This window comes from Periplaneta americana, chromosome 13, assembly GCF_040183065.1.
Source record: "Periplaneta americana isolate PAMFEO1 chromosome 13, P.americana_PAMFEO1_priV1, whole genome shotgun sequence".
Classification (NCBI taxonomy): Eukaryota; Metazoa; Arthropoda; class Insecta; order Blattodea; family Blattidae; genus Periplaneta; species Periplaneta americana.
In genome coordinates, this window is record NC_091129.1 from 36,536,631 (window position 1) to 37,690,063 (window position 1,153,433).

A 1,153,433-nucleotide genomic window follows, 5' to 3' on the forward strand; every position below is an offset into this window, starting at 1 on the left:
GCTATAAGGAAAACAATTTTTCTTCCCCTCTCCAGCGCAACCTATGACGCGGTAACACAGGAAATATGAAAGGAATATGCACGGAAAAGAGGACGCTGACAGCAAGATGGCGTCGAGGCGAAATGAAGACGTGCTCAAGTGGGCTGCTAGCACGGTCGAGACGAGATATGCGGCTCACCGTGTGATATCAAATCGTAAAAAAATTGAACAAATGAACTATCAGCAGCGATGTACACAGACGAACGGATCGAATAGTACAGGAATGGACCCTATGTTATTGGCAATTCATTGATATTGATGTATGACAATAATCTGAACAATTAGACTATCAGACACATAATGTAGATATAGGAACGGACGAACTAACACCGACACAAACAAAATAAAGACAAGAGCACTGTTCTTAATGTCAGCCATGATGAAAAAGTGTCAGCATGAATATATTGAAATCAGTTTCTACGAAATAATTCTTTTCTATATACAAACAAATATTTTGTCAATGTTAACCAATTGTAAATAATATTACACGAAAAGAAAATTGAATAGGCAGAAGAGACTGACGATGTGGATCTAAACGATAAGCTATGCAAGAATTTTTGTGTAATTGTTGGACTCTTAACTTGTCATTCGTACCAACTCTACGAGCGTGGCTCACAGATGTCACTTGTTCCGAGAGGCGTAGATAACTTATTTCGTCAGAATGTACCACAGGCTGTGGATCTACATTGCACACGTAATGAATGATGGAGAAATGTTAAAAAGTCAAAGGGGAACCAGAGTGCTCGTAGAAACTCCTGTATTTCCAGGACTACGGGCTTGGCCGACATAATTGATAAATTCAGGGTTTAGGGCTATCGGGGTTTTAACCTGGGCTACATAGCTTGAAGTGGTTCGGCTTTAGAGGAGTACGAAGACAGCAATATTGTGGACAGAGAAATGGCGGTGGATCAGCAACGAAGGCACTAATAGACATGGATAAAGAAGTGAGGAAATATTATAAGGTTAATTTTCCCTAAGTGGCTCATCAGAGCGCCTTAACTTATCTCTTTAGTGTTATCGATTTTTATCCTAACCATCAATGTGTCGCGTGGTTGCTAGTCGTCACGTAGGCTGCAATAGTAGGTAATTCATATTAATTAGTCGCAAAATAAAAGTAAGAAATGTAGAAGGCAAACTAACATATTATGTTCTCGCACGTATTTCTGCACCTGGAGATCACAAATTACAAATTTCTAGCATAGTACATAGTAATGTATTTATATAATTCATTAGATTTCACAGATTGGATCTACCTGGAACATCTTTTATGCAAACCACACATACCGTTAGTATGATATAGACACACTCACTTCTTACATCGTCAGGAATATCAGCTTCTGTCCCTGTTCCTTTAGTATTAAGAAGGGGCGTGTGTCAGTTCGACCAACAAACCGGGACTGTTGTTCTTTTAGGAATAAAGATACTGTAGATAGAGTAGGCAGAGATGGCTAACAGAAGACTCGTTTCCAATCCGACGAAACTAGTGCTTCACTTGCTGTCTGCCATGCCTGTCACTCAATGAATGTTAAGCGACAAAACAGGAAGAAACTATTATGTTTGTCATAAGTACGTAAATAAGTCGGCACTATTCTCTTCTCTAAAACCCCTGCGGTAGCTACGCGTCAGACACAGGTTCAAGTCCTGGTCAGGTCTGGGATAATCCATAGCGACACTTGCCGCGGACAAGGTCGCAGTTGGGATTTTTCTCGGGATTCTCCCGTTGTCGCCATATTAAGCATCTACATTATTCCGTCACCACTTGTTCACTTCGTCATCATTCCATAGTATTCCCCGATTACCGGCTGGCGACGCACGGAGGGGCTGCTCTAGGGACGAGTGGGGTGGCTTGCTCAAAATCTGAGTAAGCAGCGAACATTAGTGTATTCAGCCGGTATGAGTTTGGAAATGCGCCTAGCTTGAGGGTTAGCGCAATAGATGGTAACTGGTCGCAGTGTTGGACCATAGTGCCCCCTTGCATAAATTCCATTTCATTCCATTTTTCCATTGCATTGACATTTCAGAGTCATATCCGTATAGATTTCAGCTTTTACACCTCGCAACTAAATGTTTTTTCAGTTCATGGACGTATTAATAAAAGTCTAGACTGACACGTAAATATCAATTCGAACAATAAACATAAGGCAAAATTTAGAATATGTACAATGTAGCACACATGAGTGGATGGTTATAGAGTTACATTTTATTGTTCAATAGAAATTAACTTTTCATAAATAATTTTGTGAAAGTAATGTCAGAAATAAGCGTTTCATTATAATTATAATTATGTAGGTTGTATTGTAAAATTAGGTATTTTATTTTATGTTTTATTATTATTGTGTTAAATTGTATTGTGTATTATTATTGTATTGTGTGTAAAATTGTATATGTGTTGTAAAATTGTATTGTGTATTGTAAATTTTATTGTGTATTGGTTATCATTTTATTGTGTATTGTTAATATTGTATATACCACTGCCACCGGGTGCTTGCCTACTTGCAGTGTAAATAAATACATACATTATTACTGTAATTACGTAGATCAGAATAGTGTCAAAATAGGCCTATATTGTGTAGGCTGAGTTTCTTTTCCTCAAGTTGACAAGTGACCTAGCCATATTATATGAATGTGATTAATTTTATACATTTATTTTATGTGTGTATAGTATTTTATATCTGTGTATGAATAATTTTGTGCATACATTTTATGCGTGTATGGTATTTCATAATGTTCGAACTGGAAACGACGTTTCTGGTTACTCCCAACAATTATTTTTCTTTTTCTGTGGTCCAATTATATTCTACCATTTACCCGTTACTCAAACTGGAATATTCCGCTAATAAGAAGCAATGTCCCCTGACTTCTGGCCTGGATCTCTACTCCAATCACTTGCATCTAAAACGTACAAATGCGGAGGTTGCAAACAAAACCGGTCATTTCCAAAATAATATATTTTTTTTTCAGGAAGTATAAAACATTATATCGAGCCTTCACTCTACTCCAAAGTGACCGATAATTTTATGTGTCGTGCATGTTATATCCGTTGTTGTAATGGTGTCAATAATAATGATTTTTAGTTATTTTCTGTGCATTTTATAGACAAAATTCTTTTGGAAATGTGAGGGAAATGTTCATTTTTTTTTTTATCGGAAAGAAGCTATTTGACATTTATATCAAACATATACGTCACATAAGTGTTCGCGTAGGCTTCCGCGGCTGGTGTACATGGTCTGTGGATAAGCTTCGGGGCTTCTACCGCGTTGTCTTGGTGTTGGTGTGTGACGTTTCGACGCTGTGTTGTGGTCATCTTCAGGGCAGTTGGACGGGATGAAAATTAACAATCTAAAACTTATGTAATATCATTTTCTCAGAAAACGTTTAAACTAAAATTTTTCTATTACCTAAATAAAATATTGTTGTTTAGTCAACTGCCCGAAGACAAGTCTGAACCTCACAAGTGATACCAAGAAGGCGCCATTTATGAGGCAACGATGCCAGAAGATAATGCAGTAGGATGACCAGTTCCTTTCCCTCTCCATTGCATACATCGCCGACTAGCTACATATTATACTAGTCAGGCTTCAGATGCATAAAAACAATTTTTCTTCCTCTGACACAGATTAATAATCACAAAAGAGACCTTGGCGTATTGCTTGATAGCAAATTATATTTTTACAATCACATTAATTACATTTATAATAATTCAATAATATATTTGGAAGTAATAAGATCTATAATGTTCTTCTTTTACAGCTGATTATATTTAATATTTGCTACATATTAGTGAAATCGAAACTACGATATGTATCTGTAGCTTGGAACTTTATTACAACGACTAATTCGGCCAAATTAGAAAATATTCAAAGGAAATTTATTTTTTTATGTTCACTTACATTTCTGCCCAGTAACCCCAGGTATACTGTAGCTATGAGCTGATATGTGATTACTTTCAATGTCGAAGCCTATATGCTAGACGGCATAAAGTAGGCTATATGATCTATTCTTAGGTGAGGTTCTCAAAGGAGAGATAATTTGTGAATCTTTCATAAATAATATCAGCTTTTGTATACTGATGAAATACATGAGAGTTCACAAACTTTTCTATATCAGAATTTCAAAATATCTAGTCTCCAAATAGGCCTACATCAAAATGCTAACATACATGAATTTTACTTCGATCCATTCAATGTATAGACTTATATATTCATGGGAATGCAGTGTGTTATAGCTTTATATTCTTTTATATAAACTGTAAATATAAGTATTCTGTATTATTTCCCCGTTATATATATATATATATATATATATATATATATATATATAATATCATATTCACTAATGACAATTTATATCAGTTTTTATTTGTTTAACAAATGACTGCTGTTTAGCTTGTTCTTCTATAGTGTTTATTATGCTACGAGTAACTCTGTTACATAGTTAATTAGTAAAAATTATTGTACAATTTAACAGTGCTTTTATTTGTATCACTGTGCTGAACTTATATTGACCAACTGCTGTTAACCTGCACATAAATGCCAATAAATAAATAAAATTATAAATTTATTATTATTATTATTATTATTATTATTATTATTATTATTATTATTATTAGTGCATGGAAGAAAAGTTCGTAGCAAAAGAAGAGTTCAGATTGACAGATAGTGGATCATAATATGCTGAAACTAAGAGGAAGGCAGAAAATAATAAGAATTGCAAAGTGACTGGTTTACAGTGAAACACCTACCCTTGGGCAGAAAACTATGAGTGAATGAATTATTGTATATTTTACATTCATCCGTTTTTGTATTTGTTGTTTAGACGCCATTTGACTAAACTAAAATTACATGAATACGAGGTAATGATCTAAGAGTTTCGTCAAATAGTAATAAACAATAGGTTCGTATATAAGTTAAAAGGCAGAGTTATTTATTGTAATTATGAATTTGAATCTCCACTTCAATCACAAATCAACACATGATACTTCAGGTCTATCTGATAGTGAAAGCATACGTCAATGGTCGTGTGGCATAGTAAAATATATTGATTCATATTTTAGCCTTGGACTTTCGTTGTAAACAAAAGCGAAAGCAGAGAACACGCAAAAGTGTATGTTTTTTCATAAATTGTTGCCCATGTTTGACCATATACAGTTAACCGACTCTATATAGAACATTTTTTAAAGAACTTATATCAGATAAATTCAATCTAGATACAAGAATTGTGCTTTCTAACCGGAGAGAAAGTATCAGTTTTTCCTATGCTTGCCCGGCAACGAAATTTATGCGGATATAGTGGATATATTGAAGGAATATTCAATGTTTTACGGACTACAACAAAGAAATGGGTTGCGGAATTTAACTGAGGAAGAGCTGTTTCTGTGACAGTGAATAATATGATTTTGGAGGATCGACGAATTTGGCTCCAGACAGACTGAAAATTTCGAGAAAGTGTGTCTTTCACATCATACATCATAATATTGATATGAGAAAATTATCTGTTAAATGGATCCCTAAATATATCCGAACGCTGATCAGAAAAGACTGGAGAGTGACAATTTGCAAGTTAATTTTTTGCTGTTTTGAAGTGAATTCTTCTAATCTTGTGGATAAATTGCAACTATGAACGATACATGGATTCATCAATATGATCCTGAAATAAAAACAATTAAGAAAATGGAAAAACTCTCGTTCTTCGTACCCAAAGAATTTTTGCGTTCAAAATCGATAGGAAAAACACACGAATCACTTTTTTTTAATACAAAAATGAATAATTATGACAAGCTGTGTATTTAGAAAAAATCAGGAGAAAAACCGTGATAAATATTTCAAATTTCTACCATTTCCTTCAAGACAATGCACCTCCTCAGAAGTCCGTATTGCGTTGCACAAAATTTATGAATGGCTTTTGACTTGATTCACCATCCACTATTTTCGCCATACTAAGTTCCCTCACACTATCACCTATTCACGAAACTTAAAAAAATGAAATGAAAAGCACTTAAAGGGATAAGATTTACCCAATAAAGAGCACTAAGTACTTTGGATGAGTGATTTCCACGACATATATTTTTAAGATAGAATTTGTTTCTGTCAGTTATGTTAAGTGAATGAAGTGAAATCGTGACTATCTTGAATGAATAAAAATTGTTTAAAGACGGAGTCACTTTTTTCATGTTAGGCTAAGAACTTATCAATACCATCTAGTGCAATTTATTGTAACCAATTGACTAACTGGTAAAAAAAATAGAATGGAACCGTTCTGGGGTCAGTTTCTCAAAACTCATGAATTACTAATACTAGTCTGTACTTCCTGGCTTTTAAGGAACCCGGAGGTTCATTGCCGCCCTCACATAAGCCCGCCATTGGTCCCTATCCTGAGCAAGATTAATCCACTCTCTATCATCATATCACACCTCCCTCAAATCCATTTTAATATTATCTTCCCATTTACGTCTCGGCCTCACCAAAGGTATTTTTCACTCCGGCCTTCCAACTAACACTCTATATGCATTTCTGGATTCGCCCATACGTGCTACATGCCCTTTCCATCTCAAACGTCTGGATTCAATATTCCTAATTATGTCAGATGAAGAATACAATGCGTGCAGTTCTGTGTTGTGTAACTTTCTCCATTCTCCTGTAACTTCATCCCTCTTAGCCCCAAATATTTTCCTAAGCACCTTGTTCTCAAACACTCTTAAACTATGTTCCTCTCTCAAAGTGAGAGTCCAAGTTTCACAATCATAAAGAACAACCGGTAATATAACTGTTTTATAAATTCTAACCTTCAGATTTTTTGACTGCAGACTGGATGATAAAATCTTCTCAAGCGAATAATAACAGGCATTTCCAATATTTATTCTATGTTTAATTTCCTCCCGAGTATCATTTATATTTGTTACTGTTGCTCCCTGGTATTTGAATTTTCCCACCTCTTCAAAAGATAAATTTCCAATTTTTTTATTTCCATTTCGTACAATATTCTCTTCACGAGACATAATCATATAGTTTGTCTTTTCGGGATTTACTTCCAAACCTATCTCTTTACTTGCTACAAGTAAAATTCCCGTATTTTCCCTAATCGTTTGTAGATTTTCCCCTAACATATTCACGTCATCCGCAGAGACAAACAGCTGATGTAACACGTTCAATTCCAAACCCTCTCTGTTAGCCTGGATTTTCCTAATGGTATACTCTAGAGCAAAGTTAAAAAGTAAAGGTGATAGTGCATCTTCTTACTTTAGCCCACAGTGAATTAGAACCCATGTGACAGGAACTGACTTATACGGACTCTGCTTACGTCTCACTGAAACATATTTTAATTAATCGAACTAGTTTCTTGGGAATACCGAATTCAATAAGAATATCATATAAAACTTCTCTCTTAACCAAGTCATATGCCTTTTTGAAATCTATGAATAACTGATGCACTGTACCCTATACTCCCATTTTCTCTCCATTATCTGTCGAATACAAAATATCTGATCAATAGTTGACCTATTACGTCTAAAACCACACTGATGATCCCCAATCATTTCATCTACATATGGAGTTAATCTGCTCAAAAGAATATTGGACAAAATTTTGTACGACGTCAACAAAAGTGATATTCCTCGAAAGTTACTACAGTTAGTCTTGTTCCCCTTCTTAAAGATAAGTGCGATTATGGACTCCTTCCATTGTTCTGGTACAATTTCCTTTTCCCAAATAGCAAGTACAAGCTGATAAATTTCATTAGATAATGCGATTCCACCCTCTTGTATTAATTCTGCTGGAATTTGATGGATACCTAGAGACTTATCAATTTCCGATTTTCTATCGCAATTTCGACTTCACAAAGTGTGGGTTCGGGTATAAATGGCTTAGTAGTTTGTATTTGAATTTCGTCCCGATCATTTCTATTTGGCCTATGTATATTTAGTAGTTGCCCAAAATAGTTTTACCATCTGTTCAGGATTGAATGAGAGTCTGCAAGCAAGTCACCATTCTCATCCTTGATCACGTTTACCTTTGCCTGATTTCCATTCTTGAATTCCTTTATGCCTTTATATAAATCTCTAACGATTTTTTTATTATTTGTTTCTACCTCATTCAGTTTTTGCTTCAAGTAATCTCTCTTTTTATTCCTAAGTGCACGATTTGCTTCCCGTCTTTTATTGAAATAATTATCTCTATTCGCCTCAACTGAATCCTGTAAGAATCTCAATTTTACCTGTTTCCTTCTTTCTACTACCATGCAACAACCTTCATCAAACCATGGTTTCTTTTTCTTAGTTTCATAATAACCTATGCTCTGTTCAGCTGCAATTATGATATTATCTCGGATATTTTCCCACATGCTATTAACTGCAATATAAAAGATGATCATCTTCGGAGAAAAAGGATTAAAAACCTATTTCGCGTTGTCGGTACCGGTACCAATATAACGATGTTTCTGGGCAAAGCAGAAATTTTTCTTGTAGTCTAGAAACTCACAACTTAGCTAACTCTTTAGGGAGGGCAAGATCCCTCACTAGGTTAAAACACTCGGGTTAAAACACCCACGTTCTGGACCACCCGACTCTGTCACTCGTCACAATTTCCCTCACTTCTGCATTAGACTCGGATGAAAACTGTTCAAGATTTTCTGTTCGCAAAGGGATTGGTATAACAGACCCATGGGGCAAAAGTAAAATGGCTGAACCAACAACTGGATACACGAGTTCCTTTTTATTTTTAGAATCGTACTCCTTCACATCACACGAAAGGAAGTAGCAGTCATAACTATGGTTCGATTGCTCTCTCCAAATAATAGGTACTCCAAGAGATAGCGACTGTCTTCTGCCGTTGATCCAATGGCGAAGTTCTTCAATGCATACTCTACATACTTTGTGTGGTACCTAAACTTTACTTTGGTCTCCAAATTAAAAAAAAAAGACATGATATGACTTTTTCACAAAATGTGTACTATTATGTCTCTGCTTAGGCAGTGTGTATATCTTACATCAGTTATATAACAAAAAAGTTCTGAATTATTTATACATCCTCGATGCGACATGGTAAATACTTTCTTACTGAACTAAAAACCCTCAACATTGTACTCCACAATAAAGCTTAAAAAACTGATTTCGTTTTGTTTCCAGATGAAACACAAACTATTGAAATGTGAAAGGAACTAGAGGAGTTGAATCTCTCACCAAGGAATGGCTGACATTTCTATATCCCACAAATAAAGATAATGGCAAGGTTGCATGTTATTTTATCCTAATTCCTTATACTCTTGCACCCTCTATCTTCTAAGAAACATCTGTTGTCCTTGCTTTTCAATATAAACACCTAAAAAATATGTTGAAAACATTTGGTTTACATATCCTAACATACTAAAACTAAATAGGTTACAGTATTATAATATAAATAATTGCGCTATAAATTGTCGTAATATATTATAACAAAATTAAAATAACAAAAAACATGGTACGTGAAAGGAACTTTCTGGCTTTGAATTTGATTTCAGCATGCTAAAAATACCCCAGAAACATTCAAACTTTGGAGGCAGTGATTTCATCGCAGACTAATGTAATTAACTATTATACATACATCAAAAAAAGTTTTGCATCACCTGTCAACCAGACCTTCAATAAAAGACAAATATTATAATTATAATTTAAATAATTGCGCTATAAATTGTCGTAATATATTATAAGAAAATTAAAATAACAAAAAACATGGTACGTGAAAGGAACTTTCTGGCTTTGAATTTGATTTCAGCATGCTAAAAATACCCCAGAAACATTCAAACTTTGGAGGCAGTGATTTCATCGCAGACTAATGTAATTAACTATTATACATACATCAAAAAAAGTTTTGCATCACCTGTCAACCAGACCTTCAATAAAAGACAAGACCAAGGAAAGGTAAGGAATGAAAATGTATTTTTTTTTTCTCAACCAGACCTTCAATAAAAGACAAGACCAAGGAAAGGTAAGGAATGAAAATGTTTTTTTTTTCTCAACCAGACCTTCAATAAAAGACAAGATCAAGGAAAGGTAAAGAATGAAAATGTATGTATTTTTAACAGTTGTTGACAAAAAATAACAATTGTTGACAAAATTATAACAATGGTGTGGATGGCCAAATGAAAATTGAGTATTGGCTGGAGTATAAAATCTCTATATCCTAGCAACTACAAAAGAGTGTTGTGTTTCCTCTTGTATTGATTAATGCTAGGACTCTTCGTGGCATACTGTCTACCAGCACATTTATTAACTGTTGCTCTATTCTGTCCCATTCGTTAACAGCAACTCTGCATAAGTCTTCGAGATTATTTCGGGGTTAGGACGCGCACGAATGGCATTTTTTAGTTGAGTCCAGACATGTTCAATTGGATTCATATCTGGAGAGCATTCGGGCCATTCAAGCCTGACAATTTTTTCACAGTTATGGAAATCATTGATGACAGCTGCACGATGTACTCTGGAGTTATCATTCATAAACATGAATGCTTATCCGAATTGCTGATTGAACGGTGCTACTATGGCTTGAAGAATGTTGTCCCTATACTGTGAAGCCCTCAGCATTCCTTGGATCCACAGCAATTGTGTTCGGCGACCCCACATAATGCCACTCCAAAACATCACTGACTCGCCACTTTGCCGCATTCCAACGTAGGGGTGTCTGAGTCGTGGAGCATTACCTGATTCTCTCCACACACGTTGTCGATGATTATCTGCCGCAAGGCATATTCGGCATTCGTCCGTGAATAGAACATTGTTCCAATTTTGTACAGTCCATTGGTGGTGATTACTTTCCCACGTGTAATGTTGTCCATGGTGCCTAGGTGTAAGTGTTGGGCCTCACCATGGACGTCTGGAGTGCAGTCTGCTATCATGTAATTGGTTTCATACAGTCTGATTAGATACGCGTCTCCCTGTCGCAGGTTGAAAGTCATTGTTAATCATGCCAGCAGTATTCTCAGCGTTTCTCTTGGCAATATTTCGGAGATATCGGTCATCACATTCTGTTGTTGCCCGTGGACGACCACTACGAGGCATGTCGTCGACATTATTTGTGTTTCGGAAGCGATTCCAGGTAAGTACCACATCACTCTGGTTCAATCCTAAGCGCCCCCTACTTGCCTTCAAGACACAGTCCTTCCAGACGTAGAGAAACAATATTCACACAGTTTAAATTCGTAATTGACCGCCTTGCCATTGTTCAACCTCCTTAAAATGAAATACAATTGTTTTACCCTGAGCTATTCGCTGAGAGGTGAGATTTCTTGCACTTCTGTTTACATACGTTTACTTTTTCAGTCGGTTTATAGGGTAGACTTCTACTGTTTCTCAACATTGTTTACGTTTTTTAGACAGTTAAAAGCATAGCTTCAAATGTTTTTATGGACATTGCTTGAAGTGGAGCGTAAATACCACTTCTACAGCTGATGCAAAACGTTTTTGATGTGTGTATAATATCTTATACAAATTAAGCAAACCGATATTCTATCATTTATATTCTGTTACATTCGGTGCTAGTTCACACACAGAATATTCACACAAATGAAATTTGGCCCATGGACGACTGACGCACTGAAGAATTTACCCTAATAAATTGAGCCAAAAGAAAATTAGACCAAAGAAAATTCACATATATCAATTTTTTTTAATTTAGTCGATAATGCAATAATTTATGTGGATCGCAGTTTTGAATGGTTTAGATATCTCCTGAAAAATTGTAGGCCTATTTTATTACAGAAACCGAGTCTTGGATAGATTTCTCCAGATTTCAATGTTGTAACCACATGCACGCAAATATTCAACGACACGTCATTAGTCTTTGAATTCATCATAACTTTGTGAAATATTTGCAGCCTTATATTTAAGTTTTTATATTTTAGTTTTTGTGGTCCTTTTACTCTTCGTCCTAGATCCAACTCCTGAATTTGAAGCTGTTCAGTTATTTAGTGGAGTTTAAAAAGGGCGCGTGAGCTACTATGGCTATTTGCGCCCTTATCTAAAATCATTCACTAAACACGAACACAATACAATAACCAGAATACTTAAAAGAACTAAAAAGCTTTGTCACGGTTAAAACGAGGCAAATAAATGCAGTTTCAACAAGGTGAAGCATAAAAACCATAAAAGTGAGAAGTTCTCAGACCCTAAGTAGTATTTAAAAAGAAACAACAAAACAATAAAACAAACGCCACCAGAAATATATTGTCTGGCGCATTTATAAAATGCACGGATGTAAAAGGTCCGAATGTAAAATTTGTTAAAATCATATATTAAAAAACATAACCTCCGGATGTAAAGAGTCCGGAGGATAAGTATAACGGATCATTAAAAAACTACATCTCCTTGTCAAGTCCTGTATTCGATAAAAATCTCAGAACTGCATTTGTACAATTAAAATCATTTCCAAGAGCGTCACGTAAAGTCGGACGAATACCATACTGCCGACGGACACGGTCGTATTTTCGACACTATAATAAAAAGTGTTCCACCGTAAGTGGAACATGGCATAGATCACACTCCGGCTGAGGCTCGCCACGTAGGAGATGGCCATGCGTCAGATGACAGTGGCCAATCCTCAACCGAGTCAGTAAGACTTCTTCGTGTCGTGACCCTCTTGCAGACGAATCCTAAACACGAACAGTATTCTTTATTCTTATTAATTTATTTCCCTCTTGTGCAGACCATTCGCCTTCCCATTGTCACCATAATGTTTGTTTCAAATAATTTTTAATATCTTGCCACCTCTCACGCCAATACACCTCAGACCCATTTATAGCATCGTCCCTGGCTGCAGCATCCGCTGCCTCGTTTCCAGGAATGCCAACATGACCCGGAGTCCACACTACTCCATTCTCATAGTCAGAGATTAGAAGAGTGTGGAAAAGTTCCTGGGTTCTCAACAAAAGCGGATCATCAGAATTCAGACGCTGCAGGGACTCAGTGGCGCTTAGAGAGTCGGAGCAGATAAGGAATCTGCCCCGGGGTTCCCTAATTAAAAACAATAAAACTTTATAAAAAGCATATAATTCAGCGTTAAAAACATTGGTGTACTAGCTCAATTTATATTTATATATCTGTCCATTTGCAACAAAGGAACATCCAACACAAATATTTATCCGGAATCCGTTAGTAAAAACTAATGAATAATTTGGAAACTGTAATAAAAGTTCACTAAAACGAAGTCTGTAAACAAAAGCTGGTGTAAAATTTTTAAAACTTCAGCTCAGACTTACGTCAAACATGGGGCGTCTCATAGTCCACGGTGGAGTGGTGGTGTACTCCAGTATGCGAACTGTTGGCAAGCGGATGTCGAGCTCGGAGGGCAGTTCTCGAAACCGCACACCTGCTGGACGAAGTCTCCGTGGAATTTCACTGTTTCGGCCGTAAAGAGACAGATGGTAAAAGGAGTCGTAAGAATTGTGCTCGGGCTGTGAGCGGAGCTTAACAGCATACGAGCACAATAAGACATCACGTCACCGATACAGTGATGCTTCCCCCGCTTCGCAATACAGGGTCTCTATCCGACTCGCTCGGAAAGCCTCTGTAGCGAGTTGTATCCCATTATGGTGAATAGTGTCTAATTCACGTAACTTCGATTTACTTATACGATGAAAGAGTAATGGAACGGAGAAAAATTCTCTCCGGCGCCGGGATTTGAACCCGGGTTTTCAGCTCTACGTGCTGATGCTTTATCCACTAAGCCACACCGGATACCCACCCCGGCGTCGGACAGAATCGTCTCAGATTAAGTTCAACCTCTTGGGTTACCTCTAGTGGCCGCTCTCTGCACTACGTCATAGATGTCTATGAACGTAGGACTGAAGTCCACACATGTGCTGAGGTGCACTCGTTATGAGTGACTAGTTGGCCGGGATCCGACGGAATAAGCGCCGTCTTTCGCATATCACATATATATTATTTTAATGTACCGAAGTACATATAATATTTCCATGCAGATATTCTGCGTCATCATACGATGAAACAGTAATGGAACGGGTATCCGGTGTGGCTTAGTGGATAAAGCATCAGCACGTAGAGCTGAAAACCCGGTTTGAAATCCCGGCGCAGGAGAGAATTTATCTCCGTTCCATTACTCTTTCATCGTATGATGACGCAGAATATCTGCATGGAAATATCACATGTACTTCGGTACATTAAAATAACATATATGATATGCGAAAGACGGCGCTTATTCCGTCGGATGCCGGCCAACTAGTCACTCATAACGAGTGCACCTCAGCACATGTGTGGACTTCAGTCCTATGTTCATAGACATCTATGACGTAGTGCAGAGGGCGGCCACTAGAGGGAACCCAAGAGTTGGAACTTAATCTGAGACGATTCTGTCCGACGACGGGGTGGGTATCCGGTGTGACTTAGTGGATATAGCATCAGCACGTAGAGCTGAAAACCGGGGTTCAAATCCGGGCGCCGGAGAGAATTTTTCTCCGTTCCATTACTCTTTCATCGTATGATGACGCAGAATATGTGCATGGAAATATCATTTGTACTTCGGTACATTAAAATAATATATATGATATGCGAAAGACGACGCTTATTCCGTCGGATCCCGGCCAACTAGTCACTCATAACGAGTGCATCTGACCACATGTGTGGACTTCAGTCCTACGTTCATAGACATCTATGACGTAGTGCAGAGGGCGGCCACTAGAGGGAACCCAAGAGTTGGAACTTAATCTGAGACGATTCTGTCCGACGCCGGGGTGGGTATCCGGTGTGGCTTATTGGATAAAGAATTAGCACGTAGAGCTGAAAACCCGGGTTCAAATCCCGGCGCCGGAGAGAATTTTTCTCCGTTCCATTACTCTTTCATCGTATGATGACGCAGAATATCTGCATGGAAATATTATATATACTTCGGTACATTAAAATAATATATATTGGATTTACTTGCAGAGCCATAGCTAAAAAAAACATAATCCAGCTTTGCCTGGATAAGAGCACGATAAAGGCGTAAAAGCACTATGCGGTCTACACACCAGCGAAACCCTGACAAAAGGCGTAAAATGTTTAACGATTTTTCACAACGCCTTCTCAAATCACGTATATGCGCCTCCCACGTTAATTTATAATCAAAGATAAGGCCCAAATACCTCGCAGTGTCTGTATATTGCAATTCCACTCCATTAAGACGTGTGGATGTGGATGGAGTCCACGATGTTTGTAGAAGTGGACAGACTGCATCTTTTGAGTGGAGATTTAAAACCATTGCGAACAGACCACTCTGATAGCACGTTGATGACCAGTTGCAACTGTCGACTGATGGATGGTAGGAATAGGGAGCTGTAATATAGACTGAAGTCATCAACGTACAAGAGAGAAGTAACTCGGTCACACACACAGTGGGCAATTCCATTGATCGCAATGCAGAAAAGAAGAACGCTTAATACAGTCCCCTGCGGAACGCCGTTTTCTTGAAGATGTTCATTAGAAGGTGTGGTGCCTACTCGAAATCGGATATATCGCTCTGCCATGAACTTCGCAGCAAACGTTGGGAGACTGCCACGAAGCCCCCAATCATGCAGAGGTTGTAGAATGCCATACCGCCATGTGGTATCGTAAGCTTTCTCTAGATGAAAGAAGATCGCTACAAGTTGCTCCTTCTTGAGGAAAGCATGTCTAATGGCGGTCTCCAGCCGAACAAGTTGGTCTGTGGCGGATCTGTGCTTACGAAAACCACATTGGATATTAGATAATCTGTTTCCCGATTCGAGTACCCACATCAGGCGTTTGCTTATCATCTTTTCCATAACCTTGCATACGCAGCTGGTGAGACAAATTGGCCTATAACTTCCAGGTAAAGAAGGATCCTTTCCCGGTTTCTGGACAGGTATCACAATGGCTGAACGCCAAGCAGATGGAAATACACCCTCTGTCCAGATTCTTTTGTATATTGACAGAAGAAAGGATTTTCTAGCTGGCGGAAAATGACGAAGCATGCGGTTATGGATGTTATCAGGGTCAGTGGAGGTGTCAGGGAATGTGTCTAGTGCCCTCCAGCTCCTCGGATTTGAACGATGCATTGTAGAGTTCAGTGTTATCTGATATGAAGTTCAGGGTTAGTTTTTCAGCAGTATTCTTGATTTTTAGAAATTCCGGGTCATAATTATTTGAGCTGCTTAATTGTGCAAAAGTGGTAACAAATATTTCAGCAATTTCTATGGGACTGGTGGTCGTTACTCCATTGTTCAGAATTCTCGGAATTACAGAACTACGTCCCCCCATTATTCGACGTACTTTGTCCCATACGATGTTAGATGGGACGTTCTTTTTCAATGAATTGACGTAGTTTGTCCATAACGTCTTCTTAGCATCGCATACAGTGCGACAAGCTTTGGCTCGAAGACGTTTAAACTGGACAAAATTTGCTTGGGTCGAATGGCACTCAAATTGTCGTATGGCACATCTGCGGTCTCGGATTGCTTCTCTGCAGGCATGCGACCACCAGGGGACAGAGAAACGTTTTGGCCTGCAGGACGACCGGGTGATAGATAATTCCGTTGACTTTATAACCACGTTTGAGAAATGTTCCACTACGGATTCCACAATTTCTTGTCGGTTATCATCGAATGATATGGGCTCCGAAAATCCGAACTAGTCCGCCTTTTTAATAACCCATTTTGGAGATCGAGATTCCGCAGGACGTAAAGCGGACATACGCATTCGAATGGGATTGTGGTCACTACCATGTAGGTCATGAATCACAGACCATTCGAAATGCGTGGACAAACCTGGGCTACAAATGGAGATATCTATCATGGAGTATGTACCGTAAGCAAAGGAGAGATGCTTCCCCTGATTCAGGGTAACAAGATTTAGACGGGTACATACCTCTGCTATTTTATTTCCTCTGTCATCATCGGAATTTGAGCCCCATGATTGGTGGGATACATTGAAATCCCCCACTAGCAAATATGGAACAGGTACCTGCGAGAGAATGTCTTCAATTTCATGCAATGTGAAAGGTGCGTCTGGGGGCATATAAACAGAGACTACTGAGAACTGTATGTAAGGTAAAGTGACTCGACCGGCTATGCATTGATGTGGGCTATTGATGTTGATAACAGAGGAAAAGATACTTCCGCGGAATAGGAGGGCACAACCTCCGTTGGCACGAATACCAGCAAGATATTCGTACCGGTGAACGTAGTATCCCGAGATACTCAGGGAATTTTCGGGCCGAAGGTGTTTTTTCCTGGAGACATAAAATAACAGAGTTTTCATGATAGATCAATTGCTATAGTTCTGCATATCTTCTGCGTACACCGTCCACATTCCACTGTACAATATCAGTCATCAAGAGGAGCTATATCATGTTGGTGGCTTAACAGGGGATCTTCTCTTCTTTTCCTTTCTATGGGAAGATGCTTTTGCCTGTGACTGCTTTGTCTTCGACTCTAGCGACTCACTTGCAGTTCGTCGCACTCCTGATTGTGATCTTGATCGAGGACGTCATCGAGAACGTGATCTCGATCCGCCACCCGAACTAGGAATGCGACGTTCTGGTGTTCTACTAGGCCTACAATCCTTCTCTGCTGTCATAGCAGCGATTTACTTAGGGACGTAAGGCCTAATGTCAACTCCACAAGAGTCCTCTAACTCAGCAGTCTGAGTAGCAGCTTCTACATATGGCTGGGTTGCTATCTCAATTCGCTTCCCAGGTATGTTTGTAAAAGGTGGCGTTTGTGTAGTGGCATCGATTCCCTCTGTTGCTTTCTGTAGTACAGACGCATAGGACTTTTCCGTTGCCTTCTTTCTTTATCTAAAATACGCTTACGTGCCTCAAAGAAGCTAATATTTTCCCGGACTCGAAGTTCTTGAATCGTCTTTTCCAGCATATATTTTGGGCAGATTTTAGAATTAGGAGCGTGGTCCCCAGAACAATTCACACAGTGCTCGGTACATGGGGAATCCCCATGGTCAGCACCGCCGCACTTTGCACAGATGATATTGCTTGTGCAACGTTTTTGCGTACGTCCGAACTGTTGGCACTTAAAGGACCGCATTGGATTCGGCACATACGCACACACAGGGACACGCTCGTAGCCGACAAAGATATGTTCTGGCAAAAGAGACGTCTCAAAGGTCAGAAAGACTGTGCTTAGGGGTTCAGTCCGGCCGTCCCGCTTCCGTAGTAAACGGTTAGCCTTGGACACGGACTGTTCCGGCAACTCCAGTTGGATCTCTTCATCTGACAGACCATCTAGAGAATCTGTATGCACAACTCCTCTCGTGGTGTTGAGCGAGGAGTGACGTTCAACTCTGATGGGATATGACCCCAGGAACTTTGCTTTCAACAGCGTCTCACTCTGTTTTGCAGATGCACTCTCAACGAGGAGACTACCGTTGCGGAGTCGAGTTGCATTTCTGACTTTCCCAACGAGTCCATCGAGCGCACGTCTCACGTAGATAGGACTAATGTTTTTAATGATTTTTTCCGTTTCTTCCAAGGCGATACTGATAAATTTTGGAGGCGGCACTTTTACAGTAAATTTCTCAGGGTCCAATTCCATAGCAATTTTCGTCACATGACCACCAGTCGTACTTTCTCCTGTCTTCTGTTTCTTATTAGTTTTTCTGAGGGAGGAGGAGAGGAGCGCGAGAACATTTTGAACTGGCCCCCCTACGAAACCGTCGTCGTCAGCCTGCCACCGGGGGGGGGGGCGAAAGAAAAAGACACCGAAATATTCTTCGCGGTCTGTGCCGGCCGTGGGGACCCTCCCCACAGCCCGATAACAAGCAACCCACTTCACGCAAGTTACCCTTCAAACTGGTTATTACATACCTAACGGCAAGTTCTGCACCAGAGGCGTGTGGCAGTTTCATGCCCCTACCACGGGAATAACCTCCCGTAGCTCCCCACTCTACACTGAACACAACCGCCAGACTACTCGGCTAACTTCAATCCACCTCCCAAAGCCGGAGCAATCCGAGATCGCACGCAGCTTCAGGGGACTTGTGGTTGATTACACTGCGACACCCATAAGTCAGCGGTAACACGTCGGAGCGATATATCCGTCCCGGCGAGCAGAGTCGGTCACCGGGGCGTCTAAATCGCCCCGGGCCTCCATTGGAGCTCTACGTGTGTGTTCTTGACCTCTGGTCCGGGTTCGGCATCTAAACTTGCATATAGGGGCAGTATGAAGTGTCCACTATTGCTTCGTTGCTGGGCGCCCTGTCGGGCCACACAAGTTCGAAGTCGCGCTCGAAACCGTGGGACAGGACCACGGAGATTGGAAAGATCCCCGCTGGTGAGACGGGAGTTATAAGCCTAAGAACCTTAACGTAATAATGAATATAATGAACTAGAAGAGGAAGAATAATGTAGCCTTACCAGGCATTAACAAATCCCGTCATGGTGGCGGACATGGCGAAAGCAGAGAGGATGGAGAGGTGAAAATGGCTGTGATGATGTGGTGGGCGTTCCGCATGCAATGATGGCCGGCGTAGAGAAATAGAGTGATCAAAAAGACGAGAGAACGAAAAGGGGTGGTTGATGATAGGACAAAAAATGGCCGAAAAGAAGAGCTCGAGAGCCACCATTGCACCCCCCGGTCTCCAACTTGGAGGAACTCACCTCGACCGGGAAGTTGTTCACTTGTTCTACTGCCTCTTTTGGAAATCGTACGTTTACCTTCTCAATTTTTCCTCCTATGACCAAGATTTCAGTCTTCTTTGATTTTATCTTCATCCCAAATTTCTTACGCCTGTCATTTAGCACGAGTACATGTCTGTTAGTATCGTCTCCTCGTCTGCTAACAACGCCACATCGTCAACAATTTGTATGCAGTTTGTTGTAGAAAATAATGTAGATATTCATATACACTTAGACATTTCGGAATACAAATGTTACCACGGAAACGATTTGCTAAAAATGTATTTACTATGAAATGAAATAAAAATGAACTGAACTTTATCACAATGGGTGAATTGTCCGAAAATGAGGGTGAGAATGAAAATCGTTGGTGTAATCACTTTGGGCGAATATTCCTGGATTAATATTCTTGGGCGAATTTTTTGAGTGGATTTTCTTTTTGGCCAACTTTCATTGTGCATACTAGCCTGGTCCCATTCTGTTATCGTTCTTTAGTGATACTGTATAAATAATATTCATGTTATTTATATTCTGTTATCGTTCTTTAGTGATATGAATAATATTCAAGTTATCATTTGTATTCTGTTATCGTTCTTTAGCGATATACATAACATAAATTTAATATCAGGTTTGGAACAATACAGTTGCATAATACTGGTGTTAGTTTTTTCTTTTTATATTATTACATTACACTAATCTTGAAACAAAATAAAATGAAAAGGAGTGACGAGGAATTGAACCTGAGACGTTGACATCTAAGTTTCGACGTTCTTCCGACTGAGCTACGATGGCACATGTATAGAAACATTTGAGGAAAAACTGGCCTAATGCCCCTCCGAGATTTCCTGATGATTTGTAGAAGCTCATCTAGGATGTGGGGCACAAAGACTAATTGGGATTTCCCGATCTCTGATCCTGCCCATGGGCAGAACACTTATGTATATATGTCCAGGATGCCTGGAATGTCGTGGCTGAGAACAGCCGCTATTTGAAAAGACTAGTCGATTCCATGCCCACTCGACTGCAAGATGTGGGGAAGATAGTCTAAATATTGAATCGTGGCTTTTGGTTTTGTTTTTGAAAGTTTAATTGTTTGAAAGTTCTAAGGCAGACGCCAGTAAGTTTCTTCATAAACCTCGTACCAAACGAGCAGAACGATCGCTGAAATATGGTAGACGAAGTATCAGTTGCTCTAACTCATGAACAGGGCAAAGGATTTGGAGTATTATAAGGTAGTGTTGAAACGTATATACGACTATTATAGCCCAAGGTTTAGTGAACTGGAACCGAGCTAGTGCATTGACAAAGCAGAAGCAAATTCAGTCATAAAAATTACACGCAACTTATTACAAAATTATATGAGAACCAATTAATGTTTTACATAGTTTAAATAAATATATTGGCCTACATATATAATATAAATTTCATTTCGAACTAGATAATTCAATCCATTTGTTATTTTGAAAGGACATATCCAGCGTGTGAAAATTAAGGAAATTATTAAAAAAAAGTAATGAAATATATTAAAAGCTCTTCTCAAAATATCATATAGGTACATTATTAATAATCAGAAAAAATACAATAACTTTTTAACCTCTTAATACAGTTTTTTTGTTGGTTCCCAAAATTTACGTCGATTGACTGATCCCCTTAAAAGGAGATAGAGATACATAAGCCTATAAACAATCATTGTGTGATTTTTATAGTACATAGTGTAATATTTTCAAATTTGCCGTTAAGAACGACACCCTGTTAGATGGAAGAAAAAACTTAGGCCTACACATGGATAAACTGCGTTGGCTACACAGTTGCAGCATACTTGAAATTAGGCAGGTCACTTAAATGTACATCTTCAATGACGTCATTAAGATATGATGTGTTCGATAACACATTTGAAACTTCACTAAGCGTGCTATATCCACTGTGTTGATGTGAATATATCGAAATGTAGGATGATTGACAGACGAAGAATCAATGTATCCACCATAACCTTTAGTTGGAGCGGCTGAAGTCATCTAGCGATACGCGGGGGGGGGGGGGGGAACTTAAGGCAAGAATTGGCGGGTCGCTCAGCAGCCGAGGCAGTGTAACTCCAGTCTCAGAATTCAATTTGTCATCATAAACACGTTTGTGTTTAATAGTACTTATATGGCGCTTTACGATAAATTCCTAGAACCTGCCACATAATATTTACAAAATTTGCAGAATTGTTCATTGTTTTAAATAATAAACACATCATCAAATTGTGAAATACGTGCTCCTAATTTTGTATACACTGCACTTGTTCTATTATTCGGGATATCTCGCACGAACTACTGACTGACACACTTGAACACAATTGCATTGTTTAGTTGTTTCAGGTTCTGAAATAATTTCGCAACAAATTACGTGTAATTTTCATTGACTGGACTGTACTCCTGCTTGGTCAGTGCAGAAACTCGGTTCAAGTTCACAACAACTTGGCTATATATACAACATTTCACTATTACTTTATAGTACTCCAAATCCCTTTCCTGGTCATGGCATACCACCTTGTACCGTGAACGCAGAGACTAATCCTGCACGTAGCGTCGCGATGTCAAACACCCAACTCCTGACATGATGAACCCGGACACACCTGGACGGCGGCCTTAAAGAGACTCTCTTGGTCCAAAATGGCATCGATAAGGAAAAGAGAAGCAACCGGTACATTCAAAAGAGCCAATCAACATCTCCAGGCACAAATCTAAAAGAAGAGCGTCATTAATAACGCTACCTGTATGCATATAAAATAAAGTCACGACAACTAGCGGAGAATGCAAGAAATACTTAACAACTGGAGTGCTCTAACATAAAAACAACGAACTAACTGAAAGCTACTACAAAAGGTAAATGAAAGGAATAAATCTAAAAGCAAATAAGGCCAAAGTAGACAGAAAACTCAAACAAAGAAGGAAAGGCAAAGTAGGAAAACAACCGCCAAAATATGTATGTGGAATTTCGCAACTTTTTCATGTGAAACAATTTTTGTCTAAAAAAGGAAGAAAAACAGATAAAATTGTATTAAATTGTTTTGTTGGAAATATGTCAAAGAATAACCCCTTCAAATTAATTATTGACATTATTTACTGTTTGCCCTATTTGCAGGAAACGCAGAAACGACAAAACGTATCTTGAGTTGTAATTGCAGAAAGGCCTCAATTTTGTTTTGTTTTTAATTTTATTTACTCTTTATTATGTGATATAACGGATTATTAACATTACTTTCTCTCTGTACACCGGCATTAAGGTTTTGTTTTATATTATAATTACAAATAATTAACGTTTCTGAACAGTTAAACTGCTTTCGTTTCTCTATTGTGTCTGCATTAATTGTGACGTTGATATCCATATTTAAATACTAGTTTCTTCTAATGCTTTGAATAACAATTGAGAGAGCATTCTAATTTTGTAGTATTAAATTAAACATTACCCTTCGAAAATATTCCATCTTCTTTTAAAAAAAAATCTCCAACTTCACATAACAGCAATTCCTCTTTCAATTTTTATGAATGTCTTCTTATATTAAAGAACCTTAAAGAATTGGTTTAAACTATGGATTTAAACAGTGAAATTCCACTTTTAGTAAACAAATAATTGTTCAGTACATTAAAATAACTATACAAGACGGAAGATTGCGGGTTAAATTTCCGATGGCGTCATGATTGTTTTTCCATGATCTAATCTTTTCGGCAGCAATATGGCCCTAATATTTACGCAGTCTCTAACAGAAATGAAATCAAGGCATTTACTTGGGGGTAAAACTGGCGGCAAGGACTGAAATTCTTACTGTCACTAATTCCAATCATTCGCAATAAAGAAAGTAACAATTACACTACTGGCACATCTGCCTTCACTGTTGTTCTTTGTATTGACACAGCACTTCTGCAGTGAAATCTGTCTGTACAAGGCATACTTCGTTATTGATTGATGATGTGTTGTAGGGTGCCAAATACTGCGCGAGCTAAATTATACTCTTTGACTGACGGTTATACAGACCTGTATAGAAATAACGATGTGCAAACAACGGTTGTTGGAAAATTTTAATGAAAAATTATTAATTTTATTTGCGAATATACCTTTAATACAAAATCACTAAAATCCAAAAATAAGTCGCAAATACGAGTATGACACGTTCAGTGAACAGTCTGTTTCTGCAGATCTTTCCTGCACGCTGTAGACAAAACTCGTTTCTCGTTTCGCATTCCATAAAATAATAACGATTACGTTCCATATTATGTGCGGTTGAGTTTACCGGCACATGTATAAACATTAATAAACACACAAAGTTTACAAATATATTAGCACTGTAAAATATTGCGACTGTGTGCATTCAAGGTTTGAGTCTCGATCGGATCTCGTTCTCTACTTTTTAGAGGCACTTCCATCTGAACTCACCTTTTTCCATTTTACTGTATTACATTTTAGAATCGTAAAAGATGTAAAGCACTACCTTGTGGTCCAGGACATCAGCGTAACTCCACATATGGTATATGACCAGACAGTTGAGACGAATACAGGGTCGAAAGAATGATGTGATTATAAGGCTTCAATGGTTTTATTACATAGTTTACATAAAAAACATTATATGTTCTGTCACCTTTTATTGAAAGAATTGACTCATTTACTTCTCCATTAATATTACAAAATTTAACTTCAATTTAGTCAACATTAAGCTTCCTGAAGGAGCCCTCAAAGCCGAAGAGATCACCAGAGTTGAAGTCACCTCCTTGCCTTTTTTTCTCGTCAGACTTGAAGTTATCGTGTTGGAAGAACCAGTCGTGGTAACTGTCTACTTTCTTAAGCCACAGATCTGAAACAGTCCCAGCAAGATGTTAGACAGCGGAAAAAAGAAACAAAAAGTGGAAATAAAATTAGATAGAAATTGGGGCCATGCACGACTCATTATGTTAGTTATGTTTTTTAATGTAATAAAGACGTTTGAATGGAAAGGCATGTTACGACTACACCGCGGATTTGTAGATATATAAATGTATTTTAGGTACCTAAAGCGAACTCTTTTATTATCTCATTTAGCATTTGTTAAATATAAAATAGGCTCTAAAAGTATTGGATAGAAAAACACTAGAGATATTAAAAGAAGTAATACAATATTAAAAAATTAGCAAATTTATTGCCAAGGTTAAAGAATCAACATTAGACATACAATATAGTTATAGGAAATTGTACTTGTTTGTGAAAAGAGTGTTTATGTAAACGTTTATAATCTGTCAAATATATCGGTACTCTCTTACTTACTTACTTACAAATGGCTTTTAAGGAACCCGAAGGTTCATTGCCGCCCTCACATAAGCCCGCCAGCGGTCCCTATCCTGTGCAAGATTAATCCAGTCTCTATCATCATACCCCACCTCCCTCAAATCCATTTTAATATTATCCTCCCATCTACGTCTCGGCCTCCCTAAAGGTCTTTTTCCCTCCGGTCTCCCAACTAACACTCTATATGCATTTCTGGATTCGCCCATACGTGCTACATGCCCTGCCCATCTCAAACGTCTCGATTTTATGTTCCTAATTATGTCATGTGAAGAATACAATGCGTGCAGTTCTGTGTTGTGTAACTTTCTCCATTCTCCTGTAACTTCATCCCGCTTAGCCCCAAATATTTTTCTTAGCACCTTATTCTCAAACACCCTGAACCTATGTTCCTCTCTCAGAGTGAGAGTCCAAGTTTCACAACCATACAGAACAACCGGTAATATAACTGTTTTATGAATTCTAACTTTCAGATTTTTGGACAGCAGACTGGATGATAAGAGCTTCTCAACCGAATAATAACACGCATTTCCCATATTTATTCTGCGTTTAATTTCCTCCCGAGTGTCATTTATATTTGTTACTGTTGCTCCAAGATATTTGAATTTTTCCACCTCTTCGAAGGATAAATCTCCAATTTTTATATTTCCATTTCGTACAATATTCTGGTCACGAGACATAATCATATACTTTGTCTTTTCGGGATTTACTTCCAAACCGATCGCTCTACTTGCTTCAAGTAAAATTTCCGTGTTTTCCCTAATCGTTTGTGTATTTTCTCCTAACATATTCACGTCATCCGCATAGACAAGAAGCTGATGTAACCCGTTCAATTCCAAACCCTGCCTGTTATCCTGAACTTTCCTAATGGCATATTCTAGAGCGAAGTTAAAAAGTAAAGGTGATAGTGCATCTCCCTGCTTTAGCCCGCAGTGAATTGGAAAAGCATCAGATAGAAACTGACCTATACGGACTCTGCTGTATGTTTCACTGAGACACATTTTAATTAATCGAACTAGTTTCTTGGGAATACCAAATTCAATAAGAATATCATATAATACTTCCCTCTTAACCGAGTCATAAGCCTTTTTGGAATCTATGAATAACTGATGTACTGTACCCTTATACTCCCATTTTTTCTCCATTATCTGTCGAATACAAAAAATCTGATCAGTAGTCGATCTATTACGCCGAAAACCGCACTGATGATCCCCAATAATTTCATCTACGTACGGAGTTAATCTCAAAAGAATATTGGACAAAATTTTGTACGACGTCAACAAAAGTGATATTCCTCGAAAGTTACCACAGTTGGTTTTGTCCCCCTTTTTAAAAATAGGTACAATTATGGACTCCTTCCATTGTTCTGGTACAATTTCCTTTTCCCAAATAGCAAGTACAAGTTTATAAATTTCGCTATATAATGCACTCCCACCCTCTTGTATTAATTCTGCTGGAATTTGATCGATACCTGGAGACTTGTACTTTTTCAGATTTTCTATCGCAATTTCGACTTCTGAAAGCGTGGGTTCGGGTATAAATGGCTCAGCAGTTTGTATTTCAATTTCGTCCCGATCATTTCTATTTGGCCTATGTACATTTAGTAGTTGCGCAAAATAGTTTTTCCATCTGTTTAGGATTGATGGAGAGTCTGCAAGCAAGTCACCATTCTCATCCTTGATCACGTTTACCCTTGGCTGATATCCGTTCTTAAATTCCTTTATACCCTTATATAAATCTCGAATGTTTTTATTCTTACTATTTGTTTCTACCTCATTCAGTTTTTCCTTCAAGTAACCTCTCTTTTTATTCCTAAGTGTACGACTTGCTTCCCGTCTTTCATATATCGGTACTCTCACTTAAAATAATATGTAGGCCTATACACCTAAATGCATTAAAATTCCACAATAATTCTTTCAACTGTTCAAATCACAGTTGGCTTCGCAATAAATTACTAAAACTTTCTCTCTGTTCTAGAGAGGAAGTTTGACTCTTGTCAGTGAAAATATTTTGTACGCAGAAAAAGAACGTTCTTCATACTTCAATTTCGGCACATGTGGAACTGGAATGTTGCGCTCAACTGCACCGGATTTACCCACAACAATATTTGCTGCTGCACACAGTTCATTAAGGTCCTTGTTCTTTGTGAAACACTTTCCATTTTTGTACGCAATTTTCCTCCCACATCTCCAGGCGCTTCCTTGATTTATTGTTTGAACTCTTTTTAATGTAAACCAAATCACGGGGGATGGAGGATTCTTCGAGTAACTGTTTTGCCGAAGTAACACAAGTAGCATCCTCGGGTAGATTTCCTCATGAATTTCTGGATTTTTGAGATATAGTCAATATAGATCTCTGCTGCTTTTAACCATGTACCCCTACAGGTAAAAATGGGTAATGTGGCTGAGGAATATCTGGGGGAGTTTCTCAGAAAGCATGTATCCTTTACGGTGCCTTAAAGGAAACTTCCTTCACAGTAGAGATAAATAGGGGAGAGTTGGTCAAAACAGGATACTTAACACGGAATCTTGTATATTTCCTGTTGAAGTGATAGGAAACAATTCAAGTGTTACTTATGAATCCACTATTCTATGTACTTTCATAATACATTTTGATTTTCACTTCTAATGATATAGCTAAACTGGGAAAACAATTTTCTTGGAAAGTGCGCAAGTATCCCGTTTTGGCCGACTAGTTGGGTAAAACAGGATACTTATTTAAAATAAAGCAAATATTGTTAAGGAACTGAAAAAAATAATGTGTGTGTTCTTATTATAATGCATAATAAACACACCAAAAATGTTTTGCATCAGCTGTCAACCAGATCTTCATTAAAAGACAAAAAGAAGGGAAGCTAAGGAATGAAAATGTATTTATTTTTAACATTTGTTGACAAAAAATAACAGTTGTTGACAAAATTATAGCAATGGTGTGGATGGCCAAATGGAAATTGAGTATTGGCTGGAGTATCAAATCTCTATCCTAGCAACTTCAATAGAGAGTAGTGCTTCCTCTTGCATTGATAATGCTTGGACTCTTCGTGGCATACTCTATCACCACATTTATCAACTGTTGATCCATTCTGTCCCATTCTTCAATAGCAAATCTGCATAGGTCTTCGAGATTGCGTGAGGAGTCAAGGCGCGCAAGGATGGCTCTCTTTAGTTAACCCAGACATGCTCAATTGGATTCATGTCTGGAGAACATGCGGGCCATTCAAACCTGGCAATTCCTTCACGATTATGAAAGTCATTGACAACAGCCGCACGACGGATTCTGGAATTATCGTCCATAAACATGAATCCTGTTGCGAAGTGCTGATTAAACGGTGCTACTATGGCTTGAAGAATGTTGTCCCTATACTGTGGAGCCCTCAGTATTCCTTGGATCGACACCAATTTTGTCCGTGACCCCACATAATGCCACCCCAAAACATCACTGACCCACTACCTTACTGCATTTGATTTTAGGAGTGTCTGAGTCATGGAGCATTACCTGATTCTCTCCATACACGTTGTCGATGATTATCTGGCACAAGGCATATTCGGCATTCGTCCGTGAATAGAACTTTGTGCCAGTTTTGTACAGTCCAATGGTGATTATTTCTTGCCCAGGTGTAACGTGCCTCGGTGTAAGAGTTGGGCCTCGCCATGAACGTCTGGAGTGCAGTCTGCTATCATATAATCGGTTTCATACAGTTTGACTGGATACGCGTCTCACTGTCGCAGTTTGAAAGTCATTGTTAATCATGCCAGCAGTATTCTCAGCGTTTCTCATGGCAATAATTCGCAGATGTCGACCATCACATTCTGTTGTTGCCCGGGGACGACCACTACGAGGCATTTCGTCGACAATACCTGGTTTTCGGAAGCGATTCCAGGTTCGTACCACATCACTCTGGTTCAATTCTAAGTGGCTCGCTACTTGCCTTGAAGACAGTCCTTTCTGACATGGAGAAACAGTCCTCACACTGTTGAAGTTCGTAATTGACCGCCTTGCCATTGTTCAACCTCTTTAGAATGAAATAAAACTGTTTTACCCTGGGTTATTCACTGAGAGATGAGATTTCTTGCACTTCTGTTTAGATCTGTTTACTTTTTCAGTCGGATTCTAGGGTAGACTTCTACTGTTTCTCAACATTGTTTACGTTTTTTAGACAGTTAAAAGGATAGCTTTCAAATGTTTTTATGGATATTTCTCGAAGTGGAGCGTAAATACCACTTGTACAGGTGATGCAAAACTTTTTTGATGTATTAGTAGTACTAAAATATGTATGTGGACTTAAACGAAGAATATCAAATTATTATACATAATATCTATCCTGTTTGTTGACATTGATTCATAGTCCTTTTGCAGAATTTTTCATTTACAAAAGTTACAGTAGAATTATTCGCAGTCTTCCGATTCTATACTAATGCACGCCTTATGAGCCCATTCTTGGCATTGAGTACACTTATTTCATCATCCCTCTTCAGATTTTGAATTAGGGAATTCGTCGTTGTCTTCATCCTCTACTTCCTAACTACCGTCACTGTTGGTTGTCATAGCGAGAACATATTCAATTCAGAATTTAAAGTGAAATCCCACATATGCAATGCAAGTTGGGTAAAACGGGATACTATCCCGTTTTGCCAAACCATAGGGTATCCTGTTTTGTCCGACTAGGAGTTGTAAAGAAAAACATGGCGTCACAAAAAAACGGTAAATGCTACAGCGGTTTTTTTTTTACAAAGAATGAAAGACTAATAATGTTTTATTTATATAAGAGACTTACCTCTTCAACACTGCAAATTTAATCCCAGAATGTGCCAATTAAAATCAGTCGAAACAATTTAGTTAAGCAGCTGATTTTAAACTTTTCTCTACACAACAAAAATTAACGTGTTCGTTCTGCATGTGAGCTCTGCATAATGTCCCCTCCTTGTCTAAGAACAAAGTCCTCGCATCATTCGATAAGTTGCAGCACTTTCCAACGAAATAAGTCGGGTATCCCGTTTTATCATACCATCCTGTTTTATCCAACTCTCCCCTACTTTGTTTTCGTCAACATTATTTGAATATAGTACTTTCAGTCCATTGTTGACCAATTGTGCTATTGTTTCCTGGTTTGTCTAAGGCAGTTGTTTTGTGCATATCAAGTAAGCTCGGAATGGCACATCAGGATTCGATTTTCCGACAACTAAATTCGCAATGTGTCGACCAAGGTCGTCAGTCGTTTCCTCACATGATATCGAGATATGCGAATCTCCATTATCTTTTCCAATTATGTTCATTGGGCCATTGTAATTTCAATCCAATTAAATTTTGCGCACCGTTGACTTAGAAAGGATTAATTTTTGGCAGTATTTTTCAAGAAAGCCTTTAAACGTTAGATTTTCTAGTTTCCGAAATGGAATGCTAGCTGCCACAACTGTATCACATAATTGTTTATAAAACTGATTCTTTTTGTTGGATTCTTCAGATGATAGCTATATTGGGATTGCTTACGTTTAGATTTGTGTTTGGAATTAGAGAACTATTTTGTAAAAAAAACAGCGTTAATTAATAATAATAATAATAATAATAATAATAATAATAATAATAATAATAATATTAATAATAATAATAATAGTTAGTTAGTTAGTAGTTAGTTAGGTAGTTAGTTAGTGGGGTTTAAAGAGGGCGCGTCAGCTACTATGGCTATTTGCGCCCTTATCTAAATTATGTCATTAAACACGAACACAATACAATAACCAAAATGCTTAAAAGAACAAAAAAGCGTTGTCACGGTTAAAACGAGGCAAAAAAATGCAGTTTGAACAAGGTGAAGCATAAAAAGCATAAAAGTGAGAAGTTCTCAGACCCTAAGTAGTATTTAAAAAGAAACAACAAAACAATAAAACAAATGCCACCCGAAAGGTCCGAATGTTAAATTTGTTAAAATCATATACTAAAAAATGTAACTTCCATAATAATAATAATAATAATAATAATAATAATAATAATAATAATAATAATAAATAGTGATGTGTTTAATAACAGAATTTCACTTTGAAAATGTTCACGCTAAATAGAATGATAAAGAGAAAATGGAGTAATTGTGCAACAGAAGAAATTGTAGGAATAAGAAATCTTTCCCACGAAGTCAAATAACTCACGGCTTTTCGTGAATGGCACTATGATTATATACTCCAAGAACCGTGTATTCCATCGCTGTGGAGTAACGGTTAGCATGTATGGCCGTGAAATGAGTGGGCTCTGTTTCAATCATGGTTGGGACAAGTATCTTTGCTGACGTATTTTCCTCAACAAAATTAGGGGCAGATGTCGGGGTAACTAACGGCGCTAGATCCTGGACTCATTTATCTGGCATCATCATCTTCATTTCACTCGGATGCTAGAAAAAATAGCAGTTGTTAAAGCGTCATAAATAAACTAAAATAATGGAACCGTTTACGATTATTGGTGGTAAATGCAACTTTAAAATTGAGATTCGAAATAAAACATCGGCCCAAGTTTAGAAAACCAAATTTTAGAGAAGACTTTATTCGAATTGTTAATTTCTGGGTTGCATTTTATTAATGAGTTTTAGGTTATAGTTTTACACAGTCAAACTGCATTATAGCATCGAGTTGTGATGTTTGTGAGATTGATGGGTATTGAGTAATTAAGGATTATTTAAGCTTGACTTCAAACGTTGTTTTATTTTAGCTCTTCTTTGGTATAATGAATTAAAATTTGATTCATTAGAAATATATGAAAAGAGAGTAAATGCGCACAAACGTGCATAAGGTGAGTTAATCAGTCTGAGCAAAACTTATTAAGCGATGAATGTCTTTCAGCGTACTTTTCGACGTGGTATCGTTCACATGGGCTTTTGCTCAATTCGCACACGCAATCTTGGTTCGGCTCATGGAAACTCTTCGTGCTGCATACCTTGTGATGAAAACCATGGATTGCGTATCGTGTTAGGATGTGCCTCATCTCGTAGTTGGGTCGTGTCCACTCTCTCGTACACATAGCCTCTGTTGCGTAGAATTCGCTGCGGATGTCTTTCCTCTTCTCCTGCAGTCCTTGAAGCGTAGTCTCATATGCGCTGGTGCTCGGTAGTAGGCCTAGTAGCTGTCGTCTAATGTCTTCGATGAACAAAGTCTCTCTCATTAGGGCATACGTCATTCTCGATGGTGTCATTTTTCCAAATCCTAGCACTCTTCTCATGAAGCGTGCCTTCACTGTTTCTATTTGTGCCATGTCTCTGCTTGTAAATTTTTCCCAAATTATGTTCATTCCATATGTTGAAATATATTAAATTAACCAAAAATTCTCATACACAAACAAAAAGTCTGCATAACATTTATTTCAAGCAATAATAGAAAATTAGTCTGTATCTAAATATCGATTGTAAGGAAATTTCATAACATCATAAAGTACTCCAGTGATCCAAGTCGTTTGCCTTGCGTTGGTGAAAATTGTTCCTCTTTTTCAAAATTTCAAGAGCTGGGTTCTTTCCAACTAAGATTTTGGTATCCGACTATTCACGTTCTCCACAGACAAAAGATTTTGAACGAGAAGTATAATCAAAATTATTGTGGAAAACAAAAGAAACGAATTATATTCAAAGCCGGATGCTGCTCTTTACTCAAGATATTGTTCTGCATGTTCTTGGTAGACGTTGTTCGATATAGTTTTGCTCCTCACCAAACTTTTTAAATATCTAACGCTTATTTTGTCTCCTTTCTGCAGGCTTATCACTTTCAGAGGAATTTCACTATCAGATTCACTCGAAACTACGTTCAGCTGGCGAGTGTCTTCCATTTTCTAGACTTGTCAACCCAGTGACTTCCCTGGAACACACGATCTCAAGTTGGCACTGTAGACAACGAAACAGGGACCGAAGCGAAAAACTTTGGACATTGTTACATAGAATCAAAAGTTAGAGACGTGACAAAAGTGTATAAACATAAGGACTTCGGCTATTTCTTGTCGGTGGAAGGTCATTCTGCCTTAGCAGTGCTAACGTCTGAAGTAATCTCAATTTCTTTAAAGAGGCGACAGCCATGTTGTATTATTTGCGACCTCAGGTGAATTCCTCCGGTTTCTTCTGCATTTTTGTTTTAATTTCATTCATTCATTAATTAATTCATTCATTCATTCATTCACTCATTCATTCATTCATGTGGATTCATACTACTGCCATGTCATCCGAATTTCTCAGAATATCTACATACATGTTACAACTATCAGTTTCGAAACTGCTTAGTACACTGACCATTTTGTGATTGTAGAATACTTACTCCAGTTCTCTTGCAATGAACCTCCTGTTCCACCCAGATCATCGGGAAGGCACATTCGCGGTACTTGTTTAGTGAAGTTTGTGAGATCTTTCCCATGAACATAAATCTGGAAATTGTAAGGGATATATGTTTTTAGTACTACTCTCAATGAGCTTGATTCATAATTATAAGATGGTTAAGGAACTACAACCAAGACCGGACTTTCCTTACCCAAGCTCTTTATGCCGTTTGTGAAATAGAGCTAGGCGTGATTTTCAAATTAATTATGGCATTCCGGCTTCTCAGTATAATCATTCCCGTTCTACTGTCCTGTTTCAAATTGGTGATTGAGGGTTTCTACTTGATCATCCTTTGAGTAATCGTGCCATGAGATTTTCGGCCAAGCTGACTTATCGACATAGAGGTCCGTATCGTGTTCTCTCTTTTCATTCTCCGGTTACGGTCTAGTTGGATGGCCCTCAAGCTAGTCTGTTCAGTGCACATGTCTCTCAGCTCAAGAAAACTTGTGCGCCACAGAATTGCCCTGTTGGTTAAAATGTACCACCGCCGTGTGGTCGCCGGGATAAGGGTAGCACCACCGTATCCATGCGTGAAGTAAAAGGCTGTCTAAAATGGACACCTTTTTCCTAGGGTTTTTTGTATAGTGTAAAGGTTAGTTTTTTTAAGGCCCAATTGTATAAAACTCCCTGACTAAAGATCAACTTTGATCGAAGATCGAAAAGTAAACCGAGTTCAGACACTTCTTCTATTGTATAAAACTTTTCTGCGATCAAATTACCTTGGTTCAAATGCAATCTAAGTTCACATGAAAAGGATTTGGCAACATCGCATAAACAGGTGAAATACGTGATGCGCGGACCATGTTATACAGGTTTGTTCAGTGTTGCCAATCTAGCAATTTTAACTCTTTTTCAACAACAATTTCTTTTAACTTTTATATTGCTTAAATAGGGATTTAGTGACCTTTTTAGCACCCCATAGTGACACAATTTAATCTTTCTTTGTTGATAATGAGAAATCTAGCGACTTTACAACTACTTTTTCGCGACTTTCCGTATTACACTCTGTTGGAGACACTGTTTTTTTTTTGCAATGTAAATAATGGCGGACAATAAGAAGAAGGTTGACTGTTCTCCAAGTTTTATCATGTTATGGTGTTTGATACTGCTAAACATAATAAAGCTATATAAAATGACAATTTTCGTTTAGTAATACAGTTAATTAATTGAACATTTATGAATGTACCTATCATATCCATTAATAATTAATGGTTGTTAAAAACATAATATAATTATAGGTTATGTTATTTGATATTGCTGAACACGATAGCGCCTTATAAAATATAAGAATGTTTGTGTATTAAGGCAAGAAATTGAAAGAAATATATATGTACCTAATATATCTATTAATATTAAAATAATGGATATTTTATTTGTACAATCTGTCACTCGTATATTTCAAACAGAAAAGAAATAACTGAACTTGGATCATCTAACTTAATCGGAGAAATTTCTTCAGTCAAAGTTGACTTTAGTTTGAGACAAATTAATCTCAGATTAGACTTTATACAACACAAAATTCCAAGTTCAGCTGAAACAAGGATCAATTTAACCTCTGATCTAAGATTAAATGGTTTATACAATCGGGCCTAAGTGTATTGTATTATCGGATTCGTCGTTCGGGATGTTTGATAGTGGCATACGGCGTTCCGATAGTGTGGCGTCTGTGTATTGATCTGTGTTTATTGTTTGTGTTTTTAGGTGCTACCGGATTCACGGTACTGGTACTCTGGGAGGGACTACAGACTTCCGGTATTGTGGGCTGTTTGGGTACCCTTTTGGGGATCCCCCGTGTGGTCGCCGCGGTAAGAATAGTGCCACCGTAGTCCATAGTCCATGCGTCAAGTGGAAAGCTCTTTAAAATGGACATTTTTACTAGGGTGCTAGTTTTGGAGCTGCGAGGAGCGTAGTGATATCCGAACAAGTGTTGGTTTTTGCTATCCTTCCTAAATTGTGACTTGGGCCGAAAAAAGAGGCTGTTTAAATTTTTCATACTCATTTGGTGAATAATTCTATATGTAAAGTGGAGTCACCTAATGTATAGCGAATGGGAGTGAGTGGTTTAAATCCCTTAGTTCTTGTTCTGCCTTTTTGTGGCAGTTGATTTTTTTTATATATACGTACATGTTTTACTTTAATTTCGACCCTCTGTGCGGGCATGGTACTGTTCTCCAACCAGGAGAAAAACCGTGAAAGGAATGTGCTTACTATTGCGTCATCTATTGGGGCGAAGTAGATAGATAATATTAGAGTTATAACGTCAGTTTAAAAATCATGCGCTCTCCTGCACATGTTATTTCCTGTATGGAGGGATTAAAATACCAGGAGATTAATCGTGATCTAATTTTGTAACTAGGGTAGTATAAAAATGTGTATATCAGTGTCATTGTTTGTGCTGTGAGAGCTAGCCAATAGAGATACGAGTACCCATGTGTGTGATCTTATGACATCTTATGTCATCAACATTAATTCACAGCATCACCCCGCTCCCTTTCATTCCCTGGAGACTTTCTCGTGGTTGGAGTACAGTATATAATGGTATTTTAATGCCTTGGTTGGGACTTGTATTGTAATGTATGTGTACGTGTGTATATTTAAGTGTTTTCGTTATATTGTTTTTCTCTTCTTTTAGACTTAAGTAATAATTTTTACCTATATTAATAAATTTTTATTGTGCAGGTGAAGGGTAATTTTTATTCATTTACCTGTTATCCAGCAAGGTTTCTCCGACCATTATTCATGGTTTAGGGACCTTTATTTTGAGGAATGGGACCCAATACGTCTCAGTGTTTCTCAATATTACTAACCAAATTTACGTACCTTGGTATACATTCCAAGCTTCAATTTAATGTAAATTTGGCTTTTACTGCATCTTAAGCGATATAATTATTAAGTAATATTAATTTTAATACTTACGTTTCGAAAGAAAATACGTACCCTTGAAGTGAGTTTGGAGCTTAAAACAGTTTTTATTATCCATATCAGGACGTCAGCACAAGAAGGAGCATTAATGATGTGAAATGCTTTTAATCGAGTGTTAAACGCTTTCTGAAAAAGAAAATTAAATCAAGCTCTTTGTATTTGTTGTGTAAGCAAGCAGTGACTATATTAGTAACTGCACATGGTAATTTCAGGAAACATCTTCAACAAATCATTTCATATAGAGATAATTCCATCTTATACGTCTACATATTGTAGTATACTTTTTGAGGTTTGGATTTCTGAAGCCATACACTTGGAAACTTATTGGAGTCTATTCTTCCTTGAAAATGAAGAAAACAGTGATACTAAATTCTATTACATGATAAATTGACAGTAACATGTAAACAAGAAGATTATAATCTTGCGTACGTAAGAACTTAGAAACAATATAACCTCATTAATAATCTTACTCTGAATCTGATACCTTATAATTCCGATTTGCAACATATTTCCTTGCATCCAAGTAATATGGAATATGTAACATAAAACCAAATAAATAATAGCCTAGATCATATATACTAACAGATAACTCCTTTATATAGACTTTCGAGTTAGCAGTTGGAGGCCGGCTTGATGTAGTTCAATAATCGTTAACAGATGGCACAATGACCAACACCATCACGAGACACGAACTCTGAACCGGTCTGGTCGGTCTAAATCGATTATTTCTTGCTTACGAGATTATCTCGTATGTACTGTCGACAACTGATGACCATGGATAAATATTATTGGCCTATATGACCTTGGAAAGTTCGGAACGATGCAGCTAAATATAGTTGTCACGTGGGCGAAGCGAAAAGATAAGATAAGTACGCCTTTGCATTGAATAGAATACAATACAGTCTCTCGGCGCAAAGCCAATCTACCTATATAGAATATAGAATATGTAGACCATGTTATAAAGTTATCCGTCGGCTAAATTATGATTCGTTATCTCTTCTGTTTTTATATATTTGTCGTGAATATTATTTATATTATCAACTGAGTGTATAACATAATTTATCCGTTAATTGATATTTTACTAATGATAAATCCAAAGAACAATGGGAAATAAGGGACCAAACACTGAAAAATAAATAAAATAAGAGAATTTGACGTTCATAATTATAATGTTGTCGGAGTTTCGTTATACTTTACTTTGAATTATTTTAACTTGAACCACAAATACGTATGAAAATTAATGTTAACATCACCTATTTAGTTATGATAGTAGTATATTAGAAAATTTGTGCATATAGCCTGATTACAATATATAAGTAATACTATCCTAACCTAAGCAATAGTAGTCTTGTTTATTTCATACATGTTCGTATAATTATACAAAAACAAGAATAATCTAGTTTGCAGCCTGTGATGTCTCTTTTGCAGTATTATATAATATACATATTACGATATTTACTAGGTACTTTAACAGTATATAGTTAATAATATTATAAAATATACAGGCCTAATCCATTACCAAGAAATACCCCTTCCCTCACATTTTCAATACTGTTTACCTCAAAAGGCCTTCACATCTTATTAGACACTGGATTAAAATAGTCATGTTGATGTAGGCCTACAACATTACATTTTTTTGTCACTACTCCTGATCCCATTCTAACAGTTTCCGGTTTTGTAATTTGTAACAATACTAACAATACTGATGGTCATTCCATAGTGACACACATAACATTTTCGAAGTAACTATGATCTTCACAGTAGAGTCGGGCAAACAGCCTCTTACTCCCGCTCGTCTCGTAGGCGAGACTGGCTGGCCGATAACGCCAGTTCCGAGAATCGTATTCTCGAGATTGGCACTCTCGGGAACGAGGAATACCGGGTCCCGGCCTGTTATCGCACGGCCGACTTATCGTTACGAAATGCGTACACTGACTGCCGGCTTAATTGCCGCTCATCACTGCAATTCGTGACTCTTTCTGAAATATTAATGTTCATGAAGTAATTTAAGAAGGCACAGCAGTGTGGTATGCAATAATGCAGCACATTATGATTGTCGACATTCTTACAGAAGTCACACTATTTTAATGAACTATTTATTGCCTTTCTGGAGAAGCAAAATAATGCAGCACTTTCAGCCGTTACCTAATCCTAAGCTAGTCTAAAACAATAACAAGTTATGGTTGGAGCTATGATATACTTTCTCGCTATCAGCATTTCGTTGACATTCCATATTTAATCATTCGATAGTGCTTTGTATACGCTATAGTAATGGATATCACACGACTGTATTATTATATTGCGCGTTCACATCTGGACGTTTCGTTGTTATGCAAGGGCATCTTCATCAGCGTGGGTAATTATTGCGCTGTGTTAGGACGAAATAAAATAATACTTATTTATATTATTATAAAGAACCAAAGACTCTGACAAAATATATTTTTGTTTCCCAACTGATAAAATGCTGAATGTGAAATGGAAACACTTTTGCAAGAGGAAGGACAGAATTACGAAATAGAGTAGATCCTTTCACAAATTGATCATAATTACTTTCAAATGCATTTTAAGGAACCCGGAGGTTCATTGCCGCTCTCACATAAGCCCGCCATCGGTCTCTATCCTGAGCAAGATTAATTCAGTCTCTACCATCATATCCATTTTTATATTATCTTCCCATCTACGTCTCTGCCTCTCCAAACGTCCTTTCCCTCCGGCCATCCAACTAACACTCTATATCCATTTCTGGATTCGCCCATACATGCTAGATGTTCTGCCCATTTCAAACCTCTGAATTTAATATTCCTAATTATGTCAGGTGATAGTACAATGCGTGCAGTTCTGCGTTGTGCAACTTCCTCCATTCTCCATCCCTCTTAGCCCCAAATATCTTCCTAAGAATCTTATTCTCGAACACCCTTAACCTCTGTTCCTCTCTCAAAGTGAGAGTTCAAATTTCACAACCATACAGAACAACCGGTAATGTAACTGTTTTATAAATTCTAACTTTCAAGTTTTTTGAGAGCAGGCTGGGTGACTAAAGCTTCTCAACCGAATAATAACAGGCATTTCCCCCCATATTTATTCTGCGTTTCCTCCTGAGTGTCATTTATATTTGCTTTATCATAACAACAGAGAATAAAAGAGGGTTATTATTATTATTATTATTATTATTATTATTATTATTAAATTAGTTACTTTACGACGCTTTATCAACTGCTATAGCTATCTAGCGTCTGAATGAGATGATAATGCCAGCGAAATGAGTACAGGGTCCAGCGCTGAAAGTTACCCAGCATTTGCTCTCAATGGGTTGAGGCGAGAAACCTCAGCCAGGTAAAGGCTGGTTCACAATAAACCGGGAACGGAAACGACAACGAGAAATAATCTATACCAATAATAAATCTGTAAGCGAAATTTTTCTGGTAATTTTCGCTTTTCCAAAAATAATTGGTTTTAACATATATAATTAATTAATCATCCTGAAATCGAAAATCGCTTTTTTGAAATTTTTGCTTGTATGTCTGTCTGTCTGTCTGGATGTTTGTTACCTTTTCACGCGATAATGGCTGAACGGATTTCGATGAAAATTGGAACATCAATTAAGTTCGTTGTAACTTAGATTTTAGGCTATATGGAATTCAAAATGCTTTATTTAAAAGGGGGGTTATAAGGGGGCCTGAATTAAATAAACCGAAATATCTCGCTTATTATTGATTTTTGTGAAAAATGTTACATAACAAACATTTCTTTAAAAATGATTTCCGATAAGTTTTATTCCAGACAAAATTTTGATAGGACTGATATTTAAGTCTGTCTGTCTGTCTGGATGTTTGTTACCTTTTCACGCGATAGTGGCTGAACGGATTTCAGTGAAAATTGGAATATAAATTAAGTTCGTTATAACTTAGATTTTAGGCTATGTAGCATTCAAAATACTTTATTTAAAGGGGCGGTTGTAAGGGGGCCTGAATTAAATAAACCGAAATATCTCGCTTATTATTGATTTTTGTGAAAAATGTTACATAACAGAAGTTTCTTCAAAAATGATTTTCGATAAGTTTTATTCCAGGAAAAATTTTGATAGGACTGATATTTAAGGATATAAAAGAGTTTTAAAATAACAATACAATACATTTCCACCGCCGCCTCAGATTATAGTGTCGTTGTTCCGTAACTGCTATGTGCAAAATATTAAATTTTTTAGTAGGAAGAAAAACAAATTTATTCGTTCTATGGCAGTAGTGCATAGGAGATCGTGAATTCTTACATTTTTACACAATCATCTCTATTAATTTGGAGTGATTTATTAAAGGATGCATTCAAGACTAATTTAGAAAAATGTTAAACGAGTTATATTTGCACCAAATGAGTGGTCTCTGGACCAATATGATAGCATTTTAATTATTTAAATACAATTTAAATTAAGTAACATATTAAACGATTTATTCTTCTATCAAACACGAATGTTCCCTGGACCCAATGTTCTATTTTAATTATGTAATTACTTTATATTTATTTGTAATAAGTGCAGCGGAGCGCACGGGTACGGCTAGTGTTAAAATAAATGTATTTAAATGTGAACATTCACAATTAACGAGAAGATTGCCGGAGCCCGGAAACGGGAACGTGAAAGTTAATTGTGAATGCTCACATTTAAATGTATTTATTTTAACAATATTTCCGTTATCGTTGTCGTTTCCGTTCTCGGTTTATTGTGAACCAGTCTTAACTTGTCCCAACCAAGATTCGAACCGGAAGCCGATCGTTTCACAGTCAGGTGTGCTAACCGTTACTCTACAGCGATTATTATTATTATTATTATTATTATTATTATTATTATTATTATTAGGATGATTAAGATTATGATTATCAGGATTATTATGATGGTTATTATTTATTACTGTCTTGTAAGTTATCATTAGGTACACGTATTAGAAATCTGATTAATTCTTAATTTGTTATTCTCGTTCCTATAACATAGGATAATTATTGTAAATCATATAGGGCTATATAATTTTATATTGTAACATGGCTAGAATACAATAATGATTGTTCTGTAACAATAATTTATAACGTGCACACCAATAGAAAGTGTAGTTTTCTATAGTATAGGCTGGTTCACAATAAAGCGGGAACGGAAACGAGAACGGAAATAATGTTAAAATAAATGTACAGTATTTAAATGTGAGCATTCAGAATAATTAATTGTGAATGCTTACCTTTAAATACATTTATTTTAAAAATATTTCCGTTCTAGTTCTCGTTGCCGTTTCCGTTCTCGGTTTATTGTGAACCAGCTTTTAATATTTTCATGTTCCACATCATTGTGTTACAAACAATTTTTTTATTTAGTTGCTATAAAAGATAGCCTAATTGCTATAAAGTGTAAACCATCTTGGACTATATAGCCTCATTTTCAACTACCTTCATTAAAATACCAATTAATACTATCCATACAATAACGAGTTTTCATGCGTTGAAGGGTTCCGTACAAATTTTACGGAACAAACGTTTGAGTCATGAGTCCCGCGCTAACAGGTTAACTCGCCGTTATTCGAGAACCAGTAAAAATTTTGAGTGGCCATCACTTTTAAAAGTAATTTCCATCCTTTCTCAACATTTCTCTCGCTTTGACCCCCCATCTAACGTGAAAAACAAAAAAGTTTGCCGCTTACCAGAGGTGAAGTCTGAACAGATCAATCTCCATCGAAGTTAATATTTTTTTTTTTTTCACTTTCCAAAAACGATTTTCAGTTCGATTTGTTTTTCAATGCTTTCCTTATACATTGAGCTATCAATCCAAAAAATTACAGCGCGATTGATTAAGTATTATAGGAGCTACGACGTGATATATATTTAAAGAACCGGGAAATGTATAAGCCAATGCTTCCTATAGGAGCACGGCCCGAGCGATACTGCTTTCTTATCAGTACTACAGTCTCACCTAGACCTCCGAGACTGTCGGGAGTGAACTAGTATCGGTAATCTCGGGACCAAGAGAATCTCGTGTTCTCTATCAATGAGTCATTTGGCTGCGTTAGGTACTCGCGCACTGGGCGAGACTGCGGTGATTACGCAACCGAGAACGGGCGACTCTACTTCACAGGATATTTAATTAAATACTTAAGAGTTTATGAAAGAGACATCACTGTCTTTTAACATAAGCATTCCAAAATATAAACAGAAAATCTTAATGAAAAGGAATAATTAATCATGTAAAAAATATGAAATATTATATGGTGTGACGAACATTTTCTTGCCACTTAATTTATTATCAAAATGGAAAATGTTCATATTGTTGTGCCAAATGACATGAATAGTTGTTTTCCAAAGAATTAAGACACTTGTGTAGTACATGTAACTGCTGACATACTTTAATGAAAAAAAAAAAACAGTGCCATTAACAAATAAAATGTTACGAATTATATTGTGACACACGAACATTTCTGCCAAGTTGATTACTATTTTTTTCCGATGCATGTCGAGATTTATACACAGTGCCACAGTTCTTATTATACAAAGCAACACTTGATTACACTAAAATTAACATTGAGATTTAAAATGTCCTTGGTTATTTACAACCATATGTGGTGATATCTCCTGTGTAATATCATGTGATGAATACACCAATATAGGCTATCTACTTTTCCTCCCATTTGTAGTACTTTCCTTTCTTGAACATCACGGAAACTTTAAATTCGCCACCACAAGCTTTTGTAACTTCCTCTGCTTATCTGACGTCTTTTTTTAAATTGATTATTTAACGATGTTGTATCAACTACTAGGTTATTTAGCGTCGATGGAATTGGTGATAGTGAAATGATATTTGGCGAGATGAGGTTGAGGATTTGCCATAGATTACATGACATTCGCCTTACAATTGGGGAAAACCTCGGAAAAAACCTCAACCAGGTAACTTGCCCCAATCAGGATTTGAACCGGGGGCCCACTCATTTCTCGGTAAGATGTGCCTACCATTACTCCACAGCAGTGGACCGAGCATGGGTTATGTACATTAATTCTTTTGACTTTCGGTTAGCTTTCTTAAGAATACGCATAAAGAAATGTAAGTTAGTGCTTTCCAGGCTATCCTTGTAATATTAATGACTTATTTCAACCAGTTTGTTACTAAAATATATACAGTACCTAAGTGTTTACTTGTGACACTGGTGATCCATTTAATTGGTATATGAGACGAATTTAATTTTGCGTTTTACAGAAGGATACATATTGATTTACTTTTGCTCACATTGATTTTAATTTTATTTGTTGTAGTCCAGTTTTCAATAACGTCAAGCTAGTTTTGCAAGGCGGTGATATGAGATTTATCATTAATTTTTTCTATATATTATACAGCCATCCACGAATAACCTTGCCTGAGAAGTGGCATTTCTATTCAAATCCTACAATAATTTTCAGTAAATATTTTGCACCGAGAAGCTATTATACATTTAATTTTACTTCTGAGACCAGTGAAATATATGCCAATTTTATTAGAAAGGTGCATGTATAATTATCCAATAGTATGATGTTATCTGCAACAAAAACTAAAGGGCATGAAAGAAAAGAAGAAAACATTAATGCTGTGGTTCTTAGAGTTCCATTAGAGTTACACGTTCATTGTCCACTGAAAGTTGTATTTCTCTATTGAAGTGTAAAAGAGAAACTCTCATAAATTATGTCAGAAACAAAGAAAGGCACCACCCAAATATGTAGGATAATTAATTTCATAATGTTATTACCGGGACTTGAAAAAAGCAATCACATGTAATGGGTGGGGAAAAAATACTTTTTAATCGCGCTTCTATAGTTCGACAATGCTGACTATTCAGAGTTTTGCCTGACAGGTGAGCTACCATAAATTCCTTGAAGTCCTAGTTATTACTGAAGCCAAATGTGTGTCTATTGTCAAGAGTCCATTTTATTTATACTTGTTAAGACATCATTCATAGACTAGTTACCGCTTTCAGTTTTGATACTACATACATTGAAATTAATCTATTATTCGTCCTATTTATACATTTATATTGAATGATTCGGTCTATCTTCATAACACATCTCATCAACAATACTCGATAAAAAGAGTTGAATTAGCTTCCATGCTGCGTTGTATTTATTTTGTAATGTTCCTATAGCAGAAATATTAAATAGGAATTCCTTAAAACAGATTTATATTCACTCCTATGCCTTTATACACAATACAGTACATATATTGTATTTCTTAAGATTTGGTTACTTTATAAACAGTATGTTAGTGCAAGAACTCTTTTTTTCATATTTAATAATTCTGGCATGTGTCAATAAATATGCTTGAGACCTCTGTCTCTCTGAATTACTCTTTACTAACTGGAAACATATTCCAAATTTATATTTAAAAAAAAATATTAAAATATCCTCACAATTTAGAGCATAACAATTCCCGAAATAGTCATCCTACATTAAATTATTAAGGTAAAAATGATTCAATCTATCGCTTGTAACAATACCTTTATGGTCCTAATAAATTAAGAAATAATTTACATCCAACAGATTTATTTTAAAATGGCCTGCAGTTATTATTTTGAATTTTATTGTACCTTAATAAATTGAGTTAAGGTACAATAAAATTTCATAAAGTTTCAAACAAAGTAATTCCATCTTTCCAACAGGGGGACAATAAATACTTAAAGTAATGCTAAACTCGAAAAACTTATTGATGCAACTTAATTTCATATTCTGTACCTCTAACACCAAAAAAAAGTGTCCTATTGTTCATACTGATTCAAGATGAATAGTTTCTTAGTGTTTGTCCATTCCACTTTTTTTTATTGTGCTTCCCATTTCTATTTCTCTCATTTTAGTAGGTACTTCACATGTAGTATATGTTTTACTTCAATACATATAATGACCATGAAGATATTTGGATATGTCTTACAAAATTCTTGCTGAAGACCATTGTGGTAACATTCTGCCGCATCTGTAGTTTGTACATTTCGAAATTTTCGTGCTTCAGCCCAGAATTCAGGCAGGGGGAAGGGAGGTTGATGTGCCAATGTAGTTTCCCAGAATATAATAATATTCAAAACATTCTCTAATAGGAGGGGCCTCTGATATTAGCTCTGCAAAAAATCTGATACCGGTACTTCTGTTGCTGGTAAATAAGAAAGAACTAAATATAAACATTTTTAACCACTTTCGAATTTCAGGTGCTTTGTGTCTCAGCTGCTGGTTTGATATACTGATTGTTTCCTTTAATTTTCCAGAGCAAAACTGTCCTAAGCGAAATTTACGCTCTGTAATTTTAACACTGGGAACATTTATTTTGGCAGCATTGTGTGATGCAATTTCATAATATAACAAGAGCTTTGAAATGATTAACTGCTAACTACTTACCTGGGTGAAAGCACCGAAGTGGTTCCTGTGATTTCTGAAGTGAAAACCGTTCAATTTATAAGGAATTTTTTTTGTGGAGATGCAGTTGATTGTATATGCAAGCCTAGATCATATATTGTAAAAGTGCCTAAACTAACTGACCCCAGTGCTGTCATGGAGGCCACACGAGGCCAGATATCGTATGGAACCTACAATTTTTTTTAATTAATCATATGGGGAAATGAAAATTTTGTCTGTAAGGAGCCATACGGCATATGGGTGCCTAAGTTTTGTATGTGGAGATCTATACAGATCTTAGATCATCTCTTGCTGTTCCTACTGTACCTACCGGTATTTTGTTTGATTTTCATAAACAAAAATTATCCACCTCTTCAGCACTGGAATCCAGAATTATATAAAATAATGGTTGAAAAACAAGAAGTGCTGCAAATATACACTCCAAGATTCATTGAGACAAGTGTGCATCAATGGTGGTGCTACATGGTGTATTCTTTAAATCAAACTTGTACAATTAAATTGTAAAGCAAAGCAATTTTACTTCTTCTTTAATATTAAAAAAATAATAATTAAATGACAATTGGAGAGATAGAAAGAGGAGAGTGAAATATATTTCAAGGGAGAAAACAAGGGGTGGGGTGCATGGCCAAGAAAAAAATTACCATGACAGCACTGACCAAACCTAACCTGTTACTGGCTCATGTATGCAACGTGAAGAAGCTGAGTATGAAGGAAACTACCTCAGCGCTAGTTTAACTCTTATAGATGAACTATATATATATAAAGAACTTCAAGTGTCAATATTGTCTCAAAGGTTTCTGTGTAACAAACTTCATTTAGAAATGTCCATCTGCGATTATGTTAACTGCAGAAAAGGAAGAAATATTGTCGTAAAATGAAGTTACTCAAATTTCCAATTAAGGACAAGGAAAGGCTACAAAAATTATTTTTGATTTCATCCTTATAAATTGAACGATTTTCACTTCAGAAATCACCGTAACTACCTCAGCACTAGTTTAAGTAATTTAAGGACCAGTATAAATGAAATTTGATTAAAGTGAGAAAGAAATTCGTAAGGGAGGCGGTCAGGAGGGATTGAGGTTGTCTACTAATTCGTTACAAACAATTATTATAGACTATTTCATTTGACTAACGATGATTTGTAGAGAGCAAAATACCTACAGTAGGGTAAAGATTCTAAATCAGTACGTTTATGAGAACGGATAATAAAGTGTCAGGAAAATAACAGAATTACTGTATATTGCAATTAACTCTGCATTGGCAGAGAAACCTCACAGGGTATCGTAAATCTGCTGAAAATTAGAAAATTGTATAAAAAAATGCATTCAGAGCGAATTTTCCAGCCTGATAATATCTCGCCCACGTTATGGACGTAATTCAATACCGTAAGACTGATATGAAACGAATACTAGAACAATTTGTTAACCAAAGACGATGTTCAGTAGTTATTTAACAACATGCAGAGCAAATAAAAACACAAACGCATATTCTAGCAATAGTTCAGATGAAAAGAAAATGATTAGTACGACCGCTTATTCGTAAAAAGAACATTGCCAGCTGTGTAGCCTACATGAAGCAATATATCAGGCCTACGTTAAGAACATGTTGAATTTAATGTGGACGAGAAACGTACAGTTATTATTTATCTGCTTCCATATCGCATCATATAATACACCTGTAAAATGAAAACATGTAGGCCTAGCAAAGAGGAAACATTTTTGGGGGGAGGGAGTTGTAATTCTTCCCCTTTCGGATAAATTTCAGAAAAGGGACACCTGCTTTTCCTTCATATTCAAAAATTGTAATCTTCTGCACACAAAATAAATTAGTGCCTTTTCGTGAGCATCATGATGTGCATTCAACAAACGCAGACAAATCTACTCTTTTTAGTACTTTGTGATAATTGTTGCTAGTGAGGTACTGTATACTGAAAATTAAAAACAATTAGATATCGTACATCAAATGATGACAGATTATATATTGAACGCATACAACATTATATCAGCCATGTACCAAAATGTCATCTATGTGTGTTTATGAATTTGGGTAAAACAAGCTTCTGTATGCTACAATTTAGCAACACATCAAAGTAACATAACCTCACATTACAATGAGAAAGAAATTTGGAGGTGGCATGACGTAAAAAAGTCATCCCACAGTCGTATTACTCTATGTACTTTTCAGGTACTCTGCCATCTAGTGTTGGTTATTGCAAGCTCATTTCTCGACACTAGCGACGCATAGCGTCCGTTATTTTCCAGTTGCGTCTAAATTTAATACAAGCTTGGTCAATCTGTTTTATATATGATCTAGGATAATAGTAACAATAATAAATAGATAAATAAATAAACAGACAAATAAATAAGTAAATAAATAGTTGGAAAATTCATAAAAAAATATGGGAATTGAAATATTGAATACAATAGAATAATCGAATAATAACAAGATGTGTACACATACCAAAAAATTAACATATTGGTTTCATAAATCAAACACAAACCTGTTATATGTCTCATACAGGTAAACATACTACAATTATTTTCACAAGTTCTCAACAGAAAATTATTTAATATTTTCCAAAATGTAGCCTATTTCACTGGTATCGAAGATAAAACGGATTTCGAAGCAGATCTATACAATAACCCTATCAATTTTTCATAACTTTATAAAGTATCATAAAATGTGATGCGAATGAGTCCCGAAACAGCTTACACATGAAAACATAAAAATGAGGCTTAGGATATGCAGTGGTGCAAGAATTATTATTTCGTTGAAGGGAAGAGTCTCGGAAGATAACTGTGATGTGTGATGAAACATGTTCCCGTGGGATAGAGTATGGAGTGAAGGCTTTCATTCACATCTGTGAAATAATTTAAAATATATGTATTCGCAGACGAAGTAATAATGACTGTTCTGTTTGGGGACGTCAGTCGACTGATATTTAGAAAACATTCATGCTACTGTGAATAGTAAGTATGAAGCTTATTTTCTAACAGACGCGAAGTCAGACGATGTCGAGTGCAAAGAAGAGAGATTCGTTTTCTTCAGGGTAGCCCTGGTCCTCACTATGCCCGTACCACCGTCTAATGCTGTAATGCTTGACAGCTTAGACTGGGAGATCATGCAGCATACCTCTCACTGCTCAGTTCTCTAACCATCATATTGTCATATAATTCTGTATTCTCAAAGGTGCTCTAATATATTTAAATTATTGAGAATGATCATGTCAAAACGGAAGTGCAAAATTTAAATTTGTTGTAGCGGCGAATCCAATAATGCCCGTTTCGTAATCATCAATCATTAATAAAGACTGTCAACACCTGTGGAGTAACGGTTAGCGCGTCTAGCCGCGAAACCAGGTGGCCCGGGTTCGATTCCCGGTCGGGACAAGTTACCTGGTTGAGGTTTTTTCCGGGGTTTTTCCTCAACCCAATATGGGCAAATGCTGGGTAACTTTTGTTGTTGGACCCCGGATTCATTTCACCGGCATTATCACCTTCATCTCATTCAGACGCTAAATAACCTAAGATGTTGATAAAGCGTCGTAAAATAACCAACTCAAAAAAATTAATAAAGACTCAACATTATTCATAAAAATTTGCATATCTTTTAGTGGATGTGTTCTTCTTCACGCTCGCCAGTTCTTTCATTGAAATTTTTGTGATTTATAAGTCAATATTATCTTTCAGTCCCTCAAAGCAATTGCACTACTCACTCGCAAATGTTGATCGCCTTCTTTTAGATCAAGAACTGGGGCATAGTGACAAGTTAAGGCCAGCGTTTGGTCACCCTGTGAAAAAAACAGATTAGCTGTGCTATGGGGTATACAGATGATAGCACATGCACAAGACACGTTCGGTATAGTCAGCGCAGAGACAATTGTCAAAGCTCACCGATAGTAACATGTTTAGGTGTTGATTATTAGTCTGAAACTGTTCCTTGTGTATCTATATAAGAAATTGAAACAAGAAACCACATCATATGTCATCGTAGGTCACCTGAATCGATTACAATCTTAGTAAAGCATACATAATATAGGTTTGGAAGTGTATCCTGAAAAGACAAAGTATGTGATTATGTCTCGTGACGAGAATATTGTACGAAATGGAAATATAAAAATTGGAAATGTTCTCCTTTGAAGAGGTGGAAAAATTCAAATACCTGGGAGCAAGCAACAGTAACACATTGATGGTACTCGGGAGGACATTAAACGTAAATGGGAGGATAATATTAAAATGGATTTGAAGGAGGTGGGACATGATGGTAGAGACTGGATTAATCTTACTCAGGATAGAGATCAATGGCGGGCTTATGTGAGGACGGCAATGAAACTCCGGGTTCCTTAAAAGCCAGTAAGTAAGTGAGTAAGTAAGTAAGTAAGTAAGTAAGTAAATAAGTAAGTAAGTAATACATAATATAGGTATTCATATATAAGTCTCGCCGTCCTCATTGAATAATCATTGACTATAAGTAACCATACTGTAAATATCTATTAATTTGAGAAAATTCGTTGCGCCACCGGGAATAGAACCCGGGACCTCTCAGCTCTGCGTGTCGAGCGCTCTTTCCATCTGAGCTATACCGGGACACGATCCACGGTGCCGGTCGAACTCTTCTTCCTTGTTACATCAATAGCCTACTACCTGCATTTTTAAGACATTCATGTCATGTATGCAGGAGCGGATATTTAATGATTCTATAGCCATTTTCGACAACAGTAAGTTTATGAATACTGTTAACATTGATATATGCATATACTCATTTATGAGGTCTCACCGTCCTCATTGAATAACCATTTACTATAAGTAGCCATATTTTAAATATCTATTAACTTGAGAAAAATTTGTTGCGGTATCGGGAATCGAACCCGGGACCTCTCAGCTCTGCGCGAGACCTCATATATGAATATATGGATATATCAATGTTAACAGTATTCATAAACTGTTGTATGCGTTCTTGCATACATGGCTTGAATGTCTTAAAAATACAAGTAGTATGCTATTGATTTTACAAAAGAGATCGATAAATATGCCTTCGTGACAATGAATGTTGCTTTAAGTAATGATTAATTAACATACTGTTGTGAACTGAAAGTGGACCGAATGTTCCGCACCCCAGGTAAGAGACTTTTGGTTATTAAGTAACGAAGTGTTAAAACGCTTTCAATTAAAAAAAATCTTTTCACGTGTATTGAATCTCGAAATTTAGACTCTGAAGATTACGAAAATAAAAAAAAAATTAATGTCTGACTTGCCTTTCAATGGTGAAAATGGGCAATGGTGCAGAGAGTGGAAGAAAAGCCATGCAATAATTTCAGACACCACTTCTTCACATGTGCTGACCACGCAATGCATCAATGTGGCGAATGGCAAAGATTCCAACTACTACCGTGACAAGTGTTGCTAACGTTAATATTATTAGAACAGCATGAAAGCACTCGTGTTTTAAACTATATATGTTTCCTTTCTTTCAATTATTATATCAATTTTACAAAGAGGATGGCATTTTCAAGAATATATGACAGACGACGGCTTGTGCATTTGCATGAGTTCGTATGATGTTGGTTTCAACAAATGATCACTGCAATGGATTAACTCTTTTCAAGTTAATTAGTTAGTGAGGTTTAAAAAGGGCGAGTCAGCTACTATGGCTATTTGCATCCTTATCTAAAATTCTTCAAAAACAAAAAATACAAACAATTCAAAAAAGTGAATGCTAATACAAACTAAAAAAAGTTGTCACATTAAAAACGAGGTAAACAAATGCTGTATTAACAAGGTGATTCGTAAAGAATCATAAAAATGAGGAATTTTCAGACACTACGTAGTGTATAAAAAGAGACGATAAAATAATAAATAAAACACCACAAAAGGAAAAATTATACTGCGGATTTCAAAACAATAAAATTTCATAAAATATTCGCATGTAGAAGGTACAAAATACAAAGTATGTGAAAACAAACACAAAACAACAATTGTAACCTCCAGATATAAGGGGCCCAGATGATAGGTAGAACGAGTAAAAAAAACACTAAATCGCCCTATAAAGACTTACTCGTATATAGGATAAAACCTAAAACAGCTTTAGCACAATTCAAATCATACCCAAGGGCGTCGCGTAGAGTCGGCAGAATTGCATATTGTCGAGGGACACGGTCATATTTCCTACAATGCAATAAAATATGTTCCACAGCAAGTGGAACACACCACATATGTTTAAAAAATACGGGGCAGAATTTCAAGTATGTATTTCCCACATGTAGACAATCAAAATAGTTCATTACAACATGTGTCCGGAAATGCTTCATTTCCGAGTTATGGCCTTCACAACATTGAAATTCACTGGAACGTTTTTCTTTCCGTTGTCATTACAGAAGATGTTCAACATGTCCACCTCCTGCTTGAATACAGACCTCACATCGATGTCTCATTGACCTGCGAACACGATCCCAAACTCCAGGAGTATTGCGTATGTCCTCAGAACATGCCACAAATCGACTCCGAAGGGATTCCAAATCAGGCACCGGAGACGAATACACCAATTATTTTAAATGGCCCCACAAGTAGAAATCGAGAGGGTTCAGATCAGGTGAGCATGGAGGCCAAGCAATTGGGTCACCTCTACCTATCCATCGATCAGGAAACCTTCGATCCAAGTACTGGCGAGCCGCACGACTGAAGTGTGCAGGAGCGCCATCATGCAAGAAGTGAATGTGTTGACGATTGATCAGTGGAGTGTCTTCTAAAACATGAGGAATGATGTTTGCCAGGAAGTTTGTGTACGTCTGTTTACTAGTACTTGGGGTCCAACTAATCAATCACCAATGATACCGGCCCACATGTTGAGGGAGAACCGCACCTGCTGATGAGATGGAACAGTTGCACGTGGGTTTTCATACATGCTGATTGTGGAAATTTGTTATGCCATCTCGTGTGAACTGTGCTTCATCTTTAAATAATACTAAGGCAGGAATATTCGGATTTACACCACACTGCTGCAAGAACCACTGACAGAACCTAACTCGTGCAGGGTAATCTGCTGGCGACAGGGCCTGTACACGTTGCAAATGATACAAATGATACAATTGATACTCTTTCAACAGTCTCCAGACAGTCGTATGAGGAACATTGACTTGCAACGCTACCCTTCGTGTGCTGATAGAAGGAGTCATGTTCACAGCCTCCAGAATCTTCTCCTGTACTTCTGGAGTTGTAGATCTTGGTCGTCCCCTTCCCAAACCAGGAGAGTTAAATTTTCCATACTCGCACAGACGGTAATGGAGACGTACAAATGTCTTCCGATCTGGACATTGTCGCTGTAGGTACCTCTCCTGGTACAAATGACGAGCCAGCGCAGCATTGCCGTCCGCCTTACCGTACATGAAGTGTATCTCTGCCAGCTCTTGATTTGAATACATGTCGCACAGTCTAACGCCTACACAACACTGAATGTAACCTTCGCTTCGGAATGAACTGTCAGAGTGCCCTCTTAATGTCTCCTTTGACGGCAACGACCTGCGGAAAGAAAAACGTTCCGGTGAATTTCAATGTTGTGAAGGCCATAACTCGGAAATGAAGCATTTCCGGACAGATGTTGCAATGAACTATTTTGATTGTCTACATGTGGGATATACATACCTGAAATTATGCCCCGTATTTTTAAACACCCTGTGTATATATATATATATATATATATATATATATATATATATATATATATATATATACTCCGCCTAAGGCTCGCCACATAGGGCATGGCAATTTGTCAGACGACAGTGGCCAATCTTCAACCGTGTGAGTAAAACTTCTTCCTGTCATCACGCTCTTGTGGACGAATCACAAACTTGAACTGTATTCTTTCTACTTCGTAATTTGTTTTCCTCTTGTGCAGACCATTCCACTTCCCATCGCAACCATATACTATATTGCAAGTAATTTTGAACGCCGTTTTCTTAGTGTTCGTTAGAAAGTGTAATGCCGTATCGAACTCAAAAATATCCCTCTACCATGAACTTTGCAATAAATGTTGGTAGATTGTCACGCAGCTCCATATCATGCAAAGTTTGCAGAATTCCATACCAGCATGTACTGTGCTCAGGCTGCGAACCCAGCTTAAGAGCATATGTTCACAACAAGACATTGCATCTCCCGCTTCGCAATACAGGTTCTCTATCCGAGTCGTTCGGAAGGCCCCTGTATCGAGCTGTATCCCATGATGCTGGATGTTATCTTGAATACTTATTATCGATTTTCCAATTGGAGAATTTCATCCCAGTGCGAAGAGCCCATTGCGACAACTCTTTGATGACTAGTTGTAATTGTCGACCGATATATGAAAGATATCGGGAGCTGTAGTACAAACAGAAGTCATCGACGTGCAGCAGATAAGATACTCTTCCACCCACAGAGTGGACAATTCCATTGATAACAATGCAGAAAAGCAGAACGCTTAATCATGGTCTCTACGGAACGCCGTTTTCTTGGTGTTTGTTAGAAAATGTAGCGCCATATCAAACTCAGAAATATCCCTTTACCATGAACTTCGCAATAAATGTTGGTAGATTGCCACGAAGCCCCCAATCATGCAAAGTTTGCAGAATTCCATACCGCTATGTGTTGTCGTAAGCCTTTTCTAGATCAAAGAAGACCGCCACAAATGCTCTTTCTTGAGAGGAGCACTTCTAATGGCGGTCTCCAGCTGAACAAAATGGTCTGCGGCTGAAATGTGTTTACGAAAACGACATAAGCATTTTAGATAATCCGTTTCCCGATTCAAGTACCCTCATTAGGCGTTTACTTATCAATGTCTCCATAACTTTGCATACACACCTGGTGAGACAAATTGGCTTATAGTGTCCACGTAAAGAAGGAATCTTTTCTGGTTTCTGGATAGAGATTATAATGGCGGAACGCCAAGCAGATAGAAATATCCCTATAGTCCAGATCTCTGTACATTCTCGGCAGGAAGGATTTGCCAACTAATGGGAGATGGCGAAGCATGCGGTTATTGATGTTATCAGGGGGAGGGGAGGTGTCATGGGATGTGTCTGGTGTCGTCTCGAGCATCTCGCATGTGAACAGTGTATTGTAATAATGTGTTATCTGGTTAAAAAAAACTGAGGCTTAGTTTTTCCACAGCATGTTCGATTTTTTAAAATTCCGGATCACAACTTTTTGAGCTGTTTATCTGTGCAAATATGCTAGCAAATTCTTCAACAATTTGTATGGGACTGGTGGTAGTATCCCGAGATATTCAGCAAGATTTCTTGTCGGAGGTGTGCCTCTTGAAGACATAAAATAACATGATTCTCTTCATAGATCAATAGTGTTGTAGTTCTGTATATTTGCTGCGTACACCGTTTACGTTCCATTGTATATCAGTCATCGCGAGGTGGTATATCATGATGGTGACTTTACGGGGGATTTTCTCTTCTGTTCTTTCCTATGACTTTGTGCCTTCGACTGCTACGACATCTTATTTTTCGACGGTGGCGACTCACTTACTATAAGTCTCGGTTCTGACCGTGATCTTAATCGAGTACGGGATCGAGAGGGAGTTCAGGATTTCTCTCCCGTATCAGAAGTGCGACGTCGTGATACTCTCTCACACGCTCAGAATTTGTCTGTGTCGCTGTATCATCTGCCTTTTTTGATACATAGGCCCTGGTAACAAGACTGTCGTCTGACTCGTCAGTCTGGGTGCCAGCGTCCACATAGTTCCGGTGTTCGATCTCAACGCACTGCCCAGGTACTAGTATAAAATCTAGAGGTAGCGTTTGAGTTGACACATCGATACCCTCCGTTGTTTTTTGTAAAACAGAAGCATAGGACTTTTCTTTATGTTTCTTTTCTGAATTAAAGTAACGCTTAGGTGCCTCAAAGAAAGTAACATTGTATCTGACTTGGAGCTTTTGTATTCCTTTCTCTACCAGACAGTTCGCGCAGTCCTTGAAATTTGCGTCATGGGCCCTTTCACAATTCACACAGTGCGCGGTGTTGGGACATGGGGAATCCCAATGGTCACCACCTCCGCCTTTGCACATGGGATTTCGTTATTGCAATGTTTCTGCGTATGTCGGAACTAAGTCCCCACAGTGCCAGCTGCGAAGAAGATATGACTGGACCCAAATTGAAGCGATCTCTCGCCACCATCTTGAGGTCATGACGATAGCGAACGAAAAACAATGCTGATAGAACGCAATCGTAAAACACACTAGGACTTATTACTGTGTATCATAAAAGTAACCAACTATAAGCTAAAGAATGACGAGAAAAACAAATAAATAACTAAAAGTAATAACCAACATTCCTCCAAATAATTGTTAAAGATGTTATGCTGAAACTCTTAGTCAGCAATCCTCATGAACTTTGTAAATTAGGCCTATTCATACTGTATTTGCATAATTCATCATCCGTACAATGGACTTCCTGAAATAGCAAAAAGATGCAAAATGGCCGTAGAGTAAATTCAAAGAACACATCATGCAGAAGGGCCAAAAGTCGAGATGCATCGTGTGCGACAGAAAGAAAGACATAAAGACATAAAAACAAAAACATTCTATAATAAATGCATAAAACCTATGTGCCTGAAGGATATGAAACATGTCTGCAGTACTGCTATGAAAATATGATTGAAGTAATTCATAACACTAGCTCAGACAAATGGACAATTTTATTGTTCTTTTTTGTAGACCAATGTGTTTTTTTTAATCCTCTTAGTGTAATTATACTGGTGCTATGTAATATTAAAGAACCACTTCTATACAGGATGTACAAACAACGAACGCTTGAAGAATAAATGAGGATAAAAGTTTTGCTACAGGAGTCAAATTACAGTGAACGCAGGATATTTCCAGATATACTGGATCATGCGAGAAAGGGTGCTGGTGGGAGAAGGAAAACTGATTGCTTCTTGAGGTAGGAGAAAGAGAAAAGTAAGTGATGATGGTAAAGGAGAACCATGCATACGTTGACTGTTTTACCAAAAATAAATTCACAATAAAATTAATATTTTGAAATGTAAAGAAATAAAACGTAATATTCTCAACAAAATGAAACGTTATTTCTACCTAAAATGTTTACCTATCAATTTCATATTTGCTGGAGGCTGGTATATACTTATAATATCAACTTTAATAGGAAAACTATTTCGACAAACTCATGCAGTACGTTCCATTGTTCGCGCACGAATTATCTAGCCGAAATTCACACATATAAAATAGTTTTCACAGGTAATTTAATTTCAATTTTAAAGTTATACTTTTTGTCATGAAATAATTATTTCGAGAGTTGTGATCTCCAAGTAATTACCACAAGGGACATTCGTTGAGCTCAATTAAATTACCGTAAAACTATCAGGATGGTTGTATCTCGCTGAATATTAAAATTCTATTCAGGAGAGCTTCACAGATCAGAAGAATATGAGATAGAGTCCCTTTTGCCTGCTTGCTAATTCGTCAAATGTGACTGCTGTCGTATATACAAATCAATGTTTCCTGAACTGACTTCAGTTACAACTCCGCTTCTCTCTTAAGGAAAGTTTCTCATTTTGAATGAAATGTATAGTACGATATGAGTAGGGCACACACCGTTGCTTACGAGTTACACAAGCTGGCGCATAGCACGATCGAGAGTAGGTCTCTGTGAGTCATGACAATTTCTGCCGCTAGGTTCGCCTCGCTGCCCTAAGAAATTATGAATAGTACCATTACAAAGCATTGTGTATCGTGAAAATAGTTCGATTAATTGTGCATTACTGATTGAGTACGAATATTATAAATATGCCAAGCATATTACAGTGTTATTTGAAGTTGTTCAGCTATCTTTATAGCTTGCTTTTTAAATTACATATTGTCTGTCTTAGTTTTCCAATAAGCTGATTTTGTTTCCGAATTGTCCTAGTAATTTTTTACGTTGTAATGTAATGGCTTTGGGAATTTTTTTACTTTCAATTGAGCACTGTGTGGCTATAGTTTTTTATGTGCTTCATAGATTTCTTCAATTGAAACATTTGCTTCATTGAAAGCTGATGTACTATGTTCAACATTGGGTTTATTTTTCTTAGCAGGATGGATGTTATTCACCACTTCTGTTATCCTTCTTTTGTTGCGTCTACTTATGTTTGAAACATTTTGTTTATGTCTTGGAAAATCATCAAAGACGGATGGTACCACATTAGGAAGCAAACATTTTAATGTTGTGCTAATGCTAAAATCATCTTCTTTGAAATGTCTCCTGCAGACACGCGATTTCTTGTTTGACGTCCAAAGAGTCTTTGGTTTGTCCCCTTCGCGAGAAATGGCTACACACGACTTCTTTCTTAGTCCTTCATCTTGTGGAAAACAATGAAACGAAAATCACATTCTTTATTCTGGTTCGATTTGCACAATGGCACACAGCAGTAAACCATTTCAATCACACAAATTACAGGCTAACTTCCTAATTTAATAAATGCTAATTCAAAATATATTTATACGCACTAAAATACTACAGCGTTTACTATTACTATGCTCAATAGATTAATCAGTAGGTCTATAGAAATGTTTTCACCACTGCAAGAAAAAATCGCGCAATAATTATACTTCTCAGTTATTGTGACGTTCGTATTTTTTTAAAAAAGAGAGGGAAAAGTTAGGCCTTCTTGCAAATGTTTAATTATGAATTCAAGGACATTGAAGATAATGCAGTATCTTAATTAGTTGAAATATCTTATTTAATAACAATATTAACCTTCAGACTACCAAGCTCTAAGACCAACACCAACAACCAAGCGGGGTCAGCCTAGACCCCGAGGAGAAATTGCTTTAAAAGGAACAATGAAAACAATATGTAATAAAATACTTAAAGAAAATTATTAATATAGTGAATTTTGAAAATGCAACATATTTAAACAATGAGTTCGGAAACTAACAAGTCCAATTTTACCTTAACCTAACTGAAATTTTCTTCTCTAGTACACTTTTTCATATTTCGTATTCATGCATTTAATTTTTTCACAATTTCTATTCAAATTAAAAGTTCAAACTAATTTGGGGTAGGTATATTTTTGACAATAAGAGCAAAAATATTCACTAAAAATAAATAGGGGTACAACTGAGCAGAAGAAATTTATGTAACAAATTTCACATCTGAAGTCCACTTCACAGTTTCTTTGCATGGCAGACACAGTGTTTTGGTTATTTTCTTTATATGGCTTTCGCACATGCATTTTATTTTCACATTTCATAGGATTCACTAGCATTCCTGTCAGTTTTTCTAGGGCACAACTGACATCAGCTTTTTTTATATAGCTTGATTAGAGGTTCACCATCTTCTCTTCCCATAGGCTCTCGCTCAGGAACAGGATATCTCATTGCAGTTATTGCTGGTTTGTGAAATCCTGTGGGATGCTGAAGTCGTCGTTTCACTTTCGGAATGATCGACTCCTTTCCAAATTGGAGCAGAAAGTTCCTCCTTCCATGCGTAGAACTTGACTGAAGATGTGGATTCTTCGCCTTCCATACTATATAAGCATTGAGACACCCAATGTCGACAATGTTCAGGAATAAGACATAAGGTCATCGTCTTGTGATTGTTTTCACAGAATATTCATTTACCATTTTGTCCCTAGACTGCACTTGTTTGAGAGCAACGTAAAACCAGTTCATCTCTATGGCAGTGAGACTTGGAAAGTGACAAAACACCTCACTCATGAACTGCAAGCATTTGTGAATCGTTGTTTACAAAACATATTGGCCGAACGTCATTTTCAATACATTACTTTGGAAGAAGATGCAACAGAAGCCCAATGATCTGGAGATAAAAAGAAGAAAATGGCGCTGGATTGGACACACCCTGAGACGCTCAGAAGGAAACATTGCTAAAGAAGATCTCTAATGGAATCCTCAGGGGAATAAGAGAAGAGGAAGACCCAAGATAACCTGGCGGAGGTCTGTTCAAGAGGAAGCCTAAAATCTAAAGAAGAACTGGAGAGAAGTGAAGGCCTTGGCCGCAAATAGGTCAAAATGGCGCTTTTCTGTTGTGGCCCTATGCTCCCCATAAGGAGACACAGGACATTGAATGTATGTATGTATGTTTTTTGTCCATAGTATCGACACCCCATTTTAGGGCTAGGCAACAATACCTTGGGTATTCCTTGCCTATTCTTTCTCATTGTTCCACACAGTGTCAAATATTTCTTGTAAAGTTCACTTGCAAGTGGAATAGATGTAAGAAAGAATATCTGTCGTAATGCCGTATCCTCCTTGTAGGCAGCTGGTTAGATCAAACACTACTCTTTGACATTGATTTTTTTCAGGAGCAGCCCCTTCTTTTCCAGTGTACACCAGTAAGTTTATAACCAGGACACAAATTTTCATTTCATACTTAGCAGCTTTTGACTTCATATAAACAATGAAAGGGCAGCGTCCTCGGAAAGAAACGCGTGGCTTTTGGTGGACTTTTAGACCAAGACATTCCATTTTTACTGGTATAATTTTCATCAATCCGCATATCATCATTTTCATCTTCAACATCAACATAAGTATCATTATTTTCTATTTCATCTGCTACTTCTTCAACCTCTTCTATTATTCTCTTCTAATTCTCACAGATCAACTACTTCTTAATTTTCACTCTCACTCTCACTCTGTATCATACGAGTCACTTCACCAACATGTTCCTTATTGTGTATGTCATATACTTTCCTGTCCCGCGCCGTGGCGTCGTGGTCTAAGGCATCCCGCCTACGACTCACGTTACGGAATGTGCGCTGGTTCAAGTCCTCATGGGGGAAGAAATTATCTCATAAAATTTCGGCCAGTGTATGGGACCGGTGCCCACAGAGCAACGTGATACACTTGGGGAGTTACGATGGGTAGCGAAAATCCGGTTTCGCAAACCAGCTATAACGGCTAGGGGGAACATCGTGCTAACCACACGATACCTTCATTCTGGTTGGATGATCGTCCACCTCTGCTTCGGCATGTGGACGTGAGGCCAGCAGCCGGCTGGTTGGTCTTGGCCCTGCAAAGGGCTGTAGCGCCGTGGATTTATATATTTTCCTTCCTGACATTTTTATGTATCAAGAAGAGTAATCGTGTACAACTCAATCTAAACCAGTAATCTACTGAACTAGAAGTGTAGACAGATTCCCAACAACAATGTACAAACAATTTGAGATACCTGAAAGGCTTACCAACAACAACAATGGGCAAAGAAAATAAACTGGTGACAAAAGTTTTGTACAACACAAACTACCAAGAGGGGTCAACAGAGACCCCACTGAATAAAAATAAATATTATTCCCTTAGGGCTGGAACACTTACGTAACCAACACGACAGACATGACGCGATAAACAAATCTGACAATAACAAGAAGTATCAAAGTGCACAGGTACCGTTTTCCCATGAAAATAATTAAAAAATTTGCATCGGGGTCTCTTCTGACCCCGCTTGGTAGTCTGAAGGTTAATAATATTAGGTGTAAAGGGTAGGCTATAGTGCGTATATGTAAGATGTCAAGTTAATTTATTTCCGGCAATGTTTGGTGTATGAACTGAAATACAGAGCATACAGTCCCTCAGTTTATATGTGATATGTTTTAATATCAAGAATGACAGCCTTTTATTGTAATATAATTGAGGAGTAGAAGTTTGGAAATTACGTATATTGTCCATAAAATATTGTACGAAGCATTTAATAAGCAATGGTGAGTCCTTTAAATGTCCCAAATGTCAATGTCATTTAAGTGTTCTGCTATGAATATTTAGGGCAGAACAGCGCTCCGAGCGGCAGAATTGGCATTACGAGGGAACCACTTCAGACTCGTTTTTCAAGCGCTATGCGCCAGCTTGTGTAATCTCGTAAGCAACGGCACACACACATATTAAGAGTTCGGAACCCTCTCTTAAAAATGTCTTCACGTTTCAGTACTCTCATATATTTGTTCTACAAAACGTGTAGCAAAAATGGTTAGACACTAATTAGGTTGGAAATAAAATGCTCGAATGAAATGTTCTGTTGCGTTAGTACTTACAGTGATTCTTTTCCTTTTTAAAAAAGAGAAGTCACATGCAGTCACATGGATCACTTCTTACACAAGACAAGAACCCGACTAGACACTTATAGGTCAAATTTTAAATAAATCGTTTTTCATTAAGAAATGAGAAATGCGATACCTATTGATTGTACCACTATCCAGCTAAATTAAAGCAGACGCTTGTACAGACTCTTATTATGTATCATTTCGATTATTGTGACGCTTTATTCAGTGATCTCAGGGTGGATTTATCCCAGAAACTGCAACGTGTTCATAATGCGTGTGTTCGTTTCATTTGTAATATCACTACTACGATCACATTTCTCCTTCTTTACTACGATCACATTTCTCCTTCTTTCGATAAATTATTGTGGCTCAGGTTAAAAGAGAGGAGAAAGTTACATCCCCTTTCTCACTTGTACCGAATTTTGCACACCTCTACTCCCTCTTACTTATCTGTCCGATTCCACAGTCTTTCTCAGTATCATAACTTAAATACTCGGTCACAATATGATAACACGCTAGAAATACCACTCCACACATCATTTCTTTATTCTTCATCTTTCACTGTTGCTACTTCTCGTCACTGGAATTCTCTGCCCCCTGAAGTCAAGGGCTGCCGAACCTTAATTTCCTTTAAATGTAAATTAGAAAAATATCTTATGATGAGTTGCCAGACCTAACGCGTTGCAAATATTTAATGGAATGTGTTCCACTGTATTAATTTTTTTTTGTTTCTTATTTTTATTGTGTAATCATGTAAATCGTGTTTATTTGTCACTTAACGCCAATATGTATCCCACTGTGTATTTTTATTATTAATCTATTTTTGTGTACATTTTATTCAATCGTCGGTTTCTGGTTTAATTATGTAAATCCTACTTAATTGTAATCTAATACTAACATGTATACTAATGTGTTTATTTTTATTTTTACTGTGTAGGCTACATTTTTTTATGGAATTATCGGCTTCTGTTTTTATGTGATTCGTATTTGATTCTAACAATATTAATATGTATTCCACTATGTTTATTTTTATTTTATGTAACTACCTCTTTTGATCTCATTATGTACATAAATTGTATCAGTATGTAATTACTTAATTGAGATTCAGTTTTATGTTCAACTATGTAAGCAAGTTTTAATCCTGGTTGAGTGTAAGAGAAGGCCTTACGGCCTTAATTCTGCCAGGTTAAATAAAGTCATTATTATTATTATTATTATTATTATTATTATTATTATTAAATAATTATTGTTATAAATGAACTGTTATGTTTGCCAACGGTAGTCTAACATGAGAAATATGGTCGAACACAGATTGTAGATATAAATGCTGAGAAGAGAAGAATTATCTTACCATCAGGCAGACTTCGCCTTTCTTCGCCGTAGTAAACGTCATTTTAGAAGCATGTCCAACTGTATAATTTTCCAAATCAAGTATAAATATATCTGAGAAGCAGTATTCTTCACACATTCTGACTTCAGTTGTCATTAAACACAGTCTAGCTAGATCTTCATGCAGATAATTCATAGCATCCTTAGATAGATATTTCATCATTATAACTCGGTCTCCTTCAGGTGTTAGTTCTGGCATTGGAAAGAAACAACTGTAACAACAAAAATTACATGTTTATTACGAGATAATAATTTCTCCATGATCATAATTAACAATAACAGGGCAATCACCGGTGTAAATATTACATAGATGAACACCAACATCACCATAAACAACTCTATTAGTATATTAACTGTATAATATATCTCAAGTGAATTAATCGTCGTATTTATCTCGGGCATTTTAGGTCTTATAAATTGTGTGTTTGTGTGTGTGTGTGTGTGTGTGTGTATTCCCCTTTATGTTATGTAACTGATTTTGATTATGTGTAATTTTCTACTTTATTTTATATATTACATAACCGATCTTGACTATTTGTAATTTTATATTATGTAACTGATCTTTTCTATTGTAATTTTCTACTATATTTTATGTAATTTCTAAGGTATTTTCTTTTGTGTTGATTTGTAATCAAATTTTGTATTTCATGTATATTATTGAAACCTGGTTGAGTGGAAGAGAAGGCCTCACGGTCTTAACTCTGCCAGGCAAAATAAACCTACTACTACTACTACTATCGCCATCCTTACCACCATAGACGTCACATTAATCACCTCTAATATTACAAATACCATCACACATTCGCGATCAATATTTTATCGTCGCAGGAGACCAAATTTGCCCCAGGTAAACTCGCAGGGTACAATAGGGGGAGGGATGTTTTAGGCCCACTCGTTAGTAAGTTAGTAAAGTCACTCATCTGGAAACATAATTTAATTCAAGTAACAAATAAGACAACTAGGGGAGATTTCTTACTAGACATATTTCTTTTAAGACCTTCACAAATGGTCGCAGTTATTGAAATGATTCCAGGTATTAGTGACCACGACGCGGTAATTGTTGAAATTTTATGGAATGCTAGGTACAAACAAAGCGGAACAAATATCAAGTATATCTTACAATATAACAAAGCGGACAGAGAAGGCTTACAGAATTATCTTAGAGAAAAGTAGGCCTACTCATTATGGGTAGTAAAGGGCAATAGTGTAGAAGAATGCTGGGTGGAGTTCAAGCAGATTATATTAACAGGGATACAAAAATTTATCCCGATTAAACGTTTATCTAACAATCCCGACCCGGAATATTATAATACATACATACGGAAACTGAAAAGAAAACTAAGGAAATCCTACAGCCAGCGAAAAGAAAGCGTTATAAAACAAACAAGATTAACACAACTATCGAAAAAACTGCTTAATGTGAAAAAAGATAGCGCAGGAAAATTACCTAAATAAACTTTTCAATGGTGAACAAAACCGTTGGGGGGAATTTTACAAAGTAAGTTAGTTAGTGGGGTTTAAAAAGGGTGCGTCAGCTACTCTGGCTATTTGCGCCCTTATCTAAAATTCTTTCAAAACTGAAAACAATCAATCTAATGAACTGAAACCTAACACGAAACTAAAACATGATGTCACAGTAAAAAACGAGGTACATAAATGCAGTATCCACAAGGTGATTCTTAATAAATTATAAAAGTGGGCAGTTCTCATAACCTAGGTAGTATTTCAAAAGAGACAATAAAATAATAAAACAAATACCACCAGAGATAAATTACCTGGTGCACTTAAAACAAAAGCACTTTATAAAATATTCGGATGTAAAAGGTCCGAAATGTCAAATTTGTTAAAGACATAAACTGAACAAAATAATGTAACCTCCGGATATAAAGGGTCCGGAGGATAAGTAAAACGGGTCAATAAAAAAGTAAATCACCTGTCAAGTCCTGTATTCGATAAAAATCTCAGAACTACATTTGTACAATTAAAATCATTTCCAAGAGCGTCGCGTAGAGTTGGACGAACTTCATATTGCCGACGGACACGGTCACATTTTCTACAATGCAATAAAAAATGTTCCACCGTAAGTGGAACACGGCATATATCACACACCGGTTGAGGCTCACCACGTAGGAAATGGCCAAATTTCATAAATATGTGAAGAGAAGACGACGCAAGGAAAATTATTCGAGCTTTCCTCTGAAATATGACCTCAATCAATTTATTGTACAGGACAGCAAAAACGCAGAAAAACTAAATTCTTATTATGACACTGTATTTGGAATGAGGACAATAATACCTAATTTAGCTTCTGTGGAAAATACGGGTCAATTTTCTATCAAGCCTAGGTACATAAGGAGAAAGATCTCTAAATTGAAAACTCATAAATCAGTAGGACATGATGGTATCGCTGGAGACATGTTAAAATTGGAAGCGGAAGCTATGATTTCCTATCTAGTGCGTATATTTGAAATATCAATAAACAATGGTACTGTCCCGCGAGATTGGAAAGATGCAATAGTGGTGCCAATTTATAAGGAAGGGTCTCTCTCAGAGACAAAAAGTTACAGACCGGTCAGCCTCACTTGTGTGGTTAGCAAACAGATGGAACAATTGATGTCAGCATAGCTAAGGCAGCATTGAGGTGATTCAAATTGGTTACATAATTGTCAGCATGGTTTTTGGGGGAGCTACTCATGTGAGAATCAACTAGTAACTGTATGTCAGGATTTAGCAGCCGGAATAGATTCAAATAGCCAAGTAGATGTAGTGATTATTGACTTTTCACTCAGTTTTGATGTGGTCCCACACGACATATTGTTGGTCAAACTACAATCAAAGGGGGTTAACTTCATAGTACCCCAGTGGATCAAGTAATTTTTAACTTGTCGCACTCAGAGAGTACGGGTGGGGGAGGAATTATCGAGCCCAATATAAATTACTTCCGTAGTCCCACAGGGGAGTTTCTTGGAGCCCCTACTATTTCTGGCTTTTTAAAATGATCTGCCAGTTAACATCTTGTCCAGGGTTCGCTTATTCACGGATTACTATCGTATACAGGGAAATAAAAAGTCATGAAGATACTAGCGTTTTTCAGAATGACCTCTATAGAATAAACGATTGGGCAATAGCCAAAAAAGTGAAAATAAGTTCTCTGAAGAGCATAGTCATCAGTTTCACAAGCAAAATGAATAAAATAATCGCATCGTACACGTTGGGGGATGAAACCATTCCGGAAGTTAACAAATGTAAATACCTAGAAATAACTTTTAGTAACGATCTCGGTTTGGGGGAGGGGGGAACACGTTACTAATACAGCGGGAAAAGCATGGAGAGCGTTACACTTTGTGATGAGAGTACTAAGAAAAGGCTTTGATAAATCCAAAGAGATTGCGTATAAGTCGCTAATTCGTCTAGTAATGGAATATGGTGATGCATGTTGGGACCCTTACAGATTAGAATATATTAAGACATTAGAAAAGATTAAAAAAAACGCGCTCTTAAGTTCTGTCATAATAATTCAATATGAAAATGAGACAAACTCACAGACAGGAAAATGCGAATTCAATTATGCGCAATGTTCAAAACATACAGAGGTGAGCCTGCCTGGAGAGAAATAAAAAATAGATGTACCCACCAAATTACTCTTCAAGGAACGACCACTGACAAATTGAGGGAAAGAAGACAGAGGACGGACACTGTCAGTGAAGTAAGTTATGTCAATGAAGTTTTATAGTATACAGTGGTAGTGCAAAGTATTTGAACAGTGAAATGTTTTTGAAGCATTAGTGAAATCAGGATAATGTCAGTGAAATGTGTCGTACTTCCAGTGCAGCGATGAGTTGAGAGTGAAAAGAGTTTAGTGCTGAAAGTACTTGTGCGTGTATGAATATATCTTATATACTCGTGGGTTTAAGTTCGAACTTAGGGTGAAGATACAAATTGGACTTACTCTAAATGTTAATTTAAGTGATCGTGCTTCATTTAAATTAGGATGCTCCTTGTTGTTGTTGTTGTTATTATTATTACTATTATATTATTATCATCATCATTATTGTTGTTAATTATCATTATTGAGTGTAATTAGCACCGCCATCGGGTATTTACTCATTTGCAGTGTGAATAAATACGTACATATACATCACAGTAACCACTATAACAATGTCAGCACAATGATCGTTATGTCTGGCATCACATTATTAAAGTCACCGGTATCATGTTCAATACTACAATACAGCCATGATTAGAATTAGCTCTGTCCCAGTAACTTCCAGTACAGCATTCATTACGCCACCCTCATAATCATAAATACCATCACCATTGCTATTTACACCTACATTGTGAAGTTCAACGCTATCATACTAATTAAGAATATAGTTTATTATGATCGTCAGAGGTAGTAATAATAGCCTAACACTAACATTATTATCAATAGAGGTCGTAAGTGAAAGCACTAGAAATATTGAACATATGCAAACAAAAAGGCACTAAGTCATCCGAAATAGGTACTCAAAATAGGCACTATAAATGTGAACTAGTATTTTATATATATATATATATATATATATATATATATATAATTATATTTTGTGTTCTCTTGTTGTACTCTATTTTTAACATAATTCTGCCACTGTATTTTATGGTGTTTTAAATTCCATTCCTTTCCACATATCACCAGTAAAAAAAATAAGATCACTATTCTACGAATTGTTAATCCTTAATAAAAACGAATTATTAAAATGATTTTCTTCAAAAACACCTGACTAATAAAAGTATTAAATTCCCTCGTTAAATTTTACGTAACTGTCGTTTTCTGCACTGTGTTTCTTACTCTGACTTCCTCTGAGTAACACAGGTTCAAATTGAAGAGATGCAATAATAAAAACCAAATTTAAATTCAAAATCAATCCACTCCTTCTTCTTATTCCTTCCATTCCGGTCCCCTGCTACAATAAAGAACTCCCCTAAAGCCTGCAGAATCTATTTTAAATTTCAATTATCCGAAAAGTCCCATTTAAATTCACAATCACAGTTAATTATCTTGCAATAGACCTAAATCTTACAATAAGCTAACCAAACCAATTAGGTCTTCGACTATAAGATAGCACCTGCCACAGCCGGCCACTAAAATATCGGCCTTTCAAAAAGACGTTTTCTTAGATGTAGTCATAATTTTTTAAGTTAGTGAAATTTAAAAAAGGATGCGTCAGCTACTATGGCTATTTATGCCTTTATCTAAAATTCTTTGGAAATCAAAAACACAAACAAACAAACAAACACACACAAAGAATACAAGCAAAATGCTAACGCGAACTACAAAATATGCCATATTAAATAAGAATTACACAAATGCAGTATTAACTAGGTCATACGTAAAAAATCATAAAGATGAGCAGTTCTCAGACTCTAGGTAGTGTCTGAAAAGAGACGATAAAATAAAAAAACCAACACCACCAAAGGCAAATTATACGGCGCATTTCAAAACAATAAAATTTTATAAAATATTCTATGTAGAAGGTCCGAAATGTCAAGTATGTGAAAACAAATATAAAATAACAAATGTTATCCTCCAGATGAAAAGAGCCAGGAGGATAAGTAAAATGAGTCAATAAAAAACTAAGTCACCTATCAAGTCCTGTATTGGATAAAAATTTCAGAACTGCATTAAGCACAATTAATATGATTTCCAAGGGTGTCACGTGGAGTCGGCCGAATTGTATATTGTCGACGGACACGGTCACATTTCCTACATTGCAATGAAATATGTTCCACCGTAAGTGGTACAAGGCATATGTCACACTCCGACTGAGGCTCGCCACGTGGATGACCATGTATAGATGACATTGGCCAATCCTCAACAGTTGAGTAAAACTTCTTTGTGTCGTGACGCTCTTGCGGACGAATCCAAAACTCCAATACTATTGTCTATATTTCGTAAATTGTTTCCCTCTAGTGCAGACCATTCTCCTTCCCATTGCCACAATAATGTATATTTCAAATAATTTTGAATATCTTGTCACCTCTCGCACCAATACACCTGAGATCCACTCATAGCACTGTCACTTGCTGCAGCATCCACTGCCTCGTTAGGGATTTCAACATGACCCGGAATCCACAGTACTCCAATATTTGTTTTGTACAAAAAAGGTGAATTATTTCTTTCTTGTAGCGATGTGTATGGGTTTCTGACTCACTTAACTAGGGAGCATATTCCTGATGACGAGCCTATCTTCATATACTCGTGTAAGTACAGTAGTTAAAATAAAGAATGTAGAATGATTGGTACCGCAAAATTTCCTCTGCGTGTGTGAAAATATGAAGAATTACATTATCTTAGGAAAATATGTAATCCGATGTCCTCAGGAAATGATGATATGATACGCTGTCTTTGAAATTCGGATTCGTGGCAGACGAATTAGGAAGAACGATCAGGTTTATTTCAGGGGAAGATGATAATTTAAAATTCATTCTTTAGTGTACTTAAAAACTTTCTTTTACTACCTTCGTATAAAACAGACAATTACTCAACTGACTATAAAAATAAAAGAAGGCATTTTTCTTTGACAGAGCTATTCAATTGTTTACTGCCAAATAAAGTTTATTTCACAGTTTTCTGAAATGTAGGAATTTTATTACACAGTTGTAACAGAAATGTAATGGTCCGATGAAGTAATGAGATAATAATAATTAAGCTGCGGATTTATGCCTGTATGCCTATTTTAATCCTCAACCTGAAGACGCAAGCTTTTAGGTTACATATCCATTTTATGGCATTGTCAGTGTTATATGCGAATTCTATAAAGCCTATAATTACCTATTTGACTAATAAATGTCTATTTGCTTAAAATGCCTAAACATTGCCTAACTATCCGTATTATATATTATACTTGAATTTATTGACCATTCTTTCTATATTTTTTTGAATATGTAATTTGTTTTTTTTTTATCCAGTAGAGGGCAGTGACATCATACAACTATCGATAATTCTGTGTGCTACGTTTTACTGTCACCAGAGCGCAGATAAATCAAATAATTTAAAATCAGCAATAAGAAAAAATGTATTTCGAAAGTCGCGTGAATCATTTGTGGTAGTTGACTAAGGAGCTCTTTTAAACTGTGTATCCGTTTTGTGAGTTTGTGAGTTGAATATGGAGTTGAATTTTTTTTGCCGTAATATGAAATATACCGTGGAGATTTACGAAAGCAAAAGTCATCAAAAGCATGTTCTCAATCATTGCATCGATGGTGATCCTGACCTCTCATCAGATGGAAAAGTTATATATTGCGAAGCATGCTGCAGAGAAATAAGAAAACTCAGTTATATTTTTTTGTGTTCGTTACATTTTCAGCTCATTTGTGTTATGCATGGCAGTTTAAATTAATTAATGTTCTATGTTATGTTTAGGTTAAATGCGAAAAGAAAATATCATATTGACGGGCACAAGGGTACCAACATGCATTTAATGAAAAGTAAACATCAGCATTGCAGTACAGCTTTTCTTCTCCGAATTGCCCAACAATGATAAAAAGGAATTCTATGAGGACTTGTGCAGAACTATGACGAAAGGAAATATTCTTTGGAGGAAGCTAGATAACGTGTACCTGAGGAACTTTCTACAGAAATACACTAACAAGATTATCCCTAACAAGTCCGCAATGAGAAAAAAATTATCTGAGTGCAATATGCAATATATAGGACAAATCTGGGTAATTTCGCAACACGTACAATTTCACAGTAGTTTCTATATTTAACATTGCGTAGATGGCCGAGTAGATTTGATCTGTAAAAAATCCCAGTACATGGCAGCACTACCTAGATCCATTTGCACTAAAAGTAGCGGCTCAATCGAGCTTCAACAAGAATGAAAACTGATTTTACCATTCCGTTTTCAGATTCTGTGAGTAGAGGGTGCTTGTGAAACGTTGCGGAAGTTTTGTGTGAATTATTTACATAATTGAAGAAATGTACGTATTTCATTACAGTAATTATATTCTTTAAAGAGTAGAGATTTTTTTAGTGGTAAGTGAAAATATCCAACAAGTGCTTGCTGATAAATAATGTTTTGCCGGTGAAGCTTTTGCTATTCACTTCTGGTTGTAAAAATGACGGTAGATGTGACTGCAGCAATGAAAGAAAGGAAGTAGGCTTATTGAATATGAAAGTATTATTATTGCTGTTTAATGATAATTTTCTTTACTAAATTGATTGATAGTGATTAATTACATTTAGTGCTTAGTAAGAGTACAAGGAACAATATTGATACGGCAGAGTCACGGGTTCGATCCCAGTAGAAAATACGACCAATTGTGTGTCAGTTTTTCGTGCTTTAGCTACATAAAAAGAAAGATAAAATTAATAGTTTTATATATATTCAAGAGATAAAATGTAAATACCTAATATTAATAGTTCATAATAAAGGTCCGGGGTCAAATCTCAAAAATCAATTTTAGGTAAATGATAACAAATAACAATCAAATTTAATACATTTACCATATCACTTGTACAGATTTCTTCCACTAGAGGTAAATATGGTCTGAAATATGACGAAACAGATGTAAAAGAGGCCCTCGGAAAAATGTTCAATTTTTGCTTCTGTGTTTAAAAGAGCAGCAAGGAATTCAATATTTTAATATTCCTTGCAATACAGTGAAGGACCATCTAAACATCACACCTGACCCTTCCAAAATGCAAGTCGTGAAGAAAGGGAGTCCTTATTCCTTATCTGGGAAGAAAGACTTTGAATTATTGCCCTATGTGGTCGAGATGTAAGAATTTGTCTTTAGGCTTACTGCAACTCAACTTCAAATATTTGCATTTCGATTGACATCTGGAAATGGCAAGAATCCTTTCAGCAATGAGGATGAGAGGGCTGGTTGGGATTGGTGGGTTTCTTTCAAGAGACGTCATGGTTTGTGCATGCACCAGCCTGAAAACCTCTCCTACAACAGAGCTGCTGCTGCGACACGTGTAAACCTCAGTGGCTTCTGTGATGCTCTACAGAGTGCTCTAGATAATTTGGGACTGAAAAACAAGCCCAACCGTATTTGTAATCTGGATGAGACAGGTTTTAATATGGTACCAAAACCAAACAAAATAGTCTCCCCGAAGGACTCCAAAAGGATACAGAATCAATATATTGCGGAATAGGGAGAAACAACAACGGTCTTGTTGGCTGTAAAAAGTGGTTCCATGAAAAATATTAGGATCTGTAACATACCGCAAGGACTTCTTGTTTCATTCTTGCAGAGAACATAAATCTGAGTGAGAGAAAAGTCTTGTAAGACAAATAAATCATTGCATAAGTTTTGGTAATAAAATTGAAGAAATGTATTTTACAAATATGTAGAAATGTATTTTAGAAATATTACTGCGAAATTACCAGAGTAGTCCTGCGAAATTAACATAGTTGTGGAAACAATTATAATTCCCAACACTTTTTTAATATCTGTTGTACGTAAGCATTTTAGTTTAAAAGAATGAAATTTGCGTATATCATGTAGAAATAATCATAATTAAGTCTTTTTCCTAAAGATGAAAATTTTAATGCGTTATTTATTACATTTCAGAGAAGTAAAACCTTAATACTGGGAAATTACCTGGATTTGCCCTAGTTCGGTGAATTTGTTGTAAAATTTGAACTTTAATTTATTTAAAACTTAAAACAATTAACTTTTAAAATTATTTTTAATTAGTTGTGTTATTCTTATGTACGCTGCAGATCATTGATGAAATCAAACGTGACATGGGGAATTCACAATTCTGGCTATATATTGATGAAACTACAGACATGTGTGGGAGAATTATTGTTAAATTGGGAGTTGGGTAACTCTCTTCCAATGATGCCTCTCTTCCAATGATCCAAAGAAGTTGAGGTCAGCAACCATTCAGTGATTATAATAACGGTTAGGGGTGCTTTGAGTAAGTAAAAATCAATAAGACATTCCTGAATTGTTACAAATTTTAGTTTCAACACTTAATTGCTATGATTTTTTAAATTTCTTTTAGGAAACACGTGGCCACAGGAGAACAATGACGACAGCCTGCTTGTTCTTTTAACAGACGTTGCAACATACATGATTAAAGCTGGACAGAAGACACTGAAGATGTTGTACTAAAAAATGCTGCATGTGACTTGCTATCACATGCACTTCATAGACTGGCTGAAGAAATAAGATCAAAATATTCCTCTGCGAACAACCTCAACTCTACCGTAAAGAAGGTTTTTAAAGGCAGCCTCTGGAATTACAGCATTCAAACAAGTTTTGCCAACAACACCTCTGCCACCACAGCCAGTTTTTACACATTGGGGTACGTGGTTAGAAGCTTCCTTCTATTATGCAGAATATTTCGACAAAATTAAAGAAATAAATTACTTAATTTAGCCTATTGATATTTGTTTTAACTTTTTAATCAGTTCATGAGAAACTAGTATTTGGAAGTATTGAATATCTTTATTTTAATATAACTTCTAGTTACTAATTTTGTTTAATTTTGTAGGTTGTTGATATTTTTTATGAAGCCCAGGCGGAAAGCATAGGAGAGGCAAATATTTTCCTGGCAAATCAAAAGCTAATAATATCTAACTTGCTTTCATAAAGCAAACTTTAGAAAGCCTCCTCCTTACATAACGAAACTGGAAACGAGGGGTATTCCACTCCACAGTGTTGTGCAAGTTATGAAGGAAGTAGAAACTATTCTTAAAGAAATACCAGGCAGTGTCGGAGAAACAATGAGAAATATGTATTTGAAAATTGTGAAACGAAATCCTAGTTTGGAGCAAGTATTATTGGTGGCAGAATCACTGATTGGAAATGACATTGACATTACTGCGTTCCTACCGGTTTGGTCCCCAGCTGAGACTGGATTCCTAAAGTATTGCCCCATCACTTCATGTGAAGTGGAGAGGAGTTTCTCCCAATTAAAGAATATTCTTACAGACAACAGACATCAGTTTCTCATTACAACATTTGAAGGACTATGTAATTATCCACTGTCATAATGACATTCCTATAGAAACTAGTGTATAATGTTACACTATGGTCGTGTTAGGCATTAAGAATTAGAAATTGTTAGTGCCTTTTTAAATGACCATTTATAATTTTGAATGCATATTTTGTTTACCTATTTCAACTGTTTTAAATCCCGAAAAGACTAAGTATATTATTATGTCTCGTGACCAGAATATTGTACGAAATGGAACTATAAAAATTGGAGATTTATCCTTCGAAGAGGTGCAAAAATTCAAATATCTTGGAGCAACAGTAACAAGTATAAATGACACTCGAGAGGAAATTAAACGCAGAATAAATATGGGAAATGCCTGTTATTATTCGGTTGAGAAGCTTTTGTCATCTAGTCTTCCGTCAAAAAATCTGAAAGTTAGAATTTATAAAACAGTTATATTACCGGTTGCTCTTTATGGTTGTGAAACTTGGACTCTCACGTTGAGAGAGAAACAGAGATTTAGGGTGTTTGAGAATAAGGTTCTTAGGAAAATATTTGGGGCTAAGAGGGATGAAGTTACAGGAAAATGGAGAAAGTTACACAACACAGAGCTGCACGCATTGTATACTTCACCTGACATTATCAGGAACTTAAAATCCAAACGTTTGAGATGGGCAGGGCATGTAGCACGTATGGGCGATTCCAGAAATGCATATAGAGTGTTAGTTGGGAGGCCATAGGGAAAAAGATCTTTTGGGAGGCCGAGACATAGGTGGGAAGATAACATTAAAATTGATTTGAGGGAGGTGGGATATGATGGTAGAGACTGGATTAATCTTGCTCAAAATAGGGACCAATGGCGGGCTTATGTGAGGGCGGCAATGAACCTCCGGGTTCCTTAAAAGCCAGTAAGTAAGTAGTATTTCAACTGTTTTAGTGCATAAAAATCCGTAGCTTCATAATAATAATAATAATAATAATAATAATAATAATAATAATAATAGTAATAATAATAATAATATAATTTTTAGTGGTGGTGGTGTTGTAGTAGTGGTGGTAGTGGTAGTAAAGGTGGGGGTAGAAGTAGTAGTAATGGTAGTGTTAATGGAACTAGTAGTAGTAGTAGTAGTAGTAGAGTAGTAGTAGTGGTAGTAGTAGTAGCAGGAGTAGTCGTAGTAGTAGTAGTAAAAATATTTAACTACCGAATTAATAAATAACAAAACAGCATTCAGGAATAGTTATTTCTCCTAGATTCCAAAGTAATATTAATTCTACTAGTTCTAATCAACATGTCTCCATTATTTGTCGTCTGAGAAAAACAATGCAAACTCCGTAGTTAAAGGAACAAAATAAATTTTATTTCCCGATGAACCGGTGATTCCAATGTTTAATGTTATAAAATTAATATTTCTGATATCATCAGATTTAATATAAAGATAACATAAAAGATTCGGTATACAACTAGAGTCTCAACAGTTTCAGGTCACTTATGGTTCTTGTGGAAGTCACCTTTCGGCTCTTGCCAATAAACGAAGCACTCGTCAAGTTAAATTTCGCTTTAGTCTCAAGTTACATAAATAACTATTATCCCCATCATCATCATCATCATCATCATCCTCATCATGACCATCTTCATCAAATTTCTATAATTTACTTTCGTGGAATGAGGGATTTGGATCACTCTGTCCTGTTTAAACGAGCATTGTACATTGAAAAGTAGCGGAAAACTGTCCGAATTCCGTATAACCATTCCTTAAGATAATATGAGAAAAGTGGATAAACGAACTCATACTTTTTTTTGGAGAGAGATATATAAATTAAATAGATATTATAAGATCATAGAAAATAACAATTAACAAAATTATATTGACGTGAATTCAAAAATATGTCAATAGATAATTAAGATAAATTTAAACATAAAAATTTAACTAGACATTTTTTTATGCTCACAATGCTCGGATGACGTCCTTGTACCATTTACTTCTAGGATTCCAGTCGCACATCACATCTGGAGACAGAGACTTGAGCGTGTAATACAAGTCTATGGACTGCTTGGTTCTTTCCATGCTGTTCTTGCAGCGTATCAACCAGCGTTCTAATCGGGCATCATGTAAACTGCCTGGTAAAGAAACAAAACAAATTACAGGCTTCCTAATTTGGTTATTTAGATACAGAAAGCTAGTTCCTGTATCAGTGAAAAGGGAGGAAGAAAGTATCTCGAGAGGTGTTGGAAAACCAAGTAAGGGCTCCACAATAATATTTGAAATTCATGAAGATTACGAAATGTCTTGGATTCTGTTTCGTTAGTTAGTTAGTGGGGTTTAAAAAAGGCGCGTCAGCTACTATGGCTATTGCGCCCTTATCTAAAATATTTCACTAAACACAAACACAATACAATAACCAGAATACTTAAAAGAACTAAAAAGCGTTGTCACGGTTAAAACTAGGCAAACAAATGCAGTTTCAACAAGGTAATGCATAAAAACCATAAAAGTAAGAAGTTCTCAGACCCTAATTCGTATTTAAAAAGAAAAAACACAACAATAAAACAAATGCCACCTGAAATAAATTATCTGGCGCATTTATAAAATGCACGGATGTAAAAGGTCCGAATGTCAAGTGCGTTAAAATCGTATACCTAATAAAAATGTAACCTCCTGATGTAAGGAGTCCGGAGGATAAGTAAAACGGGTCATTAAAAAATATAATATCAATCTGTCAAGTCCTGTATTCGAAGCCCTGTATTCGATAAAAATCTCAGAACTGCATTTGTACAATTGAAATCATTTCCAAGAGCGTCACGTAGATCGGCCGAAATCCATACTGCCGACGGACACGGTCGTATTTTCTACACTGTAATAAAAAATGACCCGGAGTCCACACTGTTCTAATCTCACAATCAAAGGTTAGGAGAATGTGGAAAAGTTCCTGGGTTCTCAACACAAGCGGATCATCAGAATTCAAACGCTGCAGGGACTCAATGGCGCTTTAAGAGTCGGAGCAGATAAGGAATCTGCCCCGGAGTTGTCTAATTAAAAACAATAAAGCTCTATGAAAAGCATATAATTCTGCAGTGAAAACACTGGTGTACTGGCTCAATTTATATTTAAATATCTTTGCATTTGCAACAAAGGAACATCCGACACAATCACTTACTTGGGATCCGTTAGTAAAAACTAATGAATAATTTGGAAACTGTGATAAAAGTTCACTAAAACGAAGTCTGTAAAAAGAAGCTGGTGTAAAATTCTTAAAATTTCGGCTCAGACTTATATCAAACATGGGACGTCGCATAATCCAACGTGGTGCGGTCAATATATTCTAGTGTGCGAACTGTTGGCAGGCGGATTTCGTGCTCGGACAGCAGTTCGCGAAACCGCACACCTGCTGGACGAAGTCTCCGTGGATTTTCACCGTACTCTTTGACACACTTTGCAATTAATATTCAATTTATTTAAACTATTAGTAGACGGTGGATAGCAGGAAGGACATATTAATTGTTACTTTGCGCTGTATTTTAGAGAATTTTTACTTTAAACCTCATTACCCAATTTTAACTTACACCACTTTTGCTCTGAACGGCTCATAATGTGTATTATGTTTTCTGGATCCTTTATGTCAGCCAGAGTTTTCATTCACATGTTCCTCATTTTCGAAATTTGTTGTACAACTCATATTAAATTTCGATGTTTATATATATCAAGGCTTGGATTTAAAAGCGTAGAGTTGTTAAGATTTGTCATAAACTTAACCCAAGTGTATTCAGAGCGGGCATTTCTACCCTTCAACGAGGTGCAACAGTGGCCGAATAATGTCATTTAAGCTTGTGTCTGCATGCGTTTCTGATATTTTACATCACTGTTGCACCTCGTTTAAAGACTAGAAATGTCCGCGCTAACATACCTGACATAACAGAAATAAATAATATATGTAATTGAACAAACATACTGATTAACGTGCAACACATACGTGTATACTTGTTACGTACCCGATTCTTCAGGCAGATGGGGCTCCATGGCTAGCCATTTCTTCAGAGCTTCTACCGATTCTTTCATCCTTTGTTCATTTAGTCCAAATTCTAGCCATATTTTATGTACCACGTCTTTACCCGGGGCTCCAAATTCTTTCACCATTATAATTCGTAGTCTGAAAATGAAAATATATAATCATTAGTTTGTTTAATAAAAAATGTGAAGCATATTTTTAAAATGTTGTTGCTTGAATGTGTGGAAATGATGATTCAAATTGAATTTGTAGCGGTATGTTACGTAAATATTACGCCTTAAGAAAACATTTTGTATCTCCGATGTAACATACATAAATACGAAGCATAACTTTGTAATTCTGGGAGATTTAAATTAAACAACAGAAGTTGACAGGTAGAACAACTTATCCTTTTGAGTCCTGAGGTATTTGTTGGTTTATTTTTAAAGTTAATTTAAAAAAAAAATCACTGACATGAGGAGAAATATTGAAAAAAAATTTTCAGGTTACAGTTAGAGCACAAATGCATGTATATTATACTATATTTAGGGCCTCTGAACATACATCTTATATCATAATCATGTATGAAGTATGGTAGCCTACATCACAGTAAACTCTGAAGACTCAGCAGATTAATTTACGATCCCCTCTCCAGCACTTTGCCCAACGATGTAACCTACCAGTAGATAGACGAACTGCCATTGATTTGCTATTTATTTGGCAGCAGGGAATAATTTCAAAATTAACATGCTCATATTTGAAATTTTTGCAGGTTCCTGTAACTTCAATATGTGAGGCTATATTAAGCATAATCAAAGATTCATGAAAGATTTAGATCATAAGCTATATTTTTCTCAGTAAAAATTAAAAAAATAACAATTACGATAAAGATAATTCAAGATGATTACAAAATTCAGTATTTAAAATATGTACTATTCGTTAAGTTTTTTAATATTTTACTGTATTTCAAAACGCTCAGGTCATCGATGTATGATTATCTCATGTAATATTTAATTAATAAAGATATGTATATGATAATATTCGAGTCATTCATTCATTCATTCATTAATTCATTCACTCATTCGTTCATTCATTCATTCATGCATCCATTCATCCATCCAACCTTGTCTTTCTTATTATCTTTTTACTTTCCTAATCTGCACAGTATGTCGGAAAAATGTTACTTTCTAGGTTTCTCAAAGAATATCCCCCTAAAATTAAGCACCCTGGGTCGACCTGATTGGCGAGTTGGTATAGCACTGGCCTTCTATGCCAAGGTTGCGGGTTCGATCCCGGGCCAGGTCGATGGCATTTAAGTGTGCTTAAATGCGACAGGCTCATGTCAGTAGATTTACTGGCATGTAAAAGAACTCCTGCGGGACAAAATTCCGGCACATTCGGCGACGCTGATATAACCTCTGCAGTTGCGAGTGTTGTTAAATAAAACATAACATTTAACATTTAAGCACTCTGACCCCCACTCCTACTCTTCAGTGTAACTTGGCGCCACAATTAACTCATTCCTCTCAAAACTAAAGACACAACTGTTAGATCTTAAGAATACAAATTTATTGACAATATTACATGCCAATAATTGTTAAATTGCCTCACTTCAGAATTACATTCTTGCATTATAAAGACTACATGTCAAAGCTCTCTTCTTATTTAATGCATCATAAAATGCAATTGTACAACATCTATCAACTACCAAGATATTTCGCTGAAGCCGACGACTCTAGTTAAATTATACTCAGAAGAATAAACAAGTTACAGTATAAAATACAAAGCTGCTGCAGGTTTATTTTTCGAGATAATGCCATTTATTCATCAGTTCCTTTCCTTCCATAACGTCTAAGTCAAAGGAAAATTAATTTAACAAGTTAGAATGAAACTAACAACGTGAGGATTAGAACTGAATTAGTTGTATGGAAGACCTAATTAACACATGCACTTCGAAATACTACTATATTCTGGAATTAGGTTGCACTCATTAAAAAGAAGAGAAGGCAGCTGTCTTTGTGTGTTGAACTATCTGTGAAGGCCCTATATGACGTCATGTGATTTAAATTCGTACTTAACTAAGTTCCGGCTTAACTCACAGATTTGCAGACGTCCGTCACTTCTTGGTTTCCAACTCTCACAGACGTTTTCCCTAGCTGACTGAGTCATACTATGAAATCGGTGGAACATGTTTGCACAGTTTCTCTCAAAATTGAACATACTCTAAGTTTTTATAGTATGTTATTTCAATAAATGTTTAGCTTCTAAGGTCACCTCTAATGAAGATAATGCAATAAAATATCCCTACATTTCTGTGCACTTTTACAAGAAAAATATGACGCAATTTAAAACACTATAGAGGGCATATACAAATCTTTTCGTATACTACACAAGTGCAGTACGACTCCAATTCTGTGAATGGTTGCAAGCGTACTGTGGCTTAGTAAAAAATAATGATACCAGTTCAGTTAAGGCACTGGCAGCGACCATATTATAGACGGTAAGAAATGTCTGTCAAACGGACGTCTTTAAACGTGCAACAAACATTGCAAGTTATTAGTCGAATTGGACACGGCGAAAACTTTAAATGTGTAGCAAGAAATTACAAAATTACTGCTCCCACGCGATTCATAATGTCACTGCTTGCTGGGCTAAAATTTCCACTAAATCTCCAAAGACAAGCTGGAATAAATTACTTACATATGAAGTCGAAAGGGCGACTTCAGAATGAAACCTTATGTAAAATGACCAGTCATTATACTGCAGACACTACTCTAATCAGAGCAGTTTGTAAAATACTATTCATTTTTTCTTTAAGAGCAGAGTAAAATTATAGGAGTTAATTTCTTAGGAACTGTTTCAGTCCTAAAAATATTTCAGCTTATAAAAGAAAAAGAAAAATTTATATTTCATGTATAAAGATGTTATTTGTGTTTAATATTAAAGCAAATTGATGGTGTTGAACAACATCTTCGTATATCAAAAGATTCAATTTTACAGGAGAGCGATGAAACCCTTTAATATCTTGATAAAGAACAAATCTCTGACATAAGAGGATAAGACATAAGAGGAGGACATAATCTCTTCTTGTGAAGTATTTATGCATGCCTTGACTTAAGACGTGTTTTGAGAGGGTTCGGGAAAATTTATTTAATGAGAATTAAGGGGAACCTTATTGTGTTCATTTTCTTTGACATACGAGGTTACTCTTCAAAAGCATAGAAATGTTACATTAAATAACATTGCCTACTTCTATGTGGTACTATCGTCAGTATGGGACTTTTCCTAGTGCGCCTACATCGCTGCAGCCTTGGCGAACAAAAAGAGGTGACCTCTGTATGTGAATGATTTTATACAGAATTGGAGTTGTACTGCAATTTCGCTTAGAGACACATTCGTTGTCGCTCATTACCAAAGCTCGGAACTTGGGGACTTGTGTCTTTGCACGTGACTAAGCGACCGGACTTCAATGTCAACAAACTCCCGCTTCCAGCACGGAGGTACTGTCAGGTCTGCTACAAAGTTGTTTCTGGCTGCAACAATATATTGATAATATTATGGCAGTTTGAAACATGTAATTTCATAGCATATATATAATAAAAATAAACATGAGAAATATATCAAATTTACTGTTCTGCTGTGTACATTTTATTACAGTGTATGACTACCTACATTTGAAGATTTTTCGGTAGTAGACTTAAAATACTGAATTTTTTTACTGTTACTGTTTTCTGTTCGATTTTCAGCAGTTGCTAGTTGATCTCGTATCTGAGAAAGATAAGTATATCCTAAATTTTTCTCGAGAATAGTTTTCAGGTAGTGTGTCACTACTAGGGCAGGTCCCTCTACGTCTCGATCCATGGCTATGAACAGATTTTTCTCCAATTTGAGGGACTACAATGTCTTTCAATGAATTCCGTTTCCAGCCTCTAGTTTGTGTGTGGCACAACTTACAAAATATAAACTCTCCATTCGAAAAAAAATTATGTATCTCCGAATTCTCCACGAAATTCTGTATCTAAGATTAAAAAAAAATGTATTTTCAAACTTCTATAATACCCATTCGAATAACACGTATTTTCTAATTCCTCAAACAGACCGTTTACCTTTAATTCTCTGAATGTCATTGGCTTCGACATAACAGTTTCTTCGTCCGTCTTCCTGTCATTAGTTGTGGCCACTTTCTTAGTACACACGACTGTCCCTGAGCACTTGCAGCGTGAGCTTGTGTACGTTCTACCTGTAACCTTACTCATGCACACGACACAAGTCCCCAAGTTCCGAGCTTTGCTCATTACGTTTAGAAATGAAAAGATGAAGTAGTAATAGTAGGGTTTACAAAGGGCGCGTCAGCTACTATGGCTATTTGCGCCCTTCTCTAAAATTCTTAAGAAAAACAGAGACATGAATAACATAATAGTGCTAAAAGAACTAAAAATTGCTGTCACGGTAAAACGAGGTATACAAATGCAGTATACACAAGGTGATTTGTATAGAATCAGAAAAGTAAGCAATTCTACGACCCTAGGTGACATTTAAAATGAAGAAATAAAATAATAAAACTAAGGCCACCAAAGATAAATTGTGTATCACATTTCAAAACCAATAAAATTTTATATAGAATATTCGGATGCATAAAGTCCGAAAAGTCAACAATGTAAAATCAAATATAAAACAACAAATGTAACCTCCGGATGTAAAGGGTCCGGAGGATAAGTAAAACGGATCAATAAAAAACTAAATCATCTACAGGACACATAAAACGTGGGTAGTGGATCCCCAGATGCAAAGAGTCTAGGGGGCCAACAAAATTTAAATGACGGTGTCGAGACCTGTACTGGATAAAAACTTTAAAACTGCGTTCACACGATTAAAATCGTTTCCAAGAGCGTCACGCAGCGTCGCACCAATCGCATGTTGACGTAGAGCACGGCCGTATTTCCCATAGTGCAATAACACATGTTCCACCGAAATTGGAACATGGCACGTATCACATATCGGAGGAGATTCACCATTTAAAAGATGGCCATGTGTGAAACGGCAGTGGCCAATCCTCAACCGCGTAACTAAAACTTCTTCACGCCGTGACGCTCTTTTAGACGAATCCCACTCCCGAACACTTTCCTTTATCTTACGTAATTTATTCCCTTGTTGTGGAGACCATTCTTCCTCCCATTTTCGCCAAATTAGATGTTTCAGAGTGTCGAAGACGTCTCGCCACCTCTCACGATAATACACCAGTGTATCATTCAATGCTGCGTCCTTGGCTGCAGCATCTACCTCCTCATTTCCTGGAATCCCAACATGGCCCGGGATCCACACTACTTTGACTATGAAAAGATGAAAATAACTGTGATGATGTGGTTGTCGTTCCGCATGTAATGGTGGCCGGGGAGACAAATATGATGAAAAAGAAGAGAGATTTTTGAAGGGCTGGGTGGTTATAAGTCGGTAATGGGCGAAAAGAAGAGCACGAGAACCACCATTGCATCCCCCGGTCATCATATTGGAGGAACCCACCTCGACCGGGTTTATGAAGAAGTGCACTGCTTGGCTTAGAATGGGTCAACCAGAAGAGCAGACATTATAGCCATCGATCGCCGGAATCAAAGAATCCTCATTCTTGACCCCCACTGTCCTTTTTGGGAAAGATGACCAACAAGCCAATAACGACAATGATGAAAATGACCCGTGTACTCCTCACTTCAGTGAGAAATACAAAATTAATATTAATACACTAGAAGCGAAAGGACATCTTTTTGGCGCTAGGGGAACTTCATTTAAGTAAACCATTCTCTTTTCTCTTAAATTTTGTAATGAGGACATTAACAAAATTTGTCTAGTGATATTGAGAGATTCATTATCTCATTTACACAATCACTTGTATAACACTTCGTAATATTATTTACTTCATTTTATTATTCTTCATTGTACTTAGCCTACATCTCATGTTTCTCCGAAATCAAGTTGTAATTTATTTTTAAATTTATCATTGTTTTGGATGATCTCTGCAAATTATATTGTATTTTATTTTTAAGTTAACCTCTGCTTCGTATTCTGGATTCTAGTGGTCAGCCGTAGATGTCAGCCAAATGTCCAAAATTGTGGAATTAGTAGTAGTACAGCGTCTATTTCCTGTGCTGTTCTTTATTATCATATTATACACAACAACAACAACAACCTATCATGCGCTAAATTCATTTCGAAAGACTGCCGTTGATTTCTAAATTGTTAAAAGATAAAATATCTGATAGTTCCACTTAAAATTCAGAAATTCAATTACTATATTATCTGAAATAATCTCTTGTTGCATAATTTGAATTTATTGCCACATTTTTCACTCCTCTACCTTAAGTGTGAGAAATGTTAATCCCTAATTCTCTTGTGTCAAAAAAAATCTGTCTGAATTATCGCGAATTTCGAATTAGTGACATTTTGCTGCAGTTCATCAAGTAAGTTAGCGATTTGTAATCTTAATGTTATGGCAATTATTGGCACGTGATAGCTTATGCTTATTCTTAAGTCTTGGGAGCTTTGCGTTTTTAACCGTAATATCATTAAGAGCTCTTAGGCGCCAGTGATTTAAGTGACACTCAAACAACTTTTTTATATTCTTGCTTGTATTGATTACGAAAGTCTAGTAATAATAAAAAACCGGTAGGGCCTATGGGAAGGTCACTGATCGTGTTTGTGTCAGTTATCGTAACTAGACCTTCTAGACTTACACACATCACGCAGTAAAATTTCAGTCCCACGCATTAATAGACACAATTTTATTACAAGACAATTGTTAACTTATGTTTTAGAACAGGGATGTCGAACAGCGCTCTCAAACTGTGAAACGATTAATACTGTTTCCTACCGTAGCTGAGCTAAAACGACAGTCAGCTCGCTGTAGCAGTGTTCTGTACGCAGTGTGTTTATCAACTCTGGCGGCTGGTATGGATATGGAACGACGATTCAATAGTGAGTGGACAGATAAATATTTATTTATCTTAAAGGACGGAAAGGCACATTGCTTAATATGTAGAAAGGAACTTGGATACCTAACCCATAATAATATTAAAAGGCATTTTAATTCTACACGTCATGGTGATGCTTAAGGATCAGAAAAGTTATCCGGTTTCACTCGTGAAAAGACTGTAGAAGAATTAAAACAAAGATTGAATTCAGAAAACCTTCCATCATCATCGGGTGTTAGTAGAACAAGCTTGTTCGTGCTAGCTACAAAATTTGTGAAATTATTGCAACGGCTTCAAAGCTATTCATTTATTGACGGAGAATTTGTGAAAGGCTGTCTCATAGCTGCTGCAAAAGAGATATTTCCGGAATACGTTAATGATTTTAAATCTATATGTTTGTCTCGTAATATTGTTACAGAGCGCGTATCATAAATGGGAGATAACTTGGAGGAACAATTGTTAGCAAGAATGAAAACTTTTACTTGTTACTCACTAGCTCTTGATAAAAGTACCGACCGGAAAGATACGGCGCAGCTAGCTATAGTATATTCATAAGGAGCGTCGATTCAGATTTCAATGTTCATGGAGATCTTGTAGATGTCATTTCACTAAAGGATCGAACTCGAGGAGAAGATATTTTTGAATCTATAACAAAAACTATGAACAAATTTCAAGTTACGCTAAAAGGAATTCATTTTATGCATCAAAACAGTTTACGTTTTTGAACTTGAAGTTGAACTGCTACAACATATACACACTAAGTTGATATTTTAAATATGATATTAACAACATTATTATTATTATTATTATTATTATTATTATTATTATTATTATTATTCTTACTACTAATTTCAGTTACTAACGAACATTTGTGGAATGACCTAGTAGACAAAACTATCATTATTATCATCATCATCATCATCATCATTATAATTCGCCCTCAGGTAGGCTACATTCTTTATTTATCAGAGTTCAAGTGCAAATCTAAACTGAGTTCCTAATCAATTGGTAATATATATAAAAGTTATCAAAGTACCAGCCGCCGCAGTTTCGCTTTTGTTTACGATCATTCGGCCGGTCTGTCTGCTACCTGTGTTCAACCGTAATCTAATATAATAAATAATGTATGAAATAGAGCGTAATTTCCAAAATGGTCGCAGAATTCAGAGTGGAGGTCGTGGACGGAGCATTTAAATTAACAGTCAGAGCCCGCAGCCTTTTAAAAATGTGACCCTAAATAGCTAATAGACCGGTCGTATGGTCATGAAAATTGGCAGAGGGCATCTTTAGACCAAAAATGAATTTTTAAAGGTAAAAACAAAGAAACGATTTTTTTTACCAAAAATGACAAAACCTCACGTCAATGTATCCTTGGGGACATTATACTGAAATTACTAACTTCTATATTTTTAAAGCTAAATTCACAAAATGTTTATCAGTACTATATCTGGTTGATAATAACACATGTACAAAATTTCGTCTCTCTTTAATAAGTGGTTTGCATTTTATTAATAACTTAATAGAATAATATTGTATTGCTTTATAGAAAAAGTCCCTTGCGTCACAATTTACATTATTTTTAATTGATATTCACTTATATGATTCTTTATATACATTGGAACAAACATTACTATTGGAATTTACTGTACAGCGAATGGGTAAATTACTAGGACATTTTATGGCTATTAATTTTTTATTTTTTATAATAAAAAATTCTAGTAATTTACTGATTAATTTTACAGTAAAACCTTATAGTAAGCTTAGATTCCATGTACGTAAGGATCCATATAAGTGAAAATCACTTAAGAATAATGTCAATTGTAGTGCAAGCGACTTTTTATATAAAGCGGTTCAATATTTTGATAAAATAATTAATAAAATGCAAACCACGTATCATAGGCGGATGCAATTTTGTACACTTGTCACTATTAAACAGATATACCAGTGATCAAAATTTGGTGAATCTAGCTTCGTAGGTATGGTAGTTACTGATTTCACTGCTGTGAACTCTTAAAACTAATGAACTTCGCGAAATTTCAGTATGGTGTCCCCTTATATGCGGAAGCCGGAGAGTTCGCACGAGGAATGTAGTTGCAAATGTTTAGATTTGTTGTTATTTTATTTGAAACATTGTTGTTTTAATTTGTTACTTGTAATTTATTAAGCTCATGCTGCTGTAATACCTACAACTGTGACGTTTATGAAGTAGTGTATTGAACACTTAAATGTATATTTATGCTATTATAATTATTAAATGAAGTTTTTTTACATTAGTATGTTGACTGACAAAAATGTTCTATAATGTAAGAAGGTCCTTTAGACGTTTTTGCCCTACAAATTAAAAATATCTGAGTTTTACTTTAAATATTCCTATCCCTAGAGTGTTGAACAATGGCGGCCGACTCGGTGATTGCGCTACTCTGGTATATCCACGGACTCTGGTCTTCAGCCTCTCTATAGTATCTAACTCGTTGGTTCTACTTCAGTACGAATAGGGATATGCTGAAACGTGTGTATAAGCGCACAGCGGAAGTTGTATCGTGACCACGCAAGTCAAAAATGTGACGGACGTTAGCCGTGAGTTTCATTTCATATGGGCTATTCCATCTCAAATCGACCGAAATATAGAGAAAATTCCCCTTGCAATTTTTAAATACAATGAAACTTTTTCTGTCCGTTGACAACTGTGATACAATGCTTTTTGCAAAGTTTGAGGCATCAGAACTTCATAGTGTTTAAATTTAAAATATTTTAATTTATCGTATTTTCATAAAATTAGCAACTTTAAACTGTTGTGGCTCCGAAACCCTTCCACCCAGTGATCAAAATCATGGTTTATTTTGACCCTGAGAAGTTAAAGTTTATATTGACTTGTAAACAGGTTTTCTTACTTTTATGGAAATGGAGAAATTTAGATTTTTCTAATTTTTTTAGAAATTTAGATTGTCCACGAAAAAATATTTTTAAAATATATGGTTAGATTCCGCATTGAAAGTACAAATAAACACATATTTTTTACTGGTGCACCGTTGATAAGAAAGTATTGAAAATATGAAATAAAGAAAATAAATAGTACGCGCGTGAACTAACCAGTTGACTGTGAGGCGGGAGCTAGCCTAGGCAAGCAAGGCCAGAAGACATAAACACGTGATGTTTCGTCTAGTAGCGCGTAGCTGGACTAACTTTATCACAAGTTTTCATAAACACAGGAGTAAAATGACGCCCAATGCTCGCTCATCTTCATCTGTCAGCCAGTTCGTGCGGTACTGCGCCGTTCAAGTCTAAGCGTGTGAATATAATTTATTTAATACCCTCGAAACTTATTGCCGAGCCACTAAGCAAACAATGTCGAATCCCTGTTAATAATGCAAGGTTTTTTTCTAAATATTTTTTACATTTTTACAAATGGGCAAAAAGCCTAAAAGTAAGTAAAATCAGATTATCTGTCTCTCTGTATACAATAAAAATAAGGATTACTTGTTAACATAATCTACCAAATGTCAGCTTCAAAATGAGCTCCCGTTCAATGTTCTGCAGTAAACGGTTCCAGAGTTCTGAGCGCTGAAAGAGGCTTGTTTTTATAAAATACGCTAAATTTGTCGCTCAATAATACGAAAACCGTTTGACTTTCGATAGTATATATTTGAAAATGCACTCTCCTCAGCACTTTGTACAGGGACATCATTTTATTTTTACTTCAATTTTTATTGTACCTGAGTTTTTGAATGTACTTCATTCCCACCCCTTCAACCGTCTTCCACACAGATCCAAGACCGCATATACACTCATAGTAGCCACAGGACGTTCCAAAAATATGTTCGCATTTTCCAGTGACGAAAGAGCTTTCAATATTGAATCATTTTCGCACAGGTACTGTCGTCCATTTGCCTACGTCGTATCCCGGTTTCCCCAACCAGCTTTTATTCGCCAGCTAGTGGCTGGGCTGTCTTAGCTCTTTTCTGAGAACATTAATTTCTGTTAGGAATTGGACGTTTACGTAATATTATACAACTGTTTAAAATAACTTAAATAAAAACGCCTCGTTAAGTAATTAACTCTCACGTGATTTCCCTCCTTTTTACGACCCTACGACATGACCACTTGGAAGGATAGTAGATAGTATGTCTGAGTAATTTTCTTTTTTCTGGCAGAAGTGAAGATTGAATTTACAGTACGTAAGGTACTCTTTTATAGAGTAGGTACAGAATTATTTCAACATGAGTTACTAGTACGAAGAACTGGTTTTTTTATTTTTTATTTGATTATTTAACGACGCTGTATCAACTACGAGGTTATTTAGCGTCGATGGAATTGGTGATAGCGAGATGATATTTGGCGAGATGAGGCCGAGGATTACGAAGAACTGGGAATTGGAATTAAGTACAATATGCTATAGTGCGATAATATGCACATTAGAACTGAAGCCTGTATCGAAATGTGTTTAAATATCCACATTGTGATTATTTTTCAATTTAACTTCATTCTCTATATTGTACGCTAATGTGTTGTAGATAGTATAATATGCACTGCATAATGAATACGTCCACATGGACAGCTCAGTTCGTGAGTAAAAGCACTCATTGTTAATACTGTACTGTAGTTTGATTAAACAAAAACCTAATGAAAATGATTAAACTCAAAAGCGCAATATTTCCTACTTTACGTAAATGGATGAACTACTTTTCTTCCCTCCTATACCTAGTAAAGTGATTTGTTTGTATATTACGTCAGTATCAACGAACTCCAGTCGTGGAATGGGATAGCAAACGGCGTTGATCCAGAGGTATAGGCAAGTTAATATTAAAAATGTTAGTAAAAATAAAATGATGTCCCTGTATAAATAGGGGGAAAATTAGAGTATTAAAAAAATGCGAGGTTTTTTACTGATCGATTTCATATGAAATAGCCCATATAGTGTCTGGTTAAGCTATAACACGGTGCAAAAACATTATAACATCCTTAAAATAAACGCTCATGTGTCCCAAAACGTACCTATGAAATAAAGTGAATGACAAAGTTTTCAATCATATGAAAGAAATTAACACTACTGGCATACTCATTGTTGTTAGTGTAATGTGTCGTGAGTCGATCCCTCACATAGAAGACTTAACTCTGTCCTGGCTTGGTGGAAGAGTGGAAAAGAGAAAAATTCTCTCCGGCACCGTGATTTGAACCCGGGTTTTCAGCTCTACTTGCTGATGCTCTATCCACTAAGCCGGGATTTGAACCCGCGTTTTCAGCTCTACTTGCTCATGCTCTATCCACTAAGCCGCACCGGAATCCCATTCCGATGTCGGATCGAATCCTCTCAGTTTAAGTTCCTCGTCTTGGGTTCACTCTATTGGCCTTCCCTCATGCACTGCGTCATAGATGTATGACAGTGGCACAATGTTCACATATGTGCAGAGGTGCACTCGTTATGAGTGAATAAGTGGCCGGGATCCGACGGAATAAGCGCCGTCTTAAATCACTAAGTGATTATTTTCCGCATATTATTTATTACGATGTACCAAGGTACATATGATATTTCAATGCAGAAATTCTGCGTCATCATATGATGGAAGAGTGGAACAGAGAAAAATTCTCTCCGGCACCGGGATTTGAACCCGGGTTTTCAGCTCTACGTGCTGATGCTTTATCCACTAAGTCACACCAGATTCCCATCCCGATGTCGGATCTAATCCTCTCAGTTTCAGTTCCACCTCTTGGGTTCCCTCTAGTGGCCTACCCTCATGCACTGCGTCATAGATGTATGACAGTTGGCACAATTCCGGGTATAATTAGTGAAACTGAAAAGAGTGACCAGACAAAATAAATTACAAATTGAAGTAGGTACAAGTAGCTACTGACATTTTTCAGTGAGGCGCCTGAAGCTGTCACCGCTAGACAGCAGTTACAAAAAAAAAAAAAAAAAAAAAAGCGGCAACTCTGTAAGAATATACCATTAGAAAACTTAATAAGAGCATTGATTCACGCTATGTCTCGGACTGTTAAATGATGCAGCGAAGACTAACCCGTGGATATCCGGCATAGAATGTAGTCCCTTACTAAGATCAAATTGTCAACCTGTTGCCGCCTTGAAAATCTCCACTTGCCGACAGATTCGTTGTTCGATACTTATCTATCTTTCAGAGAATTTCTCCATCCAATTATAGGCAACTTGACGAGATAGGAAATAATCGACATACACGGGCAGCATTTCTTTAGAAATATCGTTTTCTCCTTGGGAACTTTTGCCCACAAAAATCCCAAAACGTAGCGCCGCTCAAGAATGCCATACTCCTGCACATGTTCCGCTATTTTGTAACTGCTGCTATTTGTTTCGCTTGTGCCGCTACATCGATCATCTTGACGTAACTGCGATCTAGCGGTGCTAGCTTCAGACTCCTCATCAAAAAATGTAAGACGCTACTTCGATTTGTAGTTCGCCGCTATGGATTAACGTTTAGCACGCATGACCTTGAAACTAGCAGGCCCGAGTTCAAATCTTAGTTGTGATAATTTACCTGGTTGAGGTTTTTTCCCGTGGTTTTTCCTAAACCAATCAAGAGCAAATGCTGGGTAACTTTCGGCGCTGGATCCTGAATTCATCACGCTAATATTATCACTAGAGCTAGTATTTATACGTAGTAAAGTTTAAGAATGTCGCCGAGTATAGTTGAGGCGATGTGATGCCGGTTAAGAAGGTTTTAAGCCTGGTTGACAAGACTCGAAATGCAAGAAAAGTCACAAGGACTAGACAATGCAGCTTTCAAATCCCCCGCTGTTTTGTAAGTGGTAGTTAAGAGGATTAAAGACCCTTAGCGCTAAGTAATGGACGTACAGAATGACATGACATTATTCAAAGTCAAAATCAGCCCTATATTAGGTTCGTTCCAACAAGCGGTTCATGGATCAGTTCATGTACGGTTCCTGTACCATCTTATGCGCATGCGCTAGTTGAGCACCTGCTTTGGGATTGAAATTGGACTGGACGCTGTTGGAACGCTTTCGCGGATCGTTATTTACTAAATCCAGAGATGCTATAACTGTGATCATCTTTGCTAAGAACGGGATGCTTATTATTATCGTTTTGCAGAATTTCGATCATTTTCTATAAAAAGATGACAAAAAATATGGAAGGCAAGAATTCCGTTAATTCAATGTCGTGTACTGGGGACTCTCATCTAAAAATAGTTTTTTTTCTTATTAATGTATTTACGTTATTTATTATACTCTTAAACAAAGCTGCATGTTGAAATTGTAATTGACTATTTCAATACCCAAATAGTTTCCATTCCCTTTCTTTTTGGAGAAAATTTAAATTAAATCTCTAGTTTTATTATTCGTCTGTATTGTCACTTTTCATCTTTAACCTCACAGTCGATCATGTCTTTCTTCAGTATTCAGGAGACGTTGGTGAGCTTATGCGCATGCGCGTCTTACGTACTCTTCCGTACATGCCTCAATCCGCGGACTATTTCTGACCGTTCCGAACCCGTGTCAAAAGCTTGTTGGAACGCCCGACTGCAGTACATGTTTCCGGTTCAGGACTGGTTCGGATTGTGTTGGAACGCTTTTTCTGTACTGCGCATGCTCACGATGGTTACGGACGGTTCCTGACTGCTGTTGGAACGAACCTATTGCATTATGAACTGAACATCATATGGAAGAACCTTACAAAGAGCAATTTAAAACGCATAGAACGAGTGAAGGCAACATTTATTAAAAGAGTCCTATCCATATCAAAATATGCTCCATCACGACTAAGCTACGAAATGTCAAAGGAACCCTTCTATATCGAAGATTTGAGACACCAAGTACTGCCCAGTACGAGAATCTGCTACAAGAACTCCGAACGAAGAGGTCACAAATATGGAGCGACTTCTATACAACAGAGGCCATGCTGTCCGACGAGTGGAAGAGACCGTACTAAGAACTCAGACACACCATCACACGCTTCGCAGTGCATGGTTTTCATTTCAAGATCTGCAAAACGACAGGCTACCATGAGCCCAGTGCAGAGTGCGTGTGTAAATTGTGCGAAGGCGCCTGTGAAAGATACCACGCCCTCTCACGCAGACTAGGAATCGAATCACTAACGAGTTTCTGTAGTGAATAAACATCCATTGAACGAACACACAAAAACGTGCATATTTTGCGCTCTTCTATCCATTATTAGAATGACAAGAATGGCAAGTATAAGGATTGGGGGCATTGCTTGCATATTTATAAACTATATCGGCTAGAAATATTAGCATTTGCTACATACGAACTCTAGCGAAGCATATAGGTAGTTCATTGTATGGTTAAAGGAAATACGATACAGAGCTAAGGGAAACTTAAGGGGACACGCTACTGAGTTTTTGTCAATTTTGGTCAATGTTAAAAGTTATTTTTTTTTTTTTTACTGATGAACTGTATTGACTAGGAACAAACCTATGCACCATTTCATTGTAGGTAGTCTTAGCATCATTTTAAAAGTTTAAGAAACAAATTATCTTTATATGAGACCAAGATATTTGTTTACTAAAATTATAAACACTTTTTTATATTTTAGTTTTTTCCTAGTACATTTTTCAACATAAAATATTGAAAATAATTGTCCACATGTAACTCATCAACATCTATTCGATTTTAAAATTTCAAAAACTTACAATCAAAATTGTGGAGATTAGAAATCTCAGTAGCGTGTTCCTTTAAATCTCGCTCAGTAGTATTTAGTCACGTCGTCACAACTAACATTACGTGGATTACATAAATCTAGTCGCTCAGATAGAAGAGAGAAGGGTGGAAGGAAACCGGAGAAAAATGGCGCCCCAAAATCATACATTCTTAGGTCCCTATTTCTTGTGGTTAACTCTAAATTCGACCATGATTCCTCTGGGTTTATCATGATGTGATATGTAATATTATTTATACGTACCCTTAGCACACATTCGCGTGTCCCTGTAGGTACATAATATGAGTCGGTTAGAGTCATAACTCGTTCAAAAAATGAAAATTTTCACAAATGAGGGAAAACATATTTGTAATACTTGGAGTCCATTTTCTTCACAATAAAGGTTAATAAATGAAAGAGTAATGATTAAAAACTACTATTCAGATTTGTAACCGTTATCCTTCGAAGAGGTGGAAAAATTCAAATATCTTGGAGCAACAGTAACAAATATAAATTACACTCGGGAGGAAATTAAACGAAGAATAAATATGGGAAATGCCTGTTATTATTCGGTTTAGAAGCTTTTGTCATCTAGTCTGCTGTCAAAAAATCTGAAAGTTACAATTTATAAAACAGTTATATTACCGGTTGTTTTGTATGGCTGTGACACTTGGACTCTCACTTTGAGAGAGGAACAGAGATTGAGGGTTTTTGAGAATAAGGTTCTTAGGAAAATATTTGGGGCTAAAAGGGATGAAGTTACAGGAGAATGGAGAAAGTTACACAACGCAGAGCTGAATGCATTATATCGTTCACCTGACATAATTAGGAACATTAAATCCAGACGTTTGAGATGGGCAGGGCATGTAGCACGTATGGGCGAATCCAGAAATGCATATATAGTGTTAGTTGGGAGGCCAGCGGGGAATAGACCTTTGGGGAGGTCTAGACGTAGATGGGAAGATAATATTAAAATTGATTTCAGGGAGGTGGGATATGATGATAGAGACTGGATTAATCTTGCTCAGGATAGGGACCAATGGCGGGCTTAGCCTATGTGGGGGCGGCAATGAACCTCCAGGTTCCTTAAAAGCCAGTAAGTAACTTATTTATACAGGAGTGAAAGTTATTTAGGTTTAAATTATGGATCATACGAGTTTTGACAATGACCTTTGGATCATGAGTGTTCTGGGAGTGCTCCGTTTGGAACATGTCTGTTTAGGAACTGACTAGTTGGGATCATGTGACATTTGACAGTAACAAATTAAAATATTACACAAGAACATTACCTCAGCCATATTTTTAAATTCAATGTAAAAGAATAGGTTTATAATTATTAAATTTTTCTGATGAGTACATTTTACAAAATAATATAGTATAATATAAATTGAGGGGTCCAGCCAGAGAGAAGTCACAAATCTTGGAATAGGGAAATAGATAACAATCTGAGAATTATTTACGGTGGACATTTAAATTCCAGTGGGCTAAGCTATTGCCAAAGTTGTTGCAATTATCACACAACATTCTAGAGACGAGAAAAAACTAAATTTCTTAGTAAAGCGGGTTCTCCCCTTATTTCAGTCGACTCCTCAATTTACAACCTACAAAAGAAATACTGCTTATAAATTTTATCAAAACTCAAACTTTAGTTACTGCGTTTCTTTATATCACAAGATTAATATCTGCTTCCATCAATTCGCACAAATGTTCAGTATTGTCCAAATGATTATTATTCACGGCACCACATACATATAGAACTTGTATATATTATTAAACACTCGGCCCTGCTTAATTTACCAATACATCAGTAGGAGCGAAGCAGAATCAGAAAAGAATATTAACTTTGCTAATTTGGTCTGGTTTCTTTTCTTTATTTCAGGAGCTGCAATATATTTCGCCTTCTCTCTCCAACTGGTAATACGTGCACTTTTATAATATTACGCTTACAAAATGCTTAATTACAGCGGTTAAATTCACTGATATTTATAAAAAATAACAAGACATATGCAAGATACTCATCCACAACCTTATTCTACTCAACAAGTGGAGAAGCGGGAGGGAAATAATGATCGGTGATTGGTCGAGAAGCGCTATGTAACAGAACTCACAAGATCCAGATTCCTCGTCTTGGGTTCACTCTATTGGCCTTCCCTCATGCACTGCGTCATAGATGTATGACAGTGGCACAATGTTCACATATGTGCAGAGGTGCACTCGTTATGAGTGAATAAGTGGCCGGGATCCGACGGAATAAGCGCCGTCTTAAATCACTAAGTGATTATTTTCCGCATATTATTTATTACGATGTACCAAGGTACATATGATATTTCAATGCAGAAATTCTGCGTCATCATATGATGGAAGAGTGGAACAGAGAAAAATTCTCTCCGGCACCGGGATTTGAACCCGGGTTTTCAGCTCTACGTGCTGATGCTTTATCCACTAAGTCACACCAGATTCCCATCCCGATGTCGGATCTAATCCTCTCAGTTTCAGTTCCACCTCTTGGGTTCCCTCTAGTGGCCTACCCTCATGCACTGCGTCATAGATGTATGACAGTTGGCACAATTCCGGGTATAATTAGTGAAACTGAAAAGAGTGACCAGACAAAATAAATTACAAATTGAAGTAGGTACAAGTAGCTACTGACATTTTTCAGTGAGGCGCCTGAAGCTGTCACCGCTAGACAGCAGTTACAAAAAAAAAAAAAAAAAAAAAAAAAAAAAGCGGCAACTCTGTAAGAATATACCATTAGAAAACTTAATAAGAGCATTGATTCACGCTATGTCTCGGACTGTTAAATGATGCAGCGAAGACTAACCCGTGGATATCCGGCATAGAATGTAGTCCCTTACTAAGATCAAATTGTCAACCTGTTGCCGCCTTGAAAATCTCCACTTGCCGACAGATTCGTTGTTCGATACTTATCTATCTTTCAGAGAATTTCTCCATCCAATTATAGGCAACTTGACGAGATAGGAAATAATCGACATACACGGGCAGCATTTCTTTAGAAATATCGTTTTCTCCTTGGGAACTTTTACCCACAAAAATCCCAAAACGTAGCGCCGCTCAAGAATGCCATACTCCTGCACATGTTCCGCTATTTTGTAACTGCTGCTATTTGTTTCGCTTGTGCCGCTACATCGATCATCTTGACGTAACTGCGATCTAGCGGTGCTAGCTTCAGACTCCTCATCAAAAAATGTAAGACGCTACTTCGATTTGTAGTTCGCCGCTATGGATTAACGTTTAGCACGCATGACCTTGAAACTAGCAGGCCCGAGTTCAAATCTTAGTTGTGATAATTTACCTGGTTGAGGTTTTTTCCCGTGGTTTTTCCTAAACCAATCAAGAGCAAATGCTGGGTAACTTTCGGCGCTGGATCCTGAATTCATCACGCTAATATTATCACTAGAGCTAGTATTTATACGTAGTAAAGTTTAAGAATGTCGCCGAGTATAGTTGAGGCGATGTGATGCCGGTTAAGAAGGTTTTAAGCCTGGTTGACAAGACTCGAAATGCAAGAAAAGTCACAAGGACTAGACAATGCAGCTTTCAAATCCCCCGCTGTTTTGTAAGTGGTAGTTAAGAGGATTAAAGACCCTTAGCGCTAAGTAATGGACGTACAGAATGACATGACATTATTCAAAGTCAAAATCAGCCCTATATTAGGTTCGTTCCAACAAGCGGTTCATGGATCAGTTCATGTACGGTTCCTGTACCATCTTATGCGCATGCGCTAGTTGAGCACCTGCTTTGGGATTGAAATTGGACTGGACGCTGTTGGAACGCTTTCGCGGATCGTTATTTACTAAATCCAGAGATGCTATAACTGTGATCATCTTTGCTAAGAACGGGATGCTTATTATTATCGTTTTGCAGAATTTCGATCATTTTCTATAAAAAGATGACAAAAAATATGGAAGGCAAGAATTCCGTTAATTCAATGTCGTGTACTGGGGACTCTCATCTAAAAATAGTTTTTTTTCTTATTAATGTATTTACGTTATTTATTATACTCTTAAACAAAGCTGCATGTTGAAATTGTAATTGACTATTTCAATACCCAAATAGTTTCCATTCCCTTTCTTTTTGGAGAAAATTTAAATTAAATCTCTAGTTTTATTATTCGTCTGTATTGTCACTTTTCATCTTTAACCTCACAGTCGATCATGTCTTTCTTCAGTATTCAGGAGACGTTGGTGAGCTTATGCGCATGCGCGTCTTACGTACTCTTCCGTACATGCCTCAATCCGCGGACTATTTCTGACCGTTCCGAACCCGTGTCAAAAGCTTGTTGGAACGCCCGACTGCAGTACATGTTTCCGGTTCAGGACTGGTTCGGATTGTGTTGGAACGCTTTTTCTGTACTGCGCATGCTCACGATGGTTACGGACGGTTCCTGACTGCTGTTGGAACGAACCTATTGCATTATGAACTGAACATCATATGGAAGAACCTTACAAAGAGCAATTTAAAACGCATAGAACGAGTGAAGGCAACATTTATTAAAAGAGTCCTATCCATATCAAAATATGCTCCATCACGACTAAGCTACGAAATGTCAAAGGAACCCTTCTATATCGAAGATTTGAGACACCAAGTACTGCCCAGTACGAGAATCTGCTACAAGAACTCCGAACGAAGAGGTCACAAATATGGAGCGACTTCTATACAACAGAGGCCATGCTGTCCGACGAGTGGAAGAGACCGTACTAAGAACTCAGACACACCATCACACGCTTCGCAGTGCATGGTTTTCATTTCAAGATCTGCAAAACGACAGGCTACCATGAGCCCAGTGCAGAGTGCGTGTGTAAATTGTGCGAAGGCGCCTGTGAAAGATACCACGCCCTCTCACGCAGACTAGGAATCGAATCACTAACGAGTTTCTGTAGTGAATAAACATCCATTGAACGAACACACAAAAACGTGCATATTTTGCGCTCTTCTATCCATTATTAGAATGACAAGAATGGCAAGTATAAGGATTGGGGGCATTGCTTGCATATTTATAAACTATATCGGCTAGAAATATTAGCATTTGCTACATACGAACTCTAGCGAAGCATATAGGTAGTTCATTGTATGGTTAAAGGAAATACGATACAGAGCTAAGGGAAACTTAAGGGGACACGCTACTGAGTTTTTGTCAATTTTGGTCAATGTTAAAAGTTATTTTTTTTTTTTTTACTGATGAACTGTATTGACTAGGAACAAACCTATGCACCATTTCATTGTAGGTAGTCTTAGCATCATTTTAAAAGTTTAAGAAACAAATTATCTTTATATGAGACCAAGATATTTGTTTACTAAAATTATAAACACTTTTTTATATTTTAGTTTTTTCCTAGTACATTTTTCAACATAAAATATTGAAAATAATTGTCCACATGTAACTCATCAACATCTATTCGATTTTAAAATTTCAAAAACTTACAATCAAAATTGTGGAGATTAGAAATCTCAGTAGCGTGTTCCTTTAAATCTCGCTCAGTAGTATTTAGTCACGTCGTCACAACTAACATTACGTGGATTACATAAATCTAGTCGCTCAGATAGAAGAGAGAAGGGTGGAAGGAAACCGGAGAAAAATGGCGCCCCAAAATCATACATTCTTAGGTCCCTATTTCTTGTGGTTAACTCTAAATTCGACCATGATTCCTCTGGGTTTATCATGATGTGATATGTAATATTATTTATACGTACCCTTAGCACACATTCGCGTGTCCCTGTAGGTACATAATATGAGTCGGTTAGAGTCATAACTCGTTCAAAAAATGAAAATTTTCACAAATGAGGGAAAACATATTTGTAATACTTGGAGTCCATTTTCTTCACAATAAAGGTTAATAAATGAAAGAGTAATGATTAAAAACTACTATTCAGATTTGTAACCGTTATCCTTCGAAGAGGTGGAAAAATTCAAATATCTTGGAGCAACAGTAACAAATATAAATTACACTCGGGAGGAAATTAAACGAAGAATAAATATGGGAAATGCCTGTTATTATTCGGTTTAGAAGCTTTTGTCATCTAGTCTGCTGTCAAAAAATCTGAAAGTTACAATTTATAAAACAGTTATATTACCGGTTGTTTTGTATGGCTGTGACACTTGGACTCTCACTTTGAGAGAGGAACAGAGATTGAGGGTTTTTGAGAATAAGGTTCTTAGGAAAATATTTGGGGCTAAAAGGGATGAAGTTACAGGAGAATGGAGAAAGTTACACAACGCAGAGCTGAATGCATTATATCGTTCACCTGACATAATTAGGAACATTAAATCCAGACGTTTGAGATGGGCAGGGCATGTAGCACGTATGGGCGAATCCAGAAATGCATATATAGTGTTAGTTGGGAGGCCAGCGGGGAATAGACCTTTGGGGAGGTCTAGACGTAGATGGGAAGATAATATTAAAATTGATTTCAGGGAGGTGGGATATGATGATAGAGACTGGATTAATCTTGCTCAGGATAGGGACCAATGGCGGGCTTAGCCTATGTGGGGGCGGCAATGAACCTCCAGGTTCCTTAAAAGCCAGTAAGTAACTTATTTATACAGGAGTGAAAGTTATTTAGGTTTAAATTATGGATCATACGAGTTTTGACAATGACCTTTGGATCATGAGTGTTCTGGGAGTGCTCCGTTTGGAACATGTCTGTTTAGGAACTGACTAGTTGGGATCATGTGACATTTGACAGTAACAAATTAAAATATTACACAAGAACATTACCTCAGCCATATTTTTAAATTCAATGTAAAAGAATAGGTTTATAATTATTAAATTTTTCTGATGAGTACATTTTACAAAATAATATAGTATAATATAAATTGAGGGGTCCAGCCAGAGAGAAGTCACAAATCTTGGAATAGGGAAATAGATAACAATCTGAGAATTATTTACGGTGGACATTTAAATTCCAGTGGGCTAAGCTATTGCCAAAGTTGTTGCAATTATCACACAACATTCTAGAGACGAGAAAAAACTAAATTTCTTAGTAAAGCGGGTTCTCCCCTTATTTCAGTCGACTCCTCAATTTACAACCTACAAAAGAAATACTGCTTATAAATTTTATCAAAACTCAAACTTTAGTTACTGCGTTTCTTTATATCACAAGATTAATATCTGCTTCCATCAATTCGCACAAATGTTCAGTATTGTCCAAATGATTATTATTCACGGCACCACATACATATAGAACTTGTATATATTATTAAACACTCGGCCCTGCTTAATTTACCAATACATCAGTAGGAGCGAAGCAGAATCAGAAAAGAATATTAACTTTGCTAATTTGGTCTGGTTTCTTTTCTTTATTTCAGGAGCTGCAATATATTACGCCTTCTCTCTCCAACTGGTAATACGTGCACTTTTATAATATTACGCTTACAAAATGCTTAATTACAGCGGTTAAATTCACTAATATTTATAAAAAATAACAAGACATATGCAAGATACTCATCCACAACCTTATTCTACTCAACAAGTGGAGAAGCGGGAGGGAAATAATGATCGGTGATTGGTCGAGAAGCGCTATGTAACAGAACTCACAAGATCCAGTGGATCATGGAACTTTTGAAAGAAACCGGGAAATTTGTCGCCCGTTTACACAAGCATCATGTAAGAAATGTGAAAAATTAACCTCTGAATCGTGTTCTACGCAGATAACCGCATGGGAATATAACGGTATCTCAATTTTTCATTTTTTTTTTTTTGAGCATGAGAGTTATGACTCTAACCGACTCATATATCGAAGGTTGAATATCAAAGGAAAATAAAACATTACATTTACCACAGCCTTCACCGTTAACTTCATCAAAGTATAGAAGAATTAAAGGCGACTATTAAAATCTAACTGTTTTGATATTAATGAAATTACTATACATTGTTAAATTATATTGAGTGCATAGCTGTAGCGAAAATAATCTCATTCATTCGCTATTGCTTCTCATTTTCTTTCCTTGCATAAAATAATATATTTATAAATCAAAGGCAAATTACTTTAACAGATCAGAATGAAACTAACAACGTGACGATTAGAGCTATTTTTATAGTGCTACTGTGAAAGACCTAATTAACACATGCACTTCGAAATATCACTATATTCTGAAATTAGGTTACACTCATTAGGAAGAAGAGAAAGTAGCTGTCTTTGTGTGTTGAACTGTCAGAGAAGATCCATATGACATGTGATATAAATTCGTACTTAACCAGTTTCGACTCTGCTCACAGGTTTGTAGACTTCCGTCACTCCGTGCTATCTAGCTCTCACTAACTTGTTCCCTCCCAGATTTCACTCTTGATAGGAATTGAATTGATTGCGTAAAAGAAAAAAAATTAATTGCTTGCCACAGTTTACTAAAAGGTGTCCGAATTGCGTGACGTGACGTTCACAGGTATAAATCTGGGAACAGCATTTTCCTTACAATTTTTTCAGACTTAGGACAGTCAGTTGCAGCTAGAAAACCGTGGGACACAACCACGGAGGTAGGAAAGATCCCCGCTGGTGAGACGGGAGTTATAAGCCTAAGATACTTAACCTAATAATGTATATAAAAACTAGAAGAGGAAGAGGAATGGAACCTAGTACGGCAGGGATGAGACGATATTAGCTCCCAATCATGGTAGAAGAATTCAACCTTGATCAAGAGCGCATAGCGCATCCGCTACAGAGCGTCGTAACGTAGACAACAGGGATGTACATGCATATGCAGCGAATAAAGGCAGCAATTATTAAAATAACTTGCGTTACTAAATTTCTGGCTATGTAATAGGGCTAATTATTCAGTTATTTAGTATACATGTACATATATAAACATATCAAAAAGGGAAGGGTTTTTTAGGAACAAAAAGAGAAATAGGAAAATTTAATTTATGTGAACCATTTTCTTGTTAACAGCAATAATTTATTATGTAAATACTTCACTTCATTGGTTAGGAGAATCTAATAGGTTCTACCTGCTCCAAGTGTGATCTCTAAGTACTTTTGAGTATTTGTTGAAAAAATAATAATGACAGTATTGATTGAAATAGAGTATATTGATTGTGTGATTGTGAAAATGTAGTCCTTACTCTCCAGTCGTGATTATGTAATGAGTTTGCTTAGAGCGATTTGTGAGATGCACGTAATACGAAAAAACAAATTGATTAAATTAAGATATTGAGAGCCATCGTAATTTTTGGGGTCAATCATTTAAGGGGATATGTATGATTTTTACAACTTCCACAACTTTCGGCCAAAATTTGTGAAATTTAAACTATATAAATAGATCTATAATAATGTCATCTGTACAAAATTTGGTGCAATTAGGTCTAATACCTTTGAAATTATGTTTTTAAGTATATTTTTATATTCACGTTACTAAAAAAAGCTCCTTGCATCAAAGTTTTCAAAATGTTTAGTTCATATTTGCTCAAAATCCTGAAAATAGTTATTGGAATAAATGTGAATTAGCATTTTGAAGTTAGTAATAATATAAGTTAAAGTGCAATCAAAGATAAAATATTATTTTTAAATTAAAGAAACACGTAGTCTAATAAAAGTAAATATCCAGAAACAAGCAACAAATAAAACATCAACACTACATTTAAAATAAAGAAATAAAAGGAATCTAGATACAGTCTACTGACCCAAATGTAAATTAATTTACCTTCGATGTCAATTCCGAAAGCAATTTATTTCTCTCTTCTCCTGAATAATGCCTATATTTTTTGTTATGTTGCGTCTCATAATGCCGTTTCATGTTGCTTTTTTGCAAATGATATATTTTTTACACAACAAACACTGGACTTCATCACCAAGTTCGAAGCATAAATATTGTATCTTCCACTCTTCCTTGAAAGCTTTAAGCGCTTCAGTTCCGTCATGATGCGCTGTGTTCTAAGATCTGTACATCCTTTAGCAATGTTTACAGGTAAAAGAGCTCCACGCGCGCGCAGCGGGCAGAAAAGAGCTGTCGCTCTAAAGTACTAGTCGCCATCGCAAGACTATAGTACAGTATCCTTAACAAATCCCGTCATGGTGGCGAACGTGGCAAAAACTTACAGCGGGGATGGAGAGGCGAAAATGGCTGTGATGATGTGGTGGACGTTCCGCATGCAATGGTGGCCGGCGGAGAGAGATAGAGTGCTGAAAAAGACGAGAGAACAAGAAGGGGAGGTTGGTGATAAGACGAAAAATGGCCGAAAAGAGGAGCACGAGAGCCACCATTGCACCCCTCCCCCCCGCGGTCACCAACTTGGAGGAACCCACCTCGACCGGACTCACTCATCAGATCAGCCATCTTGTACGCCTGCCGAGTTTGGGGTTTTGCTGCCAGGACTCATCTATTAAAAATTCAACGGGTGCATAAGAGAGCAGTAAGACTGATTACTAATTCACCACGTGGACTTCGCATCGCCCAACTTCATGAGGACCTGGGTCTCGAAACCATCCAGAGCATCATAATCCGACGCATCACTCCTCTCTACAGCAGATATCTACAGGAGGATCCAAATCTACTTCTCAACGTTCTTGAGAATTATAACATCGTAGGCTCACAAAGACGTCCAAAAGATTTACTAGCCAATTGATCCAATAATTTTTGTTGTGTGTTATGTAACATTTGTATTCAAATGATTTTGTATTATTGGAGGCTAGCCTACTCTTGGTTTCACAAGTAAAGAACCTTCGTAGGTTGGGTTCAGGAAGCCATAAATCTGACTGACACGCTCCTCCAATTAGTGAAACTGTGGACAAAGATACCGCCAGGAGACCGCCGAGAATGCTGTGTTGTGAATTTTACATTTTTGTAAGAATCCAACCAGTTGCAAAAGAAAATACATTTAAAGAGTCCAGCCAAGAGCAAACGTGGCAACAGCTTCCCCTAACTGGCCTGTCAATCACTGTCATCTGTGCAGAAGTGGTGTGAGGTCAGGGTTCTTTACTTGTGGAGCCGAGAGTACTCTTGGTTTCACAAGTAAAGAACCTTCGTTGCAGGGATGGGTTCAGGAAGCCATAAATCTGACTGACACGCTCCTCCAATTAGTGAAACTGTGGACAAAGATACCGCCAGGAGATCGCCGAGAATGCTGTGTTGTGAATTTTACATTTTTGTAAGAATCCAACCATTTGCAAAAGAAAATACATTTAAAGAGTCCAGCCAAGAGCAAACGTGGCAACAGCTTCCCCTAACTGGCCTGTCAATCACTGTCATCTGTGCAGAAGTGGTGTGAGGTCAGGGTTCTTTACTTGTGGAGCCGAGAGTACTCATGTTTCTTGTGAAATCCAGACAAGGCAAGCACCACTTTTGGTATGTTTCTTGAAACAAATTGCATAATTAAAGTTATGTGTCACGTCATATGATTGGTTGGTTGGTTGGTTGACTGAGAAAAATAATACACATTAAATTAAAGCCCTATCTGGGTCAACAGGGTCAAAAGAACATTAGGCCTATGGACACTTATTAAGCTAATATATAAAAAAAATAGCTATAAGGATAGTCATAATAATAATAATAATAATAATAATAATAATAATAATAATAATAATAATAATAATAGAGGTTATGAGTGAGACGTTAAAAATATGGGTCAAGGATGGTAGTATTACGTCGATAATTTTCTGGAGCAGTTTTTATACCAATCCGATCTGATCCTTCAACTTTGGCCTTCCTTACGTCAACATGCGAGAGGTACAGAAAGTGAAACTTGTCTCTTTCTTGTAGGGGAATACTGTTTATAAAAATGTGGAACACAGATTTCGAAAGTGTTCGGAATCGTGCGTAATTTCGGTCGCTTACCCTCCCTCCTCAAGAACTTTTCCTTTGCGAGTTACACTGCAAAAATAGTCTCGTCAGTCTTCTTGTGCTATCTCGTCAATTCACTCTCGATCGTCTCGTTTCTTTTATAGATCGTTTATAATTTACTAGCGAGCGTCTCGTCGTTTTCGATAGAAGGCTTATGAAGTAGTGTTATAGTAATACGAGATAAGCAGGAGAAAGTAACGGATAAGACGATCAGGAATGATTAAATGACTGGGGCAAAAGTGGTAAGGGACGACAAAAATACATTTACGGCAATGGGAAAGAATATTTATTTTGATGTACCGAAGTACATATGATATTTTCATGCAGATATTCTGCTTTCTCAGATGATGAGAGAGAGATGGAACGGAGAAAAATTCTCTCCGGCGCCGGGATTTGAACCCGGGTTTTCAGCTCTCCGTGCTGATGCTTTAACCACTAAGCCACGCCGGGTACAATCCCGACACCGTTGAGAATCGTCTCAGATTAAGCTCCATCTCTTGGGTTCCCCTCTAGTGGCCGCCCTCTGCACTACGTCATAGATGTCTATGCACGCAGGACCGAAGTCCATACATGTGTAGAGGTGCACTCAAATGAGTGACTGGTTGGCCGGGGTCCGACGGTATGGGCGCCGTCTTAAATCTCTCTCATCATCTGAGAAAGCAGAATATCTGCATGAAAATATCATATGTACTTCGGTACATCAAAATAAATATGATATGCGTAATAAATCACTTTGTGATTTAAGACGGCGCCCATACCGTCGGACCCCGGCCAACCAGTCACTCATTTGAGTGCACCTCTACACATGTATGGACTTCGGTCCTGCGTGCATAGACATCTATGACGTAGTGCAGAGGGCGGCCACTAGAGGGGAACCCAAGAGATGGAGCTTAATCTGAGACGATTCTCAACGGTGTCGGGATTGTACCCGGCGTGGCTTAGTGGTTAAAGCATCAGCACGGAGAGCTGAAAACCCGGGTTCAAATCCCGGCGCCGGAGAGAATTTTTCTCCGTTCCATCTCTCTCTCATCATCTGAGAAAGCAGAATATCTGCATGAAAATATCATATGTACTTCGGTACATCAAAATAAATATGATATGCGTAATAAATCACTTTGTGATTTAAGACGGCGCCCATACCGTCGGACCCCGGCCAACCAGTCACTCATTTGAGTGCACCTCTACACATGTATGGACTTCGGTCCTGCGTGCATAGACATCTATGACGTAGTGCAGAGGGCGGCCACTAGAGGGGAACCCAAGAGATGGAGCTTAATCTGAGACGATTCTCAACGGTGTCGGGATTGTACCCGGCGTGGCTTAGTGGTTAAAGCATCAGCACGGAGAGCTGAAAACCCGGGTTCAAATCCCGGCGCCGGAGAGAATTTTTCTCCGTTCCATCTCTCTCTCATCATCTGAGAAAGCAGAATATCTGCATGAAAATATCATATGTACTTCGGTACATCAAAATAAATATGATATGCGTAATAAATCACTTTGTGATTTAAGACGGCGCCCATACCGTCGGACCCCGGCCAACCAGTCACTCATTTGAGTGCACCTCTACACATGTATGGACTTCGGTCCTGCGTGCATAGACATCTATGACGTAGTGCAGAGGGCGGCCACTAGAGGGGAACCCAAGAGATGGAGCTTAATCTGAGACGATTCTCAACGGTGTCGGGATTGTACCCGGCGTGGCTTAGTGGTTAAAGCATCAGCACGGAGAGCTGAAAACCCGGGTTCAAATCCCGGCGCCGGAGAGAATTTTTCTCCGTTCCATCTCTCTCTCATCATCTGAGAAAGCAGAATATCTGCATGAAAATATCATATGTACTTCGGTACATCAAAATAAATATGATATGCGTAATAAATCACTTTGTGATTTAAGACGGCGCCCATACCGTCGGACCCCGGCCAACCAGTCACTCATTTGAGTGCACCTCTACACATGTATGGACTTCGGTCCTGCGTGCATAGACATCTATGACGTAGTGCAGAGGGCGGCCACTAGAGGGGAACCCAAGAGATGGAGCTTAATCTGAGACGATTCTCAACGGTGTCGGGATTGTACCCGGCGTGGCTTAGTGGTTAAAGCATCAGCACGGAGAGCTGAAAACCCGGGTTCAAATCCCGGCGCCGGAGAGAATTTTTCTCCGTTCCATCTCTCTCTCATCATCTGAGAAAGCAGAATATCTGCATGAAAATATCATATGTACTTCGGTACATCAAAATAAATATGATATGCGTAATAAATCACTTTGTGATTTAAGACGGCGCCCATACCGTCGGACCCCGGCCAACCAGTCACTCATTTGAGTGCACCTCTACACATGTATGGACTTCGGTCCTGCGTGCATAGACATCTATGACGTAGTGCAGAGGGCGGCCACTAGAGGGGAACCCAAGAGATGGAGCTTAATCTGAGACGATTCTCAACGGTGTCGGGATTGTACCCGGCGTGGCTTAGTGGTTAAAGCATCAGCACGGAGAGCTGAAAACCCGGGTTCAAATCCCGGCGCCGGAGAGAATTTTTCTCCGTTCCATCTCTCTCTCATCAAATGGGAAAGAAATTAAAATCCGGAATGATTGGGGTAGTACGACTGACGAGGCGGTATGAAATAACAAATTGTTGAGAATATTAATAGCAAAATACCTGAAAGGAGAATCCGAATTGAATTAATCTGATCAAGGAAAAATGAATGAAGAAACTACTATAGGCGAAATGAAGTGAAGAAAATAAAGAGAGACGATATTATTTTAATGTACCGAAGTACATATGATATTTCCATGCAGATATTCTGCGTCATCATACGATGAAAGAGAAATGGAACGAAAAAAAACTCTCGACACTCTGTCCGACACCGGGATGGATATCCGTGGCTTAGTGGAAAAAGCATCAGCACGTAGATCTAAAACCCGGGTTCAAATCCCGGTGCCAGAGAGAGAGAGAGTTTTTCTCCGTTCCATTACTCTTTCATCGAAAGATAGACGAGATTAATGATAGGCCTAGTTGAAGAGTTGGACTGTGAGAAGGAAAATGACATGGCTGACGAAACGAACAAGACACAAAGTGACTGACGGGACAGGAGGAAAATGATCGAGAAGACTATGAAACGGAAAATGAGTCATGAGACGGTTAGGAGAACGGAAAGATTGTCATTGGATAATGTTTTAGGGACTCAGTGTTTAAACTAACACCAAACGCTATTGCCATAACGCTTTGAGTTTTATTGTACATGGAATAAATAGCGAATGACTCATTGCAAGAAATATATTTAAAATATTTGTAAACATAAACCTAACCTCTTTTGTCTCACTACGCATGTTTAGACCGAGAGGTTTGTTAAACACAAATTGTACTACCTTTAGACTTCTTTTTATTTATTCTGGACGACTGGCTTGGGACCTCGCAGAGTGATAGTGATTATAGAATATTGGTGGAATGACAATGAAGAGAGGAAATGGAAGAACCCCGATTAAAAAAATCCTCGCGTCCGCCTTGTTCACCATCGAGACGCGAATCGAACCCGGGTCGCCACGGTGCAAGGCAGGGAGACTATCACCCGGCCACGGGCCATTGAATACTTGAAAAAGTGTCTACATACAGTATGTAAAACAGAATATCACAGCATAAGTTTAAACAACACTCAGCTCTACAGATATAGAATAGCACAGCACAAGCTTAGACAAGACACTAAATTTCGACTTTGTCTTCACAGTGTAGGAAGTTAAGATGTTTGCAGTAGAACCGGTCCCCAACCCATTGGGGACAGGAGGGTGAGTAAGTTTACAGTAGGAAGAAGGGAAACCATAAATGCTTGTGGAGGACTTAGTTCGTCAATTTTACGTTGTTTGTGTTTTAGTTCACGCCCGTTGATTGTGTCGATACAAAGTGGTCATTCAATGCGTCTACTGTGAATGGATGGTGTCCCGTCTACCCGAGTCTTGCTGCGCCCTAAGCCTATTGTTCTTAAGTTCCTCCACAGGTCAGCTGAATCTGAGACTGAGTCTGGTGTTACAAATCCCTGGGAAAACCTGTTTTGCATTTCTTATTGCCTCAGTCGTCTAGTTTCGTAACTCCCTATAATGTTGAAGATTTTAGTCAGTTTTATCATGTCTGTACTTAACGATGTGCCGCATCTCTAAATCATTACGGTCTTGATTTCAGTAGTCACCCAGGGGGCAGGAGCTCTCTTAACACGTCTCGTCTGAATGGGCGCGTGATTGTCGATAATACATATTCATTAAGTCGGTCAGTTTTTTCGTCTACTGTCCGCAATGTCCAGATTGTATGCCACGGTACTTTCAGCACGTCTGCGGTTAATGTTGCATCGTCAACACGTTTTAAGTCACAGAATGTTAAGAGTTTTGTGCGCTGGCTTGGGTCACTTGAGGCAATATGTGAGATGGATTATATCGTGACCTGATATTCCTGAAGCTGCACACTGATCGTGATTTAGCACACATGATTATTTATAATTATAAGGTCAAATAGTGATTAACTGTGCTGAGAGTGATGTGTCAGTTTGAGGGGAAGTACAGTCATATTACACGATTGGGAAACAGTCAGTAGTTGTCTAGTAGAGTAGTCTTCGTTTGCAATGAGATTTGTATTGAGGTCGCCCATCATTACTACGTGTTTGTAATTAGGAAGAACATTGACTAAAGCTGCTTCAATAGAAGCGGTGTCATTTATGTCGGGCAGTTGATAGACTACAGAAATACGACATTTAGAGAAACGTACTTGTAGATTCATTTCTACGAATAACATTTCAGCATGAGCGTTGGTTCACTAGGCCCAATTCTATGAAACTCCCTGACTAAAGATCAACTTTGATCGAAGATCGAAAAGTGAACCGAGTTCAGATTCTTCTTCTAATGTATAAAACTTTTCTGCGATCAAATTACCTTGGTTCAAATGCAATCGTTCACGTGAAAAGGATTTGGCAACATCACATAAACAGGTGAAATATGTGACGCGCCGACCATGTTGTACAAGTTTGTTCAGTGATGCCAATCTAGCGACTTTAACTCCTTTTCAATAACAATTTCTTTTAACTTTTGTATTGCTTAAATAGGGGTTTTGCGAACTTTTTAGCACCCCATAGTGACAAAATTTAATCTTTCTTTGTTGATAATGAGAAATCTAGCGACTTTACAACTACTTTTTGGCGACTTTCCGTACACTCTGTTGGAGACACTGGTTTATTTGTGCAATCTAAATAATGGCGGACAATAAGAAGAAGGTTGACTGTTCTCCAAATTGTTATCATGTTATGGTGTTTGATACTGGTAAACATAATAAAGCTTTATAAAACGACAAATTGAAAATTTATTAATGTGCCTATCACAATCATTAATAATTAATGGTTGTCATAAACATAATATAATTATAGGTTATGTTATTTGATACTGGTGTACACGATAGAGCCTTATAAAATATAAGATTGTTTGTGTATTAAGGCAAGAAATTGAAAAAAAAAATATATATATATATATAAGTGTAACTACCATATCTATTAATATTAATAACAATGGTTATTCTATTTGCACACTCTGCCACTCGTATATTTCAAACAGAAAAGAAATCGGCCTAACTGAACTTGGATCATCTAACTTAATCGGAGAAATTTCTTCAGTCAAAGTTGACTTTAGTTTGAGACAAATTAATCTCAGATTAGACTTTATACAACACAAATTCCAAGTTCAGCTAGAACAAGGATCAATTTAACCTCTGATCTAAGATTAAATTGTTTATACAATCGGCCCTAAGAGTAGCATAAAATGTTTTGGGGTTTAGATCTGACCTAACATACGCTGCTACGCCGCCTCCTCGCCTATGTAAGCGGTTGTTACTAATTGACGTATACCCATTCAGATGAACAATAGCATTAGTTAACGACGGTTTTAGCCAGAATTCAGATATTAATATAACATGAGTATTCGAAGTTGAAAATATTGCGTGAATTTCATCGATGTGCGAAACTAAACTTTTTGTATTTACGTGAGTAATTTTGAGAGAATGAGGGTATTCAGAGAAAGCTGTTTTTAGGACATACATAGCTTCAGGGGTCCACTTTGGGTCTATGGTAGAAGGGGGGGGGGGAAAGGGTCATTGCCTTCATCCTTTTCAAAGTCTGTCGTATTTATTTTGTAATATGTTAATGTTGCCAACTTAACAACTATTCACTTGTCTTAGTTACAGACGTAAATTCTAAAAGAACGAAATTATAACTATGATTATATGATGAAACTAGATTCCGGTAAACCAGGTATAATAGTACGATATATAAACAGTTAAGAGAAAAAAGAAAATAATTACAAAGGTGCTATAAGTTGTAATAAGAATGCCTCAGATTCAAAGTTTATGTGGCACTGACTCACTCTTTAAATTATATCATCGACACTCTTTAAAATTACTGTAAAATATTACTAAAAATAGACCTGTAGTACCATAATGGCTATATATGTTACATTACAAAACTTATCGTATAGAGACAAATATTTCCGCTCACGAAAATGTCTGTTACCACCCATTGCAAAATAAATTAACCTTCTCAACTTGCTACATATTTAAAGACCCATTTGGAACGAGATGGCTAGGCTTTGTGCCACAAAATGGACAATGTTATTTCTTATAACATACTAGCCATAACTGCGCGCTTCGATGCACTCGTTAGAAATAAATATTGACTTAAATCTAGACACAGTTTTGTAATTACTTAGTGAATAACAGCTTTTTGTATGCTGTAAGTCGTTTGCTACTGAATCATTTTGAATGTTGTATTTAAAACTATCAATGAAACTGTTATTATCATGCAATAGTTTCTGGAATGTTCAGTCAATTTTACTTTTAAGACTGACATTATATTAGATCTAATATACAATTGGCCAGCGTCTGAAAAGAAATATATTTGTAAGAAATGAAGGCTCTTAGTCTCAGTTGGATGAAAATTTCCAATTAAATGATAAGCCTATGCTTGAACTTTAAATGGTGGCGTAGAATTGAATTAAGTATTTCTTTTGCACCAAACGATGCCACATGAGAAAAGGTGTTGTACTCTTTTATATTATATAAAAAGTATGTTGATAACGGATGTACTCCGATAAGAAAGTTTTAATTGGTTGTGGATGCTCTTAAACATCAGTAGGATCAACTTCTACAACAGCGCAATATAATCCGTTTGGGTTATATCCCTCTTTTTACCCTGCATTTATTGCATAGCTTATTGATTTGATATATTTTAACACAATTCAAATGAGCAGAGTTAATATTTGAATTATAAAATAATGGACTGCTAAGCTAACGTACTATTATTGCATACTAAATCAATACATTCTCGTTCTTCGTTAATTCTCTGAGATGAAAATGAATGTTGTACTACACAAGTATTATTTTAAGAAACACAGGAAACAAATATGGGTAAATTATGAGCACAGAAACACTATTACGTGACACTATGTAAAATAACTCAGCTTCAATGGGCCCAACGGTAAAATAGTAATTCTTACGCCTTATATGCTGCATTTTTGGTCCCGGGAAAATACTAATCTTTACAACAAAACTCTTGAAAATACTGATCTAAATGAGGGGTTGGAAAGCAATGGTGGATTATTAACGTTTAGGTGAGGGGTTGTCACAATCAAAAAATTAAGACACAACGTTTCGAAGGGTGGTTCTCCCTTCGTCTTCAGGTGGAAGGAAGGAGAGAAAGGAAAAAACCTGCTGTTGGGATCATTACGTACAGCTATTCTGTATGACTGATCGATTGATTCCTCGAAAAATCGAAAAAGAATTGGGAGGACAATTTTAAAAGGTACGCAAAACGCGTCCTTGCAAGGGGTTGGGGACTGTACAAAACTAAGTATGTGAGCGCCAAGCCTGTTGGCCACTAGTCTCACTCCGGGTTACGCTGCTCCACTGAAGGAGCTCTAGAAAATTTTTAAGGGGAAGCCGAAATTGGACGTAACCTCTTAGGTACCACATACGCGAGGGGGACTGAGATTTGATCAAGTGATCACGGAATAGGGCGAGGAGGAGATGGCTGGTGTTTGCCGTTAGGATGGCGAGACGCTGTCATCTGTTGTTCGATGACAAAGCATGTGAAGGCCGTCGGAAGAAGCGCCGTGGAATCTAAATCTGCAATTGATTCCTGGCTTCGGTGGAGATTCTAATTAAGAAAAACCCGAAGTCATTAGCAGTATGTTGACACTAAACCAAACGGAATAAAAAAGATGGGCGTGAAGTGGCTAAAAAAAATTGATGAAAGACACACAAAAGGAGGGGGCGGGGAACTAAAAAAATGCGAACAAGTGTTATGATACCTCGATAGAAAATAAAAGAAGGTAAAAAAGAAAAAAACTAGTAACAAGGACATGATAAAAAACTACTACTGCCACCTAGCGGTAGCAGACATTACTACTAACTACTAAGCTGCAACACTAGGTTGCGTTGTCTAATGGTGGATTTGACCCCACACGGTCTACGTGGTGTTGGTGACAGCATTCTTCCCCTTGTATTGAATATTTCTGATGTCTTGTTCAACTATGGGTAACCAAATATCCGGAAGAATTAGACTAGGTTGACTAATGGCATTGTCCGAAAAACTCATATGTGCGGCTTCCTTATATTTCCTCTGTGTCAGAGAACGCTCAGTTTGTAGGACTGAAGTATTTTCCCCACTTTATTTTGTGTCCGGATTCAAAGCTGTGTTGTACTATTCTTGATTTATCTATTAAGCATTGTTTGAAGTTGTACTCGTGCTCCTTAATTTTTGTGGACAGAGGTCTGCTCGTTTCACCTTTTTTCCTTTCTCTCCTTCCTTCCACCTGAAGACGAAGGGAGAACCACCCTTCGAAACGTTGTGTCTTAATTTTTTTATTGTGACAACCAGCAATGGAAAAAAGTCCAAACCCCTCACCTAAACATTCTTGAAAATACTATTACGTTCTGTGGACAGAAAGAAAATGAAGTGTAGAAATAAACTACTTAATGTGGACCAAATAAAGTTTATATAATCAAGTAATATAATATTGCGACAGAATATCAAGTTTTCTGTGCGTAAGAATCTACTTTAAGTTTAAGTGTATGAGGTTTAAAAATGGCGCTTTAGCTATTATGGCTATTTGCGCCCTTATCAAAATCCTTCAAAAATATAAAAACAAACAATACAACAAGCTGAATGCTAACACGAACTAACAAACGTAACATTACAAACGAAGTACTGTAGAAAAATGGAGTATTAACAAGGTGATTCGTAAAAACATAATAAAAACGAACGGTTCTCAGACCCTAGGTGGTATTTGGAAAGAGATGGTAAAATAATAAAAGAATATCACCAAAGACAAATTATACGGCACATTTCAAAACAATAACATTTTATAAAATATTTGGATGTAGAAGATCCGAAATGTCAAGCAAACAAATATAAAACAAGAAATGTAACCTTCGGATGTAAAGAATCCGGAGAATAAATAAAAACCGGCCAATTAAAAATATCAGAACTGCATTTTTACAATAACATCTTTTCCAAAGGTATCACGTAGAATCGAACGAAATGCATATTGTCAACGAACAAGTTCATATTCCTTAAAATGCAATAAAATATGTTCAGCCGTAAGTGGTATACCACATAATTATATCACACTACGGTTGAGACTCGCCGCCACGTAGGAGATAGCCATGTGTCAGACGAATGGCCAATCCCCAACCGGGTGAGTAAAACTTTTTTCGTGTCGTGATGCTCTTGTGGACGAATCCCAAACTCCAACAGTATTTTTATACTTATACCTTGACCAAAACTATTTCCGACTTGACAGCTAATAGAGAAGGGGGAGCAATGTTGTCATGTTGCCCATCTTTCGTGTAAGCGAGCGCGATGCCGATAGAGTGCAGTAATGAACGGCTGACATGAACACATACATTTCTAACCAATTTGTTGAACGCTAGGCATTAAAATTTGTGTACATTATTATTATTTTTATTAGCCTATAATAATAGAATAATAATAATAATAATACCAATAATAATAATAATAATAATAATAATAATAATAATAATAATAGTAATAGTAATAATAATAATTAGTAGACCCTAGTAGTAGTAGTAGTAGTAGTAGTAGTAGTAGTACCGGTATTCTTCAATGTAAATACCGTTAAAAAAGCGTCGAAAGGACTGTAAACTGTAAAAACAGTTTTAATTTAATACGAAGCCTCTACTTTTATGAGTGTCGGTATTCTTCAATGTAATATTGTTAGAAAGGCGTTGAAAAAATTGTAAACTGTAAAAATATTTATAATTAAAAATCTGCACGGCCTTTTTCTTTTCAAATATTGGTAACAGTGCTCTTATTAATTTTAAAACAAGCAACAGTTCTCATTACGACTTGCGCCAAAGGTAAAAGAGGCCCGCCATTATCTTTTCTCCTGTCAAAATACTCTCTTACATAACACACCATCTCTCGCGCTTGACTCTTTAACGGGACAACTTGTCCAATATTCTTTATTCTCCGCCTGCCTTTCCTTCCTTCCGACATTGCACAAGTCATCTATTTAAAAACTCTAGCAGAAACTAGAAAACACACACTCCACCAATGACAACGAAGATAATAGTGTAATATAATTTAAACACAATAATTATCGATACAATAAAACAATAATACAACTAAATAATATTTTTAATTCACACAAAGCACGCGTTAACCAGCCAACTCAGTCATTACGGCCACTGTATTCACCACTAGGCCCTGGTATTCACGTGCAACTTGTAAACATAGACAAGGCAACACCGTCCCGTTACCATGATTACACGTATCTTGTGATTGGTTGATTTGAATGGTTGCCATGGTAACATGCTAAAGGCGCCATTTGTCAGGTCGGAAGTTGTTTTGGACAGACCATAGTAATTTGTTTCCCTCTTGAGCAGAAAATTCTCCTTCATTTTGCATATTTCAAGTAACTTTGAATACCTTGCCACCTCGCGCCAATACACCAGAGATTCATTCATAGCACCGTCCCTTGCTGCAGCATTCGCTGACTCGTTACCAAGAACTCCAACACGATCCGGAATCCGCAGTACACTAATATCAGAATCCGAGCTTCCTGGGTTCTCAACACAAATGAATCATCAGAATTCAGAACGTGCAGGGACTAAATGGCGCTTAAAGAGTTGGAGCAGATAAGGAATTTCTCCCTTGGATTGCCTAATTAAAAACAATTAAGCTCTGTAAAATTCGTAGAGTTCGGAAGTAAAAGCACTGCTATATTGGCTGAATTTATATTTCAATATCTGTCCATTAGCAATGAAGGAAGAACCTACACAATCATTTACCCGGGATTCGTCAGTAAAAAGTAATCAGTAATTTGGAAATAGTGATAAAAGTTCACTAAAACAAATCTTGTGTAGAATCCTTAAAACTCCGACTCAGACTTAAATCAAACATGGGACGTCGCATAATCCACGGTAGAATGGGGTATATTCCAATGTGTAAACCGGCAGCAGGCGGATGTCGAGCACAGAAAGGAGTTCACGAAACAGACATGTGCTGGACAAAGTCTCCGTGGAGTTTCACTGTATCGGCAGCAGAGAGACGAATGATGAAAGAAGCCATACGAATTGTGCTCAGGATGCGAGCGGAGCTTAACAGCATATGAGAGCAAAAAAACATTACGTCAAAGATACAGAGATGCTCCTCCTTCTTCACAATACACGCTGTCTATCCGACTCGTTTGGAAGGCTCCTGTAGGCATAGCAAGTCGTATCGCATGATGATGAAGTTAGTTAGTAATTAGTTAGTTAGCTAGATAGTTAGTTAATTAGTTAGTTAGTTAGTTAGTTAGTTAGTTAGTTAGTTACTGGGGTTTAAAAAGTGCGTGTCAGCTACTCTGGCTATTTGCTCTCTTATCTAAATTTCTTCAGAAACAAAAACAGAAATACAATAGGCTGAATGCTAACATGAAATTAAAACACGTTGTTACTGTAAAAACGAGGTACACATATGAAGTTTCACTAAAGTGATGCATAAGAATCATAAAAGTGAGCAGTTCTCAGACGCTAGGTAGTGCTTGAAAAGAAACAATAAAATAATAAAACAAATAACACCAGACATAAATAATCTGGTGCATTTCAAGATAATAAAATTTTATAAAATACCCTATGTAAATATCCGAAATGTCAAGTATGTTGAAAATATATATATAACAACAAATGAAATCTCCGGATGTATTGGGTCCGGAAAATACGTAAATATAGTCAATAAAAAACTAAATCACCCTGTTAAGTCCTGTATTCAATAAAAATTTCAGAAATGCATTTGCACAATTAAAACTAGTGTTGTGGGATTTAACCACCTAATCTAATCGATTAATGGATCAATTTCTGTTGTAAGATTCAGCAGTAGTAGGGTTTAAAAAGGGCGCGTCAGCTACTATGGCTATTTGCGCCCTTAACTAAAATTCTTAATATAACAAAGACATAAATAATATAATAATCAGAGTGCTAAAAGAACTAAAAAGCGTTGTCACGATAAAACGAGGCACACAAATGCAGTAAACATAAGGTGATTTCTACAGAATCATAAAAGTGAGCAAATCTACGACCCTAGGTGGTATTCAAAACGACCGAATAAAAGAATAAAACTAAGGCCACCAGATAAACTGTGTATAATATTTAAAAAATTGAATAAAATTTTATAAATTATTCGGATGTGTAAAGTCCGAAATCTCAACAATGTAAAATCAAATATAAAACAACATATGTAACCTTTGGATGTAAAGGGTCCGGAGGATAAGTAAAACGGGTCAATAAAAAACTAAATGACCTTATCCTAACCTGTATTCGATAAAAATCTCAGAACTGCATTTGTACAATTAAAATCATTTCCAAGAGCGTCACGTAGTGTAGGCCGAATTCCATATTGCCGGCGGACACAGTCATATTTTCTGCAACGCAATAAAAAATGTTCCACCGTAAGTGGAATAAGGCACAAATCACACTCCGGCTGAGGTTCGCCACGTAAAAGATGGCCATGTGTCAGACGACAGTGGCCAATCCTCAACCGGGTGAGTAAAACCTCCTCGTGTCCTGATGCTCTTGTGGACGAATCCCAAACTCGAACAGTATTCTTTATATTTCGTAATTTGTTTCCCTCTTGTGCAGACCATTCTCCTTCCCATTGCCACCATATTTCATATTTCAAGTAGTTTCGAATGTCCTGCCAACTCTCGCTCCAATATACCAGAGAGCCATTCAGTGCACCAGCCCTGCCTGCAGCATCCGTGGCCTCATTTCCTGAAATGCCTACATGACCAGGAATCCACACTACTCCAATCTCATAATCAGAGCTAAGGAGATTGTTGAACAACTCCTGAGTTCTTAAGACAAGCGGATCATCACCATTAAAAGACTGCAAGGACTGGATGGCACTTAAAGAGTCGGAACAGATAAGGAATCTGCCCCGAGGTTACCTAATTAAAAACAATAAAGCTCTGTAGAAAGCATAGAGTTAAGCAGTAAAAACACTGGTATATTGGCTTAGTCTTTATTTAAATATCTCTCCATTTGTAACGAAGGAACAACCAACACAATCATTTATCCGGGATCCGTCAGTAAAAACTAATGAATAATTTGAGTATCGTAATAAAAGTTCACTAAAACGAAGTCTATAAACAAAAGATGGTGTAAAATTCTTAAAACTTCGGTTCAGACTTATATCAAACATGGGACGTCGCATAATCCACGATGGAGTGGTAGTATACTCCAGTGTGCGAACTGATGGTAGATGGATATCGAGCTCAGAGAGGAGGTCACGAAATCGGACACCTGCTGGACGAATTCTCCGTGGATTTTCACTGTATCGGCGGTAGAGAGACGAATGATGGAAAGAGTCGAAAGAATTGTGCTCAGGCTGCGAGCGGAGCTTAACCGCGTATGAGCACAACAGGACATTCCATCGCCGATACAGTGATGGTTCCCCCGCTTCACAATACAGGCTCTCTATCCGGCTCGTTCGGAAGGCCCCTGTAGCGAGTCGTATCCCATGATGATGGATAGTGTCTAAGAGACGTAGCTTCCATTTATTTGCTGAGACATAGATAAAACAGCCATAATTCAGCTTTGAACGGATAAAAGCACGATAAAGACGTAAAAGCACTATGCGGTCTGCACCCCAGCGAACCCCTGACAAAATGCGTAATATATTTAGGGACTTTTCACAACGCCTTCTTAAATCACGTATATGCGCCTCCCATGTTAATTTACAATAAAAGTTAACGCCCAAAAATCTCGCAGTATCTGTATATTGCAAATCTACTCCATTAACATGCAGTTCAGGATGTGAATGTAGATTACGTTGGCTGTAAAAGTGGACACACTGCATCTCCTAGTGGAGAATTTAAACCCATTGCAAATAGCCCGCTCTGATAATATGTTAATGACCAGTTGCAACTGTCGACCGATGGATGGAAGATATCGGGAGCTGAAAAATAGACTGAAGTCATCAATGTACAAGAGAGAAGATACTGGGCCGCCCACGCAGTGGGCAATTCCATTGATCTCAATGTAGAAGAGAAGAACGCTTAATACAGATCTCTCCGGAACGCCATTTTCTTGGAGATGGTGGTTAGAAAGTGTGGTGCCTACTCGAACTCGGAAATACCGCTCTGCTATGAACTTCGCAATAAATGTTGGTAGACTACCACGAAGTCTCCCATCATGCAGACTTCGCAGAATTCCATAACGCCATGTTCTATCTTAAGCCTTTTCTAGATCAAAGAAGAACGCCACAAGATGTTCCTTCTTGAGGAAAGCATCTCTAATGGCGGTCTCTAGCCGAACACGATTGTCTGCGGCTGATCTGTGCTTACGAAAACCACACTGGATATTAGATAATCGGTTTTCCGATTCGAGTACCCTCATCAGGCGTTTGCTTATCATTCGTTCCATAACCTTACATACACAGCTGGTAAGAAAAATTGGTCTGTAGCTTCCAGACAAAGAAGGATCCTTTCCCGGTTTCTGGACGGAGATAACTATGGCGGAACGCCAAGAAGGAGGAAATATCCCCTCATTCCAAAATCTGTTGTACATTGTCAACAGGAAGGATTTACCAGCTGGTGGTAAATGGCGAAGCATTCGGTTATGGATGTTATCAGGTCCAGGGGAGGTGTCAGCCTCCAGCTCCTCGGAAGGAGTTTTATAATGTTCTGTGTTATCAGATGCAAAGTTCAGGTGTCGCATTTCTGCAGCATCTTTGATTATTAAAAATCCTGGGTCATAATTTCTCGAGCTGCTTATCTGTGCAAATGTGTTGGCAGATATTTCAACAAATTCTACTGGACTGGTGGTCATGACGCCATTGTTCAGAAGGCCCGGAATTACAGAACTACGTTTCCCCATTATTCGGCGGACTTTGTCCCATACGATATTAGGTGGGACGTTCTTTTTTAATGAGTTGACGTAGTTTGTCCAGGACGTCTTCTTAGCATCGCACACAGTGCGACGAGCCTTGGCTGGAAGACGTTTAAAATGGACAAAATTTTCTTGGGTCGGATGGCGCTCAAATTGACATAAGGCACGTTTGCGGTCTCGGATTGTGTCTCTGCAGGCATCTGTCCACCAAGGGACAGAGACGCGTTTTGGCTTGCAGGACGACCGGGGAATCGATAACTCTGACGATTGAATTACCACACTTGTAAAGTGATCTACTATGGAGTCCACATATTCATGTTCATTATCATCGAATGATATGGACTCCGAGAATCCGACCCCGTCCGCCTTTCAATAACCCAGTATGGAGAGCGAGATTCCGCAGGACGCCGAGCGGAAAGACGCATTCGGATAGGGTAGTGGTCACTACAATGTAGGTCATGTATCACAGACAATTCCAAATGCCAGGACAAAACTGGGCTACAAATGGAAACATCTGTCATAGAGAAAGTACCGTAAGCCAAAGATAGATGGGTTGCTTCCCCGGAATTCAGAGTAACAAGATTGAAACGCGTACATACCTCTGCTAATTTATTTTCTCTGTCATCATCAGAATTGGAGCCCCAAGAGTGGTGGGATGCATTGAAATTCCCCACTAAGAGATATGGAGCAGGTACCTGCGTCAGAATATCTTCTATTTCATTTACTGTGAAAGATGTATTAAGGGGTATATATACACAAATTATAGAAAACTTAATGTTGGGTAAGGTTATTGTGGCAGCTATGCACTGGTGAGGAGTGGTAATATTGATGACAGGAAAAAATACTTCGCCGGAGTAGGAGAGCACAACCTCCCTTGGTATGGATACCGGCAAGATGGTCATACCGGTGAACATACAGTCCATGAGGATTTACTTGTCTAGTCCCTTTTAGAAAGAGAAAGAATACTCACCATCTCTCTCTACCCTCATTTATGGTGACGGCGGTATGGTCGACACTCCTTCCAGCGACCAGGAGTTAGCAGCGGCGGCACTCTCTTCCTCTTCAAATTCTGACTCCTCTCCGCCAGAAAGTTCCTCGTCCGTGTCCGTGTCATCCAGATTTATTACGAATCGATCGCTAATTTCGTCTACTAGTCCGTCCTTCTCCCAATAAAATTGTTCGACTTTTTCCACGTGTTCACAGGCCTTTCTCCAATTATCTTCCGTCACTTTTGCAAGAGCGCTCTCAAACAACAATTTCACATCTTTACTTTTGAACGAAATATTACGCTTCGCAACGTCATTTTTAACCTGCCCCCATATTAATTCGATCGCGTTTAAATCACAATGGTATGGTGGCTGTCTCACTACAGTATGGGAGTGTATTGTCGCAATTTGGTCGATTTCGTATGTTTTGAAATTATCTTTTTTAGTTTTTACAAGTTCATATAATACAGGTTTCGTGGATCGTAAATCAAATTCAATGTTACTGTTACGAAGCCAGGACTGCATTTCAGATTTCGGTGTTGATGAAATTGGTGCCTTATTGAGTTCTGTTGAATGATAGGGGGCATTGTCCATTACAATGATGCTATTGAGAGGAATGTTTGGTAATAATTGATTAATGAACCAGTTCTTAAATACAGTGCTGTCCATCTCCTCGTGGTAGTCTTTAGTTGATTTAGATTTGAAAGTTAGAAGCGCGTTTGGAATGAAACCTGTCGAACATCCGGCGTGTAAAATAATAAACCGTTGACCTTTTCCTATTGGGGTTTGAAGTGGGAAGTCAATTTCGTGATCATCGCTTTTCCAAACTTTGCTTTTCGTATGGTTCACATTAACCCAAGTTTCGTCTAGATAAACAACGGCGCGTCCAGTGGCGCGTAAGTCTTTCATTTTTCTTAAGAATTTAAATCTCTTTAAAATAACATCTGACCTTTCCATTAACAATTTTCTGCCTTGAGTATTTTTAACATACCTAAATTTCATTTTTTTAAGAATTTCTCTCAAACTCCATATGCTTCCAGTGAATAAGCTTTCCTTAATTAATGCGTCATTTATATCCTTCAAACTAGGCAAAAAAATCAGTCCGATACAAAGAATAAATTACTCGTCTTGTAGCGGCGGCAGAAAATGAGTCAATTGCAGTTTTCTGAGGGGTCCTGTTTGGGCGTTTCTTTCCTGGAGTTCGCAGAACACTTCCACTTTCTAGTGCCTCCCTTTGTTTTTTTAAAATCCTGCTAACACTACGAGACGATATACCTGTCGCTGCAGCAGTTCTTTCGATAACACTCGACACAGATATTGTTTGCTTTCCGCGTTTCAGTGCCTCATATTCTTCAGTAAAGAATTTGTGTACATTAATAACCATGTTCATACTGTCCGACTTCAAGGCTTTCCCGCGTTTTCCCATATTGCCTACCATGATTATTAAAAACAAGAGCACAACACACATTACAATGTTTAAGATAACAGGGAAACCATGCAATTCCGAAAACATTTTGTTTAAATTGTGAATTATTGTATATTATATTATATTATATTATATTATATTATATTATATTATATTATATTATATTATATTATATTATATTATATTATATTATGTTATATTAAATTGACACAACGAGACACACACTTACTTCACTATTCACTAAACACTACTGAATAAATGAACTCGAACAACGCCAAGACGCCACTGAGAGACCCACTAATTGGATTTGCAAAAGTGTGTTCTAGAAGGGCCAAGGGAGAAGGAGGGAAGGGAATTCCAAGAATTCTACAAAAGAAAACCTTTCCCCCCTTACATCTGTTGACAGTCGATAGACAAGGACCGCAGACAAGGATAGTAGAAATCACGCCAACTTAACCCTCATGCACTGTAGTATCCCGAGATATTCAAGGTGTTTTCAGATCGGAGGTGTGCCTTCTGAAGACATAAAATAGCAGGGTTCTCTTGATAGATTAACTGTTGTAGTTCTGCGTTTCTACTGCGTACACCGTTCACGTTCCATTGTATAATATCAATCATCTCGAGAAGCTATATCGTGATGGTTGCTTTACTGGAGATTTTCTTTTTTGTTCTTTTCTATGACTGTGACTTAGACTGCGACAGCTTACTTTTCGATTGCGGTGACTCGCTTTCAGCACGTCGCCCTCCTGATCCAGATCTCGATCGAGTACGAGATCGAGAGCGGATTCTAGATTTCTCATCCCGACGAGGATTGCGACGTCGTGACGTCCTCACAGGCGCCGAATCTGTCTGGAATATCACAGCGACTATCTTTTTTGGCTTATAAGGCCTTATTTCAAGACCACAGCTGTCGTCAGTCTGAGTGGCCGCGTCAACAAATGTCTGGGTTGCGGCCTCTGTTCGCTTCCCAGGTAGATCTTCAAGAGGTGGCGTTTGAGTTCCCATATTTATGCCCTTTCGTTGCTTTCTGCAATACTGAAGAATACGATTTTATTCGACGTTTCTTTTCGTCTTCAAGGATACGTTTACGCGCCTCGAAGAAGGTAATATTGTCTGTTACCCGGAGTAGTAATAGTAGGGTTTAAAAAGGGGGCGTCAGCTACTATGACTATTTGCTCCCTTATCTAAAATTCTAAATATAACAAAGACATAAATAATATAACAATCAGAGTGCTAAAAGAACTAAAAAGCGTTGTCACAGTAAAACGAGGCACACAAATGCAGTATACGTAAGGTGATTTCTATAGAATCATAAAAGTGAGCAATTCCACGACCCTAGGTAGTATTCAAAAAGAACAAATAAAACAATAAAACTAAGGCCACCAGAGATAAATTGTGTATCATATGTTAAACACAATAAAATTTTATAAAATATTCGGATGTATAAAGTCCGAAATGTCAACAATATAAAATGTGCTGAAAGCGAGTCATCACAATTCTTGAATATCTCGGGATCCTATGTTCACCGGTATGATCATCTTGCCGGTATCCATACCAACGGAGGTTGTGCTCTCCTACTCCGCCAAAGTATTTTTTCCTCTGTCATCAATATTACCACTCCTCACCAGTGCATAGCTGCCACAATAACCTTACCCAACATTCAGTTTTCTATAATTTGTGTATATATACCCCCTAATACACTTTTCACAGTAAATGAAATAGAAGATATTCTGACGCAGGTACCTGCTCCATATCTCTTAGTGGGGGATTTCAATGCATCCCACCACTCTTGGGGTATGTATATGTACATTGTTGAGGTTTCGGACCTTATACACCCGAATGTTTTATAAAATTTTATTGTTTTTGAAATGTGATACATAATTTATCTCAGGTGACCTTGTTTTATTATACTATTTGTTCGTTTTCAATACCACCTATTGTCGTAGAATTGCTCACCTTATACGTTTCTGTACAAATCACTCTATACTGCATTTGTATACTTCGTTTTATAGTGACAACGCTTTTTAGTTTCTTTAGCACTCTGATTGTTAGATTATTCATGTCTTTGTTTTATTAAGAATTTTAGATAAGGGCGCAAATAGCCATAGTAGCTGACGCGCCCTTTTTAAACCCTACTACTACTACTACTACTAGGTAAATACCGTCCACTCTATAGAAAGCATACTGCGCAAATGTTGCAGGCACACTGGTTCGCCCCCGTTTGGCAAGCCAGTACAGAGTTACGTCTTCTATGTCAGCGATGGTTTCACGGCACATTACACTAAAAATAATTGGCATGTCGGTATTCTTCATTTCTTTCATCCGATAGAAAACTTTGAGGCACTTTATTCCATCCGTACAGAACTCAGGGTTTATACTGATCGCACTCATGTTTTCCCAAACACACGTTAACAACAATTTTGCCTATTAATGCGTGGCAATGAAGTTTTACTGCGTAATGCCTGTAAGTCTAGAAATACCAGTTACGATAACTGACACTAACTCGAATAGTGTCCTTCATATACCGGTTTTTATCATTACTAGTTTCTCGCAATCAACAAAATAAAATGAGAAACATCTCGTTTGCAAAATTCATATTGCACAACTGGCCTATCAATCTCTGTACCTCTTAACTCTTAGTAATAACCTGACCGTATTGCCATAATAATAAGATTATAAATGCCTAACTTACTTGTTGCAGTACAGCAAAATATTTCTAATTCGACCGACACTAATCTGGAATTCACTATGATTCGGACAGGTCTTCTTTTTTTTTTTTACACAAGGCAGTTGGGAATTAACATTCCTAACACTCAAGGGCGAAGTGTATGAGAAGAGTGAAAATAATAGTAATAAATTCCAATTATTCAACATGAGATTAATTCAGATAATATAACAGGTCGAATTGAATTTCTGGACTTTAATCCTAATTGATCAGATTTTTTGCATTCGACAGATATTGAAGAAAAAATGGGAGTATAAGGGTACAGTGCGTCAGTTATTCATTCATTTCAAAAAGGCATATGACTCGATTAAAAGAGAAGATTTGTATAATATTCTTAATGAATCTGTTATTCCCAACAAACTAGTTCGATTAATTAAAATGTTAAACGAATTGCAGAGTCCGTATAGATCAGTTTCTGTAAGACGCATTTCCGATTCACTGATGACTACAGCAAGGATGTGCACTATCACCTTTACTTTTTAACTTTGCTCTAGAATATGCCATTAGCAAAGTCCAGGATAACAGAGAGAGTATGGAATTGAAGGGGTTACATAGCTTCTTGTCTATGCAGATGACGTGAATATGTTAGGAGAAAATCCACAAAAGAATAGGGAATACAAGGTAATTTTACTTGAAACAAGTAAAGAGATAGGTTTGGAAGTAAATCCCGAAAAGACAATATAATTATGTCTCGTAACTTGAATATTGGTCGAAATAGAAATATAAAAATTGGAAATTTATCTTTTGAAGATGTGGAAAAATTCAAATATATCTTGAAGCAACAGTAACATTATTTTTAAGTACGGAAGGAAGATGACAACTAATTTAAGCATCTATGTAGCGACGCCGTTATCACTTTCCTTGTAGCGTCGGAAATAAATAAATATACTTTAGCAAGGTTTATTGTTATTAATAGAAATGCGTCAATTAATACCATAATTGAAAATACATTATTCTCCAAAACCTAGATTTATTCATTTCTCTCCTTTAACTGGAAATGTTTTCAATAGTTCAGATAATGTGTTAAGTTGAGCTGTTGAAAAATATACACAATGAATAGGAAGAGGCAACATGGGAGTAAATTAAACTCCGGTCCTACAACTTACAATTTATGCGTTTTAACACTCGTAAACAATGAATTTACTACCCACCCTGTTTGATTGAAATGCACGGTTTTCCGTCGAACACGACTGTATGCCCTCTGTTGCATGATTAACATTATCATTAATGTTTCGAGGAAAGACATAAGCTTATGTTAAATGTTTCTTTTATCTAGGCTTGTTATGTGATGGTAAACACAAAATATGTTCTAGCATTTTATACACAGAACAAGATTGTTGTCTATATCGGAACTTCAAATCCACGTAAAGATTAATTCCTTTTGGTCCTACGGAATGATATATTATGATTAATATTGGTTATTAATGGACTAGAGTGATGTATGTCAATATACAGGGTGTTTCAAAATTAAGGGGCATAATTTCAGGTATGTATTTCCCACATGTAGACAATCAAAATAGTTCATTACAACATGTGTCTGGAAATGCTTCATTTCCGAGTTATGGCCTTCACAACATTGAAATTCACCGGAACGTTTTTCTTTCTGCAGGTCGTTGCCGTCAAAGGAGACATTAAGAGGGCACTCTGACAGTTCATTCCGAGGCGAAGGTTACATTCAGTGTTGTGTAGGCGTTAGGCTGTGCGACATGTATTCAAATCAAGAGCTGGCAGAGATACACTTCATGTACGGTAAGGCGGACGGCAATGCTGCGCTGGCTCGTCGTTTGTGCCAGGAGAGGTACCCAAAGCGACAATGTCCAGATCGGAAGACATTTGTACATTTCCATTACCTTCTATGCGAGTATGGAAAATTTAACTCTCCTGGTTTGGGAAGGGGACGACCAAGATCTATAACTCCAGAAGTACAGGAGGAGATTCTGGAGGCTGTGAACATGACTCCTTCTATCAGCACACGAAAGGTAGCGTTGCAAGTCAATGTTCCTCATACGACTGTCTGGAGACTGTTGAAAGAGCATCAATTGTATCCTTATCATTTGCAACGTGTACAGGCCCTGTCACCAGCAGATTACCCTGCACGAGTTAGGTTCTGTCAGCAGTGTGGTGTAAATACGAACTTTCTTGCCTTAGTATTATTTACAGATGAAGCACAGTTCACACGAGATGGCATAACAAATTCCCACAATCAGCATGTATGGGCGTATGAAAACCCACGTGCAACTGTTCCATCTCATCACCAGGTTCGGTTTTCCCTCAACATGTGGGCCGGTATCATTGGTGATCGATTAGTTGGACCCCATGTACTTGTAAACAGACTTACGGGGCAGGCGTACGCAAACTACCTCATGTTTTAGAAGACACTCCACTGATCAATCGTCAACACATTCACTTCTTGCATGATGGCGCTCCTGCACACTTCAGTCGTACGGCTCGCCGGTACTTGGATCGAAGGTTTCCTGATCGATGGATAGGTAGAGGTGGCCCAATTGCTTGGCCTCCACGCTCACCTGATCTGAAACCTCTCGATTTCTACTTGTCGGTGCCTGATTTGGAATCCCTTCGGAATCGAATTGTGGCATGTCCTGAGAACATACAAAATACTCTTGGAGTTTGGGATCGTGTTCGCAGGACAATGAGACATCGATGTGAGCTCTGTATTCAAGCAGGAGGTGGACATTTAGAACATTTTCTGTAATGAAAACGACCTGCGGAAAGAAAAACGTTCCGGTGAATTTCAATATTGTGAAGGCCATAACTCGGAAATGAAGCATTTCCGGACACATGTTGTAATGAACTATTTTGATTGTCTACATGTGGGAATTACATACCTGAAATTAAGCCTCGTAGTTTTTAAACACCCTGTATATGTCGACCATGCAGTAGGGCTACTAAGGGAAAATACCGAAGGAAAAATATTCGTTCCGGTACTGTGGATTGAATTTAGGCGTAGAACTGCGTAGAACTGGGGACTTCGGTTTCAATCCTTGGCGCGCCGGAGCGAAATTTTGTCCATTAATGACTTAAAACCCAACCAACTAATTGCAAATGAGTACTGAAATTGGTACCACGTTGAGGAAGTTGATTTATCGGGAACAATTATTATGTCTGTAAGCGGAAATACAGTACAACTCAAATCCTGTGCCAAATCCTTCACAGAAGGAACACACCTCTTTTGGTTCACAAAGTTTGCAGTGACGCAGGCACACTAAGAAAAGACCAGTAGTCACGATACAACAAGTAAGCATGCAGTATTACACACGGTGTTAAAAAGTATCCATAATTTATTAGGTGATAGTATATGCATCAAAACAATAAATAATGTCTAATAAACATGGATCCTACAACACATACTTTCTGAGATCTGAACAGTTGTTCATAGGAGGTGCTCAATGTGACGTCTATTCATGGCAATGCATTCCTCTGCCCTACAATACAGCAGATTACCAGATAATCACACCGTAGTTGACAACCCTGGCATGAAATACTAATACGTTGAATGGAATACTGAAAACAAAAGTTTGGTTGCGGATATGAGCGGGGTTCATAAGAGGTGGTATTGTGAATTTTCGTAATCACTAATCAGCATGTGTGGGCTAATGAAAATCCCCATGCAGTTGAAGAAACAAGGCATCAGCATCGATTCTCAATCAACGTATGGGCAAGCGTTCTTGGCGATAGATTAATAGAAACATACGTTCTATCACAGAGATTAATCATCTCCCCGTTCGCTATAAAATATTCTACATAGAGTTCCACCACCTTTTTCTCTAGAAGAAAGCACTGGTTGTTGTTATTACTACTATTATTATTATTATTATTATTATTATTATTATTATTATCAATAATAATAATAAAAACAAGTAAGTGTCGTGATATAGTGGGCGTTCAGTAAAGTGTGTCGTCAGTTTAAAAAGGTTGGGAATCACTGTATCAACGCATTGCCTACCTTGCTGGAGTATGTGCCTTGTCAACAAAGACTACAGATATGATTCTTGCCCGATGGCACACCAGCACATTTTCTCCGCAATCCAGATGTTTGAGATGGGCAGGGAATGTAGCACGTATGGACGAACCCAGAAATACTTCTAGAGTGTTAGTTGGGAGAGCGGAGGGAAAAAGAACTTTTGGGGGCCGAGACGTAGATGGGAGGATAATATTAAAATGGATGTGAGGGAGGTGGGATATGATGATAGAGACTGGATTAATCTTGCACAGGATAGGAACCGATGCCGGGCTTATGTGAAGGCGACAATGAACCAGCGTGTGCCTTAAAAGCCATTTGTAAGTATGTGCGTGAACACCTGAAGCTGACATTTCAGGACCGCTGGATTGATCGGGGAGGTTCCATACCTTAGCCTGCTCGTTCCCCAAACCTAAATCCCCCACACTTTTGGTTATGGGGACACATGAAGAAATAATTGATCTACGTCACTCCAATGAACAATGTGCAGGCACTACAGGATCGCGTCTTTAATGTATGTCAGCACATACAAGAACAACCTGATAAATTTCTAGGAGTGCGTTATAACTTACGCCGAAGGACAGAGGACTGCATTGCCATGAATGGATGTCACATTGAGCACCTCCTATGAACAAGTGTTCAGATCTCAGAATGTATGTGTTGTAGCAACCATGTATATTAGACATTATTTTCTTGTTTTGATGCATATTTGCTCCTCCTAAAATATTGGGTACTTCTCTTTTAACACTCTGTATAATGCAACATTTCGATGGTGATGAACACCAACCTTGTTTGTCAAAGAATATGAATACAATAAGTTTTCACTTCATTCTCATTAAATAAATTTTCTGAAACTTCTGGAGATTATCTTAAATCAAACCATGGACATAAACTTCGCAAGAAGAGATTTAAATAGCACCTTATGACGGAAATTTGTTCCTTATCAAGATATTAAAATTAGTGTCGTGAGATTTAATCGATTAATGTGATTGAGTAATCGATAAATTTCTATTCTAATATTAATGGATCAAAAGTATTTAATCGAATAATTGAGTCGATTAGAATTAATTGGTTGTACTTGATATTAATTTTTATTTTATTAATCGAAACTCAGAGTATAAAAATTCTGACAATACACGTCTCTCAGAAATTGCTTACTTCAAACTCGATAATACCGTTATTTTGTAACTGCAAAGCAGGTATCATAAGACAAATCTTTGCACAAACACTTCAGAAAGAGATTAAGATATGAGGACAGTGACCTGGTCCACCACTATTGAAAGTTGAAACAATGCGAAACCCGTATTAAGTTAATCATCTCGTCTTCCTAGCATATGAAATACATACTTTTCTGAAATTCGCTCCCGCATCCCTTAGCTATAGCTACACTGTGTGTAACTGAGAGAGTAATTATCTTCTTCTATTTCTAAAATTTTGTAACCCAATTACAATGGGCTCAAGTCTGGTGTTCTGTCGCAGTTCCTTTCCTGACTTTCTAGATGAATCTTGTGTGTTTAGTTTGCTAAAGAAAAAAAAATCATATTTCTGTGGTCTGTGAAAAAAGTGAAAACTCCATCTTATCATAGGTCTATGATAATTTTAGAAGTAAATTCGGTGCAAGTTTTGGATGTAAATTGAACGATCGTGAATAATTCTCGACAGAAAAAAAGCTCGTGTTTAGTGATGCAGGAAACATTATTACAGACCGTAGAGCAGCACTTAATTCGAAGCGTTTCAATGCACTCACATGTTTAAAATCATGGATGAAGCAGTATTAACGAGTGTTCACACTTTTTTTAATTTATGCTTGTGTCAAAAATCACCAAGAGAATTGACACAATAAAATATAAGCCTACATAATAAAATAATATATTTGTAAATAACTAAATAGTATTGTTTCTTAATACATCGATATAGTTAATAAATATATAATACATTTTATACTTATGCTTATCTTACTAACTTGCTTACTGACTTTTAAGGAACCCGGAGGTTCACTGCCGCCCTCACATAAGCCCGCCATTGGTCCCTATCCTGAGCAAGATTAATCCACTCTCTATCATCATATCCCACCTCCCTCAAATCCATTTTAATATTATCTTCCCATCTACGTCTCGGCCTCCCCAAAGGTCTTTTCCCCTCTGGCCTCCCAACTAACGCTCTATATGCATTTCTGGATTCGCCCATACGTGCTACATGCCCTGCCCATCTCAAACGTCTGGATTTAATGTTCCTAATTATGTCAGGTGAAGGTTAGAATGCGTGCAGCTCTGCGTTGTGTAACTTTCTCCATTCTCCTGTAATTTCATCCTTTTTAGCCCCAAATATTTTCCTAACAACCTTATTCTCAAAAACCCTCCATCTCTGTTCCTCTCTCAAAGTGAGAGTCCAAGTTTCACAGCCATACAGAACAACCGCTAATATAACTGTTTTATAAATTCTTACTTTCAGATGACAAAAGCTTCTCAACCGAATAATAACAGGCATTTCCCATATTTATTCGGCGTTTAATTTCCTCCCAAGTGTCATTTATATTTGTTACTGTTGCTCCAAGATATTTGAATTTTTCCACCTCTTCGAAGTATAAATCTCCAACTTTTATAGTTCCATTTCGTACAATATTCTGATGACGAGACATAATCATATCCTTAGTCTTTACGGGATTTACTTCCAACCCTATCTCTTTACTTGCTTCAAGTAGAATTTCCGCGTTTTCACTTATGCTTATCACCAAACACAAATTAAATGCAACAATAATTGTGTTTTGCAGTATATTAAAACTTGTTTTTTGAAATCGATCAAAGCTCGATTAATCTATCGATCAATGGATTAAATACAAATCGTTAATCGATTAAATAGGTACTTTTATTACACGACAGCACTAATCACAATGTTTCTTCGCTCTCCTGTAAAATTTAGTTTTATGATACATGACGATACAAGGTTCGTGTTCAACACAATCGATTTGTTTTAATATTAAACAGAAAATTTCATCTCAATAGCTATATCAAATACACAGTTTTTCTTTTTTTTAATTAGGTGTAATATTTTTAGAGCTGAAAGAGTTCCTAACAAAGTTGCTCGTATAATTTTTCACTGTCCTTAAAGAAAAACTGAACACTACTTTACAAACGGCTCTGATCGGATCGTGCCTGCAGAATATTGACAGGTGAATTTTACGTAAGGTATCTTTATTCAGAAGTCGTCCTTTCCAATTTATATGTAAGCAATTTATTCCAGTTTTGTCTTTAAGTTTCAGTGCAAATTTTAATCCAGCAAGGAGCGACATTATTAATCGAGTGGGAGGACGAATTTTTAAAATACTTGCGACACATTGAAAGTATTCCTCGTTTTCAATCTGACGAGTAACTTGCATTTTTTGTTGCACGTTTAAAGATGTCCGCTTGACAGATATCTCTTACCGTCTGCAATGTACTCTGTGCTAGTGCCTGAGCTGAGCTGGCATCATCATTGTTTACTAAGCTACGGTACGCTTGCAACCATTCACAGAATTGGAGTCGTGCTGTACTTGTCTTACACGATATGTTTTGTGACTTAATATAATAAGCCTACTATCGTGTTTGATATTGCGTTATATTTTCCTGTAAGAGATTTTGCTTTAATTTAAATTTTCCACATTAATTTATGGGTATATTATTTTATTATTTTCATTAGAAATGATCTTAGGATTTAATAATTTATTCAAATAGCAATCGATAAAAAAATAAGCGTATGTTCATTTATGAGAAATATTGTACAAACCTGTTCCACCGCTTTTATTATATGCTTAACACATTCTGCAAGGGAACAAGTCAGTGAGAGTTGGAAACCACAGAGTGACGGACACCTGCAAATTTGTGAGTTGAGCCGGAACTACTTAAGTACGAATTTATAATTATCACATGATAGGACCTTCACTCATAGTTCAACACACAAAGACAGCTGTTTTCTCCTCTTCATAATAAGTGCAACCTAATTCCATAATGTAGTGGTATTTCGAAGCGCATGTTTTATTAGGTCTTCCATACAACTAATTCAGTTCTAATCTTCACGTTGTTAGTTTAATTCTGTCTTATTAAAGTAATTTGCCTTTGATGTACAGTACACTTGGTCAAAATGAAACTGGCCGGCGTCTGAGAGAAGTTCGAATCGTGTATTTCCATGAGCCCTCGTGACAGCTAGGCTTTCTGCAAAAGATTGCGTATATTCTTCTAGTAGTTATAATGGGGAACACAACACTATTGATCGCTAAAATCTTCCGAGAAAATAATTCATATACGAGACTTAAAACAGACAGATCTTTCAGAGTGTTAAAAAGTGAATATTGTAACACAAACACTATATACTGTATAACAGGTTCTCAAGTGGAGTATGTCCATTGCTTGTTGCAATGTCTTTCTTACTGCAGTAATACTCTTATAGCGTAGTGGCAAAGCGTTAACTAAGTGTTCGTGAGAATGCAAGTTCAGATCTTCGTGGAGCTACTAAACTTTTTTCTTTTTCCTTTTAAATATATGAGTCAAAACATAACAGAATTTCGTCATTTTTTTATCCGTAGAATATTTTCGCTCTATTATTTTTTTCGTGTTAATAAAAACTTGTAACGCTAGATGGAAATGACACTAAAGACGACAATTTAGGGGCTTTCACATTAAAATGTTGTGTTAATTATTTTATTAATTCCTGCAGATTTATACTCTCTTGCCTAAGGAACATTCAGTAAGTATGTTGACGGTTAAATATTTCACTGGTCAACATGATTTTTGTCTCACGAGTAACAATAGTTGTACTTAATGCAGTTCTTTTTATAGTTTTTTTTTTTTCAAATATGTATTCGGAATTTCTCCATCACTCACTGTTTTTTTGTTTGAACTACATTTTTGTAAAACAAACGTTTTTCGCCAGTTTGTCCATTGTAAAATAATAGCTCCTAGAGTATGATGGAACCAATGGTACTGTTGCACAGGTTCAGACATATGGAGACATGTACAGACCACCGTCTGCTGAATACCCATCCACAAACGTGTACAGACATACACAAACGTAAACTAGTGAACGTGCTACAGCACGCATTCATCACAACGATCCCAGTTGTGAGATAGCAGTGAAGTAGTAAATACGTCATTGTTAGTGCTTTGTGTGTCTGAATTATTGTGTATTACATATTTACAAATTTATTTCTTTTAATTAGTCATTAGTTACAAAATACCTAGAGTTTGTTTAAATCATCCTAACAACTTTTTTTGTATATATATATATATATATATATATATATATATATATATATATATATATATATATGGTGTAGTGACTCTTAACTCCCAAAGGCGAAACCTTACTCATTTAGTGAAAAAGAGTTATGAACATTATTTTGGGTGTAAAGTGGGGAGGCTTCTCACTGCATGGAAGAATGGCACATGTCACATGCCATTTGCTATCCATATGATTTGGAGGGAACCCAAAGTTCACTCTTCTGTTATTTCTGCCCCATTACTGCATAAAGTTATTAAAGACTTGAAAAATGCGTTTCTGAGTAAGTTTGCTAGTTGGTGACTTAAGAATGCTTTCTTACCATTTTTAACTTTATTTACTTTCTGGGATAAAAATTAAGGACCGTCCCATAAATAGGACGCTATGCATAATGGTCAGTGATGCAGTAGTTCAATAGAATAACCCCTTTTTGTAGTTCAAATAGTATTTATGTGTTTATTATGTAACAAATACATATACATATTAGAATCAGTGGTTCAATTGCCCTTCTCACACAAGGCTACGCATTGTACAACATTATTTTGTGTGGTAAGGGTAGAAACATTTAGGGTGGAGTCCAATTTGACACTTGCTGCAGATGAACTTTGCTTTCCCTGTACAATTAGCACACCTTCGCTGAGTTTCATTTTCAACTGGCCAGTTGTGTTGACCATCAAATCTTATGTCTCCTGATGGAATGGGAACAATTTTTCCTTAGTGGGAACTCACCCCATGCCTTTTCAGTACTGTAAAAGCCAGGAGACGGCAAAAGTTGAGGAGCGGTTCTGAAGAGTTTTGAGGCTTCATTTTTCTGTACAGAAACCAAGCATTTACTACGGCAACATCAAGAAAATAAGCGAAGCTGGACCACCACTCTGTTGTTGCCGCTGTTGTTAACATTGGTACTGCCAACGCTGGTGCTGCTGTTTCTGTGCTAGCGCTGGTACTGCTTTTGCTGTTAGTGATGGTGCTGCTATCGCTGCTGCTAGCGTTGGCGCTGATGGTGGTGATTCTAAAAAAAATCCGTAGCGCTACAGCCCATGAAGTGCTAAGATCGACCAGCCGGCTGCTGGTGTCACGTCCACATACCGAAATCCAACCAGAATGGCGGTATCGTGTGGTTAGCACGATGATTCCCCCAGAAACTGGGTTTTCGCTACCTATCGTAGCTCCACAAGTGCATGATGATGCTGGGTGGGCAACGGTCCCATACACTGGCCGAAATTTCATGAGAAAATTTCTTTCCCCATGAGGACTCGAACCAGCGCGCTTTCCATAACGCGAGTCCTAGGCAGGATGCCTTAGACCACGATGCCACGGCGCGGTACGTTGGTGGTTGTAGTAATAATAATAGCTAGTTTTCGAAAGCGGATTTTCGCTACCTATCGTAGCTCCACAAGTGCATGATGATGCTGGGTGGGCACCGGTTCAATACACTGGCCGAAATTTCACGAGAAAATTTTTTCCCCATGAGGACTAGAACCGGCGCGCATTCCGTAACGCGGGTCCTAGGCAGGATGCCTTAGACCACGATGCCACGGCGCGGTAGGTTGGTGGTTGTAGTAGTAATAATATTATTACTTGTAATTGTAGTAGTACGATGGCTTCTAGCGTGGAATTACCTTCCCTGTCTTGGAAATTTTCATATATTAGCTTCCTTCTTTTCGGACGGCAATAACTTGTGCGAGAAAGCTCAGCTTCATTTTTGTCTAATGTACTTTCAAAATCATTCGTTGCAGCTTTTATGTTAGAAGAATCTGGCATACTTTCAACAACACTGTCATCTTAATTATCATCATTACATACTGTATTTTTATTTGTAATTCCACTTTCCTACTAAGTAGCATTTTACTGTCAAAATTATTCAAATTAGCCTCATGCTCGTCGTCCGATTTATCACTGTCTTTATCTGTATCATTGGTAACTTCTGGAGGGCTCACATATATTAGACTCTCACTGTTATTATTTTGATTGTCCATTAACCCCAGAATTTCACTCACGGTTAGACTGAAAATAAAACAATGTAATGGAAACCATATACATATTATAAAGAATACTACAGGAGTGCACACTGCATGGCGTCCTATTTTTAGGACGGCACTTTATTTCACCTTGTACCTAGCAACATATAAGAAAATTTTATTGTTGTTATATACCACATGAAAACTGAAGTATTCAACTCATTATGTGAAAAAAAAATCAGGTTTCTGTATCACCATTACAGAGTAACTAAGAATGAACTAGCCCGCGGTGCGTCACAAAATACTGTTATCCTCCCATCTTGTAAAAAATTAGCTGGTATGAACAAATGTTCGCGCGGAATTCAAACACTGCAACACTATAATACAATGTAATAATTTACCTTTTAAACAATGCCCCCAAATGTACTAAACAAAAAAAAAGTTCGATAGAAATCAGTATTTTACGCACGTCCTATTTTTAGGACGCTATTCAGTAATGGGTTAACAAACATTAAAGGCATTACGTCAAAATCAAAACATACACTGGTGTACCCTAACTTGCAATCTTCAATGAGACCAGTTCCACACTGCAAAAAATTGCCCATGCCAAAGCCTCCAGAACATGTGACGTAAGATGAAAGAGCTCAGATTCTGATGGAAGTAAGGAAGAAAAAGAAACAGAATTTGATGATACAACTTTTGAACACAGCTGTTCATCTGAACCTCATTTGTTGACTCAAAAAGATCTAAACAATCTCATACGAAATTTAAAGTTATCCAAAATACAGTCTGAAATACTTACTTCCCTGCTGAAACGATTGAATCTTCTTCAACACAATACAAAGATATGTATCGTAATCGTCATTCTCAATTTAAAGACTATTTTTCTGAAGAAAATGGCTTAGTGTTTTGTAATGACATTTCTTCTCTTATGGAGATATTTGGTATTGAACATAACCCAACAGAATGCCGCTTTTCATTCATTCCTCTAAAGTTAGTTTAAAAGAAGTGCTTCTGCATAATGGTAATAATTTCCCATCAGTACCTGTGACTCACTCTGTTAGTATGAAAGAAACATGAAAACTTTAAATCTGTATTGAAAAAGCTTCAATATGCAGTGTATGAATGGAATATTTGTGGTGATTTGAAGGTAATTGCACTTATTCTTGGTCTGCAGCTTGGTTACACAAAGTACTGTTGTTTTTGTATCACTGGGATAGTAGGGACTGAAAAAACAATTACATTAGAAAAGAATGGCCTAAATGCGAATCCATTACACTAACCTAAATCCGTGATGATCAGGGCCTAAACGTAGTAACTGTAAACAAGAATAAAAACCACAATTGTGATGACAAAATATATTCTGATATCCTGGTATTATAACCACAAATTTTCACCGATTTTGTAAATACCTGTAACATGAATTAACATAAGCAAATTTATTTGACAGTATTACACTAAATGGAGTTGTAAACAATTAAAGAAGAAACAGAACAAAAACTTCTCTATGGATATTCGAAGCATGGTGTGGAGGTAGCCCAAATCAGCGCCAGGTATTATGGGGTTAACTAAAGGGACGCTTACCCGAAGGGGCTTAAAAAATTATAACTACTCAAGAGGCCGACCAGTTTCATTTTGACCAAATGTACACGGTGGATATTATGGAAGGAAAGGAACTAAGAGGAAATTGCGAATAAATGGCATTATATTGAAAAATAAACCTATAGCAGCTGTGTACTTTATACTCTAACTTGTTTATTCGTCTGAGTATAATTTAATCTGAGTCATGAGCTTCAGGAACTATCTCAGAAGTCGGCAGGTGTTGTATCATTGCGCTTCATGATGGGTTAAATACGAGTAAAAAGAGAAATTTAACATATAGTTTTTATAATGCTAGGAAGTAATTCTGAAGTGCGGCAATTTCACAGAGTATCATTATTTTCATGTAATATGGTGTGTGTATATGTACGTATATATTTTAATTCTTCAGAGCTAACAGTTGTGCCTTTAGTTTTGAGAGGAATGAGTTAATTCTGGCGCCAAGCTGCACCGAGGAATAGGAGAGGGGGTCAGACTGCTTTCTTTTTTCCCAAACTGTGCTCATTAATTTCAAATCATTTTTATTTTGTCACAAGTAACAATTACGTCAACATATCACTAATAATAATAGCATGTAAGTATACTGGCTATTCCAGTAGTGTCAGAGTTGTAAACTCCAGTACCGGTTGTGGAGCTAGATCGGAGCTTGAACCTGCTTATATCTGTGGAAACACCGGAGCACGCAACCAGTCTAGTGGAGCGCTCCGCTCCATTTAGTCCCTGTCTGACATCGCTGGGCTATTCCATCTCAAATCGACCGAAATATAGAGAAAATTAGACCGCAATTTTTAAATACAACGAAACTTTTTCTGTCCGTTGACAACTGTGATACAATGCTTTGTGCAAAGTTTGAGGCATCAGAACTTCATAGTGTTTAAATTAAAAATATTTTAATTTATCGTATTTTCATAAAATTAGCAACTTTAAACTGTTGTGGCTCCGAAACCCTTTCACCTAATGATCAAAATCATGGTTTATTTTGGTGCTGAGAAATTAAAGTTTATATTGACATGTAAACAGTTTTTCTTACTTTTTATGGAAATGGAGAAATTTAGATTTTTCTTCATTAAGACGCCTTTGCCCACGAAAAAGTATTTTTAAAATATATAGTTAGGTTCCGCATTGAAAGTACAAATAAACACATATTTTTTCTTGAAAGTATTCAAAATATCAAATAAAGAAAGTAAATAGTAAGCGCGTGAAGTAACCAGCTGACTGTGAGGCGGGAGCTAGCCGAGACAAGCAAGGCCAGGAGACAAACACGTGATGTTTCGTCTAGTAGCGCATAGCTGGGCTAGCTTTATCACAAGTTTTCATAAACACAAGAGTAAAATGACGCCCAACGCTCGCTTATCTTCAGCTCTCGGCCAGTGCGTGCGGTACTGCGCCGTTCAAGTCTAGGCGTGTGAAAATAATTTATTTAATACCCTCGAAACTTATTGCCGAGCCACTAAACAAACAATGCCGAATCCCTCTTAATAATGCAAGGTTTTTTCTCAATATTTTTAAAATTTTTACAAATGGGCAAAAAGCCTAAAAGTAAGTAAAATCAGATTAGCTGTCTCTCTGTATACAATAAAAATAAGGATTACTTCTTATCATAACCTAACAAATGTCAGCTTCAAAATGAGCTCCCGTTAAATGTTCTGCAGTAAACGCTTCCAGAGTTCCGAGCGCTGAAAGAGGCTTGTTTTTATAAAATACGCTAAATTTGTCGCTCAATAGTACGGAAACCGTTTGACTTTCGATAGTATATTTTTGAAAATGCACTCTCCTCAGCACCTTGTATAAATAGGGAAAAATTAGAGTATTAAAAAATGCGAGGTTTTTTACTGATCGATTTCATATGGAATAGCCTATACAGAATGAACCATAAGTAATGTCATTAATTTCACAGTGCTATTCTCTGAGATATTTAGGACAGAAAACTTTAATACGATTTTAAATATATTTTTCTTCCTTTTTGAGACAAAAACTGTTAATTTTTGTTGAGTGTTTTGGGACAGCCATAGATTTCATTCCCTATATGCTCAACCAATTCAAGATAGCAGTGTATTATGTTAAGAAATGTTTAAAATAATTTTAGTTTTGCATAAATTTGACCTGAATGTGACTTCTCGATCTGAAAAGGAATTATTAAATGTTCTGCATAGGCCTATATATAAAAATTGACATTTTTTTCCGACATACTCTGCAAATTATAAAGGTAAAAAAATATAAAAAAAGGAATGAATGAACGAAAGAACGAATAAACCAATAAATAAATGAATGAATGAATGAATGAATGAATGAATGAATGAATGAATGAATGAATGGATTCACGAAGGAATGGATGAAGGAGTAATTGAATAAACGAAGGAGTCAATGTTGGAAGACAAGGAAAGAACGAACAAATGAATGAATGACTGGATTATTTTCATATTAATTTATGAATAAAATTTTACATCGGGTAATTATACATCGATGACCTGAGATGTTCTGAAATACAGTAATATGTTTGAAAACATAGTGAATTATATATTAAAATAATGAATTTTATACTCATCTTCACTTTATCTTTATCGTAATCTTCATTTATTTTATTTTTAATGGGAAATATATAGGTTATGATTTAAATCTTTCATGAATCTTTGATTATTCTTAATATAGTCCCACATAATGAAGTGCTAGGAATCTGTAACAATTTCTAAATGTGATCATGTTAATTTTGAAACTCCTCCCCTGCTGCCAAATAAATAGTCTGTCAATGATAGGTCGTCTGTATACTGGAACATTACATCTTTGGGAAAGCTATGGGACACGGGGATTGTAAATTAATGTCCTGAGTCCTGAGAATATAGTATACTATACCATACTTTATACAGGATTGTGATATAAGATGTATGTGCAGAGACCCGAAGTACAGTATAATCTACCTGCATTTGTATCCTAAATGTAAAGTGCACAATTTTTTTCAGCGTTTTTCTTTGTATCAGCCAATTTCTTTGAAGTAAACTTTAAGAATAAAATAAGAAATGTCTCAGAATCTGCAGGTGAAGTTCTGCTGCTTATTTTAAATCTTTCAGAATTACAAATTTTTGCTTCCTATTTATGCATGTTACATCGGAGTCATAAAATGTTGTATTAGGGAATAATATTGTAATCATTACGTTACGCGCTACGAATTCAGTATGAATTATCATTTGCACTCATTAAAACTGCAACATGTTAAACATGTGAATTTCACAGTTATCAAACAATCTAATGATTATTGATTTTTATTTCCAGATTACGAATTATAATGGCGAATGAATTCCGTGCCCCGGGTAAAGACATGGTACAAAGAATCTGGCAAGAATTTGGACTAAATGAACAAAGGGTGAAGGAATCAGTAGAAGCTCTGAAGAAATGGCTAGCCATGGAGCCCCATCTACCTGAAGAATCTGGTACGTAACAAATATACACATATGTGCTGCACGTTAATCAACACACTTCTTCAGTTACTTAGTCTATTTATATGTTTTAATTCAAATAATTTATGGTAGCACGGGCATTTCTAGTCCCTAAATAAAAATAAAAATCGCATGCAGGCACAGGCTTAAAATATATTCTACGTTCCTGTTGCACCTCCTTTAAAAAGTAGAAATGCCCAAGCTGAACACGTCTGCGTTAAGTGTATGTCAAATTTAACATCTGTACGCTTCTGAATCCATGCCCTGATATACAAAAAGATCTACATTTAATATGAGTTACACCACAATCTCTAAAAATAAGGAACACCTGAAAGAAAACTTCGACTGACACAAGAGATCCAAAAAACATAATAAACATAATGAAAGTTTGCAGTAAAGAATTTAAAGCAAAAGAAGAAATTGCCTGCAATATACTGTCAATATTATTATTTTAAACCAATTTAGATCCTATATAAATGACTGCGCAAAGAGGATAACAAATCCCTCAGTATCATCATACAATTAGGCCTATTTTTATATCTTCACGCGTGAAGTTGAGGGCGAATTGTATATATATTTTTTGTGAATTTAATTAATGTTCCTCTTACACCAAAAAGGAAACACTTTACCTCCCATGCAGTTCTTGCTATGTTGTATCTCTCACTTAAATGAGAAATGCATAATCTCTAGATGGATTCTTTCGTCATTGATTGATTTGATTGATCAGTTGCTGAGTTTTATTGAAACATATCATCGGAACTAAAACAAGACTCCCTTGGTTTCTTCGATCGATTGCAAAAATGTCAGTTCCACTTATTGACCCATCCTCTGCTAAGCAATGAACTCTTCATAGGTACAGTTTCCAATGTGCTTTACGAAGACTGATTACAATAAAACTTCCAACTGTGGTTACGTGTATTCCGCAATAATGCCCTTTTGGGCAGTAGCCCAATACATGGTGAACAATTTCGCCTTCCTGGCATCCAGACGGGCGTCATAGTTGGTCTGTCAAGGAACGACCAGCAACGGGTCGCACTGCTGATAAGATAGTGAGCATATTAATGACATTAGTTCACTCCGAGGAAGATTATGCTTTTCTGTTGCTGATCCAAGACTCAGATTTCGAATTTTCCATCTATTTTACCATCTCTTTCCATTTTTAAGAAGGACAACACCACTGTTTAAATGATCTCCGCCACAATTCATCTCTTAAAATTCGTCCTGTTAGAGGAAGGTTTTCATCCCTGCAATGAATATTTAAGCTTTGAAAGAGCTTCTTGTTTTCACTCTCGAGAATGAATATATTCATAATTGATTTTGAGAAGACGACTAGCAATGTTTTAGTGCTGCACATGGTTTTCCTATTCACCTTTAAGAGTCATTCCACGTCAAATTGCACAGCAACAAAACACGATCTTCTCGTAAATGGTCGAATATTTTTTTCATAAATTCCAGACACCAAATAAAATTGTTTTATTTCCACAATTATTAATTCTTTGTGTAGTTATGACTATTTCAAATTAAGCAAATTATGAAACGACTGTTACATAAGCTCACTTGGAAATCTGTGTCTACATATAATTGAGATTTGGGGTTTGGCGCATTTGAAAGACTAAATACAACACTTCTCATTACTTTCGGCATATCACAAATGAATTTAAAATTTGGCCTATTTTTTTTAACATTTCTATTCCAATGCAAAATTACTACATTAAATAGCCAAGTTAAAAATCTGAATAAAAATATAGACTTGTTCCCTGATGTATTATTTGTAACCTATTGCATTTAAAAATGTGGGATCTGCATACATACCTTTGCAACAATTTATTTTCCGGAGGCATGAAAGCTCTCGCAATCCCCGGCTAATGAAACGTTTGCGGCCGTAGGGCGGCCTACACGTACATGGTGCTAGAAGCTGAGCGCGGAAAGTTTTACGGAATGGAAAGAAAATGTACAACCTGAAAATTACATAGTTATTGCACACTTTTGTGAAAGTTATTATTTTGCAATACAAGACTCAGTACAAGATATGCTTGGAACAACTGCCAAGCCACAATGCAACCTTTTGTGGTATATTTCAAAGAAGGTACACAAATTCGTCACAAAAGTATTGTTTTCATCTCAGAAAGCATGAAAAATGACGCTGAATACTTTCATTTTTTTCAATCCGAAACAATCAGTTTCTTAAACAAGGATTCAACGATATTAAGAAAAATATCTACTTTTCCGATGGCTCAAGTTCACAATACAAAAACAAAAATAATTTTAGAAATATCTGCTTACATGAAGACGATTATGGAATTAGCGCTGAATGGTACTTCTTTGCAACGCCGCAAGGTACAGGTCCATGTTATGGCATTGGGGGAAGGCTGGTATTACACTATCAAAGCTCTTTGACAAAGAATGTGATAAAATATTTTTTTCAAAAATCTTTGACAAAAGATAGGATTTGGGGTAGCCTATATTATACTACATAAAATGTATATAAAATATTTTATCAAAGCTAACCTAAAATTAGGAACAAAACTCACCTAACACTTGTTCCACAAGAGTTAACACTTGTTCCGAGGATTTGTTGATACTAATATTTACGCGTTAAGTTTATGATTTGTTAATACTAATATTTAAGCATTAAGTTTATAACATCATGAATGAAGAACAGTTTTATGATTGTTTAGGTACAATTAGTTCAATTATTACTTAAGAATTTTACTGAAAAGAAACAGAAGAAGAAACGCCAATGGGTTAAACCGTGAATTGCAAAACTTGATAAGAAAGGTTTCCATCAGAACTTATTGGAAGAGCTACAATGCGAGGACTTCAAAAGTCATACAAATTATTATAAAATATTATTATTATTATTATTATTATTATTATATAATATTAATAATACATTATACACATTTTATTTACATTCAATTTCCTTCACAATCCGATATCAGAATTTTTGTGATAGGAACAGTCCAGTTATATTTGCGTTCCGCCATATTACACTGTCATAAGTTTCTTAATATATATTTTATAAACGATCTTTGACAAAGAGCTTTGATAGTGTAATACCAACCGAACTGTTAAAAGACTTGCTACGAGAGCCATCCTACAACCCAGTCAAGATCCTATATAAACAACACCAAAAAACTGCTTGATTGCGCACAAAAAATATTTCTGACGTGTCATTTATATTTTCTCTCCTGAATAAGCACAAATACCATACTGAAAATTTGCAGGCCAGATATCACAATCTAAAACCAGTAACTGGTACATTAAAATTACATTCTTTCATTCCGTTGTCAAAAACTGAAGCTTTAGTAAAACAATTTTCGTTCTAGAAAGAAGGTAGGCGAGTGAAAATTTAAAGTGTAGTGTGAATGAAAACAGATGTTTAAAAGGCAAAATGTACAAATATTTGAAGATATCATAATAAGTGAATACAAGTTTAAGTTCGCAGTGTTTCCTCGAGTGACTTGCCGTACTGGATATAATGTTGCAGTTTCACTGGATCAACCAGTGCCGATAGATCTCCCAGCGCGCAGTCAACGCTTCCCTTCCACTGCTGCTGCACCGGTCTATTACACATTGCTTTGTAAATAATTAAATTTCTATTAAACTATTTGAGATCCCATTGTGATTTTTTCTGTAATTATTAGGAATACTTCGATGCAATTAGTAGGCATTATTTTAGTACGGCTATTTCACATTGATATCTAACTTTTAAAAATTGAACGATAAAAAATATATGTAATAGTTACTTTAAAATACGTTCAGAATGATGCAGTGAAATTTTGATATACTCTTTCACAATGGATTCAAATGTATTGCATACGTCCATAAAAATAATGCATGAATCTATTTTATTAGCTCTCGCATGATAGAGATAGTCATTTACAAGAGAAGGATTTATATGGGTTGCAGATAGAGATATCAATTCTGCAATGCTTGGGAAAAGTGGCATAAGTCAATTTTGACAATATTTCTTTTATTAGTTTATTGACGACTTAAGGAATATCTGCACACTTGGGAAAAGAGACATAAATATTTCTCCCATTAGAATAATCCATACAGGAGAAAATCAAGTTGATATAAACCAGTGTGATGTAATAGTGCTTGAGAAAAGTGCTTCAAGTCTACTTGAGTCATTTTTCTCATGCTTCTTTTGATTCAATTGGCTCACCTGAGAGTTCCATAGTGACATATGTCATTACCCAGCAGTCTCGTGATTGTTTTTGAATAGACTGATGATTAGAAAGAGAAGTGTACGTATTTTAGAGAGCTACAGAATAGGGCTTACAACCGGTCAGAGAGCATCCGACAAGGTAGAGCATCCGACCGAATGTTCCAATTTTAACCGGTTGCCCTGGATGTTTTGCAGGCTAGGCAGAACACTGACATTTTACGAGCACACAAACGGAGTAACAATTGAAGAAAATTTACCATGTGTAATTTAAAAAATGAATTTCTTAATATACACCTACAATTGATTGCATATTTTATTACACTTAAAGGCCCATTCACAATGAAAATTAAACATATGAAGACATTATTACAAAAACAGCCCTAGTGATTTTTAATGAAATTGAGTTACGGGCACATTTGCTGCTATTTTAAATGTTTATAGACTCCAAGAACGGCCCGTGTCAAGTGCAATATACACAAGGATAAAACACCAGTTGAACGGAAATAGCTGACATGTGTTATTCTTTTATTTTTTATTGTTTTCCTGAAAAAATAGCAATTTTGACAAGGGTTGTTTTTGTAATAATGTCTTCATATACTAACCGTAACATAAACACAGAAGTTTGCGGCCAGGTTATCAAATGGGATCATTCATAATGATTCAAATAAACACTGACATTAACATTGCCGTTAGACGTTAACATGAAAGTTTGCGAACTCCAAACTTTCATGCTTATGCTTACGTGATTTGCAAAGAGTACACAATCGCAGGGTGCTGAAGTATACGACAGAATATGAGGAAATGGCGTCTTTGTTATATTTCCATGGTTACCAATTAACTTTGCGGTTATGATTATGTCCCCATCATGAATGATGCGATTTTACCGTAACGTTTACATTCTTAAGTTAACGCTTACGTTATGTTTAATTTTCATTGTGAATGGGCCTTTCTTCATAACAGATGAACAAATGGACACCAGTAACAACAAAGGAAATAAGTGTAATGCATAATATGAAATCTGGTGTGTAAAAAAAATGTAAGAATCGAACAAATTATAATTACTAAATAGAAGAGAAAATAAGTACATATGTATATTCTATTGTAAACTTTACACTTTAAATTCAAATTGCATACCTCTAAAATAGTTGTTAATGCCTTTTAATTACTCTAAGCAGATGCATTATTTCATTAATAAACCATTTTTAAGAAGATAAGTTTTGCTCTTGACGATACCAACTGTAATACCTTAATGAATGAATGAAATAATTAATTAACTAATAAATGAATGAATGGATTAATGAATGAATGAACCAATCACTGAATCAATGAATCAGTCAATGAATCCATGGATGAATCAACCAATCAGTCGATAGATGGATGGATGGATTGATTGATCGATGGATGATTGATTGATTGATTGATTGTAGTGAGAGCAGAAGAGTTATTAATTAAATGGTAGGCATACACAATAATAATCGCGTCCTTGCAAGGACTCTTGGAACTCCTGCATGGCTCAGTGCGGTCTGCCTTTGCCTTCCATCCAAAAAGAATGAGAAACGACTCGAATATTCGTTAAACCGAACCTGAGACGGGAGAGCTTCGCATACTGACTACAGCGCCAGGCGTTCAATAGCAATATATAATTTCTATTTTTCGCAACCTGTTGTGCACGACTCTAGTGTATACATTTCAATTCCATGTTATATTACTATTATTATATTAAATACTTGTATCAAATGTTGAGTTCTTCACCGGTAACATTGTTTCTGTTCTGTAGTTGTTAAAAATTCTGTATAAATAGTAATGTAAACTCCAGTAAGAAGGCTACTGTAATGTTATTAGGACTGGTCAAAGAGACATATATGTCTGTGCTCCAAATGACGTAAGTCATGTATTTTGACATTAACATTATTATTTTTCAGATTTTTATTATTATAATGTAAGTACACTCATGATCAAAATAAACAGTGAAGAGAAATAAAATAAATAAGCCTTTATGTATTCTTAGGGCAGTTTTTTCCATCTCCTGTAAAATTAACATTTTTGACTTGTGCCACTTTTCCCGAGCACTACAGAATTCTCGTGGATATGGACTGAAGAATAATGAAACTATGTGATTTAGAATCTATTATTTCTCCATATTATTATTCTTATTATGGAAAATTGTTATAGTCTTCCATTGTGTAATGTTATGTATGAATTCGCAGTTATGTAGATCTATTAATATCATTCTTTCTTTTCTTGATCGGTTGGATGGAGTACATATGAAAAATGCAGCATTTCTGTAGTAAACAATAAGAAATTGTACAGTTTCCAAGTATCTTAGAACACGAATAGTGATTCTGTTTGGACTAGGTGACGTATGAATCTTTGTGTTGTGTAGAACTATATCGACTTCTTCAAAAACGAAAACTTTAGTAGGTGACTCAATATTTGTAACCGTATGATGAAATTGAGATTTTTTTTTTTCATTCTGTGGAAAAATACTTTGAACATTGCTGTTATTGGAATTTCACAAGGTTCGATTTTATTTTTGTGGTGAATTTTATGAGCGATTTTTTACTTGAAGAAGAAGAGAGATCCACTCTTCGAAACGTTGTGTTTATATTTTTGGCAACTAGGAATTGAAAAATTCCAAACTGCTCAACTATTGAATTTGTAAGACATGTTTTTAGAAATGACTTCACTTTTCCTTTCTATGCATCGCCAGTGAAATAAGACAGATGACGTGTTGTCTGTTTATACCACAACACATTTCACATTTCATTGGTGTTGAGTGGCCACGTGACCAAGCCAGCACGGGATTTGTGTTACCATGATATGCACTAAGTACTATGGAAGATACACAGTGAAATGATTGCTTTGAAGTGTGGCATTGCATGAGCCAGAAACCTGCACATTACGACGAAGTGAAGATAAACAACTAGAAGCATTTGAAATGTGGATATGGAGAAGATTGGAGCGTGTGAAATGGAAAGACATGATAAGAAACAAAGATGTGCTACAAAAAGTGGATGAAGAAAGAATTATACTGAAACTGATCTGGGAGAGAAAAGGAAATTGACTGTGCCACTGGCTGAGAAGAAATGGCATATTCAAAGCTGGACTAGGAGGAATGGTGAACGAGAGGAAAGTTCGAGGCAGAAGAAGATACGAGATGAAAGACAAAATTAAGATATATAGAACGTATGCGGAGACTAAAAGAAGGCAGAAAATAGCAAAGATTGGAGAATGCTGACTTTGCACTGAAAGACTTCCCCTCGGGCGGAAAACTAAGAATCAGTGGAATGCACATTTTCCTAATAGGTCTACACATGCCCAAGATTTGTGAACGTGGCTTCATAGGTAAACAATACTCTTAACAAGAAACAGTTCCCTTGCTGGAAAGAGAAATTTAGTGAGACGTGGAACGGATGGTATTTATGCGTATGAAAAATTGGGAGCACAGTTCTTTGAATGATACCAATTTCTTTTCCTCCTTAACGAGAAGTGGAGTGCAGTTTTATATAAGTGTTGGAAGAACCACTACTTCCGCTCTTTATTTCTTCCTTCGTTTCTGTTTTCTCGGGGCATAAGCATTCAGTCTCGCGAAGACTTTGAACAGTCTTCAAGTTAAGACGAATTGAATGGGGTCTATCAGAAAATATTTCTTTCGCTATTATAGCATTTTTAAGATATTCTGCATATATTTACACCACATCAAACAATTCTTCGTTGTAGAAGCCTTTATATGCCAACGCGTGACTGATGAATGAATGACGATTCGTAACTGTACATTGTTATATAAACTTACGTAAACAGTTATGTTTAATATGTGCCACAAGGTAAGTAACTGAATTTTAATTTACCTCACACCAAACCTGAGGCACAAGTTAACGGTACGTACGTAGACAACAGTTGCACTTCCTCGACTACTCTTAAACCAGCGTTAAGTACACAACTAATGAACAAGGATTGTGTATACCCCTGCGAATTCTGAATGGTTACGCGTTCAGTTTGACACGCACGCTTAGGAGTTCGATTCACGGATTTTCACTTAATAAAACACTTGTGGCGAACAAGATCAGAGTTGGAATTTTTCTCCCGTTTCCCAATATTAGGTATACACATCATTCCGTCATCATTTCTGCACTTTGTCACATTTCCCCGATTTTTTCTTGTGGTAATATTTAGGCAGCAAATGAACTAGTCTGGTCTAATTAGCACAGCTTATGACACACATTTAATACAAAAACTTATTTTAAAATATAAAACTATGAAATTATTTCACATAGGCCTACGCCTACAATGATTTCATTATGTGCAGCCGATGTCCGCATTGACATCCTTCAACTTACATCCCATGAAGTCTATTTAAAGTAACAACAGTAAAGCGACAGTATAATAATAATAATAATAATAATAATAATAATAATAATAATAATAATAATAGCATAATGTGTCCCTTGAAGGGCAAAGGTCTCCTGCTAGAGGGTAGCTCTGTTTCACTAACGCGGTGAGCTAGTCCGCGTTAGGTTGTGTCTAGTGTTTCTTTGTCTGGTTGCAGTTGATTTCGCTGTCACTTTGTCACTTTGATTAATTTGATGTCACTAACACTTTTATTATATTGAATGCACTTTCACTGAGTCAACTTGGGAAGTTGTTTGTGGCTGGCACTGTCTTCATTTGTAGTCGACTTCCAATTGTTCTCCATGTTCCCCTGCTTCTTGCTATTCTGGACCATTGCTGGCCTGATTGTGTTGTGTAGAAGTCTACCCACCTCTTCCTCGGTCTGCCTCTGTGCCGGTCTCCTGTGCGCGGGTCCCATATGGTGGCTCTGTATGTCCATCTTTCGTCTTTCATCCGCGCGATGTGGCCTCCCCACTTCCACTTCAATTTGTTTGCTCTTTGTGTGACGTTTGTTGTTGATGTCATTTGGGACAGCGACTCATTGGAAATTCTGTCTCTCATAGTTATTCCCAATATCTTTCGTTCCATTTTCCTTTGGCATATTTCTAGCGCATTCATCTGTCTGTTTGTTGTCGACCATGTTTGGCATCCATAAAGTAGTGTTGGGTAGACGCAGGTTTGTAGTACTTCGAATTTGAGTCTTCTGTTGATTGTCTTGCCCAGGAGTATGAACTGGAGGGACCAGAAGGATTTCCAAGCTAAGGATATTCTTCTTCTTATTTCTTTTCCAGTCCTGTCTTTAAAGGAAATTAGTTGGCCTAGGTATGTGTATTCCGTTGCATATGGTAGCGTTGTTCCGTCAATTGAGATAGGGATTTCTTGTCTGTTTGTCATCAGCTGTGTTTTTGTCATGTTCATTGATAGACCTGCGGTTTTGCTTTGTGTATAGAGTTGTTGGAGCATTGACAGTAGTTCTTCTGGTGTTTTTGCGAACAGGACTACGTCGTCCGCGAATCTTAGGTCTGTTAGGTGTCTTGCGTTTATGTTTATTCCGTGTCGGGTCAATTATTCAGTTTCTCTGTTATTCTTTTTTAGTTAATTATTTCTTAATTTGTTGATTCTCATCTCGTTCTTACTTGATCCATCTATATCTAAGTATAATGTCTTCTTTGTTTTGCTATAGTGATGAACAAAATCGTTTTTTTACTCTTAATTTCGCACAATCCATGATATTTCATAATCTTCATGAATTGAAAATATTATTGTAGATTCCTTGCGTGGTTTTCCAACATTTTCCAAGGTACTGTCTTCCTTCATTTTTCATCGAAGCGTGAGCTACCATACTGTATCTAAATAACCAAATTAGTAAGCCTGTAATTCCTTTTGTTTCTTTACCAGGCAGTTTACATGAGGCCCGATTAGAACGCTGGTTGATACGCTGCAAGAACAGCATGGAGAGAACCAAGCAGTCCATAGACTTGTATTACACACTCAAGTCTCTGTCTCCAGATTTGATGTGCGACTGGAATCCTAGAAGTAAATGGTACCAAGAAGCCGTCCAAACAATGTGAATATAAACAATTTTCTAGTTAAAATATGCTTATGTTAAAATGTAATGTTAATTATTGATTTAGATATTTTTAATTCATGTCAATGTATTATTATTATTATTATTATTATTATTAGTATTAGTATTATTATTATTATTATTATTATTATTATTATTATTATTATTAATTGTTATTTTCTACGATTTTATAATATCTATTGAATTTATATCTCTCTCTCCAAAAGAATGCGTGAGTTCTTTTCGTCTACTTTTCTCGTATTACCGGTATCTTATAGAATGGTTATGCGGAATTCCAACAGTTTTCTTCTACTTTTCATTGTGTAATGAACTTTATATATTTGTAAAAATATTAACCCAGATATGCCTACTATCCTATTAAAAGGACAGTTGTCAATGTATCAAATTACCCTCTCTACAGTCAACGCATTTACTTTTTCACAGGTGTCACTATTACTGGTCTTAATTAGAGACTTGCTAGGTGTGGTAAGACTGGTAATGAGAGTTCTGGTCATCGCTGAGTTTGAGATGTGGACGTGAGAATTGTTCGTTTATTTCAGCTATGACATCCGAGACGCAAATCAGATAAGAATGTTAAATATTTTTACAGTTCGGAATTATTTTACAAATTGTTGTAGATCTAATGACTCCTAATAAACATAAATATAACGTGAAACCACAATGCGTTCGAAATCTCTATTCATTGCAACATGACAATGACGAAAATTTATGTGTCCTTTTAAAAGGACAGTAGGCATATCCCCATATATTTTGAAATTGTTTCGTTTTTTCAATTTTAGTGGATTTTCCATGCATGAAATGCTATCTACGTTTGAAAATTATGCTACGGGCGAAATTTCATCTCATATACAGACATATCACTATAATGCAGCCTACAAATGCCACACAGAGTTCGTGTGCACTCAAAATTGTGTTTCTGGCGTCTTGTCAGCCTACTGAGGTGTGTGGATAGGAAGGGAAAAGTTGAGACAGTGTCGGGTGTAGTTGCTGGGTAGCTAGTCGGCAGAGCATTGGTGCGCTAAGCCAAAGGTCCCGGGATCGATACCCGGCTCCGGAACAATTTTTCCTTTCAACTTATTCAAGTCTGCTTCACAGGGAGATATACCTGAAAGCCAGATTTGCACAGCAACATCTGTTTACAAGTGGAGGACTGGTGACGTTCTGGAGGGAGGTATTGAACGGACATTGTTTTTCATTTAGTATTTTTGGAAGAGGTCTTATTTTCTATCTAAATTGTCATTGTCATAACAATGTAGAATTTAAAAAATGAACTGAATCCTGTTTTTCGACATTTCCACAGCAATTGCTTCATTATATTATGTATCGTCACTTTTCTCCCAATATAACCTCCTTCTCGAAACTTCAATACTCTTTTCGCCTATTACTTATTTTAACGTGTCAATAGCAATACGGTACTATTCAATGACGATAACATTCTAGAGTTAAAACGAATTTATCCACAATGCATCGTTCTTCAGAATAATGTTAGTAGTAACAATAAAGAAACTATAATAAAAAACAACGTAATAATTTGTTAAAAATAATAATAATGATAACAATAATAATTGTAAATTACAAAAATTTCATTGTTTCCTTTCATTTAAGCATAGTATGCTCATATGCCTACTGTCCTTTTAAAAGGACACCTGTTTCTAGCTCAGCCAGTTACAACTAGAATGTTTCGACACTATACAAATACTTCAGTTATATACTGCATTAAATGAGATTTGAAAAATACACAAAACTTGCAAAAATGTGTTAAGGACAGAGAGATCCAAATTCCTCAATCCATGAAAGTATAATCACAGTCTACTATATACAGTCACGAAGCTCAATACTTACTAAATATGCAAAAATGACAGTTGAAATATGCATCCATAGATAGTTGCTAATCACCAGGATCGCTACTATCACCTCATCACAGACTCTTTCCCCAAAAGACGATAAAATGTATTGTATTTTCGATATCGCATTCTTTTGAAAAAATTAACACCTTCCTTCCACTATGGAAATATGAAATACATAAGGTTTATATATTATTTTCATAAAGTACATATTATATTTTATAAACTCACCTTCCTGGATCTTTGGGAAGAAGGATAACTCTGATATCTTTTTCCTACAATATTAATAGTACCACAAACGTCTCCTTATCCCATATTATTATTCAAATTACTGTATTTTAACCATTTACAGTTATTACAACCGATAACGAACATTTCACAGTTTACACAACTTTTCACAACAAAGCGAAATATGGCACAGTCAATGTCATTTCGATCTAGACCAGGCCGTAATCGGATATTCTATTTCAATGTATGTAGCTCAGTGAAATATTACGTTATAACTTTATTGCGTATCATTGCTAAGTTTTATTTAGTGTAATGTGTCCATAAGTTCCGTTTACTTTTTGTTGCATAATACGTTGCAGAAATAATTACAAAACTGTGTTATTTTAATGTGAAGAGAATTTTAAGTGTTAACATAATCTGTTCGCATCAACATTTTAACTTTAGAATGGAAGCTATTTTGAGGTTCAATAAAAACGAATTTATATTGTGATTTTAATTTAGCACATCTACCTTTCTTAATTGTAGACAGAAAATTTACCATATCATTCCTATGACATTAGTGTACGTACGATTGTGTTACTTCGTCTCTTAGGTAGTAGATAAGTACAATAATTCAGTACTCAATTGTAGTATTCAAATACAGAGAAATAGAATGTGACGGGTGTCATACATGACATTATGTTTAATTATAATGTATAATAGCGAATATAGCAATATAAGTCACATGGTCAGTCTTACGGCCTGTATTAGATCACGATGGCAGTGACATAGTCTATTGTTCCTAGTACACATAGCGCTACAAGCGGCTAGCAACTATCGCGAGAAATGCAAAAAATCATCCCAAGCTTCGTGACTGTATATATAGGACTGTGGTATAATTATAAAAATTTCATTCGAGTGATGATGATGATGATGATGATGATGATAATGGAGGATATAATAGTGATTTTTAAACAACTTGATGCTAAAGCGAAGCTTAACTTCATAAGTTATTCTTTAATGGCACTAGGCGAAAGGTGACTGCCATAAGAGTGATGAGTGACAAGAAGCTCAAGTTGTATACAGGATTTTTTCCACTTACTTACTTACTTACTGGGTTCTAAGGAACCCAGAGGTTCATTGCCGCCCTCATATAATCCCGTCATCGCTCCTTCTCCTGTGCAAGATTAATAATGTTTCTACCATCATATCCCACCTCCCGCAAGTCCATTTTAATTTTATTTCCCATCTACGTCTCGGCCTCCCCAAAGGTCAACTTCCCTCCGGCCTCCCAACTAACACTCTATATGCATTTCTGGACTTTCCTATACGTGCTACATGCCTTGCCCATCTCAAACGTCTGGATTTAATGTTCCTAATTATGTCAGGTGAAGAAGGACTTTTTTCCACTACTTTCTAATAATAATATCCTTCTGATTGATGTTCTGCTTCAAATGTGCAGTTCCCCTAAAAAAGAATGAGACTCTTGATCGTTGGAAGTTAAAGTCCTACAAAGCGGTTCACTCGATATCTACGTAGCCAGGAAGACATCTGGTCGTGCATGCGTAGGTTTACTTTCATCCTACTCCAAAGTACACACATGTTCAAAATGTTATCAGTTGTCTGTGTATTTCTGGTGAAGATATCTTTTTACGTCCTTGATCGTTTACCTTTCATAAAAGATTGAAATATAAACAAAGTCATTGGCCAAAGTGGAAAAACAATATTATTTATGAAATGACAAATGTGAACATTTGGCAAAACAAGCAAGGAACGTTGTAAGGACCACGACAAAGACGACAAGGGACGACGAGAACGCCAAAGATCAGGACTACGGTAACATACAAGAAACACGACAAACACCACAACAAGGATTATATCGCGACACAGACCACCATAATATTTAAAAGGACCACGACCACGAAAAGCACTAATAAAAATACAACAGCGACCAAGATAAGGACCAAAATCAATACCATGATAATATATTACGACAAGAAACACGACAAACACCACGACAAGGAATACAATAAATACTACGACATGGACCACAATAACAATTTCGAACTTTAAGAAGATAAGGACCATGACAAAGCCAACAAATACCTCATAAGAACAATCACAACTAGTCGAGGTGGGTTCCGCCAAGTTGGTGACCGGGGGATGCAATGGTGGCTCTCGTGCTTTTCTTTTAGAACATTAATCGCGTTATCACCACCCAGCCCTTTTCGTTCTCTCGTCTTTTTCATCGCTCTATATCTCCTCGCCGGCCACCATTGCATGCGGAACGCCCAACACATCATCACAGCCATTTTCATCTCTCCATCCCTGCTGTTAGTTTTGCCACGTCCGCCACCATGACGGGATTTGTTGAGAATGCCTGGTGAGGCTACATTATTCTTCCTCTTCTAGTTCATTTTATTCATTCTTAAATTAAGGTTCTTAGGCTTACAACTCCCGTCTCACTACTACTACTACTACTACTAGTAGTAGTAGTAGTAGTAGTAGTAGTAGTAGTAGTAGTAGTATGGTTTAAAAAGGGCGCGTCGGCTACTATGGCTAGTTTAGGTGTTCCTCTCAGCACTGTCTTTTTGACATTTACAAAAGCCTGTCCTACCAGAATACATCCTTGTCTGTACGAGCGTGTCCCAGTTCGTGCGTATGTGCTGAACCCAATGCGGTGCTTTAGGTGCCAACGGTTCGGACATACGCAAAAACCATATACTAATAACATCATATGTTCAAAGTGCGGCGGTGCTGACCATGGTGATTCCCCATATGCCGGCGTCGAGCGCTGTGTGAATTGTTCTGGGAACCGCGCCGCAAATTCTAAAAATTGCCCCAAGTATATGGAAGAGAAGAATATTCAAGAGCTACGAGTCCGGGAATATATTACGTTTTTCGAGGCGCGTAAGCGTATTTTAGATCAACAGAAAAAGGGGGCAAAAGAATCCTATGCAGCAGTATTGAAAAAGCAACAGAGGGAATTGACGCTTTTACACAAACGCCACCTCTTCCAAATATACCTGAGAAGCGAATTGAGATCGCTACCCAGACGTATGTGGACGTTGCAACTCAGACTGCTGAGTCAGACGACTCGTGTGGTCTTGACATTAGGCTTTACGTTTCAAAAAAAATCACTGCTGTGGCGAAAGAAAAAGATTCAAGACCTAGTAGATCGCCGCTTGTTCGGTGACGGGTCGAGATCACGCTCTCGATCCCGTCCTCAATCAAGATCACGATCAGTTGTGCGACGATCTGCGAGTGAGTCACCACGGTCGAAGGCTAAGCAGTCGCAATCAAAGCCACCAAATCATAGAAAGGATAAGAAGAGAAGATCCCCTGTGAAGCTACCAACATGATTTAGCTCCTAGCTATCACTGATATTGTACAGTGGAATGTGGACGATGTACGCAGCAGATACCCAGAACTACAACAATTGATCTGTCATGAGAACCCTGCCATTTTGTCTTCAGGAGACACACCTCCGGCCTGAAAACTCCCTGAGTATCTCAGGATAATACGTTCACTGTTACGGTCACCTTGAAGGTATTCGTGCCAATGGAGGTTGTGCTCTCCTAATCCGCCAAAGTATTTTTTCCTCTGTTTCAACATTAATATACCATATCAATGCATAGCCGCTAGAGTAACTTTACCTTCCATACGGTTATCAATAGTCTCTATTTATATGCCACCACATACACCTTTCATAGTGCATGAAATTGAAGACATTCTCTCGCAGGTACCTGCTCCATTTCTGGTAGTGGGGGATTTCAATGCATCCCACCACTCATGGGGCTCAAATTCCGATGGTGACAGAGGAAATAAAATAGCATAGAATATGGTGGAAATGGGAAGGACAATGATCTGCACAAAAGGGAAATAAGTTACGAAGAAGAAAGAATTGGGGATTCGTCCACAAGTGTGTCATGACACGAAGAAGTCTTACTCACCCGGTTGAGGATTGGCCACTGTCATCTGACACATGGACATCTCCTACGTGGCGAGCCTCAGCCGGAGTGAGATCTATGCCATGTTCCACTAACGGTGGAACATTTTTTATTACAGTGTCGTAAATAGGACCGTATCCGTCGGTAGTAGGGTAGTCGACCGACTCTACGTGATGCTCTTGGAAATGATTTTAATTGTACAAATGCACTTCTGAGACTTTTATCGAATACAACACTTGACAGGGTGATATAGTTTTCTATTGATCCGTTTTACTTATCCTCCGGACTCTTTACATCCGGAGGTTGCATTTTTTTAGCATATGATTTTAACAAATTTGACATTCGGACCTTTTACATCCGTGCATTTTACGAATGCGCCAGACAATGTATTTCTGGTTGCATTTGTTTTATTGTTTTTTATTTCTTTTAAAATACTACTTGTGGTCTGAGAATTCCTCACTCTTATGGTTTTTTATGCATCACCTTGTTGAAATTGCATTTCTTTGCCTAGTTTTAACCGTGACAATGCTTTTTAGTTCTTTTAAGTATTCTGGTTATTGTATTGTGATTGTGTTTAGTAAAAGATTTTAGATAAGGGCGCAAATAGCCATAGTAGCTGACGCGCCCTTTTTCAACCCCACTCACTAACAATGACAAAAACAGCAAGGAGGACGATAAAGACTATTACAATGCCAACAATGAATACAAAAAAGACAAGAAAGATCACTATAACGGACATGTCAAAGACAACAAGAACCACGGCAAAAAACATGTCAAAGAGAATGAGAATCACGATAAGAACTATGCCAGAAACAAGGACCAATCTAAGAAGCGTGGCATGTAAAGAGTCCGGAGGATAAGAAAAACGGATCAATAAAAAATTATATCACCATATCAAGTATTGTATTCGATAAAAATTTCAGAACTGCATTTGTACAATACAATCATTTCCAAGAGCGTCAAGTAGAGTCGGCCGAATATCATACTGCCGACGGACACGGTCGTATTTTCTACACTGTAATAAAAAAATGTTCCACCGTAAGTGGAACATGGTATAGATCACACTCCGGCTGAGGCTCGCCACGTAGCAGATGGCCATGCATCAGATGACTGTGGCCAATCCTCAACCGGATGAGTAAAACTTCCTCGTGTCGTGACGCTCTTGTGCACGAATCCTAAACGCGAACGGTATTCTTTATTCTTCGTAAATTATTTCCCTCTTGTGAAGACCATTGTCCTTCCCAATTCCACCATATTCCTTTTTTTTTAGGTAATTTTGAATATCCTGCCATCTCTCACGCCGATACACCTCATATCTATTCACAGCACCGTCCTTTGCTGCAGCATCCGCTGCCTCTTTGCCAAGAATGCAAACATTATCCGGAGTCCACAATACTCCAATCTCATGGTTAGGAGAGTGTGGAATAGTTCCTGGGTTCTCAACACAAGCGGATCATCAGAATTCAATCGATTCAGGGACTGATTGGCGCTTACGGAGGCTGAGGAGATAAGGAATCTGCCGCGTGTTTGTCCAATTGAAAGCAATAAAGCTCTATAAAAAGTATATAGTTCTGCGGTAAAAACACTAGTGTATTCGCTAAATTTATATTTAAATATCTGTCCATTTGCAACAAAGGAACAACCAAAACATTAATTTACTCGGGATCGGTCTGTAAAAACTAATAAATAATTTGGAAACTATGATAAAAGTTCGCTAAAACGAAGTCTATAAACAAAAGCTGGTGTAAAATTCTTAAAAAGGCGGCTAAGAATTATGTCAAACATGGGACGTAGCATAATCCACGGTGGAGTGGTCGTAGTAGTAGTAGTAGTAGTAGTAGTAGTAGTAGTAGTAGTAGTAGTAGTAGTGTCCACACCTGTGGAGTAACGGTCAGCGAGTCTGGCTGCGAAACCAAGTGGCCCGGGTTCGAATCCCGGTCGGGGCAAGTTACCTGGTTGAGGTTTTTTCCCGGGTTTTCCCTCAACCCAATACGAGCAAATACTGGGTAACTTTCGGTGCTGGACCCCGGACTCATTTCATCGGCATTATCACCTTCATACCATTCAGACGCTAAATAACCTAGATGTTGATACAGCGTCGTAAAATAACCCAATAAAAATATAAAAAAAGTAGTAGTAGTTGGGTTTAAGAAAGGCGCGTCAGCTACTATGGATATTTGCGCCCTTATCTAAAAATTCTTAATATAACAAAGACATAAATAATATAATAATCAGAGTGCTAAAAGAACTAAAAAGCGTTGTCACGGTAAAACGAGGCATACAAATGCAGTTTACATAAGGTTATTTCTACAGAATCATAAAAGTGAGCAATTCTACCACCCTTGGTGGTATTCAGAATGAACAAAAAAACAATAAAACTTAGGCCACCGGATATCAATTGTGAATCATGTTTAAAAAAAAAATGTTATAAAATATTCGGAAGTATAAAATCCGAATTGTCAACAATGTAAAATCAAATATAAAACAACAAATGTAACCTCCGGATGTAAAGGGTCCGGAGGTTACGTAAAACGGATCAATAAAAAACTAAATCAAATTATCCAAACATGTACTCGATAAAAATCTCAGAACTGCATTTGTACAATTAAAATCATTTCCAAGAGCGTCATGTAGTGTCGGCCGAATTCCATATTGCCTGCGGGCACGGTCATATTTTCTGCAAAGCAATATAAAATGTTCCACCGTAAGTGGAACACGGCACGTATCACACTCCGGCTAAGGCTCGCCACGTAGGAGATGGCCATGTGTCAGACGACAGTGGCCAATCCTCACCCGGGTGAGTAAAACATCCTCGTGACGTGAAGCTCTTGTGGATGAATCCCAAACTCGAACAGTATTCTTTATATTACGTATTTTGTTTGCCTCTTGTGCAGACCATTCTCCTTCCCATTGCTACCATACTTTATATTTAAAGTAGTTTCTAATGTCCTTCCACCTCTCGCGCCAATATACCAGAGAGCCATTCAGTGCGCCAGCCCTGGCTGCAGCATCCGCGGCCTCATTTCCTGGAATCCCTACATGACTAGGAATCCACACTACACCAATCTCATAATCACAACTAAGTAGAGTGTGGAAGAGCTCCTGAGTTCTTAAGACTAGCGGATCATCACAATTAAAAGACTGCAAGGACAGGATGGCACTTAAAGAGTCGGAACAGATAAGGAATCTGCCCCGAGGTTGCACAATAAAAAACAATAAAACTCTGTAAAAAGAATACACATCAGCAGTAGAAACACTAGTATATTGGCTTAGTCTGTATTTAAATTGTATCTCTCCATTTATAACGAAGAAACAACCAACACAATCATTTATCCGGGATCCGTCAGTAAAAACTAATGAATAATTTGGGTATCGTAATAAAAGTTCACTAAAACGAAGTCTATAAACAAAAGCTGGTCTAAAATTCTTAAAACATCGGCTCAGACTTACATCAAACATGGGACGTCGCATAATCCACGGTGGAGTGCTGGTATACTCCAGTGTGCAAACTGATGGTAGATGTATATCCAGCTCAGAGAGCAGTTCACGAAACCGCGAACTTGCAGGACGAGGTCTCCGTGGATTTTCACTGTATCGGCTGTAAAGAGACGAATGATGGAAAGAGTCGTAAGAACTGTGCTCAGGCTGCGAGCGGAGCTTAACAGAATATGAGCACAACAAGACATTACGTCGCCGATACAGTGATGGTTCTCCTGCTTCACAATAAAGACTCACTATCCGACTGGTTCGGAAGGCCTCTATACAAAGTCGTATCCCATGGTCATGGATAATATCTAAAAGACGTAATTTAGATTTATTTGATGAGCCATACATAAAACAGCCATAATCCAGCTTTGATCGTATAAGAGCTCGGTAAAGGCGTAAAAGCACTGTACGGTCTGCACCCCAGCGAACCCCTGACAAAAGGCGTAAGAAGTTTAAAGATTTCTCGCAACGCCTTCTCAAATCACGTATATGCGCCTCCCACGTTAATTTATAAACAAAGATATGGTCCAAGAATCTCGCAGTATCTGTATATTGCATCTCGACTCCATTAAGACGCAGTTTAAGATGTGGATGTAGTCCACGTTGGTTGTAAAAGTGGACACACTACGTCTTCTGAGTGGAGAATTTAAAGCCATTGCGAACAGCCCATTCTGATAGTACGTTGATGACCAGCTGCAAATGTCGACCGATGGACGGAAGATATCGGGAACTGTAATATAAACTGAAGTCATGTACAGTACAACAGAGAAGGTACCCGGTCACCCACACAGTGGGCCATTCCATTGATCGCAATTCAGAAAAGTAGAACGTTGAATACAGAAACCCTGCGCAACGGCGTTTTCTTGGAGATGTTCGTTAGAAAGTGTGGTGCCTACTCGAACTCGGAAGTACCGCTCTGCCATGAACTTCGCAATAAACGTTGGTAGACTACCACGAAGTCTCCAATCATGCAGAGTTTGCAGAATTCCATACCGCCATGTGGTATCGTAAGCCTTTTCTAGATCAAAGAAGACCGTCACAAATTGTTCCTTCTTGAGGAACGCATCTCTAAAGGAGGTCTCTAGCCGAACAAGATGGTCTGCGGCGGATCTGTGCTTACGAAAACCACATTGGATGTTAGATAATCGGGTTTCCGATTCGAGTAACCACATAAGGCGATTGCTTATCAGTCTTTCCATAACTTTGCATACGCAGCAGGTGAGACAAATTGGTCTGTAGCTTCCAGACAAAGAAGGATCCTTTCCCGGTTTCTGGACGTGGATTACAATGGGGGAACGCCAAGCAGATGGAAAGACCCCCTTAGTCCAGATTCTGTTACACATTGCCAGAAGAAACGATTTTCCAGCTGGCGAAAGATGGCGAAGCATACGGTTATGGATGTTATCAGGACCAGGCGAGGTGTCAGGGGATGTGTCTAGTGCCGCCTCCAGCTCCTCGGATGTGAACAGTGTAATGTAATACTCTGTGTTATCTGATATAAAATTGAGGTTTCGTTTTTCCGCAGCATCTTCGATTTTTAGAAATTCCGGGTCATAATTATTTGAGCTACTAATCTGTGGGAACGAGGTAGCGAATATTTCTGCAATTTCTATTGGACTGGTGGTCGTTACTCCATTGCTTATTATTCCCGGAATTACAGAACTACGTTTCCCCATTATTCGACGGACTTTGTCCCATACGATGTTAGATGGGACATTTCTTTTTTATTGAATTGTCGTAGTTTGTACAGGACGTCTTCTTAGCATCGCATACAGTGCGACGAGCTTTTGCTCGTAGACGTTTAAACTTTACCAATTTTTCTTGGGTCGGATGGCGCTCAAATTGGCGTAAGGCACGTCTGCGGTCTCGGATTGCATCTCTGCAGGCATCCGACCACCAGGGGACAGAGAAGCGTTTTGGCCTGCAGGACGACCGGGTGATAGATAATTCCGCTGACTTGATAACCGTATTTGAAAAATGGTCTACTGCGGAGTCCACATTTTCATGTCCGTTATTATCGAATGATATGGACACCGAAAATCCTACCCAGTCCGCCTTTTTAATAACCCAGTTTGGAGATCAAAATTTCGCAGGACGCATTCGGATGGGGTTGTGGTCACTACCATGTAGGTCGTGAATCACAGTCCAATTGAAATGCTTGGACAAAACTGGGCTACAAATGGAGATATTTATCATGGAGTATGTAGCATAAGCCAAGGAGAGGTGTGTTGCTTCCCCTGAATTCAGGGTAACAAGATTTAGACGGGTACATACCTCTGCTATTTATTTCCTCTGTCTTCATCGAAATTTGAGCCCCAAGAGTGGTGGGATGCATTGAAATCCCCCACTAAGAGATATGGTGCACGTACCTGTGAAAGAATATGTTCAATTTCAAGCAGTGGCGGCTGATTGACTGAGGCAAGTGAGGCCGGGCCTCAGTCACTTGGCGTAACTGAAATCAAATTTTGTTTTATGTAATGTAGGCTATTAGTTATTTGAATGAAGCATATATCGCTGTAGAATCATTTGAAAACTTTGTGATGTAGATAGACCTGTTTTCCAGTAAAATTTGTTCCTGAGGCCAGGATCACTCGTTCCGGGTCTGGTTTGTGATGTAAATAGATCTGTTTTGCAGTAAAATTTGTTCATGAGCCGGGATCGCTCGTGCCGGGTCTGCTTCTGGATTTTCGTTTATCTTCGCCGGCTTTTGACGTTGCGCTTTAAACGTTGTAACTGAGGCACAATTCGTCTGGCCTGGTCAGATTTCACTCCTTTTTTTAATTGGGTTATTTTACGACACTTTATCAACATCTAGGTTATTTAGCGTCTGAAAGAAATGAAGGTGATAATGCCGGTGAAATGAGTCCGGGGTCCAGCACCAAAAGTTACCCAGCATTTGCTCGTATTGGGTTGAGGGAAAACCCCGGAAAAAACCTCAACCACGTAACTTGCCCCGACCGGGATTCGAACCCGGGCCACTTGATTTCACGGCCAGACGCGCTGACCGTTACCCCACAAGTGTGGACTTCACTCCTCTCAACCATGGGCCGGCCTCAAGGGTAGAAGTGGGGTGGGAGTAGCAGTGGTGACTTGTCCTCCTAAATAGGCCATAAATAACAAACATTCCAGCTCATTGGCAGGCAGACACCCACACTATTCTCTCCTCTTATGTCTTAGTTTATGACTTAAGCGAGGGTGTTGTTCCATTGTACTTCGTGTAGTGAATCTGGGCCAATGTTGTTATGTATTTCGGGAAAATATAGACAGAAACAAATGCCAGAAATAATGCTGGTGTAGTTAATTCTTTGTTAGAGTGTCCTTTTTCGAGAAGAAATAATATTGCAAGAAAGGGCGTTTTAAATAAAGAGAGAGCCAACCGAGATACCTACGACATCGCTGACAATATTTCTGACAGATAATCTTAAAACGCGAGTGTCTATTGCATCCTGGTATGGGCAACAAATGGTTAAGTGGTAATGTGGTGCAAAATAAACTTCTCTGTTGGCCTTGTTTGTTGCTGTCAAAGGAAAACAATAAAAAAGAAAAGAAAGAAAGGGAAATTTCAACACATAAAATGGGTTGCTTCATCACACTGAAACAATCACTCAAACTCGCAGCATAACAGCTTATTTAGTGAGTGAAATTATTATTTTTCATTACTAGTAATAATAAAAGACTAATAATAAAAATAATAGTAATAATACAGTAATAATGATATTAATAATATAACAACAATAATAATATTAATATCATAAATAAATATTTTCTATCGGAGGCACTTAAACTAGTTGCATCTGGCCTCACCGAGGATTTGGATCACCGGCTACGGATTTCAAGCACTCTAAAAGGTGTATTTGGGGGCATATGGAAAACTGTGTGCAAGGTAAAGTTTCTCTGGCAGCTATGCATTGATGAGGACTGTTAATGTTGAGAACAGAGGAAAATATACTTTGACGGAGAAGGAGGGCACAACCTTCATTAGCACGAATAGCGGCAAGATGGTCATACCGTTAAACATTGTAGCCCGAGATTTTCAGGGAATATTCAGGTCGGAGGTGTGTCTCCTGAAGACATAAAATAGCAGGGTTCTCTTGAGAGATCAATTGTTGTAGTTCTCTATATATCTGCTGCGTACACCGTCACGTTCCATTGTATAATATTAGTCATCACGAGGAGTTAAATCATGATGTTGCCTTTACGGGTGATTTTCTCTTTTTTTCCTTCCTATGACTCTGAACCTTCGACTGTGACAGCTTAGTTTTCGACGGTGGCGACTCTCTTGCAGTACGTCGCGCTCCTGACCGTGATCTTGATCGAGTACGGGATGGAGAACGAGTTCTCGATTTCTCGTCCGTACCAGGAGTGCGACGTCGTGATTTTCTCTCAGGTTGAGAATTTGTATGTGACATCGCAGCACCTGTCTTTTTAGGTATGTATGGCCTGATATCGAGGCCACAGCTGTCATCTTTCTCGTCGGTCTTGGTACCAGAGTCCAGATATGTCTGGGTTGCGATCTCAACTCGCTTCCCAGGGATGAGTTCAAGAGATGGCGACTGAGTCGATACATCGATTCCCTCCGTTGCTTTTTGTAAAACGGCAATATACGATTTTTTTTGTTTCTTTTCTGTTTCAAAAAATCGTTTACGTGCCTCAAAGAATGTAACATTGTCCCTGACTCGGAGTTCTTGTATTGCCTTCTCTACCTGGTACTTCGGGCAGTCCTTGGAATTTGCGGCATGACCCTTTTCACAATTCACACAGCGCGCGGTGTTTGGACATGGGGAATGCCCATGTTCACCACCGCCGCACTTTGCACATGTGAGTTCATTCGTGCAACGTTTCTGCGTATGTCCGAACCGTTGGTACCTAAAGCAGCGCATTGGGTTCGGCACATACGCACGTACAGGGACACGCTCATAGCCGACAAATATGTACTCAGGTAGGAGGGATTTCTCGAAAGTCAAGAAAACGGTGCTCAATGGATAAGTCCGTCCGTCCGTCCCGCTTACGTAATAAACTGTAGGCCTTGGACACGGAGTGGTCTGCGAGTTCTAGCTGTATTTCCTCGTCACTCATTCCATCCAGAGAATCCGTATGAACCACTCCTCGCGTGGTGTTAAGCGATGAGTGTTGTTCTGCCTTTATAAGATATGACCCCAGCAACTTCGCCTTCTGCAACGTCTCACTTTGTTTGGCAGACAAAGTCTCGACGAGAAGGCTACCGTTGCGGAGTCTAGTGGAATTCTTGACTTTCCCCACGAGTCCATCGAGTGCACGTCTGATGTAAAACGGGCTGATGTTCTTCATGGTTTTTTCAGTTCCTGTCAATGTAATACAAATAAACTTTGGAGGCGGCATATAAACTCTCACATTATCGGGTACAAGATCCATAGCTGTGTTCGTCATAAGACTACCAGTCACTGTACCTTTTTAGGTTCTTCTGTTCTGTTCTATTTAATGGAGGGAGAAGGAGAGCGCGAAGAGGCCATTTTAAAACTGGCCCCCCCTACGGAACCGTCGGCGTCAGCCTACCACCGGGGTGGGGGCATAAGAAAAAGACACTTACAAAGTCTTTTCGATCTGTGCCGGCCATGGGGACCCCCCCCCCCCACAGCCCGATCCCAGCAACCCATTTCACGCAAGTTACCCTTCAAACTGGACATTACACACCTAACGGCAAGTCTTACACCAGAGGCGTGTCGCAGCTTTATGCCCCTACCACGGGAATAACAGCCCGTGTCTCCCCACTCTACACTGAATACAACCGCCAGACTCCTCGGCTAACTCCGACCCACCTCCCAAAGCCGGAGCAATCCGAGACCGCACGCAGCTTCAGGGGACTTGTGGTTGATTACACTGCGACGCCCATACGTCAGCGGTAACACGTCGGAGCGATATATCCGCCCCGGCGAGCAGAGTCGGTCACCGGGACGTTTAAGTCGCTCCGGGCCCTCAATTGGGGCTCTACGTGAGTGTACATGACTACTGGTCCGGGCTCCGCACCATATATATATATATATATATATATATATATAGGGGCAGTATGAAGGGGCACTGTTTTTTCGTTGCTGGGCGCCCTGTCGGGCCACACAAATCGGAAGTCGCGTTCGAAACCGTGGGACAGGAGCACGGAGATAGGAAAGATCCCCGCAGGTGAGACGGGAGTTATAAACCTAAGAAACTTAACCTAATAATAGATATAAGAACTAGAAGGGGAAGAAGAATGAAGCCTCATCAGGCATTCTTAACAAATCCCGTCATGGTAACGGACGTGGCAAAACTAACAGCGGGGATGGAGAGGTGAAAATGGCTGTGATGATGTGGTGGGTGTTCCGCATGCAATGTTGGCCGGCGAGGAGAAATACAGTGAAGAAAATGATGAGAGAACGAAAAGGGCTGGGAGGTGATAAGGCGATTAATGTTCTGAAAGAAAAGCACGAGAGCCACCATTGCATCCCCCGGTCGCCAACTTGGCGGAACCCACCTCGACCGGAGTGGTCATATATCCCAGTGTGCGAAGTGTTGGCAGGTGGATGTCGAGCTCGGATAGCAGTTCACGAAATCGCACACCAGCTGGAAGACGTCTCCGTAGATTTTCACTGTATCGGCCGTAAAGAGACAGATGTTAAAAGGAATCGTAAAATTGTGTTCGGGCTGTGAGCGGAGCTTAACAGCATACGAGCACAACAAGACATTATGTCGCCGATACAGTGATAGTTCACCCGCTTCGCAATACAGGCAGTATGAAGGCCCCACTATTGCTTCGTTGCTGGGCGCCCTATCGGGCCGCACAATTTTGAAGTCGCGCTCGAAACCGTGGGACAGGACCACGGAGATAGGAAAGATCCCCGCTGGTGAGACGGGAGTTATAAACCTAAGAACCTTAACCTAACAATGAATATAATGAACTAGAAGAGGAAGAATAATGTAGCTTCACCAGGCATTCTTAACAAATTCCGTCATGTAGGCGGACGTGACAAGAACAAAACAGAGGGGATGGAGAGATGAAAATGGCTGTGATGGTGTGGTGGGTGTTCCGCATGCAATGTTGGCCGGCGAGGAGAAATAGAGAGATAAAAAGGTAAGAGAACGAAAAGGGCTGGGTGGTGATAAGTCTATTAATGTTCCAAAAGAAAAGCACGAGAGCCACCATTGCATCCCCCGGTCACCAACTTGGCGGAACACACCTCGACCGGAATGAAGGAGAGATGATGCCACAAATCAAGAGATTTCAGAAATGTATCACATGTTGAAATCTGTTTTCGAACGGAGAGATTACATGGCAAAGACTATGATATACTTGGCAAGCTCGCAGCATCAGAAAATTTGAGACGGAATGTGCAAGAAATACAGTGCACATTTGAATAAATAGCCTATTGTATGAGGCTCAACAAGGGTACTATGATTTTCTACAAGATTCTGGTCCTTCGACGCCAGGATACTGGTATCACAGAAATCATACAGCAATATCTGCGACCACTTTGGAGCCTACGTCATGTGAACCCGCAACAAGTAACGTGTGTGAAATCGGTGGCAGAAATGCTTAGCAATGAACCATGGAATCGTCATCTGGAGATGAATGCGAAACAAGCCAAAAGACAATAAAATGATTTTTTTAAGAATGTAGAACAAAGCATTACTTTTCCTTTTGGCTTACCTATATATATTCTTTATTAAATACAAATACGTTCTTTCAGTATGTATAAAGAATAAAGTGTACGGTGTTTGAGTGTAGTAAACATTATTTTGTTTCGCATGTAGACACTGTTGTCATTTGTACAGTTAGAAATGTGTTTCAACTCACTATTAAGGGAGAGTGGGGCAAGACGGGGAATTTAGTGTTTGGAGGCTTATAATTACAAGAAAAGCACTTTCAATTAACTTGAAAAAGAAATATGTGTATTGTTACACATTCAAGTACAAAACTAAAGTACAAGTTAACGGTATATTTTGTTTAGCTAATATACAAAAATATTTTTCTGAAGAGTGGTCAAAATTTCATCTTGCCCCACCAGGTGGGGTAAGATGGGGTTGTTACGGTTGACACAGTGCACAAAGATGAACGACCTCGTCTTCATCCCCCTCGCCTGCACAAGTGCCCATTTGTGGCAATTGCAACATTGGATCCAGCCTTCAGTAGACTCGGAGTACAAATATCGGCAATAAAAGCATTCTGCGTCAGAAATATCAGATGAAGATGAAGAAGAATGAGTCTTTGGCTCTTGCGTTTAATTCCTAAGCTCATGCCAACTGATTTCTTAGGTGAACTTTTGCAATTCACTTGTTTTTCTTTTGTCACTAGGTCTGCAGTAGGCTCAGTGGTAAAAATATTGTTTTTCTTCACACTGCCTTTCTTTGTCGTTTTTTATGAGACTTGCTGTCGATTTCCATTTGCAGTTCATTTTTATATAGTGACTCAGGATGGCAGTCTTTTCTTGTTTTCGTGTCTTCTTTTTCAAATTAAGGCCGCTACAACTGGGAATTGGCAGGATGTCCTCAGGTGTAAAGCTCAGTTTTCTTATGATTTTTTCGGTATCACGTGATGTAGTTGGTTGGTTGACAATAGGATCGGAAGCTTTGGAGGATGGAGCCTCGTCTGGTGAAGGGGGAACCGGTCTGTCTGTGGTTTCAGACGGTGCGTAGTCGTGCTCACTAAACACATATGGATTGACAAGCCAAATGCCAGTCTTACGAAAGCCATTTATTGCTGTGATCATTGTTGCTGCTCTTACAAAGGCACTGCCATAAAGCTTTGAAACTTGAAATTGTGTTACAACACGACCTGGATTTGATTTCAGCCAAATGGCAACTTCTTGATCATAAAACACGCTCAAAGGTTTCATGAACCTTTCGTCCAGGTGTTGTAAGCGATGTGTACAGTGCGGTGGAAAGCATAGCAATACAACACCATTATCTCTTGCATAATCAATCACAGCCATGTTTTTTGTATGTGTGAAATGGTCTTCTAGTAGAAAAACAGGTGAGTCTTTTGTTGCTCGACTCCACATAACAAACCTCTTGAACCAAGAAAAGAATATTTCGGACTGCATCCATCCACTTGGGTGGTATTCAGCCGTTGCTCCAGGTGAGCAGTTATTCATCAGTTGATTATTTGCACGGACTCGAGGGAATATAAAAGTAGGTGCCATGTATGTCCCCGCTGCATTAAAACATACTTCAATGGTGATCGTCTTCCCCCTCTCGGCGTATGTCAGAACTCCAACTTGCTTCCTACCCTTTAAAGAAAATATATTTGATCTACGTTTTGGCACAATCGTAACTCCTGTTTCATCACAGTTGTAGATTTTCTCCGGCGTGAACCCATTTTCTTCAACAACACGGGTTAATAGATCAAAGAACTTTCCGACATTTGCTTTGTTAAATGCAGCTGCTCTTGCCGCACTGGTGGCTTCAGGTTTTCTCAACGCCAACTGTGGATGACGAATACTAAAACCAGAGAACCAGTCTTTGCCAGCTATTTCTTTTGTCTTCGAAAAACTGTGAACTTTACCCAACTTTTCAGCCCACTGGTACGCTAGAACTCTCAGGTCATAAGTGGTTATGCCAAACAATCTTTCCTACATTTTTAATATATAATCAGCTAACAGATTCTCCTCTTCCACTGAGAACACAGTCTTTATTGGTCCTAAACTTTGGACTAAAATTTAGGTTAGGTTGCTCTACATATAAAATGTCCTTATCAGACACTGCCTGTACATCTGCTGCAGTAGGTCTACCAGCTTGTGGTTTCACAAATTTCACTCTCCGCTCAAGGGTAGACTGTGGGACTTTAAAGGAGTCTGCTGCTTTTTTATAACCCATTTCTCCCCGCATAACTGAGTCAACAGCAAATCTCATTGACTCTGGTGACTATTTCCCTCTATCTGTCTTCCGTTTGTATGCTCTAATCATCTCGATTTATCTGCAAAGAAACCTAATCGCCTTTGAGAAATCTATTGTAAACGTGAGGCAAGATGGGGTACTGCCCCATCATGCCCCTTCCAGAAAACCCCGTCTTACCCCATTCTCGCCATTTTAAATCAACCCTGTCGTTACTATGTTAAGATTTAGTAAATATTAATTGTGACACTGGTGAACACATCTATAAAGTATACAATTTCAACTACTATAAATGACTTTAAAAAGAAATAAAAGATAATTACCTCAGTACGACTTGAATATTCACGTAAATATATAAGTCACAGATGTAAAATCACATAACTCTGAATTCGCATCAACTCACTGCGATCAAGCAGCTCACAATGGCTGTCAACGCTGTCAAATTCAGTCTCTTCGTCAACTCTAATCTGTTCCAACAGGTAGCACCACCGACTGGGTCTGTAGTTTGAACACCCCATCTTTCCCCGCTACCCCGTCATGCCCCACTCTCCCCTATGTCAGGTACGTTATGAAGAATTAAGTGTTTGTAGCTGTACATAACTTTATTTTATTAATAAAACGAATTTTGGAGATATGTATTTGCCTTCACTTACCTTTATAGAGTCCATTAGACTATGGCATAGAAGACTGCAGACTTGAGGCACATTCCTTGAAATGGAAGAAACAGAAAATCGGAATAAATACATTACAGTTTTATAGCTCTCTCCAGTAGCAATTAATTTCAGTTATTGCTAACCCGTCTATAATAGAAGTAGCAGGTCTATAATTCGTATTCTGCTTGCAAATCTTACTGCCAATTAGATTGATGAGGTTTTCGAAGTCGCCACCAGACAGTCTGACTAAATTATGAAACGATGATCGCAGTTCTCCATGCAATCCAGGATCATCCGTCTTTAGCCCACTGTATATCCGTTTGGTGTCCTTTTCACGTCTAGACAAGAATGGTCTCACCTAATATCTCTGCTTAGGCAGGATTCTTCTTGTTGTTTTCATAGACCGCAGTATAAACCACTCACATGCAAGAATAAACAAATCATCCTCACTGAACATTTTGTTGTACAGCGTTCCTCGCTGGTGGAAACAACTGACAGCCCCTAGACAGAAGCTGTTCGTGTAGATGAAATGCTTTTCTTATTGTGTCTGTTTTCTTCTGGTGTGTTGATGTTTCCATAATTCGGAAACAAAAAAAAAATAACTCGACTAGTCCGTTTGGTGAAAAACCGCATTTAGGTTATGTTCTTTATGCTAAGCTTTCAAGATGCTTATTGTTTGCGTTCTTGTTTGATTATTATGGGCTTTTTTATTATGTCTTGTCTTATGTATTCTTGATGTTTATTTTGTGTGCCTTGTATTGCTGTTTTCTATGTTTATAATAGTTTGTGTTTGCTCTGGCGATCACACAATATTTTTATTCTGAATTAATATGATAGCGTTGAACTTCACACTGTAGTTCGGAATAGTAATGGTGGTGTATTGGTGGTTTATGAGGGTGGTATAATGAATGCTGAACTGGAAGTTATTGGGACAGAGTTAACACTAGTCTTGTCTGTATTGTAGCACTCAACATGATGGCGATGACTTTAATAATGTGGTGCCAAACAAGAAAGATCATTGTGGTAACATGGTTATAGTGGTTACTGTGGTGGTATTTGAAATGTTACAGGTGATTAATGTGACGTCTTAGACAGCGGCGGATTTTCAGGGGAGGCAAGGGAGGCCGTGCCTCCCCTAATATTTTACCAGAACACAATATGACAGTAATAATTCCAGTTGAATTAAGATCATAAACAAGTCATAGCAAATGACGAACATTTTTCCTTTTATATTAATTTTACTATTACGACTAAGATGTAAGTTACGTAAAGTCGACCACATCCACTTGGTGATGCCTGCAAGCTATTCTGTAGACAGTACATATAATTCGTATTGAAAAATAACAGACAGCGCTGTAACCTGTATAGTTGACATCTAGGAGTCTGCTGTGTCTATGCGAGAGCGGGAGAGAGGAGTCGGCTACATCACTCTACTCCCCAGTGACCATGACAACAGCAGTTCAACCAATAAGATAGCCTGGTTAGCGGAGTGTTTAAACTTGATTAGAACGCGCGAGGGGAGCCGAATTTGGAGACGTCCTAACCACCGCTGACAACTGTTTCGGCTGTATTCGGAAGCTCTCTCTCTCTCTCTCTTTCTCTCTTCTTGGTTTTAGAAATTTAAGTCACGTGTTGTTAGTTTTCTCTCCCTGCGTAAAAGTTTTCTTTTATGTTGTTAGATTTTTCTCTTGTTTGCGGGTGTTCCTGTTATTTCTTTCTTTTGTGTTACGAGATATATTTATTTATACAGTATTTTAAATATATCGAGAGTTTAGAAACAAATGCAGATTTGTCTCTAGCTTCTTCTAGTAGCGGTTGTTCAGTATGTTGTGACCTAATTGATCGGTTTGAGAAGAAAGAGGATAGTAAAACTAGACTATGTAATAGTAATGAGCAAGCCCCGGATACTTGGATTGTTGCTATTTCGTTACTCTCGAAATATTGCTTTTCTTATTCGTTTTATGTAGCAAAGAGAAACATTCTTAAATTCAATATGACTTAAAAAGACCTAAATCGTGAGTTAGCATTTAAAATATCCTAAAGAGAGGCAATCTTTACCAAGCCGTTTTAATATATTAACAGTAGGCCTATGTTGTTTATTTTAATTTTTTTCCCGTAAAATCATATAAATTCCTAAACATAAGATTTAAAATCCTAAAACATAAATTGGAAAACCTAATTTTAGTTTCTTAAAATCTTCAAATTCTGCGCTTGGTAATAAAGTACATCACAGGCCTTATATTTTTATATTCTTATCAGTCACGTCTTGGCCTCCTCAACTTTCAAAACCACCGTCCGCTACTGGTCTTAGGTCATAAGGATAGCGATAGTAATGTTTATAGTGATGCTGGTGTTGATCTATATGATATGTACACTACTGATGTTCCTGTTACTTTGATTGTGATCAGGGAAAAATTATCATCAAGTAATATACATATAATTTCTGTTGTTACAGTTGTTTGTTTCCAATGCCAGAACTAACACCTGAAGGAGACAGAGTTATTATGGTTAAATATCTTACGAAGTATGCAACTAATTATCTGTTTGAAGATCTACTTAGACTGTGTTTAATGACAACTGAAGTCAGAATGTGCGAAGAATATTGCTTCACAGATGTGTTTATAATTGATATGGAAAATTATACACTTGGACATGCTTCTAAAGTAAAATTTACTAGTGTGAAGAAAGGCGAAGTATGTGTTATGGTAAGATATCTTTCGCCTTTTCAATAATTATACCTACAATATCTGTTCGATCATATTTCTCATTTGATTACTGTTGGCAAAGAGGAAAGTAATTGTACCACATTAATTATTCAATAGGTAACGCATTCCTCATTTCGTAATTAAAACGATTTATTTTAATTTTGGCCTACAGAGACATTATTATGACGTGAGGCGAGAAAACAGCGGGTGATTCGCGGCCCATTGCTAGCGTGGTTTCCGGCAAGCGCGTAATGATTTCTCAGGTACTTCTACAATACATAACAGTACTAACAATAAATGTTCAATAATTTATATTCCCCATGCTCACAGTCGTTACTGAAAGTGGCCCTCTTTTGCCGCCGCACACAACTGACATCTGATAAACGAATGATCAACACTCTGAAGTTGCACGTCATTGATATCCTCGATTTTTTCCGTATATAGTCTTTTAGTTTATCTATAGAATGAGGATTTTTCCTATAAACGTTACCTTGAACACTTAATTCGAAAGTTATGTCTTGTCTTTCCACACGACTTTCTGCCTTTTATGTACTTATTGTATATATACACACGTTCATGCAATGAAAATATGTTGGTAGGCATTATCTAAATACACACCAATCACTAAACTTTATACAATATCTTTGCACACTTGAAGAATCAAGACTTTTGTAATATGACTTCTGACTACAGCGAATGCCATATGGCGACTGAAGGTCTAATATGCCGCACCTATAACAGCCCGCACACAGCATTCCGCGCAGGGTGTGAGCAGCTAGTAACCCGCCGTTATCTCGCCTCACGTCACACTAATGTCTTTGTACAAGTTTTTAGTCGGGTTCTTCTTTTGTGTAAGAAGTGATGTGTATGACTTCTCCTTCTTAACAAAACAAAAGTCACTCGATATAACTTCACAACAGAACATTGCAGCACATTTCCAATCTAATTCGTGTCTCGAAACTTTTTGCTACACGTTTTGCAGAACAAATATTAGAATACTTACACGTGAACACATTTTTAAAAGGGGATTTCGAACTTCTCATATAAAAGACTCATATGTATGTGTAGTCATATCTTATTAGACATTTCATTCAAATTGAGAATCTTTCCTTGAAAGAGATAGCGGCGTTGTAATTGAAGTCAATTAGGGAAATATTGATTTGTACGTATGACAGTCACGTTTGACGAATTTTATCAAGCAGGCAAAAGAGATTCTAGCTCATATTCTTCTGAATTGTGAAGCTCTCCTAAATAGAATTTTAATATTCATAGAGATATAACCATGCTAATAAATGAAACATCCCACCATTGATGGGGAGATTTTCAAACTTGTATTAGTAATATCACAAGTCCTGATAGTTGTCCGATAATTTAATTGAGGTCAAGTAATGTTTTTGTCGTGATAATTATTTGAAGGTTACAAATCTCAAAATAACTATTTCATAACAAGAAGCGTAAATTAAAAATTAAATTAAATTACCGGTGAAAACTATTTTGTATTGTGTGAATTTCGGCTAGATAATTCGTACGCGATCAATGGAAAGTACCGCATGAGTTCATAAAAAAAAACTGTTAAAGCTGAGATTGTAAGTATACACCAGCATCCTGCAAATATGAAATTGATAGATAAACCTTTTGGCTTATAATAACAGTACATTATATTGTGAAAAAGGTCTCATGTATTTAGATTTCAAAATATTAATTCTATTGTGAATTTATTTTCGCAAAACAGTGCACATATTATTCGTTCTCCTTTACCACCACCACTTAATTTTCTCTTTCTCCCATTTCAAGCGGCGTTCAGATTTCCTTCTCCCACCAGCACACTCTCTCTTGAATAATCTCAGATATCTCAAAATATCCTGCGTTCGCTGTGTAGAAATCCATACATTAAAGCCTTACCATCATTTGTTTCTTCAATCGTGCCTTGGTCGTATTCCTCTATAGCTCCATTTATTCCTTCTACAATTTCGCATCCAAATCTTGCCATGCTCCCTTAGCGCTTCAAACTAACCGCTAATAACTTCGAGAACAATAATCGAATCGAAATCAGACAGGAGAGGAACAGAAAGCTCCTTGGAAGGAAACAGATGAACGTGAAATGAAAGCGATTTTTATTAAATATTATTTTAGCACCTTAGCACTATGCTCTTGATTACATATCAGTGAGCACGGTTATAATTAATCAGTTAAGTATTAATAAGCGTGTTTACTTCTCGAGAGACATTCGTGTTAAATTATCTAAGAATCAAAATTGGCATAGAAATCTTACACACAAAAGATTAAACAAAAGCCAGATACTATTATTTGTATTAATATAATTTAATAAACGAAACACGATTCTTGCGTTAACAGAATAAAAAAATCATTAAAGCAGACCCTGTGAATTTAAGTTAATCAATAAATTCTGTTTAAGAGTCCAATGGTTCCCAAAACACATAGCATACTAAATAGATGAAAATGTATTATCATAAAATTTCCTATGAGTAAGTCTATTACGAGATTGTGTTCAAGAGTTCAATGTTTTTCAAATGACACAGCATACTAAATACACAACAATTGTATTATCATAAGCTAACGCTGTGAAAGTAAGTTTATCAAGAAATTATGTTCAAGAGTTCAGTGGTTGCCAAAAGACAACATACGAATGAAATAAAAATTATATTACCTTAAGCTACTACTGTGAAAGTAAGTTTATCAAGAAATTGTGTTCAAGAATTAAGTGATTGCCAAAAGACACAGCATACTAAATATATAAAAATTATATTATCATAAGTTACTCCCGATGACGTAAATTTATCAAGAATTTTTTTTAGAGTTCATTGATTGCCCATAGACACAGCATACTAAATAGATAAGAACTGTATTTTCATAAGTTATCACCGATGATGCAAGTTTATGAAGAAATTTTGTTCAAAACTTCAATGACTGCCCACAGATGCAGCATACTAAATACGTAAAAATTGTATAACTACAAACTACCCATATGAACGTACTGTAAGTTTATCAAAAATTGTTTTCAATTGTTCAGTTATTTACCAAAGTATACAGTATAATAAATGTATGAAAGTTGTAATGTCATAAACTAGCCATGTGAATATAAGTTTATCAAACAATTGTGTTCAATATTTCAGTGGTTTGCAAAAGAAAGAATACTAAATAGATAACAATTGTATAATTAAAAGCTATACCTGTAGACGTAAGTTTATCAAGGAATTGTGTTCTAGATTTCACTGGTTGCCAAAAGACATAGCATACTAAATCAGTGGTGTGACTGTTGTGGAAGAGAAGGCCTGATGGCCTTAACTACACCAGAATAAATAAATAAATAAATAAATAAATAAATAAATAAATAAATAAATAAATACCTTGATCCATCTGTACTGTTCGATACGGCTTCGTTAATTTCCGTTCAATGACTTTGCTGCTAAAGGAAGGAGAATTGCTTTGGTATTCAAATATATAGGTGAATTGGCTGATATCAGTTTTGCAGTAAACATATAAACATTTGTTTTATTGCTTCTCGCATATTATAACATTGCACCACACGCCACTCTTACTAAATACTTAACTTCTCACGTCCTAAGCATAAGAGCAATGACCAACAAATGATGAAGTCTTCATATTGTTAATGACTAGTATTGCTATTGCGTAATAAAGCAAGATTCCTATTAAAGCAACAAAACTTGTATCAACCTTTAACTAAGAATTAACATGAAAAACAAATATTTTATATTATTATTATTATTATTATTATTATTATTATTTTAAATCAACTTTGACATTAGCATTCATTCATTCATAGTGTTCTGCCCAAATCCAGGTCTTTCACTGCAAACCCAACACTCTCCAATCCTTTCTATTTTCCGCCTTTCTCTTTGTCTCCGCATATGATCCATATATCTTAATGCCATCTATCATCTGATATTTTCTTCTCTCCCGAACTCATCTCCCGTTTACCATTCCTTCCAGTGCCTCTTTCAGTAGGCAGTTACTTCTCAGCCAGTGATCCAATTAATTTCTTTTTCTCTTCCTGATCAGTTTTACCATCATTCTTTCTTCACCCACTCTTTCCAACACAGCTTCATTCTGTCTGTCCACTTCATACGTTTCATTCTTCTCCACATCCACATTTCAAATACTTCTATTCACTTCTCTTCTCTTCGTCGTAATGTTCATACTCCTACCTCATACAATGCCACACTCCACACAAAGCACTTCACTAGTCTCTTCCTTAGTTCTTTTTGCAGAGGTCCGCTGAAGATGCTATTTTTTCTATTAAACGCTTCCTTGGCCATTGCTATCCTCCGTTTGACTTCCTGGCAGCATCTAATGTTACTGCTTACAGTGCATCTCTAGTTTCTCAAGCTGTTCACTTGCTCTACTGCCTCACTTAGAATTCGCAATTTTATCTTCTTTATTTTTCTTCCTACGACCGTGGTCTCTGTCTTATTTGCATTTATCTTCATCCCATACTGTTCACAGCTGTCATTTAGCTCCAGTAGCATATCCCTTAACATCATCTCCTCTTCTGCTAACAACGCCATATTATCAGCAAATCTTATGCACTTTATTCTTCTTCCTCCTACTATTACTCCCCCCATGTTCTTAAAATAATAAATGAAAATAGGCTTCATAGTTTTCTTTTAGATTTAACAACATTTCTTCAGGGAGCAAATTTGCAAAAGCGGTAAATTGTGTATGGTCAAGGAGACTCAAAAGCTCCAATTTGGAATTTTCAGCAAACTTTTAATTAACATTAACTCTGATAACGTGCAGCTTTCCATTGAACAATCGCCTATATACAATTTTCGTATCCTCTCTAGGGATTGAATCCAGCCGTGATCTTTCACATTGAGGATAATTTTCATCAGCAAAATCATCCATGCGTTCCCAAAATTTTTCGAAGTAATTTCTCAGTCCTTGCTTGTACTCCTCGAAATTATGAATTTTTGTTTTACAAAAAGCAACATCTGTTACTTTTTTTAAACAGAATATCAGATTGTGGGAATATTGCAGCGAATAAAATTAGCAGAAAATAAAATCAAAGTCCTTCAGTAAACTTAACAATCCTCGTTCACAAACGACAGTTTCGTGGTCTTCTCCACATCCACATTTCAAATGCTTCTATTCACTTCTCTACTCTTCGTCGTAATGTTCATATCTTGAAGGTATACTTTAAACGCTCTCTTTGTTTTCATTTATATCTTTTTCGTTTTCACTTCAAATTTTAAGATATTTTTATTTATTTTTCAAATATCTTTCTTTGCTGTCTTATGAATTGTGTCTGTGATATTATTTCACTCTATACCTATGTCACCGTTTTCTTCTTTGTTACCGGCTTCTATATAAATTATGTTAATAGCGTAGGACAGCGACACATTTTAGCTGAACATGGGATACTCAGGAGAAGATGAGCCGAAGGAATGTGACCTTCATGACTGTGTGTGCTGATTATGATAAACATCACTCAGACAACCATCCCAGAGACCAGGTTATACGGAAAATATTAGGATAACTATTAATTATTTCAATAATGTAATTATTAATAATTAGTTAATCTACTATAAATTATATTAATAGCTTAAAAATTATTGAAAGTAAGTTTATCAATAATTTGTGTAAGAGAGTTCATTGTATGTCAAAAGACACAGCATAGTAAATATGTAAAGAATGGTATTTTCATAAGCCACCTGCAGTCAGAACAGAAAGTATTCGTACACTCCACGTTTTAAACAAAATATTGATTTTTTATTGCATTGTGAAAATCTACATGTTACAAAAGTAATTGTACAAGATATTTTATGATAATGTTTCATATACCATATTGGTACGACAGAAATACATCACAGCAATAACACAAATCGTAAAAAAGGAAAGAAATGCCACTTTATCAGGTACAAAAAGTTTTTGTACGCATGGTCATCAGTCCACTATAAAAAGAAAGATTCAGTACTTTGTGGGATAAACTTTGGCACTAACGATTGCCTCAAGTTTTCTTTGCATTCAGTTTACATGTTTTGATGTTTCAGATGCTGGTATTTTGTCCCATTCCCCCAGTAGAGCGGTCTTCAGTTCTTCTCTGTTTTTAAGATTCCTTTCCCTAATTTTATCGTTTAATATTTCCCACATCTGTGCGGTAGGGTTGATATCGGGCGACTGGGAAGGTGTATGAAGTTGTTCAGGCGTGTTGTACAGAAGCCACATCTTAGTGTTGTACGCAGTGTGTTTGGGATCATTATCTTGCATGAAAATCCAGTCTCCTCCCAGTTGCATTTTCTCCACACTGGCAGGCAAATCTCTTTGTAATATTATGATATATTGTTTATGGCCATTAATGTGCAGTGTGCCAACACCTGATGTGCTCATACTCCCCCAAACACACACAGACCCACCTTAGTGTTTTACAGTAGGAGTGAGATTTTTCGGGTCCAATTCAGCATTCGTTTTTCTCCACACCTTGGGCTTCTTCTTCGACCCGAACAGTTCCAACTTATTCTCATCAGTCGCAGTCCAGACAATTCTCTTCAAGAAATCTTCAGTCTTGTCTTCATATTTCTTGGCAAAGTCCAAGCGCTTTGTTCGGTTCGTTTTATTCACCCAGAATTTTTTTTCTAGAGACCCTACCATGGTAGCCCGCATTGTGACAAATAGCTTATTCCTAATTGTGCTAGTTGAAACTTTGACACCCTTCTTCAGTAACTCATTGGCTATCTTGGGAGCACTGACTTTAGGATCTTTCTTAATGCTACGAGTAATATTATAGCACTTGTCTTGCGGACTAAGAATTTCTGGTCTTTCGCTCCTTGGTAGGGTTTGTACAGATTTTATTTTGCCATACCCCGTCCAACAACCCCCGATATTTCTGACAATGATTTAAGCTCATTGTGAACACGAATTATTATGTTTTGTTCTTCAGGGTTCGGTTTATTTACACTACTGCGCTCCACTCTGTCAAACTACATACTGAGCTATGCCAGCAAGACACACTGTTGCTGAACGAACATAGAGGGGGTGGGATGTGGTTTATTTGTTTACATGTTAAAGTAAAAATACGAAAACTTCTTGTGCTGTGTTCAGACCACATCTCATAGAAAGTGCAGTGTAGCATGGACATGAGCTGTGTTAACAGACAACTACATCAATTAATAATTACTTAATTGTAATACGTACTGACTAACACTCGTCAAAACCTGTAACACAACAGGAAAAATGGACATTTTTATTTTAAACCGAAAATTCGTAGTGTACGAATATTTTCTGTTCTGACTGTATGTGGACGTAAGTTTATCAAGAAATTGTATTCAAGCGTTCATATTAACGTGATACTATGTGACGTCTTAGTTGGATGTTATGAGAATGTACATAGGCTTAGTTGTTACTGGTTTGGTTTACTGACAAATGACATGTGAACCAACCGACGCTCTCTCTGCCGCACACTCTGCTCCTCGATTCCGCATCTCGTTGAACACTCGTGTTGTGCAATAATTGTGTGATTGTTGCAGAGTAGTGTTTCGTGTGAGATAACGCAGGGGATGACTCCCTATTTGATGCTAGTAAAAACAGTGTTTGTGTGCAAGACATATTATAAGTATGAATCGACTCGTCGGGTCTGTACTGAGTATTGAGAAATTTCCGAAAACTCGATCACCGACAATGCAGGCAGTAAATAAATTAGTGAATAAATTTCAGAATATGGGTTCGGTGTTGTATAAGAAACACCCTACAAACAGACCAGTCTTAACAGAGAGAAGACATTTTCAAGACACAGACGCTATTCTAGATTAATCCTTACCAAAATCGTTAACAAATAGCAGCAAACTAGCAGACTGATGTGTCTGTATCATATAAAAGAAACGCAAACTTAGGCCAATCACTGGACCCAGTGTTTCGTCGCACTGGTTTACAAGTTAAGTGAACACATAATTACGCTCTCCACTGTTTTGAGTGACGAACGATGCGGCAAGGACGAAACTATTGATACTGGGCATGTATGAACGTATCCTTATCACTGGAACCCAGTGTTTCGTCACATTGAACTACACACACCCATGCTCTCTACTGTTTTGAGAGACGAACGATGAGGCGAGGACGAAACTACTGTTACTGGGCATGCATGAACCCAACCTTATCACTAGAGTCCAGTGATCCGTCACATTGAACTACACACACACCCATGCTCTCTACTGTTTTGAGTGACGAACGATGAGGCGAGGACGAAACTGCTGCTACTGGAAATGTATAAACGCAACCTTATCACTGGAGCCCAGCGTTCCGTCACATTGAACCACACACACACACACACACACACACACACACACACACACACACACACACACCTATGATCTCTATTGTTTTGAGTGACGAACAATGCGGCAAGGACGCAACTACTGATACTGGTCATTTATAAACACAACCTTATCACTGGAGCCAAGCGTAAGATTACCAGTGGGTTTTAAGAGACTTAGCATGTTTGTCACAAGAACTATATTGGATGGAGTAGTTTCTTCTGGTACATTAATGACGTCAGTCAAAGGCACAAGCAAGTTACAAGACGTCTATGAGTTCTGACTTGTGTTATATAGGAGGGCACGTTGTTACATATGAAGAGTCCACTGCAAGAATGATGGATGTCACTTGGAATACATTTTGCAGGAGAAGCGATTGAAAGTTTGACATGCTTAGCGCTCAAAGCTTAACTGTGATTATCCGTTCATTACTGGACAATGATTATCAGTGTCAATGCCATGTAACTCTCTATGTACATTCTATATGTCTTAAGCTATGCATTGACAGTCTTGGTTCATTTTCGACAAAAAAGTGACATCCATCATTCTTGCAGTGGACTCTTCATATATTTGTATGTCGAAGAGTTCATTGTTATCCCGTTCAGTCATAGAGGAGGTGCAACAGGAGACAAATGCCGTCACCAATATCTAAACTGTAATTGTTTATTTCGGAATTTGTTACTGATTATTTTTGTCTTGGAATGTAGGTTTTCACGGCCGGCGTTATAGGGATCGATGTTATCCGGGCTAACGGGCCGTGGTCTGTTGAAGCTGTTGCTACAATACGTTTCGTCTGCTACTCCGGCAGACATCATCAGTGGTGTGGCACTGGGTCGTCCCCAGCACGCTAAGGAGATCTTTGCGCTCACGTGTGGCACACCACTGATGATGTCTGTCGGAGTAGCAGACGAAACGTACGGTAGCAACAGCTCCAACAGATCACGGTCATATAGCCCGGATAACTTCGATCCCTATGATTATTTTTCTGTATTTTTTACATATATTCTGTAAAGTGTGTAAAGTGGAAATGAAGATAGAAAGACAACGAGGTATTCAAATTCACTGTGACAGTAAAAAACATATGGAACATTTGTAATATATTGTTTATTGCTGCAAGATATGCAGATTCTAATTGTGACCATTCGCAGTTTTTCAGTGGCTTGTGTTTAATGATGTTAAGTGATATTTGGAAAAGGTTTCAGGTACATAATCTTAGAATGTATACTTTTTGTCATTATAATAGTAGTTATTTCAATAAATAGATGTAAATTACAGTTTGTTTATAATAATTATATTTATTATCAGTTTATTAATTTTGAGATGAAATTGTTGTTAATAGAGGGCAGCCATAATTGTTCAAAACGTTTCGGTTGTGCACACCTTTAAAATTAAGTTGCAGTGTTGTCATGATATGCTCCATTATTTACATTCACCGTAGGTCTACTGTATCGCCACTTATGCTGTGACAGCTAGACAATTGAATTCCTTCCGTACAAGACTATATTCCTCGATAAATTCAGTGTGACAAAAATTCGAAGCCTGGTTATTTTTCGAAGTCTTAAGGTTGACGCTCACTGGCACGAACCGAACGGAACGGAACGAACCGGAAATATTCTGCGAGAGACGTATGCATGTATTTTAAACGGCAAACGCTCACTTGTCCGAACGGAAGCAACCGGCTGCCGGTCCTGACGGACAGGGTTCTCGCGACACGACCATAGCGGAATTTCCGATGACGATCGTCAGCATTCGTATGTCTTCGCTGGTCTTCGGAGAAAAGTGTGTTGGCTGTTCTCAGTACTTTCCCACTCAACATGTGCTGGTGCGTTGTCCAGACAGATTATTCTTAAAATGGGTGATGAAAAGTTAATTTTAACAGTGCTAATCGCGCTTCTGTGCTGATTGGCCTTCGAAATGTGATGTTTCCCTTCATTATTTCAGATGCTAATAACAGATGAAGTTTTAAACATTTTTCTTCGCTCATACGAAAATACTAAAAAAAACCATTACTCGATCTTTACACAAATGTGGGCAAAGATGGTTAGATTAATCAAAACACTTTTTTATATTGTTATGACTAGAGCCCGGATTGTATGTAATTACATATTCCGTTCCTACATATGTAGCTATTAGGAAAGCTAAAAGTCCGCGAATCGTTTAAATTTAAATTTAAATTTAAATATACAGAATAAAGAATATAATTACAAACAAATAAGACAAATAGAAATAAAATAATACAATCAATATAAAAAAGGAGATACAGTAGTATTAACAAAATTTGAGACCGAATGAGCAGCGCTCGTGTTCGGTCGCAGTTAAGATATAATATTAATAGGCCTATAAGAGAATATAAAATAAAATAGGAAATAAAATTAAAATTACAGTTACAGAAATTATATAATACAATATTAATATAAGAGAAATATAGAAAAAAATAATAAAAATAAATAAGTAAAATAAAATAGGAACTAAAATTTAAATTACAGCGGCAATGGAATTATATAATATAATATTAACACTAGAGAAGAATAATATCGCACGTGAAAAGTAGGACTATATATATATATATATATATATATATATATATATATATATTTCAAAATTATATAATACAAATATAATATAGGTTGATTAATTCATACACATAGGCTATAAATTTATTTAATCAAATTGAAGATATTAACACGTTTCTAATTTTCTTGTTATATGTTAATGGGTTACATGTTAGAAGTTCTGGGTGTAATTTAGTTAAAGCATTGTACAACCGAGGGCCAAAATTAATGCTACAGTACGCTTTAGACCAGCAGATGTGAGACATTTAGGTTCTATTAATGTTGAATTAATATTTCGTCTTGTGTCATAATTATGTGTCTGTAATAAAACTTATTACGATTTTTATGATAAAATTTTAACAGCGTATACTTATAAATTTGTTCAATAATAAATACATTAAATTCAGAATAAATTAATTTAGTTGGATAATCGAAACGTTTCTTCAAACAAAATTTAATTATTCGTTTTTGTAGTAAATTTAACGAACTAAGATTCATGTTTGTACTTCCACCCCAAACAATTATACCATATTGAATGGTAGACTGAATAATGGCCAAATAAACATTTCGTAGAACTCTAATGGGTAAGTAGCATCGAAGATTAACGAAAGGGATCATTATTCCGAAGTTTTAAATGTTTTTACATATTTTGGTGCATAATAAATATTTTGGCATATGTTATATATTTTTAAATATTTTGAAGGATATTGCATATTTTGAAAGAATATATACATTTTTTCGCTAATTTTCTCTCTACGTAATGCTTAAGTTATTTTTTTAAATTGTTTATAAAGCTTATCCCTTCGTCTCTAGTGCATAAATATAATTTGATAATTGAAAATAATGACGAATTCTGTCAAAAAATGGACATCTCTTTGCAATGCTAATAGTTTGTAGGCTATATCCCTTGAGAAGTAACGGTAAAGTAGGTACAAATACTAATGCGAATGGTAGTAGTGAAGGAAAGAATGAAAATTACCCTGTGGTTTCGCACAATCACCCCCAATCAGTTGCTCTAAAAGAAAACAATAGTTTTTTTCTGTTCTTTTTTTTTAAGAAACTTATTTTGACATCAGGTAATACAAGTAGCAAGCCTACTGCCATTCGCATCCAAGTTAAAAGACTGGATTTCAATTGACGATTCTTTTACTAAAATGGTAAAATCGTGCAGTCCAAAGTGTGTGACAAACGCATTGGGTATTCCATGAAGTCACAATTAGAATAGCATTTAAAAATTGGACTTCATGTGAGAAATAAAAAACGTGCTCCGTCGAAAAGAAAAAGTTCTTCTTACACAAGTGGTGCTGAAACATTCGTCTTCTACAAGTGAATTTAATAAAAATTTGTGCATGGCAATGGTTGCTGCAAACATAGAGTGGTATAAACTTGGAGTTCCAAAGTTCCAAGCATTCCTACGCAAATACTGCAACTTCAATATTTCGCATAAATCAACACTCCGGAAAAAATATTTGTACTCCTGCTATACTGACACAACGGAAACGATTAGAGATGGACTTGATGATTCCTACGTGTGGGTTGCCGTTGACGAGACGATCAATAACCGCAGAAAATATGTAAAAATATTTAATTATTAATTGCGCCTCCAAACAATGAGGTTCAATCACATGTGCACCTGTAATTTTTTATTAGTGTGCAAAAATACATCTAATAAAGCTTAGATTTTAAATTACCAACGTTTTTTTATTTATTACATATTTATCTACATACTTCGTCATTTTTAGCTTCATATTTATGTAGTCTACATAGTTCTCATTTTCACATTACATAAAATCCGGGCTCTAGTTATGGACCCATATTTTCTTTTTTTCTTCCTCATCAGCTAAAGACTCAGTAAAATAAAATAATCTTCGGAACTACTATCCCACTCCATGTTTAAACCAGACTGCCTGTCGTCTGTACCGGAATATTCCGAGCAGTGAGCGTCAGAGCTTCCGCGGAAGACGGACTGCTATAGATTTCCGTTCCGGTCGGTTCGTGCCAGTGAGCGTCAACCTTTACGTACGAAATATTATTAGCTTCTTGTTTACATACTACTGTTCATGTATGATGTAGAAGAATTTAAGTATCATTGTTTCCTTAATTTTCAAGGAACAATAAGCTTAAATACTTATCTTTTTTGCATTCGAAATCCCAAACCTCAAACGATATACTATGTAGGCGTATACGCAGATGCAATTTGCTCTGTATAAGCTGTTAGTTGAAGATGTTTCTTGAAATGGTAATGTGCTGTCACTACTATAGTGGTTTCTTGCTTATACAACAAATACAAAGAGCTTTATTTTAATACTGTTTTTCTTTTATTATCAGAAAGCGTTCAGCAGTCGATTGAAAGCACTTCATATCATTAATGCGCCTTCTTGTGCTGAAGTCTTCACAGAGATTATGAAAGCTGTTTTGAGCTCAAAACTCTCTTCAAGGGTACGTATTTTCTTACTTAATGTAAATGATATAATTATGATTCCCTGATAAATATATCGTGTAATATCTAATACAAGCCGAATTTTCATTAAACTACCGAACAATTAAGCATATAAATTATTTTAATTCCCTACTCTTCAAATTGGAAGTGAGAGAAGCTTGAAAAGTATACCAAGGTACGTAAATCTCAGTAATATTGATAAATATTGATTGCTCTTTGTAAAATCCTATTAAGTACATAGTTTTTAGTTTATAAAAATAAAAAAATCTGCTTATTACTCTTTACCACATAGGTCACATTCTTCTGTTATTCCTACTGTAAAAGGTAGTAGAGAGGTTATCAAATTATTTGGGAAATTTAAGAACATCTATGTGGCGGGGCCTTTACGTAGGTCCTGATTAAAAAAAAATTCTCATAAATTGTAATCTAGCCCTTATTTTGCAGAATCACATACATTCTGCATTTTGTACTCAATTTCACATTTTACCGCAGATTAAAAGAACTGAAATAATACATTTAACATGCTTTTAGACATAAGGTTGGCATATTTCACTTTTATCGTGATTGCGAAAATCTACCTTCGTTAATCATAGATTAACCATAATCAGTCAATAAGAAATTAATTTCAAATTAGTGAGGAAAGATGGGAGATAAAGAAGAAATCAATTGGATGACAAGCAGAATCTCTGCTTAAAATTTTTTAAATAATTAATTGTTGCCTTAACGCTTAGCTGTAGAATATAATATATACCGCGCCAAAGAATCAGTCGCATTCCGAGATGTACTTTGGAGTTTGGTAACAATCTCTTCCTTTACGGTGAAGTGTTGTTAGCCCTTCTCCCAACCCCAAAGCTGGAGGACCAAACATTATCGGGTGTCCGTGATTGCTTATTCAATATATTCGTAGCTATCCTGCATATATGGAAGCCGTCTTATCTTTCCCGCCTTGTCATAGTGATAGGGACCCTCATTTAATCGCGGAACCAGAGAGAGAGAGAGAGAGAGAATTTAACCAGGGAAACAACTGACCGATAAATTTTCTGGAGATCCAGAATTAATTCAGTTGCCAGGCACTTATTTTCACTTCACTCCTGGGGAATATTATGAAAATAATTTCTAGCCCTTTATTAAAAATTCTTGGTATTCGATTTAATTAAACTAAAATGAATTACTTTCACATTAATGAATGTTGGAATGGTTACCTGTAATCGACAGTGATTCTTTTCTCGTGATTGACATCCATCCTTTTCTCTCAGAATACTTACCACCTCTCATTATACTATTTAGTAATTCTTTTCAAGTTTTGCTTATTCGCTGTTACATAAATCAGACAGTTCCTCATATAACACTTAAAATTATACCTTGTTCGATACGTGCAATTCTGTAGCATGCATAGTTAGTGGTGGATTTCTTAATGCACAATATGTTTCATCTTGAATGGAACCTTTTCCTCCATCTAAATAATGAACCGAATTTCATTTTTCTCTTCAGATAATTAACTTGTATGTTTCAGGACTTCATTTACTAAGTTCAAGTCCAACTTCCCGAACTAGATATATTTAGCTTTAATTGATAATTTACTTTGTATACCTTTTGATGTATTAATTCTTTTGTCTTGACTGTAGTTTCTTCACCATCTTTTAATTTAAACAAAGCGATTGCGAATAGTACTAAAAAGAAATAATGTGACGGAACCTTTACCATCCCCGCCATGAACCGTCAAATAATGATGATCATATCAGTGGATGAGAGCGTAACCAACACAAAATGCATTTAAACATTTACTAAACAATTTATTACATAAAAAGGTAATAACAAATATAAACTCTGGTAGAAATCAACAGTATGTCAATATATATAATGATGTCGGAAATTATATTAAATATACATGTATATAAATATTAATAAAATTAACAATAATAGAGCCAAGGCGAGAGGTTAGTGACCATGAAATCTGATAATATGGAAAAAGGAGGAACCCAGAAATATATCAAACTGTCTGCAATAACCCAATGAAAAATAGTACTGGGAAACAAAACAGCTAAAGACGTACCGGAAACTTGATGCAAGGACTAACCAAAAAAACTTCACTCGCATTCGTTATAACAATAAGTCCATAAGGGTCTTGAAATTACAATTAGAATCACATATCAGATATAAATTATCAATAGGACCATCCCAACCTGACACACACTATAGAACCAGAAAATCAACTACCAATATAAACTAAACTCGGACCTGACTTTAACCTATGAAAGTGAAGACCCCCAAAAATAATAAATTTAGATAATGACCACAGAATTACGTTAACCAAATAATAAACCAAATAATATCAAATAAATAAGAAAATAATGAAACAATCTCAGTAAATTTCTAGCCAGGTATATTCCCACAAGGTACGGTCGTTTCCGGGTTGCGTCCAGCTGATGCTTCGTAGCGGAGACCACACTTGAAGTTCCGTCCGCGTATCGATGCTGGGCCAAGGGTAAGCTCAAACCCCCTCTTGTCACGGTACATCTCGCCGTTTCCTATCTGCTCTCCTCCAACACGGTGTCTTCCTGACAACCTCAAAATCACTCTCTCGAGTCCCTCTCGCCGACTCCCATCTCACCAGTCAGGCCACAACGCCGTCAGCAAAAACCGCCAACCAAGTAACGGAAAATTTTTAAAATATGCACGAATAAGAAAACAGAAAAATAACCAATAAGAATCAACTATAACTCAACCAATAATCTCGCTTTCCACATCCATATAAGAAATTAGACAGAAAGTGGAGTTTAAGAAAGGGACGTCCATTAGAAAAGGTAGAAAACAAAAGAAACGGGTACGGTGGATAAGGCAAAAGAAAAAATCAATACAAAAAACACTTATAATTTCCAGGTGTATGTTCATGGAAAAGATCTCACAAACTTCACTAAACAAGTACCGCAAATGTGCCTTCCCGATGATCTGGGTGGGACAGGAGGTTCATTGCAAGAGAACTGGAGTAAGTACTCTACAATCACAAAATCGTCAGAGTACCAAGCAGTTTCGGAACTGAGAGTTGTAACATGACTATAGATATATTGAGAAGTTTGGATAACAAGGCAATAGTATGAATCCACTAGATTTAATGAATGAATGAGTGGGTAAGTGGAAGAGTGGAAAAATGAAAGAATGAACGAATAAATTAACGGAATAAAGTTAAAATAAATTTGCAGAAGGAACCGAAAAAACCCAATTGAGGTCGCAAATAAAACAACAGCCAAAGTTGCCTCGTCTACGAAATTCAGATTGCTTCACATGTTAGCTCTGCTAAGGCACAGTGACCTTCCATCGACAAGAAATAGCCAAAGTCCATGGCTCTATGAAAGTTTGTGACGTGTTGATCCTTCGTTTCCATGTAACAATATATAAAGCTTATGGCCTCGGTCTCTGTTTCGCTGTCGGCAGTGCCAGCTAGGGATAGTGTGTTGCTGGAAAGTCACTGGGTTAACAAGTCTAGAAAATTGGAGGGCACTCACCAGGCGAACTAAGTTTCGAATGATTCTGCTATTGAAATAACTCTGAAAGTGATAAGTCTGTACAAAGGAGACGAAATAAGCATATGATATTGAAAACGTTTCGTGAGGTCAAATCTATACCAAACAACGTCCACCAACAATCATGCAGAACACAACCTTGGGTAAAGACAGCATGTAGCTTTGAATGTTTTCGATTTTTTTTACAATTTTTATTATTCCTTCCACCGTCAAAAATACCTTTTTTGTGGAGAATGTGAAGATTCGGATACTAAAATATTGATTGGAAATGACACTGCTCTTGACATCTTGAAATGGACTAAAATTTTCCACGAAAGCAAGTCAAACGACTAGGTTCACAAGACTATTTTTATGATATTATGGAATTTCCTTATAATCGATGTTTAGATGTGGTCTGATTTACTATTATTCTCTTAAATATATTTTGTATAGACATTCTTGTTTCTTTGTGTGAATTTTTGTACATTTAACACATTTTTAATGAACCTGAGTTAAATTGGCTACAGCAAAGAAAAGCTAAACTAAAACAAGTGAATGCCTTATGCAGTTTGCCTATCTGTGTAAAAAAATAACCTAAAATTTGTTAATAAAATACAACCCAAAAATTAATAATTCACATAAAACCTTCACCCATAAAATTTGGTGTTCTAGACTTAGGCTGGTGTTTTATTTCGAATGTCAATGTTAAATTTCTATTTTCCACACGGTAATATTGTTTTACTTCGTTTATTTGCGATTGCTTATCAACTACTATAGTAATCTAGTGTATGTGTGAAATTAAGGTGATAATGCCAGCAAAATCATTCTAGGGTCTAGCGCCGAAAGTCATCATTAAAATTTTTTGAGAAAAATACGTCAAGAATGTTACTTGTCCAAACCAGGATTGTATCCGAGGCCGTTCGTTCAACGACTAGACATGCTGCCCAGTACAGCAAAGCGATGGAATACACGGTTATTATTTCTTTAAATTCCTACAATTTCTCCTGCTATTCATGTTGAACAATTATTATACTATCTCTTAATCATTCTATTAATGTAAAATTTTCCAGTAGAATTCTGTTATTATACAAACGACAATCATTATTATTATTATTATTATTATTATTATTATTATTATTATTATTATTATTAGGTAGTGGTTGTACTAGTAGTAGTAGTAGTAGTAGTAGTAGTAGTAGTAGTAGTAGTAGTAGTAGTAGTAGTAGTACAACAATGTATTGGCAATTTAACTGTATGGTACTGAACACTGTTATATTACTATTTTATCAAATAGTTTTCTATCTGCAAACATAAATGTAAACTTAAGCAACCCTTTTATGAAAAACATCTGAAGAATCCAGAAAAAAATCGGTTTTAGAGTGACATGTCATGCAGTTGTGACAGCTAACAATCCATTCCGGAAATTAGACAGTGTAACATTCAAACCATTTCTTGAAAAATATTGCCACCAATCAATCCTTTCTTAGTCGACGGTACGCAAAAATACTTGGATTCAACCTCCAATAACCCAATGAAGAGAATTCGACAAGATATTAGAGACTTACATATCTGGATATCATGTGACGGAACGACTGACGATTTCTGTCGATACATTCCGAATGTAGTTGACGGAAAATTTGATCCAGATGTGCAATTCCGAGCTTATCTTCTGTGCACAAAGCAACATCCTTACACAAACCAGGAAACAATCGCACAATTTGTGAACAATGCACCGAAAGGTCTATATTCAAATAATGTTGACGAAAACAAAGGTGCTGCTCGCCTACACAGATGACGAGGCATGCATGTTTGCTGCAATGGCGTTGCCTTGTATGTTCTATAACAGACGTCTCCAAAAGCCTACTAGCGAGTAAGCCCCTGAACGGAACCGAAGCCAATACGATGAGCGCGCTCCGCCTCACCCATCCCCACCTGTACTGTTGTCACGCCAGGAGAAGGCGGCTGAAGTACTTAGACGGGGCGGAGGGGAAACAGTCGCGCATGCGCACCGCGCTGTTCACTGCAATATTCCTGTTTCACAAACATCTACTGCATGTGTCTATGAGTCTTTGCGACTTTGTGAAAATAATAGTGGGGTTTTTACTGTAATGTTTTATTAGTTTCAATAAGACAATTGTTTTCAGTATACCACAAATCTTGTATTGCTTTAGTTATCCTATGCTTTTCGTGTTAATAGTGTTGATAATAATATAGTTAATAGAATTTATGTTATTGCATATTGTTATTTAGGTTTATAGCAGTTTTTTGTTTATTGTAAATATTTCGACAAAGAGGAAACAAGGATTGACAATCTATAGCGAAGAAAGGAATATTATTAGAAGTGCAAAATAATTCTGTGATGAAGAAAACGAACAACAGTGCCTTTGCATTCCTCTTACGAAACCTACAGCAAAGGTAGAAGAGTACTCTAATCTATCCACAAGAACAATACAGCGTATAAGGAATGAAATGAAAGACAGCACAGAAGAAAGTTCGTTGTCGACACCTGAGGGAGAAAAAAAAATGTAAACGTCCAGACTACCGAAACGCAAATGTAGATGACTTCGACGGAGATTGACAAAAAAGGTATAATTGAGAATTTTTATTTGAAAAAGAAAGAAGGCCACCGGCGTAGCTCAGGAGGTAGTGCGTTTGCCTGCTGATCTGCAGTTGTGCTCGGGAGTGAGTTCGATTCCCGTTTGCGCTGACTACCTGGTTGGGTTTTTTCCGAGGTATTCCCAAGCGGAAGGCGAATGTCAGGTAATCTATGGCGAATCCTTGGTTTCATTTCGCCAAATACCATCTCGCTATCATCAATTCAATCGACACTGAAGAAGCTAGTAGTTATTACAGTGTCGTTAAATAACAAGTAAAAAAATAGTACCAAGCTGCAACAAACGTCTACTCTTTTACAAGAGAAAATTGATTTGAAATGAAAGACAACATTAAGACGAATACTGAAGAAAAAGGATTTCAGGTGGAAGAAGTGTGCAGCAAAAAAAAATTGAGGAAAACACTGTAAATTAGAATACGTGAAGATATCTACAGCAAATAAGAAAGCTTAGGAAAGTGGAAAAACCGATTTTGTATCTGGACGAAATGCGGATAGATAGGCCTACCAATTTAACGTTTCCCAAGTTCTGGCACGATAAAAATGTTACGGTGGCTTTGTTGAGAGATTCGAATTAATATACACGGCTGGAACATAAACAGACGATTATCATGGACAGATCATACTCCAGAAATTTTGAAAAATGTGATAATGATAGTCACAGCGACAGCACCGAAGATGCGGAATCTTTTATGTCTGACTCCGTTCCCGTGTAGCCAAGTAAGTGGACGAAGTTTTCAGGTCAGAGTGTAGCGTAAAGTTCCCCCGTCCCGCCTATCTAGTCTCCACGCCAACTCGTAGCGCGAAGACAGTACTTTACTCAATGTTTATGCGCAAACGAAGAGCAGTGGCGGACTGCCATTATTATTATGTTGGTCGGCGTGTTCCACAGTTTCACAATGTCTTCTAATCATGGACGTAGTACATTCAAGGATAAATGGGAAGATATTTTTTTGTGATAGTGGGGAGAATATGAAATGTTTAATTTGTTCGAAAATTCTTAAGGGCGTGTTAAAATTCAACATGCGACGACAATACTCGACTCTTCACAAAGAATATCATACAATTACAGGCATGTTGGACATTTGAAAATAATTTATTTTGGGGCTATCTGTATAAATGTTGGTTATACGTAATAATCAGTATATTACAATACGTTTGCACTCAGTTCCGCATGACATACTTATAGTTTTTTGTTTAATTTTAGGTGAAATGCATAGGCCTATAAATTTTTGATAAATATAAAACAAGAAAATACAAACACAAATCATACACGTGTTCTCAGTCTTAAACAAAAAAAAAAGCTTCTTGCTAGCTATGTTCTAGCTTGGAATATTGGAAAATCAATGAAGCCCTTTACATAAGCATCATTTGTAAAATCGTGCATACAGGACGTTACTAAAATACTGTGTCCAGAACAAAGTCAAAGTTTAAGAAAATGAAATTGTTTCCAATTACAGTTCAGAGAAGGAATTTCAAGATTGTAAATGTAATTGAATCTGAAGTCGAAACCACAATTAACCAGTTTGTAGCTTACTCACTTGCATTGGACGAAAGCACAGATAGAAATGACAAAGCTCACCTAGCCAATTTCATCCGAGGAGTTAATGAACATTTTACTGTATCTGAATGTCTTCTAGATGTAATTACAAAATATAACTGGAGAAGATCTTTTCCAGGCACTCAAAGCCACCATAGAACAGAAGAGGTTGAATTTGCAATGACTTGTGTCAATAGCAGCAGAAGAGGTTCCAGCTTCATAGTATGTCAAAATAATATACAAACGTATGATATTTCTTATTCTTTTGATGTTATTACAGTATTTGTAAACCTAAGCCGTTGCTGCGATCGCCCACTTACCGCTCCCATCTGTTGAGATACGTGTGTCTTCTCCTTCCCCTACAACACACTGTGTTCGGCGGGCAGCATCGAGAGCACGAATGACGATATGCTTTTTGGAGACCTCTGTTCTATAATTTACGTTACTCGTGACGTGTCTTTCCCAGGGTATGAAACGCGTAGCAGTACAAGTATGGGTAGCATTCCCTAGGGTCAATAAATAAGTCTGTACGGTGAAAAAAATTTTCGTTAAGTTACGGTCAAAGACATGATCTTTCAGAAATGACATCTCAGATATTTCTCAGCAAAAATAAGCAGTTATTAACTGAAAGGATACATGGTAAAACGAGCAAAGTACTACAGTGAGCAATTCTTACAGATCCAGAAGTCATATAGAAATCTACCAGAGGATGCTGCTTGTGTTGCTTCAGCAAAATAATTGTTCGAAGATCCCTCCGTCCCGCGTGATTTGGCTTACATTAGGTGAAGTTCAAACAAAGAATCATGGAAGCGCCAAAAGAAGTGATAGAAAGAGTGTGTACAAATATGGAAAGTGTTTTACAAAGAACAAGAACCTGCAGCTGCAAATATTCTTGTGGGGAAATCCGTAGTAAATGAATGCAACATTCTAGTTCGTCATGTACCGAAAATTATGTATGCCCCCGTCTCGACAGATAATGACGAAAATTCTTTTTCTGCATATAAAATCCTTTCACCGACAAGTGCCAAACTTATTCCCTAGATCACTTAGAGAAGTTTTCAGTAATTTATTACGAAGCCAAATAAGGTTTCAACAGTTGAAACAATTTCTGTAAAGTCCGAAATGCTTTTCGGTGTATACATACAATTTTAAGTGACAGTACCGATACATTGGATAAAGTTTAATATTTTACATAAACAGACTTTGAACAATAAACTATAATTTCTTTCAATTTACAACTAAATTGTAGAGGTCTAATGTTGCCTTTTCCTCCTTTGTTAACGACTTTGCTAATTTGTTAATATTGTAATATATTATCTTTAATTATTAATAGTGTTCTTTGATCCTATACTTTTAATGCATATTTTATCATTTAGGCCTATAAAGCCTAAATGAGATACTGAAAGAGTTTATTATTTATTACCCACAAATCCGCGGTCTAGTCATAACTTGTCTTTCCATTCAAACGTCTTTATTACATTAAAACAACATAGCTAATAAAATGTGTCGTACATTGGCCACACTTTCCATCTAAATTATTTTTACATCCTATTTTGCGACTGTCTAACATCATGCTGGGACTGTTTCAGATCTGTGGCTTAAGAAATTAGACAGTTACCACGACTGGTTCCTTCAACACGATAACTTCAAGTCTGACGAAAGCAAAAGGCAAGGAGGTGACTTCGACTCTTCTGATCTCTTCGGATTTGAGGGCTCCTTCAGAAGCCTCAATGTTGACTAATCAGAAGTTAAATTTTAAGAGGGTGGTAAAGAAAGTAGTAGCAATATAGGCAATACGAACATATTCTTGAACTTACATGGAAAATACATTTACATCGCTTCAATGTAATCACCAGCATGGTTCCTGTATATATTTCCAAATCCGTGGTAACGGTTGAATGCCATTAGCGAGATTGTTTCCGTTTATCTCTCTGATGGGTTGCCCTACTGCATGAAGCACTGATGGAATATCTGAAAACATCTTGCCTCTAAGTGGTTCTTTCAATCGTGGAAAGAAGTCCTAGTCACAAAGATTTATTTCAGGAGAATACAGAGGATATTCCAATACTTCCCAATCCCATCTCTGTAGAAATGCAGCCCCTGCTTGTGCGACATGAGAACGAGCATTATCATACAAGATGAACGGTGGATTGCCTCTTAGGGAATGAGGACGTTCGCGCCTCATAGCTGAACATAGTTTATGTTTCAGAAAATGTTGGTAGTACGCTGCACTGCCATTTTGGTCTTGAGGTACGGCAAGGCTAATGATAACACCTTCACTGTCGCATGTCACTATCAGCATGACTTTCATCCTAGGGGTTAAATTGCGCTTTTTTTGGACGTGGTGGTGCTTTGTGGTGCTATTCATTAGACTGACGCTTTATTTCAGACTGGTATGCCCGTGCCCTCTTTTCGACAATGGCAACAATATGTTATTAGTAGACTTCGTTGAATTGCCACACGCAGCATGCAATCAGGTTGCCGATGCACGGTAGTATAGAAGAGGTGAGCGACCGCCCGGTCTGGTAGTATAAGCAGTTCATGTTAAGAGTTGTGACCGGTCCAAATAGATAGAGCAGCTACAGCTAATGTATAACTATGTAAGCACTTGTTTTTGCAGTACTGTGGTTGGAACAGTCAAAGCTTAACATTGTTCAGTTCAGACAAGAATTCAATCAAACATACTACAATAAGGGTGTTGCTGTTACAAATAATTGCCCCTGGAATACCCTTACCCCCGCAGCCAGTCTTGACCCGTTGGGGAATGTGGTTGGATTCTGTTAATTATTATGCAGAACATTACAGCAAAATAATGGAGGTAATTGATGTATTGGATAGCACACACAGTTCCGCTGTTGCAGCTGTAAAATCATTGCCTTCTGAACAGCTATTGGAAGATATTTTGTTCATTGATTCTAATTTTAAAATTGTGTCCAAAAGCATCATCCTGTTAGAATCGTCTAAATTACAACTCTCAGAAGCCCTTAATGTAGTGGATAAAGTATCACAAACCGTTATCCAAAATAATTCACTAATTTCAGAAAAAGTGAAATGTAAGTTGAGAAACATTATTGCTAAAAATTCTGCCTATTCACAACTTCGTATTATAAATGATGTACTATCAGGTCACGACAAGACATCTGAAGTCGGTGTACTAAAAAGTACTGACTTTCCGTTCTTCAAATATGCACGTATTACATCGTGTGATGTTCAAGGTACATTTCCCAATATAAAAACTGTTTAAGTGACCATCGGAGGAGATTACTTTGCAGTCGCTTAAAATGTACGTAACTCTTCACTGCAATGTACATATTCAAGAATGATGTATCTTACATTAAATTTTAGGAGTTAATATATATCACTATAAAATAATTGTGTATTTACATGTTTAGACATTTCCTATTTCAATTATCATTCATTATATTTCTTGAATGCAGGATACAGGTTTTATTGTAACCGCAGCATACTGTTCAGTGTTTACATCAGAGGCATATTCCATCCTTTGCACGTCCGCTTCTCATACAGTCTATACCGCGTGCGTAGTAAACCTTGCGATTCTCGTGGCAATTCCACGAAGTCTAGTTATTAGAATACATACGTCCCCTCCGTTGTTATATCCCTGTAGATGAAGTTGAGCTATTGTGTATCGGTGCCACTTCTGTGCTTCTGTCAGGTTATTAGGAAGACAGCGTACTGCAGTTTTTCTTATGTGTAGGTTTTTCTTCAGGATGTGTCACACAGTTTGATGACAGAGTCCAACCTCAATGGATAATTCTCGTAGAGTCAGCGATGCTCAACAGCGAGGAGACCAGGCACTAAATCCACTTGTTCATCACAAATGGGCGGGCGACCTGTGCGAGCCACATGTGCCTTCTCATTCCGACCCGTATGAAATGCAGAGACCTATCTTGCAATCGTACGATACGGTTGTGCATCTTTCCACAAGCTTCAAATAGCCCTCGATGACATCGATTTGCATTTCCACCATCGCTGCTGAACTTCAGTAAACATGCTTTAGAGGAGTTAAAAAAGTGCTCTGCATTTGACTACGCACAATAACATACCCATGCATAATATCCATATACAATTAAATGAGTCAATTCTCTCAACAAAATATAACAGAACATATTATTTTCTATTAATATATAACGTACGTTATAAAAGGATTAAAGGCTTATGGTCAAATTTTTCATTAGACCCCTGTATTCGCCTCAACTGGTTGGTGATGAGCCATACGTGGAGTTACAATGATGTCCTGGACCATAAGTAGAGGTTTCCTTCTTTTAACATTGTTCCAAAGTGGTACGGTAAAATGCAAAAACGTGAGTTCTGATGGAAGTGCCTAAAAATAGAGAACAAGATATGATCGGGACTCAATCCTGGAATGCACGCAGCCGTATTATTTTACAGTGCTACTTCGTCTATCAATTTTTACTGTTTATTAATGTTTATACTTGTGACGGCAAACTCAACCGCACATATAGTCTTTGGGACGTGTAGCGTTATTATTTTATGGACTGGGAGATGGCAAACAAGTTTTGTCTACAGCGTGTAGGAAACATCTGAAGAGATGGATGTCTGAACGTATCATATTCCCAATTTATTTCTGGATTTTTTTTTTTTTTTGGTTTTGTTTAACGGCATATTGGCAATTGAAACTAAATACGGAGTGTAACAAAAGTTTCTGGTACAGTGAAAATTTTAGTTTTTTTTTTTTTTTTCAAAAACTTGATGGTAAATATCACATTTTCAGCCAAATTAATAATAAAGGATTGCATCACACCACAATCAAGTAGTACCAACTCCTACACTATAAAATTTGGTCATGGTTCCTGAGAAAATGGAAATTAACAAGAGAATAATTTTAACATACTGTTACAGAAACTTTTGTTACTCTCTGTAGTTTTTCATTAAAGTTTTCCAACAACCGTAGTTTGTACGTCGTTATATCAATGGAGGCCTATATAACCGTCAAAGACTATAATGCAACTCGTGCTGTATTTTGCCACAATACTATTCATCAGCAATCAATAATGAAGTATAATTTCCACAGATAGATTTCACTGCATAATAGCAATGTCAGTACAAAGAACACTTAAATTGACAAGCTTTTCAACATTTGGAATTATGTTTCACATTGCAATTGTAATCTAGTGCAATAACATATTTCGTCCGAAGTCTGTGATTTTGATTTGGATTTTGCAGAGGCCAACAGAGGAAAAAATACTTACAAATAAATATTTAACCCAACAAGGGAGCAATTTTCATAACAAGATGCCGAAGATGTGGATAGTTTATTTTGCAAAGTTGTTTAAGTAATACATTAAACCAATCATATTTGTGCATTCGCATTTGGTAAGCGTGTCATTTTTAATCAAAGACCTTTGTAACTGAAGATCTAATCATACAAAACGATCATTAACGAGAATGGATTGGCAAATAATAGAAAGTCATTCTCCAAATTTGTTAATCACCGAAACCAGTTTCTGTAAATTATCGTATTACATTTTACAATTCTAGACTGATGTGTCTAATATTAACGAGTGAAAGATTAAGCAATTTTAGATAAGGAAAATATGATCAAATTCTCTCTGACTTAAATGTATGAAAGCAGACGAAGTTGAGACACAAACGGGTTTAATTCATCGTACATGTGAACGGTATTTTTATTTTCCTTGAAGAGAAACATTAAAGTCTTTGAGACTGATGATTATGTAGCACAGAAATGATAAATCAATTGTCAATTCATGTATTGTTTCACCCAGAAAATAAATAAATTATAATTACATAATTACATATTATTGATTTATTATTATTACAACTACTCATCTTGAAGCTACAGCAGTTGCATTATATAAGTCTTATTACTGAAATACAAACTTTACTTGTTTGCTAAATAGATCACATATCGTATGGTCACAGTTTAGTATATACAGTTGCGAAGCTTGGGATGATTTTTTGCATTTCTCGGGATAGTTGCTAGCCGCTTGGAGCGCTGTCACTGCCATCGTGATCTAATACAGGCCGTAAGGCAGACCATGTAACTCGCTTAACCTGATCACGAAGGGCGGCGTTTCAACCATATAAATTAGTTGGAATGCATAAAGAGTAACATATATTTCTCTAAAATGTAGTGTAATTGCATTAATAAAATTTAAAACAATGATTATGAGACACTTCAGACATAAATCACTTGCGAGTTAAGATGAAATATTATTTTTTGGTGTGAAAATTACGTTGTTCGTATGTGTAATACTTGCCTTTATTTCTATTAAATATTGCGAAATTCTTGTACATTCATTTATGCACGATTCAATAATTTTCAGTTGCACCGCACGGATATTTAGATATGTTGAAATTATAGGTTATGTTTACTGTCCCAGTTGCCCCTTTCTGCCTAATTTTAGTGGTCTCCAATGCCCTGCCATTCATATGGAAATATTATAGGTAATGCTTACTATATCTTATATTCCTAAATTCGCAATTATACATTATAATTAAGCATAATGTCATGTATGATACTCCACACATTCTATTTGTCTGTACTTTAATACTACAATTGAGTATTGAATTATTGTATTTATCTACTACCTAAGAGACAAAGTAACAATCGTACGTACACTAATTTCATAGGAGTGGTATGATAAATTTTCTGTCTTTATTAAGGAAGGTAGATGTGCTATATTAAATCACAATATAAATTCTCTTTTATTAAACCTCAAAATAGCTTCTATTCTAAACTTAAAATGTTGATACGAAAAGATTATGTTAACATGTAAAATTCTCTTCACATTAAAATAACACAGTTTTGTAATTATTTCTGCAACATAAGCTATTATGTAACAAGAAGTAAAGGGAACTTATAGACACATTACACTAAATAAAACTTAGCAATGATACGCAATAAAGTTATAATATAATAATTCACTGAGCTCCATACACTGAAATAGAACACCCGAACATATATTACGGCCTGGTCTAGATCGAAAAAGGCTTTGACTGTGCCGTATTTCGCATTGTTGTGAGAAGTTGTGTAAACTGTGAAATGTTCGTTATCGGTTGTAATAACTGTAAATGGCTAAAATACAATAATTTGAATAATAATGTGTGACAAAGACACGTTTGTAGCACTATAATTTCTAAGAAAAAGAGGTCAGAGTTATCCTTCTTCCGAAAAATCCAGGAAGGTAAGTTTATAAAAGATAATATAAACTTTATGAAAATAATATATAAACCTTATGTATTTCGATAGTGGAAGGAAGGTGTTAATTTTTCAAAAGAACACGATATCAAAAGCGGGGGCGAAGCTGAAGGGAATCTGTGAGTCTTAGAATACCCATTAGATTTTCAAGAAATAAGCGCATTTACATTTTCCTGCTTTCATTGGTATAGGTAAATGAAATCTCTCTAGTATTACGCTCTCTAGTTACGGAAGGATTGACGCCAGCTCCTCGGCGCGGAACCAGCGCACAACTACATTGTGGCTACTCACTGAAAGATAATGTTTCAAACCAGGCTCGCTACAGCAGATAGAGAAAGCATATGCGCATGCGCCAACCGGAGTGCTTGCATACGTCACTAATGCTAGACAGCTCTTTGAAGAGCCTAGTCTCTGAATCTGAACGCGTTGCCGACCTGGATGACTCAATCGGTAGGGCCATGGCATGTCTCTATCGCTTGGTCCGAAAGGTTATGGGTTCGAGTCCCGCCTTGGGCATGGGTGTTGTGTACGTACTAGTTTAAGAAAGCAGAAAAAGAGAAAAGAAAAAGATAATAGAAAGGGTCACGAACAAAAAAAAAAAAACGTGCCATAATCTGTTAGTGTGTGAGAAATTATGGTGTTAAAAAAAAGTATCGCAGATCTTTTTGGCCCCTGAAATTTTAAATGTTAAGCAAAGAAGCGAGACACTATCCAACTTGTATGTCTCCCAACCAGCTGCAGCCCCTTACAGATACCATCCTGCCAAACGCCGTGACAGTAGAAGTACACTCGGAACTCGTGTAAATAGACCTATAATGTCGATAAATTAAGAAAACCAAATCTAATAAAACGTTACAGACTGTGCGTTTATTGTTATTGTTAGAAAATTTTGCCGCTACACTATCACTACTGCTTTTATTGTAATTTGTTATTATTATGATCTCCATCCTATCTATCCTCTTATCATTGTGACTTCTATGTATATAGTTATCTTCCCCGTAGAAAATTAAATTATGGTTTATTTAACGACGCTCGCAACTGCGGAAAATATTATTTGTTTACATTGACCACTGATACATTGTGTTGCAAATAAAGTGTACATCAAATATCAGCATTTGCAATCATGAAGTAAAATTTGCTGTAACAAATGTAAAATCTCTTAGAAATCAGGAAACTATTGAGGAGTGCATCAAAGATGCCAAGGCACTCAGGCAGGATCAGGATAATTTATGACACTACAAGTCCTAGCTTTTGAAATAATTGATACCATAGTGATACAGATGGAATCGAGATTTGAAGATCTTAAAAACTTTAATTTTGTTCAATTACTCGATGAAAAACAGTTCCCTGCTTATAGATCAGTGTTTCCGTCACTTAAGTTAAGAGCATTGGTAAAAAAAAAAGTAACCATACTTTGACAGTCAACAGCTTCAAAATGAACTAACGAACGTTTATTCTGACCAAACAAAGCATTTGTCTGCAGGTTTGTTGCTGAAATATTTTTTGAACAATGGCCTATCTATCAAGAAACAGTGCGGCTCATAAGATTGATTCTCAACTTCCCTGTATCTACTGCGTCGAGTGAACGAAATATGAGTGCAATGAAGAGAGTTAAGACATTTTTGAGAAACTCTATGTCAGATTCTAGACTGAGCAATTTGAGTACTCTGGCTATTGAGAAGGATTTGTTAAACAGTCTTTCCAGGGACGACGTCTTCAAAGAACGCACCATTGACATCTTTGCAGAGCGAAAAACACGCCGACTGGAATTTATCTACAAAGAATATATAAGGTTTGAACTTTAGAATACCCAGTTGCATGAATGTAGCTTCGCCACTGATCAAAAGTACAATACATTTTATCATATACTAGGGAAAGAGTCTGTGATGAGGCAATAGTAGCGATCCTGGTGGCTAGCAACTATCTATGGACGCATATTTAGTAAGTATTGAGCTTCGCAAGTGTATATACTAAAATGTGGTATGGTGTTGCGTAGACAAAGAAACGACTTTCAGATTTTCTCACTTGTGTGTGGCACTGTATGTGATGTTCTCGTATCCTTCACCGTCTCTTTCAGTATTTCTCTACATTTCCTATGTTCTAATGATTTTTATTTCATTTTGTTAATTACTGTTTTCATTGCAACGCTCATAACACTTTCGAAATTAGCAATATTTTAGACTTTTTTTGTATCACACAGTGAAAACTGTAAATAGTAACAGAATGAATGTTATGTTTTTATTTAACGACGCTCGCAACTGCAGAGGTTATATCAGCGTCGCCGGATGTGCCGGAATTTTGTCCCGCAGGAGTTCTTTTACATGCCAGTATATCTACTGACACGAGCCTGTCGCATTTAAGCACACTTAAATGCCATCGACCTGGCCCGGGATCGAACCCGCAAACTTGGGCATAGAAGGCCAGCGCTATACTAACTCGCCAACCAGGTCGACAAATAGTAACAGATCTTTGCCGTTCTCTAAAATAAGATTTAACCTACCGACGAATCCTTTCTTACCAGCCATGGATGACAGTACACTGCAATGCAAATTTGTCGTTTGCTCATAACATTACATGGTCTCGCACTCGAGAGCGTTTCCTTCGAGCGAAGAGCACTCTAGCCCAGGAATGGCCAACTTAATACCTTTGAAGGGCGAAATGAAATTTAGATAAATCTATCAGAGACCAGATCATGCCTTAAGTTTACTTTTATCCACACGGAAAGAAAAATTCAAATTATAATATGTATAATTTAGTCTAAAGTTAGGATGCATGAAAATTTGTTATTACTCACCAGAAAATAGCAAGCTAATTGACAAAATTATTCTTCTTTCAGCAGAAAGGAGCCCCAGAATCTTATGGAACATGATTTTTATGATCTTAAATAAATACATCCTTCTATACCTACATTCTTTTAAACGTGATATCTTCTGTGTAATAAAAACATCTTGGTTTCCGAATATGCGGAACCAATAATTTTGAATTCCAATTTCATGATTGTGAAGTTGACACTTCAAGAATATGTGCTAATAATAACACGGTATCTAAAAGTGTGTTCCTGTTCTTAGATTTTACATGCATCAGTGAAGGAAACGCAGCTTCACATATGTGAGTACTGTGCTTGCAGAAAGGAACAGAATTCAAAACGTGTTCCCCTAGATGTGTATCAGGGACATCATTTTATTTTTACTCCAATTTTTATTGTACCTGAGTTTTTTAATGTACTTCCCTCTCACTCCTACTAGTAAACTTCCATTCGTCCTCCACATAGAACAAGGCCATATATTCAGTCAATGTCGTCTTACGATCACAGTATAGGTACACTACTGAACGAGTGAGTATCGTACGTTCCAGAAATATGGTCGTAATTTCCAGTGAATAAAGTGCATTCATTATTGAATCATATTTTCGCATAGGTACTGTGTCCGTTTGGTTACGTCGCAACCCGGTTTCACCCACCCGTTTCTGCTGGACCCTCTGTAAAGGCTAGTGGCTGAGCTATCTTAGCTCTTTTCTGAAAGCATTTGTTATTAGAAATTTGACGTCTACGTAATATTATAAAGTGTTTAAAATAATTTAAATAAAATGTCCTCGTTAAGTAAGTAACTTTCATGTGATTTCCCTCCTTTCTACGGTCCTGCGACATAACCACTTGGACGGACAGTACATAGCATGTCTGGGTAAATTCATCTGTGCGGATTGGGTAGAAGTGAAGATTAAATTTGCAGTACGTAAGGTACTCTTTTATAGAATAGGTACAGAATTACTTCAACATGGGTAGAATTATGGCCCAAAATGTCGACTGATTTGAGTGCTTTGCATTATTTCTTTTGGGGTTACTGTAAAACACTTGTGTTTGCTAAACATCCTACAACAATAGAAGAACTAAAGCATTACATTCAAGATAAAATACATAAAATTTCAGAAGATATGTTTAAAAACGTTTTCGGAAATATTCACAAAATAACTGTAGTCTGTATCGAAATGAACGTCCCCCATTTTCAACAATTTCTTTACAATATCCAGATTTTGATTATTCTTTCGATTTAAATGCACTCTACATATTGTATGCTAATGTGCTATAGAGAGTGTACTATACAATACATAATGAATACGTCCACCTGGATAGTGCTTATAGAGAGTAAAACTTACTGTTAATACTCTAGTATTGTATTTTGATTAAATAAAATCGCAACGACAACTATCAAACTCAAAATCCAGTTACCAGTTTACGTAATGGATGCACACTTTTCTGCCCTCCTGTACATAACAAGGTGATTTGTTTGTATTTTATACTAGTAACATCACACTCCGGTCTTCGAAGGGGTATAACAAACAGTCTTTCTGATTCTCAACCATTAATCCAAAGGTAAAGCCAGTTAATAATAGAAATGTTAGTAGAAACAAAATGATGTCCCAGTACTAATTGACGACGGAGTTTAAAGAATCGTAGCAGACATTTTCTGCAACAAATTATCTTACTTTAGTGCAGGTAGGTTATTTTACGCTTTATCAATAGCTTAGGTTATTTAGCGTCTCAATGAGATGAAGATGATAATGCCGGTGAAATGAGTGATGGGTCCAGCACCGAAAGTTACCCAGCATTAGCTCATATTGGATTGAGGTAAAACCCCGGGAAAAAACCTCAACCAGGTAACTTGCCCCGATCGGGAATCGAACCCGGGCCACATAGTTTCGCGGCCAGACGCGCCAACCGTTACTCCACAGGTGTGGAGTATTTCAGTGTGTAGAAGCAGATCCCTTAAGCAGAATCTATTTTTTTCCAAGAGGGACAGAAATTTTCTGTGAATGAGACGCCATAACAGTAACGGACCAATATCTTAAATGTGTAGATTCGTCTGTGCTTTCGTTGAGAGCAATAAAATTGGGAAATGAAATCTGTTAGGTATGATGGGATTCATATTATTAGATATGCTATCTCGTTTGTAATGTCTCCCAGTAAGTGTATTCTTTGGAAGGGATACTGCCTGAAATTGGTTTGATACCTTACTTTCATTAAATACTTCTAGAGTCTTTATCGCACACGTTTCCTGAGGTTTTACCCGCTCGTAAGGCGAATTTCAGGTAATCTATGGCGAATCCTCGGCCTCATATTGCCAAATACCATCTCGATATCACAGATTCCTTCGATGATAAATAACTTATTAGGCCTAATTATATATACGACGTCGTTAAAAATCAACTAAAAAATTAACACTTGAGACATACTAAGCACCGTGGTTTGTGGTCTTCATTCAATACAAAAATTCCTTCACAAAAGTCAACATTTTATAAAATAATAAACATCCCACCCGGACGAGCCATTTCAGGAAGCGGTCACTAATAAATATATTGAGCTTGTCATAAATCATTCCCTCTTAATCACTTCGGTCTTTTGTTTAGTGTCATCACCCTTAGAGTAGAGTTGGACAGAGAGCGCTTATTTCAATATTTCAGACAATTTTAAGGCAAGTACAATCTTATTAGAACACAGGTTGAAGCTTTATAATATAATATCCAACACAGTGATAAAGTCTATTACAAAATACTATAAACTTTAAAACTGAATTCTAGGTTGCTGCAGTACTAGTACCGCTAATAATAGTGAACTTATGATTTTGAAAACTAAACCTCAGACCGCCCGGGACGCAATACAAGACGCGGGCCGCCAGTTTGTCATCGCTGCTCTAAACTTCGCTCGTTTGGAAGGAGATTCGCAGAGAGCTAACGGGATTCCTTGAAATTTTTTTCTCGCAGTGCACATAGCTACAAGACTCTGTACTGTGACCTAATGAATAGGATATATTCTGTGTGATAATTAGTTAGTTAGTTAGTTAGTGGGGTTTAAAAAGGGCACGTCAGCAACTATGGCTATTTGCGCCCTTATCTAAAATTCTTTACAGAACAGAGACATAATACAATAATCAGAAAACTTAAAAGCATTAAAAAGCGTTGTCACGGTTAAAACGAGGCGGACAAATGCAGTTTCAACAAGATTAAGCATAAAAACCATAAAAGTGAGAAGTTCTCAGACCCTAAGTAGTATTTGAAAAGAAACAAAAAAACAATAAAACAAATGCCACCAGAAATAAATTGTCTGGAGCATTTATAAAATACACGGATGTAAAAGGTCCGAATGTCAAATTTGTTAAAATCATATACTAAAAAAATGTAACCTCCGGATGTAAACAGTCCGGAGGATAAGTAAAACGGGTCATTAAAAAACTACATCACCTTGTCACCTTCGATAAAAACCTCAGAACTACACTCTACAATTAAAATCATTTCCAAGAGCGTCACGTAGAGTCGGCCGAATTCCATACTGCCGACGGTCACGGTCGTATTTTCTACACTGTAATAAAAAATGGTCCACCGTAAAAGGAACATGGCATAGATCACACTCCGGCTGAGGCTCGCCACATAGGAGATGGCCATGCGTCAGATGACAGTGCCAATCCTCAACCGGGTGAGTAAAACTTCTTCGTGTCGTGACGCTTTTGTGGACGAATCCCAAACGCGAACAGTATTCTTTATTCTTCGTAATTTATTTCCCTCTTGTGCAGACCATTCTCCTTCCCATTGCCACCATATTTTATATTTCAAGTAGTTTCGAATGTCCTGCCATCTCTAGCGCCAATACACTAGAGAGCCATTCAGTGCACCAGCCCTGGCTGCAGCATCCGCGGCCTCATTTCCTGGAATCCCTACATGACCAGGAATCCACACTACTCCAATCTCATAATCAGAGCTAAGGAGAGTGTGGAACAGCTCCTGAGTTCTTAAGAAAAGCGGATCGTCACAATTAAAAGACTGCAAGGACTGTATGGCGCTTAAAGAGTCGGAACAGATAAGGCTAGTTAGTTAGTGGGGTTTAAATAGGGCGCGTCGGCTGCTATGGCTATTTGCGCCCTTACCTAAAATATTTCACTAAACACGAACACAATACAATAACCAGAATGCTTAAAAGAACTAAAAAGCGTTGTCAGGGTTAAAACGAGGCAAACAAATGCAGTTTCAACAAGGTGAAGCATAAAAACCATAATTGTGAGAAGTTCTCAGACCCTAAATAGTATTAGAAAGTAACAACAAAATAATAAAACAAATGCCTCCAGAAATAAATAATCTGGAGCATTTATAAAATGCACGGATGTAAAACGTCCGAATGTCAAATTTGATAAAATCATATACTAAAAAATGTAACCTCCGGATGTAAAGAGTCTGGAGGATAAGTAAAACGTGTCATTATAAAACTACATCACCTTGTCAAGTCCTGTATTCGACAAAAATCTCAGAACTGCACTTGTACAATTAAAATTATTTCCACGAGCGTCACGTAGAGTCGGCCGAATTAAATACTGCCTACGGGAACGGTCGTATTTTCTACAATGTAATAAAAAGTGTTCCACGGTCAGTGGAGTTAGTGGGGTTTAAAAAAGGGTGCGTCAGCGACTATGGCTATTTGCACCCTTATCTAAAATTCTTTACAGAACAGAGACATAATACAATAATCAGAATCCTTAAAAGAACTAAAAAAACGTTGTCACGATTAAAACGAGGTTTACTAATGCAGTTTCAACAGGGTGATGCATAAAACTTTATAAAAATCTCAGACCTTAACCAGTATTTAAAAAGAGACAATAAAATAATAAAAAATGCTACCATAAATAAATAATTGTCTGGCATATTTCTAAAATACTCGGATGTAATAGGTCCGGATGTCAAGTTTGTTAAAATCTTATATACTAAATAACAAATGTAACCTCCGGATGTAAAGGGTCCAGAGGAGCTTTCGGGCCGAAGGTGTGTCTCCTGGAGAAATAAAATAGCAGGGTTCTCATGATAGATCAAATGTTGTAGTTCTGTGTATCTGCTGCGTACACCGTTCACGTTCCATTGTATAATATTAGTCATCAAGAGGAGTTAAATCATGATGGTAGCTTTACGGGGGATTTTCTCTTTTGTTCCTTCCTATGACTCTGAACCTATGATAGTGACAGCTTAGTTTTCGACGGTGGCGACTCACTTGCAGTACGTCGCGCTCCTGACCGTGAGCTTTATCGGGTACGGGATCGAGAACGAGTTCTTGATTTCTCTTGCGTACCAGGAGTGCGAAGTCGTGATTTTCTCTCAGGTTGAGAATTTGTCTGTGACATCGCAGCACCTGTCTTTTTATGTATGTATGGTCTGATATCAAGGCCACAGCTGTCATCTGTCAAGTCAGTCTAGGTACCAGAGTCCAGATATTTCTGGGTTGCGATCTCAACTCGCTTCCCTGGGATGAATTCAAGAGGTGGCGTCTGAGTCGATACATCGATTCCCTCCGTTGCTTTTTGTAAAACAGCAGTATACGATTTTTCTTTTTGTTTCTTTTCTGATTCAAAATATTGTTTACGTGCCTCGAAGAATGTAGCATTGTCCCTGACTCGGAGTTCTTGTATTGCCTTCTCTACCTGGTACTTCGGGAAGTCCAGAGCATCCGTATGAACCATTCCCTGCGTGGTGTTATGCGAGGAGTGCCGTTCTGCTTTAATAAGATATGACCCCAGCAACTTCGTCTTCTGCAACGTCTCACTTTGTTTGGCGGACAAATTCTCGACGAGAAGGCTACCGTTGCGGAGTCTAGTGGCATTCTTGACTTTCCCCACGAGTCCATCGAGTGCACGTCTGATGTAAAACAGGCTGATGTTCTTCATGGTTTTTTTTTCAGTTCCTGTCAATGTAATAATAATAATAATAATAATAATAATAATAATAATAATAATAATAATAATATTTATTAATACTATACACTTGAGCTACATTAGGCATTGCTGCCCGAAAGAGCAGAAGCTCGTGCTCGGGCGCAGTTCAGATCAGTTATACAAAATATATCACAAAATTACGAGAGTTCATTGAGCACAATCACATTAATAAATGGTAAAATACATACAGCATGTAATAACAGGGTCTATATACAAATAGAAAATACAGAAGTACATGAATATTAGAGTAACAATTTTAACTCAATTAGCTTAAACAATTAAATAATTAATCTGATTTGTTTCTTAAATCTATGTGTGTTAAGTGTACTTAGCTCAGGGTAAGCTCTAATTAATGTATTATATATTTTGGGTCCAAAATTTCTGCTGTGTTTTAATCCAGCAGTTGTGTGGCATTTGGGAGTATTTAGAAAGAAACTGTAGTTTTGTCTCGTCTGGTATTCATGAGGATCATATTTAAATAAATAAATAAACAAATAAACAAATAAACTTCGGAGGCGGCATAAAAACTTTCACATTATCGGGGACCAGATCCATAGCTGTGTTCGTCATAAGACCACCAGTCACTCTACCTTTTTCAGGTCCTTGCATTCTCTTCTTTTCAATGGAGGGAGATGGGGAGCGCGAAGATGCCATTTTGAAATTGCCCCCCCCCCCTACGGAACCGTCGGCGTCAGCCTGCCACCGGGGGGCATAAGAAAAAGACACCTAAAATTCTTCTCGGTCTGTGCCGTCCATGGAGACCCCCCCCTGCACAGCCAGATTCCAGCAACCCACCTCACGTAAGTTACCCTTCAAACTGGACATTACACACCTAACGGCAAGTCCTACACCAGAGGCGTGTAGCAGCTTTATGCCCCTACCACGGGAATAACAGCCCGTGTCTCCCCACTCTACACTGAACACAACCGCCAGACTACTCGGCTAACTTCGACCCACCTCCCAAAGCAGGAGCAATCCGAGATCGCAAGCAGCTTCAGGGGACTTGTGGTTGATTACACTGCGACACCCATAAGTCAGCGGTAACACGTCGGAGCGATATATCCGCCCCAGTGAGCAGAGTCGGTCACCGGGACGTTTAAGTCGCCCCAGGGCCCCATTGGGCTCTACGTGAGTATACATGACTACTGGCCCGCGCTCTGCACCTAGACCTGCATATAGGGGCAGTATGAAGGGTCCACAATTGCTTCGTTGCTGGGCGCCCTGTCGGGCCACACAAGTCGGAAGTCGCGCTCGAAACCGTGGGACAGGACCACGGAGATAGGAATGATCCCTCCTGGTGAGACGTGAGTTACAAACCTAAGAAACTTAACCTAATAATAGATATAAGAACTACAAGGGGAAGACGAATGAAGCCTCATCAGGCATTCTTAACAAATCCCGTCATGGTAACGGACGTGGCAAAAACTAACAGCGGGGATGGAAATGTGAAAATGGCTGTGATATTTGGTGGGCGTTCTGCATGCAATGGTGGCTGGCGAGGAAAAATACAGTGATGAGAAAGAGGAGAGAACGAAAACGGCTGGGTGGTGATTAATGTTCGAAAAGAAAAGCACGAGAGCCACCATTGCATCCCCCGGACACCATCTTGGCGGAACCCACCTCGACCGGTTAATGAAACGTGCGATATGAATCCTCTGGGGTGAAACTCATACTGACAGGAAATACGACAGTGAATGTGTTATGAGTAACCATGCCGTAGCTCAAGACCGAAATGCCAATGCAACGTGTTACCATCATATCCTGCAAGACATCCTACTTCCGGCTATGCAGCGCAAACGTTAACATTTCCTGAGAGACATTCGACCTTTCATCTTGCATGATACTGCTCGTTATCATGTCGCTGGAGCAGTAACTGAATTGCTATAGAGATGGGATTTGCAAGTATTGGAATATTCTCCAATATTCTCCTTATATCAGTCCTCAATATAACTTGTTTCCACGGTTGAAAGAACCACTTGACAGCAAGAAGTTTCCAGATATTGCATCAGTGCTTCATGCAGTAGGGCAGTCAATCAGAGAGAGCAAACGAACCAACCTCGCTAACGGCATTGAAGGTTACTTCGGATTCGGAAAAAGATACAGGAACACATTGGTGATTATGTTGAAGGGATGTAAATGTATTGTCCATGTAATTTCAATAATATATTATAAACTATGTGTATTGCCACTACTTCATTTACAAAACTCGTACAATTTTCACTTCAATTTAGTCAACAATGAGTCTTCTGAAGGAGCCCTCAAAGCCGAAGAGATCACCATAGTCGAAATCACCTCCTAGCCTTTTCCTCTCGTCAGACTTGAAGTCATCGTGATGCAGGAACCAGTTGTAGTAACTGTCTACTTTCTTAAGCCACAGATCTGAAACAGTTCCAGCGAGATGTTACAAAGCCACAAAACAAAACGTGGCAATAATTTAGATACAACGTGGGACAAATTTACGACATGTAATTTTGTTAGCTATGTTGTCTTAATACACTACTGTTTGTGAAAATTGCAACACCCAGAAAGAATGGCCCGAACGATTCCAAGCTCGGAGATGTGTAGAACAGTGTACCACCAATATATAACTGATTACGTTTCCAGAGAGATGGCGTACACATAGGCCCAAGTCTACGTGGAACGTCTAAATTATATCACGTGAGTGAGTTCGAACGGGGCAGAATGGTTGGTCCCCGAGGAGGATTGTCATACCGTGACATTTCGGCTCGTACAGGGCATGCTGCTACAACAGTGATGCGTGTGTGGAACCAGTGGATAGAAGAGGGTCGTAGCAGAGACAAGCGGGTACTGGACCATGTAAAGTGACCACAGCATGGGATAACCGCCATCTTGAGCGCATGGACGTGACTGACAGTACAGCTTCATCCACAGTGTTGAGTCGACTTTCGTGTGCTGCAACGGACTGTCTGAGTCAAAGGTTCGTCACAGTCTTCTGATGGCTGGACTAGTGGCTAGCATACCTGCATTGTTGTGAGGCATAGTGGACAACGCCTAGTGTTTGTTTGTTTGTTTGTTTGTTTGTTTGTTTGTTTGTTAGTGGGGTTTAAAAAGGGCGGGTCAGCTACTATGACTATTTGCGCCCTTATCTAAAATCTTTCACTGAAAATGGACACAATACAATAACCAGAACACTTAAAAGAATTAAAAAGCGTTGTCACGATGAAAATGAGACAAACAAATGCAGTTTCAATAAAGTGATGCACAAAAAAAATAAAAGTGAGAAGTACTCAGACCCTAAGTAGTATTTAAAAAGAAACAACAAAACAATGAAACAAATGCCACCAAAAATAAATTGTCTGGAGGATTTATAAAATGCACGGATGTAAAAGGTCCGAATGTCAAATTTGTTAAAATAATATACTAAAAAATGTAACCCCGAATGGAAAGAGTCCGGAGGATAAGTCAAACGGGTCATTAAAAAAACTACATCACTTTGTCAAGTCCTGCATTCGATAAAAATCTCAGAACTGTATTTGTACAATTAAAATCATTTCCAAGAGCGTCACGTAGAGTCGGCTGAATGCCATTTGCCAATGAGCACGGTCGTATTTTCTACAATGTATACGGAGGAGTTGTGGCGTATTCCAATGTGCGAACTTAGTTGTAGATGAACGTAGACCTCAGAGGTCAGTTCACGAAACCGCGCACCTGCTGGACGAAGTCTATGAATTTTCACTTTATCGGCCGTAATGAGACGAATGGTGAAAGGAGTGATAATAATTTTGCTCAGGCTCCGAGCGCAGCTTAACGGTATATGAGCACAACAACACATTACGTCGCCGATACAGGGATGACTCTCCGGTTTCACAATATAGGTTTTCTATCGGACTCGTTGGGAAGGACACAGTACCGAGATGTATCCCATGGTGATGGATAATATATAAAAGACGTAATTTCGATTTATTTGCTGAGCCATAAATAAAACAGACACAACCCAGCTTTGATCACATAAGAGCACGATAAAGATTTAAAAGCACTCTCCGGTCTGCACCCAAAGTGAACCCATGAGAAAAGGAGTAAGATAATAATAATAATAATAATAATAATAATAATAATAATAATAATAATAATAAAATAATAATAATAATAATAATAATAATGACTTTATTTAACCTGGCAGAGTTAAGGCCGTAAGGCCTTCTCTTACACTCAACCAGGATTAAAATTTGCTTACACAGTTGAACATAAAACTAGATCAGAATTAAGTAATTACATACTGATACATAATGAGATCAAAAGAGGTAGTTACATAAAATTTACCTCATAAAATAAAAATAAACATAGTGAAATACATATTAATTTGTTAGAATCAAAGACAAATCACATAAAAACAGAAGCCGATAATTCAATAAAAAAGAAAAATGTACACAGTAAAAATAAAAATAAACACATTAGTATACATATTAGTATTAGATTACAATTAAATAGGATTTACATAATTAAACCAGAAACCGACAATTGAATAAAATGTACACAAAAAATAGATTAATAATAAAAGAACAACAACACGGTGGAATACATTTTGGCATTAAGTGATAAATAAACACGATTTAGATAATAAAAATAAGAAACAAAAAAAAATAAAAATAAATACAGTGGAACACATTTGCAACACGTTAGGTCTGGCAACTCATCATAAGATATTTTTCAAATTTACATTTAAAGGAAATTAAAGTTCGGCAGCCCTTGACTTCAGGCGGCAGAGAATTCCAGTGACGAGAAGTAGCAACAGTGAAAGACGAAGATAGTTAATGACTTTTGACAGCGCCTTCTGAAATCAAGTATATGCGCATCTCACGGTAATTTATAATCAACTATCTCGCAGTGTCTGCATATTGCAACTCCACTCCATTAAGACTGAGTTCAGGATATGGATGGAGTGTACGATGGTTGTAGAAGTCGACACGATACGTCTTTAAAGTGGAACATTTAAAGCCATTGCGAAGAGACCATTCTGATAATACGTTGATCACTAGTTGTAATTGTCGACCGATAGAAGGAAGATATTGGGAACTGTAATACAAACCGAAGTCATCGATATATAGAAGAGAAGGTACTCTAACACTCACACTGTAATAATTCCATTGATCTCAGTGCTGAAAAAAGATAGCCTAATACAGACCCTGCGGAACACCGCTTTCTTCGTTTGGTCGAAAGTGTGGTGCCAACTCGAACTCGGAAATACCGCTCAATATGAACTTCGCAATAAATGTTCGTAGACTACCATGAAGTCCACAATCATGCAGAGCTTGCAGAATTCCATAACTCGATGTGTTATCGCAACTCTTTTCTAGATCAAAGAACACAGTCACAAGAAGTTCATTCTTGAGGAAAGCATCTCTAATGGCGGTCTTCAGCCGAACAAGAGGGTCTGCGGCTGATCAGGCGTTACAAAAATCACTTTGGATATTACATAATCGGTTTTCGGATTGCAGTACCAATATCAAGCTATTGGTTATCATTTTTCTATAACATTACATAAACAACTGGTGAGAGAAATTCGTCTGTAGCTTCCAGAAAAAGATGGATCCTGGAATGGGATAGCAATAGCGGAACGCCAAGAATATCAAAGTATTCCTTCAGTCCAGATTCTGTTGTACATTGCCAACGGGAAGGAGTTTCCAGCTGGTGGGAGATGGCGAAACATGCTGTTATGGATGTTATCATGGCCAGGAGAGGTGTCAAGGGACGTGTCTAGTACCGCCTCCAGCTCCTCGTATGTGAACGGTGTATTGTAATGTTCTGTGTTATCAGATATAAATTTTAAATTTCGCTTCTCCGCAGCATCTTTGATTTTTACAAATTCCGTGTCATAATTTGTCGAGCTCCTTATATGTGCAAATGTGTTGGCAAACATTTCAACAATTTCTGCGGGACTAGTGGTCATTATGCCATTGTTCAAAATACCCCGAACTTACAGAACTACATTTCCCCATTATTCGACGGATTTTATCCCGTATGATGTTAGATGAAACGTTCTTTTCAAGGAAGTGACGTAGTTTGTCCAGGAGTCTTCTTAGCGTCGCACACTGTGAGACGAGATTTGGCTCGAAAACGTTTGCGGTCTCAGATTGCATCATTGCAAGCATTCTCCACCAAGGGACAGAGGAGCGTTTTGCCCTGCAGAAGGACTGAGGGATCGATAACTCTGCGGACAAAATCACGAGATTTGAAAAGTGATCTACTACGGAATCCACACTTTCATTCCCGTTATCATCGAATGAAATGGAGTCCGAAAATCCCACACAGTCTCCCTGTCTAATAACCCAGTTTGGAGAACGAGATGCATCAGAGCGGACATATACAATATGATAGGGTAGTGGTCACTACCTTGTAGGTCACGAAATCTTGACCACTCGAAATGCGTGAACAAAAACTTGGTTACAAATGGTGATATATATATAATAGGGTAATTACCATAAGGCAAGTATAAATATGTTGCTTCCCCTGAATTCAGAGTAATCAGATTGAAACGGGTACATACCTCTAATGCTTTATTTCCTCTGTCATTATCAGAATTGGAGCCCCAAGAGTCATGGGATGCATTGAAATCCCCCACTAGCAGATATGGAGCACGTATCTACATTAGAATATCTTCAATTTCACTTAATGTGAAAGGTGTATCAGGGGGTATATACACACAAATTATGGAAAACTGAATGTCAGGTAAAGTTATTGTGGCAGCTATGCATTGATTTAGAGGTGGTAACATTGATGACAGAGGAAAAGTAATTTGACGGACTAGGAGGGCACAACCTCAGTTGGCACGAATATCGGTAATATGAACGTACCGGTGAACACAGTAGAACCGAGGTATTCAGGGAGTTTTCAGGTCGGAGGTGTGTCTCCTGAAGACATAAAATAGCAGGGTTCTCTTCACAGATCAATTGCTGTAGTTCTGAGAATCTGCTGCATACACCATTCACGTTCCATTGTATATCAATCACGAGGGGCTATTTCATCAGGGTGGTATTATAGGGGATATCCTCTTCTGTTATTTTCTATGACCTTGTGCCTTAGACTGCGAGAACTCACTTTTCGATTGTGGCGAATCGCTTTCAGTACGTCGCCCTCCTCATCCTGATCTCGATCGAATACGAGATCGATAGCGGGTTCCAGATTTCTCATCCCGTCGAGGAGTGCGACGTCGTGACATCCTCACAGGCGCCGAATCTGTCTAGGACGTCACAGGGACTATCATTTTTGGTTTATAAGACCTGATTTGAAGGCCAAAGCTTTTGTTCGAGACGCCAGTCTGAGTGGCAGCGTCAACATATGTCTGGGTTGCGGTCTCAGTTCTCTTCCCAGGTAGATCTCCAAGAGGTGACGTTAGTGTAGCCATATTTATACCCTCCTTTGACCTCTCCAATACTGAAGCATAGGACTTCTCTGCACGTTTTTTCCGTCGTCGAGAAAACGTTTACGCTCCTCGAAGAAAGTACTGTAATATTTTCTCTTAGCCGGTGTTTTTGAATTGCCTTCTCTGTAATATATTTCGGGCAGTCTTTAGAGTTTGAAGTATGATCCCCAGCACAATTCACACAGTGGAAGGCGCTGGGACATGGGGAGTTCCCATGGTCACCACTGCCGTACTTTGCATATATGATGTTTTTCGTGCAACGTTTCTGCTTATGTCCGAACCGTTGGCACCCAAAGCATCGTACTGACATACGCACATACGCTCGTATAGGGATACGTTCATACTCAACTCTGGTAGGACAAATGTTCCAAAGGTCAAGAACATATTGCTGAAGGGATACGACCGTCTATCCCGCTTACGTCACAAACGGTGAGCCTTGGACATGGATTGTTCCGTCATCTCTTCCTGTATCTCTACATCCGACATACGTCTGTACTTCTCCCTGCATGGTATTCAACGAGGAGTGTTGTTATACCTTAATGGGGTAAGACCCCAGAACTTCTCCTTCAGTAGCATCTCACTTTATTTGGGAGATAATTTATCAATCAGTAGGCTGCCGTAGCGACACCTAGGTCCGTTCTTCACCTTCCCCACAAGATTGTCGAGTAGCGTCTCATATAGAATGGACTAATGTTCTTCATTGTTTCTTCCGTCCAATGTGATACTAATAAATTTCAGAGGTGGCATTTTACTTTCATTTTTGCACAGTCCGTATCCATAGCAATATTCGTTTTTTGACAACCAGTCGCTGTACTTTGTCCTTTCTTGCTCACTATGCTATGAATACATGTAGAAGATAATAGTCACTGTTGATACGTAGATCCTGGTTGGGACAAGTAACATTGTTAACGTATTTTCCTCAAGCAACTAGGAGTAAATCCCGGGGTAACTTTCGGCACTAGAGCCTGGACACATTTCACTGGCATTAAAACCTTCATATCACAAAGATACTATATTACTCTTGCAGTTGATAAAGTGTCGTAAAATAAACAAACTAAAATAATAGAACCTTGTACGATTAATGATGGAACATGTTACTTTAAAACTGAGTTTCGAAATAATACACCAGCACAAGACTAGAAAACAAAATTTTACAGGTGAAGGTTTTATTTGAATTATTCATTTCTAGATTGCATTTTATTAACACATTTTAGGTTGTAATTTTACATAGGTAGTCAAACTGCGTATATCGAGTTCTTTTATTTAAGCTCTTCTTTGCTACAGTGTATTGAACTTTGGTCCATTAAAAATATATGAAATGAACAAAAATGCAATAGCAAATTAGCCCTCATCTAAACATGGACTATAAGAAAATTCCATAACATAATAAAAATACTTTTGTAAACCTAGTCATGTGCTTTGTGTTGATGAAAAATTTTCCTCCAATTCAAGATGTGAAAATTAGTGTCCCTTCCAACCAAGAATTTTTTGCATCCAACACTTCACATTCTCCACAGACAAAAGATTTTGGACGGATAAATCATAATAAAAATTATTGAGCTAAAAAAAGGAAAATATACAAACTTGCTTGCTGCCTTTATTCAAAATTTTCTTCTGCATGCTTTTTCGTGGATATTGTTTAGCAGAGTTTTGCTCCTCGCCAATATTTTTCATTATTTTATGCCTCTTTCGTCTCCTTTGTACAGGCGTATCACTTTCAGAGGGATTCACTATAAGATTCACTCGAAACTTCGTTCAGGTTTCGAGTGCCCTCCATTTTCCAGACTTGTCAAACCAGTGACTTTCCAGCAATAAGCAATCCCAAATTGGCAGTGCCAACAACGAAACAGAGACAGAAGCGATACACTTTAAATACTGTTACATGGAAACGAAGTATAAAGACGTCACAAACGTGGAGAAACACATGGATTTTGGCTATTTCTTATCGATGGAAGGTCACTGTTAGCAGAGTTAACATCTGAAGAAATCTGAATCAATTAGGATGCGACTTGAACTGTTATGTTATTTGCGACCTCAATTAATTCGTCCAGATTCTTATGTACTTTTATTTTATTTTTATTTCAATAATTAATTAATTAATTCGTTCATTCTTTCATTTTTCCACTCTTCGACTCATTCATTAATCAAGTCGATTCATACTATTTTCATGTCATCCGAACTTCTCAGAATATCTACATTCATGTTACAACTCTCAGTTCCGAAACTGCTTGGTACTCTGACGATTTTGTGATTGTAGAGTACTTACTCCAGTTCTCTTGCAATGAACCTCCAGTCCCACCCAGATCATCGGGAAGGCACATTTGCGGTACTTGTTTAGTGAAGTTTGTGAGATCTTTTCCATGAACATAGATCTGGAAATTGTAAGTGTTATCTCTTTTGAGTATTATTCGTAATCAGGTTGTTTTAATTATAAAATGGTTAAGAAACTATAGCCAAAGACAAACGATAATTAATTTTTCAAAAGCTATGCACTGTAAATTATCAATTAAACTTAAATATAACTAGTTCCGAAAGTAGGACTTTAACTTCATAAATGAAGTCCTGAAACATAGAAATTAATTATTTCAAGAGAAGAGTGAAATTCGATTAATTATCTTGGTTGAGGAAAAGGTTTCATTGAAACATATTATACATTAAGACATCCATCACTAACAACATATGCTACAGGACTACACATAACGAACAAAGTATAATTTTATGTGTTTTATGAGGATCCGTCTGATTTATGTAATATCGAACCTTCAGAACTAAGATGGAATTAATTAGTAGAATCAGTGGTAGTGAGGATTCTGAGAGAAAGATGGATATTAATGACGAAAGAAGAAACACTTTAAAAAATGTCGATGATTTTACAGGTACCCCTTTCAACATATCACTAATGTGAATGTAATTCATTTTAGTTTTATTAAATCGAATACCAAGAGTTTTTAATAAGGCGTTAGCATTTATTTTCATAATATTCTTAAAGAAGAATTCTCCGCCAAATCTTCCAACTGCACAGATGCACCAGAAATAACACAGTTTACACTACGACAAAAACAAAGCCCTCTTCACACACCTAAACAACATAAACAGGAAATACACACATTCGGCAGTAAATCGCGATATACACAACACATCGCAAATCCCCCCCGAACACAAACAACAGAACAACAATGGAGAAACTCCTCTACAATTACCACCAGCCCCCACCACCAAACTAAAAAACACAAACAAAACCGCAAACACTGTTGGAAATTTGAATACTGTCTGAGAGGACACACGACAGCAACAGAGAGGCAGATCAATAAAATAACACCACACCATGAAAGTCTTCATAACGATTCAGATGCTTCTGCTACCGGAAGGGGAAACTTAAAAGCATAAAAAAAAGAAATGTATGTATGTATGTATGTATGTATGCACAGTGTTCTGCCCAAGAGCAGGTCTTTAACTGCAAACCCAGCATTTCCCATTCTTGCTTTCCTCTTAATCTCCCCATATAATACCTTAATACTGTCTATCAACTGATATCTTTTACCCCGAACTCTTGTCTCGTTCACCATTCCTTCAGCATCGCAAATTAACAAATTAGGCCTACACGAAAATAATTAAAACAAAAAAATAAAGTAAAAATAAAATGAAATAAAATAAATAAATAAAAAGCCAATCACCGCACTCACACACCTACTGGCACTTATGCCTGAAATAGTGTCACATACAGTATGTAAATATATATTTATTATTATTTATGTACAATGGCTGGAGAGGGCATCCTGCGCGTATAAGACCCTAAAACGGCCTCTGGCTCAAAGCCAGTAAAGTCAATAAACATCACAACATCACCAGTGAAGTAAAGCTAACTGCCAGGCAAGTGAATTGATTCTTGGTCTCCACAAAACCTATCGGTCAGCTGTTTCCCTGTCTAAGTTGTGTGTGTGTGTGTGTGTGTGTGTGTGTGTGTGTGTGTGTGTGTGTGTGTCTCTCTCTCTCTCTCTCTCTCTCTCTGTCTCTGAACAGACATCTCTGCTTTGTGGTTCCGCGATTAAGATTCACATATTATGCAGTAGATGCACAATGACGAATACAGAACAAAAATTTATGTAGCATTAAGAGAATAGGAGAGTGTATATGTATGTATTGTGAATCCCTATCACCACAGCATGGCGGCTTCCTCATATGGAGGGTAGCTACGAATATATTGAATAAGCAGTCCCAGACACTCAATAAGGGGTGGTCCTCCATCTTGGGGGGTTGGACAAAGTGCTAACAACAAATTACCGTAAAGAAGAGAAACCTTAGAATGCGACAATGTTTGGCGTGGTATACATTATAATCCGCAGCTTAGGATCATCATCATCAGCATCATGGATTAAGCCTTATAAGGCTCGTTCCGGTCTCATTTTTTTTTAACACTGTTGAGCCCATCTTGTTTTCGGTCTACCAACATTTCTTCTACCTATTGGGTTATAGTTCATCATCAGTTTTGGTATGCGGTCTACTTCCATTCTTTGTATATGTTGTTTCCAATCGTTTCTATATTGTTTTATTCTGTCTATTAATTTAAAAATGCTTAGTTCCCTCCTTATATCATCACTTCTTTTCCTATCCAATAAGGTGTAACCTGCTACAGATCTTAGAAATTTCATCTCTGCTGCTTCTATTCTTCTTTCTTCTTTTTTAGTCAGGATCCAAAATTCAGACCCATAAAGCAACATTGGCAATGCCATTACCTTATAAAATTTAATTTTTGTTTCTTTTCTAGTACTTTTTAGGGATCTATTAATGACACCGCATACATAGCTGAATTTATTAATCTTGTTTTGAATATCTTCATTCTTCATATAAGAAATGTTGCACCCAAGATAATTGAAACAATTTATCTGTTCAATAATTTTTCCTTCCAAGACAATTTTGGCTCTTAATGTATCTGCTCCTCTAAATGCTAAAACTTTTGTTTTATTAATTGAAATTGAAACTTTTACTTATATTATTTAATTGGAATAGAGCCCTCTGTGCCCCATTTTCAGAACTGGATATTAAAACTTGGTCGTCCGCAAAGAGCAATGTATCTACGAATATATATATATATATATATATATATATATATATATATATATATATATATTTTTTTATTTTAAAATGTTCATTTAAATCCATCTGCCAATCCATTACGATTTTGTCAATATAAATATTAAAAAGTGACGGTGAAAGTGGACACCCTTGTCTTACTCCTTTATTTATTGTTGCTGCTATATTCTTTCTTTCCATTGATGTTCCAATTACAATTTTATTTTAAACGTATAAACTTTTAATTGCCGATATTAAATGTTGTGGAATACCTTTCTGTTTCATTATGATCCATAGTTTGTTTCTGCAAACATTGTCAAATGCTTTTTCAGGATTCAGGAAACAATTATTTTAAAATTTTGTAACCAGAGATTCTCTGTAAGTCACCCAATTAATCTTTACTTATCTCCTGTCTCTTCTCACTCATTAAAATTAATTTCTAATTCACTTATTACAAGTAACATACAAATGATTAGAGAGTGTAGATTTTCGCAGTCAGGATAAAAGCGAAATGTGCCCAAATGCATTCATAATGAGTAATTTTAGGTTTAAAAGTAGGTTAAGGTATTATTTTAGTTTTTTTAATATGGGATAAAATGTGAAATTGAGTACAAAATGACAACTGCATGTGTTTCTGCGAAACAGGAGCAAAATTACAATTTATGGCATTATTTTTAAATCAGGATCTGTCTTAAAACCACACCACACAGAACCTCTTACTTCTTTTTTTTTTTTTTCAAATAATTTCTTCGTCCCTCTATATTAGCTTTTATAGTAGGAATAGCATAGAAATGTGACCCACCTGATACCCTCTTTTTTTTTTCCATCTGTACTGCTATATTGAGTTTTCAACCATTATTCCTTGTGCTGATTGTAGGATATTGGCTGCCTATATGATCTCTTTAGGTCTAGTGTCCATTAACAGACAAATTGTATGTAATAGCCGATGAGGAATATTTTTACATAAAAATTGTGTAATAAGATGTTGGGTGTGAAAAAAAGACACATTACAGACACTTAAAAGAAGAGTAAAAATCACAAACGATACAAAGAAAATTTAAATTTAGAAAACATAGAAGAACGATGTGGGTTTAAGTGGCAGGTTACATTCTCAGAACTAGAAAATATGAATAAAACAATGAAACATCGGGTTGAGAAGAGTGAGTATGTTGAAGTCACTGTATCTCTGTGTTAGTAGGTTCATGCCTTAGGAATGTGTCTTCATGTTCACAAATTCATTGCAGTTCTGTTTCTTTGATTACTTACTATTTTCAAGAATTTAAACTGAACACTGTAGGAAATGCACCTCTTCACTACCATCAAATTCTCTGTAACAATTACCATCTCAGAACGCTACAGAATGCTAAATTATAACATTAATGGCCGGTTTATCCAAGTATTGTTAGAAGACTTAACGACTGTTAAACCTGCAACAGTTTGTTAAATACAGTTTTTCCATTTGTTCAACACCAGTTTGGCTTAACAGATTCTTAACTATTTGTTAACTTTAAATGTAGGATTTCAGGCCGTTAACTCATTTAACAAACAGTTAAACATGGCGGATAACACCACAGCTGTTCAGACAAAAGTTGTGAAAGTAACATGTTATGTTTCTCTTTGAGGAATGTTTAGAGTAAGGGACGGTTTCACCAAGCTTCAGTAAATCAGTCCAAATGAAACATTAACTAGTACTGAACATTTAAATATTTACACGATTACGTTTGTATGTGAGCTGTGTCCGTAGACTTCAAGCCTAGCAGCTATATGTGCCTCGTCGCGCTGGTAACGTCACGGTACCCAGATGGAGTAGTTAGTAGCGTGTTGGCTTGCCATCCCAGGGGCCCGTGTTCAGTTCTCGGCAATAACTTTTTTTTTTAACGTAACTAATTTTTATACATGTTACCTTTCTTCATTTTTATAATTTTGTGTAGTGAAACTTATTATTTCGCAACTCTGGCTCCACTAGGAGAATTTAAAAAACTCTTGGGAGATCAATTTTCTTCCCGAAATAAAACAAAGATAAACAAACAAATTAAAGAAAAATAAAAGAAATACACATGTGGATCTAATACATTATCCACATCCCATCGACGTCTATCACTGCCTGGCATTTTCGGGGCATTGAGTCCACCAGATCGCGGAAATAGTTCTGGTCCTTAGCGAAATCTTCCCAGGTAACCAGAACTTGATCCCAGAACTGATCTGGATTTTGAGGTGGGATGTCTCGATATTTGTCAATCCTCTTTTTCATGCTTTTCCGTGAACCGTCTTTGAACGTTTATGGCGGTGTGCGCGGGGTGATTATCCTGCTGGAAAATTAAATTTCCATCGGAAAGAAAACGATTATAAATTCCAAGAATCCAGCTCTTTCGCTTCTGTTTTAAAGCCAGTGCAAACATAGCTTATCGCTATCTATAATATAATTCTAATAAATGAAAGTTAATATACCAATTAAGTTTTGTTATGTTTGAATGCACATTATGTATTAATTTACTAATATTTCTTAGGTACCGGTATGTAGTTATAATAATCACTTTCATGTCTTAAAATAAAACTCAGTTGTATGTTACCTAGTTGAAATAGGCCACTTGTTCCAATTCACTAGCTACTATTAACTCTAGATTCTATGTTACTAGCTCTTCAACTATAGCCGATGTCACTAGTGCTTCAAAATACGCAGTGAGTAAATAATAAAATGTTTCAGCAGCAATTGCTTCTTTAGGACGAAATTACATATAATTTATACATGAACCTAAATTAGAGAATTTTATATGATACGGAATTCTCCTCGGGGTTTTCTGTACAGTTGACTACACACACATTCGTGTAATTATTGTCACCTGGTGGTCATAACGCTGAGATTTTTCTAAACAGAAATTCATATTTAGCATTATAAAATGTAACCATACATAATAATTATTATTATTCAATAGCAGTCAATGCAACTTTCATTTATCAATTCTCTGTACTGTATGAATCATGGCTACTGTAATAGGTTACGATTTTACACATGTTTCATGACTTACTCCATAGTACAGAATTTAAATAATAATATCAGCCAATAAGAAGTTGTCTTATATATGCAAAATCATTACCAACTGCTGTTGAGTAGTTAGAATAGTATTAACGACAGTTAAAGTTAAGTGTTGGTTATTTTAAACAAAATTATGTTGGAAAAATGGAAAATATCTTAACAAAACGTTAAAAATAAACCAGCTGTTAATTTAACATTTGTTAAGCCAAATTAAACATTACTTGGAAAAACTGGCCATAAAAGTGATATAAATTTAATTTTTAACTAGATGTTAATCCTACTATCTCTAACTGTTATTAGTTTTTCTTAGAATTCGGTTGTCTTTTAGAATTTAATCTACACTATTTAGAAATTTCACATATTCCTTTGTTAATTAAATTTCAATGTTGATTTTTATACACTAGAAACTATGTACTTCATGGGATTTTACAAACAGCAATTAGTGTTTCTCAATATTACTAACATTTATGTACCTTGGTATATATTTCAAGCCTCTCTCACTTCTATTATGAAGAGTAGAAAATTAAAATGATTTAAATACCTAATTGCTTGATAATTTAATATGAATTTGACTTTTACTACTGGGTCTTCAGTTCAAAGTGTGTCATGGCTCGCTGTATGCCGTCATGTGGTTAGCCAATGAGCCTAGAGAATTCAATCTTCCTACACTTCCGCAGAGGTGAATTACTTATATGCCACAAAAGTTGCCTAGCAAGTACGGCGTTCATTCAGAAGAGTACTAACCGATACGTACGGTAACGCCGGTAGTGGCAGGAATGTGAACTGTTTCGAAACATGTACTGAGGTGAGTTTTTTTCTTACTGTCGGGATATGTGGAGAGGGTCAAGACGATTACTTACGTATTTGTTGACATTAATTTCGACGTCAACATGGACACGGAGCATTTGATTTGTGTTGTGGAATGTTGCTGTACGCAACCGATGATAACAAATACCCTGCATACAACTTGCCCGCGCAAAACACAGTTCGAAAGAGGTTATGGTAGCACACAGACCGCACAGACCGTCATCTGTTGCTACGACGTTCAAGTTATACCATACACGTTCTCAAGTTCAGATTGAACGCCTTGATTAATAGGCAACTTCTCTGACACAAAAGCTGAAACTCGCTTCAAATCACTGACTCATCAATAGTGACATCATGACACACTTTGAAATGAACAACAAGTAGATCTTAAGCGATATATTTATTAAGTACCGGTAATCAAAATTATACCACTTACATTTGGTAAAAAAAATACGTACCCTTGAAGTGAGTTTGGAGCTGAATATAGCTTTTATTACCCCTATGAAGACTTCAGCACAAGAAGGTGCATTAATGATGTGAAATGCTTTTAATCGAGTGTTAAAAGCTTTCTGAAAGATAAAAAACACACACTTATTAAAATCAAGCTCTTTGTATCCCTTGTGTAAGCAACAGTTACTGAACTAATAAATGCACATGACAGTTTCAAGAAACATCTTCAACTAATCAATTCATACAGAGAAAATTCCATGTGCATATACGCCTACACAGTATTTAATTTGAAGTTTGGTGTTCTGATGGCAAAAACATGGTAATATTTTAGAGCCTATTTTTTCCTTGATAAGGAAAAAAACAATAATACTAAAGTCCTTTTACATGTTACATGAATAGTAGCATATAAAGAAGAAGATTATAATCAGCGGTGTGCGGTGATGACGTTTTCGGGGAAGCAATTCCATAGAAACCCTGTATGTAGGCAACACGCATCGAAGCCCAGTTGAGCAATGGCACATATACAGGCACTGCTTCTCTTCACGTCATGATACTGCACGCCACTGATTATAATATTTCGTATGTAAGACTTTGAAACATTATAACCCCATTAATACTCATACTCTGAATCTCATATCTTACAATTCTGATTTGTAACGTATTTCCTTACATCCAAGTAAATTGGGAATGTGTGACATTAAACTGAATAATAATAATAATAATAATAATAATAATAATAATAATAATAATAATAATAATAATAATAATAAAAATAATAATAACAAAAAATAATATTAAATACGTGAGGACATAAATAGAAAGACCAAAATAAATAAGTATTAAATAAATAGATGGAAAATATGTAACAAATATTACGAAAATTAAAATATTGAATAAAATAATATAATGCAATGGTAACAAGTGTACACTGACCAATAAATGAAAATATTGGATTCATAAATGAAACACAACCTACTATATATGTCTCATAGAGATAAATATAATATATTTATTTTTTTCGATTTCTAAACCGAGAAGTATTTAATATTTTCTTGAAGTAATGTAGCCTACTTCACTGGAATCGAAGATAAAACGTATTTGGAAGCAGAACTTTACAATAACCCTATCAATTATGCATAATTGTATCAACTATCATAAAATGTTATATGAATGAGTCCCGAAACAGGTTACAAATGGAAACATAAAAAATGAGGCTTAAGACATGCAGTTGTCCAAGGATTTGTATTTCGTTGAAGAGATAAGTTTCCGAAAATAATTGTGACGTGTGATGAAATGTCTGTACTCAGGGGACAGGTGTGGAGTGAAGGTTTTCATTCATATCTGTCAAATAATTTAAAATAAGTATTTGCAGACGAAGTAACAATGACTTTTCTTTGGGGGCGTTAGTAAATTGATATTTAGGAGACAGTCGTGGAATTGTGAATAGCAAGTGTGAAGCTTATTTTCTAAGAACAGACCCGAAGTCAGACGACGTCGATTGCAAAAGGGGAGATTCGTCTTCTTCAGTGTAGCCTTCGTCCTCACTACGCCCGTACCAGCATTTAATGCTGTAATCCTTGACAGCTTAGACTGGGAGATCATGCAGCATTCCTCTCACAGCCCAATTCTCGAACCTTCACATTATCATATAATTTTGTATTCTCAAAGGTGCTCTAAATTATTTAAAATTGATCAGATTGATAAAGTTACAATAGAAGTGTAAATTTTAAAATTTTTGTTGTCGCGAATCCAATAATGCCCGTTCCATAATCATCAATCATTAACAAATATTCGCCATTGTTCATTACAGTTTTGCATACCTGTAGTACATATGTTCTGCTTCACTCTCGTGAGTTCTTTCTTTGAAATTCTTGTAATTTATAACTCAATAAAATGATGATAGCACATGCACATGACACGTTAGGTAAAGTTTTGCATGTTTTGGTGGACGAGGATCATGCCTATGCGTGCGTTACATACAATTCATCACATTTTATGTATGCGGCCAATAACTTCTCGTGAAATTGAAAGAAGTTTGCCGAAGTACAAATATTGATTATCCGAAAGAAGGAGAACATATCCGTTTGAAATTTTTAAAATGTACTTAGTCATTCAATGCAATGGATATAAACAAAAAAATGCTAAAATGCTAAGTATATTGGCCAGATTCGCAGCAATTTGAGAACACGGTATAGCGAGAATGTTTCTGATTTTAGATATAATAGGAGAAAGTTCAAATTTGTTACCCACTTGATTGAGCAAGGCCACGAATTAACTAGTATAAACGAGGCTTTACACATTATCCTTCCACTAAATCATACCTGCACAAACAGCGCTCAACGAAATTATTATACTTTCATTATTTTATTATTAAATTATTTTACTTTATTCACTTTGCGCTCATATTGGCTTTCTATACATATATAGCATAGTTTTTATTTATAGTCCTAGGTTTATTGCATCTATTTATTTATAGTTAGAAATAAATTTACGTTAATTTTTTTATTTTTTATTGCTGTAATTATTGTATTATTGTGATATTTAATATTGTATGTTATAATATCACTGCCACTGGGTGTATACCCATTTGTAGTGTTAATACATACATACATACATACATACATATTTAGACTTAATACACTGTATAATACGCACGCTACTCTATGGGTGCCAAACATGGTCGCTCACAGAAAGAGAAAAATTCAAACTACAAAAGATGCCAGCGAAAAATGGAACGTAGGACCACAAAAATATCTCTCAGAGATAAAGTGCCAGCCACAACAATAAGGAAGATGACAGGACAGGCTTACAAGATGTCGTGAGACTGAAGTGGAAGTGGAGAGGCCACGTGAGCAGACTGAACACGTCGAGGTGGGTGTATGTGACAACCATGTGGAATGCAAGACCGAAAACCCGATGGAGTGACTTCTTCAAGAGGGAAGCTGGTAAAGTGTGGACAAGAACGGCAACATGCAGGACAACATGGCAGATGCTCGGAAGAAGATGGACAGATCCTAAATGACGCAAAGTGGACTGACCTCAAACATCTCACTATTATCAGTGCATAACCTGTAGTGGCTGAAAATGGACAACATTAGAGACAGTAAATGAAGAATCATTAAGCATGAGGGTAATAACTTTTTTTTTACCAGTACAATGGACTCGTCAGGAATAGCTTCCCAGGCGAGTATAAGGAGAGCTCACCCTGCTTGATGCTGGAGGCCCTTGCCCTAATGGGACGTAGTGGGCTTATTGATTTTATTTATTACAGCAACAGTTTCGTGTGCTTACGTCCATACTTCGCTTAACAAAGTCTGAAATAAGATATTGTACTTCAGTCCACGTATCATATCAGGCTTATACACAACTTAATAGTTCCTAAGTATTTATCTAAAACACTTTTTCATCATAATGCACCATTGTGTTTCGTAACTTGTGTTCAACCTGTTAATGTTGGTCCACCATATGATTTGCATATCTATATGATACACTTCGCACAGTGTGTTCATTATTTGCAGTTCTGTTTATTCTCTGCAGAAGATACTGCACTGGAATCATGTGATCCTCTTATCACAGACTGTTCAACAAGCTGCAGTTCACGCTCCATTTTAACATTTTACTCATATAACAGTTTAACAAGCATTCCATTGATTTTTAAATTTTAATTACATAAGATTTTATTATTGTATTTTATGACAGATATTTGCAACTTGCTTAGTCTTAATTCTGTTATACACTACAGGAGATCACATAAATGTACACTCAAACTCGTATGTATTCTACGGCATAACTTCTGATGACGACTCAGTAGAGTCGAAAACGTTTAAATTTATTAAATAATGTGTACAAATAACTTTTAGTTATTTCGTTTCTAAGATAAGCACAGACGGACCTTGTTTAACCTAATTTAATATAACACTTTATCGGCTTCAACATGATTTTAAAAAAATGCTGACTATCATAATCGTAAAATTGATTGATTTTCATAATTTAAGAGAGTTTATAGAGTTTTATTGTTATGAAAGTGTTATAATTATAATTTACTAAATGGACTCAGTTCCTTTTAAAACTTGTAAATAACCCTGAATGTATTATTCAATAAAAAAATTATCACTTCCTAAAAGAGTATTTAGAGATTAATATAGTACTAGTTGTTTTCGTGAGCTGATTGTACATGTTTATAGCCTACATGCCCATTATAAGTAGTTGTGTTCTTGCCGCATTGTTGGTTACTCAGACAGTGGAGAGCATAGGTGTGGGTTCACTAAACTTGTAGTTCCATGTGAGGAAACGCTGGACTCCAGTGGCAAGGTTACGTTTCTTGCATAAGATAATGTAACATCAGTCTACTAGTCTGCAGCTATTTTTGTAAAGAATATTCGAGAATAGCGCCTGTGACTTCAAAATGTATTCTCTGTGTTAAAACTGGCCTGTCTGTAGGGTGTTTCTTATACTACACCGAACCCATATTCTCAAATTTATTCACTAACTTAATTACAGCCTGTATCGTTGGTGGTCGAACTTTCGGAAAATACACAATACAGGTTGTCAAATCACCCACCCCCAAAACGGGATGTTTTCCAAGTTAGAACAACTACCTAGATAAAGATCGAAGTGGCCCGTAGAAAAGCGCCTGGAAATGTCACACTGACTACGTGAAGCGTACGGGAATGAGGCATTGCCGTATCGGACTATGGCATATTGGGTTGCAGCTTTTCGTATGGGACGTGATAGCGTGCATCAGGAACTAGGTGGAGGTCGACATGGGGTTGAAAACCGAGTCATTGAATTGATTCAATTTTGCTACATGTGGACGGGAGGTCGACTTCCAGGGAATTGGCTAACGAGATAGGAACAATTCACATTGCCGTGTTGAATGTGTCGCACAATGTCCATGATTACCGAAAAATTGCATCCCGGTGGGTACCGCACCACTTTACAGATGTTCAAAAAATGGCACAGATATGCCCTCGCCAGTGATCATGTGGCACGTTACAGACGGGAAGATTGCGCGTTCTTGGTCAGGATCATCGCATTTCACGAAAGATGGGCGCGCACTAATGAGCCAGAACTTAAGCGCCAATCAAATAAATGGCGCCACCCATCATCTCCCCGACACAAGAACCTGCGTTAGGAACTGGAGAAGAGTGGAGAATTTAAAGCCATTGCGAACAGCCCATTCTGATAGCATGTTGATGACCAGTTCCAACTGTCGGCAGATGGATGGAAGATATCGGGAGCTGTAATATAAACTGAAGTCATCAACGTATAACAGAGAAGATACTCGGTCACCCACACAGTGGGTAATTCCATTGATCGCAATGCAGAAAAGAAGAACACTTAATACAGACCCCTTTGGAACGACGTTTTCTTGGAGATGTTCGTTAGAAAGTCAGGGGCGGCTCCTCAGGGCAGGCAGGGTAGGCTAAGCCTAACCCAACACATTTGGAAAAACCTAAAAGTGGTTATTTATTAATAATAAAAGCAAATTAATAAAAATAGTATTTATTCAGTATTAAATTTATTAAGATAATTATATACTCTTGTCTAGTTTCTTAGAAATACTTCAATTAACTAAGAATGGGACTTTTTAGGGTTAGTTGGACGTTGCTTACCACTGGCAGTTCAATTTATCTGACAAGAGTACGCTGAACAGATCTCAATGCGTCGGAGGGTAGGCAGTCGCAAAGTTAGCCGACCTTCCGCGTTACTCCAAACCTGGCCCTGGAGTAAGCATTACAAGAGATGCTTTCTTAGCGCATGCGTTCAATGCTTAAGCCAGCGCGTTTGAATTCTGCCTGCCCTAACGAGAACCCACAAGCATTATCGAACACCTACGACTTACGAGATTTCTGTTTGAAAGTTTCACAAGAGTCTAGGGAGTGTAAGCAATTCTGCTCCTCGCAATGCCGAATGAGGGCGGAAAGAGACGAATGCTATATCTGCTATGCTGAATGACAGCGACGGCCGTAGGAGAGGAAGCCAATTTGCTTTCCTTAACATTTTCAGGTGTGCTGGTACCATGAACTAATCTTTCGTGGAATTTCAAATTTTTATTGTGATTAAATTTTCTTTGACATGCAGAACACTCACAAGCATACGACTTCTGGTTTATCTTTAAAACATGAGGATGTGCTTTTGATACATGTCTTCTAAGATTTCTATTATAGTCAAAGCCTTTATTACACTCCGAACAATTGAACTATTTAGGCATGTTTATTCTGTTATTAATACATCAAAACGCACGATAATACGAAACAGCTAACCCTTTATCATTCATGACCATTCCAAAATTAATTAAAACCAGCACTATTATTCCCTAAAAGACACTTACTCAATCTGAACACCACAGAATTACAACAGGCTCGAAAACACGACAATAAGAATAACACATGACGCGAAACATGGCGTGCCAATCTCAAAGGACTATGTCCACTGTCCAGCATAGCGAAGAGCAGTTGTCCCTTTCCTTGGTCATTCGGTATTACGCGGGGGCTGGGGGGTAAGCGGGATCGATTTTCTGTGGTCCATAGATATTTTTGTTTTCTCTACATACGTATAGAGAACAGAGCTCTTTTAATATTGACATTTTAATTGAAGAGTCCACTGCAAGAATGATGGATGTCACTTTCTTGTCGAAAATGAACCAAGACTGTCAATGCATAGCTTAAGACATATAGCATGTACATACAGAGTTATATGGCATTAACACTGATAGTCATTGTCCAGTAATGGTCGGAAAATCACAGTTAAGCTTTGAGTGCTAAGCATTTCAAACTTTCAATTGCTTCTCCTGCAAAATGTATTCCAAATGACATCCATCATTCTTGCAGTGGAGTCTTCAATTGTAATTAGATTTCTTTATATTTAATTATAATACAGACAATGACCGAAAATTCAGTTAGGCCCGCACGGCATTCCGAGGAGCAGTATTGCCTTTTCCTCTCTTATGGCTGTCATTATTCAGCTTACTGTACAGCTTTCGGCTGTCATTCAGCTGTTGACAGTCATTCAACTTACGGCTGTCGCTGTCATTCAGCATAGCAGGTGTCTTTCCACCCTCATTCGGCATTGCGAGGAGTAGAATTGCTTACGCTCCCTAGACTCTTGTGAAGAAAGTTTCACAAGTTGGAACGTAGCCTGTTACGAGTGAAATACAGTTTTTAACAGTGTTTTTTAAAATGTGTGGTTTTTAAACAGTGTTTTTTAAAATATGTGGTTTTTTTAAACAGTATTTTTTAAAATATGTGGTTTTTTAAACAGTGTATTTTAGAAGATGTGATAGTTTGGAAGTACGTACTATATATTAATGTTTTGTATATTTGGCGATTTATATTTAATGTACAGCGATAATAATATTATATTATAATGACTGATATAATAAGTGAACTCTTACATTGTCCGTTTTCGCGTCGCAACGACATTGAAAAGAGAAGTATTTTGGACAATGGACGACCCACTCCTGCATTAAGCTCTATTGTTCATAAAGTCAGTGCTAAAGGTGCAAGAAAATGTAATCCTTCATGGTATGAAACACATAAATGGCTAACAGGAAGTGAAGTTAAAGCTAAACTGTACTGTTGGCCATGTTTGTTATTGTCATCTAAAGAAGGTACTTGGAATCGTGATGGTTATTTTGACATGAAAAATTCATCGAAAGCCATTCACAAACATGAAATTTCAAAAGATCATATCTGTAACTCAGTAAATCTAAAGAGACTTGTAAAGAATTTGAATCCAATTTCGGAAATGTTGTCTGAACAACAGAGAATTGCAAGACAACAATATAACAGTAAAGTAGAAAAAAACCGACAAATTATGAGACGGCTGATTGATGTAACAGTATTGTTATGTAAGCAAGAGTTAAGTTTTCGGGGACATGATGAAAGCGAGCTCTCATTGAATCGCGGAAATTACATAGAAATTGTAACTCGTATTTTCCATTACGACGAAGATTTACGTCAGCATTGGGAGGAACTAGGAAAAACATTCACAGGGCTATCGAAAACCATTCAAAATGACCTTATTGATTGTATATATGACGAAATAATGGCTAAAATAAAACATGAAATTAAGGAGGCCCCTTTCTTTTCAGTGCAGTGCGATGACCAACAGATATAACGGAAGTCTCTCAATGTTCAATTATTGTGAAGTATGTAGAACGACTCAAGATCGATTTCAAGGCTTCTACAATGTTACCACTAGCAGAACTGCCATAAAATTATGCACTTTATTAGTTGAAGTTCTCAAGGATTTTGATATTAAAGACAAATTGATTGGCCAATGCTATGATGGAGCTAGTGTTATGGCTGGTGAAATTTCAGGACTTCAGGCACTAGTGTAAGAACATGCTCCACAAGCACTGTTCACACATTGCTGTGCTCATAGACTAAATCTTGTATTGCAAAATGGAGCAAAATGTATAAAAGATGTGCGCATTTTCTTCTCTAATCTCCAAGCTTTCCCTGCATATTTTCATAAATCACCTAAACGCACAGCTGTTTTGGATAAAATAGTAGGCAAAAGGATGCCGACAGCTAGTGATGTGCGCTGGAGTTCTAATGCTAGAATTCTGAAGACTGTTTCTAGTCAAAGAGAGAACATAATCACTGTTTGCAATGACATAGAGGAAGATCCGCTTTCCAGTCCTGAATCTATAAATGGGGCTATAGGACTAAAAAACAATCTTCAAAGCATGAAATTTGTTTTTTTATTGACTGTGTACGAGGATATATTGGGGCTATAGGGCTAAAAAACAATCTTCAAAGCATGAAATTTGTTTTTTTATTGACTGTGTACGAGGATATATTTTCAATGACAGAAGTGCTCTTTGATATATTACAGAAGAAATCACTTGACATACAGTACTGTTTTTCAGCTATTCAGAGACAAATAAAGAAATTAGAAGACATGAGAAATGACTGCAAGGCCGAAGAATATTTAAACATTGTGAAGAGTACAAGTGATCTTAAAATAGCCAGAGATAGTTCTACTTCAAGTCTAGCCCATTACAGACAGCTATACTTTGAAATTTTAATAACATTATAGTTCAGCTTCAGACTAGGTTCAGAGACATTCAGAAATTAGAATTCCTTCACTTGATAGATTCATCACGATTTAGTGAATTCAAAAAATGTTTCCCTGCTGAAGAGTTAAATTCATTAAAATGTCATTATTCTCTTCAATTCGATTTTTCACGACTGAAAAATGAATTGGAATTCGTCTATTCGGATGATCAGTTCATGTCTCGTAGTGCAACGGACATTATCAAGATGTTTGTGGACAGTGATATACAGAGCGTATTGCCGGAAGCCTACAAACTGTTTTGCTTAGCTGCAACAACACCAGCAACAAGTTGTAGTGTTGAGAGAAGTTTCTCTTGCCTGAACAGAGTAAAGTCTTATTTAAGGAGTACCATGGGACAGAGTAGAGTGACAGCCTTAGCCACAGCATCAATTGAAAGAGAGCTTCTACATTCGCTGGAAAAACAGGAGTCGTGGTATGATGACGTCATTAAGCGGTATGCTTGTAAGAAGGATCGGCGCATAAACCTACTGTACAAATGAAGGTAAGATAATCTTAAGCTCAGCATTCCCCAAGCGCCTGCAGGTGCTACTGCAAGCAAAACATTTTTAGCATAGCATGATATATTGTAGAATGGAAAATAAGCACTGCTTTGTGGGTTGTGAGTGCCCAGAATGTAGGCGGTTGATGCTCATTGTATATATTATGTCGTTATATTCTGTAAATTTTGCCTACCCTGGGCATTTGACTACGAGCCGCCACTGTAGAAAGTGTGCAATGATAATGAGCATGGTAAGTCCAAATTATTGAACATTCATTGTTAGTACTGCTATGTATATATACGTAGATGTGCCGGAGAAATTGTTACGCGCTCGCCGGAAACCACACTAGCAGTGGACCACGAAACACCCGCCGTTTTCTCGCCTTTTGTCATAATAATGTCTCCATTGGTCTAAATTTAAATAAATCGTTGTTCATTACAAAATGAGGAATGCGTTACCTATTTAATAATTATTGTGATAAATTTACTTTCCTGTTTGCCAATAGTAGTCGAACATGAGAAATATGATCGGACACAGATTGTAGGTCTAATTGCTGAGAAGGCAAAAGGTATCTTACCATAAGACAGACTTCGCATTTCTTCGCAGTAGTAAACTTTACTTTAAAAGCATGTCCAAGTGTATAATTTTCCAAATCAAGTACAAATATATCTCTGAAGCAATATTCTTCGCACATTCTGACTTCAGTTGTCATTAAACACATTCTAACTAGATCTTCATGCACATAATTAATTGCATCCTTAGATATTTCATCATAATAACTCGGTTTCCTTTAGGTGTTAGCTTTGGCATTGGAAAGTAACACCTGTAACAACAGAAATTATACGCTTATTGCTTGATATTAATTTCTCCATGACCTCAATCAGCAATAATAGGATCATTACCAGTGTAAATATCATTTAAGTCAAATCAACATTGCCATAAACATCACCACAGCCATCCTTACCACCGTAGACGTCACATTAACCACTTGTAACATTACCAATACCACCACAGTAACCAATGTAACCATGTCAGCACACTGACCGTTCCCGTTTGGCACCACATTATTAAAGTCACCGAAATAATATTCAATACTACAATATAGAAATTATTAGTAGGACTATTAGCTCTGTCCTAATAAATTCAAGTACAGCATTCATTATACCACCCTCATAATCACTAGTACCACCACCATTGCTATTCCTACCTACAGTGTGAAGTTCATCACTATCATATTAAGAATATACTTTATCATCATAAGTCGTAATACAAACTATTATAAACACAAACAGCAATACAAAGCACGCAAAATCAACAACTATATATGCGACAAGACATAATAAGAGACATAAACAACAAACACAAACCCATAATAAGCGAACAAGAACACAAAACAATAAACACCCTGAAAACTACGCAAGAAGAAAATAACCTAACTCTTGTCAAAGCCGACAAAGGAAACTGCAGAGTAATTATGAACAAAGAGGACATACAAAAAATATATAGGATATAAACTTTCTTCAAAGATAACATCAAAAATAACCCGACAACAGAACATCACAAAATAGTAAAGAATACAATAAAGTATCGTTAAAACAAACAGTTAGTTAGTTAGTTAGTGGGGTTTAAAAAGGGCGCGTCAGCTACTACGGCTATTTACGCCCTTATCTAAAATCCTTCACTAAACAGAAACACAATACAATAACCAGAATGCTTAAAAGAACTAAAAAGCGTTGTCACGGTTAAAACGAGGTACACAAATGCAGTATCCACAAGGTGACGCATAAAAATCATAAAACTGACAGTTCTCAGACCCTAACTAATATTTCTAAAGAAACAATTAAATAATAAAACATATGCCACTAGAAATAACTAATCTGGCGCTTTTCTAAAATACTGGGATGTAAAACGTCCAAATGTCAAGTTTGTTAAAAGAATATATAGTAAATAAAAAATGTAACCTCCGGATGTAAAGGGTCCGGAGGATAAGAGAAACGGGTCAATGAAAAACTAAATCACCCTGTTAAGTCCTGTATTCGATAAAAATCTCAGAACTACATTTGTATAATTAAAAGCATTTCCAAGAGCGTCAGGTAGACTCAGCCGAATGACATATTGCCGACGAAAAAGGACATATTTTCTGCAATGCAACAAAAATGTTCCACGTAAGTGGAACACAGCATACGTCAGACTCTGGTTGAGATTCGCCACGTGGGAGATGGCTGTGTGTCAGAAACAGTAGCCAATCTTCAATTTGGTGAGTAAAACTTCTTCGTGTCGTGATGCTCTTGTTGACGAATCCCAAACGCAGATGGTATTCTTTATACTTCATAATTTATTTCCCTCTAGTTCAGACCATTCCCCTTCCCATTGCCACCACACCACATTCTATGTTTCAAATGATATTGAAAATCTTGCCACCTCTGGCGCCAATATACCAGAATGCCATACATAGCACCATCTTTGACTGCAGCATCTACAGCCTCATTCCCTGGGATTCCAACATGGAGAGGAATCCACACTACTCCAATCTCATAATAAGAGCTTAGGAGTGTGTGGAATAGCTGCTGTGTTCTTATCACAAGAGGATAATCTGAATGGAAAGACTGCAGAGAATGAATGGCACTTAGAGTGTCGGAGCAGATTAGATATCTGCCACGAGGTTGTCTAATTAAAACCAATACAGCTCTGTAAAAAGCATATAATTCTGCAAGTTTTACAACAGAGCCGTGTCGCACTTTTATGCCCCTACCACGGGAAAAACCACTCGTGACTCCCCACTCTATATATTGAACACAACCGACGGACTAGTCGATTCGCCCATCATAGCAGGAGTAATCCGAGACCGCACAGCTTCAGGGGAATTGTGGGTGATTACACTGTGACACCCATTAGTCAGCAGTAACACTTCGGAACGATATATCCGCCCAGGCGAACAGAGTCGGTCACCGGGGCGTCCAAATCGCCCCGGGATCTACGTGAATGTACTTGACTTCTGGTCCATGTTGGGCACCTAAATTTGCATATAGGGGCAGTATGAAGGGTCCACTATTGCTTGTTGCTGGGCAGGCCACACAATTCGGAAGTCGCTCTCGACACCATGGGACAAGACCACGTAGATAGGAAGGATCCCATGTGGTAAGACGGGGGTTATAAGCCTACGAAACTTAACCTAATAATGAACATTAGTAGCTAGAAAGGGATAAAATGAGGCCTAATCAGGCATTCTCAGCAAATCCGTCATGTAGGCGCACGTGGCAAGTCTATACAGCGGGGATGGAAAGTTGAAGGTGGCTGTGATGATGTGGTGGGCGTTGCGCATGCAATGGTGGCCGTTGGTGAGAATAGGGATGAGAAAGACGAGAGGATGAAAAGGGTGGATGTTAACAATATGATAAATGTGCAGAGAGGAGTGCATGAGAGCCACCATTGCACCCCCCCCCCCGGTCACCAACTTGAAGGAACCCATCTCGATCGGGGTAAAACACACTCATAATGCACAACAGCAAAAAATCATAATTAAAGCTAATAAAACCAGAAGCATCCAGATTAAGCGCACTACCCAAAACACACAGAGACAATACCAATCAGACTTCTAATAAATTACCGAAATGCAAAATGCACCAGCACACATATTAGCAACATACATGGAGAAAATCATACGAAACAGCATAGACCTAACACTTGTAAACTCCACAACATAAAAGAACAATATAGTCTTAGTAAGCAAACTCTCACACAGCGCAACACAACCAAATTCGACATAACCAACCTATTGTATACACTATCATACCAAAAAAGTAACCACTACATGAACTAGAACAAGTGATCACCAATGTCAATATACCACAAAAACACATCAAAGAAATACTCCCAATTACAGACACTAGCACCAAGCAAAATTACTTCACATACAACAACAAATACTACACTCAAATTGAAGGCCTACCAATGTGATCACCCATCTCCAGCATCCTAGCCGAAATTTTCATACACAATGTAGAAGAGACACACATTCTAAACGAGGACAAGGGCAAACACCCAGACACCATCATTTACTGGCACAAATACGTAGACGGCATACTAATACTATAAAAAGGAAACAAAAGACAGTTTCAAAGCCTACACAAGCACATAAAGAAAATACATCTAAAACTATATTTACATAATAGGAACAAAAACGAAGAAATTCATAAATTTCTCAGACGTCATAATAACAAAAACAGACAACAAGCATAAGTTCAAAATATAAAGGAAACCCACTACCACGGTAACACACACACACTGAATACCTCCAATCATCCCTCACAATACAAACACGCAGCATTCCGATCCATGATACACTGACTCATCAACATTCCAATTAACCAACAAGACTATAAGAAGGAAAAACACACTATAAAATACTGTACATAAGACAGGAAAATGGACAATATCATAAAAAAAAGCCTAAACGTAAACAAGAAAACGCAACATAAACACAAGAATAGAACAAATACAGTATATCACACTAACATACGAAAACCAGGACAGAACACACTACATAAACATCTTAACACACAGACAAGACACCTTTGGTACTACAAAAAATTCGATATACAACTTGACATTAAACAGCTTCATTCATGATCCTTATGGAAGGCAGCTTTCGGATCGTGCCAATAATCGAAGCACTCGTAAAGTTAAGCTTCGATTTAGCTTCAAGTTGTATAAATAACTATTACCCCATCACTATCGTCGTCGTCGTCGTCATCATCATCATCATCATCATCAAATTTTCAGAATTTGGATCACTCTGTCCTTAATATTTTAAGAATTATAAACGACCATTATACTTTGAAAAATAGTGGAAACCTCTTCGAATTCCGCATAACCATTCCATAAGATAATATGAGAAAAGTGGATACAAAGAACTCACGCTTTCTTTTGGAGATATACATAGGCCTATAAATTAAATAGATATCATAAGGTTATAGAAAATAACAATTAAGAATATTACATTGACATGATTTCAAAAATATATATTAATAAATAATTAACACGACATTTAAACATAAACATTTAACTAGAAAATTGTTTATACTCACGTTGTTTGGATAGCGTTCTGGTACCATTTACTCCTAGGATTCCAGTCACACATCACATCTGGAGATAGAGACTTGAGTGTGTAATACAAGTCTATGGACTTCTTTGTTCTCTCCATGTTGTTCTTGCAGCGTATCAACCAGCGCTCTAATCGTGCCTCATGTAAACTGTCTGGTAAAGAAACAAAACAAGTTACGTCTTCCTAATTTGTTTATTTAGATACAATGAGGTAGCTATCACCTCAATGAAAAATGTGGACGAAAGTACCTCGAAAGGTGTTGGAAAACCACATAACTACTGCATAATAATATTTTAAAAGCATGAAGATTACGAAATGTCTTGGAGTCAGTTTCAAACCCATGAAATTAAGAGCGAAAAAAACGATTTTGTTCAACATTTCAGCAAAACAAGTTACGAGATATTATGATACATATAGTTATAGAAGAAATAATGAAAAAAGAGATTAGAATCAACAAATTAACAGATAAAAAATAAACAAGTATGACAGAGTAATTGCATAATTAACTCAAATTATCGTTTTATTGGTATTGCTGTATAACCCTTAAGTAAGTGCGCTACTTTTTGTGACACTAGTGGTTGCGTTGGGGTCCCACAGTATCTTATATTAAAATTGCATTCGTTGAGGTAGCTATGTTAATGATATTTTGCTGTTCTTGTATAATTATAACATTGTTTACATACTCAAGAATTAGTTTGTTTCAGTTGTGATGAAAAGAAACAAAAATATCTTATATAGTCACGTTGGTTAATTTATGCAAATTTTAGTCGTTGTTAGTTTTAATATTGCAGGCTCTCAATATAAATTACAATTAAACATACAGGTATTGTTTACTGCAATTTTTTCTAAGTTACAGTATGTTTCAGCACTACTACATAGAAAAAAGTTTAGAGAAATGTCCTAAGGCATTGTTTTATAAACAATACTTTGGTCAATTTTAATACTATTTTAAAATATTACAGACAAATAAAAACATTAATTTTAAACCAATACAAAGTCATTATGAACAAAACTATGTAATTTGTTGGTCATTCAAGCTCAGGATTGGTAGAGTAAGGGAGGGTATTGTCGGATACCATTTTGATGTTTCAAAATAAAGGTAATTGAAAAAAGTTTGAACTGGAATTACTTAGTATTATAATAACCTCTTGGGGTTCCTGCAGTTTGTACATAAGTATTAGGTAATTTGCATAATATGTATTTGCTGTATAACTTGCAAAGACAAAACAGAAATAATATCATCACTGACAGAATGGGAAGCTAATGTCGGATACATTAGACATTATTATGTAAGAGGTATGATAATGCATTTAAAATAATATATTGCATATCAGAAATTATTACAATAGTGTTCTGTTTAGCCAACTGATATGCAAGCCTTTTAACATCATTTCTGGTTCATCCAAAATATTTTCTCTCCATCATTAACACATATTCAACTAGCTTTTCTTCAAGTGAAGCTGGGAGTATTGATTTTCGTCCAAGTTTCGATTTAACGGCTTTGGTGGGCTCAGAGTTGGACCGCACATAATCAAATAATGTTGATCGAGGTACATTGAATCTTTTGGAAGCAGTAAGATAGCCCATTCTTTTCTCCCGTACTGCGACAATGGCATTTACCATATCTTCAGACTTCCATTTTTTTAATCTGAATCTCTTTTTTCTTTTACTTTAGGCGTCTAAAAATATCAGAAGAAGAAACAATTCGTTACTTCATAATATTCGATTAATTAGAAAATTAATTACTTACATTAATTAGAAATACCCATGAGTAAAAATGTAGTGGTTTGTTATAGAAAACATATAAATGGGTTTAAGGCAGCTTTTATGCAGCGAGCAGCATTGAAAGAAAGCCGAAAATGCCCTCGGCTAGTATCCGACATTGCCCTTGGCTAGTATCCGACATTGGCAGACTCTTCACAAACAGTAAAACAAGCCAGCTGCATGAAACATGTCGTCGATAGAATTTCTGCAATTAGAGAATTAAGAAGCCTTATCTATGGTATATCAAACAGTGCATACCATGTTGTGTAAATATAAGAATAACTTGTAACGAATAAATCACATTACTTACCCTCACAAAGTTTTTTTTTTTTTTTTTTTTTTTTGCAGAAACGTTGAAAACATGCTATTCACACACAGTGAAGCACTCAACAGTAATGGCTATTCATGCAGATGTTCGTCTACTTGTAGAGAACGTAATGCATTATTTTCACATCGGATTGCACCATTCGATGGAAAAGAAATATGTTATCCGAGATTATCCGACATTACCAGACCTATCCGACAATCCCCTCCCTTACTCTACATTTGCATATCACTATCTCTGTTTTTAGTCAAATATTGTTGACACAATGTTTCCATATGTGAGGGACGTATGTTTCTTTAACACTAAATACAAGGAAGTTTTGTTTTACTGTCTTTATTTCGAGGGCAAATGATACATGGCACCCGATGGGTCGCATTTTTTGAAGATGTTACTCTTCGAGGGTCCTCTATCCTAGTGAGATTGAGTCTTGGCATTCTGATGTACGTATGTAGAGGAAGGTGTTGTACCCAGAAACACTTTTTTAAATTCCAATTTTTTTTAATTTTTGTATAAGTTTTATAGCTTTTTATTATTAACAACAGTATCTTCAAAGTGTGAAGTATCTTAGAAAAAAAAGTTTCAATTAAATAATTTTTTTGTATATATTTTTTTTTAATTTTCCTAAGTACTTCACACTTTCTCTAGGTACATAAGGGTGATGTACCTTGGGACATAAAGTGATGTACCTTGGGACATAGAATGCCATACCTTGAAACATGGTTCAACATAATATTATGTAACTAATATTTTATTAAGTTTATATTTCTACAAAATAAAGACAATTTACTGTTTTCTAATTACTATTAACAATAAATTTTGCCTTTAAAATTAATGTAATAACAATAGTGGTAATGTTGCTAAGTTTTAAAATAATTCTCAATTTTCTTGACAGGAAACAATATTAGGCTTTCCAATTAAATGAATTTCTTATTATCCAAGGGGTATCTTTCAAATTACATTTTGAAAACATATTTCTTAGTGCCCCTTAGGCTTGAATCTTTTCTTTGAAAAAGTGGGGAAGTTCGAACACAATATCCTCTGAAGGAAGATCGACAATTTCTGATTGATCATATAACAAAATTTTCATATTTAGTAAACTTACTTAGATACTGAACTTCAAATTCTGTTTCACAAATCTTCTTACCAATTATACCGACTATTAAGTTTATATGACGTCATTCCATTTAAGACCAATGAAGTGTAATGAAATTTTGAATTCCAACCAATCACAGTCACACTTTGCGATAATTTTTGCAGCTAGATTTATCGCTATTAATTTATTGCATTTTCGTTCTTTTGTTTAGTTGTTGTCGCCAACTGTTTCCCCATAAATGATCATGAATACATTAAGATGCAACTACACGGTTAAACATTTCTTTCAACTTTAAAGCAATGAATGCAAGATTGATATTTAATATTAATTAATATATTTACGCAGTGAAGACGATATTCAAAACGGCACACCATGTAGACACAAAATCTTCGTGCATCTTAATTGAACGTACCTTTTAAACTTGATTCTTTCAATATTCTTTCCAGATTGCACGTATACGCGATTGGAATATTGAACTGTGTAGATGCAGCTTTAGTTCCGTTACACAATACAGTGAGAATGCGTTTGTCGAGCTATAAAAAATGCTTTCTTGTAGCACGAACAACGGTCAAAATAAGACACAGCTGACATTGGTCCTGCTCCCACAGATAACTTAACCTATAATTGTAGCCTATAAAATTTGTATTTTGCGAATGAAATTAAACAATTAATAGAAAGTCAGATGTTCAAATTTATGTAGCATCATTGCATATCAAACACAAAGACCTTGTATAGTAATATATATCGCTTCACTGTGTAGCAACTTGTCTCACTGTGAATACATAAGCATTCCTATATAGCTGTCCCCACACAGTTCTTAGTTTCTCGGTGTAGTGTGTAATAACTGCGTTTTCAACAATTCTTCATTTAATTAATATATTAATCAGGTTACTGTAATTATATTATAAGATTTTAAATTATATTATGATTTCAGCAGATAATGAAAATGTATTGATGTTATAATAATAAGAGAAAAGTGCTGTACATGTAATTAAGATTGTTAAACCTGTATTTCGCTTTTCCCAATTGGCATTACTGAATAATAACATCGAATTTTTTTATTGCAGTAATCAATATTCATCTATTTCAACTTCACAATGCCTGAATATGTTAAGTATTCGTAAATATACAATTATTAACATTTTGTGATCGAATTTTAGGAATATATTATTTACATTTTTATTTTATTCACGAAATAGTCTCTGTCACTCCAGGTCTGAGATTTCCCAGATAAATCCACTCGCTTCGCTCAGACCCCTCGTGACATTACTACAGACAAAAAATTTATAATTACTCTCTCTTTCCTACCACACGAATGAGAACAAAATTTTCTTCTCTTATTTCTTCTAAATTCGCTTGAGCAGTGTAATTTACAGTTTGAATTGCCTCTTCATCATCATTATCATTAGAACTAACACATTCCTCTGCTCATCTGCAGTCTCTTCTAAATTATCCCATATGGAAACAGAACTTGTGGCTTCAACTTCTTCTGTTTCTGAACTTCATTCATCAGTTTTCTCTTCTCACTCAAATTTCTTTTCTTTTCTTCTATTTCGGTTTTCTCTAGCATATCTGTTAAAGCGCTCGTCTTTCCTTTTTTAAGATTATGAGTTATTATTTTCCTGGAAAGAGAATAATTTAGCTTTGTCGGGGTTTGTCTCTTGATTTTTAATTTGCTACATGGCATTTCTACTAAAGCTGAAACCCCAAAAATGTCATTACCAAATACTGTTTTTGATTACTCATCATAAGAGTAACTTATTTACAAAAATATTTAAAATCTAATGATGACCACCTGAAGACAGCTGTCCACAGGTACATCGTCCCTAGGTACATCAGGAATCAGTAAAATATATCTCAGCAAGATTTCAAGATTGAGGTACCGAAAACAAGCCAATAATCACATGGATTCGTAGCTAGAATAACAGGGTATAAAAACATAGATTTAAGTTTTTAATCGTGTATCTAAAGAATCAATTAAAAATAATGCCTTTAATTTGACAATTACTTTTTAGATTCAAAAACAGATTTTTTAAATAAAATTTCTCCAGATTCCTTCAACAAAAAGTAAATTATTCACAGAACAGCTGAATGATGAAATTAAAGTGGTCAACTGCAAAAACAAAAAATTTCACCACATAATCTTGAAAATAAACTACTGTAAGTGTCCCCAGGTACAACTTGTCCCTAGGTAAAACAGATTCCCCGATGTGTGTGTGTGTGTGTGCATGCGTGCCTGCGTGTGTATGTATGTATGTAGGCGGAGTTATGGGGGGGCATTGCCACCCCCAAACTTGTCCGAACTCTTTTTTTTTCTATTAACATAAAAAAATATTGCATTCAAAAGATTTTTCTTGCTTTTGATTCTGATTAAATTTCTGTGCTTACATTGACGAATTACTATCTTTCGATCATGTGTCTGGAATATAATATTTATTTTAAATTTCTGAACGTATAAGAATTTTTATACCTCATATGAGGAATGGAAGCACTGTGATGTTTCTTTTGTAACAGCCTGTACTCATGTCTTAGAAGTCTGCAGGTGTTCAGGCCACCACTTGGAGAAACATAAATAAAATACTGCACAACAATGCAGAAAAAAGAAAAGTGATTCCTGTATAATGTGTAAATAAACTTCAAGACGAGATTAAATAAAATAATTAGAATTTACATTTCATGATATCTTGCTTTTTCAATGAATTAAATGTAGTAGTAGTAGTAGTAGTAGTAGTAGTAGTAGTAGTAGTAGTAGTAGTAGTAGTAGAAGTAGTAGTAGTAGAAGTAGTAGTAGTAGTAGTAGGCCTAGTAGTAGTAGTAGGCCTAGTAGTAGTAGTAGTAGTAGTAGAAGTAGTAGTAGTAGTAGTAGAAGTAGTAGTAGTCGAAGTAGTAGTAGTAGTAGTAGTAGGCCTAGTAGTAGTAGTAGTAGTAGTAGAAGTAGTAGTAGTAGAAGTAGTAGTAGTAGAAGTAGTAGTAGTAGTAGTAGTAGGCCTAGTAGTAGTAGTAGAAGTAGTAGTAGTAGGCCTAGTAGTAGTAGTAGTAGTAGTAGTAGTAGTAGTAGTAGTAGGCGTAGTAGTAGTAGTAGTAGTAGTAGTAGTAGGGTTTAAAAAGGGCGTGGCACAGAACCATGGAGATAGGAAAGATACTCACTGGTCAGACGGGAGTTATAGGCCTAAGAACCTTAGCCTAAGAATAGATATAAGAACTAGAAGAGGAAGAAGAATGAAGCCTCATCAGGTGTCCTTAACAAATCCCGTCATGGTGGCGGACGTGGCAAAACTAACAGCGGGGATGGAGAAGTGAAAATGGCTGTGATGATGTGGTGGGCGTTCCGCATGCAATGGTGGCTGGCGGAGAGATATAGAGGGATGAAAAAGACGAGAGAACGAAAAGGGGTGGTTGGTGATAAGACGAAAAATGTCCGAACAGAAGAGCACGAGAGCCAGCATTGCATCCCCCGGTCACCAACTTGGAGGAACCTACCTCGATCAGTCGACATTTCATTCACAACTAAATTCTTAACAAGCAATAAGTTTATTTAAGATGAACTATACCATCATGTTTTGTAGTTACAATTTGAAGAGTTCGCGGGAAAAACGATGAATATCACGTTTCTGTTTAGGATTAGATAATGATGTAATTGAATCTATAAATGCAAGATGTACTGCTGTTTCTTTAGAAAATAAAGGAAAGGATTACTGTATTCGCGGTGATAATTCTTCCTTTTACCATTTTTCATAAGAGCAACATTAAATTTCGCAGTGATCCACTGAATTAGATAATGACATCAAACTTAAGAAAACTATGACATTCATCGTTTTTCCCGCGAACTCTTCATTTGTATTATAGACTTTATACAACACTGTTGGAAACCAAGTTACGATTTTTTTTTTTTGTGACAAAGTAAAACTAATTATTATAGATTTGTGTAGTTACATTAGTTTTATACTAAGCCCTAGATTTGTTACGTGCCAGATTCTTCAGGCAGATGGGGCTCCTTGGCTAGCCAACTCTTCAGAGCTTCTACTGATTCCTTCACCCTTTGTTCATTTAATCCAAATTCGTGCCAGATTTTTTGTACCACGTCTTTATCTGGGGTTCGGAATTCTTCCGCCATTATAATTCGTAGACTGGAAATAAAAATAAATAATCATTAGTTTGTTTAATAACAGTGTAATTCTTATGGTTGAACTGTTCTAACTTTAAAATGTGGAAATCATGATTCATTCTTAAATTGTACCTGTGTGCTACACATTGAATACATACAATCTAACGTAGTTACATACACGATACGATTACAGCATTATGCCTTAATATAACATTATTTTGTATCTCCGGTGTAACATATAAATACGAAGCAAAAGTTTATTCCGAGAGATTTAAATGAAGCAACAGAAGTCGACATTGAGAAGAACTTAATTTGCGATCTCTATATCTCGTATCTTTCACAAGGGTATATTCTACCACTAGACAGAACGACTGTAATTGATTTACTATTCATTTTTTTTATTATCCAATTTAACAAACCCTATTTCACCCTGAGGTATATTACGGTTATAGTTGGCGTCAAAATACATATTTTATAAGCAATAAACAATAATAAAATTATAATACAAAATTGTGGTCAAGGTTACAATTCACATGAATTATGTACAAGAATGCACCTTAATGAAAGAATGGATCGTTTCATAAGGCCTCAAGGCATGTCTCTATATTTATATCTAATGGTTATGGGAATATATATAATAGCTATTAAACATGTTATTTTAGAAGCAATAAATAGCTATACTAAGAGATGGCTTAAAATTTACGAATTAAATACATTATTTAGTAACAACAATTGGCAATAATCAGGTATTACAAGAAATGGCTCAAAATGAGAAATCAAATGCCTAATTAAAATAAAAATTAAAACCAATAGTACAATATTATAGTATGCTAAATTGAAGACTTACAGTTTCATTATAGTTGATTAGAACTAATACGATTTTTTTTTCCCCGGAATAATTTAACATTTTACAGTTTCACGAATATTCTATTCAAGAAGGACATGAAATACTTATATGATTTGGAGTTGGTAAGTATATTGGTTAACGGTTTGGTAAATGTATAATTTAAAGTGATCACTGACAACTCAAGCTCGTATCTTTCACGGCAAAAGACTGGACAATCATATAATACATGTTTGACATCTTGAGATTCCTCCCCACAAATGCAAGTTGCATCGTCTTTAATATGGAATCTATTTAAGTATTCCCCGAATTTTCCATGCCCTGTCAAAAACTGTGTCAGTACGAAATTTGGCGTTATTTACTATTTATTTGGCAGCAGTGAAAGAGTTTCAAAATTAACATGGTTATAATATTTAAAAGCTTTGCAAGTTACCCTAACTTCATTATATGAGACTATATCAAGAATAATCAAATATTCCTGAAAGATATACAGCAAAATCCATATTTTTCTCATTAAAAATTAAATAAATAAAAATTACGATGAAGAAAAATTCATGATAATCATATTATTTATTATTTATACATATTATTCGCAAGGTTTTGAATATGTTATTGTATTTCAGAACCTCTCAAGTCATCGATGTAAAGTTATCTGATGTAAAATTTTAATTCATAAAGATATATAATAATATTCCAGTAATTCATTTATTCATTTGTTCATTCATTCCTTCGTTCATCTATTCATTCATCAGTTCCTTTGTTCCTCCATTCCTTCGTTCGTTTGTTAATTCATTGATGTCTTTACTCGTTCATTCCTTCAGTCACTCGTTAATAAATATATATATTTATTTATTTATTTATTTATTCATTCATTCATCTTTGCCTTTCGTATTGACATTTTACTTTATTAGTCTGCACAATATGTCGGGAAACGTGTTAAAATGCCTTTTCACAACGAAAAGTTACATTCAGATCAAATTTCTCCACATTTAATGGACAAAACAAAAATTATTTCAATCATTTATTAATATAATACATTAATCTCTTACATTGATTCAGCATATTAGGAATTAAATCATTGGCTAATCCAGAACACGCTGTAATAATAAGCAGTTTTTGTCTCAAGAAAGGAAATAAAAACAATAAAAAGCGTTTTAAACTTTTTTGTTTCAAATATCTTTAAGAATAGCCCTCTGAACTTAATGACATTACTTACGGTTCATCCTACATGCATACCTACATGCCATTACTATTACTGACATAATTGTTACTTGTGTACAAGTAAAAATGTTTTCAAATTAATCAGCACACTTTAAGGAAAAGAAACCAGTCTGATCTTCACTCCTACTCCTTGGAGGAGATTGCGCCACAATGAATTCATTCCTCTCAAAACTGAAGCCATAACTGTGAGCTCTTAAGAATGAAGTTCTATAGAAACATAATATGCAATATTACATGGTAATAATTATGTACAGTATGTGAAATTGCCGCACTTCAGAATTACATTCTTGCATTATAAAGACTATATGTCAAAGCTATCTTCTTACTTAATACATCGCAATGGTACAACACCTACCAACTACTAGGATAGTTCGCTAAAACCGATGACTCTCGTTAAATTATACTCAGACGAAAAAACAACTTAAAGTGTAAATTATATAGCTGCTGCAGGTTATTTTGGCAAGATAATGTCATTTATTTACCATTTCCTTTGAGTTCCTTTCCTTCCATGACTTTCACGTGTAAATCAAAGGCAAATTACTTTAACAAGTCAGAATTAAACTAAGAACGTGAGGATTGGGACTGAATTAGTTGTATGGAAGACTTAAATAACACATAAGTTAATATACTTCGAAAAAGCACTATATTCTAGAATTAGGTTGCATTCTTTACGAAGAAGAGAAAGCAGCTGTCTTTGTGTATTGAACTATTAGTGAAGATCCTATATGACATCTAGTGTTATAAATATTCTTACTTAAGTAATTTCGACTCAACTCACAATTTTGCAGACGTTCGTCACTCCTTGGTTTCCAGCTCTCACTTACTTGTTTCCTTGCAGACTGTCATATTATTATGATATCGGTCGAACAGGTTTGTACGATGTCTCAAAATTGAATATGCGCCAATCTGTTTTTCTCGTATATTTCAATACATGATTACTTTCTAAAATAGTTTTTAATGAAAATAATAAATAATGTATCCATACATATATGTGCATTTTTACATAAAAATATAACGCAATTCAAACACGATGGTGAGCATGTATATTGCATTTTAAAAAAACTTGTCGTATAAGACACAAGTACAGTACGACTCCAATTCTATGAATGGTTTTAAACTTACCGTGGCTTAGTAAACAATTTTATGATACCAGTTTAGTTGAGACACTAGCACCGAGCACGTTACAGACGGTGAGAGATGTCTGTAAAGCGGACGTCTTTAAACATGCAACAAAAACTGAAAGATATTCGTCGAATTTAATACGGCGAATACTTTAAACATGTTGCATATAATTACAGAATTAGTGTTCCAGTGCGATTTATAATGTCGCTGCCTGCTGGACTAAAAATTCCACTGAAACTCTAAAGACAAAGTGGAATAAATTACCTACATATGAAGTCGAAAGGGTAACTGCTGTATAAAGATATCTTACGTAAAATCCACCAGTCGTTATGCTGCAGGCATGACTCTTATCAGAGCCATTTACAAAATACTATATATTTTTCTCTAAGAGCATATTAAAATATTACGATTACGTTTGTTAGGCACCTTTCAGTCCTAAAAATATTACAGTTCATAAAAGAAAAAAGAAAAACGGCATATCTGATATATGAAGATGTAATTTGAGTTTAATATTTAAGCTTATTGAGTCGACCTGGTTGGCGAGTTGGTATAGTGCTGGCCTACTATGCCCAATGTTGCGGGTTCGATCCCGGGCCAGGTCGATGACATTTAAGTGTGCTTAAATGCGACAGGCTTATGTCAGTAGATTTACTGGCATGTAAAAGAACTCCTGCGGGACAAAATTCCGGCACATCCGCCGACGCTCATATAACCTCTGCAGTTGCGAGCGTCGTTAAATAAAACATAACATTTAAGCTTATTGATGGTGTAGAACAGTAACCTCGTAAATAAAAAAGTTCTATTTTACAGGAAAGCGACGAAAGATATTAATATCTTGATAAGGGACAAATGTCTCACATAAGAAGGTGATAAATCTCTTCTTGCGAAGTTTGTATCCATGCCTTGTCTTAAGATGTGTTTGAAAAAGTTTCGGAAAATTTTCTTCAATTGAAATTACGTGAAACCTTATTGTGTTCACTAAAATGTTCCTGTAAGGCGAACAATAGTGCCAAAATATCACGGAGAATAAATACCGCACAGATAGAGCAAAATAAAGACGAAGTGACCAGAGCAATGCAACCTCTAGCAGGGGGTCAGATAAATGACGCAATGTAAAATGCAAGTATACCAGTGAAAAACAGACGAGCACAACCATGGCTTATGATAATGATGACAGTGAAATTTGTAAGGGCGCGTCAGCATCAATGGCTATTTGCACCCATACCTATAGTTTTTTTGTGTGTTGAAATTAAATTGTTGTTGCATAGCTAAAATAAACACTGACTAAAAATGCTGACATTAAAAAACCAAGCACACTAATTTTGGACAAACAAATTCTTATATAAACTAATATGAAAACGAACACGTAATAGTTCCAAGATAATGTGAGACAATCATAAAATAATAAAACAAATACTGTCACAAAATGTGTGTCACTGTTACATAACATCAATCGGTAAAATATCGGATATAGTTAGTTAGTGGGGTTTAAAAAGGGCGTGTCAGTTACTATGGCTATTTGCGGCCTTATCTAAAATCCTTTATCATAAACACAAACACAATACAATAACCAGAAAACTTCAAAGAACAAAAAAACGTTGTCACGGTAAAAACGAGGTTCACAAATGCAGTTTCAACAAGGTGATGCATAAAAACCACAAAAGTGAGGAGTTCTCAGACCCCAAGTAGTATTTAAAAAGAAACAACAAAACAATAAAACAAATGCCACCAGAAATAAAGTGTCTGGCGCATTTATAAATTGCTCGGATGTAAAAGGTCCGAATGTCAAGTTTGTAAAAATTATATATATATATATATATATTAAACAAATATAACCTCCGGATGTAAAGGGTCTGGAGGATAACTAAAATGGGTAATTAAAAAAATTAATCACCCTGTCAAGTCCTGTATTAGATAAAAATCTCAAAACTGCATTCACACAATTCAAATCATTTCCAAGAGCGTACGTAGAGTTGGCTGAATTCCATATTGCCGACGACACGATCATATCTTCCACAATGAAATAAAAAAAATGTTCCATCGTAAGTGGAACATGGCATAAATCACACTCCGGTTGAGGCTCGCCACGTAGGACATGGCCATATGTCAGATGACAGTAAAATTTCTTCGTATCGTGATGTTCTTGTGGACGAATCCCAAACACGAACAGTGTTCTTTATTCTTCGTAATTTGTTTTCCTCTTGTGCAGATCATTGTCCTTCCCATTGCCACCATATTTTATGTTTCAGGTAATTTTGAATATCCTGCCACTCTCACGCCAATACACCTCAGACCCATTCAAAGCACCGTCCCTTGCAGCAGCATCCGCTGCCTCTTTACCAAGAATGCAAACATTACCCGGAGTCCACAATACTCCAATCTCAAGGTTAGGAGAGTGTGGAAAAGTTCCTGGGTTCTCAACACAAGCGGATCATCAGAATTAAAATGCTGCAGGGACTGAAAGGCGCTTAAAGAGTCGGAACAGATAAAGAATCTGCCCCAGAGTTGTCTAATTAAAAACAATAAAGCTCTATAAAAAGCATATAGTTTTGCGGTAAAAACACTAGTGTACTGGCCCAATTTATATTTAAATATCTACCCATTTGCAACAAAGGAACAAACAACACAATCATTTATCCGGGATCCGTCAGTAAAAACTAATGAATAATTTGAAAAGTGAGTTAAAAGTTCACTAAAACGAAGTCTATAGACAAAAGCTGGTGTAAAATTCTTAAAACTTCGGCTCAGACTTACATCAAACATGGGACGTCGCATAATCCACAGTGCAGTGGTCATATATTCCAGTGTGCGAATTGTTGACAGATGGGAGTCGAGCTCGGAGACCAGTTCACGAAATCGCACACCTGCTGCACGAAGTCTCCGTGGATTTTCACTGTATCGGCCGTAAAGAGACAGATGGTAAAAGGAATCGTAAGAGCGGAGTTTAACAGCATACGAGCACAAGACATTACGTCGCCGATACAGTGATGGTTCCCCCGCTTCGCAATAAAGGCTCTCTGTCCCACTCGTTTGGAAGGCACCTGTAGCGAGTCGTATCCCAGATGATGAATAGTGTCTACGTAACTTGGATTTATTTTCTGAGCCATAAATAAAACAGCCATAATCCAGCTTCGACCGGATAAGATCACGATAAAGGCGTAAAAGCAATATGTGGTCTGCACTCCAGCGAACCCCTGACAAGAGGCGTCAAATATTTAACGATTTTTCATAATGCCTTCTCAAATCACGTATATGCGCCTCCCAAGTTAATTTATAATCAAAGATAAGGCCCAAAACTCTCGAAGTGTCTGTATATTGCAACTCCACTCCATTAAGACGCAGTACTGTATAAGTAATATGCCTCTGTATAAAGGGATCAACAAACAAGACTAAATCCATGGCGTTTCAAAGCAAGCAGATCAGAAGAATAAAGATTGTTATAAGTGACAAAATCATAGAACAAGTCAAAAGTTTTAAATATTTGAGGAACTATATAACAGATTTTAAAAATAAATTTTAGAAAACAGATGAGTCGAGATGCTCTTTTAAGGCTTTAAAATGTAGTTAGTAAACCAGTATTACCACACGGAAGCGAAGGCTGGAATCTCACAATGAAGAAAAACGTCTAGAAGCAGCACAGATGAGATTGCCCCGCACGTTATTGTATCAGGTGAGATTACCTCAGAAATGATTATATTAGGACTCAACTTGGAGAGGCAAACATTGTACAGGATATTAAGAACACTCGCTCCAAGTGAAGAAGCCATCTATATATATATATATATATATATATATATATATATATGTATAATTTGAACTGGTAATGGAAATTACGGGAAAACGGCTGAACGGATTTTAGTAAATGGCCCCTCATTTTGAAGCTTGGAACCCAAAGTTTTTCGGAAAAATAGTAGTTTTCAGTGAAATGTCAATTTTTCTACATAATTTTCCTATTTTCCAAAATCCATCTGTCGTCAGTTTTGAGAACTAGCCAATTGCATTCGGGAGAAGTGAAGCGAGCATCAAGTCGGCCGTGTTGCATTTCAGAATAAAACAACACACACACTACAGTAAACAATATTACATGAAGGCCATGATCTGCAAGAATGCCGACATATTTAGAGATCAAATTAAATTAGTTATTAAAAACTTAACTTACTAAAAAAACAATTTACAGGTTCGATTCTGTGGTGTGTAATTTTCTGGGTACAGCTGTGTATTGGATATTAAAAACTACAAAACTTGAGGTGGTTTGATGACATTATTACTATTAGAAATGAAATATTATTGTAGTTAATGCCGTGATGCGACTATTTTTCATTAACTGTACATATTAATGCTATATTGATGATATGAAAGTGAAACGTTTTGGGGATTTTGATTTCTATATTTTACTGAGTGGCGGCTATATAGTACATATAGTACGTATGTGTTACTGAAAGCTATAAAACTTACGTAAGATAATTATATTATTAAAAATCAAATATTTTTATAGTTATTAAGCAAGTGGGGTTGGGTATTTTTCATATATTTAATGGCGGTGTGGTGTAGATATTTATATGCGTGATTCTCTTCAGTATTGGCTGGAGAGAGAGTATCTTTCATTATTATGAAAGCAAATAACTTTCAGAATGTCTGGTATTCTTCATTGAAAATAAATCTGAAAAATGTTTATTTGAAAGTCTAACGAACTTAGTTTGCAGCATTTGCTGCACAAGCCACTAGTATAGATAGAATGCTGGAAGATCGCATACCAAAAATGGCCTTAAAATACACACCATGTGTCGACCTGGTTGGCGAGTTGGTATAGCGCTGGCCTTCTATGCTCAAGGTTGCGGGTTCGATCCCGGGCTAGGTCGATGGCATTTAAGTGTGCTTAATTGCGACAGGCTCATGTCAGTAGATTTACTGGCATGTAAAAGAACTCCTGCGGGACAAAATTCCGGCACATCCGGCGACGCTGATATAACCTCTGCAGTTGCGAGCGTCGTTAAATAAAACATAACATTTAACATACACACCACGTGGAACTCGATCAGTGGGATGGCCTAGAAAGAGATGGGCGGATCAAGTAATGTAGCCTGTTGCAGCTTCGGAATGGGGAAACAAGTACCCAGTCCTTGAAGGGAGGAGGAGGAAGAAGAAGAAGAAGAAGAAGAAGACGAAAAAGTAGTTCGAGTTCATTACAGCATAGTAAGTAGTAGATTAAAATTTGAAAACTGTGATTTAAAGAAATAAGTATGCATGTCTGCGCACGTTTTCTTCTGCTGTTCTTAATTATCATTTTATATAAAAAAATAAGTCTGTCAGCGCTAAGTTCATTTCGAAAGACTGTGGTCTATTTCTAAATTGTTATTAGATAAAATATCTTATAGTTCTGATTTAAGTTGTGATTCTTCTATTTACTACATTATGTGAATTAATCTAATGCTGGGTAATTGGAATTTAAGACACATTTTTCACTCTTTGCATTCATTTATAACTCCAGTGTGAGGAATGTTAATCCCGTAGGGTGCTATTCATAGACATTTCGCTAGCCCGGGCTATGAGTGTGCTAAGCAGGATTCATATCATATCGCTGACACTGGTTTATGAATACGAAAAACGTTAATTCGCTGATCATCCACCGAAAGCCCGCGCTAAGAATGTCTATGAATACGGCCCTCAGTGTCTTGTGTAAAAAGAGACCTGTCCGAATTATCGCGAATTCTAGATTAGTGAAGGTCGAATTAACGATATTTCGCTCTACTTCAAGAAATAAGTTACCCTTTATATTCTTAATATTATAGCAATACAGTCAGGTTATTACTGTGAGTTAAGAGTCACTGAAACTGCTTAGGTCAGTTTTGTAATATTAATATTGCAAACTAGATTAATTTCATTTTATATTGCTGCTTTTATTGATTGCGAGAGTGTTGTAATAATAAAAACCGGTATGGGAAGGACACTGTTCGTGTTTGTGTCAATTAACCTAACTGGCCTTTCTACACTTACAGGCATTACCCAATAAAATCTCAGTGCCACGCATTAACCCTCCTGCTACCAAGGTTCTTCATAACTTACCATTACCAAGGGGGGGTAATACAACTACCATCATTGAAATCATACGTCAATTTTCGTTAAGCATTTTCAATATAAACTATTTATGTATTATTGATTATAAACTTACAAAAGATGTAAAAATATAAAATATTCAACCTATGTTTAAAAACAGGATGGTTCAAAAGTCCTGTTACATTTTGTTGAAAACGTATACAAAAATTATGAACTTTAGATTAGTGACACTATAAGTTCTTCCAATTCAAAACGAAATCCTCAATGCTACATAGTTTTGACATGGTGAAAAATACATTTACAAGCAATGAAAGCTAATTATAGACACCATGTCAGTTAATTATTGAAAAGTAAATATTACAAAACGATGTATACGATTATGAGCACCTCAAAAATATATTTTTTTATATAATAAAATAGAATAAAAGTTAATTTCTATAAATAAAAATAAAAATATGAAAGTAATAAATCGCACCGGCGTAGTTTAGTCGGCTGAGGTACTTGCCTCTCAACCTGGAGTTGAGATCGGGCGTAGGTTCGATTCCAGCTTGGGCTGATTACTTTGTTAGTTTTTCCGAGGTTTTCCCCAACCGTAAGACGAATTATCTCGCCAAATACCATTTGGCTATCACCAATCCCATCGACGCTAAATAACCAAGTAGTAGACGAAGCATCATTAAATAACCAAGTAAAAATCTAATCAATCTAATTTTACTTCTTTGTTGAAATTGAGGAGCGTTTTTGCAAAAGTCGATAGATGCAGAAATCAAGATTTTACAGAAATTACACTAAGTGACAGGATCTATCGAGTTTTGAAAAAAACCTGGAAGGTTTGGTAGTCTCTACATACGGTATGAATCAAGTTTTGGTAAATCTGATTTCATAGATCGATTCTGGATGTCGAAAATATATTATATCCGTATGTAACTCACTTTCGAAAAATTCTGCATCTATCGACTTTTGCAAAAACGCTCCTCATTCAAATACTGTTTTCGAATACCACCTGTACTACAATGAGTGTCTCTAAACAGGCTCCAATAATAATTATTTCTAACAAAATCACTTTCAAGAAAACCGTAACACATAGAAATAAAAAAAAAATACCAACAAAAGTTCATGATGATATAAACAACAAAATAAAAATTGTTATAAATAACATAAAATAAATAAATTGAGGCAGACAAACATAGAAATGAAAATTAAGTTACAGATTGTATTTGTATATCCTGGGATTGTCATGAAACAAACTACCAAGGGGGTTAACAAAGTCACACCACATGAGTAATGTGTATTATATCTTAAATTAGAGTAATTATTTATGTTATCCTTAATTCAGATTGTTAATAGACATGTAACGAACAAATACATAGAATTTCAAAGACAAGTACGGAGAAAAATAAAAATAATTCTAAAAATTCATCAGTGCAGTAATCCCATTACTCCTCTTGGTAGTAGGAGGGCTAATGGACAACATTACAAGATGGTTGTTGGGCCTAACATGTGTTTTTGGAAGATGTGTGTGATCAGGATAAACGCTGGATTCTACATACGGATGGAAAAAAAAGTTACTGACAAAGATTTCAATAGAATGAAAGGAATTAACACTACTAGCATACCCAGTATTGTTAGTGCAATGTGTCATGAGTCGATCACTGACACAGAAGACTTAACTCTATCCTGGTTTGCCAGAGTGGATGCGAATCCGCGTAGGTACCTGCAATTTTTTTCGCAGTATGCTTACTATAGAGTGAGGGTAGGCTAATTTATCTGTTCTTCAGATTTCAACATCTCTTTCTTGGGATAGAGTACAACAAAAAATTCGAATTTGTCCCAGATGAACATTCTCCTCAGATAAACATAGTTTTTCCCTGAATGTGAACACTATTTTACTCGATAAGTACCATCCGTACGATTCTGAATTTTACTCTTACCATTAGAGAAACTGATAAGGAATGATTTATCACTTTGCAGTTTTGAATAAAATTGTCGATTTTCTTGAAAATTAAATAAAAGACTCATATCTTTATTTCTGATGGATTTCATGTGTGATCTGCACAGATATGCATAGAGGGGAATGACTGACCTTGAGCACACCTCTTCGTCAGCTCTTAAGAATTTCAGTTGTCATGGAACAGTGGTCGACAGAACATCGAGCATTTGTTCTCGAGACGTTTTTAAAAACAATGACTCAGTGACTATTACTCAGTAACTGTTTCGCTGGCATTTCAACATTCATCAAAATGACAGTGTTCCAAGCTGCAATACCATACTGTTGTAAATGGCGAACTTTTGGGAAATGGCTTGCGCCATAAAGAAGCCAACAGGGAAACTGCGTACTGTTTGATCCCTGGAGAATGCTGACCGTGTACATTGCACTGTTCTTCGCAATCTTTAGCACTCAGTAGTAAAACACACATGTAACCTAGGATTTTCTGATTGCTCCATATTCAGTATTTTAATTCCTACAAAATGGTTATGGTGATGAGAGGAGTCGCAGGTTCATTACGATAAATGTTTTAATATTGTGAATAACAAGGTTCTAAACCATCTTCTCATGACAGATGAGACAAATTTCCATATGTGTGGTTATATCAATACTCAGAATTGCCGGTAGTGAGCACTGGAGAATCCTCGAGAGATGCGTGAAAGACTGTTATACAGAGAGAAGGTTGTTGTGTGATGTGTCATAATGTCTTTCAGAGTAATTGACCCCTATTTCTTTGAAGACGAAGAGAAAGCAGTTAACATACTTAAAACATTTCTTGCATCTGAGTCACCGCAATGTGGTATTGTATTAGAAGCCATGGGTCCCAGCAAAACGAAGCAGCTGATTACACTTCAAAGGATTCAATGAATGAATTAATAGAGATGTTTGGAGCCCGAGTTATCTCACACTGATGGGACATTCAATGGCCTCCAAAATCGCCCAACCTAAACATTTTTCTTATTTTAGTAGGTTAATTTACGATGCTTTATCAACAGCTTAGGTTATTTAGTGTATGAATGAGATGAAGGTAATAATGCTGGTGAAATGAGTCCAGAGTACAACATCGAAAGTTACCCAGCATTTGCTCATATTGGGTTGAGGGAAAACCCTGGAAAAAACCTCAACCAGGTAACTTGCCCCAACCGAGAATCGAATCTGGGCCACCTGGTTTCGCTGCTAGATGCTCTAACCAGTGAATAGGGATTATAAAGAATGGACACTTCGCGTCGGTACCTTTGATGTAGCTGGACTGATTTCAATGACCTTCAAGCCAGCTAAAGCGTGAGAATCTGCTTTCTCCCTAGAGTTGGCGCTGACATCACACCAGCTAGCAGTCGACACAGCGGAAATATAACACATATAATTAATACATCTAGGTACATTATGTTCTGAAATAAAATAAATTGGATCCATAAAATAATAAATCCGTCATTAACTGTAATGTCTAGACTCTAGAGTTCCTTTGTAATGAGAGTTGAGACGTTGACCCCAAAAACGATTAAAATATGTAATGATTTGATAGCGCTGAAAATGGAAAAAACAAAACTCTTACGAGAAGTAAAACCATATACCTATATTATATTATATACAAATATTAAACGAATTCGATACTTAATTTTATAAACTGAAACTTTATAAAGTAGTAGCCACACCAGTCCTAATGTATGGATGCGAGAATTGGACCTTAAATAGGGAAGATAAGAGAAAAATAGAGACTTCGGAAATGATATTCCTAAAATCAGTTGCAGGGACTACTCTTCTAGACCACAGAAAGAACACTGATATCAGAACAGAGCTGAACATATTTAACATGAACAACAGAGTAGAACAACAGAAGAGAAATTGGCATGACCACATAATTAGAATGGATGCAACGCGACAAATTTTGATGTAAATAATTATATTTCAAAATTACCTTCTTCGTATTAAATGTCGCAATATACATTTTAAATATCCAAAAATGTTCAATGTAGGTTATAAGATACAGCAAGCCATGCAATTACTGTGACTTTCCAATGGTACATTAATATGATTTAAATGTTCTTCAGCAATGAAATACTGCAGAATTTACCTGTGAACAAGTCCACATGGTTTCAAAAAGAAGACAGTGAGTACATTCAGTGCTGCTTTATGACAGCTCTTCGGAGAGTGTCTCATATTGAACAGTAACACGGATTGGCCCACATAATTGCCTGATCTTTCAGTGTACGATTTTTTTCTACGGGGATTTTTGAAGGGTCACGTGTATGTTAATTGTCCTCACACTTTAAATTAACTAAAGGCTAAGATTCGTAGCAACAATGTATCAATCACCATTGAAATGGTGCAGAGAGTTATGTCGAATTTGTGTTTACAAATGCAGGAATTTTTATGCAGAGGAGACCATTTCAGGACATGACCACTGCTGTAATTAGTGGGTAAGTGACATCGATTTAGCTTTCTGTCGACCATGTATACATATAAATAAAACTCAGTTCAAGTTGCATTACTGTCTTATTAAAATCTCCCATTCTGTTTGTAGCCAGACACACTGTGAAGAAAAAACAACAGTTCAGACTGATAGTAAGAGGCTTTTCAGTTAGTATTACAATTTTGAAATGGGAACTAACAGAGTTTGCCATTTTTCACAAATTACTCATGTCACTAGCATACCCAGTTCCCTTACAAAAGGAGAAACAGAAAAAAGACTAACTTTAAATGACAACCTCTGAAAAAATAAAGGAACACAATTTCTTTTTTTGAATCAAATCTCACTACTATCGGGCAAATACATGTAAAGAGTATTTGGAAAGCAACTTGAACTTGACAAATAGGTGTAACTTGTATAATGAAAGGGTTCCAAGTACCATGAAGGAAAATATTCAACATATACAGAACTTAATACCAGTTTCCACTCACCTAAGACAGACAGGTATGCATGAGGCATTTGTAAATAATAAAAATTCCTCCGACTCTGACAGGGAAAAAACTGCTAGACATAATATAGTTGTAAAGTAGGCACAAGAGAGAAAACTATAAAAAAACTGAGTCTTTAAATTCCGGTTGCAAAACTTGAAATTTCATTCAATTTAGAAAATTTATTTTTCTCAGCTTTATGTAAATGTTTTTCATTTCTGTCACAAGCGTAAAATTAATGTTATAACTTAGCAGCTCATTGTGCACCTAATGGGAAAGCCTATTGTGTCCTTTAGCATGAACTGTTGACCTGCAAATCAAATTCCAAGTGTTAGGATAAAAATGTTGACTTCTACTGTAAATAATAATTTGCTAGATGAGCATGTAATTGTTTGGTCAGATTCTTGCGTGACACAGAACAAAAATGAAGTGGTGTTAATACATTTTTGGCACAAAATTCGCAAATTACAGTGGAACAAAAATATCCCGAATTTGGATATGGAAACATTCAAGAGCCTGGTTCAATCCATGGTAAAACTGTATGGTTTCTTGAAAAACAAAAATATACATTCCGTTATGTCTGAATCATTTGCTCTGACATCTTGCTCAGTAACTAAAAAAAGCCATATGAAATAACTGAGATGTCATAAGGTAACTTCTTTGATTACAAAATATCTGCATCCACTGATTTCAATTTTTCTGCAATCACATTCTGCTCTTTAAAGATGTGGCCTACACTACTCGAAAGGACCAAATTTTTTTCCATACCCTATAAATTATTATTTCTGGAAATTCCTGTGCATATAAACATAAGATTGAACATGAGCAAATGTAGGCAAAATGGTGTTAATGTAGAAGTTTGAATCTCCGAAAAGTGCATTTTCTCTCATTAAGCCCCATTTATTCAAGGAAATATTCTAAACAGCCTAAATGCTCTAGCATTTATTAAAAAGAATAGTGTAAAAACAAGAAATGTAATCAACGTGTACTTTTTTCTACTCACTTTTTTTTTTCAAAGTGTACAAATTAAATGTCTACACTCAGTACATAATGATAATATTAATGACTGAATAACAGTACTTGAAGAATTCACTACTACCCTGCTGAATATGTCAAAGACGAAGTATTGGTTTGTTCCTTGTCCACGTCACATGACAATTTGCACAGTGCTCATTTGCTGATGATTATAGAACAAAACAATGCTGAAAGTGCATTACTAGCAACGCATATAGAACAAAAAGTTTCTCTATTTTTTTATGAACTAATAACTTCACCAGTATTTTATTTTAATATTCGCATCTATACTACTAAATGATAGTTACAATATATTAACATGGATAAATATATATTTATCCATGATATTAACATTATATTTTTGCTGAGAGAAGCAAAATGTGTGAAGTTAGTATTCTTTGCTTCTTCCTCTATTTCCTCGGAAGTTACTTTTGTAATGTACCCGACATATTCGTTACATTATTTCGCAATTTCACAGGCATGTTCGAGCCCTGACTCAGGTCAGCAAAGTCTCCCTTTTTAGAATTCTTAGGGCCGTGAATACGACGTTTTTTCCCTTAGAAGTCAGAACGTTAAAGGTGACATTTATTTGTCTTTATGGGTGTGTCACAATAATAATAATAATAATAATAATAATAATAATAATAACAATATTATTATTATTATTATTATTATTATTAGTACCTTACAATACAGTAGAACCTCTATTATCCGTGGTAATGAAGGTGATGGACTGAACGGTTAATCGAAAAAATCGGATAATCCGTACCATGAAAGATTTTGTAATTTCCTCCATTGTCTTGTATTTAACTCGCTATGTAGTGGATCAAAAGTTCACTAATTTAAATCTGGTTATAAACGACGGGTTTTTAAAGGACAAGGAAGTCCTTTGTAATGACTGTCTCAGGAAAGACAGGAATAAATGAGGTCTCATGTTGTAGATTTACATACTTTTCTACTCTTTATCCTTGTTTTTTTTTTTTATTAAATCGCGCAGTTGTAACTCCAATCTCGTATTCTGATGCGAGATGAGCCACATTTTTTTCTTTCTCGAACCATTCAATTATCTCCACTTTTTTTTCGATACTTAGCACAACACATTTTCTGTTAACACCCGTGGAAGACATTTTATATACAAGTTATATTATATAACGGAAATTCGAACAATAAACAATGCTGTGTAACGATAAAGGCTTGTAATAAAACACTATAGCAAAAACATAATATGTAGACCCTACTAACATAGTCTAGTATATAGTCACAAAACTTGAGCTGTAAGGGTACTAGGAACAATAGACTGTGTCGGTACTTTTTCGTATTGTCTGTAATGAGGCGGTAGTAGCGATAGTACCGATCCTAGTGGCTAGCAACTATCTATGGATGCATATTCCCTATGTATTGAGCTTCGTGTCTGTATATACTAGACTGTGCTACTAATATGATATACAAAACAGTACTTTATATATGTTATTTATTTCTGAAGAAAAAAAAAAGCGCGAGATATAGACAGTCGGATAATCTGCCAATCGGTTAATAGGGTGACGGATAATCGGGGTTCTACTGTACATTTACTACAAACAAATGCAATACAATAGCCTACATTTTTGTAGCAGGCCTACCAGTATATCTTTAGGCAATATCTCATAGTGATATTTTTATTACAGGTGTTTTTCTTGCAAATAAAATAAAAAAATGTCGGCAGCAAAAAGGGCAAGAATAATACACAAGACGGCCGATCCAAATATTCTCCTTCAATGGTTAGAAGAAGGTAAAGAATGTGATAATAACGAAGATGAAGATGAAGCTGAAGCTGAAGTAGTGTTGGAAGTGAGTGATCATGATTATGCTTCGGAACAAGAATGTGATGACGATAAAATAGTGATGATAATACTCCAGACACAGATCTGGTTTCAGGCAGGTTTTACACAGGGAAAGACAAACAAACAATGTGGAGTAAAATGAAACCAAATTTGAATGTACATTGATGTTCTGACAACATTATTACACAACTTCCTGGACCAAGACAGGATGCACGATCAGCAAATTCAGAAATAGAATGCTTAAGTTTTATTTCTTGATGATAATGTCATCTGTTTCATCACTGCTAGTACAAATATATAAGATAGAAAAGATAAGAGGAAAATTTGATCGGGAAAGAGACGCAAGACCTACTGATGAAATGGAGATACGAGCCCTGATAGGATTATTATATTTGATTGGAACTCTGAGCTGTTCCCGCAGAAATATTGATAAGCTGTGGGACAATAGCAAAGGGAATGGCATGGAAGCATACTACCTTACTATGAGTGCAAAATGTTTCAGATTCCTCCTGAGATGTTTAGGCTTTGATGATGTGAGAACAAGAGATGAACATAAAGAAATTGATAAACTGGCTCCAGTTAGGGAAGTTTTTAAAATTACTGTCAACAATTTTCAAAGATTTTGTTATGCAAGCGAGAATTTGACAATTGATGAACAATTCCTTGCATTTCGTGGGAACTGTCAGTTCCAGCTATACATTCCCAGCAAGCCCGCAAAATATGGAATAAAAGTTTTTGCTTTAGTGGACACTAAACCTGCTTACACGTACAGCACTGTAAGCACCACCTCTACACAAACGATTTACAAATCTATATCCACAAAACCCCTGACTCACTTAATGACGCAATAGAAAATCTTGAGGACCTTGAATCTATATCTGCATGGGCCAGAAAGTTTGGTTTGACTCTCAATGCAAGAAAATCACAAGCAATCCTAGTGGGACATGAACGTCTATTATGCAATATTACTCCTCCTCTTCCAGTCAAGTTTAACGACACAATAATCCCTTTTGCTTCCTGTGTTAAAAACCTTGGAGTTTACTTTGATACGCATTTAAACTGGAATAACCAAGTAATCTTATCAAAAAAGTGCTTTCTATACTACATTCGAAAATTCCTTCCGCTATCACTCAAGAAAATACTAGTCGAAACACTAGTAATGCCCCACTTCGATTATTGTGATTTTCTACTGACTGACCTCAATGTCAACCAGTCGCAAAAATTACGTGTTCATAATTCTTGCGTTCGCTTCGTCTGCGATGTCTGTCATGCTGACCACATTACCCATCCTTCCAAACTCTAAACTGGCTACGGCTTAACGAACGTAGAAATTTTCATTCTCTTGTTCTCCTTTTCCAAGTCCTTCACACTTCTACACCTACCTACCTTGCCTCCCGTTTCAGTTACCTATCATCATATCATAATCTCTTCACACACACGCAAAATAGCTGCAAACTAGCCATACCAACACATAAGACATCATCGTATTCATCATCATACACAATCTCGCTCTCGCGCTTGTGGAATACCCTACCCAGTGACATCAGAAACTGTCGGAATTTAGTAGCGTTCAAAAGCAAGCTTATTAAGCATTTTCTTACTGCATAGAGTAGGTTTATTTTGTATTTAATCAATAAAAGAAATGCTTCTCTCTTCTTAACTTTTACAATAAACTGTCTAGCTTTTATTAATCAGTTAATCTTTTAGTACTTTGATTTTTATTGTATCTGTAAATTTAATATTAATTGTAATTATAATTGTAATTGTATTCTTAATATTTTTAGTTGTAATCCCCTGGTAAAGGGGAAGAGAAGGCCTGATGGCCTTATCTCTACCAGGTTAAATAAATAAATAATAATAATAAAAATAATAATTTAGAAGTATATTTAGGGAAACAGCTTGAAGGACCCTACAACAATAGCAACTCTGCTGAGGATGTTGTGCTAAGAATGGTGGAACCAATTGCAGGTACCGGTAGGAATGTGACTGCGGATAACTGGTTTACCAGTATACCCTTAGCAAGAAAACTGCTTGGTGAAAAGAAACTGACTTACATAGGTAGCCTACTATGCGTAAAAACAAACGAGAAATCCCAAGTGAATTTTTGCCCAGCAAAGAAAAGACAGAAAATTCTTCAATTTTTCGGTTTCAGAAGGACATGACTCTTGTGTCCTACTGTCCAAAACGAAACAAGTCTGTCTTATTGATATCCGCATTGCATAATGATGATGCAATTGATGAGGAAACTGGTGACAAGAACAAGCCTGAAATTGTAACATTTTACAATAAAATGAAGATAGGTGTGGATATACTAGACCAGCTATGTATGTACTACGATGTGCCCAAATCTACTAGAAGGTGGCCTATGGTTGTATTATATAATTTATTGAATATATCAGCCATCAATGCACTATATTTGTACAAAACAAACAACAGCATGGGGAAAATAAGAAGACAGGATTTTTTGGAAAAGATTGCGTGGGAACTAGTCAAACCGCAAATGGAGAGAAGAGCTTCCATTCCACAAGTTCCGATAGAAATAAGAAGACGTGGTCGCCTTTTGTTGGGCATTGGTGAACAAGGGGATCCTTTACCTACTGAGAGACGCAATACCTTGGGTCATTGCTACGAGTGTGGGAGAAGCCACAATAAATCAACAAGAAAGTGGTGCCATAAATGCCAGAAATGGGTTTGCAAAGACCATTTGAAGGAAGTATGCTCAAGTTGTTTCAACAAGTAGTGCTCTTTTGTGTGAGATAACAGAATAGAAATTACATGTTAAAAAATCCTAAAAAAAAAAAAAAAAATGATGTGAAAATAGAACTGAAATATTGTAAAAAGAAAATTATAATTATTGCATTCTTAGAAAGTGCTTTTATGTTGTCAATGATATCTATTTGTTACAATCGTGTATACTTCAAACTAATGAAATACTTTTTCTCTTATAGTATGTGAGGACATAAAAAACAGTAGAAATTACCAATTTATAGTGATATCCACATTTTAACATTTTGTCTGTGCTTCAGTGGCTGGCCATGATAATGTCTTTGAAAAATATTGGAGTGCAAGAGGTCAAATGACTTTATTGTCAAACGCCTGGCATTAGAAAACAACAACATTTTAACATTGTTGAAAGTGTTATATTTGTGTTTAGGTAAATTTAGTACTAAATTATGACTATAAATAAATAACTCAATCATTTTCTCTCAGTTAAACGTCAGCATTTTTGATTAAATGTATATTTTAAACTTGGATTACACCTGTAATCCACGAGTCTTATTACGTAACAAACATGTGCGCACCTACTCAAGGGTTAAGAGACATGATGAGGACCGATAAGCTAATACATTGAATTAAGGATGAGCAGGGTCCATCTATGCTTATCTACTTAACAAATATTCAATATTAAAATACTTGTCACATTTGAATAGCTTGAACAAGCCATCTTCAGAAAATTATGCCTGAGAATATATATAAATGTAGATTGGTACATGTGTGTTATAAATTTACTTCCGCTAGTCAAGCAAACTTATGTAATGCCTATATAAATACAAAATTGAAAGTACATAAAACTATTGCAAACATATGGTTCAACAAGCAATGTTTAAAAAACAAGGTTACACCTAAATATGCCACTATTTAACTTAGAAATACATCTTTTGCAGCTAAAAAGACAAAGCAACAATTTCAAACTAAATGGTTAGAAAATGAGATCAAGTTCCTATACAACAAAAAACAGTACCTAAACCATAAACTACATGAGTTACACAAATATTTCTGTGAATCTCTTCTTAAAATTGCAAAAAAAGCACATTCCACGAGGAAAACCAAAAAAATACACTCCATTCTGGACAGAAAACCTGAATTTATTGAAACAAGATAGAGATAAAGCAAGAACCAAAGCAGAACATAGCAAAACACCAGAAGATACTCAAGATTGGAGGAAGAAGACTGTCATTCTTAAAAAAGCAATCATAACAGCAAAAAAGAACAGTTTCAATAAATTTATTGAAAATATTAATTACAGAACCGATAGTGCTAAAACATATAAATTTCTGAAGAATATTTCCAATACACAGGAGAATACTAGCCAACCTATTATTCACAATAACAAAACACTAACAGATAGTAGAGATATAGCAAAAGCATTTAATAAACACTACTCAAACTCTCACAGATTACATCCCAATATCAAAAAAACTGACAAATTTATCAAAAGAGAATTACATAAAAATAATAAAAACAATATTACTAGTACAAAACCTGAAATATTTCATCAAAATTTTACTTCCAAAGAATTAATTCTAGCTATACAAAATTTAAAAACCAAGAAATCTCCTGGCCCCAACAACATTCATTCCAAATTTTTTAAACATCTGGGGGAAAAAGCCAAGTCTGTACTTTTATCCATTTTCAATTTATATTGGAACACCTCAATTCCTGCAGCTTGGAAAAAAGCAATCATTGTACCAATTCACAAAAAAGGGAAACCTGCTCATGATGTTAATAGTTATCGACCAATAGCACTATTAAGCATGACAGCAAAAACCATGGAGTCCATAATCTCCAACAGATTAACTTGGTATTTAGAATCCCAAAATCTTTTATCACCAAGACAAGATGGTTTACGACAACTACACTCTACCAATGAACAAGTCATACGCCTCGGCCAAGAAATAAGACAGTTTTAACAAGAAAGAAGATACCTTGGCAATATTTCTTGACTTTCAGTTAGCATATGACTCTGGAGAAATAAATTATTACTAAAACTCCAGAAATTAGGTATCTCCAGCAATATGTTCAGATGGATATTAGAATTCCTTAGTCAAAAATTAATTGCCACTAAATTCAATAACTCACTTTCTAGTTACAGACAAATATATCGAGATCTACCTCAAGGCGCTGTCCTCAGCACAACTTTATTCAATATTTATATAAATGACTTACCCTCCCTATTAGAGGAATCAAACATGAAAACAGCACTATTTGCAGATGATATAGTTTTGTGGACTTCCGGATCTTACAGACATAGAGACAAAATTCAAAATTCTGCTCTTAAAGCTCTAAATCAACTACATGAATGGAATACATCAAATTTGACGACACTTAATTTAAGCAAAAGTAACTACCAAATATTTTCACTCGGTAAAAAAGAAAGAGAATTCAATATCCAATACAATGGCCAACACCTTCCTAGGACTTATGAATCCAAATATCTTAGAGTTATTTTCGATAGTAAGTTAACATGGAGCAACCATTTGAAATACATTTCTGAAAAAGCTCGTAAAAGATTCTCCCTTCTGAAAAGACTAGCAGGAAAGAAATGGGGATGCTCTAGGAATACTTTGAACACTACATACAAAATGTTTATATAGCCAGTGCTGACATACTGCGGAGAAATTTTAATTACTTCACCTTTCATAAACGACATAGAATATGTTCAAAACCAAGCTCTCAGACTCATTACTGGTGGAATCAAAACAACTCCAATAGATTCTATGAGATTCCTCACTAATATTAACAGCATCAAAATGACAATAGAAGAAAAAGCACTGATTCAATATGAAAAACTTATCAGACTACCAGGAAACAATTGGCATTCATACAGTCCTCTCTGTAGATTGAAAACTCAAAAAAGTTTCATATCCATTGTTCAAGAATTAAAAAGAAAATCAATATCCCGAATTTAAAAGAAAACTTACAAATTAAACCAAACCCTTTAACTCTATTAAATATAGAATATAATCTAAATTTAACAGAAGAAATACTGAAATCAGAAGTAAACACTGAAATACTGAAACAATTGTCTCCACAAAACTGGCTTCATTTATACACCGACGGATCCTTGATCTCCAGAGAACAAGGTGCCGGTGCAAGTGTTACGTGCTGTCTCTTCTCACTTCATAGATCTCTTGGATATGGAACAACAAGTTTTGATGGTGAAATCATTGCAATAAGTGAATGTCTCAGGAATCTTCTATGCCACATCCATAAATTTAAGAATGCAGTTATATTGTCAGACTCCAAAGCAGCTATGCTATCAATCGTCTCTAAACACACACCTTCATCTCAAACAGCAGAAATAACTACAATGCTCTCTCAATTAATATCACTCAATAAAAGAATTGTATTCCAATGGATACCATCCCATTGTGGAATCCTGGGAAACGAGAATGCGGATGCTTTAGCAAAGAAGGGCAGCACTGCTACTTACAGACCTGTTACTAAATCTACGTATTACTCTGTGAAGAGATTTAAATCTACATACTTAGACTTCAACAAACAAAATTTGATAACTCAATCCCAAGGGAAAAAATAGATCTCTCTGCATCAAAATCCACAGTCAATTCCCGATTTACCACGAAAATCGTCTGTAGCTGCATTTAGATTGGCAACAGGCCATGATTGTTTGGCCAAACACCTGCATAGAATTGGAATATATCAGTCCCCTAACTGCCCATTGTGCAACTCAAACCAAGAAATGGATTCGGAACACCTCAAAATCTGTGCTTCAGTGGCTGGTCATGATAATATCTTTGAAAAATATTGGAGTGCAAGAGGTCAAATGACTTTATTGTCAAACACCTGGCATTAGAAAACAACAACAACAACATGAGTTACATCTCAAATCAGCCCATACGTTGGAACCAATTTGGAACGATTCATATAATTTTTGTAACGAAAAGGTAGACAGAATTATGAGTCTCAAATATGAAACCTTGAATAAGAAACTAAATACCTTGCTGGATACTCAGAAACCATCTGTAAAACTTCTTTCCATCCCCTCAGCAGTGAATAATAGAATAATTAACCTCACCGATTTGCAGCTCACAGAAAGTGAATACAATATATTGCAATATGGATACAAATTCAATTACAAACATGCCAATCAAGAGAAAGTTCTTAGTACCTTAGCCATTGAACCCAACATATAATTACAAATAGTGATCATGTGAATAAGGATTACCTTAGTTACAGCTCAGCCGAAATCATTAATAACACATGAAATACCCTAAAACTTTAGAAGAATTTAAACAAGCTAAATGTAATAAGAAAAATTTATCTAATTTGCATCAGAAGCTACAACAGAAAGGAATTATAATCCAGAGTGATTTATATTGAACTGACACATTTCTTTCATTAATTGTTTCAAAACGAATTGTGCTAGCGACAACTTATTATACCTAAAATGTAGAGGAATTTTGGGAGATTATTTACCTCTATAGCAAATGTTGTCCGGCGTTGTCAAATCCGGAGATCTCGGTGGCCACAGGTTCCTGGAAATTATTCGGTCGTCACATAACCAGATAAATGGAACCATGCTTCATCTGTGAACCATGTGATGGACAATATGGCAGGATTTTGCACAATGAACGTCTGAAACCAACGACAATAATTCAATCTTTTATCCTTATCTGGTTCCTGTAGCTGATGAACAACCGTAACCCTATATGGCTTTAGGCTCTCTGACACATTGAGTAGGTGTACCCTGTCTCCTGCGACAAACGTCTTAATGATTTTTTGGGTGACTGCTCCAGTCGTGTTCTTACGTCAACAACAACTGTGGGAAGCCTAGATGAACGATGCTTGCCCTTTCCACTCACCAGAGATCCAGTTGTTTCCAATTTGTTCACCAGTCCCAGTATTGTGTTTCTTTTGGGAGGATTGCGAACACCAAATTCTCTCTGGTATGCCCTTTGAGTAGCTGTAATTGAATTCGTAATCCAGTATTGCTTCACAAGGAAGAGTCGTTGATTTAATGTATACTGCATTTTCACGTTGACACAAAATGTCGAAAACAGCTGTCAACAATAGAAATAAAACAAACATCTGCGCAGCTAGTGACAAAGAATCGAAACTCCAGAACATTCTGCTGTTGGTTTCAGACGTTCATTGTGCAAAATCCTGCCATATTGTCCATCACATGGTTCACAGATGAAGCATGGTTCCATTTAACCGGTTATGTGACGTCCGAATAATTTCCAGGAACCTGTGGCCACCGAGGTCTCCGGATTTGACAATGCCGAACAACATTTGCTATAGAGGTAAATAATCTCCCAAAATTCCTCTACATTTTAGGTATAATAAGTTGTCACTAGCACAATTCGTTTTGAAACAATTAATGAAAGAAATGTGTCAGTTCTATATAAATCACTCTGTATATAATATATTATAATATATGACATTATCCGAATTTCAATTTGGTTTTAGAAATAATCTGAGTACTGAAAATGCTATACTAGAGTCACATCTGACATAACTAAAGCTTTAGATGAAGGAAAGAAATGTTTAGGTATATTTTTAGATTTGAAGAAAGCTTTCGATACTGTTAGTCATGAAATTCTTTTAAAAAAGTTGGAAAACACTGGAATTAGAGGTATTGCCTTGGACCTGTTTCGATCTTATTTATGCGGTATATACCAACATACGAAAATAAATAATGCGATAAGTGAAAAAGAAACTGTCAATATTGGCATCCCTCAGGAAACCGTATTGTGTCCTGTGTTGTTCAGCATTTATATAAATGATTTGTTATTCTTAGATGCTAACATTATTAAAGTTAATATTTATTTCTTTGCAGACGATACTATTGTCATATTTAGTGGATGCTGCTGGGAACATGTTTTTAACAAGGCTAATATTGGCTTAAATTCAATTAAAAAATGGTTAGATTTTAATCTGCTAGCACTCAACATAGATAAAACAACTTTCATTCCCTTTTCTTTAAATAAAACAGGTCTCCCTACATTGGAAAATAACTATAATTTAAAAATTCATAGTAATAACTGTACAAATATCTACAATAATTGCAATTGTCCTAAACTATACCCATCAACTCACGTGAAATATTTAGGTATCTTCATCGATCAAAACTTAAAATGGAATTTTCATATCAACTACTTATGTCTTAAATTACGTAAAACTCTATACAAATTTGTTCAACTGTGTCGCTTTATGCCAGTAAAACTATTGAGAACAACATTTTCAGCCCTAGTTCAGTCTATAATACAGTATGGAATCATAGGATGGGATGGATTACCACAGAGTACAATTCGCCCATTAACATTAGTACATAAAAGAATTATTAAAATATGTTTACGAAGAAAACTTGATCATCCAACTCATCTCATATATAAAAAATTTAATGTTTTAAATATCAAGCAAATTTATATGTATACTATTTTGAATCACTACCATAAACATCAAGCTAAATTCATATCATCCGATCATGGCCACAACACAAGAAGATACAATATTTCGCTTCCCCTCATTGAACCAAAATGTAAGACTGAAGCAGGTCTAAGGCACAGTTCTAATTACGGTCCAAGATTATATAATGATTTTATAAAGAGGAATCCTAAACTAAAATTATTAAACAATACATTATTCAAAAAACAAGTGCTTGAACTGTTTATACAATTATAATCATGTAAATTCTTATTCTTTATTTTTTTTTTCTGTTACCTTAACAATGTTGTATTCTTAACTTAGTATGTTTATGTATACTGTAGGCTATGGTACTGTTGGTTTGTTTGTTTGCTTTTATTCTTATTCTTTTTAAACTTTATGTGTAATTACATTTAACAGTTTAATCACAGTTGTGATTATTATTATTATTAGGCTATTATTATTATTATTATTATTATTATTATTATTAGCCTATTATTTCATTTTTTTTCTTTTATCCAGTTTTCATTCTTGGTCACACCCGACCTCAAGGATCTTGCTTTTTCGGGTGTGACCCAGTTACATTGTATTTATACAATAAATTGTAATATGTAGGCTATTTCCAATTTTGCAGAATGTTCATATACGAGTATTACAATAATATTGTAAAATATTTGTTATTGTATTTAATTTTTACTTGCAATAAAAAAATCTTATCTTGGTTATCTTGGTTAAAATTATTCACACTAAAGCCGAGAAAAATGATGCTGTTGTTCTCATGACTAAGGACCAATATGTTGAAAAAACAAAAGAACTTTTCATTAATAATCATATTTGTGAACTCAAAACGGACCCCACAGATAATTTTCAAAAAAAGTTGAAAATAGCATTAAAGAATTCTCCCGATCTCATCCCGGCCAATTCGATTAATAAATTAGTCCAAATTAACCCTCAAGCACCCATTTTGAAAGCATTGTCTAAAACACATAAACCAGAGTTAGCAATGAGGCCCATAGTAGTCAAAACGCTCCCAACCGCAAAATTAATAAATTCCTACATAATTTTTTGAAACGCAACTTGATAATGGATAACAAATATACAGTCACAAATACTAGACATTTAATTAAGACACTTTCCAAATTAAAACCCTCAAAAAGAACTAAATTGTTATCCCTAGATATTTCCAATCTATATACAAACATTCCTATCGATGAGACCCTGAACATAATCAAAACAAAACTTGCCGATGTCCAATTAAATTCCACCTTAATAGACCAAGTGATTCATCTTTTAAATGTTTCTTTAAAGCAAAATTATTTTTCGTTCAACAACACTTTCTATCAGCAGAATAAAGGCCTGGCAATGGGTGATCCACTGTCTGGTTTTCTAGCAGAAATTTTCTTGCAGGATTTGGAAAGCAATAATGTGCACACCCTTTCAAATCAGTTCAACATCACTACATACCTTAGATATGTAGATGATACATTACTTTTTTATGATAATGACAACATTAATGACAGTATCACCAATTCTTTTACTCATTTACATCCGAATATAAAATTCACCTTCGAATCAGCTAAAAACCGGTCCATAAATTTTCTGGATTTACGTATATTTTTATAAAGAACTCTAAAATTAACTTTGATATTTTTAGAAAACCCACTTCCACCGACCATTCCATAAGTAACAACTCTAATCATCCTGAAATACACAAGTTCAGTAAATTTAGGTTTCTCATTGACTGTTATTGGTCCCTTTAAGCAAAACACGATTTAATAAAGAATATATTGTTAATTTAGCGAGATCCAACGGTTTCATTAAATAGATAACAAACTATTTCACAAACGTGAAAGCAAACTTTCACACAACCAACACACCACACATATGGTAAACTCTTCTACTGCTAAAAAAGATTGGGTTAGCATGACATACCTTGGTAAAGTTTCTAACCAACTCAGTAACTTCTTTAAAAAAACATGGCACTGACATAGCCTTTCAAACAAATAAACTAAATAATACCACTCCCAATAAACTAAACACCAATGATAAACATCAAAGCGGAGGCATATACATGTTGCAATGCAAGAACTGCCCACATAAATAGGAACTTTAAAACTAGGTATAGCGAACAAGTTGCTGACTTTAAACATAACAGGAGAAAATCTAAGTTCATCACTCATCTAATCAAGAAGGGCCATGAATTAACCAACATAAAAGAGGCTTTGCACATTATTCTCCCCTTACACAATAGGACATATATTAATGCAGCCGAAGATTTCATATAGCCCGGGCCTGTAATTTAGGCATACTGCTTTTGAATGAACAAATCCCCAACTTGCTAACCCACTGTTCAATCTGAACACACACACAACCCACATGCATGCTTGTTAGCCTATAACCAACCTTCCCCCCTTCCACATCAGCTGTTACCTAAGTTTAGTAAAATCTGTAAACGAAGCGTGCCCAACAGTTGTCTCTCTACCACCATTGACTATGGAAGTACCATCACCACACACATGATTATTGATTACTTCTTATTTTTCATAACCTAAGATAACGTTACCCAGACAAATTTATAATCATTTTACAACTCATTAAACCCCGCTCTAACTAAACTAATTTACAAACATCACTTAGATTAAACACAACTGTTCCGTGCGCTTGCATCCATAATTTGCTATGCGAAGTTTGTAACCAGATTTCTATATTTTTATATTAAGTTTGTTAAAGATTCAACAGTATTAAGATTTACATAAGTACACCTCATTGTTATTGTTTGTAACTTCCTTATTATGTATGTATTATATGGTCCACATTTTGATATATTCTCATTCCATATTACAGTTGAATTATCCCCATTCAAGACATCATTGGAGCTTTGTCACAGATGGTTCAGCAAATTGCAACTCAGGACAACATTTTATATTTTAATATTTTAACATTTTAATATTTTATTGACCACAGCTTATATAGCCTTTATTTTATCCACATTTTAATTAATTTGAGTCCACAATTGTTTACAGTAGAGGCTCATAATTAACTCATTGTTCACATTGTACTATATAACACGCATGTACCAATCTACATTGATATGTATTCTCAGGCATAATTTTCTAAAAATGGCTTATTCAAGCCAAAAACGTTCAAGCTAATAAAATGTGACACGTATTTTAATATTCAATATTTGTTAAGTAGATAAGCACAGACGGACCCTGCTCATCCTTAATTCACGAGAAGACCGACTACCACAGCTCACGGAGGATGCAGTCGACGCTGATCATCTTTTCCTGTCTGTAAGTCTACTATAAATAATAATAATAATAATAATAATTATTATTATTATTATTATTATTATAATATTATTATTATTATTATTATTATTATTATTATTTAAACATACTAATAATAACTGCCTTCCAAATAAACGCAAGTTAGTGTAGAGCAGTGTTTCTCAAACTATGGTCCATGGACCGCCTGTGGTCCTCGAGGTATGTTCTTGTGGTCCTTCAAAAAAGACAGAAGAAAAAATAAAATTCAAACGAATTGCATATCACACTATAGCTGAAAATCTCAGAGTTTGTAAATGACACATGGCAATCGCCTTTCACTTTTTCTCCCAGTACTAACATTTTATGAAGTTTATTTACCCTACCCGTCTATCGCCTTCCCACACTACTCTCAGCAACAAAAGATGGATTTAAAGCACTATGAACTTGGTGTTTCTCGTCATCTTTTCCGTGCACATCTGACGCTGTGCCTGTAACCCAGCTAGGGACCACCCGAATTCATAACATAATTCTTAACAAGTACTGAACCTTTTCATGCATTTATGACTTTCTTAATAGTTTTGCTGACACCCAGTCTGCACATTGAAATGGTCACATGCTGTACGTCGTACATCAATAATAGAACATGCAAAATTGCATCTTTGTTGTTGAAAATCGGACATGTTTCTGCCTTCATTTTGTTTATTTGTTTTTGCAAATGATATAAAAATTTTCTTCTATTAACATTAATTTAATTAGTGTCTGTACCATATGTAAATGCAAGGTAACAGCATAAGAACATATATGTACAAGTCTAACCATGTCAATTGAGAGGTTACGAGGACTAACAGCTTAAGTGCAAAATCATACTTTTGAGTAAACTGAAGTTGAAAATTACTATATTACTTTTTGTGTGTTCCTATGATATTCCATCAAACTTTAAAATATACATTATCAATATAGCATTCCTTAAACACAAAAATGTAACCAAGTAATGGCTATTATTGAACTACAATATTTAAAAAATGTTAATAGCGACTTCCTTTTAAGTTGTTAGTCCAAAGAACACCAATAAATGGTTTCTATCGAAGAATATTATGTAACATAAGAATATAAACACTTCTGTTAACTTTGTAATTTTGTATATATTATTTTCAATATATATTCCATATTATATGGAAGAAAAGACCGACTGCTTGGAGCAGTATCAACGCCGTCAGTGTCTGCGTATCTTTGGGGTGCCAGAGTCTGAGGGTGAGGATACTGACGTGATAGCAGTTGATGTCGCAGCCCAAATCAGTGTGGAAATGGAGGTGCACGACATCGACAGGAGCCATCGTGTGGGGAGGAGAGGAGAACGCCCACGACCAGTGATCATCAAGTTCGTGAGTTATAGGAAAAGAAGAGAAGTCTTTCTGAATAAGAAAAAACTTAAAGGTAAACCAATTACGATTAGAGAAGACTTGACTCAAGCTAGGTACAAACTGTTAAGGCAATGTATTGACAAGTATGGTGTTACCAGAGTCTGGACAATTGATGGGAATATCTCTGTCAAAACTGGAGATGTCACAAGGCAGATTTTTCGAGCGTCTGATATTCACTAGTTCTGTCATGTGACTCGCCTGCACTCACAAATTATTTCCGATTTTTATTTGCTATACTTCCTTTGATTTTGTGTTATTATAATTGATTTAGTGTTATTCTTATATTAACTGCAGTTTATCTGCAGCTTTAACATTTGTTTAGGCTCTCAGTATATATTATTTCATTTTTAATATTTTAATAATTAATATTAATAATAATTCATATTAGCCTATACTAATCTTAAAGTAGTTAAATTAGTTCTTGCAGTCCACTCCTTATACAGTTGTAAAATTCTATAAGTTGGCTAACCTGATTCTTGGAAATGTTACCCCGGCAGCCCCTGACAGAACGCTGGTCAATGACATTCACTCTTCCTTTCCTCCTGCCACTGCAGATCGTAACTTGCCCAGCCGCCCTGAGGCAAAAAGAGTTCTCACAAAAGCGTTTGAAAAACATTCCTCATCCCTTCATATTGCCTACTTGAATGCCCAAAGCCTTCCCGCTCATTATAACAAATTGCAGTCTATATTCTCTTCTTCATGCAATTTTAATTTCAGAATCTTGGCTGAAACCCACTCTTCTTTCCTCAATTGTTACTTTATATGGATATATATTAATTAGAAATTATAGACTAATGAGGCGTGGAGGTGGAACAGTTGCTTATGTTAGGTCAGACCTAAATCCCAAAGTTATATATGCATCCCCTGGAGAGTACAATGCCAAACCGGAAGAATTATTTATTGAAGTCACTACATGTTTCCAAAAATGTTTATTATGTGTGATATATCAACCTCCACATATAAATGATGTTAATCAATTAGAAAATTCACTAGTCAATGTAATTACGCATTATGAACACGTTGTTGTCATGGGTGACCTCAATACAAATTTACTGGCCTTAGATTCAGTACATACAAGACAACTAAAGACTATGTTCCAGGCGATTGATATGCAAATCCTTCCTCTTCAACCTACTCATCATACCCAGCATTCTGAAACACTGATTGACATTATTGCTACCAACAATCCAGAAAGAGTGTTAGCTCACGGGCAATGCCCGGCTTTGGGTATATAATCCCATGATATCTTGTACCTAGCTTATGCCATTAAATGTCCTAAGCGCAAACCAAAATTTATATCATATCGTGACTTAAAACGAATTGACCAGACGACACTGTCTACTGATGCACTACAAATCCCCTGGCATAATATTTGGACATCGTATTCTGTTGACGAAAAAATTGCCCAACTTAACGAATACATTCTTGGACTATACAACAAGCACACACCACTAATAAAGAAACGCACAAAGAAACCTGTGCCTTGGATGACGAGTGACATATGTGAGCTGATGGCGAGGAGGGATGAGGCTTACCGAGTGTACAGACGTGACAAAAGTGACTTTCTCTACAACCAATATAAACAATTACGTAATAAGACTACTCAGACCATTCGGAATGCAAAACTGAAACATTTTCATAATCTTTCCTCACAGGGCTCTAATTCCTCAAGGCTATGGAAAAATATACGGAACCTAGGGCTAGGAAACACTAGATGTGAAGCTGACGATATTACAATCCCCGTAGAAATCCTTAATGACCACTTTGCATCTGTACAGACAACTTGCATGAGACGGAAAAAAGAGTGACTATTAACGAGCTACGAAATACCCCACTATCGAATTATGAGAAGTTTCAGTTCTCGTATGTCACAGACCTAGACGTGGAAAGAGCACTTAAATCTATAACTACTCAAGCTGTGGGAGTAGATAAAATAAATATTAAATTACTCTGTATGATATCTGATATAATACTACCTACACTGACACACATATTTAATGCTTCACTTATTACTGCTAATTTTCCAAGCCTCTGGAAAAAAGCCCTTATCCGTCCTCTCCCCAAAAATAAAACTCCATCTTCTCCGGACGACTATAGACCTATTAGCATCCTTACTGCATTATCAAAAGTACTGGAAGGTATTGTACACAAGCAACTGACAGCATACTTAAACCATAATGGCTTACTTGACGATTACCAATCAGGATTTAGGACTGGCACCACAACTGCGTTACTAAAAGTCAATGAAGATATACGCGAAGCTACTGATGACAGTAAACTAACTTTATTGACTTTACTTGACTTCAGCAAGGCCTTTGATACTGTTGATATCGACCTCCTTTTATGTAAATTGAAAAACTTGAATTTATTGGATAATGCTGTCGCTTGGTTTCAATCCTACCTTCGTGATCGCCAGCAGTGTACATTAGTTGGTGATTTCTCTTCTGAATGGCGCTTCACAAAATCTGGAGTTCCTCAAGGGTCGGTGCTAGGTCCTCTACTATTTACGATATATATTAACGATGTGACAAAAACCATACAGCACTGCAGATACCACTTGTCTGCTGACGATTTACAAATCTACACACACTTTCGTCCTGGTGAACAACTAATACAGTGACCACAATGACTGAAGACCTAAACTCTACCTATCTGTGGGCACAAAGGTTTGGACTGAGGTTAAACCCAAGAAAATCACAGGCAATTGTAATGGGACATCGGTGCTTACTCAGTACAATTGACGACAAAACCATACGAAGATTGTCAATAAATGGGTCGTTTATTAAGTACAGTGACACTGTAAAAAATCTTGGATTATTAATGGATAGAGATCTAAATTGGAATAGTCAAGTAACTCACATCTGTAAGAAAATATTTTCATTGCTCCACTCTCTAAATCACTTACGAAACTGTGTGCCTCTTTCCATAAAAAGAAACATTATTCAATTGCTAGTGATGCCCCATTTTGATTACTGCGATTCTCTCTTGACAAATATAACTGTCAATTTAGCTGAAAGACTACAACGTGTTCGTAATGTGTGTGTCCGCTTCATCTGCAATACTCGTAAATTTGACCACATATCACCATCTTTTGAAGTTCTTTCTTGGGTCCGCCTAAAGGAACGTAGAATAGCACATTCTTTATCTCTTCTGTTTAGAATATTATTCACTTCTACTCCAAAATATCTGAGAACTCGCTTTAAATATCTTACAACGTTACGGAATCAACATCAGGCCTTATTATCCATTCCTTGTCAACGTACCCCTTTCTATTCATCCTCTTTCACAGTGTCAGTTTGTCGCCTATGAACTCCTTACCTCGTCATGTCAGGGATTGCCGAACAGTTAATCAATTTAAATTAAGAATTAAGAATTACATACTTTTACATGAAATTGATTTGTGTTAGCTGATTTTTTATAGATTACTCTGTGTGTGTATATAAATTGTCATTTAGGTCTATCATAAATTAGAATTAGGATATGAATTGTAAATAACTTAATTATGTATCATGTTTAGTTAATATTTCATTATAGCCCATGTAAGCTTGTTAATGTGCATGGAAATTATTTTTATTTTTAAGTATGACTTTTGTATTTTTGTCATTGTTTTATTATGTATTTTACTTCTGGTAGTGTGCAAGAGAAGGCCTAATGGCCTTAACTCTACCAGAATAAATAAATAAATAAATATATCTTACAAACATGCTGTCCACGTGTGGAATGTTCTAGTTTCGATTTATAATTTAAAGCAAAGTGGTTGGCACAGCTTGTAACATTAAATTTAATGGCATTTAAGCATCTCTGTAATATGACCCTCTTGCTAATCCATCACTCCTTAATGCAAGGAATGGTCAGATTAGCAAGGGTCTACTGTATTTCTCAACTTCAGTCAGTCATCCAGAGAATTTAACTTGGATAATAAAAACAATACACTAATACTTCAGGCTGCCAAATCATCTGTTAAATATAAGTGATATCATCAATGCTTAATGTTTTCGTAGGCATGAATGGTTTGATAACATTTACACTGGAGATATATACCGTAAGCAAGCCTAACATACATGTTCTGTAAATGTATTATAAAAGTCTAAAAAAGAGTGAAGGATGGTAATAACTGAAGCCCGAATTTCTAAGCAAAATGCAGATTCTTTTCCACACTTTTGAAGGTAAGCAGAAAGGTTATACTTCGTAAGACACACCTAGATAAGCAGTTTTAACTATGTTTGTTAGTCCTTATAAATGCTTTTGCTTACTTATTTTACTATTTTTAATTGAAACAGCATATTTTACCCAAAACTGTAATTTTAAAAGTGCATATTTCACTCCTAGCCGTCATATATCATTGATTCCATTTTTTTATTGGCTAATAAATAATTAACTTCAGTCGAATGCGTAAAAAAGCAATGCTAGAGTATGACCCAGGATGTTGTGAAATACTGCATAGTTATAATTAGGAGAGAACCTTGGGATTCCCTGCCAAGCTTCTGTGACTAGCCAGTATAAAGACGTGGATCTTCTTGTTTTCAGCGTGAAGAAAGTGTTTGTAAAGTCACCGATTAGAATTTAAAAATTTCGTGAACTCCTTCCAAATTTGTCTTGATCTCCTCAGCCAGTCTAACTCGATGGGGTACGTGGTTACAGGCTATGCAATACTATGTGGAACATTTCAGTGAAGTGAAAAATGTTTTCAATTTCCTAAATGCAGAAGATAGTATTACCACAGCCCACGAATGTTTTGCTAAAAACAGCATCCAAGAAAAGATTCAATACATCCATAACAAATTCTCCAAAATACCGGAAATTTTAAAGCAGTTGAAAACTCGAAATAATTCCTTGGAACATTAACTTTCTCTGATAGACGAAATTTCGGTAACATTATCTTCAGAAACACATGGGGTTGCAAAAATTGTGTTCGACAAACTCAGTCAGGTATTACAAAAAAATTCCGGTTACAAAACACTGTGTCAAATTTCTAAAAAGCTTTGTGGTGACCATTTTTCGTGCTTATTTGCTTGCTTATTTTACTGTTTGATTGTGCTTAGAAATCTGGGTTTTAGTAATAACCTTACACCTTAAACAAATTATATGCCACTTACTAGGCCTATATCCCTGGGAAGTTCACATACAACTTCCTTATTTTTTGTGAAAATCATCTTTTTTTTTACAAATCTGGCAACCCTAGTCTTAAAAAACAAGCTTTTTTCCTTAGAAAAAAAAGTTTCCTAATTTAAATAATGAAGGACTTATCACAGATTGCAGGTTTTAGCACAAGTTTCAAAAGTAACCTATTTTTAATACAAAAATTTCACAACTCTGAAACCATCACATATGGTCCACCAAATTTTGCTTAGTGATAGAAGTTTTTCTTGGACAGTAAAATTAATTCATACAGAACACTTTTTGTTCGAATGGATAATACTCAAAATGATTTTCAGATTCAGAAAAATCGAAGTAAAAGGATGCTTTTAACTAACAATTCTTAAAATTCAAATTTGATGCCAACTGACCATCTGGGCATTTCTTAGCATTCGACAGGCATTGATATCACTGTTCAACAGCAAAATTCGAACACAACTGGTACTTTCTGGCTCACTGGAGGAGATCTTGATAAAGTTTTGTGGAAATGGATCGGAACAGTGTGTCTCAAGATATTAAATGCATTATTGTAGGAATGCAAAGGAGTTCCTAGAGGCAGATAGCTCCAAAGTTAGGACTTGTGTACAAAAAAACTGTAAAGAAATTACTTCAATGACATTGAGACTAAAAATGGCTCCCCTCGTAAGATGAATGGGAAGGTTCTGTTTCTTAGGAAGAAAGCCTTATTGTCCCTTTCCTCGAAGTTCGTATTTTCCTGCCACAACTTTTAAAGTGAATTCCCTTACTGCATGAGGCTATCACAGTATTAGGAGATGACATCATACAGAAAAGGCATATAATCTCTCTTCTTCTTTCCCTCCCTCCCTCTCCTGTTTCCATTCACTCTCAACCATGAGGTGTGCTTTGTTTGAAACAGTCGTATTTTTCTATTGTACGGAAAGATAACACAGACAGAGATATCTTTCATTTCAATCCTTGTGCGAAACTTATTTAAAACTGGAAAAATTCAACTTCGTTTTAGTTAGAATACTTACTTCCACTTGCTTGACATGTTACAATTGGACATCATCGGAAAAATCGATCACTGTTCAATGTAAAAGATGGACTTGTTTACATCAAGCATAATAGTTATTGTGCATAGATAAAAGAGAACCTGCAGAGACTCCGAATTGCTCCCATACATAATTTAAGTCTTATGATAATGATACTGATACTGATAAAAATAGCAAACTAACTCAATTCTGAAAATTCTGAAGTTAAGTTATATATACCACACCACATTTGATATACCGATATCTCTTGAAGCCAACTAATTTACCAGCCAGAATAAAACATATAAACAACAACTGTATGTGACGTCATAAGATGAAGGTAACACTAGTCATTCGAACATTTCCTTTCATACTTGTCTTGCAATTAACCATGTATGTTTGTATTGTACACAATTAGAATTGCATACCTTAGCTAGCTCTCAGACGGAAGCAAAATGCAACAAGCAACTAGCAATATGCAATATCGCTGATTTCGGTATATTTACATTGTAATAGGTGTAGACTCTCACACTGGAGCAACTGATATTGGCTTTGCAAAAAGGCTGCAATCTCTGAACGATACATGTTGCTGGTGATACAGCAAGCATGTTCAAAAGCAATGTGTATCACTTAATTAGAGCAACATTTCTTCTAGTGGCACTGACCTGTAAAAAGTTTGAGCTTCAGACTCCAAAACATCTGCTACAACAATCGAGAAATGTCTCACAATTCTGTTAATTTCAAATTTTCAATGTTGTAGAATTAGTAGAAAATTACCCATGTATTTATACTCAGGGCGTAAAAATACAGTCGAAATGTGGTGCCAACCACACGACTTCATTCTAATGCAGACGTCAAAGAATGCATGGAGCTCTACTTCATTGCCTCCCTGTGCCTCATGGCATATTATATGAGAATACCTTTTGAGGTTTCTGATGCAACTAAATTTAAAAGAACTTGAAAATTATCTGGGCACATTCAACAGCAATTTTTTAACTTCGTTAGGATGTGCTTTGAGTTCTTTCACACATGCACTTTCACTGTAATTTACGAATAACTGTAATCAGAACCTTTGCCTTTCCCCTTCTTTCCAATAGCCACCAGAACAAGAGAACCTCACAGTTGTAAGATGATGACAATCTTAACTTTTATTACAGAACAACAAACTCGAACTGACTACATTGTGCAAGTTGCTTCAGTGTGAGAGAAAGTCAGAAAAATATTGCCTGTTGCTAGTTGCATATTGCTCCAATGCGAGAGCTGCCTTACAGTGAATGAGTGAGCTCAATCTGAGTTAAATCACTCTCACATTCAACTGTGATCTTTTTTTAAAAGATTTGCAGTCTTTACAGCTACCTGACAATATCTTTTAAACATCCTATATAGTTGTTGTGTCATTATCCACCAAGAAGAGGCCTAGAAACACAAGTGCTGACAAAATTCACTCCTGTTCTCCGAGCCAACACAGGCTGATGACCTTCAAGCAGAGCTTTTCTCGTAGCTGGAGTACAGTAACAGTACGATGAATCACATAACAGGACTAGATCATCAACTTCTGACAAATGAGCAGCTTCAAGACATGAAGTAACTTGATCTTAATGTCCAGCTTGCTGCAAACCTGTAATCAAGGATGTAAAAACGAAGAAATATCAGAAACATCATTAAGAATTTGTAGGCTCCATTTGAAATTGACATCCTAGTATTTCTCAAAGAAGTTAATTGCTTTAACAGGATATTAACTGTAAAAATTATAATATAAGAAAAGACAGCTTTCTATGAAATTCTCACTCAAATTTAGAGTAAAATAATAAAACAATGCAAGGCGAAGAAAAAAAGAACTGATTTGCTAATACTATTTGTTTATACATCTTGATTACACAACTTTTAACACTGCATCACTTCGGAATATGTATTATATGATTTTCTTGTGTTAAACTCTGAGGATGACTCATAATACGTCGAAACACATAAACCAGGTACAATAGACTTTAACACAAGAAAATCATATAATACATATTCCGGACTATTTTTTTTTATAAAGACCAACAAACTAGATATGTCAAGGGCATGTAAGCAAGAATAGATGATGCCGAACAGAAAGAAGGGGACTTCAGTAGATTGCTGCCTAACCAAAGATAACCTGTTCTTATGTGACCTAGTAATGTTAAGGGGAGAGGATGGTATTTTTTGGTGAAAAATGAGTAAATTTTCAAAAAAAAAAAAAAAAAAAATTCTTTAAAATACCTTGTGATATGTGTGGAATGCATAGCACAATATTTTGTGGGTATTTGTGCCCTTATCGGATGTTCAGTCGCCATTTTTAAACTTCCTACGTTATGGATTTTTAAATCACTCGCCCACTTTTATTGGTGTTTCCGGTAAATTAAATTAAAAAAAAAAAATCTTTTTCTTTAAAATGCCCTTTGATATGTGTGGAATGTATTGCATAACATTTTGTGGGTATTTGTGCCCTTATCGGATGTTGAGACGTCATTTTTAAACTTCCTGCGCTATGGATTTTTAAATCACACGCCCGCTTTTATCGGTTTCCAGTAACTTCATTTTTTTTTGCTACATTGCCAGACAAAAATGGATGTAATTTCTGAACTATTAAAGATACATGCATGAAATTTAGAACACACATTCTTTAGACTATTACGAAACTTTTCTCTGTAACAGAATTTTGTTAATTGATTTCATTTTAAATATACGTCCGTTTGTTTGCAAGAAAGGAAATCACAAAATTGTTATTAAATTTTGTTTATTTTACAACCGTAGGGACTAATATCAAAATTCTGTTACAAACAGATTGTAGAACATGCTTTTGCAAATACAATGCAAAACACGGTTTGAATCTGTCTTTAAAAACGGTTTAGATATATCGGTTTTAGTACAGTCCTGCATTAGGTGTATTTTTTTTAAATTTGGGCCCCCAAATAATTTTTTTTTTTCAAAATATTTTTATATGGTTGAGTTGACAGAGCTATGAGCTCTCTACATACAAAAAATTAATATTTTACACCAAATAGGAAAAAAGTTTGAAAAAATACCATCCTCTCCCCTTAAATCTTGTAGGAATTGGTAACAAGCTTAAAGCACAGGTTTATGAGTCTTCTTATCAATGAGAAAAAGATTCCCATTGAAACCACATCTCCCTGCTCTGTTACATGGAGAGGAACGGGAATTCATGGTTGGAGTCTGCGATCAGAAAAACATCTATTAATATCAACAGTTCCAAATACATTGACACATTACTGAATAGACTGAGTGAAATTTCTAATTTCTATTTCTACTAATTTAAATTCTATCTGAAACATATCCATAACTGCCTTCTCAACTACTAGGTCAAATGAGGTAAATATGAGAAAGCAAAAAATTGAGTTAATTACGAGACAGCATAAAATTTAATTGAATGAGGTGGCATATATTATTGTAAGAAGTATGAGTGTAGTATTTATTAATTTTAGGTTACTTTAGGTTAAGTTAGTTTAGGTTACGATATGTCTGTTTAATGTGTACAATTGAACCACCTTTAAAATGAGTGTTGTGAAGAGAGAAAAAAAAATTGGTCATGTAGTTGTTGTTCCCCCCCCCCCCAAAAAAAGTCTAAATTCTTTTGAAATATTCTTTTAAAATGGAGTGTTTTGAAAAAAAGAAAATTGGTGGTGTAGTCGTTCTGAAATAATACTGGAAAATATTTGGGGCCAAGAGGAATTAAGTTACAGGAGAATGGAGAAAGTTACACAACCCAGAACTGGATGCATTGTATTCTTCACCCAACATAATTGAGGACCGTTTTTCCAAAACTAGCTTTCTGCAGAAGTGGGTAAAATTGAGTTACATATGGAACATACCATTTTAAGGTACTGGCTTTCATATTATGCAAATTGTTTAGCATATATCGCTTAGTTCCGCTGTAATAAGCTGAGAAAGTTCTGCTACGAAAACGACAAGCAACAAAGCAAAACCCGCTTTCTACATTATGTTGGCACTCTGAAAAATGTTTATTGCAATGACGTGAGTTTCCTTATTTCAGTTTTAATATCAAATTAATATGTTGGTAGATCCCACAAAATGTAAGTCTTTGCAGCATTTAATATGTTTGTAGCTCTATAATAATGTAAGTCTTCGCACCATTTTTACTCGTTCATTATATTGTATTACTATTGGAAAGTCAGACATTGCTGTTGCAGAGGTGAATATTTCGTTTTGATTAAGCAAAATGAGCGAATACACTGAACCAGTACAGCAAGTAAAAAGGGGAAAGAAGAAAAGAAGAACTTCAGTTAAAATGACTAGTTCAAAATACCATGAAGAAAGTGTAGGGCCCCTGGATGTTGGATGTGGTCATATAACACGAGATACTTCTGTCCAAGGTCCAAGAGGCTGTTATACTGCTGATTTAACCTATAAAGAAACGAATGGTGAATAGTATACTATATGTAGACTTAAGATATTGATAGATTAAAAATAAATTTCCATAACAGAATAATAGTTAAGATAAGAGCACCTATAGTCGACAGGACACCTACAGTTGACACTTTTTTTTTAAATGTTTGAAATAAGGTTAAATGTATTTCAAGGAAATTATGGATAAATCTGGTAACACTGTTGAACCCTCTCCTCTGCAACATCATTAAAGTTTGAACTTGTGTGGCCATTATATGTGGCTGATGCTGAACTGAAGACGTGTGTGTTTAGAATGAAGTAGATTAGTGAATGGCTTAATAAAATCACAAGAAGGTATACATTTAACTTTAGTTTAAGGGTGAATATTCTGAAATGGGTAAATGTATGTCCCAGCTGATTTAAGGAGTTTCTTGAAAATGTTAACTGATTACTTTTGCGTTTAACTAACTAACTCTCACATGTTTTAGTTGGAAACAAAGTATAAAAGGATTCATTTTAAAATTTATAATTAAAAAATAACGTCCAAACGTCAAAATGTAACTACAGTCCCTATGTCCCCAACTACATTTTACTCTGTTTTACTAAGTTTTTCTCGGAATGTTTCGATTTGATTTTATTTCCTCGGCCAAGATTATAAAAATAAATAGTTAAAATACTTATGAAAGACAGGAAATGTTGTTTGTTTAATTCTGAAAGGACACAACTTTAACGTAAAGTTTGTTCCCAAAAATTTCATAACGCCGGTCCCTCGAAATAAAAGAGCTACACAAAAGACAATGTTGTTTCATGTGGTAAATTCATGTGGTTGGTAGTGATGAGAGGTCAACATGGCGCCAGTTGAAAAACTTTTCGTCCATTATCGTAATTTATTTTATTGGAAAATACAAAAATCATCACTGATGACTGAATGTTATGTTTTCTATTGGTAACACCAGTCCCAGGTGGCATTATATATAGTTTGTATATACAAAACTTTCGCAATATATGCAAAACATTACAATGTTTGTCGACTAAAAAATCTAACCTCCATGATATTTTTAACGATTTATTTTGTCAGAACTATTGCGAAAATTATACTAATTTGTAACAACAGTCCCTGTAACATCAGTCCCTTCATTTAACATAAAATTATTAAATACTGGTGTATAAAGTAACTTCGAAAATTATTTCATGTGATTGTTTATAGGAAAGAAAAAAAAAAGTCTGATGATTAAAGTAGGAAATACGAAAGGGAGAAGATACGTAGGCAGAGGGCAAATATGACTGAAGAGAAGTTGCAGAAAAAAAGGGACTATGGCAAAGAATACGAAAAAAACAAAACAGCAGATATGACTGATCATGAAAAAAGAAATGTTCGAAGACAAGTGAAATCTGAAGTACAGAAGTTTAGAAGATACCTTAAACAATGGGCTGTAAGGGAAAGATAACAACAATCCCTTGGCTTTTTTTTTTAATTAGAAAATCTCACATAAATTTTTTTTTAAGCTAAACTGATACTAGAATCTTCAATAATAGCAGCAAATGTAACCAATGTGAGAAAAAAGTACACAAGTTAATATAATATATTTTTTCCAGTTTTGTTATTCTTATTTGCCCATTTCAGAATATTCACCCTTAAGATACATTTCTTTGCTTTTATATGTTAGTTACAAGAATTTTAGGATACAGAATATGTAATACCGTTCTGTTATTTCTTGTTGTTACAAAAAAAAACATGTTCTTAACCTAGTAGCAGGGATGTCAGGCATAGGTACCGATAATTTGTGTTTTCCCTAAGATTGACAGCTATGTCAACTTTAGGTTCTCAACTTAATATTACATTTCATAACTAGTTTGAGCATGCTTCCCACAGTGTGCATGAATATCCTTACTTTTTTCGTTTGCAACTCTTAGAACCTATAGCTGACAGGGGCTGTCAACTTGTGTCCCAATGTGTACCCAATGTGTCAGCTTTAGGAGATAATACTGAAGAACCATTTTTTTAGACAAAACACGGCTCCAAAAAAAATTCAACAATATTCCCAGCAATCTGTTGGAGAAGCATGTAGTCTGTTGGAGAAGCATTTAGAATTGTGAAATGAAGTGTTAAAATTACCATAGAATGACACATCATGAATATTAAATACGTGAGCTTACCTGACTTGTATGAATTGATATTCCAATCGTATTCACTGAGTGGGCTTGTAGAGACTCATTTCCAAAGCAGTCACAAACATTTTAAATTGGCATAGACCTCGACGTTTTATCTTTAAAGTGAATATCACAGAGTTCGTGAACACAAAATCTTCTTCCTTGGTAGTCTAGTGGTCTGATGAACAAAGGATACTCTGGAAGAAGGTAAAGATCCTACAGCTACAACAAAACATACCAATAGATATGAATGTATTAGAGCTACAAACTCAAACAGAAGCACCTAGGTCATAACAACACAGTCAGTTCAACCAGAACCACCTATGCTCACAACACCACAGCCAGTTCAACTATTAGAACCTCCTTCACTGTCAGAGGACGAAGCACCTGAAATGGCATCCACAAGCAAGGATTCTGTGCCTTTACCGTTCAGAAGGACTTTATTTTGGCCTCGCCCTGTTGAAAGAAAAGCCTCAAAAAAAAAAAAAAAACAGAGAAAGAATTCCTGCTGTAATTACCTCACAATAAGCATTAGAATATCTTAAAAAAAGAAAGGTAATAACAAGAAACTAGAAAACGAGAAGACTGGAAGAGAGCAAGAAAAAAGGATCGTTCAAGAGAAGAAAAAGAAGTAGCAGGGGAAGAAAGAGAGAGAAATGTCAGAATAGAAAGCTCAGATGAAAGTGCAGTTTCAATGATGAATACTAGTGACTCCGAATGGTGTGAAGAGGATCTAATGACATGATGAAAATCCTGAGCAACAGAATCTTAAAGAAGGGAATTTCATAATTTGTGAATTTGTTGGGGGAAAGAGAAATGCATCCAGATTTACTTACCTATGTATTTTTCAAGAAATAATAGAATATGTACCGGTAATAAAAGTAATGAGTTTGAGAAGTGTTACTGCAAGTAAAGCAGAATATGAAGCTGATATATTTAAATAAATAATTGGGTAGGTATATGGAGACTCCAAAGCGAACTGTAAGGGGGGGAACAGATAAGATATGTCTTCAAAAAGCAACTGAATGTCAAGGAGAAATAACTAGATCTTTCATTCATTCATTCATTCATTCATTCATTCATTTTATTCCATAGATCTTACATGAGCAATGAAGCTTTAAGATGTGGAACATGTCAACATTTTACAATATTACAATTACAATTTTTACAAATTTTTATAGTTTTACAATTTAGTAATTTTCTACAATTTTTACAATTTTGTACAATTTTTTTACATTTTTTTTACATTTTGGCGAGATGTAGTGAGATGAGATGAGGTCCGAGGATTCGCCAAAATATTACCCGGCATTTGCCTTTTCGGTGGGGGAAACCTCGGAAAAACCCAACCAGGTAATCAAATCAAAGGGGTTGATGCCAAGGACTCGCCATAGACCATCCGGCTTCAGTCCCAGTCTTTGTAATAAATTAAACTTGTTTTAAAGTAATAGTAATAATACCATTAAAGCTTAATAACTTGTATAAGGTCTTAGTAATTTCGTAGAAGACGGGCAAAATCCAACATGGCTGACGAAAACTATCAAAACGTTCTGCCAACTATGAAGTTCAAATCCCACCAAACATCACAAAATCAAGGATGGAAAATCAAACATATGTTCATATTTTTAAAGAAGAACAAGCCCTTAAAAAAAAATGAAAATATGTTCACTTTTTCACCTTTGATTTTGTTGGTGTTTGGTAGCATTCGAACTTCATAGTTGGCAGTACTTTTTTGGCAGTTTTGATCCGTACTTTACCCCCCCAAAAAAACTAAAACACAAAACAAAACAACCTTATCAAACAAAATTCAATCCTCATTGACGTCTTCAATGACAACCACTTCACTTCCAGTAGCCTATATGACACAAGTTCAAGGCAATCTAAACTTAAACCATGAAGGCAACAAAGAACCAAACCAACAATTTGTCATACAGTCAACTTTGTACAATTAAACCATGTATTTACACAAAATGAAATTCTATTCGAATAGGCCTACTTATTAATTACACTTTAATTTATAGGGAAAATTCAGTAAATAATTTCTTTAAAACCACAGTTTTCTCCTTAACAATCGACACAATTTTTATTCACCAGCGAAAGAACTAAACCAAAATCGACACGAAATTTAATACTCTCTTCTATGTTCACACATCTTTCACAAATATAATAAAATGACAAACTTTCAGTAGCTTTAGCCATCAGACACAATATAACACCACTCACATCAAACCACCAAGAACGCGGCTAACGACCAAGAACTGATGTCATTAACAATTCAAAATTGACGAAAATTCTAGTGCAAATGACAACTATAATTAATCAAATAGAAAAAAAAAATCACGGAATAAAACCCTAGAACTAACATATAAAAGTCACTAAAAATCACTATGTAATTCTAAAATAAAAAGTTGGTAATACTTACTACATTCAACCACGTGCCCATCTTCTATGAAATTACCAAGGTCTTTTATTGTGTATACATATACAAAATAGGCTACCTCTAAATCCCACTCACATAATTTTCTTAAGGATATAAAAAAATGTGTCAACTATAGGTTCTAGACATGTCAGCTTTAGGGTCCTTTCTATTTTCGTGCGTCAACTATAGGTGCATGTCAAGAGTTCATTGTTAAATTTATTTTTGAATATAAATATTCACAGTGTAACTAATAACACATATGTAGGTTAAAGTAGAGATTTGCAGGTGTCAGAATATATTTCTAAAATTCTTTCTTACAGTAAAGTACAGTCGGAGGATTGAAAAAAACAGTACACAGTTCCTTAACATGTGGACTACTGGTGCTCTTACCTTAATTAGCATTATTTTGGTTTGATTTTTAGAATTTCGGAAGCTTCTATATTTGAATAAATCAAAAACTGAACAAGATGCATATCTGCTTAAATATATGGCAGTTACAACATTTCTTAGGAAAAAGACTATGGAAACGGCAGCAACATCGTATGTATAAAATATATAATAAGAAAGATGGATGCAGTCATAGGCCTGTATACGTCTGTGCAAAATCATTTCAGACAATCACAGGCAAATGTTTCAAACTTAGTTCTGCAACATTAAGTATTAAGTTTAGTTATGCCGTAAGGTGTTAATGCAGTTTCACAAACTGACATTACATTAAAAATATTATTCTTTCAGGAATGTCATGTGACAGGCTTGCTCGCATTGCACGTTACTTCCTACTAAGTGGAAAAAATCCAGAAGAGAATTGTGGTGGGTCTCAAGTTACACCAGAACAACATGAAACCATGGAAGCAGTTAGGCATCATATAATGAAATATAAATGTAGGCAGAGTCATTATAGTCTCACAAGGACTCAAGAGAATATTTGGCACCAGAACACGATATAAATAAAATGCATACGCAATTCTGCAAAGAGAGGTTTAGAAGAAAAGCCCAAATGTTCCCTCTCCAAATATAAACATATTTTCTGTAGTAAATTTAATTTAAATTTCGGAAGTTCACACTTTGACATGTGCTCTACTTGTAAGGAAAATATTATAAAAATCAAATACTCAAAAAATAATGAAGTTATACTGAACCAGGCTCGTACTGAGCATAAATTACAGGCTGAAAAATTCTTCACAATAATGAAAACAATATTGATGTTATGTTTGGTATTATTCAACAAAATCTACCCTTCCCCAAAGTTTCTATAGGAGAAGCATTTTATCCCAAGCAAGCTTGGCTGTAACTTACAATCTTTGTATCATGAAGAATGAAAAACCAATGGATAAATCCAAAGTGCATTTCTACAATGGTTAGAGATGGAAGTGGGCCGTGGGGCTAATGAAATAGCTTCAGGGGTGTAGAGAATAGCTTACACAAGGAAGGAGTTACGTCAAAAGTACTCCAACTATTCTCTGACTCATGCATCTCTCAAAATAAGAACAGCATTTTACTAGCAACTCTTTCAAGGTTTCTAGAAAAGTCAAAGTAAGATGTTTTTCAGGATTGAACATTATTTCCCCATTCGAGGACATGGTTTCATGCCACTAGATAGACTATTCGGCGATGCAGAGAAAAAATACAGGCAGAAAAAAAGAAATCTTATCACCTAAACAGTACCGAGATTTTTGAGTGAACAAGAACTCAAAAAAGAAGACTGACATGTACTTGACCTCAAGGGAAAATCAAGTGAAATTTTGAAACAAAAACTGCCTTTCACTATCTCCAAAGCCCGAGTAACTGAATACCGAAAACTTTCCAACTATAAGATCCAGATTGATATTCAATATAAGCTACATATAACGGTGAGTCATCAGAGGTTGAATTTCTCAAAAAAGGAAAGAATTCCTTCAGAGAGATGGATACAGTTCCAAGAATGAAAAAAGTCAATCATGCAAGTAAAGAAAAGTGCCAAGATGTAGCAAAATTAAAAATTCATTGAAATGCCGGATGATGCCAAGACGTTCTATGAAGAGGTAAGCCTACTAAAGGAAATCATACAAAAGACTGGCTCAATGTAAGTGATGTGATGGAAAATATGTATGTAAGGGAAACATACTAACAAGGAGAGGACACGCTCTGTATACCACCGAATTAAATAAGATTGTGTGAGATGAAAGTACAAGAAGTACTGTTTAAAGTCATACCTGGTATGGGTGGCCAATGAACCCTCGTTTTGGAAATATTGGCTATTGTTTGTGACATATTTCTGTTAGGTGCTCAATAGGTAAGCATTAGACTGTGTAACGGCGTAGCCCATACGGTTGAATGCTGAGTTGTTATCCAGGCAACCTGAGTTCGAATCTTAACTGGTCCTATATTTTTTTTCTTTTAATAATGATTAATATTATGATCACAGTTCTCTATTTACATACCTATATCATATTTCTCAATGTATTGAATGCTTCATCATGTTTTAAACAAATTACTAATTAACTAACATTGTATTGTAAAGGATAAACAATAAACGTAGGAAGGTAAGATGTGTCACTGGTGTTTGTTCTATTTGTGTAGCAGCTATTCCATTTCATTTTGTAAACGATTCATTATGATGTCATAAAAACATACAAAACATACATATTTCCTGCACCATGCACAGCAAATGAAAGAAGGTTGTCCACAGTCACACACATTTTTCCGCACTTCTGCTGCGAAACAGATATCCTTCACATTCACAAACACTTCTCGTTCGTTTATCAATTTTGGTGCATAGCCTACCACGCATATTTCAACATGGCTTTGAATATAGGAACTGACAACTGAAAGTGAATTAAAATAATAATGATAATAATAATAATAGTAGTAATAATAATAATAATAATAATAATAATAATAATAATAATATCAAGCTTTAAAAAATGAGAAGGCATTAGGATTCGAACTCGGGTTGCCTGGATGACAACTCAGCATCCAACCACATGAGCTACGCCGTTACAGACTCTAATGCTTCCCTATTAGGCACCTAACGGAAGTAGGCCTATATCATAAACAATACCCAATATTTCCAAAACAAGGGGTCATTGGCCACCCATACCAGGTATGACTTTAAACAGTGTGTCTTGTACTTTCATGTCACAAAATCTGATTTAATTCAATGAAATACAGAGCGTGTCCTCTCCTTGTAAGTAAGACTCTTAAATAACTTGGCCTAGTTCATTATTCAGTGTAATAAACTCATTTAGCCTAGACCTATAGCGATATTGAAAAAAGTAATGTTCCTAAAAACATCGTTGTCAGTTAATTATGTTTAATTTATGTCTCAATGGTGTATTCTTATTGTTAATCAGCTTTTTGTCTCTCCTGAAAAACTGTAATTTTGCAAAGAGCAAAGAATGTCCTCAATTAGGAAGATTAAATCCAAACATTTTATATGGACAGGGCACGTAGTATGTATGGGTGAATCCAGAAATGCATACTGTGTGTTAATTGGAAGACTTCAGGGGAAAAAAAACCTTTGGATAGGTCAAGACGTAGATGGGAGGATAATATTAAAATGAATTTGAGACAGGTGGGATATGATAGTAGGGAATGGATTAATCTTGCTCAGAATAGGGATTGATGGCAGTCTTATCTGAATGCAATAATGAACCTCCGGGTTCCTTAAAAGCCATTTGTAAGTATGCATGACTCGACTTGAAGCCAAGTATGCCTCCATAAATACAGTTAATAACAGTTAACTTATATAGGGGATGTATAGGCTGAAATTTCGTAAAGAAATAACTTTGTTTGTCTTACAAATTAATTTAAACTTTAAAATATTTTAATATATTACTGAAACCCTCATACCGGTACTAAACAAATACAATGAAACAAACTGATGACAATGTTATTTATAAACAGTGGGGAGTAAATGAATCACAATAAGGCAACACATCATACAACACTCTTATTTATACACTTTACAAATATACGTTACATTTACTGTGTGCATAGAGGGTTAACTGCGTTTCCATGCCTATTGGGATGGGGGAATTACGATGTTATCTGTTATGTATTGTATCAGTCGTGTCCAACATGAAGAAAGGGAAGCAGCTAAGCACAGAACTTAAACATAAGATAATCAGTCTTGCTTTGAGGGGCTATTCACTCAGGAAAATTGGTAATGTGAAAAAAAGTCATTAAACTGTAAGTTATAAGTAAATAAGTTCAAATAGTATAGCTATAATGGTTCCATTAAGAATATTCCGAGAAGATGCAGAGAATCATTCCTGAATGAGAAAAAAGCTTCATTGTTCACTTTGAACCCACGTGTAAGTGCACCATAAATTGCGCAGATGTTGCAACAGCATTGGGTAAGAAGGTATCCAGTGAGACCAAGGTCCGTGGACGGTCTGTCGCTATCGCTCTCACAGGTCCCTTCATAACAGCCTTTAAAGAGAAAGTGAAGGCGCTGTAAATCTGTGACATCACCACGGGGACACACTCCACTGTCATCCCCTTGGCTTGTGCTGCCTTTATTAGTAATTACTGGAATTTACAAAACGCGGAGTGTTTTTGAGTTTGGTATACAGTACGTGGCCACATTATTATAATCACTCACATTTTTACTATATTTTACATATTACTTCCTCTTTTGAATTCTGGTTTCCTTTCTTAAGCAGAATTCACATTACATATTTAATTTTTAAACAATATTAAGTATAATTACAATTATAACAATGTTAATTCAAGAAATATTGATAAATAACCAGCCACACCTCATTTTTACAGAAATTTCAGTATTTCGTACGACCTCCTTTGGCTTTAATTACAGTTTCAATTCTCTTTGACATGCTTACAATACACTTCTGTATTATTTCCTGGATCCTCTCATTGTGATTCCAAACGTGTATCAGCCTTTCAATAAGTCCAACTCTGGTAGTAATAAATTCTTTTGCCATCTCTCTTTTTACGAGTTTCCAGACGTTCTCAATGGGGTTCAAGTCCGGTGAGTTTCCTGGCCATGGCAAAAGTGGAATGTTTTTGGAAGCCAGAAACGTTTTGACTCTCCTAGCAGTGTGGCAAGGTGCACCATCTTGCATAAAAATATATTTCTCCCCATTTGGGAACCATTCATTCAGCTGAAAGATAAGCCTGTTTTCCAATACCTGGATATATTGATCTTGTTTCATTGTTCCCTGAACAATGTAGAGTCGTCCTGAACCTTCGCCTGATATCACAGACCATATCATGACTGATATTGGGTGTTTAACTGGTTTAACCAGGCATCCAGGAGCAAAATTTTCTCCCTTTCGTCGACGAACAAAAATAGCTTTGTCCATCAAACACTGAAAGGTTGATTCATCGGAGAAGCAAACCTGAAAATTGTCAAAGAAACTGATAAAAAAAACTCTAAATTCTGTCTGTAAGTATTAAATACAGTATTTAATTTAAAGTTTTTATCAGTTTCTTTGACAATTTTTAGGTTTGCTTCTCCGATGAATCAACCTTTCAGTGTTTGATGGACAAAGCTATTTTTGTTCGTCGACGAAAGGGAGAAAATTTTGCTCCTGGATGCCTGGTTAAACCAGTTAAACACCCAATATCAGTCATGATATGGTCTGTGATATCAGGCGAAGGTTCAGGACGACTCTACATTGTTCAGGGAACAATGAAACAAGATCAATATATCCAGGTATTGGAAAACAGGCTTATCTTTCAGCTGAATGAATGGTTCCCAAATGGGGAGAAATATATTTTTATGCAAGATGGTGCACCTTGCCACACTGCTAGGAGAGTCAAAACGTTTCTGGCTTCCAAAAACATTCCACTTTTGCCATGGCCAGGAAACTCACCGGACTTGAACCCCATTGAGAACGTCTGGAAACTCGTAAAAAGAGAGATGGCAAAAGAATTTATTACTACCAGAGTTGGACTTATTGAAAGGCTGATACACGTTTGGAATCACAATGAGAGGATCCAGGAAATAATACAGAAGTGTATTGCAAGGATGCCAAAGAGAATTGGAGCTGTAATTAAAGCCAAAGGAGGTCGTACAAAATACTGAAATTTCTGTAAAAATGAGGTGTGGTTGGTTATTTATCAATATTTCTTGAATTAACATTGTTATAATTGTAATTATACTTAATATTGTTTAAAAATTAAATATGTAATGTGAATTCTGCTTAAGAAAGGAAACTAGAGTTCAAATGAGGAAGTAATATGTAAAGTATAGTAAAAATGTGAGTGATTATAATAATGTGGCCAGGTACTGTAGACTTTGCTAGTGTGCTATTTATAATAGGCCTATATTGTTACTATTATAGAATGCAAAATGCCAAATTGTGTGGTGAGCGAGTGTCAGAATTATAGCAGGAAAACTAAAGGCTCGAGTGTTATCATACGTTTCCCTCTGATCCAAAGCTGCGAAAGATTTGGAGATTAAGTGTTACCGAAAGGATAAATTTAATCTTGAAACTGCGTGTAGATGTTCCGAACATTTCACATCTGATTTCAATGAGCGTGATTTGAATGCAGAGCTTTTAAACATACCAGCAAAGAAAAGAAAAGAATGAAATTAAATGCCCAACCGTCGCTGATTTTACGAGTGTGCTATGTGAAAAACAGTGAGATAAACAGTGCAAGAAGTAAACGTGTAGAAGAGAGAACTTGCAGAAAAAGGTTTTGTTTGAGGTAATTGAACAATAATTAGATGCAAAGACAATAGTGCGTCGGGATGTTCCACTGGATGTGTTATATTTTATCTGTTCATTAGAAAATGAGGAACTGAATCTCAAAAAAAGAAAATGAAGAAGTAAGTAAAGAAAATGAAAAACTTAAATTAGACATTGAAAAGTTAGAGTCTAAATTAGAAACATAATTTGACAAAGAAAGTGTTTAAATCACTTAGTAAATGGAAAAGTAAAACATTAGCTAAAGTGTTCACTCCAGGGCAAATAAAAATGCTTATTAGCGGGAAAAGGAAGCAAAGATTGGAAGAACAAGACATGATCCCTGCATTAGCCGTACAATCATTTGAGATCACAGGTGGGAATTGCTCTACCAAGCGTTGCTACCCTGCAGCGTTGGACAAAAAAATTGCCCTTTTCTCCTGGTATTCTTACACCGTTACTGAAAATTTTAAAAGAACAGGGGTTGTCTTTGAGTGAAATGGATAAGTTATCAATGTTACTGTTTGATGAGATGAATGTCAATGGTGTCATTTGTTAGGATCGTAAGGGTCCTCACAGAAATGCTTAAATTGTAATGATCCGAGGATTGGCAAGTGAGTGGAAGCAGCCCATCTATTATGCTTTCGATAAAACAATGAACAGAGAGCTACTAGAAATTATATCAGAAATTGAAGTGACAGGTTTCAGAGCAATTGCAACTGTTTCTGATCTGAGTGGCGGCAATGGAAGACTGTGGAATAAGTTACAAATAAATGTAAATCAAACCTGCCTTTCAAATCCTGCTTGAGACAAAAATATTTGGGTTTTTGCAGATTTGCCCCACCTGATTAAGTTGTTAAGGAACCATTTTATTAACAGTGGGTTTCAATTGAATGGCAAATGGCAATGTAGTAGAAAAAAATGTAATTGGATGGATTATTAAATCCAGTTCTTCGGAGTTGCAACTTTTCCCGAAATTACATTGGGGTCACATTACTGTGCAAGAGAATGATAGCCGAAGAGTTGCACCTGCCATGGAATTTTTTTTCACATTACACTGCTGCTCTAATTAAATATTTGATACCCGAATGTGAAGAAGTACATGAATTTTTTCAAGTCATAAATGACTTCACAGATGTAATGAACTCGGGAATTCCGAAAGGTCCTATACACAATAAACTGAAATGTGTCTTCGGGATTAACCACAAGGAACAAGTAGAGATATTAGATAGAATGGAGGAAACAATAAAAGAACTGAGAGTCAGAAGCAAAAATACTCTTCTACCTTTTCAGAATGGCTTCCTTAACTCAAGTAAGAGCTTGAAAGTGTTATATGTCTATAGCGATTTAAAAGAAAAAGGAATTGATTAGGCCTATATAATGACTAGGAAACTCAATCAGGACTCCCTTCAAAACCTGTTTTTCCAAATTCGTAGGATAGGACTTTTTATAATAACCCTCTGCCCGTCGAAGTGAAAAATCGCTTGCGCCTATTAATGTTAGGATGTCGCCTTCCCCACCTTACAAGTGCCCCAGTAGAAGATTCAGGTGAAGTAATAATAACATAAGCAAGTTTTTCAGGATCTCGTGGACATTTCTCATGAAAGCATGAACGAAATCCCAGAGGAAATAAACCTATTAGAGGTAGATATTGATGATAGAATTGACATTACAGGTCTAATGAAAAGGAAAGAAATAGAAACACTCAGATATGTTGCTGGTTATATTCCTAGAAAATGTAATAACAAAAGTGCAGTTTCGGATGCTAATTCCAGTCAACAAACTCCAGGATGGATACAGATCGTTTCACGTGGTGGGCTGGTTTATCTTTCTTCTCAGTGGATGGCAACAATTTTATTGAAGAGTGTAAAGTTATAGGCTATTTAGAAAATTTCATAAAAAATCAGTCAAAAGAAAAAAGAATGTAAGAGGCCGTTTATTTAGACTTTTGAGGAAAAAGCTTCCAAATGAAGATCCGGAATTATTGAAGTTATTTAGTAGAGCACGGACATCTTTTAGAATTCGTTACCTAAACAGAAGGAAACAGGACATCGCGTCCTTCACAAGATAAGGTGAGTCAGTTTAAATTTTGTGAAACATTCTTAAAATAAACTGTTCTAGCCTATTTGTAAAATCAGTGTTAAAATTGGGATACTTTCATTCCCCGCTGGTATTGAAATCCCTCCTCAACCACTTCACTGAAATGGGTTAATTTACGAAGTATTTATTTAGCGAGCCTGTATAAAAATAATTATTATTAATTAGTTTCAATGCACACTCTACTCCAGTGTTATTAAGGGAAATTTAATACATTTTGCATGCATAATGTAAATTCTGTCATTCACATGTGTAGTTTTTATTTATTGAATAGTACTTTAATATAGGCCTAACTAATATTTTGATTAATTGATGAACTAGTGGACTTACTCGTGTTAAATGTGTAATATTTGTCCGGCCGGACAAATATTACATATTTAACACGAGTAAGTTAAGTCCACTAGTTCATCAATTAATTATATACAAGTGTTAAAAGTGGTGTACGCCAGATTCAAAATGGATAATATTTTGAGGCTCGGAAACAGAAATTGAAGTGTAAAATAAACTAAATATATTGTACAATGCGTATTCGTTAATAACTTTCTTTAAAATTGGACTGAAATATTCTACAAAGTTTAGAGATACAAAAGCAAGTACAATGAAGCATTCATAATAGTTTTTATATTGCTAAGAATTTGGAAAGTAAACCATCACTGAATTAAAAAAAAGAGATATTGTAGTGGGAGTTATACCCCTAAGCCTTTATTCCTCCAGTGCACATGTGGCCCTAACAAATATATAAATATAGATGTTTAAATCACTTGGTTATCGCTATAAAGTGCAAGCCGATGATTGAAAATGAGTAGGCCTACAGTATAGTGTTCCCGTGGTGACATCACAGATTTACAACCCTCTTGACTGTCCCTTTAAACGCTGTTATGAAGGGACCTGTGAGAGCGACAGCGACCGACCGTCCACGGACCTTGCAGTGAGACCATTCGTTGAGTATTATGGTAGCATGGGTATTGTGGTAGAATTCCAAGAAAAAAGGCATATGTAAGTAAAAAAAATCGTGCAGCAAGATTGGCATTAGCTAAAGAGCACCAGAACAAACCTCAAACCTTCTGGAATACTGTAATTTGGTCTGATGAGATAAATAAATCTATCTGGATCTGGTGGAATATAGACTGTGTGAAGGAAAGCCAATACGGCCGATAATGTGGAGAATAGGCCTACTTACCAACAGTCAAGCACGGAGGCTTTTTTTAGTTGGTTATTTAACGACGCTGTATCAACTACGAGGTTATTTAGCGTCGATGATACTGGTGATAGCGAGATGAGGCCGAGGATTCGCCACAGATTACCTGGCATTCACCTTACGCTTGGGGAAAACCTCGGAAAAACCCAACTATAGGTAATAAGTCCAAGCGGGGATCGAACCTGCGCCCAAGAGCAACTTCAGACCGGCAGGCAAGCACCTTAACCGACTGAGCCACGTCGGTGGCTGCACGGAGGTGGATCAATTAAATTGTGGGGGTGTATGTCATCAAAAGGAGTGGGTACGATTCATTTCATTGATGACAATTTGAACAAGTGGGGTTAGGCCTATTTCAACATTTTAAAAAAATAATGTCAAACAGAGTGCAGAAATTTATCCCTCTCTTGAGAATTGGCCATAGATGCTCAATAGGATTAAGGTCCGCAGATTGGGCAAGTGTTCTAAGCTGTTTAGGGACATTCCAGATGAGCCACAGTTTCTTAATTCCTGCTGTATGCTTGGGATCGTTGTCTTGCTGAAACATTAAGATGCTGATAGGCCTAGACCCATTGTTTCGGATAAATTTCAGAACACAGATTCCTTCCTTTCCCTCTTACTTCAAAATTCCAACCTTATGCGCACAAAATAAATTATTGGAACTGAAAAAGTGCCTTTTCATAAGCATGATGATGCGCATTCGACAAGCGCAGACAAATCTGCTCTTTTTAGTATTTGAAGATATAATTGTCAGTAAGGAATCCGTATACTGAAATTTTCCCGGTGAAACGAGAGTTGAGCGACTTCCGATGATTTTGCAACAGAAAATGGACGAATTTACAAGCGAATTTGATGGAATTTTTGTGGAGGTGCATTTTAAAACTTAAGCATTCTATTGGTAATTGTTTCAACTAAACTAATTGTAGAGCTGTGTGGCAAATTACCTGTGAAATGACACGTCCAACGTAATGTGAGTGCAAACGTTGTTTTCTAGACAACGAAACGATTGTAGTCATATGAAACACACGATGCGATGTAATGTGAAGAATGCAGAACTGTTATTAATTCAATACCCATTGAAAAACACTCAACTAGAGCACATTATACTAGAGTAAACACACAAATATCACAACCGAACTTTCTTTCGAAGTCCGCCATTATGACAAACTGCCAACGTAAAAAAAAAAAATTCTCCATCATTTTCACATTGAAAACGGACACCGCCGGAATACAGTAATTATACATCTTCAACCAGAGCCTCAAACGGATCGCGCACTAGCCTCGAACAATCCTTCCTCCAGAAATATTCAAAAAGGTGATCACTGAGGTCTTCCTTGCGCACGCCTCTCCGAGACAGATGTCCGCAAAGTCCACGTTATGCGTTTGCGATTAAGTTCGTGCATGCATCGCTCCCCGGATCAACAAAGTTGAGACTATTATTGAGAGTCAAATGACGGAAATTGTTAACACCTAGTCCTTCATATCCCTTCCAGCAGTCCGTCATTATTGTGGTTTGAGCGGCTACATGTTTCCGAACAAGACGAAGCAAAGTATCTTTGTCCCTCTTATTATTCGGACAAATCTCCAATCGCATTTCCTTCGTATCACGATCTATCATGCCCAAAACCCAAGAACCCTCCACAACACAACCAGGCTCAAATTTCCTACGTCCAATCTTGCAATCATCAATTTTATTATATGATTCGGCCCTCCAATCCTAGGTTCCTTCTTGTAACGGCGATCCAGACTGTCTAAAAGAAAAATAAAACTTATAGCAAACAAAGGTAATTTGCTAGATGAAGTCGTTGCATACTGTAGACCACTTTTACATTAAACCTAATTTCAATGAAGAAACACGCCAAACGAATTATCTTTACACCAAAAATGGATGCTCCCCGGACCAAATTATCGTATTTTATAATTGTTTAGTATACGTTGTATACACTAAGGTTAGGTTTAGTGTAAAAGTGGTCTATATGCAACGACGTCTCCTAGCAAATTACCGAAACATAACCTAGAACCTGTCACAGTTTCGTATATGCAAAATATAATAAAAGCCTAAACTATCCTAACCTAACCTGTCACAGTTTCGTATATGCAAAGCACAATAAAAGCGTAAAATAACCTAACCTAACTTCCCACTAAAATCCTAAACTAACCCAACCTAACCTGCCACAGATTTCCTACACAAGGCATAAAAAAGCTTAAACTATTCTAACCTAACCTGTCACAGTCTCATATGCCTAACCTAACCTAACCTGTCACTAAAATTCTAAACTAATCTAACCTAGCCTGCCACTAAAACCCTAAACTAACCTAACCTAACCGAATCTGTCACAGATAATTACGTAACGCATAATAAAAGTCTAAACTAACCTAACATTACACTAAAATCCTAACCTAACCTGTCACAAACTCTAAACTAACCTCACCTAACCTGTCACAGATAATTACGTAACGCATAATGAAAGTCTAAACTAACCCAACCTATCACCAAAACCCTAAACTAACCTAACTTAACCTGTCACAGAAAATTACGTGTCCACACCTGTGGAGTAACGGTCAGCGCGTCTGGATGCGAAACCAGGTGGCCCGGGTTCGATTCCCGGTCGGGGCAAGTTACCTGGTTGAGGTTTTTTTCCGGGGTTTTCCCTCAACCCAATATGAGCAAATGCTGGGTAACTTTCGGTGTTGGACCTTGGACTCATTTCGCCGGCATTATCACCTTCATCTCATTCAGACGCTAAATAACCTAAGATGTTGATAAAGCGTCGTAAAATAACCTACTAAAAAAAGATAATTACGTAACGCATAATAAAAGTATAAACTAACCTAATGTCACTAAAATCCCAAACTAACCTAACCTAACCCGTCACCAAAACCCTAAACTGACCCAATTTAACTGTCACAGATAATTACGTAACGCATAATAAAAGTCTAAACTAACCTAACCTGCCACTAAAATCCTAAACTAAAGTAACCTAACCTGTCACTAAAATACTAAACTAACTTAACCTGTCAGTAAAATCCTAAACTAACCTAACCTAACCTAACCTGTCACAGATAATTACCTAAGGCATAATAAAAGCTTAAACTAACCTAATTTGCCATAACATTTCATTTTCTTACCTCTACACACTTTCCACAAGTATGAAAACCAATCCGCGATCGTTGACTCTGCTACATCTGGTACATTCGTCTCATCGCACTCCCTTATTGTCTAGGAGTACGAAAACTTTAGAGCAAAACCGTACATCAGAAGAAGAACTATCATGATTGATAATCTCGCACGACTGAAAAATGTGTTATTTGCAGCAGACAACTTAAATGTTCCATAAACCTCATGCCCGGCGCATTTTTTTTTTTTAACAAATAAATCATATTTGACTCTCCTGCGAAATTGAAGATACAGCAATTCCCCACAAAGTGGACACTACATATTTGCAGGAAGTAGACCTTTCTCCCGGCACCACTGTTGCGCTTCATTTTCACTATTAAGAATGCTCAGCTTTCTAATATTAATACGATCACCTACTGCAGCTATTTCCACAACTACGAATATATATTTTAAAATTCCCGCTCGAACATTACAAACTAGCGCGAAACATTCGTAATGTCTTGGTACAACATGTAAGACAGTTGAAGTTGCATATCTGCAATAGGAACGGAAGTCTCTCAACCTGAGAGGATCTCTCAACGCTCCTCCCGACACCACACTTGCGCTTCATCTTCACTTTTAACAATGCTCAACTTAGTAAGATTAAGACAACCACATACGGCACTCATTTCGATAGCTATGAATATATACCTACATTTTAAAATACCCGCTCAACCATCCCGCTGGAACATTGCAAACTACCGCGGAACGTTCGTCATGCAAACTAGCGTGAAACGTTCGTTAGTTATGTTGGTACGACATGTAAGAGGCTGTATGCCATCGTGATCTAGACCAGGCCGTAATGCAGGATGTGTGACGTCACTCGATGGGTCGGACTTTTCTATTTGAGTATACGGAGCTGAGTGAAATATATTACTTTAATGCGTGTCGGTGCTCAATTTTATTTAGTGTAATGTGTGTATAAGATACGTTCACTTCTTATTGCATAATATGTTGCAGAAATAATTACAAAACTGTGTTATTTTAATGTGAACGGAGTTTTACATGTTAACATAACCTGTTTGCATCAACATTTTAAGTTTGGAATGGAAGCTATTTTGAGATTTAATAAAGAAGAATTATTTATATTGTGATTTTAATTTAGCACATCTATCTTCCTTACTTGTAGGTAGAAAATTTACCACAGTCCCTCTTATGAAATAAGTGTAAGTACGTACGGTTGTGTGTTACTTCATCTGGTAGGTTAGATAAATAGAATTCAATACGACCCGGTATAGTAGGGAACAAATAAATAATACAATTAAATTGTTATTCAATGCAATGTGTGCATAAGTTCCGGCTAGTTCCATTTATTTGTTGCATAATGTGGCAGGGATAATTATAAAACTGTGTTATTTTTATGTGAAGAGAATTCACCATGTTAACATAACCTATTTGCGCCAACATTTTAATTTGAGAACGAAAGCTATTTTGAGATTTAATAAAGAAGAATATATTTAGGATAAACTTCAGAACACGGTTATCTTCTTTACTTATAGGTAGAAAATTCACCACAGTCCCTCCTATGAAATGTACATACAGTTATATTACTTAACTAGGGTTAAACGAGCGCTGAGGTAGGCCTATAATCCCGGTAACTTCTGAACTGAAAACAGTTGAATTTATTTTTTGTGGAGATGCATTTCATCCTCTAAGTAAGGCATAATAAAGGCCTGAACTAACCGAACTAATTAGTATATGCAAGGTGTATGAATACGAAGGGAACTACTCCAGCGCTAGTTTAGCCCTGGTAACATATTAAAGTAATCAGACTGGAGTACCGTATGAAACGAATAAATACAATTGAAGTGTAGACAAATTGCATTTACAACTTATACGTAGCGTTATGCTTAATTATGATGCATAATTGCGAATATAGAAATAAGGCAAATACTGATAGAGTAAACATAACCTATAATGTCAACACATCAAAATATGCGTGCGATGCAACTGAAAATTGTTGAAACGTGCTTAAATGAATGTGCAAGAATTTCGTAATGAAGCGAGCATGCTTTATTTCAATTAATTACAATACTAGATACTGTAACAATAATGAAAACTATAAGGTAAGTATAATTTTTTCATAATATACTATATGTATCTCGCTTTTAGTTCAAATCGTGTATATTATCTAACGTCGTATTATTTATAATGTAGATTATTCACACATAATAAGGGCGCAATAATTTAAATTTAATGAAACAAATACGGTAAACTAACAATAATGGATTAGACAAGAGCAACATCAGTAACGCTGCACTTAGGCCTAATCATAATTTACTTTACATCCCAGTCAATGTTTCACTTTCACGTGTATATTATTACACCTATTTACTGTTTATAACACCAAAAATTCACTTAACCACATAAGGGCGCAATATTTAATCGAAATAAAGGCAGGCATTACACATACGAACTTTGCCTGCAACAACGTAATTTTCACACCAAAAATAATATTATACCTTACGTTGAAAGTGAATTGTGTCTCAAGTGTCTCTCAATCACTGTTTAAAATTTTACTGACGCGATTACACTGCATTTCAGAGAAATATATGTTATTTTTCATGTACTGCAACTAATTGATATGGTTGAAAGACCGCCCTTCGCGATCAGCTGTTAAGCGAGTCACGTGGTCTGCCTTACGGCCTGAATAGATCACGATGGCAGTGGCTGAAGCAAAGACGTTTTATAGGGCTGAAGGTGCAGGAAGAGAAGTCTGTCAATCCTCGTTCAAACATTTTCCCTTCCACACTGCACGAATTCCTAACTCTTCAGGCTCACTAATAACTTCCAACGGAATTTTCTGTAGCAACGTGGCAACGAATCTTACACAGATCAATGCCGTGTTGGTTTATTTGGAACTGTCGTTCTATTCAATTATTTGTAAAAGATTGCCTTACCGAGATGATTTATTCAATTTTACTGATAACCATTACAGCCAAAAAGCTAAAAAAAGACTGTTCCCTTGAAAAAGCTGACAAAACTTCCAACTTGCCGCCCACAGATCACACATGACACACAATTTTTTATCCTCTCAGACACACAACAACAAAACGCGTTCATATTTGAATAATGAATAGCAAAGAGTTTCGAACTAGAGATGGCCGATATTTCACAAACCGATAGTTTGTCACAGGTATTTTTTTGTCACAGATAAACCTGTGACTGATGACGAGAAATATCTGTGACTAAATATCGCTATCGAAATCTGCTCCGTATTCAGTACTCTGTGATTGATATTATCTCCTCTACGTCGTAGGTTTGCGCGTGCGCATGATACAATAACAGCAATCTGGCGGTAGTTTCACCATCTTATTATAAATGATGTAGTTATTACACAATTTAAATAATAACACCATTGATTAGCAGTACTTAATCTCGTGTAAAATCCTGTCTGAACAACTGTTTTGTTTTGTAATTATTTTCCAATGTTTTTCCGAATACTTATGGTTTATTAATTTTTATTCTATGACTCAATATTATAATGTTAATGCACGACTTAAAATTATTTATCCATTATATTATATACAATAAAAAGGATCAATTTTTAAAACGATTAGGATAATCATATGACCTCAATTTCTCCATACCCAACTACATTTAAAAATGATCAACTGATTCAGTATCTATAATATAACCCCTTGGTACATGAGGTGAACTTTTGACATGTTACTGTTCAGTTAGGTAAGTATTTATTCCTTAATGGTACATGTACATAATTTCTTTGTTGGATTTTCCCATATAAATAATGTGTATAGATAAATCGTATTCATATTTCACTGCTCTTCAATATTTCCTGCTAATTTTTATCGATGTGACAAAATATCGGTGTAATTCATGCTACGTATCGATATAAAATATCGGTGTGACAAAATCACCGATAAAAGTCACAGATATTTAATTGTCACAATCACAGTTGTCACAGATACTTGAAAATATCGTTTAAGCTCATCTCTATTTCGAACTGCATTGCCAATCTTCAAAACGAAATTATGGAATTGCAACGAGTTTCGTAACTCACTAGAACGTATTCCGAATCTCAGCGCTGAGCAATCCATGACATCAGAGTGTTCTGAATTTCAGCAATCACGTCATTGATGCTCCAGCGTTGTCGCATCGGTTCCATCAGCTTGGATTCATCCTTTGGGATTCATTAATGAAATGTGTTCAAAATAAGATAATTACTGTAGTTATATACCGATTATAGCCACAGTGATGGCGAACTACTGCTGTTGCTATCGGTTAAACTATAAAACTTCTTTGGTTGCTATCAGCGTATTCCGAATCTCACCGGTCCGGTGGCATCAATGACGTCACGTCGCAGCGAAATAAGGAACAAAACTGCTGGAAGGAACGATGGCTGTCATGGCGACTGTACAAGTTGTTGTCTGTGCTACGCTATACTAAAAACCAGGTTATGAACCGACTAAACCGGAAGCAACGTTCTGTTGCTGGCTTTGTGAGCTCTATTGCCACATAGTGGCGCGAGATTCAAAGCATGTTCAGCGTTTGTCACCGATATGTTTAAAATAACTACTGTATATAGTTCTCGATAACACTATCAACAATATTAGTAATTAAAATTACTGTTTTTAAGAAAGCACGAGCTAATAACGCTGGTACGAAATGCGACTCGTAATGCACGTGGTACACCAAAGGAACTGGGAAGTTTGGCTACACTGTCTCTATGATTCCGTTGCCAGATTTTCGTTAGCAGACGACATTTTCACGTGAGGTCCAATGAAAAGCTCCGTTCTCCTTCCCCCCTCCACCCCGCCATACTCAACGTGTCATCGCTGCACAGCCTACCCCTCTAACCCGCACTTTCCTCTCGCCCTGCCAACTACTTCCTGTTTAATCGGTTCATAACCTGGCTTTTAGTATAGCAAAATTTTGCGAAATTTTCGTACTGCCATCTCGTTCAAAGAAAAGATAGCATAACCAATTTATTTCTTGAACCGGTAGTAATAACGGGTCCGTTGACATGTTCGTTCATAAGCCTTTAACATATTGTTTTTACGTTGTGCTCATTACAAACAATACAGCAGAACTAAAGCAGAACCCATCTTTGAATCTTGCGTACACCACTTTTAGCACTTGAATATAATTAATTGATGAACTAGTGGACTTACTCGTGTTAAATATTTACATATTTAACACGAGTAAGTCCACTAGTTCATCAATTAATTAAAGCAGAACACACCGCCATGACACAACAGTGCACGATGTTATTCGTCTGCTAATTCCTGCCCTATACAAGAACCAATCAGATTCACTGATGGCGGCTGATGGAGACTGCCACCACCTCTGCAAGTTGATGGCACCGGTGCGACACCGGTGGAGCATCAATGACGTCATCGGTGGAATTCGGAACACCGTGATGCCATCGGATTTCTCACCGGTGAGATTCGGAATACGCTGTATGGATGCAAAGAAAAATACCTGAAAGGATCGTTCCATTCTCAAGTATCGCACACACGTAACCTCCCTTGTAAATGCAATATAAATACTGAAGACTCAGTTTCGAAGTCTCACATAATATACTATCATCATTTTATTCTTCAGTTTTATAATGTCTATAGTTTTTTTTTCTAGGATTTATTTTTTTCCTCCGTGATACTTTTTCTTCCATTTCTGAAGGTTTTTATGAGTTTTCTGCAGTTAATCTTTCTTTATCCCTACTTTTCTTGAATTCTTGTAATTTCTAAGTTCTAAATGGACATTACTGAGCATAGACCCCTACCGTTTGTAAATCAAAGACAAAATTTAAACCTGTTAAACCAACAAAACTGCAGTTTCATTCCGTAGACTGGGTGATGTGTTCTACGTGCATTTTTTTAATTGTACGAATGTATTTCCTTAGTGAATTTTCCCTTTCTCAAGTATAGTAGAGTTTCGTTAGTCCGAACTAATTGGGACGAAGACCTATTCAGATTACAAGATTTTCGGATTAACCGAATTACTTCCTGTAATGGCAATGTATGCTATCCACGAGCGCTGAGGGACGGTGGTGGGAAGGTAAGAGTAACATGTTGCTATTTTTAGATCCAAAACCAACAGGTTCACTTTTTACAATAGGAAATTACTGATTTTATGAGCATGAGAGATGTGTAAATTATGTACAGAAAACACTAATGTTGTAAGTACCCTTGAATGTGCTATTTTCATCATTTTTTTAAGTAAAAGAAATTGAGTGAATTTATACATTTTTTCTTTTCGCTAACTTACTTTGTACTATTACAATAAATTTGTTTTTCTCTTAAAATAATTTTGTTTGGATTAAATAGGATTTTCGGATTAGCGTAGTTCGGATTAACGAGACTCTACTGTAATCCCAAATGTTTTCTTAATCCTAAAATCATATTGATGTTACAAGTGAGACGGTTACTATTACGTAAGTTTAGATTTTATTTGTTTATTTGGTCGATTATTGTTTTTTATTCATATCATTGTAGGCATCGCGTATTTATAGGTCGCGAATAATATTTTATAATATTGATTTTTCATTTATATGGTATACAGATTAGGCTTGTAGAGTGGTAGAGATAGAACGCGAGAGGTTTTAGCAGAGTAGCCGCGCTAGGCAGGATACGAACAATAAGATGACGGGGAGAGTGTGTCGAATAGGGATATCCTGAACTAGCACCACCAGATAGCGCGCGTGTACTTTGAGGGATGCGCTGTGCGTGTGCATTTGTTTTCCAATATATAAACATTGAGGATATACGTAGTACATTAGTATATTAAATACTCTTAAAAACAACTCAAAATGCCAAATTTTTGTTGTGTTCCTATATGTAAAAACCAGGGAAAGCTCTTTGCCTTCAATCAGATCCGGAAAGATTCTAAATATACGCTTTCAATCTTAAAAAAAATGTAAGTAATTAAATTTCGCTTATTAAACAAAAAGAACTACTTCAAATAAGGAATTGCTAGCTACAGTTTCATTTTGGAAGAGTGCAAAGAAGAAAATGTTAATAAAAACATATACATCCTCGACAGCAAGCTATGTTAGCTTAGACTGTATGCCGTACTTGTAGGAGTTCCCGAAGTTTAAGACTGCATTTTACAATAGAACGATACTTGGCCTACAATAAACTCTCGATGAACTGGAATGTTTATTATCTAGGACGATCCGCAGTGAAAAAAATATAAATATATAATTCTATAAATAATACAGTCTATGTAACTATTGTAACCATGTTTTAACTTCAAATTTTCAAAATAATCATACATAGTATTCTAAACTGTATGCCCTTAACCTACAAAACGCACGAATAATCATGATACTACTGCGATCATATTGTACCACAGTCTACTATATACAGTCGCGAAGCTTGAGGTGTTTTTTTGCAAATCTCGTGATAAAGCGCTCCAAGCGGTTAGCAGCTAGAAACAATAGACTGTCCATGGTCGACTTTGGACTGTGTTGTATTTCTATCGAGTGCTAGATCGTTGCGTACTTCACATTGATGCTTGTGAAATGTTCGTTATTGGTTGTAATGGCTAAAATATAATAATTGGAATAATAATATGGGACAAGGAGGAGACGTTTGTAGTGATATAAATTGTAGGAACAGTAAGAGAAAGAGGCCAGAGTTATCCTTGTTCCGATTTCCGAAAGATTCAGAAAGGCTCCTGGGTTTCCACAAGAATGCTGTGCAGAAACAAAACTCTTAATTTTGAAGTTCTTTGTGACTGTTAGAATACATTATATCCTTAAATTTCACAATGAAATGTTTCAGTCTAACCGAAAGGACATTAGATACCGGTTAAAGTTCTGTCACTTAGGCTGCTAAATTTCCAGAGAAATAAAGGTTAGGTCTACTTTTTTTTCAGAGGATATATATTTTTAATTGTAGCTATTAATTTTGTTATAATTTTATGTGTTATTTTACTAAAGACGTAGAAAAAAATTAAGTTTGTTTTAATGAAATTTATTGATCACGTTTTATTTTCAATTCTGGTGGGATTATTATTGCTTAGGCCTACTTTTATTTCAAAGGATATGCTTTTAATTATAGCTGCTAATTTTGTTGTTATTTTTATTTTTTGCTTTACTAGAGACGTAGAAAAAGTCTGTTACAATAAAATTTATTGATCACGTTTTATTTCCAATTCTGATGTGATTATTATTGCTTAACCTCATCCTACTTTGTTAACTACGTAAGCCTACACTACAAGTACCGGTACGCGTAAGTTACTTCATTAATTCATATTTACATTATTATTGTTGTAAAGGAAAATGCAAATTAATATTTATTGGTTTCATAGTTAATTATCGCTATAATCTTGAATGAGTGAAGCTATTATAGTAAATTTCAGTTCGTTTTGCACAAACAAAAATTATATTAACTTATTTCTTGCAGGTATCTTCGAGTTTATGGTGGAATTTAATTTACTCCATTAAAATAATAAATTAACTTTATGCATTTAATATTTCAATAATGGAAGGAAGGTGTTAATTTTTCCAAAAGAACACGACAACAAAGGGTAACATAGCTATTTTGTCGTCTGCCAGGAGAGAGATCTGCGATGATGAGGCGATAGTAGCGATCCTAGTGGTGGGCAACTACCCATGTTTGCATTTTTACTACATATTGAGCTTCGCGACAGTATATAGTAGACTGTGATTGTACCATCCTATTAAAAATTTTATTTTATCTTTCTGCAACTAGAGAAAAAAGTAAGAGAATTGAATCCCGATAGTTCTTTTCCTATAAAAGAAAGACATTGGTGGCTGCATAACCTGTTTATTGCGTACGGTACTTACTTACAATACTTATGGTTAAAGAGGCAATATTCACCTTCGACAAAGATCTTTCTTTTTTTTATTCGTGCATCTCGTTCTCAAAGTTCTCGTTTAGGTTCATGAACATTCAATTTACTCGTATCTATATTCCGCATACTGAAGATTTCCCCATCCATCTCTTAAGGGAAATAGCTTAGTATTATAGAAGTTTACGCTATTATTTATTGTAAAGTAAATTAGATTATGAGGTAAGAAAATACTAAATTATATTAAATTGTACTAGATTATACAAAATAATATAAATATAATTTTGACACGCACAGAAAACCAACAAGCGGGAGAACGTAATGAACTGTAGCATATGACATAATATAGCCCTTTGTCGCATGGAACGCTCCTGCCATCTAACAGTAAAACTTCGCATAAGATATCCCTATTCTATTGTAGAAGTAGGTATTCTGTCGCCTGCGCAGCGAGGCGTAGTAATTGCATTGAGTAGACTGTGAACTCTGTTGATCTTGTAGACGCGATGGTAAGTTTGAAGCGACGAGGCATTGTAGTGTATGGGGGAATTTTGCGATTTTCGGAACAATTAATATGTCATTAGCAGATCTTGGGAATTTATGTCAACGTATGTTAGTCAAATAGCGCGTCTGTGATGACGTAGGGCTCATCTTATCCAATCAGGGTTCATGACCAAGTCACGTGGTTCAAACGTAGAGGGGTTTATTTTGGATAGTAAGTTGTAGTCAGATTCTGGTAGAAACTAGGGATGTGACAAACGGTTATTTTCTTGTAACTGTTATAACTGTCTCCGTTACTTTTGTTCAGTAGTTATGAATAACGGTTATAAGTAACGGTTACAATTTCCTGCCGGAGACAAAATAGCAGTCACATAAGAAGAAGTTATATTTAACGGTTAAATAACTAGCAGAGGCATAGAAGCAGTTAGTTACCCATGAACAAGTTATATTGGAATGTTAAATAACTTATATTGTAAAAATGATTGAAAACGTTCACAAGTAGGGATATGACAAACGGTTATTTTCTTGTAACTGTTATAACTGTCTCCGTTACTTTTGTTTAGTAGTTATAAATAACGGTTATAAGTAACGGTTACAATTTCCTGCCGGAGACAAAATAGCAGTCACATAAGAAGAAGTTATATTTAACTGTTAAATAACTAGCAGAGGCACAGAAGCAGTTAGTTATCCACGAACAAGTTATATTTGAATGTTAAATAACTAGCAGAGGCTCAGAAGCAGTTAGTTACCCACGAACAAGTTATATTTGAATGTTAAATAACTTACATTGTAAAAATGATTGAAAACGTTGACAAGTACACTTGTAGCAGAAATACTGTACCATAAAATATTGGTTTGATTGAACTTCAAAAGTAAAAATATTAACAGAAAGGACAGTAATGAAGATTTCAACATTCGTAACAAACACATAATAATAATAATAATAATAATAATAATAATAATAATAATAATAATAATCATCATCATCATCATCATCATCTTCATCATCAATACTCCACAGAACCGACTGTTATTTAACAAACACAATCATGAATCGTATTATACCTCAACTATTATGCATATTATCAATTTATTTATTACAATAAATACGCATATAGCGTAGATCAGTGATTTTCAACCAGAGGTCCGCGGCCACCTGAGTATCCGCACAGTTAATAATGCGGGATCGCGAACAAAATAATAATAATAATAATAATAATAATAATAATAATAATAATAATAATAATAATAAAATAAATAATAACAACTCTTGATCTTCAAAATAGCTCCACCGATGCGATGATTTCTCAAACAGGATAACACAAACTGGAACCTGTCCCATTATTTCATAGATTTTCCGATAGTTTAATTGTCATTAAACTGGACAAGTGGGAGATTGTAAGCTACTTCTTTCACAAGTGACAATGTCATTCATTGCACTGAAGTCTCTTACAGCTTCCGCACTGCTAATGGTGATGTAAATCGTGATTTATTTTGGCTTTGGCTGTAGTGAATGACAAAAGGGCAATTTTTTCCTATTAAGTTATCCACGAAATCTCGGAAATCATAATTAGCTATAGAGAGTCTCCAACAAGCAGCGCAAAAGATACTAAATTTCTGTATTTTCAATCGATCGCTTTAGCAGAATGCAGAATAGTAGCTGGTTACCTAAATTATAAAAATGCGTTTGATTGATTTTTCCTTGCGAGTTATTTTAACAAAGATCTTGGAACCAATATAAATATTTAACAAAGGGCTTGCGCGAGGCTTTGCGAGTGCCCTCCAGCACATCCCTGGCTGTGGTACAATGTTGGTGACTTCAGAACGGTGGGGGGGGGGGAGGATATTAACTGAATAGTATGGATTTGTGTCACATAGTTTCATTTTAATATTAGACAGGTTTTCTAAAATGTACCTTGTTTTCAGTTTACTTTTTGTATTTATTCAGTGCTAACATATATTTTTTTAATTTTCTTTTGAGATTTAGGAAGCCAAAGTCTCTCCCTGACCTACCCACTTACTTACGTCCATGAAAGCATTGTAAAAGGATAAGATATGACGACTTTATAGAAGTGTAGACAAAATCTAAGAAATTGTTTAAAGTAGTTTTATCGGTACCTATATAAACAAGCTCAAACTTTCTCCCCCCCCCCCTACGATATTGAAAGGCTAGATCCACCTATGAAATTAGTAGGCCTCTAATGCGACAAATCATGCAATAATAGTTTATTTTAAGTATTTGAAAACTTTATATTATTACGAAGGACATCAATAGCTTATGATATATGATAAACTAAATTGATTTATTCATCATGACTAATTTTTGTGATGGTTTAGCTTGCATATACACATTCCACTTCTGGTGGAAATATTGTATGAAGAATATAGCCCTTTTAAATACATTTTCTTACAGATTTAATAACAGTAATATTGTGAAATATCACATTCTCGGCTCTGCTCGAAACCGTGCTCTCAGTGCTCTACTTTAGGCCCGTAACACACTTGAAGAGTTTTCGCTAGCGAGAAATGTGTTGCGAGAAAGAGGCGAAGAGCCTTCCTCCTCCACACATTTGGCGAGTTCTCGCTATCACAGATCACACCTCGCTATGATCATCTATGCACTGCTTTCATGCAGAAAGCATTTTTCTGATTACAGTAATCACTCGTTGGGGGAAATATTATAGGTTATGTATTTACGTACCTATATTGTCGTACTCAAATATGTATATAACCTGTAAGTATATTGTCGTACTTTACAAATTACGTACGAACGCTATGTTGAATCTGAGTATTCAGATGATGAGGAAATGGAGTTACATGAACATATTTTGTTAATGAAAAGAAAAAGTAGGCCTAAAATTAAAGCCAGAAATATCTGAAAATCACGAAAATAAGGGCGGGTTTTGGACACTGGTTTCGATTTGAATGATGATACGTTTAGGCGTTATTTCAGGTTCAATGGACCAAAGTTTATTTATTTATTTATTTATTTTTGCCATTTATGATATGATAGAGAATTCTTTGCTATATTCTGATTAAAATTACGTAAACTGTTACGACATATAGATATTTCAAATGTTTAATCAATACTATTAAATCTCATCGAAATAAAATATAGCCCTATTTATTTTCAAATAATCTGATATTTGTCTCCTGATTTCTTCTTTAAGTTTCGTGTTTTTATAGTTTTCATCCCGTGTATCATATAAATAGGCCTACGGGTGACATCGTACAAGTTCGATAAGTTTCTGACTGCAATTATCAGCCATCTTTCCTCATTTTCAAATAAGAACAATAAAATTCATCGCCACCTGTGATATATTTTTCTACATTATATCGTCATAAAGAGTATAAATGTCAAACATCTTTGATAAATGTATCAAGAAAATTCGCTGAGCTACCGATTCCAGCAAGAAACTCGCGCAAGGTTTTTGCCTCGAGCGAGAATCTCTTCCAGTGTGTGGACGTCCATTTGAATCCATGTTTTCAATTTTTTTTATTTTCTCGCAACACATTTCTCGCTGGCGAAAACTCTGCAAGTGTATTACGGGTCTTAGGGAACGGACTTAGTTGATATTTTTATAACCAGATGGTGAAACACATTAGTAATGCCGCGCTATCTCGTGGACCGGTTGAACACTACGTAATGACGTTATTATAACTAGTTTCTTTTGCAGAAGTTACATCCAGACGAAAGTAACAGTGTAACAGCGAGTAACTAGTTATTTCGTGTCCAAGTTATTTTTGTAACCGTTACAATTAAGTAACTGTTACAAAGTAACTGCTACGTTATTTTTCGCCCATCCCTAGTAGAAACACTGTGGTTAGATAGTCGGCGAGGCGAAGAGACATCCTGGCGAGATAGTCGGCGCGGCGAAGAGATATTCTGGTGATAGTTCACGCGGTGAAGACGGAGATAGAGTAGAAATTACGATTCAGCCAGACACTGGTGCATTTTTATACTTAGAAGAATCTGTCAGTATACGAAACCATATTAATTGTGGGACTTAGAATATTTTCAGTGATAGCTGAAGCAACGTTACTCAGATCGTGTGAAACTAGATGGTTTAATAGCAGCCGCCATCGAGACACCGCTTATGATTGTTTGTGAATTGCACAACTATTCGTCAATTATTATCAATACTTTAATTCGCCGATTATTATCAATACTTTAATTCATCGATTATTATCAATACTGTAATTCGTAGATTATTATCAATACTTTAATTCGTCGATTATTATCAATACTGTAATTCGTCGATTATTATCAATACTTTGAAAATAACTTACAAGCCTTGGATACGCGTTCGGCAAGAACTATTCTACAAGTGATTAATAAACATCCTAATTGAAGTTCAATTACTACAAACTTAAAACGTGTGTCCGGTACATTATACTTATACGTATCATACTTCAAGTTCCGTTCTCCCAAACTCCATGTCCCGAATGACTCCAGCTTCCCTGGGAACTCTACTCTACCGCAGTTAATTCGAGGAGGCTGGCGCCCAAAAATAATAACATCTTTAGAAATTAACGACAAATTTGCCACCTGAAATTACCTGTCCGGTGAATCGTAACTGGCAGCCGGAGCAAAGAAGAGGCAGAGAACATCGAGTGCTGGAAGGTGACCGCTACGGATGCCATCTTACGTAACACCAACGACGAGACGAGTGGCACCGGCCTCACAAGTTACTAAGGAGTGTTCAATAATAGCCATTATTTTGTTCTTATATGAAAGTTATGATTAAGGCTGCTTCCCATTTGAGACAAATATGGACTAGTAAATCCAATATTTTGTTCATGACTTTTTTCAAGATGTCGATAAATCCTGTTCATTGATTATGCTCACGACAAAATTATCAATAGCTACCGACTTAACGTGACACACACTCTCAAATTTTACAGTTTGTAAAAGTCCATACCCATATAAAAATAAATGCAAAGGATGCTCAAAATTTCAGAAAATCCTGTATTATTTGTAAAAAAGAAAAATCTGAAACTAAACAACAGAATAGCATATAAGAAGTTTACAACTAAAATATTACATAATTGTGTAGAAGTCTCGTCGCGTTACAAGTGACTAAGTATGGTAATGAAAAACATTTTTCATTTAATAAGGTATTATGAGTAGGCCTATGAAGTAGTTATAAGACACCATCAGCTAGTTTCATTATAGTGTATATTATATGATTCGTCTAGAATCAAACTCCAATTTCTGCAAATTATGAAATATGGCTTTAAGACATGTTTCAGTGCAGAATTTTCCAGGGAATGTGATAAACTGTTCGTTTGGAGTCAAACTGCAATTTATCTGTCTTAATTTTAGTACCGGTAGTAAAATCACTATTTGGAGTCTAACTGCACTAATTTTTCGTATTTCCTGAAAAATCAGATTTTTTGATATATGATATTTTCGTGCAGAAATTCTGCGTCATCATATGATGAAGGATGAGTGGAACAGAGAAAAATTCTCTCCGGCACCGGGATTTGATGACGCAGAATTTCTGCACGGAAATATCATATATACTTCGGTACATCATAATAATATATGATATGCGAAAAATAGTCACTTAGTGATTTAAAACGGTGCTTACTCCGTCAGATTCCGGCCAGTTAGTCACTCATAACGAGTGCACCTCTGCTCATGTGTGAACATTGTGCCAACTGTCATATAGGATGAAGCACTCGTGGCACAAAGTGATTTAAGACGGCGCTTATTCCGTCGGATCCGGCCAATCAGTCACTCATAACGAGTGCACATATGTGGACACTGTTCTACGTTCATAGACATCTATGACGTAGTGCAGAGGGCAGGCCACTAGAGGGAACCCAAGAGGTGGAACTTAAACTGAGACGATTCGATCCGAAACCGAGATGGGAATCCGGTGTGGCTTAGTGGAGCTGAAAACGCGGGTTCAAATCCTGGTGCCGGAGAGAATTTTTCTCCGTTCCACTACTCTTTCTCGTACGATGACGCAGAATATCTGCATGGAAACATCATATGTACTTCGGTACATCAAAATAATATACGAATTATCAAGGTTTAGTTCCCGGCAGTGCAACGGCCAATTCCGTCGAGGAAGATGCTCGTTGATGTACTCACATTATGATGGAAGTGAAGTGGTGCACCATCCTGCTGAAAAATGAACTCGGCTTCCACTTCCTGTAGTCACAACACAATGATGACGTGAGAAATGCAAGACACAAAAAGTTCTCTGAGGTTTCGGTAACATAATTTTCCAGCAATTAAATTATTTTTCCTACAATAGCCAGTGCATGCGCGTATGATAACCATCCGTTTAATAAGTTAGAAATGTTAATGTCTCACGAGAGCAAATAAAAAAGTTCATTTTTTTATTCCACCATGTTAATAATGTCAAAGCAAGTGCTTGTACAAATTTTGGCCACTCGAGCGCAATGACGAGGACCGACCAGAAAGTAAGCTTTCCGGGGGCCGTTTACAGAAAGGAAACAATATCATATAAATATTTGTTGGAACAGATATAGCAATTGTTGAGCTATTTTTCAATACATTTCCCACCGGAATTGAGACTTTTTCATACCATGGGATCAACTTTTGTATCCCTGTGTCGTAGAAGTCTGTCACCTGGAATCGGAACTAGTGTGCGACCTCTGCACCTCTCTGTTGATCCCATGATATGACAAATGTCTCAATTCCGGTGGGGAATAAGTTGAAAAATAGCTCAACAATTGCTATATATGTTCCAACAAATCTTTTCACGAAATTTTGTTTTCTTTCTGTAAAACTTACTTTCGGGATGGACCTTATAATCGCGCTCGAGTGGCCAAAATTTGAATAAGCATTTATTTTGACATTATTAACATGGCGAAAGAAAAAATTACTTTTTTTTCTGCCCCCATGAGAATGTTTGCTTGTTAGCTGTCCACTGAGACTTCGTTTCAATAGCTTACACATTCCTTCCAAAATAAACTATACACTATATTAAAATCGGAACACTAATTTTGAAACACGTATAAGGATTCATAGTATGCTTCTTTCTGAATAGGTATGCCTAGAAAAATTCGTGGCCCAATGAAGTAAATTCACGGTGAGTGAAAGAACTCTTGACAACCATTGAAAAATTACTAGCCAAGTCGTTATAACTTTGCCACATTCCCGTGCTTTGTGGAGAGATGAATCTATGGGCCAAAGTCTTGACTGAAATACAATTGGAAATATATTTTTGGATTTCGTAAGACTGCAATAACTTCAGACGGGAAAAAATGATGCAACAGTTCTGTAACATAAAGTACGGTATTTATGATGGATATATGGTCAAATTATCTTATGAAAAATGAAAGTATATCGAGGAGAACATTCTCCAAGATCATCGCTGTTCACCACAAAACCCATTTAGGTTTATGAGAGTTTAAACACTTGGGCCGGCAGCATACTGCATCGGACATCGTGTATCGGACGGGCACTTTCGTCTCGGACCATCTGATATCGGACAAGACTGTTTCGATCTGTCTAGGACTGTTTGAGATGGTCTCCAACAGATTTTCTCCACGACAAACGTAGTTGGGTTTCCCATGAACTACTACTCTCAATTGTGACTTGATGGCAACCAACGACGAAATCGTAGCAATGACATTATTTTGTGATTAAAAGGAAAACATGGCATATATAGAATTATTCGATTCGTCTTCGGAACCAAAAATTTATTTACTTAGGATTATAGGCTAAATGTGTATTTAGTATTTAGTATTTATTTATTTGACCTGGTAGAGATAAGGCCGTCAGGCCTTCTCTGCCTCTCTACCAGGATATTCCAACTATAATATGAAGAATAAAATTACAATTAGTATTAAATTTGCAATTACAATTACAAATAAAATTACAATTAGTATTAAATTTACAATTACAATTACAATAAAAATCAAAGTACGAAAAGATTACCTGACTAATGAAAGCTAGATAATTTATCATAGAAAAACAAAGAATATTTTATATTTACTGAATCACAAATTAAACCTAGAATAACAAAATTGTATAATGATGAAATTACTGGATATTGAAATATTCTGTGATAGATTAAGGAAACTATTTACAAGAAATCAATTACAGTACTGATCAAGTGCCTAGTAAGTTTGCGTTTGAATTCAATTTTATTTCGACAATCCCTGATGCTAGCAGGTAGCGAATTCCAGAGTCTTGGCAGGGCTATTGTGAAAGAGGATGAGTATGAGGAGGTGCGATGGGATGGTATTGTTAGTATTGTTTCATGACGAGAGCGTGTGTTCCGATTATGGTGGGAAGAAAGGTAAGTGAAGCGAGACGACAGGTACGAAGGAATAGAAGAGTTCAAGATTTCGAAGAGAAAGAGAAGTGAATGTAAATTTCTTTTCTTATCTAGTTTAAGCCAACCTATTGCTTCCAGGGATGGGGTAATATAATCATATTTACGAACATTGCTTACAAAACGTACATACAAATTATGAGCACGTTGAAGTTCTACTTTCTTTCGCAACTTCTCCCACAGTTTATCTAATAGATCCTTCCTATGCTGTTTTTTCAATGTATCATTAAAAAGTGGGGGTTTACATGCACACAAGTCTATCTACGTCTACAACTATGCTAAGTTAAATTGAAAAAACTCATGAATACAATATAAGCATGTAATAATTACATCACTGGATACAATCCACACTGGTCATAGAGCAAATCAAGTGAGTAGACAGCTGTCTTCACGCATGCGCAGAATGAATATCCGATATAGTCAGTGCCGTCTTAACGCATGCACACTGTGGGCAGTTGCCCGAGGGCCCCACGGGCGCAGGGACCCTATGCTAATCTATGCAAAGACCAGAATTTAACACTAATTTTCCAATCATCCACCTCAACATTCAAATCTCCTGCTATCTCGGTGGAAGGAGAGAAATAACGACTTGTAGTGGAAAGTTGGTATGTCTGACATCCTGAAGACTATTGACTTCAAGTCAGTTAAGTCAATTTTATTATAAAGGGATTCTCTGTAAAGAAATTTCACAAATGTTTGTATTTATATTTTATCAAGAGTAAATAATTTATGGTAATTATAATGTGCGACTGTATTAACAGAGTATGATTTATCAACCAAGTATCATTTTAATGTTGAAATTTTTGTTTTTCAAATTCAAAGCTCATGTTGTATTGTCCAAACCGTTTTAATCTTTGCAGTTCATCAAGTTATTTAATGTTAAAACAATGATTTTGTTGGAGGTACTAATAAAAATAAGTTTATTTTATAGATAATTTGTACACCACAACAAGTGGGCCCGGATCTAAATCCTGATTGGGACAAGTTACCTGGTTGAGATTTTTGCGAGGTTTTCCCTCAATCAATCAAAGCAGAATTGCTGAGTAACTTTTGGCATTGGATTTGGATTATTTTCTCCACCGGGCTCATGGGAACTCGTGAGACCGGGGCTGAGGGACCGCGGAAAGATAAAGGGATCATAAAGACCAGCGTTTCTCAAACTATGGTCCGCGGACCATCTGTGGTACTCGACGTCTGCCCTTGTGGTCCTTCAAAAAATACAGAAGAAAAAATAAAATTCAAACGAATTGCATATTACATTATAAGCTGAACATCTCAGAGATTGGAAATTACACATGGCAATCGCTTTCACTTTTTCTCCCACTACTAACATTTTATGAAATTTATTACCCTACCCGCCTATCGACTTGCCACTCTACTCTCAGCAACAAAAGACGGATTTAAAGCACTATGAACGTGGTGTTTATAATAATCTTTTTCCTGAATTTCTGGTGCTGCACCTGTAATCCAGCCAGGGACCACCCGAATTTATTAAAGAGGACCAAAGTACCAAACCTTTTCATGTATTTATGACTTTAAGTCTTTCTTATGTGGTACACGCTAGTAGTTGCCTATGTCTCTGTTAAGTAGTGTCCATTATGCATAATGAAAAACTGGCTTCGATCCGGATCTTTGAAAAGAAAGGAACGTGATGATACGCTTCATTTAGGCATTGCTAATAGTTCAGAAGCTGTGTGTGACGATATTAATATCAGTGATTCTAGTGCCATTAAAGAAATATCTAGTCATTCAAATATAAGCCTAGAACAACTGTGTAAGAATCGACAGGCTCATTCATCTCATTAATGTGAGTACCAACATTTATTTTTAACAAGTTAAAGATTATCCAAACTCTAATAGCCTTGAATTATTTAAAAAAAACTATAATGAATTTTATTCTATTTATATTAACTTAATTAGCTAATACTAATATAAAATTAATTGAACTAAATTAGTTTTAATTAATTAATTCTAACTTAAAATATAAGTATATGGTATTAAAATTTGCTACAAAAATTATAAATTTACTTTCCAAGGGAATAAGAGTAAGGTGGTCCGCGGAACTGTTCTGACTTAAAAAAGTGGTCCCCACTTCAAAAAAGTTTGAGAAAAGCTGATATAGACTGCAGTAGAGTTCGGAAGCGGCGTGCAGGAGGATCTGTACGATCTGCCTTAGGACATGCACACTATTCCATCTCAGGTAGTATAATGAGCCTAACCGAGCGGCCTACATGCAAGGAAGTCCCAGTCCGTGCCCTCCCCTGAAGATAGGCTAGTAGATAATTTACATTAAATTTTTATTCCTGCGAGCGTTTATGTAGGTAGGGCCAAGTGCACTGCTTTTACCGAGGGCCTATAATGCTCTTAAGACGGCCCTGGATGGTACAGCTTATAAACAATGCGTGTGATCACTAGGGACCGGATTTTTATGTAATTAAATTATTATATTCTTTTCAACCTAACTGTATATAAATAATAAACCTTTGCGAATCTTGTAATTACCATTAATATATTAAAATTTGACACTACACATTTTTACATATTTACGCCACATTATATATTATGGCATGGTATTATATAAATCTACATATTTAGGGGTTTTATTCATTTTTACTTCTCTGAAAGGGAAAAGAAAACTTCTGCTGGTGAAGTTGAAGCCTTTTTACCTACCCAAGAAAGGATTCATTTCGGGACGAAACATAATGTCCTTAGTTCCAGGAAGTAAGAGGCACACTCACCCCATACCGCCCACTGAAAATATGACTGAACAAAAGACAACCTTTCTCATACAACTACTTTGTATTGTAAAAATCACTCAGAAAATAGCGTTGCCTTCATGCGGTGGAGGACGACATGATTTTTCTCGAACTATAATTGTTCTGCACACGTCTTAACAAGTCGTTCCCATGCAATTTGCAACCTTACTCACCCTCTTCCTAATTCTTCCAGGGAAAACCCGTGTCTAGTCTGATATGAGACTTTCAGGTTATTGCTTGACCTCTTTACCTTAAATTTAGTAGACCTATAAGGAAATGGGATTTTTCGAGCTATTAGAAAGTATGGTTCTCGGCTGGAATAATCCTACCCTTCTGAATAAGACTGGAATGTCACTTTTCAAACAACAGTTTCTAAATGCCTATACTTTGAGGTTTTAGTAGGTACTTGTTTCTTACAGGGAGTAGCTAAAATGCATTATGTTTCACATCTCTTATTTTTTCCTAATCCAGTAAAGCGAAACAGTGCTTGCAGTATTGTTGTGTCATTCATTTCACTCAGTTCTTTAGTTTTAGTACTTGCAGTTTCTATAAAGTGCAAGAGAGTTTATCTATTACTTTTAACTAACTAAAATGGCCTCTGCATCTTCAACCCTAACGACAAAAATAAAATCATGGACTGCGATGGACGAAGCTTCCACTACAGATGGAAAAATAGTAATGTCTCAAGTGTGCGGTAAAAAAGTCGGGTGCTCTATGAAATCTAACTTATACCTGCCAGATATTGATATTAAATATTTTCATGAATTTACATATTTTGGTACATATTCAGCTTATTTTTCTTACATAAATATGTACATATTTCACACCTTGTTATCACATAAAAATCCTGCCCTAGTGATCACCGTCACATTGGACGGTCCGAGACACAACCGTCCTGTCGGAGACAAAATGTTCGATGCAGTATGCTGCCGGCCATATCTGCGGTGTGAAAATTTGAAACGTGAAATACGAAATCACAATTAATTGTATCAATACTACTCCTGAAGTGCAATAGAAACTTTGTTTATTGTGATCTGCACGAACAGTATCACAACTCGATAGTGACAGTCAATTTACGTTGTCGTTGCGACGCGTTTGTTCCTCGTAGTACAATCGCACGAACTCTTCGGTGTCGAACTCCAGATCCGACATCCCTACAGACCACCAGATGCGGCGGGGCATCCTCCAATGACAGCGGCATAGCCACCGATACACGTCGAGGCAGACGAGGCGGAAGAAGGGGGCCTCATCCCGTTCGATGAATATGCCCGGGGCTCGAATTGGGTCCCGCGGCGGTCGTCGCAGGTACAGCCATATTTCGGACACTAGGAAGAAGTCGATCCAGAAGCAGAGCGCCGTGACTGTGGACAAGACGGACTGCGCACGTGCGAAGTGGAAGAAAGTGTAGTCGACGTGTAGCGGGTGCGATGAGCTGTGCTGTGAATAGGCGGATGTCTGCACGAACACCATGGCCACTATACCACACGTGCTCAACAGCAAGCCGCTCAGCAGCGAACACACCGCGTCCTGCGACAGCAGAACGAAAATAGACAGAAACAAAGAAACGCTTAAAGAAACAAAAGAAGGAGAGATTGAAGAAGTAACGGAACAAAATAAATAAAAAGTGCACAAATATAAATAAATAGGAAAATAATAAATAAATAACGGAAGAATGGAAATGAATAAAAAAATAAGAAACTAGAGACGGAGAAAAACAGAGAGAAAAGTCGACAAATTAAAGAAAGAAAAAATAGCAAAGAAGGATAAGAAATGCAAAAATGAAAGCAAAAAGAGAGGAATGAAAGGAAAAAATAAACAGAAAGGAAATAAAGAAAAAAAACCAATGGAGAAATGAAAGCAAATACAGCTAGAAATGGGAAAGGAAAAAAAGAACTAAAAATTACAAATATATACCTGTATTTTTCTGAGTAGTCTATAGGACATAGGAATTTGACAGTGCCAAAAGAAACCGATGTATAAAAGCCTGGTGTTCTCTTGTTTCACAAATTATCAAAGTCTGCTAATTTCTAAACATGGCACACTGATTAACTTATTTCTTCAGTGTTTTTAGACCTATATATACTGTAAGTACAGGGACATCATTTTATTTTTACTTCAATTTTTGTTGTACCTGAGTTTTTTAATGTACTTCACTCCCACCCCTTCTACTAATGAAGTTCAACCGTCCTCCACATAGATCCAAGACCTCATATACAGTCATAGTAGCCTTACGGTCATAGTAAACAGTACGTTCCAAAAATATGTTCGCGTTTTCCAGTGACGAAAAAGCTTTCAATATTGAATCATTTTCGCACAGGTACTGTCGTCCATTTGCCTACGTCGTATCCCGATTTCCCCCCATCAGCATTTATTCGCCAGCTAGTGGCTGGGCTGTCTTAGCTCTTTTCTGAGAACATTAATTTCTGTTAGGAACGGGACGTCTACGTAATATTATACAACTGCTTACAATAACTTCAATAAAAGGGCCTAGTTAAGTAATTAACTGTCACGTGATTTCCTCCCTTTCTACGACCCTACGGCATAACCACTTGGACGGACAGTAGATAGCATGTCTGAGTAATTTTATCTTTTCGGATCAGGTAGAAGTGAAGATTAAATTTACAGTACGTAAGGTACACGTTTATAGAGTACGTACAGAATTATTTCAACATATGTTACTAGTACGAAGAACGAAACTGGTAATTGGGATTAGGTACAATAGTCTATAGTGCGATAATATGCACATTAGAACTGAAGCCTGTATCGAAATGAACGGCCACCATTTTAAAAATGTGTTTAAATATCCATATTATGATTATTTTTCAATTTAACTTCATTCTCTATATTGTATGCTAATGTGCTGTAGACAGTATAATATACACTGCATAATGAATACGTCCACATGGACAGCTCAGTTCGTGAGTAAAAGATTGAATTGAGTAAAAACGCTCATTGTTAATACTGTACTGTATTTTGATTAAACAAAAACTTAATGAAAATGATCAAACTCAAAAGCGCAATATTTCATAGTTTACGTAAATGGATGAATTATTTTTCTTCCCTCCTATACCTAGTAAAGTGATTTGTTTGTATATTACGCCAGTATCATCGAACTCCAGTCGTGGAAGGGGGTAGCAAACGGCGTTGATCCAGAGGTATAGGCAAGTTAATATTAAAAATGTTAGTAAAAATAAAATGATGTCTCTGTATATTACGACAATGTTACATTCCTGTGTTCTATACCCAAAAAAACTCACGGTAGACCTATATATTATATAGGATGGAAGGGAATTAAAATGTTCAATTAGATATACTAGTTGCACCAAATGACATAAGTCAGAGTTTTCTGTTGTACCTAATCACATAGGCCTAAGTAAAGTATATTTTCTAATTTTTTAAATAATAAGATTTCGTGTATGTTAAATTGAAAAAGGTCCTACTTTAGCCAACATACATGAAGCCAATTTCATTATTGTACTTATATTCAGTTAAGAGTACATTTAAAAAAAGTCTTTCCTGAAAAATTCATTTTTTATGTGCATTCTCCCGCCGACCAAAGATTTGTTCTTAGACCGTTGCACATCAAGTATTCAATTATTAAAGTGAAAGAACATTAGTGCTAGTTTTGAAATGTTGGAAGCTGATAGCAAATACTGGCCTCATTTATGCCTAATCGCGGATCATAGTTTTGAATTATAGACTAAGCAACTCGTCAAGCTGAAGTGATTTGGAAAAGTATCAGAAATCACAGAATAGATAGGATCTGTCCGAGTTGACATTCATCGAAGCAGGATTGTATTGTGTTGTGTAACTGCCTATTAATACTCTTAAGTAACGCCTACAACTAATGTACTTTAAAACATTTCCATTTCCTGATACCTAATACATTTCTGCAATAAGAAACTATATATTTTGGAGTAAAATCTGTGAAATAGGCATGCGTTTGAACGAAAACAATATTGTATTATGAAACTATAGTTTTAATCGTCGCGTTATCAAGTTGTTCGCAGAAGTCATTCAGCGATATTCTTTCAAGTAAAGACACGTGTGTTTGTTGACATCTGGGTTTAAAATGTAGTGAATAGAATGTAGTAAACTCTTTCTTAATGTGATGCAGGCTTCGAGACTTGGGACCGGATACAATAAGTTTACTGTGCATGTACTATAGGTTATCGACTCGCTGCAGGTAGTGAAAGGTAGAGATGAGTTGAGGTAACAACGTTGTTATTTAGAATAGAGTATGGTTGTATGGGGAAACACACACATATGTACATTCTGAAAGTAAATATACATTACACAATGACAATGTAAAAATAATGTGAAAAGCATTTATTCTCCTCTCATTTATAAGCATTTGTGTTTGATTATACACAGTGTTAATGGAGGAAGTGCAGTTACAGTACCGAATTGCAATGTACTACAAGATACATTCTCAGTGTCTCAAACGTAAATCTTTTTCGGTTAATTGCTAAACAAAGTTTGCACTGTGAAAAGCTGCGCTCTACGTCGCAATGACGTGATAGCAGCAAAAAGAAAAAAAAAACTTGAGATCATTGCAGTCTCTAAGAGACAGTCCTTTATTCTCGGGTGACTCTGTCATTTAATTTGCTATTAATACCTTTAAGATGATTAATACTATTTTTATTCTTCTCTATTATATTCATATAATTTAATGCTGTAAACTATTTCTTGTATATTCCAATTAAATCATTAACAGAAAAAAATAATCAATCTGTTTATGTTACACAATGTTCCATATCCGTTATTTTTACATAGAATTGATTTCCACTTCTGTTTTACATGTCCATAACCGGTGTACTACTCAGTGTATCATTAATTCTCTGTGTCATTTCCTCGACTGATTTGAGGGCTTCCGGCATCTCTTGCTCTGACTTTTCTAACCGTGTAATAGTTTCAGACACAGTTTGAAAATAGGTTTGTATGAAAATCAAATTATTCGCCAGAACCTTCAAATCCAGAGCGTTTTCCTTTGCGTATTTGTTGGCATTCATTCTACAGTATCTCCACCCACTGTACACTTTATCACTATACTTAGTACGCCGTTATGCGGATTTTCCACTGAACTGCTCTATTGGGTCCGAAGTCTCGAAGCCTAGCTGATGACGTTGTAATACCACAGTCTACTATATACAGTCACGAAGCTTGAGTTTTGAGGGTGCTAGAAATAATAGACTGTGACGGTACTATTTTGCATTGTCTGTAATGAGGCGATATTAGCGATCTTAGTGGTGAGCAACTATCTAATGTTTGCATATTTACTACGTATTGAGCTTCGCGACTGTATATACTAGACTGTGGTAATACATTGAACTGAGTGTTACGTTCCATGCTTCATGAGTATGATAACATAGAACTCCATGTAACAGTTGCCCAGAATCTCGGCAACCGTTGAAGAATCCTATTAATAAGAAAATAATTAGGAAAAGGGCGAAGAAAGAACGAAAGGAATAAAACAGTAAAGAAAGATAAGCAGAAGAAAGGATATAGAAAGAGACAAGAACTTTACTGAAGAAGGAAGGAGTGGTTTAGAAAAGAGGGAGGAAAAGATTGAGTAAAGAGTGGAATAAGAAGCGAGAAAAACGTAAGCTAAGAGGAGAAAAAATATTTAAGGGAAAACTCTAAAATAAAGAAAGAACAAGTGGGACATATTTAGTTAAATAAAGGCAAGAAATAAAAGAATTTTAAAAGAATAAAAGCAACAAGAGATGCATATTATGTTAATAAAATAATAAATTAAGAAGGAAATGAAGGCTGTATGAAAGATTCATAAGGGAAGATGATTAAAACAGAAAAAGAAGGCAGAAGCAATAAGAGTAGGAAGAAAGAATGTAACAAAGAAATAACAAAAACATATGAATTACTGAAGGAAAAACTCCACACTAAGGAAATAACAAGAAAGGGTTACGGTAAATAAAGGCACGAATGAAAGAACATATAAATTAAAGGAGGCGATAACTGATGAAAATTATGTTAATAGAACAATAAAAGCAAGGAACTGGAAAACTCTAGGGGAGGAGAGCTAAAGAAATGATAGAAAAAGAAACAAGGGATGGAAGAAAGAATGCAATAAAGTACTAAGAAAAAGAGGAAGAAAATAATGTAAGAAAGACTGATGTAAGATACGCACCACGAGAAAGGGAACTTCTACTCCAGTGGTGTAGGCAAAGAACATGGCCGTGCACAAAAGAAAGGAGCCACAGAAGCTGCCGCAGAACAGCGTCACGTGTGGGAAGGGGTTGGGTTGTCCGGCGTACGATAACACGTGTACCACTGTGCACGCCAGGCACAGCAACTGTAACGAGAACAAGCTAATACACAACTCTGGTAGCAGTGTTGCCAATTTTGGTACAATTGCACGGATTCAGTGTAATTTCAAATGGTTTGTACTGTACATAAGTTGATTTTTTGGTACAATTTTGTATATTGTGATACAATCTATACTTTTTTATTTTTATAATGCGAAAACTGAGAATTTTACTATCTTTTATAGATGTAAGTGTTCAATTACTGATAGCTACAGCATGAATATCGCCAATGATCAACAATGATATTTAAGTAATTGATTAACTAGCGGACTTACTCGTGTTAATTATGTAAGTCTGTGCGGCTTACAGCTGTTTTTTTTTTTCGAAGTAGTGTACCCAAGATTCAAAATGGATTATCAAGACAACTCTACAAGTCAACAAAAAACGAGTAAGTCCGCTAGTTAATCAATTACTTATATTCAAGTGTTAAAAGTAGTGTACGCAAGATTCAAAATGGATTATCAATGATATTTAGTTTGCTTGAAATTACTATAAATTATTTGGGCGCACTCAGAACTATGGTTTGGGGAGAGGCTATTTATAATTAGTGTCATAGAGCAACACTGAAGCTGTATACGTGTAGTGTGGACAGTTAGAATGTTTGGAGCTACCAGACAAGCTCCGAATAAAAGTTACAGAACTTCGAACTTATCGAAAGTTCGAGCTTTACCCTCCTGCTACCAAGGTTTTTTGCAACTTACTATTACCAAGGGATTTAATACAATTACCTCCATTAAAATCATTTTACCAATCTTTGTTAAACACTTGGGATATTAACAATGCATATATTATTGGACCTATACAAAATGTAAAAAAAAACATAAGATAACATTCCACGTTTCAAAAATACAGGATGATTGAAACATCCCGTTCCATTTTGTAAAAAATGTGTACCAAAATTAATAAACTTCTAATATGCTATTGGTGACACTATGAAAAATCATAGCCTACCAGAAAAGTTAAACGTGCGTAGGCCTACCTTCCACTTCAAGGAAAATCCCTCAACACTAGCCTATCTTATAATTTTGACAGGATGGAAAACATAGCTACACGCAATTAAAGTCGCAGTATTATAAAGGAAATTGTAAATCATTTCGGTCACCGTATTTGTTGAAATTTAAATATTCAAATACACTATATACAACCATGAACACCTCCAAGACATTTGTTTATAATAAAAGAAAATTCTTATAAATTCGTTAAAAATTCTAAAGGTACCGGTAAATAAATAAAAAATATAAATCTAAGAATTTTTTAGTTGATTATTTAACGACGCTGTATCAACTCGTCGGTTATTTAACGTCGATGGTATTAGTGATAACGAGATGGTATTTGACGAAATGAGTCCTAGGATTCGTCATAGATTACCTGACATTCGCCTTAAGGTTGGGAAAAACCTCGGAAGAAACCCAACCAAGTAATCAGCCCAAGCGGGAATCGAACCCACGTCCGAGCGCAACTCCGGATCGACAGGCAAGCGTCTCAGCCGACTGAGCTACACCGGTGACTTCTAAGAAAATAAATTGTAGTTTTTTGCTGAAATTCAAATATATGTACACCACCTATACTACAATGAATATCTCGGAAAAAGGTTCTACTAGCCTAATAATTATTCCTAAAAAATCACTTTTAGAATCTATAGCCTAACACAAAGAATTAAAAGTGAAAAATGGCAGCAAAGGCCATGATACTTATGATAATATAATAATGATATGAATAACGGAAAATAAAATAATTTGGAAGCAAACAAGCTGAAAAATGTAGAAAATTAAGCTGTAAATTGAGTTTTATATCCTGGAATTTTCATGACACAGCCTATCAAGGAGGATAACAAGATCACCCCACATAAATAACGCGAATTACTTATTAAAGTAGATTAATTGTTTAAGTTATTCCTTTTTTTAAATGTTAATAGACATATAACGGACAAATACATGGAATTTAAAAAGTAAATATGGAGAAAAATGAAAATAATATTGAGAAATCATCAGTGGGGTAATCCTATTATCCCTCTTGGTAGCAGGAAGGTTAAAAAGTATGTTGTAAAAACCTATTCACATACACACTATTTAAAAGTAAAATATGTTTCAAAGATCACAAACTTTCTACAATAAGTAGTATCATCACATTGATAGCCGTCCTAATCTCGGATTTAAAATATCGGCATCCTAATCAATTCAAATTAACCAAAAAATAAAATGTAAATTAACGTTAGAAATATGCATAATAAAATTTAAAAAAATTAATGATTTGCAACAAGATGTGGTAGATAAGAATTTATTGACAAATAATTAATATACAGTAATATATTATAAAAATGAATAGAGATGGTGATCGATGATGTTCAATGAAGATTTTAAAATAGTTGATGCATTTGTTTGACAGACACGTCAAGGCATTAAAAAGCGTTTTTTTCTCTCACTTCCAATCCCCCTTTTTTATTTGAGCCTCTTTAGCCCCTCCCCCATGGGTGGGAATATAAACTAATTGCTTATAAAATTAAAATCTGTCCTTCCTTTAATGCTCTCCTTTATTGGTATTCTAAAAATAGTTTCCTATTGAAGACACAATGGGGCAATATTCGGAATATGTATAATAAATACAACTCCTATTACTGCAAATATAGTAAAGGGACAGCTACAAATATTAGTTTCCTGTCACGTGTTAAAGTTTTTTCTCAGAATTTGTAATTTGCTGGGTGGGTGCAAGAGGTTCGTAAATTTGTTAAACTAAACCTTGTTGACTAGGGTATTAGTCTATCATTTACGTAAATATTGTAATTTGATTTTGCAAGTTATTTAACTTTATTCCTTGAATAATCTTATTAAATTGCACTCGCGGTTTCATCTTATTACCATAATTTCAATAAGATGAAACTGCACTCATGCAATTGCTACACAAAATAATCTTAGTTCAGGTAGGCTATACTCAATTTTGTAAAAATTTGGGTTTCTTTCCTTTCTCTAAACTACATGTAACTTCAATCACTTACGCATCTACTCACCATTTGTAAGAGTCTCAGTATTCCCAAAGTATGGGCACGGTAGCGATCGCTTTTCTGTTTTTGTTGGTTGACATCTATTTGCATGATACAGCTTCATGGCCCTTAAAAAAAAGGATATAAAAATGTGCTTGTTACACGGCTAGAACATCCCTTCCACCCTATACAACTGAGTCGAAAACGTGCTGAATTTAGGTGCAATTTGTAACAGATAAATAAAGAGGCCTAATACACAGTGGGTAAAAAGAAAGGCACAAAATTTAAATGGTTATATTCCAGTAGCTATTGATTTCACGTAAAAGTTATTTCAAAGGAAAATTTCACAGTCCTTGTAGACCGGGAAAGTACAGTAATGTTCAATTTTTTACAATTTATTAAGCATTATTTTTTATCTTTTGTAAGGCATTCAAAATCGATCGTTTATGCCAAACTAAGCATTATGGTCTTACGAGTTCAGCAGTCCAAGCCGTTTGTTGTGCTATCATCATTTATTTCTTTCCGTTTTGAGTTCTCATTTTGTGAATAATGGGTCGTTTAACGAGGACAAGATTTTCATTAAACATTTGCACCAATATGATAATTTATCTGCCCTTCAAATTGTAAGGAACTACGCTCAACGAGAATGGTCTGTTTCAAGTGTACAACGAGTGATTAGCAAGATACAGACATGGTATTCCTCCTGAGAGATTACAGCGTCAAAGATAGCATTTCTGAGATTCTCTGATGGTTTCCGCTGGAGTTTCAAACGAGATTGTAATCCTATGGACTATTCTGTATGGAGTCAACTACAAAAATCAGTTTACTACAAAACAAGAATTCGTAATATTGAACATTTAAGACAACGCCTTCTTGAATGTTGGGACCGGCTTGATCAAAGACAGATATCCATTGTTATTGGACAATGGAGAAGACGCCTACAAATAGTTGTGCAGGCAAATGACGGTCAAATAGAGCATCATTTTTAATTTTGATTATTTGAAAGATCATTAATTGAGGGGTTTGCCGGAAAAAGGGCGTATACGTCAATGTGGTGAATTGAGATACAGGCAATCTAATATTTTAAAACGCACCTGAATAAAATGTTATACAGATAGTGAACAAAATTATACATTGAATTAAAAATTTTAGCGAGTATAAATGTTTTGTAGCATTTAGGCAATTTATATTATTAAATTTCCTTATATTTGTACCATATAAATCTTCGGTCTATACGCCCTTTATATATATAATGATTTGCTTAGGGGATTTAATGTAGATTTCAGATTTAAATTTCACACGGAATTGAAACAAAGATACATTTTATGACATTTATTATCTACTTCTAAAGTAATTTACATTATTTCAGGTATACTGAGTAGACATTCAGTACGCAAAGCAAAATCTCTGAATATAACAGAAAAAGAAAATCTCCATTTTCTGTGAACATAAATAAATAAAATGTATTCTTTGTATAATCCTGATAACAATAAGCCCAAAAACCTGAATATTGTAACAAATCTCTTTATAGAACATAAAATATTTCCGTCTGAATCTATGAGTTTCATAAGTTTGTTTACTCTTAAAGCAAGGACAATAATGAACATAAAAAGCAAGTCTCTACCAAGAGGAAACACACACAGTACAATATGCGGTAACGCTCAGCACTAGCTCTACTTGTAGACTGACTGACTAAATCGCGCACGCACGCACGCAGCCCTGTCCTGCAGGTATGTACAGTACAATCAAAACAAAATTTCGCTACTATAATTAGCGAATTATTCACTACATTTTAAACCGTTTTCCCGAAGAAGGGCGTAGAGGTCTATTCGCCTTTCTTCCGGCAAAACCCTCAATTATTATTAATTTTTACCAAATTCAGTTTCTGCATTTTGAAGTAATTAACTGTCTTCAAAAACCACATTTTTCGCATGATTGTGTATTGACCTCCATAAGATTTTAATTGAGCCTCAAAAAACATTGCCTAGTAAAAAAAAATCCTGGTCATCTTTAAAGTTTACTCTTTCCAATAGTGTATTCATTATAAATTAATGTTACATATTTCCGAAAATAGAGTATTTCTAATTTTGTGCCTTTTTTTGGCACATATACATACATGGGGTATCCCATTTATCTTGTGCATTTATTATAACTTTTTTGTTTGAATAGGTATTGGAATTTTTGTTTTTTAGAGTTATGTTAGAACGAGAGGCTAACATGATTGTAGAGATTTGGTGCATGTAACTACATTATGGTACAAGATACACGTGACGCCATCAGTTTTTCAAATAGCACTACATACTTTAATAATGTTACATTTATTACACACATTAAGACGAGTTCAAAAATATCACAATGTCACCTTCCCAATCAATAACAACAATAAAATGCAAAATGAATGCCATCGGAATGTGCAGTTTGTTGTGGTGTCCCATTCATCTTGTGCATTAACTTACATAAAACGAAAAACAACTGACGTCCGTACACGTCGTGTGTTAGCTGTCTTAATATGTAAACAAACCACAACAACTGTCGACGCCACAATCCACGTAGTGACCTGCACGTTCTCCGGACCTGTCGCCACTCGGGTTCTTCCCGTGGGGAACTGTAAAGAACAGTGTGTACCAGAACATTCTGACAACACCAGACGACATGCAGTAACGCGTTCGACAGGCTTGTGTGTCCATTCAGCCAGCAACATGCCGGACAGTCATACGGTCTTTCGGGGAACCCCTTCGAATGTGTATTAATGTGAATGGTCACCATTTGGAACATCTTCTGTGACTCTCAAAGCATAACATTATCACATTGCATGTACGTTTTTGTTTCGTTTTGTTGTTACTGATTAGGAAGGTGGCATTGTGATACATTTTTGAACTCGTCTTAATGTGTGTAATCAATGTAACATGATTAAAGTATGCAGTGCTATTTGAAAAATTGATGACGTCACGTGTATCTTGTACCATAATGTAGTTACATGCACCAAATCTCCATACTCATGTTAGCCCCTCGCTTAAAAACAAAAATTCCAATACCTATCCAAACAAAAAAGTTATAATAGGTGCACAAGATAAATGGGACACCCTGTGTATATAGTCATTCTGTTTTCCTGCCACCGTGTTAGTACTTCATTATAATTCACAGATACAAATTATAAACGTAGGTATGGACCTAACTATCATCGGCAAGCATAACAAATATACATTTATAACAGATATTCTATTGAACTTTACCCTGTAAACATAGGAGTAATATCTATATTAAACAATCCTTGGAATACCTTTAATAGTATTCCATAGATTGCTATAATCTCAACTAAACTAACCCTTCGTAACCCAAACTTAACTAACCCAACTAACCAAATCCAATCGAACTTAACTAAATTAATTTAGGGAGCTGTTTCGTGTATATATATATATATATATATATATATATATATATATATATATATATATATATATGGAATAGGCATATGGATTAAGAACCTTAATTAGCGGATGAAATAGAAATGTAGGACTATCAATTAACACTAAAAGATAAGTCAAGATTTTTCTCCCATTAGCGTTGAACAGAATAAAACTACTACCTTTCAGTAAGTCTGAACTTAAAAATATGGAATGAGAGTAAATGCACACTTACGAATTTTCTTCTAGATTATAATACGTGTGCAAAATAATTTCCCATGAAAAATGTATCTATACGTACTGTGAAAGTACGAGTAGATTTTAAATGGTCGACCAATACATAATAATATTTTAAAAAAGGATTGCTTTTGTATATGCAACAAAATGTTAGATAAAAGGTCTATTCTTCAATGGAATTATTTCTTCATTATTACTAATAATATTTACAGTAATCTTACCTTAATGAGTTTCTGGTGAAGTTTCCCGACATTCGCTCTTTTTGTCATATCCTATTAGTTTTATCACAAGCATAACACACAGAAGTATTTTAATAACAAACAACACTCACTTTAACTTTTTAAATATAAATTTGTGATAATATTAAATAAAAAATAAGGATCGGTGTAATAAAAAGTGCATTAAAGAATATCTTCTGTAAAACATTTACAAAATGGCATACTATACGTCCTATTGTTGTTATGCTTGGATATTCATCCTTCACGTGTAAGCTTAAAGAAACACTTATCGGAAAAGTTCATTATATTGCATTCTTATACAAATATTTATTTACTATCAGACGTACCATACAAGAACTGGCGGTGCTGCCTAATTTTCTGTAGTTTATTCAAATATGATTCTGAAAAAATTTCTTTAAAGCAAATCTGCGCAAGGAAATGTTCTATTTCAAAGTTATTAGTACTGTTAATAACAATGCTGCAAACATATCCGTCACACATAGCGTTTAATGTGTGGGATTTGATAACGTTGATAGTACTTTTAATATACTACATGAATAACAATCTTATTTGTACACAGAATTTTTATATAAAAATTGTATTTGTGTACACATCTTATTCACTATTACTTTAATTTCTATTTTTTCTGTCATCATTACATAATATATAACAAACATTATTAAATAAAAAACACTTGCTATATAACAATATAACTGAATAAAATTAATTAACATAAATATAGGCCTTTTTTATATAACTTTCTTATTTTGTACACTTGAAATAAACAACAAATATAAATAATGTGATGACAATGAAAAATAAAGTATTAGCATAGTCTAGTATAGGCCTATACAGTCACGAAGCTTGAGTTGTTGAGGGTACTAGGAACAATAGACTGTGCCGGTACTAATTCGCATTGTCTGTGATGAGGCGATAGTAGTGATCCTAGTGTTAGCAACTATCTATGGATGCATATTCCCTACGTATTGAGCTTCGTGACTGTATATACTAGACTGTGGTATCTAGGGGCAGAAGAAATCGGCTGGTCTGGCGAACCCCTACTTCTATACCCCGACTCCTACACCCCTCAGAACTTGCTTGGTGTATGGTCCTGTCCCAAATAACTCCATTGATACTTTTTCACTACAGGAAAACTTAGAAAATAAATAAAATAATAACGTGATTTGTAGTAATTACAAATAGGGCCTGCGTTCTTTACTCGATATTATCATTATAATATTTTGCAAGTTAAGTCATTTCACAAATGTAATAAAGTGTAATGTAAATCTAATATAAATCAAATATTTAGCATTACACAAATACTTTGTATTTATGTATTTTCAGAATGTTGTGTTGAAGTAGTAAATACTAAATAATGTTTAAGCAGTATACTTACCAACTTTATAAATCGCGATAAAATTAAACATTAAAGTATAAAATATTAATGTATGTTTAATGATTGTGGAATATGTATATTATTATAACATGAACGAGTTTCGTAATGAAAGCACACTTACGAATGGCTTAGCTTAATAAAATAAATAACATAATAAGTATAACACAAATTTTGGGCACTCAGCACTATTCTGATTCTATGTGGCGAGTTTCATTCAGTCTTGTTTATGCGTCTGTATTATTGAAGTCCATCAACAATTCAATAGAAGAAGTGTTGAAATAGTATGTATTCAACGAAAAAAGTCGATAAAATAGTCGTCAGCCCACAGTTATATATACTCAAGTTAATGTATTATTGGTAAAGGTAAAGGTAGCCCCGTAACATGCCATGAAGGGGGGCATGGAGGTAGAGCCCCATGCTTTCCATGACCTCGGCACTAGAATGAGATGGTGTGGTCGGCACCACGCTCTGACCGCCTTTTCCCCCGGGAAGGACCCGGTACTTAATTTTATAGGAGGCTGAGTGAACCTCGGGGCCGTTCTGAAAGTTTGCCAACGAGAAAAAATCCTGTCACCACCTGGGATCGAACCCCGGACCTTCCAGTCCGTAGCCAGCTGCTCTACCAACTGAGCTACCCGGCCGTCAATGTATTATTGACAAGTTATTAAATTATATTTATTTTTATGATCTTAATAATATTTTATTCCCAAACGTAATATATTTTACCTAATTATAACCAACACTGGAGCTCCTAAAAATTTAGCAGTGAATAACATGTAGTAGGCTACAATATAATACTCCATTTGACAGAGATATAATTAGCATATAAATTAAGAAATTTACCTTATTCCGTGAACAATTTCTAAAAAAATTAAATTAACTTAATAATGGTCTTCAAGAATCTAAATAATGAAACAATTTCCCATTGTTAATGTCTTAAATAAACAACTTAATATAACATAAAATAAAATGTTATAATATCTAAAAAAAATATTATTAATTGAAATATAAAATTCCATATTATCTACATCTGTTCGTGTATTCTTTAAATAAATATATGTAAAATTAGGATCCATAGGATCATTGTTTTACTGCTATTCGTCTTCCTTTTACATAAATTCTCTTGACCGATCGTAAGGAAGCGCCACTGGCCTTTGAAAGTGACTGTCTGCATTGATGATAGGACATTTTTAATGTCCTCACAGTTCTTTCAAGAAACAGTGAAGTTGATAAACAACACCTTTAGTAAGGCTTCTGATATCAGGGCCCGATTGAGACATGTTAGCGATTACAGTACTCGGATGATTAGTAGCTGTTTAAAAATACTATTTATTATGAGATATATTGTATTTATGAACAAACTGTAGCACAGTAGTATTACAGACAAGTTGTCAATAACTAACATTCGAACGGAGCGACAGAAAGGTCTCTTTGTTCAGGTCATAAACCGCTAGAGAAAGTGTGGAATGAGTTGTTTCCGTATCAAACCAAAAACCTGCCTATTGATTCTGCCTGTATTTGAGTATCCTTTTGCTTTAATTACAGCTTGACATCTTCTAAGCATTGATTGAACAAGTTTTCTGCATGTCTCAGGAGAAATTTTCTCCCATTCGTCTGCCACAACTCTCTTTTCCCTTTCCTGATCCTCCTTTTCAGAATGGCCCTATTGGATTAAGGTCTGCTGATTGGGCGGGTGTTTTCAACTGTTTTGGATTATTCCAAATAAGCCAGTCCTTGTTGATTTGAGCTGTATGCTTAGGGTAATTATTTTGCTGGAACGTACAACCCGGTGGCTTATCCATTCTTTCGGCACTCTGCTTTACATTATTTTTCAGCTCTCTTTATTCAAAATTACATCTATGAAATCAATGGTTCAAACGCCATTAGCCGACATACAGCCCCAAATCATTATGGACCCACCACCGTGTTTAACAGTGGGAAGTGTTAATATTTTCGTTGGCCGAATTATTCTTTCTCCAATCTCTTTGAACTCCGTCAGAAACATAGGGATATTTTTTTTTCTCGTCCAACCAGTTGACCTTGTCCCAGAAATCTTGTTCCCGGTTCACATGCTCTTTTGCAAACTGAAGTCTTTTTTAGTCGGTTTTCTTTACTGACATAACTTTTTCGGTGTATTCTTCCATGATACCCATGCTTCCAAAGCGCACGGCGTATTGTCTGATGAGACATGTGTTTCCTAGTTACATTTTCAGCCAATTTTGAATCTGTGTTATATTAACTCGAGGATCTTCGTTTATCTTATTTTCTATAAAGCGTTCTTCTCTATCATTAAGCTTTCTTTTCTTGAAATTTCTTAGTAAATTTTTTACTGAACTTTCATTTGTAAACTTCTTTACAATAATGCACCGCGGTATGTGGCTTATAAATCATTGCACCAATTTGTCTAAACGAGTGCCCTTTAAGAGCAAGATTTATAATTACCTTCTTTAGGTTAGAGCTGAATTTCTTCTGCTACCCCATCTTGTACTGCACTGTCTCACAATATAAACACAAACGCATCACTTCAACCCTTAGCAAGCATTACCTTCAAGTGACAAAAGTAAAGCTAGTTTGCGTCACTTTTATCGAAAGGAGTTTCTATTGTATAAATACGAAAGTCAAATAAAATTTAGCGTGATTTATGTTGTTTTTAATCTGAATCCAAAAGATAAATGTTAAATATATTACCTGCGTAATTGATTGCTAGAAATATTATTAGCATTCATACATAAACAGTAGAGATGAACAAAACTAATTGTCGCTCTCGCTCACTGTGTTCGTTGCATTTGTCTTTCGAGTCTCGTCTCGTCATTCTCGTGCGCTTCGAGTCTCACTCATCATTCTCGAAATAGCATTTCATCGGCGCACAGTGTTCAATAACGCAAATCTAGCTGAACAAAATTCATAACTTCTCTGCATTCCAACGGATTGTTATGAAACTTTCTATAGACCTTATAGATAGCACATATTATTTGTGTACAAACTCTGACTACGATTGTGTAATAAGAACTTCCCCTTTATACGGGATGGTTTTAGACAAAAATAGTAACTTCTCTCCTATCTAACAGATTTTTATGAAAAATTGTACGGAAGTTACAGGTAGGATATATTTTTTTGTATACAAACTATATTTACTGTTGCACAAGAGGAAAAACCCATTTACATTTACACAAGATTAACTTCTCTCCTACATAACAGATTTTGTGAAACTTTGTACAGGAGTTATAGGTAGCATATAGGCCTACGTTACTTTTTGTGTACAAATTCTGATACATCTATATGCTACCTGTAGGCCTAGTAGTTGTACAAAGTTGCATAATAATATATTATATATGAGAGAAGTTGTTAATCTTGTCTAAATGCACCACTATAGAGAGGTAGTTCCTCTTGTAAACATAATTAGACTTTGTAGACAAAAAAATATATTCCATCTGAAACTTCGGTATAAAATTTCATAAAAATCTGTTAGATAGGAGAGAATTTATTAATTTTGTTTAAATGCATCCCTAAAAGGAGTAGTTCCACTTACGGAACCGTCAATATAGTTTGTGCACAAAAAAAAAATATGCTACCTGTAACTTCCGTACAATGTTTCATAAAAATATTTTACATAGGAGAGAAGTTATTAATTCTGTCTAAATGCACCCGCTATAAAGGGGTAGTTTTTCTTGTGCAAACGCAATCAGAGTTTGTACACAAATCATATGTGCCACCTGTAAGGCATGTACAAAGTTTCATAACAATCCATTAGACTGTAGAGAAGCTGTTATTAATTTTGTCCAGCTAATGATTTACGTTCTGATTCATAGTGCGTTTGTTAAGGTTAGATACAAATGTGTCCAATGTATTTTTAAATTGATAGTTCATATCATGTGAATTATTTTGTAGGTCTAAAACACTCTCACAGTGATTAAAAACTTCTTTAGTCAATGATTCTTTTCTGCTGTATACCAAACATGGAACGGTTACCGTATGCCCCACCACTGAAAAAAAATTAATTACTGATAAATGCGCAAGAACGCGCAAACTTTAAAATAAGGATTCAACACTCTAAACGATGCTATATTAAATGGTGAAAGAATTGTTGTAACCGGAACTGACCGGCTGTACTAGAAATCACATTATATTTGCAGTACTTTAAAAACATAAGTTTTTCAATTGTAATATTTAAACCCTACTGTAAGAAGGAGAATACTTTATAAGCTTGTAATTGAAGTTACATTAGTAAGAACGTACCTATATAAAAAAATTCCATGTTTCACAACACAATAAATCGCTAGCAATTGGCTCTTTTTCACCCACATAGTAAGCCTCTCTCTCTACGACTGAATAGGAGCTAGAAGTGTTAGGAAGAACTCAAAGTTTATACCCTTCTAAATATAGTTTGCCGCTGATAAATCAGTAAAAGCTATTAGTCACAACATTATTTCAATGTCAAAGAACACGAATTCATATTCACCTATGCATAACTAAACAAGTCGAAATTTAATTTTTGTCCAACTATGTAGATCGGGAAAATTGCACATGTGCGGCGAGGAAAGATTTCGTTAACTTTGAATAACATACAGTACATCATTGAAATAAATAACATTATAAATGTTTCAACGAGACCAAAAGACAAAACGGAACAGTATCTTTGTTATCAAAATGTTCTGGTTCTGTTATATGATAGTACCTATGGCTACATAAATAGAAAAACACAATTCTCAAATAAATTTGCATTTCTAGGAAACATAATATATATTTTTACTTGAGAGTACACACTTGATCTCAAACATATGAAAAGGAAATTCCTAGACTTTTAATAAGGGCCTACTAATTAAATAAAGACTGGGGAACGGATTATTATGCACTGAAAGGTAGATATGAAGTTTCAAATAGGTTACTTGATTGTTTATACATATATAACAGTTGCCAAAGTAGATAAAAGTTCAGTGAGGTATAAACAACTGTCTTCGGCCGGGTTGGCGACCTTAAGATGTTGCGAAACGGGCCGTGCACTCAAGGTTCGCGGAAACATGCACTTTCCTGTATGACTGGAGGCTTTCCCGGCGTTTGATGTGGAATAACTCTTCTCGGGTTCTCAGCCAGGTGAGTTGGCTGAGAACCCGAGAAGAGTTATTCCACATGCACTTTCCTGTTCCACCTTGCATAAACAGGTTTAAACATGTTTCTACAAGTTCATACACGTTCGAACATGCACTTTCACGTCATCCGTTGCACTATAAAAGCTGATGCAACTGCAGCGAGTGTCATTCTTGTGCCGATGTCGCCTCTATCTACACCATCAGCCTGGCTAGTACAGTCAGTCGTCTCTACTGAACTTCCCGTCGACGATCTGCTCATTCTCTTCAAAGGGATATTCATTGCGGGCAACACAACTTTCGTGTCCACACCTGTGGAGTAACGGTCAGAGCGTCTGGCTGCGAAACCAGGTGGCCCGGGTTCGAATCCCGGTCGGGGAGGTTACCTGGTTGAGGTTTTTTCCGGGGTTTTCCCTCAACACAATACGAGCAAATGCTGGGTAACTTTCGGTGCTGGACCCCGGACTCATTTCACCGGCATTATCACCTTCATATCATTCAGACGCTAAATAACCTAGATGTTGATACAGCGTCGTAAAATAACCCAATGAAATAAATAAATAAAAAAAAACACAATTTTCGAGCACCGCGAGGGTAATTCAATTGTATTGAAGTCACCCTCTAGCCAGTGGCGGTGCGTCAATAAGAGCACAAGAGCACATGAACACCTTGTTTCCATTAATGCACGACTAGTTTTATTATTTAATACCGTATTGGTGCAGTGGGGATGTACAGGGACATCATTTTATTTTTACTTCAATTTTTATTGTACCTGAGTTTTTGAATGTACTTCACTCCCACCCCTTCTATTAGTAAACTTCCAACCGTTCACGACACAGAGCCGAGGGCGCGTAAGCAGTACTGAGTTAGCGAGTATAGTACGTTCCAGAAATATGTTAGCGTCTTCCAGTGACGAAAGAGCTTTCAATATTGAATCATATTTTCGTACAGGTACTGTCGTCCGTTTGCCTACGTCGCATCCCGGTTTCCCCCACCTGCTTCTGTTCGCCCCTCTGTTAAGTCTAGAAGCTGGGCTATCTTAGCTCTTTTCTGAAAAAAATAATTTCTGTTAGGAATTGGACGTCTGCGTAATATTATACAACTGTTTAAAATAACTTAAATAAAAGGGCCTCGTTAAGTAATTAACTGTCACGTGATCCCCCCCCTTCTACGACCCTGCGAAAAAACCACTTGAACGGACAGTAGATAGCATTTCTGAGTAATTTTATCTTTTCGGACCAGGCAGAAGTGAAGATTGAATTTACAGTACGTAAGGTACTCTTTTATAGAGTAGGTACATAATTATTTCAACATGAGTTACTCGTACGAAGGACGAAACTGGTAATTGGAATTAGGTACAATAGTCTATAGTGCGATAATATGCACAAAAGAACTGAAGCCTGTATCGAAATGAACGGCCACCTTTTTCAAAAATGTGTTTAAATATCCATATTATGATTATTTTTCAATTTAACTTCATTCTCTATATTGTACACTAATGTGTTGTAACAGTACAATATACACTGCATAATTAATACGTCCGAATGGATAGCTCATTTCGTGAGTAAAAACACTAAGTGTTAATACAGTACTGTATTTTGATTAAACAAAAACTTAATGAAAATTATCAAACTCAAAATGCGATATTTCCTAGTTTACATAAATGGATGAACTACTTTTCTTCCCTCCTATACCTAGTAAAGTGATTTGTATTTTACGCCATTATCATCGAACTCCAGACGTGGAAGGGGTAGCAAACGGTGTTTCCTGTTTCAGTCGTTAATAGAAAGGTATAGCGAGGTTAATATTAAAAATGTTAGTAAAAATAAAATGATGTCCCTGTAGAATATCAGGATCGAGTATTTTAAACTTCCAGCATCTTGCATAAACTTCTTATGTAAACTTGGCAACATCCGTTCACGTACAAGCCGTGCTGTTTTCAAGAAGGTTACAGAAATTTCACTCATGCGCGGGAGAAAATTGTCTTCGCTGGCCGTTTATGACTCGTCAAGAGCAAAAAGAAAGCTATCTATCCCACAGATGTCAGGTGCATCGATGCCTATCGTTCACGTGCTGTATCTCGAGGAGAAAATTTAACAAGTCTGTATTTTAGCCTGCAGGTGTCAGCATCTCACTGTCATAACGTTTATTTTATGTGATGTGTGTACAGTGCTGCTACGAGAGTGTTGTTTGTGAATTACTATACTTCTGTGTTGGCATATAACATAGTTTGGCTTTCAAAGACGTGCTGGCTGAATGTGATGGTGGTATGAATTTAAATATATGTATGGTGGTGTCTATTATTTAAGAATCATATTTACTGGCATGTATTTATAGTAATCAATCTATGCGAATGGGATTACAGTACTGATATACGCTACAGTGTATCAGTGTGTTGCGAATTAAAATACAGTATGTATTACTGAACACACGCTTTTGTAAATTGTTTCATGTGTTAATTTTTCACAGACGTAAACAATGAACTCTCTGAAGTAATTTTGAAGAGTAAAGAACTGGGTAAACTGGCTTTCCAGGAAAAACTGGAAATAAAAAGACTAGGTTTCATTATTATTATTATTATTATTATTATTATTATTATTATTATTATTATTATTATTATTATTAGTTGTTTTGAATTTATATACGGTTTTTTCGACAGTGAAACATTGGAATCATGACATTTCATATTAGGAAAAAAACGTACGATTTCAAATTCTCTTCGATTTTGGAACACAAAACTGTGAACACACATAATATTTTATCACGAGCCGCCACTGCCTATAGCATCAAATTAGACAACCTAGCCGAAAAATTCGGCGATTATAAAGTACTACTACGGATTGTTCCTGTCAGCCCCCACCTGTCGGAGACGGAAGCTGCCAGATTTCTCCAGATGGTTGCCAGACGCAATGTCTACACCACATCGCCCGGCAAGGATCAGCAACCTGGAGGAAGCGCCAGCAGCACTTTCTAGAGTGAGGACGAACAGCAGCAGCGTGGATTTCGTCTCGGGACCCCGCCTAACAAAAGGTTCAGACTATTTAAGTCAACTGATTAGTAAGTATCGGGCAACGTCGTATACGGCGCTACTCGATAGATGTACACCACAGGAATTGGAATTGCTAGTAGATAAATATCCTTCAAACTACTTACTGTGTAATCAAATTAATACCTGTATATCAATTTATGTAAAGAAAAGACTGTCTGTAGAAAGAGAGGATAGGTTTGGATACCTATTGGACTGTGCCAAAGATGGGACCAGCCACACCAGAGATGCAATTAGTCAATTGTTTATGCGAAATCATATTGTTCCTAATGAATTTGTCCGCAACCTTGAGAAAGTACTTAATTGCGAGGAAACAAAGATCAACTGCCTGTTCCTCCTTGGACCTTCCAATTCCGGAAAGAGTTTTATAGCTTAGGGCATTGCCCACCACTTTATAACAGGTTATGAGACGTGTGCGAATAGCCTGTCTGAGTTTACGTACGAAAATTTCTTAAATAAATCATTGATTTTGTTACAGGAACCGTTCCTTACAGACGGCACCTGCGATGATATGAAAAATATTTTGGCAGGCGCTCTGGTACAGGTAGGCAGAAAGTACATGTCCCGACAGGACCTCTGTCGTACCCCGATACTTATGACAGGCAATCACGAGAAACTAGGTAAGTCCTGCCGACTAAAATGCATTGCGTAATAGGTTAATAGTATACGAGTTTACAGAACCCTTTACATGTAGTACGTATATCACACCCGCACAGGTGGCTGATTGGATCTTGTTTATCTAACGGGAGGCACATTCTCTTGGAAGAGATTTCGTACTCTAAGCAACCCGTTCGAGACACCTAAGGCCACGTACACTTAGCGGCAAAAAGAATGGGCCGACTCTTGGTCGATAGAAATGCTAAGTTCTATCGCGCGGTTCACTCGTGTAAACGTAACCCACTGCAAGGCATTGCTGTGGTGTCTCTTCATTGAAAGTCATCCGTCTATAAGGTAGTAAACCTTACGAGCAGTGTGTGGCCCAGTGGTAAGAAGTCTGACATCCCTACCGGAGGTTGTGAGTTCGCCTCCCGGTGCGGTAAATTTATTATTTTTTATTTTAGTTTTTACTTAATTTATTAGTTTACATGTGCAATGGCATTTGTTAACAAACTTCGTTATGTGCGCCTTGTAAAAATATTATTGCCCCTCACCTGTGGGCTATTAATAGATGAGACCTGGCCTCTATAAACAAAAATACGTGTTTCAAATCCTAAAAAACCGGACGCATATCAAACACAAATAAATAATTAAATTAACAAAAACAAACAATTTTTAATATATTAACAAAACAAGGCCTGTGGTGGGGACTAGTATCTCGTCCACAAACCACCTGCGACAACTGCCCTCATTCTGCGCGGCATGGGGTCCACAAGATTATGGAACAGGTGTAAATTCTTGGCCATCTCCTCCTACGCATCTAGAACTCTGTCCCACAATTCCTCAGGTGTCAGAACGGGTGGTTGTTCTGCCCAATTAGAGCGTAGGATCCTTTTGACTGCAGCCCACAACTTTTGAATCGGATTCATATCTGGTGAATTTGGAGGTCATTCGATTGGGTCGACATCACGCCTCCTCGTAAACCATCTTTGAATCCGGTTGGCGGTGTGTATCGGATGGTTATCCTGCTGGAAGAAAAGTATTCCTTCTGGATATCGTTTTCCGTTGTATTAACAGATAGCAGTATTGCTTGAAAGAGAGAGAGGGAAGTTTATTATTTATTAGAGTTTGGGTATATTCTAAGAGATATCGCCACATAATTATAGCTTTGAGACACATATGATGGCAAATTTGTAATTAAAAAAAAAAGATTGGGGGAGATTCGAACCTTCAGCTACTACTACCAACTTATTCAATATACCAATGCCGTAACGACTTACGCTACTGTGACTGTACCTACCAGTTCGTCATAATACCTGGTTTTCCTGTTCATATTCGCTCCGGTTGATTTTGTATTTGTCAATTTTATTATTATTTCACTCTGCAAAGGCCCTGATCTATCTAGAATCAACCCGCCATTCGATTTTATTACATATTTTAGACTCTTAAACAAAATACAGCAAATTTAAATGGTTTAATTATGTGTTACCTAGTGAACTACGGCTTTGACGAGACGAGCATGCGCAATGTTGTGTCTCTGGAACTTAGAAATTGTCGGCCGGCCCATTCTTTTTGCCGCTAAGTGTACATGGAAACGTAGGACGAACCCGACGGAGCAGGAGAGAAGGCTGTACGGCAGTCTTGTGATGGTGACTAATAATTGCGAGCGAGAGCTCTTTTATGCCCGCTGCGCGCGCGCGGAGCTCTTTTACCTGTAAACACTGCTAAAGGATGTACAGATCTTAGAACACAGCGCATCATGACGGAACGGAAGCGCTTAAAGCTTTCAAGGAAGAGTGGAAGATACAATATTTATGCTTCGAACATGGTGATGAAGTCCGGTGTTTGTTGTGCAAAAAATATCATTTGCAAAAAAAGCAACATAAAACGGCATTATGAGACGCAACATGAAAAAAATATAGGCATTATTCAGGAGAAGAGAGAAATAAATTTATTTCGGAATTGACATCGAAGGTAAATTAATTTACATTTGGGTCAGTAGATTGTATCTAGATTCCTTTTATTTCTTTATTTTAAATGTATTGTTGATGGTTTATTTATTGCTTGTTTCTGGATATTTACTTTTATTAGACTACGTGTTTCTTTAATTTAGAAATAATATTTTATCTTTGATTGCACTTTAACTTATACTATTACTAAGCTCAAAATGCTAATTCACTTATATTCCAATAACTATTTTCAGAATTGTGAACAAATATGAACTAAACATCTTGAAAACTTTGATGCAAGGAGCTTTTTAGTAACGTCAATATAAAATATACTTAAAAATATAATTTCAAAACTATTAGACATAATTGCACAAAATTTTGTACAGATGATATTATTATAGATTTGTTTATATAGTTTAAATTTCACAAATTTTGGCCGAAATTGTGGAAGTTTTAAAAGTCATACATATCCCCTTAAATGATTGACCCCAAAAATTACGATGACTCTCAATATCTTAATTTAATCAATTTGTTTTTTCGTGTTACGTGCATCTCACAAATCACTCTAAGAAAACTCATTACATAATCACGACTGGAGAGTAAGGACTACATCTTCACAATCACACAATCAATATACTCTATTTCAATCAATATTGCCATTATTATTTTTTTCAACAAATACTCAAAAGCACTTAGAGATCACACACGTCGAGCAGGTAGACCCTATTAGTTTCTCCTAACCAATGAAGTGAAGTATTTACATAACAAATAATTGCTTTTAACAATAAAATGGTTTACATACAATTAACTTTTCCTATTTCTCTTTTTGTTCCCAAAAAACTCTTCCCTTTGCGATTTTTTTTATATATGTACATGTATAAATTAAATAACTTAGTAATTAGTCCTGTTACATAGCCAGATATTTAGTAACGCAAGTTATTGTAATAATTGCTGCCTTTATTCGCTGCATGTGCATGTAGTGTACATCCCTGTTGTCTACGTTACGACGCTACGTAGTGGATACGCTATGCGCTCGTGATCAAGAACGAGCTCTTCTACCATGATTGGGAGCTAATATCGTCTCATCCCTGCTGTACGAGTGTCGCGATCGGCGGGCGGCAGTGGAGGGACCGGGAATTCGGGCCAACACGGATCCCTCCAGGGGAAAGTGTATCACCGGTGCCGCGTCCCTTGCCGTACAAGCATGTGACATTTAATTTTGTGCAACGTTCGTAGGAGGAAATAGACTCTTCCCTCAGTACCCTACCTATAACGATCGCACTGTTGCCCGTCTTGGACAACGAGATGCTGAACGTGATTAAACAAATCATGCCGTGTTGTCTAGGTTATCGCATACATAAGCCCCACGTGAAAATCAGTAATTTTATAATATTGACAGATGAACTACAGATAAGGGGCACTACTCCCAGTGAAATGTCGAACTTTGTGCAGCAGAGCAAAATTATTCACTACATGCCAAAGAATTTTGTTACCACTGGATATACACTTTCGAATAAGCCTGAAATCAAGGGGATCAAATATAGCGACTTGGTGGGGATGAACAAGAAGAAGCAGATGGTGCAGATACCGAACACCGAGGATTTCGAGACCGTCAATATTTACGGTATAAGTGAAAATATTCACGGTAATCTTACGAATAGGAACAGTATTAAACGATCTTGAATCTCAAAAATATGAATTGTTGAATGCGGCCACCACCGACGAGGATAGGATGTGGGACAGATTAACCTATGCGTACCTAGTGGATGAGTCGGGTGACAAGGACACGATGACAGATAGTTAGTTGGATAATAGAATCTCGGGCGATCTCCAAATGTAAGAATTTGGATAAGATCGAGATCGTGGGGTCGTCGGACGTGATAGAATACGACGTCGAAACTAATATGGAGGGTGACGTGCTACATCAAGATCCGGTAGATCCACTGTTCCCCACCCCCTTCTCCTACTTTACAGTGAAGGGTATAGAAAAAGAGACTCAGTTAACACTGTGGAAGGTAGGCGTCACCCCGTGGCCCAGTACTTTTAATCCGAAAATGTACCGGAGAAATGCCGCACTCGACGTCCAGTAGCTACAGGCGCAGGACAGCCCATTGCAGCAGCAATTTTTCACCATGGTCCCCATACACAGATCGAATGGGTCCTTGATGGAACAATGTGCGTCGTGCATGGTAGAACAGACTTTTAAGGTCTCGTTCATTTTTCGAGACGAGGAAATTTCTGCTATGGCTCCCCTGGACATGGCACATATGCGTGCAAGATGTGCATTGAGAGGAGGGGTACAGAGTTTCACTGATGCAAAAACAAAACTACCATTTCTCACATAATCATGTAATTTATTTTGTATATAATGTATACATGAATAAAATACACATTTATTGTACATGTTATTCTTCTTCTTCTTCATCTTTCTGGTATCCGTGAGGTAATGTTCTTATCCTATCCGCCAACACCTTCCTCTTTGCCTGGTACTATAAATAATGTGGTTCGTGGAGCGGATGAGATACTGTTGTACATACAACGGTTAATTTTCAAATAGGCACTTTTTATAGTCCTCAAAGGATATGTGTCGCTCCGTATCCTCTACGAGAGCAGCGGCGATAACGCCCTTGTTCTTAATATGCGAGTATCCACCCTCGAAACATATGGCGTACGTCTTTGCTCTGAGACCCACAAATTCTACGATACGTCTGTAATTGACCTCTTTGTGAGTATCATACGTCCTAATGACATAGTTTTCGGGTGCCTTTTCGAAGTCCAGGAGGGGGAGAATCGCAGGGTCTTCTGCCATCACCCGCAACGGATGGATCGGCGACCGTTCGAAGAACAGTACGAGGGAATCCGTATCGTGATAGAGGAGCTGCATATTCTCACCAAATATGGTTCGTAGTGCATAGTAGAAATGGTACACCTCCAGTTTAGCCAGTTCTAGTATAGAACATCCTATCTGGACCGGTTTATTCAGGTGTACTCTGCTGTGCGTGGTTTCGCACACGAAATAATCGTCCAGTTCTAGAAAATTTTTTACTTCCGCCAAGAACGCGTTCCTACGACCGTACGGGCCCATATCGCACGCCTTGCGTACGGCGAACTTACGATATCGAAATGGATTCTCGACGGTTTTTCCGAATAGGCTGTTCGACATTAATTTGTAAGTTTCCGACAGCGGTTTGTTGTCACTATGCACCTTCCTATTGTCGATATTGCTCTGTACGTATTCCCGTAATACGTCGGCCTGTCGGAAAACCCACACTCTGTGCACCGTCTTTATTTGCAGCCCCATCTCCACGTAATACCGCAATGCCTGACTATGTATGAGGTATTCTTGTTTCGACAGCAGCGTTGCACACTACCTGTTATCGCGGTGGTGAGGAGCGAGAGGGAACTCCTTGTGAAAGTTATGCAATCTAGTAGGATAGGTCAGGTCTACAAGTGCGAGGAATGCACGCTCGCTCTCTTAAAACCATGAAAACCAGTCCTCTGGCAGAGACTGCAGCTCAGTGACTAATTCCACCGGCAGTTTATAGGTTATAACCTTACTGTACAGACCGTTGACGTCCAGATACAATATGTGCTCCGTCTGCGGATCGGTGACCAGCGCGTGTCGTCTAGAGCATTGCGAGACGCCGCCGCGTATCTGTTTTTGTATGCGTCTATATAAATATTCATCCCGTACAATTTTTAACAGTCCCCTGCTACGCAATGTAGCGTTATGCCATTCATACGACGGCGCGCCCTGAAAATACACGGGATCCACCCGATACGCCTAGAAGGCATTGCGACGGAATTGTTCGAATACGTCCGCTAGCAGCAGGACGTCCAGCCTGAGGTAATAATTGTGATATTCCTCAAATTTAGTAAACGCGCGTTCATTCCAAACCCGTAAAGCCGCTTCCTTATCCTGCACGCATCCTTGTAGACGAGACCGCCACGCCTCGTCTTCTTGTGGGAGTGGCAAATTCAATTTGTCGACACAGTCGAACCACTCGTACGGGAAGGGAGCCTTACCGGTCGCGTCGGCAAGAGCGTATCGAAAACAGGTAACGGTCGACGTTAGTTGGGGGTGGAATTGTTGTTGAGTTCCCACGTTGGACGCCATTTGAGGGTGAGTGGTTATTGTGACCACACGTTGGGCGCCATTTGAGGGTGGGTGCGTCTCGATGTTGCGTGAGATTCACTCAGGGTAGCCGAGGTACGGTTGTGGTGTAGGTTGATGTCGGGAATAATACCAAGCCGGCTACTTAAATAAAAGGCAGCGTAAACTTCAAAACTATAAGTTTATTGTCGTATCCACTTGGTAAACCCTAGAATATGTATTTCCGGCTGACATATAATTCAATCGTTGGTCGCACTTCTGTATCGACTCTATGGCGGCTCTGAATAAGCTCTATCCGATACTACAAATTCAATACTCTGTCCAGTACACTATGACACGAAGCGAAATAGTAGTCCTGTCGACACCAAACGAAGTAGTTATTCTGCCCTGTATGTAGGGCCGCCGACACGATGTAAAGTTGTTTTGATGATCTCCGCTCCGAAGCGGAATAGTAGTCGTCATCTCCGCTCCCCGTCACCCTTATTTATAAAAACCTATCCTACGCTAAAACTAACTATTCTATTGGTTAAAAACTACGTCACTAACTGGCCTGAAATCTATTCCCTATTGGTCCAAAGTGACCTCATAAGCTGGACCAAGATCTCTTCTTATTGGGCGCGAAATATGTCATCTCTAAATTTAAACTTTGGATTTCCCATAACATCTAATTAGTTTGTATAACTCACAAGAATACCCGTTCTTTGGAAAACCCAAGCTTGGCAGTATCTTTCCCACGGGTCCAGTCCGACTCCGGCTTTTATGCTTCATCGAGTCTATACGAAACCCCGCTCAAGGTGGCCCTAAATCTGTCCGATGCTGACAAGTGACGAAACACCTGTGTGAGGAAGCTAATTCTAACGAAGTCGCCAGAACATCCCCGCGAATACATGTAATAAAAATATGGAGATATCACTTCGCTAATAAATCGGTCTCTCCCTCTCCTAATTACTGCTTCATAGTTTAGCCAACGGTGCCGACAGATAGTTGTACGTGTCCAGGAATCGAACCCGGTACCGTAGGTTTTGAATATGCACCACGTCGAATTGTTCGAAATATTTTGCTGTGATTTTTACTTCGGTTCCAAATTTTTTAACTATACTCCGTAAGATTAGATGACTATCATAACCCCTGAAATTGCGGAAATATATCGGACACGTATTTTCTTGTGTCATCCAACACCGCAAATGGTAGGAGCTCGGTGAACCGTCTATATAATTTCTACGACCGTCAACACGCTCCTCGTGAGGAGTTATGTGTTCCCCCGGAGTTCGAACATCGAACGCACAAGACCAATCGTAGATGTAGGTCACGATCTCCTGTACAAATTGTTCCGCCACATCATTTTACTGTAGGCGCGTTCCGAGTTTACTCTTTACCACCTCGTCTTTAAAAATGGCCACCCAGCAATAATAATCGGAGGGCACGTGTTGTTCGGTCCTGTCAATATACGCCTCGAAGTCCGCGTAACATACGAGTCCGTGTCTACAATTAGGTTTGTCCTCTCGTACTGTATTGTCCGCGTCAGGTAGGCCTACGATCGTATTCACTTCGACGTCACATTTTCCGGAGGTGTGGTATTTTAGACATGTGCCACAGAAGTGACGTATGCTGCGTGATCTGTCGTTCAAAAAGATATCCAACTTAATTATTAATTTATACAGTACCGTCTCGTGGACGTATAAAATAAATTTAGTATTCCGGCAGTTGAGGACACATGCGGTGTTGGTAAAGAACATTACCTCTCTCGTTGAAGACCCTGATGTTAAAGTGACCAGCTGCTGAATGCCAGGCCGCCAGCTTGGATATGTGCACCCGCATCCCCTCGCGTTCTACCGCCGCGCCGTCGCGCTGTTCCGTAACCACGGCCGGACCACCCGGCGTCGTAGACCCTGATCATGACCGGGTCTCCGGGTATGGTAGAGGGCGATGCAACCGATGAGGCTGTCCGACGTCACAGTTTAGTATATACAGTTGCGAAGCTCAATACTTACTAAATATGCAAACAAAGACAGTTGAAATATGCATCCATAGATAGTTGCTAGCCACCAGGATCACTACTATCGCCTCATCACAGACTCTTTCCCTAGCAGACGATAAAATGTATTGTTCTTTTGATATTGTGTTCTTTTGAATTTATTTATTTTAGTAGGTTATTTTACGACGCTTTATCAACAGCTTAGGTTATTTAGCGTCTGAATGAGATGATGGTGATAATGCCGGTGAAATGAGTCCAGGGTCCAGCACCGAAAGTTACCCAGCATTTGCTCATATTGGGTTGAGGGAAAACCCCGGAAAAAACCTCAACCAGGTAACTTGCCCCGACGAGGAATCGAACCCGGGCCACCTGATTTTGCAGCCAGACGCGCTGACCGTTACTCCACAGGTATGGACTGTTCTTTTGAAAAATTAACACCTTCCTTTCACTATTGAAATACGAAATACAAAAGGTTTATATATTATTTCCATAAAGTATATATTATATTTTATAAACTCACCTTCCTGGATCTTTCGGAAGAAGGATAACTCTGACCTCTTTTTCCTAGAATTTATAGTGCTGAAAACGTCTCCTTGTCCCATATTATTATTCAAATTATTGTATTTTAGCCATTTACAATTATTACAACCGATAACGAACATTTCACAGTTTACACAACTTTTCACAACAATGCGAAATACGGCACAGTCAATGCCTTTTCGATCTAGACCAGGCCGTAATATATGTTCGGGTTTTCTATTTCAGTGTATGGAGCTCAGTGAATTATTATATTATAACTTTATTGGTTATCATAGCTAAGTTTTATTTAGTGTAATGTATCCATAAGTTCCCTTTACTTCTTGTTGTATAATAGCCTATGTTGCAGAAATAATTACAAAACTGTGTTATTTTAATGTGAAGAGAATTCTACATGTTAACATAATCTTTTCGCATTAACATTTTAAGTTTAAAATGGAAGCTATTTTGAGGTTTAATAAAAAGGAATTTATATTGTGATTTAATATAGCACATCTACCTTCCTTAATAAAGACGGAAAATTTATCATACCACTCCTATGAAATTAGTGTACGTACGATTGTTACTTCGTCTCTTAGGTAGTAGATAAATACAATAATTCAATACTCAACTGTAGTATTAAAATACAGACAAATTGAATATGCGGAGTATCATACATGAAATTATGCTTAATTATAATGTATAATTGCGGCTTTAGGAATATAAGATATAGTAAACATAACCTATAATATTTCCATATGAATGGCAGGGCATTGGAGACCACTAAAATTAGACAGAAAGGGGCAATTGGGACAGTAAACATAACCTATAATTTCAACATATCTAAATATCCGTGCGGTGCAACTGAAAATTACTGAATCGTGCATAAATGAATGTACAAGAATTTCGCAATATTTAATCGAAATAAAGGCAAGTATTACACATACGAACAAAGTAGTTTTCACACCAAAAATAATATTTCATCTTAACTCACAAGTGAATTATGTCTGAAGTGTCTCATAATCATTGTTTTAAATTTTATTAATGCAATTACACTACATTTTAGAGAAATATATGTTATTCCTTATGCTTTCCAACTTATTTATATGGTTGAAACGCCGCCCTTCGTGATCAGGTTAAGCGAGTTACATGGTCTGCCTTACGGCCTGAATTAGATCACGATGGCAATGACACAGTCTATTGTTCCTAGTACTCACAGCGCTCCAAGCGGCTAGCAACTATCGCGAGAAATGCAAAAAATCATCCCAAGCTTCGCAACTGTATATACTAAACTGTGCCGACGTCCTGGTCACGACGACATCCTGAGGAGCGCCATCCGCCTCGTCGTTCTGTACAGTTGTATTCTGGTCCGTCGAAATGACATTGCGACCAGACGGCTGGGGAGTGTTGTTGGGTTGACACGGCGCCATGGTAAACCACCAACGACGTATGCGGATAAATGCTAGACGTTATCCGGCGACAGCAGGAAACTCATCTGGATCGGTTAATTTATAAAATGTCTCGCCGAAAAAATCTTGTACCTGCAGGTCATCGATGTCCAATATAGTGTTAACCTTTACGGGAATATGGATTTCAATTTCCTCCTCCGCCTTAATGAAAATAGCGGATGTATGAATTACTACTTTCATTGATTTTTCTTGTTCCAAGTATTGTAGAATAAAGCTCACTGCATCGCCGTAATTGTCCGTGGCCCAGTAGCCAGCAGCTGGGATAGTGTCTTCACGTATCGGACGGACCATATTAGAACTGCACTATGCAGGCGAAGAAACTGCATCGTCTTTTATAGTACAGAGGGAATGGTGGAACGTTGCCAAGTGCATTTCGCGACGTCGCGTGTCGTCAAAGGTCGACCACTCCCACAAGTAATCTTTACGTCAAACAACATTGTTGTGCGGGTTTTCGGCTTTGTGGGCGCTGTTAGTCTTGCTTTCTCGATCACTGTTCATCTCTAATAAACAGAACAGGGCGAATTAACTGTATTTCGGTGCCGTAAATTGGCTTTTCATAAGAGTAATTGATGTAATAATAGGATTGAAATACATGTAGTTTAATTAAATCGGGTATAAGATTATGATGTGAGCAAGAACTTGAGTTTACGCCATGCATGCACGAGGTGAGGGAGATGGTCCACGGGCGATGACTGACGGCCATTTTGGACATGGGCAAAACTTTCCGGGTAGTATAGGTATATCGCGACTTCAATGTGCTAGCGCTTTGAGTTTGTTACCAATCGAAAGGTCTCTTGAATACGTCTGTAAAATCAGACCGAAATGTGGGGTGCCAGGACGAAAACGGTGATGTAACGTTTGCAGTGTGATCCATTGCGATACTACTGTCTTCCTCCGACGAGTTTAGTGCTGGGACCTGAGGTATTCTTGCCATCGGTGCGGGGGGATTGCAGGTAGATTCTTTTGTTGCTACAGCTAAGCCGAACCGAGCGGAGAGGACGTATTAATCGTCCAAAAATATGCAGTCTTCAGCTTGTAATAGTGTGTGAATATTTCATATACATATTGTTTACCTAGGCCTATGTGATTTTGTTATAAATATATTAAATATTTTGTTGCAATTTTTGCTCAAACATCTCCCTGATGTTAGCTATGTTAATATTATATGAATTACTCATATTAAATATTTCACCGTTACAAGTCATTTTTAAGGAAACATGCTATGGAAAATGGGTCAACGAGACGAGTAGATAGTTTAGCGTACAATGCTGACAATAAATAGGGCATCATTGTGGACCCCACGATACCTTTGAAGTAGAATGTCATCAGTCAGCCGAGGTCCATCTTGAGAAGAAGTCGATCTATGAGCCTACAGTCAACTATTTCAAGCTGAAATATGCCTTAATTAACGTTGAGGTATTCGGCTTGCTCATAGGTGCTCGAGGGACTATAGCAGCTTTTTTCTAAGAATTTCGACGGCAGTTTGCTCTGCCAACATCTCTGAGGGATGACATTGTGATAATTGTGTTAAAAAAATCCTGCCAAATTCTAATTAATCACATGGTGCCACATTAATAGCAATTGTAATTTTTCACGCCCTTTTCTTTGTGTCCCTTTTTTAAAACTTAATATCTATGTTTACATATGTATAATAATTTTTTTGAGGATATACTGAGTCCGTAAGGGTTATCCTCAATGGGGGGCAGTTAAATATTATTATTATTATTATTATTATTATTATTATTATTATTATTTTTTTTTTTAAATTGATTACTTTACAAATTTAATTCAATTCTACTAATCACAAATTTTATAGTATGATTCTTCTTTTCATTTATATTATTTTAGTTTTATTATGATTTTTATGTTTGTTTATTTTATTGTATTTGTATTTCTGATGGTGTGATGGCCTTAACTTCACCAGAATAAATGAATAATAGACTAAATAAATAAATAAATAAAATGTTCTACAATACTTTCCTTCTCTGAACACAAGTACGAATGGTTGTAGCTCTATCTCGCCAAAAATACGTTAGAAAACTAATAGGCATACTGCTCTCGTAAATTGGGGGAATGTTTTCAGTATGATTGTACTTCTTTCCAGACAGGCGATGTCACTGTTCCCTTCCACTCCAGTACCCCGCTAGACTAGTAGGAACCGCATTCCTCTCAGCTCTAAACTCCTCAGAGGATGACAGTATATCTTCGTGACTAAGGCGTCGCGCATGCGCAAGGAGCGGTTGGAGGCCTGCGGTTACTGGCGGCCATTTTGGGTGTGGATGAAAATTTTCGGGCAGCATATCTCGCGATTCCTATAATATGCTAGCGCGCTGGTATTGGTACCAAATGAGGGATCTTGTTTAAATCTGTCGATTTAAGCTAGATATATCCACGCAAAACCACGGCCGTGTCTCCAACAGAACCACTCCCAGATTTTTCTTGTAGGTGTCAAGTTTTGAAAATATTCTCAATATTATAGGCAAGCTTAGAGGAATAAATGTTAAGTTTCGGTAAATTTCGAGTAGCGGAATGGGTTCGTCTCATTCAAAAGTATATAAATATTTATATAAAGCCTGCTTCACACACAGTCTTGTTCGTAAATTTACTTGTATTCGTCCTACTTGTACAATCTTTTGTAATTAATGCAAGACGGAGCGCGTGTGTGGCTAAGACAACGATTTATCGATTGTGTTCTCTTAATTGTTTGACATGAATAGAATTTAAGCACACTTGAAATATGCTGCGTGAATATGCAAATCACTGAGGAAGATGAAGAACATAAGCTGGAATTACGATTTTCATCTAATCTTTCAAGAGACATGATTGAGTTAAGACTAATTTCAAGGGAGTTTTTATTTGAATTTATTAATTTTATACAAGAGACACCCATGTAGGCTATTTGAGAGATGAAGTCTAAAAATATTCAGATAAAATACAGAAGCACATAAAATTTTTATTGACTATTACACTTTTACTACGTCACACTACTTTTGACCAATAAAACGGTACGAAAGGACGTCTTTCAACCAATCATGGATGCTTATCGCACAATTTGATCGCGTCCCTAGCATTTGTTTAATTTTATCTCGTCCCTAGCATTTGTTTTTTTTTATCACTACCCTAGCATTTGTTTCTTTGTTTGCCAACATATCAAACTGCACTGGTCTGGACGTCAAAAAAAAAAAAAAAAAAAAAAAAAAAAAAAAAAAACAGAAAATTACAAACTACTCCAGTCGATGCACAGCACTTTCAAATGTGACTCGCATTGGCATTCAAGAACAAGAATTAATAAAGATCACTGGTAATAGTTATGCATCTTCCCTGAAACCCTATTTACAAATAAATGAAGAGCACCATTCGGAAATCCTGAATAAGTTGAGGGATACATCATGTACAGCTGTCAAAAGAAAAAGTGGCCGCTCTCCTGTATCAAAGTTCCCTTCGGGTATCTTCGCTACAATTCGGAGACAGGCGATGTTACATGTTGTTGGACCACGTTGCCTGATATCTACAGTTATAATTGAAGTATACTGTGTGTTATTCGATAGCATAATGGTAGCGTTCAGGCATCTTATTCATGAGGTCCTGCGTTCGACTACAACCTCGTGCTTTTTATGTCCTTTTTTGTTCTGTTTTTGAGAGAGACAAACTAGACATAATGGCTCCTTTCTCTTTTATGATTATTTTAGTAATTAACATCAGGTTCATTAATATATTATGCCATGACTTTATCATTATCATTATGATATTGTGGCTGCAAATGGAAAGAAAAAAGATTTTATTCTCAATAAAATATCTTTCGTGGCATAAACATAACAAATTTACTGGCGTCGGCCTTAAAACATTCAAACAATTAAGCGTTCAAAAAACAAAACAAAAAGCCACAATTCAATATTTAGTCTATCTTCCTCTTATCTCGATCATCTTGCAGTCGAGTGGGCATGGAATTGACTAGTCTTTGCAAATAGCGACTGTTCTTAGACACGATATTCCAGGCATTCTGAACATACACACATAAATGTTCTGTTCATGGGCAGGTCTTACATTGCAAACACAGCAATCTCCAATCTTTCCTATTTTCTGCCTTCCTCTTAGTCTCCGCATATGATCTACATATCCTAATGTCGTCTATTATTCTTTTCAACCAGAGACCCAACCAATTCCTTTTTCTCTTTCTAATCAGTTTCAGCATCATTCTTTCTTCACTCACTTTTTCAAACACAATTTTATTTCTTATTCTGCCTGTCCACTTTACACGCACCGTTCTTCTCCACATCCACATTTCAAATGCTTCAATTCGTTTCTCTTCATTTCGTCGTACTGTCCATGTTCTTTCCCCATACAATGCCACACTCCACACAAAGCACTTCACTAGTCTCTTCCTTAGTTCTTTTTCCAGAGGTCCGCAGAAGATCCTTCTTCTTCTATTAAAAGCTTCCTTTGTTCATGTTTGCAGTTTTCTTGGGAAGGATAGGCCTAAATGCGGTAACATCCCGTTGCTTTCCGCACACCACTATCTCTTTCGCATCTTATTAAATTCCAAGGGGCCCAAGCGTGGAGATAGGAGAGTGGATTTGACTAATTGGGCCCTCCGGACTTCACCGAAAGTCACGGCAAGAGTTAAATATTAATTCTATCAGGATGTTTGACCCGGTCAGAGACCGGGAAATCTCAATTAGCCTTTGCCCCCCGCATCCTGGACTAGCTTCTACGAATCATCAGAAGATCTTAGAGTGTGATTGGGCCAATTTTTCCAAAAATGTTTCCACACTTTTGCTCTCTTAGCTCAGCGGACGAACGTCGGAATTTAGATGTCAACATCTCAGGTTCAATTCCTCGTTACTCCTTTTCATTTTATTGTGGTTCAAGATAGTATAATGTAATAATACAAAAAGAAAAACTAATAGCAGTATTATGCAACTGGATTTTTCCAAACCTAATATTAAATTTATGTTATTTATATCGCTAAAGAACGATTACAATATAAATAACTAGAATATTATTTATACAGTATCACTAAAGAACGATAACAGAATATAAATTATAAATATCGGTTTGTTTAATTAATATATTGCAAAAGAACAATAACAATATAAATAACTTGAATACTGTTTTATAATGCTAATGAAGGAAAACAGAATATAAATGATAACTCGAATATTATTTAAATAGCTAAAGAACGATAACAATATAAAAAACGTGAATATTATTCATATTGGAATTTCACAGATTTATTACAGATGTATTTAAGAAATTGTAGAAGAATAGTAATTAGTAACAGTGTCCTATTTATTCTTCTTGGAGCCAAATTTGTAACTTTTAAAAGTGTGGTTACTATGTTGAAGTGTATGTGTTGTAACGGATGCTTGATTTGTTATGTATGTGAGTCAGTTATGTGATGCTTGATGTCGTCGAAATGTCGTAATTATAGTTTGATTGTGTTTGTGTGACTATTGTGTATTAATTTATGATGTATGGTACGGAAAGCTGCATATTTGGGTTATAGAAGTGTTACGTATGTGTGTTGTTAATGTTTTTGTATGTTACAAATTGATACCTGATATTTGTTTTGCAATCGCAATGCCTAATTTACGGATTGTTTATGTTTTGTTTACATCGCGTAAGCTAATTTAATTTTCTTTTCCATTTCTCTTTATGCTTATCTTTTTTTGTGTATAAAACTATAGCCCTAACATACATATGTAAAATACGGCTAACCCCCATTGGAAATACAATAATAATTATTATTCATATCGTTATAATACGATAACAGAATACAAATGATGACCTGAATTTTATTCATATCTCTAAAGAACGATAACAAAATATAAATAACGTGATATCCATAAAGAACGATAACTGGATATAAATGATAATTTGAATATCATTTACATCGCTAAAGAAAGATTAAAAAATAAAATGAAAACTTGAAGAAGGCCCGAACCCACGACCTTTGAATCATTAAACAAGCACTCTACCGCTGGTCTACGAGGCGTAGATATGGAACACTTTCATAGTTCCGGAACTGCTTGTACAAGCACATGCATCGTGTAACATCGCCGCGACCCGAAGTGGACTTTGAAAATATTCGCTGTTCACGAGTGCGGCCACTTTTTTTTTTGACAGCTGTACATCGAGTTCAATTCTTTTACGCACACGTCCAATATAACATCAATTGAACCACCAACCACTAAAACATTCAAATTTGAAAATTGTACTTTCAATAATTGTTTCTTTTAAAATTATTCATGTTTATTTTTTATTTCATCATCGTTAATTAAAACGTTTATTGTTTATTTCACCATCCCTAATTAAAACTTTTCTAACACTCGTTTATATTATTTAGGTTATGTTATAGCTTCTGCTATATGATATTATGAATAGTCACGTATCAGAGATTGTTTAATACTAAGATTTATAGAAAATCATCTGTCAAGTGACGTTGATTACTGGGATCGGGATAATTGAAGTGGAATGCAACTGTTTTAATAAAAATGAAACTGAATCAACAAAGCCTTCTTGACCAGTAACCGTCCACAGAGTTCAATGAAGATTCCACAGTTGGCACAACTGAATAACTGATAACAAGAAGACAGTTAATCATAACACACTACTGCCATCTACTAGCGTAATATTTATAATGTTGAGATGGTACAAATTTGAAGTCAATTAATATTTTATTGTATTGGAGTACTTCATTACTTCTTATATACCTTCTTCTAATCGTGCAATAGTCAATTAAATCCCACTCGAGTTTTGATTTTCTCTAGATAAATCAAAACCTCTAGTGAGATTACTGTTGATAAAATGGAGGTCGACGCTGAAGCTAATATAAATTCAGTTAACAAGAAGATACAGTAAATTCATTACGAATAAGCTAAAGGAAAGAACTAAAAAATGTACTTTATTAAAGAAATACGGCACTGGAAGTAATAAAATATACGTAGCTCAAAAACCCAATTTATTGTATTTCGATCTTGGATTTCTCTCGGACAGGAAAAAGTCAGACAAATTCAAAATTCAAATTTAAATTTATTCACAATTTACAATTGAAATGGTACATATGAACAGATACCCGAAATGAGCATATGCTCGTGCTCGGGTACAGTCCAGTAGAGTCTACATAAATAAATTTTACACACATCAATAATAATGTTGATGATAGTAATAATAATAATAATAATAATAATAATAATAATAATAATAATAACCGTGACGGAGATAATACAAAGATAGTAATACAAATTAATTAATAGTAATAATAATAATAATAATAATAATAATAATAATAACACAAAATATGAACAGTACTAAAATTAATACTAAGACTGATAAAATAAAATATATAACCACTAGCGAGAGTTAACACAACTTAAATAAGCACATTATAACCAGAAAAAAAATAACGAACTCGAAAATCAACAAAAAAGTTCGTTGTATCGCAGACGACAGCAACCGCCGTATTGACATTGTGTTATGCATTTTTGGTAGGAGGGGGGAGCCGAAGGCCTACATCCTGACGTTCTCTTCGGATCTTTTCATACAATCATGGGAAGTTAATGCTGAAAAACAAAATGTCTACGAGTCAAGCTGATCATTATTCCCAGGATAAATACAAATAATACTGAAATGTGTTAATCAAGTTTCAGTTATAGATCTCCCCTTTTGTGCAAGAGGTATCATATCAAAATATTTTATGAATGGCGGGGAAAATATAAATTTCAAGAACTCTCTAGTGACAGAGATAGTGACAAGTACAATCAAGTCTATCTATGGCGATGCTAAGAAATCATTTATTGGAAATATACACTGTTATTATTTAAGAAAATGATCTATTTATATTTATTACAATGTTTTATCTTATAGATTACATGCATCAGATAAATACAATACATATTAGTAACATATAATGCTAGTAACACTTAACACACTCCTGGTTGAGTGTTAGAGAAGGCCGTATGGCCTTAACTCTGCCAGGTTAAATAAATCATTATTATTATTATTATTATTATTACTTAAAATAATAATAAAATTTAACAAATATCATACAAATATTTTCACTTTATTTTTAAACTTAAGAATGTGTAAATTGCTTAGGTCTGGATTATTTTTCAATACTGAATTATATACTCTTGGTCCATAATTCATACTGTGTCCTAATCCAGCTGTACTGTGGCATTTAGGATCTGCCAAAAGAGTTGGAACATTTCTTCTGGTATGTATATGTTTTTCAGTTATAAAATTCGTTCAATTTTTGTGAAAATAAATTAGTAATGTATGTTTATATATTTGCTCAATTTTTAGTACTTGGAATTGAGAATAAATAAATTGTGTCGGCTAATCAAGTGGTTTATGCAGACAAATTTTGATGATACGTTTTTGTAGTAATATTAATGGAGTTAGGATACAATTGATAATTTAAACCCACGAGATGAGAGAAACAGTAATACAACACATATGATTATAATTACTTTATGACCCAATAATACATTATGATGTGAAGTTTTCAAAAAGAAAAGAAAGCAGGGTTATGTCATGAATGGTAAACCATATTCTTATAACTGTGAAATGAAGTGTTGAGGATTAGACAGGGTTAAATGATGTTTTTTTTTTTTCAGTGCAAAGCAAAATGAAAACTATTTACAATAAATTAAGCCTAATGTACAGTAAGACAACTGACTCATTGTAAGTAAATCATTGTTTAGACCAGCCATCGTCAACAGGCTTGCATATTAGTTCGGAGCGCCGAGACGCTGGCTGAGGAAGTAGTAGTGTGTAGTGATGGGCGAAGTTGTTCTTTTCCCGGAACAGTTCCGACGGTTCCGGTTCCGAAAAAATACTATGTTCCAAATAACAGTTCCGAAATAACAGTCACCAGTGGTGATGAGTCGGAGTCGTTGAGTCGTTAAAACGAACGGTACAGTACCCTCCCTCTTCACCATAGACAAATAACACCATGCAGCTCACACTGGAGCACTCATAGGCATGACATAGTACACATTCTTATCTATAGATGGCACTGCAATGCACATTCGAATCGATTTTGGAAAATTGCTGTGCATGCGGACAGAACTCAAAAGCTTAATGTTAGTAATTACACAGCTGTTGATTACAAGGACAGAATACAACACTTTGTTTTCGTACATAAAGTTATAAAGACATGGCAGCCAACTAAAAAAAAATAACATAACATTTAAAACATATGGTATGTAATTTCTGTTCTATTACATAATAAAAAAAACAAATCATTAATTTTTATTTTTACTTTTCTTAATGCACAGTTATAATAATAATAATATTAATAATAATAATAATAATAATAATAATAAATATTACAATTTCATAAATAAAAAAGATATATATTGGCAGTACTGAAACCTGGAAACCCCGCAGTGGGTTAGTAAAATGTTGGAATCGCATCTTTACCAAAGTGTAATTTAAACTTCGCATTAAACCTCGCTCTCCAAATCAGTACTTATATGGGTAGTTTCCAACAAATAATGCTACAACATTTTTGTCGTTCTTTGATAACAGAGAAGATAGCACAAAAACTTGTGCTTGTCAGACTTAACCTCAACAAACGACATACAGACATTGTAACTAAACCACTCATTACCATTTACGACTTTAACCTTTGTATAGAATCAGCTGATCAATGAATTAATAATAGTATGCGTACTTTATGACTTTGTAGAATGTTTATAAAACAGAATTAGTCAACTAATGGTGAAATAAACCATAAAGCGGGAATCAATATTACAGATTATTAAATACTTACTATAACATTACAGATGATTGGCAGTCTTACAAATGTTGATATTAAAGTTCGCGCCACCGCAAGGATTTCAATGTCCATGCGCTCCCCTCCAACCACGTGAGAGTTTCAAGTACAGTGTAACTGCAGCTGTCGTTGGTTCATCGGAACAAGCTCCGACGTTCCGACTGTTATCTCGGAGTCGGAACATACCTTGTGCAACGCGGTACTGCGAGCCCGTAACAGCTGGGCAAGTGAGCAGCTCGGGGTCGGAACACTGTTATTTCGGAACAGGAGGTTCCGACCTACTGTTCATTTTTGCAACAGTTCCGAGGGAGTCGGAACATACCTTGTGCCACGCGGTACTGCGAGCCCGCAACAGTTGGCAAGTGAGCAGCTCGGAGTCGGAACACTGTTATTTCGGAACAGGAGGTTCCGACCTACTGTTCATTTTTGCAACAGTTCCGAGACCGGAACAGTTCCAAAATAACTGTTGTGTTATTTTTTACCCATCTCTAGTAGTGTGCAGTGTGTCGAGCTAAGCCAACGCATCCCATCACAGAAGCCAACTTTCTGACCATAATTTACAATGTCTTCTTCGATTGTGTTCTACACGAGCATTGACACCTAACATTGAACAGTTAATGAGGGATAAACGAATTAAAAAATGCAGGAAATCCAATGCTACTGATCAGCGAAAATAATTTTTATCATTTGTTATTTACATTTTAATAAAATAATTTAGGCCTACTTCAGTCTTGTAACAGAAACGATATGTTTCATATGTTATACATAATAAAACATAATTGGTTTTGTGTTATATAGTGTCAGGTAAAAAATTGATAATTAATTTTATTTTATTGACGACACTTGAACAGAGGAATAGGATGACATGATTTAAATATTACTAATGGATTCGATTTGTTTAATATTTTGTAACAGTGAAAATGCATTGTAGGTCTGTATGTTCTCAATTACTTTAATATGAAAGAAAACTATTTACTTTCAAAACTGTTACAATACATAACGGACAAATACAACTTGTTTCTCGTCTTAAACTAAAAAGTGATTTACTTATTACACATTTCCTCTTAAAATAAATTAAGTATATGCTTTTTCCGTGTTTATTTTTATTATAACTATTAGAGACTGATTAAAAGGGCTGAACAAGTGAACGGACGTCACTGCTATCACCTGATTCCTTCTCCCCAACTCCTGCTGCACAGTTGATGAGTAAGGGATAGAACTGATCTAGCGAGCAAACGGTGCCTGCACCATAGTGCACTGAGATGACGACTCCTGGTTTAGACAGTTTACATTTATTTCTGGAATTTCTCCTTCATCTTGTATTTGTAGCCAGAATAAACAACGCATAATTATATGTCGCCCATCTTGAAATATAAACAAAATAATAGTGTGTAAAATGATAGAAATTAGGTTTGTTCCAGCAAGCAATTCAGAATGTATTCCGAACTAATATCGAACTTCTTTCGACGGATGCGCCAGTTTTGTATGGTGTCAGAACTAGTTAGGGGTTTTACGTTGTTTGAACATTTCTTGAACAGTTCTTTGAAGGCCTTCGGAGTTTCTTCTCATATTAAAATTATATTCATCTTCCGAATTTAATTCGTCATAAAATATATCGCTATCACCTTCCAAATCACTCGTGATCGACTATTGCTTTATTTTAACTTGTTGTCTGGTAGCATTTTAACCGTAACTTCAGATTAAACCATCTGCGCATGCGCCAACAGTTGAGAATTCCCATTCTGCTCTTAATCGAGAACCAATTTCACTCGTTCTGAAAGAGTTCTGAAGCACGTTGAAACAGGGAACTGGGAGTTCAGTATCGGTTCGGAATCAGTTCTAGTCTTGTTGGAACACACATTGAGCTACTGTTGCAGGCAGTTCAGAATCGATTCCGAACCGTGCTGGAACAAACCTATAATTGAAAGATTTGTAGATTGCATCATGTTCTGTCTTACATTGCAACTTGTTTGTACAAAGAAATCTATGAACAAAATTGTGAGTGTGTGCTAGCCTTAACCAAATTTTGTGGTAATGAGTTTTATAAAAACGATCCTCAAATATTCGCTCCGTGCTTCATTAACATTCCCTTGACGCTGAATGCCGCGATTGCACACGCAAACAACAGCTACATTTTTGTAACCCTATTCGCTCCCCGCTGTACCTCTTGTGGCGTTATTACGTCATGTTTTGTAGTAACCTAGTGGCAAGGACGCTAGGATAACCTTCATTTATACTGGGGACAGAACATCTTGAAGCTTGGAGACGGTTACTTTTACTGTCCGACCACCCCCTCCTCCCGCACTAGCAGGTATACGGTACCATTCAGCTGCAAAACATTTTCTGAACAGACGTTATTGTATTGTGAGAGCGCAGCTGGATCAGTGAAAGTAGATGGTCAACGTTTTCAGTTTGTAGTGCAACGAACAATTCTGATGTGTGTGGTTTCTTCTGTAGTGACGTCACTGAAGCCTCTAGTTGTTCTGTCCCCGGTATACCGCTAAGCAAAAACTGAGAAACTCCAGTATTAGTTTAGCGCAAATAATTTTAATTTCTACAAATACAAATCCATACCGTTTTTGTAGATAATATACTGTCACTGCATGTGGAACATGGAAACATCGATTTCATTCTCTGTAGTCAACTTTGACATTTTCCGTCTTGGTGGTGTTTCTACAATCAGCTTCTTCCTTCAGTCACATGTTATTCTTACATAGATTTACTGTAGGCCATGTTTTAGTTTCTTAGTTATAGTGTAAGTTGTGTTTTTGGAATTCAAACAAAAATCTGGTCGTCGAGCGCATTTTATTCAATTATTTCAAATATCTGCTTCAACGGAATATGAAATACAGTAATAAATCTTCGAGTTTATAGCTTGCAAAGATATGTAAGCCTTCCAAAACGCTCCCCCCCCCCCAACATGACGTGTTTATAGGACCCGCTAATCACAGAAATGTTTCACGCTTGGTCACTGCAGTATCGTCACTTTGTCATATCCCGCTTGCACTTCGTCCCGTTTACATATAACTTGATGGCTACATAGGATTGTTACAGTCAGCATGTGCTAAAAGCACTTTCAATAGATTATGGAGAAACTAACGACATGAGGTATGTTTTTGGTTATGTCCTTACAAAAGTATTTTCAATGCACCATTAAATTTTCAATAGGAGGTCCATTTTACAAGCCCAGAGGTCCGTGACCAGTGTTGCCAATTCAGCGGCTTTCCCGCTAAATCTAGCTTTTTTGGATAACCGCCTCGCGGGTAAAATTATATTATCCCGCTTAGCGGGAATACTAGCGGTTTTTTAATCTTTGAAGTTTCTGAAAAGAAAATATTCATATTAGCGTTATTGTTGTTTTTGCAAGTTTAATAACGGTCGATTCTAACAATCCGACAGTAAAAAAATGTTAAGTGTGGTGGCATTCTAATTAAAGGTTAAACATCGAACATCTGCTGTCGCCGTGCACTTGGTACTTCACACGATCAACAAAGACTTTAATAATATAATATATTAGAAATTACATACAGACTAAATTCAATTGCTTAAGGAATATTATTTGCGCAAGACGTATACCATGACAGTGTTAACTATTACTCGTTTTATAAATAAACCGGTACAATATCGTTAAACCTTTCTCTGTGCTGTTTATCCGTAAATAATTGAGATGTGGAGCCTCAAGATCAGCAACGGTTTCGTAAAGAGTGGCTACGTGAAGTGTAACATAAAGACAAACACAATTGAATTCTGGAGCGAAGTAGCAATTTACAGGGACGCATCTAATATAAATCCTTTTCAAGAATTGCTTGATCTTATTGTTTTCTTGGTCTAATGCTCAAGTGAAGAGAATATTTTTTTAGTATGATGAATGTCCAAGTCTACGAAAACGGATGGGGACAGAATTAATGGATGCAATTCTGACAATATGGGCAGGTCTGGGTCATGTGAACAAGTGTTGCAAGAATTATCAGGTACCACCAGAGGTTTTGGAGAAAATAGGTACAAAAATGAAAGTGGACAGGCTAGGAATAACGTTCTAACCCGGGGACCTCACAGTCACAGTATTATATTCCTGCGTTAGACGGTTCAGATGGAGATGATCCAGAGGAGCTCCTAATTTGAGTGAGTGATTTTTAAATTACATGTTTCTTATCAATACTAATTGCATGCGTATAAAATTGAATGTCTTACATTGTGCCGAAACGAAAGCTTCATTGACCAGTATCTGCGAAAGTTAAACTTGTGCGCTATACCACTTATTTTATTATTATTATTATTATTATTATTATTATTATTATTATTATTATTATTATTATTATTATTATTATTATAAAATTGAATAATAAATACATATTAAATCTAGAGATTTTTGTTAGAAAATCGCGGGTTTTCGAAAGCCATCTAGCGGGATTATATGAACAACTGCTGGCAATACTGTCCGTGACACTATTCGCAAGCAAACGATTTTCTTGCTGTTTTTAAAATTCTGAAGCGTTTAATAATACCTCTCTAGATGAAATATTAATATTTTGTTACGCACGCCTTTGCTGCAAACTTGATAAAAGGTATTCTGTAGTCATCCTGTAATAACATTCTTATGTAAGACATGTCTGAGAAACCACAGAAATGCGTTGGCGTTTAAGGAGGAGAATGTCGAAGTGATGTATCTGAGCTACGTTATGACATTTTTTGTTAGAATTCAAAATTTCTATATTCTGAGGTGGACAAATTTTGCGTGTTTGTGTATGATAGCTTACTGAGCAGATGTTTTCTCATACTTTAACAATGTCAGCGCAAATCTTCAAGAATATGCAGCCCTTTTTTCACAGGAAAAGGTGGTAAATCTCTGTGTAAAATTTATTGGAGCGAGCGGGGAGATGATTACTGCTCAGTACACTGAGAATTCAAGGACTGAACGGTGTTCAGAATAAAAGTAATGTTAAAACAACTAATTCTTATTTATTTTTAAAAACTTAATAACTTTTTGAGAGGAAATACAAATTAAATCCATGTTAGTATAAATTGACTCAATTTGGGTTAACAAAAGAAATTCCTTTGCAACAAAAGCATTTACTAAACTACATAGGCCTACCGGTACCAAAAGTATTCGAAGATTTTCCACAGGACAGCCATTTCTTAAGTATTTTCTCATTTCTTGTTACGTTCTTTCCTTGTGACGTCTGTTGCAGCATGACAGCTTTTCAGCAAACAAGATTTAACATACTTGTCAAGGTTGGCTTTGATCGAGAGGCCCAACAACTCCAATAATAAGCAGGCTTCTCATGGTGTTAACTGAGATAATCTTAGTGGACTGAAAATGAAGTTGAGTTAGGAAAAGCCTCAAAATATATTGGCGGCACAAAATTCGAACAGTTATTGGTTCCGTGATGAAAAAATAACAAAAAAGGTGGCGAAACGCTGTTCGGGCGCGTTCCGCCAGAAAAAAAAGCACTGAGAATATGTACTGTACATTTCCGTTGAGGCAGTAATTAAAAAGTTATGGTTATCCGCAAGCCGAGTTGAAGATAGGGTAAGGTTGCGCATATCGCACCACTTTAGCATTTCTAATTTTTATAGAACAATACTATTTTTATTTTCTGCATTCCTTTACAGAAATACATTCCCAGAACATTTACCTTCCATGTAAAAAAGAATCCTTGTATTTGATTTAATATTTTTGAAGGAGAATGACATTTTCGAAACACTTGTCAATGGTGCCTGCGGTTTCTTAAATCGCATCTCTTTAACTGCAGGTAACAGGATGAAGGAAAGCTTTTGATATTGAACATATTGAACAGTATTTAAAATGAATAATGTAATAAATGCAAATTACAAGTTTATTGAAATTAATGAAAGAGAGTAACGCATCTTCAAATGAAATTGAAAAGTAGAGCATAAATTACCTAACATTTAAACTTCCTGAATGCGTTTTTTACTGTTACACATTTGCCATGTGCTTCACCAGGCAGTTCAAACTGTAAACTCTGTCACCTTTTCTCAACGATTATCTCGAAGCCACCTAAGAACTGCTTCATGATTTGGCTGTCTGAAATGGTTTGAAGATAGAAATATCTAAAGGCTGGGCCTCTGAGTATTATGACGAGGAAGCTGAAATAGGAGCACATCATTTTCCCGAGATAATCTAGCTTCTAAATTTTTGGAATGGGTCGTATAGGTGGACATACAAAAGCAGCACTTTTTTCTATGGCAGGTTTGAGTGGCAAATAAAATGTTTGAGCTATTCGACAAATAGTTCACTGTTGATGTAAGCTTTTAATATTTCTTTAAACCAATAACATCTCTTAAGATTATGGATTCCTTTGCATACAAATCCGTTATTTAGTTAAAAGAAATATTAAAGAACATTTAACTTAGTACGATTTTCGAACATGTGGTGATTATAGGCTAGAATGAAGGAAATAATAACTTATGACGTAGTTTCTTAATTCGCACCACTTTGTAGGTGCCTAATTCGCACCGGTGCGATATGAGCAACTGTAGCAATTCTAGCCGTACAAAAGAAGACCAAAAAATTTTAACTGAACGAGGAATGCACCAGGTGGGTGCAATATCAAGTGGTGAAAAGGGCGTTAATACAACAAGTGTGTGTTGTAAAAGCGCACCAGATATTTTGTACCACCTATGAAAATTTTTAAATGTCAAACAGTGCAGCCTACATTATCAGCTGGTGTTCTTCCAGGATCGTTATTTGTTTGCTCTGATTCAGGTTACATCAACAGTGAACTATTTGTAGAATGGCTCAAACATTTTATTTGCCACTCAAACCTGTCATAGAAAAAAGTGCTGCTTTTGTATGTCCACCTATACGACCCATTCCAAAAATTTAGAAGCTAGATTATCTCGGGAAAATGATGTGCTCCTATTTCAGCTTCCTCGTTATAATACTCAGAGGCCCAGCCTTTAGATGTTTCTATTTTCAAACCATTTCAGACAGCTATATCTTGAAGCAATTCTTAGGTGGCTTCGAGATAATCGTGGAGAAAAGGTGACAGAGTTTACAGTCTGAACTGCCTAGTGAAGCACATGGCAAATGTGTAACAATAAAAAACGCATTCAGGAAGTTTAAATGTTAGGTAATTTATGCTCTACTTTTCAATTTCATTTGAAGATGCGTTACTCCCTTTCATTAATTTCAATAAACTTGTAATTTGCATTTATTACATTCTTCATATTAAGTACTGTTCAATATGTTCAATATTAAAAGCTTTCCTTCATCCTATTCCCTGCAGTTAAAGAGGTGCTATTTAGGAAACTAGTTGCCTAAATGGCACCATTGACAAGAGTTTCGAAAAGTCATTGTACTTCAAAAATATTACATCAAATTCAAGGATTTTTTTAGATGAAAGGTAAATGTTCTGGGAATGTATTTGTAAAGGAATGCAGAAAATAAATATTTTATTGTTCAATAACAATTAGAAATGCTAATGTGGTGCGATATACGCAACCTTATCCTACAAGCTTATAAATTTCGTTAGATAATGCGCTTCCACCCTCTTGTATTAATTCTGCTGAAATTTGATTGATACCTGGAGACTTAAAATTTTTCAGATTTTTTATCGGAATTTCGACTTCAGAAAGTGTGGGTTCGGGTATAACTCAGCAGTTTGTATTTCAGTTTCGTCCCAATTTGGCCTATGTATATTTAGTAGTTGCCCAAAATAGTTTTTCCATCTGTTCAGGACTGAATGAGAGTCAGCAAGGAAGTTACCATTCTCATCCTTGATCACGTTTACCCTTGCCTGATATCCATTCTTGAATTCCTTTATGCCCTTATACAAATCTCTAATGTTTTTATTTTTACTATTTGTTTCTACCTCATTCAGTTTTTCCTTCAAGTAATCTCTCTTTTTATTCCTAAGTGTACGATTCGCTTCCCGTCTTTTATTGAAATAATTATCTCTATTCACCTCAACTGGATCCTGTAAGAAGTTCAATTTTGCCTGTTTCCTTCTTTGCACTACCATGCAAAAATCTTCATCAAACCACGGTTTCTTTTTCTTAGTTTCATAATAACCTATGCTCTGTTCAGCTGCACCATTGAGCTACGCCGAAGTTTAATCCACAGCACCGGATCGAACCCCTCTTCTCCAGTTGGCAGTTGACTTAATATAAAATGTCAACATACCTGCGCAACTTGGAGTCAGGCCACAAAGGGAAAAAAAACACAGGAGGAGAGAGGTTCCATCCGGTGTTGTGGATTGAACTGCGGTGTTGCTCAATGGTGAGAGCGCTTGGTAAGTAGAATCAAGGACCTGGGTTCGATCCCCGGTGCCGGAACGAATTTTTCTCCTCTAATATTAATTGTTACCATAACATATGTATTCTGTAGGACCAAAAAATAATAATCTCTACGTAGATTCTTCAGAGCTGTTTTCAGTTGAGGCATGTATGCTAATTAATGTTGTATTGAAAAATTTCCCCTTTAGGCTAAGCACACATATTCTATGCTGATTGGTTTGTATCCTGTTACTGAACTTCTCAATCTGTTTCTAATAAAAAAAACTCGTGCTTCTCCTATTATCTTTACTAACACTATTGAATAGTGTATATTCCTTTATTTTGAGTACTTCTACAGTTCTCCACCTTTCTTGTAAAGTCACTACGTCCACCTTGCATTTATTCAAGGCCTCTACGTGCGAAGTAAACTTTTTATATTCCATGTTGCCATTTGCATTAGCCTAGTACTTTTCCATTCCTAAGTCGTTTCCAGATATCCGTCCGGCTTCTTCTTTGTTGAGGATTCGTAACCTTTTTGTTTTCTGATATAGGAGAGTCGGCCCTATGATCAACCTCCAACCTGGAGAACCAGTTTATTTGTTATAAGGATTTTTCTTTCCCTAGCCTTTGTAGAACCCTGGGCTATTCCATATGAAATCGATCAGTAAAAAACCTCGCATTTTTATACCCTAATTTTTTCCCTGTTTATACAAGGCGTTGAAGAGAGTGCATTTGCAAAAATATACTATCGAAAGTCAAACGGTTTTCGTATTGTTGAGCGACAAATTTAGCGTATTTTAGAAAAACAAGCCTCTTTCAGCGCTCAGAATTCTGGAACCATTTACTGCAGAACATTGAACGAGAGCTCATTTGAAGCTGACATTTGGTAGGTTATGATAAGAAGTAATCCTATTTTATTGTATACAGAGAGAGAGAGATAATCTGATTTTACTTACTTTTAGGCTTTTTGCCTATTTGTAAAAATGTAAAAAAAATATTGAGAAAAAACCTTGCATTATTAAGAGGGATTCGGCATTGTTTTGCTTAGTGTCACGGCAATAAGTTTCGAGGGTATTAAATATATTATTTTCATACGTCTAGACTTGAACGGCGCAGTACCGCTCGCACTGGCCGAGATCTGAAGATAAGCGAGCGTTGGGCGTCATTTTACTCCTGTGTTTATGAAAACCTGTGATAAAGCTAGCCCAGCTATGCGCTACTAGACGAAACATCACGTGTTTGTCTCCTGGCCTTGCTTCCCTCGGTTAGATCCCCCCTCACAGTCAGCTGGTTAGCTCACGCGTGTACTATTTATTTTCTTTATGTGATATTTTCAATACTTATCAACGGTGCACCAGTAAAAGTTATGTTTATTTGTACTTTCAATGCGGGATCTAACCATATATTTAAAAAATATTTTTTTCGTGGGCAAAGGCGTCTTAACGAAGAAAAATCTAAATTTCTCCATTTCCATAAAAAGTAAGAAAAACTGTATACATGTAAATATAAACTTTAACTTTTCAGCATCAAAATAAACCATGATTTTGATCATTGGGTGAAAGGGTTTCGGAGCTACAACAGTTTAAAGCTGCTAATTTTATGAAAATACGATAAATTTAAATATTTTTAATTTAAACACTATGAAGTTCTGATGCCTCAAACTTTGCACAAAGCATTGTATCACAGTTGTCTACGGACAGAAGAAGTTTCATTGTATTTAAAAATTGCAAGGTCAATTTTCTCTAGATTTCGGTCGATTTGAGATGGAATAGCCCAACTACTAACGCAAGGCAGCAGTGATTATTTTGGTCCGTCCCGGCTATTTTATTTCCCCGATACCCGCCATATCTGGTGAGCTAGTAACTGTCATATACGGTAGATATTAAAAAAAACTCAATAGTAGACGGTCCATGGCTTAATCATTAAAAAACAGGGGCTTCGCAGTGCTCTGTTAATTGGGATCCACTGTAATATGCAATTCTGACACATGTATAGCATTGTTGTTGGTATTAGTTATCTTGTAGGTTCGAGAAACAAGTTGTATATCTATTACAAGAATTTTTATCAAAGTCTGAGTCTTTCGAATGTAATAGTTTATATTCATAGGTGCCGAATTTTGATTTCAAGCATGGCGACAGGAAGGGATGCATAAGCTAGCAGGTGGTATCATGTATTTTTATTCACATCATACCGTACATAACTACTACATTTAACTTTTAAGTTTTCATAAAATTTTACATATTTCCATTCATATTTATGTTAGCTGCCTCTCACACAATACCGTAATTTATTATTGAACTCAATCTAAGACCGCTACCGTACCCTTTTAACACAAAGATGTTTCCGGTTTCAGTCACCAATGAACACAGCATGAATCGAATGAAGAAACTGTAAAGAAGTGATCCCATCCCACTTTCCAGCAACAATTAAGAAAATGGTATATTCCTTCCCTCATCTCTGCCATACGTTTCACATAACATATTCCTATATTGCTTTAAGGCTATATATACGTGAACGACCACATGTTATCATAAAATGCAGGATTTAAATTCCTAAAATTTTATATGAAAATGAATTCACAATTGGATAAAAATTACAAGGTACGACAAGACTTCTTAGAACTTAAATATCTGACAAAAGTAATATTTTTTAGAATTCACTTTTTACTTTAAATTAAATTTTCCAAAATTCGAAAATTTTCACACATATTATTTCATAACTCCACAACAAATAGAGATAGAATTTTGAAATTTTATACACAGATTTAACATGCATTTATGCAAAAGATAGACTAAAATAATGCCCATTACTTTAAAAATAGAAAAATTAGGTTACAAAACATTATGTAAATTTTAATATATATTTTATATAGGACAAATAAAAAATTAATTGTATTAAAATAAACAACTCTACATGTCTAAGAGTAGTCTACTTTTCAGAAATAAGTGTTTATTACATGCAGGAAAAATATTAAAGATGTCGGAGAGACCATAACAATGTTATGGTTGCCAAATTATTTAACTGCATATATATATATATATTTTTTTTTTCCATACTCTGATAAAACTGGTTTAAAAATATTATTATTAAGATTATACTTTTATCAGATATTTAAGTTCTAATAAGACTTGTTGCAGTGCCTTGTATTTTTTGTCCAATTGTGAGTTCATTTTCTTATAAAATTTTAGAAATTTAGAGCCTGAATTTTCTGATAATATTTGTGGTTGTTCACGAACATATACCCTTAAAAATAATCACAGGAACAAACGGACTTGTTCGCCGTCGTACCCAAACGAGGACGGGAGCAACAGTCCCCATTGTCCCCTTGGAGTCGGAGCTTATGTTTATACTGAGGAGTGTTCTTCATACCTAAAAGAATGAAAAGATAAATTAACGTAAACAATTATATCAGTATGCTAACCAGATATATTGTGGGGCATTTTTTTTTAAATGGAATGCTGGAATTACAAGATTTTCCAGAAGGATGATGTTGTTACATGAGGCTTGTAATCTACACTTCAGTTCTCAGGAGAAAATAAACTCTTTTATTTATTAATATTTTACTCGATTTTTCTGACTTCAGAGATAGTGCTATAGTATTACTCTTGCTTTTACTGTGGCCTCTATATAATATAAATTTCAAATTACTTTAAAATGACATCTAGCTGATAGAATGCCAAAAGGACTTTACGCCGGACTCTAGTCAGTCAGTAATTAAATGATTTCCTTTTGATATCCATCAATCAATTTAGATTTAGGAAAGGGTCTCATTACATTACCCATTAACTGAAATGCTTCATCTCTTAGGAAAACCTCTATGGAACACAGATATTACAGTTGGCTAACATAGTAGAGATTGGATTTGGTGTCAGTTAATGTTGAAATTTGAAGAAAATACACCCAACAATTAGCTTGGAATGTGATGTTTGAAATTCTCATTACCGTAACTGATAAAATACTTTTAAGTGTGTATCATAACTATACATATATTTTATGTATTTTTAAAGCGGATAAGCAAATATATATTTATTTTTTCAGAATAATGTAACTAATATATTTTTAGCTTTGTTCTAACCCAGACCTGCAGAACTGTAGCTCCTGAGAGCGACCGCTTTCCTCCCCTTTCTTACCCCAATCACCTTTTCTACCAGTGCGGTCATGACGTTCCAGTTACGCTCGGCTGCATCAACATTCATTCTAGCGGCGGCAGGTATACAAGAATTACAAATGAACAGATAATAAATTCCTTAGGAACATACCTTTAGAAAGTAAGAGAAAAATGAATGAGGGAAATAAATAAATTAAAAGACATGTAAAATAAATTTTAAAATGTATGTGTGCATATAATGTAAGAAGGTCTCCCTATGTACAGGGACATCACTTTATTTTTACTAACATTTTTAACATTAACCTGGCTATACTCGGAAACACTGTTACCCCCCTTCCAATACAGGAGTTTGGAGTTGCTAGTGCAATATGTAAACAAATCATTTTACTAGCTATAGGAGGAGAGAAAAATAGTGTATCCATTTATGTTACAGGGAAATGTAGTATTACGATTTTCAGTTTGGTCATTACTTTTACAGTATTTCATCAAAAAACAGTAGGCTAGAATAGTAACAATTTTTTTTTCACAAACTAAATCTTCAGGCGGTTATATACATTATGTAATGTCTACTTTATTCAGCATATTACTAACCTAATTTATTCCTGAGAATTTTGTGAGCACTTCCGTAATAATCTCCAATTTCTACAGCTAACTTCTTGACCGACTTATTAGGACCTCGCTGCATCCTTTCTCTAGCATCTTCTACAGCATCTTCTGTTACCTTTGTTGGCCATCTTACACTTTTATTCCTTTCTGTACACTCTGTTGTTCTAAATTTATCTACCAGATTAATGACATTTCTACGAAAATATTCCGTAATGATATAATCAGGAAATTGTGAAAAAAAAACTGTTGTTCACATTCGGTTATATTGTAATTCCAGTTTCCATCATCGTCCTTCATACCTACAGACAGTAAAACAAAACTCTTGTTTAAATAATGCTGTCAAGTACCGTACCATATTATAGGATACTGTACTTTCGGTAACTCTAATCTTCACTTGTGCTCAGTCCACACTGATAAATTCAATTATGCTACACACCATACCTGTGTGAAAATAAACTTCAATAATATAAGCTTTTTCTTCTATAGAAAATGCAACATATTTCTGAAACACACTGTACTCTGTACTGTTTATTTCACTGCTAGCAACAGCGGCCGTAAGTTTGTGTGACTGACGTTAGCAAGGACATTAGTGAAAGGGGTGGGAGTCAAGTACATTTAGAAACGCAGGTGCAATAAAAATTGAAGTAAAAATAAAATGATGTCCCTGTATATATCGTCCTATTACTAGTAAAGCTGATTAAATCCATTTTTGTGTAAAATAAGTTAAGTTCAGTCCCCGATTTATCTTTCCGTGCTCTGTATTCTACTAAAATGAAAAAGTCCGAAATGTTGCACGCAGGCAACAAACCAATTACTTTATTTGAAGAATTTATTATGATTTTTTCTGCATTAATAATGGTTTAAATCCTGTTTTTACAAAAATTGTATTACTGATCTTATCCAGTTTTATTAATAATAGGACGATAAATAAATTGTACGTTGATAAGTGAGTGATAGCTATATGACCGAATGTCAATGCTGTCATTCAACATTGTAAAGCACTCCAAATAAATAAATAAATAAATAAATAAATAAATAAATAAACAAATAAACAAATAAATAAATGAATAAATAAATAAATAAAAAGTAAATAAACAAGTAAATAAATAAATAAGTAATTAAATAAGTAAATAAGTAGGCCTAAATAAGTAAGTAAATAAGAAAACAAGTAAGTAAGTAAATAATTAAATAAGTAAACAAACAAATAATACGCGTACTGCAGTTTAAAGAGAACTGGAACATGGAAAAATCTACACCCGTGAAGGAATACTATTTGCAAAGGAAATGGGAATATAATTATTTTGTTGTTGAAGACGAAAGAATTGCTTGTTTACTGTGTCCCATCCAATTTATTTCTACTCGTCATTTCAATATTAAACCACAATTCAACAAGCCCATATTAAAAATTATGTAATGCACAAGGGTAAGTTCATTATTACAAACTTTATATTGATTATTTATTTATATAGTGTTAAATTAAGGACGTCACTCGTTGTGTTTCAATTTGAATTGGAATTAATAGCGACTTTCAAGGTTCATTACTTAAATGCTATAAATTTATGTTTCCGTAGGTGATGATAGGAGGAAAGTTTTCGAAAATCTAAAACAGGTTAGGTGCAAAGAAATCTCAAAGAAACTACCGACAGGAAGTCTAGCATAACGATATAACGCATTATAAAAACAATGAATTTATTACAATCCTTTTTGAAAATTACATGCCGCCACTGATCGGCCAGAGAATGTAAATAACTCTACGCGGAAGTCGATCATCCCCAATAGACGTGGAGTGAGGCTGCATACTTCCCCTACTTACGAGTTCGGCAGGCCTGTTCTAACCCATACACCAGAAATGTTGTTTCGTGGGGGCTATTCTGATATGAGGGGGTCAGAGCAAATGGGTACAAGTGACATTTCTAAAAACATGAGTTAAGTGCATCCAGGGTAAGCTAAAGCATCTAAAATTTTATTGTCAAAGGGATATAGCCAGTGCTGTCATGGAGGCCGTACGGGCCATATCATCGTATGGGAACCTACAATTTTTTAATTAATCGTACGGGGAAAAGAAAATTTTGTCTGTATGGAGCCATACGACATATGGGTGCCTAAGTTTTGTACGCGGAGATCTGTATAGATCTTAGATCATATCTTGCTGTTCTAATGTATTTTGTTTGATGTTCATAAACAAAAATTGTCCACCTCTGCAGCACTGCAATCCAGAATTATATAAAATAATGGTTAAAAAACAAGAAGTGCTGCAAATACACACTCCAAGTCCATCGAGACTATGGTGGTGCTAATGATGTATCAAACTTGTTGTACAATTAAAATGTAAAGCAAAACAATTTCTTTGCATCTTCTTTAATATTAAATAAAAAACATTAATGGCAGTCGAAGAGATAGAGAGAGGAGAGTAAATATATTTCAAGGGAGAAAACAAGTGATGGGGTGTATGGCCAAGGAAAAAATTACCATGGCAAACTGGATATGGCCTATATTTTAACCACATCACACACTAAAATTGAAATAAAAAAATTCACAGAATTTACGAAGGTTTAAGTACTTTCAACCAATTTTCTAAAAAATAACTTGAGTGCACTTATACCCCTTTGCTTCTGACCCCCTTATATATGGCATGGGGCTGTTCTGAAACGGAACATTTGGCTACTTTGACAAATTACATGACCTTAACAAAGCGTAGTAAGAACTAAAACATTTTAATGTAATGTATTGGCAGCTAGATCCATTTCCAAAAAATGCTTATTATGTGTGACTTAGCCATTGTTCCAAATATGAGTTAGTTCCCTTAAACTGATGATATTTACAAAGTTTATAAGGATGACATAACAAAAATATTACCTGAAACTGAATTTGCACTGCGAGGAGGACAAATAAAATTTGCTTTTGGCATTGAAGTGCCGAATTTGCAGTGACGTAAATAAGTATGGTTAGTTCAAGCAAAGTTAAGAGCTATTGCGTTTATCTATAATTTGGTCTTATGTACCAATACATCTGTTTAACTCCAATTTTTTCATAATATTTGTAAAAAAAAGTTTGTGAGAAAACCTTTTGTAGAAATGATATTTATTTTCATTTCATTGTTACTGCAAAGAGAAAACACAGACTTGTTGCATATACATTTTAACCACTTCCCTCATTAACTCGAGTTAACTCGGGTTGCTAACTGCCATCAAAATTTATTAACCCGAGTTAACTCGTGTGAGACCCATTTTCGCTGTTAAGGATTATTATCCCGAATTTATACGTGTCCATCATTTCATTAACCTTTTCCTCACTAGACGGCTACAGAAGTTAGTGTTATTCAGTGATCTCAACATTACATTATTTAGTATAGAGCTCAATGGTGTTATTGCTACATCTGGGGCCCGTTTCACAATCCTTACAAATTACAAATTAACAATTTACAAATAACAAGTAAAAGATTACAAATGCTTGTAAATTGTGTTTCACAATGCTATCTTATTAGTTTGTAAAGTTTGACGAACTTTACAAAATCAGCTAAAGAAATTTACAAATACGCATTATTGGTTACACAATATCGCCAACGACAGTTTACAAAAATCGCTAAGGAGCAGAGCTAAAGTCGCTGTATTTTTACTACTATCGATACATATGTTTATATTTTGTACTAAAATAGATTATTCTAAGCTTGCTGATTCATATTTCACCAACAGAAAATATAAAGTATTGTTAAAGAAAATTAAAAGTATTTAGATTTTTATATATTGGCGACAATGGAAATTCATGTGATGGTGATTGGTCGAGTATACCAATACGTCTATTACTTGAATGACCCAAAAAGTTTGTAATCTCTTTGGAATGACCAAAGTTAGCACCAAATTCAGTCAAATAAGTAAATAACAGATTTATTCCGCGCACAAATATGCAATTGATAAAATAATTACGATGTCTAACTACAAAATCGGGTTCATTTTTTGTATTGATCCATCAGTATTTATTAATGTTGCATCCATAACCTCACAAACATTAGTGATCCCAGCAGCACCATAAAAATTCTGTGCTATAGTAAATAACATTTTGGTGATCAAAAACCTGCCCCAAATTTAACTCTTAACAACATCAACTACCCTGTGGGCACTTTTGCACACTGACATCTTAGAAATTCCGTGCTTATCTGCTAACGCACAGAACCAACGAGCACAGAATACATTCGTTTGTGCTCGTTGCACAGAACTGACAGCTACTATACAACCAAAGCAAAACAATACAATTCTCGCTTTGAGGTTAGGACATCACTTTTCCCTTTTGGATGTTGGATATGATGTCCCATTTCTTGTAGGAGAGATTCCAGCGAAACGGGACTCGAAACGACTTCAGAATACCGCATAAGTAGTGTCGTTATTGCATTATTGAATTATTTACTTTGGTGCAGGGAACTTCTTTTTTAAGTGCGAGTATTTATTAAATACAGTCTTCGTACATAAATACTTACGCGGTATTCTAAAGTATAGCGCGGGACTCATTCAAAACCTTTCATTAAATTCATACAATGATACGAACGTGTTATTAATTCTTGGCCGGAGAATTTTACGTATACGTCTTCGTTTGATTAGGCCCAAATTTAATATCTTCGTCTGACTCATTAGAATTCCTTAACATCAAAACTGCGTTAGTTTAATTCTTCATATTATCCGGTGACTCAAAAATTAATTTAGTAAGTATTTCTTTATTGTATTTAATCATAATTTGTTGCAATATCAAACTTTACACATCTCAGAGGTATTGTAGAAAATTTACTAATTTTACAAGTAAAGTTTACACGTTTGTAAAATTACCCTTCATTGTGAAACAGAATATTTGTAAAGTCAGCAAAATTTAATTTGTAAAGATTTGATTTCCTTTGTAAAGTTCAACATTACAAACAAAGATTGTGAAACAGAAGCTTACAATTTACAAGCAAAGTTTACAATTTACAAAGCTTGTAAACATTGTAAAACAGGCCCCGAGTGGAGTGTTTTGTACTTTTTCCTTGCGAGTGAAATTCTTTGATCATATAGCATTCACACACAGTAGTGAGTAGATGCTGGTTAGTTTTGGCGGTTTCTGTTTGTGTTTCGTTGTGTTGTTTTGTGTAATGCTACCTCCACACTCTCGCCGAGTCGAATCGATTGCCATTCGATGAGGCACTCGTCGAGCACAAATCGTCATTGTTGCAAGCGATGTACCTCTCCACACTCTCGCCAACTCACGAGACGAGGCGAGATGTCCAGTTGTGACGTGTACACGATGGAAGTTACCTAGATTGCCGCTGCATTAGCTCTGTGTGTTCTTAGTAGAGATGGGTAAAAAAAAAGTAGGATCGAAACAGTTTCGTGATATAATCTGTTCCAACTGTTCCAGAATGTTACACTAGTCCAGTGATCACTTCAACGTTCCACATGATTCCAAGAGATAAACAGTTCAATTTCTAAACAGTTTTCCTCTTCTTTGTTGTCTGCAAAGGTCTCGTAAAGCGCTATCATTAACCTCCAATCGAAAGTCGATATAATATTATGTTCCACATGGCCTTCGTGCAACAGTAGCCTATGTAGGATCGCGCAATTTAATTGTACGAATCAAATTTCCTAAGGCCTGATAAATCTGATATTAATTATTAGCTGTCTATTGATGGAGAATATGTTCATGGTGCCCTAACATAATATTTATTAATTATTAACGTACCGCGAAAAATATCATCGGCTAATGTCATCGTTATTAAACTCTCCTAGGGCTATATGCGTTATTTTTACTAAAATCGATTTATTTTGAATTGTAGTTATTTACTGTATCCTTAACAGTAACCTACGAAAAATGATTTTCGTTGTCATAATACACTGAACAGCTGATTTAAAGATGATTCAAGGCCTCTGAAATATGGTCCCAGAGCAGATGAGAGGTTGAAACAGTTGTAACACTTGGCACTCACGCTGTAAACATATTCTTATGAAACTGTTTTGTTTAACTGTTATTTTGGAACGGCTTCGTTCATGAAACAGTTACAGTCGAAACTGTTTCTTAAAAAGAACAGTTTATCCCATCTCTAGTTCTTAGTTATTACAACTACTGGTAACATAACACACCAAAAAAAGTCGGTAGCCTCGGAAAAAAAGATGGTGGATGACAGCTGTTCACAAAAATCGAACGAGATGAATTTGCCGATATTAAATTATTTCTCTAAATTAATATAATGTAACTTGTCTATGAACCTTTCCAACGTGGCAACGATTTTATTACTACGCAATGTATCTACTCAAATGTTATCACAATATCTTAATAGGGGTGTATAAATTATTAATAAAAATATATAAATTATTAATATAAAGCCACTTAAAACTAAATATTAATTTCTGTTGCAAGGAAACGATAGAAAATATGTTTAACCAGGATTTTTTGTGAACTATCAGGAGAATTTGATAACTTCTGTCGTATGTCACTAACTGATTTCGAACATTCACTATGCAAAATATCGCCAATTATTTCGAAGAAAGACACAACTGAGAGAAGCGATACCACCCAAAATGCGGCTCGCCATGTTTACATCTAGAATAGCTGAAACATTTTGAACAGACGTCGCGAACAGTTGATAAGTGGTAGTCCTCCAGCTTGGGATTTGGACGAAGGACTAACAACCCATCACCGTAAAAAAGAACTTGTTGCGAAATCCCGATATAAAATTTATCTTTTGAAAAGGTGCAAACATTCAAGTACATTGGAGCAACATAACAAATATAAATGACATTCGAGGGGAAATTAAGCTCGGAATAAATAAGGGAAATGCCTGTTATTATTCGGTTGAGAAGCTTTTGTCATCCAGTCTCTTCTCGAAAATGCTGGAAGTTAGATTAAAAAAAAAACAGTTACTATATTACTGGTTGTTCTCTATGGTTGTGAAACTTGGACTCTCACTTTGGAAGAGGAACAGAGGTTAAGGGTGTTCGAGACTAAGGTGCTTAGCAAAATATTTGGGATGAAAGAGTAATGGAACGGAGAAAAATTCTTCTCCGTTCCATTACTCCTTCATCGTATGATGACGCAGAATACCTGCATGGAAATATCATATGTACTTCGGTACATTAAAATAATATATATGATATGCGTAAGTCACTTCGTGATTTAAGACGGCGCTTATTCCGTCGGATCCCGGCCAACTAGTGACTCATAACGAGTGCAGCTCAGCACATGTGTGGACTTCAGTCCTACGTTCATAGACATCTGTGACGTAGTGCAGAGGGCGGCCACTAGAGGGAACTCAAGAGTTGGAACTTATATTGAGATGATTTTGTCCGACGCCGGGGTGGGTATCCGGTGTGGCTTAGTGGATAAAGCATCAGCACGTAGAGCTGAAAACCCGGTTCAAATCCCGGCGCGGGAGAGAATTTTTCTCCGTTCCATTACTCTTTCATCGTATGATGACGCAGAATATCTGCATGGAAATATCATATGTACTTCGGTACATTAAAATAATATATAAAACATTTGGGGTTAAGTGGGATGAAGTTACAGGAGAATGGAGGAAGTTACACAACCCAGAACTGCACGAATTGTATTCTTCACCTAATATAATTAGGAATATTAAATCCAGACGTTTGAGATAGGCAGGCATGTAGCACGTATGGATGAGTCTAGAAACGCATATAGTTGGAAGACCTGAGGGGAAAAGATCTTTGGGGAGGCCAAGATGTAGATGGGAGGATAATATTAAAAAGGATTTGAGGGAGGTGGAATATTATGCTAGGGACTGGATTAATTTTGTTCGGGATAGGGACTGATGGCGAGCTTATGTGAAGGTGGCAATGAACCTCCGGATTTCCTAAGAGTCATTTGGAAGTAAGTAAATAAATGAGTTAGTACAAGAGTCTACACCAGTGATACTCACTATAAATTGAAAGACAGCCAAAAGTGGAAAATACGGTAGTAATTTGGCGTGGGCCACAATGCATTTTACAGTATCGAAGCTTAACAAATTGCGCGGATTTTTAATTATTATATAATTTGGTCAAATATTATCATTGTTATTAATATCATCAGCATCATCATTATCTAATATTTATATATTACTGGTATTTTGAAGTTAAAGGGTGGATTCTACTATCCTTTTGCAAACTCATATCGATAAGAGCAGGTTGATTTGTTGTTTTATTTCACCTGTAATCTGTTTTGAATGAGTTTGGAAATTTAGAAAATAAAGTGTCACATACAGCTAGAAGACACTCCTTAACAATCTCAGAATCTATAAATGGCTTAATTTCTGCTACGTGGTATGATGCTTTTGTTGTCAATTCATTTTTATGTACACGGAATACATTACTTTCTGTACAGATATTACGGAGTTTTGAACGTTTTCAGTTTCTCTATCTTTGATTGATAAATAATCTTTTGCATACCTGTTCCAAAAATTTGAATTCACGCTATGTCTATTAAGATAAAAACATTTATAACCTAGTATTATATCAAGACATAACAAGGCATGAAACATCACACTACTGTACCTTTTTTAAAATGAAAACAAATACGCGTCGTTGTTGACACCTTCACTGGCAGTAATGGTGCAGGGTAACTAAAGTTTTCTTTAGTTGCACATTATTACAGAAAAAAAAAGAAGTCTCTGGTAAAAAATAGCAATAGTAGGCCTAATATTATTTCAATAGCCGCAATAAATGGCTTTAAGAATCGCATGCGGCTCGCGGGCCGCGTAATGAGAACCACTGATCTACCCTTTTTGTATCTACATATTACACTAGTCAGACTTCAGATACATACAAACAATTGTTCTTCCTCTGACACATATCGTCAAGTGAGATGTATTGCCTGATAATAGGTATACATATCAGCCAGGACCCCAATCAGAGGACACACCGGTATGTACAGTATACTATAGGGCTGGGGACGGAGCGGTTCGCTTCGGAGCAGTTACTGTGACGTCATTACTCGGTTGAACCGAGTACAGTACCGAGTATAAATTTGTGGCGGCATATTTAAAATTTATATAGATTGAGTCGATTTTAGAACGTACTTTGAAAGTGAAACCAAGCGTGTTTTAAAAGCGTTGTAGTAAAGCGCATTCACTTTACCAATTGACGAGAAAAAAGTGCTTCTCTTCATTGCAAAATGGCAGTTGCAAAATTCATTTGCGTGATTACAACTATTTGCGGAGTTATTTTGTATGAAAGGCCTATTAACTTTCAGTGTTGCTATATATGACAGACGAAATAAAATTGATAAAATAATTCATAATACTAACAACTAATAAATTAACACGTGATGTAAACGTTAAACGCTGCAGCTAATTAAAAAAGAAGATAGAAAGAAACGGGCTCCATGAAGCGCTGCCTAAAACACTTAAAAATAACACACAGAAGTATTTACGATTACGGAAAGTGGATAAAATAATCAATAAAACGTGGAATCTTAAACGGAAGAACAATGTTTATTTATTTTATAACATTACTAGCCTTCAATACAATCATGGTCTCTTTGGTGAAGAATAATATTATTGATAAATTAAAGTAATTAGGTAACATAATTCGTAGAAATAAATACAAATAAAATTATGACTGATGAGGTAATACAAATAGAAGAGAAATAAAATGCACTTCCTTTTTTAACATATTTTAATATTAATCAAACACTCTAATATGATGATAATAATAGCAATAGTAGTAGTAGTAGTAATAATAATAATAATAATAATAGTAATAGTATTATTATTATTATTATTATTATTATTACTATGTATAGTAATATGTTCAGACTGTCAATGTTCATTAGGTCCACTTGACAGGTCATATAATAGGATGAACTCTTCAATACTAGGGTCCTTTCAACCCGCCTTGGGGATAAGGAAATAATTTGTCCTGCAGCAGAAAATATTTAAATACAACAGTACCTATGTTGTTGTCTGCTAGAATTAAGTAAAACACGTGAACTCTGTTTGAACGTTTGAACTGACCGGTAACGGCTACGGTTAACCGAGTAACTTCGGTGCTCCGCTGCCAAGCACATAAACTGGTAGAACCGAGTAACTCAACAGTTCTACTCGCTCCGTCCCCAGCTCTAATATATACAGCTGAATAAAAAGAAACTATTTCCTTAGCCGAATCTGTATTTAGTATATTGTACACTTTTATTCATGCAAACTTACATGTGTAAAATGGCCGGTAATTTTATTTACCAGAGATGACAACCTTACCCACAGTAATATTTGTTACGGATATTTCTTGATTTATTGATTGACATCACGAGGACTGGATTCGGGATAGATCCTTGCACCTAGGTCGTTTAGGCTCATTGTACGCCCTATATGCGATGATTATCTAAGTCCGACTCACGGGTTCGGGTGGCAATCCGACGCTGATTGGCGGGCCATTCTTCCTGGGCCCTGCAGGTAAGGTCCCGTTATCTACCAATTAGCCCGAACCCAGACTTCGGAACACCAAGACTTTAGAATATAGACCAGCATTGGAAACCCGTATAATTCCCAGTCATCACCCCAACCTATTTTTACTATTATAGGTGATAGATGAAATGAGGGGGAAGTGGAGAGTGTTGATGAAATGAGAAACACCCTCTTCAACGTCTGCTTTGTCCACCTCAAGTTCCACTCACCAGGGATCGAACCCGGGATTGAAGGCCAACGCTCTAGCGCAGTGATGTCAAAGCAAGCGCATTTTTCTGACCTTGACGTCGTGCGCGGGCAGCAAGCGCTAAGTATGGAAAGAGGAAGGGTTGTGTATATGAATAAGCAACCTGTTGGATTAAGAAAACAGTGGTGCACAAACTTCAAACGGAACGCGAAATTTTATGTCGTTATTTTTATATGGCTTCTTTCTGTTTGATATTATCTATATTGTCTGTAAAACAAAAGTACTAACACTGATTTCTTAATATTGCTCTTGAGTTTTAAACCTTAATAATATAATAGAGAGTTAAGAAGGAATATTCACTTAAATTCCATAGTAGTATAATATTATACTGTATTAAATGGATGAAAGACATTCATAAAGAAAGTGATATCCCAAAGAAAGAGATTGAGTATGACATGATAAGTTGGAATTTATATTGATGGTATCTTTAGCCTTACAAAAGTAATCAATAAACTAATCAAAACAATATTACAGTACAAAGCAAAGTTACCTAGGTACTGTATCTGTTTTAAGTGTAACTAATATACATAACAAAACTCTTATCGCATTATGCCACAGTATGTTCTCTATACTGCGATTATGCTTTTAAGGTGATATTTGTGAGCAACTTCCTATCATCAGAATATTAAATTATTTTCTCGAAATCTGCTGAAGCTATAGAGCTGACATTTTTACAACACATGGACACGTATCTTTTGCTTATGATGTAACAGTAGTTGCTTTGTTAATTCATTTCCTTACAAATAATTTCCATGCCAATATTTTCAAAATTTTCAATACACTATCTCCAGTAATACGTATATACGGTATATTAGATTTACGAAAACATTCTGTAAGGCTACTAAATAAATTGACCTATACCTGAAAATTTCACTTTTCTATACGAAAAGTTGAGAAAATACTTCTTTTGAATAAAAAATCAAACTTGTGAAAAATGAGCATTAAAATTAAAACTTACATTCTTATAATGCACTTATACTTCTCTAAAAATCTAAAAATTAACATGGATACAGTTTTAATAAGTTCTCTTCCCTTTATCTATTGAATCAGTGCTGGCCATCCCTGAATATAGCCGACCAAACGACATACTGTATACCACCTCTTTCGTCTGTCTCTTTCCTTTCCGCTGTAAAGCGCTCAGGCTCTCCTGGGCTCTAAAGCGCGCGCTTGCTCCTGTGGGCATCAATTAACATGCCTGCTCTAGCGCATTAGGCACAGGCGAGATATGTCTAGTTCTTACTAGATGTTTTGATATAGTTCTCTTCTGTCTGCTACTCTGTCTTGTCTAGAGATCACAGAATGAACTGGGATAAGTTTTTCTATAGGAGTTGCCGATTTTTAACTCAAATGTAATTTCAGAAGATTCGTGAAAATTGCTTATCGACATCAACAATCTCTATTTTAACCAATATTATACTTTGATCCATATGTTGAAACTAAATCTTTTGATGCGTGAACAAATAAACCACATTTACACTCAGAATAAGCTTAGGCTACATTTAAAATGATGTTAATGAGATTTATTTATTTATTTATTTATTTATTCTGGTGTAGTTAAGGCCATCAGGCCTTCTCTTCCACAACACCAGGAATACAAATACAATAACAGAAATAAAAAGGAAAAAAAAAAAACACTATAAACGAAGTAAAGTCACACAAAAATATACACAGGTTGCAGTCACACAAACTTTAAATGAGTGATTAAGTATAATTAATTGTATCCTAATTAACTAACATAAACAAGAAACTTGCGATTTTAATCTGGAGTAAAAAAAAACACAAATCGACACTTCTAGCAATATCTAAAAAGCATTAAACAAGACAAAATTTTCCAATTTAATTTTGAATTGTGATAAAGTCCGGCAGTCCCTGACATCATTAGGTAGCGAATTCCAGTGACGAGGTATTTCTACAGTGTACGAGGATGAGTATAGAGACGTTCTATGATGAGGGATAGAAAGAAGTGCTTGATGTCGGTTTCGAAGAGTTGTAAGAAATTGGAAGCGCGATAAGAGATAATTCGGAGTAGAAGTATGCATGATTCTAAATAGAAGAGACAGTGAATGTATTGTTCTTCGTTCCTTCAGACGCACCCATGAAAGTAACTGGAGGGAAGGTGTTATATGGTCAAATTTACGAGATGTCACTAACAAGGAGAGGACACGCTCTGTATATCACCGAATTAAATCAGATTTTGTGACATGAAAGTACAAGACACACTGTTTAAAGTCATACCTAGTATGGGTGGCCAATGACCCCTCGCTTTGGAAATATTGGCAATTGTTTATGGCATACTTCCGTTAGGTGCCTAATAGGGAAGCCTTAAACTGTGTAACTGCGTTTCTCATGTGGTTGATTGCTGAGTTGTCATCCAGGCAACTTGAGTTCGAAACCTAATGCCTTCTCATATTTTAAAGCTTGATATTATTATTATTATTATTATTATTATTATTATTATTATTATTATTATTATTATTATTTTAATTCACTTTCAGTTGTCAGTTCCTATATTCAAAGCCATGTTGAAATATGCGTGGTATGCATCAAAATTGATAAACGAACGAGAAGTGTTTGTGTTTCGCAGCAGAAGTGCGGAAAAATGTGTGTGACTGTGGACAATCTTCTTTCATTTTCTGTGCATGGTGCAGGAAATGTATGTTTTGTGTGTTTTATGACATCATAATGAATCGGGTACAAAATGAAATGGAATAGCTGCTACACAAATAGAACAAACACCATTGACACATCTTACCTTTCTACGTGAGCAGTATTTCATTGTTTATCCTTTACAATACAATGTTAGTTAATTAGTAATTTGTTTAAAACATGATGAAGCATTCAATACACTGAGAAATATGATATAGGTATGTAAATAGGGAACTGTGATCACAATATTAATCATTATTAAAAGAAAAAAACATATAGGACCAGTTAAGATTCGAGCTCAGGTTGCCTGGATAACAACTCAGCACCCAACCATATGGGCTACGCCGTTACACAGTCTAATGCTTCCCTATTGAGCACCTAAAGGAAGTATGTCACAAACAATTGTCAATATTTCCAAAACGAGGGATCATTAGCCACCCATACCAGGAATGACTTTAAACAGTACTTCTTGTACTTTCATCTCACACAATCTTATTTAATTCGGTGATATACAGAGCGTGTCCTCTCCTTGTAAGTTGAGCAGAAAATATTTCTATTTTTCTAATTATGCTTTGGGACCCATTTTGGAGAGAAATATAATATTTGAGAGTATTAAGATGTCACTATTGCATTCTTGTTGAAGTAATTTATTGCGCAGTCCAATGCAAAGGTTAACTGGCAACAATGTTGCTAGCAATCGTCAAAGGAGAGTAGAGGTATGGGCCAAGGTGATCGTGTCAGTTCTCTGTGACTTGTTTTTCGTCGTTTTTCTCTATTATCGCAGCGGCCTCATGCTTAACATGTCGGCATCATACAATGACGTGCGGTGTGCTTATAAAACATAATTTTGCCGACCGATTGTTGCTCTGTAGGTTTCAGCCTAAGCGTCACGTTGTCACGTCTACTTCCTCGATAAGATTAAGCACTAGTTTGTTATATTGTTAAGTGGCTATTATTATTATTATTATTATTATTATTATTATTATTATTATTATTATGTATAATTAACCATCCTGAAACCGAAAATCGCTTTTTTTTAATTTTTGTTTGTCTGTCTGGATGTTTGTTACCTTTTCACGCGATAATGGCTGAACCGATTTATACGAAAATTGGAATATAAATTAAGTTCGTTGTAACTTAGATTTTAGGCTATATGCCATTCAAAATACTTTATTTAAAAGGGGGGGTTATAAGGGGGCTTGAATTAAATAAATCGAAATATCTCCCTTATTATTGATTTTCATGAAAAATGTTACATAACAAACGTTTCTTTAAAAATGATTTCCGATAAGTTTTATTCTAAGCAAAATTTTGATAGGACTGATATTTAAGGATATACAAGACTTTTAAAATAACAATACAATACATTTTCACCGCCGCTTCAGATTATAGCGTTGTTGTTCCTGCAATAACTCCTATGTGCAAAATATAAAATTTTTGAGTAGAAAGAAAAAAACATTTATTCATTCCATGGCAATGGTACATAGGATATCGTGAATTCTTACATTTTCGAAAGAAAGAAATATAATTGTATATCACTATATACAGTATGCTGTATTACTATTTAAGTTATTTGAAGGGTTCAGGACCATAGTGGGCCAAGCGCCATTTACTGAAGACGTAAAAAACAAGGATTATAATTAAGTTATTGCCATAATTCAATGGAAATATATAGCAAGTAATATAAAGTATACACATTAAAACTAAATATGTCAATCTTCATTAAACTATGGTTGCATGTAATAACAATTAAGAAACATGTTAAAGGAATTGTCATTGCACCAAGTGAATGGTCTCTGGATCAAAATGATCGTATTTTAATTATTTTAAATACAATTTAAATTAAGTAACATATTAAACGATTTATTCTTCTATCAAACACGAATGTTCCCTGGATCAAATGTCCTATTTTAATTATGTAATTCTTTATATTTATTTCTAACGGGTGCAGCGGAACGCACGGGTACGGCTGGTTATGAAATAAAAAAGTTCAGATTATACCAAGTTATGTCATATTTCACCAAAATATCAACTGTATGTGTCAGCATACAGACCATTTAAAATTTACCAAGAAATTCTTAGAAATGTATCAAAAGTAGCAACACAGGGTTAGGAGAATTAAAGATCGGTAAAGGTACCTATCAAAGGAAAATACTGAATGACAAGAATTGCAATTAAAAGGAATGGGGGCATAGATTTTATTATTATAAATAGAGCCCGTTCGCTTAGATATACTTAATATTTAAAATAGGTATGTAAAAAAGGCAATTAATGCATGAAAACGCATTGCAAATTCTAATAAAGGTACAATGTCCAGGCAAAAATAAATGAAACATGAAGAAAGCAGTGTAATTTTTAAAGAAATGCATAGATTCTGATGTATTTTATCAACAGTAATCTCACTAGAGGTTTTGATTTATCTAGAGAAAATAAAAATTCCAGTGTGATTTAATTGATTATTACACAATTAGAGGAAAGTAAATAAAGATTAGAAGAAATAAAGTACTCTAATACAATAAAATATTAATTGACTTACTGAAATTCTATTTCACTATTGTTAGCTTCACCAAAACATTTAAACCGAGCCGCCATTTTCAGTTGACAGTGTATGCGGTAAACAAATGACGATCGCAAAACATGTTTTATAGTACCGTAAAGAATTTGTAGTTTGAAATGCTGACAAACAAACAAATGTTAGTGAGGTGATAAAAACAGAAGAAAGTATATAAAGATTAGAAGAAATAAAGTACTAGGTACTGTTGCTACCTCTCGTTACTGGAACTCTGCCGCCTGAAGTCAAAGGGCTGCTGAACATTGAAATCTTTCAAATGCAAGTTAGAAAATTATCTTATGACGAGTTGCCAAACTAACTTACTATTATGACAAGTGTTGTATTGCATGTTTCCACGTATTCACACTTGTTTTTATTCTAGTGATATTTAACTTATTTTATTTTTGTTTTCATATTTACCGATAATGGTATATCTATAATGTGATAAGTTGAGCTATATATAATCATAATTTTCCTTACTGTGTGTACTTAAAAATATTGTATTCATTGTATGCTTTGTACGGCACTATTTTATTACTATTATTATTATTATTATTATTACTATTCTTATTTATTATTATTATTTTTGTTATTATTATTATTATTATTATTATTATTATTATTATCAATAATTGTCTTATTTTTTATACTTTATACTTTGTATGCCTCATTTATTTTGACCTCCTGTTCACATTTTATTATGCTTTTTTCTTTCTTTCTGTATGTTATATATTATGTCTGATTTCTACTTACTTGTTGTTTACATGTTATTATTATTATTATTATTATTATTATTATTATTATTATTATTATTATTATCTTATTCAGTATTGTGTGTAAAATTGTAGTGTTTTTTGTAACGCAGTTTTACTCCTGGTTGAGTGTTAGAGAAGGCCGTATGGCCTTAATTCTGCCAGGTTAACTAAGTCATTATTATTATTATTATTATTATTATTATTATTATTATTATTATTATTCTAATACAATAAAATAGGCATCAATTGACTTACTAAAATTCTATTTCACTAACGTTACTTTCGCGAAAACGTTTGAACGGAACAGCCATTTTCAGTCATCTATGCGGGAAACAAATGACGATCGCTAAGCATGTTTTATAATACCGTAAAGAATTTGCAGAGTTAGCTTTTTGTTGTTGTCAGTTTCTTTGAAGACTATTTCCAGCTTATTTCAGAATAATTTTACCTTGGTAACCCTGTGTTTCAAATAAAGTCAGCCCTCCTACTGCAAGGAATAAAATACACACAGGTTTTCTTACTTGAAAAAGATGATTGAAACATTATTATTATTATTATTATTATTATTATTATTATTATTATTATTATTATTATCATTATTATTAAGCCTTATAAGCTACGAAAGCTCTTGCCTGCTGAGTTAAAAATATAGCATCGCTGTAACCTGTCCTGACAAACAATATTTTACTGTAATCATAAATTTCTAAAATTTGTAGATCCTCCTTCAGATTGTTCAAATATGTAAGCCTAGGTCTTCCCAGTGGTCTTTTTCCTGAAGAGCTTCTTTGAACACTCTTTTTACTCTTCTTTCTTCTGGAGCTCTTAGCACACGTTCAATCTACCGCAGTCTTCTTGATTTAATTATGGCCACAATATCAGGTTTATTATAAAGATCATAAATTTATTTATTGTGTAATTTCTTTCATTTCAAAGTATTTGCATCTCGAACTGCTCCCAATATTTTTCTAAAAATTTTCGTTAAAAAGTTTTCAATTTATTATCATCTGATTCTGTGAATATCCATGTTTCACAAGTATAGACTAGAACAGTATAATTAAAGTTTTGTATATATGTAATTTTGTTTTTTTTTTAATTAATTAGTTCTTCAGTATATCGTCGCTTAAGAACCAATACCGCGTAACTGACATTTTTGGTCAAAACTGTTTTTTTGCACAGATGGTAAGTTACCTCCACTATCATCTGCATGCATTGACAAGCGCGGGAATTTGATTGCATGAATGGCCTGCGTGCGAAGGAGGGGGGTACAATACCGCGTATCTGAAGTCACGAGAAGTCTGTTGGAAATACCGTGTATCTGACAACAGATATTATGTCTACTCTCTGCGCGCCATCAGTACTGCAGCTGGTTCTCGTTACTGCCTTGTAAAATTGTGTCAACAGTGTGTAATATTCTGAGAAGATTGAAGAAGTGTTCAGTTTCAATTATTTAAAAGGTAAATATAATAGAATTATTTCACTAATGTCAAATGAATGTTAGTTGAGCTGAATTCACGCAGAATCTTACTGCAAGTTCATTCACTGAAATATAATACATTAATTATTTTATTACTATATTGGCCTACAGATACAAGAAAAGAAATGGTCAATGAATCGGACAACGGTCAGTTTAGCGAGAACGAAATCCTATCTGTGCTATGTTCTGCATTCAAGACGGGAGAAACTTCTGTGAACATTAACAAAGGTATGGCATAAGAAGTATCACTGTTATTAAACGTTTATTTTCTTCAGTTACGGAATCATAACAGCAAACCTAATTTAAGTAATATAAATAATCATGAATGGGCCGCTAAAATAATTTGCGCTACATTCAGTGGTCCTGAGCTTGGTTCCTCCCATTTCTTCCGTTAGGAGGAAGATCTAAATTGATGATGATATTTATTACACATGTTTTTAATCCATTTATATCACATTTATAAGCACTAGTAATTTCATCTTATTCATAGGTGTACTGCCTGATAATTCAAATGCAAAAGAAAACCGTCCTTCTGGAAATGGGTTGCTGCAGATCAGGCATTATCCGTCCAGTGTTACCGGTAAGGTTATGATCATATTATGCAGTCTGGTATGATTTAAAGCAACACTATTAAAATAATACCGCTATAAATAGGATAGGACAGAAACTGAAGACAATACTTCGTCAATGAAGGATCTAAACTAAATTTCGGATGCGTTTTCAGATGTAGACGACCCCGAAGAATTTGTGAGTGCTACTTATTCTACATTTTTACATTCGTCAGAAAAAGGTAAAGAGAAGAATCTTCAAGCGTTTCATGGAAATTTGACAGAAAAGAGAAAAAGAAGTTCAAAGCCACACAAGGTTAAGTGGAAGAAAATGAAGAATAGAAAACTTAGAATGGAAGAGGAAGCTTATCTTAGCTACAAGAGGTCGAAAGATGGCAAAGTGACATATGATACGGAAAGAGATGCAAGGAATTTGGGGCCAGAGAGTAGTTATAAAATGTGCCAAAATTCGAAAGTAAGAGGCTGTAATTTAATTCCTAATGAGAGAAGACACATCTTTCAGGGATTCTGGAAAACTATGACTTGGGGACAGCGGAATGTTCACATATCAAATCTTGTGAATTTCACTCCTACGAAAAGACCTGGCAGTACAAATTCTGAATTGAGAAGAAAGAGAACATTTGCCTACAATCTAAAAATTGATGAGCAAAAATTCAGATTTGCAAAATGATGTTTCTGTGTACATTGGGAATTAAAGAATGAACTGTGCGATATTGGTTAGCTAATAGTACTGATGGCGTCCTTTCAGTAAAAAAAAAAGTCATGTTCTCGTGCAAAAGCACAGAAAAAAAGAGCATTAGTAGTTTGCCTAAATTACCGTCACATTATTGTATGTAGAACCGATTGTGCCATAGTTTTTATGATAGTATTCCACACTAAGGTTACTCAAGGATTACTTTTTGTGATTTCAGCATAGTCCTATAATTATTTAGTGTGTTTAACCAATAGTGTGCCTGAAAAATTTATCATCATTATTATATTTTTATATGATTTTCTTTTCATTATTCGCAAGTCAGTCAAGTCCATTGTAAATAATAATAATAATAATAATAATAATAATAATAATAATAATAATAATAATAATAATATAACTATTAATTATTTTATTATCAAATTATACTTGTCAGCAACGTTTTAGTAACAATTCTACTTATCTATTCAAATACGTAGTGTGAAAATAAAGTACCTAGTAACAGATTATTATTATTATTATTATTATTATTATTATTATTATTATTATTATTATAAATATTGAACTGTGTCTTCGTCTTTCCTGTCCCATAGTTTCAGCATTTGATTGACTAAGAATGTAGCAATCATTGTCTGGAAAGTAATCTAGTGCTAATTCAAGCTACAGCCTACCGACCTTGACCTCAAGTCAGATGGTAGGACAACAATTCAGATAACACATTGACATATACAAGAGCACGAATAATATTTCCAGAAGGCAGTTTTAACGTAAAATAAACTCTTGTCAACATACGAGTATGTCTTGAAGCTGCTAAAGTTGTCTCACAATACCGCGTAACTAACAAAATGTAGTCAACGGCAGAGTTCCAATACCGCGTAAGTGACATGGCCAAATGTCTACAGCCATGATCAACCATTTTCACTTAGTTATAAATTAGTTAAACTATTTCATAGCCATATATCACTTTTCAAGACTATTCCGTTATTTTTATAGTTTTTATTCAGTTTTTTCCTTCTCCTGTAAAATTTACATTTTGTCAGTTACGCGGTATTGGTTCTTAAGCGACGATATCGGATAAAGCATAATAACATTGATTTGCTTTCTGTGTAAGAGCATTAACTTCTCGTTTTATATTATTGTCATAAGAACTATAAATGATTGGAATGACCTACCTGCAGCGGTCTTTGAGGGCTGTCCTTCCTTAAGGAAATTCCAGAAGAACTTAAAAAGTTGTGTATAAAGTGCAAATTAAAATTAAGGTGACATTTAACATTTAATTTTTTAAGGTGACATGTATTTTATTTAGCCTAACGAGTTACTCCCTTGGTTTGAATTGTAAATTATTTAAAAATAACGTGTGAGAGGGCCTTAGACTAGAAATGTTTAGTTTAAATGTAGTTCTGTTTATAAGTATGCATAAGGGTGTAATTATTTGACTTATTTGAACTGTTGTATCAGTGAATCGAGGTGGGTCAGTGAAGTTATGGTTTTACAGTGCAGTGAATAGTTCCGATCAGTGATAATTTATAGCGTCAATGAAATGTGTTCTATAGTGTCAGTGAAATGTGTTATAGAGTGTCAGTGAAATATGTGCTAAAGTGTCAGTGAAATGCGTCATAATGCCACTACAGTGAGTTGAAACTTATGTAGGGCCTATACATATGTAGGTTGTATTGTAAAATTAGGTTATTTTATGTTTTATTACTAATTGTAATTATTGTGTTAAACTGTATTGTGTATTCTTATTGTATTGTGTATATAATTGTATTGTGTATTGTATAATTGTATTGTGTATTGTAATTTTATTGTGTATTGTTTATATTGTACATACCACTGCCACCGGGTGCTTGCCCACTTGCAGTGTAAATAAATACATTAATGTTCCTAATAAGTTATTATCTGAGACATTATTCTTAAACATTTGTATACATCTGAAGAATTCTATAGTGTAAAGAATTAAAATTCAAACTATTTTTAAACTCATGTAATTTAGACTTATTTGTGAATATATTTTTAATCAAATTACGGCGACTCGCCACCCACCAGTTGAACACCAATGTGAGAGGAACACCTTGAACTCTACGCTCGTATCTCTCGAGCATTCTGGAAGCTCTACCAGCCAATACCCCGGCTGAACACTCATCAACACTCTCTTCACGCACTCTATCGAAGAAACACACACCGAGGTATTCGGGTTCAGTGTGGGTTGACACGCAACAGCAGCACATTCGTGAGGAGTGAAGAAAGTCATCTTGAGACGAAGGTAAGGTTTGAAAGTGGAAACTTTCGGATTAGGAGTGATTGTCGGGAAAACTGAGAAAGATATTTAGTAAATTACTGTTCTCTGCTACTTGACTATAAAATACATACTGTAGACCGCTATCGTAGAGTGTTTTAGCGTTTATATCAATGAAACAGTGGCGGCTCCTGCGTATTTCTTAAGAGGAGGAAAGAAGTTAACAGCACGAAGTGACACCTTCTTGAATGAAACATGCTACAAATTAGCCTACATGCATACATGTAAAACCAGGTAGTGTTGGGGTTGGCCTTCCCTTCTGTATAGCAATAATCTGTTCTTGTAAACTGAATCTCCTAAATTGTCCAAAATATATTATGTTTTCACTTCCATTCATTGTTGAATAATTGAGCAAATTAACAATTACAAGGAAATTCACAACCTCGTAGCATTTTTCGAGCACACTACAGCATCTATCACGTAACCGGAACCGTTTTACGGAAATGGAAATGGGAATGGAAATAGGAAATAATCTGAGGAAAGCGAGAACACTGCACCACCCACGTGGTCTGTGTTGCCACATGTACATTTTACAAGTTCAGTATCACATACTTTTGAAGAATGTCAGTTCTTGTAAAGTTATACTATCATTATTGTTCAAAGCTGCCGGTGGCCGATTAATTTTTTATGTTAAAAATGATGTAGTTTGGAGTATCTACTTTCAGTTTCAAATATATTTGTACAAAACTGACAACTTGGCGTTGCCCTGTCTAGTAAACAATGAATAGAAGTGAATTTCAGGGGCCAACTACGTAGAACTACTTCCTCTTTGTTTTACATAAACCCGACTACTTTTAAATATCCACGAAAGTTTCAAACCATGAATAGTAGCCTATATAAAGTGCAATGAATGATATTTTTTATTTATAACTTAAAAAAAAAAAAAAGTTTACATGGTGTCTTTCATAGCGTTGCGTTAAAACTGTTTTTGTTGTGTCTCCTCCTATAGGGAAGACCAGGTAACTTGATACCCTAAGGGTGAAACCTAACCATTTTTCCCCCATTACTACAAATGCTAGTGGATTATGGTGATTTTCTAGTTTGAAGGTTGAATTTTCTTTTGCCAACTTCGTTTCGAATTTCGATACTGACAAATACTATAAATGGTAGTGATTTTGTAACTGGTATGTTGGCAGCTGAGGCAAATATCGACAATATTTGCCGGTACTGGAGTTCCATGAAATTAAAATTGTACTAGATTTCTCAGCCGGTTACTGGAAGATAGTGAAATTCGAACTTATTAATAATTAATTAATATTAGTATTAATATTAATACATAATAGTTATTTTATGTGTTGCGTTGTGGTTATAATTCAAGAATAGTCAGATAAGTACGAATAAATATAATATATTTGGGCGTGATAATGCACGTGGGTAATGGATAGAAATATTATTTCAAATTTTAATGAATTTCTTTCGTGTTTAGATTTTTGTTACTATGTCAAAAAAATGAAATAGTGTTGCAGTGACTCCTCCAAGGAAGAAAATGTGTGGCATTCAGAGTACGCTTCAGAAATCTGTAGTTCACGTGTATAATGAGTTGAAGAAAGAAGATAATGAAGAAGGAATTATGCTAACGGAGACAGCAATTACAACCAGAATAGGAAAATTATTAGGAGTAAGTATTCTTAAGCATACATTTCAAAGTGGTATTCAGTTTTAGGAGTTTGCACTAATAATTTCATGATTGTGGTCAAACAAAACAAATTTTTAGGTTAGGCCTAGATATTTAATCAAGTCAGTGATTTTCATATTGCCAAACTAAATACATTTAAGATACTGTAATACTGCAGTAGATGATAGCTTAAATACATTTACAAATTAGACGAACAAATAATCAAACAGCACGAAAGTAAATTTCCAGTTTTCTCTTTTGGTATTAAATTAACCGTTCAGATCACAATTTACATGCCACATCGGCCGAAAAAAATACAAGTCATATTGTAATTATTAACTTGATATTGCAGCAAATATTACATGAATGTTGGCCTGTTATGGTGCTTAAAAATAATTCAGTTTTATATAATGACTATATAACATACTCTATAAAGCATAGGAACGTTGACTCTGGCTGAATAATTTATTCATGACTGGTCTAAGTAATATTAAATATGGTGTTTCTTCAGAAAAGCTACCCCACCCAAAGTACTTGTTAAGATATAACACTCGAGAGGACGAGGACGCACTACTGGGAAACTAACCATTTCTCTTCGTCCTGGACCTCTCGCATGTTATATTGGTAATTAGTAACAAGTTTGAGGGAGGGACTACAACAATGCATTAGAATATACAGGTAAGTGTCAAAGGATTTTTGTGCTGAAAGTATTTGTGGCTGTGCACTAAAACCACGTGTTCATCACTATGTAAATATCACAGAAATCAATTAAACAAAATAAAATTATGCCTTCTTTGGTGTAGCTTTTCTGGAGAATTACCTAAATATTAGCCTACTTAAACCTATCGTAGACCCAACCTAACATGTTGATCATTTTCTATTCATATAGCTGTAAATGTTGGTATCATGCATGAATTTTATGATATAACAATTTTTAGAAGTATTATGTTATTGTTTGTTATTACAGCTTGGCTTAACTACAGCCACGAAAGTGATAAATTCACACAAGGGGACCCCACTCGTGACACCAGGAAAACATAGACTACGTAAACATCCAGTGACTGATGCTGATGATTTTACGAAAGATGCAATTGCGAGATTTATTTATGACAAGTTACATAAAGGTAGGGAAGTTACAGGAATTATTGTGTTGATTTATGCAATGTAATTCTGATATTAGTCATAGGCCTATGTATAAAAATATGGCATAATTTTCATTTACTGTTACAGGGGAAGTACTAACAGCAGCAAAAGTTCTGGAACATATGAATGATGATTATGAAACATATTTATTTAGAGTATCCTTATCATCGGTGAAAAAAATTTTGAAAGAGATGAAATTTCTATGGAGCAAAGGGGATCCTTATACACATGTATGAGAAAGTGATGTTATTCGTTTTTAAGAGAATATATAAGAAATGTGGAGCGTGAGAACCCTAAACCCGTAGTATTCTTGGATGAGACTTGGATTTTTATGAATGGTAAATTTCAATGTATTGTGAGACATTGAGTGTTTGAATTTTTTACTAACAAATAGATTAACACTTATGTGGAATATGAAATTGCAATTAATATAGGCTACTAGTAATGAATTCAGGTGGGAACAACATGTTTTGCAATTAATAGTTTCATACTATAACTAGAGGTTAGTTATAAAATTCTTGAACGGTATTCCTGTCTTTAAAATTTTTGTGTCTCTTAGAGTGTCAATGTGAATTGCTATTCTCTCTCTGTTTTTTTAAGTAGGATCACCCACTTATTCATGAAATAAACCAGGTGAAGTTTCCAGTGACATGAATGGTGTTATTCATAGACCAACAAATGAGGGTGGAAGATTAGATGCCGGAACGAAAGGTGGATTTATACTCGGTAAGTTATATTGATTTATATTTTACATAAATTTGGCAAGAGTAATTTTTTAAATCAGGGTACAAAAATATAAAAATTGGTGACTAAATAAAAACGTGGGAAAGCCTTTCACCAAAGAGGATCTCATGTCATGTTATGTTATGTTTTATTTTCTTTATTTAAATGCTGTGAATTCATGTGACGTAATTATATGCCCAGGTATAATTTTTATTGCAGGTGCTGATTTAATTTTTTCATGCAATTGAAAGAAAAGTCAGGACTACCATAGTGCTATGAATAGCCCTGTAGTTGAGAAGTGGGTGCAAACACAGTTGTTGACCTGAGAACATTAGGGCAATGCGTTATTGTCATGGATAGTGCTGCATATCATAGCAGACTTGTGAAAAATCAGCCAACAACAAAATGGAGGAAAGAACAGCTACTGGTGATTGCAACTGAATATAATAGATTTGTTGTACTAAATGATAAGAGTTGATGGTGTGAAATCACCTTTTGATATTACATTGCAATATTAATTTCCATACTTTACAGTCATTATTATTATTATTATTATTATTATTATTATTATTATTATTATTATTATTATTATTATTATCATTACTACTACTACTACTACTTATAGATGCTACTTTTTTCTTTCAGGTGAAATTGAATCTACATAAGAATCCTAAAACAACAGAGCCTTGCCAATCACTGTTCTGAAGCGGCCTTGTGTTATGTGTTGTGTCTATATACAATTAATTCTTTCAGTTTTTTTCCCCCTTTAATGTAATGAAGTTGTTGGTTGATTGATACCAAGTGTTCAGCAGTTGATGTCATTTGTTATCTTGCACTCCAATATTTAACCAGATGATTGAAAGCTGTGTAAAGTTAAACAGTCAAGACAATGATCCATATCTTCATTGAGATTTCAGAAATGGCATGGGGAGATTCTGAAATATCAGTTCTTTGTAAATATTTGAGACAATCATGGCCTGTGATAATATGAGTACTGCCACTGTAGATTTTCATAGAAGTTCAGTTATTAAATTAGGTGTATTATTTTTACTATGTATTGTACTATATTTTTGTTTCGCTTAATTGATGAATTATATATGCTGTAAATTGAATAGTAGACTGTAGGTATATAGCTTAACTGATGAATTGTATGTGCTGTAAATTAAATAGTAGGCTGTATACCACAAGTGATGAATTGTTTATGCTTGTAATGTGAAGTAATTTGCATGATATTTATTATCAGTTTCTGTATATTTCAACTAATTGAATTGTTTATACTTTTAAATTGAATTAACTTGCTTGCTATGTATTATATTTTATAGCTTAACTGATGAATAATTGTTTAGGTTTGTCAATTTAATAATCTGAGTGCCATGTACTTCATATTTTTAGTGGAGCCACCAATGTAGCTTAGTCGGTAGACTCGTTGGCCTGCAAATTCAGAGCTGCACTCGAGGGTAGTTTGGATCCCCCATTTGGTCTGATTAGTTGGTTTCTTCTGAGGATTTTCCTCCATCGTGGAGCAGATGCCGGATGGCCTATTGCAATTTTTTCATTTGCTTTAGAATCATTCCGATTTTTGTTACCACATTGTCATGTTCTGATCTTGTTATTCTTTTAACAGTGTGGTAAGATGCAGGTATAGATAACCTTACAGTAATTTTGCTACCTTTCAGCTACCTCATTACCTCCCACTCCATAAAGTTCATGGATCCATGGAAGTACCAGTCGTCGATGTAATTCGACCATTTTGCTTAAAATATTAAAACACTGTAAAATATTGAGATTTCATGCTGTTACGTCCATTACTGCAGCAAGAACATCTGATTTTGAATCTGATAGTATGACAGCCTTCTCAGATTTATGAAGTCGATACTGGAGATTTTGTAAGCTTAAAAGTGTATCTAAATTTTCACTATCAAAATTAGTCAGTGTTTGAAGTTAGTTAGTTAGTTAGTTAGTGGCGTTTAAAAAGGGCGCGTCAGCTACTATGGCTATTTGCGCCCTTATCTAAAATCTTTCACTAAACACAAACACAATACAATAACCAGAATGTTTAAAAAGCTAAAAAGCGTTGTCACGGTTAAAATGGGGCAAACAAGTGTTTGAATATAATTCCCTGTAAAAGGGAATATACTGGTATTGTACTACAACACCACTACATCTATGGCTTGGTAAACAGGATCCATCTATAAAAAATACTGTATGTAGTCACTCACTGACCAGATCATTTATCGTTTCTAATGATTTTTAAAATGTCTGGAGAAGTATCACATTTCTTAACATCATCTGTTAAAGTTAACTTATATACTATTCATTTTGAAATAACTTGGGATTGTGTTTTATTAGTAAAGTTTCCCTTAATTGAGCAAGTTTGAGTTCTCCAAGTAGAGTCAAAAAGTCTGTTGGGATTTTGGCTCAGTTTATTAATATTTGTGGACTGTGATTTTTTGTTCTAGACAACCATATTATCTGCAAATGATGAGATTATCATAAGATCTATTTCTTTAGTTAGACCATCGACATTAATATTGGAAAATGTATTCCTGAAAACAACAATGTGGGAAGCCCAGATGAATCTGTCTCTATTTACATATTTGTGACAATGAATCAAATAATCAAGTCACTGACCCAGTGTAACACTTTATCATGGACACCCTAAGTTTGCAATTTCTTAAGTGATTTATATCTACAGAGCCATATGATCCTTGAAAATAAATTAAAATTGTTAAGTTGTTTTGTTTTCTGTTTAAAATATCTTTAATATCTTGACTAAAATTTAAAATCTGTCCATTTGTTGAATGCAATTCTCTAAAGTCAACCCAATAAAATGAAAGTTAGTTACTAGATTCCAGGAACCAATTCAATCTATGAAATCATCTCTTCCATAATTTTGGCTATCATACTAGTAAGTGGTATCTGTCGATAACTCGAAAAGATATTAGTTGAATAATTGCTTTTCAAAATTGATGTTATGATAGATTTTCTCCAGACAGATATTGTATTTTAGATGAGATTACAAGATAAAAGTAGTAAGTTGGCTTGTTTGCCAACATGTTTAAGAAAATCAGCATGTGTATTGTCTGGACTTGGAGATGTTTTGGGTCTTATGTTATTAAATTAATAGTAATATTCAGTTCTTGATTAAATATTGTTATATAAAGTAGATAGTAGACTTAATATTTCTTTCAGTTTTTCCTTAATAGTCTGACGTACACAGATAAAACTAACAACCACACCACCAACTAATCTAATAGAAATTAAAATATAATTAAATGTAGAAAAAGTAATTAAAATTATAAATACACGTAATAAACCATAACCCCCTAATTTCAACAATATACTATTTTATTCCCTTTTACAGCTTGTAGATAATTATTAATTATAGTTATTACTTATTAGCATAATATTTATTGAACTTATTGGCTATTTCACTTCGTTTGAAAGATGTTATTGTGTACAAAAAGCATTTTTTGATGATCGTTTCATGCTGTATGTTGTGTATAAATCTATGATTTCTGGCCATCTGTTCTGTGTAATCCATCTTTTGTATAGAATTAATAAAATATTCTTTTGATAGTAATTATTTTATTAATTGAGTATTTAATTTTCACCAGCTCACATTTCTTGAATCATTTGTTTTTTCTTATTTAAATTTAGGACACAAGAGCCAAAAAGAGACTTCACAGTTATGTATCATACATTTTTTCAATGACAGACGTGGAGTTGCAGAAATAATAAGTGTAAGTGTAGCATTATTAAGCAATTTACAAACAAATGAAATCTTTAAAAAGGTATCTAGAAGTGAAATTACTTATGGCTTTTAAGGACCAAAATTATTTTTTTTATTTGATTTATTATTATTTCAGTTTTAGCGTAGTTGTATTATCCATTTCCTTACTAATTTCAAAAGATAATCAGAAGTTCATTCGAATTCCAACCAAAAGTCAATTGGTTATTAATTTATCTACCTTTAGGAAGTACAGTATATGTACGCTGGAATCTTTGAAGTGAAGTGACAATAATTTAATTGGTCTTGGAACAGATTTGATTCTTGAATATTATATACTATACTTTGTTGTATATTTACGTCTAGTAACCTATTAATGCTAATACTAATAATAATGTAAAGGAATAAAAGAATAGAACATAGCAATACATTTCTCATTATTATTGAAACTATTTAGAATAACCTTCCAACATTAAGATAAAGTACGGTGAGTAAAGAAGTCATTCAGTACATAGGATCGTGATTTTACTACATGTGGTGATATCTGGTAACAGTTGGCAACACTGACAAGGCGGAAATATTTGCTGTTTGGGAACTGAACTTACGTGATCCTCACTATAGATGTGTTATAGTCCGGTTGAATGCAGCATCGTTAGATGGCAGCGGTAGCGAGCTTGCTGCTGCACGACCAGTCGGTTTCTATTTCTCGCCCATGACTGATTCAGAGAAGGATCTCCTCCCTCTCCGTTCATTTACTTGCTTTAAAACTCTGCTTCTTTCTCTGGCCGCTAGTGCGCTGTTGTCTATGTGTGTTAACTGCAGTAGAGGAGGAATGGAGTGCCTTTCCTGTACACAGGCAATCTCGCATCTTTCTCATAGTTTTCTACAGCACATGAGCGCGCGTCGTTTAAAACTCGATCAACCGAGTTTTTCTTATAGCTGTGAAGTTAAAAATGATCGAATCTTCCTCGAATTTCAAGACATATTTTATTTGGTATTTACTTTCAAAATAAGAAAATGTGAGGAGGACGTTCCTCCCTTCCCTCCCCCGAGGAACCGCCACTGCAATGAAACAACTTCGCTGTAACATTTTTATGAAACTTGATCTTATTTTCTTGTTGCGTAGAGTGCAGGATATTTTATTTAAAATATTAACTATATATATATATATATATATATATATATATATATATATATATATATATATGGAATATTACTAATAACTTCTTAAATTTAAATTTTATAAGCTGTTGCAGATAAACCATACAATATGATATCAGTGTTCGAAAAAAGTTAGTTGTTCAGGCATACAAAGTGTGACAGTAAAATTTAGTTTTTTAAATGTCACCCTACATTAAAATTTACATATTCCGAATCTCCATTAAATTTAATGTATGAATGTGCAGAAATTTTATCCATTGACCCGTTTTATATATTTTGTGCGAGATCGTGCTTATTTACTTGGTTTCCGCACAAAACCAATCCGCGGAAAGTCTAAAATTCCACATTCAGTATTCCCAACCTAACACACATAACAATTTCCCTCTTCTTACCGCTTAAGTGACATATTGATTTTACTGCTATAGGCTTTTAACATATTATTTTTAGAGACGTTCAATATAGTAATAATTATAAATTGGAAACTTACCACTGCAATTTCACCTAAATTGCACTGTTAATTATTGAATAATTTGGAATAATTGATTTGTTGTTAATTATTGTTTTTAAATATTTGCAATAATTAAGTAAACTCTACAACTCCACTAAAGTCACTGCATTCGTGATGCAAGTAACATTAAGGAATTAGATATCAAAGATATTTTCCATTTTTAAACATCTCCTTGACCGGCAAAATTAAACTTGCCGATGTTATTACTGCAATATGTTATACAAATAATATTGTTAAAATATTAAAATGAAAAATAAATCATTACCTATCATTACATAACCTTACCGTTTGTTTTAAGTTCGCATTTATAGACTGGGGGAAAAAAGACAGACGTATATCACGGCCTGCTGGAGTATAGTAAACACAGAAAACATTTTAAAGCAACAATGTTGAAGATAAATATTTTTGTTTTGCAAATTTGCCGTCATTGAACAGAAATCAAGATGGAGATTTCATTGCAACTAATTAGAAATTCCTCTTTCAGGTATGTAATAAACGATCTTCGCACAAAATAATGTACAGTACGATACACGAGCGGTATGTTTTCTTTCAATTCTCGGAAAATAAAAAAGCTCAACTACGTTTCGCTTTTTCAAACTTTACCTCGAACATGAAAACTTCAACATACCGCTCTTTTAACGCATATTACTATTAAATACTTATTAATCTTGTTTTGTGAACTTCAAACTTGTTACAAATAAGTATGTAAAATGATGTTGAGTAGCAGTGGCGTTGCGTGACATTTTGACATATGGATGCGATTTTTTAAATGATTCAAATACAGTAGTCTGCTTTCATTATATGTGGGAGTTGCGTTCCTGGAAACAGCCGCTTATTGATGAAAGTTTGATTTAAATTTTTCAAATTTTCTAAAATTTCCTTGTAACATAAGTTATAAGGATATTTACCGAGCCAAAGTCTGGCCGTGTTTATATAAAACACGAAAGACGAAAGTGCACAGAACGAGACCGACTACATTGTTGATAATACAGTAAATCAAAATAAGCTTCATAATAATTTTCTTTTAGATTTAACAATATTTCTCCAGGGAGCGAATATGCAAAAGTGGTAAAATGTGTATGATCAAGTACACTCGAAAGTTTCAATTTAGAATTTTCAGATAACTTTTGAATAATATCAATTCTGATAACGTTCAAGATTTCATTGAACAATCGCATATACACAATTTTCTTATCCTATCCAGGGATTGCATCCAGCCGTGATTTCTCAGATTGAGAATAATTTTCAGCAGCATTATCATCCATGCATTCCCAAAATTCCTGAAAGTAATTTCTCAGTCCTTGATTGTACTCCTCGAAATTATTAATTTTTGTTTTACAAAAAGCAACATCTGTTGCTTTTTTTGAAACAGGATATCAGAGTGTGGGAATATTGCAGCGAATAATATTAAGAGAATATGAAATCAAAACCCTTATGAAGATGAAGATGGGTGGAGCGGAGTAAACTTAACAGCCCTCGTGCACAAACGACAGTTTCATGGTCCCATTCACAATCTTCATTATCCATTATTGATTCAAATAAACATTCCAACTTTGATGATTTAGAGAAAACAACTCGAAAATCCAGCAAAATTAGTTAACTTTACTTGTATTTGTTTCATAAAACTGGCAAACTGAGTTAAGACGAGGTTTAATAAATTTGTACGCGTTGCATACACAAGAATCGCTGACTTAAAGTGGCTGCGAAATTTTGCATGTAAATCATTATGTTCTCTCGCCATCACATTGGTTCCAGCAATAACTTTATCATTGCAATCAAAATCATTAATGATTTCGAGAGCATGTTCAAGGAGAACATTTGCAGATTATCTATGCTGATGTCTGTTCCTTTTTAAACTCCTTCAATGTCGCCATCTTCTGTTATATATCGCAGAATATTAGTAATAACAAAATATGTCATGCAGCAAAGTTATAAAACACGCAGAAAAATTGAATATAAGCACACGCGCGTCGTCAAATTTGGAACCTATATGACATCCGTTGCTCAAGGTATGGATGACGTTCTTCCACTCAGCAGGTGCTTGTTTTCATATAGCTCTCAACTGATGTGACGGACACTGCTACATTTTGTCACGCAGACGCAGGACGGTTATGCGTAATCTACATTGCATTCTCAGCAGTTAGTACTCTGGTATAAGTGGCCAGTGTTGCCAATTCAGCGGTTTTCCCGCTAAATCTATCTTTTTTTGGATAACCGTCTCGCGGTTAAAATTATATTATCCCGCTTAGCGGGAATACTTACTTACTTAGTTACTTACTTACTGGCTTTTAAGGAACCCGGAGGTTCATTGCCGCCCTCACATAAGCCCGCCATTGGTCCCTATCCTGAGCAAGATTAATCCAGTCTCTACCATCATATCCCACCTCCCTCAAATCCATTTTAATATTATCTTCCCATCTACGTCTCGGCCTCCCCGAAGGTCTTTTTCCCTCCGACCTCCCAACTAACACTCTATATGCATTTCTGGATTCTCCCATATGTGCTACATGTCCTGCCCATCTCAAACGTCTGGATTTAATGTTCCTAATTATGTCAGGTGAAGAAAACAATGCGTGGAGGTCTGGGTTGTGTAACTTTCTCCATTCTCCTGTAACTTCATCCCTCTTAGCCCCAAATATTTTCCTAAGAACCTTATTCTCAAACACTCTTAATCTCTGTTCCTCTCTCAAAGTGAGAGTCCAAGTTTCACAACCATATAGAACAACGGGTAATATAACTGTTTTATATATTCTAACTTTCAGATTTTTTGACAGAAGACTAGACGACAAAAGCTTCTCAACCGAATAATAACACGCATTTCCCATATTTATTCTGCGTTTAATTTCCACTAGCGGTTTTTAATCTTTGAAGTTTCTGAAATGAAATTTCATATTAGCATTATTGTTGTTTTTGCAAGTTTAATACTGGTCGATTCTAACAATCGTACAGAAATAAAATGTAAGTGCGGCGACATTCTAATCAATCGTTAAAAATCGAACATCTGCTGCCTCGGTACAATACTACTTCACATGATCAACAAAGACTGTAATACAGTACGGTATATATATATATATATATATATATATATATATATATATATATATAGATTACAGACAAATTAAATTCATTTGCTTAAAGAATATTATTTGTGTAAGACGTGTACCGTGACAGTGTTAACTATTACACGTTTTATAAATATACCGGTACAATATCGTTAAATCTTTCTCTGTGTTATTTATCCGTAATTAATTGAGATATGTGGCCTCAGTATCAGCAACGATTTCGTAAAGAGTGGCTACGTGAAGTGCAACTTAAAGACAAACACAATTGAATTCTGGAGTGAAGTAGCCAGTTATAGAGACGCATCTAATACAGGGACATTATTTTATTTTTACTTCAATTTTTATTGTATCTGAGTTTTTGAATGTACTTCACTCCCACCCCTTCTACTAATGAAGTTCAACCGTCCTCTACACAGAACCAAGACCGCATATACAGTCTAGTAGCCTTACGGTCATAGTGAACAGTACGTTCCAAAAATATGTTCGCGTTTTCCAGTGACGAAAGAGCTTTCAATATTGCATCATTTTCCATTTGCCTACGTCGTATCCCGGTTTCCCCCACCTGCTTCTATTCGCCTCTCTGTAAATGCTAGTGGCTGGGCTGTCTTAGCTCTTTTCTGGGAACATTATATCTCTGTTAGGAATTGGACGTCTAAGTAATATTATACCTATACAATTGTTTAAAATAACTTAAATAAAAGGGCCTCGTTGAGTAATTAACTGTCACGTGATTTCCTTCCTATCTACGACGCTGGGACGTAACCACTTGGACGGACAGTAGATAGCATGTCTGAGTAATTTTATTTTTTCGGATAGGGCAGAAGTGAAGATTGAATTTACAGTACGTAAGGTACTCTTTTATAGAGTAGGTACAGAATTGTTTCAACAAGAGTTACTAGTACGAAGCACGAACCTGGTTATTGGAATTACGTACAATAGTCTATAGTGCGATAATATGCTCATTAGAACTGAAGCCTGTATCGAAATGAACGGCCACCATTTTGAAAAATCTGTTTAAATATCCGTATTATGATCATTTTTCAATTTAACTTTATTCTCTATATTGTACGCTAATGTGTTGTAGACAGTATAATATACACTGCATAATGAATACGTCCACATGGAAAGCTCAGTTCGTGAGTAAAAACACTCATTGTTAATATTGTACTGCATTTTGATTAAACAAAAACTTAATGAAAATGATCAAACTCAAAATTGCGATATTTCCTAGTTTACGTAAATGGATGAACTACTTTTCTTCCCTCCTATACTTAGTAAAGTGATTTGTTTGTATATTACGCCAGTATCATCGAATTCCAGTCGTGGAAGGAGGTAGCAAACGGTGTTTCCGGTCCTTAATCGTTGATCCAAAGGTATAGCCAGGTTAATATTAGAAATGTTAGTAAAAATAAAATGATGTCCCTGTATAAATCCTTTTCAAGAGTTGGTTGACCTTATTGTGCTTTCTTGGTCTAATGCTCAAGTGGAGAGAATATTTAGTATGATGAATGTCGTGAAGTCTACGAAAACAGATGGGGACAATTAATGAATGCAATTCTGACAATAGGAGCAGGTCTGGGTCATGTGAACAAGTGTTGCAAGAATTGTCAGGCACCATCAGAGATTTTGGAGGAAATATTATGTACCTTGGCTACGTAGAAAGGAAAGTGTCCAGACTAGGAATAACTTACTACCCCGGAGACCTCACATTCACAGTATTAGAAGAAGATTCAGATGGAGATGCTTCGGAGTTGCTAACTTAAATTACATGTTTCTTCCCAATACTAATTGCATGGGTATAAAATTGAATGTCTTACGTTGTGCCGAAACGAAAGCTCCATTGACCAGCTTGTGCGAAAGTTGTTATTATTATTATTATTATTATTATTATTATTATATTATTATTATTATTATTATTATTATTTGTAACAAGTATAACACGATACACACAAAATAAAGTACTGGTAAATAACGATAAATATATTTTTGTTCAGAAAAATTCAGGAGATGCGACACATCACCCGCATCGATGCACGCTACGCCCTTGTTGAGCAGGGTATAAAAGTAAAGAAACACAACAAAATGGCTAATCAAATGTTATCACAGGTGCCCAAAATGAGAACCGTTCACAGTCAAACAATGTTCGAGTCGATCACGAACACTATCTATTGTAAATATGAGATGGAACAGATCAGTCATGTAACTGTGAGAAAGGCAATTGACTGTTTCCGTGATAGACTCGGACATTCTTTGGCTGTAAATGGTTCTCATTTTGAGGATCTGTTGTAAAGTTTGGTTAGTCATAATGTTTTGTTTAGTTTCGTGGTCTACTATATATGATTTTACATATTTATCTCAAGTTTGAAGTCCACGAAACGAGTTTAAGAAACAGTTAAAAGACATGAAACTGGTGAATGGGTTTAATTTCTGCATATTCATACGTACAATTTAATGGATATTCGGAATATGTCAGTTTCAATATATGATGCTATTAAAAAGTAAAGTTTACGGTCACACCCTGTATGCCTGAATAACTCTTATGGAAGAATGATATACTATATGGCTTATCCAGAAAACAGCTTTTGTATAATTTTTTTTTTTTTTTTGGAAAACTAAAATTTAAGAAGTTATTAGCAATATTCCTTACTTATTGTTCACCGTGTGTATAAGGTGCCCCACATAAAGTGTTACAAACTAATATATTGTAATTTTATACAAAACAATAATGTAACTTTATTGTTTCCACAATAATCACTTTCTATAATTTACTTTAAATGCTTCCGTCAACAATTGGATTTCCACTCCACACAACAACTCAGTATTCGTTATTGCACTCCACGGACGACAATGACAATTCACTTGGATTACTGAAAACAACAATATACTGCTAATCTCAACTAATGTTCACAAAGCACTATTTACAGAACAGAACTGTCAGTTCTCAGTTCACAATTCGTTGCCTTGGCTAGTTCCTCTAGCTCATTCACTCAAGTTCATAGTATATCGAACCCAAGGCTTCTAGAGACAGTCCACTGCACTCGAACTCAAGTCTTCCGCTGCGTTGCTTCCGCCTGGACACTGCTCAAGTTCAATCGCGTGTCGAACCCTAGACTGCTGGTTCACAAGCTGAACTCACTGTCCAATACTACAACAACTGGTCAGCTCACTTGCGTCTCGTATTTATAACTAAACCATAGTTTCAGGAAAGTACGATGCTGGAAATTTCTGCAGATGCCGAGAAGATGGCGCCTCTCGAATTCTCTGGATTTCTCCCCTCAGTCGCAGGCGCATTACTTCCCCCTCTCTGCCGCGGTCACCGTCTCTTCTCTCCTCTCTACGCCGCGCGTCGCCCCCCAGTGCTCCGTGGAGCTCGTCCCGTTTCCCGTGCGCCCTGCCCTCTTGCGGGACGCGTGATCGAATCTCGCCATGGCTGTCACAATATCTTAAATGGATCAATATAACTAAATTCTGACTCTTCCTACAGTTTTCGGAGAAGAGTGCCACAAAATGGGGTTCCAGGGGAGTACCTTCGGAATTTTAAATGGAACAATGATGTAACTTTTAGATATTTTGATTGTACTATTCAAATTAAACAACTTAAAAAAAAAAAAACATTTTTTTCTATAGGCTTACTGAAATTCTGAAATGGTATAGGGTGTTTGAAACGAAACATATCCGATACAAATAAATAATAATAAACCATGCTATAACTTAACATAATTTTATTAATTGCTCAAAATAAACTTAATTAACATCTAAACACTAATTAAATCTTTTCTAAAAAAAAATTCAGTTCCATTTATTTCAGTATTATGATTTCAAAATCACCTCAACTCTCAAAATATGTGACTGGCCATGTTGATTGTTTAGGGTGGCTCTTCTAGATTCAGAAATATGGCAGTTTACGATGTGGAAGTAAATATGATGTTAATGCTAGGTGAATGCAGGAGAAACTATAGAATTGCAGCGGTAATACTCAATGAAAGATATGGGATGCAAATGTCTCATAATGAAATTAAAACGACTGGAAACACGGCTGCGTAACAATGGTAGTGTAAAGAACAAGAATCGCTTGAAGGTGAAATCAAAAGTGAATGATGAAAAAGCTAACAAAATTCTTGCCGTCCACACCTGTGGACTAACGGTCAGCGCGTCTGGCCGCGAAACCAGGTGGCCCGGATTCGAATCCCGGTCGGGGCAAGTTACCTGGTTGAGGTTTTTTCCGGGGTTTTCCCTGAACCCAATACGAGAAAATGCTGGGTAACTTTCGGTGCTGGACCCTGGACTCATTTCACCGGCATTATCTCCTTCATACCATTCAGACGCTAAATAACCTAGATGTTGATACAGCATCGTAAAATAACCCAATAAAAAATTCTTGCCGCTGTAGAAGTAAATCCACAGATAAGTCGAAGTGAATTGGCCGAAGAGAGCGAGATTAGCCGCACCTCAATGCAGCGGATACTGAAGCATCACCATTACCATCCTTATCAAATGTGTATGCATCAAGATCTCACACAAAGATATTTTCAGCTTCGAGTTGTTTTTTGTGAGTGGCTACGTAATGCTATTGCAGAGAATGATTCGTTCTTGGCAAACATATGCTATTACTTTCAGATGAAACGACATTCTCAAACACTGGACATGTTAATAGACATAATATGAATTATTGGATGAGAATTTTACCTTTTCAGCATCATTGGTCACTGAATGTTTGGTGTGGAATTCTTGGTAACTTTGTCATTGGTCCTTACTTCTTTGAAGACAAAGTTACTGCTGACTCATATTGCCATTTTCTCAGCCATGAATTACCTTCCCTTTTGGAAAAAAATTCCCTAGAATTCGAAAAGAAAAAAGTGGTATCAGCAAAATGGCGCAACACCACATTTTGCAATACATACACGTGAACTATTAAATGAGAAATTTCCTGGCAGGTGGATTGGACGGGCTGAACCTGTTGCATGGCCACGTCGCGCACCCGATATAACACCATTGGACTATTTTTTGCGGGTACATAAAACAAAAAGTCATGTTTACACCACCTATAACAAAAGAGGATATGAAACGTCGAAGAAGTGAAGCTAATCGCACTATTAGCCCCTGGATGTTGTTAAAAGTTAGAGAAAATCTTTCCACAAGAATCACTAAGTGCTCAGATGTTAATGTAGGCTACTTTGAGCACTGACATAATGTAAGATAAAGTAAATATCTCGGTATTTATTGATTTCTTTATTAATTTTGTAATATTTTCTACTACCGTACTGTATATTTCAATGAGAACACCCTATAACTGCTCAACAACTTATTAAAAAAAAATGTTTCTATAAAAGTTGCTTATTTTATTGAGGGGAAAAATTTTAAAAAATTTCATGGTTTCATTTAAAAATCTGAAGATGCACCCCGGCACTCCCTAAAGTGGCTCCGGTGAAATATTGCCCTTATCACAGTTTGGAAGACTCCTCCCTCCAATAAAATTTTGAAAACAAAGCATTCGGTTTTATATATTCATTTAAGAGATATTAAATTGTAACACTTTATGTGAGCCAATCTGTGGGATGTAAGTAATACTGGTTCGAACTGTGGATATTTTAACAGCTTATTACTAGATTAGTGTAAAAGAAAAAAATTCTAATACCATTAGTCCCAAATGAATACCTTTTTAGACAAAATATTTTTCTCTTAAATGTCAGTATTGTTTTACGAGTACTGAGTAAGTAAGCCTATTATCCGTACGATTCTGAATTTTGCTCTTATTATTAGAGAAAAATAAGAAATTATTCATTCCCTTGCAGTTTTTCAATAAAATGGACGGTTTTCTTGTACATTAAAGCCTATCATTTTCATTAGACAGTCTGCAAACCCTGTTGTAGCGACTAAAGAACGGAATGCTGTTCTTCAGACCGGAGTTCTTGTGCGTATTTTAGGTGAATCAAACTACTCAGACTCTCAGCCTTATTTTCTAATTAACAATGTATTTAATTACAAAAGCATAATCGGGTTTTTCTTATTAATTTCAATGTATTTTATTGCCCCTTCAATCTGCACAGTTATATCACTTCCACCCTGTGTTTGTACTAGGGATGTTCCGAAAGTAAGTTTCGAATTTTTTTTAAGTGAAGATGGTATAGCAGGTGAAACAAACATTAACCATAAGAAACTACACATATATTACTGGTTCAACAACGAAATGGCGTCAGAGGAGGGGGAATGACGCATGAAAGAGAGCGTAGCAGTTGAACGGCGTGCCCAAGGGTATTCGAGTAAAAATCACGATGGCAGACAGACGTGTGCTGACAACATGGTTGCCAATGGAAGTGCGTGCTGTTATCCGGTATGAATGGGCACGTGGAAGTAGTGTGTCCGTCATCCATGAACGCCTACAGACCGTGTATGGTGAAGAGGTCATGTCTCGTCAAATGGTTGATCGCTGGTGTTGCATGTTCAGTGAAGGAAGGCAAAGTGTGGAGGATGAAGGCCGAAGTGGGCGTCCCCCCACATCCACAAATGAAAACATTGCCAGAGTACAGGACATGGTGTTAGTGGACAGGCGCATAACGGTATCAGAGGTGGCGTCCACATTGCATATTGGTCGTGCTCAGGCCCATCACATGTTCCATGATGTGTTGGGTTACCGAAAAGTCTGCAAGATGGGTGCGAGAAACCTGACCCCGGATCACAAGAGTGCAACAATGGGAATCAGCCTCTATCACACGATGCGGTACACGCGAGAGGGAAATGAGTTCCTGTTCAGAGTCGTCACAGGCGATGAGACATGGGTGCACCACTTTACCCCAGAAACCAAGGCCGCCTCAATGACGTGGAAGCATCCCACTTCAGCAGTGAAGAAAAAATTAAAAATGACATCCTCCGCAGGAAAGGTTATGGTCACAGTGTTCTGGGTTGCAAAAGGTGTCATTCTCCTGGATTTCCTCCATGAAGGGACCATCAATGCGGCACGCTACTGCAACACCTTCACCAAACTCAGGTCCGCCATTCGACGAAAGAGACCTGGGCTCTTGAGTGAAGGTGTTGTGTTCTTGGACGACAACGCAAGACCACACGCAGCAAGGCTCACACAAGATCACATTAGTCTCTTCGAATGGGAGAGATTGGATCACCCGGCGATGCCAGGAATTGTCGCACAGCCTGCTCCACCTCATCATTGTTTTGGAAGTGACGTACCGAAAGTGCGGCTTTCAATGCAGGGAACAGGTGAAAGTCCGATGGGGTAAGATCGGGGCAGTTGGGCGAGTTTGACGAATCATTACCGGTGGCAGCGAAGACAACTGCTCGGAATGAATCGTGTGACGCAAACTTTTATCTTAGGCTTAGAGGTACAGTGCAGTCAAATTTTCACACCAGTGCAATTTTTCGTTATGGCAGTAGTTAGTTCAGCTACTGCTCAGGTGCAGTGAAGTATGTATAATAAATAATATTGACGAACATTTATTATTTATATTCTTTAAGTGGTGTTATATGCTAAACGTAAAAGTAGTTGTTTTGGCATGTAATTATTGTTTGCCAAAACGGAAACGCCTCCAAAGAAATCGAGCGAAGTGAACCGATCTCAGAGTAGAATTCTGTACACAGTTTTATAAATTATCATACAGATTATTAGGCCTATTAGACCCGGGTAAACAGAAAACAGCCTCTCAGTACCGATCGTTGTCGTTGGCGAGAGTAGCGGACAGATAACACTTTCCGAGAATTGTATTGGCAGCACTGCCATTCTCGAATTTGCTACCACTAAACACTGCAATTCGTGACTCATACTAAAATAGCAATAATTCCTTCTCTGAAACAGTAATAAACAGAGGCAGAAATTATGATGCAAATTTTCGTTATCACTATTCATCGACATTCATCTTAATTATTACACTTAACTAATAGCTAATTACAAAAAGCTATTGGAACATGAATGATTTCACAATAAGAAAATATATTGCAAAATGAAATAAACTGAAATTTTGTAAGTAATAATTGACAATTTTAAAACATATTTAGTAATAATAATAATAATAATAATAATAATAATAATAATAATAATAATAATAATCCGTGGCGCTACAGCCCGTGGAGGGCCTAGACCGACCAGCCGGCTGCTGGCCTCACGCCCATATGCCGAAGCAGAGGTGGACGATCATCCAACCAGAATGGAGGTATCGTGTGGTTAGCACGATGATCCCCCCAGCCGTTATAGCTGGTTATTTAGTAATAGTCATAGGAAATTAAAAGAGGCGCTCGTATCAATATGATAACTGTGTTACAGTAAAACCTCCCTAAAACGAAACGCGATCGTTCCAGAATTTTTTTTTTCCGTTTTCACAGGTTTTTGTTTTACAAAGAGTTGAGTTTTGGCAAAATTAAAATTAGACTACTGAAATATGCTTACTGTAGGAAGAACACAATGAAAAATAATTTTGAAATAAAAGTTACCACAGTACATGCAAAGTGAATTTTATTTTCATAATTATTAGCTTACGTAATTGCAGCCTCTCTCTCTCTCCCTCTCTTTGCACCCTAGTTTCTTGGCTCCCACATTTCTTTTAAAGTGCATTGCCGCGACTTTTTTTTTTTTGAAGGGAACGTTGTAGGATTTCCTTCGCGTCCTGCATCAATTCAGAGTGTAAATTGCGCCGGATCCATCGATTGTGTAACTGAAGTTGTGTGGAAAATAGATTAACTTCACGTTAGACAAATCAATCCTTGGATGGCAGGTAGCATTGTCTAAAAACAGTATGACCTTACGACCTTGACGTTTCATTGCTCCATTAAATGAATGAAGCCACTCTTCCATGATAGAACTGATCATCTAGGCTTTTTTATTAAATCACACAGTTTTACTTTACTCGCACTGTAATTTAACACTGTATTAAAATTCAGAATAAATAAACGAAAATGTGAAACTAAATTAACACTACACTATAATTATTTACAGTTTTATTCTACTCGCACAGTTCTTTATCACTGTAGTGGCTGAGAATAAATGAACGAAAATGCAAGTTGGTTGGAAGAAGTAACGGTACACGAGGTCAGTAGCCTGTCCGGGTCCTTGACAATAAGCACAGAATAGTGGCATGGTTAGGCCTATATTACACTATCAAATTTCTGTGTCACAGAATATGATAAAATGTTTGATCAAATATATATGATCAAATGTAAGATTTTGACTATATTACACTATGTCTAAACTTTTATCATATTTTTCATCACAGTTCTAATAATGGATCCACAATAGTTCTATGCTTGTTGTAACTGTAAAATATGCAGTAGTGGTTATTGTATTAATACTAAAGAAGAAATCAAAGAAAAAATATATTTCGTCGGCTTAGAGTGTAAACCTGCTAACTAACAAAAAGGACATTTAATAGGGGAAACAAAAAACTGAGTATACGAGTAAATTAACTCTGAAACTTTAGGACCAAATCCAAAGTACAGGTGGCGAAGTTTCAGAGTTAATATATACTCAATTCTTTGTTTCCCCTCTAAAATTTCTTTTTTTGTTAGCAGGTTTACACTCTAAGCCGACGATTTAGGTTAGAGATTGGAATAGGGAGAAAATATACAAAAAGAATCCATCAAACTCTACTGAGAGAACTTCAGTGTGAAGATGTGAAATTCTATACTAAGTATTTAATAATGGATGATAAAACATTTAATGTGACTCATAATGTGATATTAAAAGTTTTGTGGTTTTCACGGACCGTGTGTACTTAATGTCCGCCATTTTCTTTCTTCTCAGTCACAGATTTTATCAAAGGTATGATGATGACCATAACTTTTATCACAGAACTATGTCACAGCTAGATGTGATCATATATGCTATATTACAATGTAAAAGATTTTATCATAATATTTTATCAAATTTCGGTGTCACAGAAATTTGATAGTGTAATATAGGCCTTAGAGATGCTTCACACCCAATGCCTGACAAAGAATAGCGAAAGCCTTGCAGATCATTGCATGTAAAGTCACACAAAAAAATTATGCCATGCTTCGTAAAATATTATCGCAAAATTAAAAATGATTTGACAGAATTTAGCAACAGTTACGCTTAAAATTATCCGTTTTAGTCAGGTTTTTTACCTAAATGGTGCCCAAAAATGATTCCGTTTTCGCGTTAGGCAGTTTTCCGTTTTAAAGTATTATTTTACATAGGAAGTCATTCCCTTCCCAAATTTATTTTTCGTTTGTGCAGGTTTCCTTTTTGTAGAGGGCACGTTTTAGCAAGGTTGTACTGTACTACATTGGTACCAGGTCTAAGACAGCAAGTGATCTTATGTGATGACTTATCAGTCGTGCTAATAACGCTTTGGTGTGGAATGTATACAGTTGTCATAAGAAAAAGTGACCGCTTTCTAGAAGCAAAGTTCCATTCGGGTATCTTCGCTACAATTCAGAGACAGGCGATGTTACATGTTGTTGGACTACGTTGCCTGATATCTACAGTTATAATTAAAGTATTCCATGTGTTACTTTATAGCGTATTGGTAGCGTTATTCCTGAGGTCCTGAGTTCGAACACAATCTAGTGCTTTTTATGTTCTCTTTGTTTTGTTTTTAAGGGAGAGAAAATATACATAATTTCTTCTGTCCCTTTTACGATTATTTTAGTAATTAACATCAGGTTCATGAATGTATTATGTCATGACTTTCTCATAATTTATTATGACATTATGGCTGCAAATGGAAAGAAAATAAGATTTTAATCTCAACAAAAATATCTTTCGTGCCATAAGCAAAACAAACTTAATGGCATCTGCCTTTAGAACATTCAAATAATAATTAGGCGTTCAAAAACAAAATAAAAATCCACGATTCAATATTTAGTCTATCTTCCCCACATCTCGATCACATCTTGCATTCGCGTGGGCATGGAATCGACTAGTCTTTGTAAATAGCGACTGTTCTCAGCCACGACATTCCACGCTCCTGGACATACATAAGTGTTCTGTCCATGGGCATGTCTTTCACTGCAAACCCAGTATTCTCCAATCTTTTCTATTTTCTGCCTTCCTCTTAGTCTCCGCACGTGATCCACATATCTTAATGTCGTCTATTATTTGATATCTTCTTCTGCCCCGAACACTTCTCTCGTTCACCATGTCTTCCAGTGCATCCTTCAGTAGGCAGTTTCTTCTCAATCAGTGACCCAACCAATTTCTTTTTCTCTTTCTGATCAGTTTCAGCATTCTTCTTTCTTCGCCCACTCTTTCCAACATAATTTCATTCTTATTCTGTCTGTCCACTTGACGCGCTCCAGTCTTCTCCACTTCCACATTTCAAATGCTTGTATTCGTCTCTCTTCATTTCGTCGTAATGTCCATGTTTCTTCCCCATACAATGCCACACTACAACAAAGCACTTCACTCGTCTCTTCCTTAGTCCTTTTTACAGAGGTCTGCAGAAGATGCTCTTTTATCTATTAAAAGCTTCCTTTGCTTATGTTTCCAGTTTTTCTTGGAAATGATAAATGCGATAACTTCCGTTGCTTTCCGCACACCACTGTCTCTTTCGCATCTTAATAGATCCCAGGGGACCCAAGCGTGGAGGTGAGGAGAGTGGATTTGACGAGTTGGGTCCTCCGGACTTCACCGAAAGTTACCGGAAGGGATAAATATTGTAACTAGAATTAAAGTATGTTTGTACTTCTGACAGTTAACGTTATGAGTGAGGTGGGGGCACGTTGCCATAGCAACGAATGTTGTCATAGCAACGCCCAATCACAGTACGTTCCCCTCTCACCCTGCTGCCAACAACCTTCAGCAAGCATGCGAAGCGTTGCCAGTTCAACAAAATATACTCACGTGGTTTATGAGTCTGTTGGTTTGCTGTAACGGAGTTTCACTGTTCGTTGTTCTTAGTTTTGTCATCTAATATTCTGATTTTTTATCTGTGTTTCATAGTAATTGTTGTAGGGAATTATTATAAGTGTGTGTGTGTGTTATTAGGCCTATTAGTGTTTATTTAGTTTTTGCGGTTTATTTTTAAGTTTAAATTTAAAGTGGCAAGTCAAGCCTTAAACATAAAAGAGGGCGGCTACGACTTCATTCTACGAAAAGAAAATGTGCAAGGTTCGGCAAAGGAACACCAATTCGTGGCCAAGTCCGTAAACTGGTATGCTGTCTTAGGACTTATTTTGAATTAGAAAGACTGAATGAGAGTCAGCTAATTGATGTTCATAAAGTGTTGGGCAAACCGTAAAACAGCGAACGCTAAGCTCCGCCCACGACTCCTTTCCACTTTTCCCCTACAAGCTCACCACACACTCTAGCTCGAAAGAGTGGAAATAGGGGTTTAGGGTGGGATGACATCTACTGGAGGAAAGTGGAACAAAAAGAGTGAGTGCGGAATCTACGAAGCAAAAGCGGAACTTTGTCCTGTTTCCCTCTCCAGCCTCTCCTTCTCTCTTCCTTGCTTCATGTCTCTCTCTTTTTTTTTTTTTCTTATGACTTAGTAGAAGGTAGTATTCGATCCGGTGATCTTCCTAACGAAACGCATGCACGCTTTTTGGTCACGCTTTCAGTGGCGGCTCATGGGTATTGAATCTAGAGGGGCTACATGCAAAAATATATAATTAACCATGCAACTTACATTATTTAAAGATTAGTTCCATGCGCCTTGTCTTGTAGGTTGCAAACTTTTGAATCACCTTCTTATTAAAGTCCGGTATGTCGTTTAACATAGTCATTTCAATGGACAACATAGCTAATGCGGTCAGTCTCTCCTGTCTTATCGTATTTCTAAGATAGGATTTTACTCTCTTCAAACACGAAAAGCAACGTTCTGGTTCGGAAGTTGTCATTGGTATGGTGATAGCTATGCGTAGTAGTTCCACAACTTCTGAAAATGAGGCCTGCAAGTTCTCAGATAGAAGAAACTGCAAGAGCTTGACTGCGCCACTGATATTTCTGAATTCTTGTCTCTGATACAACACAGTGAGTTCCGTTTTTAGTTTGTCTTTATCGAGGATTGAAAAAGCTTCACACATACATTTAGGTCATTTTCAGGAAATGAGCTTTTGTAGCATTCAAATTTTTCTTGACACAGAAGAGAAGATACTATGAGATGATCTATGAACTGGAATCGGGCGTTAGCTTATGTGATAATGAGGTCACACACTTCCTTGGCTGCCGCAACCTGTCTGAATCCCTTCGACCTTACGACGCTTTTTAGGGTTTTCATTTTCACAGTTCTCGCTGCTCAACTGTGTACTGTTCCGTATTGTCTGTATGGCATTAACAAAGCTTGATATGCAGATTTGAACTTTAGAAACATCTAATTGGTGATGTAGTAGTTGATTGTATAATATATCTACGTGAGGCATCAATAAATGAAAAAAAAAACTGAGCCAGAAATTGAATTTAGGATCTTCAAGAGTACGTACCAGGGCACTTGCCCCATTTATTGTGATGTTGTTAGATGTTTCAGATTCCATTATGGTTTGAAAACATTCTAGCAATGGCTCCTTCTTTTCATGAACAACATTTACTGTTCTTATTTTAAAATTCCATCTTGTTGCCCCAGCTGATGGAATTCTCTTTGAAACACATGAATCTAACACAAACTGCCTAAGTGGAGATCGAGAGAAGAAGGCAGGGATACTGGATAAATTAGCAAAAAATATGCGAGCCCTTGTATTTTGTTTAGCAGCTCTTTCCATTATGAGATTCAACTGATGGGCATAGCAATGCACAAAATATGCATATTTGTAACAATCACTAACTTTTGCTTGTACCCCATTTAACACATCACTCATCACAGCTGCTCCATCGTATCTCTGTCCAATAAGCTTATCTTTCTTTTATTTTAAAATTATTTCTAGCTGTGAATGTATGCACTATGATATTGCATTTTCATCTTGTCTGGTTGAGTTAAAGAAACCCCAGAACCTCTCCACTGCTTTTCCTTCTCTGTTACAATACCGAACTACAATCACAAGCTGAAATTTTTCAGATATATCTGTGGTCTCAACAGCAAGAACAGACAAATTCGGCTTCCTCAATCTCTGCTAGAATTTCCTCTCTGAATACATCCAATATACATTCCAATAGCTCATTTTGAATACTTTTTGATAGGCCTGTAAATGGCGAAGAGCTCTCCAAATGGGACTTGAACATCGAATCTATTTCACTTGTATATTTCACCAAATTGAGGAATATTCCTTGATTGTCAGATCCTATCTTTTCATTATACCCTCGTAATGCTAACTCGTTAGTTCCACACAACTTGATACAGTCAATAATTCTAAACAAAACTTCTCTGTTTTTTCTCACGCAGTTGTTATGATGTTGAACAGCTTGTTTATGAGCTGAACTTAAACTCTCCTGAATATTCACTTTTCCCAACACAGCCAAGTTCAAGGTGTTATTTATATGTTTCACCGAATTTGCATGTTTATTAATCTTTCATTTAGTTTCCTAAGATCGGTTATGCCTTTCCGAGTTCAGCTAGAATCGCCACCAAACAAAAGACATGGAAAACAGAAAAGCGCATTTTTAATATCGCAGCCTGTCAACCACACAAACTTCTTATACACATCGCAATTAAACTTCCTCGTATATTCTTTTTGTCGGCTTGTCGAACACTGTTTTATATCTAGCACAGGTGTAGATCTTCCACGACACTTAATTTCACATTTCTCTTGAATTGTTAAGATACTGAACTGAACAGACTGTAAATATTGCACAGATTTAAACATTGTTGCACTTGTTACACTCACAACATTAAAGAAAACGTATTTAAAACTACGCGCACTTGTTAAAAGTGAAAACTAAACACAAACACTCCCGATCTTCACACGTTTGCTATAGGTCGCGCCAGGGATTTTGGCAGATGGATTTTCTTAATGTGAACTGGAGAGCGAGTCCTCACCGCTGCAAGATCGGCTGTTATCTCTGTCGCAGTGGAATGGGTAGACATAAGAGTAAACATGCACGCCCGAGTATTTATGCACTCTGGACAGTCGCCTCCAAAAACTAAACAAATATTACAGTAGTCTATATGTGTCTTTGGTATTCCCAAGAAACTTGTTCGATTAATTAAAATGTGTCTCAATGAAACTTCCAGCAGAGTCCGTATAGGCGAGTTTCTATCTGATGCTTTTCCAATTCACTGCGGGCTAAAGCAAGAAGATGCACTATCACCTTTACTTTTTAACTTCGCTCTAGAATATGCCATTAGGAAAGTTCAGGATAACAGAGAGGGTTTGGAACTGAACGGATTACATCAGCTTTTTGTCTATGCGGATGACGTGAATATGTTAGGAAAAACTCGACAAACGATTAGGAAAACACGGAAATTTTACTTGAAGCAAATAAAGCGATAGGTTTGGTAGTAAATCCTGAAAAGACAAAGTATATTGATTATGTCTCGTGACCAGAATATTGTACGAAATGGAAACATAATCTATTATATATATATATATATATATATATATATATATATATATATATGGAAATATGTTAATCCTTAGTCAATAGATAAGACTGAGTTTTATGAAATACGAATATTAAGGGATGGAAAATGGGAGGCAGTAATGATCAAAATAATTATACCGATTTATTTTGTTTAACCAGCAGACGTGCAGCCTTTAAATTTAAAACTAAGATTCACTCATAAAATTGGGTTAGACTATTCATCTCATCTCTCAGAATTGTTTCTAAAATGTATAAGGAAAGTAAAAAAATTCAATTTCATGTAGGCTACTCTCTTGAATTTCCCCCCCTCCCCCGAGTAGAAAGGAGAGAGAAAGAAGTCGACTATTTTAAAAATTCACTAAACTATATTTAACTAGAGACGTAAAATTTAAAATGGAGGTTACTCTCTACAATATTGGTTAAACTTTCTTAGGTTTTTTAAATACCATATCCTAAGAAACTAAAGCGCAAAGCTTCCCGAGATTTCAGACTGGCAGCTCCAGGGGAGCAAGTGGCTTCACTCCTAGTCCTCATCTCTGACTTCGGTCTGGCAGCGCCAGGGGAGGAAGCGACTAACGATTGCATGTCGAGAGCGAAATTTAAAAAAATTCGAGCATCAAAATAGACTGTATAATAAATGTATTTTACAACATAAAACGAGAGAATGCGCCACAAATGCTTGGGGGTGCTGCAGCTCCGCAGCCCCTCTTCGAAAGCCGCCCCTGCACGCTTTAGACCTCTCGGCTACCGAGACGAGTTGGTGGTAGAAGGGAAAATTAATATATTTATGATCAAGGGAACTGCCATAACGTATTGCAGAAATGCAGTGTGTGTCGTTGGATATGTCTTAGTACGTATGTGATTGTGTCTAATGCACATCAAGGGCATCCCACATCAATTTGGTTGTATTGTTTTGTGTTGTGTTGTAAAATATGAAATACATGCGAGGCGGTAGGCAGTGATCCACCGAAGCGGGGCAGATAGTAGAGAGAAACAGTAGGGAGAGAGAGAGAGAGAGAGCAGGCGAGCGAGGTGCCGAGCGGCGAGGGTGGGGATAACTTCCCCTACTGGCGTTCGCTGTTTCACGATTTATCCAAAGTGTTGGAGAGAACTGCTGCTGCTCTTAACATTTCCAGAAATACTGTCATCAGTAGTGGCAAGGAAAAGTGCGGAAAAGGGAAGGAAGTTGAAGAATAAGAGAAGGAAGATGGCACACCAGCTAAGCCTTCAGATGCGCTGCTGGCCATTCGCCGCCATGTATATTCATATTTCCTTAGAAAATACATAATTAATTATTACATGAGGTCTTCCGTACCAATTTTTAATTTATATTTGGTATTGAAATATGTTGTAGATTATAAATGTTCGTGTACCGGTTTTACAACATTGTTATTTAAATATTAAATATGTCGCATATTTTAACTTTATTCGTTCATTGTTGAGGCTCTCTGTCCTGCTAGCAAACAATACAAATTTGAAGTATGGTTTCGTTCCTGGAAATACAATTTAAATCCATATTACTTGTTTACGAATTCATATATTTCGGTATACAATTATTTAGCCCTTTGTAAATAAAGGTATTACTTTAAAAATGAACAAAAATACTTATTTCAAATAATAATCGCACATAATTCGTTCATGTAACAAAATTTAACCAGTCATCAGAAGGTTAATATTACAATTATTGTTGTTATTGTTGTTATTATTATTATTATTATTATTGTTGTTGCTGTTGTTGTTGTTAAAAGTGGTGGTATGGTAGTGGTAGTAGGGGTATTAGTAGTGTGATGGTATCGATCGATCAAAATTCGTTACGTGTAGTTACGTGAACTGTTACTATTTTTAATTTTGCGATAATGTCTTTTAGTCAGACAGCTCTAATAATAATCTTGGATTCAAGATACCTGCATTAGAAATTAGAATTCGAGCCTAAATTAATACAACGTGAGATAAGATGTAGTTTTCAATTTGAAATCCGCTGTCTCTTCCGTCTCTCACTGCAATGTGGCAACAGCGCACTCCCTCCTGTGATTCCACTTGATTCCACATACAACTGTCAGAAGTATATACAACATTTGTTAATTCTAACATAGTTCTATCAGGATTTTTGACCCGATCAGAGACCGGAAAATCCCAATAGCTTTTGCCCCCCACATCCTAGACGAGCTTCTACAAACCATCAGAAAAATTTGGAGGGTGATTGGGCCAATTTTTCCGCAAATGTTTCTATACTTGAGTCCTCGTAACTCAGTCGGAAGAATGTCGGAAGTCGGAATATAGTTGTCAACGTCTCGGGTTCAATTCCTCGTCACTCCTTTTCATTTTATTGTGTTTCAAGGCAGTATAATGTAATAATATAAAAAGAAAAAAACTAACACCACTATTTTGCAACTGTATAGTTTCAAACCTAATATCAAATTTATGTTATTTATATCGCTAAAGAACGATAACAGAATAACTTGAGTATTATTTATATAATATCACTAAAGGACGATAAAAGAATATAAATGAATAAATATCGGTTTGTTTAATCAATATAAGATATTATATAATATATAATTAATCAATAACTTATTTTACATACGAAAATGGTTATTTATATTTATAACAATTATTCATCTGTACTTCTGATCGAGTTATTACTCACTGGTGCAAGGTCACTTGATATCTCGTATCTCAGGCTGAAGCGAGAAATGGAAGAGTAAACAAGCCCTAGCTGTGGATCCCATGGACTACGCACATATCGCTAACCACAGAACTAAATGTTATTTAGGAATGATGTAAGTAGGCCATGTCAAGTTTCCCTGGATACCGAAGTTACCAAAACTTAAACTTACATTTTAGAAAATCTTGTTTATAATACAGGAACTTTTCATAACTATGGTATCCAGGGTAACTTGACATGATCTACTCACATCATTGCAAAACAACAAACGTAACACTTTAATAATGATGTAAACAAGACGGAAAGCGTTATCGCCAACTCATGCATGCAGGACAACAGTATTTCGCCGACTGGTCAATATCAGCAAGGTCGTACGTCAAAATCTGTCTATGGCTTCAGCTGTAACATAATAATTTTCTTCGGCTTGGTTATGGAGTGTGCAATTGGACTTTGACTTTGGTCAGCAGTAGACAAAGGATCATTTCTTGATGATATCAGTTATTTTTTATTTTTCTCTGTAATATATTTGTTCGTCCCTCGCCGTAGCTGCGTGATCTAATGCGTCATGCTATGAACTAGCAATACGAAATGAGCGCTTCTGGTTCGAATCTTCATCAGATAAGAAGTTATCTCATGGAATTTCGGCTAGTGTAAGAGTCCACCCAGTATTGTGATTGATTATTTTGAAGAGCTACAGTGAGTGACGAAATCCGATTAATCGTGTTTACCATACGTTACCCCCTTACAGGATGGATGATCGTTCATCTCTGCTGAATCTTATGCAAATGAGGTCAGCAGTCAGCTAGTCGACCTTGGCCCTCAGTGGTCTGTCGCACAACGGATTTCTTTTTATAGAAGCTAGTGGTCTAGTGGCTATAGCGCTGGACTTATAATCCTGTTGACCCGGGTTCTATCCTCGGTGTAACCCCGATTTATAACTTTGTTGGGCAAGCCCGTGGTCCAGGTAACAGAGGTTTTCTCCGGTAGCTCCGGTTCCTCTGTGGCATCCCAACAAATATCTATCGTTAAATGATCTAGGGTATAGGGTAGACTATCTCCCATGGCGCAACTCTGTTGGTAAATTGGTCTACACAATTACTGGCTCCATATGGATGAAAATATCGATGAAATACTTACTGTACCCGTATTGTTAAACCGAAGTCATTCATAATGAAAAAGCATGATTTTAGGCTGAGATAAATATTACATACAGTACATTCCTGCTATCCTACATCTTAAAAGTCTTCCATGACATGTATATTAGACCACAATACCTTATTTTGAACACTAATAACTAGGGTCCGTACACCAGCTATCTATAAACTGGAATGAAGTTGCCTCATTCGAAGTATATGTGACGTCACAGCGCAGGTAAAGTACGTTCGTATACAAAATAGTTACACATCCTCTGCCCTCTTCCTCTAGAAAGTCAAAATCGGGACACAGCCATAGTGAGTAGTCTTATCGATCACTGCTCTTACTAATCGTATTATTTAAATAACTACAGCTTTGTTATTGATTGAAAGTTCATTGAAGAAGTAAAATGCCTTAGGTAAGACGCTCAATCGTGTAATAATGCAGTGCATAATTGAGGATATTTGAACTAATATTTTCACTGTCAATATAGACAACATTATATATAAATTGTGTAAAATAAACGTACTTTTTTCATTATTAACTTCACACTATAATAATCAAACAAGAACCTAAGATACATACTTAATGCCGTGTTGTTTTGCTGACAGTTAAATTTAGTGTACTTCTTCAAATAAGCGCAATGTATGTATTTTAATAGTGTGAAATCTTAGCCTTAACTGAACCACCCCTACTTGTCTGTTAAGTTTTTCAGTGGATATGTTCGGGAAGAGAGCGGAAGACTATTTCATCAACTTAGCTGTTACCTCGTTATTCGTAAATTAAATATATGGTAAATTTAGAGATAAAAAAAATAAAAACCATAAAAGATGCTGAAGTGCAATCACGGATGTTAGGAGGTGATTAGAACATTGTTTAGCACAAGGTCGCGTACATTTTGAACACTTACTATGAAGAGTGTACGTACATAAACTACATGGAGTATTTCTCAGAAGATACCATTTTTGTTACTTTATGAGTAAAAAATAAAAGTTAGAAAAAAGTTTCAGTAAAAGTTCTTTCTTTGTAAAAGTAGTTTCCAATGGTATCTTCAATGACCCATGTTCTCATTTGAATTTTCAAAGTTGACAATAGGTATCCCTACTTCCGGTTTGTTACGGGAAATAGTACTGCCACCAATCGATTCTTTACATAGGTTTCGGTTATCAAAATTTTTTTATGGACAATCAGTATCACATAGTTTTCGAGAAAAAGGCTGATAAGGGTGGTCTGAAACATGCGGTATATAGATAACACTCCTTTAACAAAGCGAAAAATAAATATATTTGAAGGAATTTATCTTAACTTAGATATACACTAAATTCACCATCAGTCTAAACATGATTAAACACTATGGGTGCTATGCATAGACATTTCGCTAGCCCACGCTACGAGCGTGCTAAACTAGCCCCGACTATCGACTGATTACTTGTACAGGATTCATATCATATCATATCATATCATATCATATCATATCATATCATATCATATCATATATCATATCGTTAACACTGATTTATGAATACGAAAAACGTTAGTTCGCTGATCATCCACCGGAAGCCCACGCTAAGAATGTATATGAATATGGTCCTATAATACTATGTTGTAGGACTCATATTTATTACACAATGTTTTCTTGTTTTGATGCATACTATCACCTCCTAAAATATTAGATATTTGTGTAAGTTACTTTTCAGTGTTATTTAAAATTAACTTAATGTTATTGCGTAGAGAAAGTTATAAAATGGTTGAAATTCTCTATTTTTTGCTTCAGTATTTTCAAGATGCTCATCACCACACTTTGCATTCTGATAGCTACAATGTTCTTCCTCTGGATTCTCTTTGAGAGAAAAATTAGTCGGATGAAGAAAATGGTGGAGAAAATCCCGGGACCTAAAACAACTCCCATAATTGGAAATGGATTGGATGTTGGCTGGACACCAAATGGTTAGTATTTGTGACGTTTTAGGCGTCGTCCTTACCTTTATTGTTATGGTGCATATGATGATTAGGTCTACTCATGAAAGAACTCAGTCATGAGAGAAACATTTTTAAATAAGTAGCTTAATTTTATAATGAATAATTATATAGCCTATATTAATTGGAATACCAACATAATATCTTTCTAATATAAATAGAAACTTCATTCATATCCTTCGCCAATTGATATTGGAATTTCCGTCTGTCACAGGTTAGAAAATCTGGACATGCTATGCATGGAAATGTTTCGAATGCATTTCACAATTTACATATCCCAGATTGAATTAGGACGTTTCCAAAGTGTCATTCGTTAAACTTTGTTTAAGAGTTCTCCTTGATATTTTGCAAATGATTACACGCATTCTTCTGCAGCTCTGTTACAGTAGTTTTAGCCACGGCTTCCAGAGTATTTTTTTATGCATCTGCCTCTGAGAATTGTAAGTTTGGCAACTCAACCGTTGTTACCATAGCAACAGACCTACCACGCTATGTGACATTCAGTTCTTTTTCCGATCGCAACGCTTCTGTCATGTCCCATCTTTAAAAAAAAAGTATAGCGACCTTGGTAGTGACGGTTCTGAGAGAAAAGTCCAACTTGGGAAGTACTTATCACTTGCGTCTAGAGCCCACCTACCAAAAGCTTCCACTTGAGTAAGTAGTTAGAATTTCACTCGCCAGTTGGCAGTGGTGTTACAGTTTTCATATTAATAGAATCGTCGGCAAAATTAAAGCAGAAAAATAGAGATGTGTATTGTTTTATTAAGTCTTGCTACTTTACATTCTATTCCCCAAGGAACATTCAGTAAATTTGTTAAAGATTAAATAATTGGCAAAAAAATATTAATTACAAGCTGTCCGACAGGGAGTATGATTATTGTACTAATCAAAATCAAGTAATTAAAAACAGAAAGAAAAGCCATAATTCTTACGACAAAATGTATCCTGATTTCCTGAAATATTATGATATTATGAGGACAAACCAAACATCGGTCTGAAAATGTCGATTCCTCAACACATTCTCAAATACTTCAAAATAAAATCTCATCTACCTCCGATAGACATTAAAAATCAGAAGAATTCAATACAAGGCAGTAATACCACGCCGAAAAGTTACGTTTCCAATAATTGTACAATGCAATACAGTCTCATAGCAACACTTCATTGGAAATAAACAACATTTCAAGATATAAATCTCATAAAGTAGATTCTGCTTGTGTAAAAATAGAGTCCCATTACGTAAAATTTATTCTTAAACAATTTGATGAATTATGGAAAGAAACAGCTAGTGAACAATTTCCTAAAAAAAAAAACAAAAAAAAAATACAACAATTAAAGGATATAATTAGCCACCCTACCCATTACCTCCTGGCTTAGTTGCTTCATAGGTGGTGCCTTGTTGGTATCACTTGTGAGGTTCAGACCTGTCTTCGGACAGTTGACTAAACAACAACAAAACAAGGGATATAATTATGCCTTTACTGAAATCAGACGTTCTCAATAGGATTGGTATTTAATTTTAATATTAAGATAAATTACTATCTTGGACATTTCAAGCTTATAGGGAACTTGCACTCTAAATATCATTCAGTCGAATACCAGGGGCGTTTTAAATGAAAATAATTACTAATTGATATTATTTCTCATTACGAATGTCATATCCTAATAATAATAGAAACTGGTTAAAACTAGGGTTGCCATAATGAAGAAACAAAAAACCAGTACATGATTCAGAAGTCAATTTGATCGACAAGAGGAAACGTAGGAATTTATAAGAAACTTGTATCATTTATTTTTCATAGGCACTAGTACACTAATATCTCTTGTTTACTTAATATGGACGGGGCTGGCCACTTCAGTAATACACTTTACTTATCTAGCACATTATTATTTGGCATGCAATTTACATTATTACCATTTGTTTCAGCACCACACCATTCAGGTCTGTATATCACCATTACAGAACCACTCATACTTCTCAAAACTGTGAAGAGACGAAAGGAACTTTGCTCGTTTGTGGATGACTTTGTGAAATTAACTGCAATTTACATTTACCATATCACACTCTATCTGCAGATGCGTTTACTAACTTGAGTGATAATCTGCTCCTTTCTTTTATCCACTGAGCATTCATCAAAGAAAATGATCTTTGAACGTTGGTATTTTATCTTTGTAGAGAGAAATAACAATTCTACCATTTTTAGCAGTTGTAAATACTACATAACAGAAATACAACTGCGACAAAAATTTACCGAGATTTCGTGTGAAATTATATCGTTAGAAATTTCCTCTTTATTGTGCGGTAGGAAAAAATTAAATTTTATCACCTGGGCAAACAGAAGGCTCTCACTGACTTCGTAACATGTATTATCTTGCATCGACTTGAATATCATTTCAACACTGTCTTACAAATTATTGCAATTTTCCAGATTTCTGTTCGACTTCATTCAAAATCGTGGACATCCGTCTTTTCGGCCCAGAATTTTCCTTACACTATAAAACCATGAACTGTCCGCAAAATCCGCGGCATATGGCAGCCTTTTGTTATAACCCAATTCCAATTAAACTTAATGGCTTTTCTCAATCCTATCCATCATGTAGATCAGATCATTATAAGGGATATATGTTTACATTCACAAAAACATAGAAGTAAGCTCTTGAAGGATATTTAATTTTTTTCAAACAATATAATTTATTATAAACAATAAATGCATAATTATTGTTTTGTTGTTTAGTCAACTGTCCGAAGACAGATCTGAACCTCACAAGTGATACCAACAAGGCACACCTATGAAGCAACTAAGCCAAGACATAATGGGTAGAGTGGCTAATTATATGCTTTAATAATTGTTGTATTTTTGTGTTTTAGAAAATTGTTCATTAGCTGTTTCTTTCCAGAATTCATCAAATTGTTAAAGGATAAATTTTACATAATGGGACTCTATTTTTACACAAGCAGAATCTAATTTATGAGATTTATATCTTGAAATGTTGTTTATTTCCAATGAAGTGTTGCTATGAGACTGTATTGCATTGTACAATTATTGGAAACACAACTTTTCGGAGTGGTATTACTGCCTTGTACTGAATTCTTCTGATTTTTAATGTCTATCGGAGGTAGATGAGATTTTATTTTGAAGTATTTGAGAATATGTTGAGGAACCGACATTTTCAGACCAATGTTTGACCTCATAAAATGGTATATTATGTTAAATCATAATATTTCAGTAAATCAGGATACATTTTGTCGTCAGAATTATGGTTTTTCTTTCTGTTTGCTATTACGTGATTTTGATTAGTACAATAATCATACTTCCTGTCGAACAGCTTGTAAAATAATATTTTTTGCCAATTACTTAACCTTTAACGTTTTTACTGAAGTCCACACCTGTGGAGTAACGGTCAGCACGTCTGGCCGTGAAACCAGGTGGCCCGGGTTCGAATCCCGGTCGGGGCAAGTTACCTGGTTGAGGTTTTTTCCGGGGTTTTTCCTCAACCCACTAGGAGCAAATGCTGGGTAACTTTCGGTGGTGGACCCCGGACTCATTTCACCGGCATTATCACCTTCATTTCATTCAGACGCTAAATAACCTTAGATGTTGATACAGCGTCGTAAAATAATAAAATAAAAAAATAATAAAATTTTTACTGAATGTTCCTTAGGGATTAGAGTGTAAAGCAGCCAAGACTTAATAAACCAATACACATCTCCATTTTTCGGCATTAGTGTTGCCGCCATCTAGCGTCAAAAGATTCTATTAATACGAAATCTGTAACTGGGAAGTGAAATTCTAACTTGGAAACTTTTGATAGGGTAGGCTCTAAGACCACGCCTGCACAAGGTTTGCGCTCTCCGAGTCGGCTCACAGCTCGAGAGCGGAATGCAGATATTGCCTGCGCTCTCGTATAAAATGTACATAAAAGTACTAGTATGAGTGTTCATAAAATGAATTCTCGTTCAGTGTTTACAAAACTATCTTGGACTATAAAGCGAGAAGCTCCATCGCAACCTCTCTTCGGAAGGAAAAGTAGGACGTTTACGAAGAACTGCACTGCTTGGCTGAGAATAGGTCAACGAGAAGAGCAGACATTATAGCCATCGATCGCCGGAATCGAAGATGCCTCATTCTTGATCCTACTGTCCGTTTTGAGAAGGATGATCAACAAGCCAATAACATTAACGATGAAAAGAAGTTCATTTACAATCCATGTATTCCTCACTTCAGTGAGAGTTTCAAAATGAATATTAATACATGGGAAATGAAAGGACTTCTTTTTGGCGCTAGGGGAACTTCATTTAAGTTAACCAAAACTATTCTCCTTTCTCTTAAATTTTCTAATGAGGACATTAATAAAATTTGTCTAATGGTATTGAGAGATTCATTATCCATTTGACACAATCACTTGTATAATACTACGTAATATTTTTTTTTACTTCATTTCATTACTCTGCAATGTACTTTCATCTCATGTTTCTCCGAAATCAAATTGTACTTTATTTTAAAATTTATCATTGTTCCGTATTCTCTCCACAATCATATTGCATTTTTAATTTAACCTCTGCTTTGTATTCTGGATCCTAGTGGTCAGCCGTAGATGTCGGCCAGATGTCCCAAATTGTGGAATTTGTGTGTGTGTGTGGAATAAAGAAATATTTATTTTACAGAAATAATAGAAACTCTATAGCTACTTAAATATACAATATCATTTTGTTATATTTTTATTTATCAGTACATCAAAATGGGGTTTTATGCTGTTGGCAGCTGAAAGGAACAGTAGCCTACTGATCGTAATGAAACATCAGTTACAGATGTTCGATGTCTGCCTTTATTAAAGTTGATTATAGAAAACAGTTGCTCACAAATATAAATGTTGAGCGAAACATAGCAATCATTTTCACAGCCAGCTTGTGTAGTCGTGAATATTATTGCTGAGATTTAGTCTTGTAAAACTCAACGAGAATAGTAGTATTATTCAAACAGTCTTTAGCCTTAGGCCACATTGAAGATTAATAAGTTCAAGCTGTAAATCTTATAACACAGTTTCAACTGGTGTTGAAGCAATTTATTATGATAACTTTAAACTTCTTTCCAATTAAGACAAGATCTTGGAACCTAGAATTAAATTCATTTTGAATTTCAATTAATATTTGGACATAATCGTTTAACATGGATTCATCATGAGCAGTTTCTATTGTTCAAAAGTGAGCCATATTATTTTTCTCAACAAAGCTCATGTCACTTTTCCTGAAAATGTTCCTTTCGTACCATAGATCGTTTGTTGGTGACCAGTATGCCGCATGGATGGGCAACTCGTGCTCACAAAGTGCTAAAGAAAACCTTGAAAGAGAGAAAGATAGACGGAGACAGCCGCAGCAGTTACAACTTGTTTGTAGATTCGCTGCAAAAGCAGTTCACTGCCGCGGTGCGCTCTGGCAGCTCATGCAGGTGGTCGTGATATCTACTCCTTGGTGTGAATTTCAGAATGACGTTGGTACAATAATTATAGTAATTTTAGACAGACTGTACCTAAACACACATAACAAAATTATATTATTTCCTAGCTTTGTAAATTAGTTTAGTACTGGAAACAAACCTGAATACACCTTTTCAAGAGACAACAGATATATCTGCAATATTTATTATTATACCATTTGTTAATATTTATTTATTTACTTACTTACTTAGTTAAATAAATAAATAATTAAGTATTTATTTATTTATTTATTCTGGTGTAGTTAAGGCCATCAGGCCTTGTCTTCCACAACACCAGGAATACAAATACAATAATAGAAATAAACAGAAAAAAATATGCTATATACAAAGTAAAGCTACACAAGAAATAAAGAGAGATAAAAAAACACTATAAACTAAGTAAAGCCACACAAAAATATACACAGGTTACAGTCACACAAACAATGTCTTATTTGAGAGTCCGTATAGGCCAGTTTCTATCTGATGCTTTTCCAATTCACTGCGGGCTAAAGCAAAGAGATGCACTATCACCTTTACTTTTTAACTTCGCTCTAGAATATGCCATTAGGAAAGTTCAGGATAACAGAGAGGGTTTGGAATTGAAGGGGTTACATCAGCTTCTTGTCTATGCGGATGACGTGAATATGTTAGGAGAAAATACACAAACGAATAGGGAAAACACGGAAATTCTACTTGAAGCAAGTAAAGCGGTAGATTTGGAAGTAAATCCCGAAAAGACAAAGTATATGATTATGTCTCGTGACGAGAATATTGTACGAAATGGAACTATAAAAATTGGAGACATCCTTCGAAGAGGTGGAAAATTTCAAATATCTTGGAGCAAAAGTAACAAATATAAATGATAAGCGGGAGGAAATTAAACACAGAATAAATATGGGAAATGCGTGTTATTATTCGGTTGAGAAGCTTTAGTCATCTAGTCTGCTGTCAAAAAATCTGAAAGTTAGAATTTATAAAACAGTATACTACCGGTTGTTCTGTATGGTTGTGAAACTTGGACTGTCACTTTGAGAGAGGAACAGAGATTGAGGGTGTCTGAGAATAAAGTTCTTAGTAAAATATTTGGGGCTAAAAGGGATGAAGTTACAGGAGAATGGAGAAAGTTACACAACGCAGAACTGCATGCATTATATTCTTTACCTGACATAATTAGGGACATTAAATCCAGACGTTTGAGATGGGCAGGGCATGTAGCACGTATGGGCGAGTCCTGAAATGCATATAGAATGTTAGTTGGGAGGCCGGAGGGAATAAGACCTTTGGGGAGGCGAGACGTAGATGGGAGGATAATATTAAAATGGATTTGAGGGAGGTGGGATATGATGGTAAAGACTGGATTAATCTTGCTCAGGATAGGGACCGATGATGGCGGGCTTATGTGAGAGTGGCAATGAACCTGCGGGTTCCTTAAAAGCCATAAGTAAGTAAGTAAGTACTTATGTCTTATTTGAAACATAGAACGCGAGAATTTACAAGTCTTTATACATTAAAATGTATTCCTCTGTTCTCAGAAATATAATAATCTATATTCGCAAACAAACACAAATGCAAGGAAGTATTTTTCACATGTAACGGCGGATGAAAGCTCTTTCTCTACATTGAGAGCTTTTACACTTCTTTCTTGTATTAAACTCTGACTCAAGTATATATGGAAGCAAAGAGTATATTTGGAAATTCTGACTTAGGCAGCATTACGAACAGTTCGATTCCTGATTTCTCTGGAATCTGAGTGGCGTGCTGTTCTGTAGATTTATCAATCCAAGCTCTAAACTTTCAGGATCTTCTATCGACTGTAAGCCAAAAGGATTTAAAAAAAATCTCGATTCCTTGTCAATTGTCACTGTTTCTCCAAACGTACCAGTGAATTCTGCTGTAGGTATTGAAGTAGGGTCTTATATTTGATAAGAAGATTTTCTTATCACTCTTCAAGATAGTTTATAGTGAAGTTGTCTATGTTCTACATGATAGGCTACTGCCACATTTCAAATTTATCCATAAATGCTCTTAGCTAGTCGATCGTATGTCGTGCAATTCTGTAACTCGCACGCACAACGTGCTAACGATATTAATTGATATCAGTCTCACATTTTTGATATCCCATTTTTACCTTTAGCTATTCTAAAGCAGATCTAGACAGCATTTCTTTACTAAAACCTTCACTGTGTTTATTTGTAACATAAAATGTCATGCGTAAGAAAGTTAATAGAACATAATACATGCTTTATCTCCTTTCTTAATAAAAAATCTTTCACTTTCGACTCATCACAAAGGGAAATGATCTGGAGATTATATTGTTTTTCACTTAAAACGAGCCGCCACTTACTGCAGACGAGAACAAACTTGTTTACAGGCACTACAGTACAGAGTCCACGGACCTTGCGTTCTACCTACACTGAGGTTGTGTTCACACTTCGAGAGCACGAGTTACCCACCCATGCTAATGCCCATAGTCTGAAGAACAAAAACTAATCACACTTTCAATCTATGTTGCAGATCATTTAAAATGCTTCCTGCGTTACAGTTTAGAGTATGGTGGCATTTATCGATTTTGGATTGTCCACAACTTGATGATAGTAGTTAGTAACTTGGAGTATGTTCGGGTAAGTAAAACAAAGCTATAATATTATGAAGAATATTTTCCTTGCAGCTATAATTCTCTTCTTAGACACAAAATCAAGTTTAATTAATTTTAATTACTTAATAATCATAATTAAGAATCAGTTTAAACCACTGTTCCGTAGTAACTATGAGTATTATAATATTTATTTGGACATGTCGATTTCTCTTAGTGATAGACACTTCCACACATGAGATATTGTTTGTTGACACTTTCTTGGCAAATGAGTTCTCCAATTCTCTTTGTTACTTAATATTTCTCCCATGAATATATTTTTTTTATTTGATCACAATTTGATATTAATTTAGTTTTGACATTTTCCTTACTCTGTAAGTTCGTTTCCGTCGCCGTCTACCTTGGTTTCCTTGTAAGTTTTAAGAGGCATTTCCTTAGGTCAGTATCAGAGTCGCAACATATAATAATAATAATAATAATAATAATAATAATAATAATAATAATAATAATAATAGTCGGCTAAGGTGTTTGCCTGTCGGTCTGAAGTTGCGCTCGGGCGCCGGTTCGATCCCCGCTTGGGCTGATTACCTGGTTGGGATTTTTCCGAGGTTTTCCCCAATCGTGAGGTGAGGTAATCTATGGCGAATCCTCGGCCTCATCTCGCCAAATACCATCTCGCTATCACCAATTCATCGACGCTAAATAACCTAGTAGTTGATACAGCGTCGTTAAATAACCAACTAAATAATAAAAAAAATAAATAATAATAATAATAATAATAATACGTGGCACTATAGCCCTTTAAGTGCCCAAACCCAGCAGTAGTCGGCTGCTGACGTAACGTCCATATGCCGAAGCAGAGGTGGACGATCATCCAACCAGAATATAGATATCGTGTGATTAGCACGATGATCCCCCCAGCCGTTATAGCTGGTTTTCGTAACCGGATATCGCTACCTATCCCTGCTGTCCAAGTACATCACGATGCTGGGTGGGCACCAGTCCCATGCACTGGCCGAAATTTTGAGAAAATGTTTTGCTCTATGAGAAGTCATCTCTTAACGCAAGTTCTATGCAGAATGCTTTAAACCACGATGCCACGACGCGGAACGGATAAACATATAGCTTACTGAAATGTGTAACAGGCTCCGTAAAGCTATTTATAAATCTGTCATTCTCCGAAATTATTTACCCATTTGTATCTAGAGAATACTATTTATTCAATATTTGAATCTATACTTCGATATATTATAATTAGTTGGGAAGAAGTGCTAAATCACCGTTGCACCAAAATTTGTTTGTCAAGACCATTTGAGTACCCGCACATTTTATTTTTATTTTGTTTTTCAGAATTTTGTTTTCATAATATTGAACAATTTAATTCTGTTTAATTTTTTCATAAAATCAATGTATGGAAAGGGGACATAGAAACATGTCAGCAAACTAGACGAATATGTTAACTATTTTATTTGAACCAAAATACTGTACCATATAAAATCTGGGAAATTCATTCTTCATATAATGGATCAAATTATACGAGTATAAACGGCTTATTAAAATAAATCCACAATTAAGTAACCTTAATAATAAAATTCTTAGCAAGAGAATTTTATGGTCTTAAAAGAAGTGAATATATACGGAAAGAGCTAAAAATAACTAACTTAGCATATTAGACCGGATAAGTAAATATAGAGCAAACTAGAATATTTAAATAGAATGGACGAATTCCGTATCCCGAACAAGATACTCGTGTACTAGCCAACAGGACTGAGAAATTTGGGATGCCCAAAGAATTTACAGTTTCCAAATACTTAAAACCGGAACAAATCAATATGACTTAAACGATAATGATGATTAGACTCGGATGTTTAGGCACTAAAACCGTGTATTTTAGGTCCCAAAATAGGCACTTATGGTAACAAAATGGACAGAGAAGAATCAAAATATGCATTGAATGAACATTTAATCAGTTACTTTCATGACTAAAATATTTAAAAACACTAAATTTAAAATATTAACACGACAATGACATAATTAAATTCTGTTTTTGTTCAATATTTTCATTCCTGTTTGTTCTGCCTGCTATGATTGGCATGGAAATGAATTACAAGAATAATTTATAAATGAGTAAGGTGTAAAATATGCCTCTTCCTGTTTAAAATCATTTTGTATGTAGAAAAAGTATGTTCGACATCCACTCATAACATAAGTGCATATTTTAACTTTGAAATATCGCAGAGTTTCACATGTGGAGTTGCGTGTTGTTCTCTATTTTTCCTCTATGTGAGAAGTGTAGCGCAAGTTGACAATACGTTGAGAAAACATTGAATAAGAATTAAATATACGGTAGAAAAATTTCTAAAATACGCACTTTAATGCAGAATAGTACAGAAATAGGCAATAATGGTGAAACAGGCAATTTTAGGCACTATAAAGTTTTTCCAAATTGACTACATACATGTGGAATATAAATATACTGTATATATTTTTATTCTTTTGTTTCTTTAGGCCCAGGAAAAAAATAGGCATTTGCCTTAACATCCCAAGTCTGATGATGATGATGATGATGATGATGATGATGATGATGATGATGATGATGATGATGATGACGACGACGACGATGATCATGATATTTCTTTATGTTGAAAATGGTTTATTATTTCAGTTGTTGATATATGTATTTTTTTTATTTTCTTCTTTTTTAACTAGTGATTATTTCTCAACTTATACTTCAAGATTTTAAGTATACCTTATGTCGTATTGTCATTTAATTTCTAGTATTATATTATGTAAATGGTATTGCCCCAAGCACAAGCATTTGCTCTTTTGAGGATTATATACTATAGCTTAATTTATTATTTCAATAAAATCAAATTCAATATTTAAAAATAATAACATATTTCAATTCGCATATGAGTACATTATGCGTAACTTATATCCACCATTTTGAAATTAAACTTCATTGTAAATTTCTTAATTGTCATTTATACATTGCATTTATTCAACAGTTTTATGAATTAATAACACTTCTAATCGTATATTTACATCCCCAATAACATGAGTCCAACCAAAAATACACATAAACTGTTTTGTGATACAAGATATGACATGTAAACAGTTTATTTTTCAGATTATCCTTTCTGATCCTGAACTTCTGGACAAAGCGTATTTTTATAATTATATTCCTTTTGGTGCTCGAGGGCTCGTTATTAATCCAGGTAAGAAAGTTAATGTATTAATTTACAAACAAGATTTCAGACCTTGGCCAGCTTCCAACTACGAATAAAGTAATCGTGGCCTAATGCTAGCGCGCTGGTCTCCCACTCAAATGAATTGTGTTCGATCCCCGGAAAAATCAGGATGGAATTTATGGTGGTCAAAGATGTTGCAGAGCATTTTTGTTGGGGTACTCCCGTTTTTCTCTATCATTTCACCAGCACTCTTCATCTAAAAATAGGATGGAATGAAGTACGGGTTGCCAATGCTGATATGGGAATGGCTTGGAGTTCCGAATCCCTGGAGTTTATCACGCTACTCGTCAACAGATGGGACTTGGCTATATCAGGGGCTGAGGCAGAATGGCCTACCTAAGAGTTTCGGTTTCACAGCGCTAATTAAGGAAAGGCTTGGGGCTCACCAGGCAACTTGTATGGAGGTGGGATGTGGCTCTCTCTCTCTCTCTCTCTCTCTCTATATATATATATATATATATATATATATATTTTTATACTTAAGCTTATCACCAAACACAAATTAAATTTAATAATAATTATTGTGTATTGCAGTACATTAAAACTTTTTTCAAATTGATCAAAGTTCGATTAATCGATTAAATTCAAATCGTTAATCGATTAAATATTTTGATCGATCGACAGCACTAATTTTAAGATTATCTTTCTTTTCCGAAGACTCTAATATCCACTGTCGGAATTATCTACCTGTTCTGATTTATGCTATGTAACAACTAGATCTCAGAAAATCACTAAACAATTCGTGCTAATAAATGTATATTAACTAGAACTACACTGTCCAGCAAAAGAATAAAATAATGTTAATCATAGAACACTAACAGATCTGTTCACATGGCAACAAACAAATGATGCGGTTAGGGTCATAACTCACATGCTCCAAAAAATGAAAAATTGAAATACCATTATATTCCCATGCGGTTATCTGCGTAGAACACGGTTCAGAGGTTAATTTTTCACATTTCTTAAATGATGCTTGTTCAAATAGGCGACAAATTTCCCGGTTTCTGTCAAAAGTCTCATGAGCCACTGGATCTTGTGACTTCTGTTTTATAGCGCTTCTCGACCAATCACCGATCAGTATTTCCCTCCCGCTTCTCCACTTTTTGTTGTCTAGAAGAGGGTTGTGGATGAGTATCTTGCATGTGTCTTGTTATTTTATAAATATCAGTGAATTTAGCGGCTGTAATTGAGCATTTTGTAAACCTAATATTATGGAAGAGAACGTATTATCGGTTGAAGAGAGAGGACGACCATGGAAATGTACAGCAGCTCCAGAAATAACGAAAAGAAACCAGATCAAATTAGCAAGGTTAATATTCTTTTCTGATTCTGCTTGGCTTCTACTGATGTATTGGTAAATTAAGCAGGATCGAGTGTTTTATCACAATTATAATATATTCAAGTTCTACATTTATGTCATTGATGGTGCCGTGAATAATAATCAATGGGACAATGCTGAACATATGTGAGAATTAATGAAAGCAGATATTAATTTTGTAACATAAAGGAACGTAGTAACGAAAATTTGAGTTTTGATCAAATTTATAATCAGTATTTCTTTTGTAGGTTGTAAATTGCGGATTCGACTCAAATAAGGGGAGAACCCGCTTTTCTAAGAAAATTTAGTTTCTTTCTCGTCTCTAAAATGTTGCGTCATAATTGCAATAACTCTAGCAATAGCTTAGCCCACTGGAATTTAAATTTCCACAATAAATTCTCAGACTGCTTTGAGAATGCCTAATTTCCCTATTCCAAGATTTGTGACTTACCTTTTCTCTGGCTGGACCCCTCAATTTATACTGTACTATATTATTTCGTAAAATGTACTCTTCTGAAGAATTTAATAATCGGACACCTATTCTTTTACATTGAATTTTAAAATATGCTTGAGTTAATGTTCTTGTGTAATATTTTAATTTGTTATTGCCAAATCCCACATGATCCCAACTGGTCACTTTCTAAACTCACATGTTCCAAACGGAGCACTCTCAGAACACTCATGATCCAAAGATCATTGTCAAAACTCGTATGACCAATAATTTAAAGCTAAATAACTTTTACTCCTGTATAAATAAATACGGTTACAAATATGAACAGTAGTGTTTTATCATTGCTCTTTCATTTATTAACCTTCATTGTGAAGAAAATGGGCTCCAAGTATTACAAATATGTTTTCCCTCATTTGTGAAAATTTTCATTTTTGGAACAAGTGAGTTATGACTCTAACCGACTCAAATGAATCGCTGACAATTCATATATCCCAAGACCACGTGCATGTGTTTACATAATTTTATTCTTCCATTGGACAGATCGGAAATTGATTTTCAAGTCTTGTTCTATGTGAGTTGTTCTTGTCTAATAATGTTGTTTTGTTTTCTAGCCGAAATTTGGAAAACCCATCGGAAGATAATTGACCCAGCTTTCAACTTGTCATACCTGAAGACATACGTAGACATATTTAACAAAAGACTTGACAGTTTGTTAAGTGATTTGTCAGAAAATGTCAACGCCCCAGAATTTGATATATACGAGAATTTGAAAAACTACACTATTGACAATGTTTGCGGTAAGTACTCTAAGCAAACAGTAAATGGATTGGTAATACTATCTTATAATTATGCCAGCATGTGACTGCTTTCTGAATGTACAATATATCTTGCAAACGTATGCCATATTCTGTTCCATAGAAGTTTGTGTTTATGAGAAGTCTTATAAATAAATGTAATGTAATTATAGCACTGTATTTGACATTGCTACGTATTGTGAACGTAATTAAATCCCGTACACCGTGGTCCCCAACTCAGAGCACTGTGTCGTCATCAAGCCTTGCCCGCTCGCCCTCTCAGCAAGGGAAAGTCGTAACAAGGTAAGACATTCAGCGGCGGGACCACAATATGAATTTACTGCATAGGTTGATGAATGTTTTCTGATACAAAAGAAACGAGCTAAATAAAAATAACAAAATAAACTATCTTAAACAATTTGAAAACAATGTAGCCTATTTTCAACAACGTAAGAAGTTAATAAAATTATAATAATTATTTTCAGAAATGTAGTACACATTTCATGTTAATTATATTTAGAGCAATGCATGACAATTAATGTAAAGGTGTAAGTAAACTGCTTCTGTTAAGGAACATGTTGAATAAAACACATAAAAGCCCTAGGAATAGTAGGCCTAATGCGGAAATTAACTGCATTCAGTTCACTCAACACTGGCCTTAGGACTGATTTTTCGGGATTTGTTTAATTCTCTTTTACCTCAGTAATTTCTCAATGTTTGGAACTATTATTTGTATAGTGCATAATCTGAGAGAACATTTTAAGTTGTGATTCGATATTTGGTTTCCATGATATGACTTGCTTATCTTCATCATAGGAAAGAATTACTGCCCGCACAGATTTTTGAATCCGAACTTGCATGTCTGTGCAATAGGGAAAATCACACATGGAAAGTTCATATAAAAGTGAGATACTTCTTTTGTTTTTATATTTATTCTTCAATTCAGTATCGTAAAGTAAATCAGTAAGTTCCAATTGCAGATAATAATCCAAAATCAAATTGAAAATGTTTCTAGTCTTTAAATCCCGAATCAAATTCTTGGCACAGATCGCGTAATGTGTGAACATATTTTTCGAAATCCAAAGTCGTAAAAAACTAGTAGGCCTATATCGTTGTTAATTTTCAAAACTGTGCTGTATCCTTTTAGTTAAGTTCACGTCCCATAATTTTATTAGAGACGGTTTCATATTAAACGCCTTCACACTGTCATGTAACTGTGTAATAATATTGTTCTTATCTTGTAGGAAACAATTTAAACTATTCAGATAATTCTATTAAGAAGCCAAATCCACAAAACTATTTTTTAATTTCTCACTTATGATGCAGGTTTTTCTTCTTCCTCTGTGAACGATGATGTTTCCTCCCTCAGTTCAAAGAACCTACCCAATAATTTGCCACGGCTTAGCCACCGCAGTTTACTATAATATGGCAGATCGCCATACTCACTATTGCATTCGTCAAGAAAGACTTTAAATTGACGATGAGTAGGACCTTTCGATCTAATTGTGTTCGTGATTTTTCCAGTTACTTCCATAACACCATTTTTAATTTGTTTCGCACATGAATTTTTTGGTGTATAATGCAGTGAATAGAAATAACTTAATGAAATACAATACATTAACGGTTTTCACTTCGTCCCTTAGATTCACTATTACACCCGTTTTACTTCCAACAATGGAAGGGGCACAATTGGTTGCCAAGGATACAAGTTTATTCCAAGCAAGTCCAAAATAATTTCTACAGCCTCTACACGAAAATATCGGAACCATTAGTGGTACCCTTTATGAGAACAATATGCAAGAGCTCTTCCTTAATCTGAAAGTTTTTCAGTAACGCCTCTTACAAAAACCACCAGTTGGAAAGTATCGCTAACATTAGTATTTTCATCTACTGCCAAAGAATAACAAATGAAAGACTGACAAATAATTACTAGTTGCACCTGAACGTCCTTGGCTAGCCCTCGGATGGGACGCATCACGGTGGAAGGAGACAAACTGATCGATTCAAACTCCTACACTTGTGAGAAAAGTTCATTTGCTGTAGTTAAACATTCTTCGAAAAATTTTCAGTCTTGAAAAGATCTTAAACGTCTTACTGTTAAAAGTGAAATTTTATAACTGAGTCGCACAGCCGATTCACTAACATTGTGATCTTAAACAGCTTCTAATTCATTTTCCTTTAATGTATAATGTATCTGTAAGTTGTATTTCTTCAGTGTGGCCTACGTTTTGAAGTGTTTTCTGCGCCTCACATCTCTTGTTTGAATGGATGACAGGAACCGCCTCTGTTCACTACAACGCAACGTCACAAGCCGGTCCATGTCCAAGGTTAAGGCGGACATGGCGGTGCGTGCGTGCGATGCGTTCAGACGATCAAACTGCGTCTAATAAATGGAGTTGTCGAACGTGAATACGTGACGAGTGGGATTCCTACGATGCTGTGAAGCCGCACCGCACGCATTGTCTGGAATTTAAAACGGTTTGATTTTCACCTCAGTTGTCGTCCGGCAAGCAATAACAATGGAAGTCTTAATTTCCGAAGTACAAACAAGAAATGTATTGTGGAACAAAAGAAACGCTCAGTACAAGGATCGTTTGGCTATTGACAAAGAATGGGGCTCTATAGCTGATAGTACGGGATATTCAATTGAGTTTAAAATAAGTAAATATTTAATTATATAGGTTTTAAGCAATGTTTTTTCTTTTCGAAACCCGTGATAATGAGATTACTTAAACATTAAATTGCGTTCAATTAAAATTATTGATAAAAGGTGTCTTGCATATTTTCTGCTGCTCTCGACATACGGCTGTTTGCCTCGAGTGCTGGAAGTTATGATATCCTTGCGTCACATTATCTTCCGAGACATTGATAGAAGTATTCTCTTCCTTGTCAATTATAGCGCTATGGAAAATTATTTTACAAAATGAAATGTATTTTCTACACTAGTTTCAATAGATTTCAAAAACATTTCATTCTATAATCATTCTTCAAAGTGATAAACGGTAATTGAAATATGAGGCCGTTATCTTGTTTTGAAATCTTCTAGTGCAGGGTCTCATTAGATACGTTCTTAAAGAATAAGCTTCGTCTCCTATGAATAAAAATGGACTCTTTTTTTCTTTCTTTTTCGAAGTTACAGTAGGACCTGCAAATCTTTTCGTAAAGGTAAAGTAACATTTTTGATGTTTTAATAAATTGCTGAGTTATGAAATATTCATGCATAATTATCTTTTCCATATGTGTCCACGATGATAATTAAAAATCGATATTTTGCATTAAAAACTGCCAGCAGTACTATTGAGAAAAATGTTTGTAATTGAAAGACATACTAGCTGATTTAGCTGGATACTTCAGTCTAATATGTTTTTCGTCGATACTGTGTAAACAGTCGCAATTTTTCTCGTTGCCAAACTTCCAGAACGGCCCCGAGTTTCACTCAGCCTCCTATAAAATTGAGTACCGGGTCTTTCCTGGGGGTAAAAGGAGTCGGAGCGTGGTGCCGACCACACCACCTCATTCCAGTGCCGAGGTGATGGAAAGCATGGGCTCTACCTCCATGTCCCCGCCCCAAGTGCCCTCATGGCGTGTGACGGGGAAACCTTACTGAGTAGACAGTTTTTCGAAATAGACTTTGGCAAGCTTTTCAAAATTTTCAACATTAGGCACAGGCATATGCGTTTTCTGAAGTGAACCCCAAATAACGTTCTGAACCTCTATGATTATAGAAGCAATAGATGATTTTGATATACGAAAAGTGAAAGCAATTTGCTTAAATGCAATTCCTGTTGATAGGTACTGGTACCTGAAACAAAATTTATATATATATATATATTCAAAGAAAGATGCAAAAATTAAATAATATTAGTTACGCATAAAATTTATGAAAGCCTTAAAAAAATTCGAAAAGGAAAATCAGGCTGTTCCGAAGATTGTGTTGCAACATATCCTGGAAAATGGCAGTAGGCTTACAGTATGTTACCAAACAACGTCCTTAAAGGATACAGTAAAGCCTTGGTTTTTCTGAACCGACGCATGCGACGTGCGAGGCCCGCCTTGCACAAATCTGGACTACACGAGAGATAGTGAGTGGTTTCTATAACTGCGAGGTACGCAAACCTAGCACCTCGCACATCGCATGCGTGGGTTCAGAAAAACCAAGGCGTAAGAGATACAGAGAGAAATTTATCACTACTAGAGGTATCAGAAGATACGCAAGACTCCAGGATTTAGCGGGAATTAAGTCAAGCACAAAATTGGGAGAAACTAATAGTACAGAGTCGAACCCAATTGTTGATATTCCAGAAGAAAGTTTGAATGAAACGGCAACACCGTCTGGTCTTCAACCAATACCAAATCCACCCTCCACATTCAAGGCAACGGAGTGATGTAAATGTAGCCTACATCACATCACGGGCAACAGCATCTCGTTCAAAGAGGAAGGGAGCAAGCGAAGTTAATATTGAACGTGGTGGGAATATAATGGTGAAGCAGTGCGCAGCCTCGCCCGTTCTCCTACTACGTGATGACGTCACGCGGGAAGCATTGCAGACTCTCTCGTAGCTTGCTAGCTTAGCTCAGCTCAGCTCAGCTCAGTAAGGTTTTGGAAGTGGGGTAGGTTAATTGATTATAAATACCAAGAAGCTATATTAACTAATTCCTTCCCTACTAACGTCTTGTCAGGAACGTGATGCGCTCCCAAAGCATAGCCGTCTAGACATGACGTCTTTGTGACCCTGCGGCTTTTATTGACAGTTTTCATTGAAGATGTCAAATGCAGTTTTTTATAGCTGTCTATTTAGAGGGTTGTTGTATGTTGTAAAACGATCTTTCGTGAGAAAAGGAGTTATTTTCCTCTAAATATACGCGAAAGGTTTTCCAGAATTCTGTTTGAATAAAAGTGCATTGAAGTTCTGTCCTGCATTACAAGTGGAATGAACAAAGTTTAAGAAAGGGAATCAGAGTCGAAGTCTTGTAAGAGTTATTGGCAGTAAAGTGACATGACAGAAAAGGTCTGTCTACGAAGCACAACATTCACATGGTCAACAAAATAAGGGAAAAAAGGGTAACAATGAAGGGAAATAAACAGTGGTGAAACTGAAGGGCGTAATGGAGTATAATAATGTTATGTTGTGGGTTGACTGTCAGGTCAGCATCAGAATAGTCTTATATCCCTTCTCCATTATGGGAAAATACGTAAAAAAAACTACAGAAATGTTTCTTCAATATAATGTTTATGGTACTTTTCAGCTTTTCAATGTCTACGTAATTGCATGTAAGACCGTGAAGGGAAGCAAACCCAGGAAGGAAAGGATCTATACAAATCTTCGACTTGACCTGGAAGCAGGCATTTTATAGAGGGTTAACCTTGTCTATCTGAAGTGTTAGTGAAAGGGGAGGAGATGCTGGAGTTACGACGACAATATTACAAACAAGCTGTTGGGCTTATCCCTCCCTCCCGTCATATACCTACCACCCACAGTAAAAGAAGCCAGCGAGAACCTGCAAAGTTTGTAAATCTCACAAGAAATGTTTTGTACTGAAATCTTTCGAAACTTAACATACTGTTCAAACTGTTACCAAATTATGAGTATAATATCACAATATTTGTAGTAAAAGACCCATGTTTATTGCAAACGACCTCCACCTGCCTTTAAATGCCACTTACCGCACACCACCAATTCACTGTCTGCGCGTGGAGATTTAAATAGAGATTCCAGGCAATAAACCTGTCCTTTTAAATCTTACTGCATGAACTTAAAGGTAGCAACAAGCAAACTTTAGAATAGAGTCAATAATGAACATTTGTTAAAGGCAGGTGTTGAATTAATTACGTTCATTCTGGTGTACTGCTTTCGTTAGAAGATATCTTAAGTTCATGGACTCAACTCGGTTTGATTCATTCAGGGTGATGGACAGAATACGTTCTGAATCAGACGTTCGATTTCAGGCTGGCTTTAAAGAGGCTGAAAATGTGAATTGCAACAAATGTCAAGTGTAGCATGATGAAGTGTCCCTAAAAGAAGGCAAATTCGAAAAAAAACGCATTCTCGATAAAATGTGGACTTAACGCGTTTTGATTCCGAACTCCTCAAATACGTTCAATAAAGTTTCATCGTCAACATTTTTACATTACTTAAAAAAACACACATCAGTTTTTCATTCCAGTGATTCTGCATATTTCTTTTAGTAAAATGCTCCTGCACACAATTTTAATATCTGAATATTTTTTACACAAATTAAGTCCACAATTTCCACATCTGACATTAATTTTCGTAATGTGAACGGCTTTCTTGTTAGCAGCTAGTACTTGAAATAGACCTTGATTCATCCTCACCAACCACTTCTGCATTATCTTCCTCACTACCACTTTCTTTCTTCAACTCCGCCGGTAAATCAATTTCCAATAGCACTATAATATCACTTTCACCCAAAACATTAAGGCTGCTATTAACCACAAAACAACTCATGTCTATGTTCTGTATCCCTGAATAAACACCAATAAAGAAAGAACAAATTTACCATCTCAAGTTTTTACACTGCAAGTAGGAGAATTGAAACAGTAAACGACTTTAACGGCATTACAAACAGTTACAACAATGGACAAAAATCACAGAATTCAAACTAGAAAATGTTTAAAAGTATAGGTCATATGAAATGCCAAGGGTGGATAAAATCTGTCCACTAACAAATACTTCAAATTATTAGTCTGCTATATTTGAAATCTAAAACAGTACACATGTGTGCATACTTTACCATGTTAGAGACAAATAGAGTAAAGGTGAAAGCTGTCAGATTTCATTAATTCAAAAAAATTTAGAAAATAAAAAGGGTGGGCAATTTTTTCCCAACCGTGATAATGCTAGGGTTAAGCGAGAAAATAATTATTTTATGCCCATTGATTGACGCCTTTTTTGCTCCTCTATTGACATTCGAGACAATTGAGTCCTTCCATTTACTGAAGCCTTTTCTGTCTGGAAGTTATGAAAAGATACCACAGCTTTAACATTTTATGAGACATGTAATTAAGTCCTTTTAGCTTAGAAAGTTTTGAGGAACTATGAGAAAATTATTCCCTTCTGCGGAGCGACTCATATGTGAAAAATTTTAACAATATGATACACAGGAACATACCAGTTAATAGCTATTATAATTATATAATTGCTGTAATTACTCACGTTTCGTTATTTAGGTCTAACGCACTATCCTCTGATACATGTTCGTCTGAATTGGTTTTGGGAGTGGCCTGAACAGTACATGAACTATTTGGCAATGATGTCATGAATTTCTTTCCTCCTTCTCCGTTTTTCACATCTGTCCAGTCTCAGATTGTCTGTTGATTTTCGTTTCAAGCAAGACTACACCAGAGCTTTTGTGGGTATAGCGTCTACTTTCAGATTACGACTGCTTTTTGGTTCATAATTTAAGAGTTTCTGCTTTGAAGGTACTTCGTAACTTGACTCCTCAAAATGAAGTCAACAAATTCGAGCTGAAACAACATTAAGTCTTTAGATTTTTACCCCCTTTCTTTTCCCTCAAAGCAATCTATGGAATAAGTCAAACAATAAGTTTAACATGAAACTATATTTTGCAAATGAGTTGCGAAGCAAATAAAATTTAGTAACATGCGAGAAAACTCATCGTGCTGTAAATTGACTTCATCCTCCCTTCTACAAGCATGCAACCATTGTCTTGCCAAGTCTTCATTCTTTGGAAACCTATAATATTTTACGTCAGTTCCTTTGTTTTTCGATTGTAAGTCAAACAACGAGATACTGCACATCCAGGCATACTAATAGCATGTGTCACATTAATAGCATTACTGATACAAGAATAACATTCAATATAATATATATATACATATATATACACATATACACAAAGAATTAACACCGTGCACGTACACATAACAGCTGTTTGTTTTGTTCCTCAAGCACTGCGGCGTGAATTAGCGCGCCGCTGCTGCTTCCCAAGTGACGACATGTGCAGTAGGAAACGAGTTTGAGTCAACCGTCTGCTACACCATTATATTCCCAGCACGATATTGAAGTATAACAGAGACTATTGGACATTGAGGCTCAGGAGCTTACTCTCCTTCAAACACAGGAAGATGAGAATTCACTCTTTCTGAGTTCATTACAGCCACATTTCAGAAGGATTTATTCATTCTAACAGCTACGAATTAGAACAACATTTCAGGCTGCTAAAGACTTCAGTGTTAGTTGAAGCACATTAGACAACACCAACAAAATTTCAGGAAATATTTCTGCAAGAATGTTACATGGTGAATGAAGTTGTTTCCATTTTTCCGGTACAAACGCTCTTATGAATTCATCTATTGATGTATCATCAATGCAAACAAAGTGTTCCAACATTCCCTCATCCACTTGTTCTACCAACTAAGGTTACACCAATAATCCTCCGTCCTGTTATTCAAATCATATCTCTTCATCTCAAGACACAAATGTATTGTATGCAGAGAAGAATAAATCCAGTAACACGCACCTTTAACCTTCGTCACAGGCTGTACTCTGAACATAGTTAAATAAAAACATTGTAAGCAGTATTATTACTCAATTATTCACCTAAGAGTTAGCAAAAGTATTTTTTTTCCAAAGAAAAGGATCTGTCGAAGTTTATTGTACAACGATAACAGGCAAGAAGTATTTTTTCCACAATCTAGTCAAAAGTATTTATTGTCATTCAGGCATACTGGCGAATGCTTTTCGTTCTCTAGTAACTGAGGGTATAGATGTTGCAATTCATCATAAATCAACCTGATCCTACAGATTACGCGAGTCCTTTGTTTGTTACGTCTCTTAACTCTTTCAATATTTTCAATTTCACTAAACTATTTTCCATCAATAAAATTTAGTGCTGCTAATGATTAGGTTTATCTCCGGAGCGGTTGTTTGTGCGCTTTCAATCGGAGACCTCCGGTTACCTCCGACTGATGCAGCGCAGGTTGTATATGTGCCGTGGCGCAGACATACATTTTCCGCTAAGCATTCCTTTAATCGGATCAGGTAGTGATTGGAGTCCGCTGACGTCCGCGTATCTTTTAGAATAAGTGTGTAATTTTTTGTTGTTTATTTTATTTTTTATTTACCTCTCTCTTTCTTCGGCTCTTCTTTTTTTCTTGTTTTGCCTGAAGTACTATGTTAGCTGACAGATTTTTTTTTTTTTTTTTTTTTTTTATAGTTTCGAAATTCATAGTATATGTGGAAAGGCGTATTAGTTTTATGTAATTGATCAAATTAATAACATTAAAACTAACTGAAAACTAACGCAGAAGTAAAGCTCCTAATACGAGGGGGGGGGGGAAATAGCGAGTCCCTTATTCTGAAGGAATGTGTCTTCCAGCGAGACCATCTCTCTCCGGGCCGGGCCATGTGGTGAGGAGACCTGTCGGCACCGGGGGAAGTTACTAGGGGCGGGGTGTGAGTGGACATCCGGCCCGTAATACGAGGGGAGAAATCGCACCAGCTCTCGTCTTCTGAAGGAAAACGCAGGCAGTTATGTGAACTTTACAACAAGCCTATGTTAGACGTTCTCGGTTTCCCTTTTTCTCTTTCCATGAAATCTTAGAGTGTGTGAAGTCCTCGAGTATTCTCTTCAATACTCCAACAGTAATCGGCCAACATATTTACATCCCAATGTCCCTGGTAACGTCGCTCTGCCTCTTTTAAATCCTGATGGAACCTTTCACCTTGATCTTCGCTGAGTATTAATAAATTCGCAGGAAAGTAATCTATATGATCCATTAGAAAGTGAAGTTTTAGGTTCATGTTACAACCGAGCACTTTGAACTTGTCCAACATGTTTTCTACAATTTCTTTGTACCGTGGATCCTTCACTTTACCAAGAAATTTCTTCACATCTTCTTTGAATGCGTTCCATGCAGTTTCTTCTGTTTCTTTCATTGTAAGTATTGGTGAAATTTTGGTCCATCATCAGCTTTCGAATTTGTGGGCCATCAAATATTCCCTCCCTGATTTCAGAGTGTGACAATGAAGAAAAATTCGTACATAAGTACCGGAAGCAAGGAAGATTTTTGTCTAGTGCCTTGACAAACTGCTCCATAACTCATGTTTTATATATTTATTTTCTTACGAGCAACGAGACTTACATTGTTAATATTTTTGTCTCCTGACATTAGTTGCTTTCTTTCAGGCCAGTATTCAATGTTCCAATGTTTGTTCCTGGCCCTGCTATCCACTCGCACAGGAAGCACGGAAATTTTGTGCATCCTCCCTGTTGTCCCAATAGCAAACCAACAACCTTCAGGTCACTACATATTTGCCATTCATGTTCATGATATTTAATTTTTTCGAGAACTAACCTTAATGTTTCATATGATTCCGATAGGACTGTAGAATGTGCAAATGATATGGACGCTAATTTATTGCCGTTAAGAAGCAATACTGCCTTAAGGCTACTTTTCGAAGAATCAATAAAACCCTCCAACTTTTGGGCTCATATACCTTCTCTCCCAACTGTTTTAGTAGATTTCTCACATCTGTACAATATACCAGTCTATCTTCCTGTGTAAAATATTTCCGGAAACGCTTTTCATGATTCCTGTACTACGAAAATGTAACTCCATGTGCCAACATGTTGTTCTCATCCAGTCTAGAGCATAATAATTCACTTTTCATTTTGGTGAGTCCTAATTCCCTTACCAAATCATTCAGCTCGGGTTGGGTAATTTTTTTTGGTGAATTGTCAAATTCATCTGGATCAGAAGACATCTCAGTATCTGCATTAGGAAACTGCTTTCAGTTTCACTGTCACCCAAGTTTGCTGGTGGTATAGGTATAGGTAAGTCTGGCCCATGAGGAACAGGCCTCAAAACTGATTGAAGATTTGGAAACTTAATTGATTTGGTGTTTTCCTTTTTGTAACCAGTAACATTACACATACAAAAATAACAGTCATCATAATGATTCCTCTGCTCACTCCACACGATTGGTAAAGCAAATGACATAGAAAATGGCATAGCAAATTTCCTGCATACCAGTAACGCAATCCTTCTACACAACAGTTACACGCACTATGAGGTGCAAATGATTAATCCAGGTCACCAACTTTTACTTTGAAGTTAGCAAAATATAGCTTCTTTACAAACGAATCTATTTACGGTAGCGTTTGAGACAAGCATTCGGGAGGTCCCGAGTACAAACCCCGTGGCCGACCAATCTGACTGGGATTTTTCATGATTTCTCTTAGTCATAAAGGCAAATGCCGGATTGGAAAGATACATGCCATGATTCATCACCGCCTCAATTACCAATACCAAAAACATTAATCAAAGTCTGTAATCAGTTACATGAACACAAGCCATCTACAACACACAATAGAAACAGGAATTCAACAGGAATAAAAACGGCCTACTCATATACCCACACATTCTAAACACGCGAGACATAACCACAGATATTAAGGCATGAATAAAATAAACTTAACAAAAAAAAAAAGATGCACAGTAAGGTTAACATAAAAATGATCTTCGTACATAATCAACTCTATTAATTTGGAGTGATTTATTAAAGGATGCATTCAAGACTAATTTAGAAAAATGTTAAACGAATTATCCTTGCACCAAAATCGGATGTTCTCTGAACCAAATCACCATATTTTAATTATTTGCATGTAATAACAATTAAAACATGTTAAAGAAATTATTATTGCACCAAATGAGTGGTCTCTAGACCAGAATGATCACATTTTAATTATTTAAATACAATTTCAATTAAGTGACATATTAAACAATTTATCCTTCTATCAAACACGAATGTTCCCTGGATCAGATGTCCTATTTTAATTATGTAATTACTTTGTATTCATTTCTAACAAGTGCAGCGGAACGCACAGGTACGGCTAGTAATAAAATAAATAAATATTTGGTTGCTAGGGAAACATGGACAGCAGGGCCCTATTTCACAGAAGTGCAAATTATAAAATTACAGGCGAGAAAAGTTAGAAATAAAAAAAAATTGACAAATTTTTGTTTTCTACAAAGATACTCTTATAAATTTGTAATTGAAGTAGAAAATAGCAGGTTCCATGCCAAGATACTACAAATTTAGTTGTCATTTGTTTATAATTTTACAAATCGTGTATTAAAAATTTACAAATTGTGTAACAAATTCTTACCCTACTCTTTATGTGAGTAAATAGCTAAATTGGAGGTTATACCGTATTATTTTAGATCCTGAACTTGCTGAGGTGTGTTCTGATAAGGAAGGAAAAAGCTTGTATGCCCATTCTTCTTCTAGTGATGAAGAAATTAAGATTTATGAACATAATCGTCGTAGAAGAACATTTCGAGAAAGAATTAATGTTATATTTGAAATTTCAGTGGAGTTTAATCAGAAATTCAAGATGCTTCATGATAATATACGAGTAGTTACCATATTGTAAAAATTCATTATTTATCCTATATAGCAGTTATTATACTGATGTAGGATATGTCAAAGTATAAAAGTATAAAGGTATATAATTATATAGGCACACAAAAAAAGATGAATTTACATAACATATTAATACACTGGTAGATCTAAAGACAATAATGGGAGATGTTTGACTTACAAAAAGTCCATAGTTGTTCTTTATTACGTACATCATACTGTATTATTAGTTGCAATGCTATAGCCCTGTCTAGTATATGTATACAATCACGAAGCTTGAGTTTATGAGGTTACTAGAAACAATAGATTGTGCAGGTACTATTTCGTATTGCCTGTGATGAGGCGATAGTAGCGATCCTAGTGGTTAGCAACTATCTATGGATGCATATTTACTACGTACTGAGCTTCCTGACTGTATATACTAGACTGTGGTTATAGTTTACATTCTATTCTGTTTGCATTCATGGCTAATGAAAGTGTTATCGATTTAACTTCAACAATGACTTTTATGTAAATCAAAGCCGGTTTATGTAATATCACTTATGACCTACATTTATAAATCACTATTACAATTACAGGAATATTTCCGAATGTTTTGTGAAACACATTTTACTGTAGTTTATAGCTCCTGTAAATTTGTTCATTTGTAATTTATACTTTCGTGAAATAGGTCCCAGATGAGCGCTAATTTCAATGTTATTTGTTTTGCCGCATATTGAAGAAAAAGGAGCATCTTCTGCGGACCTCTGACAAAAAAATAACTAAAGAAGACACTAGTGAAATGCTTTGTGTGGAATGTGGCATTGTATGAGCCAGAAACATGGACGTTATGCTATGAAGTAAAAAGAAACGACTAGAAGCATTTGAAGTGTGGCTAAGGAGAAGAATGGAGCGTATGAAATAGACATACAAAATAAGAAATGAAGTTATGCTAGAAAGAATGATGCTGAAAACTGATCAGGAAGAGAAAAAGGAATTGGTTGGGTCACTGGCTGAGAAGAAGCTGTCTGCTGAAGAATGTACTGGAAGGAATGGTGAACGGAGAAAAAGTTCAGAGCAGAAGAGTAGCTATATCAGAGGATAGACGACATTATGATACATGGATCGCATGCTGAGACTACAAGGAAGGTAGAAAAATGGAAAGATTGGATAATGCTAGATTTACAGTCAAAAATCTGCCTTGGACTTTAAAATTATATTGGAATTTAGCATTTGGGGAAGCAGATTGTATACGGAAAATGACTATCGATAAAAGCTGAAATTAAATATAAATTAAATGAAGTTATTTTCACAGTGCAATGAATAAAGCAATTTTATTTCTTTTGCAGAGACTACTACGGGCATAACTGAATATACTGATACAATTAAGAGATCTGAATTCTGGCATCTTCTAGAGTGGTAACTACTTCATCATTATTAGCGTATATGTTTATAACTTAAGGCATATTCCTAGTACAGAAGAGTAACGTTATATCGTAATTTTGTGTATTTGTTCTCCTCTCATGCCTTATAAATTTATTTTTAGATCTTTTTATGAATGAGTGAGCGAACGAATGAAAGATTGAATGAACGAATAAATAAAAAATAAGTAAATAAATTAAGTAATTAATAAAAATTAAATGAGTAAGTGAGTAAGCACGAAGGCAGGCTGCGCAAGAATTGCGGTCACATAGTCACATTGAACACAGGGTTATTTTAAACATTGCACTCGCACTGTCACATTGCGCACAAGATTAGTTTAAACACTGCGGTCGCATAGGCACATTGCACGCAAGGTTAGTTTAAGCATTGCGATCGCATACTCACATTGCGCACAGGGTTATTTTAAACATTGTGGTCGCATAGGCACATTGCGCACAAGGTTAGTTTAAGCATTGCAGTCGCATACTCACATTGCGCACGGGGTTATTTTAAACATTACGGTTGCATAGGCACATTCCTCACAAGGTTAGTTTAAGCATTGCAGTCGCATACTCACATTGCGCACAGGGTTATTTTAAACATTACGGTTGCATAGGCACATTGCGCACAAGGTTAGTTTAAGCATTGCAGTCGCATACTCACATTGCGCACAGGGTTATTTTAAACATTACGGTTGCATAGGCACATTCCTCACAAGGTTAGCTTAAGCATTGCAGTCGCATACTCTCATTGCGCACAGGGTTTTTAAACACTGCGGTCGCATAGGCACATTGCGCACAAGGTTAGTTTTAGCATTGCGGTCGCATAGTCACATCTCACCACCAGATAGTAGCCTATAGGCGAGACGGATCTCCGTACACTCGTGCGCCCTTATAAATGTGATGATTTTTGAAGTCCGATAGCCTGCCTGGGTGGCATTCGTGAATTCCACGCTGACAGGTAAGCCATTCTGGCTCAGCCCCTGACAGAGCTAGATCCCCGTTTCCGGACGAGTAATGCTGGAATTATCAAATGTATGATATTTACAGGTAGTATATTAAAAATCTTTATACCAGTAGGCTATATACATAACTAACTATTCTGAGTTGTAGTCAGTCTATGCAACGGTACCTCAAAAGTAAAGCATTTCTTTTTTCGTAATTATGTATAACATTTCTCATCACTCTTAATATATATAGACCTCATAAACATAGGAGCTGAGAATTCTTCCTTTTTTCCTGTACAAAAGAGGTTTATACGATGGTCTGTGGATAAGCTTCGGGGCTTCTACCGCGTTGTCTTGGTGTTGGTGGCTGACGTTTCGACCGCTATGTTGTGGTCATCTTCAGAGCAGTTGGATAAGGAAGTAGTCTGCGAGCTCATATATATATATATATATATATATATATATATATATATATATATAGTAGTCTCGATGGGGGAGTACTTTCGGTGAGGTGGGTAACTATCGGTGCTGGACCCCGGACTCATTTCACCGGCATTATCACCTTCATATCATTCAGACGCGAAATAACCGAGATGTTGATACAGCGTCGTAAAATAACCCAATAAAATAAAATAAAACTTTCGGTGATAGGTCGTAGGTTCTCCTTCTGGCAACTGATTGGTCCTTCGTTGTCCAATCCAGTTGAGATCCGTATGAAGGGAAGTATTCATATTAAATACAGGCCCTCATAAGGTCCGAAAGAGTGACCTTGATACCGTGCCCGATGTCCGGATGAAGGGGGGCGCCAAGTACATGTGGAGACCTGGTTTCTCGTTCCTAAGTATGATCTTGGAATAGACTTCCCCATGAGTTGCTGAGTTGTAACCCCTCGTCCTTGTTGATGTTGTTGGGATGTTGTTTGATGGGGAAGGCTTCTTTAACCAGTCTTCTGTATAAGTTGTCTTCTTTATCTGTTATCTTGATATTGTCGAATTCGATGGCGTGGCCTGAATCTGCTGAGTGTAAGGCTATTGCTGATTTTTCGTATGAGCTGTATTTGCAGAGTCGCATGCGTTCCTTCCTTCTATCTTCCACCGGATCTACATCCCCTTCCCCATAAATGATTTTGTATTTTTCCAAACAAATTTTTGACATAGATTCCCTACTTTAGCTTTCATATATTACCCTGTTACATGAGCGAGGTTATTCGACTCCACTCGCACTGCGAAAGAACAAAGTACTTTTCAACGTGCAGAATTACACATTCCAGCATTTGTCCTTCCGATTCTGCAGTCAATTTCTCCACCACCTTCCTCTTCCCCTCATTATGTCGTAGCTATTAGGTCACGTCCATTTTCGGCATTTTCCCCTTCAAAATTTTCTAGAGCTCCTTCAGTGGAGCGGCGAAATTCGGAGTGAGACAAGTGACCAATAAGCCTGAAGCTCATATATTCAATTTTCTCAGTCCCGAATCTCCTTGCAAGAATGCGTCTTCGCGTAAGTGCCATTTAAATTTCTCCTTCCATTTCTCCTCTCATTCATTCACCTGTAATCTTTTCGATGTAAGAAAAATCCTAATGTAAACAATAGCACGTGACTGAAGTGAGGCTTCATTGGCTGCTGTTTGGTGCCATTGAATCTCAGTACATGTTCCCGCCTACTGTTGTACATTCTGTTTCATGTTAAATATTTCCCGTTACTCGTCAAGTAGGCCTAACCTCACTACTCTGCATTCGTTTGCTTAGGAAACATTTACTTTATAATTACTGCAATTAAATTATTTTTAAGTCTTATGTCTTCACAATGCTCAGTTGAGGATACAGAAGCCATACTTCAGTACCACGTGCTTACGTGAACAACTACGAGCTCAAGTGACGCCAGCTTGTTACAAGAACACACTACGTCGGTATTACTGTTCGTATTCATCCGCGTTCATAGTACATAACAAAATATAAAAGTAGCTTTTCTTTTACATAGCGTTTTACACATGAGTGAAGTTAAATGTTTCATCATATTTAACAACTATGTTTCATCATATTTAACAACTAGAATTCAATTTTTTATTTTCAAATAATACAAGATTGTGGTTACCAAATATCAACTATATTTTCCTGCGTCATGTGAGTGTTTAGATTGAGAGCCAATCACGCATATGACAGCAACGTGCTTATGTTTACATTAGGATTATTCTTACAGCGAAAACAGCATAGAGTCAGTCTGATCCGAGGCATGGGCTCATTCAGGTTACACTCATTTCGCTTCACGATGTTGGCTGGAGCTTTCTACCATTCATTCCCTTAACCCTGATGACTTCGATTTCCCACGTTCATCCGGCTTACTCAACCCCAGTCCTTCCTTGAAACACCTCTGCAGTCAATAAGTAGCGAGAAAAACTTATTGATTCCTCTATAATAGAGTGTACTATTTCCCCGCTCCAGGTGTCTGAAAGTCGCGAGCTACTTCTTGTATGATCCCTCGACGCAGAGGTTCTTGTTCTCGCTGTCGGAGAGTCGCGAGTTACGGCTTGTTCGAACCCTCGATTGTGACAACTATACTCGAACCCAGGTTCCATCTATCTCTCGTCCTCCTGCCCTCGACGTCGTGCCATCAGAGAATATCTACTGTATTCTCTGGACAAGTTAGAAAATTACACATTTCTATGGCAAACTCTTGTTTCCCCTACCCCAAAAACAAGTGATAAATATGTGAAATATTTCAGTTTTTTATAATCCGATTACCTCATAATCCTCCCTTTCTTTATACATCACAACATCCCCTATCCTAAAGTTTCACCTTCTTGTCCGTCATTCTGTTTCTTCCCTTTCTACGGAAATCGACGTATGTACGATACTAAATTTTTTCTGAGGTTCGAGCTAGAACGGTTAAATTCCGGGTATTGTATTAGAAATAGTGTTTAAAATAAAGTCTATGACAAATACAGCTATTTAATATTGCTTAGTGTTCCTCTTTCTACATGCGTCAACATCAACCTTGGCTACTTTTACATCATCTGACCTGCAACATCCATATTAAAAAGGCAATCATGGGAAAGTTCAGTTCTTTCCTTTGTTCCTCAGTGTCAACTTTTAAAATAATCAGTAGGATAAATAGATGTTTTCTAACCAGCCAGCCCGGACAGGATTTTTAAGTACGTAGTAATAAGTACACACCAATAATATCTAAAAATTTATTTTTATATTTGACCTAGATATTTCAGTCGAATATGATTTCATGCAATACGAAGTTCAAATCTGCCTGATTTTTGGGCTTTCAATATACATCGGTAACATGTTAATAATTTATAAAAAGTAGTTTATTATAAGACAAAGGCAACGTTATTGATTGTAAACAAAGGGTATGTATAAATTATGTGTTACTATGACAATATACTAAATTATAAATGCAGAAATGTATAAACAATATTATTAACAGGACAAGGAATCTTTAGCAATATAAAGTAATGTTGAAACGTAATACTTTATATGCAAATAGCCAAAGGTTTAGTGAACTGGAACTCAGCTACTGTTTTGACAAGCAGAAGTACAGCTAAGTCATGGAAAATTACATGAAACTTATTACAAAATTATTTGAGAACAAATGAATATATTAGGGCCTAAACTGGTGGGGAATAAGTGCTTCATTGACAGTGACATGACAAGAGAAGAGAGGAAGATCCAGGCAGCACTTCGAGGTCGGGCTAAAGAAGAAAGACAGAGACGTCATGAAGTGAAGGTTGGCTACCAGAAAATATCGATTAATGGTCGATGGGAATATTGGCACAAGGACAAAACGAAGAAGAAACAACCGAATGAGGACTGCACAACAATAAATGAAGAAAACACAAAAACGGCCAGTACAACCTAACGGAAACAAAACAAACAAGCAGTAAGGAAAGAACGAACACGAACTAATCGCTGACACCCTGAATGTAAGAATCCTGAGGACGACAGAAAGAGAAACCGAATTAATCACGCAATGCAGGAAGTGAAATTTGACGTTATAAGCCTATGCGGAGTGAGAAAAGAGGGAGAAGCAATAATAGAAACAACTTATGGTTATGTCTTAAGCTACAATGGCCAAACAAAAGGGCAGAAGGGAGTTGGCTTTCTAATAATTAAAATGATTAAAAACTACATAGAAGAAACTAGAGGAGTTAGTGAAAGGATAGCGGTACTGACGGTAAATGTGAACAAACAAAAATTTGCAAAAATTCAAATGTATGTACCAACAGATGCTAGCACAGAAGAGGAACTTGAACAATTCTACAGTGAACTGGACAAAACAGTGAACTGATATAGAGTGCAAAGGACATTAGTCATTGGCGATTTTAACAGCAAAATAGGCACAAAAAACAATGTCGAAGAAGATCGGATGGGTCTTCATGACCATGGACAAAGGAATGGTAGAGGGAAAATATTGATCCAATTCGGACAGGAGCACGAGCTGAAGATAGCAATTCATTCTATAGGAAAAACGCAGATTCCAAATGGACCTGGCAGGCTCTAAATGGGAAAACGAGAAACGAGATTGATTTCATTCTAAGCAATAGCTCCAGAGTAAGTGCTGAACGGGTTAAGTTCGATACGGACCATAGACTCTTTCGTGCTTACATTAGGCTACCCAGAAGTAAACGCCATTTCACACCGACACACAGACCTAATGCAGAAAATATCGGCATTGGGAAGTACAGCATAGTATTACAACAGAAATTTGAACAATATTATATCGCAGAATCACGAGTTCAGACTCTCTATAACACCATGGAACACAGTATCCTATAAGTTACATAGGATTCCCTGGTCAGAAATGGAGAGATAAAGAATGGATATAAACTAAGAGAAAACACAATAAGCTTAATCGAAGAACGGGGAAGAATGAAAGTAGCCCAAGAGTGTTCGCTAACGGAATATGCAGAACTAATAAAAAGAACGAAGAGAGAAATAAGAAAGGATCTAAGAGAATATACTACACACAAGACCAGACTAATCTTGGAGGAATGCAGATCGGCAAAGAAATTAAGGTTCTACTTAAGCGAAGGCAAACATTGGATGTTAGGAGTGAAGGGGACCGAAGGAGACAGACAAGCCACGGAGAAAAATATAATAGACGCCTCCACGAAATTCTACAGAACTCTATATACAAGCGCCAAAATGCTGAGAAGTCGCATCGAAACCATGTAAGCAAGGGAGGATGAAATTCTACCCATCCTAATCAGCGAAGTTAGTAACGCCATACGACACTTGAAGAATGGGTAAACGACAGGAGAAGACGGAATACTCAACGAATGCCTGAAGTGGGGCCAGGAAATAGTAGTCCAAGCAGCTACAAAATTATTCAACACCATACTAGAAACTGAAGAGTTTCCAGCCAGTGGCATAAAAGCACCGTAATAGTTCTGCACAAGAAGGGAACAAAAGGTGACCTGAACAATTACAGGCCTATCAGTTTGATCTCCAGCTTATATAAGGTATTCACGAAGATATTGACGAGTAGATTAACAAAACTTTTGGACGAAAATCAACCACCTGAACAAGCAGGGTTTCGACGGAGTTCAGTGCCATCGATCATCTGCAAACAGTAAATCAAATAACAGAAAAAGTCAAGAATTTAACATGAAAGTATATATTGCATTTGTACATGACAGCAAGGCCTTTGACTCAGTGGAGTATTCTAAGGTTCTTGAAGCTCTAGACACAATGGGAAATCGAACACAACATTATAAGACTATTAAGTAAGATCTACATCAACAGTTACGCAAAAATCCGAACAGAGGTGGAAGGAGAAGCATTTAAATTAGAGAGAGGAGTGAAATAATGAGATCCCATTTCACCGAAATTATTCACCTGTCTGTTAGAAGATCTATTCAGAGAAATGGACTGGAGCAAAAAGAGATACGGGCTGAACATCAACGGTAGGAAACTATCAAATTTACGCTTCGCGGATGACATTGTACTTTTCGCCAAGTTAAAACAGAAACTACAACAAATGCTGACTGAACTCTGCGAGAAAAGCTCAGTAGTTTGGCTCCAAATGAACCCAGAAAAAACTAAAATAATGACCAATGCAGACAACATCCCTATAACGATTAACAACATGACGCTGGAATACGTCGCCGAGTGTGTATATCTGGGACAAACTGTGTCACTTTCCTGTAGGAGAGAGATAGAGATACGAAGAAGAATATGTTTGACATGGAAAAAATTTTGGAGTTTGAAATTCATCCTGCAAAACCAAAACATCAGCACCAAATTGAAATTTGAAGTTCTGGAAACCTGCATAATCCTAGTAATGTTGTACGGATGTCATGTTTGGTCTCTGACAGGGCAACAGAAAAGCCTGCTTTGTGAGTGCCAGAGGAAAATGGAAAGAAAAGTCCTCCAACTGAGACTGTAAGACAGGATAAGGAACACCGACATCCGAGTAAGAAGCGGTATGCAGGATGCAGTGATGCTGGCGCTACGTCTCAAATGGAAGTGGGGTGGACACGTGAGTAGGATGGACTGCAGCAGGTGGACGTATGCCTCGACCATGTGGAACCCACGCATCGGGAAAATAAGCAGAAGACGTCCAAGGAGAAATTGGTCGGACGCTTTCCAGAGGGAGACTAGAGCGCAGTGGACGAGAACAGCGAGAGACAGGCAGGCATGGAAAAGACTGGAAGAAATTACGAACACTATGTAATCTGTGTACAGTTTTGTACTGTTTGGATGTAGTTTTTGTGTGTGCTAGTTTGGATAGTTTGAGTGCGTGTTTGGTTGGTAAAGTTCATGTATTTATTTAGTATAATTTTTGTGTTTAATTATAAGGTTTTTGTGTGTTTAGATTAGATAGTTTCTGTGTTTAGACCAGCCGTGGCGAGAACGTGACTCGCGAGTGCATTGAGGCTCGCAGTGATAGCTGTGCATTTCGCTTGCTTCTAATCTTCGCTAACCCCCACCCTCTCACTCACTGGAGTCAAACTCCGTTCCATTTGTATTTGTCTCTGACCTGCGAGTGGCATATGTCTCTCTCGAAACCATGTACGAAAGTTCCAAGTAGGATGGGAGGACGCATTTTTTTGCTTCAATATGATGATAATATTAAATGTATGATTTGTTCACAAGTATTACGAGAAAAACGGTTGTATAACATAAAACGGCATTATACTACATGTTACTGATGAAACATTAAAAGATTAAGTGTTATTGTTGTTGTTATCATCATCATCATCATCATCATCATCATCTCTGTACGTCGATCTTTTTTCAGCAGATGTACGAATAATGCGGTTAGCTCTTCAATTTGAACTCACTGATTTACTATGTGATGTCAAATGAAAGCTAGATGTAAGGACTTGACAAATGTTGAACTTTCAAATCTTTTCCAAAAAATAAATATCCGAAGCTTCGTTCTTTCGCTTGCTCTGTTGAAGCCATGTTCGCTACAACTTACGTTTGTGAAAAATTATTTTCAACAATTAAAATAGTAAAAACCAAATTTAGATCACGACTGACAGACAAATATCTTCGTGATCAACTACGACTGGCAGTAAGTGACATAATTCCTGATTTTGAAACTTTGTCGCAGAGACATTCTGAAGACAGTTAATTTTAGGTTGCGATATTGTTCATTTATTGTTCATTTCTTTCTTCGTTACACTTACTAAATATTAGTTTTTAGCCTTGTATTGTATAAAATTATATTTAAGTGCTTGACGTAAGGAAAATGAAAATCCGTTAATAAGTCAGACAGTTGCTTCACTTCCCCTTCGGGTGTCCGCCTCCCTCCTTAGGTGCTATGCACGTTGCAGGTTACAGAGTGGCTCCGCGCACGATTACATTTTCGCCACCGCTGGTTTAGACTATAATTTATGTGTACAGTTTGCATAGCTCTTCTGCGTTAACACTATAATTTATGTATTCAATTTGTATAGGTTTTTGGGTGTTTAGTTTATGTGTGAGTTAAGACTGTATAATTGTAAAATTTGTTGTTTGTTTAGTATGGATAGTTGTGTGTGCAGACTAATTTGTGTGTTCAGTTTGCATAGTTTTTGTGGGTGTTTAGTTGGTATAATTTATGTGTTTAGTCTATATAGTTTTACGTGTTTAGCTTATATAGTTTGTTTATTTGTTTAGTTTGTAAGTATAGTGTAAACTCTCTTGGACTGGCTCCCTAAGTGTAGTAGACTTTCAGCTCATCCTACACTCCTGTAAGTGGCCATTGGCCTTATGGGATTTCAGGATTTTCATATTTCATATTTCACATATTTTAAAGAAATATCTTGGTCGATATGCATAACAGGCCTATACATTTCATTTTGTACTAAATGAAAATGAATACATTGATTTATTCTGAAAGGGCATCAGTCAGTAATTTTCGTCATGTGAAAATTAAGAAAATTCTAAATAAAAAAAATATATACGTGGTGTGTCTAAAAAGTTCGGTGAATGGTGTCATATCTGAACGGCAACTTGGCGCATGTGCTTGCGCATGCGCATGGCTCTTCAGAGACTTGAGGAGAATTGATACACAGCATGCAATGCATGTGACTGGCAGAGTAAACAGGCTGCGACCAGTTGAACGTAGTCAGTGTGAGAGGAAGTGTCACAGCGCAATGGAGCAACGTGTAAACATCAATTTCTGCTACAAATGGGGGAAGACTGCAACGGAGACACAAGGAATGTTGGTGCAGGTGTACGGGAGGGAAGCCGTGAGCAGAAAATGTGTTTACGAATGGTTTAAACGCTTCCGTGAAGGGAAGGGAACAATTGAGGATGAGCCACGTTCAGGTCGGCCATCGACAAGCAGAACCCCAGAAATGATCGAGAAAGTGCGACAAATGCTGGCACAAGATCGGCGACTGACTCTAAGATTCATTGCGGAGGAATTGGACATTAGCAAGGACACGGTGCACACCATCGTCCGCGATGATTTGGGTAAGCGGAAGATCTGCTTCCGATTTGTGCCGCACAAGCTCACAGACGAGCAGAAAGCAAAACGGATGGAAACTTCTGGTGATTTCATTTCCATGTGTGACCAGGACCCATTGCTTCTGAAAACTATCGTCACGGAAGATGAGACCTGGTGCTACCAGTTCGATTCGGAATCAAAACGGCAATCGATGTCATGGCATTCACCGACTTCCCCGCGACCCCCCCCCCAAAAAAAAAGCCGTCTGCAAAAATCCAAGGTGAAAACACTGTTGATCGCCTTCTTCGACAACAACGGCATGATCCACAAGGAATTCGTTCCTGCAGGTCAAAGCATTAATGCTGCAATTTACCAGTCCGCTTTGAACCGATTGCTGCAGCGTGTCCGGCGGGTTCGGCCAGAGTTGCACAGGACTGGAAAATGGATGCTGCTCCATGACAATGCCCCTGCACACTGTGCGATCCGTGTGCGCCAATTCCTGGCTCAGAAGATGGTAACTGTTCTTGAACACCCTCCGTACTCCCCTGATCTGGCCGCCTTCAAGCGGGGAAACAGGAAGAAGTCCGCAGGAACCAGATCAGGGGAGTACGGAGGGTGTTCAAGAACAGTTACCATCTTCTGAGCCAGGAATTGGCGCACACGGATCGCACAGTGTGCAGGGGCATTGTCATGGAGCAGCATCCATTTTCCAGTCCTGTGCAACTCTGGCCGAACCCGCCGGATACGCTGTAGCAATCGGTTCAAAACGGACTGGTAAATTGCAGCATTAATGCTTTGACTTGCAGGAACAAATTCCTTGTGGATCATGCCGTTGTTGTCGAAGAAGGCGATCAACAGTGTTTTCACCTTGGATTTTTGCAGACGGCTTTTTTTTTGGGGGGGGGGTCGCGGGGAAGTCGGTGAATGCCATGACATCGATTGCCGTTTTGATTCCGGATCGAACTGGTAGCACCAGGTCTCATCTCCAGTGACGATGGTTTTCAGAAGCAATGGATCCTGGTCACACATGGAAATGAAATCATCAGAAGTTTCCATCCGTTTTGCTTTCTGCTCATCTGTGAGCTTGTGCGGCACAAATTGGAAGCAAATCTTCCGCTTACCCAAATCATCGCGGACGATGGTGTTCACCGTGTCCTTGCTAATGTCCAATTCCTCTGCAATGAATCTTAGAGTCAGTCGCCGATCTTGTGCCAGCATTTGTCGCACTTTCTCGATCATTTCTGGGGTTCTGCTTGTCGATGGCCGACCTGAACGTGGCTCATCCTCAATTGTTTCCTTCCCTTCACGGAAGCGTTTAAACCATTCGTAAACACATTTTCTGCTCACGGCTTCCCTCCCGTACACCTGCACCAACATTCCTTGTGTCTCCTTTGCAGTCTTCCCCAATTTGTAGCCGAACTTGATGTTTACACGTTGCTCCATTGCGCTGTGACACTTCCTCTCACACTGACTACGTTCAACTGGTCGCAGCCTGTTTACTCTGCCAGTCACATGCATTACATGCTGTGTATCAATTCTCCCCAAGTCTCTGAAGAGCCATGCGCATGCGCAAGCTCATGCGCCAAGTTGCCGTTCAGATATGACACCATTCACCGAACTTTTTAGACACACCACGTATATATTAATACATTGAAAATTCTTTTCATAATATCACTTTACTTTATTCTTGAACCTCCCAGTATAGATTTTGTGGTTTTCCTAAAATTTACGTAAATTTTTACTGATACTCTTAAATGAATGAATGAATGAATGAATGAATGAATGAATGAATGAATGAATTAATTAATTAATTAATTAGTATATTCATATAAGCCCCACTTTTCGACATCGTAATTATTAAAATATTACACTTTAAACATTAAAAACATGAACCTGTGATCTGTTATAGCACACAGAATATAACTTTCAAATTGTCCTTTGAGAACGATATACTGTTACATGGGAGAAAAAAAAAACTTAGGCGTATACATGGGAAAACTGCGTTCCACGTCGTCAGACATAGTTGGATCATATTTGAAATTTGCCAAATCATTTAAATCTACATCTTCAATAACGTCATTGGTATATGTGTTCGATAACACATTTGCAATTTCACTGTAAGTGTGCTATGTCCACTATTTTGGTGTGAATTCGTCTATAAGTTCGGTTCAGTACAAAGATGCCATCCCAGAAAGTCGACCGATACATTTTCAGACCAGTTTTGTCACACTTATAATTTCCAAGCTACATGACAAATTCCAATGAATTTAACAGAGATCGCCAGACGAAGGATCAATGTATCTACTATAACTTTGAGTTGAAGCGAGTGACGTCATCTAGCGATAAGCATGTGGGGGGAATTTAAGGCACGAATTGGCGGGTCGCGTGGTAGCCGAGGCAGTGTAACTCGAGTTTCAGAATTAAATTCATCATCATAAGCACGTTTGTGTTTAATAGTACTTACATGTCATTTTACAATGAAACTCCTAGAACCTAGCACATAACGTTTACAAAATTTCAATAACCAACACAGATCAAATTATAAAATACATTATTTTCTTAATTTTGTACAGCTTGTACTTGTTTTATTTTTGCAGCGTATCTCTGCAAGAAATGTCCACGAACTGTTGACTGACACAATACACTGTTTAGTTTTTTGTTTACACCAGTGATGTCAAAGCAATCGCATTTTTCTGACCTTGACGTCGTGCGCGGGCAGCAAGCGCTAAGTATAGAAAGAGGAAGGGTTGTGTATATGAATAAGCAACCTGTTGGATTTAAAAAACAGTGGTGCACAAACTTCAAACGGAACGTGAAATTTTATGTCGTTATTTTTATATGGCTTCTTTCTGTTTAATATTATCTATATTGTCTGTGAAACAAAAGTACTAACACTGATTTCTTAATATTGCACTTGTGTTTTAAATCTTAATAACATAATAGAGAGTTAAGAAGGAATATTCACTTAAATTCCATAGTAGTATAATATTATACTGTATTAAGTGGATGAAACACATCATTCATAAAGAAAGTGATATTCCAAAGAAAGAGATTGAGTATGACATGATAAGTTGGAATTTATATTGATGGTATCTTTATCCTTACAAAAGTAATCAATAAACTAATCAAAACAATATTACAGTACAAAGCAAAGTTACCTAGGTACTGTATCTGTTTTAAGTGTAACCAATATTACATAACAAAACTCTCATCGCATTATGCTTTTAAGGTGATATTTGTGAGCAACTTTCTGTCATCAAAATATTAAATTATTTTCTCGAAATCTGCTGAAGCTATAGAGCTGACATTTTTACAACACATGGGCACGTATCTTTTGCTTATGATGTAACAGTAGTTGCTTTGTTAATTCATTTCCTTACAAACAATTTCCATGCTAATATTTTCGAAATTTTCATACACTATCTTCAGTAATACGTATATACGGTATATTATATTTACAAAACATTCTGTAAGGCTACTAAATAAATAGGCCTATACCTGAAAATTTCACTTTTCTATACGAAAAGTTGAGAAAATATTTCTTTTGAATAAAAAAACCAAACTTGTGAATAATAAGCATTAAAATTAAAACTTACATTCTTATAATGCACTTATACTTCTCAGGCAACTCTACAAATTAACATGGATACAGTTTTAATAAATTCTCTTCCGTTTATCTATTGAATCAGTGCTGGCCATTCCTGAATATAGCTCGACCAAGCGGCATATACCACCTCTTTCGTGTGTCTCTTTCCTTTCCGCTGTAAAGCGCTCAGGCTCTCCTGGGCTCTAAAGTGAGCGCTTGCTCGTGTGGGCATCAATTGACATGCCTGGTTTATACTCTGACGGAATAAGTATTGTGCTGGTCCTGAATTAATTTTGCAACAAGTCATGTGTAATTTTCATCGACTGAACTGTACTCCTAGTTAGTTCCAGTTCATTACACCTTTGGCTATATATGCAATGATTCATCACTACTTTATAGTGCTCCAAATCCGTTACCCTGATCATTAAATTACCTTCCTAGTTCCACAAACAATGTCATGTATATTGTGATTATTTTCATTTCTTTGCAGTGCACAGGATGTGTTAATGTACAGAGTTCGAAGACCTTGGTTTGACATAGAGGCCTTGTTTCGTTTGACCCCAATGGGAAGAGCTGCAGAGAGAGGGAAGGACAAGCTGAAAATCATAATTCCTGAGATTATCAGAACGAGGAAAGAAATTAGGACAGAAGGTGAGACAATAGACTCTTGTTTGCTTCAGTAAGTAACAGAATTCCACAATACCTAAATCTGCAGTAGTAAGTGTCGTCAACAGGAAAAATAAGTCAGAATGCACGATGAATCGGAAGACATCCAGAGAGCTTCGGAAAGTTACAAAATTTTGCGGAGTTGTCGTTTAGTCAGCAGTTACTGTCTGAAGAGAAAGTTCTGTAAATAGAAAAATTGTTCGGAATATGTATGGTAAGACTTTCCTGTGTTAAATTTAAACGTACCTCGTTTACATGTTTCTATCTACTCGTATTTATGGGTCATCTGCAGAACTGGTCGTTGTTGAACTTGGCGCCACTTGTTCTGTTTCCTGTGAGGATGTGTTCCTGTAGTATAGTGTAGAGTCAAAGAGTGTGTGTGTTTTGAAGTTGAGTTAGCCTATGTGTTGAGAATTTCGTTGGGATGTGTTTTTGTGTGTGTGTATATTTCATATTGTTCTAGTGTGTTTAGTTTCAAAACACACACTCTTTGACTCTACACTATACCACAGGAACACACCCTCACAGGAAACAGAACAAGTGGCGCCAAGACCAACAACGACCAGTTCTGAAGATGACCCATAAATAGGTCGAAACATGTAAACGAGGTACGTTGAAATTGAACACAGGAAAATCTTACCATACATATTCCGAAGTGATACAGTGTTAAAAGTTGTGTAATAAAGATGTACAAAAATTGTTTTCAGAAGCAAGTAACAAAAAAACGCAAAGATAATTTAATTGACGTCTTGTGTATTTGGATAAGGCACAAGAAAAAGTAACTGCTACAGCAGCAGCAGCAATAATAGTAATAGTAATAATAATAATAATAATAATAATAATAATAATAATACTAATAATAACGGCTGAGGGTATAGACAGCTCAAGTCTTTCATATAATGCTCTGTACATACAGCGGATGAGATTGTCGTCAGCAGGGGAAGGCCAACCATGGTAGGAGCTGACTAGAGTCCTGCGTTTTGTTACATTGAATACAAGTTAGGCGTACATCGATCATACTAGATTTGCTTGGTACGTAGAACAAATTTCGAATCAACAGATCACGATGCAGTTCAGCGATCTCCCCGCTCCCCTGTGTGTTTAAACTCGTTTATTCGTGTGCATGTGTGTATAAGCTAAGTCGATGAAAAACAGGAATAATACTCACGTACAAAATATCACTTTGATTTAATAACAACAATAGCAACGTATTTTTAAAGGCAGTTCATAATATGAGTCGCCTAGAAACAAATTGAACTTTCTCCAAATTATGAAAAATAAGGTTTAGATATTTTTCAGTGCAGAATTTATCAGAGAATACGATAAACAGCTCGTTTGGAAGCGAATTACACTTTATCAGGTTTAACTTCAGTAGTGAAGTCACCCTTTGGAGTCATACTGCACTTCTTTCGTTGGAGGAAGTGCAGAGTGTCTCCATGGTTGCAATCGACCAATCAGAGCCTCTCATTCTCGGCCATGTTTTTGGTTGCTTCTAAAGAATATCAGTTGAGTATATTGTCATTTAAAATGTATAACTTCAGACCATTAGCTATCTAGTGAAATCTACTTGCGCATCAGGCAAGAATAAATTGGACTCGGAAGCTTCCCATTCTCACTACGCTTGCAGCTAGTTAGCTCACTCACCCCTACCATAAGGTTCTTGCTGTAAGCTACGGCGCACGCATGCACGAGATAACGAATGGCCTATGCTATACAGTGACATTAGTACAGTGTTGCTCAACTATTACAATGTATTTAAGCGTTATTTTTAAAAATGACTGGAAGTTTGTATCGCAATACGATGCAAAGAAATAATGTACCATTAACATATTTATAAAGAGAAAATAGTATAATGTCAAGGATTTGAAATTTTACTGGAAAGAGTTGTGCCCTTATTTCATTCAGGCATTCAGTTCCAAGATGCTATATTGGATCTTCCTTAGTGTTTCAAATGTAATTTTCATAGGGTAATTAATATGTATTTAAAAAAATATGTTATATGTCGAAGTGCAAGGCATATTTATAACAATTTTAATTTAACATTATTAAAGAATTCACTTTGATTTTTATAATGAATTATTACATTTTTTCTCTTAATTAAAGCAGAGGTACACTCGCCTGGCACGTACCATATAATAATAATAATAATAATAATAATAATAATAATGACCATAATAATAGTAATAATATTTTTTCACTTTAATTTAATTTTTTAAGCTTACATTGAATGTACTTGTTTCTTCCAAAAACATTCAGACAAGACACTGTTACTAAATACTGTCCTATTTATTCTTCTTGGAGCTAAATTTGTAACTTTTAAAGGTGTGGTTACTATGTTGAAGTGTATGTGTTGTAGCGGATGCTTGATTTGTTATGTATGTGAGTCATAGTTATGGGATGCTTGATGTCGTCGCAATGTCTTAATTATAGTTTGATTGTGTTTGTGTGACTATTGTGTATTAATTTATGATGTATAGTACGGAAAGCTGCATATTTGCGTTATTGAGAACGGCTTTTAAGAAGTATTACGTATGTGTGATGTAACTGTTTTCTGTATGTCTCAAATTGATGCCTGATGTTTGCTTTGCATTCGCAATATCTAAATTACGGATTGTTTATGTTTTGTTTACATTGTGTAGGCTAATTTATTTTTTCTTTTCCATTTGTCTTTATGCTTATTTTTTGTGTAAAATTATAGCCCTAGCATACATATGTAAAACAGGGCTACCCGCATTGGAGATATAATAATAATAATAATAATAATAATAATAATAATAATAATAATAATAATAATAATAATAATACAGACAAGATGGAATTAGATTTTCATTTTTCTTGAAAAATCAGTTTGTTTGATAGAGTGAAGTTTGATTGTAGGCGACTCATACGCAATAAAATATCATTTTTATAAGTGATAGACAAAACTAAAAAAAAAAAAAGAAAAATTCAGGAGCTAGCCCCTTTATTTTCAGTAGCTACAACATTTCGTCCACACATGCAATGAGAAACCCATTGAATTAAGATAAAGATACATTTACTGAAATACTATATTAAACAATATTAAATATCTATGCAATGCAAACACATGCTCTCAGTCACTTAGAATCTATGTATATTGAGATGTGCTGTAATTGTAACAACATTAATTTTTAAAAAAACATATTAGTATATCTTCCTATAACCACTTTTGTTCGCATTATGTATTAGTCGTAATGACATGAAATAAATGGAAGTCATAAAATATTTTTAACTCATTAAAAAACTCAGACGACACATAACAATTTTTAATCGCCACAGTTGCCTGGTGCCCGGAATTGTCTACTCCAGCGTTTCTCAAACTTTTTTGAAGTGAGAACCACTTTTTAAAGTCAGAACAGTTCTGCGGACCACTTTACTCTTGTTCCCTTCGAAAGCAAACTTATTATTTTCGTAGCATATTTCAATACCAGTATACTTATATTTTAAAACTGAAATAAGATTTGGTACTTTGGTCCTCTGTTATGACTTCGGGTGGTCCCTGGCTGGGTTACAGGCGCGGCACCAGATGTGCAGGGAAAAGATGTCGAGAAACACCACGTTCATAGTGCTTTAAATCCCTCTTTTGTTGCTGAGAGGAGAGTGGGAAGTCGATAGACGGGTAGGATAATAAATTTAATAAAATGTGTACTGGGAGAAAAAGTGAAATTCGATTGCCATGTGTCATTTCCAAACTCTGAGATTTTAAGCTACAGTGTGATACACAATTCGTTCGACTTTGATTTTTTCTTCTATCTTTTTTGAAGGACCACAAAGGCAGACCTCGAGAACCACAAGTTGTCCGCGGACCGTAGTTTGAAAACGCTGGTCTACTCCTAGTATTTAGAATGAGTGAAGCTCATCTAGATAGTTTAGATCTACTTAAAGTTTCGAATTAACAAATGAAAAAAATATAAATATTAGCACAAACTTGAAATAAAACAAATTATTAGTGTGGACCTTATGAGTCCCTATACATTGCAATCAATGACTCCAAACATTTTAATTGTTTCAAATGAAAAATGTTTCCTTCTTTCTGACAGAATACACTTTCTTCTATCCTAATGAAGTACTCGCTACCAATTTATTCTATTGGGGCACTCATTTTCAATCGCCTAGCTTTGTTTTTTTCGCACGTTCACTGAACAGTAGACCTGAACTATGTAGCGTAAGATGCTGCCGAGCTATACTCGATACATATCTATTGAATCGATCATATAATTAAGATTCTCCGCCAGCGATCGACTATATGAAGTTCTTTTCTCACCAAAATGACTAATACTTAGAAAATACTTTTTCACGAGTTACAATCGATTTTAAATTGTTCATGGGAAGTTCTGCAGTCAAGTGGGCTATTAATGCGCTAACTGCGAGTTCAGAAACTTCGTCAATTGTCGTGATATTAACACAGTAGTAATATGTTGCTAAATAATATATGCATAAATATTTCCTCTAAATTTTTCTGAAGCTCATGAAGAACGCTGCCAAAGATGACAAGAAGGAATAAAAATATGAAACATAAAGATTTATTCAATTCGCATAAAGACGTACATTTTTCTATTCACCACTATACCGTTGTATATAAGTTTATTCTCTTTGTGATCTTGCTATATAAATAGAATTGCTTATATCATATATTATTTTCAATTATATGCGTATCCTCCTCCTCCTCCTTCTTCTTCTTCTTCTTCTTCTTCTTCCTTGGCGCTACAGTCCAAATTGAACCCTGGCTTCCTCAATCCTTCGCCTCCATTCCTCTCTGTTCCTTGCCCTTGTATTCCAACTTCCTATACCTAACAAGCTCCTTGCATCCTCTCGCACTGCGTCCTCCCATCTATTCCTCGGTCTTCCTCTACCCCTCTTCCCCCAAATTGTGTGTTCCAGTGCTTTTCTTGGAGCCTTTCTTCCTCCATCCTAACCACGTGACCAGCCCGCTGGAGTCTCTTTAATGAAGACAGAAAGTTCAACTTCTTTGTATAACTCATAAATTTCTATATATGTATCTTACACTGTTTCATATTGTGAATCGAATTTGATACAATGATTTTATCTTTATCACTATTGTCGTGGTATAATGATTGATTTATTGTATTTCATAAGCTAGAAATTTTATTTTTCAGACACAGAACATCACAATGTTCTTGACACCTTAATTAACAAAATGGAAGAAAAGATTCTAACACTAGAGGATGTGGGAGATGAATTGGTGACCATGTTTGCTGCTGTAAGTTAAAAGTCATGGTAAATTCACATTATTGGTAGTTTATTATTAATTAAAAAGTGAATTTTGAGATGTACGAGTATCTTATTTGATTCTCAAAATGCAGGAATTTACCTTAAGAAATAAAGCTTTATTATTTTTTTTTAATTCTTCCTCTTTAAAGACAACACTATGCCAAAATGAATAATGTAATTCTCTTGCATTGTAGGGAACAGAGACTACCGCTAGCACAATGGCATTTATGTGTGCAATACTAGCTAAACATCCGGAAGTGCAGGTGAGTAACAAAAAAAAAGTGACAAGGGATCATTGGATCCCTGTAATTGCACGATACGTTTATGTTCTTGGTTATTTGTTATTATGATTCTTATGGTTCTTATTTGTAATAATAATAATAATAATAATAATAATAATAATAATAATAATAATAATAATAATAATAATAATAAAAATTTTAACATTTTTTAAACTTTTTTTTAAATAAAAAATTATCAAGCTAAAATGATGATTTACCTATATGGTAATAGTTGTCTTATTAATCAATTACATTTAAAATTTTATAAATTATTGATCAATGCTTAATTTAAAAATCTATGCGCAGTCTTTAATCATAATATGTAGGTCCTTCACATAAAATTTTAAAACGTAATAACAATCCTGAAGCCGTCAGGGATGTTTTGAATTCAATTACATATATTTTAATATCGTTAAAATAAATGAAAATTAAAACCTTGAATTGGCTAAAACGTGATGAAATTTGATCCTGTTGTTTAAATTTACATAATAGTACATTATGCAACGAGCCTATAATGGTGGTAATTAAGACGCAAGTATGATTGTTTATGAAACGAGCGCAAGCGAGTTTCATAATTTTCATACGAGAGTCTTAATTACAATTATAGGCAAGTTTCATACGACTTTTTATGCTCGACCATGTTTCTAACTTGAAAGTATTGAAGATTAGGTTTTTTTATGGTTATGTGCGAACTGACCTGAATTGTGAGATGTGCGAAAGTATTGATTTTTTTCCGAGGCCGAATGTTATTGACCTTGGCACAGAATAAGAATGAACATTAGTCTGATATAACCTGGAAATTGATTTAGAATTGAAAAAAGAGTTGACAAATTGAATTTATTTGAATATTATTTACAATTAACGCTAATTATTATAGTAACAGAACATAACCTTCTGCGACAGTATTGGATTTCCAGCCTCCGTGACTTTTCGCTAATTGTCTGTCCATTGCATATCCGAGAATAATCGATATAACGGTACAAAGCTGACTTGTGATTGGCTGAAGACCTGTACTTTAATGAGTAGGTGTACTTTAATGACATGCATTAAAGGACTGCTACCAGGTGTATAATTACTACATTTCGGCATGGTCGAGCATGAACGTATATAATATACGCGCGCGCGCGCGCGCACACACACACACACACACACACACACAAACACACACACACGTTCATTTCATAAGTCATGGCAACTATATTATATCAGCCAATAAAGCTTCAGAAATATATGCGTTTGAAGACCACTGGAATGTGCTTCGCAATGCTAGTACCAAATTGGGTCTGGGTACAGGAGGCAATGGGTAGGAGAAGTTTAAAAAATGCGTAAATATAAATCATTGTTTTATTATGCACAAAAGGATACAAAGTACATTACTCAAAGCTAACACACTTCAAAATAATCCCCCAAGACTTCTACAACGATGATGCAGGCGTTGAATACCATCAACTGTGTGCGATTCGTCTATATGTACCATCTCTCGTCGAAACGCTGTTATGATGTCCTCCCTGTTTGCAAACCGCTTTTCACGCAGCGGTTTCTTCAATTGCGGAATGAGATGAAAGTCGCATGAACTGAGATCAGGCGCGTAGGGATTGTGTTCCAACGCACTATCATCCAATGCTTCTCGTAGCTCACAATGATACTGACGAGCATTCTTGCCAAGTACAACTGCAATTTTTACGTATGACGGCTGATCAACTTTGCTTACAGTACATCCTTCTTGGAGTAAAGCCTCTAGCATGCTAACTTTTGTGTGTGCTGTAAACTAGCCACCAATGCACAAGACGCAATCTGGAGGTGGAATCCTGTACCGTGTACAATAGGTTTTTAAACATACGCGTATATACTGAACTAACCACATTTTCGGTTATTCGGAAGATATACCATATTTGCAATGACTTACGAAATCACCCTCGTAAATATATATATATATATATATATATATATATATATATATATATACACATCCTCCCCCATTATAGCTTGATTACATAAAGATATTTTTGAGGGCATGTTTCTTAGTGTTACATCCACATCCTCGATGTTTCGGACCGAGTTGTTTAGTACTTGAACTGTAGGTCTACTATAAATTATAATAGGGCATAACATAAAACAATCTACCTCTTTTTCTCTCTCTCTCTCTCGTACAGAAACACATGCATACATCAATAAAACTACGTAGCAGTGCTAACAGAAACTTTTTTATATGAAGTTTACCTTCCTGAAGATATCATATGAAATGTAAACTCTATTTTATTTAATCTCGTCTTTTAAGTTTACATACAGTTCCGCTTATAAGTATAATAAAAGAAATAGTTATAATTTCATAACAATGCATGCAAATGGGTTAAGATTGGTACCATTGTAAAGAGGAAATTGGGAAGTTTTAATCCATTGTTGTTACTTATTTTTAGAAGACTCACGCATGCGCAGATCATTAAATAAGAGAATTCGTATCGTATCTTTAGTCAGTCAGCATGTGGACGCCACAGCAGAAAGCCTTTTGTGTGCTGTCATTAGCAGAACATAGATCCATAATTCGTGTACAGCGCTTGTTTCGCCGTCAGTACAATCTTAGACCAAGGGAAGCTGTACCGACGTACGTCTCAATAATGAAATGGGATAGGCAGCTCAGAGAAACAGGAAGTTTGTTGTCTAATGCAGGTAAACATTCCAAGCGTAAAGTGTCTGACGAAAATGTCGAACGCATTCGCGAGGCATTTCAGAGAAGCCCGCGGAAATCCATTCGACAGGCTAGTGTGCAGTTGAACATCCCACCAACAACAGTGCATACAGTGCTCCATAAAATATTGCGTTTGCGAGCGTACAAGCTGCAACTTCATCAGATGATTACGCCGAATGATAAACTGGAACGAAAACGCTTTGCAGAAACAATGTTGGATAAAGTGGACGATGACGACACATTTCTAACTCGAGTCTGTTTCTCAGATGAGGCAACCTTCCACGTCAGTGGAAAAGTAAACCGACACAATTGTCGCTTCTGGGGGTCGGAAAATCCAAGTGTCGTAATTGAACACCAACGGGATTCCCCTAAATGGAATGTTTGGTGTGGGATCATGCGTGACAGAATCATTGGTCCCTATTTCTTTGCTGAAAAGATAGTCACTGCAAACACGTACCTGGATATGTTGCAACTGTATGCTGTGCCACAACTCCCAGATGGAGCAATTTTCCAGCAAGATGGGGCTCCACCACACTTTGCCAACATGGTTCGCACATTCTTAGACGAACAATTCCCTGCAAGATGGATCGGAAGAGGATCACCGTACATCACATGGCCTGCCAGATCACCAGATCTAACACCACCTGATTTTTTCCTGTGGGGGTTTGTTAAGGACCAGGTCTACAGGACGCCAGTACGTGATTTGGCAGACTTACAAGAAAGAATTTATGCTGCTGTCAACAATGTTACACCACAGATGCTTCATAACACTTGGGTCGAGGTTGAATACCAGTTGGATATTTCCCGTGCCACCAATGGAAGCCATGTTGAGGTTTATGGAACATAAGGTAACAAAAATTCCCAGTTTTCATTCTTTGTAGCAGTTGGTTTCAACTATATACTTGTATTAATTCAGAAGTTATAGCTATTTCTTTTGTTATACTTATAAGCGGAACACTCTGTATTATACAGCAGACGTCTCCAAAAGCGTACTCACGACTAAGCCCCTGAACGGAACCGAAGGCAGTACGTAATCAGCCGCTCCGCCTCACCCATCCCCACTGTACTGTACTCAATGTTTATGCGCAAACGAAGAGCAGTGGCGGATTGCCATTATCATTGTGTTGGTCGGAGTGTTCCACATTTTCACAATGTCTTCTAATCATGGACGTAGTACATTCAAGAATGAATAGGAAGAGACTTTTTTTTTAGTTAGTGGGGAGAATGTGAAATGCTTAATTTGTTCGAAAATTCTTAAGGGTGTGTTAAAATTCAACATGCGACGACAATACTAGACTCTTCACAAAGAATATCATACAATTACAGGTATGTGGGACATGTGAAAATAATTTATTTTGGGGCTATCTGTATAACTGTTGGTTATACATAATAATCAGTGTATTACAAAACGCATGACAAACATATAGTTTTTCGATTAATTTTAGGTGAAGTGCGTAGGCCTACAAATATTTTGATAAATATAAAACAAGAAAATAAAAACACAAATCATACACGTGTCCTCAGTCTTAAACAAAAAAAAACTTTTTGCTAGCTGTGCTCTAGCTTGGAATATTGGAAAGTCAATGAAGCCTTTTACAGAAGAATCATTTGTAAAATCGTGCATACAGGACGATACTGAAATACCATGTCCAGAACAAAGTCAAAGTTTGAGAAAATTAAATTGTTTCCAATTACAGTTCAGAGAAGCAATTTCAAGATTGTAAATGTAATTGAATCTGAAGTCGAAACCACAATTAACCAGTTTGTAGCTTACTCACTTGCATTGGACGAAAGCACAGATAGAAATGACAAAGCTCACCTAGCCATTTTCATCCGAGGAGTTAATGAACATTTTACTGTGTCTGAATGTCTTCTAGATTTAATTACAAAATACAACTGGAGAAGATCTTTTCCAGGCACTGAAAGGCACCATAGAACAGAAGAGGTTTAATTTGCAATGGCTTGTGTCTATAGCAACAGACGGGGATCCAGCTTCATAGTATATCAAAATAATATACAAACGTATGATATTTCTTATTCTTTTGATGTTATTATTTGTAAACATAAGCACACCGTTGCCGCGATCCCCCACTGATCGCTCCCATCTGTTGAGGTACGAGTCTCTTCCCCTTACAGCACACTGTGTTCGGCGGGCTGTATCGAGAGCACGAAATGATACGCTTTTTGGAGACCTCTGTTATACAGGGATCACTTTTCTTTTTTTCTGTATTGTTGTGCAGCATGTTACTCATATTTCTCCTAGTGGCGGCCTGAACACCTGCAGAATTCTAACACATGAGTACAGGATGTTACAAAAGAAACATTGCAGTGCTTCCATTCCTCAAACGAGCTAAAGAAATTCTTATACATTCAGAAATTTAAAATAAAATTATAGTGCAAACACATGATCTGAAGACATTAATTTATCAATTTAAGCACAGAAACTTAATCATAAACAAAAACAAATAAAAAAATCTTTTGAATTCAATATTTTCTAACGTTAATAGAAAAAAAAAAGAGTTGAGACAAGTTTGGGGGGGGGCAATATCTTCCCATGCCCCTCCTTAACTTATACGGATTTATTTTTTTAACTCTATTACATCACATATATCATTCCGGACATGATAGCTCAAGCTATGCGAAATTGTGGCTACACTGTTTATGAGGATTCTCTGGTTTGGCCACTGACAGCAGGGAAACACGTCGATATCATCGCGTTCAGACCATCTGAGGAAGAAGAAGAAGAGCAAATATGAGCCTACGAAAGCAAATACAAACTAGACAGTATAAACGTTGTTGGCATAATGGTTAGGGTACGAGGAACTAGGCTATTCCCAAATATTTTGTGCAGTTTTGCACTTCACAAGAACTACACAAATCATATCTCTTATAAATTACGATTTCTGCGCGTAAGGTGTCTATTTCGATATTAAGAAATCATTTCTTTGACAGTAATTATAAATTGTAATATTTTTGTGCAAAATAAAATCATACTCTTCATTTCTGTTACAGTTTGTAAATTCTTTTATACTCCAAATTAGAGCTATAATTGTTGAAATTTTATATTAGACTTTTGTTATTTTATTATAAATTTCAAGTTGGTTATGTCACTTTTCCATGTAGCAGCCCTCTAATGGGGAAGTTTTTAAAATTAAATTAAATTTTATGGATAATTATGCATATCTTGGTAACAAAGAAACGTATAGTTTGTTCTCTGGTTTGCAATGAATAAGATTTTCTGGAAGAATCTTCTACAAAGTCACAAACTCTTTCGTTCTTAAATAACAAATAGTGAATGACGCAGCTGAACGAAGTGTTGAATGCAGGATGGCTGGTTTGACGAGGGTTGGACACGGGACGGATTCGAACACACGCCCATTGTGCTCCCTATTATTTGCGATGATTCTCCAAATCCGACAGGTGGCCCGGGTGACATTCGAGAATTCGACGCTGACAGATGGGCCATCCTACCTCAGTCCCAGGTACGAGTAAAAGTAATGCAGGACTTTAATGGACTGTTGGTGAGCAACAGAAAGAGTTTGTGTTGCACAGTGTTGAAGATCATCGACGACTAACGTCCACACCTTTGGAGTAACGGTTAGGGCGTCTGGCCGAGAAATCAGGTGGCCCGGGTTCGATTACAGGTCGGGGCAAGTTACCTGGTTGAGGTTTTATCTAGGGTTTTCCCTTAACCCAATATGAGCAAATGCTGGATAACTTTCAGTGCTGAACCCCGGACTCACTTCACCGGAATTATCACCTTCATCTCATTCAGAGCTAAATAACCTAAGACGTTGATAAAGCGTCGTAAAATAACTACTAAAATAAAATAAAAAAATCGACGACTAACCCGTGCAGCTAGAAATCTTTATAAATAATACATTCTTAATAATTTGTAACATTATATAATTATTTAAATTTGACCGAATTAATTGTAATGCAAACACAACGCTCTCATTTTACGAGGAAACTTTGCATCATTCCGTCACAGGCGGACTTCCTGCTCTCCCGACCACAGCGCGGGAAGCCTATTCTACAAAACATTCCTGCAGTTAGTTGCTTCTGAGAATTGTACCGGAATGTGTGTGTGGCTGTTGTTTGTGTATAGCAGTGATGTCAAAGCAAGCGCATTTTTCTGACCTTGCCGTCGTCCGCGAGCATTAAGCGCTAGGTATGCTAGGAGGAATAAGCAGCCTGTTGGATTAAGACTATAGTGGTGCACAAACTTCAAACGGAACGTGAAATTTCATGCCGTTATTTTTATATGGCTTCTTTCTATTTGTTATTTTCTATATTGTCAGTAAAACAAAACTACTAACACCTATTTCTTAGCCTAATATTGTAGTTGTGTTTTAAACGTTAATAACATAATAAAGAGTAAGGAAGGAATATTCACATAAATTCCATAATAACTACAACTATACTGTACTAAGTGAATTAAACACATCATTCATAAAGAAAGTGTTATCCCAAAGAAAGACACTGAATATGACATGATAAGTTGAAACTGGTATTGATGGTATTTTTAGCCTTATAAAAGTAATCAAATCAATATTATAGTACAAAGCAAAGTTGTCTAGGTATATGTTTTAACTTAACTAATATTACATAATAAAACTCTTATCGCATTATCCTTTTAGATGATATTTGTGCGCAACTTTCTGTTATTAGAGTATTAAATTATCTCAAAATCTGCTGAAGCTATAGAGCTAATGTTTTACCAACTCATAGGCACATATATTTTGTTTGTGATGTAACAGTATTTGCTTTGTTAATTCATTTCCCTACAAACATTTTCCATGCGAATATTTTCAAACTTTTAATACACTATCTTCAGTAATACGTATTTACGATACATTAGATTTACGAAAACATTGTTTTAGTACCAGTAAGGCTATTAAGCAAACATCTGAAAATGTCACTTTTCTGTAAAATAGTTGAGAAAATATTCCTTTTGAATAAAAAAGCAAACTCGTGAAAAATGAACATTAAAATTAAAACTTACATTATTATAATGCACTTACTTCTCAGACAAATCTAAAAATTAACATGGATACAGTTTTAATAAGTTTTCTTCCCTTTATCCATTGAATCAGTGCTGGCCAACCCCGTATATAGCTCGACCAAGTGGCATATACTACCTCTTTCGTCTGTGTCTTTCCTTTCCGCTGTAAAGCGCTCAGGTTCTCCTGGGCTCTAAATCGCACGCTTGCTCCTATGGGCATCAGTTGACATCACTGGTGTATAGTAATTGATTGGAAAATGAAATGTATGTTTGAACAGTAAATTTATATTTAGTACAGGTTTATAGCCCCCTAGATCACCTGACCTAACTTACTGTGATTATTATTTTTGGGGAAAGGAAAAGGGCAAAGTTTATCGAAATAATCCACGTATTGTAGAAGAACTGAAGATCAAAATAACACGTGCAATACTGTCTACTACCAAAACGGAATTACAGAAAGTGGCAATTAATTTGTTTAAACAATGTGAGGCATGTTTTACTGCGGAAGGAGATTATTTCCGACAGTATCTGAAATGAATGGTAACTATTAAATACGTATACATGTATTTTAATAATAATTTAAATTACCGGTAGTGGACTTATTTTATTCTGTCTTGATTAGCCTGTAGTAACGGAACACATTCTCCGACGGTGCAAGCACGACACGCTGGCAAGTTATGCTGGGATCCAGCTACTTTCTTCGTAAAATAAGTGCACTGTATTTTCACATATGACAGCCAACAGTAATCGAATATTATACTTTGAATATCAATATAAACTCGACACGGGTTAACATCATTCGATTTAGTGGAAACTTCTTATGAGAGTAAATGTGATTAGATACAACAAACTTAGTGAGCACGTATTAAATTAATTTTTTTTTTTCAAATATATTTTTTTTCTGTCAAATTTTTCGCACTTCTCAAAGCATTTATCACATAATGTAACTATACAACACTGTCTTTTCAGAAATTAAATGTTCCATAATCAAATTACAGGAAAAAATAATGGAGGAGCAGATGATGATATTTGGAGATTCACAACGTTCGGCGACATTCAACGAATTGCAGAGCATGAAGTATCTCGGGATGGCGATCAAGGAGACACTCAGATTCTATCCAATCATTCCTATGTTTGGGAGGAAGCTCAGAAAAGACTACGAACTCGGTAATTATTGCTGTTTTATACGTAATATTGCACGATTGCATTATGTATTAGATAAGTAATTACAATTACAGCCTTAACGAAGTAAAACCAAGAAGTTGCTTGGCCTAGCACACAAGAGTCTTCCGTATCCATGTTGATCTATCAGTGCCATAACTTCATTTACTCTGACTTGTTGAAGACCCCGTAATACTTGCTACATTCAACAAAGACTCGTTTTATCCTGAGGTTGCTTTGCCGTCTGGAAGTCCTGGTAATGTTTATTGTTAAGCCTTTGTTACGTAGAATATATCTGATCCATCTTAACCTTTTGCTGAGGGTTGTTGTACTTCATACAATATTATCTCATATCTTTGTTGCTTCGGATTTTCATGTGTTGTTTTTATTAATTTTTTTAAGTTGGTTATTTAACGACTCTGTATCAACTACGTGGTTATTTAGCGTCGATGAGATTGGTGAGATCGGGATGGTATTTGGCAAGAGGAGGCTCAGGATTCGCCATAGATTACCTGGTATTCACCTTACGGTTGGGGAAAGGCTCTGAAAGAAACCAACCAGGTAATCAGCCCAAACGGGGATCGACCCGCGCCCAAGCACATCAGACCGGTAGGCAAGCGCCTTAAACGACTGAGCCACATCGTTTGAATTTATTTTTTCTTCTGTTTTTTTAAGGACCACAAGGGCAGAACTCAAGGACCACAGGTGGTCCGCGGACCGTAGTTTGAGAAACGCTGGTATAACTGATGAGCAAGACTCTTTATACAACAACAATACTATGTTTTAACTGTCTTTGTGCAATTTGGCGCTACTGACTTCATTTTACTCGTTTCGGAGAAGAAATACAGAAGAACATTGATCACATGATGTAGTGTTTTATTTCACACGTGGAGCTTCGGTTTACAGTCTTTCCTCTGACATCATCTCTGTATATCTGTGATGCTAAGGAAGTGATGTTTGCCATCGTATCTCACAACCTTGATCGCAGTTGCCACCTGAAATTTTCAATTATTGTACATGATGAGATAGATGGTGGTTTCGACTTGATGAACGAAACTGCACTGTCTCTTTGAAAAGTCAACAAGGACAGTGAATCATTAGGAAGAAGTAAGAACACTCTTACAGAGACACCAAGCGTTCACTACAGCCATATCAAGGATTCTCTTGAGGCCCGGAAAGTACCACTTTCTACCTCGAATATAGTCATTCCACTTCGAAACTAAAAGTTCATTGGTAGTCAAATCTGAAATCACAAGTTTCCTTTCTTTTCTTCTGAAGCTCTTTATTGCTCTCCAGAGGACATTTCTTCATTCTATTTTCACTAACCATTCCTCTGGTCTTGAAACCTATTGAACGAAGCTCACACATGAGTTTAAAAATTTTTAAAAGTGCTTTATGACCGTTTCGTTCACTGATAAATGCTTCTTAAGGTACTTTTTCTCGGTGCGACTATTGCGATGATCGTTCAACGATGATCGTGCAACGATAATCGTTGAGCACTATTTCTTTGTATTTTCTATGGAGCTGTTTTCCTCCGAGCGACTGCCGCGACTCTAGAAAATACAAAGAAATAGTGCTCAACGATGATCATCGCAATAGTCGCACCGAGGAAAACGTACCTTTAAAAGCATCAAACATTTGGAAAGAAGAATTTACTATTTCTATCAATGGATGGGTTTTGAAATAGTTGTCAGGATTTTGAGCCTATAACAGTGCAATGTCATTCAAATGCAGATAAGATTTCAGCTTCTGGAAGAATATTTATGCGTACCACCAGGTTCCAGTATGATTTTTGTTTCCTTTAGCATTCAATGCTTCGGCAACGCCACTATTATGTAAAACAAGAAGACGTCATTCTGAATCGTTCCTGTAATGCACAATACTAAACGACATTTCATACAAGTTGAGAGGATGCGAAGGCATTTCTTTCCCCTTCTACTTGCCCTGAGTCCATCAGTATAACAGACCAGTAGCTGTTACCTCTTATACCTGCACCCTCCAAGTTGTACACACAAGAAAATAAAATATTAAATAAAGTACATAAATGGATATAAAATACAGTGACACAGATGTTTGACAATTACATGTTTGAGTATATTTTAGTGCCGGTTTTGCAAAATTAATTATATAAAGGGATGCTAGTTTGTATTATGAAGTCAGGGGGGAGTGACACAGTGCAGATTGTCCCGTTGTGTATGCTGTAGAGTAGCAACTAGCAGTGAAGAAAACATTTATCTTCTGCTGTCGGTAGCTTTTTAATGTGCCAGTTGATATAAACAACAATCAAATGAAATATAAACGCTTAGTATAGATTTTCGAAATATAGATTACCGGTAAACGTTTTCAATAATAAGAATTTTCACTATATTCAAAGTCAATTAGTCGAACGTTAGTAAGACAGACAGACAGTAGCATCTTCCCCTTCACGGATGGTAAAGAGTGTGAGTAGAGGGGAAAGCCTATCAACCAAACTGAAATGGGGATTACACGTTGTCACTGGACCCTACATGAATCATTGGCTACCCAACACTAAAGTAACTCTAGCACTGTTACCGATGCAAAGTCAGGACACACATTGCGGACTAATAAATGTTTGTTTTAGTGCCTGTATCTACCAAATTCTTCTGTAACCTAAGTTCTGAACCACAGTCTATAATATATAATATATAAAATTAGTGTCAACAATCAAAACAAATATTATAAATTCACTATTCCAATTGAAATATTGGCATCAAAAGAAATCCATTGTAGTTCAGGTACTCACTGTGTTCAATTGAGGACAGCTATTTTTATACCAATAAAACAGGCGCTGAAATATTTTTTTTCGAAATATTTGTACATTAGCCTTATCTGTAACTCATACTGTTCACAATTATAGATCAACTGTGAAATTACAGCACTCCTCCTATTTTATGTGATATGTTGATTATTACTGTGTAGTAGCGTTAAATAATACGAAAAATTTTAAATAAATTACATGAAAACATGAACTAAAATCAAGTTCATTTTTATTTCTGAAATAATGTTTAGTTAATGTCTCAAGGTTCGAGAACTCGAAATAGATTTCAGACCATTATAACATAAAATCTATACTAATAATAAATCTGTAGCCAAAATTTTTCTGGTAATTTTCGATTTTCCAAAAATAATTGGTGTTAACATGTATAATTAACCATCCTGAAACCGAAAATTGTTTTTTTGAAATTTTTGTATGTATGTCTCTCTGTCTGGATGTTTGTTCCTTTTCGCGGGATAATGGCTGAACCGATTTATACGAAAATTGGAATATAAATTAAGTTCGTTGTAACTTAGATTTTAGCCTATATGCCATTCAAAATACTTTATTTAAAAGGGGGAGTTATAAGGGGGCCTGATTTAAATAAATCGAAATATCTCGCTTATTATTCATTTTCATGAAAAATATTACATAACAAACGTTTCTTTAAAACTAATTTCCGATAAGTTTTATTCTATACAAAATTTTGATAGGACTGATATTTAATGAGATAAATGAGTTTTAAAATTACAATAACTACGCCATCTAAGGTGCTGTACTGAAATAAAAACAAATGACTTCGTCCATAAGGGGCCTTGGACAACAACAATCGAAAGCTATTAAACATAACCTAATAGAAGGTTTCTGTGTTTGTATGAAGTAATATCGGAAGCTAATTAATTGTTTAATTATTATTTCACCATTGGAAAGTATAGTTTCTCTAGATGAACGTAATTCTACAGTTACTGTTATTACAGCAACTTCTGAAACATATAGCAAATAATATAAAGTATACAAATTAAAACTAAATGATATGTCAATCTTCATTAAACTATGGTTGCATGTAATAACAATTAAGAAACATGTTAAAGGAATTGTCATTGCACCAAATGATTGCTCTATGGACCAAAATGATCGCATTTTAATTATTTAAATACAATTCAAATTAGTAACATATTAAACTATTTATCCTTCTATCAAACACGAATGTTCCCTGGATCAAACGTCCTATTTTAATTATGTAATTACTTCATATTTATTTCTAACAGGTGCAGCGGAGCGCATGAGTACGGCTAGTAATAAAATAAATTTGTACTGTCCTCGTTTGAGGACAGTGGGACTAAATGTTTTCGTTTAACTGCCCAATTAGTTTTATGAAGGCTATTTGCTCGTTTATCTTAAAAAATGTATTATATACGCTAATTCTGAGGTCATTTGTTGCTGTGCATTTTAATAGTTCATGCATTGCGTCTTCAAAATACCTGTATAGGGCTCAAATATCCTTACACACATCTAATACTTGTCCGGCCAAAGGATTCGTCATGACTCATAACTTTAGCTTTGTACCTCGAGGCCCTACAAAACAGATATTGGAGAAAAAATAGGAGTATAAGGGTACAGTACATCAGTTACTTATATATCTAAAAAAGGCATATGACTCTCTTAAAAGGGAAGTTTTATATAATATTCTTCTAGAAGTTGATATTCCGAAGAAACTAGTTCGATGAATTAAAATATATCTCAGTGAAACGTACAGAAGAGTCCTTCAGGCCAGTTTCTGTCGGATGCTTTTCCAATTCACTGCGGGCTAAAGCAAGAAGATGCACTATCACCTTTACTTTTTAACTTTGTTCTAGAATATGCCATTAGGAAAGTTCAGGATAACAGGCAGGGTTTGGAATTGCACGGGTTACATCAGCTGCTTGTCTATGCGGATGACTTGGATGTTAGGAGAAAATCCACAAATGATTAGGGAAAACGCGGAAATTTTACTTGAAGCAAGTAAAGCGATAGGTTTGGAAGTAAACCCCGAAAAGACAAAGTATATGATTATGTCTCGTGACCAGAATATTGTCCGAAATGGAAATATAAAAACTGAAAATTTATCCTTCAAAGAGGTGGAAAAATTCAAATATCTTGGAGCAACAGTAACATATAAGAATGATATTCGGGAGCAAATTAAACGCAGAATAAATATGGGAAATGTCTTTATTATTCACTTAAGAAGCTTTTGTCATCTAGGTTGCTGTCAAAATATCTGAAAGTTAGAATTTATAAAACAGTTATATTACTGGTTGTTCTCTATGGTTGTCAACTTGGACTCTCACTTTGAGAGAGGAACAGAGATTAAGGGTGTTTGAGAACAAGGTTTTAGGGAAATGTTTGGGGTTAGGAAGGATGAAGTTACAGGAGAATGGAGAAAGTTACACAAAACAGAATTGCACGCATTGTATTCTTCACCTGACATAATTAGGAACATTAAATCCAGATGTTTGGGATGGGGAGGGCATTTAGCACGTATGGCGAATCCAGAAAATCATATAGAGTGTTAGTTGGGAGGCCGGAGAAAAAAAAGTTCTTTGGGAAGTTAATATTAAAATGGATTTGAGGGAGGTGGGATATGATGATAGAAACTGGATTGATCTTGCTCAGGATAAGGACCGATGACGGGCTTATGTGAAGGCTGTAATGAACCTCCGGGTTCCTTAAAAGCCATAAGTAAGTAAGTAAAGAACGATAACAGAATACAAATGATAACTTGAATATTATTTATAGCACTGAAGAACGATAACAATACAAGTGATAACTAGAATATTATTTAGGCCTATATCGCTAACGAACGATAACAAAATAAAATGATAACTTAAATATCATTTATATCGCTAAAGAATGATAACAGAATACAATTGATAGCTTGAATATTACTTATATCGCTGAAGTACGATAACAGAATACAAAAAAGATAACTTGAATATTACTTATATCGCTAACGAACGATAATAAAATAAAATTATATTGCATTTTATGAACTTAAATGAACACTTGAAAATTGACCAAATTGTCTATTTTATTGTCACAAAATGATAACTTAAATATGATTTATAACGCTAAAGAACGATAACAGAATGTAAATGATAACTTGAATATTATTTATACAGAGTACAAATGATGACTTGAATATTATTTATATCACTAAAGAACGATAACAATGCAAATTATAACTTTAATATTATTTATAACGCTAAAGTACGGTAACAGAATATAAATGATAACTTGAATATTATTTATTTCGCTAAAGAACGATAATAAAAATAAAATGATAACTTGAACAAAGCTCGAACTCACAACCTTCGAATCATTTAGTGAACACACTACCGCTGCTCTACGAGACGCAGATGTGAATGACTCCTGCTTAAACATCTTAGTTCCGAAGCTATTTCTATAAGCATACGCATCATGTAACATCACCGTTATCCGAAGTGGACTTAGACTTCGCTGTTCACGAATGCGACCACTTTTTTTTGACAGCTGTAGGTATATAAAAGTTACTACATTTCATGAGAAATATTTCTCGTTGAATTGACTTAGATATTAAATATGAAAAAAAAATAATAATAATCTAACATCTTAGAAGAAATTGTAAACAGATAGACTGACAAAAGGAGTTGTGAAAGTAACTTCTTCGTTTCCAGAGATGCTGGAAACATGTATTTCCGTGAAAATCTATAAATTAATTTATTTGCATGTTCTTAACATTTTCCCGTTACTCTCCATGAGATTGAAAAAAATACGAATTCTTCAACATATAAATCACTGTACAGTCCGAAACGTACAGTACGAATAAGCAGAAATTTAATTTTTGTTTGCTCGAAATACTGCATCACGATTATTGTGAGTGTTGTTTATTATTTTAGGAGGTCATATCCTTCCTGCTGGAGCGAATGTAATGGTGTGCATAGAAGCAGTATATCGCAACCCAGAAATTTTTCCAGAGCCAGACAAGTTTGATCCAAATCGGTTTCTACCAGAGGTCGTGTCGGAGAGACATTCTTTCTCCTTCCTTCCGTTTGGTGCGGGATCGAGAAACTGTATAGGTAAGTAATGCTTCCAACACCGACAATATGATTTAGTGTGTGTTGTATTTGTAATTATTACTTAGCTTTTCCGTCTCTCAACTTTGTAGCATTTCAGAGTTGTGACGTAGATTTTACACTTCACTCCAGCTTAACAGTTAATGCCTTCGGGCACAGATAGAAAAAGTTTTTTCTGTGACCTATTCTGTATGTACTGGTCCACCTAAAAGTTTCAAAATAACATTTTGACAGACGGATTGAGCTAGGGCAGTGACATTATTATCTTAATTCGGGAGGGGTTCTAGGAGACTATAACATAACCTGGTGTTGGAAATGAACACTGTAGACGATTGGAATGAAGAAATACTCACCTTAAAGTTTTACAAGTTCTATTTGAAATAGAAAATGTTTGTGCATACTGTTTATTATTTTATTTGAAAATATGGACCTTAAGTTTTAGTGAATAATATGTATTAGACTAATTTCCAATTGGAAGACTTAAATTCCAAAAGAAATTAGGTAAAAGTCACTTAAGTTGTACAGTAGAACTAACTACAATGATATTTGTGGACGGCCAATATTAAGAATATTTTTCCAGAAAAAATAAATATATTTTGGATTTAAATTTTTTAAATTTAATGTTTTATTTAGCGACGCTCGCAACTGCAGAGGTTATATCAGCGTCGCCGGATGTGCCGAAATTTTGTCCCGCAGGAGTTCTTTTACATGCTAGTAAATCTACTGACATGAGCCTGTCGCATTTAAGCACACTTAAATGCCATCGACCTAGCCCGGGATCGAACCCGCAACCTAGGGCATAGAAGACCAGCGCTATACCAACTCGCCAACCAGGTCGACTGTATTTTCGAAAAATATGAAATAAATATTTCAATATTAAAATATCTTATTTCCTAAACCACTTGAAGCAGGCTTATATCATTATTTAAAAAAGTCTTTAGAGGTTAGTAATTATGTATATATGTTTTAATATGCTATCAAACAAAATATAATAAATATACGTAAGTAAACAGTTTTTCAGTATCATAAAATCCTTAGCTGAATGCAAGAGTTAGATAACGCATTCTTTTTTGCACTGAAGAGAACATAAAAAAAAGTTCTTACGTTGGCTGGACTCAACACTGGCTACAATACTAACAGAAATCACTTGTCTATATTTTCAGATGCTCACTTCTTCTGATAGTTAATATTGTTTTGTACGATGAAATAACCATGAAATTTAAAAATAAGATAAATTAAGAAGATATTAAAATTAATGCTTGATACCAGTTTAAAACATTAATTTACACGTTTATTCTCCTGAGTCCTGAGACATTTGTTGTTTTATTTGTGGAGGTTGCAAACAAAACCAGTCGTTTCCAACTTACTTACTTACTTACTTACTTACTGGCTTTTAAGGAATCCGGAGGTTCATTGCCGCCCTCACATAAGCCCGCCATTGGTCCCTATCCTGAGCAAGATTAATCCAGTCTCTACCATTATATCCTACCTCCCTCAAATCCATTTTAATATTATCCTCCCATCTACGTCTCGGCCTCCCCAAAGGTCTTTTGCCCTCCGGCTTCCCAACTAACACTCTATATGCATTTCTGGATTCCCCCATACGTGCTACATGTCCTGCCCATCTCAAACGTCTGGATTTTATGATCCTAATTATGTCAGGTGAAGTATACAATGCGTGCAGCTCTGTGTTGTGTAACTTTTTCCATTCTCCTGTAACTTCATCCCTCTTAGCCCCAACGCAAACAGAAACTGATTTTTTTTTTTTAGGTTTCGGTATGTTTACAGAGGCATCTTTCTAAAATTGTGACTATTTTTATTCTAACTCGATCATTTCCGTGAGAAACAATATGGTAAAATCAGTATTTTCAATCAAAATAGGATAATTCCATCATACTAATGCCAGTATTTTCATTTTCATTTACAGTTTTTGTTTAAAAAACGGACATTTCCAACATTCTGTATATATTGCAATTACCAATCAGTTAAAAATCGTTCATTTTAACTTCTATGCGCAAGAGTGATAATATCTTATTGCCAATTAAAATTATTGTAAAAGTGTTATAATATGTTCATTTTTAGGATACAGTAGAATGAAAGTGAAAGACATCTCTATGGAGATAGCTATTCAATTCATACGGGTATTTTAATTTTCATGCAATGTGCATTAACATAGTTGAGCTAAATGTTTTTTTAATTGCAATTATTGTAAACGTGTTATGGTACGGGCGATTATGTAGTAAGCATCGGTCAGGCCGCCATCTTCCTACATTTCCATTTCTATGTGCAAGAGTAATAATATCTTATTGCTAATTAAAATTATTGTAAAAATGTTATAATATTTTCATTTTTTCCATGATACAGTAGAATGAAAGTGTGAAGGATATCTAGGGAAATAAGCTATTCAATTCATATTTTTTTTATTTTCATGCAATGTGCATTCACATAGTTGAGCTAAATGTTTTTTAATTGATATAAACAGTCGAGACATGTGGGAGGTATTTAATACTTTCGTAGGTGGAAGCAGAGTTGGATATAACGTTCACTGAAATGATCACGCGAATGTTACGAATTTTAATCTTCACATTATAATTTTATGTTAAACACGTGCTGTCAAATTATGTTAATTATTTATTATATTTCTTCTTTCGAACGTATATTCCTGTCTCGGATAATGTTTTATCGAATTATTTTCTCTTCTTGTAGTTCCTACTACATTCTTTTCTTATTACACATGTTATATCCAATACTTCAAATTAGTTTATTTGTTTTGTTTCATTCGGAAGAAGACACGTATCTATAAAGAAAGAACAAGCGCAGAATTTTATTACAATTTATTAATTTATTTCAATATATTTTGAATATGTCACACCTAGTGACATTACCATGAGAACGTCAAACTCTGGGTAGACCAAGAAAAAAGTTGGATTCAGCCTGTGTCAGACCGTATGGTCTAAGAAGACATACGAGATCGATAATAACCCGCATGGAGTTGGACGAAGCCGATGTAGTTTGTTTGCTGGAACATTTTATATTGAATTTTTCTCTCGCTATCTCTTTTGGTTTTGCAGAGATTCGAACAGTTAATGGTTACCGACGGTAGAATTCTAACTTTTATAGTTAGCCTACTCCTGTAGAACATTCTTATTCATATTGTGTTACGGTGGATTGCGAATTTCAATTTTAAAGTAGTATTAAATAGACTATTCTAGAATTACTTGAAATCGAATTTCAAAATTATAATGTACGAAAGGAAGGACCAAATATCGAACCCTCTCAGGCAGTCGAAACATTCATATGAACACATTATTCTACGATGAAAGAGTAGATAATATGGAAATATCATATGTACTTCGGTACATTAAAATAATACATTATTCTAGCTAAGAGCCATGAACGATCCTCGAGATATCTGCGTTTGATAAACGTTTATTTCTTTACTCAGACGCGTTGTATAATGTACCGTAATATACTGTATTAATTAGTCCACCGAACCCATGTATATTCATTATTCTGGCTGTTTTCAATCATTACTTAAGAGAAGTTCATACTTATTGCATACAAAATAATTATAAAAATAGCCTATTTTCAAGTAGTCATAAATATAATAGTATTTATCAGAACTCTTTCATTTTTAATGATGTGTGTATAGGCTGATTCAGACCACCCGTAAGTCATTTATTTCGGAAACTAATGCATTAAAATTTTCGAGAAAAAAAATATTTATCACTAAATCACATTTGAACTTTCACTTAAGCTTAATTTCATCAATCACCTCTAACAGGAAGTAGGGTCAGTGACGTATCACTTTAAAATTTCAAATGGGAGTATGGGTCAAATAAGGTACCATTTGATAGAGCTCTTCAAAACAAACAACTTTCATAGGAAGCGTTTTTATTAATTCCTATTCTTTCAATGAGAAAACGTACGAAAAGCAATGGGTGATTCGGACCACACGTGTAATTTATTTCGGAATCTAGTGCATTAAAATTTTCGAGACAAAAATATTTATTACTAAACCACATGTGAACTTTCACTTGAGCTTGACGGTTAGAAAACATCGTTTATCAAGACTATCCCACAATAAGAGATGACATAAAACAGCGAATCCGGGAGACCTGCCAGTCACTTGACCACGCCGAAGTGTAACGAGTCACTGACAGTGTTGTAATGTAAAAAAAATGTAATGTTTTATTTAACGACGCTCGCAACTGCAGAGGTTATATCAGCGTCGCCGGATGTGCCGGAATTTTGTCCCGCAGGAGTTCTTTTACATGTCAGTAAATCTACTGACATGAGCCTGTCACATTTAAGCACACTTAAATGCCATCGACCTGGCCCGGGATCGAACCCGCAACCTTGGGCATAGAAGGCCAGCGCTATACCAACTTGCCAACCAGGTCGACTGACAGTGTTAGAAGAAGAATAGAGGTATGTGTTGCTCAGAACGGCAGAGTTTGAACATTTATAAAAGTTAATGGAATTGTCCAGTCTTTCAGTAAAATGTTAACATTAATTGTCTTGTTTACATTTTCGTCTTTTAACATTTCTCAATATTGATGGCATCTTTTTGTACGTTTTCTCATTGAAAGAGTAGGAATTGGTAAAAACGTTTCCTATGAAAGTTGTTTGTTTTGAAGAGCTCTATCAAATGGTACCTTATTTGACCCGGACTCCCATTTAAAATTTTAAAGTGATACGCCACTGACCCTACTTCCTGTTACAGCTGATTGATGAAATCAAGCTCAAGTGAGAGTTCACATGTGGTTTAGTAATAAATATTTTTGTCTCGAAAATGTTAATGCACTAGATTCCGAAATAAATAACACGTGTGGTCCGAATCACCCATTGCTTTTCGTAGTTTTCTCATTGAAAGAATAGGAATTAATAAAAACTTTTCGTATGAAAGTTGTTTGTTATGAAGAGCTCTATCAAATGGTACCTTATTTGACCCATACTCCCATTTGAAATTTTAAAGTGATACGCCACTGACCCTACTTCCTGTTAGAGCTGATTGATAAAATTAAGCTCAAGTGAAAGTTCACATGTGGTTTAGTATACTTGGCTCGGAAACATGACGGCCTCTCTTCTTGGAATTGGTAATCCCTCATAAACCCCCATCCTCTACTCAACCCCTAGCCGCGTGGCAGAAATACAATAGATCCCAGTATTGCCAAATCTAGTAGTCATTGCCTCTACCTGATGGCTTTCACCCGTTCTCAGTGTCTTTGTCGACGTGTTGTTTTATACCGTTGTGCGCCTCAATATGTATAATTTATTCCGGCCATGATTAATGAGTGTTGGAGCAGATGATCCGCAGCTAGGCCTCCTGATACACCTGAAGATCACGACAAGAACAACAAATAACACCGTCGAAGAAAACAGAATATCTTATTTGCAGAGGAGCGTAGCTAAGAAAACAAAGTGTTAAAATTGTGTCTAACGTTAGAAATTTTATCCATAAAGTAATCGAAAGTTCAGGCAGTTTAATAAGTATACATCTTAATCACTTAACATCGGACGCAACCGGCGGAGTTGGATATATGGGCATAGAAATTAAGAATTACGGTTCACCAACTAAAGAGAAAATAAACAAATTAAAACAGAATTCGGTAAGATAGACGATTTTATACGTGATTTACTTCGCCGAACAGTATGTGAACAGTACGCGAAAGAGATATCGCCAACAGCAACACCGTCCTTAGCAACCTAAATAATGGCATTATTCACAGCAGTGCTTAAAAGTTTTCTAACTTACAGCAGTGAATTAAATGTTTTTAAATCACTCTCTACATGACAACCAACATATTAGCATTAATTAAAATGAATGTAAATGAACTTCTTCGCCAACAACACATTACAAAAAAAAGCCCTACAATTTAAAATTAAATTTACATACCAGTAATGAATAAACTATTGTATAATACACTAGAGTAAACAGATTTTATGCGTTCGTGGAAATTATCACCCAAGGCGAAGCAGATAAAATCTAACTTTACTCTTTTGTACTATAAATTCTATAACTATTCAATGATCACAATTTCAGAAAATTTTACCAGCGCAACATTCTTAATTAAGTATAAAATTCTGGAACTTCAATAACATGAGAATTTAACACTTATTATAGAAGTCTGCATTTTTTGTTTATTTAGGCAAAACATGTTAGTGAAAATATAAATATAAAGTGTTTTTAAAATAAGTTTGTTCATTTTTATACCAATTTTGTTTTAGTAATTATAAATTAAGGTATATTTACAAAGATAATATAGTCTTTCTGAAAATCGCGGTTTCACGGAACACAGTTTGAAAAACGTTCGCAAATCACAATGACTTCAAGAATTGGCAACTCGGCTAAGGGTTTATCCTTTGCGCGTGCCTGCAGTTAACTGGTGAAGGGGATGAGGGAAGGTCGTCATGTTTTCGTGCGAAGTATAATAAATATTTTTTCTCGAAAATTTTAATGCACTAGTTTCCGAAATAAATTACTGTTACGGGTGGTCTGAATCACTCTGTATACACATTAAGCTTTCAAATAAAAAATAATGGTTAAGTGGGTTATTTTACGACGCTTTATCAACATCTTAGGTTATTTAGCGTCTGAATGAATGAAGGCGATAATACCGGTGAAATGAATCGGGGTCAAGCACCGAAAGTTACCCAGCATTTGCTCATATTGGGTTGAGGGAAAACCCCGGAAAAAACTCAACCAGGTAACTTGCCCCGACCGGGAATCGAACCCAGGCCACCTGATTTCGCGGTCAAACGCGCTAACCATTACTCCACAGGTATGGACAAGAATGGTTACTGTAGAGTAAATCTTTCCCCTTAAAATAATGTTTGAGTTTAAACATATTTTTTATGTATAAATTCACTACATGGCAGTGATTAGGTGCACTCTATTCACTTATTATAGAACACATTGAATTGAAATTTTAGTCACTTATTGCTAAAAGATAATAAAACACATCCTACTAAAATTATTAACATAGCTGTAATATTATGGTCATAGGACTTATACCAATCTTCACCGTAAAAAAAAAAAAACATTTTTCATGGTGAAGACTGGTATAAGCCCAATGCCCATAATATTGCAGGTATATTAATAATTTTGGTAGGGTGTCTATTTTAGTAGCAATTAGTAATAAGTGACTAAAATTTGAATTCATATATAATAAGTGAATAGAGTGTACTTAATAACAGGCATATAATGAATTTATAAAAGAATATGTTTAAATTAAAAAATTATTTTAAGAGGAAAGATCTACTCTAGAGTAACCATTCTTTTTTTAAAGCTTAATAAGTGTATACACATCACTGGAAAAAAGAAATAGCACTGATAAATAGTATTACATATATGGATACGTGAATAAACGCAATTTTTACCATTATTTGCATTTACGAGAGCCAACTTCCTTTAAACTAAAATACAATCGCTGCGAATTGGAGAATTCCAACGTGGAAAAGTATTCTTTGTCCACCTCTTGTCATGTTGTGCGTGATGCCTAAAACGATTTATGAACGGCTTGAGTCAGATACCCTGTATAATGTCATTTTTATTTGTAAATATATATTGTATACCTAACCTAACCTATAGATGGGTATTCACTTAGAGAACGAATAACGAGTGCGAATATTCATTATCTGTTCGGAGCAAATACGAATCATTGACGAATCGTCAGTGAACATTCGCGTTCGCTGATTATCCGCAGTCATGTCATAGAAAGATACATTATTGAAGTGTCCCGTTCTTATTTTAGACAGTTTAACGAAAGGAGGGTAAGAAATAAAAGGCGATGGCAGCAGACGCCACATAAAGGCAATAATTTGCTTAGTGATATAGGGTAAACATGGGTAATTTCGTGATAATTTCATGAAACTTAATTTAAAATGCAAATCAGTAAATATTTTCTTATTCCGATTTTTTCATCTAAAAGACGATAATTTTGCTGTACAAATCTGGAGACATAAAAGATTGGTTACGTTCTTGAACAATTGCCAAAAACCACTTTTATAACTTAAGCTAATAGATTGGTTATTTCGTGATATTACATAATTTCGTAAGAGGTAGAAGAATTGTGTAAAAATTCATTAAAGTCAAATTAAATTCTCATTTATTGTTACAAGACTTCAAACATAGTAATTCCGGCTAATATTCTAAGCAAGAAAACATAGAAATACATATCAACACATAATAATAATGAAATCAAAGTAAAAATTGAAATTGAAAAGGCATCTTCTTTGTTTGAAGGGGTGAACACTTTTATTATGGACTTTACTATAGCCTATATTACGAGGGTAAGTCCAAAATTAATGCATAACATTTGAAGAGTTCGCGGGAAAAACGATGAATGTCACATTTCTGTTAAGGACTAGATAATGATGTAATTGAGTCTATAACTGCAAGATGTAGTGCTGTTTCTATATAAAATAAAGGAAAGGATTACTGTATTCGTGGTGATAATTCTCCTTTTTACCATTTTTCATAAGAACAACATTAAATTTCGTAGTGATCCATTGAATTAGATAATGACATCAACCTTAACAAAACTGTGACATTCATCGTTTTTCCCGCGTACTCTTCATTTGTTTAAAAATTACATTTTTATCTTACAGCTTTGCTATTTTCACAGAATGTAGATACATCCTTTAGGAACAAAATGTCACTTTTCCACATAATGCCCGCTCCTTTCAACTGCCTTACTTCACCTAGGAACGAGGGCCTGTAGACCAGCACGGTAAAAGTGCGGACCAACACGTCTTAGCCACTCTTTAGCAGCGTGCACGAGGGAGTCATCTTCTAATCTCGTTCCGCGAAGGGATCCTTCAGTTTACCAAAGAGATGGTAATCGAAGGACTGTAAGGCGGATGTTTCAGTGCTGTCTATCCGAATTTTCTGATCTGGTCTGTGGTCTTGTGACTGACATGTGGCCGTGCGTTGTCGTGCAATAGCAGAATATCCTGCTTCTCCCGATGTGGTCGAACACGACTCAGTCTAGCTTAACGTTTCTTGAGAGTTGGCACATACGCGTCAGAATTAATAGTGGTTCCTTGTGGCATGATGTCCACAAGCAAGAGTCTGACATCCATCACACATGAAAACATCATCTTATTTGTCATATGTGGTTTGGTACTTACCATGATAACAAATCAAACAGAAGCTACACTAAACCCATTGCGCCCCCCCTTTTCTTTTTGTTATCACATCTTATCTTCAGATTTATAAAATTCGTATTGTAATTCAATTTTTAAAATAGTGTAAAATGTAACGCTTAATGCTCAACAAAATGTCGCCTCAAATAGGTAAATATTTCTATCAGTAAAGCTAAGCCTATATGGCGACTACATATGTATCTAAAAATTCCAAAAATATTTTCTAAAATCTCATTAATATGTAACAAATCATTGTACCAAATATCATATACTTACCTTTAGTAATAAGCCTGTAATGTATGTATGTATTTATTTACACTGCAAGTGGGCAAGCACCCGGTGGCAGTGGTATACACAATATAAACAATACACAAAAGAAAATGATAAGCAATACACAATAAAATTACAATACACAATACAATTACACAATACACAATACAATTTTATACACAATACAATAAGAATACACAATATAATTTAACACAATAATAATAAAACATAAATAAAATACGTAATTTTACATTACAACCTACATAATTATGTATAGGCCCTACATAAGTTTCAATAGTCTTTCACTTTATTCTCATCTCACTCACTGTAGTGGCACTATAACGCATTTCACTGACACTTTAGCACACATTTCACTGACACACTATAACACATTTCACTGACACTATAGAACACATTTCATTGACGCTATAAATTATCACTGATCGGAACTATTCACTGCACTGTAAAACCATAATTCCACTGACTCACCTCGCTTCACTGATACAACAGTTCAAATAAGTCAAATAATTACATCCTTATGCATACTGTACTTATAAAAAGAACTACATTTAAACTAAACATTTCTAGTCTAAGGCCCTCTTACACGCTATTTTTAAATAATTTACAATTCAAACCAAGGAAGTAACTCGTCAGGCTAAATAAATACACGTCACCTTAAAAAATTAAATGTTAAATGTCACCTTAATTTTAATTTGCACTTGATACACAACTTTTTAAATTATTCTTCAAACTCCTTAAGGAAGGACAGCCCTCAAAGACCGCTGCAGGTAGGTCATTCCAATCATTTATAGTTATATTTAAAATGAGAATTTACCTACATCCGTTTTCTGTTCCCTACATTTGATTTTAAAATCATGATCATTCCTAACATAGTACGTTGGCTTTTCTAACCGAGCCGTTATGTCTACCCATGCTTTCTGACCTAGATATGCTCTATACAATGATGTTATTCTAGTTTTCCTACGTCTGTTTTCCAAAGTTTCCCATTTAAGTTCTTTTATCGTATCGTTTCCATCTTCTCTTTTACCTTTAACAAATTTAGCTGCCCTATACTGGATTCTTTCTAAGGAATTTATCTGCTATATTCTATAGGGATCCCAACATATAGTTCCGTATTCCATTAACGGTCGCACTAACGTTAGATATGCTATTTCCCTCGATTTGGGGCTAGCCTTTCTCAAGATTCTCATAATAAAGTGAAGTGCCCTCCATGCTTTACCCGTAACATTATCAACATGATCTCCCCAAGAAAGTTTGGAGTTTAAATACACTCCTAGGTATTTACAACATTGTACTTGCGGAATTACAACATCACTGAATTCGTAATTAAGACTAGTTTCCTCTCGGGTTTTACAAAATGTTATAGATTTACTTTTAGAACCATTTATTTCCATCCTATGCATTAACGCCCAGTTATAAATTTTATTCAAGTCTGTTTGAATAGCATATACATCTGAATTATTTCTAATCTTTCTATAGATAATGCAGTCATCTGCAAATAGCCTCACATTTGATGTAATATTCTGGCATAGGTCATTTACGTATATTATAAAGAGTAATGGACCCAGAACGCTGCCCTGTGGCACCCCTGAACTTATATTTCCAATTTCCTATATTTCATGACCTACTCTAACTCTCTGGGTTCTACCTTTTAAGAATTCTTGGATCCATAGCACCACTCTTTTATCTATTCCTATCCTACTTAACTTATCTATTAATATGTCATGTGGCACCAAATCAAATGCTTTCGAAAAATCAATCACAACTGCATCGATTCTTCCGCCTCTATCCACCTCTTCAGCTAGATCCTGAACCAGCGACGTAATTTGACTATCACATGAGAAGCCTTCCCTGGCGGTAGTAAAACCAGTCTTTCGCATTTAGAACATGACGAATATAATCCGATATCAAATGCTCCATGACTTTACATGCGACAGATGTAAGGCTAATCGGTCTGTAGTTTCCAACATCTAATTTATTTTCACCTTTATGTATCGGTACCACTATAGCTGGTTTCCAGTCACATGGAATAGCTGCATTGTTTATGGAAACATGAAATATAACGCATTAAGTATGGAATTATGGCCACGGAACCTAATTTAAGAATCTCTGTAGCAATACTATCTGGTCCTCTAGACTTCCGACTTTTTAATTTCGTTAGTCTGTCTCTAACCCCTTTGGAAGTTGTAATGTAATACATCCACAAAATTTGTACGCCTGAGAAATCGACGCTACCTTGCTCTCTCCAAACACAAAAGCTCACTGAAGCAGCTACAATAGTCACAAAAATTGTAGCTATATGTTTCTGGAAAACATATGCAATCCCTTGGCGGAAATTTGAATCTCGTAAGACCACTGGTTAGTTCACGAAAGAGCCAGGAAAAAATATCACGAAATAACCACTGCCATAAAATTATTAAGGTTTACCCTACGCCGAATTGAATCGAGACAGTTTCAGATCTTTTGTCATATATTAACCAATCGAAATGCTACTATGCAAAATAGCGCCAAAATTTGCAAGAAGGTCACATAATTTCGAGAATCAGTATCTCTTCATGTAAGATTATATTGTAAATCACTCTTCGATTTCTGCAACGAGAATCGTACACAAGTTTGATGTAGATATTTATTGAAAGTGTCGAAACAACTTATTTCAAAAGTGTATCAATTGACTCTCTTAAAGTTCATTTGTCCAGCAGAAAAAACACCATATATTTGCATGCGTATAATCAATTATAACTTACCTCATTACTTCCGATTCCTATTTTCTTCGTTGATTTCTGTATTTCTCTCCGGAAAGATGTTAACAATGATTCGATTGTTTTACTTCAGTCTCCTAAAATAAACAAGTGTTCATTGTAAAAAAAATATACTCTTTTTGAAAAAGCGTTTCACTAATTAATTACATAGTAATAACAACGATAATGACGATGATGATAATGATGACAATAATAATAATAATAATAATAATAATAATAATAATAATAGACCACCTTTGTGGTGTAGAGGTCAGCATGCTGGTCTCTTACGCAGAGGGCCCGGGTTCGATTCCCGGTCGGGTTGAATTTCCTGGTTGAGCTTGTTCAGGGTTTTCCCTCAATCGTAAGGAAAATGCTAGGAAATTCGAGCCACAACATCCCTGAATATCACCGGCCTCATTCATCACCGAAATCATATTCATAACAAATCAGTAATACATATTATACAGTCGCCATCTAGTTCACAATAGAACCAGTAGGCTACTCAACAATAGTACACAGGCCTTCGGATTTCACAGAGAAGATTAACTCGCGATATGACCAGAGATGTTAAAGAGAGTATAAATAACAGCGAGAAAAATAATAATGATAATAATAACAATACTAATGATTATGGAAGTCTATATTCCAGCAGAACATTTTCCCTTCTAAGCATAGGTCTAATGTTTTCTTACACCATTCTATTACTTGAATGCTTGAATTTTAAAACTGTTGATTCTATACAATGTCCTGGTCTCTTTTTACTCCGATTATGTTAATAATAATTTCTGTCGACTTTAATTCGACATTTTGATAGGTACAAGATATTGATCGCTCTTGTGCTCGCTGCTCACATAAAACAACGATGAAGCGAATGCGAATTTTGTTTGATGCACCGACAAGCGACGGGTCGCTACCGAATACGAACCGAAAGTTCTATATCAATTGAGTCAGCAAACGCATTGGTTCATTGCTCGTTAGCAACGTGTATAATCGCCTTAGCCGCCTTAATACCTGTAGGAAATTGACTGACTTGAAAGCAAAGTTATGTATTATTTATGTAACAGTTTCATATCAAAGAATTTGCAGAGAAATAAGTAATATATGGAGTACGTTTCATTATCATGGATGTTTATCTTTATTATTATTATCATTATTATTATTATTTTTTTATTATTATTCAGGTTACAAGTATGGAATGCTGCAAATGAAGGCAGTTATGTCGAGACTGCTGAGGAGATATAAGATCCTACCTGGGAATAAGCCTCTCGAGACAGACTGGAAACTTTCACTACTGCCTTCATCCGGAGTATATGTAAGACTGGAAGACCGTTAGTCATAACGAAACTACAGAAGAAAGTATTGCTCAAGGAGTCGGGGACGGAAGCAAGATACTATAATGCATGGACATATTATATCTTGATTAGTGGTCTAGCAAATGCAGCTTGTTGATTTTCGACAGATAAATAATAATCATAAGTAATAATAGTTTATTATTATTATTACTATTATTATTATTATTATTATTATTATTATTATTATTATTATTACAGTAGTATTCACTATAATGATGGAAGATTAAGAAGAAAACTGTGATAATATATCCTGAATAATGTTGTTACATCACCCTGTAGGTTTGTGAGTCTGTCTTATGAAGCAGTTGGAAAAGATTCCGGCTGATTCTAATCAATATTAATATTTCAGCATAAATAACATTTTTAGTATAATATCGATCAAGATGTCCTTGATGTGATGTAGCAATAATTTTAATTTTTATATTCCTGTGCGTTGATGCTTTCACTCAGCACGAACCCTCCTTGATTAAACTTTCTTATACTGTAGTCTGAAACAGTTTTCTATTTGACACTTAATATTTTAGGAGAAAAATACGCTCCGGCGCGAGGGATCGAACCCGGGTCCTTGGTTCTACGTACCAAGCGCTCTAACCACTGAGCTAGGCCGAATTCAATCCACAGCACCGGATCGAATTCTCCTCCTTCGATGTTTCCCTCTGTGGCCTGACTCCAAGTTATGCATATAATATATGTTGACGTGTATCCAATGTCAACTGCCATTATACTAGGAGTACACTCAGCTGAGTGACTTGTTGGCCGGGAATCCGCAGTTATCCGTATCGAAGTAGGAGAATTCGATCCGGTGCTGTGGATTGAATTCGGCGTAGCTCAGTGGTCAGAGTGCTTGGTACGTAGAACCAAGGACCCGGGTTCGATCCCCGGCGCCGGAACGAATTTTTCTCCTACAATATTAAGTGTCAATGTTACAGATAAATTCTGTAGGACAAGTTAATACATCTATAATATTAATTTTCTGTTTGGTATACCGGGTGCTTCAAAATTCGACCAAAGAAATTTATCTAGTTATAAAGGGATACAAACAATTTGAAATAGGGAACCAAGCATCTCTGTGAGTTATCAGTTCTTAAGCGTTAACATTCGATTCTCATAATCCGTTATTAATGAAACACGGGTATGAAATGGTATGGGATGTTTTCGGACCTTATTAGGGATTGGATGAAGCCTATCTGTTAAGAAGTACCCAACAGTATTTTCAAGATATAGCTTTTAGAGAATCTGTAAAATTTCCGGCAAATAATAAGACAGTACGCCACTCCACTGCTTTATGTTTCACCCCTCATTCATTTTCGTCATTGTACCTTATTTTAGAAGAGAATAATCGGCATGGAGTTGCGGTGTAATGGAAAGCGTGTTAAACTTCAAGCAAGAAGTAAAGTTCTACCGTGATATCTTCTTCTTTATCCCAATACTTCTTATTTTATTGGTGAGATTTCTGAATTCTTTCTTTTCTGAACCACTCAGGTAGTTATTAGAAACACACTGGCCTTTGTATTGTATTGTATTAATTTACATTTATTTACATTCCATGGTATTCGTACATCGCTTCACAGCTAGAATATGGAACATGTCAATCAAAAAATCTTAATAATTGAAATATGTGCAGAATAGTTTTACGTTATTGCCTACTAGTACAACACAAAGTTTTATTATCAATAGGCTAGTTAATACAACACACAAATATTCATAAAGCGTTGTTGAACCAACAGAATAGAAGGCGTGAGAAATTAGGTAGTCTACTTCTTTAATTTGGACCTAAATAATCTTATATATGAGTTCAATTATTTATATCCAGTAGGGCGATTATTAAATTTGTACTGCCATATAACGCACTCCTTTTTGATAGCACGATGTATTTGCCGATGGAGTATGAAAGTCATTTTCTGACACGGATCTATGCTATGAACTGTTGAAGTAGTTACAAAGTTGTCACGATTACATACGAGGAAGATTATTAATGTGAAAATATACTGACAAGCCATGGGCATTATTTGTAGTTTTTTTTAATGGTCCTACACGATTCCCTAGATTTGGCACCCACTATTATTCTAATTAATCTTTTTGTTTTAGGAATATACTGTTACCATCTGCTAAATTACCCCAGAATATTATTCCAAAACTCATTACCTAGTGGAAGTATGCAAAGTATATTGTTTTTAAGGTATAGATATTTATTATCTCTTGCACAGATCTAATAGCAAAACATGCTGAATTTAGCTTAGGGGTAATTTAATATGATTTTTCCAATTTAACACATTATCGATTTGTAAGCGAAGAAATTTGGTTTTTGTTGTTGTTGTTTCTATTAGGGAACTATTAATTATTGCGCTTGAAATTTGCGAGGTTGAATTTGGACAGGATTTAATTTGAATTATGTTAATTTTCTTACAATTTAATACTACTTTATTGATTGCAAAAGTGACGAGTTCATCACCTGTATGTATTCTATGTTAATATTTTTATACACTTTTGTCCGAGTTTATTGTTTATCTCATCCCCTGACGAAAACCATCTAGGGCAGTGATGTCAAAGCAAGCGCATTTTTCTGTCCTTGACGTCGTGCAGCAAGCGCTAAGTATGGAAAGAGTAAGGGTTGTGTATATGAATAAGCAACTTGTTGGATTAAGAAAACAGTGGTGCACAAACTTCAAACGGAACGTGAAATTTTATGTCATTATTTTTATATGGCTTCTTTCTGTTTAATAATATCTATATTGTCTGTAAAACAAAAGTACTAACACTGATTCCTTAATATTGCACTTGTGTTTTAAATCTTAATAACATAATAGAGAGTTAAGAAGGAATATTCACTTAAATTCCATATTAGTATAATATTATAATGTATTAAGTGGATGAAACACATCATTCATAAAGAAAGTGATATTCCAAAGAAAGAGATTGAGTATGACATGATAAGTTGGAATTTATATTGATGGTATCTTTAGCCTTACAAAAGTAATCAATAAACTAATCAAAACAATATTACAGTACAAAGCAAAGTTACCTAGGTACTGTATCTGTTTTAAGTGTAACCAATATTACATAACAAAACTCTTATCGCATTATGCTTTTAAGGTGATATTTGTGAGCAACTTTCTGTCATCAAAATATTAAATTATTTTCTCGAAATCTGCTGAAGCTATAGAGCTGACATTTTTACAACACATGGGCACGTATCTTTTGCTTATGATGTAACAGTAGTTGCTTTGTTAATTCATTTCCTTACAAACAATTTACATGCGAATATTTTAAAAAATTTCAATACACTATCTTCAGTAATACGTATAAACGGTATATTAGATTTACGAAAACATTCTGTAAGGCTACTAAATAAATAGACCTATACCTGAAAATTTCACTTTTCTATACGAAAAGTTGAGAAAATATTTCTTTTGAATAAAAAAATCGAACTTGTGAAAAATGAGCATTAAAATTAAAATTTACATTCTTATAATGCACTTATACTTCTCAGACAAATCTAAAAATTCACATGGATACAGCTTTAGTAAGTTCTCTTCCCTTTATCTATTGAATCAGTGCTGGCCATCCCTGAATATAGCTCGACCAAGCGGCATATACCACCTCTTTCGTCTGTCTATTTCCTTTCCGCTGTAAAGCGCTCAGGCTCTCCTGGGCTCTAAAGCCCGCGCTTGTGGACATCAATTGACATGCCTGATCTAGAGTATTCACCGATTGTGCTACAGGGACATAGCAATATTGATCCGACAGATTTACAAATACATCGCTATGGAATGTGTAGGTTCAATCAGTGGCGTACTGACCCCAAAATATTTCACGCAATAATGTGCAATTTTGAACTCGCAGATCCCTAGTTCACTATCTGAAAATACTTACCTACCACCCCTCCACAACCCTTTGAACTGTTTGGTTGAATTCTGAAACACCCTGTATAGACCTACACTGCTGGATAAAGGACATTACAGCGTTGTGGCAGGATGGAATAAAATGTTCATTCACGATCACTCCTTTACAATGAAATGCTTAACAAAGACTACTTGCATTTTTATTGGACCTACATCATAATGCTTAGTATATCTCTTCACAGAACATCTGGTTACTTCTCCTCTTTTACAGTTTCTATCTCGAGACAATGGAATTTCTTATCACAAAGCATTGGAGTCTGCAAGAAAATGAACACTTAAAAATATCTTAAAGGATAACCTTCTTAGCAAATCATTCTAATTATACTGACTTGAACGGTCACTGACTACATTGTAACTTCGTTCTTTAGACATGTTTTCTGATAGCGCTGTATTTTCACAATTGTCTCATGATAATCTCTTCCTATAATATAACATTATTTGAAATATATTAACATTCTATATATATTAGTCTAATTTTTAACACAGTTTGTATCTCATTGTTTAATTAATAGTTCATAATATTTTACTGTTAATTCATAAGTAACTCTTGTATACAGGTAACTTTTATGTAACTCAATAATTTGTTGTGATATTTGTAGCTTGTAAGTTCATTCATATGTATGTATACTTTTTTTTTGCTGGATGAGTGGAAGAATTATAATACATTGTCTTGATACATTGTTCATGGCACCAACGCCATTTTTATAGACACTCGTCTTTCATAGCTTGAAACACTATTATTTCTTTAAGTCCTACCACGTTTCCATGGATGACCACGGCCACTCATGATGAAAGCATCACTTTGCAACTCAATAAGAAACACAAAAGCTTCCCTTCCTCCATTAATATTTTCACACAACGCACTTTATTTACAATTTTATATCAAACGAAGGCAACATTCTCGAACTTATATTCCATGAAATAAGCGAAAAAATAGAAACAATCTCAAACGTAAATATATATATATATATATATATATATATATATATATATATATATATATATATATATATATATAATTTTCAACATCCGAAGTTTGACAATGTTTTATTTTTCCCGTAATCACGACGTCAATAGCTTTCAATTGAGATATCATAAATCACACAGGCTTCGTAATTTTTCTCAAAATTTACATGCAAATTTCAAATGATATGCAATTAAAGATATTGCAGATCTACTTTCATTTGTTCATATTCAAATATTCTATGGCAATGCAATTGTTTACGGCCTTCGAAATTGTATAAACGGCCAGCTCAGAAATGTTTGCAAAATCACATGCATTCATTCGTTGGAAAACAAATAGTTATTATTTTCGTAAATTTTACTGTTTGTAGTGTTTTCCCGTGAATTTTAAATTTTATTAGTAAAATTACACTAAAATTTAATATTGAACGTTTTTATACATACAGTACATAGGCAGGGAATTTTTTAAACAATGAAACGAGTTACTATTTTATAAATCATAAAAACGAAATCTAAATCAGTTACGTGAGTAAAAGCTATCTTTATGTAACACATGCCAGAAGAAACAGGAACTCAAAAGTAGTCAACGGCCTTCTGATATACCCAGAGATCCTACACGCGATATGGCCACAGATGTTAAAGCGTGTATAAATAAATGCATATAAAAACTGCTGTACCGACGGCATTTTTGGAAGTCTGTATTTTCTAATTTTTATACATCTTGATTACACAACTTTTAACACTATATTACTTCGTAATATGTAGTTTATTGCTTTTGCGTGTTAAATACTAGGAACGGTACCTTGATGACTAATTTCAGCCTGTTGTGAGCTATCTTCAGAACTGGGTGGTCCTTGTTTTTTGCGCCGTCTGTTTATGTTTCCTGTGGAGGTGTGTTTGTGTAGTGTAATGTGGAGTCAAAAACTATGGAAGTGCTAAAAAAAAACCTGAAAGAGAGAAAGACAGACGGAGCCAGCCGCAGCAGTTACAAGTTGTTTGTACAGGGACATCATTTTATTTTTACTTCAATTTTTATTGTACCTGCGTTTCTGAATGTACTTGACTCCCACCCCTTTCACTAATGTCCTTGCTAACGTCAGTCACAAAACGTACGGCCGCTGTTGCTAGCAGTGAAATAAACAGTACAGAGTACAGTGTGTTTCAGAAATATGTTGCATTTTCTAGGGAAGAAAGAGCTTATATTATTGAAGTTTATTTTCACACAGGTATCGTGTGTAGCATAACTGAATTTATCTGTGTGGACTGAGCACAAGTGAAGATTAGAGTTACCGAAAGTACGGTAGGCCTACCCTATAATATGGTACAGTACTTAACAGCATTATTTAAACAAGAGTTTTGTTTTACTGTTTATAAGTATGAAGGACGATGATGGAAACTGGAATTAAATATAACCGAATGTGAACAACAGTTTTTTTTTCACAATTTCCTCATTATATCATTACGGAATATTTTCGTATATATGTCACTAATCTGGTAGATAAATTTAGAGCAACAGAGTGTATAGAAAGGAAGAAAAGTGTAATATGGCCAACAAAGGTGACAGAAGATGCTGTAGAAGATGCTAGTGAAAGGATGCAGCGAATCCAAATAAGTCGGTCAAGAAGTTAACTGTAGATATTGGGGTTTCTTACGGAAGTGCTCACAAAATTCTCAGGAATAAATTAGGTTAGTAATATGCTGAATAAAGTAGACATTACATAATCAATATAACCGACTCAAGAGTTGAATTTGTGAAGAAAAAAAAATTGTTGCTATTCTACTTTTTTTTTTTATAAAATACTGTAAAAGTAATGATCAAACTGAAAATCATAATACTGTATATCCCTGTAACATAAATGGATACACTACTTTTCTCTCCTTCTATAGCTAGTAAAATGATTTGTTTACATATTGCACTAGCAACTTCACACTCCTTGAAGCAGTAATTAGGAGAGGGAGAGACCGATTTATTAGCGAAGTGATATCTCCATATTTTTATTACATGTATTCGCGGGGATGTTCTGGCGACTTCGTTAGAATTAGGCTTCCCACACAGGTGTTTCGTCACTTGTCAGCATCGGACAGATTTACAGCCACCTTGTGCGGTATTGTATATAGAGACTCGCTGAAGCGTAAAAGCCAAAGTTGGACTAGACCCGTGGGAAAGTAATTGCAAGCTTGGGCTTTCCAAAGAACGGGGTTCTCCAAAATCGACAAACTAATTAGATGTTATGGGAAATCCAAAGTCTAAATTTAGAGATGACATATTTCGCGCCCAATAAGAAGAGATCTTGGTCCAGCTTATGAGGTCACTTTGGACCAATAGGGAATAGATTTTAGGCCAGTTAAGTGACGTAGTTGTTAGCCAATAGGATAGTTAGTTTTAGCGTAGGATAGGTTTTTTTATAAATAAGGGTGACGGGGAGCGGAGATCATCACAACATCTCATCGTGTCGGCGGCCCTACATACAGGGCACATCCACTACTCCTTTTCGTGTCGACGGCCCTACATACAGGGCAGAATAACTACTTCGTTTCGTGTCGACAGGATAACTACTTTTCTTCGTGTAGACGGCGCGACATCTTTTTTTCGTGTCGGCGGCCCAACTTAATAGTCTTTCTTCCGGCGAAGACTCGATAGTTAGAACTTTGTCATCGGCGAGACCACTCGTCAACGTTTAGGAGCTTCGATCATAGTGTACTGGGCAGAGTATTGAATTTATAGTATCGGATAAAGCTTATTCAGAGCTGCCATAGAGTCGATGCAGAAGTGCGACCAACGATTGAATTATAAGTCAGCCGGAAATACATACTCTAGGGTTTACCAAGTGAATACGACAATAAACTTATAGTTTTGGAGTTTACACTGCCTTTTATATAAGCAGCCGGCTTGGTATTATTCCCGACATCATCCTATACCACAACAGTACCTCGGCTACCCTGAGTGAATCTCACGCAACACCGAGACGCACTCACCCTCAAATGGCGCCCAGCGTGGGGCTCGAAGGAAGACAGCTGTTCCAGTGACCGGCCCCGGGTGCGAACACAGCACCAAACAACGCGGAGGACCGGACGGAGCAGTTCAGCCCTGCATAGCCGAGGAACGACGCTGGAAGGCGGGAATAGAACCAAGTCATCGCGACATCACGACAACACCAGAGAAGGCAACACGGAGACCACCAGAGAAGGCAACTCGGAGAGGCGGTGGCAAGTATGAATGGAGGATGTATAAATGTGTGTATATATGTACAGTATATGATATTTTGGGGGAATAATTATAAAGTGTATATGTTTCAATTTCTGGTGTGATATTTTGGGTATATATATATATATATATATATATATATATATATATATATATATATATATATATATATATATATATATATATATATTTCTATTGTGTGTGATATTTTGGGGGAAAGAGTGAAACAAGTGTATTGCGTAATTTGTTGGAAGTGAGTAGAGTGCAAATACAGGCCTAGTTAGATTATTATTGGGAAAGCAAGCGTCGGATAGATGACAGAGTAGCATATAGATGATACTACGTAGGCATAGGAGTAAAGTAGTTAGGAAAATACGAGAAAGACGAGGAAATAGAAACAAGGGAACCATGCAGCAAGGGAAGGACGAGGAAATTATGGAAATTAGGGAGGAGGTCGAGAATAACGCAGGACAAGAAATAGAGGGAGAGCGAACGGTGGAAAAGCAACAGAGTAGAGACAGTGGCAAAGGGGAAATGACGCTAGAACAGTTATGGGAGCAGATGAGACAATTCATGGAAAATAAATTAGACAACAATTCAAGGGAAAGTAGAGAACGAATGAAACAAATGGAAACTAAATTAGAGAATAACTCAAGGGAAAGTAGAGAGCAGATTCTGAGGGAAAGTAAAGAACAAATAAAACAAATGGAAACTAAATTAGAGAATAACTTGAGGGAAAGTAGAGAGCAGATTCTGAGGGAAAGTAAAGAACAAATAAAACAAATGGAAACTAAATTAGAGAATAACTCAAGGGAAAGTAGAGAGCAGATTCAGAGGGAAAGTAGAGAACAAATAAAACAAATGGAAAATAGATTGGGGGAAAGTTCGAGGGAGATTAGAGATCATATTGCGAAATTATCGGAAAGAGGAAACAAGATGGAGGACAAAATAGAGAAGCTAGAGGGGAAACTAGCCGACAATGGGATCGGAATGGAGAACCAATTGAAGATAGCTATGGATAGGATGTCAGAAAGTATGAAGGATTTAGAAGTTAGAGTTAGAGATAGCGCTACGAGAGAGAATAGCGATCTAAAATCAGCTGTTGAGGAAGCGATAGTGGAGAAGGTTCGAGAAATTCAGAATTCGGTGGAAGAGAAAATAGGTGAGATGGATCAGGAAGTGGACGGTCTCAAGCGAGCCATAAAGAATAAAGAAAGGGCGGATAACGAATGTTTGGAAGAATTAAGAAGTAAATTAAACTCAATAAACGACGTACTAAATGGGGGTAGTCCCGCAAATTTAAGCGGACATAGCAGCTCGGACCGTGCAGTTTCTAGACAAGAGGGCACAAGTGAGAGCCCGGCATCAGGTAGTAACATAAATGTAAGACATGTCAACAATAGTGTCAGTGAGGAATGTCAGACCTCACGTCATGACGTGCGTAGTGAGTTGATAAGTGTAAACGACAAGGCATATTTAGGCTTTCCTCAGTACCCCACTCACATTATGAATGAGATTGGTTACCCTATTTTTGATGAGGTTGAATTTTGAAACCCACATAATTACATAAGTGAGCTGGAAACGTACTTTAGAGTAAGAGGGGTGCCGGATGACTTAAAAATGACTGTCTTACAAAAGAGCCTAAAGAGCCGACCACTCAACTGGGCGCTAGTGGCCCTAGGGGATAATGTCACTTATGAGGAATTCAGAGATAAATTCTCGGAGAGATACTGGGGACTAAGACAACAACAAAGAATTAGGAAGGAAATTAATCAGAGCAGGTTTGACGCGGGAAGAGGCGTCTCTATGATAGATTATTTTCTTGAACTTGTTAAGAAAGGGAAAAGCCTCAATCCGCCTATACCGGATTCAGAGCTGATCCAAACTGTGATTTCGCAGTATCCAGAGAACATCAGATATAATCTGATCGTAGCAGGGCCCCGAGACTTCGGGGAAACAATAGATCTATTGACTGCGCTGGACGGTTCGGACGCCACGCACTATGAATGTAGTGGACAGGCAGATTACGAACATGGTAAAGGAAAGGGTTCAAGCCCCACCGACCAGAAAGCGGGGAAGGGGGCAAGTACGGCCTTTTCATCCCCAAGGACAGGAGCCCAAAATCAGAGTAGATGGGGTGGAGACAGGAGCCCCAACAATGCATATAGTCGGTACCATAATGGCCATAACGGAGGGAATAGTCCCAACAGCGAGAAGAGGAGTGACCCGCCCTTTGGGGGCCCTTACAATAATATTAGGAATAATCAGAGCAGTTCCAACAGGATGAGAAACAATAGAGGAGGTGTTGGTCCCGTGCGTAGGGTTAACCACATACGATGGTACACGGGAAGACAAGAGAATGGAAATAGTAGGCTTAGAACCCAACCACATTGGCTTAGGAACAGAAATTACAGACAGGGATTCTGGCAGCCTAATTTTAGCAGGGGACCGCAAAATCGAGGTGATTGGAGGAGACAAGAGCAGGAGAGAGGTAGACGGGACGTCCTACAAGAAATGGCCTCACAAGGGTGCAATGGGCCCCCTACACCGTGTAACGTGGGACAAAGTAGGAATAGAGGCATGAACGGACGTCAGCAAAGTCCGGTGAGGATGAATATGGGCCGGGAGCCTATAAATTGTAGAAATAGAGACGAGGTAGCGGTGGAACCGACTGCATCGCACTCGGGAAACTGCTAGACAGAAGTCTCAAGGGTTCGGAGATTTCTGTAGCTAAGTGCAGTAAGCCACTGTCAAACGAAACCACCAACGCGGTAAGCGTAAAGAGACAGAGCGAGATTACTAACCCAGAGTTAGAAAATGATGGGACTTATGTATTGCCGTATATAGATGCTAGAATATTTGGGATAAAGTGTTGTGTGTTGTTGGACTCGGGCTCCACAAATAATGTATGCAGCTTGGAATTTTTTCAAAAGGTTAGGGATTCAGGAATAAAACTGCAAACGTTACCCATATGTTCACTGTACTGTGCGGGCGCCTTAAGCAAGAAGAAGAAAAAGGTAAAATATCAAGTATGGTTCGAGTTAGAGTGCGGAGGCGTGAAATTAAATGCTATTTTTCTTGTGATACAAAGGTTGACTACCGACATCATTATTGGAGTAGAAAGCTTCTATGAATGGCACGCGCTATTAGATTTCAGGGAAAACAGACTAGGGGTTACGGCAGGTAACGGCAGTGTAGGCCATGTCCCATTCAGTAGGAATAGCTCTAGACCAGAGATAGACGAGAGAACCGCGGGAGAGATAGAATTACAGGAAGAGTTATTTTTTGTAGAGCATCTCAAAATTTGTAAGAATGTAATTATAGCGGTTAATCCGTGGGAAGGTAACGAGGTAACTAGGGGAGTATGTCAAGTAGACTGCGGAGAATGCGAGTTGTGTATCGGCGAATTAGTCCAGGCGAGACAAATAGGACGTAATCACATTAGCGGTAGAGCCAGATATTGTAATGAGATTTCGCCGGGCGATCTTAGGCAGGTAGACGCGTATAACAATAGGAAGACAGATACTTTCGAAATAGTGAGAGATAAAGTTAACCAGGCACACGGCCTGAGTGAGAGTGAAAGAAAACGCTTAATGGATGTTGTAGGTAGCCATTTAAATGTCTTTTCAGACGCGCCGGGTCTGTGTAGAGTGTATACACACAAAATTAAGGTGATAGGAATGGAGGAATTTCGGCATAAATGTAGACCTATCCCCCTATCTTTACGGGATCAGGCAGACGAAGTCATAAATGATATGTTAAAAGATGGAGTTATAGAAGTGTCAGACTCGCCTTACGTAAATGCATTGTGCTGGGTTAGGAAGCCCAATGGAAGCTTAAGAGTAACGATCGATGCCCGACACGTTAACTCGTTTTCAGTTAAAGATAATTTCAGGACGGAGTCAGTGGACACTTTGTCAGGCCGTATCAGTGACTGTTCTATATTCACTAGTTTGGACTTGACCAGTTCGTACTGGCAGATTCCGCTGGACGAGGACTCGAGAAAATTCACAGCGTTCTTACATAACGGGAAAGTTTATCAGTATACCCGATGCCCATTCGGCATCGCGAGTTCTGGATCTGCGCTACTAAGGGCACTTGACATAATTCTTGGTGATTCGACGAAAGGTTTTCTGGCACAGTACATTGACGATTTTCTTATATATGGCAATAATGTTGATAGGCATATTAGGGATATTGATTTTGTACTTACTAAATTGAGAGAGGCTGGTATGACGGTCAAGCTGGGGAAAACAGCATTTTTTAAAGTTGAGACAGTTTTCCTGGGTTACGTAATTTCGTCTGACGGAATTAGACCGGACAAAGAGAGAATTCAGAGCATTGCGAGGATCCCACCGCCGCGGAACCGGAAACAGGTTCGTAGATATCTAGGTATCCTACAATACCAGAATCGGTTTCTGTCAATTTTGCTAAGCATGTAGCCCCACTCAGAGCATTGTTGAAGAAGGATACACCCTTTAGGTGGGGGTCGGCAGAGCAGGAAGCATTCGATCAAACGAAACTGCTTTTCGCCGACTCAATTCTGTTGGAAAGGCCTAACGACTGCCTACCTTTTCAGATTTATACTGATGCGTCTTCATATGGATATGGAGCAATTCTATGTCAGACCGATGAAGATAATAAGCGACATGTGATTGCCACAGCTTCTAGGGGACTGTCGTGTACCGAAAGCAACGCATCAATCACGGAACTTGAGATTTCTGCTTTGTACTTCGCACTACAGAAGTTCCGTCAGTATATCTTTAATAGGCAGATCATCATATTTACTGACCATGTAAGCCTAGCGTTTCTAAGTAGATGCAAATTGACGAACTCTAGAATATCTAGATATGTGCACGAAATTTTGGCTGATGATGTGACGATTAGACATATTCCGGGGGCAGACAATATCTTTGGTGATTGTCCCTCTCGTTTGAATTCCAAATCGGGGCTACCGGAAACTATCACCGCCCCCGCGTACGAAATTGCCGTGATGAAAATTGATTCCACGAGGATTGGAGCTCTGACGGGAAAATTTCGGAGAATTGCAGATTTGCAGCAGGAGGATTCCACGATAAGGGCGTTAATGGACAAAGCTAGAGAAATCTCACAGTGAAAGACGAAGTGTATGGATTGCGCTCTGGTATCTTGTATAAATCGCATGGTAGGGATATCCAGAAGTGGAAGATATACATACCTGCGAGTATGGAGAATAAACTTATAAATAACTTTCACCTATCTATGTGTCACTCTGGGAGTGATAGGATCATTTTAACTATGTCAGAATCATTTTATATTAAGCAACTGTCAAAGAAGGTTAGAAGGGTAATATCTCGTTGCGAGGTCTGCCAGAGGGCGAAACCTCTAAATGTAAGGTATGACAATGTACCACAGGTCGTTATTAGGGGTAAAAAGAATGAACTTGTAGCAGTGGACGAACACGGTCCAATGCCCACATCGTCCTTCGGACACAGGTACATATTTGTTACGTACGATGTATTCACAAAATTTGTAAAGATTTACCCTTTAAGAAATATCTCTAGTAAGTTGTGTGCTGACAAGCTGGTTAGAGATTACATACCGACTTACGGTCCGGTAACAGCGGTGCTCAGTGACAATGTGTCGGTACATAAATCGAAAGTGTTTTGCAAAAGGCTGGAAGATGCGGGCGTGAAGCTATACAATTGATCCGCATACTTTCCCAGCGGTAATCCCTGCGAAAGAGCGCTTAGGGATATATCATTGTATCTCCGTATTCTGTGTCACCGAAACCATAAGGACTGGTTTAGGCAATGTGAGGTGATTGAGAGAGTCATGAACCACTCTATCAATCCAACGACCGGAATAGCTCCGATCAAACTTATGTTAGGGATCGATCCCGATCCTATGATAAAGAGTTTGCCGCAGGCAATACAGAAGGGTGAGCCTCCTAGTGCGGAACTACTGTGTAAACTAGCTTTCGACCGAATCAGGAAAAAGGCTGAGTATAGACTCGGTAAAGTTAAAAGATATCGCCACAAATGGGAGCCCACACCCGGCGATTTGGTATTGCTAAGGGACGTGAAGTTATCTTCCGCCCTTAGAGGACGTTACTCACGCATGGAGCTACTGTACAAGGGGCCCTACGAAATTAAAAGTAAATATGGAGACCATACTTTCGAATTGGTAGAAAGGGGAAAAAGTAAACCTGTTGGAAGGTACCACAAGCAACTCTTGAGGCCTTTCAAACAGGAGAGGCAAGGAGGCAGGAATGAGAAAGAGTAAGGATAGTTAGTCTGACGCGTACAGCTAGGTGAACCTGTACAGTGCGGCTGGTACAACCAAGCACGCAGAGTGTGTAATTGATCAATGAATAAACAAATGTAAATATGTGAATGAATGGGATTGTACATATGTAAATGAGGATATAAATTGTACATTGTTGTGCTTATTGTGTGAAAGTTGTGTACATAGAAAGGCTTGTGAAGATATATGTATTATTTATTGTAATTGTTTGTAGTGATATTATAATCAGATTGTATTGTAAATAATGTATCACCGGCTGACCGCGTAGGGGAACTATGAGGCTAGTTATAGGCAGAAAGCGGGGACATCTCATAACATTGGAAACTCTTTCGGGAATTTCCAATGTTATGTAGATGGGCATTTGAAGCAGTAATTAGGAGAGGGAGAGACCGATTTATTAGCGAAGTGATATCTCCATATTTTTATTACATGTATTCGCGGGGATGTTCTGGCGACTTCGTTAGAATTAGCTTCCCACACAGGTGTTTCGTCACTTGTCAGCATCGGACAGATTTACAGCCACCTTGTGCGGTATTGTATATAGAGACTCGCTGAAGCGTAAAAGCCAAAGTTGGACTAGACCCGTGGGAAAGTAATTGCAAGCTTGGGCTTTCCAAAGAACGGGGTTCTCCAAAATCGACAAACTAATTAGATGTTATGGGAAATCCAAAGTCTAAATTTAGAGATGACATATTTCGCGCCCAATAAGAAGAGATCTTGGTCCAGCTTATGAGGTCACTTTGGACCAATAGGGAATAGATTTTAGGCCAGTTAAGTGACGTAGTTGTTAGCCAATAGGATAGTTAGTTTTAGCGTAGGATAGGTTTTTTATAAATAAGGGTGACGGGGAGCGGAGATCATCACAACATCTCATTGTGTCGGCGGCCCTACATACAGGGCACAACCACTACTCCTTTTCGTGTCGACGGCCCTACATACAGGGCAGAATAACTACTTCGTTTCGTGTCGACAGGATAACTACTTTTCTTCGTGTAGACGGCGCGACATCTTTTTTTCGTGTCGGCGGCCCAACTTAATAGTCTTTCTTCCGGCGAAGACTCGATAGTTAGAACTTTGTCATCGGCGAGACCACTCGTCAACGTTTAGGAGCTTCGATCATAGTGTACTGGGCAGAGTATTGAATTTATAGTATCGGATAAAGCTTATTCAGAGCTGCCATAGAGTCGATGCAGAAGTGCGACCAACGATTGAATTATAAGTCAGCCGGGAATACATACTCTAGGGTTTACCAAGTGAATACGACAATAAACTTATAGTTTTGGAGTTTACACTGCCTTTTATATAAGCAGCCGGCTTGGTATTATTCCCGACATCATCCTATACCACAACAGTACCTCGGCTACCCTGAGTGAATCTCACGCAACACCGAGACGCACTCACCTTCATCCTGTAATGGAAGGGGGGTAACAGTGTTTCCGAGTATAGCCAGGTTAATGTTAAAAATGTTGGTAAAAATAAAGTGATGTCCCTGTAGTTTCGCAGCAATTCACTGTCACGGTGCGCTCTGGCGGCTCATGCAGGTGGTCGTGATATCTACTCCATGATTTGAATTTGAAAATGACGTACGACACAATAATTATAGTAATTTTAGACAGACTGTACCTAAACACACATAACAAAATTATATTATTTCCTGACTTTGTAAATTAGTTTAGTATTGGAGACACAAACTGAATACAACCTTTTAAAGATACAACAATACAGCTACAACACATTTATTATCAGAGACCGGAAGTTTAGGCATTATGAAACATCAAAATAGGCAGGCAAAAAGGCATCATAAATAGCTAAAATAATCAGGCAAAAAGACATTATAAATAGCTAAAATACGTAATAAAAGGCAATTACAAAAACCTTGTACTTGACCCATTTATTTACTAAATTACACTGTTCAAAAACTCGATCGTCATATTTTAAAGAACTTCAAAGTTTTAAACAAAGTGCTAGTGTTGTACTTGACACAAAAATGAAAATGTTTTTAAAAGTTCTATGTATTGCAATGCCTTATTCTTTGCACACGACAACCAAATGCTTTTTTAAGTTCTCTGGGGTTATGTTGAGTCTCCTGTCAGATAACACATATTTCATATTATGAGAAAAATGACCTCTCAACTTCGACAGAGGTTACTGGAGCAAATCTAAAACATAACAACATTGTAGGATCCATTTCAACTTCAACAGAATTATCACCTTCTAGAATTCTTGAAATATTTCTAAGTTTATCAAGATGACAATTTTTTCGAAAACACATTTTTACACTTTTCTCTAACTAATGAACCCCGTTCCCCTGGTATACTGTCCATATTTTGCACTGCATCATCCACAGTTTTCACTGACTTCGTCAAAGGCTGCCCTCTTTCTTGAAGCTGGCAGATCACTTGGGGCAGGAAATCAAACTCGGCCGTAATGAAAGTTAAATCATTTTTCACTTCCGAAGAATTGAGAAATTTCTTGGCTGCTACTCCAGAGTGTTCACCACCTCAATTATAGTCAGGATATTTGAAGTGTAGTAAAGTGCCGCTGAGACCCATGTCCCCCATCTCGTTATGATAGGTTTGGGGGGCAGAGGTATATTTGGTGCAATGGATTTAAATGTCAGAATTCTTGATGGTGCTTTCAGAAAGATCTTCTTAATACTGGAATTTTCGACATCCGGAAACAAGCATCGTATCTCTTCTGACACTCTGTGAAAGTCGTGTGCTATGCAGGTCACGTGAAGCATGTTTGGGAAGAGCACTTTTAAAGTTATTCCAGCCTTTTTCATGTAGACTATGGTACAGCATCACTGATGAAAAATAACACGTTGTTGTGTTGAATTTCTTCAAGCTATAGTAACTGTAATGAATTGGTGAATAACTGCGCGATAGTTGAATTGTTAACTTTCTCCAGACACTCTGTTGTAAATAGGAATGGTTTCATTGATTCATCTTCTGAAGGATCTAATGGCCCAACAATGACATTGGCAATGAAACGACCCGTAGGATCAGATGACTCGTCGACAGAAATCTAGATCTTATTATTAATTTTATCTTTAATGATTTTCATTGTGTCATCGTAACATTCGCTTAAGTAACATTTTCGCAAACTTGACTCGCTAGGCACAGATTCGTTCGTATACTTCTCCAAAAAACTGTCTTAATGTAGGATTCTGTAATTTCCACAAGGGGATTTCGGCAGCAAGAAAAGCTTTACATAAGTGGAATGCAAATTGATATTTTCGACTCGATGTTGCAATTACTGTTGGAAGCAAAAAAATCTTCTTCCTAGTAGCTTTGGAAAATGCATTTTTGTGTTTGGTTGTACTGATATGTTGCGATATGAAATATTTCTTTTCGTAGTTCACTGACTCCTCATATATTTTGCATGTAAATACTTTACCGTCAGTACAAAATACGTCGGACCCAAAAGTATTAACGTAACTTTGCAATTTACTGCGTAAAGAAACACTGAATTTCGGCATCTTGCTGCTAGCTACAATAACGTCGCAATGAAAACTGAAAGAAAAATAACCGTTAAAAATAACGTTAGACCCCCATTGTTGCCTTGTCAAACACAAGCGATAATTAAAACGCTTACTGTTATACATTTTTGCACGGCAGCACTCATTGTTGCAAAGAGAATATGGACTGAAAGACATTCGGTAAAGTCACTTTCATTGTAGCGGTTATAGAAATAAATTAAAATATACCTGTAGGCAATTTTTAATAATAAATTAATAAATAATAGGTAAGTAAATAAAAGCATTTATTTTTGTAAATTAGGCATTTATATTTAAAAAGGCAGAAAAGGGCAACATAAAACTGTGACGTTTCAATCACAAAGGTATAGTTCTTACAGATTTACTTTCACAATGAAGGTACAGTAGAACCCCGATTATCCGGCACCCATTAACCGATTGAGGGATTATCCGACTATCTTTCTCTCATTCCTTTTTTTTTTTTTTTTTTTTGCTACAGAAACATATGAAGTACCACTGTACGTTACATTAGTACGAATTTTTCTAGTTATTATAAGCCTTAACACTTAACCAGTTTGGTCTACTGTTCGAGTGCCGTAATGTACAACTTCTATATAACATGTATTCCACGAGTGTCAAAAGAAAACGTTTTGTTATATAAGTATAGAAAAAATGTAAATAATAGAGTGATTTGGGAAAGAGAGACTGTGGCTCATCTCGCATCAGAATACGAGACTGATGTTACAACTGTGTGCGATTTAATAAAAATCAAGGATAAAGTGTATAGAATATGTAAATCTACAACATGAGACCTCTAGGTCTACTATTCCTATCTTTCCGCTGACAGCCATTACAAGGAGTTTTCTTGCCCCTTAAAAGCACGTCGTTGAAAACCGAACTTAAATTAGTGAACTTCTGATCCAATACCTGGCGTGTTAAACATAATACAACGGAGGAAATTACGAAACTTCAGCTCTTATTCACTTAATTTATGAAAATATTTTATAGTACGGATTATCCGATTTTTTCGATTAACCGTCCAGTTCATCCCCTTCATTACCTCGGATAATAGAGGTTCTACTGTAGATTTAACACATTTTAAAAGGCATTCTGCCAACTTTCCGGTCTCTGTTTATTATTATATTACACTATTTGTTAATATTTCTTATTATATGTCTTATTTGAAACATAGAACGCGAGCATTTACAAGTCTTTATACATTAAAGAGTATTCCTCTTTTCTCAGAAAGGTAATAAATAGTCTGTATTCGCAAACAATCACAAACTCAAGGAAGTATTTTTTACATGTCACGGAGATGAAATAAATTAATTCTAAGCTCTTTCTCTACATTCAGAGCTTTTACACTTCTTTCTTGTATTAAACTCTGACTCAAACACATACAGTATATCATCATCATCATCCTTCACGAATTAGGCCTCTGTAGACCTGTTTCGGCCCCATCTAGCAGTCTTCTTAACGGTCTTCCTGGTCGACGATGTCCTCTAGGTTTATCTATCCTTATACTGCTTGTTTGAGGCTTGAAAGTAATGTAGTTTTCCCTAAGATAGGTTACTAGCCTTATCGTTAGGTAGTCCAGTAGTGGGGCTGCCACTTTTAGCCTCTGGACAGGCTTGTAATGCAGCATTTCCTCTGCATTTGATGAAACAGTTATACCGCTGTGACTCGGTCGCCATTTCCTCGTTGGTAGAAACAGGGTGGACCACGGGAAGGTGAGGATGGCATTTGGATAGGAGAGGCTGTATGTTTCGCGTCACTATCCCTTCTTCACCCCATACAGTATATATGAAAGCAAAAAGTATATTTGAAAATTCTGACTTAGGCAGCATTACGAACAGTTCGATTCCTGATTTCTTTGGAATCTGAGTGACATGCTGTTCTGTAGATTTATCAATTCAAGCTATAAACTTTCAGGATCTTCTATCGGCTGTAAGCCGAAAGGATTTCAGAAAAATCTCGATTCCTTGTCAATTGTCACTGTTTCTCCAAACTTATCAATAAATTCTGCTGTAGTCTCGAACAGGTTTAAGTCTTTGACGCCATAAAAATGGCGGACTATGTTGCTGCGGTCCGAGCTGTATCGGGTAGGAGTCGGGATAATAACTGCTGCAGGCGCTGCCTCAACGAGATAGAAACCCTTCCTCATATCCTTGGTTTATGCCCCTACGGTGAGACCCTCTGCAACATACGTTACCACACAATCCGCTCTATGCTTGCTGAGGAATTGCAGGAGATTGGGTTCACCGTATACCTAGAGGTACAAATCAGTGTTAGACGTATATCGACATTACTGCCATCAAGAGCAACTGTGCTTTCATTCTTGACTCCACTAACAGATTCGAAACGCATGCCGAACAAGCGGCCATGGTGGATGCTGAAAAATAAACTTATAAGAAACAGATAATTTCATATTAGACTATAAAGAAAAACACCACCTTTCAGAAATCGAGTTGTCGGTCTGATGGTGGGAGCAAGTAAAACCATAACCTCCTTCTTTACCAGAACATGCAAATAAAATTAGGCCACCGTTATGAGAAAAATAGCCATTAGTGCTTGAACGGGATTCATTCTGATCTTACGAAATCATCTGTATGGTAACAACATTTGAAATGTATTTATAATAAAGAAAATGCCAACAAGAATTGGGGTCCACCGCTGTGAAGTAACGATTAACGCATCTGACCATGAAACGAACGGGCCCGTGTTCAAATCCTCGAGTTCGGTTAGTTGCGTTGATTCAATTACCGGTCAGTTGCGTCCCTTACCGTTCGTAAAAGTAGTCCATTCAGGAGACACCACGAAGAGGTTGACTGCATGTAGCCACTAGATATAGTGTTGTTTAGTTTCCAGGAGTTTCTTTCAATTTACAAACAATAAATGACAGAGATTTTACAAAATCAAATCGAGATATGGAGTTGTTTATTATATTGCCATTTGTCTTCTAAGAGACGTTTCTTCCTCCACTACATTTATTGTTTTCTTTCTTCCTTCTGTGCTATCAGATGTTAAAGCATTCGATTAATTAAATGTTTTCTTCATTTTCTGTATTTTTAATCTATTGTACAGTGCGCCAGGTAAGTCTCTCCACACTGGAGACAGCGGAGTGTATGCGCTAGCAACTGCAGTTGTGTTGGTAGTAGCTGGTACTTCGCTAGGAACAAAACGGAAACTGTGTACTCACCACAATCATAACATAACATTCTTCTTAGTTTACGGTGTTGACCTATTTTTACAATTAGCAGGTGTCCTTGCCATTGTCGTCTCTCTCTCTCTCCTTCTCTCTCTCTCTATGTATATATATATATATATATATATATATATATATATATATAATACAGTATTGTCAAGTACTCCTGTAACTTTAAGTTCCTCTAGAATTTTTATAGTTTCTCTTATGATCTAGTAGCTGATATCCTGCTAACGGTCTTAGAAGTCTCATTTCAGCTGCTTCAATTCTTCTCTCCTCTCTAGATGTCACAGTCCAGGTTTCTGAGCCACACAGTAACATAGGTATAGTCATAATTCATAATATTATAACATTTTAATTTTCTCTCTTTTCGGGTCTTATTTACAATAGTTACTTTTATTGTACCCCTAGCATGTGTTGGAATCTTTGCAACTTGACTCTGGATCTTTTGTATACAGACAAAAAACAGTACTACCGAGGTAGTTGAACATTGTGTACTTCTTCTAAGATTTCTTCTTCAATTACTATCTTAGCTCTAAGATGTTGTTGGCCTTGGAATGTCACAACTTAGGTTTTATTTAAGGATATTTTTAAATTTTAATATTTAGTTATTTGATACAATGATCATTATCTTCTGTTATAGAAATAACTGATCATAATTATATCCATGAACATTTTTTAAGATATGTAATTTCTAAGTTATTGTCAGCTTTCTGGTGATAATACATCAATATTATAAAGTATAATCGTATTAAAACAATTACATTTTGTGAGGGGGAGATAGAAGTTATCCCTGACATGGATGTTAATATGAATTTACGAAAGGGGAATAATTCTCCAACAGGGGGGAAATTTCCCCTACCCCCACCCGTTAATTCGCACCCTGGTGCCACCTTTCACTTGATTTTCACTGACTATTTCGTTTATATGACGTCATTCCATTTTCGACCAATGAAGTGTAATGAAATTTTGAATTCCAACCAATCGCAGTCAGACTTTGCGATAATTTCTGCAGCTACATTTATAGCTATCAATTTATCGCATGGTCGTTATTTTGTTTAGTCGTCGCCAACTGTTTCCCCGTAAATTGATGATCATGAATACATTAAGATGCAACTACACGGTTAAACTTTTCTTTCAACTTTAAAGCAATGAATGCAAGATTGATATTTAATATTAATTAATATATTTACGCAGTGAAGACCACGTTCAAAACGGCGCACCATGTAGACACAAAATATTTATGCATTTTAATTGAACGTACCTTTTAAACTTGATTCTATTCTTCCCAGATTGCACGCATACGCGATTGGAATATTGAACTGTGTAGATGCAGCTTTAGTTCCGTTACACACTACAGCGATAATGCGTTTGTCGAGATATAAAAAATGCTTTCGTGTAGCACTCATTGTAAGTAACGGTCGAAACAAGGCACAGGTGACATTGGTCCTGCTTCCACAGGTAGGCCTAACGTAACCTATAAAATTGTAGCCTATAACATTTGTATTGAAATTAAACAATTAATAGACGTTCAAATTTATGTAACATCATCGCATATCAAACTCAAAGACCTTGCATAGTAATAATGTCTTTGATCAAACTGCCTTTCGTATGGCGTAATGAAATTCGTGTTTTAATTAGGCCTATCTATACAGAGATGGCTTCACTGTGTAGCAACATGTCTCACTGTGAATACATAAGCATTGCTATATAGCTGTCCCCACTGTTACTGTTAAATTAAATTATGATTTCAGCAGATAATGAAAATGTATTTGTTATAATAATAAGAGAAAAGTGCAGTACATGTAATTAACAATGTTAAACCTTTATTTCGCTTTTCGCAATTGGCATTACTGAATAATGACATCGAATTTCTTTATTGCAATAATCGATATTCATCTACGAGTATTTCAACTTCACAATGTCTGAATAGGTTAAGTATTCGTTAATATACAATTATTAACATTTTGTGATCGAATTTTAGGGATATATTATTTAAATTTTTATTTTATTCACGAAATAGTCCTAATAAATGTCACTCGAGGTCTGAGATTTCCCAGATAAATCCACTCTCTTCGCCCGTGGATTTATCGGCAGATCTCAGACCTCTCGTGACATTACTACAGATAATTTAGCCTTGAAGGTCGTATTTACGGGGTGACAAACTGGACACTTAATTTTCACTGGTAATTTAGCCTTGAAGGTCGTACTGCAAACAGAGACGTCGCTGGCTGCAGCATCCTCATTATTCATCTGGTAAGTAGGCCTACAGTGTAAGTGGAAAGTATGATATAGCCTTTTCTAATTAGTTAAAATATTTAGTACTGTCAATATTTGCCATTAACAGTAATAATCTAGTGCCAAAACAACTTCAATAAGTATATGTAGCACAAGAATGGACGTTTACTAATAGAGTATCGGAATGTTTGGTCTTCGCACTTGGCTTAGCTTGGCTTTAATAAGGCTGGATAATCAATATTCAATACATGTTTCTTACTAAATGACAAAAGGAACTACAGAATAGAAAACTGCATTAAACTAAACGCAATTAGTTAACTACAATGTTGGTAATATTGTCCGTTCTACACCTTGGTAGCCCTACAGGTAGCCGGAAATATTACTGTAAACTAGGAGCGGTTTTCAAACTATTGTTATCTTGATTATGGTTATTTCACTGAGTATATCACACAAACTGCCACATACATTTATTTACCTGCACCTGTTTTAGAGATTCATAAATTATCAGCGAATACTTCGTTTCGTCTCAGATGTATTTAATTAATTCAGTCAGTAGCTACTTCTGGAGAAAGAATTCATTCGTTAAATTCGCACATCTAGCACAGTACAGGTATTCATACATTAAGAAAATTGTGTGTTAATAGGGCTATGGCAACATGTACAGTGAATACAAAAAGTATTTGCACACCCTTGTTGTTTTTAATGTTTAAGGAAATAATAACGATGATTTTCTGAATACAATTTTAATAAGTAACAGCATGGAAACAACGACTTATATAGTCAAGAAAAATTGCTTATAGTTACAAAGTCAAATTTAAAACTAAAAACTGCATTTTAGTATTTGCACAGCCAGTAAATTAATAATAAATTAAAGCGAACTAGAGAAGTCTCTTTCAGTACTTTGTGTGCAATCAACCACGGCTTCTAGTCTTCGTGGCATGGAGTGCGCTAACTTTCTTGTTGTATCGGGAGGAATTTTAGTCCATTCTTCCATAAGAACATTATGAAGGTCTGTCTTGTTTGACAGGCGGTGTTTTCTGATTTCTTTGCCAAATTCTCAATTGATTGAGATCAGGTGATTGAGGCGGAATCACAAGCCTTTTGGGTGTGTTATACAGGGACATCATTTTATTTTTACTAACATTTTTAATATTAACTTGCATATACCTCTGGATGAACGCCGTTTGCTACCCCCTTCCACGACTGGAGTTCGATGATACTGGCGTAATATACAAACAAATTACTTTACTAGGTATAGGAGGGAAGAAAAGTAATTCATTCATTTACGTAAACTAGGAAATATTGCTCTTTTGAGTTTGATCATTTTCATTAGGTTTTTGTTTAATCAAAAATACAGGTACAGTATTAACAATGAGTGTTTTTACTCACGAACTGAGCTGTCCATGTGGACGTATTCATTATGCAGTGTATATTATACTGTCTACAGCACATTAGCGTACAATATAGTGTATATTATAGGCTACTGTCTACAGCACATTAGCGTACAATATACAGAATGAAGTTAAATTGAAAAATAATCATAATATGGATATTTAAACACATTTTTTTAAAATGGTGGCCGTTCATTTCGATACAGGCTTCAGTTCTAATGTGCATAGATTATTGTACCTAATCCCAATTACCAGTTTCGTTCTTCGTACTAGTAACTCATGTTGAAATAATTCTGAACCTACTCTATAAAAGAGTACCTTACGTACTGTAAATTCAATCTTCACTTCTGCCCGATCCGAAAAGATAAAATTACTCAGACATACTATCTACTATTCGTCCAAGTGGTTTTGTCGTAGGGTCGTAGAAAGGAAGGAAATCACGTGACATTTAATTACTTAACGAGGCTCTTTTATTTAAGTTATTTTAAACAGTTGTATAATATTACGTAGACGTCCAATTCCTAACAGAAATTAATGTTCTCAGAAAAGAGCTAAGACAGCCCAGCCATTAGCTGGCGAATAAAAGCTGGTGGGGGAAACCGGGATACGATGTAGGCAAATGGACGACAGTACCTGTACGAAAATGATTCAATATTGAAAGCTCTTTCGTCACTGGAAAACGCGAACATATTTTTGGAATGTACTGTTTACTATGACCGTAAGGCTACTATGACTGTATATGCGGACTTGGATCTGTGTGGAGGACGGTTGAACTTCATTAGTAAAAGGGGTGGGAGTGAAGTACATTCAAAAACTCAGGTACAATGAAAATTTAAGTGAAAATAAAATGATGTGCCTGTACAATAACCACATCTTTGTTATGTGAGCAGTGTGCTTGGGGGTCGTTGATCTGTTGGAAATAATAATTTTCACTCACACCCAATTTTTCTGCGCTAGGTGGTAAATTATGGCGCAATAGTTCGATATATATCCTGGAATTCATTATTCCATCAGTTATTGCTAAATTTTCGACTCCAGAGGATCCCATGCAACCCCAAACCAAGATATGACCGCCACCGTGTTCTACTGTGGCTGTAAGATTTCCCTTTTTCATTTCCTGATTAGGTTTCCGCCACACTGACTTTCTTCCATGAGAACCAAATAGATTGTACTTGCTCTCGTCGGAAAAAATATCCTTGTTCCAAAATTCCAGGAGCTAATCTTTGTATTCTTTAGCCTTAGCGAATTCTAACCGTTTCTTTCTATTAGTTTCACTAATGTAGGGCTTTTTTTCGGAGTTCGGACATGGAATTTTGTACTATGCGAAACATTCCTGATAGTATGACGTTGTAGAAATGTCATCAGCTGAGGTTGCAGCTGTTCGGAATGAATCTTTAATGACACTGTGAATTATTTGGTGTCTTTCCCTAATTGTAAGAATCTTTGCTCTTTCTGTTCGCGGTTTATTGTTTGTTGTTCCAGTCCCCTCTTACTTCTTGCACGCATAACGCACAGTAGAAAAAGGCATGGACAAGATCTTTTCCAATTTGACGGCAACTCTGGCCTTGCGAACGTTGAAAAACAATTCTACCCCACACGGACTCTGGTAGCTCTTGTGCTTTCGGACTCATGTCGCTTATTAATGCTCTATCCTTCAATACACATACTAATCCCCACTATAACATCAAAATATTTCATTGGATGGGATTCAGCCAATAAAATAGGACTTATGCATCGAGAGTTTCAAATTGCAAATACTTTTTTTACTACAAGAAATTTAAATTTTCTTATTCTTATTTCAATTTGTAGCTGTAAGCAATTCTTATCAAGTACAAAGCTCTTAATTTTACTACTGTTACCTGTTACAATTGTGTTTATAAAATTTTCCTTGATATTTATTTAAATATTAAGAAAAACAAGGGTGTGCAAATACTTTTTGTGTCCACTGTAGCTCCACACTCTCGCCGAGTCAACCCGAGCCAGGGCGAGCGCGAGTGTGTGGTGGGTGAGCTCGTCTCGTGGAGACTCGCACTCGCCTGCGCTCCGCTCCGTGTCTGTTTTTGGTGTCCGAGTCAAGGGAAGAGAATGGTGAACCTGAGCGTCACCACGTACGCCGGGGACAGAACATCTAGAAGCTTGCAGACCGTTACTTTTAAGCGGTCCGACCACCCCCTCCTCCCGCACTAATAGGTACGGTACCATTCAGCTTCAAAACACATTCTGAACAGAAGTTATTGTATACCGGAGACAGAATAACTAGAGGCTTCAGTGACGTCACTACAGAAGAACAGACACACAGCAGAATTGTTCGTTGCACAACAAACTGAAAACGTTGACCACTTACTTTCACTGATCCGCTGCGGTCTCACAATACAAAACTTCTGTTCAGAAAATGTTTTGCAGCTGAATGGTACCGTACCTGCTAGTGCGGAAGGAGGGGGTGGTCGGACCGCTTAAAAGTAACCGTCTCCAAGCTTCTAGATGTTCTGTCCCCGGTATATTGTGAGAGCGCAGCTAGACCAGTGAAAGTAAGTGGTCAACGTTTTCAGTTTTAGTGCAACGAACAATTCTGCTGTGTGTGGACTCTTCTGTAGTGACGTCACTGAGGCCTCTAGTTGTTCTGTCCCCGGTGTACCAGATACAATAGGTTCGTTCCAACAACAGTCAGGAACCGTCCGTAACCATCGTGAGCATGCGCAGTACAGAAAAAGCGTTCCAACACAATCCGAACCAGTCCTGAACCGGAAACATGTACTGCAGTCGGGCGTTCCAACAAGCTTTTGACACGGGTTCGAAACGGTCAGAAATAGTCCGTGGATTGAGGCATGTACGGAAGAGTACGAGAGACGCGCATGCGCATAAGCTCACCAACGTCTCCTGGATACTGAAGAAAGACATGATCGACTGTTCACATCAATGAGGTTAAAGATGAAAAGTGACAGTACAGACGAATAATAAAACTAGAGATTTAATTTAAATTTTCGCCAAAAAGAAAGGGAATGGAAATTATTTGGGTATTGAAATAGTTAATTACAATTTCAACATGCAGCTTTGATTAAAAGTATAATAAATAACGTACATACATTAATAATTAAAAAAGAACTATTTTTTAGATGAGAGTTTTAGAGACATTGAATTAGCGAAATTCTTGCCTTCCATATTTTTTGTCATCTTTTTATAGAAAATTATCGAAATTATATTTTCTGCAATTAGAATTAGCTGCAAAACGCTAATAATAAGCATCCCGTTCTTAGCAAAGATGATCACAGTTATAGCATCTCTGGATTTAGTACATAACGATCTGCGAAAGCGTTCCAACAGCGTCCAGTCCAGTTTCAATCCCATAGCAGATGCTCAACTAGCGCATGCGCATAAGATGGTACAGAAACCGTACATGAACTGATCCATGAACCGCTTGTTGGAATTAACCTAATAACAAAAAGTGTAGACCAGTGGTACTCATTACGCGGCCCGCGAGCCGGATGCGGCTCTTAAAGTCATTTATTGCGGCTCTTGAACTGATATTAGGCCTACTATTACTATTTTTTACCTGAGATTTTTTTTAATTTCTGTAATAATGTGCAACTGGAGAAAACTTTGGTTATCCTGCATCATTACTGCCAGTGAAGATGTTCAACAACGACGCGTATTTGTTTTCATTTTAAATAAGGTACAGTAGTGTCATGTCTCATGTCTTTTTATGTCTTGATATAATACTGGGTTATAAATATGTTTATCTTAGTAGATATAGATTGCATTCAAATTTTTGTAACAGGTATTCAAAAGATTCTCAATTAAAGAAAGAGAAAGTGAAAATGATAAAAATTCCGTAATATCTGTAAAGAAAGTAATATATTCCGTGTACATAAAAGTGAATTGATAACAAAAGCATCGTGCCACGTAGCAGAAATTAAGCCATTTATAAATTCGGAGATTGTTAAGGAGTGTCTTCTAGCTGTATGTGACACTTCACTTTCTAAATAATTTCCAAACTCATTCAAAACAAATTACAGGTGAAATAAAACAAATCAACTTGTGCGTATTGATATGAGTTTGCATAAGGATAACAGTATACCAGTAATATATAAATATTAGATAATGACGACAATGATGATGATGATAATAATAATAATAATAATAATAATAATAATAATAATAATAATAATAATAATAAAGCTTAGTATTTCAGCTACGTCTAAGCTGGAGTAAGTTGCCTACTCTCATACTGTACCTGACGTCACAGCCCAGGGATACGTCCCGTCTGATACAACATAGAACCGCATCTTACTCACGCTCACTCTAGTTTGTGTTGAAGCCGGAACACGGTCATAGTGAGTGCTTTAAACCAGTGAAGTGTAAAAGTCGTATTATTTACTTAACGTAACATTTGTATTTGTGACGAAGTAAAATGCCGAAGACAAAAAGTTCGAAGTATGAAAGGCTGGAGGACTTAATTCAGGAGTTCGGAGTCAATAATAATTTACATTACATGTAAGTTGTGCAAAGTAGATATAAGAGTTACAAGAAAACAGTGCACTGAAAAACATTGAAATACAAAAAGGCATAGAAATATGGATGAACATAACTCAAAATAAGCAGTAGGTACCATCAAACTCAGAGAGTACGATAACAAAACCCATATTTTGCAGGGATCTATGTGCCATGATGGTCAATGCCAATATACCGCTTAATAAATTGAACAATTAGAGAATTTCTAGAGAAGTACACGAAGGAACATATTCCAAGTGAGCCCCAACTCCGTCAACACTTTGTACCCATACTTTATGAAGAAAAAATGTTTGTCACGCAGGTAGCCCCTGGCCAACTTCGGGCTGTTGCGCCGTTAGATTATAAAGTCAGTAGTTGCTCTACTTTTATTTCAGGTTGGATGTACTCTACGAACATGCAGTAAGAACATGTTTGTCTGTCTCTTTCTCTGCTGCATCACCTGGGTTCCACCTACTATATAGACTATTTACCCGCAACTTGAGTCTTTTGGTAGCAGGAATACTAAGCTTAATAATAATACTAAGCTTAATAATAATAATAATAATAATAATAATAATAATAATAATAATAATAATAATAGGCCAAATTATATAATAATTAAAAATCTGCACATTTTATTAAGCTTCAATGCTGTAAAATGCATTGTGGCTCTCAGCAAGTTACTAATTTCCACTTTTGGCTCTCCTTTAATTTCTAGTGAGTACCAATGGTGTAGGTAGACTCTTGTACTCACTTCCTTACTTACAAATGGCTTTTAGGGAACCCGGAGGTTCATTGCCGCTCTCACACAAGTACCCCATCGGTCCCTATCCTGAACAAAATTAATCCAGTCCCTAGCATAATATCCCACCTTCGTCAAACCCATTTTAATATTATCGTCCCATCTACACTTTGACTTCCCCAAAGATATTTTCCCCTTAGGTTTTCCAACTATCACTCTATATGCATTTATGGATTCAGCCATACGTGCTACATATCCTGCCCATGTCAAACTTCTGGATTTAATATTCCTAATTATGTTAGGTGAAGAATACAACGCGTGCAGTTCTGCATTGCGTAACTTTCTCCTTTCTCCTGTAACTTCATCCCACTTAGCCCCAAATATTTTGCTAAGCACCTTATTCTCGAACACCCTTAACCTCTGTTCTCCTTTCAAAGTGAGAATACAAGTTTTACAGCCATACAGAACAACCGGTTATATAGGCCTACGTAGTAACTATTTTTTTTTTAATTCTAACTTTCAGCATTTTCGAGAGCAGAGTGGATAACAAAAGCTTCTCAACAGAATAATAACAGGCATTTCCCATATTTATTCAGAGTTTAATTTCCTCTCGAGTGTCATTTTTATTTGTTACTGTTGCTCCAATGTATTTGAATTTTTCCAACTTTTCAAAAGATAAATGTTATATTGTGGTTAGTAACAAGCTCTTTTTTTACAGTGATGGGTTGTTAGCCTTTCGCTGAGCCCCCAAGCTGAAGGTCCATCCCTTATGGGCTGTCCGCGTTTGTCTATTCCAGGCATGTCAAAACCCTGCACATTGTGCAGTCGCGCACATTGCGCAACTGTCTCTGTGCGATGTGCACTCTCTGTTCCCCTACCTGGAGGGAGTGAATCACCTTGGAGGGGAACGCGACAGGGCTATACAATACCTGCAGCAGCTTTTGTTTCAGTAACACAGTTTCAGTACGAGTGCCGATTTGGCTGTGTCTGTGAATGAGTTATGATAAATAAAGTGAGGAGTTCACAGATAACGGAGAAGAGAAATTACGAATCATATAACATAATTGTTATAATGTTTTCCTCAGTCAACAATAATAATTATTTTAAAATGAAAGGCTTTCATCAGCCTATGTCGAGGTAATAGTGTTGTGAGGTGACAATTTAGATCAGATTAGTAAAGTTCTCAAAATATGATATTGCCAGCGCTTATTTCTTAATCTCACGGCAAAACGTACTTGACAATGGCGTTGTTTTGGACTCTGTGCTAACACAGCCATCAAAAGTTAGACAACTTACGACTTTCATTTCATAAACTGGTAAGTGATGAGAATATAGTGAGGCATACATGTGAGGCTCTTGAGGTTGTAAGAAGAGAAGAAAACAACTATTTGCAAGACGGAAAAATTTTCTGGAAAAATATATAATGGCAAATTTTCCATCTCATGTCACAATATTAATTCAATATACTTATATTAATAAATGTTTAAATCTGACAAAGAGAATATCGTCGCTTCACAGCTTGTGAACTACACTTCTAATTTCTTTGAGTAACGCTCCCAACTTTTCGATACTTGCTCTCAATGTTTTCAAGTAAACTATATGTGAATTTAAATTCTAAGCTTAATTTATATTTATTAATATTAATATTAATTTATATTGACATACAGCAAAGAAATGATTTCAGTGTAAAAACTTCACAATGTCCTACTGCATGTAATTTTATTAATTGGGAGTATAATATTTTCTTCAACATTTGTGCACCAATGGTCACAGTAAATAATAATGCTTGACGAACAATTAAAGAGTAGGGTCTATTACTTCAAAATAATTAGTACCTACTACGTAAAATGAAATACTTGTTCGTTTCTTGTTGTTTCGAAATTACTGATTTTTTTCTTCTTCAAATACTGTATAAAAATCATATTAATAAATTATGCTTTACAAACCACTACTTTGTGAAGTATAACTGAGTAAGCCTAAAGTTTCTTGTATTACAATTGTCAAATATAGACACTGGTAATAACTGTGTTTTTTTAGTTCTGCTAACTATGTTTATAATGTCCAAATGTCTATTTAATCCAACCCTACAAGCGCAGAATAGATTATTGTACGTCCCTCCAGCTAAGAACGGGTAAGAGTAACGCTTGATTGATGCAACCTGCAAAGACCGGCGATCCGCGCACATTACTGCACATTTAGAGTCTGATTTCTGACATGCCTGGTCTATTCAATGCATTTTCAACTATTCTAGATGTCAATACGGCGAGCCGCATTTTGGCTGGATCGCTTCTCTCAGTTGTGTCTTTCTTCGAAATAATTGGTGATATTTTGCATAGTGAATGTTCGAAATCAGTTAGTGACATATGACAGAAGTTATCAAATTCTCCTGATGGTTCACAAAAATTGCTCGTTAAACATATTTTCTATCGTTTCCCTGCAACAGAAATTAATATTAGTTTTAAATGACTTTAATTATCTTGGAAAAACGAATAGTCATATTTTTACTAATCTGTACTAATAATAAATCTGTAAGCGAAATTTTTCTGATAATTTTCGCTTTTCCAAAAATAATTGGTGTTGACATGTATAATTAATCATCCTGAGACCGAAAATGTTTGTTTTTTTTTTTAATTTTTGTTTGTATGTCTGTCTGTCTGTCTGTTACCTTTTCACGCGATAATGGCTGAACGGATTTCGATGAAAATTGGAATATTAATTAAGTTCGTTGTAACTTAGATTTTAGGCTACATGATATTCAAAATACTTTATTTATAAGGGGACCTGAAGTAAATAAACCGAAATATCTCGCTTATTATTGATTTTTGTGAAAAATATTACATAACAAACGTTTCTTTAAAAATGATTTCTGATAAGTTTTATTCCACGTAAAATTTTGATAGGACTGATATTTAAGGATATACAAGAGTTTTAAAATAACGATACAATACATTTCCACCGCCGCCTCAGATTATAGCGTCGTTATTCCCTAACTCCTATGTGCAAATTTTTCAGTAGGAAGAAAAACAGATTTATTCATTCTATGGCAGTGGTACAAAGGAGATCGTGAATTCTTACATTTTCGAAAGAAAGAAATAATTACATTGTCGAAAGAAATATAATTAAATATAGTAGATTGTATTATTTGCTGTATCACTATTTAAGTTATTTAATAGAGCAAAAATCTGAAAATCGATGTCACATAGGAGTTATTGCAGACACGACAACGATGGCTATAATGAAATAAAAACAAATGACTCCGTCTATTTGAGGCAGCCTTGACGTTTATCAATATTAATATATTAATTTGTAGTTTTTCTACATGGATGTAATGTTACATATGAGGACTGGAGTAAGATGAAAATAGGTCTTTACGCACAGAAAACTGGATATTCTGTCGAAATATTGTATAACTTGATTATTGCAACTTTATTTGGTCCACATAAAATACTTGACCAAAAATACAGCTAATAACAAATAAGCATTTTACCATAGAGCTCACTGGAGCTGAGTTATTTTAAAAAGTGTCACAAAATGACGTTCCTGCGCTCATAATTCACCCACATTCATTTCCTGTGTTCCTTAAAATAATAATTATGTAGAGTACCTCATTTTTTTTATTTGCATAAACAATGATATACAACCAAGCGAGTTGACTCAGACGGTAGCGTTTGAGACACGCATTCGGGAAGTCCCGGGTTTAAACCCCGTGGCCGACCAATCTGACTGGGGTTTTCTCATGATTTCCCTTAGTCATAAAGGAAAATGCAGGATTGGACAGATAAATGCCATGATTCATCACCGCCTCAATTACCAATACCAAAAACATTAATCAAAGTCTACATCAGTTACATGAACACAAGCCATCTACAACACACAATAGAAACAGGAACTCAACAAGAGTAAAAACGGCCTACTGATATACCCAGACATTCTAAACAGGCGACATGACCACAGATGTTAAGGCGTGAATAGAGTAAACTCAACAAAAAGAAGGATGCACAGTAAGGTTAACATAAAAATTATCTTTATACACAATCATCTCTATTAATTTGGAGTGATTTATTAAAGGGTGTATTCAATACTAATTTAGAAAAATGTTAAACGAACTATCCTTACACCAAAATCGGATGTTCTCTGAACCAAATCTCCATATTTTAATTATTTGCATGTAATAACAATTAAAAACATGTCAAAGGAATTATCATTGCACTAAATGGGCGGTCTCTGGACCAAAATAATCGCATTTTAATTATTTAAATACAATTTAAATTAAGTGACATATTAAACGATTTATCCTTCTATCAAACACGAATGTTCCCTGGACCAGATGTCCTATTTTAATTATGCAATTACTTTATATTTATTTCTAACAAGTGCAGCGGAGCGCACGGGTACGGCTAGTGTAATGTATAAATCCCTATTGCGATTTTGTGATTAACATTTCAGTCGATATATTGCGTAATAATAAAATCGTTACCACGTTGGAAAGGTTCATAGACAAGTTACATTATATTCAGTTAGAGAAATAATGTAATATCTGCAAATTCATCTCGTCCGATTTTTGTGTATAGCTGTCATGCACCATCATTTTTTTTTCCGAGGCTTCCGACTTTTTTTGGTGTGATATGTTACCAATAGTTGTAATAACTAGCACACAAAGCTGATCCAGCGGCAATTTCGGTAGCTTCCATCGTGTACACGTCATAACTGAACGCTTCGCCTCGTCTCGTGAGTGTTAGAAAGAGTCTAACTCGTTGGGAGAGATACATCGTTAGCAGATTTGTGTTCGCCGAGTGTCTTGCGCGAGAATGTGGACCTATACTTGTTTTTTGAAAGATGGGATATGACAGGAGCGTTAGCGTGGTAGGCCTGTTGATATGGTAACAACGGTTGAGTTGCCAAACTAACCGTTCTCACCTGGTGAGTGCTTAATAGCTCTCTTGGCGACATTTATTGTGCACACAATGTTAGCATTGGTATGTTTCGTGTTTGATTCTCTGTCAATTTTTGTATTGTTTTCTTACCTTCGCGTCAATTGTCAATGAATGTTTTAACGTTAGCCGTCTTAACGTCAATTGCTAGCTTCCATCAGCTGGCAGCATGGTAGTTCATATTGCCAACATAGCACTGTAGTTCCTAGCTCGGCCGCTTAACTGCCATGTCCCATCTTTCAAAAAAACAAGTATAGCAAGCTGAGCATCACTAGCGCTACTGGAGGCGAATAACTATAACTACATGCTGACCATATCTATTAACTTGGAAAAATAAATAAACACATTACAAAATATGTAATATTAAATAAAAAGATCCACATTATTGCATGTCTGACATCTTAAATTTAAATAAATCTAAACAAAGCAACAATATGGAAAGCACAGAATTTTATCTGAGAACTGACACTAATTTGAAATACCACTTGACCTGTAATTAAATATACTGCAGGCCCTATTCTTACAAGTTCAATCATTCCAAAATGATTCATTGGAAGGTTAATATCACTGCTTTTATGAAAAATAAAAAAATGATATAATAGAATATAAATATCATTATTATACAATAAATGCAATTCAACAATCATAAACAAAAATAGTTTAAATACCCATACCTAACGTGATTTTACACAATAAATTTTTAATAACACCTGAGACCTTTGGAACTTCAGACAAGCATAAGTTTATTATTATTATTATTATTATTATTATTATTATTATTGATAGATTACTGTACTTTTTTCAGGGTATGAAAAAATCCTGGTACAACAAATTCTTACCCTGGTTATTACCAAATGATAGTAACTAGGCCTTACATATTGTAGTTACATTATTTGCTTGTGTTGGATTTCCGAATGAGAAGTATTAGCAATGATATCTTCTTCACTATCACTACTCGTTAAATTTAAAATTCAAACAAACAACAAGAAAATTATTTTATCTTGTTGGTAAATTGTGTCTATAACTTACAACCATCGTCTTCTGAAACGTACCTGTACGTTGCTTACATTAACTTATTACAATTTAAATATTAAGCCTGCCATGTTTTTACGCAAATATTCGAATGCTGATGAAAATAATGTAGGCTACTGTATAGGACTCGTGACAAGATTACGGTAGTGCTTTTCTTTACTAGTAGTTTTAGGGCACGAGCTTATTAACTCGGAAAAATCACCGCGACCAATCTTCAATATCTCCCATACCACACACGGACTGACGTCTGATATGAGTTTCGTTATGGATTAGATGGGTTAAATGTGGGAATAGCCAAGTGACACGAGGCCGAGGTTTGTGCCAAGGTCAGTGGGTTAGATGAGTGGATATGTAAGTGACATGAGACCGAGGAATGTGAAAAGGTTTCAATGATTTAGGCCCGTAACACACTTGAAGAGTTTTCGCTAGCGAGAAATGTGTTGCGAGAAAATTCAAAGATTGATAACGTGGATTCAAATGGACGTCCACACACTGGAAGAGATTCTCGTTCGAGGCAAAAATCTCGCGCGAGTTTCTCGCTGGAATCGGTAGCTCAGCAAATTTTCTTGACACATTTATCAAAGATGTTTGACATTAATACTCTTTATGACGATTGAATGTAGAAAAAGATATCACAGGTGGCGATGAAATGTAATGTTTTTATTTGAAAATGAGGAAAGATGGCTGACAATCGAACTTGTACGATGTCACCCGTAGGCCTATTTATAGGATACACGGGATGAAAACTATAAAAACACGAAACTTAAAGAAGAAATTTAGAGACAAATATCATATTATCTGAAAATAAATAGGGCTATATTTTATTTTGATGATATTTAATAGTATTAATTAAACATTTGAAATAATGTATCTATAGGATGTGTTAACAGTTTACATAATTTTAATCAGAACATAGCAAAGAATCCTCTATCATATAATGAATGGCAAAAAACTGTGGTCTATTCAATCTGAAATAATGCCTAAACGTATCATCATTCAAATCGAAACCAGTGACCAAAACTCGCCCTTATTTTCGTAAGATACAATGTGATTTTCATATATTTCTGGCTTTAATTTTAGGCCTACTTTTTCTTTCCATTAACAAAACATGTTCATGTAACTCGATTTTCTCATCATCTGAATACTCAGATTCAACATAGCGTTCGTACGTAATTTGTAAAATACGACAATATACTTACAGGTTATATATTTAAGTACGACAATATAGGTACGTAAATACATAACCTACAATACTTCCCCCAACGAGTCATTACTATAATCAGAAAAAATGCCTTCTGCATGAAGGCAGTGCATAGATGATCATACCGAGGTGTGATTTGTGATAGCGAGAACTCGCCAAGTGTGTGGAGGAAGGCTCTTCGCCTCTTTCTCGCAACACCTTAGGCCCGTAACACACTTGAAGAGTTTTCGCTAGCGAGAAATGTGTTGCGAGAAAATTCAAAGATTGATAACGTGGATTCAAATGGACGTCCACACACTGGAAGAGATTCTCGTTCGAGGCAAAAACCTCGCGCGAGTTTCTCGCTGGAATCGGTAGCTCAGCGAATTTTCTTGACACATTTATCAAAGATGTTTGACATTTATACTCTTTATGACGATTGAATGTAGAAAAAGATATCACAGGTGGCGATGAATTGCATTGTTTTTATTTGAAAATGAGGAAAGATGGCTGATAATTGCAGTCAGAAACTTATCGAACTTGTACGATGTCACCCGTAGGCCTATTTATATGATACACGGGATGAAAACTATAAAAACACGAAACTTATAGAAGAAATCTGGAGACAAATATCAGATTATCTGAAAATAAATAGGGCTATATTTTATTTTGATGAGATTTAATAGTAGGCCTATTAATTAAACATTTGAAATAATGTATCTATATGTCTTAATAGTTTACATAATTTTAATCAGAACATAACAAAGAATCCTCTATCACATCATGAATGGCAAAAAACTGTGGTCCATTCAACCTGAAATAACGCCTAAACGTACCATCATTCAAATCGAAACCAGTGTCCAAAACTCGTTCTTATTTTCGTAAGATACAACGTGATTTTCAGATATTTCTGGCTTTAATTTTAGGCCTACTTTTTCTTTTCATTAACAAAATATGTTCATGTAACTCAATTTCCTCATCATCTGAATACTCAGATTCAACATAGCGTTCGTACGTAATTTGTAAAATACAACAATATACTTACAGGTTATATATTTAAGTACGGCAATATAGGTACGTAAATACATAACGTATAATATTTCCCCCAACGAGTGACTACTGTAATCAGAAAAATGCTTTCTGCATGAAGGCAGTGCATAGATGATCATACCGAGATGTGATCTGTGATAGCGAGAACTCGCCAAATGTGTGGAGGAAGGCTCTTCGCCTCTTTCGCGCAACACATTTCTCGTTAGCGAAAATTCTTCAAGTGTGTTACGGGCCTTAAGTATGTTTACTCTCCCGTGTGTAGTGTGGGGAGATATACAAGTTTCACCAAACACCTCTCTAGGTACGTCGTTTTATATTAATTACTATTTCGTGCTTCTCGTTAATAAAAAAAAAAACAGAAAAATACTGTCATTTTAAATATTACCAAGTGGCCAAGTTAAAGTGTTACAAAAAGCAATATTTTTATAGATATAGACGAACGCAATAAAATATTAATTTAATGTAGAGCTACATTTTATTTGAAGTAGTACTCAAACCACCATCTCTTGTACAATTATATATTATCAGTAACTTACCACTATGTTACACAGATTCCTACGTTTTACGTGAACACAAACAACAGGAATATGAAATGATGCGTTTCACATTACAGTTGTCAAAACTTCAAACTTCACCAAAAAAATTGGTACCGGTATTTAATTTAGCTCATCGGCGCAATCACTTAAAACATAGTCTTAAACTCTTTTCTTTCTAGAACTAAACTGTATAAACAGATCAAACAAGACGTATGTATGTTACAAAGAGAAATGCATCAGTTCGACCTCAAAGAAACCGGAATAACTGCATAATACACACGGTAGAGCAACGTCGACCACGCTGGCCCGGGCCGTACTGAGACCAGCTGTGTAAAAAACAAGCGACAGTCTAAATTGTGGTAGTGAAATTCGTGACTTTTAAATAATTCACTCCACTAGTCAAGTTCAAGATTTACGGATCATAACGGCGGTGTTTTGATTACACTGAAAGAAAATGCAAATGTAGTAAGATCTTGTAGTAGGTTATCACAACGAAATAAAGGAAAAAAAAGCGTGGTTCAGGGAATATAATTGAAAAAAAAAAAAAACGAAAGAAAATTTCCGATTAATGTTCGCCATGTGATATATAGGCTACGAATAATATGTAAATGAAACAGTTTATGTTTAAAGTTACAAATTATTTATTAAGTACAATATGATATAATTTAAATTAGTACATGGAGAATGAAATGAAATATGTTTAAAATAAAACATTTCGTCACATATGGCTCGCGACAAGAACAGTTTGGCTGTGAGATGATAACAGCGCATGCGCGGACTTGGTTAATAAAAATCTAAACTAACCAAACCTAACCTTCTTATATGCAAGATGTGTAACCGGAGAAAGAAGAAAATAAAAATAACAATATTTAATGCTAACATCAATATACAGAAAGCTCACCAATTAGAAGTTGTCAGTGGCTTCCGTAATCAAAGACTTCTCCATATTTGTTATTTTAAGTAATTACTCTTTATTTAGGCCATGGATCTTTAAAATTTGTATCGATAGATTAAACTAATGTTCCAATTTACATATTGTCCAATTTTCAGCATCACAGCTTAATAAAACACTAACGTATTCAATTTATTACAAGTGTTCCTCTAATTATTTTGAGCAATGTATTTAAAAATATTGATAAGGAGCATCATAATTCTAATGAAAATATATTTCAAAATACTTTTAAAGAACAACGTAATCATAACGAGAGTATATTTCAAAATATTAATCAGCCTTATCACCAGGCTTCGAGACTTGGGACCCCATACAATAAGTTTACTGTGCTTGTACTACATGCACTATAGGTTGTTGACTCGCTGCAGGTAGTGAAAGGTAGAGATGTGTTGAGGTAACAACGTTGCTATATAGAATAGAGTACGGTAGTATGGGGGAACACACACATATACATTCTGAAAGTAAATATACATTACACAATGACAATGTCAAAAGAATGTGAAAAGCATTTATTTTCCTGTCTTTTATAAGCATTTGTGTTTAATTATACACAGTGTTAATGGTGGAAATAAACATGTAGCAATTTTAATTTCTTCATTTATTCTATTGGTCGTCTTTAGGAAGTACAATGTACCGAATTGCAATGTACTACAAGATACATTTTCAGTGTCTGGAACGTAAATCTTTTTCGTTTATCTGCCAAACACAGTTTGTAGGCCTACTGTGAAAAGCTGCGCTCTACGTCGCATGACGTGATAGGAGCAAAATGAAAAAACTAACATCATTGCAGTCCCTAAGAGACTCCTTTATTCTCGGGTGACTCTATGTCCACTAATTTGCTGTTTGTATTACACAATGTACTATATCCGTTATTTTTACATAAAATTAATTTCCACTTCTGTTTTACCCGTTCAGTAACCGGTGTACTTGGTGTCTCATTAAATCGCTGTGTCATTTCTTCAACTAATTTGAGGGCTTCCAGCATCTCTTGCTCTGACTTTACTAACCGTGTAATAGTTTCAGACACAGTTTCAAAATGGGTTTGTATAAAAACCAACTTATTTGTCAGAACCTTCAAATCCGAGCGTTTTCCTTTGGATATTTGTTGGCATTCATTCTACAGTACCCCACCCACTGTACGCTTTACCACTATACTCAATACGCTGTTATGTAGATTTCCCACTGAACAGCTCTATTGGGTCTGAAGTCTCGAAGCCTGCTTATCACTGTCCGTGTGTCTAATTTAGATTAATATATGTATCTGCTCATCAAATCCTACCTAACACTTGTCGCTAACAGTGGTGCTATCTGTCAGTAATGTTTAGAACGAAGGAGGTGGACAAAGAGAGAAAAAAATTTGTCCTAACAACGTCTCACGCCAACGTCATGCCCTTATGTTGGCGACATTGTGTATTTAGTTATATTTGGTCGTAACCGTAGCGGTACGGTTGAAAGCTACCGTAGCTAATTCTCCAGTTTAGCGAAGAAACAATCTTGTCACCAAACTTACGACAAATACAGTAGGACTTAAGGTCCGTTTACACCTACAGACATTGAACGTGTCAGATGCGTAGCGTGACAGACACGGCAAATATTCTTTAGTGCAATGTGTATAGGCGCGTTCATATCTAGCGTAGCGCAGAAGTACTGTACACTGACGTTCAAAGATATCTGACCTACGATTTTATGAATGTGTAAGCGAACTTTCTAACCACGAGATAAGTCCGAACCAAAGATATAAAAAATGGACAAACTTTAAAATAATTCCGCTAATTCTCAATATGTGACACCGTTATTTGGGCGATTAAAAAAGTGTCAGGGAAAATGATTATGTAAATTAAGCATAATTTATTCTCATAATTGACAATATCAGCGATTTCTAGTTAAACCCAGTGTTATTTTACAATCAGCAGAGTGGAATAAAAAATTGATTCTATAATGCGGGTATATTTATGTACGATTGGCAACACTGACTATTGTTTTCGCCATCTATTCATAGAAGTAATAACTAAAGAAGCCACACTTACACCAACAAATTATTATCGATTAGTAGGGTCAGGTATCTTTGAACGCCAGTGTACAGACACGTAAACTGGCGTTCAAAGATATCTGACTCACAGTTTTCAGATCGTGTAAGCGAACTTTCTAACCACGGGGTTCAGAACCAAAGACATTGTAGTTATATATAAGAACTAAAGATATAACAAAGTGACACACTTTGAAATATTTCCGCTAATTCTCAATAGGTGACATTATTATTGATTCAATTAAGAATGTATTGGGGAAAATTATGACGTAGATTAAATATAAATTATTTGCTGTTATCAAGATTTTATGAGATATGTAAATTACGTTCACAAAAGTTGTAATCTGAACACATGATAAAATTTGTGTATATACACTGAATTATTATTATTTTTTCTATAGTTTTTATATATTTTGCTATAAATATTTAAATTAACAGTTGATAGAAATAAATTAGGATAATGATTTACAATAAATTCACGATAAATGTGTTGTATAAAATTTAGAAACTGCTTGTAACAACATTGTTTAACGGAAAACTGTGTAACGTCTTCAAAGATTTCAACCCACAGAAATTTAAACTACATTCTAGTGAATATTAGGATTAGTTATTTGCTTAGGTTATAATATAGTATACATTTCGTGAAACTTGTTAATTGAAATATAAGATTGTATTTTAGTATTTAATTTCATCTCATTGCATTTCATTCATTCATGTGTATAAATTATAAAACGTTGCAGAGATTTGCTGAATTTATAGATTTGTAAAATTTATTAATATCATAATTGAAACGTAAGATTACCGGTAATTCAATAGGAGACTTCATTAATCAATATCACATTATTATTATTATTATTATTATTATTATTATTATTATTATTATTATTATTATTATTATTATTATTATTATTATTATTATTATTATTATGTATTTATAACCCTAACATACCTATCTCAGGTAAAATAGGGTTTTCTGTAAAATTGGAGTATAATAACAAAATATAAATTACTCTCAATTGACAACATCTGCGGTTTCCCGCAAAAACCTAATGCTTTCTACAATCGTTAGAGGGGGATAAAACTTTAAATTCTACAGATTAATGCGGGTATATTTATTTACTATTGGATATATTGATTTTTACCTTCGCCATTTATTTATAAAAATAATAACTAAAGAAAACACACTTACACGAACAAATTATTATCGATCATTATTGATTAGTTGGCGTCAGGAATCTTTGAACGCTAGTGTAGTGTACAGACACTGCCCGCCCGCAAGGCATTCTAGCGCAGAATATTTTTTTTGTCTTTGCTGTTACGTATGTGTGCTTGTCTGTCCCAGCCATGCGGCCAGCATGACTACATGTACATACAAGATCTGATATAATATCAGGAATGGATAACGAAAAATTAAAAGAATTATAATATATTAATATTTCTGTATGATCCAAGTGATATAGTAATATGCGTTACAAGAGCGGTATGTTGAAGTTTTCATGTTCGAGGAAAAGTTTGAAAAAGCGAAACGTAGTTGAGCTTTTTTAATTTCCGAGAATTGAAAGAAAACATACCGCTCGTGTATCGTACATTATTTTGTGCGAAGGTCGTTTATTACATACCTGAAAGAGGAATTTCTAATTAGTTGCAATGAAATCTCCATCTTGGTTTCTGTTCAATGACGGCAAATTTGCAAAACAAAAATATCTATCTTCAACATTGTTGCTTTAAAATGTTTTCTGTGTTTACTATACTCCAGCAGGCCGTGATATACGTCTGTCTTTTTTTCCCCCAGTCTATAAATGCGAACTTAAAACAAACGGTAAGGATATGTAATGATTTATTTTTCATTTTAATATTTTAACAATATTATTTATATAACATATTGCAGTAATAACATCGGCATCTGGAATCTTGTTGATTTTTTCACGGCTTCCTTAATGTTACTTGCATCACGAATGCAGTAACTTTAGTGGAGTTGTAGAGTTTACTTAATTTTTGCAAATATTTAAAAACAATAATTAACAGTGTAATTTAGATGAAATTGCAGTGGTAAGTTTCCAATTTATAATTATTACTATATTGAACGTCTCTAAAAATAATATGTTAAAAGCCTAAAGCAGTAAAATCAATATGCCACTTAAGCGGTAAGGAGAGGGAAATTGTTATGTGTTAGGTTGGGAATACTGAATGTGGAATTTTACACTTTCCGTGGATTGGTTTTGTGCGGAAACCAAGCAAATACGCACGATCTCGCACAAAAGAGTTTTTTTCTTCCTGGGACCGAAAGCTTGCACCGCAGCCTGAGGTTTGTTGTGTTACCACTCCTATTCTGTGAATTATATTTGTCGCCGAACGGTCGCGTTCTTGTACAAATATAGCATGCTGCACCGTCAACTTTAGCGGGGCTATGCTAATGATGATAATGGTTTCTGAATAAATTATGGCAAAAAGATTCCGAGATCCAACAACGAAAGTTACCCAGCAATTCTGCTTCATTTGGTTGAGGGAAAACCTCGGAAAAAAAATCAGGTAACTTGTCCCAATCAGGATTTGAACCCGGGCCGGCTTGTGAGATACGCTGTTACTCCACAGCGATGAAATGTGATACAAATTACAGTGACAACAACAACAAAAACTCAAATCTTCAACAAGACAGATGGTGAAACATTTCTTTCTGTCAAGCATTTAGCCGTACTACTTAGTAGATTCTCTAACTGGAAATGTTTTGTCTGCCACACTGTGTCTCTGTCATTGTGAATACTATAAAAAAAATGTTGCGTCTGCCATTATACCACGCGTCTGGGAATTTCAAGGTCTGTAGATGTAAAAGTACGAACGTTTAAAGAACAGAGTGGGGAAATCTTTAATGCACCTGCAGTGACCTTCAATGCACACAGCTTCGGTGCTTACCGTAGCTTATGCTACTGACACAAGATTTCAGTGGCGAAGTCTTGACCTCACGAATGACATTTCAGTTTTTAATAAACTAGGGACCGTACTTTGTCCCAGGAGGCTACAAGATTAAAGTACGTATTACTGGAGTTTTTGTGACTGAAGTGCGTGCTTCCAGCAAGCGAACAACACACCATTTTTACTATTTACACTATAATAAAGAAAGTTTGTATTTGTATTTGTCTCTGACCTGCGAGTGGCGTATCGACGCAATATCTCTCTCGAAACCATGTACCTCTATAGCAGTGGTGAGCAATATGAACTCAATCCACAAGACAGGATTTAAACGACAACTACATATTGTGGGAGGGGTTGCACTCTACAGTGCAGTGACGGATTTACAGACAGTTGCGCCACTACACTCCTACCTATCATATGTAATTAGAATAGTCCATTCACGTGATATTTAATTAATCATTTTTCAAAGGGATTTATATTCGTGCATGCTATTTTCAGTTGCGCAAGGAGATGAGCATCGCTTAAGCGGGAACTGTGGCTGGACTTTATACATTTCATTTTAGAAAAGAACTGTTCGCACTGGTAGGTTGATAAATACATACCGTCATTTCCCAAAACTATGGCCCTGAAACACAACTATGGTCCACGATACAACCATTCAAAGATCATTGTGGAAGTAACTTAGACCGTTCGTAGATAGCTGCAGTGGCTTGACTTCAAACTACAGTACAGCAAAAATATAGATAAACGACGTACTACGTTATGGAGTACAAAGTTTGAATAGTTGTATCGTGGACAATAGTTATGTTCCAGGACCATAGTTATGGGAAATGACGGACTCATTATTTTTGAAGCAAACTGTCTAAGCAGTGGATATATAGTACTGGACATCTTTTAAAAAAATGAGCCCCCCAGTAGACCTTCACATTCTGCTTTCAAGAAGCCATCATTCTGCAAATCCAGTACCTCTAACGGCAATTCTGGGATAACATTTTCAATTTAAACATGAAAAGGAGTGGCAAAAATATTGAAATCTTTCTCCATCCTTTGAAAATCACTGAATCTGTGTTCTTTGAACTCGTATAGCAGGTGATCTGTTTTAAGAATGTACATATTTAAGTTCGCGTCCTGAATATTTGTAACTGATCCTAAACATGAGAAATGAAAGAACTGCCTTTCTTGCAAGTGTGATATCCTCTCGATTCATATGATTCTGCGAAAGACATTGTATCACTAATGAAGATCCGAAGTACAGCAATCCAGTATAATCCGCCACGTACACGCGCAGTATTTTCATGGAGTGGGGGAAGGGGAAGGTAGGCGGTAAGTTTGATGCTTCGCTGAGGTCTGACGTCACTGCGGCAATGCCGCAGGAATGCCCACCATTGCTCTACAGAAACGAAAGTTTCAAGTAGGATGAGAGGACGCATTTTTTTTGCTGCCATTATGATGAGAATATTAAATGTATGATTTGTTCACAAGTATTACGAAGAAAAGGTTGTATAACATAAAACGGCATTATACTACATGCTACTGATGAAACATTAGAAGGTTAAGTGTTATTATTATTATTATTATTATTATTATTATTATTATTATTACTACTACTGCTTACTGGCTTTCAAGGAACCCGGAGGTTCATTGCCGCCCTCACATAAGCCCGCCAATGGTCCCTATCCTGAGCAAGATTAATCCAGTCTCTACCATCATATCCCACCTCCCTCAAATCCATTTTAATATTATCCTCCCATCTACGTCTCGGCCTCCCCAAAGATTTTTTTTCCGTCCGGCCTCCCAACTAACACTCTATATGCCTTTCTGGATTCGCCCATACGTGCTACATGCCCTGCCCATCTCAAACGTCTGGATTTAATGTTCCTAATTATGTCAGGTGAAGAATACAATGCGTGCAGCTGTGCGTTGTGTAACTTTCTCCATTCTCCTGTAACTTCATCATCATCATCATCATCATTATTATTATTATTATTATTATTATTATTATTATTATTATCATCATCATCATAATCATCATAATCTCTGTACGTCGATTCTTTTTCAGCAGATGTACGAATAATGCAGTTAGGTCTTCATTTAAACTCGCAGATTTACAATGTGACGTTAAATGAAAGCTAGATGTAAGGACTTGACAAATGTTGAACTTTTAAAATCTTTGCCAAAAAATAAATATTCGAAGCTTTGTTCCTTCGCTTGCTCTGTTGAAGCCATGTTCGCTACAACTTACGTTTGTGAAAAATTATTTCCAACAATGAGAATAGTAAAAACCAAATTTAGATCACGACTGACAGACAAATATCTTCGTGATGAACTACGACTGGCAGTAAGTGACGTAATTCCTGATTTTGAAACTCTGTCGCAGAGACATTCTGAAGACAGTTAATTTTAGGTTGTGATAATGTGTCCTATGTTTTCTTATTCATTTCTTTTTTCATTACACGTACTAAACAATAATTTGTAAACTTATACTGTATAAAATTATATTTAAGTGCTTGACGTAAGGAAAATGAAAATACGTTAATAAGTCAGACAGTTGCTTCACTTCCCCTTCGGGTGTCCGCCTCCCTCCATAGGTGCTATGCACGTTGCAGGTTATACAGTGGCTCGGCGCATGATCACATTTTCGCCATGGCTGCTTTACAGCATTCTCTACAAGTATCAATGAATCTTTGATGGCTAAATGTCAGGTGTGTTATAGGACAAGACAATGGATCTTTATAGAAATAGAATTCCTTTATTTTATATAAGATATTCTTTACACAGTGGATACGTCTTAGAATAGTAACAGAACTAACTTCAGATCAAAAGTGAACAAATATCTTAATATCAGATCTGTTACCTAATATAAAGATGATAACTTCTTTAGTAACTAACAGAAAACTATTCTTTCAGTAATAGTTATCTTAGTAGATTTCCCTTAAGGCGAAGATATTTGAGCCTTAGTTCCTTTAATGATAGATAATTAGAAAAAATTAAGGTACTGTTTTGAATGATATAACAGACATGACATGAAGTAAGAGATCTGACAGGTAACAGACATGACAAAGTATACATAAGCATGCAAATCTAGTCTTTCAGGTAAAGCTTCCTGTAAAGCAGATTTGAATAATTTCAAGGGAAAAATTGTTCCGGGGCCGGGTATCGATCCCGGGACCTCTGGTACGTTCAACCAGAGGTCCCGGGATCGATACCCGGCCCCGTAACAATTTTTCCCTTGAAATTATTTATACATAAGCATGTGCTAACCTAAAATTTTTTTGCTTAAAAATCTTCAAAATAGCAACTTAACTACGGCACATATGTACTATTATGTCCTCTTGATCTTGACTTTATATGTGTTATTTGTGGAAAACATAACACAAATAGATCTGACAGAGTAAAAATGCATGCTTAGACTAAAACACAAAGCAAGACTATGACACACAAACTCGCCAAATCAAAATGGGTGAACATAGTAGTACAATCAAAATGACTCTTTGTGCATATCCTGGGTTGTGCTGACATCTGTGGGATTTCTTTTTCAACTGTGTATCCATAGGAACAGAATGGTGTAACAGATCTGACTGATTTACTGTACTGGAGTAGTTATGCAATCAAACTATTCGAGCATCCCTCTAAAAAAATGATCTCAATCAATTTATTGTACAGGACAGCGAAAAAGCAGAAAAACTGAATTCCTATTATGCCACTGTTTTTGGGATGACGGCAATATACCTAACTTAACTTCTGTGGAAAATATGGATCAATGGTATTGTTCTGCGAGACTGGAAAGATGCAACAGTGGTGCCAATTTATAAGCCAGGGTCTCGCTCAGATACAAAAAATTACAGACCAGTCAGCCTCACCTCTGTGGTTTGCAAACAGATGGAACACTTGATTTCAGCATACTATCTAAGGCAGCATTGGAATGATTCAAATAGGTTACATAATTGTCAACATGGGTTTTGGGGGGTCTGCTCATGTGAGAGTCAATTAGTAACTTATGTCAGGATTTAGCAGACAGAATAGATTCAAATAGCCAAATAGATGCAGTGATTATTGACATTTCACGCGCATTCGATGTAGTCCCACATGACATACTGTTGGTTAAACTACAATCAACGGGAATTGACTTCAGAGTACTCCAGTGGATCAAGGAATTTTTAACTTGTCGCACTCAGAGAGTATGGGTGGGGGAGGAATTATCGAGCCCAATAAAAATTACTTCCGGCATTGGCGGCTCCTGCGTATTTCTTAAGAGCAGGAAAGAAGTTAACAGCACGAAATGACACCTTCTTGAATGAAACATGCTACGAATTAGTCTACATGCATACATGTAAGACCAGGTAGTGTTGGGGTTGGCCTTCCCTTCTGTATAGCAATAATCTGTTCTTGTAAACTGAATCTCCTAAATTGTCCAAAATATATTATGTTTTCATTTCCATTCATTGTTGAATAATTGCGCAAATTAACAATTACAAGGAAATTCACAACCTCGTAGCATTTTTCGAGCACACTACAGTATCACACGTGTTGGAAGAGACTAGCTACTATCACGTAACCGGAACCGTTTTAAGGAAATGGAAATGGGAATGGAAATGGGAAATAATCTGAGGAAAGCGAGAACACTGCACCACCCACGTGGTCTGTGTTACCACATGTACATTTTACAAGTTCAGTATCACATACTTTTGAAGAATGTCAGTTCTTGTTAAGTCATACTATCATTATTGTTCAAAGCTGCCAGTGGCCAATTAATTTTTATGTTAAAAATGATGTAGTTTGGAGTACCAACTTTCAGTTTCAAGTATATTTGTACAAAACTGACAACTTGGCTGTTGCCCTGTCTAGTAAACAATGAATAGAAGTGAATTTCAGGGGCCAACTACGTAGAACTACTTCCTCTTTGTTTTACATAAACCCGACTTAACTTTCAAATATCCACGAAAGTTTCAAACCATGAATAGTAGCCTATATAAAGTGCAATGAATAATATTTTTGATTTATAATTTATAAAAAAAAGTTTACATGGTGTCTTTCATAGCGTTGCGTTAAAACTGTTTTTGTTGTGTCTCATCCTAGATGTGTTATAGTCTGGTTGAATGCAGCATCGTTAGATGGCAGAGGTAGCGAGCTTGCTGCACAACCAGTCGGTTTCTATTTCTCGCCCATCAGAGGAGGATCTCCTCCCTCTCCGTTCATTTACTTCCTTTAAAACTCTGCTTCTTTCTCTAGCCGCTAGTTTGCTGTTGTCTATGTGTGTTAACTGCAGTAGAGGAGGAATGGAGTGCCTTTCCTCTACACAGGCAATCTCGCATCTTTCTCACAGTTTTATACAGCACATGAGCGTGCGTTGTTTAAAACTCGATTAACCGAGTTTTTCTTATAGCTGTGAAGTTAAAAATGATCGAATCTTCCTCGAATTTCAAGGCACATATTTTATTTGGTATTTACTTTCGAAAGAAGAAAATGTGAGGAGGACGTTCCTCCCCTCCCTTCCCCGAGGAACCGCCACTGACTTCCGGAGTCCCACAGGGGAGTGTCTTGGGGCCCCTTCTATTCCTGGCTTTTGTAAATGATCTGCCAGTTAACATCTTGTCCAGGGTTTGCTTATTCGTGGATGACTGTATCATATATAGGGAAATAAAAAGTAATGAAGATACTACTCTTCTCCAGAATGACCTCAATAGAATAAATGATTGGGCAATAGCCAACAAAATGAAAATAAATTCTCTAAAGAGCAAAGCCGTCAGTTTTACAAGAAAAAGAAATAAAATTATCGCATCGTATACGTTAGGAGGTGAAACCATTCTGGAAGTTAAGAAATGTAAATACCTTGGAATAACTTTTAGCAGGAATCTCGGCTGGGGGCAACACGTTACTCACACAGCGGGAAAGGCATGGCGAGCGTTACACTTTGTGATGAGGGTACTAAGAAAAGTTTCTGATAAATCCAAAAAGATTGCATTTAAGTCACTAGTTCGTCCAGGAATGGAATATGGTGCTGCATGTTGGGATCCTTACAGATTAGATCATATTAAGACATTGGAAAAGATTAAAAAACGGGCTCTCAAGTGTTGTTGTAATAATTCAACATTAAAATGGGATACACGGAAAGAAGAACGCGAATTCGATTATGCGCAATGTACAAAACATACAGAGGTGAGTCTGCCTGAAGAGAAATAAAGAATATGTTGTAGCCGCCAAATTACTCTTCAAGGAACGACCACACATAAATTGAGGGAAAGAAGACAGAGGACGGACACTGGAAAGTTTTCTTTTCTCAGTCGTACTATCAGGGACTGGAATGCTCTACCTGCAGACTTAATTAAGGCTTTACCAATATGCAGACTATTTTGCGGTTTTACAAGTATAGTGATTAAGCAGAGAAACATAGTGAATCTCCAGTGATTTATATTGGGTGTGCAGTGTGTTGTAGTGAAAGCGCAGTGAGCTCAAAAGTAAATTCTGAGAGTTATAGTGGAAGAGAAATGAGATAGACTTATAGTGAGCGGGTGTAAGTTATAGTGAACGTCCTAAATTGCTTGTAATGGGGACTAGGCTAGTGATTTGAGGTTAATATAGTAAGTACAATTTTATGGAATAATAAGGGTGTAATTGATGTTTTGTTATTTGAAATGTTGTATCAGTGAAGAAGTGTGTTGTGTCTGTGAAGTGTGTTGTGTCAGTGAAGTGTGTTTGTGTCAGTGAAGTTCTATAGTTTACAGTGGTAGTGCAAAGTATTTGAACAGTGAAATGTTTTTGAAGTGTTAGTGAAATCAGAACAGTGTCAGTGAAATGTTTCATAGTTCCAGTGCAGTGAGTGAATTGATAGCAAAATGAGTGTAGTGCTGAAAGGTACTTGTGCAAGTATAAACATATCATATATACTCGTGGTTTTAAGTTCGAACTTAGGGTTAAGATATAAATTAGATTTACTTTAATTAATTATGTTATATTAAGTGATTCGTTTAATTTAGGATGCTTCTTGTTAATATTATTATATATTGCTACTATTATTTTATTATTAATTGTAATTATTGAGTGTAATTAGTTACCATTGCCACCGGGTATTTACCCATTTGCAGTGTGAATAAATACATACATACATATTTAAGGAACTGTGAACTCAGATATAAATGAAAAAGTTTTGATAATATCAAATGTTTCTTCGATTTTTTTCTCAATTACATTATTAAACAAACCTTTATCTGGACATAATCATGCTCCATTTAAAAACCTTAACTAGTATGGACACGGCATTTTAGCTGTTGCTATGAGAATTTTATTTTATTCTCGTGAAATATTTCACATGAAGGAAATAATTCTTGTGACGTTTACTAAATTAGTATTTAAACTACTCACTGTTAGGAATTTATAACTCTATCGTTATAAATGTGGAGTGTCGTTTCAAATCGTATTAAATGCAGAAAAACAAATTTTACAGGAAATGTAAAAAATGTTTCACTGCTAAGATTATGGAAAAATTTTAAATATCTTAATGTCACTTTTTAGGCATTGTGAAATGACACCAAATGTAATAAACACTGACACTGATTGTTTAATCTAATGCATGATATTGCCAATTGAAGTTTGCACTTAATACGTTTTGCACAGACACTGTGTATTTAATACGTTTTGAAGCGATTTTGTCGCATAATACGATTTGCATCTATAAACCACACTGAATTGTGCCCTGTCATTTGTCAGTTTTTTTCTGTGGTTCTTACAACAGCATACTACGTAGGACGATACATCAATAGTTTTTATTCCAATTTTCTCTGAATGCACTATTGAGTAGGTTTCGCAAATCAGATTTTTTGGCATTACTGATTGATCTCAAGGTGGTGACTTTCGGAGGTACTTTGACATGATCCATGAACATACCACGTTTCATCAGACTAGCACATGATTTAGATGGATCGTCACATCGGTATGTAGGTTCCGTTTTGAAAGTGACATTCACTTTCCCATTCTTCTCGCATTTCTTTAGCATTATTCTTTTCATTTCTTTTATGCCACTGAGGTTATGAAATGCATTAGCCAAGAGCTTGAAATCCCTGACATGTCAATCTATGCCTAAATATTTTACTGTCCCCACTGTTTCATATATCGCCTTATACTCCTCAGGAGTAAGAATTTCATTCTTCTTACGCAAAACCTTTTCTACTAGCCCAAAGGCTCTGTCAGCTGGTAGAAAAGAATGGCCTTTTACCGGAAAAACTAACAGATTTTCAGAAACCTGAGGACGTGCTTTTCTTTGGAGCCAAAGAGCAAGAGCATGTACAACATGCATGCTATTTTGTCCACCACATTCATCGGAGAACAGCCTAATACATTTGGTGAACTGTCGAAATTAAATTAACTGATAAATGCAGTGACACAAGATGCCACTTCAGTAGCGCCCGCCCAGCCTGTGCTTCATTTCATGTAAAGAAATTTGGCTTCTGTGAAGCTTTATCAGTTACACAGAGAGTATAGAAAGCTAATTGTCTTGAATAATATACTTCACCTATGCTGAGTTTCGAGAGCGGTTGCAGTTGCTGTAAGTCGAAACAAAATGACTGTGTCTCATTAGGTTCTGTTCTCATAAATTTATGGAACGTATTGGCACGAAGCTTATGTGCGCCTAAATCAACTAGTCTTTTTCAGTGTATCATCGCAGTTTCTTATTGGGAACAGCTTGTGTGTGCAATAACTGCAATCATCATTGGCCGGTGTACAAAATCCTATAGCCTATTGAATTCTGTCCGAGAAATATTTGGGAAAAAAACAATCTTTTTACTCTTAAGTCGGGTATTAAAACTTTAATTGTACATTTTGAAGAACTTTGTAATATTTAAGTCGGAAGCCAAATAAAGTCTCTGACTTTTACTTCTATTGTAATGTGATTCCCTTGCTGTTTCTTATAGTAGGTTATTTTACGACGCTCTATCAACATCTGAGGTTATTTAGCGTCTGAATGAAGTAAAGATGATAATGCCGGTGAAATGAGTCCGAGGTCCAGCACTGATAATTATCCAGCATTTGCTCAAATAGGGTTGAGGGAAAACCCCGGAAAAAACCTCAACTAGGTAACTTGCCCCAAACGGGAATCAAACCCGGGCCACCTGGTTTCGCGGCCAGACGTGCTCACCGTTACTCCACAGGTGTGGACCACTTGCTCTTAATTTAGAGATAAATTACACTACTTCCCTCTTCTTAGCTACATATAGTGCTCTCTTTCGGGCACCACCTCTCCTCTGTCTGATTCCCTTACTGCTCTTACTAGATTTTGCTATTGTACATACCTTGATAATCATAATGTTACAAAACAGTGGAAAACTCAATAATAGTGGGAAGATACAGCACGCTGGCCAACGCTGTCCATTTAAGATTTTAACTAATGGAAGTTGTACATAATACGATTTGATCCAACACACAATTTTCATCATAGAAAAAAGGTGGGAAAGAATGCGAATTGCTCCAATATGAGATCAGAGTCTTAAAGAATACCGTCTCAGCTATGCGAAATCGCTTCAAACTAAATTTTGACCGAGGATGTATTTAATACGATTTGAAACGACACTCCACAAATGCAATAATGGGAAGGGTAAGAATTGACGGACATCATTTGTTATACAAATTCTGCAAATGTCCCACATACGTTTTCAACGAAATCTCATCAAATGTTACAGAAACCACGCAGTCTGCTAAAGGCAATAGATTCGATTTCAGTTTCATAATTTTCAGGATTTCGTCATTTATTCTTGGTTTGATCGAAAGGTTTTGTAACCATCTACACAGGAATCTTATAGCTGGTAAACAAAAGTGTTTCTTCAAAAATTTGTAGCCGTTTGTAGAACAATAATAAATTACCAGAGCAAAGGTCCTGTTAATTCAGTATAATGCCTGGCTTTTAGACGTTTCTGTTTCAGTTTGATTTGCGACAAAATAAATGGCGAAAATGAATTAAAATTAATAAGATTAGACTTATTTGTAACAGTTCATGTTTTTGTGCCAGAGTTGCCATATCTTCTTTCAATTTTTGTAATGTTTTACATAGTCGGCTAGCTGTTTTCTGTTGGTGGAGCAACTTTTTTCTGAGCTGTACTTGCAATCTTTTCGGTAGCCTAGCATCTGGCAGGCGATCTGGGACTGCAAAATAATTTAATTTCAGGATATCCCTATGATTAGAGGCGCCAATTTTGAATGTATAACATCTATACAGGAATTAGGATAAATAAAATGTTCTGTAAGACTTAAGTGTGTTTTTATTTAGCAACACCCTTTCTTTAACTATTGAATGATGTCCCAATGAAATTTTGTGACTAACATAATTTTGGACACCCCTTAAATGTTAATGGCTCACAACTTTGGATATCCCTAGAATATATCAGCATAAAAAAATGTTTGTTTTCCCATTACAATAGCCAGAATATATGTTCCAGATCAAAAAATTTGAACTAAATAGTAACTGTACAACTAAAATTACTTCATGTGCATAATTATAATTTTATTTTGGTTAGACTGTTGGAGCCTGTTTCAGTACTCACTCTCAGTAACAGTTCTTTCAGAGTTGGGAAAAGTATTTGATATGCAACTTGTTTTTGGGACTGCGCCAACAAGGACTTTCCTTTTCCTTAAACAGATTTTGACTTGGTACACTTCCCTTAATCAACCTGGCACCAGAAAAAAGAATAAAATAATTTCATAAAACTCTGACTATTTTTACACATGAAGTTCAAAGTGTGTTAATCAAATAATGTCATGCTTACCCCTGACTTGGTAAGTTCGGGTTTTTTAAATTTGTTTTGGAAAAATGGTCTGAACAAACTCGATAGTTTTTATTCAGATACTCGGTGCCAAACTTTTTAAACATTGCACCCAAATCTTGTCATTCACATTTATATAGCCATTGCTGATAGCTGCAAAGATAAAATTGGTAGTAATGTGATGCTTGTAATAAATTAGTGAAGACATGTGGATATTAATAAAACTTAATTTGATAAAACCTTAAAATTTTCAATACATTTTAACTTCTAACTGGCCTAATAAAGAATTTTGTTGACTCACGTTTTATGATCCCTCGGAAATCGAAAGTATGATTTGGAGCAATTTGTAATGCTGTAATTGTAGCAATTATAAACAGTACATATACACCCTGCCATTTTAACACTAGCACTAATTAATAAAACTATTAACTAGCCTAGCAACAATATACATTGCAGTTGATTACAGCTTGTTTTGTGGGTTTCACCACACCGGTCACCTAGGTAGCAGCACCAGCATCGTTTGCGCACAGAACTGCTAGCTGTCCAGTATTATTATAGTAAGGTACAGTATTTGATAGAACAGCTGAGTCAGGCACTGGCACAATCTTGAGTGGAAAAGGGGAACTACTACAGAAGTTATTTCCTTCTTCCACTCCACACAGAACAGACATGAGGTTTTACTGGGTAAGAATGCTAGTAATATTCCCTTTTTCAGTTCATCCAATGGGTCTATTATTGAGAAACAAAATGGCTATCTCAGTTCAATTTAGCAAAAAAAATGTAATTATTCCCTTTTTCCACTTTCTGGTTCAATTATTGCAGTACCTGTGATGTTGCCAATTGCTTCATAGAAACATAACGATTTCCTCTAAAATGGTGAATGTTAGAGAAAAACTTACTTAGAGTTTTCAAATCTCTCCTGATGATCTATCACCAGTTTCATTTTGGTCCAGAGGTTACCATCCACCTATATTATAGCATTTGGGCAGATGAATACTGTACACTGCACATAAAGGTTTTCAAAAATGAACAGAGTTAAAAGAAAAATTATGTTAAAGCATAATTATTCATGTTGAATCTTTGGTACACTACTTTTAACACTTGAATATAAATAATTGATTAAATGGCGGTCTTACTCGTGTTAATTGTGTAAGCATGTGCGGCTTACAGTTGTTTCGGTGCTTCTTCACACCATCCTCAGAGCCTACTAGATCTCGGCGTCATCTCGAACTTGCTGCCTGTTGTGTGGCTGCGTTCGATTGTTGAAAAGTGTTGAAATGTGGTGTCAAATAACAAACACACTATTTGACACCACATTTCAACACTTTTCAACGATCGAACGCACCCACACAACCGGCAGCAAGTTCGAGATGACACCGAGATCTGGTAGGCTCTGAGGATGGTGTGAAGAAGCACCGAAACAGCTGTAAGCCGCACATGCTTACACAATTAACACGAGCAAGATCGCCATTTAATCAATTATGCATAATTATTAATACATTTCTTGGTTCCATTATAAAAAATACAACAAAAAGGTGTCAGAACACCATTCTGGCGTGTTCCACCAGAAAAAAAGCACTTTTCTCTCTTGAACTATTGTTATAGTATAAAGTATTTAGTGTTTCTGTAATTCGGAAGTAGTGTATAAGTTGATGATATCAAATGACAAGATAAGGGATCTGTTTATGTTTTATTTTCTTGACTACAACAATATTATTTATCAACATAAACTATAAAATTAACCGAACTTTTAAAACACTAACATTATTGCATACCAGTAGTACATAATTAAGAAAAATATTTATAAATTCCTAATAAGATAACCAGGCATGTAGTATTACATTGTGTAATGGAACATGTTGTATGATAAATTAAAAAAAAACACACACAGAGAGAGAGAGAGAGAGTTCCTACACAGGCTGGTCCCAGGTGGTAATGTTCCGTCGGCTTAATGACCGTAATGCAGAGCACCTGACCTGACGAAGCTGAGCTGTAAGGAGTGGAGTGGGATCAGTCTGCGTAGGGAAGCATGCACAGACCTGTCCATATGCCAGCACACGACTGTTTGCCACTCACCAATAGATTTTGTTAGGAAGAGGTTGGAGTGAGACCAGTCTTCGTAAGAACTCTCTGTATTGTCTACTACACGAAAAGACAAATAAAATATTGCACAATTTGATTTGATTGTGTGGAGAGCCATTTACACTTGAAATTGGTTATAGTGGTTATGGAAAGGACTAAAAAATGTTGTTGCAATAAACAAATGCCATTATAAAAAAAATAAACACAGTAAATAAAATTCGAAGGAAAAAAAGCATTTACAATATTTCATATTTTATACACTACTGGTACCATACTTTAATTTAATTTGTAATTTTACATAAGCTTACAGTATTAGAACTTTTAAAAAACTTTACACTATTCTTACTTTTTATTATTTCTAAAAATAAAAATACTGTACAAATCTGGCTTTCAGGTAGTAGCTCCCTGTAAAGCAGGTTTGAATAATTTCAAGGAAAAATTGTTCTGGGGCCGGGTATCGATCCCGGGACCCTTCGCTTAGCGCGCGAACGCTCTGCCGACTGAGCTACCCCAGGAACTATACACGACACCGTTACAATTTTTCCTTTTATATCCACACAACTCACATGAGCTGACAAGATGCCAGAACTCAACTGTGAGTACACACAATTACTGTGTGACTTTAAATTGTGGCTTTCTCTTAACGTACCTCCAATAACGAATGTATTATACAAATCTGGCTGAAATACATTCGTTACTGGAGGTACGTTAACAGAAAGCCACAATTTAAAGTCACATAGTAATTGTGTGTTCTCAAAGTTGAGTTCTGGCGTCTTGTCAGCTCATGTGAGTTGTGTGGATATGAAAGGAAAAATTGTAATGGTGTCGTGTATAGTTCCTGGGGTAGCTCAGTCGGTAGAGCGTTCGCACGCTAAGCGAAGGGTCCCGGGATCGATACCCGGCCCCGGAACAATTTTTCCTTGAAATTATTCAATAAAAATACTGTACTGAATTGTAGAAAATAGTGTACAGTAATTAAAAGACATATGGTACCGTCATTTCCCATAACTATGGTCCACGATACAACTATTTAAAGAACATTGTAGATGTAACATAGACCGTTCGTAGATAGCTGCAGTGACTTGACTTCAAACTACAGTACAGCAAAAATATATATGAACGAGGTACTACGTTATGGAGTACAAAATTTGAATGGACTATAGTTGTGTTCCAGGACCATAGTTATGGGAAATAACGGTACTCACAATTAAGAACATGGGCTGAAGAAATCTTATAAACTTTTCTGCTTCTATATGTATCAAATATAATTTGACATATTAACTCAACAATAGTAGAATTAATACAAATTACCACTTCATATGTAAATATTTGACTTTTATATAATAGAATATCGGTCTCCTGCATTAAAGTTCACTGACACGACAATTGAGGCCCCCGGCATTTGCCTGAACTATGTTACCATCGTTTGTACTGAACATGTTCAATTATTTATTGGCTTATCCTTCTTAACTACCAAACCCCCCGCTGACCCACCACAATATGCCAGTGGACTCTCTCAAACTGAAGTCGCAGGATACGTTCCCCCCCCCCCCCCAGTACATTGTGTGTTTCGTGTCGAAACTTTCGTCTTTTCATTGTCGTTTGTCTAGTAAATTCTGTTCATTAGTGTTACCGGTTATAGTTTAACTGCACAATGGACAAGTACAGGAATAAGTCAGGAGATGAGAAGCACAAGGAGAGAGAGAAAAAATTGGAAGACATTAATATGGGTGCTAGACTGCGTGAAAAATATTATGAAGATATTAATAAAGAGATCAGTGATGAGCCCAAATATTTAAAATCAATTCATGCCTCTAATTTAGGGCCAACCCCACTGAAACCTATGAATCTCCTAAATAGTCTGAGAGAATTAAAACTGGACAGTTTATTTCCAAATATTTGTATAGCCATTAGAATAATCTATACAATTCCTGTGATAGTTGCTGATGCTGAAAGATCCTTCAGCAAAATGAAGGAAATAAAAATGTATTCAGATAATGTGTCAAGAACGACCGAGTAACCTTGGCTCCTTAGTCTGGAGAGCGATCTTGCTAGGTCTTTAAATTTTGATGACATAATTTGATGATTTTGCATCAATGAAGTCAAGGAGAGTTGTTTGTTGATGTTGGACTGCAAATTAGAAAATGCAGGAGTTTAAGAATAATGTTTTATGAATATAATATATTGTGCTAATGTGAAGTTTTGCTAAAAGTTTCAACGTAATAAAAGTGTATATTTTTAAGTTCGTATCTGTGTATGGGTTATCTTTTATTTATTTTGCAAATAATTATTATGGTTAGAATAACTGGTAACTTGTGATTATTACTTTTCTCAATGGGGGTCCGAGTACAGTATTGCATAGGGGCCCATAAATTCTGTTGGCGGCCCTGGTCATCACTCACGTTTTTGTTTCATAAAAATTAAAATAAATAACCCTTTATTATATTTCCAATTTTGCATTACAATGAAGGTAATGAAAATTAAACCCCCGTGTTTTATATACCTACCCTCTGTAATCCTTGAATATTATATTATAAATGATCTTAATGCAAAACCCCAACATACAACTTTGTGCTATTAAAAAAAATACATGTTTAAAATTACAAGGTTCAATGTTTAAATTTAATACAAAATAATTTCCTTAAAAATTTGAATTTTAAGAATGTAATGCAACAAAACTTCGGTATTTTCAATGATCTTTAAGATGTAATACAAATAACAAAGGAATAATATTCTCACACCAAGTAGCGAAGGTCTAAAATTTCAACTTCTTGTATCATAAAACTAACATAATACTACATACACCCTTGTAACATTTAGCCAGCTATATGTCACTGATTTAAATCAAATTATTTTTTTAAGTTAGTATGTTTATTATTAATATTTGAAGTATTAATTTACAGATACATCCTATATGTTAACAATGACATACCCAATAGGTAAATAATTAAAATCAGTTTGCTTTCTTATGGTTGTCTAATGCTTGTAGTCCATTATTGTTTAAATTCAAACTGCTGTTTTTTTATATTCAGTTTTATGTCATTTTTGAGTTAACATCTAGCAATAACTTGCTATGCTAAGAGAAGAGTCACTTTATTGAGTGTATTAAGCTATTCTACTTGTAAAAGTGTAACAAGAACATTTGCTGTTAACTTAAAATTGTTTAGTTTTTCCCACATCAAGTGGAAAAGGCATGAAAGCTAAAGGCAAATCATATGGTTTAGAAATGCAGGGATTAGTTGCTACAATGAAGTTACAAAACCTATTCAAAAATGTAATAGCATAAAAAATAAATAAAGAAAGAAATTAGGTTAAGCCTACTCCAGTATCTGACAATGAAGATCAAAATTTAGAGACAGGTCCAGTAGTTGAACCTTCAGTATCAAAGTAAAAGAGATCATTAGTTACGGATCATCTATCCACTGAAAGACCATCTTAGCAGTCAGCTTAGTCTTTTCGTCATCCGAATAAATAATAAAAAACAGAAAGAGTGCTTAGATAAACAAGTTGCAAAATTCTGTTATGCTACAAACAGTTCTTTCTATTGCATTCAGCTATAAATATGTCGTACTATAATCATATTCCAATTCAAATTATTGTTAAAACACAGCACTTAGATTGATTCTTCATTATTCATCCTAGGTACTTCATAAACACTGAAGCATACATCAATCTGAGAATAATTTCAAATGATTTATATAAGCCAAAATTTAATTTAAAAAATTCTATTTAAAACAAATAAATCTGATTATTCTAACATATGGAGCTAAAGTTTGGCAAATTTCAACTAGGGAAACAAAAAGGATTTTAAGTACAAAAATGGATGTCCTAAGAAGATCAGCTGGGAAATCTAAAATGGAAAAAATAAGAATAGACGAATAAAAGAAATTATGGAAGTGCAAGACGAGCCAGACATTATACTGGGTGTTCAGTTCAAAGTGTGTCATGGCTCGCTGTATGCCGTCACGTGGCTAGTCGATAAGCCTAGAGAATTCAATCTTCCTACACTTCTGCAGAGGTGCATTACTTATCTGCCAGAGAAGTTGCCTAGCAAGTACGGCAGGAATGTGAACTGTTTCGAAACATGTACTGAGGTGAGTTTTTTTCTTACTGTCGGGATATGAGGAGAGGGTTAAGACGATTACTTACATATTTGTTGGCATTAACTTCGACGGTCAACATGGACATGGAGTATTTGATTTGTATTGTGGAATATTGCCGTACGCAACCGATGATAACAAATACTCTGCGTACGACTTGCCCGCGCAAAACACAGTTCGAAAGAGGTTATGGTAGCACACAGACTGTACAGACCGCCATCTGTTGCTACGACATTCAAGTTATACCGTACTCGTTCTCAAGTTCAGCTGGAATGCATTGATTAATAGGCAACTTCTCTGACACAAAAGCTGAAACTCGCTTCAAATTGCTGACTCATCAACAGTGACGTCATGACACATTTTGAAATGAACACCTAGTAGATATAATAGAAAGGAAAAGGTTACAGTGGTATGGCCGTATCAGAAGAATGCCAGAACAACGATTACCAAAAATAATTATGGAATGGATCCCACCAGAAAGAAGGAAAAAGGGACGACCTAAGAAGACTTGGATGGAGGGTGTACTAGCAGCTATGAATGTTCAATGATTAGAACCAGGCTAATGGATGAACAGAGAGGAGTGGCGTTTGGTTTCTGGAAGACTGGAAGACAGCGACAGCTGTTATGACACCGAAATGATAAATAAAAAAAAATTATGATTTCCCCCCCCCCCCACCCTGGTACATTCTAAGTTACGCAACAGGTTTGGTACAGACAAAGCATCAAAACTTGTGTTCCTATACAAACATTTGAATAAGCAAACGCCATTAAACGCAATCCAAGATTAAGAAACTACTGTATTTGAAAATAATTTGCCGAGTTTTCATCTATTTGTGGTTGTGGTGTGTTGTTGTCTTTAACACGTGTAAGGTCCGGGGTTTGATCCCACGTGGTGACAGGATTTTTTCTCGTTGCCAAACTTTCAGAATGGCCCCGAGGTTCACTCAGCCTCCTATAAAATTGAGTACCGGGTCTTTCCCGGTGGTAAAAGGCGGTCAGAGCATGGTGCCGACCACACCACCTCATTCTAGTGCCGAGGTCATGGAAAGCACGGGGCTCTATCTCCATGCCTCCCAAGTGCCTTCATGGCATGTTACGGGGATACCTTTACCTTTTTATCTAGTATTTTTGTTTCATGTAGGAGTATGTTAGTGAGTGTAGACTGATGATGTCAAATAATGTTATTGTGGAATTGTGGTGAATTGATGGAGTTGACTAGGTCCGTGTGAATTGTATCTTGTTTCTGATGATGTTTTCCTTGTATTTAGCTAGCTTGTATGCTGGTGCAGACATGTAATTAACTAGGGATCTGCTTGGTTTATTCATTCATCCATTCATAGTGTCCTGCTCAAGGGCAGGTCTTTCACTGCAAACCTAGCATTCTCCAGTCTATCCTATTTTTCTGCCTTCCTCTTAGTATCCACATATGATCCATATATCTTAATGTCGTCTATTATTTGATATCTTCTTCTGCCCCAAACACTTCTCCCATTCACCATTCCTTCCAGTGCATCCTTCAGTAGGCAGTTTCTTCTCAGCCAGTCACCCAGCCAATTTCTTTTTCTCTTTCTGATCAGTTTCAGTATTATTCTTCTTTCACCCACTCTTTCCGACACAGCTTAGTTTCTTATTCTGTCTGTCCATTTCACATGCTCCATTCTTCTTCATATCCACATTTCAAGTGCTTCTAGTCACTTCTCTTCACTTCGTCGTAATGTTCATATTTCTGCCCCATACATTGCTACACTTCACACAAAGCACTTCACTAGTCTCTTGCAGAGGTCTGCAGAAGATTCTCCTTTTTCTACTAAAAGCTTCCTTTTCATTGCTATCCTCCTTTTGACTTCCTGGCAGCAGCTCATGTTACTGCTTATAGTACATTACAAGTATTTGAAGCCATCCACTTGCTTTACTACCTCATTAAAAATGTGCAAGTTTACCTATTTTAGGTTGCGCATTCAGTTGTGGAGCTTCTGGTTTCATTTGTTTCAAATATGTTTTTTTTTTTTAACTTAAAACTAGAAAATCTAACTCCTGTTTGATCATTGGTGTTATTTGTTATTAACAATACCTTGTTTACTTCAATAAAAATTCTGATTTAAATAAAAAAATCCAATTTAAATAAAAAAAATCACTGATTTTGATTTTAATTAAAAAAACATGATTTTTTTTTTCCCACCCTGGTTGTTGGCACGACACAAGAGTTTGGCCTACCCCACACTCCACCCTCTGTTTGTAGAATTTCAGTTCTTGAACCATACATTTTTTTTGTCACAGTATGTAACTGAAAACGATATTGGTCACTAATGACACTATTGACTACCTGCGAATTCCTCTCAACATTAATCTCTGTTTAATACACGTAGAACATGAGTTTTTAAAGAATTTATACTGCTGCTGAACGAGTTGCTTATTATGAAAATAATAAATCACATTTTTATACAGATACAAAGAGGACTTCTTCATTACTCTTGCTGTAGTCAAGGTGTAGCACTAACCAAGGTCACTGTAACTAAATTCAACTGTAGTATCATCCTGTGTTAATATGGAATAGTAATATTGACTGTCTAGGTAACAACCAATAATATTATCCCTCCAATATTATTATTTTCTTAATAATACAATTTTAATCTTTTTTCCAAGATACAACTTGTGAAATAAAGCAATAATTTTTTTAATGAAATATATTGTACAATTCCCTTGATATATTTAGAATGCACTTACTTTCTACATATTGTGAGCTTTTTATCTCTTATCAAGAAATTCTCTAATGTATTTATTCACAGTGTCAGGATCGTCTTGTTGTACAAAATGGTTTGCTCCTATCACAGTTCTCACTTCTATCTTCTTCACGTACTTCTTCGCTACGTCCATGTGCTCCAATATCAGAAAATCGTCAAGTTCTCCAAACATCATGAGACCTGGTGCATTAATATCTAGTTCCTTCTTAGGTCTGTTTCTGGTTGATCGTATATTAGCTCTGTAGTAATTAAGAGGAGAGGTAAATCCTCCTGCAACAGATAAACACAAGATCTAATGTTAATATAGTAAAGAAGTTATAAATTTAATCAGTGACAAGACCTTGTGTTACAACTAGGGTTGCCAACCCTCCCGTATTTCCCAGGATCTTCCGTTTTTGCCCCTAATTTTCAACAGTCTCCCGGCTCCCGTATTTTCCTTCTCTTCGAGTATTTTTCTCTCTTATTTTTGCATAATGAAAAAATCATTATTCTAAACATTTGATATTGTTATGAATAATGATTATTTATATAATGCGTTTTGTTGTTCAATAGATGTATTGAAATATACAGTATTTATAGAAAGTAGTGGGTTTTAGTGTTCACCTGTTTAAAATAAAACCATGTTAATATTATAAATTTGGAAAAACTGGCTAGTTTTGTTCTTAGCATACCAAGTAGTAATGCTCATACAGAGGGTGTTTCACCTCATGAACAATTGGACAATGTTCGAAACAAGAGCATGAAACATCTAATCAAATTAGAGAGAAACTGCAGTTAACTTTAACTATTACGTGAGACAAAATCTGTCTCAGAATAATCTTAATTTAAGCTTAGCTACCGAAGTGCAGAATAAAGTTGGTTTTTAGTAACTGAACCGAATAATTTGTCCATTTTATGTGTGAAATTTTTTCGATTCCTTACTCTCCCGTATTTTCTTCAAAAAAATAAGTTGGCAACCCTAGTTACAACATGTCATAAATTCCGAATGAATAGATAAGTAACATATTCGATTATCATAGGTGTAAAAAGTTATAATCAGTGTTCTTTTCTGCTGATATTCGCCTGCAAATATACTGATAGAACATTTAAGTGTCTAGAAATTTCCAAAATTTAGATAAAAAATTCAAAGTAAGATTTTTTATATAGGTAATTGTCAGAAAACATGCCAACTTCAGTCCCTGCTCGTTATATTTTGGCAGCATATGAGGATTTTTTTTTATATTGAAGATTACTTATGGATGTTCCATTCACCAGTACCGTAGCCTACTCATTTACAAAAACTGTATCATGCCCTACAGTTACATGGGGCAGGAATTCAACTTGTACTTGTGTTTGAAATATCATGTAGGTTCAAAAATCTGATTCTTCCATTTCATTTCAGGGATAATTTATGCTTGTCATATGGAGTGTGCATCATTTTCTTGGCATATATGATTTAGTTCTTCAGCAGACTTGCAGGTAGCAGATGAGGTATGGTACGTTAATTACATCATTAGGAAAAGCAGCATTAAAAGTTGTGAAAGCATCGTCAAGAACACATAGTTTGTGATTGTTGAATCTGTTATTTTCTTCATCAATTGAAAAAAATCTCCTGCGTATATTTTTAAATTATTATTATAGTGGCTGTAATTCTGCAATGTATATAAATACTGCTTTAAATAGGCCTATATGTTTAAGAGATAATATTTTATATTAGGTTGTGTACACATCTCTTTTTATTCTTTTTTTTTTTTTTGTTATTTTTGACTGCTCGTCATTCACCCATATGAAGACCAATTATATAGACCAATTTACTGACAGAGTCATTGCCCAGAGCGCATCATAGGAAACTGGTCTACGTTACACCCATGATGACATCGATGATGATGGAGATTTGTTGGGATGTCACTGAGGAACCAGAGCTTCTGGAGACTCCTGTGTTACCTAGACCACGGACTTGCCCAACACAAGTTATAAATTGAGGATAAGCCGAGGATCGAACCCAAGTCCACAGGATTATAAGTCCAGCGGTCTAACTACTAGACCACCATGGAAGCTGTGTAAAATCTTAACTCCAAGACTTAGGCAGGAAGAATTTCTACCTACTTAACTGCTGACTCATCATTTTCTTAGCTGTCATCCTGGCATTCACATGCTAGGACAATGACTGATATGTCACAGTATGTTTAAACATAACTGATATCGATGACAGCTCATTTTGAGCCAGTAGTGGATACAGTGAGCTACCTACAGAGTATTTGTAGTAATCTTACTGCCTGGTGTATAGGTTAAGATGCTGATCTCTCACCTGAGGTTGTATCATATAAAAGTTAGATTCAATTACGGTATATTAACAATAAAACATATTACTTTATTTGTCATGTATTATAAAGGATAAGATCAATTGTCCTGGCCTATCCAGCATTGTCCTCTAATCCTAATTTCAACTAAAATTTTTTTATCTTTTACTTCCATCCATATTTGATAGCCAAGTTCATTGCTCAGCACATTACGTTCAATTGGATGAAATGTTAATCTATTAATAATTTTCTTTTTCAGATTATCTGGAACACTTAATTTTTTATTTTTCTACTTCTCAATTTGTCAAGTTCTGAGAGAATTATTCATACCGAGTGTCCAGGACAAAAACTACAAGTAAGAAAGTTAAATAACTCACCAAATAACTATTGTTGTTTAGTCAGAAGAGAGGTCTGAAACTCACAAGTGATATCAACAAAGCACCACTTATGAGGCAACTAGGCCAGAAGATGATGGGATAGGGTGGCCAGTTCTTTTCTCCCTCCATTGCATACATCGCCGATTAACTACATATTATACACTAATCAGACTTCAGATACATATAAATAATATTGTTCTTCCTCTGACACATATCGTCAAGTGAGATATATTACTTGATAATAGATGTATCTACATATCAGCCAGAACCTCAATCAGAAGCAACCGAATAATTTATGGGTGATAATGCTGTTTGCAACAAATGACAGAGTAACTTCCAGAGTTTGGGATGGCTATCAATAAAATTCTATGTATGAATGAATTTAAATACTATTATAGTCACAATCATGCCATGGTATGAAAGAAAAATTTCACAACCTCGAGCGGGAATCGAACCTGCGACTTCCTGTTTTCCGGTCAGGCGCTCTACCACTGAGCTATCGAGTTCGTCTCACGCCAAAAGCTTGGAATTATCCTTTCATACTGGCGACTCTGTTATAGAGTACTGTCCATAGCGTCTGATCTAGTCAGCACTGCTTATGGCTTGAAAGAAACTTTACAAATGTAATCTTCATCTTACGATGTTTGGTGACGTATACACGTCCGTTGATGTGACATATTAATGAATTTAAATACGTCACAAAACATCGTAAGATTAAGATTACATTTGTAAAGTTTCTTTCAAGCCATAAGCAGTGCTGACTAGATCAGACGCTATGGACAGTACTCTATAACAGAGTTGCCAGTATGAAAGGATAATTCCAAGCCTTTGGCGTGAGACGAACTCGAAAGCTCAGTGGTAGAGCGCCTGACCGGAAAACAGGAAGTCACAGGTTCGATTCCCGCTCGAGGTTGTGAAATTTTTCTTTCATACCATGGCATGATTGTGACTATAATAGTATTTAAATTCATTATATGTCACATCAACGGACGTGTATACGTCACCAAACATCGTAAGATGAAGATTAAAATTCTATGTGTGCAAAAATCCATGTCATTAACAATCTTCAACAAACTGTTAATTGCGAACTGATGTCGTGAAGGCATGTCGTTGGATTTCAATTTTTGTACCAACTGAATCTTGATGCATGAAGACGTAACCTCTTATGCACTACATAGTAGACAGTTGACTTTGGAATTCATACCTAGTCCCCTGCTGGCACAGCGAACAGACTTATTTGAGCTGCGCTGGAAAGCCTCCTGAATTGTAAATTTAAGTGACATGGATGAGAACCGATAAGCTAGTACATTGAATTGGGGATGAGCATGATCCGTAAAAAATAATGAAATTATTTGTTAAATTTTATTAGTGTTAACGTTTTTGGCTCGAAGGAGCCATCTTCAGAAAATTATGCCTGAGAATACATATAAATAAGAGTTGGTACATATGTGTTATGTGATACAATATGAACAATAAGCAAGTTATGAGCCTCTGTTATAAACAATTATGAACTCAGAAGTGATTAAAAAGTAGTTAAAATGGAATAAAAGCTTGTATAAGCTGTGATTAATAAAATATTAAAATGTAAAATATTGTTCTGGTATAATTTGTTGAACCATCTGTAACAAAGGCCGCAGTATGATGTCTTGAATGAGACAATTCAACTGTAATACGGAATAAAATGTGTATCAAAATAATACATACATAATAGGAATTACTAACTAATAACAATAACAATGAAAAGAACGTATATAAAGCTTAACACTGTTGAATCCTATAACAAGCTTAATATAATAACATTGATATAAGATCTGATTGAAAGCTTCACGTAGCGAATTATGGACGCAAGCGCACGGAACAGTTGCTATAAATCTGAGTAATGTTTATGAAATGATTTATGCAGGGTTAATAAGTTGTAAATAATTATTAATATGTCTAAACGGCAATATCTTGGGTTATAATAAATGGAGGAAGTAATGAATGAATAAACTTATCATCGTGTGTGTAGTATTGGTGGTTCCGAAGTCTATGATGGTATAGAGGCAACTGCTGGGTACGCTACATTTACAGGATTACTAAGCTTAGGTAACAGCTGACGGTGGAAGAATGGGAGGTTGGTTATAGGCTGACAAGCAGACACGAGGATTGTGTGTATTCAGATTGAAAAGTGGGTTACGCAGATTGGGAACTTGTTCATTATGTGTTATTATTTAAAGGGAGAATGATGTGCAAAGCCTCATTTATATTGGTTAATTCATGACCCTTCGAATTGTTTGGTTCTCATCAGCATGACGAAGAAGTGTGATGACAAAAATCTGTCGATCACTATCCTAGGACAGGGTGGAGAAGGAAAGATCTCTAACGAGAAATTCCAAATTGTAGAATTTGATACATCTCTGCAAATGCAGCTTTGTCTTTTGACTTACGTCTTTTGACTTTGCTTTGCAAATGTTTTCAATTTGTAGTTTAATTTTCTATATATTGAGATTGTTTAAAAATTATTTTATTTTGTGTTATTTATATAACTATTCAAATTGCTGTTTATATTATCATGTGTATCATGACCTTTGTTTCCAACTTTTTAAAATGTTTATTTCTCTCCATTATGGTTATTCTAAAAGTGATTTTGTTAGAAATAATTATCAGTAGAGCCTTTTTCCGAGATGTTCATTGTAGTATAAGTGATGTTCCAATATTTGAATTTAAAAAAATCTAAAATTTAAATTTTTAGATTTATATTTCTATTTATTTATTTCTTTTTTTAGAATTTTTAAGGATTTCACCTTATTATAAACAAATGTCTTGGAGATGTTCATGGTTGTACAGCTCGTATTTGAATATTTAAATATCAACAAATATCTTAAATTTTCTCAAATTTATTTTATAGTACTGTGGCTTTCAGTGCTTGAAATTTGTTTTCTATCTTGTCAAAACTATATAGCAATGAGGAGTTTGCCTTGAAATGGAAGGGATACAAGTTTAACTTTACAGATATGTTTTCTCGTAATATCACCAATAACATGTTTTGAAGTTCATTAATTTTCATATAGACTTTTAACAAAATCAAACAGGACTTTTGAATCAGACTGTATTTGTAAAAAGAGGAAAATTATTTGAAATTTTTACACTTTCTGAAATCCATATATTCCAAAAGCTTAACAAAGTTTGGTAGGCCTATACGATTTTGATTGGGGTAAAAAATCTGAAAGTTAGAATTTATAAAACAGTTATATTACCGGTTGTTCTTTATGGTTGTGAAACTTGGACTCTCACTTTGAGAGAGGAACATAGGTTAAGGGTGTTTGAGAATAAGGTGCTTAGGAAAATATTTGGGGCTAAGAGGGATGAAGTTACAGGAGAATGGAGAAAGTTACACAACACAGAACTGCACGCATTGTATTCTTCACCTGATGTAATTAGGAACATTAAATCCAGACATTTGAGATGGGCAGGGCATGTAGCACGTACGGGCGAATCCAGAAATGCATGTAGAGTGTTAGTTGGGAGGCCGGAGGGAAAAAGACCTTTAGGGAGGCCGAGACGTAGATGGGAAGATAATATTAAAATGGATTTGAGGGAGGTGGGATATGATGATAGAGAATGGATTAATCTTGCTCAGGATAGGAACGAATGGCGGGCTTATGTGAGGGCGGCAATGAACCTCCGTGTTCCTTAAAAGAAAAGCCAGTAAGTTTTTGTATTCCCCCCCCCCCCATGGTAGTAGTAAGTTGTAAAAAAAAATCTTGGTGGCAGGAAGGTACAATAAAACCTATATCAAGTTTATTACTTAAACAAAACTTGTATTAAACTTATATTATTTGATGAAAATGATGTGTGGGTCCGATAATAAAACCAAAATAAAGTTTATTACTTAAACAAAACTTGTATTAAACTTATATTATTTGATGAACATGATGTGTGGGTCCGATAAGCTCCTTTACAATAATTTAATAAGCAATTTGATGGACATACCTATTCAATTATATAATATTATTTGTCAGTTAAACATATATATATAATGCACACATCAGCTTGCAATGAATTGAAGCTGATCACCTGTCATACTTAGGGGCCTATTGTTCTTTCTGACTATCTTTAACAAAGCATTATTGGAAACAATACTGTCATAAAATTAAGTTTTCCTTTGTCAATCAAATCAATAACAAGAACCCATCTTTCAGAAGACATACTCATAATATCATAACTTTTTCCTGAAAATGTGTATTTTTATCATGGCAATAGAAGTTCTTCTATTTAAAAAGATTTCTGAGCACATATCATGAATACATAATCTGTTATCATTATCAACAAGAGAAAGTGAGTCAGCTAAACCTAAGAAACTTTTTAAGCCCGCTGAATTTCTAAGGATAATACATTCCATTTTAGAGAGAACATTTTCATTGCTAAAATCAAACAACTTACCTAGTGAATAATTTCAAGGGAAAAATTGTTCCGGGGCCAGGTATCAATCCCGTGACCTCTGTTTGAACGTGCCAGAGCTCTGCCAACTGAGCTACCCGGGAACTCCACCTGACACCGTCTCAATTTTTCGCTTTATATCCATACAACTCGCGTGGGCTGACGAAATGCCAGACCCCCACATCGAGTGCACACAATCTCTGTGTGACTTAGAATTGTGGTTTTCTGTTAACGTACACAGTGACGTATACGAGGCCTGTCTAAAAAGTATCCGACCTTTAGCCAGAAAAAATATTTCAAATACCTGACAGGGTTGGGACCCTAATCCCCTTCAAAGTAGGCCCCTTGTGCTTGCACACACTTAGCCCACCGATCCTTCCACTGCCGGAAACACCTCTGAAAGTCTTCTTTTGGAATGGTGTTCAGCTCCGTCGTCGCATTCCGCATTATCTCTTCTCTACTCTCAAAACGGGATCCTTTCAGTGGTGTCTTCAATTTTGGAAACAACCAGAAGTCGCAAGGAGCCAGGTCTGGAGAGTAGGGAGGTTGGCGAACGGTTGTAATTCCATGTTTGCCCAAGAAAGTGTGGATCAATTGGGATGAATGTGCGGGGGCGTTGTCGTGATGCAAGTGCCAGTTGTTCGCCGTCCACATGTCTGGTCTTTTGCACCGAACTGCATCACGGAGTCGCCGGAGAACATCGTGATAGTACTCCTTTGTCACCGTTTGTCCTTCCGGTGTGTATTCGTGATGCACAATTCCACGGAGATCAAAGAAAACAGTCAGCATCACCTTGATTTTGCTTCGCACCTGCCACGCTTTCTTCGGCCTTGGAGACTCGGGATGCTTCCATTGCGACGACTGTCTTTTTGTTTCTGGGTCGTACCCGTACACCCATGACTCATGTCCAGTTATCACGGTGTTCAGAAACCTAGGATCAGTGTTGGCGGTGTCCAGAAGGTCCTGTGCAACATCACGACGGAGGTCTTTTTGTTCCGGGGACAACTTGGGCACGAATTTCGCAGCCACTCGGTTCATGTTCAAATCATCACGCAAAATTGCATGTGCAGAATCTTTACTCACTCCAACCTCTTCGGCAATCTCCCGCACGGTCAAACGACGATCTGCCATCACCAAATTTCGCACCCTCTCAACAACAGCTGCACTCCGAGCAGTTTGGGGCCTGCCACAACGCTGCTCACTCTCCGCTGATGTGCGGCCATCTTTGAATCGGTTGAACCACTCCTTAATTTGTGTTACACCCATCGCATCTTCCCCAAACACCTGCTGAATCTTACGAATTGTTTGACTTTGAGAATCACCAAGCTTTTGACAAAATTTGATGCAGTATCTTTGCTCAATTCGTTCAGTCATCTTGCGAGAAAACTAAATCCGACAAACACTTAGAACAGCACCTTACTTGGCGACCACCAGCTAGTGACTGACACAAGCGAATGCGGTGAAAAAATTCAAGCATGCACATTAAGGTTCCTCCTTCCACCGTGCACAGTGGCGCCGCCTTAGAATCACTACTTTGCGCGGGAAAATTTAAGGTCGGATACTTTTTAGACAGACCTCGTATATTATGCAAATCTAGTCTTTCAGGTAAAAAGTTGAGACGGTGTCGGGTGGAGTTCCTGGGTAGCTCAGTTGGCAGAGCGCTGGTACGTTCAACCAGAGGTCCCAGGATCGATTCCAGGCCCCGGAACAATTTTTCCCTTGAAATTATTCAAATCTGCTTTACAGGGAGCTTTACCTGAAAGACTAGATTTGCAACTTACCTAGTTATGAAACTTGCACAAACAATTTTGTACAAATCATAAAAATCTTCTGTATACGTACTTATTCTTGTCATTTGGATTACATAGCCTATTTAAACACTGGTGCATCTGGTACCAAAAACGAATAAGCTATTCTTTAATTAATTGATTAACTAGCGGACTTACTCGTGTTAATTATGTAAGTTTGTGCGGCTTACAGCTGTTTCAGTGCTTCTCTGCTAGTATGCTGGATATGGGTGATCCCATAACACACAACATAACATACAGAACAGAAAACACACTACAAAGACATCTCAACACAAAAAACACAAACAAATAAATACGACCACACAGGTGTATACAAACTCACATGTAATAGTTGCGATAAGTTCTACATAGGACAGACAGGCAGATCATTCCAAACATGCTACAAAGAACACATTAAAGCAATAACCAGAGGACACAATACATCTACATACGCCGATCACATAACCAATGCAAACTATACATATAATAACATAAATGCGGACATGGAAATCCTACACATACAACCCAAGAACCAAAAACTCAACACACTAGAACAATATGAAATATACAAACACACCCCGATCAAATTCTCAACACACAGATCAATTTCAGTACACACACACTATTTGACTCCACTCTTCAACACCTTCCAACAATCAAACACACCCACATAACAGGCAGAGAAGTTCGAGATGACGCCGAGATCTAGTAGGCTCTGAGGATGGTGCGTGAAGCACTGAAACAGCTGTAAGCTGCACAAACTTACATAATTAACACGAGTAAGTCCGCTAGTTAATCAATTAATTAATTATATTCAAGTGTTAAAAGTAGTGTACGCAAGATTCAAAATGGAGCTATTCTTTGTTCAAGCTACATTTTAAATTCTTTATTATTTCACAGATTGTTAGTGAATTTTGTTCTAAAGAACTGTTTTTTTAACATGTCTGTTAAATGTTGGCAAAAGTAGAGTAAGATTTCTGTAGCAATTTTCTGTTTCCCCCGAGTCTGACTGACTGATTAATGAAGTTCTTTCTAATAAAAACTAGGCGAACATTGATTCTAGTAAAATAGGCAATTACTCTAGGGAGATATTTAAATAAGGTGAAATTCATTAATTTTTTTTCTGAATTGAATTTAAATATTTCAAATAATTTTCATTATCAACTGAAATAGCAAAAACAAGGAACATTTTTTGTACGGTACGGTACCTATTTTACACTGTACATGCAAAAAAAAAAAAAAAAATACCGTAGGTACTGTTCCTTAAAAAGCTGTACATCTGGCAACCCTAATTTGTGAGCTTTAATAAATGTCTTCATAACTTCAGTTTATTTTTCCTCCAGAGTTTAAGTCTTTATAAATTTACATATAAAACAGCCATTTTGACACTTTTTTAGGGTAGTTAGTGCAAGTAGATTATATGCTAATGTGAGAAATTACATTTCATTGTGTAAGTTTCTTCTGACACAGGAGATCTGCAGGAATTTGTATACTCACCAGGCTTAGAGAATGTATATTTAAAGGCTTCAATATCTTCATCAGAAATTGGCGATAGTTCCCTTGGTTTATTTCTTCTGAATAATTTTCGGAACAAATCAAAATCATTAACCTTGAATGACAGCTCTGGCAGATATGGTAGTTGGAAGAAGAACACATACCTGAATAAAACAAGAGGCAAATTTATTGCATAAGATATTAGTAAACAGTTTGTTCAGGATGACGTATAGCCTACTTTCCCATTATACATTTTCTGGGATCCGAAACTATTCAGTTCCTCATGTTATAAGCTAGATACAGTTCTGTTCATGCTATATAACCACATTCTTACATTACACTTTACATTCAATTTCCATTATACCGCATTCGACAGGCATTAAGAACCTACAGAGTCGCAAATTTAGATTAAACAGCTATTCACTGCAAAACAAAGAGAGGCAGTGGCGGATTTGCAATCTGCCGCCTGTTGGCACCCAAGAATTTCCCGCCCCATTTTTCCTTATATCTACCCTTCCACTTTCAATAATAATTCTCCTCCTATTTCCCCTTCTTTCATTGCTTCATTTCACATGGTCCATCTCGCTCCATTATCTAATTATTGGATGGGCTGCACTCATCCTGCCTGTGGTAGTATTTATTTAATCCTTAAATTAAAGTGATCAGATTTCTTTCCTGAAATCTGGGGACACCAGTCTGCTCCACAATATGATTACTACATATTAGTTTAGTATGCGTAATAGGTACCACTGGCCACCTACCCAACATGCCAGTGGCGTATACTGGTTAAAGGGTTTGGGCTACCACTGACCCTATTATTACACAAAATATATTTTAAAATCCCTATAATAAAATTCCTTACATATTTATGTGAATTTCAGACGTCTTGATTGGGACGAAAATACGTTGATGACTTCGTCATTGAAATTACAGTTGGGCCACTTGCAAAGTTTCTGTAGAAATGACTTTTCAATGGATATTAATGCCAAGCCGGATAAACGTTCTTGTGTATGAGTTGATCTACAGTAGGATTTTATTCTCTTCAACGCAGAAAATGTTCTTTCTACCGATGCTGACGTAGCTGGTATTGTCAGAATTAATGTTGCCAATTTAAGGACTTCAGGAATAACAGGGTTCAGCTGGTTTTCATATATAGCAGATAATATTTCATGGATAGGTTTGTTCGAAAAATCAAAGACTTCTGCTGAATATATTACACTTAATTCATTTTTCAAACGTACTTGATCAAAGTGACTGTTATAGGACTGAAATAATTTGTTTAGTGCCTCATTCGGGAAGTTTTCTCTATAAGCAGAAAATTTTTGAGAATCTAGAAGATGTGTGAACTGAAGCTTTCCATAATCAGAAAATCTGTCAGTAATTTCCATGTGCATATGATCTAGTATGCTGTAGTACAGCTGCCTGTATTTCAATTCATCATCTCCTTTTCTTCACTTTAATGGTGGTTCCATTGTATTGGCTGAAGAATTTTCATTTTCCATATTACTCCATATGGACGGAAACCCACTACGTCTGAACTCGGATATAGTATTTTTTTAACTTTGATACCTCTTGCAAGGAGTATGCTATGTCTTGACTTTTTGTCTGAAGAATATTGTAGAGCACATCTGTATGTGCGAACACTCTAGCATAGACTTCAAGAAGAAATATATTCTGAAACTGTGCGAAAAAATTCAAATATCCTTGAGCCTGCACAATTACAGCATCATCCCAGTTTTCTTCAAAGTCATTACAAATGATATTTTTAAAGAAAGCAGTCCGTTTTTCTCTGTATTCGTTTACTGTATTTACAAGCCAAGATGTAAAATTCAATCTAGTTGGTGCTACTTTTGGGAGTTTCTTGTTCATAAATTTCTTGAGTTTTCTGATCTTTTAGGAGATGATGAGAAAAATGCAGCTAAACCCGACAGTGTTTTGAAAAAAAATGCGGCATTCTGGAATGGATGAAGTAGTTTGTTGCAAAACTAAATTGAGAACATGACTGTAACAATGGACAAATAGTGCTTGAGGATACTTTTCTTGAACTTTTGTTTTTAAGCCATTAATATTTCCCGCCATAACTGAAGCACCATCGTATGTCTGTGCAATTAACTTATTGCCGACATTGTATTCTGCTGTAACACCTTCCACATGCTGAAACAAAGTAGCAGCAGTTTTGTCCGAACTGACAATTGTGAATCCTATAAACCGTTCTTGAACATTGGCAGTACTGTCGACGTATCTTAAAACAGTGGACAATTGACTCTGATTAGAGCAGTAACTTGTTTCATCAACAACAATGGCCACAAAAGGTTTTATGTTCTTTATCATAACCCCACTTATAGCAAATATTAAGTCATTCTGAATTGCGGGAGAATTACCATGAAATACTGTTGAACTCTCAAGATGATTGGCCAGTAAATGGTCAAATTCACTTAAGGAATTTCCTATATTGTCTGATTCCACACTCTCGTTATGACCCTGAAAAGCCAATTCTTGTTTTCCTAGAAAGCAGACTGCGTTAATGAGACGCAGTAAAATCTCCCGATTTTTTTTTTCACAAGAGCATTGTGTTGGTTGATGTGTAGAGCTTTTTGCTTATCTAGCTGTAAATCAATTCTTGTCTTCCCAAAGTTTGCAAAGTTCATGCTACTACAAATATGAGCTTTTGATTTGTCGTGTTTTAGGACTGCCGTTCGAAGGGAGTTCATATTAGAAAACCCCTCTTTTGACCAGACATTAGTTTCGCGGCTAAATAACAAACATGGCCAGCAAAATAGTTTAGACAGTTTAGAAGTACCACACAACCAATTCCACTTACCATATGATGTTGAAGTGAAATGGCATGTGTACTCACGCTGTTTTTCTTTTACGTCCATGGACAAATTTAACTCAGGAGTTGGTCTTTCCATTTTCACAATTTCAACTTTCTCGTTGTATGTACGACGGTTAAAAGGTACTTTTAATAAACCTTCTATTACACAGTCATTTTCAACACAAACCTCTCCAGAAACTTGTTCTGCCATATTTTTCACAATATCACTTAATTGGGAAATTAAAAACTTAATAATTCACAATTAATATAACTCTTAGACACTCGAACAAATCACAGATTTAAAATAATGCACTGCAAGAACACAATCACATTCAATTGCTAGCGTACTAAGCGTATTGCGGCTTCGCGCCTGCGAAGAAACCGATCACGAGAGCGACAACTCGCCCGCCTACAGTGCACGATGGAAACAGAAGGGAGTGGGGGGGGGGACGGGCAGTTGTGCGAAGGACACCGTGAGCGAAACGGTCACAGGCTACCTCACGTAGCAAGCGGTTTCTCCAGCGATGCCGCCTTGACAACTTGTTTCTTTTCGAGAGCAGAGAGCGCATGTAAATCTAACAATTACTTTAATTTTAATTACTATGGTAAAACTAATGATACAAATTTATTACATTATGTTATATTATAAACTTTTTCTTTTGTAATTTCCTTGGGCTACCGCCGGTAGCCCCGGTAGTCCGCAAAATACGCCCCTGCAACATGCTACTGCTGCCACAAACAATTGTTTCCGAATTTAAAACCATTTGTTTAAATTGGAAGCAAGTACCAGTATGAAGCAATACAGAAAAAGTATGAACACGATCTTCTCTGTCACTTGTTGGGAATAACATATATGTAATATTAACAGTTTTGTCTGTCATTAAACATTTATTACAATGTCCTAACATTATAACCAGTGTTATATACCGTAACTGTTAACATCTCTGATATTAATGACTTAATAATAATAATAAAATAAAATTACGTTTGAAAATAGGGACAATTTGAGAAGTTTTTTTAAAACCGGGTACATTCCAGGGACAAAAGTATGAATTCAGGGACTGTCCCCAGAAAACAGGGACGTCTGGTACGTTAACACGTTGACTGCCACTTGACGCGTATATACGTCCATATACGTGCTGCGAGATGTATATACGTGTCAAGCGGCAGTCAATGTGTTAACTTAAATCCATCTTTACTTACTTACTTATGGCTTCTAAGGAACCTGGAGATTCATTGCAGCTCTCACATAAGCCCGCCATCAGTCCCTAGCCTCAGCAAGACAGTCTTCATCATCATATCCCACCTCCCTCAAATCTATTTTAATATTATCCTCCAATCTAAATCTCGGCCTCTCCAAAGATCTTTTTCCCTCCGGCCTCCAACCTAACACTTTATATGCATTTCTCGATTCGCCAATGCATGCTACATGCCCTGCCCATCTCAAACGTCTTAAATCCATCTTTACCTAACCTAAAATATTATATCATGACTTTTATACAATCCATGGGATTTCATAAATCCTCAGGAACATGACGCAACAGAAAAATGAAAAATATTTTAATTCTGATACTGTATCATGGTAAAAGTTATTCATAAATTCAAGTTTTGTTGCGTAACATATAGCACTATAGTTTCATGCTATAAAATGCTCATTCCCTATTAGCCAACACACTGTAATATAAAGTTCTGTAGTGATAGGGTTCCCAGACATCCCATAAAATACGGGATCATCCCGTTTTTCGCTAATGCTCATGTGAAGTTTTCGGACAGCTTTCCATCCCGTATTTTAGAGTTCTAAACTGAGATAAAATGAAAAAATTACAATATCCATTCTACATTACAAATTACAAACATCGCACTTCATCATTGCATTGTAGATGGGCTATTATGAAACAATTACTGTGATTTATTAATTTCTCAAGGCGAGTAATGGCAACACCAAACATTTAGATGAAATCTGGGTGGATCTTTTTAAAAGTACTGAAGGAGAACTCTCAAATTTGAAGAGGGTAGTTGAGTTCATTATGTGTATCCCTGAGACAAATGTGTGTGTCGAAAGATTATTTTTTCACATGAACGCTCTATGAACTGATGAGAAAAATAAATTGTCTGTAGAAACAGTAAAATCAATGCTTATTATCAAATTATTCTTTATTGAGGATTGTGTTGCTTTTCATGCATGATTCTTCAAAATAAACTATCGTTAAGTAAAATTAATTCTTCAAAGAAATATTACACAGCCAAGGCAGATTACTTTATAAGAATATTGTCCTGTGAGTAGTGTATTTTGTACCTATTTCTGTAATAACTTTGTAAAAACAATTTACTTACATAAAGAAGCTTAAACTTAATAAAAATATACTCCCTAACAATTTTGTTCACTTACTCTTAGTTAGTTAGTAAATTGTTTGTGTAGTGAACTTTACTACACACCCACTTTGAAAGATTGGCATATTTGATGGGTGCACATACCGGTACCAAACTTACTCAGTGAAAACTGATGTGTCTAGTATTTTTTTTTCCAATATGTCTGAGAACCCTATAGTGAGCATAATTTTACTGTGAATTCTATATGATCCTCATTATCTTAACAAACAACTAAACAAATATATAATAGCTCAGTTACTTACAGAGATGAGATGAACTGCTTTCGATTAGATTTCACAACTTCAAGATAGGCTGGAGAATATGGAGCATTCAAAATAATATAGCTTTCTAGCATATCATGATGCTTTTGAATAAAACTCCACGCGACAGCACCACCCCAGTCATGTGCAACTAAAATAAATTTCCGTCGACCTAAAATTTGGGAGAAAACCAAATTGTTAGAAAAATGATTACTGTACCTAGCAAATTTTTATTTTTGTCGTAATTGGTTACCTAAGGGATATTTTGGTACATGAATACAGTACATATTATAATTATTGTTAAATGTGTATAACAGTTAGTATCTAGTGCTTTGGTCTGTGACAGTAAATAATTTGGTGAATCACCAATATTTTTTACTCATATATTTTAGTTCATTACATAACAAAACGTTTAGAAACAGAAGTACAGTACCGGTACTCTTTGAGAGACAGTCTTGTTCACTAAAAAGTTAAAACTTTTACAATAACTAATCTTGTAGGGCAGTGGTTCCCAACCTTTCGAGTGTCACTGACACCTTAAAGTTCATATTTCATTTGGAGGACTTCTTAGAAAATTTTGCTTAATTTAGGCCCATAAACATCTTCTGCTCATTAAATATTTGCATAATGTTGTAAATTAAGGATCCTTAATAAATTCGTACCAATAATAAATTTTAATTTAATGTTTTGAATATAATTTTAAAATACATAGTCTAAATACAAATATATTTTACGTTCTATCACTTTTTTCTGCGAAAAATAAAATCACGTTTTTAGACTTACCATGAGGTTGTTACTGTGATGATCCAATTGCCTTAAAGCTGTTGGTTTTGATAAGCCTGGTTCAATATTGTAGATATCGGTACTCTAAGTCTCAAGCTTAGTTTAACATTAAATTTACTTCTACTTGTTCTTCAAGAAGACCAAAGCAGAAAAAAACATTTTTTGTCACTAACAAGGAGTTTTTACACAAATATTTTTTTTTTTTTTTTTAATTTCAGAAGGAAAATATTCCTTTAATTTTAATGTTAATGGATCAACAAGTTCATTATATTTCCAACGATATCAGACAAGTGTTTATCATCAGTTCTTGCTAAAAGTAACATACAAACATATATAGGGTGATTCATTATTACGTGTAAATACTTTGTGTGTGTATTGTAGAGGTGAAACTAAGACTAAAACGTTCTATACAACTTTTTCTCAAAACCTTTAATTCCAGAGTTCCAGTAGATGGCACCTACGTCGTAGTAACTGCATAGGCATTACTGTTCTCCCACACATTTGGTGTGGTATTGTGGGAATCAGTTACTCAGACCTCGAGTTCACCTCTGCGGTTGACTGGGGAAATCTACCGCGCATTCTTGGAACACGAATTGGATGGTCTGCTACATGATATCCCTCTTGCAGCGTGAGTGAACTTATGGTTTATGCACGATGGTGCTCCTGAGCATTACTGCCGCAACGTAAGGGCGTATCTCAATGCTGCGTATCCAGATCAATGGATAGGCCGTGCAGGGCCAACTCCGTGGCCAGCCAGATCACCGGACATGAACCCTCTGGACTTCTACCTTAGGGGCCACCTGAAGTCGTTAGAGTATGCCTCTGTTGTACCTAACGTAGAAGTACTACAACAGCGAATTGAACATGCATGTGGAATTGTTCGTAATGAGTTGAACAGGCTGTGTAACGTTCAGAGATCACTAAGGCGGCGAGCACAGGTACATCTTCAAGTTGGGGGACAGCACTTTGAACATGCATTACACTAAGAATTGTGTAAAGCCTAGAAGAAATTGCTTTACATTCTTTACTGTGTTCGTTTTTAGTTCACAAAACATGCATAAGTGGACTGCTGAGGATATGAGTTTAGTGACTTTGGTTGTTTTTGTACTGAAGTCCAAATGCACTGTACGAAAGTGATAATCAGTTTACATTTGGTGTGTTATCTTTTCTTTGTTTGGGAGCGGAAGTTCCATGCAAAATGGCGTTAACTCTGGAATTAAAGGTTTTGAGAAAAAGTTGTATAGAACGTTTTAGTCTTAGTTTCACCTCTACATTACACACACAAAGTATTTACACGTAATAATGAATCACCCTGTATATACACAAGTGTTCTGGGGAAATTAATCAAATTTTCTGTTGAGAACTCAGCAAGATCACAAGTTTACTCTAAAAATATCAGATACATAGACAAGATTTTTAAGCCAAAGAAGTCTCTCAGATGATATCATTCCTATTAAACTCTGTTAAAGTCTGACTCAAGCAAAAAAATATTCCAAGAAGCAAGAAAAATCAGCAAACATGGTAAAGTTAAATTTAATTAAAATACTACTTGAAAACAACATGTCTTGTTCCTGAGCACTTCTTTCGAATCACTCACCAATCCCTGGGGGTTCACAGACCACAGTTTGGGAACCGCCGTTGTAGAGTAAATAATATTTTAGACAATTTCAAGTTTCTCCCATTTTGAGTTTTTACATTTTCAAAATCTCTTGATTTAATATTTGTTTTTTACTTTAATTTTATGTTATCAATATTTTTGCTGTTCTCATTTATAGTTGTATTTCACTTCCAATATTTGCCAAACTTGAGTGAATATTGTAATCATAGTATGACTTATAGAGGAGTTGAGAGAGATTTCAAACTCACTGCCAAAATTCACAAGTTCCAGACCATGTGTACTGCATTTACTCAAATGAGAATCCTTTTCTATTTCATTTCTGTTTCTGAAAAAATGATGCCAAAAAGAAACAAATTGCGACAGGATTGCATCTTTATTGGAAGCAAAAACCGGAAAAATGACACACTTTAAGTGTAACAGGAAACAGCAATGTCATGAAGTAATAAGTTAATTATCATCAGAATAGGCTCTCTTGTTGGTCTGCAACAATTTGTGAAAGCAGTAGTATTACTATCCTTGGTTTGATCAAGAATGCAAAGAAATGATAGGTAAGAGAAATGAACTTACACTGGTTATGTTACAAAAGAAAACTAGAGCAGCAACAAATAAATATAAAGAAGGAAGGAGAAATGTTAAAAATATCTGTAAAATGAAAAAGAAAATGTTTGAAGAAAATTTATTGTATGACTTAGATGAAAAATTTGGAAAAAATAAAAGCAGAAAGTTTTTTGAAAGTGTCTGAAGACAGAAGAAGGGCTTTCAACCAAGAACGATGATATGTAAAAATGAAGATGGAAACCTAATTACCAGGGAACGGATTTATATGGACTAAAAATATATGAAATATGTAAATATATATGTAGTTATTTTTACCAAAATATGGAATTAAATATGGATTTTTACCAAAATATGGAATTAAATATGGACTTAAAATTATAAAAAAATGACTATGTACGTTAAATATTGGTACATTTTAATCAAACTAAACAAAAAATATAATGGACGTACCTTATCTTCCAATGTAGTTTCAACAAAACACAATTTTTATTGTCTGTTACCATAACAATAGGTTACAAACATTTCTTTCAAGTGCTGAAAAGTGAATCTTCTTCTATTGTCTCTGAGGATAGATTTATACTGACTAAAAGAGCGTTCGACGTCACAAGAAGTAACTGGTACATAATTCAATTTCACAATGTCTGCTGGGGATAAGTCCAAGTTAATCTTCACTGTTGATTCACCACTCATCACAGCAACAACCTTTTGTAGTTCTTCATATCCAGGGTTTTTTGAAAGTACAGTGTCCACCTTAGCTCTTACTGCATCTGCAACTTTACCTCTACCACGATTCAGTTGTTCCACAGTACTATTTATAATTTCAAAACTTTCAGATAGTGAAAGGTGCCTATTTTGGAGACTTTTGAGCGTTTTTATGATGCATGAAAATGTATGCTGAATGTGAGCTAAGTCATTCTTCACACTTATGTCACAGGTAACTGTTTTCGCAGTATCAATTGAGACTGCATCTTCAGAGTCCAATGCAAGGAGAACATTGTTAATAGAGTCTATATGTTCGGCATAATATTCAACTGCTTCTAGCCATGTACCCCATCTAGTTAAAATTGGCTTTGGTGGCAATGGAATTTCAGGGTACATTTCTTTCAACACGTTAACTCTACTGGGAGCTTTGAGAAATACTTTTTTCACTGATGAAATCAACAAATCTACTTTAGGGAAATTGTCTCTGACCACTTCTGCCACACGATGAAATGCATGCGCCACACAAGTAAAATGAGTCAATTTAGGATATACAACAGATAATGCTTGTCCAGCTTTGACCATATAAGGGGCAGCATCGCTAATAAAGAATAACACATTATCGTACATAATACCCTTTGGCCACAGGATACCCATAGCTTCGTTGAACAGTTTAACTATAGTTTTGTTATTGCACTTTTCTAGAACATCACAATGTAAAAGAATTCGTTCAGAATATTGTTCACTTAACAAACCGATAACTACATTACCAACAAGTCTACCTTCTTTGTCGGGAGTCTCATCAATGGAAACCCAAATTGAACTATCTTTAATTTCATCTCTTATCTTCTGTATTGTCTCATCGTAGATGGATGGAGCATACGTCTTCCTAAGTGTTGACTCATCCGGGATTGTATGTTGAGTATATTTTTCAAGGAATTCCCTGAAGACCTTATTCTTTAGTTTGTAGAGAGGAATATCAGCAGAGATGAGAGAACGGCACAGGTCGATGTTAAACTCAGATCTTACATTCGATGTTGTTGGTTGTGTTAAAAACAATTGTCTCTGCTTGGAATTTAGTTGTTTGTTGGCCTGATGTTTACTAGTTGTAATGTGTTGTTGCACCAGGAACTTTTGTGTAGATGATACTGCACACTGACACAAATTACAAAATAATATTTTATTGTCAGTTGATAAACCATCTTCTTTAAATTCTGAAATGTAACTTGTTAGTTTTGATTTTAAATTGACTGAATGACGTACTTTTGGCATATTTACCGTCTTTATAGTATGATTTACAAAACTGAACCTATGTGTACTCTGACTGGCATTTAACTGTTGAGCTGCACAACTGAAGTCTGTTAAAAATTTTAAATTAAATTAATACAGTTTTGTAACTTACTTTCCCATTGTTGATAGGACTGCTAATTTTCAAATAACTCTGATGTTAAAGGGATTACTGAACATGTGTTTAAATCTCTATTGTTGAAATGTATTTTTAAAAGTTAATGGAATTTTGTTTTGTTTTATTGTTAAACCTAATATAATATGGACTGTTTTATATGAAATATGGAAAATATATGGAAATTAACGAAAATATGTACTAAACTCTAAAATATGGAAAAATATGGAAAATAAAAGTAGGATTTTTCAACCCTACACATTGTGAAACATAAAGATAATGCAAAGTATAAATTATATTAGCTTTATAAGTAAATATGTATTTACATATAAATCCTTTCCCTGCTAATTACGGTACCGGTACTGGAGAACTACAGGTACTAAAAGTATGGACTGAATATTTCAATGATCTCTTGAGTTCTGGAGGACAAGAAGATATAAATATATGTTGTTGTTTTCTAATGCCAGGCGTTTGACAATAAAGTTATTTGACCTCTTGCACTCCAATATTTTTCAAAGATATTATCATGACCAGCCACTGAAGCACAGATTTTGAGGTGTTACGAATCCATTTCTTGGTTTGAGTTGCACAATGGACAGTTAGGGGACTGATATATTCCAATTCTATGCATGTGTTTGGCCAAACAATCATGGCCTGTTGCCAATCTAAATGCAGCTACAGACGATTTTCGTGGTAAATCGGGAATTAACTGTGGATTTTGATGCAGAGAGTTCCATTTTTTCCCTTGGGATTGAGTTATCAAATTTTGTTTGTTGAAGTCTAAGTATGTAGATTTAATAAATCTCTTCACAGAATAATACGTAGATTTAGTAACAGGTCTGTAAGTAGCAGTGCTGCCCTTCTTTGCTAAAGCATCCGCATTCTCGTTTCCCAGGATTCCACAATGAGATGGTATCCATTGGAAAACAATTCTTTTATTGAGTGATATTATTTGAGAGAGAATTTTAGTTATTTCTGCTGTTTGAGATGAAGGTGTGTGTTTAGAGACGATTGATAGAATAACTGCTTTTGGAGTCTGACAATATAACTGCATTCTTAAATTTATTGATGTGGCATAGAAGATTCCTGAGACTTTCACTTATTGCAATGATTTCTCCATCAAAACTTGTTGTTCCATATCCAAGAGATCTATAAAGTGAGAAGAGACAGCATGTAACACCTGCACCGACACCTTGTTCTCTGAAGATCAAGGATCCGTCGGTGTATAAATGAAGCCAGTTTTGTGGAGGGTCTCTAAAGACAATTGTTTCAGTATTTCAGTGTTTACTTCTGATTTCAGTATTTCTTCTGTTAAATTTAGATTATATTCTATATTTAATAGAGTTAAAGGGTTTGGTTTAATTTGTAAGTTTTCTTTTAAATTCGGGATATTGATTTTCTGTTTTAATTCTTGAACAATGGATATGAAACTTTTTTGAGTTTTCAATCTAAAGAGAGGACTGTATGAAAGCCAATTGTTTCCTGGTAATCTGATAAGTTTTTCATATTGAATCAGTGCTTTTTCTTCTGTCATTTTGATGCTGTTAATATTAGTGAGGAGATATAAATATATATGTACCCTATTTTGGACCTGACCCTTACATACCAGTACCAACGAATACTATGGTACATGATGCAATAAGGAAAATGAAAAACAATAGAGCACCAGGAGAAGATTCGATTAATGCAGAGTTAATCGAAAAAGATGGAAAGCAGTTGTGGAAGTGTATTCATAATCTGACTGTGGATATATGGAATCAGGAACAAATGCCTAGTGATTGGAGCGTAGCTGTCATATGCCCTATACATAAAATAGGCAATAAACTTGAGTGTAAGAATTATAGAGGCATATCATTGCTAAATACTACATATAAAATTTTCACTAATATCTTAGCCAAGTACTTAGAACCATACATAGAAGCAACTCTTGGAGAATACCAGTGCGGCTTCCGTAAGGGTAGATCAACAGATCAAATATTTTCTTTACGCCTAATTTTAGAGAAGTTTTGTGAATTTAATTTACCTTTGCACCAAGTATATACTGACTTAAAAAAGGCTTGTGACTGCATTAGTAGAGATTATCTTCTAGAAACTTTAGGCGAAATTGGAGTTCCCAATAAACTGATCACTTTAACTAAAATAACTTTAACACAAACTCAAAACAAAGTTAAAATGCAAAATAAACTCTCTGAAAGTTTTATAACTTTTAATGGCATTAGATAATGTGATGCCTTATCTACTATGTTGTTTAATGTTGGATTACAAAGAATTGTTCAAAAGATAACCATAAACCCAGGAGGTACAATCATCAATAGAACGGCACAATATATGGCATATGCAGACAATATTGTTATTTTATCACAATGGATGAAGTACTCAAACAAATAGAAGCTGAAGCAATCAAAGCCAATCTGGAAATTAACAATGATAAAACTAAATACATGTAGGCCTATAATATGAATAATGACAATACTAATAAGATCAATTTAAATAATACTAATTTTGATAGAGTTTCCTGTTTTTAAATATCTGGGTTCCATGGTGAAAGACAATAATGATGTTATGACTGATATAAAAGAGAAGATTGCAGCTGGGAACCGAGGTCTTTGGGCATTGAATAAAACTATGAAGTCCAGGTGTATCTCAAGAAAAGCCGAAATAAGAATATATAAAACTATTATCAAACCAATAGTAGTGTATGGAAGTGAAACCTGGACTCTACCTGAAAGGGCAATAAAGATCTTAAATGCCTGGGAAAGGAAAGTATTACGAAAAATCTTTGGGCCTACTTTATGAGCAAGGGTTTTGGCGAATCAGAGCAAATGCCGAGTTATATGAATTATATAAAGATATTAACATTGTTGTTGATATAAAACTCAGAAGATTAGAGTGGCTGGGACACGTAGCCAGGATGGAGAACAATCGCACACCCAAAGCTCTACTAGATGCACTGCCAGTAGGAAGAAGGAAAATCAGACGACCTAAATTTAGATGGCTGGATGATGTTTAGGCTAACCTAACAAAAGCTGGAATTAGAAGATGGAGAACACGAGCATTAGACAGGAGTGATTGGTCGGATGTTTTGAGGGAGGCTAAGGCTAAACTACAAGGGCCGTAATGCCAATGATGATGATTATGAGTAGTATTACTATCGGACTATGTAATAGAGGCAGTGACGTCATATACTGAGCAAACACAAGTATTCTGGACGAACTCATATCATACTATCATGGAATAAATGGAATTTAAAAATCCAGTCTATCTCTCTCTCTCTCTGTTTATTAATTAATTTATTTATTCATTTATTCTATTTTGTGTTTGCTTGTTTCTTTCTTTATTCATTCCTTTATTTATTTCATTATTCATTTCTTTCTTCATTCAATTCTTTCGTTTATTTATTCATTTCCTTCTTTCTTTCTTCTTTCCTTTATTAATTCATTCGTTCCTATATATCTTTCTTTCTTTCGATCTTCCTTTCTTTGTTCTTTTCTTTCTTTCCTTCTTCCTTAGTTTCTTTCTTTCTTCCTTCTTTATATATTTCTTCCCTTCTTCATTCATTCATTCATTCACTCATTTCCTTACTTTTTATTCTTTCTTTCTTTGCATATTCATTCATTCCTTTCTTTCTTTCATTTTTTTCATTATTTCTTCCTTTATTGATTTAGTTCTTTATTCATTCCTTATTTTGTGTCTTTATTAATTTCTTTATTTCTTTATTTATTCATTTCTTTCTTTCTGTACTGGTATTAATTCATTTTTTATATCTTTTTCTTTTATTTTCCTTTCTTGATTTATTTATTTACAGTACGTACATTAAATAAGGAAGAGTTTGCCCCTACACGTGAATGTTACATGTTATGTTTTATTTAACGACGCTTGCAACTGTAGAGGTTATATCAGCGTTGCTGGATGTGCCGGAATTTTGTCCCGCAGGAGTTCTTTTACATGCCAGTAAATCTACTGACATGAGCCTGTCGCATTTAAGCACACTTAAATGCCATCGACCTGGCCCGGGATCGAACCCACAACCTTGGGCATAGAAGGCCAGCTCCTACACGTGAACAGTTGCTAACTTCTTTTTCAGTTTCTGAAGTTCGTGGCTAAAAATATATATATATAACGAAAATACAGCAGTACTTTGTATACTGGTAGCAGAAGAAAACTACAACTTAACTAAAGTTTATTGTATTAATTATAATTTTAAACACAGGAAATTCACAACAGAATTTTACAACTCTACAAGAAACATTCATTTTAAAAACTTTAAATGTATTCTAGTTTTCCTATGCTGGAGAGAGAAAGAAAATAAAAAAAAGACAAGTAGACAGTGAAAAAGAAGGAAACAGCCATCTCCCTTTGCAAAAATATAAAATAGCATACTAATCTCATTTCCAGGCATGTGTCATGTAAATAAAAGAAACCTGTTTATGAAAAAGCATTTATAAAGATTCACTTACATTATTAATCAGAAATTCAAGGCAGTACTACATAACTGAATTAATGAATATTATCATATATTTATATTGAAATACAAACCCAAAGCATCAACCACTTGTTTAATGTCACTGACTAAGAGATCGATGGTATAGTTTTTCACACCAGAGGGCTTCTCAGAGTCTCCATAGCCACGCATGTCTATTGCCACGGTCCTGCAAATTCAATCATAATCCCAATTTTCATATATATAATTTCTTTTTTGGTTATTTTACAATGCTTTATCAACTGCTATGGTTATATAGCGTCTGATTGAGAAAAAGGTGATAATGCTGGAGAAATGAGTTCAGGGTCCAAAGCCAAAATTTACCCAGCATTTGCTCTTCATTGGTTGAGGAAAAATCAGGTAACTTGTCCCAACCAGAATTTGAACCTGAGCCTGGTCGTTTCATGGACAGACATACTAACTGTTACTCCACAGCGGTGGACACTTTATATACAGACGTGGACAAATTAGATTAAATTAATTATATGTGCAACAAAGTTGTATTTATCTGTAGAAATAATGAACAAAAATGTATTTTGCACAGATATAATGAACAGAAAATTGAGTCTTGAGGTTCATAATATTTTGTGAACATTCCCTTACTCTTTATTAACACATTGATTTTGTCAAGGATGCTGGAAACCAAAGTTTGACACTTTCTTCGAATGTCAGCATCATTTAGCCAGATATCAGACAGTGCTTAATTGAGTCCATGTTTTGTTGTAAGCCTCTTTTTGTTCACTTTCTTCTTCAGTATAGATCACAGATTTTCAATTTCGTTCATGTCCGGTCTTCTTGCAGGCCATGGGAGAATATCTTCTGCAGTATATAATTAAAACACCAGTAGTACCAACATAGCCAGAAAAAAATACAATTAACCATTGGAAAAATATACCAGAAGATGTAAACAATCATATTTACAACAATATAGGCTCTGTGAATTATACTGATAGTTGATGTAACGAATTATATTATGTTTCCAAGAAAACGTTTTAGTCTAATAATTTGTCCACGTCTGTATTGAAGTTATACTTTATTGTAACATACATCTCATTATGTTACATGAAATTACATTACAACCAACAGGTATCATCATCATCATCGATTATATTATACCCATAAACAAGAGCTGTAACGTGTTGCTTTTTCACTCTTGCCAGGATTTCATACCAATACAGAATAATTTACTATAGAGCATTCCACTTTAAGAGAAAAGCATTGGTTTTATGGGCCTTGCCTAGTCCATTGTAGAAGCTATGTGGTAGGTAGGTGTTTGTATGGAAACTGGTCATTTGATGGAATAGCCCTATATGCTCAATGCTTTTTTCTTAATGTGAAATCCTCTATGGATGCCATAAGCTGGGGTTACTTGAGACACTGGGACATGAGTGTTTTCACATACAGTAAGTATTGTCAGCACTGATTATACAGTGAAACCCCGATAATACACGCCCGTTTTTATGCTATCCCGCATTATACACTCTTTTTGTCCAGTCCCTTGACATTCCTATATAAAACTATGTAAAATCCACCGCTTAATATGCTCATCATCCCTTTTAATACGCTCTTTCATCTGTTGAAAATTCTAAAATATCGTACTTTAAAGGACTGGACTTCTACATTTAATGCTAGTGCTCGCATATTCAAGGATTTGTAGGAGTCTTTGTTTGGTGAATACAATAGAATGGATTGCGACCATTGAGTACTAGCAAGACTACTGTATTCAGAACCTGTTCTTCTTGCTGGCAGTTTTAAATCGCATTGTCAATGAAGACTTGGCTGATGCATCATGTACAAGTGCGAAGTGACACATTAGTGCCAACATGAATAAAGGAGTAAAACAGAAAGATTTATTGATATCGGGGAAATTACAAATTCTCTGTAAACATGATGAAAACACTATTATGAATCAGAAACAGTTGGCAGAATCATTAGGAATCCCTTCTTCAACACTTAGAACAATAGTGAAAAATCGTGAACATTTTATTCTGCATAATTACAGTATTTAATCAGATTCATACCTTTGTGTTAAAATTTAAAAATCCAAAAATGACCCACTCTCGCTAATATGTGGTACTGTTTAATATGCTATTTTTACGCGGTCCCTTGAAGAGCGTCTTACCGAGGTTTCACTGTATATTCGATTTTCATTAGTTTTTCAATATGGCTGCATTTTAGAAAGTTGAGATCAACGAGCATAGAAGACATAGACATGGAAATATATATACAGGGTGAACTATAAGTAATGTCATTCATTTCAGGGGGTTATTCCAGAGTCAGGGGGCCACACTTTCAGTAATCTAGATTTTCTCAACGACACTCCCGTTCCCCCTGCCCATGAACTAGATAAGAATACTAATTGTTTAAATAAACGCCTATATCTGTATCAGAGTATTTTCTCTCTACATCGTTGCATCATCCTCCCCTCCCACAAGCTTCGAAACAACTTGTCAGTCACTCCCGTTTCCCCTCTCTCTCCACCTGTGATCACAGCCAGCCGAAGAACGTCAACAAAGGCCAGAATACAACACCAGCATCATAGTATCATCACGTCCCCAAAAACAAACTTCAGCCCTCTTGTCCTGTCTCTCCCGTTTCCCCTTCCCACCTCTACTACACGTCGGAGAGGAACAATCACAGAGACAGGCCTAGAACAATTTGCGCCCAACGTGGAGCCTAACATCGATACCTCATTCCCTTTATGCCTCGGCCATCTTGTCCCGTCACTCCCGTTTCCCCTTCCCACCTCGACTACACGTCTGAGAAGAATGACCATGGTGACCAGCATATGACAAAACCATGAAGCAAGCTGTGATCAACTGTAATGTAGGTTGTTGCTAGGCTTATAAATAGAGTTTTATTAATTAGTGCTAAATTAAAATGTCAGAATTTATGGTACCGGTATATGTGTGCTGTTTATATCTGCTACAATTACAGCTTTACAAACTGCTCCAAATCATATTTTCGATTTCCGAGTGATCATGAAACATGGGTGAGCAAAATTCTTTAGTAGGCTTAATGCCTTTATCTCTGTGCTATTAGAACAATAAAATAGTCCACCAGTTTCCTTTTAATGTAGTAAAAATAATGCATTTGTAATATGTTGTAGGCTAAATAATTGATCCATTTTGAATCTTGCGTACACTACTTTTAACACTTGAATATAAGTAATTGATTAACTAGCAGGCTTACTCGTGTTAATTATGTAAGTCTGTGCGGCTTACAGCTGTTTCGGTGCTTCATCACACCATCCTCAGAGCCTACTAGATCTCGGCGTCATCTCGAACTTCTCTGCCTGTTGTGTGGGTGCGTTTGATTGTTGAAAAGTGTTGAAAATTGGAGTCAAATAGTGTGCGTGTGTACTGAAATTGATCTGTGTGTTGAGAATTTGATCGGGGTGTGTTTTAGTGTGTTTGTATATTTCGTATTGTTCTAGTGTGTTGAGTTTTTGGCTCTTGGGTTGTATGTGTAGGATTTCCATGTCCGCATTTATGTTATTGCATGTATGGTTAGCATTGGTTATGTGATCGGAGTATGTAGTTGTATTGTGTCCTCTGGTTATTGCTTTAATGTGTTCTTTGTAGCGTGTTTGGAATGATCTGCCTGTCTGTCCAATGTAGAACTTGTCGCAACTATTAGCCTACATGTGAGTTTGTATATACCTGTGTGGTCGTATTCATTTGTTTGTGTTTTTGTGTGTTGAGATGTCTTTGTAAGCTGTAAGCCACACAGACTTACATAATTAACACGAGTAAGCCCACTAGTTAATCAATTACCTAAATAATTGACATGTTTCGTCAGCATACTTCTAAAACCCCTAATCCAGTCTTCCTCGAATGTTGAAATCTGTGTATATTTTCAAAACACGTCTATTGATAACATCTCGTAAGTCTGCAAATGTTTCCATATTTTATAAATAACATATGCATAACAGTTGTTAGCTCGGGGATAAAGAAAATAAGTTATTTTGCTCTCTTGTGCAATTTCCTCAAATGCAGTTACGATGTTTTGAAAGTAAGCCAACGATTTCTTTATATAACTACAGGTGTCGTTCATATAAAATGAATACACTTCACAGGAAACTCTGAAAAGATTTAACTTTTTCATTGATTTTTAAAACTGAATAACATTAAATTTATTTTAATTTAATCACATATGACGGTATAAACAAACAGCTCTGTATTTAGACAATGCTATGCCCACGAGTCCGAAAAAAATTTTGCATTTCCAGCGACTTATTTGTGCAAATCTTAAAAGTTTACAAGTCAAGCTGTAAAAAAAGAGTGGCATATAATAATTTAATATATACTACTATTCAAAGTAGGCATCTGCAAAATGAGATAATACCGAAAATCTATTTGCAACTCGATTTTTTCTTTCCTCAAAATTTTGCTGCCCCATTGAATTTACTGCTGTGGGCCCATGCTCATGTGGGCCAAGAGTAATAAATACAGTCCTGCATATACATGTAGACTACATACAGTAAAAATCTTTATACCCATACTTGCAAAGAGCTCGTGTGCAGGGCGTTATATAATCTACAATATTTAATAATAAATTAGTTTGAGACGAATGAAGAAAAAAAATAAAAAAATAAATTTAAATAAATAGAAAGAAACATAGTTACAGAAATACATAAATGCTAATACATAAGAAGAATAAACGTATATCAATATAAATACACTTTACATTAACAGCTGTTAAAGTCTTTGCATTTTTCTAAATTTAGGTCTGATATAATAATAATAATAATAATAATAATAATAATAATAATAGTAACAATAATAATAATAATAACAACAACAACAACAACAACAACAACAATAATAATAATAATAATAATAATAATAATAATAATAATAATAATAATAATAATATATGTGGAAACAATTTAATAATGTAATTGTACAATTCTGAACCACAATTCATGCTGTGTAGCTTTGTAACGTGAAATAAAACATTGCAAATTCTTTCTTAATGGCAAAATTAATTTTGTCTCATTAAAGCAAAGAAAAAATACAACAGTAAATTTAATTGCTACTGAAATTTTAATTTTCCATAATTTTGGTCCAATTCATTTGAAATTTTGTACAGAGCTACTGTGGTACTTAATTAAGCTACTGTATTTTTTTTTTTTTCAGATTTTTTGCATCAACAGTTTCCATGTAAGGAAATAAATAATTAATTTTATTAATTATTCATTAGTGAAGGTCCATTTTCTTATTAAATGAAGATAATAATGAACTAAAATTATTTTCTGAAAGCCAATTAGTCCTATTATGGGATGTAGCATTTATTTTCTCTAATGCTTGTATTTAAAGAGAAATACATTTAATAACTTTAAAAATTGGAAATTGCCGGGAGACATTTTGATATTTAACATTTAAATTCAATATCTCTGTCCTCTTACAAAATATACAAATCTCATGCTTAGGTCCTACTTAGAGGACCTTTGCTGAGCATGTCTAGAAATTTTCATCAAATTTGGTGAATTCTGTGAAGAAGACCATGAACACTTGTACTGAGAAATGTTTAAAAAATGTTTCCGAGATAACTGATGTTAAAAGTTTTAATCACATGTACCTCATGAACTACCGATGTTATTGAAATTTCCTTTAAGACTGTGTATCAGTGTATTGCGTATACAATACAATTGATGCTAAGTTACAAAGAACAGACAATGCTTGTTATCTAGGAGTACATTTTGATAGTAAGCTTACATGGAGAAATCACATTAACTATACAAGTGAGAAGGCCACCAAAAGATTCAAACTACTGAAGAGACTAGCAGGAACCAAATGGGGTTATTCAAGGACTACACTAAACGCAACCTACAACACTTACATAAAACCTGTCTTAAAACATGGTAACGAAGTCCTCCTAACTGCATCAACTAGTAATAAACAGATACTGGAAAGAACACAAAACCAAGCCTTGTGTTTCATCACTGGAGCAGTTAAAACCACTCCTATTGAAGCCATACAAATAATTACTTCTAACAAGCCAATTATGGTCGATCTTGAAACTCAAGCCTTTCTAACCTATGAAAAATTAAGACGACTTCCAAATTCTGACAAATGGAACAGATATAACTCCACATCTACACTAAAGATCCAACCGGATTCATATAGGAAGTCATAAAGTTTAGGGAAAATCTAGAAATACCAACTGGAAAAGAAAATGTAATACTTCAGTATAATCCAATCAGGGGCGGCTTTTGGGGTAATGCCAGTGTGCCATGGCACCACCAATGAAAGAAACAGAAAATAATATCCTAAAAAGCTGTTGTAATGGTTTATTTATACATATTTTATTCGCATTTCATCTGAACGAGCAATCGCACAGATCGGAACGCACTCTTACAGCGTTTCTCCAAACGTTGGACCAGTTCAGTGTGGCACTGTCTATGTCCATATAACACTGTACAAAAGGGTATTGATTATATGCGCTTCTTATGGCAGACTTTGAGCCGAATTCAATTTGACTCAGTAGTTAACATTCCACCCGCTAGAATGCAGTAATGCGGAAATTTCGCTAGATGGCAGGGTTGTTGGAGAGGTTAGGTAGGGAACCATCAAGTGCAGACTTGCACGAAAACACAAATTACAGTTCCGGGCCAAATCTTAATGTAATGTTGCCAATTCAAAACCAATGCACAGAACTTGGATTTGAATGTGTAAATTATTATCCATTTAACTATATTGAATGCAGAGATAGTCTATCATGGTTCTTTTTAGAAATATAAATTTTTTTTTCATATTATGTAACAGTATTTGTTAATGTTGTGTAATACTTGTTTTATTTCGCAGCAACTAAATATCACTACACTGTTGCTAGTATAGATGCTTTTATTAACAATACCTGAGGTCTGTGCAGGACATGAACAAGTGTTTTTCAGGCTGTTGCCTTGCATTCATCGGCCTGTTAAATAAAGTGCAAACGTGTTCATTTATTTTCTATATCATTGTTTATGTCGTGTGTTTTTTCCAGTAATTTTACTAGTTATAAAAGTTACAGTATTTGTATTTGACTAACAATACTGTGAAAGTTTTGCATTATCTGTATCTGTAAATTTCGTTATTAGTTTCGGAAATGTTATTGTAACTGTTACTAGCTGCATTATTAACTGCACACTTGGTATAATAGCTGGTTTAATTAGTGTTTTATTTAACATAATGTAAACGTGAGCTGTGATTATCAGTTTCAGTAGGGTGATATGCGAACAACCTATTTTCATTTTTGGCACCATCACCAGAATGCCTCACCGGCCGCCACTGAATCCAATAAATAATTTCGGAGTGAATTGTCATCTCGATCTAGATGAAATCTTCCACAAAAGTGATACTCGCCCAGAAATAGAAAATCCATTATTCTTCAGACTATTAACACAAGATATCCACAGGATGATTAGTTACATATTTACACAGATGGCTCACTCATGAATCCAGATGAAGGAGCTGTGGAGCAGGTGCTACTTGTCCATATTTTTCATTTTATGAAGAAGTTGACAAATGTACAACAAATTCTCATGGTGAACTTGAAGCTATTTACGCAGCTCTCCAAAATGTTTTTTCTTGGTTACAGAAATGCAAAAATATAGTTCTCTTATTTGATTCCAAAGCTGCAATCCAGGTAGTTAGTACAACTATTTTTGCTAAATCAGAAAGAATTAAGAAAATCCACTGTATGTTAAGGCAGATTCAAAATTTAAATAAGACCTTAATTCTCCAATGGATCCCAGCCCTTTGTGGAATATATGTTAATAAGAAAGTTGATATGTTGGCCAAGAAAGGAACTAGAATAAACGTAAAGAAGAACTGCAGTTTTTCATATGAGTCCATAAAACAAGTTATCAAAAGGAAAATTAACACCAATTACTACACTAATTCTCCAAGTGAACATCAAAATCAAGATGGAAAAATTTACTACAAGATTTAAAATCCATTCCTGATCTACCACGAAAATCTGCTGTGGCCATGATCAGACTGATTACTGGTCATGACTGTCTTACAAAACATCTACATCAAATCGGCTTATTGGACTCTGCTAAATGTTATGGACATGGAACATCTAAAAACCTGTGAATCTCTGGAAAATTTTATGGACCTTACATCTAAATATTAGGAAGCAAGCAGGACAATAACTTTACTGTTAAATATTGAACATTAGACACACACAATTTAAGTCTATAGATGCAATCATTCATGGGGAATATATTTCAAAACATTGTTATGTGCAGCAAAATATTGTTGAAAAGTGCAATTTAGTTCACTATATGCTTGAAAAATTTACAGAATCAAAATAAATGCTTAGAGAAAAATATCTAATCTGTTAAAATTTTCCTTCTCCATATGTACATCCCTCCTGACTCCTCAAAGCACACTCTGCTCTGAGTTTTTCCAATTTTACCCCTGACAATAGGTTTTGTACTGCTCCAATGAATGTTGTTTATTCTGCAACAATCTCTTCTTGTCAGCTGCTCTTGAAGATTTAATTCCCAGTTCCCAATTGAAATTCCTGCTTCTATAAATTTTCTGTTTAGAGTTTCTTTGCATCCTAAATTAAGTTCAATAATAGCATCGGCAACAGTATAGACCACACATTCTTTTGAAATTAAGGTTTCCTTGGGACACTTATTCCATACCATACTATGAGGGCCCTATTTGAATTCTGGGTTTTTCCTAGCAGACATCTTTCTAACGAGGATGCTGAAGTAAATTGTTGGCACACAGGAATGATGTTTGTCAGGACGGAGATAGGGGTGTGGATATTGGTTTTATGGGGGCCAGAAGTGGAGTTGGAGGCTACGGCTCTGTACTATAGAAGCACCAGAAGTCAGGATCATGAAGACATTTCCGATGAAAAGATTTCTCACCTGTTGAAGAGCAATGGTAGTGTTGCCAATACAGCAGTCTTCATAGTCTGAACATCCTTATTATTATCCCTAACTGCATTTATGTAATATCTCAAAAGTTTCTTTGTAATCACTTCACTCAGACTGCCATAACTGGGGACCAGATTTTTAGGTTTTTAAAAAGACCATTTTAGGTTTTTGAAATGAGTGAAATAGGTTTTTTTTTAGGCTTTATGTCCAACCTGTGAAAGGGGTCACAAAAACTGAATACATATATATAAGCAATAAAATCATAATAGTACATTATGCAACGAGCCTATAATGATAGTAATTAAGACGCGAGTGTGTTTGTTTATGAAACGAGCGCCTTAATTACCATTATAGGCAAATTTCATACGACTTTTTATGCTCGACCATATTTCTAACTTGAAATTATTCAGAAGTATTCATTTTATTCGTATCTGAGTGAAGATCGGAAGTGACCTTGTGCATAGCTCGTAAATTGTGAGATGTGCGCAGACGTGAAAGTATTGATTTTTTTCCGAGGATCAATATTGTCATTGACCTTGATGTAATTTTGAGAATAACATGAATTAATTTTGATATAACCTGAAAATTGATTTAGAATTGAAAAACGAGATGACAAATTGAATTTATTTGAATATTATTTACAATTAACGCTAATTATTATAATAACAGAACATAACCTTCTGCGAGAGTATTGGATTTCCAGCCTCCATGACGTTTCCCTCGTTGTCTTTCGATTGCATATCCGAGAATAATCGAAAACCTGAACTTTAATGGATAGGTGTACTTTAATGACATGCATTAAAGGACTGCTACCAGGTGTATAATTACTACATTTCGGCATGGTCGAGCATAAAGAAATTAATATCCAATTATATATAAGAATAATGATAATAATAATTTACTAATATAATTCAATTTCGGAAAACAAGCTTTAAAGAACACAAATATCATTTTGTGCATTGCAGGACCTTATTCACTTTTGTTTTAGAAAGGGTTAGAAAGAAGATAGTATCATGATATATATACCAAATTAAACATAAACGAATGTAGTATTTTATAGTATAAAAAACGGAAAATATAAAACTTCAAGAATTTCTGCTTACAGGATCCCCTTAATGAATAAGGAATTCACAATATTTCGAAGAATGGCTCTACCTTAGTCTTGAGGTGAAAAAGGAGATGAAAAGGGTATCCTACTCTTTGGGGTCATTGCAACAGCTACTCTGCTTCACTGACCTTAGCAGAATGAGAATTGGATGAAGTTAGATTCATTTAGCTTAGAGAGTTTAGATCAATGGTTAATTACCAACTAATACTTATGATTTTACAAGATTATAATCTGTTCAACCTCTATTAAGTCTGTTTCACATTATACCGGTACATCATTTATACAAAGATAAATCATGCGTTCACATGAACTTTTTTCAGTTTCGTACTTACCAATAATCTTTGGAAAATTCTTTCATTTGGTATCTCCACGAATACCAGAATTCTGGAAAGCCATGCACGAACAGCATGAGAGGCTTAGATCTGTTTCCTTTCTCTACATAATGAATTTTGATCCCCTGTAAAACACACAAAAAAAAACAATTAACTGCTTGTAAAGGCAGTGCAAAAATTAATTAAACGCATTAATATTCAGGTAGCATTTTGAAAAATATTATAAAATATTCATTTAAAACTGCTAATCTATTATTATATATCACATATTGTAAGGAAAGGTAGCTCGGACCAACAAAAGAGCAAGTTAAGGTAGTATTAATATTATTACATAATATCACAAAGGATTCCCACGGCATCTTACAAAAGCTGCAAGAAGTTTATACATAGATAAAAAGGTGAAGGTATCCCCGTAACATGCCATGAAGGCACTTGGGGGGCATGGAGGTAGAGCCCCATGCTTTCCATGACCTCAGCTCTAGAATGAGGTGGAGTGGTCGGCACCATGTTCTGACCGTCTTTTACCCCCGGGAAAGATCCGGTACTCAATTTTATAGGAGGCTGAGTGAACCTTGGGGCCGTTCTGAAAGTTTGGCAACGAGAAAAAATCCTGTCACCACCTGGAATCGAACCCCGGACCTTACAGTCCGTAGCCAGCTGCTCTACCAACTGAGCTATCCAGCCTACCAGTTTATACATAGATACCAAAATTTAAATAGAATGTCTGACACTAGAAGCTCATGCCCAATTATTACAATAACTCAAGGAGTGAAACAGGGATGCCCATTCTCACCAACACTTCTTAACCTTTATATAAAGTGACCAGACGTCCCGTTTTGAACGGGACAGTACCATTTTTCAACTTGTTGTTCCAATAGATTTTGTTGCTCTCCTCTTTGTCCAGTTTTGTTAGAAAATGGAATTTAATTTTAGTCTCTATTTTCGTTAACGTAATATTTTAAATTATTATTCATACTGAAATCCGTTAATGGCAAGATAACTATTTTTATGTCCATAACAGTTAAGCTAAGAATAAAGAGGTAATAAAGGAGGAATATAACAATATTCGTTACGAGCAGCAATCAATATGGCAATGCCGCTACCCTACCTGCATTTGTTTCCCTCACTTGAAGCGAGTCACTTTGCTCCACTAGTTCATTTCTGTTCATTCTCTCAGCAACAACAGTTGGAGAGTATTGTGATACAAGATTAAAGATGCCGAAACAAAAATGTATGTTCACTACTGCGTTGCAAGAAAGATGTGTTTTATTAGTTATGACTTAGGATTTATAGCGAATTTAATGCAATTCATCTCCCAATATACTCGTAGATCAACAAATACTTATTTTCTATCATAGGTATGTGTTCATAAAGAAAACGCTGACAGATTGTGATGTTAGTTGCACCATTTATAACACCGAATTTTCTGTTCCCATGGAGGGAAGAGCGACAATGAACAACATCTAAAATCAAACAAACAAAAATGAAGAAATTGCGGCAGCATCATCCAGAAGCGTAACTTCATTTTTTGGCCAACTTCAGCAACAGACCATGAACTGCATTTGGATGCAATTGAAGGAGCCTGGGTTTACCACGTGATTGGAGAAACTCATAGCTTTCACTCATGTGACTGTGCTTCGAAACTAGTAAGAAATTGGTTTGAACAGAAATTTTCTTGCGGTTGTACAAAGTGCAAAGCCATTGTTGACTTGTACCTCATTCTTGTGAAATATTGCAGAAGAAACTGAATGAAGTCAGGTTTGTTACGGTGCTTACAAATGCTTCTAATCAAGGGGAGAAAAAGATTTTTTCTGTTATGGTTAGGTACTTTTTACCGCTACAGGGTGTCTGTGTTCGAATTTTGGAAATTGATGAACGTCCCATCGAAACAGTAGATATTGTTACTGATTATCTTACTGATGTGTTTGCAGAACAATCTGAGTAGCAAGATAATTGCATTCTGTGGTGACAATACCAAAAGTAATTTTGGTGGGGCAGTACGTAAGGGATCCAGAAATATTTTCCATAAACTTAAAATGTTATTACATTGTGAAATCCTTGGCGATGGATGTGCAGCGCATATAGTGCACAACACAATTAAAACTGTTGCTGATTGTTTACCTATAGATGCAGAACTGGTTATTCACAAAATATACTACCATTTTCACACATACACTGATTGCTAAAGGATTTCTGCAGTTTTGCTGATATTGAGTACAGGAAATTGTTAGGTTACAATAACACCAGGTGGTTAGCGTTGATGCCAGCATTTGGAAGAGCTCATGCAATTTTTGAAGGACTGAAATCATATTTTCTTAGTCAGGAAAAATGTCCAATGTTAATAAAAAATTTTCTAAAAACCCATTGGCGAAAATTGTTCTTTTTTCTGCACAACCAAGCTATAACTTTCCACCAGGCAGTCCTCCGGTAGAAGATGAGTTAACAAGAGGTGTTGAAGTAGCCATGGTACTTTCCAAGTTGAAAGTAAATATGACTGAGAAAAAGGAGAACAATTTTATCCAGATGTTGTAAATGTGCTTTACATGAATTACAAGATGAAGATGGGTGAAAGTAGAGGATTTCCAAAAAGTTGCAAATAGTTTCTATGATTCATGTATTCAGTACTACTTAAAAGTCCGGACTGCATATTTGAAGTAGGTATATAAGAAATTTGTATGAATCTTGCTTAACAATGTCCTGAAATCGAATGATGTTGAAATATGTATACGTACCTACAATTAAAAATGTATCTGGTGAATCAAAAGTTGTTGATAATGCCATTTTCAGTGAATTTGTTCATGTTAAGCAATTTGCTACTGCAGAGAAAATCACTTCATGAAATAATTACGGAAAAGAAGCCCACCTGAGATGAGTAGAAATGTTTCAGTATTCTCTTCTCAAAAATTGCCATTCAGTAACTTTCCTAAGGTTGTAGAATTTGAGTTATAACTGCCAGGTACTAATGCACCTGTAGAGAGGGTTTTTGCAAACATGGACAAAATATGGACATCAGAAAAAACGCAATTAAAAGTTGAAATGCTGAAAGCATTGTTGCGTACCAAAGTCAATCTAAAATACAGTTGCTTTGAGTTTTTCAATTAGGGCCTAGTTGAAGCAAAATGAGAAACTTCTAAAGAAAAACCCTTCTTCAGAAAAATATGTCCTGCAATTATATAACATGATGTAAAATGTACCGGTATGTTATTTTGTAGTAAATAGTACCGGTAATGTTGTATGTTGTGTTACCTCTGATTGAGGTTCTGGCTGATATGTATATCTATTATCAGGCAATACATCTCACTTGACGATATGTGTCAGAGGAAGAACAATAATTGTTTGTATGCATCTGAAGTCTGATTAGTGGAATATGTAGCTAATTGGCGATGTATGCATTGGAGGGGGAAAGAAATTGGCCACTCTACCTCATTATCTCCTGGCCTAGTTTCCTCATGAGTGATGCTTTATTGGTGTTACTTATGAGGTTCAAACCTGTCTTCAGACAGTTGACTAAACAACAACATATGTTGTGTTTTCAGTTTTGAAATAATTTTGCCTTATGTTTATAATAAATAGATAAATGGGCTTATAGTTTTTCTATTTGCTTTAACTTATAGGCCAAATAATAACTCAAAAAAAGTCAGTTGATAAGTGTCCCGTTTTCAGCTTGAGAAAATATAGACACATTACTTTATATTGACGAAACTATAATTGAATGGAAGAACATTTTAATGGGTAAGTAAGGTAGGGTGCCCATTTATCGTCCCCCATTTAGTTTTGTCTCACCATTCATATCCCATTAATAAATAGATAAATGGGCTTATAGTTTTTCTATTTGCTTTAACTTATAGGCCAAATAATAACTCAAAAAAAGTCAGTTGATAAGTGTCCCGTTTTCAGCTTGAGAAAATATAGACACATTACTTTATATTGACGAAACTATAATTGAATGGAAGAACATTTTAATGGGTAAGTAAGGTAGGGTGCCCATTTATCGTCCCCCATTTAGTTTTGTCTCACCATTCATATCCCATTAATGTTGAAAACTTGAAACTAATCTAGTTAAGAACTTTCAACATTTAACTACAAGACACAGAATTCTAAATTCATAAATTTGGAATCAAATTGAATATAAAACATGAAGAATGAAATTATAGAATTTTTTACATTTCAATGAAGCGGTCTAAGTATCGTCCCTTATACTCTTTAACATATTGAATGACAATTATTTCAACAGTACAATGAAATAAAAACATAGAACACCAAGAATGTTTATTAATGACTAATAAATATAGAAAGTATGTAAGAGAGCATTCAGAAAATTATTTAAATTACATTTTGTAAATTAAAAACTCCTTCATGTGATATTTTCTTAAGGTTCTCAGCACTTCCAAAAAAAAATTACAGTTTAACTTTTTAACCTAACATTAAATAGTTCATTACGTCCAATAGAACTAAAACCTTTCAATTTTGTGTTCACTCATTCAGACACGTCACAAATAAATTTTATGTGTTCACAAGATGAACACATTTCGTGGGACCAATGGCAGCATTCCGTGCATTTGATCCCTTTCTGTCCTTGTTTATGATATGAAAATTTTTCCCACATAACGGGAATACTACATCTTCATCATTATTGCCTTCATCATCACTTCCACTGTCGCTAGAAGACTCGCAGAAAATTTTTATTTTTTGTTTTTTCGGTGCACTTTTTTTGGTTGAAACTGAGGCTGCAGGTTGTGAAGCGATAGTGGTACAGAAGTCGACGTTAAGATTTCTTCTGGTCTGCTTTTGCTTTGGTTTTCAGACTCATTAACTTTTCTTTTCTTTTCTGCTGCTGTGTGAACACTATTCTTATGGGGTGTACTCGTTACTAGAACTACTGTATCACGCCTATTGGAAAACGATGGCTCTATCACTGGAACTTTCCGAATATATTCTGGACTGATCACAGAATTTGAAGTTTCAGGTTCAGTTTCCTGATGTTCTGTCACTTGGGTGGGATGATGTCGATTAGATACCAATTTGTAGCTCATCTTTTTCTCCCTAACAGGTTTTACAGCTTCTATCATTTCCTCCTTGCGTTTCCGTTTTCCCATCTGAAGGCAACTAGAAATATAAATGACAACAGCCTTACTGAAATTACATGCTATGGAAATAGCATTCCGAAATCAGTCCCGGGGACGAAATTTAGACACGTCCTGGGGGACGAAATTTGGGCATGTGCACCACAAAAGTATGGCGGCATCTCGTTCTAAGCATGCTGCAATGTCCGGTTCATTTAATATATATTCTTCTACTAGACATTTTGCTCTATATACAGAAGCAAAAAATGATATAAAATACGTAACTTAGGCTGTGAAATACTGCTGAGAATATATAAGAATAGTTTTTCACCTTCCAGATATTTAAAACTTAAATAACAACGAAACAGACAATAACACTCGCTCCAACTGAAATCACGCTTGCTACTGCATAAAGAGGGATAGTCCTACTGACCATCACCAGGGTGCGACACTTTATGGGCGAAATACTGTGGGGGACGAATTTAGGCAAGGGGACGAATATTGGGCACTACACCTTATTTTAATAGAAATATTTTAGCAACAACCCTTTTATTTGTGGACGACCAGATGATAATAACAAATTCAGATGACAACTTACAAATAGCAGTGCATGAATTAAATAAGGTATTAATGACAAAATATAACATGGTAATATCAGCAAAGAAAACGAAAGTCATGGCTTTTCAAGGAAAAATCTCAGTCCCTTTAAAATATTTTTGAATGACTCACTACTTGAACAAGTTAGTAACTTTAAATACTGGGATATAATACTGTATTAGTTTTAATAATATCTTGGCTCTTGACGTAAGGCTAAATATCTTTCAAAATATGTGCAGAACAATAAAAAGGATGCTATGCAAAAAAACACAACAGACACAATTCTAAAATTCTACAAAGTTATGGCTATATCTGTATTACTTTATGGCTCAGAATATTGGACATTAACTAAACAACAAAAAAGAAGAATAGAGGTTATTAGTTTTAATAATACCTTGCCTCTTCACATAAAGCTAAATATCTTTCAAAGTATGTGCAGAACGATAAAATGGATGCTATGCAAAAAAACACAACAGACACAATTCTAAAATTCTACAAAGTTATGGCTATATCTTTATTACTTTATAGCTCAGAATGTTGGACATTAACTACTCGTAAACAAAAAAAAAAAAAAAAAGAATAGAGGTGGCAGAAATGTGTTTCCTTCGTGGAAACAACAGACACAATTCTAAAATTCTACAAAGTTATGGCTATATCTTTATTACTTTATGGCTCAGAATGTTGGACATTAACTACTCGTAAACAAAAAAAAAAAAACAAAAAAAAAAAAAAAGAATAGAGGTGGCAGAAATGTGTTTCCTTCGTGGAATTGCAGGATGTAAGAGGACAGACAGTATGAGGAATAGTGACATAAGGAAAGAATTAAACATTTTTAACATCTTAGAAAAAAATTGAAAATTACCAATTACGATGATTCCATCATGTTGAAAGAATGGAACCAAACAGATACCCACGCAGATTTTATAAATACAAAACAACAGGAAAAAGACTGCAAGGAAGACCCCCAATGAGATGGACAGACCAGTTCATAGATCCATAAAATTTCCTTTGAAGACGGAATGGTCTATTGAGACCAATCCTTGATGATGATTGATGATGCTGATGATGATGATAATAATGATGATGATGATTATGATGATGATGACATAATATCACGTACTACCTTAAGAAAAGGCCGCTCAGATCAACAAAAGAGCAAGTAATATTCTTAAAGACTTGTGATTTATATTATTGCAGTAGTAGCCTACTATCGTTCATGCAGAGAACTTGGAATGAAGACTAAAACCAGTGTGTTAATGGTTGTTGTTGTTGTTATTTAGTAAATTGTCCGAAGACAGATCTGAACATCACAAGTGATACCACGAAGCACTACTTATGGGGCAACTAGGCCAGGAGATAATGGGGTAAGGTGGGCAATTCCTTCCTCCCTCCATTGTATAAGCAAAATAATAATTGGTACCAGAACTGAAACTCTGCCAAACAAAGTATTTTGACTTCTAATATGCATTGAAATTTGATGATAATACACACTTGTAATGTATTTAATATACCTCTTTATATTCTTGCTTCAGCCTTTCTGATGTTTCACGTTACAGGTTCTTTCAGTGAATCTATATACCTATAAATGTTGCTTAACAATGCAATCTTCAATTTAGAGCTACTTGAACAGATCCTAGAGAAGACAGAGTATGACAAAAGTGTTGAAATCTTTAGCGCTGGGAACTATTCACAAGCGAATACCCAAGATCACATATATAATAGATTGGCCATCCCCATGTTAGTGGAAGATATCGCCAACAGAATTGCCACCATCAATTGGGAATGACCGCTAGATGAAAGTACAGTTGCTCCATGCAATTCAAATGAGAGTTATAATGTGACTTCTTATGCAGTACTAGATGGCAGCATAGTGAAATATATTGATAAAAGTTGTTGCCGTGAAAGTCTATAAGGCTGAGCAAGCTGTGATCATGGGCAATACCCATTAGAAATTTGAATATATCTTCACAGATGACTCCTTAAAGAGTTTGTCTGAGCTGCTGAAGTAGGTGGAAATTGTCAACTATTTTTTTTATTGTCATTTTGGACAAAAAAACAACAAACTTTTATGGAGAAATCCACGCAATAAAGATAGCTGTGTAAAATCTATTAATTAGGAAAGATATGTTTGCTAAAATAGTAATTCTCTCAGATTCCAAAGCTGCTATTCAAATGTGTCCTGATTCAAGAATTCAAGTGAAAAGGGATGCTCAAAATTACAATAATCCTCCAGTACCTTTGGCGGATACATTTCGAAACCTAACTGTGATTACACGAAACTGTGGATAACAACAAATCCTCTAAATATCCCATCTGTAGGTTGCTACTGCAGAACATTTGATGATAGTGAAAAGTATATAGTGGGGTAATGGCACTAAGGACTAAAGTGTGACTAAATTATTCTAGATGTTCTATAAAACTCTTCAGATTAAGATGTTAGGAGCTAAAATACGTAAAAAATGTTACCGAGTTAATCACAAATACAAATTTCGCGAATAAGGGGGAATTACTGTAGGCCTATATCTGCACTGCTTATCGATTCCGTCACATAGTGGAATTTCTGGCAATGAAACTGTAGACAAGCTCGCCAAAAAAAGGACCGGGATCTCTTATTAGCAGACATCAGATTTTGGGGCAAATTCCTATTTTGTTCTTTTAGGAGAAAGGAAAAAATAATGATTAATATTTACGTTTCATAAAATTTAATTATTATGAAAGTCGCCGTATTTTCTTCCTGGCATTATGATCTACTTTCACTAGATGGCTTCCGACACGAGTAGCATGGACAGTAATACATGCAAACGAAATTATACTAAACGTGAGGAATGTTACTACAGATGTGTAGTATTATGTGACAGGTTAGGTTAGATTAGGTGTGTATTATGTAACAGGTTAGGTTAGACTTGATTAGGTGTGTATTATATGAGAGGTTAGGTTAGATTAGGTGTGCAGTATTATTACTATGTTGGCAACACTGAAACACACTCCAGTTTCTGCTTTGAATTAAGTCCCATTAACGAAATATGGTTGTATTCTTCATTCACGCATTACGATTTTCGTATATAAGTAAGGTACATATTTAGGACGGATTGGGTGGCTTACAGCTCTCCCAGTCATCACATCAAGTTCTACTAATTAATACTATAAATACATGGCATTTTCAAGGTATTTTAGCAAGTTCCTATAGTGCCTGAGACATAAGTAACCTACACCAAATCTTCTTTATGTTTTATCAGATAATTGTTTATAGAACAATATTAAATTTTACCAGTGGCGAGGCGTGACATTTCAAATAGGGGAAGCTCCAGGTTATACGATATGATAGGGTATGATATATTTCATGTAATTAATTACATCTATGTAAAGTGGACCTCACAATTTTATTCCAGGTTATACATATATTTCACTGTAAAAATTCTTAAGAGAGCATAGTGCTTGGGGTGTCGGGTGTCCTTCAGCTCTCGGAAACAAGTAAATAATTGGATCTAAATTCGTGCACATTAATAATGAATAAAATATTTACATAATTAAAAATAAATTAAACATTTTCGTACTTTATTTTTTGTACACCAGTTCAATCCTCCTGTTTTTTCTGGCAAAGATGTCAATCACGTCATCGTAGAAGGATGGTCTCTGGCATAATGTAGCAAGCAGGGACTTTTCGATGCTCAGAAGAGCTAGTGAAGATAGTCTCTCCTGACATTGAGTGTTCCGAAGATAGGACTTAATCCTCTTCATTGCTGAGAATGACCTCTCCGCAGATGAACTAGATGCGGGGATAGTGATTATTAACAGCACAAGTTTATGCAGTTCTGGAAAAACTGACACTAATCCTTCTTCTGTCAAGTACTGATGTAATTTCACAACAGTGTCCTTATGCATTTCACTATCTTTGTATAATACACTCAGTTCACCTCTCAGACTTGAAAAATCAAAGAATTTGCCATAGCTCTGCTTTAAGCTCAAAAAGCCCTCTTCTGGAAATTGTTTTGCAAACTCTTTAAAGTATCTTGAATCTAAAATACTGAGGAATTTGAGTTTACTCAAGTCAGCAAATCGATATTCAATATTTGTTTTCATTACGTCAATAACTTCCAAAAATATTCTTTTATAGGACATAAGTAGATCTGCTTTCTCCTGAAATAGCATCAATTCTTAGTCTTTTACTAGGAGCAGGCTTATCACTGTTGTATGAGACTTTATTCCAAATAGAGTTTTGTAAGATGGCTAGAAAATTTCTCAACTTGTTTACTGCAGAACTCGATATAAAAAGCCTTTTTCTGAAGAACTTGAAACAATATGTCAGCCTGAGGAAATATGGAATAGAACACGTTAAGAAAAAAATTGAAATCAGAGTCATGTACTGTTGAAAGAAGACCTCGAGCACTACAGACTGTTTCTGGATCCCAACTATCTGAATTTTCAACAATTGAAGTTAGCAAGTCTTTTATTTGTTGTTTGTGTTCGTACATAGTTTGTAACAGCCTGTTACTGTAAGTCCATCTTGTTGGAGCTAATGTAGGAAATCTTTTCTTTATCTCATTGTCTAGTGCTGTCATTCGCTTTGTCGATTTTGAAAAGAAAATTCCAAAACCAGAGAGAGTGACAAAGAATATTTTGCACTGCTTAATAAAACTCACTGCTTGTGACAAAACTAAATTCAGTCTATGTACATAGCAGTGCACAAATATAGCTTGTGGGCATTTTTCTCTGACCCTCCTCTGAAGACCACTGTGTTCGCCTGACATTACTGCCGCCCCGTCATATGTCTGTGACACCAATTTTGTTTCACAGTTAAATTCATGTAAGACATTAAATACATGATGTGCTAAAGAATTTGCCGTTCTGTCGTCACTGACGTCACTGAAATACAAAAATCTCTCCTCAATATTTCCAGCTTTTGTCACATACCGCAGTATAACAGATAATTGTGATTTTGTTGCATAATCCGTCGCTTCGTCAATAATAATGCCAACAAAAGGAGTGTCAGAAATTTCCTTCTTGATTTCGTCTGTCATTAGCTGCGAAACAGAGAAGATAATGTCATTCTGTATGTCACTGGACAACCCCGAAAAAACCGTCGAATTTGACAAATGATGAGATAACTCTACATCAAAATCTCCGAATTCCTTCAACAGTTCGACATAATTCCCTCTGTTCAAGAACCTTCGGACTCGTCGTGGCCTCGAAATGCAAGCTCTTGCTTTCCCAAAAAACATACTGCCTTTATCATCTGAGAAAGTATTCTTCTGTTTGTTCTTACGTCCTCATTGTGTTTATCGAAAGCTGGAATTGATCACTTAAACACGATTCGATCCTTGTTTTCCCGAACTGTGTAAACTGTTTTAGACACATTATGTGATTTTGTGTGACTTGATGTCTTTTCTGAGATTTGTGCAAGTTATTTAAGTCGTCAAAGCCAATGTGACTCCAAGCGCTTTTCTCTTGCGAAAATAATAAGCATGGCCAGCACAACAATTTTCGCAATCTATGACATCCACATAACCATGGAACTGTATCATACATATTTTCATTAAAATGACGCATAAACGCTTTAACACCTTTTCTCTGTATACCGAGGTCATTATTAAGAAGTTTTTTTTGGTTTGTCACTTTTAATTATATTCAGTTTTTCCTCGTAAGGGAGAGAACTAAACCCACTTTTCAGTACTTTTTCTATTGCACAGTCACACGTAGGCCCTTCTTCCACTGCAACGCTGCCCACGCTGCTGTCAGCAGCCATGCTGTCCAAAGGGTCCAAAATTTCACGGAGCTGGCACTCGCCCCATAAACTCGCAACCTAAGGAGGAGTTAATGTGTATTTCCTACACTTTCACCAATCATTAGCAACTTAAAAAGAGAACCCTAGTTTTATCTACTAAACTCTAGTGTACACATAATACGAGAATCACTACAATTAAAACATACTTACAGTTCTTTTTAATAATGTCACACAATATAAAAACAATAAAATATTCTTTCCCAGATTCCCACTACAAATGTTTCAGCGGGCCGATTTCTGGAGTCGCTACCCGTTACCGACAACTCCCGAATTTTTCCGAGCAGCTACGATTGTGTCGAGTCCAGCTTACCACGACATGCTCAGTTGTCAATGCGCACTGGTCACGTGTTCCTGTGCTGCCGTTCGCTGCCTAGCATGAGGCTGTGATCTTCAAAACGGCTAATGTTCCCAAATGAATTTAAAGATATAAAATGAATATTATTTCTCCTAAAATTTAAGGGGAAGCGGCGCTTCCAGCGCTTCTAAGGACGCTTCGCCACTGAATTTTACACTGCTTATTATATATGTATATTTATTTGTATATATATATAGGCATATACAGTATGTTAGAGCTTCGAGGGCTAAAAGCAGGAAGTGATGAGCCCCTCTTTCCAGTGCTTCCAAAATTCGCTCTGGACTTTCTTTCTCTTCCACATCTATTTGTAAGAGAGTATTCTCTCAGATAAATGACATAAAATACGAAAATAAACTAATAACGCCAAAGATTAGTGAGTGTTTACATGCAAAACACTTAGTGCGAAAAAGTGGAAAATGTTGTGTACAGTTTAAACCAAGTAGCGGGATGTTCTCTCGCTTTACCAGTGTCCCACAAAAGGAGATTGAAAAGCGTGTGACGCTGATGATGATGATGATGATGATGATGATGATAATGACTGTTTTTAACTGCTGTTAGGATATTTTGTAATACAAAATAATGTAGTGTAAAAGTATTTACTGATTTTTAAGTTAGTTTGCTTAAAGTAGGTCTGCTTATCTTATAGAAAAAATATGGGGGGAGAAAAGAAAAAACCAGGAGCCACCGGGGCCGTGCCCCACCAATATTTCGTTCCCCCCAAAAATTTTCTTTCCGCATTTAGAATATGTCAGTAAAACGTCAAGGATTGTATGATAATAATATCGTGAGCTTGGGCCCGCGTCAAAGGGTCCCACAACTTGAATAACTTAAACGCTCAACTGCCATGGTGCGAGGTAGGCCTATGCAATGTTCGCTACCGACGGAAATTCACGAAGTGCTACGAAGTTACCGTTGAGTTTCGCATTGGGGCCGGACGAGCCTGGCCCGCCTGCCGGACGGAAGTTGCAGTTTATTCGTTGTTCTGTGAGTCGCAGTGCCACTGAGCAGTGAGTTAATTGTAGAAGTGTCCGTGTGAAATTTGAATAGTGCATGCGAGCAAAGTATGTGAACATGAATAAAGTGAATTACCTGTCAAAAAACATTGTTTTCTTCGTTTAAATTAGAAGAGAAACTTGGAGTTAAACGACTAGGCACACATCAACCCAACGACTTCAGTTTTACACAGGCGGATGGCAAGGAAATGGGAACTTTCTGCAACTCATGGTTTACAAAGAAGTTCTGGCTAACTGTAAGTGACGAAAAACGAACTTCATTTTGTTCCTGTTGTCTATTGTTTGGTGGCGAGGGACAGGTTGCAAAGATCTAAAACATTTAAGTTAAGTGAGCGCATCAAAAAACATAAAGGAAGTGCAATATATTTAGAAAATGGTTGTACATTTAAACTATAAGGGACAGTAAATATTGCAGCACAAATTGATTCCGCGGTTAAAATTTAGGTTAAACGAGCGTTGAGCGACCTTCGCCGATTTTGGAATAGACACCGACGCACTTAGGTTAGGTTAGTTTATGCTTTTATTATCCCGTCAAGATGAAGGTGAACGCGATTGAGTGTGATTTTTTGTTTTCTATGTTGGCAGTTCAAGTGCGTCGGTGTATATTCCAAAATCGGCGGAAGTCGCTCAACGCTCGTTTCACCGCATTTGCGGAACTCGCGAATTATCACTGAGGGGTAATAACGAAAATCAGGGGTATGCAAATCGGGGAAATTTTGTTAGACTTGTTATCTTTACTTGCCACTCTTGATGATGTACTGGATGAACACTTAAACAGTACTGCCTACTTCTGTTTTTAAATTTACCAGTACTTCACACAATATACAAAATGAATTAGGTATTAGACAGTAGGTTATATATGAGATACACATCGAAGATCTGGAGCAGAACATTGATTCTACAGATTTTATTGCTGTACAGGCTGACGAAACAACAGACATAACCTGCAAAAACCAATTTGTTATTATTTTGAGATACATAAAAGGTTGTAAACATGTGGGAAAAGTTTCTTTCTTTCAAAGAGGTAAACAATCGCAAGGCTAACGTCAGTGGCGGTTCTAGATGCTTAAAACTTGGGAGGGGGGGACGGACTGGAACAGAAAGCAAAGGATATCCAAGAGCAAAAAAACTTTAAGGCTGGTCAAAATGGATGCAAAATTAAAAAAAAAAAAAAAAAAAAAAAAAAAAAAAACATGAAATTATAATTTCGCACTTATTCGCAGAAACTCCTATATTTCGCATTTTGTACTCAATTTCAAATTTTACCGCGAATTAGAAGACCACCGTAAGGTATGAAATTCCCTATCTAAGGCACAGTTACGTGATTACGTTGCATTTGGAAACTTTATCGCGACTGCGAAAATCTACGATCTCTAATAATTATTAACGACAAATATTCTTGGGGTTAAAAAAAAAAACAGATAAGTAGCATGAAATTCTAGAGCAGCTAAGTTGTGAGGATTAATAAGTTGTAAAATTTCAACATAACTTAATTCCCTTTATTATTATCTATCATTACAGTCATCCGGAATAGTTTCGCGATGATCTCTAAGCCCAATGTCTTGCCGAGCACAAAGTAACGCTACTCGGGCCATTGTTACCACAGCTGAGCGGTTACGCAATATGTTATCTTTGTGTTTCTCGCTTAGCTTTGAAATCACTTTGCCGCTACGTTCACTTTCCAGAAAACCCATTTTACTATTGAAGATTTATGACATTCACTATCAACAAGTTTTGCAAGTTTTTCTCCTATTTTTTCTTTTTTTGTCAATTGCGAAATCCAGATTTCATGAAAACGTGTTCAGCATTGCTTGAATCAGATAGAACCAAGTGTCAGCAAGGAAAAGAGAAAACTGCGTATTTCTGCTCAGAATATTCAATGAATTTATACCTATCAAATCGTTTACTGTTAAAATTTCTGTTCTTATTATACAATAACATTTGTTTACAAACTGACTTACGTGGTTTGCATGGACCATCATAGATAGATACACTGATATCAAATGGTTCGTCTATAGCAACCATGGGGAAAAATGGCTCCGAAGGGCCACTGCACTCAAAGCCGCCTTACCTCACTTCACCGACCCTCTCCTCCGCCTGGTGCTTCTCTAGACATGCTTCATTCAGTGGCGGGTATGGCTTCGATCTCGGGACGTCAGTTTCAGGAAGAGCGGCAGAAAGAATTTTTTGTTACTTACAAAAAGAAGAAAGTATGTTGCTTAATATGTGGGTTTAAAATTGCGGATATAAAACGCTTCAATATTAAAAGCCACTTTGGTCGGAAGCATAAAGCTGACTTCGGTGATCTTACAAGTATTTATTTACAATTTTAAAAGCTATTTTCGTAATATTTGTGAAAAGATACAAAACAAGATATGTTTATGGTATTTTCAGGATTTAGATACTTGTTATTTTATTAAGTATGTGGAACTGAACTTATTTAAAACTTTGAGTGCATATTAGGCCTACCTGATGCGTTCTCTTTCCAAGAAAGATTTTCAGAAGTAACTGCAATGGACATGGAGATGTGTCTGTTCAATAATCCATTTGTGTTTGATGTTACCCAAGCATCAGAGCCACTATAGAGATGCAAAAGAGCACGCCACTAAAGTGTTTAGGAAAAAATGGATTACCTACCAGAGGAGCAATTCCCTAATCTGCGCACATTTCCAATGCGTATGATATCTATGTTTGGGTTAATTTACTGTTGTGAGCTGTTTTTCTTTTCAAAATGAATATGACCAAAAGTATCTCCAGGTCTAGGATCACAGACCTGCATTTAGTTTCAGTATTACGGTTGAGTTGTTCTATTTTAGAGCCAAATATCCTTTTTAGTTAATAACAAGAAATTTCGAGGGTAATCAACAACAACAACAACAACAACAACAACAACAACAAAAAAATGAAAACCAGTAGTATAGGTCTACAGTAGTATTTCGTTTCATTCATATCTCATATATGTTTTAAAGTTAAATGACAGTGGAGCTTAGTTTTACTTTCTTTAGTATTTATAAAAAGAAACAATTGATTTTGTTGATCATTATATTGTGTTTAATATGTTTTCAAGTTAAATGACAATGGAGCTTACAAGTAAACCTTCACCTGAGGTAAAAAACAATGAAAATTAAACTTATATTTTTGGAATCAGCATAATAAAATATGAATAATCCTACAATTTCGTAACTCGACTGCAATTATCAAGTGCGATACACAGCGCAGAACACGAGGCTTCAAGCTGCAAGAAAACACACTTTCAACTAGCGATTAATGCATAAGAAGGAAAATGATGATGTGGTCATCATGTTACTTAACGCATCGTATTCCAGAATCTGATTTGTTTTTATCCAGAAACATATGTCGCACAACAGTGATAGCTAATGCAAAATGTTGGAAACACAAATTGTCAGTGCACTACCCGCACTTTATACAGGCTGATTTTGCACAAATCGTACATATTCCTTGTACATTTCTGTTACAGTACTCTGCAGTGTTTTGAAAACGTTGTCCACTTCTGGATCCCAATCCAGCTAACACCCAACCATACCCATGCGCCTGTTGGAATCGTGGAGAAGGAAACTGCTGGTAAACAAGCGACTGTAGTTTCAGTATATTGTTGCGTTGTAATGTATCAGATGAATCATCAAAATCTACATTCTGAGAAATGTGTCGAATCATATGCTTGTACATTCGAAAAAAAAGTACCTGTCCAAAGATTGCAACTCATAAGTCGTATTTGGTGGTGTGATTTTAACTACTAGTTTTTCGAGACCATAGTCCCCTTCTTCTAACAGTTGTTTAATTGTATTTTCGTCGCAGTGGACACCATATGAGTCCAACAGCAGAAGATTGCGTGTTGCAGAATTAGAGAGGAATAGTTCTCGTAAAAATTCTATCCATATTTCTTTGGTAATTTTTCCTGACGACGTCCATTTTACTACAAGGTTGTCACTCTGGAAAATGCGTTCCGCAACTCTTTGACTTATACCTTTCGGTTCTTAGAGAATAAATAGCAACTTTGGCATCAGTTTTCCAGCTTTAGAAACCACCGGCGTTATGGTGTAGGAATGTGTAGTTGCCCCCTTGGATTGCACGACACCATACACTTTACTGGTTCCTTGACGTTCTAATGTTCTGCCGAAAGGCATTTCCTTATGGAACCCACATTCGTCTGTATTAAACACTTGATCATCAGTGTACATGTTCAAACTGTCCAAAATCATACCACCAAATACGACTTATGGTTTGCAATCTTTTGACAGTTGACTTTCGTGTGTTAATCACGTGAATTTATGCTTCATACTGCTCCATGACATATGGTTAAACTTTTTCTTTTTGTTTGTCGGTACACCTGGCAGAATCCAATACTCTGTTACTTCACATTTTTCTTCAAAGCCAATGATGTTTTGGGAGGGGACTTTGTGAAGTACTTAATTCCTCTTCTGACGTAGTATTTGTTTTTTCAGTCTCCCATTCTCGTACATGAGGCATGACATTGTCATCATTTCATGGTTCATTTTCATCAGTGTCCAGAGTATGACTTTCTTCAACTGCTTCCGATTCATAACTCTTTAATAAGTCATATATATCATCTACAATTTCAAGTTCCTTCTGCGACATTCCACTGTCTCCTTATAACCCTCTTCATTTAGTTTAACCAAAATTTTAATCACTACATTAAACAATAAACTGCAAGGTACAAACTAGCTGACAGCGCGTCTACAGCAATACTATCTTCGCTCTCACGTCTAGCATTGCTGCGTGGTATAGTTGTTTGCAATCTAAGTAGCCCATGTCAACTTGATCTTGATTGGTCGCGATCTCTGGCGTTCATTGCGTTCGAGTTGTAAAATTTACGTATTTTGCATTGCTTTTAATGCTTAATCGAATGGTAATAAAGGCAAGTCTTTGTTTTTTTACCCCACCTGAAGGTTTACTTGTCAGACAACGCAAGACTTGCATAGGAACACAGGTTTCTAGTGTGATATTCCATTGCTATCTTGAAGAATGCCGTGTTGTTGTGCTGTTAATCAATGTGTAATCAATTGTAGTTATACAAAACTAGCATTAAGTCACAAACAAGAGAAGGAATATACTTCAATGATTAATTTTCTCAACGACATAATATTTTCACTGCGGGCTAAAGCAAGGAGATGCACTGTCACATTTATTTCTTAACTTTGCTCTAGAATATGCCATTAGGAAAGTTCTGCATAACAGAGAGGGTTTGGAATTGAACGGGTTACAGCCTCTTGTCTATGCGGATGACATGAATATGCTAGGAGGAAATCCACAAACTATTAGGGAAAACACGAGAATTTTACTTGAAGCAAGTAAAGCGAAAGGTTTGGAAGTAAATCCCGAAAAGACAAAGTATATGATTATGTCTCGTGACCAGATTATTATACGAACTGGAAATATACAAATTGGAAATTTATCCTTCGAAGAGGTAGAAAAATTCATATATCTTAGAGCATCGGTAACAAATATAAATGACACTCGGGAGGAAATGAAGCGCAGAATAAATATGGGAAATGTTTGTTATTCGCTTGAGAAGATTTTGCCATCTAGTCTACTTTAAAAAAATCTGAAAGTTAGAATTTATAAAACAGTTATATTATCTGTTATGTATGGTTGTGAAACTTGGACTTTCACTTTGAGAGAGGTGCAGGATTAACCCTTCGCTGGGCATGTGAGGTCTTTTGAGACCCCACGACCCATTTGCCAATACACGTAACATTTTTAACGTGTCCAGCGGAGGGTTAAGAGTGTATGAGAATAGGGTAATTAGGAAAATATTTGGGATTAAGAGGGATGAAATCACAGGGGAATGGAGAAAGTTACACAACACAGAACTGCACGCATTGTATTCTTCACCTGACATAATTAGGAACATTAAATCCAAACGTTTGAGTTGGGCAGGACTTGTAGCACGTATGGGCGAATCCAGAAATGCATATAGAGTGTTAGTTGGGAGGCCGGACGGAAAAAGATCTTTGGGGAGGCCGAGACGTAGATGGGAGGATAATATTAAAATGGATTTGAGGGAGGTGGGATATGATGGTAGAGACTGGATTAATCTTGCACAGGATAGGGACCATTGGCGGGCTTATGTGAGGGCGGCAATGAACCTTCGGGTTCCTTAAAAGCTATAAGTAAGTAATGACAAAATATTTATAATTGAAAACATCAAGGTGGGAAAAAGAGGACGTTGGAAGCCATCCCAAACTGGTATAATATTGGTAACAAAAACAGTTCTTGATTTTCATGAAAATTGTCTTAATAAAGCGAACATCAAATATCTTATGGCAGATACAGTCGGAAACAAAAGTCTACATACACCCTAAAAATAACACTTAAATTCAAAATCAATAAAGAGAATATTATGTATTCACTTTGTGTGACAAAAACAGACATTTTAGGAAATGAAAAACAACATATATACTGCATTATTAATAACATTTCCATATAATAACATCTTAAGCACACAAAAGAAAAACCGATCAGGTACGAAAGTCAACATACATTTTGATTATTTTCACTTTCAGGCACCATTTAATATTTTGTATTTCCACCTTTTGCTTCTATCACAGCTTCCAAACTTCGAGGCATAGATTCCACCAATTTTTTGTGTCCGCTGATGTAAATTTATTCCACTCTTTCACTAAGGCAGCTTTCAAATCCCTCTTGCTTTTACTTTTGTATTTTTTTATCCTCTGCTTTAGTTCTCCCCAAAGATGTTCAATTGGGTTGATGTCTAGTGACTGGGGAGGCGAATGCAACTGTTTTGGTACATTGTAAAGTAGCCATTCTTTTACAATGGCCGTATGCTTGGGGTCATTGTCTTGCTGAAACACCCAGTCTGTTCCTAGTCCCAGTTTCTCAACAGATTGTTTCAAATTCTCCTTTAATATGGTGAGATACTTCCATTTATCCATAATGTCCTCAATAAACACTAAATTCCCAACCCCAGCTCCAGACATGCAACCCCATACAAGAAAATTTCCACCACCATGCTTCACTGATGGGACAAGATTTTGCTTTTTCAAACTTTCATTCCTTTTTCGCCACACCTTTTGCTTTCCATCACATTGAATGTGTTGAATTTACTCTCATCCGTGAAAAGCACTGTATTCCAGTATGTGGAATCTTTACTTCGATGCAGAATTGCAAATTCTAGGCGCTTCTGTTCATTTACAATGCTTATGAATGGTTTTTTCCTTGCTATTCTACTTTGAAACTCATGCTTTTTCAAAAGTCTTCGTACTGTGATGAGATGAACAATATTTCCACTAGTATTTGCGACATCTACCGCCAACTCCGTAGCTGTAATTTTGGGATCTGAATTCACTTTTCTAATGACGTGCCGTTGCTCCCTGTTAGATAATTTTGTTGGTCTTCCACATCTGGCTTTGTTTTCTACACTTCCTCGATCATTGTAGTTCCTTATTACGGTTTGGACACTTGCATGTCTCCTTCTAACAATTTCCCCAATTTTACGCATTGAAAAGTCCTTTTTATTGAGCTCAATTATATTTTTTCTTATCTCCACTGATATTTCAGTTCTTTTTGGATCCATGATACGCGATCAAATTATGTATTGTAATACACATCTACTGTTTTAACAAACTGCACCAATTTCACTGTGTTCACTGCAACGTCTCTCCTACAACTGACGAAAGAATCGCAGTGTATGTTGACTTCTGTACTTCAGTAAACACAAACAGTTGCATCTAACAAGCTTGTAGTGCAAGATACTGGTCTGAATACCTTGGTTTTTGTTGTTATGGAAGTGGACGTAGACATAGAGTTTCACGTTAACATCTGTGCATTCAAGGTTGTACAAAATATGCTAAAATGGGGGTGTATGTAGACTTTAGTGTCCGACTGTAGATGCATGCAGGAAGCGTTAGAAAATTTATTTTCTACTGTCGTTCCATAAATCCAATCCCGGATGCAAAATAATTCAAAACGGCATTACGATTTCTCAGTTTTTCTCAAAAACGAAGCATGGAAATTACGCAGTTTGCGATTCTGAACAATTAATTGAGTTTCTAGGTACAGATGTAAGTAAATCCGAAACAGAAAGGTAGTGAAGATGAATGTTAGTAAAAGGAAATCCATATAGGCTAAATTATAATTTAATTGAAAATATAAATAGTGACTTGAGTGAACAACAAGTTCTTTACTATTTGTTGGGAACAGTTTTGTTCAAAATAAAACAAAATAAGTTATATAGTATTTGTGAAAACTGTTTTTCATCTCTAATAACTGATAACAGGGATGAATCTATAAATTTTATTAGCACATTAGTGACTCTCAAGTCGTATAAGGTAATGCCACTTATATACCCTTGTAAATTCGTATTTGATATAATTCATATGCGGAAAAATGTGAAACGTTGGTAGAAAATGAGTTGAAGGATTTGAAGTTTTTATTTATTAACACTTCAACTCATACGTTCCCGACATGTTATAATATTTTTGAAAACGTCTTATCACTGTATTTTAAGACCAGTATATATTTATTGTTAAGAAAATTGTCTGTTGTAGCAAATGCACTACAACTATCTGCTAAATGTGGCAGTCGAAGTGTTGGTATGAGAATTGCAGTAGATAATTGCTGATGTTATCCCTATTGAAATGGACATAACATAAATAATAGTGTTATTTTATATCTCTAATGAGTCATTTCACTATGACAATAATGTTTGTTAATCCTTGTCTCCTGTATTCCATAAACCACAACAACATGTATGATATCGCCTTTAATGACCTTCCTTCTAGCATTACTGCTTATGCTTCTGTGCCGAGCAAGGAGTAAATATGACAGCCGCCGCCGAGAATGCGGTACTCTCTAATATAGTACACTGCTCTGTTGATACTGTATCCACAGATCCATCTACTGCATACATGGGCACAATTTTCGGTTACGTGAGGCACTCGATTTGAAATAGTTTGTTTACTAGGAGAGGAGACTGCAGAGCAGGATGGGAAATATAAACTGCTGTGACCTGCGTCACCTTATCGTAATCGCTAAGGCGGTCAGTGGCGAATTATTAGGAAAGCACTTGGTTAACGTGGGAGACTCGAAAACTTTTTTTCAATTTGGCAAATTAATTCGGCAGCTTTAATCATAAACCTCTTTACTGTTTCTTCGTCACTGAATTGATTTAAATCACAGGCGAGAAATTGCGTAACTAGCCAATAATATTCCAACACGTTGTCTACGTTTATTTTCTTGAATATTCTGGCTTTCCTCAAGATTACTTAATAGATTTGCACGTTCTAGACCTAAAATAATAATTTCATAAAATCATATTTCGTTTTCTACGCACATTTGATATTTTTTTTATAACTTTCTTTTGGAAATAATACATACAAACAACATTTAATTCCTCGTAGGCTACCTTTTAATGCAGCATGTTCAAGGTATAATGTCGTATTTAGCGTACTATGCAAATGTTAAGATCATACATTTTCTTCGGAATAGTACGAAAAATAAAATTTAATTCGTCTTACCTTCTAATTCAGCATGTTCTTTATGACATAAGGAGTAATGTCGTTGTATATTAAATTTATTAATGCCTAACAGGATTTTCGAGCATAACATACATCGTATGTTCTCTCCTTCTAAACAGCAAAAAAACTCTTCCTCCCATTTCTCATGAAATAATCGTTTTCTAACGCGTACACACTGCTTTGATAATGCCATTATGCCACCACTGATATTGCTTATGAAATTGATATAGAACCTGCCCACGCGTAGGATCTGCGTGAGGGACTGTGAAGATGATGTCACTCAGAGCGATAAGCTCTGTGAAGGTCAGTGAGGCACAAATTCTCAAGTGAGGCACGATGCCCATCTCTGATCTACTGGCAAAGCAATGAACTTAATTTAAAATACTAGCGCTAATATTGAGCTACTACGAAACCAAACCACTTAATTTCTTTCAAAACGCGCAAAAAGTAGTAATCGACATTCGAGCGAGTTACGAGGTTTTAGATTTAAGGTAACGATATATTACAGAATAAATAAAACTTTAAAATCAATGTGAAATTAAGTTCATTAAATTCATTAGTTTGCTTTGTATGAAGTAAATGAACAATTTAGTCAGCAATAATAATAGAATTTTTAAATATGTACTTCATTAAAACTGGGGGGCTCGCCCCCCTCCACCGGCCCCGGGCTAGAACCGCCTCTGGCTAACGGTCAGAGCGAGGTTCTTGAACAAAGTCTACAAGCGTTCAATTTAGAAAATAAACTCATAGCTCAAGCATAATATGATCGTGCTGCAGTAATGAGTAGAAACCAGGGTGGGGTCCAGACTTCGGTGCAGAAAACATTTCCTCATGCGAAATTTGTTCACGGCTACGCCCTCCAACTTAATTTAGTTATAAAAAGTTCATGTTCAAAACGCATTAAATCAGTGAAGTTGTATTTTGCAAATATTACTGGGTTCACAACATTCTTCTCCACTTGACACACTGGAACTTTCAGTCCCCAGTTGTATCCTCCGTTAAGGAAATAAAGAGGCGCTAATGAAATGCTTCGAAAGGATTGAAGAGGGAGATGACTCAAATAAATGGGAAGATATAACAGTGAGAGAAGCTTTTGGCCTATAAGCTAGTTTAATGATAACGAATTTTTGTTTTTTCTAAATTTATTTTATGACTTGATGAAACATGTTTATATATTAAGTCTATATAATATAATACAGATAAAAACTGCAAATAGATTGAGCGTAGGCCTATCTGACGCATTGCAACATTTTGAGTCAGCTGTAATGGAAATCAGAGAGAACACTAATAGTAATATGCGTTACAAGAGCGGTATGTTGACGTTTTCATGTTCGAGGGAAAGAATGAAAAAGCGAAACGTAGTTGAGCTTTTTTAATTTCCGAGAACATGAAAACAAACATACCGCCCGTGTATCGTACATTATTTTGTGCGAAGATCGTTTATTACATACCTGAAAGAGGAATTTCTAATTAGTTGCAATGAAATCTCCATCTTGGTTTCTGTTCAATGACGGCAACTTTGGAAAACAAATATATCTTTCTTCAACATTGTTCCTATAAAATGTTTTCTGTGTTTACTATACACCAGCAGGCCGTGATATACGTCTGTCTTTTTTTCCCCCCAGTCTATAAATGCGAACTTAAAACAAACGGTAAGGTTATGTAATGATTTATTTTTCATTTTAATACTTTAAGAAAATTATTTATTTCTGCACATTGAAATTATAACAAAATTATTTATTTCTGCACATTAAAATTAACTGTCACATTTGTGCAGTTATTCAGAGTCACTGGAGCACCACCACCAGTTTTTCTATTGTGAAACTTTTTTGCATGAATATTGATTTTCCAGTTTCCGTCGAAGTTGAAGCATTAGCACTATAGATGGCAGCATTTGATAAACCCTCCGTCTGGCAGGAAGGCGATGCACTGGAGACTGTGGTTGCAGTTTTGTGAATCCTAGTACCAATGTTGCTTTTGTCGTGCAAAATATTTAAAAAACAATAATTAACAGTGCAATTTAGGTGAAATTGCAGTGGTAAGTTTCAAATTTATAATTATTACTATATTGAACGTCTTTAAAAATAATATGTTAAAAGCCTAAAGCAGTAAAATGAATATGACGCTTAAGCGGTAAGAATAGGGACATTGTTATGTGTGTTACGTTGGGAATACTGAATGTGGTATTTCACACTTACCGTGTATTGGTTTTGTGCGGAAAGCAAGCAAATACGCAAGATCTGGCACAAAATATATTAAATAAATGTCGATGTTGAAGAAGAATGCCCGTTTCCTCCAAGAAAAAGGCTGAAACTCAGTAAGTAAGTAAGTAAACCTGTCGGCAGATGCCAAAGAAGTATGCGATATCATTATCAAGCCCAACCAATTCAATGGATGTTTTCTGCAGTCACATATATTTGGCAGTTTTAATATAGGCCCGACTTGATCCAAAGAAATTTGCTTCATACAGAGAGACCAGAGAGGGCGCGCTTCTGTACAGGGACAGTGGTATTTCTCTAAGGCAGGCCTGCACAAGGTTTGCGCTCTCCGAGCCGGCTCACAGCTCATGAGCGGAATGCAGATATTAGCTGCGCTCTGTATAAGGGTGGACTGGGAGAAGGGGTGATCTCGTAGAAAATATACACAAAAGGAAGTACTATTACGAGTGCTTATGAAATGAATTCCCGTTCAGAGTTTGCAGAACTATCTTGGACTATTATTAATTAATAAAGAAATATTTATTTTACAGAAATAATAGAAATTCTATAGCTACTTAAATGTACAATATCATTTTGCTATATTTTTATTTATCAGTACATCAAAACGAGGTTTTATGCTGTTGGCAGCTGAAAGGAACAGTAGCCTACCTGATCGTAATGAAACATCAGTTACAGATGTTCGATGTCTGCCTTTATTAAAGTTGATTATAGAAATCAGTTGCTCACAAATATAAATGTTGAGCCAAACATAGCTATCATTTTCACAGCCAGCCTGTGTAGTCGTGGATATTATTGCTAATGTTTAGTCTTGTAAAACTCAATCAAGCTAGTAGTATTATTCAAACGATCTTTAGCCCTTAGGTCACATTGAAGATCAATAAGTTCGAGCTGTAAATCGTTAAATGTTAATGTTATGTTCCGTCTTTTAGATTCCTCCATACTGCACTGTAGGGCAGTAGCTAAGCAACGTGAAACAGTTACTGAGAATAGGCCCACACACTGCACTCCACTAGATAACTGAGTTGTCGTTTCCCTCTCCTCTACCTAGAGCAAGTCTATGTCATTCTGACGTTTCCGCGAGCGGTAAACTCGCGCGCGCTCGTTGAGCGCTGTTTGTGCAGGCCTGCTCTAAGGTTAGGGCCCAGTTTAGATATTATGTGTATTAATCGAAAAAAATGTCATATAAACATGCGTCCTATTCTCAATATTTTCTAGCCCCTAATTTTCGATTAACACACACACCCACGCACGCACTTCTAAACTGGGCTCTAACCTTAGAGAAATGCCGCTGCCCCTGTACGGAAGCGCGCCCCTTCTTTATAAATAACTCTGCAAATTGGTGAATTTAATGTTGAATTTGCATTATTATGTAGTTGGTAGTTTTAGGTGTATTGTGCTGAACTAATTTTTAAGTAGAAACATTTAACTAAAATGAAATAAAAAATCTTGGTGCATTATTTAACGTATACCGCAAAATTTGTGAAATATCTGGCTCCACCAACAAAAATGATCACGAGCCGCCACTGGAAAAACTTATAAATGCATTATATTTTTTTATGCAAAGCTATCTGTTATACTTATTGAATCATTGCGTTGTTCGGTATCTGGTCTGTAAAGAGTATGTTCTGTGTCTAAACAAAAGATGACATAGCTTATAGACCACAATACATATGTGAAACACATTAAATTCAGATAATTTTCATTATATGCGTAAAAAGAAGTTGTACACGAGGGGTACCATGATTTTTCCCTGACATACTATAATCACAGTCTACTATATACAGTCACGAAGCTCAATACGTAGTAAATATGCAAACATTAGATAGTTGCTCACCAGTAGGATAGCTAATATCGCCTCATTACAGACAATGCAAAATATTACCGTCACAGTCTATTGTTTCTAGCACCCTCAAAACTCAAGCTTCGTGACTGTATACAGTAGACTGTGCTATAATGTTTAAATATTTGTATCAGAGACGGATGTTCTCTAACAGAACGTAAACCGGTTCTAAGCTCAATTTTGCAGTTCTCTACAAGATAAGGCACAAACACTCAATGCTGTAGATCAGGCCTGCACAAACAGCGCTCAACGAGCGCACGCGCTCATTCGGAGCGGGAGAGCGGTGTTTACCGCTCAGCTATCTAATGGAGTGCAGTGCGTATTCTCAGTAATTGTTTCACGTTGCTTACCTACTGTTACAGTACAGTATGAAGGAATCTAAAAGACGGAAAAGTGGTGATCAGACAAATTCTTTCAATGTTGCATGGGAAAATACTGCTGGTGTAAATACTCAGTGCTTTATCTGCCACAACATTTTGAAAGGTAGAAAGAAACGTAACATAATAATGCATTACGAGTCCAGACATAAAGATACTAAAGATATTAATCTTCAACAATTTAAATATCTCTCTTCAGGGAAAAGGCCAGCTCATTGTTGATATGTTGAATAAATTACGGGATTTCAGGCGTAAACTTACACTTTTCGTAAGTCAGTTTCGGGAAGGTAATGTGTCTTACTTTCGAACGATAGAAACTGCTGTGATGAAGCCATGTGAAACGATTATGTGCAAATATTAATTGAAATTCAAAATGAATTTAATTCTAGGTTCCAAGATATTATTTTAAGGTTCACACCTGTTGAGTAACGGTTAGTGCGTCTAGCCGCGAAACCAGGTGGCCAGGGTTCGATTCCCGGTCGGGACAAGTTACCTGGTTTTCACTCAACCCAGTATGAGCAAACGCTGAGTAACTTTCGGTGTTGAACCCCGGACTCATTCCACTGGCATTATCACCTTCTTCTCATTCAGACGCTAAATAACATAAGCTGTTGATAAAGCGTCGTAAAATAACCTACTAAAATCTTGTCTTAATTGAAAAGAATTTTAAAGTTATCATAATAAATTCCTTCAACACCAGTTAAAACAATGTCATTTAAGTTACAGGTGGGCCTGGTTGGCGCAGTTGGTATAGCGCTGGCCTGCTATGCCCAAGGTTGCGGGTTCGATTCCGGGCCAGGTCGATTGCATTTAAGTGTGCTCATTTGACCTCGGCAGTTGCGAGCGTCGTTAAATAAAACATGACATTTAACGATTAACAGCTCGGACTTATTGATCTTCAATGTGGCCTAGGGGCTAAAGATCGTTTGAATAATACTACTAGCCTGGTTGTGTTTTACAAGACTAAACATTAGCAATAATATCCACGACTACACAGGCTGGCTTTGGAAATGATTGCTATGTTTGGCTCAACATTTATATTTGTGAGCAACTGTTTTCTATAATCAACATTAATAAAGGCAGACATCGAACATCTGTAACTGATGTTTCATTACGATCAGTAGGCTACTGTTCTTTTCAGATGCCAACAACATAAAACCTCGTTTTGATGTAATGATAAATAAAAATATAAGAATATGATATTATACATTTAAGTAGGTATTAAATTTCTATTATTTCTGTAAAATAATATTTCTGTATCAATTAATAAGTCCAAGATAGTTTTGCAAACACTGAACGGGAATTCATTTCATGAACCTCGTAATAGTACTTCCTTCTGTGTACATTTTGTAAGAGATCACCCCTTCTTCCGGTCCACCCTATACAGAGCGCAGCTAATATCTGATTCCGCTCATGAGCTGCGAGCCGGCTCGGAGAGCGCAAACCTTGTGTCGGCCTGCTGTAGATTGTAGAATGAAGATAAATTACGACCAACACTGAGAATCGAAACATGGATCACTTTGTTGGGATTGTTGGGAAGAGTAGGCTACACGCCACCTCGGAACGGTAGTGACGGATATATCCATAAACAAATTTTGGAAGTACGATATTTTCAATTATCGGTAATTGGAGTGAAGCTGCTTCCTGAAGTGTTTCTGAAGGCCTAAAGCTCTGTCTTAGGTTTTTGCTATTCCTATGTCTAAATTTCTTACCAAAGCAGTGCCGTAACCAGTTTTAATACAATACAAATTTTCAAATATCTAGACCAGCGATGGGGAAAAGGGATGGAACGAACATAATCAGCAACTTACTCACTCCACATCTAAAACAGCAAGGTCAGGCGTATTTCGTCGTTTCCGGGTTTGATTGTTTACAAGGCGAGTCTAAAGCTATGCAGTGGCGTATCCCAGTAGAAACGCGATGTAATAGTTCTGTTGTTATACTCCTGACCTAAATAAACTAATAGGGTGTTGATAAATGTTAATAGAACGAAACAAGCGTTCACATTTTAGTAATTAAAATGTATTTACAGAAATAGAACGAAAATAATAACTCTGTTACTTCATTCGGTAAACAGATGGAATGAGTAATGAACAAAGTCAATAGAATGCAAATACTTTTCTTGCAACAGATGAACTTATAGCATGATTAATTAACAAATATAAATAATGTTACAATAATAATAATAATAATAATAATAATAATAATAATAATAATAATAATAATAATAATAATAATAATAATTTATTGCCAGAACAAAGATACATACTGATTTTTTAATATAAAAGCACTCTAGCACCCCCATAAAGAGTAAGTTACATACTCGTACTCGGGTAGCATTCCACATAATGTTAAGACATTTTATTAAATAGCGGAGTAAAAAGTAAAGAAGAAGAAGAAGAAGAAGAAGAAGAAAGAAACACATATCACAATAATAGAACTTCAAATTTTCTCTGTTAACAGCAATTTTTAATTATGGAGCATTAGCAAATTGTATGTTTAGGAATTTAGCTATTATCGTGTTATAAAACCTGGGACCGAAGTTGTTACTCCCTTCCGATAACACCTAAATTGCTCTGCTATATGTTTTGAGAAAAGATAACTAACACCAAGTATGTTTGCTGCTGAACAAACTGAAGCTGGCTCGTCTTTGGTGTTTAATGAATGTTTTAATTCTTCCAATTTCTTATTGCGGGATGGCCCTATTTTCAAAGGAGGGCAATCTGTAAAACTACTACACAAAACGTCACGATACTGTAATATCAGGATTTCTCTTATAACTGAAGATGAGGGATTTGTGCGGTTTGTCATCAGGTTGCATGTGCATAGACGTTATACAGCTGTATGCCCAGTGCCTGTGTTGACTTCCGACGTAAACAAACGACGCGAAGCGTACAGTCTGAAAATGAGAAATGCAACATTCCGTTAAGATCTAGCAGATGACAATATACAAATATGAGAAATATGTTGAAACATTAGTATAGTTAGAAGAAGAAACTTGCCTTTATGATTCATCCATAGCTTCAGAGCCATCACAAGCCGAACTGCACTGCACTACTACAGACATTCTTAAATTATCGAATGTCAAACGTCGTCGTCGATCACTCAAACAGTTTTTGAACTGCGAAAAGCTTCTTTCAACATCACAGGACGTTAACGGTGCATATGTCAAGTATACTGTCCTATCGTCTGATGATTTTGCATTCTTCAGCATGTTACAAATTGTTAAATAGCCCTTATTTTTCTGTAGAATGTTTTGCCATTTATTCTTTATTCTCTGTGTGCACGGTCCTGGAGGTCCTTTCTTGATTTTTTCTGACACCTCTTCAATTATTACTATATTGGATATTTCCAAACCAGATGTTTCTAACTGCGTTATGCTTTCCGGTATCGTTCCGTGATTTTGGTGTATGAACTTTATATCTTCAAACAGTTTAGTGGAAATAAGATATTTGGCAGTATTAATGGCAGTTGCATTTTCAGTACTTAAAGCATCAATTACTTTTATAACTGAAGTCTAATTTACTGCATACTATGAGACAGCCTCTAACCAAGTACCCCATCTTGTAATTACTGGTTTTTGTGGAAGGGAAATACCTGGTGCAATGTCTCCAAATTGTTGTATCCGTGCAGGCGCCTTAAGAAATGTTTTCTTCATTGCCGATATGAAGGTGTCAACATCACTAAACATAGCACAGATTTCCTCAGCCAATCTATGAAGACCATGAGCAAGGAACGTTATGTGAATAATGTTCTTATACCGTTCTTTTATTCCATTTGCTGCCTTCACCATATAAGTGGCAGTATCGGTAACGAACAGTAGTACGTCTTCGTATCTAACCTCAAGAGGTCATAAAAGACACACAGCATTATGAAACAAGAGTTCAATAGAACTATGATTCACTTTATCCAAAACCTCGGAAGTCAATAAAAAGGTTTTACCTGGACCGTCTCTTGATAGTACACCTATAATTACGTTTGTCACAAATCTGCCTGTTACATCGATCGTTTCATCTATGGACACCCAGATTATGTTACCGTTGACAGATCTTCTAATATAACCCAATGTATTTTCATAGCAATCTGATACATAGTCTTTACGGAGAGCTGTCTGATTCGGAATGCGCTGCTCAGTATATTTTTCCAAAAATCCTCGAAAATGGGGATTGTCTACTTTACTTAACGGAATATTTGCTTTAATCATAATAGCACATAAATTCTTAGCAAATTCCGATTTTGCATTTGATACTGATTTTTGATGTTGAGGGACTCACCACCTTTAAAGCGCGTGCAATATTGTCTTTATGTTTTTTGCTGTCACAATGTCTTTCTACGTAATATTTCCTACATATTGTAATGTCATACTCACATACTGTACATACAATTGTGTTTGCTTGGATGCGCAACATATCACTGCTGTATCTCCGTAACAAAGTATTTAATTTCGCATCCTTTGTTTGCTTAGTTTCCGTCATTGTAGATAACTACTGCTCACTACGTCCGTTCACCACTGCAGTGCTTTGCACTATGAAGGCCTGTGTTCGTTTCGTGTTGTTATGATAAGACGGCAAGTAGGCAAATGGATAGCGTGTAGTTGCATTTCTCTCTGTTGCACTGGTCGTAGTCGTTCACCTGTCTGTCCACCTATGCTCCCTGTCGAGTCAACGTGTTTTTCGTGCCGTGCACAAACCCCTCATCTTTACTTATAACCAGGGAAAGGATTTATATGTAAATACATATTTACTTATAAAGCTAATATAATTTATATTTTGCATTATCTTTATGTTTCACAATGTGTAGGGTTGAAAAATCCTACTTTTATTTTCCATATTTTTCCATATTTTAGAGTTTAGTACATATTTTCGTTAATTTCCATATATTTTCCATATTTCATATAAAACAGTCCATATTATATTAGGTTTAACAATAAAACAAAACAAAATTCCATTAACTTTTAAAAATACATTTCAACAATAGAGATTTAAACACATGTTCAGTAATCCCTTTAACATCAGAGTTATTTGAAAATTAGCAGTCCTATCAACAATGGGAAAGTAAGTTACAAAACTGTATTAATTTAATTTAAAATTTTTAACAGACTTCAGTTGTGCAGCTCAACAGTTAAATGCCAGTCAGAGTACACATAGGTTCAGTTTTGTAAATCATACTATAAAGACGGTAAATATGCCAAAAGTACGTCATTCAGTCAATTTAAAATCAAAACTAACAAGTTACATTTCAGAATTTAAAGAAGATGGTTTATCAACTGACAATAAAATATTATTTTGTAATTTGTGTCAGTGTGCAGTATCATCTACACAAAAGTTCCTGGTGCAACAACACATTACAACTAGTAAACATCAGGCCAACAAACAACTAAATTCCAAGCAGAGACAATTGTTTTTAACACAACCAACAACATCGAATGTAAGATCTGAGTTTAACATCGACCTGTGCCGTTCTCTCATCTCTGCTGATATTCCTCTCTACAAACTAAAGAATAAGGTCTTCAGGGAATTCCTTGAAAAATATACTCAACATACAATCCCGGATGAGTCAACACTTAGGAAGACGTATGCTCCATCCATCTACGATGAGACAATACAGAAGATAAGAGATGAAATTAAAGATAGTTCAATTTGGGTTTCCATTGATGAGACTCCCGACAAAGAAGGTAGACTTGTTGGTAATGTAGTTATCGGTTTGTTAAGTGAACAATATTCTGAACGAATTCTTTTACATTGTGATGTTCTAGAAAAGTGCAATAACAAAACTATAGTTAAACTGTTCAACGAAGCTATGGGTATCCTGTGGCCAAAGGGTATTATGTACGATAATGTGTTATTCTTTATTAGCGATGCTGCCCCTTATATGGTCAAAGCTGGACAAGCATTATCTGTTGTATATCCTAAATTGACTCATTTTACTTGTGTGGCGCATGCATTTCATCGTGTGGCAGAAGTGGTCAGAGACAATTTCCCTAAAGTAGATTTGTTGATTTCATCAGTGAAAAAAGTATTTCTCAAAGCTCCCAGTAGAGTTAACGTGTTGAAAGAAATGTACCCTGAAATTCCATTGCCACCAAAGCCAATTTTAACTAGATGGGGTACATGGCTAGAAGCAGTTGAATATTATGCCGAACATATAGACTCTATTAACAATGTTCTCCTTGCATTGGACTCTGAAGATGCAGTCTCAATTGATACTGCGAAAACAGTTACCTGTGACATAAGTGTGAAGAATGACTTAGCTCACATTCAGCATACATTTTCATGCATCATAAAAACGCTCAAAAGTCTCCAAAATAGGCACCTTTCACTATCTGAAAGTTTTGAAATTATAAATAGTACTGTGGAACAACTGAATCGTGGTAGAGGTAAAGTTGCAGATGCAGTAAGAGCTAAGGTGGACACTGTACTTTCAAAAAACCCTGGATATGAAGAACTACAAAAGGTTGTTGCTGTGATGAGTGGTGAATCAACAGTGAAGATTAACTTGGACTTATCCCCAGCAGACATTGTGAAATTGAATTATGTACCAGTTACTTCTTGTGACGTCGAACGCTCTTTTAGTCAGTATAAATCTATCCTCAGAGACAATAGAAGAAGATTCACTTTTCAGCACTTGAAAGAAATGTTTGTAACCTATTGTTATGGTAACAGACAATAAAAATTGTGTTTTGTTGAAACTACATTGGAAGATAAGGTACGTCCATTATATTTTTTGTTTAGTTTGATTAAAATGTACCAATATTTAACGTACATAGTCATTTTTTTTTATAATTTTAAGTCCATATTTAATTCCATATTTTGGTAAAAATCCATATTTAATTCCATATTTTGGTAAAAATAACTACATATATATTTACATATTTCATATATTTTTAGTCCATATAAATCCGTTCCCTGCTTATAACAATGTCACCACGATATAAATACAAATTCAAATATTTATCAATTCTGTTCATGGAGGAATTTAAAATGCCGGAACACACTAAACAAGGAGCAGAATACCTCCTTGTTGCACAACAAACACAATGCTTTGTTATTTTGAGGAACACAAAAGTACGTATATTCACATTCGTCTTTGTAAATGCAGGCTATTTTTTTACTTTGCTGTGGAACATGATTCCACCACTGATACCCGCAGACTTGGGACAGAGCGATCGCGATTTGAATGGAAACGATATAGGAATGAGTAGTCTGCTAGCTAGCAGTGGGAGGGGTTCAACTATGACTGAGGGGAAGGAAACACAATGTGCTACTTTTCCCCATCGCTGATATAGACGAATAGCTATCTCATACTAAAGCAACGAAGAAAATACCTGTAATGTACCAATAATAAGAAAATATATTTGTTATGAGAAGGTGTAAATTGATATGTATTTATTACTCATGCTCACTATTAACTATTTTCTAACATAGAAAAACACACACAATGTAGCTTCTGTGGCATGATTATTCTTCAGCACTTGCTGAGCAACTCATTCATTCATTCATTCATTCATTCATTCATTCATTCATTCATTCATTCATTCATTCATTTATTTTATTCCATAGATCTTACATGAGCAACGAAGCTTTAAGATGTGGAACAAGTCAACATTTTACAATAGTACAATTACAATTTTTACAAATTTTTATAGTTTTACAATTTAGTAATTTTCTACAATTTTTACAATTTTGTGCATTTTTTTTTTTTTTTTTTTGTCGAGGTGTAGTGAGATGAGATGAGGTCCGAGGATTCGCCAAAATATTACCCGGCATTTGCCTTTTGGTGGGGGGAAACCTCGGAAAAACCCAACCAGGTAATCAAATCAAAGGGGTTGATGCCAAGGACTCGCCATAGACCATCTGGCTTCAGTCCCACGGCTGGGGAAAACCTCGGAAGAAACCAAAGACCAAAGGGGGATCCAACCCAAGCCCGAACGCAGCTCCGGATCAGCAGCCCAGCGAGTCTGCCGACTGAGCTACATCGATGGCTCTACTAAAAGTATACAATACATAGCCAATAAGATTATTAAATTTACAAAGGCAAACGATCATTCATAAGTTGAGCTATATGTATAATACAAAACAAGTTAATTAAATTTAAGGCATAAACAATTCAACCAGTTGTGATATACAGAAATTGATAATACATATCATGCAAACTACTTCAAATTACAAACACAAACAATTTATCAGTAGAGCTATATAGATTACTATTCAACTTAAAGCATATACAATTCATCGGCCAAAACTATACAAATATATACAATACAAAGTAGCCTACTTTCATTAAGCTATACAAATTCGTGCAATTAATATCAAGTAGATTAATTCAATTTATAATCATAAACAATTCATCAGTTGAGCTATACATATTACCATTCAATTTACAGTAGGTCTATATACAATTCATCAGTAGAGCTACACAGACTAGTAATCATTTTAAGAACATATACAATTCATAAGCCAAACTATACAAACATATACAATCAAATTAGTTCAATTTACAAACTTATTTTCGTTAAGCTATACAATTCATATGAAGTATATTAATTCAATTTATAAGCTTAAACAATTCATCAGTTGATCTATACAGTATACTATTCAATTTACAGTACATACAATTCATCAGTTATGCTAAACAAAAAAAAAAAAACAATACATAGTAAGCAGATTAAGTCAATATAAAAACATATTTTAGTTGAGCTATATAAAATTGTACATGCCATTTAAGTAGAATAATTCAATTCACAAGCATAAACAATTCATCAATTGTGTAGAAGGTATGAGTATGTAGAAATTTGGTTAATTCTTTTCTGAACCTTTTCTCGTGGTTCTTCAAATCTTTAAGATAATTAGGCAGTGCATTGAAAACTGTTATACATGAATAGCGAACTCCTTTTTTAAAACAGCTTAGACTAACAGAGGGTAGATGAAGATCTGATTTATGTCTTGTATTAAAATGATGAATGTCTTGATTAGTACTGAATTTATCTTGGTTCTTAATATACAGCATCATTAGGGAAATAATGTATTCACAAGGTAAAGTCAAGATTTCTAAGTTTCGGAAAATATTTTTACATGAGGTCCTTTTATGCACACCGGCCATTATTCTTATAGCTTTCTTTTGTAAAACAAAAACGTGTTTAGCTTCAGAAGAGTTACCCCAGAATATTAATCCATATTTCATTACAGAGTGAAAATATGCAAAGTATGACATTTTAAGTAAGTTTATATCACCAATAGTAGATAAGGATCTTAATGCATAACAGGCAGAGCTCAATTTACGAGTAATACATTCTATATGCGTTTTCCAGTTCAAGTGATTATCCAATTCTAAACCAAGAAACTTTGTGCTTATAGATTCTTTGAGATGAGTTCCATTTAATCGAATACTGTAGGAAACCTGAGCGCTATTGTGTGTACTAAATTTGACTGCACTGGTTTTATCAACATTAAGTGCTAGTTTATTTGCATGGAATAATTCATTCATTAGATTCAGCACTGTATTAGAAGTGTTTATAAAATGATCGTGTTGTTTGCTTGAAATAATTACACTTGTATCATCTGCAAATAAAATTACATGGGATGAATTGTTTATGGTCAAGGCTAAATCATTAATATAAACTAGAAACAACAATGGACCTAAAATTGACCCCTGCGGAACACCATGTTTAATATTTCTAAATTCTGAATAAGTAACTTTATGACTATTTGGTACATTTATTTCTACTTTTTGTTTTCTATTTGATAAGTACGATGTAAACCAACCCAACATCTCATCTTTAATACCATAAAACTTCAATTTTTTTACTAATATACTATGGTCTACACAATCAAATGCTTTAGCCAAGTCACAAAAAATCCCACCTACATGTAGTTTCGAATTTAATGAATTTAGTATTTCATCCACCAAACTAAAAGCAGCATTCTCTGTCGATTTTTGTTTTCTAAATCCAAACTGTTCTAAAACTAATATATTGTTGGACTCCAGGTAATGATATAATCTATTATACATAACTTTCTCAAACACTTTTGAAAATGTTGTTAATAATGATATGGGTCTATAATTAGCAATAGTACATTTATCTCCCTTTTTGTATATTGGTTTTACTATTGGATATTTGAGTCTTTCTGGAAAAATACCACATTGCATTGACAAATTGCATAGATAGCTTAACGGAGGGGATAATATTTCAGAACAAGCTTTCAGAACTTTACTTGGAATTTCATCATATCCAGAGGAATATTTTGTTTTTAGTTGTTTTATCACATGCATGATTTCTGCTGCGGTAGTGGGAATAAATTTGAGACCTAAAAACTCAGTGTTAAATGCATCAGTTAGGTAACCAAGTGCAGCATCTTCTGCACAATCTTGAATGTTTAAGTTCAGAATAATATTTATATAGAAGTCGTTAAAATGATTTGCAATTGATTTTGGGTTATCTATTTTACTATCATTGATTTTAATGCAAGTAATATTTTCACTCTTTGAATATCGATTAGTTTCATTTTTAATAATATCCCAAATAGTTTTAATCTTATTATCTGAATTTTGTATTTTTTCATTCAGATACATTTTCTTTGCATCTTTTATAACTTTTGTCAAAGTTTTACAGTAATTCTTGTAATAATTAAGAACATGAGGATCATCACTATTCCTACTCATTAAATATAAATTCCTTTTTCTAGCACATGATATTTTAATTCCCTGAGTTATTCACATGTTTTTACTTTTAGATTTTTTCACCACCTTGACTGGAAAACATTCATTGAAATAATTCGTAAATGTAGTGAAAAATGCATTAAATTTAGTATTAATATCAATGGTATCGGTACTATATACATTTTCCCAAGATTCATTTTGTAGACATGTATTTAAATGATGAAGAGATTCAGCATTTATAATCGTTTTTTTTTATTTTTAGATTAACACTTTGGAATTTTTCACTCATATTGAAAACACTTAGAATTTGTGCATCGTAATCAGACAGGCCATTGACTAATGGTACTGTTGAATAGGAATTCAATCTACTTTTATCTATAAATATATTATCAATGGCAGTACTACTTCCAGCTTGTGTTCTGGTTGGAAAACTTACTGTGTGACTAAGATTATAAGTTTCAAGAAGTGAGTTTAGTTTTCTTTTACGTGAGCTTTCTGATAGATAATCTATGTTCATGTCACCACAGATTACAAATTCGGTATGTGGTTTATAAAGTCTTTTCAATAAAGAATCTAAGTTAGTTGTAAATTTCTTATAATCTCCCATTGGCGCCCTATGAACACATAAGATAATTAAATTTGATATCTCATAACCAGTTTGTATTCCACAGATTTCAATATCTTGTTCAAGACAAAAATCAGATATCTCAATTTTACTAAATAATAGATCCTTTCTGATAAAAATACAGGCACCCCCTTTTTGGAAGACATGTCTACAGAAATGAGAACCTAATACATATCCATGTAAAGACAATTTTAATATTTCCTGTTGCTTCATATGATGTTCAGTTATACATAATATCTGAGGTTTATGATTTTGAGTTGCTAAAGAAGTGATCAATTCATCCGTTTTTTGTTTTAATCCCCTAATATTTTGATGAAAAATAGTGAAGTTACTGTGTTCATTACTATAAACATCAGAGCATTTACAATTTAGTTGAACTTGTTTCAAACACCTTACTGGTGGGAGGTTTAACCTAAAAAAGGAAAATCCCTAGCATTAACTAACACAGGAATATTACAACTCTGCTTTTTAACATGGCTGCCTCTGATGCTATTAGCAATAAGAACCGAAAGGTGCTCCTTACCTCTACCATTCAGATGCAGGCCATGTGACGTATATTCATACCTTCTTATAGGGCTTACATCTATCAAACCAATGTGTGATGCCCCAGGTCTCATCAGAGCCCACTCAAGTCGCATATTCACACTCCGCACCCTCTTGCGAAGATACGGCTTGTCGTACCTGCTGAAAAGACTGAGAAATCCCACTTGGTATGGCTGCTCATTTCAATTATGTTGTTGACATCTTTCTCAATAGAATAGTAACAATCGTTATCAATACTATTACCTGGCCCACCCACTATAACTACATGATCCCTCTTAGAAAAATCTGAACTCAATTTCATCATATCCTCAACAACGTTCTTGAGAGGAGCATTAGGCTTATATACACTAGATACTTCAAACTCATCGCCCAGTTTCGACTTCAAAAGTGAGGAAATACCTCTTGCATGGTTGCTTCCTAAAGTCAATATTTTACTCTTACAATCATTAACCTTATCTGTTTTCTGACTTACCTTTACTAGTGTCGATACTGGGTGTGTTTATTTTGGCTGAATGTAATAATGGATTATAAATGATTTTATCAGCAGTAATCTCACTTGAGGTTTTGATTTATCTAGAGAAAATCAAAACTCGAGTGGGATTTAATTGACTATTACAAGATTAGAAGAAAGTATATAAAGATTAGAAGTAACAAAGTACTCCAATACAATAAAATATTAATTGGCTTACGAAAATACAACTGTCTTCAAATGTATTATTGTACCATCTCAACATTACGCTAGATGGCAGTAGTGTTTTATGATTATGTTTTTTTTATTACCGGTATCAGTTGTGCCAACTATGGAATCATCATTGAACTCTGTGGACTGTTACTAGTCAAGAAGGCTTTGTTGATTCAGTTTCATTTTTATTAAAACATTTGCATTCCACTTCAATCATCCGGATCCCAGTAATCAACGTCACTTGACAGATTATTTTCAATAAATCTTAGTATTAAACAATCTCTGATACGTGACTATCCATGGTATCATATAGCAGAAGCTATAACAAACATAACCTAAATAATATAAACACGTGTTAGAAAAGTTTTAATTAGGGATGATCAAATAAACAAGAAACGTTTTAATTAACGATGATGAAATAAAAAATAAACATGAATAATTTTAAAAGAAACAATTATTGAAAGTACAATTTTCAAATTTGAATGTTTTAGTGGTTGGTGGTTCAGTTGATGTTATATTGGACATGTGCGTAAAAGAAGTGAACTCGTTGATGTACAGTTTCCGTAGAAAAGGATGAGACGATTGAATATTCCTAAGTCTCAGATGTAAGACACTGCGCATGATCAGAGACCAGAGCACTGATACACAAGATAACGAATATTGAGTTACTTAAATTCAGGCTATTTGGTTTGTTACTAGCATCGTTCCGAAATGCACTTCAAAAACTGCAAAAAATATGATAATATTACGTAAATAAAAGATAAATATATACATAAATCGTGTAGTTAAATCGACAATGGACGTTCATGACTACATCGACACTCCGCACAGAAAGGAAAACTTTCGTGTCGTTTCAATAGCTCAGACAGTAAGACTTCTGTATGTCGTGTAGAAGAGTGCGAGTTCGATTCCTAGTCTACACAACGATTTTTTTTTGTCTAAATAACTTTGAAATAGCTAAATAACGTTGAAATAGAGTTTTACAAAGTCCTCAGATTAAGTGTTAATGATCACAGACAATACAAAATTACAAGTTATATTATAAACGTAAATCTAATGAATACATTTATACATACACACACATACAATGTAAACGCATATATATTAAAAACTAACAATTAAAATGAAATTAAAAAATATTCCTAAGCCACACAGACAAACTTTTACAAAGGTTTAGAGTCCTTAGGCTATGTCATTTGTTGAGTAGTTACTACAATATTTTATTAGTAGCTTTCCCATGTGTGTAAGAAATGCACTCGCACAAAACAATTTTTGTTAAAAGTGTGGCTTTGGATTATTTCATTCTCACCCCTTCAGTTCATTTTAACTACTTTATCTATGTGTTTGCAATAGTGTTTAATTTAATGTGCATTCAATTTTATTCATGTTATGATTGAATGAAAAAGCACTGTTGCAGTTATTGTCTAATTACATATATTAATACTAATTATTAAATGCATCTGTTAAGTAACAAATTGCAGTATCTTTTGCAAAATCTTGAAGGTTTAATTTTAAATAATATTTCTGTACTATATACTATAAGACATTAAAAGAATTTGCAATAGATTTGGGATCCTCTACTGTATAATCACTGGTTTTAATGAAAAAAATATTTTCTTTCTTAGGATATCTACAAGTTTAACTTTAATAATATTCCGAATAGCTTTAATTGCATTATCTGAATCTCGTGTTTTTCTATTCAAATATATTCTATTTCCCTCTTTCATAATTTTTGATAAATTACACTATGCTTCTTGTAGTATTTAAGAACACGAGGATCATTACATTGCAACTCATTACATATAGATTCTTCTTTTTAATACATGAGATTTTTAAGTCCCTGCGTTATTTACATGTTTTTACTTTTGAATTTTTTCACAAGATTGAGTGGAGAACATCCACTGAAGTGATTCTGAAATTAAGTGAAAAATACAATACATTTACTGTTAATATCAGTAGTACCAGTATCATATACGTTTTTCCAAGATTCATTTTGTAGACATAAATGTAAATAGTCACTAGATACAGTATTTACGACCCTTTTCAAGTTTTTAAATTAATATTTTGAAATTGTTCAGTGACATTGGAAACACTTAGGATTTGTTTATCATGTTCAGACAAGCCATTTATTATAGGTTCTGTCGAATAGGAATTCAGTCTAATTCTGTGTACAAAACTTTTATCAATGGCTGTGCTACTTCAGCTTGTATGCTGGTAGGAAAATGACTCTACGACTAAGGTTTCTAGTTTGAAGGAGTGAATTTAATTTACTTTTGCGGGAAAGTTCCGAGATATAATCTATGTTTATGTCACTACAGATCACAAATTCCATATGAGATTTCTGAAGAATTCAATGTTGGCTATAAATAGTAATAAATACTGTAAGAAATATGAATGATTGTAGTTAGAAGTCTGATTTACATTATAAAAAGCAAGAAGTTACATTCCTCGGCAAGATTCGAACTTTTGATGTTTCGTTTTGTCGTCCAACGCTTAAGCACGGGCCTATTCAGTGCTTATGTTAATAACCTAGAATTTAGCTGTAGCAATGTGGTGTCACAACTTGGGATTTGTTTACTTAATTTAATTAGATTTAATTTGATTAGTTTCGTAACAATAATTGGAATCCTGTTATATCCTGTTATTTAAATATTTAATTTAGGATTGATTTATTAACTCTTACTGTGCAACATGCCCCTTATTTCAATAATTCTATAGCACGTTAAATAGTCATTGTCTACACTAAAGTATTATCGTCATCCCTCATTTCTAATCGTAATGGCGAACCGACGTGACATGAGACAGCGAGTTATAGCTCTAGTTGAGGCTGGATATGGGGCTAGATCTGCTGGCCGTTTGGTCGGTGTTCCTGGAAGTACAGCCGAGAGGGGGTTCATCGTTACCTAAATTCAGGGGAGGTCGAAAATCGCCCTATTCCTGGGCGTCCCCGGATTTCTTCATTGGAAGAGGATGCTCTCTTATTCGAGACAGTTCGACTGGACCCCTTTCGGACTGCTAACGAAATAAGAGCAGCATCTAACTTTCCCGATTCTTCACAGACTGTGATCAGCAGGTTGAGGAACCGCGGTATTAGGAGCGCAAATGGAAATATTGGAGGAAGCACAAGCTGTCAATCGTCTTGCCTTCGCTACCAATCGAGTGGATTTCGATTGGAGAAATGTATGATGGTGTGTGGACAAGATTTCGAGTTAACAGGTGTCTTTTTGTTTTTTTATGGTTTTTGTTTCAGGAAAAATACTTTTAACTTCCAAGTAAGATTTATTCATTTTTTGACGAGGTTCAGCCCACCTGTAGACCCAAAAATTGGGCATAAATTGTTCCATATTTTTCGACAAATTATACAGTCGAGGAACTCAGAAGAAATTAATTACACCTCAATAAAAAAAAAGTTTTACCTGGGATCGAACGCGAAACGTTTCGGTTATACGGTGAAACCGACACGCTACTATATGAGCTACCGAGACAAGACAGTGACAGCAGCAGTGCAGAATGTAGATCCGATAGCAGGCATTTGCCATTCGGTATAGAGAAGCAATGATATTTTGTTACCCGAACTATGTTGTGAAATCGTGGCCTTAAATGGCTGTCTTCTCCTCGTGATCCTTATTCTATCCTCGTCCTTGTTGTGGTCCTTGTAACAATTCTTGTTCTATTTGTCATGGTACTTGTCGTTATACGTCGATATCGAGTGAACCGCGCTGTAGAACTTTAACTTTCGATAACCAAGAATCGTCTCATTCTTTTTAAGGGTAACTGTACATGGTGTATCCCTCAACTTATTCAGGATTTCCGAATGGTGCTTTTCTTTATTAATTCTTGTTCTTGAATGCCAATGAGAGTCATCTTTGAAAGTGCATCGACTGGAGTGGTTTGTAATTTTCTGTTTTTTGACGTCCAGACCAGTGCAGTTTTAAATGTTGGCAAACAAAGAAACAAATGCTAGGGACACGATAAAATTGTGCGATAAGCAGCCATGATTGGTTGAAAGACGTCCTTTCGTATCGTTTTATTGGTCGAAAGTAGTGTGACGTAGTAAAAGTGTAATAGTCTTAATAAACATTACAAATAGCGTGTATTCAAATTACGATAACAAGTAACCAAAATATTCTCAATCAAGGATAGATCAAGTGAAAATATTCAAAATTTCCGTAATATCTGAACAGAAAGTAACACATTCTACTGTACATAAAAACGAACTGACAATAAAAGCATCGTGCCGGTAGCAGGAATAAGCCATTTACAGATTAGGAGATTGTTAAGGAGTGCCTTCTAGCTGCATTTCTTTCATTCATAGTGTTCTGGCCAAGAACAGGTCCTTCACTGCAAACTCCGCTTTCTCCAGTCTTTCCTATTTTCTGCCTTCTTCTTTGTCGCCTCATATGATCCATATATCTTAATGTCGTCTATCATCTGACATCTTCTTCTGCCCCGAACTCTTCTCGTATTCACCACTCCTTCCAGTGCACCCTTAAGTGGGCAGTTTCTTCTCAACTAGTGACGCAGGCAATTCCTTTTCCTCTTTCTGATCAGTTTCAGCATCATTCTTTCTTCATCCATTATTTTCAACACAATTACGTTTCTTATTCTGTCTGTCCACTTCACATGCTCCATCCTTCTCCATATCGACATTTCAAATGCTTCTAGTCGCTTCTCTTTACTTCGTCGTAATGTCCATGTTTCTGCCCCATACAATGCTACACTTCAAACAAAGCACTTCACTAGTCTCTTCCTTAGTTAATTCTCGAGAGGTCTGCAGAAGATATTCTAGCTGTATGTGACGCTTTATTTTCTGAATTTCCAAATCCAAAACAGATTATAGATGAAATAAAAGAACAAATTAATCTGTTCGTGTTGATATAATTTTGTAGAAGAGTAGCTGAGTCCGCACTTCAACTTCAAAATAGGGCCTACCATTCTTTATATTGAATTCTAAATTATAGGTTTCTTCCAGTAAGCAATTCGGAACGCATTCCGAACTAATACCGAACTTCTTTCGACGCATGCGCCAGTAGTGTACGGTGTCAGAACTAGTTCGGGATTTTACGTTGTTGGAACGTTTCTTAAACTCTTCTTCCACGACCTTCGGAGTTTCTTCTCATATTAAAATTACGAGGCGCATCCAGAAAGTAAGTTTCCCTATTTAAAAAGAACACACGCTTTCAGGAAAACATTTATTGGCAACAGGTACAGCAATGTTTCAGCTATTTTTCAACATAGCCACCATCAGAATTGAGACACTTGTCGTATCGTGGGATCAACTTTTGTATCCCTCTGTCGTAGAACTCTGCCGCCTGTGAATGGAACCAGCGTGTGACAGACGTCTTCAGCTCTTCGTCGTTGCCAAAACGCTCAGCGGAGGACAGGAATTTCTGGAGGTGCAAGAAAACGTGAAAATCGCTGGGAGCAAGATCAGGACTGTAGGGTGGCTGATCAAACAACTCCCAGCCAAATTCCGTCAAAACAGCTGCTGTGCGCCGAGCCGTATGTGGACGAGCATTGTCATGGAGGAGCACAACACCTGCAGTAAGCATTCCACGCCTCTTGTTTTGAATGGCACGTCGCAATTTTCGCAGCGTTTCACAGTAACGGTCAGCGTTCACTGTCTCACCTCTTGGAAGGAAGTCAATGAGCAGAATGCCCTTCCTGTCCCAGAACATCATTTTCCGTACCGACAGCGTCTGTTTGAATTTCGTTCTGACCGGAGATCCACTATGCCGCCAATGCATTGACTGCTGCTTGGTTTCTGGGGAGAAGTGCGAAATCTAAGTCTCATCGCCCGTGACGATCCTGTAGAGGAACTCGTCGCCGTTACCGTTGCAGAAATGTCAGTGCTGCTCCTAAACGTTGCATTTTGTGTTCGGGTGTCAGGTTTTTTCGGCACCCACCTGGCACACACTTTTTTGAACAGCAGATGCTTAGTGACAATCTCATGCAACAAGGATCGCGATATCTGCTGAAAATGGCTGCTCAGTTCCGTAATCGTGAAGCGACGGTTGTCCATGATGCACTGCCGCACCAGCTCAACACGATCATCATTGATGAGGGACGGTCGCCCACTGCGCTCTTCATCATGGACACTTTGACGACCTTCGCAAAACTGCCTACACCAGCGGCTCACCATCTGCTTACTCATGATGTTCGGCCCATAGACCTGACAGAGCTGCCGATGAATTTCAATTGGCGCAATGTTTTGTGCATTAAAGAACTTTATCACCGACCGAACCTCGCAGGCGGCGGGAGAAGGAATAAGAGCTTCCATTTCGGACCACTGCTGCCACGCTACTAGCACCAGGCAGGACCTGTCCGGCTGGCATATGATTGATATGTCATAGATCTGTTACGCATGCGCAATTGACACGGCTAATTACGTATACTTTCAAGGGGAAAAAATCGGGAAACTTACTTTCTGGATGCGCCTCGTATATTCATCTTCCTAACTTAATTCTTCGTAAAATATATCACTATCGCCTTCTAAATCATTCATGATGGCCTATTTTTTAAATATTTTTTCTAACCTGCCTAGTCTCGAAGCATTTTAACTATAACTTCAGACTAAATCATCTGCGCATCAGAATTTACAGTTCCTGCTCGTAATCCAGAACCAATTTCACTCGTTCCGAACGAGTTAAGCACGTTGGAACAGGTAACTGAGAGTTCAGTATCGGTTCGGAATCAGTTCTAGTCTTGTTGAAATGCACATTGAGCTACTGCACATGAGAGAATCGATTCTGAACCGTGCTGGAACAAACTTTATGTGTTTTATTAATTAACAACGTTCGCAACTGCCGAGGTTACATCAGCGTTGACGGTGTACCGGAATTTTGTCCCGCAGGAGTTCTTTTACTTGTCAGTAAATCTACTAACATGAGCTTGTCGCATTTAAGCACAAATGTCATCGAGCTGGTCCGGAATCGAACTCGCAACCTCGGGTATAGAAGGCCAGCACTCTACCGACTGCACTACCTAGGCCGACTTTTTATTGAATAATAATAATAATAATAATAATAATAATAATAATAATAATAATAATTTTATAAGTAAAAATCAATAGCCTACTGTGAAATGCATTGCGGTTCTTGGCAAATTATTATTTCTCACTTTGGCTCTCCTCCAATTTCTAGTGACTACCATTTGCGTTATTTAAATGTAAGACGTAAAGAATTCAATCAGTTGAGATATACAAAAATAGATAGTACATATCATACAGATTATTTCAATTTACTAGCATAAACGATATTCATCAGCTGAGGTATATTGTACTAATTTGCAATTTATGGCAAGCAGTAAAAATATTCAATTAACAAACAGCACGAATTACATCTAGACCTACAATGTTTTTCCAACTCCCATATTTTACGTGGGGGCGCTCGGTAACGTTAATAATATTCATTTGAAAGATAATATCTGCAGTGCTCGGGAAAAGTGACATAAGTCAGTTTCCACAAACCTTTTTTGATAATTTATTGACAACTTACACTGGTTTATGTCGATTTGATTTTTTTCTGTATGAATTATTGTAATGGGAGGAATACTTAAGTATTTTTTTTCCAAGCGAGCAGATGTTCCGTAAGTTGTCAATATCAAAAAAGGTTTGTGGAAACTGACTTGTGTCACTTTTCCCAAGCACTGCAGATATGTAGATATGCACTGCCTTATCTTTCTCAAAAGTACAACGCCCCTCTTAAACAATGGTCTGTCATTGTTTTGCTGTTTGGCAGTAGAGGTTCAACTACAAAATTCACATGGAATTATCTTAAGGAACTTCACACTCCTTTTGATTACGTTATGTCTATTCTTATAAGTATTGTCATGGATTCTCTTCAAATATTACATCATCATCTCTATTTAAATTAATCCACTTATATTTGCCTTCAACAATTAACTTTCTTTTTTCTTTAATGTATCACATCACATTATATTGTACATGTTTATTGCATTCAGGACCCTTGTGGTCACTCATATTCTTTGAGCTGATGTCTATAATTTAGAAATAATAAAATATCATAGCTCGGCGAAATTGTTCCAATTGGTACCGGTAGTACCAGACCAATTGCTTGAACACACGTTTGGAGTTGTTTCCATTTATTTTTATTTTGCTTCCTTTGCCAAATTCGAAGAAAACTGTCTAAATAGTAATATGTCGTTTTCTTCTATTACACTTTATCAAGAAACAGGACAAAAGGATAGTTTAGCGAAATTTCTACAACAGTAAAACACACACAATTATTGAATAATTTGTGTGCATCACATCTTTCTTCTTTCTTAATTAAATAAATGCAAAATTAAATCACACTTAAATGTGATTTTACTACTATAACACTACTTTTCTCGCAATATTCTAAAACCGAATTTGTCAATATGGCTGCCATTTGCTTGTAAAATATGCTAGTCATGACAAATTACTACAATTGTGTTATGTAACAGAAATTACTAAGACTTGTCTTGTCGTTTGTCATCCATATATTGGTAAATTGTCACTTGTCACTAGTATTTTTTATGCAATAGGCCCCTGGCCTGTCGTGGGGTTGTCTTTACCTTTACCTTCACATTTTATGTACTAGGTAATAAAATATTCTTAATTTTAGATGATTTAGTATCTGGAAGGGTTGTCGAGTTTTGAGTGTTCTTTTGTTTGTTTGTTGCTATGCAACTGTCGAACGAAACATTTTCACTTACTTCCCCAGGGAAGTACCGGTATAGGCCTATAATGTGACGTAGGCTACGTCTCGTCAAGAGCAACCAACGATATCACGGTAAAATCCATCCATTTATTTCCCTAAAAAAGGTAATAACAGCATACCTAGACCACCTCTGTGGTGTAGGGGTCAGCATGCTGGTCTCTTACTCAGAGGGCCTGGGTCCGATTCCCGGTCGGGTTGAATTTCCTGGTTGAGGTTTTTCAGGTTTTTCGTTTTTCCTCAACCGTAAGGCAAATGCCAGGAAATACGGGCCACAACATCCCTGAATATCACCGGCCTTATTCATCACCGAAATCATATTCATAACAAATCAGTAATACATATACAGTCGCCATCTAGTTCACAACGATAGAACCAGTCTCAACAATAATAAACAGGCCTTCGGATTTCAACCAAAAGATTAACTCGCAATATGACCAAAAATGTTAAAGCGAGTATAAATAACCGCGAGGAATAAAAAAAAACAGCATACCTACGGCAGTAGAATGGAACAAATATTTTACATCACTTTAAATTCCCCGGTGGGTGGGGGGGGGATTTTGAGTTTCGAGAACAGAGGAATTCTCTGGTGCGATAATTTCACACTTACTCCCTTATTGTTGTATTATCGTCCCTGACAGGTGACTGTAATTTAAAATTTCATCACGTAAATAATAATAATAATAATAATAATAATAATAATAATAATAATAATTACCGATACAAAAGATGAGGTCTGTAATGCTTAACGACTTTGAAAAATCAGCACTGGGCTACTGCCACGAGAGATTGTCTTTATTAAATGTACGTAATATTTAACGCCATCTTTTGTCCTAGTCAGTTGTTGAACTGCGGTTATAGAGAAACGTTGCATAATACTACTTGACATCGTTTAGCATCACATGTAATTTCTGCTCCACTTTACTCTTTTAAATTTACATTTGCATAATGATAATAATTTTTTACTCCAAACATCCACTAACTTACCTAATTTCTAAAGTAATTATCTTTCTTCTTTTACGTTACAGAACACGTTTCCACTGTACTTCGACAAACATACTTACTTTACTGGCCTATCTAAACACAATGTAATCTTACGTAACATATTTTGTCGTTAAGCTTTTCTTCGGCGACATCCTACCTCATAAACTGAATATTTAATTTTATTGATACTGGGTTATGTATATTTATTATGTTTCACACGAGCAGTGACTCATATTCTAATGTTTAATGGTTTTTCATTCTTAATTAATTTTAACTTGTATCACCTGATATATCACGTTGTAAGTTCACAATTTAATATGTTTCATCATTCTTGTACACATTTTATTAACTCAATTTGTTTATGCTCTTTCAGCTTGTCTAATAATATGTTTTTATGATGCTTTAAGATGACTATTTGGTGCACTTTCTGTTTTTACGTTCATGCATATTAATTTCTTATGCTACCTGACTGATGCCGGATAAGGCGAAAGTACTTACTTTAAGAGAAAAGTATCCATGCGTTCCGTGGACGGGATCTGTGAGACATTCTGGTGGTTTATCCCTCTTTTTCACTTGAAAGGCTGAAGGATTTGTGATGTATCGAAAGGCAAGCTCTATTCCTCTTAACAATCCAATTACAGATGCAACGGTGTAGACAAAACAATTGTGTAGGAATCCCATGTTTCCAATACGAAGTCAGCCGGTCTTCTCGTCGAATTATAGCCTACGACTGTTACGATAACACAAGCAAATCTCGGACGATGTTTTCTACGATACACACCACAGCAACTACGAAAACAAACTGGCCTCGGAGCATAGTACTATGGCCTCGGAGTAGTATCTCGTAGGTTAAATGAACTGTATCTCTTCCCACATTTCGTCACGCTGTCGCTTCCCTCCTTCCTCATTGGCTTCCACTTTGTTTGCTATGTTGTGAAGGTCAGTTATATCTGAAGCGTGGATTCACAGCGTACTGGGTGCATGATGCGAAATACTGCCATGGTACAGCTCTTCCCGTACAACGTTATTGTAGAATGCTGTTAATGAATATGGATAAAGAGGATAGTCCTCTTGATACGATTACGGAATTTTGCCTATCTTGGCAATGTTGTTTTTAGTAGGTTATTTTACGACGCTTTATCAACACCTTATGTTATTCAGCGTCTGAATGATATGATATGCTTGTGAAATGAGTTCGGGGTCAAACACCGATAGTTACCCAACATTTTCTCAAATTGGGTTGAGGGAAAACCCCGGAAAAAACCTCAACCAGGTAACTTGCCCGACCGGAATTCGAACCCGGGCCAACTGGTTTCGCGGCCAGACGTTGGCAAAGTTAAACTGTATCTTGTGTAAGGAGTATTTTCATGAAAACTGTTTCGTTAGGCAGCTGATTTTTTTTTACAGCTCAGGTACACATGATTTTATGATGAAACTAGTTTTTCAATTTCATAATATGGTTCCATTTTCTTTTTAAGAGCTCTTCAAACTGTCCTGCAAAGAGGTAAATAATTCTTTAATAATTTCTCAAATGATAAGAATAAAAATTAGATTCGTAAAGAGTAAAACATTGTTAATATGTAGGAGACAATTTTTTTCTGAGAAAAGTATTCATTTGGGTCTAATATGATATTAGAATTATTTTTGTTGTACTCTATCTATGGAATAAGTTGTTAAAATCTGCGCAGTTATATTAGGCTACTTCCACTCTATATATGGCACCATTTAAAGAAATTAAGTCATTACTCGTATATCCTCTAATTGAACATGGTTACAATGAAATTTATAACTATAATAGGCTATTTATTCCCTGTTGTCCTACTTAAATAACTTTTGTCTGAAACGATTTTTCACTTGACGCCTAAGCACCACCACCACTAGGTATGTCCAGCGAATAGGGATTATAAAGGATGGAAACTGAGCGACTTTTCCTGTGTTTTGTTTCTCTGTGCGCCAGCGTATAGTTCCACTTTCAAGCGCTAGAGGTTAGTGTAATTGAGCATACGCTAAGATAATAATTGAGAATAGAGTTGAGACCCGGAATCCAAACATCGCCTACCTTATTGCATAATCCAGTAACGCTTTGCTTCAAATAAATTCAAGTTAACAGCTTTTCCTTATTTCTCAGTGACAAACTAGTTGTAATAATAATATTTTATATTTCAGATATCATAAATTATATTATAAAATAATATAATACATAATAAAATTAAGTATCGAATTCGTTTAATATTTGTATATAATATAATACAGGTATATGGTTTTACTTCTCGTAAGAGTTTTGTTTTTCCATTTTCAGCGCTATCAAATCATTACATATTTTAATTGTTGTTGGGTTCAACGTCTCAGCTCTCATTATAAAGGAACTCTAGAGTCTAGACATTACAGTTAATGACGGATTTATTATTTTATGGATCTAATTTATTTTATTTGATTACATAATGTACCTAGATATATTAATTATGTGTCATATTTCCGCTGTGTCCACTGCTAGCTGGTGTGATGTCAGCGCCAACTCTAGGGAGAAAGCAGAATCTCACGCTTTAGCTGGCTTGAAGGCCATTGAAATCAGTCCGGCTACATCAAAGGTACTGACGCGAAGTGTCCATTCTTTATAATCCCTATTCGCTGGTATGTCTGCTACAAATTAAAAAAAAAAAAGTAATACAGTCTCTTAAAAATTTCACATTATGCGAAGTTGATGGCAGTTGAATGGTATCAAATTCTTCTCAGCTGATTAGCCTATCCAGAGGTAATTTTCAAGCTGTTTAATTGAAGATTGGACATAAGGCAGTATGGTAGGCCTAAGTGCCAAAATCGTTGAAAATTACTTTAAAAAAGTATGTCCCTGGCTCAATCCACTAAAAAAAATAGTAAGTCCGAATGTAATTTTATTTAGGCCCTAGCTTCTCTTCTCCCATAGATGTGCAAAACGTATGATATTACATTACTAGTTACACAAGAAAACTCTGTTTTCTACGATTTATCTCTTTGAAATTTTTTTCCTCTCGTACGGAGAAGGGACCCGAAGGCTTGCACTGCAGCCTGAGGCTTATTGTGCTTACCAGTCGTATTCTGTGAATGATTGTACAAGTACAGCACGCCACACCGTGAACTTAACCTGAGCCATAGTATGGATGATGATGTTGTGTGAATTAATGATGACGAAATAAGTCCGAGGTCCAACGTCGAAAGTTACCCAGCAATTCCGCTTCATTAGATTGAGGGAAAATCACGGAAAAATCTCAATTATGTAACTTGTCCCAACTAGGATTTGAACCCGGGCCCGCTCATTTCACAGTCAGACGCGCTAAAGTTACTCCAGCGAATAGGGATTATAAAGAATGGACACTTCGCGTCGGTACCTTTGATGTAGCCGGACTGATTTCAATGACCTTCAAGCCAGCTAAAGCGTGAGATTCTGCTTTCTCCCTAGAGTTGGCGCTGACATCACACCAGCTAGCAGTCGACACAGCGGAAATATAACACATATAATTAATACATCTAGGTACATTATGTACTCAAATAAAATAAATTGGATCCATAAAATAATAAATCCGTCATTAACTGTAATGTCTAGACTCTAGAGTTCCTTTATAATGAGAGCTGAGACGTAGACCCCAACAACAATTAAAATATGTAATGATTTGATAGCGCTGAAAATGGAAAAACAAAACTCTTACGAGAAGTAAAACCATATACCTGTATTATATTATATACAAATATTAAACGAATTCGATACTTAATTTTATAATGTATTATATTATTTTATAATATAATTTATGATATCTGAAATATAAAATATTATTATTACAACTAGTTTGTCACTGAGAAATAAGGAAAAACTGTTAACTTGAATTTATTTGAAGCAAAGCGTTACTGGATTATGCAATAAGGTAGGCGATGTTTGGATTCCGGGTCTCAACTCTATTCTCAATTATTATCTTAGCGTATGCTCGATTACACTAACCTCTAGCGCTTGACAGTGGAACTATACGCTGGCGCACAGAGAAACAAAACACAGGAAAATTCGCTCAGTGTCCATTCTTTATAATCCCTATTCGCTGGTTACTCTACAGCAGTGGACCTCTTTGGGCACTTACAGCCTTTAGTATGTCCAGTCTTCAATAATAATAATAATAATAATAATAATAATAATAATAATAATAATAATAATAATAATAATAATAATCAACTGGTCCTATTTTAGAAGAGGATGTTAATATGGGTGTTAGACAAGGGTGTTCAATATCCCCGCTTTTATTTAATTTATACATTGGCAATGTTATCCGGCAATGGAAACAGCAATTAAACATTACGGATAGTTACAATAAAAAAAATATCATGACACTCTTATATGCAGACGACCTAGTGATTCTTTCTGATACTGAAGATACATTACAATAGTACATTATGCAACGAGCCTATAATGAAGGTAATTAAGAAGTGAGTATGGATATTTATGACACGAGCGCAAGCGAGTTTCATAATTTTCATACGAGCTTCTTAATTACCATTATAGGCGAGTTTCATACGACTTTTTATGCTCGACCATATTTCTAACTTGATATTAATTTTATTGTATCTGACCTGAAGCAATGTCCCGTATGTTGTGAGATGTGCGCAGACGCGAAAGTATTGATTTTTTCCGAGGAACAGATGTCCACATTGACCTTGCTAGGCCATAAGAACCTACAGAGATAACATTGGAATTAAATTAGACATTGAAAAACGAGATGACAAATTGAATTTATTTGAATATTATTTACAATTAACGCTAATTATTACAGTAACAGAACATAACCTTCTGCGACAGTATTGGATTTCCAGCCTCCGTGACTTTTCGCTAATTCTCTTTCGATTGCATATCCGAGAATAATTGATACTTGCGGTTTTATAACGGTAGAAAGCTGACCTGTCATTGGCTGAACAGTTGTAACCTGAGTTGTCATTGGCTGAAAGACCTGACCTTTAATGAGTATGTGTACTTTAATGACATGCATTAAAGGTCTGCTAGCAGGTGTATAATTACTACATTTCGGCATGGTCGAGCATAAAAAATTATATATGTATTAAACGAAATAGGAAAGGAATATAACATGATCATCGCGCCTAATAAAACTAAAATCATGGCTTTTGGAGGCAACACTCCAGTGAGATCGAAAATAATTATTGATGGGCAAAGTATTGAACAAGTTAGATGCTTTAACTATTTTGGGTGTAAGATATCAAGTCAAGATGAAGTAGGTGTACAATATAAAATAGAACGATTTAATCAGCTATGTGGCACGATAAAGAGAGCACTTAAAAATAAAACAAGAAAGGACACAATGATTAAATTTTATAAGACAAAGGCTACACCCATATGTCTACATGGCAGCGAAAGCTCGACATTAAAGAATACATACACAGGGACATCATTTTATTTTTACTTCAATTTTTATTGTACCTGAGTTTTTAAATGTACTTCACTCCCACCCCTTCTACTAATGAAGTTCCAACTGTCCTCTACACACAGATCCAAGACCGCATATAGTAAACAGCACTGAGTTAGTATAGTACGTTCCAGAAATATGTTCGCGTTTTCCAGTGACGAAAGAGCTTTCAATATTGAATCATATTTTCGCGCAGGTACTGTCCGTTTGCCTACGTCGCATCCCGGTTTCCCCCACCTACTTCTATTCGCCTCTCTGTAAATGCTAGTGGCTGGGCTGTCTTAGCTCTTTTCTGAGAACATTAATTTCTGTTAGGAATTGGACGTCTACGTAATATTGTACCCATACAATTGTTTAAAATAACTTTAATAAAAGGGTCTCGTTAAGTAATTAACTGTCACGTGATTTCCTCCCTTTCTACGATGCTTCGACGTAACCACTTGGACGGACAGTAGATACCATGTCTGAGTAATTTTATCTTTTCGGATCGGGCAGAAGTGAAGATTGAAAGTACGTAAGGTCTCTTTTATAGAGTAGGTACAGGATTATTTCAACATGAATTACTGATACGAAGTACGAACCTGGTAATTGGAATTAGGTACAATAGTCTATAGTGCGATAATATGCACATTAGAACTGAAGCCTGTATCGAAATGAACGGCCACTATTTTCAAAAATGTGTTTAAATATCCATATTATGATTATTTTTCAATTTAACTTCATTCTCTATATTGTGCGCTAATGTGTTGTAGACAGTATAACATACACTGCATAATGAATACGTCCGCATGGAAAGCTCAGTTCGTGAGTAAAAACACTCATTGTTAATACTGTTCTATATTTTGATTAAACAAAAACCTAATGAAAATTATCAAATTCAAAATCGCGATATTTCCTAGTTTACGTAAATGGATGAACTACTTTTCTTCCCTCCTATACCTAGTAAAGTGATTTGTTTGTATATTACGCCAGTATCATCGAACTCCAGTCGTGGAAGGGGGTAGCAAACGATTTTTCCGGTTCCTAATCGTTGATCTAAAGATATAGCCAGGTTAATATTAGAAATATTAGTAAAAATAAAATGCTGTCCCTGTACAATATAAATGAAAGAATTGTGAATTTTAGAAATAAATGGCTAGAACCCGTACAACGTATGCCAGAAGAAAGAGAAGATAATAATAATAATAGTAATAATAATAATAATAATAATAATAATAATAACAAATTTTGCTACTTTTTCTATCAGGCTGTATAAGTAACACATATTTTGTACACCCAGTTCGGGATGACTTAGGCTAGTAAGAGTTCTGCTGTGTCATATTTCTGATGTAACACGTCTAGTCTAATGATACAAGCAAGCAGATAGCGCTGTACTTTGTACTACTCTTCATCACCTGCAATAAAATTCTCCTGTCTTCGGACTTCGACACGCCATGATACCGCTTATTGTTTTGAATGATTGAGCAGTTTCCATATTTAGTGCTAGAAGTGGACGGTCATCATTACAGATTAGTTTCTGATACTTCCATAATTTATTACTGCAACTTGAGTTTTTATGTGATACGGACTATACCGTCATTGTCAACACCATCTCCATACAGATGATCTTCACACACACACACACACACACACACACGCACGCACGCACGCACGCACACACACCAGTCATTCACGAAGTGGAACAAGGAGCCCTATATCCAACCGAAGTGTATACCGATGGTAGCAAGACCGGAGAAAATGTAGGAGCAGCCGGAATTATATTCGAGAACGGGAACCCAACACAACAACTAAAATACAAATTACACAAAAACTGTACAAACAACCAAGCTGAACAAATTGCAGTCTTAAAGGTACTAGAAACGCTCCAAGGAATCCAAGACCGATCAGACGAAGAGAAGCTTGTCGCCATATACTCTGATAACAAGATAACATTAGACCTACTGAGTAACAAATCCAAACGGAGCAGAATAATTGAGAGAATAAAAGCAAAAATTATAGAATTAACACAATCCAAGTGGATAATACACTTCGGTTGGGTCAAAGGACATTCCGGTATATTGGGCAACGAACTAGCAGACAGATTGGCGAAAGCAGCGGCGTTAGAGGATAGGGAAGTCGTCTACAACAAAACACCAAGAGAAGTTATTCTGACACGAGAGAAGGAGAGGGGGCTCGACATGTGGCAGCAACAATGGTCCAATTCGACGAAAGGAAGGATAAGCAAAGCCTTTTTTCCCTCAGTCAAGAGGAGGTTGAGCCGAAAGGTGCCCATTTCCCCAGAATTCACAGCAATGACAACAGGACACGGAAAGCTGAGGGCATATCTCCACAGATTTAGAATAATAGAGTCTCCCATATGCCCATGTGGACAGCAGGAACAAACAGTCAATCACGTAATATTTGATTGTAACATAGTGACCAGACAAAGGAACGATATGATAAGAAAAATCCAAGAAGCAGGAGGCAAGTGGCCAACAACGTGCGAAGCACTGGCCTCCAACTACCTCCAAATATTTTCGACCTTCGTCCGCGATATAGACTTCACAATTCTGTGAAACATCAAACTTGACAGTGAAACTGCAAAACTTGTAAATAGGATAGTGAAAGCGAAGTCTTGATAATATTTAATTATAATTTAGTGTGTTTCTATTCTTATGTGGAGTTTGGTAATTTGTAATTATATTTTAAGATGATTATATTCTAATTGTATGTGTAATTTGTAAAACTGATACTGTGGAACTAAGTCCATGTCCTTAATGTCTTTTGAAGCAGTAATTAGGAGAGGGAGAGACCGATTTATTAGCGAAGTGATATCTCCATATTTTTATTACATGTATTCGCGGGGATGTTCTGGCGACTTCGTTAGAATTAGCTTCCTCACACAGGTGTTTCGTCACTTGTCAGCACCGGACAGATTTAGGGCCACCTTGAGCGGGGTTTCGTATAGACTCGATGAAGCATAAAAGCCGGAGTCGGACTAGACCCGTGGGAAAGATACTGCCAAGCTTGGGTTTTCCAAAGAACGGGTATTCCTGTGAGATATACAAACTAATTTGAGGTTATGGGAAATCCAAAGTCTAAATTTAGAGATGACATATTTCGCGCCCAATAAGAAGAGATCTTGGTCCAGCTTATGAGGTCACTTTGGACCAATAGGGAATAGATTTTAGGCCAGTTAGTGACGTAGTTTTTAACCAATAGAATAGTTAGTTTTAGCGTAGGATAGGTTTTTATAAATAAGGGTGACGGGGAGCGCAGATCATCATGAGGACTACTATTCCGCTTCGGAGCGGAGATCATCAAAACAACTTTACATCGTGTCGGCGGCCCTACATACAGGGCAGAATAACTACTTCGTTTGGTGTCGACAGGACTACTATTTCGCTTCGTGTCATAGTGTACTGGACAGAGTATTGAATTTGTAGTATAGGATAGAGCTTATTCAGAGCCGCCATAGAGTCGATACAGAAGTGCGACCAACGATTGAATTATATGTCAGCCGGAAATACATATTCTAGGGTTTACCAAGTGGATACGACAATAAACTTATAGTTTTGAAGTGTACGCTGCCTTTTATTTAAGTAGCCGGCTTGGTATTATTCCCGACATCAACCTACACCACAACCGTACCTCGGCTACCCTGAGTGAATCTCACGCAACATCGAGACGAACCCACCATCAAATGGCGCCCAACGCGTGGTCACAATAACCACTCACCCTCAAATGGCGTCCAACGTGGGAACTCAATAACGACCACTTCACCCACAAATGGCGCTTTCCAACGTGGGGCTCGAAGGAAGACAGCTGTTCCAGTGACCGGCCCCGGGTGCGAACACAGCACCAAACAACGAGGAGGACCGGACGGTGCAGTTCAGCCCTGCATAGCCGAGGAACGACGCTGGAAGGCGGGAATAGAACCAAGTCATCGCGACATCACGGAGACCACCAGAGAAGGCCACACGGAGACCACCAGAGAAGGCGACTCGGAGAGGCTGTGGCAAGTATGAATAGAAGACGTATAAATGTGTATATATGTATATGATATTTTGGGGGAATAATTATAAAGTGTATATGTTTCAATTTCTGGTGTGATATTTCGGGTGTATATATATATGTATTTTTTTTTGTGTGATATTTTGGGGGAAAGAGTGAAATAAGTGTATTGCGTAATTTGTTGGAAGTGAGCCGAGTGCAAATACAGGCCTAGTTAGATTATTATTGGGAAAGCAAGCGTCGGATAGATGACAGAGTAGCGTATAGATGATACTACGTAGCCATAGGAGTAAAGTAGTTAGGAAAATACGAGAAAGACGAGGAAATAGAAACAAGGGAACCATGGAGCAAAGGAAGGACGAGGAAATTATGGAAATTAGGGAGGAGGTCGAGAATAACGCAGGACAAGAAATAGAGGGAGAGCGAACGGTGGAAAAGCAACAGAGTAGAGACAGTGGCAAAGGGGAAATGACGCTAGAACAGTTGTGGGAGCAGATGAGACACTTCATGGAAAATAATTCAAGGGAAAGTAGAGAACAAATAAAAAAAATGGAAACTAAATTAGACAACAACTCAAGAGAAAGTAGAGAACAAATAAAACAAATGGAAACTAAATTAGAAAATAACTCAAGGGAAAGTAGAGAGCAGATTCTGAGGGAAAGTCGAGAACAAATAAAACAAATGGAAAGTAAATTAGAAAATAACTCAAGGGAAAGTAGAGAGCAGATAAAACAAATGGAAAATAGATTGGGGGAAAGTTCGAAAGAGATTAGAGATCATATTGCAAAATTAGCGGAAAGAGGAAACAAGATGGAGGACAAAATAGAGAAGCTAGAGGGGAAATTAACCGAGAATGGGATCGGAATGGAGAACCAATTGAAGATAGCTATGTATAGGATGTCAGAAAGTATGAAGGATTTAGAAGTTAGAGTTAGAGATAGCGCTACGAAAGAGAATAGCGATCTAAAATCAGCTGTTGAGGAAACGATAGTGGAGAAGGTTCGGGAAATTCAGAATTCGGTGGAAGAGAAAATAGGTGAGATGGATCAGGAAGTGGACGGTCTCAAGCGAGCCATAAAGAATAAAGAAAGGGCGGATAACGAATGTTTGGAAGAATTAAGAAGTAAATTAAACTCAATAAACGACGTACTAAATGGGGGTAGTCCCGCAAATTTAAGCGGACCTAGCAGCTCGGACCGTGCAGTTTCTAGACAAGAGGGCACAAGTGAGAGCCCGGCATCAGGTAGCAACATAAATGTAAGACATGTTAACAATAGTGTTGGTGAGGAATGTCAGACCTCACGGGATGATGTGCGTAGTGAGTTGATAAATGTAAACGACAAGGCATATTTAGGCCGTCCCCAGTACCCCACTCACATTTTGAATGAGATTGGTTACCCTATTTTTGATGAGGTTGAATTTTCAAACCCACATAACTACATAAGTGAGCTAGAAACGTACTTTAGAGTAAGAGGGGTGCCGGATGACTTAAAAATGACTGTCGTACGAAAGAGCCTAAAGAGCCGACCACTCAACTGGGCGCTAGTGGCCCTAGGGGATAATGTCACTTATGAGGAATTCAGAGAAAAATTTTCGGAGAGATACTGGGGACAAAGACAACAACAAAGAATTAGGAAGGAAATTAATCAGAGCAGGTTTGACGCGGGAAGAGGCGTCTCTATGATAGATTATTTTCTTGAACTGGTTAAGAAAGGGAAAAGCCTCAATCCGCCAATACCGGATTCAGAGCTGATCCAAACTGTGATTTCGCAGTATCCCGAGAACATAAGATATAATCTGATCGTAGCAGGGCCCCGAGACTTCGGGGAAACAATAGATTTATTGACTGCGCTGGATGGTTCGGACGCCACGCACTATGAATGTAGTGGACAGGCAGATTATGAACATGGCAAAGGAAAGGGTTCAAGCCCCACCGACCAGAAAGCGGGGAAGGGGGCAAGTACAGCCTTTTCATCCCCAAGGAAAGGAGCCCAAAATCAGAGTAGCTGGGGTTGTGATAGGAGCCCCAACAATGCATATAGTCGATACCATAATGGTCAGAACGGAGGGAATAGTCCCAACAGGGAAAGAAGGATTGACCCGCCCTTTGGGAGCCCTTACAATAATATTAGGAACAACCAGAGCAGCCACAACAGGATGAGAAACGATAGAGGAGGTGTTGGTCCCGTGCGTAGGGTTAACCACATAAGATGGTACACGGGAAGACAAGAAAATGGAAATAATAGGCTTAGAACCCAACCACACTGGCTTAGGAACAGAAATTACAGACAGGGATTCTGGCAGCCTAATTTTAGCAGGGGACCGCAAAATCGAGGTGATTGGAGGAGACAGGAGCAGGATAGAGATAGGCGAGACGTCCTACAAGAAATGGCCTCACAAGGGTGCCATAGGCCACCTACACAGTGTAACGTGGGACAAAGTAGGAATAGAGACATGAACGGACGTCAGCAAAGTCCGGTGAGAATGAGTATGGGCCGGGAGCCTATAAATAGTAGAAATAGAGACGAGATAGCAGTGGAACCGACTGCATCGCACTCGGGAAACTGCTAGACAGAAGTCTCAAGGGTTCGGAGATTTCTGTAGCTAAGTGCAATAGGTCACTATCCAAAGAATCCACCAACGCGGTAAGCGTGAAGAGACAGAGCGAGATTACTAACCCAGAGTTAGAAAATAATGGGACTTATGTATTGCCTTATATAGATGCTAAAATATTTGGGATAAAGTGTTGTGTGTTGTTGGACTCGGGCTCCACAAATAATGTATGCAGCTTGGAATTTTTTCAAAAGGTTAGGGATTCAGGAATAAATCTGCAAACGTTACCCATATGTTCACTGTACTGTGCAGGCGCCCTGAGCAAGAAGAAGGAAAAGGTAAAATATCAAGTATGGTTCGAGTTAGAGTGCGGAGACGTGAAATTAAATGCTATTTTTCTTGTGATACAAAGGTTGACTACCGACATCATTATTGGAGTAGAAAGCTTTTATGAATGGCACGCGCTATTAGATTTCAGGGAAAACAGACTAGGGGTTACGGCAGGTAACGACAGTGTAGGCCATGTCCCATTCAGTAGCAATAGCGCTAGATCGGAGTTAGATGAAAGAACCGCGGAAGAGATAGGATTACAGGAAGAGTTATTTTTCGTAGAGCATCTAAAAATTTGTAAGAATGTAATTATAGAGGTTAATCCGTGGGAAGGTAACGAGGTAACTAGGGGAGTGTGTCAAGTAGGCTGCGGAGAATGCGAGTTATGTATCGGCGAATTAGTCCAGGCGAGACAAATAGGACGTAATCTCATTAGCGGTAGGGCCAGATATTGTAATGAGAGTTCGCCGGGCGATCTTAGGCAGGTAGTCGCGTCTAACAATAGGAAGACAGATACTTTCGAAATAGTAAGAGATAAAGTTAACCAGGCACACGGCCTGAGTGAGAGTGAAAGAAAACGCTTAATGGATGTTGTAGGTAGCCATTTAAATGTCTTTTCAGACGCGCCGGGTCTGTGTAGAGTGTATACACACAAAATTAAGGTGGTAGGAATGGAGGAATTTCGGCATAAATGTAGACCCATCCCCCTATCTTTAAGGGATCAGGCAGACGAAGTCATAAATGATATGTTAAAAGACGGAGTTATAGAAGTATCGGACTCGCCTTACGTAAATGCATTGTGCTGGGTTAGGAAGCCCAATGGAAGCTTAAGAGTAACGATCGATGCCCGACACGTTAACTCGTTTTCAGTTAAAGATAATTTCAGGACGGAGTCAGTGGACACTTTGTTAGGCCGTATCAGTGACTGTTCTATATTCACTAGTTTGGACTTGACCAGTTCGTATTGGCAGATTCCGCTTGACGAGGACTCGAGAAAATTCACAGCGTTCCTACATAACGGGAAAGTTTATCAGTATACCCGATGCCCATTCGGCATCGCGAGTTCTGGATCTGCGCTACTAAGGGCACTTGACATAATTTTTGGTGATTCGACGAAAGGTTTTCTGGCACAGTACATTGACGATTTTCTTATATATGGCAATAATGTTGATAGGCATATTAGAGATATCGATTTTGTATTGACTAAATTGAGAGAGTCTGGTATGACAGTCAAGCTGGGGAAAACAGCATTTTTTAAAGTTGAAACAGTTTTCCTGGGTTACGTAATTTCGTCTGACGGAATTAGACCGGACCAAGATAGAATTCAGAGCATTTCGAGGATCCCGCCGCCGCGGAACCGGAAACAGGTTCGTAGATATCTAGGTATCCTACAATACCAGAATCGGTTTCTCGTCAATTATGCTAAGCATGTAGCCCCACTCAGAGCATTGTTGAAGAAGGATACACCCTTCAGGTGGGGGTCGGCAGAGCAGGAAGCATTCGATCGAACGAAACTGCTTTTCGCCGACTCAATTCTGCTGGAAAGGCCTAACGACAGCCTACCTTTTCAGATTTATACTGATGCGTCTTCATATGGATATGGAGCAATCCTATGTCAGACAGATGAAGATAATAAGCGACATGTGATTGCCACAGCTTCTAGGGGACTGTCGCGTACCGAAAGCAACGCATCAATCACGGAACTAGAGATTTCTGCTGTGTACTTCGCACTACAGAAGTTCCGTCAGTATATCTTTAATAGGCAGATAATCATATTTACTGACCATGTAAGCCTAGCGTTTCTGAGTAGATGCAAATTGACGAACTCTAGAATATCTAGATATGTGCACGAAATTTTGGCTCATGATGTGACGATCAGACATATTCCGGGGGCAGACAATATCTTTGGTGATTGTCTCTCTCGTTTGAATTCCAAATCGGGGCTACCGGAAACTATCACCGCCCCCGCGTACGAAATTGCCGTGATGAAAATTGATTCCACGAGGAATGGAGCTCTGACGGGAAAATTTCGGAGAATTGCAGATTTGCAGCAGGAGGATTCCACGATAAGGGCCTTAAGGGACAAAGCTAGAGAAATCTCACAGGTGGAAGACGAAGCGTATGGATTGCGCTCTGGTATCTTGTATAAATTGCATGGTAGGGATATCCAGAAGTGGAAGATATACATACCTGCGAGTATGGAGAATGAACTTATAAATAACTTTCACCTATCTATGTGTCACTCTGGGAGTGATAGGATCATTTTAACTATGTCAGAATCATTTTATATTAAGCAACTGTCAAAGAAGGTTAGAAGGGTAATAACTCGTTGCGAGGTCTGCCAGAGGGCGAAACCTCTAAATGTAAGGTATGACAATGTACCACAGGTCATTATCAGGGGTAAAAAGAATGAACTTGTAGCAGTGGACGAACACGGTCCAATGCCCACATCGTCCTTCGGACACATGTACATATTTGTTACGTACGATGTCTTCACAAAATTTGTAAAGATTTACCCTTTAAGAAATATCTCTAGTAAGTTGTGTGCTGACAAGCTGGTTAGAGACTACATACCGACTTACGGTCCGGTAACAGCGGTGCTCAGTGACAATGTGTCGGTACATAAATCGAAAGTGTTTTGCAAAAGGCTGGAAGATGCGGGCGTGAAACTATACAATTGCTCCGCATACTTTCCCAGCGGTAATCCCTGCGAAAGAGCGCTTAGGGATATATCATTGTACCTCCGTATTCTGTGTCACCGAAACCATAAGGACTGGTTTAGGCAATGTGAGGTGATTGAGAGAGTCATGAACCACTCTATCAATCCAACGACCGGAATAGCTCCGATCAAACTTATGTTAGGGGTCGATCCCGATCCCATGATAAAGAGTTTGCCGCAGGCAATACAGGAGGGTGAGCCTCCTAGTGCGGAACTACTGTGTAAACTAGCTTTCGACCGAATCAGGAAAAAGGCTGAGTATAGACTCGGTAAAGTTAAAAGATATCGCCACAAATGGGAGCCCACACCCGGCGATCTGGTATTGCTAAGGGACGTGAAGTTATCTTCCGCCCTCAGAGGACGTTACTCACGCATGGAGCTACTGTACAAAGGGCCCTACGAAATTAAAAGTAGATATGGAGACCATACTTTCGAATTGGTAGAAAGGGGAAAAAGTAAACCTGTTGGTAGGTACCACAAGCAACTCTTGCGGCCTTTCAAACAGGAGAGGCTAGGAGGCAGGAATGAGAAAGAGTAGGGTGGTTAGTCTCACGCGTACAGCTAGGTGAACCTGTACAGGGCGGCTGGTACAACCAAGCACGCAGAGTGTGTAATTGATCAATTAATAAATAAATGTAAATATGTGAATGAATGGTATTGTACATATGTAAATGTGAATATAAATTGTACATTGTTGTGCTTATTGTGTGAGAGTTGTGTACATAGAAAGGCTTGTGAAGATATATGTATTATTTCTTGTAATTGCTTGTAGTGATATTATAATCAGATTGTATTGTAAATAATGTGTTACCGGCTGATAGCGTAGGGGAACTGTGAGGCTAGTTATAGGCAGAAAGCGGGGACATCTCATAACATTGGAAACTCTTTCGGGAATTTCCAATGGTTATGTAGATGGGCATTTGAAGCAGTAATTAGGAGAGGGAGAGACCGATTTATTAGCGAAGTGATATCTCCATATTTTTATTACATGTATTCGCGGGGATGTTCTGGCGACTTCGTTAGAATTAGCTTCCTCACACAGGTGTTTCGTCACTTGTCAGCACCGGACAGATTTAGGGCCACCTTGAGCGGGGTTTCGTATAGACTCGATGAAGCATAAAAGCCGGAGTCGGACTAGACCCGTGGGAAAGATACTGCCAAGCTTGGGTTTTCCAAAGAACGGGTATTCCTGTGAGATATACAAACTAATTTGAGGTTATGGGAAATCCAAAGTCTAAATTTAGAGATGACATATTTCGCGCCCAATAAGAAGAGATCTTGGTCCAGCTTATGAGGTCACTTTGGACCAATAGGGAATAGATTTTAGGCCAGTTAGTGACGTAGTTTTTAACCAATAGAATAGTTAGTTTTAGCGTAGGATAGGTTTTTATAAATAAGGGTGACGGGGAGCGCAGATCATCATGAGGACTACTATTCCGCTTCGGAGCGGAGATCATCAAAACAACTTTACATCGTGTCGGCGGCCCTACATACAGGGCAGAATAACTACTTCGTTTGGTGTCGACAGGACTACTATTTCGCTTCGTGTCATAGTGTACTGGACAGAGTATTGAATTTGTAGTATAGGATAGAGCTTATTCAGAGCCGCCATAGAGTCGATACAGAAGTGCGACCAACGATTGAATTATATGTCAGCCGGAAATACATATTCTAGGGTTTACCAAGTGGATACGACAATAAACTTATAGTTTTGAAGTGTACGCTGCCTTTTATTTAAGTAGCCGGCTTGGTATTATTCCCGACATCAACCTACACCACAACCGTACCTCGGCTACCCTGAGTGAATCTCACGCAACATCGAGACGCACCCACCATCAAATGGCGCCCAACGCGTGGTCACAATAACCACTCACCCTCAAATGGCGTCCAACGTGGGAACTCAATAACGACCACTTCACCCACACTTTTGATCTATCTGTGTAAGTTACTGGTATATTATCTTTATCCTTTTGTGGGTTTATTGCTTATTGAATTGAAATCTAGGATAGTGAAAGTGAGGTCTTAATTTTTTAAATATAATTTAGTGTGTTTCTATTCTTATGTGCGGTTTGGTAATTTGTAAATATATTTTAAGATGATTATATTCTAATTGCATGTGTAATTTGTAAAACTGTTACTGTGGAACTATGTCCATGTCCGTAATGTCTTTTGATCTATCTATGTAACTTACTGGTATATTATCTTTATCCTTTTATGTGTTTATTGCTTATTGAATTGAAATCTAGGATAGTGAAAGTGAGGTCTTAATTTTTTAAATATAATTTAGTGTGTTTCTATTCTTATGTGCGGTTTGGTAATTTGTAAATATATTTTAAGATGATTATATTCTAATTGCATGTGTAATTTGTAAAACTGTTACTGTGGAACTATGTCCATGTCCGTAATGTCTTTTGAACTATCTATGTAACTTACTGGTATATTATCTTTATCCTTTTATGTGTTTATTGCTTATTGAATTGAAATCTGTACCTAGGAAAATGTAGGAGTGATATATACTTAAATTCTTGCTGCTGATGTAATTTAAAATTGTAACTAGGGAAACACAGGATCTTATAATCTTCAATTAATAATGCTAATGTAATTTGAAAGTTTGTAAGTAGGAAGGTGCAAGAATTCAGAATTTGGAATGGTACTTAACTATAATTTATTCTCATCGTATATCTTATCACACAGATATTTATTGATTACGCAACTGGCAAATTTGCAATCTTAAAAATGTAATTATCTAGAAATGTCAAAACATGTAATATTACCTATGTAATGGGGCATGTTGAAAAAAAAAATAAAAAAAAACACACACACACACAGTCTATCAAAATTAAATCATGATCTCATGTCAGTCAGCAGCTGGACTATAAAATGTGGGCTAAACCTTAATCCAGGTAAAGCGCAATTAATTCTACTAGGACATCGAAGATTACTATCTTCCATCAGCATTAATACACTTTTGCCAGTGATTTTAAACATTATAATACCATTCAGTACTACCGTTAAAAAAATTGGGTTTTCATTTCTACTCGAATCTCAGCTGGAATGCACACGTTAAATATTTCTGTAAGAAAACTTTCTCAATCTTGCATTCACTGCAAAGACTGAAAAACTTTTTTCCTTCTAAACTGAAACAGATCTTGGTACAGACCCTGGTGATGTCTTGCTTTGACTATTGCGACGTTTTGTTTAGTGACCTTAGTGTTCAATTTATTGTCATTGAAGCTTCAGTGTGTTCATAATGCTTGTGTCCGTTTCATTTTTAACAGCCGTCCTAAATGACGCGATAATTAAAGTTAATGATGACTTGAATTCAATATGCTTATGGTCGAAAACGTACGGACTTAATTTAAATCCAAGTAGCAGGCTATCTTAATAGAACATCAAAGATCGAAGTGTGACAAACAAAAATAATATTACTATTCCATACAGCTCAAATGTGAAGAACCTTGGCATTTATACGGATTGTAACCTGGAATGGAATGAACAAGTAAATCACACTTTTAAAAAAATATTTTCTACGAGTATTATTCACTCATTTAAGCGACTGAAGCACTTTCTTCTTGATAAACTAAAATTACTCCTTGTACAAACACTCATGATGCCACATTTCGACTACTGCAATGTTATATTTATAACAACTTACTTAAAAATGGATTTTAAGGAACTCGCAGATTCATTGCCGCCTTCACATAAGCCCGCCATCGGTCCCTATCCTGTTCAAGATTAATTCAGTCTCTTTCATCATATACAACCTACTTAAAATCCATTTTAATATTGTCCTCCCATCTATGTCTCGGCCTCCCCAAAGGTCTTTTTTCCTCCGGTCTCCCAACTAACACTCTATATGCATTTCTGGATTCGCCTATACGTTCTACATGCCCTGCCCATCTCAAACATCTGGATTTAATGTTCCTAATTATGTCAGGTGAAGAATTCAATGCATGCAGTTCTGCGTTGTGTAACTTTCTCCATTCTCCTGTAACTTCATCCCTTTTAGCCCCAAATATTTTCCTAAGAACCTTATTCTCAAACACCCTTAATCTCTATTCCTCTCTCAGAGTGAGAGTCCAAGTTTCACAACCATACAGAACAACCGGTAATATAACTGTTTCATAAATTCTAACTTTCAAATTTTTGGCAGCAGACTATATGACAAAAGCTTCTCAACCGAATAATAACACGCATTTCCCATATTTATTCTGCGTTTAATTTCCTCCCGAGTGTCATTTATATTTGTTACTGTTGCTCCAGAATATTTGAATTTTTTTACCTCTTCGAAAGATAAATCTCCAATTTTTATATTTCCATTTCGTAGAATATTCTGGTCACGAGACACAATCATGTACTTCGTCTTTTCGGGGTTTACTTCCAACTTAACTTGCGATGTTATATTGAGTCACCTAAATGAAAATTTGAGCTGCAGGCTACAACGTTTGCATAATATGTAGGCTAACATTCGTAAGTATGATCATGTTTCCCAGTCTTTCCAAACTCTGTCTTGGTTAAGGCTAAGCGATCGACGAGCCCTGCATTGTCTTATTTCAAATTCTGCGCACCCCTACACCAATCTACTTCGCTTCTCGTTTTCAAAATTTATCCGCATATCATCAGCTAAGTACCAGGTCTCATCATAACAATTTACTCATTACACTTCGCCATAAGACATCTTTATATTCTTCATCCTATACAGTTTCAGTTATTAGAAATTGGAACTCGCTTCGGCGATGTAAGGTGTTGTTGGACAATAACTTCATTTAGGTCAAAATTACATAAATTCTTGTTTAACAGATTAATTAGATTAATATTTTTTTACTTATAATGAAACTAACATCTGTCCATTCCTATTATTACCATTAATCTATCTAAATAGAATACAAAATCTCTAATGGCAAAATCTCATTACATTAATATTATTCTCATTATATAAATTACTATATTGCAGATTATTATTTTGTTGGCTATAACATAGTTCTAGTAAACGTCTATGAAATTAATTGACATCATTTAACCAAGACATGGAAAGATTTATTGAAACTGATACAGCAATTGTTGCGCTAATTGTCAACGAATCTCCCACTGGAATTGAGTCATTTGTCATACCATGGGATCAATTTTTGTACCCTTGTGTCGTAGAAATCAGCTTCCTGGGATCGGAACCAGCGTTTGACAGCCGCATGCACCTCTCTGCCGATTCTATGATATGACAAATGTCTCATTCCGGTGCGGAATGTGTTGAAAAAATAGCTCAACGTGTCTGTTCCAATAAAATTTTCCAATTAAATTGTGTTTTCTTTCTGTTAACGACCCCTGGCGAACTTTTTTTTACGGCCCTTGTAATTGCGGTCGAGTGGCCAAAATTTGTATAAGCTCTTCTTTTGACATTATTAACATGGTGAAAGAAAAAAAAATAACTTTATCTGCCCCCATCAGAATGTTTGCTTGTCAGCAAGTCAGAGAAAATTGCCAAGTTCTTCAGCAAAAATGTAAGCGAAACTATATACATCGGTCCCTGTAAGGGAAAAACCATGTTCCTGCATATTTAATATGGTGAACAAACCTACATCCATTGTCATTGCCTATGTGTCACTTGGTATCATTGCACCCTTTGTAGAATTGCCTGTTTTAACTCTTCTTTCCAGGGCTTTTCTTGGAATATGAAATGTAATGAAGGCTTGACGTACAGAAGTGCCATATTTAACGTCTTCAAAAGCACGGTTTAAGTCATCTTCATGCGGTTGCTGGTGGGCTTTGCTTCATATTTTATCGGGATCTAGAAATAACGATACGTTTAACATAATAATACTCCTCAATTGTAGGTTTGTATCCCGGAAAAATGCTGGCCATCTCTCCTTTTTTTACGGGAGAGATCGCCGTACCGCGTAATAAAAACTGGCAGCAGTGAAGAGAACAAATACAGTTAAGATATAATGTTTAAAGATGCCTTACCTCTTTAATAATGTTTCCAGCAAATTTCCCCACAAAATGCAGTATTTTTCTATTGTTATTTCAGGAGGAGTAAAATTATTGCTTGCTCACAAACTCACGAACGGCTACAAAACGCGGAAATGATAACCTTACGTTTTCGCAGGTGCAACAATCACTTCGTTCAATTAACATCTGGCAGCAAACCGATTTTCATTCGAAACAGATGATTAGAAAAAAATGAGAGCGGTTGGCCGTCTCACCCGCATGGCTATCTCTCCCGAAATTACCCTAGTCCATCATGGTGACTGCACTCTTGAATAGTCTGACGTTAAGATTAATTAATAGATTTGTACAGTTATCTTCTGTAACTAAAGTTAACTACAAAGATATCATATTTAGTATTATAGGGCTCAAACTTGCGAATTCTAAATGAGGCAGTAGAGCAAGTGGACTCCTTCAAATACTTGGGGTGTACTATAAGCAGTAACATGAGCTTCAGCCAAGAAGTCAAAAGGACGATAGCAATGGCAAAGGAAGCTTTTAATAGAAAGAGGAGCATCTTCTGCGTAACTCTGGAGAAAGAACTAAGGAAAAGACTAGTGAAGTGCTTTGTGTGGAGTGTATCATTGTATGAGGCAGAAACATGGACATTACGACGAAGTGAAGAGAAGCGAATAGAAGCATTTTAAATGTGAATAATAGAGAAGGATGGAGCGTGAGAAATGGACAGAGTAAGAAACGAAGCTGTGTTGGAAAGAATGGATAAAGAAAGAATGATCAGGAAGAGGAAAAGGAATTATTTAGGTCACTGACTGAGAAGAAACTGCCTACTGAAGGATGCACTGGAAGGAATGGTGAACGGGAGAAGAGTTCGTGGCAGATGAAGATATATGATGATAGATGACCGGTGATAATGCCGGTGAAATGAGTCCGGGGTCCAGCACCGAAAGTTACCCAGCATTTGCTCGTATTGGATTGAGGGAAAACCCCGGAAAAAAACCTCAACCAGGTAACTTGCCCCGACTGGGAGAAGAATTCGGAGCAGAAAAAAATTTGCTTCTATTACTACAGAAACATTCATGTTTGTAAGCCAACGCATTGAAAAATTTTCTCATAAAATCAATCTGCATAAACTGACACAGACTGCATCACACAATCGACCTACTGAGGCATTCAACTGCATCTAGATATACACAACAGTGGAACTGCACAAATAGACACACCAATGGTACGTGTGCGAGACGAGGTATAAAAAAAATACGAACTCTGTCTTTCTACGGAGTACTGCGGACATTGGTAAACAAACATAAGGGCTGTACAATGTTTTTATGGCGTGCGGACCGAAACATAAATAATTAACGTACATACTTTTAAATAATATATTGTAGTATATGTAAAATATATAACAAAACAACTTCGTGAGTAAGTATAATACACGTGATACATTTGAAACATAAAACAAACTTCTGGAGGAAAAACTCTCTAAATGTATCTACATACAGGGCTTTCATTTCAAAACATCCCACTCTACGTAACTAGTTATTTAAATTGAATTCAATTTAAAAAAAAACACACACATAAATTTAGATATTGAAGGAGAAGTCTTAAACCAGGCTTAATTGCATTTTAGATATCACCTCCCACCCCAGCCACCCTCATTTTGAAATTTCAAATGGCACCCCTATATTTTTATACTTAAATACGAAAGAGCATTCAATTGTTTATACACCTCATTCATTTGTTTTCGCATCTTTTCTATCGTCGCCTGGCAACCTGGATTATTGATATTGTTGGTTAGAGCTGAAGAGAATAAAGCTAAAAAAATTATTGAGCATTTCATGTGATAGTTGTGTTTTTGTATTAAATTATTTTAAATTCAAGAGAGAACATAAATCATCCTTATTATTAAATTGAGGAAATTACACAAAGTAAGCTGTGTTTTCATCCTACAATCCTACCAATTTATAAGTCAGGGTCTCGCTCAGATACAAAAAATTACAGACCAGTCAGCCTCACCTCTGTGGTTTGCAAACAGATGGAATACTTGATTTCACCACATCTAAGGCAGCATTGGAATGATGCAAATTGTTTACATTTATTGTCAGCATGGGTTTCGGGGGGGGGGGGCTACTCATGTGAGAGTCAATTAGTAACTGTATGTCAGGATTTAGCAGACGGAATAGATTCAAATAGCCAAATAGATGCAGTGATTATTGACTTTAAACGCGCATTCGATGTAGTCCCATATGACATACTGTTGGTTAAACTACAATCAACGGGGATTGACTTCAGAGCACTCCAGCGGATCAAGAAATTTTTAACTTGTCGCACTCAGAGAGTACGGGTGGGGGAGGAATTATTGAGCCCAATAGAAATTACTTCCGCGGTCCCGCAGGGGAGTGTCTTGGGGCCTCTCCTATTCCTTGCTTTTGTAAATGATCTGCCACTTAACATCTTGTCCAGGGTTCGATTATTCGCTGATGACTGTATCGTATATAGGGAAATAAAAAGTCATGATGATACTACTCTTCTTCAGAATGACCTCAATAGAATAAACGATTGGGCGATGGCCAACAAAATGAAAATAAATTCTCTAAAGAGCAAAGCCATTAGCTTTACAAGAAAGAAAAATAAATAAAATAATCGCATCGTATATGTTAGGGGGTGAAACCATTCCGGAAGTTAACAAATGTAAATGCCTAGGAATAACATTTAGCAGCGATCTCGGCTGGGGGGGAACACGTTACTGACATTTACTGACACAGCGGGAAAGGCATGGAGGGCGTTACACTTTGTGATGAGGGTACTAAGGAAAGGCTCTGATAAATCCAAAGAGATTGCATATAAATCACTAGTTCGTCCAGTAATGGACTATGGTGCTGCATGTTGGGATCCTTACAGATTAGAACATATAAAGACACTGGAAAAGATTAAAAAACGGGCTCTCAAGTGTTGTCGTAATAATTCACCATTAAAATGGAACACACTCACGGACCGGAGAACGCGAATTCGATTATGCGCAATGTTAAAAAATGCAGAATTCAGTCTGCCTGGAGAGAAATAAAAAATAGGTTGTAGCCGTCAAATTACTCTTCAAGGAACGACCACTCATATAAATTGAGGGAAAGAAGACAGAGGACGGACACTGGAAAGTTTTCTTTTCACAATCGTACTATCAGGGACTGGAATGCTTTACCTGCAGACTTACTAAAGGCTTTACCAATAACCAAAAATGTATTTAAAAATAGGCTTAAGGACTTTACTAATAGACGGTAGTATATTATATACACTACTTAAAGGGTGTAATTGATATCTTGTTATTTGAAGTGTTCTATCAGTGAGGAAGTGTGTTGTGTCAGTGAAATGTGTAGTGTCAGTGAAGTCTATTGTGTAATTGAAGTATGTTGGTGTCAGTGAAGTGGCTGTGCAAAGTATTTGAACAGTGAAATGGTTAGAAGTGTTAGTGAAATCAGGTAGAATCAGTGCAGTGAGTGAGTTGACAGCGAAATAAGTGTAGTGCCGAAAGGTACTTGTGCAGGTATGAACCTGTCACACTCGTGGGTCTTAGTTCGAACTTAGGGTTAAGATACAAATTAGATTTACTTTAAATGTTATTTTAAGTGACCATGCTTCATTTAATTTAGGATGCTCCTTGTTATTATTATTTTATTATTATTATTATTTTATTATTATTATTATTATTATTATTATTATTATTGTTATTATTATTATTATTATTATTATTATTATTATTATTAATCATTGTTTTTATTAGTTGTGTTTATTATTAATTGTAATTATTGAGTGTAACTAGTTACCACTGCCACCGGGTATATACCCATTTGCAGTGTAAATACATAAATACATACATACAATTAACTGATAATAACAAAGCTTCTTGTAATTACTACAGAATGCTTCGTATTTAGATGAATTTTGTTTTATGCCATGCACTGTTCTCATCGAAATGTCTAATTCTTGAGCGGTGGCTCCGATTCATTCACATTTTTTAAACCGTTCCAATATTTGTAACTTCTGCTGTAACATAAGTACACATTTTTGTTCCCTGCCATGCTGCCAACGTGTACGAGTGTCTGCACAGTACTGCACTGATTCAACTGGTTAGCCCTGTGGAACGCGGGACAGGATGCGTTGACTTACCTTGTATCGTGAACTATACGAGAGTGAGCGTCTATTTGTGGACCTGCACTGTACTTAGTACGACTAAATAGTGATTGGTAGCATACAGAATAAAAAATCCAATATTAGTGAAATATTGAGCACTCACTATTGGTAAAAAACTACATTCATATGGGTCTTCATTGACCCATAGATACGATACTTAGTCTAAACTCACACTAAAGTGTTACACTTACGGTATCTATGGGTCTAAAATAGCCCATATATTATCATAACAATGCGTGCACAGACACAATCAATGTCAATTGTGCATATTTTTATGCAACTGTATATGGATGAGAATACCTTGAGTCATGATCCGATAAGTACCTGTATGTGCATACTACTGGAAAATATAGGAATAAAATCTATGTGGGTCTATATTGACCCATGGATACCAATTGATGGTTAATTATGTTTAAATAATCTTTAATAGACTTTGAAATGGAGGATGTTAGCTATTTTAAAAACATTTCGATTTTGATATATAACATAAAAATAATTAATATCGTTAGGTTCGCAGATATACGCAATGAAGCAAACAATATTTCATACAGATAATGACGTCGGAATATAAATATAAAATTGTTTTGACAGCACACAACAGCTCATATTTTATAATTCAAGTTCAAGTGAGACTTTTTGGAAATAATATATATACAGTATATATATGTCCTTGATACCAAATAAAAGCCGTATTGGGGACTCTAATTTAATAATTTAGCTAAATTACACAGTATGCTGTAGCACATACCTGAATTTATAAATTCCATATGAAAAAAAAAAAAAAAGAAAACACTAGCCCTTACTTCGACTTTCAACAAAGCGCTTTCTATCGCGACTGAGGAGTGTGGATTCAACACTCTGAAGATAGCAATGTTTACGCTACTCTAAAACAAATAAATATCCTCGAGAAATACCGCGCAGTGTCTTCATAAGATGCCTCATACATTTAATACAGTAGTGAAGTCAACAAATCGAAAAATGAATTTTGTCTAGCTAGATTGTGAAACTGTTGCGCCCTTTGCGACGGGCCGCGGGTTCGACCACGCTACTTTACAACATGAATAACCATACCAGCAGCACACACAAACAATAAAGCTTAAAGTTTGTAAATATGATGCAAGGGACTAATTTTGGATATTAATATTCAAGTAATATTATGAAAAATAATATAAAATATTGATAATACAATTTTCCAGACGAAAGCATATCTAGCAAGAAATTGTTTTCATTTATAAAATTGGACAATTGCGTCGTTTTTATCTGTATATTTTTATTTGTCAAAATATTAGCACGCATTCGCCCTAAAATGAAAAATATTGTAATTTTATTATAGTATCAATATATGCAGTGCACAGTAGGAACGGTTGAAATTTATAGACATGTTTAATGCAATGGAATTGAATCACTAAATAGATAAAGGGAATAACTCATCTTCAATTAGTTTAGAGAAAAACACAACTTCTGCACACAACGAAATATAAACAAATTGCATCGAAAATATTTCTATGAACCAATTGTGACTACACAAGATATTTATGTAAAATACATGTATATTTCTCAATTTATTCTGCCCTATAGAAACAATTTTTGTGTGTGGACTTTTTTCTCTTTCATATCTAATGAAAAATATTGTAAAAAATATTAAACGAAATATATCGTTTCTCTACATAACGAAGTGTACAAAAGCATTTATACTATTTCTTTTTAGTTTGTCATTTTACGACGTTATATGTACTACTAGGCTATTTAGCGTAGATGGAATTAATGATAACAGAGTGGTTTTTGATAAGATGAGGTAGAGTATTCGCTATGGATTACCTAACATTCTCCTTACAATTCAGGAAAAACTTGGAGAAAAGGACATCAAGTATTCAGCCCAAGCGGAAACCGAACTCACATCGAGCGCATCGCCAGAATAGTAGGAAAACGCGACACAGCCTGATCTACGCCAGTGGCACAATTATTATTCAAATCAAAAGTTTTATTGTATGCCAATTATGAACAATAGTAAAGTGTAGCATTTAGAAACATTGAGAGCTGTCGGTTATTACATAAACCAAAAAAAAATTTGTGTGGGAAGTTGTTCCCCTTTCATATCTGTCGAAATATACTGTAAAATATTAAACAAAATGTATCTTTATTTCTATTTTTCAAAACAAAAGCTATATTATATGCCAATTTCTGAACAATAGTAGAGAGTAGCACATAGAAACATTGAAAGCTGTTGACCAAACTATTTATTTTGAATTTTCTTATTAATCTTCTGTGTTATCAGTAGTAGGCCACTGTATGATCTCATTCCAGAATTCTTTCACTTCCACAGGTAGACCTATGTACTTCACCAGTTTCTTAATCTCCTTAATTTATCGGACATTGTGTTGCAGAGGCCTTTTCTATAGGATTATTGTGAATAAACGTTTTCCCTGACAAAAGCTGAAAAGTGTGATAGATCAAACAATCAAAGTTCTCATATATCACAATTCTGCCAGGATATGAGCTCTCACACACATATGAAATATTGTGAAATATTAAAATTTATCTTTTATATGGGTAGGGATGGTTCGTCCAATAGATTCTACTGAAAGTGTATTCTTCTCCTCTAGATGGCAGGAACAACAAACTTGAATTTCTTGTGAGAAGGGAACAAGTCGTGGACTAAGCTCCTTTTTAAAGTAAACATGAAAACTAAAATGTTGAAATCCAGACTTACAACTCCTCGCGACAGCTTAAAACTGTCTGCTCGCGACAACTGATTTGCTGGCTGTGGGTTTGGAAAACTGGCCTAGGCTAGAAAATGGCGTCAATAATAGAGGCCTGTCTATATGAAAAATTCTATTGTATTTGCTTATTATTTCCTAAGAACGCAAGCTCCGAAAAATCTATACGATTGAAAGAGTCTTAAAATTAAAATGTACTGCACAAACGTCATGTTTTATGTTTATGACTACTTCACGACTCACAATAAAGAAAAATAATATATTAAATCAATAATGAGTGATAGTTTAGAGCAGAAAATTAGGCTTACTACAAATTACACTGGTCAACAGTCATTTTGCGCCAGACATAAAACTAACAAATTCTTAATAATTTAGATCTCCTGAATTAAAAAATAACAAGCAAAATGTTCCATCACTTTGGGTTTTCGAGATGCACAATATAATTAATTTTCTATGCATTTTATTTAAAAATCACCGTATTTCGTGTGTAACTATTTTGTTTTACAAATGTTGAAGACCCATTATGTGAAAACAAATGTAGTATATGTAGGGCACCATGTTAGAAGCACTTGTAGAAAGGGAAATTATTTTATTGCCCTTCTACGAGTCTATTTCGAGGGAGTGAAACAGGCTCGCGGTATAAATTCAGTTGAGTTTACCTGATTTTACTTGAGATATGCATTTCTTTCACGGTGAGCTTAATTACATTACTGTAGTTTATATTTTGCAATATATCACCATGTCAAAACCACTTCTAGAAGCGGAAATTGTTTTATTGCCCTTTTCGGTTCCATTTGGAGGGGAAGAAACAGGTTCGCCGTATGAAAACGCTTCAGTTTACCAGGATATTTCTGTGGTGTTAGTATTCTGTGTAGGACGTATAGTCTAGGCTATTTCTTTAAAGTGTGCTTGAATGCTAATATTCAAAGTACGAATGGTTTATATGTGCGGATTTGAAGGTTGTAGCATTGCTTTTTGGAATGCAATTAGGCTACACAAAATTTTGCTCCTTTCTGTACGAATTGGATAGTCGCGCTCCAGATATTTTATTTTTATTTTATTTTATTGGGCTATTTTACGACGCTTTTTCACCATCTAGGTTATTTAGCGTCTGAATGAAATTAAGGTGATAATGCCGGTGAAATGAGCACGGGGTCCAGCACCGAAAGTTACCCAGCATTTTCTCGTATTGGGTTGAGAGAAAACCCCGGAAAAAACCTCAACCAGGTAACTTTCCCCAACCGGGATTCGAACCGGGCCACCTGGTTTCGCAGCCAGACGCGCTGACCGTTACTCCACAGGTGTGGACTCGCGCTCGAGATAAGCATTATGAAATAAAACGACAATCACTAGAGCCAAGGAAGAAAAATGTTATACATCAATCCTTTGTACCTCAAAGCGAAGTAATTTTACCCCTTTTACACAATAAGTTAGGGTTAATGAAGAATTTTGTTAAAGGGATAAATTATAAAACTAAAGCATTTAAAAATATCCAGGAAAAATTTCCTGCTACTAATAATCCGTGGCGCTACACCCGTGAAGAGCCCAGACCGACCAGCCGGCTGCTGGCCTCACGTCCATATGCCAAAACAGAGGTGGACAATCATCCAACTAGAATGGAGGTATCGTGTGATTAGCACGATGATCTCCCCAGTCGTTATATCTGGCTTTCGAACCGGCTTTCGCTACCTATCGTAGTTCCCCAAGTGCATCACGATGCTAGGTGGGCACCGGTCCCATACACTGGCCGAAATAAATGAGAAGATTTCTTCCCTCATGAGGACTCGGACCAGCGCGCATTCCTTAACATTTCCTGCTATTAGTGATTCAAAAATAAAAGAGGGAGTTCTCAATGGACCACAAATTAGAGAAATAATGGACAATCACTTCGAATCTTTGCTGGAAGGAAAAGAGACAGCCGTCTGGATTGCATTCAAGGACGTTGAATTAATTTTCTGGATAACTGTAGAAGTGAGAACTATGAAGAACTAGTGAAAAATTTACTGTTGGCGTATTAAACTAGGGGTTGTAAAATTTCCCTGAAAATTCACTTCCTTCACTCACATCTTGACTTTTTTTCCCGAGAATTGTGCGATTTCAGTGATGAGCATGATGAGCGCTTCCATCAAGAAATTTCAACTATGGAAAAAAGATACCAAGGACAATGGAGTACCAATATGCTAGCAGACTATTGTTGGACTTTAGCTCGTGATGTACCTGATGCCCAGTGTAAAAGAAAATGGAGAAAAAGAAAGCTGTAATCTTCTGAACAGTGAATATTTAGCCTTATTGTCATTATATAAAACAATATTTTGAATAGATATAAATTCCAAAATTTCTCAAAAACCGTAACCAACAACTGTTTTTATTGTCATATTCGTATTCAGGAGGCTCAAATTATGTAGAAAACATATAGCACATGTCTAGCGCAAAAAAATGTTAACATTTGTTACGCAGTGTTATTATTGTAAATTATTATTCACCTGGTGCTTTCATCTCATTTGCAATTTTTCACATATTTTCAGAAACCACATTATTCTCGTGATATTGTTTCAAAGATTGTACAGAACGTATCTTTCCTGTACTAAATCAACTAATTTATCCGCATCGAACTCCATTATGAATAATGTACCCTACACAACAATAGTATTTTTTGTAGATAATGAAAGCGTGCAATCATAGCCACTACTAACGCATGCGCAGTACACTGCAGCTATCAGTCTCCTCACGACGAACTTCTAGCAGTCATTCGATGTTGTCTCTTCGTGTCGCCTTGTGTCTGCTCGCGACCGTCGCGCCGCGTCTGATTCTGTGTGCACCACATCGTAAGAAATCAATGGGAGACAAGTACCACGAGACAAAATGTCGCGTCGCGTCTGATTCTGTGTGCACCCGGCCCAAGGAGATCCGGGACCTGTTCCCTTTTCATGCAGACTGAAAGAGCATAGACCTAAATTAATATGACTACAGTCTTAACTCATTTTTTACAAAACTGGAACTTATTTCCTTTTCATATTTAGTGATTCAGTTATGTGTAACCAACATTGTTATACATTTCCTCAAAATAAATTGATTTAGAACATGTCTCAGTTATCTGTTATCTGTAAAGTATGATAAGCTAGTCTTTGTAAAAAGAGAAGTAATATCGTCGCATGTGGTATTGTAAAACATTCTTAAGAATCTTAGAACTAATTAAAAATCTAACATCTTCCCATTTACACAAAACAAATATTTATTTTCCATTCATCGTTAAATATACCTTTTGTAAGGCTATTTTCATGTTAGAAAGATATTGTGAAACGTTCAAACACACCAAATAACACACAGACGTGGTCGGTAACTCTTAATGACCTAAGAAATCATCACTACGCCAGACAGATGGTCCTTCGTAAATGCACAGTGGTGTACTTACCTTAAGGGATAAGTACCCATGTGTTCCGTGAGCAGCATCCGTGAGACATTCTGGCGGTTTATCTCTCTTCTTCACTTGAAAGGCTGAAGGATTTGTGATATATCGAAAGGCAAGTTCTATTACTTTACATAACCCAATTACAGATACAACGCTGTAAAGAAATAAACATTGCAGTAGCTCCATGTTTCCAATGCGAAAGCAGCCGACCTTCTCGCCTAACTAGTAATGCTTTCGAGTCTTGTAGACCTACTATAAAATAAGTTAAACACTGACCTTATCTGCAGACACCTGAGCGACTATAACTTATGAACTATCTGGCTTGTGTTGCTTACGCCTTACTAACTTCGCTACTACTAAATTACATGCTGTGCGTCCTACATATTTTCATAATGTTTCCCTTCTTGACTTCTAGGCTACTATTTTTTCTGCATTGTTCGCTCCGTTATGGAAATCGATAATGTCAGAAACTTATATTCAGAGCTTGATGCGAAATGCTGCCGTGACAAATGTCGGAACTGTTTCACCGTTTCACCAAAAGTCGAATAGGAGTTCAAAACGCTGGAGACCCCACTTCGAATCCTAATGAGGTATTAAAAACTTAGTGAAGGAGAAAGACGATACCGGGACAGGTTTTCGAGTTTTTTCTTAACTTTCAAGTACAATACAACATCCTTCCGTCACTACTGAGTAATGAGAAAAAAATCTATCGTTTGGTTTGGCTTTTCGCGGGTCGCAGTGGTGTTCATCGGATGACTACTACCGCGGAGGAATCGGAGATTACGAATAAAGCTCTCCACCGGTGATCTCCGATACTACCGTAGGTGGAACAGGGGACATACGGAGAGATGCGGGGGTTCGGAGCGAAGCGACAGTTAGCTCAAGGACGACCGGCGCGTACGGATTGACGGTAGTTGTGAGGGGAATAAAATGGCACCAAATCGGATATCCGTCGCATGGAAATTCTTTAATTTAGTTGAAGGTAATAATAAAGTCGCATACTGTAAACTTTGTGGGCGAATTTACTCTAAGGGTGGTGGAACTTCGAATTTGTTAGACCATTTGAAGCGATCGCACAATCGCGAACTTGATGAAAACAATTACGCAAAACATTTGATACGATTTATTTTTAATTTTTTTTAGTGCTATTGTTCCCAAACGCTCACAGTCTATGAAAAAGTCTTGACATTTCTCTAAAACGTAACTTTCGAGGCAATAAAAAACAAATAAAATATTTACAAGACGACTTGAGTTATATTTTACTGTTTAGACAACTTGAGTTATATTTTACTGTTTGGATTAAAATGTTTCTGAATGAAACTAAAGAAACATCTGGTAATAATAGCCTATAATTACAATTATCCTTAAGTTGATATCCACTTATATTTTTATTACAGAGCAGGAGTGGCGCGTTTTAGAAGAGACAGTTCAAATACTGACACCCTTTAACACAATAATCACAATCCTGTCCGGTGAAGAATCTGAATAAATTATGTTGGACAGTAAACTTTATCCCATTGATAACCCACGCTTCTTTTGTTTCATTCTGAAACTCCCTTAATATATTTTACGTTAACTAAACCGATTAGAATAATAATTGACAAACCCTGTTTGCGATTAAACGAGAGTTTCTAGGAGAATTAAAGTATAAATGTTTACATTAGCTACTGAAAAGCTTTACTTCTGCATTAGTTTTGCAGTTAGATTGAATGTTATTAATTTGATCACTGACATAAAACTAATACGGCTTTCCACATATAAGTTACTATGAATTTCAAAACTATATAAAAAAAAAATCTGTCAGTTAACGTAGCACTTTAAGCAACACAAAAAAAAAAAAACGAAGAAAGAGAGAGAGATTAACATAAAAGAGAGATTAAACAACAACAAATTAGAACTTATTTTAAAAGATACGCGGACGTCAGCGGACTCGAATCACTACTGATCCGATTAAAGGAATGCTCAGCGGAAAGTGTATGTCTCCGCCACAGCACATATACAACCTGCGCTGCATCAATCGGAGATAACCGGAAGTCTCCGATTGAAAGCGCGCAAACAACCGCTCCGGAGAAAACCTAATCATAAGCAGCACTAGCGGGTCGTACTCGGGACGGATTCTTCTACTTGAGCTTACATTGACCAATTGTGCGCCCAATACAGAGTGTAACAAAATAGTATGTCAAAACTTTAGGGACACATCCCTCACATGTAGAGGATGAAAATATGTTCTGTGAACAATGGTCCTGAAATGCTTTATTTCCTCGGTAGAACTCCTTTTCTAAACTCTGCTTAATTGCATGATGCGCATTCTAAGAGTACCGGTAGTTATAACCGCATCGCTGTTATTTCCGACGTGGACCTTCCTGTTGTTTACGTCTTAAGTCGGCCGCGTTGTTGCACATTCTACATACCGGCTTGCCGCCGAACAGGACAATATAGGCTATTAAGAGCTGTTTGCTAAATGTGGCAACAGTAGAATTGCATGACGTCATCAGCGATCAATAGAAGAGTTCAATATTTCGAAGAGAAGGAGAAGTGAATTGTTTAGGCCAACGGTCGGCATTTCATGCTACAGCGACAGCTTACGTCATACTTTTGGAGGGGCAGTTCCAGAAAGTGAGTACAGTAGTGGCAAATAAAACCGGACCGACCCTTGTAGCTGATTTCAGAGCCTTGTTCATTCCAGAGCACGATAGACTGGTAACTAAGACTTTCGTGGTTCGAATCCTGCCTGGGAAGGAAACTTTTTTTTGTTCCTTATTCAAATTTATTCCCAATACTTTCGTTGCTCGTAAAATTCATGTTCTGGGAATAATAAGTTAATTAAGTAGTAAAATATCGCAGCAATCGAAAAGTATTTTCGATCATTTTTGTTAGTGGGGCCAGATATTTCACAAATTTTGAGGTATACGATAAATAATGCACCAAAATTATTTATTTCATTTTAGTTAATTGTTTCTGCTTTAAAACTAGTTCAGCATAATACAACTAAAACTACTAACTACGTAACGCAAATTCAACATTAAACTCACCATTTGCAGAATTATTTATAAAGAAAATGTGCTCGTCTCTCCTTCTGGCTGACAAACTTTTCGATGACCCTGTTCTTGAAGTTCGGAATTTGATGGAGATGCTCCTTAAGAATAGGACAGAAAGCCAACGAATTCAGCCTATATTGACCCGTGGTGTTTCTGAGAAATGTTTTTATCCTGTTTAATGTGCTGAAACCCCGTTCTGACACAGCTGTTGAAACAGGTGTTGTTAGTGCGATTCGAATGGCTTCGTCCACTTCAGAGAATGAATCTTCCAAGGAGTAGTCCATAAAAAATTAACAAATCACATACAGAGGAAATGTCTTTAAGTATACTTTATTAAATTTGCAAAGTAGGCCTATATGTGACTGCAGGAAACGTCCATTTAATTAGTTGATAATGATATCGCATACTTCTTTGGCATCTCCCCACAGGTTTACTTGTCTACTGAGTTTCAGCCTTTTTCTTGGAGAAAATGAACATTCTTCTTCATCATCGACATTTATTTCATATCTGTTAGTGTTCTCTCTTACTTCCATTATAGCTGACTCAAAATATTGTAACGCATCTATTTGCAGTTTGCATCTGTATTTTATTGTATAATATATCAACATGTTTTTAGCTTCTCTCACTGTAATATCATTCCATTCATTTGAGTCATCTGCCTCTTCAATCCTTTCGAACAATTTCAATAGCTCCGCTTTATTCCCCTTAACGGAGGATATAACTCGGAACTGAAAGTTCCAACGCTTTGTTGAAATGGTTGGTATGCTCTTAATGCACATACATTGCAGTAGATCACTGTGTTTAGGTGAAGTGGAGAAGAATGTTGTGAACCCAGTAATATTTACAAAAAACAATTTCACTGATTTAATGCGTACTGAATATGCACTTTTTTTTGACAGGGACATCATTTTATTTTTACTAACATTTTTAATATTAACCTGGCTATAATTTTCGATTAACGGTTGAGAACGGAACCACCGTTTGCTACCTCCTTGCACGACTGGAGTTCGATGATAATGGCGTAAAATAAAAAACAGATCGCTTTACTAGGCATAGGAGGGAAGGGAAGTAGTTCATCCATTTATATAAGCTAGGAAATATCGCGATTTTGAGTTGGATAATTTTCATTAGGTTTTTGTTTAATCGAAATACAGTACTGTATTAACAATAAGGTTTTTACTCACGAACTGAGCTATCCATTCGGTCGTATTCATTATGCAATGTATATTATACTTTCTACAGCACATTCGCGTACAATATACAGAATGAAATTAAATTGGAAAATAATAATAAGAAGAATACTTTAACACATTTTTGAAAATGGTGGCTGTTCATTTCGATACAGGCTTTAGTTCTTTTGTGCATATTATCGCACTATAGACTATTGTATCTAATTTCAATTACCAGTGTCCTCCTTAGTACTAATAACTCATGTTGAAATAATTCTGTACCTACTCTACAAAAGAGTACGTACCTTGCGTACTGTAAATTCAATCTTCACTTCTGCCCGATCCGAAAAGATAAAATTACTCAGACATGCTATGTCCTGTCCGTCCAAGTGGTTTTGTCGCAGGGTCGTAGAAAGAGGGGAAATCACGTGACAGTTAATTACTTAACGAGACCCTTTTATTAAAGTTATTTTAAACAGTCGTATAATATTACATAGACATCCAATTCCTAACAGAAGTTAATGTTTTCAGAAAAGAGCTAAGACAGCCCAGCCACTAGCCTTTACAGAGGAGCGAGCAGAAGCGGTGGGGAAAACCGGGATGCGACATAGGCAAACGGACGACAGTGCCTGTGCGAAAATATGATTCACTATTGAAAACTCTTTCGTCACTCGAAAACGCGAACATATTTCTGGAACGTACTATACTCACTAACTCAGTACTGCATACGCGGCCTTGGTTCTGGGTGGAGGACGGTTGGAAGTTTACTAGTAGAGGGGGTGCGAGTGAAGAACATTGAAAAACTCAGGTGCAATAAAAATTGAAGTAAAAATAACATAATGTCTCTGTATAACTAAATTAAGTTGGTGGGCATAGCAGTGAACAAATTTCGCATAAGGAAATGTTTTGTGCATAAAAGTCTGGACTCCACCCTAGTTCCCACTCATTACTGCAGCACTATCATATGCTTAGCTATGAGTTTATTTTCTAAATTGAAATGTTGTAGACTTTGTTTTAGTACGTCGCTCAGACCGTTAGCCGTGCGACTTTTTACCGCTATGAAAGAAAGAAATCTTTCCACAGGTTTACAAACCTGTTATGCAGGGGAAACCCGGGCAAAGTGGATAAGCTAAGAATAAACAACGCCACAGGCTATATTTTGGTGATCCCGAAATAAAAACTTCATGACTTTGGTTGTGACACATGTTGTCCACACATGTACAAAACAGCAATTCGTTTCTCGTACCTACGGATAGTGATATGATTTGAGAAAGAAAATATAGTTAATTATTCGCTTTGCCCAGGTACACGGGCAAAGTGAATAATTAACCCTGGCAATGTGAATATCCCTATAACATTTTCACATTTCTATTTAATTTTATTCACTGATAATAAAATTAAATCAACACACAAACACGATGTTAATGAGTCATATGAGACGGTAAGAAATGTTATTACAGCCCTTTACAGCACGTTAGATTAATAAAAAATACAAATTTGAACAAGTCGACGTTTCATTGGCATTGAAGACTTGGATTTCTTCTGCTTTTGCTCCTGCCCATAAGTTATTTCTCTTTTAACGTTTTTAATCGGTATAGATGTAAGAGCTTCAGTGCGCTGACATTTTCTTCGTTTACCTCGTATCTTTCCAACATTCACTTTTGTCACTGGTTTAAATCAAAAGAACTGACTTGGTTTCTCTTGCTGACGATGTTTAGGGTTTTGGTGTAACTGGAACTGAAAATCTGAGTGTAATTGATGTATTGAATATTCCTTCAATCTCTGAAGATAACGACATCATAGAGATGGTTGATTCTGAGTGAGCATTAACTGTTTTTTCAGCCGCTGAAGAAGCTGGCACCGCAGAATTTGTTAAATCTGAGCCAGCTGTCGTTTCGCTGATTTCTGTCTCAAATGGGTGATCTGTAAGTTCATCTGGATCAAAATCTTCATCAACAAACACATTATGGTTGTATGGCTAGATAGCAGAACCACTGAGTGGAAGATTTTATTTCTTCAAGTGCCTTTTTCATGGCTTCTTCAGATCATTTGGCATGCTTCGTCTTCCTCTTGAAAAATTAAACCATCTGAAAACACATTACGATCTTTTTAAGTAAAAATTAAGATAAGTGTTGCTGATTTATAATTTAATTATTGTGACTTAATGCCTCCACTATGTAAAATGATCTAACACGCTTTATTACAATAGACAAATACCTACAAAAATACAGCTGACACTTATTTAGTCAAATAAAGGTGGCAGGGCAAAGCAGATAAGTTATTTACTTTGCCCGCAGACGCTACTTCGCTTTTCATTTAAGGTTATACAAACATAAACGTCAATAATCTTCTTCATAAGTACGGCACTTTAGAAGTAATCGTATCGCCTATAACAAAGGGTTTCTGCAGTACTGTATGTTTTATATATGTTTCTCTTACCTTGAAATATTTTAAGAAAACAGTCAATTTTCTTCAAACACACGCAGACTTCTTCTCTCACTAGCTAGAATGACGACAAGTCAGTTCCAGCAGCAAAATCTGGTAGGAATTCTTCCTCAACATAGCAGAAAGCGCTATCTGTTGGCGTTTCTAAGAAATAGACATTATTCTCTTTGCTCGGTTATTCGTTTTGTCCGGGAATTCTCTACCTCAAAATAATAACAAATTGGCTTTGGGTTATGTCTGTTGTTTCGTCAGCCTGCACAGCAATAAAATATGTAGAATTAATGTCCTGCTTCAGATCTTCGATGTATAGGTCTACTTCATACGTACTGTCTAATAATTCATTTGTATAGTGTGTGAAGTAGGCTATATTTAAAAACAGGAGTACTGTTTAAATGTCCATCCAATACATTATCAAGGCTGGCAAGTAAAGATAACAAGTCTAACAAATTTTCTCGATTTGTGGATCCTTGATTTTCGTTAGTGATAATTCGTGAAATTCCGCAAAATACTAAAAAAATCAATTGTTTTTCCTAGTATATTAATATTTGAGGAGAAAAATTCGCTTCGGCGCCGGGGATCGAACCCGTGTCCTTGGTTCTACGTACCAAGCGCTCTGACCACTGAGCTACGCCGAATTCAATCCACAGCATCGGGTCGAACTCTCCTCCTTCGATGTTTCCCTTTGTGGCCTGACTCCAAGTTAGGCATATAACTTGACGTTTTATGTCCAAGTCAACTGCCATTATACAAGGAGCGCACTCAACTGAGTGACTGTTTGGCCGGGATTCCGCAGTTACGTGCACAGTAATCTGTACAAATATATGCACTGCAGCTATGACAATATTATAGATTTATTAATTTGTCCTACAGAATAATATCTATAACATTGACAATTAATATTTGAGGAGAAAAATTCGCTCCGGCGCCGGGGATCGAACCCGGGTCCTTGGTTCTACGTACCAAGCGCACTGACCGCTGACCGCTACGCCGGATTCCATCCAGAGTACCGGACTGAACCCTCCTCCTTCAATGTTTCCCTTTGTGGCCTCAAATATTAATTGTCAATATTACAGATATTATTCTGTAGGACAAATTAATGAATCTATAATATTCTCATAGCTGCAGTGCATATATTTGTACAGATTACTGTGCACGTAACTACGGAATCCCGGCCAAACAAGTCACTCAGCTGAGTGCGCTCCTAGTATAATGGCAGTTGACATTGGACATATACGTCAACATATATGCCTAACTTGGAGTCAGACCACAAACGGAAACATTGAAGGAGGAGGGTTCGGTCCGGTACTGTCGATGGAATCCGGCGTAGCTCAGTGGTCAGAGCGCTTGGTACGTAGAACCAAGGACCCGGGTTCGATCCCCGGCGCCGGAGCGAATTTTTCTCCTCAAATTGTCAATATTACAGATATTATTCTATAGGACAAATTAATAAATCTATAATATTCCTAGTATATGCCTGTTTTTTGTGTCCTGTTCGTAGTGTTTCCGGATTGAAATTTTGACCGCGGAATCAATTTGTTCTGGGATATTTTTTACTGTCCCAAATATTTTAAACTTACAAGCATTTTCTAGAATTAACTCACTGCGATTCATAGAACAAATGTCAGTATGTTGCTTCCGTACGTCAGGCGGATGGACGGGCCCCAAACGAAACATATAACAGTAACTTCGTAACACTTTGTGAATTTCCGTTGGTAGTGAATGAGACATTGCACGCCGCGTACCATGACAGTTGAGCGCTAAAGTGATTGAAGTCGTGGGGCCCAAGCTCACAATATTTATGCCATAGAAAGTTTGTCGTTTTATTGACAAACATCGCGTAATGTGATTAAATTTAATGAAACAATTATGAATCCATTACACTGTCCTAAACAAAATTTATGTACTTCAGATACGAAAAAAAAATATGGGAGGGGGCGAAATATTGGTAGGGCACGGCCCTGGTGGCCCCTAAGGACCAGCCCTGCCACTCCTCGTCTTGCAAGGCGGGCTGCGTTTCATATGACGTCACCTACGTTGACGTCCTGTCGACGACGGTTTTAAGCGAACCTACTGCTTCCAGGGATGGGATAATACAGTATAAGCTTATTTGAGAACATTGCTTACAAAACGTACACAAAATTATGAGCACGTTGAAATTTTGTTTTGTTGTCAATGAAAAGGTCAGTCAGCTATCATCATAGGTATCGTGTAACAATAACCCCACATTAGTACAGTCTTATTACATGTAGATGCTCTTGTTCATGACTGTTAGAATGCAATCACAGATGGGGTGGGGTGATGTGCCGTACAATACACTCTGTTTCTGTGTTTTCCACAGTTCTGGCGTTCATTGTTCTGGTAAGGATGTAATGTACACAATAACTGTGATGAGTTGATGACATTCCACACAAAAGAAAATGTCTTGCGCATAACAAAAGCAGAGCTTAGAAAAAGGGCTCTAACAAGTTTATAGAGCGTTTCTGGGTAGATCCATCATATTTTATTTCCGTCCGTTCGTTTTGAAGATTAAAGCTCGATTCACATTATACGGAACATCAACGTCACGGACCATAACCGTCCAATGCAAACTCATTCACACTTAACGGCAAGTGACCGTCAGTTTACATGCGTCATCAAGAATAGAGAAGTAGGCATTGCTCTCAAACAATGTCGTAGCTCCTAGGAGAGACAATCAATTGCACTGTAATTTTTAGGATTCATATATAAATGTCTAAGGAAAGCATAGAAAAAAATTGGAATCAAAATCTTTTATGGACAGTGAGAAAAAAAATACTAACTTCGAAGTCACCCGTTCAAAATAGGCATTGACATATCGAAAGCTGATAAGCGACAAACTTTTTTACTTTTCACGTTAGATGTGGGTTCAAAGCGAGAGAAATGTTTAGATAGAATGGAAATTACTTTTAAAAGTGGCTGATATTCAAAACCTGTATCGGTTTGCGAGTTGCGGCGAGTTTAATGTGGGAGTTTGCGTGGCGGACTTTCATGCAAAGCGACAACTTTTATCTGTTGGAACTGCGGATTCACATAGAAATCATCGCTCTGATTTCAAATTTGTTTTCAAAATAATAATATTAATAATAATAATAATAATAATAATAATAATGACAGTAAAACAATAATAAATTCTTTCTTTTCTTTTTTCTCAATTTCAAATTATGCCATACTAGTGTTTAATCAACATAGATATTATTTATATACTGTACTAAGAATATTTTAATTACATTTCAAAACTCACAATTAACTCGAAAACCTTGAGCAATGGAAATATTTTGAACACAAATTTCGAATCAGAGCGATAATTTCTATGAGAATCCGCAGTTCTAACAGATAAAAGTTGTCGCTCTGCATAAGAAATTCCGCCACGCAAAACCCCGCATTAGTCTCGCCGTAACTCGCAAACCGGTACAGGTTTTGAATATGAGCCACTTTTAAAAGTAATTTTCATTCTTTCTAAACATTTCTCTCGCTTTGACTCCCCATGCAACGTGAAATGTTTGTCACTTATCACTTTTGAGAGTGTCAATGTCTATTTTGAACGGTTGACTTCGAAGTTAGTAATTTTTTTCTCACTGTCTAAGAAAGATTTTCATTCCAAATTTTTTCTATGCTTTCCTTAGACATTTATATATGAATCCTAAAAATTACAGTACATTTGATTGTCTCTCATAGCAGCTACGACATGTTAATGTGTAACGATGCTGCTAGAGTCTAGCTGTCTAGCAGAAAAAAAACCGTCCACGTACAGGTTCCATCACGTCAAAACATTCTCCTCGAGAATCCCAGACGTTCCGTGCCGTTGATGGTCCGTGACGTTGCCTGTATATGTGAACGCTACCATATAAAATGCGTTGTACAATGTTTTGATGCAACGCTGCTGGTCCGTGACGCGACATTGATGTGACGTATAATGTGAAGCGAGCTTAATGCTGTATCATTTTTCTGATGTAAATTGCCAAACCCAGTGATTCATGCGAGCAGACAGCGCTGCAATTTGTTTTCTTTTTATCAACTACGGTATGCTGTTTTTAGGCTTTGACACGCCATGACTCCACAAGACACGACTTCTTGAGTTTTGAATGACTTTTCATTATTTAGTGCGGGAAGTAGACCGTGACAGTTCTGATTAGATTAGGCCTACTTTCTGTTATTGCGTAACTTATTTTTGAAGTTTTGCCGTCTTGGTAGTTGAATTGGCAGAAAGTTGACTTACCGCGGAACCAAGGTCAAATCTTGACATCGAAGGAGTTGTATTTGTAGTGGACGAAGCCAATATTGTGAGGAATCTGGTTCCTTCGATTTTTCCTCGTCATGGGACCAACACACTCCATAATTCCTTCATATAATTTCCATTTCGAAAAATAGAGCACAACTTGTGTTCGCTTGCCGCCGAATCGATCGTCCGCCAAAGAAGGTATTTCTTGTAAGTTGTCCAAACATTGCCATATGGTAGTTGTAGTGTAGTCTAGACGACTAATAGATCTGCATGACGACACGAGCACTTCAGCTTCTATTTTTATTCTTTTTGACGTGAATAAGTTCAATTTAGTAGTAGGATACCAACCCAGAAAGTCAAAAGCTACATTTTCAGGCCAGTTTTGTCGCCCCTGTAATTTCTAAACTACACGACATATTCTAATGAAGTAAACAGCGATCGACAGACGAGGGATCAATGTATCCAAAGTGACTTTGAGTTGGGACGGATGACGTCTTATAGTGATACGCGGGAGATTGAAGTTAAGGTACGAATTGGCGGGTCGCGAGGCAGCCTAAGCAGTGTAACTCGAGAATGCAAGACGATAGAACGTTCGCAGTGGTGTTAAAAGATTCATAACGAACCAAACTACAAACTTAATTGAGCAATAAACAACAGGCGACAAGTTAAATTGAAAAAAAATTCACGAGTGAAGTTGAGCGAAAAGAGAAACTTCACAATGTCGAGGTGTATGCAGCGTAAATGAGAGCGGACGCTTAAGTAACAGCAAACGATAGATTACGATGGTTACTATGGCAGGCTACATGTTTACTCTCAATGAATATACAGGGACATCATTTTATTTTTACCAACATTACTAATATTAACCTGGCTATACCTTTGGATTAACAGTTGAGAACCGGAAACACCGTTTGCTACCCCCTTCCACGACTAGAGTTCGATGATACTGGCGTAAAATACAAACAAATCACTTTACTAGGTATAGGAGGGAAGAAAAGTAGTTCATCCATTTACGTAAACTAGGAAATATCGCGATTTAGAGTTTGATAATTTTCATTAGGTTTTTGTTTAATCAAAAATACAGTACCGTATTGACAATAAGTGTTTTTACTCACGAACTGAGGTATTTATTCGGACGTATTCATTATGCAGTGTCTATTATACTGTCTAGAGCACATTCGCGTACAATATAGAGAATGACGTTAAATTAAAAAATAATCATAATATGGATATTTAAACACATTTTTCAAAATGGTAGCCGTTCATTTCGATACAGGCTTCAATTCTTTTGTGCATATTATCGGACTATAGACTATTGTACCTAATTCCAATTACCAGTTTGGTCCTTCATATTAGTAACTCATGTTGAAATAATTCTGTACCTATTCTATAAAAAAGTACGTACCTTGCGTACTATAAATTCAATCTTCACTTCTGCCCAATCCGAAAAGATAAAATTACTCAGACGCTATCTACTGTCCAAGTGGTTTTTTACTTGGTTATTTAACGACGATGTAACAACTACGAGGTTATTTAGCGTCGATGGAATTGGCGACAGCGAGATGAGGCCGAGGATTCGCCATAAATTACCTGACATTTGCCTTACGGTTGGAGAAAACCTCGGAAAAACCCAACCAGGTAATCAGCCCAAGCGGGAATCGAACCCGCGCCCGAACGCAACTCCGGATCGGCAGACAAGCGCCTTAGCCGACAGAGTTACGCCGGTGGCTTCCAAGTGGTTTTGTCGCAGGGTCGTAAAATGGGGGGGGGGGAAAATCACGTGACAGTTAATTACTTAACGAGGCCCTTTTATTTGAATTATTTTAAACAGTTGGTATAAAATTTCGTAGACGTGCAATTCCTAACACAAATTAATGTTTTCAGAAAAGAGCTAAAACAGCCCAGCCACTAGCCTTTACAGAGGGGCGAGCAGGAGCGAGTGGGGGAAACCGGGATGCGACGTAGGCAAACGGACTACAGTACCTATGCGAAAATATGATTTAATATTGAAAACTCTTTCGTCACTGGAAAATATGAACATACATGAAGAGAGTCCACGCCTGTGGAGTAACGGTTAGCACGTCTAGCCGCGAAACCAGGTGGCCCGGGTTCGATTCCCGGTCGGGGCAAGTTACCTGGTTGAGGTTTTTTCCGGGGTTTTCCCTCAACCCAATACGAGCAAATGCTGGGTAACTTACGGTATTGGACCCCGGACTCATTTCACCGGCATTATCACCTTCATCTCATTCAGACGCTAAATAACCAAAGCTGTTGATAAAGCGTCGTAAAATAACCTAATAAAATAAATAAATACATGAAGAGTCCACTGCAAAAATGATGGATGTCACTTTCTTGTCGAAAATGAACCAAGACTGTAAATGCATAGCTTAAGACATACAGAATGTACATAGAGAGTTACATGGCATTAACACTGATAGTCATTGTCCAGTAATGGTCGGAAAATCACAGTTAAGCTTTGAGCGCTAAGGATTTGAAACTTTCAATTGCTTCTCCTGAAAAATGTATTCTAAATGACATCCATCATTCTTGCAGTGGACTCTTCATATCTGGAACGTACTATACTCACTAACTCAATACTGTTTACTATGACCGTAAGGCGACTTTGACTGCATACGCGGCCTTGGTTCTGTGTTGAGGATGGTTGGAAGTTTATTAGTACAAGGGTGGGAGTGAAGTACATTAAAAAACTCATGTACAATAAAAATTGAAGTAAAAATAAAATGATGTCCCTGTAGTAAGACGGCCACTCTCAGGAGTCCCATCATAGCGAAGATGTACCGGGTATTCAGATTACCTGGAAAGAAAAGATGTTGATTGTCACTGCTTAAGTTTACCTTAACAGCAATTCCACCAGCGAAATATCCGCGCATAAAACTTCTGATTGTGTCCCGGATACAGCCTACCCCGATAATTTCGTTATACCGAGGAGATGCCCGAGGACTAGCCAACCCTCCCCTACATCCTTTAAAATTGCAATGGCTTTACGCCTTGGTTGTAAACTCTGCCAGCCACACCAATGTAGTTGCGGAAGAATTTCTGATATTTACGACCATCATGCACTCAGCTGTGCGAGGAGCAAGGGTCGCATTCCCAGACATACATCACTCAATGATATCATTAAAAGATCTCTGACTTCTTGTGGCATCCCTTCTCTTTTGCAACCACCAGGCATTAGTCGCACGAATGGGAAACGACTCGATGGTCTCACCTTAATCTCATAATCTAGATCTAGAGGAAATCTTTAATTTGGGACTCCACTTGCGTTGACACTCTAGCTCCATCTCACTTACCAAATACCTCCAGAAGCTCAACGTCTGCTGCTGAATTAGCCGTTAAGAAAAAAGTCAATAAATATGTACATCTTTTAGACATAGCTTTATCCTCTTTGCTGTGGAGACCTTCGGTCTTTGGAGTCACGACGCTAAAGTTCTGATATCTCAAATTGTCGTTGCACTAATTTTATTTGCGCCAACGCTATTGAACGTTATTGCTATTGAACGCGGAAATGCAATGAGCGTTTTAGGTACTCTTCCCGAATCCAGCCCTTTGGACGAATTTTTCCTTCTTTAAAAGTTTTAATAAGTATTCTGCGTGCGTAAGTTTATTTACTATAAATAAGTGATGTAATCCAATTTCTGTTATGAATAACACATCAGATTCGATTAAAGTATTCACAATATTCATTTAATACAGGCACTCTCAACTACTGTCAAACTCAACAATAATTGTTTTAACCTATCTAAAACTGAAGAAATGTGGCATGTAAATGGAAAAGGCTGTAAGTGACAAATATGATATAATCGTTTTTTCCCACTTGAAACCGTTCCATGTACTGTCACTGTAGGACTACTGATAGTTAAATCTCACGTCTATTAAGGTTGACTCAATAATTTTTTATAAAATTTAAAAAATGAAAGTGCGTGTTTTTTGTGGTTGCTGAACATTTTTATATTTGACACTTTCAGCCTTTTCCATTTACAAGCCACAAATATCTCTAATTATTAATTAGAGATTATTGAAGTTGGTGAACAAATTTGACAGTGTTAAGAGTAACTGGTATGTAAATTAAACCTGTCTTACATTAATAATAAGAGAGGAGCTATTTTTTTATACAATTCAACAAATGCAAGAAATGTAATAAATTAATGAATTATATAATAAAAGAATACATTTATTAATACTAATAAATAAACAATTAAATAAATAAATAAATAAATAAACGAACAAACAAAGAAACAAATAAATAATTAAATATCTAAAAAAATAAAACAATACATAAAGCAACAAGGGCAATTATCAGGCCTTAGCTTCCGCAATACCCCCCTAAATTCGCCTAGGAGAGAGCGGTAGAGAAGGCATAATGGTCGTAAATAAATAAATATGTACGTATGCAACTAAGTAAGTAAATAGCCTAAATTCGGCTGTGACTTTAAATAAGTATAATAAATCGACTATGTATATTTTCTCCTTTTTTGCCATCTTTATAATGGTAAAATTATTGAGTATGCATTGCGTAATATAATTATTATACATTTTTTCTATTTTTTTAATATGTGCAACTTAGTAACAAAAACATAATATTTTCGATGTTCTTATAACTGCTTCAGGAAATCAGCTGAATAACGGGAATTAAAATTGAAATCAGTAAAAAAAAATTATAAACTACTGTAATCTAGTAAACTATATGGGGGTAGTAAAATTAGCAGCAATTCCACGATTTAATATACTTTATTTTGACCAGCCTCATGGCCTAGTGGTCAGAGGTTTTGGCTATAGCCTAGTTCATGAGGTTCCGGGTTCGATTCCCGTTTATAGCAGAGGGTAATTGTGAAACACAGGCACGCCATTTCGGGTGAGAGACATAGGCCAGTTTTACACCAATCCTAAATATATTTAATATACTTGTTGCTTGTGGACCATCCCAAACCCCCACCTCCACTCCTAAAAGCGCCAGTCCTTATATACCCGTCAGTCAAGGCCTTCTGACAAATAAAAGCAATTGACAATAGATATCTCAATCGTGACAACCTCATAAAATATCCAATCAATTGAATAATCGATCTTGCTACGCACAACATAATTATATTATATTATTACCCATTTCAGCGAGTACTGACGACCACTGCAGGTCGTTGTTTTCCCTATCCCACGATCATTAAGAATGGTGAATATTATTCATGCATGTTTCCTGTATTTCTTAAAATAATGTTATGTGGCATGTTAGTTTTTATTTATCGTTATTTACGTAAAAATGATGCGCCAAAAAATAATAATAATTTCGTACTCACTCCACATCCTATAATTATTATATTCACATTTGTTTTTCAGTGATTCATTAAAGCTATGTACCGGTACTTTCAACTCACATGTGATGGACCGGTTAATTATTATAAATTAATTGCACAAGGGCTTGGGGGCCGTCCCCCTAAAGCAAGAAAGAACACGTCATAAAATATAAGTCGTACCTTCAACCCAAAGGTGATGGACCGGTTTATTAGGCTACTATTAATTAATTGCATGAGGCTTTGGGGACCAAGTCCCCAACAGGGGTTTTTAGGGAGCGGAGCCCCCTAAAACAAGAAAGAACACATTATAAAATGTAACTCGTACCTTCAACTCAAATGTGATAATTAGACATCGGATTTTTAGGCACTAAAAATTGCAGTTTTAGGCGCCTAAAATAAGCTCAAAATTTGTAAAATTAGGCTCTATTTTAATGAAAATAGGCATTTTAGGCACATCAAGGTATCATACTTATTTCTTTCACTGAAAGTTTTAGTTATACACTAAAATACGCACAAAAAAGTATGTTTAAACATTAAAAAAGAATATTATATTATATTTATAAACAGAGCTGCACTAATTTAATATATTGAAACTAATGAAATAATGATTATTGATATCAAGATTGCTCATTTTAAGTTATTGAAATTCAGTTCCATGCTCAGACTTTATTATAACTATCTGCACAGTACACCACCACAATTTTTTCTAAATTCTCCACAGTTAACCTTTGCCTTTTGTCACTGAGAATCATTTTGAAAGCAGAAAAACTTCTTTCAACCGAAACTGATGTGAGATGCGCAAATTTTAAATTAGGTACAATAGAAACATCAATACTTACTGGAACATTTACACTTTCCCCCGATATCACTCTTGATACTTTTTCCAACAATGAAAATCCTACATTCTTATTTAATACGTTGCCCCACTTATTTTTAACTTTTTCCCCAGTTTCGCCCAAAGCAGAATGTATGTTCACTTGAGCTTCCTTTACTATTGTTATTTGGCTACAAAGAGATTGTTTTTCACGTTCTAATTGTTCAATGCTTGCAGGTATGAAAGAAAAGTTTGATGTTATGTAGGCAATATCGTTTTTCAATCGTGAGTCATTCAGACAATCTTTTACTGCTTTCACACACGCTGCACTATCAGTTTCAGGTAATTTATCAATAACTGTGACCACTTCTTTAAAATACTTAGAATAATACACCACTGACTGAATCCAGGTTCCCCATCGTGTAACAACCGGCTGAGGTGGGAGTGGGATATCTGGAAAGTTCTCTCTGAATATTGAAATCCTGGATGGGGCTTTACAAAAACATTTTTTTGTGTTAGAAATAAACGAATTGACAAGAGGAAATTCATTCCGGATTGTTTCAGAAACCCTGTGAAGGCCATGTGCTAGACAGGTTACATGCGTGAGGTTAGGATAAAATGTTTTAAGAAGTGGAGCTGCAGCAACCATGTATGAGGTAGCATCAGTACAAAACAACAGAACTTTAGAATCGTCTATATTACCTGAGTATAAAGACTGTAGGCCTTTATTTACAAAATAAGCAATGGCTTGGCTATTCACTTTCGAAAGTTCCTTAACACATACGAGGTGTGGAATCGAAGGTCCATCAGGACTACGTTTTCCTACTACCATATTTGCTATATACCTATTCATAGGATCTGAGGTTTCATCCACAGAGACCCATATGTAAGAATCACCTATATCCTCCCGAATGGAAGCTAAAGTTTCATTGTATATTCTATCTAAGTAATTTTTTCTTAGGGTCGACTCAGATGGGATATTTTGTTTGCAGTATTTTTGTAAAAACTGTCTTAAAACCGGATTTTCAATTGCATTCCAGGGAATGTTAGCAGCAACAAACGCTCTGGTTAAATCAGCATAGAAATTGCTGCTGAGATTGGATGAAGTAGGCTGTGTTATTAAAGTTTGTTGCAGTTGATTTTTCTGCTGAGCTTTAGCCTTATGAGCCGCTCCTTGCACATGCTGCTTTAGGTGGCACTTCTTTTCTTGCGATATCTAAAAATGTAAAGTAAACTGAATTAAAATAAAATCCTAATTGTTGTATTGCCGTATTTCTATCACAAAGTTAGTGGGTTCGAACAATCAGAATTTTAATGACCTGCAAATACTTTAACTATCGGAATTTAAAAGGTTAAAGTGTAGTGGTCTTAAAAAGAATTATACCTCAGGATAGCTCAGTCAATGTATAAATATTATAGGCCTACTCATTAAAATTAATAGAATTTATATATTTCAACTATTGTTACATACCTGTTTGCTACAAATCTTGCAGAATATTATTTTTCCATCATAAGTGAAATCTGAATATTCTGTTAGCCATTGCCGGATCAATGTAGATTTTGCACTTATATTTTTCGGCATTATCGCGTTAAACTTCACAGGAAAACGTCCTACCGCTCAAAACTTCTCAACACAAATAAGGTGAGGGAAAGAGCAACTGTTAACGAGCATTCAAATGAACCGTTGTTATTGAGATTCAATTGGACAAAAATACAAAGTTCCACTTATTGTTGCATTTCCTGGTAGTGTTAACACTAGGAGGGCCATTCTTTTAAATATTTTGTAACGGTTTACCCTACTAATTCGCAGTTTTACGACTTTTCTTAAATATTTCAAAAACACTCTTTCTCCAAAAATTGTGATTTTATGACACTCTGAAGGGCAGTACAGCTAATCGGTTTCAGACCGAAAACAGTCATTTTTATAGTATAGTATATCTCTGAATCGGTAGCAGCACATGTTGTGATTGTTGCCTGCTTTAAAACTAAGGTTGGTTCTTTGTCGGCATTTATGCCTCCAAACATGTTAAATTCGGTGAAATCTATTGCGAGTGTCGTGAGATTCAAAACATTTTGTTTCCTTTATCAATGGTTTCATGGCCGGTGTGAAGCAAACTTTCCACTTTTTAAATGCCTTAAATTTCGCAGTGAATGCATGTATAAATTATAAAAAGTAAGAGTAAAATGCGAAACTTTACAGTGAGTTAGGCATTTTTAGGCGAATATTAACAAATTAGGCTCTAATAACCGTTTTAGGGCATTTTAGGGCACTATAAAACTCTTTGAATACCTTTCAATTGCCATGAAACACAAATATTAATAATTATTTTTACTTTTCTCCTAAAGAAACAAAATAGGCATTTGCCCTAGAATCCGATGTCTGGGATAATATAATAATGTAATATAATTATGTTGTACGTAGCAAGATCGATTATTCAATTGATAGGATATTTTATGAGGTTGTCACGACTGAGATATCTATTGTCAATTGCTTTTATTTGTCAGAAGGCCTTGACTGACGGGTATATAAGGACTGGCGCTCTTACGGGTGGAGGTCGGGGTTTGGGATGGCCCACAAGCAACAAGTTATGCTAAATATGTTAAACATAAAAACGACCTATGTAACGAGTACCGGGTACTAGGAAATTACCGGCAGTTTTTACATTAGATTGCCAAAAATTGGTTTATAGCGCAACATTGGCAGTGATAAAAGTGTGAAATATTCGTTCAGTGGCATTTCGTAGTGCTTCAGCAATAACATGTTTAGCAAGACTTCTGACTTCTGTTGCATTCAAACAATTATAAAATACGATAATTTGGTCCAGGCAGCATCAGTTTTTTGGTGCAAAGATAATTCGTTTGGCGTGTTCCTTAATTAAAAATATGAAATGGCGTTCCTGTGCTTCACATTTAATCAGCAGAGTAATGTTTCCTTAAAGGCGATTATTCCTGTGTTCGTCCTTGGTCTGGAATTTAGGTTAAATTTAGATTTAAGACCTCTCCTGGCACCACGTTACAATAATCATCCTCTTATATCATCGGGGTAACATAACTCCGCCTTCCAGGCGCCCCAACCTCAGAACTAAGCCACAGCCAGGAGAGACCAGAAATGTCGAAAAGACTGCCTGGTGGCATTGGATTTAAGAAAAGAAACCTGTATGTTTATTTCATATTGTTTTATACTTTACGGTAATTATAATTAAGCTTAATGACTGTAGTTATTCGGTATAATACTGCAGATAGTTTGCTGTAAAATTGACAAAATTTATTACATTATTGTGTACCGATGGTGAGAGGAATGTGGTTGTCTATTTAACACATAATATTTGAAATTGTTTCTTTCTAATGAATGTTGAAGTATTCATTATTGTCCTCTTTGAAAGATTTTATTAATGCCAAAAGTAACTGTTAATATCTTACTTCTGAAGTTTAATAATTCTAATATATTAATATATTTCTGCTATCAACGTGATTGCCATTGTTTTTTAATAATTCTTACAAGAGATGTAACATTTAACGTTCTCCTTCTCTTCTCCACACTCTTTCACGTCCATCTGTAAACTAAATCTCGATTCATCTGTGAAGAGCACCTGTCGCCACAACCCCAGGTTCCAATTAGCATGATTTTGAGCAAAACGTAATCGTTCAACATGATGTTGCTGGAGCAATTTTGGGCCTTTAGCTGGTCTTCTGGAATTCAGCCCACATTTAGCTAGACGTCTTCTTACAGTTCTCTCACTCACTCTCTTATTTTCTGGAAGACTCTTCTGGTCTCAATAGCTGTCCAATGGCGATCTCTTAATGTGTTTAGGACAATAAAATGGTCGTCACGAGCCGAAGTTACTCGTTTTCTCCCTGAACCGGGGCTCCTGGAACAACCTCCTGTCTCTCTAAAGCGATGGTACACTCGTTGTACGGTCGATCGAGGAATCCCAAGAACTGCAGCCACATAACGCTGACTATTCCCATCTTCTATCAATGCAACCAATTTTGCTGAATCGATAGGACTTAGTGACATTTGTATACAATGAAGTACTCCAATACTGCCTCAAAAGAGCTTACCAGTCTGTAGACTTCTTCAGCTTAGCTTGAAATGAGTCCGAGAAGTTTAGACATAATATTGCAAGAAAACGAATCTTCTTTTCAGATCATTGTTGGCTATTACGTATTCATTATTGCATTGTTACGTATCAGAAAATAAATGAATAACTAAATGAACCATAGCACACCTACAGTTATTTAAAAAATCCAACAATTTTCAAATATTTTAAAGAAAATGTAGTTGGCCCGGGTTTTTTTTTTTGCCAGTGACTGTATATTAAAGAAAAAAAGTACGGTATCAAAATAAACTAACACATTCTTAGCAAAATATTGTACAAATATATTCACTGATAATGTTCATTTACCATACTGAGAACTATATTCAGTAGGCTTATTTCGATCCTTTGAATCTTCACTGCTCTTGTAATTCTGAAATTGAAAATAGATCTCTCTTTTTCGAGACGCATTTGGGGTGTTCAATTTGTTTTATTATGTTTTCCTTTCTATAGAATAAAATGACTTTCATTTCTCGCCACCTCTGTAATTGCCGCTTCTTACTATACATGAAACAACAGCTCCATTGTTCTTCACTTCCAAAACTTTCCCTGGTCACTATTCCACCTCATAAGTAACTACCACATAACCATGTGCCTTTAGCAATAATTTAACAGATTTCGTCATCTTTTCCACATCTGACTCACTGTCTGTAAATATGGAGACAACACCGGAAACATCATAATCTGTATACAATTCAATATCATTGCTCTCATAGTCACTTACAGGGACGGTTGTTTTCCTTCTACCCTGAAGTTTTCATTTTACCGGACCATCATTCGTGCTAGTACCATTGATGCTGGAACAGCCTGTTTCTTTATTTACTGGACTATAATGCTAAATAGTGTTTTAGAATATACTGAGATACCGTATTTGCAGAAGTAAATAATCACATTGATCACATTTTATTAAAACAAATATTTGAAAAGGAAATACAACTATGGTCTACGAAAAATTAAACATTTTTCACGCAGAGTCCTTAACCTCTGTCAGTGTAATTTTTACGTGAAAGTAAACACTATATAGACAGGTTTAATTGTACAAACAATCATATATCTATAACGTACCAGTTCTACAGAGGAGAGCTTGATAAAACAAACACAAACTGAATGATTTCGTGTCTTCAGACATTCAATAGAACGATGCACACTGACCTTGTTAAGCATCCATATCATTGCCACGTGAAATGGTAGATGGAAGCATCTATGGGGAACATTTATTCCATCACAGTGGCGCCTCGAATGGCAAACACGGAACTCTTGGGGGACTAAGTAGTACATAATGCGGTTTGGACCATAGTTGGGTGTTTGGATCATAGTTATGGGAAATGACGGTATATGAGTTGCTGCTAGAAAGTCAAAATGAGGCTAGCAATGGCAAATAAATGTTTTAATAGGAAAAACAGCATTTCCTGCCGACATTTGGAAAAGAACTAAGGAAAAGACTAGTAAAGTGCTTTGAGTGGAGTGTGGCACTGTATGGGACAGAAACGTAGACATTACGTGGCAGTCGTTAAAATTTAATTTATTATTATTGTTATTATTATTATTATTATTATTATTATTATTATTATTATAAAACCTTATCTGTTATGAAAGATTTTGGCTGCTGACTTTACAAGAAAGTGCAACTGCACTCTGTCCTCACAAACAATTTTCCAATTATGATACATTTCTAAAATAAGTTAGTATATATCATATGAGATCCTTACAATAATTAATGAAAAGCTGGTGGCTTTCTAAGGCAAATGTCCCTACCGGAAGTACATGCTCACAAAACTGGGCAAATATGGTATAAAATTGTGGCCTGCATATGATAGCACTGTTTATTACGTTTATTAAGGGTATATAGGAAGAAATGAGAACCGACCTAGTGATGTAAATCAGGGTAAAAAGAAGAGTTTCGGACACGGTAGAAGGGTTTAAAGTAAGTGGAACGAAGATAACAACTGATAATTTCATTACAAGTTTGGAATTAATAAGAGACTTAGGGAAAAAAATTGTCTATCCTACCTGGAACAATAAGAAAAATTGTCCAGAATTAACAACATAATTATTTGTCTCCACAAATGGCAGAACTTCGCCTTCCTATCTCTTTAAATTCTTGCTAGAATAGACTACTCTAATGTCTTATTGTCCAAAAAAGGATAAGGTAGGAACATTGTTGAGTACCATCACTTCAAAGAAGGAGCAGAAAACAGTGAAGCATAAATCATATTATAGTACTCGACTACAATCCTATTCGGTCAAATATCGTTGTCTATTTTTTTTTAGGCATTTCCATTTGAACTCACCTTTTCCTATTTTACAGCATTACGTTTTGGAACAGCCTTGAAAGAAGTATAACACTTACGTCTGGTCCAGAACATCGGCGTAACTCCACGCATGATACATGGCCAGAAAATTAAGACGAATACAGGGTCGAAAGAAAGATGTGACCATAAGACTTTAATGCTTTTATTACATACGTTATATAAGTTAATAAAAAAATAGATATTCTGTTTTCTTTTGTTGAAAGAACTGACTCATTTTCTTTCCTGTGAATGTTATGAAATTTAACTTCAATTTAGTCAACATTGAGCTTCCTGAAGGAGCCCTCAAAACCGAAGAGATCACCAGAGTTGAAGTCACCTCCTTGCCTTTTGCTCTCGTCAGACTTGAAGTTATCGTGTTGCAAGAACCAGTCGTGGTAACTGTCTAATTTCTTAAGCCACAGATCTGAAACAGTCCCAGCAAGATGTTAAACGGCCGCAAAAAAATATGTAGAAATAATTTAGATAGAAACTGTGGCCAATAAATGACATATTTTGTTAGGCCTACCTATGTTGTTTTAATGTAATAAAGACGTTTGAATGAAAAGACATGTTACGACCACACCGCGTATTTGTAAATAATAAAAAATGTGTTTTGGTATCTAAAACAAACTCTGTCAGTACCTCATTAAAGCTTTATAAAACTTAAAATAGGCTCTAAAAATATAGGGTTGGAAATCACTATAGATATTTAAGGGATCGAACAGATGAAATTACTAAATCTTGCAGTTTTCATTTTTTTTCCTCAAAGACCAAGGACACTAGAATAAAATTATGTGACACATTTCCTTATTAAGATAAAATAAATGCCAAGAATTTTTTTCAACCTGATTTTCTTTAATTTTCGACGTGTGGAACCATTTATATATTAATTAAATTAATTAATATATAAATGGTTCCACACGCCGAAAATTAAAGAAAATCACGTTGAAAAAAATTCCTGCCTTTTATTTCATCTTAATAAGGAAACGTGTCACATAATTTTATTCTGGTGTCCTTGGTCTTTGAAGAAAAAATGAAAACTGTAAGATTTAGTAATTTCACCTGTTCGTTCCCTTAAAGGAGTAGTACAATGTCAACAAATTAGCAAATTTACTGATAAAGGCCAAAAATCAACAGGACAGTAGACCTATACGATAGAGTTGTAAGCTGTAGGAAATTGTACTCGTTTGTCCGAAGTGTGTTAATGTAAATGATTAATCTTTGTCACAGGTACCGGTACTGTCACTTAAAATAATATGTATACACATAATTGCATTTAAAACTCCACAAAAATTGTTTCAACAGATTAACCCATAGTTGACTTCGCAATAAGTTAGGCGTACTAAAACTTTCTCTAAGTGTTCTAGAGAAGAAGTTTGTCGCTTGTCGGTGAAAATACTTTATAAGCAGAAAAATAACGTTCTATATATCAACAGACGTGTAGGGGACATAATTCAATTTTGGCAAACGTTCAAGTGGAATGTTGCAATCAACTACAACGAAATTCCCCACAAGAATATCTGCTGCTGCACACAATTCATTCAGATCCTTATTCTTTGTCAAATACAGGGACATCATTTTATTTTTACTGACATTTCTAATATTAACGTGGCTATACGTTTGGATCAACGATTAAGAACCGGAGACACCGTTTGCTATCCCCCTCCACGACTGGAGTTCGATGATACTGGCGTAATATATAAACAAATCACTTTACTAGGTATAGGAGGGAAGAAAAGTAGTTAATCTATTTACGTAAACTAGGAAATATCGCGATGTTGAGTTTGACAATTATTTTCATTAGGTTTTTGTTTAATCAGAATACAGTACAGTATTAACAATGAGTGCTTTACTGACGAACTGAACTTTCCATGCGGACGTATTCATTATGGAGTGTATATTATACTGTCTACAGCACATTAGCGTACACTATAGAGAATGAAGTTAAAATGAAAAATAATCGTAATATGGATATTTAAACACATTTTTTAAAATGGTGGCTGTTCATTTCGATACAGGCTTCGGTTCTAATGTGCATATTATCGCACTATAGACTATTGTACGTAATTCCAATTACCAGGTTCGTACTTCGTATCAGTAACTCATGTTGAAATAATTCTCTACCTACTCTATAAAGGAGACCTTACGTACTGTAAATTCAATCTTCACTTCTGCCCGATCCGAAAAGTAAAAATACTCAGACATGCTATCTACTGTCCGTCCAAGTGGTTACGTCGCAGCGTCGTAGAAAGGGAGGAAATCACGTGACAGATAATTACTTAACGATGCTCTTTTATTTAAGTTATTTTAAACAATTGTATTGGTGAATATTACGTAGACGTCCAATTTCTAACAGAAAGCTAAGACAGCCCAGCCACTAGCATTTACAGAGAGGCGAATAGAAGCAGGTGGGGGAAACCGGGATGCGACGTAGGCAAATGGAAAATGATGCAATATTGAAAGCTTTCGTCACTGGAAAACGCGAACATATTTTTGGAACGTACTGTTTACTATGACCGTAAGGCTACTATGACTGTATATGCGGTTTTGGATCTATGTGGAGGACGGTTGAACTTCATTAGTAGAAGAGGTGGGAGTGAAGTACATTAAAAAACTCAGGTACAATAAAAATTGAAGTAAAAATAAAATTATGTCCGTGTACTTTCCATTTTTGTACGCACTCTTTCTCCCACATCTTCTGGCGCTTCCTTGATTTATTGTTTGAACTCCTTCTAATGTAAACCAAATGAAGGATGGAAGGATATTCGAATAACTCTTTTGCCGAAATGACACAAGCAGCATGCTCGGGTAGATTTCTTTTATGACTCTCTGGATCTTTAAGTAATGGTAACTGTAACACTCTACTACTTTTAACCATGTACCCCATCTAGAAAGAATTGGTTAAGATGGCTGACGAATATCTGGGTGCGCTTTTCAGAAAGCCTGTATCCTTGACGGTGTCTTAAAGAAAATTTTCTTTGTTGACCCTAGGAAATTGTACCGTTATCTGTTCTGCTACGCTGTTCCTGAGTAAGACACGTCACGTGTAAAGGTGCGTACACAGAACGAACAACGCATGAATGATGAAGCGGAACTTCGTTGTTCGTTCGCTGTTTGGAGCAATGTACAAATCATCAGCAAATGGTCAGAAAACTTTCGCGTTCGCTGATTACCCGCAATAAGGCAGACGAAAATATAATCATAGCAAGTGCAGCCGTTGTTATTATAGGTCGTTTAACAAAAAGAAAGTTAAAAAAAAAAAAAACAAAAGGCGAGGTGGCAGACGCCACTCTACGAAAGTCGCAATCAATATAGACTTGCTTCATGATTTACGTCGAATGGAATCGGGACAGTTTCACAACTTCTGTCGCATTTCAGAAACAGACTTCTAAATATTACTGTGCAAAATAGGGCCAAAAATTTCCAAGAAAGACATAGGCTAGCGAGAAGCAATATCTATTGAGGAAAGGCTAGTATTAACACTTCGATATCTCGCTACAGAAGATTCGTATACAAGTTTAATATATTTATTCAAAGTGTCGAAACAGCTGATTACCAGGATTTTTCCAGAAGTATGTGCTGATATAATTGAGTAACTGGAAGAGTTTATTAAGGTACAACTGCAAGAAGGGGAAAGTTTCAATATACGGATACCTCACTGACAATAATTATCTTAAAATACTAAAAAGAGATTTTTGTCTGTGTTTGTCGAATGCGCATCATGCTTACGAAAAGGCACTTTTCAGTGCCAATAATTTATTTTGTGCGCACAAGGTTGGAACTTTGTTTTTTTCTGGGCGTGAATTTGTTTATACGCGAACCAAGTTGACTCGTACACTTCATCACTCCCCATTTCAGATCCTTTTATGGACTTCTGTCTTTCCCTCCGGAATGATGTCAGTAGGGACTCAATTTTCTTTTTGACTTCTGCTTCCTACAATAAACAACAAGTAGACTATGTATCCACTGAAAATAAATAAACAAAAATAATTTTCAAATTTTGCACGTGTTTGACTCGTCTACGTCTTTCCAATAGCTTCCGAGACATCATGTTTTCTTGTGGTAAGTAGGATACTTGGGATTCCATAATGTTTCCTGTTCCCTATATGCATTAATAAGATTTATAAAAGTGTCTTCCGTCCACTCCAGTTTCGACATCCTGTTGATGAAATTGAACTAAGCGCTGCGTTCTGCTACGAACTACAAACTAGTGGCAAATCCCGTCCACAACGAATACCAACTTCCTTTGATGTACCGACAAGCGACGGATCACTTCCGAAGGCAAACCAAACGATCGGTTTGCCTTTGCTGCGACGTACACACGTTCCGATTTCAGTCAGCGAATGCATTCGTTTGTCGTTCGTTCGTTGTTCGTTCGCTAAGTGTGTACTGTGTACGCACCTTAATATGAAAGGACAGAACATGCCAAGCAACGCCATTGCAGCAGTCATGTATGCCGCGGCATCTGTGTAGGCGAGCAGCACTTTGTTTCCTCAACATTAAGTGGGTATAGACTTTCAGTCCATTGTTGGCAAATTGTGTGATTGTTTCCTGGTTTGTTTAAGGAAGTTGCTTTGTTCATACTGTATCAGGTAAGCTCGGGATGGCACATCTGGATTCAATTTCCCGACAGCTAAATTCGCTATGTATCGACCAAGAACGTCAGTCGTTTCGTCAGCTGGAGTCTCCAATATCTTGTCAGATTCTATTCATTACGTCATTGTAGGTTGAATCCATGTAACTTTTACGCAGCGTTGACTCAGAAAGGATTGATTGGTGGCGGTATTTTTCAAGAAAAGCTTTTAATGCTAGATTTTCTTTTTTTCATGAGTGGAATGTTAGCTGCCCCAGCTGCATGACAAGTCACTGTAAAACTAATTCTTTTCTTCTGGATTCTTCAGATGATTGTCATAAAGGGGTTGCTTATGTTTACATTTGTATTTGCGAATAGAAAACTATTTGATAATATAAAAACATAACAGCGTTCAGCTCCATAGAGTTAAATTTCCGATAATAATAATAATAATAATAATAATAATAATAATAATAATAATAATAATAATGTATTTAGTACCAGAATTGCAGAATTATGAATATAGAATTACAGAATTTATACGCTAAATAAAATGATACAGAGGAAATGGCGTAATTGTGGAACGAGAATAGGAGAAGAAACTGTAGGAATTTAAGAAATATTCCCCACGAAGTCAAATAGGTCATGACCAGGGAAAGGATTTATATGTAAATACATATTTACTTATAAAGCTAATATAATTTATATTTTGCATTATCTTTATGTTTCACAATGTGTAGGGTTGAAAAATCCTACTTTTATTTTCCATATTTTTCCATATTTTAGAGTTTAGTACATATTTTCGTTAATTTCCATATATTTTCCATATTTCATATAAAACAGTCCATATTATATTAGGTTTAACAATAAAACAAAACAAAATTCCATTAACTTTTAAAAATACATTTCAACAATAGAGATTTAAACACATGTTCAGTAATCCCTTTAACATCAGAGTTATTTGAAAATTAGCAGTCCTATCAACAATGGGAAAGTAAGTTACAAAACTGTATTAATTTAATTTAAAATTTTTAACAGACTTCAGTTGTGCAGCTCAACAGTTAAATGCCAGTCAGAGTACACATAGGTTCAGTTTTGTAAATCATACTATAAAGACGGTAAATATGCCAAAAGTACGTCATTCAGTCAATTTAAAATCAAAACTAACAAGTTACATTTCAGAATTTAAAGAAGATGGTTTATCAACTGACAATAAAATATTATTTTGTAATTTGTGTCAGTGTGCAGTATCATCTACACAAAAGTTCCTGGTGCAACAACACATTACAACTAGTAAACATCAGGCCAACAAACAACTAAATTCCAAGCAGAGACAATTGTTTTTAACACAACCAACAACATCGAATGTAAGATCTGAGTTTAACATCGACCTGTGCCGTTCTCTCATCTCTGCTGATATTCCTCTCTACAAACTAAAGAATAAGGTCTTCAGGGAATTCCTTGAAAAATATACTCAACATACAATCCCGGATGAGTCAACACTTAGGAAGACGTATGCTCCATCCATCTACGATGAGACAATACAGAAGATAAGAGATGAAATTAAAGATAGTTCAATTTGGGTTTCCATTGATGAGACTCCCGACAAAGAAGGTAGACTTGTTGGTAATGTAGTTATCGGTTTGTTAGGTGAACAATATTCTGAACGAATTCTTTTACATTGTGATGTTCTAGAAAAGTGCAATAACAAAACTATAGTTAAACTGTTCAACGAAGCTATGGGTATCCTGTGGCCAAAGGGTATTATGTACGATAATGTGTTATTCTTTATTAGCGATGCTGCCCCTTATATGGTCAAAGCTGGACAAGCATTATCTGTTGTATATCCTAAATTGACTCATTTTACTTGTGTGGCGCATGCATTTCATCGTGTGGCAGAAGTGGTCAGAGACAATTTCCCTAAAGTAGATTTGTTGATTTCATCAGTGAAAAAAGTATTTCTCAAAGCTCCCAGTAGAGTTAACGTGTTGAAAGAAATGTACCCTGAAATTCCATTGCCACCAAAGCCAATTTTAACTAGATGGGGTACATGGCTAGAAGCAGTTGAATATTATGCCGAACATATAGACTCTATTAACAATGTTCTCCTTGCATTGGACTCTGAAGATGCAGTCTCAATTGATACTGCGAAAACAGTTACCTGTGACATAAGTGTGAAGAATGACTTAGCTCACATTCAGCATACATTTTCATGCATCATAAAAACGCTCAAAAGTCTCCAAAATAGGCACCTTTCACTATCTGAAAGTTTTGAAATTATAAATAGTACTGTGGAACAACTGAATCGTGGTAGAGGTAAAGTTGCAGATGCAGTAAGAGCTAAGGTGGACACTGTACTTTCAAAAAACCCTGGATATGAAGAACTACAAAAGGTTGTTGCTGTGATGAGTGGTGAATCAACAGTGAAGATTAACTTGGACTTATCCCCAGCAGACATTGTGAAATTGAATTATGTACCAGTTACTTCTTGTGACGTCGAACGCTCTTTTAGTCAGGATAAATCTATCCTCAGAGACAATAGAAGAAGATTCACTTTTCAGCACTTGAAAGAAATGTTTGTAACCTATTGTTATGGTAACAGACAATAAAAATTGTGTTTTGTTGAAACTACATTGGAAGATAAGGTACGTCCATTATAATTTTTGTTTAGTTTGATTAAAATGTACCAATATTTAACGTACATAGTCATTTTTTTATAATTTTAAGTCCATATTTAATTCCATATTTTGGTAAAAATCCATATTTAATTCCATATTTTGGTAAAAATAACTACATATATATTTACATATTTCATATATTTTTAGTCCATATAAATCCGTTCCCTGGTCATGACTTTTTGTCAAAGGGACTATGATTTTATACTTTAAGAACAGTGTATACCATCGCTGTGGAGTACCGGTTAACATGTCTGGCCGTGAAACGAGCGGGCTCGGTTTCATTCCTGGTCGATAAAAGTAATTTAGTTGACGTATTGTCCTCAACAAATTAGGAGCAAATGTTGGGTAACTTTCGGCGGTAGACTATGAACGCATTTCGCTGGCATTATCGCCTCAATTTCACTCAGACGCTAGATAATCATACTAGTTGATAATACGTCGTAAAATAAACAAACTGAAATAATGTAACCGTTCACGATTATTGGTGGCAAATATAACTTTAAAATTGAGATTCGAAATAAAACACCAGCCCAAGTCTATAAAACCAAATTTTACAGAAGAAGGTTTTATTTTAATTATTAATTTCTGACTTGCATTTTATTAACAAGAATTAGGTATACATCTTGACAACTTTTAATACCATGTCGCTTTGGAAAACGTATTAGGCCTATATGTATTTCACGTGTTAAATTTTATGTTACCTTGTTAACATGTTTCGTCCTGCTATTGGCCACCATCAGAACTAGTTGTTGCTGGTTTTGGCGCCAAGACTAGCAACAACTAGTTCCGATGATGGTCAATTGCAGGCCGAAGCATGTTAACAAGGTAACATAAAATTTAACTCGTGAAAGATATATAATACGTTTTCCAAAGATTTAGGTTTTAGATTTATATACTTAAAGTGCATATGGCATCAAGTTGTTTTATTTTAGCTCTTCTTTGCTATTGTTAATTAAACTTTGGTCCATTAAAATATAAGTTATGAACTGAAATTTACACAAACACACAAACATATCTGCAAAAAATATATTTCAGGTAATATAGCAAATTAGCCTTCATCTAAAAACCGATTATAAGGAAATTCCATAACATCATAAAAGTACTCTTGTGATCCTAGTCGTTTGCATTGCGCCGATGAAAAATTTTCCTCCATTTAAAGATGTTAAGAATATTGGTTTTTCAAATCAAGATTTTGGCATCCGACTCTTCACATTCTCTACAGACAAAAGATGTTCGGCGGAGAAAAGTATGACCTAAATTATTGTAAAAAAAAAACGAAATTATTCAAAGCTGCCCTTTACTCAAGATTTTGTTCTGTATAGGCCTACTTCTTGGTGGACTTTGTTTGGTAGCCTATAGTTTTGCTCTTCACCACTCTTTTTCTTACGCTTATTTTGTCTATTTCACTATCAAATTGACTCGAAACTTCATTCAGCTGGCGAGTGTCCTCCATTTTCTAGACTTGTGAACCCAGTGACTTTCCAGCAACACACGATCCCTAGCTGGCACTGCCGACAACGAAACAGAGACCGAAGCGATAAACTTTGGATATTGTTACATGGAAACGAAGGATAAAGACGTCACAGATGTGTATAAAGACATGGACTTGGACTATTTCTTGTCGATGGAAGATGCCTTAACAGAGCTAACTTCTGAAGGAATCTTGATTTCTTAAAAGAGGAGACTTGGGTCTGTTGTATTATTTGCCACCTCAATTAGATTCCTTCAGTTTCTTCTGAAATTTTATTTTAATTTTATTTCATTCATTCATTCATTCATTCATTCATTCATTCATTCATTCATTCATTCATTCATTCATTCATTCATTCATTCATTTTTTCACTTTTTCACTCACGCACTCATTAATTAACTAATTGATTCAGTTAATAAATCTGGTGGATTCATACTATTTTCAGGTCATCCGAACTTCTCAGAATATCTACATTCATGTTGCAACTCTCAGTTTCGAAACTGCTTTGCACTCTGACGATTTTGTGATTGTAGAATACTTACTCCAGTTCTCTTGCAATGAACCTCCTGTTCCACCCAGATCATCGGGAAGGCACATTTGCGGTACTTGTTTGGTGAAGTTTGTGAGATCTTTCCCATGAACATAAATCTGGAAATTGCAAGCGTTATATCTTTTCAGTAAGATTACCATTCGCAATCAGGTTGTTTTAATTATAAGATGGTTAAGGAACTACAGCCAAGACAAACGGTAATTAGTTCTTCAAAAGCAATACAATGTCAATTACCAATTAAACTTAAATATAACTAGTTCAGGAAGAAAGATTTTAACTTTATTATAATGAAGTCGTAAAACATAGAAGTTATCAAGAGAAAAGTGAAATTCAATTAATTATCTTGGTTCAGGAAAAGGTTTCAATGAAGACCTAATATATAATACTTCAAGACACCCATCACTAACAATATATGCTACAGGATTACACATAACGAACAAGGTATAATTTTATGTGTTTTGAAGTACCATCTGAGTTATGTAACATCATATCAGGAGAACTAGAAAGGAATTATTAAATAGTAGAATCAGAGGTGATGAAGATTCTGAGAGAAGAGGATGGATATAAATGACGAAAAAAGAAACACTTTAAAAAATACCGGCGATTACAGGTGACCGTTTCAACAATCACTAATGTGAAATCTATTCATTTTAGTTTTATTAAATCGAATGCCAACGATTTGTAATAGGACGCTAGCATTTATTTTCATATTTTTCAGCACTGCCTGGGCAAGTGAATTGATCCTGAGTCTCCACAAAACTTATCGGTCAGCTAGCAAAGTTCTCTTTCTCTGAATGTACGTCTCTGCTTTGTGGTTCCGCAATTAAGATTGTCAGATAAAGTAGGTACACAATGACAAGCACAGAAGAACGCAGAAATTTCTATTTAATTAAAAGAAAAGGAGAGTGTATATCTATGTATTGTGGGTCCTTGTTATTACGGAATGGCGCGTCCTCAGGTCCCGGATAGAGGAAGACGGCTTCCATATATGGAGGGTAGCTGCAAATATATTGAATAAGCAGTCGCGGACACCCGATAAGGGATGATCCTCCACCTTGGGGTTTTGGCGAAGGACTAATAACTAGAGCTAGGATTTATATGTAGTATGAGTTAAGAATGACGCCGAGTACAGTTGAGTCGATGTGATGCCAGTTAAGAAGGTTTTAAGCTTGGTTGACAAGACTCGAAATGCAAGAAAAGTCACAAGGACTAGACAATGTAGTTTTTAAACCCCCCGCTGTTTTGTAAGTGGTGGTTAAGAGGATTAAAGACCCTTAGCGCTAACTAATGGAAGTACTGAATGACAACAATGCCAAGTATGTGGAGTGGGGGGCATGGCTTCCATGTTTATAAACTATACCGACTAAAAATATTAGCTATTACCAGACATCGGATTCTAGGGCAAATGCCTATTTTGTTTCTTTAGGAGAAAAGTAAAAATAATTATTAATATTTGTGTTTCATGGAAATTGAAAGGTATTCAAAGAGTTTTATAGTGCCCTAAAATGCCCTAAAACGGTTATTAGAGCCTAATTTGTTAATATTCGCCTAAAATGCCTAACTCACTGTAAAGTTTCGCATTTTACTCTTACTTTTTATAATTTATACATGCATTCACTGCGAAATTTAAGGCATTTAAAAAGTGGAAAGTTTGCTTCACACCGGCCATGAAACCATTGATAAAGGAAACAAAATGTTTTGAATCTCACGACACTCGCAATAGATTTCACCGAATTTAACATGTTTGGAGGCATAAATGCCGACAAAGAACCAACCTTAGTTTTAAAGCAGGCAACAATCACAACATGTGCTGCTACCGATTCAGAGATATACTATACTATAAAAATGACTGTTTTCGGTCTGAAACCGATTAGCTGTACTGCCCTTCAGAGTATCATAAAATCACAATTTTTGGAGAAAGAGTGTTTTTGAAATATTTATGAAAAGTCGTAAAACTGCGAATTAGTAGGGTAAACCGTTACAAAATATTTAAAAGAATGGCCCTCCGAGTGTTAACACTATCAGGAAATGCAACAATAAGTGGAAGTTTGTATTTTTGTCCAATTGAATCTCAATAACAACGGTTCATTTGAATGCTCGTAAACAGTTGCTCTTTACCTCACCTTATTTGTGTTGAGAAGTTTTGAGCGGTAGGACGTTTTCCTGTGAAGTTTAACGCGATAATGCCGAAAAATATAAGTGCAAAATCTACATTGATCCGGCAATGGCTAACAGAATATTCAGAATTCACTTATGATGGAAAAATAATATTCTGCAAGATTTGTAGCAAACAGGTATGTAACAATAGTTGAAATATATAAATTCTATTAATTTTAATGAGTAGGCCTATAATATTTATACATTGACTGAGCTATCCTGAGGTATAATTCTTTTTAAGACCACTACACTTTAACCTTTTAAATTCCGATAGTTAAAGTATTTGCAGGTCATTAAAATTTTGATTGTTCAAACCCACTAACTTTGTGATAGAAATACGGCAATACAAGAATTAGGATTTTATTTTAATTCAGTTTACTTTACATTTTTAGATTTCGCAAGAAAAGAAGTGCCACCTAAAGCAGCATGTGCAAGGAGCGGCTCATAAGGCTAAAGCTCAGCAGAAAAATCAACTGCAACAAACTTTACTAACACAGCCTACTTCATCCAATCTCAGCAGCAATTTCTATGCTGATTTAACCAGAGCGTTTGTTGCTGCTAACATTCCCTGGAATGCAATTGAAAATCCGGTTTTAAGACAGTTTTTACAAAAATACTGCAAACAAAATATCCCATCTGAGTCGACCCTAAGAAAAAATTACTTAGACAGAATATACAATGAAACTTTAGCTTCCATTCGGGAGGATATAGGTGATTCTTACATATGGGTCTCTGTGGATGAAACCTCAGATCCTATGAATAGGTATATAGCAAATATGGTAGTAGGAAAACTTAGTCCTGATGGACCTTCGATTCCACACCTCGTATGTGTTAAGGAACTTTCGAAAGTGAATAGCCAAGCCATTGCTTATTTTGTAAATAAAGGCCTACAGTCTTTATACTCAGGTAATATAGACGATTCTAAAGTTCTGTTGTTTTGTACTGATGCTGCCTCATACATGGTTGCTGCAGCTCCACTTCTTAAAACATTTTATCCTAACCTCACGCATGTAACCTGTCTAGCACATAGCCTTCACAGGGTTTCTGAAACAATCCGGAATGAATTTCCTCTTGTCAATTCGTTTATTTCTAACACAAAAAAATGTTTTTGTAAAGCCCCATCCAGGATTTCAATATTCAGAGAGAACTTTCCAGATATCCCACTCCCACCTCAGCCGGTTGTTACACGATGGGGAACCTGGATTCAGTCAGTGGTGTATTATTCTAAGTATTTTAAAGAAGTGGTCACAGTTATTGATAAATTACCTGAAACTGATAGTGCAGCGTGTGTGAAAGCAGTAAAAGATTGTCTGAATGACTCACGAGTGAAAAACGATATTGCCTACATAACATCAAACTTTTCTTTCATACCTGCAAGCATTGAACAATTAGAACGTGAAAAACAATCTCTTTGTAGCCAAATAGCAATAGTAAAGGAAGCTCAAGTGAACATACATTCTGCTTTGGGCGAAACTGGGAAAAAAGTTAAAAATAAGTGGGACAACGTATTAAATAAGAATGTAGGATTTTCATTGTTGGAAAAAGTATCAAGAGTGATATCGGGGGAAAGTGTAAATGTTCCAGTAAGTATTGATGTTTCTATTGTACCTAATTTAAAATTTGCGCCTCTCACATCAGTTTCGGTTGAAAGAAGTTTTTCTGCTTTCAAAATGATTCTCAGTGACAAAAGGCAAAGGTTAACTGTGGAGAATTTAGAAAAAATTCTGGTGGTGTACTGTGCAGATAATTATAATAAAGTCTGAACATGGAACTGAATTTCAATAACTTAAAATGAGTAATCTTGATATCAATAATCATTATTTCATTAGTTTCAATATATTAAATTTGTGCAGCTCTGTTTATAAATATAATATAGTAATCTTTTTTAATGTTTAAACATACTTTTTTGTGCGTATTTTAGCGTATAACTAAAAATTTCAGCGAAAGAAATAAGTATGATACCTTGATGTGCCTAAAATGCCTATTTTCATTAAAATAGAGCCTAATTTTACAAATTTTGAGCTTATTTTAGGCGCCTAAAACTGCAATTTTTAGTGCCTAAAATCCGATGTCTAGCTATTACTACATACGAATCCTAGCTCTACTAGTAACCCATTAGTGAAAAAAAGGTAACTGTTACGAAACTCGGAATGCAACTGATTCTTTGGTGTGGTATATATTGTATTCTGCAGCTTAGCAGCTTAGCAGCCAGACAAAATTAATTATTTTAAAATTGTATAAGCAGAAGTTCCCTGCGTGTCATCCAATAAATCCCTTATTTATTTCCCATTTTTTCTCACTTATTTAAAATTAATTTCTAATTCAGTGATCAGATTTATTTTGATGTACCGAAGTACATATGATATTTTCATGCAGATATTCTGCTTTCTCAGATGATGAGAAAGAGATGGAACGGAGAAAAATTCTCTCCGGCGCCGGGATTTGAACCCGGGTTTTCAGCTCTCCGTGCTGATGCTTTAACCACTAAGCCACGCCGGGTACAATCCCGACACCGTTGAGAATCGTCTCAGATTAAGCTCCATCTCTTGGGTTCCCTCTAGTGGCCGCCCTCTGCACTACGTCATAGATGTCTATGCACGCAGGACCGAAGTCCATACATGTGTAGAGGTGCACTCAGATGAGTGACTGGTTGGCCGGGGTCCGACGGTATGGGCGCCGTCTTTAAATCACAAAGTGATTTATTACGCATATCATATTTATTTTGATGTACCGAAGTACATATGATATTTTCATGCAGATATTCTGCTTTCTCAGATGATGAGAAAGAGATGGAACGGAGATGCACGGAGAGCTGAAAACCCGGGTTCAAATCCCGGCGCCGGAGAGAATTTTTCTCCGTTCCATCTCTTTCTCATCATCAGTGATCAGAGTTATGCTATGATTAGAGATGGTAGTATCCAGTAATTAAAAAATTATACAAGAAGAGTCGAGCTGTAGTGAAGATAGGGAAAAGGCTGTCAACTCCATTTCCAACAACAAAGGGTTTGAGGCAAGGATGTGGCATGTCTCCATCCCTCTTCAAAATATATATTCAGCAAGTTTTAGAGAGATGGAATCGATCGTGTAAAGGTATGGGAGTTCCAGTTGGACATGAAACAATACACTCTGTTCTATTTGCAGACGACCAGGTATTAATTGCTCAGTGTCGTGAAGATGCTAAGTTGATGTTGAGGAGGTTGATGGAAGCCTTTGATATAGGAGGTCTTAGTATTAATATGAATAAAACGGATTACCTCGTTGTAGGCAATAGTGGAAGGATAGTGGCGGCTGGTGGTTTCAAAATATGGTGGTGCACAATGGATATCCAAGAGGAGTTAAACATACTTTACTTTAAAGTTTAAAACAGTGTATACCTGAGGGCGTATACATATAAAGCTAATTTATATGCAATTAATAAGTAAAATGATTAAATACAAGCATACTTATTTATACAGAAAGTCCAAAAGTGGAAGGGGTCGTGGGAAAAGCTTCTACATTCTCTATATTGCGATTTACCCTCATGAAAAACATTTGAGCACAGAATCGTCATCAGAATGCTACCAAGTACCAAGTGCAACGTTTTCGTTCATGAAATTCAAATGCAGCTTTCGTAGGCTGTCGGGAGATAGCAGCACTTATTGTCAGAACGACAACTGTTAGAACTTTAAAGCAAAATACAAGCTTCTTTATGCATTGTGCCGTTTATATGCATGTAGATTGAGAAAGTAATATGCGAAATATGCGACTGTCCGTTGCACAAGCCGAATGAATACATTTTTCATGTTTATTACTTCGGACAAATGTCTAGATGAAACAGATACTTTCCCAGTGAATTTAGTTTCTTCTGCACTGACGTTGGTGTCCATGTCAGGGAGTGCGACAAACCGTTCTCAATGAGGAAAGCAGTAGACCACGCCTCTAACCCCCCTGTCCCCGCACTAGCCGAACATCTCGATAAACTACCTTCCATAGGCTTTCAACATCTCTGCAAACCAAGAGGCTCGGAGGCTCCTGCAGATGTACAAAACAAGACGCCAGCTGCAGATAATCATGAATGAAAAATGTAAAATAAAATTATATTTTTAATAGTAACAAAGCCGGGAGATTAGGAACATTACTGGGGGGGGGGGTGTACAAACATGCAACCGCCTTGAGAAGCCGCCACTGCGCAAGGAACAATTAAATCTGTGAGAAATTTTAAGTATTTGGGATCTATTATCCACGAGTCTGGGAGTTATGAAGCAGATGTAGATCACAGAGTGCAACAGGCAAGAAGGGCAATAAAGATGTTGAATGGGGTACTGTGGAGTAGGTCCATTTCCAAACAAATGAAAAGAATTCTACAAATATAGTTGAATTTATACTAACATACGGGGCAGAGGGATGGGCACTTGTTGAACGTCAGAAATGTAAGATACAAGCGACGGAGATGGAGGGAATAAGAAGAGCTGCTAGAGTATCCAGATTGGAAAGGAGAAGGAATGAGGATGTGAGACAAATGATGGAGATGGAAGAGTCTGTAATTGAAAGAATCGAGAAGTGAACCCTTCAATGGTATAACCACGTAAAGAGGATGAAAGAAGAAAGATGGCCAAAGATTATTTTGGAATGGTCACCTCGGGGAAGGAGGAAGCTTGCGAGACCAAGAAAAACATGGAAAGCTGGTGTCATACAAATTATGAAGGACCGACACATGCAGGAGGAGGATTGGCGGGATCGAGAAGGATGGCGGAAGGGGATCCAGGGCAACCGCTGAAGAGTGGAGAAGCCCACCAAAGAAGAAAGAAGAAGAAGATATTCGCAATCACGATAAAAGAGAAATGTGACCAAATACAGTCAAAATTAGTAACTTTATGTTTAAAAGCATGTTACCTATATGTATTATTGTAGTTTCTTTAATCTGCTATGAAATGTGAAATTGAGTACAGAATGCCAAATGTATGTGTTTCTGCGAATTAAGAGCAAGATTAAAATTTATGAGATTCATTTTTTAAAATAAGAATCTACGCAAAAGGCTCCGCCACACAGATGTTCTTATTATTTTTTTTTTGCAAATAATTTGAACACCCCTCTGTATTAACTTTTATAATAGGAATAGCAAAGAAATGTGACCTAACTGATATAGCCTGTTTTTGCTATAAAAAAATATATCTGTACCGCTATATCGAGTTTCGAACCAGTCCGTCTGGTGCTGGTGCTGTCATGCTGTTGCTGCCTATTCAATCTCTTTAGGTCCAGTGTTCATTGACAAACAAGTTGTATGTGATAGTGGATGATTGTGATTGAGTAACAAGATGGATCGGGATAAAATCACCATTAAGAAGAGAGAATGATAATAAAAGTGAGCATTTTTATGCTACTGATTGCAATATTTTGACGGGAAGATTATGTAATAAGATATTGGCTTTTTGAAAAAGAAATATTACAGAAACTTATAAAGAGTAAAAAGCACATACGAGAGAAAGAAACCACAGAAGAATAACGTGGAGTTAAGCGGCAGACTACGTTCTCAGAACTCGAAAACAAAGTAGCGAGACATCGTGTTGAAAACAAAATGAGTATGTTGAAATCCCGGTCTCTCTGTGTTAGCAGGTCCTTGCCTTAGGACATGCTTCTTCATGTTCACAAATTCATTGCAGTTCTGTTTTTGCTTACTTATTATTTTCAGGAATTTAAACTGAAAAATGTAGAAAATGCACCTGTTCACTACTATAAAAAATTACCATCCCAGAACGCTACAGAATTCTAAATTATAACTATATACAGCTATGAAATCCTAGCATCTTTACCTGTGATGAGTTCTTCTTAAACTTCGGTAGTCTTTAAGAATATCATTTACACCATTTCGATTTTTTTATATCCATTTGTTAATTAAAATACAATATTGATTTTGATAGAGGAGAAACAAAATATTTAATAATGGGATTTTACAAAAAAGAACATCTGTGTTTCTTAATATTACTAAGATTTACATATGTACCATGGTATACATCAGTGATCGCCAAAAGCTGTGTCGCGACACATGCCCCTGCCTCCACTTAAGCGTAACCATGGCATCATATCCCCACCCTTTGTTTACAGCCATCACTTCGATATAAGTAAGACATTTATCAGCAGCGGACGTACGCATGTAATGTTACAAGTGTGTAGGATAATATGTTTCGATGTCTTTTCGAAAACAGATAATAACTAAAAACTTAATTTTAAAGAGCATGGGAGGAAAAGTACTTATTTTGTGCAGATGGTAAAAATATGAGACACTTAATTTGTTGTAAAATTTTAAATGAAGTATAAAAGAACAATGTACGTTGTCATTATTTTTCTTGTTATGAAGACTACCACGCCCTTACCTGTAACTTGAATATTTTATTAATAAACGAACAATAGAAAGTATCGGCTTCTATGTCTTAATCGGTGTAAAATACTTCCACGTTTTTTTTCAACGTATGTAGTATAATTTGAATATTTCATTAATAAAGAAACAATAAAAAGTTTTGGCTTCTAAGTCTTAATCGGTGTAAAATACTTCCACGTTTTTTTTTCGAAGTATGTAGTATAATTTGAATATTTCATTAATAAACAAACAATAAAAATTTTGGCTTTATGTCTCAATCGGGGGAAAATACTTCGACGTTTTTTTGACGTATGTAGTGTAATTTACAACTTCGTTACCAGCCTGGTACGTTTTTCTAATTTCAAATATCTGCTCATGTAAAGTATACGTTATTTTTATGGTAAATAAGAAAATAAATTTATTTTATTTTATTTTATTAATGATACAAAAATAATGATTAGGAGGATAAAAAATTAACATGGTAAAAAGTGTGTATAGTTAATAAGTAGAAGAATATTATATTGCTTTTGTTTCTTGGTAACAGTCCGTCTCTGCACTGTTATTCACTGCATTACCTGAGGAGATACCCACTCCATCCCTCTCCCTGCGATAGTGGTGTGCGGGTTGCATTTCTATTACGTCACAATTTCGTGGTGTTTGGCAACCACTGGTATACATTCCAAGCTTCTCTCACTTCTTTTATGAATAGTAAAAAGGTAAAGGTATCCCCGTAACATGCCATGAAGGCACTTGGGGGGCATGAAGGTAGAGCCCCATGCTTTCCATGTCCTCGGCACTAGAATGAGGTGGTGAGGTCGGCACCATACTCTGACCGCCTTTTACCCCCGGGAAAGACCCCTTTTATGAATAGTAGACAGTTAAAATGATTTATGTGGTTAATTATTTGATAATTTAATGTAAATCTGGCTTTTACTGAGTCTCAGGCGATATATTTATTAAGTAATCATAATTATAACACATAAACTGATTCGTGAAAATTGGTGTGGATTAGAAAGAGAGGAAGCTGTTCAGTAACCTTTATATGAAAGAACGAGTCAAGGAAAAATAGGAGAAGAAATGTCAGAAGAAGAGAAATTAAGAGAAGAGTACGTCAAGGATGTCCTTTGTCACCTACCCTGTTCAAAATCTACTTGGAAGATTTAGTATAAAACTGTTTTCAGAACATGGGAGAAATGATAGTAGGGGGAAGAAGAATAAAGTACATAAGATTTGCTGATGATATTGCGTTGTTAGCAGAAGAGAAAATGATACTAAAGGATATGCTACTGGAGCTAAATTACACTTGTGAACAGTATGGGATGAAGATAAATGCAAATAAGACGAAGAGCATGGTCATAGGAAGAAAAATACAGAAGATAAGCTTGTGAATTCTAAATGAGGCAGTAGAACAAGTTGACAGCTTCAAATACTTGGGGTGTACTATAAGCAGTAACATGAACTGCTGCCAGGAAGTCAAAAGGAGTATAGGAATGGCCAAGGAAGCTTTTACCTCTGGAGAAAGAACTAAGGAAGAGACTAGTGAAGTACTTTGTAATGAATGTGTCATTGTATGGGGCAAAAACAAGGACATTACGACGAAGTGAAAAGAAGTCAATAGAAACATTTGAAATGTGGATATGGAAAAGAATGGAATGTGTGAAGTGGACAGACAGAATAAGAAATGAAGCTGTGTTGGAAGGAGTGGGTGAAGAAAGAATGATGCTGAAACTGATCAGGAAGAGGAAAAGGAATTGGTCGGGTCACTGGCTGAGAAGAAACTATCTACTGAAGGATGCAATGGAAGAAATGGTGAACGGGAGAAGAGTTCGGGGTAGAAGAAGGTATCAAATGATAGACGACATTAAGATATATGGATCATATGAGAAATCAAAAGGAAGGCAGAAAATAGGCAAGGTTGGAGAAAGCTGGGTTTGCAGCGAAAGACCTGCCCTTGGGCAGAATACTAAATGGATGAATAAAATAATGAATTATAACACCTACGTTTAGTAAGAAAATACGTACCCTTGAAGTGAGTTTGGAGCTTAATACAGCTTTTAATAACCCTATGAGGACTTCAGCATAAGAAGGCGCATTAATGATATGAAATGCTTTTAATCGTGTGTTAAACGCTTTCTGAAAAAAAAAACACATTATTAAAATCAAGCTCTTTGTATTTCTTGTGTAAGCAAGCATTCACTATACTAGTAACTGCACATAACCATTTCCGGAAACATCTTCAACTAATCAGTTCATACAGAGAAAATTCCATCGGCATACGTCTACATAGAATTTCACTTGAGGTTTGGGGATCTGAAAGCAAAAACATGGAAACTTATTGGGGCCTATTCTTCCTTGAAAATGAAGAAAACAGTGATACTGGAATCCAATTACATGACACATGAACAGTTCTATGTAAATAAGAAATTCATAATCCAGCGTACTTAAGACTTTGAAACATTATAAACCCATTAATAATCTTACTCTGAATCTAATACCTTACAATTCCGATTTGCAACATATTTCCCAATATTCAAGTAATATAGAATATGTGACATAAAATCAAATAAATAATAATAATAACAATAAGGAATAGATGAAGAGATAAATGTAGACCTAAATAAATAGATAAATAAGTGAGTAAATAAGTTGGTGGACAATGAATAAGAAATAAATTGATAATTAAAATATTGAATATAACAGAGTAATTCAATAGTAACAAGTGTACACATACCAATAAATTAAAATATTGGATTCATAAATGAAACAAAACCAGTTATATATCTCATTGAGCTAAACATATTACCATTATTTTTCCAAGTTCTCAACTGAAAAGTATTTAATATTTTCCAAAGTATAGCCTACTTCATAGGCATCGTAGTTGAAACGGATTGGAAGCAAAAATTTACAATAACCTTATCAATTATTCATAACTTTATAAACTGTATGGGACAGCTAGCTGAGGTTCTGCCATTGTCTGTCGATGTGAGTTATGGTCAGTACTCTTAATTGGCAAAGTAGAGTGGATCGGGGGAAGATTCCTCACTTTTTCTTTAATTGAAAATTTGAGATACTGTTCATTTAGTTTTGAATTTCATATTGAAATATGAAAGTCTGGAAGATATTTTGAAACTATATTATTGGTACAAAACAGAAAACGGGTTTTCTTCTTGTCTGCACTGTAGGCATCTTCCCCCGATAGTCGGGTAAGATGGAAAATGCAATTAACACATTTACTGATATATGTATTTTACCTGAACTTGGTTTGATACATTTATAGAACAAAATTGACTTAGTCTAAAGCTCATGGACACTTTTTTACTCATTTATCACTACTTAGCAACACAGTCATTGCACATATTTTATTGCCGTGTGCAAGACTCGTGAAATCACTTCTTGCACACAGTGAATTCAATCCAGTATATTTTTGTTACATTTCTCTTTTAGGCGGCGTTTAAGGGTACGGTAAGGAATCCCGTATGCTTGCGAAGCTCTAAAACAGTTCATACCCTATGTTATAACATGTTCCATTGCAAGTTGAAGACTGTCCTCAATCCACTGACTTCTATCAGAGTATCTTACGTAATGTTTACACATTCTCTGCAATAAAACAAAAAATAAAACTCTTCCAACAAGTTGTCATCTTACCCCGAAAAAAAGTGATCATCTTCCCCAAGTATCGGGGTAAGATGCCTAGTGCTGTGGCGGAGCAAGGTCGTTGGTTGCTAACAATACAAACTTTAGAACCTTTACTAAAATATCCATTACAAAGGTTTGACAGTTATTACGAATTCAAGGCTGTATTAAAATTTTAACATACCCTTGCAATTATTTTATAGCATAAAAATGAGCTCTTTTCTTGCTTTTCTTCTTCTCACAACAAGAACAAGTAGCAAAATAAGTTAACGTCCACTCTACAGACATTCAGCTGCCTCAGTGATCATGAAGACATGCGCGTGGCGTTCTCTCTTGAAAGAATGTGAAACTTCAAAGAAATAAGCATCTTTCTCCGATAGTAATCTCCACCCGATTCACTATATTGAAGTGTTCATTGAGGCGTTCTATTGGGATGCTGATTTTTTTGTGTATTTCCTTTTTTATTTCCGAATTACATATGTTCCTAGAATTTAAATTCGAATCAAATAGTCCGTGCATATATTTTAGTTCCGTATTTCGTATTTCTTGATTCGTCGTATTTCTCAGTCGTTTGTAGTTTCATAGGTTGTCATCAGTTTTATCCCGTAGATTATATATTTTCGGTAAGGAGCATCCCTGTCGGCCATCAGGTCTTTAATCTTAGATGTTTATTTATTAAGACGTGCTAAGGGACTCGTACCTAAGAATTACTTAAAGAGTGTGTATTACGCCCTTTTCAATAACATATTAGTTTATGGCATCTGTTTATGGGGTAAGGGCAGTGGTATATCTAAAATGGTAATCTTTCAAAAGAAAGCGGTTATGACGCCCACTGTAGACCTCTGTTTATAAGTGAAACAGTCGTAACTGTTATTAATATTTATTTATACTATTGCCTACTTATGTAAAAAGGTGTATTGATCATTATGGTTGCAGATCTGAGCTGCATCATTACTCAACTTTCGTCGGCAGCCAGTGAAAAACATTTTAATTTCTCCATCAATATCTTTAACTAAATCTGTGATTCTGCTGACCAATATTTTCCGAGACAAATTGCTGTATCTGAAGGTGTCAATGGAAGAAACTTATCAGAAGAAACCTTTATCGTATCGAGCTCAAGTCACACTAACCAAATCCAAAAAGTGGTTTGATAGCATTGCAGTTTCTATGTTCAATAAATTGTAACCGAATGCACACAATGTAGATTGAAAGGTTTTAAACATAGTTGGCATCATATAATCAATTTTATGATAGCGAGAAATATTTTGACAGTAATGTAGATTTCATTACATTTTAAGTGTTATTTTTAATAAATGCATTTTATTTGTATTCAAATTATCATACGTGTATTTTAAGATTTTTATAATATTGTGTCAATGTCCATGCAACTTTTTTTCCTGCACAATTTTTATGTTTGTTGTTATTACATTTACTATTAATGACAATGTCCATACAAAAACTTTGTTTTATGACAGTAAAGTATCTTGAACCTTGAATCTTTAATCTTGATAGCCACTGAACTCTTGAACACAATTTCTTGATAAACTTACATCTTCGGGGTAACTTATGTAATGCAATTTTTATATATTTAGTGTGCTGTGTCTTTTTGCATTCACTGAATTCTTGAACAAAATTTCATGTTAAATTTATGTTCATAGCTGTAGTTTATGTTTATACATTTTTTGGTTACGTATTTTTTGTGGTGTGTCTCTTGGCAACAACTGAGCTCTTAAACACAATTTCTTAATAAACATATTTTCACAGTGGTGGCTCATTATAAGGTCCCAGTGGGTAATAAAGCCCATCGAGATATAAGGTCCAACTTTGAAATTCGCGGATCAAGGCTAAGAGGAAGAGTGATCACTCTGTAGTCATGTTGGGGAACTAAAATAACATCTGCCTTATAATTTGCGCGCAGCTTATGTTGGTAGTAATGGAGTAACAAGAAGAAAACGCGCCGAAACATTGTTGAGGAGATAAAACTATAATATTGGAAGTAAAGTTAAATGTAATAATATATTTCAATGCTCAGAATATTGAAAATGTTATTGCGTGTTATGCTTGAGAGATATTTCATCGTTCCAGATACAGGTTCAAAATAATTTTTCCAAATCTCCATGACACAGATATAACCTTAAAATCATACTAGGTCTGTGATCGTGCAATAAGGCCCAAGCAACAACAACAGGTAAATAAAGCCCGGGCCTTATTTCCCGGCAACTATTAGAATTTACAAGACGATTAAATAAGTTAATTTATATTGTTGAGTATGAACTTCCACTTCAGATTGCAAATGTTTTAATAATAATAATAATAATAATAATAATAATAATAATAATAGTAATAATAATAGTAATAATAAAAATCTAGGGATAAAATTAAATTAGGATATATAAATAATTTTGTACAGATAATTTAAGTACAGATAAAACAGTCTATAGATCTTTCGAACACTATTGGGATGAAACATTGCTCAGATACTGGGATCTTCATCCTGAAAGGCAACTACATAAAGAGAGATTCTCAGCAATATTTACACCTGTCTGGAATAAGTGCATGACCGTACTAAATGTCGCCAATGGTTTCCGAGCCACTGGTATCTGTCTTTTTGCGCCAGATGTTATACCAGAAACAGCCTTTGCTCCAAGTTTGGTCACTGAATGTCCACTGGACAAGTAGAAATACCAGCAGCAACTCATTCACAAATTACAACTGAATCATCTTTATTTGGTATAGAAAATAAAGCATTTGGCTCCCAGCCTTCAACACCTCAGTCAGCTACAATAGAAGGTAGCCATAGTGATGGCAATCAGGGTGCCAGCAGAAGTGGAGTACAAATCAGAAATACTGGTAAGATAACAAGCCCATTCGCAACTATTCTGAGCACCCCGAAGAAAGCAGCATCCGAGAAACGGGTAACCAGTAAAAAGAAAAGCATTAAATTATAAAGCAGTCACACTTATACAAAGGAATCCTTTGTGAAAGTAACCAAAGAGAGCGAAGAACAAAGACATAAGAAACACAGTAATAAAGGAATGGGAAATAAGAATCCAACCCCTAAAAGGAAAAACACTAAGGCTGAAAATATTGAGAAAACGAAAACAGTTGGCTTGAAAAAGACCAATATCTCCCAGTCGAGACATGAAGTTAATAATGATTGGTACTGTTTTGTCTGTGAATCAGCTGAAGCATTGGATACGAGATAGTGTGCATCATGTTCATTGTGGGTTCATGAAGTTTGTGTGGGCCTCACTGCCTCTGATAAAGATGTTCTTGTATGCCCTAAATGTTTGGAATAGTCAGATTTTTCTGTGACACACTGTTTCAGATTTTCAGAAGTTTATTGTCACTATTGTTTACAAATACGATTGTTCAGGTATGACAGTTCATGTAATTGTTGCTTCTATTCATTTCACTTTATGTTATTGTGATATTAACTCTGTTTACTAATTTGATGAGTTAATTGAAATGTATTCAATTGCAGCCAGAAATGGTTGAAAATAATTGTAATTATTTGAAGATATTTCAAAGCAATACCGATATTAGTATTCACAAATTTGTCAGTGATTCCATATTGTTCTGTGAAGCTCCTAGATTATTCTATAGATTCTGTAGTTTATAAAATCAGCCTTGTAAAAGAGTCTCCAGCAACAACTGTTGCTGTACACAAACCTCACTCTGCAAGAAGAAACTCTAGGCCTGCTGTAAACGGATTTGACAATGAAGCTAAATGTAGTAAAAAGACAAAATGGACTGATTTCGAATGAAAAGGAAAAATATACTAGAGCTCTCCTTCCATACTTTTCGCCAGTTCACATTCAGTTTTATAAAACCATTTTCAAAGACCATTCTAGATCTATTGTTGGTTAAATGTGTTCACAGATTTACAAAAGAGTGTATCCTAAGTAAAGAGTAAAATAACATTACATAACTTGTGAAATGTTATGTTTATTTCACAATATTAAACACTAAATGCAGATAGAATAATATGGTTCTAACACAAACGTTGAAAAGTAAGAGTCATATTGTTCTATCTCCATTCTACCCCTCCTGAATCTCGTCTTCAGTAAATGTGAGGAAGAGAGGCATTACACATTTTTATTGTCTTCAATACTCTAAATTCTATGATATGACGAAATATATAATATATTTGTTCTTGCGTGTTAAACTATAAGTGAAACTTTTAAATTCAATTTCCCAGAAAGCAAAGAAATGGAGATAGAAGAAACTGGTTGTCAGCCAGCGACGTGTACTACTTACCGAAAATAAATTCATAATAAAATTAATATTTTGAAATCTAAATAAATATATTTTTTTTTCAAAATGTATTTTAAAGTTATTATAACCTAGATTGTTTACATATCAATTTTTTATTTGGAGGAGGCTGAATGTACTTATACTCTCAAATGTAATAGGAAAATTATTTTGAAGAAATCATGCTGTACGTTCCATTGTTCACTTATGAATTATATAGCCGAAATTCACACATAAAATAGTTTAGACCGAGAATTTAATTTTTTATTTTTAAACTTATGCTTTTTGGTCATGAAATAATTATTTAGAGACTTTTTACCTCCAAATAATTATCACGATAAGAAACATTCGTTGAATTCAGTTAAATTACCAGAAAAATATTAGGACTTGTAATATTACTATTAATAAGTTTGAAAATATTTACATCAATGGTGGGATCTTTCATTTATTAGAATGGTTGTATCTCGCTGAACATTACAATTCTATTCAAGATATCTTCACATTTCAGAAGAATATGAGCTAGAGTCTATTTTTCCTGCTGGTTAATTCGTCACATGTGACTGTCGTACGTACAAATCAATGTTTCCTGAACTGACTTAAGGAAAGTTTCTGAATTTGAATAAAATGTATAGTAAAATATGAATACACATACATATGAATCTTTTATATTAACAGTCCGAAGCCCTCTTTTAAAAATTTGTTCCCGTGTAAGTACTCTAATATTGTTCTACAAAACGTGTAGCAAAACATTGCGAGACACGAATTAGATTGAAAATAATGTGCTCGAATGAAATGTTCTGTTGTGCTAGTACTTCCAGTGACTCTTTTCCTTGTTAACAAAGAGAAATCACATGTATCACTTCTTACACAAGAGAAGAACCCGACTAGAAACTCATAGGCTAGGTCAAAATTTAAATTAATCGTTCATTATGAAATGAGGAATGCATTACCTATTGAATAATTATTGTGAAAAAAATTCTTGTTTGCCAACAGTAGTTGAACAAGAGAAATGTGGTCGAACACAGATTGTAGGTCTAAATACTGAGAAGAGAAAAAGTATCTTACCATAACACAGACTTCGCCTTTCTTCACACTAGTAAACGTCACTTTAGAAGCATGTCCGAGTGTATAATTTTGCATATCAAATATAAATATATCTGACGAGCAGTATTCTTCGCACATTCTGACTTCAGATGTCATTAAACACACTTTAGTTAGATTATCAGGCACAAATTTAGTTGCATCCTTAGTTAGATATTTAAATATAATAACTCGGTCTCCTTCAGGTGTTAGTTCTGGCATTGGAAAGAAACAACTGTAACAACAGAAATTACATGTTAATTACTAGATAATAATTTCTCCATGATCACAATCAACAATAACATGATAATCACCGGTGTAAATATCACACAGATCAACTCCAACATCATTATAAAAGTCACTACCGCCATCCTTACCACCGTAGGCGTCACATTAACTACCAGTAACATTACCAATACCATCATAGTACAGAGTTGGACAGATAAAATCGGCCAGTTTCATTTCATTTGATTTTAAATTATGTTGGCTATCCATTCTTCTGCATGTTTACTTACACTGTTGCTTGTTGCATGCTGTAACTTACAAATGATTTATAAACTGTTCTGTTTGTTGCTGTAATGTAGAGAGTTCTTTTGTGAATAAGCATGACATATTCAATAAAAGAGCGAATATGCATTGCAGAGACGTACATACATACGTACCAGCTCTATCAAGGAAACACGAGAATTATTCAGGGAGAAATTACCGCTTCGCCCAATACCAGCGAAAAGCAGGATGCAAGATCTGGTGCGAAAATAGCGTGCGACTCGATCCATTGAATATGTAACAAGAAAGAGAGCGCCTTCTGTCCAGACACTTCAACTTGACTTTCTTGGATGAATTTTATCCCAAACTAACAGAAGAGGAGCGTAATTACTGCTTCTTTCAACAAGATGGAGCAACATCTCACATATTTGAGAAGTCACTTACGCGTATTCATCAGATGTTCACTGAAGTGCGGACTGTGAGCAAAGGCTTGTGGCCACCGCGGTCACCAGATTTGTCAACCTGTGACTCTTATTTATGAAGGTACTTGAAGGGGAAAGTGTACGAGAAGAATCCCCAGACTATTTATGAACTGAAGGATAACATCAGGAATAGCATCCGCACTATCACCCGTGAGGAATTGGCACTTTTCTACATGCATAGAAGTGTCGAGATTTTGGTAGGGGGCACATTAAACATATATTATAAACGTTAGTGCAGAACACATTCATTTATTCATTTTATTCAATTTCTTTGAAAAAAGTTTGTTTCAAATCAAATTATATGAGACGGGCCGGTTTTATCTGCCCAATCCTATATTATCGCCGCGCTCTCATGGTTAACATTCGGCAGGTCCTTGAAATTTAATTGTATTATTGTTTTCAGTTTCTTGTATCGCCGCTCCAATCACTCGCCTCAATTTCAATATTGCAACCAATAAGCTGCTTCCATTATTAAATGACACCTATTTGTCTAATCCACGTGGACTAAAACCGAGGTTGCAATGTCTTGTGCTGGGGGCGAACATTAAGGTATGTGATTAAAAATTATTATTATTAAAGAGTTATTATTAAGAGTTAAGAATGTCAACGTACTCGTATATGAAATAATAATAATAATAATAATAATAATAATAATAATAATGATAATAGCCAGTTAACAATATAACAAAGTAGTGCTTATTCTTATCGAGGAAATAGACGTGACAACGTGACGCTTGGAGTGAAACCTACAGAGCAACAATCGGTCGGCAAAATTATGTTTTAAAAGCACACGGCACGTTATTGTATGATGCCGACATGTTAAGCATGAGGCCGCGGTGATAATAACAACTATAACCATGTCAGTACAATGACACTGTTTGATTATCAAACTTTGATACCACATTATTAAAGTCATTGCCATCATATTCAATACTACAATACAGCCATGACTAGTATTAGCTCTGTCCTAATAACTTCCAGTACAGCATTCATTATACCACCTTCATAATGATCAATACCACCACCATTGCCATTCCCACCTACAGCATGAAGTTCAAAGCTATCATGTTAATTAAACATATAGTTTATGATCGTCAGAGTTAAGAATGATAGCCTAACACTAACACCTATATAACACTATTTTATTTCATGGAGTGCAGTTTCATAGAAAGGACTTTGCCGACAGAGCTTCTACTGCTCCCTACTAACTGGTTGTCATAAATAAATGTCTTCCTTACTGTGACGGAAATCTTGTCTTCTCCTGTCAGTAACCAATCACAACCCTCGTTCAGAAGAATTGACAGGCTCCCGTCAAATCCACGTGGAGGCAGAGTTGTCGCATCTTTTCAGAATTCCAAGAATCCCGTCAGTATCACTGTCTCATTTCGAGGGCCACCAGGACTGTGGCAACTGTGCAATGTTGGGACGAGGGGACAGGATGGAATTGTCGGAGGTGTTTGTGTAGGAAGTCATAAATCTGCAAGTGGGTGTTCAAAGGAGCCACCGAACTGCACTCCTTGAAATAAAATGGAGTATCACTATAGGTCGGACGTGCAAGCACGATAAATGTTAAAAATAGACAGACAAAAAAGGCATTATATCATTCAAATAGGCACTCAAAATAGTCACTGTTAATTTGAACCAATATTAAAATTATATATAATCAACTTGCAAATTATATTTTGTCTTCTCTTGTTGTGCTGCATTTTTAACGTAATTATAATGCTATGTTTTATGGTATTTTAAATTCCATTTCTTTCCACATTTCACCTGTGAAAAAAGCAAGGTCACTATCAGTCTAACTATTAATCCTTATTAAAAATTGCTTATTAAACCCATTTTTAAAAATACACATGGCCAATCAAAGTATTACATTCCTTTGATAATTTTACTTAACTGGCGTGTTCTGCAGCCATGTTTCTTATTTTGATTTTCTCTAACGAGGGAACCGTCCCAGGTCGTGTAGCTTGAATTATATGAAAATGCATATTTAAGCTAATTTTCGTTCGTTAAGAAACGTGGTTATAGTCGTTCGTTTCGCTTGAAAATCGTTGCTACTTATACCGTTTCTTGCGCGCACTTTGATCCTCATAGTTCCGCTATACCGTATAACAGCTCTCGCATTAATAATTTAATCTATTCTTCTTCTCTTAACTCACCTTAATAGAGTATTTTTGCTGAAATACAAATTAAATTTGAATTATTTAGAATATGTCTTATGTTTATGACTCACCTTAAATATGATAGTGGTATTCGAAATAAAGTAGTCGGAACAAAGACCCATTGAACAGTACAAACATTTTGTATAGGCTGGTTTTTCACACTGTTCTGTAATACACAACCACTGTTTCCAACATGCAACATTGTTGCAAGAACGTATCAAACTTTCTCACATGTTTCTCCGATTCACACCTCTGCCACGCGTGTATTAGCATGTCTTTGAGGACAGGTGAATAAAACTGTTGATACACAACAGAATGTAATGTCATCATGAAGCCCCTATCGTGGAATGTGTCTAGAATGTTTTCACAGATAATTTTAGGTCTTATATACTCTTATAGCCTTCGAATTACAATTTTATATTGCCTAAAAATACACATCCAAGGGTTGCAAAAATCTTGTAGTTTTTGGAAGGATAATTTGTGTTTTAATTGCCATATACCATCTAAAGTACTGTTTACTCCTTCAGAAGTTAATATAGTGTCATCTATCTGTCCATTCCAGGAATCCATAAGTAGTAGTGTGTCTTTCTTAACATCCGGGAGAAATAAATCTCTTAACCATCTTCTCACGTGATTTTTTGTCAGTTTACCGGAACTACTTACATCGACAACGACATTGAATGGCTTCACGTCACTCATGTTCTTGCGGAAGTCGCCTTTTGGTTCGTGCTAATAAAAGAAGCACTCGTGAAGTTGAACTTCACCTAACCTCAAGCTGTATAAATATCTAGTAACCCCTCCATCATCATCATCATCATCATCATCATCTTTCTCAAATTTTCATAATTTACTTTCATCGTTTAAGAAATTTGGATCAGTCTGTACTTAATATTTTGAGAATTATGAACGAGCATTATACATTGAAAAGTAGCGGAATATTGTTTGAATTCCGCATAACTATTCCTTCAGATAATATGAGAAAAGTGGAGGAAAGGAATTCACGCTTTCTTTTGGGGAGAGGCATATAATTTAAATAGATATTATAAGAAAATAGTAACAATTAAGAATATTACATTGACATGAATTCAGAAATATGTCAATAAATAATTAACATGAAAATTGAACATAAAAATTTAATTACAGTGCGATCCAAATCTCCTGACATTTGGGGCGTGTTTACTTGTACGGCAATAGCCAGTAGCAACAGCGCTGCGTTGCAGAGTACTGATATTCATTTGCACCGCTTGTAAAAATAATACGTGCGCTTGGACAAGTTTTTCGTAACAGGGTGCCTACATGTGATTAGGTTGAATGACATTATTTCCAAATATGTACTCTATTTCCAACTAAAGATTGAAGTAAACGTAAACAAAACCGAAATGTATTACTCCGCAATAGCAAGCTAGCTACCAAAGCAGCCACCAGGGCTCATTATTTAGAGCAAGTGAGCACGCAGGGCAGCCATCATATGATATATTGCAGACAACATTTGAACTCATTCATTAAACTAGCCCGTAAAATGCTCACAGAGGGTTAATAACAAGACTTACCTACATGATTTTAATAAAGTTAAACTGTTATTAATATAATAATTAGATTCTACTTACGTCAGTGTGTGAACTCGTACACCTTTAATCGTAACTTGATAGCGGCTCTATCCCCTCCATATCCGACATAACCACAACACTGTAACACACGCTTCGTGTACTGACTGCGTTTAAAAAAGCTACTACAATACAATACAATACAAAAATCACTGTCGTCTGCCACGAATAAACTATTGCGACTGAGACCTGACCTCGACCTCAGATGGTGCAAGAAAGACGAAGTCGGGGATTCACAAAGGCATCTTTCACGTAATCAAGGCATGAATCTCCACGTGATCGATCTCGGAACGCACACGCGCTAGAGGGAGAGGGGAGACAAATTTTGTGCTGACAGACGGTGATTCAATAACACAGGAATACAGGAATATCGAAGAATTTTCTTTAGTTACATATATGCGCGTTGATATCGAAGAGTTCATTATTTTCTCTACTGGGAATAGTGGATTTTCTTATTCTGTAGATTCGTGATTAGAATGTTATTCTTTGAAGAGAGGAGAATTTCTTTAATTCTACGGAAATTTCTTTGAGATTGGTAACACTGAATCTCTCACTGTGTTGACAGCTGTGCTGATGTGCTCAGTGAAGCTGCAGGTCATCTTGGGAGGAACTGCCCTGCCTATTATGCATGCGCGTTGCCACAATACACGTTACAATGATTTATCATGCTATGTCTGAAACTACTAATATAAACATATTGTTTAAATCGTAACAAAGTGTTCTTATAAGCATGTTTAATTTACCCATAATCCATGTATATTATACATTTTATTATTTTAGAAGGAACTATTTTAATGTGAGGAAGAAGACGACAAGCATGAGCTTGGAGGCGTTCTGCGTTCAATAGCCAATCAGGAACCATCATGCCACGTGCATTTATTTACATTTACTTCAATCTTTAGCTGGAAAGAGAGTAGAAACAAGAATCTCATTTCTACGCCAAGTAGTTCGCATTTTAAGCATCTTAATCGCGTCAAGCTGATTCATAGTTTTTATGGTTTTCTACGAGTGATGTTTACATAGCTGCGTGCCGATAAGGAAGCTTTCGAAGCACCAAGACTATTAACTGTAAACAGTATCCATTCAGCGACATAAACATTAGATAAAAGTAATTATGAAGCTAGAGCCGAAAATGCCAGCTCTATTTCTGTTTGCTTTGTGTGTAGGTATTCGAAGTTCTTTGTGTCTGTTAGTGAAATTAATACTTCGTTTGTAATAAACATTTTTTGTGTGTTCTTATCAGTTTATTACTTTATTTGTTTATTAGTACAGTAGAACCTCTATTATCCGTGGTAATGAAGGGGGTGGACTGAACGGCTAATCGAAAAAATCGAATAATTCATACCATAAAAAATTTGACAAATTAAGTGCATAGCCTAAGACTTAGGTCTATAGTTCCGAAATTTTCTACGTGCTCTTATGTTTAACAAGTTAGTTAGTGGATCAGAAGGTCACTAATTTAAGTTCGGTTGTCAATGACGGGTGTTAAGTGACAAGGAAATCTTTGTGATGATCAGGCTTCGAGACTTCGGACACAATAGAGCAGTTCAGTGGGAAATCCGCATAACGGCGTACTGACTTGAGTATAGTGGTAAAGCGTATAGTGGGTTGGGATACTGTAGAATGGATGCAAACCAATACGCAAAGGAAAACGCTCTGGATTTGAAGGTTCTAACGAATAATTTGGTTTTCATACAAACTGTGTCTGAAACTATTGCACGGTTAGAAAAGTCAGAGCAAGAGATGCCGGAAGCCCTCAAATTAATTTAGAAAATGATGCAGAGAATTAATGAGATATCAAGTAGACCGGTTACTGAACGTGTAAAACAGAAGTGTAAATCAATTTTATGTAAAAATAACGGATATGGAACATTGTGTAACATAAACAGCAAATTAGTGGACATAGAGTCACCCGAGAATAAAGGACTGTCTCTTAGAGACTGCAATGATGCTAGGATTTTTCGTTTTGCTCCTATCACGTCATGCGACGTAGAGCGCAGCTTTCTACAGTACAAACTTTGGCAGATAACCGAAAAAGATTTACGTTTGAGACACTGAGAATGTATCTTGTAGTGCTTTGCATTTCGGTACTGTAACTGCACTTCCTAAAGACGACCAATAGGATAAATGAAAAAAAAAAAAAGCTACATGCTTATTTCCACAATTAACACTGCGCATAATTAAACACAAATGCTTATAGAAGACAGGATAATAAATGCTTTTCACATTCTTTTGACATTATCATTGTGTAATGTATATTTACTTTCAGAATGTACATATGTGTGTGTTTCCCCATACTACCGTACTCTACTCTAAATAGCAACGTTGTTACCTCAACACATCTCTATCTACCTGCAGCGAGTCAACAACCTATAGTGCATGCACAGTAAACTTATTGTATCGGTCCAAAGTCTCGAAGCCTGGTGATGATTGTCAGAGGAAAGATAAGAGTAGAGGTATCGTGTTGTAGATTTACATTCTCGTACTTTATAAACTTTATCTTTGTTTTATAATAAATAGCGCACAGTTGTAAATTGTAACGCCAATCTCGTATTGTAATTCGACATGAGCTATAGATTCTACTTGCACTTTTTTTTTTTCGATACTAAGCTGAACACATTTTTTTACACTCTTTAAAGACATTTTACATAGAAGTTAAACAGTACGGCCGCTCGAACAGTAGGACAAAGACCAAATGATGCATGGATTTGCAATTGTGTAAAAGATACTGACGTCATTGCTTTGAAAGTAGATAGTGACTATTTTATAAGTTGGGAAAAACATCCTCTCCCACAAGTAACTGCTTCTGTTGCCGGAAGTGTGCGGAAGTATTCTTTACATATCGTGTAATGGTAAGGGCTTATAGAAAAATAAGACGAGAAAAACAATCGGATATTCCGCCGGTCGGTTAATAGGGTGACGGAAATCCGGGTTCTACTGTAGTATGAAATTCGATTATGCCATTCAGGAAGGCGAGTACTAGTGAAAGTAATAGAACAAGTGGATATAGTAGCAAAGTTCCGAAAATTATATTTAATGTCTACAATTTCTTCATAAAATATTCGTCCGAAGAAAACCGTAAAAGTCTTAACTTTCCTAAGTTCAAGCAGTAACTGCCCAGCCGTGTTCAATAAATGTATCAACGTATCATGTGTATGCAGAGAAGTGCAAAAAGTGAAAACTAAGTATGCTAAGAAATTGTTCGTCTCGTCTAGAAAACATATTAATTACACCTACAAGAGTGACGAATTTAAATGACTTCCAAAACATACCATTATCTTTTTCTCTGGTACTGCAAACATCCATTTAAAGGTATGATTTCTTTATATATATATATATATAATTCATTGTTGTATGGATAAATTATTATTGTATTGCACTGATTTGTTATTGAGAATCGATCCTATTTTCAACACCGGCCGCACATCTCTTCCACCAGACGGGTTCGGTGGAGCACGCATCACCCGCTCTGTAGGTTTGACAACGCCCCGCTTGCACGTTATTGGCTCTCGCGAAACGTCAGGAGATTTGGACTCCACTGTAGGAATGTTTTCATATTTACAATATTTCGACGGCGTCCTGGTACCATTTACTTCTAGGATTCCAGTTGCACATCATATCTGGAGACAGAGACTTGAGTGTGTAATAGAAGTCTATGGACTGTTTGGTTCTCTCCATGCTGTTCTTGCAGCGTATCAACCAGCGTTCTAATCGGGCATCATGTAAACTGCCTGGTAAAGAAACATAAGCAAATTACAGACTTTATAATTTGGTTATTTAGATATATTGAGGTAACTCGTGCATGAATGAAAAATGAGGAAAAATGTACCTCGGGAAGTGTTGGAAACCCCATTCCACAATAATATTTTAAATTCATGAAGATTACGAAAATGTCTTGGAGTCTGCTTCAAACCCATGAAATTAATAGTGAAATGATTGATTTTGTTCACCATTTCAGCAAAACAAGTTAGAGGACATTATTATACATATAGTTATAGAAGAAACAGGGAAGAAAGAGATGAGAATCAACAAAATACAAAGTAAATAAATAAAAAATGGATGACAGAGAAATTGAATAATTGACTCATACTGTGGTTTTTATTGTTGTTGCTACATAGAGTAGACTATATGGGATAAGTTGAAGTATGTCATTGTGGACGTCGGCTTATGTGAAATGTCTTACTAAATTACAAGATAAACTTCATACTTTTATATTTCTAAATAAGCTTTTGTAAATGAAAATATAAAAATTGGAAATTTATCCTTCGAAGAGGTGGAAAAATTCAAATACCTGGGAGCAACAGTAACAAATAGAAATAAAATTATACTCGGGAGGAAATTAAACACAGAGTAAATATGGCAAATACCTGTTATTATTCGGTTGAGAAGCTTTTATCATCCAGTCTGCTGTCAAAAAATCTGAAAGTTAGAATTTATAAAACAGTTATATTACCGATTATTCTGTATGGTTGTCAAACTTACTCTCAATTTGAGAAAGGAACAGAAATTAAGGGTATTTGAGAATGAGGTACTTAGAAAAATATTTGGGGCTAAGAGGGATGAAATTATAGGAGAATGAAGAAAGTTACACAATACAGAACTACATGCATTTTCTTCTTCACCTGACATAATTAGACTAGACGACAATTCGGAAGGCGAACGGCTACTAGATACGCCGTAGCCTGTATGGCATGTGACGTCACAAGCTTGAACAGGAGAACCAATCAGAATCAGTCAGTAACAAGTGCTTCTCGAGTTACTTTGTTCACGTGTGAGTGTTTTAAAACATCGAATAAGTAAAACTAACATATAGTCTGTATATGTAAGATAAATAAATGGAAGGAGATACTATAAAAAGACAAATACTGCACAGACAGGCGCGGGAAATAGTGTTTAAGGTGTATAATTATTTTAAAAACATTAACGAGCAGAACTCTGCCGGGCATCATGGTGCTGCCGCAACGTTGCCAACGCGCAGGAGACGATTGCAGAAGCATGTGGTGTGGGTTTGCGAACCGTGCAAAGAATTGTTAGTGAAGGAAACAAATCTTTTAATGTGAGCGGAACTGCCACGTTTCGTTCTCCTAGAAAACATCCTCGTCGTGAAAAAACAGTCTCTGAATTAGATAATTTTAATAAAAGTGTGCTGCGAAGTACAGTATTAGATATGTATCTTCGAGAATCCAACTCTGAAGAATCTGACGGGACTGATGAGGGAATCAGCGACGTCGATTAAAACCAGGTACTGAATATTTATTAAATCCTAATTTATATTAAATGTAACCGAAAGGTGGCAATATAACATGGTACTCGTAGTTATTGTTTTAGGGTATTTAAATAGCTAAAATAATTTGCGCCTAGAAATAGACCTAAATACAATTTCTACTTAAATAGTGTATCATTTTTTCTAGTAATACACCATATACATTTTGTATTAAAACTGTTTGATAACATAATAATAATAATAATAATAATAATAATAATAATAATAATAATAATAATAATACCGCACATAAAAATCTTAAAACTTGGTATAAGCATTAGCTATTAATAGAACGTAAGATTTGATAATGTTCTGATAAAAGGTTTGTCATGGTTGCAGTAAGCAACGGCTAAGGTCATTATTGTCTTTTTAAAATTGAAATTCTCTCCTCAGCTACTTGTATTGCGCGCGCGCGTGAAGTACGATGTGGCAATGCTGTACATTGCCTTTCTCTCACTATCTGTCTCTCTCGACGCAAACGCTAGTAGCCGACCGCCTTCCGAACTGGCGTCTAATATAGTAACACTGAATCCAGACGTTTGGGATGGACTGGGAATGTAGCACGTATAGGCGAATCCAGAATGCATATAGAGTGTTAGTTGGGAGGCCGAAGGAAAAGAAAAACTTTTCGGGAGGACTAGAAATAGATGGAAGGATGATATTAAAATGAATTTGAGGGAGATGAGATATAATGATAGAGACTGGATTAATTTTGCTCAGGATAGAGACTGATGGCGGGCTTATGTGAGAGTGGCAATGAACCTCCGGGTTCCTTAAAAGCCATTAGTAAGTAACTTAAGTATGTTAAATTAGCTTTGGTATAAAACACTTTGCATACGTTTATTTGCTGCCTGAATATCGCCACAGGAATAAATAATAAAAGCAATATGATCTGAAACACCCCTTCCTATTTATCGAACTTTCATAATATTGAAATCACAACTGAAAGTCGCATGGAATTTTCGGGAGGATGGCACTATGACCCAGAACTGAGGCCTGTTACGATCAATTTTGCTAATCCTCAAGCTAGGCACATTCCCAAAGACACACCGGACGACTGCTCTAATGTTCGCTACGTACTCACATTTCGAGCAAGCCACTCCACTTGTCCCTAGCCAGTCCCCTCCGTACGTTGCCAGCCGGAATTCGTGGAATGCTATGGAATGATGAAATTGAGAAATGTTGACGGAATAATATGGATGCCTAATATGAGGAAACGGGAGAACCGCGAGAAAACCACAACTGCGATCCTGTCCGCCACAAGTGTCATTATGAATTTTTCTAGTAAAATCTCGGGACTCGAACTCGGACCACCTGCGTGACACACTGAAGTTATGACCATTCTGCCACCGCAGGGGCATACACAAACCTTAATACATTAGCGGTGTATTCATCGTTGGGATAAGAGTAGTCATAAGAAGTGTAGTGCAACCTTTGTGTACGTATTCCTACGGGCTATTCCATATGAAATCGATCAGTAAAAAACCTCGCATTTTTTATACTCTAATTTTTTCCCTATTTATACAAGGTGCTGAGAAGAGTGCATTTTCAAAATATACTATCGAAAGTCAAACGGTTTTCGTATTGTTAAGCGACAAATTTAGCGTATTTTATACAAACAACCTTCTTTCAGCGCTCAGAACTCTGGAACCATTTACTGCAGAACATTGAACGGGAGCTCATTTTGAAGCTGACATTTAGTAGGTTATGTTAAGAAGTAATCCTTATTTTTATTGTATACAGAGAGACAGATAATGTGATTTTACTTACTTTTACACTTTTTTGCCAATTTGTAAAATGTAAAAAAAATATTGAGAAAAAACCTTGCATTATTAAGAGGGATTCGGCATTGTTTGCTTAGTGGTATGGCAATAAGTTTCGAGGGTATTAAATAGATTATTTTCACACGCATGGACCTGAACGGCGCAGTACCGCACGCACTGGCCGAGAGCTGAAGATAAGCGAGCGTTCGGCGTCATTTTACTCCTGTATTTATGAAAACCTATGATAAAGCTAGCACAGCCATGACTGCTAGACGACACATCACGTGTTTGTCTTCTGGCCTTGCTTGTCACGGCTACCTCCTTTCTCACAGTCAGCTGGTTAGTTCACGCGCGTACTATTTATTTTCTTTATTGATATTTTCAATTTTTTCTTATTAACATACCATCAGTAAAAATTATGTGTTTATTTGTACTTTCAAAGCGGAATCTAACTATATATTTTCAAACTATTTTTTCCTAGCCAAAGGCGTCGTAATGAGGAAAAATGTAAATTTCCCCATTTCCATAAAAAGGAAGACAATCTTTTTATATGTCAATATAAACTTTAATTTCTCAGCATCAAAATAAATTATGATTTTGATCATTGGGTGAAAGGGTTTCGGAGCCACAACAGTTTAAAGTTGCTAATTTTATGAAAATACGATAAATTTAAATATTTTTTATTTATGAAGTTCTGATGCCTCAAACTTTGCACAAAGCATTGTATCACAGTTCTCTACGTACAAAAAAAGTTTCATTGTATTTAGAAATTGTAAGGTCAATTTTTTCTATATTTCGGTCGATTTGAGATGGAATAGTTCGTACGTACCATCTACTAGGGGCTCAGTTTTGCTATGCAGTAAGCTAAAATTCAGTTACTTACTGTACGACACAATATATTAAACATGGTTGTTTACGTAAGTTTAATAAAAAATTTACAATTTGGAATTGTTATTCATTCATCAATCATGTGTAACCGTACGATGGCTTTTACAAACGAAGAATTGTTTGTTATATTAATATATGCAAAGTAGCAGCAAAATGCTAGATTAGAGGAAGAATTGTGTATATAAATGTTTTCTAATAGACGCCATCCTACTCGTCCCACCTGGAACATTGTCCAAAGTCTTCCCGAGACTGGAAGTTTATGACCTGAGAAAACGGAATCGAAGTAAGAGTGTTAGAAATAAAGGAGTGGAAGTAGCGGATCTTTATGTATTTTGATAATAGCTATATTTGCTTTGACTTTCATATGTAGTTAACAGTAAAATCATTTCATATTATTAAGTTTTATCATAAATATACTGTAATGAAATAGATATTGACATAATTTTGAGTATAATATAGACCTAACCTTAAATCTAAATAGAGTAGATATTTTCTGTCCTCTTTAATAATTATTATAGTTCCCTTGACTTTCCGTATGTAGCTAACTGTAAAAGCATTATTATTTAAGTTTTATCATGATTATTTTCTTAGTATTAACATACTTTTAAGTATGATACAAGCCTAAATCTGTACTGTAAATATTTTGTAAGAAAACAGATACTGACGAAATTTATAGTAGGCCTATAACATAGGCATAAGCCTAAATCTAAATACATATTGTCTGTCCTATTTTTTCGAACAGTGTCCTTGTTTTTGAAGCTTTGTGTCCTCTTTTCTATGGATGTGAATGTGGTCACCTTATGCATATCATTCATACACAGTTTTCTGCCTAAGGGCAAATATTTCACTGCAAATTCAGCATTCTCCAATCTTCCCTATTTTCTATCTTCCTTTTAGTCTCCGCATTCGATCTATATATCTTAATGTTGTCTGTCATCTTCTTCTGCCCCGAAGTTTTTTCCCGTTCGCCATTCCTCCTAGTACATTCTTCAGTATGCCGTTTCTTCTCAGCCAGTGACCCAGACAATTCTCTTTTCTCTTCCTGATCAGTTTCAGCATCTTTCTTTCTTCATCATATTTTTCCAGCACAGCTTCGTTTCTTATTCTGTCTGTCTCTTACGCACGCTCCATTCTTCTCCATATTTGTTTGACGTTACATACTCGTAGAACTTACGAAACTAAAGGCATTTCTAGAAACATACTCATACCTTACTCATAATGTTAAAAAAATTACCGTTCAGTATGCTTCACTGTAGCGAGAAACTCTTTAGACGAAATTGCCTTGTTGACAGGTTTCCAGTAAGGTCTCCGGATTTAACCTCAGTAGACTTCGTCCTTTGCGCACAAGGAAAAACATGAGAGAGCTACCACTAGTGCATTTCCTGTGATAACCTGATAACTTCAGATACGGTGACTGATGACTGATTGAGAGGGGACTAGCCTGAGTGCTGTGATGTAAATGGAAATCTCTTTGAACGCGCACTTTAATAATGGATACCACTTTGAACGCACTCTAAAACACCTACTTATAGACTGTGACTACGCACTGCACTTTTTATGCTTTCGTTTATTTAATTAACTAGTTTACTGCAATAAAAACAGCATATGCAGCGTTTTCCAATGAAAAGTTATATAGTAATTTAAAAATATAAATTGGAGTTATAAATGATTCACATGTACAGATATAGATTTAAATTTGGAGCGAATCTTGATGGGAGTCCACCTGTATGTAGGCAACAATTTCACTGTCCAAAAGTATCATAGGGGCTCTTGTTTACTGCACATGATCAGTGTGTTGTGCGCGAAATTTATACAATAGGAGAGCTCCAAATTTTATTTCCGTGTCTGTAAGCTACATCATATACGAAATATTGCAGAAGAAAAAATGTTGGAAAAACCTATAAATAAATCGTCACTTCCTCAAAATTTCAATGGGAGGAAACTTACAGAAATTCTAAGAACGAGGTCTTTCCAAATTTTTATCAACTGCCTCATAAATAGAAGAGAGTGGTTATGTATGCTAGGTGACTCAAAGCTAATTCAAGAATATCCAGCAAAAAATCTCTTTCAACGTCTGAAGAAGTTAATGCGAATGCGGTGAAGCTATCATGCAATCAAATTCTAGTGAAACACGTTCCTGTCAGATTTTTCAATGCAATCTGTTGCAGACATATTGGCGTTATTACCTTACTAATTTTATTAACACGTCATAGTTACTGTTGGAATTGCCATTCTGGGATAGTTGGGTGGTTTCTTTTAGAAAATTTTCCGATACACATAACTTCCTAGTATACAGTATATAAAAACTTGATGATGATGAATCCGCAAACAAAATAAGAATAGGTTGCGCATACCATTCGATCAGTGTTGTAGTGAGAGCACAAACTGCGCCATGAATGAACAAAAGAAGTTCTTTAACTAATGAATGCATTGCGGATGACATCGACGGAACGCTCATAAGTGGTGAAATGTAATTTTTGTTTCAATTATTTTTTGGTGATACGCAGAAATCGTTCCACGTTAACTGAATTATTGCCAGGTATGCGTAACACCGATAACGTGAAAAAATGTGTCAACGTTACGCTCTACGAAACAACACATTACATTTAAGAACGTATGTATGTATGTATGTATGTATGTATGTATGTATGTATGTATGTATGTATGTATGTATGTATGTATGTATGTATGTATGTATGTATGTAAGTAAGTATGTATGTATGTATGTATGTATGTATTTATTTATTTATTTATTTATTAACACTACAATTGGGTATACACCCGGTGGCAGTGATATATAATATACAATAACTACAATTACATGAAATAAAATAAAATAAACGTAAATCTATAAATAGTAGATGCAATAAACCTAGGACTATAATTAAAAACTATTCTATAATAACGCCTACGATAAGCAAAAGTAAATCTAACTTATAAGTTCTTCTATTTCACCCAACTATTACCAATTTAAATAATTACATATCACCTTAATTAATTGCATACCAACTTAATTACACATCATCTTATTTAATTACATATCACCTTAATTTATTTACATATTAACTAAATTACTTAGCACCTTAATTAGTTACATATCAACTTAATTAATTATATATCAACTCAATTAATTACATGACAATTTAAATAATTACACTGCACCTCCAATTACATTTTCAGTCTAATCTTCTCAACCTTTCCTTAAATGTATTGATTTTAAGAGGACCACCCTGAAAGATTGCCTCAGGTAAGCTGTTCCAGTCTACTATTCTGCGGTTAACAAAGGAAAATTTTGCCACGTCCGTTCTTTGTTTTCTACATTTAAACTTCCTAATATGATCAGCCCTTCCTAAGTATGATGGTGTTGTTAATCTAGCATTGATATCGGTCCATGCTTTGTGTTCCATTTGCCCTTAAACAATGCGGTGAGTCTGGTTTTTCGTCGCCTTGATTTGAGAAGTTCCCACCCTAATGCCCGTGTGCACCATTCTCAATTAAAATTTGACCATGGTTAAGTCGGCACTTAACCATCTTCAACGCCAATTTGCGGAGTATCAATCTCGATCAAAGTTAAACAAGGGGAGTTGATGATGATCAAATTTGATCACGGGTGTGGGACCGATTATCTTGAATTGAACATGGTCAAGTCGAGAAAACCAAAATGGCGGCACGATTTGACGTACTTGATGGAATTGAAGATGAAATGATGTAGGCTATCTTGAACACGCAAATCACTGCGGAAATAACAGAATTGGTGTAATTGTAGAAAGAGTAAGTTTGTAGATGAATAATAAAAATGTTCTTTTTTCTCAAAATAGACTAATGTTTTATAGGCCTATATGTTTCTGCTTTGGAAGATCGGGACTTTACTTGAGGACAAAATATTATTTAGGCCTAATTGTCCAATTTTGTTAACATAATAATAAAGTAGTTATTCTATGCCTGTAATAATATAGCAAAACTAAATGACCCTTTTGTAGAATGCGAGATTATCACTTATTAGCTATAGATTTGCCGTTTGAAATTATTAGGACCTACATGACGTTTTGGACAATTAGGCTATTTACGCTTGAATTAAGAGAAATTACACGGATACCTTCCTTTCCCTCTTACTCCAAAATCCCAACCTTGTGAACACAAAATAAATGGATAAATTTCAGAACAAGGATACTTATCTTTCTCTCTTACTCCAAAATTCCAACCTTGTGCACACAAAATAAATTGGCACTAAAAACTTCCTTTTCGTATGCATGATGATGCGTATTCGACATACACAGACGAATTGATTTTTTTTAAATCTTAAAATAATAGTTAGCGAGGTATCCGTATACTGAAATTTTCGCAAATAAATTATTGACACTGAAATGTGTCTTTTCGTAAGCAAGATGATGAGCATTCGACAAACACATACAAATCTGCTCGTTTTAGGAGCCTATTTCAAGATAATAGTCAGTGAGGTATCCGTATACTGAAATTTTCCCAAATTATTGGCACTGAATTGTGTCTTTTCGTAAGCAAGATGATGAACATTCGACAAACACATACCAATCTGCTTATTTTAGTAGCCTATTTCAAGATAATTGTCAGTGAGGTATCCGTATACTAAAATTTTCCCAAATAAATTATTGGCACTGAAATGTGTCTTTTCGTAAGCAAGATGATAAGCATTCGACAAACATATACAAATCTGCTCTCTTTAGTAACCTATTTCAAGATAATTGTCAGTGAGGTATCCGTATACTGAAAATTTCCCAATTATTATCAATAATATGAAATAACCACTGTATAAATTACGCTACAAATTATGTGGAATTATGTAAACACGTATAACTCATGTGAATTGTGAGGTTAAATCCAACCAGGTAGCCTGCTTTTCTCTTAGAGAACTTCCGTGAGTACTTTTATTCTGTAATATGGATGCATAATTGCTGACGAGTTCTAAAGGAATTCCCACTTCGAACTGTGAGAAGTTCGGTGTTCTTTTCTTTTTCTTCCATGATTATTGAAACTTGTTATTTGAAAACTGCGAGGATGTTTGAAAGCAGTCCGACAAACAAAAACGAAGCGATAATTGACAGAGTGCGTTCGTTCACTGTTTTATACGCGGTAACCTAGCGCTCAGATGATTCTTCTCAAGCGAGCGTACCGTCAGCTGACGGTACTGAGTTGATCGAGGGAAAATGTCGGTGCACCGCATCTGTAACTTGATCACTGTCAAGAATTAACCATGTTTCCGTGATTGCTAATAAACGAGCTAGATGATCGAGAATGGTGCACACGGCCATAAGTCTTTTACTATCTCCTCACCATGTCCCTTCCCCATTTTGGCATATTTTGCTGCCTTGCGTTGGACCTTTTCTATAGAATCGATTTGGTTTTGTCTATACGGATCCCAACCTACTGTTCCATATTCCATATTCCATAATTGGGTGAACAAGGGTTTTGTACGCTAATTCTTTTGACTTTCGTTTAGATTTCTTCAGAATACGCATAGAGAAATGAAGTGCTTTCCAGGCTTTCCTTGTGGTATTAGTGACTTGTTCCTCCCAACCCAGTTTGTTACTTAAATATATACCTAGGTATTTACAAGTGTTCACTTGTGGCACCGTTGTACCATTCAGCAGATATCCGAGACAAATTTCTTTATGCGTTCTACAGAAGGATATTGACTTACTTTTACTGACATTGATTTTCATTTTATTTTCTGTCGTCCAGGTTTCAATAACGTTAAGATCGTTTTGTAAGGCGGCGATATCGGATTCATCATTAATTTGTCTATGTATTATACAGTCGTCCGCGAATAACCTTATCTGAGAGGTAGTATTTCTATTTACAGTGAAACCTGCCTTTGCGGTCACTTCATTTAAACGGCCACCTGGCCAAAAGGCCAATTTTCTCTGGAACCAATTGGATTTTCCGTAAGTTCAATACAAATTCTCTCTTTATTTAGCGGCCACCTCATGCGCCGGCCAGCGGCCTGGGTCTATTTGGATTGGAACCTGACTATAACGGTCACTGTCCAACAAAAAATCTTTTCACGGATACTGTCTGACCTATCTTTTTGACGGTTAGAGGACAGGAAGCAATAGCTAAGTGTACAACAGTACACCCTCCATATCTTGGGGTTAGTTGGTTACTGTTTTATGACTCTTTTGTCACTTTCCACTACGACCCTGCACAGCTATAAATTCTTACTCGTTATTTAAGGATTAAAACACGGACTTTTTCTATCGAAAATGTCACAGTATGTTTTAGGTAGTTAACCATTCGATTTTTTTTCTCCTCTTTCTGTCTTTCTCTATATGGACCAGCTTTTACGAATTTTTCTTCTTTTCATTCACTTGATTCAGAGGAATTGTGAAGTTAGTTTGAGAGAGAAATCATGTCTAACAATAAATTTAGAGTGGTGTTAAGTTTAGAGATGAGACGAAAAATGATTGAAGAAAGTGAGAAGGGAACATCTGCGAGAAAAATTGCAGAAATATTCGAATGTGGAAGGACACAAATAAACGGTATAATTAAGAATAAAGATGAAATATTAAAAGAATGGAAGGAAGAGAGAATCTGTGTTTAGAATGGTTAAAGTGTGTGAGGGAGAAGAAATTGCCAATAAGTGGGCTTATGATTCAAGAGAAAGCTCTTGAAATTGCCGAAGAACTCAATGTAAGAAATTTTGTTGGTAGTAATGGGTGATTAGAGTGCTTTAGAAAACGGCATAACATTGCATTTCGTTCTGTGTCTGATGAAGGAGGTGACATTGCAACCAATGTTATTGAAGAATGGAAAAAATAGACTGCCTTCAATTCTTGCGGAATATCAACTCAGAGACATTTACAATGTTGACGAAACAGTTTTTTTCTTCGGGGACCTCCCTAACAAAACTTAAGTTTCAAGAAAAAAAGAGTATAAGGGGGGAAGTTGGCAAAAGACAGAATAACCCTGCTCTTTTGTTTTAATGCTGCAGGAGAAAAAGAACCACTCTTAATGATAGGGAAATCTTTGAAACCGCGAAGTTTGACAAATGTTGACGTGGGCTTATTGGGGGTGAAGTGGACTGCCAACAATAAAGCTGGGATGACATCATCATTGTTAGAGAATTAGCTATGCGATTTCAATTCCAAGATTAAACGACAAAATCGCAATGTGATCCATGAAATTGGTGTTTCTTCCCCCAAACACGACATCACACCTCCAGTCCCTTGATCAAGGTATTATCCAGTCATTTAAAGTGAGGTACCGCAAGCGAGTTTTGAAACGGCTAGTTGCAAGAATGGAAGAGGCTGACATTAATATGCATGATTTTTGTACGCGCACAGTCCTAAAAAGTCAGTGAAATTCAATATTTTCATGCTGATTCATAAAAAAACGCAACCTTAATCAAACGGCCACCTGATAAAACGGCCATTTTACAAGGTAACTTCAGATGGCCGCTTTAGACAGGTTTCACTGTATATCGTTTATATATATAAGAAACAATAGAGGTGCAAGGACCGCCCCTTGAGGCACGCCTGATGTTACATTTCCTAGATCCAATATTTATTTTCCTAGTCTGACCTTTTGGGTTCCGTTTTTTAAGAATTTATTTATCCATCTTACTACTCGATTATCTATTGGAAGCCTGCTTAGTTTCTCTAAAAGCTTTTCGTGAGGCACTACGTCGAAAGCTTTAGCGAAATCGATCACAACTCCGTCTATTTCTCCCCCCCCCCCATCAACTTCATGTGGGATGTCTTTATCAGCGTTTCGTAAAGAATACATGAACATTTCAATTGTCATATATAACTATGGAACTTCGTAAAAAAGTTTCCATTCTATTTAATTTAGAAATTTATAGTGTCATTAAATAATTAACTGAATCCAAAATTGCATAGGTATATGGATTTTAGCTATCTTCTACGGTAAGGCATGTATGAGCTCTTACATTTGCCGAAGATTTGGCTATTGTTGGGAAGGATATACACTCACTGAACCATCATAATACTAAATTTATAAAACATTTTTCAAAAATATGTTAGTTCGAAAAAAAAAGTTCAAATTAATAAATATATAAAAGGGTGCTCTTCATCGTGACTCCGTCACGCTTAACTGTGGAAATAAGATTGCCTACATCTATTCAGCTGAAAAGATTAAATATATATTTAGTATTACTTTCACTGGCGAAACTGTATTTGATCAATAAAATATTTCCCGACCTTTCACTACTAATATTGATAAATTAACCTCCAGTAATCTGTTTAACCCTGAACAAAAGTTAAACATGGATCAGTAAATGAAAAGCACAGGATAAAAACGTGATATGCCCAAAAATATCAATTTTCTCTTTTAGATGTCCTGTAAAAGCTCAGGTAGTGTTAATTCCTATAGTTTAACTGAACAGAATAACAACCTTATTAGTGAAAAGAAAATTAAAGAATGATAATCTAAAGACAATAAAATATTATGGTCTTAAAACTTTTAACTGATTACTCTCTTGTAAAAGCAGTAAAACTAGGCTTGTCAGATTTTTTTCCCTGTACTCCTCATATTTGGCCAAGGATTATCTATTTAATTCAAAATACAAGACCTAATAAAATTCCTAAACAGCTTTTACATGTCATTGAAAAAATTATTCGTACGAATATTAAGGAAATCATAGGTTTGTCATACGATTGTCAGACCGAATGCTATATGCTCCGAAGAAACTTCGTGACTTTAGAATAGTTAAAACTGAATGGGAACACCATGTGCAGCACTACAACATTGCTAGTCGTCTTTTCAAAGAAAATGACGAATATCTTCATTCTCGAGACTGAAAAACGAGAAGCTCTTCACAACATAAATATTCTCTAAACAGATGAAGAACTTACTCTCACAGAACGACGTTTAAGATTTGAATTAATTGTGTCGGAGATCATTTGAACAGTTGTGTTGTCTCGCACAAAGAGGAAAAGGGGTGGTATCATACACGGAAGACCAGAAATCTGACTATTGAATCAGCGACAGAAAACTATTATCCTCCTCGGAGTGCACTAATGCCATCAAGATGTCCACTAACATATCAGCAGTACGATCCGTTCCTGGTCAATCCTTGACAGACCAACTATGCCGCCAGCCGGGATGCCAGGAAATCGAAACTCTTAGTCATGTGTTAGGTTAATGTTCAAAAGGGGCATTATTGAGGAATATACCATACGTCACCAAAAAGTACTATTTTTTTTGCAACTAGTATTCGTAAAGCACAGTAGAAGCTGTACGAAGACGTTCATTGCTTAGCAGAGGATGGGTCAACGAGAGGAAGGGACTTTGTGGCAATCGATCCACGCGATCAAGGGAGTCTTATTTTAGATCCGACGTTACGTTTGGAAAAAGATCGGCAACACGTCTTTCAAATTAATCACGAAAAGAGTCCAGCTACAGCCAAGCTACTGAAGTGAGAGATACAACATTGCAAGTATTGCATGGTAGGTAAAGTGTCTCCTTTTCCGTGCAAGAGGAACATTATTTTATTCACAATATCCACGTACATATCGCTCTCAACTTCACATATGACGATATGAAAATAATTGTATGATGATAATGAGGGATTTGTTATCCATTTTGCACAATCATTTATATAGGGCCTAAATTGCTTTTACATAATAATATCGACAGTATATTGTAGGCTATTTCGTCTGTTGCAACAAATTATTTATTACAAACTTTGATATGTTTATTATTTGGCTTCGTAATTCAGCTACCTATAAACTGGAATGAGGATTCGAAGTATATGTGACGTCACAGCACAGGTACAGGTACGTTCGTATACAAAATAGTTACGCATCCTGTGCCCTTTCCCTCTAGACTAGAAAGTCAAACCAGGACGCAGTCATAGAGTATTTGATCATAGTGAGTAGTCTCATCGATCACTGTCGTATTATTTCAATACCTACATCTTTGTGACTGATTGCAGAGGTAAACTGCCTGTCTTACGTAAGACGCTCAAGGGTGTAATATTGCTGGGCATAGTTGAGGCTATTTGAATTAAATTTTCACTGTTAATATAGACAACATTACATGTAAATTGTGTAAAATAAACGTAAAAATGACAAAAACAATGCACTGAAAGACACTGAAATACCAAAAGGCATAGAAAGTGTGTTGAACGTAATCCAAAAGAAACCAGTACCATCACAATCTGAAAATTGTGGAAATATAAACTCGGCGTTTTGCATGGATTTGTATAGCCTACCATGATGTTCATTGCCAACATCCCAATTAATAAATCGAATAGGCCTAATCTATATTTTAGAAAAGTTCATAGAAAATTAGTGGATTTTCAGTGATGAGCGGCGTATGCAATATCTTAATGAAACACGAAAAAATATCAAACAATAGGAATATCTTGTACTACATCATGCACTAATAACGTCATTTGCTATTAAAATAATTTCTTGCAATATAAAATCATTTCAAGTAACATCTGCATATGTTCAAGTTCTGTAACTTACGAATGCACGTTATTATTCACTGTAAAGATCACGACGAAAATGAAGATCACGGCTCAAGCATGTTTACTCACACTAGTATAACTTCAGAATTTCGGGAGTTGACTGTACTCCAAGAACACGCAGCGACGACCTGTTTGTTTATATTCTTATCCGTTACATTACCTGTGTTCGGCGTACTATATACTCAATGTGTCTTTAACTTCAGTCTTTAGGTAGATGGAATACGAAGCCTGTTTATTATGTTTTCTGGATCCTTGGCGTCAGCCGAAGTTTTCTTTGAGATGTTCGTCACTTTGGAAGTTTATTGTAAAACTCGTATTAAATCTTGATGTTTATACTCGTATATATCAAGGGTTGATTTAGAAGCGTAGAGTTCTTAAGATTTCACATACACTTAACTCTGATGTGTTCAGCGCAATTATTTCTTGTCTTTAATCGAGGTGCAACAGTGATGTAGAATACCTTTTAAGCGTGTGCCTGCGTGCATTCTGATATTGTGTCATTTTTACACCTCGTATAAAGACTAGAAAATGTCCGCGCTAACATACCTGACCTGACAGAAATAAATGAGTCATTGAGAGCAGAATTGGTGTCAGTCAATTTTGACTTACACCACTTTTGCACTGAACGGCTAATGGAAAAATCTGAAGGTTATTGGACTTGGAAGGGCTAGTGAACAAGCAGACATACCCATCCCACTTGACCGATTGAACGAACACTTTGTAAAGGACCCGACCTTAAACAACACAACGAAACAAGACACAGTTTTGCCTGACTCAGCTCCCCCAACTCGAGACAAATTCTATTTTACTGACGTCACTCCTATTGACGTAATGAAAGCCATCCGACGCATCAAGACGAAAGCTCAAGGGCCAGACAACATTAGCATATTACTCATACAGAAAATACAAGACATAGTAATACCTACAATTGCACACATATTCAATAGTTCCTTAATCACTTCAACTTTCCCTAAAATATGGAAGCAAGCTTTCGATCTTCCTCTTCCAAAAGTCAAAGTTCCCACCGACCCGAACGACTATAGACCAATCAGTATCCTGCCAGCCATATCAAAACACTGGAAAGAATCGTACACAGACAAATTACTAACTACATGAACGAACACAAACTATTCGACAAGTATCAGTCAGGTTTCAGAGCTGGACACAACACAAGCACTGCTCTACTTAAAGTGACAGAAGACATTCGTGAAGTAATCGACTCTAATAAAGTAACAATACTAACACTTCTTGACCTTAGCAAAGCTTTCAACTCTGTAAATTTTGACATGCTCACCCATAAATTGAGAAATCTGCATTTGTCAGAGACTGCTGTGAGTTGGTTCGAATCCTACTTACGGGAAAGACAACAATGTGTTGTATCCGGGAATCGAAGCTCTTCCTGGCTTAACATAACATCAGGTATACCACAGGGTTCGGTACTCGGACCATTGTTGTTCACAATATATGTCAATGATATTACATCTCATGTAAGGCATTGTAACTATCACTTATATGCTGACGACCTTCAATGCTACATCTCTTCCCGCTTAGATCGAATAAATGACGCTATAGATAAATTGAACGAAGACATTGACTCGATTGTGACATGGACAAAGAAATTCCATCTTAATATCAATCCTGGAAAGACACAAGCAATCATATTAGGACACAAACGGCAAACCGACGCTGTAAAGCACCTCGACATTTCCCCCGTTAAAGTAAGTACAGTGCATATCCCTTTCAGTTCTTCGGTAAAAAATCTTGGCATTCACATGGATAATAATCTCAACTGGGACATGCAAATCACAGAAACCTGCAGAAAAGTATATTCTATTATTCATGTGCTAAAAAGGATAAATGTTCATCTTCCCTCTTGCTTAAAAAAGTCCCTTGTGCAGACCCTTGTATTTCCCTATTTTGACTATGCTGACATTTTACTGACTGACCTTTCCAGCGACAACAAAATGAAACTTCAACGTGCTCATAATTTGTGTGTACGTTTTGTAAGCAATGTTCGTAAATATGATCATATTACCCCATCCCTGGAAGCAATAGGTTGGCTTAAACTAGATAAGAAAAGAAATTTACATTCACTTCTCTTTCTCTTCGAAATCTTGAACTCTTCTATTCCTTCGTATCTGTCGTCTCGCTTCACTTACCTTTCTTCCCACCACAATCTGAACACACGCTCTCGCCATGAAACAATACTAACAATACCATCCCATCGCACCTCCTCATACTCATTCTCTTTCACAATAGCCCTGCCAAGACTCTGGAATTCGTTACCTGCTAGCATCAGGGACTGTCGAAATAAAATTCAATTCAAACGCAAACTTACTAGGCACTTGGTCAGTAATTGAGACTCGTTCAGACATGGTTTCTTGTAAATAGTTCTTTTAATCTACCACAAAATATCTCAATATCCGGTAATTTCATCACTATAGAATTTTGTTATTGTAGGTTTAATTTGTAATTTAGTAAATACAAAAATATTCTTTGTTCTTAACTTCTATGATAAAATGTCTAGCTTTCATTAATCAGGTATTCTTGTCGTACTTTAATTTTTATTGTAATTGTAATTGTAAATTTAATATTAATTGTAATCTTATTGTTCATGTTATAGTTGTAACCCCTGGTAGAGGGGCAGAGAAGGCCTGACGGCCTTATCTCTACCAGGTTAAATAAATAAATCTTTAATCTTAATATAAACTAGACTAATGATTCGGTCGTTATTATACAAATTTAAATGATGAATATATATATTTTGCCTGTAAATGTATATACGAAGAACAGAGAGATTGAGAGAGAGAGAGAAAAAAGCAAAGAGAAAGTAGGAATTGAATTTCTATATTATTTATTTGAGCTGCTCAGAGCAAAAGTGGTGTAAGTCAAAATTGACTTACACCACTTCTGCTCTGAACGGCTCAAATAGTCTATGTAACTGAACAATCGTATTGGTTAACGTGCAACACATACGTGTACATTTGTTACATACCAGATTCTTCCGGCAGATGGGGCTCCATTGCGAGCCAATTCTTCAGAGCTTCTACCGATTCCTTCACCCTTTGTTCATTTAATCCAAATTCTTGCCAGATTTTTTGTATCACGTCTTTACCCGGGGCTCGGAATTCTTTCGCCATTTTAATTCGTAGTCTGGAAATAAAAATAAATAATCCTTAGTTTGTTTAATGAATGTGTAATGCATATCGTTAAAATGTTATATTCATACTGAATATATGTATCTGTGCGCTACGTATTAAATACTTACAATCTAATGTAGTTACCAACACGATACAGAGTACAATATTATGCCTTAATACAACATTTTGTATCTTCGATGTAACATACGTAAATACAAAGCATAATTTAATAATTTATTCTGATGGCCAGTTTCGCGAAGTATTGTTAGAACATTTAACGAGTTAAACTCTAAACAGTTTGTTAAATATAGTTTAGTTTTTTCATGTCTTCAATACTAGTTTTCTTTTCTTTTAGTAGGTTATTTTACGACGCTTTATCAACATCTAGGTTATTTAGCGTCTGAATGAGATGAAGGTGATAATGCCGGTGAAATGAGTCCGGGGTCCAGCACCTAAAGTTACCCAGCATTTGCTCATATTGGGTTGAGGGAAAACCCCGGTAAAAACCTCAACCAGGTAAGTTCCCCAACCGGGAATCGTTGCCACACGCGCTAGCCGTTACTCCACAGGTGGTCAATACTGGTTTGGCTTAACAGATTGTTAAGTGTTTGTTAGCTTTAAATGTAGGATTTTAGGCAGTTATCTCATTTGACAGATATTTAAATATTACAGATGACATCACAACTGTTCAAACAGAAGTTGTGAAAATAATATTTTATGTCTCTCTTTAAGAAATGTTTCGTGAATGATTACATAACATTTGAAAGACACTTTGGAAAGCTAGTAATAGGGAAGACAATCTTCAAAAGTGAACTGATTATCATATAGGCTGCTTATTTTGATACTGAGCTAGTACTGAATATTTAGAAAATGTGGGATCTAAACGTGGCAAGGTAACTAGGAATGATCATTTATACACTATGCATGAAACTCAATTTGTGACAATATAGATTTTCAAAACAAGTAGGTAGGTCTCAAAATTTTACAAGGAATTTAAACCAAACTTGAATATCCCACAAACAGAAATAGATCACATATTCCAATTCAGTATCTACTATTTACTCTTGATTCTATGATACTGGCTCTTTTCAACTATCTACAGCCAATGTCAATAGTGTTTCAAAATACACAGTGATAATTTATATTAAAACTAGTGGCTTGTGCAGCAAATCCTGCAAACTAAATCCATTAGACGTTCAAATAAACATTTTTCAGATTTGAATAATTTCAAGGGAAAAATTGTTCCGGAGCCGGGTATCGAACCCGGGACCTTTGGTTTATCGTACCAACGCTCTACCACTGAGCTACCCGGGAACTCTAACCGACACCGATCCAATTTTTCCCTCTATATCCACAGACCTCAAAGTGGGCTGACAACCGTCAAGCAACCAACTTCGAGTGCACACTAAATCTGTGTGACTTAAATTGTGGTTTTCTGTTAACGAACAGTGACGTGTATTATGCAAATCAAGATTTCAGGTACAACTCCCTGTAAAGTTGATTTGAATAATTTCAAGGGAAATTACAGGGAGTTATACCTGAAATCTTGATTTGCATAATACACGTCACTGTTCGTTAACAGAAAACCACAATTTAAGTCACACAGAGTTAGTGTGCACTCGAAGTTGGTTGCTTGACGGTTGTCAGCCCACTTTGAGGTCTGTGGATATAGAGGGAAAAATTGGATCGGTGTCGGTTAGAGTTCCCGGGTAGCTCAGTGTTAGAGCGTTGGTACGTTAAACCAAAGGTCCCGGGTTCGATACCCGGCTCCGGAACAATTTTTCCCTTGAAATTATTCAAATCAACTTTACAGGGAGTTATACCTGAAATCTTGATTTGCATTTTTCAGATTTATTTTCAATGAAGTATACCAGATATTTTGCAAGTTATTTGCTCCCGTAATAATGAAACATACTCCTTCTGAGTGGTTTTTTTAATGCCAAAAACTTTTTCTTGAAGCTATCTACCTTCAGGTTTTGAGTTTCAACGCGAAAACGCAAGTAACAATGTCATAACGATCAGTGGGTTCTTCATGTGGGACTAAATAATAGCTAATTGAGATCATTGTGAATTGTACACGAAAGTTAAACAAATATGAGGTTTGCTATGCTTTCGAACAGTAAACATAGCATCTTGGTATAGCTACTGCATGGAGAGCTTGAAATGTAGAGGGTAAATTCATTTCATCCTACTAAGAGATCTTGCTGAAATGATCGGGAGACTACAAAATTTTCTAGGTCTCTTATTTTATCAGTAAGTAATACCTTTTGGTTTTTCCTTAGGAACTATAATTTTTGCGCTCTCTCGAGCCAATACTGAAGAGAATGACGCATATAAATATCTACACCACAGCGCCATTAAGTATAAGAAAAAGACCCAACCCCACTTGATTAATAACTATAAAATTATTTGATTTTAATAACATTATTATTATTATCTTACGTATCTTACGTACGTTTTGTATTATATACTATATAGCCGCCATTTAGAAATGAAGATCTAATTTCATTCTATATCTACTTACAGAATCCCAGAAGTTTCACTTTCATATCATCAATATAGCATTAATACGTACTGTATAATTAATGAAAATAGTCGCATCATGGCATTAATTATAATAATATTTAATTTATAATGGTAATAATATCATCAAACCATCTCAAGTTTTGTAGATTATAATGTCCAATATACAGCTGTTCTCATAAAATTACACACCACAGAATCAGGCCTGTCAATTATTTTTAGTAAGCCTTGAAGTTTTTAATAACCAATTGAATTTGAACTCTAAATATGTCAGCAATCCTGCAGGTCATGACCTTCGTGTAATAGCCTATTGTTTATTGTAGGCTAGTGTGTGTTTTGTTTTATTCTGAAAATGATGCAATTAGTTCTCACAACTGACGAAAGATGCATTTTGGAAAATATGAAAATTATGTAGGAAAACTAACTCTTCACAGAACGCTACTTTTTTTCTGAAAAACTTCGGGTTCTAAGCTTCAAAATGAGGGGTCATTTATTAAAATCCGTTTAGCCGTTTTCCCGTAATTTTCATTATCAGTTCAAATTATATAGGCTATATAGATTGTTTTAGCAAAAATTGCTTCTTTGAGAAGTCATATGTTAGCATTAGTACTATAACCTTACTTTGTATTATTATTATTATTATATTATTCAGTAGTAGTCACCCACACCTATCGTTTGTCTTCTTTATCGATCATTGTCTACTGTACCAGGTTATGATTTTATACATGTGTCATGACTTATTCTTACAATACAGAATTTAAAGAATAATATCAGCCAATAATAAATTGCCTTAACATGTGCAATATTATTACTAAAACTGCTACTGAGTGGTTAAAATAGTGTTAACGACTGTTATAGTGAAGTGTTGACTGTTTTGAACTAAATTATGTTGAAGAAATGGAAAATACATTACCAAAACGTCGAAAATAAACAGGCTGTTAATTGGACACTAATTAAGCCAAATGAAACATTTCTTGGAGAAACTGGCCATTAGAGATGTAAACGAAGCAACAGAAGTTGACATGGAGAAGAAATTAATTTGCTATCCCTGTCCTCCGTTTCTTTCCCAACGATATAACCTAGCAATGACAGACGGACTGTCACTGATTTACTATTTATTTGGCAGCAGGGAAGAAGTCTCAAAATTAACATGCTCATATTTAACAGTTTTGTAAGTTCCTCTAACTTTATTATGTAAGACAATATCACGCATAATCAAAGATTCATTAAAGATTTACAAATTAACTCATAAGGTCGCTGGGCTAAAACTCATCCCAGGGGCGCACAATAGACCTCAGGTCGCGGTGCATAGGGATATTCCCCTCCCGGCCTCATAGCGAGAGAAAAAAAATTGATAACTCGAATATTATTTATATCGCGAAAGAGTGATAAAAATGATAACTTCAACAAGACTCCAACTCACAACCTTCAAATCATTAAGCGAACACACTACCGCTGTTCTACGAGACGGAGATGTGAATGAATCCTGCTTAAACGTCTTAGTTGTGAAACTGTTTCTGTAAGTTCCTGCATCATGTACCATCACCGTTATCCGAAATGGACTTAGAAAATATTCGCTATTCACGAGTGAGGCCACATTTTTTTTAACAGCTGTACATGCAAATAAACAAGGAACAGCCTGTCATAGTACTTGCTTGTGCCAGTCGTGTTTCATGGCAGTGCACAGGCAGTAAGAAATCAGCTATCATTTTGATGATTCTAATGTGAAATAGTGGCAATTGATTCAGAAGATAGTGATAGTGGCCCTAGTAGGTCCTACTCCCCAAAAATCTACATCCGATGTACCTAAATATACAAGACGTAAACAAAATTCTAGAAAATTGTGGTAAATAATTCTTTAATTTAAAGCTTGGTTTTGGTCTGATTAAACAAAATTTTAAAGGGCTAGATATAGGATGTCTCTTCTCTCCCTGCTATTGTGATCCTTCTGAGGATCATCCCAAGTTAAGGAGACAACAATGGGTTAAAAATCATTTTATGTGCTAATATTTAATAATTATTTCCTTAAAAGAATTTTAAAAGATCATTTTAATAAAACATTGTGAAGGCAGTTTAGATAAAATAATCGAAATAGGCCTACCTTATATGTACTACAGTAGTATACGATCGCCCAATCAAAAGAACGATAATTTGGAACCAATCGTGCGATCCAGTCAAGTCTCAGGATTGACAACGCAGTTCCGAAGTAACCTCCTTTCCTCACAATGACAGAGCAGCAACCGATTGCATCAATTACCTGTTGAGTGTACTCACGATATCCCAGCGCAGTCGAGTTGGTTTATAAACACGCCGCCGGTAAAGTTAGCTGTCCCGAGTAGTACAGGGACATCGTTTTATTGTTACTTCAATCTTTATTGTAACTGAGTTTTTGACTGTACTTCGCTCTCACCCCTTCTATTAACGAAGTTCACCCGTCCTCCACATAGATCAAAGACCGCATATATATAGTCATAGTAGCCTTAAGGTCATAGTAAACAGTACGTTCCAAAAATATGTTCGCGTTTTCCAGTGACGAAAGAGCTTTCAATATTGCATCATTTTCCATTTGCCTACGTCGCATCCCGGTTTCCCCCACCTGCTTCTATTCGCCTCTCTGTAAATGCTAGTGGCCGGGCTGTCTTAGCTCTTTTCTGAGAACATTAATTTCTGTTAGAAATTGGACGTCTACGTAATATTCACCAATACATTTGTTTAAAATAACTTAAATAAAAGAGCCTCGTTATGTAATTAACTGTCACGTGATTTCCTCCCTTTCTACGACGCTGCGAGGTAACCACTTGGACGGACAGTAGATAGCATGTCTGAGTAATTTTATCTTTTCGGATCGGGCAGAAGTGAAGATTGAATTTACAGTACGTAAGGTCTCTTTTCTAGATTAGGTACAGAATTATTTCAACATGAATTACTGATACGAAGTACGAACCTGGTAATTGGAATTACATACAATAGTTCATAGTGCGATAATATGCACATTAGAACTGAAGCCTGTTTCGAAATGAATGGCCACCATTTTCAAAAATGTGTTTAAATATCCATATTAAGATTATTTTTCAATTTAACTTCATTCTCTATAGTGTACGCTAATGTGCTGTAGACAGTATAATATACACTGCATAATGAATACGTCCGCATGGAAAGCTCAGTTCGTGAGTAAAAACACTCTTTATTAATACTGTACTGTATTTTGATTAAACAAAAACCTAATGAAAATGATCAAACTCAAAATCGCGATATTTCCTAGTTTACGTAAATGGATGAACTACTTTTCTTCCCTCCTATACCTAGTAAAGTGATTTGTTTGTATTTTACGCCAGTATCATCGAACTCCAGTCGTGAAAGGGGGTAGCAAACGGTGTTTCCGGTTCTTAATCGTTGATCCAAAGGTATAGCCAGGTTAATATTAGAAATGTTAGTAAAAATAAAATGATGTCCCTGTACATACCTACATGCCATTATTATTAGTTAGCCTATATCGATGGACCAGAACCAGACTGTTCCAGGTCCATTTTACTATTTTTTTTCTTCAGAAGAGCTGTTTTAAGCTCCTGACATTCAAAGCTTCATGAAACAATTTGGAATAGCTTCATAACAACCTTATTGAGAGAAATATTTATAATTTTGTTCGATTCATATATGCAGAGAAGAACTGGAATACAATGAAACACAGATTTCTTTGTTATAAAAAGTTGGACTTAGAACAGTCTGGTTCTCAGTCATCGATATGTTGACGTAATTGTTAGTGCTTTACAAATGAAAATTATTTGAAATTAATCAACATAGTTTGAGGAAAAGAAAGCAGTCACCCCACTCCTACTCCTCGGTGGAGCTTGTCGCCACAATCGACTCATTTCTCTCAAAACAAAAGACACAACTGTTAGCTCTTAAGAATGAAGATTTATAACAATACTAGTGGCTTGTTCAGCAAATGCTGCAAACTAAGTTCATTAGACGTTCAAAAAATTTTCTTCAGATTTATTTTCAATGAAGAATACCAGACATTTTGAAAGTTATTTGCTTCCGTAATGATGAAACCTACTCCCTCTGAATGGTTTCTTTATGCCAAATACTTTTTCTTGAACCTATTCACCTTCAGTTTTTGATAGTCAACGCGAAAACGCAAGTAACTATGTCAGGGCGATCAGTGGGTTTTTCATGTGGGAGTAAAGCAATAGCTTTTTCAGGTCATTGTGGATTCTAGGTGAAAGTTAAAAAATGTCAGGTTTGCTGTGCTTTCGAACAATAGACATATCATCTTGGTATAGCTGCTGCATGTAGAGCTTGAAATGTAGAGGGTAAAATCATTTTATCCTGCTAAGAGATCTTGCTGAAATGATCGGGAGACTACAACATTTTCTAGGCCTCTTATTTTATCAGTAAGTAGTATCTTCTGATCTTTCCTTAGGAACTATAATTTTTGCGCTGTCTCGAGCCAATACTGAAGAGAATGACGCATATAAATATCTACACTACACCGCCATTAAGTATATGAAAAAGACCCAACCCCACTTGATTAATAACTATAACAATATTGGATTTTGAATAACAATATTATTATGTCCGCCACTCAGTAAATTATAGAAATGAAGATCTAATTTAAGATATTCTCTACATCTACTTACATAACCCCAAAACTTTTCACTTTCATATCAATATAGCATTAATATGTATAATTAATGAAAAATAGTCACATCATGGCATTGACTATAATAATATTTAATTTCTAGTGGTAATAATGTCATAGAACCACCTCAAGTTTTGTACATTTTAATATCCAATACACAGCTGTACTCAGAAAATTACACACCGCAGAATCAGACCTGTAAATTATTTGTAGTTATTAATAACCAATTGAATTTGAGCTCTAAATATGTCAGCAATCCTGCAGGTCATGGCCTTCGTGTAATAGCCTATTGTTTATTGTTTTGTACTGAAATGTAAGCGAAGCGAGCATCAAGTCGGCCGTGCTGAAATGCAGTTAGTTCTCAAAACTGACGAAAGATGGATTTTGGAAAATTGGAAAATTATGTAAGAAAACTAACGCTTCAATGAAAGTTATTATTTTTCTGAAAATCCTTAGATGCCAAGCTTCAAAATGATGGGTCATTCATTAAAATCCGTTCAGCCGTTTTTCCGTAATTTCCATTACCAGTCCTATAGATATGCAATATGACATGGAAATGATTACTCTCTGTGAAAATGTCGCACTTCAGAATTACATTCTTTCATTATAAAGACTACATATCAAAGCTACCTTCTTATTTAACACATCATATAGCGCAATGATACAACAATTACGAACTACTAAGATAGTTTGCTGAAGCCAATGACTCTGGTTAAATTGTATTCAGATGAATAAACGAGTAATACTATAAGGTTCTGCAGGTATAATATTAGAGATAATGCAATTTATTCACAATTTCCTTTCAGTTTAGTTCCTCCCATATCAAATCAAAGGCAAATTACTTTAACGAGTCAGAATGAAACTAACAACTTTTTGATTAGAACTCAGTTAGTTCTAAAGAAGACCTAATTATCACATGCACTTCAAAATACTATTACTGTATATTCTGGAATTAGGTTGCACTCATTAAGAAGGAGAAAAAACAGCTGTTTTTATTTGTTGACTATCAATGAAAGTCCCATATGATGTCGTGTGATATAAATTCGCACTTAAATAGTTTCGGCTCAACTCACAGATTTGCAGAGGTCCGTCACTCCGTGGTTTCCAGCTTTCACTGACTTGTTCCCTTGTAGACTGTGTTATGTTATGAAATCAATGGAACAGGTTTGTACAATAGGCCTATATCTAAAAAAGTTAACATAAGCCAGTTTTTTATCGTGTGGTATTTATAAATGATTAACTTCTAGGTAATTACTAATGAAAATAATAAAATAAAAGACTGATGCATTTATGTGCACAATTTTAATGAATGTAAATACTTTTACAGAAGAATGTAGCGCAATTTAAAACACGATAGTGGGCATATAAAATTACAAAACTTGTAGTCTATGACACAAGTACAGTACGACTCAAATTCTGTGAATGGTTGCAAACGTACCGTGGCTTAGTGAACAATGATAATGCCAGTTCAGGTCAGGCACTGGCAAGGAACACATTACAGACGGTAATATATATCTGTCAAGCGGACATCTTTAAACGTGCAACAAAGCTGTAAGTTATTCCTCGAATTAAAAACAGCAGAAATTTTAAACGTGTCGCAAGTAATTACAAAATTACTGCCTTCACGATATTCGTAATGTCGTTGCCTACTAGGCTAAAATTTCCACTGAAACTCTAAAGAGAAGCTGGAATAAATAACTTAAATATGAAGTCGAAAGGGCGACTTCTGAGTTAAGAAACCTTATGTAAAATCCACAAATCATTATGCTGTAGGCACGAATCTTATCAGAGCAGTTTGTAAAATGGTATTAATTTTTTTTTCTTTAAGGGCAGAGTGAAATTATACAAGTAAGTATGTTAGGAACTTTTCCAGTCCTAAAAATATTACAGCTCAAAAAACAAAATGAAATCCTGTTTATTTGATATACGAAGAAATAATTTGCGTTTAATATTAAAGCAAATCGTTTGTGTTGAAGAGCAATCTCGTACTTTCGTATATCCGTTCCTTGACTTAAGATGTGTTTGCAGAAGGTTCGGGAAACTGCCTTTACTGGGAATCAAATGAAACCTTATTGTGTCCATTTTCTTAGACATACGAGGTCGCTGTTCAACACCATCGAAATGTTACATTATATAACACTGCGTACCGTCATTTCCCATAACTATGGTCCATTCAAATTTTATACTCTATCACGTAGTACCTCGTTTATTTATATTTTTGGTCTACTTTAGTTTGAAATGAAGTCACTGCAGCTAACGACAAACGGTCTATGTTACTTGTACAATGTTCTTTGAATAGTTGTATCGTTGACCATATTTGTGTTCCAAAACCATAATTATGGGAAATGACGGTATTTATTTTGTGGAACTATCGTTTTTTCTTGTGTACCTGCATCGCTGCAACCTTGGTGAATCAAAAGAAGTAGCTCTTTCAGTGAATGATTTTATACAGAATTGGAGTTGTATTTTATTTCCTCTTACAGACACATTCGTTGCCGCTCAGTATCTAATAAATCAACCTACTCAACTTCATACCTATATAAAGACTCATTTGTAATGAGTTGGCTGGGTTTTAAATGTCAACGTATACAGGGTGCTTCCGAGGTGGTGTTACAGACTTTCAGGGATGATGGCGAAGGTCACATGTATCAATTTGGGATAAGGAACCATGGTCCGGAAATGACTGAGTCGAAAGTTATAAGCAAAAATAGTTGTGTGGAAATGGAATTGTAATTTGGCACCACGCCTTCCTTCCTTTAACCTTAAGAACAGTCGTGGAAAGATGGTATGGGCCGGATGTCTCCTACGTGGGTACTTGTACGATACAATCTGTGAGTTTGTCTACTGTTCCCATTTGGCTCATCCGTATTCGAAAATCAGGTCTGCTTATTCCGCTCTCGTGTACTCCTCCATTTCACTAGGACCGATCGACTGGACACTGCAACTTGTACACATATACTGCTGTCTACAGACGTGCATATCATGACCGACCATGTCCGTTACACATTACGCTATTTGCATTGCTTTAGTGTAGTTTCCTGTCTCCATCCCTCAGACAGCGCACTGGATGGAATACTGTAAGTAGACAACGTCAGATGAATACAGTATGTGTAAGTTGTACAGATAAATACACATAAATAAGGTGTACAGAGGAATAAAATTATTTCATTTCCACACAACTATTTTTGCATGTAACTTTCGACTCAGTCATTTCCGGACCAGGGTTCCTTATCTCAAATTGATAATGCGCCCTTCGCCATCATCCCTGAAAGTTTGTAACATCACCTCGGAAACATCCTGTATAACAGTCTCCTTCTATGTATAACATACTCCGAATAACTTTTGTGTTTACTGGTATACAGTTAATTTTTAATCGTTTTATTTTCTTTCAACTTAATATTGCTTATTGGAGTTAAATATAGACATTAATGCGCTATATCCGGGACTTTTCCTTTATTGAAAAGCATGCATAATTTACACTGTCAGATTACGTTTGGGTTCATGATGTGTCCTGCACTGATAAAGTGATTCAAATTTAATTTTTCAATGCCGTCCTGGGGAATTTCTTTTAGGATTATTGAATGAACATGCCAGTTACTTTCCTTTAATAACGGCGAAGTTTCCTATTCATGAAACCACCATGTATCCTGGAGAGACCTTCGTCTTCGAAGAACAGGGCGTAATAGACCACATCAAAATATGCAAAAATAAGTCGGGAACCAATACTCTATCTTGCAATTTTTCCCAAATGTCTAACGGCGCAAGTATTATTTCAGTGGGATCGCTTCTGTATGCAAGTTTTAAGCTCAGACTGTAACTCTCACGTCATGTCCTCGTCGATCAACCAGTCTTTCCACATTACACTTTTGTCACTCAAAGCATCGCGCAAACAGGTTTGGTAGGATTTACTTCAACGCCGGATAACGCATGAGTGACGCAACACGCTTTGAAAACCGGAGCCTGTTTGACGTATGCCATGTAAATATCTCTTGCTTACCGTGTTTCACAATTATAACATTAGTTTCAACTGGGACATTGCGCAGAGAACTCACAGTACAATACATGAAATTAAACCAGCTAAAGATACTTTTTCCGCAGTTATTGCGCTGAGGTCAAGAAATCCGACCATTTCAGGGACAGGTACAGTACATGTCGCACACATCACATCGTAGTTGTATTCTTGACATTTATCTACAATCTACTACGTGCTACGGATCAAAATTAACTATTACCCCATTTGACTTCTGGGTATTGTCTTTAATATCTTCATAACTAATCATTATACCATGGCGGTTCCTATTTCGAATTTCATCGACACAACATCCCGTATCACTCCGGTCTTTGAAGAGGGCATGTAATATTGACCACGGTCTAATACATACAGTCGCGCAACTGCGACACTTTTTTTTTGCCACCATTCGACAGCTGATGCGACAGTAGCGCTCCAGCGCAGACAAGTTAAATGTGTGTAGAGTAGATTTAACACAGCAGAGAAATAATACGGTGTAATTTATTTGATATTTTTATGCAATACAGTAACAGTATATGGTTCTTATTAATTTTATTTCAGAAATCTACAATAAATTTACATCCAGTTAATGTGAAATAAGTTCGAGAAATTGAGAATAAACTTAAATACTTCTGCTTCTTACTTCCAAGTGAATCATATTTTTTGAGATGTATAATTTTTCGAACCTCGACGGCAAATTCAGTTTATTTATAAATATATTTATGCATCATTTGAATTATGTACGTATTTCCTGTGAGAAAAATCAATATTAGTAGCCTCAAAAACAAGGACGTCATTTCTGTCTTAGCCGGGGGGGGAGGGGATAATATTTTTTATTGCAGATCTTATCGAGTGGCGTACACACACTATTTCGTCAGAAAATAACTATTTTCCCATACTACAAATTGGGGTAAATTCGACAGCTGATGTAAACATGATAATTCACTGAATATATTTTGAAGTTCACTTTATTATTTCCTTAAGTACCGGAATTTTTTTTATTATTTTAAGCCACAGTGGGAGTATTATGATTTTTTTTATGATACGTTTACCGCAATTTGCAATATATGTCCAGTTTCCACACGTAGGCCTACTTTTAACTTATTCTGCTTATACAGGGACGTTATTTTATTTTTACTAACATTACTAATATTAACCTGGCTATACCTTTGGATCAACGATTAAGAACCGGAAACACCGTTTGCTACCCCCTTCCACGACTGGAGTTCGATGATACTGGCGTAATATACAAATAAATCACTTTACTAGATATAGGAGGGAAGGAAAGAAGTTCATCCATTTACGTAAACTAGGAAATATCGCGATTTTGAGTTTGATCATTTTCATTAGGTTATACTCGGGAAGAAATTAAACACAGAATAAATATGGGAAATGCCTGTTATTATTCGGTTGAGAAACTTTTATCATCCAGTCTGCTGTCAAAAAATCTGAAAGTTAGAATTTATAAAACAGTTATATTACCGGTTGTTCTTTATGGTTGTGAAACTTGGACTCTCACTTTGAGAGAGGAACATAAGTTAAGGGTGTTTGAGAATAAGGTGCTTAGGAAAATATTTGGGGCTAAGAGGGATGAAGTTTCAGGAGAATGGAGAAAGTTACACAACACAGAACTGCACGCATTGTATTCTTCACCTGACATAATTAGGAACATTAAATCCAGACGTTTGAGATGGGCAGGGCATGTAGCACGTATGGGCGAATCCAGAAATGCATATAGAGTGTTAGTTGGGAGGCCGGAGGGAAAAAGACCTTTAGGGAGGCCGACACGTAGATGGGAAGATAATATTAAAATGGATTTGAGGGAGGTGAGATATGATGATAGAGACTGGATTAATCTTGCTCAGGATATGGACCAATGGCGGGCTTATGTGAGGGCGGCAATGAACGTCCGGGTTCCTTAAAAGCCAGTAAGTAAGTAAGTAAGTAAGTAAGTAAGTAAGTAAGTAAGTAAGTAAGTAAGTAAATAAGTAAGTATATCATACTGTCTACAACACATTAGCGTACACTATAGAGAATAAAGTTAAATTGAAAAATAATCATAATATGGATATTTAAACACATTTTTTAAAATGGTGGCCGTTCATTTCGATAGAGGCTTCAGTTTTAATGTGCATATTATCGCACTATAGACTATTGTACGTAATTCCAATTACCAGGTTCGTACTTCGTATCAGTTACTGATGTTGAAATAATCCTGTACCTACTCTATAAAAGAGACCTTACGTACTGTGAATTCAATCTTCACTTCTGCCCGATCCGAAAAGATAAAATTATTCAGACATGCTATCTATTGTCCGTCCAAGTGGTTACGTCGCAGCGTCGTAGAAAGAGAGGAAATCACGCGACAGTTAATCACTTAACGAGGCCCTTTTATTTATGTTATTTTAAACAATTGTATGGGTATAATATTACGTAGACGTCCTAATTCCTAACAGAAATTAATGTTCTCAGAAAAGAGCTAAGACAGCACAGCCAATAGCATTTACAGAGAGGCGAATAGAAGCAGGTAGGGGAAACCGGGATGCGACGTAGGAAAATGGAAAATGATGCAATATTGAAAGCTCTTCCGTCACTGGAAAACGCGAACATATTTTTGGAACTTACTGTTTACTATGACCGTAAGGCTGCTATGACTGTATATGCGGTCTTGGATCTGTGTGGAGGACGGTTGAACTTCATTAGTAGAAGGGGTGGGAGTGAATACATTCAAAAACTGAGGTACAATAAAAATTGAAGTAAAAATGAAATGATGTCCCTGTACAATACATGTACATTCACTTACTGCTAATATGACGTACGTGCGAACAAATAAATACATAGGTTTGATGAATAAATTTTAATTTCAATTAACAAATAAATTGTAGCAATAGGTAATAGGATTGCTAATATAGATCAGTATTGCTAATGCCAGCACGTTCCTATGAAAAGGGCGTTAGTTGTTAACAACTTCTAATAATATCTCTGAATAAAATAAATGTGTGTAGCGCTGTGAACTGTAGTGACAAACTAAAATCTCTCCGAGTCTGCAGTTATTCAGATTCCCTAAAGACCAAGAGATGTCATGAAGTCATAACTCATAATCATAACCAACACGGTAGTAATATGTTCTATAAAACACTTATTGGTTATCAGTTACCTAGTCATATGTCAGAAAGAATACTTTAAATATACGTGGGAAAAGACGTAGAATCGGTGTAATATTAATTTTAAAGTAATACAGGTTATTTGCCTTTAGGACTACTTGTCCACCTTACGTCTGTATTTTTTTCTTTCAGGAGTAGAAAATACTGATAAGTTTTAGAAGATATGATTTAATCACAAAAATTTCGATTATTTTTATTTATAGGCCTACAATAATATCACATTGTGTTCACTTCGTTCTTAAGCGTGTAGGCCTATATTAATGGATGCTGAAAGCAAGAAAATTGTGGAATGTTACACCTACGTTACTTGGCTTCCCCAGTAGGGTGTAAAATTCTTGTAGGTTTCTAAAATAAAATTAATAGGAACCATATACAGTTACTGTACGACATAAAAATATCCAATAAGCTACACAGTATCATTTCTCTGCTGTGTTGTACTCTACACATATTTAACTTGCCTGCCGCTGGAGAGCTACTGTCTCGCTGTCAAATGTTGGCATATTTTATAGGTATGAGTTGCGCGACGTCTGTTGACCATGTATGATGGCAGAGGAAAAATATTATTTCCCGGCATATAGACTATTGTGTTTTTTCATATCATTTCGCTGTTATTCTTTCTTTTCGTTCTTCCGTTCATTAGTTTATTCATGCTTCAGGCCCAGGACAGGCCTTTCACTGCAAACCCAGCACTGTTCACTCTTTTCTCTTTTCTGCCATCCTGTTAGTTTCTGCATATGATCCATACTTTTTTCTTGTTCACCATTCCTTCCAGTGGATCTTCTAGTAAACAGTTTCTTCTTAACCAGTGACCCAGCCAATATCTTTTCCTCTTTGTGATCAATTTCAACATTATTATTTCTTCATGCACATTTTTCTAGCGTAGCTTAATTTCTTATTCTGTCTGTCCATTTCACACATTTCATTCTTCTTCCTACCCACATGTCAAATGCTTCTAGTCGTTTCTCTTTACTTCGTCGTAATGTTTATTTTTATGTCCGATACAATAGCACACTCCACACAGAGCACTTCATTAGAATTTTTCTTAATTCATTTTCCAGAGGTGTGCAGATGTTCATTTTCCTATTAAGAGAAGAGCTTCCTTTGCCATTGTCATATTATTCAGAAAGGTTAGATCTATATTAGTACCTTTCGTACCCATTGTGATCTTATCTTTATACTATATACTATATATATATATATATATATATATATATATATATATATATATATACACACACATATGTATATATACATTCTTCTTGCATTTGTGCTTTTTCTATTTGTATCTGTAATTTTACTTCTATTTCTTATTTCCTTCTTCGCTCTGGATTTGTTTCTTGTATATGTCTATTTGTATTCTGGTGATTTGGTAGAGAAGGCCTGATGGGCTTAACTCCGCCAGATTAAACAAACAAACAAACAAACAAACAAACAAACAGACACACAGACAGACAGACAGACAAACAAAGTAAATATTATCTTATTCACATATCACATGTAGGCCTATACTCTTTGACACGGGATTTAGTCGCTGTTCATAGACTAAGACCCGTCTTGGAAACGTTCGACGATCATCATGAATGCTGTTTTCACTCGCTTACGTTTATTTAATTCCAGTGTCAATTGTAATTTTACTCTCAATACGGCCGATGTAAAACATGTATTTCATTATTTCATTCAAGGACGACGACATTCAATAGCTTTATTGTGTAAGAGCGGTTGAAACGCATGATTTATAGTCATCATGCCATGTACTCAAATACACTATATTTAAAATATACATTCTTGAACACTTACTAATATTAATTAATTATGATTTCATTATTGAGAAATTATTGTAGGTAAACTGGATAATTTTACATACGAGATTAACATAGATTTGAGGGAGGTGGGGTCTGATGATAGAGACTGGATTAATCTTGCACAGGATAGGGACCGATGGCGGGCTTATGTGAGGGCGGCAATGAACCTTCGGGTTCCTTAAAAGCCATTTGTAAGTAATGTAAGTAAGTAAGTAAGTAAGTAAGTAAGAATATATCAGTTTGTTCATTAGGGTACTCATATATATATATATATTTTTTTTGTAAATACCCATCCAAGGAAGGTACTGATGTCTGCGTTTGTTTGCTCTGCTGTACTTTATTATATGTTATATAAAAAATGACAGCTTGTCATGCTCTAAGTCCACTTCGGAAGACTGCTGTTTATTGCTGATACTTTCTATTAAAGTCCAGAAATTCAAACACGTTATATTATCTGAATTAATTTCATGTTGAATAATTTGTATTTTTTACTCTTTCCATTCACTTCTATCTTCAGTATGTTTTGTATAAAAAAAAGACATGTCCGAATTGTCGCTCATTGCGAAGTAGTGAAGTTCGAATTAGCGACATTTTGCTGTACTTAAACAAGTGAGTTAGCCATTTATAATCTTAATATTAAGGCAATTGACACTCGACAGCTTGTGCTGATTCTTAGTGGTTTGAGTTTTGGGTCGTTATCCGTAATCAACGAGCACAGAAGTCATAGAGTAGACACTAGCATCTTAATAACATTGGACGGTGTGAAGCCTATCTGATGAACCTGCCGCCATCTTGTTGCTACCAAAACATTGCAAAATGGGTACTACGTTATAGAAGATCTTATGATAATAGGAACCTCATACGTCCCTAATTTCCTGAAGGAGTCACAGTTTTCTCTTTTTTTCGTAACACAGAATCCCTAAGCACGTATGTCTAGCAAAAATTGGAAAACTGTCATTGATAAATCACATACATACAAGTTATTTAAATTGATAGCTCTTCAAAATGCAGCATGGTATTTAATAGTTTGGAAGTTTAAAAAATCGCTTTGAACTTATTTTACCACTAGTAAAATAAAAATGCTAACCTACAATAATTACTTTCATAGGTTGATCCATTTGCTTTGAGTTAAAAATGCAACTGGTCCCTTAATGCAGATTATCAGTCTTTTTCTTTTGTCAGTATTTCATACAGATGTCCCAGTTTTGTATAGAGAAAATAGAATCTCCTTAATTATATAAGAATTGGTAGGATCTTCGTTAAAATTGTTTTGCTATAACATTGTTTTTATTGTCAACTTCATTATGTACAAAATACAAAAGTTATCATAATTATTGCATTATTATTGATGTTTGCGAATGGAAATAATGTATGAAATAAAAGGTTTCACAAATATTTAAATTAGTTTCTACTACTGGCTGCAATTCTTTCTATTAGTAATTAATACCCATATAAAATTATATATAGAAATAACTACAATCGAAGAATTTATAACCAAATATCATGTAACTCATACATATTTATTTAAGTAGGATTTCACTTACGTTTCTTCATGGTGTAAACCAGTCATGTCAATTGATGCCAATAGGGGCAAGCGCGCGCTTTAGAGCTCTGAAGAGCGTGAGCACTTTACAGCGGAAAGGAAAGAGACAGACGAAAGAGGTAGTATATGCCGCTTGGTCGAGATATATACAGGGATGGCCAGCACTGATTCAATAGATAAAGGGAAGAGAACTTATTAAAACTGTATGCATGTTAACTTTTAGATTTGTCTGGGAAGTATAAATGCATTCTAAGATTGTAAGTTTTAATTTTAACGCTCATTTTTCAAAAGTTTGTTTCTTTATTCAAAAGGAATATTTTTTCAACTTTCTTTTACAGAAAAGTGAAATTTTCAGATGTAGGCCTATTTATTTAGTAGCCTTACAGGTACTGAAATCTAATATACCGTAAATACGTATTATTGAAGGTAGTGTATTACAAATTTTGAAAATATTCGCATGGAAAATGTTTGTAAGGAAATGAATTAACAAAGCAACTACTGTTACATCATAAACAAAAGATATACGCACATATGTTGTAAAATTGTGAGCTCTACAGCTTCAGCAGATTTCGAGAAAATAATTTAATATTCTGATGACAGGAAGTTGCTCACAAATATCACCTTAAATCATAATGCGATAAGTGTTTTATTACGGAATATTAGTTACACTTAAAACAGATACAGTACCTAGGTAACTTTGTTTTGTACTGTAATATTGTTTTGATTAGTTTATTGATTACTTTTGTAAGGCTAAAGGTACCATCAATATAAATTCCAGCTTATCATGTCATACTCAATCTCTTTCTTTGGAATATCACTTTCTTTATGAATGATATGTTTCCTCCTCTTACTACAGTATAATATTATACTAATATGGAATTTAAGTGAATATTACTTCTTAATTCTCTCTTATGTTATTAAGATTTAAAACACAATTGCAATATTAAGAAATCAGTGTTAGTACTTTCGTTTTACAGACAATATAGATAATATTAAACAGAAAGAAGCCATATAAAAATAACGACATAGAATTTCACGTTCCGTTTGAAGTTTGTGCACCACTGTTTTCTTAATGCAACAGGTTGCTTATTCATGTACACAACCCTTCCTCTTTCCATATTTAGCGCTTGCTGCCCGCGCACGGCGTCAAGGTCAGAAAAATGCGCTTGCTTTGACATCACTGCTTTAGGCTAATTTGGAAAATACCGAAATTTGGGTGTATTGGGAGGGGGAGATGTATGTAAGCATATATAGCCTAGTAGGTATGTAACAGCAATAGAAAACATTGCTTCCTATTTTAAAATCACTCCGTTACACAAATGCGAGTTTTACGTATAGCCTATGCGACAGCAAACACGGACACATTATTCTAATAGATGTACTGAACATTAATAAATTAAATTGTGATAGAATATAATGAAGTCAGGGAAGAAGGGCTTGCGAATAATCCATTCGCAGTATGTTAATCGATGAAGAATGCCGGAAATGAGTATGAAGTCTGCCTTAACAATATGCACTATGGAACATATTTCTTGTGAATTGATCCTTAAAAGTGACATAAATTGAATAATCGAAATATAATTTTCTGTTCCTGTAATTTTTTTAAAGTCTGAGTTTTTACTGTTTTTATTCAGATTGGATTGTCTCCCCTCAGTTAATCCGAATGAGTGATTTTCTATTGTATAAAAAGTCGGAGGCACCGATTTTGGCAGATAACCTCGATGACATTTCCAGTAGGCGAGCCAATATTGTTTGTGTAAGCTGCGAGAATGAGATGCGATAACATTCTGAGTCGTTCATATTTTCATAACAGCAGCTCATATCAATTATCCTTATTATGAAACACACCACGGTACAGTCCTACTCAAAGAATACCTTTAATAAATGTAAATGACTTCCGTTCGCAATGATTTTACAATACGTCTCCTACATTTTCTAAATTAAATTAATTCTTAATTACAAGGAAAAAGCATTGCATTGCGCATATATATATATATATATATATATATATATATATATATATATATATATATATATAATCCTACCCTTACCAGATCAATGTACAAGATCTGTCTAGTAATAATCTAGGGATCATCTACTGGTGGTGCGACAATTCAAGTTAATAAAATTACGATTCTTCTTAAGAATCAAAATATAATTTGGTTAATTGGGTAAAATTGCATGCTGCGGAAGTTTTATTTATGTAAGAGTATAATAAATAGGATTGTAATGGATATTACAAGGGCAATAATTTCTTCACACGCACATTGTGAATAGAACAGAGAAGAAAGCATTTTAAAATATACGAAATCCTACAAAATATCGGATAAACCAATTTTCCCTGCACAAATTGCATCAATTGAAAAATATAATTACCATTCACAATAAATACTGTATTTTATGGATTCTAAAAAGTTGTTTATTAATCTAGAGGTATTGGCTGATGACTATATTAAATTCCAGCACAACATTCATTCAGAATATGTAGAAATTACACTTTGGATTTAACTAAATGTATAGGCCTACTATCAAAAGGTGTTACATACCCCCTTAAATACTGTACATGTGTTACTGTGCGATATCCGATGTTTAATTTTTTTAAATATAATTCATAGTACTGGAACTGCCATATTGAATTCGCACAAATTGTCTTATTCGTAATTTTCGTTTCGAAAACCCCTAAGATATGTAATTTAATTTTTCACCCATTTTTGTCCCACTCCACCACTTTAGGGACAAAGTCGGACTAAATAATACCTTATTCGTATTCTGTGATCGCAAAGATCCCCAGATATCGACTTTCATCGAGATCGGATGACATGAGATTTCTCACTCCCTTCTGCCTTTTCATCAGTACCTTAGGATATGGTATTTAAAAAATCTAAGAATGTTTAACCAATATTGTAGAGAGTAACCTTCATTTTAAATGTTACGCCTCTAGTTAAATATAGTTTAGTGAATTTTAAATATCATCGACTTCTTTCTCTCTCCTCTCTACTCGGAAGTAAAAAAAAAAAAACTGAAGTTATTTCAAGGGAGTAGCCTACATGAAATTGAATTTTTTACTTTCCTTATACATTTTAGAAACAATTCTGAGAGATGAGATGAATAGTCTAACCCAATTTTATGAGTGAATCTTTGTTTTAAATTTAAAGGCTGCACGTCTGCTGGTTAAAAAAAATAAATCGGTGTAATTATTTTGATCATTACTACCTCCCATTTTCCATCCCTTAATGTTCGTATTTCGTAAAACTCAGTCTTATCTATTGACTAAGGATTAACATATTTCCATATACATATATATATATATATATATATATATATATATATATATAACAGATTATATTTCCATTTCGTACAATATTCTGGTCACGAGACATAATCATATACTTTGTCTTTTCGGGATTTACTACCAAACCTATCGCTTTATTTGCTTCAAGTAAAATTTCCGTGTTTTCCCTAATCGTTTGTGGAGTTTGTCCTAACATATTCACGTCATCCGCATAGACAAAAACCTGATGTAACCCGTTCAATTCCAAACCCTCTGTGTTATCCTGAACTTCCCTAATGGCATATTCTAGAGCGAAGTTAAAAAGTAAAGGTGATAGTGCATCTCCTTGCTTTAGCCCGCAGTGAATTGGAAAAGCATCAGATAGAAACTGACCTATACGGACTCTGCTGTAAGTTTCACTGAGACACATTTTAATTAATCGAACAAGTGTCTTGGGAATACCAAAGACACATATATAGACTACTCTAATATTTGTTTAGTTTTTGGAGGTGACTGTGCACAGTTCAATAGAATACTCGGGCGTGCATGTTTACTCTTATGTCCTACCCATTCTACTGCGACAGAGATAACAGCCGATCTTGCAGCGGTGAGGACTCGCTCTCCAGTTCACATTAAGAAAATCCATCTGCCAAAATTCCTGGCGCGACCTATAATTATATCGATTAAAACTGTAATAATAGTGCAGTAATCTGTGATGTAATGCTAAAAAAAGAAAGTATTGATAGATAGTCATTACTGCTAGAGGTGGGGTATGACAGCGTTTTACCATCACTGCTCCGAACTGTGACATATCCGGAAAATCGCTTTGATAGATAATAGCGATTTTGTCACAGTGTGATTTTTGTGTTCGATTGTGAATGATATAACGCCCTGGTATTCACATTCATTCATTAAATATGATGCTAGAAATACATGCATTATTCCAAGGGTAATGTCGTTAGTCGTAGTACAGGGTGAGTCATAAGCATGTTTGGAAAACGAGTGAGCGTGCTCCTGGATCAAAAATAGAAACAATGAAAATTTGACGGAAAATGCTTAATCATTGGAAAAGATGGTAATAGTGACTTTTGTTTTCATAAGTATCTGATCATATTATTGTGTTGTTTTTGTTTTGATTTTGTACGAGTGTTTGTTTACAAACAACACAGTAACGAGATAATAGTAGAGACCTATTGTTTTGATTGGACGCGCTGGTCCAGTGCCTTGGACACCCAGGTCACCCGACTTCACCTCCTTATATTTTTGCCTTTGGAGTCACTTGAAGGCTGTCTATGCAACACCAGTGAATGATGCAGAGAAGCTATTGCAACTTGTTGAAAATGCATGCCAATTGATCCGTGATAACAACATGGTGTTGGAGCAAACTCGCCAGTCGTTTGTACGTCGTGCTCAGGCATGTGTAAACTTGAGCACCTTTTTTAAACGTTAAATGACAAGTTTCCAAACATGTACTTGTGACTCAACAAAAAAAGAACAAAAGCAAATTATGATCTTTTCTCCAATAAATAAGCATTTTTCGTCAAATTTTCATATAAGGAATTCTTCTTATTTTTGATCCAGGAGGACGCTCACGCGTTTTCCAAACATACTTATGATTCACTCTGTATAGAAGTTTCTTGTTACTATTGTCGGACCATCGGATCTGTGCCCCTTCAGCGCTCTCGTCGTTCTTCAAAAAGTTAACGCCTATACTCACTCCATTCCACCCGCTTTCCTCCCACCACTTTAAACCGCAAGCCACGAACCTTGCCGAATAGGAATGTTGCCAAACTTCCATGAAACGGTATCATAAATGACTGGTCCTCCATGCTACAATATTATTTCTTTCAATCAAAATACATTTTGTATTTCTACATTTTTTAAACCTAAATCCCATGTCTCGAATCACTTTCCGCAGCGTTTCTCTGCAACCTTGGAAAATATTGTCTGTCGAAACCTTCAGTAATTTCTTCAATGTCAGAACTTCGTTCTACACGGTATAAAATGCTTGTATTTTTCTTCTTAAAATACATCGGTTCATATCATCTACAAGAATTAAAGGTTCCCTTGGTCTGTTCTTCCTTGGTGATTCTAGCTTTTCATCTGCTGCACAGCCTTCCTCTCTCCTGATTTTCTTTCTTAGGCGCTCTGACCTGCCTAGCTAAATTACATAAAAATGTTGTATTATTTCAGTATTAGTTAAGCAAGTAATTTTAATACGTAATCAATTGAAATAAAATAAGCCTCACCTGTGATCGCAGCTGCTCTTTTCGTTGCCTGATTTGTTTCTCTTCATCGCAAAATGCTATTACGTACTTGCTTAATAATATTTCTTTCGCCACTCCGTGCTACAGTGTTCATGTTGAGTGACAACACAGGATTGCAAGTGCAAATAAACTGTCCCGCAAGAAGTCTCAAAATTGTGAGTAGTGGGAGAGAGAAAGGGAGAGAGCTAGAGAAGAGAGAGATAGGAATGCAGGGAGAGAAATGAATTACCGAGGCTGAGAAGGAATTAGGGTTCAGTTCGCATATCTTATGGGGGTACAGATCCTATGGTCCGACAATACCAGTCCAAACTTGTTTGGGTTCTTCAAGACTTCAATTCGTGGTCATTTTACAAATTAAGGAAGGGAGATGTATATCGGAACAAAACCGAACTGAATTCGAACATTACAATCAAAAGGCATAGTAGGCTACAGCGCGTAATGTACTGAACACATCTTGGTTTTGAGAACCAAACCATTACTTCTAACTGGTGACCAGTGATGTGCTCATTCTTCTTTTTGATATCATAACATTTGATTATTATTTGAGATTATGTAGAAATCAGTAATGAGTATTAAAATTGTTGGTTAATTCTTTTAAAATAATCGTTTTTAACAATATTGGCTATATAAATTAGCAATATATTTAATAAAAACATTTCATTGTTTCACATTACGAGCCAAGTTATGTTTGTTTATTGCTCTTCTGCTAATTGAATTGATATACCGGTGCCATGGTCTTATATCAACAATAGTGATTGGCACGGAGAGTATATTAAAACAAAACACACTGACCTGTGTTACCGCGATCAGACGTGTTCCAATAATGTTCACGAAGGTTAGTCATTCGTGGAAGAATATAGCGAGAGAACATAGCTTATAGCTTCAGTATCAGAGAGTTGCCCTCGTTAACCTCTACTCTAGAATGTGTCGATATTTACTAGTAATTAGATCCAATATAATTATTATGTTGTCCTAAAAGTTAATCTTCCGACTTGAAATTGTTTGGATTCTGGAGCTGTTCTACACATACCTCCAAGATCATACATTCTTAGGTCCCTATTTCTTGTGGTTAACTCAAAATTCAACCATGATTCCTCTCGGTTTATCATGATGTATTATGTAATATTATTTATACAGTACATACTCTTAGCACATATTCGCGAGTCACCGTAGGTACATAATATATCGAAGGTTGAATATCACTCTTATAGATAATGGAAAAGAAAAGATTACATTTACTACCGTCTTCATCGTTATCTTCATCAAAGTATAGAAGAATTAAAGGCGACTATTAAAACCTAACTGTTCTGATATTAATGACATTACTGATCCATATATATTGTTAACTCTTACAGACCTTACAAATGTGATGCCGGGCAGAGCTGACTGTCAAGACCAACTGCATTAGCCCCTAAGCTAGATCTGATTCTGAGGACCTTGTCTTTGTTATTTCAGACATCGCGTCAGTCTGGACTCTGGAAGAATATCTTACGAGTCAGTGAGAACTGCGTGAGTCAGTGAGAACTGCTCATCGCATGAACAAGTCTGCTGACCCACGTTATAAAGGTTATCTCTCGTTTCTATTAATTTCTGCAGACAGAATACTGAAATGCTAGAAGTGCACTGTTGAACTCTCATGGCGATGTGAATTATTGTATTGTATTGTATTTATTAACATTCCATGGTATTCATACATTGCTTCACAGGTAGAATATGGAACAAGTCAAAAAACTTAATACTATTATAAAATCTTAATTTATAGTCACAGTCTAGATGAAATATATATAGAAGAGATTTACAATATAGTCTACTAGTACAAGACAAAGTTTTAGTATCAATTTCATGAAGCGTTATTGAATGTCATGAATCCACCTACAGAATAGAAGGCGTGAGAAATTAGGTACTTCTTTAATTTGGCCCTAAATAATTTTATGTTTTCAGTTTCATTTTTTATATCGATAGGGAAACTATTAAAATTTTTACTGCCATATAACGCACTCCTTTTGATAGCACAATAGACTTTCCGATGGAGTATGAAAGACATTTTTTGACGTGTATTTATGCTATGAACTGTTGAATTAGTTACAAAGTTTTCACGATTATATAAGAGGGAGATTATTAATGAAAAGATATGCTGACAAGCCATGGTTATCATTTGTAGTTTTTTGAAAATAGTCCTACAAGATTCCCTAGATTTGGCACCTACTATTATTCTAATTACTCTTTTTTGTAATAGGAATATACTGTTACTATGTGTGGAATTTCCCCAGAATATTATTCCAAAACTCATTAACGAGTGAAAGTATGCAAAGTATATTGTTTTTAAGCTATTGATATGTACTATATTTTGCATAGATCTAATAGCAAAACATGCTGAATTTAGTTAGGAGGTAATTTCTTTAATATTATTTTTCCAATTTAACACATTATCGATTTTTAAGCCAAGAAATTTGGTTGTTGTTTCTAATAGGGATCTATTGTTAATTATTACGCTAGAAATTTGCGAGGTTGAATTTGAACGGGATTTAAATTCAATTATGTTAGTTTTGTTACAATTCAATACTAATTTATTGATTGAGAACCAGTCACATATTAGTCCCGGTTAAGCTCGACTCACAAAAAAACGTAGTAACCAAAGATTACGAAACCATGGTTGAAAAGTAAGCGTGATTAAAAATATTTAAAATGTAATTTCTGTGCACTATCCATAATCACAGGTTACTTACAAATGGTTAGCTGATACCTCGTGTTCTTACAGTTACTGATTCATTCAATTTTATCATAATATACAGAGACTTCATTTTATTTTTACTTCAATTTTTATTGTACCTGAGTTTTTGAATGTACCTCACTCCCATCCCTTATACTAATGAAGTTACAACTGTCCTTCACACAGTACCAAGGCCGCATATAGTAAACAATACTGAGTTAGTGGATATAGTACGTTCCAGAAATGTGTTCGCGTTTGTCAGTGACGAATAGCTTTCAATATTGAATCATATTTTCGCACAGGTACTCTTGCATTTATAGATTTCAAGAAAGCATTTGACTCGGTAGAACACTCCTGTGTATTACAGGCGCTGAGCAACCAGGGAGTCGAGCACAAATATATCAACATCCTAACTAAGCTCTACGGAGACTCGCACGCCATCGTGATGACAGAACGAGAAGGACAAATATTCAGAATAGGAAGAGGAGTCCGACAAGGGGATCCGATCTCACCAAAGCTGTTTACTAGCCTCCTGGAAGACATATTCCGTAAGCTAAAGTGGAAGAAAAGACATGGAATCAATATAAACGGATATCGGCTGACGAACCTAAGATTCGCGGACGACATCGTACTCTTCGCTAAAAACGCCACCGACCTACAAGAGATGATACAGGAACTAAGCGATTGCAGCGCACACGCAGGCCTAAGCATGAACATGGAAAAAACCCAAGTCATGACGAACAGCCAACCACAACCCATCCAAGTCAACGCAACCAGTTTACAGTACGTGGAAGATTACATCTATCTTGGCCAATTGGTCGGATTCAAAAGCTGCATGACGAGAGAACTAAAAAGAAGAATTGCATCAGCATGGAGAGCTTTCTGGTCACTGCAATTCATACTCCTTGACAAGAAACTGAACCGCAAACTAAAGCTGGAGGTGCTGCAATCCTGTATCTTCCCAACCTTACTTTACGGCTGTCAGACCTGGAAACTGACCGTGAACCAGAAGACGCAGATTCAGATCTGCCAGCGCAAAATGGAGAGGAAAATCCTAGGACTCTCCCTCAGAGACAAGATTTCCAACACCAGACTAAAGCAGATGACAAACACCAGAGACATGGCACACCAAGGGGAACGCCTGAAATGGAAATGGGGAGGCCACGTGTCGAGACTCCAAGGCTGCAGATGGGCGCATATTTCCACCACGTGGGATCCACGCATCGGGAGGCGAAACCGAGGAAGACCTGGGACCAGATGGGCGGACTTCTTCAAGAGCCTAGCTGGACCCCTGTGGTCCAGAACAGCCAAGAACCGAGAAGAATGGAGATCGCTACAGTTTGCCAGTATCGAGTGAGAGTGCAAGTGTACACACACAAACGACGAACAAAACTTATATAGAACAGAATCTACCGTCATGCGGATTAGCTCACCGCATGATCTCTAAAGAGCTCCCCTTTTAGGAGGCCATAGCCCTTCACGGGAAATCCAAAGGCTATTTCATTCATTTCATTCATTCATTCATTCATTCACTGTCGTCCGTTTACCTACGTCGCATCCCGATTTTCCCCACCTGCTTCTGCTCACCCCTCTGTAAAGGCTAGTGGCTGGGCTGTCTTAGCACTTTTCTGAAAACATCAATTTCTGTTAGGAATTGGACATCTACGTAATATTATACAACTGTTTAAAATGACTTAAATAAAAGAGCCTCGTTAAGTAATTAACCGTCACGTGATTTCCCTCCCTTTCTACGATCCTGCGACATAACCGGACAGTAGATAGCATGCCTGGGTAAATATGTGCAAGTCGGGCAGAAGTGAAGATTGAATTTACAGTACGTAAGGTACTCTTTTATAGAGTAGGTATAGAATTCTTTCAACATGAGTTACTAGGACGAAAGACGAAGCTGGTAATTGGAATTAGATGCAATAGTCTATAGTGCGATAATATGCACAAAAGAACTGAAGCCTGTATCGAAATGGTCACAATTTTCAAAAATGTGTTTAAATATCCATAATATGATTAATTTTTAATTTAACTTCATTCTCTATATTGTACGCTAATGTGCTATAGACAGTAAAATATACACTGCATAATGAATACGTTCGCATGGATAACTCAGTTCATGAGTAAAAGTACTTATTGTTAATACTGTACTGCATTTTGATTAAATAAAAACCTAATGAAAATTATCAAACTCAAAATTGCGATATTTCCTAGTTTACGTAAATTGATGAACTACTTTTCTTCCCTCCTATACCTAGTAGAGTGATTTGTTTGTATGTTACGCCAGTGTCATCGAACTCCAGTCTTGGAAGGGGTAGCAAACGGCGTTTCCGGTTCTTAACTGTTAATCTGAAGGTATAGCCAGGTTAATATTTAAAATATTAGTAAAAATAAAATGATGTCCCTGTATAATAGTTAGAACAATATAGTGTTCAATGGAAAAGTAGAAGATAAAAAGGATCTTACCATCAGACAGAAATCGACTTTCTTCATAGTAGTAAACGTCATTTTAGAAGTATGTACAACTGTACAATTTTTAATACCGTAAAATGGGGTAACTTTGCACCATTTTCTAGTTCTAAATTTGTTTTCAGTCTGTATGTAGTCTTTAAAATCTAATTTTGAGACGGGCATTTATTTTATACGTTCTAGGGTTATGCTGGAATGTATTTAGCCAATAATATCTTCGGAAATAAATGTATTTCGAAATTTATAATCTGCCAAAAATTGGTGCAAAGTTACCAATAGTTGGGGGTTACTTTGCACCGCCATAGTTTTAAGAGGGGTGGTGCAAAGTTTGCCACTGCTGGTGTTACATTGCACCATACACGTGTTAAACAATGAACATATAATGTATCAGGAACAGAAAAAATGGAAACACAGATTCAAAAACTGGTATAAATAGTAACATGGACAAAACTTTTTGAAAAAAAAAAAAACCTAAGCAAAATTTCAATAAAAGTGATCACATTCTTCAAAAATTTTGTTTCATAAATATTTTCAGTTCTTTCGAATGACAAGTCGAGATAACTGTATGTGAATAACTGTAAAAAATTATTTTGTGTCAAGTTTTGGAATGGAATATAAGCAAGCCCTTTCTTGATACTTTCTTGGGTGGTTTTACTCTCCCAATTACATCCTCCCATTCATATTAAATAATATCCTCCTTTTCAGTATATTTCCAGGATTTGAATGATTTTGTCATTGCCTTGATGACAGCACTCTTTGTTTTTATTCCCTGGCACCTGTCAAAGCCGAATCAATTGCTGACATCTTTTGGAGCACTTCATTTGGAACTACGTACCTTTGGCAAGTGACTATTGTTTCACACGGTAGATAATGTCGTCCTCAAAGCGGGATCTTAAGATACTGTACGGCAGCCTGACCGATCACAGATTTACTGAGGATATTTTCTAACTAATTTTGAAGTGAGCTATACTGTAGTAGAGGAGGAAAGATAATGTTATGTTTTATTTAACGACGCTCGCAACTGCAGTGGTTATATCAGCGTCGCCGGATGTACCGGAATTTTGTCCCGCAGGAGTTCTTTTACATGCCAGTAAATCTACTGACATGAGCCTGTCGCATTTAAACACACTTAAATGCCATCGACCTGGCCCGGGATCGAACCCGCAACCTTGGGCATAGAAGGCCAGCGCTATACCAACCAGGTCGACTGGAGGAAAGACCTGTCCTGTGACCTTATCATGTGCCGAGCCTATATCACCAATGGGTATAGAGGGGGAAGATAGATGAACTTTCGTATCAGTAGATTCGTATAATATTAACCATCATGAAACAATCTTTCTTTCTGATAGCGCGTTTCTTTCCCTGTTACACAGCTCATATGCCATATCTCGCCTCCACATCTATATAGTATAAAAATTTGCACAATTGTAATCATACAAAGTTGTGACCTATTCCTCATCTTAAAGCTTCAATGCTAATGTAGGATCTATAGAATACAGTAAATGAAATGAAATGAAATGAAAGAACTCGATTCAATACCTTCTCGAGGAGAGGAAATCAGCACTCTCACTCGCATGTTTCCCTTCTTGGAACGTCTTCCTAAATGGCAGGGGCTATAATATTCTTAGTCAGTATTTTGTAGGAGAACCTGCCTGCGGTGAGACTAAAAGCTGGATGAATGTCTGTCTCCATCTTATGTCGGTGGGCGAAAGGTTAATATTTAAATGTAGTCATTTAAAATCAATTTCTTCATGTTTGTTGTTAAAACATTTTACTTTTTTCAATTTAATTGTAATTGTTAGTTTTTACATTGTTTGTATATATATATATATATATATATATATATATATATATATACTACCGGTCAAAAGTTTTCGATCAGCTGTGAAAACAACTATATACTGTATTTCAATGTACAAACACATCGGAAAAACTAAATAGACCAACAAAATAAATACTTTCTCTTCTAGAATTATGATATGATAGAATATTCAAAATGAAATCCCTGTTTTAACCACAAATCCGTAGTTGTGATAGGTGATCGAAAACTTTTGACCGGTAATATATATGTAAATGTAGTTATAAATGGTGTAAATGCATTCATTAGATTAACGTTTATAATATTATATTTGTAATTTTGTATTATCTGTAGGCCTAATCATTAACGCTTAATTTCAGGACATTTCAAACTCTATTTCAACGTTATTCAGACAAAAAAATCGTTGGTATTAAACTAAGAATCGAACCCGCTTTCTTTTATACAATATACAGGACTCTCAGCGTCTGAGCTACTGAGACGACACGAAAACTCTTATTTTTGTGCGAAGTGTCGATCTAGTCATGAAGGCTCAAATGACGATTTAACTACATGATTTATCTATTTATTTATATAATTGATTAAATGGCGAGCTTACTCGTGTTAAAGTCTGTGTGATGTATCTTGTCTCACTGTGAAAAGAGAGAGAAAGGAGATATATGTCTTGCTTCGTCTGTATTGTTATGGCAATGGGGGAGTGAAGCGATGCCGTCCATCTATCCAGTGGCGGAAGGGACCAGTTGATACATTCTGTAGCGCAAAATAAAATTACAAAATATCTCTCTTCGTACTGTGTAGTTCCGTCACTGAGCTTGTCTTTCAAGAAACTAAGTTCCGGTAACCTGTACAATAACAAGGTTTTGAAAGGAATTCTGAAAATTTACAACTCTCCTATAATCTCCACCCTCATTTGAAGGGACTTGCTTTTATTGCTACTGAAACAAGATAAACCGTAGCAGGTATAATTATGTAAGCATGTGCGGCTTACAGCTGTTTCGGTGCTACTTGACACCATCCTCAGAGCTTTCTGTGTCTCGGCGTCATCTCAACTTCGCTGCCTGTTGTGTGGGTGCGTTCGTGTGATGAAGAGTTGAGTCAAATAGTGTGTGTGTTCTGAAATTGATCTGTGTGTTGAGAATTTGATTGATCACACAAACGGATCCACACAACAGGCAGCGAAGTTGAGATGACGCCGAGACACAGAAGGCTCTGAGTATGGTGTCAAGTAGCACCGAAACAGCTGTAAGCCGCATATGCTTACATAATTAACACGCGTAAGATCGCCATTTAATCAGTTATTTGTATTCAAGTGTTAAAAGTAGTGTACGAAAGATTCAACATGGATTATTTATTTACGTTATATTACCACAATTTTTGCAGCTTTTTAAGTGAATTTCGGAACGATGCTAGCAACAAGCCAAATATCCTGAATTTAAGTAGCTCAAATATTCGTTATCTTGTGTATCAGTGCTTTGGTCTCCGATCATGCGCAGTGTCTTACGTCTGAGACTTGAGAATATTCCATCGTCTCATTCCTTTTTGGGTGAGAACTGCACATGTGAAGGTACAGAGAAAACAAAACACTTCCTTATTATTGTACATTGTTGGGTAAGGTCAGCTGAGCTTATTACCTGGCTACGTTCAATGTACATGCAGACTTGGCCGTACATACTGTAGGTACTGTATTGCGGTGACCGAAGGAAACACTGCTGAGCGAGCAAATGGGAAGGATTACCTAGTTGACTTACATTCACCTCTCGACGGTGTTGCCGGCCACCAGGTGTACACTCAGCCAGGTAAATTGTGCGTGTGTACTATGTCAACATTAAATGGACTTATCTTGTTTACATTTTCTTCTTATAACATTTCTCAATATTAAAGACATTGTTCTTTCGTACGTTTTAACATTGAAAGAGTAGAAATTAATAAACACATTTCCTATGAAAGTTGTTTGTTTTGAAAAACTCTATCAAATGGTACCCTATTTAACACCGACTCCCATTTGAAATTTTAAAGTGATACGCCACTGACCCTACTTCCTGTTAGGGATAATTGATGAAATCAAGCTCAAGTGAAAGTTCACATTCGTTTTGGTTACAAATATTTTTGTCTCGAAAATTTTGATGGAATAATTTCCGAAATAAATTAATGTTACATGTGGTCTGAATCACTCATTGTCTTTTCGCAAGTTTTCTCATTGAAAGAGTAGGAATCAGAACCAACGAGCTATCGAGCCGCCATCTTTGAAACTTTTGAACCTACGTTCGCTTTGTTTTAACAGGTCAACAAATGGGCGTGGATCCTATAGGATAATACGGAAAGTGACTGTATACAACATGTTGCATCTTATGAATCTTATTTTATATCGCATTAACCCATATATTCCAATTTACTAACACTTCTTTATTTTAAGAGCGGTCAGGAACAGTTTATTCCATACATCTTACGTTAACATCGAAGCTTAAAGATGTGTATACAAGTGGGGGTGGTTCCTATAGAACGAGACAGAAAGGGCTGTATATAACTTGTTGCATCTTGTGAATCTTATTTTATATTGTAACAATTCATACAGTACATCCCATTTTTACCAGTGGGAAGGAAACCCACGCAACATTTTATTCCATACATCTTACATTGACATTGAAGCTTTAAGATGTAGAACAAGTACAGAAGTATGTATGTATGTGTATGTATTTACTTACACTGCAAGTGGGCAAGCACCCGGTGGCAGTGGTATACACAATATAAACAATACACAATAAAATTACAATACACAATACAATTTATTATACAATACACAATACAATTATACAAAACCCAATACAATTTTACAATACACAATACAATAAGAGTACACAATACAATTTTACACAATAATTACAGTTAATAATAATACATAAAATAACCTAATTAATAAGTGAACCTAATTTTACAATACAACCTACATATGTATAGGCCCTACATAAATTTCACATCGGTACTGATAATAATCTTTCACTTCACTCTCATCTCATTCACTGTAGTGGCACTATGACTCATTTCACTGACACTTTAGAACACATTTCACTGACACTTTAGAACACATTTCATTGACACTATAAATTATCACTGATCGGAATTATCCACTGCACTATAAAGCATAACTTCACTGACTCACCACACTTCACTGATACAACAGCTCAAGTAAGACAAATAATTACATCCTTATGCATACTTATAGACAGAACTACATTTAAACTAAACATTTCTAGTCTCCATCATTTTTAAATAATTTACAATTCAAACCGAGTAACTCGTCAGGCTAAATAAATATATCACTTAAAAAAAAATAAATGTTAAATGTCACCTTCATTTTAATTTACACTTTATACACAACTTTTTAAGTTATTCTTGAATCTCCTTAAGGAAGGACAGCCCTCAAAGACCGCTGCAAGATTCCAATCATTTATAGTTCTATTTAAAAATGAGAATTTACCTACATCCGTTTTCTGTTTCCTACATTTGATTTTAAAATCATGATCGTGGGCGTGGTTCCTATAGGATGAGACGGAAAAGGTAGTCCAGGATAGTTGTATCTTTTGAATCATATTTTATATCGCAATAACTTGTATATCCCACTTTTTACTAATACTTCTTTATTTTTAATAGTCGTCAGTAAACCTATGCAGCAACATTTTATTCCGTACATCTTACGTAACTGGAGTTGACATGTTTCCTTTTTTTTCGAGTGCAATGAATAGTCGATAGAGTGAAACGTAAGTAATGTGCATATTCAAATGTCTAAATACACTTTTTTTTTTGTAAATTAGTCATTTTGGCATTATGAAATTGCAGGCGAGATCGAACACGTTTTCAGTGGAAGACACGTAAGCTTCAGTTTCGTTGGACAGATATAGGCTACTTGAAGTCGTATTTATGCCAATATGTTATACAGACCTGAATTCTGGTGGTGTTCTATTGAATTTTCCTCTGCCAGAGAAGAGAAAGCTTCTTCGGTGGAAGCCTAGAAGACTCTTTCCTTTTAAATGAGGTGGAAAATCGAATATGGTTGGTATTGCATTGGGCAAGAAACGTCTCCTCTCGTTTACAAAATACATGCATTTAGTATCAAAATGAGCAGAACACAAAACACTATATATTGTGGGAAGCCATTTCTCTCTCTTCATTTGTGAAACTCACTGATTAGTTAACAAATCATTTTTCAGTGGGAATCTGTAAAAACAATGAACACGTTACAGAATCTTTCTATCAATACAGTACCTGTTATTATATGTATAGTAATACCAAATTATGGCAGGCTAGGCCTACTTACTTGAAATATGACATATTCTTTGTTTTGTCGCTTCGGTTGCTACAGTTATAATCAGAGCACACAAGAGCCATCTTAATTACGGGTTTTAAAAATCTCCACGTGCTTATACGTCTCCTTCTACTAAAGCGAGCAAGCCAGTTAATTCATGACTTAATCTAATAAGCAACCGCTGTGAAATGGCCTGCTCTAACTCGGGCTATAAATCCATTCTATCCCTCTTACAGGTCTACGGAGTGAAGAGTCAATTGACTAGTCTCCGGATCTGACAGAAACCATCAAAAAGCCAATTGGCTAATACCGTTATGATGGTTAAATAACTTGAGCTAACATATCGTCCCCAATAAATCCGTTTTGCTGATCGATGGAGTTGTAATAGAGCCAATTGGCTAGTCTACATCCATCGAATCAAGTCATTTTACCTAAGAGCCAACTGGCTAGTCTCTAAAATTGAGACATCTCATCCTGCCTAAGGTTTTTCCGTGGTTTTCCTAAGGCGTTAAGACAAATGTCGGGATGAGCCCTAAAAGAAATGGGCCACGGACCTGCATTCACTTCCCCAGACATTGGTGACGGCTCAAGATTAATGATTGTTCACATCGAACTCGGGCCCTGGCAGGGTTCAATCGTCCCCTTGTACAGATCACTGGAGTCATCAAGGAGCCAATTGGCTGGTCTCCTGATCTGAGAAAAATCATCAAAGCGCCAATTGGCTATTGTAAGATTAATCCCTACGCGTTCGAATCTTCAAACAGCCAAACTGGCTATCACCGTTTCGTGCCTAGACTTCTCCATCGCGTCTCTCCTCCGGATCAGGTCGCTGTACTTCTGCCCCTCCTCCCCCCCGTATGTTGTAGCTAATCAGTTACGTCCATTTTCGGCTTACCCACTAGAAATTTCTAGCGCTCCTTCACTGGGGCGGCGAAGTGAGACAAGTGGCCAAGAGGCTTGGAGCTCACATATTCAGTTTTTCACAGCCCCAACTCCTCCCTTGCAAAAAGGACGTGTTTTCACGTACCTTTAAAGTTTCTCCTCCCACTTCCCCCCACTCATTCATTCATTAAAACATGGCGGCCGGTAGTTCAAGCTAGTACCACTAAGAGCGCTGATCCAGACCTGAACGCCACTCTACATTCTTACTTCCAAAAGTACGTACACGTTTTAGCGACGATAAACGATAAAAGAAGCAGCGATGCTATATCAGAGAGAATTCAAGCATGCATTGTCATTGAGGTGTGCATATTGGAGTAACGATAAAAGCGAAGATACACGATAAAAGCAGCGAAAAAGAACAATTTCATTTCCTTCGCTCTTGTCGTTCATATGATCTCTGATTAAGATAATACCCATTACTGCATAGCGTCCTAAAAATAGGACGTGCGTAAAATACTGATTTCTATCGAACTTTTTCTTGTTTAGTACAGTTGGGGGCATTGTTTAAAAGGTAAATTATTACATTGTATTATAGTGTTGCAGTGTTTGAATTCCGCGTGAACATTTGTTCATACCAGCTAATTTTTTACAAGAAGGGAGGATAACAGTATTTTGTGACGCACAGCGGGTAAGTTCATTCTTAGTTACTCTGTAATGGTGATACAGAAATCTGATTTTTATTTTCACATATTGAGTTGAATACTTCAGTTTTCATATGGTATAAAACAACAATAAAATTTTCTTATATGTTGCTAGGTACAAGGTGAAATATAGTGCCGTCCTAAAAATAGGACGCCATGCCGTGTGCACTCCTGTAGTATTCTTTATAATATGTATATTGTTTCCATTACGTTGTTTTATTTTCAGTCTAACCGTGAGTGAAATTCTGGGGTTAATGGACAATCAAAATAATAACAGTGAGAGTCTAATATATGTGAACCCTCCAGAAGTTACCCATGATACTGATAAAGGCAGTGATATATCGGACGACGAGCATGAGGCTAATTTGAATAATCTTGACAGTAACATGCTACTTAGCAGGAAAGCGGAATTACAAAAAAAAATATGTAATGATGATAATTAAGATGACAATGTTGATGAAAGTATGCCAGAGTCTTCTAACATAAAAGCTGCAACGAATGATTTTGAAAGTGCTGAGCTTTCTCGCACAAGTTATTGCCGTCCGAAAAGAAGGAAGCTAATACGTATATGAACATTTCCAAGACAGGGAAGGTAATTCCACGCTAGAAGGCCATCGTACTACTACAATTACAAGTAATAATATTATTACTACTACAACCACCAACGTACCGCGCCGTGGCATCGTGGTCTAAGGCATTATGCCTCGGACTCGCGTTACGGAAGGCGCGCTGGTTCGAGTCCTCATGGGGAAAGAAATTTTCTCATGAAATTTCGGCCAGTGTATGGAACCGGTGCCCACCCAGCATCATAATGCACTTGTGGAGCTACGATAGGTAGCGAAAATCCGGTTTCGGAAACTAGCTATTATTATTACTACAACCACCAACGTACCGCACCGTGGCATCGTCGTCTGGCATCCTGCCTTAGGACTCGCGTTACGGAATGCGCGCTGGTTCTAGTCCTCATGGGGGAAGAAATTTTTTCATGAAATTTCGGCCAGTGTATGGGACTGGTGCCCACCCAGCATCATCATGCACTTGTGGAGCTACGATAAGTAGCGAAAACCCAGTTTCTGGGGGGAATCATCGTGCTAACCACACGATACCGCCATTCTGGTTGGAAGATTGTCCACCTCTGTTTCGGCATGTGGACGTGAGACCAGCAGCCGGCTGGTCGGTCTTGGCACTTCATGGGCTGTAGCGCTACGGATTTTTTTAGAATCACCACCATCAGCGCCAACGCTAGCAGCAGCAATAGCAGCACCATCACTAGCAGCAAAAGCAGTACCAGCGCTAGCACAGAAACAGCAGCACCAGCGTTGGCAGTACCAATGCAGAGTCCGTGGATATACAGAGTAGCGCAATCACCGAGTCGGCCGCCATTGTTAGTCCTTTTCAACACGCTAGGGATAGGAATATTTGAAGTGAAACTCAGATATTTTTAATTTGAAGGGCAGAAACGTCTAAAGGATCTTCTCACATTATAGAACATTATTATCAGTCAACATACTAATGTATAAAAACTTCATTTAATAATTATTACAGCATAAATACGCATTTAAATGTTCAATATAGCCTACTCCTTCATAAACATCACAGCAGCATGAACTTAATAAATTACAAGTAACAAATGAAAACAACAATTTTGAAAATAAAATAATAATAAATCTAAACATTTCCAACTGCATTCCTCGTGCAAACTCTCCGGCTTCCGCATATAAGGGCACACTATACTGAAATTTCTCGAAGTTTATTAGTTTTAAGAGTTCACAACAGTGAAACCAATAACTACCATACTTACGAAGCTAGATTCACCAAATTTTGATCACTGGTATATCTGCTTATTAGTGACAAGTGTACAAAATTGCATCCGCCTATGATACGTGGTTTGCATTTTATTAATTATTTTATTAAAATATTGAACCGCTTTATATAAAAAGTCGCACTACAATTGACATTATTCTTAAGTGATTTTCACTTACATGGCTCCTTACATACATGGAATCAAAGCTTACTATAAGGTTTTGTTGTAAAATTAATAAGTAAATTGCTAGAATTTTTTAGTAAATAAAAAAAATTAATAGTCATAAAAATTCCTAGTAATTTGCCCATTCGCTGTACAGAAAATCCCAATAGTAATGTTTGTTCCAAGGTATATAAAGAATCTTATAAGTGAATATCAATGAAAAATAATGTAAATTGTGACGCAAAGGACTTTTTGCATTAAGCAATATACTATATAATTAAGTTATTAATAAAGTGCAAACCACTTATCATAGAGAGAGACGAAAGTTTGTACATGTGTTATTATCAACCAGATATAGTAGTGATAAACATTTTGTGAGTTTAGCTTTGAAAGTATGGAAGTTAGTAATTTAATTATAATGTCCCCAAGGATACACTGATGTGAGATTTTGTCATTTTTGGCAAAAAAATCGCTTCTTTGTTTTTATCTTTAAAAATTCATTTATGGTCTAAAGATTCCCTCTGCCAATTTTCATGATCATACGACCGGTCTATCAGCTGTTTAGGGTCACATTTTTAAAAGGCTGCGAGCTCTGACTGTTAATTTAAATTCTCCGTCCACGACCCCCACTCTGAATTCTGCAACCATTTTGGAAATTACTCTATATTTCATACATTATTTATTATATTAGATTTCCGATTGAGCCAGTGTAGCTTCTTGACTTCTCGAAATATTTCTTCATAGAATCCAACAGGTGTTAGACCTACTTCAAAAGCTGCTTTCCTTTAAAAGATATTCAGTTACAAAGGAGAGCACAACTCTTATCTAAAGGAAAATTCCACTTGTTGCTAGTAGCCATAACAACGTGTTTTCCATGCTTGGTTTTTGTTTGTGATACAAGAAATATTTGCAAGTTTCTAACAGTTTTATTGTTAGTGTTGTAATAGTGTCTATAGTCCATAGTGATTTGTAAATAATATTTATCTATTATAGTGTTTTCATAAGATTACATAATTTTTAGTCATCTTTATTTACTAGTGTAGGTTAGGTGTGCACAGCGTGGTAGTGTATATAAGGATAAGTTCTGTATATAATATGATAGTTCTACATGTTTCAAAATGCCTAGAAAATAAAAAAGACAGAGACCTGGTTAATTATTATTATCCCAAACTTTTGAAGTCAATTTTCTCCACTTTAATTTTCTGTAAATTTTGCATTGCTAAAAATGCTACTCTTTCTACAGATTCTGTACTACATGCATGATTTTTTGTAGAAGTTTTTGAATATGTTCTTAACAAAACTTACTATCAGTATTATACCTAACACTCATTTTTTTGTTGTTGTTCTTGTTGTTTAGTCAATTGTCCGAAGACAGATTTGAACCTCATAAGTACCACCAATAAGGCATCACTCATGAGAAAACTAGGCCAGGAGATAATGGGGTAGGGTGGCAAGTTTCTTTCCCCCTCCAATGCATACTTCGCCGATTAGCTACATATTCCACTAATCACACTTCAGATACTTACAAACAGTTGTCTTCCTCTGACACGCATCGTCAAGTGAGATGTACTGCCTGATTATATCTATATGCATATCAGCCAGAAGAGGTATTTTTTAATATTAAGTTTTTTACGCTCGAGTTGAATTTTTCTGTTTTTACACTTTTAGTGCATTAAATAGGTTTAATTATTTTTTAGTAAAATAAAGAGGAAAATTGTATAGTAAGTTTCGTTTCTGAAGGTCTGACACGTATGTAGACAAAAATTATGGCCAAAATAGTAGCAATTTTTGAAAACCTAAATTTGCACAATTTAAAATTACAAATTAAAAGTACAAAATTTCATAGATCTACTTAGAATAGTTTAGAAAATTGAAATTTCACATTAGTCTAACCTTAATAGGGTTTCTAGTTTCTACGGTCTTTGTATTTTCTAATCGAGCCAAACAATACAATCTTGTCTCAAGAATAAATTCAGAATTTCACAAATATATTTTGTCATTCTTGCAAATAGCAAATAGGATCAAATTCAGAAATGCTTGATTTGAAAGGGAGAAGATGATAAAAATTTGACACTGATACTAATTGGTACGTGACTTTCATTTGTTTTATGTACAAATATCATTGCTGAATCAACTTAAATTCTAGATTGGTTTTATAAAAATATTTTGGGGCCCAAATTTTGAAAAAAATAAATATCAAAATACAGTCATTCATTATTCTCACAATGTATGCTCGCTTAGGCAGCGGATCGTTCCTTTTTATATTTATAGTCACTTCTTTCCTTTTTCCTTATTTCTTTCACCTTGTCACAGAGAAAACAAATGTGCCCTTTTTTGAGTTCTCTGTAAACAGTTCTATCACAGTAGCACTGCATTTTTTCGCATTTAAATTACATTCTTTCCCTATGCAACTGTATACTGCATAGCGCGCGCTGGACAAACAATGGCGGATTTGTCGGCATTTGCCGGCTCAAACGATTGCGGTACTCTGGATATCCCCGGACTCTGTACCAATGTTAGCAACAGCGGCAACAACAGAGTGGTGGTCCATCTTCGCTTATTTTCTTGATGTTGCCGTAGTAAATGCTTAGTTTCTGTACAGAAAAATGAAGGTTCAAAACTCTTCAGAACCGCTCCTCAACTTTTGCCGTCTCCTGGCTTTTACAGTACTGAAAAGGCATGGGGTGACTTCCCACTAAGGAAAAATTATTCCTATTCCATCAGGAGACATAAGATTTGATGGTCAACACAACTGGCCAGTTGAAAATGAAACTCAGCGAAGGTGTGCTAATTGTACAGGGAAAGCAAAGTTCATCTGCAGCAAGTGTCAAATTGGACTCCACCCTAAACGTTTCTACCCTTACCACACAAAATAATATTGTACAATGCGTGGCCTTGTGTGAGAAGGGCAATTGAACCACTGATTCTAATATCTATATGTATTTGCTACATAATAAACACATAAATACTATTTTAACTACAAAAAGGGGTTATTCTATTAAACTACTGCATCACTGACCATTATGCATAGCGTCCTATTCATGAGACGGTCCTTAATTTTTATCCCAGAAAGTAAATAAATTTAAAAATGGTAAGAAAGCATTCTTAACTTACCAACAAGCAAACTTAAACTCAGAAACGCATTTTTCAAGTCTTTAATAACTTTATGCAGTAATGGGTTAATGTGTATAATGACTGGTAGTTATCAATATATCCGAATATTTATCTACTTATTATTATTTCGGCATATTAAATTAATTATCATTTTCATGCCTTAAGCTGTGCCAGAAGTAAAGGTCGCATTCCTAGGCATTCTCCTATTAATATAACATCATCAGTAAATCCTTAACCTCCTGTGACATTCCAACTCTTCTTGGACCATCTGGTATTAGTCGGTCGGATGGTAAACGACCTGACGGCTTGACATTAATTCCTTGGCCCAAAGGTAAATCACTCTTCTGGGATTTTACATGTGTAGATACATTAGCCCTTTCCCATTTAAAATCTTCCGTCAATTGTGCTGGATCTGCTGCTGAATCCGCTTACCATATTAAACGACATAAATATGAACATTTAACATCAAATTACATCTTCGTCGCTTTTGCAGTTGAGACCTTTGGTCCATGGTGTAGAGACGCTAAAGATCTATTGACCCAAATTGGTACACGCCTACTGTCCTGTACCGGCGATTAGAGTCGGGCAAACAGCCTCTTACTCCCTCTCGTTCTCGTAGGCGAGACTAGCTGGCCGATAATGCCAGTTCCAAGAATCGTATTCTCGAGATTGGCACTCTCGGGAACGAGGAATACCGGGTCCCGGCCTGTTATCGCACGGCCGACTTATCGTTATGAAATGCGTACACTGACTGCCGGCTTAATTGCCGCTCATCATTGCAATTCGTGACTCTTTCTGAAATATTAATGTTCATAAAGTAATTTAAGAAGGCACAGCAGTGTGGTATGCAATAATACAGCACATTATGATTGTCGACAATCTTACAGAAGTCACACTATTTTAATGAACTATTTATTGCCTTTCTGGAGAAGCAAAATAATGCAGCACTTTCAGTCGTTACCTAATCCTAAGCTAGTCTAAAACAATAACAAGTTATGGTTGGAGCTATGATATATTTTCTCGCTATCAGCATTTCGTTGACATTCCATATTTCATCATTCGATAGTGTTTTGTATACGCTATAGTAATGGATATCACACGACTGTATTATCATATTGCGCGTTCACATCTGGACGTTTCGTTGTTATTGCGCTGTGTAAGGACGAAATAAATAAATTAATACTTATTTATATTATTATAAGGGACCAAAGGCTCTGACAAAATATATTTTTGTTTCCCAACTGATAAAATGCTGAATGTGAAATGGAAACACTTTTGCAAGAGGAAGGACAGAATAACTAAATAGAGTAGATCCTTTCAAAAATTGATTATAATTACTTACAAACGCGTTTTAAGGAACTCGGAGGTTCATTGCCGCTCTCACATAAGCCTGCCATCGGTCTCTACCCTGAGCAAGATTAATCCAATCTCTACCATCATATCCATTTTTATATTATCTTTCCATCTACGTCTCTGCCTCTCCAAACGTCTTTTCCCTCCGACTATCCAACTAACACTCTATATGCATTTCTGGATTCGCCCACACCTGCTAGATGTTCTGCCCATCTCATACCTCTGAATTTTATATTCCTAATAATGTCAAGTGAGGAGTACAATGCGTGTAGTTCTACGTTGTGCAACTTCATCCATTCTCTATCCCTCTTAGCCCCAAATATCTTCCTAAGAATCTTATTCTCGAACAGCCTTAAGCTCTGTTCCTCTCTCAAAGTGAGAGTCCAAATTTCACAACCATACAGAACAATCGGTAATATGACTGTTTTATAAATTCTAACTTTCAAGTTTTTTGAGAGCAGGGTGGATGACAAAAGCTTCTCGACCGAATAATAACAGGCATTTCTCCTCATATTTATTCTGCGTTTCCTCCCGAGTGTCATTTATATTTGCTATATCACAACAGAGAATAAAAGAGGGAACGGTTATTATTATTATTATTATTATTATTATTATTAAATTAGTTACTTTACGACGCTTTATCAACTGCTATCGCTATCTAGCATCTGAATGAGGTGATGGTAATGCCAGTGAAATGAGTCCAGGGTCCAGCGCCGAAAGTTACCCAGCATTTGCTCTCAATGGATTGAGGCGAGAAGACTCAGCCAGGTAAAGGCTGGTTCACAATAGACCGGGAACGGAAACGACAACGAGAAATAATGTTAAAATAAATGTATTTAAATGTGAGCATTCACAATTAACGAGAAGATTGCCGGAGCCCGGGAACGGGAACGTGAAAGTTAATTGTGAATGCTCACATTTAAATGCATTTATTTTAAGAATATTTCCGTTATCGTTGTCGTTTCCGTTCCCGGTTTATTGTAAACCAGTGTTAACTTGTCCCAACCAAGATTCGAACCGGAACCCGATCGTTTCACGGTCAGGTGTGCTAACCGTTACTCTACAGCGATGGATTATTATTATTATTCTTATTATTAATTGTTATTAATTATTATTATTATTATTATATTATTATTATTATTATTATTATTATTATTATTATTAGTATCACTGTTATCATCATTATCATTATCGTAATCATTAGGATGATCAGGATTATAATTATCAGGATTATTATGATGGTTATTATTTATTATTGTCTTGTAAGTTACCATTAGGTACAACGAATTAGAAATCTTATTAATTCTTAATTTGTTATTCTCGTTCCTATAACATATAGGATTGTAAACCATATAGGCCTATATCATTTTATATTGCAACATGGCTGCAATACACTAAGGATTGTTCTGTAACAATATTTTATAACGTGCACACCAGTAGAAAGTGTAGTTTTCTATAGTATAGGCTGGTTCACAATAAACCGGGAACAGAAACTAGAACGGAAATAACGTTAAAATAAATGTAGCCTACAGTATTTAAATGTGAGCATTCAGAATAGTTAATTGTGAATGCTTACATTTAAATACATTTATTTTAACAATATTTCCGTTCTAGTTCTCGTTGCCATTTCCGTTCCCGGTTTATTGTGAACCAGCTTTTAATATTTTCATGTTTCATATCATTGTGTTACAAACAATTTTTTTATTTAGTTGCTATAAAAGATAGCCTAATTACTGTAAAGTGTAAACCATCTTGGACTATATAGCCTCATTTTCAACTACCTATATTAAAATATCATTTAATACCATCCGTACAATTTTACGGAACAAACGTTTGAGTCATGAGTCTTTCGCACACAGCTCTTTGGTTAACTCGCCGTTATTCAAGAACCAGTAAAGATTTTGAGTGGCCATCACTTTTAAAAGTAATTTCCATCCTTTCTCAACATTTCTCTCGCTTTGACCCCCCATCTAAAGTGAAAAACAAAAAAGTTTTCAGCCTACAAAGGTGAAGTTGCAAATGTCTATTCTGAACACATCAATCTCCATCGAAGTTAATATTTTTTTTCTCACTTTCCAAAAAATATTTTCAGTTCGATTTTTTTCCTATGTTTTCCTTAGACATTGAGCCATCAATCCAAAAAATTACAGCGCGATTGATTAAGTATTATAGGAGCTACGACATGATATATATTTAAAGACCCGGGAAATGTATAAGCCAATGCTTGTTATAGGAGCACGGCCCGAGCGATATCGCTTGCTTATCAGTACTATAGTCCCGCCTAGACCTCCGAGACTGTCGGGAATGATCTAGTATCGGTAATCTCGGGACCAAGAGAATCTCGTGTTCTCTATCAATGAGTCATTTAGGTTAGGTACTCGCGCACCGAGCGAGACTACGATGATTACGCAACCGAGAACGGGCGATAATATGAGGCAGTCTGCCCGACTCTACCGGCGATCCTAGATGTATCAATTTCCTTCGTCAACGCATTGGAATAGCGGTTCAGCGAGGAAATGCTACCTCCATCCTGGGATCATTTCCTAACTCTATTTCGATGGATGAGATCTTTCTCATTTAATGTAAATTATGAAAAGTGCATAAAAAAGAACCTAAGATACATACCTATAAAAATTGTGAACAACGTAATGAATATGACCCTGGTGGTGATTAATTTATGTAAAATTGTATACAGTTCCATTAAAAAAATTATCATAGATATTGACAAATTGTTCAGTTGTGTATTTATTCGTGATACGTTATGTGATAACAAGAACCAATCACAGCACAGTGAATTTATACTAGCTTTGGAATGACAAACGGGTTCAATTTTGAACCTAGCAGCTGATATTTCCTATATAATATCTTCTTTCATGAAGTGGATGTATAAAATATCTTCTACAGATAGATCAAAATGTTCGCTTGCCGCGTTCTCGTTGCTCCGATATGAACACTTGATCCTTTGATAATACCAAAGCGTCGCTAGGTCATTTCTTTTATCGTTTATCGTTGCTCCAACGTGTACGTACCCTAACTCGTTGATCAGAACCCTGCATTTACTAATTATTTTGCTCGGTTGAATCTAGAACCTAACCTATCAAAAAGCTTCCACTTGAGTAAGTAGTTAGAATTTCACTCGCCAGGTGGCAGTGGTGTTACAGTTTTCGTATTAATAGAATCTTTTGACGCTAGATGGCGGCAACACTAAAGCCGAAAAACAGAGATATTTTATTTTATTAAGGCCAGTTACACACTATACCGAGAAATGTGTAATGTGAAATGTGCGCCGAGAAATGCGTGAAATCGAAAGCATTGTTTTAAATGGAACGTCACACACTATAACGAGTTTCTCGCTCACCTCGCACGAGGTAAACACATTTCTCGCTCTGATCGCTAGCCCAGCGAATTTTTCAAGACACATTCGATCTCTGTCAACGATTATAATAATTACACACAGACATTGGGAAAACAGATTTCAGCTGTTTTAAATTCAGAAAACATAGCAAAATTGTTCTAATATGTCAGATCGGCCATTGAAATATTTCGGTGTCATACCAATAAGTATGACACACGAGACAATAACTATAACACTAAATTGAATACCTCCGCGGACAAAAGAATGTAACATCAAATTATTAAAATATGTGATATAGGTATGAAAAGAAATTTTAAATCATTTATTTATAACAATCAATTATTGAACTCAATGATTGAATATACTTTTATGCCTGTTTAATGAAATGATCGTGATAGTAAATATAGCACTAATGAAATATGCTCCTGAAATAATTTTCCTTTCTACTGAAACATGAATTTACAGTTTTGTTGGTTATGTCCTTATTCCGGAGAGGTCTTCAAATAAAAGAAGAAATCTGGAAGCAGCTATCAACAGATTTAATCAGACGTTAATTAGGTTAGGTTTCTGATTTGCAATACCAATAAACATAAGATTGGCTATGAATGAAATTATGACTTTATCATCACATAGTCTAATACTTAATATCGAAAAGATAAGATTTTATATTAGATATTACTATATGTATTACTTGCTAGTCAACACGATAATTAATTAAGGATTCAGTTTTCTTCATTGTACTCGTGATGCAGGGGTTGCATTATTGGACTGGAGAGAATGCTGTTCCTGTTCATGAAAAAGTGAACAGTCTCCGATAAACTGAAATATAATTTCCTGCATGCCGTTTAATATAGTGAGGGAATAATGATATTTACCCAGAAAAATTGCAACAAAGAAGGCACAATTTTCTTTCGTTACACTGGCTTCTGCGAGTTGTATGTATGTATTTATTCACACTGCGAATGGGTATATACCCGGTGGCAGTGGTAACTAATTACACTCAATAATGACAATTAATAATAAACACAACTAATAAAAACAATAATAATAATAATAATAATAATAATAATAATAATAATAAAATAATAATAACAAGGAGCATCCTAAATTAAATGAAGCATGGTCATTTAAAATAATATTTAAAGTAAATCTAATTTGTATCTTAACCCTAAGTTCGAACTAAGACCCACGAGTGTGATAGGTTCATACCTGCACAAGTACCTTTCGGCACTACACTTGTTTCGCTGTCCACTCACTCACTGCACTGATTCTACCTGATTTCACTAACACTTCTAACCATTTCACTGTTCAAATACACTTCTAACCATTTCACTGTTCAAATACTTTGCACAGCCACTTCACTGACACTACACACTTCATTGACACAACACACTTCCTCACTGATAGAACACTTCAAATAACAAGATATCAATTACACCCTTTAAATAGTGTGTATAATATACTATCGTCTATTAGTAAAGTCCTTAACCCTATTTTTAAATATATTTTTGGTTATTGGTAAAGCCTTTAGTAAGTCTGCAGGTAAAGCATTCCAGTCCCTGATAGTACGATTGAGAAAAGAAAACTTTCCAATGTCCGTCCTCTGTCTTCTTTCCCTCAATTTATATGAGTGGTCGTTCCTTGAAGAGTAGTTTGGCGGTTGCAACCTATTTTTTATTTCTCTCCAGGCAGGCTGAACTCTGCATTTTTTAACATTGCGCATAATCGAATTCGCGTTCTCCGGTCCGTGAGTGTGTCCCATTTTAATGGTGAATTATTACGACAACACTTGAAGCCCGTTTTTTAATCTTTTCCAGTGTCTTAATATGTTCTAAGCTGTAAGGATCCCAACATGCAGCACAATAGTCCATTACTGGACGAACTAGTGATTTATATGCAATCTCTTTGGATTTATCAGAGCCTCATCATAAAGTGTAACGCTCTCCATGCCTTTCCCGCTGTGTCAGTAACGTGTCCCCCCCCCCCCAGCCGAGATTGCTGCTAAATGTTATTCCTAGGTATTTACATTTGTTAACTTCCGGAATGGTTTCAGCCCCTAACATATACGATGCGATTATTTTATTTCTTTTTCTTGTAAAGCTAATGGCTTTGCTCTTTAGAGAATCAATTTTCATTTTGTTGGCCCAATCGTTTATTCTACTGAGGTCATTCTGAAGAAGAGTAGTATCATCATGACTTTTTATTTCCCTATATACGATACAGTCATCCGCAAATAATCGAACCCTGGACAAGATGTTAACTGTGCAGATCATTTACAAAAGCAAGGAATAGAAGGAGCCGCAAGACACTCCGCTGCGGGACCCCGGAAGTAATTTCTATTGGGCTCGATAATTCCTCCCCCACCCGTACTCTCTGAGTGCGACAAGTTAAAAATTCCTTGATCCACTGGAGTACTCTGAAGTCAACCCCCGTTGATTGTAGTTTAACCAACAGTATGTCATGTGGGACTACATCGAATGCGCGTTTAAAGTCAATAATCACAGCTTTAAAGTCAATAATCACTGCATAATGTACACAAAACTATTCTTTTCTTAACTTCCTTATTCTTCTTCTTCGACAGAACCCGAATTTCATTTTCAGTATCAGCTTCCAATGACATAATGGAGGTCCCAACTTCGTCTACAACTGTCACGGTAGAGAGAGGGAGAGAAAGTTTTCAGCAAACTTCCGTTTTACTCCTCTTCTTTCCTGAAAATAATAATTCATATAATATAACGAGCCTACTTTATACACGGTATCGAATAGATATGCCAATATTATTATGGTTAACTATCAGTGTAATGCTCATCTAACTAATCTTTGGTTCCTCAGGGTGCAAATATATACAGCACAGCCCCCTTTCTGATACATATACGATAAGATTGTGCGATCCATATCCTCCTCCCTGAAGTAACTGGAACAAATTGTGCTGCAACGACGACACGAAGTGTCCGAACAGCTTTAACCTCAGGATCCTTTGGAAAGCTGTAATACAAGTTAAATTTAAATATTAATAAACTACAGACGAACTCCGGATATTTAGGTATATAATGTCATTAGTCTCGCATACATACCTATGGTAGGTTATTCCAGGTAAGTTCTTGGACTCATTATTTCCTCTGCCATACAGCACACAGATCGGCATATTTAAATTTATGAAAATACTAACTAAAACTTTAAAACAACTACACCATGAAAATACAATGATAGGTTGAATTAAGATGGCTACCGCGCGACACTGGCAAGATAAATAAATAAATAAATAAATAAATAAATAAATAAATGAACAGACAGACAGACAGACAAAAAATGAAATAAAATATGTATATTTAAGACAGCAGAATATTATGGTAATAAATATGATTGAATAATTTTTAGGTTACTCCCTTAAATGTGTAGAAATTTTATCTGAATAAATGTAACTTTTAGTTCTGACAAACAATTTAAAAATGTTGCATTTCTTCGGATCAAATTTTTGCACATTTAAAGAACAAAACTAACATTCTTTCAACCTTTTATTATCATAATACACTGCTCTCTTAAAACGACTGAGCTTATTGGGATTTAAATCAATGGCTTCCCCGAAATTCGCTATGATAGTTTTCATACAAAACAAATTTTATCTCAAAAAGGAAGCAAAAACAGATAAAATTACATTAAACTGATTTGTTTAAAATATCTCAAATAATAACCCCCACAAATTAATAACATTACTTACTGTTTAACCTGTTTGCTGGAAAACGAGAAAGGACATAACCTACCTTACGTTGTTATTGCAGGAAAGTCCTCAATTATGTTTGTTTTTGTTTTCGTTTTTCAATTACTTACTCTTTATTATATGGGATACTACATTAACATTACTTGCTCTCTGTACACCGGCATTAATTTCATGTTTTATATTGTCATCATAAGTAGCCTAATTATTAATGTTGCTAACAGTTAAACTGGTTTATGTTTTTAATGTGTCTGTATTAATTGTGACGTTGATATTCATATGCAATTGAAATTAGGAATAAGCACAAAATAATATTCAGTTTTTGCAATATTCTCCCTAATACCAATTCCTTCTAATGCTTCCGCTAACAATAGAATGAGGATTTTAATTTTGTAGTCCAAATTAAAAATTACTCTTCGAAAATGTCCCACCTTCTTTAAAAAAATTCCCAACTTTCACATAACAGCAATCCCTCTTTCAATTTTTATGAATGTGTTCTTATATTAAAAGCAACCTTGACGAACTGTTTTAAACTAGCACTTTTAAACAGTGAACTTCTACACTTAGAAAAAAAAATTGTTCACTACATTAAATACAAAAGAGTAACTCTAAAAAGCCGGAAACTCGCGGAATATTTTCCCGAATGGGTCATGAATATTTTGTAATGATCTAATCCTTTCCTCCGCACTCTGGCACTGGGATTTTCTCGGTCTCTAACAGAAATGAGTATGAGACATTTATTTGGGGCTAAAAATGGCGGGCACGTAGAACTTACATCCCTGCTGTCATTAATGCCGATTGCAAAGGTAGGAGCCTTAACCTCCCGCAAACTTTTGGCCGATTTAGTCTGTAATGTGTTTGCCTTTCGTATTAAATATAATGCTCCAAGTTATGATTATTCGCAATAAAGAAAGGAACAAGTGAATCACTAAATATGAAAAGAGAATAACTCACAGTTTTGGCAAAATTGAGTTAAGAATGTACTCATACTAATTTAGGTATGCTCTTTCATTCTGCATGAAAAGGAAACAGGTCCCGCATCTCCTTAGTCTAGATTTCAACACTTCGGCTGCTATGCATAGACATTTCGCTAGCCCGCGCTACGAGCTTGCTAAACTAGCCCCGGCTATCGACTGATTACTTGTACAGGATTCATATATCATATCGCTAACACTGGTTTATGAATACGAAAAACGTTAGTTCGCTGATCATCCACCGGAAGCCCGCGCTAAGAATGTCTATGAACATGGTCCTTTAGTTTTCATGTTTACTTTGAAAAGGAGTTTAGTCCACGATTTGTTCCCTTCTTATAAGAAATTCAAGTTTGTTGTTTCTGCCATCTAGAGGAGAAGAATACACTTTCAATAGAGATATTGGACGAACCATCCCCACGCATGAAAATTTAAATTTTAATATTTCACAATATTTCATGTGTGTGTATGAGAGCTCATATCCAGGCAGAATTGTGGCATATGAGAACAATGATGGCTTGATCTATCACACTTTTGAGGTATTGTCAAGGAATAATGCTGTCCCAATTTGCCCATAGAAAAGGCCTATGCAACACAATGTCCCATAAACAAACTCAAAATTTAGGACATATTATATTGAAGTACACTATCTACCAAAAAGTAATTGGACACTATTTTTGCCCCTTTAGAACCTCGTGGTACCACCTCTTGTTGCTATAACAGCAGCCACCCTGTCAGGCATGCTCTCCACTAGTTTGTGTAGAATATCCACTGGAATGCGTCGCCATTCCTCTTGCAACATGGCACTCAGTTGGACAATGGAAGTTGGCCGCATTTCCCGAGACCTCAATCGCCGGTCCAATTCGTCCCAAAGGTGCTCAATGGGATTGAGATCAGGACTCTGTGCAGGCCAGTCCAACTGGTGGACATTATTGTCTGCATACCACTGCATAGTAACCGCCGAAACATGGGACCAAATTTCATTGTCCAACTTAATGTCATGTTGCAAGAGGAAATGCAACGCATTCCAATGGATAACCTACATAAACTAGTGGGGAGCATGCCTGACAGGGTGGCTGCTGTTATAGCAACAAGAGGTGGTATCACAAGGTTCTAAAGAGGCAAAAACAGTGCCCAATTACTTTTTGGTAGATACTGAGGAAATGAAAGAATTTTGGAATGAGATCATACAGTGGCACATTACTGATAACAACACTAAAGATTAATAAGAAAATTCAAAGTACATTGTTTGGTCAACAGCTTTCAATGTTTTCATGTGCTACCCTCTACTATTGTTCATAAATTGGCATACAATAAAGCGTTTGTTTTGAAAAATAGAAATAACGATACATTTTGTTTAATACTTTTATATTATATTTCGTTAAATATGAAAGGGGAACAAGTCCCAACACAAAGTTTTTTTTATGTAATAACCGACAGCTTTCAATGTTTCTATGTTCTACACTCTACTATTGTTCATAAATTGGTATACAATAAAGTTTTGATTTGAATAATAGAGATAATGATACATTTTGTTTAATATTTTTACAATATATTTCGTTAGATATGAAAGGGAAAGAAGTCCACACACACAAATTGTTTTTATAGCGCAGGATAAATTGAGAAATACACATTTTTTTTACATAAATATCTTGTATAGTCACGATTAGTTCATAGTAATAATTTTTATGCTATTTGTTTATGTTTCGTTATGTGCAGAAGTTATTTGTATTTTTCTTAAACTAACTGAAAGTGACTTATTCCCTCTTCGTATTTAGTGATTCATTTACACTACTGGTATTACTCCCCCAAGTTATATTTGCATTCCGTGAATGCAAGAGAAGAGCGCTAATAGCTCTAATTGCTCTAGTTGTTAGTATACAATCTACAGTTTTGTCTGTGAGCGAGATCATGTTACAATAGATAATGCAATGAGTGAGGAGTGAGGTAATATATACTGTATATAATTTGTGTAAGAAATACGGTTCATAATATTAATACTCTGACAGTATGTATACGGATACAACACTTTCAGCACCATACACATGTATTCACCACTATCTCATACAACTCGCTGGCACGAATAGTAACACCTCTTTTGAACTTAGTATTTACTCATAGGTCACAAAGGCCAGAGGGAGAGGGAACGGTGATTCACATTATTTCCGGACGCAGATTTAACTTGCGCATTCTGCCTTCACTGATGTTGTTTGTATTCACTTCTGCAGTGAAGTCTATCTGTACAAAGCATACTTCGTTATTGATTGCTGATGTGTAGTCGGGTGGCGAGCTACATTATACTCTTTCACTGACGGTTCTACAGGGCTGCATAGATATAAAGATGTGCAAACAACGGTTGTTGGAAAATATTAATGAAAAGCTATCATTAATTTTCATTTGCTAATATGCCGTTAAACAAAATTACAAAATTACCAAAAATCCACAAATAAGTCGCAAATGTGTTACGTTCAGTGAACAGTGACCAAAGCACTGACTTCTGGTTCAATACATCAGCGTAACTCCATGTATGGTATATGACCAGACAATTGAGGCGAATACAGGATCGAAAGAAAGATGTTCCATAAGGCTTTAAGATTTTTATTACATAGTTTATATAATAAAAAATGAAATATTATGTTATTTTTGTTGAATTAACTCATTTACATGCCCGCGAATATTATAAAATTTAACTTCAATTTAATCAACATCGTTCTTCCTGAAGCAATCCTCGAAGCCGAAGAAATCATCAAAGTTGAAATAATCTCCTAGCCTTTTGCTCTCGTCAGACTTGAAGTTATCGTGTTGAAGGAACCAGTTGTAGTAACTGTCTACTTTCTTAAGCCACAAATCTGAAACAGTCCCAGCAAGATGTTAGACAACCGCAAAAACAAAATGTAGAATTAATTTAGATAGAAAGTGTGGCCGATATACGATACAACACATTTTGTTATTTATGTTGTTTTAATGTAATATAGACATTGGAATGAAAAGACATATTATGAATAGACCGCAGATTTGTAAGTAATAAAAAATGTGTTTTAGATACCTAAAACAAGCTCTTTCAATATCTCATTTAGGCTTTAAAAAACATAAAATAGGCACTAAAAGTATAGGATAGAGAAAACTAGAGATGTTTAAAGAAGTATTACAATACCCATTAACGGCCAGTGTCCTCATTTGAGGACAGCAAATTGAAAAATTTTATATACAACATTTGGATTTGTTTGGTCGAAATATATGTGATAAATTTGTTGATGTCTATGAAATTATATGCAAATTTTTATTCTATAAATTTGAAATAAATAATCAAGATTAACTAACAAAAGAAATGCTTTACAAAAAATGTTATTATTTTTGGTCCTACAGAATATTATCTGTTACGGTATCAAATAATATTTGAGGAGAAAAATTCTCTTCAGCGCGGGGATCGAACCTCGGTCCTGGGTTTTACGTACCCAGCGCTGTCACCATTGAGCTACGCCGAAGTCCAATCCACAGCATCGGATAATGGCAGCTGACTAGAATATAAACGTCAACATATATGCCCAACTTGGAGTAAGGACACTAAAGGAAATAACACTGGAGGAGAGGAGTTCGATCCGGTGATGTGGACTGGACTTCGGCGTAGCTCAATGGTGAGAGCGCTTGGTACGTAGAACCAGGGAGCTGGGTTCGATCGCCGGCGCCGGAGCGAATTTTTCTCCTCAAATATTAAAAGAAATGCTGCTAACCATCTTGTGTTACAGTGCTATACTAAAAATTAAATTTTCACCGACTGTGGTTAAAATTTATACCCAAATTGTCATTTTCAGAAAGGTATTTTGAAACAATATTTTATTTTCAAGCTGTTGTCTGCAATGATATACGAGAAAAATACTGGGAAAGACACTTGTCCTCAAATGAGGACAGCGGCCGTTTATGTATATAATTTGAACACGATTTAGGTTTGCTAAGTGTCCTGCAATAACTGACATTTCCGACGATATTTTCTTATCTCTCATTATTGAACACTTGATTCTGAAGAAAAGACGTGTTCAGTAGACAACACTTCTACTCGTATTTTAGGAGGCAAAAACTCTAAATTTACAGTTTGTTTTCATAAATATCATTTACTAGAGAAAAATTATAATATGATAATTTCCAATACCTAAATTAATTATACATATTTATTAGTGCTGTTGATCAATCAAAATATTTAATCAATTAATTAACTTATTTGAATTTAAGCGATTAATCGATAGGTTACTCGAGTTCTGATCGAGTTGAAAAAATGTTTTAATATACTATAATACACAATTACTGTTAAGTTTAACTTGTGTTCGGTGATAAGCATAAGTATTAAATGTTGTATAAATGTATATATTGTATGGTTATATTATAGAACAACTATTTTAATTACTTACTAACATATTTATTATGAGGCTTATAATTTATTGTGTCAATTTCTATGGGAATTTTTGAGACAAGCATAATAACAAAAAGTATAATACTGCTTCATCCATGATTTTAAACGTGTGAGTGCATTCACATGCTCCCAATTAAGTTCCGCTCTACGTTTAGTAACAATGTTTCCTGCATCACTAAACACGAAAAACCTTTTTTCTGTCAAGCACTTCTCCATGATTGTTCAATTTAAATCCAAACGTTTCACCGAGTTTAGGCCTACCTCTCAAATTATCATATATCATATATCACACTTTTCACAAACCACAGAAAACTGATAATTTTCTTTATCAAACTAAACACACAACCTTCATATACGAACTCAGTACAGAAACTGCAACTGCAAAAGTACAGCGATCGAAATAGAAGACTGGCCCCTATTGTAATCGAATTACCAGATATTAGAAAGAGAAGAAGGTAGTTACACTCTCACTTGCACACAATGTAGACATAGCTATTTTATAAGGAATGAGGGGGACGAATCCCAGCAAAGTATATATTTCATATGCTAGGAAGATGAGCTGACAACAAGGTGGAAGTTTTTTGGAAAACCATAAAACTTAATAAGGATTTCGTATTGTTTCAACTTTCAACAGAGGTAGAATAGGTCACTGTCCTCATGTCTCCATCTCTTTCTGAAGTGTTTGTGCAAAGACTTTACCTACGCTACCTAGTTTACAGTTAGAAAATAACAGTACTATTGTAAGCCATTTCCGAGAGAGAAATATTGTCGGAATTTTTAGTATGAGTTTGTATTAACAAAATAATAATTAATATCAACTACAACCAGTCAATTTTAATCGACTCGATTATTCGATTAAACATTTTTGATCAATTACACTTACAACAGAAATTGATCGATTAATCGATTAAATCCCACAACAATAATTTGTATTATTATTATTATTATTATCATTATTATTATTATTATTATTATTATCGCCATCATTTCTCGGTAGCGTAGTCGGTATAGCACTGGACTTCTGTGCTCGAGGTTGCGGGTTCGATCACGGCCCAGGTCGATGGCATTTAATTGTGTTTAAAAGCGACAGGCTAATGTCAGTAGATTTACTGGCATGTAAAATAACTCCTGTGGGACAAAATTCCGGTGCATCTGCGACAGTAATACAACCTTTGCAGTTACGAGTGACGTTAAATAAACCATAATTAAAATCTCCATCATTTCAGTATCATCATGTCAAGAAAGTTTGGCCTAATCCTTCCAAAGATGAATATTTGACGGTATAGGAGGCAGTAGCTATTAGATCCGATACCAAATGAAGCAGTTAAATGCGTGGAAAAAGCAGATCGAATTGTTCTTCCTCTTGATAATGTAGATGAGCTAACGGATGAATACAATTATGATGGCTTATAACAGAAAAATTCAAGTGTGTGATGTTCCATGTAGAACAGGATTGCTGTGTAATGTAAGAAATGAGAGTGACATGCCGCCAAATTTTCCAACTGTTTCAACGTTAGTACAGCCTACACTGTCAACATCACGAGGTGGGACAAACTATGAAATTCAATGAGTTCAGCTTCCAAAATAGACGAAGATTAATTAATTTTATATCTTAGTACGAGAGGACCAGATATTTGGAATAACTTTTTGTTTTATGATTATTATTAATTTTACTATTTTGGCAGATAAGTGCGATGGATTTAGAATCTTTGAATGTAGATTTATTCTATAAATAGTATCCAGATAATACACAGATCGGTCCAGGAGGAGTCAGTACAGAAACTGCAACTGCAAAAGTACAGCGATCGAAACAGAAGACTGGCCCCTATTGTAATCGAATTACCAGATATTAGAAAGAGAATAAGGTAGTTACACTCTCACTTGCACACAGGAGTCTTTGAATGTAGATTTATTCTATAAATATTATCCAGATAATACACAGATCGGTCCAGGAGGAGTTTATTAAAGGATAAATTTGAAAGAGCATGATATTGCAAACATAAGATTCAGCAGTAGAATGAAAGATGGCATATAAATAAGTTAAAACTGTCTAGATATAGGTGAATATAGGTTAAATGGGTCCGTCTTCTTGCTTATCAAGTAATGTGTAGTCTTAATTATTAACTACGTCACATTTATTGATTGGATTAACGTTTTCGGCAATTATTTGCTATCATCAGATCACCATAAGTATCATGTTATACATACTGAATACTGAATTACGAAATGAAGTGGAATGAAGTAATATTCGGACAAACAAACATGGTTACCACTTGACTAGATAAATGTTACATTATAATTAGACGTGCACTGACTCAGCTGTTTACATGAACAATATTTTCATTTTATCATAATGTTAAGATTAGACATAAATGGAATTATGACGTGCAATAATTACATATATTATTGAATATTCATGTGGAAGTATTGTGTTCCATATAATACGTAAATTAAACAAGTAGGTTACGAACATGCTTGATGTTAAATGATTACTCTATTTGAAAAATTATGCTATTGAGGAATACCTGTACATATGTCAACCCTGTGGTACTGCATTTTATCATAAATGTTAAAGATTGAGCACAGAATGAAATGTGAAAACAAAATGACAATATGCTATTGACTCTTCATGTGGAAAATATTACGTTCCATATGTTATATAAGTTGAAAACAAGTAAATTAAGAGCATGCTTGATACAATGATTACTGTGTTTTAAAAGTCTTTTACATATTCTAGTAGTTACCTATGGTAGCTTGACATGAGAATTAAAATAGTGATAAATATTAAAATGTTAAATAAATATTTAAAATACAGCTGAGATAGGTACAAATTTGGTTGTCACGTCTCGAATATCAGTCAGCTGGTTTCGGTGCTGTGTTGGTTGTTAACATGATGTGATCGGGTCGGTTGTTCAGCTGAGACTGGCATTAACATTATGAAAAAATGAAAATATTGTTCATGTAAAGAGCTGAGCCAGTGCACGTCTAATTATAATGCAACATTTATCTAGTCAAGTGGTAACCATGTTTGTTTGTCCGAATATTACTTCATTCCACTTAATTTCGTAATTCAGTATTCAGTATGTATAACATGATACTTATGATGATCTGATGATGGCAAATAATTGCCGAAAACGTTAATCAAATCAATAAATGTGGCATGCTTAATAATTAAGACTATACATTTTTTGATAAGCAAGAAGACGGACCCATTTAACCTATAGTCACCTAATTTAATTGCTTATCGGTCTATACCACCTTTTCAAAATGAAAATATCTAGATATGTTTTCCGGAAAATGCTTAATCTCTGTACGGTGTTTTGAATTTGAAAACAAAATAGGATGATAGGAGTATGACTGCATTAATTTTAAGATCAGAATCTTTAGATTGTAAGTAACCGAAAAGTCAAATATAATTTTGGTATTTGAATAATGGTTCAGCAAGAAAAATTAAATAAATAAATAAATAAATAAATAAATAAATAAATAAATAAATAAATAAATAAATAAAAAATAATTTCTCTCTGAAGTTTGAATCCCATTTATGGTAAAACTACTGTGTATTGAGATATGTGAGTGGAAAGATAGCAACGCGAAGTACAACCGGGGGGGGGGGAAACTTTACCGTTTCTTCGAAAAACGCTTCACTTTCGTAATAACATAAAAAAATTAACTGATTAAAAATTCATTTACAGTGTGACGGAAATTTAATCAGTTAATTTTGTACGTTATTACACAATTTAAACGTTTTTCGAAGAAATAGCAAAGGATTTTTTTTGCCTTCTTCTCCGCATTGATATCTTACCACTCATACGTATCAATACCCAATTGGTTTATCATAAATGAGTCAAACTTCAGACACAAATAATTATTTTTTCGACTAAACCGTTATTCAAATACCAAAATGACATTTTACATTTAGTTGCTTAAAACTTAAAGATTCTGTTCTTAAAATGAAAGCAGTTATACCCCTTTCAAACTAGATATAAACAAATTAATTATTACCATAACATGTTTTAAATATCAAATATTTATTACTTTAAAATTAAATTAATACAGAACAAATTTTAATATTAACAAAATTTTACTACTCTGAACTCTTTGTAACCTTTCAATCATCCAATTTTGATCTCTACTTATTTCCTTTCCATGTTTATGAAAAAGCACCGAATTCATCTGACAAAGTTGTCTTCATTTTCGACCCCTGGATCACACCTTCCTTGACACATGATCCCCGTCCTTTAGTCAATGTCCAGTTCCTTAAATGAGTCTTCGAACCCAAACAAGTCGCTGCTGATAGCTTTTCCTCCTAAGCGCTTCTTCTCATCAGACTTGACGTTTTCGTGTTGCAGGAACCAGTCTTGGTAAGTTTCGAGTTTCTTCAGCCATGGGTCTGTAACAACACCAGGTCAGTTTTAATAGCAAGAATAAAAAAAAAAAAACAATATTAATTGTATGAGTACATCGTGGAGTACATAACAGTTGCGGCGTAGCATTGGACATACTGTAGACATGGGTGTTATTTTGAATTCATTATTTTTACTAAAGTCTGTGTGATGAATCTTGTCTCACTGTGAAAAGAGAGAGAAAGGAGATATGTCTTACCTCGTCTGTGTTGTTATTGCGATGGAGGGGGGGGGGAGTGAAGCGATGCCAGTGGCGGAAGAGACTAGTTGATACATTCTGTAGCGCAAAATAAAGTAATAAAATATCTCTCTCCGTACAGTATAGTTCCGTCACTGAGCTTGTCTTTCAAGAAACTGAGTTCCGGTAGCCTGTACAATAAGAAGATTTTTGAAAGGAAACCTGAAAATTTACAACCCTCCTATAATCTCCACCCTCATTTGAAGGGACTTGGTTTTATTGCTACTGAGCCAAGATAAACTTCACCAGGTATAGCCATACCCGTACGCTGCGCTGCCCTTGTTATAAATAAACATAATTGACTTAAATATGTTATATTTTCAAATACAACTTTGTTATTACTTAGCGAAAAATTATTGTACTCGTGAATTGTTTTCAAAATTGTATTTAAAACTATGAATATTATTATGTAGAACTACATTTGTATATAGATCTTTTGTTAAATTATTAACTTTTGTACATTTGTGAACTATATCAATAAATCTATCTATCTAAAAGAATGAGCGACATGTACTTAAATTTAATGTTATTTGAAGGAACTATGAATAGGTCTATAACTTTTATTATCATGTAATACTTTCTGGAGTTGTTCAACCAGTTCTATTTTTAAGCTTGATATAGACCAAACAGGGAATTGATCAGCGTCTGAACTGAGAGCTGGAAGAGAACTTTCAATTAATGATAAGTCTGTTGTTCAACTTTAAATGTTGGCATATAATTGAGGGTTTCACAACCAGAGTGGACCAAGTCCGTCTGGAATAGTTCTGAGATATTGAGTCTTAAAGTTCCTGGCTCACGCTTAGCAACATTCATCTTCCATAGGAAATGCTGCCTTATGTGGAGTAACAAATGAGTTATGGACTTTGTTTATTATGCCAATGAATAAATCTAAGTTTTCTTCATCCGAAATTATATTAAGCCACAAACTGACCACTGATGGACTTGGTCCACTCTGGTTGTGAGCCCCTCAATTGTCTTCCTGTATTTCTTTTCTTCTTATTTAGAATAAGATGCTGTACTGTCTTATTATATTATTTAAAAATATGTTTACAACGTATAAACTCCGATATGTAAGTTTTACATTGGTTGTGGTGGCTCTTGAATCTCAGGAAAAACATTTCCAGCAGAGCAACATAATCCAGTTGGCTCATTAGCCTATTGATTCCATTGCATTTATTGTATATTTTATCCTTCTTATCTATTTGAATTCCATTCGAATGAGCACAATCAATATTTGTATCGTAATGGAATGCTAATATCCTATTACTGCGTACTGACTCTCGACCACGCTCTCTAGTTCTAGGAATAAACTGTCTTTGTTAGTTAGTTTTCTTAGAACGTTCAGCGCTGTTTTCTCTTTCTCGACCCTAGCAAGTTCGAACTCAGATATTGGAAAGTCGCTCAAAGTGTTCGATGCCAGTCTCTTGGTCGAGCCACTGAAATGTATGCATTGTTATTTCGTAAACGATTCTCCTTTTGTTCCTCACTCTTATTAAGTCTCCGAATTTTGTTTTGTTTTGAGGCAGAAGTGTTTTTAGATAACTGAGAATTTTGTTTAATTGATATTTTGAAGTATGCGAAAAGCAATACTTAACGTTAACGTATAGAACCTTTTACAGAGAAATTATTAATGTCGAACTTATACTTATTCGATAAAATGAACGAAGCACAAATCAAATTGAGAGCCCCATACATACTACCGCGCCTTGAGTAGACAGCGAAGCCTGGATACTGTCTGGCATGATTCTCTGTACAGCAATGCACAACGGCGCAGTGTTACCTACACAATACATAGAACAACCTACAATATGGGACACATTATTTATTACTCTCCAACGTGCACTACATAATAAGGTGAAACTTAATATTCTACCACACAACAATAGGTAAAAAGTACTCAATTAATTGAAAAAAAAAAACTTGAAAATTATAACAAACCACACCAGAGACACGATGTAATCAATGAGTAGTTATTATACTTATTAAGTAAGAGTTCTATTATAGAGCACAACACTGCATATTGGATAATTAGCAAAATAACGTGTTAAGCACGACTTGTAGCTTGTGGGCCATCATCCCAAACCCCGATCTCCACCCTTCTGAGCGCGACTCCTTATTTACTCGGTTATTTATGGCCTAATGTTGTAAATATAAGCAATTAACAATAGGTCACTCAGTGACAATAACCTCATACAATGCCAGATGATACAATGGCGTAATTATATAATTAAATAATTAAAATATAAACTTTTTGTCCATGGAGTATCCGTTTTTGGTATAAAGAACAACTTATAACATATTTCTTATCTGAAATTATATTTCAATAACTGAAATGTGATTTTGATCCAGGAAGCATTCATTCGGTGCAAGGATAATTCCTTCAACACGTTTCTTAATTGCTATTGTATCAAAAGAATTGAAATACTATCATTTAGATCAAAGAGCATCCGGTTTTGGTGCAAGGACAATTCATTTAACAGAGTTCTAAATTAGTTTTGAATATATTCTTTAATATATCTCCCAAAACCAATGTCAATATAACATGTTTATTTATATTTTTTTGTTTTCCATTTCAATTTATTTTTACCGGCACAGGCCGTTTTCCCAAAGGTTTTTTCTTTGTTTTCCTTTTTTTCTGTTTTCCTTTTTCTTAACTAATACGAACACAACACCCATATCCAAGACGGGACTCGAACTCACAACCCTTCGGTGATATTGTGGTACAACTTTGAACTCGTCTTAATGTGTGTAATCAATGTAACATGAATAAAGTATGTAGTGCTATTTGAAAAATTGATAACGTCACGTGTATCTTGTACCATAATGTATTTACATGCACCAAATCTCCACACTCATGTTAGTCCCTCCTTCTAACATAACGCTCAAAAACAAAAATTCCAATACCTATTCAAAAAAAAAGTTATAATAGGCACACAAGATAAATGGGACACTTTTTGTACAGGTAGAGAAGTTAAAGAATATTCGATGTTGATAATAATACATAGAGAACAAATATAATTAATAAAAACTGGTATTTTAATAAGCTTCATGCCCACCTCTGTGGAGTAACAGTTAGGATGTCTTATCGTGAAACGAGCGTACCGGGTTGAAATCCTGATTGGGACAAGTTTGGATGTTTTCCCTCAACCCAATAAGAGCAAAAGTTGGGTGAATTTCGGTGTTCGAACTTGGACTCATTTCGCTAGCATTATCACCACCTTATTAAGACTGCTATATAACCATAACAGTTGAAAAAGTGTCGTAAAGCAAGCAACTTAAATAAAAATATATGCTTCATCATTATCATTATCACCATTACGATCACGTCTTCACCTTCTTTACTTCCAAATTTACAGTGATGTGATGTGTCCAGGTTCCTTGTTTGATTTAAGGTATAGGTACACCTTTACATACAAAACATTTTGTTTTGCATAATTTTGCTCTGTAAAATTGTTATACAATTGAGAATGGTACCAAAAAGAAAATGAAGTCAACAGATCCCTTGAAATTATGTTTAAATAGTTTATAAAAATTATTTTGTTCATAATTTTGACATACAACTTGAAACATGATAGCTCATGCAGTTTTTAAGATAGAGCCACAGTTTCTTCACTGTTTTATAGCTATTCTTTAGTACCTGACATATAGCTATTTTTTATTTAAATTTTCATTAATTAAATATTACCATCTATGTAACTTATACTAATACTTTACGTTGCATAAATCATGTAAAAAGTCAATAGATAATTTTTAACTATATTAATGTTATTTTACTCATTGTCAGGCACTAGGGGACATTTCAAGCTTCAAAATGATACCAATATCTTCTTGGTATCACCATATTTGGCTGAGATATCATGTTTAAAAGAATTAAATAGTCTAAAATTACTATTTGCAGGAAATGAGCCACAAACTTTCAGAGCCTAGAAGATTCTATCATCGTATGTCACCCCTTATGCAGTTTCATGTCGGTCCAGTTTCAGCTTCTTTCTGTCTCTCAAATACCTTCTCCTTCTTTTACTTCAGGTGTTGAATGTTTTTTTTTTTTTGCATTTTTGTCCTTATTTTCCATTGATGCAACAAATCCTGCGATGGTGTTTGTCCCAGGGTTTATGCCCATCCTCCTCAGAATTTTAATTTATACTTTTGGACTCTTATTAAAATGACGTACAACGTCACTGACACACAAATTTACAGTTTTATGACTAACAGTAAAAGATTATAAATTACTTCATTATGTAAAAACGTGTTTTCAAACTAATGACCATGCCCTGATATCTATGCATCTATTTTGGGACTAGAAAGAAATTTATTTTACAAGCAATGTTGGACGAGGTGATTGACAGCTACGAGTATCACTCCAAAAGTAATACACAATATTTATTTAAAAATTACATTTTTATCCTACAGCTTTGCTATTTTCATAGAATGTAGATACATCCTTCAGGAACAATATGTCACTTTTCCACATAATCCCCGCACCTTTCAACTGCCTTACGCCACCTTGGAATTAGGGCCTGTATACCTCCAAGATAAAAGTCTGGACCAACACGTCTGAGACACTCTTCAGTGGCATGCACGAGGGAGTCATCATCTTCAAACCTCGTTCCTTCAGTTTACCAAAGAGATGGTAATCGCATGGTGCTAGATCAGGACTGTAAAGCGGATGTTTCAGTATTGTCCATCCAAGTTTTCTGATCTGGTCTGTGGTCTTGTGACTGACATGTTGCCATGCGTTGTTGTGCAATAACAGAACATTCTGCTTCTCCCGATGTGGTCGAACACGACTCAGTCAAGCTTGAAGTTTCTTGAGAGTTGTCACATATGCATCAGAATTAATGGTGGTTCCGTGTGGCATGATATCCACAAGCAAGAGTCCTTCTGAATCGAAAAACATAGTAGCCATAAGATTTCCTGTCAAAGGCGCAGTTTTGAATTTCTTTTCTTCAGTGAATTTGCATGATACCACTCCATTGTCTGCCTCTTTATTTCCGACCAAAATCGTGGAGCCATGTTTCATCTCCTGTCACAATTCTTGCAAGAAATTCATTTCCGCTATTCTCATACTGGTCAAAAAGTTCGCTGCACACTGTTTTTCTGGTTTCTTTGTGGGATTCTGTTAACACCCTCAGAACCCACCTGGCACAAAGCTTTTTAAACCCCAATGTTTCAATACTCTGCACACAATTGCTTCTTCTATTCAAACTTGGAATGACAATTTTTCACTATTACGCGTTTGTCAGCCACAGCCATGTTGTTAAAGCGCTGCACGTTGACACGTCTTCGTGCAGTGCAGGGTCTTCCATTGCAAGGAGTATCCCGAATATTGGCGTGGCCTCTTTCACAAGATAATCTGTTTACCCACCGGCTAACCGTACTATGATCGACAGCTGCATCTCCATGCACCATTTTTCAACCTCCTGTGAATGTTTCCCACTGTCTCGTTCTCACAGCACTGTAACTCGATAACAGCACGTTGCTTCTGACGAATGTCAAGTACAACAGACAACTTGAAGAAGTGCCATCATGGCGCCACTCACGGGAACGACTTATATTGAATATGAATACAAGGGGGAAGGATGTATCTATGACCTCCATAAATTGTAAAGGTCTATAAAAAATACATTTAAAATAATGTTGTGCATTACTTTTGGAGTGGTCTTCGTAGAAGTGACCGTGGCTGATGGCGCAGAATTTTGGAAAATGGGACTTATCTGAAAAACCATAAGGCATAAATCGAAAATTCTTATATCAAATTAAAGGGGAGAAAATTCTCTATTAAAATACAGTTATATTTTGAAAATTCTAATTTTTCATCATTTTTTGCGTTTTGTGGGTGTACATATACCTTAATGTTTGAGGTTTTCTTAATTGTTGGGATTTTTATAAAATTAATTTGCACTGTTTCATATTATTGTTGAGAATAAATTATAGCTTATCTGTGAAAAGAATAACTGAAAGAGTGTTAAGCTGAAGTGACAGACACAGGGTATGAGAATTTGAGAGTGTGCAATCTTACTCCAGTTGTCAATAATAGAGCCTCCGCATCCTCCCATTTCTGTAGGAAGACTCTCCTTTGGGACTTGCTTGTGAAGCTCGGTGAGGTCTGTTCCATGGACATGTACCTGAAACATGAGACAGTTGTGTTTTACATAAAGAAATGGTACATCAAAGTGAGAAGCGACTAAACGTAAAGAAGCTCAAAATGTATCATATCATATCGTATTATATAATAGCAAGTCTTCTAATAATGGAAATTATATGCTTAGTTTGAAATGTAGGGTAGGAAAATATGATGGATAAGTGGTTGGACACTCGGAGAAGAAAGAATAAATTTAATAACAGTGGAAAAAGACTAATGTACTGTTGAAAGAAACGTGAATGTGTAGTGACTAATACTCTATTGTAGCATTGAAATGTATAAAATAAATTTTACTTAGGAGGAACTTGGTAGAAATCCAAAATCTATAATAAGTTTATTAAGAGGAGAGGAAGATAAAATTTGAACTTTTTCTTAATAAATTGATGCACAAATTTATATCATTACTGCAACTAAAATTCAAGATTAGATAAAAAGTAAGTTCGAAACCATATTTATAATACAGGATGCAGTGATGCATTAAAATGAATATATCTCAGCCATATTAAAAGATAAGATCAAACTTTTCTCCTAAAGGGACGTTCTGTAAAATGTCTTTACGATAATTTTTGTATTAGTTTTCAAAATTTTAAAATGAAGAGTTACATTTTAAGAATGAATTTTAGTTGTAGTATTATAGAAATATGGGGAAATTGTTTTTAAAATGCTACAAAGTTATAAATTTATATAACGGAGGAAAGTTTTGTAAGAACGTCAACAATTTGTGTGTCAAATATCATGGTTGTATAGTTAATAGTTCCGAAGATAATATATACCATTTTATATAAAATAAAGGAAAAAAATTGCAGTTAGCCTACTGGAAATTGCAAAGTTTAGTGTAATTTGAAAACCGTGTGCACCAGAGTTTTAACATTACGTCACAGCAGCCAACAAGGCCATAAATGAGTGTTAAATTTTAATACACACCTAATGTGATAGGTTGTTAGCACTTCGCTCATCCCCAAGCCGGAGGACGACCCCTTATCGACGGTTCGCGACTGCTTATAAAATATAATCGCATCTACCCCCATACGTGGAGACCGTCGCTTCTATCCGCAACCAGAGAACGCGCTATGCCATGATGATAGGGATACATGAACAATGGAGTAATAATAATAATAATAATAATAATAATAATAATAATAATAATAATAATAATGGATTTTTCCGAAGTTTCCCCTCAACCCATTAAGAGTAAATGCTGGATCCTGGACTAATTTCGCCGAAATTTTCACCTTTATGTCACTCAGACGCTAGAAAATCACATCGGTTAGTAAAGAGTCGTAAAATAACTCATTAAATATAGTGAGTTTAAAATACACACGTGTTTATTTACATGTAATTCTAAGAGTTAAACAATTACAATCTAGTGTTAATTAAGACAAATTGGGTAAAGAAAGGTTAACATAATGAAATAAATTAATACAGTTAATTAAATGTTTTACAAAAGTGATATTTTAACAAAATCGTATTCTAAAGATGAAAAGCAGTCTTTCTGGGAATCAGGTTTTGAAAATAGTAAATGTTTGATAGCGCTTTATGTTATGCACACTAAAATACTCTATTTTCATTATTACACTATTATAAAGAATGAAGCCTTACATTGATGAAACATTGTTTGCACCATTGTAGAAAATATACAAAATAAGTAGGAATAGTGTTATGAAATAAAATGTCTTGCATTGCAATGCAGAATACTACATATAATCTTAACATTTTAAATAATGTTGATCAATGTAGGCCTGCAGTCTTTGTAATAGTATAAATACTGTATTCTAGTGTATATAGTCTAAATAATTTAAATTGTAAATATTGTGTAATAGTTAAAGCGATCCATGTTTGTTCCACCTAACTTTACCAGAAGAATGTCGCGTGGGCAGTCAATCAAGTACTTCCTCTGCAAGATACACACGTGTCGTCAACTACCGTAAAAGCTCCCTTGATACTTGATCTATTATAAAGTACATCCCTTAGAGCAGGGCTGGGCACCGAGGGCGAATCCAAACTCTAAAACGGAGACGCTTAATATTAATCCGTCATGGCATCAACGCTGTGCGGTATTCGGCGGGTAATAAAGGAGTTGAGGAGAAGTCATATGATTCCCCGTGAGAGAGAAGAAATCGCTCTTGGTGCCCAGCCCTGCTCTAAAGTCATAATGTCAAACGTCAAAGAAGTGTTGTAATTCATGTACCCTTGCCGCAAGCTTAGAAGACAGGACAGATTTGATTAACTCCACGAGAACTCCAGCAAAGGGCGGTGTGTTGATGATGTGGAACGCCTTCAGCCGCGTACTGAATGCTTTCTGAAAAATAAAAATGTAAATAAGTTATATTATGAACCACTAACTACTCCTTTTATAGGGAAAAAGAATACAATAGTTTCTGATACGTTCCATATCTTTAGAGGTAAAATGAGCCAAGGTTGAGCCAAGCTTGACTCAAATTTTATGAGCTATTTCAAATGACATGTGAAGCAGACAGAGTGACGAGAATCAGTAAACTGCGCCATTAGGTGTCATAACTACATGGATTGTGTAACTTCGCCCTATTAATTAATTTATGTATTTGTTTATCTCTTTATCTAGTTATAATTTTTTATTTATCTATTTATTTTGTCGTGCGCCAGTCTCCGCTGAGTTCCCTCTGCTGAATGCTGTGGTCACAGGTATAGAGAGGGGAAACGGGAATGACGGGACAAGATGGGCCGAAGCTTATTGGGGTGATAATGGAACGATGTTAGGCAATTGTAGTGCGCCGGTCTCCGCTGATGTCCCTCTGCTGAATGCTGTAGTCGCAGGTTTTGAAAGGGGAAACGGGAGTGACAAGACAAGCTAGGCCGACGTGTGTTTGTGGGGATGATGTTGCGATGTTGAAAGGAAAAACTGCTTACAGATACAGATATTTATTTCAATAATTAGTTCCTCTACTCTGTCTTGGGGAGGGGAAACGGGAGTGTCGTTAAAAACTCTCTAATATTGAAATATATGTTCCTGTGCCTCTGATTGAGACTAGTTGGAGAGCTGACGGAGCTAGGACGGGAGATATAAGAAGTTAGGGGTAACGGGAGTATCTAGAAAGAGGTGAAACTAAACTTGCTCGAAAAAAGGGGCGACTAGGGCGAGTTAGAGGGAGTCTCGAACTAAGGACCTTCACCTATCGAGCTCGCAAACTTGGCCCGCGACTCCGATCGATGAAGAGATGGGATGCAATTATCGAGCTCGCCATGGTGGAAGAATATTGGTGAGGCGGTGCGCAGGTATCGTCCCCTCTCACTTGCACAGATGACGTCACCCTGGGACCAAGATCCAGCCTTGCCTTCAGTAAAGCATTACATTGAGGCGGTTCTGATCATAATTATGTTACTCGAAGGCATCGTTGATGAAAATAAATATTTGTTACGGGACATTATAATTATGAACAATGATAATATGCAGACGATACAGCAATAACTCTGTGCACTGAAGGTAAAAAATGAATTAATGGACAACCGCAAAAAAAAAAAAGCAGTGAATTACGAACAAGTATTGAACTCTCTTTTAATTTTGATAATTATTATATTACAGCTGTGAATAGTACCACGTTTCTTGGAATTTTGTCGACAACACTTTAAAATGGTAGGCCTATGTTCATATTTATTTTACCTTTTATGGGGAAATGCTATTAATATTACTAGAGCCTTTATTGCTTAGAAACAAGCTATTAGAACGATTTTATTATTAAAAGTACTGAATCTTGTCAATCTTCTTCTTCTTCTTTTTTTTTTTTAAGGAATACAAAATATTAGATTGTTGTATACTTATATGTATAGCCTATGCTGTTTAAGCGTAATGAAACTGAATATATAATAAAATATTAGATTGTCATGATTCTAATACACGTAATGCAGAACTATAATAACAGAACGTCACAGATTAAAGCAATATAAAACGTCTTCTGATTATTGTTTAATAAGTTAATTTCTAGGGAGTCGGCCATGGCAATGACGGTGATCTGAACTGATTTCGTATCTGTATACTGAATTAAGTTCAATTAATAATCGACAGTGACTTCAGTTTTGTGTTAATATAGAGCAGTGGTTCCCAACCTTTTTTGACTGACGACACACTTTACTGAACGCCTACGATATCGCTACACACATTTGTTTTTATTAATAACAATATAATAATAACAACCAGTGCTTTTCTTCTGGAGGAAAAGGTGATGTAACTCTGTGTAGAATATTTTATAGCGGACAGGGAAATGATTACTGTTCACTGCACAGGAATTTTGTCGTCCTTAACTTCCTTTACGCCCAATTAAGACTGTCAAGGTCTAAGCGAAATTGAAAGAAAAATTATATTGAAAACATAGTTATTCACACATATTTCGGTTCAATGATGAAAAATGTAACAGAAATATGCCCGAACGCCGTTCCAGCGCGTTCCGCCAGAGAAAAGCACTGAAAACAACCCCTATGTAGTGTCGGATATCCAGTGTTGTAGACAGGTCGATGTTAATACGCAATAAAAATAATAAAAAACAAGCAGCAACTTGATTAGCATTAGAAAAAAACAAAAATGTGTCAAAAATTTCAACCTATCTATGCTGGATGTCCGATAAAAGATTTTTATGATCGTTTTTTGAAAACTCACCTATTTAAATTAATGTGAAGTCTGCGCTTGGTAGGTTGCAAAGTGTTTCTCTATTCGTGGCCTTATGGTTGACAGGACAGCACGTAAATAATCATCACGTAAGTCTGTTCCTTTGTTTATATTTCACTATTTTCATGGTAGAAAATGTTGATTCACACAATTATGACGTTGAAAACAGCAGTTCTGTGTGTATTTTTAGTTTATTCAGCACCGTCGAGAAAACATTTCCGCATATAAGGCACTTGGGATTTTGTTTATATTCATCTTCACGGTACGTAAAACCATATTGCAAATATTAATCACTCTATTTACGAAACGCAGTACGTTTTTATAAACCCTGGAGGGAAATTTCGCTCACATTATTTGAATTAGCACTGCTGTCAACTAACCCAGAACTTGATTCAGATTGTTTTTTCACATTAAAAATTTGCCCATGATAAAATCTAAATAAAACGCCTTTGATAAAATAGTCGCACTGTCACGCGCTCACACGTACCGTATAGCTATACTAAAAGTGACCAATTTTTCTGACGATTATAAACTCTTGTTTTTATTAGTGGGGAGAGTAAACGAATTACTAAGGCGTTCACTTCCATTCGAATTATCGCCAGGCAGAAAAATTAAACTGTGCATTGTTGCAGGTCTTCACGTTTCATTGGCAAAGTCTGTCTCTAATAAAATGTACCATATCAGAGACTTCGTTATAAATAAAAAATGCATTGTAAAGAGACTTTCTGGATGGCATTAAATTTATTTTTCAATTCCAAAATTTCGCGACACACTCCATGGCTTTTAAGGAACACGGAGGTTCATTGCCGCCTTCACATAAGCCCGCCATTGGTCCCTATCCTGAGCAAGAACCCCTGATATAGAGAGTTCAATTACTTTTCAGTGTTTGCGTGTGTTCAATTTTCAATAAATGGTTCATTATGGCGTACGTTTGGATGTAGTGCGGACATTAGCAGTGCACACGCAAATAATTATTTTTACTTGTTAGAAACATTACATTATTGATATAAATTTTTGCATGACAGTAAAGTTTTACTTACATGATTATTCGTATTATTGGCAGTAATATTTTGTATATTGACAGTGATTTTGGTTTCAGAATATGAATGGACACAAATGTTAAAATTTCGGACCGTATTGGTTGAATAGGGTGTCTCTAAATAAATGAAATGAAACTAATTTTCAAAAGATAGTTAGCCAATGAGACATATTACAATATAAATTAATAATAATAATAATAGTAATAATAATAATAATAATAATAATAATAATAATAATAATAATAATAATAAATTTGTATTAACAAAAGCGGCACTAAATAAGGGTTCGATAGATCGGCCTACTAATCAATTCACAAAGAACAATCATTATAAACAATTATGTGAAATTTGAAAGAAAAAAGAAACATTAAGATAAATGATAAGTAAACATAGGAAATCATCCTTAACAGTTGCATTCGAAAAGTCATTTTCTCTGGTTATTGTATAACCAACATAAATTTTGAAAAACTTATGGACCCAGAAATAATCAATAAAAATATAAAAATAATAAGTGTCAATAAAAATAGTGATATTAATGTAAATAATAATAATAATAATAATAATAATAATAATAATATTAATAACAACAATAATAATATGATTTTTAAGGAACTCGGAGGTTCATTGCCGCCCTCATGTAAGCCCGCCATTGGTCCCTATCCTGAGCAATATTAATCCAGTGTGTACTATCAAATCCATTTTGATATTATCCTCCCATCTAAGTCTCGGCCTCCCCAAAGGCTTTTTTCCCTCCGGCCTCCCAACTAACACTCTATATGCATTTCTAAAATAATAATAATAATAATAATAATAATAATAATAATAATAATGGTAATGGTAATGGTAGTAGTAATAATAATATTAATAATAATTGTAATGGTAATAATAATAACTTAATAATAATTATTATTATTATTTCCACATCAATAATATTTAATATATTTGTAAATGCGTACATTCAAATGTTTCTACTGTCATGAGAAAGACTTTAACAAGTATTTTACTTTCATGAAGTTATTGTAATGTCAGAACAAACTTTCTTGTTTTAAAAATCGTAATTTAGCGTCTTATAAATGGAACTTATCCGCCCTTCGACAGTGATCCACGAGCTCGCTAGTCGCTACGTCTTTGTCCTTCGGAAATCCGTAGTTTCTTATGTTGGTTCATTTCGTTTTCTTCGAGTGGCTGTTGTAGCCATACATATCACAGCCCGGCATTCTGTTGCATATTTCTTTCACATAGATTAAAAAAATTGGCGCAATCTTTGTCACCATAACTAAGTTTAAAGCGACTGCTGTGCTTGATTCCCAGCTCTGACCTCCCAGTGTGACGTCACATGCGCGGACCCGACGCATTTGTGTCAACGATCCGCCACACCAGTATTCTTCCACCATGCGAGCTCGCTAAACTTGGCCTAGCGACTCCGACCATTGCACGGGGTTTGAAGGAAGGACTAGGGTTGAGCAAGCCGGGGTGAATGTGGGAAGAGAAGGTGAGAGAGCGAAACGCTTAGAGGAGAAGAGAAGTAGTTAGTTTGAAGATGAAAGGCCCACTGGCTGTAGCTTTTTTTTTTTGGGGGGGGGGGATTAATTGAAGTGAATTTTTATGGCAGGCAGAGTAACTATCTCATTCCCCCATGTTTTAAATTGCTTCCAGTGCACTTCATTAGAACCAGGTACCCAGCTTCGAAGCCGTTAGCCCTGTGAACTTACAGTATAATTATTTTCCCCTATTATCATAATACAGGTTTGTTATCCAAGAAATTAGCAAGTTCTTTGTGATAGTATAAGAGAAAGAGTGGGGGAAGGGAAGTGGTCCGTGGCCCGTTTCTTTTAGGGCTCATCCCGACATTTGTCTTATTACTCAAGGGAAACAACGGAAAAATCTTGAGCAGGATGAGGTGTCGTGCTGACGACAAGCCAATTGCTACAATGGGGTCATGAATATGTTGTGGTGGGAGGTTGACTGGCTGTAGCAAAATCGAAAAACTCGAAAAATCGAAAGAGAATTGGGAGGACAAATTTAAAAGGTACGCAAATCGCGTCCTTGCAAGGGGTTGGGGGCTGTACAGAACTAAATATGTGAGCTCCAAGCCTGTTGGCCACTAGTCTCACTCCGAGTTACGCTGCTCCACTGAAGGAAGTCTAGAAAATTTTGAAGGGGAAGCCGTAATTGGACGTAACTTCTTAGGTAGCACATACGCGAAGGGGACGGAGGTATGATCAAGTGATCACGGGACGGGGCGAGGCGAGGAGGAGATGGCTGGTGTTTGCCGGTAGGATGGCAAGACGCTGTCATGTGTTGTTCGATGACAAGGCATGTGAAGGCCGTCGGAAGAAGCACCGTGAAATCTAAATCTGCAATTTGAGAGGTCCCTGTCCTTTCAAATTGCGACTAATTGAGTGACCTCGTACATTTAATAGACATTTATAGGTTCTGAACTAGGGCATACGTCATTTACAAGAAAAGGGGAATATATATGGGGAAGGGCATATAGGTCCGTGGCCCATTTCATATAGGACTCATCCCGACATTTATCTTACGCCTTACGAAAACCACGGAATACCTTAGGCAGGATGAGTTTTTCTTTTTTTTAACCTTGGGGATTTAGTGAAGTGAATTTTTAATGCCAGCCAGAGTAATTATCTCATGCCCCCATGTTTTAGATTGCTACCAGTGCACTTCATTAGAACTAGGTACCCAGCTTCGAAGCCGTTAGCCCTGTGAACTTACAATATATTTATGTTCCCCTATTATCATAAATCAAGGTTGTTATCTAAGAAATTGGCAAGTTCTTTGTGATAGTAGAAGAGAAAGAGTGGGGGAAGGGAAGTGGTCCGTGGCCCATTTCTTTTAGGGCTCATCCCGACATTTGCCTTATTGCTCAAGGGAAACCACGGAAAAACCTAGAGCAGGATGATATGTCATGCTGACGACAAGCCAATTGGCTATAGTGGGGTCGGAATATGTTCAGGTGGGAGGTTTTGGTTTAATCATTATTCAAAGTACAAATACATTAAAGGTACATAAAAAAAAAGTGGGCAGGATGAGTTTGTTCGAAACGAGCTTATAAAGGCTGGCTCCCCCACCAATCACGTGACTAGTGACGTCACATTGGTGCGGACCAATGGGGAGAAGGCAGTTCCCCCACTTAACGATCCGTGTCTCGCCTGAATGCCCTCTTGTGGATTTTAAAGTAAACCCCTTGTGTGGGCTACACTGGCTGCATCGGTAGGGTGGGGGATGCAATGTTGACGAGGTCATTAGGAGTAAAGTCTTTCTGCTACCTGGGTGGTCAAACCGTTCTCTCCTTACTTAACAAGGGTGGGAGAGTAGAAGGCAGGGGGAGATGACCATCTGCTCTCTAAGATTTGCCATGTGGCGGGCGAAACCGTGGTGGGTATATATATTTTCCCACCACGGGCGAAACTAGAGAATATAGAAAAAGTCGAGGCTGGCTCGCACGGAGCATAATGAATGAATCACAACAATTTATTTATGTGTTTATCTCTTTATCTAGTTATATATATATATATATTTATCTATTTATTTATTTATTTGTTTATATCTTTATCTAGTTTTATATTTTTCTAATTTATTTATTTATTTATTTATTTATTTATTTCTACTTGCAGAGTTAGGCCATAAAGCTTTCTCTTCCACTCAACCAGTATAAGAATAATAGCAAATATAAAAATGGCAGAAATACAGGAACAATATACAATTAATAATACTAATAGTAATAAAGTAATAATAATAACAATAATAATGATAATACCAATAATAATAGTAATAATAACAATAAAATGAAAAGAAGTTTAGATACATCTAATTCTAAGAATGAAACAATTATAGTAATGTGAATCAAAGTAATTGTTAAAATAATAAAGCTTCCCTGGGGCTGTTTACAGAAAGAAAACACAATTTCATGGAAGGATTTATTGGAACAGACAGCAATTGTTGAGCTATTTTTCAATATATTCCACACCAGAAATGAGAAAATTGTCATAATTTAGGATCAATAGAGAGGTGCAGACGGCTGTCACACATTGGTTCCGACCCCAGGCGGCACACTTCTACGACATAGGGATACAAAAGTTAATTCCATGGTATGACAAATGTCTCGATTTCGATTGGGAATATCTTGAAAAAAAACCTCAACAGTTGCTCTATCTGTTCTAATAAATGAATACCTCCTTGGGAAAAAGGTTGGATGTAACATGTTGCCCGAGTGCTACATCCAACCTTATTCCACGAAGGTACTCAGATCTTTTCATGAAATTGTGTTTTCTTTTTGTAAATGGCCCCAGGGAAGCTTACTTTCTGGACGGCCATCGTAATTACGCTCAAGTGGCCAAAATTTCTATAAGCACTTGTTTTGACATTATTAACATTGTGGAAGAAAAAAAAATTAACATTTTTATCTGCCTCCATCAGAACGTTTGCTTGTAAGCTGTCTAGCTGACAGCCGGGTTTGGAATTAGTAAATGTCTTGTCAGCCCCTTAAGGTATGAGGAGGGAGGTTTAATGACGAGAAATTATTGAACTGTGAATGAGTGATGAGTGTTACGATGAGGCATACTCAATGTACCGGTGATCTGAGATCGAGTATTTAGGTTATGGTTGGAGCATAAATACATAAGACGAGACGACAAGATAATGATTCGAAGAATGGTGAAATATAATCTGTCGTCAGACATTGCACACGTATCTTATACACATATTAAGGACACGTAATTTGTTCGAGAGTTCGGTGTTATAAATCAGTGAACAACACGTCACAATAGTCAAAGTGCGGCATTACTAGTGTTTGAACCAATGTATGATTCAGTGGCGCGGGAAAGAAATGCTTTAACGGACTTAACGAGTGAATAGACGAGCAGATTTTTTTACAAGTGTGCTTACTTGATAATTCCAACTTAATTCGTTATCAAAATATATTCCTAGATTTTTCACGATAGGTGAGTAAGGAATTTTAATATTATTAAGCGTAACGGCCGGAATTTGACTACCGTTCAAAGTGTTCAGCAGTCTTTTGGCTCCGATGATTATGGGTCTTAGTCTAATTCCGAGTCTACTGTCCCATGTAGGGACTGAAATGAGATCGCAGTTTAATTTGTGAATAGAATCATTTGATTTATCACATCGGAATGGTACAGTTTCCCTAGAAAAGAATGAGACGATTGAATATTCCTAAGTCTCAGATGTAAGACACTGCGCATGATCGGAGTTACTTAAATTCAGGCTATTTGGTTTGTTACTAGCATTGTTCCGAAATTCACTTCAAGAACTGCAAAACATATGGTAATATGACGTAAATAATAGATAAATATATACATAAATCGTGTAGTTCAATCGACATTGGACCTTCAAGACCAGATCGACACTCCGCACAGAAAGCAAAGCTTTCATGTCGCTTCAATAGGTCAGACGCTAAGATTTCTGCGTGTTATGTAGAAGGCTGGGAGTTCGATTCCTAGTCTACACAACTATTTTTTTTGTCTAAATAACGTTTAAATAAAGTTTTACAAAGTCCTGAGTTTAAGTGTTTAATGATCGCAAACAATACAAAATGACAAATTGTAATATTATAAACGTTAATCTAATGAACGAATTTACACCATATTAACAACTAACAATTAGAATGAAATTAAAAAAAAATATTCCTACGCCACACAGACAAACTTTTCCAAAGGTTTAGAGTCCTTAGGCCTATGCCATTTGTTGAGTAATTATTACAATATTTTATTAGTAGCTTTCCGATGTGTGTAAGAAATGCACTTGCACAAAACAATTTTTGTTAAAAGTGTAGCTTTGGACTATTTCATTCTCACCCTTTCAGTTGATTTTAACTATTTTATCTACGTGTTTGCAATAGTGTTTAATTTAATGTGCATTCAATTTTATTCATGTTATGATTGAATGAAAAAGCACTGTTGCGGTTATTAACTAATTAGATATATTAATACTAATTATTAAATGCATCTGTTAAATAACGAATTGCAGTATCTTTTGCAAAATCAATTATATTTATGTACTATATACTATAAGCCGTTAAAAAAACACGAGACGTTTCGGTTATACAGTGGAACCGACACGCTACTGTACTCGTATGAGCTACCGAGACAAGACAGTGGCATTAGCAGCAGTCCAGAATTTAGATCCCACAGCAGGCATTTTCCATTCGGTACAGAGAAGCAATGATATTTTGTGACTCGAACTATGTTGTGGAACTATGTTGTGAAATAGTGGCCTTAAGTGGCTGTCTTCTTCGTGATATTTCTTCTGCTCCTTGTCCTTGTTGTGGTCCTTGTAACAATTCTTGTTGTATTTGTCATGGTAATTATAGTGGTTTTAGTCCTTATCGTGGTTCTTTGGTATTCCTAGTCGTGAACCATATCGTAGTCTTTATTGTAATCCTTGTCGTGGTGCTTTCCGTTGTCCATGTCGTCATCATTATCGTAATAATTGTTGTTTTTCTCGTGATTCTTATCGTCATCTTGTTGCGTTTGTTGTAGTCCTAATCATGGTCATTGTTGTCTTTGTCGTGGTTCTAATCGTGGCCTTGGTGCTTGTCGTAATGCTTGTCACGGTCCTGATTGTTATCCGTATCGTGATGCATATCTTGATCCTTACTGCGGTCGTTGTTATTCTTGTCTTTGTGTTCGTCCGCTTCGTGGTCCTATAATGGACGTTGTTTCTTTCTCGTAATACTTGTCGTGGTCATTATTGTTGTCCAAGCCATGGTGTCTTATTGCGATCATTGTCGTGGTGCATGTTATGGTCCATGTCATGATATTTATTGTGGTCCTCGTCCTTATCGAGGTCCTTATAGTGATTCTTGATCTCTATGCCATGGTCTTTATCGTAGTCACTGCTGTCTCTGTTGCGGTTATTCTCTGCTTTGTTGGGGTCCTTATCACAGTACTTGTTTCCATTGTAATGGCCTTTTTCGATCTTGTTTTTGTCATGGTCCCTATCGTGGCGTTGGTCCTTATCGTGGTCCATGTCGTGATACTTATAGTTGTCTCTGTCTTTGTCCATTTCGCGTCCTTATATTTGACCTAGTTGTCTCTAGCATGGTCATTACCGTTATAATGGGTGAGCTTGTCATTTTTATCATGAACATTGTTGTCTTTGTTGTCCTAGTTGTCATTGTAATGGTCATTATCATTGTATTTGTTTTTGTCACGGTTCTTTTCGTGGTCCATATCGCGATTATTATCGTGGTTCTTGTCTTCGTCCATGTGACGCTTCTTACATTGGTCCTTGTTGTTTCTGGCATAATCCTTATCGTGATCCTCTTTTTTTCTGTAATGTTTTTTATCGTGATCATTGTTGCCTTTGTCGTGATCTTTGTTGTCATTGTAACAGCCCTTATCTTACTTCTTGTCTTCGTCATGGTCTTGATACCTATCGTAGTCCTTGTCGTGATCCTGTCCACACCTGTGGAGTATAACGGTTAGCGCGTCTGGTCGGAAAAGCAGGTGGCCCGGGTTCGATTCCCTATCGGGGTAAGTTATCTGGATGAGGTCTTTTCCGGGGATTTCCCTCAACCCAATATGAGCAAATGTTGGGTAACTTTCAGCCGCGAATATTTGCAACAGTTGTTCACAATGGCGTCTCCCAGCTGTGATGCAGGCATGACAACTTCGGACGAAGTTCTGTCGTACCCGGTCGAACAACCCCGGAGCAGATCTAACGGTGTCAGGCAGCGAGAATTCATGCCAGGAGCTCCTCTTCAGTTTCACAGGTGCCTCGTACACAAGACTTTTCACATGACCCCACAAAAAAGAAATCAAATGGGGTGAGATCAGTTGAACGAGCTGGCTACGGAAGAGGACCTCCACTTTCAGAGATAGTTCACGAGCACCATGTGAAAATTGAGTTGGGGCTTCCACCATGTTGAAACCACATATGTTGCCGAACAACAGGTGGGATAAGTTCCAATAACCCGGGGAGTATGTTTCTCAAAAACACAATGTACACTGCTGCAGTTAAGCGGAGTGGAAGAAGATATGTGCCAATTAAACAACCATTGACTATGCCCCCATTGCCCACCAACTTGTTCACTGCAAACCTGTGTTGATGGCACCTTGCAACATGTAACAAGGGAATTCTCATCGACCCATATATGATTATTCCGACAATTTAGCATTCTATCTCTGGTGAAACACCCTTCATCAGTGAAAAGTACATACGCATTAAAGGGAAGATCCACCACACAGCGCTATAGTAACCATTGACTGAAAACGACTCGAGGTGCGAAGTCATCAGGAGTAAAAAGCATACATTTTCTGTGGGTGGTAGGGGTGCAGCTGCTTTCCCAATTCCCGCCCCTACCAAGTCAATGACGCGGGGTTGGATGGAAGGGATGAGTGACGTAATGCCACAATTGTCGCCCAGTTCTGCAAGCCTGCATATAATGCACTACATCTAGATATTGGTCGGGTTGCCTGCCCTTAGACTGTAATACTGTTATAATATCGCCTTCCACCTATACAGTGTGTTCCCGTGATGATGACACACACAGAGTGTTTCAAAAGTACGGGGCATCATTTCAGGTATGTATTTCCCACATGTAGACAATCAAAATAGTTCATTACAACATGTGTCCGGAAATGCTTCATTTCCGAGTTATGGCCTTCACAACATTGAAATTCACCGGAACGTTTTTCTTTCCGCAGGTCGTCGTCATTACAGAAGATGTTCAAAATGTCCACCTCCTGCTTGAATACAGACCTCACATCGATGTCTAATTGTCCTGCGAACACGATCCCAAACTCCAGGAGTATTGCGTATGTCCTCAGAACATGCCACAATTCGATTCGGAAGGGATTCCAAATCAGGCACCGGAGACGAATAAACCAATGATTTTAAATGGCCCCACAAGTAGAAATCGAGAGGGTTCAGATCAGGTGAGCGTGGAGGCCAAGCAATTGGGCCACCTCTACCTATTCATCGATCAGGAAACCTGTGATCCAAGTACCGGCGAGCCGTACGACTGAAGTCTGCAGGAGCGCCATCATGCAAGAAGTGAATGTGTTGGAGTGTCTTCTATAATATGAGGTATGGTATTTTCCAGGAAGTTTGTGTACGCCTGCCCCGTAAGTCTGTTTACAAGTACATGGGGTCCAACTAATCGATCACCAATGATACCGGCCCACATGTTGAGGGAGAACCGCACCTGGTGATGAGATGGAACAGTTGCACGTGGGTTATCATACTCCCATACATGCTGATTGTAGAAATTTGTTATGCCATCTCGTGTGAACTGTGCTTCATCTGTAAATAATACTAAGGCAGGAAAGTTCGGATTTACACCACACTGCTGCAAGAACCACTGACAGAACCTAACTCGTGCAGGGTAATCTGCTGGTGACAGGGCCTGTACACATTGCAAATGATAAGGATACAATTGATACTCTTTCAACAGTCTCCAGAGAGTCGTATGAGGAACATTGACTTGCAACGGTACCCTTCGTGTGCTGATAGAAGGAGTCATGTTCACAGCCTCCAGAATCTTCTCCTGTACTTCTGGAGTTGTAGATCTTGGTCGTCCCCTTCCCAAACCAGGAGAGTTAAATTTTCCATAGTCGCACAGACGGTAATGGAGACGTACAAATGTCTTCCGATCTGGACATTGTCGCTGTGGGTACCTCTCCTGGTACAAACGACGAGCCAGCGCAGCATTGCCGTCCGCCTTACCGTACATGAAGTGTATCTCTGCCAGCTGTTGATTTGAATACATGTCGCACAGTCTAACGCCTACACAACACTGAATGTAACCTTCGCCTCGGAATGAACTGTGAGAGTGGCGTCTTAATGTCTCCTTTGACGGCAACGACCTGCAGAAAGAAAAACGTTCCAGTGAATTTCAATGTTATGAAAGCCATAACTCGGAAATAAAGCATTTCCGGACACATGTTGTAATGAATTATTTTGATTGTCTACATGTGGGAAATACATACCTGAAATTATGCCCCGTATTTTTTAAACACCCTATATATATACTGTATAAACTGTGTGTGTATATATATATATATATATATATATATATATATATATATATATATATATATATATATATATATATATATATTTACGTCCACACCTGTGCAGTAATGGTTAGGGCGTCTGGCTACGAACCCAGGTGGCCCGGGTTTGATTCCCGGTCAGGGCAAGTTATCTGGTTGAGGTTTTTATCCGGGGTTTTCCCTCAACCCGGACCCCGGACTCATTTCACAGGCATTCAGACGCTAAATAACCTAAGGTATTGATAAAGCGTCGTAAAATAACCTAATAAAATAGAAAAAAATATGTATATAGTCGGCCTGGCTGGCGTAGTTTGTATAGCGCTGGCCTTGTATGCCGGAGGTTGCGGGTTCGATCCCGGGCCAGGCCGATGGCATTTAAGTGTGCTTAAATGCGACAGGCTCATGTCAGTAGATTTACTGGCATGTGAAAGAACTCCTGTGGAACAAAATTCAAATTCCGGTACACGGACGACGCTGATATAACTTCGGCAGTTGTGAGAGTCGTTAAATAAAACATAACATTTAACACACACACACACACACACATATATATATATATATATATATATACATACTCATACATAATTTTATATTTATATATATATCCTATGCCCTGTGTTGTAGTTAATGATATGATATTGACACAGTGATTCTGTGTCAGTGCTGGACGTCCAATTTTATTGCAAAAAGAGGTTTCTCTACTATTTGTTTACGTTTTACCCCCCCCCCCCAAGTGCTAAATATAATAAATGGTGGAGTGATAAAATGAAACTACTATGTACCTAGGTCATACTCTGAAAAAGATGTTTTTTTTTGTGGTTTTCCACAACGTTGTAAAAGTGGAGCTACCTCATTTTTTGTAGGGAACTCATCAATTGCTTCAACAAAAATGCTACTCTTTTTGTTCAGTTAGAGGAGAAAGATTCATAAGCGAACTTGTTCTGAAATTAATGTTGTCTGGTTAAATCAGGGAAGCGTTTTGCAATTCTAACTCCAGTCATTGCATCAATAAGGCAATTGGAAATCTTAACTGGAACAGAGTTCTCATAATGCGTCACATCTAGGTTTACGGCATTGACGCTGAGAGTTTCGTGAAATAATTTGATCTTTGAAGTAAATTAACAATACCTACCTGTACATATTATCTATGAAAGTGCCCCTGGATGAGGATTACAGGCATCGCGCTGAATAAAATATTAAAAGAATGAATTACCATAGTGCAGACTTCGACTTTCTTCATGGACGGAAATGAATACTTGGCCACGTGTGCTTGTGTTAAATTGGCCAAATCAATGATAAAGATGTCCCTGGGACAATAGTCCTCACACATTCTGACTTCGAAAGTCATCAGAGACATTCTGTACCAATCTTCTATCACAAAATCTGTTGGGTCCTCTGACAGACTCCCGAAACATACTACTCGATCATATTCCGGCGTCAGCTGGGGCATAGCTATGTAGTATCTGAAATAAGAGAATATTAAATGTCAGTGGTTTAATAAATTGTTATTGAAACCTGTGCATTTGTTCAAAAAGTTATTACGCTCTGTTACCATAGTAAATTCATACAATACAGAAAAGGCAAAATTTATGAACTTATAATGGTGTTTACGAAGATTTTGTTTAGAGTTATTGGAATAATAAATTTCGTTTGAGAATATATTAAATTCAAAATTAGTGTATTACTATAACAACTTTCAGCTTAAGAAATATAAAACGGTTAGAGATTGTGTTGGAGTTTGTGTTAACCATTAAGCAAATACACAAAGAATGTATCCACTTGCTAAGCGTGTTGTTTCAATACGTGAAAAGAAGATTGCAATACTTGAGAAGCACCGCTAATATGGCCTAATGCAAGAAATCTGTACCTATTAGTCAAGGGGCCGGGTTCAAACTTGTGATCGGCACGTTCGTCTTCCAGACTACACAGGGAATTATCCTAACAATTATTGTGTCTTTCTTAAGCCATTCACCTTGAATTTTTTTTCTTCCCTTTCTTTCTTCTTTTTTTATTCCTTTTTCTTTTTGATCCGTATGTTCTAGGGTGCCACTATCTTCATCATTATTATTTATTATTCTTGTTTAGACCGTGCTTTCAACATCCTCTCTTACGGGTGTAGTAATTTTCCGCTAGACAGAGCCTTGGTTCAGGTAGTTTCGTAATTTTAAGCCTAGAAAGCTCTACTATTGCATATAGTAATTTGTTAACTTTATTCAGGACAGTTAGCATAGAGGGCATCTTTTTTATTATCTTGATATTACGAGATTTATTTTTCTTGCTGCCTCGGGAACGAAGCTTATTTGAAACTTTAACTGCCATCATTCCTTCCTTGGATTGCGATGCCGATCCCGGGACGAGTGGTAAAGGAATCGAACAGCTTATACCTTCGGAGAAGACGCACGTGAAATGGTGGAGCCAGCGGGACGCACCCCCGTCGGAACTTTCTAGAAGATTTCACGGTAATATCACTACGCCACTCATTACAATCCAGTCAGGGAGACTGGACCGTTGGAAAGTTCTCATGGGTACGAGGAAGTCAGCATACGTCTAACTCATGAGGTTACGGTACAGACACAGTCTAGTATATACAGTCACGAAGCTCATTACGTAGTAAATATGCATCCATAGATAGTTGCTAACCACTAGGATTCCTAATATCGCCTCATTACAGACAATGCGAAATAGTACCGGCACAGTCTATTGTTCCTAGCACCCTCACAACTCAAGATTCGTGAATGTATATACTAGATTGCGGTACAGAGTTGTGAGATTTGAAAGTTTTCTACGAGAGACAGCTGCTCGGATTCTGGTCTCGCTCCGAGCAATACGCGGAACCCAGCAGTACTGCTACCTTAATTTGTATATGTAGAAGTATCTTCCTGAAACTTCAAATCCAGAATATTTTCAGAAAAAAAAATTGTCGGCGCCAAATTTTGAAAAAGCATAAGGACAAAGTAACTCACTAACACGGACATATCTCAGCCACTTTTAAAGATAAATTAAAAACACACTTTAACGTTATAATATTGGCTGTCGAAATTTTAAGATAATGAACAGTAAAAAATGCAAATGCCATCTGTTCCTCTTGAAAACCCTGTTCACTGAAGCTTCAAAAATAGCTTCCCAGCACAGACATGGTCATACAATTGCATGTAATATATTTTTAACATATCAAAGTTTATTTTCAACCGATTTCTTTAAGTTCACTGGCTTTCCACCATATTAAAACCATTATCTCCCCTTAAACACTGGAGATCACTGTCTAGCACAATATCACCACGCCACCGCTTCCATTAGGCTTGTTGTCCCACAGAAACAATATGTGACCGATAAATGGGAAGCAATGCGCATTACGAGACAGTGGCAATATTAATTGCATTATCTACTTTTATTTATTCTGATTATGTTTAGAGCTGCTTCTTTATAGTTTCTCTTTAGTATTTAGTTTCCTTGGATACTGTGCTTTTTTCTCTCTATTTTTGTCTATTTATTAATTTTATTCGTAGATATCATTTGAAAAAAGTAGCCTAATTGTATTTGCTTCAATGTCATTAGAAAAAAATAGACTAATTGTATTTTCTTCAATGTCAATAGGAACTTACTAGCCTATTTGTATTTACTTTTACCCCATTATAAAATAAATAGCTTAATTGTACTTGCTTCAATATCATTAGAAAATAAATAATATACTTTCTTGAGATTTTTCTCGTCCGTACTAATGAACTAGTAACTTCGTTTTAGCCCGAACTTTCCTTAAGATTTTCTATAACTCACAGGACATATGTATCCTGCAAGGCTCCAGTTTAAACTTTTCCTGTCAAGTTTAGGAACTTAGTCATAGTGCAGTGTGTTGCTTACGACATTTAAAATGATTAATCTTCGCAATTACTTAACACAAATTACCGTCTTGACTAGTTACAAAATTATGTCTATGTCATCATCTCAGTCGTGCACAATTCAAATATCAAAGTGCACTTTACAATATTACCATCTCGTTTAAAAGTAGGTAGACACGCTAATTTCAAAGAACTGGAATTAGTTACGAAATAACCAAATTGAGGAAACTTTTATTTAAGGGGTTAAATTAGACTTTTTACTCTTAAAATTTATATGTCTTATAACTTTTAATCCTCCATATCCTTAAGCTCAATGATTATAGAATTGTATATGTTTAATATATGAAAATTTCTTTTCGATCCAAAATGTTTTTGGAATTATGAAAATTCATAATTTTACATTTTCCATTTGTACAGACCCAGGAACAAAATTTGGGCCACCTGAGTAAGCACTGAGCATGCGAACTATGTTATAACTGGAACTTGAAGAATTCAGGTGGCCCAAAGTTTGTTTCTGGATCTGTACCAAACTGCTATTTAAAAATTACTCTTAAGATTTTTAATGTACTTTTAGTAATTTTTTCTTGCCTTAATAATACCATTCGTTTTAAGAAGCCAAGCGCAGTGGTTGGAATATGTGCAGTGAAAGAAGACAATGCATATGAAAAAGTTTTTTCTCATTTTCTCTGTAATATTGCTGAAAATTTGCATCTCTGTAAACATTTAAAAATATATTTTTGGCTTCGTCATAATTTTTTGTATCACTTGAACTTGAGACATTTTGGAACATCTCTTTTCCTTTACTTTAATGTAGCCTTGTTGACTTGTAAATTTATCCGTACTGTACGTTCCAAAACTAAATAATGTGATAATATGTGATCAATGGCGTTCACATGAAAATGAAATACAAATGGCTCAGTTTATGCGTTAACAAATAAGATTTGCATTAATATATAACAAATTAGGAATTCACTTACGCTAATTTACTGATAGTTTTAAACCACTTGCTCTGTGTATTCCAGTCCGACATCATTTCAGGCGAGAGAGACTTGAGCGTGTAGTACAAGTCTATGGCCTGCTTGGTTCTGTCCATGCTGTTCTTGCAGCGTATCAACCAGCGTTCTAACCGGGCCTCATGTAAACTGCCTAAATACAAAGAAAATGCACTGTAATAAGAAGAAACGTTAATCACCTCTGCGCACTGTGTGATTTCTGCCTCTTAATCGGAAATTTCTTTAATGTAAACTATGAAAATTCAGTTATTATATTCATATAATTGCTCAGAGTTTATTTCGATGATATTCTTTATGTCATATTTTGTTAGGATATTAAATTATTCATATTTCTAACATGTATATATATATATATATATATATATATATATATATATATATATATATATATATACACACACATAGGGTGAAAAGTAATTAAGCCGACAAACTCCGGGAGGTTATATGGGACACCAAACGAGCATTTTTCTCTAATGCCATATTGTGCTGTGAGGCACCATTTCGTGAAGACACCAGATCTTATTGTAATTGTCATGCTTTATTGCTTGAGTTTCTTATAAAACTTTTACACAGCAAAATCACTGCAGTAGGTTTTACAAATACCTCCATTGATCTCTATACAAAGATTATATCGGCAGGACATGGATTGTCTAACGCGGTGAAATACTTCAGGATTATCGTTTATTTCTCCTGCTGCAGCAAATATCCGAGCCACCAGGTCTACTCTTGCAAAACTCTAGTTTTGCAACATAGTTTTTCTGCAACCTGCAGACATATGTAATACAGATTTCATGTTAATTTGCGTATCTACTATGGCCAGGAATCCGTGGTGAAACAGAGAATGAAAACATTTCAAAGACTTACTTTAACATTATGAACCATAGTCGAATGCTATTGTTATTACTTATTAGTAGTTAGGCCATAAACCAATGCAACTTGTGTCACCACGCTCAATAACGTCACCTCCCCTCGGTACGGACATGAAGGCGCCGAATTTACGTATGAGACTGTCCGTGTCGCACGGCCTAACACAGTAATATTTCGGCATCGAGAGAAGCTGCAGACCTATGGGAACACTCGTTTGATTTATGATCGTCAATTCTGCAATATTAATGTGATAGTAGACACGTAGATGCAGTGTGAGTGAATAGTAGTGAAAAATGTTTTGTGAGCTGGGAATAATTTCGGAATGTCACTTCATAGCCTGTGAAGAGAATATATATTGCGTGCCTTCGTTATTGAACTCGCACTTTAATAATCGATACCAATTTGAACGCAGTCTAAAACACCCACTTATAAACTATGACTACGCACTGCAGTTTTTTATGTTTTTCAAATCATTATGTTCATTAATTGAATTAAGTAGTTGACTGCAATCAATGCAGCATATGCATCGTTTAGGAATGAAAATGAATAGCAATTTAAAAACATAAGTTTACCTTCAAAGGTTATAAATTAATTCACTAAAAATTAAAGCATCCGATGTTCCCATTAAGCCTAACTGTCTGAAACTTGTGTGCGACCTTCATTTCTGATGTCGATATTATGAAAATTTGATGTTTAGATAGGAGGTGCATTAGAACATATTTGTCTTGGCTCTAAGAAATCATTACCAGGGACGGATCAGTATACTTAGGCTTATTGTGCGCCCTATAAAACCGATAATTTCCAGGGTCCCAACTCCTGCTACTAAGTGCTTTAGAGCCCGCAGATTAAACAATAACTGCAGAATAACGTCTACTAAAAGTGTAATCCTAAAATAGAGAGTAGAGAAAAAATCGACGAGGCTATGGAAATGAGCTTGTCCAGTATAAGTTTTATAACCAAAGACGTATAATCGCTCATAAAATTGTAGAGAAAAATGAACTCCAACCTTGTGAAATTTCCAAAAACGCAATAACTGACAATTTTAAATGTATTTTTAAACAAAAAAAAAAATAGTTCTCCACTTCCTCTTACTGTAACAAATGTTGAGTAACCTTCTGAATTTTAGTTTCTGAAAAACTTCACATGGCTCTACGTAACATCAAGGTTAATATGTCACCTGGCCCAGACAGAACCAGTGTTCGTGTCCTAGGACACTTAAAAACCACACAATTTCTTATTGTTTACTTGAGCAATGCTGCATTTTTTATATGTACTGTAATCTAATCGATTAAAAAAACGAAGATTTATGTTAATAAAACTTCATAACGGCGGAGAGGTAAATATCACTACCATTGTACGCAACTTATGACCCGATCCCTCTGTCTAGGGCAGCGATGTTAAAGCAAGCATATTTTTTCTGACCTTGACGTCATGCGCGTGGATCAAGCGCTGGTATAGAAGGAGGAAGGATTATGTATCTGAATAAGCAACCTGTTGGATTGAGAAAGCAGTAGTGTACAGTACAAACTTCAGACGGAACGTGAAATTTTTATGTTGTTATTTTTATACGACTTCTTTCTGTTTTGGTATTATCTATATTGTCTGTAAAACAAAAGCACTAACACCAATTTCTTAATATTACAGTTGTGTTTTAAACATTAATAAATAGTGAAGAGTTAAGAAGGAATATTCACATAAATTCCATAGTAGTACAACTAAATTGTACTAAGTGAATTAAAACATTAATAAAGACAGTAATATCCCAAAGAAAGAAATTGAGTATGACATGATAAGCTGCAATTGATATTGATGGTATCTTATAAAAGTAATCAATAAACTAAAGCGCTTTCAGAATAAGGAGGCATGTAAGGCGGAGCTAGTTCAGGCTGGTCTATGTCGACTAGCCACTGACAGTGAAACGGTGTTGCCTAGTTAAATCATCGCGAAGTCTCGCTGAAGCGTCGCGTATTAGTTTCTTTCTTGCGCGCACTATACTTATGGCTAGGAATGAATTTTAAGCTATTCCATTCGATAGGGCTCTGAATTCTGAATCCAACAGTACAAGAATGGTAATTGTATGTCTACTGGTTCGCGTGTTATCGCTTTAAGACTAAACAGAGATATCCAACCTACAGCATAGAATATATTTTGCTCTGAATTCCGTCTCTGAAAACGGAGATAGAATCTATTTATTTTCAAATTCAGATGTGGACTGTTTTCTCTTGTGTGATGTGTAACTCACCGTAACAATGTCTCTTGAAGGGATTACAATTGGCTCTGGTGTTTCATCTGTTAGGCCTATACGCAAAGGGATAGTCCAACACTCACAAGCGAGGAGTATGGTATTTTTGTATATAATTTTTTTAAAGGACTAACTTATGATTCAGTGCGTGTCAGTTCTTCACGAACAAAGAATCTGACTGCAGAGACGTGTGGTTTAGAAGTGCATACGTTATCTCATATTCTCGGACAGGGCAAAGAGACAATTAAAATAGGTGGTATACTTCAATTTACCTCTCCTGGAAAATAACGCAAAACAAACGTGTTAATTATTTGTACAATTTTCAGAACCGTGTATTACTTCATCGTACGATATTTCAAATACGGTACATTAGCAATATGTGTTAGCAGTGCCATTATAATAGAACGTGGAAAGAAGAAGAAAGCTGAGAATAATCATAAGTACGATTTTCACTTTTCATTGGAATATTATACATGGTGTAATACGAAATATTGCATAAACATGAGATATTTGGATGATATTGTAAACATAAACACTCCTGTCTCTTTTTCCATGAATTATACGAAGAGCATTAACAACATTCTTCCTTAAGAGCATTAGAAAACTTCATAAAATGAAGCACATTAACTACATTTCACTTTTAAAATAAATACAGGCGTGCTAGGAACGAGAAGATTTTATAATTCCAAAACTCAATTCCTATTTTAAAAACCTTTATATATATTACACTTTATACGATTTTTTTCTAATATACAATTTTATCTTCAATATATTAACGATATTATTGGATTACGGTTTTCATATTCGCTTCTGTACAACTATCTTCACTCGTAGGTTTATATTGCTACAGACCAGAGTGATAGAACATAGAATCCTGGACTTCTAGGTAGGTATAAGCTTGAGGATTAAATTAAATTAGATAGGCTTGATTTAATAAAGTAAAAGAAAGTAATCTTCAGTTTCAATATGAGTACTGAATTAGGCCTACATATGAACAGATATGCTTATATTCTTATAGCCGGATTCTTAGCCAGAATATGGAACACTGGACCTCTAGATATGTAAAAATTATATGATAAAATAAAATTAGACAGACTTAGTTTATCAGAGAAAAATAAAATACTCTACAGTTCCAGTATGAGTACTGAATTATATATGAACACACATTATAATTACGTTGCATTATAGAAAGATTCGTAACCAGAATGTAGAACCCTGACCCCTAGGTATGTATAAGTTAGAGAATTAAATTAAATTATATATGCTTCATTTAACGGAGGAAAAATAAAATACTTTCCAACTTCAATACTAAATTACGTATCTACAGATATGTTTTCGTTTTGTTATCGCTAGATTCTTAGGCTGCCCCTACAAACAAACTGTACCTTATCTTTCCTCTGGAGAAATAAACAATAATAAATTCAGCTTTGCTGTACAAGGAAGCCTGAGTAGGAATTAAAATATTCTGTCTCAGATATTAGCAAAGTAAATTTCTACATATCTTCACTTTATTTCGCAAGTCAGTGACTCCAAGAGCTACTGATCTATGAAGCGAAGAAGTAATAAAAATTTCGATGAGAATTACTTCAGTAAGAGTAATTATATTTAAACATTACACACAATGAAGAAACAGGTCTCGACCCGCTTGCTCAGCGAGAGGGCTGCAACTGATATGTTCTGTCCTTATCTGTTGTCTCTGTCTTCCACGTCTCGTGCACCGTGCACTGTGTGACAACGTCGAACTGTTGCTAGCACTCAATTGGCTTAGGCCATATGCCTTCTTATTCTGAAACCGCTATAATCAAAACAATATTATAGTACAAAGCAAAGTTACCTAGGTATATGTTTCAACTGTAACTAATATTACATAACAAAACTATTATCGCATTATCCGTTTAAGGTGATATTGGTCCGCAACTTCCTGTCATCAGAATATTAAATTATTTTCTCGAAATCTGTTGAAGCTATAGAGCTTACGTTTTTATAACACATGGGCACATATCTCTTGTCTGTGATGTAACAGTAGTTGCTTTGTTAATTCATTACCATGCGAATATTTTCAAAATTTGTAATACACTATCTTCTGTAATACGTATTTACAATATATTAAATTTACGAAAACATTGTTTCAGTACCTGTAAGGCTACTAAATAAACATATCTTAAATGTTTAGTTTTCTGTCAAAAAGTAGAGAAAATGTTTCTTTTGAACAAAAAAAAGCACGCTTGTGAAAAATGAACATTAAAAATAAAACTTACATTCTTATAATGAATTTATACTTCTCAGAAAAATCTGAAATTTAACATGAACACAGTTGTAATAATTTCTCTTCCCTTTATCCATTGAATCAGTGCTGCCTATCCCTGTACACAGTTCGACCAAGCTGCATATACTACCTCTTTCGTCTGTCTCTTTCCTTTCCGCTGCAAAGCGCTCAGGTTCTCCTGAGCTCTGAAGCGCCCGCTTGCCCATATGGGCATCAGTTGACATGACTGGTCTAGGGTAATGTGATCTGCCGCATCTGTCTGTAGTGGTAGCGGGGATTGGAATGTTGCTGCGCTTGAGTCTAAGGGGTAGATAGGGGAGGAAGGAATATATCATACTGAAATTAATTTTAGATAGGGGAGGAAGGAATATATCATACTGAAATTAATTTTACTTCTAATAGGAGGTACTTGCAATATTAATGTTTGTAATATCATACATATAATATAGAGTATTATGTACAATATACAACACTTGTATTTGTTATTTTATTGTAGCTTATTAAATTAACTTGTTTCTATGGATGATATTTCCATAATTAAAGTTTACTGAAAACAAAAAAGAGGAAGAGAATTACAATGAAACAAAAGTACTACTGATCTACTACTGATCTTCCTGGTTTACAATGTCGTGACAGTTGCGTTGCAATGCACAGTGATATTCATACGAATATTCTCAAAACGAAAATTCCTACGGTATAGTCACTTAATAGAAGTTTATATTGAGAAAATCTTCTCTCTACATCAGAGGATATTGTAGGTTCAGTCGCACTCAGTAGCGCAGTTGGTATAGCGCTGGCCTTCTATGCTCGAGGTTGCGGGTTCGATCCCGGCCGAGGTCGATGGCATTTAAGTATGTTTAAATGTGACAGACTCATATTATCACATTTACTGGAATGTAGAAGAACTCCTGCGGGACAAAAATTCCGCCACGCCGGCGACGCTGATATAACCTCTGCAGTTCGAGCGTCGTTATATAAACCATAATTTTTTTAGTAGATTCAAAACGATAATAATTTATACGGTATGTGTGTCTTTGTAATATTGATGAGACTGTTTTTCATTTCCACATAGCATATCTCTGATCTCACAAAATGCAGAATATCCACAATTCTTGCAAATGTATAACTGACTATGGCAGTCATGTCAATTGATGCGCATTGAAGCAAGCGCGCGCTTTGGAGCTCAGGAGAGCCTGAGCGCTTTGCAGTGGAAAGGAAAGAGACAGACGAAAGAGATAGTATATTATGCCGTTTGGTCGAGCTATATTCAGGGATAGCAAGACTGATTCAATGGATAAAGGGAAGAGAACTTATTAAAACTGTATCCATGTTAATTTTTAGATTTGTCTGAGAAGTATAAGTGCATTATAAGAATGTAAGTTTTAATTTTAATGCTCATTTTTCACAATTTTGATTTTTTTTATTCAAAAGAAATATTTTCTCAACTTTTTTTATATAAACGTGAAATTTTCAGATATAGGCCTATTTATTTAGTAGCCTTACAGAATGTTTTCGTAAATCTAATATACCTTAAATACGTATTACTGAAGATAGTGCAATGAAAATTTTGAAAATATTCGCATTGAAATTATTTGTAAGGAAATGAATTAACAAAGCACTACTGTACTGTTACATCATACGCAAAAGATACATGCCCATGTGTTGTAAAAATGTCAGCTCTATAGCTTCAGCATATTTCGAGAAAATAATTTAATATTCTGATGATAGGAAGTTGCTCACCAATATCACCTTAAAAGCATAATGGGATAAAGGTTTTGTTATGGATTATTAGTTACACTTTAGAACAAATACAGTACCTAGGTAACTTTGCTTTGTACTGTAATATTGTTTTGATAGGTTTATTGATTACTTTTATAAGGCAGAAGTACCATCAATATCAATTCCAACTTATCATGTCATACTCAATCTCTTTTTTTGAGATAGACCTATCACTTTCTTTATGAATGATGTGTTTCATCCATTTAGTACAATATAGTTGTATTACTATGGAATTTATGTGAATAATCCTTCTTAACTCTTTATTATGTTATTAATGTTTAAAACACAACTGCAATATTAACAAATTGGTATTAGTACTTTTGTGTTAGAGACAATATAGATAATATCAAACAGAAAGAAGCCATATAAAAATAACGACATAAAATTTCACGTTCCGTGTGAAGTTTGTGCACCACTGTTTTCTTAATCCAACAGGCTGCTTATTCATATACACAACCCTTGCTCTTTCCATATTTAGCGCTTGAATATTAAGAATGTTATGTTTCATTTAACGATGCTCGCAACTGCAGAGGTTATATCAGCGTCGCCGGATGTGCCGGAATTTTGTCCCGCAGGAGTTATTTTACATGCCAGTAAATCTACTGACATGAGCCTGTCGCATTTAAGCACAATGAAAAGCCATCGACCTGGCCCGGGATCGAACCCGCAGCCTCTAACGCCTGATGCCCGCGCAAGATATTAAGGTCAGAAAAATTCGCTTGCTTTGACATCACTGGACTATGGTATCACTATCTACGGTCATTGGTTTTGTAGGCATACGTAAGTCCCTGATGCATTTGTTTGTGTTCAGTACCTTCCGCTGCAGTGTGTTACGTCATACCAAGCGGAAGGCCGGTTTATTGGATACGGTTCTGACTAGTGATGAGCAGAATATCATTGACCTGTGATTTTATCACGGTGATCGAAAAATCACGATCACACTTGTGATTAAACAGCTCTTTAAGCAGTGATCATAGATTGAAGGCTAAAGTGCTCACCAGTAAAGTGCACAGCAGACAGTTCACGTTATATTCTCACGGCTCTGCTTGCGTTGCGCTGCTGCTGTGTTTATGCTACCTGGTGACAAAACTGGAGTATGCATATCAAGCCTCATAACCCAAACAAGTGGGGTACTGCAGGGTGATCCAATTAGTCCGACGCTGTTCAACATTGTCATAGTTGATTTAAACAACGTAACACACGGACTGGACGTCACAATAATCTTACAAGGCGACGACATGGTTTTAGGCTCAAGCAAGAGAGAGGACCTTCAAACAGCAGTAGACAGACTAGAGGACTGGGCAACAGACGACTTTAAAATCAACAGAAACAAAAGTGTTATGATGATTTTCAGGAAAGGAGGAAGAATGGCAGCGGAAGACAAGATAACGCTACACGGAGAGGAACTCCAGAGAGTCAACTATTTTCGGTACCTAGGGATCACCCTGAAGACAACCGGACTGTCCTTCAAAATTCATATCCGCGAGAGAATAGCGGCAGCTATAAGAGGAATATACACTACTGGGTGTTCAGTTCAAAGTGTGTCATGGCTCGCTGTATGCCGTCATGTGGCTTGCCGATGAGCCTAGAGAATTCAATCTTCCTACACTTCCGCAGAGGTGTATAACCTATGAGGCAGAGAAGTTGCCTAGCAAGTACGGCGTTCATTCTGAAGAGTACGTACCGATACGTACGGTAACGCCGGTAGTGGCAGGAATGTAAACTGTTTGGAAATACGTACTGTCGGGATGTGGGGAGAGGGTTAAGACGATTACTTACGTATTTGTTGACATTAACTTCGACGGTCAACATGGACACGGAGCATTTGATTTGTGTTGCGGAATGTTACCGTACGCAACCGATGATAACAAATACCCTGCGTACGACTTGCCGGCGCAAAACACAGTTTGAAAGAGGTTATGGTAGCTCACAGACCGTACAAACCGCCATCTGTTGCTACGACGTTCAAGTTATACCGTACACGTTCTCAAGTTCAGATTGAAGAACGCCTTAAATAATAGGCAACTTCTCTGACATATAGCTGAAACTCGCTTCAAATCGGTGACCCAACAACAGTGACGTCATGACACACTTTGAAATGAACACCCAGTATAATGGATCTAAGAAGACTCTCCCTGACAACAGCCATGGAACTATTCCGGACAAAAATAATGCCAATAATAACATACGTCATAGAGCTAATATGGGAACACCTCAAAACATCAGAACTTGCAGCAATAGACTCAGTCAAAACAAGAATTTTGAAGGTAACATTGGGCATCTCCAAGACAACATAATCACGATTAGCGTACGAGCTGGCGAAAGAAACCTTCTTTATCGAGGACATGAAGGACAAGATGCTACTGCCATCTACACAACGGGGAACGGAACACATCCGACAGATGGAGGAGAAAAGAGCCGAGATATTCGAGGAATTCTACACATCAGACGCCAAAAGCGATAGAAGTTGGGCGGGACCTAACCAGGAACTACGAAGCGCAATCACGCGCCTAGTTGTCCATGGCTTCTACCATAAGTTCTGCGAAAAAATATATTTCCATGAACCAAGTGAAAACTGCGTGTGTAATCTGTGCAATAAGAAATGTGAAAGATACCATTTTGACAAATGCAAAAATCGCACAAAATCATTGAGCAAATATTGTAAAGAACCGTAGAGCACCCAACGAACTTATGCACTTTCGTGCGCGTTTCTACTTTATATAAAGTGAAACGAATATTTTGTAAAACTGGGAACAACTATGCCCTCGAACTGTGAGCACCCGATTTTAACAATACATTCAGTGTAGACAACTCAGTAGATTTTAGGTTGATCCTGGCAAATTTCAATTCCTGAAAGCCAAAAATATACTGTCAGCGGCCATTCGAAAATCTTTCAAGATTTTACATTTCTTAATTGACTCTATTATTTTAAGCAGTTCAGTTATTAATTGGCTACGCTATTCAACTAGTAAAATTACAAATCACGGACTATATAACAAAATTTGACCAAATAAGACAATGACTAAAAAAATAACAATGTTTCATTTATCTTTTGAATGATGTGTGATTGTCAAATTTTCTATTTTTCCGTTTTTATACCTATATAATATTTCACTTCAGGAATACTGGACAAGATCAAATGGACAATCATTATATTGGGTAGCCAGACGACAAATGTTCAGTATGTCTAGAGCATTAGATTAATTAAATAAATAAATGAATACTGACTCAAAAATAGTTATAGAATTAAAAACAAAATATTTTTCATGGCAGATTTTCCCAACAGTTTAGTTTTAGCAGATTGCTAGGTGGAACCCTAGATAATATGTGATCTGGGCTGAAGCAAAAAAAAAAAATCGCATTAACTTGGCTACACTCTATGGATTGCCGAGCTTTCGGGCTTTCTCTGAGTTCATTTTGAAGACCTTCGAAACAAGCAAGATGTCCCTTCAAAAACCAAATCGAAATAGAACTCTGACTAGTGCTTTATGGAATTTTTTTCACACCAGAAGTGACAATACAACATGCCACATGTAATATTGGAAACAGAAGTTTTCATATAGAACTACTACCTCAAATTTGCACAGACATCTATTGTCGAGGCACCCAATGGTATCGTTGACTGCTTTGGACGAATCTAGACTGCCTAGGAGTCTTAATTAGGTAAGATGTGTAAAATAATAAATAATTACATAACTTATATCAACTTAGGGTTAAAAATTAACACATTGCAGTCACTCATTGTTCAGGAAGTTTAAAGTGCTACTTTCAGGTTACAGTATACGATTTGCAAAATATTAGAACTTAGGAACAAAACTAAACTTCCTCTGAAAGAGCTATGGATTGCTATTTTATATCTCTAGCGTTATACATGTGACTTACTTGAAATATTTAAATTGAGTAAATGCCAAAATGTTTTCCATTTCTTTTCACAAGAAGCACATAATTCAATTACTATGTTTATAAATCTAAATAAAGTTATTGTATTGTAAAAGTAATATCCTACAGGTCCTAAGAAGTGTTTAAGTTAGGGGACTAACATAAATAGTCAATGGTCTAATAGGAATATATTATGAATACATTTTAGTGATCTCATTAACATTGGGTTATATATTTCTCACGTTAAAGTGCTGTCCTTTTTAACTTTCCGAATAAAAAAAATTCAACGTAATGCAGTGACGAAGCCAGAGGGAGGGGATGGTCTAACAAGACTGAAGCACCTAACCTAGATGCTCAGGGTTATAAATATCTTCATTCTCGAGAGTGAAAACCGAGAACTCTTCACGAGTTAAATATTCCCTGCAATGATGAAAATATTCCTCTCACAGGACGACGTTTAAGAAATGAATTGTAGCGGAGATTTTTTGAAAAATTTTGTTCACTCTCACAAGAAGGGAAAGGGGTGGTAGCGTACATGGAAGATCTGAAATCTGACTCTTGGATCATCAATAGAAAAAAACTACTGTATCTTCCTCGGAGTGGACTAACACCATCAAGATGTCCACTAATTTATCAGAATTTTGATCCGTTCCTGGGCTTTCTCCACACACCGACTCTGCCGTCAGCCGAGATGCCAGGAAGTCGAAATTCTTAGTCATGTGCCCGAAAGAGGCATTGTTGCGGAATGCACGTCACCTCAAAGTTCGAAGATTTATTGAAACCGTTCTCCTTATTGCACAGAGGAAACCGTACGAAGAAGTTCATTGGTTAGCAGAGGATGGGTCAACAAGAGCAACAGACATTGTGGCAATCGATCGACGAAGTGGAGGGAGACTTATTTTTTGATTCGACGATACGTTTGCAAAAGATCAGCAGCAGGTCACTGAAATCAATGACGGAAAGAGCCCATCTACAGCCAATACATTCCTCACTTAAGTGAGAGGTACAACATTGCATGGGATTTTGAATTGAATTGAATTTAACGGAGGGGGGCACTATGGCCCAGGACTGCAACTTGTTAAGATCTATTGCGCTGGCTCTCTGGAGACGTATTCCCAAACCCACATCGGCTGACCACAGTAAGTTTCTGTGTGCCCAGATTTCGAGCAGGCAACCGCTCTCGTCCCTAGGCCAACACTTTCCATGCGTCGCCAGCCGGCGTTCGGGGAATGCTACGGAATGGTAACGAAATGGAGAAATGGTGACGGAATGATATATATGCCTAATTTGGGGGAAAACGGGAAAACCCCAATTGCGACCTTCGCCACAAGTGTCACTATGGATTTTTTCAATGAAAAAATTACAGATTTGACCGAGAGTCGAACCCGGGCCGTCTGCATGACAGTCTGAAGGTCTGACTATTCAGCCACAGCAGAGGGTTACATTACATGGGAGGCAGAGTGTCTCTCTTTTTTTGGTGCAAGAGGAACATTATTTAAATACATAACATCTACATCCTTAGCTACACGTGCGAAAATGTGAAAATAATTGTATGAAGATCCTGAGTGATTCGTTATCCATTCTCCACAGTTTCTTATATAGAAACTAAAATAATTTCGCATTATAATATGGCAGTATATTGTATGCAGTTTCTATTTTTTGCTTCAAATTGTTTATTGCAAACTTTCATATGTTTATTGTGTTTCTGGATCCCTGAAATCAGCCGAAGTTTTCGTTCAGATTTTCCTCATTTTAGAAATTTGGTGTATAACTCATATTCAATAAAGTCATTTTTTTATATAGCAAGGCTTAGATTGCAAGGGTAGAGTTGTTTATTTTTAGTAGGTTTCTTTACGACGCTTTATCAACATCTTGAGTTATTTAGCGTATGAATGAAATGATGGTGATAATGCCGGTGAAATGATCCGGGATCCAGTTAATCAGCATTTGCTCATATTGGGTTGAGGGAAAACCCCGGAAAATATCTCAACCAGGTAACTTTCCCCGACCGAGAATCGAACCCGGGTCACTGGGTTTCGCGGCCAGACACGCTGACCGTTACTCCACAGGTGTGGACAGAGTTGTTTAAGTTTGACATAACCTTAATCCTGGTGCGTTCAGCGCGGACATTTCTACCCTTCGAACAATGACGTAGACCTATAATATCATATAAGCGTGTGCCTGCATGCGATTCTGATATCCTACGACACTGTTTCACTTCATTTAAAGACTAGAAATGTCTACGCTAACATAAATAAATAGTCTATGTAACTGAACGAACGTATTAATTCACATGCAACACATACGTGTATATTTCTTACGTACCAGATTCTTTAGGCAGATGGGGCTCCATTGCTAGCCATTTCTTCAGAGCTTCTACCGATTCCTTCACCCTTTGTTCATTTAATTCATATTCTTTCCAGATTTTTTGTACCACGTCTTTATCCGGTGCTCGGAATTCTTTCGCCATTATATATTCGTAGTCTGGAAATAAAAACATGTAATAATTATAAGAATAAAAACATTCGAGATTTATATAAGGGTATAAAGGAATTTAAGAACGGATATCAGCCAAGGGTAAACGTGATCAAGGATGAGAATGGTGACTTGCTTGCAGACTCTCCATCAATCCTAAACAGATGGAAAAACTATTTTGCGCAACTACTAAATGTACATAGGCCAAATAGAAATGATCGGGACGAAATCGAAATACAAACTGCTGAGTCATTTATACCCGAACCCACGCTTTCAGAAGTCGAAATTGCGATAGAATATCTGAATAAGTACAAGTCTCCAGGTATCGATCAAATTCCAGCAGAATTAATACAAGAGGGTGGAAGTGCATTATATAGCGAAATTTATAAACTTGTACTTGCTATTTGGGAAAAGGAAATTGTACCAGAACAATGGAAGGAGTCCATAATTGTACCTATTTTTAAGATGGGGGACAAAACCAACTGTGGTAACTTTCGAGGAATATTACTTTTGTTGACGTCGTACAAAATTTTGTCCAATATTCTTTTGAGAAGATTAACTCCGTACGTAGATGAAATTATTGGGGATCATCAGTGCGGTTTTCGGCGTAATAGATCGACTATTGATCAGATTTTTTGTATTCGACAGATAATGGAGAAAAAATGGGAGTATAAGGGTACAGTACATCAGTTATTCATAGATTTCAAAAAGGCATATGACTCGGTTAAGAGGGAAGTATTATATGATATTCTTATTGAATTTGGTATTTCCAAGAAACTAGTTCGATTAATTAAAATGTGTCTCAGTGAAACATACAGCAGAGACCGTGTAGGTCAGTTTCTATCTGATGCTTTTCCAATTCACTGCGGGCTAAAGCAGGGAGATGCACTATCACCTTTACTTTTTAACTTCGCTCTAGAATATGCCATTAGGAAAGTTCAGGATAACAGGCAGGGTTTGGAATTGAACGGGTTACATCAGCTTCTTGTCTATGCAGATGACGTGAATATGTTAGGAGAAAATACACAAACGATTAGGGAAAACACGGAAATTTTACTTGAAGCAAGTAAAGCGATCGGTTTGGAAGTAAATATCGAAAAGACAATATATATGATTATGTCTCGTGACCAGAATATTGTACGAAATGGAAATATAAAAATTGGAGATTTATCCTTCGAAGAGGTGGAAAAATTCAAATATCTTGGAGCAACAGTAACAAATATAAATGACACTCGGGAGGAAATTAAACGCAGAATAAATATGGGAAATGCGTGATATTATTCGGTTGAGAAGCTCTTATCATCCAGTCTGCTGTCCAAAAATCTGAAAGTTAGAATTTATAAAACAGTTATATTACCGGCCGTTCTGTATGGTTGTGAAACTTGGACTCTCACTCTGAGAGGGGAACATAGGTTAAGGGTGTTTGAGAATAAGGTGCTTAGGAAAATATTTGGGGCTAAGCGGGATGAAGTTACAGGAGAATGGAGAAAGTTACACAACACAGAACTGCACGCATTGTATTCTTCACCTGACATAATTAGGAATTTAAAATCCAGACGTTTGAGATGGGCAGGGCATGTAGCACGTATGGGCGAATCCAGAAATGCATATAGAGTGTTAGTTGGGAGACCTAAGGGAAAAAGACCTTTAGGGAGGCCGAGACGTAGATGGGAGGATAATATTAAAATGGATTTGAGGGAGGTGGGGTATGATGATAGAGACTGGATTAATCTTTCACACGATAGGGACCGATGGCGGGCTTATGTGAGGGCGGCAATGAACCTTCGGGTTCCTTAAAAGCCATTTGTAAGTAAGTAATAATTATTTTCGTTAATTCATGTGTAATACATATGTTTAAAATGTTGAAGCTTCATTGTGTGGAAATAATGATTCATACTGATTTTGTAGTTGTGCGTACGTATTCAGTACATAATATGATCTATTGTAGTTACCTACACGATACAGATTACAACATTGTGGATGACAGTATAATAATTTAAAATTCTTTCTTATATTTTTTGTAATATGGATTGTTGTTATAATGTTTATATTAATTATTTAAACTTGAATAGCTTATATTATAGAGCGTGACATTGAAGATGTTAATGACATTTATTTAATCTTTAAGTATTTATAATACAATATTTTATAGCTCCGATGTAACATACTTAAATACGAAACATAACTTTGTAATTCTGAGAGATTTAAATTAAGTAACAGGAGTTGACATGGACAAAAACTTAACCTCACGAGTTCTGTGATATTTTGTTTTATTGTTACAGTTCACATCAAAAAAAGTAATTGACTTAAGAAAGAAAGCTGAAAAATTCTGCAGGTTACAGTTAGGGCACAAATGCGGATATATTATACTATACTTCGGATCTCTGTACTACATCTTGTATCATTATCATGTATGAAGTATTGTATAGTATAGGCTACTATACCCTCAGGACTCAGAATTTACGATCCCTGTCTCCCGTATCTTTCCCAACGGTATACCCTACCAATGATTTATCTAGCATTAGGGGAGGTGTTTCAGATTAACATGCCCATATTTAAAAGTGTTTCAGGTTGTCTCACTTCATTATGTAAAAGTATATTAAGCATAATCAAAGATAAATGAAATATTTACATCGTGACCTATATTTTTCTCAGTAAAAATAAAATAAATAAAAATTACGCCAAAAAAATTCAAGATGATTATAAAGTACAAAGTATAAAGGTATATGAAAAAATGTAGAAACATACCTTCAACATAATATGCAACAAAACACATCATTATGTATTAAATATTTGCCAATTAGCGTAAACTCAATGAACTTTAAATCCTGTAAGCCATGTGTAAGCCAAAGGTAGGTTAATTTAATAAGTCAGAATGAAACTAACAACGTGAGCATTAGAACTGAATTAGGTCCATTGAATTCCTAATTAGGACATGCACCTCGAAATACCACTATTCTGGAATTAGGTTAGACTCAAGAAGAAGAGAAAGCAGCTATCTTTGTGTGCTGAACTATTAGAGAAGATCCTATATGACGTAATGTGATATAAATTCTCACTCACAGATTTGCAAACGTTCGTCACTCCGTGGAATCCAGCACTCACTGACTTGTTCCGTTGCAGACTGTGTTATATTATCAAATTGGTAGAATCATATATTTGTACAATATCTCTCTAAATTGAACACACGCCAATTTTTTTATCGTATGTTATTTTAAAACACGATAGTGGATATATACAGTAAGGGCGACTTAACTCTTTCACCTCCGATAGCATATGAAATATTTAAGATATACTCGTACACAAACCGACAATTTGCAAGATCAATTACATCGAAGGGAACATCAAATATACCTAAAGTATTTTTTGTATATGATATACTTCTGATGCTATTATAGTCAACTTTCTTTTTTTTAAATGAGAACCAAGTATGTTTTGTATTGCAAATGTTGCGTTAGTTCTGTCTAATAACAACTGACTGTACTGACTATTTGCATGTCACCGATAAAAGTAAACACAAGCGATGTCTGACTGGGGATCGAACAGATGGAGGACAACATTTTGTGTATACTAAAATGTACAGTATATCGTGATTGTGATTTAATTTTTTTTACTAAAAACCGCCAAAATACCATGCAACATTTCTTTTATGGAATAAAATTTATTCTGATTGAAATTACTGTATTTAGAAGTTTTATTTTTTAACCAATGACACCAGGTTGTCATTTGACATTTGCTCTCTTGGGAGCGGCTTACTTGTAACCCACTTCTGAGGTTGAGGCGCATGGAAGGCGGAGTTACAGTACCCCGATGATATTATGATAAGATGATGGGATGATTATTATTGCCAGGAGATGTCTAAGTCTAACCTAATTTCCAAACCATGGACGAACACAGGAACATTTCCCTTTTGAGGAAAAATTCCTGTGTTCTAACTGGGGATCGAACCCAAGACCTGATGAAATGTAGTGTCAGAAGCTCTGACCTCTAGCCCATGAGGCTGGTCAGTTAAAAAAATTAAAACCTATACATTTTATGTTACAAACACTGGTTTTATCTTCGTTAGCCTTCTATGGAATTAGGTTTTGTGTACGCGAAAATACTATGGAGAGCATGGTGCCCATACAAGAGACCCTTGATTATTTCTAGTGAAAGGTAAACATATATATATATATATATATATATGTATTTTGGATAATGAATCATAGTACAGTATTGAATAAGTTATATTTCATTGTTATAGGAGATACCATGAACAACTTCTTCTCATTGTAGGTCTACTGAGTTACCATATTATGGGAGTTCAAGTTCTGTGTGTATTGCTGACGGAGTAGGGAGACAAAATTGAATTCTGGTTCCTCTCATCTCACCACTTTATACACAGTTCGTGCTGAAAATCCTTTTGATGTACAAATATCCCAGTCTCATATCTACTCTCCATAACCTACCTCAATAAAAGATACAGCTGAAGTAAGTGATAGTATTCTGATATTGACGTTGGAATGTGAATACGATACATGTTCCCTGATCTTGGACTTCAACGAAGACGTGGGTACAATGTCATAGTCAGTGACCTTATTGTACACAGTGATGAGATCAAATGACATCAATGCTGAGGACGATAACACACATAATGATGTCATTGTATTATTAGGAAGATCCAAGAAGAGAGGAAAAAGAAAAAAAATGGAGGTCAAAATAGAGATGACAGAAAACGTGCATTATTACAGATTACTTACTTAAATCATCGAGGGAAAGTTGATTACAATTATTCGTGAAATATTTAATTAAGATATTTTTATTAACTATTTTTATCATTTAATATTCATTATAATAATATATTATTGTCATAATGTTTAATGTGTAATGTTTGTTACAGTATTAAATTCTGCTTATGCTTCAATTGTGATTTTTTAATATAATAATTGCTTGCTGGATGCATTTTCAGCAATATGAAAACATTGAAAATTTTCTAAATATTATATAGGCCTACATGGGGCTTAGTTTAATTGCATATAAAGAAGATTGTAAGTTAAAGTGATATGTAGCAACCACGTTAAGGTCTATCTGGGCTTTCTAATGATTAATGCATATCAAAATACACTATAGGGATTTACATCAACAATGTAAGCGCCGTACTTCGCCGCCTAACTGATTGATGCGTAAATCTTATGGCAGCGGTCATTAGCGCAGAGCACCCTTGGGCTAGCAGTGGAGAAGACACTGCACTGCACTATGGTGCATTCGTAGCTGCTAGCGGGTATGCTCTCTACCTCTCCTGCTGCACGACGGGGCACACGTTGCTCCTCTTACTCTTTATTCATTTCAGCGAGTGCTGACGACCACTGTCTTACGGGATCATTTCCATTTCGACTAAGTATAATATTGAAATATCGTCCTAAAAAAGCGCATGTTTAATTTTTATGCATATAGTATGAATCAGTACATGAAGTATTATTGATGTGGTTATCAATTCCGTAAGAATTAAACATTTTTCTCTACACATAAAAATGATTGCAAATCTACCAACGCGTTCTTCTCGAAACTTGCAGCATGGCGCATAGCGGTTGTTGCATAATGACATCCACTTCTGAAAGATGTGGATAGGCCAGAAGCCTTCTCTTCTCGCGCCAGGTGCTGAACCACGCTGCTGTAGACATTGTGTCCTGCTTTAACTGATCACAGAATGAGACGCGACACGACTGTATATTAAACTGGAGATTGTTTTACATTAGTGAAATTGAAAGGCGTGACCAGACAAAATACGAGGGAGAGTCAATAAATTACAAAATAGAAGTACGATTAAAGCTATCACCTCTAGATGGCAATATTATCGATTATCACAAGCAAAGGAAAGAAGCAGCAGTTCCAAAATGATAGTACCTTTGCGCGACTGTGCTATTGGAAACTTGATAAAAGCACTAGTGATGGGCGAAGTTGTTCTTTTCCCGGAACAGTTCCGACGGTTCCGGTTCCGAAAAAATACTATGTTCCAAATAACAGTTCCGAAATAACAGTCACCAGTGGTGATGAGTCGGAGTCGTTCATTGATACGTGCCTTCTCTTTGACTCTTGTTCCTTTTGAGGAGTCGTTCAAATGAACGGTACAGTACCCTCCCTCTTCACCATGCAGCTCACACTGGAGCACTCATAGGCATGACATAGTACACATTCTTACCTATAGATAGCACTGCAATGTACATTCGAATCGATTTTGGAAAATTGCTGTGCATGCGGACAGAACTCAAGAGCTTAATGTTAGTAATTAAACGGCTGTTGACTACAAGGACAGAATACAACACTTTGTTTTCGTACATAAAGTTATAAAGACAAGGTAGCCAACTAAAAAAAATTAACATGACATTTGAAACATATGGTATGTAATTTCTGTTCTCTCTATTACATAATAAAAAAAACAAATCATTATTTTTTATTTTTACTTTTCTTAATGCACAGTTATAATAATAATAATAATAATAATAATAATAATAATAATAATAATAAATATTACAATTTCATAAATAATAAAAAAGATATATATTTGCAGTACTGAAACCTGGAAACCCCGCAGTGGGTTAGTAAAATGTTGGAAACGCATCTTTACCAAAGTGTAATTTAAACTTCGCATTAAACCTCGCTCTCCAAATCAGTACTTATATGGGCAGTTTGCAACAAATAATGCAATAACATTTTTGTCGTTCTTTGATAACAGAGAAGATATCACAAAAACTTGTGCTTGTCAGACTTAACCTCAACAAACGACATACAGACATTGTAACTAAACCACTCATTACCATTTACGACTTTAACCTTACATGTATAGAATCAGCTGATCAATGAATTAATAATAGTATGCGTACTTTACGACTTTGTAGAATATTTATAAAACAGAATTAGTTAACTAATGGTGAAATAAACTATAAAGCGGGAATTAACAATTCCCGCGGAACTGAATAGGAATGAATATTACAGATTATTAAATACTTACTATACAGATTACTATACACATTACAGATGATTGGCCAGTCTTCCAATTGTTGATATTAAAGTTCGCGCCACCCGCAAGGATTTCAATTTCCATGCGTCCCCCTCCAACCATGTGAGAGTTTCAAGTACCAACTTCATCCAACGAAGTTCCAAGTACAACATAAAGAACAACGAGAACAGTGTAACCGCAGCTGTCATTGGTTCATCGGAACGAGCTCCGACGTTCCGACTGTTATCTCGGAGTCGGAACATACCTTGTGCAACGCGGTACTGCGAGCCCGCAACAGCTGGGCAAGTGAGCAGCTCTAGTCGGAACACTGTTATTTCGGAACAGGAGGTTCCGACCTACTGTTCATTTTTGCAACAGTTCCGAGACCGGAACAGTTCCAAAATAACTGTTGTGTTATTTTTTACCCATCTCTAAAAAGCACTGATTCCGCTATGTCTTGGGCTGGTAATGATGCACCCAAGACTAACCCTATCCGCGATGGAATAAAGTCCCTTCATCGTATCTGCTCGGATCAAATTGTCAATCTGTTGCCTTCGTGAAAAATCTCCACTGGCCGACAGATTCGTTGTTCGATACTTATCTAGCCTTCAGAGAACTTCTACATACAATTGTAAGCAGGCATTAATCAACACACACGGACAGCATTTCTTTACAATATCCTTTTCTGTCGCAAAACATAGCGCCGTTCACTAATGGCACACTCCTGCACATGTTCCGCCATTTTGTAACTGCTGCTCTTTGTTTCGTTTGCGCCGCTTGTGAATATATCTATCACCTTGACGTAACTGCCATGTAGCGGTGCTATTGTAACTGCGGACACCTTATTAAAAAAAATACAAGCCATTACTTCTATTTGTAGTCCGCCCTGTAGAGTAACGGTTCGCATGTCTCATCGTGAAGCTAGCGGATCTGGGTTCAAAAGCTAGTTGGGACAAATTACCGAGTGGTTTTCCCTCAATCAATTAAGGGCAAGTGCTGAGTAACTTTCTGCGCTGGACCCTGGACTCCTCTCGCTAGTATTATCACCTGCATGTTATTCAGACGCTAAATAACCATAGCAGTTGATAAAGCGTCGTAAAATAATTAACTGAAGACTTCGATTAGTAACTTAAGTCTATTGAATGATCTATTTACGTATTTCGGACTTTATATAGATTATTACTTTTGGTATTTTTGCCTCATAAAATCAGCAACCGAATATATTTCTTTTGGCGGCAGCGGCAATTATCACAGAACAAGGCGATACAGTTGATTATTTCAGACATCGCGTCACCTTGGCCTGCGCCCTAGTGGAATACCTCAAGGGTCAGTGAGACCTGCTGCTCGAATAAACAAGCCTGCTGACCCATGTTGCAAAGGCTATCTCTCCTCTGTAATAATATCTGCAGAAAGAATACTGCAAAGTTAGAAGTGAGCTCGATTAGCAGAATTTTCATCCAATGTTTTTCGTCCGAAACATTTTACGTCCATTCTGTCCTTGTCCACAGCATTTTGTCCATTTTCACCATGTGAACATTTGCATTTGGAAGTTGGACAACACAAATGAAAATGGAGATATTATAAAATTACATATTATTTCATCACTACGAAATTATAATGACAAATGCTATGAGCATAGGAGTTAAAACAGGAATTTATTAATTTTCTTCAAGTGCTTCATCAACAGGATTAGACCATTGCTAGCAGGTGTTGCTTGCTATAGCCATTGTCTCTATACTGAGCATAATTTCGTACAATTTGTTCAGTCCGTTGTTGATTGGTCACTTACTTCCATGATAGACGTGGTTTATATCTTAAATGCCCTCCTTCAATTTGGACAATGATATTTTCAGTCTCTTGATGTATACTTTTAACGCCATTAAAATAGTCATATACTTTTGTTTTAAATGAAATTCTTCCATGACGTTATTCGTTCTATGATGTCCTTACAGTACAAGCTCGTATACATTCAAATTTGGCGGAGGAAATGTTAGAGGAACTTGACCACGACGATGACGACCTCCTGCTGGTCTTCCCCTGATGTAAATTATTTCTATGAACGAAGCGAAATCCAGAACTCCCTACTGTAAGTAATCCATTATATTGTCAAAAGAAATTAGTAACTCTTCTAACAAACGGCACCCCCATGAGCTCCTCCAGGATGTTATTTCTTACTCGTGGTTCACAGTAATTTAAAAAGGCCTGTCAAAGTCCCCGATTGACGAACTGACTCCAAAAAGATGGTTCGAAATGAAACATGCAACCAGTGATGCGTATATCCTTAAATGAAATCCTAAGTGAATTGAAATTTGGATTTTCGAAATCGCACTTTGCATTTTGAGGATTTAACACTAAGCCATTTTGAGTTGCAAAATTATTTTAATTCTTCATACATAATTAAATAAGTTTTTACGTTTTTCCGAACTGACAATGTAAATGCTAGATGAAGAATATGATCAAAGGGGATTCTAATGAATACTATATAATTTCAAAAAATCCCTCGGAACAGTCCGAAATGTTCCGTCTGAAAAATTGTTTGACTTATGGAAAGTATCGTCATGTTTTGTAATGAAGTTAAAATTAAGTTTCTGTCATTAATTTTACTCCCCTACCATACAACAAAAATTGATGATTTGATACTGATACATTATATGGATGGTTTACAATTCAATTCAATTCAATTTATTTGGCCATTAGACATACAGTTTTAGGTTTCGTAGAATACATTGACAAAAATATATAAATACATTAAAAAAAACAGTAATAATAGAAACAGCAATATTGAAGTAATACAATGAAAACATGAAATAATTTGAAACTTTTAAATTGTAGAAAACTAACTAAATTGCAATTAAACTTATTTATTAAAATACAATTTCATACAAATTTCTGTTGAAAAACTCAGCAACAGAAAATAATTGTGACTAACTAATTAAAAGCCAATATTATAAAATCTAGCTTTGAAACTATTGGTTGGTGACTTATAATATTGACTTCGAAGCTTATTATATAATTTCATCCCCATGACAGAAAAATTTGTACTAGTTTTATGTAATCTACTTACTTACTGGCTTTTAAGGAACCCGGAGGTTCCTTGCCGCCCTCACATAAGCCGCCATTGATCCCTATCCTGAGCAAGATTAATCCATTCTCTATCATCATATCCCACCTCCCTAAATCCATTTTAATATTATCCTCCCATCTACGTCTCGGTCTCCCTAAAGGTCTTTTTCCCTCTGGCCTCCCAACTAACACTCTATATGCATTTCTGGATTCGCCCATACGAGCTACATGCCCTGCCCATCTCAAACGTCTGGATTTAATGTTTCTAATTATGTCAGGTGAAGAATACAATGCGTGCAGTTCTGTGTTGTGTAACTTTCTCCGTTTTCCTGTAACTTCATCCCTCTTAGCCCCAAATATTTTCCTAAGCACCTTATTCTCAAACACCCTTAACCTATGTTCCTCTCTCAGAGTGAGAGTCCAAGTTTCACAACCATAAAGAACAATCAGTAATATAACTGTTTTATAAATTCTAACTTTCAAATTTTTTTTTTACAGCATACTGGATGATAAAAGTTTCTCAACCGAATAATAACGCGCATTTCCCATATGTATTCTGTGTTTAATTTCCTCCCGAGTATCATTTATATTTGTTACTGTTGCTCCAAGATATTCGAACTTCTCCATCTCTTCAAAAGATAAATTTCCAATTTTTATATTTCCATTTCGTACAATATTCTCGTCACGAGACATAATCATATACTTTGTCTTTTCGGGATTTACTTCCAAACCTATCTCTTAGTTGCTTCAAGTAAAATTCCCGTGTTTTCCCCAATCGTTTGTGGAATTTCTCCTAACATATTCACGTCATCCGCATAGACAAGTAGCTGATGTAACCTGTTCAATTCCAAACCCTCTCTGTTATCCTGGACTTTCCTAATGGCATACTCTAGAGCAAAGTTGAAAAGTAAAGATGATAGTTCATCTCCTTGCTTTAGCCCACAGTGAATTGGAAACGCATCTGACAGAAACTGACGTATACGAACTCTGCTGTACGTTTCACTGAGACACATTTTAATTAATCGAACTAGTTTCTTGGGAATATCAAATTCAATAAGAATATCATATAAAACTTCTGTCTTAACCGAGTCATATACCTTTTTGAAATCTATGAATAACTGATGCACTGTACCCTTTTTTCTCTTAGTTCTCCAATTACCAAATAATGGTCAGAATTACAGTCTGCCCCTTGAAGGTTCGAATGTCCACCATACTAGTATGTTTTATCTATCAAGATGTGATCTATCTGGTTATGTGTCAATCCATCTGGAGAAGTCAAGTATATGTATGTATATCCTTATGGGGGAATGTTGTACTTTTGACAATTAAATTTTTTGATGTGGCAAAGTTAACTAACGTAACTCCATTGTCATTACTAATTGTGTGCAGGCTCTCTTTTCCAATAGTTGGTTTAAAAATATCCTCCCGTCCTACTTTAGCATTGAAATCCCCCAATAAAATTTTCATGTGATATCTAGGTAACTGATCAAAAGTCTGTTCCAATTCCTCATAGAAGCTATCCTTTATATGTTCGTCTTTCTCTTCTGTAGGGGTATGAGCGTTTATAACTACGATATCGCACCATCTACCCTTAAGTACTGAATACGATAACCTATCACTGATAAATTCGACCTTTTTTATTGCTGATTTTATTCTTTTATGAATAAAGAATCCTGTTCCTAATTGGTGATTATCGTTTCCTTCCCCATAATTCAACAAATAATCTCCTATTTGTGTTATGCCATTCCCATCTAACCTAACCTCCTGTACTCCCACTGTACTCCTGTACAGTCTATTCTATATCCAACTAGTTCTTTTGCTACTAATGTTACCTTTCCTGTTCTATATAGACTTGTAACATTCCAAGTACCAAATTTCAAAACCTTATTCCTTTGCTGTGGTCGTGCCAGAGAATAAGTCCCATTCCGAGGCTTATCTGAAGGATTCGTAACAAGGTGTTTTTTACGGTGATGGGTTGTTAGCCCTTCGCCCAACCCCCAAGCTGGAGGACCACCCCTCATCGGCTGTCCGCGAATGCTTATTCAATATATTCACATATCTGGAGGCCATCTCCTCGATCCGCAACCTGAGGACGCACCATGCCGTGGTGATAGGGACCCACAATACATGGTTTATGTAATCTACAGTATGGAATATTAATTTTTTCACTATTTATAATTTCATGATCATGTGTATTGGCTGTTAATGAGTAATTGTCTATATTTTGCCGTGTGTAAATGACTAGGTCGTATATATATATATATATATATATATATATATATATATATATATATATATATATATATATATGAGTTAATATCTGTGATTGTTTGAAAAGAGGTCGACAATGTTCAAGATAGTTTGATTGACATATAATTCTAATGGCTTTCTTTTGCAAAACCAAGACGCTCCCAATTTTGCAACCATTTCCCCAGAAAATTAAGGCATACCTAATTATCGACTGAAAGGACGAAAAGTAGGCACATCTTAAATAATTTTGAGAAACACAAGTGACTAATTTGTTTAATAAATATATAACTCTTGATAAATTTGTGCATATATATTCGCTATGTTTTTCCTATGTTAAACTGGAGTCTATAAAAAGTCCTAGAAATTTGGTATAGTTTTGTATGTTGTCCTTTTTTATTACATGATTTAGGGTAAAAGTTATGTTGATAGTTTTTTCTTGAATAAGCAAAAAACATTAGATTCAAACCATAAAGCCATCTGTGTTAGAATATCACTGGTTAGGGCATGTAATTCATTCAGAGTAGAGCTTGAACATAAGAATGTAATGCCAGCAGCATACATAATTGTTATAGCTTTAATGAATTTAGGAAGATCATTTATTGCTAAGAATAGCAGTGGACTGATTATTGAGCCTTGTGGAACACCATAATGTATACTGGAGAGACTTGACTAATTTTCACCTATTGAGACTAATTGCCTTCTGCCATGAAGATCGGTTCTAAAAATATTTAGTGTATTCCCTCGAATACCATAAAATTCTAATTTTGATAGAATTAAGTTGTGATCAACGCAATCGAAAGCTTTGGAGAGATCACAAAACACAGCATTAACTTGTGACCTATTTTCAAAATTTCTTAAAATTTGTGCTATTAAAAGCTCAATTGCATCATTTATTGATTTCCTTCTTCTAAAGCCAAATTGGTTAGTACTAGAGATATTTGAATTTTCAAAGTAGTCATAAATTTGATTGAAAATTACATATTCAAATATCTTAGATAGCACTGGAATGATAGAGATTGGTCTGTAACTATTTGGACTTGATCTATTGCCTTTTTTTATAAATTGGGATTACTTCCGAAATTTTTAGTTGATCTGGAAATAGACCTTGTTTTAGACAAATATTGATCATATTTGTAATAGGAATATAAATTGAATTTATAACTTAAAAAAAATCATTTGATATGTCGTAAACATCTTTTGAATTTGATTTTTTCAAAGTTTTTATTATATTCCATACCTTTTCAGTGGTGACCTCTCTCCATTTAAAAGTGCATGAGATTTTGCCATTTTCGGTTAGTATTTCCATAAGTGATAGCTCAGAGCATTGAATTTTGGATTTGATTTTGTTCACCCAGTCAATGAAAAATTCATTAAACTCTTCTGGCGATATATTATGATTGTTTATTTGATTTTGACAGTTGCTAGACCTTTCTTTATTTATCAGATTCCAGGCAGTTTTACATTTTGTTATCAGAGTTGACAATTAATTTTGTGTTATAGTCTAGTTTCGCTTGAGTTAATTGAATTCTTTATTCTTTCTTATTTTCATATAATTTATTTTTAACTGTGAGCAGACCAGTCTCTTTATAAATATCATGTAGCACTAGTAATTGAGTTTTCATCTGTTTTAATTCTTCAGAGTACCATTTGTTTTTACGGTTTTTGCTAATATTTAGTTTTACATTCTTGACTTCAAATGATAAGTTAAAATATTCTATAATTAAATTAAAAAATGTATTAAAATTTGAGCTGCATTAGGTCTTGAACATTGAAGAAGGATTCCCAATCAATATTGTTTATATAACAACAAAATTTCATTACTCTTTCAGCGATAAATAAACGCATTTTAATAATTTGAGGTTGATCTCTTGTTACGACAGGCCTAGTCCGATTTTATTCTAATTTTATCATTCTTTTTGTAGAGTTCCTTTCTGGAAATTTTACCAGTAACTCTGCTTTATTGACATCCTCCGTACCTTGTCTCAAAATTTCATTGGTTGCCCTATTACCACATCTTCTTGTCAAATTCTTGACTCGTTGCACAACTTGTTTAGCCTCCACAACAGGGCCATCTGGAGGATGTAGATGTGAGGCATCAGAATTAGTTATACACCGTGAATAACATGTTAGGCGATTCTCACATCTCCAATAACGTCTGGTTTGATGTCTAATGTAAAAGTGCTGGTGGTAAACAAATCCCTCATAAATCAGTATGGACTTGTTCCTTTTAGTCATTAGGGTCTTTCGAGACATTGCTAATGTTACCCCTTCTGTTCTGTAAAGACTAGTTACGTTCCACGTACCAAATCTCATAACCTTATTCCTTTGCTGTGGTCGTTCCAGAGAATCAGTCCCCATTCCGAAGCTTATTGTATGGATTCGTAATAAGCTGTTTTTACGGTGATAGGTTGTTAGCCCTTCGCCCAAGATGGAGGACCACCACTTATCGGCTGTCCACGACTGCTTATTCAATATATTCGCAGCTACCATCCACATCTGGAGGCCTTCTCCTCTATCCGCATCCTAAGGACGTGCCATGCAATGGTGATAGGCACCCACAATACATGGCGTACGATCGTACATGATACCAAATTCTCGTACATGTACGATCCAGATCGTACGATTGGCAACAGAGCTTCGGACGTATTCTGTACGTAGTGATAGTATTGTGTGTAAATTTGGTACATAAAAACTCCACCTAAGAAGTCATCGCGGCAAAAATACGTTCGCAAACTATTAAGAAAATATAGAATGTATTTAAGTTCTGTAAAGAAGAAAAAAATCATGTTATAGCTATTCCTCTGAAAAGAGCTGCGGAAAGAACAGCGAAAGCAGTGAAAAAGCCACAGAAATGCTGCAGCAGACTGAACGAAATTTCCCTGGACATTGGATTGGTCGACGTGGAACAGTAAAATGATCGGCCTTGTCTCCAGATATAATACCCCTTGAATTTTCTTTTGGGGTTACATAAAGTGCTTGGTATATGTAGAGAAATTTGAGAACGTGAAACATTTAAAGAAACGTATCATTGAAGCCTGTGCTACATTCACCCCGGAAATGCAACTAAATGTTCTCTCTAGAGTGCCTTAGTAGGAGAGTGTAATAACTTAAAAAATTAACTGATTAAAAATGAATTTACAGTGTGACTGGAATGTAATCAGTTAATTTTGTACGTTATTACACAAATGAAGCGTTTTTCCAAGATATGGGAAAGGAATATTTCTTTTTGCTTGTTCTCCGCATTGATGTCTTACCACTCATATGTCTCAATACCCAATGGCTTTACCATTATGGGAGTCAAACTTCAGACACAAATTATATTCTTTTCAGGTAAACTGTTATTCAAATACCAAAATGACATTTGACTCTTTGGTTGCTTACAACCTAAAGATTCTGTTCTTAAAATGAAAGCAGTTATACCCCTTTCACATTATATATACAGTACATATACATATATTACCATAATATGTTTTAAATGTTTAATATTCATTACTATACAAATTATAGTATTACACAACAAATTTTAATATTACCAAAATTTTACTTTTCTGAACTCTTTGTAAGATTTTATTAAACCAATTTGACCCTTTACTTTTTGCCTTTCCATTTTTCATAAATGCACCGAATTCATCTATCAAAGTTGCCTTCATTTTCATCACTTGAATCACACCTTCTTGACACACGGTCCCCGTCCATTAGTCCACATCCGGTTCCCTAAATGAGTCCTCGAACCCAAACAAGTCCCTACTGATAGCTTTTCCTCCTAAGCGCTTCTTCTCATCAGACTTCACGTTTTCGTGTTGCAGGAACCAGTCTTGGTAAGTTTCGAGTTTCTTCAGCCATGGGTCTGAAACAACACCAAGTCAGTTTTAATAGCAAGAATTTTAAAAAAGAATATTAATTGTATGAGTACATCGTGGAGTACAGAACAGTTGCGGCGCATCTTTGGATATAATTTACTGTAGACACGGTTGTTAGTTTGAATTCATTATTTTTACTAGCCATACTCGTGCGCTGCGCTGCACTTGTTAAAAATAAATATCATTGACTTAAATCTCTTATATTTTCAAATACAACTTAGCGAAAAATTATCATGCTCGTGAATTGTTTTCAAAATTGTATGTATGTATGTATTTATTAACACTACAATTGAGTATACACCCGGTGGCCGTGATATATAATATACAATAATACCATTATAATTCTACAATAATTACAGCAATAAAAGAAAAAAAATAAATAAGAAAAATAAAAATTAAAAAATTAAAAAAAAAACAAAATAAAATAAAAATAAACATTTATTTCTAACTATAAATAAATAGATAGGACTATAAATACAAATAATTCTATAATAACGCCTACAATAAGCAAAAGTAAACCTAATTTATAAGTACTTCTATTTCACCCAACTGTTACCAATTTAAGTAATTACATATCACCTTAATTAATTACAAATTAACTTAATTAAATATAATTTTAATTAATTGCATATCACCTTAATTTATTTACATATCAACTAAATTACATATCATCTTAGTTAATTACATATCAATTAATTAATTATATGAAAACTTAGATATTTATACTGAACCTACAATTACATTTTCAGTCTAATCTTCTCAACCTTTCCTTAAATGTATTGATTTTGAGAGGACCACCCTGAAAGATTGCCTCAGGTAAGCTGTTCCAGTCTACTATTCTGCGGTTAACAAAGGAAAATTTTGCCACGTGCGTTCTTTCTTTTCTACATTTAAACTTCCTAATATGATCTGCTCTGCCTAAGTATGATGGTGTTGCTAATGTTGCATCGATGTCATTCCATGCTTTGTGTCCCATTTGTGCCTTAAACAATGCGGTGAGTCTGGTTTTTCGTCGCCTTGATTTGAGTGATTCCCACCCTAGGCCTAAGTCTTTTACTATCTCTTCACCATGTCCCTTTCCCATTTTGGCATATTTTGCTGCCTTGCGTTGGACCTTTTCTATTGAATAGATTTGGTTTTGTCTGTACGGATCCCAACCTACTGTTCCATATTCCATAATTGGGCGAACAAGGGTTTTTGTACGCTAATTCTTTTGACCTTCGGTTAGATTTCTTCAGAATACGCATAGAGAAATGAAGTGCTTTCCAGGCTTTCCTTGTGGTATTAGTGACTTGTTCTTCCCAACCCATTTTGTTACTTAAATATATACCTAGGTATTTACAAGTGTTCACTTATGGCACCGATGTACCATTCAGCTGATATCTGAGACAAATTTCTTTATGCGTTCCACAGAAGGATATTGACTTACTTTTGCTGATATTGATTTTCATTTTATTTTCTGTCTTCTATTTAAAACTATGAATATAACTGTTATTATCATGTAATACTTTCTGGAGTTGTTCAACCAGGTCTACTTTTAAGCTTGATATAGACGAAACAGAGAATTGATCAGCGTCTGAACTGAGAGCTGCAAGAGAACTTCCAATTAAATGATAAGTCTGTCCTTGAACTTTAACTGTTGGCATATAATTGCCTTCGTGTATTTCTTTTCTACGAAAATGATATTTGGAATAAGGTGCTGTACTGTCTTACTATATTATTTAAAAATGTGTTTACAACAAATATACTGCGATAAGTAAGTTTTTATTGGTTGCGAATCTCAGGAAAAAACATTTCCAGCAGCGCAACATAATCCATTTGGCTCATTAGCCTATAGATTCCATTGCATTTATTGTATATTTTATCCTTCTTATCTATTTGAATTCCATTCGAATGAGCACAACCAATATTTGTATCGTAATGGAATGCTAATATCCTATTACTGCGTACTGACTCTCGACCACGCTCTCTAGTTCTAGCAATAAACTGTCTTTGTTAGTTAGTTTTCTTAGAACGTTCAGCGCTGTTTTCTCTTTCTCGACCTAGCAAGATCGAACTCGGATATTGGCAAGACGCTCAAAATGTTCGATGCCAGTTTCTCTTTGTCGAGCCATTGTTATTTCGTAAACGATTCTCCTTTTGCTCCTCACTCTTATTAAGTCTCCGAATTTTGTTTTGTATTGAGGCAGAAGTGTTTTTAGATAACAGAGAATTTTGTTTAATTGATATTTTGAAGTATGCGAAAAGCAATACTTAACGTTAACGTATAGAACCTTTTACAGAGTGTACCACCCGAAATTATTAATGTCGAACTTATACTTATTCGATAAAATGAACGAAGCACAAATCAAATTGAGAGCCCCATACGTACTACCGCTCCTTGAGTAGACAGCGAAGCCTGGATACTGTCTGGCATGATTCTCTGTACAGCAATGCACAACGGCGCAGTGTTAACTACACAATACATAGAACCTACAAAATGGGACACAATATTTATTACTCTCTAACGTGCACTACAAAATAAGGTGAACTTAATATTCTACCACACAACAATAGGTAAAAAGTACTCAATTAGTTGAAAAAAAAAACTTGAAAATTATAACAAACTACACCAGAGATACGATGTAATCAATAAGAAGTTCTTATACTTATTAAGTAAGAGTTCTATTATAGTGCACACACTGCATATTGGATAATTAACAAAATAACATGTTAAGCACGACTTGTAACTTGTGGGCCATCATCCCAAACCCCGATCTCCACCCTTCTGAGCGCGACTCCTTATTTACTCTGTCATTTATGGCCTAATGTTGTAAATAGAAGCAATTAACAATAGGTCATTCAGTGACAACAACCTCATACAATGCCAGATGATACAATGACGTAATTACATAATTAAACAATTAAAAATAAATAATTAATATATGAACATTTTGTCCATGGAGTATCAGTTTTTGGTATAAAGAACAACTTTTAACATGTTTCTTATCTGAAATTATATTTCAATAATTAAAATATGATCATTTTGATCCAGGAAGCATATTCGGTGCAAGGATAATTCCTTCAATATGTTTCTTAATTGCTATTGTATCAAAATAATTGAAATACTATCATTCGGTTCAAAGAGCTTCCGATTTTGGTAGAGGGGACAATAATTCGTATAACAGATTTCTAAATTAGTTTTGAATACATTCTTTAATAAATCTCCCAAAACCAATGTCAATATAAAATGAATATTATTTTTGTTTTGCTTTTTAATGTAATTTGCCGTTTTCCCAAATTTTTCTTTGTTTTCCTTTTTTTCTGTTTTCCTTCTTCTTAACTAATACGAACACAACACTCATGTCGAAGACGGGACTCGAACTCACAACCCTTCGAATCAAGCGGAAGAGACATCTAAGGTAAGCGTTCACTACATCATATCGCACTCCTCGTACGAATCGCACCAACGGATATTGTAAGTGCAGTGCGCTCACTGTAACGGCTTCACCTCATCGCCTCATCGGATTCCCCTATCAGCTGTTTAAAACATGACGTCGTACGATATTGACATTACTGAAAGCAGAGGAGTTGAGGTTAGGTCTATTAATTACGTTTGTTAGCGAATAAGAATTTGTAATTGCTTCATGCGTCTTAATTGAAGAAGAAGAAACGAAAGAAATGTTGGTTACATAACATATTTGCAAGAAACGACTTGATTACTGTAATGGGAACGCCTCAAATTATATAATTCTTCGCAATTTTCTACACGCGACATAAGTTTTCCTCTGCCATTTTGGCGCGACACTGAACATGGCACAACATAATAGTAACAGTTGGCCAATTAAAATTGATTTATTAAAGAAGGCCATGATCGCACGCATCGGAAAAGTTGCCCATCCGAGAAACGTGGACGGATTTGCCGAGAGGCGATGCGTCCGATGTAGTGAATGCGGTTACATAACAATTACAGCAAAGATAGTTTTTTTTCCGATCCGTGCGATTCGTCCGATGAGTGCGATACGATGTAGTGAACGCTTACCTTTATTGTCTCCACCGCTTGTGCTACCTAGGATGGCTGTGTTGGCCCCATTACGCGCCATTGTTTTCGTAAATAAAAACAAATGAAAATTAACTTTTAACATAAATATTATTTCGAGAAACACTGGAAAAAAATATGGGCTAATTATAATCACAGGATAACCATTTGCACTTTTCACTTTAGTAGGATAACTTAGACATTGAAAATGAAAACCTGTAGTGAGCTCCACGGTAAAATACTAATTTTTACTCCATTTGTATTTTGTTCTTTTTTGAGCAAAAATACCCGCCTTTTTTGAAAATACTCTTAAATATACGGTTATGTTTCATGGGGGAAGGAAAAAATGAAACTTTGATACCCTCCCACACAACACACGAGACTGATGTCTGAATGCGATGCTTTATTTCATGATCAAATTAAAGTGAAAGATAGAATAATTTTACAAATATACACGCAACACATTACATAATTCGTAAAGTAAATATTTTCATTACTTAATTACATTTTAGAGTGAGCCACGGTAATGTATACTTACGGTTTATTTTTTGTGTACATAGAATATTAATTTTATTGTTACTACATTAATTTTTGGAGAAACTTCGATAATCTCCCAAATTAAGCACGTAAGTTAAACTTACATGAATTATTGAAAATAACCTAAAAATGTAACAATGATCTTAATTACATAAAATGAATTAACAAATCAAAATCAGATCATTGCAATATATTGAATTTCTTTTGTATAATTATTTGCCTGTATATCATGCCACTTACCAAAAATAAGGAAGTTCGAAATAATACAATTCAGTATATTCTTCTTAATTAATTCTAGTTCTGATCAGAAAAATTGTAAGATATTAGTCTGTTGCAAAATATAAATCCTGTCCAAAATATAACAGCAAAGCAATAAGAAATACCAAGATATTACAAACAAAAGAGTTATGTAGTTTTTTTTTTGTGAACTCAAGTAAGTAGGTCTTATCGCCTTGTAATTAAATATCAGCATTTTTATTAAATTTGTATGAAATATTCACTTAAGACACCATATTAGCCGCGGTATAGTTAAAAAATTATCTAAATCGGTCAAGTATGTTCTGAGATTATTTGCAAACACAAAACAATCTCTCTTTAAATATTAATATTAATAAACATTTATGTGCATGTAATAGATTACAATTATATCCCTATCAAAATATCTTTCGTTGTACGCCTTAAGTAAACGCAGAGTCATTTTTCATTTGTTTTCACTTCATTGTATTAGTTTGATCTAGGCGGCACTGATATAAAACGCATTGTTATTTTAGAATTATAGTCCCGTCGCTCTTATTTCCGGCAGCCAATCACGTTGCAGGTCGACTACATTTAAAGTGTGCGTCTTGTGATTCGCTGATGATGACGTTATGCATTTCCTAAGGCTCGATAAATACTTAATATAATCGCCCGCCATTTTGGCTCTTACGTTGGCGTTCTCAGAAAGCACACCAGGACGTTATTTGCAGCTCAATTATTTGCTGAATTACAGTGCATTTGATTTATTATCATAGGAGCTACGACATAATAATGTTTAACGGTGCTGCAAATAGATTCCTCGTATGGTACTCGACAATGAAAGAACAAAAATGGCGAACGATACTACCTACCTAGACCTTATAGAGCCTTCACTTCCTAAGACGTAAGCAAAGAGGAGAAGTCACGCCGGGAATAACAGCGTCGCGACTATACAATATATCGTTATAGGCCTATATTGGTCCTATCGAATTTTTTTGTACAATAAAACTTGTCGGAAACATTTGTTACAACAAGTTCTGTAATGTAATATTTTCTGAAAAAATCAATAATAAGCAAGATATTTCGATTTATTGACTTCTAGCTCTTTATAACTCCCTTTTAAAGAAAGTATTTTAAATGCCATATAACCTAAATTCTAAGTGGGACCCAAGTTAATTTATATACCACTTTTCATAGAAATCGGTTCACCCTTTGTCGCGTGAAAAGGTAACAGACAGACACAGACAGACAGGCATACAAATAAAAATAAACTAAATGCAATTTTTGGTCTCAGGACAGTTACATAGGTATATTTGTTAACATGAATAAAAAAATTAAAATTACCAGAAAAACTTAGATTACAGTTTCATTATTAGTAAAGACTTGCCAACCCGTAGGCTTCGCTGCACGTATCATTGACTTAAATCTGTTATATTTTCAAATACAGCTTTGTTATTATTAGTGAATAATTAGTTTATTATAAGTTATAAGTCGTTTTGTCTTGTATTATTTTCAAAGTTGTGTTTAGAAGTATGAATGTAACTGTTATTACCATGCAATACACTCTGGAGTTGTTCAATTAATTCTACTTTTAAACTTGGTATTACGTTAGATCTAACAATGTCTGAAACAATAGTCTATATTTATCAGAACTATTTCAGCTGGAAGAAAGCTTCGTCATCAAGCGGCACCACTTGGAATAAGGTGTTGCACTGTCTTATATTATTTAAAACGTGTGTTGTTAACGGATGTACTACTATAAGTATGTTTTTAAATGGTACGTAAATATTATTTTAAGAACCACAGGAAACAAATGTGGATACATGATGAGCAAGAGAATACCATTTCATGGCAGTTTCTAAAAAGATTCGGATAATCTAGAAAATTAACAGCTCCAGTGAGCTCCAAGGTAAAATACAATTTTACTCAATTTCCTTTTATCTTTCCCAGGTGAAATACTCGCCTTTTACGGCAACTTTAGTAAAAATACGATTATATTCCTTGGAAAAAAAAAATAAAATCTAGTAAAAATTAATATTTTACGTGGACCAAATAAAGTTGAAATATACATTACCATAGCACACCCAAATATGTCATTGATGAACAAAAATTTATACCGTTATTTCACTGAATATTTAATACTTAATATGTATGTGCCGCGTGTACAATATATTTGTAAAATTATTCCGTCTCTGTCATTGGTTCAGGAATAAAAGTAACGAAAATCAGACATCAAATTTTATTATCTTCAAATAGTATTAAATTTAACTACATAACGCTTATTCATCTTCAGTTTCTGCAATATATAAAGTTTTCAATGCGTAAGAATCTCTTTTAGTCATCTGCATAGAGGTAAGATAAAATTATAATTTTTTATTTTTTATTTTTTAGCTGGTTATTAATTAACCAAAATTACCAAAAACTATTGGTTTATTTATCGTCGATGGGAATGATGAAGCAAGATTGTATTTTGGGAGATGAGGCCCAGGATTCGCCATAGATTACCTGATTATCGCTTTACGGTTGGGGAAAACGTCGAAAAAACCCTAAAAGGTAATCAGCCCAAGCGGGAATCGAACTCGGACCTAAGCAAGATTCCTCTAGTCTCTGCCATCATATCCCACCTCCCTCAAATCCATTTTCATATTATCCTCCCATCTATGTCTCGGCCTCTCCAAAGGTTTGAATTCTACTTTTGTTGTTATGTATTCTATATATTGTATTCTTGTGCATTTTTGTATTTATTAAAATACATAATTTTAGGTTTGCCTTAAGTAAATTTCGAACAGCAATAAGTTTTACGCAATTTTACATATTTATATTGAATACAGAAAATTGATTTTTTGACCAATCGCGTCTTCTTTAATCATTCCAAATTATAATACCATATTTGATAAATCATGGCCCTTAGAGTGAAGTAAAGAGAAACTACTAGAAGCATTTGAAATGTGGATGTGGAGAAGGATGGAGCTTGTGAAATGGACGGACAATAAGAAACAAGCTGTATTGGAAAGAATGGGTGAAGAAAGAATAATGCTGAAACTGATCAGGATGAGAAAAAAATTGGCTGAATCGGTAGCTAAAATTAAACTGTCTACTGAAAGGCACACTGGACGCAATGGTGAACGGTAGAAGAGTTCGAGGCAGAAGAAGATATCAAATAATAGACGACAATAAGATATAATATAAATCATATGCGGAGACTAAGAGCAAGGCAGGGAATAGGAAAGAGTGTAGAATGCTGGGTTTGTAGTGAAAGACCTGTCCTTGAGCAGAACACTATGAATGAATGAATGAATTTGGTAAGTGACAGGAAAAAATAACAGCCCGTGGTCAAAGAAAAAAGTTATAATTTTTTATCAGAGTCCTGGAGATTCCTGCTGTTAATTGTAGAAGGTGAGCATCCCATTGCTCCCGATTATTAACTTTAAAAATACAAGAAAATTTTATGACTTGTATAATAATAGATATTTTAAAACAGAGATATTAAAGTGAATAATACACTAAGTTTTATTATCATTAAAAAATTAATAATTTTAGCACTATGTACTGTATACAATGCTGCAATAATATTCGAACATCATGATAATTTACGTAGATAACAAAAGTAATTAATAAAACTTGGTATTTTAATATGTTTCATGTCCACCTCTGTGGAGTAACGGTTAGCGTGGCTGATCGTGATACGAGCGGACCGAGTTGAAATCCTCGTTGGGACAAGTTACCTGGTTCAGGTTTTTCTGATGTTTTCCCTCAACTCATTAAGAGCGAAAGCTGGGTAAATTTCGGTGTTCGAACTTGGACTCATTTCGCTGGCATTATCAACTTCATCTTATTCAGACTGCAATATAACCCTAGCAGTTGAAAAGCGACTGCTATATACCCATAGCAGTTGAAAAAGCGTCATAAAGAAAGGAATTTAAATGACAATATATGCTTCACCATTATCATTATCACCATTACGATCATTTCTATACCTTCTTTACTTCCAAATTTACAGTGACGTGCCAAGATTACATGTCCGAGTTAATTGTTTGATTTAATGTCAGAAGTTCGCTTAACAGTAAGAATTTTTGTAAATTAATTTGTATTGTTTTATATTATTTTTGAGAATAAATTATATCAGTGAAAAGAATAACTGAAAGAGTGTTAAACTGGAGTGACAGACACAGGGTATGTGAATTTAAGAGTGTGACAATCTTACTCCAGTTGTCAATAATAGAGCCTCCGCATCCTCCCATTTCTGTAGGAAGACTCTCCTTTGGGACTTGCTTGTGAAGCTCGGTGAGGTCTGTTCCATGAACATATACCTGAAACATGAGAAAGTTGTGTTTACATAAAGAAATGGTACATCAAAGAGAGAAGCGACTAACCGTAAAGAAGCTCAAAATTTATCACATCATATATGTATATATACCGGGTGTTTCAGACCACCCGTATCACCCTTTTTTCTTAAAAACTATGTGATACTGATTGTTCATAAAAAAATTGATAACCAAAACCTATGTAGCATTTCCCACAAGAAACCGAACGTAGAGATACCTGTGGTCAAGTTTGAAATTTCAAGTGAGTACATGGGCTCAATGAAGGTGCCATTGGTAACTACTTTTAAAAAGAAACAACTTTTAATGAAACTTTTTTTTCTAACTTTTATTGTTTACTCACAAAGCAACTAAAATATTATTTTCTGAGGAATGTTGTATGTTGTTCATGTACGTACACTTTTCATAGTAACTGCTCAAAATATCCGCCACCCTGTGCTAAACAATGTTCTGATCTCCTCCTAACATCCGTGATTGCACGGAGAACTTCAGCTCAGCTGAGAGACACACATGGTGTGGCTTCTCTAATTCTTTGTTTCATGTCTTCTCTAGTTGTTGGACACATTCGGTAGATCATGTCTTTAATTCTCTCCCAAAAAGGACTGCCTGTGACTCAGGATTGCATCATAATACAGTGTTTAGAATTCTCAAAGACAACAAATTTCATTCATACCATATTCATCTCCATCAGGAATTTTTGGGACATGACTTCCAGACTCGTGTTGATTTCTGCAACTATTTTCTAAACATGGACCATGATTTCGAGATAAGAATTCTGTGGACTGATGAGGCAACTTTTAAAAGTAATGGTCAGATGAATCTCTACAATTCCCATTACTGGTCTCCGGTTAATCCACACTGGCTACGTGGATTACCAGCACTTGTGGAGCCTTAACACATGGTGTGGCCTCCTCGAACGCGAGTCTTAAGACCATACTTTTTTGAGGAGAACTTAGAACGCACGCTTCCTCCGAAACATTTCGTATCAGTTGCTTCGTGATGTTCCCCTTGCCCTTCGGTTGACGATGTGGCTTCAACAGAGCCGCTGTCTGGCTCACTTTTCACGTAGGGCTCGGTGAGTTATTAACCGGTTATTCCCCTACATTGGCCTGCCCGATGTCGTGCCTTCGCTCCAAATGACTTCTTCTTGTGGAAGAGAATTAAATACATGTTCTACTAGGTGCATCCAACAACTAGAGAAGATAATATGAAACAAAGAATTAGAGAAGCCTGTATGTCTCTCAGCTGTGCTGGAGGTCTCCGTGCAATCACGGATGTTAGGAGGAGATCAGAACATGGTGGCGAACATTTTGAACACTTACTATGAAGAGTGTACGTACGTAAACAAAATGTCTCAGAAAATACAATTTTTGTTGCTTTGTGAGTAAACAATATAAGTTAGAAAAAAAAAGTTTCATTAAAAGTTGTGTCTTTTTAAAAGTAGTTTGCAATGGAACTTTCAATGACCCATGTTCTCATTTGAAATTTGGAAGTTGACCACAGGTACCCCAACTTCCGGTTATTTACGGGAAATGGTACTGCCACTATTCGATTGTTTACATAGGTCTTGGTTATCAAAAAAAAAAAAAAAAATTATGAACAACCAGTATCATATAGTTTTCGAAAAAAAAAAAAGGCTGATACGGGTGGTCTGAAATACCTGGTATGTGTGTATATATATATATATATATATATATATATATATATATATATAATAATGGAAATTCAATTATATTCATAGAGTCCACACCAGCGAAGTAACGGTCAGCGCGTCTGGCCGCGAAACCAGGTGGCCCGGATTCTAATCCCGGTCGGGGAATTTACCTGGTTGAGGATTTTTCCGGAGTTTTCCCTCAACCCAATACGAGCAAATGCTGGGTAACTTTCGGTGCTGAACCCAGGACTCATTTCACCAGCATTATCACCTTCACTTCATTCAGACGCTAAATAACCTATATGTTGATACAGCGTCGTAAAATTATCCAAGTAAGTAAAATATATGCATAGATTTAGTTTTTGACTTGAAATGTAGGGTAGGAAAATATGACGAGGAATTGGTTGGACACTCGAGAACAAACAATAAAATTAATAACAGTGGAAAAAGACTAATGAGCTGTTGTAGGAACGTGAATGTGTAGCAACTAATACTCTGTTCTAGCATTGATATGTGTAATCATAAATTTACTTATGAGGAACTTGGTAGAAATCCAAAATCTGTAATAGGTATATTAAGAGGATTGGAAGAAAAAATTAGAACATTTTCTCAATAAATTGATGCACAAATTTAAATTTAAATGAATGACCACATGAATGAATGAATATATCGCAGTCATTTTCAAAGATACTATCAAAATATGTACAATAATTTGCATCTAAAAGATGTTCTGTAAAACGTCTTTACCAGCATTTTTGTATTATTTAAAAAAATGTTTAAATGCTACATGAAAGCTACATTTTAAGAGAGAATTTTAGTTTCAGTTCTGTAGAAATATGGCGACATTATTTTTCAAATGCAACAAAGTTACAAATTATATAACGGAAGAAAGTTTTCTAAGAGTGCCAACAATGTGTGTGTCAAATATCATGGTTGTATAGTTGATAGTTCCGAAGCTAATGTATAACATTCTACATGAAATAAAGGAAAAAATTGCAGTTACTGGAAATTGCAAAGTTTAGTGTAATTTGAAAACCGTGTGCACCAGAGCTTTAACATTGCGTCACAGCAGCCAACAAGGCCATAAATAAGTGTTAAATTTTAATACACACCTAATGTGATGGGTTGTTAGCACATCGCTCATCACCAAGCCGGAATACGACCCCTTATCGACTAAACGCGACTGCTTATAAAATCTAATCGCAACTACTCTCCATACGTGGAGACAGTCTCTTCTATCCGCAACCAGAGAAAGCGCTGTACCATGATGGTAGGGAATAATAATAATAATAATAATAATAATAATAATAATAATAATAATAATAATAATAATTCTGAGAGGGTCCACCGCTGTGGACTAACGGTTAGCATGCGTGACCGTGAAGAAAGCGGATCCAGGTTTAAATCGTGGTTTTTACAAGTATTTGGATGAGGACTTTTCCGGGGTTTTCCCTCAACCCATTAAGAGCAAATAATGGGTAGCTTTAGACGCTGGATCCTGGATTACTTTCGCCGAAATTATCACCTTTATGTCACTCAGACGCTAGAAAATTACATCGGTTAGTAAAGAGTCGTAAAATAACCAATTAAAATGATAGTGAGAGCAAAATACAGACGTGTTTAGTTACATGCGATTCTAAGAGTTAAACAATTACAATATGGTGTTGATTAAGGCAATTTGGATAAAGAATGATTAATATAATGAAAGAAATTAATACAGTTAATTAAATATTGAACAGAAGTAATATTTTAATAAAATCATATTCTATAGGCGAAAAGCAGTCTTTCTGGCAATTGGCTTTTGATAATAGTAAATGTCTGATAGCCCTTTACATTATGCACACTAAAATACTCTATTTTTATTATTACACTATTGTAAAGAATGAAGGCTTTCATTGATCAAACATTGTTTGCACCACTGTACAAAATTTACATATTAGTAGGAATAGTATTATGAAATATAATATCTTGCAATGCAATGCAGAATACTGCATATAATCTTAATATTTTAATTAATGTTGATCAATGTAGGCCAGCTGTCTTTGTAATAGTATAAATACCGTATTCTAGTGTACATAGTCTAAATAATTTAAATTTTAAATATTAGTGTAATTGTTAAAGCGTTGCATGTTTTGTTCCGCCTAACTTTACCAGAAGTATGTCGCGTGGGCAGTCAATCAAGTACTTCCCCTGGAAGATGCACACATGTCGTCAACTACCATAAAAGCTCCCTTGATACTTAATCTTGTAGCCTCCTATGACAAAGTACAGCCCTAGAGCAGGGCTGGGCAACGAGAGCGAATCCAAACTCTAAACTGGGACGCTTAATATTCATCTGTCAAGGCATCAACGCTGCGCGGTGTTCAACGAGGAAGAAAGGAGTTGAAGAGAAGTCATATGGCTCCCCGTGAGAGAGTAGAAATCGCTCTTCGTGCCCAGCCCTGTCCTAGAATCATAATCAGGCAGCGCATTTGTGTCCCCAACGTACAGCTGATCAAGTAGTTTCTTCCGGTGCATTTATTACGGCACATGGATTCATAAGCAGGGTAGAATGCAAACAGGTACGCATAGACTATGAATCACAGTACAATATAGACACTCCATCGTCAATGATGTTTATGTATAGCGCAAAGTTACGAGTACATTGTGACCTGATTCTAATACTGAGTAAGTTGAATTTTCATTCAGACTTTTGTATTAATATTATTTTATCAATCTATGTTATATAGTGTTTAATTCTGATCTATATTTTTTTAAATAAGTTTCTAAGTAGGCTCGTTTCTTAACACAAGTTCGTCCCATTCCAATGTCTCTAGAGACTAAATTAATTTAACTTAATTTGTAAGATATACATTTTTTATTCCTTCTTTATTTTCTTTCTTTCAAAAGAATACCTTCATCAAGGTCTACTTTACAGTTGGTGATATTCGAATTTCGGAAGGACTATTTCAGCACAAGAAATGGAAACATACTGTGATTTATGTGAAAATAATGATAATCTGTGCTGGGATGTAATGTATTATAAATATGCCCCTGTAATGTCATGTGACGTAGAAACAACATTCTCTGAGTTTAAACAAATTTTATGTGACGTTCATAAAAGATTTTAATTTCATAACCTCAGAATATATGTTTTCGTTCACTGCAACGCGTATAGGTTTTGATAAATGAATTATTTGTATATATTGTGTAAAATATAAATACCGGTAATGTTAATTTGTATATTGATTTTTGTTATTACAATTGTGCCTATGTAACGTCATGTAAGGTAGGAAGAACATTTTCTTAGCTTAAACAAATATTTTTACTGACAATTATAGTAAAAGGTATGAATTTCATAATTATAGAATATAATGTTTTTGTTTTTTTTTTTTCACCGTAACGGAACTGATTTTGTTACAGGAATAAATTAATCACATATTGTATATAGAGTATATACAGTTAATGTATAACTTGTTTACTATTATGTTCTATAATATATATTCTATATACTAGTTCATTATTATCTCATATTTTCTGTCATGTGTAGCACTAATATATTGTAGAGCGCTAGTTTCGTTATTTTAGTGCGTTTATGTGGTTAAAAAGTAGCTGGACAGACCATTTCAATTTAGTGTCAATCCCACGTACAGTTGTCATGATCCATTATTATTATGTACTGAACTATACCTTTCGTAGCGTCCAGGCGTAAGTATTTAGCGTCAGAGTTTTAAATCTGATCGGCCAGGATGTATTAACCGATAACTTCCCAAAGTAGTTTGGAAACGAAAATGCACTGCCTGGTCATAATATCAATCGTCAAAGAAGTGTTGTAATTCACGTACCCTTGCCGCAAGCTTAGAAGACAGGACAGATTTGACTAACTCCACGACAACTCCAGCAAAGGGCGGTGTGTTAATGATGTGGAACGCCTTCAGCCGCGTACCGAATGCTTTCTGAAAAATAAAAATGTAAATAAGTTATATTATGGATTACTAACTACTCCTTTTATAGGGAAAAAGTATATAATAATTTCTCCTACGTTACATATCTTTAGAGGTAAAATGAGCCAAGATTGACTCAAATTTTGTGAGCTATTGTAAATGACATGTGAAGACAGAGGGTGCTATTCATAGACATTTCGCAGCACGCGCTACGAGCGTACTAAGCTAGCCCCGGCTATGCACTGGTTAGTAGTACAGAATTCAAGTCATATCCTATCGCTGACACAGGTTTGTGAATACGAAAAACGCTGATCATCCACCGGAAGCCCGCGCTAAAAATGTCTATGAATACGACCCTGAGCGACGAGAATCTGTACACTGCGTCACGAGGTGTTATTTCATCACTATATGGATTGTGTAGTTTCGATGTTTTTATTTATTTATCCATCCATTTGCTTGCTCGCTTGCTCGCTTCTCGCTCGCTCTTCCAAGTAAATTAACAATACCTACCTGTACATATCATCTACAGTAGGAAAGTGCCCCTGAATGAGGATTACAGGCATTGCGATGAATAAAAGATTAAAATAAAGAATTACCATAGTGCAGACTTCGACTTTCTTCATGGAAGGAAATGAAAACTTGTCCACGTGTGCTTGTGTTAAATTGGCCAAATCAAAAATGAAGATGTCTCTGGTAGTGTAGTCCTCACACATTCTAACTTCAATAGTCATCAGAGCCATTCTGTACCAATCTTCTATCACTAAATCTGTTGGGTCCTTTGACAGAATCCCGAAACATACTACCCGATCATATTCCGACGTCAGCTGGGGCATAGCTTTGTAGTATCTGAAATAAGAGACTATTAAATGTCAGTGATTTAATAAATTGACTTTGAAACATGTACATTAGTTAAAAACGTGATTACACTCTGTTACCATAGTAAATTCATACAATACAGAAAAAGAAAAATGTTTGAACTTATAATGGTATTTACGAAGCTTTTGTTTAGAGTTATTGAAATAATAAAGTTAGTTTGAGAATATAATTATTAAATTCGAAATTACTGTATTACTACAACAACTTTCAGCTTAAGAAATATAAAACGATTAGGAGATTGTGTTGGAGTTTGCGTTAACCATTAAGCAAAGACAAAATAATGTATCCACTTGCTAAGCGTGTTATTTCAGTACATGAAAAGAAGATTGCAAAACTAGAGAAGCACCGCTAAGATGGCGAAATGCAAGAAATCTGTACATATTAGTCAAAAGGCCCGGGTTCAAACTTGTTTTCGGCATGTTCGTGGTGCAAGCTGCATAGGGAATTATCCTAACAATTATTGTGGTGTTTCTTAAGCCATTCATCTTGAATTTTTCTTTTCTTCCTTTTCTTTATTCTTTTCTTTTTCCTTTTTTTATGATCCCTATCTTCTAGGGTGCCACTATCTTTATGATTATTATTTATTATTCTTGTTTGGACCGTGCTTTCAATATCCTCTCTGACGGGTGTAGTAATTTTTCCGCTACACAGAGCCTTGGTTCAGGTAGTTTCGTAATCTTAAGCCTAGAGAGCCCTACTATTGCATGTCGGTAATTTGTTAACTTGATTCAGGACAGTTAGCATAGAGGGCATATTTTTTATTAGCTTGATATTACGAGATTTATTTTTCTTGCTGCCTCAGCAACGAAGCTTATTTGGAACTTTAACTGCCATCACTCCTTCCTTGAATTGTGACACCGATCCCGGGACGAGTGGTAAGTGAGTCGAGCAACTACCTTCGGAGAGGACGCACATGAAATGGTGGAGCCAGCGGGACGCACCCCATTGGAACTTTCTAGAAGATTCCACGGTAACAGCACGACACCACACATTCCAATCCAGTCAGGGAGACTGGATTGGTCATTGGAAAGTTCTCGTGGGTACGAGGAAGTCAGCATACGTCCAACTCACGAGGTTACGGTACAGAGTTGTGAGATTTGAAAGTTTTCTACGAGAGACAGCTGCTCGGATTTCGGTCTCGCTCGCAGCGATACGCGGAACCCAGCAGTACTGCTACTTTAATTTTTATATGTAGAAATATCTTTCTGCAACTTCAATTCCAGATTAATTTCAGAAGAAAAAATTGTCGGCGCCAAATTTTGAAAAAGCACAGGGACAGAATAACTCACTAACACGGATAGATCTCAGCCACATTTAAAGATAAACTAAAAACACCCTTTTTTTAAATTTAGACCGGCCAGAGGCCGTTTACCAAAGCTATCTCTGTTTTCTGTTTTCATTTATTTCCTTTGTTTTACTTACACTAATATAAACACAACACCCATGCCCGAAGCGGGACTCGAACCCACAACCCTTCGGACCAAGCGATAGAAATATGCCGTGCCCCTACCGCTTGAGCCATCCGGGCCTGCCACTTCAAATGTTTACTCCTAAGATCACATTCTTTAAAATATCTGAAACATAATTATCATATTGGCTGTTGAAATTTTAAGATAAAGAACAGCAAAAAATGCTAAAAATGCGCGTTAATTTTTTATAATATATTTTACACATATCGAAAATAATTCTACAGCATTTTCTTGTTTTTCTTAATATTTAACCATCTGTTCCTCTTGAAAACCCTGTTCACCATAGCTTCAAAAATAGCTTTCCAGCACAGACGAGGTCATAAATGAGCATAAAATTGTATGTAATATATTTTTAACATATCAAAGTTTATTTTGAACCGATTTTTTTAAGTTTACTGGCTTGCCACCATATTAAAACCATTATCTCCCCTTAAACACTGGACGTCACTGCCTAGCTCAATACTACCACACCACCGCTTCCCTTCAGGCTTGTTGTCCCACCGAAACAAAATATGACCGATAATTTGGGAAGCAAGGCGCATTACGGGACAGTGGTAGTATTAATTGCATTATCTACTTTTATTTATTCTGATTATGTTTAGAGTTACTTCTTTATAGTTCTCTTTAGTATTTAGTTTCTTTGGATACTGTGCTTTTCTGTCTCTCTATTTTTGTCTATTTATTAAAAATATTCGTATTATGTCGTTGGAAAAAAAGTACTCTAATTTTATTTGCTTCAAAGTCATTAGAAAAAATAGACTAATTGTATTTGCTTCAATGTCATTAGGAAATTACTAGCCTATTTGTATTTAATTTTATTCCATTAGTAAATAAATACCCTAATTGTACTTGCGTCAATGTCATTAGAAAAGAAATAATCTACTTTCTTGACATTTTTCTTGTCCGTACTAATGAACTACGTAACTTCGTTTCACCCCGAAGAAGGTATCCCCGTAACATGCCATGAAGGCACTTGGGGGGCATGGAGGTAGAGCCCCATGCTTTCCATGACCTCGGCACTAGAATGAGGTGGTGTGGTCGGCACCACGCTCTGACCGCCTTTTACCCCCGGGAAAGACCCGGTACTCCCGAAACTTTCCTTAATATTTTCTATAACTCACAGGACATATGTATCCTACAAGGCTCCGGATTAAACTTTTCTTGTCAAGTTTAGGAACTTAGTCATAGTAACAGTGTGTTGTTTACGATATTTAAAATGATTAATCTTCGCAATTACTTAACAAAAATTAGCGTCTTGACTAGTTACAAAATTGTGTCTATGTCATCATCTCAGTCCTGCACAATTCAAATGTCAAAGTGCGCTTTGCAATATTACCATTCCGTTTAAAAGTAGGTAGACACGCTAATTTCAAAGAACTGAAACTAGTTACGAGGAAATTGAGGAAATATTTAGTTAGAGGGTTACATAGACATTTTACTCTTAAAATTTATGTCTTATAACTTCTATCTTTTCGATCCAAAATGTTTTTGGAATTATGAAAATTCAGAATTTTACATTTTCTTTTTGTACAGGTCCTGAAAGAAAATTTGGGCCACCTGAGTTAGCATTGAGCATGCGAACTATGTTATCACTGGAACTTGAAGTATTCAGGTGGCTCAAATTTTGTTTCTGGGTCTGTACCAAATTGCTATTTAAAATTTACTTATAAGAATTCAATATACTTCTAGTACCGGTAATATTTTTCTTGCCTTAATAATAACATTCGTTTGAAAAAGCCAAGCGCAGTGGTTATAATATGTGCAGTTAAAGAAAAGATTTTTTTTTCATATATCTAAATTTTAAGACATTTTCAACCTTTTTTTGTAATCTAAAATATTAAGATACAGTCTGTTGATTTTATTAAGAAAAAATACCATGTACAATATCATGCTATTACCTAAAAATTTGTGGAAGATATGATTTAAACAATTTTGAAAGAAATAAATTCATTTTTGAGAAAATTACACAGAAGCTTACAGATTTCTGGCTGATATTTAGTTTGCATTGCAGGATATTTCTAGTCTATAAAAATTGTTCAGTCTCATATTTATCTTAAAACTATTCTCACAGATTTGAAACTTAAATTTCATTTTTAAAGAAATAAATATCAAAAGTCCTTCAATAACTGTCTATTCAAAATACAAAATATTACATAGGTTACATGAACGTATCTTTGACTAGCGCTTTCGCTATTATAATAGCATCTTCAGGTCAGACTTGCGTGATGTTAAGCTTTTCATATAAAGACGTAGATGGACAAGTAACATCGAAATGTGTTAAGGTACATGACGTGAGAATATAAAAATACAATGATAAGAAAAACAAGTAAAATTTGACTTATGAACAGTCGAATATATATATATGAGACAGTTAAACCTTCATGAGGTCTCAAAAATTAATACATAAAAGTATTTGGAGTTAAAGCCTGCAGAAACATGTATGCAGCTTATAGATCAAAATTTGTTTAAAAATTGAAGTCTGCAAAACATATATGCAGCTTAAAATTGAGACACAGACAGTTAAAAGAATAACAAATTAAAATATTGTTTTGCATCAGTCATCACGACGTGGCAGCACATTGTAAAATCTGCAGAAATCAATAATAAGTTTTAGTGAAGGGACCTGTATAGAAAACAGAAAGAAAAATGAAGTGACGATAAACCACTTACGAGATCTTTAGTGTTGGCGTAGTAAAAGAAGTAATGTTGCCTGGTCGGTAGCGTGGTAATGACTGGTGCAATAACACAGTATGAGAAAACACGTCATGACGTAAGTGGAGGGGGGTACGTGCCGCAGTGAGAAGAGTTTCCATTGGCTAGTTTAAATAACCAGAAAGTTACTGCACTTGGTAAAAAACTCAAACATAATAATTTGATCCACACTAAAACTGACAAGGGCAATGCAGTTGTGATCATGGAAAAACCTGATTACGTTAATAAAACATATGAATTCATCGCTAAGAATGGTATCGAAGAAATTAATTCTAACCCCATTGATAAACTTCAGAAATCTATAAAATCAGCCATAAAATCTGCTCCGGATATCATAAATGAGAAAGATGCAAAGAAATATATTGCTAAGAATCCAAGTTTACCAACTCTTAAAGCTTTACCAAAAACCCATAAAAAGGATTTATCTATGCGTCCGGTTGTTAATAGCGTAAATTCACCAAACCACAAAATTAATATATTTTTGTTGAAATATTTGAAACAAATACTTAAGATGGATAATAGATATTGTTTGAATAATTCCCAACAACTTATTGAAAGATTACAACGCTTAAGTATTAATAAATCCACAAAACTTGTCTCTTTGGACATCGAAAATTTATATACCAATATTCCACTTGATGAAACTTTAAAGATAATTTCAGAGAAATTGCACAAACTTAACACCGATGAAAAAATCATCAATCAATTAATGCAGTTTCTTTATGTTTGCACAAAACAAAATTATTTCCGTTTCGACAATAAATATTTCTTACAAACTCGAGGTGTAGCAATGGGTGACTCTCTTTCCGGTTTTTTAGCCGACGTATTTCTACAGAGCTTGGAAGACAAACATATCGAAAAACTTGCTGCTAAACATAACATCATTTCTTACAACAGATATGTTGACGACACCTTGTTAGTTTTTGAGAGTCATGCTGACACCCATGAAGGTATCTTGCATTCTTTTAATAGTTTACATCCTAACTTAAAATTTACCATAGAACTTGAATGTAACAAATCTATAAATTTCTTAGACTTAAAAGTCATCAAAAACATAAAAGTTTCGATTACGATATCTTTAGAAAACCTACAAACACTACCCATACTATTCACTGCCAATCCAGCCATCCCCAATCTCATAAGCATAGTACTTTCGTTTTCTTAATTGATAGATTGTTGAATGTCCCCCTTTCCAAGAAAAACCATTTAAAAGAATAAAAATATATAGTATGACATGCAATAGAAAATGGATTCAATAAAAAATTGATAGATAGACTTCTTTCTAAAAGAAAATCTCTTTTAAACAAGAGTTCAGATTTTACGCTCACGCCCTTGACTGATAATAAAAAATCTAAATACTGGAACACAATGTCTTTTTATAATAATGTATCATACAAGTTGCATAATTTTTTCAAAAAAGAAAATGTAAAGGTCTCTTTTAGAACAGGTAATAAACTTAATAATATTATTTCAAACAATATTTGTAACTTTGATAAATATGCCGGTGGTGGAGTGTACATGCTGCATTGTAAGAATTGCCCAAAAAAGTATATTGGCCAAACTAAAAGGAATTTTAGGACTACATATTCTGAACATAAAGCAGATTTCCGTCACAATCGTAATAAATCCAAATTTGCAACCCATTTGATTGAGAACAGCCATGAACTTCAAAAAATGTCCGACGCTTTACAGATTTTAAAACCCATCAGTAATGGAACCTTTAATTTAGTAGCTGAAGAATTTTACATAGCTAAATCGCTTAATAATACTGTTTCATTAATTAATGAACAATTACCTAGTTCCGGTAACCCCTTATTTAAATTAGCCAATGGAAACTCTTCTCACAGCGGCACGTACCCCCCTCCACTTACGTCATGACGTGTTTTCTCATACTGTGTTATTGCACCAGTCATTACCACGCTACCGACCAGGCAACATTACTTCTTTTACTACGCCAACACCAAAGATCTCGTAAGTGGTTTATCGTCACTTCATTTTTCTTTCTGTTTTCTATACAGGTCCCTTCACTAAAACTTATTATTGATTTCTGCAGATTTTACAATGTGCTGCCACGTCGTGATGACTGATGCAAAACAATATTTTAATTTGTTATTCTTTTAACTGTCTGTGTCTCAATTTTAAGCTGCATATATGTTTTGCAGACTTCAATTTTTAAACAAATTTTGATCTATAAGCTGCATACATGTTTCTGCAGGCTTTAACTCCAAATACTTTTATGTATTAATTTTTGAGACCTCATGAAGGTTTAACTGTCTCATATATATATTCGACTGTTCATAAGTCAAATTTTACTTGTTTTTCTTATCATTGTATTTTTATATTCTCACGTCATGTACCTTAACACATTTCGATGTTACTTGTCCATCTACGTCTTTATATGAAAAGCTTAACATCACGCAAGTCTGACCTGAAGATGCTATTATAATAGCGAAAGCGCTAGTCAAAGATACGTTCATGTAACCTATGTAATATTTTGTATTTTGAATAGACAGTTATTGAAGGACTTTTGATATTTATTTCTTTAAATTTGTTAACTTGTCGGACCAACATGCCTTTCAAATTAAATTTCATACTAATTAGAATAAGCCGAATATAGTGGTGCAAAGAAAGGGCCAAATCCATAAAAGCCTACAGCAAGAAAACTTAACGTATGCAGTGTGGGCGACATATGAGAGAGACAAAGATATTTAGTTTGTGTTCGCGTAGGCTTCCGCGGCTGGTGTACAGCTGTCAAAAGAAAAAGTGGCCGCTCTCCTGAAACAAAGTTCCGTTCGGGTATCTTCGCTACAATTCGGAGACAGGCGATGTTACATGTTGTTGGACCACGTTGCCTGATATCTACAGTTAATTGAAGTATTATGTGTGTTATTCGATAGCGTAACGGTAGCGTTCAGGCCTCTTATTCATGAGGTCCTGCGTTCGACTACAACCTGGTGCTTTTTATAAATTTTTTTTTGTTCTGTTCTTGAGAGAGACAAACTATACATAAAGGCTCCTTTCTCTTTTACGATTATTTTAGTAATTAACATCAGGTTCATTAATATATTATGCCATGACTTTATCATTATGATATTGTGGCTGCAAATGCAAAGAAAAAATATTTTATTCTCAATAAAAATATCTTTCGTGGCATAAACAAAACAAATTTACTGGCGTCGGCCTTAAAACATTCAAACAATTAAGCGTACAAAAAAAACAAAACAAAAAGCCACAATTCAATATTTAGTCTATCTTCCTCTTATCTCGATCATCTTGCAGTCGAGTGAGCATGGAATTGACTAGTCTCTGCAAATAGCGACTGTTCTTAGACACGATATTCCAGGCATTCTGAACATACACACATAAATGTTCTGTCCATGGGTAGGTCTCGTGTGTGTATATATATAGTAGTCTCAATGGGGGGGAGTACTTTAGGTGATAGGTCGTAGGTTCTCCTTCTGGGATCATGGTCACGGTATCAAGGTCACTCTTTCGGAGCTTATGAGGGCCAGTATTTAATATGAATACTCCCCTCCATACAGACCTCAACCGGATTGGACAACGAAAGACCAATCAGATGCCAGAAGGAGAACCTACGACCTATCAACGAAAATACTCCCCCCATCGAGACTATATATATATATATATATATATATATATATATATAATATATATATATATAAAATATGAGCTCGCAGACTATATCCTTATCCAACTGCTCTGAAGATGACCACATCACAGCGGTCGAAACGTCAGCCACCAACACCAAGGCAACGCGGTAGAAGCCCCGAAGCTTATCCACAGACCATATTTAGTTTGTATTGTGATAGGGCTAGTGTATATTTTAGTTTAGAGTATTTCTCGTTGTGTATTTTTGCCCATTGGGCGCTTTACATATTAATTAAAAAGCCGAAGAAAAAATGAATTTTTTGGCCATAGAACTTATATTTAAAAGAACGATCGATACAAATAGCTGCCTGGTTTAGTTCATGCCTGGTAAGTTATTAAAATGCATAATTTGGTGAATTTTACAGATATCATATAACTTTGTCTGTGAAAGAAATTTTAATGTCATATTATGTGAATATATGATCTTAGAAAAATGAAAAATCAATTTTTTGACCTTCGATGTTATATGTGCGCTCATACTTTCTATAAAAACAAAGTCATTGCATATCAAAAAGTATTTTCTTTTTTGCTGTAATTATAATTGCTGAAAATTTGCATTTATGTAAGCATTTAAAGATATATTTTTTACTTCGTCATAATTTTTGGTATCACTTAAGATTGAGAAATTTTGAAACAGTTATTTTCCTTTGCTTTAATGTAGCCCTGTTGACTTGAAAATTTTCCGTAGTTTACGTCCCAAAACTAAATAATGTGGTATATGTGATCAACGGCGGTGACATGAAAATGAAATATGAATGGCTCAGTTTATGCGTTAACATTAAGATTTGCATTAATACCCCATAACAAATTAGGAGTCCACTTACGCTAATTTACTGATAGTTTTAAACCACTTGCTCTGTGTGTTCCAGTCCGACATCATTTCAGGGGAGAGAGACTTGAGCGTGTAGTACAAGTCTATGGACTGCTTTGTTCTCTCCATGCTGTTCTTGCAGCGTATCAACCAGCGTTCTAATCGCGCCTCATGTAAACTGCCTAAACACAAAGAAAATGCAGTGGAATAAGAAGAAACGTTGATCACTTCTGTGCACTGTGTGATTATTTCCTCTTAATTGGAAATTTCTTTAATGTAAACTATGAAAATTCAGTTATTATATTCATATAATTGCTCAGAGTTTATTTCGGTGATATTCTTTATGTAATATCTTGTTAGGATATTAAATTATTCATATTTCTGAGATATGTATATGTATATATACGAGATGAAAAGTAATTGAACCGACAAACTCCGGGAATTTAATGTGCAATTATTAAGCCGCCAATGCTTATCTACTACAATAGTCATTTACATGAGTAAGATTTTTACATGAACGTTTTCGATACTATTTTTTTGTATCTTCAGATGCATTATAATTATAAATTAGCTATTAAGTTTGTAAATGATTGAAAACCTAGCCATGGTGTGTGTGTTCTGTGAACTTCCTTTTCGTGATTGAGTGTGTGAAACATTTATGGATGTCGCTTGTACTTGTGTGTCTACTAGTAATTAGTGCTAATAGTAATACTAAGCTTACTTAATATCAATCAATTTCTAAAATGCAATATAAAACTTATAATACAACAACAATATAAAAATTTAAAAACTTTTATAAAAGAACACTTGTTTGGTCGCTTTTGTTGTTCTGTCATTTGAGTTCTATAGTGCCTTGCCGTTGAATAGGGCGAATATAACTGTTCTTTCTTTGTTTTTATATAAAACTTGAATGATGACGTTAAGAACTTCATAATACTAAAAACGCTGAATCATTGTGTAAGAAGCAATTTGTATAGCACTTGTTTAAATCACTTAGTTTGTTACGAAGTAGATTGGGGTAAAAGTGAAACTAATAGATCTTTTAGATGACATGTAATAGCTCAGGTAGTGTTGATTTCTGTAGTTTAACTGAACAGAATGACAACCTTATTATTCAAAAGAAATTTTAAGAATGATAATCCAAAGACTATAATACAGGACTATAATGGGTCTTGCAACTTTCAACTATCTCTCCTATAAAAACAGTAAAAAATGACTAATCAAATTTTTTTCCCTGTACTCTTCATATTTGGCGAAGGACTATTTATTCACTTCCAAGTAAAAAATTTAATAACATTCCTAAACATTTTTACTTGTACATGACATTGACAAATTATTCGTACGAATATGAAGGAAATTATAGGTTTTTCACATGACTGTCCGACCGATATACTATATGCTCCGAAGACACTGCGAAACTTTAGGATAGTTAAAGCTGAATGGAAAGACCATGTGCAGCACTACAACATCGCTAGTCGTCTTATCAAAATAAATTATGGATATCTTCATTCTCGAGAGTGAAATCGAGAAGTTCTTCGCAGATTAAATATCCTATGCAGCGATGAAAACCTTCCTCTGATAGGACGATGTTTACGAAATGAATTGTAGCGGAGATCATTTGAACGGTGGTGTGTCTCGCTCAAAAAGGAAAATGGGTGGTATTATAAACGGAAGATCCGAAATCTATTGGATCAGCGACAGAAAATGTTATCCTCCTCGAAGTGAACTAATACCATCAAGATGTTCACTAATATATCAGCAGGACGATCCGTTCCTGGTCGATCTTTGATAGACCAACTATGCCGCCAGCCGGGATGCCAGGAAGTCAGTCGACACTCTCAGTCAAATGTGGGGTACTGCCAAAACAAGCATTATTACGGAAATTACGTCACCGCAGAGTTAAGTTTTATCGCAACCAGTCTCCGTAAAACACAGTGGAAACTGTACGAAGAGGTTCATTGCTTAGGAGAGGAGGATCAATAAGAGGAACGGACATTGTGGAATTAGATCGACGCAGTGAAGGGAGTCTTATTTTTTGATCCGATGATACATTTTGGAAAATTTTCAGCAGCAGGTTACTCAAATCAATATCGAAAAGATTCCATCTACAGCCAATGCATTCCTCGCTTAAGTGAGAGGTACAACATTACAAGGGATTTTGAATTGCATTGAATTTAAAGAAGGGGGACACTATGGCCCGGCACTGCGGCCTGTTAAGATCTATTGTTCTGACCCTCTGGTGATACATTCCCAAACCCACACTGGCTGACCACAGTAAGTTTTCTGTGTTCCCAGGTTTCGAGCAGGCAACTCCTCTCGACCTAGGCCTGCACCTTCCATACGTCGCCAGCCAGCGTTCGGGGAATGCTACGGAATGATAACGAAATGGAGAAATGGTGACGGAATGATGTATATGCCTAATTTGGGGGAAAACGGGAGAATCCCGGGTTTTACTGCGACCTTGTCCGCCACAAGTGTCACTATGAATTTCTTCAATGAATAAAATCACAGATTTGACAGGGAATCGAACCCGGGCCGCCTGCATGACAGTCTCAAGGTCTCACTACCCAGCCACCGCAGAGAGTTACATTGCATGGGAGGTAAAGTTTCTCTCTTTTTTGTGCAAGAGGAACATTATTTAAATACATGACATCTACACATCTCGTCTTTAGCCACACTTGTGAAAATGTAAAAGTAATTGTATGAAGATCCTGAGGGATTCGTTATCCATTCTGCACAGTTTCCTATATAGAAACTAAAACAATTTCGCATAATAATATTGGCAGTATATTGTATGCTATTTTTAGTTTTGCTTCAAATCTTTTATTGCAAACTTTCATATGTTTGTGTTACTGGATCCCTGAAATCAGCCAAAGTTTTCGTTCAGATGTTTCCCATTTTAGAAGTTTATGTATAACTCATATTGAATATAGTCATTTTTTATATATCAAGACTTAGATTGCAAGGGTAGAGTTGTTTAAGTTTGACATAAACTTAACCATGGTGTGTTCAGCGCGGATATTTCTACCCTTCGAGCAATGACGTATAATATCATTTAAGCGTATGCTTGCATGCGATTCTGATATACTACGCCACTGTTTCACCTCATTTAAAGATTAGAAATGCCCACGCTAACATGAATAAATAGTCTATGTAAATGAACGAACGTATTAATTCACATGCAACACAAACGTGTATATTTGTCACGTACCAGATTCTTCAGGCAGATGGGGCTCCATTGCTAGCCATTTCTTCAGAGCTTCTACCGATTCCTTCACCCTTTGTTCATTTAATCCAAATTCTTTCCAGATTTTTTGTACCACGTCTTTATTCGGTGATCGGAATTCTCTCGCCATTATATTTCGTAGTCTGAAATAAAAACATGTAATAATTATTTCCGTTAGTAAATGTGTAATGCTTATGTTTAAAATGTTGTAGCTTCAATGTGTGGAAATAATGATTCGTACTGATTTTGTAGCTGTGCGTTACGTATTAAGTAGATATGATCTAATGTAGTTACCTACACGATACAGATTACAACATAGTGCCTTAATATAATATTTTGTAGCTCCGATGTAACATACTTAAATACGAAGCATAACTTTGTAATTCTGAGAGATTTAAATTAAGCAACAGGAGTTGACATGGATAAAACCTTAGCCTGACGAATCCTGCGACATTTCGTCGTTTTATTGTTACAGTTCACTTAAAAAAAAAGTCCTTGACTTGAGGAAAAATGTTGAAAAAATTCTGCAGGTTACAGTTAGGGAAGAAATGCAGGTATATTATGCTGTACTTCGGGTCTCTGCATATAAATCTTGTATCATAATTATGTATGAATATAGTATAATATGCTCTCAGAACTCAGAATTTACGATACCTGTCTCCCGCATCTTTCCCAACGGTATATCCTATCACCAGACAGAGGAACTGTCATTGATTTACTATTTATTTGGGAGTAGGGGAGGTGTTTCAAATTAACATGCTCATAATTAAAAGTGTTGCAGGTTCTCTTACTTTCTTATGTGAAACTATATTAAGCATAATCAAAGATACATGAAAGATTTATATCGTGGCCTTTATTTTTCTCAGTAAAAATAAAATAAATAAAAATTACGACAAAGAAATATTCAAGATGATCATACAATTCATTATTAAAATATATTATTGGCCGTGTTTTTGAACACTTTATTCTATTTCATAACCTCGCAGTTGAAGTAGGTATAAATTATTGTTTGATGTAGAATGTTAATTCATAGCAATATATGATATATTTCATTGGTTCGTTCGTTCGTTCCTTCATTGATTCATTCATTCCTTCGTTCACCGTTCATCCATTTCTTCATCCATTCACTGATTAATTAATTAATTCATCCGTTTCTTTTATTATGTTTTCTTTCTTAATCTGCACAGTGTGTAGGATAAAATGTTACTTATTTAGATTCTTTTCTTTAAGTAGGTTATTTTACCTTATTTCTGCAGAACATTTTTAAATTCTTTTTCAGAACGAAAAGTTACGTTGAGATAAAATGTATGCACATTTACAGGACAAAACTAAAATTATTTATGTTATATACACTTCTCTCTTAAATTGTTTGATCATATTTGGAAATCATTGGCTTACCAGACATGTACTAAAAATGTAAACAATTTTTTTGTCTCGAAGAGGAAGGAAATATAATAAAAATCGTGTTACACTATTACTATTTTTGTTCAAATACCTGAAAGAATAACCCCCTGAAATTATTGACATTACTTACAGTTTATCCTATATAGTACATACTGTAAATTTTATTAGTAACAACAATGTAATTTATTCGTCACAACAATAATTCCTTTCTACAATTCGCCTTAAATGCTCTCGTCAACAATTGGATTTTCACTCAACACAGTATTTGTTATAGCACTCCACCGACGACAATGACAATTTACTTGGACTATTACGCACAACAATGAACTGTTAATCTTAACTAATATTTACAAAGCACTATTTACTAATCAGAACTACCCGTTCTCAGTTCACAGTTCTTCTATCTCAGTCACTCGAGTTCACAGTATGTCGAACCACAGACCTTCAGAGACAGTTCACTGTACTCGAACTCGGGTCCCTCCAACTGCGGCCACTGCACTCGAACTCAGGCCTTCGGATGCTGACGCAGATGCGGACGCACACTCGAGTCGAACTCCGGCTGGCTTGCTTGCTCTGGCTTACTCACTGACTGAATAACTGAAAAACTCTGCCCGAGTTCGCTGGCGCTTCTTCTTTTATAGCAAAATCATAGTTGCGAGAACCTTCTACAGGTGTGTAGAGAATTATCTGGATATCTCCACTTCGACGCATTTCTGGAAGGGTCGGGAAGGTCCATTCCCCCTTACTCCGCATGCAGCAGTTGCGCGTGCACTCTCCCCTCGTCGCGTGGGCCTTTCCCTTTCCCCTCGTCGCGCCGTCCCTCATGCTTCATGAAGCCCGCGCGATATGCTCTCTCTCGCGGGACGCTGGTCGTGAGTTCGAATCTCACGTCGCTGTCACATTGCTCCCTCCTTAGGGCTGCTCGTCCCGGGCAGTCCCTTGGTAGGCTGCTAATCGGTCCAGATGCACCACCATCATCTTCCCTCGAGGTTGTCGCTGGATGCGGTACACCACGTCGTTGATCCGGGTCACCAAGCGGTATGGTCCATCCCAGGCACGCTGCAGCTTTGGTGATTTCCCTTTGATCCTGGTAGGTCGATACAGCCACACCAGGTCGCCCTCCTGGAATCCTGCAGAGTTGGCTAATCTGTCGTAGCGCACCTTCATCCTGTCGCTGGCCATCTTGAGGTGCTCTCTGGCCAGTTGGTGAACTCCATTCAACTTCTCGGTGAGTTCTGCCACATAGTCAGTCGCTGGCTGGTCGGCGCTGGGTGGCGTGCCAAACAGCAGATCACAGGGCAGGCGCAGCTCTCTCCCGAAGACCATGTTTGCCGGTGTCATCCCTGTTGTATCGTGGACCGAAGCTCTGTAGGCCAAGAGGAACAGTGGAACTCTGGCGTCCCAGTCTCGCTGATGGTTGGACACCACCTTCCGCAGGTGCTCCTCCACGGTTTTGATGTATCGTTCCACCATGCCGTCGGACTGTGGGTGGAGGGGAGTGGTCCTGGTTTTATGCACCCCCAGACGCTCGAACAATTCTCCCATCAGGTTGGATTCGAAGTTGCGCCCCTGATCGCTATGCTATTCCCGGGGCACCACGAATCGGCAGATGAAGTTGTCAAGCAGCGCGTCGGCCACCGTCGAAGCCTCTTGGTTGGGAATCGCGTACACCTCTGGCCATTTTGTGAAGTAATCCATGGCGACTAGCAGGTAGCGGTTCCCGCGATCCGTGACCGGGAACGGTCCAGCAACGTCAATGGCGATCCTCTCAAAAGGAGCTCCCACGTTGTACTGCTGCATGGCTCCCCTGCTGCGGGTCCTTGGTCCGCGACTGGCTGCACAGGTGTCGCATCTTCGGCACCATTGTTCCGTGTCGGTTCTCTGATGCAACCAATAGAACCTCTGCCTTAACTTGTCCAGCGTCCTGTTGGCTCCCAGGTGGCCTCCAGTCACTCCAGCATGAGTCTCCTCCAGCACTTCCTTCACCTTGCTCCTGGGCAGGACAAGTTGTTCTATGCGGGTCCTTCCATCGGCCGACTCCCAAATCCTCTTCAGGATACCGTCCTTGACAGTGAAGGATTCCCACTGGGCCCAGTAGCTCTTGTAAGTGGTGCTACGGTTGGCGATATCGGCCCATACTGGTCTCTGGCCGGACTCCACATCACGTAGTAGCGGTCCAATGTTTGGGTCCTCCAGCTGCTCCCTCCTTATGGCGGCGTTATTCCATCCTGGGCTCGGCTGGGCGGCAATTGCTCGGACTGCGTGGGCGCCATCCCGCTCTTCTACTTTCAGGCAGTGTTTGCAGCCATCCGGGCACGGACGTCGTGACAGGGCATCAGCGTTGGAATGTTTCTTCCCTTGTCGGTGTTCAGAGGTGAAGTTGTACTCCTGCAGACGTTGAACCCAACGGGCGGTCTGCCCCTCCAGATTCTTGAAGCCCAATAGCCAGGTGAGTGCAGAATGGTCTGTCCTCAGATGGAATTCCTGGCCATACAAATATTTGTGGAAGTGCTTCAGGGCTTCCACAATGGCAAGAAGTTCTCTACGCGTCACACAGTAGTTTCTCTCAGCCTTGGATAGTGTTCGGCTGAAGTAGGCAATCACCCTCTCTTGCCCGTCCTGTTCCTGAGAGAGTACTCCGCCGATGCCTACGTTGCTAGCGTCAGTGTCGAGCGTGAACTTCCTTCCAGGGATGGGATATCCCAGTACAGGAGCAGTGCAGAGGGCTTCTTTCAGCGACTGGAAGGATGACTCCGCCTCGTCTGTCCACTGGAATTGTCGTTTCTCCTTGGTCAGCTGGGTTAGAGGCTTAGCGATGTTGGCGTACCCAGCTACGAACCTTCTGTAATAAGTGCAGAGGCCGAGAAAGCGGCGCAGCTCCTGCTTGTCCCTCGGTCTCGGCCATCCTCTGACGGCTTGTAGCTTCTCCGGGTCCGTGGCCACTCCGTTGGGCCCTACTACGTGTCCCAAGTAGTTGACCTTCTTCTGGAATAGATGACATTTCTTCGGGTTCAACTTCAGTCTGGCTTGTCGCAGTCTTTCGAACACTTTCCTCAGGTTCAACAGCTGTTCGCCGAAAGTCTTGCCCACCACGATGACGTCATCAAGGTACAGCAATCAGGTGTCGTATGTCAGGCCTCTCATTACGGACTCCATTAGTCTCTGGAATGTAGCCGGGGCGTTGCAGAGGCCGAACGGCATAACGGTGAACTGCCATAGTCCCTGGCCTGTAGAGAATGCCGTTTTCTCCTTGTCCTCAGGATGTAGCGCCACCTGCCAGTATCCTGACTTGAGATCCAACGTCGAGAACCACTCTGCTCCGGCCAGGGTGTCCAAGGTATCGTCAATTCGTGGAAGCGGAAAGCAGTCCTTCTTAGTGACGTCATTCAGTCTTCTGTAGTCCACGCAGAAACGCAGGTCCCCATTCTTCTTCTTCACCAGCACTACAGGTGATGACCAAGGGCTGTCGGATTCCTCGATGATCCCTTTTGCTTTCATGCCCTCCAGTTGGTTGTCAATCTCCCTCTGTTTAGCTAGAGGGACGCGTCGAGGAGGTTGTCTGATTGGGCGAGCATTTCCGGTGTCGATGCGGTGCTGAACTTTCTCCGTTCTCCCGTAGTCGTTTTCAGACAGACTGAACACGTCTTGAAATTCTGTCAGTAGATCGTGGACTTGTCTTCTTTCTCTTTTGCTTAAATTCTCCGCCAATTCTCGAGCCAGCTCTTTCAGTGATGGGTGTAGATCTGGACGTGGTCGGTGACACTCCTCGTTATCTGCCAGAGACGTCACAGACACCACCGGCTCGACGTTACCTAGTACAGTTCCGCTAGGCACCTCCTTGTCCCGATTGGTGACATTCAGGACCCTCACCGGTACCACCTTCTGATTCGGGAGTAGGGATCTGGCCACATAAACCCCATCTATCGGAGTTGTTTGCGAATCGAGGAGCAGGTTTCTCTTAGGTTGTCCGTCCAGTCTTGCCGTCACCACCATCTCGCAGCCTGCCGGGATTGTCACATGATTCTCCAGGGTGAGTCTGCTGGCCATGGGTTGGTCTTCGACGTCCCTCAGGAACACTTCATCCTGACCAAAACGCAGGATACGGCGCCTGACGTCCACCGTTGCATCGAAGATCCGCATGGCGTCGAGTCCCAGGATGACGTCTTCAGTGATGTTGGCGACGAACACCCACATCTCCAGTCTCCTCTTTCCCAATGTCAGATCCAGGAAAACCTCCTTTTGGATGGGCAGGTTCTCGCCTGAGGCAGTACGTAGCTCATACCGGCGCAGCGGCGTCCTCCCAGGTAGGCCACGCACGACTTCCGGTCTGGCGATAGTGAGCGACGCCCCGGTGTCTACCAGTACTCTGCATGGGCGGCCTCTTATCCATCCGTCAGCAATCAGACCATCGTCGCATCTTCTGTTAACCGTCTTCAAGATCAGCCGAGGGGATGGTGATGACGGCGCCGACGTGCCCCTCATCGCATCGGCCCCTTTTAGTTTTCCTGTTTGTGACCAGATCGGTCACAGTCCCTCCTCAGGTGTCCAGGCTCGCCGCAGGACCAGCAGGTGGGCACTCCTCGTCTTCGTCGCTCGCGTGATTTCGGTTGACGTTCCTCGACGTCGGCCGCCGCGACGCTCCTAATCCGGTGCGATGCCGAGAGGTTCGCCGTCAACTTGGCTGCCTGCATCCTGAGGGCCGCCGCCAGAGCTGCATTGATGGTGCGATGCTCTACCAGGAGTAGCTGTTGCTTTATTTCCGGGTCTCGAACTCCGCTGCCGAAGGTGTAGGCCGCCTCTCCAGCGATGAAGTCATTAGGTAGGCCCCTGAGCGCCTTATGGGCCAGTTGTTCCACCGCCATCGCGAATTCTTGCAGGGACTCGCCTGACTGTTGGACCCTCGTTTTCAGTTGGGTCCTGAATGCTGCAACAAGTTGATGGTCACCATAACGTCCCTCCAAGGCCGCCATTATCTCAGCGGCTGTCCCATCTTCTGGAACGCTGTGAAGAATCTCCGACGCCTGTCCCTGAAGCGCGGCCAGCAGCTGAGTAGTTTTCTCTGCTGGCGTCCACCCATTGTGCTCTGCGATGGCCTCGAACTGGCGACGGAATATCGCCCAAGACGTCGTACCGTCGAACTTCGGCGTCTTGACGTTGTGATGTCTGGCTGAAGCCGATGGTTCCGCAGGGGCACTATATGGAGTCCTCAACTCTGTGGCCGCTTCTTGCATGGCACGTCGAACCTCCTCGGCAACTATCTGTTTATGTTCTCTAGCCTGGCGATCCACCAACGCGAGAATGTGCTTGTTTTCCTCAGCGTGTTTATCCATCATCTCACTCGTCTTGTCCAGCAACTCGGTCGTCTGCTCTTGACGACGCTCGAGATCACGGATTTTGCCATCGAAATGGTCTACCTCCTGTCTCAATTCGGTTACTGTCTCGTTTATAGTTGTAAAATTCTTGTTTAGGTTTTCAAGATCGGCTTTGAGTTCGTCTTTCACGATGGCGACAATTCCATCTACGTGGGCTGAAACGCTTTCAATTTGCGTAGTGACGTCATCTTTCACTCCGCTTATGTCACTTTTCATCTCCGTTTTCACTTCACTTATGTCGTTCTTAACCTCACTAATGTGCCTGTTCATGTTATCTTTTACTTCACTGATATCGTTCTTCATTTCTGCTTTTACTGCACTTATGTCGTTTTTCATTTCAGCTTTCATTTCCGCGATGGCTTGCAGGATCTGCTGTAGGTTCTCCATTGTCGATAATGTCCCGATTCTGACACCAATGTAAATTTTATTAGTAACAACAATGTAATTTATTCGTCACAACAATAATTCCTTTCTACAATTCGCCTTAAACGCTCTCGTCAACAATTGGATTTTCACTCAACACAGTATTTGTTATAGCACTCCACCGACGACAATGACAATTTACTTGGACTATTACGCACAACAATGAACTGTTAATCTTAACTAATATTTACAAAGCACTATTTACTAATCAGAACTACCCGTTCTCAGTTCACAGTTCTTCTATCTCAGTCACTCGAGTTCACAGTATGTCGAACCACAGACCTTCAGAGACAGTTCACTGTACTCGAACTCGGGTCCCTCCAACTGCGGCCACTGCACTCGAACTCAGGCCTTCGGATGCTGACGCAGATGCGGACGCACACTCGAGTCGAACTCCGGCTGGCTTGCTTGCTCTGGCTTACTCACTGACTGAATAACTGAAAAACTCTGCCCGAGTTCGCTGGCGCTTCTTCTTTTATAGCAAAATCATAGTTGCGAGAACCTTCTACAGGTGTGTAGAGAATTATCTGGATATCTCCACTTCGACGCATTTCTGGAAGGGTCGGGAAGGTCCATTCCCCCTTACTCCGCATGCAGCAGTTGCGCGTGCACTCTCCCCTCGTCGCGTGGGCCTTTCCCTTTCCCCTCGTCGCGCCGTCCCTCATGCTTCATGAAGCCCGCGCGATATGCTCTCTCTCGCGGGACGCTGGTCGTGAGTTCGAATCTCACGTCGCTGTCACAATACGTACATGCCATTATTGTCAGTGAAATGTTCACGTAATTGTTACTTGTGTACAAATAAAAGTGATTTGAAATTAATTAGCACAATTTAAGGAAAAGAAAGCAGTATGAGCCCCACTCCTATTCCCCTGTGGAATTTGGCGCCACATTCAACTCTTTCCTCTCAAAACTAAAGGCTCAACTGATAGCTCTTAAGATCCACAGTTACATTTTTCATTGCCACTGTCCATTTCCATTCCCCTCCCGTGTAGAAAAAGAATTTAGATTTCATATATCATTCATCTTATTCTTGTCATTCCAGAGACATGGGGTATGAATCCTCGCCGCAACTTTTCCTGAGTTCCCAGTCTTCCACAATATCTCTGCCAGGATTCATTCCTTAAGAGCACTTCCAAGGGCGCTTCGAATCCGTGGAAAGGCCCTTGAAATGAATCCTGTGCTACTTGGTCATCTTGGCTGTATTCACATATGGCAGGGGGTATAGGGGCCCCTAATTGGGTGAGTGAGTGGCCGGTGTGCTGGTACACCTCATCCTCATTCATTCCACAAACAATCGGGGTGCACAATAGGGCTCAGTATGGCGACGTGCAAAAGTCGTCCCTAAGTAGCCACCAGCCACCGTTACCTAACCTAACCTAACCTAACCTAACCTAACCTAACCTAACCTAACCTAGCTGTTAAGAATGAAGATTTATAGAAATATATATAGCATCGCTCATTTGCAATAACAGTATCACAACTCTAAATTTATGGCTTTTCAGGAGAGACTTTTAAAAGTTTTGAAATGCTGTAACGTTGTTAGTAATTATATCCCAAATTCATCTTGGGATAATTTGTTCCAATGGAGACTCAGATAGGTATATTATAATAAATACGAATAGCATAATTGATAGATATGGCTTCCACTACACCTCTTTATAGAAATATCTTCCAATCTTATGACACTCTTGCTGCGAAATTCCTAATAGAATTAACCATTATATTGAGATGAGTCATTGTTGTCACTAAACAAAATTGATATCTTCAAGCTGTGCCAAAAGTAAATTGTGTTAACATGGTACGGATAAAAAATGAGGTTTTTAAGTTTATTTTTAATTTCATTTGTTTAGTATCTGTGTCTTTTGGCAACCCTTACTGAAGGGCAGCTACCATTGGGGATTTATATACATAATATATTTCTATAAATACAAAATTAGTGTACAAAATATTTTGAAACTTGTCACTGTACATTGAATCTTTTATTTCAGAAATAACTGTTGATAAGTCTTTATTCCATAACTCAGTAATTTAGGTGGCATCTGCATAGCACACCATTTCCAATCACTTTCTGAAACACTGAAAAATAGTCAATCTTATATTATATCTGTACAAAGCTATTCTAATAATAATTCTACTGGCCTAAAATGAGTTTTACTTCATTATTACTGAAATAAACAATTTACTTTGAATTTACAAATTGCTATAAAATTCTCCACAGTGTATAGGTAATCAATTCTTATTAATAAACGCTATAAAATCGTTTTTTTTCCCTATTGGAGAATTCTGGCTTTGCAGTAAATACAGCAGCTAACATTTCGTCATTGATGGAAGTTGCTCTTTTCTTTTTGATTACGATTGCTTACTGAAAATTAGGACTCAATTATGAAACTTTTAGGAAATTGATTTGGGGACCCTTTTGCAATTTCAGTATTGTATTGCATTGTATTGTATTGTATTGTATTGTATTGTATTGTATTGTATTATATTATATTATATTATGTTTATTAACATTTCATGGCCTTCGTACGTTGCGTCACAACTAGAATATGGAACAAGTCAAAAATTTAACACTACTATAACTTCTTAATTTATAGTCACAGTTTATTTGAAATATATACAGAAGAGGTTTGCAATGTAATCTACTAGTACAACACAAAGTTTTATTATAAATTTCATGAAGTGCTGTTGAATGTCATGAGTTCATCTACAGAATAGAAGGTGTGAGAAATTAGGTACTTCTTTAATTTGGCCCTAAATAATCTTATGTTTTGAGTGTCATTTTTCATATCCATAGGGAGGCTATTAAAAATTTTTACTGCCATATAACGCACTCCTTTTTGATAGCACGATAGACTTGCCGATGGAGTACGAAAGTCATTTTTTGGCTCATATTTATGCTATTAACGGTTAAATTAGTTACAAAGTTTTCATGATTACATGCAAGGAAGATTATTAATGAAAAAATATACTAAAAAGCCATGGACTTTATTTGTGGATTCTCTAGATTTGACACCTACTATTATTCTAATTACTCTTTTTTGTAGTAGGAGCATATGTTACTATAGGCATCCAACAAGGAAAACTCGGTGCGCAGAAATCAGCTGGCGTGCCTGTCTCGCGCAGATGACGTATGCTCCCGTTTCCAGCATGCTCTCAAGCCTACTGCAGGGGAATAAGAAGGGTATAGCATGCGCACGGCGAGGAGTCCGAGCTGAGTTTTGTTTGTAGGGTACTATATCTGTGGAATTTCCCCACAATATTATTCCAAAACTTATTACCGAGTGGAAGTATGCAAAGTAATTGTTCTTAAGGTATTGATATTTACTATCTCTTGCATAGATCTAATAGCAAAACATGCTGAATTTAGTTAGGGGATAAGTTCTTTATTATGATTTTTCAAATTTAACACATTATCGACTTTTAAGCCAAGAAATTTGGTTATTGTTGTTTCTAATAGGGATCTATTGTTAATTCTTGCGCAAGAAATTTCCGATGTTGAATTTGGAGAGAATTATATAGAATTATGTTAGTTTTCTTACAATTTAATACTAATTTATTGATTGAGAACCATTACATATTTGTGAAGATTGATATGTGTTGGAGTTATTGGCTGTAATTAATATACTTCTGTCATCTGCAAATAATATGGCATGATCTACATCTTTTATTAGGGGGGCAAGATCATTTGTGAAGATTGATATGTGTTGGAGTTATTGGCTGTAATTAATATACTTCTGTCATCTGCAAATAATATGGCATGATCTACATCTTTTATTAGGGGGGCAAGATCATTTATGAACACTAGATAGAGTAGGGGACCTAATATTTATCCCTGAGGAATTCACCATGTCGTGGTAGATTTCATAGTTGTATTGATTTCACTTTCTGTTTCCTATCTATAAAATACAGTATGAGGACACCATTAGTGTGCAACGCCTTTAATTCCATAACAATCTAATTAGTCTAACAGCATTTTATGATTTATACAGTGACATGCTTTGAATAAATCACAGAAAATCCCTCCAACTTGCAATTTTTTATTAACTGCGTCCAGAATTTTGTAAGTTGAACTAAATATTGCATTTTCCGTGCTTATATTTTTCCTAACTCGAAACTGTTCTGGGACTAAAATGTATCTTTCTAGATGATGATATAATCTTTTATACATTACTTTTCAAAGATTTTGAAGAAGAGTGGTAGAAGTGATATGGATCTGTAATTTTCTGGAGACGTTGTTTTTCCCTTTTTGAAGATAGGAATAACAAATGAATATTTTAATCTCTCGGGGAACATACCATTGAACATTGAATTGTTACATAAATAACTTAGTAACCCAGCTATAATATGTGAACTCGCATTTAATATTTTGCTTCTCATTTCATCATACCCTGAGGAGTTTTTTGACTTTAGATTTTTAATAATTACAATTATTTCTTGTTTGTTTGTTGGAAATATTTGAATATTTGGGAATTTTGTCGAAAAATATTGTGTAAAAGAGTCTGAACTGTTACTAACATTATCTTGGGTGAAGTTGAGGTTATCAGTTATTGTAAGAAAATATTTGTTAAATATATTTGCAATTTCTTTTGGGTCTGACGTTCTTGCATTGTTAGATAAACGGGTATAGTTTGTTAGTTTATCTTTTGATCGTCCACTTTCCTTTTTAATTATGTTCCAAGTTTTTTTATTGTATTATGAGAGTTTTGTACCGCTGCATTATAATGTAATTCTTCAGCTTTTTGGATTACTTTGTGTAATATCTCTGAATAATTTTTGTAATGTTGTTTTAAGTTTGTATCATTGTTAATTCTGCTCTGTATGCATAATATCATGGTTTTGCATGAGATTTTAGTACATTGTGTAATCCATCTATTATTGCATATTGTTTCATTTTTATACTTTACAGGAAAACTTGATTCAAAAATAGTTATAAATGTTTTATGGAATTCGTTGAATTTACTGTTCATATCACTTTGACTATATACTGATTCCCATCTTTCATTTTTAAGATAAGTACTTTTATATCTGTAATCTTCACAACTCCCATATTAATAGCACCTAGATCCGTCTGCAACTGTTTCATGTCATAAAAATGTTCGTAACACATCTCATTTACGTGAAATGGTTCTCCTGTTTTTGTCGAAGTTCTAATCACAGAAATAAATGTTTCTGCTGTTTACTTTCCAATTGGCGCTTCACTCTCCTACCGAGGACTGAACATTCGTTCTGCGTATGTCCCGTTATGAGGTATTTGTAGGTGACACTTTTTACATTAACAAGCCTGAATGCGTACACATACCCGGCAATCATAAATGTACTTTTTTGCTGGGCTGCGCAAATGTCAGAGTAAAATATGAAATCCCTCTGCCTGTTGTCGTCAGCCTTCTCTTTCAATTATCGAAGTATACATGTTCGTATGTATCGTATATATGTATGTATTTATTCAGTCTGCAAATGGGTATATACCTGGTGGCAGTGGTAACTAATTACACTCAATAATGACAATTAATAATAAACACAACTAATAATAAAACAATAATTAATAATAATGATAAATAATAATAATAATAAGAATAATAATAATGATAATAATAATAATAATAATAATAATAATAATAATAATAATAATGATAATAATAATAACAACAACAACAAGGAGCATCCTAAATTAAATGATGCATGATCACTTAAAATAACATTTAAAGTAAATCTAATTTGTATCATAACCCTGAGTTCGAACTAGGACCCACGAGTGTGACAGGTTTATACCTGCACAAGTACCTTTCGGCATTACACTTATTTCGCTGTCAACTCACTCACTGCACTGATTCTATCCTGATTTCACTAACACTTCAAAACCATTTCACTGTTCAGATACTTTGCACAGCCACTTCACTGACACAAACACACTTCACTTACACAATAGACTTCACTGACACTACACACTTCACCGACACAACACACTTCCTTACTGATAGAACACTTCAAATAACAAGATATCAATTACACCTTATAAATAGTGTCTATAATATACTGCCGTCTATTAGTAAAGTCCTTAAGCCTATTTGAAACACATTTTTGGTTGTTGTAAATCATTTAGTAAGTCTGCAGGTAAATCATTCCAGTCTCTGATAGTACGATTGAGAAAAGAAAATTTTCCAGTGTCCGTCCTCTGTCTCCTTTCCTTCAATTCAGATGAGTGGTCGTTCCTTGAAGAGTAATTTGGCGGCTGCAATCTATTTTTTATTTCTCTCCAGGCAGGCTCACCTCTATATGTTTTGAACATTACGCATAATCGAATTCACGTTCTCCAGTCAATGAGTGTGTCCCATTTTAATGGTGAATTATTACGACAACACTTGAGAGCCCGTTTTTGAATATTTTCCAGTGACTTAATATGTTCTAGTCTGTAAGGATCCCAACATGCAGCACCATATTCCATTACTGGACGAACTAGTGATTTATATGCAATCTCTTTGGATTTATCAGAGCCTTTTCTTAGTACCCTCATCACAACGTGTAACGCCCTCCATGCCTTTCCCGCTGTGTCAGTAACGTGTTCCCCCAGCCGAGATCGCTGCTAAATGTTATTCCGAGGTATTTACATTTGTTAACTTCCGGAATGGTTTCATCCCCTAACATATACGATGCGATAATTTTACTTCTTTTTCTTGTAAAGCTAATGGCTTTGCTCTTTATAGAGTTTATTTTCATTTTGTTGGCCATTGCCGAATCGTTTATTCTATTGAGGTCATTCTGAAGAAGAGTAGTATCTTCATTACTTTTTATTTCCCTATATACGATACAGTCATCCGCATATACAGTCATTCGCATTACGTTAACACCTGTATGTCCATTGTTTTCATGCCAGACATAAAATTCACAGGAATTAATTTGAAAATTGTAGACAGTGAACTTCATTACTTTTAATTTCCGACTTTTAATAGAAGACTGATAGCCTAAATCCTCTTTGAGCAATTGCATCACTGTTTGTAAATCGTAAACTGCAATAATTGTGTTCCGTGTATTTTATCACCTCTCGTGTCAGTACGGGATACAGGAATTTTTTTTTTTCATTCAAGTTCTTCATCATCAACATCAGCAGCACGACGTAGGCCCAAAGACCCGTTCCGGTCCCCTCAGAATTGCTGGCTCCAACGTAGTTTAGGGCGACCAACACTTCTTCCTCTTGGAAAGTATCATTCTAGTTTTAATTGTATTTTTTTGTTCCATTCGGTTCTTTTCTCCTCCTCGTTATTAACGTATGCAGTGTAGAGATCGCATTGATATTTTTTTCAATACGAAATAGTAATATGCGTTACAAGAGCGATATGTTGACGTTTTCATGTTCGAGGAAAAGATTGAAAAAGCGAAACGTAGTTGAGCTTTTTTAATTTCCGAGAACATGAAAACAAACATACCGCTTGTGTATCGTACATTATTTTGTGCGAAGATCGTTTATTACATACCTGAAAGACGAATTTCTAATTAGTTGCAATGAAATCTCCATTTTGTTTTCTGTTCAATGACGGCAACTTTGGAAAACAAATATATCTATCTTCAACATTGTTCCTATTAAATATTTTCTGTGTTTACTATACTCCAGCAGGCCGTGATATACGTCTGTCTTTTTTTTCCCCCAGTCTATAAATGCGAACTTAAAACAAACGGTAAGGTTATGCAATTATTATTATTTTTTTTTTTTTCATTTTAATACTTTAAGAAAATGATTTATTTCTGCACATTGAAATTATAACAAAATTATTTATTTCTGCACATTAAAATTAATTGTCACATTTGTGCAGTTATTCAGAGTCACTGGAGCACCACCACCAGTTTTTTCTATTGTGAAATTTTTTGCATGAATATTGATTTTCCAGTTTCCGTCGAAGTTGAAGCATTAGCACTATAGATGGCAGCATTTGATAAACCCTCCGTCTGGCAGGAAGTCGATGCACTGGAGTCTGTGGTTGCAGTTTTGTGAATCCTAGTACCAATGTTGCTTTTGTGGTGCAAAATATTTAAAAACAATAATTAACAGTGCAATTTAGGTGAAATTGCAGTGGTAAGTTTCCAATTTATAATTATTAGTATGTTAAACGTCTCTAAAAAAATATGTTAAAAGCTTAAAGCAGTAAAATGAATATGGCGCTTAAGCGGTAAGAAGAGGGAAATTGTTATGTGTGTTACGTTGGGAATACTGAATTTGGTATTTCACACTTACCGCGTATTGGTTTTGTGCGGAAAGCAAGCAAATACGCACGATCTCGCAAAATAGTAATATACGTTACAAGAGCGATATGTTGACGTTTTCATGTTCGAGGAAAAGATTGAAAAAGCGAAACGTAGTTGAGCTTTTTTAATTTCCGAGAACATGAAAACAAACATACCGCTCGTGTATCGTGCATTATTTTGTGCGAAGATTGTTTATTACATACCTGAAAGACAATTTCTAATTAGTTGCAATAAAATCTCCATCTTGGTTTCTGTTTAATGACGGCAACTTCGGAAAACATTGTTCCTATAAAATGTTTTCTGTGTTTACTATACTCCAGCAGGCCGTGATATACGTCTTTCCCCCCCCCCCAGTCCATAAATGCGAACTTAAAACAAACGGTAAGGTTATGTAATTTTTTTTTTTTTTTTCATTTTAATACTTTAAGAAAATGATTTATTTCTGCACATTGAAATTACAACAAAATTATTTATTTGTGCACATTAAAATTAATTGTCACATTTGTGCAGTTATTCAGAGTCACTGGAGCACCACCACCAGTTTTTCTATTGTGAAACTTTTTTGCATGAATATTGATTTTCCAGTTTCCGACGAAGTTGAAGCATTAGCACTATAGATGGCAGCATTTGATAAACCCTCCGTCTGGCAGGAAGTGGGCGGACGATTCGAATTACGTGATTGTGTTGGTGTAATTTGATGAGTATACAAATAGTTTGTCAGATTTTAACGTGTTAAAGTGAAGTGTTCCAATTGTGTTAATACTTAGTGTTACTATTTTACATTTTATTATTGATCCTAATACTTATTTTCTTTGTGAACAGTATATATATTTTCGTGTTTTGTGCGAGTGTTTCGAGTGATCTTGATCCTCAAGCATGGACACTACATTAGTTAATGAACAATTTGATTTACGCACAGACTTACCACGCATCTCAATTCAGAATCAGAAATCCCTCTATCCAAGTGAAACTATAAATGAAGAAATGGAAACCTCTCAAACTTCGAATAATGCAATAAATAATTTTCAACACATATCTGCAGAATCAACAATGAAACAATTGAAGGTGAGGAAAGAACCAAATGACAGCGATGACGATGAGTATTTACATCCAAAAAGACCATTACGATTTTATTCAGCAAACAAAATAGCTAAATGAATGGTTAAAAACAAGCATACCCACTAACAATAAATTTCAAGTACTAGCCACTGCTTCTTCAATGGCGTCAAACTCTGATAGTATAAATGTAGTAAAAACAACAGAGACAAATTCACTAAATGTCAATTCCAATCCACAAATGTCTACAACGTCAAACTCTGTACAATCAAAAACAAAGAAACCTCCATCCATTGTTTTAACTACAAAACTACCCAATTTCTTCTCCGAAAATCAGAAATTCCGCACCAACCTACAGGGCAACCTAAGAATTGTTTATTCCAATGAAGGTATCAAATATTTGTGCGATAATGATAAAGATTACAATAGACTCGTGGATATTTTCAGTGCTAATAAATATGAATTTTATTCTTTTACTTCGACCAACAATCGTCCGATAAGAGTTCTGATTAAAAATCTTCCACCCAATATCACAGAAGCGGAAATTTCAGACGAACTTAAGTCTCCCAACTTTCCAGTATTGAATGTTCAACAATGGATACAAAACAAAAATGATGAGAATTATTCTTACAGATTAACCATCTTTCAAATTACATTGGAAAATAATCCAAAATCAAGAGAAATATTGCAATTAAACAGCATAAACAACATCATCATTAAAGTCGAGGCTTATAACCCTCAACCTCGTTTACGTCAATGTCATAATTGCCAATCTTTTGGACATGTATTTTCAGGTTGTAAACGAGAACCAAGATGCTTAAAATGCGGGGATAAACATTTAATAGCACATTGTCCATTCAAAGGGCCTGATTATACCCCTAAATGTGCAAATTGTCAGGGAGAGCACACCTCAAACTACAGAGAATATCCAGTTTTTAAAAAAACATATTGACCTTTTCAATATGAGATTATCAAGTAAGCCTGTACAACAATCAATGCCACCTACACTCAATAATAAAGAAATTCCTCCACTGCCAAAGAGAAGGTTCCCTCAAAGCCAACAAAAATGTACACATCAAATACTTCGTCCCCCATGGAGGATTTGAAATCCATTCTGAATATTTTCAAAAACATAAACCTGCAACAAATTTTAAAGAAATTAAGTGAAGTTTCACAAAAGCTTGGACAATGTAATGACACATGGTCTAAAATTATTATTCTGATAGAAAGTGTACTGGTCTTCTCAACTGCAGATGGCTACACACCCTAAATCAGTAATTTCAAAACCACTTATTATTTTAAACTTCAATGCAAACGGACTGAAAAATCAACTATTAGAATTTACAAAGTTCTTGCAAGACAACACTGTTGATATTGCTTGTGTAAATGAAACACATTTAAATCGAACAGACAATATAAAAATCAAGAATTATAAAATCTACAGAACTGATAGGGAAAATAAACCAGGTGGTGGAACTGCAATACTAATTAAGAAAACTATTTCTCACAATCCTATTAAAATATCGAACCTGGAAAATGTTGAATGTATTGCCATAACTATATTGCTCAATCATCGTGAAACGACAATAGCAGCTGTGTACAACCAACCTACAAAACCTTTGCTCTTATCAGACTTAGATAAGTTCATACATACTACCAAAAATTTAATTATTTTAGGAGATTTAAACGCTAAACATCAAAGTTGGAACTCTTTAACTCAGAACTCAAGAGGGAAAGTCTTACAGATTCACAGTACTCAAAATAATTATGCAATTGTAACTCCTGACATCCCAACATTTTACTCTCATAATGCTAGATCTGCACCTGATATTCTAGATGTGGCCCTATTTCATCATACTGCAAACATACTGTCCGTTACAACAACAGCTGACTTAAATTCTGATCACAATCCTGTACTATTAACTATTGATTCGAGCGAAGGTCACACACTTTTCACGAGGAGTGAAAGAATTACAGATTGGGATTTATACAAAAAAATTCTTACCAATATCCCTGGAAATCCAACAATTCAAACTAAAAGTGATATAGATACAGCTATACAAATATACACACATACAATTAAAGATGCCTTCGAAAGAGTTACTCATTACGACTCATATAAACAAGTGCAATATAAAAATATAGAACTTGAATCACTTCTAAGTCGTAAAAGGGTACTCAGAAGAAGATGGCAGAAATACAAGATTCGTGCAGATAAAACTGCACTGAACAAAATTCAAAAAGAAGTCAAGAACTTACTTACAGAACTCAGACAGGATAATTTTGATGAAAAACTTCTTCTTTGTGAATCAGAGCCTTCAAAATTGTGGAAAATTAGTCGTACCTTGACAGGGAAAAGAACCAGACCTGAAAACTATGCGCTGAAGAACTGTGATGGAACAGTAGTGTATAGCGATCAAGGCAAAGCAGATATTATTGCCAGAGATTTACAATCACGGTTTCAAACAAACAGTCTTGCAAAATGTAATGATAATTTCACTCGTGATGTAGAATTCATATTTCAAAACTATTTCAGTAAACGTCCAGAAAGTTCACCAGAAATTATTTGTCCTTCAGAAGTAAGAAACATAATAAAAGATCTAAACCCTACGAAATCACCTGGTCCTGATCATGTTCATAATCAGTTATTACAAAATCTTCCTTTACCAGCTGTAACACATCTCACAAAGATTTTCAACTCTTGTCTTCGATTAAATTATTTTCCCTATGAATGGAAGAAAGGAGTTATTATTGCACTCCCAAAATCAGGAAAGAGCCCATTATATCCGGAAAATTTAAGACCAATTACTTTATTAAATACTATGAGTAAAATCCTGGAAAGAATCATCTTAAAATTTATTTCACAACAAAAATGTTACATACCTAATGAACAGTTTGGATTCAGAGAACACCACAGTACAACACATCAACTCTATCGTTTATGTAATCACATAAATTCCACTATAATTAGTGGTCAACACACAGTTTGTGTCTTCCTAGATGTTGAAAAAGTATTCGATACTGTATGGCCTCAAGATTTGCTTATAAAATTGATAACGTCTGACCTACCTGATACCTATGTTCATATCATAAAGAGCTTCCTAACAGAAAGAACCTTCAAAGTGAAAATCAATAACACATTCTCTTCCAAAAAAACAACAAATGCAGGTGTTCCTCAAGGTGCAGTTTTATCACCTACACTTTTAATATCTATACAGCAGATTTCCCTCGCCACAAAAACTGTCGCTTCGCCCATTATGCTGATAACACACTTATATTCACTTCAGACATGGATATTCACATTGCATATAATAATTTACAGGATTACTTAAACAAGATAGAAAATTGGCTCATAAATTGGAAAATAAAAATCAATGCCTCTAAGAGTTCTGTAGTAATTTTCACTAAAAGAAGACCGCAAGAACCGTTTGAACTGAAACGTTTTGATGTAGTAATTCCAAATCAAAAAGAAACAACTTATTTGGGAATACTTTTGGACCATAGACTTTCTTTTAAGCCTCACATGAATAAAATTGCTGCCAAAGGATATGCTATTTTCAACGTTTGTATCCTTTATTCAAGTCGCCATCGCTGAGTTTGCGGATTAAGAAAACTTTCTATATAACAATAATCAGAGCTAGCCTCCTATATGCATATCCAGCTTGGTCATCTGTCAATGGGTCTCTACTGAGAAGACTGCGTGGTGTACAAAGAACAGTTCTGCGCACAATTGCTGGAGCTGATTACACAACATCCAATAAATTTTTACATGAAGTTTTGGACATAGCATCAATTGAAGAGTTTTCGGAAAATTTAAAATTCAAATTTATACAAACATTGAAAAATCATCCAAATCCTCTGCTACAGAAGTTTAATCATCAAACATAAATAATAAAACCTAAGTTATACCAGCCATATCTTTTACAAATTCATCATGGATTAACATCAAGGACTGAAGAACTAGACTGAACAATTTGAAAGTGTTATAAATTAAAGGAGGAGTCAAAAGCAAGTCAGCTTGATCTCCGGTCATATAAACTTTCAGTGCAACAAGATGTTGGTTGGTTGGTTGGTTGGCAGGAAGTCGATGCACTGGAGACTGTGGTTGCAGTTTTGTGAATCCTAGTACCAATGTTGCTTTTGTCGTGCAAAATCTTTTCGGCATTCCGTATTTTATTGTAGATAGAATCTTGGACGTATCCCTCTGCCATCGTCGAAGACTTCCGACCACCATGCCGTTTCAAAGCAAGGATGTCGGCTCCTGTATTTGCTAATAAAGTAGCTGATGTTCTTCTGAATGCATGTCCCGTATATGAATCTGGATCATTTCAGTTTAATATTGCAAGCCGTAAGTTTAATATTGCAATATTTGAAGGCACTCGACCAATAGTGTTCATTCCGACAACTTGGTTCGTACATTTCCCATTAGAAAATCGATGGAAGAATCTACGTGATGCAGAATTTATTGGTCGGAGATTTACATATTTTCGAAAAATTTCCAAAAAATGAACTTCTTCATCATGTTTGTCAATGATTGTAAACGTTCGGGAAATTTTTGTCTTTGTATTGGGAATATTCACAACAATGACTGAACCCCTGTCTTCAATGTCATCAATAGTCAAATTTGTAATCTCATCCCTCCGACAAGCACCAGCTATTCCCATTATCATAACTACTTTCATCATCAAGTAAGTGTCATCAGGAGCTTCAATTAAAAATTTAATCATGTCCTCTCTGTCGAAAACTTTAGATTTTTTTTTTGGCATTTGCCCAACGTTTTTCTTCTTTAAAAAATTCACCATACTAGAAAATTGTGCAATATTGATATCATATTTCAAATTTATCATAGTTTTTAACATTGAATATTCTGACCACAGACTATTAGCAGATTTCAAAGTTGTGGTCCTTTTCACGAAATAAGCAAGCATTGTTTTTTCATTAATTTATCTTTTTTTCCCTTCCAACCAATTTGTGAATATTTGATAGGCTCTTTCATACCTTGCTCTGGATTTGTCGGGAACCAGAGAAGCACAGCCTTGTTCCCAAGCCTCTTCAACTTCAAGATCCACATCTCCTTCGTTCATAGTAGCCGCCATGATGAGTCTGGAATCCTATTGATTTTTTCACGGCTTCCTTAATGTTACTTGCATTACAAATGCAGTAACTTTTGTGGTGTTGTCGAGTTTACTTAATTTTTGCAAATATTTAAAAACAATAATTAACTGTGCAATTTAGGTGAAATTGCAGTGGTAAGTTTGCAATTTATAATTATTACTATGTTAAACGTCTCTAAAAATAATATGTTAAAAGCCTAACGCAGTAAAATGAATGTCGCGCTTAAGCGGTAAAAAGAGGGAAATTGTTATGTGTGTTACGTTGGGAATACTGAATGTGGTATTTCACACTTTCCGTGTATTGGTTCTGTCCGGAAAACAAGCAAATATGCACGATCTCGCACAAAATTGTTTGTTATATTCAGTAGTAAACAAGCGGCAAAACAAAGTGTAGTTCCATACTCAACATTCTTTTCTAGATAATAGACCACGTAATCTTCATAAATATCTGAATTGATTTTACTACTATCAATTAAATGTCTGGAAATATTTGTTCGCTTGTAGTGACTCAATTTTTGGTATCAAATCAGTAAGCTGCCTAATACCTTCTTTGATATTCCCATCGATTTTTGGCTGCTTACCGTGCTTCCCTCTTTTATACCCCTCCATGAGAACATTCGCTACCTTGTCTTGTTTCTCCTGTACCATGTAGAGTGTAGACTATATGAGACACTGTTAACATCTGAGGCCCTTTACACAGTCATCCGTATGCTACGCGCTACGGACTACGGATCCGTATCAAAATACCTTACATATATGGGAGCTTACACAGTTCTGCGTACTGTATGCATCCGTAGGATCCATACGGACGTCCCGCTACGCGCTACGGACTACGGAGAACAGTTGAATACCTTGGACAAGTGTGGGCTTACACAGTCATGCGTACTACGCATAGCGTAGCGGCATAATAAGCAGTAAAATTCATGTTTGAAAGCATTATGATTTTGGATGCGCAGCTGTTATCAGTCAATTAGATAGAAGACAATGTTTCTGGGATCCTTTTTGTGAATAATACAAAAATAGAGGCATCAGGTAGAAGTTGTGGCGTGATATGTGTGACATTATATTGCACAATTTTGCAGAAATGGACAATAACACACAATGAAATGCAGGTGAGTGATGAAGATGAGAGAAGACATGGCAGAAGTTCCAGAAAAAAAATCTTCCGTTGAGGATAATTTAGTTATGCTAAACAAAACCAAAGAGATGAAAGAGGATGAGGCTCGTTCTTTCCTCATTTCAATATTACCGGCTGTTAGGACATTTTCCGGAAGTAGAAACTACATTATTGTATGGAAGTGCTAAACACACTCTTGCGAATACAAAACATGAACCATCCCACTTTTATTCCATCCTTCCCATTCACATCACTTACTTAGTCTGTTCATTTGCCATTTTTCGGAGGGCTAATATTCAGAAAAATCGTACATCAAAATACACAAATATTAGTTCACATTGTCACACTGGAAACATTTCCCAAACAGAACAATAGTCTTCCTTGATGTCAATTCTCCAATCTCCATCAACCTCCAACGATACTCTTTCACTCGCGGGAATTTACCAAAGCATTATGGGCAACATACTACGGTATATAGTATATACAAAACCTCTTATCTATAAAATAAGTTAAGGAATATTTAATTAAGAGTACCTAGTTAATATCAATATTTCCTCAGTGTATTTAAAACAGATTTAATCTAAATCAGTGATTCTCAACCGGGAAGGGGGAGCTGCAGCCCTGAGGGATACCGACCAACTGGTAGTGGGGTACAATGAAAAAATAATGGTAATAATAATAATAATAATAATAATAATAATAATAATAATAATTTTAAAAGTTGTTCTTTTTAAAATTTTATTATCCGAAAATTTTACATTAAATTAAAACAAGCTAATTAAGTTTTTTCTTTTTGAATTGATACCTAATTTCATATTAGTACTTTGTATGTTCTACATTCTGGTTTACACCTCAGGCCAGGAAGCCGCACTAAAGTAATGTGAGGAAAAAAGGAACCTCAAAATAAAAAAGGTTGGGTAACACTACAATAGTCCACCGCTGTGGAGTAATGGTCAGCACGTCTGCCTATGAAACGAGCGGGCCCGGGTTCAGTTCCTTGTTGGGACAAGTTATCTGGTTGGGGTTTTTGCGGGGTTTTCCCTCAACTAATTGAAGCAGAACTGCTAGGTAACTTTCAGCGTTGGACCTCGGACTCATTTCGCCATTATTAATTCACATATCATCATCATCATCATCATCATCATCCATACACGGTGCAGCGTGCTATACTTGTACAAGAGCGCGGCAGTTCGGCTGCCCAATCATTCACAAGAATAGATTGGTAAGCACAATAAGCCTCAGGCTGCAGTGTAAGCCTTCGGGTCCCTCCTCCGTACAAGAGAAATAAAAAACACTACAGTACATTCTACACAATCTACAGGTTAGACTTAGAGGTCCGCACTAAAATAAAGGAAATTAGAAAGATTGAGAAACTCTGATCTGTATAGATTATAACAAAAATAATTGATGTTTAGTAATTTGTTATAATGAACAAGAAATAATAAAATGTCGATTATAAATAATTTATTCATCTGAGTAATCTTTATCACCTTATGTTAATAGCAAACCGCTCGGTAGGACATAATTATGTAGATCCAGTTCAAGCTGCATTTATTGTAATTTTTTCAATTTGTTCATGAAACGATTGAATAAACTTGCGAAATTAGTTAAAAGAACTTTTTTTCGGTCTCGCGCAAGTCACTATGTAGATTTATAAAATCTTCCTTCAAGATTTTTAGAATTAGTAGCGGGTGAATACAATATTGTCTATTATGCACTCTTTTTAATACAAATAATGTGCAGCCAAAAGCTTTCCTTGAAGCAAGCTCATTTTGAAACAAAGAAGCCAACTGATATAATTAATCTGCTACGGATTTGCTACGCGTGACTGTGAAAGCAAATGCCTACGGATCCGTAGTGCGTACTGCGTAGCATGCGGATGACTGTGTAACGGGCCTTAAGAATTGATACAGAATAACTTGCAGAGTCGGACACATTTTTGGTCATTGCAGTGAAAATAAAAGGCCACATTTTTTCATGTGGATGGTCTACTGTTACCAGCGCACACGAGATCTTTCATGAAAATTCTATTCCAAGACTAGCTTCATCGTTTACTTTCCTTTACTTATCACGATTACACTCAAAACGCTGAAATTACGAAAATTTATAATCTGAAAAGCTGTGTCTTAAATTGAAATGATATCAAATAAATTGCTAACAATAACATTATAAATCTAAATGTTACAAACTACTCTTGCATGTCCATAACATATTTTCAGCAACAGTATCAGAAGTCAGTTTAATTTGAAATTGATTCTTTTAGAACTACTTCAAGATTAGTTGTAATAACGTCATAATTAGAAATGGTAAAACCAGAGATTGAAATATATTGCTTGAAGACCATCGTATTTCGAAATATGACTTTCTGGAATTATAATATTATTGCTCGAAGAACGTCAAATGTAACTCTTTGGAATTAAAATTGTCACCCTTGTTTTTGATTATTTTTATGTAATTAACGTCACATTCTAAAATAATAGGTACTCTATTGATACAAAAAAAGACGAATCTTAACTGTCTCTCTTCCCGAGCAATAAAGTTTCAACACAAGATTTAGCGTTCTTCGTCCAAAACATGTAATGACAACAAGAAAAAATCTAAAGCACAATTGAAATATGCCATTGCATTGTTGCTATTGAACGAATTATGAAAGTCTATGATCGCAATGACGTCACAACTACCGTCTAGCGGATAATTTTTGGAAGCTAAGTTATGACGATTTACCAGTTAAAAGTGAATCTCGAAACGATTCCATGTATAGCAGTAATTCAACACTGCTCAATTTTGAGTTGTAACATTCTTATTGCAAATGAGCGATATGGAAATAATTATTGTCTGTGAAATTTACACACTTCAGAATTATATTCTTGCATTATAAAGACTACATATCAAAGCTCTCTTCTTATTTAAGACATCATGAAGCGGTATGATACAACACCTACGAACTACTTGATAGTTTGCTGAAGCCGGCAACTCTGGTTAAATTATAATGAAACGAATAAATAAGTAAGAGTATAAAGTACATAGCTGCTGCAGGTTTATTTTTCGAGATAATGGCATTTATTCACCATTTTATTTCAGTTCCTTCCTTCCCATAACATCCAAGTGTAAATCAAAGGCAAATTAATTTAATAAGTCAGAATGAAACTAACAACGTGAGGATTAGAATTGAATTAGTTCTATGGAAGTCCAAATTAACACATGCACTTCGAAATACCACTATTCTGGAATTAGGTTAGACTCAAGAAGAAGAGAAAGCAGCTATCTTTGTGTGTTGAACTATTAGAGAAGATCCTATATGACGTAATGTGATAAAAATTCGTACTCACAGATTTGCAGACGTTCGTCACTCCGTGGAATCCAGCACTCACTGACTTGTTCCGTTGCAGACTGTGTTATATTATCAAATTGGTAGAATAATATATTTGTACGATATCTCTCAAAATTGAACACACGCCAATATTTTTTATCGTATGTTATTTTAAAACACGATAGTGGATATATACAGTATGGGCGACTTAACTCTTTCACCTCTGATAGTGTATGAAATATTTCGGATAGCCTATACACAAAACGACAATTTACAATATCAATTACATCGATGGGAACATCAGATATACGTAATGTATTTTTTGTAAATGATATACTTCTGAAGAAATTAGAGTCAACTTTATTTTTTTAAATGGGAACCAAATATGTTTGTATTGCATATGTTGCGTTAGTTCTGTCTAATAACAACTGACATTACTGACTATCTGATTGTCACCGATAGAAGTAAACATAAGCATTGTCTGAATGAAGGTCGAATAGAGGAAGGGCAATATTTTGTGTATGCGAGCATTTATTTATTTTATTTATTCATTTATTTAACCTGGTAGAGATAAGGCCATCAGGCCTTCTCTTCCCCTCTGCCAGGGGATTACAACTACAATATTAAGAATACAATTACAATTATAATTACAATTACTATTAAATTTACAAATACAATAAAAATCAAAGTACTAAAAGATTAACTGATTAATAAAAGCTAGACACTTTATTGTAAAAGTTAAGAGAGAAGCATTTTTTTTTGTTGATTAAGTAAAAATTAAACCTACTCTACGCAGTAAGAAAATGCTTAATAAGTTTGCGATTGAGCACTAGTAAATTCCGACAGTCTCTAATGTCACTGGGTAGGGTATTCCACAAGCGTGAGAGCGAGATTGTGTATGATGATGAATACGATGATGTATTATGTGTTGGTATGGCTAGTATGCGGCTATTTTGCGTGCGTGTGAAGAGATTATGATATGATGACAGATAACTGAAACGGAAGGCAAGGTAGCTAGGTGTAGAAGTGTGAAGGACTTGGAAAAGGAGAACAAGGGAATGAAAATTTCTACGTTCGTTAAGCAGTAGCCAGTTTAGAGTTTGGAAGGATGCGGTAATGTGGTCAACGCGACAGACATCGCGAACACAAGAATTATGAACACGTTGTAATTTTGCGACTGGTTGACATTGAGGTCAGTCAGTAGAAAATCACAATAATCGAAGTGGGGCATTACTAGTGTTTCCACTAATATATTCTTGAGTGATAGCGGAAGGAATTTTCTAATGCTGTTTAAGGAATGTAGTATGGAAAGCACTTTTTTGTTAATATGGGTTACTTGATTATTCCAATTTAAATGCGTATCAAAGTAAACTCCAAGGTTTTTAACACAGGAAGAAAAAGGGATTATTGTGTCGTTTAACTTGACTGGAAGAGCAGGAGTAATATTGCATAATAGATGTTAATGAACCACTAGGATTGCTTGTGATTTTCTTGCATTGAGAGTCAAACCAAACTTTCTGGCCCATGCAGATATAGATTCAAGGTCCTCGTTAAGATTTTGTATTGCGTCATTGTGTGAGTCAGGGGTTGTATGGATATAGATTTGTAAATCATCTGCGTAGAGGTGATGCTTACAGTGCTGTAGAGTCGAGGGGATGTCATTTAAGTGGATAGTAGTGGTGATAGAACAGATCCCAGTGGGATTCCAGAATCAACGATACGCCATGAGGAAGTTCGACTTCCAATGCAAACACATTGCTGACGTTCGCTGAGATAAGAAACTGTGCTTTCTGATAGTGGGAGTGATCGTAATTTTATCGTCAGTAAGTCGATATTTACAGTGTCAAACGCTTTACTGACGTCTAGTAGTGTCAGTATTGTAATTTTACGTTCGTCCATAGCTTTTCGGATGTCTTCCGTTACTTCCAACAGTGCAGTCGCTGTACTGTGTCGAGTCCTGAAACCCGACTGATATGTGTCCAAGAGTTCGTATCTATTTAGGTAGTCAATGAGTTGTCTGTGTACTATCCTCTCTAACGCCTTCGATAAGGTAGGTAGAATACTAATAGGTCGATAGTCGTTGGGAGTAGTCGGCGTTTTAACTTTAGGTATAGGGCGCACAAAGGCATTTTTCCAAGCTTTAGGAAAAATGGTTGTCGTCAGCAAAGTGTTAAAAATGTGTGTCAGTGTTGGTAAGATTACGTCAGTAAATTTGTTTATCATTGCGATACTAATGTCAGAACCTGTCGCTTTGGATTTGTTCCGTTTAAGAGCTTTCTTCACGTCAATAAGTGTAACGTATGAAAAGTAAAATCTGTCTCTGAGTGGGTCAACTACCTGAGGTTCTGCCATTGTCTGTCGCTGTGTGTTATGGTCAGTACTGTTAGTTGGCGGAGTAGTGAAGTGTTCATTGAGGCGTTCTAATGAGATGCTGATTTGTTGTGTCTGTCCTTTTGTATTTCCAAATCCCATTGAGTTAATATTTTTCCACATGTCCCTAGTATTTATATTTTACCCAACTAGTCCGTGCATATATTTCAGTTAGGTATTTCGTATTTCTTTATTCGTCGTATTTATCAGTTTCTTATAAGTTTATTTTTTCAGCATCCACCATGACGGCTTGTTCGGCAAGCGTTTCGAATCTGTTAGTGGAGTCAAGAATGAAAGCCGAGTTGCTTTTGATGGCAGTAATGTCGATACGTCTAACACTGATTTGTACTTCTAGGTATACGGTGCAATTCCTCAGCAAGCATAGAGCGGATTGTGTGGTAACGTATGTTGCAGAGGGTCTCACCGTAGGGGCATAAAGTAAGGATATGAGGAAGGGTTTCTATTTCTATCTCGTTGAGGCAGCGCCTGCAGCAGTTTTATCCCGACTCCTACCCGGTACAGCTCGGACCGCAGCAACATAGTCCGCCATGTTTATGGCGTCAAAGAGTTAAACCTTCGTGATTTCTTATCCGTCTATTTCCTGGTGAGAACACTTTATAGAGGTTCACTCCTTTACGTTTCTGTTTTAAATTACACCAATTTTCAAATTCTCGATATCGCAGAATATTCCTAACTTTCCGTGAACCTAGAAAATTGTCGCGAGTATTGAAAAGTGATTTGGCAGGGGTTAGTTTAAGATTCCTTAAACAAGTCTTACTTTCCTCGTTAAGGTTCCTGGTACGGATCTTGAGCTTAATGTAAACAGATTTGGAAACAGTGAGAAGTCTTCTCTAAGAAGCTACAGTTCTTTCTCTTAGGTCCCTATTCACCAACGTCAGTAATATTTGCTGTTATAACAGATTTCTAAAACTCTGTGTACCATTATCTCGGATAATGCTTGCTTCAATTTTCATCATACTATATACAGTAAACTACCAATTCATTATTAAAATAAACAAATTTACGAGTGTGTGTAGGTTAGATGTGTTAAGTTATTACCAGTGTTAGCCAGGAAGCAGAAAGAAAACTATTGCGACATGTAAGCCTACTGTAAATGAATTGTTATTGGATTTGGTGGCAAATAATATAAACATGATAATCCAGAATATTGCTATGATATTAAGTAGATGTTTTGAATACTGTATAACTCATCTTCATTGTTAGTTCCCAATACATGATCATCTGCATACAATAGAGCAGCGAGAGGATTACGCTGAATGGTAATTATGTGTTTCATACGAGAATTTAGCATAATATTTACAATAATATGATACATTACGAGGTACATTAATGGGCTTTGTTATCCATAAATACTCTAAAACACTGTTTCTTCAAAGAAGGTTATTCTTTAACAATTACAACTGGGAATAGTACTAATTTTTTTGCTATTTATTTTGATATGACGCAAAAGTCGGCAGGTGTATAGCTTTACTATGCTGAAAAAACTGTGCTGCATATCTTTACTTAGAACTACCGATTCTCTTTGTATTCCCCTTTTTCTCCTAGTCGTCGACTTGTTCACTTCGTATTCCCTGTGTTCTCCTTGTCCTCATCTTGTTCTCTTTGTATTCCTTTGTTCACTTTTTTCAGTCCTTGTTGTATCTGTCTTCCCCTCGTTCGCCTTATATGTCCTGTTTTTGTATTTCTCTTGTTCTCCATGTATTCCCCTTTTTTGTCTTATGTTCACTTGTTATTCTTGTATTCCCCTTGTCCTTTTATTCTCCTTGTTTTACTTTTATTTCCTTTGCTATCCACATACTTCCCCTGTTCTCCACGTACTTCCCTTGTTGTCCACATAATTCCCTTCTTTCCGTGTAATTTCCTTGTTGTCCTTTTTCTCCTTGTTTTTCTGTTTTCCCGCTTATCAACCATTTTTATAGGCAGTTGTGTAGTTTTGGAGGTGTTCTGATCTCGTTCCCAATAAAATGAATAGGCTTACCGCAAATTCTTGCTACGGGTGTTAGTTTCCAAGGTGAACCATCAGTACTTGAAATCAAGAATTAAATATCGATATGAATACATTTAAAAATAGGTATATTATTATTTATTGTTGCTAATATTAGACATAATACATATGTGAAGAACTCAGTAATGATGTGCTTTTTGAAATTTAAATGATAAATTTCTGTTGTTGTTAACTTAATGGTTATTTATAAACGTAATACTATATACATTCTATTTTTTATATCAGGCCTAGTATATAATAATACTATGATTACAAGCAGTGTAGCCTTATTTACTTTCGTCTGCGTACTGCATGGATCCACAATTAGCGTCGTTGCGCTTCAGTTTTCTGTTTTGGAAATGGGTAAAAACAATGTCGGTTGGCGTGTTCCTATAAGCATTACTACACTCAAGAACACAGCAATTTGCGTTACCTTTCCGCTTTTTAGGATCATCCATATTTCTAATCATTTAACCTGAGATGTTAAGTATATTCATACGCTTCAAGCACAACTCTACCCCTGCTGTCCCGCAGTTAGTAACAACAGTCGCCACCAGAGGAGCTTGCAAGGTGCCTATACTCCTCGCTGTACTCAACTAAAATCTACTGTTTTGGTACGAACTTTCTACCTCTACTCGTCACTGTCTGGTAATTCTGTTACAGAGAGATAAAAGGAATGTGGAGAACAATAAAATAACCTCGAATTTTTCAGATCGTGAAATAGGAACTTTATGTATAAAGACTTGTAAATGCTCGCGTTCTATGTTTCAAGTAAGACATAGCCTATAATAAGAAATATTAACAAATAGTGTAATATAATAATAAACAGAGACCGGAAACTTGGCAGAATGCCTTCTTCTTCTTCTTCTTCTTCTTCTTCTTCTTCTTCTTCTTCTATCCCTTGTGCCTTGGAGCGTCGGGTCCTCCACCCATTTTTTATATCTCTCCCGGTCCAATGCCAGTCTTCTTATTTTTCGGATTCCCTTCCCTCTTTTCTCCTCACCACATCATTAACGTATTGTTCCCATTCTATTCTTGGTCTACCCCTCCTCCTTTTACCTTCTACTCTTAATTCTAATAGGTTACTTCTATCACTTTCCTCTCATCTCCCATTCTAACCAGATGTCAAAACCAATTCAGTTGTTTCCTTTCAATTTCTTCTGCCACTGGTGCCTGCTGTAGTTCTAACTCTATCTCTCTTACTTTTTCCAACTACGTTTCTCAGATATTTCATTTCTGATGCCGTCACCCTATTTTATGCTTATCCATCATTGCCCAAGTCTCAGCACCATATAGGAGTACAGGTAAATATACTGTTTGAATGCATTTTTAAATGTGTTAAATCTATCTTCATTGTGAAAGTAAATCTGTACGAATTATACCTTTTTGATTGAAACGTCACAGTTTTATGTTGCCCTTTTCTGCCTTTTTTAATATAAATGCCTAATTTACAAAATAAATACTTTTTTGCCTTTATTTATTTACCTATTATTAAAAATTGCTTGCAGGTATATTTTAATTTATTTCTATAACCGTTACCGTTCCGACGCGTGACAATGCCCTCTTAGATGTTTACCTACTAAGACCTGTCTCTCTCTTTGTCAACTTTGAAAGTCTTCATAAAATAAGTGATCACAATAGCGTCTTATTAGAAATCTTATGGGAAAACACAGTAAATCCGAGGTCAAGTCCAGTGTCTGTCTGGAATTTTAACAAAACCGATGTCCATGAATTACAAACGTTTCTACGACAAAAGCATGATGACTTTCTAAGGACTGAAGGAAATATGGAAAATGTGTGGCATAAATTTAAGTGTATAATTTTCGAGGCATTAGTAAAATGTGTACCTTCTAAAATAATTAAGAAAAATCCGGACCCAGAATATTACACTAATTATATTCGCTACTTAAAGAAAAAGACAAGGCGCGCATTTAGCAAACGTAAACGGAGCCATGAGCATTGGGAAAAATAGGTTGAATTAATTAAGAAACTTGAGTGTGAAAAAAGGTTAGCTCAGGAAAATTTTCTAAAAACTATTTTAAAAGAAGATGAAAGTAACAATTGGAGACAGTTTTATAATTATGTACGCAGGAGAAAAGGGAAAAATGAAGGAGTAGTGCTTTTACGAAATCAGAACGGAGAAAGTATAACTGATGACAAAGAAAAGGCCGACTTATTAAATTCCTATTTCATTTCGGTTTTCAATAATAATAATAATAATAATAATAATAATAATAATAATCCCGCTCATAGGAGTGGTTGTGTCACAGACCGTGAATGTGAACCAAATTCGACTTTCAAAATAACTTCCAAAGGGGTTAGAGAGAGAATAACGAAATTAAAAAATCGGAAGTCTCGAGGACCAGATAGTATTGCTACAGAGATTCTTAAATTAGGTTCCGAGGCCATAATTCCATACTTAATGCGTATATTTCATGTTTCCATAAACAATGCAGCTATTCCATGTGACTGGAAATCAGCTATAGTGGTACCCATACATAAAGGTGGAAATAAATTAGATGTCGGAAACCACAGACCGATTAGCCTTACATCTGTCGTATGTAAAGTCATGGAGCATTTGATATCGGATTATATTCGTCATGTTCTAAATGCGAAAGACTGGTTTTACAACCGCCAGCATGGTTTTAGGGAAGGCTTCTCATGTGATAGTCAAATTACGTCGCTGGTTCAGGATCTAGCTGAAGAGGTAGATAGAGGCGGAAGAATCGATGCAGTTGTGATTGACTTTTCGAAAGCATTTGATTTGGTGCCACATGACATATTAATAGATAAGTTAAGTAGGCTAGGAATAGATAAAAGAGTGGTGCTATGGATCCAAGAATTCTTAAAAGGTAGAATCCAGAGAGTTAGAGTAGGTCATGAAATATCGGAAATTGGAAATATAAGTTCAGGGGTGCCACAGGGCAGCGTTCTGGGTCCATTACTCTTTATAATTTACGTAAATGACCTATGCCAGGATATTACATCAAATGTGAGGCTATTTGCAGACGACTGCATTATCTATAGAAAGATTAGAAATAATTCAGATGTAGATGCTATTCAAACAGACTTGAATAACATTTACAACTGGGCGTTAAAGCATAGGATGAAAATAAATGGTTCTAAAAGTAAATCTATAACATTTTGTAAAACCCGAGAGGAAACTAGTCTAAATTACGAATTCAGTGGTGTTGTAATTCCGCAAGAACAATGTTTTAAATACCTAGGAGTGTATTTAAACTCCAAACTTTCTTGGGGAGAGCATGTTGATAATGTTACACGCAAAGCATGGAGGGCACTTCACTTTATTATGAGAATCTTGAGAAAGGCTAGCCCCAAATCGAGGGAAATAGCATATCTAACATTAGTGAGACCGTTAATGGAATACGGAACTACGTGTTGGGATCCCTATAGAATATATCAGATAAATTCCTTAGAAAGAATCCAGTATAGGGCAGCTAAATTTGTTAAAGGTAAAAGAGAAGATGGGAACGATACGATAAAAGAACTTAAATGGGAAACTTTGGAAAACAGACGTAGGAAAACTAGAATAACATCATTGTATAGAGCACATCTAGGTCAGAAAGCATGGGTAGACATAACGGCTCGGTTAGAAAAGCCAACGTACTATGGTAGGAACGATCATGATTTTAAAATCAAATGTAGGAAACAGAAAACGGATGTAGGTAAATTCTCATTTTTAAATAGAACTATAAATGATTGGAATGACCTACCTGCAGCGGTCTTTGAGGGCTGTCCTTCCTTAAGGAGATTCAAGAATAATTTAAAGAGTTGTGTATAAAGTGAAAATTAAAATTAAGGTGACATTCAACATTAAATTTTTTAAGGTGGCATGTATTTATCTAGCCTGACGAGTTTACTTCCTTGGTTTGAATTGTAAATTATTTAAAAATAGCGTGTAAGAGGGCCTTAGACTAGAAATGTTTAGTTTAAATGTAGTTCTGTTTATAAGTATGCATAAGAATGCAATTATTTGACTTATTTGAACTATTGTATCAGTGAAGCGAGGTGAGTCAGTGAAGTTATGGTTTTACAGTGCAGTGAACAGTTCCGATCAGTGATAATTTATAGCGTCAATGAAATGTGTTCTATAGTGTCAGTGAAATGTGTGCTAAAGTGTCAGTGAAATGCGTCATAGTGCCACTACAGGGAATGAGATGAGAGTAAAGTGAAAGACTATTGAAAATTATGTAGGACCTATACATAATTATGTAGGTTGTGTTGTAAAATTAGGTGTTTTATTTTATGTTTAATTATTATTGTGTTAAATTGTATTGTGTATTCTTATTGTATTGTGTATAAAATTGTATATGTGTTGTAAATTTTATTATGTAGGCTATTGTAAATTTTATTGTGTATTGCTTATCATTTTAACTGTGTATTGTTAATATTGTATATACCACTGCCACCGGGTGCTTGCCCACTTGCAGTGTAAATAAATACATACATACAATGAAAGTGACTTCACCGAATGTATATTATTGTCTTTCAGTCAGTTCATATTCTCTTTGCAACAATAAGTGCTGCCGTGCAAAAATGTATAACAGTAAGCGTTTTAATTATCGCTTGTGTTTATTTGACAAGGCAACAATGTGTGAGGGTCTAACGTTATTTTTAACGGTTATTTTTCTTTCAGTTTTCATTGCGAAGTTGTGCTATAAAGCAGCAAGATGCCGTAAGTCTGTGTTCCTTTACGCAGTAAATTGCAAAGTTACATTCATACTTTTGGATCCGACGTATTTTGTACTGACGGTAAAGTACTTACATGCAAAGTACTTAAGCGAATGTTACGATGACACAATGGAAATCATTAAAGATAAAATTAATAATAAGGAGATCTAGATTTCTGTCGACGAGTCACCTGATCCTAGGGGTCGTTTCACTGCCAATGTCATTGTTGGGCCATTAGATCCTTCAGAAGATGAATCAATAAAACCATTCCTACTTACAACAGAGTGTCTGGAGAAAGTTAACAATTCAACTATCGCGCAGTTATTCACCAATTCATTACAGTTACTGTAGCCTGAAGAAATTCAATACAACAACGTGTTACTTTTCATCAGTGATGCTGCACCATACATGAAAAAGGCTGGAATAACTTTAAAAGTGCTATCCCCAAACATGCTTCCCGTGACCTGCATAGCACACGACTTTCACAGAGTGTCAGAAGAGATACGATGCTTGTTTCCGGATGTCGAAAATTCCAGTATTAAGAAGATCTTTCTGAAAGCACCATCAAGAATTCTGACATTTAAATCCGTTGCACCAAATATACGTCTGTCCCCCAAACCTATCATATCTAGATGGGGAACATGGGTCTCAGCGGCACTTTACTACGCTTCAAATACTCTGACTATAACTGAGGTGGTGAACGCTCTGGAGCAGCGTTTCTCAAACTATGGTCCGCGATCACCTGTGGTCCTCGAGGATTGCCCTTGTGGTCCTTCAAAAAGGACAGACGAAAAAATAAAATTCAAACGAATTGCGTATCACACTATAGCTGAAAATTTCAGAGTTTGGAAATGACACATGGCAATTGCCTTTCGCCTTTTCTCCCAGTACTGATATTTTATGAACTTTATTACCGTACCTGTCTACCGACTTCCCACTCTACTCTTAGCAACAAAAGAGGGATTTAAAGCGCTATGAACGTGGTGATTCTCGCTATTTTTTCCCTGCACATCAGCTGATGATATGTGGCTAAGTACATTGGCATATCTTTCGGATGTATTCTCATAACTAAAAGAACTAAATCTCTCTCTGCAAGGTAATTGTTTGACTGTTCTCAATGCGCGTGAGAAAATAAAGATGTTCGAGAGGAAACTTGGTTTGCGGGTCAGTTCCGTAAAACAGAGGATTTTTTCACTTTTTTCAACCCTAGAGTCTTTTTTTTTTTGTTTGAAAATGATTTTGTTATTGGAAAATAATTATGCAATGACATATGCGATAGAAACCCTGAGGTCACAATTTAAAACTTATGACAAATTTTCATGGGTTCGTGATCCCTTTCATTGCGATATTAAAAATAACAAATTTTCATTGAGTGAAAGAGAACAGTTAATTGAACTCTCGAATGACACCGGACTTATAATGAAATTCCAAGCGGAAGGTGTGGTTAATTTCTGGACTTCATGACAAGTTAAAAAAGAGAATATAGTGAACTGTACAATGGTGCTTTACAGATTATAATTCAGTTTGCTTTTACGTATCTGTGTGAGAAATGGTTTTCATCACTAACTCTAATAAAAACAAAGTATCGAAGTCAACTCGATGTATAACGATCTCCGACTTAAGCTTACCAGCATATACATCCAAATATAGAACTGTGCAAGAATTGAAAGACTTATCCAAATCATTAGTGTGAGTACCAACATTTATTTATTTTGTTTAGTTAATACAGTTAAAGATTATAGAAACTCTAATAGCCATGATTTATTAAAAACGAAAATGTATTTTTTTTCTATTAACAGTATCTTAATTAGTTAATACTAATATAAAATGAAATGATTTAAATTCATTTTATTTAATTAATTCTGTTTTAAAATATAAGTATACAGGTATTAAAATATGCTACAAAAATGATAAATTTGCTTTCGAAGGGAACAAGAGTAAGATGGTCCGCGAAATTGTTCTGACTTAAAAAAGTGGTCCCCACTTCTAAAAAGTTTGAGAAACGCTGCTCTGTAGGATGAAGCATCTTCAATTGTAGCAGCCAAGAAATTTCTCAATTCTTCGGAAGTGAAAAATAATTTAACTTTCAATGCGGCCGAGTTTGGTTTCCTGCCACAAGTGATTGGCCAGCTTCAAGACAGAGGGCAGCCTTTGACGAAGCCAGTGAAAACTGTGGATGATGCAGTGCAAAGAATGGACAGTGTACCAGGGAAACGGGGTTCATTAGTTACAGGAAGATGTAAAAATGTGTTTTCGAAAAAATTGTCATCTTGATAAACTTAGAAATATTTCAAGAATTCTGCAAGGTGATAATTCTGTTGCAGTTGAAATGGATCCTGCAATGTTGTTATGTTTTAGATTTGCTCCAATAACCTCTGTCGAAGTTGAGAGGTCATTTTCTCATAATGTGAAATATGTGTTATCTGACAGGAGACTCAACATGACCCCAGAGAACTTAAAAAAGCATTTGGTTGTCGTGAGCAACGAATAAGGCATTGCAATACATAGACCTTTTAAAAACTTTTTCATTTTTGTGTCAAGTGCAACATTAGCACTTTGTGTAAAATTTTAAAGTTCTTTAAAATATGACGATCGAGTTATTGAATAGTGTAATCTAGTAAATATCCTAAATAGGTCAAGTGCAAGGTTTTTGCAATTGCTTTTTATTACGTATTTTACCTATTTATAATGCCTTTTTGCCTGCCTATTTTAGCTATTTATGATGCCTGTTTGCTTGCCTATTTTAATGTTTCATAATACCTAAACTTCCGGTCTCTGATAATAAATAACTGTTGCAGCTGTATTGTTGTATCTTGAAAAGGTTTTATTCAGTTTGTGTTTCCAATACTAAACTAATTTACAAAGCCAGGAAATAATATAATTTTGTTATGTGTGTTTAGATACAGTCTGTCTAAAATTACTATAATTATTGTACCATGCGTCATTCTGAAATTCAAATCATGGAGTAGATATCACGACCACCTGCATGAGCCGCCAGAGCGCACCGTGGCAGTGAATTGCTGCGAAACTAGAAACAACTTGTAACTGCTGCGGTTGGCTCCGTCTGTCTTTCTCTCTTTCAAGGTGTTTTAGCACTTTCATAGTTTTTGACTCCACATTACACTACACAAACACACCCCCAAAAGAAACGTAAACAGAAGGCGCAAAAACCAGACCACCCAGTTCTGAAGATAGCCCACAACAGGCTGAAATTAGTCAACAAGGTTTCCGTACCTAGTATTTAACACGCAAAAGCAATAAACTACATATTCCGAAGTAATATAGTGTTAAAAGTTGTGTAATCAAGATGTATATAAATTAGAAAATACAAACGTCCAAAAATACCGTCGGTACAGCAGTTTTTATATGCATTTATTTATACACGCTTTAACATCTGTGGCCATATCGCGTGTAGTCTCTCTGGGTATGTCAGTAGGCCATTGACTACTTTTGAGTTACTGTTTCTTCTGGCATGTGTTACATAAAGATAGCTTTTACTCACGTAACTGATTTAGATTTCGTTTTTATGATTTATAAAATAGTAACTCGTTTCATTGTTTAAAAAATTCCCTGCCTATGTATGTATAAAAACGTTCAATATTGAATTTTAGTGTAATTTTACTAATAAAATTCACGGGAAAACTCTACAAACTGTAAAATTTACTATTTGTTTTCCAACGAATGAATGCATGTGATTTTGCAAACATTTCTGAGCTGGCCGTTTATACAATTTCGAAGGCCGTAAACAATTGCATTGCTATAGAATATTTGAATATGAACAAATGAAAGTAGATCTACAATATCTTTAATTACATATCATTTGAAATTTGCATGAAAATTTTGAGAAAAATTACGAAGCCTGTGTGATTTATGATATCTCAATTGAAAGCTATTGACGTCGTGATTACGGGAAAAATATAACATTGTCAAACTTTGGATGTTGAAAATTATATGTATTTACGTTTGAGATTGTTTCAATTTTTTCGCTTATTTCATGAAATATAAGTTCGAGATTGTTGCCTTCGTTTGATATAAAATTGTAAATAAAGTGCGTTGTGTGAAAATATTAATGGAGGAAGGAAAGATTTTGCGTTTCTTATTGAGTTGTAAAGAGATGCTTTCATCATGGGTGGCCGTGGTCGTCCATGGAAACGTGGTAGGATTTAAAGAAATATTAGTGTTTCAAGCTATGAAAGACGAGTGTCTATAAAAATGGCGTTGGTGCCATGAACAATGTATCAAGACAAATTTAATATTATAAATCTTCCACTCAACCAGCAAAAAAGTATACATACATATGAATGAAATTACAAGCTACAAATATCACAACAAATTGAGTTACATAAAAGTTACGTGTATATAAGAGTTACTTATGAATTAACAGTAATATATTATGAACTATTAATTAAACAATGAGATACAAACTGTGTTAAAAATTAGACTAATACATATATAGAATGTTAATTTAGGTCTATTTCAAATAATGATATATTATAGGAAGAGATTATCATGAGACAATATTGTGAAAATACAGAGCTATCAGAAAACATGTCTAAAGAACGAAGTTACAATGTAGTCAGTGACCATTCAAGTCAGTGTAATTTGAATGATTTGCTAAGAAGGTTATCCTTTAAGGATTTTTAAAAGTGTTCATTTTCTTGCAGATCAAATGCTTTGTGATAAGAAATTCCATTGTCTAGAGATATAAACTGTGAAAGAGGAGAAGTAACCAGATGTTCTGTGAAGAGATATACTAAGCATTATGATGTAGGTCCAGTAAATGATGCAAGTAGTCTTTGTTAAGCATTTCATTGTAAAGGAGTGATCGTGAATGAACATTTTATTCCATGCTGCCACAACGCTAGTGTGTCCTTTACCCAGCAGAGTGTAGGTCTATACAGAGTGTTTCAGAATTCAACCAAAATGTTCAAAGGGTTGTGGAGGAGTAGTAGGTAACTGTTTTGAGATAGTGAACTAGGGATCTGCGAGTTCAAACTTGCACGTAATTGCGTGAAATATTTTGGGGTCACTACGCCACTGATTGAACTTACACATTCCATAGGGATATATTTGTAAATCTGTCGGATACAATATTCCTACGTTCCAGTAGCACAATCGGTGAATACTCTAGATGGTTTTCGTCAGGGGATGAAATAAACAATGAAATCGGACAAAAGTGTATAAAATTTTAACATAGAATACATACAGGTGATGAACTCGTCACTTTTGCAGCCAATAAATTAGTATTAAATTGTAACAAAATTAACATAATTCAAATTAAATTCTGTACAAATTCAACCTCGCAAATTTCAAGCGCAATAATTAATAGTTCCCTAATAGAAACAACAACAACAAAAACCAAATTTCTTCGCTTACAAATCGATAATGTGTTAAATTGGAAAAATCATATTAAATTACCCCTAAGCTAAATTCAGCATGTTTTGCTATTAGATCTGTGCAAGAGATAATAAATATCTATACCTTAAAAACAATATACTTTGCATACTTCCACTAGGTAATGAGTTTTGGAATAATATTCTGGGGTAATTTAGCAGATGGTAACAGTATTTTCCTAAAACAAAAAGAGTAATTAGAATAATAGTGGGTGCCAAATCTAGGGAATCGTGTAGGACCATTAAAAAAACTACAAATAATGCCCATGGCTTGTCAGTATATTTTCTCATTAATAATCTCCCTCGTATGTAATCGTGAAAACTTTGTAATTAATTCAACAGTTCATAGCATAAATCCGTGTCAGAACATGACTTCCATACTCCATCGGCAAATCTATCGTGCTATCAAAAAGGAGTGCGTTATATGGCAGTACAAATTTTAATATCCTCCCTACTGAATATAAATAATTGACCTCATGCATAAGATTTATTTAGGGCCAAATTAAAGAAGTACCTAATTTCTCACGCCTTCTATTCTGTAGGTTCAACAACACTTCATGAATATTTCTGTGTTTTAACTAGCCTATTGATAATAAAACTTTGTGTTGTACTAGTAGGCAATATTGTGAAACCCTTCGGCACAAATTTCAAGTAGACTGTGTGTAATTGAGACTTATAGTACTATTAAGATTTTTTTTTGTTTGACATGTTCCATATTCTGGCCGTGAAGCGATGTACAAATACCATGGAATGTACATTAATACAATACAATACGAAGGCCAGCGTGTTTCTAATAACTACCTGAGTGGTTCAGAAAAGAAAGAATTCAGAAATCTCACTAATAAAATAAGAAGTATTGGGATAAAGAAAACGTATCTTGGTAGAACTATGTACTACTTCATGCTTGAAGTTTAACGCGTTTTTCATTACACCACAAATCCATGCCGATTATTCTCTTCTAAAATAGGTACAATAACGAAAATGAATGAGGATGAAACATAAAGCAGTGGAGTGGTGTACTGTCTTATTATTTGCCGGAAATTTTACAGAATCTGTAAAAGCTATATCTTGAAAACACTGTTGGGTAGGCTACTTCTTAACAGTTAAGCTTCATCCAATCTCTAATAAGGTCCGAAAACATCCCACACCATTCCCCCTGTTTCATTAATAATGGATTATGAGAATCGAATGTTAACACTTAAGAACTGATAACTCACGGAGATGCTAGGTTCCCTATTTAAAATTGTTTGTATCCCTTTATAACTAAATAAATTTCTTTGGTTGAATTTTGAAGCACCCGGTATACCAAATAGAAAACTGTTTCAGACTATAAGAAAGCTTAAATCAAGGAGGGTTCATGCTGAGTGAAAGCATCAACGGAAAGGAATATAAAAATTAAAATTATTGCTACATCACATCAAGGACAGTTTCATAATCTTGATCAATATTATACTAAAATAGTAATATGCGTTACAAGAGCGGTATTTTGAAGTTTTCATGTTCGAGGAAAAGTTTGAAAAAGCGAATCGTAGTTGAGCTTTTTTAATTTCCGGGAATTGAAAGAAAACATACCGCTCGTGTATCGTACATTATTTTGTGCGAAGATCGTTTATTACATACCTGAAAAAGGAATATCTAATTAGTTGCAATGAAATCTCCATCTTGGTTTCTGTTCAATGACGGCAAATTTGCAAAACATAAATATCTATCTTCAACATTGTTGCTTTAAAATATTTTCTGTGTTTACTATACTCCAGCAGGCTGTGATATACGTCTGTCTTTTTTTCCCCCAGTCTATGGAATCTTGTTGATTTTTTCACGGCTTCCTTAATGTTACTTGCATCACGAATACAGTTTCTTTAGTGGAGTTGTAGAGTTTACTTAATTTTTGCAAATATTTAAAAACAATAATTAACATTGCAATTTAGGTGAAATTGCAGTGGTAAGTTTCCAATTTATAATTATTACTATATTGAACGTCTCTAAAAATAATATGTTAAAAGCCTAAAGCAGTAAAATCAATATGTCACTTAAGCGGGAAGAAGAGGGAAATTGCTATGTATGTTAGGTTGGTGAATACTGAACGTGGAATTGTAGACTTACTGCGGATTGGTTTTGTGCGGAAACCAAGCAAATACGCACTATCTCGCACAAATATTATTTATGCTGAAATATTAATATTGATTAGAATCAGCCGGAATCTTTACCAACTGCTTCATAAGACAGACTCACAGGGTACATTATCACAATTTTCTTCTTAGTCTTCCATCATTATAGTGAATACTACTGTTATAGTGGTGGTGGTGGTGGTGGTGGTGGTGGTAGTAGTGGTAGTGGTAGTAGTGGTAGTGGTGGTAGTGGTAGTGGTGGTGGTAGTAGTGGTAGTGCTGGTGGTGGTAGTGGTGGTGGTGGTAGTGGTGGTGGTGGTGGTGGTGGTAGCAGCAGCGGCAGCAGCAGCAGTAGCAGTAGCAGTAGCAGCAGCAGCATACTAATGATTATCATTCTAAGTATCTGTCGAAAATCTACAAGCAGCATTTGCTAGACCACTAATCAAGATCTAATACGTCCATGCATTATAGTATCTTGCTTCCGTCCCTGACTCCTTGAGGGTCGAACAATACTTTCTTCTGTAGTTCCGTTATGACTAACGGTCTTCCAGTCTTACATATACTCCGGATGAAGGCAGCAGTGAAAGTTTCCAGTCTGTCTCGAGAGGCTTATTCCCAGGTAGGATCTTATATCTCCTCAGCAATCTCGACATAACTGCCTTTATTTGCAGCATTCCGTACTTGTAACCTGAATAATAATAATAATAATAATAATAATAATAATAATAATAATAATAATAGTAATAATACATAAGATAAACATGCATGATAATGAGACGTACTCCAATTGCGGCTGGTATTAGGGAAACTTTGTTACTATGTAAGCAACATGTATGTTTCGATTGGGTACGTGGTCATGTAGGGAACACAGGAAACGAAAGAGCAGATCATCTAGCCAAGATGGCCGCAATTTCGGAAACAGAACACGCATACTCTAAACAACCCCTCTCTTATGTAAAAATGCAAATGAAGGTGGACATCTTAAATGACTGGAATGCAATGTGGTTAAATAGTACAAATGGTCAAATCACAAAATCACTATATTTTCCCACAGTTAAAGATAGACTAACCGTAAAGAATTATGAACCATCTTACATATCCACGCAATTTATGACTGGACACGGAAAATTTAATTCATATTTTGAACGTTTCAAAATTGACAACCCAAATGGCTCTTCATGTCCCTGTGAACACCCCACACAAACAGTCGACCACCTGTTATTCCAGTGCCCACTACAAGAACGCAAGAGATACCGGCTAGAAACCCACCTTAGCATATGCGATACAACTTTCTCACCACCAATTACAAAAGTTCTTCTGAAGCAATGTTGCATAAAGGAATTTCACATATTTATTACAGGTGTATTTAAGACCTTGTAGAAATAACAGTATTTAGTAACAGTGTCCTATTTATTCTTTTGCAGCCAAATTTGTAACTTTTAAAAGTATGGTTATCATGTTGAAGTGTACGTGTTGTAAAGGATGCTTGATTTGTTGTGTATGTGAGTCATAGTTATGGGATGCTTGATTGTGTTTGTGTGACTACTGTGTATTAATTTATGATGTATGTTAGGGAAAGTTGCTTAATTGTGTTATAGAGTACCGCTATAAGAAATGTTTTGTTTATGTGTTGTAACTGTTTTCTGTATGACTCAATTGATGACTGATGTTTGATTTGCAATCGCAATGTTTAAAATACGGAATGTTTAAGTCTTATTTCCATTGTATAAGCTAATTTATATTCTTTTCAATTTGTTTTATGCTTAGGCCTATTTTTTGTGTAAAACTATAGCCCTAGCATACATATGTAAAATAGGGCTACCCCCCATTGGAGATACAATAATAATAATAATGAGACGTACTCCACATATTACTTATTTCTCTGCAAATTCTTTCATATAAAATTGTTACGTCAATAATACACAACTTCGCTTTCAAGTCAATCTCCTAGAGGTATTAAGGCGGCTAAGACGACTATAGACGTCGCTAACGAACAATGAACCAATGCGTTTGCTGACTCAATTCGGTTGATGTGAAACTTTCGGTTCGTATTCGGTAGCGACCCGTCGCTTGTCGGTGCATCAAACAAAATTCGCATTCGCTTCATCGTAGTTTGATGTGAACAGCGAGCACAAGAGCAATCAATATTTTGTACCTATCAAAATGTCGTAATTAATGTTGACAGAAATTATTATTGACATACTCGGAGTAAAAAGGGACCAGGAGGTTTTATGAAATCAACAGTTTTAAAATTCAAGCATTCAAGTTAATAGAATGGTGTGAGAAAACATTAGACCTCTGCTTAGAAGGGAAAATGTTCAGCTGGAATATAGACTTTCATCATCATTATTATTGTTGTCATTATTATTGTTATTATTATCATTATTATTTTTCTCGCTGTTATTTATACTTTCTTTAACATCTCTGGTCATATCGCGAGTTAATCTTCTGTCTGAAATCCGAAGGCCTGTGTACTATTGTTGAGTACTGGTTCTATTGTGAACTAGATGGCGACTGTATGTATTACTGATTTGTTGTGAATATGATTTCGTTGTTGAATGAGGCAGGTGATATTCAGGGATGTTGGGGCTCGAATTTCCTATCATTTGCCTTACGATTGAGGGAAAACCCTGAACAAGCTCAAGCAGGAAATTCAACCCGACCGAGAATCGAACCCGGTCCCTCTGCTTAAGAGACCAGCATGCTGACCTCTACACCACAAAGGTGGTCTATTATTATTATTATTATTATTATTATTATTATTATTATTATTAATACTGTTGTCATTATTATTGTCATCATTATCGTCATTATCGTTGTTATTACTATTGTAATTAATTAGTGAAACGCTTTTTCAAAAATAGTGTATTATTTCTTTTTTTACAGTGAACACATTTGTTGTTTATTTTAGAGACGGAAGTAAAAAAATGGAATCATTGTTAACATCTTTCCGGAGAGAAATACAGAAATCAACGAAGAAAATGGGAATCGGAAGTAATGAGGTATTTTTCTGCTGGACAAATCAACTTTAAGAGAGTCAATTGATACACTTATGAAATCAGTTGTTTCGACACTTTCAATAAATATCTACATCAAACTTGTGTACGATTATCGTTGCAGAATTCGAAGCGTGAATTACAGTATAATCTTACAAAAAGAAATACTGATTCTCAAAATTATATGACCTTCTTACAAATTTTGGCGCTATTTTGCATAGTAGCATTTCGATTGGTTGATATACGACAAAAGATCTGAAACTGTCTCGATTCAATTCGGCGTAGGGTAAACCTTGATAATTTTGTGGCAGTGGTTATTTCGTGATATTTTTTTCCTGGCTCTTTCGTGAACTAACCAGTGGTCTTACGAGATTCAAATTTCTGCCAAGGAATTGCATATGTTTTCCAGAAACATACAGCTACACTTTTTGGGACTATTGTAGCAGCTTTTGTTTTTGCAGAGAGCAAGTTAGCTTCGATTTATCAGGCGTAAATTTTGTGGATGTGTTACATTACAGGCTTATTACTGAAGGTAAGCATAGGCCTATGATATTTGGTACAATGATTTATTACATGTTAATGAAATTTTAGAAAATATTTTTGGAATGTTAGATACATCTGTAGTCGCCATATAGGCTTAGCTTTACTGATAGAAAATCTTAGCTGTTTGAGGCGATATTTTGTTGAGCATTAAGCGTTACATTTTAGACTATTTTAAAAATTGAATTACAATACGAATTTTAGAAATCTGAAGATAAGACGTGATAACAAAAAGAAAAAGGGGTGCAATGGAGTTTAGTGTAATTTCTGTTCCATTTGTTATCATGGTACCAAACCACATATGACAAACAAGATGATGTTTTCATGACTTATGTGTAATGGATGCAAGAGTGACTCTGATGAAGATGGGAGTTTTTGCATTGCCGTTATGTGAGGGCCACTCAAAAAGTAATACACATTTTTTAAATTCATTTTTTATTCTACACCTTTGCAATTTATGGAGGTCATAGATGCATCCTTCCCGCTTGTATTCAATTTTAATTTAAATCTTTCGCGTGAATGGCGCCATGATAGATTCCTTCAAGATGGCTGCTGTACTTGACATTCGTCAGAAGCAACATGCTATTATCGAGTTCCTGTGCTGTGAGAAGGAGACAGTGGAAAACATTCACAAGAGGTTGAAAAGGATGTATGGAGATGCAGCTGTCGATCGCAGTACGGTTAGTTGGTGGGCAAGCAGATTATCTGGTGAAAGAGGGCGCGGAAATATTCAGGATACCCCTCGCAGCGGCACACCCTGCACTGCACGAAGTCCTGGCAATGTGGAGCGCGTTAACAACATGGTTGTGTCTGACAAACGAGTAACAGTGAAAGAATTGTACTCCAAGTTGGAGTAGGAGAAGCAAGTGTGTGTAGAATATTGAAACTTAAAAAGCTTTGTGCCAGGTGATTTCCGAGGATGGTGACAAAAGTCCACAACGGAAGTCAAAAAACAGTGTGCAGCGAACTTTTGGACCAATATGAGAATGGTGGAGATTACTTACTTGCAAGAATTGTGACAGGAGATGAAACATGGCTCCACCATTTTGAACCGGAGATAAAGAGGCAGACAATGGAGTGGCATCATGCAAATTCACCAAAGAAATAGAAATTCGAAACTACACCTTCGGCAGGAAAAGTTAAGGCTACTGTGTTTTTCGATTCAGAAGGACTCTTGCTTGCGGATATCATGCCTCACAGAACCACTATTAATTTTGTCGTGTATGTGGCAACTCTCAAGAAACTTCAAGCTCGACTGAGACGTGTTCGACCACATCAGAACAAGCAGGATGTTCTGCTATTGCACGACAACGCAGGCCATATGTTAGTCACAAGACCACAGACCAGATCAGAAAATTCGGATAGACAACACTGAAACATCCGCCTTACAGTCTTGATCTGGCACCATGCGATTACCATCGCTTTGGTAAACTGAAGGATCCCTTCGCGGAACGAGATTAGAAGATGACTCCCTCGTGCACGCTGGTAAAGTGTGGTTCAGACGTGTTGGTCCGCACTTTTACCGTGCTGGTCTACAGGCCCTCGTCCCTAGGTGGCGTAAGGCAGTTGAAAGGAGCGGGGATAATGTGGAAAAGTGACATTTTGTTCCTAAAGGATGTATCTACATTCTGTGAAAATAGCAAATCTGTAGCATAAAAATGTAATTTTTAAACAAATATTATGCATTAATTTTGGAGTTACCCTCGTAATATAGGCTATAGTGAAGTCCGTAATAAAAGTGTTCACCCTTTCAGGACAAAGAAGATGCCTTTTCAATTTAAATTTTTACTTTGATTTCATTATTATTAGTGTTGATATGTATTTCTATATTTTCTTGCTTAGAATATTAGCCGGAATTACTATGTTTGAAGTCTTGTAACAATAAATGATAATTTCATTTGATTTTAATTAATTTTTTCCACATTTCTTTTATCTCTTATGAAATTATGTAATATCACGAAATTACCAAGATTATCACGAAATAACCAACCTATTAGCTTAAGTTATAAGAGTGGTTTTTGGCAATTGTTCAAGAACGTATCCAATCTTTTATGTTTCCAGATTTGTACAGCAAATTTTTGTCTTTCAGATGAAAAAATCGGAATAAGGATATATTTACACATTTGCATTTTAAATTAAGTTTCATGAAATTATCACGAAATTACCCATGTTTACCCTATATCACTAAGCAAATTATTGTCTTTATGTGCCGTCTGCTGCCATCGCCTTTTATTTCTTACCTTCCTTTCGTTAAACTGTCTAAAATAAGAATGAGACACTTCAATAATGCATCTTTCTGTGACATGACTGCGGATAATCAGCGAACGCGGTTGTTCACTGTCGATTCGCCAGTGATTCGTATTTGCTCCGAACGGAGAATAAATATTCGCACTCGTTATTCGTTCCCTAAGTGAATACTCATCTATAGGTTAGGTTAGGTATATTTACATATAAAAATGACGTTATACAGGATGTCTGACTCAAGCCGTTCATAAATCGTTTTAGACATCACGCACAACATGACAAGAGGTGGACAAAGAATACTTTTCTACGTTGGAATTCTGTAATTCGCAGCGTTTGTATTTTAGTTTAAGGGAAGTTGACACTTGTAAATACAAATAATGGTAAAAATTGCCTATATTCACATAGTCATAAATGTTATACTATTTATCAGTGCTCTTTCTTTTTAGTGATGTGTGTATATATATTAAGCTTTAAAAAAAGAGAATGGTTACTCTAGAGTAAATCTTTCCTCTTAAAATAATTTTTGAATTTAAAAATATTCTTTTGCTAAAAGATAATAAAATTATTAACATAGCTGTAATTTTATGGTCATAGGATTTATGCCAATCTTCACCGTTAAGAAAATTAAAAAAAAAATATTTTTTTCACGGTGAAGACTTGTATAAGCCCATAATTTTGCAGGTATATTAATAATTTTGGTAGGGTGTTTTTTTGTAACAAGTTGTAGTAAGTGACTAAAATTTGAATGCAATGTGTTCTATAATAAGTGAATAGATTGCACCTAATAACAGGCATGTAGTGAATTTATATATAAGAAAATATGTTTAAATCCAATCATTATGTTAAGGGGAAAAATTTACTCTAGAGTAACCATTCTGGCCCACACTTGTGGAGTAACGGTTAGCGTGTCTGACAGTGAAACCAGGTGGCTTGGGTTCGATTCCCGGTCTGGGCAAGTTATCTGGTAGAGGTTTTTTCCGGAGTTTTCCCTCAACCCAATATGAGCAAATGCTGGGTAACTTTCGGTGCTGGATACCCGGACTCATTTCACCGGCATTATCACCTTCATCTCATTCAGACGCTAAATAACCCAAGATGTTGATAAAGCGTCGTAAAATAACCTACTAAAATTAAAAATATATTGATGATTAACGTGAGTGAATGGGGCAACACCGTAGAAATTCAAATGACGACTTGTCCACAAGTGCCTAACTGGGACTCTAACCCGGACCACTTGCGTGACAGGCCGATGGTTTAGACCACTCAACTATCGTCAGCGCAAAACGATTACAAATTTATTTCCAAAAAGGTGCTAAAAATCATACGATGGCAACACCTTGTTTCCAAATAACAGTCGTATGAACAGATAGGAAAAGAGATTTTAGGAGTCAGATCACCTCGAAAATGCTTCTGTGGTTAATGGAGGCGTGGGAACGTGGTGGTGGTGGTGATGGTGGTGGTGGTGGTGGTAATAATAATAATATGTAAAAATACATTACGAAAACTATAAACATACAATTATTTTACATCAAATAAAAACATAATTACTTTTAATTGATACAAAATTTTACATTGTTATGTTCTACATTCTACTCTACATATTAGGCCAGGGGCAGGTACTAAAATAATGTGTCGAAATAGGGGAGGGTCTCATCATAAAAAAATTTGAGGAGCAATGGGTTGTATGCATAAAGTTGTAGTAGGCCTACTACCTTTTGCTTTGACTGTAGAAGATCCTTGAAGTAAAAGTATATACTTCGTTTTGTATGCATAAACCTTATCCTACTACTACGTAGTATTTACTATGCGACGGTAGTATTCAATTATATCTATTATCGATAGTACTTCGGATTTATCCGGGAAGACTCCTTTGTTTTCGCCTTCCATGCATTTATGTTAATTTCTTGGTGGGAAAATTGATTGTTCTCAAAATGTGGTTATTTTAACAAGAAAATGGACAATCACGACGAAGTAAGAAGTGTAGAAGAAATAAAATGAGAACAACTGCTATTTGATAATCCACTAAAAAAATACCCAGCGTTATTAAATAAGTCGCAAACTCCTGCCGCAAGAAGTGATAAAGAAAAAGCCATTTAGGCTATGAAAGTTGAGGTAGAAATTTACAATAGGAAAAAAAATTGACGAAAAGCAAATTATGAAGAAAAAAATTAACATGAAACTTAAAATAAAGTCAAAATCAGACAGGCCCAAAATGTTAGTCATTAAATTTTCATGCAACCTGAAATGTTATACGCACACGGAATTTTTTCACGTAAATTAAATATATTATAAGTACATCACAAAATCATTTTGCTAAAAATATATTATTTTAAATAACAATAACAAAAATCAATTAACAGATAGAATTCTAGTTATCTCAAAATCAACATATGAGTAATCTATTAACAGAAATTGATCATATAACATTTTTTATTTGTAAAATCTATTTGTTATAATCGCGTTCTGATTGTTCTCGTCTGTCCTTGTAGGATTTTCTAGCGCGAATTTGTACAAATTTTGTCATTTTAAGCCATACAAATGCTTAGGCCTATGTTGAACTAATGAAGTCTCAAACAGGGCAGACTACGATTTTTCTTAGTTTACACTTAGAAATAGAAATATATACTTCTTGTTATGGATATAAATAGCATTTTATATTACGAATTCTAGCATAAACTAAACACGGCCTTCCAGATCAACTTTCTGCTACCCAGGGAAGAATATACTATGGGTTTTTATACATGAAGACCGTGTAGTATATATTACGAAAACCTTAGCAATAGAATTACTTCAACTTTATGCATACCAGCCAATGTTCTAATCCATTCTTATTATGGTATCAAGGATTTTCACTATTCAAGATGTGAAGAATGCAATTAACGAAAAATTTTTTTTCATATTTTATAATAATTTTGTAAAATATTCATATTCCATGTCCCTCGCCGTGGCGTCGTGGTCTAAGGCATCCTGCCTAGGACTCGCGTTACGGAATGCGCGCTGGTTCGAGTGCTCCTGGGGGAAGAAATTTCGGTCAGTGTATGGGGTGCCCACCTAGCATCGTGATGCACTTAGGTAGTGAAATTCGGTTACGAAAGCCAGCTATAACGGCTGGGGGGGGGGGATTCGTGCTAATCACACGATACCTCCATTCTGGTTGGATGATCGTCCACCCCTGCTTCGGCTATGGTCCTTCATGGGCTGTTGTGTCTCGATTATTATTATTCATATTCCATAAAATTGCTCATACTTTTCATATTTTGCACGATTTCTTCCTCTTCGTTAATATTGTTATAAATACCATTGAACCCAGGTTTTAAAATATTAAATTGTAAGTAAACTATAGATATATTTTTGAGGAAACGCTTGAGAAACCTAAGCTATCAATCCACCAACATTGCGGGAATCACAAGAGTAAGTGAAATCTTCAAATTCTCCTTTTTAGATTCATTGAACTGTGATGTCAATGAATTCGAGAGGCCAAAAAAAAAAAAAAAAAAAAAAAAAAAAAGGTAGTTCATATTCCACTACCACTTATTCTTTCGAATCCAGCGAAAGTAATTTAAGTACGAGTATTACTTCATACATGACTATGATATCAGATGTATGTGTAGAGACCCGAAGTGTAGTATAATATACCTGTATTTGTGTCCTGACTGTAAAATGCAGAATTTTTTCAGCATTTTTCTTCATGTCAATGATTTTTTTAGTGTAGAAGTATATTGAACTTTAAAAATGTGGAGTTTGCGAACAAACCCTGTCATTTTCAAAATAATATATTTGTTTTTCATGAAATAGCAAAAACTGTATCGAGCCTTCACTTTATCCCAAAGAAAACAAAATGTTATGTGTCGTGCATGTTACGTCCGTTGTTCTAATGGTGCTAATAGTAGTGATTTTAGTCATTTTTTGTGCATCTTATAGACAAAAATATTTTGGAAATGTCCTGTTCTTTTGTAAATATGAGGAAAAATGTTCACTTTTGTTCCAAAGAAGCTATTTGATATTTATAACAGTAAAATATACATGTCACATCAACTGTATAATGGAGTAACGAATATAACATTACAATCTCCCAGCTATAGGTGTCCAGAGCACATAGGCCCTACATTACCAAATATATACATATATTTTAATTAAATTTTGACACTCTAACGGGAAAATATATTCCCCAGACCTCTATTGTGGAAAGATAGCGGCCTAAGTGGTGCTTACTACACAATCATTCGTACCATAACACGTTTACAATAATTTCAATGAAAAAACATTTAGCTCAACTATGTGAATGCACATTGCATGAAAATAAAAATACCCGTATGAATTGAATAGCTTATCTCCATAGAGATGTCTTTCACTTTCATTCTACTGTATCATGGGAAAATGAATATATTATAACACTTTTACAATAATTTTAATTGGCAGTAAGATATTATCACTCTTGCACACAGAAGTTGAAATGAACGATTTTTAATTGACTGGTAATTGCAATAAATACAGAATGTTGGAAATGTCCGTTTTTATACAAAAAATGAAAATGAAAATACTGGCATTAGTATGATATGGAATTATCCTGTTTTGATTGAAAATACTGATTTTACCATATTGCTTCTCATGAAAATGACCGAGTTAGAATAAAAATAGTCACAATTTCAGAAAGATGTCTCTGTAAACATACCGAAAACTCGAAAAATCATTTTTTGTTTGCGTTGGAAAAGACTGGTTTTGTTTGCAACCTCCACAAACAAAACAACTGTCTCAGGACTCAGGAGAATAAACGTGTAAATTAATGTTTTAAACTGGTATCAAGCATTAATTTTGATATCTTCTTAATTTATCTTATTTTTAAATTTCATCGTACAAAACAATATTAACTATCAGAAGGAGTGAACTTCTGAAAATATAGACAAGTGATTTCTGTTAGTATTGTAGCCAGTGTTGAGTCCAGCCAACGTAACAACTTTTTTTAATGTTTTCTTCAGTGCAAAAAAGAACGAGTTATCTAACTCTTGCATTCAGCTAGGGATTTTATGATGCTGAAAAACTGTTTATTTACGTATATTTATTGTGTTTTATTTGATAGCGTATTAAAACATATATACATAATTACTAACCTCTAAAGGCTTTTTTAAATAATGATATAAGTCTGCTTCAAGTGGTTTAGGAAATAAGATATTTTAATATTGAAATATTTATTTCATATTTTTCCAAAATACATTTATTTATTTTTTTTTGGAAAAATATTCTTCATATTGAGCCGTCCAAAAATTTCATTGTAATTAGTTCTACTGTACAACTTAAGTGACTTTTAGCTAATTTCTTTTGGAATTTAAGTCTTTCAATTGAAAATTAGTCTAATACATATTATTCATTAAAACTTAAGGTCCATATTTTCAAATCAATTAATAAACAGTACGCACAAACATTTTCTATTTCAAATAGAACTTGTAAATCTTTAAGGTGAGTATTTCTTCATTCCAATCGTGCACAGTGTTCATTTCCAACACCGTGTTATGTTATAGTCTCCTAGAACCCCTCCCGAATGAAGATACTAAAGTCACTGCCCGAGCTCAATCCGTCTGTCAAAATGTTATTTTGAAACTTTTAGGTGGACCAGTACATACAGAATAGGTCACAGAAAAAACTTTTTCTATCTGTGCCTGAAGGCATTAACTGTTAAGCTGGAGTGAAGTGTAAAATCTACGTCACAACTCTGAAATGCTACAAAGTTGAGAGACGGAAAAGCTAAGTAATAATTACAAATACAACACACACTAAATCATATTGTCGGTGTTGGAAGCATTACTTACCTATACAGTTTCTCGATCCCGCACCAAACGGAAGGAAGGAGAAAGAATGTCTCTCCGACACGACCTCTGGTAGAAACCGATTTGGATCAAACTTGTCTGGCTCTGGAAAAATTTCTGGGTTGCGATATATTGTTTCTAAGTACACCATTACATTCGCTCCAGCAGGAAGGATATGGCCTCCTAAAATAATAAACAACACTCACAATAGTCGTGATCCAGTATTTCGAGCAAACAAAAATTAAATTTCTGCTTATTCGTACTGTACGTTTCGGACTGTATAGTATGTGTTGAAGAATTCGTATTTTTTCAATCTCATGGAGAGTAACGGGAAAAAATCAAGATCCTGCAAATAAATTAATTTATAGATTTTCACGGAAATACATGTTTCCAGCATCTCTGGAAACGAAGAAGTTACTTTCAGAACTCCTTTTGTGAGTCTATCTGTTTACAATTTCTCCTAAAATGTTAAATGATTTTTTTGTCATATTTAATATCTGAGTCAATTCAACGATAAATATTTGTCATGAAATGTAGTAACTTTTATGTACAGTTGTCAAAAGAAAAAGTGGCCGCTCTCTAGATACAAAGTTCCCTTCGGGTATCTCCGCTACAATTCGGAGGCAGGTGATGTTACATGTTGTTGGACCACGTGGCCTGATATCTACAGTCAGAATGAAAGATTTTGCGTGTTAATCTATAGCGTAATGGTAGCTTTTCGGGCAAGTGTTCGTAAGGTCATGCGTTCGAACAGAATCGAATGCTTTTTATGTTTTTTTTAGGAGAGAGAGAAAATATAATTGTTTCTGTTTCTTTTATGACTGTTTTAGTAATTAACATCAGGTTTATGAATGTATTATGCCATGACTGTGTCATTATTTAATATGACATTATGGCTGAAAATGGAAAGAAAGATTATATTCTCAACAAACATATCTTTCGTGGCATAAACAAAACAAACTTACAGGCGTCTGACTTAAAAAATTAAAACAATAAAAGTTCAAAAAAAAAAAAAAAACAAAAAAAAAACATATTTAGTCCATCTTCCTCCCATCTCGATCACATCTTGCAGTCGAGTGGACATGGAATCGACTAGTGTTTTCAAATACCGACTGTTCTCAGTCACGGCATCACAGGGACCATGGACGAGCTTCCACAAATCATCAATTGGGCCAATTTTTCCGCATATGCTTCTTAATTGTGCCCACATATTCTCTAAAGGGTTCAAGTCCGGAGAGCGACGAGGCCAGTCTACCAAGTCAATATCCTGTCTCGTTGCAAACCAGTCCCGAATCAATTGAGATGTGTGGACTGGATGATTATCCTGCTGAAATTGAAGAATTCCAACATGACACAGATACTCTACCACTGCGGGCACGCATGGCAGCGTATCTGTGGTCGAATCGGGTACCAGGAGGACGATATACAAGAGTGGGCCCTTCCTTTGTAGTAGAAACGGTGACTTCATCAGAAAAGATTACTCTTTTCCAATCCCGATCACCAATTCCCACTGCAAAGAATAAACGCTCCTCTATATGCTCTTCCTTATGAACTTCCCTAGGAATGGCACGTCGAGATCTCAAATTGGCTGCCCTTAAACGATTTCTCACGGTCTGGTCGTGGCCAGGGAAATTAACAACTGCCTTCAAAGTAGCAGCGGTATGAAAGGGATTCCTTTCAACCTCTGCCACTAATCTGGCGTCCTGTTGTGGTGTTGAAATTTTCCTTGTACCACTCCCAGCTTTTCGGCCGAAAATTGCCGAGCGTTGATAATTTTGCCCACTCCGGGCTGTCCTTTCTGAAACGTTGAAACGCCTACCTGCCTTGGATGCCGAAAAACCAAGATGAACCACAGCCCGTATTATACTTTCATTCGTTCCTGCACCTATTTGTAGAGCCATGTCCATGGCTGGGCAACTCGTGCTCCCAAAGTGCTAAAAAGCCTTGAAAGAGAGAAAGGCAGACGGAGCCAACCGCAGCAGTTACAAGTTGTTTGTAGTTTCACTGCAAAAGCCACGGTGCGCTCTGGCGGCTCATGCAGGTGATTGTGATATCTATTCCATGATTTGAATTTCAAAATGACACATGGTACAATAATTATAGTAATTTTAGAAAGACTATACCTGAACACATAACAAAATTATATTATTTTCTAGCTTTATAAATTAGTTTAGTACTGGAAACACAAACTGAATACAACCTTTTCAAGATATAACAAATATAGCTGCAACACTTATTTATTATTAAACTATTAATTTGTTAATATTTCTTATTATATATCCTATTCGAAACGTAGAACGCAAGAATTTACAAGTCTTTAGCCTATACATTAAAGAGTATTCCTCTGTTCTCAGTAAGGTAATAGTCTGTATTCGCAAACAATAACAAATTCAAGGAAGTATTTTTTACATGTCACGACAGATGAAATAAGCTTATTTCTGAGCTCTTTCTTTACTTCGAGAGCTTTTACACTTCTTTCTTGTATTAAACTATGCCTCAAGCACATACAGTATATATGGAAGCAAAGAGTATATTTGAAATTCTACTTAGGCAACATTACGAACAGTTCGATTGCTGATTTTGCTGGAATCAGAGTGGCGTGCTGTTCTGTAAATTTATTAATTCAAGCTATGAATTTTCAGGATTTTCTATCCTCGAAAGCCAAAAAGATTTCAGAAAAATTTCGATTCCTTGTCAATTGTCACTTTTTCTCCAAACTTAGCAGTGAATTCTGCTGTAGGTCTTGAAGTAGGGTCTTATATTTGATAAGAAGATTTTCTTATTACTCTTCAAGATAGTATATAGTCAAAGAAAGTGAAGTTGTTTATGTTCTACATGATACTACCACATTTCAAATTTATCCATAAATGTTCTTAGCTAGTCGATTATATGTCGTGCAATTCTGTAACTCGCATGCACAACGTGCTAATGATATTTGATATCAGTCTCACCTTGTTGATGTCTCATTTTTACCTTTAGCTGTTCTAAAGCAGATGCAGACAGTATTTCTTTACTAAAACTTTCACTCTTTACTTGTAACATAAAATGTCATGCGTAAGAAAGTGTAATAGAATACATGCTTTACCTCTCTTCTTAATAAAAAAATATTTTTTACTCGTAACTAAAGGGAAATGATCTGGGATATATATTGTTTTTCACTTAAAACTAGCCGCCACTTACAGCAGACGCGATCGAACATGTGTCTTGAAAGAACTGCACACAAACATTACACCTAGTACAGAGTCCGTTCTACCTGCATTGAGATTGTGTTGACTCTTTGAGAGCACGAGTTGCCCACCCATGGCCATGTCAGTCAAAGTCGCAGGCAGAAATGGCGTCGTGGTTTCCTCAGAGAATTAGTCTATACCTAGGTCTTAAAATAACAGCAAGACATTCATTATACTAAAAATATATACTCTTCAATTAGGAAATAATAATATAAATACTTGTTAGAGTCCTATTAATAACTATATCGTTTTCAAACATAAAGTCCACAGAGTTAAGAAGAATATAATTATTTTATTATCTCGACCTCAGTGTCGTAATTTGTTTTCGAAAAATCTGTATTGAACTGTATCCACGCAATACGTCCTTATCATTGCTGCTGTTAACACTGCTGCTGTTGCAGTTGGTATTACAACTACAAATATTATTGTCATAAATGTAACCTTTTTATATCATTATTAAATATTCAGAATATAATTGAAATTAATGTTCAGTTGTAATGTTTCTGACAATGCGCTGAATTACGTTAATACCAGGTAAATGACATAGCTCAGTCGGAAGAACGTAGGCACTTCGGACGTCGCGAAATTCGGAATTGAAATGTCAACGTATCAGGCTCAAATCCTCGGGACACCTTTCAAATTTATTATGTTACAGGATACTATAATGTAATAATATAACAGTATAAGAAGAAAAAACTAACACTCGTATTAGGCAGCTGTATTGTTCTAAGCCTAACATTAAATTTATATTACATCGCTAACGAACGATAACAGAATACAAATGATAATTTGAATATTATTTATATCGCTAACGAACGATAACAGAATACAAATTATAATTTTAATATTATTTATATCGCTAATGAGTGATAACAGAAAACAAATGATAATTTGAATATTATTCACGTCGCTAAAGAACGATAACAGAATACAACAAATTATAACTTGAATATTATATATATCGCTAAAGGAGCGATATAATATAAATAACTTGAATATTATTCATATCGATAAAGAACGATAACAGAATACAAATGATAATTTGAATATTATTTATATCGTTAATGAACGATAACAGAATACAAATGATAATTTGAATAATATTCACGTCGCTGAAGAACGATAACAGAATATAACAAATTATAACTTGAATATTATTGCCTATATATCGCTAAAGGAACGATAAAATATAAATAACTTGAATATTATTCATATCGATAGAGAACGGTAACAGAATATAAATGATAATTTGAATAATGGACTATTTATATCGCTAAAGAACGATTAAAAAATAAAATGAAAACTTGAACAAGACCCGAACTCACAACCTTCAAATCATTAAGCGAGCTCTCTACCGCTAATCTACGAGGCACAGATATGGAATGATTCCGTAGTTCCGGAACTGCTTCTAAAAGCACATGCATCGTGTAACATCGCCGTGACCCGAAGTGGACTTAGAAAATATTCGCTGTTCACGAGTGCGGCCAGCTGTACCTACAGCTGTCAAAAAAAGTGGCCGCATTCGTGAACAGCGAATATTTTCTAAGTCCACTTCGGATAACGGTGATGTTACATGATGCGTACGCTTATAGAAGTACCTTCGGAACTAAGATGTTTAAGCAGGAGTCATTCACATCTGCGTCTCGTAGAGCAGCCGTAGTGTGTTCACTAAATGATTCGAAGGTTGTGAGTTCGAGCTTTATTCAAGCTATCATTTCATTTTTATTATCGTTCTTTAGCGATATAAATAATATTCAAGTTATCATTTATATTCTATTACCGTTCTTTAGCGTTATAAATAATATTAAAGTTATCACTTGCATTGATATCGTTCTTTAGTGATATAAATAATAATCAAGTCATCATTTATACTCTGTTATCGTTCTTTAGCGTTATAAATAATATCCAAGTTATCACTTTGATATCGATCTTTAAGGATATAAATAATATTCAAGTTATCATTTATATTCTGTTATCGTTCTTTAGCGTTATAAATCATATTTAAGTTAATATTTTGTGACAATTTGGTCAATTTTCAACAGTGTTCATTAAAGTTCATAAAATGCAATATAATTTTATTTTATTATCGTTCGTTAGCGATATAAGTAATATTCAAGTTATCTTTTTTGTATTCTGTTATCAAACTTTAGCGATAGGCCTATATGTAATATTCAAGCTATCAATTATTGTATTCTGTTATCATTCTTTAGAGATATAAATGATTATTAGTAATTAATATTTAGGGGAAAAATTCGGTCCGGCGCCGGGGATCGAACCCGAGTTCTTGGTTCTACGTACCAAGCGCCCTGACCCGGGTTCGATCTCCGGCACCGGAGCGAATTTTTCTCCTTATATATTAATTGTCAATATTACAGATATTATTCTGTATGACAAATTAATAAATCCATACTATTCTCATAGCTAGCAGTGCATATGTCTGTACAGATTACTGTCCTCTTAACTGCGAAATCCCGGCCAAATATGTCACTCAGCTGAGTGCGCTCCAAGTATAATGGCAGTTGACATTGGACATATACGTCAACATATATGCCGTCCACACCTGTGGAGTAACGGTTAGCACGTCTGACCGCGAAACCAGGTGGCCCGGGTTCAATTCCCGGTCGGGGCAAGTTACCTGGTTGAGGTTTTTTCCGGCGTTTTCCCTCAACCCAATATGATCATATGCTGAGTAACTTTCGGTGCTGGACCCCGGACTCATTTCACCGGCATTATCACCTTCATCTCATTCAGACGCTAAATAACCTAAGCTGTTGATAAAGCGTCGTAAAATAACCTACTGAAATAAAAAATAAAAAACATATGCCTAACTTGGAGTCAGGCCATAAAGGGAAACATTAAAGGAGGTAGGTTCGATCCGATGCTGTGGATTGAATTCGGCGTAGCTCAGTGGTCAGAGCACTTGCTACGCAGAACCAAGGACCCGGGTTCGATCCCCGGCGCCGGAGCGAATTTTTCCCCTTAAATATTAATTGTAAATATTACAGATATTATTCTGTATGGCAAATTAATAAATCCATGATATAAATGATGCAGGGAGATGCACTATCATCTTTACTTTTTAACTTCGCTCTAGAAAATGCTATTAGGAAAGTTCAGGATAACACAGAGGGTTTGGAATTGAACGGGTTACATCAGTTTCTTGTCTATGCGGATGACATGAATATGTTAGGAGAAAATCCACAAACGATTAGGGAAAACGCGGAAATTCTACTTGAAGCAAGTAATGAGATAGGGTTGGAATTAAATCCCGAAACGACTGAGTATATGATTATGTCTCGTGATCAGAATATTGTACGAAATGGAACTATAAAAGTTGGAGATTTATCCTTCGAAGTGGTGGAATAATTCAGATATCTTGGAGCAACAGTAACAAATGTAAATGACATTCGGGAGGAAATTAAACGCAGAATAAATATGGGAAATGCCTGTTATTATTCGGTTGAGAAGCTTTTGTCATCTAGTCTGCTGTCAAAAAATCTGAAAGTTAGAATTTATAAAACAGTTATATTACTGGCTGTTCTGTATGGCTGTGAAACTTGGACTCTCACTTTGAAAGAGGAACAGAGATTGAGGGTTTTTGAGAATAAGGTTCTTAGGAAAATATTTGGGCTAAGAGGGATGAAGTTACAGGAGAATGGAGAAAGTTACACAACACAGAGCTGCACGCATTGTATCCTTCCCTTGATATAATTAGGAACATAAAATCCAGACGTTTGAGATGGGCAGGGCATGTTGCACGTATGGGCGAATCCAGAAATGCAATTAGAGTGTTAGTTGGGAGGCCAGAGGGGAAAAGACTTTTGGGGAGGCCGAGACGTAGATGGGAAGATAATATTAAAATGGATTTGAGGGAGGTGGGATGTGATGGTAGGGACTGGATTAATCTTGCTCAGGATGGGGACCAATGGCGGGCTTATGTGAGGGCGGCAATGAACCACCGGGTTCTTTAAAAGCCAGTAAGTAAGGAAGTAAGTATGATATAAATGATATTTAAGATATCATTTCATTTTCTTCTCTTTTGTTAGCGATATAGGCCTAAATAATATTCTAGTTATCATTTGTAATCTGTTATCGTTCTTCAGCGCTATAAATAACATTCAAGTTATCATTTGTATTCTGTTATCGTTCTTTACTTACTTACTTATGGCTTTCAAGGAACCCGGAGGTTTATTGCCGCCTTCACATAAGCCCGTCATCGGTCCCTATCCTGAGCAAGATCAATCCAGTCTCTATCATCATATCCAACCTCCCTCAAATCCATTTTAATATTAACTTCCCAAAGAACTTTTTCTGTCCGGCCTCCCAACTTTTTGGAATAATACTTTTATATTAATAATTTATAATTGTAATTATAATATTATAATATAATTATAATAATTATAATTATAATTTATAATTATAATTATAATTTTATAATAATAATTATACTAATAATGCTTTTCTGGATTCGGCATACACGCTAAATGCCCTCCCCATTCCAAACATCTGGATTTAATGTTCCTAATTATGTAGGTGTTGAATACAATGCGTGCAATTCTGCTTTGTGTAACTTTCTCCATTCTCCTGTAACTTCATCCCTCCTAACCCCAAACAATTGTATTGTATTGTATTGTATTTATTAACATTCCATGGCATTCATACATGCTTACAGCTAGAATATGGAACAAGTCAAAAAACTTAATACTATTATAAAATCTTAATTTATAGTCACAGTCTATATGAAATATATACAGACGAGATTTACAATATAGTCTACTAGTACAACACATAGTTTTAGTATCAATTTCATGAAGTGTTATTGAATGTCATGAATTCACCTACAGAATAGAAGGCGTGAGAAATTACATACCTCTTTAATTTGGCCCTAAATAATTTTATGTTTTGATTTTCATTTTTTATATCGATAGGGAGGCTATTAAAAAATTTTAATGCCATATAACGCATTCCTTTTTGATAGCACGATAGACTTGCCGATGGAGAATGAAAGTCATTTTTTTGACGTGTATTTATGCTATGAACTGTTGAATTAGTTACAAAGTTTTCACATACGAGGAAGACTATTAATGAAAATATATACTGACAAGCCATGGGCATTATTTGTAGTTTTTTGAAAATATTCCTACACGACTCCCTAGATTTCGCACCTACTATTATTCTAATTACTCTTTTTTGTAATAGAAATATATTGTTACTATCTGTGGAATTTCCCCAGAATATTATTCCAAAACTCATTACCGAGTGGAAGTATGCAAAGTATATTGTTTTTAAGGTATTGATATTTACTATCTTTTGCATAGATCTAATAGCAAAACAAGCTGAATTTAGTTTGGGGGTAATTTCTTTAATATGATTTTTCCAATTTAACACATTATCGATTTTTAAGCCAAGAACTTTGGTTGTTGTTGTTGTTTCTAATAGGGATCTATTGTTAATTATTGCCCTAGAAATTTCCGACGTTGAATTTGGACAAGATTTAAATTGAATTATGTTAGTTTTTTTACAATTTAATACTAATTTATTGACTGAGAACCAGTCACATATTTTGAAGAGAATTTCCTCTGTTGAAGATTGGAATGTGTTGGAGTTATTGGCTGTAATTACTATACTTGTGTCATCTGCAAATAATATGGGATGACCTACATCTTTTACAAGGGGGGCAAGATCATTTATAAACACTAGAAAAAGTAGAGGACCTAATATTGATCCTTGAGGAATTCCATTAATAATAGTTCCCCATGTCGATGTAGATTTCATAGTTGTATTGATTTAAACTTTCTATTTCCTATCTATGAGATATGAGTGAAACCATTGGTGTGCAACACCTTTAATTCCATAATAATCTAATTTATCTAGCAGCATTTTATGATTTATACAGTCAAATGCTTTGGATAAATCACAGAAAATCCCTCCAACTTAAAATTTTTTATTTACTGCCTCCAGAATTTTGTCAGTTAAACTAAATGTTGTATTTTCTGTGCCTTTATTTTTCCTAAATCCAAATTGTTCTGGGACTAAAATGTTGTATCTTTCTAGATGATGATATAATCTTTTATACATTACTTTTTCAAAGATTTTGGAGAAGACTGGTAGAAGTGATATGGGTCTGTAATTTTCTGGAGACGTTGTTTCTCCCTTTTTGAAGATAGGAATAACCACTGAATATTTTAATCTCTCGGGAAATATACCATTGAACATTGAATAGTTACATAAATAACTTAATGGCCCAGCTGTAATATGTGAACTCCCTTTTAATATTTTGCTTGTTATTTCATCATATCCTGAGGAGTTTTTTGACTTTAGATTTTTAATAATTGCAATTATTTCTTGTTTGTTTGTTGGAAATATTTGAATATTTGGGAATTTTGTAGGAAAATATTGTGTTAAAGAATCTAAACTGTTAGTAACATTATCTTGGGGGATGTTGAGGTTATCAGTTATTGTAAGAAAATATTTGTTAAATATGTTTGCAATTTCATTTGGGTCTGACGTTTTTGTATTGTTAGATATAAGGGTATAGTTTGTTACTTTACTTAAGAACCTTGTTCTCAAAAACCCTTAATCTCTGTTCCTCTCTCAAAGTAAGAGTCCAAGTTGACAACCATATAGAACAATCAGTAATATAACTGTTTTATAAATTGTAACTTTCAGACAGCAATCTAGATGACAAAAGCTTCTTAACAGAATAATAAAGGCATTTTCCATATTTATTCTGCGTTTAATTTCCTTCCGAATATCATTCATATTTGTTACTGTTGCTCCAAGATATTTGAATTTTTCCACATCTTCGAAGGATAAATTTTCAATTTTTATATTTCCATTTCGGACAATATTCTGGTCACGAGACATAATCATATACTTTGTCTTTTCGGGGTTTACTTCCAAACCTATCGCTTTACTTGCTTCAAGTAAAATTTCCGTGTTTTCCCTAATCGTTTGAGTATTTTCTCCTAACGTATCCATGCCATCCGCATAGAGAAGAAGCTGATGTAACCCGTTCAATTGCAAACCCTGTCTGTTATCCTGAACTTTCCTAATCGCATATTCTAGAGCGAAGTTAAAAAGTAAAGGTGTTAGTGCATCTCCTAGCTTTAGCACGCAGTGAATTGGAAAAGCATCCGACAGAAACTGGCCTATACGGACCCTGCTGTACGTTTCACTGAGATACATTTTAATTAATCGAACTAGTTTCTTCGGAATATCAACTTCTATAAGAATATTATATAAGTAATTGATTAACTAGCGGACTTACTCCTGTTAATTATGTAAGTTTGTGCGGCTTACAGCCGTTTCGGTGTTTCATCACACCATCCTCAGAGCCTACTAGATCTCGGCGTCATCTCGAACTTCTCTGCCTGTTATGTGGGTGCGTTTGATTGTTGAAAGGTGTTGAAAAGTGGAGTCAAATAGTGTGTGTGTACTGAAATTGATCTGTGTGTTGAGAATTTGATCGGGGTGTGTTTTAGTGTGTGTGTATATTTCGTATTGTTCTAGTGTGTTGAGTTTTTGGTTCTTGGGTTGTATGTGAAGGATTTCCATACCCGCATTTATGTTATTATATGTGTGGTTAGCATCGGTTATGTGATCGGAGTACTGTATGTAGATGTATTGTGTCCTCTGGTTAGTGCTTTAATGTGTTCTTTGTAGCGTGTTTGGAATGATCTGCCTGTCTGTCCTATGTAGAACTTGTCGCAACTATTACATGTGAGTTTGTATACACCTATGTGGTCGTATTTATTTGTTTGTGTTTTTTGTGTGTTGAGATGTCTTTGTAATGTGTTTTCTGTTCTGTATGCTATGTTGTATTTCTGCTTTCTGAATGAAGATGCGATCTTATGTGTGCTTTTATTTTCGTATGTTAGTGTGATATATTTCTTGTGTTCTTGTGTTTGTGTTGTGTTTTGCGTGTTTTTGTGTTTGTTAAGTTTTTGTTTTGTTTTTCTTATGATGTTGTCCATTATGTTTGGATTGTAACCGTTTTCTTGTGCTATGTATTTGATTGTGTTCACTTCTTCATTGTAGTGTTGTTGACTCATGGGTATGTTGAGTAATCTGTGTACCATTGTCCTGAATGCAGCATGTTTGTGTTATATGAGGTGGTTAGTTGTGTTGTGTATGTGTTTGGTGGTGGTGGTGGTTGGTTTTCTGTATATTTTGAAGGTGTGTTTGTTGTCAATTTTTGTTATGGTGATTTCTAGGAAATTTATGGAGTTGTTGTTTTCAAGTTCTAGTGTGTATTGAAGTTTTGGGTGTAATTTGTTTATGTATTGGTATAGTTTGTGTATTTGTCTTTTGTTTCCTTTGTATAGTATGAGTATGTCGTCTACGTATCTGTGTCAGTATATTATGTTGTCTGCATATTTGTTGTGTTCATTGTTGAGTATGTAAGTTTGTTCTATGTTGTGTAAAGATATATCTGCTAGTATGCTGGATATGGGTGATCCCATTGGCAATCCTTCTGTTTGGGCGTAGTATTTGTTGTTGTGTGTGAAATAGTTTTGCTTTGTTATTATTGTTATTTTACACACAACAACAAACGAGGACAGTACAGAATTATTTTATTATTTTATGTTATGATCTGAAATCTATTTCGAGTTCTTGAACCTTGAGACATTAACTAAACACTATTTCAGAAATAAAAATGAACTTGATTTTAGTTTAAATTTGTAACATGTGTCATTTTTGCAAAAGTCGATTAAATTGCTTATGACAGTGAGAAACTCAAATCTAGCTGACAAATGTTTAGTGAAATTAAAGACTGATCGTTAATGTTAATGAATGTATAACAAAATTTATGCATATTACTAGGTATTGTAAAACAACGTAACACACTTAGAGTACCAAGTGTATAATCTGAAACGTTCTCAGATGTAAAATATTCAGGAGTGAAATTTGCTCAATTAAATTTGGAATGACGGAAATAAAACTAGAGTTACAAAATGAAAATGGATGTTATTTTATTGTTAATAAGCACTTAACTTTCAAATGTCTGTTTATAAACACAGAATTCGTAAAGCTGCCATTAATTAATAACATTTGGAAAAAATTGAAGGACAAATGAATGAAAACAACATATGAAAATCCGAAGCAACAAATATATCAGATAATATTGTATGAAGTGCAACAACCCTCAATAAAATATTAAGATGGATCGGATATATTCTGTGTCACAAAGGCTTACTACAATAAACACTACCAGGATTTCTAGACGGCAAAGCAACCTCTGGGTAAAACGAGGCTTTGTTGAATGTAGCAAGTATTACGGGATCTTCAACAAGTCAGAGTAAATAAAGATATGGCACTGATAGGTCAACATGGAAGACTTTGTGTGCTAGGCCAAGCAACTTCTTGGTTTTACTTCGTTAAGGCTGTAATTGTAATTACTTATCTAATGCATAATGTAATCGTGCAATATTACGTATAAAACAGCAATAATTACCGAGTTCGTAGTCTTTTCTGAGCTTCCTCCCAAACACAGGAATGATTGGATATAATCTGAGTGTCTCCTTGATCGCCATCCCGAGATACTTCATGCTCTGCAATTCGTTGAATGTCGCCGAACGTTGTGAATCTCCAAACATCATCTTCTGCTCCTCCATTATTTTTTCCTGTAATTTGATTATGGAACATTTAATTTCTGAAAGGACAGTGTTGTGTAGTTACATTATGTGATAAATGCTTTGAGAAGTGTGAAAAATTTGACAGAAAAAAATATATATATATTTGAAAAAAAAAATTAATACGTGCTCACTAAGTTTGTTGTATCTAGTCACACTTACTCTCATAAGAAGTTTCCACTAAATTGAATGATGTTAACCCATGTCGAGTTTATATTGATACTCAAAGTATAATATTCGATTACTGTTGGCTGACATATGTGAAAATACAGTGCACTTATTTTACGAAGAAACTAGCTGGACCCCAGCATAACTTTCTAGCGTGTCGTGCTTGCACCGTCGGAGAGTGTGTTCCGTTACTACAGGCTAATCAAGACAGAATAAAATAAGTCCACAACCGGTAATTTAAATTATTATTAAAAATACATGTATACGTATTTAATAGTTACAATTCATTTCCGATACTGTCGAAAATGATCTCCTTCCGCAGTAAGACATGTCTCACATTGTTTAAACAAATTAATTGTCACTTTCTGTAATTCCGTTTTGTTAGGAGACTGTATTGCACGTGTTATTACGATCTTCTGTTCTTCTGTACTACGTGGATTATTTCGGTAAACTTTGCCCTTTTCCTTTCCCAAAAATAATAATGACAGTAAGTTAGGTCAGGTGATCTAGGGGGCTATAAACCTGTACTAAATATAAATTTACTGTTCAAACGTACATTTCATTTTTTTAAATCCATTACTATGCACCAGTGATGTCAACTGATGCCCATAGGAGCAAGCGCGCGCTTTAGAACCCAGGAGAGTCTAAGCGCTTTACAGCGGAAAGGAAAGAGACAAACGCAATAGGTAGTATATGCCGCTTGGTCGAGCTATATATAGGGTTGGCCAGCACTGATTCAGTGGATAAAGGGAATAAAACTTATTAAAACTGTATTCATGTTAATTTTTAGATTTGTCTGAGATATATAAGTGCATTATAATAATGTAAGTTTTAATTTTAATGTTCATTTTTCACGATTTTGCCTTTTTATTCAAAAGGAATATGTTCTCAACTATTTTACAGAAAAGTGAAATTTTCAGACATGTTTGTTTAATAGCCTTACAGATACTAAAACAATGTTTTCGTAAATCTAATATATTGTAAATACATATTACTGAAGATAGTGTATTAAAAGTTTGAAAATATTCGCATGGAAAATGTTTGTAAGGAAATGAATTAACAAAGCAAATACTGTTACATCACAAACAAAAGATATGTGCCTATGAGTTGGTAAAACATCAGCTCTATAGCCTCAGCAGATTTTGAGATAATTTAATATTCTGATGACAGAAAGTTGCGCGCAAATATCACCTAAAAGGATAATGCGATAAGAGTTTTATTATGTAATATTAGTTACAGTTAAAACATATACCTGGACAAGTTTGCTTTGTACTATAATATTGTTTTGATTACTTTTATAAGGCTAAAAATACCATCAATATCAATTTCAACTTATCATGTCATATTCAGTGTCTTTCTTTGGGATAACACTTTCTTTATGAATGATGTGTTTAATTCACTTAGTACAGTATAGTTTTAGTTATTATGAAATTTGTGTGAATATCCCTTCTTTACTCTTTATTATGTTATTAACGTTTAAAACACAACTGCAATATTAGGCTAAAAAATAGGTGTTAGTACTTTTGTTTTACAGACAATATAGAAAATAACAAACAGAAAGAAGCCATATAAAAATAACGGCATAAAATTTCACATTCCGGTTGAAGTTTGTGCACCACTATAGTCTTAATCCAACAGGGTGCTTATTCCTCCTAGCATACCTAGCGCTTAATGCCCGCGGACGATGCCAAGGTCAGAAAAATGCGCTTGCTTTGACATCATGCTATACACAAAAAACAGCCACACATACATTCCGGTACTATTCTCAGAAGCAACTAACTGCATAGATGTTTTGTAGAATAGGCTTCCCGCGCTGTGGTCGGGAGAGCAGGAAGTCCGCCGGTGACGGAATGATGCAAAGTTTCCTCGCAAAATGAGAGCGTTGTGTTTGCATTACAATTAATTCGGTCAAATTTGAATAATAATATAATGTTACAAATTATTAAGAATGTATTATTTATAAAGATGTCTAGCTGCACGGGTTAGTCGTCGACTTTTTAATTTTATTTTAGTAGTTATTTTACGACGCTTTACCAACATCTTAGGTTATTTAGCGCCTGAATGAGATGAAGGTGATAATGCCGGTGAAATGAGTCCGGGGTTCAGCACTGAAAGTTATCCAGCATTTGCTCATATTGGGTTGAGGAAAAACCCTATATAAGACCTCAACCAGGTAACTTGCCCCGACCTGTAATCGAACCCGGACCACCTGATTTCTCGGCCACACGCGCTAACCGTTACTCCACAGGTGTGGACGTTAGTCGTCGAAGATCTTCGACACTGTGCAACACAAACTGTTTCTGTTGCTCACCAACATTCAATAGTCCGTTAAAGTCCTGCATTACATTTACTCGTACCTGGCTCTATTAGGGACGGAGGCAGGATGGCCCATCTGTCAGCGTCGAATTCTTGAATGTTACCCGGGCCACCTGTCGGACTTGGAGAATCATCATATATACAGAGTGTTTCAAAAATATGGGGCATAATTTCAGGTATGTATTTCCCACATGTATACAATCAAAATAGTTCATTACAACATGTGTCCGGAAATGCTTTATTTCCGAGTCATGGCCTTCACAACATTGAAATTCACCGGAGCGATTTTCTTTCCGCAGGACGTTGCCGTCAAAGGAGACATTAAGACGCCACTCTCACAGTTCATTCCGAGGCGAAGGTTACATTCAGTGTTGTGTAGGCGTTAGACTGTGCGACATGTGTTCAAATCAAGAGCTGGCAGAGATACACTTCATGTACCGTAAGGTGGTACCAGGAGAGGTACCCACAGCGACAATGTCTAGATCAGATCGGAAGACATTTGTACGTCTCCATTACCGTCTGTGCGAGTATGGAAAATTTAACTCTCCTGGTTTGGGAAGGGGACGACCAAGATCTACAACTCCAGAATTACAGGAGGAGATTCTGGAGGCTGTGAATATGACTCCTCCTATCAGCACACGAAGGGTAGCATTGCAAGTCAAAGTTCCTCATACGACTGTCTGGAGACTGTTGAAAGAGTATCAATTGTATCCTTATCATTTGCAACGTGTACAGGCCCTATCACCAGCAGATTACCCTGCACCAGTTAGGTTCTGTCAGTGGTTCTTGCAGCAGTGTGGTGTAAATCCGAACTTTCCTGTCTTAGTATTATTTACAGATGAAGCACAGTTCACACGAGATGGTATAACAAATTTCCACAATCAGCATGTATGAAAACCCACGTGCAACTGTTCCATCTCATCACCAGGTGCGGTTTCTCCCTCAACATGTGGGCTGGTATCATTAGTGATCGATTAGTTGGACCCCATGTACTTGTAAACAAACTTACGGGGCAGGCGTACACAAACTTCCTGGAAATCACATACCTCATGTTTTAGAAGACACTCCACTGATCAATCGTCAACACATTCACTTCTTGCATGATGGCGCTCCTGCACACTTCAGTCGTACGGCTCGCCGGTACTTGGATCGAAGGTTTCCTGATCGATGAATAGGTAAAGGTGGCCCAATTGCTTGGTCTCCACGCTCACCTGATCTGAACCCTCTCGATTTCTACTTGTGGGGCCATTTAAAATCATTGGTTTATTCGTCTCCGGTGCCTGATTTGGAATCCCTTCGGAATCGAATTGTGGCATGTTCTGAGGACATACGCAATACTCCTGGAGTTTGGGATCGTGTTCGCAGATCAATGAGACATCGATGTGAGGTCTGTATTCAAGTAGGAGGTGGACATTTTGAACATCTTCTGTAATGACAACGACCTGCGAAAGAAAAACGTTCCGGTGAATTTCAATGTTGTGAAGGCCATAACTCGGAAATGAAGCATTTCCGGACACATGTTGTAATGAACTATTTTGATTGTCTACACGTGGGAAATACATACCTGAAATTATGCCCCGTATTTTAAAACACCCTGTATAGGGAGCACAATGGGCCAAACGTGCATAAGTATACGAAGCCGTCTGTGTCCAACCCTCGTCAAGCCAGCCATCCTGGAGCCAACAGCTTGTTCAGCTGCGTCTTTCACTATTTGTTTAGCATTTAAGAACGAAGGTGTTTGTGACTTTGTAGAAGATTCTTCCAGAAAATCTTATTCATTTCACACGAGAGAACAAACCTATACGTTTCTCTGTTACAAGATATGCATACTTATCCCTAAAATTTAATTTAATTATAAAAACTTCCCCCATTAGAGGGCTGCTACATGGAAAAGTGACATAACCAACTTGAAAATTTATAATAAAATAACAAAGGTCTAATATAAAATTTCAACAATTTTAGCTCTAATTTGGAGTATAAAAGAATTTACAAAAGTATCAGAAATGAAGAGTATGATTTTATTTTGCGCAAAAATATTACAATTTATAATGACTGCCAAAGAAAGTATTTCTTAATATCGAAATAGACAACTTACACGCAGCAATCGTAATATCTATGAGATGTCACTGGTGTAGTTCTTGTGAAGTGCAAAACTGCACCAAATATTTGGGAATAGTTCCTCGTGCCCCAACCATTACGCCAACAACGTTTATACTGCCTAGTTTGTATTTAGTTTCGCAATACGCGACAGAAGGCTCATATTTGATCTTCTTCTTCTCCTCCTCCTCGAAGTCCACATCCTTTGGCTATCCTTCGTGAGACTGAACGCGAAGAATAGGATCCAAAATTAATGCATGTTTCTCAGATTGTCTGAACGCGATGATATCGACGCGTCTGCTACTGCTGTCAGTGGCCAAACCTGAGACATTCTCATAAACAGTGTAGCCACAATTCCGCAGAGTTTGAGTTTTTATGTCCGGAATGATATATGATGTAAGAGAGTTAAAAAAAAAAAGATCCGTATACGATTTTTAGGGACATCTCGACACGCTAAAGAAAAATGTTAATTTTAGGACCAATTTATGCAATTTTAATTCTAATTTTTTTCCCTTATATGTGAATGTTTCCCGTATATTTCTCATATCTGGTGCCAATGTGATCATTTTGTATCTCTGTGTTTAAAACAATACAAATCGATGCCGAAGTGTCAACTTCTCCCATAAAATAGGAAAGATTTCGAAATACAGAGCGATTTATATAGAACTAACACATTTCTTTCATTATTTCAAAACGAATAATGTTAGCCACAATTTGTAATACCTCAAAGTAATGTAGAGTTATCTTTGGGAGATTACTAACCTCTATAGCAAATGTTGAAAATTCTTTCTATATTCGACTGGAAATTCACTTAATGACCAGTTTTAACGTCAAATTAAGCAGGAGTTTTGAGTCCCTGTATCGAGATGCGCAGATGTTTATTGTTATCAAAATTATTATTCTTTCAGAGATCCAATTCGTTTACCAGTCCCAGTATTGTGTTTCTTTGGGGGGATTACGAACATCAAATTCTCTTTGGTATGCCCTTTGAAGAGCTGTAATTGAATTCGTAATCCAAAATTGCTTCACAAAGAAGAGCCGTTGATTTAACGCAGTGGTCCCCAACTCAGAGCACTGTGTCGCCATCAAGCCATGCCCGCTCGCCCGTTCTGCACGGGAAAGTCGTAACAGGGCAAGTAAGGGTACGTACACGTTGGAGCGACGATAAACGATAAAAGAAGCAGCGATGCTGTATCAGAGAGAATTGAAGCATGTATTGTCATTGAGGTGTGCATATTGGAGTAACGATAAAAGCGAAGATACACGATAAAATCGACGAAAATGAAAAGTTCCATTTTCTTCGCTCTTGTCGTTCATATGATCTCTGATTAAGATAATATTAATCTGTATAATTACCGGTGGTTATCAATATATCCGAATATTAATAAATTTATTATTATTTAGGCGTATTAAATTAATTATTGTAGATATTGGCAAATTGATCAGTTGTGTATTTATTCGTCATATGTTATGTGATCACAAGAACCAATCACAACACAACGAATTTATACTATCTTTGGGATAAGAAACGAGTTTAATTTTGTACATATTTTAGTTATATTAACCTTGAACTTAGCAGCTGATATTTCCTATATATCTTATTTCATTAAGTGGATGCATAGAAAATCTTCTACTGATAAATCAAAATGTCCTCTTCTCGCGTCCTCGTTGCTCCGATATGAACACTTGATTCTTTGATAATACCAAAGCGTCACTAGCTCATTTCTTTTATCGTTTATCGTTGCTCCAACATGTACGTACCCTAAGAGGTTCAGCGGCGGGACCACAATATGAATTTACTACATAGGTTTATGATTGTTTTCTGATGATAAAAGATACGGGCTGAATAGAAATAACTAAATAAACTATCTTAATCAATTTGAAAAAAAAAACATTGTAGCCTATTTTCAACAAAGTTAGAAGTTAATAAATTTATAATTACTTTTAGAAAAGTAATACACGTTTCCTGATAATTATTCGGGCAATGATGACAATTACTGTAAATGTGTAAACTGCTTCTGTTAGGGAAAATGTTGAACAAAACACATAAAAACCCTAGGAATAGTAATGCAGAAATTAACTCCATTCAGTCCACTCAACACTGGCATTAGCACTGGTTTTTCCGGATTTGTTTAATTCTCTTTTCCCTCAGCAATTTCTCAACGTTTGTAACCATTGTTTGTATAGTGCATAATATGACAGCAAACTTTAAGTTGTGGTTCGGTACTTGGTTTCCATGACATGGCTTGTTTATCTTCATCATAGGAAAAATTACTGTTCGCACAGATATGTGAATCCGAAAATGCATGTCTGTACAATCGGGGAAATCTAACACATCGAAAGTTCACATAAAAGTCAGATAGCTTCTTTTGTTTTGATATTTATCCTCTAATTCACTATCGTAAAGTAAATCAATAATCGAAAATCCAATTGAAAATTTCCTAGTCTTTGAATCTCGAATCAAATTCCTGGCGCAGATCGCATGATGTGTGAATATATTCTTCGAAATCCAAAGTCTTAAGACACCAAAGTCTTAATACTAACAATACCATCCCATCGCACCTCCTCATACTCATCCTCTTTCACAATAGCCCTGCCAAAACTCTGGAATTCGTTACCTGCTAGCATCAGGGACTGTCGAAATAAAATTCAATTCAAACGCAAACTTACTAGGCACTTGATCAGTAATTGAGACTCGTTCAGACATGGTTTCTTGTAAATAGTTCTCTTAATCAATCACAAAATATTTCAATATCCGGTAATTTCATCACTATAGAATTTTGTTATTGTAGGTTTAATTTGTAATTTAGTAAATACAAAAATATTCTTTGTTCTTAACTTCTATGATAAAATGTCTAGCTTTCATTAATCAGGTATTCTTGTCGCACTTTAATTTTTATTGTAATTGTAATTGTAAATTTAATATTAATTGTAATCTTATTGTTCATGTTATAGTTGTAATCCCCTGGTAGAGGGGCAGAGAAGGCCTGACGGCCTTATCTCTACCAGGTTAAATAAACTACTGCTGCTGCTGCTGCTGCTGCTGCTACTACTACTACTACTGCTACTAGTATGCCTATATTGTTGTTAATTTTGAAAAATGTGCTGTAACTTATCCTTTTAGTTAAGCTAACGTTCCACAATTAGAGATGATTTCATATTAAGCGCCTTCACTCTGTCATATAACTGTGTAATAATCTTGTTGTTATCTTGTAGAAAATAATTTAAAGCATTCAGATAATTCCATTAAGAAGGCAAGTTCACAAATCCATGTTTTCATTTTTCATTTATGATACAGAACATCCATCAACGATGATGTTTCCTCCCTCAGTTCGAAGAACCTATCCAATAATTTTCCACGACTTAGTCACCACACTTTACTATAATATGACAGATCGCCATACTCGCTATTGCATTAGTCAAAAAATACTTAAATTGACGATGAGGAGACTTTTCAACACACACAAAAGTTAGCATGCTAGAGGCTGTACTCCAAGAAGGATGTAAGCAAAGTTGAACAGCGGTCATACATAAAAATTGCAGTTCTTCTTGGCAAGAATGCTCGTCAGTATCATTGTGAGCTACGAGAATCATTGGATGATAGTGCGTTGGAACATATTCCCTACGCGTCTGATCGCAGTTCATGCGTCTTTAATCTCATTCCGCAATTGAAGAAACCGCTGCGTGGGAAGCGGTTTGCAAACAAGGAGGACAGCATAACAACGTTTCGACGAGAGATGGTACACATAGACGAATCGCACACAGTTGATGGTATTCAACCCCTGCATCATCGTTGGCAAAGGTGTGTAGAAGTCTTGGGGGATTATTTTGAAGTGTGTTAGCTGTGAGTAATGTGCTTTGTATCCTTTTGTGCGTAATAAAACAATGATTTATATTTACGCATTTTTCAATTTCTCCTACCCATTGCCTCCTTTACCCAGACCCAATTTGGTACCAGCATTGCGAAGCACATTCCAGTGGCTTTCAAACGTATATAGTGAATTTATATTTCTGCAGCTTTATTGGCTGATATAATATAGTTGCCATGACTTATGAAATGAACGTGTGTGTGTGTGTGTGTGTGTGTGTGCGCGCGTATATTATATGCATTTATGTACAGTACATTTAAACAACAGTACCAAATTTCATCACGTTTCAGCCAATGCTTCCATAAGATATTAATTTTAATTTATTTTAACGATATTAAATTATGTGTAATTAAATTCAAAACATCCCTGACGGCTGCAGGATTGTTATTACGTTTTAAAATTTTCTGTGAAGGATATACATATTATGATTAAAGACTGCGCATAGATTTTTAAATTAAGCATTGATCAATAATTTATGAAATTTTAAATGTATTTGACTAATAAGACAACTATTACCATATAGGTAAATCATCATTTTAGCTTGATAATTTTTTATTTAAAAAGTTTAAAAAATGTTTATTATTATTATTATTATTAGTATTATTATTATTATTATTATTACAAATAAGAACCATAAGAATCATAATAACACATAACCAAGAACATAAACGTGTCATGCAATTAGAGGGATCCAATTAATCCCTTCTCTTTTATTTTGTTTTACTTACCTGCACTTCCGGATGTTTAGCTAGTATTGCACACATAAATGCCATTGTGCTAGCGACAGTCTCGGTTCCCTATAATGCAAGAGAATTACATGATTAATTTTGGCATAGTGTTGCCTTTGAAGAGGAAGGATTAAAAAAAATGAAGTTTATTTCTTAAGGAAAATGCCTGTATTTTGAGAATCAAATAAGATACTCGTACTTCTCAAAATTCACTTTTTAATTAATAATAAACTACCGGTACATACAAATATAAAAATGAAATTGTTAAGATAATAATTAATGCACAGTTAGAAATTTATTTTTTCATGATCGAATGACAAATGTTATATAATTTAAATTCTGTATAATCATGGTAATAATCTAAAAATTTTTAAACAGAAATGAATGGTGAATAATATAGGCCTATGTGAACATTCACACAATTTTTATAATCATTTTAATAGTGTGTTGGAAAGATAAAAGGAACTGTTTTTATTGCATTAACTTATAGAATTATATATTATGATGTACCGAAGTACATACGATATTTCCGTGCAGATATTCTGCTTCATCATTTGATAAAAGATGAGTGGAACGGAGAAAAGTTCTCTCCGGCAACGGGATTTGAACCCGGGTTTTAAGCTATACGTGCTGACGCTTTATCCACTAAGCCACACCGAATTCCCATCCCGATGTCGGATCGAATCCTCTCAGTTTAAGTTTCACCTCTTGGGTTCCTTCTAGTGGCCTACCCTCATGCACTGCGTCATAGATGTATGACAGTGGGACAATGTCCATACATGTGCAGAGGTGCACTCGTTATAAGTGACTAAGTGGCCGGGATCCGACGGAATAAGCGCCGTCTTAAATCACAAAGTGATTATTTTTCGCATATCATATATTATTATGATGTACCGAAGTACTTGTGACATTTCCGTGCAGATATTCTGCTTCATCATATGATGTTTGTTTAGAGGTATGTAATAATTTTCTGGTATACTGGTTGAGTGGAAGAGAAGGGCGTAGAGCCTTAAATCCACCAGTAAGAATAAAATATATAGTTTCATTAGTCGTTACATTACAATAAATCCTTATAACCAGGTTAAATAAATAAATAAATAAGTAAATAAATAAATAAGCAAGTAAATAAGTAAGTAAGTAAATAAATAAGTAAGCAAATAAATAAGTAAATAAATAAATAATCATGGGGACATACAAGTTCTCATTATACAGGGTGAACCATAAGTAATGTTAATTTCATGGAGTTATTCTTTGAGAAATTTCAAATAAAAGTTTAGTGCAATTTTGCTCGTTTTCGCTTCCTTTTCGTGATAACAATTGCTTCATATGAATCATTTCATAGTGTATTTTGGGAAAGCATTGACTTAATCCCAATTTGCTCAGTCAGTTTAAGAGGTCAGTGTATTGTGACAATGAATGACTGAAATAATTTTATTTTTGTCTTTTAAATGTGCAGAAATTTAATCTGAACAAATGTAATTTTTCGTTCTGAAAATAAATTTCTGTGCATTTAAAGGAGAAAACAGAAATTATTTCAATCATTTATTAGCATAATACACTGCTCTCGTAAATTGACTGAACATATTGAGAATTAAATCAATGGCTTTCCCAAGAAAACGCTATGAAATGTTTCATATAAAACAATTTTTATCTTGAAAAGAAAGCAAGAACACCCAAAATTTGACTAAACCTTTCTTGGTCGAAATATCTCAAAGAATAACCCGTTTCAATTAATTGCATTACTTATGGTTCACCATGTATGTCTTATGTTATGCTTCATAGGCCTATATATGTTTTCACTACAGTTTACGTGTTTTGTAAAATTATTATTTTTTTTTTTCAAGTTATTAATGATATTCCCACTAATTTCACTTAAGTTCCATTAGAAGGACATCTACTAGTTAAACCGTTCAATGTGTTCTCATACTTAAAGGTAAACATTCTTTTCGCTACTAAACACAAAAGTCATCTCCCCAATCATAATAGAAAATTTCACTATTGATGTAGATCTTAATAAATTATGCTCAAATTCTCAATGCATTTGCGGTATTACGACAGTTCGTCCCATTCTACGAATTGACGCTATTTGGAACATAGAAAAGACAAGTGAAACTGTTCTTAAAACCAAAAATAATGCATACGTCAAGAATTCTGGTTGTTCCGTTTCAGATGTGGTTGGATTTGTGAAGTAGACTGAAGTTCAGTGCTCTTCGTCGTTTAATTTTACCTGTGCTCTACTACGACTTATGAGACACTAATCATGAAGAAGAAACTGTCCATCAGTATCAGTAAATTGATTACTGGAGATGTATTGTACTACATCTAAATAGAAACACTTAATATAGAGTAAGAATCTTTTAGAACTATTGGTTCATAAGTCCGCAGCTTAGTGGCGCGACCCCATCGCAACTATCGGCATCTCTTTCCATGAATTCACGGAGCCGCAACACTTTGCCGGCATTCCCGTCCGTAAAGTTACTGCAATTATTCCGCCTACTTTTTCTCGCTAAAACAATCAATTTGAATACAAATCAAACCAACAAAGATAAGATAGGGTAAAATCGGATGAATCGGGTCAGTAACCGAATCGGGTCATTTTTAGAAATTTCCTCCTTATCGCCAAATAACAAGTAAATAAGGAAGTTCTGCCATTATCGTCGACCATGAGAACGTCATCTACAAGTTGAAAACAGCAAGGCATCGGAAGTCGTGTTCGTTGTTGTGTTATTATTAGTTGAAGATTGTGCTTTTTGAGATAAGGCATGCAAATATTTTACTTTTTAAAATACTATTGAAATGATTTTCAAATAAGTGATGTAATTCGTTTTGTAATTTATTGCGCATTTGTAACTTAATACATGCATGTGTTTGAAGTAAGGTTATGGCATTGCCAGCGCTCTATTGTCCTCTTGTATTAGAACCAACCCTCTAAAATGAAATGTTGCGTTTCGGGCGAATAGGGTCACTAAAAACGGTGAAACGGGTCAAAATTTTCTGTACTTATTTTTTTTCATTTTAATTTATGGATCGTGTTATGGTTACAGATGGGGAAGTATAAAAGAAAAACGACTACTTTGTGGATAGAGGACGATATGAAGAAAGCGATTAAAGCTTTCCGGGTGGGTAGAAGCCAGCGCCATGCAGAGGAATTATTTGGAGTTCCTCATTCCTGCCATCAGAGAAGACTCCAAAGTGGGAAAGATCTTTCAGAAAAATTGAAGGTTGGGCAAACTGTATTTAATAAAGACCAGGAACAAGAATTTGTTTCTAGAATATTAAGACTCTCTACCTGTTGTTTCCCATTGGACTCAAACGATGTGCGTAGAGCTGCATATGAATCCAATAAAGTAAAGCACAACATCTCTGAAGCAAAGCAAATGGCTGGTAAAACATAGCTAATAAATTTCATGGAAGGAAAGCCATATATTTCTTTGAGAAAAGCGGAAGGACTTTCTTCAGCTCGTTGCAGTGATCTTAATAAAGAAGACGTGATGGAGTATTCTTCATTGTTGAGGAAACCAATGAAGAATTTGACTTGATGGACAAACCGCAGATGATTTAGAATGCGGATGAATCTGGTTTCCCGTTAAATAACAAACCAAGAAGGAAGGTATTCGCCGAGAAAGGAAGCAGAACGGTATATGTCCAGACGTGTGTAGAAAAGTGAGAGCTTGTCACCATCTTAGCTTGCGCTAATGTCATAGGAAACTTCATTCCTCCTATGGTCATTTTTAGAGGTAAGAAGCATCTACCTGAATTCGGAGATGGTTTGCCGACTGGGTCTCTAGCAACAATGATAGAAACAGGGTGGATTAACGAGGAAAAGTTCCTGATGTGAACCAGAGTTCTGCAAAAGGAAACACCAACGAGAGAATCCAGAATTAACCACATCATCGTCATCACCACGTGAGTAATCAGAATCCAGCGAAGAAGATAATAATACATCATGTGGACTATGCAAGATCAAATACAGTGATGCTTTATCTGTTCGTCATGGTGACTGGATTCAGTGCGAAGGAAAAGAAAGGGAATGGTACCACGAGAAATGTGTTGGGGCAGAGGTAAGTAAAAAATTCATTTGTGGACGATGCTTTGTTCTTAAGTGATATATGTAATTTTCAACTGATCTTATTCAACGACTACTTTGACCCGATTCACCCAATTGGAGAAAAGCGAATAGGGTTATGCAGAGCTTTACTAAAATGCAGTTTAAAAGACTCTAAATAGTATTTGTGCAATCTTAATTAGTGATATGTTCAAGTTAAAGTGCATAGTTTGTAACTGCGTACAAGAAACAACGTTGGTATGAACATGTGTTTCATAATTAAGAGATTTCTCTTTTCTGACCCGATTCATCCGACTTTACCCTAAGTCGTAACAGAAAAAGTGAATAATTTAAATAATCTACAAATTTGGTTGCATATTTATTTCCTTGTCCTCGTTTTAAAGACTAAATATGTTAGCAAAACAACTTGCCTCAGAATAGAGTGACCCAGAGTATCTAAAAATATCAGTAGTAGTAACGTAATACATTCTGCGTAATTAGTTGTTCAATATGTATACATGGAGGATTGTGATCAAGTGTTTTTTCTCTAGAATGAGTAATACCATCAGATGCCCGTTTCATTTCAGTTCTGAGCAAATCCTATAAGAATTAAGAATGGAAGTGCGACTTTCTGACTACAGAGGGGGCAGTTGAATGTATATCCTACTGTAGACTGTTCGGTCAAGGTCCATTATATGTATAACCACGAGTAAGTGTTAGACGTGAAATGAGTGAATGGCCTATAGATGGCATTTCGATCCACAGGTACCGTAGAAATGACAAAAAAAGATCATAACGGTCATCGGGTAACAAACTACCTCCCAAAAGGAGGTTATATCCAGTTCTTCTCTATATGAACGAGGGACATCATAAAACTCTCTCCATTAATATTGCTACGAAGAGCACAGCTTGAAGAGACGGGACTAAGCGCCCACCGTCAGCACTAGGAAGTTGCCTGATTCCAAAACGAGAAGCACTCTTCGGGCGTACAGGTCAGGCTATACACACCTCGTGATCCTTGTACTGTTATTGCAAGTTATCTTGAACCTTACATTCCCTAAGTCTGTCTTTCGAACTGCTCGGTACGGCATGTACTCATCAACGTAACGACATGGCAAGGATGCCCCTCCTCGGGTAACTTGACTCTTTTCAGAAAGCGTTTGGTTTTTTCACTTTACGGCTCTCTACTGTAAAAGAACTTGGTTCAATACACACATCATCACCTCACGATACTCCGGTTTTGAGAGAACTTAGTTTCATAGCAAGTTTTAATTAACCTGTAATGAGTAAGTATTTAAATATAATCGTGTGTACACTCCTCTCGCATCCGGGCTGGGGACCGGCAATGGCGGAGTTACTACAGCTATTTCTATACATTATATAGGCCTGCATGACTTACACCTTCAGTTAATATGTACATATTCTTATAACAATATTTTACAGGCTTATTATTTGAATTTACATTAATTTACAATTATACATAATCCATATCCCTATCATTGCTGCCATCATCGCTTGGTCCAAAATTAATTATTTCGTCAATGGCATCATCCATTCGAAATTATCTTCTTAATCGTAGGTACTACTTTCTGAACACAATAGAATTCTTCGATTGTATCCCGAATAACATGTTGATCGAAGTCGTCCACTTCAACTTTAGAAAAGTCCTAATTCTGGAATGAAATAATATGTTTAGTAGAACTATAAGAAAATAATAACTTGCAACAGTAATTCATTAGGTCGCTCACAGTACACATACTATCGTACATAACTATTATAGCAATAACTTCTAAACACTATATACCTATTCTTTCCCGGAGTAGTGTGAGGTTTATTCGATTGTAATTCAATATTATTTTTAATTCTCTTCACGGAACTAATACTCTTGCCAGAGTATTTAGCCACTCTCTCATATTCCTTAGCAAGAGGTCCCAGCAGATATTTGTTTAATTTTTCCTCCTCGCAACGCTTAATTATATTTGCGCTATGGATAACAGCGTTACTTTTTCTTCGCGGTGGTGTGATTTCACCATAATTAGTACCCTATGGGTGCTGCTCCATGGTAACACTACTGGTACGCAGTGAAGGAAATAGTTCTATGTTTCTTTACAAGAGATTATGATGCGGAGCTTGCGCAAACAACTCAGTTGGCTCCATCCACGTTACGCGCTTCCTTCCCTCTGCCCCTCTGTCCCCGCACAGGAAGTTCAAGATAACTTGCAATAACAGTACTGAGAAGCAGTAAATAGCTAGTCGTTTCTACTTGGCATTACAGAAGAACGCACACCTTACCGTAAAACTATATTTTCATGCAATAAAATTATGTGAAGTAAAGTAAAATGGTGAAATGAAATTTCTATTTTTGATGAAAACGGAAGAATGTAGAGAAAAATTATCACCCTCCCATCTTGTCTACGACAAATATCACTCCAGTCAGATCCGGGAAGCGAACCTATGGCGGATTGATAAACCAGTTTTCTAGTACTGAATTTCTGTCGTGGACGTTAAATATGTCAAGCAGCATCAACTTGGTAATTATGAGAATGGTTTCTCCGGAATTTGTGATTTATTATTGTTTAGGACTATTGATGATAATTGATAATAATGAAGAAGGCGATTATAATTATTGTTTTGTGGTTTATTGGTAAAAACCGAAAACGAAACAATGTACAGCAGTGGCAAAAAAAAAAACCCGGACCGACCCTTGTAAGTGATTTCAGAACCTTGTTCACTCCAGACTGGTAACTAAGACTTTCGTGGTTCGAATCCTGCCTGCGAAAGAAACTGTTTTTTGTTCCTTATTTAAATTTATTCCCAATACTTTCCATACATAGAGACCAACGAATCAAATTCCAGAAGATAAACACAACCAATAATGTGAATTTACCATGACTTTAACTTACAGCAGCAAACATGATTACCAATTCATCTCCCACATCCTCTAGTGTTATAATCTTTTCTTCCATTTTCTCAATTAAGGTGTCAAGAACATTGTGATGTTCTGTGTCTGAAAAATAAAATTTCTAGCTTATAAAATACAATAAATCAATCATAATACCACAACAATAATGATAAAGATAAAATCATTGTATCCAATTCGATTCACAATATGAAACAGTGTAAGATACACATACAGAAATTTATGAGTTATACAAAGAAGTTGAACTTTCTGTCTTCATTAGATTAAAGAGACTCCAGTGGGCTGATCACGTGGTTAGGGTGGAGGAAGAAAGGGCTCCAAGAAAAGCACTGGAACACAATTTGGGGGAAGAGAGGTAGAGGAAGGCCGAGGAATAGATGGGAGGACGCAGTGCGAGAGGATGAAAGGAGCTTGTTATATAGCCTACAGGAAGTTGGAAAACAAGGACAAGGAACAGAGAGGAATGGAGGCGAAGGATTGAGGAAGCCAGGGTTCAATTTGGACTGTAGCGCCAAGGAAGAGGAAGAAGGATACGCATATCATTGAAAATGATATATGATATAAGCAATTCTAACTATATAGCAACACCACAAAGAAAATAAACTTATATAGGCTACAACGATATAGTGGTGAAGAGAAAAATGTACGTCTTTATGCGAATTGAATGAATCTTTATGTTTTATATTTTTATTCCATCTTGTCATCTTTGGCAGCGTTTTTCATGAGCTTCAGAAAAATTTAGAGGAAACATTTATGCATATATTATTTAGCAACATATTACACTGTGTTGATATCACGACAATTGACGAGGTTTCTGAATTCGCAATTAGCGCATTAATAGCCCACTTAACTGCAGAACTTCCCATGAACAATTTACAATCGACTGTAACTCGTGAAAAATTATTTGCTAAGTATTAGTCTGTGAGTAAAAACTTCATATAGTCGATCGCTGGCGGAGAATCTTAATTATATGATCGATTGAGTAGTTATGTATCGAGTATAGCTCGGCAGCATCTTACGCTACATAGTTCAGGTCTACTGTTCAGTGAACATACGAAAAAAAACAAAGCTAGGCGATTGAAAATGAGTGCCCCAATAGAATAATTTGGTAGCGAGTACTTCATTAGGATGGAAGAAAGTGTATTGTATCAGAAAGAAGGAAACATTTTTCATTTGAAACAATTAAAATGTTTGGAGTCATTGATTGCAATGTATAGGGACTCTTAACGCACACACTAATAATTTGTTTTATTTCAAGTTTGTGCTAACATTTATATTTTTTTCATTTGTTAATTCCAAACTTTAAGTAGATCTAACTATCTAGATGTGCTTCACTCATTCTAAATACTAGGAGTAGACAATTCCGGGCACCAGGTAACTGTGACGATTAAACATTTTTATGTGTCACCTGAGTTTTTTATTCAGTTAAAAATATTTTATGACTTCCATTTATTTCACGTCATTACGACTAATACCTAATGCGAACAAAAGTGGTTATATAAAGATATACTAATATGTTTTTTTAAATTAATGTTGTTGCAATTACAGCAAATCTCAATATACATAGATTCTAAGTGAGTGAGAGTATGTGTTTGCAATGCATAGATATTTAATATTGCTTAATATAGTATTTCAGTAAATGTATCTTTATCTTAATTCAATGGATTTCTCATTGCACGTGTGGACGAAATGTTGTAGCTACTGAAAATAAAGGGGATAGCTCCTGATTTTTTTTTTTGTCTATCACTTATAAAAATGATATTTTATTGCGTATGAGTCGCCTAGAATCAAACTTCACTCTATCAAACAAACTGATTTCTCAAGAAAAATGAAAATCTAATTCCATCTTGTCTGTATTATTATTATTATTATTATTATTATTATTATTATTATTATTATTATTATTATTATTATTGTATCTCCAATGGGGGTAGCCCTATTTACATATGTATGCTAGGGCTATAGTTTTACACAAAAAAACCATAAAGACAAATGGAAAAGAAAAAATAAATTAGCCTACACAATGTAAACAAAACATAAACAATCCGTAATTTAGATATTGCAATTGCAAAGTAAACATCAGGCATCAATTTGAGACATACAGAAAACAGTTACATCACACATACGTAACACTTCTTAAAAGCCGTTCTCAATAACGCAAATATGCAGCTTTCCGTACTATACATCATAAATTAATACACAATAATCACACAAACACAATCAAACTATAATTAAGACATTGCGACGACATCAAGCATCCCATAACTATGACTCACATACATAACAAATCAAGCATCCGCTACAACACATACACTTCAACATAGTAACCACATCTTTAAAAGTTACAAATTTGGCTCCAAGAAGAATAAATAGGACAGTATTTAGTAACAGTGTCTTGTCTGAATGTTTTTGGAAGAAACAAGTACATTCCATGTAAGCTTAAAAAAATTAATATATATTATTATAATGTACCGAAGTACATATGATATTTCCATGCAGATATTCTGTGTCATCATACGATAAAAGAGTAATGGAACGGACGCCGTGGTGGAATCCGGCGTGGCTTAGTGAATAAAGCGTCAGCACGTAGAGCTGAAAACCCGGGTTCAATTCCCGGCGTTGGAGAGAATTTTTCTCCGTTCCATTACTCTTAAAAAATCAAATTAAAGTGAAAAATACTATTACTATTATTATGGTTATGATGATGATGATGATGATGATTATTATTATTATTATTATTATTATTATTATTATTATTATTATTATATGGTACGTGCCAGGTGAGTGTACCTCGGCTTTACATAAGAGAAAAAATGTAATAATTCATTATAAAAATCAAAGTGAATTCTTTAATAATGTTAAATTAAAATTGTTATAAATATGTCTTGCACTTCGACATATATCATATTTTTTAAATACATATTAATTACCCTATGAAAATTACATTTGAAACACTAAGGAAGATCCAATATAGCATCTTGGAACTGAATGCCTGAATGAAATAAGGGCACAACTCTTTCCAGTAAAATTTGAAATCCTTGACATTATACTAATTTCTCTTTATAAATATGTTAATGGTACATTATTTCTTTGCATCGTATTGCGACAAAAACTTCCAGTCATTTTTAAAAATAACGCTTAAATTCATTGTAACAGTTGAGCAACACTGTACTAATGTCACTGTATAGCATAGGCCATTCGTTATCTCGTGCATGCGTGCGCCGTAGCTTACAGCAAGAACCTTATGGTAGGGGTGAGTGAGCTAACTAGCTGCAAGCGTAGTGAGAATGGGAAGCTTCCGAGTCCAATTTATTCTTGCCCTGATGCGCAAGTAGATTTCACTAGATAACGAATGATCTGTAGTTGTACATTTTAAATGACAATATACTCCACTGATATTCTTTAGAAGCAACCAAAAACATGGCCGAGAATGAGAGGCTCTGATTGGTCGATTGCAACCACGGAGACACGCTGTACTTCCTCCTACGGAAGAAGTGCAGTATGATTCCAAAGAGTGACTTCACTACTGAAGTTAAACCTGATAAAGTGTAATTCGCTTCCAAAGGAGCTGTTTATCGTATTCTCTGATAAATTCTGCACTGAAAAATATCTAAACCTTATTTTTCATAATTTGGAGAAAGTGCAATTTGTTTCTAGGCGACTCATATTATGAACTGCCTTTAAAAATACATTGCTATTGTTGTTATTAAATCAAAATGATATTTTGTACGTAAGTATTATTCCTGTTCTTCATCGACTTAGCTTATACACACATGCACACGAATAAACGAGTTTAAACACACAGGGGAGCGGGGAGATCGCTGAACTGCATCGTGATCTGTTGATTCGAAATTTGTTCTACGTACCAAGCAAATCTAGTATGATCGATGTACGCCTAACTTGTATTCAATGTAACAAAACGCAGGACTCTAGTCAGCTCCTACCATGGTTGGCCTTCCCCTGCTGACGACAATCTCATCTGCTGTATGTACAGAGCATTATATGAAAGACTTGAGCTGTCTATACCCTCAACCGTTATTATTATTATTATTATTGTTATTATTATTATTATTATTATTATTATTATTATTATTACTCTTACTATTATTGCTGCTGCTGTAGCAGTTACTTTCCTTGTGCCTTATCCAAATACACAAGACGTCAATTAAATTATCTTTGCGTTTTTTTGTTACTTGCTTCTGAAAACAATTTTTGTACATCTTTATTACACAACTTTTAACACTGTATCACTTCGGAATATGTATGGTAAGATTTTCCTGTGTTCAATTTCAACGTACCTCGTTTACATGTTTCGACCTATTTATGGGTCATCTTCAGAACTGGTCGTTGTTGGTCTTGGCGCCACTTGTTCTGTTTCCTGTGAGGGTGTGTTCTTGTGGTATAATGTAGAGTCAAAGAGTGTGTGTGTGTTTTGAAACTAAACACACTAGAACAATATGAAATATACAGACACACAAAAACACATCCCAACGAAATTCTCAACACATAGGCTAACTCAACTTCGAAACACACTTTTTGACTCTACATTATACCACAGGAACACATCCTCACAGGAAACAGAAAAAGTGGCGCCAAGACCAACAACGACCAGTTCTGAAGATGACCCATAAATAGATCGAAACATGTAAACGAGGTACGTTTAAATTTAAGACAGGAAAGTCTTACCATACATATTCCGAACAATTTTTGTATTTACAGAACATTCTCTTCAGACAGTAACTGTTGACCAAACAACAACTCTGCAAAATTTTGTAACTTTCCGAAGCTCTCTGGATGTCTTCCGATTCATCGTGCATTCTGACTTATTTTTCCTGTTGACGACACTTACTACTGCAGATTTAGGTTCGGTATTGTAGAAGTCTGTTACTTACTGAAGCAAACAAGAGTGTATTGTCTCACCTTCTGTCCTCATTTCTTTCCTCGTTCTGATGAACTCAGGAATTAAGATTTTCAGCTTGTCCTTCCCTCTCTCTACAGATCTTCCCATTGGGGTCAAACGAAACAAGGCCTCTATGTCAAACCAAGGTCTTTGAACTCTGTACATTAACGCATCCTGTGCACTGTAAAGAAATGAAAATAACCACAATATACATGGCATTTTTTGTGGAACTAGGAAGGTAAAATATATATTTAATGATTAGAGTAACGGATTTGGAACACTATAAAGTAGTGATGAATCATTGCATATGTAGCCAAAGGTGTAGTGAACTGGAACTAAGCGGGAGTACAGTTCAGTCGATGAAAATTACACACAACTTGTTGCAAAATTAATTCAGAACCAGCACAATACTTACTCCGTCAGAGTATAAACAAAAACTAAAGAGTGTAGTTGTGTCAGTCAACAGTTCGTGCATATTTCTTGCAGATATAAGTTACGCCGCTAAAATAAAACACGTACAATGTATACAAAATTAAGACCATAATGTATTTTATAATTTGATCTGTGTTGATTATTGAAAACAATAAACTGTTCTGCAAATTTTGTAAACGTTATGTGCTAGGTTCTAGGAGTTTCATTGTAAAATGACATGTAAATACTATTAAACACAAATGTGCTTATGGTGACAAATTGAAATCTGAAACTCGAGTTACACTGCCTCGGCTACCACGCGACCCGCCTATTCGTGCATTAAATTCCCCCCACATGCTTATCGCTAGATGACGTCACCCCCTTCAACTCAAGGTTATAAGTGGATACATTAATCCTTCGTCTGGCGATCGCTGTTAAATTCATGGAATTTGTCATGTAGCTTAGAAATTATAAGTATGACAAAACTCGTCTGAAAATATGTCAATCGACTTTCTGGGATGGCATCTTTGTACTGAACCGAACTTATAGACGAATTCACACCAAGATAGTGGGCATAGCACACTTACAGTGAAATTGCAAATGTGTTATCGAACACATATCCCAATGACGTTATTGAAGATGTAGATTTAAATGACTTACCAAATTTCAAGTATGGTTTAACTATGTCTGACGATGTGGAACGCAGTTTTCCCATGTATACGCCAAAGATTTTTTTTCTCCCATGTACTCAAAGGACAATTTGAAAGTTATATTCTCTGTGTGCTATAACAGATCACAGGTTCATGTTTGTTACTGTTTAAAGTGTAATATAGTAATGATTACGATGTCGAAAAAGTAGGGTATATATGAATATATTAATTCAATCATTCATTTAAGGGTATCAGTAAAATTTACGTAAATTTGAGGAAAACCACAAAAAACTATACTAAGAGGTTCAAGAATAAAGTAAAGTGATGTTATGAAAAAAATTTTCGATGTATTAACTTTTTTTTTTTCATGATGAAAATTATTGACTGATGCCCTTTCAGAATAAATCAATGTATTCATTTTCATTTAGTACAAAATGAAATGTATAGGCCTGTTATGCATATCGACTAAGATATTTCTTTAAAATATATGAAATATGAAATATCAAAAGTCTGAAATCCCATAAGGACAATGGCCACCTACAGGAGTGTAGGGTGAGCTGAAAGTCTACTACACTTAGGGGGCCAGTCCAAGAGAGCTTACAGTATACTTAGAAACTAAACACTTAACAAATTATATAAGCTAAACATGAAACACTATACATACTAAACACATAAATTATACAAACTAAACACCCACAAAAACTATGCAAACTGAACACATAAATTAGTCTGCACACACAACTATCCACAATAAACAAACAACAAATTTTACAATTATACAGTCTTAACTCACGCATAAACTAAACACACAAAAACCTATACAAATTGAACACATAAATTATTGTCTTAACGCAGAAGAGCTATGCAAACTGCACACAAATTATAGTCTAAACACATAAACTATCTAATCTAAACACACAAAAACCATATAATTAAACACAAAAATTATACTAAATAAATACATGAGCTATACCAACTAAACACGCACTCAAACTATCCAAACTAACACACACAAAAATAACTATACACGGTTTACATAGTGTTCGTAATTTCTTCCAGTCTTTTCCATGCCCGCTTGTCCCAAGCTGTTCTCGTTTACTGCGCTCCACTCTCCCTCTGGAAAGCGTCCGACCACCTTCTCTTAGATCTCTTCTGCTTCTTTTCCCGATGCGTGGGTCCTACATGGTTGAGGCATACGTCCACCTGCTGCAGTCCATCCTACTCACGTGTCCGCCCCATTTCCATTTGAGACGTAGCGCCAGCATCACTGCATCCAGCATACCGCTTCTTATTCGGATGTCGGTGTTCCTTATCCTGTCTTGCAGTCTCAGTTGGAGGAATTTTCTTTCCATTTTCCTCTGACACACGCGAAGCAGGCTTTTCTGTTGCACTGTCAGAGACCAAACGTGACATCCGTACAACATTACTAGGATTAAGCAACTATAGCAATTTTATTTTCCACCTTTGCTTATCTTAATGTTATTAATTTACATTAACGTTTTCGATACTCGTATTGTATCATCTTCAGATGTTAGGATGTTATGTCAACATATGTGATGAAAACCTAGCCTCATATCGTGTTGTGGGTTGTTCAAATGCATAGACCCTAATTTGATTTCTTAGTCTTACTAGAGTTTATCGTTGCTGTGAATTAACCTAATTCAGTGTCTCTAGTTACTTGTTAAGATTCTGTTAAAATTCACTATGAAAGACCGTGTACGATAGTGTAACATTATGTGAGAACAATAATATAACATATAAATATAAAACAAGAGAAATATACACTATAAAACACTATAAACACTATAAAACACTTTGAACACTTGTATGGTTGGCCGTGTTAGCCAGTTGTTATGTCGTTGAATTGGGCTCCTTCTCCTGATCTTATTTAAAATCACTGTCTTAATGACGCACTTTTTGTTCACTGATTTGTCAATAAATGGCACCAAAATATAAAATTTGCACTAGAGCAAAGTAACAAAAATAGTCTCAATTTTCTAGATCTAAATATAACAATAGAACCCCAACAATCACATTCAATATACACAGGAAACAAACATCTACCACATATTCTATAAACAAACATTCCATGCACCCCATCACACACAAAATCAGCAAATTCCGCTTTCTTATTGATAGATTGCTTACAACCCCATTAAACAAAGATAATTACAACAAAGAACTTAATTACATTAAAAAACTAGCCACTGAAAACGGATACGAAAAACAATTAATCAATAAATTAATACAGAAAAGGAAAACAAAACTACATAAAAAAGATTCCACTACACTCCAACCTGTAAAAAGAAAAAATAAAAAACAATTACACAGTTTGACTTTCTACGGGAAAATTTCAAATGAACTTTGTAAATTTTTCAAAAAACAAAACATCAATATAGCTCCCAGTACTAACAATAAATTAAACAACATAATCCCGAACAAGACCAACAACATCGAACCCCTTCTAAATAACGGAATATGCCAATTGAAATGTAAAAATTGCACCAAAACATACATAGGTCAGACCCGACGTAATTTCAAAATTAGATTCCGAGAACACACCTCTGATTTTATTTACAATAGGAACAAATCCAAATTTGCATAGCACCTCATTGAGGAAAATCATGAATTAACAAACATAAACGACACATTGAAAATATTAAAAATCATAAATAACCCCACAATAGACACAGCTGAACAATTCCGTATTATAAAAGAATTCAACTCAGGAAAACCCCTTCTCAACGAACAAATAGCCAACACAAACAATCCAGTTTCTAACTTATTTAAATTATTCCCGCCAAAACAAACGTGTACAACAACCACACAGGTTCCACCAACACCCCCTCCACTTCCTTTACCAGATGACGTACACTAGGAAATATTGTAATTGAGCCCGCCAGTCTAGTCCCAGCCAAGCACCAAACAAGAACAGTTCGACAACAGCTAAAATTGTAAGTAGTTTTTCTTGCATAAGTCTTACGCGAAATAGTTTTCAACTTAACTATAAAACAAAACCGTCCTAATTCAATCCATTAATATAATGTAAATTGTTGCAGACACGCACGGCTGTACTAGATTCACGGACTCAACAGAAAATCATCTTGTACCACATACGTCTAATTACCGACACATAGTAACTGTATCAATGATTTTCATATTAGTATGAACAAAATATTTTTCAAAAAAAATGAAAAGTCTCCAATAACACATAGCACCAAAACTACAGACAAATCAGTGAACAAAAAGTGCGTCACTAAGACAGTGATTTTAACTAAGATCAGCAGAAGCAGCCCGATTCAACGACATAACAACTGGCTAACACGGCCAACCATACAAGTGTTCAAAGTGTTTTATAGTGTTTTATAGTGTATATTTCTCTTGTTTTATATTTATAAGTTATATTATTGTTCTCACATAATGTTACACTGTCGTACACGGGCTTTCATAGTGAATTTTAACAGAATCTTAACAAGTAACTAGAGACACTGAATTAGGTTAATTCACAGCAACGATAAACTCTAGTAAGACTAAGAAATCATGTTAGGGTCTATGCATTTGAACAATCCACAACACGATATGAGGCTAGGTTTTCATCACATATGTTGACATAACATCCTAACATCTGAAGATGATACAATACGAGTATCGAAAACGTTAATGTAAATTAATAACATTAAGATAAGCAAAGGTGGAAAATAAAATTGCTATAGTTAAATAATATAAGCTTATCGGTATCACCACAAAATGAAACTAGGATTATGCAGGTTCACAGAACTTCAAATTTCAATTAGGTGCTCATGTTTTGGTTTTGCAGGATGAATTTTAAGCTCCAAAATTTTTTCCATGTCAAATATATTCTACTTCGTATCTCTTTCAGTCTCCTACAGAAGAGTGACACAATTTGTCCCAGGTATACATACTTGGCGACGTATTCCAGCGTCATATTGTTAATCGTTATAGGGATATTGTCTGTATTGGTCATTATCAGGGAACGGATTTATATGGACTAAAAATATATGAAATATGTAAATATATATGTAGTTATTTTTACCAAAATATGGAATTAAATATGGATTTTTACCAAAATATGGAATTAAATATGGACTTAAAATTATAAAAAAATGACTATGTACGTTAAATATTGGTACATTTTAATCAAACTAAACAAAAAATATAATGGACGTACCTTATCTTCCAATGTAGTTTCAACAAAACACAATTTTTATTGTCTGTTACCATAACAATAGGTTACAAACATTTCTTTCAAGTGCTGAAAAGTGAATCTTCTTCTATTGTCTCTGAGGATAGATTTATACTGACTAAAAGAGCGTTCGACGTCACAAGAAGTAACTGGTACATAATTCAATTTCACAATGTCTGCTGGAGATAAGTCCAAGTTAATCTTCACTGTTGATTCACCACTCATCACAGCAACAGCCTTTTGTAGTTCTTCATATCCAGGGTTTTTTGAAAGTACAGTGTCCACCTTAGCTCTTACTGCATCTGCAACTTTACCTCTACCACGATTCAGTTGTTCCACAGTACTATTTATAATTTCAAAACTTTCAGATAGTGAAAGGTGCCTATTTTGGAGACTTTTGAGCGTTTTTATGATGCATGAAAATGTATGCTGAATGTGAGCTAAGTCATTCTTCACACTTATGTCACAGGTAACTGTTTTCGCAGTATCAATTGAGACTGCATCTTCAGAGTCCAATGCAAGGAGAACATTGTTAATAGAGTCTATATGTTCGGCATAATATTCAACTGCTTCTAGCCATGTACCCCATCTAGTTAAAATTGGCTTTGGTGGCAATGGAATTTCAGGGTACATTTCTTTCAACACGTTAACTCTACTGGGAGCTTTGAGAAATACTTTTTTCACTGATGAAATCAACAAATCTACTTTAGGGAAATTGTCTCTGACCACTTCTGCCACACGATGAAATGCATGCGCCACACAAGTAAAATGAGTCAATTTAGGATATACAACAGATAATGCTTGTCCAGCTTTGACCATATAAGGGGCAGCATCGCTAATAAAGAATAACACATTATCGTACATAATACCCTTTGGCCACAGGATACCCATAGCTTCGTTGAACAGTTTAACTATAGTTTTGTTATTGCACTTTTCTAGAACATCACAATGTAAAAGAATTCGTTCAGAATATTGTTCACTTAACAAACCGATAACTACATTACCAACAAGTCTACCTTCTTTGTCGGGAGTCTCATCAATGGAAACCCAAATTGAACTATCTTTAATTTCATCTCTTATCTTCTGTATTGTCTCATCGTAGATGGATGGAGCATACGTCTTCCTAAGTGTTGACTCATCCGGGATTGTATGTTGAGTATATTTTTCAAGGAATTCCCTGAAGACCTTATTCTTTAGTTTGTAGAGAGGAATATCAGCAGAGATGAGAGAACGGCACAGGTCGATGTTAAACTCAGATCTTACATTCGATGTTGTTGGTTGTGTTAAAAACAATTGTCTCTGCTTGGAATTTAGTTGTTTGTTGGCCTGATGTTTACTAGTTGTAATGTGTTGTTGCACCAGGAACTTTTGTGTAGATGATACTGCACACTGACACAAATTACAAAATAATATTTTATTGTCAGTTGATAAACCATCTTCTTTAAATTCTGAAATGTAACTTGTTAGTTTTGATTTTAAATTGGCTGAATGACGTACTTTTGGCATATTTACCGTCTTTATAGTATGATTTACAAAACTGAACCTATGTGTACTCTGACTGGCATTTAACTGTTGAGCTGCACAACTGAAGTCTGTTAAAAATTTTAAATTAAATTAATACAGTTTTGTAACTTACTTTCCCATTGTTGATAGGACTGCTAATTTTCAAATAACTCTGATGTTAAAGGGATTACTGAACATGTGTTTAAATCTCTATTGTTGAAATGTATTTTTAAAAGTTAATGGAATTTTGTTTTGTTTTATTGTTAAACCTAATATAATATGGACTGTTTTATATGAAATATGGAAAATATATGGAAATTAACGAAAATATGTACTAAACTCTAAAATATGGAAAAATATGGAAAATAAAAGTAGGATTTTTCAACCCTACACATTGTGAAACATAAAGATAATGCAAAATATAAATTATATTAGCTTTATAAGTAAATATGTATTTACATATAAATCCTTTCCCTGGTCATTATTTTAGTTTTTTCTGGGTTGATTTGGAGCCCAACTACTGAGCTTTTCTCGCAGAGTGTAGTTAGCATTTGTTGTAGTTACTGTTTTAACTTGGCGAAAAGTACAATGTCATCTGCGAAGCGTAAATTTGATAGTTTCCTACCGTTGATATTCAGCCCGCATCTCTTTTTGCTCCAGTCCATTTCTCTCAATAGTTCTTCTAGGAAACAGGTGAATAATTTCGGTGAAATGGGATCTCCTTATTTGACTCCTCTCCCTAATTTAGATGCTTCTCCTTCCACCTCTCTTCGGATTTTTCCGCAACTGTTGATGTAGATCTTACCCAATAGTCTTATAATTTTGTGTTCGATTTCCCATTGTGTCTAGAGCTTCAAGAACCTTAGAATACTCCACTGAGTCAAAGGCCTTGCTGTAATGTACAAATGCAATATATACTTTCATGTTAATTCGTTGACTTTTTCTCTTACGGTATTTGATTTACTGTTTGCAGATGATCGGTGGTACTGAAACTCCGTCGGAATTCTGCTTGTTCAGGTGGTTGATTTTCGTCCAAAAATTTTGTTAATCTACTTGTCAATATCTTCGTGAATACTTTATATAAGCTGGACATCAAACTGAGAGGACTGTAATTGTTCAGGTCATCTTTTGTTCCCTTCTTGTGTAGAAGTATTAATGTGCTTTTATGCCACTGGCTGGAAACTCTTCCATTTCTAGTATGATGTTGAATAATTTTGTAGCTGCTTGGACTACTATTTCCTGGCCCCACTTCAGGCATTCGTTGAGTATTTCGTCTTCTCATATCGTTTTACCATTCTTCAAGTGCTCTATGGCGTTTCTAATTTCGCTATTTAGAATGGGTGGAATTACATCCTACCTTGCATAAATGGTTTCGATGTGACTTCTCAGCATTTTGGCGCCTGTATATACCTAGAGTTCTGTAGAATTTCGTGAAGGCGTCTATATATTTTTCTCCGTGGCTTGTCTGTCGCCTTCGGTCCCCTTCACTCCTAACATCCAATGTTTGCCTTCGCTTAAGTAGATCCTTAATTTCTTTACCGATCTGCCTGGTCTTGTATGAAGTATATTCTCTTAGATCCTTTCTTATTATCTCTTCGTTTTTTTTTTTTTTTTTTTTTTTTTTTTAGTTCTGCATATTCTGTTAGCAAGCACTCTTGGGCTGCTTTCATTCTTCCCCGTTCTTCGATTAAGCTTATTTGGTTTTCGCTTAATTTATGTCTCTTCTTTATCCCTCCATTTCTGACTAGTGAATCCTTTGTAGCTTATAGGTTACTGTCTTCCATGGTGTTATAGAGAGCCTGAACTCGTGATTCTGCGATATAATATTGTTCAAGTTTCTGTTGTAATACTATCCTGTACTTCTCAATGCCGATACTTTCTGCATTAGGTCTGTGTTTCGGTGTGGACTGACGTTTCCTTCTGGGTAGCCTAATGTAAGCACGAAGGGGTCTATGGTCCTTATCGAGCTTCAACCCTTTCAGCACTTGCACATCTCTCTGAGGCTATTGCTTAGAATGAAATCAATCTCGTTTCTCGTTTTCCCGTTTGGAGCCTACAAGGTCCATTTGGAATCTGGGCTTTCCCTATAAATTTTTTTAATTGGGTTATTTTACGACGCTGTATCAACATCTAGGTTAGATTAGATTAGATTAGATTAGATTTATTTATTTAACCTGGTAGAGATAAGGCCGTCAGGGGATTACAACTATAACATGAACAATAAGATTACAATTAATATTAAATTTACAATTACAATTACAATAAAAATTAAAGTACGACAAGAATACCTGATTAATGAAAGCTAGACATTTTATCATAGAAGTTAAGAACAAAGAATATTTTTGTATTTACTAAATTACAAATTAAACCTACAATAACAAAATTCTATAGTGATGAAATTACCGGATATTGAGATATTTTGTGGTAGATTAAAAGAACTATTTACAAGAAACCATGTCTGAACGAGTCTCAATTACTGACCAAGTGCCTAGTAAGTTTGCGTTTGAATTGAATTTTATTTCGACAGTCCCTGATGCTAGCAGGTAACGAATTCCAGAGTCTTGGCAGGGCTATTGTGAAAGAGGATGAGTATGAGGAGGTGCGATGGGATGGTATTGTTAGTATTGTTTCATGGCGAGAGCGTGTGTTCAGATTGTAGCGTCTGAATGAAATGAAGGTGATAATACCGGGGAAATGAGCCCGGGGTCCAGCACCGAAAGTTACCCAGCATTTGCTCGTATTGGGTTGAGGGGAAAACCCCGGAAAAAACCTCAACCAGGTAACTTGCCCCACCGGGATTCGAACCCGGGCCACCTGGTTTCGCGGCCAGACGCGCTGACCGTTACTCCACAGGTGTGGACTCCTATAGAATGAATTGCTGTCTTCAACTCGTGCTCCTGTCCGAATTGGATCAATATTTTCCCTCTACCATTCCTTTGTCCATAGCCATGAGGACCCATCGGTTCTTCTTCGACATTGTTTTTTTTTTTTGCCTATTTTGCTGTTAAAATCGCCAATGACTAATGTCCTTTGCGCTCTGTATGAGTTCACTGTACAATTGTTCAAGTTCCTCTTCTGTGCAAGAATCTGTTGGTGCATACATTTGAATTATTGCACATTTTTGTTTGTTCACATTTAACGTCAGTACCGCTATCCTTTCACTAACTCCTCTAGTTTCTTCTATGTAGTTTTTAATCATTTTATTTATTAGAAAGCCAACTCCCTTCTGCCCTTTTGTTTGGCCATTTTAGCTTAAGACATTACCATAAGTTGTTTCTATTATTGCTTCTCCCTCTTTTCTCACTCCGCATAGGCTTATAACGTCAAATTTCACTTCCTGCATTGCGTGATCTAATTCGGTTTCTCTTTCTGTCATCCTCAGGATTCTTACATTCAGGTGTCAGCGATTAGTTCGTGTTCGTTCTTCCCTTACTGCTTGTTTGTTTTGTTTCCGTTAGGTTGTACTGGCCGTTTTTGTGTTTTCTTCATTTATTGTTGTGCAGTCCTCATTCGGTTGTTTGTTCTTCGTTTCGTCCTTGTACCAATATTCCCATCGACCATTAATCGATATTTTCTGGTAGCCAACCTTCACTTCATGACGTCTCTGTCTTTTTTCTTTAGCCCGACCTCCAAGTGCTGCCTGGATCTTCCTCTCTTCTCTTGTCATGTCACTCTCAATGAAGCACTTATTCTCCACCAGTTTAGGCCCTAATATATTCATTTGTTCTCAAATAACTTTGTAGTAAGTTGCATATAATTTTCCATGACTTAGCTGTACTTCTGCTTGCCAAAACAGTAGCTGAGTTCCAGTTCACTAAACCTTTGGCTCTTTGCATATAATATATTACGTTTCAACATTACTTCATATTGCTAAGGATCCCTTGCCCTGTTAATAATATTGTTTATATATTTCTGCATTTATAATTTAGTATATTGTCATAGTAACACTACTTTTTATAAATTATTTAACATGTTACCGATGTATATTGAAAGCCCAAGAATCAAGCAGATTTGAACTTCGTATTGCATGAAAGCATATTCGACTGAAATATCTAGATGAAATCTAAAAATAAATTTTAGATATTATTGATGCGTACTTATTGCTACGTACTTAAAAATCCTGTCCGGACTGCCTGATTAGAAAACATCTATTTATGCTACTGATTATTTAAAAAGTTGAAACTGAGGAACAAAGGAAAGAACTGAACTTTTCCACGATTGCCTTTTTAATTTGGATGTTGCAGACCAGATGATGTAAAAGTAGCCAAGGTTGATGTTGACGCATGTAGAAAGAGGAACACTAAGCAATATTAAATAGCTGTATTTGTCATAGACTTTATTTTAAACAGTATTTCTAATACAATACCCGGAATTTAACCATACTAGCTCGAAACTCAGAGAAAATTTAGTATCGTACATACGTCGATTTCCGTAGAAAGGAAAGAAACAGCATGACGGACAAGAGGGCGAAACTTTAGGATAGGTGATGTTGTGATGTATAAAGAAAGGGAAGATTATGAGATAATCGGTTTATTAAAAATGAAATATTTCACGTATCACTTGTTTTTGGGGTAGGGGAAACAGAAGTGTGCCATAGAAATGTGTAATTTTCTAACTTGTCCAGAGAATACAGTAGATATTCTATGATGGCACGACGTCTAGAGCAGGAGGACGAGAGATAGATGGAATCTGAGTTCGAGTTTAGTTGTCACAATCGAGGGTTCGAACAAGCCGTAACTCGCGACTCTCCGACAGCGAGAACAAGAACCTCTGCGTCGAGGGATCATACAAGAAGTAGCTCGCGACTTTCAGACACCTGGAGCGGGGAAATAGTACACTCTATTATAGAGGAATCAATAAGTTTTGCTCGCTACTTACCGACTACAGAGGTGTTTCAAGCAGTGGCGATTTCTCTTAAGGAGCAGAGGAGCAGTGCACCACCTCTTCAAATAACGCATGTTTTTAAATTTATATAAATGAGCTGTAATAGACTATGTGCGCGACATAATTCTTTATTATTATTACCCATATAATACTATGTAAAAATAACACTGCACGTGTACTGGTCTTGTTGACGCCTGGGACTTAGGTTTACCCCTCGACACTTGCGGCACACTGTTCCATTGGAGCATTCGCAGTAGTACTGTTTCACTGGCAGGCTTTGGAGCATAGTAGGGAGGCAGTACAGTGTGCGTAGGGGGGGTTAGGAGCACTTTCAGATGTGTTCTCAAGCTCGTCCCATCATAAATGTTACAATGAATAGCGTGTAAAATCTTTAAATGTGTAATTTTCTATAAGACCTTTACACGAAAAGATCAAAATAAAGTAGATGGGTAGACCTACATATGAATTAAAATTATAAGTGACGAAGAACAGTAATAGAGAAGTGACAACAAAATTCAACATTCGGACTTACGAAAAATGCAATATGCGGCTGCGATATAAAAGACGCTATATTTTGTTTTCCTTGCCTATTGTTCGACGGCGAACATTTGACAAAAATAAGTACGTTTTATGAATTTTATTTATTTTTCTGTTTGAATTTAGCACTTGCGTAGTAACTACATAATTTTGATTATCGTTCTGCAGATATGATTGATTTGAAGCACATTAATGAAAGAATTAAAAAACACGAGTCTTCAGCTGCACACATCAACAATAATGTTAAATTAGCATTGTTGGTTCAAACAAACATACAGACACAATTGGATTCAATTAAATTGTTGCACTTCACAATGATAAAGTTACCAAGAACAGATATGTGCGTGCGGTTTTGTGGAGCTTTTGAGTTGGCTTCAAGAGATCACGATGCCGGAAACTCATCTTTAAACGCGAGTATTTTTCTTGGCCTCATCAATTTCAGTTCTGAATTAGACGCACTCTTAAGGAACATTTAGAAAGAGGAACAGTGTTTAAGAGCACATCAAACACTATACAGAACGAAGTCCTTCAAGCCATTTTGATGTATGCCATGATGAGATTTCAAAGAAATAAAGAATTCTGCTGACTTTTTAGCAGTTAAGGCTGATGAGACGACACACGTATCGAATGCTTGTGAACGTGTGAACTGTGTTATAAAACGCAATATAGCGAAAACAATATTATTTACGGTGTGCTGCAATAGAAATTGAACACTTTACTTTGCTATTACTGGACCTACATAGGAAACTGATTAATTACTGCAATTTAATGACTAACAAAATTAAGTAAATTTATACTTACGCAACATATGTTAATAGTTATGTAGTAGTTAGAACCTATAATAATAAAAATAATAATAATAATAATAATAACAATAATAATAATAATATAATCATAATCATAATAAATAATTGTGCACCACCAGGAATATTTATCACCACACGCCACTGGTTTCAAGGGCGAACTGGGGTTGAGTAAGCCGGATGAACGTGGGAAATCGAAATCTGCAGGGTTAAGGGAATGAATGGTAGAAAGTTCCAGCCAACATCGTGAAGCGAAATGAGTTTAGCCTGAATGAGCCCATGCCTCGGATCACACTGACTCTAGGTGAATGAATGAGAGGAGAAATGGGAGGAGAAATTTAAATGGCACTTACGCGAAAACACGTTCTTGCAAGGAGGTTCGGGACTGAGAAAATTGAATATATGAGCTTCAGGCTTGTTGGTCACTTGTCTCACTCCGAATTTCGCTGCTCCACTGAAGGAGCTCTAGAAAATTTTTAAGGGGCAAATGCCGAAAATGGACGTGACCTAATAGCTACGACATAATGAGGGGAAGAGGAAGGTGGTGGAGAAACTGACTGCAGAATCGGAAGAACAAACACTGGAGTGTGTAATCCTGCACGTTGAAAAGTACTCAGATGTATTGTGAATTTTACATTCCTTGGTGATGATTCAGAGCTTCTGATCTTGCTACATCTTGCTTCTTCTACTGACTCGGGTCCACATCTGTGGAGTAACGGCTAGCGCGTCTGGCCGCGAAACCAGGTGGCCCAGGTTCGATTCCCGGCGGGGGCAAGTTACCTGGTTGAGGTTTTTCTGGGGTTTTCCCTCAATCCAATACGAGCAAATGCTGGGTAACTTTCGGTGCTGGACTCCGGACTCATTTCACTGGCATTATCACCTTCATCTCATTCAGACGCTTAATAACCTGAGATGTTGATAAAGCGTCGTAAAATAACCTACTAAAAAAAATCTACTGACTCGGGCTGTGGGACTGGAGCAACATAAATGTAGATAACACAGCTATAGCGATCCTCTGTTTCAATTGCAATGTTTTCATTACTTCTTCTCATATTTGTTAACGCCATTCATTTTTGTTATATTATACTTACTAATACGACGACGACCATTTTTACCAGCTTTCAAGTATCTTAGCTTATCGATATCAGTTGTCACACATTTATCTCTGTATTTTCATTGCAATCTAAAATAGCAAGCATTGTATACGTAAAACTATTCCTTAATAACTGTAATGAACTTCTTTTTGGTTTGCGTTTTACAGCAACGTTATGACAAGATTCTACATTTACGGTATGGCTATAGTAGTTAGTGTGATTTAAATCCTATATAAATAAATTTTCGTTTATCACAAATAAGAGAAACCCATGATCGTGTGTATTTCTTATTATCAAATTTGTTTTAAACCTAATCCTATGAAAGGCATCATGCTCATATTTGTTCATACATTTATTTCTAGTCCAGAAATGAATGCTGTTCGTGAAATAAAGACTTGAAATTCTCAATGAGAATCTCTTCATCTATTCATAGGCTTGGCTTGATCATCATAAATAATAATAATAATAATAATAATAATAATAATAATAATAATAATAATAATAATAATAATAATAATAATAATAATAATTTGTATCCACTCGGCTATCACTGTAGACTTACTTTCAACTGACTTTAGTTTCTTATATGAAGATTTAGACATATGCCGTAATTGGAATTAACTTCATTTCCTATATTCGAAAAATTGCCACGTACCATTTTTCTCATCCCGCAATGTCTGTAAAAAAGAAATAGCTCCATATTTAGGCCTTTAGATAAGACACGAGTAATCAGTGTTCCACGCACCGGTTTTTCGAGAGTAATCTTACGTGCTCTACATTTCTTTACAGTAAACCTCCACTATTTTCTTTTTTTTTTCAATTAATTTTCTATGTATATCGAAATTTAAAACCTATTCTTACCAATAACCTATCACCTTTCATGCTTAGCATTGACAACATAGCGATGTTTAAATGAACCACTGATGAATGCCACTCACTGCTGCTGCTTTGGTTACTTATACAATACTGGATCGATGGACCTAAGAGTATGAATAATAGGATCGTTTTTGAGAAACAATCTGCGAGCAGCTCTGAAAAGAAAAGGGCGACACTTTATGGATAACCCACCCATCGTTCTGCATGACAATGCTAGGGCGCATAGAGCAGGATTTGTGTCTTAATTGTTCAATCGTTGGGCTAGGAAGTGCTGTATCACCCGCCATATTCTCCGGATTTAAGTCCCTGCGACTTCGATCTAATCTCTAAGATGAAGAACACATTTCGCGGGATTCGCTTCCGAACAGTTGAAGACGATTTATAGGCAACAGACCGTTCTGTTGACACCATCAACATATTAGGCAGTCCAACGGGATCAATGGCCTCCGCATCGCTGAGAACGCGTTATATGCAAAGCTGGTGACTACATCGAAGGCTTGTAAAACTTAGAACCATGTAAGTATGATATGTATCGAGAAAAAAATTAGTTGCCAGAACTACAAAATCGACCTATGTATTTATTTTGCTTTATTTGAAAGTATTTTTTTTTTGTTATGACTTTCTTATTTGTGGTAATAGTTCTTTCATAAATGAAATTATTTTATTGCAGAACACAGTTTTAAGAGTTTTTAATAAAGTCTATTTACAGAGCATCGTGTAAACCTCTTTTACACAAGGAAAAAATAAAAAAGAGTTCTCTGCTCCTAAGTTTGAGGTTTTAATATATTATATTAAGAGTAATGAGAAATGTTATTCATTTAGAAATGATATACATAATTACAAAAAAAAAAAAAAAAAAAAAAGCTTTACTTTTGATGTACCGTTGCATAGATTGACTACAACTCAGAATAGTTAGTTATGTATATAGCCTACTGGTATAAAGATTTTTAATATACTACCTATAAATATCATACATTTGATAATTCCAGCATTACTCGTCCGGAAACGGGGATCTAGCTCTGTCACTGGCTGAGCCAGGATGGCTTACCTTTCAGCGTAGAATTCACGAATGCCACCCAGGCAGGCTATCGGACTTGAAAAATCATCACATTTATAAGGGCGCACGAGTATACGGAGATCCGTCTCGCCTATAGGCTACTATCTGGTGGTGAGCTGTAACTATGCGACCGCAATGCTAAAACTAACCTTGTGCGCATGTGCCTATGCGACCACAATGTTTAAAATAACCTTGTGCGTAATGTGCCTATGCGACCGCAATGTTTAAAATATCCTTGTGCGCAAAGTGCCTATGCAACCGCAATGTTTAAAATAACCTTGTGCGCAATGTGCCTATGCGACCGTAATGTTTAAAATAACCTTGTGCGCAATGTGCCTATGCGACCGTAATGTTTAAAATAACCTTGTGCGCAATGTGCCTATGTGATCGCAATGTTTAAAATAACCTTGTGCGCAATGTGCCTATGCGACCGTAATGTTTAAAATAACCTTGTGCGCAATGTGCCTATGCGACCGTAATGTTTAAAATAACCTTGTGCGCAATGTGCCTATGCGATCGCAATATTTAAAATAATCTTGTGCGCAATGTGCCTATGCGACCGCAATGTTTAAAATAACCCTGTGCGCAAAGTGCCTATGCGACCGCAATGTTTAAAATAACCTTGTGCGCAATGTGCCTATGCGACCGTAATGTTTAAAATAACCTTGTGCGCAATGTGCCTATGCGACCGCAATCTTTAAAATAATCTTGTGTGCAAAGTGCCTATGCGACCGCAATATTTAAAATAATCTTGTGTGCAATGTGCCTATGCGACCGCAGTGTTTAAAATAACCCTGTGCGCAATGTGACAATGCGACCGCAATTCTTGCGCAGTCTGCCTTCCTGCTTACTCACTTAATCATTAAATTTTATTAATTAATTTATTTACTTATTTTTTATTTATTCGTTCATTCGATTTTTCATTCGTTCGTTCACTCGTTCATAACAATATCTAAAAATAAATTTATAAGGCATGAGAGGAGAACAAATACATAAATTTACGAGTTTACATTATTCTTATGTACTAGGAATATGCCTTAAGTTATAAACATATACGCTAATAATGATGAAATAGTTACCACTCTAGAAGATTCCAGACTTCAGATCTCTTAATGTTATCAGTATATTCAGTTATGCCCGTAGTAGTCTCTGCAAAAGAAATAAAATTGTTTTATTCATTGCAATGTGAAAATAACTTCATTTAATTTATATTTAATTTCAGCTTTTATCGATAGTCAATTTCCGTATACAATCTGCTTCCCCAAATGCTAAATTCCAATATAATTTTAAAGTCCAAGGCAGATATTTGAATGTAAACTGATTTTGGTTCTTACATTTCAGAATGTTTTTATAGCTTCTGGTGGTGCCGCCTAATAAAATGTTTCGTAGAAAGGTGGCAGTAAAGTCCTATAAGCCATACGGTGACAGAAGTATGCATCTTTGTATAAAAGATATCACCTGCAAGGCAATGACGCAGCTAAATGCCGCAGGAAAGTACAAAATACCTCGTAGTTCCATAATACCCCTGAACCGAGAGCACTGCATTAAAATAAACTCAACTCACCTGGTCGTCAATGCTTCTTCTTGCCTTCAGAAGAAAAAGCATTTGTCGAACATGCTATATCCATGTCCAATTTTGGATTTCCGATAACTTTATTCGACCTCATGTGTATTGTGATAATGTATCAGGAGAGCCAAGACCGCAAAGTAGGCCTACCAGCACTCACTAAGAACCTATCTGGAAGACGTTGGGCGAAATGCTTTTCAGAACGTAACAAGAATGAATTATCATAGGTCTTGCAATCTTCAAATGTGACCGATCTGATGCAACCACTAAACAGAACTTGTTTTCGCAATTGAAATACCATTGGCGGCAAATACTTGATGATTGAAAAGCGACACCAGATGGAAGAAGCATGCCAACAAATCCCAAAAACGTATTTCCTCCATTGTTATATAAGGTCTAGAATAAAGTTATTCCGATATTGCAAGCAAATTTGCAAGCTGAATTCAGGGAGGTTGGAATCTTTCCTCTTTGTACAGTTGAAGTTCTAGAAAATGTGCCATCATATTCTGATCCTAACGGCAGGAAACCAGAAGGAAGTGCTGTTTCAGACACATTCATAAAATATATAGAAATGACAACGAATCAAGCAATTGAAAAAGGGACATCCATAAAGAGGAGAAAGAATGAGCTTGATGTTGAGCCAGGTAAAATTATTTCAGCAGAAGATATTGACAATTTTGCATTACCATCTACCTCCAAAATTGCAACTTGCTCAAGCAGAAACAAAAATTATCGCAAGGCGAAGACAGCAGAGAGTTCCACCGAGGAAGATGAAGATGGATATTCCTTGGCATCAGATACTTCATTGAACTTTTCAGACATTAAAGAGACCTTCGAAGATACTTCAAACCATCCTAAAAAGGATATTAAACAATTTAAACAAGTCAAAGCAGCAAAGTACGGAAAGGAAGCTTTTCCATGTGCCTGAACTTGAAGATCTATGGAGTTAAACAAAACATTAACCATTTGTTTATGTATCTCTTTGAGGATGTTTGATTTGGATTAAGAATGGTTGTCTTGATTTTGTTTTGGTTTTATATTGATTTCATTTTTGACACAAATATTGTGCCGTTTATATTTCAGCACATCTTTCTTTTCCTTTCTATTTCTTTTAGATTTTTCTATCTTAATATTTTTCTCTGTTAGTTTTAATTATTCTAACTCTATATAGATGGCTTGTAGTTTTTTCTTTCTGATCTAGTTCTTCTTACTTCTCGTAGATGGCTTTCCTCTCAACTTTCTTTTTTCTTTTTGCTCTGTTTCTGTTCCTATAACCTATGATGAGTTGAGTCCGTGGGGCCAGTCATTTTTTTGATTCGGGGAGCGATCATTTATTTTATAACAGCGCTTGCTGATTGGTCAAGACGATGGCGTGATTTAGATTTGGTCTGTGAAGCGAGTTTCAGCTCGATTTTAGCGTCAGTGCAGTGGAGGGGCTCATGGAGGTCGGACGCGTGACAGGGTACAAGCTCCTACGTAGGCCGGGGATCGAACTGGGTTCGATAAGTTTACCAGGAGTTGTATTGTACACCGTGTTGTGGGATCCTGTGAAGTATCGCAGAAGATATTAGTCCAGTGAAAGGACTCGCTAAGGTTTGAGGTGTGTCGGCAAGTGAGGGTGTTGTGAAGAGTACGAGCTACTACGTAGGCCGGGGATCGAACAGGGTTCGATAAGTCTACCAGAAGCCGTATAGTACTCGGTGTGCGGGAACCTGTGAGTGAATTGCAGAAGGGATTCGGGTGGAATTTAGCGGCGAGTTTTGGGACGTACTTATTAGTTTGAGCTGCTATCGTTTTCCTGACTGATTTGCGTTCAGTCAACTCTGGTGAAATACTGGTCGGTATTTGTATTTTTGGTGGATCGTTTTTCTGGCTGTGATATAATTAAAAGCCTACCTCTATATACCATCAGTTCAGTGAGTTGCTTTTGGCTTATGTTTAATCTAGTTATTGCAGTAGAACGAATTCAAAAGGTATGGAATCCACGACGAAGGCACCCATTGTTGTGTGACGTTTGAGGGGTGACCAATTTGTATGTAACGGCTATGTGTGTGCTGAGTGATGGTTATGTCAAGGTTGTATGACAAGATGGATGCCAGCGTGGGGAAGCACATACCTATGTAAGGTAATTAGCGGGATTTGGTCTACGCTACATTGTTCACAAGATATATTCTGTGCTACGAATTTATTTGCTTGTTCTAATAAATAATTGTGTTTTATATAGTGAGTGTATGTTATCACTTGACTACCTCGACACGCAGATTACCATCCTGATCATAACGATTCATGGCAGGTTAGTTTATTATTTAGTTGTCTTGTTTTCCAACTAACAAGTTTAGACGATTAGAGAAAGAGAGAGAGAGGTCGAGTGCGGCGCAATATTTTTCTTAAAGAAACGGCGGTTATGTTAAAATGAAATAAATAATTTTACTCACTGTCTTCTGAAAATCTGTATTTTATATTAAAAATTATTGACTGCTATATGACATATTTGCAAAACATCCTCTTAACTATAGTCCATGAGCGATTTATATTAGCAAATATTCAGTGGACTATAGTTGTGACTTCATAACACAACTACAGGCCACAGTTTATAAAAATAAGTTCCATATACAAACTACATTTCGAATAACAAAAGTGTTTGATATTAAGTCCTGATCTTTCTAAAGTTGATATCAACAAAAAAATTTCTTCTAATAGCCATATTTTGAAAATTACAATGAGAAATATAAAAAGTGATGTGATATTGGACCATAGTTGTGTGAAATTACGGTATTGAAAGAGTTAAGAGACGTAACAAACAAAGGACTCGCGTAATCTGTAGGATCAGGTTGATTTATGATGAATTGCAACATCTATACCCTCTGTTACTAGAGAACGAAAAGCATTCGCCAGTATACCTGAATGACAAATACTTTTGATAATATTGTGGAAAAAATACTTCTTGCTTGTTATCGTTGTACAATAAACTTCGACAGATCCTTTTCTTTGAAAAAAAAAAAACTTTTGCTAACTTTAAGGTGAATTATTGAGTAATAATACTGCTTACAATGTTTTTATTTAACTATGTTCAGAGTACAGCCTGTGACGAATGATCACATAGGTTAAAGGTGCGTGTTACTGGATTCATTCTTCTCTGCATACAATACATTTGTGTCTTGAGGTGAAGAGATATGATTTGAATAACAGGACGAAGGGTTATTGGAGTAACCTTAGTTGGTAGAACAAGTGGGTGAGGGAATGTTGGAACAGTTTGTTTGCATTGATGATACATCAATAGATGAATTCATAAGAGCGTTTATACTGGGAAAATGGAAACAACTTCATTCACCATGTAACATTCTTGCAGCAATATTTTCTGAAATTTTGTTGGTGTTGTCTAATGTGCTACAACTAACACTGAAGTCTTTAGCAGCCTGAAATTTTGTTCTAATTCGTAGTTGTTGGAATGAATAAATTCTTCTGAAATGTGGCTGTAATGAACTCAGAGTGAATTCTCATCTTCCTGTGTTTGAAGGAGAGTACGCTCCTGAGCCTCAATGCCAATAGTCTCTGTTCTACTTCAGTATTAACTTCGCTTGCTCCCTTCCTCTTTGAACGAGATGCTGTTGCTCGTGATGTGATGTAGGCTACATTTACATCACTCCGTTGCCTTGAATGTGAAGGGTAGATTTGGTATTGGTTGAAGACCAGACGGTGTTGCCGTTTCATTCAAACTTTCTTCTGGAATATCAACAATTGCGTTCGACTCTGTATTATTAGTTTCTACCAATCTTGTGCTTGACTTAATTCCCGCTAAATCCTGGAGACTTGCGTATCTTCTGATACCTCTAGTAGTGATAAATTTCTCTCTGTAGCTCTTAAGCCTTGGTTTTTTTGAACCCACGCATGCGACGTGCGAGGTGCTAGGTTTGCGTACCTCGCAGTTATAGAAACCATTCACTATCTCTCGTGTGGACCAGATTTGTGCGAGACGGGCCTCGCACCTCGCACGTAGCATGCTTCGGTTCAGAAAAACCAAGGCTTTACTGTATCCTGTAAGGGCGTTGTTTGGTAACATACTGTAAGCCTACTGCCATTTTCTAGGATATGTTGCAACACAATCTTCGGAATAGCCTGATTTTCCTTTTCAAATTATTTGAAGGCTTTCATAAATTTTATGCGTAACTAATATTATTTAATTTTTGCAACTTTCTTTGAATATATATATATATATATATATATATATATATATATATGCTATATTTTGTTTCAGGTGCCGGTACCTATCAACAGGAATTGCATTTAAGCAAATTGCTTTCACTTTTCGTATATCAAAATCATCTATTGCATCTATAATCATAGAGGTTGAGAAGGTTATTTGGGGTTCACTTCAGAAAACGCATATGCCTGTGCCTAATGTTAAAAATTTTGAAAAGCTTGCCAAAGTCTATTTCGAAAAACTGTTTACTCAGTAAAGGTTTCCCCGTCACATGCCATGAAGGCACTTGGGGCGGAGGCATGGAGGTAGAGCCCATGCTTTCCATCACCTCGGCACTGGAATGAGGTGGTGTGGTCGGCACCACGCTCCGACTCCTTTTACCCCCGGGAAAGACCCGGTACTCAATGTTATAGGAGGCTGAGTGAACCTCGGGGCCGTTCTGGAAGTTTGGCAACGAGAAAAATCCCGACTGTTTACTCAGTATCGACGAAAAACATATTAGACTGAAGTATCCAGCTAAATCAGCTAGTATGTCTTTCAATTATAAACATTTTTCTCAATAGTACTGCTGGCAGTTTTTAATGCAAAATATCATCATCATCATCATCATCATCATCATATTCCAGGCACGAAATTAGGCCATTGTTGGCCTGTTTCGGTTCCAGCTATACAGGATCCAATAGACGTTTCTGTGGACGTCCAGGTCGTCGTCGTCCTTGAGGGTGGTATTTTAGCATTTCTTGGGGTGTCCGACCAGCTTCCATACGAGAAATGTGTTCAAGCCATCTGTTTCTGTATTCTGTAATTTTTTCTTCTAATGGTTACTTGTTGAGTTCCTGCAGTATATCGATTTTTAATTATCGTCGTGGACGCATATGGAAATGAATATTTCATAACTCAGCAATTTATTAAAACATAAAAAATGGCGCTTTACTTTTACGAAAAGATGTTCAGGTACCTACAGTGACTTCGAAAAAGAAAGACTCCATTTTTATTCATAGGAGACGAAGCTTATTCTTTAAGAACATATCTAATGAGACCCTACACTAGAAGATCTCAAAACAAGATAACGACCTCATATTTCAATTACCGTTTATCACTTTGAAGAATGACTATAGAATGAAATATTGTTGAAATCTATTGAAACTAGTGTAGAAAATGCATTTCATTTTGTAAAATAATTTTCCATAGCGCTATAATTGACAAGGAAGAGGATAATTCTAACAATGTCTCGGAAGATAATGTGACGCAAGGATATCATAACTTCCAGCACTCGAGGCAAACAGTCGTACGTCGAAGCAGCAGAAAATATGCAAGACACCTTTTATCAATAATTTTAATTGGAAGCAATTTAATGTTTAAGTAAGCTTAATTTCATTATCACGGGTTTCGAAAAGAATAAACATTGCTTAAAACCTATATAATTAATAGGGCAAAGCATTTAATGACCTATAAATTGGTAAAAAATGCAAAATAAAAAATGCATTTATGACCTAAAAAATACAAAAAATGACCTAAAAAAGACAAAAAAAATGACCAATATAAAGTAAAGCATTGCCAATGAAAATACTTTTAATTACGTTAAGTACACACTTGATTACTGAACTACATAAAATTAAAAAAAAAAATACATGTTACAGTACCTTGTATTGCAGAAAATTCATTTCAAGTGCACTTTTACAACAATTTTGAATTGCAGTTAACAATCAAAACTTGGCGGAGATTTTCAAACAAAAATGATTGTCTATTGTCTGCTAGTACCGACTTATAAATGGAAAAGCTTCTCTCAACTTCAACGGAAACAATTGGAGCAAACTGAAAGCAAGCAATACCTCCTGGATTTAACTCACAGTCAGGAAGAGAAAAATTTTCACCAGACAAAGCTCTGCCAATTGAACACAATGTTTGTACCCCCTGTTCTTGCTTAGACAGTTTTTCATCTTCATTGACACTGCATCACCCACTTTACCACATGCACGGCTCAAATCATTCACCACTTTATCCACTATTTGTAGCTGTTCCACTAATGTCACTTGGGATTTTGCCAGTGCAGTTATGACATCAGGAAGGAATCCAAAATTAGTATTTATGTAAGAAAGTTTACCAGCAATTTCTTTATCAGCTAACAGTTCTTGCGCCTTTTTTATTGACACTGACTCACAATGTGTTGTCCCTGCTCTTTCAAGTAAGTTTAATATTATAGCTTATGTTAGATATGTAGACGATACGTTACTCGTATACGAGAACGATACAAATATTAGCGACAGCATTACCAACGCTTTCAATCACCTACACTCAAACATAAACTTCACTTCCGAACCATTATCAAAAGAATCAACCACTTTTTTCACAACATCGAAATTCTTGCAATAATAACTGCAAGCTTGAAGCCATGTTCCCCATCTAGTCAAAACAGGTGAAAATGGCAATTCTATTTCTGGAGCTTCTGTTTTGAATGCTGAAATTCGAGAGGGGGCTTTCAAGAATACTTTCTTCACGCATCCAATTAATTTATCCACTTCAGGAAAATTTGCACGTACTTCTTCCGCGACCCGGTGTAATGCATGCGCTAAACACGTCACATGTGCTGCATCTGTTATAAAAAGCAATACATTGGAATTTCGAATCCCATCAGGCCAAAGTATTCTCAGTGCATGGTCAAATACTAAGCTGATCGTTGAGTAGTTGACTTTGTCCAGCTGCTCACAATGTAGTAGAAATTGTTCTCCAGGGCTGTGTGCTTCTAAAACTCCAACAATAACATTAGCTACATAACGCCCCATAGAGTCTTTTGTCTCGTCAGTGGATAGGAATACATTTCTTTCTCCAATCATTTCTCTTATTTTTTTCAAAGTTTTGTCATAGCACCGAGCTATGTATGTTCTTCTCAATGTTCTGGGATCTGGAATTAATTTCCCGGTCTCCTCTTCTAAGAAAGTTCGCAGCTTAGGATGATTCAGTTTGTGAAGTGGAATATCAGCCGATAGAAAAGCTTCACATAGTTTCTCACAAAATGGCGAAAACGTTGAACACGTATCCCCCAGAAGCATTTGCTGTAAGTTTACACTGGATTTATTTTCAAGTCTCTGCAGGCCACGTTTATGTTTCTCCCGTGGCATGTGTTGTTCTATCGTAAACTTTTTTTCAGCAGCCACTCTCACATCGCAGATCTTGCAGAATAAAATACGAACGTCCGTTGAAAAAATATTTTCTCCATATTTTGAAACAAATGCCTTTAATTTAACACTAGCACTCTCCTTTACTTTAGGCATTTTGCTCTTGACCTGTTCACACAGACGACTAGAAACAACTAACCACCTCAATTAACAGCATAACAATGCCAGTTTACCTGGAGAAAGGAATCTCTGTGGGAGTGTGGGTAAATTCCTAGGAGTGGACAAGTTCATTATGCCTTGAAAAATAGGGGTACAAGCTAGCATACGCCCTAAGAATTTGAATAAAATTCCTAGAAGTGGGCAAGTTCATTATGCACATACCTTGAAAAATAGGGGTACAAGCTAGCAAACATCTACTTAATTCCAAGAAATTGTACTGACAAGGAAAATACTGAAGTATAATAAAAATCTCAAATCAAATTCAAATAATGTCACAGCCTTCCTGAAAAGTGTAAAAAAAATGCTCAAAATGACCTAAAAATTGCTAAAAAATGACATATCCGTAAAAAAGTTAAGAAAATGCAAAAAAATGCCATAACGAATTGCTTTTATTTTACCCGGTTTTTAATGTCATACATTTCCATATATGCTAGCAATGTTTAAACCTTCATAAGAAAAAGGTGCAAAATCATTAATTGCCTTGCCCTAATAATTAAATATTTACTTATTTTAAACTCAATTGAATATCCCGTACTACCAGCTATAGAGCTCCATTCTTTGTCAATAGCCAAACTATCCTTGTACTGAGGGTTTCTTTTGTTCCACAATACATTTATTGTTTGTACTTCGGAAATTAAGACTTCCATTGCTATTGCTTGCCGGACGACAACTGCGGTGAATATCAAACCGTTTTAAATTCCAAACAATGCGTGCGGTGCGGCTTCACAGCATTGTAGGAATCGCACTCGTCACGTGTTCACGTTGGACAACTCCATTTATTAGACACAGTTTGATAGTCTGAACGCATCGCACCCACGCACCGCCATGTCCGCCTTAACCATGAACTTTGATCGTCTGAACGCATCGCACGCACGCACCGCCATGTCCGCCTTAACCTTGGACATGAACCGGCTTGTGACTTTGCGTTGTAGTGAACAGAGGCGGTTCTTGCTATCCATTCAAACAAGAGATGTGAGGAGCAGAAAACACTTCAAAACGTAGACAACACTGAAGAAATACAATTTACAGATACATTATACAACTCACAGTAACGAATATGGCAGATACGAAGAGAAGAGCGTGTAGCATTAATTCAACAATTGAAGGAAAATGAGCTAGAAGTTGTTTAACATAACAATACTAGTGAATCGGCTGAGCGAATCTGTTATAAAATTTCACTTTTAATAGTAAGACATTTAAGATCTTTTGAAGACTGAAAATTTTTCGAAGAATGTGTAACTACAACAAATGAACTTTTCTCACAAGTGTAGGAGTTTGAATCTATCAGTTTGTCTCCTTCCACCGTGATGCGTCCCATCCGAAGTCTAGCCAAGGACGTTCAGGTGCAAGTAGTAATTATTTGTCAGTCTTTCATTTGTTATTCTTTGGCAGTAGATGAACATATTGATGTTAGCGATACTTTCCAACTGGTGATTTTTGTAAGAGGCATTACTGAAAACTTTCAGATCAAGGAAGAGCTCTTATAAAGGGTACCAATAATGGTTCCGATATTTTCGTGTAGAGGCTGTAGAAATTATTTTGGACTTGCTTGGAATAAACTTGTATCCTTGGCAACCAATTGTGCCCCTTCCATTGTTGGAAGTAAAACGGGTGTAATAGGGAATCTAAGGGGCGAAGTGAAGACCGTTAATGTATTGTATCCCATGAAGTTATTTCTATTCACTGCATTATACACCAAAGAATTCATATGCGAAACAAATTAAAAATGGTGTTATGGGAGTAACTGGAAAAACCACTGACACAATTAGATCGAAAGGTCTTACTCAGCTCAATTTAAAGTCTTTCTTGACGAATGCAATAGTGCGTATGGCGATCTGCCATATTATAGTAAACTGCGGTGGCTAAGTCGTGGCAAATTATTGGGTAGATTCTTTGAACTGCAGGAGGAAACATCATCGTTCACGGAGGAAGAAGAAAAACCTGCATCATAAGTGAAAAATTAAAAAACGGATATGGGAAATTGCTTTCTTAATGGAATTATCTGAATACTTTAAATTGTTTCCTACAAAATAAGAACAAGATTATTACACAGTTATATGACAGTGTGAAGGCGTTTAATATGAAACCGCCTCTAATAAAATTATGGAACATTAGCTTAACTAAAAGGATACAGCACATTTCTCAAAATTAACAACAATATAGGCCTACTAGTTTTCTACGACTTTGGATTTCGAAAAATATGTTCACACATTACGCGATCTGTGCCAAGAATTTGGTTTGGGATTTAAAGACTAGAAACATTTTCAATTTGATTTTGGATTATTATCTGCAATTGGAACTTTTGATTTACTTTACGATAGTGAATTGAAGAATAAATATAAAAACAAAAGAAGTTTATCTCACTTTCATATGAACTTTCCATGTGTGATTTCCCCTATTGCACAGACCTGCATGTTCGGATTCAAAAATCTGTGCGGGCAGTAATTCTTTCCTATGATGAAGATAAGCAAGTCAAGTCATGGAAGCCAAGTATTGGATTACAACTTAAAATGTGCTCTCAGATTATGCACTATACAAACAATAGTTCCAAACATTGAGAAATTACTGAGGGAAAAGAGAATTAAACAAATCCCGAAAAATCAGTCCTAATGCCAGTGTTGAGTGAACTGAATGCAGTTAATTTCCGCATTAGGCCTACTATTCCTAGGGCTTTTATGTGTTTTACTCTACATGTTCTTTAACAGAAGCAGTTTACACCTTTACAATAATTGTCATGCATTGCTCTAAATAATTAACATGAAATGTGTATTACATTTCTGAAAATAATTATTATAATTTTATTAACTTCTTACTTTGTTGAAAAGAGGCTAAATTGTTTTTCAAATTGCTTAAGATAGTTTATTTTGTTATGTTTATTTAGCTCGTTTCTTTTTGTATCAGAAAACATTCATAAACCTATGCAGTAAATTCATATTGTGGTCCCGCCGCTGAATGCCTTACCTGCCTTGTTACGACTTTCCCTTGCCGAGAGGGCGAGCGGGCAAGGCTTGATGACGACACAGTGCTCTGAGTTGGGGACCACGGTCTACGAGATTTATTATGTTCACAATACGTAGCAATGTCAAATAGAGTGCTGTAATTATATTACATTTATTTATATGACTTCTCATAAATACAAACTTTTATGGAACATAAGTTGGCATACGTTTGCAAGATATATTGTACATGCAGAAAGCAATCACATGCTGGCATAATTAAAGATAGTATTATTAATCCAGTTACTATTTGCTTAGAGTACTTACCGCAGATATTGTCAATAGTGTAGTTTTTCAAATTCTCGTATATATCAAATTCTGGGGCGTTGACATTTTCTGATAAATCACTTAACAAACTGTCAAGTCTTTTGTTAAATATGTCTACGTATGTCTTCAAGAATGACAAGTGGAAAGCTGGGCCAATTATCTTGCGATGGGTTTTCCAAATTTCGGCTAGAAAACAAAACATTATTAGACAAGAACAACTCACATAGAACAAGACATGAAAATCAATTTCCGATCTCTCCAATGAAAGAATAAAATCATGTAAACACATGCACGTGGTCTTGAGATCTATGAATTGTCAGCGATTCATTTGAGTCGGTTAGAGTCATAACTCACTTGTTCCAAAACTGAAAATTTTCACAAATGAGGGAAAACATATTTGTAATACTTGGAGCCCATTTTCTTCACAATGAAGTTTAATAAATGAAAGAGCAATGATTAAAAACTGCTATTCATATTTGTAACCGTATTTATTTATACAGGAGTAAAAGTTATTTATCTTTAAATTATTGATCATACGAGTTTTGACAATGACCTTTGGATCATGAGTGTTCTGAGAGTGCTCCGTTTGGAACATGTGAGTTTAGAAAGTGACCAGTTGGGATCATGTGGGATTTGGCAATAACAAATTAAAATATTACACAAGAACATTAACTCAAGCATATTTTAAAATTCAATGTAAAAGAATAGGTGTCAGATTATTAAATTCTTCAGATGAGTATATTTTATAAAATAATATAGTACAGTATAAATTGAGGGGTCCAGCCAGAGAGAAGGATAAGTCACAAATCTTGAAATAGGGAAATTAGGTATTCTCAAAACAGTCCGATAATTTATTGTGGAAATTTAAATTCCGTGGACTAAGCTATTGCCAGAGTTATTGCAATTGAGGACATCACCCGAATAAGGGCGTATAGAGCAAAATGTAGTTCTGATATAAACTAATTTCAATGTAAGCTGTCAGGTTCATCATAGTTGTGTCGAAAAAGTTTTTCATTACTGTTAAATAGTTTCGAGGATATTTAAAATAAAATTATTGAAACATAACAGCAAATAGTATGTTCTACTATTAGTAAATAAATATAATATGGAACTTTGTATACGCCCTTTTTCCGGCGACAATATGTTTTAGTACTGTTTTTAATTATTCTGATGTTCTAGTTGTCTAACTTTGCATGAAAATTATTTATTTATAGGAACATCTCGTAATTTATTAATAATTTTGTCTTAAAAAGTAAAATAAAATAAATTCAACAAAATAAAATATACATTTACCATAACATACTAAATAAAAATATTGAATAATTACACAAGTAGGCCTACAAAATACCATTACATTTTTAGTTTATGGTTTTCTTGTCTTTATGTCTTTTTCTTCTTTATACATCATCACTATTGTTTCTAGACTCATCTTCGCCATTGTGTGATAATGTTCCAACTTTATTCAGCTTTGAGTTCAGCCAACTTTGGCCATCTTCAGCTAAACACTCTAAAGAGATCTCTTCAGTCCTCCGCGTTCGAGGGTTTCAAAGGCACTGGGTTCATTTGTGTTGGACTCAAAAAAGTTTCAGATGCGACACTTCCATTCCCGTCTTCCAAATCTTGAAGGAAACAAATGATGTAAATTGTGAGGTTCAAGCTGAAAATATCCCTGATGTCCTGTATTGCAGTTGTTTATACTTTTGTATTATGATTGTATGAGGGTGATTTAAGTGTGTACCCGTTTTATCATCGAGGATGTCACCGGAAAACAGTTTATTCTGCTGAACTGCTGTTAATCGTTTCTCTGAAATTTGCAATAGACTCGATAGAAAGTTCTGACAACATCAATTTTTTTTCCCTCCATTACAGAAAACACTATATTTCCAAACATTATCCGTAGTCTTGAAAGACTGAAGCTTTTTAGTTTTTAGATTCACTCTTTCAAGGCAAGAAGTAATAAAATTATATTGTTCTAATTTCAAACCCATGTCCCAAAAGCGTTTAAAAATAGAGAATCGATCGTCCTTTGAAATTTCATGTGTACACATTTTCATACAACATCTTTTTACAGGTGTAAATGACTTCTCTTCCATTTCCTTGCCTGTACAAGTTGTGTATGACTTGCCACGGTTTCTATATTAATTTTCTTTTCTTCGGTTTTCCATCTAGTTTTCCTCACAAGCTTCTTTTTTCCCGTATTTTCGGTCATGATTCACTGCTGCAACTAACAACCTGAAGTAGGCTTAAACATCGAATATTAGCCTACTACAGTACGGCTTGCAACAGCAAGTGACTGCCGCTGTAGTAGGTGCATTCACTTGTTCAACGTAAACACACAAAGCCTCGTACAGATATGCGCGCCGAAACCCGTAGCGCAACCATGACCCGCGCCTGGGCAATGCTACGCACGGTGGTTGCGCTATTACGTTGCGGGATGAACTTTTTAAATCCGCGCCGAAGTCCGCAACACGACGGCCCGGTTGCACCAACCCTTGTTAAATATTTAACATTACGTTAAGGCAGTTTAACAGCAAACTTAACGGAAGTGATGTTTCATCAACTGTATTTACTGCTATCATCATGTTAAACCCACTGTTAAATTAACATAGCATACTCCCTCCGTTAAATCCTTAACGACCTGTTACAGCGTGAATCATGGCTGCCAGAGAACATATGTTACACGCCGCATTATTATATCGAGATATATTTGCAGAGAGAAAAATGAGCTGCAATCACTACTTCAGCATTTTTAATTATTCAGAATAGATATGTTCATAAATACTAAAATTATTCATATTAATATTAGCACTGCATCCATCAGTAAAGAGAAGATATGTGTTTATTAACGTAAGCATTTCTGTGATTATTATTTCGTATTAATACTCAGATATAATTGCAGATTTTCAAAACGATATTTCTTTATTTCACTGATTTAAGAGTTCACATGTAATTATGACTGATAACGTGTGAAGATATGTTAGGTGTATAAGATATGAAAATAATGTTAACGCTTATTCAGCATCACAATTATTTTCATATTCTATTGGTTCTATTTGATCCTGGATAATTGAAAGAATCTTCGTACAAATATCAACTTTGAGAGTGAAAGTACCACCGTCAGTTTTCAAATGTTCCACTGTATCTTGTGCATGACCCGTCTTAGCATTTCTTTTAATATTTTCATAACATTGATTTGTTTCATAGTTTGCGGTAATCTGAAGTCGTTTCGAGTCCCATTTCTCTGGAATCTCTCCTACAAGATATGGGACATCATATATCCAACATCAAAAGAGAAAAGTGATGCTCTAACCTCAAAGCGAGAACTGTATTGTTTTGCATTGGATGGAGTCAGCTCCGTGGGTTAGCAGATAAGCACGGAATTTCTAAGATATCAGTGTGCAAAAGTGCGCACAGGGTAGTTGATGTTGTTAAAAGAGTTAAATTCGGGGCAGGTTTTTGGTCACCAAAATGTTATTTACTATAGCACAGAATTTTTATGCTGCTGATGGGATAACTAATGTTTGTGAGGTTAGGGATGAAACATTAATAAATACTGATGGATCAACACAAAAAATTAACTTGATTTTGTGTTTAGACATCGTAATTATTTTATCAATTGCATATTTGTACGTAGACCAAATCTGTTATTTACTTTTTTGACTGAATTTTGTGCTAACTTTGGTCATTTAAGTAATAGACGTATTGGTATACTCGACCAATCACATCACATGAAACTCCATTGTCGCCAATAGGCCTATATAAAAATCTAAATACTTTTAATTTTTTAACAATACTTTATATTTTCTGTTGGTGAAATATGAATCAGCAAGCTTAGAATAATCTATTTTAGTACAAAATATAAACATATGTATCGATAGTAGTAAAAATACAGCGAATTTAGTTCTGCTTCTTGGCGATTTTTGTAAACTGTCGTTGGCGATATTTTGTAACCAATAATGCGTATTTGTAAATTTCTTTAGCTGATTTTGTGAAGTTCGTCAGACTTTACAAACTAATAAAATAGCATTGTGAAACACAATTTACAAGCATTTGTAATCTTTTACTTGTTATTTATGAATTGTTAATTTGTAATTTGTAAGGATTGTGAAACGGGCCCCTGAATCCTTTGATTTTTCCTTGGAATAAACGACAAGTGGTGCAACTCAGCGCCTCTAGGTCCGTAACGCTCAGGTTGCGGACTCACGCTACGGGCCAATGTTGCGAAGTATCGTTCGCTGTCCAGATAGGATCGCAGCGCGGTTGCGCTACGATGTTCTGTTGCAAGTCTGGACGCACCTTAACATTGTGTCCTGTGTTACGTATTGAAGCTAGACTTAAGAAAATTTACTACAGTGTACTATAGGCATTCAACTATCTAATCCCTTGATCGTCGGAAAACGGGCGTATAAGGGTATACGCCGTTATTCGGGTGAAGTCCTCTTATGACACAACATTCTAGAGACGAGAAAAAAAAAACTAAATTTTCTTAGAAAAGCGGGTTCTCCCTATTTGAGTCGAACCCTCAATTTACAACCTACAAAAGAAATACTAATTGTAAATTTGATCAAAACTCAAATTTTTCGTTACTGCGTTCCTTTATATCACAAAATTAATATCTGCTTCCATCAATTCGCATATATGTTCAGCACTGTCCAATTGATTATTTATTATTCACGGCAGCATCAATGACATACATGTAGAACTTGAATATATTATAATTGTGATAAAACACTCGATCCTGCTTAATGTACCAATACATCAGTAGGAGTCAAGCAGAATCAGAAAAGAATATTAACCTTGCTAATTTGGCCTGGTTTCTTTTCGTTATTTCTGAAGCTGCTATATATTTCCATAGTCGTCCTCTCTCTTCAACCGACAATACGTTCTCTCTTCCATAATATTAAGTTTACAAAATGCTCAATTACAGCCGCTAAATTCACTGATGTTTATAAAAAAAAAAACAAGACGCATGCAAGATACTCATCCACAACCTTGTTCTAGACAACAAGAGGTGGAGAAGCGGGAGGGAAATAATGATCGGTGATTGGTCGAGAAGCGCTATATAACAGAACTCACAAGATCCAGGGCTCATGAGACTTTTGACAGAAACCGGAAAGTTTGTCGCCTATTTACACACGCTTCATGTAAGAAATGTGGAAAATTAACCTCTGAATCGTGTTCTACGCAGATAACCGCATGGGAATATAACGGTATCTCAATTTTTCATTTTTTGGAGCATGTGAGTTATGACTCTAACCGACTCATTTGTTTGTTGCCATGTGAACAGATCTGTTACTGTTCTATGATTAACATTATTTTTTGGTCCACACCTGTGGAGTAACGGCTAGCACGTCTGGCTGCAAAACCAGGTGGCCCGGGTTCGATTCCCGGTCGCGGCAAGTTACCTGGTTGAGGTTTTTTCCGGGGTTTTCCCTCAACCCAATATGAGCAAATGCTGGGTAACTTTCGGTGCTGGACCCCGGACTCATTTCACCGTCATTATCACCATCATATCATTCAGACGCTAAATAACCTGAGATGTTGATACAGCGTCATAAAATAACCCACTTAAAAAAATATTTTATTATTTCGCTGGACAGAGTGTAGTTCTAGTTAATATCCATTTATTAGCACGAAACTGTTTTTCATTATACGAATTGTTTAGTGATTTTCTTAGATCTAGTTGTTACATAGCACAAATCAGAACAGATAGATAATTTCGACAGTGGATATTAGAGACTACGGAAAAGAAAGATAATCCTAAAATTAGTGCTGTCGATCGATCAAAATATTTAATCGATTAATCAAACTTTGATCGATTTCAAGAAAGTTTTAATATACTGTAATACACAATAATTATTGTTAAATTTAATTTGTGTTTGGTTATAAGCATAAGTATAAAATGTAGTATATATACTGTACAGCTGTCAAAAGAAAAAGTGGCCGATCTCCTGTATCAAAGTTCCCTTCGGGTATCTTCGCTACAATTCGGAGACAGGCGATGTTACATGTTGTTGGACCACGTTGCCTGATATCTACAGTTATAATTGAAGTATACTGTGTGTTATTCGATAGCATAATGGTAGCATTCAGGCGTCTTATTCATGAGGTCCTGCGTTCGACTACAACCTCGTGCTTTTTATGTCCTTTTTTGTTCTGTTTTTGAGAGAGACAAACTAGACATAATGGCTCCTTTCTCTTTTATGATTATTTTAGTAATTAACATCAGGTTCATTAATATATTATGCCATGACTTTATCATTAGCATTATGATATTGTGGCTGCAAATGGAAAGAAAAAAGATTTTATTCTCAATAAAATATCTTTCGTGGCATAAACATAACAAATTTACTGGCGTCGGCCTTAAAATATTCAAACAATTAAGCGTTCAAAAAACAAAACAAAAAGCCACAATTCAATATTTAATCTATCTTCCTCTTATCTCGATCATCTTGCAGTCGAGTGGGCATGGAATTGACTAGTCTTTGCAAATAGCGACTGTTCTTAGACACGATATTCTAGGCATTCTGAACATACACACATAAATGTTCTGTCCATGGGCAGGTATTTAACTGCAAACCCAGCAATCTCCAATCTTTCCTATTTTCTGCCTTCCTCTTAGTCTCCGCATATGATCCACATATCCTAATGTCGTCCATTATTCTTTTCAACCAGAGATCCAACCAATTCCTTTTTCTCTTTCTAATCAGTTTCAGCATCATTCTTTCTTCACTCACTTTTTCAAACACAATTTTATTTCTTATTCTGCCTGTCCACTTTACACGCACCGTTCTTCTCCACATCCACATTTCAAATGCTTCAATTCGTTTCTCTTCATTTCGTCGTAATGTCCATGTTCCTTCCCCATACAATGCCACACTCCACACAAAGAACTTCACTAGTCTCTTCCTTAGTTCTTTTTACAGAGGTCCGCAGAAGATCCTTCTTCTTCTAATAAAAGCTTCCTTTGTTCATGTTTGCAGTTTTCTTAGGAAGGATAGGCCTAAATGCGGTAACATCCCGTTGCTTTCCGCACACCACAATCTCTTTCGCATTTTATTAAATTCCAAGGGGCCCAAGCGTGGAGATGAGGAAAGTGGATTTGACTAATTGGGCCCTCCGGACTTCACCGAAAGTCACGGCAAGGGTTAAATATTAATTCTATCAGGATGTTTGACCCGGTCAGAGACCGGGAAATCTCAATTAGCCTTTGCCCCCCGCATCCTGGACTAGCTTCTACGAATCCATACATATGTAAAATACGGCTAATCCCCATTGGAAATACAATAATAATTATTATTCATATCGTTATAATACGATAACAGAATACAAATGATGACCTGAATTTTGTTCATATCTCTAAAGAACGATAACAAAATATAAATAACGTGATATCCATAAAGAACGATAACTGGATATAAATGATAATTTGAATATCATTTACATCGCTAAAGAAAGATTAAAAAATAAAATGAAAACTTGAAGAAGGCCCGAACCCACGACCTTTGAATCATTAAACAAGCACTCTACCACTGGTCCACGAGGCGTAGATATGGAACACTTTCATAGTTCCGGAACTGCTTGTACAAGCACATGCATCGTGTAACATCGCCGCGACCCGAAGTGGACTTTGAAAATATTCGCTGTTCACGAGTGCGGCCACTTTTTTTTTTGACAGCTGTACATATAATATATATATATATGTATATATACTGTATCACATTACAAAACAATGCTATTTTAGTTACTTACTGACATATTTATTATGTAGGCTTATAATTTATTGTGCCAATTCTCCGGGGATTTTTGAGACAAACACAAATGAAAAAAGTATGAAACCTCACCTAGTTATACTGTTTCACGCATGATTTTAAACATTAGTGCATTAGTAACAATGTTTCCTACATCACTAAAGACGAATTAATTTCTGTCAAGCACTTCTCCACGATCGTTCAATTTAAATCTAAACGTTTCACAGAGTTTACTTCTCAAATTCTCATAGGTCTATGACATAATGGAGTGTCCACTTTTCACATACCAAATCTGATTTTTTCTTTAGCAAACTAAACACACAACCTTCATTCAGAAACTCACATTCAGTAAAGAAACTGCAACAGAACACCAAATTGGCCCCTATTGTAATCGGGTTACAAAATTTTAGAAAGAGAATAAGATGGTTACTCTCTCACTTGCACACAGTACAGCCATGGCTAAGGGATGAGGGGGTGGGGCGAATTCCAGAAAAGTATGTATTTCATATGCTAGGAAGACGAGTTGACAAGCTTAATAAGGGTTTTGCATTGTGTTTCAACTTTCAATAGGGCTAGCCCAGGTCACTGTCCTCATATCTTAGGGTGCTATTCATAGACATTTCGCTAGCCCACACTACGAGCGTGCTAAACTAGCCCGGGGAATCGACTAGTTACTTGTACAGGATTAATATCATATCTTGTCGATAACACTGGTTTATGAATACGAAAAACGTTAGTTCGCTGATCATCCACCAGAAGCCCGCACTAAGAATGTCTATGAATACGGCCCTAAATCTCTTTCTGAAGTGCTTGTGCAAAGATTTGCCCTATACTATACCTACTACCTGCTTTTCAGTTACAAAATAACGGTATTATCGTGTTTGAAGTAAGCAACTTCTGAGAGACTAATATTGTTGGAACTTTTACTCTGAATTTGCATTAACAAAATAATATCTGGTCAACATTACTTTTGTGTCACGAGTACCAATAGTTGTACTTAATGCAGTTTTTTTTATCGTGTTTTCAAAAATGTATTCGGAATTTCTCCATCACCCACAGTTTTTTTATTTCAACTTCAATTTTGTAAAATAAATGTTTTTCGTCAATTTGTCCATTGTCAAATAAAAGCTCCTACAGCATTATAAATATAATGGAACCAATGGTACCGTTGCTGCTGTTGTACAGGTTGAGACATATAGAGAGTATAGAGACATATACAGACCACCGCCTGCTGATTACGCATCCACAGACATGTACTTACATGCACGAGCGTGAACCAGTGTAGCACGCATTCATAAGAACGATGCCAGTTGTGAGATAGCAGTGAACCAGTAAACACGTCAGTCTGAGTGCTTTGTGTGTCTGAATTGAAGCGGTGAGATCAATAACCATTAAAGTCCATTTACACAAGTTTCGAGAAAAATGCAAAAAACTTTTTTTTTAATTTCCTACCTAATTATTATTTTTTGCACGTAGTATTTCTGTTAGTTTTAGAGATCATATATATTATTTTAATGTACCGAAGTACATATGATATTTCCATGCAGATATTCTGCGTCATCATACGATGAAAGAGTAATGGAACGGAGAAAAATTCTCTCCGGCGCCGGGATTTGAACCCGGGTTTTCAGCTCTACGTGCTGATGCTTTATCCACTAAGCCACACCGGATACAACTCCGACGCCGGTTAGAATCGTCTCAGATTAAACTCCAACTCTTGGGTTCCCTCTAGTGGCCGCCCTCTGCACTACGTCATAGATGTCTATGAACGCAGGACCGAAGTCCACACATGTGCTGAGGTGCACTCGATATGAGTGACTAGCTGGCCGGGATCCGACGGAATAAGCTCCGTCTTAAATCACGAAGTGATTTACGCATATCATATATATTATTTTAATGTACCGAAGTACATATGATATTTGTATCCGGTGTGGCTTAGTGGATAAAGCATCAGCACGTAGAGCTGAAAACCCGGGTTCAAATCCCGGCGCCGGAGAGAATTTTTCTCCGTTCCATTACTCTTTCATCGTATGATGACGGATGGAAATATCATATGTACTTCGGTACATTAAAATAATATATATGATATGCGTAAATCACTTCGTGATTTAAGACGGCTCTTATTCCGTCGGATCCCGGCCAACTAGTCACTCATATCGAGTGCACCTCAGCACATGTGTGGACTTCGGTCCTGCGTTCATAGACATCTATGACGTAGTGCAGAGGGCGGCCACTAGAGGGAACCCAAGATTTGGAGCTTAATCTGAGACGATTCTAACCGGCGTCGGAGTTGTATCCGGTGTGGCTTAGTGGATAAAGCATCAGCACGTAGAGCTGAAAACCCGGGTTCAAATCCCGGCGCCGGAGAGAATTTTTCTCCGTTCCATTACTCTTTCATCGTATGATGACGCAGAATATCTGCATGGAAATATCATATGTACTTCGGTACATTAAAATAATATATATGATATGCGTAAATCACTTCGTGATTTAAGACGGCGCTTATTCCGTCGGATCCCGGCCAACTAGTCACTCATATCGAGTGCACCTCAGCACGTGTGGACTTCGGTCCTGCGTTCATAGACATCTATGACGTAGTGCAGAGGGCGGCCACTAGAGGGAACCTAAGAGTTGGAGCTTAATCTGAGACGATTGTAACCGGCGTCGGAGTTGTATCCGGTGTGGCTTAGCGGATAAAGCATCAGCACGTAGAGCTGAAAACCCGGGTTCAAATCCCGGCGCCGGAGAGAATTTTTCTCCGTTCCATTACTCTTTCATCGTTTAGAGATCAAGACAAAGTAGTATACCAACTTTAAAGTCGTAACACTTGTGGAAATATCCAAAATTTAATTTCAAATTTGCAAAAAATGAATGATCAGAAGTGCACTTGAATGGTTACTGATCTCACCGCTTCAATTACTGTGTATTACATATTTACAAATGTATTTCTTTTAATTAGTCGTTAGTTACAAAATGCCTACAATTTGTTTAAATCACCATAACTTTTGTTATGTAAGTGGTGAAGTGACGCTCAAGTCCCAAAGGCGCGTAGCCGTATCAGAAGACGAAAAAGGATTTTCTATTTTAAGGGCAGAAGTTGAACTAGCGCATAGGGAATTGAGGAATGGGAAAGCAACAGGAGTTGACGGAATGCTCATTGAATTAGTAAAATGCTTAGGTGAAGACAAGAAGGAAATTCTATCATTATGCATCGAAATATATGAGCAAGGCAACTGGCCCGAAGATTTCACGCAGACAGTGTTATTTCCAATACCGAAGAAAAAAAAAATGTCAAGAAATGTAACAAGTTCAGGACTATGAGCCTGATATCACACTCAGCGAAGATTCTTCTGCGTATACTAAATCGACATTTATATTCTAAGATGAAAGAACAGTTGGAAGAAGAGCAGTTTGGCTTCAGGAAGGGAAAAGGTACAAGAGATGCAATTGGACTGCTACGAACAATCGGCGAAAGATATCTAGAGAAGAATAAAGAAGACGTATGTGGTATGTGTGGACTTGGAAAAGGCGTATGACAGGGTCGATTGGAATAAATTGATGGGGATCCTGAAGAAAATTGGCGTGGTTTGGAAAAAGAGGATGCTGTTCGGTAACCTTTATATGAAACGAGTCAAAGTCAGGACAGAAGAAGAAATGTCTGAAGGAAGTGAAATAGGAAGAGGAGTACAAGGATGCCCTTTATCTTCTACCCTGTTCAACATCTACTTGGAGAATTTAGAGAAGTTGTTTTCAGAATATGGGAGGAGTGGTATTGGGAGGAAAAAGAATGAAGTGTATAAGATTTGCTGATGATATGGCGTTGTTAACAGAAGAGGAGATGATACTAAGGGATATGCTACTAGAGCTAAATGACAGCTGTGAGCAGTATGGAGTGAAGATAAATGGCAATAAACGAAAACCATGGTCATAGGTAGAAAAGTAAAGAGGATAAATTTGAGAATTCTAAATGAGGCAGTAGAGCAAGTAGACAGCTTCAAATACTTGGAGTGTACTATAAGCAGTAACATGAGCTGCTGTCAAGGAGATTAGCAATGGCAAAGGAAGCTTTTAATAGAAAAGGGAGCATCTGCTGCTGACGTCGGCAGAAAGAACTGAGGAAGAGATTAGTGAAGTGCTTTGTATGGAGTGTGGCATTGTATGGGACAGAAACATGGACATTACGACGAAGTGAAGAGAAATGACTAGAAGCATTTGAAATGTGGATATGGAGAAGAAAGTGGGCGAAGAAAGAATGATGCTGAAACTGATCAGAAAGAGGAAAAGGAATTGGCCGGTGACTGGTTGACAAGATGCACTGAAGGATACACTGGAAGGAATGATGAAAGGAAGAAGAGTTCGGAGGAGAAGATATCAGATGATAGACGACATTAAGATATATTAATCATATGAAGAGACAAAGAGAAAGGCAGAAGATAGGAAAGACTGGAGAATGCTGGGTTTACAATGAAAGACCTGCCCTAGGGCAGAACACTGTGAATGAATGAATGTCTCTTTCACAACACATAAGAATCAGACAAGTTTTTCATATCCCAAAAGTAACCTTTCTCCTTGTGTTTTTCGTACGTTTGAAGAAAGGAAACTCTCTTTCTGCTGTGCAATTTTGTGTTTGACTAGGAAAGAAACATTCTTATTGCAATTATAAGGTTTGGAAATGTATTGTGGATGTTGTGCAGTTTTATGTAGGGGTAGAACTATTGTATTGTTTTCAAGTTTTCCAGTTCAGCATAAGCCTTGAAATCAAGACAATCATCGGCAACAATCATCAATATCTTCTGGATAGCACTTGACAAACTTGTTTGCTGCTCCCCCGGGCAATGCCAGCATTGCCAATATATTAAAACGTTCCATAACCTTCTTTCCTTTTGTCTAAGTTAGGAATAAAAGAATCAACGGTTCAGATAAGCTCGTCAAGTGTTACATTTATTCGATAGTATTGATCTCTGAAAACTTTGGGTTTATGGATACTTGGGTATTTAGAAGTTTTATAGCCATCTATTTTTAATGTTGCTTCCTCAAACTGTTCATAGTCATCTTTCTTTTTTACATGATTTTTCATTTCGTATATTGTTGCAGTGAATAACAAACCGCATTTTCAAATTTTCAAAGGAGAATGATTTCCTGTTACTAGAAAAAACAGCCTTACGTCTAGAAAAACTTCGTTACACTTCTGCAGAAACAATGAGGACATATTTGAAATATTTTACACAAGCATTATTTATCTCAAAATCTGTATCATTATTATAAATTTTCTCATTTAAAATTGTCACAAATTTTACAAAGAACTAAATATAGGCTACATGATGTCTTTACTCAGTATTTTTTCATCTTGTTTGCTACAGTTCTTCCTATTTCGTGTTCCAACTATTCAGTTGGTCACAATAACATTGTATCAGCCTTATTATTTCACTATGTTAAGGTTATAGTGTATTATGTTTCTGTTTTACATAATTTTTCATTTCATATATTGTTGCAGTGAATAACAAACCACATTTTCATATTTTCAAAGAAGAATGATTACCTGTTGCTACAAAACACAGCCTAATATCTACAGAAACTTCGTTCCACTTCTGCAGAAACAATAGGATTTGAAATATTTTACACAAGCATTATTTATCTCCAAATCTGTATAATTGTTATAAATTTCCTCATTTGAAATTGTCACAAATTTTTTTCTCGGCATCTTGCTATTATTCTTCTATACAGGACGTTGAATGTCGCCTATTACGAATAACGGTATTCGGTCGTAATGTAACCGATCAACTGAAGTTCACTGCTGAACGAAACACACTGAAATCCCCACCCCAACGCAATTACGTACTGGTACTTAAAGTCAGAGACGCATGAAGCGCAATGTAACGGCATACAATTTTTAGCCCTAGCTATAAGTAACTTGTCTACATAAAATAGTAACTTTTTTCACGGTAACCTTGCCTTGTATTTACGAGGGCTGGACCCGTTACACTTAAATATGCTTTGGCGCATTGTTCGTCCTATAAATTTGATATACGATTATTGTCCAAGTGCGACAAATGGCCTGGGTGGCATTTGTGAATTCGACACTGACAGGTGGTCCATCCTGCTCCAACTCCTGTTAGAGCCACATCCCACCTCCAGACAAGTTGCCTGGTAAGCCCCAGGGGCCCGGAGACCCAAGCCTTTCCTTAATTAGCGCTGTGAAACCGAAACTCTTAGGTAGGTCATTCTGCCTCAGCCCCTGATATAGCCAAGTCCCATCTGTTGACGAGTAGCGTGATAAACTCTAGGGATTCGAAGCCCCAAGCCATTCCCATATCAGCATTGGCAACCCGTACTTCATTCCATCCTATTTTTAGATGAAGAGTGCTGGTGAAATGATGGAGAAAAATGGGAGGAGTACCCCAACAAAAATTCTCTGCAATATTTCCTTTCACCACCATAAATTCCATCCTGATTTTGCCGGGGATCGAACACAACTCATCTGAGTGGGAGACCAGCGCGCTAGCATTAGGCCACGATTACTTTGTTCGTAGTTGAAAGCTGGCCAAGGTCTTAAGTCTTGTTTGTAAATTAATACATTAACTTTCTTACCTGGACTAAGAACGAGCCCTCGTGCACCAAAAGGAATATAACTGTAAAAATATGCTTTGTCCAGAAGTTCAGGATCAGAAAGGATAATCTGAAAAATAAACTGTTTACATGTTATATCTTGTATCACAAAACAGTTTGTTATGTGTATTTCTGGTTGGACTCATGTTATTTGGGATGTAAATATACGATTAGAAGGATTATTAGGCCTAATTCATTAAACTGTTGAATAAGTGTAAGTCATAAATGACAATTAAGAAATCTACAATGAAGTATAATTTAAAAATGGTGGAAATACGTTACGCATAATGTACTCGTATGCAAATTAAAATTAGTTATTATTTTTAAATATTGAATTTGAATTCATTGAAATAATAAATTAAGCTATATAATATATTTGCAAAAGAGCTCGTGTTTGGGTAGTACCAGTTACATGATATAATACTAGAAATTAAATGATAATACGACATAAGGTCTACTTACAATCTTAAAGTATAAATTGAGAAATAATCACTAGTTGAAAAAAAAAATAAAAAGACACCTATACCAAAAACTGAAATAGTTTCAACCTAAGGAAATATCATCTTCTTCATCATCATCATTAAACCTCGGATGTTCAGGTAAATTCCTATTTTTTTCCTGGGACTACTGGAAGCACTAGTAATGCCCCACTTCGATTATTGTGATTTTATACTGACTGACCTCGATGTCAACCAGTCGCAAAAATTACTACGTGTTCATAATTCTTGTGTTCCCTTCGTCTGCGATGTCCGTCGCGCTGACCACATTACCCCATCCTTCCAAACTCTAAACCGGCTACGGCTTAACGAACGTAGAAATTTTCATTCTCTTGTTCTCCTTTTCCAAGTCCTTCACACTTCTACACCTACCTACATTGCCTCCCTTTTCAGTTATCTGTCATCATATCATAATCTCTTCACACGCACGCAAAATAGCAGCATACTAGCCATACCAACACATAAGACATCATCGTATTCATCATCATACACAATCTCGCTCTCGCACTTGTGGAATACCCTACCCACTGACATCAGAGACTGTCGGAATTTAGTAGCGTTCAAAAGCAAGCTTATTAAACATTTTCTTACTGCGTAGAGTAGGTTTAATTTTTACTTAATCAATAAAAGAAATGCTTTTCTTCTTAACTTTTACAATAAACTGTCTAGCTTTTATTAATCAGTTAATCTTTTAGTTCTTTGATTTTTATTGTATTTGTAAATTTAATATTAATTGTAATTGTATTCTTAATATTGTAGTTGTAATCGCCTGATAAAGGGGAAGAGAAGGCCTAATGGACTTATCTCTACCAGGTTAAATAAATAAATAAAAAAAATGAAAACAAAGGAGTTAAAAATATATATTTATATTCCATATGTACGGAATCAATTTGGAAAAGATCCATAGTGCCTAAAATTGCTTATTCGACTATTATTGCCTATTTATGTACTATTCTGTCTTAAGGTGTCTATTTTAGAAATTTTTCTACCGTATATTTAATTCTCATTGAATATTTTCTCAATGTATTGTCTACTTGCGCTACATTTCTCACATCGAGGAAAAATAGAGAACAACAGGCAACACCACAACATGTGAAACTTCGCGATATTTCAAATTTCAAATATACACCTGTGTTATGAGTGGATGTCGAACATTCTTTTTCTACTTGTAAAATAATCTTAAACAGCAAGATGCATACTTTACACCCTACTCGTTTTTAAACGATTCTTGTAATTCATTGCTATGCCAATTATGGCACACAGAACAAACAGGAATGAAAGTATTAAACAAAAACAGAATTTAATTATGTCATTGTCGTGTTAATATTTTAAATTTAGTGTTTTTATATATTTTTAGTCATGAAAGTAACAGATTAAATGTTTATTCAATGCATATTTTGATTCTTCTCTGTCCATTTTGTTACCATAAGTGGCTATTTTTGGGACCTAAAATACACAGTTTTAGTGCCTGAACATCCGATTCTAATCATCATCGTGGTTTAAGTCATATTGGTTTGTTCTGGTTTTAAGTATTTGAAAACTGGTCATTCTTCGGGCGTCCCAAATTTCTCAGTCATGTTGGCTAATACAGGAGTATCTTGTTAGAAATACGGAATTCGTCCATTCTATTTCAATATTCTAGTCAGTTTTCTCTATATTTACTTATCTGGTCTAATATGCTAAGTTAGTTATTTTTAGCTCTTTCCGTATATATTCACTTCTTTTTCGACTATAAAATTCTCTTGCTATAAATTTTATTATTAAGGTTACTTAATTGTGGATTTATTTTAATAAGCTGTTTATACTCGTATAATTTAATCCATTATAATATAAAGAATGAATTTCCCATATTTTATATGGTACAGTATTTTGGTTCAAGTAAAATAGTTGACATATTCGTCTAGTTTTGTGAAATGTTTCTATGTCACCTTTACACACACTGAGTTTTATGAAAAAAAAACAACAGAATTAAATTGTAAATTTGTTCAATATTATGAAAACAAAATTCTGAAAAATAAAATAAGAATAAAATATGCGGGTACTCAAAAGGTCTTGACAAACAAATTTTAATACAACGGTGATTTAGCACTTCTTCCCAACTAATTACAGCATATTGAAGTATAGATTCAAATGAATGAATGAATGTTAGCCACGATGTCCCGTGTTGGACACAGGCCTCCTGTGATGGTGTTAGAACTCCCTCGACAGGGATGGCTCAAGTGTACTCGCTTGGTGAGCCAATCCAGGCGAGCTTGTCGTGTATACTACTTTTGTGACATGGTTAATAACCCTGTTCAACTTTAACTAGTCTCAGCACTATGTTCTTTGTTCATTTTTTTTTCTTGCACGACACGCATTATACTGACACTGGCACTTTGACAAACACTGGTTGCTATTTACAATATTTACCTGACACTTTCTCAACACTGACTTTACTATTTACAAAACTTATCTTACACTTTCACTAATACTGACTTTACTATTTACAATATCTTAACACTGATTACGTTATCTATTTACAATGACCTTCCCTAGTTCTTTCCACAAATCTCTGTTCTTTGCTGTCCTCGACCATTGTTTTCCCCCCTCTTCGGTAAATATGTCAGACCACCTGAGCCTTGGTCTTCCCTGTCCTCTCTTTCCGACGTAGGGGTCCCACATCGTGACTGCATGGGTCCATTTTGTCTGATGTAATCTCCCCACATGTCCCCCCCCCCAGGTCCACTTCGTTGCCGTGGCTCGTTCTGCTGCGTCAGTAGTGTTCGTCAGTCTTTGTAGTGTTTCCTTTGACATTCTGTCTCGTAGCGTGGTGCCCAGTATTTTTCTTTGCATCTTCCACTGGCATGTTTGTATACTTGAGCGTTGTCTCTCAAATATTGAATAAATATTATTCTTTAGATACAAATGGATAAATAATTTCGGAGAATGACAGATTTATAAATAGCTTTACGGAGCCTGTTACACATTTCAGTAAGCTATATGTTTATCCGTTCCGCATCGTGGCATCGTGGTTTAAGGCATTCTGCATAGGACTTGCGTTAAGGGATGATTCCTCAGAGAGGAAGATATTTTCTCAAAATTTCGGCCAGTGCATGGGACTGGTGTCCACCGAGCGTCGTGATGTACTAGGAGAGCAAGTATACGTAGCGATATCCGGTTACAAAAACCAGCTATAACGGCTGGGGGGATCATCGTGCTAATCACACGACATCTACATTCTGGTTGGACGATCGTCCACCTCTGCTTCGGCATATGGACGTGAGGCCAGCAGTCGACTACTGCTGGATTTGGGCACTTAAAGGGCTATAGTGCCACGGATTATTATTGTTGCTGTTGTTATTATTATTATTATTATTATTATTATTATCGAATGAAATAGCATATCTAACGTTAGTGCGACCGTTAATGGAATACGGAACTACTTGTTGGAATCCCTATAGAATATATCAGATAAATTCCTTAGAAAGAATCCAGTATAGGGCAGCTAAATTTGTTAAAGGTAAAAGAGAAGATGGAAACGATACGATAAAAGAACTTAAATGGGAAACTTTGGAAAACAGACGTAGGAAAACTAGAATAACATCATTGTATAGAGCACATCTATTTCAGAAAGCATGGGTAGACATAACGGCTCGGTTAGAAAAGCCAACGTACTATGGTAGGAACGATCATGATTTTAAAATCAAATGTAGGAAACAGAAAACAGATGTAGGTAAATTCTCATTTTTAAATAGAACTATAAATGATTGGAATGACCTACCTGCAGCGGTCTTTGAGGGCTGTCCTTCCTTAAAGAGATTCAAGAATAACTTAAAAAGTTGTGTATAAAGTGCAAATTAAAATTAAGGTGACATTTAACATTTAATTTTTTAAGATGACATGTATTTATTTAGCCTGACGAGTTACTTCCTCGGTTTGAATTGTAAATTATTTAAAAATAGCGTGTAAGAGGGCCTTAGACTAGAAATGTTTAGTTTAAATGTAGTTCTGTTTATAAGTATGCATAAGGGTGTAATTATTTGACTTATTTGAACTGTTGCATCAATGAAGCGAGGTGAGTCAGTGAAGTTATGGTTTTATAGTGCAGTGAATAGTTCCGATCAGTGATAAATTATAGCGTTAATGAAATGTGTTCTACAGTGTCAGTGAAATGTGTTATAGAGTGTCAGTGAAATGTATCCTAAAGTGTCAGTGAAATGCGTCATAGTGCCACTACAGGGAGTGAGATGAGAGTAAAGTGAAAGACTATTGAAACTTATGTAGGGCTTATACATATGTAGGTTGCATTGTAAAATTAGGTATTTCATTTATGTTTTATTATTAATTGTAATTGTAGTGTTAAATTGTATTGTGTATATAATTGTATTGTGTATTGTTTATATTGTGTATACCACTGTCACCGGGTGCTTGCCCACTTGCAGTGAAAATAAATATATGCATTTATTATTATTATTATTATTATTATTATTATTATTTTAGTTGGTTATTTAACGACGCTCTATCAACTACTAGGTTATTTAGCGTCGATGAATTGGTGATAGCGAGATGGTATTTGGCGAGATGAGGCCGAAGATTCGCCACAGATTATCTGGCATTCACCTTACGGTTGGGGAAAATCTCGGAAAAAGTCCAACCAAGTAATCAGCCCAAGCGGGGATCGAACCCGTGCTCGAGCGCAACTTCAGACCGGCAGGCAAACACCTTAACCGACAGATCCACGCCGGTGGATATAATAATAATAATAATAATAATAATAATAATAATAATAATTATTATTATTATTATTATTATTATTATTATTATTATTACATATTGCGACTCTGACATTAATCTAAGGAAATGTCTCTTAAAACTTGCAAGGAAACCAAGGTAAACGCGACAGAGACGAACTTACGGAGCAAGGAAAATGTCAAAACTAAATTAATATCAAATTGTGGTCAAATAAAAAAATATATATTAATGGGAGAAATATTAAGTAACAAAGAGAATTTGAGAAATCGTTTGCCAAGAAAGTGTCAAGAAGCAATATCTCATGTGTGAAAGTGTCTATCACTAATATTGTAAGATAAATCGACATGACCAAATAAATATTATAGTACTCATAGTTACGACGGAACAGTGATTTAGACTGATTATTAATTATGATTATTAAGTAATTAAAATTAATTGAACTTGACTTTGTGTGTAAGAAAAGAATTATAGCTGCGAGGAAAATAATCTTCATAATATTATAGCTTTGTTTTACTTACCCGAACATACTCCAAGTTACTAACTGCTATAATCAAGTTGTGGAGAATCCAAAATCGATAAATGTCACCATACTCTGAACAGTAACGCAGCAAGCATTTTAAATGATCTGCAACATAGATTGAAAGTGTGATTAGTTTTTGTTCTTCAGACGATGGGCATTAATGATGTCACTAAATGGCCATTACATAAATAACCCCGTTAAAGGGCACAGCATAATATGAATGGTATGATTTACTTTTTAACACTTAAGTAGTCGCGCGGGGTGTTGTGAACACCCCAGCCAGATATTACAGAGCTCGTAACTACATATTGAGTAAGCCTGTACTTCTGAAACTTTCAATATCCTTATTGGAATTGGTAAGGCAACAATAACCGTGAACATTATTGAAATCGGAATTCGCATACTCGAGATAATAACGGTTTAATTGAATGGGGTAGTTAAGCGCGACTGCTTAAGGATGTAGCTTATATTTTAGGTTAAACACATTGTTTTATCTTTGTATGTCATTTCTATCTGTAAAATCCATACTTTTGTAGAAATCGTGTAGATTAGAAACAATGTAGGGTAAAGTAGCATAAATCGCACCGCTTCCTAAATGGCACCACTGCTAGTTTAAAACAAATTACTGTAGTAGTGTAGCATCTAGTGGTATTGTTACAATCTACCATATGACCTCCCACCATGTCACTTGATTTCTGCCACTTCTTTGTGCTAGCAACGTGGTAATAGACTATTTAATATAATCGCTCAGGTGGATGTATATTTAGCTAATATTTTGTAACTAAATAACGGATTTCTATGCAAAGGAATCCACAATCTTAAGATGTTATTGGTTAAAATAAATATTAAAGAACATTTAACTTAGTACGATTTTCGAACATGTGGTGATTATAGGCTAGAATGAAGGCAATAATAACTTATGACGTAGTTTCTTAATTCGCACCACTTTGTAGGTGCCTAATTCGCACCGGTGCGATATGAGCAACTGTAGCAATTCTAGCCGTACAAAAGAAGGCCCAAAAATTTTAACTGAACGAGGAATGCATCACGTGGGTGCAATATCAAGTGGTGAAAAGGGCGTTAATACAAGTGTGTGTTTTATAAGTGCACCAGATATTTTGTGCCACCTATGAAAATTTTTAAACGCCAAACAGTGCATCCTACATTATCAGCTGGTGTTCTTCCAGGATCGTCATTTGTTTGCTCTGATTCAGGTTACATCAACAGTGAACTATTTGTCGAATGGCTCAAACATTTTATTTGCCACTCAAACCTGCCATAGAAAAAAGTGCTGCTTCTGTATGTCCACCTATACGAAACATTCAAAAAATTTAGAAGCTAGATTATCTCGGGAAAATGATGTGCTCCTATTTCAGCTTCCTCGTCATCATACTCAGAGGCCCAGCCTTTAGATGTTTCTATCGTCAAACCATTTCAGACAGCTAAATCATGAAGCAATTCTAAGGTGGCTTCGAGATAATCGTGGACAAAAGGTGACACAGTTTACAGTCTGAACTGCTTGATGAAGCACATGGCGAATGTGTGACAATAAAAAACGCATTCAGGAAGTTTAAATCTTAGGTAATTTATACTCTATTTTTTCAATTTCATTTGAAGATGCGTTACTCTCTTTCATTAATTTCAATAAACTTGTAATTTGCATGTATTGCATTATTCATTTTCAATACTGTTCAATATGTTCAATATTAAAAGCTTTCCTTCATCCTGTTCCCTGCAGTTAAAGAGGTGCGATTTAAGAAACCACAGGTGCCATTTAGGAAACTAGTTGCCTAAATGACACCACTGACATGTGTTTCAAAATGTAATTTTAATTAAAAAATATTAAATTCAAGGATTCTTTTTTACATGAAAGGTAATGTTCTGGGAATGTATTTCTGTAAAGGAATGCAGAAAATAAAAACTGTATTGTTCAATAAAAATTATAAATGCTAAAGTGGTGCGATATACGCAACCTTACTGTATGTATGTATGTATGTATGTATGTATGTATGTATGTATGTATGTATGTATGTATGCATGTATGCATGTATGCATGTATGCATGTATGCATGTATGCATGTATGCATGTATGCATGTATGCATGTATGCATGTATGCATGTATGTATTTATTTATTTATTTATTTATTTATTTATTTATTTATTTATTTATTTATTTATTTATTTATTTATTTATTTATTTATTTATTTATTTATTTACTAGCCGTACCCGTGCGCTCCGCTGCACTCGTTAGAAATAAATATAAAGTAATTACATAATTAAAATAGGACGTTTGATACAGGGAACATTCGTGTTTGATAGAAGGATAAATCGTTTAATATGTTACTTAATTTAAATTGTATTTAAAATATTAATATGCGATCATTTTGATCCAGAGACCACTCATTTGGTGCAATGACAATTCCTTTAACATGTTATTAATTGTTATTACCAATTATTTTTGGAAAAGCGAAAATTAACAGAAAAAATTTGGCTACAGATTTATTATTATGTTTATATTATATTATATTATGTTATATTATATTATATTATATTATATTATATTATATTATACAGGATGTTTCAAAAATACGGGGCATAATTTCAGGTATGTATTTCCCACATGTAGACAATCAAAATAGTTCATTACAACATGTGTCCGGAAATGCTTCATTTCCGAGTTATGGCCTTCACAACATTGAAATTCACCGGAACGTTTTTTTTTTTTTTTCCACAGGTCGTTGTCATTACAGAAGATGTTCAAAATGTCCACCTCCTGCTTGAATACAGACCTCACATCGATGTCTCATTGACCTGCGAACACGATCCCAAACTCCAGGAGTATTGCGTATGTCCTCAGAACATGCCACAATTCGATTCCGAAGGGATTCCAAATCAGGCACCGGAGATGAATAAACCAATGATTTTAAATGGCCCCACAAGTAGAAATCGAGAGGGATCAGATCAGGTGAACGTGGAGACCAAGCAATTGGGCCACCTCTACCTATCCATCGATCAGGAAACCTTCGATCCAAGTACCGGCGAGCCGTACGACTGAAGTGTGCAGGAGCGCCAACATGCAAGAAGTGAATGTGTTGACGATTGATCAGTGGAGTGTCTTCTAAAACATGATGTATGGTATTTTCCAGGAAGTTTGTGTACGTCTGCCCCGTAAGTCTGTTTACAAGTATTTGGGGTACAACTAATCAATCACCAATGATACCGGCCCACTTGTTGAGGTAGAACCGCACCTGGTGATGAGATGGAACAGTTGCACGTGGGTTTTCATACATGCTGATTGTGGAAATTTGTTATGCCATCTCGTGTGAACTGTGCTTCATCTGTAAATAATACTAAGGCAGGAAAGTTCGGATTTACACCACACTGCTGCAAGAACCACTGACAGAACCTAACTCGTGCAGGGTAATCTGCTGGTGACAGGGCCTGTACACGTTGCAAATGATAAGGATATAATTGATACTCTTTCAACAGTCTCCAGACAGTCGTATGAGGAACATTGACTTGCAACGCTACCCTTCGTGTGCTGATAGAAGGAGTCATGTTCACAGCCTCCAGAATCTCCTCCTGTACTTCTGGAGTTGTAGATCTTGGTCGTCCCCTTCCCAAACCAGGAGAGTTAAATTTTCCATACTCGCACAGACGGTAATGGAGACGTATAAATAAATGTCTTCCGATCTGATCTAGACTTTGTCGCTGTGGGTACCTCTCCTGGTACAAACGACGAGCCAGCGCAGCATTGCCGTCCGCCTTACCGTACATGACTGCCAGCTGTTGATTTGAATACATGTCGCACAGTCTAACGCCTACACAACACTGAATGTAACCTTCGCCTCGGAATGAACTGTCAGAGTGCCCTCTTAATGTCTCCTTTGACGGCAACGTCCTACGGAAAGAAAAACGTTCCGGTGGATTTCAGTGTTGTGAAGGCCATAACTCGGAAATAAAGCATTTCCGGACACATGTTGTAATGAACTATTTTGATTGTCTACATGTGGGAAATACATACCTGAAATTATGCCGCGTATTTTTGAAACACCCTGTATATTATATTATATTATATTATATTATATTATATTATATTATATTATATTATATTATATTATATTATATTATATTATGTAAAAAGTGCGTTGATAACGGATGTACTCGAATTAGAAAGTTTTTAATTTGTTGTGGGAGCTCTTGAATCTCAGGAGGAACAGCTTTCACAACAGCGCAACATAATCTGCTTGGCTCATTACCCAATTTTTTTGCATTGCATTTATTGCATATATATTTTATGTATTTTAACACGATTCAATTGAGCATAGTTAAAATTTGAATTATAAAATAATGGATTGCTAAGCTAACGTACTATTACTACACACTAAATCAATACACTCTCGTTGTTCGTTAATCCTCCGAGATAAAAATGAAGATGTTCATAAACATTATTTTAAGAAATACAGGAAATGAATATACAGAATAACCTATCAAGTTTTCTGTGCATAAGAAGTTATTTTAATCTTACCTGTCCTCAATTCACTCACAAGTTACTGTAATAACATTATATGTAGCATTATGTCCATCCAGAGAAACTACACTTTCCAATGATGAAATAATAATTAATTATACAAATCGGTTAATTTGGCTTCCTATATTACTTCATACAAACACAGAATCATTGTCTGTAGGCTATGTTTCATAGCTTTCGATTATTGTGTCCAAGGCCCCTTATAGACGAAGTCATTTGTTTTTTATTTCAATACACCGCTTTAGATGGCAGTTATTTTAATTTTAAAACTCATTTATCTCATTAAATATCAGTCCTATCAAAATTTTTCAAAGAACAAAGCTTATCAGAAATCATTTTTAAAGAAACTTTTGTTATGTAACATTTTTCACAAAAATCAATAATAAGAGAGATATTTCGATTTATTTAATTCAGACCCACTTATAACCCCCCTTTTAAATAACGTATTTTGAATGCCATATAGCCTAAAATCTAAGTTACAACGAATTTAATTTATATTCCAATTTTCATCGAAATCTGTTCAGCCATTATCGCGTGAAAAGGTAACAAACATACAGGCAGATAGACAGACAGACAGACAGACATACAAACAAAAATTAAAAAAAAGCGATTTTCGGTTTCAGGATGGTTAATTATACATGTTAACACCAATTATTTTTAGAAAATCGAAAATTACCAGAAAAATTTTGGCTACAGATTTATTATTGGTATAGATTGGTAGTAGGCACCGTTGGGAGTCGCGAAGGGGGGGGGGCTGTTTTCTGACGGTCGTCAAACGGACTTGTCTTTTACGAGTCGTGAAACAGACTTGGCAAGTTGCCCGAGAATCAAGGATGCTATAGAAAGGAGAGAATTGTGCAGAGCAACTGCATATGTCATTCCACGCCAAGAGTGCAGTATAAAAAGAGAAGCGAATGCGCATTCAATTACAGTCTACAATAATGACTCGACCACTGATAGAAGGAGTTCTCTCATCTGCCGGTTACTGGACGACCGATAATTTCGACGATGCCGTGAACTTTATATTACAATTCTTAGAAAGTATAAAATCTACAAAACTGGTAATACACACGTCGGCAATTTTTATTAAAGATGGTGAAGAGATTAAAGTGCACATCCTGTGACGGTAGACACCATACTGGATATAGATGACCTACAAGTCTGCGATTTTTTCGGAGACGTATTTCACAAACTGACGGACCCCGACGAATTTCCAACTGCCACGGGGTCCGGTCTGTCGTTCATCCCCATTCGTCGATGGTGATTTACGATGGTAGCGTGTCAACCAAACAACGATGTCTCCGCCAGTGCCCGGAACACGCTGTCGACGGATCTGGTGTCCGTGGATGAGGTCTACGATGGCCCTCCGGACATCACCACTAGCCGAGCGTCGCAGACGTTGGTGGGTTGCATCGGCCTCTACTATTTCTATCGTCCGGGGCATAACACCGGTCAACGCCGACGTGCGGTGCGGTCTGGCTGCGCAGGGAGAAGTGTCCTGAGGATACCACCAGCGGTTTCACATCTCCGAGCAGATGGGAAAATATAATCTGCGAATATTCAACTGTAGAGGTAATGTCCTGTATCGTAGGAAATTGAGTCCTCAGATTAAAGAGTATATAAATTTATATTAGGCCTATGTGAATACCCGTAGATATCGATTAATTGTAAAACTAGATGCAATTTTGAAAGAAAAGACGAAGGCTGGCAGGCGGGTGTGCTGAAAGTCAACATGTAGATCATCATAAACTGTCCACACCTGTGGAGTAACGGTCACCGCGTCTGGCGGTGAAACCAGGTGGCCCGGGTTCGAATCCCGGTCGGGGCAAGTTACCTGGTTGAGATTTTTTCCGGGGTTTTCCTTCAACCCAATACGAACAAATGCTGGGTAACATTCGGTGCTGGACCCCGGATTCATTTCACCGGCATTATCATCTTCATTTCATTCAGACGCTAAATAACCTAGATGTTGATACAGCGTCGTAAAGTAACCCAATAAAACTCTTCATGATCCGGAGAGCTCTATTTTGCGCTGTTTGTAATGGCTTGAGGGTAGTCCGAGGTGCATAAAACCAAGCAGGAAAAGCATAAGTAAGAATTGGAAGAATTCTTTGTTATTTGGGAAAAGGGAGATAAGTCATAAAAATGAGTTTTGAGATAAATGAAAATTAAACTTTGGACCCTTTCTGCAAATAATTTTGTACACAAATAAAACACATCAACTCCTAGTATTCTTTCAATTTTTGTACACTCACAAGCAAACGTTCTGATGGGGGCAGATAAAAAAGCCAATTTTTTTTCTTCCACCATGTTAATATTGTCGAAGGAAGTGCTTATACAAATTTTGGCCACACGACCGCAATTACGAGGGCCGTAAAAAATAAGTTCGCCAAGGGCCGTTAACAGAAAAAAAACACAATTTCATTGCACAAATTTATTGGAACCGACACAGCAATTATTGAACTATTTTTCAACATATTTTCCATCGGGATTAAGACATTTCTCATATCATAGGATCGACAGAGAAAGGTGCAGATGTAGTCAAACGCTGGTTCCGATCTAAGGCGGATGACTTGTACGACACAAAAATTGATCCCATGGTATTTCTGTTATTGTATTTGTATTTCTGGTTGTGTGGAAGAGAAGGCTTGATGGCCTTAACTACACCAGAATAAATAAATAAATAAATAAATAAAAATAAATGAATAAAAATATAAATAAATAAAAATAAATAGATAAATAGATAAAAATAGATAAATATATAGATAAATAAATAAATAGATAAAAATAGATAAAATAAATAAAAATAGATAAATAATAGATAAATAGATAGATAGATGGGTGGGTGGGTGGGTGGGTGGGTGGGTGGATGGATGGATGGATGGATGGATGGATGGATAGGTAAATAAATGAATGTCTCAATTTCAATGGGGGATATGTTGACAAATAGCGCAACAATTACTGTATCTGTTTCAATAAATATTTCCATGCAAATGTGCTTTTTTCCTATAAAAAGCCCCAGGGATAATCACTTTCAGGACGGCCTCGTAATTGCGGTCGAGTGGCCAAAATTTGTATAAGCACTTCTTTTGACATTATTAACACGGTGGAAGAAAAAAAATTAACTTTTTTATCTGCCCCCATGAGAACGTTTGCTTGTAAGTTGTATAATTTAACTTGTGTGTCCATCTGAGGAACAAAATTCCATCTGCACAAAATAATGACTTATCCCCCTTTACCCGAACGCCACAGAATTAATTGTCTATAGAGATTTGTCTTCTGTTTCAAGCCCAGCACAGAAGATCGTAGTAAAGAATAAATTTGGAAAGTGCGAGCAGTAGCTTTAACAGCAGTAAATTTGATGTGTTGTGTCCAAAGTAAGCGTTTATCAAGAATGACGCCGAGATATTTAACTTAATCAACATATTATAGAGATTGATCATATGAGGGGCTCACAACCAGAGTGGACCAAGTCCATCAGTGATCAGTTTGTGGATTAATACAATCTCGGATGAAGAAAACTTAGATTTATTCATTGCCATAACAAACAAAGTCCTTAACTCATTTGTTACTCCACAGAGGGCAGCATTTCCTATGGAAGGTGAAGGTTGCTAAGCGTGAGCCAGGAACTTTAAGACTCAATATCTCAGAACTATTCCAGATGGACTTGGTCCACTCTGGTTGTGAACCCCTCATATAATGTAATTTTACTATCTGGTATTTTGGTGCACTTGGTGAAAATTATGGATTCGCACTTGTCAGGGTTGATTTGTATTCTGCAGCACAGGAACTATCGTTCAATGAAGCTAATATCTCTTTGGATGGCAGCGATAGCTTCATTTGGATGAGATTTGGTGCAGTAAATTATGGTGTCATCAGCGTACATAGATGTTGTTATTTGTCGAAATGTTGGTAAATCAGAAGTATATATATACAAAAATACAGCAGCGTTTCTCAAACTTTTTTGGAGTGGGGACCACTTTTTTAAGTCAGAACAGTTCCGCGGACCACCTTATTCTTATTTCCTTCGAAAGCAAATTTATAACTTTTGTAGCATATTTTAATACCAGTATACTTATATTTCAAAATACAATTATTTAATTATGATAATTACTTTTCTAATTATATTTTTGTAGCCAATCACTAGTAACTCATAACAGATTCTATGAATTGTTGATTCATCGCTTGCCTGTTAGCAGATAGTTCTTTGAAATCCTTCTTATGTGGTACACGCTAGTAGTTGGCCATGTCTCTGTTAAATAGTGCCCGTTATAAATAATGAATAACTGGCTTTGATCCGGATCTTTGAAAAGAATGGAACATGATGATACGCTTCATTTAGGCAGTGCTAATAGTTTAGAAGCTGTGTGTGTGAAGAAATATATTAATTATAGTGTCATTAAAGAAATATCTAGTCCTCTAGTAGCTATACAAAGAAAAAATACTTTCGTAAATATGGCGAGAGTTATTTGGAACTTCGATTTACTTGGTGTGGCAATGAAAGTGAACCAAAATCTCGGTGCGTTGTGTGTTACGAAGTGCTTTCAAACGAGTGTATGAAACCCCCGAAATTGAAATGGCACTTAGAGTCTAAACATGCAAGTGTAACAAGTAAACCTGTCGGATTTTAAAATAGGCGGAGTCTAAAATTTTTAATATCGTTATCGTATCCATTTCAATGTGCAGACTAGGTGTCTGCAAAACTATTAAGAAAGCCGTCAATACATGAGAAGGTTCGGTACTTTGGTACTATACTATCAATTCGGGTGGCCCCTGGCTGGGTTACAGGCTCGGCACCAGATATGCAGAGAAAAGATGGCGAGAAACGCCACGTTCATATGCTTTAAATCCCTCTTTTGTTGCTGAGAGTAGAGTGGGAAGTGGGTAGACGAATAGGGTAAGAAATTTCATAAAATATTAGTACTGGGAGGAAAAATGAAAGGCGATTATCATGAGTAATTTCCAAAGTCTGAGATTTTCAGCTATAGTGTGATACGCAATTCGTTTGAATTTTATTTTTTCTTCTGTCTTTTTTGAAGGACCACAAGGACAAAACTCGAGGACCACAGGTGGTCCGCGGACCATAGTTTGAGAAACGCTGCAGTAGGGGATAGGGCCAATAATGAGGAACTCCGCCATTGGTGAGATACACAGTAGAAAGATGGCCGTCAACTTTAACAGCCCTAGTAGGTCAGTTGATGAAGATAACCCGCAATAAGTCTTGTGAGAGCATCTGGAAAATAAGGGAGTAATTTATAAAGTAGTCGATAGTGCCACACAGAGTCAAATGCTTTTGCAATGTCTAGTAGAAAAGCTTTAGTATAAGATTTATTGTTAAAGTTTTTTCTGATTTTTTCAACCAGAGCTAGAATGTTGTAGGTTATGTTTCTATTCTTCTGAAAAGCCATCTGATAATTTGGAATATATTGGCAGCATGGATAAGTAGTCTAGAGAGAATTATTCGTTCCAACACTTTGCCATGAGTATCTAATAAACTATTGGGCGTCTATTCTGAGGTATTGTAGGATCCTTTCTTGCTTTGGTTGTTATACTCGCGTGCTTCCATACTGTTGGAAAAGATTGAAGACTGAGAGAAGCATTAAACATTTTTGTAACGCGAACAATTGCCTTGCTGAGCAAGTTTTTGAGAACGATATTTGGAATTTTGTCATGGCTAGGCAATTTCGAGGATTTTAGACGTTTGATGGTTCTTGAAACTTCTGAAAGTGATGTGGGTTGTATGACTGCTGTTGGTGTTTTAAGCAGAAAATTTCTGACTTCACTAATGATTCTATTATTCTGCTGAGAGCAGGAAGGATAAACTGGAGCTAGCGAAAATTATGACTTCAAATGCTGAGCAAGAACTTCAGATTTGCCTCTGATATCGTAAACTGGCCCGTTAGAACTTTGAATAGGTTTTTGTCTGGAGAGCTGAGAAGGTTTTGTAAGCCTCTTGGTTATACGTCAGATGTTGTTTGAAGAAGCCTAATCTCTGACATTTTTTTTTTTTTCAAATTTGTCTAGTCTTTGACAGAGAGCAAGCCTATGGACCCTTCTTTGAGATTAATATATAGATTTTTTTATGCGTCAGAACGTAGTTTTGCCACATTTTCATTGGTCTGCGTTTTGATTTTATTAATTCTAACAGATCCGGATTACATTTTGTCCTGTTGGTCGGCGATTCTTTAGAAGTAGAGATACGAGGAGCATCTTGAACTGTACTGTTAAGCTATACATTTTAGGTTAAGGTAATTTACATTTGCGATAGAAGGGTTATAAGAAAGTGAACTGGATAAGTAGTCCCGATAATATTTCCAATTTGTAGTGGTCGTCTCAATCTTTCGAAAAATTGTAGCTGCAGGAATATGGTCCAGGATTAACAGAACAGGATTGTAATCTGACGTTAAAGCAGATATGGATTCGATAAACAGAGGAGTAAGGTTGCTCTTGATTAGAGCAATATCAATTATATCTGGTCTATGCCTGTTATTCTAAGGATACTGGGTGGGGTTGTACGGCGCTATCACCATATACAGTGAAACCTCTCATTTACGGACATCGAAGGGACATAAAAATCTGTCCGCATGTGAGGGTGTCCTTTATTGGGAGGGAGGTACCCCAATCTAACAGTAAATTTATAAATAATTGATTAAATGGCAATCTTACTCGTGTTAATTGTGTAAGCATGTGCGGCTTACAGCTGTTTCGGTGCTTCTTCACACTATCCTCAGAGCCTACTAGATCTCGGCGTCATCTCGAACTTCACTGCCTGTTGTGTGGGTGCCATTTAATCAATTATTTATATTCAAGTATTAAAAGTAGTGTACGAAAGATTCAACATGGAGTAAATTTATAATATGCATTATGTATCCCCTCACGCTTTAAATGAAATGCATTACTTAGTTTAATTCTAAATAAAGTCTACTGTACTACAGTAAATTTTTAAAAGTAGCGTACGAAAGATTCAACATGGAGTAAATTTATAATGTGCATTAAGTATCCCTTCACGCTTTAAATGAAATGTATTACTGTAGTTTAATTCTAAATACAGTCTACTGTACTACAGTAAATTTTTTGCAACTTCGAACTAGAGTAGATAAGGCCGAAACTTAACCTTTAGGTTCAGGTGCAATGTCTCTCGAAACAGAACAACTGATTGAAGTGAAGGGAATAATCCTATTAACCCTATCATGTGTCGAGTACAATTTCACGATCACGGAAATCTTGGACCCATCAGACAGGTTAAATTTTATGACTTTGTTTATCCACCCGCTTCCAGCTAACAAGAGGTAGCCGGCTGGGCTAGTGGTAGCCTACAAAACCCTTATTGTCTTCTTCCATGTTGAAGAATTTCTGTACAGTTCTCAAAACTAAATTTTCCATTTTTTACCACATTAGGTCTTGAAATCCAAGTTCTTTCCGCAGTCAGGAGGCAAAGCAAGCGTTAGGACTGTGAAACAGCTGTCCGTGTCCGTGCCTGAGAGTGTCCGTAAACGAGAGTTTAATTTGTCATTATTTCTATATTATTTCAGTTGGAACATAAAAATCTGACCGTATATGAGGAGTGTCCGTATCTTGAGAGTGTCCGTAAGGAGAGGTTTCACTGTACACCCATTTTATGTTGCGTGGGATTCTGGGATTTTGCTTCGATTAGTAGTTAATTGAGAGTTACAGAGCGTATTCTTGGCGTTAAAATCTCCGGCGTGTACATAGTTAGAAGCAGATTGATGAAGAATTTCAAGATCAAAAGAGGCTTAGAAGGAGAAACATATTATATAGATCAAAGTTGAAGCGTAGTTACATCATTTACGGGAATGAAAATAAATGTTCTCTCCATTTGAGTAAATAGACGCGTCGAGACGGAGTTATGATGTAAACTATGTTTCATGATAATTGCTGTACTCCCATGAGGCGCGCGCGGTCCATCGTTCCTATATGTGACGTAATTTCGTAGACTGAGTTTCTTGTTTGGTGTTAGATAAGTTTCGTTTACAAGGAGAACATTAACGTAATATTCTTCTAAAAACTTTGGAAGAATGTCTATATCACTAAAAATGCCAATTGCGTTCCAAAATACAATACGTAATGGTCTATTAATGGAAGCCATTTTAGCATTTCTAATTTTCAAAAAGAGAGGTACAGCTGTCAAAAGAAAAAGTGGCCGCTCTCCTGAAATAAAGTTCACTTCGGGTATCTTCGCTACAATTCGGAGACAGGCGATGTTACATGTTGTTGGACCACGTTGCCTGATATCTACAGTTATAATTGAAGTATTCTGTGTGTTATTCGATAGCGTAATGGTAACGTTCAGGCCTCTTATTCATGAGGTCCTGCGTTCGACTACAACCTCTTGCCTTTTATGTTATTTTTTTGTTCTGTTTTTGAGAGAGACAAACTATACATAATGGCTCCTTTCTCTTTTACGATTATTTTAGTAATTAACATCAGGTTCATTAATGTATTATGTCATGACTTTATCATTATGATATTGTGGCTGCAAATGGAAAGAAAAAAGATTTTATTCTCAATAAAAATATCTTTCGTGGCATAAACAAAACAAATTTACTGGCGTCGACCTTAAAACATTCAAACAATTAAGCGTTCAAAAAACAAAACAAAAAGCCACAATTCAATATTTAGTCTATCTTCCTCTTATCTCGATCATCTTGCAGTCGAGTGGGCATGGAATTGACTAGTCTTTGCAAATAGCGACTGTTCTTAGACACGATATTCCAGGCATTCTCAACATACATACATAAGTGTTCTGTCCATGGGAAGGTCTTTCATTGCAAACCCAGCAATCTCCAATCTTTCCTATTTTCTGCCTTCCTCTTAGTCTCCGCATATGATCCACATATCCTAATGTCGTCTATTATTCTTTTCAACCAGAGATCCAACCAATTCCTTTTTCTCTTTCTAATCAGTTTCAGCATCATTCTTTCTTCACTCACTTTTTCAAACACAATTTTATTTCTTATTCTGTCTGTCCACTTCACACGCACCGTTGTTCTCCACATCCACATTTCAAATGCTTCAATTCGTTTCTCTTCATTTCGTCGTAATGTGCATGTTCCTTCCCCATACAATGCCACACTCCACACAAAGCACTTCACTAGACTCTTCCTTAGTTCTTTTTCCAGAGGTCCGCAGAAGATCCTTCTTCTTCTATTAAAAGCTTTCTTTGTTCATGTTTGCAGTTTTTTTTGGGAAGGATAGGCCTAAATGCGGTAACATCCCGTTGCTTTCCGCACACGACTATCTCTTTCGCATCTTATTAAATTCCAGGGTGCCCAAGCGTGGAGCTGAGGAGAGTGGATTTGACTAATTGGGCCCTCCGGACTTCACCGAAAGTCACGGCAAGGGTTAAATATTAATTCTAAAAAGGATGTTTGACTCGATCAGAGACCGGGAAATCTCAATTAGCCTTTGCCCCCCGCATCCTGGACTAGCTTCTACGAATCATCAGAAAATCTTAGAGTGTGATTGGGCCAATTTTTCCGAGAATGTTTCCACACTTTTGCCCTCGTAGCTCAACGGACGAACGTCGGAATTTAGATGTCAACGTCTCAGGTTCAATTCCTCGTTACTCCTTTTCATTTTGTTGTGGTTCAAGATAGTATAATGTAATAATACAAAAAGAAAAACTAATAGCAATATTATGCAACTGGATTTTTCCAAACCTAATATTAAATTTATGTTATTTATATCGCTGAAGAACGATTACAATATAAATAACTTGAATATTACTTATACAGTATCACTAAAGAACGATAATAATTCTTTATTTATACTGGCAGAGTTAAGGCCATAGGGCCTTCTCTTACACTCTACCAGGTCACAAAGTATTCAAGCAGTTAAAATTTAACAAAAAAGTTACAGAGCAGAATACTAACATAGTACAAAGAGAAATAATAATAGCATAATAAAATCGACACTAAACAACATGAGAATAATACCATAATAGAAAAAAAGGAAGTAAAATACATTGGAATATAGCAAAAGCAACTCATTTAGCACAAATGGTTAATATGGAAAACGTAAGGAAGAATATAACAAAATAGAATATAATAAAATAATAAAAAAGAAAAAAAAGGAAGAAAATTAAATAAAATTCACAATAAAAGGCTATGATAATAAATTCGTCAGCTGATAAAGGGAGCAAAAAAGGGGAAAGGAAGGAAAGAAATATATAGCCTATATTTTTACATAACTATCGCAGAGAAAAGGGCTTATAACTGAAAAGAATCTGAGTTGAAAAAGTGCAATTTTAATTTATTTTTGAAACTAGACAATGTCCGACAGTCTCTAACATGTTGTGGTAGAGAGTTCCAGAGATGAGCTGCAGAGACGGTGAAAGATGAAGATTAGAAGGATGATCTGTGTTTAGGAATGGAGAGTGTGATATGGTATTGTGAGCGAGTATCTATTTCGTGATAAGAGGACAAATGTTGAAAACGAGAAGCTAAGTAGCTGGGGTCAGAGTTTTTAAGAATATTGAAGAGTAAAGTGAGAGAGTGAATACTTCTTCGCTCTTTGAGACGGACCCAGGACAGCATATTTAGTGAAGGTGTGATACGGTCAGATCTACGGACGTTGCAAATAAATCGAGCACATGCATTATAAACACTCTGTAGTCTGTCTGTCAATTTCATGTTAAGGTCAGTGTAGAGTGTGTCACAGTAATCAAAATGAGGCATCAAGAGCGACTGCACTAAATTCTTCTTGAGAAGCAACGGAAGGAAATTTCGAATTCTTTTTAGTGTGTGAATTTTCATAAAAATTATTTTACATATGTGTGTGATTTGAGTATTCCAACTTAAGTTATTGTCCATATAAATTCCTAGATTTTTTACTCTATCACTGTGAGGGATAATAATTTCATTCATTTTGACAGGAGATAAGTCTCCTGTGTTTAATTTACTTAAAAGTCGTTGATGTCCCATTATGATTGCCTGTGATTTCTCAGAGTTCAATTTCAGTCCAAACTTTTTCGTCCATGAAATAATTGATTTTAGGTCATTGTTTACTTCATTTATTGCGTAATTTAGTGTCGATGTAGATGTGAAGATATATATTTGTAGGTCGTCAGCAAATAGAATATGTCTACATTATTTAATAGATTTTGATATGTCATTTATGTAGATCGTGAAAAGTAGAGGTCCAAGAACTGAACCCTGTGGTACACCTGCACCCACGGTACGCCAGGAAGAAACATGATCACAGACCCGCACACATTGTTGGCGTACTTGAAGGTAGGAGGTAAACCACGACACTGAACTTTCTGATAAATTAAGGGCTCGGAGCTTGCATAGTAACAGATCTATGTCAACTGAGTCAAAGGCTTTGCTGAAGTCAAGAAGTGTCAAAATGGTCAATTTTTGTTTATCGGAAGCTTCCCGTATGTCTTCCGTAACTTTAAGTAATGCTGTATTTGTGCTATGTCCTGTTCTGAAGCCTGTCTGATACTCGTCAACGATAACAGAATATAAATGATAAATATCGGTTTGTTTAATTAATATAAGTTATTATATAATACGTATTTAATTATATAAATTAAATAACTTATTTTACAAATAAAGATGGTTATTTGTATTATAATATTTACTTACATAAAATACAGATTATTTATATTGCGAAAGAACAATAACAATATAAGTAACTTGAATATTAATTATTTTATAATGCTGATGAAGGAAAACAGAATATAAATGATAACTTGAATATTATTTATATCGCTAAAGAACGATAACAATATAAAAAACGTGAATATTATTCATATCGGAATTTCACAGATTCATTACAGATGTATTTAAGAAATTGTAGAAGAATAGTAATTAGTAACTGTGTCCTATTTATTCTTCTTGGAGCCAAATTTGTAACTTTTAAAAGTGTGGTTACTATGTTGAAGTGTATGTGTTGCAACGGATGCTTAATTTGTTATATATGTGAGTCAGTTATGGGATGCTTGATTTCGTCGCAATGTCGTAATTGTAGTTTGATTGTGTTTGTGTGATTATTGTGTATTAATTTATGATGTATGGTACGGAAAGCTGCATATTTGTGTTATAGAAGTGTTACATATGTCTGTTGTTAATGTTTTTGTATGTTTCAAATTGATAACTGATATTTGTTTTGCAATCGCAATGCCTAATTTACGGATTGTTTATGTTTTGTTTACATCGCGTAAGCTAATTTAATTTTCTTTTCTATTTCTCTTTATGCCTATCTTTTTTGTGTATAAAACTATTGCCCTAACATATATATGTAAAATAGGGCTAACCCCCATTGGAGAGACAATAATAATAATATGCTCAAAGCCGAGCAACCGGAACGAACACACCACCACAACAACACCAGCTATTCATATCCGGCTGAGTGAACTTCGAGAAGTGACACCCTGAAAAACTGTTAGCATACGTCCATATCAAGCTGTTATCTAATATTGACATCATTGTACTTCAATTTGATTGTTAACGCTAGAAAACTTTGCAATACTTGATACAGACAAACAATCCACCACATAACACAGATATCCAATAATTGTGTTTAACTTGTTTTAACATAACATCTAAACAAAAAACGACGAAAACGGCATCCGTCTTATAAGAATTTTATCAAGTGTCATCTGTTAATGTTCTAAAGTTAATGTTTTATAGCTCTGTTTTAATCTGTTCCATTCAACTAGTGTTTTGTATTTAACATATTATGAAGTGACATTGTACAATCAACAGCTGATTGAGGACACAGTAATCACAAGTTCACCTTAAAAATAGTGTAATTATGATTTCGTTGTTTGTTAGTTATGTATTGCATTTAACCAATGTGGCATAATATTAAGTATGTATAAAAGATAACTTTTTAAGATCTGAAGATGGCATAAATATGCCGAAAACGTTCATCAATAAAATGTAACATATTAATACTACATTGTAAGATAAGCAATAGACGGCCCCATTCATTCCAAACCCATTGTATTTCTGCTTATCGGTTAAAACTACCAACATAATGAAAAAAAAACTGGTAAGAGAGATTCTTGCAGTGTTTTTTTTTTTCATTTCCTTAAAGAGAAGAATAAAGCAATGAAATCGATAAACAATGTTAGTTTGTATAAAGGACGTACCTTCATTTACAAATATCAAAGTTAAAATTAAGAAAATGTATGCATATGGTTCTTTCTATTGTACCTACGTTGGCCTACGTGATTATTTTTTATTGTTTTGCAGGATAGTTGACAGAGAACCTTCAAAATACTGCCTAGTTTGTAGTTTTCACTTTAGAAATGACATTAAAGGAAATTGTCCCTCACTCCTGTTCCCCCCCCCAGAAATGTAAGTAAATATATGAACTTTCCTCCTGCAGAATCTAACAAGACGAAACAGAACAATAGATTAGTAAGTCCATGCCTTGCTCTATATTTGTAATAGAAGAAAACATTACCTAACCAAAAGCCATGTATATTGACTAATGCTATACATAGTTACCTTCATAAATTCTCATGTTTCCTCCCCCCCCCCCCAATTAGAGTGTAGTCTTTTGTGAGAAAGCAGCAAAGGGAGAAAATTATGCCAAATAGATACCGTTATCGAATGTACAACTTCCAACTTCTATAGTCCGGATCAGCTTACTTAATATCCTAAGGGTAAAACCTAACCATTTTTCCACTATTACTAAATATGTTAGTGGATTATAGTGATTTTCTAGCTCTCAGGTTGAAATTACTTTTACCAACTTCGTTTCGAATTGCGGGTATTGACAAATACTACAACTGGCAGTTATTTTCTAAGTGTTATGTTGGCAGCAATGATTTCGGTTTACAGTAAAGCAAACTGATGAAAATACAAGTAAGTAAATACATTTTTAGGTTAGATCTCATGAATCGTAAACTCTTTCATGTTGCCTGACAAAATAAATTGTATTATTAGATCATACTAATCCTAATTACCAACATAATATGCGAGAAGACCAAGAGGAAAATATAACATTTCATAAATAAATTATTGAACCATTTAGGAAACACCTTGCAACATAAAGATGAGAGTGGTAAATAAGCAAGACATTGTTATTGTTAACACTATAATAATAATAATAATATTATTATTATTATTATTATTATTATTATTATTATTATTATCTGAAAGTTAGAATTTATAAAACAGTTATATTACCGTTTCTTCTGTATGGTTGTGAAACTTGGACTCTCACTCTGAGAGAGGAACATAGGTTAAGGGTGTTTGAGAATAAGGTGCTTAGGAAAATATTTGGGGGTAAGCGGGATGAAGTTATAGGAGAATGGAGAAAGTTACACAGCACAGAACTGCACGCATTGTATTCTTCACCTGACATAATTAGGAACTTAAAATCCAGACGTTTGAGATGGGCAGGGCATGTAGCACGTATGGGCGAATCCAGAAATGCATATAGAGTGTTAGTTGGGAGACCGGAGGAAAAAGACCTTTAGGGAGGCCGAGACGTAGATGGGAGGATAATATTAAAATTGATTTGAGGGAGGTGGGTTACGATGATAGAGACTGGATTAATCTTTCACAGGATAGGGACCGATGGCGGGCTTATGTGAGGGCGGCAATGAACCTTCGGGTTCCTTAAAAGCCATTTGTAAGTAAGTAAGTATTATTATTATTATAATTATTATTATTATTATTATTATTATTATTATTATTGTTATTATTATTATTATTCGTAAAGGTCACCTCACAATCTTCTAAGCACTTATACATGGAAACATCTTTGTCATATTGAATAATTTCTTTCTCTCTGATCCCATGCATTTCTCTTTTATGTCTATTGACATTTGTTTGGTTTGGAAAAATCTTATTACATAATAAACAAGCAACAAACATGTTGCGAGCTGTGTCGTCAATGTGGCATGCGTAAACAACGGTCATACAATGAGCTAATGACTCGCTAGTGGCGTGGAGCCATAGAGTTAGTATACTGTCTGTGGTGGGCGCAATTCTGGTACGTCTGCGTGGCTAACGTATCGTCTGCTTGTGACGCCACTTCCGTGCATATGTACTTAGTGGAACGCGTTGCTGTCTTTAGTCGCTACTCGAAAAATAGAGATATGTTGTTGTTTATTGACATTTCTGGCTTTGAGCCAGAGGCCGATTTAGGGTCTTATACACGCAGGACGCCCTCTCAGCCATTGTACATAAATAACCATATAAATGTATTTACACATATGAAACTATTTCTGGCATAAGTGCCAGTAGATGTGTGAGTGCAGTGACTGATTCCTTTTATTTTGTGTAGGCCTAATTTGTTAATTTGCTACATCTGTAGGGGACTAGTTAGTTTTAATATAATATACATATGGTACATATCAGGAATGGTGAACGGGAGAAGAGTTCGGGGTAAAAAAATATCACCTCATAGACAACGTTAATGTATTATTATGGGGAGATTAAGAGGAAAGAAAGAATTTGGGAAGAATGAAAAATGCTGGGTTTGCAGTTAAAGACCTGCTCTTGGGCAGAACACTATGTATGTATATATGCATGCATGCATACATACATATTTACGTACATAGCCTACATATATTTTGTTGAGATTTTAAAGTTTCCCCTTCCGGTGGCAGAAGCGTCTGAATGGTTATAGAGACTTTCATGGGGTAGAGATTATTATTGATCTGCCTCTCTGTTGCTGTCGTGTGTCCTCTCAGACATTATTCAAATTTCCAACACGTGTTTGCGGTTTTGTTTGTGTTTTTTAATTTGGTGGTTGGGGCTAGTGGTAATTGTAGAGGAGTTTCTCCAGTGTTGTTCTGTTATTTGTGTTCGGTGGATTTGCGAAGATGTGTTAGAATATGTATATACGCGATTTACTACCGAATGTGTGTATTTCCTGTTTATGTTGTTTAGATGTGTGAAGAGTGACTTCGTTTTTGTCGTAGTGTAAACTGTGTTGTTTCTGGTGCGTCTGTGCAGGTGGAAGATATGGCGAAGAATTCTTCTTTCGCAGGCTTCGAATTTTGATTGGGTCGTTGGAGGGACTTGTGTGAGGAAAATGGAGGGATGTATGCGTAGGGATCGAACCAATGCTTTGTATAGGTATGTATTGTTTTATTAAGTCTTGCTGCTTTACACTCTATTCCCTAAATATGTTAAAGGTTAAATAATTGGTAAAAAAAATATTAATTTACAAGCTGTCCGACAGAGAGTATGATTATTGTACTAAAGAAATCAAGTAATTGCAAACAGAAAGAAAAACCATAATTCTGATGACAAAATATATTCTGATTTCCTGAAATATTATGATTGAACATAATATACCTTTTTATGAGGTCACACATTGGTCTGAAAATATCGATTCCTCAACACATTCTCAAATACTTCAAAATAAAATCTCATCTACCTCCGACAGACATTAAAAATCAGAAGAATTAAACACAAGGCAGTAATACCACGCCGAAAAGTTATGTTTCCAATAATTGTACAATGCAATACAGTCTCATAGCAACACTTCATTGGAGAGGAACAATATTTCAAGATATATTTACTGGCTTTTAAGGAACCCGAACGTTCATTACTGCCCTCACATAAGCCCTCCACTGGTTCCTATCCTGAGCAAGATTAATCCAGTCTCTATCATCATATCCCACCTCCCTCAAATCCATTTTAATATTATCTTCCCATCTACGTCTCGGCCTCCCCAAAGGTCTTTTTCCCTCCGACCTCCCAACTAACATTCTATATGCATTTCTGGATTCGCCCATACGTGCTTTATGCCCCTGCCCATCTCAAACGACTGGATTTAATGTTCCTAATTATGTCAGGTGAAGAATACAATGCGTGCAGTTCTGTGTTGAGTAACTTTCTCCATTCTTTTGTAACTTCTTCCCTCTTAACCCCACATATTTTCCTAAGCACCTTATTCTCAAACACCCTTAACCTATGTTCCTCTCTCAAAGTGAGAGTCCAAGTTTCACAACCATAAATAACAACCGGTAATATAACTGTTTTATAAATTCTAACTTTCAGATTTTTTGACAGCAGACTGGATGATAAAAGCTTCTCGACCGAAAAATAACACGCATTTCTCATATTTATTCTGTGTTTAATTTCCTCCCGAGTATAAATTATATTTGTTACTGTTGCTCCAAGATATTTGAATTTTTCCACCTGTTCAAAGGATAAATTTCTAATTTTTGTATTTCTGTTTCGTACAATATTCTCGTCACGAAACATAATCATATACTTTGTCTCATAAATTAGATTCTACTTGTGTAAAAATAGGATCCCATTATGTAAAATTTATCCTTAATCAATTTGAAGAATTCTGGAAAGAAACAGTTAATGAACAATTTTCTGAAACAAAAAAATACAACAATTGAAGGATATAATTAGCCACCCTACCAATTATCTCCTGGCTTAGTTGCTTCATAGGTGATGCCTTGTTGGTATCCATTGTGAGGTTCAGATTTGTCTTCGGACAATTGACTAAACAACAACATTACAAGGGATATAATTATGCATTTATTGTTTACTAGCCGTACCCGTGCACTACGCTGCATCCGTTCGAAATAAATATAAAATAATTACATTATTAAAATAGGACATTTGATCCAGGGAACATTCGTGTTTGATAGAAGGATAAATCGTTTAATATTTTACTTAATTTAAATTATATTAAAATAATTAAAATGCGATCATTTTGGTCCAGATACCACTCATTTGGTGCAATGACAATTCCTTTAACATGTTTCTTAATTTTTATTACATGCAACCATAGTGTAATGGACATTGACATCATTTAGATTTAATGTGTGTACTTTATTTTACTTGCTATATGTTTCCATTGAATTATGTAAATAACCGAATTTTAATCCTTGTTTTGTACGTATTCAGTAAATGGTGCTTGGCCCACTATGGTTCTGAACCCTTCAAATAACTCATATTATATTATATTATATTATATTATATTATATTATATTAACATAGGAACATTCTTTGTAGGCTATCTTTCATAGCTTTCGATTGTTGTTGTTCAAGGCCCCTTATGGACGAAGTAACTTGTTTTTTATTTCATTACACGGCCTTAGATGGCAGTTATTTTAATTTTAAAACTCATTTATCTCATTAAATATCAGTCCTATCAAAATTTTTCAAAGGATAAAACTTATCGGAAATGAGTTTTAAAGAACTTGTGTTATGTAACGTTTTTCACAAAAATCAATAATAAGCGAGATATTTCGATTTATTTAATTCAGGCCCCATTATAACTCCCCTTTTAAATAAAGTATTTTGAATGCCATATAGCCTAAAATCTAAGTTACGGGACTACTAACTTAATTTATATTCCAATATTCATCGAAATCCGTTCGGCCATTATCGCGTGAAAAGGTAACAAACATCCAGACAGACAGACATACCAAACAAAAATTTCAAAAAAACAATTTTCGGTTTCAGGGTGGTTGATTATATATGTTAGGACCAATTATTTTTGGAAAATCGAAAATTGCCAGAAAAATTTCGGCTACAGATTTATTATTAGTATAGATATTATATTATATTATATTATATTATATTATATTATATTATATTATATTATATTATATTATATTATATTATATTATATTAGAAGTTACTGTAATAACATTATAGCATTATGTCCATCTGGAGAAACTACACTTTCCAATGGTGAAATAATAATTAATTATACAAATCGGTTAATTTAGCTTCCTATATTACTTCATACAAACACAGAAACATTCTCTGTAGGCTATGTTTAATAGCTTTCGATTGTTGCTGTCCAAGGCCCCTTATAGACGGTCATTTTTTTTAAATTCATTACACGGCCTTAGATGGCAGTTATTTTAATTTTAAAACTCATTTATCTCATTAAATATCAGTCCTATTAAAATTTTTCAAGAAATAAAACTTATCGCAAATTATTTTTGAAGAAACTTTTGTTATGTAACATTTTTCACAAAACTCAATAATAAGCGAGATATTTCGATTTATTTAATTCAGGCCCCCTTATAACCCCCCTTTTAAATAATTTATTTTGAATGCCATATAGCCTAAAATCTAAGTTACAACGAACTTAATTTATATTCCAATTTTCATCGAAATCCGTTCAGCCATTATCGCGTAAAAAGGTAACAAACATACAGACAGACAGACATATAAACAAAAATTTCAAAAAAGCGATTTTCGGTTTCAGGGTGGTTGATTATAAATGTTAGGACCAAAATAATTTTTCGAAAATCGAAAATTACCAGAAAAATTTCGGCTACGGATTTATTATTAGTATAGATAATAAATTATATTGTTTCAATGTAAATTAAACATCCTTTAAGAGCTTACTTGTATGTTTTTGTGAATGTAAACACATATCCCTTCATAATGATCTGATCTATCTGATGGATAGGATTGAGAAAATGCTTTAAATTTAATTGGACTTGAGTTGTAACAAAGGGTAGCCATATGCCGCGGATTTCGCGGACAGTCCATGGTTTTATAGTGTAAGGAGAAGTATGGGCCGAAAAGACGGATGTCCACGATATGTGGAAATGTGGAAAATTGCAATAATTTGTAAGAGAGCCTTCTGTTTCACCAGGCGATAAAATTTAATTTTTTATTACTGCACAACACAGAGGAAATTTCTAAGGATATAATTTCACACGAAATCTCGTTAAATTTTTGTCACAGTTATATTTCTGTTGTGCAGTACTTGGAACTGCTGAAAATTGCAGAGTATTTATTTCTCTCTACGTGGATATAATGCCAACGTTCAAAGATCATTTTCTTTGATGAATGCTCAGTGAATAGAAGAAAGGAGCAGATTATCACTGAAGTTAGTAAACGTATCTGCAGATAGAGTATAATGTGGTAAATGCAAATTGCAGTTAATTTCACAAACTCATCCACAAACGAACAAAGTTCCTTTCTTCTCTTCACAGTTGTGAGAAGTATGAGTGGTTCTGTGATGGTGATATACAGACCTGAATGGTGTGGTGCTAAAATAAATGGTAATAATGTATATTGCATGCCAAATAATGAGTTGCTAGATAAGATAAAATGTATTACTGAAGTGGCCAGCCCCGTCCATATTAAGTAAACAAGCGATATTAATGTAGTAGCGTCTATGAAAAATAAATGATATTTACAAGTTTATTATAAATTCATACGTTTCCTCTTGTCGATCAAATTGACTTGTGAAACATGTACTATTTTCTTTTTTGTTTTGTTTATTCACTATAGCAACCCTAGTTTTAACAAGTTTCTGTTATTATTAGGATATGACATTCGTAATGAAAAAAAAGATCAATTAGTAATTATTTTCATTTAAAACGCCCCTGGTATTCGATTGAATGATATTAAGAGTGCAAGTTCCCTATGAGCTTGAAATATCCAAGATAGTAATTTATCCCAATATTAAAATTAAATACTAATCCTAGGGAGAATGTCTGTTTTCAGTAAAGGCATAATTGTATCCCTTGTTTTCTTGTTGTTTAGTTAACTGTCCGAAGATGGTCTAAACGTGGAGACTGTCTTGGTTAGGCCACAGTCTAGTATATACAATCACGAAGCTTGAGTTTGTGAGGGTACTAGAAACAATAGACTGTGCAGGTACTATTTCGCATTGTCTATAATGAGGCGATAGTAGCGATCCTAGTAGTTAGCAACTATCTATGGATGCATATTTACTACGTATTCAGCTTCGTGACTGTATAGACTAGACTGTGGTTAGGCTCTAGACGCAAGTGATAAGTACTTCCTAAATTGGACTGTTCTCTCAGAGCCGTCACTATCAAGGTCGCTAGATGTCACTGACCAAGTTAGTCAAGTCACGATCATACATGTCCTACGCGTCAGAAATTTTGTCTCAAATCTATCTCCGCCACATCAAGAAACTCGATCCCACCCAAAGAACTGTGTGCAGAACTTACTAACGCACAATTGTACTATGACCTTAAAATCATTTTATTCAGTGACTACGTGCAGCACTTACGTAAAAATTATCTTCAGAAACTACAACCGCACCCTAATCCACTTATTAAACCGTAATTACACACAACATTCAATGAACAATGAAGTAATGTTAAGTTTTTGCTAAAATCATTGACTCTGAAAGTTTATCTATATATCCAGCTTACCAGTCTCTGTTTCTGATGGAAAAGATTGTCACACTTCATTTACATACTCATGGTATACTAAGCAATATTCTTGTTAAGGCAAGGGTTCAAAACATAGGCTACACAAGTGAGCCTGCCTGGAAAGAAATAAAAAATAACTTGCAGCCGCCAAATTACTCTTCAAGGAACGACCACTCATATAAATTGAGGGAAAGAAGACAGAGGACGGACATTGGAAAATATTCTTTTCTCAATCGTACTATCAGGGACTGGAATGCTTTACCTGCAGACTTACTAAAGGCTTTACCAATAACCAAAAATGTATTTAAAATAGGCTTAAGACAGTAGTATATTATACACACTATTTAAAGGGTGTAATTGATATTTTGGTATTTGAAGTGTTGTATCAGTGAAGAAGTGTGTTGTGTCAGTGAAGTGTGGAGTGTGTCGTGTCAGTGAAGTCTGTTGTGTAAGTGAAGTGTGTTGTGTAAGTGAAGTGTGCTTGTGTCAGTGAAGTTCTATAGTTCATAGTGGCTGTGCAAAGTATTTGAACAGTGAAATGGTTTTGAAGTGATAGTGAAATCAGGATGGAATCAGTGCAGTCAGTGAGTTGACAGCGAAATAAGTTTAGTGTCGAAAGGTACTTGTGCAGGTATGAACCTATCACACTAGTGGGTCTTAGTTCGAACTTAGGGTTAAGATACAAATTAGATTTACTTTAAATGTTATTTTAAGTGATCGTGCTTAATTTAATTTAGGATGCGCCTTGTTATTATTATCATTATTATTATTATTATTATTATTATTATATTATTATTATTATTATTATTATTATTAATGTTTTTATTAGTTGTGTTAATTATTAATTGTCATTATTGAGTGTAATTTGTTACCACTGCCACCCATTTGCAGTGTGAATAAATACATATATACATGTGAACTGGAACTTGTAATGACATGTGTCTTTATTGACACGATCAAATAAATAAAAATAAAAATCCTCTCATCCCATTCCACCAATGTATAAGCATTTATCCGCTTTCTTTGTGCCATCGGCTGCTGTTGTCAAGCAGAACGTTCGACGAAAGTTGATGTTTTATTATTAAATAAATGCTTGTATGAAGTAATATTTATAAAATTTATAAAAGCAATCGAATTTTAGCGTATTTAGAATGTTACGTCTCGTATAGGATCTAGGTACTTTTAACTTAAAATAGACAGATAAAAGCGCACAAAAATGACAAAATTGGCATTTAAACACGAAGCTAATAAAAGGACAGTTCTAATATCCAAACTCGGAGAGGCTAATAGCATATAGGGTACAGTAGCATAAATCGCACCGCTTCCTAAATGGCACCACTGCTAGTTTAAAACAAGTTACTGTAGTAGTATAGCATCTAGAGGTATTGTTAAAATCTACCATATGAACTTACACCATGTCACTTGATTTCTGCCACTTCTTTGTGCTAGCAACGTGGTAATAGAGTATTTAATATAATCGCTCAGGTGGATGTATATTTAGCTAACATTTTGTAACTAAATAACGGATTTGTATGCAAAGGAATCCATAATCTTAAGATGTTATTGGTCAAAATAAATATTAAAGAACATTTAACTTAGTACGATTTTCGAACATATGGTGATTATAGGCTAGAATGAAGGTAATAATAACTTATGACGTAGTTTCTTAATTCGCACCACTTTGTACGGTACGATATGAGCAACTGTACCATTTCTAGCTGTACAAAAGAAGGCCCAAAAATTTTAACTGAACGAGGAATGCATCACGTGGGTGCAATATCAAGTGGTGAAAAGGGCGTTAATACAAGTGTGTGCCACCTATGAAAATTTTTAAACGCCAAACAGTGCATCCTACATTATCAGCTGGTGTTCTTCCAGGATCGTCATTTGTTTGCTCTGATTCAGGTTACATCAACAGTGAACTATTTGTCGAATAGCTCAAACATTTTATTTGCCACTCAAACCTGCCATAGAAAAAAGTGCTGCTTCTGTATGTCCACCTATACGAAACATTCAAAAAATTTAGAAGCTAGATTATCTCGGGAAAATGATGTGCTCCTATTTCAGCTTCCTCGTCATAATACTCAGAGGCCCAGCCTTTAGATGTTTCTATCGTCAAACCATTTCAGACAGCTAAATCATGAAGCAATTCTAAGGTGGCTTCGAGATAATCGTGGACAAAAGGTGACACAGTTTACAGTCTGAACTGCTTGATGAAGCACATGGCGAATGTGTGACAATAAAAAACGCATTCAGGAAGTTTAAATCTTAGGTAATTTATACTCTATTTTTTCAATTTCATTTGAAGATGCGTTACTCTCTTTCATTAATTTCAATAAACTTGTAATTTGCATGTATTGCATTATTCATTTTCAATACTGTTCAATATGTTCAATATTAAAAGCTTTCCTTCATCCTGTTCCCTGCAGTTAAAGAGGTGCGATTTAAGAAACCGCAGGTGCTATTTAGGAAACTAGTTGCCTAAATGGCACCATTAACAAGTGTTTCGAAAATGTCATTCTGCTTGAAAAATATTAAATCAAATTCAAGGATTCTTTTGTACATGAAAGGCAAATGTTCTGGGAATGTATTTCTGTAAAGGAATCAAGAAAATAAAAACTGTATTGTTCTATAAAAATTATAAATGCCAAAGTGGTGCGATATATGCAACCTTACCCTAGGCCTATTTGTTTACAACATAAAGGTCATATAATATGAAGAAGGAACCAGGTAGGCGTTATAAAATCTGTGAACCAGTGCGGTAGCTCAGTATCTGGTGTATCTTGAAACTTTTATTCGGAAGGTCCCGTGTTGAAATTCGGGGCCGACCATCTGCCTGGGTTTTCCACGATTTGCCGCCGTTACTTAAGCAAACTCCGGGTATACCAATCTCTTCTACATTATTTAGTACACTACTTGGAAAGAACAGGAAATCTAATAAATATTTCAAACATATTCAGAGTAATATTAATAGATTGTAATTAAAAATATGAATCTTCAATCCCACTACACACAAGAAACAGGAGAAAGGAACGTACTTAAGTCACTGAAAATAACCTCAAAATTGTAGCACATCACTCTAAACTCACCCAAACATCTTCTTTTCTTATATACCTAACGATTGATTTCCTCTGGCATTTTCACACGAAATCATCACGTAATCATTATGTTGTTTTACACGGGAAAGCACTCCTTTCTTCGGTCCAGGGTAAATCTATTTCTGTAGGCCCTACTTAATCTACGAAAAAGCGTACATGCATAGCATACTAAAATCCTGAACAAATCAGACCTAGCCTGTCACAGATCTTCGACCTTACGAAACTCGCTAATTTATTTATTTATTTATTTATTTAATTATATATATATATATATATATATATATATTTGTAAAGTTATGCCCTCTTTAACTTTCATTTCATAATGATATTCAACACAAATCGGACGTCAGTCCCGTGTGTGGTGTGTAGCGATATGAAAGATTCAATGAAAACATTATATATGAAAACTAGACGAGATAAAATTTAAAATATAGGCTAATATAATATTCCAGTCTGTACTCTTCAAGTCAGCTTTACAAAATAGTTTGAATAGCAAAGATCTTTGATTGGAAATGTTAGCTTATCATTGTTATAAATATCATTCAGTATATCCTCCTCATCTTCAGTGTCAATTGCTATACACTTAAAATTTTCTTCTCATACTTTATTTCTATCTTGAATAAAGTTAATAAAGATGCAAAATAGGTAAAGAAATAAATTTTTGTTTGTTCCAGCATGACTTGAAAACAGCTAAATGGAGTTCTAGAAAACGCAATATTTAAATTAAGGACAAAGGGGATTGATTAGTAGGATACAAGCTACTGTATATTAACATTTCCTATATCTCCGTTAATACTGGTCTTTTTCTTCTTCTTCTTCTCCTTCTCCTCCTCCTCCTCCTCCTTCTTCTTCTTCTTCTTCTTCTTCTTCTTCTTCTTCTTCTTCTCCTTCTTCTTCAGCATCACGGTTTATGCCACAAGGTCTGTTCCAATTTTAGAGGGTTATGTCATTTATCCATAGTGTTTTAAGTCGTCCAACACTTATTCGTCTTTCTTACTTACTTAAAAATGACTTATAAGGAACCCGAACGTTCATTGCCGCCCTTACATAAGCCCGCCATTGGTTCCTATCCTGTGCAAGATTTATCCACTCTCTATCATCATAACCCACCTCTCTCAAATCCATTTTAATATTATTCTCCCATCTATGTCTCGGCCTCCCCCCAAAGGTCTTTTTCCTTCCGGTCTCCCAACTAACACTCTATATGCATTTCTGGATTCGCCCATACGTGCTACATGCCCTCCCCATCTCAAACGTCTAGATTTAATGTTCCTAATTATGTCAGGTGAAAAATACAATGCGTGAAGTTCTGCATTGTGTAACTTTCTCCATTCTCCTGTAACTTCACCCCTCTTAGCCCCTGATATTTTCCTAATCTCTGTTCCCCTCTCAAAGTGAGAGTCCAAGTTTCACAACCATACAGAACAACCGGTAATATAACTGTTTTATAAATTCCAATTTTAAGATTTTTTGACAACAGACTAGATGACAAAAGCTTCTTAGCCGAATAATAACACGCATTTCCCATATTTATTCTGTGTTTAATTTCCTCCCGAGTTTCATTTATATTTGTTACTGTTGCTCTAAGGTATTTGAATTTTTCCACCTCTTCGAAGGATAAATCTCCAATTTTTATATTTCCATTTCGTACAATATTCTGGTCACGAGACATAATCATATAGCCTACTTTGTCTTTTCGGGATTTACTTCCAAACCCATTGCTTTACTTGCTTCAAGTAAAATTTCTGTTTTCCCTAATCGTTTGTGGATTATTCTCCTAACATATTCACGTCATCCGCATAGACAAGAAGCTGATGTAACCAGTGGCGTATGCTGAACCTGGAGTTTGGGTGTTCTGATAAAAATATATAGTTGGTCTATCTCGCACAATTATTATAGGCCTAAGTGAAATATCGGGTCAACATTAACTGCCATTTTTAATATATAATTTAGTATTATTTATAAATAATAACTATGGGGCGGATGTTGATGACCTAAAAATCTACTTAAAATGATCATTAAAATGCCCTTAAACTAAAGGAAAAATGACATAAAATTAAAAAAATGACATTTAAATATTATTCAAAGTACTCGCACCAAAACTTCTTAAAAAATTAATCACCTTGTTTCAATGACTGCCCTGCAAATGCCGGAGGAAGGAGGCAACTATAAATAACGTTATTCAAAATTGCATTATTTATGATCAAACAATAACCATGGCCAGCAAAATAACCTGTTTGAAGTTCCACAACCCGGTAAGTATTCTACAATTTCATATTGTGAAATAGAAAAATGTCTAGTGTATTGTTTGCCTTTTGTTTAACATTATTGCACTAAATTCGGAAGTGGCGGGGTAGGTCTACCCTTATTCACTATATGTAATTTCTCTCCTAGTGGGCGAGAAGAGAATAGCTTTTGCAAAAGATCTTTTACAGTATACATTTCCAAGTGCTATTATCATTAAATAAGTAATTTAAATTGTTCACCTGCGCTGACACACAACTATGAACCCTAGTAAAACCTAAACACAGTAAATTCATTCACACAAACAGTAAACACACACGTCAAACACAATATTTTGTATCGCTATTGACAAGTTGAGCTGCCTAGAGATGGAAAAAAAAAAATCACTAGCAGCGTTTTCTCACCGTTGATTAATAAATCACTTTCACTCCAGTGAGTGAGCTGTTCATTAACCAGTGAAACAGTGATCAAACTGTGATTTCACTGCAACATGAAACTACTGTCACGTATACCGGTACTGTACATACGGTGATTTAACTTCTTGTTCTCAAAATATAGCAACAGATATGATATAGCTGAATCTCTTCCATTGCAGTCTTCTGCCATCTGTTGCACAAGTTTTGAACTGCTTGGCAAAATCCTTTACTATCAAAAAGAAACAACTTATTTGGGAATACTTTTGGACCAAAGACTTTCTTTTAAGCCTCACATGAATAAAATTGCTGCCAAAGGATATGCTATGTTTCAACGTTTGTATCCTTTATTCAAGTGGCCATCGCTGAGTTTGTGGACTAAGAAAACTTTCTATATAACAATAATCAGAGCTAGCCTCCTATATGCATATCCAGCTTGGTCATCTGTCAATGAGTCTCTACTGAGAAGACTGTGTGGTGTACAAAGAACAGTTCTGCGCACAATTGCTGGAGCTGATTACACAACATCCAATAAATTTTTACATGAAGTTTTGGACATAGCATCAATTGAAGAGTTTTCGGAAAATTTAAAGCTCAAATTTATAGAAACATTGAAAAATCATCCAAATCCTCTGCTACAGAAGTTTAATCATCAAGCATAAACAATAAAAACCAAGTTATACCAGCCATAAATTTTATAAATTCAACATGGATTAACATCAAGGACTGAAGAACTAGAATGAACGATTTCAAAGTGTTATAAATTAAAGGAGGAGTCAAAAGCAAGTCAGCTTGATCTCCGGTCATATAAACTTTCAGTGCAACAGGATGTTGGCACCCTAGTTCATTGATCTAGGCTGGCACCTAGTGGCCAACAAAATAGACTTTCCTTCACCTTGAATGACGTCATTAGCGGGAAATTTCAATACCCGCGAAGGCCGCGAATTCAAAAGAACCAATATTTAGCCACTGGCGACAGTTTTGATTTGGTGAAATAAAGGGTGCTAATTTGTATATCACATGACCGTAATTCTATTGGATTTTCATTAGTTAATATGCATTAATACTATGCAAAACATATTAAAATATGCTAATTGTATGCTGTCATTACGTTAATATAAGCAAACTAATGTTAAAATATGCCAATATTCTGAAATAAAACTCCCTCATCCAAAACAAATTCCTGAAATGTCCACTCAAATTTCACTTACATATTTATGACAAATATAGCCTATGCAATTGCATTAACTTCCAATTTTTGGTAATTGTTGACTTACAAAGTTAATGTTGTGAAAATAAATATTATTGTAGTAATTTCACTAAGTTAATTTTGTAAATATATGTTATTGTAGAGATTTCACCAAGTTCATTTTGTAAATAAATGTTACTGTAGTAATTTCTCCAAAATTCTCCAGATTAACTGTACCACAGGTAGACAGATTTTTTAACGTTTATATACAAATAATATGGAAAACAAATTAAAATATGCTGATTTTATGATATTATAGTATGCAAAACATTGTTCGAGTATGTCAATATAATGAAATAAAATTCACTCGTCCAAAACAAAAATTCTTGAAATGTCTACTCAATAAATTTCACTTACGACATTTACATACAGATATGTAATTGGGTGAATTCTTATCTCTGGTAATTATTTATATAAGTAAATTTTGTAAATAAATGTTGTTATAGTGATTTAACCGTAGTAATTATTATTGATTTCAAGTTAATTTATGGTATGTTCTCCAGAAGAACTACACTCTCTTTACTATTTGCCAACATAACCTGCGAGCTGTCCAGGACAATTACTAGAGAAATAGTTTCCTAGTATTGCTTCTTGGACCTGTCGAGTGTTATATTGGTAGGCCTAAGCAGTGGGAGGGAGAGCTACAACAGTGCATTAGAATATACAGGTAAGTATCAAACGATTTTTATGTTGAATGTATTGCTACATAGGTCTACACGATAGCTGTTGTATTTATGGGAGCTAACTAAACCACGTGTACATCACAATATACATCTCACAGAAGCCAGTGAAGCCAAAGAAAATTGAGCCTTATTCAGTGTAGCATTTCTGGAGAATTACTAATATTATTTGCAGTTTACTGTAGTAGTTTAACGATACTGTGGAATGTGGAAAAAATAAAAAGGACTGAGGCTAGGTTCGTTAAGGTTAATATAAGAGAGTAAACCTACTTTGTTCAACCACTCGTACCAGTTTATTTTAATGCTACCAAATGAAAATTACATATTTAATTTAAGTTAAATATTTTTTAAATTCCGCAAAATATTTTCAACTAATATGTCTGATTTCACTGTAACATTTTTTTTTCTAGACCACTTACGCTAAACTAGTGCTGAGGTAGTTCCCCTTTGTACTCCGCTTGTACACCTTGCATACGAATCTATGATAGGTTAGGTTAGTTTAAGCTTTTATTATGCCTTGCATATACGATTAACTGCATCTCTACAAACAAAATCCCTCATAAATTCAATGATTTTCGCTTCCAAAATCACCTCAGCTAACACAACTTAATTTATACATTCAGGGCCAACCCAGCGCGAAAAGTCTTTTCTCTCCACTGAATGTATCCATATCTTATCCCTTCATTATTTTGAATTTGACACCAAAGCATTTCACGATCATAATCACATTCATTAAAAACAGTTGGAGTACTGGCATTTCGTAGTGAGAAATCACTCCAACTTCCAATCGCCGCCACTCACTAGATCACTGCTCTAGTGATCAGCTGATCCAAGACAGCTCGTCGTAATCACAGGCAGTTGAAAATCGCTTCTAATCAATGGATCACTACTTTAAATCACCGTGATTGAAAAAGAACTATCACTGCTTTACCGGTGAGTGAAAAATCACGTTTTACCCCATCACTAGAACTGCCTGTATACAGGACGAGCTGCGAGCTTGAAAGAAGCGAGTATCCCCACCATGCCACCTTGCGCGCACAGAGAATTATAGCAGTCACTCTCAGCAGGGGATGTTCTTTTGTGCGGACAGGACAACCAGACCAGAACTCATCCCACTTCGTCAGGCAGAGCGTACGTTATGAAACGAAAGCCGTTCTGGGGATGGTGTGCACATTCAACCAGCAGGCATTTAAAATATTTAAATGGTAGGCTAATGAATTAAAATTAGTCTTGAACTATATACGTCAACTTCCAATGAGATTACCACGCATTTAAATTGTGATAAATTAAAATTATTGTTGCATTATATAAAACAACTTAAAATAAAAAAATAGATTACCGAATTTAGAGGGTGTCCAGCGCACGCTTTGAACATCTGCAATATACGCCCCTGGATGTAATCCGTTCAAGTCCAAACCCTCTCTGTTATCCTGAACTATCCTAATGGCATATTCTAGAGCGAAGTTAAAAAGTAAAGGTGATAGTGCATCTCCTTGCTTTAGTCCGCAGTGAATTGGAAAAGCATCGGACAGAAACTGGCCTATACGGACTCTGCTGGACGTTTCACTGAGACACATTTTAATTAATCGAACTAGTTTCTTGGGAATAGCAAATTCAATAAGAATATCATATAATACTTCTCTCTTAACCGAGTCATATGCATTTTTGATATCTATGAATAACTGATGTACTGTACCCTTATACTCCCATTTTTTCTCCAATATCTGTCGAATACAAAAAATCTGATCAATAGTCGATCTATTACGCCTAAAACCACACTGATGATCCCCAATAATTTCATCTACATACGGAGTTAATCTTCTCAAAAGAATACTGGACAAAATTTTGTACGACGACAAGAAAAATGATATTCCTCGAAAGTTACCACAGTTAGTCTTGTCCTTTCTTATAGAAAGTAATTAAAAATTAAGTTGTGTTTTATTTAACGACGCTCGCAACTGCAGAGGTTATATCGACGTCGCCAGTGTGCTGGAATTTTGTATCGCAGGAGTTCTTTTACATGCCAGTAAATCTACTGACATGAGCTTGTCGCATTTAAATATACTTAAATGCCATCGAACTGGGCCCAGATCGAACCCGCAACAACGACCACAGAAGGCCAGCGCTATACCGACTACGCTACCCAGGCAGACTAGAAACTAATTATGTAATAATATCATTTATGCCACATATGGTTTCGTTATATATGTCTAATAATAACAAATATAATTTTCCATTTTTAACTCTCTTCGTGGATATGAATTCATATACTAGGTATCTTGAATGCATAAGAATGGATCTGCAATATAAACAGTGATATGTAATCCGTAATTTGTTCATAGTAATCAATCCTGTAAATGAAAACAATAGAATACTATGACTGATTATTTGAACTGAATTTGTAATATTTTTAAGCACTGAATTCAATGATTAAACACCCTGTAAAATTTAAAAAAGGGCCCTTGTAAGTTTTCAATATAAAATACGTGATTACCTGTGAAATGGTCATTTATAGGCACAACGAAATTCACACAGACAATTTTTAAATGATACATATAGAGTTTGGATTAAGTTGCCTCTTTCGACACAAATATAAAAATAGGAATAAAGGAGGCCAAAAGGGTAAAGTCCAATATAATAGTAGTTAGCTTCAGTAATTAATTGAGTTGTTCTAAGGCAGATATTAATAACATTTGTTAGTAATGTTATTAAGCAATATAAAGTAAATTAGATTCTTTAAATTAACAGACTTCGTTTAACTAAAAAAATGTGCTAGCTAATGAATTATTAGGTTTTCAAGAAACGTATGAAAAATAACTTCAAAATACAGTAATGCAAACAATACGTTTTATTCAAGATATATGCTATTTACAAATAAAGTAACTATGCAAGCGGAAAACTATATTTTAAAACAAATATCTGAAATAAAACAAAAAATAACTCGTGCCTTTTGCTCTTAAGGCTATGGATCGACGAAAAAAAAAATTGAAATTTTGTTTTTAACTCTAAATGATAAAATAATGTTTTAATTTTTTAAATATGTGCTTATTTTGGCCCTGTGACAATTTAAAATCCCTCAGGACGAATTTAAACGGATCAGCATGTCTGAAGCTGATGATTAAAAGATATTCATAACAACAAAAAAATCTGCATGGTGATGATGTTGATATGAAGAAATTTGAGTGTCTCAAGCATGTTACCAAGAGATTAGGAATTGGTTTGAGAAACACCATAAAGGAATGGAAAGTGAAAAATGTGACAATAGAGGGGGAAAAAGGATGGAAACTTGACAGACGAAACAATAACATAACTAATTCCTATAGAAGTGCTATAAATAAAATTGTTTCAGATGTAAAATATATGAAGACTGCAGTGTGTGCCACTTTAGATCATTTTATGTCTACAGATCAGCCTTCACGACACTACACTTTGTCCATAACGTATGACAGAACAAGTAAACATTGCTGGCAGAGGAGGAGAGTATAATTGCTATTCATCCAATGGCAGAGGTCTCATTCCATGCTTGAAATTGGGTGGAGGTTGAACCCTTTAGACCATACATGGGCACAATTTTCGGTTACGTGAGGCATTCGATTTGAAATAGTTTGTTTACTAGGAGAGGAGACTGCAGAGTTGGATGGGAAATATAAACTGCTGTGACCTGCGTCACCTTATCGTAATCGCTAAGGCGGTCAGTGGCGAATTATTAGGAAAGCGCTTGGTTAACGTGAGAGACTCGAAAACTTTTATTCAATTTGGCAAATTAATTCGGCAGCTTTAATCATAAACCTCTTTACTATTTCTCCATCATTGAATTAATTTAAATCACAGGCGATAAATTGCGTAACTAGCCAATCATATTCCATCACGTTGTCTACGTTTATTTTCTTGAATATTCTGATTACTTAATAGATTTGCACGTTCTCGACCTCAAATAATTTCAGAAAATTATATTTCGTTTTCTACGCACATTTGATAGTTTTTTTTATAAATTTCTTTTGGAAGTAATACGTACAAACAACACTTAATTCCTCGTACCTTTTAATGGAGCGTGTTTAAGGTATAATTTCGTATTTAGTATACTATGCAAATGTTAAGATCATAATTTTTCTTCGGAATAGTACGAAAAAATAACATTTAATTTGTCTTACCTTCTAATTCAACATGTTCTTTATGACATAAGGAGTAATGTCGTATATTAAATTTATTAATGCCTAATAGGATTTTCGAGCATAACATACATCGTATGTTCTCTCCTTCTAAACAGCAAAAAAGTTTTTCCTCCCAGTTCTCATGAAATAATCGTTTTCTAACGCGTACACACTGCTTTGATAATACCATTATGCCACCACTGATATTGCTTATGAAACTGCCCACGCCTAGGAGCTACGTGAGGGAGGGACGGGGACTGTGAAGATGATGTCAGAGCGATAAGCTCTGTGAAGGTCAGTGAGGTACAAATTCTCAAGTGAGGCACGATGCCCATCCTTGCTTTAGACTGTCCACCTTCAAGACAAGCATGGACTGAGATCTCTGCAATTGGTTGAATAGCAATTAAACTTCTCTCGTCCTCTGCTGGCAATGTTCACTTCTCCTGTCAAACATTATGGAACAAAGTATAGGTGCCCTGGTGGAGAAAAGTCATGGTGTTTTTTCAATCGAGCCATTACTCAAGGCAAGGTACCTCCAAAACATAACAGCTCCATAATGGAGACTGTAGGCTATACTTTCTGAATCTGTGGTAGTCAAAAATGTTATCAGCATATCAAAGGCTTACTTCTAATGAACTGTTAGAAAGTTGTACCACTGGAAAAACCCAGAATGTGAATGAATGTTTGCATAGTCTTGTATGGAAAAGGCTTCCAGAGATATTTGGATAATTGAAAAAGATTGACGTAGCAGCTACTTCAGCAGTTAGTGTATTCAGTATGGGGTCTGAAGTAACTGTAAAAGCGAAGGAAGGTGTGACTGGGCTGGACCGCACGCCGCCATATTTGCGCCATCTATTTGGTTTGTTTACACTAGGTTGTGCAAGGAATTTGTGTTAAGATATATATATTTCATAAAATAAGTTTTCAAAATGCCTCGATGTGCTGCACCAAATTGCTCAATACATTCCAATAAAGGTTGTATTTCCTATGCTTATACATATGTTGGACCTTCTTCCTTCTTCATTTGTTCTTCTGCAGCTATTTTGGTCAGTCTGTTTCTATTACATGCAGAGGTCCTAATTCAATCTGGGATATGTAAATTGTGAAATGCATTCGAAAAATTTCCATGCATAGCATGACCAGATTTTCTAACCTGTGACAGACGGAAATTCCGATATCAATTGGCGAAGGATATGAATGAAGTTTCTATTTATATATATTTTGTCCAATATTCTTTTCAGAAGATTAACTCCATATGTGGATGAAATTATTGGGGATCATCAGTGTGGTTTTGACCAGATATTTTGTATTCGACAGATAATGCAGAAAAAAATGGGAGTATAAGGGAACAGTGTATCAGTTATTCATAGATTTAAAAAAGGCATATGACTTGGTTAAGAGAGAAATTTTATATGATATTCTTATTTAATTTGGTATTCCCAAGAAACTAGTTCGATTAATTAAAATGTGTCTTAGTGAAACGTATAGCAGAGTTTGTATAGGTCAGTTTCTGTCAGATGCGTTTCCAATTCACTGTGGGCTAAAGCAAGGGGGTGGACTATCACCTTTACTTTTTAACTTTGCTCTAGAGTATGTCATTAGGAAAGCCCAGGATAACAGAGAGGGTTTGGAATTGAACGGGTTACATCAGCTGCTTGTCTATGCGGATGACGTGAATATGTTAGGAGAAAATCCACAAACGATTAGGGAAAACACGGAAATTTTACTGGAAGCAAGTAAAGAGATAGGTTTGGAAGTAAATCCCGAAAAGACAAAGTGTATGATTATGTCTCTTGACGAGAATATTGTACAAAATGGATATATAAAAATTGGAAATTTATCTTTTGAAGAGGTGGAGAAGTTCAAATATCTTGGAGCAACAGTAACAAAAATAAATGATACTCGGGGGGAAATTAAACACAGAATAAATATGGGAAATGCATGTTATTATTCGGTTGAGGAGCTTTTATCATCCAGTCTGCTGTCAAAAAATCTGAAAGTTAGAATTTAGGCCTATAAAACAGTTATATTACCGGTTGTTCTTTATGGTTATGAAACTTGCACTCTCACTTTGAGAGAGGAACATAGGTTAAAGGTGTTTGAGAATAAGGTGCTTAGGAAAATTTTTGGGGCTAAGCGGGATGAAGTTACAGGAGAATGGAGAAAGTTACACAACACAGAACTGCACGCATTGTATTCTTCACCTGACATAATTAGGAACATTAAATCCAGACGTTTGAGATGGTCAGGGCATGTAGCACATATGGGCGAATCCAGAAATGCATATAGAGTGTTAGTTGGGAGGCCAGAGGGAAAAAGACTTTTAGGGAGGCCGAGACGTAGATGGGAGAATAATATTAAAATGGATTTGAAGGAGGTGGGATATGATGATAGAGAATGGATTAATCTTGCTCAGGATAGGGACCAATGGCGGGCTTATGTGAGGACGGCAATGAACCTCCGGGTTCCTTAAAAGCCAGTAAGTAAGTAAGTAAGTATAATTTATCATTATAAAATTAAGCTACTTATTTAAATTTTTTTCTCTCATGACTTAGTTCTTTCATGAGTAGGTCTAATCATCATGTGCGCCATAACATTAATGGTAAGGACGACGCCTAAAACGTCACGAATACTAACCTTTTGGTGTCCGGCCAACATCCAATCCATTTCCAATTATGGGAGTTGTTTTAGGTCCCGGGAGTTTCTCCGTCATTTTCTTCATCCGATTAATTTTTCTCTCAAAGAGAATCCAGAGGAAAAACATTGTAGCTATCAGCATGCAAATTGTGGTGATGAGCATCTTGAAAATACTGAAACAAAAAATAGAGAATTTCAAAAATGGTATAACTTTCTGTACACAATAACGTTAATTTGATTTTAAATAACACTCAATGTAACGTACACAAGTATCCAATATTTTAGGAGGTGATAGAATGCATCAAAACAAGAAACATTGTCTAATAAACATGAGTCCTACAACATAATATACTTTCTGATATCTCAACACCTATTTATAGGAGGTGTTCAATGTGACGTTCATTTATGGCAATGCATTCCTCTGTCCTACAATACAGCAGACTATCAGATAATCATGCTGTAGTTCACACCCCTGCCCTGGCATAGAAAACTGATACGTGGCAAGTTATACTGGAAACAGAAGTTTGGTTGCATCAAAATTCCTAAAAAAAAAAGGTGATCTGAGCAACTGTAGTAACTGGCGCGGGATTACACTATTGAATGCAATTAATAAACTAATAGCAATAATAATATATTAGTGTATCCATGACATATTAGATCCAACAATTCGAAAGGAGCAGGCAGGATTTAGGCCTCACCGGGCATGTGTCGATCAAATCAACACACTGAGAATTATCATTCAGCAGTCACTAGAATTCCGCTCACCTTTGTACCTGGTGTTTATTGACTTTGTAAGAGCGTTTGATACTCTGAAACACACAGCCATCTGGCAGACTCTACACGAAAGAATAGTTCCTATCAAACTTATAAACATCATTAAAGAATTATATTGGAATGCCAGCTGCAGAGTAATTCATAAGAATAACATTGGAGAAGTCATTCATGTCGGCATAGGTGTAAGGCAAGGCTGCGTGTTATCACCGCTCCTCTTTAACTTGGTCTTAGATGCAACGCTAAGAAGAGTGAATGTTTCTCCTAGAGGAATCCGTTGGGGGCTCTCCGGTAAAGTAGAAGATCTAGACTATGCGGATGATATCTGTCTCTTAGCTCATTCCTTTAAAGACATGAAAGCCAAACTGCAACAATTGGAAAAGGAAGCACAGAAGGTGGGTCTTCAAATCAATATTAATAAAACCAAAGAATTGCGCATAGGTACCAATCAACCTACTCTTCTAACTCTAAGCAGCGGCGTAATTGAAAATGTGAAGGAATTCTCATATTTAGGCAGTATAGTCTCCCAGAATGGTGGTACAGATAGCGATGTGAGTGTAAGAATAAAGAAGGCAAGATATGCCTTTGGGCTGCTAAAGCCTATATGGAAGAGTGCTGCCTAAACAATAAATACTAAACTGAGAATTTTTAACACAAATGTCAAATCTGTGCTTTTATATGGCTGTGAAACCTGGAAAATAACTAAAACTATTATCAATCAACTACAAGTTTTTATTAATAGATGTTTGAGAACATATTAACAATATTCTGGCCGGTCCAGATATCCAACGAAAACCTATGGTTAAAAACTAAACAAAAACCAGTTGAATTTGAAATTCGGCATAGGAAGTGGGGATGGCTAGGACATACACTTCGCCGACCTCCAGATGACCCCGCCAGGAAGGCATTGGATTGGAATCCGCAGGGCAGCAGAGGAATTGGCACACCCAAGATAACATGGAAACGAACTGTTCTCACAGAAGCAAAAACGATGGGGAAGACATGGAGTGAGATTAAGGCGTTGGCCAGGAATAGAGTCAGATGGAGAAGCTTTCCACCTAGGAATGATGGGAATATTGATTCATTGATTGATTGAAGTTTGGTTGCGGATATGAGTGGAGTCCACACCTGTGGAGTAACGGTCAGCGCGTCTGGCCGCGAAACCAGATGGCCCGGGTTCGAATCCCGGTCGGGGCAAGTTACTTGGTTGAGGTTTTTCGGGGGTTTTCCCTCAACCCAATACGAGCAAATGCTGGGTAACTTTCGGTGCTGGACCCCGGACTCATTTCACCGGCATTATCACCTTCATTTCATTCAGACGCTAAATAACCTAGTATATTGATACAGTGTCGTAAAATAACCCAATAAAAAATATGAGTGGAGCTCAGCAGAGATGGTGTTGTGAATTTTCGTAATCGGTATTGTGGTCTGATGAAAATCCCATGCAATTGAAGAAACAAGGCATCAGCACAAACTTTCAGTCAACGTATGGGCAGGAGTTCTTAGCGATAGATTAATAGGGACATACGACGTACAGAGATGATGATGATATTATTATTATTATCATTATTATTATTATTATTATTATTATTATTATTAACACCTAACTTTTAATGTTTCATGAGTGACATATAGTATAATGCCGTTTTATGTTATACAACCTTTTCCTCGTAATACTCGTGAACAAATCATACATGAAATCATGTACGTGATACTACAGAGATTAATTGGGGATCGTTATCAGGACTTTCTTATTAACGTATTGCTTATCTTGCTGGAAAATGTACCATGTCAGCAAGGACTATAGATGTGGTCCATGCACGACAGCACAACTGCACATTTTCTCCGCAATGTGCGTGAACACCTGACGCTGATCTTTCAGGACCACTGGATTGGTCGGGGACGTCTCACACCTTGGTCTGCTCGTTCCCCAAACCTAAATTCCCTAGACTTTTGGTTATGGGAACACATGAAGGAATTGGTCTACGCCATTCCAATCAACAATATTCAGACACCACAGGATCGCGTCTTCAGTACATGCCAGTACAGACCGATTATTTAGTCCTGACACCTCAGCGACGCGAAGGAGGGGAAGTAATAGAAGTAGTGGGGAGAGTTCCGGAGTAGAGATAAGGGCATGCGGTCGGTAAAGGAATGCAGTACAGCTTAACTGTACTGGAAACATACCGCTCTACCGCACGCATGACATCCGATCGCTCCAAAGGCAAGCGAGTGAAAAACCCAAACACCTCTTGACGTAACTAAATGGAATCGCCTGACCTAGGCGCACTTCGCCGGCGACTGTTAGGACTAAATAATCGTACTGTACATACAAGAACAACCAGCTCAATATCAGTGCTTGATTCCTTACGTCGAAGAGGAGAGGAATGAATTGCCATGAATGGACGTCACATTGAGCACTTTCTATGACCAAGTGGTTAGATCTCAGAAAGTATGTGTTGCAGGACCCATGCTTATTAGACATGTTTTCTTGTTTCGATGCACACTATTACCTCCTAAAATATTGGATACTTTTTTAACACTCTCTATAGAGAGAGATGATGTTTAAAAAGTTAAGAAAATGTTTCGTATGTTATTACTAGGGCTGAAAAAATGTATTAGTTATAGGCTGAGCTGCATCGTACGTAGACATCTGTGTTTACAAAATGCTTGTGTGCACTCTCGACTAGCTGTTTGTACAGTCCGCTCCGAATGAATGAACTCTCAATAGAATTTACATTTACAGCATTAGCTACTTGTGTTTGAAATTAATTAACTCAGAACAAAGATTACATTTACAAAAAATATTATTCTTATCAATTAAGTCACACACATTTTCTCCATGTTCTGAATTCAGTCGCCTTATTATCTGTTCTTTGTTGGATTTTTGTTTCGGTAGTCTGATACAACCTCACGTCACTTAAGCAGGTCTACTGTTGAGGAGTGAATGTTCACTCTCTCTGCTCTTTCAGGCAGTAGAGACACCCGGCAACGGGACGCATTTTGTAAACAATGTATATAGAAATTATTTACTTCCCTGATACCAATACCTTTCTTCAGCCCTAGTTACTATATTACCATGTCTCGGATTTTTAGGTTCGAATCTATTCTGCTGTCACTTTGTTACTCTCGAAATACCAATTTTCTTTTTTCGTTTTATTGACAAGTGAATAACATACTTAAATTACATACCTAAAATACCTAATTCGTAGATTTGAACGTAAAATTATCTATTTTGCTTGTCAGAACCTAAAATGATCAAATGTTGTATATTTAATCTAAATTGCCTCTGACTGAGATTCTGGCTGATATGTACATCTATCAGGTAGTACATCTCACTTGATGATATGTGTCAGAGGAAGAATATTATTTGTATACATCTGAAGTCTGAATAGTGTAATACAGCCGTGGCGAGAATGACACTCGCGAGTGCATTGTGGCTCGCAGTGAGAGCTATGCATTTCTCTTGCTTCTAACCTTCCCCAACCCCCACCCTCTCACTCACTGGAGTCAAAATCCGTTCCATTTATTCTTATCTCTGACCTGCGAGTGGCATATGTCTCTCTCGGAACCATGTACCTTTACAAAAACGAAAGTTTCAAATAGGATGAGAGGACGCATTTTTTTTTTTGCTGTCAATATGAGGAGAATATTAAATGTATGATTTGTTCACGAGTATTACGAGGAAAAGGTTGTATAACATAAAACGGCATCATACTACATGTCACTCATGAAACATTAAAAGTTAGGTGTTAATAATAATAATAATAATAATAATAATAATAATAATGATAATAATAACAATAATAATAATAATAATAATGATAATAATATCATCATCATCATCATCATCTCTGTACGTCGAACCTTTTTCAGCAGATGTACGAATAATGCGGTTAGCTCTTCAATTTGAACTCACTGATTTACTATGTGATGTCAAATGAAAGCTAGATGTAAGAACTTGACAAATGTTGAACTTTCAAATCTTTGCCAAAAAATAAATATCCGAAGCTTCGTTCTTTCGCTTGCTCTGTTGAAGCCATGTTCACTACAACTTACGTTTGTGAAAAATTATTTTCAACAGTGGAAATAGTAAAAACCAAATTTAGATCACGACTGACAGACAAATAGGCCTACCTTCATGATCAACTACGACTGGCAGTAAGTGACATAATTCCTGATTTTTAAACTTTGTCACAGAGACATTCTGAAGACAGTTAATTTTAGGTTGTGATATTGTTCATTTATTTTTCATTTCTTTCTTCGTTACACGTACTAAACATTAGTTTGTAGCCTTGTACTGTATAAAATTATATTTAAGCGCTTGACGTAAGGAAAATGAAAATCCGTTAACAAATCAGACAGTTGCTTCACTTCCCCTTCGGGTGTCCGCCTCCCTCCATAGGTGCTATGCACGTTGCAGGTTACACAGTGGCTCGGCGCACAACTACATTTTCGCCACGGCTGGTGTAATATATAGCTAATCGGCGATATACTCAAATATCTGGTCTAGTTGCCTCGTAAGTGGTGTCTTCTTGGTATCACTTGTAAGATAGTGATCTGTCTTCGGACAGTTGAATAAACAAATTTATTTAACGAACTTTACAGCTAGTCCGTTACTATATGAAGGCCTACCAATGTCATATTGCTGCGAGCTTTAAGTAATATAAAATCAATCTGGGTGAAGAGTAAAATTAATTAAATGAGTGATTTGTAGGTGTAATAATTTAATAAAGATACAGTGTTGCTAACTATTAAACTGTTAATATGTATTAATATGTATGTATTAATATTGGTAAATAGTTACATAAGACCCTTCTGCATTACCATTTGAATTATCAGTCTAATTTTAGGATATTAAAGTAAGTCTGTCGACAGATATTGGAGGGAAAATGGGAGTATAAGGATACAATACATCAGTTATTCATAGATTTAAAAAAGGCATATGACTCGGATAAGAGGAAAGTTTTATATAACATTCTTATTGAATTTGTTATTCCCAAGAAATTAGTTCAATGAAAATTACCGCAGAGTCCGTATAGGCTAGCTTCTGTGTGATGCTTTTCCAATTCATTGCGGGCTTCAGCAAGGAGATGCACAATCACCTTTACTTTTTAACTTCGCTCTAGAATATGAAATTAGGAAAGTTCAGTATAACAGAGAGGGTCTGCAATTGAAGGGGTTACATCAGCTTCTTGTCTATGCGGATGACGTGAATATGTTAGGAGAAAATCCACGAACGATTAGGGAAAACACGGAAATTTTACTTGAAGCAAGTAAAGCGGTAAGTTTGGAAGTAAACCCGAAAGACGAAGTAGGCTATACGATTACGTCTCGTGACCAGAGTATTCTACGAAATGGAACTATAAAAATTGGAGATTTATCCTTCGATGAGGTGGAAAAATTCAAATATCTTAGAGCAACAGTAACAAGTATAAATGACACTCGGGAGGAAATTAAACGCAGAATTAATATGGGAAATGCCTGTATTATTCGGTTGAGAAACTTTTGTCATCTAGTCTGCTGTCAACAAATCTGAAAGTTAGAATTTATAAAACATTTATATTATCGGTTGTTCTGTATGGTTATGAAACTTGGCCTCCCACTTTGAGAGAGGAACAGAGATTAAGGGTGTTTGAGAAAAGTTTCTTAGGAAAATATTTGGGGATAAGAGAGATGAAGTTGCAGGAGAATGGAGAAAGTTACACAACGCATAATTGCACGCATTGTATTCTTCACCTGACATAATTAGGAACATTAAATCCAGACATTTGAGATGGGGAGGGCATGTAGCACGTATGGGCGAATCCAAATGCATATAGAGTGTTAGTTGGGATGCCGGAGGGAAAAAGATCTTTGGGGAGGCCGAAACGTAGATGGGAGGATAATATTAAAATGGATTTGAAGGAGGTGAAATATGATGATAGAGGCTGGATTAATCTTGCACAGTATATGGACCGATGGCGGGCTTATGTGAAGGCGGCAATGAACCTCCGGATTCCTTAAAAGCCATTTGTTATTTTTACTAGTTATTGCAATAATAATATATTAATAATATACTGCTTCTATTCAATTTGTCTCGTAAAAACCTATAAATACCTAAATACGATATATGAAATCCTAAAACATGGGTTAAACAACCTAATTTTAATTTATTAATACCTAAACATCCGGAGCTTGGTTATTACTGAAATTATGTGCTGAAGAATTTCTGATGACGATGATGATAATGATTATGATTACTATTATTATTAGTAGGGCTAAGAATTGTATGCTATTACATTGCGTTCCATGCGCCTCTGACTTTATGTATCGATACGTAATTGCGTTGGTGTGGGGATTTCAGTGTGTTTCGTTCAGCAGTGAACTTTAGTTGATCGGTTACATTACGACCGAATACTGCTATTCCTAACAGGCAAAATTCAACTTCTTGTAAAGAAGAATAATACCAAAATGCCGAGGACGAAATTTGTGACAATTTCAAATGAGAAACTTTGTAACAATGATACAGATTTTAAGATAAATAATGCTTATGTAAAATATTTCAAATATTCCCCCATTGTTTCTGCAAGAAGTGAAACGAAGTTTCTCTAATATAGCGCTGTGTTTTCTAGCAACAGGCAATCATTCTGCTTTGAAAATTTGAAAATGTGGTTTGTTATTCACTGCAAAAATATATGAAATGAAAAATTATGTGAAATAAAAACATAATATCCCATCATATTAACATAGTGAAATAATAAGGCTGATACTTGTCAATGTTATATTAGGTTTATTTTCTACAGAGAGCAAATAACACGTAGTCAGTGATAATGTGACGAAAGTGAATAGTTGAAACACAAAATAGGAAAAAATGTAGCAAACAAGATGAAAAAAGTGCTGGATAAACATTATGGATATTTACCTCTATGTTAAATTTGTGACAATTTCAAATGAGGAAATTTATTAATAATGGTACAGATTTCGAGATAGATAATCCTTGTGTAAGATATTTCAAATATGCCCCCATTGTTTCTGCAGAAGTGGAATGAAATTTCTCTAGATATAAGGCTGTGTTTTCTGGCAACAGGCAATCATTCTCCTTTGAACATTTGAAAATGTGATCTGTTATTCACTGCAACAATATAGGAAATGAAAAATTATGTAGAACAAAAACGTAAAACACCATCATATTAACATAGTTAAATAAAAAGGCTGATACTTGTCAATGTTATATTAAGTGTATTTTCTTTAGACAGAAAATAAAATATCTTTATAAAAGTACATTTCTCTTTAACAAAGAAAATATTGTCTTTAAATTTTCTTTAGCAGATAGTTGTGTTTCGAAGTCAAGGAGTGGCTTTCAACCACCCAAATGCTGAGGACTAACTTACCGTGATGATAAGCATGAGTTCAAACGAACGAAAGACACTGCGTTAACTCACTCTTACTCTGAAACGTACTCAAAGAGCGTAATCCGAATCTCAGCGCTGAGCAATGTGATGGCATCACGATGTTCTGAATTTCAACGATGACGTCAGTGATGCTCCACCGGTGTCGCACCGGTTCCATCAGCTTGCAGAATGCTGCTTTTAGTTTGGTGGATGAAATACTAAATTCATTAAATTCGAAACTACATGTAGGTGGGATTTTTTGTGACTTGGCTAAAGCATTTGTTTGTGTAGACCATAGTATATTAGTAAAAAAATTGAAGTTTTATGGTATTAAAGATGAGATGTTGGGTTGGTTTACATCGTACTTATCAAATAGAAAACAAAAAGTAGAAATAAATGTACCAAATAGTCATAAAGTTACTTATTCAGAATTTAGAAATATTAAACATGGTGTTCCGCAGGGTCAATTTTAGGTCCATTGTTGTTTCTAGTTTATATTAATGATTTAGCCTTGACCATAAACAATTCATCCCATGTAATTTTATTTGCAGATGATACAAGTGTAATTATTTCAAGCAAACAATACGATCATTTTATAAAACACTTCTAATACAGTGCTGAATCTAATGAATGAATGGTTCCATGCAAATAAACTAGCACTTAATATTGATAAAACCAGTGCAGTCAAATTTTGTACACACAATAGTGCTCAGGTTTCCTACAGTATTCGATTAAATGGAACTCATCTCAAAGAATCTATAAGCACAAAGTTTCTTGGTTTAGAATTGGATAATCACTTGAACTGGAAAACGCATATAGAATGTATTACTCGTAAATTGAGCTCTGCCTGTTATGCATTAAGATCCTTATCTACTATTGGTGATATAAACTTACTTAAAATGTCATACTTTGCATATTTTCACTCTGTAATGAAATATGGATTAATATTCTGGGGTAACTCGTCTGAAGCAAAACACGTTTTTGTTTTACAAAAGAAAGCTATAAGAATAATGGCCGGTGTGCATAAAAGGACCTCATGTAAAAATATTTTCCGAAACTTAGAAATCTTGACTTTACCTTGTGAATACATTATTTCCCTAATGATGCTGTATATTAGGAACCAAGATAAATTCAGTACTAATCAAGACATTCATCATTTTAATACAAGACATAAATCAGATCTTCATCTACCCTCTGTTAGTCTAAGCTGTTTTAAAAAAGGAGTTCGCTATTCATGTATAACAGTCTTCAATGCACTGCCTAATTATCTTAAAGATTTGAAGAACCACGAGAAAAGGTTCAGAAAAGAATTAACCAAATTTGTACATACTCATACCTTCTACACAATTGATGAATTTTTTATGCTTGTGAATTGAATTATTCTACTTAAATGACATGTACAATTTTATATAGCTCAACTAAAATATGTTTTTATATTGACTTAATCTGTTTACTATGTATTGTATTTTTTTGTTTAGCATAACTGATGAATTGTATGTACTGTAAATTGAATAGTATACTGTATAGGTCAACTGATGAATTGTTTAAGCTTATAAATTGAATTAATCTACTTCATATGAATTGTATAGCTTAACGAAAATAAGTTTGTAAATTGAACTAATTTGATTGTATATGTTTGTATAGTTTGGCTGATGAATTGTATATGTTCTTAAAATGATTACTAGTCTGTGTAGCTCTACTGATGAATTGTATATAGACCTACTGTAAATTGAATGGTAATATATATAGCTCAACTGATGAATTGTTTATGATTATAAATTGAATTAATCTACTTGATATTAATTGCACAAATTTGTATAGCTTAATGAAAGTATGCTACTTTGTATTGTATATATTTGTATAGTTTTGGCCGATGAATTGTATATGCTTTAAATTGAATAGAAATCTATATAGCTCTACTGATAAATTGTTTGTATTTCTAATTTGAAGTAGTTTGCATGATATGTATTATCAATTTCTGTATATCACAACTGGTTGAATTGTTTATGCCTTAAATTTAATTAACTTGTTTTGTATTATACATATAGCTCAACTTATGAATGATCGTTTGCGTTTGTAAATTTAATAATCTGATTGGCTATGTATTGTATACTTTTAGTAGAGCCATCGATGTAGCTCAGTCGGCAGACTCGCTGGGCTGCTGATCCGGAGCTGCGTTCGGGCTTGGGTTGGATCCCCCTTTGGTCTTTGGTTTCTTCCGAGGTTTTCCCCAGCCGTGGGACTGAAGCCGGATGGTCTATGGCGAGTCTATGGCGAGTCCTTGGCATCAACTCCTTTGATTTGATTACCTCCCTTTGATTTGATTACCTGGTTGGGTTTTTCCGAGGTTTCCCCCACCGAAAAGGCAAATGCCGGGTAATATTTTTAATATTTTGGCGAATCCTCGGACCTCATCTCATCTCACTACATCTCGCGGGGGGGGGAAATTGCACAAAATTGTAAAAATTGTAGAAATTTACTAAATTGTAAAACTATAAAAATTTGTAAAAATTGTAATTGTAATATTGCAAAATGTTGACTTGTTCCACATCTTAAAGCTTCATTGCTCATGTAAGATCTATGGAATAAAATAAATAAATGAATGAATGAATGAATGAATGAATGAATGAATGAATGAATGAATGAATGACTGAATGGTGGCAGTCTCCATCAGCCGCCATCAGTGAATCTGATTGGTTCTTGTATAAGCGGGAATTAGCACACGAATGACTTTATGCACTGTTGTGTCATGGTGGTGTGTTATGCTTTGGTTCTGCTGTATTGCTTGTAATGAGCACAACGTAAAAACAATATGTTAATGACTTATGAGCGAACATGACAACGGACCAGTTATTACTACTGGTCCAAGAAATAAATTCTTTATGCTCTCTTTTCTTTCAACGAGATAATAGTACGGAAATTTCGCAAAATCTTGCTTGTGTAGCACAGAAAACAATTTGTACAGCTGCCATGACAGCCATCGAACCTTCCAGCAGTTTTTTTCCTATTTCGCTGCAGCGTGACGTCATTGTTGTCCACCGGTTCGGTGAGATTCGGAATAGCTGAGAGTCAGCTATATATATATATATATATATATATATATATATATATATATATATATTCTTTTTGAATAAAGCTCATTAAGAGCTTTTCAAAAATTACCCACACTTGATACTTCTGTACAAATTCAGTGTTGCAAAGTCAAGAAAACAGAAAAGTGACAAAGCAACACTGAATTTGTACAGAAGTATCAAGTGTGGGTACTTTTTGAAAAGCTCTTAATCAGCATTATTCAAAAATAAAAATATATATTGGGTATATTGGGTATTCCATTTAAAATAAGAGAGTTGGAGTTACTTCCGGTTAAACCGGAAGTAGAAAAAAATCGGTAATGCCATTATTGAGTTCTTAGTATATGGTTATCCTCACATACCAAGTTTCATATCACTGAATCGTATGCTTCAAAAGTTATTTAGGTGGTGCCTTTATTATTTTAATATTCGATACACTTTTCTGTTTCCTTGACTTGGTAACACTGAATTTGTACAGAAGTATCAATTGTGGGTAATTTTTGAAAAGCTCTTAATGAGTACTATTCAAGAATAAATTAATATGTTGGGTGTTCCATTTAAAATAAGAGAGTTGGAGTTACTTCCAGTTAAACCGGAAGTAGAAAAAAAAATCGGTAATGCCATTATTGAGTTCTTAGTATATGATTATCCTCACATACCAAGTTTCATGTCACTGAACCGTATGCTTCAAAAGTTATTTAAGTGGTGCGGGACTTTTAACTAACTCTGTAAAAGGGCATAAAAGAATTCAAGAATGGATATCAGGCAAGGATAAACGTGATCAAGGATGAGAATGATGACTTGCTTGCAGACTCTCATTCAATTCTGAAGAGATGGAAAAACTATTTTGGACAACTACTAAATATACATAGGCCAAATAGAAATGATGGAAACTAAATTCAAATACAAAAAGCTGAGCCATTTTTACCCTAACCCACGCTTTCTGAAGTCGAAATTGCGATAGAAAATCTGAAAAAGTACAAGTTTCCAGATATTGATCAAATTACAGCAGAATTAATACAAGAAGGTGGAAGCACATTATCTAACGAAATTTATAAGCTTGTACTTGCAATTTGGGAAAAGGAAATTGTACCATTGTCGTGTCCCGGGCTGCAGTCCCAGGATCGATGGACTCTCATCAGAAACGTAGGATGCCCGTATTCCTCGAAGTACCAGCGACGACTCCAGATGTTGAAAAGTAGAGTGTAGTTGAAGAAATAATTCAAAGAATTGCTTTGCCAGCTCAAGTTTATTAAACTTTTCTAAGTGCACGAAGTGGAAATGCTAGCAGGAGCTTAGCTACAGAATTGACAAATGTGAATAGATACAATAGTAATATGCGTTACAAGAGCGGTATGTTGATGTTTTCATGTTCGAGGAAAAGATTGAAAACGCGAAACGTAGTTGAGCTTTTTTAATTTCCGAGAACATGAAAACAAACATACCGCTCGTGTATCGTACATTATTTTGTGCGAAGATCGTTTATTACATACCTGAAAGAGGAATTTCTAATTAGTTGCAATGAAATCTCCATCTTTGTTTCTGTTCAATGACGGCAACTTTTAAAAACAAAAAGATCTATCTTCAACATTGTTGCTATAAAATGTTTTCTGTGTTTACTATATTCCAGCAGGCCGTGATATACGTCTGTCTTCCCCCCCCCCCAGTCCATAAATGCGAACTTAAAACAAACGGTAAGGTTATGTAATGATTTATTTTTTCATTTTAATATTTTAACAATAGACTATTATTTATATAACATATTGCAGTAATAACATCGGCATCGGGAATCTTATTGACTTTTTCACGGCTTCCTTAATGTTACTTGCATTACAAATGCAGTAACTTTTGTGGTGCTGTAGAGTTTACTTAATTTTTGCAAATATTTAAAAACAATTATTAACAGTGCAATTTAGATGAAATTGCAATGGTAAGTTTCCAATTTATAATTATTACAATGTTAAATGTCTCTAAAAATAATATGTTAAAAGCCTAAAGCAGTAAAATGAATATGGCGCTTAAGCGGCAAGAAGAGGGAAATTGTTATGTGTGTTACGTTGGGAATACTGAATGTGGTATTTCACACTTACCGCGTATTGGTTTTGTGCGGAAAGCAAGCAAATACGCACGATCTCGCACAAAAGTTACAAGGTCTTAGCCATAGACTTACTAAATATCCGCTGGACCGCTCACTGGCGCTAGTGTTATGCTCCCAAAATGAACAGCCGACGAGCGGCCATTTGTTTGGTTGAGCTGAATAACTATGGTTCGTTCATGTGCTGTTTTTAATTGGAGTAATATACACGGATGTAAAGATAAGGAAGTAAGAAATGTCACATTTCACTGATTAGTTAATCTTTAATTTCTATGACAATTTTTCCTCCGTGTTATATTACAGAAGACAAAATATTGTACTTATACGACTGTTTATGCTTCAGGTTTCCTCTTAGTAAAGATTCCCTTAACCGAAAATGGATAGACCTGTGCAATCCCCGGAGAGAATTTCTACCCTATAATGAATCATTCAGTGTGTTCAACTCATTTCGAACATAGTTGTTACCTTTCAAACTACGTTATTACCGTATACATTGTTATTATACTTCATCCACACTATATCCTTCATTTTCTTCAAACAGTTGTTGTTTCAGTGCGTAACATGAATAATTATTCGCCGAAATTAAAGCCACAGAAACTGTATCAATTAAATATTATAAAAAGTTAATTTTTTAATTTGACTGATTGAAAGTAACTCTTGTCTTAGTTGCGGATAATTGAAAGAGTTTTTATACTACTACTCCAACTACTACGACTAGCCTACTTACTGCTACTACGACTAGGCTAACCATTGTTACTACTGCTATTACGACTGGGCTACTTACTACGACTAATGTTACTACGACTGGGCTACCTACTGCTACTACGACTAGGCTACCTACTGCTACTACTGCTACTGCGAATAGGGTACCTACTGCTACTAATGTTACTACAACTGGGCTACATACTGCTACTACTACTACTACGAGTAGGCTACCTATTGCTACTAATGTTCCTATGACTAGGCTACATACTGTTACTACCGCTAATACAACTGGGCTACCTACTGCTACTACTGCTACTACGACTAGGCTATATACTGCTACTACTACTACTACTACGAGTAGGCTACCTACTGCTACTAATGTTCCTATGACTAGGCTACATACTGTTAATACTGCTACTACAACTGTGCTACCTACTGCTACTGCTGCTACTACGACAAGGCTACCTACTACAACTAATGTTACTACGACTGGGCTACCTACTGCTACTACTGCTACTACGACTAGGCTACCTATTGCTACTAATGTTACTACAACTGGGCTACATACTGCTACTACTACTACTACGACTAGGCTACCTATTGCTACTAATGTTACTACGACTGGGCTACCTACTGCTACTACTGCTACTACGACTAGGCTACCTATTGCTACTAATGTTACTACAACTGGGCTACATACTGCTACTACTACTACTACGACTAGGCTACCTATTGCTACTAATGTTACTACGACTGGGCTACCTACTGCTACTACTGCTACTACGACTAGGCTACATATTGCTACTAATGTTACTAGAACTGGGCTACATACTGCTACTACTACTACTACGACTAGGCTACCTATTGCTACTAATGTTACTACGACTGGGCTACCTACTGCTACTACTGCTACTACGACTAGGCTACCTATTGCTACTAATGTTACTACAACTGGGCTACATACTGCTACTACTACTACTACTACGACTAGGCTACCTATTGCTACTAATGTTACTACGACTGGGCTACCTACTGCTACTACTGCTACTACGACTAGGCTACCTATTGCTACTAATGTTACTACAACTGGGCTACATACTGCTACTACTACTACTACGACTAGGCTACCTATTGCTACTAATGTTACTACGACTGGGCTACCTACTGCTACTACTGCTACTACGACTAGGCTACCTATTGCTACTAATGTTACTACAACTGGGCTACATACTGCTACTACTACTACTACGACTAGGCTACCTATTGCTACTAATGTTACTACGACTGGGCTACCTACTGCTACTACTGCTACTACGACTAGGCTACCTATTGCTACTAATGTTACTACAACTGGGCTACATACTGCTACTACTACTACTACTACGAATAGGCTACCTACTGCTACTAATGTTCCTATGACTAGGCTACATACTGTTACTACTGCTACTACAACTGGGCTACCTACTGCTACTACTGCTACTACGACTAGGCTACCTACTACTACTACGACCACTGCTATTACGACTAGGATACATACTGTTACTACTGCTACTACGACTGGGCTACCTACTGCTAATACTGCTACTACGACTAGGCTACCATTAATAATGCTACTACGATTAGGCTACCTACTACTACTGCTACTACGACTAGGACACCTACTACCACTACTGTTACTACGATTAGGTTACCTATTACTACTACTGCTACTTACTACAGCTAATACAACTAGGCTACCTACTACTACTACTGCTACTACGATTAGGCTACCTAACTACTACTGCTACTACGACTAGGCTAACTACTGCTACTACTGCTACTATGATTAGGGTACCTACTAATACTGCTACTACGACTAGGCTACCAACTACTACTACTGTTACTACGACTAGGCTACATACTGCTACTACGACTAAGCCAACTACTGCTACTACTGCTTTTACGACTAGGTTACCTACTACTACTATTGCTAGTACGACTAGGCTAATTACTAATGCTACTGCTAAAACCTACTACTACTGCTGTTATGACTAGGCTACCTACTACTACTGCTACTACGACAAGGCTACCTACTGCGAATACTGCTACTACGACTAGAGTACTTGCTACAACTACTGCTACCACGATCAGGCTACCTACTACTACTACTACTACTACTACTGCTACTACGACTAAGATACCAACTGCTACTACGACGAGGCCAATTATGCCACCACGACTAGGCTGCCTACCGCTACTATGACTAGGCAATCTACTGCTACTATTTCTACTACGATTAGGCTACTTAATACTACTACTAATACTGCTAATACGACTAGGCTATGTACTAATAATACTGCAAACACAACTAGGCTACCTACTACTACTACTGCTACTACGACTAGCCTACCTACTACTACTGCTTCTACGACTAGGCTACCTACTACTACTGCTACTACGACTAGGCTACCTACTGCTACTAATGCTACTACGATTAGGCTACCAACTACTACTGCTACTATGACTAGGCTGCCTATTACTACAACTGCTACTACGATTATGCTACCTACTACTACTACGTCTGGGCTACCTACTGCTACTACTACCACTACGACCAAGCTACCTACTGCCACTACGACTAGGATACGTACAATTACTACTGCTACTGCGGCTAGGCTACCTACTACTACTACTGCTACTACGATTAGGATACATACTACTATTACTGCTACTACGACTAGGTTAGCTACTACTATTACTACTACTACTGCTACTACGACTAGGCTGCCTAATATTACTACTGCTACTACGACTAGGCTACCTACTACCACACATGCTACTACGGCTAGGTACCTACTACTACTACTGCTACAACGACTAGGTTACCTACTACTAATACTGCTACTACGACTAGGTTACATACTACTACTACTGCTACTACGAATCGGCTACTTACTTGCTATTTTGCTACTAGGATTTGCCTACTTACTACTACTAATACTATGACTAGGCTGCCTACTACTACTGCTACTACAACTTGGCTAACTACTACAACAACTGCTACTACGACTAGGCTACCTACTATTAATACTGCTTCTACGACTAGGCTACATACTGCTACTGCTACTACGACTAGGCTACATACCGGACAGCTATTACGATTAGGCTACCTACTGCTACTACTGCTAATACGACTAGGCTACCTACTACTACTGCTACTACTTCTAGGCTAATTACTAATACTACTGCTACTACTACTGCTGTTACGACTAGGCTACTTACTAACACTACTGTTACTACTGCTACTACAAGTAGGCTACCTAATACCACTACAGCTACTAAGACTAGGCTACCTACTGCTACTTCTGCTATTACGACTAGGCTACGTACTGCTACTTCTGCTATTACGACTAGTCTACCTACTACTACTACTGCTACTACGACTAGGCTACCTCCTACTACCACTGCTACTACGACTAGGCTACATACTGCTACTACGACTAGGCTACCTGCTGCTACTACTGCTATTACGACTAGGCTACCTACTAAAACTACTGCTATTACGACTAGGCTAATTACTAATAAAACTGCTACTACCTACTACTACTACTGATACTACGACTAGGCTACCTACTGCTACTACTGCTACTACGACTAGGTAACCTACTACTACTACAGCTACTGCGACTAGGGTATTTACTACTACTACTGCTACTACGATTATGCTACCTACTACTACTACTGCTACTACGATTATGCTACCTACTAATACTACTGCTACTGCGACTAAGTTACCAACTACTTCTACTACGACTAGGCTGACAACTGCTACTGCTGCCACTACGACTAGGCTACCTACTGCCACTACGACTAGGATACGTACTATTACTACTGCTACTACGACTAGGCTACCAAAAGCTACTACCACTAGGATACCACTACTATTACTGCTACTACAATTAGGATTAATACTACTGCTGCTAATAAGACTACGTTACCTATTACTTTTACTACTACTACTGCTACTACGACTAGGCCTGCCTAATATTACTATTGCTACTACTACGACTAGGCTGAATACTACTACAACTGCTACTACGAATCGTCTACCTACTGCTACTACTGCTACTACGATTTGCATCGCTAATACTGCTGCTACTACGAATAGGCTACCAACTACTACTACATCTACTACGACTGGGCTACCTACTACTACTACTGCTACTACGAATAGGCTACCTACTACTACTACTGTTACTACGACTAGGTCACCTACTACTACTACAGATACTACGACTAGAGAACCTAATAGTACTGCTACTACTACTACTACTACTACTACTACTACTACTACTACTACTACTACTGCTACTTTGACTGAGGCACCTACTATTATTACTGCTACTACGATTAGGCTACCTACTGCTACTTCGACTAGGCTACTTACTGCTAATAAGACTAGGCGACATTCTGCTACTACGACTAGGCGACATACTGCTACTATTGCTACTACGACTAGGCTACCTAATACTACTACTACTGCTAGTACGACTGGGCTACCTACTACTACTACTACTACTACTACTACTTCTACCTACTACTACTACTACGACTATGCTACCTACTAATACTGCTACTACGACGTGTCTACGTGCTACTACTACTGCTACTAAGACTAGGCTACTTAATACTACTCCTACTACTACGACTAGGTTACCGACTACAACTACTATTACTACCGCTAATACGACTAGGCTACCTATTACTACTACCACGACTAGGCTACCTACTGCTACTACGTGTAGGCTATCTACTAATACTGCTGCTACTAGGACGAGGCTACTTATTGCTACTACTGCTACTAAGTCTATGTTAATAATTGCTGCTACTACTACTACGATTATGCTACATATTACCACTAAAGCTACTACGACTAGGCTGCATATTACTAGTACTGTTACTATAGGCTACCTGCTTCTACTACTGCTACTACGACTAGGCTACTAGCTGCTACTACTGCTACTACGACTAGGCTAACTACTACTACTACAGTTAAAACGACTAGGCTACATACTGCTACTACGACTAGGCTACATACTGCAACCACTGCTACTACGTCTAGGCTAATTACTAATACTACTGCTACTACTACTGCTGTTACGACTAGGCTACCTAATACTACTACTGGTACTACAACTAGGTTACCTACTGGTACAATTGCCACTACGACTAGGCAACATACTGCCACTACGACTAAGCTACGTACTATTAATACAGCTACTACTTCTAGTCTACCTACTACTACTTCTACTACGATTGGCATACATACTACTACTACTGCTACTACGACTAGGTTACCTACTACTACTACTACTACCACTGCTACTACGAATAAGCTGCCTAATAATACTACTGCTACTACGACTAGGCTACCTACTACCACTAATGCTACTACGACTAGGCTACCTAATACTACTACAGCTACAAAGACTAGCTTACCTACTACTACACTACTGCTTCTAAGACTAGGCTACGTACTACTACTACTGCTACTACGACTAGGCTACTTACTACTGCTACATCTACTACGACTAGGCTACCTCTTACTACTACTGCTTCTACGAATCGCCTAACTACTTCTACTAATGCTACAACGATTGGCCTACCTAATACTACTGCTACTGCGACTATGCTAGATACTAATACTACTGCTAATTCGACTAGGCTACCTATTACTATTACAGCTACTACGACTACGCTACATACTACTACTACTACTGCTACTACGACTAGGATACCTACTACTACTACCGCTACTACAACTAGGCTACCTACTCCTACAACTGCTTCTACGACTAGGCTACCTACTACTACTACTACGACTAGGCTACCTACTACTACTACTTCTACTACGATTAGGCTAACTACTACTACTACTGCTACTACGACTAGGCTACCTACTAATACCACTGCTACTACGACTAGGCTGGCTTATGTTACTACTGCCACTACGACTAGGCTACCTACTACTACTACTGCTACTACGACTAGGCTACATACCATTACTATTGCTACTACGACTATGCTATCTACTGCTACTTAGACTAGGCTACCTACTGCTAATAATACTAGGCTACCTACTGCTACTATGGCTAGGTTACCTACTGTTACTCTTGCTACTAACAATAGGCTACATACTACTACTACTCCTACTACGACTGGCCTACCTAATTCTACTACTACTACAACTACTACTAATAGGACTACGCTACCTACTACTACTACGACTAGGTTACCTAATACTACTACTACGACTACTGTACCTACTACTTCTGCTACAACGACTAGGCTACCTACTACTACTACTGCTACTACGACTAGGTTACCTACAACACCTACCACTACTATGACTATGGTACCTACTATTACTATTGCTACTACGACTAGGCTACCTACTAATATTAGTGCTACTACGACTAGGCCACCTACTATTACTTCTATTGCTACTACGACTAGAGTACCTACTACTACTACTGCTACTACGATTAGGCAACGCAGCACTACTACTATTATTACGACTAGGCTATCTACTACTACTACTATTACTATTACTGCTACTACAACAAGGCTACCAGCTACTGCCAATTGTACTACGACTAGGCTACCTATTACTACAGCTACTACGAGTAGGCTATTTACTGCTACTAAGACAAGGCTACCTACTCCTACTGCTAATACTATTAGGCTACCTACTACTACTGCTAATACGACTAGGCTAGCAACTACTACTACTGCAACTACGATTAAGCTACCTACTACTTCTGCTACTACGACAAGGCTATCTACTACTATTATTGCTACTACGACATGTCTACCTACTATTACTACTGCTGTAACGATGAGGCTACCTACTACTACTAATGCTACTACGACTAGGCTACCTACTAATACTGCTACTACGATTAGGCTACCTACGACTACTGCTTCTACGACTATACTATTGACTGCTACTACAACTGTGCTAACTACTGCTACTACGACTAGGCTAATTACTACTACTTTTACTACGACTAGGCTACTTTCTGCTACTATTGCTATTTCTATTAGGTTAGCTACTACTACTACTGCTTCTACGACTATACTATTGACTGCTACTACAACTGTGCTAACTACTGCTACTACGACTAGGCTAATTACTACTACTTTTACTACGACTAGGCTACTTTCTGCTACTATTGCTATTTCTATTAGGTTAGCTACTACTACTACTGCTACTACGACTAGGATACCTACTACTACTACTACTACTGCTACTACGAATAGGCTACCTAATACAAGCACTGCTACTATAACTAGGCTACCTACTACTACTAATACTGCTGTTACGACTAAGTTACCTACTACTGTTGCTGCTAGTACGACTAGTCTACCTACTGCTACTACGATTAGGCTACCTACTACTACTGCTACTACGACTAGGCTACCTACTACTACTGCTACTACGACTAGGCTACCTACTATTACTAGTACTGCTACAACGACTAGTCTACCTACCGCTACTACTGCTACGACTAGGCCACTGACTGCTACTACGACTAGGCTACCTACTACTTCTATTGCTGCAACGATTATGCTACTTACTACTACTACTTCTACTACGCCTATGCTACCTACTACTACTGCTATTACGACTAGTCTACCTACTACTACTAGTGCTACTACGACTAGGCTACCTATTACTACTACTGCTGCTACGACTGGCTAACTAGTACTACTACTGCTACTACGACTAACTACCTACTGCTACTACTCCTACTACGATTAGGCTACCTACTTCTACTACTGCTACAACGAGTAGACTATCTACTACTAATACTGCCGCTATTACGGCTAGGCTACCTACTACTACTGCTACTACGATTAGGCTACCTACTACTACTACTGCTCCTACGACTGGGCTACCTACTACTACTACCACTGCTACTACGACTACGCTACATACTACTACTACTACTGCTACTATAACTAGGGTACCTACTTCTGCTACTGCTACTACGACTTGGCCATGTGCTCCTACTACGACTAGGCTACCTACTACTATTGCTACTACGACTAAGGGACCTACTAATACTACTGCTACTACGACTATGCTACCTACTACTACTACTGCTACTACGACTATGCTACCTACTGCTACTACTAGGCTACCTACTACTACTGGTAATACGACTGGGCTACCTACTACTACTACTGCTAATACGACTAGGCTATCCACTGCTACTACCGCTACTACGACTAGGCTACCTACTGCTACTACTGAGACTACGGCTAGGCTACCTACTACTACTACTGCTAAAACGACTAGGCTACCTACTAATACTTCTACTACGACTAGTCTGGTACTGTTACTACTGCTACTACGACTGGGCGTACCTACTTCTACTACTACTACGACTAGGCAACCTATTACTACTACTAGTACTGCTACTACGACTGGGCTACCTACAACTACTACTGCTACTACGACTAGGCTATCTACTGCTACTACTGCTACTACGACCAGGCTACCTACTACTACTACTGCTACTACGACTATGCTACCTACTGCTACTACTGCTGCTACGACTAGGCTACCTACTACTACTGGTAATACGACTGGGCTACCTACTACTACTACTGCTAATACGACTAGGCTATCCACTGCTACTACCGCTACTACGACTAGGCTACCTACTGCTACTACTGAGACTACGGCTAGGCTACCTACTACTACTACTGCTAAAACGACTAAGCTACCTACTAATACTTCTACTACGACTAGTCTGGTACTGTTACTACTGCTACTACGACTGGGCTACCTACTTCTACTACTACTACTACGACTAGGCAACCTATTACTACTACTAGTACTGCTACTACGACTGGGCTACCTACAACTACTACTGCTACTACGACTAGGCTATCTACTGCTACTGGGTCTAGGCTACCAACTGCTACTTCTACTGGGATACCTACTGCTAATACGACTAGGCAACCCACTGCTACTACTGATACTACTACTAGACTACTTACTACTACTACTGCTACTACGACTAGGCTACCTACTACTACTACTACTACTGCTAATACGGCTAGGCTACTCCTACTAATACTGCTAATACGACTAGGCTACCTACTGCTACTACTGCTACTACAACTAGGCTACCTACTACTACTGCTACTACTGCTACTACTATTAGAATACCTACTAACACTACTACTAATACTACTACTTCTACTACGACTAGGCTACCAAATGTTAATCCTATTTCGATGTCGCAAACCCATTTATCAATAAGACCTCTGACAAAATTACGCTGTTATCCCTAAGGTAATTTAACCTTATAATCAACAAATTTGGATCAATTATTCAGAAATAAATGTATATTATAAAAAAGTGTTAATTAATACTTCTACTACTACTCCTACGACTAAGCTACTTATTGCTAATACGACTAGGCTACCTACTACTACTACTGCTACTACGACTAGGCTATCTACTGCTAATACTGCTATTATATTTAGGCTACTTACTACTACTACTGGTACTACGACTAGGCTACCTACTGCTTCTACGACTAGCCTACTTACTGCAACTTCTGCTATAACGACTAGGCTACTTACTGTTGCTGCTGCTACTATGATTATGCTACCTACTACAACTACTACTGCTACTACGATTAGGCAACCCACTGTTACTACTACTACTACTACTCGACTAGTACTACTACTACTACTACTACTACTAATAATAAAAATAATAATAATAATAATAATAATAATAATAATAATAATAATAATGTTTTTTTATTTCATACAGCAGGTTAACCTACAGATTAAATTAAAAAGTAGACCCGTGGTTATGAATATACACATTCAGAGTTCCTATGAAAATGATGCAATCCTGACAGCGAGAGTTGACGGTATCCCAATTTAGGCTGGTTTTCCCAATTTCCTGGTCGAATCCCGATAAAGCGAGTCGGGATTTATAAAAATGCTTATTTGAGGTATAATAGCCTTGAACGTAACTTAAACAAATTAGTCTGTATTTCCTATTATCCGATATTTTGATTTATATATTGACTCAAATTGTAACATTGTAAACACAGAGGTAACCCACGGAAATTTAGCAAGTCTGTGCGGTAACCCAACTGATTGCCGTAAGGCAACTCTGCTCACAAGATAATAGTTCCCCTAGTTCTACCGCATTTTTTGATTAATTCGTTTCGGTACCAAGTTGCTGCTCTCGAAATTAATAAACATTCTGTATTTTAGGTGCGTTGAGTGGCAAAAAAGATAGCGTTTTGATGTCGTATTTTACACCAATAACAGACACATACAATTGCTGCGTTTTATAATTTAGTGAACTACTTTTAAACGTGGATTCATCGTCAGTTGTACTGTTGCAGTACCGGTTTCGAAAAAGATATGTTGCAAAGGTAATTTAGTAGCGAATGGTCAAAACATATTCGTGGTTAAAATAAAAAACGATTAGTCTATAATATTCACTATACTGTGTGTCCTTTGTATTTTAGTGTTATGAAGGAGGCGAATATTAGGCCTACATTAAAAGCACGCGAACACTATTTTTCAGAAAACAACTAGGCCTACTTATAAATCTTATGATAAAGTGATGATAATTTTAATGTCTTAAGCAAGCTTCTGATATCCCGATTTACCTCGCAGAAATCCTAGCAATTCTGCTGGCAGCAGAAACACGTTATTAAAGGTATATGGGAAAGAAAGTATTCTTACTGTGAACAAAAACATTTAGCTTTCGGGTACGCAATACAACACATTGAAATAGTGGTTTCGAAATCCCGCGCGTTTTCTTCCAAACAAATGGCAGCTTTCCGCTGCTTCAATTATTTTGGGGACATATTTCTCGCTTCTCCGCTACGGCGTGGTAGGGGCTCGGTCTTAGGGTACGAACACGATAGCTGGTAGCGGTAGTGGGGGAAATGAATCGCTAGAATCATATGTCACCGCACACGTTGACTCATGGATGGTCGCTTTACTGCTAGCTTTCCAGCACGCTGTAAGCTCCAAGAATGGTTTCAGTCATTCTTTCAAGCTTGCAGCGCAAGTCTCGGCGTGGAGTTACAGAGATATTGGAGAGGTGGTCTGTGGGCCAGATGTCAATGATGACTTGTGTAATTAGTAGAGACGACATTTATCAATTATTTGTGTAATTCGTGCTTTTTAATTTACACAAATTTGTATTCTATTTTAAACTACGCGCGTGTGATTTAGTTTTGACGTTAATTGGCCGTAACTCGGTAACCAGTAAACATTTTGAGCAGCGGTACCTTTTAAAACGAATTTCCATTCTTACTCAACATTTTTCTCGCTTTGACCCCCCATCTAACGCGAAAAACAAAAAAGTTTACCGCTTACCGTAAATTTTTTTCTCTGTGAGCAGATCACTTCAAAGTTAGTATTTTTTTCTCACTTTTAAAAACAATATTTTGACTTCGAATTGTTTTCTATGCTTCTCTTGGACATTGACCTATCAATAAAAAAAATTGGAGCGCGATTGTTTGAATATCATAGATGCTACGACGTGATAAGTTAAACGGAGCGGGAAATATCATTCTTGGCTACTCCGACTATCATCCTTGATCATATATGCAACAGATATGTCGGGCTTATAGGCTTTGAGGTTAACAACTTTTGTCAGGTTTATTACGCTGCCATCTAGTTGTTACATAAGGAGTCACGTCATAATTCCCATTTGAATTGCATTGGCGACTGTGCTGCCATCTCGTGTTCGTTTACGGCGGACGGGTGGCGATCCTGGCGGTTGTACTCTTCAAAGTGCTGCCGATTTTAACGTAGCGAGGAGTTATCTGTTGCATATATGATCTAGGCTATCATCCAGGGGCCTGTCAAGCTCCGCCTTGAGCATACCGCTTGCTTCACTCGTGGCGGGAATACTGGTCAGTGGTTGTAAAGTTTTAAAACACTGCATACATTGGATGTAGAAAAACTTACTGCTCGTGTGTTCGAAAGATCTGCCACGACATTAACTTTTCGTATAGATTCAAAACTGGAGGTAGAATTTAATTATTTTTTTAATTACAAACTACTAATGAATACGGATGAATGGACATCGTCGTTCACCAGTAGGCCTGATTTGGAGTCTTCGACCTCATTTCAAGAGTTTAATCGCTTTCTTCTGTATGTGCCTTAATACCACGAAAAATAAAAAAAATAAACAAATTATAACTGATATCAATCAAATTATTGAGAATGTTCACTAGGCACAATATTATAAGAATTGTACAGTTATACTCAGTGTGAGTATAAGCCGTTCTTCCTGCAAAATAGGATTCCCTGGCAATTTTTTCAAGTCTTCTGTATGAAATCTTTGGTAAAATAGAGAAGGTAATCGAAAGTTTCGATTTCCACTCTCGGGTAGCTAATGAATTTTTCTGGAAAGTTCCGCAGATATTTAAAAATATAATATTCACCAAACGCAAACCTTACATTATTTATAGGGTGAAGGGAACACTCTCGAGAAAAGAATTCTTGTAATAATAACCACTTTGATCCTGCACTGTCTAATAAATCAAATTCGTCCTCACTACTTGAATCCATTGCGATATCAAGTCTACAGAGAGATTCCAAGGAGGTGACCTAATCAGCTGTGAGTCAGCTGAGAGATAAGGCGACCTGCAAACAAGCTCCAATTTGTGCACACCTAGCTTCCTTGTCTTTTATGACACTGGTAGCGGAGCCTGCTAGCTTTAAAGCTAGGCGCCAACATGTTCGAAGATACAGATTTCACAAGTGAGCGACGGGTCCTGCCGAGTCAAAGCTTAAATAGGGAACAACTGTCATTAAGAGGACATACCTGGGGCGCCAGCGTCCCTCACGCGTTGAGTTATGTGACATGGGACATGTTCTCTTCAAGACATGAGAATCGTGAACAACAATTAGGGCATACAAGTTCCGATCAGTTATGACTAGCCCAGCCCGTCTGTGAGCTATGAGGCAGCTTTAATTACCATCTAAATTACTTTCCAAGCCTTTTCAAAGTTTTTGTGCAAAAGCAGAATTTCTGGATTCGCCCATCGCCCTGCCCATCGCAAACGTCTGGATTTAATGTTCCTAATTATGTCAGGTAAAGAATAAATTGCGTGCAGTTTTGTGTTATGTAACTACCTCCATTCTCCTGTAACTTCATCCCTCTTAGTCCCAATTATTTTCCTAAGTACCTTCTTCTCAAACACCCTTAACTTACGTTCCTCTCTCAACGTGTGAGTCGAAGTTTCACAACCATAAAGAACAACTGGTAGTATAACTGTTTTATAAATTCTAACTTTCAGATTTTTGGACAACAGACTGGATGATAAAAGCTTCTCAACCCAATAATAACAGGCATTTACCATATTTATTCTGTGTTTAATTTCGTCCCGAGTATCATTTATATTTGTTACTGTTGCTCCCAGGTATTTGAATTTTTCAACCTCTTCAAAGGATAAATTTCCAATTTTTATATTTCTAATTCGTACAATATTCTCGTCACGAGACATAATCATATACTTTGTCTTTTCGGGATTTACTTCCAAACCTATAACTTTACTTGCTTCAAGTTAAATTCCCGTATTTTCCCCTAATCGTTTGTGGATGTTCTCCTAACATATTCACGTCATCCGCATAGACAAGCAGCTGATGTAACCCGTTCAATTCCAAACCTTTTCTGTTATCCTGGACTTTCCTAATAGCCTACTCTAGAGCAGGCCTGCACAAGGTTTGCGCTCTCCGAGCCGGCTCACAGCTGATGAGCGGAATGCAGATATTATCTGCGCTCTGTATAAGGGTGGACTGAAAGAAGGGGTGATCTCGTACAAAATGTACACAAAAAGAAGTACTATTACGAGTGTTTATGGAATGAATTACCGTTCAATATTTGCAAAACTATCTTGGAGTATTATTAATTAATAAAGAAATATTTATTTTACAGTAATAATATACGTAAATTCGTAAATTCTATAGATATTTAAATGTACGATATCATTTTGTTATATTTTTATTTATCGGTACACCAAAACGAGGTTTTATGCTGTTGGCAGCTGAAAGGAACAGTAGCCTACTGATCGTAATGAAACATCAGTTACAGATGTTCGATGTCTGCCTTTGTTAAAGTTGATTATAGAAAACAATTGTTCATAAATATAAATGTTTTGCTAAACATATCAATCATTTCCATAGCTAGACTGTGTTGCTAGTCGTGGATATTATTGCTAATGTTTAGTCTTTTAAAACTCAACCAGGCTAGTAGTATTATCCAAACGATCTTTAGCCCTTAGGTCACATTGAAGATAAATAAGTTCGAGCTGTAAATCGTTAAATGTTAAATGTTACGTTCCGTCTTTTAGATTCCTCCATACTGTACTGAAGCAGTAGGTAAGCAACGTGTGAAACAGTTACTGAGAATAGGCCTACACACTGCACTCCACTAGATAAATGAGTGGTCGTTTCCCTCTCCTCTACCTATAGGAAGTCTATGTCATTCTGACGTATCTTTCTCTCACCTCAAGGCTAAAGGTTTTTAAGAAGAAATTTGTCAACAGTTAGATCTCTCCAAAATTGACTTCATGAATTTGGTATAGGCCCCGGTATAAATCCCACCATTTTACAATTAATTATTAAAAATAAAATCGTATATTCTATCATTGAATGAAAACGTTCTAACTATTATTGTTTTAGATGAAATGTCTTTGAAGGAAAATATAACATAAAACGCTAAACCACACACTTCGAGGGATTCATTGAATTAGGTAATAAATAGACCTAATCAACAAACTTCAACTGACGTAAAAATTTCAGAAGTACCACTTGCAATGGTTTTCATTATTCGAGGAATGTGCAAAAATTTAAAGCAAACCATAGATTATTTTCTATCAAAAGGTACCATGCCTGCAGAGATTTTAGAATCACAACTGCTTGATGTAATAAATAACATACAAGATATATGCTTTATCCCTAAAGCAGCAACTGTGCCAGTATCTTCACAGACAAATATTCCAATGTACTAATAAATTGTTACGTCAAAAATAAAATGGTTAACCATTAGCTAAGAAACGAAATAGCCGAAGTATGAAAGCTTCTAAAGACATGCACTAATAAATCATAATTACATTTGAAAATTCGAGAATTGTGTCATTTCATTTTTATTCCAATAACTTTGTAACTTCTTATTAATTAAAAATGCTGTTAATACTATGACTTTAAATAATGCTATTGCTTTACATTTTATTATTGACACCACATGCACACCTCTCCGCTTTTCCTCACGTATCCCAGCACGCCGCATGGAATGTATCAACAATTAAAGCCGCTAGATAGCAGCACAGTCATTTTTCGCCGCCGCTTGCAATGCTAATCGGGAAAGCTTTCCAGTATTATTGTTAGAGACTATTTGGTGACAGTGCATCTCCTTGGTTTAGCCCACAATGAATTGGAAAAACATCTGACAGAAACTGACCTATACGGACACTGCTGTACGTTTCACTGAGACACATTTTAATTAATCGAATCCTAATAATAATAATAATAATAATAATAATAATAATAATAATAATAATTATAATTATAATAAGAATAAGATAGTACTAATAATAATAATAATTATTATTATTATAATTATAATAAGAATAAGAATAGTACTAATAATAATAATAATAATAATAATAATAATGTACGTGTCGAATTTACAAGTTTGTAATATTAATATTTTATCAAATACTCAGCAATTGGCTTAAAGTACAACCATTTACGCCATCAATAATACCCCATTCCAATTCAGTTAACATGTATGGGCTATTCCATCTCAAGTCGACCGAAATATAGAGCAAATTGAACTTGCAATTTATAAATACAATGAAACTTTTTCTGTCCGTAGACAACTGTGATATAATGCTTTGTGCAAAGTTTGAGGCATCAGAACTTAATAGTGTTTAAATTAATGATATTTAAATTTATCGTATTTTCATAAAATTAGCAAATTTAAACTGTTGTGGCTCCGAAACCCTTTCACCCAATGATCAAAATCATGGTTTATTTTGATGCTGAGAAGTTAAAGTTTACATTGACTGTAAAAAGTTTTCTTACTTTTTATGGAAATGGAGAAATTTAGATTTTTCTTCATTAAGACGCCTTTGGCCACGAAAATATATTTTTAAAATATATGGTTAGATTCCGCATTGAAAGTACAAATAAGCAAATATTTTTTACTGATGGTACGTTGATAAGAAAGTATTGAAAATATCAAATAAAGAAAATAAATAGTAGACGCGTCAACTAACCAGCTGACTGTGAGACGGGACATAGCCGAGGGAAACAAGGCCAGTAGACATAAACACGTGATGTGCCGTCTAGCAGTCATGGCTGTGCTAGCTTTATCACAGGTTTTCATAAACACAGGAGTAAAATGACGCCCAACGATCGCTTATCTTCAGCTCTCGGCCAGTGCTTGCGGTACTGCGCCGTTCAAGTCTAGGCGTGTGAAAATAATCTATTTAATACCCTCGAAACTAATTGCCTAGCCACTAAGAAAACAATACCGAATCCCTCTTAATAAAGCAAGGTTTTTTCTCAATATATATATATATTTTTTACATTTTTACAAATGGGCAAAGAGCCTCAAAGCAAGTAAAATCAGATTATCTGTCTCTCTGTGTACAATAAAAATAAGAATTACTTCTTAACATAACCTACCAAATGTCAGCTTCAAAATAAGCTCTCGTTCAATGTTCTATAGTAAATGGTTCCAGAGTTCTGAGCGCTGAAAGAGGCTTGTTTTTATAAAATACGCCAAATTTGTCGCTCAATAATACGAAAACCGTTTGACTTTCGATAGTATATTTTTTTAAATGCACTCCCCTCAGCACCTTGTATAAGTAGGAAAAAAATTAGAGTATAAAAATGCGAGGTTTTTTACTGATCGATTTCATATGGAATAGCCCGTATGCACTTGCGAATTTCCAACCCCCAAACCCCACTTCCCATTCCCCATTACGTTTTATCAATTAAATTACCATTCACATATCACTTTCCTTTTTCCAACCACGATAAATATTAAACGTCTCCCTCCCCCCACCCGCTGAAAAAAGATTATTATGCCAGCGAAGCAAACATACCTGCAATGTGCATTGTGTATTTCAAATCCTCCACCCCCAACTAGAATTAAATATACAAACTTGTATGAACGTGTGTATTTCAAATTATTACGTCACCAATAATCCTTCCTCCTTCCAACTTCAATTACATATTCAAAACGTGCCCAAAATGTATGACATCATCATTTAGCACACATCTTATGACGTCACACTTTAACCTTGCACTTTATGACGTCATAATTTTGTCACGTCGCTTATGACGTCACATTTTAAGCCACGCCCCCTTACGACGTCACTTGCCACGCCCACGTATGACGTCACTTTCCACGCCCACATATGACGTCACTTGCCACGTCCATTTATTACGTCACACTTTAAGCCACGCCCACTATTCACCTATCTAGTACCGGTTACCTGTCACGTGCGCATCATATCTTATGTACTATCATTTTTCATATACTTATTTGTCTCAAGTTTGAAGTGCACAAAACAAGTTTAATAAGTATTTAAAAGGGTGAATCTTGAATTTGGTATTGCCAGTATAGGGAATTAAAAACAAACACTGAAAATACCTTAGTTTTGTAGTGAGGAGTAGTAGAAACTCGATGGTCACTGGGAGGGCTGTGGTCCCACCCGACCCGCCCTAAATAGGTTCCTTACTTATATAGGAAAATCGTCGTACTTGAATGAAGAAGGCGGCCATATTTCGTCGTTGTGATGTAATTTGATGTGGAGTGGGAGAATGATTGCAGTGTCGCCAACTGTGGTAACCATTCATATAATCTTACACTCCTAACCAAACCAAACCAAACCAAACCTAACCTAACCTAACCTAACCTAACTTACTACACACCTATTGTAACATTCCTAACGTTTAGCACACCTGTTGTAATATTCCTCACAGTTTCATTTCGTTTGCCAATATTGGCATCGCTGCTACACCTATAGCATATCGTCTGCTGGAAACCAGAGTCATCTAGTGGAAGTGAAGTGAAACTGCGACTCTGTTAATTACGTGTCCTAAGTTGATTCTGTGTTATCTGCAAGGATTATTGTGTCATTGTAGTGATAATTGCATATATATTGTACAATAAAAATATAAATGTGTCGCGGCTGTGATAAAAGTGTTCAAAATTGATTTCCATCGCCACAATCCCAGTGATAAACGTGTGAATATTCGTTAGGAGTCCGTTGGAGGTGGCAATAGGAAACTGCAGATTGACCGTAAATTTTAATGTAGGGTGACATTTAAAAAAATAAATTTTACTGTCACACTCTGTATGCCTGAACACCTAACTTTTTTCGAACACTGATATCATATTGTATGGTTTATCTCCAACAGCTTTTGTATAAAACTTTTTTTTTGTAAAATTAAAATATAAGAAGTTATTAGTTATATTCCATACTTATTGTTATATATGAGTCATTCCACGTCAAGTCGCACAGCAAAAAAACACGACCTTCTCGTAAATGGTCGAATTTTTTTTCATGAATTCCAGACATCAAATAAGGAGACCCGTATTGTTTTATTTTCACAATTATTAATTATTTGTGTAGTTATGACTATTTGAAATTACGCAAATTATGCGCGCACTGTTACAAAAACTCACTTAGAACTCTGTATTTACATGTAATTGATACTTGCGGTTTGGCGCATTTGAAAGATTAAATACAACACTTTTTATTACTTTAGATTATCACAAATAAATTTAAAATTTGGCCCAATTTTTTAATCATTTATTTTTCAAACCAAATTACTATATTATATAGCCAAGTTAAAATCTGAAAAAAAAAAATATATATATATATATATATATACACACTTGTTCCCTGAAGTATTATCTGTCAACTACTGAATTTAGAAATGTGGGATCTGCACACATACATTTGTAACAATTTATTTTCGGGAGACATGCACGCGGTCGCGATCCCCAGTTAATGAACTGCTTGTGGCCGTGGGCTAGAAGGCTGCCCACGGAAAGTTTTACGAAATTTCCCGTTGCATATACAGTAATAACTGATGTCGCTATACTACAAAAATGCATTCATTCATCAAATGATTAATATCTTAAGGAACAGTAAATATCTTGTCTAAAGTTATTTTATTATTGTTAGCTCAGCTAAGAGGGGGAGCCCTTCACAATGCTGAATGTTTATACTGTAATATAGCTAAGTGTGTAACGATAGCAAGGCTGGGTAAGGCAGTAAACTTTATGACAGTAAACAGATGGCAGGAGACAAAATAGAGAAGAGAAAAATAATCAGTCAGGTTTGAATTTCATGGAGTGACGTGACTTCTATACAACATTAGTGACAGAAAAGATCGTGTAATATATAACAAGTGTTTAAATCCATTTTGTCTTCCTAACCACGCTTTTAAAATGAAAAGTACACTAAGACGAGTAAGTCGCGATTTATTGATAAAGCTCAATTTAAAGGAGTCTTTGAATGTGCGAATATGTGATTTTTTTCCGTAAAAAATCTATCAACTTCCGGATAAGTCAGGTGAAATTATATGTGAAGCCGGCAGTTCTTGTGATATTAATAAACATGAATCAAATGAAAGTGCGGACAGAGAAAGTGATTATCCCAGTTCTTCTTCTAGCAGTTATATGGATACAGTGCTAGAAATCAGTAATATTGAGGAATTAAACAAGAATTTCATGTCAATAGTATCCCTTATCAAGAAAAGAAAACTACAACATAAACGATAACCCTGTGAAAAGTTTCAAAAACTAAAAGGCTCCCTAGCAAGTAAAGATTTTCATGTAGAAGATGCATCGTCATCCGTTCAAAAGTCGGCCATATTTTATTTTTGACGGATTGCAAAGAAAATGTACAACCTGAAAATTACATAGTTATTGCAGACTTTTCTGAAAATTACTCATTTGCAATACAAGATTCAGTACAAGGTGTGCATTGGAACAAATGCCAAGCCACAATACATCCTTTCGTAGTATATTTAAAAGAAGATACAGAAATTCGTCACAAAAGTATTGTTGTCATCGATTCCTTTAACTTTTTTCAATCCGAAGCAATCAATTTCTTAAACCAAGAATTCAACGATATGAAAAAAATCATCTACTTTTCCGATGGATCAAGTTCACAATACAAAACAAAAAGAATTTAAAAAATAATTGCTTACATGAAGACGATTATGGAATAAGCGCCGAATGACACTTCTTTGCAACGTCGCATGGTAAAGGTCCATATGATGGCACTGGAGGAACTGTTAAAAGACTTGCCACGAGAGCCAGCCTATACAAGATCCTATAACAACACCAAAAAAAAAAAAAATTGTTTGATTGGTCACAAAAAACATTCATAACGTGTCATTTATATTTTGTCCATTGAATAAGAACAAAAACCAGACTGAAAATTTGCAGACCAGATACCACAATCTAAAACCAATAACTGGTACATTAAAATTACATTCTTTCATTCCGTTGTCAGAAACTGAAGATTTAGTAAAACAATTTTCTTTCGAGAAAGAAGGAAGGCGAATGAAAATTTAAAGCGTGGTGTGAATAAAAACAAACGTTTGAAAAGCATAATGTTCAAATATTTGAAGATATCGTAACAAGTAAATTAGCAGTGTTTCCTCGAATGACTTGATCCGTACTGAGTGTAAATTTTGCAACGTTCACTCGATAATCCAGCGCCGATAAGCCTCCCAGAGCGCTTCAACGCTTCCCGTCCACTGCTGCTGCACCGACCGCTACACATTGTGTCATAAGTAATTAAATTTCCATTAAACTATTGGAGATCCCATTGTAATTTTTTCTGAAATTATTAAGAATACTGTCAGTGCACCTAGTAGGCATATTTTTAGATTTTTAATACGGCTATTTCACATTGATATCTAACTTTTAAAAATTGAATCATAAAAAAATATTTGTAATAATTATATTAAAATTAGTTAGTAAATATTTAACAAAAGACAATACTTTAAGCTTTTAAACGCATTTTTTCAAAAACTTTTAAACATCAATATCAACAGAAATATGACGCTTTAAATGTTGCATTGTGAGACATTTTTAACGAATTTTAACATGCAATATTTTAAAAACATGTGGACTTAGGAGAAAATAAAAATACACTTGTTGGTTTATTAGACCCATAGAGTTGGTAAAAGAAATATACAGACGTGGACAAATTATTAGCAAAATTGAAGATTTTTATTATAGACTATATTTTTACAAAATACGATTCTTCAATTTAGACTACTGTTGACACTTTTGTGTATTTCCAAATTATTAGCAAAAGTGAAGATTTATATTGTATATTTTTCAAAATTTAACTCCTCAATTTGGACTACAATTGATATTTTTGCATATTTACAAATTATTAGCAAAACTGAAGGTTTTTATTGTATACTTTTTAAAAATTCGATTCTTTAATTTGGACTACAGTTGACATTTTGGATATTTCCAAATTATTAGCAAACCTGAAGATTTTTGTTTAATATTTTTACAGAATTTTACTCTTCATTGCAGTTGACATTTTTGCTAATTTACAAATTATTAGCAAACCTGAAGATTTTTATTATATATTTTTATAAAACTTGACTCTTCAATTTAAACTACAGTTGACATTTTTGCATATTTCTGTCTACTGTAATGATGGAAATATCCAAAATTGTCAACTGTAGTCTAAATTGAAAACTCAAATTTTGTAAACAGAATTATCATAAAAATCGACAATTTTGTTAATAATTTGTCCACGTCTGTAAACGCAATCAGAAATATGAAGGTCAAAATATGTATAATTTTGTGCCATTTGACATGGAATGATAAAATTTTTTAATAAAATATCCTTCACTCTATGCAATATGAAAATAAGATCAAGTTTCATTAAAAATGTTTCAGCGAAATTGTTTCATAGATATAAACGCTAAAACCATCTACGATTGCGGTCTATGTATAGTTATAGTCAAGTAGTAGAAAACAGTAATTTACTAAATATCTTTCTCAGTTTTCCCGACAATCACTCCCAATCCGAAAGTTTGCACTTTCAAACCTTACCTTTGTCTCAAAATCACTTTCTTCACTTCTTACGAATGTGCTGCTGTTACGTGTCAACTCACACTGAGCACGGATACCAGGGTGCGTGTTTCTTTGATAGAGCGCGTGAAGGGAGTGCTGATGAATGTTCAGCCGGGGTATTCGCAGGTCGAGCTTCCAGAATGCTCGAGAGATACGAGTTTAGATTTCAAGGTGTTCCTCTCACATTGGTGTTCAACTGGTGGGTGGCGAGTCGTCTTAATTTGATTTAAAATAGATTCATAAATATGTCTAAATTGCTTGAGTTTAAAAATAATTTAAATTTTAATTCTCTAGTCAACCAGTCGCAAAGATTACAACGTGTTCATAATTCTTGTGTTCGCTTCGTCTGCGATGTCCGTCGAGCTGACCACATTACCCCATCCTTCCAAACTGGCTACGGCTTAACGAACGTAGAAATTTTCACTCTCTTGTTCTCCTTTTCCAAGTCCTTCACACTTCTACACCTACCTACCTTGCCTCCCGTTTCAGTTACCTCTCATCATATCATAATCTCTTCACGCGCACGCAAAATAGCCGCATACTAGCCATACCAACACATAAGACATCATCGTATTCATCATCATACACAATCTCGCTCTCGCGCTTGTGGAATACCCTACCCAGTGACATCAGAGACTGTCGGAATTTAGTAGCGTTCAAAAGCAAGCTTATTAAGAATTTATCTTACTGCGTAGAGTAGGTTTAATTTGTACTTAATCAATAAAAGAAATGCTTCTCTCTTCTTAACTTTCACAATAAACTGTCTAGCTTTTATTAATCAGTTAATCTTTTAGTACTTTGATTTTTATTGTATGTGTAAATTTAATATTAATTGTAATTATAATTGTAATTTTATTCTTAATATTGTAGGTATCCCCTTGCAGAGGGGCTTTATCTCTACCAGGCTAAATAAATAAATAAAATAAATAAATAAATATAACATTCTTCAGATGTATACAAATTTTTAACAATAATGTCTCAGATAATTACTTATTAGGAACATTAATTATTACTTATGACAATAATATAAAACAAGAAGTTAATGCTCGTACACAGAAAGCAATTCAATGTTATTATGCTTCATCCGATATACTGAAGAGCTAATTAATTAAAAAAAAGCAAAATTACATACATACAAAACTTTAATTATACTGTTCTAGTCTATACTTGTGAAACATGGATATTCACAAAATCAGATGATAATAAATTAAACATTTTTAACGAAAAATTTTTGGAAAAATATTGGGAGCAGTTCGAGATGCAAGTACTTTGAAATGAAAGAAATTACACAATAAATAAATTTATGATTTTATAATAAACTTGATATTGTGGTCATAATTAAATCAAGAATACTGCGGTAGATTGAACATGTGCTAAGAGCTCTAGAAGAAAGAAGAGTAAAAAGAGTGTTCAAAGAAACTCCTTTAGGGAAAAGACCACTGGGAAGACCTAGGCTTACATATTTGAACAATCTGAAAGAGGATGTACATATTTTAGAAATTTATGATTGCAGTAAAATATTGTTTGTCAGGACAGGTTACAGTGGTACTATATTTTAACTCAGCAGGGAAGAGCTTTCATAGCTTATAACCAGGAAAAGGGATTTGGAGTATTATAACGAATGGTGAAACGTAGTATAGATATTCGTAGCTCAGTGACTGCCGAGCGAGCTATGTCACAAAGCATGGACGAGTACAGTTCACTTCATACAAACTTACACGCAATGTTCTGTAAACGTATTTCAGAATAAACAAATGTTATATTTTAATGAAGTGGCCTACATACATAATCTGCATTTCATTTTGAAATACATATATTTTTCTTGGAAATGCACAAGACACCAATAAACAACATTACAAATATACTGTACATAATCAAATATCAATCTCTGCGTCCTCACGTGTCAGTGGAAATATTGATGGCTGATAGACAGTTTTTTTCTGTATGGAACTCGCCTCTGAATATGTATGTTTTTCTGTCAGGAGCATGTTAAATTAAAACCTTTATTTACAATATCATCAAATTTGATAATATGTATACAACGTATACTACAGTATTTACAATATATGCAATATACTACAATATTTACAATATAGCCTTATACAGTATAATTAAATGTTGAAAAAAATGTAGAACCAAATGAAATGGCATTTTCAATTAATGCTATGTTTTTTTTTATGAAACATTTATTCCTGCTGTGCCTTGTTATAATAAATTGTAAATATCATTTTCAAATTTTCCAAATACAACTTTGCTCTGTTGCAAGGAAGGAAATTTTTTAACATGGAAAAACTCCGCTCTACATCTGCAGAGACAATTGGAGAGTACTTGAAACAAGATATGTCAATTAAATTCACATGTTGAATGACGTCATTGGGACACGTCTTTCTTAGTACATCTGAAACCCGACTAAGAATACTGTAACCATCATTTTTAATCAAACCCTTTCCTACTTCACCTTCTACTGCACTCAGTTTATTTATAATAGTCCTGATAATATTTATTTGCTCAACTAGTTCTACTCCTGTTTTTTCTAATCGAATAATGGCATATGGTAAATATCTAAAATTTGACTTAATATCTATGACTTCTTTTTCGATTGTTCTATCATTTAGCACTTTCTGGCGTATTTGAATCGCAGCCGCATCATCGGGATCGAAAGACTGGACCACTTTCTTCACAGATTGGAGGTGATGTGCGTAATAATTGCAAGCTTCTAACCATGACCTCCATCTCTTAAGAACTGAACATAGGGGAAGCGACTATTTAGGGAATTGTTTCCTGAATTTTGATACTCGATCTGGAGCTTTTACAAATATAGTCTTTCAATTTTATATTGTTAGTTGGTATCACTTTCAGCATTGTACCCGCACTTCACTACTCTGAACTACAAACCTGCATGTTGAAGTTCTTATGCGAAAACTGTCCCGTTCACCTGTTGTTGACGTGCAGAGAGCTGCGAGTAAGTCATGGAGGGGAGGACTTGGTATACAGGGTTGTAAACAAATGGCTGCGTAGATGCCAATACTAGCTTTTACTGCTCCAAATTCCGTTCCCTACTTATAAGGCTTAATAATAACAATAATAATAATAATAATAATAATAATAATAATAATAATAATAATAGTAATGTTTCAATCATATTTTTCAAGTAAGAAAACCTGTGTGTATTTTATTCTTTGCAGTAGGAGGGCTCACTTTATTTGAAACACAGGGCTACCAAGTTAAATTTCTGAAATAAGCAGGAAATAATGTTCAAAGAAACTGACAACAACAAAAAGTAACACTACAAATTCTTTACGGTATTAAAACACATGCTAAGCGATCGTCATTTGTTTCCCGCATAGATAATCGACTGAATAGGGGTTTCGTTCAAACGTTTTGGTGAAAGTAACGTTAGTGAAATAGAATTTTAGTAAGTCAATTAATGCCTATTTTATTGTATTATAGGCCTAGTACTTTATTTCTTCTAATCTTTATATACTTTATTCTGTTTTTGTCATCTCCCTACCATTCGTTTATTTGTTTGTCAACATTTCAAACTCCAAATTCTTTACGGTACTATAAAACATGCTTTGCGATCGTCATTTGTTTACCGCATAGATTGTCAACTGAAAATGGCGGCTCGGTTTAAATGTTTAGGTGAAGCTAACAATAGTGAAATAGAATTTTAGTAAGTCAATTAATATTTTATTGTATTAGACTACTTTATTTCTCCTAATCTTTATTTACTTTCCTCTAACATCAAGACAGAGGCGTATGCTTCAAACCTGCCAACGCAGTATGGAAAGAAAAATCCTGCAACTTTCTCTGAGGAAGAAAGTAAGGAACGAGGAGCTACGCAACCGTACCGGGATGAAAGACGTCCTAAACACCGCAGAAGGGCTGAAGTGGAAATGGGGAGGGCACATGGTAAGGATGGACCACAGACGATGGACGCATAGACTCACATTGTGGGATCCCAGGATCGGCAGAAGAAGAGTGGGACGCCAGACGACTAGATGGGCCGATTTCTGCAAGAAGAAGGCAGGATCACAATGGACGAGCAGAGCAAGAGACAGACAGCTATGAAGAGTTCTAGAAGCAACCGTCCCCAGTGTGTAGTGTGGTGCGAATAGGGAACTTACAAGTGCATATAGTGTTTAGATTGGTGCATAGAAACGAAGAAGTGCAGCCTAGTTCGCTGATATCACTCCTTAGGACCAGCTCACCTAACGGGTGAAGTCTACTGAGCCAAGCCCTGTCAATGAGGAGGCCCTTGCCCTTACGGGATCTAGCTGGCTAAATTTATTTATTTATTTAATCGTGTAATAATCAATTAAATCCCACTGGAATTTTGATTTTCTCTAGATAAATCAAAACCTCTAGTGAGATTACTGTTGATAAAATACATCAGAATCTATGTATTTCTTTAAAAATTACACTGCCTTCTTCATGTTTCATTTATTTTTGCCTGGACATTGTACCTTTTTTAGAATTTGTAATGCGTTTTCATGCATTAATTGCCTTTTTTACATACCTATTTTAAATATTATGTATATCTAAATAAACGGGCTCTATTTATAATAATAAAATCCATGCCCTCATTCCTTTTAATTGCAATTCTTGTCATTCAGTATTTCCCTTCGATAGGTACCTTTACCGATCTTTAATTCTCCTAAACCTGTGTTGCTACTTTTGATACACTTCTAAGAATTTCTTGGTAAATTTTAAATGGTCTGTATGCTGACACATACAGTTGATATTTTGGTGAAATGTGACATAACTTAGTATAATCTGGACTTTTTTATTTCATAACCAGCCCTACCCGTGCGCTCTGCTGCACCCATTAGAAATAAATATAAAAGTAATTACATAATTAAAATAGGACATTTGATCCAGGGAACATTCGTGTTTGATAGAAGAATAAATCTTTTTTGTGTTACCGGTACTTAATTTAAATTGTATATAAAAAAATTAAAATACGATCATTTTGTTCCAGAGACCACTCATTTGGTACAATGACAATTCCTTTAACATGTTTCTTAATTGATATTGCATGCAACCATAGTTTAATGAAGATTGACATTATCATTTAGTTTTAATATGTAGACTTTACATAGGGACATCATTTTATTTTTACTAACATTTTTAATATTAACCTGACTATACCTGTAGAGAACCGGAAATACAGTTTGCTACCCCCTTCCACGACTGTAGTTCGAAGATACTGGCGTAAAACACAAACAAATCACTTTACTAGATATAGGAGGGAAGAAAAGTAGTTCATCCATTTACGTAAACTAGGAAATATCGCGATTTTGAGTTCGATAATTTTCATTAGGTTTTTGTTTAATCAAAATACAGTACTGTATTAAGAATAAGTGTTTTTACTCACGAACTGAGTTAAATATGCGAAATATTCATTATGCAGTGTATATTATATTTTCTACAGCACATTAGCGTACAATATAGAGAATGAAGTTAAATTGAAAAATAATCATAATATGGATATTTAAACACATTTTTGAAAATGATGGCCGTTCATTTCGATACAGGCTTCAGTTCTTTTGTGTATATTATCGCACTATAGCCTATTGCATATAATTCCAATTGCCAGATTCGTCCTTCGTACTAATAACTCATGTTGAAATAATTCTGTACCTACTCTATAAAAGAGTACCTTACGTACTGTAAATTCAATCTTCACTTCTGCCCGACCCGCACAGATAAAATTACTCAGACATGCTATCTACTGTCCGTCCAAGTGGTTATGCCGCAGAATCGTACAAAGGGGGGAAATCACGTAACAGTTAATTATTTAACGAGGCCCTTTTATTTAAGTTATTTTTAAACAGTTGTATAATATTACGTAAACGTCCAATTCCTAACAGAAATTAATGTTTTCAGAAAAGAGCTAAGACAGTCGAGCTTTTACAGAGGGGCGAGCAGAAGCAGGTGGGGGATTCGGGATACGACGTAGGCAAACGGACAGTACCTGTGCTCTTATTGAAGCACCGCCACTGGCTATAGGGTAACTTCAATATAATTGAATTACCCTCGCGGCGCTCGAAAGTTGTGTTGCACGCGATGAATACTCCTTTGAGGAGAATGAGCAGATCGTCGACGGGAAGTTCAATAGAGTCGACTGACTGCTCTAACCAGGCCCATGGTGTAGATAGGGCCGACATCGGCACAAGAATGCAGGGTTGCCTGATTGGTATAACTAAAAGCAGCGAAAGCTCGCTGGAAAAGTAGCCAAAATTCAGAAAAAACGTAGCCCAATATAAATGGCAAATTTATATTTCGCGGATTATATACGTTTAATTGAATCCGAATGTTTTTTTTCAAGTCTTCTTTATGAGCACTAATTTGAACTTCATAAACTTTACAATCTGCTTTATTGCTGTCGTCTTTCACATCCTGAAGCCAGTTTGAGAATGAAGTACCATTTAACTACTGCCCAATTAAACGTTTTGGTATACTGTACTTCTCCCACTTTCCCATTTTCAGCATTACAGAACGAAATAATAAATATTTCCATTTTCAGTATAATCACAAAACAAAATAAATGTATAAAAAAGTTATTCACTATCACAATTTAAAAATGTTACTGTATATAACTTCTATAACAAACACAGATCTCTTAAAATTATTTCACTATAGGACTCAGAATTGAATAATTAGCCTACATTATAATTAGGATACAAAAAAGTAAAACAATTAATTCTCTAATATAACTTAAAAACTGTATATCACTTTTACAAAAGATCCTAATTCCTAATTTAAGATTATTGAAATAAACTATAACGGCATTCACAAAAATACTAACGCTTGAATTGGAGCAAAAACAACAACTGATTATTATGTGCCTGCAGGCTGCACTTCGCCACTGTATTTCTGCTGGCACTGGTCATGGTAAAATGAGAAAATCCCCTTACACTGGCTTGGTCATGTGACATGTACAATAAATATATATTTCGCATAATACGTCGTTTCTCGTGGTTAAGGTGGTGGTGGTGGTGGTGGAATAAAGCGAGACGTACACTGTAACAGGGTTTTTCACGGAGAGGAAGACTGTTACTACACCTATTATTATTAATTTTCCACAAATTCAAATCAGAAAAAAATAGCCCAAAAATAGCCCCGAAAAATTTTGAGTAGCCCAAAATGTCGCAAGTAGCCCAATGGTAAAAATGAATAGCCAATTAAAATTTTAAGTAGCCCAATTGGCTACTTATAGCCCAATCTGGCAACCCTGCAAGAATGATACTCGCTGCAGTTGCATCAGCTTTTTTAGTGCAACGGATGACGTGAAAGTGCATGTTCGAACGCGTATGAACTTGTAGAAACAGGTTTAAACCTGTTTATGCAAGGTGCAACAGGAAAGTGCATGTTTCCGCGAACCTTGAGTGCACGGTTCGTTTCGCAACATCGTCAACCCGTCCGAAAAAAGTTGTTTATACCTGACTGAACTTTTATCTACTTTGGCAACTGTTATATATGTATAAACAATCGATATTAGCCTATTTGAAACTTCATCTCTACCTTTCAGTGCATAATAATCCGTTCCCCAGTCTTTATTTAATTACTAGGCCCTTATTAAAAGGCTCGGAATTTCCTTTTCATATGTTTGAGACCAAGTGTGTACTCTCAAGTAAAAAGATATATTATGTTTCCTAGAAATGCAAATTTATTTGAGAATTGTATTTTTCTATTTATATAACCATAGGCAATATCATATAATAGAACCAGAACATTTTGATAACTAAGATACTGTTCTGTTTTGTCTTTTGGTCTCATTTAAACATTTATAATGTTATTTATTTCAATGATGTATGTTATTCAAAGTTAACGAAATCTTTCCTCGCCGCACATGTGCAATTTTCCCGATCTAGTTGGACAAAAATCAAATTTCGACTTGTTTGGTTACGCATAGGTGAATATGAATTCGTGTTGTTTGACATTGAAATAATGTTGTGACTAATAGCTTTTACTGATTTTTCAGCGGCGAACTATATTTAGAACGGTATAAACTTTGAGTTCTTCCTAACACTTCTAGCTCCTGTTCAAGTCGTAGAGAGGCTTACTATGTTGGTGAAAAAGAGCCAATTGTTAGCGATTTATTGTGTTGTGAAACATGGAATTTGTTCATATAGGTACGTTCTTACTAATGTAACTTCAATTACAAGCTTATAAAGTATTCTCCTTCTTACAGTAGGGTTTAAATAATTACAATTGAAAAACTTATGTTTTTAAAGTAGGGCCTACTGCAAGTATAATGTGAGTTCTAGTACAGCCGGTCAGGTCCGGTTACAACAATTCTTTCATCATTTAATATAGTATCATTTAGAGTGTTGAATCCTTATTTTAAAGTTTGCGCGTTCTTGCGCATTTATCATTAATTATTTTTTTTTTCATTGTTGGGGCATACGGTAACTGTTCCATGTTTGGCTTAACAGCAGAAAAGAACCATTGACTAAAGAAGTTTTTAATCACTGTGAGAGTGTTTTAGACCTACAAAATAATTCACATGATATGAACTATCAATTTAAAAATACATTGGACACATTTTTATCTAACCTTAACAAACGCACTGTGAATCAGAACGTAAATCATTAGCTGGACAAAATTAATAACAGCTTCTCTACAGTCTAACGGATTGTTATGGAACTTTGTACATGCCTTACAGGTGGCACATATGATTTGTGTACAAACTCTGATTGCGTTTGCACAAGAAAAACTACCTCTTTATAGCGGGTGCATTTAGACAGAATTAATAACTTCTCTTCTATCTAAAATATTTTTATGAAACATTGTACGGAAGTTACAGGTAGCATATTTTTTTGTGCACAAACTATATTCACGGTTCCATAAGTGGAACTACTTCTTTTAGGGATGCATTTAAACAAAATTAATAAATTCTCTCCTATCTAACAGATTTTTATGAAATTTTATACCGAAGTTTCAGATGGAATATACTTTTTTGTCTACAAAGTCTAATTATGTTTATAAGAGGAACTACCTCTTTACAGTCGTGCATTTAGACAAGATTAACAACTTCTCTCATATATAATATATAATATTATTACGCAACTTTGTACAACTACTAGATCTACAGTTAGCATATAGATGTAATCAGAATTTGTACACAAAAAGTAACGTAGGCCTATATGCTACCTGTAACTCCTGTACAAAGTTTCACAAAATCTATTATGTAGGAGAGAAGTTAATCTTGTGTAAATGTAAATGGGGATTTCCTCTTGTGCAACAGTAAATATAGTTTGTATACAAAAAATATATCCTACCTGTAACTTCCGTACAATTTTTCATAGAAATCTGTTAGATAGGAGAGAAGTTACTATTTTTGTCTAAAACCACCCCGTATAAAGGGGAAGTTCCTATTACACAATCGTAGTCAGAGTTTGTACACAAAGAATATGTGCTATCTATAAGGTCTGCACAAAGTTTCATAACAATCCGTTGGAATGCAGAGAAGTTATGAATTTTGTTCAGCTAGATTTCCGTCATTGAACACTGTGCGCCGATGAAATGCTATTTCGAGAATGATGAGTGAGACTCGAAGCGCACGAGAATGACGAGACGAGACTCGAAAGACAAATGCAACGAACACAGCGAGCGAGAGCGGCAGTTAGTTTTGTTCATCTCTACTGTTTATGTATGAATGCTAATAATATTTCCAGCAATCAATTACGCAGGTAATATATTTAACATTTATCTTTTGGATTCAGATTAAAGACAACATAAATCACGCTAAATTTTATTTTACTTTCGTATTTATACAATAGAAACTCCTTTCGATAAAAGTGACGCAAACTAGCTTTACTTTTGTCACTTGAAGGTCATGCGTTTGTGTTTATATTGTGAGACAGTGCAGTACAAGATGGGGTAGCAGAAGAATTTCAGCTCTAACCTAAAGAAGGCAATTATAAATCTTGCTCTTAAAGGGTACTCATTTAGACAAATTGGTACAATGAGTTATAAGCCACATATCGCGGTGCATTATACTACCGTATTGTAAAGAAGTTTACAAATGAAAGTTCAGTAGAAAATTTACTAAGAAATTTCAATAAAACAAATCTTAATGATAGAGAAGAACGCTTTATAGAAAATAAAGTGAAAGACGATCCTCGAGTTAGTATATCACAGATTCAAAATTGGTTGAAAATGTAACTGGGAAACACATGTCCCACAGGACAATACGCCATGCGCTTTGTAAGCATGGGTATCATGGAATAATACCTCGAAAAAGGCCATATGTCAGTAAAGAAAACCGACTAAAAAAGACTTCAGTTTCCAAAAGAGCATGTGAACCGGGAATAAGACTTCTGGGACAAAGTCATCTGGTTGGACGAGACAAAAATTAATCTCTATGTTTCTGACGGAGTTCAAAGAGATTGGAGAAAGAATAATTCGGCCAACGAAAATATTAACACTTCCCACTGTTAAACACGGTGGTGGGTCCATAATGATTTGGGGCTGTATGTCGGCGAATGGCGTTGGAACCATTGATTTAATTGATATAATTTTGAATAATGAGAGCTACAATACAATTCTGAAAAATAATGTAAAGCAGAGTACCGAAAGAATTGATATGCCACAAGGGTTGTATGTTCCAGCAAAATAATTATCTTAAGCATACAGCTCAAATCCAAATAATTGGAATAATCCACAACAGTTGAAAACACACGCCCAATCAGCACACCTTAATCCAATAGGGCCATTCTGAAAAGGAGGATCAGGAAAGGGAGCATTTCTTCAAAAGAAGGAGCAAAAAGATTTATGGGAGACGAATGGGAGAAAATGTCTCCTGAGATATGCAGAAACCTGTTCAGTCAATGCCTAGAAGATGTCTAGCTGTAATTGAAGCAAAAGAATACTCAACTAAGTACTAATACCACAGTCTAGTATATACAGTCACGAAGCTCAATACGTAGGGAATATGCATCCATAGATAGTCGCTAACACTAGGATCGCTACTATCGCCTCATCACAGACAATGCGAATTAGTACCGGCACAGTCTATTGTTCCTAGTACCCTCAACAACTCAGCTTCGTGACTGTATAGGCCTATACTACACTATGCTAATACCCGGTACTTTATTTTTCACTGTCATCACATTATTAAATAATTATTATTTGTATACTTGAAATAAACAACAAATACAAATTTTATATTTGTTGCTTATTTCAAGTATACAAATAAGAAAGTTATATACAAAAGGCATATATTTATGTTAATTAATTTTGTTCAGTTATATTGTTATATGGCAAGTTCTTTTATTTAATAATGTTTGTTATATAATATGTAATGATGACAGAAAAAGACAAGCTAAAGCAATAGTGAATGAGATGTGTACACAAATACAATGTCTATATTAAAATTCTCATTGTACAAATAAGATTGTTATTCATGTAGTATATTAAAAGTATTATCGACGTTATCAAAACCGACACATTACACGCTATGTGTGACGGATATGTTTGCAGCATTGTTATTAACAGTACTAATAACTTTAAAATAGAAAATTTCCTTGCGCAGATTTGCTTTAAAGAATTTTTTTTCAGAATTATATTTGAATAAACTACAGAAAATTAGGGAGCACCGCCAGTTCTTGTATGGTAAGTCTGATAGTAAATAAATATTTGTATAAGAATGCAATATAATGAACTTTTCCGATAAATGTTTCTTTAAGCTTACACGTGAAGGATGAATATCCAAGCACAACAACAATACGACGTATAGTATGCCATTTTGTAAATGTTTTACAGAAGTTATTCTTTAATGCACGTTTTATTACACCGATCCTTATTTTTTATTTAATATTATCACAAATTTATATTTAAAAAAGTTAAAGTGAGTGTTGTTTGTTATTAAAATACTTCTGTGTGTTATGCTTGTATTAAAACTAATAAGATATGACAAAAAGAGCGAATGTAGGCAAACTTCACCAGAAACTCATTGAGGTAAGATTACTGTAAATATTATTAGTAATAATGAAGAAATAATTTCATTGGAGAATAGACCTTTTATCTAACATTTTGTTGCATATACAAAAGCAATCTTTTTTTCAAATGTTATTATGTATCGGTCGACCATTTAAAATCTACTCGTACTTTCATTCTACGTATAGATACAGTAGCGTGCAAATTAATCCGAACAACGTAATTACTTATGCAAAAACACTCAAACGGGATAAAAAAGGATCTAAGACATACCTCAGTGATCTATGTGGCCTCCCTTGTTTCTAACTAGCCGTACCCGTGCGCTCCGCTGCACCCGTTAGAAATAAATATAAAGTAAGTACATAATTAAAATAGGACGTTTGATCCAGGGAACATTCGTGTTTGATAGAAGGATAAATCGTTTAATATGTAACTTAATTTATATTGCATCCAAATAATTAAAATGCGATCATTTTGGTCCAGAGACACTCATTTGGTGCAATGACAATTCCTTTAACCTGTTTCTTAATTTTTATTACATGCAACCATAGCTTAATGAAGATTGACATCATTTAGATTTAATGAGTATATTTTATTTTACTTGTTATAGGCTTCCATTGAATTAGGGTAATAACTTAATTTTAACCCTTTTTCTACGTATTTAGTAAATGGCGCTTGGCCCACTATGGTTGTGAACCCTTCAAATAACTTCAATTATATTATATATTATATTATATTATATCAGAAGTTACTGTAATAACATTATAGCATTATGTCCATCTAGAGAAACTACACCTTACAATGGTGAAATAATAATTAATTATACAAATCGGTTAATTTAGCTTCAGATATTACTTCATACAAACACAGAAACATTCTCTGTAGGCTATCTTTCATAGCTTTCGTTTGTTGCTCTCCAAGGCCCCTTATAGACTAAGTCATTTGTTTTTTAATTCATTACACTGCCTTAGATGGCAGTTATTTTAATTTTAAAACTCATTTATCTCATTAAATATCAGTCCTATCAAAATTTTGCAAGGGATAAAACTTATCGAAAATTATTTTAAAGAAACTTTTGTTATGTAACATTCTTCACAAAAATCAATAATAAGCGAGATATTTCCATTTATTTAATTCAGGCCCCCTTATAACCCCCTTTTTAAATAATGTATTTTGAATGTCATATAGCCTAAAATCTAAGTTACAACGAACTTAATTTATATTCCAATTTTCATCGAAATGCGTTCAGCCATTATCGCGTGAAAAGGTAACAAACATACAGACAGACGGACAGACAGACAGATAGACATACAAACAAAAATTTCAAAAAGGCGATTTTCGGTTTCAGGGTGGTTAATTATATATGTTAGGACCAATTATTTTTGGAAAATCGAAAATTACCAGAAAAATTTCGGCTACAGATTTATTATTAATACTAGCTGTACCCGTGCGCTCCGCTGCACTTATTAGAAATAAATATAAAGTACATAATTAAAATAGAACATTGGGTCCAGGGAACATACATGTTTGATAGAAGAATAAATCGTTTAATATGCTAATATGCTACTTAATTTAAATTTTATTTAAATAATTAAAATGCTATCATTTTGGTCCAGAGACCACTCATTTGGTGCAAATATAATTCATTTAACATTTTTCTAAATTAGTCTTGAATGCATCCTTAATAAATCACTCCAAATTAATAGAGCTGATTGTGTACGAAGATCATTTTTATGTTAACTTTACTGTACATCTTTTTTTTTCTGTTAAGTTTATTTTATTCACGCCTTAACATCTGTGGTCATGTCGCGTGTTTAGAATGTGTGGGTATATCAGCAGGCCGTTTTTACTCCTTTTGAGTTCCTGTTTCTATTGTGTGTTGTAAATGGCTTGTGTTTATGTAACTGATTATAGACTTTGATTAATGTTTTTGGTATTGGTAATTGAGGCGGTGATGAATAATGGCATGTATCTTTCCAATCCGGCACTTGCCTTTATGACTAACGGAAATCATGAAAAACCTCAGTCAGATTGGTCGGCCACGGGGTTTGAACCCGGGACCTCCGAATGCTACCGCCTGAGCCAACTCGCTCGGTTGTATATCATTGTTTATGCAAATAAAAAAATGAGGTACCCTACATAAATATTATTTTAAGGAACACAGGAAACGAATATGGGTAAATTATGAGCGCAGGAACGCCATTTCATGACACCTTTTAAAATACCTCAGCTCCAGTGATCTCTATGGTAAAATGAGTGTATAAAATTAGAGTATTTTATGTGGACCAAATAAAGTTGCAATAATCAAGTTATACAATATTTCGACAGAATATCAAGTTTTCTATGCGTACAGATTTCTTTTCATCTTACCTCAGTCCTCATTTGTAGCATTACATCCATCTAGAGAAACTGCAAACTTCAAATAGTGAAGGTTAATTAGCTTCTGCGATTACTTCATACAAACATACAAAATATTCTCTGTATATTAATATTGATAAATGTCAAGGCCGCCTTAAATAGACGGAGTCATTTGTTTTGATTTCATTGTAGCCATCGTCGTCGTTCCTGCAATAACTCCTATGTCACATATCGATTTTCAGATTTTTGATGCAGCAAATAATACAATCTACTATATATAAAACTTAATTATATTTATTTCTTTCGAAAATGTAAGAATTCACGATCTCCTATGGACTACTGCCATAGAATGAATAAATTTGTTTTTCTTCCTACTAAAAAATGTAATATTTTGCACATAGAAGTTACGGAACAACGACACTATAATCTGAGGCGGCGGTGGAAATGTATTGTATTGTTATTTTAAAACTCTTGTATATCCTTAAATATCAGTCCTATTAAACTTTTGCCTGGAATAAAACTTATCGGAAATCATTTTAAAGAAAGTTTTGGTATGTAACATTAAAAAAAAATCAATAATAAGCGAGATATTTATGTTTATTTAATTCAGGCCCCATTATAACCCCCCTTTTAAATAAAGTATTTTGAATGCTATATAGCCTAAAATCTAAGTTACAACGGAATTAATTTATATTCAAATTTTTATCGAAATCCGTTCAGCCATTATCGCGTGAAAAGGTAACAAACATCCAGACAGACAGACAGACTTAAATATCATTCCTAAAAAAATTTTGCCTGGAACAAAACTTATCGGAAATCATGTTTCAAGAACGTTTTGTTATGTAACATTTTTCACAAAAATCAATAATAAGTGAGATATTTCCGTTTATTTAATTCCGGCCCCCTTATAACCCCCCTTTAAATAAAGTATTTTGAATGCCATATAGACTAAAATCTAAGTTACAACGAACTTAATTTATGTTCCAAGTTTCATCGAAATCCGTTCAGCCATTATCGCGTGAAAAGGTAACAAACATACAGACAGACAGACAGACAGACAGACAGAGACATACAAACAAAAATTTCAAAAAGGCGATTTTCGGTTTCAGGGTGGTTAATTATATATGTTAGGACCAATTATTTTTGGAAAATCGAAAATTACCAGAAAAATTTCGGCTACAGATGTATTATTAGTATAGATAACAGCTCTGAGACGATTTGGCATGGATTCCACTAATCCCCCACAAATATTCTTCATTTCTTCATTGCGAAACCATACACCAATGAGGGCAGAAATCATCTTCTCCTTTGTAGAACAATCCATTTTTTGCATTCTTCTTTTGCAAATTGACCACAAGTTCTCAATTGGGTTGATGTCGGGTGAGTTGCCTGGCCAGGGGAGTACCTGAATATTCTTCTTGTTGAAGAATTCTGTAGTTTTTCGAGACGTATGGCATGGCGCCAGATCTTGTTGAAGCACAACTCTGCCATCTGGAAATGATTATTGCAGCTGGGGTACGATTCTGGTCTCCAATAAGTGAATATATTTGTCAGAATTCATCATTTCTTTGATAGGTATTAATGCTCCAGGCCCTTCATGTGTAAAACAACCCCAACACATTACTTTAGAGGGGTATTTGGGTGCTTGTTGGAGATGAGCTGCTGTTACTTTTTCGGATCCTTTCCGTACGTAAGAAACACGGTGGCCGTGGACCTCGAAATGAGACTCATCGGAAAAAAGTACATTCTTCCAATCATTCACTGTCCAGTGTTGATGTAATTTTGCCCACATTAAGCGTTTTTTGCGCATAACAGGGGTTAGCAGTTGCTTCTTAATAGGCTTACGAGCCCTTCGTCCAGCTTCCAAGAGCCTACGCCGCATTGTTGTGACGTGAATATTCGCCCCAGTGGTAGCCATTAACTCGCGGGTTAAGTCGACAGCAGTTAGTCTAAGATTTAATTTACCTTTCCTGATAATTAAACGATCATCTGCAGGTGAAGTCTTCCTTTTCCGGCCACAGTTTCCTTTTTCCTGGGGTGTGATGGATCCAGTCTCCCTGTATCGTTTTATGATCGAATTAACAGTAGCCAAACCGATGTGACATTCTGCATCAATTTGCCCCTGTATCATAGAAGAATGCTCTGCTAATGTTATAAGTTTAGACCGTTTTCGTGGAGTTGTATCCATTTGTGAAGACGACAGAATGTACACAGGATTGCAGTATTAAGTCTTCAACACAACTGAAATGCTTATAAGTACAAAACGACAGGCAAAATGTCACATATTATAAAAAAAATAATAACGACAGACCTTCAACAATGGAATTACACGTACTACAGATGTCAATGAAAGTGGTATGAGCAGCTGTGAGGCCAACAATGACAGAAAATGTAGAAATATGTCGTGTTCGGATTAATTTGAACGCTACTGTACATTTTTCATGGGAAATTATTTTGCACACGTATTATCATAACCTAGAAGAAAATTGGTAAGTGTGCATTTACTCTCATTCCATATTTTTAAGTTCAGACTTACTGAAAGGTTGTAGTTTTATTCTGTTCAACGCTAATATGGGAAAAACTTGACTTATCTTTTGATGTTAATTGATAGTCCTACGTTTCCATTTCATTCGCTAATTAAGGTTCTTAATCCATATGCCTATTCCATATATATATATATATATATATATATATATATATATATATATATATATATATATATATATACACGAAACAGCTCCCTAAATTAATTTAGTTAAGTTCGATTGGATTTCGTTAGTTGGGTTAGTTAAGTTTGGGTTAGGAAAGGTTAGTTTAGTTGAGATTGTAGCAATGTCATTGTTCAGCGATCTATCGAATACTATTAAAGGTATTCCAAGAATTGTTTAATATAGATATTACTCCTATGTTTTTTTTATTTTTTATTTTATTGGGTTGTTTTACGTCGCTGTATCAACATCTAGGTTATTTAGCGTCTGAATGATATGAAGGTGATAATGCCCGTGAAATGAGTCCGGGGTCCAGCACCGAAAGTTACCCAGCATTTGCTGGTATTGGATTGAGAGAAAATCCCGGAAAAAACCTCAACCAGATAACTTGCCCCGACCGGGATTCGAATCCGGGCCACCTGGTTTCGCAGCCAGACGCGCTGACCGTTACTCCACAGGTGTGGACACTCCTATGTTTACAGGGCAAAGTCCAATAGAATATCTGTTATAAATTTATAATTTTTATGCTTGCTGATGATGGTTAGGTCCATACCTCTGTTTATAATTTTGTGTCTGTGAATTATAATGAAGTACTAACATGATGGCAGGAAAACAGAGTGACTGTATATATACAGGATTTCCAATGTAACTTTTGCACCTATTATAACTTCTTTGTTTGGATAGGTATTGGAATTTTCGTTTTTGAGCGTTATATTAGAACGAGGGGCTAACATGAGTATGGAGATTTGGTGCATGTAACTACATTATGGTACAAGATATACGTGACGTCATCAATTTTTCAAATAGCACTACATACTTTAATCATGTTACGTTGATTACACACATTAAGACGAGTTCAAAAATGTATCACAATGCCACCTTCATAATCAATAACAACAACAAACGAAACAAAAACGTACTTCCAATGTGATAATGCTATGTTTTGAGAGTCACAGAAGATGTTCCAAATGGTGACCATTCACTTTAAAGCACATTCGAAGGTGTTCCCCGAAAGACCGTATGACTGCCCGGCACGTTGCTGGCTGAATGGACACAAGCCTGTCGAACGCGTTACTACATGTCGTCAAGTGCTGTCAGAATGTTCTGGTACACACTGTCCTTTACAGTTACCCACGGGAAGAAGCCGAGTGGCGACAGGTCCGGAGAACGTGCAGGTCACTGTACGTGGATTGTGGCGTCGACAGTTGTAGTTTGTTTACATGTTTAGACAGCAAACACACAACACACGACGTGTACGGACGTCAGTTTTTTTCGTTTTATGTAAGTTAATGCACAAGATGAATGGGACACCACAACAAACGACACATTCTGATGACATTCGTTTTGAATTTTGTTGTTGTTATTGATTGGGAAGGTGACATTGTGATATATTTTTGAACTCGTCTTAATGTGTGTAATCAATGTAACACGATTAAAGTATGTACTGTAGTGCTATATGAAAAATTGATGACGTCACGTGTATCTTGTACTAATGTAGTTACATGCACCAAATCTCTACACTCCTGTTAGCCCCTCGATCTAACATAACTCTAAAAAACAAAAATTCCAATACCTATCCAAACAAAAAAGTTATTATATATATACAGTGGACCGAAAAAGGCACAAAATTAGAAATACTCTATTTTCGCAAATAGATAACATTAATTTATAATGAATACAATATTGGAAAGAGTAGACTTTAAAGATGACCAGGATTATTTACTAGGCTATGTTTTTTGAGGCTCAATTAAAATCTTATGGAAGTCAATACATGATGTAGCGAAAATTGTGGTTTTTGAAGACAATTAATTACTTCAAAATGCAGAAACTGAATTTGGTAAATATTAATAATAATTAATGATCTTTAAAATAATCAAAATTAAAAATCATGCTCTATGTGACCGTCATTTGCCTGCACAACCATTTGTAGGCGTCTTCTCTATTGTCCAATAACAATGGATATCTGTCTTTGATCAAGCCTGTCCCAACATTCAAGAAGGCGTTGTCTTAAATGTTCAATATTACGAATTCTTGTTTTGTAGTAAACTGCTTTTTGTAGTTGACTCCATATAGAATACTTCATAGGATTAAGATCTCGTTTGAAACTCCAGCGGAAACCATCAGAGAATCTGAGAAATGCTATCTTTGACGTTGTAATCTCTCAGGATGAAATACCATGTCCGTACCTTGGTAACTCCTAAGATCGGGGCTGAGGGATCGCGGTGAGGTCTACGCGGAAAGACAAAGGGATCATATAGACCAGCGTTTCTCAAACTATGGTCCGCGGACCACCTGTGGTCTTCGAGGTCTCCCATTGTGGTTCTTCAAAAAAGGCAGAAAAAAAATAAAATTCAAACGAATTGCGTATTACATTACAGCTGAAAATCTCAGAGATTGGAAATTACATATGGCAATCGCTTTCACTTTTTCTCCCACTACTAACATTTTATGAAATTTATTACCCTACCCGTCTATCGACTTCCCACTCTACTCTCAGCAACAAAAGAGGGATTTAAAGCACTATGAACGTGGTGTTTCTCGCCATCTTTTTCCTGCATTTCTGGTGCTGCACCTATAACCCAGCCAGGGACCACCCGAATTTATTACAGAGGACCAAAGTACCAAACCTTTTCATGTATTTATGACTTTAAATCTTTCTTATGTGGTACACGTTAATAGTTGCCTATGTCTCTGTTAAATAGTGTCCATTATAGATAATGAAAAACTGGCTTCGATCCGGATCTTTGAAAAGAAAGGAACGTGATGATACGCTTCATTTAGGCATTGCTAATAGTTCAGAAGCTGTGTGTGACGATATTAATATCAGTAATTCTAGTAAATATCTAGTCATTCAAATATAAGCCTAGAACAACTGTGTAAGAATCAACAGGCTCATTCATCTCATTAATGTGAGTACCAACATTTATTTTTAACAAGTTAAAGATTATCCAAACTCTAATAGCCTTGAATTATTAAAAAAACGAAAATGAATTTTATTCTATTGACATTAACTTAATTAGCTAATACTAGTATAAAATTAATTGAATTAAATTAATTTTAATTAATTAATTCTAATTTAAAATATAAGTATACTGGTATTAAAATTTGCTACAAAAATGATAAATTTACTTTCGAAGGGAACAAGAGTAAGTTGGTCCGCGGCACTGTTCTGACTTAAAATAGTGGTCCCCACTTTAGAAAAGTTTAAGAAACGCTGATATAGACTGCAGGAGAGTTCGGAGGCGGATCTGTACGATCTGACTTAGGACATGCACACTATTCCATCTCAGGTAGTACAATGAGGCTAACCGAGCGGCCTACACGCAAGCAAGTCCCAGTCCGTGCCCTCCCTGGAGGTAGGCTCTTAGATCATTTACATTAAATTTTTACTCCTGTGAGCGTTTATGTATGTAGGGCCGAGTGCACTGCTTTTACCGAGGGCCTATAATGGTAAGCGTTCACTACATCGTATCGCACTCCTCATACGAATCTCACGCAACGGATATTTTAAGTGCAGTGCGTTCACTGCAACGGCTCCACCTCATCGCCCCATCGGATTCCCCTGTCAGCTGTTTGAAACATGACGTCGTACGATATTGACATTGCTGAAAACAGAGGAGTTGAGGTCAACTCCTCTGTTCGCATGACTGTTAGCGAATTAGAATTTGTAATTGCTTCATGCGTCCTAATTGAAGAGGAAGAAACGAAAGAAATATTGGTTACATAATATATATGTAAGAAACGACTTGATTACTGTAATGGGAATGCCTCAAATTATATAATTCTTCGTAGTTTTCTACAAGCGAAATAAGTTTTCCGTCTGCCATTTTGGCGCGACACTGAACATGGCACAACATAATAGTAACAGTTGACCAATTAAAATTGATTTATTAAAGAAGGTCATGATCGCACGCATCGGAAAAGTTGCTCATCCGAGAAACGTGGACGGATTTGCCGAGAGCCGATGCGGGCGATATGATGTAGTGAACGCGGTTACATAACAATTACAGCAAAGATTAGTCTTTTTCCGATCCGTGCGATTCGTCCGATGAGTGCGATACGATGTAGTGAACGCTTACTTTAATGCTCTTAAGACGGCCGTGGATGCAGTGCCCTAAGGTACAACTTATAAACAATGCGTGTGATCACCATTGAGCTCTATACTAAAATGTTAAGATCACTGGTGATCACCGTCACATTGGACGGTCCGAGACACAACCGTCCTGTCGGAGACAAATTGTACGATGCAGTATGCTGCCGGCCTTACCTGCGGTGTGAAAATTTGAAACGTGAAATACGAAATCACAATTACTTGTATCAATGCTACTCCTGAAGTGCAATAGAAACTTTGTTTATTGCGAACTGCACGAACAGTATCACAACTCGATGGTGACAGTCGACAGTCAATTTACGTTGTCGTTGCGACGCGTTTGTTCCTCGCAGTACTATCGCACGAACTCTTCAGTGTCAAACTCCAGATCCGACATCCCTACAGGCCACCAGACACGGCGGGGCATCCTCCAATGACAGCGGTATAGCCACCGATACACGTCGAGGCAGACGAGGCGGAAGAAGGGGGCCTCATCCCGTTCGATGAATATGCCCGGGGCTCGAATTGGGTCCCGCGTACAGCCATATGTCGGACACTAGGAAGAAGTCGATCCAGAAGCAGAGCGCCGTGACTGTGGACAAGACGGACTGCGCACGCGCGAAGTGGAAGTAGGTGTAGTCGACTTGTAGCGGGGTCTATGGTAGCGGGTGCGATGAGCTGTGCTGTGAATTGGCGGATGTCTGCACGAACACCATGGCCACTATGCCGCACGTGCTCAACAGCAAGCCGCTCAGCAGCGAGCACACCGCGTCCTGCGACAGCAGAAGCAAAGAAACGCTTAAAGAAACAAAAGAAGGAAAGATTGAAGAAGTAACGGAACAAAATAAATAAAAAGTGCACAAATATAAATAATAGAAAAAGAGGAAAATAACAAATAATTAACGGACGAATGGACACGAATAAAAAATAAGAAAATAGAGACGGCAGAAGAACAGAGAGAAAAGTCGACAAATTAAAGAAAGAAAAAATAGCAAAGAAGGATAAGACATGCAACAATGGAAACAAAAAGAGAAGAATGAAAGGAAAAAATAAACAGAAAGGAAATAAAGAAAAAGCAACAATGTAGAAATGAAAGCAAATGCAGCTACAAATGGAAAAGGAAAAAAATTACTAAAACTTACAAATATATACCTGTATTTTTCTGAGTAGTCTATAGGACATAGGAATTTGACAGTGCCAAAAGAAACCGATGTATAAAAGCCTGGTGTTCTCTTGTTTCACAAATTATCAAAGTCTGCTAATCTCTAAACATGGCACACTGATTAACTTATTTCTTCAGTGTTTGTAGACCTATACATAATAGTATATTACGACAATGTTACATTCCTATGTTCTATACCAAAAAAAAAAAAAAAAAAAAAAAACTCACGGTAGACCTATATATTATATAGGATGGAAGGGAGCAAAAATGTTCAATTAGATATACTAGTTGCACCAAATGATATAAGTCAGAGTTTTCTGTTGTACCTAATCACATAAGTAAAGTATATTTTCTAATTTTTGAAATAATAAGATTTCTTGTAGCCTATGTTAAATTGAAAAAGGTCCTACTTTAACCAACATAGATGCATTTTATTATTATACTTATATTTTTTATTTCTGTATTTATTTATTTAATAATGATATATACATAAAAACGTTACATTAAAATACCCCGAAAGAGCAAAGCTCGTGTTCGGGGACAGTTCCGTTACATAGATACACATACTTTGTAGACAAAATACTTAAGAAAAAAGCTCACATAAAGATTGTAATAAAATTAGTAAATAATAATACTAATAATAACTGAGTGAAAAAAGAGACGATGTTTAGATTGATGGATTAATATTAAATTATTATTAGTAGTGTAATTAGTGTAGGTCAAGTTGATATAGTAACCAAGATAAAATAGAAAAATACACTTAGGATAGAAATAAACTTGTTTTACAATACATGGTGCATAATATATATACAGGGAAGTCTGTCATATAAATTTTTTAATTCTGGATCTGAAAATTTCATTGCTTAAAGTAGTCAATTCTGGATGAAATTTTATTATCGAATTATATAGCCGTGGACCATAATTTGTACTGTGTAGTAAAGCAGCAGATGTGAAATATTTAGGTTCAACTAATTTAAGAATTTCATTTCGTCTCGTATTATGAGCATGTGGCTGAGCTACAAATTTCGTTCTATTTTTATGATAGAATTTCATTAAAGAGTATTTATAAATTTGGTCAATTCTAAAAACATTCAATTCAGAATGGATCAAATTTGTTGGATAATCCAGTCGCCTTTTCAAACAAATTTTGATTATACGT

The 1,153,433-nt window shown here is 36.0% G+C and overlaps 8 protein-coding genes and 3 non-coding genes across 22 annotated transcripts; 3 read left to right on the top strand and 8 right to left on the bottom strand.

Moving 5' to 3' along the window:
* Nucleotides 1-24,226: 24,226 nt before the first annotated feature.
* Nucleotides 24,227-101,794, bottom strand: LOC138711797 (alpha-tocopherol transfer protein-like). Its single transcript, XM_069843030.1, has 7 exons — nt 101,740-101,794; nt 77,925-78,082; nt 75,887-76,055; nt 62,957-63,206; nt 36,208-36,318; nt 33,212-33,317; nt 24,227-24,474 (listed from the first exon to the last, which is right to left on the bottom strand). The coding sequence occupies exons 2-7, from the start codon at nt 78,067-78,069 to the stop codon at nt 24,323-24,325; spliced, it is 933 nt and encodes a 310-aa protein (XP_069699131.1). The 5' UTR covers nt 78,070-78,082; nt 101,740-101,794; the 3' UTR covers nt 24,227-24,322.
* Nucleotides 101,795-213,939: 112,145 nt separating this feature from the next.
* Nucleotides 213,940-556,282, bottom strand: LOC138711803 (uncharacterized). Its single transcript, XM_069843046.1, has 13 exons — nt 555,831-556,282; nt 515,856-515,947; nt 339,155-339,255; nt 335,973-336,137; nt 324,851-331,351; nt 293,978-294,168; nt 291,741-291,838; nt 288,788-289,049; nt 243,185-243,353; nt 238,675-238,920; nt 228,540-228,650; nt 221,437-221,542; nt 213,940-214,168 (listed from the first exon to the last, which is right to left on the bottom strand). Exons 3-5 carry the CDS (start codon nt 339,236-339,238, stop codon nt 330,893-330,895), a joined length of 708 nt encoding a protein of 235 aa, XP_069699147.1. The 5' UTR covers nt 339,239-339,255; nt 515,856-515,947; nt 555,831-556,282; the 3' UTR covers nt 213,940-214,168; nt 221,437-221,542; nt 228,540-228,650; nt 238,675-238,920; nt 243,185-243,353; nt 288,788-289,049; nt 291,741-291,838; nt 293,978-294,168; nt 324,851-330,892.
* Nucleotides 407,321-798,817, top strand: LOC138711798 (cytochrome P450 4C1-like). 2 transcript variants are annotated; one of them, XR_011335460.1, is made up of 13 exons: nt 407,321-407,475; nt 440,442-440,614; nt 448,633-448,739; nt 451,842-451,929; nt 454,343-454,528; nt 468,261-468,330; nt 482,245-482,405; nt 487,556-487,659; nt 487,865-487,933; nt 496,641-496,809; nt 503,494-503,673; nt 517,034-518,953; nt 798,790-798,817. XR_011335460.1 is itself a non-coding variant. In XM_069843031.1 (12 exons), the coding sequence occupies exons 2-12, from the start codon at nt 440,452-440,454 to the stop codon at nt 517,183-517,185; spliced, it is 1,449 nt and encodes a 482-aa protein (XP_069699132.1). In that variant the 5' UTR covers nt 407,321-407,475; nt 440,442-440,451; the 3' UTR covers nt 517,186-519,700. The 2 variants fall into 2 exon arrangements, 1 of the variants encoding a protein (XP_069699132.1); XM_069843031.1 differs by lacking the exon at nt 798,790-798,817 and having other exon boundaries at nt 517,034-519,700.
* On the bottom strand, nt 574,144-697,486 carry LOC138711799 (epoxide hydrolase 4-like). 3 transcript variants are annotated; one of them, XM_069843033.1, is made up of 7 exons: nt 666,506-666,868; nt 617,055-617,179; nt 606,787-606,899; nt 597,194-597,362; nt 591,749-591,909; nt 581,373-581,659; nt 574,144-576,678 (listed from the first exon to the last, which is right to left on the bottom strand). In XM_069843033.1, the coding sequence occupies exons 1-6, from the start codon at nt 666,686-666,688 to the stop codon at nt 581,394-581,396; spliced, it is 1,017 nt and encodes a 338-aa protein (XP_069699134.1). In that variant the 5' UTR covers nt 666,689-666,868; the 3' UTR covers nt 574,144-576,678; nt 581,373-581,393. The 3 variants fall into 3 exon arrangements, with proteins under 3 accessions (XP_069699134.1, XP_069699135.1, XP_069699133.1); XM_069843034.1 differs by lacking the exons at nt 574,144-576,678; nt 666,506-666,868 and adding an exon at nt 697,289-697,486 and having other exon boundaries at nt 579,322-581,659; XM_069843032.1 differs by lacking the exon at nt 574,144-576,678 and having other exon boundaries at nt 579,322-581,659.
* Nucleotides 575,385-575,458, top strand: TRNAS-GCU (transfer RNA serine (anticodon GCU)). Its single transcript has one exon. It is a non-coding gene; the product is annotated as a tRNA-Ser (tRNA).
* TRNAY-GUA (transfer RNA tyrosine (anticodon GUA)) lies at nt 705,255-705,327 on the top strand. Its single transcript has one exon. It is a non-coding gene; the product is annotated as a tRNA-Tyr (tRNA).
* LOC138711800 (alpha-tocopherol transfer protein-like) lies at nt 710,751-798,385 on the bottom strand. 7 transcript variants are annotated; one of them, XM_069843040.1, is made up of 8 exons: nt 781,907-781,958; nt 773,524-773,681; nt 756,514-756,565; nt 755,709-755,877; nt 747,398-747,647; nt 740,468-740,578; nt 729,947-730,052; nt 710,751-710,989 (listed from the first exon to the last, which is right to left on the bottom strand). In XM_069843040.1, the coding sequence occupies exons 4-8, from the start codon at nt 755,822-755,824 to the stop codon at nt 710,766-710,768; spliced, it is 807 nt and encodes a 268-aa protein (XP_069699141.1). In that variant the 5' UTR covers nt 755,825-755,877; nt 756,514-756,565; nt 773,524-773,681; nt 781,907-781,958; the 3' UTR covers nt 710,751-710,765. The 7 variants fall into 7 exon arrangements, with proteins under 7 accessions (XP_069699141.1, XP_069699136.1, XP_069699137.1 ...); XM_069843035.1 differs by lacking the exons at nt 756,514-756,565; nt 781,907-781,958 and adding an exon at nt 798,247-798,385; XM_069843036.1 differs by lacking the exon at nt 756,514-756,565.
* On the bottom strand, nt 774,911-774,982 carry TRNAI-GAU (transfer RNA isoleucine (anticodon GAU)). Its single transcript has one exon. It is a non-coding gene; the product is annotated as a tRNA-Ile (tRNA).
* A 33,844-nt stretch (nt 798,818-832,661) lies between the features above and the next one.
* Nucleotides 832,662-876,658, bottom strand: LOC138711801 (alpha-tocopherol transfer protein-like). Its single transcript, XM_069843043.1, has 7 exons — nt 876,572-876,658; nt 873,359-873,517; nt 859,965-860,133; nt 856,365-856,614; nt 841,627-841,737; nt 839,316-839,421; nt 832,662-833,045 (listed from the first exon to the last, which is right to left on the bottom strand). Exons 2-7 carry the CDS (start codon nt 873,501-873,503, stop codon nt 832,894-832,896), a joined length of 933 nt encoding a protein of 310 aa, XP_069699144.1. The 5' UTR covers nt 873,504-873,517; nt 876,572-876,658; the 3' UTR covers nt 832,662-832,893.
* Nucleotides 876,659-889,262: 12,604 nt separating this feature from the next.
* LOC138711802 (alpha-tocopherol transfer protein-like) lies at nt 889,263-943,226 on the bottom strand. 2 transcript variants are annotated; one of them, XM_069843044.1, is made up of 7 exons: nt 943,159-943,226; nt 917,094-917,251; nt 913,896-914,064; nt 904,942-905,191; nt 904,247-904,357; nt 898,651-898,756; nt 889,263-889,644 (listed from the first exon to the last, which is right to left on the bottom strand). In XM_069843044.1, exons 2-7 carry the CDS (start codon nt 917,236-917,238, stop codon nt 889,493-889,495), a joined length of 933 nt encoding a protein of 310 aa, XP_069699145.1. In that variant the 5' UTR covers nt 917,239-917,251; nt 943,159-943,226; the 3' UTR covers nt 889,263-889,492. The 2 variants fall into 2 exon arrangements, with proteins under 2 accessions (XP_069699145.1, XP_069699146.1); XM_069843045.1 differs by lacking the exons at nt 913,896-914,064; nt 917,094-917,251; nt 943,159-943,226 and adding an exon at nt 909,361-909,518.
* Nucleotides 943,227-955,441: 12,215 nt separating this feature from the next.
* LOC138711804 (cytochrome P450 4C1-like) lies at nt 955,442-1,130,146 on the bottom strand. 2 transcript variants are annotated; one of them, XM_069843047.1, is made up of 13 exons: nt 1,129,990-1,130,113; nt 1,128,111-1,128,235; nt 1,093,807-1,093,979; nt 1,053,682-1,053,788; nt 1,047,918-1,048,005; nt 1,033,579-1,033,764; nt 1,022,292-1,022,361; nt 1,005,214-1,005,374; nt 1,000,277-1,000,380; nt 993,329-993,397; nt 983,973-984,141; nt 971,292-971,471; nt 955,442-960,395 (listed from the first exon to the last, which is right to left on the bottom strand). In XM_069843047.1, the coding sequence occupies exons 2-13, from the start codon at nt 1,128,161-1,128,163 to the stop codon at nt 960,244-960,246; spliced, it is 1,512 nt and encodes a 503-aa protein (XP_069699148.1). In that variant the 5' UTR covers nt 1,128,164-1,128,235; nt 1,129,990-1,130,113; the 3' UTR covers nt 955,442-960,243. The 2 variants fall into 2 exon arrangements, with proteins under 2 accessions (XP_069699148.1, XP_069699149.1); XM_069843048.1 differs by lacking the exon at nt 1,128,111-1,128,235 and having other exon boundaries at nt 1,129,990-1,130,146.
* Between the last annotated feature and the right edge of the window lie 23,287 nt (nt 1,130,147-1,153,433).

Excerpts from the sequence above, each read along its gene's own strand:
- LOC138711799 (XM_069843033.1), bottom strand. The coding sequence starts at position 666,688 with ATGGGATTCCTACACAATTGTTTTGTCTACACCGTTGCATCTGTAATT. Across the intron at positions 597,363-606,786 it reads ACAAGTGGTTGATGCTTTGG|GTCGACGGAAATTTATTTTA; the intron begins GTTTGTATTTCA and ends CCCAAATTTTAG. Across the intron at positions 581,660-591,748 it reads ATATACATTCTCTAAGCCTG|GAGGATTTACCTCTCCTCTT; the intron begins GTGAGTATACAA and ends TATCTGTTGCAG.
- LOC138711804 (XM_069843047.1), bottom strand. The coding sequence starts at position 1,128,163 with ATGCGACGTTGCAAAGAAGTGTCATTCGGCGCTTATTCCATAATCGTC. Across the intron at positions 1,048,006-1,053,681 it reads GTAACTTGGAGTATGTTCGG|ATTATCCTTTCTGATCCTGA; the intron begins GTAAGTAAAACA and ends TTTATTTTTCAG. Across the intron at positions 1,005,375-1,022,291 it reads GTCTGGAATCTTCTAGAGTG|TGCACAGGATGCGTTAATGT; the intron begins GTAACTATTTCA and ends ATTTCTTTACAG.
- LOC138711797 (XM_069843030.1), bottom strand. The coding sequence starts at position 78,069 with ATGGTGAAAGAATTTGGAGCCCCGGGTAAAGACGTGGTACATAAAATA. Across the intron at positions 63,207-75,886 it reads AAGGACGTCATCCGAGCATT|TTGTTTCTTTCCAATGCCAG; the intron begins GTGAGCATAAAA and ends TTGTTGTTACAG. Across the intron at positions 33,318-36,207 it reads GCTCCAAACTCACTTCAAGG|ATTTATGTTCATGGGAAAGA; the intron begins GTACGTATTTTC and ends TACAATTTCCAG.
- LOC138711802 (XM_069843044.1), bottom strand. The coding sequence starts at position 917,238 with ATGGCGAGAGAATTCCGATCACCGAATAAAGACGTGGTACAAAAAATC. Across the intron at positions 904,358-904,941 it reads AAGTCGAAGTCTGCACTATG|AAAGCATTCGGTACGCGGCT; the intron begins GTAATTCTTTAT and ends TTTATTTTTCAG. Across the intron at positions 889,645-898,650 it reads CTCTATTATTGACAACTGGA|ACCCATGGCTGAAGAAACTC; the intron begins GTAAGATTGTCA and ends GTGTTGTTTCAG.
- LOC138711800 (XM_069843035.1), bottom strand. The coding sequence starts at position 773,668 with ATGGCGAAAGAATTCCGAGCCCCGGGTAAAGACGTGATACAAAAAATC. Across the intron at positions 755,878-773,523 it reads CCATCTGCCGGAAGAATCTG|GCAGTTTACATGATGCCCGA; the intron begins GTATGTAACAAA and ends TTTCTTTACCAG. Across the intron at positions 747,648-755,708 it reads CAGGACGCCGTCGAAATATT|TTGTTTCTTTCCAATGCCAG; the intron begins GTAAATATGAAA and ends CTGTTGTTACAG.
- LOC138711803 (XM_069843046.1), bottom strand. The coding sequence starts at position 339,238 with ATGCAAATAGATGTCAACCAACAAAAACAGAAAAGCGATCGCTACCGT. Across the intron at positions 336,138-339,154 it reads TACTGAGACTCTTACAAATG|TTGCTGTGCCTGGCGTGCAC; the intron begins GTGAGTAGATGC and ends TTCTCGTTACAG. Across the intron at positions 331,352-335,972 it reads TAGAAGTTCCCTTTCTCGTG|GACGCGGTGTGTTCGCTGCT; the intron begins GTGCGTATCTTA and ends CTGCTGTCGCAG.
- LOC138711798 (XM_069843031.1), top strand. The coding sequence starts at position 440,452 with ATGCTCATCACCACACTTTGCATTCTGATAGCTACAATGTTCTTCCTC. Across the intron at positions 487,934-496,640 it reads CTAAACATCCGGAAGTGCAG|GAAAAAATAATGGAGGAGCA; the intron begins GTGAGTAACAAA and ends ATCAAATTACAG. Across the intron at positions 503,674-517,033 it reads GGGATCGAGAAACTGTATAG|GTTACAAGTATGGAATGCTG; the intron begins GTAAGTAATGCT and ends ATTATTATTCAG.
- LOC138711801 (XM_069843043.1), bottom strand. The coding sequence starts at position 873,503 with ATGGCGAAAGAATTCCGAGCACCGGATAAAGACGTGGTACAAAAAATC. Across the intron at positions 839,422-841,626 it reads CTTCTAAGCTTGCGGCAAGG|GTACATGTCCATGGAACAGA; the intron begins GTACATGAATTA and ends CTCATGTTTCAG. Across the intron at positions 833,046-839,315 it reads CTCTATTATTGACAACTGGA|ACCCATGGCTGAAGAAACTC; the intron begins GTAAGATTGCAC and ends GTGTTGTTACAG.